Source organism: Vanessa tameamea, chromosome W (assembly GCF_037043105.1).
Source record: "Vanessa tameamea isolate UH-Manoa-2023 chromosome W, ilVanTame1 primary haplotype, whole genome shotgun sequence".
Taxonomy (NCBI): Eukaryota; Metazoa; Arthropoda; class Insecta; order Lepidoptera; family Nymphalidae; genus Vanessa; species Vanessa tameamea.
Window position 1 is genome coordinate 3,951,797 of NC_087340.1, and position 1,153,433 is coordinate 5,105,229.

General features: G+C 35.5%; 7 protein-coding genes, 6 long non-coding RNA genes and 10 pseudogenes across 14 annotated transcripts; 15 read left to right on the forward strand and 8 right to left on the reverse strand.

Annotated features, from left to right (window-relative positions):
• The first annotated feature begins 40,547 nt into the window (after positions 1 to 40,547).
• On the forward strand, positions 40,548 to 42,604 carry LOC113403103 (uncharacterized). Its single transcript, XM_026643538.2, has 2 exons — positions 40,548 to 41,949; positions 42,597 to 42,604. The coding sequence occupies exons 1-2, from the start codon at positions 40,680 to 40,682 to the stop codon at positions 42,602 to 42,604; spliced, it is 1,278 nt and encodes a 425-aa protein (XP_026499323.2). The 5' UTR covers positions 40,548 to 40,679.
• Positions 42,605 to 153,016: 110,412 nt separating this feature from the next.
• LOC135194607 (uncharacterized) lies at positions 153,017 to 594,451 on the forward strand. The gene is made up of 2 exons (XR_010309852.1): positions 153,017 to 153,166; positions 594,294 to 594,451. It is a non-coding gene; the product is annotated as an uncharacterized LOC135194607 (long non-coding RNA).
• LOC135194606 (kin of IRRE-like protein 1) lies at positions 172,463 to 184,784 on the forward strand (annotated as a pseudogene).
• Positions 304,135 to 306,293, forward strand: LOC135194617 (uncharacterized; annotated as a pseudogene).
• Positions 344,655 to 368,015, reverse strand: LOC135194576 (coatomer subunit beta'-like). Its single transcript, XM_064220192.1, has 17 exons — positions 367,929 to 368,015; positions 367,561 to 367,719; positions 366,788 to 366,980; positions 366,081 to 366,229; positions 365,793 to 365,967; positions 365,466 to 365,652; positions 364,873 to 365,006; positions 364,460 to 364,759; positions 364,143 to 364,233; positions 361,791 to 361,956; positions 359,444 to 359,613; positions 355,960 to 356,128; positions 355,290 to 355,563; positions 354,945 to 355,101; positions 354,590 to 354,719; positions 354,133 to 354,302; positions 344,655 to 345,432 (listed from the first exon to the last, which is right to left on the reverse strand). Exons 1-17 carry the CDS (start codon positions 367,929 to 367,931, stop codon positions 344,655 to 344,657), a joined length of 3,405 nt encoding a protein of 1,134 aa, XP_064076262.1. The 5' UTR covers positions 367,932 to 368,015.
• LOC135194608 (transcription initiation factor TFIID subunit 4-like) lies at positions 373,926 to 390,025 on the reverse strand. The gene is made up of 10 exons (XM_064220222.1): positions 389,180 to 390,025; positions 385,131 to 385,295; positions 383,871 to 384,041; positions 380,881 to 381,090; positions 380,561 to 380,704; positions 376,797 to 377,146; positions 376,338 to 376,533; positions 375,363 to 375,539; positions 374,886 to 375,047; positions 373,926 to 374,588 (listed from the first exon to the last, which is right to left on the reverse strand). The coding sequence occupies exons 1-10, from the start codon at positions 390,017 to 390,019 to the stop codon at positions 374,460 to 374,462; spliced, it is 2,544 nt and encodes an 847-aa protein (XP_064076292.1). The 5' UTR covers positions 390,020 to 390,025; the 3' UTR covers positions 373,926 to 374,459.
• LOC135194573 (uncharacterized) lies at positions 489,558 to 490,363 on the reverse strand. Its single transcript, XR_010309847.1, has 3 exons — positions 490,295 to 490,363; positions 489,928 to 490,053; positions 489,558 to 489,720 (listed from the first exon to the last, which is right to left on the reverse strand). It is a non-coding gene; the product is annotated as an uncharacterized LOC135194573 (long non-coding RNA).
• On the forward strand, positions 532,007 to 534,272 carry LOC113403526 (uncharacterized). The gene is made up of 2 exons (XM_026644110.2): positions 532,007 to 533,718; positions 533,755 to 534,272. The coding sequence occupies exon 1, from the start codon at positions 532,653 to 532,655 to the stop codon at positions 533,697 to 533,699; it is 1,047 nt and encodes a 348-aa protein (XP_026499895.2). The 5' UTR covers positions 532,007 to 532,652; the 3' UTR covers positions 533,700 to 533,718; positions 533,755 to 534,272.
• LOC135194577 (uncharacterized) lies at positions 552,540 to 554,464 on the forward strand (annotated as a pseudogene).
• Positions 554,511 to 557,562, reverse strand: LOC135194578 (uncharacterized; annotated as a pseudogene).
• A 3,777-nt stretch (positions 594,452 to 598,228) lies between the features above and the next one.
• On the forward strand, positions 598,229 to 721,730 carry LOC113391527 (gamma-aminobutyric acid receptor subunit beta-like). Its single transcript, XM_064220221.1, has 8 exons — positions 598,229 to 598,310; positions 671,279 to 671,346; positions 684,298 to 684,524; positions 684,660 to 684,742; positions 695,391 to 695,528; positions 695,606 to 695,890; positions 696,074 to 696,252; positions 721,566 to 721,730. Exons 1-8 carry the CDS (start codon positions 598,229 to 598,231, stop codon positions 721,728 to 721,730), a joined length of 1,227 nt encoding a protein of 408 aa, XP_064076291.1.
• Positions 721,731 to 740,165: 18,435 nt separating this feature from the next.
• On the reverse strand, positions 740,166 to 741,874 carry LOC113391525 (putative nuclease HARBI1). Its single transcript, XM_064220194.1, has 5 exons — positions 741,427 to 741,874; positions 741,241 to 741,356; positions 740,896 to 740,945; positions 740,679 to 740,820; positions 740,166 to 740,600 (listed from the first exon to the last, which is right to left on the reverse strand). The coding sequence occupies exons 1-5, from the start codon at positions 741,483 to 741,485 to the stop codon at positions 740,206 to 740,208; spliced, it is 762 nt and encodes a 253-aa protein (XP_064076264.1). The 5' UTR covers positions 741,486 to 741,874; the 3' UTR covers positions 740,166 to 740,205.
• A 4,244-nt stretch (positions 741,875 to 746,118) lies between these two features.
• Positions 746,119 to 746,908, forward strand: LOC113391530 (vesicle-associated membrane protein/synaptobrevin-binding protein-like; annotated as a pseudogene).
• A 6,965-nt stretch (positions 746,909 to 753,873) lies between these two features.
• LOC135194579 (vesicle-associated membrane protein-associated protein B-like) lies at positions 753,874 to 754,664 on the reverse strand (annotated as a pseudogene).
• Positions 754,665 to 759,706: 5,042 nt separating this feature from the next.
• Positions 759,707 to 760,492, forward strand: LOC135194624 (uncharacterized). Its single transcript, XR_010309861.1, has 3 exons — positions 759,707 to 759,762; positions 759,838 to 759,979; positions 760,058 to 760,492. It is a non-coding gene; the product is annotated as an uncharacterized LOC135194624 (long non-coding RNA).
• Positions 760,493 to 768,374: 7,882 nt separating this feature from the next.
• LOC135194580 (vesicle-associated membrane protein-associated protein A-like) lies at positions 768,375 to 769,164 on the forward strand (annotated as a pseudogene).
• A 6,965-nt stretch (positions 769,165 to 776,129) lies between these two features.
• Positions 776,130 to 776,919, reverse strand: LOC135194581 (vesicle-associated membrane protein-associated protein A-like; annotated as a pseudogene).
• Positions 776,920 to 781,990: 5,071 nt separating this feature from the next.
• LOC135194623 (uncharacterized) lies at positions 781,991 to 782,776 on the forward strand. Its single transcript, XR_010309860.1, has 3 exons — positions 781,991 to 782,046; positions 782,122 to 782,263; positions 782,342 to 782,776. It is a non-coding gene; the product is annotated as an uncharacterized LOC135194623 (long non-coding RNA).
• Positions 782,777 to 790,666: 7,890 nt separating this feature from the next.
• Positions 790,667 to 791,456, forward strand: LOC135194582 (vesicle-associated membrane protein-associated protein A-like; annotated as a pseudogene).
• A 6,965-nt stretch (positions 791,457 to 798,421) lies between these two features.
• Positions 798,422 to 799,211, reverse strand: LOC135194583 (vesicle-associated membrane protein-associated protein B-like; annotated as a pseudogene).
• Positions 799,212 to 804,241: 5,030 nt separating this feature from the next.
• LOC135194622 (uncharacterized) lies at positions 804,242 to 805,027 on the forward strand. The gene is made up of 3 exons (XR_010309859.1): positions 804,242 to 804,297; positions 804,373 to 804,514; positions 804,593 to 805,027. It is a non-coding gene; the product is annotated as an uncharacterized LOC135194622 (long non-coding RNA).
• A 60,642-nt stretch (positions 805,028 to 865,669) lies between these two features.
• Positions 865,670 to 866,493, forward strand: LOC135194616 (uncharacterized). Of its 2 annotated transcripts, XR_010309857.1 has the most exons (3): positions 865,670 to 865,937; positions 866,073 to 866,121; positions 866,275 to 866,493. It is a non-coding gene; the product is annotated as an uncharacterized LOC135194616 (long non-coding RNA). The 2 variants fall into 2 exon arrangements; XR_010309856.1 differs by lacking the exon at positions 865,670 to 865,937 and having other exon boundaries at positions 866,009 to 866,121.
• Positions 866,494 to 1,017,795: 151,302 nt separating this feature from the next.
• Positions 1,017,796 to 1,024,123, forward strand: LOC113404285 (tRNA endonuclease ANKZF1-like). The gene is given in 13 exon segments (XM_064220228.1): positions 1,017,796 to 1,018,019; positions 1,018,152 to 1,018,361; positions 1,018,960 to 1,019,120; positions 1,019,208 to 1,019,359; positions 1,019,361 to 1,019,481; positions 1,019,574 to 1,019,796; positions 1,020,184 to 1,020,313; positions 1,020,632 to 1,020,926; positions 1,020,929 to 1,020,949; positions 1,022,002 to 1,022,162; positions 1,022,716 to 1,022,857; positions 1,023,107 to 1,023,259; positions 1,023,863 to 1,024,123. Coding segments are annotated over 13 exon segments (2,037 nt in total). The 5' UTR covers positions 1,017,796 to 1,017,892; the 3' UTR covers positions 1,024,004 to 1,024,123.
• Positions 1,024,124 to 1,153,433: the final 129,310 nt, after the last annotated feature.

The following is a 1,153,433-nucleotide window of genomic DNA, read 5'->3' on the forward strand; positions in this document are numbered from 1 at the left end:
CACGTGAGTCCACACTGACATTAAAATTTTTATATATACTTATTTATATAACATATATGTATAACAGTTATTTATAAATTAATATTATATAATTATTAAATAATAAATAACCCACCACAACCATAATTAAATTAAGCTAGATTTCGATAGAATAAGCTGTAAATATGTCATCCAAAAGCGACAGCGCTCCTTTAAAATCACTTAAAGCAGCGGACTCTGCACCACAACGATCTCTCAGGACGAAAGTCCTTAAAAAGCTTGCACCCAAGTCAATAACAGTTACGCCCCAGCCTCAGAAAACAACCGCCGACCAACAGCAGATATCGTCTCAGGCGAACGTGGCAGAATTAATAGTTCGATACGACCACCCACAACAACAAACGGAGTCTCACATGACTAATTTTGACGACATGGAAACGTCGTCAGTGGGATCCGGTGCCTCTGCGTTTAATAGGAGGGTCAGCCTCCTATATACCACACTAAGCCGAGGCACGGGAGTCGAGATGGATATGGTGACGGGGGTAGCAAACGATTTCTTACAAAAGGGTAAAGAGGCCTTGGAGTCAGCAGAAATAATGAAGAGAGAAACCAAGGCCTTATGCCACGAATGCCTGCAGGGCCTATATGAGACCGTCCTATCACTCTCGGACTCAAGAAACCGACACAAGTGCAACTTGGAGAAGGAACGCTCTCGGCACGCCCAAGAACTAGTGCGGATCGAGAGAGAACATAATAAGGAGATCCAGACCATCCGGAGCTCCGTAATACAAGAGTTGCACCTGGCCCGAGCTGACATATCCGGGACCATGAAGGAGGCCCAAGCGGTCCGTAGCTGGCTCGGCTACGAGACTGCGGAACCATTCGGGATGATAAAAGAGATCCGAGAGGTGCAAATGAGGGTAGAGGGGAAGCTCAGAACAGAGGCCAACCCGATTAAAGACACAGGTGGCCAGAAATGGGAGAGGTTGGAGTCTGGAATCCTAGGGCTGCACAAAACCATCAGCAACCTGGGAAACCAGCTAGACGTGCTTAGGCAAGAGGTCGAAAAGACTAAATCCCTCGTTGCCGAGGCATCGCAGCCTCCCCAATACACACCCCCTCCACCTTTACCAAACCTGGACGAAGGCCTTAAGGAAGCGCTGGCTCGAGTCGATGAAACTCTGAGACAGCTTATAATAACACAAGCCCAGGGAACACAAAAACCAGTCCAGGACAATACTGAAAAAATACAAATGATGTCCGAAAAACTGGACATCATGTCTTCTGAAATTCGCGCGCTTAGAAACGCCAAGCCCAAAGCCGCCTTACCTGCGAGACCGTCACTGGAAACAGAATTGACGGTACAGGAGGTGAAACAGAGTCTGGCGACCATCAAACAAGGGGTGACAGAGCTGAGCAAAGGCGAAAAACCCATAAGGAGTCCTCTCACATTCGCCCAAGCCACAGCAAAACCCAAACCCACCCAAACACCAAACCACACGTTGATCATCTCCTCAAAAGACCCGAAGGAGAGTAGTGATAACGTGATCTCAAAAATACGAGCCGCCCTGGACATCAAAAAAACAGGAGCGAGGGTCGACAGAGTCCGGAAGGCTAGAGATCAGAAGGTCGTGATAAGATGTGCGTCCAAGGAAGACATGACATTAATAAAGAGTCGTGTCCAAACTGACAAACAATTAAACATCAGGGAGCCTGCAAATCAGAATCCCCTCGTTTGCGTGCGAGGCGTCCTGGCATGCTTTGCCAATTACGAAATAGAAGAACACATTAAATCGCGGAACAAACACCTTCTGCACGGCGTTGGTGAGGCAGAACTAAAAATGAAGGTCCGCTACAAAAAGCGAGCTAGGAACCCGCACGAATGCCATCCAGTCCTCGAGTTGTCACCTGAAGTGTGGAGGCGGTTAACGCAAGCTGGGAAGATTTACGTCGGTTTCAGCAGATGCTCGGTGGAGGACCAGTCTCCCCTCATCCAATGCGCCAAGTGCCTCGGTTTCGGTCATACTACGAAACAATGTAGAGCTACAAAGGATACCTGTAGCTACTGCAGCGGCGAGCATACAGGCTCCACGCTGTATAAACTGCACACGAGCAAGAAGGGATAGCTTGGAACTGGCACACACGGCTTACAGCCCTGAGTGCCAGGAAAAACAAAAGTGGGACCATATAGCGAGATCTAGGGTCCAGTACTGCTAAAGGCTCCATTGAAATTAACACACCGATCCCACCTCAAAGTCCCAATGAAACAGCGGGTAGGATTTTGTTTATACAAGCCAATCTGCAACGCTCGAAACTAGCCACAGCTGAACTAATAAAAACAGCTCAGGAAAAAGGGATTAACGTCGCACTTGTCCAAGAACCCTATGTAGGAGGGACGGGTGAGATTAAACACTACCCCGGCACGAAAATTATCCAGTGCACCCTGAACCGCCAAAAGCCCGTCAAAGCCGCTTTAATCGTTTTCGGTGACAAGCTGGAGGTCATCCATGACCCGCAGATCGTTACAGAAAATATTGCGGCAGTATTCCTGCAGGCGGGACAGCTGAAGCTAGGATAATTTCGGTCTACTTCGAGGGGGACCATGACTTGCACCCCTACTTAACCCAAATTAGGGCAGCCACTCAAAAGATCTCATCCAAAAACTTGCTAGTGGCAGGAGACGTGAATGCTTGGAGCCACTGGTGGGGCAGCAACTCCGAAAACCATCGCGGAAAGGAACTTCACGTCTTCATCACAGAAATGGACCTCCACATCCTAAACACCGGCAACGTACCGACCTTCGAAACATATCGAGGAGAAAGGTTGTACACGAGCTGCGTGGACGTGACACTGACCATCCAATCCCTGGTAGACAGAATGGAGGACTGGAGAGTGGATAGAAGTCTCATAACATCAGACCACAATGCGATTACCTTCACCCTGCGCTTAGAGAAAGCCCTAGTACCCTTGAAGCCTATCTCCACGCGCAGATATAATACCAAGAAGGCAAAATGGTCGGACTTCTCCACTTTTTTCAGAACCAAGCTTGTCGACAGTGGATTCACACTGGAACGTGTCTCGAGCCTCACAAGATCTGAGGAACTGGAGGAGATGTTAAACATCTATACATCGATTATCCACGAGTCGTGTGAAGACACGATTCCGAAACTAAAGCCGTGGAATGGCAATCCTAGACCACCATGGTGGTCAGCCATCCTGGAAGACCTAAAAAAGGATGTGCTTCGGAAAAAACGCCGAATACGTAATGCTGCACCCAGTAGGAAACAACTCACAGTCGAAGAATACGTACAGGCCAGGGAAAATTACAAGAGGAAAGCGTGCGAAGCAACTACTCAAAGCTGGAAGGAGTTTTGCTCGACCCAGGACCGAGAAAGCGTCTGGGACGGTGTCTACAGAGTAATAAGGAAGACCTCGAGAAGACGGGACGACATACTGCTGAGGAACTCAGCTGGTGAAACACTGTCGCCAGATCAGTCAGCCAAGCTTCTCGCGGAAAAGTTCTATCCAGATGACTCTGTCCATACCGAAACAGAACAGCAAAAGTCCGTGAGGAAGATCACAGAAGACAAAACTCCAGCGGAGATTAAAGACCTATCGAACGATGACCCACCTTTCACAACCGCGGAGCTAGAATTGGTTCTTTCGAGTCTCAATCCAAAGAAAGCTCCAGGTCCGGATGGGCTAACGTCCGATATCTGCACCGCAGCAATAAACTGTAACAGGGAGGTATTCTTAGCATTAGCAAACAAGTGCTTATCGCTATCGTATTTCCCCAAACAGTGGAAAGCTGCCCATGTATGCATTCTTCGCAAACCAGGAAAAGAGGATTACACCCACCCTAAGTCCTACAGACCAATCGGATTATTACCAATCCTTGGTAAGGTAGTAGAAAAACTTATGGTGGGCAGGCTTCAATGGCGCCTACTCCCCACTTTGCACCCGAGCCAGTACGGATTCATGCCCCAGCGAGGAACGGAAGACGCTCTCTACGACCTAATCGACTATATCCAGGAGGAAGTAAGATCAAAGAAATTAGTACTTCTGGTATCACTCGATATAGAAGGCGCTTTCTACAACGCATGGTGGCCAGCCCTTAAGAAACAGATGGTACGCAAACATTGCCCACGCAACTTGTATGCCTTGGTGGCATCCTATTTACAGGATCGGAGGATAAAAGTCAACTATGCCAGAGCGACCAGTGAGAAGCGAACCACGAAGGGATGTGTCCAAGGATCCATCGGCGGACCGACCTTCTGGAACCTCATCCTGGATTCGCTATTATAAAAAATGGTAACAATGGGGGTTCACTGCCAAGCCTTTGCAGACGATGTAATCCTTGTATTCTCCAATCACCATACCAGCGGGTTGCAGACTACAGTTGATTCCACCTTAGCGGCCGTACAGGAGTGGGGCGTCGAAAACAAACTGAGCTTCGCAGCGCACAAGACCAACGCGATGCTTATCACCAAGAAGCTAAAATTCGACACTCCAGTGATCCATATGTCCGGTACCCAGCTGAGTCTAGTAACCGAAATCAAGCTGCTGGGTCTCATAATAGACTCCAAACTCACCTTTAACGCACATGTGGCCGCTACCTGTAAAAAAGCGGCAGAAATTTACAAACAACTAGCACGTGCAGCAAGGGTGACATGGGGTCTCAATGGAGAAATAGTCAGAACCATCTACGTGGCGGTTATAGAGCCTATCGTCCTGTACGCGGCAAGCGTATGGTCTACCGCAGCAGAGAAATTGACGCTAAGGAATAAATTAAACTCGCTGCAAAGAGGCTTCGCCCTAAAGATTTGCAAGGCGTACAGGACAGTATCTCTCACATCGGCACTAGCCCTAGCAGGACTACTCCCCCTTGATCTCCGCGTCCGAGAGGCTGCTACCCTATTCAAGATAAAAAAAGGCTACAGCGTGGATGTCCTACCACCTGGACGTGAACTGGAGCGCAGGGTGGGTCCTCTGCAAAACCCCCACCCATCGTTACTCGAAACAACTGAGTATGTGCGCCTAGAGAGCCTGGATTCACAAACCCTTGAAGAACACCATATAGTCGGCCCCCTTATATTCACCGACGGCAGCAAGATAGAAGGGAAAGTCGGTGCTGCTCTAACATGGTGGAATCAAGGGAGAGAATCCAGATACTCCACGTTCCGTCTGGAACCGCACAACACAGTCTTCCAATCGGAAATGTATGCACTCTTCAGAGCAATCAAGTTGGTCAAGAAATCGAAGCAACGCTCTACAAACATCTTCGCTCAAGATCCTCGCTTGACCTACTAAGGTGTCCATTGGTAACTCATCCTTTGGCCCTTGAGATGAAGGAGTGCATACGAGAAATCCAAGAGGAGGGAAGAACGGTGCGGTTTTTCTGGTTACGAGCCCACGTAGGAACGCCGGGCAATGAGAGAGCGGACGAGCTAGCCAAAAAAGCAGCTCTCACAAAAAAGACGGCTCCTGACTACGATAAAGTCCCAATATCGTATGTCAGGAGGCAGATACGAGAGGAAACTGTCAAAAGGTGGCAGTTACGCTATGACTCCTCACAAACCGGGTCAGTCACTAAATTATTCTTACCAGACATAAAGAAGGCCAAAAAATTGGTAAGAACATCGGTACTAATACCAACCGACACTCAAATTCTTACCGGCCACGGGGGGTTCGCGGCGTACCTCCACCGATTTAAAATCAAAGATAGCCCTTCTTGCGTCTGCGACCCCGAATGCGAGGAAACAATCCTCCACATAATCCTAGAATGCCCAAGATTCGGCCTAGGAAGACAGGAACTGGAAAGCCAGATTCAAACCAGACTGGACCAGTCTTCTCTCCAAACCATCATGGAGAAGGAGGATGCAAGAACACCTTTCCTTGCATTCGCCAGAAAAGCCGCCCAAGTAGCTGCAAAAAGAAATAATTCGTCCGCTGCACCATCTTTAACCCTCCCACAACCACAAATTCAAAACACAATACCCTCAACAGCACAGACCACACCACAAAGCACACAACACGAAACTCAAAATACAAACCCGATGCCGATTTCCCAGCAAAGCCAAACCCGGGCCACCGATAGCACCCTTAGGCAAAAACTACAGACTCTCCCACATACTCTACGGAGATTGCTCGTAAAGAGAGACCAGCCCATCACGTCCAACCAGCCCACTCAATACACCGCGTTCACGGAGCTGTTGCAAAACGTAAGTGAACGTGGTACACCGGGCATCAAAATCAAAGGTGTGGCTCTCTTTATGAGTGGAGATACTGAGAGGGTGGGCATTGGATTCTGTTGCCCGGAGGGCTCAGATCGCTTGACTGTGTCTCCTGGAATAGCCTTACTCATTAAAGGGAGCACTTCCAAAGTTAGCATCAAGCGGACCACCATCGACGCGCTAACAACTCAAATGCCGGATGCTTTGACCTGTCGACTGATGCGACTACGAAACAAAGTGGTCGCACTCTTCGAACGGGAAGAAGAAGCCCCCTTTGCAATGGCGTGCACAATGCTCTCGAAGATGGGCGAGGAGGACCACGGAGGGAACCCAAGTACGATAAGCGTGGACGCCATGAGAGTCGGCTTTGAAACAGGTGACATTGCTGTCCGCTTTGGCTGCCTGTTAGCCTCGAAAAAACACGAGGTTATCGCATATGAGGACAGGGGGGAAGACCTAGGTTTCCTGAAACCCGAGGTCCCAACAACATTCCCCACTGCAAAGCCAGCCACCATCGAGTCCCATTTAAGCGGATCTGAGCGATTGCAGTTAAAAATAGCGGCGCAGAGAACGGCCCAGGCCCCGAAGTTGTATCGAGACAGACGGCCGAGCCCTGGACCTGCAGTGACGGCGGTGACGTGTTTAATCCGCGATCTGGTATCTCCGAAGAATAAGACGTCGCACTCACCCCAATCAGACCCCGGCCCGTCGGTTTCATCGAACCGACAGGAGCAGTCAATGAGGGAATTCCTGATGGTCAACGATCCGGGGAAGCCCAAAACAACACGCACCCATTTAACAAGGGCCGATAAGGGTCAAGTAATACCACCAAAGCTGAGACCAGCGTCAAACCCTCGAGACCATGCAGTGAATGCTTTCTTAGAGTTCCGGGCTATTGTAACGGCCACCCTTGAGGTCCACTTAGCCACCTGCAAAAAGATCATGCAGACCTACCAACGCGGTAACGAAAAGCTGCTGGAGGTGGAGCTTGAAGAAGCCGAGGCGGCCATATACAATAACGACACATCCCAAGTTATTAAAGGGAAAATGTCGGGGCGGTACATGGCTGCTTACAGCGCTGCAGAAGGATTCGTGGGCCTGGTTGAAGATGAGGGGCGAAAAGACGCATTCCCAAGGTTCCTCACACCAACAGGAGACCCAGTGGTAGTAGTGGCCAGATGCACGAGAGTAATGCTAGACGACAGGATACTCGCGATGGCAAAGTCCATCTCAGAAGGTCCGGGGGTCGACGCACCTCTCGTGGGTTGGGAACTGCCACATATATCGTGGATAATAGGGTACCAGGATGCGGAAAGACGACTCACATTGTCAGGAATTTCGATGAGGACAAAGAAGTGGTAGTCACCTCCACAATCGAAGCCGCCAAAGACCTGAAAGAACAACTTACACACCGATTTGGCGAAAAAGCTAAATATAGGGTACGAACTATGGCATCCGTGCTAGTAAACGGGTTCAACGAGACCATAAAATGTAACCGTCTTACGGTCGACGAAGCCCTCATGAACCACTTCGGAGCCATAGTAATGGCGGCACAGCTGTCCGGAGCTAGCGAGGTGGTCCTCATCGGAGATATCAACCAGTTGCCTTATATCGACAGAGAAAATCTGTTCGAAATGAGGTACTGCCGACCAAGCCTGACAACAAACATCACCCGTGAGTTATCCTGTACGCACCGAAACCCCCTGGACGTCGCATACGCCATTAGCGAGGTCTACCGTAACATCTACTCTGCAAGCCCCATCGTCCACTCCCTCAAAATGGAGAGATTCACTGACGCCAACATACCATCCGACCAAACCAAAACCCTATATCTGGCCCATACGCAGGAGGAAAAGAAACTCCTGATGGACCAGGGATACGGAAAAGGTGAAGGGTCAAGCGTCATGACCATCCATGAATCTCAGGGACAGACCTACGGCGACGTTATCATAGTCCAGTCGAAGAATGTGAGGCTCCGTATACACGAAAGTGTTCCTCACGCAGTTTTGGCAATCACTAGACACACTAACACCTGTGTCTATTACACGGACGATGGTAGCGACGCTATCGGCAGATTCATCGGCCGAGCGGCGGGTGTTTCAGAAAATACCATCCTAGAGCACAGCCTTAAAACATCTATACATAAACGCGACATCAGAGTCGCCGAGGCTGTGCTCTCTCTGATCGAGCACGGAGCAGGGCCCGCTGGATTGTAGTAATTAGGATTAAAAAAAAAAAAATATATAATAATAAAAAATAAAAAAAAATCACCATATACAGTATTATTATATATTATCATATATTATTTGTTATGGACTATTTATATATTATGTTAAATTGAAAAAAAACAAAAAAAAAAAAAAAAATGTCAGTCTGGGCCACGTCTTCCAAGAAGACGACAAGGTCGAAGTCCAGCGAAGATCTGCTGATGTTCAGTAAAAATATAAAATAACGCCACAATTTATAAAAATAAAATGTAAAAAAAGGCACGGGCAACTGTGAGCCCGTGGATGTTGTAAAGTAAATAAAAAAAAAAAAAAAATGTATTTCATTATGAACACAAATTAACCACACGAAAATCAATGGTGCTTGCAGATTCGAACTCGCAGTCTTTGGGTTAGGTAAACGTGTTTTAATCACCGACCTATTTCGGCTCATGTGCCTTTATATAATTAACTATTTCGGGTGTACGTTTGTGTTTATTACCGTAGTTATTTTAATGAATGATTTCTCATTACTTCGAATTCGGGTCGAGTGATCCTTCAATTGATGGCGGAGTTCATCCCGTTCGGCTCACGTCCGTTATCATAATTTGTTCGTTAACACATTCACATTGTAGGTACATTATATATCTTTATGATTAATGCAAATCAAATCAAATAAAACTAAAATATACTTTATTCAAGTAGGCTTTTACAAACACTTTTGAATCGTCATCTAACAAACTATTTAAAGAAAAGCTACCATCGGTTCGGAATGTAGATTCTACCGAGAAGAACCGGCAAGAAACTCAGTATTTACTCTTTTTCAACATCTAAAAATACAGTAATGTTAGTTAAATACAATTATATATGTATGTTATGTCTCCTGTCTGGATGTCAACAAGCATTAACTCCACGCTTTTTTGTCATCTATATAAACTTGTATCGAATAAAATATGCCTTCTTTACCAATGTATTTTTTACAAATGACTTGAATCTATGAAACGGCAAAGTTAAAAATGCAAAAATTTTGTTGTGAAAATCTGGTGTATTTCCTTGGTTTAACCCCCACTGTACCACCCACTCTTCATATATTCTACCACCAAGCAGCAACATTTGTATTGTGCTCAATTTTAAGAGTTAGTGAGCCAGTGTAACTACATGTACGAGGGACATATCTTAGTTTCCACGGTTGGTGCTGAATTGGAGCTATAAAGAATGATTAAAATTTCTTACGACGCCAGTGTATATTGGCAGAGGTGACCACTTACTATCGTCATAATATAATGCCACAGAGGTGGCACATTTGCCTCTCCATAAATCTACGTTACAAAATATTTAACTTTTTTTAACAGTCAAGCTAAGACATATCGTTAAAACGTATTTATTTCTTTATTCGACGTAGAGTGTATAAAGGAATGTAAATAATCTTCTGTTACCGAATACAGACAATCCGTATAACCTGAGTCTAAAATATAGCTTGTATGCACTAAAATAAAAATTATTAATCAATCAAAATATGAATACATAGTTTATTCAAGTAGGCTTTTATAATAAATATAAATATTGGACAACATCACATACATTACTCTGATCCCAATGTAAGTAGCTAAAGCACTTGTGTTATGGAAAATCAGAAGTATACGACGGTACCACATACACCCAGACCCAAGACAATATAGAAAATTAATGAACTTTTTCTACATCGACTCGGCCGGGAATCGAACCCGGGACCTCGGCGTGGCGTACCCATGAAAACCGGTGTACACCCTACTCAACTACGGAGGTCATCCAATAATATTTATAAGAACTCTTCAATCATTATTTTACAGAATTGTATTAAACGTGCACTATCACCGGGTCGAAATGTTGATGCTACCGAGATGGACCGGCAAGAAACTCAGTATTTACTCTTTTCCAACATTTGATATACAAATTTATGTCAATTAAATACAATAAAATTCATATAATATGCTTTTTTATTATCTATATAATCTTGTGTTGAATAATATATCTTATTTATTCATGTATTTTTAATAAACGATTTGAATTTATGAATCGACAAAGTTTACAATTTACATAATATAGATTGCGCGGGGATATCTATATTTAAAATTTCGTGCAGGTCTACGATAGACCCGATCGAAACCTATCCAGCATTATAGACCGTTAAAAAATATAGATTTTTAGTCGATAACATATATCATATATAAGCAAAATTCGTACAATCGAGATATTTCGATATTAAGTCCATGAAATTCAATGACATGACAGTTCAACGGGCTACCATGTTTGACGTTTACAGGTGAGTTCAAAAAGTGTGTTCCAAATACCGTGCAGGTGAACACGGTAGTTATTATATTATTGGTTTAGTTTTAGTTATTTTACCCGAGCGAAGCCGGGTTTTCATCTAGTAATAATTATAATCGCGAGTCGATTCTCTATACGAGCGGATATTATTCTACAGCGGAACAAATCCGTGGCCTGGCTGAACTAACTCCGATCATCAGGGTTAATGTTTATATGGACGTAGAATAATTAATTGTGTCAACGCAGCCAGAGAGAAAATTTCCGGTCCGAGCGCTTCCATCGCGAAACGCTGATAAAATGTATATGAAAGAACCGTTATTGTATCCGATAACAGAAATGAAGTGGAGGAAAGTTCGAGATAGTAAAAGCCATTAGTAATAAGTTAAATTAATTACATTTTATATGTACCAATAAATAAAAGATGCTAAGCATCGTTGTCGACCTCCGTGGTCGAGTAGTGTGTACGCCACTCCGAGGTCCCGGGTTGGATTACCGGCCGAGTCGATGTAGAAAAAATTCATTAGTTTTGTATGTTGTCTTTGGTCTGGGTGTTTGTGGTACCGTCGTTACTTCTGATATTCCATAACACAAGTGCTTTAGCTACTTACATTGGGATCAGAGTAATGTATGTGATGTTGTCCAATATTTATTATTTATTATTATCTGTCTATACTAATTAATCGAGACCTTTTTTTTATAATGCCTAAGTAAAAAAATCTATTTAATCGTGAGGAAACCTGCATATGTCTAATTTCAACGAAATTCTGCCACATGTATCCACCAAGCCGCATTGGAGCAGTGTGCTGGAATATGTTCCAAACCTTCTCCTTAAAGGAGACGAGGCCTTAGCCCAGCAGTGGGAAATTTACAGGCTGTTAATGTTGATGTAAAGCATGTTCAGCTAGTATTCATAGATATATAAATATATATATATGTCGGAGAACATCGTTCTTGTTGACATCGTCATCAATGGTTACGGGCTTAGTGGGCGTCATTAGGGTAAAGAACAAGCACAAAACACAACTATCACGTAATTACAGTATTTTAATTAATATAAAGTCAACAAATTAACACTTTAACGAGTAACAACACCGAGCTGCGGGTTCGGGGCACCGATCTGACCTTTTATAGGCAGTCTTCTACACTTTTCAAGATCCAACTCGATCTGTCCCTTTTTCTAATTAAACAAAATGTATCCGTCAAAACTGTCTCAATCTCTGTCAACAAGATGGCGCCTCGACCCCGCTCGAGGCAAATGCTTCGCTCTGATTGGTCGTTACAAGAAATACAATATTCATAACTTTTATAAAATTAATATGGTTTATAACTTCTTAAAACAATGTAACAAATCAAATATAATTAACTCAAGAATTTTAATTTAAACAAATAATATTGTGTGTTATACATGCAAACATCAATCAACCCGACAAATATCTTCCTCCGACATATATATACATCCCGCTTCAAATGTAACTTCCTTTTACTTCAAATCATTGTGACGTCCATCACTTCTAGTTGCTTTAAGCGAGTTGTTTCAACGAATACTGGGTGATATGCTTTTGGAAATTTAGGGGCACTACTTATTTTTTTTAAAAAATCATCTATTTTTATATACAAATATAAGTATATATATATATCACTGATATTATAAAAGAGATAAAAAATAACAGTTACTTTAAGCACTAATATATTATTTGATATCTTTTGATAAAAAAATATATTCGTTGTATAATTACGACTCGACGCGAGTCGGATCCGCAGATATTAAAAGGAGAATAAAAACACAAGAAAAATTAAATAGAGCGTGTTTTGATAGCAGTCTGGGTAATTGGGTAAGGAAGAGATCGCGCTGTTACTTAAATAAAACTTTTATAAAATATAAATAGAAAGCTGATTCGAACTCGGATGATTTCAAATAAAATAAAAATAAAGGCCAATTATTTAATAACTTTGCGTGCGAATTCGGGAGTCTATTTATCTAATGATCTATTGATCTAATGGATCTAATTATCTTATCTATACTGATATTATAAATGCGAAATTTGCTCTGTTTGTCTGTCAGATATTCCAATTTGATGATACTTGGTATGACACCAGATTGAACCCTAAGGACATAGGCTACATTTTTATATCTAACTACTGACGACCAGCCCCTAAATCGTGAGCGCAGACGGTGACACCTTGTTAATAATAATAACTTATAAAATAGGAATTTGAGTATTTACTATATTCGTCAAACGACTGTTAAGTACTTAATTGGATTGAGTTTAAGATCATGATAAAAAATGTATATATCGGCGGCAGCGATGGCTGAGCGATAGAATTGTCCTCTTCTGTGTTCGGTGGTACGGGGTCCATCACGATGAATTAAAATAACACATATAGCGACAGAAGTTTTATTACGGATTTACAACTTGGTTCTTAAATGGGTAGACCGACAGTTTCGCCTTGGAGGTGTGGGCTGATCAGTTACTCGAACGTAAGTGTCGTTATCCCTTCCGCATAATCTCCAACACGACTCTGTCCACGTGACTTTAACATTCCATGACGTCACGGCGTTTACCCACTACTATAATAATCAAATAAGCTTCTTTTAATCAAAATGATTGGCTTTCCACGACACGGCCAGCCTGACGTGTTACACGTCCTCGTGTGTATCTGTAACAAAATGTTCTATTTTGAAGCAACTTTAAAACCTCGGCCAACCTGACCGTAACGTGAAATTACATTGCTACATTCATCTATCATCTCTATTCATCAGTTAAAATTGATCACAAAAAAACTACTAATTTATCTTGTTCATTCGCAGACGAGAGGTTCCTCTAACAGTCATTAAACAAAAGTTTTATTATTACACACCTCATTAACATATTGAGATCACATACAACGCTCATGGCCCGGCTGACTCAGCAGCTAGTGACAAAAACTATTGTCACCCATATCGTCATCACCTCATGTGATACGACCAACACTTCATCTAGACTCTACGAGTCCCAGGTCAATACATGACCAACACAACAATAGTCTCCTATGAGACCCGGGTCCCCGCCACACCACTAGCTGCCCATCGCGCCCTGAACAACCCGAGTGAGTTCAAGTTACGACTACAGACTAGTGCGTGTGGTGCGACCAATAGCCATGGTATGTGCTCTATTTACTAGTGGTGCTTCCTTCATCACTATCATCCAACAAATCTAACTCAGCAGGTACATCGGTAAGAGGAATCTTTCGTAAGCGATCGTGAGCATACTTATAGGTTCTATTACCAGATAACTGTTTTAACAGATAGCGATCACCTTCAAGCAATTCTACCACTTTAAAGATTTCTCTCCTCGTTTTGAATTAAGACCAAGTCACCAATGTCAAACTTTACAATTTTAGCCTTATTTTTATTAAATCTGATTTTATCGTAAGTCGCACTCTTATCTATGTTCCTAGTCGCTTGCTCCAGATAATCGAGCCACTTGGTCTGCTATGAGAGGCAAAGGGAACCTATCTGGCACCGTGTTAGAGTTCAGTTCGCGATAGTCTACCACCATACGATCAGAACCATCACGCTTCTTCACAAGTAGTATAGGACTCGCGAACGGAGACCGACTGGGGCGAATGATGTTAGCTTCCATAAGCTCTCTAACCTTAGAACGCACTATCTGCCTTTCGTGTGGACTGAGCCTGTAAGGCTTACGATAAACAGTACGATTCGGGTCTTGTAGTCTAATTGTAAGTTCACCAGATGTTACACGTGTGCGGGGTAAACTATCAATAAAAGCGTGGGAAAATTCTTTGAGCAGGGACAACAGAGGTTCTTTATTCTGAACATCTGTATCGATATTATCAAGATTGTACATGGATTCCGGTTCGTAGATACAGGTAGCAACAGACTTCGGCTTTGAGATAATAAGAGATGACTCAGACATACTAATTGTAAACCCTTGTTTTAAAATTTCTCGACCAATCATTACGTCATATTTCAAACAATTATCGGGCAACACATGAAATAAAATCGATAAGAGGCTACCACTAATCAACACGTCGCAAAGAATTTGTTCGGTACAATCTACGTTAGCATAACCTATACCCTGTATACGAATAGTCGCGAATGTACGTTCCTCTATGAAGTTACGGCTTTCAGTTTGTTTAATGAGAGAGCATTCGGCACCAGAATCAAAATAAAAATAGTACGACTCACCGGATTGTTGTAATGTTCCACAAACGCCTGCCATCGTACAGACATCCACGCGTCGCTCCGCTACAGCGCCGCCTCCGCTGCTATGGCCTGTTCGGCCCTCCAAGGTCGAGCTGCCCGCGCCCGCGTTGCCACGATGACAGTTGGACGCTATGTGACCGCATCCTTCGGCTTGCCGTTTTTCACACCGATAAGCGTCGCGGCAAGTGTTTCCGTGGAATCGTAACGTGCGAGAAACAGGTCACGGAAGTGTTACCAAGTCATACCCGCATGGGAGATTTGTGACAGCCATGACGAGGCGGTGACCTTCAGTGCCTTACTGAGAGCTATGATAAGCGATGCACCTTCCAGAGGACGTTCATTAACGCAGATGTCAATCGTTGCACACCAAGCACGTGGATCAGCATCTGGTTGTTCTGGGTTGAACTCCGGCAGAGATATACTGGGTGTCGATACTGGTGTTCGAATATCCTCGATCAATTGCATCATATTTTTCTGTTGAATCTCGAACATCGTGCGCCAGTGGGAATCAGATCCCACTTCTGATATCGGCGGCAGCGATGGCTGAGCGATAGAATTGTCCTCTTCTGTGTTCGGTGGTACGGGGTCCATCACGATGAATTAAAATAACACATATAGCGACAGAAGTTTTATTACGGATTTACAACTTGGTTCTTAAATGGGTAGACCGACAGTTTCGCCTTGGAGGTGTGGGCTGATCAGTTACTCGAACGTAAGTGTCGTTATCCCTTCCGCATAATCTCCAACACGACTCTGTCCACGTGACTTTAACATTCCATGACGTCACGGCGTTTACCCACTACTATAATAATCAAATAAGCTTCTTTTAATCAAAATGATTGGCTTTCCACGACATATATAAAAAAATAACACATGTACCAGGTTTCACACATATAACGAAATTCAAAGATATTTTAATTCAGGATATCGAGCATCTAAGGCAAAATTAAAAACAAGATATAAATAAGTTAAGGTTTTATTTTCTAAAATAAAAATAATGTTACCATTATGCTTATGAAAGCTACCTGCTTTGTTGATCTAGTGGCTAGGTCGCAGAATCCGGGACCCTGGCTTTAAATCCAAGGTCGGGTCGATAAACGTTATTGCGTTTTTCAGTCGAAAAAAAAAAGTAGTAGGAGTCTGGAAGTGGTAGGTATGTACACTTACGTGCCTCGGTAAGAACAAAGAGTTCAGGCGCAGGACTCCGTTGGAACTATCTCGGTCCGCCTTTCCGAAAGCGTCGGATTTGCCGTGCCTTCGGATTACAAGAGTGAGGGAAGACAGAATGCACCGATGTTTGCGCACACATTGGCACGTATGTCCTGCATTGTTCGCAAGTCTCTTGAGATTGTCCACTGTGACCATAATCGTTCAAGAGGACATCATTATCTACATCATGATAGCTATAAATTACAAATTACTTTTCTATATTTTTTTTATGTAATAGTTTGGCAGACGGACAAATGGGCCATCTGGTGGTAAGGGGTCACTACCGCCCATAGACATTGACGCTGTAAGAAATAATAGCCATTCCTTACAATACACCAATGCGCCACCAACCTTGGGAGTTAAGATGTTATATCCCTTGTGCCTGTCGTTCACTCACTCACCGTTTAAACCGGAACACAACAATACTGAGTATTGCTGTTTGGTGGCAGAATATTTAATGATGATGATGTCATGTAACGTTATATCCCAGTAAACCCTACCATAGTTACAATCTCAAATAAAGAACAACATACAACTGAAAATCTACCTAACGCACTAGAAATAGTTTTATTTCAAATTTAAGTCAAAATTATTAAACGATCTTAGGTTAAGCTAACTTTGTAACTCAATCAATTTCTATCTATCATAGATATTGTTTTTACAGCGGCATGGTGAGTTATTTTAAAAAATGGCGTCAATTCCGAATTGTTGCATTTAATTAGTTTAAATTGCATTCCTTTTCATCTAAAGTGGTCTGTACGGCCAATTATTTTAAAACAACAATACTAATAATAATAGTGTTGTTTAGGGGTAGATTATGTCATGGTCATACTTTCGTACCTACTGAGATGGTCTTACACAAAGAAAGAAAACATGAATACGTCTCGGGTATATGTAAAAAAATCTAAATCAATTAAATTATATAATGCATTTACTGTTTGTAATGTTAGGGTACGCCTAATTTTATTCTTTTAATGGCCGCCTTGACAACCGAAAACATAACAACCCTTATACAACACCGTTAGTTACATCGATAAAATATATATCATTTATAATCAACTCATTCACAACAATATTATTAATGTTTTTAAATTATTCATTCAATTGCATTGGACTGTATAATATAGGTCAAGTCCATTCTGAAACTTCCTATATGAAAACGAGAAAGTTAAGTATTATTCGGAATGTAGTTTTTGACTCCAAAAAAAAAAAGAGATGTGACCCGGGCGAAACGAAGTATGATATATATTATGTTTTATATAACAGACACAATTAAAAAAAATAAGGACATTCGAGAAAAAAATAATGTCAAAAAATAAAATTGTCGTTAAAAATCTTGAGTAAATTAAACTATTAACAAAAATAAATTTAAACAATGTTATTTACAACTGACTTACTAGAAAGTGTCATAGAGAAAGATAAGGAAAGTTCACCCAGAAAGGTGCAAAAAAACTACGTTCCTAAATACTAAATCTACTCTATTATATTGGTATGTTAGATATATAGCTTACAACATTTGCACGAGTAAAACAAAATACTGGAAAGATAAAAGTCTGTTATGTTTTATTGCGCAAATATTTTATGGCAATGTTACTTCTATGTGAAATTGCTGGAATAATTCTATCTGTCGTACGACTATATATAGTTCAATATTCGGCTTGCAATGTTTAAAAAATGATATTTAATGGAACAGGAATTTTTTTTTATGTGATTATTATTATTATGGTTTAAACGCGTTGACTAATCTTATATCTAATATAGAAAATCGGACATCGGTAATAGTTTTAAAATGACCACTGTTTTGCAAAAGTAACTGAAAAGTATGATAAATTATTGTAATTATTAAAGTATTATTTACAAGTACTAGGTCATTTTACAAATTTAATTTACATGTACTAGGTTATTTGAGAAATCGTTAAATAAAATTCACTACTCATCAAACTCACTCGTCAATATGAAATAGAATGTACTGCTGAGCTAATAGATTACATCGTACATACGGAACACTGCATTGCGTTTCAAAATAAGAAAGTTGTGGCTGCAAAAAATGCCATAGCACAGTACTATTGGGTTGAGCACGTCTACGGTAAGTCTATATAACATACGGGGAAAAAGAACCACAAATAAATCACGCTTCGCTTCGGACAGGAAAATAGTTAGAAACGAACTGAAAACCTCTTTTAAAAAAAATATATCAAATTTCAATTTGCAATAGGATGAATTGATAAGTATGAGATAATTTCTTAGCCCAGTAATAATACTGTAGGCGAATAATAATAAAATAATAATTAATTTGGTAGGGCTTTGTGCTAGCCCAAGTCTGGGTAGGTACCAACCACTCATCGCATATTCTTCTACTACCTCCAAGCAGCAATACTGTTATGTGTTCCGGTTCGTAGAGTCAGTAAGCCAGGGAAACTATAGGCACAAGGGACATAACATCTCTTTCCCAAGGTCGGTGGCGCATTGATTATGTAAGAAATTGTTAAAATTTCATAAGCCTTCAATGACTACGACAACTCACCATCAGGTGACCCATTTTCCAGTCCGCTATTAGGATATGTTACAAGTGCGAGAATAATTTAATACATTTGTATTTAATACATAATTGTCATCTATTAATGTTTGCATGAAAATTAATAAAATAATACTAAGGATTGATTTAATTATGAATTAAATAATTTAAAAAGTTTCCATAATCTTATGACATGCTCAGCTCAGCCGTTTGATATTGTCTCGAACATACAAACTTCTACATTTTTGTTATATTTATTCAATCTTAGCATCCCGACAATTTCATAAATATAGGTGTCGTTCCTTCAATACATAATAATACACAAATAACTTTATCCAACATGACGTAAAAAATCTACCTAACGTCCTATGATTAATTCTAGTAAGGCCTTAACTCCTTGCGGAGAAGATTTTTTGTGAAGAGAATTCCTACTAATAAAATAAGATCTAAAACAGTGATTTTTTATATTATTTTAGCAAACGAGCACTTGAAGATTCACCTGATGGCAAGAGGTCACCTCTACCCATGGTGATAGGGGAGTTGCTGATGCGTTTTCAGCCAAGAAGGAACCTGTATATCCGATGTTTGAATACATATTATAGCGCACCGGGAAAATCACAGCGGTAGATCATTCCACAACCTATACGTGCGTGTAAATAATGTCCTTGAGGTCCGCACATTGGCGGAATTCAAAGCATCAAGCATAAGCATCGACGTGGTATGAATGAAATTCCCTCCAGAATACGTGGCGAAAATGTGATGATGGTACCAAGACAAATAATTCCGTGGAACATTCCTCACTGTACAGATGGTTGAACTCATACATAGAGTCCAACGTCTCTCCGGAGGCATGAATGGTCTTTGACAAGGCAAACTTTTTCACCGGTGGTATGGATTGCGATTTTTGTTTTTATCGACACTAAAGCCATTGTGAACCCCTAACATACACGATACGGATCTCTATGGGGTTCGTTGCCTCCACTTTAAGTAACCCTGGTATAAATTTAAGCATCAATAATGCTATGGTTTACGGGCTGACTAACGATGTAAAGAGTCGCAGGTTCAATCCTGACTCCTTAGACTATTTTCATCCCGACACCTCAAGCTTTAAGCTCAATTGGAGGGGTAAATAGAATTATTAGTAATTCCATAAAATAGGGCATTGCGACTAATCTTTTAAAAAGAACAAAAAGATTGCTGAAAACATATGAACACAAAATAGGCAAAACTTTATCCAAACATCTTAAAGAAATGTGCATACCATTTCTTTAAGATGTGTTTGTGTGTGAACAATATGAATATTATTTATAAAAAATTAAGTATATAAAAACTCAGAGCTGAACCTGGCCGGCAGGTATCGAGCCAATAATCTTTGGTAAAGATCTATGCGATCTATCCACTAGTAAGTAGACTAAAAATACTACGCAATCATGTTACTGTGCGAAGTTTGTATAATGAGCGATTATGTTATGCGATTGTTCGGAGTTTAAATAATAATATTTTATGGTTTATTTCAATAAAATTAGTTAATAACATACACAAGTATGAAAATTTAAATAAAAAAAAAAATGTTTCGGAATGTTTCAAGATTACTATTAAATTTTTCATATGTAATAATACGAACGAAATATAGTGGAAAGATGTGGTTTATTTTGATTACTATAAAATTCTTAGTGCCAGAAATATCTGTTGTAACAGGCAGTTTTTCATGAAAAAACGAATGAAACGTATAATTTGGTAAACATCGTGAAACTTTAATTACATACTGCAGTATAAAAATACTAGTTTTAATACAATTTAATATAATTATATTGATCTTTCGATTAAAATTTTTATATCACATAAAAACTGTATACCCAAAATTAAAATATTGTTGTTATTAAATAAATGTGAATAACCGTCATTAGTTCGGTATAAAATGTATAATTTGAAGATTTGTTTTGGTTTATTATTATATATCCTTGATAAGAATAGAGTTTGAGTTTTTATTATACATTTGTATTGCGATTTCGATACTGTCGGCAACTGATCTAAATTTAGAGGGATTAATCGACTAATAGCATTTTGTAGTAGTGAGGAGCCAGTCATGTCCTTCTACCACGTAAATACCTATTAAGGAATTAAAGTTTAATTTACCAAGCAGTTCTATTTTTGTTCTCTGATTCATATTATTTATTTTTCCTACAAGGTGAGTATATACCCGAAGATTACCTGTGAAACTTAATACTTAGATATAAAAGTATCATCAGACCAGTCCTCATCTATGGTAGTGAAACGTGGGCCTTGATTCATCGCCATGTCCAGTCCAAGCAAGTTGCACAAATGAAGATGCATCGGTAGATGTGCGCAATGACCAGACTTGACATAATAGGCTATTTGACTAGTTTTTAAAATCCATTTTATATTATTTAGTAGAGGTTAAGAAACCCAGTAAAGTTGTTTTTTTTAATTCTAGTACATATTTGCTGAAAAATATTAAATTAAAAATTCCATATTTAAATAGCGCGCGAAAACGTTACTTTGACAAAATGGCGCTGCAATGGGGTCGGTGACGTCACTTTCCTGTATTGTAAGCTGTGGCACATATAATCCACATACAGTAAGTAAAAGAGGTTAACCAGCAAGTGACGTCATCATAAGCCCGACCAATCAGGAGCGTTTTGTGTCACGTGACAAACGTTTTAAAAAAATGCATTTTTATTTATAGATTTTTGAATAAATTAATTATTATTTTCAACTTTCGTTAGTAAATAACCATTTTTAATCTCATAATATACTGATTACAATAATAGACACTTTATTTTTCGCATTGTCAAATAGCCTATTCGCAACGAGTACGTTCGTGGTAGTTTAGGATTAGGTAGGAAGTGTTATCGCTGACAAGCTCCAAGAAAGTGAGCTGGTTTGGGAACACCAAAAAAAGGTCTCTGGAGTATATAGGAATTATAGCGACCCATTTTAATACCATAGTCCAAACCCAGAGGCGATCTTAAAACAGATGTGGTCAGAAAATACGTCGAATAGAGCAAAGTGGACGCAAAATACCAGGAAGTCAGACTCCGCCATCAGATGGGAATGATGAAAGAACAGGTAAGAAAGAGATTGTGTGAATGTATACCCCGCAAGCAAGAAATGTAATAAAAGTATTTTTTGTATTAAAACAATGTTAGTCTTCACGTGGTAGAGCAAGGACTTTGTATTCCTTGGTTCTGGTTTGAAAGGTAATGTGAGCCAGAGTTAGTCATAGTGAACGTAACATCTTAGATCAAATGGTTTCTTTGTGGTATAAGAATTTAATTTTTTTAACCATCAGATGGTATACGTCCTTGTATGCCTACTAAAAAAAATATCATAGCAAAAGTAAAATTTATGAAGTCGATACTTTTTACTTAGACACTATAACATAACCTATTTAGATAAAAAATTAAGATAAGTGTTTTATTGTAAAAAAAACTGGCATGACTTTTTTTATTCCCGCAAATTCTGAAAAATTAACTACTAATTAGGCACTTAGTGTATGAAAGTCTGGCTTTACGTGGCTGGATTTTACTTCCATCTTGACATAAATTTCATTGCCGTGTTCATTGTTACGCCTACTTCCTTGCTAGTGCCCACTTTGAAAAAAGCAACGTTTTTAAGCGATGTAATTTACTTTATTCAAATTCAAAAAACATGGAGTCTTTTCTTGAATGAGTTATGTTACCGAATTCATAGTTTGTATGGATTAAGCGATATCTATACTGATATTATAAATGCAGAAATAATTATGTCTGTTTGTCTATCTTTTGCTCTTTCTGAGCCAAATCACTGAACCGAGTTTGATGAAATCTGGGATGAAGCAAATTTGAATTCTATGGAATGATATATATAGGCATAGAAATGCCTAATACCTGACGAAAAAACCCTTAAACGCGAGCGAAGCTGCAGACCACAGCCAGTATTTTATAATAATAACGTTATTTTACCGTAAATTATTAACCTACGTGGTATTATAGGGTAATTCGACGTAGGCCTCTGTGCAAGCTCGTCTAGGTAGGTAAAATCCACTCTACAAATTTACCAGTACCAAACAGCAATACTTTTTTTATGGCATAGGTATAGGCATAGTTTTTCTACTAAAACATAATGAGCCAAATCTTTTATAAATATTTAAAGCTAGTTCCACACATCCGCTGAATATTTGGACACATTTTTGGCGCTAGCAATAATATTACAGTTATATTAAATTTAATAATTATATGTAGTTCAGACACTTGCTTAAAAATATATATTGTATATTAATATTAAATTTAATTCTTAGAATATCCACAGATTATAAAATTCAAAGGGATTATGTAATTTAGCTCCCATTTGCTAATTATACCTCAGTTACTAATATTTTAATTTTCAAAAAACTATTTATTTCATTTTGTTTTAGAATTGTATTAGTCAGGCTTTGAAAATATATTTTAAAACTTTGATATAAAAGTCCAATACTTTATTAAAAATGTTATTAGGTTTGTGTGTGTCCAAAAATTCTCAGTATCAGCGAGAATTTCGAATTTTGCAATGTATCCAATCACGTGCTTCTGAAATCATGTAAAGTCTAACATGCGTCTGAACTTTTTCAAAATCATATAGCATGGTCGATTGGTTTTATTAACTATATGAAGACTAGCGTTACACTAGTACGCAACTTCTCACCCATTTCTTTACCCGCGTGGTAAAGAAAGGGGAGGGGGGGTATCAGGTATTAGATTCGTATATATATTAGGTATGTTCTTTTTTCTACCTCTGATACCATTTGCGCAATATTTCATGAAGATCAGTTAAGAAGTTGAAGTTGAAGTGTAACGTAAAAACCTACTTTCGCATTTATAATATTTATTAGAATTATTATTTTTCATTGCGTTTTAATTATTTGATCTTACATTTTTATAGCCAGAAGGGATTTACCGTTTTAGAAAAAACTGTTTTCTGTTGTAAAAACGTTTAAAATGAAACGACGAATGAAATATTCGTTGAAAAAAAAAACTTATAATTAGTAGGCGGACTGGCATCTTGGCCACCTGGATGATGATTAGCACCAATGCGCCACCAATCTTAAGACCTGAGAACCGTTTTGCCTATAATTACACTGGTCACACCACTACAATATTATTATTATTTTTTGAATATACGTGAATTATTTATTACCTAGCACCTAAGTATTATGTATATTTTGAGTCTTTTAAAAGTCAGAATTTAATTCGATTTTAATCATAAATAAGTTTAAATGGTCCTATTGTTTTCTAATTGTAATTCGCACAATTAAGCTGGCGAATGAATAAGGCGTGAGAGCTACATACAAAAACAAAAGTGTATTTTGCAGTTTCTTTTAATTATAATAATTTATGTTATTAAATGTCGATTCAACTGTACAAATTTCTTAAGAGTCATAGACATTAGCACAACCAGAAGTCGGAAAGTTGTTCTGAATCCTAAAGTTCGTGTATTTTGTTTATTTTTCTCGTGTAAATTAACACTTGTTTATGAAGTCATCATTCTAAGATATATCAATTTATCTATATAATAAATTGTAGTTTTATTTGGAGCATAATTTGGTTATATGGTAATTGTTCACCACTGCTCAAAGTCATTGGCGCTGTAAGCAATTTTAACCAACTCTTACATCGCCAAAGGGCCTATGCAAATGAGATGTTATGCCCTTCTGCTGGTAGTTACACTGGCTCGCTCATCCTTCTAACTGGAACACAATAATACTGCATTGCTGTTTGACCGTAGAATATATGATGAGATGGAAGATATCTTTTTTATATTTTGAGTTCTGGTGGGTAGTATCTTTGACACCCCCCCCCCCCCATATTGACCCCAATTATATGATGGTAAGTTATTTTATTTTATTTTATTTATTTAATATGGAACTCCAACACAGGTACTCGTACATATGTAATACAAAAAATACAAGTTTAGACAATAAAATATTAAATGTACCTCCAATTATAGGAGAACATAACATGCACTTATAAAGTATTGAACTCTAAAACAAAACTTAAGAAATAAAAATAAAAGAAAAAGAAAAAACTAAAACTAATAATTACAAAACAATGAAATAAAATAATTTATCGAAAACTATTTAACAAATCTAAACTAAACAAAATGTAAACTAAACAAAATGAAAATAAGTTCAGAAACAAAGTAATGATGTAGTCTAAGAATAAAAGAGTTCCAGCACTTGCCTGGAAGACCTACAACCTTGCTTACAACCTTGCTTAGGTTGTAGGTATGCTGTGAATAAAAGATGATTTTACTCTGGAAACAAAGATATCAGAAAATCATTCCACTTTTTGTCTTGTCCATATTCGTCCCTTCGACATTTGCAAACGGCAATAATGAACACATTATCAAGTTTAAATTAAATTCGATTCCGAAGCTACATTTTGTAAGTATAAAATCTATATCTATACTAATATATAAAGCGGAAGAGTTTGTTTGTTTGTTTGTTTGTTTAAACGCGCTAATCTCAGGAACTACTGGTCCGATTTGAAAAATTCTTTTTTTGTTGAATAGTTCATTTATAGAGGAAGGCTTTAGGCTATATAACATTACGCTGCGACCAATAGGAGCGCAGCGACAGTGAGAAATGTTGCAAAAACGGGGAAAAATATTCACATTTATGGACTTTCGATGCGTGCGCAGCATAAACGTTTTAAGTTACTCAAAAAATGTGTATGAAAGATATATTCCTCTTTTAATAATAAAAAAAAAGTCCGTGACACTATATGTCTCTTTGTTAAGAGTGTGCTAGCAGGCGGGGCACGGCGGCGGCTGAGGGGGAGGCGGGTCAGCCCCGCCGCCGCGCTCGCCACTCTCACCCGCGGGTGTAGTTCTGCGAAGTAGCAATGCACATAACGACTTAAAAAAATTAACATTCTTAATAGTTAAATTATTTATCAAAATTAGGTTTTGTTATCAGCTTATTTGCTCATTATTTTTTATCGTTTAAAATCGATTACATTTAAATCATAATCTGCTGTAGTTTTAACTTACGATATAAGATAAAATTTCAATGAACATTCCTTCGTACTTTGCAAGTAAACAATTCAAACGTTTCACGGTATAAATAAGGTATAAAAATTACATTACACACGTAAAAAAGTTCAAATTGGCGAGCGATACTTTCACCGATGCAGATTAATCATCACTGAGAAAATAAATTATGCAAATAAGCAAATAGGTGAATATCGTTTAAAATGACTACACAAATAAATTAGTAGTTCAATATTTCAAGTAATTTCTATTACGTTCAAGCATATTCAACACGGTTGTACTATAATCACCTTATGAAATAATAACACCAAAGGAGAAACAATCTAAACTTCTTATTGTTCGGTTTGTTTATCTTATTACGTTTAAGTTAATATTGTTTGTTTTCAACCGACTTCAAAAAGGAGGAGGTTATCAATTCGTCTGTATTTTTTTTTTATATGTCTGTTACCTCATAACTTTTCACTGGATTTTGATAATTTTTTTTTGTTTGAAAGGTAGTGCTTCCCGTGGGGCCCCATTTTAATTTTATCCTGTTACGATGATGGTATCCCTATGAAAACGATATAAGTCTTAAATGTGCATTATGTATGTGCGCGATAAATAGGTGAATAACTCAAAATTGTGCCAACCAATTTTAATGATTCTTTTTTTATTATAAAGGATATACTTCAAGGGTACTATGGTGAAAGTTTGGTAAGGTTCTGAGCATAGGATCCATGACAAAGTAACGGTACGGAAGGGAACGGAACAATTCTAAGGAGCACGTTAGCGATACTCGGCCGAATCTTTTAGAAACAAAAATTTTGACAAAAAAAAACCGACTTCAAAAGAGAAAAAAAATAATATGCTCTAAAAAGTAAAAAATAATTGCTTATTATTCTACAACTTAATAATCAAGTAACTTATTCTACTTACCAATATGTAGGTACGTTCTGTGTTTCCACGCAAGGAGATAAGTATGTACCTACCCACTTTAAATCTAACTTAACACAAACCTATGAATAACAAACAATGATCACAATATTTTTTAGATTTATACTATGTAAAATGAAATTAAAAATATTTAGACTATTTAAAAGTCAGCAAAGTTATTACGATAATATATTATAGTTAAAATTATTGTTATTTTTGGAGGCGGTGTCAGCCAAGGTAGGTTTGTAAATATATGATATACTCCAAATTTGTAAATCTGGTCTATCGATAAATACACTTCTTCTTGATGTTTTTTTAAACCCTATACGTACATAGTGGTCCTATATAATGACAGAAAATTGGAATCAAAATTGAGTGTTTAAGCAAACATGTCTACCGTCAGGTATTACAATTCATGAACTTTTCTCCTAATCCAAGACAAAGAAAAGTCATTCAGATTTACTATTACATTTCCTGTTGAACGTTTTGTTTGTTTTGGCAGAGTATGAATTTTGTTTGTGATTTATTTATTTACAATTGACTTTTTCTTTTGTCTTACATCCAGATGTCGATACACCTGCATCGAATTGTTAACAAAAAAAATATTCGCAATCGTACACTATTGTACAATATTTCTTTTATGTTTAAGAAAAGGGTTGTCATAATTGACCGTATAACAATAAGCAATAAAAACACAGATGTTGGTAATTATTAAATTTTATGGCGACCTTTAAGATTTACACTGATGACAAAGAACAATTACTTTTTATGATAGTGAATATATATTATCTATTTGTTTGGGAGGGGGGAGCTCTTAAAAGGACGTGTCGGGCACGGTGTTGTAGTGGTGGCAAAGTGAATATACCTAAAATTCCAGAACCAACGTCAGTTTTTAAAGAACTGATATCAGGCTCAAATCCATCCTCAAAGCATTTCTTAAATCACTCAAGGCAGTATAATACACTTTTTCAAATGACTTCATTTGGTGCGAAAGAAATTCGTGAGGGAAACTTTATGCCTACTTTCAAAATCCAGGGACAAGTTTATCATTTGATCGGTAATTTACTTCCAGCTGAAGGTGCACAAGCCGAATTTTTGCAAATATATTTTGTGTCTCATGCAGATCAGATATCCTTGCGCTCAAACATAAACCCAACCTTGCAAATTGATCTTATCGACGCTCTCCAAACATATCTTCACGATCATAATACGTATATTCAGAGTTTTAAATACAATCTCGAAAATAGATCAACGCATGATTTGAAACTTATTATTCATGCTGATGTGAAACCTCCTAACGAGCATCGAGGTCGGTATAATGCGCCAATAGTAGATGAAGTAGCTGTTCTTTTAATAGATGAAGATAAAGGTTCCCGAGATATTGTGTTGAATAATAGAGAAGGCCGACTTCAACGAGTTTCTGAAACTCATAGATCGTACGACCCACTTCAATATCCTTTACTGTTCCCCTTTGGAAGTGACGGATACTGTATAAATATTCCACAGCAGAATACTGCTGCTAGATCTAAAACAATATCGTGTATGCAGTTTTATGCATTTAGACTCATGGTAAGAATAAATGACTTTAACAGCTTTCATTACTTCAAAGGATTATTCAACCAATGCGTAATGAAAATCAGGATATAACATTAGCCTATACTGATAACGTATACAATGATGGACTTATCTTAATTGAAGATAAAATTCATGAAATTTCAGATAAATCATTGACTGATTTTGGGCTTCCTGCATCTAAAAGGAATAATTCACATAATAATTTAGATCCTTTAGAAGTAGCACTACGGAAGCCGTATGATGTAAATGAATTAAATCAGTATATTACTGAAAATGAACCAAAATTAGTTAATGACCAGGTGACGGCGTACAATCGTGTTATGTGCAGTATTCGTTTTAACGAAGGAAAAATATTTTTTTTGGATGCTCCAGGTGGAACTGGAAAGACTTTTATTACTAATCTCATATTAGCAAAAGTAAGGTCTCAGGGAAAAATAGCCTTGGTAGTTGCGTCGTCGGGAATTGCGGCAACTTTATTAGCAGGTGGACGCACAGCTCATTCCACTTTTAAACTGCCTCTAACTGTTTCTTTACAAAAAGATAGCGTGTGCTCTATTCGCAAAAATGGCCCTCTGGGTAAAGTTTTACAAGACGTTTCTTTAATTATCTGGGACGAATGTACCATGATCCATAGAGCTCATGTAGAGGCTCTAGATAGAACTCTCAGAGATATTAGAAGTTGTGATAAAATTATGGGTGGGATTACCGTTATGTTTTCTGGGGATTTTCGACAAACTTTACCGGTAATTTTAAGAGGAACTAGAGCAGACATTGTAAGGTCTTGCCTTAAAAGTTCACCGTTATGGAAATTTGTCCATACCTTAAAACTATCTACGAATATGAGAGCACATTTGGGGGGAGGAAGTACAAATTTTCCTTCAAAGTTACTTTTAATAGGAGATGGAAAAGTACCTCATTCTGAAAATAAAATTGAAATTGATCGCGATTTAGGAGAAAAAGTGACTAGCATAGAGGATTTAATATCAAAAGTTTACCCTAATATCGTCGAAATAGAAAATAAAGATTACCAATGGATGTGTCAAAGGGCAATATTGGCGGCGAGAAATAGTAGCGTTGACGAAATTAACGACCTAATTTTAACCAAACTTCCAGGCGATATAACTACCTACACATCTATTGATAATGTAATGGATCAAGAAGATGCTGTCCATTACCCACAAGAGTTTCTCAATTCTTTAAACCCGAGCGGCCTTCCACCACATTCCCTGAAGTTAAAAATAGGTGCTGCGATAATTTATAGGCCAACTATATGTCGCGTTGTCAAGATCGGGTTGCGGGCAAAATCAGTATGTTCTTCTACCACAAGAAAATAAAACTAAAAATATAATCTACGCTGAAGTACTGTAAAACATATTATTAAATCTTATTGACGATTATAATAACAAAAACCAACGTGAGCAATCAAACGATAATCATGATAGTGTTTCCGACAACTACGCGAACGAAGTCGCGGGCACAGCTAGTGCATAATATTCGTAGCAGACGATTATAGTCATTTAGTACGATGAACGGGATGGGCAGACCGAGCCCAGACACACTTTTCATTTGATTTGTATTCACAGGGATTACACGTAGTCGCTATTTCTGTAACATTTTGCTTCTTTAGTAATATATTAGTTCTCAGTACTTTGCATGCCTAATATAGTCTTAGTAAATCAAAAATATTTTTTTATAGCATTTTTAATTGGGTATCTACCTACCTACCCGTAATGGAGTAAGCTCCATAACTTCTCCTCAAAAGGGAGAGAAGCCCTTTTCCCGGCATTAACGGGCTGTTCCTTTAGGTAGGTAGACTGGCAAATGGGTCTCGTGAAGGTAAAGGTAGGTAGAATAAAAACATATTTTTTTTATGTTTGACCTTAAATTTTATATTCCTGGCTTAATTGAGCCAGGATGCTCGGACGTGACATAAATTCGGACAGCTTTGACAGACATTCGAATGAATGGTTTTAGAACGTATAGAGGACAAACATTCATTTTTATTTATATAGATTGCCAATAATATTAATTTATGTGACTAAAGTATAATTATCATATTACAAGTCAGCCTACCAGCAGCTTTGTGGTGTGGTGGTTTTAGCTCGGAAACACTCCGAAGATCTTAATTATAAATGAGTAGAATCAGCTATTCGCATTGTGTAAATATTAATAATACCCACTTATAGTACTAATATTAATCAAAACATAGGAGTCATAGCAATAATTTATAAGTTTAATAGACGTTAAAAGTCATAAGCAATTTTAGTTTTGTTAATTCGTCACAATGTTCCTTATCAAAACAATTAACATATTAATTTTAAACATTTTACGTAGATACATATTGCCCTTTACACTTTGCGAACCGGTTGTTTTAGAAATATTCGACACATTTAGGTATATAAACGCGTGGAAAAATACAGGAGGCGTTTTGTACGATGCATTAGCAAAGTACGGGCAAAGTGATCGGTTAGCTGTTTACATCTCATTGCTTAAAAAGTAGCATGGAATAAAATATTTATTTTAGCTCCGCGTATTTATTTTGTCCGTAGAACATATTATATACCAGTTGTCGCCCGTGGCATCAGTCACGTTTTAGGGGCTGATCTTCTGGAATTAGGCATAAAAAGTAACTTATGTTCTTCCTAGGAGTTCAAGCTTGCTTCATACAAAAAAATATCAAATTCGGTTCGATGATTTGACCGTGAAAGAGAAACAGACAGGCAGACAAAATTTTGCATTTATTATCCTGCATATTGACCTGCATATTTTATCTGGCATATGTATTGATAACTAAAATGTGTATACTAATTATCTTTTAAAGGTTTAATTTAATATTAAATCTATAGTGAGTTTACTATTATCTATTTCTATCTATTAAAATATTGTTACTCTTGATGGTAGTTCGATAAGTAATAAATAATAAATATTTAACTAATCAAATATCAGATATTAAAATCCGTATGAATCGGATGTCGAAGGGCTCAGAGAATATTAATATATTTTATGTTCGCGCGAAAATGTTACAAATTTGATGAAATGTTTGCTCAGGCAATTGTGTTCTGACAATTGTATTAATTTTATAATATGCGACATAACTATATAATATATATACACTTGTCTAAACAGCTTTTCTTCAACCGTTCACGTTAAGATTTCTTAACCGTACAATCATAACACGCCTCTGTTATTCTACCCAAATAGTTGGCTTTCCAGTAAAGATTTTTGTACACTGTTTACATATCCACTGAAAATTTCTCATCCTTCGAAAGCAAATTAAAAACGAAGCCTCGTAGAATCACTCTCGTGTCTGTCTGTCCGCGTGTCACAGTCTATTTTCCGTGAGCCTACTGGAATAAAACAGGTGAAATTTGCTATTCTATAGAGTTCAGTGACCCAATCACGGATGTATAAGTTGAATAAACGATTTCTGATTGACATTTTTGCGCACTATAGATAAATATATTAGAATAGACTAAGATAAAATAAAATAAAAATCAAACGCATCATATTATTATGGAATATTATAAAATCATTATGAGAAAAGGAGAATATAAAGGGAGCCTTACCCCAGCGTTATCTCTAAAACGGTGCCCGGACTTTTTGGAAAAAAATACTGATTATGTCAATACTCGAAGCTTAGGAGAAATCTAAATGAAATTCCCACTCAAAACGGAATCTATTAGTAAAATTGGTAGTGCGTATAAAATATAATATATAGTGACTAATATTATCAAAAAAAAACACTTAGCAGAATTATTTTCCTAGTGAGTACTGTATATGTATATATGTATATGTCAAGCAAAAATTCGACGAATATAATATTTAAATTTTTTTTTTGGCAATAAATTCTCAGTAACTGCCATACGTTATGTACCTATAGAGAAATTAAAACAAAACAAATTATTACAGTTAGTATTTGTGAAGTAAATGATATTTGAGGATTAACTTCTGGATTCACAATTTCTTTAAAGAGTAGTATAAAAATAAAGTTGAAAAGAAATGTCCAATTGCATCTTTTACGGTCGCGGTGGCCCAGCGGTTAGATACTTTGATCTTAACCGAGGTTCAAATCTAGCCACCTTAATTTCTTTTTAATTATACCGTCTGAAGAATTTTAGTACCTACATATGTAGGTAATAAATCTTCTTATTAAATGTGCATCTAGAAAAGTGTTTTACATAATAATTTCTTAAGAAATAATTTCTGAAATTGAAGGTAAATTACTCTTCCATCACTTATAAAAAGTGTGCTTTATATATTTGAGATATCGGTACTCTATATTCAGGACTTATTACGAGAAACGAAAAATTGATGACCGACTGGCAGAGTAGCCGCAACACTTGCCTGAAACGCGCTGAATGAAAAAATAAGACCAATGAAAAATAATACGAAAAGAAACAACAGATTATATTATATATACAAACTTTTATAATATTGGAACTCCTTTTTGAAAAGGGAATATATGTATAATTTCATATAATGTGATTGGTTAAAAAAAAACAGCTATTGTATACGCAGTACGTGTCGACACGTCAGTACGACATTATTATGATTTATTACACAAACATCCACATTCCTTAGTCCTGCGTAACTGTCTTTATCGGTGTCCTTTTTTACCGTTCTGTTTTTACTTTTGCCGAACAATACTAACAATGGAGCAACGTGCTTTTCTATGCGCGTACGCTCCACAAAACTACGCGTGAAGCATTAACATAACATTATTTTTTTACGAAAGTAGAGCGCATTGTAATTTAAACCTTATGCCTTTAATAATACGGTTACGTAAAGTTCGACATAACAGCAAACGATAAGTTGGTCGAAAGCGCGTTTCGGTGCGGTGCACATGGAGTCGGCAGTCGCGAAGCTATCGAGTGTGGTTCCGGTAGGGTCGATCACCGAGCGTAGTGTATGCGTACCTTTACGTCGTTATTTCGAAGTTCGTTCGTGTGTACGGCGCACGACGCGCGCAAAACTTTATTTTTTTAAACACCGGGAATATCAAAAAGGTTTCGTTCTTAAGAAAAAACTTGCCAGTGTGTGTTTAGGTTTCGGAACAGGATATATTATGTGAATTGACTCTAATTATGAAAACGAAGTTAACGTTAGACCGCCAATATTTGGCGGTAATTAAATAGACAAAAGGAGTTTTTGTTCAGTTGCAGCATACGAAATTAGTGCGAGATAATATTAAAAAAATGAAGAATAATATGTATTGTTTATGGAAGATTTTATTTCTTTTGCCCATCGTTGGTGAGTACATAAATATAATATTATTTAAAATAAACACATTCTATATTTAAGAAAAAAAATTATAGACTTCAAATAAAAAAAAGGGTTTAAATAATTACTCTACGTAATATATTTTAAATACTTAAAGTGAGTTAGAAACAATAAAATATGTTGTAAATAATTATTTCCAAGTTCATTTTTATAATAAATATAGTTATAATATTGGTATTTGACTAAATGCTTATATAAATTGTCAATATGTCACGTCAGTCAGTCGTGCGAATAGTCCTGTAACTAAGAGCACTTTATCGACGATACATTTCTGCGTAGTCAACGTATTCATGGTGTTCCAACGTAACTCAGTAATCTATTATTAGATTTGCGTTTCACTCCCATGAGTACATAACTGCATATAAGCATCGTATACAGAATCTATATTTGCAAACATTTGTTTTATAATAAACCCGTATAGTATTTTAATGAAGCCTATATGTTAGATTTAATCCAAAAATATAGCATATATTTTTTTAATTAAAATTAATAAAAATAATTCGATACTTCTATAGAATAAAAACATTTAGCTTGTATTTAACTCCATTATGGAGGTTATAGGCATTTTGGGGTTTATTGTAAACCCCAAAATGATTATCAGAAAAAAAATACCGATGAATTATATAATATATCGGGTTTATTTTCATCAATCATAGACATGCCTATAACTAAATGTTTTATATAACTAAGCTAAGTTACAAGGCTTAGTTTTTACGTAAGACAAACCAGACCGTTAATTAAAAATAGGAAAATTAAAATACATATATTAAAACTAAACGCGGATTCCGAATAAAATAAAGAAAGACTGAATCGATAAACTCGTCTTAAAAGAAAGATATTAGAATATACGTAATAAAATATTTTTTTATCGAACATTGTGTATACAGTTTTTGTGTGACTTTAGGGGCAATAAACGAGATTATACTGCGAAAGTTATTGATGGTAAGATCCGGAATTATCCTTAACAAGTTCTACGACGTTTTGTATTCAAAAGAAGTTGGGGCAGGTCGATGTAATTATAAATTTAACAAATATTTATTATTAGCATAACAGAATTCAGCAACAATTTCGTCAAAATGCTTATAATATTTAATGAAAAAAAATAATTATTGACGGCTATAAATACCATTTCTCATGACTATTTAACGAAGGCTACAATTAAAAAGTTAATTATCTATTTTTAAATTAGTCTATTAAAAAAAATGAAAGCTTATGGTAAAAAAATAACATTTATAAATAAGGCATGTTACTCAATACAAGATTATATTAAAGATAGAAAAGCGTGGACTTGGTATTTACTGATTTCTAGGCAGGATATATAAAAATTTTATTGTACTTTACTAATATGTCTTGTAATTGAATTCGTGAAAAAGAGTAGTAGTAGAATCTACTCACCGAACCAGTGGTAGCTTTAGATTTAATTCAACACTAACATACCATACTACTTGATTAAGATTTTTTTTTTTTGAGTAATGTATGGTGTAATCAAGTCTTCCTTAAAAGGGGAGTAAATTATTCATTCGCTTAAATAAATAAAAAAATAATGGTTAATTGTTAAAAAAAAAATTAATTATATCACCTTATGAAAAACCTTTGTAAACACAAATTTAAATATCGAGCAGCGTTCTATATTTTTTAATCATCCTTAGAGTAGTAACTATCTATTATGCTTGTTAAACATTTTGTCAAAGGCAAGAATATTGTATAATAAGATTAGTTTATACAATATTTTTGCCTTTGACAAAAGGTTTAAAAAGTGTCCATTAAAACTACAAAGCTAATTTAATAATTTTTATCCTGTATCGAAACCTTGAATGTTATATTTAAAGATATTTTATATATGTTGAAGATATTTTAATTTGAAATATTAATTTGCATATTTAAAAGCTAATCTAAATACAGGTATAAGAGGCCTAACATCTTAGTTCGGTGGTGGTCGGTGCGCATTGGCGATGGATGGTTAATATTTCTTACGATACCAAAGTCTATGGGCAACAGATGGTACATTTATTCGTCCGTTATGTTCTTTTAATTTAAAAAAAAATATGGCTTCGCGAACAATCTATACTTAGCTTTTTAGTTATCTATATATATATATATGTAAATAGTTATCATGAATGTATCTTAGGAGATAGACACATGTTACTGTAGACCTTTTTAAGACCAATTTTCTAGTACATTGTTTTGATGTATCTCCTAAGGCTAAGCCGGCGTGAGCCATATAAGCGTACATCAACATTTTTTTTGACAAAACGCGTTTCACAAATCCCGCTGTTCACTCATTTTATAAAAATTATATGTATATAGAAACCACCCTATAAATCGAATATCCACATACACAGTCCTCGTTTATCGCTCATTCTATTAATTAAAACCAACCAACAAAATCAATCAAAGACATTTGCCAGTATACCAAACTATTTGTATTAAAAATAAACTTAAGAACACATGTTGCTTTTTTTTGTGCTTGCAATAAATATACCATAGAGCAGTAATTATGCATATGTTTCAACCATTACCTTTGTTTGTTCATTTGAGGTGATAGAAAGGAAGTTACATGGTATTGAACTGGAAATATTAAGCAGAGGTCCGTTAAAAAAATAATGATTTTTTGTTCGTGTTCGATACGTTCGCGCATTGCTCATTCGATTCAGTTCAAACTTCGTACAGTTGCTATTGGCACTTGTGTGAATATTTCTGGCAAAGCACCATCAATGGACAATAGGTAGCACGAGTCTGTATAGGAAAATGTCTTACTAAAACTTTAAAGAAGCATTGCAACGTTTGAACTCATTATTTACGACTAGATATCCGTCCCGGCTACGCACGGTTTGAATAAGGCTCTATAACGTTCATATTGAAGAAACATACAAGGACAAATTCTCAGCCCTCCACGGGCATATATAGAATCACTCACCAAGTTTTCATCACAATAGGATTAATGTTAGGAACACGTAGAGAAATATATAATAGGAACACATTTATACATTCATTTTAAAGTCGTATAAAATATAAAAATAATTTAATTTATATTACTCGGAACTGCTCTCGAATATGAAGATGTATTAATATAACATTGGTATTTAATCAGAAATATCACGTAAAATGTTTTTTATGTACCCAATTAAGTTTTCACAAATAAAATATATGTAAAATTATTTAACAAAATATTATTATATGCAATTAATTATATGTTCATGTGATTTTGTGCTATGATTCGTCGAGTCAATCTTCTTAGACGAATTCCGACGTTTACCAGTTTGGAAAATTTTATATTTGGTATTGCAAATATTTAACAAATTGAAAATACGGGTTCCGTTCTAAGTAATGTTTTAGTCATCTATAAAATTCCTTTTTTTTTCTGTTCTTTCATCGTCGTTTACTTTAAATCAGTTTTCTAATAGAATTCTAATCAAGAATATAAGACGATTACATTTAATATAAGTGTATCTCACAGAGAATATGTGCGTATATTTTCGGAGTACATTACAATTTCTAAACAAGCCGAAATGATACAGTTGTTGGAACAAGTAATTCTTACCTTTAGATTGCGGGTTCAAACCCTAAAATCACTGAATTTTGATGATTAATTTGTATTTATAAACTTATGTCGTAAGAAAATCGACAACCGTGTCCACAAACCCAAATTTAAAACTCCAAACCTTCTCAAAAGGACAGAGGGCTTAGCCCAGTGGGAGATTTACACACACAGTTACTCGTTACAATTTCGAGAAATATGCAATCATTGCGTTTCGTGACTATGCTGGACTCGTGCATAAATTAGCTAATTGTAACGGGTTGAATTCTATCATGTACGAATGTATGAAATTAAATGATCGCCTCCAGGCTGTTTCAAATAACCAAAATGTATTTATTATTGTACACGCAAAATGGAAAAAAAAACCCCCTGAGTTTCTTTCGCCGGTTCTCAGGTCCGAGGTGTTAAATTCCGAACCGGTGGTAGATTTTTGACTATCAATAAGCAAGTGTAAACACTTCTATATTAAATAAAGATTTTTGACTTTGAATTTGACTATGTATATAGGTCTCGTCTAAATATACGATCGGTCTTTTTTCCACAGTGCAATTTCTTCGGATTTTTTCCAAATATCTTGTACGCCATGCGATTATGTCATGGCGTTCCATAAGAAATTTACGTTTGGATTGGCATCGCTTATACTTGAAACCAATGTTATGTAATATTCTGTACAATGTTGTGATGCTTCCCTGAAAATTTATGTCTTTTCTCAATGCGGCACGTAATTTACCCAATGTCGGTAACTCCTTCCTCACAATATAAAAACTGTGATTTTTTTCCCGTATGGCGCACAGATCAAACCCATCGAAGTCGAACTTTTTGGGATGCGGACGACTTTTCCCTGGTGTGACAATTTTTTTTGAAGTACTCGCTGCTGTTATACCTTCTTTTGTAATTCTGGTCACAGTTTTCTCGGACACGCCTGCAATTAAATTAAGAACAAATAAAAAATACTAAAGTTAAAAAATATATATCACTTGCAAGTTTTTTTTTAAATATATAAAAGGACAGAAGGGCTTTCACCAGAACTCATTTTATTTAGAGCGGGTAGATGGGCGTGGTAAAATAAACGATCCAGTCCAAGATGTTAATTACAATTTAATAATCACTGTAGTCACAGGAATAGTTCGAATACACAGCACTTTCATACAAAAATCAACTAAGATAGTTTGAACAAAACGGCAATATGGCGGCAATCACAGCGATTCGTCATAAGTGTGGTAAACGGGCGCCCTCTCGTTCGATCGTGTCGTTCAAAATGGCTGCTCGCCTCACCATCCACTATGACGCTTCGCTAGGTTGACAGCTTGTCAACCTGATATAGGACGGAAACGCCGTCATATATATTCATCTTAAAAACAAAAATAATAGGAATATATCAACAATACAATAAATCGGCAAAAAAATCAATGGCACGGCAACCCTAAACATACCTGTCATTGCGGCGACTCTTGCGAACATTGTTTAGTGGTATTAAAATACCTTGATTATTTTTTTCCGCATCACAGAACTCTTCATCTTCAATATAATTTCTCGAGCCGAACTTTTTACAACTTTAGGCATCACGGAAAATCCTTATTAACGCACTAATCTAATTAAAAACACAAATATATACAACAACAAACGAACTTGATAACACTGACTGACCATTGATAATTGATATCGACAAACGACAACATGGCCGATCTGTCAAATTTGAAAGTATTTTTTAGTTCCACAATCCACCGCGGGACTTCTTTCATGAAAAAAGTATATATATGTTAACATTGATATTTTTTTTTTTTACAAAATTTCACGCAAAGGTAGTCTATGTTCAGACAAATATTAATAAATTATCTCTGATTTTGCGTTACAAATCATTTTAAACTATAAAATAAATTATTTATAACATATTTTGCGTGAGTTATGGCGTTATTGATTTTTTAAATTCTCAGTTTTTTAGAAATTTCTAATTGAAAATTATTTTTTAAAAACCGGTAATAAAAGTGGTTGCACTATAATCTCACTTCACACGATATGACGTATTGTTACGGAATACCAAAATTTTCAATTCAAGGTCGTATCGAAATGAGTTCAGCGAGGTGATTCTGAAACTCATATTTCGATTCCACATGTGGAATTTTTAATGAAAACTATATTTGGTATTCAGAAACTCGAATTAATTATATACTAGCGCCACTTTATGAGATTGTAAGTAAAACGAACTAATTTTCAGTGAGAACTGTATTATTTGACATTAATTGGGATTCTCAAACTCGATTTCGAAATTAAAAAAAATTAAACTAACCTCGACTTAATTCGCCAAATTAAAAGTTGATATGAGGTCAGGGGTGGCGGAAGGCTCTAGTGACAACTGTAAATCTATGTGATCTATTCAAAACGTGTTAGAAGACCAAATAAAGCTACCTTGGCATGATAATATCACTCGGAAAAGGAGTTTTTCTAACGTAAGTATACATAAGTAAGTAAATTTTACTATTAATCATAAAGCAAATCAAATCATATTTATATTGCAGTAACGAATTAATAATAATTCATTGTCAATGAAGATCTAATGAGATATAGAATGAGATGTAGACGAACAAAAACCTTTATTAAGCTTTAAGGCCTTGATTCGAGGTTTACAATTTTACACAGATTCTTCTTTAACTTTTTTTTTATACTTGCTGATTTTTATATCAAGGGAACTCGTTCGGGGTTGGGTTTAGAATAATGCTCCACGATTTTGGGGGAACAAATTGTTAGAGGATTGGCCCCTGATTACAACAATATCACTCGCGTCCTGCGAAACTGCACCATTTTCGAGAAAATTAAGAAAAACTATCATAACCTATACACGGGGAAATATGTCAAATAGATCGTAATATCACTATAAGAGCAGGATAAGTAACTATTTTGTTTAAGTTCGACGAGGATGCTATATACATAAGGTGCTTGTCATATGTCAAAACGCTAAATGAATGTGTCAAATATCACGAATATGTTTTGACATTATTCATATTTAAATATGTCGTTCGTTGTTTCTTTTTGACTCGCGTTATTCGAATGAGTGCTCATTTTGTTTGTTGTGATTTATTTCGATGATTTTGCTAGGAAACTTAGATTTACACATTTGATTGTATAAAATTGACACAAAACCGACTCTGTTAACTCTGACTCAATATGGTCTTGTCGGACTTACCCCTAGAGTGTTTTTTAAGAAACCGAAGGCGCGAAGGGGGTGCTGCACATCCCGTAGCGCCGAAGGCCACTGAGTTTCGAAATTGTTAATATATAGCCTGATTTAAGGTTAGATTTATAAGATTAGTTTTGCCAATATCTCAGGAACGAAGCAAATTCGCATGATGGGAATGGTACCAGAGCATAGGGAGAATACTCATATCCTTTCCCACAGCCCCTCTACCCCCCTGCTCCTGCAGCAGGTTACTAAACCGCAACCCTTGAATCTTCTTTTAAAATTGAAGAAAAAAGTACTGGATTTTTGCATACTGTCATGTCTAATCTACACTGGAATATTTAATAATCACACAAAAAACTAACTATTACAAGTAGACATTCTCGGCTCGACGCTCGATCATAGTGAACGCGCGCATTGTTATAAATTTGTTTACGTACGGCTTATCGCGGTACCCGCTAGGTTTTTACCTGCGGGCGCCTTGCGCACATCTGTTGACCGTCGATTACAATAATAATGGACGAACAATATGAATACGAGAATGAATATGAAAACAAAAATATATGTCAATCTAATTTTTTGAGTGAAAATGAGATGGTAGCGGATATCATAGAAGTAGAATCAAAACTATTAGAGGTATCACATGAAGTAAGTAAAGATAACGAGGAGCAGAAAGCCAGCAAAAGGGACAGAGAAGAAGATGAAGAAGACGAATGGAAATTAGTCCAAAAAAAAAACGAAAAGAAGTATAAATCTAGAAGTGAAAAAGAATATTTTGAAATTTATATTTCATCCAGAGAAAAGTTACCAAAACAGTTCGCTTTAGCTAAAATTTTCTGTAATGAAGGAATAATAAATATCGAAAAAATTAAATATATTAATCCATTTAAGATAAGAGTCGACGTTGATAATGAAGTTATGGTACATAAGATTGAACAATGTAAAAAGTTCATAGATCTTGGATGGAGAATTCAGAGAGCCATGGAGGTTAATCTTTCCTATGGAGTCATTAAGAATGTAGATATAGAATTGTCAGAAGAAGAGATTGTAAAAAGTATTATTTGTCCAAATCCAGGAGAACTGATTTCTGTAAGCAGACTTTTACGTCGAAATCGAGAAGGGGATGATTGGAAACCTAGTGAGTCCATACGTCTATGCTTTAAAGGATCCTATCGTCCGTCGTACATATGTGTAGATGGACTACGAATCCAAGTTGAACCTTATGTTTTTCCAGTGTCACAATGTTCCCGGTGTTGGAAGCTTGGACACACATCGAAACGATGTTCCAACACAAATGTAGTATGTCCGAAATGTGGTGATAACCACCCCAATTGTGATACTACAATGTTTAAATGTAGTAATTGTGGAGGCCAACATATGTCTCTGCTACGATCTTGTCCGGCGTATCGAAAAGAGAAGAGGTTAAGGGAGTTAATGGCTGAATTTAACTGCACATATAGAAAAGCTCTGACCTTATATGTACCAACCGAGTCTCATAAACTGGAAAATTATAAATCCAATGTTAACTCAGATAATAAACAAACAAGTAATATGTTTGATATTTTACCACAAGAACCTTCCCCAATATTATTCAGAGAAGTGCCAACATATGCTGATATTGTAAAAGAAACCTCTACTACGCCTCAAAGTAAAAGACTTAAAAAAACAATGTACCATTCTTTAGGAAAACACAATCGGTTCGAAGAAGATCTTCCTGTTGAGTTCGACGATAATTTAAATAGTAACACAGATAAAAAATATGAAAAGAAAAGAGAAGTTAAATTTAGTGAGCTCTTAAGTAGATTAAAAGAGATTTTATTTTTAAAAAATGAGTCATTTCAGGAAAAAGTGCAGTGTTATTAAGTGTTGTATTGAATGGGTGATTTAAGTGATTGTCGAAAATATGTCAGATTGGTCCATGTTGAAGTCAGTCACTGAGTATTTGAAATAATAATGGCTGAAAGTTGTAAGTTAATTAAGCTCAATATTATACAATGGAATGCCCAAAATCTTCGTCCAAAGTTATTGACACTAAATCAGTTGTTAGTTCAAGAAAAGATTCACATTGCTGCACTCGGTGAAACGTGGTTAGAACCAGATAGCCATCTTAAAATAAAAGGTTTTAATATTTTCCGTAAAGATAGGGACGACTCTTATGGAGGAGTGGCAATATTGGTTCATAATTCCATTACATCAACCTTAAAGAAAAATTATAGTAGCGCGAATGCTGGAATGGAAATGATTATAGTGGAAGTTTTTAACTGCGAACATATTAAGTATATTGCATCCATTTATTGCTCCCCATCCGTACAAACAAACAAATCAGATTGGGAGTACTTATTTAACCTTTTAGACAGCAATACTCTTATTTTGGGTGATTTTAATGGGCACCATGATAATTGGTCAAACAAAACAGATTTGCGCGGTTCTCAGATTCATGATGCCCTTATAGATAGTTGCTTCGTAACTTTAAATGACATTAATAGCCCTACTCGTATTAAACTCGTAAATAATAATATACAACAGTCTTCCCCTGATTTGTCTATAGTTTCATCTGACATTGCATTGAAACTTAAATGGAGAACTACAAATGAATGCTTAGGTAGTGACCATGTTATAATTAAGATAACGACACAATGGGAAAAAGCCTTTGAGTATAATGTACCTATTCGACGTAATTATAAAAATGCTGACTGGTTATCCTACACGGAATTTTTGGATAAATTATTTCATGAATTTTCTTTTGTTACTGACGATCCCCAAAAATTATATAATAACTTTCTAAATGCCATTAATACCGCGGGTGATCGTTTTATTCCATTTATTAAGATTAACCGTAATCCGAGCAGTAATTTTACACCTAAACCATTTTGGAACATATCGTTATCGAAACTTGTAGCAGAGAGACGGCTTGCTCTTTCCTCTTTTCGGCGTAATCCAACCCCACAGAACTTCAAGATTTTACAGGAAAAAATTAGTAATACTCAAAAAATAATGCGTCAATTACAATATAAATCACGACATGATTATTATACTTCAATCGATAGTAGGGTAACTCAAAGTGAGATGTGGTATAAACTGAGTTGGTTAAAAGGGGCTAAAGGATCAAGATCTTATGTGGATAAATCAGCTGCCACTGAGCTTTTGCGTAGTTTAACTCCTGATTTTGTATCTCCAAAGGAACCTTATTTTTAAGTAATCAAAAATAATTTAGACATACGAATTACTTGACAAGAGTTAGAACATTGCTTGCTTCACAAAGATACATCCCCCGGAAGTGATAATATTTCTTATTCGATGTTGGTTCATTTACCTTACAATGGAAAATCTATTTTGCTTAAAATATTTAATTATTTTTATTCAATTAGCTTTGTCCCTTCACAGTGGCAAGATATTACCATCGTTCCGATCCCTAAACCGGGAAGAAATCCGGAGTCCTCTGGCTCTTTACGTCCCATATCCCTCATCTCATGTATATGTAAAGTATTTCATAGTATTTTAATTAAACGACTGGAGTGGTACATCGAAAGGAGTAAACTACTGTCTTCTGATACCGTTGGTTTTAGACGATGTCGTTCTACTTTAGATAACCTCAATAAGTTAGTGTCACGTATTCAGATCGGTCTGTCAAAAAATCAAACATGCATTGCTGCCTTTATTGATATAAACAATGCCTACAATAATGTCAATGTGATTAGTTTAATTCATATAATGCAACAACTTGGCATCAATTCTAAAATTTGTAAATATGTATGGAATTTTTTAAAAGAGAGACGTTTACAAATAAGAGTAGGTTCTTCTACCTATTGTAGAAATACTTGTTGCGGTTTGGCTCAGGGAGATCCCCTTTCACCCCTCCTTTTTAATATCGCTACCAATAATATTTGCAAAATTATAAATAATGTCTTTATTTCACAATATGCAGACGATTTCGTTCTATATATAATGTGTGATAACGTACACGAAGGAAGACTACAATTACAAATAGCAATTAATAGATTTACTGAATTACTCACATTCATTGGTTTAGAAATTTCCACAGAAAAAAGCAAATTATGTGTTTTTAAAAGAGGTTATCGTAGACAATCGACCTGTGTATTTATCAACGGAATTCAAATGCAAACTGTTGATCATGTTAAGTATTTAGGACTATGGCTTGATAGATCACTACGTTGGTCCAAACATATTAAAGAACTGAAAGATAACTGTTTTAGATTAATAAATTTGTTCAAAATATTAGCAGGCTCGGACTGGGGCATTCATCCTATTAATTTAAGAAAAATTTACATCGCTATGATAAGAAGCAAATTGGATTACGCTTCCTTTCTGTATGGAAACAGTTGCAAAACTCACTTAGATATACTGGATAAGATCCAAAATCAATGTATGCGTATAATCGGAGGATTTATAAAAACTACTGCTATACACATAATGGAAAATGAACTCTCACTAGAACCATTACAATTTCGTAGGCTTTATTTAGCCGGGAAGTTTTGGCTAAAAAGCAAATCATTTTGTGATAATGGAATTGTTGAAATAATAGAAAAATTAGGTACTTTTTGTCAGGATAGTAGTTATTGGAGACATAGGAATAGGCCCCTGCTTTTTTGTGCTCATAATAATTTAAGAAATCTATCCTTTTACTCCAATAAACAATTAGAAATGTATACTTTACAGACTTGGGTCAGCAATGTGGATCTTTCAAATATATTAGAACCAGAAATACAAGGAATTGAAAAGAATAAAAAGAAATATGAATTAAAGCAACTTAAGCAAATTTGTGAAAGTTTTTTAGATTTGATTTATTTTGATTTTTATAAGCTTTACACGGATGGATCTAAAACTAAAAATGTTGGTAGTGGTGTTGCGATTTATGATTCTCAGATAAATACATACATTCAGTTAAGTGTTAATGCTAATATTTCAATTATGTATACAGAATTGATTGCTATTGCGGAAGCTATTTCGTATATTAATTCATTGGAGCATGGGAAGTACGTTATTTTAACAGATTCTAAAAGTGCCATTTACCACCTGGCTCGTTGTACCTCGAATTTTCGAGGAACACCGATAGCCTACAGCATATTAGATTCTCTCTTGCAACTATATAGCAATAATAAAACTGTTAAAATACAGTGGATACCTTCTCACGTAGGCATCCCAGGAAACGAGAAAGCTGATGTTCTAGCAAAAGATGCTATTACTAATGGAGTTCCATTTTTGTGTTTACCCTTATTCACTGATCATCTACACGTTGTTCGAAATATGTGTTCACAACTTTGGAAGGAGTATTTTGACGAGAGGTCTTTGACTAAGGGTATATGGTATAGAACAATTCAACCCCACCTTACGCGAATTCCTTGGTTTTCTGATTCTACTTTATCTAGACTGAATATTGTTCTTGCTTTGAGACTTCGATCCGGACATATTCCACTAAACAAGTTTGCATTCCTTATGGCAAAAAATAACACACCTTATTGTACTGAGTGCCATAAAGTAGAAGACGCTTATCATATCATAGTGGAGTGTGTCCGGAACGAAGTTGAAAGGTCGCTTATGAAATTTGAAAAAGGAATAAATTTATATGAGGTTGGAAAATGTAACAGTATTTTGGCTGTTCCTCAATCGGAGGAGGCACAAATGTTGTATAAACTTGCTTTAGTAGCTATTAAGCGTAGATTATTATGTATGATGTGATAAGACTGTGTATGTTCCAATGAGGGTGGCGTGATCATATTTGATCAAACCCTCTATAATAAAGTAAGATTAAAAAAAAAAAAAAAAGGTTTTTTTTTTGTTTAAAGTTTTGATAATATAAATTTAAATATTAAAATACAGAGTTTGACTATACGAATACGATAATATCAAAGATTATTATTTAGACCAAATTAAATAAAACTTTTAGCATTATAATTTTAGAAATGTCATAAAAAATTACGTTTAATTTGTGCAACACAACCAATATTACAAACTGTTTCGTTGTGCAATTATAATTCGATTTTAACGCATGGGAATCCATGTAGTTGAAGCTAGTCAGTAGATAAATATTATATAAATATTGTTACGAGAGCGTAAAATGGGAAGCCGATAGTGTGGGCGGACAAAAACGCACTCAGCTATTCATAATATTAGGAGCATGCTCTGTGATGCGGTTGTAATTACGAGACATCATAAAGATTGTGCGATACTTTCTGTATTTTGCTTTAACACTAGATTAAATCGTAGATTTTCATATTTTTTATTATATTCATCGTTATTCATTTATTTATATATATATATATATATACAGTTATAATAAATCATATTTATATTTACAGTTCGTTGTGCAATTAAATTTGAGAAAAAGATTAATTACTGATTATTTCGATGGTCTTTTCATTATATTCGATATGTACCACACATACATACATTTTTATATAAAAATAATCCGGCGAAGATTCCATGTTTAAATAATAAATAACAAAGTTATCATACTAATAAAGTTACAGCCCGCGGCTTCGTTCACATGCTAGGGATAAAAAGTTGCGTATGGAGACTTCCTTAAATTTTGCTTCCTACCAAATTTAATAAAATTTGGTTCAGTGGATGTGAAAGAACAACAGACAAACAGACAGAGTTACTTTCGCATTTATAATATTAGTATAGATATATAATAAAAAAAAAATATATATATTTTTCCAATATATTAAAGCATTATCATTAAAAAGTAATTTAACAATCCGTAAATGTATGCCGCAATAACCTCATCTGCTTTTAAGGAGGCTTAGAAGTAGGAAGTCATACCACCGTTCTATACAGCGCGCAGCTTTACTGCGGTTTGGTAGGTATACGTGGCAGAGTTACATCTTACATAGGTAAGTTTCTACACGACGTATTTTTTAACGCTGAGCTCGAAATTAATTTAATAAAACACATATTGAGTGGATGAAAACTGATAGCCTTTTATATCCGCGATTTTCGGCTCAGCAGTCTGTTCCTTCGTCCATCTTGACCCGAAAAGACTTATTGATAATTAGACATGTTTTTTAAATTAAATTATTGTTATATAAAATTCATTACTTTTAATTATGTGATGTAGAACTTTTTTTGAAATGGGTCACGTGATGTTAAGTTACTTTGCCCATAGATATCAGTACTGTAAGAAATGTTAACTTGGAAAGTAAGATGTCCGAGGTGCCTGTAGTTACATTGGCTCGATTTCCCTTCAAACCGGAACACCACAATACTTAATTTTGCTGTTTGGCGGTAGAATTTCTTATGATTGGGTAGTACCTACCTACACGAAGCCCTACCACAATTAAAAATGTAATGTTAACAAGATTTATATTTAAAAACGTCTGGTAAGTGCCAGTACATACGTAAAATGTTTTATTTCATACGTCGTCGAGTCGTATCTTAACCAGTGTGAGGTTAGACTCACCAAGACATTGTGTAATGACGTAACAAGAATCATTATCTTATTTACGTTTTTGTAACGTAATTTGTGTATTTACGTCTCTTTCTTACCGCTTGAACTTTTTTTTATAAAAACAATAATCTGCGCAGGTTAAAAAAATCTGACCGGCAAACTTAGATTGCGCGTGTTGTTTGATCGATTTATATTTTAGGTATATAGAATAAAATAATTTGTACATATTATATATATGCAGTCAATACTATGTTAACAGTTAATTGTTGTTTACAAATAGGAGAGACTTTCAATTCGACTCTTAAAATATTTTTTGATTTTATATCAGTATATAGTGCCATATTTAATCCTGGACACTTGTACAGTTGTCAACATTATCTAGAGAAATATTATGAATATAATAGTCATTTCTATAAATTAACTTTGATTAAGACATTATATAAAATTTATATTGACAAATAAATATATATAATTTTAATCGAGACAATAACGTCGGGTATATAATATATAACATTAATTAATATGACTCTTTGATTATTATGCAAATTTACCTCAATAAGTCCTTGATTGATGGTGTGCGGTTGAAAGGGAGCTGATTATATTAAACAGTCTTTGATACTGAAAGAAAATATAACGAATTTACTTATTCGCTGTCCCGTCACTCCGTCAATATTACCTTAAGTAGTGTAGTAATCAGAGCGAGGGTATAGTCTAGTAATATTTTAAGACGCGACGCGATATAGATCTACAAATATCTAGAACGGGCTACGGGAACGGTAAAAACTTTTTCTTATACGAATTAATAAAAAATAATGTTTGTACGTGTCCATGCGTACCTAAGTTATATATTTATTATTTATATTGAAACTTTTGTTTGGTGGTCTGTACAAGTAAGATTGTTGCCCAAAAGAAATAAACAAAGAAAAGATCGTTGAATGTTTGTCCTTCAAAGTAAACGTTCTATGTAGACTGTTATTCTACCCGTGCGAAGCCAGGACGGGTAGTTAGTGCGTAATAAAAGTGATGCCAAAAAGTAAAAAAACGGAGCCGGCTGTTGAAATTTTATGAATTTTTAACGTTTAGGTTTGAGTGGCATACGTCATAAAGCAATTCAATATATTTTCATGGTATGTTATTTAAAAATCGACTGCACTGAAATATTTCGGAGCGTTTGGTTCGAAATAGAAATAGAAATAAAACGCGCGAGAATATTTTTTCAACATAGTCCTAAAATGTATTATTATATAATAAGACCGGGTATAGTCTCAAGTTGAAAACAATAAATACCTACAATACACACAATACAAAGTGTTATTAATGTCTAGGCCTTAATTATATGTCAATAAAAATTAAAAATAATTACTGTACAAATCATGATTGCGAGGAATGTTAGTTAGAATGTTAACTCTTTAACGTTGAATCGCAATTCCGATCCCCTTGACAAAAAATGAACCAGATCTCCTGTCACTAATATTAAAATTGGTTATTCTTTATGTCAAATTCTATAAACTTCTATAAACAGCAATTGTCATACTGGGTTAGTCTCTCTGTTCCCTTATATATGAAAGACGTTACAATCTTTTTCACCTATGACGCAAAATTTTGCCGACACGTGCAGGTTTTCTCACGACGTTTTTCCTTTACCGTCGAGCACGAGACGAATTATAAATAAATGAAATTACAATGACGTTTACCAATTTTCGAACTGTCGATCTACCATTCAAATCCATGTAGTATATCCTCTTCGCCATTGCACTCAATAGTTAAGTAATTATTGTAAACCATAGCACATTTAATGGAATATATTTTTTAATCTATTAAAAATTATCTGATCTGTCTAAGAGATAGGAATATCCTTAGTTTATTCGCTTCGATAGTTCCACCTCAGCTTTTAACTTAAAGACAAAGCTAAGGGCCAATACAAATAGAGCTAGTTACGTTCACAGGAAATATTTACTTGTGTAATAGTTGAATGGAAATAGGCGGTTTTACAGCAGACTGCTGTATTTAATCAAGCTTTGTTTGTATAAATAATCGTTCGTATATATATTACTAATAGAATCATCAACCGTTGTTATATAATTATGTGATGTTATGGTAGGAGGAAATGTTAAAAAAATAACTAATTTAAACATATATATTTGATTGTTATTATTGCACTGTGTTGAACATTTGTAGTATATGACTAATGTACTCGTGTAGAGTGCGAGAGGATCCGTCAAAAATTGGGGTTGATGTTGTGTATTTGGATGTTTTTTTTTTTTAATTTATTATTAAACTAAATAAATAACGTAAGGAACCCTACATGCGTATAAAATCTGACTCGATTGTATTTCACAAGCCACATTAAAGCAGATGTACACTTTGCCCAACAGTTGGACACTTTTTTTTTTTTTTACACTATTACATTAACAGCCTGTAAATTTCCCACTGCTGGGCTAACGCCTCCTCTCCCTTTGAGGAGGAGGTTTGGAGCATATTCCACCACGCTGCTCCAATGTGAGTTGGTGGATGTTGGACACATACAGGTCGAGAAGTAAGATTTTGTAATCTCTAATGTATTATTTACCTCGTATTACTTTTGAATAAATGTAGTTAATTTTTTTGCTTAGTAAGAAATGTACTAATATAAAGTATTATTTTACATTAAACGAGAACACAGTTTACTTTTTGAGTTAGGTCACTATATAATGGCGAGTTCGTAAGTTAAGTTTTACTATTTCTGTAAAATTTAAACGGTTAGCTGTGAAAAGTTAAACAACAGATAACTTTAATTGGTAAATAGTCTGGTATAAAGCCTTTTGCTGTTTTATATAACAGATAATTAAATTGTTATTAATCTGTTTGTGTTCGCAATACAAATTGGTATATTAACATTACATTTTTGTGCTTTGAAAAGTCGATAAAAATGAAACAAAATGGCCGTATATTTTTAAGTAACATAATTTGTTTTTACAAATCATTTTTTTCCGTGCTGTAGTGAAATTATTGCAAGGAAAGGAAGAAATACACGAATAATTGAATGTTCGATTTATTTAGCTTTGAATATTCCAACATCCGTATATTTTGTAGGGAAAATGTTTTTTTTTTTTAAATATTTTTCCGAGCAATAAAACTGAGCCTTATATTTTATAGCAAGAACATGATATTCACGCTTGTCACGTCAATAGTCTCAATTTAAAGCAGATGAAGCTGCGAGGCGCAGTTACACAAAAATATATAAAACCTTTTCCGAAGCGTATTGTGTCTTCTGGTGTCAGTTTTATGTTTATTAGTTTAAATGTTTTTTAGTTAGTTGTTAAAAGAGTCTCCTCCAGTAAGGCAAGTAGAAATATAGCTATCGCACCTTAAACCTTAGTTCTGAAGAGAGAGATCATAATTATATTTGCTAAGAGAATATATCATTGGATGGATGGTATAGATTCTTTAAGATTTATAATAGGAGGGCAAACTGTTTAATGAGCCATTTCATGATAAATAGTCCCCACCAACCATAGATATCGGCACTGGCACAAATATTAGTTACCCCTTACATCGTCAAGGCGCCACCAACCGCGTTATTTAAGACGATACGACCATTGTACCCGTAGTTACACTGGCTCACTCACCAATACTGAGTGTTATTTGGCGGTAGAATGTGACGAGTGTGTTATACCTAACCAGATGAGCCACACTCAGTAACCCAAACGTAGCGTGAAACATACCATAACGAGCATTGCCAAGGAGAGTATACGTCACAGGGGCGACATGCCTTGTAATGCCAAATTCTAATAAAACAATATCGAATTGGAGTTGGGGCTGGTTAACATTATTTTATCTATATTCTTCTTCTATCTATAGGCTTCTTCACTGTACATAGGTCCCTTGTTCGATTACCCCTAATAAAAATTCTGAACACCGAGTTCCTCTTTTTTGTCGACATTTCTGAATCAAGGGATGTATCGATACCATTGATTGCAGCGTCTTTTTACTAATATTTAAAGCTATCATGTGGTCTATGTGACGCATCTACGTATCGGGTTGCAAAGGTCGAGGACCTAGTTTCTAGTTCGCTGCTTTTCGGAGCGTAACCCACTACGGCCCTGCACTTTCTTTATTAACGAGTAATTATATTCCTTCGTTAAGATTGTAACGAATTGCATTTCGAAGAGTATTGTTTATAAAACACAGTCGCGAAGATAGCTTTGTCTTTGTGTTATGTTTCAACGTAAAAATCATTGAAACGGCTCTGAAGAAATATATTGTAGAGATAGCTTGAACCACAGATAATTTAACGCCTTAGAAGTTGAAATAAGATTATTGTATTCATATTATTTAAGATTTTTTTTCTAATTCACTTAGTTACTAACTCATGAGCACTCATATCAAATGTAATTATAAATTGTAATCACAGCACTTTTGAATCGTCATTTTATAAACGAAGAAATCTCAATCTGCTTATGGTACCATACCATACCATTCAGTTGCCGTTCTCAAGAGATCGTTCTAGTGCTGAATTGTGTACACATGTAAGATTTGAACCTAATACCTTTGAAACAAAATTCGACGGCTTTACAACCTATCAACTAAACCAATAGTGCTTATTAATGTATTACTACTTTACACGATAATAAAAGTTCTAATACGTAAACATTAAATCTAAATAACTAATAATTTTGAAATCTACGACTTGATATCAAATATATCACCGATGCGTAAACCGGTGTCGTTTCGTATAATTATAATAATGTAGTGTTATTCTCTTGTGTCTATAAACGCTTGGAATTCAAAACACATGTCCAAGCTGAGTCTAAAGTTTCAAGGCGAATTATTTAGCCATTGAAACTTTAAACTCAAACGTACATATTTACTTTCCTGAAACATTATTAAAGATTTGAATAACGAAAGTTTGTTTTAAAATATTTGAATAAATCAAATCCAGCAATTTCTATACAGTGATTCAAGATATAACTCAATAATTGCATGTATTATTTCCATATAATTAACATTTTAAAAAGCAAAGATTTTTTTTACATCATTTCAGATTACATAAAAGAGGTTTTAGTCGAAAAATATAGAGTTTGATTTAACAAAGTAATTACTCGTTCTATGTTTGAAATAGTTTGCACATAATCTCACTGTAGCTGATAAAATCTTAATTCTATACGCACGTTAGAAAGTCGAATCAAATATGTAAATTCGGAATAGGTATACCAATTTTCCGACAACAATAATCTTTATCTATTATATTTCAACACACAAACAATGTGTGTTTTGTAATGTGCTTGAAACTCTTAAATATAAATCAAATAGATGTTTTATTGAATCAGTGAAAAACAAGAGTTCGTAATTTACCGATTCTTATCCTTCACGCTTTGTGAATATTTGTAAGACTTAGCTCTTTTGAAACTAAATAAATTAACCATCACTTAAGTACTCTAGCCGCATTTAAACTTGCAAATTGTTTAATCTGTTACTTATTTTTTTTAAATCTTTCTCTTGATGGAAAACGTCGTTAGATATTATTTGACAGGTCTTTTAAAATCGATTTGGGATTCCAGTTGCCGCCCTTTTAAACCCCTTCAAGAAATGTTAAGCTTAAATATCTAGATAGATGTTCTTCGTTATCGTTAAAAGTAAAATAAATCGTTTCGCTTGAGTAAATAGTGTTATTTTTCAAATATATTTGTTGTATAGTAACATCAATCGTATTTTCATGTAAATCAAGATGTTATGGAAACTTATCTGACCGCGTTTATTGTTAAACGTGGGTCATACTTGGCAACTGAATTTTAAACCAATACCAATTAAACTGTATCGATTTTATTTTATATAGAAAGTCTACCTTTCTGAGATTAACCTGAGACACAAGCTCTATATCAAAGAGCTACTTGAAAGGAAATTTAATGTGCTATTAAGCATAAACTGAGATACAAGATTAAATCGTAGGAAACGCAGGAGGTGTGGGCTATTGCGTTCAATGTATATTCGTATCCGATACGTACTTGAGCGACTTATATTAATCAATATATCTATTTGGGTACAGCATCTGATTATTTCATAGAAAAACAAACGAGTACTGTTGTAGATTTACCTAGGTTTTATCTCAAGCCATCGCAATAGAAATGGACTGTGGTTAAGGTTTTAAAGGAATTACGAAGAAGAGGGGAGAGTAGATCTTGTTTCTGATGTCCCGGGTTGAAATCACGTACCTGGAATTTGTAAAATTAAAATAACCACTAGGAAGCAATAAGTATCTCCGAAAACGACTTGCTAGTATAAATATACTTCGAACGAAACGTAAATAAAACCCAATCAATATAAACTACATAGCATCGTAGTCGAAAAACTATTAGCGATCCATAAAGAAAGAAAATAAGTGAATGTTTAGGTGCATAAAAGAATTGTCAGAATAAAATCAGTCCGGTAACGCCAAATATTTATTTAGTTTACTTATTCAGCACAATATTATTTACAAAACTTTTTCATACTAGTTGGCGCCCGCGGCTTTCCTCCTGTTTTAGGGGTGATCGTCAAGCGTTAGGCAAAAATGAGTAGCCTATGGATATCCTTGGAGCTCAAGATTGCTTCATACTAAGTTACATCAAATTCGGTTAATTGGTTTGACCGTGAAAGTGCAATATTCGCACAGAGTTACTTACGAATATATAATATTAGTATAGATTGTATAAGTGATTATGACGTAGTTTATAGAACACGTGAAATCTAACGAGAACCACAAAGGTTTCTGTGATTGATTTGTACTAAATCATTAGGTATTCGTCAGGAGCAGGACTTCGTACACCCGTACGAGTTCATACAAGTTCCCGCCTTAAATTTGAAATTTCTAAAAATTCTTTCTCCGTCGCGAAACTTTGGTAAATTTCAATACAATCGAACATATAGTTATAAAGATCTCGTGATGATTGGGATTCCGTTTATATACATAATATTATATATATATTTCGTGCGCAGCGGTAACAAAAACATCATATGTTTGTTATATAAAGAGTAGTGTTTGCACAGACAAAATGTTTTTACCCGTAGCAGCAATATAAATTACTTTTACTTTAAATCATATAAGAACGGAGATGGCCCAGTGGTTAGAACGCGTACATCTTAACCGATGAGTACGGGTTCAAACCCAGGTAAGCACCACTGAATTTTCATGTTCTTAATTTGTGTTTATAATTCATCTCGTGCTCGACGGTGTAGGAAAAAACATCGTGAGGAAACCTGAACGTGTCTAATTTCACAAAATTCTGCCACATGTGTATCCACCAACCCGCATTGGAGTAGCGTGGTGGAATTTGCTCCAAACCTTCTCCTCAAAAGGAAAGGAGGCCTTAGCCCAGCAGTGGGAAATTTACAGGCTGTTAATGTAATGTAATGATATCAAAAAAATCGATATACATGCTCATTAAAATAATTTAAAAAACAGTATATATACACTTGTATATATAAATTACAATTAAAAATCCGGTCACGATATCACCACTTCTTTACATAGTATAAAACAAAGTCGCTTTCTCTGTCCCTATGTCCCTTTGTACGCTTAAATCTTTAAAACTACGCAATGGATTTTGATGCAGTTTTTTTTAATAGATAGAGTGATTCGAGAGGAAGGTTTTTGTATATAATACATAGACAATATAGTTAAGTAACACTGATAATTTTAAAAGTTTCTAATGTGATGTCGTAAATTTATACATTTTTTTGCGCTTACATTGGAAACGCTGGCTGAACCCTACTAGATAGATCAAAATAATGTACTACAGAATTGTACACCTCAAAAATGTCTACAAAAAAGTCCGCGATGGTATATGTCTATCTCTTAAAGATAGCCCACAATAACATTTTTTTGTCATTTATTTTTTACCACAAATATTGGCCAATTCTCGAAGCGATTTTAACCTATACAGCATTAATCCTTATCCAATTAGGTACCTTAAATAAATTGTGCACTCAATATAGATCAATATGGCCCTTTACAGCATGTAATTTAAATGAATATTTTCGAAGATATTACAGTTTTAAAACGCAGGGACATAGCGGTTTGTCTTTCCTAATGAGTGAAAACTGTGTGCGTTGTACCTATTTGTTATCACTATATAGTATAAAACAAAATTGTTGCCGCTGACTGTCTTTTTCTGTCTATGCTTAAATCTTTAAAACTATGCAACGGATTTTGATGCGGTTTTTTTTAATAGATAGAGTGATACGAGAGGAAGGTTTTTGTATATAATACATAGACAATATAGTTAAGTAACACTGATAATTTTAAAAGTTTCTAATGTGATGTCGTAAATTTCTACATTTTTTTGCGCTTACATTGGAAACGCTGGCTGAACCCTACTAGATAGATCAAAATAATGTACTACAGAATTGTACACCTCAAAAATATCTACAAAAAAGTCCGCGATGGTATATGTCTATCTCTTAAAGATAGCCCACAATAACATTTTTTTGTCATTTATTTTTTACCACAAATATTGGCCAATTTTCGAAGCGATTTTAACCTATACAGCATGAATCCTTATCCAATTAGGTACCTTAAATAAATTGTGCATTAAATATAGATCAATATGGGCCTTTACAGCATGTAATTTAAATGAATATTTTCGAAGATATTACAGTTTTAAAAATTGCGGAACGTAGCGTTTGCGGTGGTACCGGCCGGCCGGTGCGGCGGGAGCGTGCTATAGGCGCGTCGGATGCCGCGGTTCTCCCTGTAGCACTTTGAATTTAGCAGCGATCGGACGCGGTTATTATCGGAGCTCTCTAGCGATTGAAATAACAATCCATACTTCCATACTAATATTCTAAATGCGAAGGTAACTTTGTCTGTCTGACTGTCTGTCTCGCTTTCACGCCAAAACTACTGGACCGATTTAAATGAAATTTGGTACACAAATAGTCTAGAGCCTGAGAAAGGACATAGGCTTTTTATTTGGAAAAAGTGCTGTGAAGGGTTGAAAAGGGGGATGAAAGGTTGTAAGTTGTTGAAAGTATTGTCATGTTTAGAATTTTTAGAACTAGAAGCATAAAACTTATATTTTAGGCTGTACACTTATAAAATAACATAATATCATGACACCCACTCGGGAGCGAATTTTGGATATTCTACCCCTAAATGGGTGAAATAGGGGTTGAACGTTCGTATGGATTTCTTTAAGTTAGAAACATTATTTTATTTTTGGGATACTGATTAAAAAGGAGTAGATACTTATTTAAGTGTTTCTGCATATTCTACCCCTACGGGGGTGATATAAGGGTTGAAAGTTTGTATAGAAGTCCGTCATTTTTAAGATAGAAACATGAAACTTTATTTTTGGGATACTGAATAAAAATGAGTAGATACGTATTTAAGTGTTTCTAGATAATCTAACATTAAGGGGGTAAAATAAGGGTTGTAAGTTTTTATGGAAGTCGTCATTTTTTAAGCTAAACATATGAAACTTTATTTTTGGGATACTGATTAAAAATGATTATATACGTATTTAAGTGTTTCTAGATATTCTACCTCTAAGGGGTTTAATAGGGGTAGGACATTTTTTATATAGGTTAGTCTGGAAATCCGTAATTTTTTAAGTTAGAAGCATGAAACTTTATTTTTGGGATACCGATTAAAAATGAGTAGATACATATTTAAGCGTTTCTTAATATTTTACGCCTAAAGGGAAAAAGTAGGGGTTGACATTTCGTATACAGGATAGTCTGGAAGACCGTCATTTTTGAAGTTAGAAGCATGAAACTTTATTTTTGAGCTACTGACTAACAATGAACAGATACGTATTTAAGCGTTTCTTGATATTTTAGACCTAAAGGGCAAAATAATTGTTAACATTTCGTATTCAGGTTAGTCTGGAAGTCTATCATTTTGAAGTTAGAAGGTCGAAATTTTATTTTTGGGCTACCGATTAAATATGAGTTGATTCGCATTCTAAGGGTTGAAATTCATACCAATGTGGTATTCAAAGAGGTATTACATTAACGTAACATTTTAAATTAATTTGTAAATATATTCATATTCTACGCGGGCAAAGCCGCGGGTAAAAGCTAGTAAGTTATAAATTAACTTTGATTACAAAGTTATTGCATAGTGAATGGTATTTAAAATCAATTATAGGATGTTGAAACCGAATAAACTTATTAAAAGTTCACGATCGTGAGAAACGAAGACTCGCTCGTATCAAACATTTTTCGGGTCACTAGGGATCGTCTGTTGCGTTTCGCCATCGTATATATGGGCGCTCGGCCGTGCTGCCATCTGGTTTCAATGTATGTAACAAAACAAAACTATATCCATGAGCGTTCGCCGTGCTGCCATCTGTTGTCAATATATGTAACAAATCGAATAAAACTTATAATCTGTAAAGAGACATCTATCAGCTAATTTGGGACTTAATAATACAGGAAATATTATTATCTACTCTTAGCAATAAAGTAAGCAAAATTTAGAATAATGAATTGAAATTCATATTTTAGAATCAATCTTAGATAATACTAAGTTATATTTCTTATTTTGGAATGTAGAATGTATCAAGCAAGTAATTAACATTTGTTTTGTACCTATGGCGTTAAACCTATGATTTCCGGTCAGATTTATTATAATAAATAAGGAATTAAATAAATTAAGATTTAATAGAAGTTTTGGTTATGGCAATTATTAACTAATACTGTTTAAATAATTTAGAAATATAAATATGATCTATTTTTGTCATGAAATTTGTTTTAATAATTTTGAAATATAAATATGATTTGTTTTTGTCAAGAAAGGCGTAAATTTGATTTGTCCGGTATATTTTTAATATAGATAGTGATAAATAATTAAGCTAATTACAATATATTTGGATTTTTAATTAAGATCAAAAATAATTTTATATTATTTTTTTATTATTATAAGCCATTAATAGTTATTATGTTTGTAACAAAATAAATATGGTCTTGTTGTTGATATAAAAAAGGATGTCGTAGTTTTAGTTAGTAGAAAAGGAAGTAAGTGCAGGCGGGCATTCTTCGGACTATTGTAGAACGAATCACTACACCATTGTTACTATCAATATAAAATTTATTAATGCAAAAAGAGTTTTTCTGGACTTCTATATGGATCCCGGGGAGAATTCTGGCGAATCGCCGACATATATATTATTAGTAGCCAATAAATGTCCTACGTTGGGCAAACGTCTCGTATCTTCTTAAGGAGGTTTGAAGCTTATTGTAGCAATCTTCATGATTACTTGTTTAATAGAATATAATATGGAATTACGTGGATAATTATATTAATTTTAATTAAAAATATATCTGTTCCGTCAACGTATTCGAGTTTAACATAAAAAAAAAACACAAACTTAATGTTTTAACAAGATCCTTACGTAAAAAATCGAATGGTGATACTTGCCAATAAAAATAATACAAATTGTTATCTTTCAATAATAAATAATTTTCAATGACGTACAGTACGTCATCTTAAATATCATAAAGGTTATTGAAGTTATTTTGAAGTTGTTCTTGATTTGACGAGTAATGAAAAAAATATGAGAAATATGAGTGTGAATTTTTATGATGGGACGAGGTGACATAAAAACTGCATGCTGAAGTTTCTCGCTAAGCCGCCAATTAAATATCAAGTCGCTCGCGACAACTTCACACCATTTAATTTTAGAATGTATATTTTACTACAAATTTAAATTGTAAGTCTCTATATTTGTGAAAAAAGAAAAAAAAAAAATTATCATAATATCAATAAATACTCTACTATTAATAATTAATATACAGGGTTATTGGTAATTCTATGTATTCCCGTTAGGAGGTGATTGGGGTGACTATTTGTATAATATCTTAATTGTGACTTGGCTACTGAACTGTTTATGAATCTAAATTGAATTTTAAATTTGTATTAAGTACGTAAGTTAAATAAATAAGTAAGTTTTTTTACATTGGTTATTATTTTAAATCAATTTTGTGGGAATTTTAAAGAGCGACCTTAGTACGAATTCGGTCATGTTCGAATACGAATTTCCACCAGCGTCCTTTCTGATTATTTTATTTCGGTTGCTTTGAAATAAATTCCTAGTTTTTATACATTTTCGGAAAGCTAAGTCAACGATTATGTTTTTAAAATAATCTGCAGAACAAGTTTCATAAAGATTTTTTTTGTTTTTCAGGCATATTTGAAGGAAAAAAATAAAAAATATATTGAAATAATATCGTTTTCTGTCTCTCATTTTTAAATTTGGACCGATAATTATTGTTTAAATATTGAAAAATATCCAGTGTTTAATCGTTTTTATAAATCAGAAGAAAAAAGTAGATTTTAATCGAAATTTTATTTTCAATAAAGTTTTGTAGTTGCAATTTTGACTTATTTTGAAAAAATCTAAAAAACGTGATAACTCAAAAATAGTTCACTTTTGGATCATGCATATGGGGGTTAAAATTATCGCAAATATTCACCCCTATCACCTACTAACGGGCATACGTCGAATTACCAATAACCCTATATATATAATCTTTTATAAATAATTGTGTATAATTAAAAACTATTTTTAATTACGCCGTAGAAGAAGTAGAACTTATCATTCGCGTACATAAGTACACGCATAGTATTTTTAAAGATTGTTAAACTAAGCAATGCAATTCAATTCCATAAAAATATACCCAAAAATGTTTCTTTTTTTAAATTGCTGCAGTATCCACTTAAATAAACTTATAGCAAATATGTAATGTTTGATTATTAATATATGGAGTCGAGCATAAACACACAAAGGAAACTTTAACTTATCTAATATACCATATCAAGAAATACAGTTCAAACACGTAAGTGGCGATAAATTAAAGGAAATAAATATTTATATTGAACTGAGCAAACGTCAGTTTGTCTTTGATATCCTTCTTTGGGAAAAAGGTGAATTGTAGTTATCTATTATTGGTTGTGATAGATCGATCAGCAAATAAAATTAAAACACAAAACGGCCTTATTTCAGATGAGAAAGAGATCTGTGATTATTTCAACAAGTTTTTCTCAGAGATTGGTTAGAATTTAGCAAATCTAATACCCAGCAAATATCACCACAGCTTAACAATAAATAAGGTAACCCTTGCAACTGGAAGTCCTAAACATACACTTTCTGAAATTACCCCAACGACTACAAATGAAATAGGCAAAATTATTGATAAATTAAATACAAACACTAGTTCTGGTTTGGATGGTGTAAGCCCTAAATCTCTCAAATGTATAAAAAATATAATTTTAGATGAACTTACTGTCAGTATAAACAAATGTTTAAAACAGGGAGTGTTTCCTAATAGTCTGAAAATAGCCAAAGTAACTCCTATCTATAAATCAGGATGTAAATTGGACGTAGGTAATTACCGTCCAATTTCTGTTCTTCCGGTTGTATCAAAAGTTTTCGAAAGAATTCTCTGTACTCGTTTAGAAAAATATTTAGATTTGCAAAATTTCATATATGAAAAACAATATGGGTTTCGGTCTAAATGTAATACACTTTCAGCTACTATAGATCTGGTTACAAAACTAAAATTAAGTATTGACAATAAGCAATATTGTTTAGGTATATTTATTGATTTAAAAAAGGCGTTTGACACTGTCTCCCATGATTTGTTACTGAATAAACTCACTGACATAGGAGTTACCGGAACAGCTTATGATATTTTTAAGTCTTACTTGTCAAATCGATATCAGATTGTTAAAATAGGGCAAACACAAAGCCAACCGCGTGCAGTGTCCTTTGGTATTCCCCAAGGGTCCATTCTTGGACCTTTGTTTTTCATAATTTACATAAATAGTATTAATAAAATTGGATTAAAAGGGGATATTACTTTGTACGCTAATGATACGAGCCTTTTCTACTATGGAAAATCAATTGAAATTGATTGAATTGAAAGTGTTTTACATGATGCACAAAATGACTTAAATCTTTTGAATCAGTGGTTCCAGAGTAATTTTTTGACAATTAACATAGCAAAAACTAATTACATTATTTTTGCCGCTAAAAATAAAAAAGTACCTCAATCACTATCATTAGTGATAAATAATCAACAAATTAATAGAGTATATGAAGAAAAATATTTGGGATTAATTTTGGATACCGGGATGACATGGAAACCCCACATAAATAAAATAAAAGGTAAACTTATTTCTCTGATGGGTTTTTTGCGAGGCATTGTGCGTTGCTTACCACGACAAGTGCGTTATATTATTTACAATTCTCTTATCAAACCTCACATAGACTATCTAATACAAATATGGGGAACAGCTGCCAAAACTAATTTAGAAAGTCTACAAATAACTCAGAATAAATTAATAAAACTATTATTTAACTATTTAACACCTACGCAAACAATCTATAAGGAAACCCAAATCATGAGCATCCACCAATCATATATATATTTTAATTGCGTACTAATACGAAAAATATTAAATAACGAAATACACACTCAAATAAAATTTACTAAAAAACACGAAGATCAAAAAATGACATTACGATCAGCAAATGACATTAGCTTATTTAAGCCGCGTACTAAATACGGTAAAAAGTGCATTATGTATGAAGGTGCTAAATTGTATAACTCTTTACCCAAAAATATAAAAGACGCAAAAACGATGGCTAATTTCAAAAAAATACTTAAATCCTACATTACTAGTAATCATAACATACTAAGTTAAATTATTTAATAAATAAAAATATATGTCCAAAATTATATTTAGGAACCTTAAACTAATATAGATATTTACAGAGCCTATGTTAATAAATTACTGTACAATACATTACATATCAAATATTTTTTAACATTATATCAAACTTCTAAATTTCGGTATGTTAACACTTCCAGTTGCAACAGTTCTCTGTTTCTATGCATCGAGTGTACCGTACGAATTGTCGAACTACCCAACATAATTTTTATAATTGTATTATTGTTTTTTTAAGTGAATGTAAATTCTTTAAATAAAGTTCTTAAACCCGAATATGTTAGTACTAATGGATATTGTACAAATACGGCGTGATAGGAAAACACGGGACATTATCTTTTGTATAAAATATTCATTAACTGTTTTTTTTTATAGATATTTTTTATTTGATATAGGTAGACTGGAAATATAGTCATTTGATGTGATTTGGTTGACAAGTGACATCGGTACTATAAGAAATATTAATCACCGTTTCGTCGTCGTTAATTTGCAACAAACTTTAGAACTAAGATGTTATGTCCCTTGTGCCTGTAATTACCCTAGTTCAATCATATTGAAACCGGAACACAATACTAAATATCGCTGTTGACCGATTAGAAAATGTGATAACTACAAAACTCTACCAACAAGTTGTAAAGTCGAAGTTGAATCGGTCGAACCAGTCGGAATTGATCACAATCCATTATCAACTAAAAAAGAACTGATGATCTTAAAACCTTAAACATTTAACATTTTTTTAAATCATAGTCACCATTAAAATAAAAACGAACTAAAACAAAATCTGTGCATTTGTTTCGGAGTTACGATGTCACAGAAAACACAAAGATGAACACGTTAAAACGTATAAGACCGCTATTTTTACATCGGAGCTTAAAAAGACATTAGTTGTTGTAAATGACAAAACGAACAGCTCGTAGATGCTCCACTACTGATGTAAGTCTTTCTTTTGCTGTTTGGGAGTATTCAAAAGTTGTCGGTGGACATGTAGTAATTTAATTTCATGTATGGAACGATGTTTTCCTGTGTCACCGAACTCAAGATGACTTCAAAACATAAGTTAAGCTTGGTGTATTCCGGGTTCGAACCGGGTTCAGTTAAGATTCACGTTACGTCCACTCCAGTACAACCACCGAGGCTCGTGAACTACCCATATTATAGACAGCATATCGCAATATTAATTTCTACGTTTCGTATTAAAAAGTCTTTGTGTTAAATTAAAAAGTTGATGCAAAATTATCCCGATGATAGTAATTATAAGCAACAAAGAAGTCAAAGCTTTTAAATATATCTAGAAATACGAAAATGTTCCACAAAAGTCGCGTTGCTTTTATCATTGTAAGGAAACAGAAACGAAGACGCGAAGAAGAATATAAGAAACTCATTAAAATGTTCACTTATTCAGTTGATTTTGTACGCATTTAAAAATGGCAAATGTAGGCAAGAGGCTTGAGCCTGAGTGGCAAAAAGTCATCGCGGAGTAAAATAGAATTCGTACTCATTCGTAAAATCGTAAATACGAAACATAACCAATAATCCGAAAAAGGCTCTCGGCTTCAACTTTTCCACGAAAAAAACGACGTAAAAAGTTACCTGATAATCACTTTTAACACTTTTTTTTGAATGACTGGTAGTTTTCTTGCTGCTTAAACAAATATTTGTTCTACCAACGAGGTGGTGAGTGTGGTAAGGACGTGCGCCGGTTTCGCATCGCTGATTGCGGGATTATGCAGGAAACCAGACTGTATACAATTTCTAATCTATTTTTTCTTTTTTGCCTCCTGTTTTGTTCGCAATTGTGTAAAGGGAAGAAAAGGGAAAAAAGTCTATAGTGTTACCCAATTTCCGTGATACAATTTAAATAGTTTTATAGAACATAAAAATAATAATAAACGTAATCAAATTAGCGGTGGGTCATTTCCAAGATGTTATTTTACTTTTATTGCGGTATGAACTTATATGCCGTCACAAATAAAGAATTTATAAAAAACGTCTAGCCATAGTTCGTTGAATTCATAAAAAATTCCACCCCGCTTCGATCCAAGTATAGAAAAATAAATTCAAATCTCGTGATTCACGAGCGCCGTAAACCTATCATTTGATCGTTCACTCCTCGTACTTTCTTTCGCCCTGTAATTACTTATTTGCCGAAGGGTTTGTTTCGGGTTTACGCAAACTGGGCAATTATCGCTCCGTCTTCAGACCTTTCCCACGGGATGGTCAAATTGTAAACTCACATACTAACGTGTCGAACCTCGCGGCTCTTGAGCCGTTTCATTATGTTCATAGGATATTGTGTTGTCGTATTACGAAGACACGAGAACCATCATCACAAGTGCCCTTACATTTCTTTGCGCGTTATACATCGACGGCCCGTTCGATCGTTGTTTTAGTCCTTACAAACTTAGTAAAAAATGGATGTGGAACGTAAGAAAGTGGGCGTTGAATATCACGTTACGTTACGAAGTATGAGAGGTTGTTTGTTCGTCGCTCCGTGAGAACCGTCGGAACTGCATAGGCGTGACATCGACGTTTTTGTTGTTATTTTTTATCGGTAATAACTACACTCCATGATCATGACAATGCATTTGCTGTGTGAATAAATTATGCATATATTTCATATTTAAGCTCAAATGTATATTTTGTTAATGCTTATTAAATTTAATATTTGTTTGAATTAATATAAGACATTTTATTGTTTTAGAGAGAAGAAAAATATAATTGTGCTTCAGTCCATTCATAATATAAGATTCATATTATAGAAAGACAACATACTTTTGTGGAATTTGGCAGCGAGAGTCTAATTTTCAATGATGACGGTTTCTCAAGTAGATGTGATGTCTCTCCCACAAAATACGTATCACGTTCAATGCGAATTTTGTATGTTTGTATCGATGGTAATCAAAATCACCAAAAAGGGTCCTGTCCTGGGCCTGAGCAACGAATTCTAACTTTAAAGTCGTTATACCAAATATATCGAATATAATTATAATAAAGTTTGATAAAACTTTTTACAACATGTTCCTACCGACTTTGAAATTTGAAAATTAGATGTTTGACCCTTCTCTTGATGATTGGAAATTGGATTGAAAACTTAATGTTTGGAATTATCTGGAGTTTAAATCATCATTTATAGTAAGCAAGACATTAATCCTCCAGGAGGTTTTTTTTATACGTTCCACATGGACTAGAAATTTAATGCTGCAATATTTAGTGTTAATCTCAGGAACCATGATATCAATTTGAAATATAAATATATATACATATTATACAACCGCTATCCAGTAGGAGTAAAGTACTTTCAAGCATAACATAACATAAACATAATCAGCCTGTAAATTTCCCACTGCTGGGCTAAGGCCTCCTCTCCCGTTGAGGAGAAGGTATGGAGCATATTCCACCACGCTGCTCCAATGCGGGTTGGTGGAATACACATGTGGCAGATTTTCATTGAAATTAGACACATGCAGGTTTCCTCACGATGTTTTCCTTCACCGCCGAGCACGAGATGAATTATAAACACAAATTAAGCACATGAAAATTCAGTGGTGCCTGCCTGGGTTTGAACCCGAAATCATCGGTTAAGATGCAAGCGTTCTAACCACTGGGCCATCTCGGCTCTCTCTTTCAAGCAATATTCTGTTATTTCAAACCAGCTAAAGTCGTAATGACATTCGTCAACTGAGTCCGAAAAAGTCGCGTATCTTTTTAAACATAAATTAAAAAGGATATCGTCAGTTACACGTTTATACAGTTGAAATGAATATTTTTCGATTCAGACTGCAAATATGTATCGCATTTTGACCGCAATTCCAGTAAACTATGGATATTTGAACTCTCTCTCTCTCTGTGTAACGATCTCTGATGAACAATTAGGATAATTAATAGGCCAAGGAGCCGATGGCCCAGTGGTTAGATGACGTGAATGTTTTTCGATGATTCCGAATTCAATCCCGGACAATCACCACATAATTTTGTCTATACCCACATGTGCTTATTTGTGATTTATAATTCATCTAGTTTTCCTTTGTGATGAAATTTGCACGTGGATAAAAAACTGTGACGTATATCGTCCTTAGCCCACCAGGGAGTCATTTTGAGGATGTTGCTTTATTTATTTTTTAATGATACATAGTCTATCCACTTAACCGTTAATAGTTCAATAACACGTTACTGAAACAAATAAAATGTCTAATAAGAAAAACGAATACCTAGACAAAAACTCACTTTACGGTCGGTCTTAGGGTAGGACTTAATGAATGCTATTATTATGAATGCGAAGGTAACTCTGATTGTGTGTCTGTTTATAGCGCTTTCACAGCTAAACCACAAAGCTGAATTTAAGGAATGACATAGGCTACTTTTGATTAATACTAGGACCAGCCAAACGCTGATCCCGCCCCCCTCCCACCCACTCTAACACGTGGGCGAAATAGCGGGCGAAAATTATTCAACTACAAATATTTCAACTTAAGAAACAATAACGTTACAAGAAAATTGCAAAGTTATAGTTGTTGTATAAATACTCATCAACGTCAACAAACTGAACATTCAACAACAACGATAACAACAATATTATCATACATTGAGAATGACTATTTTATTTATGGCAGTTTGCAACATTTAAAATATTCATGGGAGACTAGTTTTCGCTCCCGACCTCGTCCGCATGTTTCGAATAGGGACAGCTCTAATGTCTTTTTTTGTACCTCTGACAACGTGTATGCAATTTTTTTTATGATATAGTTAGGTGAACGAGCAATGATTCACCTGAAGATGAGTCAACACCGCCCATAGACAATGGCGCTGTCAGAAATATTAACAATTCCTTGCAACTAAGAAGTTATGTTCCTTGTGCCTGCAGCTACACTGACTCACTCGCCTTTCAAACCAGAACGCAACAAAGCTTAGTACTGCTGATTAGCGATAGAATATCGGATGAGTGGGTCATCCTAATCAGACGGCCTTGCACGAAGTAAAATTCATGATGATTAATTAAATATTTATGAAGTGAATGTGCAACAAACAAACTCACTTTGCCATTTATAATATTAGTTAGGTTTTACTAAAATAGTGCAGACAAGTTTGTAACGTCGTACCTGTTTATGTTTACGACATAAGCTGTGGTTACTTTTCGTCTACGGTTAATTTTCTGCTTTTGTGACATTAAATGCGAAAGGTCATAGAACTCGGGATATTCTGTAAGAACAAAATCGAAACTCGACGTAGAACTCGATCATGAAGTGTTAAAAGTTAATATATAACATTCATCAAAATTACATACATAAGTCGATCAGCGTTGAATGTTAAATTTGATTCTCACAGAATAGTTTCGCTGAATTATAACAATAGTTCGTGGGTTCTATGATGACTGACATTCATAATACAAGCATAAATTACAGTATATATAAACATGACTTCGTTTCCAATACGTCAAAGGAATAATTATATATTAAGAGATTGTTTTTGAATATTTTTATTTTACGAGATTCTAGTCGTTGGTGCTTCAGTATCGCATAAAATTTTAACATAAACCGCAGCTATAACTTTCTGCATTAGTTAAGCAATCGTAAAATGTAAAAATATTCTGTATTAGTATCGTTAAAATTTTAAAAAAAAAATGTCTAAAATCTATGTCACTGATAAAATCTATGTGGTAAAATAATATTTTTATCAACTGAAAATTTATTAATGACAATATCCCTTTATATATGTAATAAGGACGCTTGGAAATTATTACTATTATTTCTTAATACCTTAGTTATAATAATTAAACTTTTAGTGGAAGAATAGTCTCTAGATAACCCACTGCTGGGCAAATGGTCACCTTTTGAGGTTCGGAGATTTTTCCTTCACGCCGTTCCAATACTGATGATTACCGAAATATCGATATTTAAATAGACATACACAGAATCAAACGAAGTCGTTTCCCGCCGTCTGCACGATTACACCTTGAAAACTATGCAACGGATTTTGATGCAGTTTTCATCCATAAGCAGACTGATTCAAGAGGAAGGTTTATTTTTATAATTAATGCATATTATAGTAGAGGAAAGCCAAAAAATTTAATGTTACCAGCTGAAAAAAATATTCTTTTTCTTTTTGACTTTGTTCTTAATTCTAAAAGTTTCTAAAATGCTGCTTCCCGGGATTGACCCTAAAGTTACGTTAACATCGAGTGAAGCACGAGTAAAACGTAGTATGCGACACATTCTCGGTACTGCAACATTACATGATATGATATTATTACGATGTTATCGAATAACACATTTAACTGTTATGTTTGACAATTAAATTCTAAAGATCCGAGATTGTATTATGTTTCGACGAATTCGTGCGAATTCACGACCGTTCCATTGCAATCTGATGTTTGATCATTGTTTAATATGGCTCTCAATGTTATTGTCAGGGGCTACCAATAATCTCAGCAGTCTATAGTAATTTGATTATTTTTTAAGATAATAAAATAATTGCTACACTTATTAGTAAATTTTCAATTACTATGCGAATATAATATATATATTTAAATTCCATTTATATTCATATAATTTCATATAATACTCTATCGAGTGATAAGACTTATTTGATTAATAATAATGTTAACGATAATGTAACTTAAATTTATTAATCCTATAGTAGCTTAAATTATTATTGAATCTTTATTAAAAGCGAACGCCTTAAACACCTTAAACAAGGACAAATTTATGGAGACTGAAATTTGCTGCTGTCAGTTTTTCGTAATATCATAATAAGGATTATACCGTCTTAGCTTAGACTGGCATAGCATTAGCATTGGTTTGCCGTGCTTTTATTGGTAACAGTATTATTGGCCTATAAATTCAATTAAAAATTATACGTAATTAGTCACCGATATATTTAAAACGTATGTTGCAGTAAGCTGGTGCCAACCTTATATTTCATTATATTCAAAACTTGTTTTCCGTGCCAAACCGAAAATTAAGGTTTTACCAAAGTGATTATATTAAAAAATGATTTATAAATTTAAATACAATCAGTATCGAGCGAACTCTCCGTCCAAATTATACTAAAAGCTCTTGTAGCGGTCTACGTTGTCTTTTCGTCGTGCGTTTATTTAAACATCTTTAAAACTACTGCAACTCACTAAGTTCAAGTAATGGCTAATTAATTAAAGTAACAAAATTAATTAATTTCTTAAATAAAAAACAATTGAATTTAAGTAAATAATTTATTCACATTTTTACCCACCACAGAGTATTCTATAGACACTTTAGTTATCTATCTTTTTCGTTCTTCCAGTGTCCGCTTGAAAAGCGTTCGGAGTGACCGTTTTCTATCTATATCACCGCTGAGTAATTAAGTAATTGATTGCATTGAATAATAAAAAGCCAACTGCTGGCCAAAGGATTATTTTGTTGTTGAAAGCATTAACGATTTAATTCGATTCTCTTTTTACACATAGCTCGTATCAAAATATTTTTTAATTATAATATTTAGATTTCATACTAAACTTTCTTTAAGATTAATTTTTAATTTTGAATCATTGACCTTCAGTCCCGGTGCGCGATAGAAGCACGCTAGTAAATACTAAGCTACCTCGGCAAAATGAGACAGAAAAAAACTTTAATTAAAAACCAGCGTCCACGAAAATCACCATTTAATCTTACTCGCAGAATTTAATATAAAATTCGTTATCAAAATATTAATATTTCATACATTCATAACAAAAATAAGAACAACGGTACCTAGGCGAACAATGCAGCGTGTGGGGAAGGCGTACTCGAAGGCTTTCTGAACCAAAATTGATTGCCCGCGGGGTACCATTAAAAATACATTTGGATTCCGAAACTGCGCTCTATGCAATGTTTTACGGGGTTAGTCGGTTTTCGATTATTGCTACACAAAACTAGGCCTTATGTAACTATTTCACGTCATTTAATTGGTAAATTATATTTCGAATTATTGTTCTTTAACTGACCTGTGTAGGGACACTTTCGAGTTGGGTCGTGTTTTAGTAGATTTTTTTATTAAATTTTTCATATCAGCGTTTATAGAGTGAGAGCTTCGTAATTTGTCTGAAGATTCGTAGTGAAATAAATTTGATTTAAAATACTACCGAAATGAAATAAATATTAAAGTTAGAACCACGTTTCATAGACAATATTATTAAAGGGATTATAAAAAAAAATTAGAAGCTAAGATATCTATGGGCAGAATGTAATCAAATATATTCTGACCGATAGTAGAGATTCAAATTCAAGCAAAAGCAAATTGAGGTACCGAGTTTTCATAGTAGTATCAGCGCTGAAGGAAAACATCGTAAAGAAAGCTGCCTGTATTTGAAACAGGTACATCAGTCCATCCGTTGTGAAGCAGTTTGGTCGATTTAACTTGGTATACTCCATAACGAGAATAAAAATATGTTTATCTAGGACAGAACACTTTACATACAATTTATAAATAATAAAACTAAATAATATGTAAAACATACGTAATTATTAAAAAATATCCTAAAACAGTATGCATATATCTCTACTGTGTTTTGGCACACCGGTCATTCGGTAAGTTGAGTTTGGAAACTCAAGTCTTCTCAGCTACGAGCGGATTACGGCAGGGCACGGACACGCGGATGCGTTATATCGACACGATCCCGCAGCCTCTTCGAGGCGTGCCGAGGACGGTCATTACAGTGATTTTTACCTAGCTGTAGGTGACCACTGCGTAAAATAAAATTGGGAAACTCCATACTTATTTTAAATGGTAGACTTTGTGTAATTACTAATAAATCTGTATAAAAATATGATATCATAAAATACGAGAAGATATCTGCGACCAGCAATAAATTATTAACGAAGCAATACTCACTAAGTAATAATATCATCTATTTGATTAATACAGATACTATAACAAAAGTATGAGTCGAGATAGCACAGTGGTTGGAAAATGTGAATGTTAAGCGAAGTTTACGGGTTCAAAGCCGATTGATGAGACCTCGAATAGGTGTTTAATGTAATTCTTTGAAATGAAGAAATTAAACTCTACCGTTTTAAATAATACTCATTATTGTTGTTCGGGATTAAAGGTTGAATGAGCCAGTGTAACAACAGGCACTAGGGACATAATATATAAGTTCCCATGTTTAGTGGCGTTATGTAAGAAATCATTAAAATTTCTCATCCGCCAATGTCTATGGTCAGTGGTGAGCACTTACCATCAGTAGACCTATTCATGCCGTCGCTGTAACAAATCAATCACAATACAAACTAACATACTGACTTACTACTACCGAGCCATGATTCAATGCGAGCGGTACACTTCCCACGAGTCCATTATAAAAATGTCTTGTCTCGATCATGGAATTCCATTTATGGAATAACAAAATCGTCGGCAAATTGATCTGTTTCATAATACAATGTTCTGTCTTACTTACTGAGAAAATTCGTAGATATTATTTTTAATATCAACTTGTTTATTTGAGAATTACAATTAATAAAATAGCTTCGATACTATTTAATGAGTAGAATTTTGTAATTTATAATTGACTGGATTACTCTTTCAAGGCCAAACCCCTAAACTGAATATGATGAACTCTGATATGAAGCAAACTTGAACCCCATGGAAGAACATACGTTATTTTTTAAGCCTATCTTTGATTTTTGCTCAGCTGGACATTTAAAAGTTGTTACTTTTTTACATCGTCAGTTACGATAGAGCTTAAAGAAATTTGGTAACTAGAGGTGGTTAGTATGTTTGAATAATATTATTGTTATTAAACGTCCAAGGGTTACAAGCAAACGTTTAAACTGTATGTAGAATATTTTAATTAAACCTCAACATCACAAATTTTACGCACAATTTGATTGTTTTAAACTTCAATGATTTTATTTGAAGTAAACTTGAGGGTTGCGGTGAAATATGTTATGGTAATGTGAATACGTAATTTTGGAATTTGAATATCAAATAAGTCGACCGGATTTCGAATCTGCATCTTATAAAGATGTCGGTACGTTTATATAAAAATATTTTATACGACCCTTATAATCTACTAGTTGTGCCCGAGACTTTGTGCGCGTTTGAATTTAATAAAAAAGCGTGACTTTATTATTATTTTACATATAATTCTAAAATAAAAGTAGCCTAAGTTACTCCTTATTACATCAGTTATCTGCCAGTGAAAGTCCCGTCAAAATCGGTCCAGCCGTTCCAGAGATTAGCCGGAACAAACAGACAGACAGACAGACAGACAAAAATTGTAAAAAATGTTATTTAGGTATATGTACCGTGTATACGTACATATGCATTTAGTAAAACGCGGTTATTTTAATATTACAAACAGACATTCCAATTTTATGATATGTATAGATATCTAGAAAAAAACATATTTTTTTATTCTTAGCATTATTATGTGGATAGTTATACGCCACCTGATGGCCCATAAGCATTGGCGCCGTAAGAAATTTTAACCATTTCCAGTAGGAAATGGTTATAATTTCCTATTGGAAATGGTTAAAATGGTTAAAGTTCCTATGGGTGGTTGCGCATTTATGTTCCTTGTGCTTGTACACTGGTTCACTCACTCTTCAAAATATAACAAGAATACTGAGTATTGCTCCTTGGTGGCAGAATATATGCTGAGTGGGTGGTACCCAGACGGGCATATATCAAAGCAGCGCATGTAGCAAAGTTTAATCAAAGGTTAAACGTTTTAAATTTATTTTATTTAAAGAGGCCTAAGCATGGTATTACCATCCACAAACCCGCATTGGAGCAGCGTGGTGGAATATACTCCAAACCTTCTCCTCAAAAGGAGAGGAGGCCTTAGGCCAGCAGTGGGAAATTTACAGGCTGTTAATATTGAATAAATGGTATTACCTGATAGTCACTTCTCGCAATAGATATTGGCACTGTATTATATTGACATAAAAATGTAGCTTACTTTTACCATCAATGGGAAGTCAGAATTATTTTATTCTCTATTACTTTCGTATCGCGACAGACATGTTGACCGTACCTTTGGTGTATCTTAAATTTGTATTTTTATGTTATTTTAATGTCGCTGCATATTTTTATTACCAGGCAGCATCGCAATGTATGTTTTAGAATATATATTTTTTAATCTAATAAAATCAATGTATGTTTTAGAATATAAATTTTATTTTATTTTAATATTATAAAGGCGAATGTAATTCCGTCTGTTACAACTTCACGCTCATATAGCTGAACCGATTTCGATTAAATTTGGTATGGAGATAGTTCGAGAACCGGGGAAGGACACGAGTTCTTTCTTTTAATTTACCCCGCGAAGGGTTAAAATGAGGGTTAATGAGGGTAAAGCCACAAGTTCAGCTCGTAATTAATATATTATTAACTTTATTATAATTTACGACACTTGATATTATAGTAGCCATTTAAAATACACTACATTTTCCATTCAAATCACTTCACTACAATAAAAAGAATAAATAAAAAGAAAATCATTACCTTTGTGATTCCTTGGCCTTTTGTCGGATGATTGATGATCATTTGTATTATTTGAAGCTTTTAGTTTGAATAATGGACAATGTTTGTTTCTTTGATTGCCGCCATTACGACCGCAATTCCCATGCCATTTTTAAAATAGAAATTGTTTTATATAATTGAAATGATAATTTGTTTTGTTAAATGAAATTTTAATTAATATTATAAGCTGTTTTAATTAATAACGCTTTTATATTTTGAATATGAAGTGTTAAGTATTCGTTTGCTATTTATGAATAGTATGAGGAATAATTTACTTGATGATATAATTTAACGTGTGCGTCGTCAATTTTAATGTAAAGTTTATAAAATGGAAATATAATAATTTATATTCAGTCTTAATTTGAATATGAAATAGATACTAAAATTGATAATATAAATGAGTGCATCGAAGTTAATTTTAAATACATAGTTTTGATGTTATTCTATATGAATTAGGTAAGCAACAAAAAATCCTTATGTTATCCATATGATTGAAATAAGGCTTATTATGGCATATATATGCATACTATAATTGCAAATATGTTCATATATATAAATATACATTCCATAAATTATAATATAAGTGGATAATATGGTCCAAGGGATAGGCTTTATTCTCATCAAATCTACAAACGTCCTTTTTGACCTTTAATCCAATTAGGATAAAATGAGTTTTATATCATTACAGATTATCTTTTTTTGTCGGTTAAAGAATTAGGCTCAAAACTAAACGAGACGTGTCGAATGGTGATTTGAAATTTTCTTATTATTAGAAAATCTGATGTGTTATCAAAACCATCGGATTATCGAAATAAAAATCTATCCGAAATTAAAACCGATCAAAAATTTTTTCATTATAATTTTGTTTTTAAATATGGGTTTTTGTGGCTATTTCTAATAATCTCAATTAATATCCTATAAATTGACTCAAATTGTAAAGTCATAGTTATCTTACACTAAATAATTTAATATTCCTAACTGAAACTATCCGAAGCAATCGGATAATTCGTAATTTCGAAACCAAAACCGTATTTGAAACCGGTAAAATAATATTCACATATCCGTATCCAGAATTGAAATTACATATCCATAACATCCTTGCCTGAGATAAATTCGTGTAGCAGCATCGTTGAATGGGAGTTGCGTGATGGAGATAAATACACCGCATCGCCATCATAAACAAATCTTTATATAGAAATCAGATTAATTCCGTATTTTGAAGGAGCTGATCATAAAGTAATTCATTGTTATTGTCATGTTATTCATTGACACAAAAGGACTTAAATCTTGTTTAAATAACTGTCTAACAAGTTTAATTTATTATTTTCTATAATTGTCTAGATGGCATTACTAGTCTTTCAAATCGCGCTGACTTTTTGTACAAATGATTTACATAGTAATATAAGTACATTTCAATGATAGAAGCTGTTCAAGACCATGTAAGTTTAATTAACCCAGTAATTAGTGTGACGAGTACACTAGGGCAGTGTAGACAGTAACAAAAATCTATCAATTTTGTCGTAAAAAAGGACACTATTCGAAAGAAATTAAATTTTTTTTTTAAATTATAATCGCAGTTTTTATATACATACACTTTAAATAATTATTTATATAAAAAAACGTCGTCGAACTAATGTAACAGATGGGTATATTTTTATTTTGTATTATATGTACGAGTTCGGATTAGATTAGTTTGGGAAATATTAATTAAAACGTTGCATTGGAAGAGGAACACATTTTAAAACTAAATTGCACGAAGTAAGTTTCAAGCGTTTTATTTTTATTTAAATTAAATTGTTGTACACGTGTCTTTAGTAAAACTTCGTTTTGCAATAAAAATGTTTTTCTCAAACGTTACTCTTACTTATTTTAGTGTTTACTTTAGGCCCTGGGTGACTTATTATCTTCACAAAACCTATAGTATTGATGTGTTCCGAACATATACTTAATAGTGCTGGTTTGTGAGCCTAAGTATATGTTTATCGGCTTGTGAGCCAGTGAGCCAGAGTAATTATACACAAGTGATATAACATTACATTCTATGGTTGACAGCGCATTAATGATGTAAAGAGGGATTTAATTCTTAGAGCGCCAGTGTCTAAGGGTGAAGTTACGTCTTCTTAATGGGTACCAATAAAAATCTTAAAATTCTTAAAATGACCTAAAATACAATTTAATTCGTGCTTAAAATGTTATATATCCCAACTACGTCATTTGCATTAAACTCCAAAGATTACTTAGTTTTGCCAGCAATCGAAAACTTAGTGTAATCTTCAAATTCAGACTATTGGCACTATGAAGTAAATAACTCGAATCGTCTCTTGGTGACATTGTTCTGGTCCGGAGAAGTGCTGCGATAACTACCACCGAGATTCAGTGGGGGATGCAACTTCTAATCGAAATACGGAAAACTTTGCTCTTAATTAAGTTTTTGTGCGCTTTGTGGAAATGAAATAAGAAACACAACAAAGAAAACGCGACGAAGTTCTAAAGTTATATGCAAGTAATATCACTAATTAAAGAAAATGTTTTTTTGAACGGATTGAAAAGCTTAAGTTAGTTAATTTGAATATCGATGGTTTTAGTTTCAGTTGAAATTACTGGCGAATTAGAATAATTACTCACGAAATTACATTGAGGCACTAATAATTCGTCTATATTTAAGTTATACTGGGAAGTAATTTAGATTCGGGGGATCAAATTTTTCGCTTTATAAAATCAAAATATAATTTATTCAAGTAAGCTTTTACAAGCAATTTTGAATAGTAATTTTATAGAACTTTATTAAGTAGAGCTACGTAGCAGTAAGCAGTGGCACCGGAACGGAATGTATATTAGTTAGGTACTCTTTTCCAACATTTAAAATACAAAGTTATGTTAGTTAAATACAATTATACATGTATATATTCTGTCTGAAAGACAACAAGTATTCACTCCTCATTTTTTATCATCTATCTATATAATTTTGTGTTGAATAATATGCCTTTTTTTAATAATTTTTTGTTTAAGAAATTATTTCAATTAATGAATCGGAAACGTTAAATATATCTGCGGAATGTTATTGTCTAAACGAATACCTTGCCCCTAGAGGGATTTATCGACATTGCGGAATCGGAAACTTGGCGTTATAAGCTTATGTACAATGCATATGTCATATTGCGTGGTTTTGATTTTAAGAGAGAATCTGCATTCCTTGGGCAATATGTACATCTTAAACGCTCAATCCCACCAAGACAAATATAAATAAATATTGTCATTTACAAAGCTATAGTTTTTTAGTTATAAACTATAAAGAGATTTGGTTGAAATTGGTCTAATGTCTAAAACTAAAATTTGTTTATATTATTATAATTTTTTTAAAAAGAATACTAGTAATGAACCAAAATAATTAAGGTACTAATAATATTCATATATTATCCTTTTAAACTTTTCACTTGTGTTAGGAGTGGGGACGACAATAGCCCAAGTTCAGCACGTTTAGCTCTTCAGCAGTTCGTACACGACTGTGCTGTTGACGTTTATATTCAATGTTATACTGTGCTGACTTAATGAAAAAAATATTAGGCAATCGTATGATGATGACGATCATTTACAGATTTCCACAAGTATATCTTTTTTCCTTTCAAACCTAATTTGGTAAACAAAGTGAGTTAAAAGCGGAAATTTAGTAGGTTCACAAAAGACAAAAGACCCTTGCCCCAATTCAACCCGCATCCTTTGAACAGTTTTACATATCCTAGCTAATGGGTGGAACGACTCACTGCCTACCACTGGTCGATGATAATAAACATACCCAAATATAATATGCAAGACCACACACACATGCACATTAAGATAAGTATACATTCGTATGTAACTTTCAAGCCAATTATTCTTAATACAAAATATAAATTTAGTATTTTATAGCGCTTCAGCGCTTCACAAAAAAACAACGTAAACCAGTTAAAACAACGTCAATCCGAAACAATGCCTCGATTGTTAGATCGATGTATTGTAAATCACACGGAATACATTATGAGAAGCGACAAAACTGAAATTGAGTTACCCTACAACTAAATATTCTCATTCCGTGCTGTTATTTATTCTGTTTGCAATCACCGCGAGCCGTCACACATGTGGGTCGACGACTTTACTGTTACTCCTCCCGTATATTTTGTATGCAAATTTCTAATTGTGATTTGCTCTTATTTGTGTATTTTATGCGTGAAAATTTACGTACTTATACGTTTCGAGTAGTTACGGAATAGGTGCTCCGAAACGACTCTGGTTTATTGAGAAAAGTGTAATTTAAAAGCGGGGCAATATAAGTTCGTTTGTGCTTTAGTAAAGGTACCTACCCGTTATGTTTTTACGATGACTAATTCGATTAACCAATGTGATTAAAATTGTTTATAGCGACAGCTAAATTATACGAAAGAACTCGTAAGTCGTACATCGTTGCTTTAAACAAACATACCCTAAAAGGATTAAATGGATAAATTATGAGAAATATTAGGGTTTTAAATACTTAACAAACCAAGATTATCATTGTTCGTTGTATCAAAAGTATTAACTGTTAACGTATTCGTACTATTTTTGTAAATATATATTAAACTAGCTGTTACCCGCGGCTTTGCCCGCGTAAAATATGAATATGTTTACAAATTAACTTAAAATATTACGTTAATGTAAGACCTCTATGTATACCACATTGGTGTGTATTTCAGCCCTCAGGGTAGAATATTCAGAAACGCTTAAATACGTCTTAACTCATTTTTAATCAGTATCCCAAAAATAAAGTTACATGTTTTTAACTTAAAAAATGACTGACTTCCATACATACTTTCATCCCTTATTTCACCCCCTTAGGAGTAGAATATGTAGACATGCTTAAATAGCAAGTTGCAACGTTTTTAGTGTGCTCTTGAATTTTATTTAATTAAAAATACATTATATATAATATATGCATGTCTAAATAACATTACCTACCAGCTTACAATCTCCTTTAGAATAAAACAATAAGTGAAATAACAATTAATCACTGCTAAAACCATGGAGTCAATCAAAGATTCATTGTCTGCCATGTCTGAACTATTTAATACAAAAATGAGTGAATTTCAACATGAGTTACAAAAGACATCTTCATCAGTTGCTGCACACACACCATCGCTTTCAACGGAGTTCACGCAGTTTAGAAGCTTCATTATAACTGCTCTCAACACTCTTCAGCGTCAGGTAGAATTTCTTGGTAGGGAGTTGGACTGCCAGGAAATGCAAAGTAGGCGCAAAATACTACTTCTTCATGGAGTCCCAGAAGAAAAAGCTGAGAACACCAGTGCTCGTGTGACTAGTCTCGTTGCAGACCATTTGGACTTGACAAACTTCTCAAGATCCAGCATCAAAACTTCCTATCGGCTTGGTAAGTCTACAGCCAACCGGAACAGGCCAATTGTAGTTAAGTTCTGTGATGTTAGCGTGCGGGATAAGGTGTGGTTTGCCAAATCAAAATTTAAAGGTACTGGCATAACCCAATCGGAGTTCCTCACGAAGACACGGCACGATGTGTTCCTCTCAGCACGGCAGCGTTTCGGCATTGGGAAGTGTTGGACCCGGGATGGACGGATATTCTTCGTAGCCCCAGATGGATCGCGTCACCAAGTTGAATCACATGCTGAACTCGACGCTGTATCCTCTTCACTTTTAAAATCTCCAGAAGTAAAGGGCTCAAACGTGTCGAAGAATCCAGACAGCAAAGTTACAGTTTCTCGACCGAAACGAATTATTAAAAAGTAGTGATTATAGTTCTCGGTTTTACATAATATCTGCTTACTACAACAATTGGTGTGTACTTTAATTTACCTTCCTAATTACTTACTTACTTTTATGATTCGTGTAGTTATAACTTTATAAGTGAGTGTAGTTTAAAATTTGTTATTATTTGTCAGATGTCATCACAGAAGTTGTCATCACAATCTGTATTAGAATACAGATTGTGATGACAACTTCTATTAATGACAGCTGTCACGATCTGGACTCTAGTGTTTTGTCTATTTTAATTACGTATACATGTGTTTCATTATTTTTTAATTTAATTTTTTTTTTATTGTCTTTTTTTTTTTTTTTGTAAAACTTAAATTTACTATTATCATTTTTCAGATAATGTAATTTTTGAAATAATGTCTGTTTTGATAACATTTTTTTGTTCCAGTTTTGTAACTGGAACACCATTTCCATCGTGAAATTAATTTTGTTACTTTTACTATTAGTTTGTTTTGTGACTTATTCTTTTGATCGTTTTTTTTTTTTTTTATGTTATTTTTATTATGCTATTTTTATATATATATATATTTTTTTATTTTTTTTTCTGATTACCTTAGTACTTTAATGTAAACACATGGTTTCCATTTTTTTTTTTTTTGTTTTGTCGGTAGTAAGCAGATTATGTATATAATTATTATTTAAAATTACTAGTTTTTAGTTTTATTAGTTATTAGTTTTATCAAATTCATAATCTCTCAACAGCTGGCGGGTAAGACGGAACTATTATATATTTGATATTTGTATATTTATATATTATTTTTATTAAATATATTTATATACTTATTTTATTTTAATTCACTATATTCTTATTTATTTATTATTATTTAATATATATGTATAATGATTGATAACAGCCATGTTCAAGACGACAATGATATTTATCTTTCTCTCTCTTCTGATTCAGCCAGTAGCGACGACAGCTTTCAAAGTGTTCCTTCTCTCAATGAATCCCTATTAACTCTTTTTACTGACGTAACTAAAAACTTTAACATTGTTCATATTAACGCTCAGAGTATTCCTGCTCACTATCCTGACCTTCTCACATCGTTTGATAACAAAAACCTCCATGCTATTCTTGTTTCTGAATCATGGCTTAAGCCATGTTTGTCTTCTGAGTCATATTCTTTACCGGGTTTTCATTTAATTCGAAATGACCGTGTCAATAGAACCGGTGGAGGTGTTGCCATGTATCTGCGATCTTACATTCCTTTTAAAATTATCAGCATGTCAGTACCTCAGACTGGTCCTTCCGCGGAACATCTTTTTATTGAATTAACTTTTTCCCATTGTAAACTTCTACTGTGTGTTTTTTATAATCCTTGCCTATCAATTGACTAATTTCCCTCACTAGAATACCTTCTTGAAAAATTTACTCCTCAATATAACCACACTATATTGATGGGTGACTTTAATACTTGTCTGATCAAGAATGATTATAGATCCTTGACTCAACTCCTTAATATCTGCATCTAACTTACACATTCTTCCTCTCTCTGCCACACACTTCTTTCCGAATTCCAATCCTTCACTTCTCGACTTGATTATCGTGTCTTCCACTGACCATGTTGAGAAATATGGTCAGTGCAATGCTACAGCATTATCTTATCATGATTTACTTCACCTATCCTATAAAGTTAAACCACCTAAAGCAAAGTCAAGAATCCTTCTGCTACGTAACTTTGGTGGTGTGGATATCAGTCGCCTGCATGAAGATGCATCTAAAATCGACTGGTCAGTAGTACTGGCTGCGGATACAGTTGATGAACGGGTTGCAATTTTTAATTCCTTATTGACACAATTATTTGACACTCATGCTCCCATTCGTCCTGTACGTTTAAAACATCGACCTGCTCCCTGGCTTACCGATGACATCAAAAGACTACAACATCGTAAGAACGTAGCCAAAGCAAAATATAAGTTGAACCCTACAGATCAAAATCGTGAGAAGTATAGAAACATTCGGAATCGCTGCAACATGCAATGTAGAGATCAACAACGACGCCATATCCATCGGTCTTTAACCGACAATGATCCTTTTAAAGTGTGGAAATTTCTTGAAACACTTGGAATTGGGAAAGCACGTCAAGAACTAAATTTAAATAATCTGGATGTAAATCATCTTAACAAGCATTTCTCGTCTTCGGATACCATAGATGGTACAACAAAAACAAGCACTATTAGAAATATTTCAGCGTCTTCTACTCCCAATATTCCTTCTTTCTCTTTTAGTCAGTTTACTGTATGTGATGTTAAGAAGAACATACTAGACATCAACTCTGATGCCGTGGGTTCAGATTGCATTAGCCGTAAAATGATTATTCCCATTATTGACCTTGTAGCTCCTATCATTACATCTATCTACAACTTGTCGATAGAATCCTGTACATTTCCTACGATCTGGAAAGATGCTCAAATAATCCCTGTACCTAAAAAGTCCAATCCGAATAGTTACTCCGAATTCCGTCCAATATCGATTCTTCCTTTCTTATCAAAAGTATTTGAGCGTCTTATATATCAACAAATGACTCCCTTTCTATCCAAAAATAACCTTATGAATCCTTTCCAATCCGGTTTTCGCTGTGGTCATAGTACGGCTACTGCCCTCGTTCAAATAACGGACGACATCAGACTTGGTTTGGACAACCAGCTGATTACAGTGTTAGCACTGCTGGATTTCAGTAATGCATTTAACACTGTAGATTTTGACATTTTACTAGCTATACTACGTTCTCTTAACATATCTCCTAAGGTAACTGACTGGTTTCAGTGTTACTTGCGAGGGCGTCGGCAGCGCGTATACACTAATGGTCGTAACTCAGACTGGTGTATGCTAAGCGCTGGCGTCCCGCAAGGTGGCGTGTTGTCTCCTTTATTATTTTCTATATTCATTTCCTCTATCACTAATCACATTTCTTCTCTCTACCACTTGTACGCAGATGATCTCCAAATATATTCACAGACTCAATTTAGCGGGCTCTCGGACACCATTGATTTAATAAACAAAGATTTGATGCACATAAGTCAATGGAGTAAATCTTATGGTCTGAGAGTCAATCCCACAAAAACAAAGGTGATTATCATTGGTAGCCCGAGACTTATTTCACGGATTGACTGGAAACAATTACCACCTGTCCTTTTTGATGGCGTCTGCATACCAATCTGTGAAACAGCAAAAAATCTCGGTGTTATCTTTGATAGGCACCTTTCTTGGGCACCTCAAATAAATGAGGTTAGTAAAAAAATATTCTCTTCCATTGGCTCACTGAGAAGATTGAAAAACTTTCTACCCATTCCAACTAAAGTTACGCTAGCACAATCTCTCCTTCTACCGATTCTTGACTATGCTGACACTTGTTATACTAACTTAAGTGAGGAGCAATTAAATAAACTTGAGCGATTACAAAATCTATGTATACGGTTCATATTTGGTTTACGCAAATATGATCATGTTTCCGAATTTCGCCAAAAACTCAAGTGGCTCCCCATTCGCCTTCGCAGGAATACTCACATTTTATCTCTTCTCTATTCTATTCTTTTTAATCCAGCTACACCCTTCTATCTTAAAGAGCGTTTCACTCTCCTCAGGGAGACTCATAAGCGCGCTCTTCGCTCGAATGAAAATTTAATTCTCTCCATTCCTTCCCACTCTTCTTCTTATTATTCTAAGTCCTTCACTGTTGTAGCTTCTTGACTTTGGAATTCATTACCCTTAGCTATAAGACGCGCACAGTCGTTAGCCGTTTTTAAAAGTATGGTTAAGGACTTTTACTTGTCACATTAAGCAGTCGTTGTCGTTGTTAATTTTTTGTTCTGTTATATCTCCTTTTTTTTTTTTTTTTTTAATATATATATTTTATGTATTTATTTATGTAAATATTTATTATAGTATATATTTATATTATATATATTTATTGTTATCTGTGTATTGTGTTAACATTTTTATATTATGTATGTGTTTTATTTTGACTTAAATTAGTGTACCCTTCCCATATATGTAAATACTATGATCCTCTGCCCAAAGGTTGCCTGGAAGAGATCGCTGCTGAGCGATAAGGCCGCCTGTTGCACCTCATGCAACTTTTTGTTTCAATATTGTAATTTTTAGTTTTAAGTTTGGGTGCAATAAAGTATAAATAAATAAAATAAATAAATATTTATGTACTAATTTTTAATCAGTGTTCTAAAAATAAAGAATTATGATTCCGACTTAAAAAATGACGGATTTCTATACAAACGTTCAACCCCTATTTCACCGCTTTAGGGGTAGAATTTCCAAAATTCCCTCCGTAGTGGGTGTCATGATATGTTATTTTATAAGTGTACAGCCTAAAATATAAGTTTTATGCTTCTAGTTCTAAAATAGACAATATTTTCAACAACGAACAACATTTCATCCCCCTTTTCAACCCTTTACAGCAGCTTTTTCCAATTAAAAAGTAGCCTATGTCCTTTCTCAGGCTCTAGACTATTTGTGTACCAAATTTCATTTAAATCGGTCCAGTAGTTTTGGCGTGAAAGCGAGACAGACAGACAGACAGAGTTACTTTCGCATTTATAATATTAAGTATGGATGGAAATTATACCAACACAACATATGTTAATTTATACCTCGTTCTATACACTTCCTGTGTGTAGGGTGAGTGAGCCAGTGTAATACGAGCTCAAGGGCAAAACAACTAATATCGTACGATCGACAGCCTGATGACATAACACGGTTTACGCCTTTATCAAACAATCAACCCATCGTCAATAAGCCTCGATGTAATTACAATAGTAATGTTCTCCAATTATTACGTACGATGGCTAATCTGTAAGACTACTTACACACTAAAGGTATTGTATTATAGCTTACAAGTATATGTTCAGAGAAATTAGTTACTTATAGATCGATGGGATGGCAATTCAGTAAAACTGAAGAGGGATTATTATTATTAGTTCGTTTGTCTTTATTTCTAACTTATAATATTCAAAATATTATCGTAATTGATTTACTTTTAGTAGATTCGACTATTGATGGAGTAATTTCGGCTTTCATTTTTGGGATGCTTATCTAAAAACATTCAAAAATGGTCTAATAGGAATGTTATATCAGCTATTTTTTTATATAACATATTCGAAGTATCACTGACAAGTGAATAAATATAATCTAAAGAATTGATATAAATACCTATCCCTCCAATGACCTTCCGATTGCCGCGAGTAGTTCAGATGAATTAGTTCAGCTCTTTCCTAGTATACTCGATATTTGCACCAATCATCGCATGTCTAATTTGAAATGCTGATATTGTGTGATCGTTGAAATAGTTGCAAATATGATAGAATACAATTATGTCAAAAGCATGAAAGACAAATATAGTAGACGCCGTGTATCCACGTACGTTTATATAAAACGATTAAAGGATTTTAAGTTAACTAAACTATCAGAATGTTTTTATGACAACAGACTTATATTGTTTATATATAAGTAATAACTAAAATTCACAAACAAGATCTATTCATTCACGAAGGCACGCCCCTCGACGTTAACTGAATTATTGGTTTGATAAACTTTACAAATATAATTTGGATTTTTTTGTTGACTATACATTTAGTGTCACGCACACTAACACATCTTGTAAGCGCATTACTCACACATGCTACTGCGGTAACCTAACATACATATAACGGTTGGACAAGTGTGTGCGTACAAACAGGTGACTTGTAACTCAACTCACTCTAATAGACCAATCAAAACAAAGTATTGATGTTTGACAATGTAATGGCATAAATCGTTTACCTACTCTGCGTTTGCACATACCCAACGAGTTATCAATCAGACGGCTATCGAATGTGAAAATAATTAGAATTATATACTCGCCAAACCGTGATAGAGATGAATTCGTCATAGTCGGTGAGATGTCAGCCACTGTAACGGGTATCGAATGTGGCTGTCAGTCGAACTGGTATAGCTTTAGAATACGTCTGGTCTTTTCGACATTCAATTATCCATATTAATGACATTTAGGGTCGTATTCATTTAGTACGTTTAGTGCTTTTATTTGAAAGAGATTTTCGGATAATTCTAGATTTTACTTGGTGGTAGGTACAAGCCCATCTTTGCATCAGTTATTCTACCGCCAAACAGCAATACTAAGTATTTTTGTGTGGTGTTTGAATGGTGGATGAACTAGTCTGAGTAATATTGGCTACAGGCACAAGAGACATAACATATTAGTTCCCAAGCTCGGTGGCGCATTGACGATTTAAGGAATAGTTAATATTTCTTACAGCGAATTTGTATGGGCGGTGATAACAACTTACTAAAAGGTGACCTATTTGCCGATGCCTACCGATATCATAAAAAACGTATTAAAGGAGGATCAGTTATAAATATACCTACATATAGGTAATCTAACTACTATAGACTATACATAGATAGATAGATATTTTTCTGGAGTAATCAATTAATTAAATTATATTTATCTTATTGCAAGCTAGATTGAAATGATGAATTCGAGAGATATTCGTGAAGAATAATTCAAAGGCTTGAAAAAGTTTCAATAATATATATTCTTAACTACCTTCCGCCCCGGCTCCGCACGGGTGCAATTTATTAATGAAGAAAATGATATGACATAAATATAATTTATACCCAGGAATACTCAGTGTTTTGTAAACAGTGTTTGTTTTTTAGAATTGGATCATTAGTTCTGCAGATAAACCTTAATGCAAGTAAATAAATTTTACCCCTTTGTAAAAATAATGTAAAAATAAATAAACCCATAGATTTACAAAAACGTAACGTAAAAAATTTGAAAACATGTAACTACAGATGTTTTTGGTGAAATTATAGTAGATAGCTTTTATATTTAATATAATTAAATCTCGTAAAATGTTCCAAACCTGCTCGTAAGTGCGTAGTAAATACATTTTGATTTTGGTGCTGCAGTTAAATTTAGCAATAGGCTTGTAATCTGTAGACATGTACAGAAATATATGAGCACGTGAAAGCCTCAGGAAATTTGGCTCGTAAAACTTTGCATCAGGGGAGCAATATAAGCTTTTATCAGGATATGCCTGAGTTACGACAACCGCTTACAAACCCCAAAAAATCGATCAGGTGCAAACGTAGTAATTACACGCATGTTGCTAAGTAATTAACCTACCAAGCCATTAATGTCCGCTGGGCACAGACCTCTCCTCTTGGAGAGAAGGTTCAGAGATAATTACACCGTGCTCCACTACGCATTAGTGGATATTAGTGAGTAACAGTTTATACAAATGTCATTTTTTTCACCGCTGAGCAAGGGATGTGTTTAATTATGTTTTTTTTTTGTTATCATTAGTAGTGTATGTCCAAAATAAAGACGTTTTATTATTATAAATTTAAAAAAAAATAATCACTTTGTTTATTTGCATGTGCAACACTGAAAAATAAAAAATAATTTGTTTGCTCTCTAATTATATTTATATTTTATAATTCAAGTTTAAACTAACCACTTTGTTAACTTTAATCGGTTCTATCTGTGAAAACAATTTATTTTTTGGTTTATAAACTTAAGAGTAAGCTATAACCAAAGATAAGGAAGTTAAATAATTTTGATGTTCATTTTTCCGAAGTGTACAGAAGTTTAGTGTTGCCAGGATAGTTTTGCAACTGTATCAAGTTTGAGGGAGATATTGAATTTTGGTGAAAAACAAGTATAGACGGTCTGATTTCTTAAATCATGTTAACATTAATAAAGGTCTATAGAAGTCAGTCATGCCTCGGTGACACTGCAGCAGAGAAATATAAATTAGTGTAATTTGTACGTCATTCAAATACACCAGCTAGCGTTCTGTCAGCCATTATTGTATAAATAGGCTATGCACATTAGTCGTACGAATATCATACGGTAGAACCATAAAAAATATTATTTAAGTGAAAGTAATACCTGCTAGAATGGCTAAATATATTTACATTTTATTTTTTATATATAGTGTATACCATTTTTTATATTTCAGTATAGACGGACAAGCAATTGGGCCACCTGATGATAAGTGTTCACCATCGCCCGTAGACGTTGGCGCTGAAAAAAATACTTACCATTTTTTACATAGCCAACGCACCACCAACCTTGGGAGCCAAGATTTTATGTCCCTTGTGCCAATAGTTACATTTGCTTCACCCTTGAAAAACAACAATACTAAATATTGCTGTTCGGTGGTAGAATATCCGATGAGTGGGTGATACCTAACCAGACGGGCAAGCACAAAGCCCTACGACCAAAATTTTTTTTTTTTTATTTGAAATATATTTTTTAAATAATTTTACCGACTATTGTAGTTGGTTATGCTTCAATATACAGTCAATCATATCATAAAGAATAATGTATTAAATCGATATTAGCAAAAATATCGATTATTATTCGAGATATAATAGATACTGTCTGTTCTAGATATTTCCGATGGCAACTAGTTTTCTAAATACAAATGAATATTTATACGGTTGTTGTGGCCCAGTCTCTTTAGCTCCGGGCCTGGTTGTAGAAAATATTTTCATTGTATTACAAGATACATTGTATATTATAACTTAAAGCTATTTGTCTAAACCCAATAAGTGTAAAGGAGTGGTGTTTATATTTATAATAGATCTATTTTAAATAATGTACCAAAGATGATGACCTCTTGACGCAGACACAGTGGCCATTCTCAAGGGAGGAAAGCCAATTATCCAGTACATAATATTAAAGTGTTCTTATTCCGATGGGACGGCAAATCCGACACGGCCGGAAAGAGTTCAGTTCACACAGTTCAGTTACACTGTCAATTTCCAGATAACGGACTTACTAAGCACTTCTCGAAATAAAATGTCCTGTCTCGAAATATGCAGCCTTATAAGCTGGCCACTAAACCATTGCGACCGATATGCTGATACAAAAAAGTTAAATAGATATATTTTTGCTTTTGCTCAATTTTTACACACTAGCGTAGAATCGTAGTTGTGATGGACCAGTGAAATTTCCATTGTTAAAATAATTTGATAATTGTAAGCTATCAGCGCTGACTATCTGCTCTCTTGTCATGACTTAAATATAAACTAAAATGTCACATTCGAGAGGCTTTTAGCAAATTATTGAATATAATAGAACAGAGTGGATTACATTTATATGATTGATTTGAATTGGTGTGACAAAAGAATATGTGTCAGTATGTACATGTACCATCGCTGGGTTAAGAAATCCGTTTGAGCAGAAGGTTTGGAGCATATTTTTAAAGAGCCGAGATGACCCAGTCGTTAAAGACAACATCTTAACCGATGATTGCGGCTTTAAATACAGGACTGATTTTATTGTGTCAATCTTGTACAAGGCAGTAAAGGATAACATCGTGAGGAAATCTACAATCTTGAGAACTAAGATATCCAATGAATTCACTGCATACTCAAATTTTAAACCGGAATACGACAATACTAAGTATGGCGGTAGATTACGTGATGAATGAGTGGTACCTACATATACATATAGGCACATATTTTATTAATAATAAATAAGCTACAACAATTAATAAGATATACATTATACATAATATAAATACTATACATATAATGAATTAATCCCACAATTACGATTACATAATACGCAGTTTTGTTTTTGATTTTGTTATTTATTTTAATTATTGATATTTTGGTTAATATTGGTAAAATGATTATAATTTATTTGTTGTAGATAATTTAATTATTTGTGTACAACAAGTAAATATCTTAGGCGATTATCGATATTGTACATGTACATAATTATAAATGTTGCATCAATTAAAATAATAATTGAACAATTAAATGTAACAATAATAATAATGTTGCCTTGATCGATTTCGGCCACGGGGCTAATCCCTGGGGAGACTAGGGATTAACCGCCTAACTGCCTTAACTAATGCAGGACATATTATAGTCCGCAAACACAGGTGCACTCTCTATTCCCTCACTCTCAAAATCCGATGGAACGGACATCCGGACCGGACCGTTCTGGTACAGATCTGCTTTACGTGCTTTCCGAGACACGGTACACCTTCCACTTCCAGAATCCAGGCCACTACTGATAATTGGGTGGCTCGATCTGTGGCTTGAACCCAAGACTTGGGGCTGCGGCCTTGTATCGAAGTACTGAATCAGTGAGTCAGTAAAAATGCAATATCAATCATGTAATATAATGTACTAGGATATGTATCGGTTACAACCTTCGAGAGGCATTCAAACCTAATAATTACCGTGAGCCATACGAACAAATAGACAATAGTTTGATTTACGATATAAAATGTAATATATATGTATGTCATATTATATGTTTAGTGATTTGTAATGTAATAGATGGAACGATCACCATGAAATTTAGCATAGTTATTGTGATGGGTACAAAAAAGAACATGGGATGCTTAAAATCTACCCCACCTTTGACACACGAATTGAGCACATGAACATTCAGTGGTTCTTGCCCGAGTTTAAACCCCTTATTAAACCCCTCGAAGTTCATCATTGTAACCAATGATTCACTTTAGCTACTATTTAACATAAAATAAAATTTTACAAAAGATTAATTTTAAGAGATTGTAAGTTAAACATTTAAATGGGAGCTAGTTTAAGTGAACTCGTAATTATATTAGTTAACATTTAGTTGCCAAGTTAAACTTCAACATGTAAGGATCTGATATCCAACCAATTTCAGTGGACGAGTATCACTTTTATGAATTTCAGACAGGTTTATCAGCGCACTAGTAAACTTTATTAACTGGACGCTATTCGTATAATTTAGTCGGACAGATGTGCAAGTTTGTTCCAACTTTTCGTCTGATCTTTGATTAAAAATATGCAATTTATTCAGTATACACTTGGTACAGACTAAGCGGGCTGAATTTTAATGCGAGTATTAAAATTGTTAGTTTGCGTATATCGTCTGCTTTTCAACAATTATTATAGTTAAATGTATGCGGATAAGTCTCTATTTGAATAAGTTAAGCGCTAATTTCGCTTGAATTTTATACAAAAACATTCAATTAATAATCTGTTATAAGTTTTACGTATATTGGCTTAGTACTTTTTTTCGAGTGGCAACACAAAAAAAACGACATTTCGTTTATTGGAATACATAATATACCCGTAGCAAAATTTTAAAGTGTAGAATATTAATTTATGTAACCGTGGTATTCAAATATTAACGACTAGCTGTGCCCGCGACTTCGTTCGCTTAGTTGTCGGAAACACTATCATGATTATCGTATAGACCAGATTTACAAATTTGGAGTATATCATATATTTACAAACCTACCTTGGCTGACACCGCCTCCAAAAATAACAATAATTTTAACTATAATATATTATCGTAATAACTTTGCTGACTTTTAAATAGTCTAAATATTTTTAATTTCATTTTACATAGTATAAATCTAAAAAATATTGTGATCATTGTTTGTTATTCATAGGTTTGTGTTAAGTTAGATTTAAAGTGGGTAGGTACATACTTATCTCCTTGCGTGGAAACACAGAACGTACCTACATATTGGTAAGTAGAATAAGTTACTTGATTATTAAGTTGTAGAATAATAAGCAATTATTTTTTACTTTTTAGAGCATATTATTTTTTTTCTCTTTTGAAGTCGGTTTTTTTTTGTCAAAATTTTTGTTTCTAAAAGATTCGGCCGAGTATCGCTAACGTGCTCCTTAGAATTGTTCCGTTCCCTTCCGTACCGTTACTTTGTCATGGATCCTATGCTCAGAACCTTACCAAACTTTCACCATAGTACCCTTGAAGTATATCCTTTATAATAAAAAAAGAATCATTAAAATTGGTTGGCACAATTTTGAGTTATTCACCTATTTATCGCGCACATACATAATGCACATTTAAGACTTATATCGTTTTCATAGGGATACCATCATCGTAACAGGATAAAATTAAAATGGGGCCCCACGGGAAGCACTACCTTTCAAACAAAAAAAAATTATCAAAATCCAGTGAAAAGTTATGAGGTAACAGACATATAAAAAAAAAATACAGACGAATTGATAACCTCCTCCTTTTTGAAGTCGGTTGAAAACAAACAATATTAACTTAAACGTAATAAGATAAACAAACCTTTTATCTTATATCGTAAGTTAAAACTACAGCAGATTATGATTTAAATGTAATCGATTTTAAACGATAAAAAATAATGAGCAAATAAGCTGATAACAAAACCTAATTTTGATAAATAATTTAACTATTAAGAATGTTAATTTTTTTAAGTCGTTATGTGCATTGCTACTTCGCAGAACTACACCCGCGGGTGAGAGTGGCGAGCGCGGCGGCGGGGCTGACCCGCCTCCCCCTCAGCCGCCGCCGCGCCCCGCCTGCTAGCACACTCTTAACAAATAGACATATAGTTTCACGGACTTTTTTTATTATTAAAAGAGGAATATATCTTTTATACACATTTTTTGAGTAACTTAAAACGTTTATGCTGCGCACGCATCGAAAGTCCATAAATGTGAATAATTTTCCCCGTTTTTGCAACATTTCTCACTGTCGCTGCGCTCCTATTGGTCGCAGCGTAATGTTATATAGCCTAAAGCCTTCCTCTATAAATGGACTATTCAACAAAAAAAGAATTTTTCAAATCGGACCAGTAGTTCCTGAGATTAGCGCGTTTAAACAAACAAACAAACAAACAAACTCTTCCGCTTTATATATTAGTACTAGCTGTGCCCGCGACTTCGTTCGCGTAGTTGTCGGAAACACTATCATGATTATCGTTTGATTGCTCACGTTGGTTTTTGTTATTATAATCGTCAATAAGATTTAATAATATGTTTTACAGTACTTTAGCGTAGATTATATTTTTAGTTTTATTTTCTTGTGGTAGAAGAACATACTGATTTTGCCCGCAACCCGATCTTGACAACGCGACATATAGTTGGCCGTGTGAAAAGCAGTCTTGACGTAAATCGATTCCTACGTGTTTAAATGTTTGGCCCTGTGATTTATTAATGGTTACGGCAAAAGATAACTTAATGGGAAATTGAATTCTTTTAAAATTAAAAGGTAAATCATTTGGAATCATTGCGATGCGAGGTATAAGCACTGTTTGACCAACTGCCGGACCAGTCAAAACTGTTGCAACGATCACGTTATTGCGAAGGAATTTTACTTGAAGGCGGGTCCCGTTACATAAATTTGGTGGTTTAAGGTTTCTGAGTAAAATTATCGCAGCACCTATTTTTAACTTCAGGGAATGTGGTGGAAGGCCGCTCGGGTTTAAAGAATTGAGAAACTCTTGTGAGTAATGGACAGCATCTTCTTGATCCATTACATTATCAATAGATGTGTAGGTAGTTATATCGCCTGGAAGTTTGGTTAAAATTAGGTCGTTAATTTCGTCAACGCTACTATTTCTCGCCGCCAATATTGCCCTTTGACACATCCATTGGTAATCTTTATTTTCTATTTCGACGATATTAGGGTAAACTTTTGATATTAAATCCTCTATGCTAGTCACTTTTTCTCCTAAATCGCGATCAATTTCAATTTTATTTTCAGAATGAGGTACTTTTCCATCTCCTATTAAAAGTAACTTTGAAGGAAAATTTGTACTTCCTCCCCCCAAATGTGCTCTCATATTCGTAGATAGTTTTAAGGTATGGACAAATTTCCATAACGGTGAACTTTTAAGGCAAGACCTTACAATGTCTGCTCTAGTTCCTCTTAAAATTACCAACATCTGTGTTTTTATTGCTTATTGTTATACGGTCAATTATGACAACCCTTTTCTTAAACATAAAAGAAATATTGTACAATAGTGTACGATTGCGAATATTTTTTTTGTTAACAATTCGATGCAGGTGTATCGACATCTGGATGTAAGACAAAAGAAAAAGTCAATTGTAAATAAATAAATCACAAACAAAATTCATACTCTGCCAAAACAAACAAAACATTCAACAGAATGACTTTTCTTTGTCTTGGATTAGGAGAAAAGTTCATGAATTGTAATACCTGACGGTAGACATGTTTGCTTAAACACTCAATTTTGATTCCAATTTTCTGTCATTATATAGGACCACTATGTACGTATAGGGTTTAAAAAAACATCAAGAAGAAGTGTATTTATCGATAGACCAGATTTACAAATTTGGAGTATATCATATATTTACAAACCTACCTTGGCTGACACCGCCTCCAAAAATAACAATAATTTTAACTATAATATATTATCGTAATAACTTTGCTGACTTTTAAATAGTCTAAATATTTTTAATTTCATTTTACATAGTATAAATCTAAAAATTTTGTGATCATTGTTTGTTATTCATAGGTTTGTGTTAAGTTAGATTTAAAGTAAGTAGGTACATACTTATCTCCTTGCGTGGAAACACAGAACGTACCTACATATTGGTAAGTAGAATAAGTTACTTGATTATTAAGTTGTAGAATAATAAGCAATTATTTTTTACTTTTTAGAGCATATTTTTTTTTTTCTCTTTTGAAATCGGTTTTTTTTTGTCAAAATTTTTGTTTCTAAAAGATTCGGCCGAGTATTGCTAACGTGCTCCTTAGAATTGTTCCGTTCCCTTCCGTACCGTTATTTTGTCATGGATCCTATGCTCAGAATCTTACCAAACTTTCACCATAGTACCCTTGAAGTATATCCTTTATAATAAAAAAAGAATCATTAAAATTGGTTGGCACAATTTTGAGTTATTCACCTATTTATCGCGCACATACATAATGCACATTTAAGACTTATATCGTTTTCATAAGGATACCATCATCGTAACAGGATAAAATTAAAATGGGGCCCCACGGGAAGCTCTACCTTTCAAACAAAAAAAATTTATCAAAATCCAGTGAAAAGTTATGAGGTAACAGACATATAAAAAAAAATACAGACGAATTGATAACCTCCTCCTTTTTGAAGTCGGTTGAAAACAAACAATATTAACTTAAACGTAATAAGATAAACAAACCGAACAATAAGAAGTTTAGATTGTTTCTCCTTTGGTGTTATTATTTCATAAGGTGATTATAGTACAACCGTGTTGAATATGCTTGAAAGTAATAGAAATTACTTGAAATATTGAACTACTAATTTATTTGTGTAGTCATTTTAAACGATATTCACCTATTTGCTTATTTGCATAATTTATTTTCTCAGTGATGATTAATCTGCATCGGTGAAAGTATCGCTCGCCATTTTGAACTTTTTTACGTGTGTAATGTAATTTTTATACCTTATTTATACCGTGAAACGTTTGAATTGTTTACTTGCAAAGTACGAAGGAATGTTCATTGAAATTTTATCTTATATCGTAAGTTAAAACTACAGCAGATTATGATTTAAATGTAACCGATTTTAAACGATAAAAAATAATGAGCAAATAAGCTGATAACAAAACCTAATTTTGATAAATAATTTAACTATTAAGAATGTTAATTTTTTTAAGTCGTTATGTGCATTGCTACTTCGCAGAACTACACCCGCGGGTGAGAGTGGCGAGCGCGGCGGCGGGGCTGACCCGCCTCCCCCTCATCCGCCGCCGCGCCCCGCCTGCTAGCACACTCTTAACAAATAGACATATAGCGTCACGGACTTTTTTTATTATTAAAAGAGGAATATATCTTTCATACACATTTTTTGAGTAACTTAAAACGTTTATGCTGCGCACGCATCGAAAGTCCATAAATGTGAATAATTTTCCCCGTTTTTGCAACATTTTTCACTGTCGCTGCGCTCCTATTGGTCGCAGCGTAATGTTATATAGCCTAAAGCCTTCCTCTATAATTGGACTATTCAACAAAAAAAGAATTTTTCAAATCGGACCAGTAGTTCCTGAGATTAGCGCGTTTAAACAAACAAACAAACAAACTCTTCCGCTTTATATATTAGTATAGATAGATTAGTATAGATAGATAAGTTATATTTTTTTAAACGGTTTTTAAGTTCCTTTTAAAATATTTACCGCAAGTATCGCACATGGTTCCACTTGAGGGCACTGGCTACGGTTTTTTACCTCCCTCGTGACCCTTCTACGCAATTTGTCCCATCGATACGTATAATTCCAGGAAGTCGTTAAAACATGGGGTTTAAATGATTTTTTACGGTTGAATCATTTTACCCGGGTCATTGTGTCTGCTTACGTCACAGTTTCACCCGTCGATTTAATTCCCTTGAAACAAAATAAAAGGCGTCTTGCAAAAGAACTCTAATGAAATTGAAAACGATTCAATTTTATCAATGTGCCCGTTGACTGATTTGCTTATTGTGAGTTGTGTATAATATGTTTTGCATATTACCTTTATCGTATGTATAACGTTATATAAAACTTTTAATTCTATATTTAGTGTATAATATAACGAATTATTGTATAATTTGTTCGTTAATCACGTGATACTGTACGTATTAGAATGTAATCAACGAATATGAATATGACGGAATCATCCGTAGATGTTTATACGCAATTTTTTTTTAATTCCGTCGAATCTTCCCCCCTTATTAAATAACCAAACTCACTTCTATAATTACAATATCATTCGGGATGCATAAAGATATAATATATAATATATCATACAAAGTTTTTAAATATATAACCTGATAATTGATACATATTTTCAAATGAAACAACATTCGGTTTTATTTAATAAGTGGTTCGAATTTTTTTTTCTTAAGAAAAATCCCAGTACTGAATGTTTTATATAAGTGAATATAGATACTTTTTATCAGTTAATCTTCACGGCTTGCGAATGTCTCGCGCGGCTGCTGCCATACGTCACAACTAGAAGAGGTCAACGACCTAAGCTCATTAGATACATTTTATAAATAACTAGCTGTGCCCGCGACTTCGTTCGCGTAGTTGTCGGAAACACTATCATGATTATCGTTTGATTGCTCACGTTGGTTTTTGTTATTATAATCGTCAATAAGATTTAATAATATGTTTTACAGTACTTTAGCGTAGATTATAGTTTTAGTTTTATTTTCTTGTGGTAGAAGAACATACTGATTTTGCCCGCAACCCGATCTTGACAACGCGACATATAGTTGGCCGTGTGAAAAGCAGTCTTGACGTAAATCGATTCCTACGTGTTTAAATGTTTGGCCCTGTGATTTATTAATGGTTACGGCAAAAGATAACTTAATGGGAAATTGAATTCTTTTAAAATTAAAAGGTAAATCATTTGGAATCATTGGGATGCGAGGTATAAGCACTGTTTGACCAACTGCCGGACCAGTCAAAACTGTTGCAACGATCACGTTATTGCGAAGGAATTTTACTTGAAGGCGGGTCCCGTTACATAAATTTGGTGGTTTAAGATTTCTGAGTAAAATTATCGCAGCACCTATTTTTAACTTCAGGGAATGTGGTGGAAGGCCGCTTCGGGTTTAAAGAATTGAGAAACTCTTGTGGGTAATGGACAGCATCTTCTTGATCCATTACATTATCAATAGATGTGTAGGTAGTTATATCGCCTGGAAGTTTGGTTAAAATTAGGTCGTTAATTTCGTCAACGCTACTATTTCTCGCCGCCAATATTGCCCTTTGACACATCCATTGGTAATCTTTATTTTCTATTTCGACGATATTAGGGTAAACTTTTGATATTAAATCCTCTATGCTAGTCACTTCTCCTAAATCGCGATCAATTTCAATTTTATTTTCAGAATGAGGTACTTTTCCATCTCCTATTAAAAGTAACTTTGAAGGAAAATTTGTACTTCCTCCCCCCAAATGTGCTCTCATATTCGTAGATAGTTTTAAGGTATGGACAAATTTCCATAACTGTGAACTTTTAAGGCAAGACCTTACAATGTCTGCTCTAGTTCCTCTTAAAATTACCGGTAAAGTTTGTCTAAATAAATTACCAACATCTGTGTTTTTATTGCTTATTGTTATACGGTCAATTATGACAACCCTTTTCTTAAACATAAAAGAAATATTGTACAATAGTGTACGATTGCGAATATTTTTTTTGTTAACAATTCGATGCAGGTGTATCGACATCTGGATGTAAGACAAAAGAAAAAGTCAATTGTAAATAAATAAATCACAAACAAAATTCATACTCTGCCAAAACAAACAAAACGTTCAACAGGAAATGTAATAGTAAATCTGAATGACTTTTCTTTGTCTTGGATTAGGAGAAAAGTTCATGAATTGTAATACCTGACGGTAGACATGTTTGCTTAAACACTCAATTTTGATTCCAATTTTCTGTCATTATATAGGACCACTATGTACGTATAGGGTTTAAAAAAACATCAAGAAGAAGTGTATTTATCGATAGACCAGATTTACAAATTTGGAGTATATCATATATTTACAAACCTACCTTGGCTGACACCGCCTCCAAAAATAACAATAATTTTAACTATAATATATTATCGTAATAACTTTGCTGACTTTTAAATAGTCTAAATATTTTTAATTTCATTTTACATAGTATAAATCTAAAAAATATTGTGATCATTGTTTGTTATTCATAGGTTTGTGTTAAGTTAGATTTAAAGTGGGTAGGTACATACTTATCTCCTTGCGTGGAAACACAGAACGTACCTACATATTGGTAAGTAGAATAAGTTACTTGATTATTAAGTTGTAGAATAATAAGCAATTATTTTTTACTTTTTAGAGCATATTATTTTTTTTCTCTTTTGAAGTCGGTTTTTTTTTGTCAAAATTTTTGTTTCTAAAAGATTCGGCCGAGTATCGCTAACGTGCTCCTTAGAATTGTTCCGTTCCCTTCCGTACCGTTACTTTGTCATGGATCCTATGCTCAGAACCTTACCAAACTTTCACCATAGTACCCTTGAAGTATATCCTTTATAATAAAAAAAGAATCATTAAAATTGGTTGGCACAATTTTGAGTTATTCACCTATTTATCGCGCACATACATAATGCACATTTAAGACTTATATCGTTTTCATAGGGATACCATCATCGTAACAGGATAAAATTAAAATGGGGCCCCACGGGAAGCACTACCTTTCAAACAAAAAAAAATTATCAAAATCCAGTGAAAAGTTATGAGGTAACAGACATATAAAAAAAAAATACAGACGAATTGATAACCTCCTCTTTTTTGAAGTCGGTTGAAAACAAACAATATTAACTTAAACGTAATAAGATAAACAAACCGAACAATAAGAAGTTTAGATTGTTTCTCCTTTGGTGATATTATTTCATAAGGTGATTATAGTACAACCGTGTTGAATATGCTTGAACGTAATAGAAATTACTTGAAATATTGAACTACTAATTTATTTGTGTAGTCATTTTAAACGATATTCACCTATTCGCTTATTTGCATAATTTATTTTCTCAGTGATGATTAATCTGCATTGGTGAAAGTATCGCTCGCCGTTTTGAACTTTTTTACGTGTGTAATGTAATTTTTATACCTTATTTATACCGTGAAACGTTTGAATTGTTTACTTGCAAAGTACGAAGGAATGTTCATTGAAATTTTATCTTATATCGTAAGTTAAAACTACAGCAGATTATGATTTAAATGTAACCGATTTTAAACGATAAAAAATAATGAGCAAATAAGCTGATAACAAAACCTAATTTTGATAAATAATTTAACTATTAAGAATGTTAATTTTTTTAAGTCGTTATGTGCATTGCTACTTCGCAGAACTACACCCGCGAGTGAGAGTGGCGAGCGCGGCGGCGGGGCTGACCCGCCTCCCCCTCATCCGCCGCCGCGCCCCGCCTGCTAGCACACTCTTAACAAATAGACATATAGTGTCACGGACTTCTTTTTTATTATTAAAAGAGGAATATATCTTTCATACACATTTTTTGAGTAACTTAAAACGTTTATGCTGCGCACGCATCGAAAGTCCATAAATGTGAATAATTTTCCCCGTTTTTGCAACATTTCTCACTGTCGCTGCGCTCCTATTGGTCGCAGCGTAATGTTATATAGCCTAAAGCCTTCCTCTATAAATGGACTATTCAACAAAAAAAGAATTTTTCAAATCGGACCAGTAGTTCCTGAGATTAGCGCGTTTAAACAAACAAACAAACAAACAAACTCTTCCGCTTTATATATTAGTATAGATAGAAGTATAGATAGATACGAAATTAAAAGTGCACTTGTGCCTTACGATTATAAACGATTCTGTAACCACGTCGTTTGTAAGCTTAATCGCTTACAAAACCACATCGTGTTGTCGTTTTCGGTATGTTCGTCTAAGCGCTTCATTTACTATACTTAGTGCTACTACTTCCTACATTATTCAACAAAATAACAATGTTGCTATTTTAGTATGAAGAGTAAATTCCTATGGCTTAGTATGATTATAGAAATTTCATTAAGAAATAAGTGTATAACGGGGCCATAAAAGTGTTCCACGATATGAATTATGCATAATGACAATTCAAGGCCGAAAATGCATGAAATTAAATAAATATACAAATAAGAATATAACTTTGGGCACCACTGACTCATCAGCTTTTTTACGTACGTACGTTTTAATACGTCGTTTTGCGTTTTAATAAGTCACCAAAAGTCAGTCAACAAAAAGTTTGGTTTTTATTTATAAAAACAGTAAGCCAACAGCCTTCACATATCCACCACCATCCACCGCCTGAGCATTGGCGCTGTAAAACTATTAAACATTTATAGTGCCAATGCTCCACCAACCTTGGAAAATAAGATTTTAATTATTAAGCCTGTTGTTACACTGACTCACTCATCCTTCAAACTGGAATACAAAAAAGACTAAGTATTGACGTCGCCTATTTAGACGGGTTTTGATTTGCGCAAAGAACTACAACTAAATTAAAGACTGACATTGTCCAAAGCCAGTCAAAAAAACGTCACAAAAACAGTGTAAAGCAAGCAACCATTACCAAATAAGTAATAAACGCGAAAGAAACTGTTATAAACGTATTTATGCCAGTTAGATGTTACAAAGTAAGTTTAATTTACCAAGATGTCGAATAAAGTTGTCGCTCGTGAGCCGGCTGAGATGCAAGACTTTGATGGAATAAAAAAAAAGTGATGTCTGATTTTCTTGCCATTTCTTTATAAAACTTCGCAGTTCGCAGTGTCCGCTGGAAAGGGGTTAAAAGTTTAATTGAGAGCGCTTCGAATTGAGCAACTTAATTGATTTTAGTTCTGATTTTTAACGAGATCGACGTAATAACCGCGTTGTAATTTTTAATTGTTGATTCATTTAATCGACTATTTTAGTTTCGTTAGATAACAGATTCTTAAAATTAATAAAAATATGTATATAATTATATCATCAATAATGGTGGACTTCAAGTCAATGATTTATCTCGACTTAATATCGTATCTATGAACATAATACAGTCAAATTCGACCTTAAAACTTCACTCTTATTGTGTAAAAGATTCTCTTTTAAATAAATTGAAGACGTTATAAGTGTTTTCAGTTCACATCATTACGTCGAATAAAGAAACGAGTACGTATTTTTTGTCGTAACAGCTTCCAACAAATCAAATATTTACCCAGCTTACACGGTCGACGACAAAAAATGAATTATCCCAGGCTTGAAAGCATTAAAAATTTAAACCAATCGAATTCCGGAGAATCGTATAATACACAATAATTTGCCGTTGAGTGCCGTGAAGTTCACGGTGACGATACGGACTGTGACGTAATAAGCCAGGAACGAGTTCACAGTGAGTTGACAGATACGCTATCGAGGATTTATATTTGTTTGAAACATACGAGAATATTTTCGTATTTTTTTTACCTCGATTCTCTAAGGCAGGATTTATATAGGAACTTTTGGAAGAGTGAAAAATATGACAGGTATAATTTTCTTTGTAGAACCAATACGGGTAAACGAATGGAATGGGGCTTAATATGAAAAAGGGTAGCCTTCGCCGGACGCCCGGCAAATCTGAGACATCGATATTGGAAGAATTATACATACTATTAGTATATTTACTTAGTATATTATGGCTATCGAAAAAGTACAGAATAAATTTATTAGAAGATTAACGCGCAAATTTGGGTCCAATTCTGTTAATAAACTTAATATTTTGACGCTTGAGAAACGCAGAGAATGCAAAGATCAGGTTTTTCTTTACAAAATTATAAATAACTATATCGATTCAATGTACTTAGTTAACAACATTAATATCAAATGTCCACATGCCTCTGCCCGTTCAAAACAAACCTTCTATGTGCCGATATGTAAAACTAACTATTCCAAAAATCGCTTTTTGGTAAGAGCATGTGCTAATTATAATAAATATTATAGTAATGTTGATATATTTAACGTTAATCTGTTTAAGTTCTTACGAGTCTTAAAAAACACTATTTATCATTAATATTATTTGAAGCTTATTGTTTTGTATCTTTTTTTTTTTTGTTAATCTTGGAATAATTCATGTTTGATAACCTTATTTCATATACTTTCATAATATTTTACTTTTATTACTTGTTTTAGTTCACTTCATGTTTTAATGCAACAGTGGAAACTTTTTTTGGCATATGTTAGAATTATTTTGGTATTAATTGTATGTATTATACTATGCTGTATGTTTCCCTAAAATAAATAAAATAAAAAAAAAAAAAAAAATAAAAAAATAAATATTTGAGTTTAGTTTAAACACTAAATACAAATTCGTATTATATATTTTTTTAAATATTATTTAATAAATATAACGAGGACTAGAGAGTAGAAATATACATATATATATATAAGTGAGTAGAGAGCGTCGAAGAGAGTGCAAAGCGTAATAAAAACGTGTCGTTTATCGTCACGGCATACGAGTCGACCTTACCAAAATCATCCAAATCGAAATCTCTGTGTTATTTGATCTATGATCGCTTTTATACCGTCTCTTTCAGCGTTAAAAAATTAAACATTTAAAACGGTGACATAAAATCAGGAAATATATAAGTAGATTCTCATCGTGTAATTTAAGCAATTATGCTAATCAAAAATACGATTTCCCCGAAATACCATTCACGAAGCCAAAGAGATTAGTCACCGTGAAATGTAACAAACGTTCCGACCAACATACGGACGCGGCCTGAATATTAAATGTAGATGAGGACAAACTTTAAATTGAAACTATATCATTCTGAACTTTCCACTCTATTTCAGATGCTGTGCAACGCTTTGTTGAACTGCCCACGTACACTGAGGTGAATCCCGGAGAAGATGCATTACTCAAATGCCGGATATCCGACAAGAAAGGAGTTTGTTCGTGGCAAAAATACAATAAGGTAAAAAAAAAATAATTATACTTTATACACACATTAAATATAATATTCTAAACGATCTACTTCATTTATACAAGCCCTATCAATATTATGGATGTGTAATTGATGTTGTTTGTTCGACCTTCATTATCATATCAAGCAATCAAGTAATTGTAAGTATGAGCCGAGATGGCCCAGTGGTTAGAACGCTTGCATCTTAACCGATGATTTCGGGTTCAAACCCAGGCAGGCACCACTGAATTTTCATGTGCTTAATTTGTGTTTATAATTCATCTCGTGCTCGGCGGTGAAGGAAAACATCGTGAGGAAACCTGCGTGTGTCTAATTTCAACGAAATTCTGCCACATGTGTATTCCACCAACCCGCATTGGAGCAGCGTGGTGGAATATGCTCCATACCTTCTCCTCAATGGGAGAGGAGGCCTTAGCCCAGCAGTGGGAAATTTACAGGCTGATTATGTATGTTATGTATTATGTAATCAAGTAATTTTGTATTAGAAGTAGCTTCTGAGCCAGAGAGTACAGGTCAGATTATAATAAAATGTACAGGAACAAATGACGCATTAATATTTATCATAGATAACTAACTAACTAAACTAGATATCACAATTTTGAACCTGCAAAACATCACTAAAAAAATATGGTAACAAAAATATAAGTCATAAATATTTATAATAAATATATATATCGTCTTATAAGTATTAACATAGTTTTAATAATCATCTAATCGAGAATTAAATTGTAAATAAAATATCGAACTTTTGAAAGAACAGAAGGGTAAACTCGAAAGTCACCGCAGAACACGGTTATGGAATGTCAAAGAGCGTTAAGCGACACGATAATAATTATAACATTTAAATGTATATTACATACGACAAAATAGCGTAAATCGGTTTTAAAAATTTCACGTGTGCGATAGAAGGTATTTCCAAAAGAGCACTGTTGAATTACATAATTAAGAACTTTATTAGGAAAATTTCGTTTGATCATAAGCAGTGTACATACGCCCTTATAAAACGGATAAGTGTCAACGGAAACGGGATGTATGGTCGAGGAGCGACCGTAATATTGTACTAATGACCGATGATAACCTGAGCCATATTCTTGTATGTTACTTAGGAAATATCTCCATTGAATTATATATAATCGATATAAATGTAACAAATATTTTTATATGAATATATATTTTTTGGCTGTTGGACTTTGTGTCGTTGACTGACTACGTACTTCAACAGCTATACATAAAAAAATATATAGGAAAGTTGTACCTATAATTAATTAAGAAATAACTTTATTAACCTAACCTTTGTGTCCTAAATATATAAACATAATCTTATTGTTTATAGAAAAATTCTTAATCACTGGTAGTAGTTCTAAAAAAAAAAAACGATACTATATTTCTCTGGCATTGGAATGGTATTCGAATTTCGAATTCTATTTAGAATAAAAGATTATCGATCTGCACGCAAGTCAGCATTTAAAATCAGCAAATTAATAGCCTATTATATTTTCTCCAAATTAATTATCACACACGCCAGATTTGTTAAATAAAATATGAGCTATAAATTAAGGATAACGTACGTCTTCCTCATTCACTATTTAACGCCATTACGAGAGGCTTTGGTTAACGTATTAAATATACCTGTAAGCATATGTATATAATTCGATTAAAGTAATATTTTATTTGTATAGTGCTTAATTTGTGTTTATATTTCATCTCGTACTCGGCGGTGAAGAAAAACACCTAATTTCAATTAAAACCTGCCACATGTGTATTCAACAACCACCACTACCAAAGGTGCGTTGTGGAATAAGCTCCAAACCTCCTCCACAAAGGGAAAGGAGGAGCAGCAGTAGGATAGGCATTTATGAGTAAAATCGAGGTCCGAGTGATTAAAATTCAAGTAGGCTATTACAAGCACTTTTGAATCGTTATTTTACAAGATAATACATTATTAAATGAATGCCTATCATCGATACGCATGTAGATTCTACCGAAAAGAATCGGCCGTCAGGAGGTGATACTTTTTAAATTACAAATGTATGTTTAGTTAAATAATATTGAAATACAGACTCAGCGGTATCATTATCATCCATTAGCGACCGGTTCCCCAGGGTTACAATTTATTAAAAAAAAAAAAATGTGCCCTTCGCAAAAAAATATTAAGCAGGTATATTCATTTAATAAAGTTTATTGGTTAAATTATAAACATAAGTATATCATAAATGAGGAATATAAATAATATAATAAAAGTTTTGAATCGTAATTTTACTGTAAACCAAATCAATCTTTGTCTGCGGCTTATAGATCCTTATTCGGGTAATTTTACCGACAAGGTCAAAATTTTATTTATATATTATATTAATAATTTGGAATCGATGATATCTTCTAAAATATTTACTTGAATGATATACAGTAAAAGACTATTTTTATCATTGTAAATGTTTGATGTAACTTATATAACATATATTATATATTTATTTGAATAAGGATTAATAATAACTTGTGGAAAATGGCTTCGCAAATAAGCTCTAGTGTTTTATTAATCTGTAATATATATGTATAAATAGTTATTATGATTGTATCATGCTATATTGAAAACCTATATTGTATCGACATCTCTCGTAAGCATACTAAAACAGTTTATTGGATAAAACTTAACCACACCTACTTCAGACATTATGTGCCTTTACATTTGAGAAAACCATACACAAAATCGGTTGCGTGGCTTAAAAGCAGAAAGCGAGGGTATATACAAAAGCAGAACGCGACTTTGTCTAATCTATTATAATATTATGAAAAAGTAAATCTGTCTTTCTGTACACAGAATCGAATTTGAATAAATTTGATATGAAGCAAGCTTGAACGTCACGATAAGTTATAGGATACTTTTTAATATTAACGACCAACCCCCAACACATTAGCGAAGCCGCAAGTGACAATTAGTACTAAACATACAAACCCAAGCCGGAATCATTGCCGTGGTTGCCGATCAACAACACAAACATACATAAAAAAATAACCAAACGGATGACATAATGATAGTACATTAATAATCAAAATCGTATAATATTCTCTTTATAAATACAGGGACAATTGATACGTATAATGAATTTCATCATTTTCCGCTGATAATCGAGAACGGAGGCTTAACGGGCTCTCAACCGCTCGGAGAGTATAAAATATGGGAATATTAAAACCCTATACATAGTTCTACATACATGAAGGAGTTAGCAATATATATGTTTAATATTGAATGTACGGTGTAGATATAATTTGATAGCATTATAGAGATATACAATTTTTTGTCAGATCTGAGCAGAATTTAATTATTAATTGAGTAAATTACTTTCGTTATCATCAAACGTTACATGATATTGTATGAATGATTGTAGTGTTAGTGCTTAAATTATAATTATTTCAAATTAAATGTTAATTTTTTAGCGTCATATATGAACAGGCAGATAACTTTGTCGGGAACAGATGCCTAGTATCCATAAGGCATCCATTCTATTCTGGTAAAAAGAAGCAAATTACATATAATTATTTTATTTGAAATCATTTATACCGTAGTATATTTATATAGTAGTAGATACTAGGATTATAATTTAAATAGAAAACTAAATAAACTTGTGAACTTCGCGAATAGTGTTCACAATCTCATAATATTATAACCCTTAATATTTTCAGTTTCAATAATTTATATATGATTTTATATACACTGATATCCAACATGAACCAAGAGTATATTCGCATTCCGTGAAAAACAGATTTTTAGCTCTGCCCGATTAAGGGATAACATTTTGAAATCCGTTGTATATCTTAACAGGAACTTCTCCGTTCGTCTTCGACATTATTATATTGTAACAGCTAAGTAAAAAATAATAACATACAAACACAGATAAAATCTAGAGAATTCCAAGCGTACACCACTTTTTTAATTTGTATAAATATTTAAGGACACAGATATCTTTTCAATGTAACACAGTATTGAATTCTGGATAACCTACAGAGTGTTTATTAAAAATTAAACTTTCATGAATCGTTATAATAATTTGTTGTATTTAAAAGTTAAGTATTATTATTTGCTTTCCATTGTTTATTTTAGTTCTTAAAAATATTAAAATATGTTAATTACAATATTAATTTAAAAAATAAATGCGACTAGTACTAACTATATTACAAAGGCGAAAGTTGGTATGTTTGTTACTCTTTCATGCAAAAACTACTGAATAGATTTTTATGTAACTTTACAATTATACTTTATACATCAGAATAACAGATAGGTTATAATTTATAAATATACTATGTGAATAATATCTGACAACCAAACCTTAAAGAGCAAACGAAACCGCAGGCGAAACTAGATAATTATCTATAAACTATAACATGTTTATCATTCAAATATATTAAAATAAAACCTCTTTGCACGAAACGACAAAAAAAAATACAATTAATATAACTTACATATCATACGAATGGTTGTCATACATTCCAAGTCACCTTTAGGAAAAGAATTAATAAATTTTAATAGGTGTGTAGACAAGAAAATAGAGACATAATATATAATTATTTTAAAACTCTCCACCCAATAATCATTAACTATCTTTTACAACATGTAAATGAACTCATTACTTTCGTCGACTAATTACAAAATACTCAAAACGTCTTAAAATTAACGGTTAGCGACGCTTATCGCTTTGTTTTCGATGTCTACAATGAAAAACGCTTGTCATACCAACGATGTTTCACTTAAATAACTTAAGTAAACACAATGGATATTTAGTTTCAATTCAAATGAACTGTCAACGAACAATTGTCTGCTTGTGTTTATATAACATCATTTCAAATAAGAAATAATTATTTATTAATTGTTATTATGAAATATTATAAATTATTATGAAAATACATTTTAGCGTAATTCGCAAGATTTTAGGGGTAAAAAAATCGTAATAAGGAATTATATAAAGATTTCGAACGTTCATATGAATTTTGAACGGTTTAATATACTCCTCAAATATGTTGCTTTTTTATCTTTTGACCCAATATATATATTTAAACAATGGCCGACTTTTAATCGACTACAAAGAGGAAAGGTTCTTTTGCCTCCACAATACAGAAATATGATCAAGATGTTCTCAGTAAGAACTCGAGCGATTTTTTTTTTTTTTTAATTTCTTTACTGATTAATATTAAGGAACATTATTCTTATTTAAAGCATGACATAAAAATAAATATGACCCTGTACACTTTTACAGGTGTGATTGAATGTCATTGAAGGCTTGTTTCTCAATTAATAAATTGAATGTTTTGTTAATCTTTACTGAAATATAAAAAGCTACAAAATAGTATACGTAGTGATTCAAGACCTAACTTATTCACTTGTGGTCACGTGATAAGTGTTTGTGCAAGCCGTTCTGGGCAGGTAACATCCATTCATCAGATATTCTATCGCCAAACTGTAATACTTAATACTATTAAGGTGAGTGAGCCAGATTAATTGTAGGCATAAGGAAACTTAACATCTGAATTCCAAATGTCGGTGGTGTATTGGCAATAATTATTTTTGTTTTTTTGTTTCAATGTCTCCAGGCCTATGAGCACTTACAATAAGGTGATCTATTTGCGTATATCCAAGTTTCGTATATTTATATTATAAACAGAGGTTATATTTTTAATATATTACTTAACTGTATATATAAAAAAAAAAAATAATGACAAGGTACTGATAAAACATAGAGCAGCTCGGAGTTGTAGCAAAAATGCTAGCACTATTTCCCCGTCGAATCGCAATTCCGATTCTCTGAGCGAAAAATTAAGTCTCCAGCCAACAGACGAGGCGATTTTATAAGATAGTTTTAGCCAGATTTTGATATTATTTTTTACCTTTCCATGGTACTGTAGTTCATTTCATCTGACGTATATATATCTATTCACTCACGAAGGCACGCCCCTCCATGTATTTTTTTTTATCGTCGTATGTGTGAGTGATGCTCGGCGCTTACAAGATGTCTATGTGCGTGTGATGACTAAGAGTAGAGACAACAAAAACATCCAAATGGGATAATATTTGTTAACTTTATTTTATCATAACTCCAGCAGTTTAACGTGGAGGGATGCGCCTTCGTGAATGAATAGTTGAAATTATTTTGATAGGTATAACAAGCTGTTGTAAATAAGGATACATGAAACTGTGATCAAATTAATTACATTCAATAACCTGTAAATTGGATACACATGAATTTCGTTGAAATTAGACACATGCAGGTTTCCTCACGATGTTTTCCTTCACCGCCGAGCACGAGATGAATTATAAACACAAATTAAGCACATGAAAATTCGGTAGATCTTGCCTGGGTCTGCCGCAATCATCGGTTAAGATGCAAGCGTTCTGACCACTGGACTATCTCGGCTCTCAAAAAAATGCATTAATAATAAATATATAAAAAGTAATAAATAATAATTAATGTTTCTATATTTATCTACTACACGTTCCTGTATCATTTTGATGACATTTTGGCATCTTATTCGTCGTAAGCCTGCAAAAATAACCCTACAAAAACAACTATAATCAATAATTGTAATTTGTCTCAATATAAATGTTTTCTGTAGACCGTTATTCTACTCTTGTAGAAAGTGGGGTGGAGTAGCTAGATATCGATAAAATATCGTTTTTTAATTATACAAGCACAGATTGCTTTGTAACACCTTTTTTATTTTTATCAATGCTTTACTTACAATTGATCGCCAAAATCCTTAACGCAATTGCGAATAAATTTTCAAAGTTACAATTTAAATTAACGAACGAATAAAATACATTATTTAATTTCGAGCATTATTTTTTATGGAAACAATTAATATATTAACAGTGAGCAACATATATTATTAATGTATGTTAGATAAATTAAGAATGTGTCTAATCAGGACTCAGCAGTGACAGATGAGAACAAATAGGCCGCAGAGCTGCGGTTTCTGTGGCTTGCTATGAATAGGGTTTTCAAGCGCGATCAAATAACGATGTTACATTTTGCGTAATTGGGTCTCTAGAACATTCTATTGTTACAAAAGCAATATTTCCTGATTTCTTTTATTGTGACAAAGGTCGTTAATCTTAAATTACTTTTTTTAAATAAATTGTCTTGATCTGTCTTAAAAATTATATTATACTAACGCCAATATTATAGGCTTTGGTGTGAAGTATGATTGTGCCAATTTATTATTATACTAGATGAAAACCCGGATTAGCTCGAACTAAACAAATAGGATTTATCCTTAACTTTTCATCTATTATTTATTGTTCATAAGTTTCGATCGAATATACCGTACCCCTGCACGAAATGATTACTGGGAACACACGTTTTGAACGCACCCGTAAACGTCAAACATGGCCGCCCGGTGAACTGTCATGTCATTGAATTTTATGGATTTAATATCGAAATATCTCTATTATACCGGTTTTGCGGATGTATGTTATCGACTAAAAAAATCATTATTTTTTAACGATATATAATTGTGTTAGGTTATCGGGTCTATCGTAGACCTGCACGAAATTATTAATATAGAAGATAAGTATGAAATTTAGCCACTAAGCTGTCACGGTTGCTTGCACTATTGCCATTTAATATTTACATTGCACATGTCCGGTGTGATCACTCGCCGTCAGGTGGCACGTCTGCTTGCCTTCTGTTGTCTATAAAAAGTTATTATAAATATAATACAACTATACATTTATATAAAAAAAAAAAAAATCAAGCGTGTTTTTGGTACAAATATTATTGGCGATGTAAAGATCAAACTATTTTGCATTTTTGTTTAAAGGGAACTGTTTTGGGACTAATAATATTAACCTATTTGCCGCCAAATTGATTGTCAATTTTAAAAGAGATGACTGTAATACGGGTTATAATAGATCCTGTCTTTCTTATTCTTTTGCAATTCGTATAAAGTAGAGCTATCGAAGCTATGTTTTTTAAATAGTAGGCTTTCTAATAGCTTCGAAATAAAAAAAAGAATCTAAATTATTTTTAACATCTTGTTATAACAAATATGTGTGCCCATTTTTGTCATATTTACAACTATATTTTTTTTAGTTTTCGTTTATTTGCTCTTTTTTATAGTTATTTGAGTTTTTCTGCTAACTTAAGTTCGACTAAAAGAGAATGTACCTTCTGCAATGTCTCTTAAAATAAAATTCGTTAACAAAATCCCGCCCTAGACTATAAAAAAGAGAATAGATGAATTATTTTTTTCATATTATCTGATATTCACTCACAAAGTCGTTTGCACGATATAGTTTTAGATATAATATCATTGATAATAGCTGGAGCGCTGTTTTTGTATCGTAAACTCTGTTCTCTTAGCTGTCGGAATACCACGCCTTTTGGTACTTGATTTATAATGTTTGTAGTGTTTTTCCTCATTTTCTTATGTTAGTAGATATTTTGACTGTATCGCACAACCGAGAAAGTATAAAGAATTAGTCGGAAAGAAGTTAAATATAGATAAATAAAAAAATAACATAAAGATATATATGAGCACATACGGTTAATAAAAAAAGCAATAGGGTAAACTGTACAATGATTGGCACCTTTAAGATATCTAATATTGATTTGTTATTCTACTATTGCACTAGTTGGTAGAATTTCATACTTCCTTCTACCTACCTACCATGTACCTACTTGTTTTTTGATTACATATATGTAAACTTATATATTTGTACCAGGTTTTTATTTATGTATAATGTTAGTATACAACAAAATTATACAGTTGAAATTTTAATGTCATGCCTCCCAGTTAACTTTTTCGGCTAAACAGGAAAACATTAGGTATTCGACATAATATAATGATTTATTAATTTTGCTCATGTATTATACATAGAAAACTGTTATAATAATAAATTAAATTGGCCGAGCGCACTTGTAGGCGTTCGTATGGTTGATTTTTCGGGTGTTTTAACTTTGTTCATAGTTTCAGTTTTGTTAACATTTTCCACTAATAATACTAATATAGGATATTCACATATCGAGACTGTAATATTATGCAGAATATATTATCGTGTACATAATTAAATAGTTTAATTATATTATACAGTTGGGTTTATTTGAGTAGACACGTTAATTTTATTTTTAATCAAGTAGGCATCCCTACACATAAATTAATTGAAGTGCAAAGCCTCACATTTGCTTGCATTAAAACCGCAAGTTCTGTTACATTAAAACACGACGATGATACCAATTTTGTTGTGCGTATTCTTTAAAGTAATTCGACATTAGGTACTAAACATATTGCTGTCTCTTTCTATTCATGTGTCATAAAAGAATAGCAATTATTTTATTACATTGTGTACAAGTTTAACATTATTGCAATATCCTCCTCGTTTATGAGCTAATAAGACCAAAGATCCTGATGTCCTGCGTTTAAGCTCCGAGTCAAGCTAGTAAAAAGTGATTTGACTTCTATCAAGAAATTCTCAATAGCCCGGAGTTTGAGTCCTCTGCTTGAATTCTATTTTTTCTTGTCAGAATTCCCGTCCTATCCGATTTATAAAAAAGTTTCATAAAATCTGTGCTTGCACACTTGTCACTTTATGTCTGCACAGTTAGTCATGGCGGCTGAGTTCAAAATTCATCAGGAGTTCATCATATCATTCTACGCGGTGATCATTTGTATACTAACTACGTATATTGATATTTTTAATTTTGATTGGCATTTAAATAAGGCCTTAATGTAAATAATTCTTATGCAAACAACGTTGTTATATCAAATACTAAAAATAAATACAAATAGTTTTATAAACTAGTTATGCTATGCGGTTTCACTCATGCATGTCTGTTCTATACAATTTGCCATATGGATAAGTGTTTGGTTACAAAGCGTATTAATCGTAGCGTGAACCTAAATAACCTTTATCAATAAACGGGCTATATGATACAAAAACGATTTCTCAAATCGCCCTGGCTTTTCCTTAAATTAGTACGTTCAACCTTTATACATTCTATCGAGCTATATAATATAAATATATATTTTTAGACTCCGAAAAGCAATAAGATTTGTAACTTTTACCTTAAACCTTTTATAGAAAAGATAGTCAGCCGCAACTTCGCTCGCATTTTAGGGGTGGTCGTCTGCTGTTATGCATAAATGTTATGCCTATATTCTTCCATGGAGTTCAAGCTTGCTTCGAACCACATTTCATCAAATTCGGTTTAGTGGTTTGGCCATGAAAAAGCAACAGACAGACATACAGACAGTTACTTTCGCTTTAACCTTTTTAGCTGTTATGTATTACTGTGTTAGTAGTAAAATAAATAGCCTTTAAACGTAGCCTTGATACGTGATGCCTTTGACAGATGTGACGTTTTACGTCCGACACTTGCAGGTATCCTCACGACATTTTTCTTCGACTTAATTATAAACAAAAAATAAGTATTAAATTATAGTCGCGCTTGCTTGGGCTTGATTCGTGATCAAAATACATTATATTAAAATCTTAATGTAAAATTATTTTGTATAAATCTTTTTTTTTGAATGTTAATTTTTTTGAAATTATTGTTGAATTTGACGACCTCCGTGGTCGAGTAGTGTGTACACTGGTTTTCATGGGTATACCACTCCGAGGTCCCAGGTTCGATTCCCGGTCGAGTCGATGTAGAAAGAGTTAATTAGTTTTCTATATTGTCTTGGGTATGTAGCACCGTTGTTACTTCTGTTCCATAACACAAGTGCTTTAGCTACTTACATTCGGTTCAGAGTAATGTATGTGATGTTGTCCAATATTGATTTATTTATTTATTATTTAATTAGAATGTAGTCCATTATGATATACTTTTTGTCGAACGAAATTATTTATTAAAATAAAGAAAAATACGCAATACAATTTGAAGCTGCATTCGATCAAGTATAGCAACCAAGCTGCTCTGCCAACTATGCGTCCAAGAATTTCAAAATTCTACTTAGATATGCCTTAAATATGATTGCTTCATATCGTATAAATGAATCATATCTACGATATTGATGCTGTTTTAAAATTGATCGCGACAGCCGGCAAATCAGCTTTGCATTTTTTTTTTTATATATTATTTATTTAGAACAATATTCTCTATCTTGTACGTATTACGACATAATCAATTCACAGCTAAAAATACTTAAACCAGTGAAGAAATAGGTATACCGAACATAATAAACATTATATTTACTTCGTGGTAGAGCTTTGTACACGCTCGTCTGGGTAGTTGCCACGTCCTCATCACATATTCTACCGCCAAACAGCAGTACTCAGTATTGTTGTGTTCCGTTTTGAAGGGTGATTGGGTCAGTGTAACTACAGGCACAAGGGACGTTACATTAGTGGAGTATTGGCGATTTAAGGCACTGTTAATATTTCTTACAGCGCCATTGTCTATGGGCGATGGTGACCATTTACCATCAGGTGGCCCATTTTATTTAAGAAATTATGCCACTAATAATATAATTTCAATATAAAGTAAATCTCGCTCGCGTTTTAAATAAAAGTTTTCAATTTTAATGAACAAGTACACTTTTTATAAGCACTTTTAAAGCGCGCTCTTATTTTGTTGTAAATATGACTGCGGTTCGTAACTGCAAAGGTGGCTTACATGAAAATAATTATGCCACGCTATCTTTAATTTAAGATATATTTTTTCTATTTTCATGTATTGTTTATATTTTAACAATACTACAATTTATGCTACTCGTATCATTGTTAATTATCATCAAAACAATTAGAAAATTCACGCACGTAAGCACTGCTAGACTGGTTTATTTTAGTAATTTTCATAGTCTTATATCATATGGAATGTTGTTATGGGGTAATGCAACATATATTGAAATAGTATTTATTCTGCACAAAAGAGCTATCCGAACTATTTACAATATTAGCCCTATGACATAATTACGCGAAAAATTTAAAGAAATAGGTGTATTAACGGCTGCTTCGCAATATATTTATGATAATATAATGTTTATACGGAAGAATATACACAAATCTTTCATAAAAGCTGAACTTCTAATTGAAACTATCCAAAACAATCGGATAATCCGAAATAATTTCATATGTCCGTATACATAGATCCGAATTTTCGTAACATAGACGTCTTACAAAAACTTTTTACGAAATGCCCTAAAATTATAGTTCTATGAATATCGATACCAGGTAAGGGATATCTATTACTGCGCCTACACCATCTGCCTGTGTGTCTATCATATTTATCATATCCATTATAGCTGGTCAAAATGATTTTGGTTGAAATTTTCACAGATTACGTAAAACTAAAGCCGCTATCGTGACATATTATAATAACAATAAAATGAGCACCCTGGGGACGTCGGACATTGTTGAAGTACGGAATTATACGCGTGCGTGTCCGACTCGCACTTAACTAGTTTTATCAGCTGTGACTTTGAATTTCACTGAATCTCGCACGCTTACATCTTTTAAACTACGCAGCGAATTTTAACGTGGTTTTCATCAACAAATAGAGTTTTTCAAGGAGGAAAAGAGAATAGATTTATCAAAAAAATAATGTTTGTTCTTGAATCTAAAAGTTGTATAAAGATTAACAATAATAATTTGTAATATGTTTTTTTATAGACCCATTTTTTACACGTGCGAAGCCGGAGAAGGTTTTTAGTAAGTATAGAATTAAATAAATTCGATGTATCTGTAGTCTGTATATATAATTATGAAACATACAAATTGCGTACGAAATAGTTTCAATAATATAATGAGGCTTATTGATATCATACTTAAGTAAACTCATTTTTATGTAGCTAACAATTTAATTTGAATGAAAAATAAATATTGTCTCTGTTTCTGTTGAATTATTTTATTCTTTTAGGGCTGTGATACATTTATTGGCTTTTTGCGTTTAAAACCACAAAATTAAATATAAATATGAAAAATAAAAAAAATATATATCATTTTGGACACGATATTAATTCCACGCTTTAATTCATTAGAAATCCCACTACCGTCCTATTGATTGAGAGTTTTAACGGTACATATAAAATTCGATTCCAGGATTTTTTCACGTGAAATTTTAAAACACAAAAATAATTTTGTTGACCAGGATTATTATTTTTCGAACGAAATAAATGGAAATATTGAAAAGTCCATATTCCAAAGTATATACATGAATAATAATTAAATGAAGTATTTTTGTTATATAAGTGTCTTAATGTGAAAGTTGACAGTTGTCATTGAAAAGATATATAAATACATATTTAGGAGTCGAGATGATCCAGTGGTAAGAATCTTAGCTGAAAACTGCGGGTCAAACCCGAGTGAGCACTACTAAAATTCCAAAGGCATAATTTGTATTTATAGATCAGGTGGTCGTTAAGGTAAATGTCGTCAGGAAACCTGCCCTTACCGGATGAAATTCAGTATCCTCCAATCGAAATTAAAGTAGTAGTTTGAAATAAGTTCCGAACTATCGTCGAGATTAGAGGAAGCTTTAGTCCAACTTTAAGACATTTCTGGCTGTTTCTCTACAAAATTGTATAGACACACGTTTTGAGGTTCTTAGTAAAGTAATGTAATGATGGTACAATTGTTTAATTTACGTAAGCAAGTCGGCATCTTTGAAACTTGTTTGTACAACTGATGCATCCGCTGAATAACGTCTAATTGGGTAGAAAGGTCGAATGTATAATACTGTATGTAAGTATTCATCTCGTACCTTATGAGATACATCTTCTTGTATTAACAGTATGTTGCATATAATTACAAGAAATATTAACTTATCGTTAAAACTTGAAATTGAGATACCTTTTCCCTGAAGTTACACAGATAACTCACCCTTGAAACTAGAACATAATAATACCTATTAAGTATTGCTGTTTGGCGGTAGAAAACGTAACGAATAATTATATCATATATAATGAGCTGAAATAAAGTAGGTTTAGAATATATTGGACGTGGCAGGCAGCCGAGGTACCTCAGTAGGGAAAACATTTCTTAACGAGAGAACACGTGTTCACGCGCACAACCATGATTTTCTTGCGCCTCATTAATCTGTGCTCGATTATATTTGAAAATATCACAAAAATTGGCTCGTTACGGTTGTACTTCCACATGGTGGCATTTGTTCAAAATGTTATCCTTAACAGGAGATTCCTTTGCCCATTATGAATTGAAACTCCATAGAAAATAGTCGTTTACAAATGAATTTCATACAAAAGTACCTGGCAGTTCGCTGTCGGACGATCATCGAGTTCAAATAAAAAATAGCTTAAAAATATTTTGTATACAAATTGTATAATAATTACTCGGAAAAGCACATTCTAAATATGAAATATTAATTTTAAAAGACTGGCTACGTTTACACGCGTCAGAATATAAATTGTTTTTACAAGATGAAAAGTATTTAATTATATATTCGGATAACGCTCTGGATCATTCCGAATGTTATCTGCATTTAGTGAACGGAATATTTTCTGCATTTTAATAATTTCGATATGAATCAATGAATGTGATCCAGATTTTGAAGTAAAAATTGGAGCAAAGCTAGATAACGTCGAAGTATGCGAGATCGGAAAAGTTTGCTCGTATTTGCTTAAAAGTAGACGATATTTAGATCAGTGACCAGTCTTGTATAATATACCTATATGATCGGTAAATCTAAATGATACGATCATCTTTTAAAATTTGATTTTTATATTACATATAACCTTGTTTTGAATTTTTTATTCAAAAATTTTACAAAAATTGCCATATGTAATCAACTTGCATCAGCAGGTGCATTAACTTCAAAACCTAGAAGAGATGAAGGATTCGCTCAGAAAAATAATTACTTTTTATCATTTAAATAACTTTGTATTACCGATGTTAGCATGGTATTAAAGAGCGGTTTTTCTCAACATATAAATCAATAATTCTATTATTATTCTCATTGCTATAAGTATTAATAAAAATATTTATTTAAACATTCGAAAAATATTTTTTCTTGATGTGGTCATTTGCTAGGTCTTTGTATAGAGTCATACTGTGGATTTTATTCATACGTTATTCTACTAAACAGTTTGTAGTGGTGTGTTTTCAAGAATTAGTGAGTCAGTAACAACATATTGGCACCCACTTCTGTATGGTTTATGTGTAAGGAATAGTTAATATTACTTAAAGAGTCAATGTTATATGGTAACCACTTATAATAAGGTAGACTAGGAACACTAGGTACGCAAGGTGTACGCAAATGTTTTGAAAAAGCGGAAAATAACCCTGATTTGCGGTGTGTCGCGGTAGTGTGGATACATAGGTAATCTTTGAATAGTATATAATGTCATATCATTAGCGATATATATATATATAGCAATTAAATTAGGCAAGTGTGCATTGTCCTCGTAGACACTATACCCATAACTAAAATAAAAATAGAAATTAATTAATAAGCATTTATTGTCAATATAATATATCAGTGTATATAACGCTTATATATAGTTTATATTTGTATAAAATAGTTAAGAAATATTACATATATATACGTCCTATTATAGAAGGACGAAGTCTACAACGCTTGTTTAAAACCTAAACAATTGTTGTTGTCTCTGCTTTTGCTAGTAAAACATAATATTATTAAAAAATAAAAAAAATATGCAAAAACGTTATAATTTAAATTTTATTTCATAAACCACAGATTAACACATTCTCTTGACTCGAATGGAATGGAATAATTTGTTGTTTGAACCTCAAGCAGTTATTCATACGAGATAAGCGATATCGTGTATGGAAGTTAATTTTCTCAACAAAGGTCTTCCGTGATGTGCAACGAACTCATTTAGCATACAGATAAAACTAAACGCTTAGCCGACGGTTATCTGACGGTTAAATTTAACCAGGCTCTATTTAGTATGAACAATCGTAGCCGTCAGGACGAGATTTGAATTTTAAGTAACTTTAGTCACGTTCTTTTAACTGTGGTTTACCTTTTCTAGTATTGAATCATAATGGTTTCGTTTTTTTTTTATATGTAGAAAGTATTGTGTTACTTCTTTTTAATATTTAAATTTCGAAGTTCTTGTTATCGAAGTTTTTTTTTTAATACTTTATGTTTAAAAATTACCAAAATTGAATTCCATAGAGTTCGATGTTGTATTCTTTACTAAAAAAATACATGTATGTTTGTTTGCCTTACCTTCAGAATGCATTTATTAAATCGAGTTCAGTTTTCATTGAATATAATCCGACAAACTAAAGAATACTTAGAACAATCCGTTAGCCGCCACAGCTAGTATCGGAATACTTGGCGTCGATGTTTCGAGCCTCGTTCAGTTCCGCGGTCAATTGGAAGGCAAAGCCAAATTGGCATCAAAAAAGCTCGGTGTGCTCAGCAAGGCAAGACAGTATTTCACGTCGGCTCATCGTCTAAGACTATACAAGGCGCAAATTCGGCCTCACATGGAATACTGCTCTCACCTCTGGGCGGGTGCTCCCCAGTACCAGCTCCTTCCATTTGACCATATCCAACGTAGAGCGGCTCGAATTATCGACGATCAAGCCCTCTCCGATCTGCTTGATCCTTTGGCTTTGCGTAGAGATGTTGGATCGCTCTGCATCTTCTACAGAATTTATCACGGGGAATGTTCCGAGGAATTGTTCGGATTAATCCCGGCTGCTGAATTTCACCTTCGGACATCTCGTCAAAATTCCAAATATCACCCGCACCACCTAGATGTCCGAAAATCCAGAACAGCGCGATTTTTAAGACACTTTCTGCCTCGCACAACCACTCTCTGCTCAGCTCTCAGCTTTCGCCGGCGGTTTTTCCGAACCGATACGACTTAGGAACCTTCAAGAAAAGAGCGTACTCTTTCCTGAAAGGCCGGCAACGCACCTGCAAGCCCCCCGGTGTTGCAGATGTCCATGGGCGGTGGTAGTCACTTTCCATCAGGTGAGCCTCCTGCTCGTTTGCCACCTCTAAAATAAAAAATAAAAAAAAAAACTTAAGCTATTGTTGTTTAAAAACTTGCAAGAACTAACTTAATGTCTCACTTGTGAAATTTTTAAAACGGATTTACGGTGATACGTTATTTTGTAGCATTTATTCTTTAAGCATTACAATTAGTATAGTCAATATTGCATATCACCGTCTGAGAATTACGATCATATTGTACTGTAAGTTTAAACTTTGTTCTTAGATATTATATATATCAAAAATAACAGCGCAACTAATAACAAAATCTTTCAAGTAATAGTAAATATATATGTCTTTGAGCAAGCCCGTCTGGGTAGGTACACACTCATCAGATATTATACGGTATAATAACAGACATCAGTACTATACAATAGTATTGTATTATATAAGTATTGTTTCGGTTCGAAGGATGAGTGAGCCAGTGTAACTACAGACACAAGAGACTCAGTTCCGAAGGTTGATGGCGCATTGGCAATTTTAGGAATGTATAAAACCTAAAAACTCATGGTGCCAATATCTGTTCGCAGTGGTGACCACTTACCATCAGGTGGTCCATTCGGTCTTCTACTTCTGGAATACTATAAAAAAAGTAAAATACGTAATTGAAATAGAAATTGCATTCCCCTCTTGGTTCCAACGTTTTAATTGAATTCATAATCAATGTAAAACTTAATTATTTTTCTGTCTTTAAATTCGTTCAAGCCCGTCTAGACCGGGGACGATTTATTATTTATATAACGAAATGTTTATTGGGGAAATTATTCTATACGATATGAAATACAGGAGTGGTATATCTCCGCATCTGGAGGGGAAAGATTGGATTTATTACCCGTATTCCGCGTAACCGGAATTCAATGGCCATAAAGATGAAAAATTTGCTTTTTATAAATTGAATTTATTTAAGATAATAAGAAATTTTATCGAGGCTAATCCTCTTTATTTAGTATGTAACACATTATATTTAGTAAGATACTATACATTAAACGTTTTTACACGAATGCATCATCACGCTATAGGTAATTCATACCAAAAAGGCTTCGTACGTCCTATTCGGACTTTTGCTTATGCACGAGTAAGCTTTATCCGTGAATCTCCGCTGATGGTCGCGGGTACAAATCCGTGTAAGTAACTCTAGCTCGCATGGCATTAAATTGTTTTAATCGTCTCTCCATGGTGAAAGTTAACACTACGAGGTAACCTTCATGTGTTGTAAGAAATTCTGCCTGATGTATTTTAAAGAAACGACTCTAGATTATATGCGTGATAGAATAAGTTCCAAAGCTTCTCGTCAAGAGATAAAACTTTTGCACAGCTTGGGATTAACGAACCACTACTCTCGCCAAAGCTCTCAGTTCTTGGTGTAAATATCCAATCAGGTCATCGGTCCACCTAACTGGTTGGCTTGATGACTACTGAGCATTTCCTCCAACGCCCAATACAGAAATACCATAAATATGACCAGCCCAGTACCAACTTCTTCTAATTTTATAATCTAACATTAGTAGTTTCAAGTATGGACAAGTATCGCAGTTTAATTGGCGCTACATTATTTCTCTAATACCTTAATTATAAATAAATTAAATTATTTTGTATTAAAAATGGCAAATTATTTTGATATATAGGATACAATTAATAAATTATTACCTTTAGTTGGAAATAGTCAAGGCAAGGTGTGTCGCGTTATATTATTAAAGATCTTAATGTTTTTATATATGTAACCTTATTAGTGTATACTGAGATCTTTTATAAGATTATAACTGCGTTTTAGTCGTAGTGTACTTGAATTATGATTATTCCTTTGTTAAAGTTTGTGAGTTTAATAATAGGTTAAGTTAAAACGAAATTGTTCCGTTAAATCCTTTGAATAAACAATCAGAAACTTCAATATTAGTTAACTTGTATGTAGGTAAGTTACCTTAATAATAATATCGAATTATTGAATAAGTTATTAATATCATTACTTATTTTTTATATATTATATTATTAACAAGACATTTCTTTTTTAAATAACATAGGTTATATATATTTTACTTTTTCTATTTTTATATAGAACAAGTAAAATGAAGAAAACGTTACGCTTATAAATAATTTTCGATAAACTTATGGTCAAGTTATAAACAAGAATTACTAGAAACGGAACCGTGAAAAGTTTTTAACTAGAAAAAAATATGGATAGACTAAGAAAACCTTCTAAAAATAAAATATCGAATTGTATCTCAGTTTATTCCGCTTTACATAAACTTGAAAACTATTTAAAAGTTTATACATTGGGTATAAAGAGATTTCGGCGAGCGTGGAGCGCTCTTTAGAAGATATTCTGAACTTATGTGAAGACTAAAACTATGCATTGTAAGAGAGCTAAAAGTCTTACGATATATCAAAATTTATCTCATATTTAATTAAAGAATAAATATATGTACTGTTTGAGTGTGTGAATGAAATGTTTATATTTAAATAACAAAAATAAATACATATGTATAATAAATATTTTAAGTGATTTATTTCTTTACAGACTAGCGTTCGTGTCGTCTAGTTTCGTTTTTGTATTACATATATATATATTTTATGTTTAATATAATTGCACGGCCGCAATTCTCTTGACTGATTGTCTAACGTGTTCGCGTTTTATAATACAGTCGTTAATTCCGACGAAACGACGTTTCTACGGAGCGATATAAAACGTAAAAACAGGCATTACAGAACTTGCATCTCGCACGGTCGGGAAATCAAAATATGCTTTATTCAAGTCGAGTCTTAAATGCATTTTTGAAACGTCATTTAGAAGTTGTATTAGCAAAGCTTCCACTACACCGGATCAGAATGTCCATACAGAGAACAGCTGTCAAGAAACTGTGAAGCACCCTTAGGTAGTATTAAAATATCAAATCTAATTGTATTTATGTACTTGCTTGTTACTTGTAATTCAGATTTTTTTTATAAGACCTTATTTATTTGCTAAATACCTTTTTTTTCTTTAGCATGTTACAAAAAATCTGTTCCAGGAATAAGCATGGTTTTTATACTGAACTCTCTTTTGTATTTTATTTATTTCTTGTACGGTTTAATTTAAAAAAGTTATTATACTAGTAAGTATGCTTTTCTAATGGTGAATGTTTAATTTGAAATTTATTAATCACCTTATATAATACAACTAGCTGTGCCCGCGACTTCGTTCGCGTAGTTGTCGGAAACACTATCATGATTATCGTTTGATTGCTCACGTTGGTTTTTGTTATTATAATCGTCAATAAGATTTAATAATATGTTTTACAGTACTTCAGCGTAGATTATATTTTTAGTTTTATTTTCTTGTGGTAGAAGAACATACTGATTTTGCCCGCAACCCGATCTTGACAACGCGACATATAGTTGGCCGTGTGAAAAGCAGTCTTGACGTAAATCGATTCCTACGTGTTTAAATGTTTGGCCCTGTGATTTATTAATGGTTACGGCAAAAGATAACTTAATGGGAAATTGAATTCTTTTAAAATTAAAAGGTAAATCATTTGGAATCATTGGGATGCGAGGTATAAGCACTGTTTGACCAACTGCCGGACCATTCAAAACTGTTGCAACGATCACGTTATTGCGAAGGAATTTTACTTGAAGGCGGGTCCCGTTACATAAATTTGGTGGTTTAAGATTTCTGAGGAAAATTATCGCAGCACCTATTTTTAACTTCAGGGAATGTGGTGGAAGGCCGCTCGGGTTTAAAGAATTGAGAAACTCTTGTGGGTAATGGACAGCATCTTCTTGATCCATTACATTATCAATAGATGTGTAGGTAGTTATATCGCCTGGAAGTTTGGTTAAAATTAGGTCGTTAATTTCGTCAACGCTACTATTTCTCGCCGCCAATATTGCCCTTTGACACATCCATTGGTAATCTTTATTTTCTATTTCGACGATATTAGGGTAAACTTTTGATATTAAATCCTCTATGCTAGTCACTTTTTCTCCTAAATCGCGATCAATTTCAATTTTATTTTCAGAATGAGGTACTTTTCCATCTCCTATTAAAAGTAACTTTGAAGGAAAATTTGTACTTCCTCCCCCCAAATGTGCTCTCATATTCGTAGATAGTTTTAAGGTATGGACAAATTTCCATAACGGTGAACTTTTAAGGCAAGACCTTACAATGTCTGCTCTAGTTCCTCTTAAAATTACCGGTAAAGTTTGTCGAAAATCCCCAGAAAACATAACGGTAATCCCACCCATAATTTTATCACAACTTCTAATATCTCTGAGAGTTCTATCTAGAGCCTCTACATGAGCTCTATGGATCATGGTACATTCGTCCCAGATAATTAAAGAAACGTCTTGTAAAACTTTACCCAGAGGGCCATTTTTGCGAATAGAGCACACGCTATCTTTTTGTAAAGAAACAGTTAGAGGCAGTTTAAAAGTGGAATGAGCTGTGCGTCCACCTGCTAATAAAGTTGCCGCAATTCCTGACGACGCAACTGCCAAGGCTATTTTTCCCTGAGACCTTACTTTTGCTAATATGAAATTAGTAATAAAAGTCTTTCCAGTTCCACCTGGAGCATCCAAAGAAAATAATTTTCCTTCGTTAAAACGAATACTGCACATAACACGATTGTACGCCGTCACCTGGTCATTAACTAATTTTGGTTCATTTTCAGTAATATACTCATTTAATTCATTTACATCATACGGCTTCCGTAGTGCTACTTCTAAAGGATCTAAATTATTATGTGAATTATTCCTTTTTGATGCAGGAAGCCCAAAATCAGTCAATGATTTATCTGAAATTTCATGAATTTTATCTTCAATTAAGATAAGTCTATCATTGTATACGTTATCAGTATAGGCTAATGTTATATCCTGATTTTCATTACGCATTCTGTTTAGTATATCTTCACATAAATCATTGCGAAATTTATTCCATAACTATAAGGGGTAAGATGGCTGGCAAAATATAAGGATGATTTGATTCCCGTTGTCGATTCACCGAAGTTCGGAAATTTTGTAAGGCTAACCTCTGTGAAGGTTCAACGCTCGATTCCCTAGCACGATGTTGTTCACTGACCGTTCTTTGATTAGCTAACCTCTGCGTATTGTCTTCAGCTGTTTCATTGCTACGCAAAAGCCGCAGACGCTTTGCATTAGCAGTCTGCCGAGAAAGGTTAGTTCTTTTTCTAGGCATTATAGTGACGAAAAAGATAAAAAAAATGTAGGTATTAAATTTAAACCAAAACGTATCTTGTAATCAATAAAAACAAACATATGGTAAATAATTAAGTACCCGATAATATAATGAAATGTGTATTGAAAAAAAAAAGTATTATAAAGGTTATTTAATTATTTCGATATTTTATCGTAATAAAAAAACCATATATGTTTTAATAAACAAAAACCTAACCAAATCAGAATAATTATGCAGATGACACCCACTTCTAATAAACAAAAATTTTGACAAAAAAAAACCGACTTCAAAAGAGAAAAAAAATAATATGCTCTAAAAAGTAAAAAATAATTGCTTATTATTCTACAACTTAATAATCAAGTAACTTATTCTACTTACCAATATGTAGGTACGTTCTGTGTTTCCACGCAGGGAGATAAGTATGTACCTACCCACCTATGAATAACAAACAATGATCACAATATTTTTTAGATTTAAACTATGTAAAATGAAATTAAAAATATTTAGACTATTTAAAAGTCAGCAAAGTTATTACGATAATATATTATAGTTAAAATTATTGTCCTTTATAATAAAAAAAGAATCATTAAAATTGGTTGGCACAATTTTGAGTTATTCACCTATTTATCGCGCACATACATAATGCACATTTAAGACTTATATCGTTTTCATAGGGATACCATCATCGTAACAGGATAAAATTAAAATGGGACCCCACGGGAAGCACTACCTTTCAAACAAAAAAAAAATTATCAAAATCCAGTGAAAAGTTATGAGGTAACAAACATATAAAAAACAAAAAAATACAGACGAATTGATAACCTCCTCCTTTTTGAAGTCGATTGAAAACAAACAATATTAACTTAAACGTAATAAGATAAACAAACCGAACTATAAGAAGTTTAGATTGTTTCTCCTTTGGTGTTATTATTTCATAAGGTGATTATAGTACAACCGTGTTGAATATGCTTGAACGTAATAGAAATTACTTGAAATATTGAACTACTAATTTATTTGTGTAGTCATTTTAAACGATATTCACCTATTTGCTTATTTGCATAATTTATTTTCTCAGTGATGATTAATCTGCATCGGTGAAAGTATCGCTCGCCATTTTGAACTTTTTTACGTGTGTAATTTAATTTTTATACCTTATTTATACCGTGAAACGTTTGAATTGTTTACTTGCAAAGTACGAAGGACTGTTCATTGAAATTTTATCTTATATCGTAAGTTAAAACTACAGCCGATTATGATTTAAATGTAATCGATTTTAAACGATAAAAAATAATGAGCAAATAAGCTGATAACAAAACCTAATTTTGATAAATAATTTAACTATTAAGAATGTTAATTTTTTTAAGTCGTTATGTGCATTGCTACTTCGCAGAACTACACCCGCGGGTGAGAGTGGCGAGCGCGGCGGCGGGGCTGACCCGCCTCCCCCTCATCCGCCGCCGCGCCCCGCCTGCTAGCACACTCTTAACAAATAGACATATAGTGTCACGGACTTTTTTTTTATTATTAAAAGAGGAATATATCTTTCATACACATTTTTTGAGTAACTTAAAACGTTTATGCTGCGCACGCATCGAAAGTCCATAAATGTGAATAATTTTCCCCGTTTTTGCAACATTTCTCACTGTCGCTGCGCTCCTATTGGTCGCAGCGTAATGTTATATAGCCTAAAGCCTTCCTCTATAATTGGACTATTCAACAAAAAAAGAATTTTTCAAATCGGACCAGTAGTTCCTGAGATTAGCGCGTTTAAACAAACAAACAAACAAACAAACAAACAAACAAACAAACTCTTCCGCTTTATATATTAGTATAGATATTGAAAAATGTTGTGAAGAGTATTTCGGAAACACACAAAAACCAAAATGTGAGGTTTCTATTTGCTAAAACCCTCCTCGGTGGCTAACCTCAGCGCATGCTGTAAGACTCCGGAATCCTTGATGCCAAGGAATACGCGATGCCTTTTACACCATTGCCAAATACATACACATCACACACACATCAGCCCGCATTCGTCCACTGCTGGACATAGGCCTCTCCAAATGCACGCCACTGTGGTCTTTCTTCGGCAACTCGCATCCAGCTCCTGCCAGCCGTCTTGCGCAAATGGTCCCTCCACCGTGCCTGAGGACGTCCTACACTACGTTTGCCGAGACGCGGTCTCCACTCTAGAATACGTTTTCCCCAACGGTTATCGGTTCTACGACAAATATGGCCAGCCCACTGCCACTTCAGCTTACTAATCCGGTGGGCTATGTCGATGACCTTGGTTCTCTGACGGATCACCTCATTTCTGATGCGATCCCTCAGAGATACTCCGAGCATAGCCCTTTCCATAGCACGCTGAGCGACTTTAACCCGGTGGACCAGCTTTGTCGTGAGTGTCCACGTTTCGGCTCCGTATGTCATGACGGGTAGGACGCACTGGTTGAAGACTTTCGTCTTAAGGCACTGTGGGACGATGTGAAGATTCGTCGTAGCTTCCCAAATGCTGCACAACCTAGCTGAATTCTTCTATTCAACTCATCCTCAAAGTTGTTTCTACCTAATCGCAATGTCTGCCCGAGGTAGACATATTTTTGAACAACTTCGAGGACGGTACCGTGTATCGCAATCGGTTCCGGTAGAACATGTTCATTGAACATGACCTTGGTTTTATCCAAGTTCATCCGTAGGCCGATGCGCATAGAAGAATCAGCCAGCTCATTCAGCATCTGTTGCAGGTCCTGCAGCGTTTCTGCCATGATGACGATGTCGTCTGCGAATCTCAAGTGAGAGATGTACTCGCCATTGATGTTGATGCCACGCCCTTTCCAGTTCAGCGTCTTGAACATGTCCTCCATTGCATTAGTGAACAATTTGGGGGAAATAACGTCCCCTTGTCTCACTCCTCGATGCAATGGTATGGGATTCGTTTGCCGACTCTGTACTTGGACGGACATGGTGGCGGCCTTGTAGAGACATCTCATCACTTGGATCAGCCAATCAACTTGGCAACGCTGCAGGGACTCCAGAACAGCCCAGATTTCAACCGAATCAAACGCCTTCTCATAGTCCACGAATGCAAGACACAGGGGCCGATTATACTCATGGGACTTCTGTATAATCTGCCGCACTGTGTGGATGTGGTCTATGGTGCCGTATCCGCTCCGAAATCCGGCCTGTTCCGGGGGTTGGAATTCGTCGAATCTTCGCGCAAGACGGTTCGTGATCACTCTTGAAAACAGCTTATAGATGTGGCTCATTAGGGATATGGGTCGATAGTTCTTCAGCAGGGTCTTGTCTCCCTTTTTGAAGAACAGGACGACCACACTCCTACTCCACGCCTCCGGAGTTCTCCCTTCGAAGAGGACAGAGTTATAAAGCTTCTGGAGCTCCCTCAGTACGGGTTTACCTCCTGCTTTCAATAGCTCTGTTGTAACGCCGTCCTCTCCAGGGGCTTTTCCATTTTTAAGCTGTTTAAGAGCAATCTCAATTTCGCCAATACTGACTTCTGGCAGGTCTTCGGTGAAATGGCGTGTTAATGTAGCTCTAGGATCCTCATTTTCGGGATCAGGTCGAGATGCATGCGATGCGTATAACCGGCCGTAGAAGTCCTATACTTCCGAAAGAACTGCCGGCTTGGAAGAAACGACTTCTCCACTTGCTGTGGTCAACTTCGTCAGGTGGCTTCTTCCAAGAGATTGTACGAACACCTTAGACCCCCGATTCTGCTCGATGGCTCTTTCAATCGTAAGAGTATTGGAGCACCGGAGGTCGTGTCGTACGCGCTTGCTGATCTCTTGGTTTAGTTGCCGTTTCTCGGACGAAGTGACAGGTGGGTTTTCACGTCGTTTCTTCATTAGCCCTAAAGTCTCTTCCGAAAGTTTGGACTTTCTGCCCTTACGCTGCATGCTACAAAATCTCGTGCCTTCTTCCCTGAGAATTCTCACTACATTTTTGAGGTTCTGGTTTACGTCTGTTGTGGTTTTCATGGCAGCAAATCGGTTCTCCAGGTTTGACTGGAACGTTTCAGATCCCGCAGTGGTTTGGAGCAGGGATGGTCGGAGTGTAGACTTCATCAGACGGACGCGCTCGGCCTTAAAATTGATATTCAGAGAGCCTCGGACAAGTCGGTGATCACTACCGGTATTGAACCTGTTGATCACTGAGACGTCTCTGAATATGTGCCTTTTGTCCGTCATGACGAAATCGATCTCATTTTTGGTCATAGTGTCGGGGCTTTGCCACGTCCACTTCCTTTGGGGCTGCTTCTTGAAGAAGGAGTTCATCAAAAAGAGCCCCTCCCGTTCGAGGAAGTTGACAAGCATTTGCCCCCTATGATTTCTGCTTCCAAATCCATGGGGTCCTACTACCGATTCGCTACAATTCTGTACTCCCACTTTAGCGTTGAAGTCCCCCATGACAACGTTGTAGTGGGTTTTCGTGGTGGAGTGGAGGGCCCTCGATATATTATCGAACATTTCCTCCACTTCATCGTCCGAGTGTGTCGAGGTCGGTGCGTACGCTTGCACCACCTTGAGGCTGTAGCTCTCGGTGAGCTTTACAATGAGGTACGCTACCCTGTTCGACACACTGGAGATTTCCGCAACGTTGTCAGCTAGGGACTTATTAACCAGAAACCCAACGCCTCCTTGGGATTGTTGGTCTCCCTCTCGGAAGTACATTAGGTGGCCCGATTCGAGGGTTACGGTGTCCTCTCCCTCTCTACGGACTTCACATAACCCTAATATGTGCCACCTAATTTTCCCAAGTTCCACCTCGAGTTACGCTAGATGTGTGTCAAGCCGTAGCGTGCGTCCGTTGTACGTCGCCAGGGTCAGTCGGTTGTGGTGGCCTCCCGTAGCCCGGTGATTCTTAGCACCCCCCGTCCCGCCGTTACCACCGTCGCCACCATGACGAGGAATAGCGGGACCGCCGGGAACTGGGGGCCGTGGCTTACCTGTTTTCATCATTCGGAGGTATTGCCCATAATCGCCACGCTGGGCAGGCGGGTTGGCGATCGCAGGACGCAACTTCTCGCACCGGTGACGCTGCTGCCCGTTACCGGCCTGTGGTATTTAGTTACGCCTAATTTTGATGGTTATACCGCCATCAGTCGGTCGCCAGAGCCTCGTTTGCTGATCGGCAGGATGCACCACGGGCAGGTGAGGTTGGCTTGGAGCGCCAAGGTGTGGTTTGCGCCCCCTTACATCCCAAATACATGCCAAATAAGGGGTTTTCCAATAGGGACGCTTGAACTTTGACAGCTGATTGCGGCCATGTTGTTTGAGTGACAGCTGTCAAATGCAGTGTGTTATATTCATTCCGTCCTCCCAAACCACCATGGCAGGTTACAGTGTCGAGCAGCACGTGCAAATCATAAAATTGTTTTATGAAAATGGGTCTTCAGTTCGAGCAACGTTCCGCGCACTTCGCCCGTTTTACGGTCGCGATGATCGTCCTGCCGAGTCGACTATCCGTCGATTGGTGGACAAATTCGAGTCAACCGGGTCAGTTAACAATCAGCCGGTTCCCGTGCGTCAACGTAACGCGAGATCTGCCGAGAATATCGCCGCTGTGCGCGACAGTGTCCTCGAAAACCCGCGGCAGTCAATTCCGCGTCGCGCACAGGAACTCGGCCTTTCGCAGACGACAACTTGGCGAATTTTGCGTTGTGACTTGAGCCTGCATCCGTACAAGATCCAGCTGACCCAAGAGCTCAAGGTTAATGACCATAGACAGCGCCGTGTGTTCGCTGACTGGGCATTAGAGCAGTTGGAAGTTGACGCCGATTTTGGCAAAAAAATCATCTTCAGCGACGAGGCGCATTTTTGGATGAATGGCTATGTCAACAAGCAAAATTACCGTATTTGGGACGAGACCAATCTACACGAGGTTCACCAAGTGGCAATGCACCCGCAGAAAGTGACTGTTTGGTGCGGATTTTGGGCCGGAGGCGTGATTGGTCCGTATTTTTTATTTTTTTTTGGGCGGTTGGTGCATAATTAAGTATACGTGTTTTCTTTTGCTCTCTGCAAATATTTAATAAATAAATAATTAACACCTGGTAAAATGTGCTAAGCATTCATCATACCTGTCAGCTGTGACTCCTTTATCTAAATCAAGTATAAAACACATATTAAACAACAACAACTAAAGTTCAATTAACTCCCGCAATCACTTTTGTCTTTACCGAAGATCAGATTAATAATGGACTCTATTAAACACTCGATTGCACAACTAACAGAACATTTCAACTTTAAAATGGCTGAATTCCAACAAAATTTGAATTCTAATATGCCAGCGGCCAGTCCGACTTCTAACATAATCTCCCAGTTTAATGCTTTCCGGAGTTTTGTCTTAATTGCTCTGGAAGGACTTCAGCTGCAAGTCGAGCTCCTTTCCAAAAAGTGTGACCAAATTGAAATGAGAAGTAGACGGAAAATGCTCCTGGTGTACGGGGTACCGGAAGCCAACAAAGAAAATTTATCGGCTACTGTCAGTCAGCTGCTGTCTAAACATCTCAAGTTGCCAGAGTTATCAGTGGATTCTATCAGTCGCTGTCATCGTTTGGGTTCTTTGGTTACTGAGAAACCAAGGGTCATCATTATTAAGTTCCAAGATCCAATCATGCGTAACAAAGTGTGGTATGCGAAAACCAATCTGAAGAACACTGGGGTTACACTGTCTGAGTTCCTAACAAAGGAACGTCATGACGTCTTCGTGGCTGCCAGACAGCGTCTTGGTATCAATAAATGTTGGACTAGAGATGGCAACATAGTTATTATTGGTCCAGATGGTAAGCGTCACCAAATTACGTCTATGGCGGAGCTGAATACGTATTCCACTGCTACGGTGCCTCAACAAGTTTCAGCTAGGACTGCAACCTCATCCAACATCAATACCCAAGAGAACAAGAATTCGCAGGGAGTCCGACAGAAAAGGAACTTAAAGAAGTAACTATTTCTTATATTTTTCTATTTATTACAACTGGTGTTTCATTATAAACTGTGTCTTGTTTGTTGTCTCTTATACGGGTCCTTCAGGTAATCAATGTTTTTCAGTACATTAATAACTGTTTGTGTTTTGTTTTCTTTTTTTTTTTTTTTGTTGTTCTTCTCTTTGTAGGTAGCTATTTATAACTCTTTATTTAGGTACACTGTTATTCACTTGTAATATTATAGTTTACCTACTATTTGCTAATATTATTTAAATAATATGTAAACGTCAAATGTGTGTACAAGACAATGTCAATGTGAGTGATAGCTGTCAATTAAATTGATGTTACATTCCGCTGCTGACGATTCGTTTCACGTGTTTTTTGTTTTCCTAACTTCATGTTGTGTTTTTAAAAAATAGTATTCTGGATACTGTTTATATCTAAGCGATAACTTACAGCAGTAACAGCTGATAGATTGATTGAATGCTATAAATTTAATAATTATTTTATTGTTACTAGATACTATTAGATATTATTTATATTATTATTATTATCATTCATATATATATTTTATATATTTATTTGTATATTTTGTATTTATTAGCTATTATTTTTATTTTATTATTATTGATATTTATTATTTACTTACAATATGAGTGACTCTGATGATTATATTTGTTCTGACGATGACTTTATATCTGCCTCATCAAGCGATAGCTTTCATAGTATACTTTTGTCATTACATACTCATTTGGATTCTACTTTTCATACGGTTCCTAAAAATTTTAACGTTGTCCATCTCAACGCACAAAGCATTCCTGCGCATTATACGGATTTGTTAACATCACTTGATCTTAAAAATTTGCATGCTATCTTGATATCTGAAACATTCCTTAAGCCTTGCCTTCCTTCTACCTCTTTCTCCTTGCCAGGATTTCATCTAATACGAAATGACAGGACGGGAAAAGGTGGTGGCGGTGTGGCAATTTACCTACGTAGTCATATTCCTTTTTCCATTTTAGATAAATCCCCATCGCAATATTCCGAATCTTCCGAGCACATTATTCTTGAACTCTTATTTGGTCCTTTAAAAGTCCTCTTAGGGGTATTTTATAGCCCTTCTCTTCATATTAATTATTTTCAATGTTTTGAGCACCTACTTGAGAAATATGTTTCTGCTGTTGATCACACCATTATTATGGGTGATTTTAACACGTGTTTAAATAAAAATGACTCACGTGCTCAACGCCTTCGAAATATTGTGAATAGCTCTAATTTAAATATACTTCCTTCTAATTCTACTCACTTTTTCCCAAACTGCTCTCCTTCTTTATTAGATTTAATAATTGTTTCCTCATCTGATCATGCTATGCTGTATGGCCAATACCCCGCTGAAGCGTTTTCATACCATGACCTTTTGTATCTGTCATATAAAGTCCGTCCGCCTAAATCAAAACCTACCATTGTCATGAGACGAAGCTTCAAGAACTTTGACAATAATAATTTTTTGCGTGACCTTGATCGGATTGATTGGGATGCTGTATTTAATACTCCATCTATGGATGATAAACTTGAATTATTTAACTCTCTCCTCTCAGATCTTTTTGATATTCATGCTCCATTAAGACCGATTAGGTTAAAGCACCTTCCAGCACCATGGTTAACACCAGATATCAAAGTTATCATGGCAAGACGTAATGCTGCTAAGTCGAGATATAAACGGAGACCGACAGACAACAATCTCCTGAAATATAAACGGCTGCGTAATCATTGCAGCAAAGTCTGTAGGGACGCTCAACGAAACTATATACACAATTCTGTTAGCATTAAGAACACCGGCAAGGTGTGGCGTTTTTTGTTTGCGATGGGTATTGGCCGTCAGTCACTAGATGTAAGAAATGTTGACGCTGAAGCGCTGAATAAGCACTTCACGGCGGCTACCATGGACAATGCGAATAAATGTCACACCTTGAATTCCATAACCACACGTCCTAAGCCTAATTTTTCTCCTTTCTCTTTTACTCTAGTGGCTTCTGAGGATATCAGGAAGAGTATTCTTGGTATTCAATCAGACGCCGCTGGATGTGACGGTATCAGTCGCAAAATGATACTCCTGTCTTTAGATACCATTCTTCCTGTTCTATGCCACCTATATAATTTCTCTTTAAATTCAGGTATTTTTCCCCATAGTTGGCAAATAGCTCATATCCTACCCATTCCCAAAATCTCTAATCCTACTTTGTTAGCTCACTACCGTCCTATATCTATCCTTCCTTTCCTTTCTAAGGTTCTCGAGCGCATTGTCCATGGACAGCTTTCCAGCTTTCTCTCACTAAACAATATTTTAAGCCCATTTCAATCGGGATTTCGCCCGGGGCATAGCACCACAACAGCTTTGATCAAAGTCTGTGATGACATTCGCTTTGGGATTGATAAGAAAGAAATTACTATTATAGCTCTTCTTGATTTTTCCAATGCCTTCAATACTGTTGACCATGACATTCTCTTAGCTATTCTTGATTCTTCAAATTTCTCTTCCAGTGCTGTTGCTTGGTTTCAGTCTTATCTTTCAAATCGTCAACAGCGTGTTATTGTTGACGGTAAGTTTTCCTCCTGTTGCTATCTCAAAGCGGGTGTCCCACGAGGTGGTGTTCTGTCCCCTCTCCTTTTCTCAATCTTTATAAATTCTGTCACTAAACATCTTTCTGTTTCTTTTCACCTCTATGCTGATGATTTGCAGGTTTATTTAACGACTCCTGTCGAGAACATCGCTAATGCTATCGATCTTATGAATAATAACCTTAAATCGATTAGTGAGTGGAGCAAGTCATATGGATTATTGTTAAATGCCAGTAAATCACAGTTAGCTATAGTTGGCAATCCAAAACAGCTTGCGAAACTTAATCAAGTTAATGTTCCTCCCGTAGTGTTTGACGGTACAACTTTGATCAACAATAACATTGTTACTAACTTGGGTCTTATAATAGATGATAAATTTTCTTGGGCAGCACAAGTTTCAAATCTAAGTCGGAAAATGTTTGCAGTTTTCGGCTCGTTAAGAAGGTGGAAGAAGTTGTTGCCAATCAAAACTAAAATTTCTCTTTCGAATGCACTTCTTCTTCCCATCCTAGACTACGCAGATGTATGCTACTTAGGTCTATCTGAGGAGCTACTTGACAAGCTTGAAAGGTTGCAAAACATGTGCATACGGTTCATTTTTGGATTGAAAAAGTTCGACCACATCTCCGAATATCGTACCCGACTTGGATGGCTTACAGTCAGACAAAGACGTAATTTGCACGCCCTTTCTCTCCTTTACACTATTCTTTTCTTTCCCCAAACTCCAACTTACCTCAAAGAGCGCTTTTCCTTTCTTGGCTCTAATTCTTCTCTTCATCTCAATCTTCGTTCTCTATCGGACAACAAACTACAGCTGCCTCTTAGCCACTCACACTGTTATAATGATTCCTTTACTGTCAAATCGATTAAATTATGGAATGCGCTCCCACATGACATTAGGATGTCACAGTCCTTAAATATATTTAAAAGTCGAGTCAAACATCATTATATGTCTTCGTAACTACTCCTTTTTATATGTATGTATGTAGGTAGGTATGTATGTATATATGTATTTATGTAGATATATATGTATGTGTGTATATATGTATATATATATGTATGTATGTACAGGTATTTGCATGTATGTTTATTTTATGTTTTCTCTATATGTAATTTTATTAGATTATTAAATCAAGTATCAATTGTATATGTATGCATCATAATATAATATGCACTACCCTCTTTACAGAATATGTTGTCCTCATCTGTTGGGTTGCCTGTAAGAGATCGCTTTTAGTGATAAGGCCGCCCTTGCCTTCAACTCTCTGTAATTAACCATTTTATGTACTGTTATTTTATATGATATTGAGTGCAATAAAGTTTTTTATTATTATTATTATTATTATTTTTCGAAAACGATACTGGTGTGGCCGTCACCGTCAATGGTGAGCGATACCGGTCGATGATAAACAACTTCTTTTGGCCTGAAATCGAGAATATGGATCTGGACAACATGTGGTTTCAACAGGACGGCGCTACGTGCCACACAGCACACGCTACGATGGAAGTTCTGCACGAGCAATTTCTGGACATGGTCATCTCGCGCGGAGGCGACGTGAACTGGCCACCGAGATCGTGCGATTTGACCCCGCTGGACTTTTTCTTGTGGGGTTTTCTTAAGTCGCAGGTCTATGCCAACAAGCCGCAAACCACCGATGCCCTCAAAGTCAACATACGCCACGCCATCGATCAAATAAAGCCCGATTTGTGCGCCAGAGTCATCGAAAATTGGACCTTTCGTGTGCGCGCCACCAACCGAAGCCGTGGCGGTCATTTGAATGATGTCATATTCCATACATAATGGGGTCGATAGACCTTCCAAATAAAAAAAAAAATTCGCAAATATCTCTCCTACATGTATTTTTTTTTGCATTTCAAAGATCAAGCGCCCTTAATGGAAAACCCTTTACATGCCAGCTTTGAACTTCACTACTGCTCGTTTTATACGACATTTAAAGATCATTTTGCTTCGTTTTATCTGGTATCGTTGTATAGGACGCTCGAAGTCTTTCCGAACAATACAGTTTGACCGTCAAGGCTGTTAAGTTATGGTAATAAAGCCAGATCGCTTATCACTTTCGTTTGAAGACATATGTAATAATGAAGTGGTGCCAATAATTATTGTTTCACTGCCAGCCGTCCTCACCTCTAGAGGTTGATGTTGTTCAGACCAATTTCGGTCACGGAGACCGGCTACAAAAGCGGGACATATTTTGGGCCTTTGCGTCTGCAAACACAGGTGTACTTTCTATTTCGTCACTGCAATGGGACACGACCGGAAAAAGTTTAGGTGCAGGACCAACGACTTTCGAGGCACGGAAGTGTCGACTTCCAGAAACCGAGCTGTTATTGAGAATTTTCGAAAGAAAAACCCAATAACTTTATACCAGCTTGACCAGATTTTTTAACCTAGAACGTCGAGATCATCTACGAGGCAATCAAGATCTTTAAAAAGTTCAAATAGCCATGATAGATTTTCATATTTTTATATTCATTACATACAATTTGGTTAGCTTTAGTTATGATTTCAGCTGAAACTGTAATGGCGTTCAAAGCCAGAGACGTCACTGTCTTTGCTTACTTAACCAACTTAATTGTCTAACAAGCTTACTCGTTTCTTTAGTTCTATAGTACTTAATTCTATAACTTGGCGAATGACCGATAGTTATTATTAATATTAAGCTTATCATTTTGTATAATAACTTAATGAATTTACATATATTCAAATTAAAAAAGAAAATGAACGACTCAATTAAAATTCTATTAACGTAAAACTAATGATAGCTCATGAAATAGCTCTCTACAAACTATTCCAGCTATTATTGAAACGGTAATAACACATTGATTACAACTCTCTGTTTGTAGTTCAAACGCTTCTAATATATTTATGGGGTAAACCGGAACGTATTACAATCATAAAGTGGATCAACAAATGATTGTGGATGTGTGATTTATTAATTAATGTTGTCAGAAATAAACAATTTATATCGAACTTATTGATACCGTTACTTGTTGCTACGACTTTGTGCAAGACCATCTGAATGATCTATACTCTATTCCAACCGTAAGAGGAGTAAAGCCAAATAAACAACAGTTGACAGCAAATTGACGCGATATCATTGGTCAAGAGCTTGTTTAATCTGTGATATTCACTATGGATTTGTGTAAAAATGACGTTTTGAACGTCGACGAGACTGTTATCAGAATTTTGGAAGTAATTAAAGTGGATATAAATAGTTAAGTGTAATAGTGTTGTATTATAAATAAATATATATTAATCATAAAATCTTAGTAGTGCATAATATAGCTTAGTTATTAGCAAATCGCTTGTAATACGTAAATCTAAAGTTTGTTTATCGTTTTTCCTACTTCGATTGAATAAGGCTATAGCGCCGAATTGTAATACTTGGTATTTTTGTATAAATAAGTACATCACATTTACACTACATTAAAATTGATAAATATATAAAATATTATTGCCTATATATGTATGCGTAATACTCTTAATGAAATTCATTAGAATTATAAAATTCGAGTAATTTTTGTTTTAATTTTTATCACCGGAAATTGAATCCTTTGTGGATGCTTAATGATAAATTGAATTTTTGATCGCAGTAAAGTTTTTAATTAAGTTCTATGTATTCGAAATTTAAAAAATATTCTCGGAAAAGATAACGATAGAAATTTCTTAGAAATAGTAAGTAATAATGACGACATTTTTTAAGTTTGGATCGTTTGTTTGGTTGTAGGAGCTAATTTCCGAAGCAATACTTCCGATTTTAAATTTTTTTACCAACATTTGGAATGAACTTCAGAAGGGGTATTTTCATATAACTTAATACAAGGTTATATTGTTAATAAAAAACATTTAGTATTTGTTGAAGTCTAGACATATATACATTTGCATCGGATATATACATTTTTTGTAGTACTTTATTGAAATATTACTGTGTAATTAAAATAATGGAAAAGACTAACTACTGAGTTAGTTGCCGTAATATATCGAATCAAAAGTGCTTTTATAGGCTTAGGCTAGTATATAATATTATTATAAGATTTTATTATAAGAAAACTGTAACTAATCTGAAGAATTGATTCAGATTAACGTTAATTATTATAGATATATTTATATAGATATATATATATATTTAGATATATTTAGATATATTAGATTATATATAGATGGTAAGTACCATCAGGCGGTCCTACCTACTTATATTTAAAAAAATAAAAAGTGTGTATTTATTAAGTTACGAGTAAAAGGTTGTACTATGTTATTTAAAGGTGTTAATTAGAAACTTGCAATTTCTTTGTGTACGAGCACATAGCCAGCATAGATTTCGTTATTCTTTAAGTTAAGTTTAAGGTAATAAGTAACTGTGTGTTTTGTTTTTTATTTGCAAACGCGAAAGTTGAAATTGTATGAATTTTACTTTTTATGTTTCGTTAGTGAACTTAACCATAAAATTACTTGATAATTTATGTTTATTTATTTTTATATAATATGTACCTACTAGTTGTTAGCCCACTAAGTATATGAAAAAACGAGAAAAAATAAACGGAAAAAAAAATAGTCTATAACTATCTACGGACGATTTCGCGCTGATTAGCCATAATTTCGTACTATCGTTATACGTTCATACATACGACAGGTGACAGACGCACAAATAAAAAAAAACATTAAATATTTATTTGATTTAATGATAATTTTATTTAGTTCTATTCTACAAATAAAAAAACCCAGACATACCAGGCTAAGTCAGGTTAGGTTACCTTTATAAACGGTGAAACCGATAAGCCGTGACTGTATCGTTACGAATAGTGTTATGATTTGTAATCACATCAAATATTTGTTATGAGTTCAATTAATTAAATGACAGAACGATCACGCTAGTGTTACCGTTAACACCCTAAGGGGCGTTAAGGAAACACGCTACAAACACACGAAGCTATAAACATTTTGCTTAAAATCTATTTATTTATTTATATTTTATTGCATTCCAATTAACAAAATATTTCCATAGTAAACTATTGAATGTTGTGTAAGATACAAAAAGGGGCCTTATCGCTTAAACAGCGATCTTATCCAGGCAGCCTTCGGGTAGAGAACCAATTGTAATATAAGTATGTAAATATATGTGGGGAACAAGGGTACGATAATAAAAAAATATAAATGAAATGACATCTAAACACTGAAACTAAAAAAAAACATTATTATTAATGTGAAAATGAGTTTGTTTTCTTGTTTATTACGCTTTCATATCTAAACTACTCAACTGTAACTGCCTACCCCCTATCCCCGCTCCCGACACACACATTCGCGCGATGTTGCCAGCATAAATTAGTGTATCATAATTTAAAAATCGAATAATATTTTCATATGATCAACTGCTTAACAGTTTCTTAAAGGCAAATGCTGCAAATACTTTTCTTACACTGGCATTGCTTCAGAAATATATAAATAGGTTGCTATTTGTATGAAGAATTTTAATAAATGATACGCCGTATAACCAAGAAGTCTTCACAAAATTAGCATACCTAACAAAAAAATGCAAGACCTTTCACAGTTAAAACAAGTTCTTTGAATTCTTTATTGACATTTATCTTTTGCAAAACAAAATTTTATTTACGTAGGAATTTGATTAAACAATTTATTTCAAACACCGTTTATTAAAAACATATTAATAAATATATTATAATATTTATTTATAATATTTTCATTGGCAAAAGGTAATCAAAATGAAAAAGCGATTTTACGATCATATTTTTTTATAATGGCAACTTTCTTATATATAATTTAATTTCAACATTTATTTGTCATTTGTAGCTTACCCTTAATATTTAAATGAAACTGGGAATATTACATTTCACATATTACGAATTCGCTTTGTTGTATGGACTCGATTGTGACGTATGTAATCAATGATTACAAGAACGTTATGCTATTGAAACTATTTAATCTAAAAATAACGCTTAAGAGCACTTGAACAAGATCATAATATAACTGCCAGCCTGATTTGATTCATATTCGATTTTTTAAGCTGCTCTGTCTTTTTCTGTCATTAATAATTTAACATTCGATAGGAGAACACAAAGCATTGATTAACCATTACGTAACATTAAAAAAGAAAGTCAAAGAATATGCAGTTTTTAAAATTGCTTTAGATATTATTTATTTATTCTCATTTTAAGAGCTGATATTATTTATGTCAAGATATAAATATGTTTATAAACCAATTTCAATGGTTCTTTTTATTTTGGGTTCATATAGGTGGCACAAATAAAACAAAACTGTCAAAAGGTTTTTAATCATAGATAACTAGAGGGGGAAATTCGCCATTTGATTGTAAGTGATCATCTTTGCCCATAGACATTGGCGCCATAAAAACTTTTAAACATTCTTAACAACGTCAGTTCACTATCAATGGAAACTAAGATGTTTTATCCCTAACATCAACAACAACAAAAATACTAAGTATTGTTGTTTGACGCAATTATATATGATGAGTGTGTTTTACCATCGTGACGAACATGCAAGTAAAAGGTTTGATTAGTTAACATAAAGACATTCCATTGAAATGGTCGACTAGCTTTTTAAATACAAAGTGGGTTTACGCAATTGTTTGGACTACGGAAATTATATTTAACCATTTACAACCATGTAATTTAGCTCAAATAACGTAAGTTTATCATGAATATATTAACGTGAGCTATTATTGCCTATCTAATTTATTTAAATTGTTATGTTAATTGTTTATTTAAAAAAAAAATGCGAGGTTATGAAATGAGTAGAAAAAATGATTTAAACAAAAAGTTATAATTTTATTTGCTCATGAATTTTTTTTTTCTGTAATTATAAATCAAATCTTGCAATAATAATAATTAGGATAGAACTCCGACCGCTGACCGATCACTAGTAAATGGAAATAGCCATTACGTTGTTTTGAAAGGGGTACAGTGGTACTTATTAATCCAACATCTGGTACATGCAACATCTGTTAATAAAAATGAATGCTCTTTTACAATACATTATTCTGAGAAGGATGGTTGGAAAAACAGACATTGTGTACGCCATCAGGAAATTAAGGAGACAAGTAACATGCTAAATAACAGAAATGTAACAAAAGTTTTTAGCATTTAAAATGATGCGGCGTTCAATTTTATGTGTGTCGATGCACAAAAGTATCACACGATAAATTTTGTTAATATACATCATATGAGAAGCGTAAACGCAGAGTATATTTACTTAACGTATACTCTAGTAACTTAATCCAAGGCAATGAAAACACCGAGTTAACCGACAATGTTGCGGAGCAATCTTGTCTAGTATCATGGGTGATTAAATACGTACCAACATAAAATATTAACGTATCTATTACTTATTTCTATTAAGTGAGATGAGTTATCGAATTACGTTTTTAGAATCAATATTTAATTTTTATCGTTAACGCTTCGTAGGAAAATATTCCGGATTCCCTATAAGACATTGTTTAGCCTTCTGTTTATACCTCAGAGGTAAATAAATGGTATATTCATGTGTAACATCTTTCGTCTTACTTTCCCGCAATCCGTAGGAGTAATTTCGTAAAAAGGACCGGAAGTATGTAACAGGAAGCAGAGGAAGCGCGCGATTTTTGATTTGACAATTGTACGCGCGCGGTACTAGAGTCGGCCTTCAAATGGTACCATCATCATACCAGTCATTTGCTATGAGCCCATAATGTTAATGTTGCTTATTACGAAGGTGAGAGGTCAGGTGTTACACATAATATGAGATTGCCGCAATAAGCCTCGTTTTTTGTGATATCGCAACACACACGTTAAAATTTATGACGACCCTATATAAATCGCAAAGTTTTCTTGTTACGGTCTTGTTGTTCGAAAAGTAACTTTTTGCATTGACATTTTTAGATAAATCAGAGCACATGTAAACATTAAAATATACACTCGTGACCTACTTGCGTTTTAGTTTTTATTTTTCTTTCTATATCTTCCGTTCAATCACGTGATGTTTTGAGTTTATTAAAAAATAGTTGTCGCCCGCGGTTTCGGTTGATTCAAGTTTTGGTAGTCAGGTGTTAGGCATGAAAAAAGTCTATGTTTTTCCATGGAGGTCAAGCTATACCAAATTTCATCGAATTCGGTTGAGGTTTGGCATCCAAAAAGAGCAACAAACAGACAGATCAAACATTTACAATATTAATATAGATTATTTTCAAATCTATTGAATCATGAAAAAAATTTAAAGAAATTAAACATTTAAAAAAAATATATAATTAAAATACTTAACTCATTGTTCAGTCTTGCAAATACAGCTTAAAAAATAATCTTATCGATAACACAATGTATTTTAATCAGAAGTCATTAAGATATTTATCATACTATTTAAATAAATAGTGTATGACTAGGTTTATCTATGTTTTTTACCATCTGGGTATATCCGGAATGTTACTCGGAGATCAGTTGATATATAGTTTATTGACAATCACCAAGAAAAATACTTAGGAACAGTTCTTTTCTTCAAATAACACTCAAAGTACCAACATTATGCTTATTTTTTCAATTTATTCTATCACCGAAATGGCTTTCCAGTTGATTCAATCTTGTCAATATGTCAACATTTGTTACTATATAGAACGTATTTATTTGAATGGTATATAATTTGCTAGGATAAAGTTATGTCATCAATTTTATATTATAAATACGCCTTTTGAGGAAAACAAAGCTAGGAATCGGAATTCGTTGATCCGTTTTGAGGAAAAGAGTAACTACTGAATCTTATCGGTTCTTCGGAATAATCTTTGTATTTAAAGAGTTATCACAAAAACTTATTCGAGTACAGATTTATTTATTAAATTTTTTAATTCAAAGATTTGTTATATGTTTATAGATATAAAGGAAATTACGGTGACTAATCCCCTTTGTAAATTAATCATTTTTAATCACACGTTAAAAAGTATTTAATTAATATGGCGTATTACTCGATAATGGCTTATGAAGATGATAAAAAATTTGGAGTTAGTAGTCGTTGATTTTCATGAGGGTTAATTAATAATTCAATTATTGTATTTAATAATCTATATACATAAAAGCGAAATACCACTCTGATTGATCATGAAATCTCAACTACAAATTTGAGATTTGGAAGTTAAGTTCCTTATAGGGTTTAGATATACGCTGGGAACGTTTTTACGTAACTCCATCCCAAAGAGAAAAACTGTCGAAAAATAGTATATACTGAGTTTCTTGTCGGTATCGGTAGAATCTACATTCCATAACGGTAGTAGCATTATATTTATTTTATCATGTAAAATGACGATTCAAAAGTGCTCGCAGGATTAAAAAAGAAAGTATATTTAATTGGATAGATTGGATCACGGTAACCACATTTATGTCGATAAACAACATATACAATGTAAATATAATTGAAATATATATAAAGTAAAACAGTGGCGTAAGCTGGATTTATTTGTAACACACTATTAATCCCTTTCAACATAAATGAGATGATAAATTTAACACTTTCCGTATCACGGGCGAAAGGTTCGCTCGATCATATTAATCGATTGGTACGACACTGAACGTTATACATAATATGTTATATGTTTTGTATGTCACTGAATTAATATGAAACATTTTATTGGTTTATTTTGAAAGTGAATGTTCCAGTATAATAGACAAGGGGAGTATCTTAGTATCGTGGGCGGCGTTTTGAAGTTAGAAAGAATTACAAATAGTGAACACGCGAACATGACATGATCACTTATCACGTCAATAGTAAAAAAAGCTGGTGGAACTACGAAGCGCAGCTACTTTGAAACACTCTTCATTTTCTGGTATAAGTGTTATTTACTACCACACCCACCTGGTAAAAAGGGTGGTACCACTTTTCATCAGGTCAATTTACTCAAGTAAAGAGAAAGAAATAGAAAATCGATAGTTTACAGTAATCGGTTATACGTATATTGTATGTGTATAATCGATTATTAAAAATTACCGGTATATTATAAATTAGTTGTCCGTCGCGAATTCATATAGGTAAAATTCACATCCCTAATTGAAGGTGAAATCCTTTCTTAGTGATCGTCTACGTCGCGAAAAAAGTAATCCTAAATTTCAAGGACACATCGTTTTGGAGATCTCGTGGTGAGTCAGTCGGTATTATTTCGCTTGTAGATATAAATATAAATACAAGTACATCAATCGTACGGTGTTGCAATGGATCGTTTGTGTTACAAACGCATCGTGGTCACGATTGACCAATCATGACACACGATCACTACGTCTAGTCATTATACACGCGAATTATCGGTGTTTTACTGTTTATCCGCGCGTTCTAATGATAAATAGCATTTTGCAAGATATAATAGCCTAGTGATTTAAGCGCTGAGAATCTTCTTTGGGAAATAAATAATTGCAGGGATACTTAAAATGAACAATGTAATTATAATTGTAACTGTTCAACCTTCAAACATTCAATTGTCTTTTACGTTTTTATTTTTAAATCCCGTAAGTATGCAAATAATAGTATCTAATGAAAAAGAACAGAAGACGAGGAACAACTAATCCAAAGATTACATCTTTGGTTAAGTTCTAAATAAATCTAAAAAGCTTGGATTTACTAAGTAATCGTTGACCTCCAGGTAACTGTAATTAAAAACGTAGGAAACAGTAACTATTGATTATCTTGACGGTTCTTCTCGGTATAATCTAATTTACGAACATTTAATTCAATATGTAACTAAAAATATTTTGATAATGATTCTATCAATTCAATTCCGAGCAAGGACCACTGAGTGTTTAGATCATTTGGTGGTTCATAATTAATCATGAGTCTAGTGAAAGTATTTATTTTTAAATACTTTCACCACGTTTACACCCACTCAGGTAAAGTTCCGTAGTATGGTGAAATAAACTGTAAATCTATTTAATAGAATAGAGTACTTTAGCCAGTCCTTAATTCGTACTATTTCGACAATATTTGAATAGTACCCAAAGACTGAACTTCAATTTAAGCTCGAATGAATGATACAATTCACCTGACGACCTCCGTGGTCGAGATTAGTTAGTTTTTTTTTTACACCGGTTTTCATGGGTACGCCACTCCGAGGTCCCGGGTTCGATTCCCGGCCGAATCGATCTAGAAAAAGTTCATTAGTTTTCTATGTTGTCTTGGGTCTGGGTGTTTGTGGTACCGTCGTTACTTCTGATTTTCCATAACACAAGTGATTTAGCTACTTACATTGGGATCAGAGTAATGTATGTGATGTTGTCCAATATTTATTTATTTATTTACAATTGATTCAATACAGCTTTGTATAAAACATTTTGTCGTAATACACATGTGTTATCAGCTCTCCTCTGTAATGGCATGAGCTATTCATATTTAAATATAATATAATCACGCTTAAAGGACCTCCCATCGGGTTACACTAACTGTTTCGTACGCGTTGCTATAATTTCTAATTCGGCATTCGTGACTATACGTTTTAATATTCAAAACTCGTCGCGTTGCTATGACTTGATACATCAATATTGAATAGTATCTGCTTCCTTTTGGGATAATTATAATCTACTTTAAGGAGGATTATCGAGTATAATGTTCATCTTTACATTTTAAAACGTATTTACTTTTAAATCTTAATGATTTGAAAGTATTTGAAGACACAAAATTAATTTATTTTCATGAGTTCCACTATAATGATCTGTAGGTAATTCGAAAATACACATAGTTTAAACACAGCCGCACTTTGATTTGGAATTGTTAGAATACCAACTACCTGATATACATATTATATAGTAGGCTATGTATTTACATTAGTGATGATCGGATTTAAACCGCGATTAGTTCCGCAATATCAATTACTTGGATACATCACTAATCATTCGGTTATTGTATTTATTTCTGGTGTATAAGTAAATTTAATTTACGTTTAATTAATATAAGAAGTACGACTGAATATAATATCCATTACAAGAGATATGAAAGGAAATCAATATCATAATCGCCTTACGTATGAATGCATAAAAATATGAATCGTCCCCTAACAAAAGCTCTGCTGCGCCCTTCTATCATAGTAGAGTATACTTTCATCGACAACCGAATAAAAGATCTTTTTACTTAAGCATTAGTGTTGTAATATTAAGAGCGTATCACACGGTTACACGGTTACGCTATGAACCACCGATTCATACATCAATCGTCGTTTAATACTAGATGTGGTATCGTGTAACGCCGTCGATCTTTTGAAATGAGTTAACTGCGGCGATGCGTTATTTCGTCTGGTAGTTGCTTTAGCGGTGTTAATATTCAACTTGATCATCGACTCAAAGCCTCTTTGTAAAGTATGAATGGGTAGCTCTTTATGCGCTCGAGACGTTTACGATGAGAATCATTTGAATGGATTGCGTTTCATCGATTATATATACTTGTAAGGAATTGAATGTCTGTTGTGATAAAACACGCGATTGAACAAGGTGCTCAGAGTTTATAATGAGTCGCACCCTCGTTGAACGGATTATAGGGGTACATTCATATAAGCAATTAAAGCTTGGAATAAAACGCTGTAGAATCCTAGTGTGGTACTTTCGTTATTACCATATACACTCATATGAGTATAATATACATACTTGTTGCCGACGGCGGCTTTGCCCGTATGTGTTAAGGAGTTGGAGGTGTTAGTGACAAAAAAAAATTGACCAATCTATGACCTTCCCTGGAGTTAAAGCTTGCTTCATAACAAATTTCATCAAATTCGATTCAGTGTTTTGGCAGTAAACGCGTAACAGACAGACCGAGTTTCTTAATATTAATATAGATCTTGTTTAAAATATTTCTAAAATTTCAAACCAAAGAATGGTATTTGCCGTTTTTTTTAATAGTTATTCAGCATTGAAAATTGGGCCACAGAAATACTAAGTATTTCTGTTAGATGGTAGACTTTATGACGAGTGGATGGTACCTACCAAGACGGGCTTAAACAAACCTCTACCACCCAGTAAATCGCGTTTTACCGCTTCTGAGTCTCTATTTTCTAACACACTGCATGCCCATATATTTACGTGTCTTACTTTCAACAATTTCTTTTTATTTAAAAAATAAAATAATCCCGAACAAAGAAACCCATGTCATATTATTCCTTATAATAAACCTCATACGTCGCTTTGTGTTATTGTTGACTTGAGCAATAATATTACGAGATTGCATCTGAATAAAAGATAGAAAGCAAACATAGATATATTTAGACGTTGCTCATAAAAGAATATAACTTTTCAACGTAATTTTCACGTGATTTGCTTTACATCTAGTTATATCAATTTGTTTACGAATAAAAAATATGCAGTCGCTGAATCGATTCATATTTTTTACTAGCGAGCCCCGGCTTCGCACGGGAAAATTATTAGTAAAAAAAATATATGATATTAATAGAATTTATACCCTATAGCACTTATATAGGAATATATATGTAAGCTATATACAATATATAGGAATAATTAAGCTAATATACTAGTACAAAAATAATGATTTGATCATAAGTTCCCGAGATTACTCCCTGCATATAACAAACAAATTTACCCGGATATAATATTGGAATAGATGTGGAGATAAGATACTTTTTTATAAAGAAGGAAAGATACTTTTTATTGTTACAGAAGTTATTAAAAATTTCTTTTGCAAATATTGACTCTCTGTTTTTCTCTTTAATAATATAAAATTTAAATATAAAATTTTATTATATATGTATTTTATATGTATGTAGTTGTATGTATGTATATTATATATATGTATTAATTTATGTATTATTTGTATTTAGTATATAATATAATTAATTATAGTTAAAAGTCTATGTATTTCTTATAAAATGATACTTGATATTGTACCTACACTATAATTATAATTTACAAATAATCTCCAACAGAATCAGGGTTTCTGGAAGAGATCTCTTGTTAGAGATAAGTTATCCTTTGTACACGTCTTTTGTCTATGTAATTGTCTATATATTTGTTGGTACATAAATAAAATAAATAAATAAAATTCGTAAACCAATAATCGCAATAGAAAATAAATTAGCAATAAAAATAAGGAAACATATCCAACATCGCCGCGAACAACATAACATTCATTTTCATTCAAACTTTCATTCCTATTATATAATATGCGCATAGGTTTACAATTAATACATTCAAGACATCCTTGTTGTTTCCTAAGGCATAGCAATGCAGCACCCCACCCCCAATAATCGCGAATTACCCATTACCCATAAGCTACGTGAACCAAATACCTATCGTGAAATACCAAACAATTCTAAACTGGCTTTAATATGCAGTGGTATATTCGAACACTTGGGAGTTCACAAACTCAGGCCCACGTCCTTGTATTGCATCGTAAAGCATTCAATGGGTATTGTGAATTCACGAGGAATTGGCGTATGGCCTATCCCACTATTGTACTCCACGTGTAGGGACACCATAACGTTGCTCGTGTAGGGGATAACTAACGATCCTATAATTTGTTATTTATTGATCTAGATACATTGAACACGAATGAATTTTAAACGTAGAAAATGTTAAATGATTTAATTGTCAATTTTTATGATTTTTTTAATCAAGTATTATACACAATAATTACATTACTGTTAATAAAAAATATTTTGTGTGGAAAATTACGTTTGGTCCTCTTGTATCTTCATAAATAAATATGTTTATTTAGATTTGAATACAAAATGGTACCTCATTAAAAAAACATACCCCAATTAATGTGTTTGAAAAGAAATGTATTCAGCCCAATTTCAATCATAAGGATTAGGACCTCCTCGTTTTAAATTAGGGATTAAAACCTGTCAATAGGTTTTATCAAGTAATCCACAGAATAAACTTAATATGGGTCGTATTAACATAACTTAAGCCGATATTTATTACACTTTCTAATTTTAATGAACGTTTAATCCGTAATAATACGACGCTGTTATGTTAACTTGACAACACTTATCATTTCCTTAAGCTTCGACTTAGAATCGATTTTGGTAAGCTGTAAACTTAGTTTAATCTTGAAAAATTACAAATCAAAGATGTTTTACGAATGGATTTAAATAATATATTTCGATTTTTGATTACACTACTACAGGCACAAGGGACATAACATCTTAGATCCCAAGGTTGGTGGCGCATTGGAGAAGAAAGGGATGGTTAATATTTCTAACAGCGCCAATGTGTATGGGCGGTGGTGAGCACTTAACCATGGCCCATTTGCCGGTCCACATACATAAAAAAAAACATTAAAAAGGGTATAAATTTGAGACAGATCTTATAAAAATGTGTTTGAAGTTTTTCATATAATAACACAATTATTCAACAGTAACATCCCTGTAAATGTCTCGCTGGGCAAAGGCGACCACACTACTCCAATACGGTTTGGTGGTTATACATTTCAATAAAAATTGACTCATGTATCTGAGATAAAAGAAGAAATATAAGACAATATGGACAGACTAATCAGTTAGAGCCTACAATTTTATTCTATGTTACCAATTTGTTTCTCTGTTCCAAATTAAAAAAAAAAAGTAAATATAAAAAACAGCGAAATGATTGAAAAAAATCAAAATCCAAATATATGTACCAAGAAGAATCGGCAATAAACTCAGTGGTTACAAAGTTATGTTATTTAAATACAATTATATATGTATACAATATATCCTGCCTAGAAGTCAATAAGTATTAGCTGAAAGCTTTTTTATCATCTAGGTATATTATTAAAAATAAATTAACAAACAATAATCGAAAAAGAATGCTTAAACAATTAAAAATAAAAGATCTTATATTGACCAGTTAATAAACTTGACACATAGCAAATATGAAACAATATTTATCCGCCATTATGCATAATAATAGTGACTCTAATGAGTACGTTTTAATCAATTATTATTATACACCACACGATTTAAATATTCCCATTGTATTTCGAAAAGCAATTAATATCGTAAAGGGGACGATTTTCGTTTCCATTCGCATACAATCTCAGTGACGAACATGTCAACACCGCCTTTATTTATTGTAATACAAAATTTGCCACGACTATCGAATTATTTTTTTTGAACTATTTTCTGTCCGTGGTTTAGCTTACGTGTGGCATGCGGTGTTAGGTCGCCTTTTACAAGTATGTATCCCTGTTAATGTGTATGTTAAATTTCATAATGATCGGTTAACCAGTTATGACATGAAACCATAACGAACAAACTTACTTTCGATTCATTATATTATTAGTTAGGATTGCATATTTCATGTTCACGACTTCACGGCGTGATTCAAAGAACATATAATTATGTATCATTATTTAAGGCGTTATAAGATGAGCTCGTTTAAGAATTCAATATTTCTTCTCACACGACTTAATAAGCATTATTTTTTTTTTATTAAAACAATAAACAATTTCTTTTTTTTTTAGTATATTTTATACATTACTAGAGCGCGGCTTCGCTCGTGTTTTTTGAGTTGATCACCAGGTGTTAGAACGTTGGAGTTCAAGCTTGCTTTAGACGGATAGACATAGTTACTTTCGCATTCATATTAGTTTAGAAGTACAGATATACAAATAAGTAAAATTTAACTGTCTACCAGATAAAAAAAAACTTTTAAAAATATGCCTTTTTAATAAAATGCAATCAATCTTCAAAACAGATATAAAAATATATTATTCTTTATATAAATATAATAACGAAAAATTATTATCAGAGTTTTCCGACATACCAAAATATAATCAAAAGCGTTATGTTGCTTCAATAAATGTTATAAGGTTTATGATTTTGAAGTTATTTCACATTATATAACAAATTAAACGCGGGTAAAATCATCATATAAATATAACACTATATATATATAATGAACATGTATGTATGTAATCTTTTATAAGGAATCATGTTTCATTCTATGCTCTTTCGTAAAGCATTTGATTGTGCTTAAAACAACCATTCACTCATCTCAATACGTTTCTGTATAACTTATGATAAATAAAATTAGACTGTATCAAATATCGATATTCAATGGCTCATAAAGCACATCCAGGCCTCGCCCAGGATGTTGGGTCGCCATTGTTCATTCCAGTTAATCAACTGTCTGTTTTATCCAAAATAAACATTGATGTGCAATACATATTGGGTGATATGTCAAATAAAAAAATGTGTTCCGGATAGCTCGTAACGCCAGTATAGAGTATAAAGTATTGGCTAGCGCGCAGCTTTTTAAAGTTAGCGCCGAAATAGGTCATAGCGTTAGTGTCTAAAAGTTTTATCAACTTATAACCCGACTTTGAATAAAAATGCTGAAAAGAAAATATAGTTTGCGGTAGCCATTGTTCTTTAAGTTATACCTACATATTGTAGACTATAAATTAAAGGTATTATATACAAACGAAAACATTGTGATATTGCGAAACATAAATGCTATTTTTTTTTTCTTTTATAGTCAATGCTACCTGTATTGTAAGAGTAGATAAGCAATAAATACGTTTTATTATTCGTAAAACAAAACGTGATAATTCGTTATCAACAGTCATAGAAAATGCGTTCTTTAAAAGATAAATAGTCCAGTCATTATATAAAAATTTCTAAATGCTTGGTGAAGGATGATTTTTTGGATAATAGTGTAGAATAGCTTAACGTTCTTATTGTCGACCAAGATTTCCTATGAGCTTTCTCCGCCATCTTTTTTTTTTTTTTTTGTTTATACTAACTACTCTCCGGTGTAATTGCGACGAAGTGCTTTTTAGTCTTTTTTTATATTCTCTAATTCATTTATCTATTAAAATTGTTATATCTTATCTTTAATTGTTTTATTTTAGTGCGCTTCTGTGTTTTTGTTGTTACAATTGAAGTTAACGGATGTATTTTTTTAATTTCTAAATGTGTATTCATTTGCAACATAAATATGAGTCTGCGTTAGAAGTCATAGATTCCAGGCGACCTTTTGATTAACTCAGAATGTATCCTTGGATAGATATTTGTCTTCGTGGGATCCTAAAATATAGATCATATACATTTTTAACCTAACCTAACGTAAGTTGATTGTTGTCCAGATATCAAAAGAGAACGTTAAAAAATTAAACTGATACCAAAATAAAAAAATTATTGATCGAAAAAGTATCGATCAATAATTGCTTGAGCTTAGTTAAAATGTATTAAGATTTAAATTTAAATGAAATTTAATATACTTAACACTTCTTATAGAATGCCTTACTATATCTTGTGTTAAGAAGAATTGTAAAATATTATATCCATTGTATCTGTAATTACACTGACTCACTCACCCTTCAAACTGGAACACAACAACTTTAAGATTGCTGTTTGACGTTAGTATATCTGATGATTGCTTGATAGAGCTTGCACAAAGCACTGCCACCAAGTAAAAGGTCCTAGATTTGGCAATTCAAGTAAATCTTAAGTATTACTTTTATATATATATCTGTGTAAAACCGCAGTCGAAATAAAAGTCAGCTATTATAAATATCAGATTCAGTCGTGTCCTGGACTGTCCGCGCTGATTTCATTTCAACACGTTAATCAACTGGTTATTGTCTAAATAAGTTCTGTCATCTGTCAAATGAACTTGTTGCAGTAAAATGCAATGAGTTTTTTTTTTTTTCGCTTGCGTTAGCGTTGGTTAACACACGTGTTAAGAGATTTTGAGTGTTTTCTTTTAGTTTTGTAGTATATTTTATTGTTAATAGTGCTTTAGTTGGTAGTTGGGTTAAGTGGTGTTAGTAATATTTGTAAATCTTGTGAGTATTTAACGTGTTTTAATATTTTTTAGCTTTTAAGTTTTATAATGGAGGTTGATCCTCCTCCTGATCCCCCTGATCCAGGTGGCTCAATAGAGCCTGTTCCCGATACTCTATCTCCTCCCTCTGTACCTGTCTCCCGAAAACGCCTCGGTAATGATTCAATTAATTCCGATTCCAATATTAAAAAAACAATAATTAATCCTAGTTCAGCAAATCCCTCAATCCAAACGATTTACACTCATCCATCCTTCTCTGAAGGCCCTAAAACGTATTCCGACGATGACAAGGGTCCTTTCATCGTTCATGTGTCCCGGGAAGTATCTGACCCAGCTTCAGGAACTACTATACGGGCAATTAAATTCGGACAATTCCTGCACACTCATAAAATTAAGAGCATTATTAACGATGGTGTTAAGAACATAGGCCGTAACAAAATCTCAGTTGAATTTTCAACAGCTCAAGCAGCAAACACCTTTCTAGTGAATCCTATTGTTGAAATGTGCAAGTATAAAGCTACTGTACCGACTTTTAATGTAACTAGAATGGGATTGATTAAGGGTATTCCCGTGGACTGGACGATGGAAGAACTGGCAATGTCACTTGAGCTTCCCACTGGATGTGGTGAAGTAATGAAAATAAGACGCCTAAACAGAAAAATAATTGCTGACAGTGTAGCTACATGGGTTCCTACCCAATCTGTTGTAATTACATTTAGAGGTCAAATGCTTCCTTCAAAAGTGTATTCCTACCATACGTCCCTTCCAGTAGAAACTTATAAACTTCCCACTATCCAATGCCTTAATTGCTGCCGTTATGGTCATATTAAAACTCAGTGTCGATCTCAACCTAGGTGTTTTAAGTGCTCCAAATCCCACACAGGTGAGTCTTGTAGTGTAAGTAAGGATAACGCCACTTGCTTACATTGCTCTGGTAACCATTTCACAACAGACAAGGATTGTCCAGAGTTTTCTCGCCAACAATCGATCAAAATTGTTATGTCTCAAGACAACATTTCATACATTGAAGCATCCTCTCGGTTTCCTCCTGTACGTAGATCCTATGCAGAGATTACAAAGGAGATGTTTACCCCTCCCACATATTCTCCAATCCTCCCTAATCAACCTATCCCTTCAACTACCAGGTCCTATCGGAAGACTGTTATCAGTACTCCTCGCCCAAGATCACCTCTTGGGAAAGGGTATGATAAACAGGCCCATCAATCGATCGTTAGTAATTGTCCCTCTACTGCTCCTAATGGTTGTGCTCTCAACCAAAACACTCCTAACCCTCTTAATAACAATCCCAACTTCTTAGAAATGCTAACTAAGATACTTCTTAGTATTATCTCAACATGTAACGATATCCCCTTACCGTCCAACGTTGCTCAAGACTTATGTCAGTTATTCTCCATCCTTCACAATGGCCCCAATCAGCTTCCTTCAATGGAACTGCAAGAGCGTCCGGCCTAAAAAACATGAACTCCTCTCTCTAATAAACCTCCATAAACCTGTCATTATTGCCATCTCTGAAACATGGTTGATCCCTGGATCCCGATTCCGGGTCCCAGGCTTCTCCTGTTTGAGGGATGACAGAAGTGATGGTTATGCTGGGAGTGCCATTTTCGTTCGGCACTCCCTTCCCTTCTCCCAAATTCCTTTATCCCTTCCCAGCCAGCATATTAATGCTGTTGCTGTTAGAGCCCTTAACATCTCTTTTCTTTCCCTGTATATTCCTCATCCTAATCCAGCTTTAATTCCTGATATATCTGCCATCATTTCCTCTCTCCCTAGTCCTATCCTAGTCATGGGCGATTTTAACGCCCATCACACCGCCTGGGGTTCACATTTCTGTGACCCATTTGCTCTCTTGTTGATGGACATATTTGATGATGCAAACCTCTGTATCCTCAATAATGGCTCACCAACACGTAGAGTATATCCTAACCAAAACCCAAAATCCGCTGTAGACTTATCCTTAACTTCTCCAGTCCTTGCTTCTCAAATATCCTGGAATGTCCTCTCATCCTCTTTTGGCAGTGACCACTTTCCTATCCTCCTTTCTTTAAATCACCGATCCATTGCCCATATCAATCCAAATCCCTTATTAAAATTTAAATTAAAAAATGCTAACTGGTCTGCATATGCTGAGTCTGTTGATTCCATGATCGACACCCTCTTTGTTTCACAAGACTATGGAAATGTAATCCTTTGCTATGATCTTTTCCTTAATGGTATTTTAACTGCAGCCAATCTCCACTTCCCTAAAAAACACACCTCAAAAAATCATTTGCTTTCCACCCCCTGGTGGGATGAGGAATGCAAACGATTATCTGAACAGAGACTAGAGGCTGAAGCATCATACTCATTGTGTATGTCTTTGGATAACTTTTGTAAGTATCAGAAAATCGACGCCAAATTTAAACAATTAATTTCTAAAAAGAAAAAAGTTAGTTGGATTCATTTCTGTGAATCCCTGAGTCCTCGTTCCTCTTCCTCTGTAGTCTGGTCCCAACTTAAAAAAATCCGCCGATGCCTTAATTCTGTTGACCCTTCCTCAAATACTCCTTCTGAGTGGCTTAACAATTTCGCTGATAAGCTTGCCCCCCCATTTGTCCCTTATGAGGACAGTTTTCTAAATTCTACGCCAGCATCCACATCCACTTTGGATGAAATGGATGCCCCCTTTTCTTTTTCCGAACTTCAATGTGCGTTAAATGGTTTATCTGATTCTACTCCTGGGGAAGACGGCGTTCCTTACTCTTTTATTTGTAAATTAAATGATAAAGCGAAAAAATGTTTTTTAAACATAATTAACTCGGTTTTTATCAAAGGAATTGTCCCGCAATCTTGGAAGACACAAATTGTTATCCCGATCCTTAAACCGGGTAAGAACCCTTCGGATTGCAACTCATACAGACCGATAGCTTTATCATCAACTTTGGCAAAGATCACTGAACATCTGTTGAAGAACCGCCTGGAATGGCTAATGGAAAGCAGAAATGTACTTGCTCCCTCCCAATTTGGCTTTCGGAAGGGGTTGAGCACCATTGATAATCTAAGCATACTCACAACAGACATTCGAATTGCCTTTGCTAAAGGAGAGTACCTTGTGGGCATCTTTCTAGATATATCTTCTGCATATGATAATGTACTTCTTCCGTTGCTCAGGCAGAAAATGCAACAGCTGAGTATTCCACCGAGGATAGTTCATCTCATATGTAATCTGTTAACTTGCAGATCAATAACGGTTAGACACCAACATCTCTCACTTCCCCCCAGACTTGTCTGGAAAGGTCTTCCTCAAGGCTCAGTACTCAGTCCTCTGCTTTACAGCATATACACCCATGATCTCGATTTGTCTGTTAACAATTTTTGTAACATACTCCAGTATGCTGATGACACTGTTTTGTATTATAGATCTAGCTCCATTGAAAATTTAACATTTCGATTAAACTCTGCTTTGCATTACCTATCCCAATGGCTCTCTGACCATGGCTTATCGCTATCGATAGCCAAAAGTCAAGCAGTGATATTTACTAAAAAAAGACGTATACCTACCTTTAATTTGTTTTATGAGGGTCAACGCATTAACTTTGTAGACAAAACAAAATTTCTTGGTATTATTCTCGATCACCGACTGAACGGAATTTCACACTCTGACTATTTAGCCAAGAAATGTGAAAAATCAATTAATGCCCTTAGAGCTGTATCTGGAGTTTGGTGGGGAGCTCACCCTTATACATTGAAGCTGATCTATAACGCAATAGTTCGTAGTCATTTGGACTATGGACTGTTTGTTCTAGATCCATTCAATAAATCAGCTTCAGAAAAATTAAATAAAATTCAATTTAAATGTTTGCGCATAATCTTGGGTGCGATGAAATCCACTCCTACTAATGCTCTGCAGGTTGAGTGTGTTGACCCTCCTCTACATATAAGGAGGCAATACTTATGTGACCGCTTTATCATCAAATTGTTACAGCTATCTTCCCATCCTTTATTGGCCCGATTAAACAAATTATCCCACCTTTGCAACCCAGACAGTCCGAAATCCTCATTCCTATTAAACAGTTTCCTCAAGTATACCAACCTCCCTCATCCCCTTACCACTTTTCCTTCTAATCCTCTTTTTTCCACCTCCTTTAAAGCCCTTATTTATAATACCCCCGTTATAACAAACCTTGGTCTTATAAAAGGTTCCCCTGATACTAGTGTCCAATTTCAAAAAATGTTTCATCAAAATTGGCCAAATCACCTCCCTATATATACTGATGCCTCTAAACTCTCACCGACCGGCTGCGTTGGCGCAGCTTGTTGGATACCGAAATATAAAATAGCCCTTTTATTTAAATGCCCCCCTGAAACCTCTATATTTTCCGGTGAGGCCATTGCTTTACTGGAAGCTATTATGTATGCCCAGTCACACAACATACAACAATCAGTTATTTTATGTGACTCATTAAGCTGTCTGTTGGCCATTAAAGAAAATCCTTTTCGTAGCAAATTAAGACTTTCTATCGTTTTTAAGATCAGAGAGGCTCTGTTGTCCTGTCACCAACAAGGCCTTCAGGTTTTGCTGGTCTGGATTCCAAGTCATTCCGGTATTAGTGGAAATGAGATGGCTGACTCATATGCTAAGATTGCTATCCAATCTGGTTCATCTGAGCATTTTGTCAATTCCTCTCGAGACCTGCTCACTCTCGCGAAAGCTCAAATGGTTAAATCCTGGAATGCTTTTTGGATTTCATCAAAATCGGTTAAAGGTAAGTATTATTCGGCGTTACAACCTGAAATTCCGAGGCGACCTTGGTTTTCATTTCACAGGCACGCTGACCGTTGGGTCACATCCACTATCTGTCGGTTACGCCTCGGCCATTCTTGCACACCTACCCACCTAGCAAAGATAAGAGTTCGAGATCACTCGCTGTGTGAATGTGGCCTAGACGAAGGTTCCGCTACCCACATTCTGTTCCTTTGTCCTAAACTTCTTCATCCCATTTACGACGTTCTCCCTCCTAAAGTTCCTCGTCCTATAAATGTTGAATGTTTATTGACGTTTGTGTTTAGTCCATTTTGTTCTTTTTTGTGTAAATATATTAAATGTAATAAAATTAAGTTGTGAATAGTCCAATTGAGTGATATATCTTATTATATATAGTTTAGAGTACTAACAATTATTTGTAATTTATCCTATTATTAACCCTTAATGTTTGTGTTGTTCTAGGTTACGGATTAACAAGGAAATTACTACTACTATACTTGGCTTTAAAATTTAATTGAGTTTGTTATCTCAACCATACCGATCAATCTCATTCGTGTCTTCTCCATCCTACGTGACATTGGCGAAATAATCTGTGCCCTGTGGCACAACTAAAAGCCATTAAACTAAGAATTGAATTGAAAAATGCAATGAAAAAGTTCCCAGTGACAGTTCGTAGATTTCGATTATGAAAAAAATAAATGTAGATAAATCGTTGTACATTAATTTTATTTATTTTTTATAGCAGTTCAGTGGTTTGGCAAATGCACCATCATGATACGTGATCACCACCCATAGACATTAGCACAGTAAGACTTATTAGATTTATGATATTACCCATTTACCAAGAATCCATTACCAATTTAAGGAATTATTGAAGTAAATAATGTAGTAGCATCCTGTATTCGTCCTTCTGCTGGGCTATTTTCCTGTTAAGGAGCCTATTTCACCAGCCTGCTCTAATACCTGTTGATAGACACGTGTCCATGTCAATTTCATTGAAATTCGACACAAGTAGGTTTCCTAATAATGTTCCCTTGCAAGCATAAACATGAGATGAATTATAAACACATAAATTTAGCACACGATAATTTAGTAACACATGTCTGGGTGTCAAACCGCAATCATCAGTTAAGATGCCCGAGTTCTGACTACTGGGCCATCTCAGGATTGATGACGACTACAAATTTATTTTTTTAACATTCGTTGTCTTCCAGTTAACGAAATTCTATTCTATTTTCTTATTTATTTCAGTTCATTCGTTAAGTTTTATTTTACTTATGTAATATTAAGAGGTGTTTTTAATGTATCAAAGTTATATGTTTTAATATACGAGTATAAATGACTTGTCTGCATCATGTCGACCTAATTTTGACTCCAACTTGCTTAACAAACAATATCGACCCTTTTTTCTGACATTATTCAGCAAAAATAAGAATGGCGGAGGCTAATTAAGAAACAACGGGAAGGTTCGGTAAACAGCCGCTGTTTCAAAATAATAACAGTACGCTATTTCGCTGTTTTACACTTCGCTATAGAGAAATAATTTTTTAATTAATCACCCGTTTATATACAATATTATCGAAATAAAGAACCAAATTACACAGGTTTCATAATTAATTTATAATTTAACCGTCACTTTAAAAATCTCGAATGTTCGATGAAATTACGCAACCACTATTGGAGTTGTTGAAAATAAAATCTGATTTCTGAAAGATTTTTTTAAGGATTCGTTTTCAATTAAATTGATTTCATTTTTAGGAATAATTGATATATTTGTTGACGTAATTATAAATCGTAAGTGAAATACGCAGTACAATGGAAATATATTTTTCGTATTTTTTGTTATTTCGTTAATAACAAAAAATACGAACGTCGTCGTCCAATATCGCTACAGCGATCATTTACGATGACTAGACAAGTTCGCAGGGGATATTATAGAATACAGGTGCACTTTCATAATCCGATGAAACGGCAATAGGACACGGCCGAGGAGAAATAAGGAGCAGGGTCAACGATAATATGTGTCTTTCAAGACATTGCAATGCTTACGTTATCAACTGTCATCTTCCGAAATCCGAATCTGGTACAAGACATTTGGTGGATAGAAAAACCCACTGACTATTATTGGACCAACTTGGATTGGAATGTCATTTTGACTTAAAAATGGAATCCGAATAAGTACATTTATGTAAAAACGAATATGTCTAACATTGACCAATAAATGTTCCGAAAACATAAGTTTTATATAATTTATTGTACGTGCAAAATAAAATTACGATTATCAGCTAAAGGTCAGTCAAAACAAATATATTATTAAAGTAAAAATAAATCTCGCGTGATTTAATGTAATCAGTCTCTCGCAGTCAGTATAAATATAGGGGTGACACAACCCTTTAAAGAGCTGAAGTAATTTCGGTTATATTACGTGATTAAATTGTTAAGATTTCGAGATAAAACCTTGGACCATCCCATTCGGTAATTAATTAAAACATGACACAAGCAGTTAGCAACTTACTACGTGTGTTTCGGAATCGAATTTTGAATCTCGTTGGGGATATTTATTCAAATTAATATTCATTACAGAAGAATTATTTATCCCTTTATAGATAAAGCACAAACTATCTGAAAAGAACCGGGAAAAGAAAGGTTTGTTTTGTTCCAATTTGCTAATTGGTTATAACCTATGATATTTATAAAATTTAAGTGTCTGTTTGCTATGGCAAAATAATAGTTTTTACGTACTATAAAAGTTTATATTTAACATCTTTAAAAAAAAAAATTGTCTTTCTGTTTCTTTCGTACTGGACTTTGACAGGATTTTAACAGGCAGATAGCTGATGTTGTGAAAATTAAATTAGTCTACTCTTATTCTAGAAAAATAATTAGGGTTTCGTGCTACAAAATTAAACCCATGAAATTTTTAACAATGTTCGCTTTGACGTCTGCGCTGTTGTCAGTAACAGCTTATTTTCAATATACCTAATAAACAAATAAACAGGAGCCGTTCGTTTCATTTCCAAGGTCATCATTTATTATTTAGGACACATCAACATTCGGTTTGAATGTAGTCTCTATAGGGCTCTTTATACGTCATGGCTATCATTACTTCTGCCTATATATAAAACATAATACCTTTCCTGATTGAAACTGGAACTAGCCTTGTCATATTTGACAATCTTTTGTAAATAAGAAAACAATTCTCACCGTACTCTCTTAAATTTTATTATCTTTTTTATTGCTTTGTGTAACGTCTGGGAAGGTGCCATCACTTCTCTGTTCTATTTTGAAGGGTGAGCCAATATTATGCCAATTACAGGCATTAATAGGCATATATAGTATGCCAACATAATACATTCTTCATGGCATATGATGATGGCAGTAAAATTACTATCAAAGTGATTCAATGGATATCTGGTTTTCTCATAATATGTGGCTATTATCGGTACACGTTACCATACCTGACTTCGTACGAGTTACGAGATATTCATATAAACTTATCCCTCCCATTTTCCACCATTTTTGCTTTTATAAAATAAACTATTCTCCGAAATTCGGGACTCACTAGATTTGGCTGGTTTTGATCAGGATAAACGATTTTATAAGAATAGATTCGGTATAAAATGTGAACTGTCAGATTTATTTTAAGGTAACAATTTAGGCGTACGTATAGAACATGGTTGCCAAAAAATCTATACATACAAAGTTTTTGATAACTTTGGAATTGGTGATAAAAGTATTTTCCAGTCGTATGTGAAAAAAAGTATTTTTAGTATACAATATTGAGGTTGTATTGGAATCCAGAGTAGTTTCCACAAGATGCGTCTATTAACAGACGGTACGATAAATTTCAAAAAATATCTTCAATAAATATTTCATACACAGACACGACGGTTTCATATTAATTATGTATTTATAGAGTTTTATTTGTATCTGAGATAATAAAGTGAAGAGAACGCTGATAATACAAAGCTACTAAAAGATTTAAATCCTGACAAGAACTGACTGACTGCTGATTTTTTAATGTGCGGAAATTGTGTTTACAATTCATTTCATGCACGACGGTTAAGGAAATTCGCAAAGAAACAGCTTAGGAAATTAATTAATAACACCTTGAACTTAATATGAGCCTCAGTTTACCCGCTTTCTGATGTTTTTCTGACCGATTGCTGTCACAGTGATCATTGTCTGGATGACTACCCAACTGCGCAGGACATAAATTTTAGTGCAGAAATGTAATCTCTATTCCTGGAATAAGATTGAAATCTTATAATAACCTAGTAAGGAGACGAGATCTTTGCCCATCAATTATTACAATCTGTTTTCATTTGACATTAATGTATTTAATAGATCAGAATATGATCAACTTTAAGAGCCGAGATGGCCCAGTGGTTAGAACGCGTGCATCTTAACCGATGATTGCGGGATCAAACCCAGGCAAGCACCACTGAATTTTCATGTGCTTATTTATGTATTTATAATTCATCTCGCGCTCGGCGGTGAAGGAAAACATCGTGAGGAAACCTGCTTGTGTCTTATTTCAACGAAATTTTGCCACATGTATATCCAACCCGCATTGGAGCAGCATGGTGGAATATGCTCCGAAACCTTTTCCTCAAAGGGAGAGGAGGCCTTAGCCCAGCAGTGGGAAACCGGCTGTTAATGTGTGTGTATGATTAACTTTATAGGAATATACTAATTACAAAACTCTTTATACCATGCTTTAAGATTCGCATAATATCATCCGAAAGCCGAACATTAATTGAAAAGCTAATTCGGTGCTGACTTTGAGGTTCGTTAAACCCCTGCTATGTTTGGTAAATCAACAGTTTGCTTATACTGCTCGTGTACTATGTCTGAATACTGAGAAACGCGAATAGCACTCGACTTATAACCATTTTCAGTAGCAGTTTTGCTTTAAATTCAAATATTCATTCCTTTCAAAACATTTTTTCCAGTTAAATATTACTTGCCTACTAATTAATTCGTAATAATTACTACGCCAAGACGGGTCAGTGGTTGGAACACTTGCTATACATCATTGAACGTGAAATTTAAGTTTTAATTATATGTATATTTACTTTTATAATCTGTGGCAATAAAAAGGTTATTTTTTTTCTTTCTTTAATTCTTATTCTCTGTTTTGTTTACGGTGTCTTTTGTGCCAAATGTAGTACATTAAATATAGTCAGTAAAGACATTGACTCCATACTAATTTCGTCTGATGTAATTGCTCAAGAAACATGATTTAATTTATAATTTTATTATTTAATCGCTTTATCATATTCGGGACTTCAAATTAGAAGTCGATAGTGTGGGTAGATTTAATCAAAACGAGACAAATAACATATAATTATCTGTGGTCTTGATATAAAATTACGTTCACAATTGGATTTTACATCGACAACATCTCGTGAACCGAAAGATTCGATAGAGATATTGGGTAGCGTGGCGTTCCCATATTCTCTTTGTAATCTCTTTTTTACCGAGAAATATACATCGAGTAAGCAAGCAAGGACAAACTTAAATACTTTATTTAAACCTCCTTGCCATTTTAATTTCGAAATTCCTATTATATATCACATAAGTTCTATTAGGAACTTTTATATCAAGTTATCCTGTTAGATATACTAAAACCATCTATGGTTAGGTACCTTTTTTTTATCTCGCTGGTAAATCTCGTTACGCGTTTCCCCCGCGTGAAAGTGGCCTTATGCCCCATATGTGGGACTCGCCGGTGCCCGGGACGCCTAGTGTGCCCTGATTCACCGAAATACCTACTAAAAAAAGCAGCAGTACCCACTCCGCCACGTGATTGCTTTCGCATGCTACCGTGACGAAACATGGTTAAGTACCTAGGTTAAGACCGTGTCACACTGTCGGACTCTGCCAGTGTTAGAGCTTTATGAATAAGATCATATAAGCAATGTGGAGTTTATAAATTACCTTGCCTTTGATGTTAGCCAGCAAAGAAAAAAGTCCAGTACTTTGTACTTAACGACATGTTTTAAATAGGATATCCTCCTCGGTAGGGATACGCTCGTAAAACTTATCATGATAAATATTTATTACTTTAACCAAATTATATTACGAATAAAATATATACATGTAAACACTGGTTGTGTTAGCAAAAGTAATGTAACTTCTGCGAGTTGAATACTCTTATATACGAGTATAATAATTTTATGGAACACATATTATATATAATAATAAAAGAATATATAACATGAATAAAACGCCCAAACCTTTGCCTATTACTCGTAACACGTAACCATAAAGTTTCACTCTAATAATACAAAAATAAAAAAGCATCTGTCATAATTGGACGTACAGTTTTGTCTTTTGAGTTTCGTCTGCTAAATAAGTATGAATTAACTCGAAATATATTTATATTCATTCGGGATTGCGTATTGTAGTGAATATTTTATCAAACAATGAGAACTTAAACGTATCATCAAATCAAATAATTCTTTATACAAGTAGGCTCGTAAAAGCACTCTTAAATCGTCATGTTACAGTGTTGAATTTAATGTTTACAATAATCATATTAAAACATTGTAATAGTCAAGAATGTCTTAGTATAAAATATTACTATATTCTAAACACGTTGAATACACGGGTTCGCTATAACTGTTGTTTAGTTTTATAATTTGGTAAAAATTAAGGAACCAAAAATTAAACGAAGCAGGGCCGCGCGCGTGTGCGTGACGAAATTATTACTAATATTATAAAACGAGAGTGAGATTGTTCGTTTGTTTGTTACGTTTATGTGTCGTAACTACTCAATCGATCGTCATGAAATTTTGCTTACAACTTATAAGGTGTACAGAGATGATCATATAATAATACGATATAACAACCTGCAAACTTAGCTAAGCGCACACCGAAACCAACCACCCCCCTCCCCTCAACGGGCGTAAACGTTATTATGTTTGATTTAGAAAATAATATACACCAAAAATATATGTTGCTAACGTATGTATGTGCGTTATTAAATTTTTTATAGCTATAGTTAGTATTGTCTTTATAATAATACAAGCGACCTGCCCCGGCCTCGCACGGGTGCAATTTATACAGTACGGGTGTATTTAGAATTGTTGGTATTAGTTACGCCGATTATCCCCACATAGAAATAACCAAATCGCGCCTCTGTATAATATTAATATCAAGTAGTATTATTATAACGGGGACGCGGTAAATCCCATTCCTGGTGTACTTTTCAAAACATTGTTTACCATTTTATAAATGAACCTCAAACTAAACCTCATTATACAAACGTATAATTAAACCAAGTATTCTTAGCACTCTTTTCAAAGATCTACTAAACAAACCCATGACCTCTTGCTATGGCTTCCTGTTCTTTACAATACTTCTCTATTCACAGAAATCCTTTATGAATGTATTTATTGTTATGTAGTACCATTCTCGTTTTTATGTCGTACATAATTTGGCTGTAACACTCGTTTCTAAGTCGAATATACGTGTCAACTAGGCCGTTCTATATTTGGTATAATAGATCGAAATGGTATATTTTTTATTGATTTTATATGAATAGAAATACACAACAATGGCTAAAGGAATTTGAATATATTTAATTCAAATGAGCTGGGCCAGATTCCATTGAATAGAACACGTGGAGTTTAAACTAAGATCACGGGTTTATATTCGCGTAACTGCTGTTTCGCCGTGCTTAATTTAGGTTTATGATTTTTATATTGTATAAAATTAGGAGGGCTGGCAAATGAGTCATCTGCTGGCAAGTGGTCACCACTACCCATAGACGTTGGTAGAAATATTTATCATTCCTCATGCATGCCAATGCACCACCAACCTAAGAGACTAAGATAATATGTTCCTTATGCATTCAGTTAAATTGGTTCACTTACCCTTGACTTACACAACAATTCTAAGCATTGTTACTTGGCTTTAGAATATATGATACGTCAATGGTACCTACCCAGAAGGGGCCTATTACAAAGTACTCTGTTAACTGTTAACGCAGTAAAGCAAATATATACATATATTTAGATGCTCACAAAGCATGAATCGAAAACAAATTTGTATTACTATTTATAAATATAAATACTAACCACACAAAACTTTAACATAAGTACATAATTGTTTACGAAAAAAGAATCATAATAATTCCAAAATGAAAATTAATTTTACATAAAATAAAACTTAATATTTTTTTACTTTTTTTGTTTCAAATGTTGTAAAAGAGTAACTACTGAATTTATTGCCTGTTCTTCTCTGTAGAATCTACATTCCGAACCGGTAGTTGATTTACGTTTAACATAGTTCTCTAAAATCACGATTCATTTTTAATTTTAAATACTAAGTGTTAATACCAATCATAGATTACTTAACTATTTGGATTTTGAGTATAAATCACGATTTTAATAAGAACCTTACGGGTCTAATTTTATTTTTAAAGTCTATTTTACAATTTGGTTATCACTATTCCCCTATGATGCCAGGACGAGTAAAATATATTATTAGCTTACTTTCATATATCACATTGTGTAATATGTATCTTTACATAGTATAAAACAAAGTCGCTTTCTCTGTCCCTATGTCCCTTTGTACGCTTAAATCTTTAAAACTACGCAATGGATTTTGATGCGGTTTTTTTTAATAGATAGAGTGATTCGAGAGGAAGGTTTTTGTATATAATACATAGACAATATAGTTAAGTAACACTGATAATTTTAAAAGTTTCTAATGTGATGTCGTAAATTTATACATTTTTTTGCGCTTACATTGGAAACGCTGGCTGAACCCTACTAGATAGATCAAAATAATGTACTACAGAATTGTACACCTCAAAAATGTCTACAAAAAAGTCCGCGATGGTATATGTCTATCTCTTAAAGATAGCCCACAATAACATTTTTTTGTCATTTATTTTTTACCACAAATATTGGCCAATTTTCGAAGTGATTTTAACCTATACAGCATTAATCCTTATCCAATTAGGTACCTTAAATAAATTGTGCATTCAATATAGATCAATATGGCCCTTTACAGCATGTAATTTAAATGAATATTTTCGAAGATATTACAGTTTTAAAACGCAGGGACATAGCGGTTTGTATTTCCTAATGAGTGAAAACTGTGTGCGTTGTACCTATTTGTTATCACTATATAGTATAAAACAAAATTGCTCCCTCTGACTGTCTTTTCCTGTCTATGCTTAAATCTTTAAAACTATGCAACGGATTTTGATGCGGTTTTTTTTAATAGATAGAGTGATACGAGAGGAAGGTTTTTGTATATAATACATAGACAATATAGTTAAGTAACACTGATAATTTTAAAAGTTTCTAATGTGATGTCGTAAATTTATACATTTTTTTGCGCTTACATTGTAAACGCTGGTTGAACCCTACTAGATAGATCAAAATAATGTACTACAGAATTGTACACCTCAAAAATGTCTACAAAAAAGTCCGCGATGGTATATGTCTATCTCTTAAAGATAGCCCACAATAACATTTTTTTGTCATTTATTTTTTACCACAAATATTGGCCAATTTTCGAAGCGATTTTAACCTATACAGCATCAATCCTTATCCAATTAGGTACCTTAAATAAATTGTGCATTCAATATAGATCAATATGGCCCTTTACAGCATGTAATTTAAATGAATATTTTCGAAGATATTACAGTTTTAAAAATTGCGGAACGTAGCGTTTGCGGTGGTACCGGCCGGCCGGGGCGGCGGGAGCGTGCTATAGGCGCGTCGGATGCCGCGGTTCTCCCTGTAGCACTTTGAATTTAGCAGCGATCGGACGCGGTTATTATCGGAGCTCTCTAGCGATTGAAATAACAATCCATACTTCCATACTAATATTATAAATGCGAAAGTAACTCTGTCTGTCTGACTGTCTGTCTCGCTTTCACGCCAAAACTACTGGACCGATTTAAATGAAATTTGGTACACAAATAGTCTAGAGCCTGAGAAAGGACATAGGCTTTTTATTTGGAAAAAGTGCTGTAAAGGTTGAAAGGGGGGATGAAAGGTTGTAAGTTGTTGAAAGTATTGTCATGTTTAGAATTTTTAGAACTAGAAGCATAAAACTTATATTTTAGGCTGTACACTTATAAAATAACATAATATCATGACACCCACTCGGGAGGGAATTTTGGATATTCTACCCCTAAATGGGTGAAATAGGGGTTGAACGTTCGTATGGATTTCGTTAAGTTAGAAACATGAAACTTTATTTTTGGGATACTGATTAAAAAGGAGTAGATACTTATTTAAGTGTTTCTGCATATTCTACCCCTACGGGGGTGATATAAGGGTTGAAAGTTTGTATAGAAGTCCATCATTTTTAAGATAGAAACATGAAACTTTATTTTTGGGATACTGAATAAAAATGAGTAGATACGTATTTAAATGTTTCTAGATAATCAACATTAAGGGGGTAAAATAAGGGTTGAAAGTTTTTATGGAAGTCGTCATTTTTTAAGCTAAACATATGAAACTTTATTTTTGGGATACTGATTAAAAATGATTATATACGTATTTAAGTGTTTCTAGATATTCTACCTCTAAGGGGTTTAATAGGGGTAGGACATTTTTTATATAGGTTAGTCTGGAAATCCGTCATTTTTTAAGTTAGAAGCACGAAACTTTATTTATGGGTTACTGGTTAAAAATGAGTAGATACGTATTTAAGCGTTTCTGGATATTTTACGCTAAAGTGGAGAAATAGAGTTTGACATTTCGTATATAGGATAGTTTGGAAGACCGTCATTTTTGAAGTTAGAAGCATGAATCTTTATTTTTGAGCTACTGATTAAAAATGAACAGATACGTGTTTAAGCGTTTCTTGATATTTTAGACCTAAAGGGCAAAATAGTTGTTTACATTTCGTATTCAGGTTAGTCTGGAAGTCTATCATTTTGAAGTTAGAAGGTCGAAATTTTATTTTTGGGCTACCGATTAAATATGAGTTGATTCGCATTTAAGCGTTTCTGGATATTCTACCCTAAGGGTTGAAATTCACACCAATGTGGTATTCAAAGAGGTATTACATTAACGTAACATTTTAAGTTAATTTGTAAACATATTCATATTCTACGCGGGCAAAGCCGCGGGTAAAAGCTAGTAATGTATATCTAGAAACCCGCATCATGGAAGTAGTTCCAAGCTGCCTCGTTAACACGAGTGGACTCTTCCCAGCTCCGTGGCTCATTTACGTACACTTACTAGGTTATTTTTTGGTTATTTATTATAAATATTTTAGAATATTTACAAAATATATTTTATATAATTCTGCATATAAGTTACAATAAATTAAATGCGACATAGTTTTAAAATTATATTGATTAGCAATTTATAAAGATTGAATTATATATATACGTAATTTAAACTTTATGTCGGGCGTATAAAGTTTATACGGATCGTTTATGTAATTGTTTTGAAGTCCGGAGGTTCATGCACGATAATGCGTAGTAATTGACTATAATGAAATTAAAATTTATAATATATGACACTAGCTGTCCAAAATATAATACGTATAATAATACAGGCGTTCACAATCCAGCTCATAATGTATGAAACTTAAAAACTGAAGTACAACAGTTAAAGTTTGCTAGATATAATATTCTAGACATTCATATTAAAAAACATATTTATTAATTTCTTGGGATTTTCGAACAGCCTGTATAAATACGTCACACCAATATCTAATTTGCGATACTTTTTTTTATAATAAAGGAACATGCAAAAGTTTTATATCAAACGAGCATCAACTCAAACGAATTCATCCCTACAAAGAACACGCTTCCTTTGCTAACTCGCTTTTTCAATTCAGAAGTCTGACACAATCGACTTGCAAAGTCGACACAGAAATGCGCTTTGAACATTCCATGAAATTGCGGTCTATTTGACTTTGACAACAAGCGTTTAAATATAACATGTAATATACCTAATCGCTTGCTGGAAAGCGGTGCACTCAACATGATTGTAGTGATATCGGCTAAATCTGATGCTTCAATTACGAGCTTTATTTGCTATTTGCTTTTAATAACTTAATATTAAAACAGGAGGGAACTGACATGGCCCTGTGGTTAGAAAAAGTGATTGGAAATATGTTAACAATGTTAGAAAAAATCTGCGTGTCCAGCAAGACTCGCAGACTTTTTTTTTAAATAATATCGTCAGCGGATACAAAGACGTATTCAACTTTTGGAGAGTGACCTTTATTAACTTAAAATTAAACTTCATTTCTCAAAAGTTATAATTTTGGCGCTTTAGCTTTTATTCCTTTCTACTGATACTATTGTGTATTATCGTTTTATCGTTTCTTGTAATTTTATTAACAACATTTGCAACATTTACGAAGGCAACACCTTGATAAGTCCGAAATGTTATTTGAGTAGAGGAGTTCTTTGAGCTGGCTTACCTTTGTTTCAATAATGTTATTATATTTCATGATTTTCATTTTTATACATAATAGTTGTCGCCTACGGCTTTGCTCGTATTTTAGGAGTTGGTCGTCAGTTAGGCTACGTCCTTCCTTGGAGTGTAAATCCTTTCCACCAAATTTCATCGTATAGTGGTTGGTTCAGACAAGATTACCTTTGCGTTTTTAATATTAGTATAGATTATCTTTACCCAATAAAATTACAAATATGCCGATAATGTTAAAACTAACGATAACAATAAAATTAATAGAATTCTAAAAATGAGATAATTATAAATTAAGTGTTTAATTTGTATTAAATTAAGTTTAAAATATATATATATTTTATATTAAACAATTTTAGGTTCATTAGTTTAATGTTTCAAAAGATTGTTCCAATATGTAATATAAATAAACTTGAAACTAACAATAAACTTCTCGTTTAATCGCATTTGCGATTATCTGGGTGAAAAATAAAACATATATTAAGATATATTCTTGAAACGATAGCTCGTTTAAAATTGACTTTGCGCCATCCAGAAATGAGTTTGAAAAATAAACAGCCAACTGACACTTTATTATACTTCAATAAAAGAAATTCAAAATAATTTTAAAAATAGAACTCAATTTATTCAAAGCATATCCTCAAAAGGTAGTTCTTTTTTTTTTAAATAATTGCGACATAAATAAAATATTGTGCAAAATCTGTACAGCTAGTATTTATTTTATAAATATTTATAATTCTAGAGAAAGAACGATTGACAGCATGGAGTCAAACCAACTCATCAGAAGTGGAACGTCCCCGTGGGTGGGCGGCACGGTCGGTGCTCGAGCTGGGAGCGACGAGATCTGCACACGGCAGGCAACTGTCTTGTAGAGCTCATCATCCATCCTACCCATCGCCTTATTATAGAGATTCATACACAATGTTAGACGTGACATGTAAGTGTTTCAATAATTGCGTAAATTAAAATTAAAATGTTGAAAATTTATATTTGCAGTTGTAAATTTCTCTATCAACAATTCAGTTTTTGGTGACGCCAGCAAATCGCTTACTTTATGACGTTTGATTATTCCAGTAAATAATAAAGAAATAATACATTACGAGACCTTGAAAATAAAAATATAGCAAAATAATAAAAATGGTTTTTGACAACAATGATCATAAATAAGAGAGATTAACCAACCAATGAAATCAATGCAAAAGTGAGTGCGTCACAAGTCATGCACTCTGTATTATCTCACTCACATAATCCGATGAAATGGCAATTCTGACACGTTAGGAAAAATCAGGCTTCTTCCCAAGATCGGTGACACATTGGCGATGTAAGGAATGGTTAATATTTCTTACAGTGCCATTGTATATGGGCAATTGTAACCACTTACCATCAGTGTGTGGCAAATATGCTCGTCCGCCAACCTACGCCATAAAAAAACAGGGGCAGACACAACAAAGGCGCTTTGCATAAATTCCCAGAGCATCTTCCAAACTCTTGATTTTTCTCAAATTTCATAAAAGAATACCCATTTTTATGGCGATTTGCACCCCACAGTCTCATAAGTCATCTAATCGACCAACGAGGCAGATAATATGATATTGTCAACTCAAAACACCAGATATTATTTTGTAAAGAAACTAAGTGAAAAGAGAAGTTTTAACAAAACTTAGTGATCGTCTGTTGCAGAAAACAAAGTTAATGTTATATAAAACTAGTTATTCCGAGTGTTAAATTATAAGTTATCTATAGCCAACTATGTATAGTCTGTGGTTATGGTAAATTTCGCGCCTTTTCTTCTTAGCAACTCTCTGCTCTGTGTGACACAATAAAGACTGTTATAAGTACTTTAACACCGAGGCTTCAATTTACATAACTTGCTGTCAAATAACATTAGACGACTGTGCGATGTTTTAAATGAGACGACGCTATATAAATTTAAAAGTAAACTAATTCTTTGCGACTTTACTTGGCTTCTTCCAAAGTTGCCTTTTGTTCGATTATTATCGAAGTTTAAACTTAACTGAATAATAGGATTAAAATATTTAAATAATATTATTTTCTGGTGCAAAGTTATAGTATATCGAAATTATTAACAATATTTTCAATGTAGTTGTTCCAGAAGTATCCATTGTTGGAGCAGATGCAAATTCTCTTGCGAGTCTGGAAGAAGGTTCCAGTGCATTGACCCTTGAATGCAGAGCTGATGGGAATCATAGTCCTTACGTATGGTGGACTAGAGATGGACAAGTTATCGCCACTAATGGGGCCAAGCTTATAAGAGCTCCAATAACTAGGAATGATTCAGGTACATACTTTTTGATTTTTTATTTCTTTTAAGGAAGCGAAAGACCAACTGGTGTTAAGTGTTGCCTATATGCCCTGGCACTTTCATAAAAACGACCACATACTAGTACAAGCCAATTGACAATAATAAACTCATTGAATCATTCACGCTCTAAACCAAAACACAGCAATACAAATTATTGATTTTTGACAACAACATAACTGATGAGAAAGTTGAACCTATCGGGACTATCTACAAAACTCTATACCATATAGAAGATTGGAAAATAATGTTGTTATTTCAAGTTCTCTCAACCGTGAAGTCTAAGTTATATATCGTGACAATAGTTGTACTATTTTACTTAATCATGAAACCAGAAAATGATCTTGTTATACATCGCAAATATAATTGCTTTAACAAGTTAATAATAACGATATTTTTTTCAGGTATATATGGATGTCGAGCAAGAAATTCACTGGGAACATCGGATTCTGTTAAAATAGAAGTTGACGTTAAATGTAAGTAACAGAATATGTAATTAAAACAATAAAATAACGATCTTGATGCTCATCTTAATGGAATCTTTATTTTGATTTTTTTGAAGCCTCACGTTCTCTTTAATTTTGTAAAATGCGTATTCTATGTGTAAGAGTTTTCTTTGGTGTTTTATAATTTTGTTTATTCATTGTCACATTCATGAAAATTCCAAATGTTTTTCCAATAATTTTACGGCGTACTTCAAAAACAAACCTGAACAGTCTGAAAAATTAACTTTCGATATTGTTATCGATAAGCAAATTACTATTGCCTCAACTATCTTTATAACATATTTAGATAATAGTTAGACTTTATATTTCTATATATATCTGGGATTCTCGAAAAAGTTCCCATAATCATTTTTACAAAGTATTATGATGTGTTAAATAATTATAATAAAAATTTCGTAGTTCCTCCAAGGGTGACGTGGGTTGGACCAGACACAGTCGTGGAAGCAAATCTATTTTCGGAAGTTACATTGGAGTGTAAAGCGGAAGGAAACCCGTCACCATCTTACCAATGGTACCATAAGTAAGTATATAATTACATTCTATTAACAAATTCCTCAAAATTGATTCTTGATGAAGTTCCAAAATTCTAGTCGTTTCGTATCATAATGTCAAATTACTTCTGCTTAACTTTTTAGCAAGATGTCTTCGAAAGTTTTCGTAATATTATTTTTAAATTAAATATAAGTAAATAACGATATATAACTAATCACTGCATGATGTCAAAAATATTATAACGACTAGCACACAATGTAAAGTAGTGGTTATGTATCAAGAAGTGACTATATTACGGTTCGCTTAGTTCGTTTACATTAAAAGGTATGAATTAAAAGAATTGTAAATTTTACAGTCCTAACTTATCATCAATGAGCGGCCATCTCGATGATGGGTACCCAATATCGTCGACCCCCCAACTATTGCTTCACAACGTGTCGTACACTCAGCATGGTCGTTACACGTGTATCGCTACCAACCACATCGGACTTGAAGAAAGGTTTGTACGATATTTCCAATAGCACTTATTATGGAGTTGTTTCGGACACTGAATATACACTTGAAAAACTGCAAACAAGACATTTTTTTATTGATTTACCTACTTATTCGCCAAAATTAATTTTTACTTGTTGTCAGGAGCCACCAGTCGGAAGCCGTCACCCTCAACGTGTTGGGCCCACCTGTGGGTGCAGACACTAGTGCGGCGCACGCTTGGAGCGGTGCTGAGGGTCGTGTACAAGCGTCCGTCTGTGCTGACCCGCCTCCTCGCCGCGCTGCATGGCTCTGGGGCAGCTTGAGGCTCGATGTTCCCTCACATATTGGTTAATAAGATTATTATTATTTGTTATATCTCCAGACATACCATTCGGCAAATTATCATAGATACCGATGATATTAATATGTCCTAATCTGATTTTATTATACCTATCTATCCAGGTCGTTACAAAACTCTGGAGCCTACGAACATCAATGGCTGCTATCGCTACACGCTGCTGATCACGTACGAGTACGAGTATGTCGGACGCACGTGTTTATGTGCTACACGTTGAAAATGAACGTGGATTCTCCTCTCATTCGGTTGCTCTTACCGTGCATGGTGAGTAGCGGTGATAATGATGGTGGTGGTTGTGGTGGTGGTGCTGCAAAACATTATTATGGAAAATATGTGATGCATTTTATTTTGTATTTTTTATGTTACCTCCTAATAATTATGTTATCAGCAATAAAGTTAGGGTTTTTTTTTTTATTTATTTATGTTTTTTTTTCAATGTGTGACAGCATTTGGAATATAAGGAAATATCATGACCATGTATAATTTCTTCACGCAGAGAATTTTTCGCTAACAGAGACAGCACACGTGGCGCCGTTAATCGCTGCTGCGCTGCTCGTAGCCGCGCTGCTCGTTCTCATACTGTGTCTCGTCGTGCGCTGCAGGAGAAGGAGAGGTGAGAACACAATTAGACATTATACAGACATCGAGGTGGATGGGAAATACACCAATTGTTTGATTGTTAATTCATTTGTGACGTGATGTTTGATGATCATAACAGTTTCTTTTATTCATTTATAGATACATATTATTCTTTATTTCCTTACAGAAAGCGTCGAATACAAGACTGATGATTTAGATAGGTGAGTTCTTCTTTTATATATAGTTATTTTAACTCTGCCAAAACTTTTCCCGAATTCGTAAGGTGTAAGAAGGCTGGCAGATTTACAATAAGTGGCTACCACGGTCCATAAAAATGACTGCGCCAGAAGGGAAACTCAAATTTTATTGTTGCCTTGGAAAGCACGTGAAGCTGCTGGCTCTGCGCCTGATTTATTTCTGTTCGAGGCTTGACTGCCGTCCCATCGGATTATGTTATTGTAAGAATAAAGCAATAGTGTTTGCGCACAAAATTGTGTACAATAATATGTGCTAATAGCTAGTTTTCCTTAGAAAATCTACCACGACTGGACTCGGTCTAGTATGAGGTCATCAATCTTTCGTAATGGAGGATCCATAACAAAAGTTTTTTTTTTTCAAAAACAGTGAAAAGACAGTGCTCCCCGCTGACGCAGTATACTCGCCGCGTGACCAGCCAAGGACCGCTGCAGTTTCGCGGGTAGGAGCTGGGGGTCCGGAGCGAGGCGTCGGGGGAATGGGGGGAACGGGGGCGCGGTACTCCCCTGGCGCGCTACAAGTGCGTCGTGCAGCCGTCGTGCTGCAACCCCCCACCACCGTGTGAGCTGCACAGGTGTGATGCACTTCACTATTAACTGATTTTGACTGTTTGTGTGATATAATACAGCACCACTAAATACCACAGTCGCAATAAATTTAATGCAATCAAACAGTACTTAGTCGTAGCGTAGGAAATACATGACATATTTAAACGAACGTTGCTGCGTTGAAAATACCTCAAATCTTTCCTGGGAGATCAAAAGATGCTTCACGGGAGTTCAGCCTTATGGTAGATTTTAATACGTTTTTTTCCTATTGTTTTCACACAAGTTTTCGTGGTACCATCGCTCAAATATTAATCATGTTGTCTAACCTCTTATACCTACTATATTATACCTCCGTGGTCGAGCAGTGTGTACACCGGTTTTCATGGGTACGGCGCTCCAAGGTCCCGGGTTCGATTCCCGGTCGAGTCGATGTAGAAAAAGTTCATTACTTTTCTATATTGGCTTGGGTCTGGGTGTTTGTGGTACCGTCGTTACTTCTGATTTTCCATAACACAAGTGCTTTAGCTACTTACATTGGGATCACAGTAATGTATGTGATGTTGTCCAATATTTATTTATTATTATTATTATTATTTAAATTCTTGTAATCCCACTTTGACTCTGAACTTGGTTTTGCAGAAACATATCATAAATTTAAATGAGTATTGGGATTAATGCATTAGCATTTTCATTGGCAAAATGGTCGACAGATAACAAATAAAGTAAAACATGACAAATTAATAACTAAACTTCTGATAAATAAACTCATACGATACACACACATGGGCTTTGAAAGTATTTATAAAATAACTAGCTGAACCTGCGGCTTTATCCCCGCGAAATTAATAAAACACAAACTTCCAACCCCGTTTTACCCCCTTAGGGGTGGAGTTTCGTAAAATCCGAATTTTTACACATACAAATATGTTAGGGCTGTTACCCGGTAGTATTGGTACTGTGAGACTTCAAAATAAAACCACCGAGTATGTACTGCTGGTCAGATAGTGTAATTGTTCTCACTTTATGAAATTACAAAAATTGTATTGTACTTTAGAAAAAACATTTCTATAGCGCGATGTAAAATACATCTAACGCCATCTATTGACGAAATAATAAACTGAATGATTATTTGGCATAATGTTATTCGATCTTGAATATACCGCCCACCAAGGACGTTACTGAAGGAACGTCCTTCCGAGTTTACTTAAAAGTTGTACACATATAATAAGAAACCAGATAAAATATTTTGTTGAATACAATAATACACTGGTTTGAACTAAACTTAAAACTGAACAATAATAACTTAAAAATACTAAGTACCTTAAATTAAATAACAATAAAACATAAAATAAAACTATACTTAAGCTAGGTACATTTAAAGTAATAACATTTAGCAATAGTAAATATTATTTGGTCTTCCTATCTAATACAATTACATTTGTCCTAAGAATAATGAAAAACAACAATAATAATACAAAAGTTGAACTAAAACACATGAATATAATATGATCTAATCACACAAACAAAAAATTAAACATTCTTTTGTTAGGTAATTGGTAAAATGCAAATTTTAGACGTTGGTCTTTTAATTGTATTGGACTTAGTGCGTACTGTGACTACACGGGTAATATTATCACTACCAGGATGTTTATGTAATATACGACCTAACATCCAACGGCTTGGAGGTAAATTATCTTCCTTTATCAGAACTATGTCACCAACTGATGGTTCAGGAACTTGACAAGACCATTTATACCGGTTCATTAAATTAGACAGGTATTCGTTTGACCAACGTTTCCAAAACGATTGAACCATTCTCTGAACAAATTGCCAACGCGATAAGTGGTTCAACCCTGAACTTTCAAATTGATTATCAGGTATATTCAGTAACGGTTCGCCAATTAGGAAATGTCCAGGTGTTAAAGGTAATGCTTCACCAGGACCAGCGACATGAATAACACTCATGGGTCGCGAATTCAAACAAGCTTCCACTTGGGTCAGAAGCGTGGTCATTTCCTCGAATGTAAGGGTCGAGTCACCTATGACTCTTTTTAAGTGAAATTTTGTTGATTTCACCCCTGCTTCCCACAGTCCGCCGAAATTGGGACTGTGCGGAGGAATGAAGTGCCACTCCGTACCATTCGATTCTAAATGCTCTGCTATAGATGGTTGAATTGATACTAATTCCTGTAACTCTCTTGCGGCACCGACAAAAGTGGTACCGTTATCGCTCCACAACTTAGCACAGTGACGTCGTCTAGACACGAAACGTCTGAAAGCTGCCAAAAATGCCTGCGTGTTCATGTCACTGACTACTTCTAAATGTAAAGCACGAGTAACCATGCATATAAAAAGACATATATAGCCTTTGTACGAACGGTGCCCACGACCCTTCGTTGTTCTAAGATTTATGGGTCCCGCGTAATCTACACCACTATGTAAAAATGGACGAGCTGGAGTACATCTAACGGACGGTAATGAACCCATAAATTGATTATTTATATTTGCTCTTTGCTTAGCACACTTAACACACTTGTATATGTGGTGTTTGGCTAAGTTTCTAATTCCTATTATCCAGTAGGCTGTCCTCAAAAAAATTATCATCAACTGAAGACCTCCGTGCAGCGTTTTGACATGAGCATCTACTATTATAAGTCGAGTCACTGGACTACAGCGTGGTAGTACAATCGGATGTTTGGTCTGTTCACTCAACTGAGCTTTCTCCAATCTGCCTCTAACTCTTATTATTCCTTTATTATCAAGGTAAGGACAAAGTGACTTCAATACACTTGATTTTATTTGTAAATAGCCTTTATCCTGTAATTGTGTATATTCCTTTGTAAATATTTCCTTTTGTGTTTGTCTTATACAACATTCCAGCGCAGCATCTAATTCTACCTTTTGTAAATACATTCCACGATATATTTTGTTATTTTTCAGGAATCTTCGACAATATGCAACAACTTTCATTAACTTTTTTAATGTAGAATACCTTTCGAAAATTGAATTATTTGGAACAACCGTTACATAAGATTTAACGCACTCTTCTAAATCCAAGTTTAATTTGTCTAAATTATTTGGTCTGTTATAGGATATATTGTCCTTTTTCAGGAATGATGGTCCTGAAAACCATAAATCACAGGTGAGAAGTGATTTCGGCGGTATTCCCCTAGATGCACAGTCTGCGGGGTTGTCCTTTGTCGAAACATGAAACCATTGAGATGCTTTCATGTTCGTTAGTATTTCCGATGTTCGATTAGCTACAAACGTTTTCCATCTACTTGGGTGGTCGTTTATCCAGGCTAGTACAACTGTGGAATCGGTCCATGCTTTAATTTGATCTTTGGGAATACTCAAGATATTAGCTGTTTCGATCAAAAGTTGTGACAGAAGAACTGCTCCACACAACTCTAGCCGTGGAATACTAATTTGTTTTACAGGAGCTACTCTGGTTTTTGCAACAATAAGTGTCACGTGTATTTTACCTTCAAGGTCAATGGTCCTCAAATAAATCACGGCTGAGTAAGCTGTCTTCGAAGCATCACTAAATCCATGCAGTTCCAGCTTCTGATTCAATGTAGTGCCTATCCAACGAGGTATGCGTACGTCGGTAAGTAGTGACAGTTGCTCTCGATAGTCAATCCACTCCTTCACTAACTCCACGTTTAGTTCTTCATCCCAACTAACGCCGGTAAGCCATAACTTTTGTATGAATACCTTTGCTAGTACTATACTTGGGGCTATCCAACCCAAAGGATCAAATAGCCGTGCTATATTTGAAATGATTGATCTTTTAGTTGCAGGTGCAGTCGTCAGCGGCGGGAGATTAACTAAGTACTGGAAGGTGTCTTGGCTGCGGTTCCAGGTAAGTCCTAATATTTTTATTGTACTATCTATCTTGATTTCTACTTCTTTTACTTCTTCGTGTGATATTTCTTTAACCTTGTCTATGTTGTCCATATAAATTATGTCCTTGTTTGTTCTATTTATATATAATTGTCCTTGATCTTTCTCATTCTCCATTTCCTTAATTTCTTTTATTAATTCCTGATTATTAGAATTCCATTTTTGCAATTTAAATCCACCTTTACCTAATAATTCTGTTATTTGTGTATATATTTCTAATCCTTGATCCACTTCGTAACACCCTGTCATAAGATCATCCATATAGAAACAATCGAGTACTTTATCTTTTGCAAGTGGATAGTTGTCTCCTTCATCAAAAGTAACTTGGTGTAACGTCCGAACGGCTTGATAAGGTGCAGAAGCTGTACCAAAGGTGACTGTCGTTAGTTCATAGTCAACAATTTCTTTTTCCGGACAATCACGCCAAAGTATGCGTTGAAACATTGCATCTCCTTCAGCAATTCGGACTTGACGATACATTTTAATTATATCTGCTACCAGTGCTATGGGATACAATCGCCATCTTAATATGGTGTGCCTTAAGTCAGCTTGCAATTTCGGCCCTACCATAAGATTATCATTTAAAGAAACTCCGTTACTGTTCTTCTGAGATGCATTAAAAACTACTCGAACTTTTGTAGTAGTTTTATCGTCGCGTACAACCGCCTGATGAGGTAAGTAAAAAGCTTTATCTTTCTTCATATCATCTTTTGCTATTGGTCTCATGTGTCCTAATGATAAATATTCTTGTATAACCTCTACGTACTTTTCTTTTAGTTCTTTATTATTTCCTAAACTTTTTTCTAATGACTTAAATCTTTTTTGAGCTATAACTCGTGAATTTCCAGACATGCATAGTGTATTCTCTTCACGAAAAGGTAACCTAACAATATATCTCCCACTTTCATCTCTTCTAGTAGTTAGACTATAGAACTCTTCACATGCTTTCTCTTCCGGTGTAAGTATTTGCTTTGTACTAGTTTGTTCTTCTAATTCCCAAAATCTTTTTAAAATATCATCTTCTTTATCTACCTGAGCATGTAATACATTGATAATCTTTGACCTCTCTTTATCTTCGTTATCCACAACACCCGAGATGACCCATCCTAAGGTAGTATTTTGGGCGATTAAATTGCAGGCAGGATTTTTTATTATTCCCTCAGTAATGATGTGGCTGTAAACGTCAGCACCTAATAAAATATCAATTTTATTGGAGGTGTGGAATCCTGGATCTGCAAGACACAGGTTTGTGACACTTAGCCAATTTAAGTTAGTGTTGACGCTACGTTCAGGTAAGTAGGATGTTATTTTGTTTAACACGTATGCCTTCACCGTAAACACGAAGTCGAAATTCACTCTTGATCTTATATTTAAATGTACCATAGACCTAGCAATGGTTGAACTATTTTCACCAAGTCCTGATATAACTCCTTGTATAGGTGTCTTTTTTAGACTAAGAAATTGAACTGCTGCTTCGGTTATAAAACAAGCTTGGGAGCCCTGATCAAGTAAGGCACGGATGGGATGATATTCGCCATTCTTCGACTCGACTTTGATTAGCGTTGTGGCTAATAAAACCTGTCTTGGCTTTGACACCCTTCCTGTCGACAAGCACGAAACTATCGGAGGAGAACTAGTTGAGGAATTAACATTTTCTATCGTAGGCTTCACTGATGTGGTTTGCTCTGATTGAGGATTAAAATGAAGAAGCGAGTGATGGCGCTTCCGACAAACTCTACAAGTGGTAACCTTTTTGCAATCATATACGGTGTGATTACTACCTAAACAGTTAAAGCAGATTCGGTTCTTCATCACAAACTCTCGTCTACCTTCAACAGGCTGTTTAGTAAACTTCTTGCAAAAACAAAGTTTGTGCGGTTCTGAGCAGTATTCACAGCGCATACTTGATGAGTTAGTGGCTAACATTACCTTTGCACCATGAGAATTGTTATAGTTATAATTTTTATTTACCTGCTGAGCCATCGATACCTTTGGTTCTAAAAATTCTAAAGCACGGAAACGATTTTCAATAAACAGTTTGAATTGTTCAAAGGTTGGCAAATCGTTATTGGAATCGCTGGCGCAAACATTTAATTCCCATTGTTTACGAGTTTCACTATCTAGTTTTAGAGTAACAATGTGTATGATAATAATATCCCATGTATTTACGTTAATATTTAAGTTTCTAAGTGCATGTAAACAATCACATGTGGTATCTAACAATTCTTTCAACGATGAAGCTGACTCGACATTTATTCGTTTTTGACCAAACAATCTTTTTAAAATACAATTAGTCAGATATTTCTTGTTATTATATCGTTTTTCTAATTGAGCCCAGCACTCACTATAGTTAGCGGAAGTTATTGGAGTATGGCGAATGAGCTGTTCAGCTTCACCAGAAAGGTGACTTTTCAAATAATGCATTTTTTGTACATTATCTAATGAATCATTTTTGTGCACTAAAGATGTAAAAAGATCGTGAAATGTTGTCCATTCCCCGTATTGACCAGAAAATATAGGGATGGCGATCTTTGGTAGTTTAACAAAAGGAGTAACTGGCTTCGACATACCTGAAGTGTTTTCATTTTGTACTGATCCCTTTGTTGAACAGATTTTGTTAAGCGTTGTTTTCATAAGACTTTTATAAACTATATAAGTATTCTCAACATCATCATATATATCACCTACCATTTGTTCTATGTCCTCCAATTTAAATCTTTCATATAATTTAGTATTATTCTCTTTAAATATAGACCAATCCGTTTCTAACAATTCTTGCTTGGTTTCAATATATTCTACTGTTAGTCTATCTTTACTACATTTTTTAAAGTTAATTAGACCTTTCTTCATTACATTTTGCGAATCTTTTAAAACATTTATTAAACCTTCCATTTTTAAAATATTCAAATTATGAATTAAGATAATTTAAAAGTATGAATTTTTTTTTTTTTTTCAAATCAAATCTCTAAAATTTTACAAGTGTTTTGAATTTTTTTTCGAAATCGGGCATAGGTTCCCCGTTCCTTCGTTTTTTTATAAATTATTCTAAGTCCTTAACTAACATGCTTAAAATTATAAAGTAAATCTAAATTAATCAATAAATTTTCTAAGTTTAAAATTCTTCGTAAATTTTCAAAGTTCAAAATTTCTTCAAATTGAAATATTATTAGAAATTCAAATTTCAAAAGAAAGCTAACTTTTTCACTTTTGATTATTCACCAATAAATATTCAAAATAATGTACTCACAGGATTGCACTTCACACAAACACAATTTGATGACCTGGTGTAAGTGGCGCCCTCTGTAGGTGGCGACACTTTGAACTAATCCGCTGCAGTTGCTCCGTCCGCCCACCAATGCACGGCTGGGGTCCCGCTGCTGCGGCCTCTGATGCGTGTTTCCTTACTGCAGCAATCCACTGCGGAGACACGGGAGAAGCGGCTTCACCGCTCACAAAAAACACAATCCGGCTCGATGGACCAATGTTAGGGCTGTTACCCGGTAGTATTGGTACTGTGAGACTTCAAAATAAAACCACCGAGTATGTACTGCTGGTCAGATAGTGTAATTGTTCTCACTTTATGAAATTACAAAAATTGTATTGTACTTTAGAAAAAACATTTCTATAGCGCGATGTAAAATACATCTAACGCCATCTATTGACGAAATAATAAACTGAATGATTATTTGGCATAATGTTATTCGATCTTGAACAAAATACAAACAACACATACAAATTTCAAGTTTGTAAGTGTTATATTTTCTGAGATTTCGTGATTAATCAGTGAGTGGTATTTCGCTTTTTATAAATAGATAAATTTGTGATGCGATTCAAATATGAATCTTTATCCTTAAAATATCATTTAACGTTTTATTATTTTATCTTATTTATTTTACGTCAATAGACACAGAGAGTGAGTAAAAACAAATTCACGAATTAAGTGTAATTTCGTCAAATAATATTCGCAATTATTGGTATTTGTCGTTTCCTTTACGTATTCCATTATCGTCTCTTTTATTAAACAAGCTTTCGTTTATTCACCTGTCACCATGATTCACATCCAAACGACGTTTAATTACTGTGAGTGCAGACATGTAAATCAACTTGGCATTTTAAGGTATTAACATAACAATGAGCAATATGAGCACCGTCACGCTTATGTATTTAGATCACTATAACTAAGTACATTTTGCAATAACATATTTTCCCCATAAGGATATTTTCAACCAATTATACTTTCATTACGTAAAATATAACTTCTACGAAATCGACAGGCTTACGTGTAATTTTTTTGTTATTCAAATGTTACTTAAATATTCTTTCGTCGTATATATAAAATTAAATGTAGTTTTTTTTTTTTTTTTTAATTAATAGGCAGCAATTTCGTCGTTGGAAAAAGAAGCCAAAGAAAACGTTTATGCGGTACACGATCCGCATATTCAGTACGAGTTAACTATAAATAATCACGGGGAACCGCCTAAATACTTATCGCTGTCTAAGCCTCTAACACACCAAAGGACGCACGCTTTTGATCCGCAACATTTTAAATTTAATGAAATTAATAACAATTACTATAACGATAATAATTTTTCTACATTTAAATCTGACCCAAGACATAGAAAGTCTAATAGAAGTAATCGACGAAATAATAAAAATGAACAAAGTTACTCATGTCAGAGCAACCAAGATGTTAAGTATTCCATTAACCCACAATTCGGAGTGGTTAGAGCTTCTGAGAATATTCACACGACTGATGCACAAAATAAAAACAACCCTCGTAATAGTTTTTATAATAAGGGTCGAATATACGAACGAAATAATTCGGGAAGAAAGAATAATGTTGTCAGGAAAACCCAAGATAAAGATAATGATTTTAAAAGGATTGACCCTAAAAGAGCTTCAAATGGAAGTAAAAAAGTTAAAAATTTCGAAGTCCACAATGAACCAGTGCAAGAGAATGAAAAAGAACGTTCTTTTGAGGAACTTAAAGCGGAGCAAAAAGTACAAGATACAAAAAACAAACTCGATGCCTCGACCTGGAAAGGTTAAAGAGATTGCATCAAGATTTAATAGGAACAGTAGTGAAAATTTGAGACAATCGGTGAAAGAAAAAGTTGAGAGACCAAAGCCTATACAGAGCTACGATCAAGCTTATTTGGATCATGTGTTCCCAGACGCTGTAGAAATTTAGAATTATTGTGTAATGTACGAGGAACAATAAATAGATCTCTTAGTGTTATGTGCTGTTCTGAGTGATGAATCTTTAAGTGTAAATTTAAAAACATTTTAGTACTTCTAATCTATAGGATATTTATTGACGAAACTGCCTCTTTATCACCTTATACATAATTGCAGTCTTGCTAATATTATTATATGATATAAATCATGGCCATATTGTTTTTATGATACAGTAGATTTTAGAATAAGAACATTTCATGACGTTTACTAAACTCAGCACAAAGACGCTTTTATTATTATATTTATGATATATTGTCTATTTTAATAACTTCACGTTATTATTTTTATATTTAACATCTCGTGTACTTAAATATAATTGATTTTTATTTATTTGTGATCAAATATCTTGCTTTTCAATAGTTTTATGGTTCGTTACTGTTCTATCTATAACATGTAGTTTCTTTTTGTAATGTTTTGTATTGTTGAATTTTAACTGTATTAAATTTATAATTTAAAAAGTCAGTGTAGTTTTATCTATTCCCATATGAATGCACATTTTAATTCCTTAGCAATTAATATTCTATTTCATTACTTAAATTACTTGAAAGCAATGAAATTGTAAATGTTCGTTTAATTTATCCGCACCGCTTCAAAAGACAAACGTGTGTTTAAAGGGAAACATGTTAAAAATTAAAAATATTTTAAAATATTGTTTTATTATATTTTATTTTAAAACTACAGTTGCGTTGAATAATCAAATGACAGAGGAAATTAGAGTCACGAAAATATCAATGATTCAAAATTATACTTGTGCAATTAACAATGTGTGTATTATCATTCGTTGTCAAGCAGTCGAATGCTTTGAACGTACGTCATAAGTGAGAATTACCCTCAATATGAGTAAATGTGATAAATGTAACAAAACGATAACCAAAAATAAGCCTGGTTTAGAATGCAACCGATGTGAAAAGATAGTGCATTTAAATACAATATGCTCAGAACTAACAAATAAACAACTATCAGCTATTCGCGCCGCAGAAAATTTAGAATGGACATGCCGAGAATGCCGTGAAATCTCACCTAAACGTCACTCAATCGTTGTTCCCGCTGAAGACGAGGAAGACGAACAGCTTGGTGAGATTCCTGGATTGAAAATCGATATCAAAAAAATACTGGCAGACATCACAAGGGAAATGGAGAAAACTATAAATCGTGAGATGAGAGAATTGAGTCAATCGATACAATTCAATAGTGAAAAAATGGATGAACTTATTTTAAGCTTAGAGGCTTGCCAAAGTACCATAAATGATTTAAAGAAAAAGAATACTGAACTTAGTAACAAGAATAGAAACCTGGAAACGAGAGTAAGTGCACTGGAACAATGCATAGAGGAAAAGGAGCAGCGTGAATTAACTAACTATTTAGAAATATGTAATGTACCATATAAAGATAACGAAAACACCGTGTTGATTGCTCAGCAAATAGCATCAAAGTTAAATCAAAAAGAGGGCAGCGTGAAGCAAGCAATTCGTTTACCTGGAAGAAAAGAAAGTCCGGGTCCTATACGGGTGCAACTGGAAACGGAAGGACACCAATCTACATGGCTCACAGCCGCAAAGAAAAGTGTTTGCAAAATAAAAGCAATGGATATTGACCCCGGCACCCAGATTAATAAAACGGTATATCTCAGAGAAGCCTTAACGCCGTACAAAAAGTACTTGCTATGGTTTGCCAAGACAGAACTAAGCAGTATATACAGATATATTTGGATCAAAAGAGGAATTATACGTGCACGAAAAGAAGGTGAACAAAAAAGAGCGGTAATCATTCGGACAAAGCTAGACGTTAACAATCTTAAATAATTATAAATACAACAAATAGTGATATATAACACAGGTAAATATTAATATGAGTCATTTAAATCTTAATATCTTTAAAGACGACATCGTAGAAATTTCTGGCTGTATAAATCTACAAAATTTCATTAATCGTATACCTTCTAATACAAATCTCGTGTGTATTCATATAAATATTAGATCCATAATTAAAAACTTCTCATCGCTTGAGCAATGCATTAATTATTGCACAAAAAGTCCGGACGTTATTGTGGTTACAGAAGCTAATATATCTGATTCTTTGAGCTGTCTATATAACCTAAAAGGATATGAAATGCATACAGAGTTGCGGACTGGACGGAAAGGAGGCGGAATCATTATATCTATTAAGAAAAAACACAAATTTATCACTAAATCTTACAAAGCAAAACACTTCGAAATTATTTCCGGGCAAATTACTACCCCAATAGGCTACTCCGCGACTCTGTGTGCAATATATAGACCGCCTAGTAATAGTAAGCACCTATTTATTAGTGAACTTGATACATTTCTTAAAACAATCGAGTCAAATCAGGATTTATTTGTGTTGGGAGATATGAATTTAGATTTAAAATCCAATAGCCCTGTAAAACATAAATATAACACTGTTATGTATAAGCATGGTCTAATGTGTGGAATCTTGGAGTATACTTGGATTGAACTATATAATAACTGTTCGATCAATTTTTAAGTTAATTATCAAGAAGCTTAATATACATATGTATACCTATATACGTTCATGTCACCGGCCCGCTATAGTGTTTGTAACATTAGTAGCAAGAATAAACGCAGTTAGAACACACGTCTCTCGCTCATTTAATAAAACCCAACAACAGTGACAAAGTGAATTCAACCTTATTACAACCATCATATGGTCGCAATCGACCCGGACGAGAATCGACAGACAGGCGCTCAAGCGGAACGAAACAATCGCATTTCTTTATAGATAAGGACGGTTCGCCTATGCAACAAAGTTGTAAACAAGTTTTTATACAATAGTACGAACTCATTTGTGACATTGGTTTTTATTTAGTGTTTATTGGACGTTAAAATAAAGTTTTGGAACATTATCAGTGTAAAATGACTACCCAAGAACAAAATCAACTTCTCTCCGTATTAGAAGACACCGCCAGTTTATTGCAAAAAACACAAATCAACTTAAAAAAATGCCCGAAGGCAAGATTAACTATTGGTTATATTGAAGCACGGATAAAAATAATTAACGATTATTGGAACACATTTAAGAACGCTCATCGGGATTTAGTGAAAATTACACCAAAGGAACTCGAGGGAAATTTACCATATTTTTTAAACGAAGAATTTTTTATTTATGAAGATTTATATAATATTATTCACGGAGATTTGAAGGATATGCTCATTAAATTGTCAACAAATTCATCAAACGAAACATCTATGAATACAAGTATTTCAAACTCATGTCCACAAAATTGTCTTTTACAACTGCCAAAAATACAATTACCAACATTCAGCGGTAACTACGTATCATGGCCTACCTACAGTGATCTTTTTATTTCGTTAGTGCACAACAATACTAACTTAAGCGACGTACAAAAATTACACTATTTGAAGACAAGTGTTACCGCCGAAGCTGAATCATTATTGAAGCATATTCAAGTAACGTCCGATAATTATACACATGCTTGGGAAATTTTAAAGGAAAGATATGGAAACAAACGCTTAAATTTAAACTGCACAATGAAAAGATTATTTAATCAAAAAAAAATTGTGACACAATCAGCTGCGCTTTTAAAAGGATTGTTGGATACTACAATGGAATGTTTGAACAACCTTAACAATATGAACATCTCAACGGACTCTTGGGATCCTATAATAATATATCTTCTGGTTCAGAAGTTGGACCCAGATACGCACAGAAGCTGGCAGGAATATGCAGACAAGGATGAATCAGAAGCTTTACCCACGTGGAGTGAATTTAAAAAATTCTTAGAGTCAAAGTTTCGTACTTTGGAATTGATGACAGCAAATACTACACAGCATTCCACTCACCAAAGTAAACCAGCAGTGAGCCAACGTTCTTTCCATATTGCAAAGTCAATCAAAACAAAAAATTGTATCATGTGTAATGATAACCATACACTTTGTCACTGCAAACAATTTATGAAGATGGAACCTACTGAGAGAAACAATTACGCAATAGCCAAACGGTTATGTTTCAACTGCCTGGTACCAGGACATTCAGCATTTAGTTGTAAGTTACCTATGTCCTGTAGAATATGTCAAAGACGTCATCATTCTCTCCTACATGTAACCAAGAACCAGGAATCTGCGGCATCAACGAGCAATTCACAACCACATCCGCAAATTTCACAACATGTAGAAGAAAAGCAAGAAGATGTACAAGCACACACAATTATTGCGTCACACTTTACAACCAGACAGGGAGTAGCACTATTAGCGACCGCAGTCGTAGAAGCAGTAAGTGAACAAGGATACAACATTCCACTACGAGCGTTAATAGACCAAGGTTCACAAGCAACATTTATTAGCGAGAAGGCGACGCAACTACTTAAGTTAGAACGTAAACCAATGAAAGGCAATGTCGTTGGGGTGGGATCAGTAAAAACAGAAATCAATCATGTGGTTCAGCTACAATTAAAATCGCGATGGGATCCAAATTTCAACTTACCTATTCAAGCTTATGTCATGTCAAAACAGTTGACCATAAAGTTGCCCGCCAGAACAATTGCGACACACCCATGGCCACACCTCAAGGGCCTCGAGCTGGCTGATCCAAACTATTTTCAGCCTCTTAGGAGTCAAGGAATATTCTGAAATATTGCAACAAAACTATATCAAAGGTCCTCCAGGCACACCGTGTGCACAGAAGACCAGCCTGGGATGGATACTTTTTGGAGAAATTCATTCACCTCAACACGAGTCTTACGTAGTAATGCATCATCAAATCGACGTTGATGACCTGTTAAAATCTTTTTGGGAAATAGAAGTAGATACTGAAAGATGCTTAACACAAGAAGAAAAGCTATGTGAACAAATATATGAAAACACAACGACCAGAAATCAAGAAGGAAGATATATTGTTAAATTACCGTTCAATACAAGTAACCCACTATCACCTGAAGGAAAGACTAAGGATATCGCCATACAAAGATTTCTACAGCTAGAAAGGAAAATTTAAAAAATCACCAGACCTAAAAATGGAATATACAACAGTTATAAATGATTACATACAGCAAGGTCACATGGAAAGAGTTCCTGAAAAGGAAAAAGAAACAAAGTCAGTGTACTTACCACATCACGCCGTAGTACGTGACAAGGAGACCACTCGTACACGCATTGTATTTGATGCATCCTGCAAAGGGATTAATAATATATCTCTTAACGATGAGTTACTAGTCGGCCCACAGCTACAAGAGGATTTAAGAAACCTGATTATGAAATGGCGAATGAAGCTTGTTTGTTTTGTAGCCGACGTTCAACAAATGTATCGGCAGATACTAGTGACGAAAGAAGATGCAGATTATCAGCGGATCATTTGGCGTCAGAATGAATCCGATAACATTGAAGATTATCGCCTTCTGCGAGTCACCTTTGGTACTGCCCCTGCTCCATATTTGGCGGTCAAAACATTGAAAAGAATAGCCGACGATGAAGGCGGTTCCTATTCACAAGCTAAGCAAATCATTAAGGAAGATTTCTACATTGATGATCTTCTATCAGGCGCTGACTCTGTGGATGAAGCTATCATCATTGCGCAACAAATAACAGATATTTTGCAAAAAGGAGGGTTTCAACTTAAGAAATGGTCATCCAACAACATGCATTTTATACAGTCCATTGAAGAAAACAAAAGATCTACAAATATCAAATTAGACTTAAATCTTGACGGAACAATTAAAGCATTAGGTATTACATGGAACTTAAAACAAGACAATTTTCGATACAATTTAAACTTACCACCGATGGGAAAAACTATTACTAAACGAGGAATCTTAGCTGACGTACAAAAGTTATTTGATCCACTAGGATGGCTGGCTCCTAGTACAGTTATGGCTAAAATATTAATTCAAAAATTATGGCTCGAAAAAGTTGAATGGGATGAAAACATCAGTGACGTTTTAGAAGAATAATGGAAACAGTTACGATTAGATTTTGAAAATGTTAATAACATACAAATTGAAAGTTGGCTAGGAACAACTAACGATAATATAGAGAATATACAAATACACGGATTCTGCGATGCGTCAATGCGTGCATATGCAGCTGCTGTTTACATTCGAACTATAACAACAGAAGGAAATATTATGACAAATCTCATCGCTGCAAGAACAAGGGTAGCACCACTAAAGACAATATCCTTACCACGTTTAGAACTTTGCGGTGCTTTACTTCTCAGCAAACTTATGAAACAAATTGGACAAGCTATGAAAATATCAACATCCAAAATGTACGCATGGACAGACTCGTCAATTGTTATCTCGTGGCTTTGTGGAGAACCCAATCGATGGAAGCCATTTGTGGCCAATCGAGTGGTACAAATCATAGAAAATATTAACAACAAACATTGGTACCATGTACAGTCGAGTGACAATCCAGCAGACTTAGCCTCTCGTGGAATGTTTCTCTCGGCGCTGATGGAAAATGATCTCTGGTGGAGAGGTCCTAGCTGGTTGGCTGAAAAGGAAATAAAGATTAGTAAACAAGAAGTTATAATGACAGACATGGAAATGAAAGTAGAAAAGATTAATACGTACCTGAACACAGTAGAACCTGAAAAACAAGGAAAATTATTAGTATCACAATTTGAAAATTTTGATAATTTAACAGAATTAATAAAAACATTAACTTACTGTAAAATATTTCTAAACTATAAAAAACGAGAAGAAGTTACAACTAAAAATCTAGAAGACATATTACACATTTGCATTAAAAAGGTACAAGAAGTAGAATTCAAAGATGAAATAGAAAGTCTGAAAAGGAATAAACAAGTTACAAATAAAAGTCCACTGAAGTCACTCACCCCATTCTTAGATAGTGAAAATATCCTCAGGGTGGGCGGTCGTCTCAGGCATACAAACTTACCTTATTCTAGAAAACATCCAATCATCATAGGAAGCAAAAATTCACTTATACCATTGATTATCGCTGATGCACACATTAAAACTCTTCATGGTGGAAGACAACTGATGTTAACGTATCTACGTTCTAAATACTGGATAATAAAAGCAAAATCATTAGTGAAAAGTTATATACACAAATGTCTCATATATTCTAGAATAAAGGCTACTGCTAAATCTCAAATCATGGGAGATTTGCCAAAACAAAGGGTTACTCCTTCCAGACCATTTTTACACAGCGGAGTAGATTTTTGTGGCCCTTTTCAAACATTAATGACAAAGGGTCTAGGAAATAAAACAATAAAAACATACATAGCAATTTTTATTTGTATGTCCACAAAAGCAATTCATATTGAATTAGTAGGAGATCTTACCTCGCAAGCTTTCATAGGAGCTTTCAGACGTTTTGTTGCTCGAAGAGGCAGATGCAGTCACTTATGGAGTGACCAGGGCAAAAACTTTGTAGGTGCTAACAAACAACTTGTAGAAGCCTGGAACGAAGCAAAATTAGACTACAAAGAAGAGATAGCACAAACACTAACAACAGATGGCACACAAATGCATTTCATACCAGCGTATAGCCCGAACTTTGGTGGATTGTGGGAAGCAGGCGTTAAATCCATTAAACACCATCTACAAAGAATTGTTACAACTCACCTTACATATGAACATATGAAGAGATGACCACGGTGTTATGCCAGGTAGAAGCTTGTCTGAATTCACGCCCCTTGTGTCCACTAGATGACACTGATTCTGACAACTTAGATGTACTCACGCCAGGACATTTTCTAATTGGAGAAGCACCCATCATCGTTCCCTCACCAGATATGAGTAACTTCAAAATGTCTGCCTTATCACGCTGGCAACACACTCAAAAACTTGTTAATGATTTTTGGCACAGATGGCAAGATGAGTACCTGTCAAGACTTCAACAGCGACCTAAGTGGCTAAAAACACAGAAGGAACTAAACATAGGAGATATAGTATTAATTAAAACAGATAATCTACCACCTGGAAAATGGTCGCTGGGAAGAATTGTTGATAAGCATCCAGGTGCAGATGGTTTTACAAGAGTGTACAGTGTGAAGAGTAACAGTACTATAACAAAACGATCCGTAACAAAACTTTGTGCTTTACCTATAGATTCAATGTAACAATAATGTAGCTGATTTACTTGCAATCATTATTTTACAATATATAACTAGAATTTTATTCATTCATAGGCATTTTGTTGATCTAAAAAGGACCAAATGTCCTTTTGGTGGGCGGTATGTTCGATCAATTTTTAAGTTAATTATCAAGAAGCTTAATGTACATATGTATACCTATATACGTTCATGTCACCGGCCCGCTATAGTGTTTGTAACATTAGTAGCAAGAATAAACGCAGTTAGAACACACGTCTCTCGCTCATTTAATAAAACCCAACAACAGTGACAAAGTGAATTCAACCTTATTACAACCATCAATAACAAATTAAGTAAAACTTGTATTGATCACATATACGCTAGGTCACGCACACAGGATATGTACACGACTGCGCTCGGAACAACACTGGCAGACCATCGCGCAGTAGCACTCGCATGCATCGGCTCGCAGCGTATACAGACTGTCTCAAAATTTAAAACTATATTAGATAATAAAAACCTTAATAAATATCTAAAAGAAATTGATTGGCATCCAATAAAAAATATAATATGTCCTAATAAAATATATTATATTATAATAAGTAATATAAAAACCTGTTATAAAAAATCAGAAATTGAAATTAAGCTACCCAATAATTATACTCGTTCCAATATAACATTCAATCAAAGAATTAAAAAAGCGTGTGCATATAGAGATAATTTAAAATCAAATCAAAAATCTTTATTCAATATAGAAGTGTTTACACTTGCTTATTGATTGTCAAAAATCTACCACCGGTTCGGAATTTAGCACCTCGGACCTGAGAAGAACCGGCGAAAGAAACTCAGCGGGATATTTTGTTTTTTTTCCATTTTGCATGTACAATAATAATTATATTTTAGTTATTTGAAACAGCCTGGAGGCGATCATTTCATTCCCAAGGTGTGCAGTCAACTAAAAAGTCATTAGTGTTGTAATATCCTTTAGCACACAAACGCTCTTTAACGATTCTTTTGAATTTTATAATTGAATAATTTTGAACGTTTTCTGGGATCCTGTTGTAAAAACGTATACATTGCCCCAAAAAAGAGTTACTAACCCTGTGTAATCGGGTACTTGGAGTAACAAGTTTATTCTTGTTCCTAGTGTTAATAGAATGTACGTCACAATTTCTGGGAAAATCGTTTATGTTTTTGCGTACATACATAACATTATCAAAAACAAATTGAGAAGCGACAGTCATTATTATTATTTATGAAGTGGTTAAAAGATCCTGGAAATAAAATTTTAAAACTTAAATATAATAAATCAAGAAATCATGCTAATAATATAATTCAAAAATAAACAAATAAGAGAAAAAATCATCAAAAACAATAAAGACCCAAAAATGTTATGGAATATTCTTAACGAAATTACTGGTAGGATCAAAAATTCTTTGGATAATATTATAATCAATGCACTTGATAATCCAATTACTACTGTTAAAGATATAGCTTAATAGGTTTGCATGTATATTTTGTGAGAAGGTCAAAAATATCATATCAAATTGTAAAACTCCTTTACTAGATAAATCTACATATGTCTTGCCTGCAAATGTATCAATACGATTTAAAAAAGCAACACCTGATTCAATTTTTAATATAATAAACAATATAAGATGCGATAAGGCACCCGGTATAGATAGTATAAGAGCATCGGATTTAAAAGCCATCGGAAACAAGATTTCACCAGTCATAGCAAAACTCATAAACACTACTGTAAAAACAGGAAAATACCCAGTGGAACTGAAAACAGGTATAGTTAGACCTATACATAAAAAAGGAAGCCGAAAAGAATATGAAAATTACCGACCCATAACTATTCTGCCAACTGTAAATAAAATCGTCGAAAAATATATAGGTAACCAAATTTCCAAGTTCTACACAGATAATAATATAATAAACAATACACAATATGGATTTCAGTCTCAAAAAAGTACATCACAACTCTTGTCTAAATTCACCAATAGTATCAATAAATATTTAAATGACAAAAAACATGTGCTAATTGTCTTTATCGATTTTAGTAGGGCGTTCGATACATTACGATATGATAAACTTATAGAGAAATTAGATAACTGTGGGATAAGAGGACCCATGAAAAAATGGTGCGAAAATTACCTAAAAAGTAGATCGTATCAAGTTAAAATTGGTAACGAATACAGTGACAAAATTCAAGTTTCAGAAGGCACGGCGCAAGGCTCAGTACTGGGACCGCTACACTACATTTCATATGTTAATGACGTAAACAACTTGGTTAAAAACTGTGATATTTACCAGTATGCTGATGACACATGTCTTATAGCAGCGGACACTGACGTAAATCACAAAGTTACAAACAGATTTTACTTTACTAACAAAATGGTCTCATGACGCAGGCCTTGTATTAAACGTTAGTAAAACTAAACTTATGTATATCAGCTCCAGCCAAAACAGAAGCACTGTATCTCCAAAACTAATTGCTCATAGCCATACATGTTTGCATCTAAACAAACTAAAGACATGTAGATGTAATTCAGTCGAATTAGTTAATAAATATAAATATCTTGGACTTATAATTGATGATCGCTTTAAGTGGACAGAACACATAAACAACGTATGTGATAAACTACGTACAATGTTGGCAAAATTTTCTATTATAAAAAATAATATCCCAATAAAAATAAGATTATTATTATATAAGTCACTTGCGGAGTCGATTATAGCATATGGTCTCAGTAGCTACGGAAGAACGTGTAAATCACACTTAGACGCAATTTACCACCTTCAAGTGCGACTATTAAAAACCCTTGTACCGTACAAAATTAAAAGTAAGTGCAAAAGTAATTATCATCAACTATTCTCTTATTGTGGAATCATGCCAATACATGATAAACTTAAACATACATTGCTGATACAAAACTACTTTAAACAAGACTTACAAACATTGATCGATATACCAATAAGAACACGAAATGTAACAAACTCGAAACTTATTGTCCCCCGGTGTAATAATACCTACGGTAGGCAGACCTTAGAATACCTTATACCAACATTATTGAACAGTCTGCCATATAATTTAAAACTGGAAATAAATGTAAAAAACATTAAGAAAAAACTCGATGTATATTTTGCAAATATAAAATAATTAATACAATACATGGAACACCTGTATACGCTATACTAAACGATGTTGTTCTGAGCAGGTTAATGAATAGTCACAGCGTCAATTCGCTTATCGCTGTTTTATGAAAAAAATAAACAACTAATTGTAACATTATTTATTTGCTATGTACCTGCTTTTTGTTTCTTTTATATTTTATTTTGTAATTATTGTATAGTTTTAAGTCTATAAATGTTGACAACGAATAACGATGTACGGATAAATCCAATAGGGTTTTTGTTACATCGTTTTTAATACAGTACAATATAAATAAAATGTATATTCAATTAAAATAAATAAAAATAAAAAATAAATAAAATGTTGTCCAATAGGATTTGCTTATTTTCGTAAAGCAAAATATTCTGGTTGTATATCTATTGGTCAATCAGATACTGATTTATTTCTTCAATCTAAACATTCGATAAATATTCGTAATTCTGTGTTGTACTATACGAACTTAACGGATGCATTCGAAGTTATGAACGGCGTGCCTTGCAGAAGGAAATATAAGGAGAATTGAGCGTTTTTCATACAAAAGGTAAGAATTTTGTTTTTTTCATTAACTTCCACATGTCATTAGATGTTAACAACCTTGAATTTTTTTTTAATTTGTATTTTATTCGCAATTAGAGGGATTGTTTTTTTTTTTTTAATTTATTTGTTCAATGTCCGAAAATGCCCGAAGATCCCACCCTTAATTAAGTGTCGTGTTTATTAAATTTTCCCAAAGGAAATTTGTTTAAATTACCCGACCCGAGTTTTCCCGACTGATTAGAGACCCGAATTTATTTGGCCGTTAATTGATGGATACTTCCAATGAAATAAAACCATGTGTGTTTTTACATTAATGTATTACAATCAACGCGAATAATATTAACAAAATATAATATTAGTTAAACAAAAAAATAATAATTGAATTAAATTGTTTCGCTTGAGTCAAAATGGTCAGAATTCAAAATTAATATTGTGACTTTTTTAGTCCCGATTTTTTTTATTGTTAAACACAAAGAGTGTTTCATATAAACATATTTTAATAAAAAGTACTACAGGTTTATAGTTCATGCGCTATAAAAGCGATTTCCACCGTTAAACGAGAAAGAATGTAATGAATAGTTTTGCCCAATACGCCATTTACCAGCTTTATTTAATGTCAGATAGTGAGTTATAATATTAATAGTAATGATTAAGGAAACCTATTAGGAAAATGTTTAAGAGATTTAATTAATTAAGTCTTGCTAGAACAAAAACTTAATGAAAAATATATGGAATATCCTTATAAAGATTGTTTGGGCGTGGTACATTCTTACACACATACATAAAATAATACTAAAATACCCGATTTATTTTAGATTTTTGTTTATTTTAAATATATATATAATTTTTATGATATAGTTTGGCGGACGAGCATATGGGCCACCTGATGGTAAGTGGTCACCACCGCCCATAGACAAAGGCACTGTATGAAATATTAACCATTCCTTACATTCCTTCAAACCGGATAACAACAATACCAAGTTTATTTTAAAATAAAATAACTTATAACAGAATTATTCATTCGAATGTCCTCATGCTATTTTTTCGTGTTTTTTATCATATTATATGTGCTGTTTTTATTTGTTGAAATAATAAGAGTTGAGCGATTCGCATTTTGCATTTTATAAATGTTTCGTGTTCGAGGTGTGCAATAGTGTCTTTAAAAAATGGACGTGTACATTAATTTTTATTTTTAAGTTATTTCAAATGGGTAGATGGACTGGCAACTGGGCTATCTGAATAAATTTACACTACTTCTCATAAACATAGGCGTTCTAAAAAAGATTTATCATTCCTTACATCGCCAATGTGTGACCTTGGGAGCTAAACTATGACCCCTGTGTCTGTAGTTACACTGGCTCACTACACTCTTGTGGTACCTCTCCAGACGGGCTCGCACAAAGCCTTTCCTACCATGTAAGTTGATTGTTTGATTTATCATAATTTAAAGTAAATCATACATTTATGTTCATGTAAGATTTTAAAGCGAATTTCTTGTAAAAAAAATCTTAAGTCCGAAAATAAAATAAAGCTCTCATAACAAGAATATCGCTAAATTGAAAAGGCTTATTATTTACTTGTATGAATTCCTAGAAACATACACTCCCATATTTCAGTGAAACAATCATATTTTATAAAGAAATTAATAATGGCGATAACGCTAGCGCGCATAAATTTAACGTAATTAGGCTAATTAAAAATTTGAATTCATTAAATTGAAAATGCTACGACACTTGGCGAAGTCTTTGTGATTTTAACCGACCTGAAATTATGGTTTTTAATTTGGCTGATATTTTTGAAGCAATGTTGGAATAGAGAACGCTTCCGTAGATACTTACTTAGATTAAATTATTTATATACAGGATATTTAGATAGATGGTCGCATTACAAAAGAATGAAAAGCAACGAGCTAACTTTATTATTTTGGTGTGCATGACAACAACCCTTGTAACTTGCCGAACGTCATACTTCTTTTGTTCGGCCACTATTTTTTTTCAACGCGTTCTCAGCTTCGATCGCCTTCGATACTAAAAATAGATAACTGATTTGATTTTACAAGGGCTTTTTTTTGGTATTGTTTCATCATTATCATCATCACTTGGTGGTAAGGCTTTGTGCAAGCCCGTCTGGGTAGGTATCACCACTCACCAATCAGTTATTCTACCGCCAACAGAAATGCTCAATATTTTTGTATTCAGGTTTAAAGGATTACTGAACCAGTTTAACTACATGATATAATATCTTAGTTCCCAAGGTTGGCGTATTGGCAGTGTAAGGATAGTTAGTATTTCTTATAACGCCAATGTCTATGGGTGTTGGTGACCACTTCCCATCACAATTACCCGTCCGCCTATCTGTATCATTAAAAAAATCATCCAAACTCTTTCCTATCCTATTGTTGGTTATAAGCCAAGCAAATTGGAACTGTTTAGATGCTAAAAATGCAAAAAAAATTAATAGGAAAATGTTACATTGAAATACATAAATATTAATCGGATTGGAATGTTAATTGTTCTAAAAATTCAGTCAAACGTTCAATAGGACATTTGCCAATTTTTAACTAATAATTATTGTTGAGATTATTTCAGTCTTATTACAAATAATTCCTAGTATTTTAATCAAAAAGTCGTGCGTAACGTGGACTGCGTTTGTCGGGCTCGTGATAACTCATTTGAGCGAAACGCCTAATTAGACAAATACAATTTTAATGAGTTGACTAATTGTTATCTTAAAGTTGTTTCACGTACGTTGTTAATATATACGTGAGAAGTGCAACGGCTCACCGGAAAATATACTTATGATCAATATAATATGAGTAATGTTATAAAATTAATATATTTTAAGGATGATTTATCTAAAACAATATTTATTTGCGCTGTTTAAACTTCAGGCCTTTAAGTATCCACTTCATATATATTCACTCATTAAAGCACGTCAAAATATTTATTTTTTTATAAAATTAAATTAACAAATTTAATCTAATTTGTATTTTTTTGCTGTCCATACTCTTACTTGTCTCACGCACACTAAGACTTGTAAACACGAGCGAGTTACTTGTACTAATACGCTGCATGACGACAATAATTTAACATGGAGGGGCGCGCCTTCGTGAGTAAATTGATCTATAATATTGTTTTTGTTTAAGGTACTATTATTTATATTTTTCTGACGTTTCAATAAAATTGCACCGGTTGTGGTCGCGACCTAACTGTCAACAAACGTCGCCTAAAATAAAAAAGTATGAACTCATCCAAAAATCGAATATAATTTATTATTAATGTGACTGAATTTATGAAACAAAATTCATAATTCGAATTCATAACATCAACCAAGACAGACTTTGTTTGTCTGACATACATTCGAAATCCTCATTAACTATTTCATTACTTTAAATAATTTGAGGTACAATACTGCTCACCGTGGGTTAAACATTGTCCCATTATTACTCAGAATATATCCACATTCAATTGATTTACGAGTGTTTCGTCAAGTGATCTCAGCTCTATTTTAAAATTTATTATATTATTGCAAATTCTCAGAATTCAGAAGACCGAAAGACCCAAAGGTCGTGTCTTTGCATTTTCAATAGGTAATGCGGTATTAATTAACATATACGTGATCGAGTCAACGTACCTATGATTATTATTAATAAATAATTACTTTATAACTCATATAAAATAATAACGGTGGATATTATTTTCAACTGAACATTCGCAAGAGTTTTTAACTAAGTGTGCTTACTTGCCAACCCGACTTCGCATAGCCTAAATTATTTTTTTAATAAATACCTGGTATGAACAAAATTTATTAAATTACTAAAATTAACGCTCCTTCTCGCATGTCCCGTATAAAAGCATATAACCTACTTAATATTCCTACATTTCAATCAAACTTAGTACATAACGCTGCTGTTCCAAGGCTTTGTAGATAATATAGCACACTATCTAGGAATAATGATGACCTCTATATTCATCGTCACACCTGGATAAAATTCAGAGTGTCTCTCACTAAACTTTTAAACTAACACAAAAAAAGTTTAATCAATACGCTTATTCTTAAATTTAAGTTTCTAATTTATATTTGATTTTTACTGCTTTGTATTATTTTTTTCACTTTTTATCTTAATTGTAATATTTTTTTCTCAATGGTGCATGCTGTGGTCACCTATAATTGAAGGTGACACAATTAGTGGTCCTTATATTGTTTAATTTTAAGAATATGTGTTAAGTGTTTATCTTTTGTTGGAGACTCATAAATTAAATAAATAAAAAAAGACAAAGAAAATTTACAATAAAGTACTAAGTATGAAACTTTAAATCCTATTATATTTGGATTTTAGAGGTGAATATGGGGTTTTTTCTTGTTGATGACGATTCGACAAAGACCACACTGTCACCACAGTAGTCACTGACTGTAGTGAATAATTACAATGACTAATCCACAAAAGGCATATAATGTCACAGATCTTTCTGTATAGCCTAGGGTAAAAATAAATACACAACATTGACCTTGAATTGACATGACGTCATTGTTTAATCTAAAATGATTTGTGATATTTTTTTATGGATTCGTGACAAAATTTAGTTTTGATTGTGAGCGAAGTCGTTAAATGTGGTGTCATTCATCAAATGAATTGTTAGATATGCGTGCCACCCAAAGTGTAAATCTAGGAATAATTTACTCCTGCAATTGGAATATAGTATTAGACGTTTTGGATTTTTTACCATATCTGTAATAATTGTTTTGCTCGAGAGGTACACGTAGCGAAGATTTTAATGTATTACCTATAAAAATTTAAACTACAATCTACTTTATTGTAACCGTTTCAAACCAATCTTGGTTCGTCAAAAAATAATCTCTAATTAAAATTTGTGCAAACACTGTACACTTCATTGTAGACAAGACATAAAAATACTAAAATACTGTTGTTTTAGTTACCCTTTATAATTTAGATATGTAGCTTGAGACACACAAAGTTATAAAGAAGGCAAGACTTGATACTCATTTTCATTTATTTATTTATTGAAACAGTTACACCAACAACTTATCTCTAAACACTTAAAATTAACAACTGATACAGGTAACATTCAAAGTTATACATACATACATATGTCTTTAAAGATGTAAACAACATTGACCTTCAAAAATGTAAACCAAACTAACCTATATAAAATCAAATTTTAATAACTAAATTGTAATATAGTTTGTTTATTTACAAAATATCTAACGTAATACCTATATTACTCAAAATCAAAATATACTTTATTCAAGTAGGCTTTTACAAGCACTTTTGAATCGTCATTTAACAAATTATATGAGTATAAGTGAAGCTACCACCGGTTCGGAATGCAGATTCTACCGAGAAGAACCGGCAAGAAATTCAGTAGTTACTCTTTTTCAACATTTAAAAATACAAAGTCATAATAATAATAATAATAATAAAAACTTTATTGCACTCAATATCATATAAAATAACAGTACATAAAATGGTTAATTACAGAGAGTTGAAGGCAAGGGCGGCCTTATCACTAAAAGCGATCTCTTACAGGCAACCCAACAGATGAGGACAACATATTCTGTAAAGAGGGTAGTGCATATTATATTATGATGCATACATATACAATTGATACTTGATTTAATAATCTAATAAAATTACATATAGAGAAAACATAAAATAAACATACATGCAAATACCTGTACATACATACATATATATATACATATATACACACATACATATATATCTACATAAATACATATATACATACATACCTACCTACATACATACATATAAAAAGGAGTAGTTACGAAGACATATAATGATGTTTGACTCGACTTTTAAATATATTTAAGGACTGTGACATCCTAATGTCATGTGGGAGCGCATTCCATAATTTAATCGATTTGACAGTAAAGGAATCATTATAATTAATATAATATATATAATAAATATAATAATATAAGTCATGTTAGTTAAATACAATTATACTTATATGTATGTAATACATCCTGCCTGGAAATCAACAAGTGTTAGCTCCACGCTTTATCATCTATACAATCTTGTTTAGAATAATATGCCTTCTTTACAATGTATTTTATTACAAATGATTTTAATTTATGAATCGGCAAAGTTAAAATTATCTAGCTGGCCATCATAGTGTATATTTATTTATTTAAGTTCGCTAGTAGTTATTACATTATTATACAAACAAATACAAATGTATTATACATTTCATGTTAATGTTAGATCAAAATTAAATGTTTAATTTACAACCATATTAGAGCAAATACGACATGCGTAATTATTGTTAAATGTTGTTGAAATTAATTACATTTAAATATAAATTAAAAATATGATCAAATAGATATGATTACTTATAATACTTACAGATCACTCTAAGACATTCATAAAAATCGAAGCCACGAGCAAATACCGTACATGAAATTTAATCTATTTTTTATTTCAAAGTGAAGTGCACATTTTTATGTGGTGAGGCATTTATAATCTCCTATCCGTCATCCGCCCACTTCATGGATGAAAATGTAATGTTTTAGAGGTATATTTATTTGCTTTTATACACCGAACCATCATTATATTTTATCACTCGCACGTAACAAAAACCTGTTATAGGTTTAGTATGAAGAAGTTAATATTACCGGAAGTGTTTGGTGTATGAACCAGCTACAGGTCGCGGCTTGGCACCGGTAGGAAAAGGATTAACATGTAACGTTGACATTGTAATACTTTTTTACACATATTTTTTTCCGCCATCTTCAACAAGCATCTTCATATTTCAGCAAATTTACACAAATAATATTTTTTATGCACCTAAATCTCCCTAAGGATATATTCCGTCTTGATGAATACTGGTTGAAAATCAATTCACTAGTTTTTAAAATTTATCACGTTCAGAAAAACATGAGGTGGTGGATTTTATTTTATAATCATATATGAATGTAGTAATGTTGAAGGCTATAAGAAAAGAAAACAAACAAGGTCGATGAACTGAGTAAGTAAGGTATAAATAAAAGAAAAATGGCCCAGTGGTTAGAACGCGTGCATCTTAACCGATGATTTCGGGTTCAAACCGACGCAGGCACCACTGAATTTTCATGTGCTTAATTTGTGTTTATAATTCATCTCGCGCTCGGCGGTGAAGGAAAACATCGTGAGGAAACCTGCTTCTGTCTAATTTCAACGAAATTGTGCCACATGTGTATTCCATCAACCCGCATTGGAGCAGCGTGATGTAATGTGCTCCAAACCTTCTCCTCAAAAGGAAGAGGAGGCCTTAGCCCAGCAATGGGAAATTTACAGGCTGCTAATGTAATACAGGGTTATTGGTAATTCGACGTATTCCCGTTAGAAGGTGACTGTTTGCGCAGTTTTCATAAAACAAATTTTCATAAATCGCAGTTTTTATAAATCAAAAGAAAAAAATAGATTTTAATTGATTTTTTTTTTTTAAATAAATTTTTGAAGTTGATATTTTGACTTCTTTTGAAAAAATCTAAAAAACGTGATAACTCATAAATAATTAACTTTTGTTGTTAAAATTATCGCAAATAGTCACCCCTATCACCTCCTAACGGGAATACGTTGAATTAACAATAACTCTGTACAAAAATGATGTATATTTAAGTTTCTGACGTTTTCAAATAATAATAATGTAGGCAATAAGATTATTGCTTATTGTAGACCTACAATACTGCTAAAACAAGATCGTGAAATTTCAAATCAAAATGTATATTCAATTCAAATGTTTATATTCAAGTAGGCTCTTGGTATCACTTTAGGATCGTCATTTTACAAGATTAAATTAAATTTTGAGTTAGCAGTGATATTCTAACGAAAAGAACCGGCAAGAAACTCAGTAGTTACTTAGTTTCAGATAATCCATTACATAGATTAATACAATAATTGAAATATTACTTATCCACTTCTTTAACTATACTAATATTCGAAAGTAACTCTGTCTGTCTGTTGATCTTTCAGGGCAAAACTACTGACGCATATTGATACGCAAATGAAATTTGAACCAACCCCTAAGTCACGAGCGAAGCCACGGACGGGAACTAGTCGTCTATATAATCCTTTATAGAGTAATAGTTATTAATCAAAGTTTTCTTAACATGTGATTTAATATTAATTGGCTAAGCTAAATGGAAGGAAACTTAAATATTTAATTTAGTTTAAGGATTTTATTATATAAGCGAACATCTTGCCAAAATAATTGGATTGAATTTGCGGAGACAGAAATCTGTTGTTACAAGTTTTTGTTACGTGCATTGAGTATAATTGCTATAATATTTTACAAGATACACGCATCACAAAAGCGTATTGCGATTCGGTTTTTAACATTTAGTGCGCAAGGAGTTTTATTTCTTAGTCGTTCACAGCAAATATCAAAGTAAGTAACGAATTTCACAATAATATATAAAGAGATACTCCTTATCTGCGTCAGCTGGCAAGGTAAGGTCCTAAAAGGTTTTTTTTTTTTTTATTTACTTTACAACATCCACGGGCTCACAGTTGCCCGTGCCTTTTTTTACATTTTATTTTTATAAATTGTGGCGTTATTTTATATTTTTACTGAACATCAGCAGATCTTCGCTGGACTTGGACCTTGTCGTCTTCTTGGAAGACGTGGCCCACACTGACATTTTTTTTTTTTTTTCAATTTAAAATAATATATAAGTAGTCCATAATAAATAATATATGATAATATATAATACATAAAAATACTGTATATGGTGATTTTTTTTTTTTTTTTCCTAAATGGTTTAAAATATTAGGCCTTCAAACTTAAGTTAGAAATAGTAGTTGCGAGAAACTCATGTACTTACATTAACTACCCGTCACAGCCTCATTTGAGTCTATATACAACTTTTAGTTCCAGATCAAACATAAAAAAAAACTTGTTCTCGTTCGGATATGGAGGTTAAAATTATTGGCTGTTTCGTACTACAATAAGCATGTATATTGGACACGAATACTCTTGATTAGTCTGTTTATTGATGAAAATGTAACTGTACAGACAGCGGTAAGCGACTTTGTTTTGTAGTATGTATTTCCAGCCTTATATACAAAATTGACAAGTTACAATTTTGTTAATCTTTTTATATAAGTGTTTTTTTTTTCTAAATTGGAAGCCTACAATTTTAGTTAAACCCACTCTGTTTAGAGTTAAGCTACTGTTTCGTATATTGTTGTTTCGTCAAATATTATTAATATATAACAACATAGGTATATTATAGGTATTTTTTTATAATATAAGGTGGATGGGAAAATGAGCCACCTGATGGTAAGTGATAACCACTATAAACATTGGCGATGAAATAAATATGAACTATTCCTTACATCGCCATTGATGACGTTATGTCCCTTGTGTCTGTAGTTACACCTGCTCACTCACCCTTAAAGTCGGAACAATACTAGTATATGAGTGGGTGGTTTAGCCAGGCTTGCACAAAGCCCACCACCAAATACAGTAATTACATCCTAATATGCCATTTCCGTATGCCAATTAAATCATATTGTTCGATGTTAATGCTAAAAAATTATTTATTACATATTGTTTTGAAGATTATTTATCACGAATGACAAACGAACTCGTTTATTTTCCTAAATGCATTTGCAAAAGGTCATCAACCTCGTGGTCGGTTAAATCTTAATTTAAATTCCTACAAATAATAGTTAATGTCTAACTTTTACGTTGTTGTTGTACGTGGCGTTAAAGTTACATATAATTATATATTAACATTACACTTTAAAGCGCTTTTATCATGATGTATATACAAATGTATTTAGTAACAGTCAATTTAATGTTAACAACATACTAACCAATACTTAAAATGCTTAGAAACAAATTAATTTATTCACGAAAGAAGCTTTGAACAATTAAGCCTCGAGCTCTATACGTGAGCTCACATGTTAGGAGGTTAGTTAGGTATAAATAGAGCAAAAAGCCGGTTCTGAGCGCAGTCTCACTTCTCATTCGACACGAAAACGTGTACGCCACGCGAATATAAAAATCGTCGTCGGTATTTTATAACAGAAACTCGTTCTATTTTCAAAATACAAACATGCGTGTTATTATATTTATGGAACTGTTTTATTTTTTATTCGTTAGTGGACAGCCGTGCAGCGATGAAAATAGTCTCGATCTGACAAACGCTGAACATTACGATAGTAACTTAATAAAAGACGGCGTTCGTTTCCCTCCAAATTATGTTTATACGAAGAACGTTAGTGGCGAAATAAAAACATTCGGATGTGTGTGTGAGTTTAAAAAGTGCTTTAGGAAGTGTTGTCCTTTGGGACAAGTTTTTCTTAAAAGTCCTTCAGGTAAAAAGTGCGTTGATGAATATGATATTATTCAAACGAACGGCTTGAATGTATCATATATAAATCAATTCAAAGGTACTGTTAATATCAATGAAACCGATAAATATATGCTGTTCCATGGATTACCCTGTGGAGGAATTGTGTACATTGAGGACAGAGATAAATAGTTTATTCAAGAGGTACCTATTTTTGTTAATATATACGTATCTTTATCTTCATCTAAGATAGACCTACCCGTCTCTTTTAAATGGGTACAGTACGCGCATGGGTAGAATAAGGAGTTTTTTCTTGAGTTATTTTTTAATGATCAGCTATCGAACTTAAATTGATCTACACGAGAAAACAGTGAGTCAATTCTTCTAACTTATAACGGTAATGATACGTCCCTGAGTTTATCCGATCCAACTTTGACCATACCGGAACTGAATCGTTGCGTTTGTAGAATATGTTTCGATTCGATTGCTATAGACTGACAATTTGTTATTACAATTTAAGTATCATTTCACCTTAAAACTTCGTGTATTGTAATTAAAAAATATCATTATATTTCTAAAACTAATAGATCGAACAACAAAATTGCAATATTTATTTAAATACGCTATTGTATTGAAATAAAGTTGTATCATAAAATATCGATGTTATATTGTTTATAGTATACAATGAAGTTATGCAACTGACACAAACTGCAATCAATGAAATGTATTCTATTGAAGCAAAATTTACAATCAAGCATTTTTGAATCGTTAATTTTACAAGTCTATCGCCATTTCGGAAAGCAGCCTCTAGCGAGAAGAAAGAAACTCGTATAGTTTATCTTTTAAATAACAAAGTTTACAATGGTGTTAGTATTTAACCCGCATTGGAGCAGCGTGGTGGAATATGCTCCATACCTTCTCCTCAACGGGAGAGGAGGCCTTAGCCCAGCAGTGGGAAATTTACAGACTGATTATTATGATTATGTAGTATTCAAAATTGTTCCTTAATAGTCTTTTATCCCAAAAAAATTTAATGAATAATAGGATTTATCTATTAATTTTGTCGTATTCATATTTTTAAATTTCTTGAATGGTACATTGATTATATTTTCCAGTACCTTATTATATATGATAAACTTATTATATATTGTATACCCTAGCCCAAAAACAATGACAGATTGCATCTAGATTGCTCTATTAAAAGTGAATCAAGGTAGGATCCGAAACATACTCTTTGAAGGTAACTGTTATATAGACGAATTAAAAATTATAGTATGGAGACTTCTATCGCAACGTATTTATAAAATGAAAATTTAGGCAAAACTTAATAAAATGCTATATTATAATTTTTTAACACAAAAACTACTAAACTGATTGATATTCAACTTTCAAGTTATGTATTAAGTTTATAGATTTTCTGGACAGACATCAGCTATATAATTGTATGTTAATATGTTGCATATATTTTTCTTCAGCTTTAAATGCCAACGTAGTTGTAGACAAATTGCCAGACCAGGCGCTTTTGAAGTTAACGCTGCCAAAACCATTACAGATACACAAAAAAATGTACAAGAGATTCATAAATCTCCAAAGTGTCAAGACACAATTTGAAGAAGAATCCTTATCAAAATGAACACCATTTTATAAGGATTCTACACGTGCACTTTTTTTTACATATTGCAAAACGAATTGATTGTTTTAAAAAATAGAACGATATATTTAAATATATTGAGTTGTACGATGCAGAAGCACAAATATGTACATGTACCCTATGTACATAGTTATATATTTTAATGTCATATGTATGTTCGTTTTATTGCGTGGAGAATACAAATAATAGTAATTAAAGTCATGCTAAGTGGGATAGATCATGTCATGTATAATTATAGCTGTCATTGTTGATTGATTTCAATATTTATAGGCTGTGACAATCTTTGCTAATATTTAATATAAATATTTAAACATAAAATAACAATATAATAAATATTTTATAATATAATAAAACATTAAATAATTATAAAATAATAATGATAAAATTTAAAACTAAGCTTATCAAACATAATAACTAAAGACAATATTTTCGACAGACATAATCTTCTAAACTCTTAAGAGTCAACAAGGTTATGGATTATTTATATAAAAATGTCTTAATGTGTAAACTACCCAATAATATATCCATTTAAACTTACTACACTTGGACATAACGTCTCAGTCTGGGAAATGAATAACAAGCGCCCAATATTTGTTGGAACGATTAGGGAAAATCCAGAAAAATCTAATCAGATTAATGTATTTTGAAAATTTAATGACACATCATTAAATGTATGTAAACCTAAACTAGACGAACCAATATAACACGGGGCCATTGCATTCCAAAACATTGAATAATTCTATAAACTAATAAAATGCACTCTGACATATTACCAAATTCGAACATAAATATCTAAATCAATTTATTAAATTGAAAAAAAAATTACAATAAAACTAAAATTATTAATAATAAATTAATTTAATATAAAATAAAAGTTTTGAAGTACAATATAGGATATATTGAAAACATTACAATTATATCGTAAATTAATTACCGTATTTATATCAAATCATGCAAAACAGGACGAGATAAAAATTACGTGGGAGTGATCAATGTGAGTCAATGACAAAACGATTTTTAAATATTTGCTGTGGTGGGATTATGTACGAGTACGGATTACAAGGCGAAATAATTTGTCCTCTCTTGGCACGGATTGGACCCATTAAAATATAAATGCAATTGAATTAAGATCTATAAATAGCTTAGATGTGGCAATTATAAAAATATATACAATTTAATGTTTTACTATTCGTTCATAGATCTATTCATTGACGACGGTGCTTCCCTACACGTTAAATTATTTTGGTTAGGGTATTCTGTAACAAGAAACTCGAAACTCACCGCGGAACACGTGCTCAAAATGTCAGTATGTGATATGACATGACTATAAAAATAAAATGTACAGGGCACAAGTATCAAAATGGCGTATCACTGTAAGTCAGTTGTCAAAATTCACGAGTTAGATACGAATTGATTTCTTACAGAATCGCACTGCTGGATCGCAGGTTGGTGTTTTTTTAACTTTATAACAACACATAAATCTATTTTTATAAGGCACAAAATATATACGGTAAAATATGCTATTTGTAAAATATTAGGTAAATATATACAAAATACACATATATTACTTGGTGGTAGGGCTTTGTGCCAGCCCGTCTGGGTAGGTACCACCCACTCATCAGATATTCTACCGCCAAATAACAGTACAATACATAGTGTGTTCCAGTTAGAAGGGTGAGTGAGCCAATGTAATCACTGGCACAAGGGACATAACATCTTAGTTCCCAAGGTTGGTGGGGCATAGGTGATGTAAGGAATGGTTAATACTTCTTACAGCGCCTTTGTCTATGGGCGGTGGTGACCACTTACCACCAGGTGGCCCATATGCTCGTCCGCCAACCAATGCCATAAAAAAAATACAATCAATGTGTAGTATGAAACGGGATTATTTAAAACAAATATATAATATCGATGGAAAGTTTGTTTGTTATCAATCGTTTGGATGTTATATTTCAAAAAGTTAAGAAAAGAGGTCAAATATCCAAGGTTTTAATGCGGACAATATTAGATATAATATGCAATGTAAAAAATAATAGCTCACCATAGACCTTCACATTTTATGGTTTTCGTAAATAAAAAATTTTAAATATATGATGATCGAATACGTCCCTTAACTGTGAACCAGAAATATAATTAATTAACATATTATATTAACTTACTATTAGAAATTTATAATTTTATAGTCTTTATCAATACTTATTTTGGCAACTTAGATATATAACTTCCAGTTCTAATATTTTTTACGCCAAAGAATTATTATAATATTGAAAGTTACATATTGAAATCAATCAACAAAAGGTAATTTGCAAGGCATTCGGTATATTAAGCTTCATTAATATATTTTTAATTAAAATCATGACAACTATAATATATAAATATAATATATAATATATAATTATACATGACATGATCTATCCCACTTAGCATGACTTTATTTGTATTCTCCACGCAATAAAACGAACAAACATATGACATTAAAATATCTTAAATATGCGCGGCAAAAACACTTGCACGTTTTATTGTCTAAAAATGGCGTCGTCGTCGTTTTAGTATTCTTAATGTAAAGCTCCATATATGTCATACATTAGCAGCCTGTAAATTCCCCATTGTTGGGCCAAGGCCTCTTCTCCCTTTGAAAAGAAGGTTTGGAGCATATTCCACCACGCTGCTCCAATGTGGGTTGGTGGAAATAATGATATACGTCATGTAAAACTATAATTACATGAGGCCAAAATTCTAAACTGTGTGATTACCCTATAGTATAAATAAATATCTTAACTAGTTTTGAGACCAAGTATTAAAAATATCTTTGCCGTCCTCTAAGTTAATCAATGATACTATTTATTTTTAAAGGGTTCTTTCTCTTGTAAAAGAGAAGTTTGGCCGCTTTATTCGACAAAGAAGTTTTTCTCAAGATATTTTCATTTACCATCAAGTATCCTCCACAGACATTCTTGTATCCAAATGTTTTTGCAAATTATAACCAATTACAAAACACAACACAGCCTGTGACTGTAAGGTTGGGCTAAGGCCTTCATTTTTGAGAAGGCTTGGAGTTTATTCCAACAGGCTGTTCCAACGCAGGCAGTTGAACAAATTTAATCTAACTCGTACAAGTTTCTTCACGACAAATACAATTTAATTGAACACATGATCTGAACCAGGGTTTGAACTCTTAATCTGAGTTTTAGACGAGACATGAGAATTATTTTTAAAAAGAAAGCATCGGTCTAATTATACGTAAATCATAAGAATCAACTCAATCAAATTCTAAAATGTCTTATGGAATAACCTTTTGGCACTTTTATCCTACATTCAACTCTAAGGACACATACCTTTGCTAGGTAAGTGGTATATTTATTATTCGAACGAAATAGACTTAATTAAGATCACGGTCGCAACCACCAATGAAGTAAATCTGAATAATCAACATAATTCTAGAGCTATTCGGCAAAGTGGTCTAAGATTAGAAATGTGCACATTGTATTCGATTGATGACCGTTTTAATGTCTGACAGAAAACAGTACAACCACGATTAGACGTATTTTGTAACAAGTTATTGATCAAATTTTTTCGCTATTATTATCCTGATTAATTTTAAAGAGTTATTACGCATTTGCAAAGTGTTAATACATGTTTGTCTAATTAATAATAATTAGGAAAACTGTATGAAAACTAAATTAAAACTCGAGTCGAGTATGAATAAATATAAAATTAGCAAGTTTGCATAATAAAAATAACTGTCAAATTACTTAATAATAAATAATCTGTGAATGAGATATAATATTTTATACATAGAGAAGGTTTTATAATTGTTAAGCCTTGCTTGATTTAAAATCTTATTACAGACGTCCACTAAATGATGAAATGAATTTTAACTTCGCACTTCATATGATTTGACGTTTTTCCGATGCATTGACGATCGCTGCAAGGGTACGACGCCAAGATTATTATAATTATATTATAAGACTCATTCGAAACTACTTTGAGGATTTAGTCGTAATCTTTTTTGAGATAAATTGAGAGAGTAAGGCCAGTTAAATTAAATTTACTTCGCCCCGAAGGTAATTGAAATGTTGTACGATGATTCGTTACATTCAAACTAGCGTTGCCAGAAGTCCCGCTTCTGGAAACATCTGTGATATTTCATTTTTGAAACCTTAAAACAATGTCGTCACAGTCAAGTATGATATTTTAAGGGAAAATTTTAAGGTCTCGTGCCTTATTTTATTAAGCATACAAATTTAATTATCAGTAAAGGTACATAATCTTCTCGTCTCCTCATTGTTAGACTTCCTACTTCCCACGGTTAATATTCGAAAATAAAATGTCCTCCGACAGATCTAAGGATTATCAACTGAGACACATTTAATGTTATTTGTGTGTAGAATAGACAGAAAATATTTGGCACATATCGTCAGCTGGTTTCAAGACTCGCTCGACGTTGATTATTCGATGCGAAAAAATAGTAAATGATTACGAAAACGACTTGAAAATATGCTAAAATTATCAATCTATAAAATGTTTTTGTACACTCATTTAGTAACATATTTACTCGTACTTTATCATTCTATGGAATAGTAATCCAACACGATTTATGACCAGACGCTACCATTTTTTTTTTTAGCATTAGCAGCCTATAAATTTCCCACTTCTGGGCTAAAGGCCTCCTCTCCCTTTGAGGAGGTTTGGAGCATATTCCACCACGCTGCTCCAATGCCGGTTGGCGGAATACACATGTGGCAGAATTTCGTTGAAATTAGACACATGCAGGTTTCCTCACGATGTTTTCCTTCACCGCCGAGCACGAGATAAATTATAAATACAAATTAAGCACATGAAAATTCAGTGGTGTCTGCCTGGGTTTGAACCCGAAATCATCGGTTAAGATGCACGCGTTCTAACCACTGGGCCATCTCGGTCAGACGCTACCGCTAGGTCATAAATACTAAATAATATGCAATAATAAAATCTGTCTTGCATTGAGTTTATTTTCTGAAGCATACCTAATCGACTGTTCATAAATCAATCAAAATGTTGAAACAAATTGTGAAAAAGCTATATCAATACATTTTCCAATATTTTATGGTGGTAATAATCGACATGTCCCTTATATCCAGCATTTTATTGACACATTAATCTTTGTTCAGCGTCTCCGTGGCGCCTGACACTTAAATCACCGAGGGTTAATTTCCTCATTTTATTTATAACAGTGGAACAGGATATTCTGCGTACCAACATTTTATCTGCCTAATAGGATACTTTCAGTAGTGATAAATAAATTATGAAATTTGATGAGAATTAAAATATCTGTAGAAATATACTTAAATGTTTTGATTTTGAATCATAGAAGCGCATTATTATTTTATTATATTAAAAATGAAAGTCGTAATTTATAGTCTGTATATCACGTGACCTAAAACAAGCCGCCGTGAGGTTACGTCAGTTAGGCAAAAACTGACATTTCAATATCATCTGGGACATTGATAAAATAAAATTCTGCCGTCTCATTACAAAAAACTAAATAAACCTTGGTTTAAACCTGGACTATCTAGTCCAGGTTTATCTGAAAAACCATGGTCTAAATTCATTCGTATTACAAAACTTAGTAAAACCATAGATTTCTTAGTACTGCCATTTGAACCATTCTTTAAATATCCACCACAGATTAATTCATATATCGTTCGTTCATTTTGATATCATTCTATAATAACGTTCCGTATGCTTAGAAAATAAAACGATTCAATGTTTTGCTAATGATTAAATTACGTTTACAAGTGATGAAAGTAATTGAAACTGTTATTTTGTATTGTTACTGTTATTCTCAACGAAAGGATTTCGTCGCAGACGATTTCTGTTATTTACGCGTGGTGTTTGTAACAACTCGATGACTTCCATGTCCTCGATATCCACTAAATCAACCATGTCCATGTCCATTTTTTTTACGTTAAAACAGTACAACACAACAAAAAAGAAAATAAAATTATCAACTGATTGTAACTTTTAAACTTATAACAGAAACTTTGACAGATACACTTTAAACCATCGTAAAACTAGACTCGCAGAGGTTTAAAGTTAGTCCACAGTATAATCTATGGTTTATCGCTAAACCCGTTTTTATAATAACGTTTTTGCTTAGACCCTAGTTTAAACCATGGTTTTTAGTTAAACCGCTTTTTGTAATGAGACTGATGGAGTTTTAATGCTAGTATTTTTACATTACACACCAACAATAGCGATTGTAATTCATCATTTTCCCAAAAAACACCAAATGTTTATAGCTATTAACGTCGAATGAGTGCCAGTTCGCAGTGTTTTAGCAAACAGATATTTATTGTTACTGTTAAACGCAACTAATTTCTAAATGTTATTTGACTACTTTCTAAATGATTAATTTCCTGTTCGGGACCAGAAGTTTTTGTAATGCGATCGATTTTTCAAGTAAAATCCATGTGTATCCCACTACTACAATTTAATCATAGCTTCCATATCGTAGATCTTGAGAATATTTTTGTCATACTCATATCGTAGGTTATTTCATTACATTACATACATAAGCAGCCTGTTAATTTCCCACTGCTGGGCTAAGGCCTCCTTTCCCTTTGAGGAGAAAGTTTGAAGCATATTCCACCACGCTGCTCAAATGCGGGTTGGGGGAATACACGTGCAGAATTTCGTTGAAATTAGACACATGCAGGTTTCCTCACGAAGTTTTCCATCACCGTCGAGCACGATATGAATTATAAACACAAATTAAGCACATGAAATTCAGTGGTGCTTGCCTGGGTTTGAACCCGAAATCATCGGTTAAGATGCACGCGTTCTAACCACTGGGCCATCTCGGCTCAGGTTACTTCATTAACTAGTTAAATATTTATTCTAACAACTGCAAATAGGATAATGTTACTTTTTTATTATTATCTAGTATATTATTGTACTGTTTTCAGTTGAAACAATCTATAAAAAAATGTTTTTACGAAAACTATTTGATGTTTAACCTAGGTCTAGTAAATTGTAAGCAAAACTAGTTCTAATGACATTCAGAATTTAAGCACAATTCGTAAATTTTATTGTCTTTTTGTTAGTAGTCATGTAAATTTCTGTATCGTTGTGATATTAATTCACATTCGTTATAAAAAATAATAATTAAACGTAAAAGGAGAATATAGTCAAGCTCATATTATATTTATTGATTAATAAACTTTACTTGGTGGTAGGGCTTTGTGCAAGCCCGTCTGCATAGGTACCACCCACTTATCAGATATTCTACCGCCAAACAGCAGTACTCAGTATGTTGTGTTCCGGTTTGAAGGGTGAGTGAGCCAGTCTAACTACAGGCACAAGGGACGTAATATCTTAGTTCCCAAGGTTGGTGGCGCATTGGTGATGTAAGGAATGGTTAATATTTCTTACAACGCCATTGTCTATGGGCGGTGGTGACCACTTACCATCAGGTGGCCCATTTGCTAATCCGCTTACCGATATCATTAAAAAAGAAAATTAGTTTAGCTTTATTATTTATAAAAGGTCCGAATAAAAAATTAAAAAATAACATGTGTTAACGGACAAGGAAATGTGTGACCTGATCGTAAGTGGTCACGACTGCCCATAGATTTGTATAGACGATTCATCTCGAACGTGTGGAAGCATAGCAACGATCTATTACCACAATAGAAAAAAAATTACGACTCACCTGGCTTTGATTATTTCTAACAACTTTGAACAGCATGCTTATGACAAATATACACAAATGACATGAGGATATTCCAATGAATAATTCTGTTATATTTTTCATTCATAATTTTTTTTAGCTATTTATTTAAAATTCAACAAAAGTTTATTTAAAGAAAACCCTGATTTTACGACATAACTATGTAAGTTATCCCTCTAGAAAACTAGAACAAACTTTTTTTTTACATAGTTCGTTAGTTTGTCTCTCAATCTAAACAATATTACACAAAAATATGTTTAATTTACAAATACAGTTAAAACCTTTTATGGCGACATCGTTTAGAACAACATATCGGTTATATTGACCAAAATCAAAGGTCCCGGCTGGATGCTATATAACTGTCTTATCAAAAATATTGCTTTGTACGACATTGCTAACTACGAAATACCGCATTAAACGACCACATTTGGCTAATGTTTTTGGAGAATTATATCTGTAGAACAACCAGCTGAGTCGTCTTGTAAACAATTACTACTGAAGCAGACGAGTGCATTGATGTAGATAGGTCTATTGCGATTTGTGCACCGGCTACGGAAGATGATATTGTACTAGGAGTTCAAGAAGAAAAAGACGAACTGATGAACAATTTACAGTGGCAACTTTGAATGATGGTCTCAATGCTGTTAGTGTATTACGCAAGATTGTTCTTTTTAATGAACAGTTCCACATGCATTATAACGATACGCTGATTAAACTCCAAAGTGAATTACAAAATGTGTATTTGTATACAGTTTGTTTGGAACACTTCTGTCTTGTGACAGAAGTGTTCCAAACAAACTAAAATTACAGATTTTATACATACAGGAAAATGACATTGTTCTTTCTTAATACGTATACGTTTTGATTGAAATAAACGAAATATAATTTAATTTAATACATTAATATACATATTTTGCCTATTAATACCTGTGACCTACACATTCAATAATACCACTTCATAAAAAAAATAAGCACCACCGGTTGTTACGACTATCGGATTTTACGACTAAATATTAGTAGTCCCTTCAATGTCGTTATAACAGATTTTGACTGTATATCAATTAATGGTGATATTGTGTAACTACTGATTTTCTTGTTCTATAATCTCTTTATTATTATATTTATATTCGGATAGATGAACAAAGTATATAGTAATTACATTATTAGGTGTATATTTTAGTTTAGGTTGGTTTAATCTCCGGAACTTATGATCCAATTCTAAAAATGATTTACTGCTACAATTTAATTACGTACTCGTATAATTAAACGAGTTTTTTTAAAGGATTAAAATGGGATTTGTATAATGGGTTTATATTAGACTTTCGCAAAAAAGGTATACATTTTTGTTATGTGAAGTTGTACTCTATATTTACACTCAAGGTATAAAATAGCTTAACGTTATGACCTAAAGAGGGATTACCTTTAAATTTCAACCAATACGTTAATCTATATTGTTAATAAGTTAAAAAGATGAACTCGGTTATATGGATGCATTATGACAAATGGTATAAATATAATGTCCGGTCGCGTTGAGAATACGTAAGACAGGCACGTGATCAGAACGAACGATGTAACGATAAAAATAAGCAAGAATATTAGTATATTTTCAATTTCTTTCTACTTTAAATCATACCCTGTCAAAGCTGTTGAGCTGTGGATCTCGCCTCCTCTTTATCTAAGATTTTCTAAGTCCCACACATTATTCAAACGGCATTTAAAAATACCTTTTGTCGCTGTGAATATGCCATAAGTAAATACCTTAAAACTTTTCGTATGTAGTATGATTATTAATGTATATATTATATACATAACAAAGATAGTATATATTTGAGTACCGATATATTTTTATGGGGATCTACATATTTAAATGCATTATATAAATGTACACTTTTGACGACCTCCGTGGTTGAGTAGTGTGTACACCGTTTTTCATGTGTACGCCACCCCGAGGTCCCGGGTTCGATTCCCGGCCGAGTCGATATAGAACAAGTTCATTAGTTTTCTGTGTTGTCTTGGGTCTGGGTGTTTGCGGTAACGTCGTTACTTCTGATTTTCCATAACACAAGTGCTTTAGCTACTTACACTGGGATCAGAGTAATGTATGTGATGATGTCCAATATTTATTTATTTATAAAAAAACCACTTCCGTAGAGTCCAATAAAAAAGGTTGCCTTTAAGAGAGCTATTTTACTGATAAAACCGCGGGTTCTTTATCACTTGCTTTATTTGTAACTGTTTTTTTTATAAAGTGGCGTTCGATAAAGAGTATTTGTATTCGTATCTTTCACTTGCCCTGATAATTAATATAATTAAAAATATTATTATGTAAGCTTATGTCCACTGTTTATTTTTGTAATGTATCGCTAGTAACGAGCAACTGATAAACGTCAGGGACGTATTCTCGTCCGGTTTATTTGTTAGTGTGTTTTGGTAAAACCTTGCACGCTGAATTGGAATTACTCTCATTAAACGGCGGTGAAATTTTACATATCGTTTCAATTCGAATAACAATGCATTTTTTTAATACCTACATGACCCGATTACAACCAGGATTGGCTGCAGACGAACTCCCCCAGCACAGATATCACATATATTTATATAAAAACTTGTAATTTGCCAGGTTCCTTATAGGGTATAGACATCCGCTAAGAAAGGATTTTACGAAACTCCACCGTTAAGGGCGTAAAACGGGGGTTGAAAGTTTATGTTTTAAATCAGCGCGGATAAAGCCGCAGGTTCAGCTAGTTGTATATAAAAGCTTATTTTTTCTGTAAAATTTATTTGATGTAACGTCCATAAAATGGCAAAACTCAGCTAGTATTATAAACGTAAATGAAAAATAGTCTTTAAATATAATACATAGGATGTTTATAATTGTGTCTAGCCTTCACCTACTTACCCAATTACTAAGAATACGGTTTTCCTGAATGTATAAACGACTGATATGTGAATGTTTAGGTATTGCTATTTTTGTCTTTAGTAGACTTCACATTTACTTAAAATAAAATATAATTCATATGTTTTCTTTTTATTATTGAATAATAAAATATATGTAAAATAGGAACAATCAATAACAATATTGATGATGTATTGCTCTGGAATCTCGTTTTGGAAAAGTGCTTGCAACTTACTCCAATACTCAGCTCTAATCAGATTTGATGGATTATTGTGACACAATTTTTTCCGGCGCATACAGGTTACCTTCATAAATAAATGTCTATCATCACTACTGGTCGCGAAATTAATTACAAACAAAACAAAAAAGACTTGAGTTCGCATCTTTGGTTAAGATTTACGTGACCAATGAACTATCACTAACAAAATACGCTGCTTCATTGATTTATGTGGCTACAAGAGCCGAGGGCCTAGTTTTAATACATTTCAATGAACACTAAAAGCATTTACTGAAGTTTTTATTTAAAATAATATAACAGGACAATAATAAAATTTTATAAAAGAAGATACACTAAACAAATTCCCCCACTTCTTCTAATGGCTCTACGTGCTTGCCGTGACTTGGGAGTGTAAAACGGCCAACTCTTTAATCCTTTACTGAGAATTTATTACCAGGAAAACCAGAATTTTTTCTTGCTGACCCGGGATTTCAATTGGTTTCGTGGAAACAAATATCTCTATCTATATCTATAATACGCCTGACTGATTCATCACGATATATTCGAAACTATAGGTCCGATTGACTTGAAATAGGCTACTTCTTACGCGACGTTAGATGCCTATTAAGATTTTTTGAAAGTAGGATTACTAGGAAGTCGGGCAGACAACTATTTAACGTAATAAATGTATACATATATATGAAATATACTTAACATGTATATGAAGTAACAGCCTGTAAAAGTTTCATTGCTGGGCTTGTTTCCATTAAGAGGAGATTTGAGACACTATGAGGCAGATTTACATGTAGTTTTTTACATACAATTAAAAAATTATCTTTTATAAAGTAATTTTATTGTTGATTCTTAAAATATGTCCTTATCTTTGTGACATTTCATACAATAAAATTTATATATATTCAATAGCATCGAAAATCTATACGAATATTATAAATGTGAAAGTGACTCTGGTTGTCTGTCCGTCTGTCGCTTTTTTCACTGCCACACCAAACCGAATTTAACGAAATTCAGTATGAAGCAAACTTGAACTCCGAGGAAGGACATAGGCTATATTTTTTGCGTAACACATGACAACCGACCACTAAAACGCGAGCGAAGCTGCGGGCGACAACTAGTATCTAATACATTATTCAAAAATTACAAATTCCTTATAGATGTTATTAAAATACTTATTAAAACATATTACAAATTACCTCACAAATCATAATATCAAACCGGATTCGAATATTAAGTTATGGTAATGCATTGATTGAGAAAACTAGAATTACAAATTAATTGAAATATATAGAAATACATAAAATAATGTTTGTCTAAGAAGAAAAGTAACAGCCTGTACATATCCCACTGCTGGACTAAGTTGTCCTCTCTCTTTGAGGAGAAGGTTTAGAGCTAACCACCACGCTCCAAAGCGAGTAGGTAGATAGAAGTAATTATCTGTGAATTTAAAAAATCTCCCTATTTTTAAGTAAATTTTTAAGTTGGTCATTGCGGGTAGGTGTAAAATAAGTGAACTCATGTTTGTTAATGCTCTCGTTTTATTTAATTAAATTAATGAGAAATATGCTGTGAAAGTCTTGTCACTTACCAGTATTACATTCCTTTAATGACAACAATTATAGTCTACACTAAACACCTATCGCATTGACAATAAAAATTTTCATAAAATTCTTCCAATTGTTCAAACAATACAACAGCAGCAGAACAATGGAGTCCTTGAAACACACAATATTTGAACTCAGAGATCATTTTGATAATAAAATAGCCGAGTTTCAAAAAAAACTTCAAAGTGCTTCCATCCCGGCCACAAGTCCTACTTTCAATATTGCGGCTCAATTCAGTGTCTTCAGAAGTTTTGTTATGGGTGCTCTAGAGGGGCTTCAGTTACAACTTGGGCTTTTGGTTGGCAAGTATGATGAGTTAGAAATGAAATCCCGTAGAAAAATTCTTCTTGTCCACGGCATTCAGGAAAGCAAATCAGAAAAATTGGTGTCAGGTACCGTTAAGATTCTTTCTGAACATCTAAAAATCCCCGAATTGAAAGTGGAAGATATAAGCCGTTGTCACCGTCTCGGCCGCTCCAGCTCTGACAAGCCACGTGCCGTTCTTATCAAATTCCGAGATATTGACCTTAGAAATAAGGTCTGGTTCAGTAAAACCAATTTGAGGAATACTGGTATTACTATATCTGAATTCCTCACTAAAGAACGTCATGAGGTTTTTGTTGCGGCTCGTCAGCGATTCGGGATCACAAAGTGCTGGACTAGGAACAGCACTGTGGTAGTTTTAGAGTCACATGGCACTAAGAAGAGGATTTCTACGATGGCTGAATTAAAGTCCTTAACTTCATCCACCGACATCACAGAGGTAAACACTACTCCTACTGCTTCTACTAGCTGCGGCACCCTGGCATCAAAAGACTTGAAAATCTCCAACATCAGGCCAAAAAGAACCGTCAAAAAGTAATACTTTCTTTTCTTTTGTTTTATGTTATTAATTATCCCTTATCTTTGTGTCATAGTTTTATATTAATTTTGCTTCTGCGGTGTTTGTTTATCTGTTTCATTACGGTTGCAATAATTCTATCCGCTTATCTCTTTATTTATTTATCTTAGTTACTTGTCACAATCACATCGTTCGGTGTGTGCATGTTGTGAGATCTCATTCGAATTATAGAGTAATAATAATTAAATCTCAGTACTTCGACTCGCGATATAATTTACCGAACACAATTCTTTTATTTATTTACCGATACCGACATTCATTATAATGATTGTCAAACTCAAAGGTCAAACTGACAAATGAGATTACAGAGTAAACAAATATTGAGCCATAAACAAAAGCGTTCCGTTTTAAGCAGAAATATGGATACCATATATCTACTGTTATTTCTTGATAAAACATAGATATATATTTTGTAAATTAATGTAACTTAATTTATTTGTTTTTTATCAATACCTATTTGTTTTCATTTTAAATGTCATATTGTTTAAATATTCGCTGAATATACCTAACTACTAAGCGAGGAGATTTAATTATTATCTATCCATTGATTGATTTTTGTGCCTAAATGTTTTTTTTTTTTTGATGTTTTTGCTATGCTTTGGTGTTGCTGTTTGCACTGTTTTTGTTCTATTTCATGCATTTAACTATGACCAACTTGTGTTAGTGCTGGTAAGTGTAAGTTTTTGTCTGATAAAATTAGCTTTTACGGGTTATATACATTTGTTTAAATATACATATATATTATTTTTAAATATATTTATTATATATATATATATTTATATTTATTTAGTATGAGTATTAATAATATTGATCTGAATATTGACTCAGACGATGATAACACTTTTGTATCACTTTCCTCTTCGGCTGACAGTTTTCATAGTACTTACATCCCGCTTTCCTCTTCTCTTGATTCAACCTTCTCTCTTTTCCCAAAAAATTTTAATGTTGTTCATTTGAATGCGCAGAGTATTCCAGCTCACTATCCTGATCTCTTATCTTCCTTTGGCAACTCTAATATTCACGCTATCCTTATCTCCGAAACATTCCTCAAGCCATCTCTTCCTTCTTCCTCCTTCTCATTACCTAACTTTCATCTTATCCGCAATGATCGAACTGGAAAAGGAGGCGGAGGAGTTGCTATTTATTTACGTAACCACATTCCTTTCACTATCCTGAATAAATCCGATTCCCAATACTCTGAATCCGCCGAGCACATACTCATTGAGGTTATATTTGGACACATTAAGGTACTACTCGGTGTTTTTTACAGTCCTTCGCTCCACATAGACTACTTCGACACGTTCGAAAGTCTATTGGAAAATTCCTTGCCTAATGTTAACCATGCTATTATTATGGGCGACTTCAATACCTGCCTTATCAAAAATGACGCTCGTGCCAAGCGCTTATTGAACATAATTAATAGCTCCAATCTAAATTTTCTCCCATCCAATGCCACTCATTACTTTCCCAACTGCATCCCAAGCCAACTTGACCTATCCTTTGTTTCATCCTTGGAGCATGTTGAAATTCACGGACAACTACCTGCTGAAGCCTTTTCGTACCATGACCTAATATATCTGTCGTACAAAGTACGTCCGCCGAAAGTTAAACCCACTGTGGTCATGCGTCGAAGCTTCAAACATTTTGACAACGAAAAATTTATGCAGGATCTTAGTACTATCAATTGGGACTCAATTTTAAACGCTTCTACTATCGATGAGAAACTTGAACTTTTTAACTCCTCTCTAAATGATCTCTTCGATAAACATGCTCCTTTCCGTCCCATCAAGCTCAAACACCTACCTGCACCTTGGTTATCTCAGGACATTCGGAAGTTAATGAAGAAGCGTGACAGAGCTAAATCAAAATTTAAATTAAACCCAACTATTGACAACCTCGTGAAATATAAGAGTTTACGTAATCGGTGCCGTAAAGTATGTAGAGATGCTCAACGTAAATATATACAAGATAAGATTGAGAACAGCAATTCTTCTCAGACATGGAAATTCCTACAATCTCTAGGTATTGGACGATAAGCATCCAGGATCCCTCATACTGTTGATCTCAATGCTCTGAACGGATTTTTTGCTAGTACTGTCCTAATGAACAACAGTGATATAATTAGTACTTTAAATCATTTTAGATCCTTGCCTATTCCTAACAGACCCTCTTTTCACTTTTCCCCAATTACTGCTAGTGACGTTAAGGCCAACATCCTTGCAATAAGATCCGATGCCACGGGATGTGATGGAATCAACCGTAGAATGATACTTGCTGTGTTAGATTATGTTCTCCCTATATTATTTCACATTTTCAATTTCTCCCTTGACCATAATGAATTCCCTTCCACTTGGCGTTTAGCTTATATCCTTCCTATTCCCAAAAACAAAAATCCCATATCTTTCTTTCACTTTCGTCCAATATCTATCCTTCCATTTCTGTCTAAAGTGTTAGAACGTATTGTCCATCTTCAATTAACAAAGTATCTAGCAGAGTACAATGTACTCTCTGATTTCCAATCAGGATTTCGGAGAGGTCATAGTACTACTACTGCCCTACTTAAAGTATGCGACGATATACGTTTTAACATGGACAACAGACATGTTAGTATCCTGGCATTATTGGACTTCAGTAATGCGTTCAATACGGTTGATTTAGATCTCCTGCTGGCAGTGCTTCGGTCGATTAATATCTCTTCCGATGCATGTGAGTGGTTTCGTAGCTACCTGTTTGGTCGTCAGCAATGTGTACGGATTAATAATAAATTATCCAGCCTCCAATCTCTCTCATCTGGTGTTCCTCAAGGCAGTGTCCTCTCTCCACTTTTATTTTCCATTTTTATTAATACTGTATCCCATCTCCTCTCGTCTTCCTTTCATCTTTATGCTGACGACTTGCAGGTCTACGTTTCTGCTCCCTTGACAGGTATCGGAGGGGCTATTGAGAGGCTGAACCAGGAATTGCATAAAATTTGTACTTGGAGCAAGACGTGCGGGCTTCTTGTAAATCCAGATAAATCGCAGGTCATTATTATTGGCAGCTCCAAACTACTTACTAAAGTTGATTACGCCAACCTACCTGCGATCATCTTTAACAATACGCCTTTGTCACTTAGCAGTTCCGTTAAAAACTTTGGTCTTCTTATCGATAATACATTATCCTGGACTGTGCAAGTTGCTGAAGTCAGTAGAAAAGTTTTCGCCACATTTCATTTGTTAAAACGTTGGAAACACTTTCTGCCCATTAAGACTAAAATCACGTTATGTCAAACTCTTCTACTTCCTATTTTGGACTACGCAGATTGTTGTTACACAAACATTACTGAGGACCAACTCAATAAGCTAGAAAGGTTACAGAACGTTTGCATCAAATTCATCTTTGGTCTACGGAAATTTGATCACGTCTCCGAATATCGGGCGCAACTTAAGCGGCTTACTATTCGACATCGTCGCAACTTGCACATGTTATCTCTTCTTTACTCTATCCTCTATAATCCTCTTCTTCCCGCGTATTTGAAGGAATGGTTCTGTTTTGTGGGTACTGACGTCAGCTATCCACATGAACTGCGGTCACGCTCTGACAACAAACTGTCACTGCCGGTCGCTCATACCCACTTCTATAGCGAATCCTTTACGATGACAGCTGCAAAGCTATGGAATACGCTCCCTACCGATATTCGTCAATCTGAGTCAATTTATATATTTAAAAATAGGTTACATAAGTATTATTTATCTATTCAATCTGCGTAAATACTATTTCCTATATTATCATACTATTAGTATTTATTTATTAAGTATTATATTTTATGTACGTAAGTTTTATTTTTATTCTATATGTTTAGTATAACTTTCTGCTATATATATAATTTTATTTATATAATTATTTGGTATATATAATACATATGTATTTATTAAACTTATATATATGTATTTTGTTATATATTATTTGTATTATTTAAAGATTAATTTTTAGTTGTTTAAGAATAAAACATGCTTGTTTGCACCATCCCGTTTCCCACAGACAAATTCTTACTCTAAAGGGTTGTCTGTAAGAGATTGCTTTAAGCAATAAGACCGCCTTTGCACGCTTCTCTTTTTTGTTATATGTTCTTGTAATGTTATGTACACTGTATCTTTTGTCTTTTGTGTGCAATAAAGTGTTTATAAATAAAATAAATAAATAAATAATTATAGTTGTTTTTACCAAAACCAAAATCATTTTTATATTTTTGTCTTTATTTTTGGCTGTCTGTTTGGCGGGGGTTACATATACGAGTTGATCGTACAGTTTTGGTGTATTTAAAATTAAGACAAAATTACCCGTATTTTATGTTTAACTTTAACTAGCGGTTTCAGCCGAGTGTAGGTCTGTCGGTGTAAAAAGAAGACTATGTTCTTCTTTAAGGTTCAAACTTTCTTCGTACCAAATTTCATCTAATTCTGTTTAGTGACTTAGCCTTAAGAGTGTAACAGACATATAGTTACTTTGGCACTTACAATATTACTAGTGGGTCTCCCGCGAAACTTCGCGTTTATCAAAAGATTTTTTTAGGAATTCCGTACCTTTTTTCCTCTCTCTAAAATTAATTATTTGTTAAATTGTAACAATTTAGTAAACTGCAATCAAGAAACCTTTTTAATTTTCTGCACAGATACGGCTGGAGCTCTTCAAAATGAGACCATAACCGATTTTTGATGAACAGATATAGTCTCATAATCACTGGGGAAAAAATCGGTTTACGGTATTAATATATAAATTAAATCTGTAAAAATATATTAAATAAATAATAGTTGTTAACAAACTCTAGCGACAGGGGTGAACATTAATACACGTTGGCACAGTTTAAACGTTCGAACCCAAACTTAACTAGCTAGTTTCAACTAGAAACGTTAGATGTCGCTTTGTATACAAATTATCTGAAAACATTTTATTGCAGATATTTACAATAGCCTGCAGATAACGTGAATGCTAAAAATCCAGTTAAAGAAAATCTAGTTAAATTTTTGTAGACACATCTATAGGCATATTTTTTTAATATATTTAGATAATAGGTAATTATGATTATTTTTATCTAACACTGGCTAGTAAAAAGGCTTTATTCCATATTTAAATTAACGTCATGTAAACTTAATGACATTAAAAACATATTTCCTTTTTTTTTCGACTGTTTCAGCCGAAGGCTATTCGTATTTATAATCGAATCCTGCACGGCACCAATGGTGTAATTACAGTAGGCTTTCATAGGTTTAATTAATTTAATTTACTTTTTTTTAAATTGTCATAGGTTTTATTGTAAATAATATTTCGGACGAAGAAAATTGATCGCGAAATACATTATGACCAATTTATTGACCAATTAAAAAAAAAAATAATTTTATCGCAACGGAGAGAATAAAAAAAATGTTTTAATTTAATAAATATGAATAAAAATATGTCTTTAAATGCCGCTTGGAATTGGAAACTTGAACTTTTGCTATTCTAATCCGCCGCCTTAAGCTTTACCTAAAATTTACACATAATATAATTTGCGTTTCAATGTAATTTATATTTCCTTATAAAATATTTGATGTCATGGAATATTCAAACTAGAATATTCTACTAATATATACTAGAATAAATAACACCATTATTATGCGGTCAAAATGATAATTATATCAGTTTGAAATGTTTTTTATCAATTTTGCACTATCAACGCATAGATACACGACAACCGGACGTTGACATTGATTTCTTTTAATTATTATTAGTATAGACTATTAGAGTAACAGAATGAATAAACAATCTTAGATATACACATATGCGATTTACTAATAGCTCTGATATATTAAACACTGCAAACATATGAAGCCAAAGTCAAAGTTAAAGTCAAAAATCTTTATTCAATATAGAAGTGTTTACACTTATTGATTGTCAAAAATCTACCACCGGTTCGGAATTTAGCACTTCGGACCTGAGAAGAACCGGCGAAAGAAACTCAGCGGGATATTTTGTTTTTTTTCCATTTTGCATGTACAATAATAATTATATTTTAGTTATTTGAAACAGCCTGGAGGCGATCATTTCATTCCCAAGGTGTGCAGTCAACTAAAAAGTCATTAGTGTTGTAATATCCTTTAGCACACAAACGCTCTTTAACGATTCTTTTGAATTTTATAATTGAATAATTTTGAACGTTTTCTGGGATCCTGTTGTAAAAATGTATACATTGCCCCAAATCAAATCAAATCAAATCAAATCAAAAATCTTTATTCAATATAGAAGTGTTTACACTTGCTTATTGATTGTCAAAAATCTACCACCGGTTCGGAATTTAGCACCTCGGACCTGAGAAGAACCGGCGAAAGAAACTCAGCGGGATATTTTTTTTTTTTTTCCATTTTGCATGTACAATAATAATTATATTTTAATTATTTGAAACAGCCTGGAGGCGATCATTTCATTCCCAAGGTGTGCAGTCAACTAAAAAGTCATTAGTGTTGTAATATCCTTTAGCACACAAACGCTCTTTAACGATTCTTTTGAATTTTATAATTGAATAATTTTGAACGTTTTCTGGGATCCTGTTGTAAAAACGTATACATTGCCCCAAAAAAGAGTTACTAACCCTGTGTAATCGGGTACTTGGAGTAACAAGTTTATTCTTGTTCCTAGTGTTAATAGAATGTACGTCACAATTTCTGGGAAAATCGTTTATGTTTTTGCGTACATACATAACATTATCAAAAACAAATTGAGAAGCGACAGTCATTATTTTAATTTCTTTAAATTTATCTCTTAACGAATCTTTTGGGCCCAGGTTATAAATTGCACGAATAGCCCTCTTCTGCAGTACAAAAATAGTATTAATGTCAGCTGCATTACCCCAGAGTAGGATGCCATACGACATTATACTGTGGAAATAACTGAAGTACACAAGGCGAGCCGTATCCACATCAGTCAAAAGTCTAATTTTTTTTACCGCATAGGCTGCAGAGCTGAGTCCATTCGCCAACTTATTTATATGGGGGCCCCATTGGAGCTTAGAGTCTATTGTCATACCAAGGAACTCTGTTGATTCTAAAACATCTAATCCTTCCCCGTTTAAGCGTACACTCGTTTTGACACATCTTACATTGGGAGTAGTGAATTTAATACATTTAGTCTTTTTACTATTTAACATTAAATTATTAACACTAAACCAATTTACTATTTCAGAGAGAGTATTGTTCACATCGTCATATATTGAAAGACGTCTTTTTATTTTAAAAATTAAAGAAGTATCATCAGCAAACAATACTATCTCGAGTTTATCACCTAGGAGAAGAGTTACTAACCGTTTGTAGTGTTTAATATGGCGTTAATTTAAAATATATTTATTTATAACACTTACCTACTTTAATTTTACTTCCAAAGTCCCGATAGTGACGTCACTGATATTAAAAAAGCCATTTCTTCAGAAACCCATTATTAATTACATATTCCTTGGGATTTTCTAATAGCTCTGCTATAGGTACTAAGTACTACAAATATTTCATCGTTAATTTAAGATATATAATATACTTATTTATAACACTAATCTACCTTACTAATTATATCTAATTTAACTTTACTTCCAAAGTCATGTAACTGACATTAAAAACGCCATTTATTCAGAAACCCGTAATGAATACTTATTACAGTTTTCTGAATTTATTAAGTTAAATTTGTTTATTTCTCTTTGTTCCTGCTGTCATCTATGTGTATAAAAACGAAATCTCAGAGACTTTAACACCTGCAAACTTTAAAATTGGCAGGTAGGTTTCTTTTACGGTGTAGACTGCTTAGAATGAATATTACGAAACTCCACCCAAAAGGGGTAGAACTTGGTTGGAAGTTTGTTTTTTATAAATTTCGCGCGGGTAAAGCCGCAGATTCAGCTAGTTGGAATATAATATTGGAATAGGCTGTAGATTAGGACTCCAATTTTACTAATAAATCGACAGTATCGCTATCGGAACGAAAAGTTTGGATGCCTTTTTTTATGGTATCGGTAGGCGGACGAGCAAATGGACCACCTAATGGTAAGTGGTCACCACCGCCTATAGTCAATGGCGCTGTAAGAAATATTAACCATTCCATACATCACCAATGCGCCACCAACCTGGGGAACTAAGATGTTATATCCCTTGTGCCTGTAGTTACACTGGCTCACTCACCCTTCAAACCGGAACACAACAATACTGAGTACTGCTGCTTGGCGGTAGAATATCTGATGAGTGGGTGGTACCTACCCAGACGGGCTTGAAATAGGCCGTTCAGTCGTTTTCAAATTTTACTAACACGACGATACTGCGGTTGGGTCAAAGTTGGATCGAAATATAATAATGATCGTATCGGAGCCCTCAGTTAATTAACTTAATAGTCAAAATGTATCATAACAGTTATATGTTAATAGAATTAGCGCCCAGTATTTGTACTGAGGGATCAACCAAAAGCAGCCTAAAGCTCATTCTGGCTATACCCTAAATAAATTAAGGTAGCCTTTTATTGAATCGACTTCTTTTGCTAGTTTATTTTTTTCTATAATTACCTAAAAACTTAGGAAATATAATAACCTTGTGTTTATTCACGTTTATGTTTTCCCCTGACTTCCGTAAAAACACTACAAATTGTGTTATTAAATAAGGAATAGTACTACTAATATTAAATAAAGAAATCACCTTCGGGATTAATTAAAACCCATCATAGACCGCAAAAGCTATTATATTATTAAAAAAATACAATTATATACCTTTTACCGAAATTAACCATAATACGGCGTTAGATAAACATATATAAAAAAAAAACTTTGTTACTGAAATTATTAAATAGACAGCCGAGATGGCCTAGTGGTAAGTATACGTGAATCACAATCGAAGTATACAGGTCCAAATCCGAACGGTACAATGGATTTTCATGTGCTTGATTTGTTTTTATTGTTCATCCCGTGCTCGACGATAAGGAAGACATCGCGAGGAATGCATATGTTGTATAAAAGTCTGCAACAGTAGCCCTGTTTAAATAGAAAAGCTACATTTAAATTTTGATCAAATCCCCAAACTTAACTTGGACGATGATGATGATTATGATGATGGTGATGGTGATGATGTATAAATTATGGTTATAATGAGGATAAGAAGATACAGGCATGAAAGACATTATGATGGTGATGACGAAGAAAGTATTAATGATAATATAAAAAAATCTATATGTTTATGATATTACAAAACAGTTTACTTCAGGTATAGGTATTTAATTTCTGCGTAATGCTTATAATTATATAGTTGATTCATATCTAGCACGTACCTATATTTTACGGTATTTAATTCAATGGAAAATATTATGTGGCTATATTTTTACCATCATAATTTGTTACACAGTTGTTGACAGGACGTCGACGATTACGACGTACTATAAAAATAACATATTTTGATTCACACGGAATAAATGTGAGAAACGAAAAACACACACGCGGCCTCTTCTAAACACACACATGCATAAACACACGCACATGCATAAACACACGCACATGCATAAACACACGCACGCACGCACGCACGCAAGCATTTTGTTAACATGTAGACGTAATTTCACAATAACTACGTCATACGGAAGTGTAAACGTAAAGTTGTGCCTTTAAATGTCTCGCAGTTTGGCTTTGGCCTTGCTTTCCCCTTTGGGAGAATGTTTTTGGAACTTATTTCACCACGCTGCAACGCTGCTCCAATGCGCGTTGACTCCTGTACTATATTTTCTGACACCGTCGATCATGACATGTACAATTGAAAAATTCAGACGTGATTGACTGGAAAGGAACGAATTTTGGTAACTGTATTCATATTTTTGGGTAATTCAGCGTAATTACAGGGGATCACAATGGATATAACCACTAAACTGAAATCTTAGATACCATTGCTGGAAACACGTTGATACGAAGGAGTATTTAATCATCTTACGTAATTAGCGTATGTCAATACGTCAGGCTTAGCACAGACGACAATAAACATCGTTATATTCTTGTAAACGTATAATTATTATGCATGAACTAATAAATTATATTGTTTACCTTTAATGTTTATAAGTAATACTCCTTATATACTTCGCAAGTTATCATTATGATCGAGTAAACAACTCGGTGTAATTATGCAGATTCGTATGTGTCTGTGGTCGGAAAAACCTATAACAACGCTAACTACCATTTTTTTCTATTGACTAACGAGCTAAATTCAACTAAATTTATAATTTTATTGTTTATACGCATATGTGTACATGGCTTACTGGATGAAAAATGATCTATCAAATCTATACTAATATTATATATGAGAAAGTAACTCTGTCTGTCTGTTTGTTACTCTATAACGGTCAAACCACTGAACAAATTTGATGAAATTTGTTATGAAGCGATCTTGAACTGTAAGACAGGATATAGGATTTTTTATGCTTAAATCTTAACCGCCAACCCCTACAACGCGAGCGCAGCTGCGGGCGACAACTAGTCCACCGGCATAGTCAAAGCAAACACTAGTTACAACCACAGTATGTAAGGTCCGATAGATACCTCAAGTCTGATCAAGCGTGCCCGAAATTTGTGCTATTCATAAACTTGATGCGCTACTAGTTTAGTTTGTGTTTGTGCAATTGTGGCGTTATAAACTGTAAAAATAAGGGTAATGTATCGAATCAATGAATATAGTTATAAAAATATTAGTTACCATCGGTAAGTTATTTTGTTGCTCAAACAGCTGTAATTAATTCTAAAAACATTTCTGCCACGCCTGATGGCATACCTGAGAACACCAGCGAAAGAAACTTCGCGATTTTTTTAGATCTAATCTTAGATTTTTTAAATTTGGAATTGTTTTCAATATAAAAAATAAATAGCCAGCAGTATGATTCTGTAAGAATGTACTTCGTATCTCACAAGTGAAATATTGACAATCGATTTGCGCTGATACGCCATTTTGATACGTGTACCTTATGTATTTTATAATTATTTTAGTCAATGTCGTATATCACATTTTGATATTGCAAGCTCGTGTTGTGCTGTAAGTTTCGAGTTTCTTCATCCAGAATACCACTACTGGAGGCGATCCTCCCATTCCTAATGTGTGCGTGCATCATCCATAAATTTACTAATTGTTTTTATGTTACTACACATAAATATTTATTTATTTTGTGAAACATAATGTTATGTCAAAATAAGCTAATTAATAATACATTATGGCTTTACATCGTATAAAACTACTACGTGAGTAACGTACAAAAATACGCATATCATATAAAAAGAGTTTTTGTCGGTTTTTCCTAGAACTAACCTTATTGTTTGAATAAAAATATTGAACCATTGAAAAGTACGTGTAAAAGTAAATTTGATTAAAAAAACAAACGATTTAATTTGATGCCTGGCCCCCGTTACAATACGCACATTCGTCCTTCAATCGTTCCGTCAAAAATACTACCTACTCTTAAAGAAATATAACAAATACCTATTCTTTGTATTTTGTAGTTGAATTACCCCAAATTTTAAAAATAGTATAATAATAAAAATATCATAGGTAAAATTTCGAAAGGCATGAGGAAAATCATATCATAAAGTAACTGCGAAGGGACTACGCTCCCTGTTAAGTCGTAGTCGAAATTTAAGGGAATCTGTATTAGTGGGACTTTGTCCAAGCCCATCTGGGTAGGATCATTAATCTCACTCATGTTTCTTGTACCTGTAGTTACGCTGACTTAGTCATCCTTTAAACCGGAATACAAAAAAGTATTAATGCTAGTCTGTAGAATATGTGATGAGTGTGTGCTACCTACCCAGACGAGTATTTATTCCAAACAATAGTTTTAGTTTTTATTGCTTTAATTTTATTTTAATGTTCACCTGTTTCATATAATCCGAGGACAAAAACGATCTAGAATATGTATGTAAAAGGAAATTATATCAGCGGCTTCGCTTTTATCCCAAATATTATTTTTAAATATTTTATATCTGGCAATCGAAATCAGAACATATTAGAGTTTTATTTTCAATTTGAATGAAACCAAAAAGAATTAAATCATATCGGTACTTAAAATCATTTGGAGATATAAAACTATTAATATAAGGATAGAAAAAGGACAAACAAAAGTAAATCTTATCGTATCGTACATTTAAAGACTATAGTATTTAAAACGTGCAACTACTTGAAGTTAATTAAATATTATTTTTATCAAATGAAATAACACAAAACTAGTATATTGATCACTTTTTAAACGTCTTCTCTTCTACTGTACTTTTTATCAACCACTAACTCACCAAAAACGTTGATCAACTTTTAACTTACTTCAATAAAGGAAGATTCTCTAAGCACCCAGAATATTACGTTTTACGTTACGTCCAATTCAAAATCAGAATCAAAATGTTTTTGATTCAAGTAGGGTCATAAAAACGCATTTGAATCGTCATGTTACAGTATTGAATTAAACCTAAAGCTATCACAGGTTTGAAAAGTAGATACTACTGAGAACAACGTCTTTGCGTGTTTCCCCAGCCCGGCCAACTTACAGGCTCCAGGCTCCGGGTTGCTAATTTGAAATATTTTTTAGAAAACCCTAACAATTCTTCAATGGCCACTAACGACCGGTGATTCGAAGTCAGGAGCTTGCAATCTCCAGCCTTGTAATGTTAGCCTGAACCTACAAGGAAGTCAGTCTTTCTCTCCAGGGAAATACATATACGAGTACAATGACTTTTAACCTGAACTACCTCCTTTGTAAGATAATAACAGATGATTGATAATATTAATATATACGGTGGCATATAAAGCAAAGATTGTTCATTTTTTGTAATTACACAGTAATAATTTACGATAAGAGCAAAAACACCGCTTCAAATAGCGGTTGCGTCAATTTAAGGCACACAAAAACTGGTAGCTTGACTGAAGAAATTCTTAGTTTTTTTTTGTTATTTAGCAGTATTCTATTAAATACTATGGCAACCAATCTAAATTTTATATTATAAATGATATAATTAATTTCTGAATAAAAGACAATCCGTTGATCGAACTGTTTTATTCAATCGTTTTTTTTTTTTTAAATAGTTGACAATTTTAATTAAGATTCCGTTACAAGGTCGAACACCGAGCGTAATTGAGTAAACCGGTTTGCGCATACACAAAAGCTTGGCTTTTGAAATTACATCGCCATTTGCGCAGCACGCGTTGCGCAGTCAACTAGAACTGAAACGTCAAATGTAAGCATATTATCCATTGTGGATAACTATTAGTTTAAGATTGCAATCTAAGCAACACCTAATTGGGATTTTATCATATATACTCGTAACTGCGCAAACGATTTGCAGAAATCTTTATAGGAGTGATGTGGTGTGGACATAAGTTCTGGACAACGTTTTTCAAACGGTGACATTTATTACAATAAACAAAACTATACTCGCTATCAATATTTCACTAACAAGGAATGAACTTGCGTCTGCAAAGAGAACACTTGTTTATTGGAGTGGGTACGGTTACGATTTTAAGAGAAAGATGTGCTTAGAAGTTACAGCTCCATTCATCCCTAAAGTTGTAGACGAATACTTACTAGTCCATAGCCGCAATGCTACAGAATATTTTAATTTTAATTTAACATACATAATAATAAACATAATCAGCCTGTAAATTTCCCACTGCTGGGCTAAGGCCTCCTCTCCCGTTGAGGAGAAGGTATGGAGCATATTCCACCACGCTGCTCCAATGCGGGTTGGTGGAATACACATGTGGCAGAATTTCGTTGAAATTAGACACATGCAGGTTTCCTCACGATGTTTTCCTTCACCGCCGAGCACGAGATGAATTATAAACACAAATTAAGCACATGAAAACTCAGTGGTGCCTGCCTGGGTTTGAACCCGAAATCATCGGTTAAGATGCACGCGTTCTAACCACTGGGCCATCTCGGCTCAATTTTAATTTTGGGAAACCAAATTGCACGATACCTCAGTTTCGCTTTCGGTTGAAGGATATTTTCAACGGCAGAATTAAAATAAGAACTGTAAGTTTATGTTATCAATTTTTTTGTTATATATATGAATAATGTCATAAAATATGCAATGCTTTCCCTCCGGACCCCCTAGGTAGACGTGTGTGAATTTCTTATAGTTAAGAATCCTAAGCATAATTAGGAATTACAGTGTAATTGAAAATACAGAAATAATAATTATATCTCGTAAAAGTTGGCCGCTGAAACCTTGGATTACTTCTGGAATCATAAAATGTTTGCTTACTAAAAATTGCCAATTATTATTAAAATTTGGAATAACAAAGAAATTGAAAATTACTTATTACAAGAACAAACCGGATAAGCTTGACCGTCTGTTAAATAACTCTTTGCACTTCATATTCTGTCTTCCTAAGTTCGACCATTTCTCTCAGTACTGCGATAAATTAAAATGGTTTACAATTCGACAGCGTGAAGACTTCCGATTTCTCTCATCTCTTTTCTCTATTCTCTTTGATCCTCTCGCTTCTGATTATTTGAAAGGGAAATTCAAATTTCTGTGTGATAATCACAAGCGTCAACTACGTTCTAAGGATTCTTACCTTCTTTCTGTTCCTACTCATACTTCCGGTTTCGCCTCTAATTCCTACTCCGTTCAAGCTGTCCGATTATGGAACAAAGTACCCGAACATATTAGAAAACCTACCTCTAAATTTACTTTTGAGGCTCGTCTACGGGAGTACATATTTATTTATTTATTTAATATTTGGGAAACAAACAGATATAAAATATAATCTGATTACATAATACAATTTAAATATCACATTATCCAGCGAAGTTTCCACCGATTGATAAAACATAAAATGCACTCAAATATTTTAACACAATAAGATAAAAAATATTGGACAATATTAAAAGTATATAATTAAGTTAATTTAAGATTGTTACAAATATTATCTTTAAATTTAATCAAAGACAAATGAAATATATCAATGTTCCCAAAATGCTTATTATATTCGCGACAAGCTCTGATTAGAAACAGTTAGCATTATGTGATGAATGACAAGTGGGTGTATAAAAACATAACGGTTGACGAGCGTTGGATCGTGGGCAGTTCAGAGACAACTTGCTAAGTAGAAAAGGGGAGTCAACAATATTATTTATAATTTTATATAAGAAAACTTGGTCTCTCATAGATCGGCGTTTTGAAAGAGCTAATAAATGTTCATGGGTAGAATCGCTAGATTTAAAAGACAAATATTTTAAAAATTTGTTTTGGATCTTCTCAATTTCATTAATATGAATATTGTACTGAGGATTCCATACCGTAGATGCATACTCGAGTATAGAACGGACGTACGCGTTATAAAGCAGGTTAATAGTAGAAGTATTTTTAAATTCAGATCCTGTTCTCATGATGAAACCTAGCAAGCGATAGGCTTTTGTTGAAATACTTCTAATATGAGAACCAAAAGAGAGCTTGCTATCCAGTGTCACGCCTAAGTCTCTCACCTCGTTCTTCCTTGATATGTCGTTATTATTGACAGTATATTTATAAAGCAAAGTTTTACGCTTACGAGAAAAAGAAATTATAGCACATTTGTTTATGTTAAGATGAAGAGAATTTAATTTGCAGTATGTCTCTAACCTGTTTAAGTCAGATTGTAGAGCATGACAATCATCTAAAGATTTAATAGATTTGAAAATTTTTGTGTCATCAGCATATAAAAGAAAATCTGAAGACACAAAAACATTATTTATGTCATTTATAAATATATTGAAAAGTAAAGGACCGAGGTGAGAGCCCTGAGGAACACCTGAACTTATCGGTATAAAAGATGACAAATAGCCTTTAATAGAGACAGCCTGAGTACGGTTGCGAAGATATGAATCCAACCATCTGAGCAGTTCGCCGTGTATACCGAAACTTTCAAGTTTGTAAATAAGTATATCAAGTTTGTAAATAAGTATATTATGAGACACTTTATCAAAGGCTTTACAGTAATCGGTATACACGACATCCACCTGATGTCCTTGATCCATGGAATTAGAAACCTGATGCAAAAATTCACATAAGTTTGTTTCAGTCGACCTTTTATTGATGAAACCATGTTGCTCATTTATTAAGTGAGGACGTATAATAGGGAATATTGTGTCGTAAATTATTTTTTCAAACAACTTCGCGATGCAGCAAAGTTTGGATATGGGCCTATAATTTTTTATATCATGTTTGCTACCGGATTTTAAAATAGGTACAATGTAAGATTTTTTCCATAAAGTTGGTAAACATCCGGTGTGGAGAGACATGTTAAATAATAAAAATATTGGTAACGCTAATGCATTGCGAAATTGTTTAAGAAAACAGGGAGGTAAAGCATCGGGGCCGGTACCTTTGCATGTATCGAGGTTTCTAAGATAATTCTTGACAATTGGAATTGAGAGTTCAATAGAGTGTAGATCCACGAAAAATCGACTCTTCGGTGGCAATGAACTGAACCTCCTTCCGGTTCAAACACAGATTGAAAATAACTATTAAACATGTTGCTAATCTCCTCGCCATCAGATGACGCTGTGTCCCCAAGAGCCATAATGTTTGGTAAATCGTTAGGACCTTCCTTTTTTGATTTTAAGAAAGACCAGAAATATTTGCTGTTACGCTTAATTTCGCATTCTGCGCGATCAATGTAAGCATTATAACAGTCGATTTCAACTATTCTCTGTCTATCCCTCAGAAGCAAAAATGTGTCGTAATCCTGAAGTCTAGAGTAAGTTTTCCATTTTCTATGATATTTTAATTTTTCATTAATTACTTTTATTAAAGGCTTAGTGTACCAGACAGGATATTTATGTGAGACATTGACTATTCTGGATGGTATATGTTGATCGATAATACTATAAACGATATTATAAAAAGTAGTCGTAGCACATTCAATATCAAGATTTGAAAAACGAAATTCCCAATCAATTTCATTAAGAGACTTGTTAATTGCCTCATCATTGGCTTTATGAAAAAGACGGATTGAATGGGGAGAGTGACGCATTAATTCGGCATGTACTTGCAATGAAGATATTTCTAGAGCCGGGTGGTATTTGTCTTCATCGAGTAGGGGAAACGGACATTTAGAGACATTACAGGTTCGATTACAAAAAACTAAGTCTAATAAACGATCAGTACAGTTCCAAATAACATTATACTGCTTTAGATTGGAAAAAGACAGAAAATTGTGTAATATAGTTACTAATGAGTCTCCAAGAGAGTCGGACAACTCCATATAATCTTCGACCTGTATCCATTGCCCATTGCTTACATTAAAATCACCCAGGATTAAATAAATATCGTTAGGTTTATCAAAAAGTAATTTAGAGATTAAATCAAAAAAGTAATTTTCGGACTCTACTTGCTGCGGGCAGTGAGGAAAGTAACAACAGTAAATGTTTAGCAAGCGTGATTGTTTAAGACGAATAGTAACAACTATGGCTTCAGCTGCAAATTGATCAAAAATTACCCTTTCAAAACTGTGTACTTCAAACTCACGACGTAATGCAACTAGCACTCCGCCGCCCATTTTATCACCACGACCCTCATAGTTGCGGTCGCATCGATATACAATATAACGATAGTCAAAAAGATTTTAAATTAACATGGTTATTTTTATTACTAACAGTATCTAAAACGGGATATTTAACATGTTAACATGGTAAATATCACTAACAGTATCTAAAACGGGATATTTAACATGTTAACATGGTAAATATCCCGTTTTAGATACTGTTAGTGATAGTCAAAAAGTTCAGAACTAAGCACCGAATCCAATAGCCAGGTTTCACTTAAACAGATAATGTCAAAATCGTTAAGAAGCAAACTTTTATAGAATAAGTTAGTTTTGGTGCGCAACCCACGAACATTTTGATAATAAATTTTTAAATTATTATGATCCAACACGGTGACCGAGGATTATAAGCATAATTAATATTCACAAATTAAAAATAATAAAAATGTTTATACACTTGTCAAGCAAATAAAGTTTGGTAATCATTAGTTTGTTATAAAGTCGCAGTAATAAAGCATTTAAGGAAATTGTATTTAAATAAAATAAATTAATTAAGATTGAACATAGAAAAAAGAAACAGCTATTTATGTATGCAATAAGTAAAACAAAAAATGTCAATTGAAACATAATAACGCCTATTTGTTTTTTTTTAAATCATTGACATTCGCAATATGAATAGCAGGGCTGGTGTCACCTTTTCTAACCATAATTGAGCAATTTTTGACCCAAACATATTTATATTTTTGCTCTTTAGATAAAGTTTTAGCACGCTGTAAGAGCATTTTATTAAATTTAGTTAAATGGTCATTAAAATAAATACGAGAGTCATTTTTTGCAAAGCCCAGATCACTACACATTAACTTCAACTTTTCAGGCAAGCCAAAAAATCGTCTTTTCTATAGCGCGCTTGCAAACGGATAACAATGGGTTTGGGTTTATTGACTTGACTATTAGATGCGACACGTGTAACAAAATCAATATCCGAGGGCTTCAAGTCGAAACCAGCCTTAACAGCAATTTCCTCTGTGAGGCGAAGAAGGTTCTCGCCCTTCTTTTCTGGAATACCACAGATTTCGATGTTAGAGCGTCTCGCCCACTGATCCTTTGTATTTATATCCATTTCTATTTTTTCGGATACAGACTTTAAGTGTTCAACGCTGGTAACTAAAGCATCAAAAGCCTTAAACTTTGTCTCCATTTGAAATATTTTATCATTAATTTTATTGTGTTCGTCGTTGATAAAACCCATAGCTATTTTGATAGCCTGTATTTCTTGTCTCAGTGAGGTAATTTCATTAGAGATGCTGCTCAAATCCAGTTTCATTGCACTAAATTCTGATTTAATAATATTCTGTATATCCCGAGATAATGACTGCCCGATCTGGTCTTGTTTCGGCCGAACACGCAGGGTTATATTGTCGTCGGCCGAATCCTCTTTACTATCGCTGACGTCAAGAGCATTGCCACGAACAGGTGTATTATCTTTATTACGATGGTTCGGAACGCGGCATTTTTGTGAGCAATCGGGGCAAATCCACGATGATTTAAGATCGGATGATAATTTTTTGTTCTCTTTTTGAGGAAAAATACAGCGATAGTGAAAATAAATCTGACAGAGCTTACAGTTCAGTATGCTGGCTTGATCTGCTTTAGTAGATGTACAACACCCAAATTTATTCATAGTTAATGCTTTCTTTATTAGGCGAAAGATAAAAGTAATATGAAATAATATTTTCTTTATAATATAAAAAAAAAAAAAAAAAGGAAAAATAATCCTTTTTTTTCGGGAAGCGATCTCGTGCCCGCCTCGTCTCAACTGTTCAAAGCACCAATGTGTAATGAAGAGCCAAGCGTGTATGTATCACATATGGTAAAAATATCCCTCAGTAGAGTATGGAGTGTTTTAGAATATTGCAAAGCAGGTAAAGTGAATACAGTAATATTACAAGCACCGACAACTTGGGATTATATTATTAAATGTTCACCAGAGATACTATGATTCACTTTTTACACTTTAAAAACGTTCAAACTCCTCATTGTAATAAGTACTAATTTAAGATGATACACGCACAGACACTTAAGTATTTAATTGAAGATTACTGTCATTAACACATTTTTTCTTTGAGTGCACAAAGTTTTCAATTTTCCTCGAAAAAAGAGATCCACTTAAAGAGAGGACGAGATAACGTTTCTTGATAAACTTTGAACTATCACGAATTGAATTAGGATAAACAATTATAGCAAACAAACGAAAAATTAAATATAAACAAATTAAATTGACGGACTTGATGATTACGAGTGCAGTAGCGACCTCTGTTCTTTTATATTGTCAAAAAGCTCCTAGTTCCCTGATGACTTCTATTATGAACTATTAGTATTTATATGTTTTTACTATAGGTAATATAGATCTATATTTATTTGGTAGATACGATGTGTGTATGTATGTATTTTTTTACAGTCTTATATATAAGTACATACATATAAGTCTTATATATAAGTACATACATATACAGTCTTATATATAAGTTATATATAAGTACTATTATGTTTTGTCAATTATTAATTACCGGTTACCGGCACCTTCATGGTTTTCTGTTTGACCTTAAGGTTGACTGGCAGAGAATGCCTTCAGGCATTAAGTCCGCCTTTTGTACCATTTACTTTGAGGTGGTCAATAAAGTATTTAAATAAATAAATAAACTGATCTGTCAAAGGGACAACAAAAAAGCGATATGGGATGTCATTAAGGAAGGAAAGAAGGTAATTTGTCAAATCAAAAATCACCTGTTAACGAGTTACTAAATTTAATACTGACACCAATAGTTTCCTTAAATAATGTTTATAATTTTTTCACTAACATAGGACCCACGTTAGCCAGAGGTATCTTAAACAGAATAGATAAGACTGAATTCCAATTAATTCATTCGATAACCAAAGCTCAAAATAATAAAACAATGGTTTTATATCCTAAAAATTACGTTGAAATTAAAAATATAATAAATAGTCTAAAAACCAATTGTGCCCCTGGAGAGGACAACATTTCTACAAGACTATTAAGCCCGAGAGCCGAGATGGCCCAGTGGTTAGAACGCGTGCATCTTAACCGATGATTTCGGGTTCAAACCCAGGCAGGCACCACTGAATTTTCATGTGCTTAATTTGTGTTTATAATTCATCTCGTGCTCGGCGGTGAAGGAAAACATCGTGAGGAAACCTGCATGTGTCTAATTTCAACGAAATTCTGCCACATGTGTATTCCACCAACCCGCATTGGAGCAGCGTGGTGGAATATGCTCCATACCTTCTCCTCAACGGGAGAGGAGGCCTTAGCCCAGCAGTGGGAAATTTACAGGCTGATTATGTTATGTTTATTATGTATTAAAAATGTGTCAGGATGTATTATGCTATCCTATAGAAATGTTGTACCTTATTTTATCGAGCGCCATTTTTCCTACATGTTTTAAGAAAGTGGTTGTTATTCCAATGTATAAAAATGGGAATAAAAGAACTATCACGAACTACAGACTGGTGTCACTAATATCAACAGTAAGTAAGATTATTGAAAAACTCTTTAATTCTAGGCTAATCAAATTTTTCGAGGAACATTAAATGTTAGCTTATAATCATTTTGGATTCCGAAGCTCCTAAGTCTACAGATGAATGACGCAATACATTCATTAGTTAATTTAAAAAACAATAATTATCGGTCCAAATTTAAAAATGCAAGACGGAAAAAGATATTATTTCAATTTTTTTGTTAATTTTTTTCCACAAAAATGCCTTAAAAACAAAAAAGTATCGTTATGAAACTTGTCCTGCACATTATTTTAAAAACATATCCGTTTTATCAGCTCTCCAAAAATATATAACAACTAGGAACTAATTTCAAAACAAAAAAAGCCTTGAAATGTCTCGCAGTTTGGCTATGGGTTTCCCCTTTGGGAGAAAGTTTTTGGAACTTATTTCACCACGCTGCAACGCTGCTCTAATGCGCGTTGACTCCTGTACTATATTTTCTGTCACCGTCGAGCATGACATGAAGAATTTATAAATTCAGACGTGATTGACCGGAAACTGACGATTTTTGGTATTGCCTTGTAAAAGTATATTTGATTTAAAAAAAAAAGATTTAATTCGATATCTAGCGCCCGTTACAATATTTCACATTCGTCCTTCAATCGTTCCGTCAGAAATATTACCTTCTCTTAAAGAAATATAACTCGGCAAATACCTTTTCTTTGTATTTTGTAGTTGATTTACCTCAAGTTTTAAAAATAGCATAATACCAAAAAGAAATTATTATTTAAATTTCGAATGGCATGAGGAAAATCATATCGTAAAGTTCCTTCGCGAATTACGCTCCCTGTTGAGTAGTAGTTACTTACATTGCAAGCATATAAGCATATAAGCACCAATTTGCTCTTTCATGCAAACTTCGGGCAAAGGACTGATCGTAAAATATATGCGATATAATAATTTTAAATTGAATATGTTATATATATTATTATATACATAATACGTAAGTAACTATGTGTATATGTAAATGTATAATTTAATATGCGATTCGATTCACATAAATAAATAAATATTGGAAAACATCACATACATTACTCTGATCCCAATGTAAGTAGCTAAAGCACTTGTGTTATGGAAAATCAGAAGTAACGACGGTACCACAAAACACCCAGACCCAAGACAACATAGAAAACTAATGAACTTTTTCTAAATTGACTCGGCCGGGAATCGAACTCGGGACCTCGGAGTGGCGTATCCATGAAAACCGGTGTACACACTACTCGACCACGGAGGTCGTTACTATAATATATGCATATACCCAAAATATACATATTATTATAGATCTGCAAGGAATGAAACATTTTTTTATATATATGTTGCCGGAAATGTATGAAATCTAGGAATTGTATACAAATCCTAGGAAATTTATACAATTCTGAAGCTATTTAGGAAATGTATAAAATATTGTTTCAAAAACTATTTGATACATAAATGTCCTAGAATATGTGTACAATACCTAGAAATTATACATAAATCCAATATCGTAATAGGAAATAAATAAAAATAATGCTTTCTGTAATAAAACACTTTGTTAAAATGAGAATAATATTTTTTATTAAAGCACTCGTTGAGACAACAACGTTCAAGTAACAATCATATCGTATAATATAATAATATTCATATTATTCTACTAATAAAAGCTTCGAAAATCAACTATCTAGTAACTTTTAAAATGTATTTATCACAAAATCGACTTATATTATTCTTATAAAGTCAAACTTTCGTTAACAATTCCCTCCCCTCGCTCCGCTATCCCCGCGTACCCATTGATATCTCAAATGTTTTACATTTCCGATTGCTATTTAGGAAACGTATAGATTTCCTAGGAAATGTGTCGAATATAATTTATTTTACACATTTCCGTGCGATGTTAGGAAGTACATACAATTCCTAGATTTCATACATTTCCGGTAACATATATAAAACTAGCTGTTACCCGCGGCTTTGCCAGCGTAGAATATGAATATATTTACAAATTAATTTAAAATATTACGTTAATGTAATACCTCTCTGTATACCACATTGGTGTGTATTTCAGCCCTTAGGGTACAATAACCAGACACGCTTAAATGCAAATCAACTCATTTTTAATCGGTAAAAAATAAAATTTCGAGTTTCTAACTTCAAAATGACAGACTTCCAGACTAAACTGAATACGAAATGTTAACACCTATTTTTCCCTTTAGGCCTAAAATATCAAGAAACGCTGAAATACGTAAACACTAATTTTTAATCAGTAGCCAATAAAATATCATGCTTCTAACTTTAAAAATGACGGTCTTCCAAACTATCCTATATACGAAATGTCAAACTCTATTTCTCCCCTTAGGCGTAAAATATCAAGAAACGCTTAAATACGTATCAACTCATTTTTAATCGGCAGCCCAAAAAAAAAAATTCATGCTTCTAACTTCAAAATGCCGGACTTCCAGACTAACCTGTATACGAAATGTCAAACTCTATTTCTCCCATTAAGCGTAAAATATCCAGAAACGCTTAAATACGTATCTACTCATTTTTAATCAGTATCCCAAAAACAGTTTTTTGTTTTTAATTTTAAAAATGACGGACTTCCATAAAAACTTGCATCCCTTATTTCACCCCTCAGAGGTAGAATATCCAGAATATCAAGAAATACTTAAATACGTATTTAATAATTTTTAATCAATATCCTAAAAATAAAATTTCAAAATTTTTGGCTTAAAAAATTACGACTTCCATAATAACTTTCAACCCTTATTTCACCCCCTTAGTGGTAGAATATCAAAAAACACTTAAATACGTATTTACTAATTTTAATCAGTATCACAAAAATAAAGTTTCATGTTTTTAACTTAAAAAATGACTGACTCCCATAAAAACTTTCTACCCTTATTTTACCCCCGTAGGGGTAGAGTATGCAGAAAGACTTAAATAAGTACTCCTTTTTAATAAGTATCCCAATAATAAAGTTTCATGCTTCTAACTTATAAAATTACGGACTTCGATACAAACGTTCAACCCCTATTTCACCCCAATAGAATTACCTCCTTAGTGGATGTCATGATATGTTTATAAGTGTACAGCCTAAAATATAAGTTTTTTTTTTATTTTTTTTATTATTTTTTTTTTTTTATATTAGATGTGGCAAACGAGCAGGAGGCTCACCTGATGGAAAGTGACTACCACCGCTCATGGACATCTGCAACACCGGGGGGCTTGCAGGTGCGTTGCCGGCCTTTCAGGAAAGAGTACGCTCTTTTCTTGAAGGTTTCTAAGTCGTATCGGTTCGGAAAAACCGCCGGCGAAAGCTGGTTCCACAGAGTGGTTGTGCGAGGCAGAAAGTGTCTTAAAAATCGCGCTGTTGTGGATTTTCGGACATCTAGGTGGTGCGGGTGATATTTGGAATTTTGACGAGATGTCCGAAGGTGAAATTCAGCAGCCGGGATTAATCCGAACAATTCCTCAGAACATTCCCCTTGATAAATTCTGTAGAAGATGCAGAGCGATTCAACATCTCTTCGCAAAGCCAAAGGATCAAGCAGATCGGAGAGGGCTTGATCGTCGATAATTCGAGCCGCTCTACGTTGGATATGGTCAAATAGAAGGAGCTGGTACTGGGGAAAACTATGCTTCTAGTTCTAAAAATGACAATACTTTCAACAACTTACAACCTTTCATCCCCCTTTTCAACCCTTTACAGCACTTTTAGCCTATGTCCTTTCTCTGGCTCTAGATTACTTGTGTACCAAATTTCATTTAAATCGGTTCAGTAGTTTTGGCGTGAAAGCGAGACAGACAGACAGAGTTACTTTCGCATTAATAATATTAGTATTAGTATGGATAGTATGGATTAATTAGAATTTAAAATATAAATTTAATTTAGAAATAGGACTATAAGAAGTAATGGTGGAATATATATAATATAATTTATTAATAGGTTAAAGTATGATCAATATAATTTTTTTTTAAGTAAAATTTAAAGTAAATAAGTAAGTTTTTTTACATTGGTTATTATTTTAAATCAATTTTGTGGGAATTTTAAAGAGCGACCTTTAGTACGAATTCGTATGTTCGAATACGAATTTTCACCAGCGTCCTTTCTGATCATTTTATTTCGGTTGCTTTGAAATAAATTCCTAGTTTTTATACATTTTCGGAAAGCTAAGTAAACGATTACGTTTTTAAAATAATCTGCAGAACAAGTTTCATAATGTCTTTTTTTGTTTTTCAGGCATATTTGAGGGAAAAAAATAAAAAAAATATTGAAATAATATCGTTTTCCGTCTCGCATTTTTAAATTTGGACCGATAATTGTTTAAATATTGAAATTTATCCAGTGTTTAATCGTTTTTATAAATCAGAAGAAAAAAATAGATTTTAATCGATACTTTTTTTAAATAAATTTTTGAAGTTGCATTTTTGACTTATTATGAAATAATCTAAAAAACGCGATAACTCAAAGATGGTTCGCTTTTGTATCATGCATATGGGAGTTATAATTATCGCAAATAGTCACCCCTATTACCCCCTAACGGGAATACGTCGAATTACCAATAACCCTGTATAATAATAATAATAAAAACTAAAGTATTTAAATGGTGAATCCCCTCACCAACAAATATAAAAATACATAAAATATAGAATCGCAACGTGGCGCTGTATTATAACTGTTCACTAATGAGGGTGTTGTAATAAGTCTTGCTTAACAATTGATACTATATACTAATTATTATGACAGAGTTCTCCGGCAAAAGCATCCGGCACCCTACTCATACATAATCAAAGATAATGATTTAGGCATACACAACTTTAAAATTATTTGATATATTCCTAACAGGTGCACATAGAACTTTACATTTACAAACATACATTAGCAGCCTGTAAATTTCCCACTGCTGGGGTCAGGCCTCCTCTCCCTTTGAGGAGAAGGTTTGGAGCATATTATAACCAACCCGCTTTGGAGCAGCGTGGTGGAATACACATGTGGCAGAATTTCGTTGAAATTAGACACATGCAGGTTTCCTCACGATGTTTTCCTTTACCGCCGAGCACGAGATGAATTATAAACACAAATTAAGCACATGAAATTCAGTGGTGTTTGCCTGGGCTTGAACCCCAAATCATCGGTTAAGATGCACGCGTATATAGAACTTTGTGATATGAAAATTAATTATTATATATTAAGACAGTATACAATTACATGTTTATTTGCTCATCTCACTTATGAGTCGTTATGGCTCAGTGGTTTCAAGACGTGACCGACGATTGCGAGTGTAGAGTGCATTGTTGGGGGAAACACCACTGAAACAAGGTGCTTAAGTTGTCATCTCGCGTCGAAAGTAAACACCATGAGGAAACTTGTACTTGGTGGATGAGAATCTGTCACGAATACATATAAACCTGTATTGGAGCAGCGTGGTGGGGTAAGCTGCAATTCTTCTCAAAAGGAATTAACAGACTCTTATTTACTGGCTTACTAGTTTTACTAAAAAAATACATTTTAATCTCATCTATTCCATTTCATGCCCTGTTTAGCATTGTCTTGGGTTATGGATGCAGCTTAATATAATTATCGACTGAGTAATTGTCTTATATAAATTATAGCAGTATGTTCAGATGACTAATTAAACGTGTAATGCACTTGCTATCACATTCGTAATTCATTGTAATTGGAATGCTTTACGCTCACATCGGGTGGCATTTTGCTTTCAAAAAGTAAGTACTATATATATTGAATAACAAGCGTTTATTTGGTTTATATGCATATTGCAAATGAATTATAGTTTTAAAATTTAATTTTACTGTCATGAACAATAGAAGTATGTACAAAATTTTACCCACACGTACTCATTTGTAAAGTATACAAGAATAAAAACTCATAACATCCTACTCAAATAAAGAATTTTTTGATTAAATTTTTGAATATATTTAGCATTTCAAGGAATATTCCGATCTTCTATAACTTTTATTCACATAGAATTATAAACATTCAAAATATATAACTTATACCGAGAGCTGAGATGGCCCAGTGGCTAGAAAGCGTTCATCTTAACCGACGATTCCGGGTTCAAACCGAGGCAAGTATAACCTAATTTTCATAAGCTTAATTTTGTGTTTGCAATTCATTTCTAGCTCGGCGGAGTTTATTTCCATACAATTCTGCTACTCTTGTATCCACCAAGCCGCATTGGAGCTGCATGGTAGAATAAGTTCTAAAACTTATTGTCAAAAGGGGAGGAGGCCTCAGTCTAGTAGTGGGACATTTATAGGCTATTATTTTAATTTACTATAACGATAACGACCTCTTCGTTTCGTTATAATCGTTAATATCGTTAAAATAAATGAACAAATAAAGGCATATAAATTTCATTGTTTCGTTATAACGTAACGTTTTATAACTTCAACGTTATTACTAAATGTATTAACTTTTTAATAATACTAATTGAAAGACCTAAGAAGACAATAACAAAGAGGTCTTTAAAATAATAGCATTTGGTGTTATTGTATCAAAATAATATATACGAGACAAGCAATTTTTGTTAATTATTATAAAACCCGTGGACGGCTAAAATAGCGCATCTTCAGTGAAATACAAAGGATTAATAACGGAGTTATTTTTATAAGGACACTATTAAAATTATTGATAAAGTATAAATTTTAACATAAATCTTATTTCATAAAAAAAAATTGACGCGGCTTACACTAGTTTGAACTGGCATTAATCGTCATGTGAGGAAAAAGCGTTATGCCGTCTACAGGGGACCTCTCTTTCTCTTTCTCTCTGTCTCTTTCTAGGTTTTATATTTTTTAATCCGCGTCGGATTATAATAACAATTCTATTTCTTGACGTGTAATTATTCTCAAAATTTGTTAATTTATTAGTTAATATATAACTAAAGACACTTCGTTCTAATCGGGTGTCCCATGACACTATTTTTTTTTATTTATAAAGAGACGGTGGACTAGTAAAAAAGCCAACCGTGAGTGATCATCACCGCGCAATTAAATCGGCACTGAAATTTGAAATTTTAACCATTCCTTACATTACGAATACGCCACCTGTCTTGGGAGCTAAGATGTTAATAATAATAATAATAATATATGTTTATTTCAAGAAATTAGATCCCATAGTTTTGTTAGTAGAATGTAACTTATATTTAAATGTTAGTAAATTTATAAACTATTACAATTACAAAAATATCAATTACAATTACAAAAGTTAAGAATCAATACGATAGCTGGGAGCATGCAGTCCACAGCAATACAACATATAGCGACAGTCTAGTCTTCCTGCTATCATTTTCAGGATGTTGTTTGGGCTGTCACGCACTCGCTGTACAAGAGATGCCGCTCTCCTCCTCATTATAGTCCAAAAGCAGTGTACGCGAGCCTCTGCAAACATAGTGGAGGCACTGCAAGAACGAGACAGCCCCATCAGCACCCTAAAAGCGTCATTGTATTGAACACGAAGGGCTCCATATGCTCGTTTCGTATAATTCCTCCACAAAGAACAGGTGTAGAAAGTATTACAAAAAGCTCTAAACAATGTAATTTTCACTTCTTTTGCACACTTACCAAACCTGCGGAATATCATGTTAGCTCTGGCCGACAGAGCCCTTCGTTCTCGTTCAATATCCATATTGTCCTTGAGATCTGGGGTGAGTATATGGCCGAGATACTTAAATGTATGAACTCTTTCTAAGGGAACCGAATTAAGCTGTAAGATAGGCACTTCAATATGTCTCCCCCCAGATTTGCTCTCAAAGACCATGTACTGACTTTTCTTCGCATTATACATCAGTCCGTGTTGAGTTGCATATTCCTCACATTTTTTTAAAAGTGACCTTATACCACAGACCGAAGCACTCAGCAGCACCATGTCGTCAGCGTAGCTCAAATTATTTAAGCACACTCCATCTATGTGACAACCAACACGCATACTACTGAGTGACTCGATCAGCTGGTTGATATATAAATTAAAGAGACTAGGAGAGCTTAATCCCCCTTGTCTCACTCCACACTCCAATATATAAGGTTCCGAAAAAGTACTAGCCCATTTCACACTGTTGATCTGATTTCCATACCAGTATTTATAAATGTTTACAAGTTCGTAAGGCAAATTGATAGATTCTAACTTTTTCCATAAGATGTCATAGGAAACCAGATCAAAAGCCTTTGACATGTCGAGAAAACAAGCGTAAACCGGTGTTTTGCGTTTCAAATAGTACTCAACAGCATGCTTAAGAGACAATATAGCAGTATCAGTTGACAGCCCTGGCTTAAAACCAAACTGGTTATCGTGTAATTTTAAATACTTATTTAATTGTATATTAAGCATGCAATCCAGCACTTTTGACAATATTGTCGCAAGGGAGATAGGTCTGTAGTTATGTCTATCTGATAAATCACCGGTCTTGCTTTTTACAACAGGCACAACAACAGTCTTCATCAGCTCTGATGGGAGATATGAATGACTGATACATAATGCGTAGAACATTGCCAGTACTCTAGATATATGACGACCAGCATATCTCAGGTGCTCAACACTGGGGCCATCATGGTCAGGCGATTTGCCACCCGAAATAGATTTAATAGCATTTTTAACATCTCTCTCAGATAAATTAAACGAGAGAGGCTCTTTTCTTGGCAAGCCATTAGTTGTGAGCTCGGACTTAGACTGCCCCAATGGAGATCTTACAATAAAATGTTCTCTAAAAATATTTGCAATGAGGTTTGGATCACTTTCTCCATCGATACTCACTGGGGGGCCAGGCCGAGCGCTCATTCTACTTGTGGTTTTCCAAAATGTTTTAAAGTCTTTATCAGAGTGTTGAGAAGCTAAAATGTCCATTTTGATTTGGTTTTGATGATTTTGACACCATTTCAATTTGGACTTGAACACTCTACGACTCTCACGCATTTCATTAAATTCGACACCAGATGTTGGTTTCCCGTACCACAACCAGGTATGAAATTTCAGCCTCGCCTGATCATGAGCCTCTTTAACATATTTATTCCAGCCAATAATTTGCTTACGTTTATTACATTTCACTTGTGTATTACTTAAGAATGCCGATTCACAAAGTATATTTATAATGTCACTATACATATTTTCTATAATTAATTTATGACTCGACTCATTACAATATTGATTAGCGCAATGTATTAATTCAACTGGGTATTGAATATTTTGAAATCTACTATCGCAATTATTTGTATATAATTCAATTTGATAATCAGTTCTGTCTCCCCATACGATATAGCTAAAAACAGATGACTTTGATTCTACTCTCGGATTTAAAACGTTTAGATTGCATTCTATAATGAGCGGAAAGTGATCTGACCACAAAACATCATACATAATATAAACGTTAAGTACAGTATGTGCCGCTGACTGTGTAACAACACAGTGATCTAGCCAGCGCCTACAAGTGCACGGGGCACTTCACTGATAAACGTGTACGTATCCGATGAGATACCTAGTTTGTTTACATCTATACATAACCACTGTTGTTACCTGTTGTTGTTGTATAACAGTACAATAATTTGAGAGTTCATTATAAAATAATTCGTTGGGATGGGAATTAAAATCGCCTAATATATAGACTGATTCTATGCCATATTCATCTATTATAGCACTTACTGCACCGAGGTAATCCGTAAATTCTGTTAAGTTATTTACACAGTCCACGGGCATATAGACACTCATCACAATAACAGGCCGATCACTACATACGATTTTAATAGCACATATACGATTATTATTGCACTGTAACACAGAAACGTTTTGAAATACAGCACTTCTCCAGAGAAGAGCCACCCCACCATAGGGCCGCCCACGCAGCATTCCCGTTGTTGTGTCCACAGCAGATACGCCGGTAGCACTAAAATCTTTATCTATTATACTTAGTTCTTGTAGTTCGCATGGTAATAGCCAAGTCTCTTGAAGTGCTATTATATCCGACGATTTACATAAGTCTCGCACACTGTCTATAGAACGTTTTACATTTTTACAATTATAACTCGCAAATTTATACGTGCATATGCTCATGAGTTAGGTAAGTGCCCGTCACTGAATTTAACTCCATTCGTTTGTTTATATTTATAATGTACAAATCGCCTGAATATAATTCCTTTCGGCCACATGTTTATATCCAAAAATAGAGATAGTTTACTTTCAGACACGAAAAATTTGTATGCCTTATGATTTCTTTCTTTTTTCATCTGAATTTTTTCTAAAGTAACACATTCTTGTGTCCGCGAGGTAATGTAGTCGGTAATATCTTTTTCACATGTCTCTTTATGAATGTTTGTGATAAACAAAGGGGTTTTTCTGTCTGCCGCCTTAAACTTATTGCCACCTTCACAATCAGCAATACCTCTCTGGCCCTGATATCGATAAGGCATTTTTCTTTTCCTCTGCTTCACAGTTTGCCATTCATTATTCGTTTTGTTTACATTAGTTGTGTCACCCGCCGGTTGAGTGCGCACAACGTCGGCACAGCTAATCCTATGCGATCTTGTCATCGGTATTTCTGTCTCTCTCTCGCATTCATTCGTTACCGTTATTTCTTTTGTAGCTAATCTGTCAATGCTAGTGTTATGTGTCTGCGTCATATGTGCTTTATTGGCGGTATTTAAAGAACAATTTTTGTCAGTCAGACTTTCTATGCTACTAAGTAGAAAACCGTTATTGTTCTCTTTCGTATTCAAAAAATCATTTTGTTCGTTTTTGTTTTGATGACTTTCCTTATCGTTATATTGCAATAAACCAATAGGCCCACTATCCGCACACCATGCTCCCCTTTTAACATTTATATTACACAACGACGAAGAAATATGTTTCGATGATTGTAACTCTTGCTTTAAATCTTCTAATTGCTTCGTTGTAACGTAATTCTCTTTGATGTTATTGATTTCATCTTGAAGTCGAACGAGATCTTTTAGTAATTTAGTACAGTCCAGGTGATCAAATGTCACCGGCGGTAATTTTTCTAGCTGGCGGGCTACAAAAATCGGAATTAAATCGGGGTCAGTTGTTTTTAGTAGGCTTACAATATCACCTAAATCTCTCTGACCTTTGTCTTCCTTTTTACGTTGAATTTTTCGTTTTTCCGTTGGAACAGATTGAAACAGATTGAAACAATAACGACTTCGATTGACTGATTTCGTCACTTGTAAATGATGTTAAACATATCCGGGTTAATGTTTCCTCATCAATCACCGAGATCTTATTTTGAATATATGATAACATTTCATTAATAACATAAACAAATAAACACAGGAAGCGCGCGTGTGCGTTAAGGTGCGTGTCTTTAGTTTTATGACGCTGGTTTTCTCATCATTCAAATCTGAGTACCCTTAGTTTTACGGTACTTAGTAGTGCTATTAAGCGGTCGAATATGTGTTAAGTACTTATCCGTACGTGCCCCCATACTTTGCAGGTATCCATGGTCGACGTTGACCACTTAATATCAGGCAGATCATCTGTGCTCGTTTGCCACTTATGGCTTTCATAATAATTATTTTTTCAAAGACAATTTTTTCTTCGTATTCCCAACGCATGTAATCTTCTAAAACGTCATTAGTTCATAACAACTATTATAGCACATACCGTCTTTTGTTTTTCAATATGAAGACGAACATTTCTTATCTTGATTTAATTATCAGTAATATGAAAATCGTGTCCATCAATCGATTCCTGAAGCATAAATAGCGATTTATAAACTTCGATTCCGTAGTTTCTCCCCTTCGTATTGGAAGAAAATTCTCAATCATTATCTATCTTCAAAGGAAAACAATCAATTCGATTGTCCTAATAGAACGACCGTCGAGACTTGAATTTTAATCTTCTTTCAACTTAAATGAAGTCTGTATATTTATAATTGATATTATAGTTCTTAAGAATCCAACAAGAAGTGTTATATGAATATGGCTCCTGACCGATTTTGGTCACGGCGACCAATCTTAACGGAGCCTTTGCAGGTGCAGGTACACAGGTACATATTCATTCATTCTAATTTAATCTGTCCATATCCCCCACAATTCTATGGCCATTTCATGGTACGGCATTTTAATACGAGTGGAGGTAATTTAAGCGCAGGCAATGAATTACCTATATGCAATTACCGAGTTAAGGAGTTAAATGCTCACTTCCAAACTCCGTTTTTTGGCCCGACCCAGATTTGATCGAAGATCTCTCTATTTACAGCCTTATAGATGACCATTATATCAACCACGCAGTTTTAAATCTGTAATATCTTCGAAAATATTTATTTAAATTACATGCTGTAAAGGGTCATATTTATTTATTTATTTATTTATACTTTATTGCACCCAAACTTAAAACTAAAAATTACAATATTGAAACAAAAAGTTGCATGAGGTGCAACAGGCGGCCTTATCGCTCAGCAGCGATCTCTTCCAGGCAACCTTTGGGCAGAGGATCATAGTATTTACATATATGGGAAGGGTACACTAATTTAAGTCAAAATAAAATACATACATAATATAAAAATGTTAACACAATACACAGATAACAATAAATATATATAATATAAATATATACTATAATAAATATTTACATAAATAAATACATAAAATATATATATGAAAAAAAAAAAAATAAATAAATAAATAAATAAATAAATAAAAAGGAGATATAACAGAACAAAAAATTAACAACGACAACGACTGCTTAATGCGACAAGTAAAAGTCCTTAACCATACTTTTAAAAACGGCTAACGACTGTGCGCGTCTTATAGCTAAGGGTAATGAATTCCAAATTCAAGAAGCTACAACAGTGAAGGACTTAGAATAATAAGAAGAAGAGTGGGAAGGAATGGAGAGAATTAAATTTTCATTCGAGCGAAGAGCGCGCTTATGAGTCTCCCTGAGGAGAGTGAAACGCTCTTTAAGATAGAAGGGTGTCGCTGGATTAAAAAGAATAGAATAGAGAAGAGATAAAATGTGAGTATTCCTGCGAAGGCGAATGGGGAGCCACTTGAGTTTTTGGCGAAATTCGGAAACATGATCATATTTGCGTAAACCAAATATGAACCGTATACATAGATTTTGTAATCGCTCAAGTTTATTTAATTGCTCCTCACTTAAGTTAGTATAACAAGTTTATCTATATTAAATGCACAATGTATTTATTTAAGGTACTTTATTAAATAACGATTAATGATGCTTATTGCTTAAAATCGATTCGAATATAAGCCATTATTTCTCGTAAAAAGTAAAGGATAAAAAATGGTTATTGTGGTTTATCCCTAAGAGATAGACATATACCATTAGGGACTTTATTGAAGACCTCTTTAAGGTGTATAATACTGTAGCCATTATTTTGATCTATCTCGTAGGGTCCAGTTTGCAATATAAGCACAAACAATGTGTTTATATGTGACATCATTTCAGAAACCTCTAAAATGATCAGTGTTTCTCTAATATATTGTGCATGTATTATACATATAAACCTTCCCCTTGACTCAATCTATCTATTAAAAAAACCGCATCAAAATCCGTTGTGTATTTTTTTAAATCGATGCATACAGAGGGACAGACGGCGGTAAGCGATTTTGTTTTATACAATGTAATGATAATGCATATATGTTTCTGAAATATTCGTTATATTCACACAGAGAAATTAATTTTTCAACGTTAATAAGAATATTTCTACTTTATTCATGTTTTTTTAGATATTAATTTCGACGAATTTTTGAATAGTTCAACATTTCTCTTATAGGATATGTTACTGTAAATTTGATAAGGGTTTCACGAGCTCTTTGCTTTACTTGCGTCCAAAATTTTACAAAACTCTATGTTGAATTTTGGACACAAGTATGATTTTCAGTTTCCAGTAAATAGTATAAGATAATAAGATGGGGTCATTGTTGATTTCAATTCGCTTGGACGCTTCAGACCCACTCGGTCATGCAGGTGTTCGATCCCTAATAGGTTTCAACCGTTATAATCGTTGAAAGGCACTTAGCCTTTATCTATCTGTATACCCATATTATCTATATATCTAATATGTATAGGTATGCATATTAGATATAGGGACGCGTCTAACAATAGATATTATATGTATTGTGTTTGTTAAGCGTCGAAACGGAATATTATACTGAATATTATTGATAGAAAATACGATAAACGGAGTGGTGATATATATGAGTTAACTTAACTTGATTGTTTAATGGATAGATTAGGCCACAGATTCCAAGGTTCCGAGTACAATCCCCAGACCTAAAGGCTTACTAGATTTTTCTTCTTTTTCCATACTTCTCAGTCAGACGTCAACTCACAATTAACATTCTTTCCAACCATATCGTCTTGCACACCATCCATCCATCGTTTCTTTGGTTGTCCTCTTTCTCTATATCAATCCACGTCCATGCTCAAGACTTTACTCACAACATGGTCCTCATTTCTCCGCATAACATGCCCATACTATTACAGCCGGCTTCCACATAACTCACCTCACTCAGTTATCGGTGCCACTATCAAACTTCCAACTACTAGGTTACTAGGTTTTTCTGACAAATAATTCTCAGTAACTCAGTAGTTCGGTGTCTGGAAGTTGAAAGTGTGTACATTCTCGTGCCTCGAAAGCACGTAAAGCCATTGGTGCTGCACCTGCACTCTTTATGGATTAGTCGGATTTCCTGTACTATCGGATTACGAGAGTGTACCTCTGTTTGCGCACACCTTTATGCACTATAATACGTCCGGCGTAGTTGGCTGGTATCGACGACTCGAGGACGACAATATCATCGTCATCATTATATGTATACGCACAATCGAGCGGAATGGTATTATCGGTATTAGTTGGCATGTACAGCCGCACCGGCATGTTATGATAATAGCTCAAGGACCAGGATCAAATCTCTGCTATTTTCAAATAGCTAGGCGGCCGGTATATCGTAACCAATTATAGCCAATGCTAGGCTTTACGTTGGCAGAGAATTGTTGGTCATTGGTCATTACGCTAATAAGAAATCTTTATTTAGCAGCGTGTTTAAAATAAAAATGATGTAATGTCGTAAATTTGCTTTTCGGCTTAGACTAAAATAATTGAGCATAAAGACATCTCTAAACCACTCTTTGCATAATAATACAAGAAGTCGCAAATAAATTAATCACGTATCAACAATACCGAGGCGTTTTAATGAGATCTCATAATTTGATTGTCGTTGATGGTGACTGAATAATATGAAATTTCCGGACATTCCTTAATTTTTAATTGACTTCAGTTCGGCTTGTAAAAGTATATGTGGAGGACGATATTATTGAATTCACAATTATTTATCGTTTAAAAAAAGGAATATTCTTATCATATGTTTGATTTATAATAAAATTAATTGCACCATTTTTCTGTTGCTAGACTTATATTAAGTAACAGTAGGAAAAGTTGCTACGTGAGTGTAGCTAATCGTAGTTGCGTAGGCTCAGTGTAGTAGATTTAGAGGAAAGAGTTTTTAACAGTACTTCGCGCAAAAAAACAAAAATATTGTAATTTTGCATTAGTCAACTTTAAATATAGAGACATTATAAGCACAATGAACATAAATTATTAGATCCAAAGTAGGTATATATTGTAAAAATAGTCAAAGCTCCGTAAGTTGTTATGTGTCGGGTACGCCTCTGACTGTCTTGAAGAGGTGTCCCCTGAAGAGATGGGGTACTCACTAACGTAACAAAACGCGTATTTGGAAAGGTCATTACGTGTTAACGTAATGTAATGTAATTGTATGACTTTATAGTATTTTTATATTTTACTTAAGGCCCTAAACTGGTGATCCGTCACATGCACATAAATAAAAATATTCGATTGTATTTCATAGTTTATATTTTTATAGACGAGGATGAAATGCGATACAGTTGATAACGAAGTCATTTTCAAAAAGCTCTCAGTCATTAAAAGTTGCTATTGGATAAAACAAAAAAACAAAGTTATTACATTGGTAAAGCATGCCAATTTTATTGCAAAAAAATATGCATAAAATAAATAAACGGGATTTAGGTTTCGGGACAAAACGGTCGTTAAAAATTCAAATATTGTACATCCTATCTATACTCAATTGCAAATGGGTTTACGGAAAATATAGAAGGACTTTGATTTTAAGTCTATACTATGAAAGTGACCATTGTACCACCTAGACCTGTATGTATAGTCTGTTTTAATCTTCAGACGTTGGATATCAAATTCAGTATAGTTTAGTATATAACCCTAGGTTTGTCAAGGTAGATTTTAGTTAGTCTCGTAAGGTAATCCATAACACAGGCCTACAACGATTTTGGTGCCGGGGATTTTAGACCTGATTTTAAGTATGTCCGTGGTGTTATCAAAAATGTTTTTTTCTATCAGCTTTAGTTTCTGAGAAAAAAAAATACAGTTTTCAAAAATATATATATTTTATCGGTTTAATACATCAAGAAATTGTCTTTTAATCTCTCGTGATTCCCCAGCAATAGTCGGCCATCATATGAGTATTCCTTGGTATTGATTCTCCATCGTTTTTATGTCTTGGTGGAAACGTTCTACTTGTTCTTCGCTTAAATCTCTTAAATTGACTATTGAGATAGTGTAATTTTATACTCATATTACAGCCTAAATATTTGAAACAAACCAGCACTTCTTCAACCACTTCTAAATAGTTGTCAGCTTTATGATTTCCAAGGAAATTTTGTGCAACTATTACAAAAGATTTCGACGCAAACCTTTCCAGATCATACATAGAAGTCTCAAAATTAATGGTGTCTTTGATAAATCGAATACCATGCTTTGTCAAGAGATATGTCTATGTCGAAATATACAACTGTGATTTCTGTACGTGTTCTTTAGTTAGTTCAACAGTATCGTGAGTGCATCTTCGGATCAATAGATCAAATTCTAAAGATCCTGCTCATAATATTTTATTTATAACTAACACGATACGACGATAAGGTTTGCTTTGAAATAAATGATAGTGAGGGAGTAATTCTAAGTATCTTTAAGATCTCGGGGTTCCGATATAAGACCATTGTTACCTGGCACTTTCGACGCACTCATGATTTTAAATACATTTATTACTTACTAGCTGTGCCCGCGACTTCGTTCGCGTAGTTGTCGGAAACACTATCATGATTATCGTTTGATTGCTCACGTTGGTTTTTGTTATTATAATCGTCAATAAGATTTAATAATATGTTTTACAGTACTTTAGCGTAGATTATATTTTTAGTTTTATTTTCTTGTGGTAGAAGAACATACTGATTTTGCCCGCAACCCGATCTTGACAACGCGACATATAGTTGGCCGTGTGAAAAGCAGTCTTGACGTAAATCGATTCCTACGTGTTTAAATGTTTGGCCCTGTGATTTTTTAATGGTTACGGTAAAAGATAACTTAATGGGAAATTGAATTCTCTTAAAATTAAAAGGTAAATCATTTGGAATCATTGGGATGCGAGGTATAAGCACTGTTTGACCAACTGCCGGACCAGTCAAAACTGTTGCAACGATCACGTTATTGCGAAGGAATTTTACTTGAAGGCGAGTCCCGTTACATAAATTTGGTGGTTTAAGATTTCTGAGTAAAATTATCGCAGCACCTATTTTTAACTTCAGGGAATGTGGTGGAAGCCCCTCGGGTTTAAAGAATTGAGAAACTCTTGTGGGTGGGTGGAATGGACAGCATCTTCTTGATCCATTACATTATCAATAGATGTGTAGGTAGTTATATCGCCTGGAAGTTTGGTTAAAATTAGGTCGTTAATTTCGTCAACGCTCCTATTTCTCGCCGCCAATATTGCCCTTTGACACATCCATTGGTAATCTATATTTTCTATTTCGACGATATTAGGGTAAACTTTTGATATTAAATCCTCTATGCTAGTCACTTTTTCTCCTAAATCGCGATCAATTTCAATTTTATTTTCAGAATGAGGTACTTTTCCATCTCCTATTAAAAGTAACTTTGAAGGAAAATTTGTACTTCCTCCCCCCAAATGTGCTCTCATATTCGTAGATAGTTTTAAGGTATGGACAAATTTCCATAATGGTGAACTTTTAAGGCAAGACCTTACAATGTCTGCTCTAGTTCCTCTTAAAATTACCGGTAAAGTTTGTCTAAATAAATTACCAACATCTGTGTTTTTATTGCTTATTGTTATACGGTCAAATATGACAACCCTTTTCTTAAACATAAAAGAAATATTGTACAATAGTGTACGATTGCGAATATTTTTTTTGTTAACAATTCGATGCAGGTGTATCGACATCTGGATGTAAGACAAAAGAAAAAGTCAATTGTAAATAAATAAATCACAAACAAAATTCATACTCTGCCAAAACAAACAAAACGTTCAACAGGAAATGTAATAGTAAATCTGAATGACTATTCTTTGTCTTGGATTAGGAGAAAAGTTCATGAATTGTAATACCTGACGGTAGACATGTTTGCTTAAACACTCAATTTTGATTCCAATTTTCTGTCATTATATAGGACCACTATGTACGTATAGGGTTTAAAAAAACATCAAGAAGAAGTGTATTTATCGATAGACCAGATTTACAAATTTGGAGTATATCATATATTTACAAACCTACCTTGGCTGACACCGCCTCCAAAAATAACAATAATTTTAACTATAATATATTATCGTAATAACTTTGCTGACTTTTAAATAGTCTAAATATATTTAATTTCATTTTACATAGTATAAATCTAAAAAATATTGTGATCATTGTTTGTTATTCATAGGTTTGTGTTAAGTTAGATTTAAAGTGGGTAGATACATACTTATCTCCTTGCGTGGAAACACAGAACGTACCTACATATTGGTAAGTAGAATAAGTTACTTGATTATTAAGTTGTAGAATAATAAGCAATTATTTTTTACTTTTTAGAGCATATTATTTTTTTTCTCTTTTGAAGTCGGTTTTTTTTTGTCAAAATTTTTGTTTCTAAAAGATTCGGCCGAGTATCGCTAACGTGCTCCTTAGAATTGTTCCGTTCCCTTCCGTACCGTTACTTTGTCATGGATCCTATGCTCAGAACCTTACCAAACTTTCACCATAGTACCCTTGAAGTATATCCTTTATAATAAAAAAAGAATCATTAAAATTGGTTGGCACAATTTTGAGTTATTCACCTATTTATCGCGCACATACATAATGCACATTTAAGACTTATATCGTTTTCATAAGGATACCATCATCGTAACAGGATAAAATTAAAATGGGGCCCCACGGGAAGCACTACCTTTCAAACAAAAAAAAATTATCAAAATCCAGTGAAAAGTTATGAGGTAACAGACATATATAAAAAAAAAATACAGACGAATTGATAACCTCCTCCTTTTTGAAGTCGGTTGAAAACAAACAATATTAACTTAAACGTAATAAGATAAACAAACCGAACAATAAGAAGTTTAGATTGTTTCTCCTTTGGTGTTATTATTTCATAAGGTGATTATAGTACAACCGTGTTGAATATGCTTGAACGTAATAGAAATTACTTGAAATATTGAACTACTAATTTATTTGTGTAGTCATTTTAAACAATATTCACCTATTTGCTTATTTGCATAAATTATTTTCTCAGTGATGATTAATCTGCATCGGTGAAAGTATCGCTCGCCATTTTGAACTTTTTTACGTGCGTAATGTAATTTTTATACCTTATTTATACCGTGAAACGTTTGAATTGTTTACTTGCAAAGTACGAAGGAATGTTCATTGAAATTTTATCTTATATCGTAAGTTAAAACTACAGCAGATTATGATTTAAATGTAACCGATTTTAAACGATAAAAAATAATGAGCAAATAAGCTGATAACAAAACCTAATTTTGATAAATAATTTAACTATTAAGAATGTTAATTTTTTTAAGTCGTTATGTGCATTGCTACTTCGCAGAACTACACCCGCGGGTGAGAGTGGCGAGCGCGGCGGCGGGGCTGACCCGCCTCCCCCTCATCCGCCGCCGCGCCCCGCCTGCTAGCACACTCTTAACAAATAGACATATAGTGTCACGGACTTTTTTTTATTATTAAAAGAGGAATATATCTTTCATACACATTTTTTGAGTAACTTAAAACGTTTATGCTGCGCACGCATCGAAAGTCCATAAATGTGAATAATTTTCCCCGTTTTTGCAACATTTCTCACTGTCGCTGCGCTCCTATTGGTCGCAGCGTAATGTTATATAGCCTAAAGCCTTCCTCTATAATTGGACTATTCAACAAAAAAATAATTTTTCAAATCGGACCAGTAGTTCATGAGATTAGCGCGTTTAAACAAACAAACAAACAAACTCTTCCGCTTTATATATTAGTATAGATATAAATGCTACATATGTAACTTGGTTACGCTTTTTAATTTAAGTATGAAGCAACCCCATAGTATATAGGCTCCTTTTTATACCTAACTTCAGATGACTACTAAAACACAAGCGAAGCCGCGATCGACAACTATATTAACATATAATAAGACTAGCTGTGCCCGCGACTTCGTTCGCGTAGTTGTCGGAAACACTATCATGATTATCGTTTGATTGCTCACGTTGGTTTTTGTTATTATAATCGTCAATAAGATTTAATAATATGTTTTACAGTACTTTAGCGTAGATTATATTTTTAGTTTTATTTTCTTGTGGTAGAAGAACATACTGATTTTGCCCGCAACCCGATCTTGACAACGCGACATATAGTTGGCCGTGTGAAAAGCAGTCTTGACGTAAATCGATTCCTACGTGTTTAAATGTTTGGCCCTGTGATTTATTAATGGTTACGGCAAAAGATAACTTAATGGGAAATTGAATTCTTTTAAAATTAAAAGGTAAATCATTTGGAATCATTGCGATGCGAGGTATAAGCACTGTTTGACCAACTGCCGGACCAGTCAAAACTGTTGCAACGATCACGTTATTGCGAAGGAATTTTACTTGAAGGCGGGTCCCGTTACATAAATTTGGTGGTTTAAGGTTTCTGAGTAAAATTATCGCAGCACCTATTTTTAACTTCAGGGAATGTGGTGGAAGGCCGCTCGGGTTTAAAGAATTGAGAAACTCTTGTGAGTAATGGACAGCATCTTCTTGATCCATTACATTATCAATAGATGTGTAGGTAGTTATATCGCCTGGAAGTTTGGTTAAAATTAGGTCGTTAATTTCGTCAACGCTACTATTTCTCGCCGCCAATATTGCCCTTTGACACATCCATTGGTAATCTTTATTTTCTATTTCGACGATATTAGGGTAAACTTTTGATATTAAATCCTCTATGCTAGTCACTTTTTCTCCTAAATCGCGATCAATTTCAATTTTATTTTCAGAATGAGGTACTTTTCCATCTCCTATTAAAAGTAACTTTGAAGGAAAATTTGTACTTCCTCCCCCCAAATGTGCTCTCATATTCGTAGATAGTTTTAAGGTATGGACAAATTTCCATAACGGTGAACTTTTAAGGCAAGACCTTACAATGTCTGCTCTAGTTCCTCTTAAAATTACCAACATCTGTGTTTTTATTGCTTATTGTTATACGGTCAATTATGACAACCCTTTTCTTAAACATAAAAGAAATATTGTACAATAGTGTACGATTGCGAATATTTTTTTTGTTAACAATTCGATGCAGGTGTATCGACATCTGGATGTAAGACAAAAGAAAAAGTCAATTGTAAATAAATAAATCACAAACAAAATTCATACTCTGCCAAAACAAACAAAACATTCAACAGAATGACTTTTCTTTGTCTTGGATTAGGAGAAAAGTTCATGAATTGTAATACCTGACGGTAGACATGTTTGCTTAAACACTCAATTTTGATTCCAATTTTCTGTCATTATATAGGACCACTATGTACGTATAGGGTTTAAAAAAACATCAAGAAGAAGTGTATTTATCGATAGACCAGATTTACAAATTTGGAGTATATCATATATTTACAAACCTACCTTGGCTGACACCGCCTCCAAAAATAACAATAATTTTAACTATAATATATTATCGTAATAACTTTGCTGACTTTTAAATAGTCTAAATATTTTTAATTTCATTTTACATAGTATAAATCTAAAAATTTTGTGATCATTGTTTGTTATTCATAGGTTTGTGTTAAGTTAGATTTAAAGTAAGTAGGTACATACTTATCTCCTTGCGTGGAAACACAGAACGTACCTACATATTGGTAAGTAGAATAAGTTACTTGATTATTAAGTTGTAGAATAATAAGCAATTATTTTTTACTTTTTAGAGCATATTTTTTTTTTTCTCTTTTGAAATCGGTTTTTTTTTGTCAAAATTTTTGTTTCTAAAAGATTCGGCCGAGTATTGCTAACGTGCTCCTTAGAATTGTTCCGTTCCCTTCCGTACCGTTATTTTGTCATGGATCCTATGCTCAGAATCTTACCAAACTTTCACCATAGTACCCTTGAAGTATATCCTTTATAATAAAAAAAGAATCATTAAAATTGGTTGGCACAATTTTGAGTTATTCACCTATTTATCGCGCACATACATAATGCACATTTAAGACTTATATCGTTTTCATAAGGATACCATCATCGTAACAGGATAAAATTAAAATGGGGCCCCACGGGAAGCTCTACCTTTCAAACAAAAAAAATTTATCAAAATCCAGTGAAAAGTTATGAGGTAACAGACATATAAAAAAAAATACAGACGAATTGATAACCTCCTCCTTTTTGAAGTCGGTTGAAAACAAACAATATTAACTTAAACGTAATAAGATAAACAAACCGAACAATAAGAAGTTTAGATTGTTTCTCCTTTGGTGTTATTATTTCATAAGGTGATTATAGTACAACCGTGTTGAATATGCTTGAAAGTAATAGAAATTACTTGAAATATTGAACTACTAATTTATTTGTGTAGTCATTTTAAACGATATTCACCTATTTGCTTATTTGCATAATTTATTTTCTCAGTGATGATTAATCTGCATCGGTGAAAGTATCGCTCGCCATTTTGAACTTTTTTACGTGTGTAATGTAATTTTTATACCTTATTTATACCGTGAAACGTTTGAATTGTTTACTTGCAAAGTACGAAGGAATGTTCATTGAAATTTTATCTTATATCGTAAGTTAAAACTACAGCAGATTATGATTTAAATGTAACCGATTTTAAACGATAAAAAATAATGAGCAAATAAGCTGATAACAAAACCTAATTTTGATAAATAATTTAACTATTAAGAATGTTAATTTTTTTAAGTCGTTATGTGCATTGCTACTTCGCAGAACTACACCCGCGGGTGAGAGTGGCGAGCGCGGCGGCGGGGCTGACCCGCCTCCCCCTCATCCGCCGCCGCGCCCCGCCTGCTAGCACACTCTTAACAAATAGACATATAGCGTCACGGACTTTTTTTATTATTAAAAGAGGAATATATCTTTCATACACATTTTTTGAGTAACTTAAAACGTTTATGCTGCGCACGCATCGAAAGTCCATAAATGTGAATAATTTTCCCCGTTTTTGCAACATTTTTCACTGTCGCTGCGCTCCTATTGGTCGCAGCGTAATGTTATATAGCCTAAAGCCTTCCTCTATAATTGGACTATTCAACAAAAAAAGAATTTTTCAAATCGGACCAGTAGTTCATGAGATTAGCGCGTTTAAACAAACAAACAAACAAACTCTTCCGCTTTATATATTAGTATAGATTTATTGCTATTGGTATGAATTCGTAATTGGCCAGTTTTATTTCTTAATTTAATCTATTGTCTGTAGGAATCCTACAAAATCCTACCAAGTCTATCCCATATTTGGTTAAAGAAATAATGGTCACCGTTTCTGCGAGTTCAAGATAGCTTCGTTATTAATTCACCTAAATTACGGAAAGAAATAGTTAAATGAAATTAGACAAAAGGGGCACTTTTCGCATATTAAACAACGCTTATTGAAAGGCCTGTCCGAAAGGTCTGTGTCACATTCGAATTAATTACCTTTGTTCAAGCATAGGCTTATTGATTGAAAAGTTGCTACCGTTTCCGTGTAGAAAACTTGAGTGATAATAAAGTCAATGGGGTGATATTATTTTTTTAACAATTTTGGTTCAGAATAACACTAAATATACCATATGTTTTTATTAGAAACGGCGTTAACGCTATTGTATCATGCCAAACAGTTATATAAAAAGTTGACGGTTTTATAATATATTTAATATGTTACTCACGTGTTTTTTTGGAAATAAACATCATTGAATCTTCGAGATTTTTATATTATACGCCCTACAATAGGAAAAAAGATATGACTATAATTGTGTTTTACTATAGTGTACCTCAGAGGTACTAGAGCCTTATAATGGTAACGTAAACATTTTGTTTGGCGTTTAACTATCACTCAGCCAAATTGTATATATATATATGTCGGAGTCAGGCGTCACATCAACGTAATGATAAAAGTACCCACCTTCATTGATTTGTTGTTTACTCGATGATAATTACAATTAGCTAGATTTTTAATGCAAATCTTATACGACAATTCCTAATTATATCTGGTATGATTTACTAGCTATCTGCGATTGACTTATGACGACTAGTTCCGATTTCGGTAATTGTTAATAGCGTCATGAAACATTATAAACGATTGTTTAATTCGTGTCACCTAGAAATAACTTCAAATTGTCTGTTCTTGATTAACGATAATTCATATTGGAATATTTTGTGACTTTTGCCTTGCTAGCAGATTTAATTGCTTTGTATTTACATTTTGGTAAACACGTGGCTGACGTTTCGCGCCACGGACAGAGTTGTTGGGAGTAGGGGCTAGGGTATAAATACCGTGTTCACTGGCTAGTCTTCGGTCGATTCCGAGGATCGACTCAAGCAGGGGCTCTAGCTTCCGACAAAACTGTCGGTTTACCCCTCAGGCTTGACCGCCTTTGCTACGCTATTTAGTTAGCTGTACTTGCCCGCTTGTACGCGGTTACGCTGCCTTTCGGCATATTGATTTGGCTGTATATCACTGGCTTGTCTGTTTGCTTAGATTGTGTGTAAATTATTTTAAGACTATTATTATTGTAAATAAAAATCTATTGTTATTTAAAACCTTAATTGTTGTTTCTTAAAATGGGAACCCGACCTCCTGACGATCCGTCTAAATTACGCCCTACTATCCTACATCAGAAGTGGGATCTGCAATTCACAAAAGTACCTACTAATTTTTATTTTTTTTTGAGTTTCAGAATGTCTCCTATAATTTTGTAAGGTCTTCTGCTCAACGCGATTCGGGATGCTGTATCTGGCCGTCACCGTAATGATGACGACGCAGCACTCCGTCTAAGATCGAGCAACACCGCCGGGAGCCAGGCGTCGAGCGCCCATACGTCCAGCCCTCATCCAGCTGCTGTCAGGCGTGTTGATGCCTGTGAAGTACGACCTGTCATGGGTGTACTAACGCAATCCGGTGAGAAAGTTTCATTCTATCTTGACTCCTAGATGTCTATTTTGACTCCTGGATGTCTATTAGAATCTTACGCGGGATATCTATCTTGATTCCAATGCGAGATGTCTATCTAGACTCCTAGATGTCTATTTTGACTCCTGGATGTCTATTAGAATCTTACGCGGGATATCTATCTTGATTCCAATGCGAGATGTCTATCTTGACTCCTAGATGTCTATTTTGACTCCTGGATGTCTATTAGAATCTTACGCGGGATATCTATCTTGATTCCAATGCGAGAAGTCTATCTTGACTCCTAGATGTCTATTTTGACTCCTGGATGTCTATTAGAATCTTATGCGGGATATCTATCTTGATTCCAATGCGAGATGTCTATCTTGACTCCTAGATGTCTATTTTGACTCCTGGATGTCTATTAGAATGTTACGCGGGATATCTATCTTGATTCCAATGCGAGATGTCTATCTTGACTCCTAGATGTCTATTTTGACTCCTGGATGTCTATTAGAATCTTATGCGGGATATCTATCTTGATTCCAATGCGAGATGTCTATCTTGACTCTTGGATGTCTATTTTGACTCCTAGATGTCTATTTGACTTTTTGTAATATATTGAGTGCCTGTGGCCAGCTGTACTACACTGTCTACTGTGTTGTTTTTGGGCAGGAGTATTTTTCAGTCATGTTGTCATCTGTTAGTTATTTATTGGTCAGGAAGGCCGAACAATGTTTTACTTGGTTATATTTTGTTACAGAACTACACGAGGACGTGTGAATCGTCAGTTCTGGCCGTGTCGGAGTCAGTCGTCACATCAACGTAATGATAAAAGTACCCACCTTGATTGATTTGTTGTTTACTCGATGATAATTACAATTAGCTAGATTTTTAATGCAAATCTTATACGACAATTCCTAATTATATCTGGTATGATTTACTAGCTATCTGCGATTGACTTATGACGACTAGTTCCGATTTCGGTAATTGTTAATAGCGTCATGAAACATTATAAACGATTGTTTAATTCGTGTCACCTAGAAATAACTTCAAATTGTCTGTTCTTGATTAACGATAATTCATATTGGAATATTTTGTGACTTTTGCCTTGCTAGCAGATTTAATTGCTTTGTATTTACATTTTGGTAAACACGTGGCTGACGTTTCGCGCCACGGACAGAGTTGTTGGGAGTAGGGGCTAGGGTATAAATACCGTGTTCACTGGCTAGTCTTCGGTCGATTCCGAGGATCGACTCAAGCAGGGGCTCTAGCTTCCGACAAAACTGTCGGTTTACCCCTCAGGCTTGACCGCCTTTGCTACGCTATTTAGTTAGCTGTACTTGCCCGCTTGTACGCGGTTACGCTGCCTTTCGGCATATTGATTTGGCTGTATATCACTGGCTTGTCTGTTTGCTTAGATTGTGTGTAAATTATTTTAAGACTATTATTATTGTAAATAAAAATCTATTGTTATTTAAAACCTTAATTGTTGTTTCTTAAAATGGGAACCCGACCTCCTGACGATCCGTCTAAATTACGCCCTACTATCCTACATATATATTAATTTAGTTTCTGTCCTAATATAAAGTTTTTAATTTGAATGAATAATTCATTAAAATTAAAAACTTTATATTTGAAATAAAATGAAAAAGCTCTTTATTCCGTAAGTAATTATATAACATAATAAGGGTTCAATCACAATGAATACTAGGTTAACTAGTTTTAGTTACTTTAAAATAACTCTAGATAATCACAGTGTACTCAGAGCCTTACGCCTCCACGTCTACAATGGTGATACACGAATCAATCCTTATTTACTAAAGAGCCACCGAAAAAGCCTATCATTATTAAAATAAACATACTATTTATTTTGTATATTATTTATTTTTTATTAATGAATTGTGTACATAATACATAAATATTTATTTATATTCTAATTACATTAGCTGTTTTTAGTATTTTTTTCATGAAAACCTCCCCAGGGGAGTCTCGACCGGATTGAAGGGAGGGCAACCGGGGCAACTGCCCAACTGGGCCTCCACATAAGAGGGGCCCCATAAACAGAGATTCCGATGAGTTAACAAATATCTAGATATGAATACAGTCAAATTATAATTAATTATATAATTATTAGGGTCTCCGCGCCTCTGTTGCTTTAGGGACTCCACTCCTTTGTGGCCCCAGGGCCTCTAGAGAGTTTGGGAAGCAGAAAGTAAAGTATCAGCTTCTAAATATCCCACTGCTAGTAACCCTCCTCTACTTTGAAGAGAATGTTTGGAGCTGATTCCACCAAGCTGCTGCAATGCTGCTTGGTGGATACACTGGGTGGCAGAATTTAATAGAAATTATGTATATGCAGGTTTTTTATCTTATCCTTCACTACCGAACTTCAGATGAATTATAAACACAAATTGAGCACACGGAAATTCAGTAGTGCTAGTCTGGGTTTGATTCTGCAATCATCGACGTCGGTTAAGATATATATGTATATGTACATATATATATTTATATATATTAGAAGTCTCATTTATCTTTTCAATTTTCATAAATAACATTATTAAATGAATATGATTAGAACTATCACTTGTAAGTAGTCAAAAGAGGTTGGTTTTTAAAGGAGGTCTTTATAATGTCCCTTTTACCTATAATAACATAACCTTTCTCTCGCCTTTCATATAGGATTACAGTTATAGAAGAATTGCCTTTTTATGAGTGGGAGTCGTCCAAACGATCTTACGATTTTTCATAAACACATTACAAATACTGGAAATAATACTCTTTTAACGAATACAAATCATATACATATGTGTACTGCTATTGTTGTAAATAAAATTATTTAAGCATTTTGTTGTTTTTATTTAATGTCAACTATTTAATGACCCTGGTTTTACACCTATAGAATAAAGGTCTACATAAGGGTTATAAACATTTATATAGTAACATAACACCCAATCGGTTTGTTTTTTTTCCATCAGTTTTAAAAATCACAGTAATGTTTTAACAATTTATACAAAAATTTAAAGAGCTATACCCCTAAACCTTCCCCATGAATCTGTCCGTCCATTGGTGAAAATCGGCTGAAAAATCGTTGGGTAGTTTTTGAGCTAAAAGTCGAAAGACAGACGCTGGGGAAGTTTAATTTGATTATATAGTATGTGATATACCTTTGGAGTTTATCGATTTTTTTACATTGGAATGTTATGATATTGATAAGTCGCTTGATAAATTGCTTTTGGAATACGAGACATGACGACACGCGAAATATGAATATAAATATTATTTACATACGCTTATATATAAAGCCGGTTATAGGGTATCGTGAGAACAGATTGGTTCTGTACGAAATCGAGAGGCTTTTTCACTAAGCGCGTCGGTTCTATAAAACTCGAAAATGTAACTTAGTATCTATAACAAAAAAAAAAGAAGTTATAAAAGTATACGGTTGAAGATCATGGAAAAGATTTTCGCAATGGTGGCACTTTTGAACGGAGATAAGCCAACTGCGCAGGAAATATTACATAAGTGCGGCTACAAGTGCATTTTCCATACATGCAATCTTAAGATTCGATAGGCGGCAATTTGATACGTACGAGGAGAAATCAAACGTAGAATTTAGGATGCTTCTCGAGACATAGTAGTGCGACATCAGGCAGTTCGACACCGGCAGACATCGATGCTGCATTACGCGATTCGTATAAAAATAGAAACTACTCATCGCCGTTAGGTAGGGTCGACAGAACAAATAATTTTGACAAAATTATTGATTTACTAAGTAGCTATGAATTTAAAGCGTTGAACTTTTAATTTAGCTCATTTCGAAATCACCCTCAGAGACGTCAACGACGTCATCAGTATCATAATAATACTCATATAGACTTTACCATATTAACATACATAATGTATATATTATAGATATTGAATATATAAGTGCTAAAATAAATTAAATATAAAAAACTATAGCATATATTAAATTAATATAAGAAATTAAAAATAAATTAAATATAATTAAGTATAATAAAATAAAATTAATTCGTCTTAACGCGAGAAACCAATATTTATTTTTTGTACCCCTTTGTAAGTGTGACTTTTCAAAGAATATGTTCTTGTTACGTACATGTAAAAATAAATGTTTAAGTTTATTAACATAAGAATTAATAACATTAACTGCTTAAATATATAAAAATATGAATTAAAAATAGTTACTGTATTAATCTTGATCGAGTGGAATGGTGGCAAGAATGCTAGCAACATTTCATTTGTAAAAATGATAACATACATTGTAAAGAATTAGATATATTTAACTCAAAAATTAATTAATTTAAATTTAGTTTACGTCATGTTATTAAACTTTAACTGTTTTACTTGCTTTTCTGTTTTTAATTTTATTTTTAATGTATGTTGTCATTTGTATTCATTTTAAGTGGAAACTTGATTAATATATAACCTAAGAAAAAAAGAATCATTAAAATTGGTTGGCACAATTTTGAGTTATTCACCTATTTATCGCGCACATACATAATGCACATTTAAGACTCATATCGTTTTCATAAGGATACCATCATCGTAACAGGATAAAATTAAAATGGGGCCCCACGGGAAGCACTACCTTTCAAACAAAAAAAAAATATCAAAATCCAGTGAAAAGTTATGAGGTAACAGACATATAAAAAAAAAATACAGACGAATTGATAACCTCCTCCTTTTTGAAGTCGGTTGAAAACAAACAATATTAACTTAAACGTAATAAGATAAACAAACCGAACAATAAGAAGTTTAGATTGTTTCTCCTTTGGTGTTATTATTTCATAAGGTGATTATAGTACAACCGTGTTGAATATGCTTGAACGTAATAGAAATTACTTGAAATATTGAACTACTAATTTATTTGTGTAGTCATTTTAAACGATATTCACCTATTTGCTTATTTGCATAATTTATTTTCTCAGTGATGATTAATCTGCATCGGTGAAAGTATCGCTCGCCATTTTGAACTTTTTTACGTGTGTAATGTAATTTTTATACCATATTTATACCGTGAAACGTTTGAATTGTTTACTTGCAAAGTACGAAGGAATGTTCATTGAAATTTTATCTTATATCGTAAGTTAAAACTACAGCAGATTATGATTTAAATGTAATCGATTTTAAACGATAAAAAATAATGAGCAAATAAGCTGATAACAAAACCTAATTTTGATAAATAATTTAACTATTAAGAATGTTAATTTTTTTAAGTCGTTATGTGCATTGCTACTTCGCAGAACTACACCCGCGGGTGAGAGTGGCGAGCGCGGCGGCGGGGCTGACCCGCCTCCCCCTCAGCCGCCGCCGCGCCCCGCCTGCTAGCACACTCTTAACAAATAGACATATAGTGTCACGGACTTTTTTTTTATTATTAAAAGAGGAATATATCTTTCATACACATTTTTTGAGTAACTTAAAACGTTTATGCTGCGCACGCATCGAAAGTCCATAAATGTGAATAATTTTCCCCGTTTTTGCAACATTTCTCACTGTCGCTGCGCTCCTATTGGTCGCAGCGTAATGTTATATAGCCTAAAGCCTTCCTCTATAAATGGACTATTCAACAAAAAAAGAATTTTTCAAATCGGACCAGTAGTTCCTGAGATTAGCGCGTTTAAACAAACAAACAAACTCTTCCGCTTTATATATTAGTACTAGCTGTGCCCGCGACTTCGTTCGCGTAGTTGTCGGAAACACTATCATGATTATCGTTTGATTGCTCACGTTGGTTTTTGTTATTATAATCGTCAATAAGATTTAATAATATGTTTTACAGTACTTCAGCGTAGATTATATTTTTAGTTTTATTTTCTTGTGGTAGAAGAACATACTGATTTTGCCCGCAACCCGATCTTGACAACGCGACATATAGTTGGCCTATAAATTATCGCAGCACCTATTTTTAACTTCAGGGAATGTGGTGGAAGGCCGCTCGGGTTTAAAGAATTGAGAAACTCTTGTGGGTAATGGACAGCATCTTCTTGATCCATTACATTATCAATAGATGTGTAGGTAGTTATATCGCCTGGAAGTTTGGTTAAAATTAGGTCGTTAATTTCGTCAACGCTACTATTTCTCGCCGCCAATATTGCCCTTTGACACATCCATTGGTAATCTTTATTTTCTATTTCGACGATATTAGGGTAAACTTTTGATATTAAATCCTCTATGCTAGTCACTTTTTCTCCTAAATCGCGATCAATTTCAATTTTATTTTCAGAATGAGGTACTTTTCCATCTCCTATTAAAAGTAACTTTGAAGGAAAATTTGTACTTCCTCCCCCCAAATGTGCTCTCATATTCGTAGATAGTTGTAAGGTATGGACAAATTTCCATAACGGTGAACTTTTAAGGCAAGACCTTACAATGTCTGCTCTAGTTCCTCTTAAAATTACCGGTAAAGTTTGTCGAAAATCCCCAGAAAACATAACGGTAATCCCACCCATAATTTTATCACAACTTCTAATATCTCTGAGAGTTCTATCTAGAGCCTCTACATGAGCTCTATGGATCATGGTACATTCGTCCCAGATAATTAAAGAAACGTCTTGTAAAACTTTACCCAGAGGGCCATTTTTGCGAATAGAGCACACGCTATCTTTTTGTAAAGAAACAGTTAGAGGCAGTTTAAAAGTGGAATGAGCTGTGCGTCCACCTGCTAATAAAGTTGCCGCAATTCCCGACGACGCAACTACCAAGGCTATTTTTCCCTGAGACCTTACTTTTGCTAATATGAGATTAGTAATAAAAGTCTTTCCAGTTCCACCTGGAGCATCCAAAAAAAATATTTTTCCTTCGTTAAAACGAATACTGCACATAACACGATTGTACGCCGTCACCTGGTCATTAACTAATTTTGGTTCATTTTCAGTAATATACTGATTTAATTCATTTACATCATACGGCTTCCGTAGTGCTACTTCTAAAGGATCTAAATTATTATGTGAATTATTCCTTTTAGATGCAGGAAGCCCAAAATCAGTCAATGATTTATCTGAAATTTCATGAATTTTATCTTCAATTAAGATAAGTCCATTATTGTATACGTTATCAGTATAGGCTAATGTTATATCCTGATTTTCATTACGCATTGGTTGAATAATCCTTTGAAGTAATGAAAGCTGTTAAAGTCATTTATTCTTACCATGAGTCTAAATGCATAAAACTGCATACACGATATTGTTTTAGATCTAGCAGCAGTATTCTGCTGTGGAATATTTATACAGTATCCGTCACTTCCAAAGGGGAACAGTAAAGGATATTGAAGTGGGTCGTACGATCTATGAGTTTCAGAAACTCGTTGAAGTCGGCCTTCTCTATTATTCAACACAATATCTCGGGAACCTTTATCTTCATCTATTAAAAGAACAGCTACTTCATCTACTATTGGCGCATTATACCGACCTCGATGCTCGTTAGGAGGTTTCACATCAGCATGAATAATAAGTTTCAAATCATGCGTTGATCTATTTTCGAGATTGTATTTAAAACTCTGAATATACGTATTATGATCGTGAAGATATGTTTGGAGAGCGTCGATAAGATCAATTTGCAAGGTTGGGTTTATGTTTGAGCGCAAGGATATCTGATCTGCATGAGACACAAAATATATTTGCAAAAATTCGGCTTGTGCACCTTCAGCTGGAAGTAAATTACCGATCAAATGATAAACTTGTCCCTGGATTTTGAAAGTAGGCATAAAGTTTCCCTCACGAATTTCTTTCGCACCAAATGAAGTCATTTGAAAAAGTGTATTATACTGCCTTGAGTGATTTAAGAAATGCTTTGAGGATGGATTTGAGCCTGATATCAGTTCTTTAAAAACTGACGTTGGTTCTGGAGTTTTAGGTATATTCACTTTGCCACCACTACAACACCGTGCCCGACACGTCCTTTTAAGAGCTCCCCCCTCCCAAACAAATAGATAATATATATTCACTATCATAAAAAGTAATTGTTCTTTGTCATCAGTGTAAATCTTAAAGGTCGCCATAAAATTTAATAATTACCAACATCTGTGTTTTTATTGCTTATTGTTATACGGTCAATTATGACAACCCTTTTCTTAAACATAAAAGAAATATTGTACAATAGTGTACGATTGCGAATATTTTTTTTGTTAACAATTCGATGCAGGTGTATCGACATCTGGATGTAAGACAAAAGAAAAAGTCAATTGTAAATAAATAAATCACAAACAAAATTCATACTCTGCCAAAACAAACAAAACGTTCAACAGGAAATGTAATAGTAAATCTGAATGACTTTTCTTTGTCTTGGATTAGGAGAAAAGTTCATGAATTGTAATACCTGACGGTAGACATGTTTGCTTAAACACTCAATTTTGATTCCAATTTTCTGTCATTATATAGCACCACTATGTACGTATAGGGTTTAAAAAAACATCAAGAAGAAGTGTATTTATCGATAGACCAGATTTACAAATTTGGAGTATATCATATATTTACAAACCTACCTTGGCTGACACCGCCTCCAAAAATAACAATAATTTTAACTATAATATATTATCGTAATAACTTTGCTGACTTTTAAATAGTCTAAATATTTTTAATTTCATTTTACATAGTATAAATCTAAAAAATATTGTGATCATTGTTTGTTATTCATAGGTTTGTGTTAAGTTAGATTTAAAGTGGGTAGGTACATACTTATCTCCTTGCGTGGAAACACAGAACGTACCTACATATTGGTAAGTAGAATAAGTTACTTGATTATTAAGTTGTAGAATAATAAGCAATTATTTTTTACTTTTTAGAGCATATTATTTTTTTTCTCTTTTGAAGTCGGTTTTTTTTTGTCAAAATTTTTGTTTCTAAAAGATTCGGCCGAGTATCGCTAACGTGCTCCTTAGAATTGTTCCGTTCCCTTCCGTACCGTTACTTTGTCATGGATCCTATGCTCAGAACCTTACCAAACTTTCACCATAGTACCCTTGAAGTATATCCTTTATAATAAAAAAAGAATCATTAAAATTGGTTGGCACAATTTTGAGTTATTCACCTATTTATCGCGCACATACATAATGCACATTTAAGACTTATATCGTTTTCATAGGGATACCATCATCGTAACAGGATAAAATTAAAATGGGGCCCCACGGGAAGCACTACCTTTCAAACAAAAAAAAATTATCAAAATCCAGTGAAAAGTTATGAGGTAACAGACATATAAAAAAAAAATACAGACGAATTGATAACCTCCTCCTTTTTGAAGTCGGTTGAAAACAAACAATATTAACTTAAACGTAATAAGATAAACAAACCGAACAATAAGAAGTTTAGATTGTTTCTCCTTTGGTGTTATTATTTCATAAGGTGATTATAGTACAACCGTGTTGAATATGCTTGAACGTAATAGAAATTACTTGAAATATTGAACTACTAATTTATTTGTGTAGTCATTTTAAACGATATTCACCTATTTGCTTATTTGCATAATTTATTTTCTCAGTGATGATTAATCTGCATCGGTGAAAGTATCGCTCGCCAATTTGAACTTTTTTACGTGTGTAATGTAATTTTTATACCTTATTTATACCGTGAAACGTTTGAATTGTTTACTTGCAAAGTACGAAGGAATGTTCATTGAAATTTTATCTTATATCGTAAGTTAAAACTACAGCAGATTATGATTTAAATGTAATCGATTTTAAACGATAAAAAATAATGAGCAAATAAGCTGATAACAAAACCTAATTTTGATAAATAATTTAACTATTAAGAATGTTAATTTTTTTAAGTCGTTATGTGAGAGTGAGAGTGGCGAGCGCGGCGGCGGGGCTGACCCGCCTCCCCCTCAGCCGCCGCCGTGCCCCGCCTGCTAGCACACTCTTAACAAAGAGACATATAGTGTCACGGACTTTTTTTTTATTATTAAAAGAGGAATATATCTGTCATACACATTTTTTGAGTAACTTAAAACGTTTATGCTGCGCACGCATCGAAAGTCCATAAATGTGAATATTTTTCCCCGTTTTTGCAACATTTCTCACTGTCGCTGCGCTCCTATTGGTCGCAGCGTAATGTTATATAGCCTAAAGCCTTCCTCTATAAATGAACTATTCAACAAAAAAAGAATTTTTCAAATCGGACCAGTAGTTCCTGAGATTAGCGCGTTTAAACAAACAAACAAACAAACAAACTCTTCCGCTTTATATATTAGTATAGATAGATAGATAGATAATAGATAATAAATAATTGGAGTGTCTGTTTGTAATATTAAAATAACCGCTTTTCACTAAAAGCATATATATGTATATACGGTACGTATACCAAATTACCATTTTTTTCAATTTTTTGTCTGTCTGTTTGTTCCGGCTAATCTCTGGAACGGCTGGACCAATTTTGATGGGTCTTTCACTGGCAGATAGCTAATGTAATGAAGAATAACTCAGGCTACAACAACAACTGTTTTGTTAAATTTAAACGCACCCGAAGTCGCGGGCATAGCTAGTATATAATATAATAAATACTAACAACAGCTTTCCTACTTATATTATCTACTAGCTACCAGACTGGGTACGACCCGGTCACACGGAAAGAAGAAAGGTCTACACCATATACATAATATAGGTACATCTCTATTGTGATGTCGGAAACATATATCTCAATAGAGATGTATCTATGTATGAGATCGACATATGTTTTTCCGACAACTTCAATATTAATCTTTCAATCAAATAAAATTGTATTCATATACATAAAGATATTAGATAAATTATTTTCTTGGTGGTTAGAGGCTTTGTGCAAGACCATCTAGGTGGGTTACTACTAATATTCTACTACCCACGAAGCCTACCTAACGGACATCTTTGATCCCAAGGCTGGTGGCGCATTGACGATTGTGATTGTTCAATATTTCTTACTACATATGTCTATGGGCGATGGTGACCACTAAATAAAGACAATATAAGGAAATATTGTTTACTATCCCACATATAATATATATAAATGAAATTATAAATTATATAAAAAATATAAGTGTTGATTTTATATTTACTTTTATTCACTTCAATAATTAATAAATGTATAGAAATATATTAAATTCTTTAGTGAGAACCCTAATTGTGTTATGTTTCACTTTATACTGATTTCTATTATTTTTTAATTCTATTTTTACTTCTTTTTTTTTTAAAAAAAATCTTTATGCTTTGAATCAAAACATAAAAATAAATAAAATATTCTTTATTTCGTAGGATTAACAGTCAAGTTAGATTGTATATAGAATAAATGAATAGAAAATATGCAATCATTCAATTTTAATTAACGTAGATATTTACTATAATTTTATTGTACGCAATTTATAACTTCAAATATACACGTTCCCATTAGTGGATGTAATTTGTGTGCGTCTCTTATAATACGTAATTAATATAAACAATATATTTATTTTATATAGGTAAATGAAAATCATATTAATTTAAAAAAATAATGTTATACAGGCTGTTCCTAATTTTGCATAAATTTTATCAAAGTACAATTCATACATCGGGTTCGAAATCGGTGAATAAATTTTATTATTAGTTATTTCACTGAAACTGCATGTAAGGCAAAAAGCAAAAATGAAAACTGAACAACATAAAATTTAATTTTATCCATAAAACTGCACAGCGAAGAGCGGAGTATGTGAATGCATAAATAGCATTCATTATGTGTTGTTTTTAAATGTAAATAAAATGCTATTTATTAGATAACAGGATCGCGGATTTTAGCAGAGCCGAATAGAGTCATCCATCACGACCCGTAAACGTTAACAGCCAATTAGCTGTTTTCTTCATTGTATATCCATCAATCAACTATGTGTAATAATCCAAATAATTTCCATGAAATATATTAGAAAACGGGAGAACTTGCTACGCGAATATATCACTAATGGCCGTATATAATTAGGTGGATTTTTTCACGAGGCACGTTTCGGGTAGATTTTTGTGCATGGTTTATACTTACTATTTAAATATTTTAACGTTACATATAAGCTGAGATAGCTTTAGTCAACACTTGAATCTTCACCAAAGTGAATTTTCAATTGAAATTTCATGAAAATGCGTAGGTAGTCGTAAAAAAACGCTCTATTTGTATCAATAATAATAAAAATCTCATTGTTCCCTCGGAAGTCTTACATCGTAATGTAATTCCGCCATGTGTGTGAACTCAAATCACAAGTCGCATTGAAGGATTTTACGTGCTGGTAGTGTAGTAATTGGTTTTCCCACGGGCAAGACCGTCTGGATTGATACGATACACTGACCACATATTCTATCGCGAAACAGCATAACTTAGTATTGTTGTGTTCCAGTTTTAAGGGTTAGTAAGCTAGTGGAACTACAGTCACAAGGGGCCTATCATCTTAATTCCCTCATTGGGTATGTAAGGAATGTTCATTGTTCATGTTTATTTCTTACAGCGCTTGGTATGGTAACCACTTACCAGAAAGTGGCTCTTTTGCTTGATTATTTTTTAAATAAAAGCAAGCCTTTTCCTATTTTGTTACTTTTTTCTTTAACTAGGCATACTTTTAATTAAGTGAAAGAAATAATTATTGATTTCCTTGACATTTCTATTCACTTCGTCGACGTCGACGTCGATAGCTTTAAAAGTGTTTGAAAGATCTTATTGCAAAAAGTTTAATTAATAAATTTCGAAAAATATATTTTTTTTACAATAAACGTAAAAAGAAAAGACGGTATACTGAGTTAAGGAAAATAAACGTAAGAAATACAAACTAATTATTTTTTTAAATTGTTTTAATAGGGACTCGTTTAATATATATAAATTGTATAATTGAATAACAACGACAACTTCCGGATGACCGATTACCGTTTGGGCCCAATTGATTTCATACAATTTTGTAGGAATTTTTAAAAGTGTTTATAAGATCCTATTGCAAAAGAGAAAGTACGTTTGGATCCTTAAAGTTCACGTATTCTATCCATCATTACTAAACTATCTTGGCTTTAATAACTAATAATGTTGCCAAATAAATCAAGTGTAAAAGACAGATACAAGGAAAGTTTCTTATTAAATCTGTACAGTCGTTACAGTGTAGGGTTGAATTATAATGGTTTCTACAACAGCGAGTAATCAATCATAGCGTGAGTTTCGTAGTTAAATCTACGCTTGCTATTCCGTTTGAATCCTTAACTTGTTTTCGACTTTGTAATATTATGTAACGATTGTATCCAGTTTCGAGAGATCTTAAAATATTAATGAAGTATTGTTGTAGCTAACTTACTAACTCGCAGATGATAAGGACCTGGGTTTAACGACCACGTTGAAATTATAATATCTTAATGGGTATTTATGTGAAAAAATTTTTAGTTGCAGCTCGGAGTTTGGCACTTGGGATTACATTCCCGTGTCTCGTTGAAGTTACGTTATAAAAGTAAGATTATAAAGTGTAGCTGTGTTTGTGCACACACTTGTGTTTTGTAACAATATTTATTGTCATTATACAGACGAAAATACAAAGCACAAGGGTTCGTTTCTGTTGAGAACGGGCGCTGTGGTCGAATTCAGTTAGAAGGTTAATGATTTGTTTTAAAGTTTTATCATCTTTTTTTATCTAGTTAATTTTAATTTCTGGCTCTGTCTCTAACTGTCCATTCGGGACTTCACTAGCCGACACGTAATATCCTATCTTGATTTTATTAATTCGACCTGTTTGAACGTATGAATGTAAAGCTAACGAAATCTTGCTACTCTTCGGATATAAGAATTGGTGAAAAAAATATTTACTTGGTGGTAGGGCTTTGGGCAAGCCCGCCTGGGTAGGTACCACTCACTCATCAGATATTCTACCGCCAAATAACAGTACTCTGTATTGTTGTGTTCCGGTTAGAAGGGTGAGTGAGCCAGTGTAATCACAGGCACAAGGGACATAACATCTTAGTTCCCAAGGTTGGTAGCGCATAGGTGATGTAAGGAATGGTTAATATTTCTTACAGCGCCTTTGTCTATGGGCGGTGGTGACCACTTACCATCAGGTGGCACATATACTCGTCCGCCAACCACTGCCATAAAAAAAAAATAGAATTACCCAATTATTTTTTTTGATTGTTAACAATTAGTTTTAAATAACATGATTTCGAAAAACTTATTTTTTTTTTAAATGAAATATCGTATCATAAAAAACGTATTTTTTAAGTTTCCCTATGAATTCTTCAAATATAATTTTAACAAATAAAAAAATGTATGAATTGCGAAATATTTATGTTAGATCACCAAATAACCCAAGATTATTTTTGTTTCATTAAAGCGTTATATGTAATTTATAGCGACTTCATATAACGTGATATAGTATTTAGTTTGAACCTTTATTTAGCTGTTTAGCACATAACACAAGCGTGTAAATTTTTAATGTCATGTTTGAAAACTATTTGAAAAATATCGAAAACAATTTACTTTTGCTAGAACTACGAGTAAGTATTATCTTAAAGTGAATGTAAACAGTGCAAGGATTACATCTTGTTTTATTGCTTCGCAAGGCTTTTGGTTTTGCTGTTGGCGCTCTAAAGGGGACGCATTATAAGATAGTGTTAATACCGCCAGTGAACTATGATAATGTTATCTCTAAACACTAGTGTTGTCTAAAGTCTAAACAGTAGTGTTGTGCTGGATATTGCTGAAATTTGAAGAACATCTATATTTATAAAAATGAATCCCAATTTGATTGGTTACGCCATAACATGAGAACGATTTTATCAGTTGCATTTATATTTTTTAAAGTTTTCTTATACTTTTTAGAAAGAACAGAAAGAAAAATGTAAAGAAAGTTTTCAGAAAACTTATTAGCAGTTATAACGGGTTTTCTTTTGTTATTATTTAGTCTAGTTCGAATTGAATATTCATAGATAAGACAGGACGTCTGTCAGTTTAGCTAGTAAGTTTAAAATAACTTGATCAATACGTGATTTAGAATAAGCGCAATAAAGCGCTGTTAGCTTATTTATATAGACTATTCGTCTGTGTTTAAACAATAAAAGAAGCAGCTTTATTTTTGTCGTAAACTTTAATTAATGCTATAATTAATGTCTTCTAATAGCATTTCTAATTTGCTTTTGACTGATACGTTTACGTGTATTTTTGACGGAGTTACGTTTTGGTATGGCTGAAGTTTAAAATTTCGTCGTATAATACTAAAACAACTGCCTGCTGATGTCTCGCTGCTAGGCTAAGCCCACCTTTTCTATGAAATTTATTCTATCACGCTGATCCAATTCTGATTGGTGAATACACGGGAGATTTTCATTAGTCAAATGTAGCTTTTTTTTTCACGATGTTCCTTTAACGCATAGCATGTGATTAATTATAAATTCAAATGAAGCATATGATTATTTAGTAGTACTTTCCCGGATTGGAACTCGCAATTTTCGGTTAAGATTGACGTGTAACCAGTATATCATGCTCGGCCATGTTAAGTGCATCACACTTAGGATGATGCAAATCAGTTGAATAACTTATAAATCTAAGAATCTCATATGTGCATTCTTCTTGTTATATGCTAAATAGAAATAATAGGAGTAGTCTCACAATGTATTTATACAAATATTGTTCACAAAATATATGAATAATATGAAATACTGACGGTTATATCTTAAATACAAGAATAAGTATCAAATTCTTTTACAACGTTTACGACTCAGCTCCTTCAATACATCTTCTCTGGAGCGAGCTATTTGATTTTATATTAAATACCCGCTGACTTTTATCATTTTTCACATATTGAACTTAAGGTTTATATTAAAACTCTTTATACATAAAACTCATACAGATACCTTCATTCAGGATGAATAATATGACACTAAAAGATTTGTACATGTTTCATTTTAAACAATAATACGTACGGATATCTTGTGTAGAACAGAGTTTTTTATCATTAGAACTTATTGGAAAAAACCTATTTTCGCTAAATAGTTACCACATTTGAAATAATTTTACTGTGATACTGGTGAGAGTTTATTTGAATAGAATATGTATTGATCGCTTAAAAAGTAAACTAATAATGCATTTATCAATACAAGATATAATGTTCTATCTGATCGAAATTTGGCCAAAGTAGCCTATTTTAAGGCTAGTCAAGTAGAGGAGATATAATGATATAATAACTTAGCTTCAGTGAACTCTATTTCCACACTTCCATAGTTCAATAAGAGTATACTGTGATACGACTGCAGAAAGGCAGGTGCAACGTCTTAACGAATTTGCGAAACGCGGGAGCATAACACCGCCTATCTGCAACTCGTATTGTGTTATAAGAAACTCGAAACTCACCGCAATACACGAGCGTGAAATGATATAAGATATTCACTATTATAATAGATAATACTGCTAGCAGCATGTCCATTCTGTAAGAAATTCTGGGCAGAAAAAAACTAATAACTCATTGAGATGACCTGACATTCGAATCTAGGACCGAAATCGGCTTCATAAGTCAGCCACAACACCAAGAAAGCAGTTACCATAAATAAAAACGTAAAATATCTACAAAATTAATGATAATTTCGAATTTACATACTTTAACCAAAACATAAAGCTCTGCTTGAGACTACGCTGAAATCTAGGTCCAAATGAACATTCTCTGAATGTGGGGCAGACACCACAAGACGCTGTCTAATTTTATGGCGCTTATAAAGAGACGCGTTAATTAAGCTGGGGACAGGTTTACCTACGTCCAAGACAAATAAGTGCTGTGTTAGTCGTACGGAGAATACGGGTGCGAGTATACTATTACTAATACCACTAAAACTATTCAAAAGTTATGTAAAATTCTTAAATTCTTGTGTTGTTATAGTATGAGTTTACGTAATGTTTTATTTACTGTTGGTATATACAGTTATGTGTATATAAATAGAACTCCAATTTTCAACGAACCTACAGCAAGTGTCATGTGGAAGAATCGCTGTTGAGCAATAAGCCTTTGGTACTGATCTTATATTTATTTAAACTTATGTAATACATTGATGAGAATAAATTAAAAAAACGAAATAAAACAAACTTGCCTATACGTCACCATTATTAACCGATACGTGGTTTTACAGACCTTTGTTACCTTTTTAATAATTATAAATTAAATTAAATTCTAATTCAAGCACTAATACGTATAAGGCAAACTAAAAAAAGAACATCAATTTAGTTTTTGTTTACGTTCAGAATGCTACTGAAAGTATTTGTACGAATGAACGTGCTGCTTCCTCGTCTAATGGATCACGTTCTGCTGATAGACAAACTGTGGGATATTGGAAGCTATCTCTTCTCTATTTACAAAGCAGCAATAAGTTTGGTATCTTAAAACGCTGACGTTGTTATTCAGAGTCTTCGCCTATGTACGGTTCATTTTGTTTACAATTGTCGACATGATAAAAAAATAGAAAGAAATACTCGTTTGAATGGACAATATTATTTGAAACATTCTATTCATAGAGACCTTTTAGTTTGTGGTAGGATTTCAATTATATGGGTACGACCCACTCGTCAGATATTCTACCGCCAAGCAGCAATACTTTGCATTGTTGTGTTCCAGTTTGAAGAGTGGAAGAGAGAGTCATTGCAACTACAGCAACACTATGGACATAATTGCTTAGTTCCCAATGTTGGTGGCGCATTGGAGATGTATGGAATGATTAAAATTTCCTAGGGCGCCAATGTCTATGGGTGGTGGTGACCACTTACCATCAGGTGAATGACATTTGTTCGTTTGACTTTATATTTCATAAAAATAAATGTAGTTAATGGGTAAATCTATTCAATTAATAGAAATAAGATATACATCGTTTTTTTAAGACATATATACCAATTGTTGAAATAACACGTGTCCTTTATGTGTGTGCGTACGGTAAACATAAACATAAACATAATCAGCCTGTAAATTTCCCACTGCTGGGCTAAGGCCTCCTCTCCCGTTGAGGAGAAGGTATGGAGCATATTCCACCACGCTGCTCCAATGCGGGTTGGTGGAATACACATGTGGCAGAATTTCGTTGAAATTAGACACATGCAGGTTTCCTCACGATGTTTTCCTTCACCGCCGAGCACGAGATGAATTATAAACAAATTAAGCACATGTAAATTCAGTGATGCCTGCCTGGGTTTGAACCCGAAATCATCGGTTAAGATGCACGCGTTCTAACCACTGGGCCATCTCGGCTCTTACGGTAAGCCTGTGTATCAATAAAAAATATATTTGTACGATGTCGTATTTATTACACAGGTTTATGCACCTTTCAAGTTACTGATATTTGGCTGCAGAATGACTCATGAGTCGGTGGTACCCACGAAATAAGTGTACGTACCACCTGTAAATATATGTTTAATTTGTATTACTGAGTTGCGCTTTCGCTTAGTTAAAGACAGTTTCCTTAATCATTAATTTGATATTCGAACACTCCACTTATTATTAAATAAGTGAGGATTTTTAAACAACATCTCAATTTTTAAAATATATTCAGCGGTTAATCATGAGTGATTTTATTTAAATAAAGAACATACTGTTTTAACGATATAGAGTACTTTATGCATAAATACTTAGCTGTTTATAGAATACAACGTACAAGTCATGTACATTAAATATTCTTAAAGAGCGCACATGCTTTTGTTGTGTGTAATATAAGGAAATTTTCGTGCTTGTATTTATCTGATTACCGCAGCGCTACACTGAGCCTTGTCCTGCTAATTGTTCTACAAGGAATAAATAAATTAATCAATGTGCTTGAAATAGAGTAACTTGTTGGTAATTTTAGAAACTGTAATTATATTAGATAAAAATATATAAAACTAAGTAAATGTAAGAAAATATTGTACTCTAAAATTTTATGTGAGGATATTCAATATCTGTTCGTATTTTATAACTGTTCGATGCTTTTTTTTAAATAGCTCTACTAATAGAAAAAAATATAAAAACAAACAAATACAAAATAATAAATTTATTTAATTATTTCAATATACATATTAAGAAATAATATTTAAATATACGATAGAATTTATTAAATTTTACTAGACAGAAATTTTAATAAATACTGGGCGTTATTTATCACGGTAAATTACGGCGTTTTGGAATTGGGGTAAAGTAAAATTTATACATCTTTAAAGCCGATATGTCTCAGGTGACCTTAACCGAAGATGATTTTTCTCTAATTCATTTTAAAGAAAGAAAAATTTGTTTAAAGTTCACTACATACTAGGCGGTGAGGAAAAAATTTGGATGTGACTTGCATGCGTCGAAAGAAAACCATTGCCACGTATGTTGGCATCACATTGGAGTTTGTAAGAGCTGAGGAATAAGTGTTGGAATAAGATCTACGTATTAAAGAAGAGGACATTTGTTCTTGTTACTTTACTTTTAATATTCTCATTCGTAAGGGCCTATATATACGCCCTAACTTAAATTTTGGTACCACATGCACAAAGGACATTCATATCGGCTCCACCAATCTTGACGATATAAGGAATGGTTACTATTTCTTAAAGTGGCAGTGGTGGTCACTTACTCCCAGGTGGCCCATTTGCCACTCCAACAGCAAATCGGAGATTATTTGAGAACAAGATCATGATTGTGGCTCATTCTTTGAACATTTTAATGTCTGAAATAGTCGTCAGATTATAAACTTGGACACGTAACTAAGCGCTAATGCTATTTTCGTTTGAAAATTTCAGTGCTACGGTGCATATCGTTTTGAACACATTAAATAAATTGTACGCATAAATGTTTAATAGGCTTTAGGGCAATAATTATGGAGATGACTTGATCAAAGTTATAGCATACGTGAACTTAATAGATAAAGTTGAATATGTAGACTTAATATCTAAGCTTAGTAATTGCTGCATCTCTATCTAAAGGTTGGAATATGCTCCATACCTTCTCCTCAACGGGAGAGGAGGCCTTAGCCCAGGAGTGGGAAATTTACAGGCTGATTATGTTATGTTATGTTTATCTAAAGGTGAATTTAAGAATATCTGAAATTTACTGAAGTAATCTAATAAATGTTTTTGTTCACGTTCTATACAAGAAAAATGACAATGATATACCAATATGCCTATTCAAATAAGAGAAAAATTTGTTTTCTACAATTTCATTAACATGTTTTTTTTTAACTTATTTCCGAATTTTTGGTCTTTAGCCCCTAGGCAGATCAACAATTGCAATATAAGCCCCAAGCCGATTTGGGGCCCCTATGGAGTTGACACTGCCTACTGGATAATCGAGACGGCCCTGACCTACCGATAAAAATCTCTGATAAAACATCGGAGGCATTTTTATATCCGCCAACCGAGACTTAATTAGAATAATGAATTTACGTTACGTATTATTTTTCTGCATAGGAAGAGAGCACTTCGACTAGCCGCGAGACTAATAAGCCTATTAAGTTAGATATTAAAGCTTTTTATAAAATATATATGTTTCTTTGTCACACCGACTTGGAGTGAAAGAGACCAAAGAATCGTTTACGGAGTTATAGCATTTATCGTTTTTGTAAAAGTAATTACTATATATATATATGTATTCCAACCAACATTTGCCACTAAATACACGCACACCAGTAAAATAATATGACGTTCAGCGAGTGTCAAGCGTAGATGTCACGCACACCAAGACAATAAAAGTAGCTTCTTTGTTAAGTCATTTTGTAGCGAGATACTGTATCTTGATATATAATTAATATAAGCTAATATTATAACTATAAGCAACAACTTTTGTTTTATGATCTTTAGCGTTTCAGCACCATTCATTCGTTTGCGTTGAATTTTTGTTGAATTTTTTAAATAATAATAAAATCATTTATTTGCATGATGTGTTGGTTTTTGTTGGTATTTATGTGAATGCTTATCATTAAGAAACATAAGAAATCATTATATCATATAATAACGAAAGTATCATTTATAACCAGTGTAGGCTGACACGTTCAAATATAACGTCGACTGCCATTACAATTTTTGGTCGTTGAATTTAATATCACGATGTCACCGACATATTAACCCATTCGCTCACACACGCGATTTTAAGGTATCATAATAATAGCGAATTTCATTTCTGTGATATAATGTAGTCGCATAACTGCGGTGACTCGTTTCGCAAGTGGAATTATAATATTTCAATGTTGTTACGCCGTATATTTTGTTTGGAACGGTACTTCGTTCGTTCTAAGAGTTGTTATATTATATATTATGTAGATAGTAAATTTAATAAGATAAGTTTACTTTTGTTATTTGTATATATTATTTTAACGAGGAATATCATCAGTAATTAAAAGTAATAAAAAAAGAGAAAAAATACCCGTTGATTTTCTTTCGCCGGTTCTTCTCGGATATCTTTTGTAAACCGGTTGTAGTGTTTGGTTTGACAATCAAAAAGTAAGTGTTCTATATTGAATAAAATAATTTGATTTGATTTCGATTTGATTTAATTAGTTATTTTCGATGACTATTTTTATTTCATTCGTTAGAATGTACTTTCTGAACTGGTGGTAGCTTTAAATGTATTTTCTCCTTGATTCAGAAGTGCATGTAAGCAAGGCCGTTTTGGTCTATTCTAGAACCCTAGGGCAAACAAAATATGGGGTTCTGGTGGGTTTATTTTTAATTTGACATCTTTGTGTGCTGCCCTTTGGTAGCCACTCCCTTTACCTCATAAGGCCATAGCCATACCAGCAGTATAATTACCAAAAAAAATTCAGTATAAGCCTATCCTATATTGTAAGCCACGTGAAAGTGGGGTAAAGCAAATTATTGATCAATAATTAATTAGAGTAAATTAAACGTAAAACTGTAAATATATTGTAATGTAAATTAGACCGAGAAAATCAAGTAAATAAGTTAGTTACTTATATATAAACATATAGTATTTTGCATGAAAATCAGCAACGACGAACGACCTCCATGCTGTTTTAAAGTATAAAAATATAATTCTCAGGAATTATGTATTTGCAGAGTCAAAAACTTGGTGTTATATGATTATTTGTTCCTCTCATAATAATTATACATAGATTCTCAATGTTTTTATCATAATAATCAATACTATAGTAAAAAATATATGTTTGTTAATATGTAATTTTAAACGCAACTGTAAGTTTATTTTACTTTTGTAAAAACATCTCAAAGTCTTTCAGTTTGTAACTCGAAGATTGATTTTGTTAAAGAATTAAAAAAAAAGGAAAACTAGCCCAATAATCTTTAGTATATTTCTCATCTGAGTTCTGTATTATTCTCTGAAAATGTTCAAAATAAACTCTTAGATATAAAAATAAGTAAAAAGTAACAGTGTGACTTCGTTGCCAAGCACTGACACATACACGGCCTGTTACTTTACTAAAACAGAAAGACTTGTATTAAATGTTGCTACCCAAAACGAACATTTTGTTGTCAAAACGCGTTGTTAATAAAAAAATATTGTTGGACTAAATGTTGTGAAATCGTTGGCGAGTTACATACGAGCAATTGGCAACTATTTTAGTAGAAACGCAACATAATATATACACGAATACAAATTTCAATTTCATTGAGAATCAGATGCGGCCCAGTTTCCTCTTTACAAATTCATTGCGCATAATGAACACAAACATTCAACGAGCGCGCTAAACGTTACGCTAACGATGTGGACAGACGAAGTCGAGGGCGCTGACAAGTGACCCCGTGTACATGTATACTCTCATTACCGTGAAACAAAAAGCTGCTTGTTAGTACGAATAAAAACTTGGTAATTATATGAAGCACCCCTTAGGTTCCATGATGGCGTCTAAGTAATCCTATTTTTAGGGTTCCGTGTTTAAATGCATGTGTGTCATTTTTAAAATAATCATGTTTGATGAGTTCGATTTTATCATGGTTTGGGCTTAGAAGAGCAGAATAATGAAAAATCTAGTTTTGTGATAATAATATTTGTATGATAGAATTTCTATTTACTTTACGCATGTGGATAGATTTCTCATCAACTATCAACGGTTTGTGCGGAGCGAGTGAACTGACAGAAATCGTCACGATAGGAATAACCGTTACGGCCCCTCCATGCGACCTTTCCTCTTCTTTCTCTCTCTCTCTTAAAAGCAGTTTTATTGAAATATTTAAGCTTAATCTACTGTCTAATAAATTATCATTTAATTATTGTCAAGTGTGTGTTTACATTATGTTACCTTATTGGTAAGCGTGAAATAACTAGACGCAGCAGGAATCAAGTCTATTTAATTGAGTATCTATTACAACACTGAATAATAAAATTATGTGACATAGTATTTATAGTAGGCACAAGCGTTTTAAATTTATTTAATTGCATATATACAAAAATCAAATCAAAATATTCTTTATTGTACACCAATAAACACATAATTTAGTCACGTTTAAGAAAGATGCACAAGAGGCGGCCTTATTGCTAAAACAGCGATTTCTTAAAGGCAACCTTAAGGAGGAAAGAATCAGATATGGATATATTGCATATTTAATACATAATAAATTGCGAAAGCAACCCCACCCAGTTGCGTTCTGTGCGAGACCCAGGGCCACCCCGCGAATTACCGCGGATGTCCCAGGGCCCCGCTAAAACGCGACCCAAAGGGTAGGCGCGCCTCAAAACCGGCGCGAGCCCCTCAGGCACCGACGCGTGCCCCTCAGGCACCGACGCGAGCCCCTCAGGCACCGACGCGAGCCCCTCAAGCACCGACGACAGCCCCTCAGGCCACCAACAAAGGCGCCTGGGAAAAACCGCTGCCTATGGTCCGAAAGACCGCAGCAGCACCACCACCGCACTCAGCGCCGCGCACCACATCAGTAAACGTCAACGCCAATAGACAGCCAACAAGGCCACGTACTATGGTGGCCAAAGACGCGGAAAACATCCGCGATTTCTTCGCACTATGCGATCAGTTAGACCTGGACGGCATCCAATGCTTCTTGGACGAATACGCAGCCGATCCAAGGGACATCGCGGCCCTTTTCGTGAGGTACTCACACCTGTTCTCACAGGTAAACGCTCTACGTTACCCTAATGGCCGCCGTTAGCAGAGTAAAACCACGCTCGTTAGTGCTAGTCACGTTTAACGCAAACGGGCTTATCCAACAGATCGATCTAGTTCGAGAATTCCTACGGAACCACCCTGTCGACGTCATGCTAGTGCAGGAGACGTTCCTGAAAACAAATTCGCGCAGCCCAAACGTGGCCAACTACCGCACAATCAGAAACGATCGTACCTCCGCCAAAGGCGGAGGCACGATGTCAAATAAGCATGACAGGCCATCAGCCCGTCATAGTAGCATCAGTTTACCTAAGTCCAACTAAAGACCTATTAGAAAGTGACATTAGGTCACTTCTTGCAACAGGTAGCGCGGTCATTCTGGCCGGCGACCTAAACTAGCTAGGATCAAGGCCATCATACAGGCCAAACAAATAACAATAAACGAGCAATTCGGCTTTAGGGCCGGACACTCGTGTGTCAATCAGGTCCACCGCTTAACGGAAGATATACTAAAAGGTTTCGCCTTCAGCAAAGCCACCTCCACAGGAGCTCTATTCTTCGACGTAGCGAAAGCATTCGACAAAGTCTGGCATAACGGTTTATTATATAAACTACAATTACTAGGGTTGCCAGACAGACTCGTGCTCATCATACGAGACTACTTGTCGAATCGCACCTTCCGTTACCGAGTCGAAGGTACCCTGTCCACATCTCGCCCCATCAGGGCTGGAGTCCCTCAGGGCTCCGCACTATCCCCGATTCTGTACTGCCTTTTCACCAACGACATACCGAACGTCACTAAAAAGGTTAACCTAACTCTCTTCGCGGACGATACCGCACTATACACCACCTCGGCCTCGACCAAAGTCATCACCACACGACTCCAATCCGCAGCTAACGCACTAGGCGACTGGTTTAGGAAATGGAGAATCGAGGTAAATTCCGACAAAAGCGCAGCAGTACACTTCACTAGAAACCCCGTCTACATCAAGTGGAATCATGGCAAACCGGGAGACATTAAATTATTTAACCAACCGATACCGTGGAAATCGGAAGCAAAATACCTTGGACTCACCCTAGATAGAAAGTTAAACTTCCACTCTCATATAACCAGAGTCCGAAACAAAGCAGCGTTCGTACTAGGAAGACTGTATATGATACTATGCGGGCGGAGTAAAATGTCTCTTAGAAATAAGACGACACTATACAAAGCCTGCATTCGTCCTATCATGACCTATGCGAGCCCTGTCTTTGCCCACATCAAAGCGTCACAACTAAATAAACTACAGACCATACAAAACCGATTTCTTCGTATCGCCACGGACTCGCCGTGGTACATACGTAACGTACTACATAAAGACTTCGACATCGATTCGATCGCGAAACACCTGAAAATACTCTCCACGGCGTATTTTGAGAGAGCCAAACGACACAGCAATCCGCTGATAGCACAAGCATGTCAGTACACCTCCCTAAGAGGTAATCTACCCAACAGACTCAGGCGACCTATGCACGTCCTGAACGACAACGACGATAGCTTCACTATCGCAAACGCACCACTAGTAGTAGGGAAAACCACCACACTACACAACTCACACTCACAGCGTTTCCGCCGGCGGAAACGAGGACCCAGATTAGCGACGTCACGGAGGCGGCCGTGACGTCAGTAAATTCTTTCAGTGCTTAAATTCACACCCCACCGACTACGTTCTGAGCCGAGGTGCGATCTCATAGGAGACACCCTCAGGACGAACGTCACTTTCGAGCCCAAAAGGGTTTACCTTAAGGCAGAGTCTTAGCACTCGCCCCAACGTTCGGTGACGCTGTAAAGGCCAGTAGGGCCAACAGCAATACTCAACCACAGATTAAAAAAAAAAAAAAAGCGAAAGAAACTTCGTCTCAACCGGCTGTTCTACGCCACCCCTCGTATATTATAAGTATATTGTAATTTCAGTAGTTCGGGATGGCAATAAAATTATGTTTTTTACAATGATGCTCCAATCTCTCTATATATCTTTTACAATCCCTCACAATCCTCCAATTGTTTTCCTTATGACAGCTCAATCATTTTTTAAAATAAGAAATAGTGTTACATGCCAGTATTCAATGTTATCCCATAAAATAATATTAACTAAAGGTGTACAAATTATTGATCAATTAATTACAATAATAATTGTATATATTTATAATATATGATATTATTAATGATATAATTAATTATAATATCCTATGACGTAGCACCGTGTGGAGGCTAGGGCTAGTCTCGTAACAATATATTATGCATAGTTCGTATAATGAAGTCTTAGTTTTGTTACATTTCAGAGTTACAAAGTGAATAACACCATACTGTCAGTAGTATTGGAATTAAATAATGTACGGAACTAAAACAATCAAACCGGATCATGTTTCATTACATGTAATGTCACGTGAACACGTTCCAAATATTTTTTCAGCAACAAGTCTGAATGGGAAATGTTTTGGGAAGGGGATATAAGATGAAACAAGTTTTCGTTTTAACCTACTTCGTAGTATTAGTTACTTGTTTGCTAAAACTGTGGATATAACAAAACATATATTTTCTTTGGTTACTTTACCTCAACTTCAAGCGGCCAAGTTAATCTGTGTCTAGCTTATATCGAGATCTTGAGATATCGGGATCAAATCTAAAATAAATGGAACTGAGATTTTATCAAAAACTGCAATACATATATTACGACCTGGTGCCTATGGTGTTGTGACATCGTGCTTCGGAAAGCGCGTAAGGTTAAGGTCCTGCGAGTAGCGTTTCTGCGGCTGTGGTGGATTGTCCCATCGGAATAAATATGAAAAGAAATGGAACGAGCGCAGACATTTATGCGCTTTTTTTTTATTTAACAATAATTCCTAAAACTTTATATGTTATGTTTGTTCATTTTTCAGACACTTAAAGAATATTCTTCGACATGGCAATGTCGACAAATGTTAGGAAGAATTGCTAATTCTTGAAGTCGATTTAATTAAAAGTAAGATATTTTCAAAATAGAAAAAATAAATAAATAGATATTTTCTTGTGAGATGACGTCCGACAGAGAAGTATGGAAGAAGAAGACATGCTGCGCCGACCCCAAGTAAAATTGGGATGAGAGCAGGAGGATGATGTATTTTCAAAATCTTTATTCTTAGCCTAGATTTAGAACTATTAGTATAAGTATCTAGTATGCAGACCGAATTCACAAATATAACAGTAAAAAGTAAATAATACATACAAGTTAAATAATAAACAGTTTGTTAACTCATGTTATTTATTTACCACAGTCATGATACAAATTAATTAACAGCAACCATTTTCAATACCACTATAAACATTAAAAACTGAATTTAATCCAAACGCAACATCCATACGAAGTTGATTGATGGATTGTTACGTCAAATAAACCGATACGATTGTAGGGGGGCCACACATTAGTTATTATTAATTGGAGACATTTTGGCGATCAAATAAGTTTCAAATTGTTTTAGCAATAAGTTCCTTTAAAGTGTATCCTCTTTGGTAATGGACAGAGCAGTTTTGCCGTAAGATATCAAGATCAGATTTAATATGTAATATTATGTTTTTGATGCAAAGCTGTTAACGCTTACTGAGTTTATCATGGTTTAAAGAGGTGTTATTTGTATCTGATTCTTGAGTTACAGCCCGACAAACATTCGTATTATGCTAGTTTTTAGTTTCGATATTAGTACATTATGTACCTGTTTTTTTAACTTGTCTTTCATATTTTATAAGATTATACTAATTATGTATGTCAATAGAGTCTAGGTAGAAAGATACATTCTTTCCAGCCATATCATCTTTCACACAATCCATCCATCTTTTCATTGGTCGTCCCCTTCCTCTATATCCATCCACGTTCATGCTCAAGACCTTCCTCACAATATGTTCCTCATTTCTCCGCATAACATGCCCATACCATGATAGCCGCCTTCCAATAACTTCTCGGCTATCCGTGCCATTTTGAAACTTCCTCTTATATACTCTTTCTTTACTCTATCCATTCGCGTAACACCACACATTCCTCTCAACATTCTCATCTCCGCTACATGCAGTTGTCTTTCGTTAATCCTTTTTGTAGCCCAACACTCTGATCCATATGGGACAGCAGGTCTGACCATAGTCTTATAAATTTTCCCCTTAAGTTTAAGGGGAAAATTTGTCTGCTACATATATTGGATGAACTTCTGCTACACCGCAGTGTAGTGGAATTAGATCTTATGTATAATTAAAAAAAAAAACAAAAATAGGTCTTAGTCTTATAAGTAAATCAACAAACATGGATAGAATAACTATAGGTAATAACTTAGTAATAATTTGTGGTTAACAGACCTGTTACATTTTACCTTTTACAGAATTTTAGTTATAAAGTATCTCAAGTTGTTCATTTTTTCTTTTATAATATAGGTAGGTGGATGAGAAAATGGACCATTTGATGGTAGTTGGGCACCATCGCCCATAGCCATTGACACTGTAAGAACTAATAACCATTCCTTAAATCACGAACGTGATTTTTTTTCTTTAAACAATAACACACCAATACGAAGATTTTGCTGCTTGACACTTCAATGTGTGATCTGATTGTAGGTACCATGCGTAGGTACCCAGACGGGCATGCACAATACCATCAAGTCTCTATTAGAGCTGCATTACATCAATCAATAGCATCTAGTTTAAAATATAAATACCAATGAAGCAGGGATAATTAAACAAAATTTTAATTTATAAATAAATTCGAAATTTTTGTTACCCTACCCGTCGGTGAATTTAAAATGGGTTTACAGAAAGTAGTTCAAGAACAATCTATCACGGGTACTTTATGCAATTGGAGCGAACTGTTATACCCCTACTTAGTAAATGGTAACGCTGAGCCACTGGGCTGTAACAGCAATGTCAGCAGTATAGGCAGGAGAGACAGTAGTAGGGCTCAGCATCAGTTTAGTCCTCTTCCAACTTACATCCGCGACGGCTGCCTAAAGATCATTCTATTTCTTACTTTAATTCTACATCTTATTTTAATTCTATATCTAATAAATATTAAATAAATGTTTAATTCTATTTCAATTCTTTTTTTAAAAACTGATTGAAGAGGGACGATATAACATTTGGTGGCAGCGGTGGGATCTTTGAAATTAGTGGATCCCCGGTACGTCCTCAATTGTGTAAAAGTGTGTGAAAGTGAGTTAATAAAATCAAAAAATCTCTGTTTCTGAAAAAAAAAAAACTGTTCCGTATACAATACTACAAAAATAAACCCACAAAGTGAAAAAACTCAAGTGATTACCAAATTTATAAACGCATTTTTTCAAAATAACATCAAGTTATACATGTGCAAAACATTCAGTGATAAAGTTAGAAACAAAATATATGTTATTCTTGTTAGCAAGAAACATAATCGCATCGTTGAAGCAGGAATTCATTTCTACACCTGATATGTTTTCTATCAAGACCACCGTGATGTATATTCTGTGAGTCTGGCTTATCAAATTACTATAATAATTACTGAGTAATCTTATTGAATATAAATCTATATTGAATTATAAAATTGTAATTAGTTTAAACGTTCATAAAATAAGTGTTTCTGTTTACCATTTTAATTTAGTAATTTGTCTTGATTGGTATCAATTATTAAATAATGGAATCTAAAGTGCCAAAAATCAATAGAGGTGAGGCTCTTCAGGTTCCGAGCCAGCTTGAATTACCCTCAGAGTCTGAAGATGATAGACCACTGCACTCCGTAAGCAATGACAATAAAAAACAGAAAGGCAAAAAAACACTCACAACGCCTGAACTAGATTTAAATATTTTACTTAAATTCATCAAGCCCTATGACGGATCTAGGGAAACCCTAAACTCTTTCATAATTAACTGTAATAATGCATACGATCTCGCGACTGACGTACAGAAGCCTATAGTTTTCAAGTATATTTTATGCCAACTCAGCGGGAAAGCTGAGTTTGCTTGTTCGATAAAGGAGTTCATATCATGGGATCAATTAAAAGATTTTCTAAAAAACCAGTTCAGCGAGAGGAAACATTCCTCTCACTTATTAATGGAGCTTCAAGATTGCAAACAAGGCATAAACGAAACAGTATCTCAATTTTCCCTTAGGATAGAAACATGTCTTTCGCAACTTTTAACCGAAATTTCCCTTACTACCTCCAAGGCCAAGGAATTAGCAGGCCGAACTGCGGCCATGGAAGAATTGGCCCTTCATCATTTCTTAATGGGCCTCCATCCTAAAATTTCTAATATAACCAGATGTAGGGTACCTAGAACATTAAACGAGGCAACGAATATCGCTATATCAGAGGAGCGAATTCAACAAACCTTATATAAATCAGCTCTACGACCAATAAATAGACCGATTCGTAATAGCTTTGGCCCCAGACAAACCTTCCAAAGTCCCCAATATAACAGGCAGTATACCCAGAATCCACCGAATTTCATGAAACGGGATTTGCCTATTCCTATTAAAAACCAACTGATTTGCAGATACTGCAAAAATATCGGACATTCTATTGACAACTGTAAAAAACGAGAATATAATAATAGATTATATAATCAAGCGTCAATGTCTAAGCCACAACATCGAGTCAACTTCACCCATGAGGTCTCAGACGAAAGCCACGATGAAATTGACAATATAAATAACTATTCAAAAAACTATTAAATGTCTCGCGTCGGTGTCGTGTGAGACGCCATATAGAGCAAACCGACACCAATAATTTAACAAATCATACCAAACCCTCTGTATCCACTGTATTTTCTAAACCCGCTGAATCTAGTAAATCCGCTGAATCTAATAAAACCGCTGAATCTATTAAAACCTCTGAATCTCTTAAACCCGCTGAATCTATTAAAACCGCTGAATCTATTAAAACCTCTGAATCTCTTAAACTCGCTGAATCAAGTAAAACCGCTGAATCTCGTAAAACGTTTAAATCTATTAAACCCGCTGAATCTATTAAACCCGCTGAATCTATTAAATCCGCTGAATCTAATAAAACCGCTGAATCTATTAAAACCTCTGAATCTCTTAAACCCGCTGAATCTACTAAAACCGCTGAATCTCGTATATCCTCTGCATCTCGTAAATCCTCTGAATTTCGTGAATCCTCTGAATCTATCAAACCTAGCGAACTTAATCAACCCGATATTCCCACGGAACGTAAGCGATCAAATTTCGAGGTTTATGAAATTACCTCCGATCCAACAAAAATTTTACTACCACATATCCAAATCCTTACCTCCATATCTAAAATTCCTTTATCTTTGTTAATAGACTCTGGATCGTCGATAAGCTTAGTTAAAGATAGTAGCATTCAAAACCATCCAAAACTGACTTGCGACGTTATAAATCTAAAAGGAATAGACCCCGCAGAAGAGTGTACCCAAACCATAGGATACTTTAATCTCAAATTACATATTTCAAAATCACCAAATAAACACATAACACATAAGTTTCACGTAATCAAGGAAATTAATTTACCTTACGATGGAATAATTGGTTCCGACATGTTAAACAGCTTCGGTTGCATAATAGACTATAACAAAGATATACTAAAAATTAATAATATAGATATTAAACTTCTGTTTCGCGAACCAACTTATATTATTCCTCCTAGAACGGAGATGGTAATTGAATGTTCCGTAAAGAATCCTGCAATTGGAGAAGGTTTTATTTTAGATCAGAAAGTGTCTGACACTTTATTAGTAGCGAACTGCATTGCTAGAGTAAAATATAATAAAAGAGTAAATGTATCAATTATCAATATCTCTGATTCATCAGTTACGCTTAATTCTAACCTTGATCTTTTAATCACTGCTAAACCTAAATCACTTCCTCAATTCCCTTCTTACCATGTTACTTCTACTAGTTCTGCTAAAGTCACTAATGCATATACACGAACTCAATCGGTTTTAGATCAGCTTAGGGTATCTCACCTCAACGACGAAGAAATTAACGCACTCTATGACCTATGCTCAGAATATTCCGATATATTTTATCTATCTGGTGAAATATTAACTTGTACCACCGCAATAGAACATGAAATAAAAACGAATTCTGATATTCCAATACACGTCAAATCGTATCGATTTCCAGAGATACATAAAGAAGAAGTAAGAAAGCAAACCGAATTAATGTTAGAGCAAGGTATAATAGAACCCTCAACTTCCACTTGGTCTTCACCCATTTGGATAGTTCCAAAAAAAATGGACGCGTCTGGCCAGCAAAAATGGCGCGTAGTCGTAGATTACAGGAAATTAAACGATATAACAATTGGAGACACATATCCTATTCCTCAAATAAACGAAATCCTAGATCAACTTGGGCATAGTAAATATTTTTCAACTTTAGATCTTGCATCCGGTTTTCACCAAATTCCATTGAATCCAGATGACGCAGCTAAAACAGCTTTTAACATTCCCCAAGGACACTACCAATTTACCCGTATGCCATTTGGACTAAAAAACGCACCAGCCACATTTCAGCGTCTAATGAATACCGCTCTCTCTGGACTTCAAGGGATAAGATGCTTTGTATATTTAGATGACATAGTTATTTATTCCTACGATTTAAAATCTCAAATAGAAAACCTTAGATTAGTGTTTCAAAAATTACGCCATTTTAACCTTAAACTCCAACCGGATAAATGTGAGTTTCTAAGAAGGGAAGTAGGATATCTAGGTCATGTGATAACTGAAGATGGAGTGAAACCTAACCCGGAAAAAATTAAGGCTGTCATGCATTTCCCAACACCAAAGTCTCCTAAAGATATTAAATCCTTTTTAGGTCTCGTCTCATACTATCGCCGATTCATTCCTGATTTTTCCAAAATAGCTAAACCATTAACTTCTTTACTTCGAAAAAATACTAGCTTTGAATGGGAAAATCCACAAAAACTTGCATTCGATTCACTAAAACATAAATTAACCACTGCTCCTATACTCTGTTATCCAGACTTCACAAAATCATTTGTTTTAACATGTGATGCATCCAACTATTCAATTGGAGCAGTTCTATCTCAGGGCCCGATCGGTAAAGATAAACCTATTGCATTTGCTTCACGAACCTTGAATAAAAGTGAGTGTAATTATAGTACAACAGAGAAAGAGTTATTATCTATACTCTTTGGCTGTAAAACCTTTCGCCCATATTTGTACGGAAGAAAATTTCAAATAATAACTGATCACCGACCCTTAAAGTGGCTATTTAATCACAAAGATCCAAGTAGTAAGCTCCAAAGATGGAGACTTAAGTTAGAAGAATTTGAATATGATATAGTTTACCGCAAGGGAAAACTGAATTCTGTCGCTGATGCACTATCTCGCTATCCTGTAAACCCAATATACCCTGAAAACCTTCCATCTTCAATTCCTCGTGAGAATCCCTGTAAACGATTTTTAGTCAATCCAATACGTCCTGATAATGCAGCAAACCTTAATACTAACGAATATTCAAACTCCAGTGATTCTATAACAGATTTTGGGCCTATAAACTTAAGCCCACAAACTGAAGATCTGAATTTTGATTTTTGCGACTTAGATATTCCATCTCCTGAATTAACTTCTCAATCAGATCCCTTATTCATTCCTTGTTCCGAAAAAAACCCTTCGATGCTAAATAACGACATTAACACACAATCCACTTCTTTCACTCCGAATCCCAATTCGAATAATATTGAAACAAAGGACTTTAGACAAGAAAACATCACTGATTCTAACACAGCCCCTGAATCGCCGTTTCAAATTCCAATTTCTGAAAACCTCAATCAACCTATCTCAACAAAGGAAAATATATCGAATCTTGCTTCTACATCTGACAATTCAAAGAATATTATAATTCACAATAACGATTATACAAAGTTCATCAAAGAATTTACTAATAAGACGAATCAATACGATACAAAAATAATAGAACATAATCAATCCTTACTGAATACACATTGTAACATCATTATTGTACCGACGTCAATAGACTTAGATGAGTCTAATATTTATGTGCAAGATATTGTAGGTAATCTTGAAGATCCTAAAGAAATCATGTATAGTGAAAAACAGTTGCACTTATTCGAAGAAATCAAATATAACGGAAAAGACGTTTACTTTATTTATACGAAGGTCCATCATTTTGACGATTGCACTTATCCAGAGATCTTTAAAACAATGAAAATAATAAAAGAACATTTATCACAAAGGTATTCGAATGGTAATGAGATAGCGATTACAGATTTTAAAAATCCGTTTGAAAATAAGTCGTTTATTAAAATATATAACATTCTTACCTATATTTTCCATGAAAGTAATATAATAATCAACATATATCATAACAATATACTATACCCAACTCCTAGTGAAATAAAAAGAATATTATATGAAAATCACGACTTACCTATCGCCGGTCATTTAGGTTCTGTTAGAATGCTGAAAAGAATTCAAGAGAGATATTATTGGAAAGGTATGCGACAAGATGTAGAAAATTATGTAAAAAAATGTTTACTGTGTCAAGAAAATAAAGCTCTCAGGAAAACAAATAGAGCACCAATGCAGATTACTACTACATCCAACAGTCCATTTCAGCGTGTAGCATTAGACATTGTTGGTCCCCTACCTGAATCGGGAACTGCAAAACTCAAATATATTATGACACTCCAAGATGACCTTACTAAATTCTCCGCAGCTTACCCTTTGCGTAGCGTTTCTGCTGAAGAGACATCTGATTGTCTTCTTCATTTTATAGCAATGTTTGGTATACCAAAAATGATCTTGACTGATCAAGGTACAAATTTTACCGCTGAACTCTTTCAGAAGACTTGCACATTCTTAAAAATTAAACAATTATGGTCAACTCCTTACCATCCTTAAACACAAGGAGCTTTGGAAAGAAGTCATTCTACTCTTAAAGAGTACTTAAAGTCGTATGTTAACGAAAATCAAGATAACTGGCCTCGTTATGTCTTTACAGCCATGTTAGCTTACAATACTGCTGTACACTGTACAACACACTATACACCCTATGAACTTTTATTCGGTCATAAGGCATATATCCCTGATTCTATTTATAATGAAGACCTTTACGTTACTTATCCTGATTATGTGAAAATGCTTCAACATCGGCTTAAATTTTCCCGAGATAAAGCCCTTGAATACATTAATAAATCGAAAGAAGCTTCTAAAACTCATTACGATCATAAATCTGCAAGGAAACATTACAAAGTTGGTGATTTAGTTTACTTAAAAAACCATCTTCGTCTTCGTAAAGCCCTCTCACCTTTATGGAAAGGCCCATATAAAGTGATAAAGGTCCACGGCAACAACACTCTTTCCCTATTAATAAATCGACGCCATGTAAAGCACCATTTCGATGAAGTCAAATTAGCAGAAACATCTAGTAGTTATTCGAACTCATAACATCATATTACTTCTATAAAATAAAGAACGCCAATTTTGATCATAGAAGAAAGCTTATCATTATTTGAGTTTTACTGGTAAGGTTTATTATTATTACTTAATTCTATTATCTATGCTTTATTCTATTACAGTTACATCATTTCAAACTGTTTCGAGATCTCCGCAACTCAAAATCCTAGCCTAGTTCAATCAATCTCATCAAGCTCCGGTATCTATTTTGATTACATGGGCAAATTAAAAATTATTAACGGCCATTTTAACGTTCTAATGCCAATAAGTATCTCACATATGAAATCCCATATCGAAAATATTAATTCAGCTTTAGGTACCGTCAGATATCTTTGTAAGCAAATAGATGCAATAGATAATTGAGAATGTCACAATATGCTTGAACCTCTGACAGCACGATATCAAGATCTTGATAAACAATATTCATCCATTTCTCATTTACTTGATAATCGAAATAGGCGAGGTGCATGGATTGGCGGTGTTGGCACGGTTTTCAAACAAATTTTTGGTACTTTAGATGAGGATGATGCAATTAAATATGATAATGCTATTAATACTGTACAAAATAATTATAAACAACTAGCTTCATTAATTAAAGAAAATATATTGGTTACAACATCGACCATTTCTTCTTATAATAACTCCCTTCATAAATTAAAATTTAATGAAGATAGTTTAACTGAAGCTATTGAAAAGTTATCTATTCAAATAAAAAATGTCTCTGTTACATCCAATAAATTAATAATGATTTCTCAAATAAACTCCATCTTAAATAATTTGGAAACTTCACTGCTTAATTTATCTTTTCAGATAGAAGACATTACTAATTCTATTCTCTTTTGCAATACAAATATACTTCATCCTTCTATAATAACACCTAAACAATTGTATCAAGAACTTATCGATAGCTACAGACACTTGCCGAATGGGCATGAATTAGCAGTAAATTTAGACATAAGTTCGATTTACACTATTTTAAGTATATCTAAGTTAGTTTGTTATTATCTAAATCCTAAAATAATTTTTGTTCTACAAATACCACTTGTTACTTCCCAAGAATTTTATTTGTATCATAATATTCCTTTACCGATACCTCATAATTTAAAAAAGCCAGACTCATTCAGCATGACCATACCGGATTACAAGTACACCGCTGTTACTAAGGACAAACTATATTACAGCAGTTTCCAGTCTCTGGAAATCTGTAAAACAGTCAGTGTTCAGAACTATATATGCAGTATAATGAATGTTTTCTCGACAAGTGCTAATCCATCCTGTGAAAGTGAACTATTATCCAAAGTTTTGACGCAACTTCCAAAAGAGTGTAAAACGGAATTTCTATACGGTAATCTTGATATTTGGAAGACTCTTAATAACAATCGATGGATTTTTGTACAATCTATACCAACTAAATTATCAATAGACTGCGCTAAATCTGAATTAGTAGAATAAAATAGTTGGTACTGGAATAGTAAATCTTCCTAATCATTGTAAAGCCTATTGTAAGAATACTAAACTTTATACCAATAACAATGTATTTAATATAAGTTCACCTTTATCTAGTTTCACTAATTTTAATCTTATTGATGATTTATGTTGTAATTTAAATAAACTTAAAGAAACTGTTAGTAATGCGCCCACTATTAAGTTACAAAGCCTTGATCAAGAAAATATGAATTTTAATTACAAAGATATTATTAAATCGCATATAAACAATCTTAACAATGTTATAAACCAACCGCATATAATAAAATACGGGGCACATTATTCTATTCTTGTTGTTTTCGTAATCTTAATTATGATTAGTTTTATTATGTTTAAGTTTTATACCAAAATTTATAAATCTGGCGGCAGTCCAATTCGCTGTAATACTACTTCTATAGAAATTCAATGTTCCGAGGAAAACCAACAGACATACACAGCAATTGAAGAAATTCCTCCTGCTAAATTACGACGTAAAGTCTAAGATCTGTCACTAATTTGGAAATTAAATCTTTATATCTATTCTATTCTTCTACATCTTAGTTTCCCTTAAACTTCTATAGAAAACCTAGAAGTTTAATCTCTAAGGGGGGAGGTGTTATACCCCTACTTAGTAAATGGTAACGCTGAGCCACTGGGCTGTAACAGCAATGTCAGCAGTATAGGCAGGAGAGACAGTAGTAGGGCTCAGCATCAGTTTAGTCCTCTTCCAACTTACATCCGCGACGGCTGCCTAAAGATCATTCTATTTCTTACTTTAATTCTACATCTTATTTTAATTCTATATCTAATAAATATTAAATAAATGTTTAATTCTATTTCAATTCTTTTTTTAAAAACTGATTGAAGAGGGACGATATAACAGAACGTAGTATGCTGTATTTCCCTTGCTTATAAATGAATTTGCCGTGTACTCAAATTTTACTTCATTATATAAACGAATTTGTACTTACGATTTGATTCGCGTAGACCTTTGATAATTGTATTATTGCTACTTAAAAACTCAATTTTTTAATAAGCTTTAAATTTTAATAAGCCTCTTGTTATAAATTTAGTGGTAAATAACAAAAACAGATACCCACTGCTTTATATATTGAGATTTGAGATCTAGCATTATCTGATAAAAACGTTAGCGAGATGTTAAACTGCGTAATCTGCATTAGGAAGTAAATAACACACGAAGACATAGAGATTTTTATATGTGGTATATAGATTCATTAGTAATTCTAGTACCAGCTATAGAGAGTCAACTAAATGTAACAACTTAGCGCACGTCTAAGATAGCGACTTATTACAACCAGTTCGTATATTTTTAAGTTAGGTGCTTGCTTAGGTTTATCTTCTTATTTTGGGATGAAGTTCGAGGGTCTTATAACACTATAAGATAAATACATTTGGTAGAGGGAATAGATCTTTAATTCGGTATTTTAAATGATCACTATACCGACCAAAATTATAATGATGACAAGAACATTTTTCTTCATTACCTTTCTTAATAAAAAACAAATATATTTTTTCATGATTTTATTAAGACCGCCATACTGGAAAGAAAATATTAAACGTCAGCGATTTTAATGTATCACTGAGTAAGAAAAATCCCTCTGTCATTAAAATTCTGCCCGTGTGGCAGCGGTGTTAATTTAATATCCAGTTCGAACCGTTTCTACCGGCGCGCGGCGGTAATAACCGGTATCAAGCGGATTAACAGTTCGCAATATCTGCTTTATTACTTGTTAACACTTAGCAAACTTTAGTCGATCGTATATCATATTTAGACTTGCGGGAATTAGGGACGTGTTGTGTTAAGATCAATATTATATTTTACGATATTTCTTATCGTTTTCCAGTATTTAATATCAATAATCAAATATTTTATGGCGACTGAAATAATACGTCTTTCAATTGAATTCTTTAATATTTTTACATTTTTATGTTCTAAACAATTTGTTACTTTAAAACCTCTCGCCATTTCTTGTTGGTTATTGAAAACGTAGTCACAGTTACTTTATTTGACTTTTTAATTTCGAATACTTTAAATAAACACGTTAGGATATCTCTTTTTACTTCGTTCGTTTCTTTTGTTCATTTAAATTTTTCATGATTTCTTTTTCTGCGAGTTTGTTTTCTTGACATTTAGCTTGAGGCCGGTCGCTCCCGGCTATATGACTTTATAATGATTAATGAACATTGTTGACAATTTTATGCGTACGTCATAATTTTATTTACATCTGTCAAGTTAATAATCACTATCGATAATGATCACCTGAAATTATTAATAAATAAATATTGGACAACATCACATACATTACTCTGAACCCAATGTAAGTAGCAACACCCAGACCCAGGACAACATAGACTAATGAACTAATGAACTTTTTCTACATAATTAGTCGTCATTAAGAAACATAAAAACGTTTAAAAATATAAGGAACTTTGTAATATAAATTAGGAATAACACTGGATTCAAAACCGAATTTTGTGGGATGCATATTCATAGCTTATAGATTTAAATAGCTCTTACGGTATACAACAACATCAACATTAACAGCTTGAAAACTTGTCATTGCTGGACGAAGGCCTCTTCTCCCTTTGAGGATAAGGTAGTAAGGCTGGTTGGTGGGTACATATGTGGCAGAATTTCGTTAAAATTAGACACATGCAGGTTTCCTCACAATGTTTTCCTTCCCTGCTGAGCACGAGATGAATTATAAACACAAATTAAGCACATAAAAATTCAGTGGTGCTTGCCTGCAGTTAGTCTTTCAGCGCCGTAAGTCGTTGACGTGCATTCTGTGGCTCTCAATTAATAATACGTTTAATATTGAATAGGTCACCGGAATTTAGATAATTAGTACATTGTGTTGTGGTTCCTGCGAAGGACAATTGAATAATGTGAAAAAAGTGCATATGTGACACTCGTTTTGTTATAATCAGTGATACATTTTGTTGAATACGTTTAACGTGTACAGTTTACTGATTCAATTTACATGGTCATGCACCGCGGTCATTAACCTCTGCACTCAAGAGTAGCTGACGAAGAGCGCGAGTATCGGGTGTTCGCCTTTTTCACCTTTACAAGTAACAATCGATTGGCCTTGCGGTTGCTGGTGTAGACTTACGCGCCGGTGGTCCTAGGTTCAATCCTCGAAGAGGCCATTACTTTTTCTTTATTATTCTTGATTTTAACATTATTAAATGCCGAAGTTAAATTGGAATTGTTGCGAAGACCATAAAGACGGTGAATCGTATTTGTGTTGTGTGCGCTGTAAGAAAGCCTATCACACAAATTGCTTGCAAGCTACTGGTTATTCACAGATATCAGACAAGGCTATCTCTGAATGGAATTGCCCAACATGTACGCCTAAGCGATCAAAAGGCAATAACGAGAATACACCAGTTCACACGAAAACGATCAATATACGATAATAGGAGTACACGATAATGCCAACATCACTAAAAGATCTACAAAGAGAATGGCTCTCTCCTCTCCACCTGCATCGGAACTTAACAGTGTCTTATCCCAAGGCGAATACCGCGATATGCTTAAAGAAATTGTCAAAGACGAAATGAATGTTATGCTTACTCAGTTGAAATTATCTCTGAAGTCTATTTTGAATGACGAGCTCAAGCTAATCAAAGACGAACTCGGTGAAATGAAAACGTCAATAAACTTTATAAATAGCCAATACGATGATTTTATTAAAGAACATAAATCGAATATAAATTTAATTAAAGAATTGAAGGACGAGAATTTAAAAGCACAAACCAATTTAAATAGTTTAAACACCCGTATTAACGATCTCGAACAGCGGGCCAGGGAAAGAAACTTGGAGATTCAATGTGTTCCAGAAATCAGAAACGAAAATTTAAATACAGTTATTAAACAATTGGGCAATATTATTGGATCAGAAATCCCCGAAGACAAAATATTAAGTTGTTCTAGAGTAGCTAAAGCTAATCGCCAAAGTCCGCGGCCACGACCTATTGTGGTTCAGTTTAGCTCAATGAATGTTCGAGACAGCTTCAAACAAAGCTCTACATGCGGCCACAAGAATCAAAGCAAAGGAAAAGGGCTATAGATACGTATGGATAAGGAACGGGCGTATCTTTGTTCGGAAAAATGACAGTTCAGATTTCAAAATAGTTAGGGACATGGAGTTTTTGGATACGTTAAAGTAATGTCGGTAATTTTCTGTAAGTGTTGTCAAGATTTTTGGTATTTTTATTATTAAAATTCTCAGCTTTGAATATATTTTACCAGAATGTTCGTGGCTTAAAAACTAAGACCCATGAAGTATACCGTAATATTTCTATTAATAAGTACGACATAATTGTGTTGACTGAAACGTGGTTAAACTGCTCAATATTAAATAGTGAGTTGTTTGATAACAGATATAATGTTTACAGAAGAGACAGAAGCTCTTGCAAACTCAGCAATAAAACGGATGGTGGAGGAGTTCTTATAGGTATTAATAAAAATCTAATATCCTGTAGAAAATATGAATGGGAAAGCGATATTGAGGATATTTGGATCACTTTAAATATTCCAAACTTCAAAGGCGTCAAATCATTAGTCTTATGCGCTGTATACCTTCCACCACCCGTTAAAAAACCGATTCTGGAACACTTTTTTAATAATTGTAATCGCGTAGCCGAGCAACATGACATGTACACTTGTATTGTGGGTGACTTTAATTTGAGTTGTATTGACTGGAATATGTTTCAAAATTCATTATTTAAGCCCAATCCTCCTGCTGCGCAGTTATTATTAGATTTTGTATCTGAATATGGTTTACAGCAATTTAATACCATCAATAATAATAAAAATAAAATCTTAGACCTTGTACTCTCTAACTTTCCTAAATGCTACGTGGAACTGTCTAATAATTTTGTTTGCAATATTGATTCGCTGCATCCTCCCTTAGAAATTCGCATCCCTAGTATTGAATATGATACACTAAAAAGTAACACGACTAAAAAATATTGCTTCTTTAAAGCTGATTTTGATTCTATCATTAAATCATTAGATGAATTAGATTGGTATAAGGTACTGGAGGCCTGTTCTGACGTCAATGAAATGGTATGCCTTCTATACGTTACTTTACAAAACATAATTTCTAAATTTGTCCCACTAAAAAATGTTAAAAAAGATAGTTATCCCAACTGGATTAGTCAAAGTTTAAAAAAGAGACTTAAAGAAAAATACAAATTATTAGAACGCGTAAAAAAATATAAGAACCCAATGGATGATTTATCACTCAAGTTAATCAGTAAACGCTGTAGAAAATTATCTCAAGACGCATACAATAACCATAATAATAACATTGAGATTCAGATCCACAAAAACCCTAAAATGTTTTGGTCCTTCCTTAAAAGTATGAGAAACAATAGAAGTTCTTACCCTTCATCAATGAGTGACGGCACGATCACAACCAGTGTTGGAGAAGAAATCTGTAACTTATTTTGTAGTTATTTTAGCACACTTTACAAGCCGACGAATAATGTCACACGTCTAACCCAAGAATTTATCTCAAAACATCTTCTTCCAATGACAGGTATCAGCGACAACTTCATATTTCCAGAAATCACTCTTGAAACTATTTTTAATAAACTAGCTAGCTTAGACATCTCAAAAGGCTCTGGCCCTGACAACATACCGCCTATCCTGATTAGGAATTGTGCTTCCAGCTTGGCCCTTCCGCTGTACATAATTGTTAACACTTCTTTGCGAACTGGAATATTTCCTATTGCATGGAAACAAGCTAGGATTGTACCTATTCATAAAGATGGCAAAGATTCCTTAGTGCAAAATTATAGACCAATATCTATGTTATCCACGTTCGCCAAGATTTTTGAATCCTTAGTATGTCCTTATATAAAAGTGTATATGAAACGTTTCATATCAGAGTATCAGCATGGATTTGTTACGGGCAGGTCTTGTAGTACGAATTTAGTGAACTTCACTGAATATCTAAGTGAAGCTATTGATTCTCAAAAACAGGTCGATGCTATTTACACAGATTTCCAGAAGGCATTTCACAAAGTACCTCACTGTATTCTACTACAGAAACTAGAGCTTTATGGTTTTTCTGGAATATCGCTGCAATGGTTTTCTTCATACCTAAGTGACCGAAGTTTTTACGTTGCAGTTAATGGTTACACATCAAACAAACACATGATAGCAACAGGCGTACCCCAAGGCTCCCATTTAGGGCCAATACTATTTAATATCTTTATTAATGACATCGTAACGTGTTTTAAATACTCCATACCGTCCCTATATGCTGATGACCTGAAGTTCTCAAAAATTATTCATTCGCTTGAGGACTCAGTCCTCTTACAAATGGACTTTAATCGAATAGTCGAATGGGTTAAGACTAATGGCATGTCACTTAATATAAAAAAATGTTCGCACATAAAATTTACACGCAAACACAACATTTTCCCGACACAATATTACCTTCAATACGAAAGATTAACGGAAGTAACCCATATAAAGGATCTTGGCATTTTTTTGGATCAGAAATTAACATATATCCTGCACATTGATCATGTCGTTAATAAAAGTACAAAAATGCTTGGCTTTGTTTTAAGGAATGGTAGAATTTTCAAACACGTAAAGACCAAAATTCTCTTGTATAACAGCCTTGTACGTAGCAATTTGGAATACTGCAGTATGGTCTGGCGACCACATTATACTACCCATCAGTTGAGGCTAGAACGTATACAGAGGCGTTTCCTATGGCATTTGGCATACACAGAGGGTATTGCTAAACAAATTTCGTCTTACGCAAAGAGAATTAAATATTTTAACATGATGACCTTAGAAAACAGAAGAACTTTATTTGACCTAATATTCCTATATAAAATCTTTAGAAACAAACTTGACTGTCCCCATTTACTATCCAAATTTAACTTTAGAGTACCATCCAGATACCCTCGTAACCCAGTAAAACCTCTCTCCGCACCACGGCGGAAAACAGTTTTTGGTAATCACTCAGCAGTTGCTCGAATGTCCAAATTGCTCAATGAATTCAGCGATTCAATAGATTTAAACATCGTAAGCCTCCCAAAGTTCCGATATCTAGTTATAGACAGAATTAAAAACGTCTAATTCTTTATTGATGTCCAAATTACAAATTTTTAATTTATACAAAATTTTACGTTATAATAATCTAAACTTTTTATTCGATTTATGGAACAATATTATTTTAATTCTATAACTTATTATAAATGATGAATTGTATAATTATAATTGAATGATAAATTATTTTAATTGTTTTCGTTATCAATGCATGCCATAATATAATTTAATTTTAAGATATAATTACATGTCGTGTTTGCTTTAATATAGTTGTACATTTAGAAAGTAATTAGTATGTAAATTAATAAATTGTATCATCAAAATGTAACAACTGCTAGCAAACCTAATTAAATAAATAAATAAAACCGAATTTGTGGGATGCATATTCATAGCTTATAGATTTAAATAGCTCTTACGGTATACAACAACATCAACATTAACAGCTTGAAAACTTGTCATTGCTGGACGAAGGCCTCTTCTCCCTTTGAGGATAAGGTAGTAAGGCTGGTTGGTGGGTACATATGTGGCAGAATTTCGTTAAAATTAGACACATGCAGGTTTCCTCACAATGTTTTCCTTCCCTGCTGAGCACGAGATGAATTATAAACACAAATTAAGCACATAAAAATTCAGTGGTGCTTGCCTGGGTTTGAACCCGCAATCATCGGTTAAGATGCACGCGTTCTAACCACTGGGACATCTTGGCTGTGTATACATTTAACAATTACTCACTTCTTCAGTCTTTGGTTGGTATTGGGGTATTTTTTTTTATCTACTATATACTGAATAGGTCATCTAATGATAAGAGGCGAATATATATTATAGACATTTCATTTGCGCCGTATGGAATTTTAATAATTACTTACATAACCAACGCACCATAAACCTTGGGAACTGAGATGTTATATCCCTTGTGCCTATATATATATATTACACTGGCTCACTCATTCTTCAAACCAAAGCACACCAATACTAAGAATTGCTGTTTGGCAGTAGAACATATTATGATGAGTGGGTGGTACTAATCTTACTAGACGGGCTTGCATAAAGCCCTACCCCAAATACATACTAATATTTTTAAATTATATAAACTAAATCGTTTACTTGGAAAGATAAATTACAAACGTGGCTAGCTTATCACTAGCTATACAAAACGGTGCTGCAATTTATAAAAGTAATCTAAAGTCACATTAACAAGACAACATTTTATTCTGTAAGATAATAATTTGAACTGATGTCGTTAAGCTTTAGCTCTACAGCGCTCTATTGTCGCTAATGGCGCATTTTGAGGTGTCATAGTAAATATGTTTAAAGTTAGTAGCACTTATTTTTTTATTTTTTTTATTGGTTCATAAAACTGGTTACAATCCTTAAAATGTTAAACTTAATATAAACATGGACTTAATATAAACATGAACATAGATTGAAACTTTCTTGATATGAACACAGCATGCGTATATATATAAGTATCATGTGGTGTACAATCAAAATTTTAAATAACTAAAGCTAAACTAGGCATTTATATAAAAATATATAACTAAAAATAATAATACAACTGCAATAATAAAATAAGAGAGAGAAAACTACTTAGCTAAATATTTACAATGTAAGAATTTGTTTTTTAAAAGAGGCTAAAGAACCACAGAATATATCACACTCATTTAAGTGGGCATTTATTGTTGAACAAATGCGATACAAGGGCGCGTGTTGGAATATATTCGTTCGACATGTGGGTAAACTAAAGGTTGTTCTGTTATGTAGCCTACTATTGGGACGGTGTACACTAAATTTAAGGCGCTCAAGCAGATCTGGTGACTCAATATAATTATGAATAATTTTATATAAAAATAATATGTCAATAAATTTTCAACGGTCACTCAAAGACTTCATGTGATAAAATTGTAATCTAGACTCATATGAATCCAAAGTCTGACACCTATGACCCGTATATGCTAGATGATACAAAAAACGTTTTTGCACAGATTCTAATTTCATTGAATGAATATTATAGCTAGGATTCCAAACAGTGCTGCAATATTCTATGATGCTTCGAACCAAAGAGTTATATACCGTAATAATTAGATGAGGATCATTAAAAAGTTTCATTTGGCGATTTATGAAACCTGATAGTTTAGAAGCTCTTTTGATTATGCTGTCAATATGATCACGAAAAGATAGGGTATGATCAAATAATACACCTAAATCTTTGATAACATATACTTGTTTAAGTGGAAATTTATTGATGTAATAAGTTTTATCAATTACATTTTTTTTCCTTGAAAATCTGATAAATACACATTTATCAGTATTTAACGCCATTAAATTGTTTTTACACCATAGTTCAATATTTTCGAGATCTTTTTGTAATATCAACGGATCTTTGTCATCATTAATTACATGATACACTTTTAGGTCATCAGCGTAAAATTTGAATTTAGAATTAATAACATAACTGAGATCGTTTATAAATATTAAGAAAAATATAGGCCCCAAGTGGGAACCTTGGGGAACCCCACATGGGACGTGAAGAATATCGGACTTAACTCCAAATAGCGACACTAACTGCGATCGATTTTTTAAGTACGACTCACACCATCTTAATAAAGAGCCGTGAATTCCCATGTTGTTGAGTTTGGAAATAAGTAAATCATGGTTAACTAAGTCAAACGCTTTTTTAAAATCGGTGTAAATAGCGTGTATCTCTTTATTATTATCAAGGGCTTCTGCTATATCTATAGTGTAAGAAATTAAATTGGTCGTAGTCGATTTTTTTGGTAGAAATCCATGTTGGTTATGATGAATATGTTTTTTTAGGAGAAATAATAATTGATTGTACATAAGTGATTCAAAAACTTTAGCAGACGTTGATAAAATTGAAATAGGCCTATAATTGCTAACATTGTTTACCACACCTTTTTTATGTATAGGAGTAAGATGAACTAACTTCCATTTGTCCGGAAAAACGCCAGTGTTTAAAGATAAATTAAAAATGAATGCTAGTGGAAGAGATAAATTTGTGGCACAGTTTTTAAGAAAGAGAGGAGGTATCATATCCGGGCCACAACTTTTAGCCACATCAAGTGAGAGTAAGACTTTTTGCACCTCTTCTTTGGTGATTTTAACGTATGATGCAGATATAGTATCGTTGAGGCAATTAGTATTGATTGATATTTGAAAGATTTGTAGCCGGAGATGTTGTATATTTACTCGTATAAACAGATTGAAAGAATTTCAAGAATAAGTTACATATCTCTTGTTTGCCATTAGCAACTTCGTCATCTAAATACATTTGATTAGGTATTTGGGTAGAATTTTGTCTTTTAGTATTACAGTAACGCCAAAAATAATAAGGATTCCTTCGAATATTATCGCCGGCTGTTTTTTTAAAATTGTTGTAACAATCCGTAATTAAAGTACTACATCGTAGTCTTAACAGATCAAACGTTAATTGGCCATTCCATTTTAATATTTTTTATATTTCATATGATATTTAGCCTTTTCTTTTAAGGCTTTTATTAAACTACTATTAAACCAGATAGGGTAATGTTTTGAATAAGTTTTTGATAAAGGAGTATGAGAATATATAATTGGAAGCATCTTGTTATAAAAAATATCTACAACTTGATCAATTGAGGCAATATTACTGAATTCCTTTTCCCAGTCAATTTTTATTAGTTCACTATTAACTGATTCATAGTCACATCGTTTAAAATTAAGGGTAGGGATTCGTTTTCTTGGTTGAGGCCTACCACTTATATAGTTAAGATGTAAAATTAAACATGGATGATATTGATCTATTGGAACCAGACTAAAATCAGATTCTTTAACTGTAAGTGACTGGATATTCGATAGTACTAAGTCTAGAATACGACCGTTACAATTTAAAACCGAATTATATTGCGACAAATCACAGTAAGTCAAAGTATCTACGAAATCACTCTCAATAAGATTAAAAGATGACTTTGGAGCTAATGTACACGTATCACTATCCAATTCCCATCCAATATTCGGCAAATTAAAATCGCCTAATACTATTAGAGGCGACTCTTCTTTAATATAACTTTGTCTGACATGAGTCAAATTTGTTAAAAGCGCTTTCATGTATGTTGAGTCCGTTGGAGGTGGAATATATACAGCACAAATATAAATAAAGTTATTATCATGAGTACGAATTGTTAACCATATATCTTCACAAGTTGATTCCCATTCTGATTTTCTAGTAACTTGAAATTTGTTTTTAACTGCAATGAGTACTCCACCTCCATCTTTTTTTGTACTATTCGATGAGGTAGAACAGCGATCGCGACGGTAAACATGATTTCTTTTATCGATAAATTCATAATTAAACACAGTATCATTAAGCCAGGTTTCGATAATAACTAATATGTCATAGTTTGAGCGCAAAATTGCTTGATACATTTCATCTGTTTTTGTTCTTATGCCTCTTACCTTTTTATATAACACATTTAACTCGAAAACAAAACATTAAAAATTGTTATGCATGCACTAATAACAAACACAGAAAACAATAAATAGAACATAAAATCAAAAACTTGGAAAAAAAATAAAAAAAAAAAACAGAAAAGAGATACTACAACTGCTTTAAACTATCAAAATTCTTTATCAACACAGCTTATTAAGCGTTATAAAAAAATAATTTCATCACGTTTAATTAGACTTGGTATTTTCAGCGTTTTTTGCTTTTTTGTATAAATTTATTTTCCCTTAATGAATAACGCAAGAATTTCTATACAGTGAGTTTATTTCGTAACTTTAAATACTGCAGCGATTTCGAATTTTAACTGCATATTAATTTAATTTAGACGCCTTTCAGCTACATTTCCCTTTTAGCTGGTTAGCCCACTAAATAACTTGCCTCCGAGGTACGTGTTATGATATACAGTTTCATATTAAAACCGGCGCTCGACCGCGATGTTTCATGAATATGCTCGCACTTGCTTCGACGAGTGGTTTTACTTACCACAATAGATTTCGCATATACGACAATGTTTGTGAAAAAAATGGCCTCACAGATTTTTAATGTACGTTTGTTTTTGAATGATTTCTTGAAAAGATACAGAGAAATATTATTTATGAGATTACACCTTGAAATACGGAAATCACTAAGTACATATGTTGTAATTAAATTTATATTGTAAAGGAAAGTAATTATCATTGTTATCCCAAACTATTTAATTGAATTTGTTGAAACTTTGTGATATTGTTTACAATTGTTTGGAGATTTCTGGCGTAATATCATCAAAGTTAAATAGATGTCGTGGAAGAAGCATCAGATACGCTTGTAATAAATATATAGATGAGTAGTTTATCAATTTGTTCAAGGTGATAGCAAAAATTAAGTCTTTGAATGAATTGAAATCTGAAACTATTTTTATAACTACCAATGTGTAATATACATATATATATATATGGTTTTATGTGGTTTACTTAAGTATGTATTTTTATTTAAAGCAGAATTACTTTGTAAACATGATCTGAATAAAAAAACAATGTACGGAATTGCAAATATAAAAAAAAAATACTTCGCTTTTATAATGTTTATGGACGAAATCTATAATATAATTATCTGAAATAAAATTTTCACTAAGAGCGCGTTTTTGCATCAATGACAGGATAATGATATCATCAAGCTAAATATCACTTTATCGAGGATCCAAGCCAGTCCAAGTTAATAAATCTTTCAATCGAATTAATTTTCACAATTATCTTTTCTGAATGTATAATATATTTTTAATATAGAATATTTATTTTATTTTTGTAAATAAATTAAGTAATAATGGTAAATCACTTATATTTACAAATGTAGTAAAGAAAATAAAATATGAACCGTAAATAAGCTTAAAGCCGATGGCGTAAATCACGCCTGGGACTTCCCAACATGAGGACGTATCATTTTACACGCACGCGAAACTTCGACGTAAATATTTCCCGAAATGTCGTGCGACTATCACCTTATTATTTTCCTGACACAATTGAGACTACAAATTTAATTTTCGAATCGCTAATGAGATATCTCAAAAACTGATAGTTGTAGATTTCCCTTTGATAGATGTAATTTTTAATTTTGTAAATAATTTTCAAGGCTCAAAGTTGTTTAGTCGATCATTATGCTCGACCTGGGGTGTTAGGGTCAGCTAGGTATGGCAAGCTTGCGTAGGTAGGTTAGGTTAGACTCGTATTAATCTACTACCCAAACAGAAAAAAAACAGTATTGGTGTGTTCCAGTTTCAAAATGGTGTGAGCCAGTTTAACTACACGCAGAAATGACCTAATTATTAGATCTCACGGTGCATTAGCGATGGAAGGAATGGTTAATATTTCTTACATCGCCAATGTCTACAAGCGATGGAGACCACTTACTACAATTACTACCCGTTTACGTACATATTCTATGAAATTCCAAATTCTGGCTTTTTCGATGTATAATTTAGACTCTGTTAATTTAAATATCGATTGTTGTTGTTGTTCTGAAACTTAAAAATTAAATATTCTTAAATAGCAAAAACGTATTTATACGTCATTTTAATATTAATAATGTGAACCCAGACTTAAGTGATCTATTATATTTGAATATGCCTCTTAATTAACTCGCCTTTCTCACTTACGAGAAGTGAGAAAGGCGAGTGTAGCAAATATTAAACACTTTTGACGCACCCTTTATTATACATTGTAACCGAAATTACTTATACGTTTCGGTCGCGTTTTCGCTTCCTTGAATTTAATAAGTAACAGTTGATACTGAAATTATATTACTCTCATTTCTGCGTTTTCCGCGGTTCGCTTATTAAACGCAAACGTCAGGCGTTGCAAATTTGATTTCCGCTTGAGATGAATTTGCTGTGTTCTAATAAACATGATACAGCGTCAAGTATGTTACGCATGGCTTTGAATGCGTGTGACTTATGAAATACTATATAACATTTTTTAAATGAATGTAAGTCCTTCTGATACAAAAAGATATTCGAAAAAAAATAATATTAAACGATACAACGTCTACACAATGTTTATTTGTGAAGAGGAAAGTGTACAAGAATAGATATTTTTAATTATCCTATGTTTATTTCAAGAGCATCTTAATAATGAAATATTAAATGTTGTATTATTGTTTATAGTATTTAATATAGTGAGGTCAAAGGTGGATTCTTAGATATAAGAAACTGGTTCAGCAGAACACATTAAATGAATAAAATAATATGATAATAGAAAATAAAGTATCTACTTACTATTAATTATAATTTAAGATATTATTTACAATGTTACAGATATAGATTGTGTGTGCTTGTTGTGTGTTTATTTGTGTGTGCAATAAAAGATCGATTTATTAAAAAACAGTATCAATCTAGACACTATATAGAGTAATAATTATACGTGTGTGAAGATTTTTTTTTCTCATCTAAGATGAGAATTTCTCATTTACCGAGTGAATTGCCGGCATAATTAAAAACTGATCGTTAAGCCGGGGTAATGGTACTGCATTTCTGCACTATTTATTTTGCGATAATAGCGATAAATTATGATGCACTATTTAGAGCGAATATTAGAATGTTTATTAAAAAAATGTTGCAAGCTCATTGAATGCTATTCTTTTTTAACGTCAGATATAAAGTTTTTTTAACAATATACTTATATACTTATCAGGATTATCATTATTATTTAAGGATAAAATACATTACTAATATTTAAAATCCAGAGGTTTTTGTAGCTTGCATTAATATCGTTACGCAACAATATATATATATATATAGACATTTAAATCGAAGTACTTGAAGGAAATTGATCGACTTCTGAGCTATAACTTTAGCTTTCAGGGCTGATAACAGATAGACTATTAACTTGTAACTAGGCGTCTGACAATTTAAACATAAAATTATTATTATCGAGAGCTGAACAAAACATACATCTTTATTTACGCGGCTTTGCTTGTGGGGCTTAGCTTTATACGATTCGTTATTTAAAAAAGTATTGGGAAAAAATAATTGTATATCGTAAACAAAATTAAGTTGTCCGTAACTATATAAAATTTTGTTATAATATAAAATGTACGGAGCATCAAAATGTTTATATAAATAATAAAATATTAATTTATTCGTCCATAATTTTATAGAATAATTCAAGTAAGTTTATTAAGGTATATAATTTAAATTAAAGATTTACAGTAAAAAAATATTTTTTAAAAGGTTTTAATGAAAAATATTTATAGAATGTTGCTAGTGTGGAGCGCGCCTATCCGTTGGTAAATGAGAAACGAAGTACCTTCAGCCTCACAGACCACGAGGCTTAACTTGTCTTAGATCCTAATTATACTTTATCGTTTCGGGCCAAGACCAGTGGTTATATATTTTTACTCGATTACGTAAGAGCTAAGGAGAATAATGCATTGCCCGTTTATTATGTATGTATGTTTGAGTATGTTAATATTTAGGTCCGAAATATTTCAATTGTTTTTTGATAAATGAAGTGTTATACTAGTATATTGTTTTTATTTAATAATACAGGTAAGTGGACCGGCAAATGGGTCGTTGATCTTAAGTAACCACCTCTGACTATATAAGTATATATGTATATATGTAGGTGCTGTTGGAAGTATTAATCATGCTTTACATGACCAATGCACCACCAACCTTGGGAAAGAAGATCTTACTCATAATGTCCTCAGGTATAAAAGTTTACTCAACTTCAAACTAGAATATAAAAATACGAGGTTTTTATGTTCGGCGATCGAATATATGACGTCCAACTCAGTTGTACCTACCCAGCGGGCTTGCATAACGCCCTTACTCCGACTGTTTATATAAATAATAAAATATTTGTGTCTTACAGTCGGAATTGAATTATTTAGTATTTAGTAATGCAAGATATATTTGTAAATTAATTTCGCGTATATTATTTAAAAACTTTACGACCGTTTAATAAATTTTATGGGTTTTTAATATTGATCGTGGAACCCTAGTAATAAGTATCTGAATTTATATTATTTCGTCAAAAATATATTATTAAATTCCATCTTCCCTCTTAATATTGTAAGGTGAAAGCCTATAAAATTATCGGCTTTGTCTGGAAGCTTTTAGAGAAAAAATATTTTTAAATTGTGCGAAAAAAATGAATCAGTTTTTACAAAAGGAGAACTCTGACCTCGTTTATATACATACACATTTTATAGCTCTAGATAAAAAAAAATCTATCCTATTTCGTAGAATAAAATTACATTATATGCTTGATACTGGGCATATCTCGCAGCTGTGCCGGGTTTCTGTTCCATTAGGTTATGAGAATTGAGAGTGACACAAACTTGAGCACTACTCATATAACATCTTCTAAGAAGTTAGCTAGTTCTTGCTAGTTTTCCCTTGGCCAAAATTCGATTAGGAATACTTCAGTGAGCATCGAATTATTAACCGTGGGTCTTGTATTCGTGTGTATATTTCTTTGTACGGCTACGAGTTCGAAAATATAGGATACTATTTGTCGCCACTGATTTCGCTCTCGTTTTAAGGGTTGGCATAAAAAAGTACTACCTATACGAAACAAGCTTGAACCCCAAGGACATATACTATGGATCCAAATTTGTTTTATAACAAATTTCATCAAATTCATTCATTCATTCATTCATTCATTCATGGTAATGCCTTGGAAGCTTAACAGACAGACAAAGTTACTTTCGCATTTATATTATAAGTATACATACATATGTATGTAGAAATATTAAAATAATAAGTTTTATTTTTATTTACAAATTGGCAAAAGAAGTCGTGTGATTAATGTTGTATAGCTATGTTCAAATTTCAATTGCGTTTCTTACCATGAAGCTGAGTCAATGCTTTAATTATAAGCAAAATTTAAGGCTTCATTGTCAAAAGAGATTCTATGTCATCTTTCATCAAATTGTTAAACCAGTTTAATCAAAAATGTATAATATTTTTAGTAGTCGATTTTGAATATATGTATAAATTATACCGAATTTTCTTAAGTAATAGAGTTTTTTCGTAAACCACGTTTTCTATTCGCCCAATTATCATATTAGGATTTTAATAAATAACAAAGTTTAACAACTGTTTATAATGTAAGTCTAAATAACGGTTTCCATGTTTCTAACACCAGTCATGTCAAAAATCCTTTCTTAATACTCATTTACGTTCCATAACGAATTTATGTGCAAAATTTTATCCCGCTAGACTCACCGGCTTAGGTTGTGCGTTGTATGTTCGTCACTCATTTTTCATTTAAATTCAATGAATTTTAAGACTTTTTTTGTACGTAGTGTTAGTGGTAGGTGGACGGGAAAGTAGTCACTACTGCCCATCGATATTAGACATAAGAGATATTAACCATTCATCATACAAATGCACCACCAACCTTGGGAGCTGGGATGTTATATCCCGTGTACCTGCAGCATCGTATCTCAGTTACACTGGCTCACACACCCTTCAAACCGGAACACAACAATACTAAATATTGTTCTTTGGCGGTAATGAGCAGGTAGCACCTAGCACCTACGATACTATATTTTATATTATTTATATTTTAAATACCAAAATAAATATCAAAAATACCAGAAATAATATTATACACATACTATAATGTCAAAATGAAACAAAGTATAAAAGGTATGCTTATCTTTTGAAGATAATTCTTATAATTCCTCTCGCATTACTCGCAATTCAATTATAGGTAATAATTATAGGTCACGGGGAGTATACATTGATCCAGTATTTTGATCCAACTCAGCATGACAGTGACACTGGATCAATATTGATATTGACCGATGTAAGCACTTTTCAATCTGGCCCATTCAGTCATGGCCCAGTCCATTATCCAGCGCTAGATTTGGATATAAAAGCCACTATTTTTTGCTGGTCTGGATCAAATTACTGGATTAACGTATACCGAACACAATTCTTATTCAACAGTGCAGTTGCAGTGTTGCATATATCAGCAGATTAAAGAATGCCTAATAAGAATCCTGTGAAATAGTCTTAAATATACATGAATATTATGGTACACGTTTATTTTTCTAAATGTAATGAGCCGATGTCTTCTTAACGTATACGTCACTCGAATATACTTCAACGTCATTTGGAAGGCCAGATTATCCTCGGATTATCCAAGTTTTTTTTACGAGTTATCCTCTAATTGGATTGGATCTAAGAATTATTTTAATTACTGTTTGTATAACAAGCAAAGAGTAAGCAATAACTCCGTAAGAAATCCCAATTAAGACTTCGAATATTAAAATAATTATACAGATTAATATTTTCAAGGCGAATATTTTTTTAATAATCTGATTTCTGCGCTCGTTAGGACTTTTTGTTATAATACTGGATAATTTGGCTTTACTTCCAAGATGTGTTCTGCATCCAATGACTGCAACATACTTCTAAAAAATTGCTCTATCTTGGCGGATATGCGCGATCAATCATGACTGTCTAGCAAATGGATGTTTGATTGTGGTAGTTGCATAGAATATCAAATTGTAAATTTCGAATTTGCTTAATGGCTTACCTCTTGTGTGCATTTCAAGTGTTGTTATTAAAGAGCTGGTGTTTTACTGTACGAGCAAGCAAACTCGTCTGTGCAAAAACCACATTTATTATTGCTTATCGGTTATTCTACAGTTTTATTCATCGTGCCGCGTTGGTTTAGTGGTTAGTTTACGAAGCTGTAGATTCATATCCTGTTTTCAACAAAACCTCGGATCTTAAACCAAGTTGGTGGTCCTGCATTTGAACTATTTTCAGACGTGTTGTCGTCATGTGAATTATTATTAAAAACATATAGAACTCTGTTTGCGCAAACATTATGCGTAGTTAACGGAGAATTAGTAATAGTGAGCGTGACCGAAATTAATAATAATTGGCACTTATTTTATAGCTACTTTACTCCTTATACATTTAATCTTATTGTATTTATTAGAATTAAGCTAAGCAGTTATTTATATATAAATTAATTAAAAAAAAAAGAACGACAATATTTGAGGGATACCCGGTTGGAACGAAGTTGCTTTTGCTGTATATTATGTAATAAATAACAGACAGAATGTGATAAACTAACAACGATTAATAATTAAATGCCAGTAACAAAATTGTAAGTGTAAATTATAACAATAAAAAAAAAACTAATTTATATAAAAATAGTTTTAATATTTAACAATATTTCGATTTATAATCCAAATTCGACCGATAACAAATAACCGTTAATATTCAAAATGACAAACACATAAATAAAACGAAAAAACATTATAATAAAGGACCGAACTTACAGTTAAGTAGTGTAGGTACCGACAGTCTTACCGACCGAAAACTGACGACAAAATGACTTGCAGTCTAATGAGCGGTCGTTTTTATATGAATCGGAGGGTACACCCACTACCAACAATAAGTTCGGCTTATCCATATTATCCATATTAATATTATAAATGCGAAAGTAACTCTATCTGTCTGTCTGTCTCGCTTTCACGCCAAAACTACTGCACCGATTTAAATGAAAATTTGGTACACAAATAGTCTAAAGCCTGAGAAAGGACATAGGCTACTTTTTATTTGAAAAAAGCGCTGTAAAGGTTTGAAAAGGGGGATGAAAGGTTGCAAGTTGTTGAAAGTATTGTCATTTTTAGAACTAGAAGCATAAAACTTATATTTTAGTCTGTAAACTAATACTTTAAAATATCATAATGATTTATACACAACAATGCAATTAATAAAATTTCTTGTTAATCAAAGTTTGATATCTAATACATGTCAAAGTCAAATTCAAAGTCAAAAATCATTATTCAATATGGAAATGACACTTGCTTATTGATAGTCAAAAATCTACCACCGGTTCGGAAATTAACACCTCGGACCTGAGAAGAACCGGCGAAAAAAACTCAGCGGGATATATTTTTTTTTCATTTCATTTTCACAAGTATAGACTACATTTTTTTAAGTACAATAATAATAAACATATTTTCGTTATTTGAAAAGGCGATCATCTCATTCCCAAAGAGTGCGATCAACTAAAAAGTCATTAGTGTTGTAATTTCCTTTAGCACACAAACGCTCTTTAACGATTCTTTTAAATTATACAATTGAATATTTTTGAAAGTTTTCTGGGATCCTGTTGTAAAAACGTACACATTGCCCCAAAAAAGAGTTACCAACGCTGTGTAAACGGGTACTTGGCGTTACAAGTTTATTCTTATTCCTAGTATTAATAGAATATATGTCACAGTTTATGGAAAAATCATTTATGTTTTTGCGTACATACATAAAATTATCAAAAACAATTTGAGAAGCGACAGTCATTATTTTAATTTCATTAAATTTACACCTTAACGAATCTTTTGGGCCAAGGTTATAGATTGCACGAATAGCAGCAATACAAAAATGGTACTAATATCAGCTGCATTACCCCAGAGTAGGATGCCATAAGACATTGTGCTGTGGAAATAACTAAAATACACTAGGCGAGCCGTATCTACATCAGTCAAAGTCTAATTATTTTTACCGCATAGGCTGCAGAGCTAAGTCTATTGCCAATCTATTTATATGGGGGCTCCATTGTATGTTACAGTCTATTGTAATACCAAAGAACTTCCCCAATTAGAAGTACATTCGTTTTGACACATCTTACATGTAAATTTCATACATTTAGCCTTTTTACTATTTTACAGTAAATTATTAACACTAAACAAATGTACTATTTCTGAGAGAGCATTGTTCACATCGTCATATATCAAAAGACGTCTTTTTATTTTAAAAATTAAAGACGTATCATCAGCAAACAATACTATCTCATGTTTATTACCTAAAAGATGTGGCAGGTCATTTATATAAACGAGGAAGAGAAATGGACCAAGAATTGATCCTTCAGGGACCCCTACAATAACTGGAGCTCCAGGAGATCTATTTCTTTTGACATAAACCCTCTGAATGATGTGTTTACATTTAAAAATAAATACAATTATCATCGTGTTAGTATTATATATCTTTGTTATTGTGCTATTGTAATTTCTGTTCGTGATCCTAACAATGAAAAAATAATAAATAAGACTAAACTATGTAATCAAAATTATCAATCTCAATCAAATTTAAATAACAAAAGTTATAAGAAAGGAAACGTTAATCAAAAGCAATTGGATTCGTTAAACATAGTTACCTATTCTATTGAAATGTGCCGCAAGGAATTCGGATAGATCTGTCTCCAAGTGACTAGCTTTGCAGCAATTATAGTCACACTAAGTAACGGGCGTTCCCTACGGCGTCCCTTGGACGAGTCGGACGCATTCGCTGAATTCGATATGTCAACGGATTATGTCTGTCAGTGCTAAATTATATTTCGGGAGTGCTCTCGTTAAGTGCTTTTGTAGGCAACAATCCACAGAGCCTGTGAATCTCGGAATAATTTCCAATACTAGAATTAGATTTAGAAATTGTTCAACATATCAATATTAAGTACATTCAGTTGACTTACTAAACTGTGTCATTTTTTTATTGTGAAACGTGTATTGTTACGCATTGGAAGTAAGACCGACTATTGTGCCGTGGCATCAAACAGGATGAATTTCTTATGACGTCATATTCTAAATCTGCTGCCGCCATCTAATCTTTTGTGTGTGTGTGTTTTTTATGTAATAGGTAGGCACACGGGTAAATGCTCCACCTGATTGTAATTGGTCAACACCGCTCATAAACATTGGCGCTGTAAAAAATAATAAAAACTCCTTACATCATACCAATGCACGCCCAACCTTGGGAACTAAGATGCTATATCCCTTGTGTATGTAGTTACACTGGCCTTTCAAACTGGAAGACAATAATACTAAGTATTGCTGTTTGTTGGGAGAATATCTGATGTGGATGGTATCTACCTAGACGGGCTTGTGCAAAGCCCTACCAGCGAGGAAAGTCCGTGTGTGTCCGTGGCAATTATATAATTATATATATTTAATAGACCTCATATTATCTATTATTATAATAAAACAAAAAAAAACTATTTATTACATAAGCTAAAATCTATGGTATTATTATATTATACGTATTTATTTATTTTATTTATAATTCCGTGATGGCCCAGAGGTTCCTTGGAACACGTCTTGGCGTGAATTCCATAACAATGTGCTTAATTTTTATTTTTGTAAATTTTTACATCTTCCTCGGCAGTGAAAGAACCCAACCAACCAAACTGCACTGGAACACTGTAGTAGAGTAAGTATCAAATCCTCTCTTCAAAATGAAGAGATTCTTTGTCCACCAGTGGGACAATAACAGTCTGTTACTACTACCAAATAAATTATTTCAATTACCATCAATTTCCGACGATCCTGCGGGGCTTCCCGTAATGACCACATTTGTTATCTATCAAGCGATAACGTTGTATATGGATTCTTATGATTCGCTTTTAAACGAATAGAGTATTCTTCAAAGTTTCCATTTTTGATGAAAAACGTCATCCCTAAGGCGAACACGATGTAAAACTAGGGGATTCGGTACTTATTTCCTCAAAGCGGCGCTTTTCGACGGCGGCGTTTCATTTGAGCAGCTCACTTAGGCTTATCCATATTTAATATACAAATTTTAAGACTTATTCATCGCTAAAAATTGAAGAAAAAGATATTTTTTATAACACAATTTAAATTGTCTTCCTTTGACAGATACCGTCCTCAATAATAGTAGATTAGGTGTTTTAAATATTTAAATAAAATTAAATCAATACTAATATTATAAATGTGCAAATAATTCAACGTTTTAACTGAGACCAAAGGCTTAGTCATGATGAGCTGTGCTGATTGAAGTAATTTTTTTTATTGAGGAAGCCTATTTTACAGAGAACGAAATATGAGCCATCGATATCTCGAGGAACAGTTTCTATCACTACCCAATAACTGATACTATTATATATATCTTGTATGTTTTATTTAAATATATATTACCACAATTTTTTTTAGAATACTATCAATGCCCCAAATTAATTAAGGAATTACTAATATTCCTATTTTCTTCTCCTTTTAATCTTATCACTTGAATTAGGAGTGGGGACGAGAATAGCCTAAGGGGTCAGAATCGATTCTGCGACTTTTTACATACAGGCGGCCCTAGGCCCTATGGCCCACAAATTATTGCGCTATTGACGCTTGACATTTAAAACATGCAATGGTTTTTCCTATTTTTTTTTTATATTTAATAAAATGTTTTAATAAAAACAGTTGTACGGGTTGTCCGTACGTATGTGTAGAAATAAAATTATTATATAAAACTGTAAGATATATATTTATAAAAGAACTTAGTCTGTAATGAATGGCGGAATGCGAATGGTGAGTTACGCACAGTACTCTTGATGACCGATAGCGAACTGATTTATAAAATATAAGCGTAAATTATAAAAGTGAAGTAATTAGGTCACAACGAAAATGCAACCAAAGTACTTAGTTGTACGCGCTTGCTCGTACAACACTAAAGCGTAATAAAGAGTTTACCGCGAAAAAAATTAATGAAAAAATCATACGACAGTTTGCTCCTTTAATAACTTTAATCTCACCTGAAAGTTCATTGACCGGTGCAATTAATACAAGGTTTGCGAAAAACTGTCGTGCCGTTAATTCCAACGTAATGCCGTGAAATGAAATGCATCAAAGAAGCCCGACACGGGCTGGCTTAACTTCTTATTGGCTCAACTCTTTAATTATATTCTATCGATGATGTTTTTATGAAAATATTCTGTTCCATTATCTGCAAGTCATAACTATTAATCAGGTAAGGAAACTAAATACTTTTCTTGCAAAATTTACGTGTTAGCATGATTTTTCCAGATTGTGACAAATTATTTTGCATAAATGAAATTCTTATAAATTTCACTGAACATCAATGTTCAATGAAAATCAACGTTTGTTTGTTATAAAAATAATGTAATGCAGTTGAAATAAGTTTATTTGAAAGAGGCCGAAATATCTATGTGCGATTATTACAATACCCATGGTGATATTTATGTGTTTCTATATCATAAATAACATACATGTTAAATGTACATGATAGTCTAATATAAGCATGGAAATATACTTATCCTTAAAGTCGGATAGAGGTTTCGAATCATAAATATCGATTTACAATAGACAAAGTGATAGCATAATACACGACAAATGTGCCCATTACGGGAAGTCCCAATGACGTGAAACGTCGAAATTGATGGTTATTGAAATAATTTATTTCGTAGCAGTAACAATTTGATAATGTCCCACAGCTGGGCAAAGACTGCGTCTTCCTTTTGGAGAATTTAGTAATCCTTATGCTCCTACCGGCAGGAGAATCCACTGGAAGCCCGAGGAAACGTTCGCCACGATATATTCAACCCCTTCGAAGCAATATACTTGAAAAAGTAAATGATCGTGCTTCAGACCCAAATGTATAAAAAAACTATGTCCAATCATTATTTAGAGACAAGTCGTTAATATATGTTCACATAAGACTTGCTTGGTGTTATCGAAATTTACCATTAATTATACTTTAATGATATGTTCGTTGTACAATCTATTTAATCTAGGCAGATTAATTAGTAAATAGCTTATTCATTAAAATATTCATAGAAATGTTGTGAACATAAAGATACATCATAAATCCGTATTTTTCGTAATAAAAACTTTCTTAAATTGCAAAAATAAATTAGAAAGTAAGCGTACAATTACTGTAATTACGTCATTACTGTATTTTTAAAATTAAGAAATTGTTTATACGATCAGCTTCATAACTTTTAATAATATATAGTAACCATGGACTATTATAATGCCATTAATCTCAAATTACGCGACTAAATCCGATACGAAAAGTCAATCAACGTATCAATCCACTCAGGTGTCAAACGTCTATCAACTTATTGCCAAGTGGATTTCTATCATTTACACGGTGACAGCCGTTGTAGGCAACGCAACGATAATTGCAGTCAATCTCGTTAAATGGGTGCGCTATTTCTATTTATCTACTATGTGAACATCTACGTATGCAAAAGTGAAGGTTTATACAGGTGGCATTTGCATTGACCTGACAAACCGGTTTCCGTTTAGTGTGTGTTTTCGGTCGGCGTTTCGAATAATTAGACGCTTTGGTTATTTCAGTTAAGAATATTGTTTTTTTTAATTTTGGTTTAATAGAATTGAATATTTTCGATTATTTTTATGAAAAATTAGGTATATAGTAACAAAACATAATTTTGAGCATTCAATGTATTGGACTTTTGTCTAGAAAATGTATTATTACTATATTAATGTTGAAATTGTGGTTTTTTTTTTCTGTAAGAATAGATTATTTTGTCAGAATTATCATAGAGATGTTGACAAACATTAAAATATATTATTGTTAGCCCATAGGTATTTTTTTAAATATTATTTGATAGGCAAATGTATAACTTTCTCTAGCTATTTATTATTCACTAGGTTAGAACTGGTCTAGTAACTTATATATTCATAGACGTTACGTTAGTCTAGTGACTACATGTACATATATGTTTATTTATAGATCTATCCACACACGGAGACGCGCCCCTCTACGTTAAATTATCAGCGTGCATTAGTATCGAGTGACGCTCGTGCTAAAGGATGTCTTAGTGTGCGTAAGACAATTAAATTATGAGTACAGACAGCAGACAAATATACAAATTAGACGATATGATTACCTTTATTTGTAAGTTTTACGTGGAGTTCGTGGAGCCTTCACGCATGAATAAATATATAAGTCACTAAGTAATGTGAACTTAGACTTTTAATAAAATGTTTGTTTTTATTTATTTTTTTCAATTTATTTTCTTAAGTGAGGATTTGCATAAAATAGCGTCCTATGAGGTTTCGGCCAAAATGTGAAATATTGGAATTGATTGCTGAAATGGATTGAAAGAAATTCAAATTAAAAAGAAAAATAATAAAATCAGTAAATGAACATGCAATATAATAAATAGATACTTCAAGCTTCTAAAGATAAGTTAGTTTAATTAGTTTTATAAAAATATTAAGTAATTAATTAGAGAACCTTGTACCGTTTGGACAGATCAATGTTCCACCACTATGTTAAACCATTTCTAAATTAAATGAAATAAAATTTCATAGACTCGTAGTCCTAGTTAATATTCTTTGTAAATATGGAATGTATAGTTTCTTATACTGAATTGCAGTAAAACTTTTTAATCGCCAACAACACTTGATGGCTTATTCTTGTGTGAATTATAAATCTCGTAGCGTCGTAGTACATATCACGTAGCCTCGTAGCACTTGTAGCTCGTAACACCACTCCGTTCACCTGCAATTTTAATGCTACTATCAAACTTAAGAATAATATATCGCGTTATTTCTTGTAAGTTTTACAAATAATAAAAAATAAATTTATCTTTGGGTTTGTTTAAATAACAGTATTGTAGTTGAGTTCAGTAAAATATAAGTCACAAAGCTATAATTAAGGAAACTCAACGACATTCCATCGAAGAGAAGCCAATATTTATCGTTACTAAATACTCTTTTTCTTTCGTTTTTTTGTCAAACGTCATTCAGGTCCATTCAACGTGAACACTTCAAAACGTTTGACTCCTTTGATAAAGACAAATAGAATACTCCGAATATTCGTTTAAAATCGATTCCGGAATGTTCTAGTTTGTTCTGGTCTAGTTTTTCTAATTCAACGTCAAACGAAAAATGTACAGTTAGTTTTGAAGTGTAAAATTTATAAGATCGTTAAAAATTTAACAAATAACTAAGAAAGACATGCATTTTGTTTATTTCATATCATATCATATTTTAATCAAAAAGATTGCGGGTTCAATTCCGGGATAGCGTCACTGAAATTTTATAATTATAATTTAATATGTTTCGAATTATAATAATGAACTCGTGCTCGGTGGTAAAAAAACATCGCAACGAAGCATGCATGTGTTATATTTACAGAGTGTTTTTGAATTTTCATAGCAGAGTTGTTAGCAAACGAATTATCACCGTCATCAAAATCAGTCCAATGCAATGTTCGGACGAGGCTTGCCTGCAAAATTCCCTATTTTGTATGCGTGTATTTTTAGTTTTAAAATAAATGATTATTACTTTGACCCATGTCATAGCGAACCCATTAACAATTCTCAATCGAGAAAGAATGATATCTTTAATAAAGGTCAATATTGGATACTTGATTGTTGATTCGCTGTAGTTCTATAAAATAGGGCAAACTAATCTACTACAGCTGCTATATTTTACAACGTGAAATTTAATGAAACTTTCGGTATTAAATAACATCCAATTTGCATTTTTTATAGAAAATAGCAGATTTTGTTAAAATATTGTAATATTAGGTAGACAGATCGGATTAATTTAATCACTATAATATACAAAATACAACAATATATTTTTGGTTTTTATTTTATAGTTTCATTTAATTAATTTAATTTTATAAAATAATTAATATTATATTTTATGAAAAAGATATTCTTTACACAACATATATGTTATAGCAGACACTTTAATTATATACACATACAGGATCCCTTGATAGAAAGTGATACCACAAATATGTGATGAGTGCCTTGTCTGGGTAAATAAATAGCTAAAATAGTATGTACATATTATAAAGCATCATCATCATCATTATCATTGGTGACACTGGCTGACTCACTTTTCAAATCAGAACTAAGTATTGCTATAGTAACCCACCAATACGTTCTATCACCAAGTAACGGTTTTCCCAAAGTTTTAGGTACCAAGTAAATCCTTAAACTATACGAATATAAAATTGTAAAATTTTTAATAAATTTATTCAGTTACTATAATGTTGTCTATACCGGAAAATGAAATAGAAATTATAAATCATTTTCTAAAACAGTAATTTTCAAAACAGCTCTTTCTGAAACCCACCCGTCTACCTAAATATATTTCTATTCTGTCAAATTGATACAAAGCTTCTCTTAAAATCTGCCTCACAAAAGGCTATAATTTATACGATTCTCACGTTTGAGTTATTAAAATGGTTATCTAAGAATTTGTTAAGCATTTATTTATCGAGCTAACAAATTTATATAAAAGGTTACGAACTGAATTTATTTAAGTAGACGGAATTTCATTAAATATGTCTTTTTTGTCCGTAGGTAAATTGTTTTGATAAATTAATTTCATTATAATAAATTAATGCAATATAATTGTTATATATTTTATTTCTCTTATTCTATATTAATATATTTTATTTAAATATTTATCAATTTGATTATGATTATAATATCACTGGCGATAGGAGTACTGGTTAATTTTTTGCCCAATGGATCGGAAGAGCGATTTAACGGGGAAATGCTGCTAGCATTTTTGCCATCATTCCATGCGGTCAAGATTTATACAGTAACTATTTTTAATTCATATTTGTACATATTTAAGGACTTAATGTTAATAATTGATATGTAAATAAAATATATTTTACTACATGGGACATCCATGTAACTAATTCGAATATTATTCGAAAAATTTTAGTACCAAATGTATTTCTGATTAGCCTAAAATTGGAAAGGTATTGTGTACTAGAGAGTATTTATTATACTACATTATTTTGGTCACTAAAGATTTATAAATGAATAAAAAATATAAATAATAATTTCCGCTTTTTTTTATATCAGCAACGGCTAACGGAGTCTAATCCTAAAGACGAAGGAACTAAAACAGTTTGTTTTTAAATATTTTAGGGCAAAATTCTGTTCACAAATACCACCGACCCTTATTCTCATAATCCGATGGGACGGTAATCGGTAATCAACACGATCGGAGAAAGTTCACGCTCAATGCGGTTTTATGTGATTTCTAAAGCACAGGGGTGTTAATCTAACCAAACTCTAAGTTGTGGTAATATTGGTGAAATCCCACAATAACTCGTATTGGTCTGATCTTGGATTCCAATATGGCACCTCAAGATATAGGCTAGGTTAAATATTAATAAGGCAGTTAATCTTAATTATCTTAATAACAACTTAAGTATTCCAAAGTTATATCAAATATTAATTAATTATAATTTAGTTTGAGACAATATTAAGCAAACTTTGCTAAATTGGAAATTCCAATATCATTCAAATTGAAATCAATATAATTTATTTATGTACATAAGATTTATTTACAATAAGGTTGAAGTATATTATTATATAAAAATAGTCGCTCAACAAATTATGACCGCGTGGAGTGGAAGGAAGAATGTTTGCAGCATTTCCGGTATTCTGGGCGAAAAAGGACCAGCACTTCTGTCAGCAGTAGAGGCAATAAGGCGAAGTATTATACGTTTAATAAAGGTTTTTGCAATATTACTCCAAGGTCCAAGTGCTCAAAATGTGAATGGAACTAAGAAATGATTATTAATTTCGTTTTTAAGATCGTTGTACAATATTCTATTGTTTTTCAATAGTGTATGTTTTTTTTAGAAAAATGTATTACATTTATTTTGGTTTGTAGACTTTTTTATGGTATAGGTAGGCGGAATAGCAAATGGGTCACCTGATGATAAGTGGTCACCACCGCCAATAGACAATGGTGCTATAAGAAACATTAATCATTTACATCACCAATGCGCCACCAACATTGGGAACTAAGATATTATGTCCCTTGTTCCTGTTGTTAAACTGGCTCACTTACCCTTCAAGCCGGAACATAACTATACAGGGTACTGTAATTTGGTGGCAGAATTTCTGATGAGTGGGTGGTACCAACCCAGACGGGCTAGCACGGAGCCCTACCACGAAGTAAAGTAAACGTAAGTATTTAGTGGATCTGAGATTACTTGTTTTACCTTGAGCGTTTAAATTATAATGAATACCTCATGATGCGCTTCATTCTATAGTAAACAATAAACGCAACACAAATTGTAGGCATTGCGCGGTACAATATCAGGTTTGACGAATTGGCAAACGAAGTAGATAGACTATAGGGTCTGTTACTATTACAAATGCTAAAATAAAGTTCAGTTCCATCCTTCATACCTATATTATCTTAATTTGTATCTACACCAAAATACCTTTGAGGTGCCTAAATTGCTGGGTAGGTTATATTTCGAAGCAAATAGACCACAAGAATGTTCGCCTCTAGTTAGCGAAGTGGAGATATAACGAGCCAATCGTAAGCTCACCGCAGTGGAAAATAAATAACTGTTTGTTAAAGCCATTCCTTCACCAGTAGACAGAGCTATATAGCAATATTAAAGCTAGCTTACCACATTGGTTCAGTGGTTAGCTAATAGCAATAATTCCCGAGGGACTTTAAGAAAGCTGTTGAAGTTTTATCCAGATTTTTTTTGAATCAGCTCAAAGGCTGTAAATTGGCATTATATAGTTTTTTTTATCTCAGTGATCATGTTAAGCAATTTTATCTTACATTTGAACTAATTCTAGTAGTGACGTATTTTCCGCCTTATCGGATTATGAAATGAGAAATAGGCCACCTGATAGATAGGTGGTCATCACTACCCATAGATGTTGGCTCTATAAGAAACATTAACTTTTCATCCCTCATCCTTCAAACCACGACACAATAGTATTGCTGTTTAGCAGTGGAATAACTGATGAGTTGCTGGTATCAACCCAGGCAGGCTTGCACAAAGTCCTACCACTGAGTCAGTAGTAATTTTCGTCTTTGTTTGTCTTTCTTTATAGTTGTGGCTGAAATAGAGGTTAATATATTTTTTAAGTATTTTATAATACAAAATCTGTATGTACGTGGATTGCGCTTGTCAGATTAAGTATGAAATAAATAAATAATTAGACAATTACAAAAAGGCTTACACATATATTGTATGTTTTAATCAATTCTGTAATAATAATAATAATTTAATCTTAGTTATTTTTGAATTGTGTTGATAACATTGATATTAAATAAGAGGGTATTTTGACTTTTCTGTTCAATATTGTGAGTCACGTGATTTGTAGTGAGGCTTATATAAGTGATGGAAGCTCGGTACAGAACACTTTACGTTTACTTTTCACTTTGATCCTGGACCAGCAAGCTGCTGCTAACATTTAAGGTACGATATAATTTTGTGATATAATATAATTGTTATTGCTTGTTAAATTATTGATGAATATATGAATTGTGTTTTTGGAATTACCAATATACAAAGTTAGTATAATTGTATTTAACTAAAATGATTGTATTTTTGGATATTTAAAAAGAATAACTACTGAGCTTCTTGCCGGTTCTTCTCGGTAGAATCTACATTCCGAACCGGTGGTAGCTTTACTTTAAATCGTTGGTTAAATGACGATTCAAAAGTGCTTGTAAAAGCCTACTTGAATAAAGTATGTTATGATTAAGGTAATTGGTTTTAATTGTAATTATTAATTGATACAATATTACGATTACTACAGCTATTATAATGGCTAAATAAATATTTGTGTTTCATATATAATCTTTTATTGTCCTACAACCTTAAAATATAATAAAGTAATAAAGAAATAGAAATTATCTTAAAATATCCTGACATAATGTATTAACACTCTATAAAAAAATCTAACACGCTCGATAGGTAATTAAAATTTATAATAATTTTAACGTAAGTATAGACTTCGTATTGGTCTAGTATAACTGTAACTCATAAAAGTAAAAGTTGTCTGTCAACGTTCTCGCAAGTTTTCTATTGGAGGAAAATTACGAAAAAAATGTCCTGCCTGTCTTTAGAAATGTCGAAGTCATATCTTTGAGAAACAGACTATAAAAACAACATCATATAAACAAAGCGCCTTACATTTATTTGTAAAATATGATCGTAACTATGCGGATTAATAATGAGGTTCTATTTTTTGCACATATTTTTTTTTTGTTTTCTGCTATAGCCTTCGTATAAAATAACTGCACACATACTAAAGCCTTGTCAGTAAATGAAATTACTATTTATATTAAGCTTCGTATTATTTTACTACTAATATTTTAATTAGTATAAGTGGGTAACATTACCATTGTTTTTATTGTAACTTTATTTTTATTTTTAGAGGTTTATAATTGTTACGTTTTTATTAAGCCTTAAGCCGTATCTTTTGCCTAAGTTTGTGCTTGTTTAAGTTTCTATTATTATTTTTATTAATTTACGAGTGTATTACTTTTTATTGTAATTCAATAGTGCTGTAATTACCTGTAGTGGTGCATCATCCTGCATTGGTCCGTGTACTTTTGATTGAATTGGTTTTTGTGAATATGCCGATGGTATTTCGAATAAATAAATAAATTGCTTTAATTCCATTGTACTTTAAGGTTATTTAGCTTAAATTAGGCAAGGAGGATTAGAATTCTTTTGTTTCAGTATTTGAACATAATAATAAGAAGTAAGAAAATACTATTACTCCATCACAAATATTACGTAATAAAATTTTAAAGTACGAGTAATATTAATTATGTACTATCAACCCGTTTCGGTGTCACACGGACATAATAATGGCAATATACAACTTTAAGATTGAATCAACAAAAAAATAAAAAGTCAAGTCAAAGTCAAAGTCAAAAATCTTTATTCAATATAGAAGTGTTTACACTTGCTTATTGATTGTCAAAAATCTACCACCGGTTCGGAATTTAGCACCTCGGACCTGAGAAGAACCGGCGAAAGAAACTCGGCGGGATATATTTTTTTTTTTTTATCATTTTCCATGTACAATGATAACTATATTTTAGTTATTTGAAGTCCTGATTTTTTTGCGACCAGGAAAGTTTAAGTTCTCGGCTTTTCTCGTCTACAATATAAATATGTTATACAAATAAACCTTTTCCTTAAATCACTTAGTTTATTGATGGAAACCGCATTAAAACCCGTTGCATAGTTTAAAAGAACTAAGCGTACAGACGGCGGGAAGCGTCTTTGTTTTTACTATGTAGATATTGGAACCCAAGTTCATATCGCTTTTAGCATTAACTGTAAATTCCAATATTTCTCTTCAATATGTTACAGAGGCTGTGTCTAGTATTGACATTTACAAAGTTTTACTTTACATTTAGTAAAGATATAGTTTGGGATATCGGTGGACGATAAGCTTAACATTTTCGATAGTTTAATTGGTCATTAATCAGTATGTGAATGCAATCTGCTTGTTATTAATGGTGTCGAGGTCTCCAAGCGTTTAATATACTAGACGTATTGTTATAACGTTATTTTGTAACGAGTTAAACTGAACATACGTTAATAACAGCATTCAAAACGGGATATTTACCATGTTTTTTATTTTTATTTGGTGGTGTCCATATCGGACTACCTCCTTCACTTCTAATGCCGTCAACATATACTCTCAAACGTCAGTCTCGTGAACAAGACATTCGTAGATAATGTCGAAATATCGAGCTCCACCTAATAAAAATAAAAAACATGGTAAATATCCCGTTTTAAATGCTGTTAGTAATAAAAATAACCATGTTAATTTAAAATCTTATATGAACATACTTTACTTCTTAGTAATATTGTAAATAGGAAAATCTTGTGTGCTTGGATTTTTGTTACTTTATAATTCCATAAACACTAAAAATTTTGGTTTTAAATATTTCTACCTGTTCCGTATAGTAAAGAAAGATGATGATGTCCAGGCGACGGTCATTTTCACGAGAGTAGCAAACTACGTAGGACATATAATAGTGCACAAGTGTATGCACCAACTCACACACTCTTTTTTTTATATCGGTAGACGGACGAGCAAATAGGCCATCTGATAGTAAGTGATCATCACAATACCGCCCATAGACAATGGCGCTCTAACACTCATTAACCATTCCTATTATCGTCAATGTGCCACCAACCTTGGGAACCAAGATGTTAAGTCCCTTGTGCATGTAGTTACACTGGCTCACTCACTCAAACCGGGACACAACAACACTAGGTACTACTGTTTGGCGGTAGAATATCTGATGAGTGGGTGGTACCTACCCAGACGAACTAACACAAAGCTTTACCAGCGAGTAAACTCTATTCCCTAATGCAAATTGAAAGGCAAATCTGACACGACAGGAAAGAGTTAATATGCAGGACTAATTATATTAAGTGTATATACTTCCAACTTCTAGACTCCAGGCCGCTACTGAGAAGTTTTCGACGAAAAATCCAATAACTTTTTATTGGCCCGACCTGGGGCCGAGACTCAGGACATCGGGATGAGCGGTCTGATATCGTATAGCCACTAGACCAACGAGAAAAAAAGTAAAGAAAGATCAAGTTGATAACTACAAACACTAATAAAGTTAAAGTGCGGTTTTTTTCAGCATTATTAAAATAAAAAAGTGCTAATTTTAGTAACTATTTTACACGAAACTTCCATTTCACTTTCAAATATTCTACAATCGATCTTACTTGCAAACTTAAATAGAGCGATAACTTTAACATAAGACACAGACAAGAAAAAAAAAATGCAAATGGGAAAACAATTTAAATGGTACAATTTATTCTTCTTAAACTAAATTAAATACCTACAAATATTATAATTGTATAATTTTCGAATGAAAAAACTATCAGTCAATATTAAATTATATAATTATTAACACCTGCGTCAATATAACGTGTTCACAAATAACACAACACTGTGATCACGCAGTGGACACGGTGATAAATCTTTTACGGGGATTAATTCCGACAGTACAATCAATTTACATGGATTATGAATCAGAGTTGTATATTGTACGCTATGCGATAGCGAGATCGAAGCTATGAAAACTGGTTTAACGTAATTGTTGAAACATACAATAAAAATAAGAAGCGATGCTTCGTTCTCGGTTGGAACGAAGTTGCTTTCGCTGTATCTTATGTATTATATAACAGAGACAATTGCATAAATAAATAATAAATAAATATTGTACAACATCACATACATTACTCTGATCCCAATGTAAGTAGCTAAAGCACTTGTGTCATGGAAAATCAGAAGTAACACAAATACCCAGACCCAAGACAATATAGAAGACTAATGAACTTTTTCTATATCGACTCGGCTGGGAATCGAACCCGGGACCTCGGAGTGGCGTACTCATGAAAACCGGTGTACACACTACTCGACCACGGAGGTCGTCAAATCAAGTAACGTTTGAGAATAATTATGTAATTGACAAATAAAAATTTTATCAAAAATCCCGTGTGAATTATATAATAACAAGAACAATTTTCAGTAATGTTACTTTAAACCGTATATAATAGAAAGAGATAGAGAGATGTTTCCTTACGTGACTTCCGTTCTAGTGTAACTATACGCGGCTTATTTCCATAAACCTCGTTTCAAAAATTATTTAGAAATGCAACTATAGTTACCAAAGTGGATAGGTGGGATGTTTTTTAATCAATGTATTATTATTTAAGTGTTAGCGCATTATACAGCGTTGACTCGTAGGTTGGATACATCTGTCACAGTCAAAATATAAATTATAAACATAAAAAATGCGAAATGCTTTCCTGAATTTGAACCCGTAATGTTCGGTTAAGATTCTAGTGTTCTAACCACTGGGCCATTTCGGTGCTTCATTCGTGTATTGTTAATTATTTTGACATATTGATTATGAAAAATATCACAACAAGTGCAGTTGTGATTTGTATGTGTGTTGTGCTGTGGTGTTTACAAAAATGTAAAGTAATTTTGTAATTTATATTTTTTTTTCTCGAATGTTCATCGGTTTTGGTAGGACGAAAAATTGTTAAAGATATTTGTATGATGAGATATAGTTGAAAATATTTTCGAGGCATTAGTTGGACCAATAATCTGGATAGAAAAATTGTATAATTATTACGTCTGAGAAATTAGATTTCTTCAGTAGAAATAAAAACGTTCGCTATAGTTGCATGGATAAGTCGAACTATAGTTTTATGCAGAGATTCGCTTTGTGCTGTGAATTAAAGTCTTTATCGATACATTGATATATTGGATGTTCCGCTTTTGAACACGCAATGAAGCGATTCCGTCCAATATTTGTTTCAAAATATTACAAATACTTAATTTTATACGTGCCTTTCAACGATCGTTTATACTTTTGTTATTCGTGCAAGAGCCGATAGGGCCCAGTGCATAGAGCACGCGATCTTAACAGAAGATTGCTAGTTTAAATTCCGCAAAAGAGTTCAGTTTCCATAAACTTCTCTTGTACTTAATTCATTTTGTATTCGGTGATGGAAAACATGTCACAACTTGTATCTATCGGATGAATTTCAGTCACGTGTGTAGTAATAATCAAAGAACAATTAAGTTTTTTTTTAATAGTTTGGGCTTGAAGATGTAAAGCACGACTTATACAATTCTCGGGAATGCTTATTATTTCTCAAGATACAAAGTAATCGTTCATCGAGGAATATGTATATGAATATGTAAAAGATACGTCTCCATGTTACGCAGTCTGTTATTGATCGTATATATTAAAAGAACCTAAAATAAATAAAAATCGAAAAATCGTAGAGAATAGAAAAAAAAAACACGACCGAAGGTGTTGGGTTTCTCTATTGAGTTTTCGTGTTCTAAATTCAAAAGTTCATCAAGCTGGATGAAAAATATTCTATATCACGAAAAATATATATTTAATCATATCGAATTATGACCAAAGCACACAATCGCAATTGACAGGAGAGAAGTTCTCGACTCGATCGTAAGGTATAAGACAATACCAATAACATAACACGTTTTACTAAATGTCATTCTTATCTTTAAAAGATTACATTACGAGGATTAATTACATTAATTTGGCCCTAGCTAATTAACCTAGGTTCACAATGCACGACTGATATTAAGCTAGCGATACAATGTATAGGCTTGACGGATTGTTTCATTTATCAACCTCTAAGAACTGAGTAATTAAACTTGCTACTTTGTCTTCGATGTTTAAACGAATTGGCGCTTAAGATGTTACTGACAACAAACTATTCATTTTTATTTGAAGGCAAGCTGCTGTTTTCAGGCATCTGTGCTGTGTTTGATAAAGTTGTGTGATATGGAACCTCTTTTATTTTATTGGATAGAGATGATCCATGGTACAAGCTATTTAATATGGCTGTATTGCGCGGTATAGCGTATGAGATATGTACCGACTAATAAATACCAATGGAGAGATCGCTGAGTAAATATTCATGTGGGCGTGTTTGTTAAACGTATAACATACATCTCGTATTAACCGAATCTTAAAAAATTTTGCTTTTTTTAAATTAAACAATAAAACAATTTAAAAATATCAATAATCTATATAAAATAAGCAAAAAAATAAATAATTAGTTTGAAATATTTTTCTATTTCAAATTTCCATTTACAACAGGAACCTTATTAAAAATCGATCAAGTATATCAAACTTAAATCTTTTCAGACAGATGGACGATATCTATTTAATAAATAATAGTACTTGGTGGTCATCTTACACATTTCGTGTTCCTTATTGATGAATAAGTTGTAAAAAATAAAAAAATATATAAGAATGAAAATATTTTATAATATAATATTATATAATATATAAAATATAATCAATAGACAACAGCACCGTATCTTTAATAAATACAGAGCGTAAGCCGGGGGAAACCAAACATGTGGAAATTTTACGGATTCGAGAACGGAGTAGTGCAGACATTAGATAGATTAAAATATATACACAAATATTTAATTTTTAAAAAATATTTAAAATTACCTTCAAGGCTTTGGCCTTGGTGAAAACAATTAAAGTTTGTTTGATATTCTTCTTAAACTTTTACCACATGAAATTGTATACGCTTAGTTTTTTATACTGGTTTAATTCTGCCGAGTGAGACAGAGAGAGTAGAAGCACACTGAGAGAGAGAGGGAATGAAAATAAATAATCCAGTCTACTAAAGTCGTAAGCATGTTTTAAAGGTGGAGGTGATTTTAAACACAAATAACGATTGGATTGAAATATGCAGTTTTATATGTAATTGGACGTTTCTCGAAGAATATCTCAAAACGAAGTTGTGCGCGCTTTTTCTGTATCATGTCTTGTCTCGTGTTTGCGTTCTCATTCGAAATATGTTAGTATTTCGTTCAGGACTGTCAGATATTAGCGCACGTACTGAATTCATGACTTGCGGTTTTATTCCCGACTTTGTCCAAGAATTTAAAATAATTATAATATTCGTTGAACGCGATATGTGAGACGTGCTTAACAACATAGCTTTATTACGTGTTTGTTTTTAACTTTCACGAATTTATACATTTTACGAAATATGCGAGTGAATTCGTGTATAAAGAATGTTAATTAATAGTAATTAAGTCTGTCTGTCTCACACAAAGGGATCAATTCTATTCCACCACGCTATTCCAGGATATGATAATTTAATTCGATACTGACCACTAGGTTAATTATAAACACAAATTAAGCACATGTAACACAATGATGATTTGTCTCGTGGATTTTAATCTGTAATATTTGGCTAAGATTACCGTGTTTAAGCCTTTGTACCGTTTTTCAATAGTGTATAATGTAATCTTAAGGTTGCCATTTTTAAAATGGAAGGATATTATAATCATATTGGATAGCGTACGAATCCAATGTGGTAAATGAAAATAAAATAAAGTTAATACGTATTTATTTACCTAAAACGAAAAGGTTAACGTCTGCTTCTGTTTGTTTTACTGATAATATATGGAGTCTTCATAGGTTTTTGTGCCTGTTACATACGTCATTTCTAAGTACGGCGTAAGCGCCTCACCAAGGGCAAGTGTAGCGCAACAGAGCGCGTTCGCGAAGTTTCAAGAAGAGTCGATGCAGCATAACGTGACTCGCTGGACACTTATCGCGTTACCGTGTGATTCCGTCACTTTTGGTTCTCACATCGACCAATTGACATTGATCTTTATTAATTAAATCCCCCGGCCGTAGCTTTTGCATTTTGCCTTTTAAATGTTTTAATTGTTTACATATGATACATATATACGAGTATATACTTCCTATATAATAAACAAAAATAATAATAAATATTTCGTTGTATTCGATGTTTAACAAATATTAATAAATGTAAAAAACTGCCCAGTGTGAGTTCGACTCGCACACGAAGGGTTCCGTACCATTGACTAAGCAAATAACATTTATTGATATCGAGCAAAAATGGCCAAAAAATCGCGTTTGTTGTATGGGAGGGGCACCCATTATTTATTATCAACGCTTTCTCGGTCCTGGGTCGAGCAAAACTCCTTCCAGCTTTGAGTAGTTGCTTCGCACGCTTTCCTCTTGTAATTTTCCCTGGCCTGTACGTATTCTTCGACTGTGAGTTGTTTCCTACTGGGTGCAGCATTACGTATTCGGCGTTTTTTCCGAAGCACATCCTTTTTTAGGTCTTCCAGGATGGCTGACCACCATGGTGGTCTAGGATTGCCATTCCACGGCTTTAATTTCGGAATCGTGTCTTCACACGACTCGTGGATAATCGACGTATAGATGTTTAACATCTCCTCCAGTTCCTCAGATCTTGTGAGGTTCGAGACACGTTCCAGTGTGAATCCACTGTCGACAAGCTTAGTTCTGAAAAAAGTGGAGAAGTCCGACCATTTTGCCTTCTTGGTATTATATCTGCGCGTGGAGATAGGCTTCAAGGGTATTAGGGCTTTCTCTAAGCGCAGGGTGAAGGTAATCGCATTGTGGTCTGATGTTATGAGACTTCTATCCACTCTCCAGTCCTCCATTCTGTCTACCAGGGATTGGCTGGTCAGTGTCACGTCCACGCAGCTCGTGTACAACCTTTCTCCTCGATATGTTTCGAAGGTCGGTACGTTGCCGGTGTTTAGGATGTGGAGGTCCATTTCTGTGATGAAGGCGTGAAGTTCCTCTCCGCGATGGTTTTCGGAGTTGCTGCCCCACCAGTGGCTCCAAGCATTCACGTCTCCTGCCACTAGCAAGTTTTTGGATGAGATCTTTTGAGTGGCTGCCCTAATTTGGGTAGTATTTTTATTGTTTTTGAAAATACTTATTTAAACAATATACATATCACAATTACATCTTTTGTTTTAATATTTTGTTCTCTACTTTAAGCAATTTAATGACATTTGATAGTTAAATTAAATTATTTTACACAATTATCATTTATTTCAATGTAATTAAATAACGTGTTAGGATGCCATTTAAAAATAAATTTTAAGTTTAACCTTGCGTTTGTATCTTATTTGTAAATATATTTAAAATAAATTAATATTTATTATTCATTTTTTCTTCACATGTTAACACAAATACTTATTAACTTTTTTCTCAAGAAAATAGGTTAGTTTAAAATACGTACGGCTAATTAAAGATAAATTTCACCGCAGAATTCAATTTCGTTAATTTTTATTGTTATAAAAGGTTACCATAACGGTTGTAGCTAGTCTTCAAGCATAATTTTTTTTTTTTTATATAGTATAGGTGGCAAACTAGCAGGAGGCTCACCTGATGGAAAGTGACTACCACCGCCCATGGACATCTGCAACACCAGGGGGCTTGCAGGTGCGTTGCCGGATAATATTGCCTCACACGCTTAATAGTTAATTTTCAAAATGAAGTTTCACTTGCTCTCACCAAAATAAATCAAGTGAGTTCAAACTCGATAAAAAATTAACGAAAACGTCAATTTACATGCGTAAATCTGTCAAAAGTGTAACTCGTACTACCAAAATGTCGAAAACCGCGCATTATTTCGACGTCAAAGTCGATAAAGTTAGTTATAAAACTCGTACTACCGATTTTAGTTCCTCTCCGTTTTCGCTTGGGGCGCTGATAGGATTTGTATGGAAGTAAACCGAAAGTAAAATACTTTATAGTTAACTGTCAAACTCGTACTAAGGGTAACTTCAAAATACAATCATAATGAAAAATACGTACCTACACCAGTGTCACGGTTATCATTAATCAGTTTTAAAAAGTTCTTATCTATACTAATAGTATAAAGAGAAAAACTTTGTTTGTTTGGTTGTAATGAATAGGCTCAGACACTACTGGACCGATTTAAAAAAATCTTTCAGCATTCGAAAGCTACATTATCCACGAGTAAAATAGGCTAAATTTTATTTTGAAAAAAATAGGGTTCCGTAAGATATTTGGGTTTTTCAGATTCAAAGTGTAAAAAATCAACCAAAAAAGTTACTTATTTTGCGTACGCTGCCTTAACTATAAAAGATAGAGCCATAAAATATTCAAATTAATTGTAGATCTTATAAATATCTACAAAAAAAATCCGCGACACATTATATCTATCTATGTCGATTGAGGCACAACAACCATTTTTTTATTTAAAAATCTTGAATATATTTGGACTACATTTAAATGCATTTATTTTACTAATGCTATTAATCCTTATCAAAATAATTTCTCCCAGGAATGAAACAGTGAACGAAATAAACAATTTAATTATGCAGAAAGTACCGGGTGATGTTAAGTGCTATAATTCTCTTAACCCCGCTGGGCTACCACCTCATGAACTGTCGTTAAAAGTTGGCACGCCGATAATGATTCTCAGAAATTTAAGCCCCCCCCCCCAACATGTGTAATTGCACGAGACTTCTTATAAAGGAGCTAAAAGATAATTTAATAGTAGCGAAGATTATTATCACCGGCCCTGCAGCTGGTGAATTAGCTCATATACCAAGAATACCCATGATTCCTACTGATTTGCCTATACCCTTCAAAAGGCTCCAATTTCCAGTAAAAAAATCTTTCGCACTAACGATAAAAATATCCTAGGGCCAAACATTCAAATTAGTAGGAATTGATTTACGAAAAGAATGTTTTACGCACGGGCAACTTTACGTTGCCCTATCACGGGCCGGGGTTCCCGACAATCAGTATATTTTGTTACCTGAAAATAATTTAACATCAAATCGCACACTTACCGCCGCCAGTACGGTTTCCGTCGGGGTCGCTCAGCCGGTGATTTTCTAGTTTACCTTACTCATAGGTGGGCGGAAGCAGTTGAGAGCAAGGGGAGGCATTAGCAGCCAGTCTGGACATAGCCAAGGCCTTCGATCGCGTGTGGCACAAAGCTCTTCTTTCGAAGCTTCCTTCCTATGGGCTTCCCGGGAAGTTACTCAATTGGATTACCAGTTAGAAAAACATTAACTCAGCCTGATCTCTAAAAATTGCTAACTTCTCATCGATTGTGCTATTTTTTACAGTTATTATTTCACTAAAAAAAAATATCTAAGAAACTAGAAACCAAAATGAATTCGAACTTTGTACAGATGGTTGCTAGTTCTCATTTGAAAACATTAACTGAGCCAGATCTCTAAAAATTGCTAACTTCTCATCGATTGTGCTATTTTTTACAGTTATTATTTCATTTAAAAAAAATATCTAAGAAACTAGAAACCAAAACGAATTCGAACTTTGTACAGATGGTTGCTAGTTCTCATTTGAAAACATTAACTGAGCCAGATCTCTAAAAATTGCTAACTTCTCATCGATTGTGCTATTTTTTACAGTTATTATTTCATTTAAAAAAAAATATCTAAGAAACTAGAAACCAAAACGAATTCGAACTTTGTACAGATGTTTGCTAGTTATCATTTGAAAACATTAACTGAGCCAGGACTCTCAAAATATGAGAACTTCTCATCTATTTTGCTATTTTTACAGTTATTATTTAATTTAAAAAAATATCTAAGAAACTAGAAACCAAACTGAATTCGAACTTTGTACAGATGGGTGCTAGTTCTCATTTGAAAACATTAACTGAGCCAGATCTCTAAAAATTGCTAACTTCTCATCGATTTTGCTATTTTTACAGTTATTTTTTCATTTAAAAAAAATATCTAAGAAACTAGAAACCAAAACGAATTCGAACTTTGTCAGATGTTTGCTAGTTATCATTTGAAAACATTAACTGAGCCAGGACTCTCAAAATATGAGAACTTCTCATCTATTTTGCTATTTTTACAGTTATTATTTAATTTAAAAAAATATCTAAGAAACTAGAAACCAAACTGAATTCGAACTTTGTACAGATGGGTGCTAGTTCTCATTTGAAAACATTAACTGAGCCAGATCTCTAAAAATTGCTAACTTCTCATCGATTATGCTATTTTTACAGTTATTTTTTCATTTAAAAAAAATATCTAAGAAACTAGAAACCAAAACGAATTCGAACTTTGTACAGATGTTTGCTAGTTATCATTTGAAAACATTACCTGAGCCAGGACTCTCAAAATATGAGAACTTCTCATCTATTTTGCTATTTTTACAGTTATTATTTAATTTAAAAAAATATCTAAGAAACTAGAAACCAAAATGAATTCGAACTTTGTACAGATGGTTGCTAGTTCTCATTTGAAAACATTAACTGAGCCAGATCTCTAAAAATTGCTAACTTCTCATCGATTGTGCTATTTGTTACAGTTATTATTTCACTATAAAAATATATCTAAGAAACTAGACACCAAACTGAATTCGAACTTCGTACAGATGGTTGCTAGTTCTCATTTGAAAACATTAACTGAGCCAGATCTCTAAAAATTGCTAACTTCTCATCGATTGTGCTATTTGTTACAGTTATTATTTCACTATAAAAATATATCTAAGAAACTAGACACCAAACTGAATTCGAACTTCGTACAGATGGTTGCTCGTTATCATTTGAAAACATTAACTCAGCCAGATCTCTAAAAATTGCTAACTTCTCATCGATTGTGCTATTTTTTACAGTTATTATTTCATTAAAAAAATATATCTAAGAAACTAGAAAGCAAAATGAATTCGAACTTTGTACAGATGGTTGCTAGTTCTCATTTGAAAACATTAACTGAGCCAGATCTCTCAAAATATGATAACTTCTCATCGATTATGCTATTTTTTACAGTTATTATTTCATTTAAAAAAAATATCTAAGAAACTAGGTTATCTCCCTGCGTGGAAACACAGAACGTACCTACATATTGGTAAGTAGAATAAGTTACTTGATTATTAAGTTGTAGAATAATAAGCAATTATTTTTTACTTTTTAGAGCATATTATTTTTTTTTCTCTTTTGAAGTCGGTTTTTTTTTTTGTCAAAATTTTTGTTTATTAGAAGTGGTTGTCATCTGCATAATTATTCTGATTTGGTTAGGTTTTTGTTTATTAAAACATATATGGTTTTTTTATTACGATAAAATATCGAATTAATTAAATAACCTTTATAATACTTTTTTTTTTCAATACAGATTTCATTATATTATCGGGTACTTAATTATTTACCATATGTTTGTTTTTATTGATTACAAGATACGTTTTGGTTTAAATTTAATACCTACATTTTTTTTATCTTTTTCGTCACTATAATGCCTAGAAAAAGAACTAACCTTTCTCGGCAGACTGCTAATGCAAAGCGTCTGCGGCTTTTGCGTAGCAATGAAACAGCTGAAGACAATACGCAGAGGTTAGCTAATCAAAGAACGGTCAGTGAACAACATCGTGCTAGGGAATCGAGCGTTGAACCTTCACAGAGGTTAGCCTTACAAAATTTCTGAACTTCGGTGAATCGACAACGGGAATCAAATCATCCTTATATTTTGCCAGCCATCTTACCCCTTATAGTTATGGAATAAATTTCGCAATGATTTATGTGAAGATATATTAAACAGAATGCGTAATGAAAATCAGGATATAACATTAGTCTATACTGATAACGTATACAATGATAGACTTATCTTAATTGAAGATAAAATTCATGAAATTTCAGATAAATCATTGACTGATTTTGGGCTTCCTGCATCAAAAAGGAATAATTCACATAATAATTTAGATCCTTTAGAAGTAGCACTACGGAAGCCGTATGATATAAATGAATTAAATGAGTATATTACTGAAAATGAACCAAAATTAGTTAATGACCAGGTGACGGCGTACAATCGTGTTATGTGCAGTATTCGTTTTAACGAAGGAAAAATATTTTTTTTGGATGCTCCAGGTGGAACTGGAAAGACTTTTATTACTAATTTCATATTAGCAAAAGTAAGGTCTCAGGGAAAAATAGCCTTGGCAGTTGCGTCGTCAGGAATTGCGGCAACTTTATTAGCAGGTGGACGCACAGCTCATTCCACTTTTAAACTGCCTCTAACTGTTTCTTTACAAAAAGATAGCGTCTGCTCTATTCGCAAAAATGGCCCTCTGGGTAAAGTTTTACAAGATGTTTCTTTAATTATCTGGGACGAATGTACCATGATCCATAGAGCTCATGTAGAGGCTCTAGATATAACTCTCAGAGATATTAGAAGTTGTGATAAAATTATGGGTGGGATTACCGTTATGTTTTCTGGGGATTTTCGACAAACTTTACCGGTAATTTTAAGAGGAACTAGAGCAGAAATTGTAAGGTCTTGCCTTAAAAGTTCACCGTTATGGAAATTTATCCATACCTTAAAACTATCTACGAATATGAGAGCACATTTGGGGGGAGGAAGTACAAATTTTCCTTCAAAGTTACTTTTAATAGGAGATGGAAAAGTACCTCATTCTGAAAATAAAATTGAAATTGATCGCGATTTAGGAGAAAAAGTGACTAGCATAGAGGATTTAATATCAAAAGTTTACCCTAATATCGTCGAAATAGAAAATAAAGATTACCAATGGATGTGTCAAAGGGCAATATTGGCGGCGAGAAATAGTAGCGTTGACGAAATTAACGACCTAATTTTAACCAAACTTCCAGGCGATATAACTACCTACACATCTATTGATAATGTAATGGATCAAGAAGATGCTGTCCATTACCCACAAGAGTTTCTCAATTCTTTAAACCCGAGCGGCCTTCCACCACATTCCCTGAAGTTAAAAATAGGTGCTGCGATAATTTATAGGCCAACTATATGTCGCGTTGTCAAGATCGGGTTGCGGGCAAAATCAGTATGTTCTTCTACCACAAGAAAATAAAACTAAAAATATAATCTACGCTGAAGTACTGTAAAACATATTATTAAATCTTATTGACGATTATAATAACAAAAACCAACGTGAGCAATCAAACGATAATCATGATAGTGTTTCCGACAACTACGCGAACGAAGTCGCGGGCACAGCTAGTATGTATATAAATATATATAAAGCACTTTGTTAGGTTAAGTGTTCACTATGACTTCAGTTTAATATCTTAATCTTCTATACATATAATAAAATAAGTGCCTGTTTCTAATATTAAAATAGCCGCTTTGTACTAAATGCATATGTATGTATACACGGTACATATTATCAAAATAACATCTTTTACAATTTTTGTCCGTTTGTTCCGGCTAATCTCTGGAACGGCTGGGCTGATTTTGACGGGAGTTTCACTTACAGATACACTATAATAAGGAGTGACTTAGGCTACTTTAACTTTAGAATTATATATAATATAAAAATAAAGTCATGCTGCCCAAATAACTTAATATATAATAATTTTCAATTCTATATATGTTTCGTTTTAAACAAGCGCACAAGGAAAACCCGTTCTACAAAACATTCAAGGAATTCCCACCATACCAATACATACATGATTCAGAGTCGATTACCGGAACGTATCAAAAATGCAAACACTGCCAAGCTCCGGTAAAAACACGGGCCACTATCACGGCCGAAGACTTAAATATACATCCGTTAGATTTCTATATTATCCGTTTCAGTAAGCAAAACTTTATTAACATATGAAAATGATATAAAATTATTTTGACCTCGAACTATTTTAATAAACATGATTTTTTAACGTTCCCAGATAATTAATATTAATTAAGAAAACGGCTTTACAGTTATATTATTTAAGTTGATTTAAAAACAAAGCAAAAAATACGCTTTATTTACGTACAACTATAATTGGTTCGTCTGGTAGTAAGTGCAGATGAGGGATACTTCGTCACACGAGTCAACGATTAGACTGAACAGAGTACAAGAAGTTTCTCAGTTGTGGTTATAGATCTATTCACTTACTATGACACGCCCCTCCACGATAAATTAAACCCTCAGCGTGCAACAAGATGTCTTAGTGTGGATGAGACGATTTTGTAAGAATAAAGATATTAAAAGGATTATAAATTATATATAATTATATAATATCATATATTATTGTTAATGCACGCTGGAAATCATTGTACGTGATTCGCGCATTCATGAGTGAACCGATATATACTGATAGATGACTATCTATCTGAGATATGTCCACGGAATGCCCAGAATATCAAATGAACACCAATATAAGGCGGAATTTAGACTTTAATCCGCGTTATGCGTCCGAGCGTAAGAAACCTTTGATGTGTTAAAAACTAAGTGACAAAGTTATTCTTTGATTAATAGATCAAATCCATTTTATCTTTGGAATCGTATTTTCTTTTTCGTATGCTTCAAGTACATTGCAGCGTAACGTAATCTCAGAATGTTCGCTTCTAAAGCGTACGTTTCACTAAGCTACGAACAAATAATCTTACACTCGAGTCACAGTCTGTAGCAAATGCTAGCAAACATTTTTTCCACGCTTCGAGGATTTTTGTCCTCCACGGATAATAGTTCGTTGTCTATATTGTGCCTTAAAATGAAACACGAGATTTTCTGTAGCATCATTCGTATGTTTTCCTTGAATATTCTATTTGAGCTCTGCCGTAGACTACAATAATTGACCGATCAAAGATTATGTGATTGATTATTACTATTATTGAATACCGAACTAATGTAATAAAATCCTGGTATCTTGTACTGTTGAAGTCATGTTGGGTTTTTTCTGTCATGTAGCCCTTACAGTATCACCGTTTGTTATAAACCTGTATAACTTTAAGATAAGATTGACTTCGATAAGAAATAATACATGTTATTTACATCGACATTGTAACCAATAGTGGTTTCAAGTGTATCTGTGATCACAGTTGGTCGATACTATCGGTATCAGCTAAGAGCGTGTTATCTTTTAAATTCCAACATGAATTACCTAACGGTTAATAACAATCAAATAAAATTATAATTTATTAATATATGCAATTTTTATTAGCACCATAATTACAAACTGATGTTAAATCAGTTTGGAATGGAAAACACAACTGAGGGGAACAGACTGGGCACTCTATTCCTTGTGTACATATTATGCGGCCTTTGTATCTTCCCTGGCTTTAGTTCTGTTTATTCATAACGTCGTGTATCACAAGGATAGCTTTACGTATAATTCAACGCTGTAACATGACGATTCAAAAGCTTTTATGAGCCTACTTGAATGAAGAATATATATATAGTATAGAGATGGCCCAGTGGTTAGAACACGTACATCATATCCGATAATTGCGGGTTCAAACCCAGGCAAGAACCGCTGAATTTTTATATGTTTAATTTATGTTTATAATTCATCTCGTGCTCGGCGGTGAAGGAAAACATCGTGAGGAAACCTGCATGTGTCTAATTTCAACGAAATTGTGCGACATGTGAATCCACCAACCAGCATTGGAGCAGCGTGATGGAATAAGCTCCTAACCTTCTTCTCAAATAGAGGCCTTAGCCCAGCAGTGGGAAATTTACAACTTGTACATGTTGTATATATAGTATACCACATTTACTGAAAATCGAATGAAATGCTTTTAATAATTAGATTATTATATTTTTTGGCAATTTTTTTAAAACATCAGTAAGTTCTACGGGACCTTGTAAATAAAATTATACACCAATTTATCAAAAATTCACCTTTCATCAGACGGGCCTGGTTTCCAGAGCCCTCGGCTCTCCATTTCCGCCTTCTCCTGCACCAGGTCTCTTTCTATGTTGCATATCTTGGAGTTGGCGGGCAGGTTCGACATCTGCGTGTGATAATCGAAGGCGAACTCACGCTGGAATTTTTCTAACACTAATGTTTCCTGTCGAACAAATTCATTTTATTATACATTACATACATATCTATAAATTAACATACTATGGAACTTAATTTGTTATTTTTTCTTTTTTATTAATTTATTGTATTTTTACATGAGTATTGTTACATGCACATTACGATACCTAGTAAGCACGCATGTCACCCTCAATACACACCTCATACGCACACTACAAGACGATGCTACGTCTCACAGGGGCGAAGCAGTTACTTTGAGGTAAACACGGAGCAGCTTGTTATAAACCAAATGATTATGATTTTAATAAATCTTACTTCAAGCTCTGGGAATAGGTTGTCATATTGCTCGGGGTCGGCGAGGGACTGACCAGACTTCTTATTAGTAGCGCCCACAGCCTCCCGCCACATCTTCACCACCTCGCTCATCTTCGATGGAATGTATGATCTGGCGGACGATATGTGATAAAAGTGGATTGTTTTTGATTACATATATATTTCTAATACAATATTAATTATGGATTTCTAATAAAACATGAGATAAGGAATATAAAATTATAAAACAATATAAAAACAACTTTATTAGCTTTACAAGTATATAGATCTTAAACTTAACCGTATACAGGCGAGTAGCCCCAGAGTGGGACTTTACGGGCCGTTAATTATTATATACCTGGCAAAGAATGCGGCTTCTGGCAACTTGTTCCTCTTGATGAGCAGCTGCAGGCAGGAATCCAGGTCGTTCAGCGTGAAGTACGACGCGAAGGCGATGTTGTCGTCTCCTTCCGCCGCGGACATTCGCGCTACGTCTTCCAACAACGCTTTGTCGCCTACATAATAATAAAATTAAATATATCTCTAATCTCACTTTATGTTACAGATTAACTTCATAAGTCGCACTGTTCTCAATATCAGAACTACGTGGATACCGTGTTATTGCAATTGCCTTTTATTTTGTCCGTACACTGTATTGTACACGAATTGATTAATTTATTTGTAATGATTTGCGAAGGCTCACCGGTGCTGACCGCGAATAACAACAGAGCACTGTAATCGTGTGCGTTCTGATAGCATATCTTCGTGAGATCCGTGTCCGCCGCAGAGGCCGCTGCTGCTCCGAGTCTCGACCATCTCGCCGCTGAGGACCGAGACGGGCCGTCTCCTTCCCCTCCCTCTATGCGTGCTGCCTCCTCAGCCAACTGCTTGCACTGCTTCAACTCTCCAAGAGCCAAGGCTAGTTCGAACTGGTGTTCCGGTTCTGTAGATACTGCAAGAGCTTGTTGCTTGAAACCCTGATGAATTATATCATATTTAATACTTTAAATAGTTTTATATTCATACTGATATTATAAATGCGAAAGTAGCTCTGTCTGTCCGTCTGTCTGCCTGTCTGTTGATCTTTAACGGCTCCTCAATCCACTACTTCTTTGTGCCCAACATCTAACAACCAACCAGCCGCTGGCGACTACTAGTATATATGTTATAAAAAACACAGCTGTATTTATAACTTGGATAATTAATCGCCACAACCACAATACACGAATGACGGCGTATCAACCCACCAGTATAAAAATCCCCAAGAGGGTTGGCGAGAGACAGGTAGCCAGAGGTGAGTGTTTTCACGAAGCTGACACAATGTTCCCAAATAAAAAGATTAATCGTAATACGATAAATGATGAAGGTCTAACTTGTTTTTCAAGGAAATGCGCGACCCTTGTGCGATGCTCGTGCGGCACAGTGGGCAGCACTCGGTCCGCCGTCTCGAAGTCACCTCGCATCACCGCCGTCTGGTACTCCAGCACGGGAAGCAGCAGCGAGTACGAAACTATGTTCAACTCTTTATCGTTCAGGTATAATCTGAAAAAATATTATTCATTTAGAGTTACCGAAATGACAAAAAGTGATAATTTGCACAATAGGTGTAAGGGTAACAGCTGACTTACTTGTAAGTAGAATAAACATCTTAAATAATAATGACAAAACAATACAAATAATATATACAAGAAAGTATTAACATGAACAAATGGTATAACTACTATAAAACTACTAACATCTCTACGAATAAAGTCCTAGTGGTAGTGCCACACTGCATACCTTTGGGTTGCAGCCGAATGGGCCGGCACGCCCGGGGAAGTACCACTACTCTCACTCAAAATCGGCGTAAAGTGGTAGCTATGCTACCGTGTTTCGTCCGGTATGTGAGAGTCCCGGAGGCCCGATCCCCCTCCCCCCCAAAACATAATGGTTGTGTAGAATTTGGTTTCATTAACCCAGGAGGGTACCATCAGCGACTGCGGTGGAGAATCCCTCTCTGGGCATCCATGCTCAGGACGTACACCACCTGAGCAGGGATACCCAGGCTGCCCTCCGAATTCTGGGGGGGGGCAATTTTGCGCTCGCCACTGTTCGGGGCAAGCGGAGCAGGCATCATAAGGCAACCCCTACCACCCACACTGTGGACTTCTGCAACATAAGGGGGCTCAACTCCAACTTGAACGCCGTTCACTTTCACCTTGAGACGGCGAAGCCGGCCTTGCTCTTTCTTATCGAGACCCAGATATCCTCTCCTGCCGATACGACATTTCTTTATTACCCCGGGTACAAATTGAAACATTCCTTTGTACCACGAGCTGGGGTGTGCGTTTACGTCAGAGATGATATCTGCTCTCGACGCCTCGGCAGCCTTGAAGGGCAGGACCTATCGATTATCTGGCTCCGTGTAGACTGCGACGACCATCCGCGAATCTCCTTCAGGAACACGTGCGTTCTGGTCTCTCGCTAAGGCTGTCTTAGGGAATTTCTGTCAGCCCTCTTTTCCATCTTTGCACAGAGACGGTGAGTCATTGGCCCATACCGCGAAGGAGAAAGCTGATCTTTTAGGCTCTCTCTTCGCGGCGAACTCGACTCTAGATGACCGAGTAAAGTCACCACCAACAATCCCGCGGTGTGATACCACGATGCCGGAGGTTACATTCCGGCAAAGTGCAGTTCGTACAGCACTTCTTTCCTTGGATATTCATAAGTCGAGTGGACCCGATGGCTATCCCTCCAATCGTGCTACGGACTTGTGCTCCCGAGTTGGCGCCGGTTTTAACGCGTCTTTTCCGGCAATCCTACGCATTAGGCGTCGTCCCGAACTCCTGGAAGAGTGCTTTGGTGCATCCGATCCCTAAAAAGGGCAATCGCTCAGACCCGTCCAATTATAGGCCTATAGCCATCACCTCCTTGTTCTCCAAGGTAATGGAGTCCATTATAAACTGCCAGCTCCTGCGGTACCTAGAGGAGTACCAACTTATTAGCGACCGCCAGTACGGTTTCCGTCGGGGTCGCTCAGCCGGTGATCTTCTAGTTTTCCTTACTCATAGGTGGGCGGAAGCAGTTGAGAGCAAGGGGGACGCATTAGCAGCCAGTCTGGACATAGCCAAGGCCTTCGATCGCGTGTGGCACAAAGCGCTTCTTTCGAAGCTTCCTTCCTATGGGCTTCCCGGGAAATTACTCAATTGGTTTACCAGTTTTTTGGCAGATCGGAGCATCAAGGTCGTTGTCGACGGTGCATGCTCCGACTTAAAATTCGTCAATGCTGGTGTTCCACAAGGCTGCGTTCTATCACCCACTCTGTTTTTCTGCATATCAATGACTTGTTGCAAATCCATAACATTCACTGCTATGCAGACGACAGCACCGTAGACACCTCATACACCGGCCGTGTTAATATTTCTCGGGAAAACTCGAAGAAAACCGGAACAAACTTGTGTCTGAAATCGAGTCTTCGTTAAACAAAGTCTCGAACTGGGGTCGGCTAAACTTAGTCCATTTCAACCCCAAAAAGACGCAAGTTTGCGCGTTAACTGCTAAAAAAACACCATTTGTCGTATCTCCACGATTCGAGAACATTCCGTTAGCCGCCACAGCTAGTATCGGAATACTTGGCGTCGATGTTTCGAGCCTCGTTCAGTTCCGCGGTCAATTGGAAGGCAAAGCCAAATTGGCATCAAAGAAGCTCGGTGTGCTCAGCAAGGCAAGACAGTATTTCACGTCGGCCCATCGCCTAAGACTATACAAAGCGCAAATTCGGCCTCACATGGAATACTGCTCTCACCTCTGGGCGGGTGCTCCCCAGTACCAGCTCCTTCCATTTGACCATATCCAACGTAGAGCGGCTCGAATTATCGACGATCAAGCCCTCTCCGATCTGCTTGATCCTTTGGCTTTGCGTGGAGATGTTGGATCGCTCTCCATCTTCTACAGAATTAATCACGGGGAATGTTCCGAGGAATTGTTCGGATTAATCCCGGCTGCTGAATTTCACCTTCGGACATCTCGTCAAAATTCCAAATATCACCCGCACCACCTAGATGTCCGAAAATCCACAATAGCGCGATTTTTAAGACGCTTTCTGCCTCGCACAACCACTCTGTGAAACCAGCTTTCGCCGGCGGTTTTTCCGAACCGATACGACTTAGAAACCTTCAAGAAAAGAGCGTACTCTTTCCTGAAAGGCCGGCAACGCACCTGCAAGCCCCCTGGTGTTGCAGATGTCCATGGGCGGTGGTAGTCACTTTCCATCAGGTGAGCCTCCTGCTCGTTTGCCACCTCTAACATAAAAAATAAAAAAAAAAAAATTAAAAAAAATAAAGGAAAATTAAACTTATAAACAGACTTCAAAATCTGAGGAATATTATACTTCCTTAAGGAAAACGCAACAATAATTATTATAAAAAAAATAATTAATCCTCGCTATCTACCGAGCGATCTCAACTCGACGAGACGATCGAGTCACGTGATTAGCGTTTTAAACGTACATACATATAAAATATTTACCCGTTCAGAGACCCACCAAGGAGAATACGGAACAATTTTGGCAATTCAATTGACAAAAACAACAATTTTTGATCGTCTAAGCGAACATACATTCTTAAATACAATGCTTTTGACTTTGGTTTTGGTTGCCTTTGGCTATTTAATAGCACAAAACAGCTTCCATTGTTAACAATTAGCGTAGCTTTACGTTGAATGTAATTATCGGCATTTTGAAAAATAAACTTGGAAAATATCATCAATCTTAGACGTCCCACGCGCACTTTTAAACACGAGCGTCACTCAACTTCTCGAGAGACAATATCTATAATAAGGCGTTCCGATAAACGCCTACTCAATAAAAGATTATTTTACCTGTTTTCTTTAGGAACATAGCCCAGGATGTACATGGTGCGGTCGAGATGGGACACGGTCACGATTTCTCCTCCGACGTAGTAATTTATCCTGTTCAACGAATTCGTGTAGATGAAGCAGTCGCCGACCCAGAGACCCGTCTTCACGGTCTCGTTGACCTCCCCAACAACCTATATGCAGAAAACGAGGGTTATATTTATTTTGAGAACAGATAAGAAATGCTGGTGATTTTGCCACCGGATTTTTATTTTATTTATTTATTTATGCTTTATTGCACCAAAACTTAACACAACATTATACCTAAATTAATATTTAAAAGTTGCATGAATGTAACAAGCGGCCTTACGCTAAAACATCGATCTCTTCCAGGCAACCTTTGGGCAGAGGACTGGTTGTAAAACAAATTTGGGAAGGGGTACAATAATTTTGATAAATTATATACCTACTGTATATAAAATATAATAATACACATATAACTACAAATATAAATAAATACGTATTAAAAATATATATATATATATTTAAATAATTTCACATCACATCGTCAATGCGTAATTTAATATTTGGAATGAGACGATCGTTTAATTTCTATGCAATCTATACGAATATTACAAATGTGAAACACAGCCAGTTACGTTTTCTCGGCTGAACTACTTAATCGATTTAAATAAAATTTGGTACGAAGTAAAATATAACTCCAAAGACGGACTTGGGTTACCTTCACCCTTTGTTTGAGACAAAGCGAGTAAGCGAGTTCTTAAAGCATTTTCGTCATAAACTGAATTCCAAACAGGCAAAGCCGCGAGTGCAGCTCATATAATGTATATTCTTATGATCTATGATATATGATCATTTTTATACAATGAAGAGTTTCACTAAAACTAACTAACTACTTAACTATATAAACAAATACTATACATATATAAATAAATACATACTATAAATAATTGTAAAATCATGTCTTCCTTATCTCTTATCAGGCATCACTTTGAAGTGACCGCTTCCAATTACTTCAAACTATTTTACAACCGTTTCGTTACAACCTCAACCATATTATCTCGTATGGTGATTAATTACATTTAAAATGACATAAAAAAATATAAATTAATAATTAAAGTTGCATAATTATTATTCATAACTCATGGAAGTTTCTTTAAGCTATTTAAATATACATATGGATTGATTGGTTGACTTTGTTTAACGGAGAAATGGTCGCTGACGTCAACGGTCGTCTTGGCATATTAATTTCTTTTTAACATTCAATGTTTGTACAAGCGAAACGATCGTCGCAACAACTGTGCTAACGACTAAAAAACGCGCGTCTAGCTTGTTCCCTTTTAAATTTAGTAACGTTTGTTGTTGTTTAATTGCAGACAAAAAAAATGCATTTGATACAAACATTGCAATTTGTTTTTAACGTTTTTTTTATTTATATTAGAAATATGATCGATGGTCACTTGATGGCCAATAGTCGCTCGCCATGAAATATGTTACGTCCCTTTCACTTGATAACGCTGTCTCACCCTTCGTTCATTCCTAAACAGAAAATACGAAGATTTCCATATTGGCTTTTATTTGTACGTGAAAAATCCTTCTTTTTAGATGCAGGATTTAACACACTCTTATATACAATAACTAATATAGTTCAATATAGGCTTCAGCTTCGATAAAAGTATATTTATCTAACGTCTTATATAAACATTCACTGAGATACCTTCCATCGTAACATTCGACATATGAACTTTGCAATAAAGCCAAGTCTATCATTCGAATCTTAAATTTAAATACCTAATTCGTATCCTCGTTTCGGTATTTCAATGCGGAGCTCATTGCAAAGCGATTGCAATCACAACCGATTACATCTCAAATGTACACTTATATAACTTCGTCCCCGACCTCTCATATCAATACTCAATTCAAAAGCATTTTCAAGTTAAATTTAACGTTTTGAATGTTACATGACAATATACACAATAAACGATTCGTTTTGCTTATGAATCGGTTTAATTGTGCGAGGAGATATACAAAGTTACTAAAAAACCTTTACGTAAGATTCAAAGCCGCGTGTATGTGACGCATAGAACGATGTTCTAGATAAGGACAAGAGAATTCGCCAACTGCTAATAACAATCCATGTCATAGGCGTGCCTGTATACACAGAGAAATGGAGTTGCGGAGAGATCAGATGCTTAACTTACGCACCGAGCCACGGGAGAACAGCCTAGTTCCTGGAACTTCTAACATCAAATAACTCGTGAATTAAACTTGGTTCAACAACTACATGAGCCACCGTGACCGGGACCACAGAGGTGAGCTCATCTTTGAGAGAGCTCGCTTCTATGCTCACCTCGAAAGCGTTCTCGATACCGTCCTCGGTGATGTTTGTGTTCGTCTCTCTCGCTCTGGTAACCACAGTAGGGTTGTACTTGAGCACGAAGTACGATTCGTCACTCGCAAGACAGACCAGGTTTCCACTCTCCGACCAGAACACATGGCGTGGTTGGATCTCGATCCTGAAATAACGAATCATCTTGTACACACGGAAATATTTTCAATTTCATAGTTTGTATTTATGCAATCGCTTAGAAAATATGACGTAATAAGTTATTATAAAATAAAAATGTAAGCTCATTTTCAGTATCATAAAGTCTTAATAAACGTAGGCATGTTTATAAGCTTTCGCCAGCAGAAATATTAAAATCGTTTAAGTTTTTGAATATCAAAAAAATAATATAATATATTTGTATCCGCAACGAGAAAATATTTTTTGCACAGCATCGGAATATTAAAGCCTACTTTGTAAATGTTTTAACTAAGCCTTATAAATATTTAAATCATTCGCCAGAACGACATGCAGAGTATTAAATATTTCAAAAAATTCAACTGGGCACACATGACAAAAAAATATTTTGCAATACAATAAAAAATACACGTGAAATACAAAGCAAAAATTAAAATTATGCATTAATGTCTCAGTAAATGGAATATGTGAATCTTAACAGACAGTAGCGCGTTCAAATCTGGCCAAGCGCCGCGATTTCATGTGGTTAATTGATTTATATAAATTATGTTATGTATGAATTAGACACGCAATGATACCAGCACGTACCGGGTGAAAAGAGGTGGTAGGGGTTTATGCGATTCTCGAGACACATCACATATTCTAGCGCCAAGGGTGAGTGAGCCAGTGTAATCACAGGTACAAGAGACATAACATCTTAGTTCCCAAGGTTGGTGGCGCATAGGTGATGTAAGGAATGGTTAATATTTATTACAGCACCTTTGTCTACGGGCGGTGGTGACCACTTACCATCAGGTGGCTCATATGCTCGTCCGCCAAATGAAATGTCATAAAAAAAAATTGAATATAAAATACATTTATGAATATAAACCATATTCTTTTTACGTTTATATTTAGCCTTGACAATATTTTTATAAGACAACAATTTTTTTTTATATGTTAATTTAATAAGTGCAACACTAGTTATAACTAAATTCATTCGCAAATTGTTAACGCTTGGCTTATACTTGAAACAAGATCATGTTAAGCTTTAATTCTGAGTTTCGCCGGTTCTGAGTTGTTTCTTACCGAGCCGGTGGTAACATTTTGACTAACAATAAAAAAGAGTAATACTTCTATGTTGAATGAAGCTCTTTACCTTTTGTTGTTATTAATTGTTGATCATAATACATGACATGAACGGGACTTATACGAAACACTTTACGAAAAATATACGCAATAATATTTTTATATAATAATTAATTGTATATTGACATTAATTCCATCAGTTGCATAAACTAGATCGCATTATTTAACATTTCGCAATGCACATTCATAAACAATAAGTGCTAATAAGATTAAAAACATTTTTCACCAGCATTATTAAAAAAAAAAAAAACAATTTATTTATATCATAACAGGTTATTCGAATAGCACAGGAAATATGTAAAATAAAAACAACATACTCATTATGGGCTAAATGAAGCAAATGGCGGCTTTGCTTTACGTCTTTTAAAAATAAATGCTAAAATGAGAAAATCATTAAAGTCATCAAAATATTTGTATAGGGATATTATTAATCGATTTATCTTTTTAAACAATACACGAAAACCATAAGACGTCGTTTATACTCAAGGGGCGGTCTCATTAAAACAGCATGCACATCCAAACCAGGCATTCTCCATTCGCATTCGTTTTATTCATTAAAAAAAAGTCATATACTAAAAACAAATTTACAAAACCCATCGAAATCATAAATATGTATATAAAAACGAGCACAGTCAAGCACAGCCGCACATGATAAAAGATTATTTGTAAACTTTGTATATAAATGATTATAATCACATCGGAAGGAAATCACAGTTGCGTTATTACGATATATTTTTTTAATTAACATAATTTCGACTAGGTAGTAGTAGTTTATTGTACTGTGTCAAGATAAGTGTTATGATTGACTTTGTGTTTTGTATTAACAGAACATTTAATATACTGCAAAGCACATCTCAGGCATTAGGGACCAGCACCGATCGAAAACAAATAAAGACTTCCCTATAGCCGGACACGTTTTATAAATACATTATAAACGCATACATAATATACTCTTCTTCATAGAAGCTTGCAATAGAACCAAACATGGGGTATAATTACATAATATTAGGAGTTAGTATGGGCATCAATACGGATTAGAGTATAGCTCACCTTCTGATAAGTTCCAATTGTTCCCAGTCATAGAACGAGAACGCCATGCCACTTATTGACTTCACACCCAACATGAACCCACCGAAGATACCTTTGGAATATAAATATTATAATAGATCGCAACTTCGCTTTATTAAATATAACACAAATAATGACTTATACAACATGGAATTATTATCAGATTTTTATTTTATTACTTTGTGTATTTCTTTAAAACACTTCTCCTTATTCATTTAACAGGTCATAATTTTTCCATTAACTTATAAAGAAAACAAAAGCCCTAATTCATGGTAAAAATTCAAAAGCAAAATTCTTACCCTCGGCACCATATTCGGGCTTAAAACTCTTCCTCTCCTTGAAGTTCTTAAATACTTTCACAGTACTTGAATTCTCAAGTGTAGCATATTCAGAGCTATCCAAAGCCCATACAAATTCCTGGGCAGTTCCAAATGCCTTATTTCTAAGTGCCATGGCGGTGTATATGATGTACTCCCCGTCACCACATACAACAACAAAGCGGCCATTGGGGTTGTGTGCAATGGTCTGAGGGTATATCTCACAGGATCCCATGTCCTTTGCAACCACTGGTACACGCTCACCATCCTTGATCTCTGTGCCTATAAGTGTAATATAGTCTCATCATATTTCATAGTAAAATAAAACAGAGCATTTAATTATAAGTTTACAAAGGACCAATCTAAACGTTTTATATTAGGATTTGATCACACACCTTCGGGTAATGCCTTTAAGTTAACCTGCTGCATTTCAGAGTGCTTAGCCCATATGATTTTGCCTCCGTTCACATCCATAGAAATAGCTGGTTCTTCTCTGCCTACCTTTATCATAATAGTGCCTTCATCATACCTGGTGGAAGAAGATAATATAAAGATTTTATTCACATTGGATTATCCTTTGTTTTATACATATATTCTTTATTTTATGGTATTTTATAAATTATCTTTAACTTACAAACAGACGGTATTGAAATTAAAATATACATACATTTTTTATTTATTGTGTGAAACTGAAATACATTTACATATATAATAATATAAGATTCAATACCATAATTCATGTTAGTATTATTATACATAATAATAAAAAATATATTGATATAGAACTTGTAGTATAATAATCAATAATCATTTAAAAAAACTGTACTAGTCTAATTGGTCACTTATTTTGATTAAATAGTATCATTTATTTAAAAAAAAAAATATATTGATATATTTTTGAAGTAACATTCAAAAATTGTCTTTAAGTAAAAATGAAAATATTTTAATTGAGACTCAATTTATGTTATATTTTCTTTAATTCACTTACCCAATAGCAACATTGTTTGAACCATGCAATGCTGATATAGTCCATACACGTTCAAAGCCATAGTTAAGAGATGACTCCAGCCTGTAAGTACCCGCATGCCAAAGCCTGACTGTCCCATCTTCGGAACCTGTTAGAAGTATTGGTAGCTCGGGATGGAATGAAACGGCTGAGACATTCTGTACGTGGCCTGTTAAGGAGAACAAACACATAGACAATTTAATATTTTAGAGAAAAATATTGAACAACACAGTATTATATATGCATATAGTTCTTAGGAAATCTTAATGAACAATTAATCTTTACTTTTAAATTAACAAATGTAATTACTTTCAAGTGTCTGTACACAGGTCTTGTTCTGATAGTCCCAGATTTTAACGAGCCGGTCATCAGCACCACTAATGAGGTAAGGTTTGTCACCACCATGGTAATAATCAACACAGTTCACTCCTTTGTCATGTCCTTCTAATGTGAAATTTGAGATAGAGGAACCAAGCTGCCACACCTTAAAAATAATATGGAGGTTAACATCCCTCATTATAATAGATGAAAAACATTTTGAATTTCATATGTTAATTATGACAAGACAAAATTAGTTTTAATCCAGTCTAATCATACCTTAACAGTTGTGTCAAGACTAGCACTAGCAAATGTGTTGTTGTCCTTGGGGTTGATAGCGATTTGCATTACATAATGGGTGTGTCCTTCAAACACTTGCTGACAAGCCCAGTTGCGATCCCAATTCCAAAGCTTAATAAGGAGATCATCTAAAATTAATCATTTATTTAATTTAATTTAATTTACATAAAAAAATATCATCAATTTAATAATCTTTATGTGTATGAAAAAGACAGTAAATTAAGAATATTTTAAATGACAATATAATAAATATGAAGTCAAGTGATTTTTCACCTTTTTATTGTATTGAAAAGTAGGTTAATACCTTATAGGTACTTTAAAATTAATGTGATTATATATAATCACAAATGTGTATAGAATGTATTTTTGCATCTCTACATGAGATATAATCTTCACTTATGTATTACAATTTATAAATTAGAAATATGACAAATAGCATTCATATTTTACTATCAAAGCTTGTGTAAGGTCCATTTTTCTGTCTTGCATTTTCAAAACCTCAAGTTGCAAATATATGTGTTAATATGGCCCATGAGCATAGTATTATGTTAATAATACTTTTAACTTAACAAATTAGTAATCTACAGCAATTTGTTTATAAGATTAACTTTATTTATTTATTTTTATTGTTTCATTGAAGTCACATATTATTGATTGAGATTGAAATTGGATGAAACATAACTTACCACTACTGGTCAATATATAAGGTTGTGTGGGATGTATGACAATACACCTGACATAGTCTGAGTGGGCCTCGAAATTGTGAATTCTTTCTAATGTGTTGTAGTTAAATATTCTTATTTGCATATCATCTGAACCAGTGACCACCCAATTCTTCCTCGGCACAAATTTTGCTGCACGCACAGGCAGGTCACATACCTATATTAATCATTACATATTATTTTTTCTGAATAAGCTTTTAGAGAATATTTCTTAAAATTTGCAAAACATAGTCACAAGCTTTAAATTATGATATAACAATGTCAATAAAATTTATTATAAACCCAAAGGATGAACCAGTAGTGTAAATGAATGAATTGTTCTTTCATAAGACAGATTTAGGAAAGTTCATGGAGAAACAAAACTACTGTTTCATCTTTGTGCTAAACTGTGCCAATTCTCATACCTTGATTTCTTTACAAGTTTCTTTCGTCAATAATAAGACTACTAATAACAGCTGCATATTATTTTATAAACACTACAATTAATTATTATCACTAAACATGTAATGTTATATATATAGTAAAGATAGATAGTTTTTTATCATTGTGAAATTACAAATTAAAAATTTAAAAAAGGTTGAATATGTACACAATTGTGAAAATTGTTTATAATACTTCTACACTATTAAAACAGCTGGCTGGAATAATTGTGATGCTCTAGAATAAACCATCTTAATTCACAAATTATAAGCATAGCAAATCAAACGAAAGCTATAATGGTAAAAAATATTGATTACCTCAAATTTTTTAATCTGTGTATGAGTTTCATAATTCCATATATTGACGTCGCCGTTGTATAGTGAGCAAAGCACCCAGGGTTCTGTAGGATGCTGATCCACGCATTTGACGCGATCCGACCTGGCCGTCAACTTCCTCTTGATATCCAATCGCAACGGCTTCGGGAACATTACAAAACCGTGTTAGAAGTACGATAAAGCACACAATATATACTCAAATATTATAATACATTCACGGGAAGCCGACATGCGAATGATGACATACTCCCAACAAATCACTTCCTACGTGGCCGAAACTTTCATCTACACAAATATACAGTATTTTACACTTCCTTACACCTTCTACATAGAAAACAGGCGATTCTTACCATTTTTAATAGTTAAAACATGAAAATTTGTCATGCAGAATTCGGGAAACCGTGGAACATTGACAGGGTGGGTGGTAGTGCTGGGAGTTTTTTTCAGAAACGGTTTTAAGAACTAGTTCTTTTATAAAGAACGAACGAACTGTTTCTTGATCGTAGAACATATAGCTTTAAAACGAACGAGACGACACTCGGCACCGGCCGTCGTTTTGGTACTGCTTCGCAAAACGTTTTCGATCACGTGAAACTAACTAAACACTCTATTTTAATGGCCGTAAGGACTATTATTGTATGAATATTAAACCAGTTCTAAAGAACTACTTTGGATTTGAAGTAACGAATATGCTATAATGAATCTTATTCCTAAAGAAATACAATACAAATTTGGCTGTAGAAGAACGAACTAAATCGAAAAACCATTTTGTTGGTACTGCTGCGCGAACCGGTTCCTATCACGTGTAACTGACTAAACACTTTATTTTGATGGCCGTAAGGACTATTATTGTATGAATATTAAACCAGTTATAAGGAACTGCTTTGGATTTGAAGTAACGTATATGCTACAATGAATCTTATTTCTAAAGAAATACAATACAAATTTGGCTGTAGAAGAACGAACTAAATCGAAAAACCATTTTGTTGGTACTGCTGCGCGAACCGGTTCTTATCACGTGTAACTGACTAAACACTTTATTTTGATGACTCTAAGGACTATTATTGTATGAATATTAAACCAGTTATAAGGAACTACTTTGGATTTGAAGTATCGAATATGCTACAATGAATCTTATTTCTAAAGAAATACAAGAATCAATAAAAATTACGAAACAAAAAAAAAGTTTTCGTGGGCTCCTTATACGCTTATTTTTTTTTTATTACAGATTTAGTATTAACTGTTTAATAATATTATTAATCGGGTAATCCTCAGCCGTAATAGTTGAAATTACAAATAATTTAAAAATATTTCTTAACTTTTTTTTTTACATGCAATTAAGCACGGAGCGTGACGGAGAATTAGTCCAAATAAATTATAGGGTCGACTATTTTCAAAATTATATAATATGACTCCAGTGTTGAACATACATTATTTCAGTAATGTATCGTAAATATAGTAAGTTCTCGAACCTAAGAAAACAAATCGGTTTTTTTTATAACCGTTTCAAAGAACTGTTTTGAAAATGTAAAAAACCGGTTCGTTTCGTTTTACGTAAAATCAGGAATGACCCAGCACTAGTGGGTGGACGTGTCACTTTAATTTTTTTCTAATGCCAAACAAATCGGATACACGTACAACTTATATCAAACATATGACTATTTGTGTTGTTTTAATTATAATTAATACAGATTAAAAATTACTTCCACGTATAAAATATAGTTGGTTTTAAATATAATTACAAATATATTTTTTATAATTATCTGTAATAATAATGAAGCCCTCCAATTCAATTGCATGGCTGATGGCACAGTATTTTGTCGATTGTATTGTAAAGGATACATCGTAAAAAAATATTTTTATAAAACTAATCAGTAAACATTATGTAGGTTAGACGATATAATCGATCTTGTTGGAATTAAGATATAAAAACGAAAATAATTTCTAAATTAAAAAAAAAATAGACCGATGAATTAACTAAAAAAAAAAAGTTTGTTATATCTTTATTACAGCCAATAAAGATATAACAAACTTTTTTTTTAGTTAATTCATCGGTCTATTTTTTTTGCGTAATAGAAACTCTTTTATAACAGACAAAAAATATATAAATTTTATATTTAACCTAAATTCAAAAGTCAGAGGTTATCATCATATTAAGGATTGATTTAGAGACATGTTTACTATAAAATTACAAAAATAAAGAAGAAAGAACATAAATATTAATAAGATAAATGTAAATAAAATAATGACTTGTTTTGTACAAGTACTATTTAGGACGTGACCGTCGATTAGCGTCATTTTTCAACTTAGTGACAATAAACACGATATTACCATTACCATACCATACCATTTGAAAAAACATCAATTCCAGTTATTTTAACAAGAATTATACTGCCTCTATAATCTATAAAAAGCTATAGCCTAAATTGTTTTTTGAGGCACTTGGTAAAAAGGATCATTCTTCGATACTCAAGGTAATTTTGACGGAATTAATTTTCCGTAAAAGGGTTAATCGAGTTTTCCGTTAACTAACAAATAACTCAACCTATATCATTTTATCGACTAGAGGTTAATTATTTACCTTAGGGACCTGCTCAAGGTGAAAAGGATTTAATAGAACGTTATAACAAACCGGCGCGATATTACGAATTACTTAAATCCCTCACCTTAATTTTTAGGACGGAATTACAACAGGTTTTCTGAAAACTGGAGGAGCTCCAGCACTGTTACAGCTGAAAAAGCTTTTTAATTCCGTTCTCTTTGATGGGAGAACTCTGAAGGCATGGAACAGGAGTGTGGTCGTCTTGTTCTTCAAAAAGGGCGATAAAACCCTACTGAACAACTATCGACCCTTCTCACTTCTGAGCCATGTCTATAAACTGTTTTCAAATCATTACAAATCGCGCGCGAAGACTCAACGAATTTCAGCCAGTGGAGCAGGCCGGGCTTCGAGGAGGATTTAGCACCATAGATCACATCTAAAAATTGAGGAAGATTAACAGAGTACGTATACCTCGGGCAAACTATGTAGTTAGGTAAAAACAACTTCGAGAAGGAAGCCAATAGAAGGATTGTGGATGAGAAGAGCCGAAGATCGGGCTCATTGGCGCGCCTTGGGAGAGGCCTATGTCCATCAGTGGACTAATAGGTATAGGCTGATTATGAGTTTTATTCAGCTTGTCATTTACTTCTAATATAGGTAAATGGTAATCGTGAATATCACCTAACTGCTCAATTTTTTTTAACCACACCTGTACTGTATAATCTTCACCCACGGGATCAAATTCCCGTATCGCCCTATAAGTTCATTTTCCAGTAAACATTTCAGTAGTTTTCTAGAGGGTGGTGTCAGAGATTCATCATCTTCGCTGAAATCCCGTCGTTCTTGCCCACGCCTCCCAGGCCAGCGGACTTTATCGCCAAACTCGTTAGGACAATTCTGCTTTGTTATTTTTTTTTTTTACTATTATACTTTTATATTTTTTTCTATTTGTTGCTATCGCGACATCCCTCGTTTCTTTTTAGTTACCACGGTTGCCGTCGGCAACAGTCTCTCTTGCATAAACTAGCGAATGACGTTCCGAAAAGAATGGTTCGGGTATTCAATTCCTCTCACTGTATAATCGGATTTGACGTCACTAATAGTTACAGGTGGGCTTGGCGGGCAGTTCCAGCACTAACTGTCGTGAAATAGCTTTGGCTTTGGTTTGGCTTGGCATGGTTGGGCTCGGTTCGACTAACGTGGCGTTTCAATATTTAATTTTAAATGTCAATCAATAGAATACGCGGAATATGAACGAAGACTGCGTATCCAAATCCTCTGACTTTTCAAAACAAGAGGATCGATAAAATCGATGAAAGTTGATGTGCACATCCATGGAATAAAATAAATGATAGTTACATATTTATTTAAAGTTTTATTAATGAGAAGACATATTAACCTTATCATAAAATTATAATCAACTATTCGTTTTATTTATATTAAAATGATTTTGTTTAAATATTTTTTCAATAATTTCCTGGGGACATTATTACATCAATAGTATCAAAATCATATGGATTTATTATTTATTCTTCCTAAGTCGCTTGAATTCCACTACGACCATACATTCCATTGAACTAAAATAACATATAATGTACAATGAGAATACAAGATTTACATATAATATTATATGATAGAGGCAGAGACGAGCCTTGGTGTGATAGAATCCAGGTTAAGTCTTATTTAGCATTTTCTTGTTTATATAGGTTGAAATGTGGCGAACCTGGACTAACAGGTGACGACATAAAGGCTGGCATATTGAATAAAATAATAATTTATCTAAATTTAATAAAACATAATGTAACTTGCCAAACATCAGTCACATTTAATTAGGTAAACAACACATACCAAACATATTAACATGAATTGAATGATAACGAGGATGCTAGAATAAAGGAAGTATTGTATCTCAGCTTGTCTTAGCTTCTAATCTAATATCTAAATGACAAATAACTATGTTATTATTTAAGAAAATGATTTTAATATATTACCTTAGCCTAAATCCACAAATGCATGGAAAGAAGAGATAATTTTACCATCAACATTAAGACTATTTTACAGCTTCTAGAGCAATCAAAGTTACACTATTACGATGAAGTTAGTCTATAATAATATTTTTTTAGAGATACTCCAGAGATCGACAATACTACTAATAAATAACTAAAGGACTAAATAACAATTTTTAGTGCGTGTCTTATGTTTATACGACCACTAAAATTTTTGGGTGCAGGTTACTATAATGTTCCTGTTACTATTTCGCTTGTATAAATTTTTTTTCTTGCAAATTCGACTCCTTCAAATTGCTCACACATTTGAAAGGTATTTAACAACATGTGATTTTGTTATAATATCGTGGTTGAGTACAATAACGCCTTTAAAATGTATTTACACTTTAATTTACATAAGAATAATTATGTTAATGGTTTTTTGATTTATACATATAAACAAAAGAGTTTTAAATTATTTGCTACAACACAACTATACATTTATTTCAAGTGTAGATACTTGCAAGAACCACTGACATGAACAGTCTGATTTGGGCAATTATCATACCCAAAACAATAAATGAAATAGCAAAGCCACACTTGGCTGCATAGAGCAAGTAACAGTCAAAAACAAAAAATTTGCTCATAAAAATGAATACTAAAGAGATGAATCGTTTTACTGTACCATATTTTTACAATTTATTAAAATCACCTAGAATGCATTCAAATACCTAATTAAAAGAAATCTGATAATATATTTTACTGGCTTTTATTCAATTAGTCCTTCACTCTCTTTAATCCTTCAAAAACAAACATTTCATATGACTTATATATTAATGAATGGGTCACGACCTACGCTATAATATGTATAGATAGACTTGTGTGTGCTTGACTAAGGTGGAGTTACTGCACATCACACTCTATTCTCAACACTAATTCTAGGATGTTGTTAATAGAAACCTACATACATATATTATGTTAAAAATCAAAGTATAAGCTTTCTTACAACACTACTATTTAGAACAATAGATTTGATAATCTTTATTAGATTACAAATACACAAAAGCATTAATTTATTACTTAAATCAAACATCGAATGAATTATTTGCTTAATAAGAAGTTTGATCAAGTCAAACACATCAATATTTTTTAACTGGAATGTATTTTCTATTCAAAAAGCTTTGGTTATTGTAAGGACATATTTATTTATATATAAATAATTATATTCATAAATAGTGTTAAAAGTTTGAGCAATTGAATAAGAACTATTATGACTTGTTTATTCCTTAGAAAGAACTAATTTACTAGAATTTCCTGAACATTTGACAAATATTTTTTATACAATTTAGAATAATATGTAAAAATAATTTAATTTGTAAATTAATATTGTATAAAAATAATGACGTTAAGATGGTACATCTCATTTAAAAGTCAGAAATGTCAGTCGCAGTTACTGGATACAGGCAGTCCTCGTACTTACGGCATGTTAGGTTCTCGAAATACGCGACGTAAATCAAAACGACGTAAGTCGAGACATAATAGATTGCCTCGTTTATATCTGCTTGCTATGACATTGACCTCGCGACAAGTGAATTCTCCTGAGCCGGAAATCGAAACAATTGACGTATGCTTGAGGAATAGCGTTAAAAGATTGTTCGACGTAAGTCGAGAACTGCCTGTATTTTCTTTTATATATTGTTTTAAGTTAGAAAACACTTTGGATTAAGCTGTTACAAATGTGTCCTGACTACTAAAAATTGTAATGTATAACAATTCTTCTCATTGAATGAATTATTACCAAGAATTTGAATTTGAAATGATTAGCATGATGTATATTTTTAATAAAATTAAGAATTTTCAAATTTAATCTACCATGCTAGATGTGTTAATATAAATCAAGAGTTATTTAATCTTTATGGATTAACTAGGGATAAACCTGTTGCAATAACAGGGTGTAACAACCACCTATAACTTACTAATTTCGTCTTGTAATTCTGACAAACAGATATTTTATCCAGTTTCAGAAGTAACCGTCATGTCTTGGTATATAAAAAAAAATATATTTTCACCATATAATCGGTGTCGCCTTCTAGTGTGATTTATGGTCTACAAATATGTAGTTAGCTATATGTACTTACTTCTTTATTTCTTAAGATAGTTTAGTTTCGAACATATTACATACTCTAAATCTTTCACTAGACAATGAAGAGGATAGATTATTTTTTTTTAATTTACAGAAAAGTGGCGTTATTTTTTATTTTAACTCAGTCCAACATAATGCACAGTAATCATAGTCATTTTAACAGTTTAAGGTAAAATCAATAATGCTAATAATTTTCACGTCGTGACCGAAACTATTTTAAATAGCTACGATACAGCATTTGTGAGCGGGACGTTTCATTCTGTTGCTCGAGGAGGAAGATCATATCCCTAAGATTAATACGCTTGAGACGTGTTCTCAGGGCCAGCTGACTCCGTCCAGACTGTTGAAAATAATTATTTACAATTTTTAAGTTATTAAATGTTTGAAGGATGAATTTTAGTAACATAAAAATTATATTCAATGTTAAATAATTGATGATAAAGTATTTATTCTCTTGTTAAAGTTTAGAGATTGTTTTTGTTATTGGTATTACACACAAATAACACTCGACTATTACTGTAATTATTTTGAATACATCATTCTTTAACAACTATGAAAATATTTGTATGACATAAACTTTGTCTACTTCATAATAATTATAAAAAGACTGGAAATTATATAATTATTTTATACTTACAATTCCACCAGATCCATGGCTAGAAGCACCAAGAGCGCTATCTCCGGAACCACCAGGTCCATCGAGACGTGGCTTCTTGCGAGGCCCGATTGCTTGTAAGGCCGTCAAGTTTGCCTCACGCTGTCGTAACTCTTCTAGCTCGGCTCGCTGCATCTCTTTAGCCTATAAAACAATTATAGAATGTTTATGGTTTCTATCATGATAAATTAATAATGCCTATGGTTTTTGCCTTCTCTTAAAAAAAGTTTTAAACGTGTAACTTATCATACATAATGAGTACAAGATAAATGTCCAAAACAGCCTAATTTAAAGTTGAATTTTATAAAATATTTAGGAGTTGTAATAAGTAGTGCAATTCCGACCAGGCCGTCGTTTGGATTGCATAGCACGATGAGTGCGACTTTTGGTATGTTTTAAGGTAACGACTTTGGTGCGTTTAAGGTATGTTTTAAAATCAAGCTACCACGGAAATGTTACCTTAGCTTTCAATTTTGCCTGTTCAGGGTCCTCATTCTTAGAGCGAGACTTTGCAGCCCTGAGTAGCATCTCCCTTTCAGAGTCTTCTCTGCGCTTCTTGTCCACTCTATCCAACTCTTCAAGGAACTTGAGCTGTCCCTTAACGTCTTGAGTTGTTTCATACCTCAAATCCGACTGCTATAAGGAAATAAAGGAAGGTTAGTATACAATATATTATTGAAAATATAAAATTTTAAACCTATATAATAAATTGCATTTAATCTGCTACACATTGTCATTTCGCCAACAAGCTACACATATATTTATTTAAATACTTCGCAAATAATGTTAATTAATTCTATTAAACAAACAAATTTTGTAGATTTCATTCATTTATGGAAAAGAAGTCAAGAAACATATTTAGATATTTGAATAAAAGCAAAAATACATGTTCTTTGAACACATTATAAATAAATTCACATAACTTTAGTGTTTATTCTTTTAAGAGGCTGTGTCCCCATAAGTTATGTAATTGTTGGTATATTGAATTGCAAACAGAAATTGTCATAAAATTTCATGAATACGCATCTTAATAATGCCTTGGTGTTATTTTATTTTTGCTATTTAAGAACTAATAGCAATAAAAGTCACCCTGAGACACCTCCTCCATGGTCGCAAAACTTGCAAGCATTTTATTAGATATTAGGAAACACATTATATTGAACAGTTTATTGGCTAAGCATTTTAGACACATTATCTCCATAGAAGCAGATCAACAGTTGCTCGTCCTTTGATGTATTATAAAATATATTGCGTATTTCAATTAAAGAATATGTCTTATTCATATCCACAGTTGAACGAAAAAATATTCTAGTTAATATTTAGCAAACAAAAAAACAACAAATTTTATTACAAAAAAATCACTATGTATATAAATCATACACCTGTGATTATGAATTTTGATTTATTTTCTGTCTATGATATACAACTTCTAACCTTGGTTATCGTGTCGATCCTATGCTGAGCGATCACAGCCAACTTCTCTATGAGGTTCTTTAGTCGTTCGTGAACTGCGTGGCAACAGATTCCTGCCACTTCTGGTGAGGGCTCCTCGAGTCCGTGCTTGGCTGCGACCGCCTTTAATCGAGACTGCATCAGAGACAGCGGGACCAGGTACTCGTCCTTACATGATCTGAATAAAAGACATTTAAATATTATAATGTTAATTAAATTATTAAAAAAATATATTATAACATTACATTATAATTAGTTAGCCTTTTCGACTTAGAATGCGGTCAAGTCTTTTCTGAATTTCTAGTTTTATTTTTTGAATTTAAACCAAATTCAAATTTACCTGATATTTAGTTCATTTAGGTATATATGGTGTTTAAATAAAAGGTTGTTTTTCAAATTATTTCTTTAACTACATATTTATGTTATATTATATAAGCTTACCTGATTTGTGTACCAATCATATCGGTAGATCCCAGGATCCGTTGCGTTTCCTCAGCCAAATTAACGCCACCCATAGCGGCGACATCGTTGATATCGTCATCACCTGCCATCTTATCGTCAACGAATGGTTGAGTGAATTGCATCGTCGCTTTCTTCTCCTTGTCTTTGAGGAGGGACTTTCCGGCCGTCAATACCGCCGACAGGGCCGATGAAGTTGACGTCGATCTTGTGAAGCCAGACTTGCTGTTCACCGGCATAGTCTTACCGACCTTGGTTACATTCAGCTTGGTATGAACGGGAATGTTCTGCAGAACTGCTATCGTGCTGCCCGCTTTTGGTGGCGGCTTTTGCTGGAATATTCGTAAATATTCTGATTATATAGCACAGTATATTATGAACTCGCAAAAGTTATGTTTATTTATTTATTTATATTATTTATTTATACTTTATTGCACCCAAACTTAAAACTAAAAATTACAATATTGAAACAAAGAGTTGCATGAGGTGCAACAGGCGGCCTTATCGCTCAGCAGCGATCTCTTCCAGGCAACCTTTGGGCAGAGGATCATAGTATTTACATATATGGGAAGGGTACACTAATTTAAGTCAAAATAAAATACATACATAATATAAAAATGTTAACACAATACACAGATAACAATAAATATATATAATATAAATATATACTATAATAAATATTTACATAAATAAATACATAAAATATATATATGAAAAAAAAAAAAAAAATAAATAAATAAATAAATAAAAAGGAGATATAACAGAACAAAAAATTAACAACGACAACGACTGCTTAATGCGACAAGTAAAAGTCCTTAACCATACTTTTAAAAACGGCTAACGACTGTGCGCGTCTTATAGCTAAGGGTAATGAATTCCAAATTCGAGAAGCTACAACAGTGATGTTTCAATTGTTAAATTAATTCTGACACTAATTATTTAATTATATGTAATAATATACATGCAGCTTACTAACAGAGTTAAAATGTACTTATGGAGAGAGTACATCTGCAAAAAAATTGTTATAAAAAAAAGTAACAAGCTACGACGACATTAATGATAACAATTACCGATTCCATATTGAAAATTTCTACACATTTTGCGTATAAATTATAGTTTGTTTTTAAAAACTTTTGACATATCTACTACAGCACGCAGAAGCTTATATTTAGTGATTTTATGAATATGTATAAACAAAATTTACAGATTGATATTTCTTCTTGCTGTGAAATGACATTAGACAAAGATATACACATATTTTTTTAATTAGTACAAATATCTGTAATTTTCATCCATATATACATAATTAAACAAAATCTCTTAAAATTATAAACAAATATAAAAAAAAATAAAGAAATGTCCAATGAGAACCTAGAATATTTAAAAAATAAATGGTGCAAAATTCCGTTGCATTTAAAAGTATATTATCATAAATAATATAGACAAGCGCTGGTAAAAAAAAAAAAAAACTAAATGATTAGCGATATTTAAAGTAACATTCTTAATGCTACATGACATACAACTAAATATAGACATCCAAATAACACCGAGTGCAGTATCTACTGCAACGGTGTAGAGCCATAAACTAGGAAATAATGAGCATACATTTTTATATATTTTATGCGATACTTAATACAATAATATGTAATATGGTTATGATTTACTATTCAATATAATTTTATATCAAGATTTTAATCTTTGTTTGTGATTACAATTTGTATTATTGATTTGATAATACTTGATAAGTGATGTTAGGGACCGCTCAGAACAATTCCTAACTCTCATCTTCATCGTTTAATTAAATTCTTGTAAACGGATTGATCTTATCACCACTATTATACAGTTCATATTCATCTTATAAGCACTACAATTATCATCATAATTCTTGCCTTGTCCCTTTTACTTGGGTAAGCGATATGAGCTCCACAGCAATTAAGAGACAAACTCTCCTATTTACTGGACTAAATATTCATCAGACTTGTATAATGTAAATATTTCATGTTTCCTGGTCGCTAAAAGGAATGTATAAAATCCATAGTTTTGCTCATTATAAACTAGAAAGCCACTTTAACAATAAAAAACGACACATCTACAAAAAATATAAATTTGTAGAGCTGTCCGGAATCATTCGTGAGCTGTAACGTAACAAACTTCCTATTTATAAAAACGTGTATAAAATGACCACACTTGACAATTCGATTCAAAAACAAAAAGTCTTAATGTACTCATTGTTCTGTCAACTGTACAATTTGATGTCATATATAATATGTACATGATAAACATGATAAATATGAACGGTAAATCCTCTAGTTACAAACTTGTGACGCTGAACAACCTGCTGCAAGGACAACTTAAAAGGAGCGTCGTTTGAAGGTTCGATTGACTGTTTCGCTTACAATTTGCACAAATTCTGTCGCTTTTTTTTTCGTATTTCATATATTTTATAAAAAATATTAACAATATTAATATTTATTCGATGTCGTTTTATAATTAATATTGACAATTATTTAAAAATCAGGCTACGACAGATTGATTTTTCTGAATGATTCCGAAAATCAATTAACCCTCGTATTCAAAGATAATTGGCGTTTATGTGTTAGAATAGGGCTGCCGTCCCCTAAATCGAGACATTTCGGTATAAAGAACATCGACCATACCCTCAACATGATTGACTATATATTATACTGAACAAATATATCGAAATTAATACTGAAAATAATTACTTTTCAATATAGTCCAGACTTCAATTAAAACTGTTATGTCTTTCCACCGTTTTGGTATTAATTAAAGGTTTCGACAGCAACCCTATAGTACACATGACAATGCCAGTGACGTATTTTCCTAAGGTTGGAGGGGACGTTCGTCCGAAGGGGTTATATCGTAGAGTATTATTTATCTCATAGCATTTTATTTGTTTTTTACTATCGAGTAGGATCGGCCGATAATTTTTGCTTGAAGCAAAAAAACATCAAAAATACGTCCCTGGCCAATGCATACGAGGGCACAGACAAACCTGCGCGACACTCTGCACGGTTATGTTAACCGGTATCGGTGAAGGCGGTTGGGGCGGGATCATTGGCATCACGGAGGGCAGGAGGGGCGTGAGAGTGGAGCTCGAACTCCCCTCGTCATCTAGCTGCCACAACCACGACTTATAACTATGTCACGTTCCACCAGTTAATTAAATATCTTTCTATACAACCTCTTCGACATGTGTCAGTAAAATGCACCGTGTGTTAAGTCGTACTGATATTTCAGCTCGTAAAAGATAATCGACATTTTAATATTGTTATTTTAGTCATGAACACTAACAACCTTTAATTTTTTAATAATTGATTATTTATTTCACAAACTAATCTGATATTATTATTATAAGACTATATATATCGTGCCCAGTATACTTGTGTCGAGGTCGTGCTAACAGTTAGCATTATGTAATTAGCGTAGCATTAATAGTTTTATGTGACCTGATTGTAATAATGCTATTAAAGCAATGCAAGCGTTTCACTACGCTGCCTACCGGTTTTACATGTTGTGTGATATTTGATTACGTTTTGAAAAGAATTGGAAAGCAAGTTTATTAGTTTGACAAAACTGTTGGTTAGTACTAAATATTATCGACATATTCTGTTGTTGGTTTCATTCGCATTGCCTTTATAATTATTGTTAGATATATAAAAAAAAAGTTTTTAGTAATATTTTGTTAAGGTGAAAATAATAATTGTTCAATGTGCTAAGAGTCTTACCATTGGAATGTTAGAGGAAGCGAGAACCGGCTGCGGCGCGGGCCCGGAAAGAGTTGAGAAAGCGACATGGGGTGAAGGGGGGTTTATTCCTTCGATCACCAGTTCTTTTATAACCAAGGATTGCCTTAGTAGCGGTAAGCTTTTCTGTGAAAAAAAATGAATATCTAACATGAAACATACATATTTAAATCAAAACACATGGACCCGACGTTGAATATTTACTTTTCAATATCCTTGTTTAAAGAACGCCTTTCTGATCCTGACTACGTAAGTAACAATACATTTATTTATGAAAACAGTAAACTACTAATGCGACTTACCTTAAGGAATCCTATTAAACAGGGTTGTGGGCTCGCATTGAGCAAACGTTCGAGCCTATCACAAAACTCTTCAGGCTCCACCTGGGCGTCTATCAGTTCTTGGATTAGGTTCCTCACATTCCGCTCGACAGACTTTGGCTCTTTGCTGGACAGATCTAGCAGATTGGCAAGAAAATTCCTGCATTTCTCCTTCGTGTTGTCTAGAGGTTTCTGAGAAGACATATTGATGGATGACGATATTTTTAGATTTCATACAAAAAAAGTCAAGAGTAACTCCGAAATGTAAATGCCATTTTTCAAAGTTGAAAACATTTTCTTGTATACATGTGTCACTTGTGCACGTAACACATGCTAAGTAATTACACTGTTTTCGTGTAATTGGTAAAGTACAAACCGCTATACTACGAGATACGATCTCGGTCGCATGCCGGCGTCAACTTCTGGAGTGCAAAAGGCGATAGTTACTCAGTTGCAAAACTTTGACAAAGATTATGTCACTTTACGGTAACACAAAAAGAAAATCTAGACCAAATTAGACATTTCTGCGTAGACAGACAGAAAAACAGCGAAATTCCGATTATTGAAATTGCACTAGACCTTGTTAACAAAGTACTTGTAGTAGAAGTTCTGAAATAATTTATAGTAAACCAAGTTTTATTCAAATATTAAAAGTTAAATACTAATTCTAATAAAATAAGTCTTAGCGTATACATTTAAATGTCGCCGATCTCATTATAGACACGTTCTGAGCAAATATAGATTTATCAGTACGTTTCTGCATTACAATTTTTTTTTTTTTTGAGTTGCTTAACTATAAACTTGGTGGGATATTATTTACTAATACTGATATATGTTACCGTTTTGACATTGTTGATATACATTGCTAAAATCGACGCGGTTACGCCAGAGTCGTCAAGCTATCTTATATAATTATTTTATTGGTTTTTTAAAAAGCATAGTTGTGCGTCCTCAAAGTATAACATTCTTATAAAAAATATGCAATCGCTCCTTTTCCAAACAAAACAAATCGCATCGATATCAGACTCCTCGCTTTGCATTCACGATAGTCACCACTGAGGAAATCGCTTAAAAGTCATGCAATACTCCTGATTTTGCACCTGGAATTAGATTTATGTCGAAAAAATAATCATTGCAACATCGTGTACTCTTATCAAAAAACCTTACAATTTTACTAAGGTCCAATTAATTGACATTTCATTGAATAGTAAATATTTCACTCTCGTTTTATACTTTGAAGTGAGATTTATTTCAAACGGTCAATGTACTTAACGTATACGATGTCACCTCTTTCACCTGTACAGTGAGACTGGCTCACACACTGGTCGCATCTGAACGCAATTTAAACTAATTTATGACACTTAATGATAGTGAAGGGTCAACGCGGTGGCTCGTGAGCAATAAAACTGGCTTTACCATCGTTAATAATAAATAGTAAATTATATGTTCAGAATCATTATATCCGTTCATATACCTCAATTTGTACTAACGATGTGGATATACTTTGTTATTTGATAAAATTATAAACTATTAAATTAAAAAATCAGAAATCATATATAATATACTGTGTTTTGTTGAAACCAATGTACATATATTGAACACAATTAAGTTTGTATTATTTGTATTACCGCGAATGTTTTGTCTTATTTTTCTTCAATGTTTTCCCAATAGTGCTACGTGCTTAGTTTTCAACTATTAAGCTGTTTTTTTTTTTTTAAGGCCAATATTAACATTATTTTCTTACTCAGTCAGAGCAATCTGAGCTATTACCGAAATATATTGAGTCCAGAATTTTATAGTAAAAAGGCTATAACAAATAAGATTTAATGGCAGCTTTTTGTAACGTAAGGAGGAATTAATGTTTTCTTAAGGGCAAATTAATAACAATCAGTATTTTTTTTTTTAATTATCTTTAAACAAGTGAGCGATCGAGTTTAGTTAACACGTTAACACGTTCAGAGACATGAGGTCTATTTTTAGAAAATTGTTATTGAATGTGTCCTTTTCTATACATCGAAAATACCATATATTTTAGAACAAATTCAGTTACGATTGGGTCCATGACGAAACCGATATATAAGTAAGAAATTGTAATACAGTCGTATAATATAACATATAACTTTTTAGGGCGCACTTTTATTAGATTTATTATACTACTAGAAGTAGGAAGGTAATCGACTGAATGGACCACCTGATAGGCATTATGATTATCAGTCTCTGCATCGATTCTCTGCATTCTGAAAATCCCATCTTACGTCGCTAATGCTTCTCCATTCACTAACTGAGTTCCGTAAAACAAGAACACAACAAAACCTGGTTCTGATAAATGTTGATATTGTGTACTTGTTTTTAATATTCATAGTCAAAAAAATATAAATGCTGTTGAAATACTAGCAATAAGTTGCGATTTTTTTTTTATTAATTTGCTCAAAATCTATTTTTAATTAAAAGGGAATATTCCAAAAGAGATCGTATTTTTATTAAAATAAAGGATAACATTTTTTTAATAAATATAAATTTATAAGAGTCCTAGGCATTTGAATATTCCGAAAATATTGTTTTTTTTTTCCGAACCATACATTATCCTACTTAGGTTGCAAGTCTATTGAAAAGATAAAGATAAACAAATATAACGGAGTCAGTAACTCCTGTAGGGTAAAATTTAAATATACTCTACTTATGAGAAACTCTTGAGAAAATATCAAGGTCGTTGGCGCAGTCCTTTGATCTGCGAGCTGCGAGCTGAGAGACGAGGAATCTACCAGTATGGTTACTTTATATGGAGGTAAATGTATAAATGTATAAATATAAGGAAGCGAAACTCGGCAATTGTTACGAAAAAACAAATTATATGACAATTTCTATTCCTAATAAGCAATTATTTTGAACTACATAATAATGACCAATATCAGCATATCAGCTTCTACTGTAAGCGATGGTTTCATTATCAAACATGATCGTGTACCAGTTACCTGCGTCGTCACAGTGGGTTGTTGGGGCTGGGGTGAGGGAGTCGGGATGGTCGTCACCGTGGGGAGCTGTACCGGCGTGGCGACCGGCCCGCCCGGCATCTGACCTGGCATCTGGTTTGCCATCTGACTGGGTGAAGCGACACTGGTCGACAGCGTCGCTACGCCTGGATGCTAGACAGAAGAGACGAGAATATTTAAAACCTCTCATCCTCACATTGTTTTATAACTAATCAAAATATCCGTGCATTAAAACCTATTAAGCCATAAACAACTTTATTTATTTACAAAAAAAAAAAAAAAAACAAACTTATGTTTCTGTCGATGCGAACGCTTAATGTCGAGATAAACAAGATATTAAATATAATCACATATCAGAGTATATACATTAAGATAATTACCTCTAATTGTATTTTGATCAAACAGTTAACAAAGGTATCATTTATTATATGAATACAATAAAATTATTCGGTATTAACACGAACGGACACAAGCACATCGTATAAAAGCAGTACATAATTAAGCTTCGTTATAATTTTATCTCAATATGGTCACTGCGTGCAGAAGAGTGGGTGTCTTTCGCATGACCACGAGCGCTTAGTGAGTGTTTCGGTCGTATTACGTCCTCTTGTTTCACGCTATTTTGTTTTTACAATTATTTATATAATACATATATTAGGTAAAGAAATATAATCCGTTATTCGTCTTAATTTAATATTTAGTTCTTTAATTTCTAGTTAAATTTTTGCTTATTGTGCTTTCTTGCATGCGTGTAAGTCACTTCCCTCTCACCTTATTAAATGCCAAGCGTTCTATGCGAAGCCGTGATTTCGGGATGATATTCTGTACTGGTTTAATTTAAAACGTCGTCCAAGATGGTTGTTAATTCTATGATTATTGCGTAAAACGGGATACACGAATATCGGGATCATTTGACGAGTAAATAACGAACGAAGAAAATGTAGAAGACATATCTCTGTAATGATTCGACAACGACATCGCTCATGAAACTTCGCCTGATATTCGTGCAATTATTAAAAAACTATTAGTTAATTATAATTAGTATTTTTAATATTACCAATGACTGGAACGAGTTCCGGTTGCGTCTTACCTTGTTAATTACCTTACAACATGCACCGCCACCGTATTTGTACATGCACGATTTGTTTGAAATTGGACAAATAAACATAACGACAAAGGGTATCGCGTTGTCCAATCCCATAGGCCGGTGAGTGGGGTGGCGAAGTTTCGTTGCCTACTTACTGCCGGCACAGTCGACAGCCGGAGCGTCTGCGGCTGAGGCGCCGTGAGAGTGCTGGCCGCGGGCGCGGGGCCGACCCTCAACAGCTGGTATTGACCATTCTCAGTCTTTAACAACAAATGACCCTGTTGCCCCTGTTGTAGACTTTGAAGTGTTTGCAGCGTTATCTAAAAATGAACGCGTCGTTTCAATTTTCACTATATGTTATGAACGAATCTCGTCACCGTTGCTGGTCTCAACGTCCGATTATGAATCTAAGCAAAGTATTGATAATAGAACACAATTAACATAAAGAAAGTGCGGGCGATGATAGTGAATGGGTTACCTGTAGTGTGGGTTTGTTAGATGTGTTGAAGCATGTTGAATACATTACAATTAGTTGGTTTATCTTATAACAAAAAGCACCAATAGAACACCTACTGTATTATACAAAATCATATAAATTTCATATGATTACATTTCGCATCATAACGAATACGTTACGTTTTAGGCTTTAATAATAAAATTAAATACTTATCTTAAATAAAATTACAACATGTTCAACACCAATAAGTCTGATCACATCGAACACATATATTGTATATTTGTCAAAAACAAATGATGAGAAATACAATAATAATGAAATTTATGTTAGTTGCTTAATTGTTACACTCAATTTATAGTAATTAATTAATGTATTCTTTACATCACTACAATCATTGTATGTCCAATACTATATGATTATAATAAGCGTCACTCTGAATTGAAGGAATAGAATAATTTCGTTTTTATTCAAACTAAGATTTACTAATGAATTAGTATCATTATTTAATTTATACTAAAACGTCATATTCGTTGAGTCCACAACATTTATTCCATTCCTTACATATCAAACTATTTCATAACGATCTGCACAAAAGGTAAACAAAATGAACGAACAGTTTATATTTTCACAACTGAGAGGTCCTTCACCACTATTCGGATAACAAAACACAATAACTCTTTACCACGTTAACAAACTTAATATACCATTTTCAGTTAAGAATATCAAGTAATTCCAATATTTACATTTTGTACAAATTCTAATAAAAAACGAACCACGCGTATAAAGTGTCTTAATAATACGAAGTACTATTTAAGATTTCCATTAATAACGGCTACTCGAATTATGATTCACTATTCAAAACGATATAATCTTATCTTCACATTGAAATATAAAAACTATATTAAATACACTTTATAGCATCAAAACACTTTGAATTCATTTTTCTTTCTCAACAGTTTATACAAATTGTATTTAAATGAACGTCATCAATCTGTTTTCAGACAGAAGACGCTACCGTTTGTGATATCATTGTCCGAACTGCGTAACAGAAATCGATATTTTAATACGAAAATAGACTATATCAATCAAAAGCATATTGTGGTGCAACGATACGATTATTTCGATGCGATATCGAAATTTGAAAGGTATCATCTAATTCGAATATACAAAAACGAAACTAATAAATTGTATAGATTGCAGAGATGAATCAACAGGCTATCGGACAATAAGCAATGCTTAAAAATCAAAACAGTAAAATATCGATAATAATTTTAAATACAATGTTTTTATTTAATTAAATTATTAAGTATTCCTTTCAATATTAATTCGAAAGTCAATTACGTTTTCTTACAAAAATCAAAAATATCGTATTGTCATTCGAACGCCTACAACCAAAAGTTATGACACCATTTTAATAGTTCGATGCACTAAAAATTTCTTCCGATACATTAATAGCGGGCGAGCAATATGTAAAATTAACATAAAACTTGTTTAAAAATTCGCTTTTCACACATGAAGTCGCAAAGTTCGAAACAAATACTATAAACATAAACAAATAGTATGCTGTTAGCTTCGATATAAATCGTAAGTGCTAAATTTCCGCCATTCGCAGCCGTATCGATTGCATCCTTATCACTTTGTCAGAATTGCATTTTCAGTCTATGGGTCAGTTTTTTCCTTGTCTATACACGTTACTACGACGTATTTTTATTATTTGTTAGTAGCATAAAAAAACGTGCAGTTACTTATTAAAATTTTCAATTATTTGGAAACGTAATATTTTCGTTCGTGGAAGTTTCGTCGATAAAAAATGTGGTTTGGGTACACACAGCTTTCATTTAAATGATACTTTGACTATAACAGTAAAAAAAGTTATTTCTATACAGATATAATACACAGGAAGGATGCAAGCAAGTAATCAAGGCAATTCGTTTATGTTCATCTGCACATTAAGGACAATTTGTATAACACTCAAATGATGCGAATATGCAAAGGATCCCGTCAATGGGGTGTTGCCATTTTAGAAGGAGAGAATTTGATGTAAACATACATTTTTAACAAAAAAAATGAGGCATATGTATCACAAGAATCTTTTCATAGTCCTATTGAAAATTAATCCTATTATTAGTACAAATATAAGTGAATATGTACATATTCAGTTGTAATTCTCTATAAGGTTGTTCCGAGACCTATAATGAAATATTAGTGTGTAATCCATATTATTTCTAGCGTTCCAGATGAATGACATGTTATTTTGACATATGAAATATTTACATGAAAACAAATGAACCACACATGCATAATTATTAAATTTTATATGATACAAATGAGATCTTAACACATCTGCTTGTGTTTGTTTGGAATGTAACAATTAAGTCTAACACTGCAGTAGAAAGCATGGGTCACATGAAGAAGGCAGTATACAAAAGCAATACAATTGTAGTAATTGCACAATATATGAATAATGTAAATTGTATATGTAACAAAACTTAAAATAAATGCTGTGGAATTGATTTTTAGGTTTATGCTCCGCAATCAAGCAAACATGTTTTGTGCAACAAACTCTGTGAGACCCATAGTTAAATTTCTTGCAATGAAGAGAAAATGTGGTAACCATGTATTTATTAATATGTTTCATTTTTAGTATTCATAATAAATCAGGGGAAATGAAACTCATTTCCTTCAAAAGATACTGATTACATCAAAGAGTACAAAAGTGTGGATTGAAATTCAAAGTCATGAACATAATTAATACTCAACATATTATTTACTTTAAGTTTACAATATTTACATAGAAATTGACCTAATGTTTATAATAAATACTCTACAGATTGGATATCATTTTTAATTAGGAAACATTGTATAGGCAAACAATGCTATAGGCAGACACAAATAAGTTTTTTGTTGTGTTCAATTTAAATTAATGCTGTTTATGAAATAAAATTAAAAAAATAATCTCTAATTATTTTTAACTTATTTAGTTTCTTTTATACCTAGTTATCCTACGAGTTTTCAAGACAGTAGAAAAAATTGTATATTACACATTTTGCAAAGGCGAAGCTCTTTGACATTGTCAAAATACTTAGTCAAAGTTGCAGTTTATTTTTATTTACAATAAATTTGAATATGTTGTTATAATCAATATTTTGTTATGTTAACCTTTTGTAAAATAATTTTACAAAATGGAATATACAAAATTTGTTGTGATGTAATTATTTACGTTATCATAAATATATTGTTGTGAGCTGAGCATTTGAGCAAACAGAAAGTAAACCAACATTAAAAATGAAAATTTGATTCGATCTAATGAGAAATATCATATTATTAATGTTGCATGCAAGTATTCAATGCAATTGCAAATGCAATTTGTTTATAATTCATCTCGTGCTCGGCGGTGAAGGAAAACATTGTGAGGGGAAACCTGCATGTGTCTAATTTCAACGAAATTCTGCCACATGTGTATTCCACCAACCCGCATTGGAGCAGCGTGGTGGAATATGCTCCATACCTTCTCCTCAACGGGAGAGGAGGCCTTAGCCCAGCAGTGGGAAATTTACAGGCTGATTATGTTATGTTTATGCAAGTATTCAAATATTTATAAACTTATGTTTGTATGCCCTATTTCATATTTTTATTTATATATTTTGCACAGTTAAAACACAAATACCACACAATGGAGTTTTAATTCAATGTAAAACCAAGGCATGGAGTGCTCTTCGTACAACATCAAAATGAATGGGCACTTACTCCAGGAGCAGCTGCTCTAGTTCCCACCACCTGTGGAGTCCCAATAACAACTCGCGGAGATACTGTAGCTACAGACTTCTGTGACGCAACAGCTGGAGCGCCCGGTCGCATATTCAATATCTGCACATTGGGCAATATAGCAGGTTGTGCTGTACCCAAATTCTGTGTTGTTACTACTACGTTTTGCCCTCCTGGCTTATTAATAGTCATAACATTTGGTATAGAACCAGGCATGCTAGAATTCACTGTCATAGGCACTGTGACCATATTAGGTTGCATGCCAACTTGACCAGAAGTTGTACCCTGTTTTAAAACCAAAGGAGGTTGCATACTAATCGTTTTGTTCCCAGATTGAGATACTACACTACTTCCCTGTATTAAATGTGATATCTGTGCCTGAGACGAAGATAAATTAACGCAATTGTTCGAAAGAGACCGAATTGAATACGGTGTATTACTATCTGACACAGCCAAACCTTGTACTTGCGTACTAATAACTTTTAGAGGTTCACCATTATTTGAAACACTTTGTGATACGTTTGATTGTGATACAAATGAAGTTGGAACACTAAATGATGCACAAGAAACGAGGGATGGTTGAAAATTTACACAACCTATATCACCATCACTTTGGTCCTGGTTATATTTTTGTCCATTAATGGTATTTGCACTTGAAGTAATATTAAGATGATTAGGAATAACATTTACTAAATTGTTCTGTGATGATATTGACGAAACGGACGTCACTAAATGATTTTCAAGCGAACCCACGATCGCGTTTACTGCATTCTCATCAACGTCTATAGACAAAGCTTGCTCTAAAAACTCGGCTGACGCCATTTTATATTAATCGGCGGATGTAGCTAGCGATGCCCTTGTCTTAGGCAAACCGGTAAAATTTAAAGCGGTTTTCATTTCTTTCAAAATAAAAACAATAGGCTTATATAAAAGTTAACTGAATATTTTAAAGTGTGTTAACGTTTTACTATTATTTTTATATATAAAATAAAACAGAACACGTATCATACAGTACTTTTATTTTTACAAATCACATTTAAACATTAATACATTTTAACTTAATAATACAACATTATAATCAGTACAATAATCTTACCTTAAATTACTTTCGCCATTAAAGCCCCAAACGAACTGAGAGCTAATCTATTCACACAGTGCTTTTAAAAGCCGTAACCCTTCTTACATTTACAATTTATTTGTCTACCCGCCTTGCTGATTTTCTCACATTTTAATAAATATGGTCAAATCATGACCATATTTATGTACAACATATATTACTTATTTTTAAATAGCTTACAATCATAACGATATGCGACGAGAAAGATAAGTTTGTGAGTAAGAAGAACTATCTTTCTGTCTCACTCGCTCCCGGAATCATAAGTAAGAAACCCAATAAGAAAACATGCATGTGATTTGTTTTTTAGTGAGGCATAAGCGCCATTGTTAGTGCTGGGTCATTCCTGATTTTACGTAAAACGAAACGAACCGGTTTTTTACATTTTCAAAACAGTTCTTTGAAACGGTTATAAAAAAAACCGATTTGTTTTCTTAGGTTCGAGAACTTACTATATTTACGATACATTACTGAAATAATGTATGTTCAACACTGGAGTCATATTATATAATTTTGAAAATAGTCGACCCTATAATTTATTTGGACTAATTCTCCGTCACGCTCCGTGCTTAATTGCATGTAAAAAAAAAAGTTAAGAAATATTTTTAAATTATTTGTAATTTCAACTATTACGGCTGAGGATTACCCGATTAATAATATTATTAAACAGTTAATACTAAATCTGTAATAAAAAAAAAATAAGCGTATAAGGAGCCCACGAAAACTTTTTTTTTGTTTCGTAATTTTTATTGATTCTTGTATTTCTTTAGAAATAAGATTCATTGTAGCATATTCGATACTTCAAATCCAAAGTAGTTCCTTATAACTGGTTTAATATTCATACAATAATAGTCCTTAGAGTCATCAAAATAAAGTGTTTAGTCAGTTACACGTGATAAGAACCGGTTCGCGCAGCAGTACCAACAAAATGGTTTTTCGATTTAGTTCGTTCTTCTACAGCCAAATTTGTATTGTATTTCTTTAGAAATAAGATTCATTGTAGCATATACGTTACTTCAAATCCAAAGCAGTTCCTTATAACTGGTTTAATATTCATACAATAATAGTCCTTACGGCCATCAAAATAAAGTGTTTAGTCAGTTACACGTGATAGGAACCGGTTCGCGCAGCAGTACCAACAAAATGGTTTTTCGATTTAGTTCGTTCTTCTACAGCCAAATTTGTATTGTATTTCTTTAGGAATAAGATTCATTATAGCATATTCGTTACTTCAAATCCAAAGTAGTTCTTTAGAACTGGTTTAATATTCATACAATAATAGTCCTTACGGCCATTAAAATAGAGTGTTTAGTTAGTTTCACGTGATCGAAAACGTTTTGCGAAGCAGTACCAAAACGACGGCCGGTGCCGAGTGTCGTCTCGTTCGTTTTAAAGCTATATGTTCTACGATCAAGAAACAGTTCGTTCGTTCTTTATAAAAGAACTAGTTCTTAAAACCGTTTCTGAAAAAAACTCCCAGCACTAGCCATTGTAGATCTGTTCTGTTACGAAGGCGCAGTAAACACAGCCTCACCGATCTTTCCAGTTAGTATAAGGTAAAGCAAAGTATTGATATTTGGCTGGAGAATAATTGATAAGTGGTTAGTTTCCATCCAAACGGGTTTGCACAAAGCCCTAATATCGGTTAAGTGTTTTCCTTCAGTTGAATAGAATAGTAGAATACGGCCTAAATTCTCTAAAAGAGCTCAGTCCTTAGGATAGAACATTTTCAGACTTACTGGTTGACATAGAATAAAAATAACAGTTTAACAAAATGTTTAAACGAAGTTTAATGCTACAAATACTAACTAATTTTTAATAGAATAAAAACGAATAAATTACCATTTTATTAAACCACGTTTAACTAATAATTCAATATCGTTCCATAAATCTATTTACCATAATAAAATATCGAATACGTATTTTCATTTCGCAGACAGACGCTTAAGGTCGAGTGAGAATTAATATTGTATTCGTTGAGCGCGCCGGCGATGTTTCACAGATGTTTACGACCTTATCGCGATATTCGATAACATTCGAACGCTATACAAACAACACTTTATTTGATTTTGAAAAAGTGAAATTGAATTGTGGCCTTCCTTTCAAACTACTTCAAAAAAGGTGGAGGTTTTATATTGATTTGTAAGTCGTTTTTTGTGTGATCACTGATTATTAGAAACGGCTAGACTGATTTGATTTGAATCAGTCTAGTCTAGCTGTAATATTTTATTTGACTTACAAAAAATCTAGTTAACCTTTATTTATAAGGCTTAGATAAGTGTGTTTTAATGGATTTTGTTTATTTTACTTTTCGAAATCTTTTAAATGTGTTTATTCTTAACTAGCTGCCCGCGGCTTTGATCGCGTGGAAATTGGTTATAAATAATTAAAACTAATTTAAAGTGTTACGTTAATTTAAAACCGCTTTGTAGATCACATTTGTGGTTTAACTTTCGTGGGCTAGATCCACCAGACTGTTTGTAAAACTCATTCTCGAACAGACTATTTAGAAGTATCCTTGCTTTAATAATTGTCACGAAGCAGACGCGAACTGTATTCTTTTGAATTTAAAAAGGTTTCTCATCCATCCATCATCTACGGATAACTAGTCTTTACGATGGAGTGCCGTTCCTATTAGTCTGGCGCCGTTGCATAATTTTGGAGGTCTTAATTCCTTAATAAAAGTATTGATACGCCAATCTTCTAACTTAAAAAATGACGGACTACATTACTAACCTATATACGAAATTTCAACCTCTATTTCAACCCTTAGGGGTCGAATATCCAGAAACGCTTAAATACGTATCTACTTACTTTTAATCAGTATCTCAAAAATAAAGATTCATATTTCTAACTTAAAAAATTACGGACTTCCATACAAACGTACAACCTCTATTTCACCCTCTTAGGGGTTGAATTTCCAAAATGTCTTTCTTAGAACTTACCAAATTTCAAGGCCCTAACTTTAATAGTTTACGCTTGGCGATGATGAATCAGTCAGTCAGGACTTGTTATTTTATATACTATATAGATAATATGTTGTATAATATTCAACATCGCACATAATTTTCGGGTTTTTCACCATCATTTTCTGCGATGAGTTTTGAGTTTGTTCTCACAGAATACCTCTACAGTTTCATAGTTATATAGTAATGCACCTTACATTAACTCACTAAGTTATTAACATTCGCCCACGCCCCGAAAGTACTAGAAACTATTATTTGACACGGCGTATAAACTCTTATTAAATTAAATAACTCATTGATTTTGTACAAATAACAATTAATATTTACATTTTGCCATTAAGACTACTAGTTTCAGATGTTTAAATGCTTAAAAAAGGTCTCGACTGACACTGATTGCTTTAAAAATATTTTTAGCCTATTATTTGATGATATTCTAATAAACACGTGAAATAAAAAGGAGGAGGATGTATTTCGCAGGTGGCAGAAAAATAATTACAATTGTTCTATAGTAATTTACTTACCACCAGAAGACGCTTCCGCCTACCTATTTTAAGTAAAATAGAAAAAAAATGTATTTGTTTTTATAAGTGCATACACGACATTATTATAATCGGAAATGTTAACTTTTTATTGTTAATGAAGTATTTACGTGAATTTTAATTGTCTTGTTTAAAGTATTTTGCACCAGTCAAATTAACTTAAAGAAAAATTAAAGTGCGCTTAGCGTGTTTTGATACACGTAAAGTAATAAAGTAATGTCAGAGAGTGAAACTTTTTTGTACCTAATTAAGTAATTTTCATAAATTAAAAGTTATTGTTTACATTTTCGATTTTATCACAACAGTATAAGAATTTTACAACATTTCAGAGTATTATTTAATTTCAATTTATATATTCCAAAGGAATCATGAATAGGGTGACTGGTGTGGTTAATTTCTGTCTTACGTGCAAGAATTGTTTTTTTTTTTAAATGAAAAAAACAAAAGTGCCTTCTAATTTGTAAAGAGGTGTTTTTGATGTGCTCGCTCGCTTTTCTGCAATCTGTGGGTGTGATTTCGTGAAAAAGGACGGAAGTGTACACAGGAAGCCGAATAAGCTCCCGCTATTTGGTTTGACCAATTGGCATGTGTGGTGTTGAGTTGACCGTCAAATGATACCAACCCATTTTTCGAGTGCATATAGAGTTAATATTGCATAGTAGCATTATATTCAATAACTCTAAGGCTATCTTATTTTTAGTTTTTTTTTTTGTTACAATGTTTTTGTTTAAAAATGTTGTTTTTCTTTAAAAATCGGTAACAGCAATCTGACATTGTCGTATCAATTTCAAACTATAGTGGTTTTTAGAATATTTGTATGTGTATTAATAACTCGCCATTTTGTTAAATTTCATAAAAAGAACTTTCATGATGCTCAAACACCATCGTATTAATTAAAAAGCGCCACACCTATGTCGTTAAATTCTCATTAAGAATACACCCTTTTATAATTTTTACGCCCGCCCACCACGTAATTTTATCTTGATATAGAATCAAGCTAATAAGAACTATTCAGCTATGTCATTAAATACAAATGAAATCTGATAGTATTATTTCGAATATTTCATAACAACGTAAGGTTTATTTCATTCTATTCTCGAACCTATCAATATGTATGACAAAACTGACAACAACTTGAAACGGGATACGTCAGTTGTACGGTTCGTTTTGTATTTGCTGCAGTCAAATCTCTAAATCCATCAAACCTACTTTTTAATCAGCCTAATTCGTGTTTATATAAGGTGAAGGAAAACATTGTGAGGAGCTGCGCGTTCCAGATCTTTCAAATCTGCATTAATGCAGCGTGATAGACAAGAGTCCAAAACTAATCTAAAGGCTCAGCAGTGGGTCATTTTTAGGCAATGTAAGATTGATGGTAACAATTTACTATCTTTGCACTTCACTAATTTTACAGAATCTTTACATTTCATCTACTGTAATGTCATCCTTCTTAGCGGACCACGAGATGGATTGAAAACAAATGGACACTGGCCTTGTACGAGATTTGAATTATCAACTTTCGGTACAGATTGATGTGTACCTAAATTAATTATTGTTACCCTACAATTTTATTACCTACAATTACTTAATTAAACCTGTGAATCTTTGAAATGGCTGTTTGTAGGTTATGTCATTGATCTAGATCTGACCTAGAAAGAGACTTGAATATGTTTCAAGATGTCACGGTGTAAATTTCCACTACAAGTGGTCACTTCAAAGACTTTCATTTTAACTTTTTCATCTTTTTAAAGCTACTTTTTCATGCAACACTTTATCCAGTGTTTTTATATGATATTTATTAGGAATTTTTCTTGGGCTAATTATTAATGTTATTGATTTTGGATATGTTTGTACTTTTTAAATTACTTAAAGGTTAGTGGGAATATTCTCTAAGAACTTTTTTTTTTTCATGGTATCGGTAGGTGGACGAGCAAATGGGCCACCTGATGGTAAGTGGTCACCACCACCTATAGACAATGGCGCTGTAAGAAATATTTACCATTCCTTACATCACCAATGCGCCACCAACCTTGGGAACTAAGATTTTATGTCCCTTGTGCCTGTAGTTACACTGGTTCACTCACCCTTTAAACCGGAACACAACAATACTAAGTATTGCTGTTTGGCGGTAGAATATCTGACGAGTGAGTGGTACCTACCCAGACGGGCTTGCAAAAAGCCCTACCACCAAGTAAAACTTTGAACTTACTTGAAACTTAACGCAGAAACAGAACATGGTCGTGAAATCACAGAAAGTCGTATACGACATAATAACGATGATATTACAGGATACAGAATAGCGTCTTCGTTATTTAACATTTCACGAGATATAAAGTTAGTTCTTACAGAACATTTAGACGTTAAGCGTGTTACATAAACTCCACCATATTATACAATTTCTCTCGAATATGACTTAGTTATTAAATAACATTCCTAAGATTTTATACAATTATAATGAATCATTAAACTTTGCAAATCACTTCTGTATTTTTGTAAAAAACTAAAAAAAAACAAACTAGGATTGGTATTTAAAAATATTCCTACTAAATTTATAGCAACCTTCTAAAACACTCCATTACACCCTTTGAAATATCAATGGTACAAACCTTTACAATAAACACGAGATAACGTTTGAAAAGTCATTCGATAGCCAAGTAACCGTGGAAGTTAAACAGAGTTGGGTATGATTTACTGACGCAACTTCTGTTAAGTTCATTGTATGTAGCTAATTCTGTATACATGTTAATAGCACGTAGAATATTTTGTACGAAATCTAAAATACCTTTATAGGAAAATATGGAGATGTTGTCTTTTGTAACGTCTAACTGAAATAATTATTAACACAATACACATAAAACTTATATCAGAAGGTGTAGCGCGTTTTGGGGAAGGTTTAGTTATTGTTATATAAGAAGCCGTGCTGCGCAGTTATACTCGCATTAAAATAAGACTATCATTGGAAAAGCGTGAATTTCATATTATTTTATCAAAATAATAGTAAGTACATAATTTAATAATAAGGAATACAATTACAAACCCAATGATATAAGTTTGTTTGATTTGTTCATTTCAGTATAATTTAAACAATTAGTATTTATTAACCTGCAAGTTAGGAGTATTTTCGAGACTTCATTACAGAAACGAATATCTGGTCCAAGGAAGTATGTATTGATTTCGCGGAGATGAAAATTGTAACTTACGGATACGTTTGATTAAGGTTACAAATATTAAGCTACAGAAGGGAAGAGATTAAATATAAGGTTCTGTGTCTGCAGCGTTACTCTAAATTAGTTTAAAATATTGGAGTGTGAAATACTTTAAAACCAAAAAATTAAGTTACAGATTCTAGATTTAATAATCACTGTTATCGAGCAAATTGAACTTCGATCTTTCAATAATTTTGTGGGATGAGATACTATTTGGCTTGCTAGTTTTTTTTTTAATAATATTAGAATGATATCGAGGTAACGATCATGTGATAAATTACAAATGGCCGCCCTTATCTTACTTTATGAAAATGTAGTCCAGAGACTTACCGCATATGAATTATAGCCTTAGATAGTTCAGTCCCTCGTGACCTTGAAATGGAAAATATTTACATTTGTACGTAAACTTATTTTTATTTTATTTTTTTTATTTTATTTATTTTAGGGAAACATACAGCATAGTATAATACATACAATGAATATCAAAATAATTCTAACATATGCCAAAAAAAGTTTCCACTGTTGCATTAAAACATGAAGTGAACTAAAAGACAAGTAATAAAAGTAAATTATTATGAAAGTATATGAAATAAGGTTATCAAACATGAATTATTCCAAGATTAACAAAAAAAAAAAAGATACAAAACAATAAGCTTCAAATAATATTAATGATAAATAGTGTTTTTTAAGACTCGTAAGAACTTAAACAGATTAACGTTAAATATATCAACATTACTATAATATTTATTATAATTAGCACATGCTCTTACCAAAAAGCGATTTTTGGAATAGTTAGTTTTACATATCGGCACATAGAAGGTTTGTTTTGAACGGGCAGAGGCATGTGGACATTTGATATTAATGTTGTTAACTAAGTACATTGAATCGATATAGTTATTTATAATTTTATAAAGAAAAACCTGATCTTTGCATTCTCTGCGTTTCTCAAGCGTCAAAATATTAAGTTTATTAACAGAATTGGACCCAAATTTGCGCGTTAATCTTCTAATAAATTTATTCTGTACTTTTTCGATAGCCATAATATACTTCGAATATTGTGGATTCCAAACAATTGAAGCAAATTCCAAACTGGACCTTACATACGCGTTATACAAAAGGTTATATGTATTTATATTTCTAAAATCACTTCCTTGGCGAAATATGAAACCCAACATGCTGAAAGCTTTTGCAATAATTTTATTCACATGCCTGTCAAACAGTAAAGTTGAATCCAGAAGCACTCCCAGGTCCCTAATCTCGGTCACCCTCCTAATTGAATGATTGGAAATTGTGTAATCAAACAAAATCGGATTTTTTTTTCTAGAAAATGTTATTATACAGCATTTATCAAAGTTAAGATGTAGACCGTTAGACAAACAATATTGCTCTAAAATGTCTAAGTCATTTTGTAAATTAGAGCAGTCATCACAGTTTTTTATGATTTTAAATAATTTTGTATCATCTGCATATAAAAGTATATTAGGATTTTGAAATGTTTCATTATGTCATTAATAAAAATGTTAAATAAAAGGGGACCGAGGTGAGAGCCCTGGGGTACACTAGATGTTATGGGGACGAAACTAGAGATGTGTCCTTTGACAGCAACTGCTTGAGTTCTGTCACGGAGATATGATGTTAACCATCTAAGCAAATCGCCGTGTATACCGATATATTCAAGTTTTTTAATTAGTAACGAATGTGGAATTTTATCAAATGCTTTTGAATAGTCAGTATATACAGCGTCAACTTGATGTCCTCTCTCCATTGCTAAAAGAACAATATCAAGAAACTCGACAAGATTGGACTCGACTGATCTTTTAGTTACGAATCCATGTTGTTGGGTAATAAGCAGAGGTTTTATTAAAGGAAACAAAACATCGTAAATAATCTTCTCAAATAATTTTGGTATGATTGACAACTTTGATATTCCACGATAATTTTTAACATTATGCTTATCACCATTTTTATAAATAGGAACAATAAGGGATCTTTTCCAAACAGGTGGTAATATGCCTGATTGAATGGATTTGTTAAAAAGTAAATATAAAGGAACTGATAAAGACTTACTGCATTGTTTTAAAAATGTAGGATGTAAGCCATCTGGGCCACTGCCCTTAGATGAATCAAGTTTTGAGAGATATCTTTCAACTGTACGGCGTGATATGTTAAAAGTACCAATTAGGGGCTGACTATCGTACTTGTTTAAAGTATCGTCCTCGGCTATTTTCCCATCATCTTCTTCGAAAACAGATTGAAAGAAGTGACTAAATAGATTTGAGATAGACGAGCCATCGGAACCAATAGTATTACCAAGGAACATGGTGTCTGGTATGTTGTTGCTACCTCTCTTTGATTTTACAAATGACCAAAAATTCCGGGAACTATGATGAATATTATCTTCCGCCCTAGCAATAAATACATTATAACACTCTATTTCCATCCATTTAGTTCTGTGTCGAAGGTCAGAAAATTTGTTATAATCGCTACTACGACCATAAATTTTCCATCGTTTATGTACTAATAATTTCTTTTTGATCAATTTAATCAAACTCTTATTAAACCATACAGGATATTTTTTGGTATCGTATACTGTTTTAGCTGGTACAAAGCGATCCACTACACTATTAACTATTGAATAAAACTTATCTACTGCGTTAATTATGTCACATGTTTCAAATTGTTTCAACCAATCAATGTTATTCAATTCATTGTTAAGTGCATTATAGTCAGCAACCTGAAATCGACGAACAATACGGGGCGCGTAACACAAATTGGACTCGATCGACATAATATCCGTCAACACAGAAAAAGATGGATGATGAGCGTCTTCAGGCAAAGATAAGGGTGTAGTTCTTTCGACCGAACAACTAAAATTAGACAGAACGAGATCCAACAGTCTATTGTTGCTATTAAAAATTCCATTATGCTGACCCCAGCCAGAGAAGCAAATAAAAGCAAATAGTTGCACAATTAAATTATTTTCGGACGGGTTTTGGATAGCGAATGTATTATCAGACTTATGAGACCATACAATATCTCCAATGTTGAAATCTCCTACAACAATATATTTATCAAAAGGGTTATTTAAAGTTAAATCTGATAAGAATTCAAAAAACGTAGCCTCAGACTCACACTGTTGTTGATTTTGAGGGAATTAACAACAGAAAATCCATAATTTATGCTTTCTTGAACCCTGTCCGATTGCTATACTAATAAATGTTACATCAGCACCTGGAAGAGACAAAGGCATCCTCGAGTATAGCATGTCAACACAGAGGCTACGACGTACCGCAATAAGTGTACCACCTCCTTTACTAACCCCTAGAAGTGCATAGTCACGATCATTTCGGTACACGTTATAGCTTGAATCGAAGAGTTCTTCATCAAATATATTAGGAAGTAACCAGGTCTCGCTTAAACAAATTACATTATAATATAATTATAATGTATATTTATTATTCGAAGTTATTTTTCATTAGTAAATTTCATTTTCATGATCATTGTTTGTGAGATATAGTTTCTGGACGATCCCATGAGAACTATTTTTGTTATGCAGGTAAAATTTGCTAAAATGAAATCTATTATTATATTGATATTTGTAATAACTTATTCAGTCGTGTGTCTAATCTATACTTAATATATAAAGCGGAAGAGTTTGTTTGTTTGTTTGTTTGTTTAAACGCGCTAATCTCAGGAACTACTGGTCCGATTTGAAAAATTCTTTTTTTGTTGAATAGTCCAATTATAGAGGAAGGCTTTAGGCTATATAACATTACGCTGCGACCAATAGGAGCGCAGCGACAGTGAGAAATGTTGCAAAAACGGGGAAAATTATTCACATTTATGGACTTTCGATGCGTGCGCAGCATAAACGTTTTAAGTTACTCAAAAAATGTGTATGACAGATATATTCCTCTTTTAATAATAAAAAAAAAGTCCGTGACACTATATGTCTATTTGTTAAGAGTGTGCTAGCAGGCGGGGCGCGGCGGCGGCTGAGGGGGAGGCGGGTCAGCCCCGCCGCCGCGCTCGCCACTCTCACCCGCGGGTGTAGTTCTGCGAAGTAGCAATGCACATAACGACTTAAAAAAATTAACATTCTTAATAGTTAAATTATTTATCAAAATTAGGTTTTGTTATCAGCTTATTTGCTCATTATTTTTTATCGTTTAAAATCGATTACATTTAAATCATAATCTGCTGTAGTTTTAACTTACGATATAAGATAAAATTTCAATGAACATTCCTTCGTACTTTGCAAGTAAACAATTCAAACGTTTCACGGTATAAATAAGGTATAAAAATTACATTACACACGTAAAAAAGTTCAAAATGGCGAGCGATACTTTCACCGATGCAGATTAATCATCACTGAGAAAATAAATTATGCAAATAAGCAAATAGGTGAATATCGTTTAAAATGACTACACAAATAAATTAGTAGTTCAATATTTCAAGTAATTTCTATTACGTTCAAGCATATTCAACACGGTTGTACTATAATCACCTTATGAAATAATAACACCAAAGGAGAAACAATCTAGTTATGTTAGCTCAAAGCATGAAGACAATAGAAGTAAATGCTTAATCAGCAGAATGTAAGTCATTGTGTCATTCTATGCTTTGGGATCATATGTCTTGGGAAATGATTTTGTAAAAAGGAAACAACATTCGACTAGAGCATAAACCTCTGTTCGGTCGTGTCAATTTTAATTATAATTAAATATTTTAAAACTCAAATATTATATTTTTTTTTAAAAAAGTCTGTCTTGCTCTCGTAAACTTGTCTGGCGCAGCCGGTAGGATTGTTTCATATAAATTACAGCCTTCATCTTAATTAATTTTCGTCAAAATCCGTGAATAGTTAGGATTTTGAAGGTCTGTAAGAAACAATCCAGAACCAAAGAAATAAGACAGTGAGTGAGGAGTCCAGGCGAAGACGATGCTGGCGACCGGTTGGTGAGTAAAACTTTTCACCTTCCTTTGCCTTTTGTTATTTTGGGATAAGCCTTCTCCTAATATAACGTTTTCTGGTTTTCTTATATAATTTTATTTAAGGATTTGAATTTGTATTGTGAGTGAATTTGTCTTAACGAAAGTTTAATGAAATATATATAATAAGTAAAAAAATCATTTAGTTATATTGTTTAAAAAATAAATATATATATTGCTAGTTTAAGTTAGTGTGTAATAATTTTAATTAAATTTTTTTTTATAAAATCGAAATGGATCATATAACTCTGATCCCTAACGAAATTTTAAAATTAATTCCACTTTTTGGTGGCGATAAACGCCAATTAAACTTATTCATAAGAAAATGCGAATATGTAATAAGTAAGTTTCAAGGCAGTGATGCACAAAATATATACATTATGCATAGCATCACTATTCGCTTAGTAGATAAGGCCGCGTCGCTTATTAGCGAGCGCGAGGATATTATATCATGGGATGAATTTAAAGATTTGTTAATTCAACACTTTGGAGACCCGCGAAGTGAAGAGTGTATTGCCATAGAATTAGAAAATTTAAAAATAAATTCGGGAGAAAGTTACCTCGATTTTTGCAATAGAATTCAGTCGGTACGTTCAATTCTTTTATCAAAAGTCAATCAAATATTAAACGAAGATATTAAGCAGAGTAAAATAATTATTTATAATAATACTTCACTAAATGTATTTTTATACAATTTACCAGAGAATATTGTCAGAATAGTTAGATTAAAATCGCCGACAACATTAGAGAGTGCGTTAAGTATTGTGTTGGAGGAGGTGAACTTTCGCGAACAATACAATCAACGAAGTAAAGTGTCAAATTCAAAGGTCAATAACTCTTTTAATCAACCAACATATTTTAAGCCTAATAATAATTTTAATTTTTCTAATAAACCGAATTTATCTATGCCGAATTACCCTTTTAACCAACAACACCAATTTAAATTCGGAATACCGCACGTAAACCAAAGACAGCATATGCATATGCCTACAGGTTTTAGACAAAATTTATCTCCATATAGATTCGGAATTGCTAAAGGACCACAAATACCACCACCAAGAATTAATCCTCAATATGGACACCGACCTATGCAACAGTTAGGTTACCGTCCACCTTTTAATAGTAATAATTATAGACCTCAAACACAGTTTGGTTATAGGCCTAACTTACATCAAGACGGAACAGGACAAAATGACGTATCTATGAGAACCGTAGTGCAAAATAAACCGACTTTCCCTATTAATGAGACTTATGCATATGACTACAATTACTATGACAATGAAAATTATTACGACCCTGACCTCTACATTTCAGAAAATGAGTCCTATGAAAATAACTATAATGACATAACATATTACAATGAAGAAACAGACGAAAACACTACCAAACAAAGTTCTAGTGACCTTGATAATGAAAATAAGGTAGAAATTTTTCAATAGTAGCCTCAAATCTACAGAATCGATAGAGTTAAATTGCGAAAAACACCTAAAACTACCATATATATATATCCCAGAAATAGATGCGAAATTTATGATAGATACTGGAAGTACGCGTTCTTTCATTAGCCCTGAAAAGGCATATTACTATTTCAACAATTTTATTTCATATGAACCATTTGAAGTTATAAGTACGCATGCTACCAGCACTCATAATGAAACTATTAACATTCCTTTAATGCCAACGTTCAATAGTAATCATTTTCAAAAAATGTATGTGTATGATGTAGATGTAAAATATGATGGATTGATTGGTAACGACCTCTTAAAACAGTTAGGAGCAGTTATCGACTTAAAAAATAAAATATTGAAAACAAATTCATCAAGGATTCCTATAATATATAATGACGAAGAATATATTCTTGAACTTCCACCGCGTTCTGAATTAAGAGTATCCTTACCAACAAATCAGCATTCCGGTGATGCAATAATTAATTTTACTGAATTTTGTAAGGGCGTGAGAATGCCAGGTGCGATAGTAAAATGTGTGAATGGTTATGCAAAAACAGTTATTCAAAATACCTTAAACGAATCTTTGACATTGACTATTAAATCCCCATTCGAGGTATCAAAGTATGAAAATATCGAGTGCAAGGTCAATTGTATGAAAAATGAAAGAGAATTCGGAGAAAATCAATTACTATTAAAAAATCTAAATAAGTTAGGTTAGATCACATAAACGAAGAAGAGAAAAATAAAATATTTTCCCTTTGTAAAGAATATAAAGATATTTTCTATTGCGACCAATTACCTTTGACATTTACGAATGACGTTAAACATTTTATAAGAACGCGCAATGAGGATCCTATATATATTAAGCCCTATAGACAAACCCCGTACTTCAATTAACCCAAACACAAGATGCCCCGTTTCAGGAAATATTTATAGATTTATTTAACATTGAAGGAAAGTATTATTTAACATTAGTAGACGCTTTTAGTAAACTTGGTCAAGCAATAGAAGTCAGTAGCAGATCCACCCCAGAAGTAGTTCGCGCGTTAATTAAATACTTTTCTTATTACGGTGTACCTAAAAAGATAACTTCTGATCCAGGTACAGAGTTTAATAATGAGTTAATGAGAGAATTAGCTGAAATGTACAAGATTGAACTACATATCACTACTCCTAATAACCCAAATTCTACAGGTATTGTAGAAAGGTTTCACTCTACGTTAATAGAGATATATAGATTAGCCAAATACGAACATAAGTTCACGGACGCTGCTTCCGTCATGACTTACTCTATCATGGCATACAACCACACTATTCATAGTGCCACTGGTTTAACGCCTTTCGAAGTAATATTTGGTCATACCGATTCTAGTAATGTATTTGATGTCGATTTCCAAAAATTTTATATACAACAATTACTTAAAGATCATATAAAACGCACAAAATACCTATATCAATATATTTCCAATAAGATATACGAAAATAAAGATAAAGAAAGAAAAAGGAGAGGTGGTGAACAAGAAATAGATTTAAGCGTTGATAAAACTATATTTGCGAAAGTAGTTAACACGAGAAAAAGTAAGGATAAGCCTCCTTATCAAAAGGCAATTGTTAGAGGAGAAACTTCCCGTAATGTAGTACCCGTAACTATTAGAGAGCGACAAACTAAAGTCCCGCTTAAAAATATAAAACGACCTCCACAGGTGGTGCGTAATCGCCCTGGCGATGATGAAGAACACCCAATCCCTTCGACTTCAAAAGATTGAAGGTAATCCGGGCCTATTACCCGTCAAACAGGGCCAGGCTTATAAACAGGAAAATAAATGGGTTATTATTAAAATAATAGATTTAAGTTCCATATTTGCCGATTTAGAGTTTAATATAAATAGATATAGTGATTTTAATAAGTTAATTAATACAGACACGCCGTATATGCACGAATTTAGTAACACGAAAATACAAGTAGAATACTTAAAAGATATAACTATAGAAAAGGTAAAACAAATTATACCAACTAAAAGATTTCGTAGAGGTTTGCTTAACCCATTGGGTTCTGTTATAAAATCAATAACTGGTAACTTAGATCACGAAGACGCGCTTCGCTATGATCATTTTATTAATAAATTTAATGGCAAACAAAATTTACTTGATAACAAAATTACACTGGTTTCCAAAATGTTGGAGTATTCTATTAATAGTACAGAAATTTTATATAACAATTCTTTAATCATTAACGAACGTTTAAAACGCGTAGAACTAATGTTGAAGGACATAGCAACCAAAGAAGAAAATGCAGTATATTCCACTTATATTTTGAGTATGTATAGCATGTTCATTAATAACTTCCGTTCAATATATATAACGCTCGAGGAGATGGAAACAGCCTTAGCTTTTAGTAAAGTTTCTGTGCTACATCAATCTATAATTAATACAACAGAAATGTTTTACATATTAACTTCCATAGAAAAATATCATAGTTTAATGTATCCTGTAACTGAAAGTAATATGATTAAGATAGAACGAACATTGTGTGTTAAAGCGTATGTAAAAGGAAACCAGATTACATTTATTATGGAAGTCCCTCTCACAGATAGTAGTATATTTCATTATTATAAAATGTATTCATTACCTATTTTGGATCAAGTTAAAAACGAAACTTTTATTATTATTCCCGAATATCCCTTCCTTATGGTGAAAGGTTCAAAATACTTGCCGGTCGCGTCTCCGTGTCAAGAAATTCTCAGCGATAACCAGTACATATGCACTGAACATAATATCGTACCCTACTCAGCGATAACGTGTATGGAACAGTTGATGCAGTTTCACAGTAATCTAACACAATGTCATCAACGCGTTGTTCTTATAGAAAAAATTAAAACACAACGTCTTTCTGCTGCTCGTTGGATAATATATTCAAGAGATAAAGAAGTAATGTCCTATAAGTGTGGAAACGATGTAACAAAAACATCTATGATTGGAACTTATCTCGTACAAATCGATCCTGGCTGTGAGGTCATCCTCGGCGATCTCCGGTTATTTTATTTTCAACATATATTGGAAAAATTTGAATACAAGATGACACCCATTATTAATTTACCTGAGATAAAGAATAAAAATATATCTATTTCTGCCGAGCCGATCGATATCTATACTAATATATAAAGCGGAAGAGTTTGTTTGTTTGTTTGTTTGTTTGTTTAAACGCGCTAATCTCAGGAACTACTGGTCCGATTTGAGAAATTCTTTTTTTGGTGAATAGTCCATTTATAGAGGAAGGCTTTAGGCTATATAACATTACGCTGCGACCAATAAGAGCGCAGCGACAGTGAGAAATGTTGCAAAAACGGGGAAAATTATTCACATTTATGGACTTTCGATGCGTGCGCAGCATAAACGTTTTAAGTTACTCAAAAAATGTGTATAAAAGATATATTCCTCTTTTAATAATAAAAAAAAAGTCCGTGACACTATATGTCTATTTGTTAAGAGTGTGCTAGCAGGCGGGGCGCGGCGGCGGATGAGGGGGAGGCGGGTCAGCCCCGCCGCCGCGCTCGCCACTCTCACCCGCGGTGTAGTTCTGCGAAGTAGCAATGCACATAACGACTTAAAAAAATTAGCATTCTTAATAGTTAAATTATTTATCAAAATTAGGTTTTGTTATCAGCTTATTTGCTCATTATTTTTTATCGTTTAAAATCGATTACATTTAAATCATAATCTGCTGTAGTTTTAACTTACGGTATAAGATAAAATTTCTATGAACATTCCTTCGTACTTTGCAAGTAAACAATTCAAACGTTTCACAGTATAAATAAGGTATAAAAATTACATTACACACGTAAAAAATTTCAAAATGGCGAGCGATACTTTCACCGATGCAGATTAATCATCACTGAGAAAATAAATTATATAATAAACAAATAAGCAAATAGGTGAATATCGTTTAAAATGACTACACAAATAAATTAGTGGTTCAATATTTCAAGTAATTTCTATTACGTTCAAGCATATTCAACACGGTTGTACTATAATCACCTTATGAAATAATAACACCAAAGGAGAAACAATCTAAATTTCTTATTGTTCGGTTTGTTTATCTTATTACGTTTAAGTTAATATTATTTGTTTTCAACCGTCTTCAAAAAGGAGGAGGCTATCAATTCGTCTGTATTTTTTTTTTTTTATATGTTTGTTACCTAACATAACTTTTCACTGGATTTTGATAATTTTTTTTTGTTTGAAAGGTAGTGCTTCCCGTGGGGCCCCATTTTAATTTTATCCTGTTACGATGATGGTATCCCTATGAAAACGATATAAGTCTTAAATGTACATTATGTATGTGCGCGATAAATAGGTGAATAACTCAAAATTGTGCCAACCAATTTTAATGATTCTTTTTTTATTATAAAGGATATACTTCAAGGGTACTATGGTGAAAGTTTGGTAAGGTTCTGAGCATAGGATCCTTGACAAAGTAACGGTACGGAAGGGAACGGAACAATTCTAAGGAGCACGTTAGCGATACTCGGCCGAATCTTTTAGAAACAAAAATTTTGACAAAAAAAAAACCGACTTCAAAAGAGAAAAAAAGTAATATGCTCTAAAAAGTAAAAAATAATTGCTTATTATTCTACAACTTAATAATCAAGTAACTTATTCTACTTACCAATATGTAGGTACATTCTGTGTTTCCACGCAAGGAGATAAGTATGTACCTACCCACTTTAAATCTAACTTAACACAAACCTATGAATAACAAACAATGATCACAATATTTTTTAGATTTATACTATGTAAAATGAAATTAAAAATATTTAGACTATTTAAAAGTCAGCAAAGTTATTACGATAATATATTATAGTTAAAATTATTGTTATTTTTGGAGGCGGTGTCAGCCAAGGTAGGTTTGTAAATATATGATATACTCCAAATTTGTAAATCTGGTCTATCGATAAATACACTTCTTCTTGATGTTTTTTTAAACCCTATACGTACATAGTGGTCCTATATAATGACAGAAAATTGGAATCAAAATTGAGTGTTTAAGCAAACATGTCTACCGTCAGGTATTACAATTCATGAACTTTTCTCCTAATCCAAGACAAATAAAAGTCATTCAGATTTACTATTACATTTCCTGTTGAACGTTTTGTTTGTTTTGGCAGAGTATGAATTTTGTTTGTGATTTATTTATTTACAATTGACTTTTTCTTTTGTCTTACATCCAGATGCCGATACACCTGCATCGAATTGTTAACAAAAAAAATATTCGCAATCGTACACTATTGTACAATATTTCTTTTATGTTTAAGAAAAGGGTTGTCATAATTGACCGTATAACAATAAGCAATAAAAACACAGATGTTGGTAATTTATTTAGACAAACTTTACCGGTAATTTTAAGAGGAACTAGAGCAGACATTGTAAGGTCTTGCCTTAAAAGTTCACCGTTATGGAAATTTGTCCATACCTTAAAACTATCTACGAATATGAGAGCACATTTGGGGGGAGGAAGTACAAATTTTCCTTCAAAGTTACTTTTAATAGGAGATGGAAAAGTACCTCATTCTGAAAATAAAATTGAAATTGATCGCGATTTAGGAGAAAAAGTGACTAGCATAGAGGATTTAATATCAAAAGTTTACCCTAATATCGTCGAAATAGAAAATAAAGATTACCAATGGATGTGTCAAAGGGCAATATTGGCGGCGAGAAATAGTAGCGTTGACGAAATTAACGACCTAATTTTAACCAAACTTCCAGGCGATATAACTACCTACACATCTATTGATAATGTAATGGATCAAGAAGATGCTGTCCATTACCCACAAGAGTTTCTCAATTCTTTAAACCCGAGCGGCCTTCCACCACATTCCCTGAAGTTAAAAATAGGTGCTGCGATAATTTCACTCAGAAATCTTAAACCACCAAATTTATGTAACGGGACCCGCATTCAAGTAAAATTCCTTCGCAATAACGTGATCGTTGCAACAGTTTTGACTGATCCGGCAGTTGGTCAAACAGTGCTTATACCTCGCATCCCAATGATTCCAAATGATTTACCTTTTAATTTTAAAAGAATTCAATTTCCCATTAAGTTATCTTTTGCCGTAACCATTAATAAATCACAGGGCCAAACATTTAAACACGTAGGAATCGATTTACGTCAAGACTGCTTTTCACACGGCCAACTATATGTCGCGTTGTCAAGATCGGGTTGCGGGCAAAATCAGTATGTTCTTCTACCACAAGAAAATAAAACTAAAAATATAATCTACGCTGAAGTACTGTAAAACATATTATTAAATCTTATTGTCGATTATAATAACAAAAACCAACGTGAGCAATCAAACGATAATCATGATAGTGTTTCCGACAACTACGCGAACGAAGTCGCGGGCACAGCTAGTTAAAGGAATAAATTTGGATGATATAAAATATCTTTCTGCGGTTTTCAAGATAAATAGTTTAAGTGAAAGTGAAAGTGAAATAGAATCTGTAATAAAAGTGAATAGTGTCAGTTTAGGGACCCTAATTATATACTTAATATTACTTGTTTTGTGCTTAATTTTAATTTCAAAAAAGTTAAAAGATAAATTCTTAAGTAAGGGTCGAAACCTTCAGAATCCAGATGCCTCTGACGGTTTCGAACTTAAGGGGGGAGGAGTTATGTTAGCTCAAAGCATGAAGACAATAGAAGTAAATGCTTAATCAGCAGAATGTAAGTCATTGTGTCATTCTATGCTTTGGGATCATATGTCTTGGGAAATGATTTTGTAAAAAGGAAACAACATTCGACTAGAGCATAAACCTCTGTTCGGTCGTGTCAATTTTAATTATAATTAAATATTTTAAAACTCAAATATTATATTTTTTTTTAAAAAAGTCTGTCTTGCTCTCGTAAACTTGTCTATCTAAAAAATATTGTGATCATTGTTTGTTATTCATAGGTTTGTGTTAAGTTAGATTTAAAGTGGGTAGGTACATACTTATCTCCTTGCGTGGAAACACAGAACGTACCTACATATTGGTAAGTAGAATAAGTTACTTGATTATTAAGTTGTAGAATAATAAGCAATTATTTTTTACTTTTTAGAGCATATTATTTTTTTTCTCTTTTGAAGTCGGTTTTTTTTGTCAATATTTTTTTTTTAAAAGATTCGACCGAGTATCGCTAACGTGCTCCTTAGAATTGTTCCGTTCCCTTCCGTACCGTTACTTTGTAATGGATCCTATGCTCAGAACCTTACCAAACTTTCACCATAGTACCCTTGAAGTATATCCTTTATAATAAAAAAAGAATCATTAAAACTGGTTGGCACAATTTTGAGTTATTCACCTATTTATCGCGCACATACATAATGCACATTTAAGACTTATATCGTTTTCATAGGGATACCATCATCGTAACAGGATAAAATTAAAATGGGGCCCCACGGGAAGCACTACCTTTCAAACAAAAAAAAAATTATCAAAATCCAGTGAAAAGTTATGAGGTAACAGACATATAAAAAAAAAATACAGACGAATTGATAACCTCCTCCTTTTTGAAGTCGGTTGAAAACAAACAATATTAACTTAAACGTAATAAGATAAACAAACCGAACAATAAGAAGTTTAGATTGTTTCTCCTTTGGTGTTATTATTTCATAAGGTGATTATAGTACAACCGTGTTGAATATGCTTGAACGTAACAGAAATTACTTGAAATATTGAACTACTAATTTATTTGTGTAGTCATTTTAAACGATATTCACCTATTTGCTTATTTGCATAATTTATTTTCTCAGTGATGATTAATCAGCATCGGTGAAAGTATCGCTCGCCATTTTGAACTTTTTTACGTGTGTAATGTAATTTTTATACCTTATTTATACCGTGAAACGTTTGAATTGTTTACTTGCAAAGTACGAAGGAATGTTCATTGAAATTTTATCTTATATCGTAAGTTAAAACTACAGCAGATTATGATTTAAATGTAATCGATTTTAAACGATAAAAAATAATGAGCAAATAAGCTGATAACAAAACCTAATTTTGATAAATAATTTAACTATTAAGAATGTTAATTTTTTTAAGTCGTTATGTGCATTGCTACTTCGCAGAACTACACCCGCGGGTGAGAGTGGCGAGCGCGGCGGCGGGGCTGACCCGCCTCCCCCTCAGCCGCCGCCGCGCCCCGCCTGCTAGCACACTCTTAACAAATAGACATATAGTGTCACGGACTTTTTTTTTATTATTAAAAGAGGAATATATCTTTCATACACATTTTTTGAGTAACTTAAAACGTTTATGCTGCGCACGCATCGAAAGTCCATAAATGTGAATAATTTTCCCCGTTTTTGCAACATTTCTCACTGTCGCTGCGCTCCTATTGGTCGCAGCGTAATGTTATATAGCCTAAAGCCTTCCTCTATAAATGGACTATTCAACAAAAAAAGAATTTTTCAAATCGGACCAGTAGTTCCTGAGATTAGCGCGTTTAAACAAACAAACAAACAAACTCTTCCGCTTTATATATTAGTATATAGATTATATAGCCTAAAGCCTTCCTCTATAAATGGACTATTCAACAAAAAAAGAATTTTTCAAATCGGACCAGTAGTTCCTGAGATTAGCGCGTTTAAACAAACAAACAAACAAACTCTTCCGCTTTATATATTAGTATATAGATATATAGATATAGATGGAAAAGTACCTCATTCTGAAAATAAAATTGAAATTGATCGCGATTTAGGAGAAAAAGTGACTAGCATAGAGGATTTAATATCAAAAGTTTACCCTAATATCGTCGAAATAGAAAATAAAGATTACCAATGGATGTGTCAAAGGGCAATATTGGCGGCGAGAAATAGTAGCGTTGACGAAATTAACGACCTAATTTTAACCAAACTTCCAGGCGATATAACTACCTACACATCTATTGATAATGTAATGGATCAAGAAGATGCTGTCCATTACCCACAAGAGTTTCTCAATTCTTTAAACCCGAGCGGCCTTCCACCACATTCCCTGAAGTTAAAAATAGGTGGTGCGATAATTTTCCTCAGAAATCTTAAATCACCAAATTTATGTAACGGGACCCGCCTTCAAGTAAAATTCCTTCGCAATAACGTGATCGTTGCAACAGTTTTGAATGGTCCGGCAGTTGGTCAAACAGTGCTTATACCTCGCATCCCAATGATTCCAAATGATTTACCTTTTAATTTTAAAAGAATTCAATTTCCCATTAAGTTATCTTTTGCCGTAACCATTAATAAATCACAGGGCCAAACATTTAAACACGTAGGAATCGATTTACGTCAAGACTGCTTTTCACACGGCCAACTATATGTCGCGTTGTTAAGATCGGGTTGCGGGCAAAATCAGTATGTTCTTCTACCACAAGAAAATAAAACTAAAAATATAATCTACGCTGAAGTACTGTAAAACATATTATTAAATCTTATTGACGATTATAATAACAAAAACCAACGTGAGCAATCAATCGATAATCATGATAGTGTTTCCGACAACTACGCGAACGAAGTCGCGGGCACAGCTAGTAATAAATAAAAATTAATTAATTTTAAAACGAATCAAAAATATATTTTTGACAAGTACGTATAGAAATAATTTCATTTAAGACAAATAATTTAAAATAGGAATGAATTTAGTAATGAAGATTATGTGGGGAAAAAGAGTAAACTGTGAGCAAAAAATTTCCTACCATTTAAATAGCATATTATTATAATTATGTTAATAAAATACAATTCTATGAATACAAACTATCCTGCTTGAAAATCAATTTATCCAATTAATCAACCAAACAGCTTTTAATAAATTAAACGTTTTTTTTTAATTAATGTTTTTGAAACATGAGATGCAAAATTAATTGGAAAAGCTAAAATTAGAAACGAACATCAATTACCTAACTATAATTTTAAAAAGATCAATGAAACAGTGATTATTATAGATACAGAGAAGTTCCCGCATTGGTCTAGTACCGAGGCCGAGGATCCTAGATTTAAACCCCAGGTTGGGCCGATAATTAATCTTTCCAGTCGTGTCGGATTCGTCGTCTCATCGGATTGTAAGACTGTGGAAAAAAAGAGTGCACCTGTATTTGCACGCACACTTGTGTAATATAATATTTTCTGCGTAGTTAGCTAGTCTTCTTTGAGATTGATGACCTCCGTGGTCGAGTTGTGTGTTCACCGGTTTACATGGGTACGCCGCTCCGAGGTCCCGGTTCGATTCGGGGCCGAGTCGATATAGAAAAAGTTTATTAGTTTTCTATGTTGTCTTGGGTCTGGGTGTATGTGGTACCGTCGTTACTTCTGATTTTCCATAACACAAGTGCTGTAGCTACTTACATTGGGATCAGAGTAATGTATGTGATGTTGTCCAACATCTATTTATTTATTTATTATTTATTGATTGCCGTGGGCAAAATTGGTTAAGATAACATCATCATACATACAGTATAATATACTTTTTCTATTATTGTACTCAGTAAAGGAAAAATAATTCCGTGGACCAAATGGCGGTACAAACATCTCTTCAAAATAATAATGCCCTTTTAACCTCAGTGACACGGCGAAAGCAATTTATACGCAATCTGCCACCAAGTAAATTTGAATTTGAACAAATTTTCAGCATTTCAATCTCTCGATTGATTTGACAAAAATACTTCGTTTCAGAGAACCCTTATGCATAACGAATAGTTCAGATATTTGCCTTAACAAAGACTTATTCCACGATCCGAATAAATTCAGGTCATAAAACTAGCGGATTTGTTCACAAAGGAGATAAATTCTATTTTTCCCACCAAAGATATCGGCCATCTTTTTCAAATTCACGACTCACATTCATATTAACGCTATCATATTGATATATAGTATTTTGGTAACTGAGAATTTTAAAATCGTTCTTTCACCGTTGTACAAATACTGATAAAAATAATCATTGTTTTAACTATATTATATTTATAGATTTGTGTCTAACCTCAAACTCAACAGATTCCGAAATTCATTCTCGAACTGTTTTGTAGCGGTTTTATTCATACGTATTTCGTTATATTTTGTAATGATATACACGATCCGTAGAACGACGGGTAATTATAGCTTTAAATTAGTCTACAAAATTCTCTTTTTTTTGTTATACTATTAAATGTTTTGATAGAAACCCAATTGTGATATTTTTTACTTTTTAGTTTTAATTTCTGTTAATTTTGATATCGGTTATTTTTTAAATATTTTGATTTAATTGCATCAGTGGTCATAAAAGCCAAAATATTATCGGTATTTTGTCTTTGATGCCCAATGATAAGACGGCAAATCCGACCCCATATGCCATCTCATCGGATTATAAGAGTGCACTTGTGCACGTCCTGCCTTAGTTGCCTTTAGTTGCCTATTCCTTATACCTTTGATGTTGGCTGCCATATCTGAAATCGGTCAAGACGTCATCATCAACATATATATTAGAAAGTTAGTAGGACCAATAACATTTCTTGTTTTTTTTGGAGAGTATTTAAATGTAAAATGAATGGAAATTTTTAAGCCGACTTACTACGAGATTTTCATTTAAAATGAAATTCTGTTATGCCTTTCGACAGCATTTGTTGTGATGGGAAACCAAAGTACTAGCGAAACCATTTCCAATTAGAAGTGGCTTTTTGAAGAACCGCAAAAAATGCGTTCTTGCAGTGTTATACAATACTGGGGCAACGTAACCAAATAAACAGCAAAATCCAATACGAATGAACTAAAGAATAACTAACATTATTTTTTTTGTTGTTGTTAACTACTTTTTTTTGTTTGCAGTGAAGTGCAAAAATCGTCAGACGTTTTGGTTCATTTTGCATCTTAATTTTGTTTTTTTACTAAAACTGACAAGTCTAAGCAAAAAAAAAAAAATTATATGTGTCATTATAAGACCGATCTAACAATGTTTGATAATGTCAGTCAACATAAAAATGAAAATTAACTCGAGTGAGCGTGTCTGTAAAGTCAAAGTGAATGTATCTCATATCACCTTAAGGATTGTCTATTACAATACTCAAAGTAATCAGAAACGTATCTGCGAAATCCACATGGTTGTTCGTATACTGTTGAGCTATTGAAGTTTTTTCTTAAATTTGATGTAAATTGCATGCAACAACCCAACACAAGGCTAACTTTTCAATGACGACGAATTATTTCGTCTAGTTTCTTATACATGTGTTCGTAACAAGGACTTAAGGGCTATTTTCAAGGCTGTTGTTATCTGGCCGAAACACTCTACATGCAAATGAGAGGAGCATTCACATCGTACGAATCCCACGTTACGTATGTGTATTACAATAGAATATGTTCCGTGGCTAATTGGATGCTAGAAAGTTTATTTTCGGCTGAATTTTTAAATACGTGAATCGTTTTGAATGTATAATAAGAAATTTATGAGTTGCCAATATTTAATCAAGGCTCAGAGGGAGTTATAACATAATTATTTATACAAACTTCAATTTTGAGGCTTTTGTTTGTTACTGCGTCAGTTACATAAAATTAGATATTCGTGCGAGCTAAACAATATGACTGTTCTACAAAACTTATATAAATTTATAATCTTGATAACACATTAGTGTTTTGTTTTGCTTGACTTAAGCAAAATACAAAAATGTTTTATAAAACAAATGTTTACAAAAATTCAACCGTAAACAAAAATAAACCCTATCTTAGGGTTCAAAGATGCAATAGTCGACTGCATCTACTGCACTATTCGTCGTGAATAGAACCGTGACGCAAGAAAGTAAATTTTAATCTAATTATAATTTTATTACCTTAGCTTGATTATAGCTACGTTTACTTGATTACATTTGCAACTGAGCTATGAGCTACTCCGAAATCTCATTACTTAGTAGTAACTATGCAACACTAAGTAACTAACCATTGTATGACCTGGTTACATTGTTGGACGATTAATTTGACGGATTACTTTGACTATAGTAATTTGAGCAAACAATATATTTAACCGGAATATCTTTTTCTACAATAGAGAGCTTTGCGTGCTTACACTGGTAATATCATGATGACTACATATCCGATCTGAAGCAACTACACAGTAGTCCACATAATCTAACGCCATCAGCGTTACTTGGTATTGTTGTGTTTCGGTTTGAGTGACCCAGTGAAACTTCAGGTTCAAGGGAGATAAAATTTTACTTCCAAAGGTTAGTGGAGAAGTGGCTATGTAAGCAATGGTTAATATTTATTACACTGTCTATGGGCTGTAGGTGACCTTTTGTCAGTTTACCTACCTATGATAAATAAAAAGAATTCTCTCGCTTTATCGTGGTAACTAGCACTTTATTGCGTATCGGTTTTATTAAAACTATCGTATGCTAGATAAAACGCGTCATAAATGTGAAGCAAAAAAAAAAAATTATAAGTTAGACCAAAAGATAGTACATATTATTTGGTCAAACTTGTAATTTTAGTACGGTAGGTAGCTTCGCATAGTCAATGGAGACGGTATGTAATATGCTACGTAGGGCATAAATAACAGAAGATATCATCTCCTAGTCAGACACACCTGTATCATACTAATCTGAGGATTTAGTATTGACGAGCTATATTTGCGATTTGGTTTAATGATCATTTATATTAAAAAAAAAAGTATTTTGAACGTATGTAATATAGTTTTTGATTAAATATACAATTCTTGGTGTATTTTATTGTCAAGTATGGATATTGATAAAAAATGTAACTATTTATGTTTTAATCAAAGACTTTCATAGATAATAATGTGTATAACTCATTTTTGTTATCAATATGAAGATAAAATTATTTAAATTTGATTATTAAATATACAAAATACACTTTTTTTATTAAACTCTGTGTAATATGTATTCTGAACTTGAGGTGTTTAGGTTATTTTAAGCGATATAGTCGTTAAACATTATATTAAAGTTAGTTTTTATTAAAATTTAATATATTTTTTTGAAAGAGTATTCTTTTTATTAAAGCGTTGTTGATTTATAAGATACTTAACTTTTCTCTTATAGTTAATTTTTTTAAGATTATTCATCCATTTATAGACTAGTTGCCGTCTGAAGATTCTCTCGTCTTTTAGGGGATTGGTGGTCAGGTATTTTATTATTATTATTAGGCATAAAAAATAGTCAATGTCATTCCTTGAAGTTCAAGCTTGCCTCAGTAGATTGCCCATGAAAGAGATACAGACGGATACAAAATTTAACATTTGTATTATTAGTATAGACTAGTTATTAGTTTTATAATAGTATTAATATTATATGTATAGTCTTAATAAAATAAAGAATAAGAAATTTATACAATATATAGTATTAAACCGAGACGATTGCAATTGTCACAGTCAGAAGGCATATTATTCGATACAAGATTATATAGATGATAAAAAAGCGTGGAGTTAATACTTGTTAACTTCCAGGCTTATATTACAAACATATGTAATTGTATTTAACTAACATAAGTGTATTTTTAAATGTTGAAAAAGAGTAACTACTGACTTTCTTGCCGGTTCTTCTCCGTAGAATCTACATTCCGAGCCGGTGGTAGCTTGAAATATAGTTTGTTAAATGACGATTCAAAAGTGTTTGTAAAAGCCTACTTATACAAAGTTTTTTTTTTAAAGTAGTATTTTAGTCTGTTTTTGTGTATTGGTATTGTCAAAGATTGCCGTCGGTGCGTCGGACTCTTGAAAGCCACACACAACATGCATTTGAAATAACAAAACAAATATAATTAATTGTACACTTAAAGTAATGAATAAGAAAAATATTTTTATGTCAAAAAATCAATGCAAATAACGGAAATCTAAGAAAAGTTTTATTACCTATTTAAACGCTAAAATCAAAGTCACAGCATTTACCCGATAAAACATTTAAAATTGTAGTAATTTCTCTAAATCAGATTCATTCATAAGAAAGGGAAGCTGTAATAAATTAGTCGAATATTGCAACGAACTGACACTGAAATAGGCTTTTTTAAACATCTAAAGAAGAGGTCGTTTTCTAGCAGTAGTTTTTTACTTCTCCTTTTGACCACAAACAAAAGAAAGAGACAGCAAACCGTTAAGTCAGGGTAGCGCAACTGTCAGCGCCGATATTTATATATATTTCAGTTAAAGTATGGTAATAATAAAGTGAAACATTATACTCTCATGTTAATGTTTCTTTTATAATTGACTAGCTGTGCCCGCGACTTCCTTCGCGTAGTTGTCGGAAACACTATCATGATTATCGTTTGATTACTCACGTTGGTTTTTGTTATTATAATCGTCAATAAGATTTAATAATATGTTTTACAGTACTTCAGCGTAGATTATATTTTTAGTTTTATTTTCTTGTGGTAGAAGAACATACTGATTTTGCCCGCAACCCGATCTTAACAACGCGACATATAGTTGGCCGTGTGAAAAGCAGTCTTGACGTAAATCGATTCCTACGTGTTTAAATGTTTGGCCCTGTGATTTATTAATGGTTACGGCAAAAGATAACTTAATGGGAAATTGAATTCTTTTAAAATTAAAAGGTAAATCATTTGGAATCATTGGGATGCGAGGTATAAGCACTGTTTGACCAACTGCCGGACCATTCAAAACTGTTGCAACGATCACGTTATTGCGAAGGAATTTTACTTGAAGGCGGGTCCCGTTACATAAATTTGGTGATTTAAGATTTCTGAGGAAAATTATCGCACCACCTATTTTTAACTTCAGGGAATGTGGTGGAAGGCCGCTCGGGTTTAAAGAATTGAGAAACTCTTGTGGGTAATGGACAGCATCTTCTTGATCCATTACATTATCAATAGATGTGTAGGTAGTTATATCGCCTGGAAGTTTGGTTAAAATTAGGTCGTTAATTTCGTCAACGCTACTATTTCTCGCCGCCAATATTGCCCTTTGACACATCCATTGGTAATCTTTATTTTCTATTTCGACGATATTAGGGTAAACTTTTGATATTAAATCCTCTATGCTAGTCACTTTTTCTCCTAAATCGCGATCAATTTCAATTTTATTTTCAGAATGAGGTACTTTTCCATCTCCTATTAAAAGTAACTTTGAAGGAAAATTTGTACTTCCTCCCCCCAAATGTGCTCTCATATTCGTAGATAGTTTTAAGGTATGGATAAATTTCCATAACGGTGAACTTTTAAGGCAAGACCTTACAATTTCTGCTCTAGTTCCTCTTAAAATTACCGGTAAAGTTTGTCGAAAATCCCCAGAAAACATAACGGTAATCCCACCCATAATTTTATCACAACTTCTAATATCTCTGAGAGTTATATCTAGAGCCTCTACATGAGCTCTATGGATCATGGTACATTCGTCCCAGATAATTAAAGAAACATCTTGTAAAACTTTACCCAGAGGGCCATTTTTGCGAATAGAGCAGACGCTATCTTTTTGTAAAGAAACAGTTAGAGGCAGTTTAAAAGTGGAATGAGCTGTGCGTCCACCTGCTAATAAAGTTGCCGCAATTCCTGACGACGCAACTGCCAAGGCTATTTTTCCCTGAGACCTTACTTTTGCTAATATGAAATTAGTAATAAAAGTCTTTCCAGTTCCACCTGGAGCATCCAAAAAAAATATTTTTCCTTCGTTAAAACGAATACTGCACATAACACGATTGTACGCCGTCACCTGGTCATTAACTAATTTTGGTTCATTTTCAGTAATATACTCATTTAATTCATTTATATCATACGGCTTCCGTAGTGCTACTTCTAAAGGATCTAAATTATTATGTGAATTATTCCTTTTTGATGCAGGAAGCCCAAAATCAGTCAATGATTTATCTGAAATTTCATGAATTTTATCTTCAATTAAGATAAGTCTATCATTGTATACGTTATCAGTATAGACTAATGTTATATCCTGATTTTCATTACGCATTCTGTTTAATATATCTTCACATAAATCATTGCGAAATTTATTCCATAACTATAAGGGGTAAGATGGCTGGCAAAATATAAGGATGATTTGATTCCCGTTGTCGATTCACCGAAGTTCAGAAATTTTGTAAGGCTAACCTCTGTGAAGGTTCAACGCTCGATTCCCTAGCACGATGTTGTTCACTGACCGTTCTTTGATTAGCTAACCTCTGCGTATTGTCTTCAGCTGTTTCATTGCTACGCAAAAGCCGCAGACGCTTTGCATTAGCAGTCTGCCGAGAAAGGTTAGTTCTTTTTCTAGGCATTATAGTGACGAAAAAGATAAAAAAAATGTAGGTATTAAATTTAAACCAAAACGTATCTTGTAATCAATAAAAACAAACATATGGTAAATAATTAAGTACCCGATAATATAATGAAATCTGTATTGAAAAAAAAAAGTATTATAAAGGTTATTTAATTAATTCGATATTTTATCGTAATAAAAAAACCATATATGTTTTAATAAACAAAAACCTAACCAAATCAGAATAATTATGCAGATGACAACCACTTCTAATAAACAAAAATTTTGACAAAAAAAAAAACCGACTTCAAAAGAGAAAAAAAAATAATATGCTCTAAAAAGTAAAAAATAATTGCTTATTATTCTACAACTTAATAATCAAGTAACTTATTCTACTTACCAATATGTAGGTACGTTCTGTGTTTCCACGCAGGGAGATAACCTAGTTTCTTAGATATTTTTTTTAAATGAAATAATAACTGTAAAAAATAGCATAATCGATGAGAAGTTATCATATTTTGAGAGATCTGGCTCAGTTAATGTTTTCAAATGAGAACTAGCAACCATCTGTACAAAGTTCGAATTCATTTTGCTTTCTAGTTTCTTAGATATATTTTTTTAATGAAATAATAACTGTAAAAAATAGCACAATCGATGAGAAGTTAGCAATTTTTAGAGATCTGGCTGAGTTAATGTTTTCAAATGATAACGAGCAACCATCTGTACGAAGTTCGAATTCAGTTTGGTGTCTAGTTTCTTAGATATATTTTTATAGTGAAATAATAACTGTAACAAATAGCACAATCGATGAGAAGTTAGCAATTTTTAGAGATCTGGCTCAGTTAATGTTTTCAAATGAGAACTAGCAACCATCTGTACGAAGTTCGAATTCAGTTTGGTGTCTAGTTTCTTAGATATATTTTTATAGTGAAATAATAACTGTAACAAATAGCACAATCGATGAGAAGTTAGCAATTTTTAGAGATCTGGCTCAGTTAATGTTTTCAAATGAGAACTAGCAACCATCTGTACAAAGTTCGAATTCATTTTGGTTTCTAGTTTCTTAGATAATTTTTTAAATTAAATAATAACTGTAAAAATAGCAAAATAGATGAGAAGTTCTCATATTTTGAGAGTCCTGGCTCAGGTAATGTTTTCAAATGATAACTAGCAAACATCTGTACAAAGTTCGAATTCGTTTTGGTTTCTAGTTTCTTAGATATTTTTTTTAAATGAAAAAATAACTGTAAAAATAGCATAATCGATGAGAAGTTAGCAATTTTTAGAGATCTGGCTCAGTTAATGTTTTCAAATGAGAACTAGCACCCATCTGTACAAAGTTCGAATTCAGTTTGGTTTCTAGTTTCTTAGATATTTTTTTAAATTAAATAATAACTGTAAAAATAGCAAAATAGATGAGAAGTTCTCATATTTTGAGAGTCCTGGCTCAGTTAATGTTTTCAAATGATAACTAGCAAACATCTGACAAAGTTCGAATTCGTTTTGGTTTCTAGTTTCTTAGATATTTTTTTTAAATGAAAAAATAACTGTAAAAATAGCAAAATCGATGAGAAGTTAGCAATTTTTAGAGATCTGGCTCAGTTAATGTTTTCAAATGAGAACTAGCACCCATCTGTACAAAGTTCGAATTCAGTTTGGTTTCTAGTTTCTTAGATATTTTTTTAAATTAAATAATAACTGTAAAAATAGCAAAATAGATGAGAAGTTCTCATATTTTGAGAGTCCTGGCTCAGTTAATGTTTTCAAATGATAACTAGCAAACATCTGTACAAAGTTCGAATTCGTTTTGGTTTCTAGTTTCTTAGATATTTTTTTTTAAATGAAATAATAACTGTAAAAAATAGCACAATCGATGAGAAGTTAGCAATTTTTAGAGATCTGGCTCAGTTAATGTTTTCAAATGAGAACTAGCAACCATCTGTACAAAGTTCGAATTCGTTTTGGTTTCTAGTTTCTTAGATATTTTTTTTAAATGAAATAATAACTGTAAAAAATAGCACAATCGATGAGAAGTTAGCAATTTTTAGAGATCTGGCTCAGTTAATGTTTTCAAATGAGAACTAGCAACCATCTGTACAAAGTTCGAATTCATTTTGGTTTCTAGTTTCTTAGATATTTTTTTTTAGTGAAATAATAACTGTAAAAAATAGCACAATCGATGAGAAGTTAGCAATTTTTAGAGATCAGGCTGAGTTAATGTTTTTCTAACTGGTAATCCAATTGAGTAACTTCCCGGGAAGCCCATAGGAAGGAAGCTTCGAAAGAAGAGCTTTGTGCCACACGCGATCGAAGGCCTTGGCTATGTCCAGACTGGCTGCTAATGCCTCCCCTTGCTCTCAACTGCTTCCGCCCACCTATGAGTAAGGTAAACTAGAAAATCACCGGCTGAGCGACCCCGACGGAAACCGTACTGGCGGCGGTAAGTGTGCGATTTGATGTTAAATTATTTTCAGGTAACAAAATATACTGATTGTCGGGAACCCCGGCCCGTGATAGGGCAACGTAAAGTTGCCCGTGCGTAAAACATTCTTTTCGTAAATCAATTCCTACTAATTTGAATGTTTGGCCCTAGGATATTTTTATCGTTAGTGCGAAAGATTTTTTTACTGGAAATTGGAGCCTTTTGAAGGGTATAGGCAAATCAGTAGGAATCATGGGTATTCTTGGTATATGAGCTAATTCACCAGCTGCAGGGCCGGTGATAATAATCTTCGCTACTATTAAATTATCTTTTAGCTCCTTTATAAGAAGTCTCGTGCAATTACACATATTGGGGGGGGGGGCTTAAATTTCTGAGAATCATTATCGGCGTGCCAACTTTTAACGACAGTTCATGAGGTGGTAGCCCAGCGGGGTTAAGAGAATTATAGCACTTAACATCACCCGGTACTTTCTGCATAATTAAATTGTTTATTTCGTTCACTGTTTCATTCCTGGGAGAAATTATTTTGATAAGGATTAATAGCATTAGTAAAATAAATGCATTTAAATGTAGTCCAAATATATTCAAGATTTTTAAATAAAAAAATGGTTGTTGTGCCTCAATCGACATAGATAGATATAATGTGTCGCGGATTTTTTTTGTAGATATTTATAAGATCTACAATTAATTTGAATATTTTATGGCTCTATCTTTTATAGTTAAGGCAGCGTACGCAAAATAAGTAACTTTTTTGGTTGATTTTTTACACTTTGAATCTGAAAAACCCAAATATCTTACGGAACCCTATTTTTTTCAAAATAAAATTTAGCCTATTTTACTCGTGGATAATGTAGCTTTCGAATGCTGAAAGATTTTTTTAAATCGGTCCAGTAGTGTCTGAGCCTATTCATTACAACCAAACAAACAAAGTTTTTCTCTTTATACTATTAGTATAGATAAGAACTTTTTAAAACTGATTAATGATAACCGTGACACTGGTGTAGGTACGTATTTTTCATTATGATTGTATTTTGAAGTTACCCTTAGTACGAGTTTGACAGTTAACTATAAAGTATTTTACTTTCGGTTTACTTCCATACAAATCCTATCAGCGCCCCAAGCGAAAACGGAGAGGAACTAAAATCGGTAGTACGAGTTTTATAACTAACTTTATCGACTTTGACGTCGAAATAATGCGCGGTTTTCGACATTTTGGTAGTACGAGTTACACTTTTGACAGATTTACGCATGTAAATTGACGTTTTCGTTAATTTTTTATCGAGTTTGAACTCACTTGATTTATTTTGGTGAGAGCAAGTGAAACTTCATTTTGAAAATTAACTATTAAGCGTGTGAGGCAATATTATCCGGCAACGCACCTGCAAGCCCCCTGGTGTTGCAGATGTCCATGGGCGGTGGTAGTCACTTTCCATCAGGTGAGCCTCCTGCTAGTTTGCCACCTATACTATATAAAAAAAAAAAAATTATGCTTGAAGACTAGCTACAACCGTTATGGTAACCTTTTATAACAATAAAAATTAACGAAATTGAATTCTGCGGTGAAATTTATCTTTAATTAGCCGTACGTATTTTAAACTAACCTATTTTCTTGAGAAAAAAGTTAATAAGTATTTGTGTTAACATGTGAAGAAAAAATGAATAATAAATATTAATTTATTTTAAATATATTTACAAATAAGATATAAACGCAAGGTTAAACTTAAAATTTATTTTTAAATGGCATCCTAACACGTTATTTAATTACATTGAAATAAATGATAATTGTGTAAAATAATTTAATTTAACTATCAAATGTCATTAAATTGCTTAAAGTAGAGAACAAAATATTAAAACAAAAGATGTAATTGTGATATGTATATTGTTTAAATAAGTATTTTCAAAAACAATAAAAATACTACCCAAATTAGGGCAGCCACTCAAAAGATCTCATCCAAAAACTTGCTAGTGGCAGGAGACGTGAATGCTTGGAGCCACTGGTGGGGCAGCAACTCCGAAAACCATCGCGGAGAGGAACTTCACGCCTTCATCACAGAAATGGACCTCCACATCCTAAACACCGGCAACGTACCGACCTTCGAAACATATCGAGGAGAAAGGTTGTACACGAGCTGCGTGGACGTGACACTGACCAGCCAATCCCTGGTAGACAGAATGGAGGACTGGAGAGTGGATAGAAGTCTCATAACATCAGACCACAATGCGATTACCTTCACCCTGCGCTTAGAGAAAGCCCTAATACCCTTGAAGCCTCCACGCGCAGATATAATACCAAGAAGGCAAAATGGTCGGACTTCTCCACTTTTTTCAGAACTAAGCTTGTCGACAGTGGATTCACACTGGAACGTGTCTCGAACCTCACAAGATCTGAGGAACTGGAGGAGATGTTAAACATCTATACGTCGATTATCCACGAGTCGTGTGAAGACACGATTCCGAAATTAAAGCCGTGGAATGGCAATCCTAGACCACCATGGTGGTCAGCCATCCTGGAAGACCTAAAAAAGGATGTGCTTCGGAAAAAACGCCGAATACGTAATGCTGCACCCAGTAGGAAACAACTCACAGTCGAAGAATACGTACAGGCCAGGGAAAATTACAAGAGGAAAGCGTGCGAAGCAACTACTCAAAGCTGGAAGGAGTTTTGCTCGACCCAGGACCGAGAAAGCGTCTGGGACGGTGTCTACAGAGTAATAAGGAAGACCTCGAGAAGACGGGACGATATACTGCTGAGGAACTCAGCTGGTGAAACACTGTCACCAGATCAGTCAGCAAAGCTTCTCACAGAAAAGTTCTATCCAGATGACTCTGTCCATACCGAAACAGAACAGCAAAAGTCCGTGAGGAAGATCACAGAAGACATAACTCCAGCGGAGATTAAAGACCTATCGAACGATGACCCACCTTTCACAACCGCGGAGCTAGAATTGGTTCTTTCGAGTCTCAATCCAAAGAAAGCTCCAGGTCCGGATGGGCTAACGTCCGATATCTGCACCGCAGCAATAGACTGTAACAGGGAAGTATTCCTAGCATTAGCAAACAAGTGCTTTTCGCTATCGTACTTCCCCAAACAGTGGAAAGCTGCCCATGTATGCATTCTTCGCAAACCAGGAAAAGAGGATTACACCCACCCTAAGTCCTACAGACCAATCGGATTATTACCAATCCTTGGTAAGGTAGTAGAAAAACTTATGGTGGGCAGGCTTCAATGGCGCCTGCTCCCCACTTTGCACCCGAGTCAATATGGATTCATGCCCCAGCGAGGAACGGAAGACGCTCTCTACGACCTAATCGGCTATATACAGGAAGAAGTAAGATCAAAGAAATTAATACTTCTGGTATCACTCGATATAGAAGGCGCTTTCGACAATGCATGGTGGCCAGCCCTTAAGAAACAGATGGTACGCAAACATTGCCCACGCAACTTGTATTCCTTGGTGGCATCCTATTTACAGGATCGGAGGATAAAAGTCAACTATGCCAGAGCGACCTGTGAGAAGGGAACCATGATGGGATGTGTCCAACGATCCATCGGCGGACCGACCTTCTGGGACCTCATCCTGGAATCGCTATTACAAAAAATGGCAACAATGGGGGTTCACTGCCAAGCCTTCGCAGACGATGTAGTCCTTGTATTCTCCAATCACCATACCAGCAGGTTGCAGACTACAGTTAATTCCACCTTAGCGGCCGTACAAGAGTGGGGCGTCGAAAACAAACTGAATTTCGCAGCGCACAAGACCAACGCGATGCTTATCACCAAAAAGCTAAAATTCGACGCTCCAGTGATCCATATGTCCGGTACCCAGCTGAGTCTAGTAACCGAGATCAAGTTGCTGGGTCTCATAATAGACTCCAAACTCACTTTTAACGCACATGTGGCCGCTACCTGTAAAAAAGCGGCAGAAATTTACAAACAACTAGCACGTGCGGCAAGGGTGACATGGGGTCTCAATGGAGAAATAGTCAGAACCATCTACGTGGCGGTTATAGAGCCTATCGTCCTGTACGCGGCAAGCGTATGGTCTACCGCAGCAGAGAAGTTGACGCTAAGGAATAAATTAAACTCGCTGCAAAGAGGTTTCGCCCTAAAGATTTGCAAGGCGTATAGGACAGTATCTCTCACATCGGCACTAGCCCTAGCAGGACTACTCCCCCTTGATCTCCGCGTCCGAGAGGCTGCCACCCTATTCAAGATAAAAAAAGGCTACAGCGTGGATGTCCTACCACGTGGACGTGAACTGGAGCGCAGGGTGGGTCCTCTGCAAAACCCCCACCCATCGTTACTCGAAACAACTGAGTATGTGCGCCTTGAGAGCCTGGATTCACAAACCCTTGAAGAACACCATATAGTCGGCCCTCTTATATTCACCGACGACAGCAAGATAGAAGGGAAAGTCGGTGCGGCTCTAACATGGTGGGATCAAGGGAGAGAATCCAGATACTCCAAGTTCCGTCTGGAACCGCACAACACAGTCTTCCAATCGGAAATGTATGCACTCTTCAGAGCAATCAAATTGGTCAAGAAATCGAAGCAACGCTCTACAAACATCTTGAGCGACTCAAGATCCTCGCTTGACCTACTAAGGTGTCCATTGGTAACTCATCCTTTGGCCCGTGAGGATGAAGGAGTGCATACGAGAAATCCAAGAGGAGGGAAAAACTGTGCGGTTTTTCTGGTTACGAGCCCACGTAGGAACGCCGGGCAATGAGAGAGCGGACGAGCTAGCCAAAAAAGCAGCTCTCACAAAAAAGACGGCTCCTGACTACGATAAAGTCCCAATATCGTATGTCAGGAGGCAGATACGAGAGGAAACTGTCAAAAGGTGGCAGTTACGCTATGACTCCTCACAAACCGGGTCAGTCACTAAATTATTCTTACCAGACATAAAGAAGGCCAAAAAATTAGTAAGAACATCGGTACTAACACCAACCGTCCGTCAAGTCCGACACTCAAATTCTGACCGGCCACGGGGGGTTCGCGGCGTACCTCCACCGATTTAAAATCAAAGATAGCCCTTCTTGCGTCTGCGACCCCGAATGCGAGGAAACAATCCTCCACATAATCCTAGAATGCCCAAGATTCGGCCTAGGAAGACAGGAACTGGAAAGCCAGATTCAAACCAGACTGGACCAGTCTTCTCTCCAAACCATCATGGAGAAGGAGGATACAAGAACACCTTTCCTTGGATTCGCCAGAAAAGCCGCCCAAGTAGCTGCAAAAAGAAAATAATTCGTCCGCTGCACCATCTTTAACCCTCCCACAACCACAAATTCAAAACACAATACCCTCAACAGCACAGACCACACCACAAAGCACACAACACAAAACTCAAAATGCAAACCCGATGCCGATTTCCCAGCAAAGCCAAACCCGGGCCACCGATAGCACCCTTAGGCAAAAACTACAGGCTCTCCCACATACTCTACGGAGATTGCTCGTAAAGAGAGACCAGCCCATCACGTCCAACCAGCCCACTCAATACACCGCGTTCCCGGAGCCGTTGCAAAACGTGGGTGAACGTGGTACACCGGGCATCAAAATCAAAGGTGTGGCTCTCTTTATGAGTGGAGATACTGAGAGGGTGGGCATTGGATTCTGTTGCCCGGAGGGCTCAGATCGCTTGACTGTGTCTCCTGGAATAGCCTTACTCATTAAAGGGAGCACTTCCAAAGTTAGCATCAAGCGGACCACCATCGACGCGCTAACAACGCAAATGCCGGATGCTTTGACCTGTCGACTGATGCGAGTACGAAACAAAGTAGTCGCACTCTTCGAACGGGAAGAAGAAGCCCCCTTTGCAATGGCGTGCACAATGCTCTCGAAGATGGGCGAGGAGAACCACGGAGGGCACCCAAGTACGATAAGCGTGGACGCCATGAGAGTCGGCTTTGAAACAGGTGACATTGCTGTCCGCTTTGGCTGCCTGTTAGCCTCGAAAAAACATGAGGTTATCGCATATGAGGACAGGGGGGAAGACCTAGGTTTCCTGAAACCCGAGGTCCCAACAACATTCCCCACTGTAAAGCCAGCCACCATCGAGTCCCAATTAAGCGGATCTGAGCGATTGCAGTTAAAAATAGCGGCGCAGAGAGCGGCCCAGGCCCCGAAGTGGCGTCGAGACAGACGGCCGAGCCCTGGACCTACAGTGACTGCGGTGACGTGCTTAATCCGCGATCTGGTATCTCCAAAAAATAAGACGTCGCACTCACCCCAATCAGACCCCGGCCCGTCGGTTTCATCGAACCGACAGGCGCAGTCAATGAGGGAATTCCTGATGGTCAACGATCCGGGAAAGCCCAAAACAACACGCACCCATTTAACAAGGGCCGATAAGGGTCAAGTAATACCACCAAAGCTGAGACCAGCGTCAAACCCTCGAGACCATGCAGTGAATGCTTTCTTAGAGTTCCGGGCTATTGTAACGGCCACCCGTAAGGTCCACTTAGCCACCTGTAAAAAGATCGTGCAGACCTACCGACGCGGTAACTAAAAGCTGCTGGAGGTAGAGCTTGAAGAAATCGAGGCGGCCATATACAATAACGACACATCCCAAGTTATTAAAGGGAAAATGTCGGGGCGGTACATGGCTGCTTACAGCGCTGCAGAAGGATTCGTGGGCCTGGTTGAAGATGAGGGGCGAAAAGACGCATTCCCAAGGTTCCTCACACCAACAGGAGACCCAGTGGTAGTAGTGGCCAGATGCACGAGAGTAATGCTAGACGACAGGATACTCGCGATGGCAAAGTCCATCTCAGAAGGTCCGGGGGTCGACGCACCTCTCGTGGGTTGGGAACTGCCACATATATCGTGGATAAACGGGGTACCAGGATGCGAAAAGACGACTCACATTGTCAGCAATTTCGATGAGGACAAAGAAGTGGTAGTCACCTCCACAATCGAAGCCGCCAAAGACCTGAAAGAACAACTTACACACCGATTTGGCGAAAAAGCTAAATCAAGGGTACGAACTATGGCATCAGTGCTAGTAAACGGGTTCAACGAGACCATAAAATATAACCGTCTTACGGTCGACGAAGCCCTCATGAACCACTTCGGAGCCATAGTAATGGCGGCACAGCTGTCCGGAGCTAGCGAGGTGGTCCTCATCGGAGATATCAACCAGTTGCCTTATATCGACAGAGAAAATCTGTTCGAAATGAGGTACTGCCGACCAAGCCTGACAACAAACATCACCCGTGAGTTATCCTGTACGCACCGAAACCCCCTGGACGTCGCATACGCCATTAGCGAGGTATACCGTAACATCTACTCTGCAAGCCCCATCGTCCACTCCCTCAAAATGGAGAGATTCACTGACGCCAACATACCATCCGACCAAACCAAAACCCTATATCTGGCCCATACGCAGGAGGAAAAGAAACTCCTGATGGACCAGGGATACGGAAAAGGTGAAGGGTCAAGCGTCATGACCATCCATGAATCTCAGGGACAGACCTACGGCGACGTTATCATAGTCCAGTCGAAGAATGTGAGGCTCCGTATACATGAAAGTGTTCCTCACGCAGTTGTGGCAATCACTAGACACACTAACACCTGTGTCTATTACACGGACGATGGTAGCGACGCTATCGGCAGATTCATCGGTCGAGCGGCGGGTGTTTCAGAAAAGACGATCCTAGAGCACAGCCTTAAAACATCTATACATAAACGCGACATCAGAGTCGCCGAGGCTGTGCTCTCTCTGATCGAGCACGGAGCAGGGCCCGCTGGATTGTAGTAATTAGGATTAAAAAAAAAAAAAAATAAATAAAAAAAAAATCACCATATACAGTATTTTTATATATTATCATATATTATTTAGTATGGACTATTTATATATCATTTTAAATTGAAAAAATATATATATATATATGTCAGTGTGGGCCACGTCTTCCAAGAAGACGACAAGGTCGAAGTCCAGTGAAGATCTGCTGATGTTCAGTAAAAATATAAAATAACGCCACAATTTATAAAAATAAAATGTAAAAAAAGGCACGGGCAACTGTGAGCCCGTGGATGTTGTAAAGTAAATAAAAAAATAAATAAATAAAAATACTTTACTTTTTTTGTTATATTCATTGGTTTATGGCAGTTGAGAATGCTTTGAAGATATGATGGGGATCATGCATAGTATTATTAATTAACTATTCTACTTAACTTCTTCAGTTAGGAGCAGATACGCTATTAATCCTTAACTTCGCAGATTTTTTTTTTAATATTAAAATAATATTCATACCACTTGACTTTTAAGGCCCAAGGATGTCTAGAAAAATAACAAAAAAAATCTAATGAGGATAGTTTAAAAAAAATCACATGTATCTTGTGGGATACAATGCCAAGAGCATTAATAATAATACTACGCTAACAATGTATCTCAGATCACTACAGATACATTGCCATATTAACGATGACTTGATTATAAATTTCATCATTCTCCTGCCCTTATCCCAACTCTACTTGGGGTCGGCGCAGCATGTCTTCTTCTTCCATACTTCTCTGTCGGACGTCATCTCACTAGTAACATTCTTTCTAACCATATCGTCTTTCACACAATCCATCCATCGTTTCTTGGGTCTTCCCCTACCTCTATATCCATCCACATCCATTTTCCAAACCTTTTTCACAACATGGTCCTCTTTCCTCCGCATAACATGCCCATACCAAGACAGCCGGTTTCCGGATAGCTTCTCGGTTACCGGTGCCACTTTCAAACTTCCTCTTATGTACTCATTCCTTACTCTATCCATTCGCGTAACACCACACATTCCTCTCAGCATTCTCATCTCCGCCACATGCAATTGTCTTTCAGTCATCCCTTTTATAGCCCAACACTCTGATCCATTTGATCTGATCCACTTGATTATAAATTTATTTATACGAAAATCATTATAATTAAATAGCGTTTATTATCAGTAGTTTTTTATTTTATTTATTTTTATTATCAGTAGTCTGTACTATTTGGATTGAACCTTCTATTGCAAAAAAATAAAACAAAATCATATTAATTTTGGAAATTTATATTATGGAAATTAAAAAAACTGTTTCGATCAGGTAATAGACAAAGCCTCATACCACATTTAATGCACATAACAGTCGTTTGGCCTTTGATGCAAAGCTTGCAACGTCCTTTGGGCCCAAAAGAAGGTAAATTAAGAAAGAAGGTAAATAAAGTCCAAAAGAAGGTAGATTGTATCCATCATATTTTACGTTAGGAGTTGGCCTTAGGCTACTGGGTGTTTTTTTTTGGTGCTGGTGGTAGAGAATCACAATTTTCAAATGGTTTCTGGCGCCCAGAATGTTAAAGCTCGTGTATAATATGATGCCAGAACTTCTTTAAACTCACATGTTTTACGTTATTTATGACAGTATGCCTGCGATATAAAATCCAGCTATTGTTCACGCACATGTCTAAAATTTGGGAAAATATGGGTAAGTACCATCGGTGGTTTTTCATCTCCGTTCTGTACAAAGGTCGACACCACCCATATGGGCTCTGTAGTGCTTTATTATATTGGGACAGGAGATAGTAGCTCTCTGTTTTAAATCCTTATTGTACCGCTGTAAACAAGTGTTTCCGAAACTACTTGCAACAGTGACCACTTTGTTGTCATGCCATTTTACAACACACACTTTGTCTATGTTGCAAACCACTCGTGAATAAGATCCTTGACCTTTCTTCTTGAGGACTTTATCAGATAACAGTTTCTGTTCTGCACCACGTACTCGATTCGATCTGATTGTTTCTAAATTTTTCAATGAGGGGCCTAACTTTAAAATATCGGTCACCGTCATCAAGTAAGATATCGTTAAAGTGAATGTGTACCGTCGTGTCTGTTGAAGTTTTTTGAGTGGCATTACATCAGCTATTTGTGAAAATCTAAATTCTTGGGACCAATAGTCAGTATAGGCCATATTTACGATTCCCATGATCAAATTAATTGCGATAAAATCTTTGATAGATTGTTTGGAAAAATTTAGAGAGCAACCAATTGTTTGAGTTGAATATAAATTACTTTGCTGTGTAATCATATCAATGATGTCATCATCAAAAAAATAACAAAAATATTCTAGACATATTGATCGTGTATTCTTTATATTCGATGGTGATGGTGAGGCTGCTACTATTGCTGGGGATGACTCAGGTGTTTCAGGTACTATTCGGTTCAATTTTGGACTTTTATTTATAACAAATCTTACCGTGGTGACTGGTGAAGGAGGTATAATCGAGTGAAGAGAATCTTGAGAGAATAAAAGTTTTGGTTTCATTGATATCGGAGGGCAGTTAGCAGTAATTTGGGGCATACTGAGATTGTAATCATCGCCAGAAAGAATGTGAACATTTTCAAAAGAGAAAGGACGACGGAGCAGGTGACGATTCAGTGCTGTCACGTTTTTGAAAGTTAAAATTCTCGACCTCATTACTAGAATCTGAACTTTCTTCATCATTTGATGATTGATGGTGTTTTGGTACCATCGCAAGTATTTTGCTAGCTCTTGAAACTCTTGAAAACATAATTGTACTTATAACCAATAGAAAATAAGTTAAACATGCATAAGCATATGAACAGTTAATCAGCTTGGCAGTGTTGTGCACATACATATACAACAATATTCTGTATAAGTTGTTAGTGAAGCGGGCAGTGTGCACCAGGAGATATATGTCAAATAAACACAAAATTGCTACGCACTGGGCAGTGTGCACGATAAGATTCATCCATTTAAAACGTCAGTAAATATATCGAATCAGGGCTGCAGCCCAAAAGTGGTCCAAAATTTTTTTTTATGTTTTTTATCATTAACGGATGATGTCCCATGTAAATTTATGGCAGGGGACGCCATGGAACCCCATAATAAAATAAAAAACTCACCATAACGAATAATGCAGATATGAAAGGCCAGGCGATGAGTGAGGGACATGGCACTTCAGACGTGCATACACACACACACACACACACACACACACACACCGGCACGCTGGCACGGCCGCACGCCCGCACGCACACACGTCATTCATAATCGGAGTTGATGTCATCAAAGAAATTTCTGCGGAACATGGCGGAACAATAATTCCGCGATGTACCCGTCCATAAAATATGTACGACGACCGTACTTGGGGATCGCCGCACGAGCATCATGCCATGTACGCTCAATGTTTTGGGTGAATGCACCGGAATCGGGATCAACAAAGTTGATGCTGTGATTCACTGTTAAATGTTTATATCCTTCTGTTTCAAGACAATTGTATGACTTCCAACAGTCAGACATAATCGTGGTCCCCGGCCGATTTTTTTTCACTGCTAATAGTGTTTCCGCACTCCGATGTGGAACGAGCTCCATAAAAATGTCTTTGGACCCACGCTCGATTCCACCGAACATCCACTCTCCATCGATAATGTGACCCCGGTTATATTTTCTTTTGCCAAATTTGGCTTCGTCGATTTTGACCATTGTGTCTTTATCGCCGATCTAAGGTACCGAGCTATTCATCACCCAATGTTCCAATACTTCCTTTTGGTATTCCTAGTGGTAGTGCCACACTGCATACCTTTGGGTTGCAGCCGAATGGGCCGGCACGCCCGGGGAAGTACCACTCTCTCGCTCAAAACGGCGTAAAGTGGTAGCTATGCTACCGCGTTTCGTCCGGTATGTGAGAGTCCCGGAGGCCTGATCCCCCTCCCCCCCAAAACATAATGGTTGTGCAGAATTTGTTTTCATTACCCCAGGAGGGTACCATCAGCGACTGCGGTGGAGAATCCCTCTCTGGGCATCCATACTCAGGACGTACACCACCTGAGCAGGGATGCCCAGGCTGCCCTCCGAATTCTGGGGGGGGGGCAATTTTGCGCTCGCCACTGTTCGGAGCAAGCGGAGCAGGCATCATAAGGCAACCCCTACCACCCACACTGTGAACTTCTGCAACATAAGGGGACTCAACTCCAACTTGAACGCCGTTCACTTTCACCTTGAGACGGCGAAGCCGGCCTTGCTCTTTCTTACCGAGACCCAGATATCCTCTCCTGCCGATACGACATTTCTTTCTTACCCCGGGTACAAATTGGAACATTCCTTAGTACCACGAGCTGGGGTGTGCGCTTACGACAGAGATGATATCTGCTCTCGACGCCTCGGCAGCCTTGAAGAGCAGGACCTATCGAATATCTGGCTCCGTGTAGACTGCGACGACCATCCGCGAATCTACGCGTGCCTTTATAGGTCCCATAGCGGTAATGCCGAAACCGACCGACTGGTTGAGCACGTCCAAGGGGCTACAGATTCCGTGCTGCAGCAGATCCCATCCGCAGAGATCGTAATTCTTGGCGATTTTAATGCCCACCATGCCGAATGGCTTGGATCACGCACTACCGATCATGCGGGTAGATCTGTTCTCGACTTCGCTTTAGCATACAATTTGACACAACTGGTCACTAAGGTTAAGGCTAAAGGTCGCTAAGGCTGTCTTAGGGAATTTCTGTCAGCCCTCTTTTCCATCTTTGCACAGGGACGGTGAGTACCTTAATAAATCCCTTAGTAAATCCTTCAAGCCGTACCAATGTTTTATGTATTTAAAATAGGGATATTAAATATTAAAACACTTTTGGTAACGCGGTTTGTGTTTGACTGATGTATTGACGTGAAAACTGATGCATTTTAAAGTAGAACAAAAGAAATAATATCGCGAAGCCGACCAAATTGAACTATTCAATTTGGTCGGTGATATCACTTATGTTGAGTTTCGGAATGCGACATTAAATCCTCCAACGATGTATTCTGTGCTTCAACGCACACACGCACACTGTTTTGATAGATATGATTGAATTTGAACTTTGTATGGCGGTAATAAAGTGCAAATTGATGCTTTGACGTTAGGAACATACCTACATCACTTAAACATCAGTGAGTGCTTGTAATTTAATACAATACAATAGCAATAAAGCTCAAATTGACTCTACGTTTTAATTAGAAAATGTTTGTATGAGAAAAAGAAAAGGGCTGTTTTTAGGGTTTTTCCGGCAATTATTCGAATTTTTCTCGCCGTAAAAACCATGCTTGAACCTCAACGAACATTTTAAAAAAAATAATTGGCCAAATTGGTCCAGGCGTTGTTGAGCTATGCGCTTAGCAACACATTTTGCGATTCATTTTTATATTATAGATACATTATTTGTATCTTTACCTTTATTAGAAGGTAATTTTTTTTCTTTTTTTTTTAAATAAACACTATAATAACATATTTCTTAAAGTTTTATGATTTTAATTTAATATTATTATATTTTAGAATAGTAATAGCTTTTTTAGATAAAATACCTATATATTTTACTCATTTATGATTACCTAAGGCTCATGTGGAAGCTCCTATTTCGGGTTCTATGATTTTAGCTGCTATTATGTTCAAGTTAGGGGGTTGTTGGATTTAGAAAAGTATATTAGTTAAATGTATTATGTTGCATGTTTACTCCGTAATAAATATTTATCGAAGGCACACGTGTTTTCATTGACGAGAAATCAACCTAGCAAATTAAACCCTATTATTTTGAACATATGGTAGAATATCGAGCCGGATTGCAACAATCAAGATAAGAATCACTGTCTCGTCGGAACCCTTTGTCTTAGCGATTCCTTAGAAAAAAGGTGCGTTTTAACTAGTAAACAACTTTATTAAGAAAAAATACATGAATTGCGATTTTAAACTTTATTAGTGGGAGTCGCAGCTGAACCTCTGCGCGAGGTAGTTGTGTGCACTTAATTATTTACAATTACTGTCATCGGGCCTATTGTTTACATCGTATTAACAACCGAACCTAAACGCCGAACCGGTTTTGCGATAAGCGAAGTCCGTTCAACAATAATGCGACTTGTTTACGTTGACGATGGATGATACTAATGAAGTATTAAATAATAATGATGACTGTGACAAATTAAGTTTATCAGATCGAAGCATGAATGAAGAGGATATGGATAATACAAACATCGCGGATCAAGTACTGATTTTAAAGAGACGGGAAGAAGGTGAACCATTAAGAGCGAGTAAGCGCGACAGAGAAGAGAATAAGGACATTGAAGAGGAAGATTGTGAATGTGAAGAGGAGTGGATAACAGTTAGTAAAAGTAAAGAAAAAAAAATGAAGGCTGAGAAGATGGAAATATATATCTCATGTAACGATAAATTGCCTAAGCAATTTGAATTAGCACGTACACTCAAAATTCTTAAAATATTAAAAATTAATAAAATAAAATACTTATCTCCCTATAAGATTAAAGTAGAATGTGAAAGTGAGCATTGTATGTTAAAGTTAATATATTGTCAGGAACTAATTGAAAAGGGATGGAAATTCCAGAAAGCATTTGAAGTAAACTTCTCTTATGGTGTTATTAAAAATGTAGACGGTGACTTATCGGAGGAGGAGATTTTAAGCAACATTGTTTGCACCGACCCGGCAATTTTGACATCTGTACGTCGACTTTCATGTCTTAACGAAGATGGAAAATGGGTTCCGAGTGAAACAGTACGTTTGTGCTTTAAAAACTCTTATTTACCTCCCTTTGTGTCAGTATATGGTTTAAGAATTAAAGTAGAACCATTTGTGTTCCCGGTTTCACAATGTTCTAAGTGTTGGAAATTCGGGCACACATCAAAAAGATGTCCTACTGATAAAGTAATATGCCCTAAATGTGGTGAGGAACACGAAAATTGCACTACAGTGGACTATAAATGTGTGAACTGTGGAGGTCTACACATGGCGTTAAACAAAACTTGCCCTATTTTCATAAAAGAAAAAAAAATCCGCCAAATTATGTCTGATTTTAACGTTACTTATAGAAAAGCTCGTACTATGTATGTTTCAGACCCACCGCCTCAAGTAAAGAAAAAAGATAATCTTGACACTATTAATAATATTTTTAATGACGATGATAAATTTCTTAAAAGAGATATTGCTGTAGTTGAACAGTCTATGAAGTCGAATTCTTCTTGTGAAGAATCTTTGGATGTGCCGTCTTATTCGAGCGTGTTAAAAAACAAGAAAGTATTAAATTCAGCGAATAAATCAGCTTCACTTAAAACCCGTAAGGGTAAAATGGCAGTCAGAGAAGATGTGGAAGACTATTTATCGGATCTAAATATTGATACTAAGTCTGAGGGTGAAAAAGAGAAGAAATCTCAAAAGGCATCTAGAGATGTCACTTTTTGGGAGCTCTTAATGAGATTAAAAGAAATTATATTTTTGAAACAAGGGTCTTTAAAATCTAAAGTTCAGAATGTCATTAAATGCTGTATTGAATGGGTGATGTTGATCGTCGTAGAAAATATTGCGGAATGGCCAGTTTTAGCGAAGATTTTAGAATTCCTAAATTCAAATATATATAATGATTAAAAATTCAAAAATTAATTTAAATATTATTCAGTGGAATGCGCAAGTCTTAGACCAAAATTGTTAACATTCAATAATTTATTAATACAAGAGAAAGTCCATATTGCTTCTATTAGTGAAACTTGGTTAGAACCTGATAGTTATTTAAAGGTTAAAGATTATACAAAATCCCTTTGTGACCGTGACGACTCTTTTGGGGGAGTCGCAGTTCTACTTCATAAATCGGTAAAAGGTAAGAAGATAAGGGTTGAAATTAACAATACAAATATACAAATTGTATGTATGGAACTTTACAATTGCGGAATAATAAAAAACCTAATATCTGTGTATTGCCCTCCATCCATCACAACACGAACTCAAGATTGGGAACAATTTTTTTCTATATCGTTTAAAAATACAATTATTGTTGGTGATTTTAACGCGCACCATACGAATTGGTCTCGGAAAACTGATACTAGGGGATCTCAAATTGTTGATGCATTAACTAATACGCAATTTGTTTCATTAAACGATTGTACTCCGACACGTATTAAGTTGGTTCAGGGCGTGGTTTATCAATATTCTCCTGACATTGTATTTGCATCTACCGATATTGCGCTTACACTTAAATATAAAGTCTTAAAAGAGACTTTAGGAAGCGATCACTATTTCATTAAAATTTCTACGCGTATCGAAGCCATTCTAAAGCCCATAATAAAACGAAATTACAAGAAAGCGGATTGGGATTCATATACAGAACTGTTGAACAAAATATTCTATAATTTCTCTGTACCCGACGATCTGCAAAGGGCGTACGACACATTCACTGACTATATGAATATCTCAGCAGATTTATACATTCCTAATTTTAATATAAATCAGAATCCTTCCACAAATTTCGTTCCTAGGCCCTTTTGGGACACCAAGTTATCTCAAGTTGTTGCTGAACGCCGTTTGGCCCTCTCAATTTTTAGACGAAATTCCACACCTGTAAACTTAAATAGATTAAAAGAAAGAATTCGTCTTGCACAAGCCCAGTTTCGAATTTCTAAGGATTTAAGTTGGCATGATTTTTGTTCGTCACTATCATACTCCACATCCATAAATGAATGAATTTTATCGTTTATTTCATATTTTTTCACATTTTTTCACACTTTAATTTTTCTATAATAATTTCGCTAAGTCCAATCCGTTACGTAGTATTAGATTTTTTCATATAAAATTTTTGTTCGATTTTGCCCGTAATTTTTCGTGAATCCTACTCGGATCCACCCCCAGATCATCGCCCCGCACTCGCTTTCTCGATTTCCACTCGGGAAATCGAAAAAAAAAAGCAGAAGCAGTCCAAAAACAATAGGGCAACTCCGGCTGCAACGGTCCCACCGGCAGCTAGGACGCCTGTCCCTTCAGCTCAGGCTGGTGCGGGGCAGGAGGAAAGTTGGGCCACTGTTGTCCGGAAAGGGAAAAAGGATAAGAAACCTTCCCCACCAGTGGCAAGCAAGCTCACAGCCACCCCGGCGGTAGCATCAAAAAAGGGCAAAATATCCATGCCCCGAACCGCTGCCGTCATCATCTCTCTGCAGCCTGAGGCAGAAGAGAAGGGAGTGACGTACGCCCAGGTGCTAGAGAAGGCCGAGCAGAGCGTCGACCTGGCGCAGCTGGGCATAGGGGAGGGCATCAAGATCCGCCGCGCTGCCACCGGTGCTAGAGTCCTAGAGTTGCCCAAGTCGCAGAGTCAAGAGCAGGCTGGGCGACTGGCGGATAAGCTCCGCGTCGCGCTGGATGGAGTGGCCAACGTCGTTCTACCCGTGAGGATGACCGAATTGAGGATCACGGGGCTGGACGACTCCGTCACAAAGACCAAGTTGGCCGCAGCAATAGCCAGAGTTGGCAATTGCCCCGTTGACTCTGTCCGGGTCGGGGCTCTCGGCACAGGTCCTGCGGGAGTGGGCATGGCTACAGTGAGGTGCCCAACGGCAGCGGCTAAGACCCTGGCCAACAGCGGCAGGTTTCTAGTGGGATGGAGCTCTGCTAGGGTCAGGGTACTGGAGCAGCAACCTCTTCGCTGTTTCCGGTGCTTTGGCCTCGGGCACACGAGAGCCCTCTGCCTGTCAAAAGTTGACAGGAGCTCGCTGTGCTACAGCTGCGGAGGTGCGGGACACCTGGCACCGTCGTGCTCTGCAACAGCCCACTGCGCAGTCTGTGCAGAGGCTGGGAGGCCCTCAGGGCACTCGATGGGAGGAAGGGACTGCAACCCTCCCCACACGAAAGGCAAGGCGGTCCAAGGAACCAGGACCGCCCCAAGCGAATGTAGCCGTCAGGCCTTGGAGGAAGCTCAACGAACCAAAAAATGCACGGACAACTGAGCTTCCTCCAAACGAATGTAAATCACTGCGCCGGAGCGCAGGACCTGCTGCTGCAGTCCATGGCGGAGTGGCAGTTAGACCTGGCGGTGGCCTGCGAGCCCTACTACGTCCCTCCCCTACCTCACTGGCTGGGGGACTCGGACGGCACCGTGGCGGTCCTCACGAGGAGCGGAACGGGGCCCCCCCTCTCACTCATCGAGAGGGGCTCGGGCTACGTAGTGGTGGGGTGGGGGGAGTACGTCGTCGTCGATACGTACTTCTCCCCTAACCGCAGCCTGGCTGAGTTCGAGACCTATCTCGGCTTAGTCAGAGCTGCGGTGGCCAGGCAGTCGCCGAAACCGATACTGGTTCTCGGCGACTTAAACGCGAAGTCGCGTGCCTGGGGCAACCCCGCCACGAATCCGCGAGGGAGGGCCGTCCAGGTGTGGGCCCTGCTCTCCGACCTGTCCCTTCTCAACAGGGGGCAGGTTCACACCTGCGTGCGACATCAGGGGGGTTCCGTGGTGGACGTTTCGTTCGCCACCCCTGTCGTAGCACGCAGAGTGGTCGACTGGAGAGTGGAGGAGGAGGTGGAGACTCTATCGGATCACCGGTACATCCGATTCGAGATCTCCACCTCTCGCAGGCCGGCGGAACCCCAGAGGGTGCCGACTACGCTGCCGAGGTGGTCTCTCGGTCAGGTCGATCGAGAGCTAGTCAAGGAGGCCGCCATCGTGCAGCGGTGGGGTTCCGCGGGGAGGACGGAGGGCGCCAGCGCAGAGGAGCTGGCGGGCCGCATGCGCAGTTCACTCAAGGAGGTCTGCGATGCGGCCATGCCTCGGACCCGGCGCAGGGTTCCGCGCCGGCACGTCTATTGGTGGTCGCCCGAAATCGCCGACCTTCGGGCGACATGCTGCCGTGCGCGGAGGGCCTACGTCCGCTGTCGAAGGCGCAACGGCCTCGACACGGACCTGGAGGGACAGATGCTGGACGCTTATCGCCAGTTGAAAAAAGTTCTGCAGCTGGCGATAAGCAAGGCCAAGGAGAAGGCCAGGGAGGAGCTTCTGGCGGGTCTCAATCGAGACCCGTGGGGGCGCCCGTACCGCGGCGTACGCGGGAAGTTCCGCACTCAAGGCGCCCCCGTCACTGAGACGCTGCCGCCGGAACTCCTACTGCGCCTGGTCAGGGAACTCTTTCCCCATCCAGGCGAGCATGTCCCTCCGCAGATGGCCCCCCGCTCCGTGATCGAAGACGCAGTGGCTCCACCACTGATCACGGAGCGGGAGATGGAGATGGCCCTCGGCCGCTTGAGGGCCAAGAACACGGCGTCCGGACGGGGTTCCAGGGCGTGTTCTGTGCGACGCCCTGGAATTCCTGGGTGCAAGGCTTCGGGAGCTGTTCGACGAGTGTCTGTGCAGCGGGCAGTTTCCGAAGCCTTGGAAAGAGGGTAAATTGGTCCTGTTGCCGAAGGAAGGTCGGCCGATGGATTCCCCTTCGGCATACAGGCCAATAGTGCTGCTGAACGAGACGGGCAAACTCTTCGAGAAGGTCCTCGCAGCCCGTCTCGTTCAGCACCTCGAGGAGGTCGGTCCGTGTCACTCAGAGGCTCAGTACGGGTTCAGGGCGGGCAGGTCGATGGTCGACGCCCTGGACGCCCTGAAGACTCGGACGACGGAAGCGGTGGCCCGAGGGCAAGTCGTCCTGGCGGTGTCGCTCGACGTGGCGAACGCCTTCAACAGTCTCCCTTTCGAGACGATACGGGAGGCACTCCGATACCATGGGGTGCCGACCTATCTCAGGAGGCTGCTGGAGGCGTACCTCCAGCACAGGGAGGTCCTCTGGGCGGGGGTCGATGGGAGGCTGGTCCGGCGTCGGGTAGGCTGCGGCGTTCCACAGAGGTCGGTTCTCGGCCCAATTCTGTGGAACGTCGGTTTCGACTGGCTCCTGCGAGCTCCCGTCCTTCCCGGGATGGGGGTGTTGTGCTACGCTGACGACACCCTCGTCACGGTGACTGGGCGGGACTTTCGGGAGGCGGCTCGCCTCGCCGAGGTCGGAACGGCTCTCACCGTGGACCGTATGGGAATGCTGGGCTTGAGGGTCTCCATATCCAAAACGGAGGCCCTCCTCTTCCACGGTCCATGGAAAGGACCCCCACGAGGGGCGAGTATCACCGTCCAGGGGACGGTGATCAAGGTGCAGGCCCAGATGAAGTATCTGGGCCTCATCCTGGACGGTCGATGGAGCTTCGGGCAGCATTTTGTCCATCTCGGCCCGAGGCTCATCAACGCCGCCGCCGCTCTCGGCCGCCTCCTTCCGAATGTGGGGGGGCCGGGATCGCTATGCCGGCGTCTCTACTCCGGCGTAGTGAGGTTGATGGCGCTGTACGGTGCCCTGATCTGGGTCGACGCCCTCACCGCTGACAACCGGGCCCTGCTGCGAAAGCCGCAGAGGGTCATAGCGGTGAGAGGCGTCAGAGAGTACCGTAAGGTGTCGTGGGCTGCGGCGACACTTCTCGCGGGCGATCCGCCCTGGGAGCTCCAGGCGGAGGTGCTCGCGGAAGTGTACCGGTTCCGGGTCGAGGCGAGGAACCGCGGCGACCGTCCAGGGTCGGCGGAGGTCGGGCGGATCAGGGCTCTAGCCCAGCGAGCCCTGATCGCTCGATGGCAGGAGGACCTGGGGTCACCCACGGCGGGCCTGGCGACAGTGGAGGCGATCCGCCCCCACTTGAGTCGCTGGATCGAGAGGAAGAAGGGCACACTCACCTTCAGGATGACGCAGGTACTTACCGGGCACGGATGCTTCGGTAAATACCTGCACGGGATAGCGCGGCGGGAGGTGTCACCCTCCTGCCACGAGTGTGGTGCGCCAGTCGACACGGCGCTCCACACCCTGAGTGAGTGTGCTGCGTGGGGGCCCCAGAGGCACACCCTTGCGGCGACTATGGGCGGAGACCTCTCGCTGCCGAGCATCGTCAACGAAATGCTCGGTAGCGAGACGTGCTGGTCGGAGATGCGCTCCTTCTGCGAAAACGTGATGTCGCAGAAGGAAGCCGCGGAGCGGGAGCGGGAAGAGGATGCCGCTGCAGACCCGCTCCGCCGAAGACGACCGGGGAGGAGGAAAAAGCGCTACGCGCACCTTCTCCCCCCGCCTCAATAGGCATCGCAGGGACTAGGGGGGGTCTCAGTACCCCGAGAACCCCCTCTAGGTGTTGGAGGCCCGCATAGGCGGGCCGACCGTCAGGGCGTCACGGTAGCATGCGCAAACGATCCCGTGGCGCCCACCGAAAGACGGAGAGGATACCGCTGGTTTTTTAGTGGGTAAACCCGGCGTACCTGGGCGCACTCGGCGTCCAGGGCTCCGGGGAGTCCCACACACCCCCCCACCTTCCATCACGTGGGGGAAGCGCGTAACGCGTTTTTCCAGCGAGAAAAAAAAAAAAAAAAAGTCTTGTGTCTGTAAAATTTTTCACATCATTTTATGCAATAGATTAGAATGGTTTTGTGAGAAAAATCGCTTATTTTCAAATAATACTACCGGTTTTAGAAAAGCACATTCAACTTATAACAATTTGGGAAATTTAGTAAACAACATTTTAATTGGATTTTCTAAAAAGCAGTGTACTCTTGCGTGTTATGTTGACATTGATAATGCCTACAACAATTTAGATATCACATCGTTGCTTTGCATAATGGACCGAATTGGAGTGGGCTTAAATTTATGCTCGTACTTGTGGAATGTCTTAAATGATAGAAAAATAATTATGCAGTTGGGTGATATATATATTTCTAGACATACGAGTTGTGGCATAGCTCAAGGAGATCCACTGTCACCTCTTTTATTTAATATAGCAACAGCCGATATTTGTAAAACTATAGTAGAAGTTGATATTAGTCAGTATGCCGATGACTTTGTCCTGTATACTACTAATGACGACGTATCTATTGCTAACCTTAAATTACAAAATTCTATAAACAAATTTAATGATATGGTTGCTCTATTGGGACTCCAGATTTCTACGGCTAAATCTAAAATTTGTATATTCAAAAGATATCATAAGAACGAATTGATTCAAATAAAAATAAACAGTCAAGTATTGCAAGTGGTTACCAATATACAATATCTTGGAGTATGGTTAGACAAGACTCTCAAATGGAGTAGACACATCAAAGAAATTAATGAAAAAATTATGAAATATATTAACATATTTAAAATCTTAGTTGGACCAGGTTGGGGAATTCATCCATCTCTATTGAGACGTTTATATATTTCACTCATACGAAGTCGATTGCATTATGCATGTTTTTTGTATGATAATTGCAGTAACACCCAACTAAAAAAATTAGATAAATCACAAAATTTATTTATGCGTGTCATTGGTGGTTTCATAAAGTCCACCCCTATCCACGTTATGCAAAGCGAACTTAATTTACCACCATTATATGTTCGAAGACGTTTTTTAGCTGAAAAGTTTTGGTTAAAATGTAAATCGGTTACAAACAATAAAACTATGAATATTTTAATTGAATTATTTGCATTATGTCAGAATAATTATTATTGGCAAAATAAAAAACTGCCCCTTCTTGTTTATGTTCACGGTCACTTCGAGGATATTTCAATTTATACAAGTAAAGAACTAGAAATTTTTGCCTTAGAAACTTGGGTAAGCAATATAGATTTATCTCAGCACGTTAAAATTGATATAGAAGGTATAGATGAACCTAAGCATAACTATCATCAGTCGGTAATACTTGAAAAATGTGAAAGATTTTTGTGTAGAAATTATTCGAAATTTTATAAAATTTATACAGATGGATCTAAGGATGCTCTGGGCGAAGGTGCGGCGTTTTTTGATTATCAGACTAAAAAGAGCATTCGATTAAAAATTAACTATAAAATTATGTCTGTCATGTACTTAGAGCTGATAGCTATTTTGGAATCACTATCTTATATTAATTCTATTGGTTTAAATAATTTTGTAATATTGTCTGATTCGAAAAGTGCATTACAACATTTGGCTCGATGCACCTCGACTTATCGAGGTACACCGATAGCCTTTGCGGTAATTAACTCTATTCTTAAATTAAAAAGTAATAGTAAGAACATAGTCCTGCAGTGGATACCTGCTCATATTGGCCTACCTGGAAATGAGATTGTTGACGCATTAGCCAAACAAGCATCCACCGAAGGAATTTTAGTTGAATATAAGCCTTATTTTACAGACATTCTACACGATACTAAAGTTCGATGCAAGCATCTATGGAAAGAGTTTTTTGACGAGCGTTCTCTAACAAAAGGCATCTGGTATAAAACAATCCAACCAGAACCTTCAGGATATACTTGGATTGATGGAGCTAATATGAGCAGGTGTGATATTGTAACAGCCCTTCGACTTCGGTCCGGACACATCCCGTTAAATAAGTTTGCGTATATGATGGGTAAGACAACATCACCAAATTGTGACGAATGTGGAATAGTGGAAGATGTTGTACATGTAATCAGTGAGTGTGTTCGGATTGAGGCGGAAAGATTAGAATTTTTGCATAAGAATAATTTTGCATATGAAGTAGGTTATTACAATAGTGTCCTCGCAGCTCTATCTTCGGGCGCAGCTAAAGCAATGATCAAATTAATATCTAAATGTATTAAACGTAGATAGTTAAACAATCTGTTAATGTATACAATTTAGTATTTAATTTTGTTATTTCTTTTAGCTTTTATAAATTGGTTTAACAATTGTGAAACTGTAGAACTATGAGGGTGACATTTTCTAGTTAGAAAAAACCCTCCTTAAAAATAAAGAAATAAAAAAAAAAAAAAACTTTATTAGTGAAGTATTAAAAAAGAAGTTTATTGAAGATAAGTGTTACAACTCAACAATTACTTTATATTTTAGAAGAAAATGCTTGTTCATTACAGAAGACACAGAATAATCTCAAGAAATGTCCGAAACAATGCTTAACTAAGGGTTATACTGGAGGAAGAATAAAGTGTAGCGAGGAATATTGGAAGTTATTTAAAGAAACACACCAGGAATTGATTAAATGCACTCCTAAGGATAAACGAATGGAGATTTCATATTTTGTGAACTAAGATTTTTATATAATTGTAGATTTATATGTTTGTATGCAATGTGATCTACGGGACATGTTAAACTCAAAACAGCAAGTTGGTTATTCGAGTGAAATTAATGAATCATTACTCCTCACTACCTCAAGTAAAATTACCTACTATTCAGTTACCTACGTTTACGGGTGCGTATGAAAATTGGCCCACTTTCCACGATTTGTTTTCTTCTTCACAATTGTTAACTTTGAAACGAATGCCTATTAAAGGAACGATTACCGGGGTTGGGTCAACGAATACATCAGTTAATTACAAAGTTAGTTTAGCGATCCTTTCAAGTTATGATAGGAATTATAAGCTTGTAATTGACGCGTACATCATCAACACAAGACTGACTACTCAACTAACCATCTTGGACGATTAATTCCTTACGTAACTGGCCATATTTAAGGGGACTTGAACTCGCTGATCCAAACTTCGATCAATCAAGTCGAGTCGACATGTCGAAGAGTACGCCAACATTCTGAAAAATGATATAATTAGAGGGCCTGCAGGTTCGCCCTGCGCCCAAAACACAAGTTTAGGATGGATTCTCTTTGGAACTATGGAGAATGAGAAGGAATCTTTAGATAATGTAATTGTAATGCACCATAGTATTAATATCGATGACATGCTGCAAACTTTGTGGGAATTAGAGCCAGATGTTTAGAAGAAACTAACTAGTGATGAAGAAAAATGCGAGAAACTACCATTCAAGACAGAGAACCCTAAATCATTGAAGGGAAATATAAGAGACATCGCAGCAAGGAGGCTAAAACAGTTAGAAAAACGATTCAAAACAGATATTGAATTAAAACAAGAATTCATTCAAAGGTTATTGAAGAATATTTAAAACTTAATCATATGGAAGAAATGCCGGAAACTGAAATATACAAACCCTCAGTTAATTTACCGCGTCATGCCGTTATAAAAGAGACAAGTGAAACAACAATAGTTAGAGTAGTTTTCGATGCTTCTTCAGCTGGAAATAATAATATATCTTTAAATAATGAATTATTAGTTGGACCACAGCTTCAGGATGATATGAGATCGCTGGTATTGAGGTGGAGACTAAATAAAATTGCATTTGTGGCTGACATAAAAATGTATCGCCAAATATTGGTCAGTAAGGAAGATTTAGATTATTAGGTACATAGCTACTATGATGGACAGAAATACTGGCTGGCCAGAAGTATACCCTGTCAAGAACATTACCGCCGAAACTATTGCAGATGTAATTTACACCGGTTGGATAGCCCGATTTGGTTGCCCTTTAAGATTAACCACGGACCAAGGTCGTCAATTCGAGTCTACTATATTTAGGTGCTTAACAAAGAAAATGGGCATATCAAGAATTAGAACCACTGCCTACCACCCTCAATCAAACGGGATGATAGAACGGTGGCATCGTACTCTTAAAACAGCGCTTATGTGTAGAGGAAATACGACTCATTGGGTTTCAGAATTGCCATCAGTTTTACTAGGGCTAAGAACATGCTTACGCGATGACACGCAAATAAGCGCGGCAGAGTTAGTCTATGGAGAAGCGATCAGATTACCCGGAGATTTCTTTCAACCACAAAGGCAAGACATTTCCGATGACGATATTTTTGTTAAAAAAATACGCGAGAGAATTGCGAATTTATCCTCTGTTCCTAGGAGAAACGCGAGGCAAGGGAAAATTTTTGTTCACGCTAATTTGAAAGACTGTACTCATGTGTTTGTACGTGAAGATAAGGTCACAAAACCCTTATCTCCACCATACTCCGGTCCTTACAAAGTGATCGAACGGACAGACAAATATTTTAAAATAGATAAAGCAGACACGGAGAAATGTATTAGTATTGACCGATTAAAGCCCGCATTTACAATTGACACCGAAGAATGCAAGAGCGCACCATATAAGGACACGGCTAATGTAAACACAGGAACAATTGACCCGAAGATTACAAGATCTGGTCGAATTAGCAAACCAGTAGTTCGCTTCAATCTATAAGCACTACATCTTCTTGCCAAAAATATACAAAGAAACATAAAATATAAAATAGAAATATAGAGAATTAGAGGGTTACACGTCGGTAGCATACCGCAGGGGCGAACTGGGCCCAGACGGCCCGACCACCCGACGAATCATTGTGTGAGGATAAAGTGAAATAGTGGATAATATAGGATAATAAAGTGTTATTTTTCGTGATAAATCTTCAATTTATATGTGTAATAGTAAGGCTCATAGTTTATGTTTTAAAATTTGTAGAGTTGTTAAATTTACATATACATATATAGTTCTCATATTACTTATTTGTTAACATACCTATATTCTTGTTTATTTTGTTTTAAATATTGTCTATATAATCTGTCTTTTTACATTTTTGTTTATATGCGTATATTTTGTAATGTGCAATTGTATTCGATAAGCATAATTTATCATGAAATTCCTACAATATTTTAACTGTTACTTAAGGGGGGAGTAATGTGCCGTATATGCACATAGGTATTAAAGTAAACAATTGATAAAGCTTACATGTTCTATGACTAAAATGTTTCACATCTGTGTATCTCTTACTCTTTGATATCATGTATAAAAGTCGAAACATTGCATATGTAAAACAGTGCGTCACAGTCCGTATAATTGTACCGTCTCGTTAATAAATCGTGAACCAGTTAGTGACTTTCATTATCCTCAACATCAGCCCAGCAATACACTAATACAAACAAACATTCTACCACACACACATACATACAGCTCAATTTTTGGACACTCAAAATTCATAAAAATCTGGAGCTTAGTTTTTCAATTAAGGACTCGCTTTATCTTAATAATATCATTTATATTTGTACATCTAGCTAAAATCTGTAAATTATGTATTTATTTGGATCCCATGGTTTGTGAAACAGGTTATATTTGGTCAGTACATTCCCTAATTTAGCTTTAGAAAATATATCTAAGCATATTGATAATATAACGGTAACTGAAGCTTATTTCTGTGATACTGAGTCATGTAGCCATTTTGTTAAGTCATCAGGTAAAAGTTCTTTAAACATTATCACTCAGAATATTCGTAGTATTTATAAAAACATTGACAATTTTATTGTTCATTTGAAAAGACTAGGTGCAGAGGTTGACGTTATTATTTTGACAGAATGTTGGCTTTCTGAACATAAACCGCCACCTGCCATGGATAACTATATCTGTGTCGGTGAGAATAAAAGCTAAGCGAAATATGTCTAAGTCACCAAATATTTTTTATATTTTAGGCATGTTGAATACGCATATCTGCCACTGGGAAATATTAATGTCAGGTACTTTAAAAAAATATATTAATAAAATATTTACTGAAATATCATTACCATCAGTGGTCAGAAATCAATTTTCGATTGTTTTAAGTAAATAACTCGAAAATTTGCTGTATTACTGTATATTATTTATTTTGTATCTATAACATAATTATTAAACAATAAAAAAATAAGAACAAAAAGTCGTTCATGTTTGTAATTTACATGTTCTGTGATAAAATAATTTTATCCAAAAAAAATACTCATTACCATCAACTAAACTTGAAGTAAAAAAATCATTCTGTATGGACGCGCTAGCTATGCTCCCTGCCCACTTTTCCCTTCGCGTGATTCTCGCTCAGTCGACCAGTGAACAGAGATCAGGGTGGATGTTTGCGGTTTGTTGACAAAACAGCAACAAACACAATATTTTTAGACGTGGTAAGTTTTTTTTTCATTACCATTAATAGTATTTTGACATAAACAGTAATTATTTTATTTGTGCTGTGGAGGTTGATATGACAATGTTTGCGAATATGTAGGTTTTTAAGCTTCACGCTTAATATTTTACAGTTATTTAAAGAGCAATTCTAAAAAATGTGCTAGAATGTCATTACCATTCCATTCATTACCATAACTTACCATCAGTTATTTGGAAAATGGTAATGATCACAAAATAATGGTAATGAAGATTAACATTGTATAAGTTTTTTTTTTTATATAGCCCTTATGGATAATTCGTTTAAAATATTATAATATGTCCGTGTATAATGCTTTATCAATAATAATTATTATTTATAGATACGAATATGGCTAGAACAAATTCGAAAAAAACTCCTGAAGAAAAATTAGTTGAAGCAAAATTACGTAGGAGAAAGAAGTATGAAGAAATTAAAATGGATCCTGAGAAATATGCCGTTCAGAAAGAGAAAGACAGACTAAGATACTTGAAGCGTAAGGAACAAAAACAAATTAAAAGTGTGGCTGATATGACGCCGAGAGAAAAAAGGCTTCAAAGAAAGAAATGGAAGGAGAATAGCAAACGATACACAGAAAAAAAGAAAGCAAATAGAAGAATACAGCAATTTTTAATAGATGGTTCCCCCGCCTCAAATGACCGCGAAGAAAACGTAAATATTGTTCTTCCACAAGATCCATTAGAAGGAACATCTCGCGAAATTAAAAGTGATTGATAAAAACTGCAAACTTTGCCAAAAAAAGAATTATATGATTAGGAAGCTACGCTATGAGCACAAAAAACAAATAGGTAAATTAAAACAAGCAAAAGAAAAGATTGAAAGGGAGAGAGATGTTGTTAAAAAGATATTGGCTAAAATGATAAAGAAGAAACAAATACGACAAGCCCAGTCTAGACAAGTTACTACTGAAGAGAAAGTAGATAGTCTAGTTGAAACTGTAGATAGTAAAAAACGTGAAGAAGTGAAAAGAAAGATATTATTTGGTGACTTATTAATTAAAAATGTATCCGAAGGGTTTAGTGACCTTAAAAAGAAAGAGAAACGTGTATTCAGCGACATTGTAATAAAGAACAGGGACAATTTCAAAAAACATAAAATATTGGGAAAGGTTAGCAGCTTCACAGTACGAGCCAAGTCTCAAACTCAACATTCAAAAGATGTTAAGTTGGATATTGAACAGCAAATTGAGAACTTTTTTGAAGACGATAGCAACACAAAGTTATCTCCCCAGAAAAATGAATTTATTACCCGACATGGAATTAGAAAGCATAAAAGATATTTAAATGATACCTTAACTAATCTCTTTAAGAAGTTTTTAAGTACTCATAATAGTAATATAGGATATTCCACGTTTTGCAAGTATCGCCCATTTTGGATACTGCATCCAAAAGAGTCCCATCGAAACACCTGTGCCTGTAAAGTACATGTGAATTTTGATTTATTAGTAAAGAGTCTAAATAAAAATAAAATAATCAAAGAGGCAAATGGAACTGCTTTGCTGCAAAGTTTATGCTGTGATGTCTACAGTGAAACATGTTTGAGTCGAACTTGTAAAGATTGCGAAAGAAGATTTATAAACTTTGAAGAGTTTAACAATGAAGAAAAAATAAACTATTACCAGTGGTGCAGAAAGAAAGAAAATTATGTCATAAAAGAAGAGGAAAAAGTTAAGATTGTAAACTCAAAGAGAAAAGTAACAGATAATCCTAAAAATATTATAGATAAGCTGCAAAAGTCACGTCACGTCATCGCGCTCTTGCGGCATAAACAGTGTTTCATTCAGCTCCGCACATAAATCAAAATTAAAATTGTTCATAGTTGTTTTTAGTGATGAAAAACTATAGTTTTTAAATTATTAGGACATACGTGACTAGTGTTAGTGTGAATCTATAAGATAACATTATAAAATTTGCAAAATCTGTGAAAAAATTGAACTTCTTGTTATATGGAAACGTATTCTAAAATTATTATCAGACTTTTCTTATTAAATCAACAATAAACATACAAGTGTTACAAGACGTTTCTATATGTGTAGATTCAATAAACTACTTTACAAGTGCAAATTGAACTGTTAAAATAAAACAAAACAAATGTGTACATATGTGTTATGATACGACTATTTTATAAAAGAAATACCTCTTTATTATATGTAATATTCAAGACGTTGACAAACTATAATATCGGGATTCATAATTTCGCGTAACCATAGTATCAGCTTCTAGCGCAGTGGTGACTAGTGTGAATTAGACTCTGTAGCGCTCGAAGGCCGCAAGATCAAATCCCAGAACCTCCGTTAATTTTTATTTCTTTAAAAATTATTTAACTTTCTTAGACCTGAAGAGATGGCGACAGACGGTATTGAGCGATGTTCTGGTTGCAAGAATAAACTACGCAATATGGAATTTCTTACTTGCTTAACATGCGAGTCTAAATACGAAATTGAATGCGTAAATATTAGTTTAAAACAGTTAAATGAAATGGTCGATAAGTATAACTGGAAATGTCCAGAATGTTATAGTAAGCAACCGAAAGTAGGAAACATAAATACACCCGTTCGACAAACGTTTACTGGCGCTAGTGGCACTAAATTGGTTGAAGGATTATCAGAATCTTCAAACGTTACTACACGTAAGAAATTAAGCAAATCTCAAGGTGTTTCGACGAGCAGCGATAACTATGGCTCTGTAACCGAGAGTACACTTCTTGATATTATTAAACAGGAACTCTCAAATACAATAAAGTCATTAGTTACATCACAATTAAACGCAATAAACGAACAAATGGCAAGTTTCTGTGAATCTCTCTCATTCATTAATATCCAGTATGAAGAAATGAAAACAAAATTGGAAGAAAAAACTGCCGTAATTGATAAGTTAAAAACTGATAATGAATACCTTAAATCTTCAGTAAGAGAGCTTAGTAATAAACTAAATACCGTAGAATTACATATGAGGGAATGTAATGTTGAAATAAATGGTATTCCTGAGCACAAATCGGAAAACTTAGTAAACACTGTAATTCAGTTGGGGCAAGTCGTAAGCCATCCTCTCTCTATTGATGATGTCCAGAGCGTTACTCGAGTTTCTAAGCTAAATAGAAGTAGCGATAAACCACGCTCAATTGTTGTTAAATTGCGTAGACAACGTGATGCGCTTTTGGCAGCTGTCGTGATTTTTAATAAAACTAATACTCAAGACAAACTAAGCACCCATCATCTAGGTATTGGTGGCACACGGAAACCCGTTTACATATCCGAACATCTAACTCCTACAAATAAAGCTCTGCACGCAGCTGCTCGCTTAAAAGCTAAACAAATGGGCTATCGTTTCACTTGGGTGCGCAATGGAAGAATTTATGTGCGAAAGGATGAATTCAGTCAAGCAAAATTAATAAAAAATGAAGATTCTCTAAAGCTAATAAATTGAAGGAAATAAAAAAAAAAAAAAAAAACGGAAATGTTATAGTGCTCAGTTATATCCCAATGCTCGAAATCTACTATCAAAACGTTAGAGGTTTAAGATCCAAAACAAACGATGTGTTCAAAAATATATTAATTTCGGATTATAAAGTAATTGCTTTCACTGAAACTTGGCTAAATTCTAGTATCTCTAGTAACGAATTGTTTGATGCCCGCTATGTCGTATATAGAAGAGATCGATTGTGTTGTCAAAACACCAAAAAAGATGGAGGAGGTGTATTGATTGCAATCTCACGCGAAATATCTTCGTCTCGAATGTTAAATTGGGAAATTGATAATGAAGCTTTATGGGTTGTACTATAAATAAATGTAGATAATACTGTAAAAAAAAAATAGCAATTTGTGTAGTGTATCTAACCCCCCTGGTAAAATTAGAGACTTTAAATAAATTTCTAGAGAGTGTTGATAATGTTATTAGCCAGGTGGAAGATATAATTATCTTGGGAGACTTTAACATGAGCTTCATAAACTGGAAAACAAATTGTAACAGTCAATATGCCACTCCTTCAAATTATACTTCTCCATTGGGTTATGTATTAGTTGATTTTGTCTATTAACAATTTCTCTCAATTCAATACTGTTAAAAATTGTGACAATAAACTTCTAGACTTGGTTATAAGTAATTTATCAAATTTATCAGTTAGTAAACCTCCAGATCTGCTAAGCAAACTTGATTCATACCATCCTCAGTTATTAATAAAAATTTTATATACACATGTTCCTTGTCTTAGACCTAAACGATGTCCTGAATATAACTATTATAAAGCTGATTACACTTCAATTGTTAACGAATTAAAACACATAGATTGGTTTAAAGAATTTTCTACTTGTAACGATGTTAATGCCATGGTCAAGATTTTCTATTCTTCTCTGTTCAACATAATTACAAAATTTGTACCTATGCGTAAACTACGCGATGCTAGATTTCCCATATGGTTTAAACAAAATTTAATTATATTAATTGCTGAAAAGGAGAGAATTCGTGAACGATTTAATAAATACGGAAATCCAAGAGACAATTTAGAATTTAAGATACTTCGCAGACGTTGTCATAAACTTTTAAACAGATGCTACGTTAAATATAAAAACCAAACTCAAGCCAATATCTCAAAGAATCCTAAAGCGTTTTGGAATTTCTTTAAAAACAAAAGAAGCGATGAATCTTCTTTACCTGCGTCAATGGCTTTAGACAACATTACGGCTAATTCAGGTGTTGAAATTGCTAATTTATTTGCTAACCACTTTTCCTCAGTTTTTACAAACAATAGCCATAATACAATTAGAAATTTTAATCTAAACATCCCACACATTGGTAAAGTAAGGTTTCATGAAAATGCGGTTTTGAAGCAATTAAAATCTTTAGATATACAGAAAAGTTCCGGCCCAGATAACATTCCTCCTATTTTCATTAAGCGATGTGCTTCGGCAATCGTTTTTCCATTAACGTTAATTTTTAATCAGTCTATAAATGAGGGTATTTTTCCTGATGAATGGAAAAAAGCACGAATTGTTCCCGTTTACAAAAAAGGCGATCGAATGGATATAAAAAACTATCGACCCATATCAATTCTTTCTTGTTTTTCGAAGTTATTTGAGAAATTAGTATATCCCATAATATCTAACCATGTTGGCCGTTTTCTTACAAGTGCCCAGCACGGTTTCAGGAAAGGTCTCTCTGTCGAAACCAATTTATCAGTATTTATTTCAGACCTGTCACGTGCTATTGATATGGGACAAGAAATCGATGCAATTTATACTGATTTTAGCAGTGCATTTGATAAAGTCGACCATGTCTTATTGCTAAACAAACAAAGCACTGTGGAATAGAGGGATCTTTATTAAAATGGTTTAAATCTTATCTAGACATGCGATCCCAATGTGTTGCTGTCAATGGTTTTGAATCAAATACGTACTATGCAAAATCTGGGGTACCACAAGGATCACACCTCGGGCCACTATTGTTTCTTGTGTTCATAAATGACATCACTAATGAAATATTGCATTGTAAAAGCTCATTATTTGCTGACGATTTAAAAATTTATAGAGCTATTAATGACAACAGAGATGCCCTACTGGTTCAAGAAGATCTAAACAGGATATCTACCTGGTGTAATGAAAATAATATGACTCTTAATGTTAACAAATGCTTTTTCATAAAATATACTAGAAAGAAAAAACCACTTGTTTCTAGTTACTCTATTTGTAACAAAATATTGCAAGAGGTTACTGAAATAAGGGATTTAGGAGTCATTATTGATAAAAAGTTAACTTTCACATCTCATATCACCAAAATAGTTACGAAAGCAGCTCGTACTCTCGGGTTCATTAGGCGCAATACTAAAGGTTTCTCTCAAGGTACAAAAATTATATTATATAATGCATTAGTACGCAGCCATCTGGAATTTGCTTGTGTTATTTGGAATCCCACTTTCAATGTCCACGCTCAACGAGTTGAAAGTATACAGCGTGCTTTCACGAGAAGTCTCGCTTTTTCAGCCAGTGGCATCTCCCATAGGCAGCCATATAATCAGCGATTAACATGGTGTAAGATGATATCTCTGAGGACAAACGAACAGTCCTCGAATTGTGTTTCTTATATAAAATTCTACATAACAGTGTTAAATGTACTAACTTAGTTGAGCGTATATCTTTTTTGGTTCCTAGTAAATATCCAAGAAACAAAATTCGTAATATATTTCATATTCCGAAAACAAGAACACAAATGGGAAAACAAGCACCTATCGCAAGGTTATGCATAAGTTACAACACCATTAAAAAAAATATACCTGGCATTGACATATTTAGTGATTCCTTGAATGCTTTTAAAAGAAAACTTTTCAATCATTTTATCTAAATAGTTTTAGCTTGTTAAACTCCTATTTAGGTATTTTCTATTAGGTTTTAATTTTTCTAATTTTATATTCAATAAATTTAATATATATGTATAATTGTTCCGTGTCGAGTTGTTTGTGAAAGTCATGTACGCTAGTTATTGATGTATATATTAAGAACATGATTGTCTACTTCTGAAATTATGTAAGTGTGTTAAATATATATATATATATTGTTAGCGTGCTTAAATAAATAAATAAAAACAAAAATAAATAAAAAAGTCATTGAATCCATATTTCAAACATTGTGCTAACATTGTTGTACAGTATAAACACGTAAAATCTTTAAAGGCGACATTAACTACCATGGAGGCTGTAGTACACATAGATTTCTCTGAAAATTATTCACTTCAATTTAACGAAGAAATTCAAAGTTTTCATTTCGGTGGAAGCCGCAAACAGATAACGTTACATACTGCTGTGGTGTATGTGATTGATCAAGAAACCGGTATTTTGAAACCACTTAGTGTATGTAGTATCAGCACATTGACGTGCTAAACACGATGCAAGAGCGATATGGGCTCATCTGATACCACTGCTTGGCTATATTCAAGAAATAACGCCGATTATTGATACGATACATTTTATATCGGATAGTCCATCAAGCCAATATAGGAATCGGTATATGTTTTATGTTATTAGTCAACTACACCAAGATTTTCCAGAAATCAAATCTATTACATGGAATTATTTAGAAGCGGGGCACGGTAAGGGAGCTCCGGATGGAGTTGGGGCAGTTTTGAAGAGGACTGCAGATCAAATTGTGCGGTTAGGTAAAGATATTGGCAGCCTTGAAGAATTTTGGACATATGTTGGAAGCAAAATCAAAAACATCAAGTTCCTTTCTGTCTCAGAAGATGATGTTTTAGAAAAAGTAATTCCATCCGAGGTAAGACCATTTCACGGAACGATGTCAGTACATCAAGTTCTCTGGTCAATTAACAGTCCCATGACTTTTAGAAAGCTTAACCCAATGACTTAATCCCATGACTTTTAGCGAAATAACTAATAAAACTAAAAACTAGTAACTTTAAATAATAATTATATACATAATCTGCTTACTACCGACAAAACAAAAAAAAAAAAATGGAAACCATGTGTTTACATTAAAGTACTAAGGTAATCACAAAAATATATATATATAATAATAGCATAATAAAAATAACATAAAAAAACGATCAAAAGAATAAGTCACAAAACAAACTAATAGTGAAAAGTAACAAAATTAATTTCACGATGGAAATGGTGTTCCAGTTACAAAACTAGAACACAAAAATATTATCAAAACAGACATTATTTCAAAAATTACATTATCTGAAAAATGATAATAGTAAATTTATGTTTTACAAAAAAAAAAAAGACAAATAATAAAAAAAATAAATTAAAAATAATGAAACACATGTATACGTAATTAAAATAGGCAAAACACTAGAGTCCAGATCGTGGCAGCTGTCATTAATAGAAGTTGTCATCACAATCTGTATTAGACATCTCACAAATAACAAATTTTAAACTACACTCACTTATAAAGTTATAACTACACGAATCATAAAAGTGATTAGGAAGGTAAATTAAAGTAAACACCAATTGTTGTAGTAAGCAGATATTATGTAAAACCGAGAATCACTACTTTCGACTACTTTTACTAATAATTCGTTTCGGTCGAGAAACTATAACTTTGCTGTCTGGATTCTTCGACACGTTTGAGCCCTTTACTTCTGGAGATTTTAAAAGTGAAGAGGATACAGCGTCGAGTTCAGCGTGTGATTCAACTTGGTGACGCGATCCATCTGGGGCTACGAAGAATATCCGTCCATCCCGGGTCCAACACTTCCCAATGCCGAAACGCTGCCGTGCTGAGAGGAACACATCGTGCCGTGTCTTCGTGAGGAACTCCGATTGGGTTATGCCAGTGCCTTTAAATTTTGACTTGGCAAACCACACCTTATCCCGCACGCTAACATCACAGAACTTAACAACAATTGGCCTGTTCCGGTTAGCTGTAGACTTACCAAGCCGATAGAAAGTTTTGATGCTGGAGCTTGAGAAGTTTGTCAAGTCCAAATCTCTGTCTGCAACGAGACTAGTCACACGAGCACTGGTGTTCTCAGCTTTTTCTTCTGGGACTCCATGAAGAAGTAGTATTTTGCGCCTACTTTGCATTTCCTGGTGGTCCAACTCCCTACCAAGAAATTGTACCTGACGCTGAAGAGTGCTGAGAGCAGTTATAATGAAGCTTCTAAACTGCGTGAACTCCGTTGAAAGTGATGGTGTGTGTGTGTGTGTGTGTGTGTGTGTAGCAACTGATGAAGATGTCTTTTGTAACTCATGTTGAAATTCACTCATTTTTGTATTAAATAGTTCAGACATGGCAGACAATAAATCTTTAATTGACTCCATGGTTGTAGCAGTGATTAATTGTTATTTCACTTTTTATTTTATTGTTTTATTCTAAAGGAGATTGTAAGCTGGTAGGTAATGTTATTTAGACATGCATATATTATATATAATGTATTTTTAATTAAATAAAATTCAAGAGCACACTAAAAACGTTGCAACTTGTTTGAATCTTACCTGCAAAAAAATGTTTTTGATTTATATTAACGATTTGTGTCAGACAACCTTAACAGCTGGTAAAATTTTACTTATGCTGATAACACAGCTGTTGTATTTTATGGAGCAACCTGGGATGATGTACGGGATAGGGCTCAGGAAGGGTTATGTCAAATAAAAAATAAATAAAATAAAAATAAATTTATTGACACGAAAAGTTTACATAGTCACAAAACATCCAGTGGTCCCGCACTAGGCAAGCCTGTCTTGCGGGTACCAATTACCGGTTACAATTTCGTATGTTTAAAAAAGAGCTCGGACGATATACGATCCCATAAAGAATTACATAATAATATTTCGTTATATAAAATACAGCAATATATATGAAAAATAGAATAGTGTGTAATACCTAAAAAACAAAAACAATAAGTAAAATAAATATAAATAAACAATAATCAGTATAATTGATAAGAGAGTTTATATAGAATAGTAATATGTAAGTGCCAATTTATTGAGAATGGAGCTTGAATGTACTACTAGTTTAAAGGTGCCAAAAAAAGTTCAACCTCGTCGTATGTCATGGAATTTAACCAGTCAAATAGTTTTTGTTTTGCTTCGCGAATATTTAATTTTTTGATATTGCATACACTGGTTACTTTATTGTATATGGAGTACTCTTTAAATGTACCGAAGCTGTTTGAAGCTTTTGGGTTGGATATCTAAAAGGCTTCTTAAGCATCGTTTTGATCACTGATCTCTGGGCTCTTTCCAATTGAAGTAAAGATGTCTTAGGTGCACTTCCCCAGCTCGTAATACAGTAGGTGAGTAATGACTGAGTTAAAGCAAAGTAAACAGACTTTAATATATCTCTCGTTGCTGAGACGCGAAGAAGGCGCATTATATTTGCTGTTTTACGTATACGAGATGAAAGGGATTTTATCTGTGTTTTAAAGCTTAAGTTGGTGTCAATAATTACGCCGAGGTACCTGACAGTATCAGTGGGTTTTATAGATTCACAGCTGCAGGTATCCACAGAATTGCACTGGTGTAATTTTATAAAGGGCCTGAAACGCGGTGACGAAGCCGATGTTTTATAAAAACATAGAAAATTTGTTTTTTATAATTTAATGTCAGGAGATTTGACTGAAGCCAACACAATATCTGCTTCATTCCTTCACTGTGGGAAAGTATTCACAACATAAATTAAGAGAGTCATGAGGACTTTGGGTACCGCTAAGTGATAGTAATTTTTTTGGCTCTTTTCTCTTGGAGTTTAGATGACATATTGATTTTATAGTCTTCCATAGTTTCTTAAAATCTTTGGGGTTATTGGACAGTTCGTTTTTTTCGTACTCAGACTTTAGTTTACGCAGTAAATTGTTGCAGAGGTTTCTATAACGGGTATATGTAATGTGCAACTGTTGGTCATTTCGTGACTTCCGTGTTTTCATGTGTAGTCGATCTCTGCGTTTCATGTTTCAACGCAGTAGCCCAGGAGTAATCCATGGCTTGATATTAAATTTTGAACGACTAACCATAACTTTTCGCGTGTGTTTATTAATTATTTCGTCAAGGCGGCTGTTGAAATCTTTCACTACTTGGTTTATATCATTATTTTCAAGGAGTGTTGTCCAGTTCACTTGCGATATTTCATTTTTAATAGCTTCTAAATTTCTTTTGATAGTTTGTTTGTTTGCGTTTAGGATAAGACCAAGCAGTATCATGTCGTCATCGGTTATATCTGTGTTACAGATTACACCTACTGCATTTGGAACTGAATTTACAAAAATATGGTCAAGGCATGCTTGTCCTCTTGTAGGTTTCGAAATTGCGGGGAAAAGACCATGTTCTACTAATAGGAAAAAATTATGTTGTATAAATGTATGTATGATAACTGGTTGGCTACAGACAAATCGTTTAACTTTAAATATTAAAAAGACAACATTTTTACAATTCACCACTGCTAAAACGATTATCCTTAACGACGAAATTAGGGTTCATACATACCATCCATCGATGACCGATTCTTGTGCGTGCTTGTCTATCTTTAGATCCTCTACGGTCACTTAATCATCTAATACAACACCCAGGTAGGGTGTTGTATTAGACACACACACACACACACGCACGCACGCACGCACGCACGCACGCACGCACATACATTCGTTCTCCTTATCCTTCAATTCTCATTAGAATTCATGTATAATTTGCTTAAGTTCTCATCTCAGTCGCATTTCACCTGGCTTAGTGTATACACGTCTCTTTGTTGAAGCAACCACAGATCCTCAAACTTAAATTACTTTAAATAATTATAAAATAAATCTTAAACACAAAATGCGGCGTTGTGCTAGTTGTGGAATTCAGCATACAGAAGGACCTGTATGCAGCATCTGCAAACAGTACTTCGATTTTTCGTGTGCTGGAATAACGGAGGGAGGATATAGAAAACTGGGTGACAGAAAAAAATCTTGGAGATGTCCGAGATGTAAATCCACCTTATCCCCTGTCTCAACTATGAAGTGATCTTCCCAAAGCCAACTCGAAAAAATACAGGAACAGTTGAATGGTCTGGTCCTGCAGCTGGCGCATCTGGCTGCACTTGTAGAAGATGTCAAGATAATAAAAAGTGATCTCAAGAGCCTTACTGAAGCACAAGAATCTACTCGCGTGGCCTTTAATAACTTTGCAAGCACACTGCAAGAACTGGACGCTCGGGTTAATAACATCGAGTTGGCTTCAAAAGATATTTCCACACTAAAAGCGCAAGTTACAAATATTCAGCGTGATCTGGACGTGAAGGAACAATCGGCACGTGCAAATAATGTGGAAATACGAGGAATCCCCCAGAAGAAAAACGAAAATCTGTATGAAATAGCTCAGAAAATCGGTCAAATAAGTGATTTTCCCATAAATAAACAAGATATCAACTATATCGCTCGAATCCCCACACGAGTTCCCAATGCCGAAAAACCAATTATAATTGCGTTCAACAATAGATACACAAAGGAGGAGCTGCTCGTGTCATCTCGACGAAGTAAACGACTGAAGTTGATAAACCTAGGTTTCAATGTGGAAGGTAACTTCCATGTTAATGATCATCTGACGCAGAAAAATAAGATTTTACTGAATAGAGCAAGAGACCTTGCACGTGAGAAGAATTACAAATACATATGGGTTAAACATTGCAAAATCATGGTCAGAAAGTCGGATACCACACCAGTGTTTTTTATCAGGGACGGGAACGATCTCGCAAAAAATATATAGAAATCATTAAACGAAAACAATTTGTAGCAATATTTTATAAATCATTATTTAAAACTTTGAGAATCACATGCACGATCGTTTTATATTGTCTATCTCAACGGTCATTGGACGAAACTTTTGTTACTGTCGGGGCTGTCATTCAATTAAGGAACGTAAGTCAAATTAGTTATATTCTATTATCGACCAAATGTACATATGTATGGGGTATAATAAGGTCTATATTTGTCTGCATGATTGAGCGTCTGAATTCAGATTTGCAAACATTTATTCTTGATTTTATGTTTCTGAATACCTACATTTTTAAGAATATTATCTTATATTATTAAAACGTTGTTTATTCGAAATGCACAAATACTTAAGATTTTCATATTTAAAACTTTATCACTTCATCATTATTCGGGTTCGTATTAGTTGTGTACTTTTTTATATTTATTATGGCGTACCATAATTTTAATATATACTACCAAAATACTAGAGGACTGCGCACTAAAACACATCTTTTTAAAATAAACTTATTATTAAATTCTTATGATATCATCTCTTTAACGGAGACATGGATGATCGATGGTATGCATGATGCGGAGCTTTTCGATAGCCGTTATGTGGTGTGGCGAAGGGATAGGAATTATGAGGCTACGCGGGAAAGATATGGAGGTGGTGTGCTGTTGGCTTTGCGCCGTGAGCTTAGTGCGGTGTCTCATCCAGATTGGTGTTCATCCGCTGAGGATATATGGGTCTCAGTAACTTTTAGAGACAGACTTAATATCGTCTCAACCTTGCACATTTGTACTGTATATCTCAATTTTTCGCCTATCTTCAAACGTGGAAATAAAAACGATATTAGAAACTACAGACCCATATCGAAACTATGCATCTTTGCAAAGATTCTGGAAAAAAAATGTTTATACTCAAGTCTATAGTCGTATTTCACCCGCATTTATTCAAGAACAGCATGGATTCCTCAAAAAGCGTTCACTACATCCAAATTATTAACTTTCGTTGATTTCACTACAAAAAGCATGGACATACCTCATTAATATTTTGAATATGAGATGCGATATATGATATATCATATGGGGTGACAACGTCTAAGTGACCAACATTCACTTTGAGTTCGCCAATCGGGTCAAAGTATATTTCAGGACTCGAGATGAGAGGTTGTAGATATCTTTGCTGTGACTGACCTTGGGACGAGGCCCTGTAAATGACAAATAAGCCAGATGATGCCTTAGGAAGAGATATAAAGAAGGTAAGTATTCTAAAATTAAATTACTTACATAGACTTTGGATTTTATTAACTAATAGTATAATGCTAATGATTTTTCTTTTTCAGAAGCCGAAGTCTACCCTCAGGTAAGTATTCATTTTATATTTATAGTTAGCTATGTCTAATATTTATATATATTCACAGATTACGGTCTACGTCGGCTGCTGGCTCGACCTGGTCAAAATGGTGAGTAACGTGACGTCTGTTTATTAATAAGGTAAGCGTATTATTACCATTTATTTTTACTACCTTGTAAGGACCTTTCCAGAGAGGCGAAAGAGCTTTCCGCATTCTTAAGTGATTTTTTAAATAAACGTAGTCTCCAACCTTATATTTGGCGGGACGAGTGCGGGTATCGTAATATGATTTTGACGATTCCTTGTACCTTCTTATAAATTCCAAAGCTTTTTCTCTTGAATGTTTTAATCGATTTTGTAACAAACGAACATATTCAGGGTACGTAGTTCCAGGAGGTTCGTCGTAAATAGAATTCGGAATAAATGGTTTATTACCAAACATTAGTTCGTGAGGCGTAAAGTGAGTTGTTGTATGAACTGATGTATTATAAGCTAGCATTGCAGTATAGACATAGCGAGGCCAATTTGTCTGTTCTTCATTGATATAGGATTTGAGATATTCCTTAAGCGTGGAATGGCTCCTCTCCAGAGCGCCTTGAGTTTGTGGATGGTATGGAGAGGACCAGAGATTTTTGATTTTTAGGAACTTGCAGGTCTTTCTAAATAGATCAGATGTAAAATTTGTCCCCTGGTCGGTAAGTATCATTTTGGGTATGCCAAAAATAGATATGTAATGTAAAAGACACTCACTGGTTTCCTCAGCTGTTGTGCTTCGGATAGGATATGCAGTAGAGAATTTAGTGAGGTCGTCTTGGATAGTGAGAATGAATCTTAATTTTGCGGTACCTGCTTCTGGTAAAGGACCGACAATATCCAGGGATATTCGCTGGTTCGGTTCAGTGGAAGTGCTAGTAATTTGCATGGGAGCACGGTTTACTTTACGCAGTGCTTTGTTTTGTTGACATGCTTTACACTGTTTTACATAGGATTCAATGTCGCTTCGCATGCCATTCCAGTAGTACATCTCCTTAACTCTATTATACATACGAGACGAACCTAAATGACCAGCTGTTGGGATATTGTGATTTTCGTATAAAATTTTCTTTATTTCAGTAGGAACAGGGTAAATGATTTTATTATGATAGATATCAATTTTAGTTCGGGTGTCGTGAAACAAGTAGCAAATAATATTGTAAATTTTAACAAATGAATGTTTGTCGAATGGGTTCCTCATATCAGAAATTCCAATATTATTTATATTCCCTGTGGAAATTAGATCATTCCTGACGGTTTTTAAAGTTTGAAAAATCTCTGGATAAGATGACTCATCGAAATGATGGACCTTTGTGAACATAAGGTAGAGAGCTATATTATCTTTAATGATTCTTTGAAATGAGTAAAGTTGTCTTTCAGTATTGAGCATTAAGTTGCTCAACTCCGGAATATCTAAGACTTCCTGAATATAAGGATTAGATTCATCTAGGTCTATTGACGTAGGAACAAGTATAACTTTAGCAGGGCATTTCATGAGACTCTCATTATGTTCAACGATTTTTGTACTAAAATTTTTATTCTTATCAGAAATAGCTTTAAGGAAGCTCTGATAAGTGTCAGAAGCGGTGGTAGGATCTGTGGTTGTAGACGGTTTTGGAGAGTCATCGTAGGGGTCGCTAGGTAAAGGTAAGTTTGTAGGTTCTAAAGGAAGGGTTCCTAATTCTGCTTCAGGATGTAGTGCGGATGGTACAGCGAGAAGATATTCGAGTATAGGAGGAGCTTGAATAATTGTAGGATCTACGCAGGTAGGAATAGGCGTATCGATTCCAGGTTCTAGGAGTTCTATAGGAGTAGGAGGATTCAGTGGTACGAAGTCTAATTCTAGTTCTTCCACAGGAGAAAAATCTGTTCCCAGTATTTCGTCTAGATTTTCTTGGGGGATGTTAGGAAGCTGTTGCTCTAATGGGGCTTGGTCATTGGCTCTTTGATTAATATCGACAGAGGGGTTCGGCTGTAAATCGTTTTTATTTTCGGGAAGAATCGGATTTACGGGATATCGAGAGAGAGCGTCGGCGTTGGCATTTATTTTGCCTTTTTTATACTTGATATCATAATTAAATTCTTCCAACTTTAGACGCCATCTTATGAGTCGTGAACCAGGGTCTTTGCAACTAAATAACCATTGAAGTGGTTTATGATCAGTGACTATCGTAAAATTATTTCCGTCCCAACATTTTCGTCCCAAAGATGATTGCCAAGCACTCCTTTTCTGTTGTGCTATAATTTGTTTCTGCTTTGTTCAATGTTCTAGACGCATAAGCTATAGGGCGATTTTTTCCGATTTCGCCCTGAGATAATATCGCGGAAATTGCGAAACCAGAGGCGTCACAAGTTGGTACAAATGGTTTTGAGAAATCTGGGTATAAAAGAATAGGCGCTGTGGTCAGTTTGGTTTTTAATTGTTCATCCACAAATGAATAGACGTGTTTAACTTATTTGTCGCAAAATAATTTAAAATTAAATAAAATAACAGTTTCAGTGATAATTAAAACTAAAACTTCATAGCAAAGACACACGGTTCATTATCATAATCTGTTCAACATGACTTACTGCATTATAAAAGTGACCCGTGCGCTCGAGTCGCTATTGTTCAACGTTAACTTAGATCTAAGGATGAGTGTTCAACGATCAACGAAGAGCGGAAATAATTCGATTGCCAAATTACGTTCATCGGAAGAAAGAGATAACATAACTATAAGAAAAAGAAAAGAAGATGATTTTTTTAAAGAAGAATTTACAAAGGTGCGAGAAGAAATAAAAATATTATTTGAAGAATTTAGCAGAGTAAAGCAGCACTTCCTTTCTACTTAAGTTAATTTTATTATATATGTATTTTATATGTATGTAGTTGTATGTATGTATATTATAAATATGTATTAATTTATGTATTATTTGTATTTAGTATATAATATAATTAATTATAGTTAAAAGTCTATGTATTTCTTATAAAATGATACTTGATATTGTACCTACACCATAATTATAATTTACAAATAATCTCCAACAGAATCAGGGTTTCTGGAAGAGATCTCTTGTTAGAGATAAGTTATCCTTTGTACACGTCTTTTGTCTATGTAATTGTCTATATATTTGTTGGTACATAAATAAATAAATAAATAAATAAATAAAAATAACAACAAAATCTTTGAAGATATACTAGAAATAAAGAAAGAAATTCGAGAGATAAAATATTCATCTGAAAAATTGATATTAGACCATCAAACTTTAAGAAGGGACTTAGAGGCAATGAAAGAACAAAATACAACACTTCAAAATAGAATAAATAATTTAGAAAAAAATATCCATTCACCCATAGTCAATCGAACATCATCCTCTAATCCGCTACCGCTTATGTATGAAAGCGTTGCCTTAGAAATCCAAGACCGATGCGACCGCCAGAAAAATATAATTGTTGCGGGTATTATTGAAATAAATGATAAAAATGCGGATTCAAGGCGTAACTATGATACACAAGAAGTTATGAAAGTTATAAAAGATATTTATCCTGAATGTCCGATGCCTATAAAGTTAATAAGATTGGGTAAATATCTTCCTAATGTAAAAGCAAGTTATTTGTTAATTAAATGCTGCTAGTTCTTTGTACGGTGTATTTATATAAGTTGTATGTATCACTCTCGAAATTAATTAATAAGGTATTTCTTTATTGGTTAAGTTAATAATTAAAGTAAAACAATACAGTAATGTAAGATAATGTTATAACAATGTTCCCGGTTCTAGCGTATCCAGAAGAGAGCTTAAATTTCCCGCCAATGTTTTCTTTTTTTTTAATGTTGCCCGCTTCAAAAATCGTAGCGACAACATCCGGCCCTCCTGCAGACGCATTCGCCCTCGAATGACGTTTTAGTCTGGTGTATACAGCTGTAAACGAAAGTTAAATAATATTTAAAATTAAAATTATATATATATATAAAAATATAGTATTCATATAAGGATGTACACGTGATATCCCATAATGAATACTACTCAGTCAAGCTTCAACCAGATATCTCATCACGGTAATTGTGATATTAACGTAGGTATTATTCAAGTTATCCCATCAGCGGCTAACTTATTCAAACCTCATGGCTTAACCAGCAGCACCTTAGGTCACTGAGGTTGCATATCACCATGTTATCTTTCGCAAGAGACAGCGTTCACATAGATGCCTGTCACATGCTTTTAACGATCACCATGATTCAATACTCTGTTGACAGCTTTGTACACCAGACATTAGACAATTGCTATATTTTTAAACATTGATATTCGTCGAAGGCATTAAATTTAAGTAACTTAGTCTTTTTTTTTTTTTTTATATATATATGTATTTTGACAACATCCTCATTTACTCATCATTGGATATGTTTATCCACGCCTTCATGTTCTCGACACAAGCGACGCCGTTGTATCGCTTCGAAGACCTCTCAGCTCCTCTCATATCTTCCACGCGATATCTATCCTTTCCTAGGCATTGCTTTATTTGAAAAGGCCCTTTGAACTGAGGCAGTAACTTTTTACTCTGGCCCTCATTGTCATAACTAGGAATCTTGATTACCACCAAATCGCCTACGTTATAAATAGGGGCTTCTTTCCTCTTTGCGTCAAAAGCTTGTTTTTGTTTACAAGCACTTTCTTTAATTTTAGCATCGACCTTTGCTCTTAATTTAGTCACGTCCACAATAGGTACTTCTTCGTCCATCATGTTTTCATGGCTCATCTTTAAGCGATAGCCAAAGAATACTTCACTGGGAACCGCCGATGTGGTTTTGTTAATAGTGCTATTAATGCCTTGTTGAATTGTAGGAATATGTTGGTCCCACTTATTGTTTTCGCTATTGGCCCCCATTGTGCGTAACGACTCTAATATAGTTTGGTTGTATCGTTCAACTTGCCCGTTGGAACGAGGAACGGCCGTGGCTATAATGTGATGTCGTATCCCTCTATCTTTACAGAATGAACTAAATAAATTAGACGTGAACGCAGTACCTGCATCACATATGAGTCTTTTTGGATTTCCAAATACTTTAAATATCTTGTTAAGCTCATTGATGACACCTTTACTTTTTGTACTCTTTACACGTGAAATAAAAACAAATATAGTAAAAGAGTCTACTATTACCAATAAGTAAGTATTTAGTTGAGTGGTTTTTACGAATGGGCCTATGTGATCTAAGTGAAGTGTATGAAACGGTCTCGCATATTTAGGAATGGGAAATAGCTTGCCAGGTTTTTTTCCGTGCAAGTTTTTAAAATAAATACATTGAAGACAATTTTTGATGTATTTAGTAACAGTTTTCTTTAAGCGAGGGAACCAATACATTGAACTAATTCTTTCTACAGTTTTATCAACCGCGAAATGACCAACTTCATCATGGTTTGCTCTGATTACCTGCCAGATACATTGTTTTGGAACTAGCCAGCGTCTACCGAATTCCGTGCGCCTATACACTTTATTGCCCAGTAATTTGTAATTATTAAATATTTGTATATTAGACTCGGCCTGTCCTGATTGTAAAATATCTCTAATGCTGCAAATTTTTGGATTTTGTAGCTGTACCGACAGCAACCAATCGCCTTCTGAAATGAACAAAACACTACTCTCTGCACAAGTATTGTGGTTAGCAATGACGACAGGATTCCTGCTTAAGGCATCCACGTGCTGCATTTGAATTCCTGGTCGGTGGATAGTCTCAAACGTAAATTCTTGGGTTTGCAATACCCACCTGCTAATACGTGGAACAATATCCTGTTTATTTAAAGCATGACGAACCGTGTTACAGTCTGTTATGATTTTGAAGTTTGATCCTAATAAATAGTGTCTAAATTTATTTAATCCTACCACTATCGCTAACAACTCGAGTTCAAACGAGTGGTATTTTTTTTCTTCACTACTTGTTTGTCGACTATAAAAGTAAACTGGCCTCTCCTCTGATTCGGTCATTTGCATAAGAATACACCCTAAGCCCTCACGACTGGCATCGGTATAAAGAAAAATTGGTAACTTAGGATCAAATATTAACAGTATAGTATCACTTGTTAAAATGGATTTTAATTTATCAAAGGCAATTTCTTGTTCTTTTTCCCATTTCCATGTTATGTCTTTCTTTAAAAGGTTACTAAGTGGACGGCATGCCAAAGCACAATCTTTAATGAACTTTCTAAAATAATTTATTAATCCAAGGAATTGCCTTACTTCATGAACTGTTGTCGGTTTAGGGTAGTTATTAATAACTTTAATTTTTTTTTGACACGGACTTACTCCATTTTTTGAAATATCGTAACCTAAAAATTTTATAACATCCTTAAAAAAAAACATTTATCATAATTAACGGTTAAACCGTTAGCAAGTAAGAGTTCTAAGATACTTCTTAAGCAGGTGACATTTTCCTCTAATGTCTCTGTTGCTATTAAGATATCGTCCATATAATTTATGACCCTATTAAATCTTAAATTACCTAATACAGAATTCATCAATCTTTGAAAAACGGCAGGAGCATTGCACAGGCCAAACGGCATTCTTAAAAATTCATAATGGCCGTCCAGAGTGATAAATGCTGTCTTATACACGTCACTTTCTTTAACCATAACATGATGGTAGCCGCACTTTAAATCAAGTACCGTAAAATACTCGCATCCGCGTAACCTATCAATTAAATCTTCAATAAGTGGCATAGGGTACTTGTCTTTTATTGTGATTTTATTTAATTTTCGGTAATCTATACAAAGTCTTTTTTCTCCGGAAGCTTTATCAACCAATAATGCGGGACTAGCATATGGCGAGTTACTGCAACGTATGATGCGGTTTTTTAGCAAATCTTCGATAATATCTCGCGTAATTATATGCTCGCGATCTGACATACGATAAGGGCGCTGTACAACCGCTTTATTGGTCGCTAGTTCAATTTCGAGTTCGATACCAGGTACTTTGCCCAAGGTACTCAAATCATTCGTATAACATTTAGGATAGTCTGACAAAATATTTTTAATAAGGCATTCTTTAGATGTTTTGTTATCTATGGTATATATTTTTAATTCGCTTTCATTACTAAATTCATTAATGGTTCTAAATTTCAACGAATTACCGATACGGCTATACATTATGCTTTTATTTTCAGTAAAATTTCTACCTATGAGTACCCCGCAACCAGATAACTTTTTAACAATATACATTTTAACGGGAAGTTCTACATCGTCCATTCGTACTGTACAAGATACCCCATAATCTACAATCATCTTATGATCATTTGTAAACCCGAATAAAGAAACTGGGGTTTGCAATTTATACGGTTGTAATGAATATTCTACAGCAAAGTCAGAAACAATTAAGGAACAATCGCTACCCATATCAATAAATGCACGACATTCAAAAGTACTATTAATTAAAATGTTTTTAAAAAAATTTTGTTTCGATTCGGACTCGCTAATAAATTTAACTTCGGCATCTTTTTCCGGTTTCATTTTTAACCTACTCATGCAAGCCAATTCTAAATGGCCTGTTTTTTTACAAAACGCACAATTTATATTACCCTTTACATCACAATCACTTCTTTTATGTCCGGATTCTCCACAACGAAAGCAACGGATATTGCTACTTTTAGTTCCTGAATCGGCATAATTCATACTCAAACTATTACTTGTATTATTATTTATAGGTACATTTCGAGATTGAAAAACTTGTTTTGATATATAATTGTTTTTTAATTGGTTACTTTTATTTTCTTTTTCGCATTCATACACTTTGGCATGTAAGAAGGACGCTAATTCGTCACAATATCTAAAACTACCTGATTCCGATGCAATCGATATACTTTTATCACCTATTGTTCCTACAATAATCGAAATGATGTCTTGTTCCGAAAAAGATAGTGATAACTTATCGATTCGACATTTTTGTTGAAAAAAAAATTCATATAGTGATTGCCCTTCGAAAGGCCTCGTGTCAATTAATTCTTTTAACAAAATGTAGGTATTTCTTTTTACCTGAAAAGTATCGGATAACCTATCACGCCACTGCCGCCATTTCGACGTAGTCCAACGTGTTTCAGTCTTTTGTAACGAATCGTACCAAACTTGGGCAGTTTTTCTTAATTTTTGTAATGCTTGAAATTTAGTCATGGCATCTGACCAACCGAACGCACGGACATTAGCTTCTACCACATTAATCCACATATCGATATTATCACTCAAAGGATCAAATTCTGGTATCACAGTCGACAAGATGGTATTTTGACTCACGGTTGATGACTTCTTTACATGGCGGCGACGCCGGCAGCGATCCCTCTCACTAGACGATGATGATGAACTTGATGAGGTGGAACTCGACGATGATGGATTCCTCCTTACTTTGCTACGTGTTCGCTTTCGGTTTCGCGGCATCCTGTCGGTCGTATTATTCGTTATCCCACTTCTGATGTAAAAGCAAGTTATTTGTTAATTAAATGCTGCTAGTTCTTTGTACGGTGTATTTATATAAGTTGTATGTATCACTCTCGAAATTAATTAATAAGGTATTTCTTTATTGGTTAAGTTAATAATTAAAGTAAAACAATACAGTAATGTAAGATAATGTTATAACAATGTTCCCGGTTCTAGCGTATCCAGAAGAGAGCTTAAATTTCCCGCCAATGTTTTCTTTTTTTTTAATGTTGCCCGCTTCAAAAATCGTAGCGACAACACTAATAAAAATAGAAATATTAAAGTGTGCTTTAAAGAACCTTGTACTGCTCAATACATATTGCGTAATAGAAAAATAATAAATAATAATGTTCGTATCTATTGGGACCAAACTTCTGCGCAACTTAAGTATTTTAAAAATTTGAAGGACGAACTGCGTCAAAGGCAAAATAATGGAGAAAATCTTACTATAAAGTACTACAATGGAGTTCCTAAAATCGTTAATATAACATCAAAAAACGACAAAAGTATAAAGACACCCTAGACGAGAATATAACTTACCAAATAGCACACGATTATAAAAATATTAATACAACTTCTACTTCATTAAAAATTTTTTACGCCAATGTAAGGAGCTTATTAAAACCATGCACATTAGACGAAATAAAATGCATTTTAAAATCTTTTAAGTACACTTAGTGTTATTAACAGAAACATGGATAAAATCCGATCAAGATGCTGATGCAATACAACTACCGAATTATACTCATATCTTTAACTACAGAAGGGGTGGAATTGGTGGAGGTGTATCCATTTTTATACATAAGGATTTGTGTCATCATGTTACCGAAGAAAAATATTTAGACGGAAATAACTTTTTATGGATTTACGTAGAGAGATACTCTATTAATATTGGATTAATTTACAAACCACCAAGTACGAATACAACGAGATTTTTAGAACAATATTCTTCACAATTAGAAACAAGAAAAAGATGTATATTTTTTGGTGATTTAAATATAAATTTATTAAAAAGTGATTTTATTACTAAGAAATATATTAGCATTATTAAAGAGGCTGGCTATGATATATTAAATAAAATAGTCAACACTTACTGCACCAGAGAAACAGAGACATCCATATCTATTATAGATCATGTTTGTACAAATATAACTCAAAAATTTAATTTTACTATTATCGATTCACCACTGTCGGATCACAAACAAATATATTGTGAGCTAAAAAAGGTTAAACATGAATCTAAAAGGAAACTTAAATATGAAGTCATAAATTATGATACCCTTTATAAGACCATTGAGGAGTCTAATTTTACAAACCCTGATTGTGATTTTAAATTATTGGAAAACTTTTTTATTAAGTAACCCAAATACAGCAAAATAAACTAACTAAATATAAGATACAAAACTTACCTAGAAGTGATTGGATCAACAAAAATATAATTCAAGATATAAGTCAGCGAAATTTGTTATGGAATAAACTTAAACAAGATAAAAATAATAAGGAATTAAAATTAAAATTTAACAACGAAAGAAATAAAGTTGGTGAAAATATACGAAATACTAAAGACAATTACTATTACCAAGCTTTCATTTCAGGTGTTTTAATGATTCAAAACGTATGTGGGACTTTATAAATTCCATAGCAGTAAATAAAATCAAAAATAAAAGCTGTGCTCCTCCAAAATTTATTATAAATAATGAGACTATTACTGAAGGAACTAACATATGTGAGTGTTTCAATCATTACTTTTTTTCTATAGGCAAGGTGTTAATGAAACAAATCCCGGCTAAATATCATAATTACAACACTTATAGCGAAACTTTATCTCTACATAAATACACACAAAAACTTGAGCTACTCAAACCTTGTACGGAACAAGAGGTAATAAATATAATTAATAGTTTAGATTCTAACACAAGTACAGGTATTGATGGGGTTACAGTAAAATCAATAAAATGTATAAAAAACCTAATAAGTAAAAATTTAAGTCACTGTATAAATAAATCCATAAGTAAAGGAATTTTTCCAGATAATCTTAAAATTGCACGGGTAACTCCAATATATAAATCGGGAACACAATAAGACCCTGGTAACTATCGACCTATTGCTGTGTTACCCGTTTTGTCAAAAATATTTGAAAAAATCATTCATAATCGCTTAAGTCAATATTTAAATGATATAAACTTTTTCTATCACAAGCAATACGGTTTTCGTCCGAAAGCAGGAACGCTTTCTGCTACAATTGATCTCATCATTAAAATGAAAAATAACATTGATAGCAAAAATATTGTAGTAGGAGTATTCATTGATTTAAAAAAAGCGTTTGACACGGTTTCACATTCTATATTATTACAAAAAATTAGAAGAGTTGGAATAGCTGGGACCGCGTACGAAACTATTTCATCTTATCTTAGCAATCGTCAGCAAATTGTAAAAATAGACAATTTCAAAAGTAATCCAGCACCAATCACATGTGGAATACCACAAGGTTCCATACTCGGGCCCTTACTCTTTTTGATATTTATTAATTATATGGATCTATTGCCACTGCGTGGAGAAATATCATTGTACGCGGACGATACTTGTTTATTTTATTTTAGAAAATCCATTCACAGTATTATTGAAACAGCTCAAAACGATTTAAATATCCTAAACGAATGGTTACAGTACAATTTACTTACATTAAACGTCTCAAAAACCTCATATATGATTTTTTCGGTCAAAAATAAATCTATTCCTTCCCATAATGAATTGATACTTAACAATCAAACTATCAAACAGTCAAATAATGAAAAATACTTGGGATTAATTTTAGATAAAAATTTAACTTGGAAACCTCATATAGATTCTATACATTCCAAAATAACTTCGCTTACTGGAGCTTTACGTAAATCTGCACGTTGTATTCCTCCAAGAGTACGAAACATTATTTACAATACTTTAGTAAAACCAGTATTAGAATACCTTATAGAAATATGGGGCAACGCGGCAAAAACACATATAAAAAATTTGCAGATCTCTCAAAATAAACTTATCAAGGTCTTATTTCATATGGATTATTATACACCTAATAAAGATTTATATAAAACAATTAAAATTTTATCTATTAAACAAATGTATAAATATAAATTATGTATACTTATTCGAAAAATATTAACAAAACTTACTCATTCTCGAATTACCTTTAAAACCAAAACCCATTCTTACCACACAAGGAACAGATATAAACTAGATACACCTAAAACTCGAACCAAGTACGGCATTAAAACTATTTCATTTGAAGGAGCACAGCTGTATAACTCTTTGCCTCTAAGTGTTGTAAATTCAAAATCTCTAAATATATTTAAAAAACGATTAAGAACCCATATATTAGAGGATTTCACTGATCTTGTTTGATATCACTACTGTTTATTATTTGTAATATCTTAATTGTAGTTATAATTTTAAAATTTCCTTTGTAAGCGAACTTTGTTCTTTTTGGAAATAAACTTCTTTAAACCATAAATGCCAACTGTTGTTCATTATCCCAATTCAATTTAGTGTCTTTTCTTAAAAGAGTCGTAAGGGGTTTAGCAAGTTTTGAAAACTGTGGAATGAATCGGCGGTAATAAGATATTTCTTATTATCGTATTTATATTTCTTAAGGCCTACAAAGGATTTGATGTCTTTTTGAGTATTTGGTGTAGGAAAGTCCTCTACAGCTTTGACCTTTTCTGGATTTGGTTTAACACCTTCACTCGTTATGATGTGACCCAGATAAGTCACTTCTGTCCGGAGAAATTCGCATTTGTCCGGTTGCAGTTTAAGGTTGAATTGACGTAACCTTTGAAATACTTTTTCAAGTTTTTCTATATGAGTTTTAAGATCGTATGAATAAATGACTATATCATCTAGGTACACGTAGCAGTGTATTCCTTGAAGGCCTGACAATACATTATTCATTAATCGTTGAAAAGTGGCGGGGGCATTCTTCAATCCGAATGGCATTCTTTTAAACTGATAATGTCCCTCCGGGATACTAAATGCTGTTTTTTCAGCATCCTTCGAATCTACTGGAATTTGGTGAAAACCTGAAGCTAAATCTAATGTGCTGAAATATTTGCAATGGCCTAGTTGATCTAAGATTTCATTGATTTGAGGTATTGGATAAGATTCGCCGATAGTAATATCATTGAGTTTGCGGTAATCTATTACTACACGCCACTTCCTTTCCCCTGAAGCATCCAGCTTCTTAGGGACAACCCAAATCGAAGAAGACCAAGGGGATAAGGATGGTTCAATTATGTCCTGGGCTAGCATTTTCTGAATTTGATTTTGTACTTCCATTTTGTGACATTGCGGAAACCTACATGATTTTGTATTAATTGGAGTATCAGAATTTGTTTTAATCTGATGATTAATGGCAGAAGTGAAAGTAAGCTTATCTTGAGGCAAATGAAAGATGTCTGAGAAGTTATGACAAAGGTTTAAAAGCGCGTCTGATTCTTCTTGATTCAAGTGAGAAGTTCTAAGAGATTTTAAAACTTCTTGGCTTCTATTTAGTGCATTATTGCAATTTGTAATGGGATTATAATCGTATTTATTAATAGATTCAATCTTCAAACATAAATTAGATTTAATTTCGACTGGTCCTTCTGATGTATTTAAGATAGAAATATTAACTCTGTTATTGGGCTTCACTTTCACTAGACAATTAGATATACGAATGTTATCTGATATATGTTGATCTAATATAACACCTTCCTCCATTTCTGGATTTTTAACGGAACATTCTATGACGGTTTCTGTTCTTGCAGGTATCAAATAAATAGGATCATTGAAGTAAAGTTTTAGAGACGATTTACCGATATGCAACAAATCATTATTGTAATCGATGTTGCAGCTATGCGCATTAAGCATATCTGAGCCTATTATTCCATCGTAAGGTAGGTGTATTTTATCTATAACATGAAATTGATGAGTTAAGCTGGATTTAGATAATCGCAATTTTAATTGTAAGTGACCTCGAGTTTCGATGAGATCCTCTGAGGAATCAATGCCTTTTAATTGAATTTTTTCTTGTATCAATTGAGTTCTTGCATCTCAATGCAAGAATTTTTCAGTAAACTAACAGAAGATCCTGAATCTACGAGTAGTGTTAATGGAAGTTCTGATACAGGAGATTTGACGAGTACATGAGGTAAAAACATAAGTGAAGGATTAGTAGTAGTAGTATAAGGATTTTGAATATATTCGGTTTCACTTTTTCAGTAAACTTTGTAGATACAGCGGCCTTAACAGATTCGATGGATTCAGTGGATTTAATAGATTCAGTGGATTCAGTGAACTTAGTAGATTCGCTAAGTTTTGGTATAGTAGATTTAGTAAAATTGACACAGTGGATTTAGTAACATTTGGCATAATAGATTTAGTAAGATTTGGTACAATAGATTTAGTAATAGTTGGCAAAGATTGGTCTCCATTTAAAGGAGGCAGTCTTGATTTAGAAGAGACGCTTGGGGTGTCGATTTTAAAAACTTAAGGTCCCGTACGACACCGGGACGAGACTCTTACTCGTTTTTTGTTTCGGCATCGACAGTATCATAACCCTCGTCTGATTCGGTTGGATACTGCTGTTCAGGGACATTAGAGATGAAATTGACGCGTTGTGGTGTCCCTAATGAATTTTGATTTAAAGTCTAAGTCTGTTGTTATTAAATTGTCGTTTGCGACATTGTTCTATTGTGTGCCCAGGATATTTGCAGTATCTACAAATGGGGGTACCGGAGTTTTGGAAAGCATTATTGGAATTAGTAGGCCTACTCTGGAAAGGTGTCCTAGGTTGGCTCGGACCTGCTTGAGGTTGTTCGCGTCTCACATTTTGGAAGTTGGGCTTTTGTGTATTTGTTGGTTTTGAAATAGACGAACTCTGTTTATAGAGATATTGTTGTATTTTTTCCTCCGAGATCGCTATGTTTATCGCTTCGTTGAGCGATTTAGGTGATTTACATCTAACAATATTGGATAATCAAGTTAATAGGCCCATTTGGAAGTGATGGAGTGCTAATTCCTCCATAGCAGCCGTTCGACCTGGTATCCCCTTGCCTTATGGCTGTGAGATATAGAGATTTCTGTAAGTAGTTGAGAAAGACATCTCTCGATTATAAAGGCATATGCGCTGACTATTTCGTTATTTAGCTGACGGCACTCTTGGAGGTCAGTGAGCAAATGAGCATAATGCTTTCTTTCACTGAATTGAGTTTTAAGAAACTCCCTGAGTTAAGTCCAATTGGAAAACTCTTTAATGGAACAAGCAGTTTGAGCTTTTCCTTATAACTGGCATAGAATATATTTAAATAGTATGTCTTTCTGTGCATCTGACGCTAAATCATACGCGTTGTTACAATTGACGAGAAACGAGTTAAGTGTCTCCATAGTCACATCGTGTCCTACTAATATTATAAACGTGAAAGTTTGTATGTGTGGATGGATGTTTGTTACTCTTTCACGCAAAAACTACTGAATGGATTTCAATTAAACTTTCCAATAATATAGCTTATACATCAGAATAACACATAGGCTACAATTTATAAAGATATTGTGTAAGCTGTCCAAAATATGACATTAAGTGTCAAGTAACTAGGAAAAAACCTACCTTTCTGCGAGCTATTCTGGCGTGCGCTGCCATAAACGTTAGTTACACATAACTATGTAATGTATGATAGACATCATTTAGTTTAAATGCGCGATACTACGGGTGCGGTGTAGCGAGCGGTACGGCGCGGTTCGCCTCCGGCGGCGGTGGCGGGCGGTGCGACGCACTTGGGTGGGGGAAGAAGGCGCTCATGGCTGAGTGCGCGACCCGAACGCGGGCAGACGCGTGAGGGTAGACATCGTTGACTGTTGTCTCCGTTTTGCGAATTTTCATGGTTATAGCGATTTTTTATAAACGGATTTTACTTCAAATAATATAGGCCCAAGATTAGGTATTGGCAGTTTTTTTTTTAGTTAGGAGTTACACTTAAATAAGATACTTCATTTTTACTTCATTAATAGATATAGGTTACTTATAATAATAATAATATAATAAGCTTTATTCATTCCATACACTTCTACATTATAAAATAATAATAATAAATATAAAGAGCATTTAACAAATACATAATTAGTGGTAAAATTAAGTTTAAATACATTATAACAATAGTTGTGTGCATAATAATTATATATTTGATTATCATAATTTCTCATTCAATTGGTTAGTATCTATCCTCTATTAAAAAAAAAAATTTAAACATTAAAATTAATTAATAAACATTAAATAAGCATAATCAAATATGAAAATGATTTAACAGACATTTAATTTAAGTATTAAATACTAATATCAATTATTTAATAATAAAATTATTTATCAATCATCTCAATCAAGTTATGAACACCAAAATCAATCCATTATTACATTTAACGAGTCGCTCACCTTCACAAATAAGAGAACTATTTGCAATATTGATATGCACTTGCGGTTTATCCAATCCTCTTCAACTATGGGATAAGTATAAAGCTGCATTATCGGAAGATATCTTGCATAGATATGAAAGGATAGATCAAGTCAACAATGATCTATGTTTTAATGAAGCACTAAGTCATATAGAGGACAAAATAATAATGATTTCTGGTAAGAAATTGTCCGACTTCGGTATGCCTACATCGCAGCGTCGAGGAGAGTTGTCGACCGATTTGATCAGAGAGCTAAGCTACGATACCGCCTTATTAGACGCTCAAGTCAGCAAAACTGAACCACGCCTGCTACCCAAGCAAAATGACATATATAACAAAATATTACAACGTGTTGAGCTTGGCGAAGGCGGTCTTTTTTTTCTTGACGCCCCGGGCGGTACAGGTAAAACATTTTTACTTTATTTGATTCTTGCAAAAATTCGTAAGGACCGTAATGTTGCGTTAGCGGTGGCTTCCTCTGGGATCGCTGCAACATTGCTGAGCGGTGGACGGACAGCACATTCGGTTTTTAAATTACCTCTAAATCTGGCAAGCGAAGAAACCCCAACGTGCAACATTAGTAAGAGCAGTGCCCGCGGCGCCCTGTTGCAACAATGTAAGCTGATCGTGTGGGACGATTGCACTATGTCACACAAGCGCGCAATTGAGGCGCTTGTGTGATCGCTGTCTACAAGACATTCAAAGCAATCGAAAGTTGATGGGTGGTGTGGTAGTGTTACTGGCAGGGGATTTTAGACAGACTTTACCGGTTATCGAGAGAGGTACTGCAGCAGATGAAATTAACGCATGTCTTAAAGCCTCATATCTTTGGTCTAAAGTTGAAAAGCTTTATCTTACCGCTAACATGCGAGTCCAGTTATTCAGCGATATCGAATCAGGAGCATATGCTCAGAAACTGCTAGAAATTGGTGAAGGCCTCCTAGACACCGACCAAGATGGTATGATTCCTTTTACACAGCAATTTTGTCATGCTGTGGAGTCAGAAGACGAACTTATTGAACAAGTTTTTCCGAATATGCAACAAAACATTGTTGACGAAAATTGGTTGTGTGAAAGAACCATACTAGCACCGAAAAATGAGACTGTTACGAAAATAAATAAAAAAATCTTGGCCGAAATAAACACCGAAACTTCAGTGTACAATTCTATTGATACAGTTATGTCATCTGATGACACAACAAGTTATCCCGTAGAGTTCCTTAATTCTTTAGAGTTGTCCGGAGTACCATCACACAAATTGGAATTAAAGGTAGGTGTACCTGTTTTGTTGATGCGTAACCTGGACGCGCCAAGATTATGCAACGGTACTCGGTTGCGAGTTACTGAACTAGGAAGGCACATTGTGAAGGCCACAATTTTAACCGGAGAAGCCAAGGGAGACAATGTTCTTATACCGCGCATCCCAATCATACCCAATAACTTGCCATTCAATTTTAAACGCCTGCAGTTCCCGTTAAAAGTCGCATTTTCAATGACGATCAACAAATCGCAGGGTCAAACCTTAAAGGTAGCAGGCATACATTTAGGCACGCCATGTTTTTCTCACGGTCAGCTCTATGTGGCTTGCTCACGTGTTTCCAAAGCAAAAAATCTGCATGTTTATGTTGAAGGAAAAAAATCGTTAAATATAGTTTATAAGAGCATACTGCAGTAGCTAGATAACTATAGGCCTATGATCAGGGTTCTGCAGTGCCTAATTACCGTATATTTATTATATTGCCAATTTTCTTATGTTAAAATATTGTCAAGCAGTTATATTTTTCAAATGCGAATTAAAAAAATATTTATGTCATAATGTTAGTTCTTTTCTACGCCACGCTAATATAAGCTACTCCAAATACTAATCCTGCATAGACGAAGTCGCGGGCACCAGCTAGTGGCTTAATAAATTTGAGTAGTGTAGTTAGATCTAATTCGACTTTGATGCTAGGCGTAATTTTTTTTTCGCCTGTGACCTAGTGGTTGGACCAGGAGGGCAGAAAATATCTTCCTCTGTATCCGTTACAATCGTTTCGGCCTTTTCAGGTTTTGGGCTCACAGCTCTACTTTTAGACATTTTGACTAAGATTATAAGACACACAGTAAATAACAAACGAAAACAAAATAAGAAAAGCACGAAAGTTTGAGAACCGCTATTGACCAAAGATTCACTCACATGCACACGGAGAGCGCGATTATGACCGTTATCATTTCGCAGAATTTTCGCCGTAAACCGGTGAGAGTCGCGTCGAGTAGATGATGCTCGTCGTAGCCAGGAACAATAGTTTTTATAGCTCGATCTGAATTATGGCCAGTAGTAGCTGATGTTTGGCCTGATGTTTGTTGGGCCTTTAGCAGGACAGCAGCCCCGGAGAATAGTAGGTTTTACAAATTTTCACGCACTTTCACGCACTTTTGTGTGGGTGTGGACAGACGTTGCACTTTAGCACTTTTCAGTTTAACTTTTTAGTCACGACGGAGTCCGTACCGATTTTCACTGTAAATAGGAATCCGGATCGAGTTGGCATAACTGAGTAGGGCACTGGAATTTCCGGATCCCACCGCTGCCACCAAAAATGTTATAAGGTACGGACTTGGAGCCTTTTTAAAAAAGAATGTTCACAAAACTAAACTAAGAAATAGTAGGGGTTGAGGGTTGAGTCCTCGAAATAGAAAAACAACAATATTCATTATTGAACGCGACCGTCGGAATCGGAGGTTGGAGTAGGACTGACTCTGAGGAGCGGGCTACTGTCGGTTCTGGAGGAAAGGTGATGAATTGGAAGCTTTGGTCAGCAAAAGGGGTAACAATGTAGGGTTATAACAGTACGCAACGCCGCGCGCGGCGAGCTCGGTGTGCGGGCCCCCGACGCGATGATGACGCTTGGAAAATAAAATTATTTGAACTTACATAATACATGTGACAATAATAATTATTATAGGTTTAAAATATTATTTGTTAATTTTTAAAGTTCAATTTTGTGTGGGGGTTTCTAAAAATTGTAATTTTATTTTTATTTTGTCATTTTTAAAGTAGGTGTAAATATTAGGAAGGTATTTATAGTCATTAGTTAGTTGATTTAGTAACTTAGTTAAGTACTAGGTATCAAAGGTATAAATATAGTGGTAATTGAGCCTAATTGATGAGCTTTTTAAAGAGTTCCAGTGGTGTTACATCATTCACTGACGATTAAATGATTATATTTATAATAATTGAGTACACCGTTCGCCAGGCCAGTGTAAACTAAGTTTGTATATAAAAAAGTAAAGAGGGTACATCACCAAATATCCAGTTACACGTGGATAATGCTAATTCTTAAGGGAACAGGCATGCTATCCTTGGAGTAGAACCAGCAGGTATCTGGACACACTCAACCAAGAAACTGCAGCCGTCCACACTTAACATTTTTACTCCATGAGGCATTCCGCTTAAGTTTTCTACTCCATGTGGTGGGTAAAAACAAAAGAAACTCCTGTGATACGAAATATACAGGTTAAACGATTAAGTAAATAACCAAAGATAAATAACTTGAACAAGGGATGTAAGCAATACTTTACCTTTTGGAGGTTCAAAGTCCTGCTTTTTTATGTTATAGGTGGCAAACGAGCAGGAGGCTCACCTGATGGAAAGTGACTACCACCGCCCAAGGACATCTGCAACACCCGGGGGCTTGCAGGTGCGTTGCCGGCCTTTCAGGAAAGAGTACGCTCTTTTCTTGAAGGTTCCCAAGTCGTATCGGTTCGGAAAAACCGCCGGCGAAAGCTGGTTCCACAGAGTGGTTGTGCGAGGCAGAAAATGTCTTAAAAATCGCGCTGTTGTGGATTTTCGGACATCTAGGTGATGCGGGTAATATTTGGAATTTTGACGAGATGTCCGAAGGTGAAATTCAGCTTCTGGGATTAATCCGAACAATTCCTCGGAACATTCCCCGTGATAAATTCTGTAGAAGATGCAGAGCGATCCAACATCTCTACGCAAAGCCGATCGGAAAGGGCTTGATCGTCGATAATTCGAGCCGGTCTACGTTGGATATGGTCAAATGGAAGGAGCTGGTACTGGGGAGCACCCGCCCAGAGGTGAGAGCAGTATTCCATGTGAGGCCGAATTTGCGCTTTGTATAGTCTTAGGCGATGGGCCGACGTGAAATACTGTCTTGCCTTGCTGAGCACACCGAGCTTTTTTGATGCCAATTTGGCTTTGCCTTCCAATTGACCGCGGAACTGAACGAAGCTGGAAATATCGACGCCAAGTATTCCGATACTAGCTGTGGCGGCTAACGAAATATTCTCGAACCGTGGAGATAAGACAAATGGTGTTTTTTTAGCAGTTAACGCGCAAACTTGCGTCTTTTTGGGGTTGAAATGGACTAGGTTTAGCCGACCCAGTTCGAGACTTTGTTTAACGAAGACTCGATTTCAGACACAAGTTTGTTCCGGTTTTCTTCGACGTTTTCCCGAGAAATATTAACACGGCCGGTGTATGAGGTGTCTACGGTGCTGTCGTCTGCATAGCAGTGAATGTTACTGATTTGCAACAAGTCATTGATATGCAGAAGAAACAGAGTGGGTGATAGAACGCAGCCTTGTGGAACACCAGCATTGACGAATTTTAAGTCGGAGCATGCACCGTCGACAACGACCTTGATGCTCCGATCTGCCAAAAAACTGGTAATCCAATTGAAATGCTTCGAAAGAAGCGCTTTGTGCCGCTATGTCCAGACTGGCTGCTAATGCCTCCCCCTTGCTCTCAACTGCTTCCGCCCATTTATGAGTTAGGTAAACTAGAAGATCACCGGCTGAGCAACCCCGACGGAAACCGTACTGGCGGTCGCTAATCAGTTGGTACTCCTCTAGGTACCGCAGGAGCTGGCAGTTTATAATGGACTCCATTACCTTGGAGAACAAGGAGGTGATAGCTATAGGCCTCTGAGCGGTTGCCCTTTTTAGGGATCGGATGCACCAAAGCAGTCTTCCAGGAGTTCGGGACGACGCCGAATGCGTAAGATTGCCGGAAAAGACGCGTTAAGACCTGCACCAACTCGGGAGCACAAATCCGTAGCACGACTGGAGGGATGCCATCGGGCCCACTCGACTTATGAATATCCAAGGAAAGAAGTGCTTTACGAACTGCACTTTGCCGAAATTTTACCTCCGGCATCGTGGTATCACACCGCGGGATTGTTGGTGGTCACTTTCCTCGGTCATTCAGAGTCGAGTTCACCGCGAAGAAAGAGCCTAAAAGATCAGCTTTTTCCTTCGCGGTATGGGCCAATGACTCACCGTCCCTGTGCAAAGATGGAAAAGAAGGCTGACAGAAATTCCCTAAGACAGCCTAAGCGAGAGACCAGAACGCATGTGTTCCTGAAGGGAGGCGCACCAGTCTCTCGCCAATTCTGCCAATGTACTCCGTCTTCGCCTTAGCAATCACGTTTTTGAAGGATCTAGAGGCAGAGTTATATTCCTTTCTGAATGCGTTGGTATTTGCATCACGAGACGCCGATGCGTTAGCCCAGTCTTGGTAGCGTTCCTATTTTCGGCGTGAAGCCGTTATGCAGAAACGACCAAACCAGGGCTGGGACATGCCACCGATGGGGATCGCAGAATACGGAATGAACAGTTCCATGCCCTGAAGTACCACATCGGCGACAGAGTCAGCAACAACGCTCGGATCATCCGGCGAGAAACAAACCTGCCCCCATGGGTAGGATGCAAAGAAGGACCGCATTCCATCCCAATCTGCTGACTTGTAGTGCCCCACTCGGCGGCAGCCCACGAAATGAGGTTGTGAGTACCGCGCAATCGGCACTGTACTCCGGACGAGACAGTGGTCCGACGGGCCCAGAAGGGGATCGACGATAACCTGGTAGCCATCCGGATGGGAAGTCAGCAGAAGGTCCAACAGGGAAGGTGTATGATCCTCCACGTCTGGTATGCGCGTTGGCGAGGTAACCAATTGTGTCAAATCGTATGCTAAAGCGAAGTCGAGAACAGATCTACCCGCATGATCGGTAGTGCGTTATCCAAGCCATTCGGCATGGTGGGCATTAAAATCGCCAAGAATTACAATCTCTGCGGATGGGATCTGCTGCAGCAAGGAATCTGTAGCCATTTGGACGTGCTCAACCAGTCGGTCGGTTTCGGTTTTACCGTTATGGGACCTATAAAGGCACGCGTAGATTCGCGGATGGTTGTCGCAGTCTACACGCAACCAGATAATCGATAGGTCCTGCCCTTCAAGGCTGCCGAGGCATCGAGAGCAGATATCATCTCTGGCGTAAACGCACACCCCAGCTCGTAGTACAAAGGAATGTTCCAATTTGTACCCGGGGTAAGAGAGAAAAGTCGTATCGGCAGGACAGGATATCTAGGTCTCGGTAAGAAAGAGCAAGTCCGGCTTCGCCGTCTCAAGGTGAAGGTGAACGGCGTTCAAGTTGGAGTTGAGTCCCCTTATGTTGCAGAAGTCCAGAGTGGGGGTGGTAGGGGTTGCCTTATGATGCCTGCTCCGCTTGCCCTGAACAGTGGCGAACGCAAAATTGACCCCCCCCCCCCCAAAATTCAGAGGGCAGCCTGGGCATCCCTGCTCAGGTGGTGTACGTCGTAAGCATGGATGCCCAGAGAGGGATTCTCCACCACAGTCGCTGATGGTACACTCCTGGGGTAATAAAACCAAATTCTGCACAACCATTATGTTTTGTGGGGGAGGGGGGACGGGCCTCCGGGACTATCACATACCGGACGAAACGCGGTAGCATAGCTACCACTTCACGCCGATTTTAAGTGAGAGAATGGTACTTCCCCGGGCGTGCCGGCCCATTTGGCTGCAACCCGAAGGTATACAGTGTGGCACTACCACTATAAACTGCTTACTTTAAATGACGATTTCAACTCCGGAGAAACATTCCAACGGGTCAAAAATCACTGTAAATCAATGAAATACTAATCAATCACAAATTAAGAAACTCAACTATTAGCAAAAGTCACCGATATATTCAGTATATCGAATTTGAAGTTTGAATTCGGTGTTAAACCGTTGATATATAAATTCAAAAAGGAGTAAGCACGAAATCGAAAGTTCTTGAAACTTTGAAAGATTCCTAGAGTGTGGCCAGGTATCACTACCAAAATTAAACAGGAATTATATCCACATTTAAATCAAAGAAATAATTATGGAATAATTATTTTATTTAATAAAAGCCTATTAATTATTTTTAAAAAAATTATAAGGCAAAATAAATCTGTCATAATAAATTTCCGACATTTTCAAACAAATACTAACCTTTATATTGGATGACAGCTAATAAATTTGAAACGATGCGAAATTACTTCCAAACAAATAACGAATTAGATAATACAATCCAATTGTAATAATTATTTCACTAAACCGCTAAAATAAATGTAATTTATTTTATTATTTAAATTATAAGAACACCGATATATGGGAAGTAGTAAATGGGCTAACGGCACGAATTTTAGCGAATTGACATTTTTATGATGTTTTAGATAATTTAAAAAAAAAGTTGAAATTATAAAAATAATTTTTACTGTAACAAAATACTTATTGGGAACTACAATGCCACACCAGACTCAAAGATACAGAAGAGGCTTAAAATCATGCGAACGTAATCGCGGGCACCAGCTAGTTTAAACTAAAATTAAAAGTACTACTAAATTATTTGAAATCATTCCCTGGGGCATAATTCTTATATAAATGCTAACTTTTCATCAATTTTGATATTTCTTACAAGAAATTGGTCGTACGATTTATATTATAAGAACATACGGTTATCGGCGTCCAGAGATGCGCCCCGAGCATAGATAATATACTTATACTAGCTATAGATAAGCAACTCAAGATTTAATAGAAAAGTTTACGGGCCTCGGCCACTAGATGGCGGTTGTTAGTTTCTCATTGGCCCCATAGATGGCATTAACCTAAACTTATTATATATGTATATAATTTTTTATTTAGTTTATAGATTATTTTTTATTTAAGGATTTTGTGAAAATTGAAAAACCACAAATTCATCATATTTAGTAAATTTGTCGTTTAACAATTATTTGACATATTTTTACAATAAAAGACTAGCATGATTGACCTTTAAATTTTTATTTCAAAATCAAAAATCAAAATATACTTTATTCAAGTAGTCTTTAACAAGCACTTTTGAATCGTCATTCAACAACTTTTTTTATATTAAGTGAAGCTACCACCGGTTCGATAAGTGGATTCTACCGACAAGAACCGGCAAGAAACTCGGTAGTTACTCTTTTTCAACATTTAAAAAACAGTCATGTTAGTTAATTACAAATATATATGCATGTAATATATCCTGCCTGGAAGTCAACAAGTATTAATTCCACTTTTTTTTATTGTCTGTATAATCTTGTATTGAATAATATGCCTTCTTTATCAATGTATTTTTTACAAATTATTTGAATTTATCAAACGGCAAAGTTAAAAATGTCTGTGGAATTTTATTATAGAATACCTTGCCCCAAGAAGGATTTATTGACTTGATTATAAATAGACCGGACTGCTCTCTTTTGTAAAATAAAAACAGATTCAATATCTGCATTGTTACCTCAATGTATTATGCCATATGACATAACACTGTGAAAATAACCAAAATATACTGAACGAGCGGTGTCAATATCAGTTAAGTTTTCTAACTTTTCTGACCACATATGCTGCGGAGCTGAGTCTTCCTATCAGGGACGATAAATGAGGACTCCACTGAAGTCCGGAATCCAATTCTATTCCCAAAAACACCGTAGTATCGGCTACATCACGGCCACTGTTTAAAGATATATTATAATTTTGCCTTCTAACATTGGGTAGGGTTAAAAGCTACACATTTTGATTTTTGAGCATTCAAAACTAACTTATTTATTATTATGTTTTTTTGTATTTGTGAGTTTTAAAATAATCAAATGCTTGAACTTTAATTAGATCAGTCTGGTCAAAGGTCATTATTTTTCCATCTATAATTCTATTTACATTTTTACACCAACTGTGAATTATTATATTTATTGCTAGATTACTAATATAATCAATTAATGAGCCTTTATGCTTTTTACAAGATATTACATTAAAGTTGCGATTACAATCTATAAAAAATCTCATTTTCTCTATTGGACAATATGATTCAGGAGCCTCACGCAAACAAGCCACAATCATATAATACATTTCGTCTAATAACTTTACAATTTTTTCACAAACATCAGTTCTATACAATGCAGCCTAAAAGAAGAACCTAAAAATATACATAATTCTAATTATGAGTAAGAACTATTCTTCATTATAACTTCTTACTCATAATTCTATCTATAAGTATGTAAGTCATTAACTATAATATTAGTAAAAATGCCTAATTGTGAGGCTCATTTAAGGATCAGGTTGTAATTTGGTTCAGAGATGTACTTAATGTTGGAATATTAAATAAAAATCTAAGAATAATTCTGAAAAACCAATTTGCTGTTGTTTGCAAGTACCTTCACCCTGATCATCCTTTGTTGTTGGGGCAGTTGATGGCTGCATTACATTAAGCATATGTTCAATAGCATCAGTTTCCATGGGTTGCAGCTGAGATGAACCTGAAAGTATAAATAGTGGAATGTAAAATTAGCCTGCAAGACTAATCAAGTGAGACGCCATCATGGTATACTGTATTAGTAATACTAAATTGGTTAATACTTTTATAATACTAAAGGTAAACTTAATAATACTTTAGTCCAAGTATATTAATAAGTAGGCCAAATAATAATATTATCTTATACAAAAAATACAACATAAAAACTTACCAATATTTAGCATTGGAACTGCATTAGCTGTGAGTCTGTGGCTTTGTGAACAGTAACATTCTTCAAAGTGGCGATAGCATATTCGAATTTGGTTATAAATGTAAATGTCTCCTTTGTTTTGAATATCTTCAGCGAGGACAGATTTCCATACATTAAATTTTTCTAGATATGGGTATTGTGGTTTAGGAAATCGATGCAATGGACCTGCGATAGATATATATATATATATATATATAGATAAAAGGTATTTGATTTTGCTCGAAGGTTTACATATCCTCAAATGTACTATGAAGTTCATCAAATGAAACCAGTGGTAGGAACTGGACCAGTATTGTACCCAAACATAATTGTATTTTAAATTACTCACCATCGTTTTTACAACCAAAATGACACTTGAATCGGGAGTTTGATGACATTTTTACAAATCAAATAAAAGTTAGCGCGATGCAAAACGAACTACATAGCTAATATAGGCCCCGTGCGTATCGCGATCCGCCTACTGTTGCGCCATCTCGCGGAACAGTGGTGACTGGTGACAATACGTAGATGCCCAGCTGACTGGCGCTTCCCAAGTAGTATATATGGACGCTCGGCCGTGCTGCCATCTAGTTTCAATGTATGTAACAAATCAAAACTATATCCATGGGCGTTCGCCGTGCTGCCATCTGTTGTCAATATATGTAACAAATCGAATAAAACTTATAATCTGTAAAGCGACCTCTATCAGCTAATTTGGGACTTAATAATACAGGAAATATTATTATCTACTCTTAGCAATAAAGTAAGTAAAATGTAGAATAATAAATTGTAATTCATATTTTAGAATCAATCTTAGATAATAATAATGCCGGCCATACACACTACGGTGTGCCGGAAAGGTCCACCTGAGCAAGTATGCCTGCGCAGGTCAACCGCACATTAGTAGCATGTATGGGGACTCTGGTGTACCGGAGCGGAGCGGTCTTCAGTTCTTTTTGCGATGGCATCGAATGAGGACGATGACGCGCTGGCATTGCTAGGCCTTGCTTTAATTTTGAAGATAAAAGATACAAAAACAGTGAAAAGGAAGCGAAAAAAGTGGTGTAAGCATTGGTTATTGAAAAGGAAAACATATAGTCATGTTAATTTATTGAATGAATTAAAATTTGAACCAGAAGGTTTTAAAAATTATCTCCGAATGGACGAGAAAACATACCTTAAATTACTTGAAATTGTTACTCCTATGATAAAAAAAGAAGACACAGTTATGAGAAATAGTATTTCTGCGCACGAGAGATTATCAGTTATATTGAGATTTCTCGCAAGTGGCAGAAGTTATGAGGACCTAAAATTTTCTGCAATTATTTCGCCTCAGGCGCTTGGAAAAAATATTCCTGAAACATGTGAGGCCTTGTATAAAGTTCTTAGAAGAGATTATTTGAAGGTAAGTAATTGAAACACTGTTATATTACAGATAATATTTATTGAAGAAATACGAATTATTCATTATCAGCATTGAAATAATTAACGAATGTCGCTGCCGAATCTGGAATTGATAAAACTACCTCTGTTTCACTGGGCTGATTTCTCGGAATCGTATGTGTTCCCATTTGTGTAGAGTAGGGATTGCCTTGGGAACTGTTCAGTAGATGACTATTTTGAAATGATTGAGAAAGATACTCTGAATTTTGACTGGTGGGAAATGAAAGGCAGGGTGGGCTAGGACTAGGAGAAGAAACAAAACTTACAGGGGTATATGCCCTATTGGAAGTAGGAGAGGATTGATATACATGTTGTCGATATTGCTGAGCAGGAACATAGTTTCGTTGATTTTGTTTCAAAATATCTCTCATGTTAATATAGGCGTGCTCGGGAGTGAGGTGTCCTATTTCTGCTTCAAAAAGTAAATCCTCGGTCCTTTACTTTTCAATATATTTATAAATTACATAAATAATGTTTTTGTGTCTTCAGATTTTCTTTTATATGCTGATGACACAAAAAATTTCAAATGTATTAAATCTTTAGATGATTGTCATGCTCTACAATCTGACTTAAACAGGTTAGAGACATACTGCAAATTAAATTCTCTTCATCTTAACATAAACAAATGTGCTATAATTTCTTTTTCTCGTAAGCGTAAAACTTTGCTTTATAAATATACTGTCAATAATAACGACATACCAAGGAAGAACGAGGTGAGAGACTTAGGCGTGACACTGGATAGCAAGCTCTCTTTTGGTTCTCATATTAGAAGTATTTCAACAAAAGCCTATCGCTTGCTAGGTTTCATCATGAGAACAGGATCTGAATTTAAAAATACTTCTACTATTAACCTGCTTTATAACGCGTACGTCCGTTCTATACTCGAGTATGCATCTACGGTATGGAATCCTCAGTACAATATTCATATTAATGAAATTGAGAAGATCCAAAACAATTTTTTAAAATATTTGTCTTTTAAATCTAGCGATTCTACCCATGAACATTTATTAGCTCTTCCAAAACGCCGATCTATGAGAGACCAAGTTTTCTTATATAAAATTATTAATAATATTGTTGACTCCCCTTTTCTACTTAGCAAGTTGTCTCTGAACTGCCCACGATCCAACGCTCGTCAACCGTTATGTTTTTATACTCCCACTTGTCATTCATCACATAATGCTAACTGTTTTCTAATCAGAGCTTGTCGCGAATATAATAAGCATTTTGGGAACATTGATATATTTCATTTATCTTTGATTAAATTTAAAGATAATATTTGTAACAATCTTAAATTAACTTAATTATATACTTTTAATATTGTCCAATAATTTTTCTCTTATTGTGTTAAAATATTTGAGTGCATTTTATGTTTTATCAATCGGTGGAAACTTCGCTGGATAATGTGATATTTAAATTGTATTATGTAATTAGATTATATTTTATATCTGTTTGTTTCCCAAATATTAAATAAATAAATAAATAAATCATTAATTAGTTTTTCTGCGACTAATATTTGTTTCGCATCTAAAGCCCTCAATTTCATCGCCACATTTTTGCCAATAACATCGCACCTATCTTCTGTTACAATTGGGCGAGGGCGCTTAAAGTGATCTCGTACCGATTCCAATACTTCATTTGCTATGCTTTCATCTTTTCTTTTTGTTTTACACGGTTTTGGTGGGCGAGTTGAATTATTATTCGATGATCTCGATGGGGCCTCGTTGTTGTCGGTAGATACGCTGTTGGATGAATATTCTTCATCGGCATTTGAAGAATCTTCAGTATTGTCTCTCTGAAAACAAATAATTTTGATACATGTTTGTGTCCCGCTGCTATAGATATTTCACATCAAAAATAGCTACTTATTGTATAAATGATAAATCTGTTATTTTTATTTTACAGTTTCCAACATCTGAAGAAGAGTGGAAAGAAATAGCAAAGATGTATGAAGAATGATGGAACTTTCCTCATTTTCTTGGTGCAATAGATAGAAAGCACATAGCGATTGTTCCACCAGCTAATAGTGGATCATATTTTTATAATTATAAAGGGCAACATAGTGTGGTTCTTATGGCAATTGTTAATGCAAAATACCAATTTGTATACATAGATATTGGCATGAATTGTAGAATATCCGATGGAGGGGTTCTACAAAACACAATTTTTTATAAAAAATTAGAAAATAGTGATTTACATATTCCAAGCAGTGAATTGTTAACAGGAAGTTGTTAAAATAAATTGTATCTTTTATAACAAAATATCATACTACTAACGCCATCTATTGGGATAATATAGTAAACCTGTGTACCTATTGTAAAATAGTATCTGAATAAAATATTTTTAGTCTGTTGCAAGCCTCCGTACGAGTTTTATTTTATAGGTTATGGGCCCAGACAAGGTAATTAGTGGCTAATAGACTTTCGGTATTTAGAATAGTTTTATAGACTATCAGTGCAAAAATGTCGGGTAATTATTCAGTGAACGTCCTTAAACTAAAAGGACGCGAAAATTACGACGACTGGGCGTTTGCCGCCGAAAACTTCATGATCCTGGAAGGCGTAGATGTAACCAGCACCGCGACACTTACAGATGCTGATAATAAAAAGGCGAGAGCAAAGTTAATTATGACTATTGATCCGTCGTTGTTTGTCCATATAAAAACCGAAACCACGGTACAAGCTTTGTGGGCCAAACTGAAATCATTGTTCGACGATTCCGGTTTTACACGCAAGATTACTCTCCTGAGAACGCTGATATCAATACGCTTAGAGAGTTGTGATAGTATGTTAATCAAATGGTGGAAACGGCTCAACGTTTGAAGGGCACCGGATTTGAAATAAATGACGAATGGATCGGCTCTCTATTGCTCGCAGGATTGCCAGAAAGATTTAGCCCAATGATTATGGCAATCGAGCATGCAGGATTGAAGACAAGTGCTGATGCTATAAAAACGAAATTATTAGACATGAGTTCGGAATTCGCGGTTAAGTCAGAAGGCGCGCTAATTGCACATGTCCAGAAACGCCACCTACAGGCGCAAAGTGGCAGTAGCAAAAATGAAATGTCACCTGTCAGTGGAAACGTCAGCACACACAAAAAACAAATTCATTGCTATCATTGCAAAAGGAGTGGACATTTCAAGAGCCAGTGCCGCCTATTAAATAAAGATAAACAGAAACAAACCTCGAACGTGTTGAGTGCAGTTTTTCTTACGCGAGAGTTCAAGCAAGACGACTGGTACGTCGACTCTGGCGCAAGTGCTCACATGGTGTCGAACAAGAATATATTGACAAATATATCTTACGAACCGAAAGTCAAAGAAATAGTTGTCGCTGATCGCACAAAAGTATCGGTGTTGTGCTCTGGAGATCTTCGGCTTACCACGCGAGTGAAAACAATCACACATGAAGTAGTTTTGAAAAATGTTTTGTGCATACCAACACTAACCACGAATTTGCTTTCAGTCAGTAGAATGATCGCAAATGGTAACAGAGTATCCTTCAATAAAGATGGATGTTACATTTACAATACACAGAATGTTTGTACTGGTGAAGCAAGTTTGGAAAATGATGTGTACAGATTAAACATTATAAAGTCGAAGCAGGTATTAGCCGCAGTTGCACAGATCTCATGTAACACTTGGCACAGACGATTGGGTCATATTAATATGAATGACCTGGAGAAAATGAAAAAGGGAACAGTTAAAGGTGTTACTTACGAAGAAAAACAGACTATAAACAAAACAAGTTGTGTAGTACGCTGCGAAAGCAAGCAAAATAGGCTGCCTTTCTCTGCTAGTACCAGCACGAGCAGCAGGGTCCTAGAAGTGGTTCACACAGATCTGTGTGGTCCCATGGAGAAAAAATCACTTGGTTTGGCTAGATATTATCTGTTATTCGTTGACGATTTCAGCCGCATGTGTTTTGTTTACTTTTTAAAGGAAAAGAATGAGACTTTTAAATATTTTCGTGAATTCAAAGAGCAAGTTGAGAATCAGCAGTCTCAGAAGATTAAGATATTGCGGTCTGATAATGGAGGAGAATTTTGCTCAATGGAGATGGAAACCTACTTAAAGCGACAAGGGATAATTCATCAAAAAACAGTTGCCTACACACCTGAACAGAATGGTGTATGTGAAAGGTACAATAGGTCAATTGTAGAAAAGGCTCGCTGTTTTCTATATGATGCTTCATTTGACAAACACCTATGGGCAGATGCTGTGAACACCGCAGTGTATTTGAAAAACAGATCACCAGCTGCAGCTTTGCATAATGATATTACCCCATATGAAGTATGGACTGGCAAAAAACCTGATCTACAACATATTAGAGTGTTTGGAAGTCCAGTTATGGTCCACATTCCAAAAGTGAGACCCAACAAATGGGAAAAAAGTCACAAATGTTATATTTGGTTGGATATTTAGAACAAACCAAGGGTTAGAGATTATAGGACCCAAAAGCAAATAAAATAACTGTGGCCCAGGATGTTGTGGTCATGGAGAATAATATGAACAACACAGCAGAAGTTGTAGATCAAGAGAGGGAGCCAGACAAAGAAATAGAAAAGAACACAAGTATAGAAGAGAAAAGTTCAATAAGCACTGAAGGCAATGAGAGGACAGACAGAGAAGATCCTACATATATTGCTAGTGATTCATCAAGTGATCAGGATGATGAATATAATGAGTGCTTAATGCCAGATGATGTTTTGGTCACTACTCAGAGTGACTCTGTCACTCAGCAAGGGAAGCGTGTTCGTCGTGCACCAGAGAGGTACGGAATTTCCAATATGTGTGTTGAGGGCTTTACTAGTGAACAAATATCTGTACAAGATACTCTCGGGACCCAATAGGGAGCATTGGTGTAGTGCTATTCAAGATGTGCTAAAATCCTTTGAGGACAATGACACGTGGGTTCTAGTGGATAGGCCAAGTGCGGGAACAGTGGTGAAAAACAAGTGGGTGTTCAAAGAAAAGTGTGACAGTGATGGTAATGTGCGCTATAGAGCCTGACTTGTGGCCAAGGGCTTCACACAAATCAAAGGTATGGACTATAACGAAACATTTTCCCCTGTTGTGCGTTATTCTACCTTGAGACTTCTTTTTGCCTTAAGTGTTCAACTAGATTTAAAAATTAACCATTTAGATGTACCAACAGCTTTCTTAAATGGAAACCTAGATGAATGTGTATATACGGAAATACCAAAAAATTCTAATTTTAATAATTGTAAAAATAAAGTTTTAAAGTTAAAAAAGGCCATATATGGTCTGAAGCAGTCGGCTAGGGCCTGGTACATAAAAGTAGAATCTACTTTGTTGAAGTTAGGTTTCAAGAAGTCTGAATATGAACCCTGTCTATTCATGAAATACCATAGTAATGTAAAAATGTATATAGCTTTATTTGTAGACAATTTTTTTCTTTTCTACAACTGTGATAATACTTATAAAGGGTTGAAAAGTGTATTAGTCAGATCATAAAATTAATGATTTGGGTCAAATAAAAAATTGCCTTGGCATGAATGTTAATGTTCAAAAGAATTGTATAACTTTAGACCAAGAGAAGTATATAGATAGTATTTTAAAAAGATTCAATATGATTGATTGCAAGACCTCTGATACTCCAATGGAAGTAAATTTAAAATTAGAAAAGGGCGTAATGACCATTGTAGTAAGACTTATCCTTATCAACAATTAGTTGGATCACTGATGTATCTGTCAGTTCTAACTAGGCCAGATATTTCGTATAGTGTAAGCTTTCTGAGCCAATTTAACACATGTTATAATGAAACACATTGGAAGCATTTAAAAATATTGTTAAGATTTGCAAAAAACTAAGCATTTTGGTTTAATCTTCAAGAAAAATAATAGTGATTTACATCGTTATGTTGATGCTGACTGGGCATCTTGTAACATTGACAGAAGGTCTTACACAGGATATTGTTTTGTATTGTCAGGGTGTGTGATAAGTTATGAGTCTCGTAAGCAACAAACAGTTGCCCTATCTAGTACTGAGGCCGAGTATATGGCACTTGCAGAAGCTTGTAAAGAAGCAATCTATTTGAAAAGTTTAATGTCTGAACTTAGTATGTATAACAAAAATAAACCTTTAAGCTTATATAGTGACAGTCAAAGTTCTTTGAAATTGGCTTCTAATCCTCTGTTCCATAAACGTACTAAGCATATTGAATGTACGCCATCATTTTGCTAGAGAGTGTGTTGTGAATAATAAAATAAAAATTAGTTACGTTCCAACCTCTTCTATGCCCGCTGATATATTTACAAAAGCACTATGTGCAAATAAACATTACAAATTAATTGATATGATTGGCATAGGGGAAGTAAAATAAAATAAGTATACAGTTTGGAGAATTGTTTTTAGTGTTAAAATACTTGTAACATTAGTGATAAACTGAAACATTAGTGTCTTACTAATAGAGATATTTTGTTAAGAGAGGGTGTTAAAAAAATTGTATCTTTTATAACAAAATATCATACTACTAACGCCATCTATTGGGGTAATATAGTAAACCTGTGTAACTATTGTAAAATAGTATCTGAATAAAATATTTTTAGTCTGTTGCAAACCTCCGTACGAGTTTTATTTTATATAACTATACCCGAAATTTACCATATGTATTTATGGCAGATGACGCGTTCCCATTACGCCCCGATATGTTAAAACCGTTTCGACAGGCAGATTTAACATCGCGAGAAAGAAAAATCCTGAATTACAGATTATCTCGCGCGAGGCGCACTGTTGAAAACGCTTTCGGGATAATGGCATCACGATTTCAGATATTTTATACTCATATAAATTTAGAACCCGAAAATATCGATAAAGTAGTGAAAGCATCTTGTGCATTACATAACTTTTTAATTGAACACTCAAAAAAGTCTTATGCACCTCAAAAATGTTTTTATCGAGAAAACTCTGAAAACGGGACTATAATTTCTGAAGGAATACACAAAATAGTATCATGGAAAATTTGGAAAGAAGAAACCCAGGAAATACTTTGAACAACGCGAAGATACTCCGAAACAAATTTATAAATTATTTCAATCAGGAGGGAAGGGTACCATGGCAAAATGATCATGTAAATTAGAAAAACTGTTTTGGAAAAAATATAACCGACTCCAAAATATATATAATATATGCAAAAAAGTTTTTATTTTAACATTTTTAATTGTAACTAGATATTCATAGCATCATATATCGTCATTGGAAAACGCTCTTTCAAACATAACAATAAACATACACAAAACAATGTTAACTAAGTTAATAAAAATAATTAAATATGTTCTACGAGTATGTACTTAATAAAAAATTAACTACGAAGTATGAAATATTTTACTTACCTCACAACTATTTTCGTCATCATTATTTAAGTTGGATGAAGATTCCCTTGGAGTGTATTGATCATGAACGAAATTGAACAAATCGTAGTACCACAGTTTAATCCGGTATACATCATCAGCTGATGCCCCGGACTTTAAAGATTGGTCATATTTCTTCTTTTCCTTTCTAACATTGCTTCTTAAATAATTGATCTTTTTCACAACTGTTTCTTTGTTCGCATCTGGCTCAATTTCTCTCAATTTTTCTATGAGTAATTTATAAGCAGCTTCTTTTTTGTCTCGATTATGGTAATCTTTGTTCTTAATTTGTCAAAGAGATGGATGACTTTTATAAATTTCGATAAAATCTTCAAGGACGTTTTTAGTTGAATTTGGTGGTGCCAATTTGAATTGCTGTATCACGTGGAAATACGATGCGAGCGACGAGACAACCGTCCGAAAGAAACACTAGAAAACAACTGACGCGACCTGCGCAGGCGACCGGAGTGCACGCAAACACGCAAAGGTACACCGTACGGCGTCACTCGAAAGAATCGATTTTCGATCTTGCGGCTTGCGCCGGTCGCCTGCGCAGGCTCAAAAAACTGCACAGGTCTATTCCCACACACATTCCGGTCTACCTGCGCAGGCATACTTGCTCAGGTGGACCTTTCCGGCAGACCGTAGCGTGTATGGCCGGCATAAGTTATATTTCTTATTTTGGAATGTAGAATGTATCAAGCAAGTCATTAACATTTATTTGTACCTATGGCGTTAATGTTAATGGCCTATGATTTCCGGCCAGATTTATTATAATAAGTAAGGAATTAAATAAATAAAGATTTAATAGAAATTTTGGTTATGGCAATTATTAACTAATGCTGTTTCAGAGCCGAGATGGCCCAGTGGTTAGAACGCGTGCATCTTAACCGATGATTTCGGGTTCAAACCCAGGCAGGCACCACTGAATTTACATGTGCTTAATTTGTTTATAATTCATCTCGTGCTCGGCGGTGAAGGAAAACATCGTGAGGAAACCTGCATGTGTCTAATTTCAACGAAATTCTGCCACATGTGTATTCCACCAACCCGCATTGGAGCAGCGTGGTGGAATATGCTTCATACCTTCTCCTCAACGGGAGAGGAGGCCTTAGCCCAGCAGTGGGAAATTTACAGGCTGATTATGTTATGTTATGTATGTATTATGCTGTTTCATTAATTTAGAAATATAAATATGATCTATTTTTGTCATAAAATTTGTTTTAATAATTTTCAAATATAATTTTTTTTTTTATAGTAGAGGTGGCAAACGAGCAGGAGGCTCACCTGATGGAAAGTGACTACCACCGCCCATGGACATCTGCAACACCGGGGGGCTTGCAGGTGCGTTGCCGGCCTTTCAGGAAAGAGTACGCTCTTTTCTTGAAGGTTTCTAAGTCGTATCGGTTCGGAAAAACCGCCGGCGAAAGCTGGTTTCACAGAGTGGTTGTGCGAGGCAGAAAGCGTCTTAAAAATCGCGCTATTGTGGATTTTCGGACATCTAGGTGGTGCGGGTGATATTTGGAATTTTGACGAGATGTCCGAAGGTGAAATTCAGCAGCCGGGATTAATCCGAACAATTCCTCGGAACATTCCCCGTGATTAATTCTGTAGAAGATGGAGAGCGATCCAACATCTCTACGCAAAGCCAAAGGATCAAGCAGATCGGAGAGGGCTTGATCGTCGATAATTCGAGCCGCTCTACGTTGGATATGGTCAAATGGAAGGAGCTGGTACTGGGGAGCACCCGCCCAGAGGTGAGAGCAGTATTCCATGTGAGGCCGAATTTGCGCTTTGTATAGTCTTAGGCGATGGGCCGACGTGAAATACTGTCTTGCCTTGCTGAGCACACCGAGCTTCTTTGATGCCAATTTGGCTTTGCCTTCCAATTGACCGCGGAACTGAACGAGGCTCGAAACATCGACGCCAAGTATTCCGATACTAGCTGTGGCGGCTAACGGAATGTTCTCGAATCGTGGAGATACGACAAATGGTGTTTTTTTAGCAGTTAACGCGCAAACTTGCGTCTTTTTGGGGTTGAAATGGACTAAGTTTAGCCGACCCCAGTTCGAGACTTTGTTTAACGAAGACTCGATTTCAGACACAAGTTTGTTCCGGTTTTCTTCGAGTTTTCCCGAGAAATATTAACACGGCCGGTGTATGAGGTGTCTACGGTGCTGTCGTCTGCATAGCAGTGAATGTTATGGATTTGCAACAAGTCATTGATATGCAGAAAAACAGAGTGGGTGATAGAACGCAGCCTTGTGGAACACCAGCATTGACGAATTTTAAGTCGGAGCATGCACCGTCGACAACGACCTTGATGCTCCGATCTGCCAAAAAACTGGTAAACCAATTGAGTAATTTCCCGGGAAGCCCATAGGAAGGAAGCTTCGAAAGAAGCGCTTTGTGCCACACGCGATCGAAGGCCTTGGCTATGTCCAGACTGGCTGCTAATGCGTCCCCCTTGCTCTCAACTGCTTCCGCCCACCTATGAGTAAGGAAAACTAGAAGATCACCGGCTGAGCGACCCCGACGGAAACCGTACTGGCGGTCGCTAATAAGTTGGTACTCCTCTAGGTACCGCAGGAGCTGGCAGTTTATAATGGACTCCATTACCTTGGAGAACAAGGAGGTGATGGCTATAGGCCTATAATTGGACGGGTCTGAGCGATTGCCCTTTTTAGGGATCGGATGCACCAAAGCACTCTTCCAGGAGTTCGGGACGACGCCTAATGCGTAGGATTGCCGGAAAAGACGCGTTAAAACCGGCGCCAACTCGGGAGCACAAGTCCGTAGCACGATTGGAGGGATGGCCATCGGGTCCACTCGACTTATGAATATCCAAGGAAAGAAGTGCTGTACGAACTGCACTTTGCCGGAATGTAACCTCCGGCATCGTGGTATCACACCGCGGGATTGTTGGTGGTGACTTTACTCGGTCATCTAGAGTCGAGTTCGCCGCGAAGAGAGAGCCTAAAAGATCAGCTTTCTCCTTCGCGGTATGGGCCAATGACTCACCGTCTCTGTGCAAAGATGGAAAAGAGGGCTGACAGAAATTCCCTAAGACAGCCTTAGCGAGAGACCAGAACGCACGTGTTCCTGAAGGAGATTCGCGGATGGTCGTCGTAGTCTACACGGAGCCAGATAATCGATAGGTCCTGCCCTTCAAGGCTGCCGAGGCGTCGAGAGCAGATATCATCTCTGACGTAAACGCACACCCCAGCTCGTGGTACAAAGGAATGTTTCAATTTGTACCCGGGGTAATAAAGAAATGTCGTATCGGCAGGAGAGGATATCTGGGTCTCGATAAGAAAGAGCAAGGCCGGCTTCGCCGTCTCAAGGTGAAAGTGAACGGCGTTCAAGTTGGAGTTGAGCCCCCTTATGTTGCAGAAGTCCACAGTGTGGGTGGTAGGGGTTGCCTTATGATGCCTGCTCCGCTTGCCCCGAACAGTGGCGAGCGCAAAATTGCCCCCCCCCAGAATTCGGAGGGCAGCCTGGGTATCCCTGCTCAGGTGGTGTACGTCCTGAGCATGGATGCCCAGAGAGGGATTCTCCACCGCAGTCGCTGATGGTACCCTCCTGGGTTAATGAAACCAAATTCTACACAACCATTATGTTTTGGGGGGGAGGGGGATCGGGCCTCCGGGACTCTCACATACCGGACGAAACACGGTAGCATAGCTACCACTTTACGCCGATTTTGAGTGAGAGTAGTGGTACTTCCCCGGGCGTGCCGGCCCATTCGGCTGCAACCCAAAGGTATGTAGTGTGGCACTACCACTAGTGTATGATTTCTTTTTGTCAAGAAATGTGTAAATTTGATTTGTCCGGTATATTTTTAATATAGATAGTGATAAATAATTAAGCTAATTACAATATATTTTGATTTTAATTAAGACCAAAAATATTATATATTATTTTTTTATTATTATAAGCCATTAATAGTTATTATGTTTGTAACAAAATAAATATGGTCTTGTTGTTGATATAAAAAAAGGATGTCGTAGTTTAGTTAGTAGAAAAGTAAGTTCAGGTGGGCATTCCTCGGACAATTGTAGAACTATTCACTATTAAGACCATTAAATTTATTAATGCAAAAAGTGTTTTTCTGCATTTCTACATGAATCCTGGGGAGAATTCTGGCGAATCGCTGACATATATGATTCATACGCACTTCGAGGTGATTATTAATCTAAAATAATTAACGTTATGACCTCGAGGTCATATCTATCGTCGACGATAATCCAATGTGGTTTTCAATTAATCTATTTACATTTTTTTCGTGCAAAATCGATATCAAAAGTTAAGTAATGTACCAAAAAAAATTAGAAATCCAACCATTCCGAGTGAATGTGTTACCGCTTATTATTGAATTGAAGTTTAGATAAAAAACTATTCGAAAGCAGGCATGTCTCCAATGTGAGAGAAATTATCGATGTAGATGGTAAACGTATCATCGAGGGAAAAGTTTTACCACAATCTAGGGTAACAAACCCTCCGTACGATGTTACGTTGAAGGTATATGAAAAAAAATTTTTTTATTGTAAATTGTATTATTAAGATCTAAGAAAGATGCCTGATATCATTTGAAAAAATTTACCGCAGATCTCTAGAGAAACTTCTAACGTCTTGTCAATTTTGATATTTATACAGTAAATCGTTAAATTAAGTAAAAAATCAAAGTATTACAAACCAGAACTCTTTGGAATTGTATAGGGATTGATGATTGTTATTATTTGAAAACATTTACTTGGGTAGAACGCTTATAATTATTCTTACTTCTTAACGTCTTCGTTAAATATTTTATTAACTCTTGAATTCAATTAAAAAACTAAATGTACCGACTGGATTCTATTACAAAAATCAAGGTAACTTTCTCCTGATTTTTTCTTTAATTTTCTAATTCACGGTTTTCCAAAGTGTTGAATTAACAAATCTTTAAATTCATTCTATGATTTTATATTCTCGCTCTCGCTAATAACCGAAGCGGCCTTATTTACTAAGCTACTAGTGATGCTATGCATAAAATAGACATTTTGTGCATCACTGCCTTGTAATTTATGTATAACATATTCACATTTTCTTATAAATAAGTTTAATTGGCGTTTATCGCCACAAAAAAGAGGAATTCATTTTAAAATTTCGTTAGGAACCAGAGTTATATGTTCCATTACGATTTTATATATAAAAAATAAAAAAAATACTTCAATTTAAACTAATAATATTTTATTTCAAAAATGTAATTACACGATTTTTCAAATGTTATATTCATCGTTTATATTAATTACCGATCATGCGGGTAGATCTGTTCTCGACTTCGCTTTAGCATACGATTTGACACAACTGGTCACCTCGCTAACGCGAATACCGGACGTGGAGGATCATATACCTTCCCTGTTGGATCTTCTGCCGACTTCCCATCCAGATGGCTACCAGGTTATCGTCGATCCCCCTCTGGGCTCGTCGGACCACTGTCTCGTCCGGAGTACAGTGCCGGTGGCGCGGTACTCACGACCTCGTTTCGTGGGCTGCCGCCGAGTGTGGCACTACAAGTCAGCAGATTGGGATGGAATGCGGTCCTTCTTTGCATCCTACCCATGGGGGCAGGTTTGTTCTTCGCCGGATGATCCGAGCGTTGTTGCTGACTCTGTCGCCGATGTGGTACTTCAGGGTATGGAACTGTTCATTCCGTATTCTGCGGTCCCCATCGGTGGCAAGTCCCAGCCCTGGTTTGGTCGTTTCTGCAAAACGGCTTCACGCCGAAAATGGGAACGCTACCAAGACTGGGCTAACGCATCTGCGTGTCGTGATGTAAACACCAGCGCATTCAGAAAGGAATATAACTCTGCCTCTAGGTCCTTCAAAAACGTGATTGCTAGGGCGAAGACGGAGTACATTGGCAGAATTGGCGAGAGACTGGTTCGCCTCCCTTCAGGAACACGTGCGTTCTGGTCTCTTGCTAAGGCTGTCTTAGGGGATTTCTGTCAGCCCTCTTTTCCATCTTTGCACAGAGACGGTGAGTCATTGGCCCATACCGCGAAGGAGAAAGCTGATCTTTTAGGCTCTCTCTTCGCGGCGAACTCGACTCTAGATGACCGAGGAAAGTCACCACCAACAATCCCGCGGTGTGATACCACGATGCCGGAGGTTACATTCCGGCAAAGTGCAGTTCGTAAAGCACTTCTTTCCTTGGATATTCATAAGTCGAGTGGGCCCGATGGCATCCCTCCAGTCGTGCTACGGATTTGTGCTCCCGAGTTGGTGCAGGTCTTAACGCGTCTTTTCCGGCAATCTTACGCATTCGGCGTCGTCCCGAACTCCTGGAAGACTGCTTTGGTGCATCCGATCCCTAAAAAGGGCAACCGCTCAGAGGCCTATAGCTATCACCTCCTTGTTCTCCAAGGTAATGGAGTCCATTATAAACTGCCAGCTCCTGCGGTACCTAGAGGAGTACCAGCTGATTAGCGACCGCCAGTACGGTTTCCGTCGGGGTCGCTCAGCCGGTGATCTTCTAGTCTACCTGACTCAGAAATGGGCGGAAGCAGTTGAGAGCAAGGGGGAGGCATTAGCAACCAGTCTGGACATAGCGAAGGCCTTCGATCGCGTGTGGCACAAAGCGCTTCTTTCGAAGCTTCCTTCCTATGGGCTTCCCGGGAAATTATGCAATTGGATTACCAGTTTTTTGGCAGATCGGAGCAGGGTAGTAGTCAGGTAGGGTAGGAGTCAGGGTAGTACCTTGGGTCCTATGCAATTTTTGATAATGATAAATGATTTACCAAGTGTTATCTCTAATGCCAAATGCCTTATGTTTGCTGATGATTTGAAACTGTACCTATCTGTAACTGAGACTAAAGACTGTGTAGCGTTACAACGTGATATCGATGCTGTAGTTGACTGGACTATAAGAAACAAATTATCATTTAATAATTCAAAATGTAAAACTATCACTTTTTCTCGATCTCGTAAGCTTATTAAAAATGTATATAATCTGTCTGACACACCAATGGAACGTGTAATCAAAATCAAGGATTTAGGAGTTATAATGGATAGTAAATTAAATTTTCATGACCATATAGTTAAAACTTGCAACGATGCTAATAAATGCCTTGGTTTAATTATTAGAATATCATCACAATTTAAGAATACCCAAGTAATAGAACAATTATATAATGCATATGTCCGTAGTAAATTAGAATATAATTAAATAGTTTGGAGTCCGCGCGAGGCAATGTACACTATAATGCTAGAAAAAATTCAACGTAAATTCTGTAGATACTTATTTAAACGTAAATATGGATACTACCCTTTTCTCTATCCTTCTATGTTTGTGTCAGGTATGGTTGGTTTAGATACACTTCAGCTTAGGCGGGAATCCGCACATATAAAATTTTACTACTTAATTCTAATGAATAGAGTGGATAGCATTGCTGTACGTGAATCCATATCTTTGTATGTTCCCGACCAATATATGCGTGGTGTTGGAAGACGGCAACATAGATTATTTTGTTACCCACCTATGTGGCATTCTCCCCACGCTAGCAACAGCCCCACTGCTAGGGCTGTTAAACTTTTAAATAACTTCCTACTTTGTTGTCGAGATGTAGACATATTTTGTGATCCCTTTTATACTATATTCAAACAATTCTATATATTCCAGAATTTTTAAGATGTTTTGTAGTTCCTAAATAGATTTAAGCTTATTTTTGTTTACTTTTTTTTTATAAATTTTATTTTTACTAAATTTTATCTCTTTTGTTAAGTAATTAGTGTAGATAAAAGCGACTTGGTGTAATTACTGTAATGCTTTTATTTTTTAAATAAAGATTTATTATTATTATTATTATTATTATTATTATTATTTTCGGAAATTTTGTTTTTCTCAGCCTTTAAGCTGGTGTAAACTACATTCACGGATATAAATCAAGTGAATGCAGTATGTGGTGTGTGTTATTTATGTATGTAATATTTATGTGTAGTAATTATGTTGTGTCAGTCTCTTCTAATTGCATGAACTTTCTTACTATTCTACATGTGTTCAAGATAGCAGCCTTCTGTATTGGGATATAAAGGGACTCATTTAGATCTAATAATTTTAGACTGTGGAGGAGATGGTTTGGGACGACACCTGTTGTGGAGATAACTATAGGGATGATGTACACTTTTTCTTGTTTCCAGATTCTTGTAACTTCTTCCTTGAGCTCATTATATTTATTTATTTTTTCAGCGATAGTTTTCTGTAGATTGTGCGTATTGGGTACTGCTATGTCTATAAGGTAAGTGACTTTATTTATTTTGTCCTGTAGAGTTATATCTGGTCTGTTATGGTGAATGGTCTTATCGGTAAGAATGCCTCGATCGTAATACATTTTGTGTGTGGCATTTTCTAAGATTGTTTGTGGTGTGTATTTGTAATATGGCGTTTTTGTGTTTTGTATAAGTTTGTGTTTGAGTGCTAGTTTTTGATGAACGATATTGCTTACTTGGTTATGTCTATGAGTGTAGTCTGTCTGTGTAAGGGTTATGCATGCTCCTGTTATGTGTTGTATGGTCTCTGGTTGGGTATGACATTTACGGCATTTATCATTTGTGATAGTGGGATCTTTGATAATATATTTTTTGTAGTTTTTCGTGTTAATGATTTGGTCTTGGGTTGCTATAATGAAACCTTCGGTTTCTGGGAAAAGGTTTCCTACTTTGAGCCATTTGTTTGATGCTATTGTATTAATGTGGGGCTGTTCTAAGTCATGTGGGTGGCGTCCGTGTAGTACCTTCTTTTTCCAGTTTTCTAGTTTTTGCTTTTGAGGATCATCAATACAGTCATTCATATGATATCCTTGCTCACTTAAATTTAATGGGGTGTAGTTAATGTCATTTACAACTATTGCTTTATGTATATCACTAGTGCGAGATTTTAAATGAAAGAATGTTTTTAGTGTATTGATTTGTTTTTGCCAGAGATTATAAATATCTATCAATCCCCTTCCTCCATTTTGTCTTTTGAGTGTTAGGCGCTCTATTGCAGATTTAGGGTGGAGATTATTGTGTTTTGTTAGAATTGTGCGTGTATTTCGTTCTATTTGTTCTATGTCAGTTTTAGTCCATTTTATAATTCCAAATGAGTATGTCAGTATAGGTATAGCATATGTATTAATGGCTTTTATAAGATTTTGCCCAGAGAGTTGAGTTTTACATATAACGTTTATTCGTCTTTTATATTCTATTGTAAGTGTATGTTTGATTGATGTGTGATCGAGTCCTTTAAGTTGATTATAGCCTAAGTATTTATATAAATCTGTTGGTTCCATAGCTGTTATTGTATCAGAAGAAGTTATTGCGTAGTTACCCGGTTTTATTTTTCCTTTTATTATATGTATTGTTTTGCACTTATCTAATCCAAATTGCATGTTGATATCCGTGCTAAACTCTTTTGTTACTTCTATTCGTTTTTTCATGTCTTTATCGCTCTTTGCATATAATTTTATGTCGTCCATATAAATCAGATGTGATATAATGGTTTCCTCTATACTTTTAAGAGGATATCCTACTCGGCAACGGTGTAATAGGTGCGATAAGGGGTTAAGGGCGAGGCAGAACCATAGGGGACTCAAGGAATCACCTTGATAGATCCCTTTCTTAATCTGTACCTGTCGTGTAACGATAGTATTTTGGCCATATTTAAGGTGTAGTGTTGTTTTCCAGTATGACATTATTTTACGCAAGAAGTCTATTATTTTTGGGTTTATCTTATATATTTCTAATATTTGAATTAACCAAGAATGTGGAATACTATCAAAAGCTTTCTGATAATCTATATAAGTGCAATGGAGATTTCTATTTTTTGTGGCAGCATGTTTGTGAATTGTGGAATCAATAACTAATTGTTCCTTGCATCCCATATGGGCCCGCCTGCACCCCTTTTGTTCTTCTGCTATTATATTGTGTTGTTCTATGTGTGTGTTAATTTTGTTTGTAATGGCTGATGTTAAGATTTTGTATATTGTAGGTAGGCATGTGATTGGTCTGTATTGGGAAGGTTGTGGTGAGTGTTTGGTTTTTGGTAGCATGTAAGTTATTCCTATTGTCATGAATTCGGGTATTTTTTGTTGTCCTAATACGACATGTGTTAGATTTTTCGCTATGCATTTATGTAATGATGTTAATTTTTTATACCAGAAGTTGTGTATCTTGTCAATGCCTGGTGATTTCCAGTTGTGTAATTTTGCTGTTATGTTTGTTATATCTGTTTCGGTTATCTCTACAAATTCCATCTCTTCTATTATACTAAATTCTATTTTTTCGTCATTTATCCATAATGCTTTTGAATTATGGCTTACCTGTTCTTCCCATATACCAGACCAAAATACTTCTAGATCTTGTTTAGTAGGTACGTCTGTGTTCCTGTCAGTTACTGTGTTAGTGGGAGTATGTGGTTTTTGTAAATTTCTATAGAAGAGCTTTTCATTCGTTGTAAAGATGGCGTTATCATTTCTTCGCTGTTGTGCTTTTTTGTATCTTCGGAGTCTATTAACTTTAAGAGCGAGTTTTTGTTTTAATGTGTCCAAATATTCTTCTGGCTTTCTATTATTTCTGTCATGTTTAGTGTGTGTAATACAATTTTGGAATATTTCTTCTACTCTGTTTACTACTTTATTTGATCTATTATTATTGTAAATATACTGAGTTAGTCTACCGCAGTCCGCTCTGAGTTTTTCGATATCTTTTTCGAGTCTTTGTTGCCACGGTGGTTTATTAGTTTGCTTAGTTTTTGTGCGTTGCATATTTTCTATTTGTTTAGGATTTACTTCTTCTGTTATTACTAATGCTGTACAGTATATGAGAGTATGTATGTCTATTAGCTGTGTATCTTCTGAAATAAATCTATTTAATATGTTTTGGTTAAATATTTGAATTAAATTGTAGAGTTGTGGGCTATATTTTATTTTAGGAAGTCGAGGACGTATTAGTGGATCCGTTCCTGAGTATTGCAATAAAGTTGTATTAAATTTATCATGTATTTCTTGTATGTACGTTTCAGTAATCGGATTTTGTGCGTTTAAAGTATTAACTTCGTTTTCTAATAGTATCGTTACAGATTCAGTTTGTGTTGACATATCTGATGTGTGTGTGTTTTGTGTGTTTGGTAGTGTAAAAGATTCTGTTCGAGAGTGAAATTCTGAATGAGACGGATTTCGGGGTAATGGTGTTGTAACGTCGTGTTGTTGTAGCTGTATACGTGCTTCTTCTTTTAATCGGTTCAATTCGTCTTCGGTTAGTAGTTTGTTTTTTACTATAGTTCTTCTCTGATCGGAAATTCGCTGTTCTGTGACCGTAATCCCTGGGTATTTTTGTGTAAAAAGTTCATGCATCTTCTGTCTATATGTGGTCATGTCAGTCTCTAAATTGGTAATATAGTAATATGTTCGCATGATAAATGAGTTTACATCTTTGCTCAACCTCATGCGAACTCTCGGTTTTCCAGCCTTGGTGGACGCGGGCAAAAAGGCATTCGACTCCCGCGCAACATTCAAAGCTGGTAACTGTGGTTCTGTATTTAAGCTAATAGTGGAAGGTGATGACTGGACGGAGGGTGTGTATGATGAAGTGCTAGGACTATTATAAGGCTCTATTGGGCTACTTGTTCTGTCTGTCAGTCTGTTAATTTCATCATCGGTAGCGGCTGTAGCATTAACGCCGTGAGCCCGCCTGTTCAACTCACGACGACCGGCTGTAGTGTGGAATTTATCGGGAGAAGCCCGCCTGCTCAACTCCTCACCGCTGACGGTTCGCATGCTGTCACACCCAGCGCCAGCTCCAGGTGTGCCCCGGCGATCGCCCCCGGGTAGCGGTCCTATACGTTTCTTCTTACTACGCGTCTCCATTCTAAATGGGTTACCATTGCCACGTTTGCCACGCCAGTAATTTAATTATCGTGTGTCCGCCCCCCACGTGATTAGATGGTCAATCAGGACGTGTGGTTGGGTTTCGGGGGGCTTATTATTATTATTATTATTATTATTATTTTCGGAAATTTTGTTTTTCTCAGCCTTTAAGCTGGTGTAAACTACATTCACGGATATAAATCAAGTGAATGCAGTATGTGGTGTGTGTTATTTATGTATGTAATATTTATGTGTAGTAATTATGTTATGTCAGTCTCTTCTAATTGCATGAACTTTCTTACTATTCTACATGTGTTCAAGATAGCAGCCTTCTGTATTGGGATATAAAGGGACTCATTTAGATCTAATAATTTGAGACTGTGGAGGAGATGGTTTGGGACGACACCTGTTGTGGAGATAACTATAGGGATGATGTACACTTTTTCTTGTTTCCAGATTCTTGTAACTTCTTCCTTGAGCTCATTATATTTATTTATTTTTTCAGCGATAGTTTTCTGTAGATTGTGCGTATTGGGTACTGCTATGTCTATAAGGTAAGTGACTTTATTTATTTTGTCCTGTAGAGTTATATCTGGTCTGTTATAGTGAATGGTCTTATCGGTAAGAATGCCTCGGTCGTAATACATTTTGTGTGTGGCATTTTCTAAGATTATTTGTGGTGTGTATTTGTAATATGGCGTTTTTGTGTTTTGTATAAGTTTGTGTTTGAGTGCTAGTTTTTGATGAACGATATTGCTTACTTGGTTATGTCTATGAGTGTAGTCTGTCTGTGTAAGGGTTATGCATGCCCCTGTTATGTGTTGTATGGTCTCTGGTTGGGTATGACATTTACGGCATTTATCATTTGTGATAGTGGGATCTTTGATAATATATTTTTTGTAGTTTTTCGTGTTAATGATTTGGTCATGGATTGCTATAATGAAACCTTCGGTTTCTGGGAAAAGGTTTCCTACTTTGAGCCATTTGTTTGATGCTATTGTATTAATGTGGGGCTGTTCTAAGTCATGTGGGTGGCGTCCGTGTAGTACCTTCTTTTTCCAGTTTTCTAGTTTTTGCTTTTGAGGATCATCAATACAGTCATTCATATAATATCCTTGCTCACTTAAATTTAATGGGGTGTAGTTAATGTCATTTACAACTATTGCTTTATGTATATCACTAGTGCGAGATTTTAAATGAAAGAATGTTTTTAGAGTATTGATTTGTTTTTGCCAGAGATTATAAATATCTATCAATCCCCTTCCTCCATTTTGTCTTTTGAGTGTTAGGCGCTCTATTGCAGATTTAGGGTGTAGATTATTGTGTTTTGTTAGAATTGTGCGTGTATTTCGTTCTATTTGTTCTATGTCAGTTTTAGTCCATTTTATAATTCCAAATGAGTATGTCAGTATAGGTATAGCATATGTATTAATGGCTTTTATAAGATTTTGCCCAGAGAGTTGAGTTTTACATATAACGTTTATTCGTCTTTTATATTCTATTGTAAGTGTATGTTTGATTGATGTGTGATCGAGTCCTTTAAGTTGATTATAGCCTAAGTATTTATATAAATCTGTTGGTTCCATAGTTGTTATTGTATCAGAAGAAGTTATTGCGTAGTTACCCGGTTTTATTTTTCCTTTTATTATATGTATTGTTTTGCACTTATCTAATCCAAATTGCATGTTGATATCCGTGCTAAACTCTTTTGTTACTTCTATTAGATTTTTCATGTCTTTATCGCTCTTTGCATATAATTTTATGTCGTCCATATAAATCAGATGTGATATAATGGTTTCCCTATACTTTTAAGAGGATATCCTACTCGGCAACGGTGTAATAGGTGCGATAAGGGGTTAAGGGCGAGGCAGAACCATAGGGGACTCAAGGAATCACCTTGATAGATCCCTTTCTTAATCTGTATCTGTCGTGTAACGATAGTATTTTGGCCATATTTAAGGTGTAGTGTTGTTTTCCAGTATGACATTATTTTACGCAAGAAGTCTATTATTTTTGGGTTTATCTTATATATTTCTAATATTTGAATTAACCAAGAATGTGGAATACTATCAAAAGCTTTCTGATAATCTATATAAGTGCAATGGAGATTTCTATTTTTTATGGCAGCATGTTTGTGAATTGTGGAATCAATAACTAATTGTTCCTTGCATCCCATATGGGCCCGCCTGCACCCCTTTTGTTCTTCTGCTATTATATTGTGTTGTTCTATGTGTGTGTTAATTTTGTTTGTAATGGCTGATGTTAAGATTTTGTATATTGTAGGTAGGCATGTGATTGGTCTGTATTGGGAAGGTTGTGGTGAGTGTTTGGTTTTTGGTAGCATGTAAGTTATTCCTATTGTCATGAATTCGGGTATTTTCTGTTGTCCTAATACGACATGTGTTAGATTTTTCGCTATGCATTTATGTAATGATGTTAATTTTTTATACCAGAAGTTGTGTATCTTGTCAATGCCTGGTGATTTCCAGTTGTGTAATTTTGCTGTTATGTTTGTTATATCTGTTTCGGTTATCTCTACAAATTCCATCTCTTCTATTATACTAAATTCTATTTTTTCGTCATTTATCCATAATGCTTTTGAATTATGGCTTACCTGTTCTTCCCATATACCAGACCAAAATACTTCTAGATCTTGTTTAGTAGGTACGTCTGTGTTCCTGTCAGTTACTGTGTTAGTGGGAGTATGTGGTTTTTGTAAATTTCTATAGAAGAGCTTTTCATTCGTTGTAAAGATGGCGTTATCATTTCTTCGCTGTTGTGCTTTTTTGTATCTTCGGAGTCTATTAACTTTAAGAGCGAGTTTTTGTTTTAACGTGTCCAAATATTCTTCTGGCTTTCTATTATTTCTGTCATGTTTAGTGTGTATAATACAATTTTGGAATATTTCTTCTACTCTTTTTACTACTTTATTTGATCTATTATTATTGTAAATGTACTGAGTTAGTCTACCGCAGTCCGCTCTGAGTTTTTCGATATCATTTTCGAGTCTTTGTTGCCACGGTGGTTTATTAGTTTGCTTAGTTTTTGTGCGTTGCATATTTTCTATTTATTTAGGATTTACTTCTTCTGTTATTACTAATGCTGTACAGTATATGAGGGTATGTATGTCTATTAGCTGTGTATCTTCTGAAATAAATCTATTTAATATGTTTTGGTTAAATATTTGAATTAACTTGTAGAGTTGTGGGCTATATTTTATTTTAGGAAGTCGAGGACGTATTAGTGGATCCGTTCCTGAGTATTGCAATAAAGTTGTACTAAATTTATCATGTATTTCTTGTATGTACGTTTCAGTAATCTGATTTTGTGCGTTTAAAGTATTAACTTCGTTTTCTAATAGTATCGTTACAGATTCAGTTTGTGTTGACATATCTGATGTGTGTGTGTTTTCTGTGTTTGGTAGTGTAAAAGATTCTGTTTGAGAGTGAAATTCTGAATGAGACGGATTTCGGGGTAATGGTGTTGTAACGTCGTGTTGTTGTAGCTGTATACGTGCTTCTTCTTTTAATCGGTTCAATTCGTCTTCGGTTAGTAGTTTGTTTTTTACTATAGTTCTTCTCTGATCGGAAATTCGCTGTTCTGTGACCGTAATCCCTGGGTATTTTTGTGTAAAAAGTTCATGCATCTTCTGTCTATATGTGGTCATGTCAGTCTCTAAATTGGTAATATAGTAATATGTTCGCATGATAAATGAGTTTACCTCTTTGCTCCATCTCATGCGAACTCTCGGTTTTCCAGCCTTGGTGGACGCGGGCAAAAAGGCATTCGACTCCCGCGCAGCATTCAAAGCTGGTAAGTGTGGTTCTGTATTTAAGCTAATAGTGGAAGGTGATGACTGGACGGAGGGTGTGTATGATGAAGTGCTAGGACTATTATAAGGCTCTATTGGGCTACTTGTTCTGTCTGTCAGTCTGTTAATTTCATCATCGGTAGCGGCTGTAGCATTAACGCCGTGAGCCCGCCTGTTCAACTCACGACGACCGGCTGTAGTGTGGAATTTATCGGGAGAAGCCCGCCTGCTCAACTCCTCACCGCTGACGGTTCGCATGCTGTCACACCCAGCGCCAGCTCCAGGTGTGCCCCGGCGATCGCCCCCGGGTAGCGGTCCTATACGTTTCTTCTTACTACGCGTCTCCATTCTAAATGGGTTACCATTGCCACGTTTGCCACGCCAGTAATTTAATTATCGTGTGTCCGCCCCCCACGTGATTAGATGGTCAATCAGGACGTGTGGTTGGGTTTCGGGGGGCTTATTATTATTATTATTATTATTATTATTATTATTATTATTATTATTATTATTATTATTATTATTATTATTATTATTATTATTATTATTATTATTATTATTATTATTATTATTATTATTATTATTATTATTATTATTATTATTATTATTATTATTATTATTATTATTATTATTATTATTATTATTATTATTATTATTATTATTATTATTATTATTATTATTATTATTATTATTATTATTATTATTATTATTATTATTATTATTATTATTATTATTATTATTATTATTATTATTATTATTATTATTATTATTATTATTATTATTATTATTATTATTATTATTATTATTATTATTATTATTATTATTATTATTATTATTATTATTATTATTATTATTATCAAGGTCGTTGTCGACGGTGCATGCTCCGACTTAAAATTCGTCAATGCTGGTGTTCCACAAGGCTGCGTTCTTTCACCCACTCTGTTTCTTCTGCATATCAATGACATGTTGCAAATCAGTAACATTCACTGCTATGCAGACGACAGCACCGTAGACACCTCATACACCGGCCGTGTTAATATTTCTCGGGAAAACGTCGAAGAAACTTGTGTCTGAAATCGAGTCTCCGTTAAACAAAGTCTCGAACTGGGGTCGGCTAAACCTAGTCCATTTCAACCCCAAAAAGACGCAAGTTTGCGCGTTAACTGCTAAAAAACACCATTTGTCGTATCTCCACGATTCGAGAACATTCCGTTAGCCGCCACAGCTAGTATCGGAATACTTGGCGTCGATGTTTCGAGCCTCGTTTAGTTCCGCGGTCAATTGGAAGGCAAAGCCAAATCGGCATCAAAAAAGCTCGGTGTGCTCAGCAAGGCAAGACAGTATTTCACGTCGGCCCATCGTCTAAGACTATACAAGGCGCAAATTCGGCCTCACATGGAATACTGCTCTCACCTCTGGGCGGGTGCTCCCCAGTACCAGCTCCTTCCATTTGACCATATCCAACGTAGAGCGGCTCGAATTATCGACGATCAAGCCCTCTCCGATCTGCTTGATCCTTTGGCTTTGCGTGGAGATGTTGGATCGCTCTGCATCTTCTACAGAATTTATCACGGGGAATGTTCCGAGGAATTGTTCGGATTAATCCCGGCTGCTGAATTTCACCTTCGGACATCTCGTCAAAATTCCAAATATCACCCGCACCACCTAGATGTCCGAAAATCCACAACAGCGCGATTTTTAAGACGCTTTCTGCCTCGCACAACCACTCTGTGGAACCAGCTTTCGCCGGCGGTTTTACCGAACCGATACGACTTAGGAACCTTCAAGAAAAGAGCGTACTCTTTCCTGAAAGGCCGGCAACGCACCTGCAAGCCCCCCGGTGTTGCAGATGTCCATGGGTGGTGGTAGTCACTTTCCATCAGGTGAGCCTCCTGCTCGTTTGCCACCTCTACCATAAAAAAAATTTATATATATTAGGAGAATTCTTATCCTAAAAATTGCGAAAGAAGTTGAAAAGCTACTCACTAACTGGTCAATAGCGTTCAACGATGCGTCTTATTATTATTTGGTTCTGGATTGTTTATTACAGACCTTTGAAATCCTAACTATTCACGGATTTTGATGCTAAATTATTAAGAAAGAAGGCTGTTATTAATTTGAAACAATTCAACCGGTAGCGCCAGACAAGTTTATTGGAGCAAGACTGACTTTAAAAAAAAAATTAATTTAAGTTTCAACTTTAAAATATTTAATCATAATAAAAATGGACACGAACGAACGTCAAATCGCTTCCCAAGACATATTTTTTATTTCTTTTCTTTTACATTATTTGTTACATTACAGCATAACTCTTGCAATAAGTCGCGTCGAAACAATAGCGGTTGTAGATCCCGATATAGGTCTCGCTCTAATATTGAAGTTATTCGACGTATTAATTGCCGAGACCACGTAAAAATCAAGCCTTAGTAAGTCTTATTAAGCCTTTGCCAAGACCTCATAATTTCACACAGCTATGGAGGCTCCAATTCATCATTAATCTTACCCAAGCCTTAGTACATTACACATTGCTATATCTCGTACGTAATATAATTTATATACAGAACGTTTGCATCAAATTCATCTTTGGTCTACGGAAATTTGATCACGTCTCCGAATATCGGGCGCAACTTAAGTGGCTTACTATTCGACATCGTCGCAACTTGCACATGTTATCTCTTCTTTACTCTATCCTCTATAATCCTCTTCTTCCCGCGTATTTGAAGGAACGGTTCTGTTTTGTGGGTACTGACGTCAGCTATCCACATGAACTGCGGTCACGCTCTGACAACAAACTGTCACTGCCGGTCGCTCATACCCACTTCTATAGCGAATCCTTTACGATGACAGCTGCAAAGCTATGGAATACGCTCCCTACCGATATTCGTCAATCTGAGTCAATTTATATATTTAAAAATAGGTTACATAAGTATTATTTATCTATTCAATCTGCGTAAATACTATTTCCTATATTATCATACTATTAGTATTTATTTATTAAGTATTATATTTTATGTACGTAAGTTTTATTTTTATTCTATATGTTTAGTATAACTTTCTGCTATATATATAATTTTATTTATATAATTATTTGGTATATATAATACATATGTATTTATTAAACTTATATATATGTATTTTGTTATATATTATTTGTATTATTTAAAGATTAATTTTTAGTTGTTTAAGAATAAAACATGCTTGTTTGCACCATCCCGTTTCCCACAGACAAATTCTTACTCTAAAGGGCTGTCTGTAAGAGATTGCTTTAAGCAATAAGACCGCCTTTGCACGCTTCTCTTTTTTGTTATATGTTCTTGTAATGTTATGTACACTGTATCTTTTGTCTTTTGTGTGCAATAAAGTGTTTATAAATAAAAATAAATAAATAAATAAATTCATGTTAAAAACTCTCCATTATATTGTATGTTCAGACATGCGCCGCCACTACGATCGATAGAGAGTCGAACGTTATCTGGGTCATAGAAATCAATACAAAAGTAATGCGCACTTCGAGTGACACTGTTGCCAGATTCCGCACATTTCCCGAAAGTAAGGGTTTTTCATCTCCACGAGGAACATTTCATCATATATCAGTCATATATATGTTTTAATACAAAAAATAATGTATTTGAGATTTATTATTACATAATTAAACTTTTTTTTTTAAATAAATAAATCAATAAATAAAGTGATTTCTTTATCCCCCAGGAATCGTAACGTCCTTACCTTTTTTAAATAAAAGTATAATCATTTATTTGGAGTAATTAATTAATAAAGGGATTTCATATCGTCTGACATCGGCGACGTCTGGCAATACAATCGAGCCAGCCTAAGCAGACGGCAGTCTGTCCCGCGACTGTGACGAAGGTATCGCGCGTTCTGCCTTCTAGTTCCTTGCGATCGATACTCAGGACATGAGTGGCTATTTCCACAGCGTACCACTGCAACTCTTAGGACTCGTAGCTGCTTTCCTCCTACTAGCAGACCATGACGCGTAAGTAATTAAATTATTTATTAAAACGATTGGAACGAACAAACGTATTTTTAAATATCCAAGTAATCCACCTGATGGTAAGTGGTCACTACGGCCATATAGACAAGGGCGTTGTAAGAAATATTCCATTCCATTCCATAACCATTCCATACATCCCCAATGCGCCACCTAACATGGGAACTAAGATATTATGCCCCTTGTGCCTGTAGTTACACTGGCTCACTTACTCTTCAAACCGGAGCACAACAGTACGTTACGTTACGTGTAGTCTTAATTCTTAGTAAATTGCTGTACTGTTCGATGAGCGTTTAGGAACCGTACAAATATAACTACTGAATAAACGCAATTACTAAAATTCGATCGGTGGTCGGTGTTTTATTTGAGAGTTTGATCGAAAGGAAATATAATCACGTTTTATTAGACAGCACTTAGAATTTTATACCCAAAAACAATAAGAAAACCCAAGCTCAGGCACACATAGCTAATAATCAATGGAACTACATAACAACGTCTAGAAATCATAATCTTTGATTAAATACACAAGCATTAAACACCAAAGAAATAGGAGGAGGACACCAGGAGCGTTTGGATCGTTTCATTCCCACATCCAAGAAACCACCACACACTCCTCTAATTTTTTTCAAATTTAGCAGTATAAGCATTTTGATCGCTTCTTATGGGATCCTGATGTATGTTTATACAATTTGACCCGACATTGTAGCAATGATTTTATGTTATTTGACATTAATAAATTCATATATAGATTTAAGTTGACAGGAGGTACTACGTACCTACCAATAAAATCCAGAAGACAAATTGGTAACCTAATTGCTTACAATATTAATAATTATTTTATGCCTAATGTTACCAAGGATCATATGCATATTAAAAATAACAATTTAATTTACATAAATTTTTATTTTTATTTTATTTTTTATTTTATTTTATTTGGATAACCAACAAAAGAAAACATTGTTACATTCATTTCATTATAAAACTATTAACAATAACTTAAATGTCCTTTTAATTATAGGCTATCACATCATGCAAAATATAATAATTGTAGTGTATCAATATTTAAATTAAAAAACAATAATAATAAATTCAATAAAAATTACAAAATAATCAATAATATTGACATAACTAATAACATTATAACAGAAAATACAATTAAACATTTCAATATAACACAAAGTTTTAAAATATCACAAAATTAAATTAAAAAATATATATATATTTTATTATAGTTATTTAAAAAAAAATGCATTATGTGTAATACTAAAATCAATCAAGAAGAAAATATATATTATATGTACATATATGAATATTCATAAATGTCTATAAAAAATATCATTAATTAATTACATAACATAATAACATAATCAGCCTGTAAATTTCCCACTGCTGGGCTAAGGCCTCCTCTCCCGTTGAGGAGAAGGTATGGAGCATATTCCACCACGCTGCTCCAATGCGGGTTGGTGGAATACACATGTGGCAGAATTTCGTTGAAATTAGACACATGCAGGTTTCCTCACGATGTTTTCCTTCACCGCCGAGCACGAGATGAGTTATAAACAAATTAAGCACATGTAAATTCAGTGGTGCCTGCCTGGGTTTGAACCCGAAATCATCGGTTAAGATGCACGCGTTCTAACCACTGGGCCATCTCGGCTCATTAATTAATTAATTCATGACAAACAGATCCAAGTTTAATTTAAATAATAATTTTAATAGTGCATGCATTATTAATGTATTATTTTATTTTAAAAAGGCCAAAATTTTTTGCCTAAATTGTACCAACTTGTCGTGGCATATGTCTAAATCATTTATTTCTTTAGAAGTGTTATTATATAACGTCGCCATTCTGGGTATTGGTGAGTTTTTACCTAAATGAGTCCTATACGTTGCAACTTGAAATAGATTAGAAGGATAACGAGGAACTCTTGATGGGATTCGAAATAAAAATCTATTCAAGAGATCTGGACATTCAATTTTGTTGTTTAAAAGTTTGTAAAGAAACATTAATGATAAGATTTTTCAAGACTGCAAACGCTAAAGTAGTTTAACCTCTCATTATAATCTTTAAGGTTTAGTTTAAATCTAAATGATATTTGCCGCAAGAAACGCTTTTGAATATTTTCAATCCTTGTGATATGAATTTTTTTATAAGGTGACCAGATGTTATTACAGTATTCTAGTTTACTGCGCACAAGACTGTTAAAGACCAAAAAAACGGTTTCAGTTTTCTTGAAGTCTTTAGTGCAGCGCAAAACAAAACCAAGAGATCTGTTTGCTAATTCTAAAATTCGATCGATGTGGGGGATAAAACTAAGACGACTATCCATGATGACACCGAGATCTCTAATACTATTAGTCTCGAACAATTCACTTCCATCTATATAATATTTGGATGGAAAAATATTATTTTTACGCGTAAATTTTATATGGACACATTTCTCAATGTTAAGATACATTTTGTTCCTACTACACCATTCAGTCAATCTGTCAAGGTCCTCCTGCAGAAGATTCTGATCCCTCACGTCTTTAATAACACGCATTAACAGGGTAACATTGCTCTGGGTGACATGTCAAATTTGAATTTATTTTAAATATTTTAAATTATCTAGTTTTAAGTGTTTTAATAATAATTAGTGTAGTAATTCTGGATTACAATTCTTAATAAAAGTGACAATAGTGTTTGTGACGCAGATACGCCACTATATCAAAACAAAAGAAGAATCGAGTCGACTGTCATAGTCTAACGGCCGCTTGACTTGAAATCTTCAACGTAAACCCGGGGAGTATTTTGTTTTAAAGTTTTATATAGTCATTTTTATACGTTATAAACCTGATTCGAACAAGGCTTACATGTTGTGGACAGCATCTGTCTTCTCCTTTGGCGTGATTACTGTCTCACTTTGCTTGACAATTAGCTGGAAGCAAAGTTGAAGATTTTAACATAGTCCTCAGATAGTTCTTCACAATATCTGTGCTGTGCATAGGACTCAGCTTATTTTGTAAGCTGTAATCCTTGTGTTCAGTATACACTAAGCTTATAATATTGTTTGAATCAGTTCACAAGCAAATAAGCAAATAATTTAACACATACATATTTATTAAAAGAAAATAAGAAATAATCAAAAACATATGTGTCTCACATTGTATACATTTAGTAACTGATATAACATAATATAAAAGATCACATAAAATTCCCTAACTTTGTCCAAATTAATTGCTATTACCTTAACTGATAATATATAATTAATCACATTTTATTATATCACATAATTTTAAAGTAATCATATATTAAAATAATAATATTATATTATCTTTTTAATTATTTAAATACATATTTGAATAAATTTTACAGTTAAACATAATGGAGTATACTATTATGACCCGGAAAACATCAATAAAAGATATGGAAGCCAAATTCCAACTGACCCTTAAGGAATTACAATCCTCCAAAGAGTTAAACAGACAACTTCTTCAAGAGCGTGAGGACAGTGAAGAAGAGATTAAAAAAATTGTGAAAAAAAACACTGAACTCAAAAGTGAGCTAGCTAAGTTGAATGAACATTGTTTAGATGGTGTTAGCCAGCGGGACAATCTTCTTGAGATTGTGAACTCATTTAAAGAGTGTAGCAATGAACATGAAAGAGCTTTGAGTCGCATTTCAGAACTGGAAGAAAGTCTAATTAATGCCCGAAAATTAGAAATAGAACTAGAACAAATTAAAACAATCCAGAAATGTGATGCGACTGAAAGGTTGTATCATGAGTTAGTTACACATGCCTCTGACTCCAATACCACCTTGCAGGAGTCTGAAGCTAATCATACCTATATGAATTCACATAACAAGATAAAAAAATACATAAAATTAAATAAATTCATTAATAAAACAAAAAAAATAATTAGTAATACTTATAAATATCAATATGTATACAAAATGAGAAAAGAACGGTCACATTTGATTAATAAAGTAAAATCATGTAATAATAAGTTGCAAAATAATAAATTGATATATGACAATAACATTGAACATCTGCAACTAGAAATTTCTAGCCTCCAGAGATCATTAGAATTTGTGAATAAAAAATATGACTTGGCTCAAAAACAGAGAGAGGAACATATACATGCAGCCAACAATCTTCTTGAGCTATGCACCTCGAACTTGGAAAAATTTGAGTCCTTATCAAAGGAATCCATGTGTAACTGTTTGCATACTCAAGAAAATGAGTTGGCCTCTGCTAATACTAATATTAACACAGTGTCCCAACCTCTCAAGTTGAGTCAATGTTCACCAGGGTTCCACAACCACAATAAACTGGGGTTAGAAATAAATATAAATAAAAATGTTAAAAATGTTATAGTAGTATCTGACAAGTTAGGTCAGGGCTTTGGCTCAATACTAAAAAGTGAGATAAAAAATGTAGTCAATACATGCTCACCCGGGGCAACCTATCAGTACCAAATAAATAAGATAAGTTCTATGCATCTGGATTCCAATAATATAGTTGTATTAATGCATGGAGACAGCTTGTCTCTGAACAAAAATAATCTCATTAAGAATATAAAATTATTATGTGAAATTCAAAATCAAAAGAAATGCAAATTTATAATTAGTACATTTCCATATTCACATACCTTGACAGATGCACAGAATTTACATATTTATGACTTAAATGTATGTTTATACAATTTGACCCGACATTGTAGCAATGATTTTATGTTATTTGACATTAATAAATTCATATATAGATTTAAGTTGACAGGAGGTACTACGTACCTACCAATAAAATCCAGAAGACAAATTGGTAACCTAATTGCTTACAATATTAATAATTATTTTATGCCTAATGTTACCAAGGATCATATGCATAATAAAAATAACAATTTAATTTATATTAACACTGACAAAAGTAATTTAAATTGAATTTTAGGACAAAAGAGGTAGTCTCTGGCTCAAGTATTATTAATACTAATATTAATTTACCTAATAGTAATTTAACTTTGGATAAATTCCTAAATTTTAAAATTAGAAATAATCAAAACAATAATAATGGTAAACTTGTAAACCTGGTGCACCAAAACATTCAAGGAATGGCTGGAAAAGATTTAGAAATTGAGTTATTCATAAACAGTAATGCCATTGATATTTTATGTATAACAGAACATTGGCTTGTAAATTATCAGTTTATGTTTAATTTCAGTGGTCACCAGATGGCTAGTATGTTCAGTAGAAAAAAAGCTATACGTGGTGGCTCATTAATACTTATTAACAAAAATCTAAAATTTAAAGAACGTAAGGATGTTGTGAGCCTTTCTATTGAGCAGACTATTGAAATAGCCTGTGCAGAGCTTGAGCATGTCATTGTTGTATGCGTTATACAGACCTCCTAGCGGGTTATATGAAGCATTTGAGAAAATATTGGAAAGTGCATTATTGAAATTATCTGGATCAAGTAAATATATTTTTATTTGTGGTGACTTTAACATAAACTTATTAGAAAACTATAGCACAAGTATTAGATTCAGATCATTATTATATTCATATAACCTCATTAACTTATTCTTAGAGCCAACTAGAATCACTGAATCCACTGCAACATGTATTGACAACATATTTACCAACTGTGTACCTAATCATAAATGTATTATAAATATGTTAAGTTCTGATCATTGTGGACAGTTGGCTTCATTTAATTCGCAAATAAAAAATAATGCTAAGGATTTAAAACAGACATTTGTTCCAATCAATTTGTATCGAATTGAGAAGTTCAGAAGTAATATCATGGCAAAGCTCTCATATTTACAATTAAATGATAATTCTAATGAGCTTTATAACAATTTTTTTAAATTAATTAAAACAGAATTTAATGCCACATTTACTTCCAAGACAGTCTATTCTAGGAATTTTCTTAAATTTAATGATTGGGCGACTGTCGGAATTCACAAGAGTAGGCAGAGGTTGTATGATCTTTATAGTGAAAGATCATACAACCGGTCTTTTTCATTTATCAGTTATGTTAGTGCCTACTCTAAACTATTCAAACGTGTATGTCATACAGCTAAATCATTGCATATAAAAAAAAAAATTATTGACGCACCTGATAAAATTAAAATGACATGGAAAATTATTAATTGTGAAACTGGAAGAGTCAAAAATAACATCTCCGACTTTAGCTTATCTATTGACAACAATTTATTTTCCTCAGATCGGGATGTTGCAACTGTTTTTGAAAAATTTTTTGCTGACATTCCATTTTCGACTACTAACTCATTAAATTCCTCTCCTACCGTTGCTGAATCATTATTAAAAAACCACGTGGAAAAATGTAATATTAGCTTTAAATTTAATACAGTAAGTGTAAGTGATGTAATAAGTTCCTTCAGATCACTAGATAATAAGAAAACGGCCGATCTGTGGGGGATCTCTGTCAAGGTAGTCAATTCAATAATTGATGTAATCGCACCCTACCTTGTCACTATATTTAATAAATGTGTGCTTAGTGGCGTGTTTCCTGACCTCATGAAACATAGTAGAGTATTACCAATATTTAAGTCAGGTAGTACATCAGACCCCAACAACTATAGGCCCATCTCTGTACTACCAACTCTTAGCAAGATCTTTGAAAAGTTATTACTAAATCAAATGCTAGTACATTTTAACAATAACAAGTTGCTACACAAGAAACAATTTGGATTTACAAGGGGTCGCTCGACAACTGAAGCTGGTGTTGAGCTCGTTAAAAATATTTACAGGGCCTGGGAGGAGTCACGGGATGCCTTAGGGATATTTTGTGATTTATCTAAGGCCTTTGATTGTGTGCAACACGAAACTTTGGTCAGGAAGCTACGTCATTATGGAATTGGGACACTTCACTCAGTCTTCTGATTTCGTATCTGAGCAATCGGATTCAGAGGACCTCTGAGATTCAGGATACCATTTATAGTGGTAGTGCAACACTGCATACCTTTGGTTTGCAGCCGAATGGGCCGGCACGCCCGGGTAAGTACCACTCTCTCACTCAAAATCGGCGTAAAGTGGTAGCTATGCTACCGCGTTTCGTCCGGTATGTGAGAGTCCCGGAGGCCCGATCCCCTTCCCCCCCAAAACATAATGGTTGTGCAGAATTTGGTTTTATTACCCCAGGAGGGTACCATCAGCGACTGCGGTGGAGAATCCCTCTCTGGGCATCCATGCTCAGGACGTACACCACCTGAGCAGGGATGCCCAGGCTGCCCTCCGAATTCTGGGGGGGGGGGCAATTTTGCGCTCGCCACTGTTCGGGACAAGCGGAGCAGGCATCATAAGGCAACCCCTACCACCCACACTGTGGATTTCTGCAACATAAGGGGACTCAACTCCAACTTGAACGCCGTTCACTTTCACCTTGAGACGGCGAAGCCGGCCTTGCTCTTTCTTACCGAGACCCAGATATTCTCTCCTGCCGATACGACATTTCTTTCTTAACCCCGGGTACAAATTGGAACATTCCTTTGTACCACGAGCTGAGGTGTGCGTTTACGTCAGAGATGATATCTGCTCTCGACGCCTCGGCAGCCTTGAAGGGCAGGACCTATCGATTATCTGGCTCCGTGTAGACTGCGACGACCATCCGCGAATCTACGCGTGCCTTTATAGGTCCCATAGCGGTAATGCCGAAACCGACCGACTGGTTGAGCACGTCCAAGTGGCTACAGATTCCGTGCTGCAGCAGATCCCATCCGCAGAGATCGTAATTCTTGGCGATTTTAATGCCCACCATGCCGAATGGCTTGCATCACGCACTACTGATCATGCGGGTAGATCTGTTCTCGACTTCGCTTTAGCATACGATTTGACACAACTGGTCACCTCGCCAACGCGAATACCGGACGTGGAGGATCATATACCTTCCCTGTTGGATCTTCTGCTGACTTCCCATCCGGATGGCTAACGGGTTATCGTCGATCCCCCTCTGGGCTCGTCGGACCACTGTCTCGTCCGGAGTACAGTGCCGGTGGCGCGATACTCACGACCTCGTTTCGTGGGCTGCCGCCGAGTGTTGCACTACAAGTCAGCAGATTGGGATGGAATGCGGTCCTTCTTTGCATCCTATCCATGGGGGCAGGTTTGTTTCTCGCCGGATGATCCGAGCGTTGTTGCTGACTCTGTTCTTCTGGAACTGTTCATTCCGTATTCTGCGGTCCCCATCGGTGGCAAGTCCCAGCCCTGGTTTGGTCGTTTCTGCAAAACGGCTTCACGCCGAAAATGGGAACGCTATCAAGACTGGGCTGGCGCATCGGTGTCTCGTGATGTAAATACCAGCGCATTCAGAAAGGAATATAACTCTGCCTCTAGGTCCTTCAAAAACGTGATTGCTAAGGCGAAGACGGAGTACATTGGCAGAATTGGCGAGAGACTGGTGCGCCTCCCTTCAGGAACACGTGCGTTCTGGTCTCTCGCCAAGGCTGTCTTAGGGAATTTCTGTCAGCCTTCCTTACCATCCCTGCACAAGAACGGTGAGTCATTGGCCCATACAGCGAAGGAGAAAGCTGATCTTTTAGGCTCTCTCTTCGCGGCGAACTCGACTCTGGATGACCGAGGAAAGTCACCACCAACAATCCGCGGTGTGATACCACGATGCCGGAGGTTAAATTCCGGCAAAGTGCAGTTCGTAAAGCACTTCTTTCCTTGGATATTCATAAGTCGAGTGGACCCGATGGCATCCCTCCAATCGTGCTACGGACTTGTGCTCCTGAGTTGGCGCCGGTTTTAACGCGTCTTTTCCGGCAATCCTACGCATTAGGCGTCGTCCCGAACTCCTGGAAGACTGCTTTGGTGCATCCGATCCCTAAAAAGGGCAACCGCTCAGACCCGTACAATTATAGGCCTATAGCCATCACTTCCTTGTTCTCCAAGGTAATGGAGTCCATTATAAACTGCCAGCTCCTGTGGTACCTAGAGGAGTACCAGCTGATTAGCGACCGCCAGTACGGTTTCCTTCGGGGTCGCTCAGCCGGTGATCTTCTAGTTTACCTTACTCATAGGTGGACGGAAGCAGTTGAGAGCAAGGGGGAGGCATTAGCAGCCAGTCTGGACATAGCCAAGGCCTTCGATCGCGTGTGGCACAAAGCGCTTCTTTCGAAGCTTCCTTCCTATGGGCTTCCCGGGAAATTACTCAATTGGATTACCAGTTTTTTGGCAGATCGGAGCATCAAGGTCGTTGTCGACGGTGCATGCTCCGACTTAAAATTCGTCAATGCTGGTGTTCCACAAGGCTGCGTTCTATCACCCACTCTGTTTCTTTTGCATATCAATGACTTGTTGCAAATCAGTAACATTCACTGCTATGCAGACGACAGCACCGTAGACACCTCATACACCGGCCGTGTTAATATTTCTCGGGAAAACGTCGAAGAAAACCGGAACAAACTTGTGTCTGAAATCGAGTCTTCGTTAAACAAAGTCTCGAACTGGAGTCGGCTAAACTTAGTCCATTTCAACCCCAAAAAGACGCAAGTTTGCGCGTTAACTGCTAAAAAAACACCATTTGTCGTATCTCCAGGATTCGAGAACATTCCGTTAGCCGCCACAGCTAGTATCGGAATACTTGGCGTCGATGTTTCGAGCCTCGTTCAGTTCCGCTGAATCGCTTCCGAGTATATAAGGTCTAAGAAAAATAACTTGATAGCGCGATTTAACTGGCATACAGCGCCATCTATTGTTGACTTAAGGAACTAAAATAAAATTAATATATTAAATGAACAAACATTCCGCCCACCAAGGACTTGTCCTTCAAGTTACAATACACATACAATAAACAAATAACATACTCGGAAGGTGTAATAAGTAGCAAACTTAACTAAAATCTAACACAATCAACCAAACAGCTAGTACATAGAAGATATGACTCAAAAAATTAAGACATTCATGTAACTCATTTTAATTACAGTATGGCTTTACACACACAACAAAAAGTAAAGTTAAGAAAAAAAATACAACTCGAAAAAAAATACAAATCAAAAAAAAATCTATTGAAAACAAAACGCAAAGAAAATAAACCTATAGTAACATAAACAAACATTGAATACATTGAAAATTATAACCGCCCACCGTGACAATATCATATTTATTTTGTTAAAACACAAACTTTATGAAGTGGACGTTTAACATATCCATTTTTACATTTTACGGGAACGACTCTTGTGATATCATCACGGCCAGGATGTTTTTTAACAATTTTTCCTTAGAGCCATTTAGAGGGTGGCAAAAAATCGTCTCTCAACACTACTACATCATTGATGTCAGACTCCGGGTTTTTCTTATTCCACTTATATCTATTAGCTAAAGTTAACAAATATTCTTTCGACCACCTTTTCCAAAAATCGTTAACCATTTTTTGAGTTAAATGCCATCTTTCCAGACCAGTACATTTTTTATCAGAATAATCAACATCAGTTACATTAAGAAATGACCTGGTGTCAGTGGGAGTGGGTCATTAATGTCGTCGCAAAGTACGGATAAAGGACGCGAGTTTAGACAAGCCTCCACCTGTGTCAGTACTGTAGATAATTCTTCGTAAGTCAGCGTGCTATCACCAATAATTTTAAGTAAATGCGTTTTGACAGACCTTACACCTGCCTCCCAGAGGCCTCCGAAATTTGGAGCATGAGGTGGAATAAAGTGCCACCTTGTATTCTCGAAGGTCAGCAAACGTGATATCTCACTCGGTAACTCAGAACGTGCGTTGTGGAACATTTCATTTAGTTGTTTCTCGGCTCCAACAAAATTTGTACCGTTGTCACTGTAAAGATCTTGACAGTGACCACGTCTCGAGACAAAGCGTCGAAAAGCAGCAATAAATGCCTTTGCATTCATATCCGTAACCACTTCTAAATGAATGGTCCGAGTAACCATGCAAATAAATAAACATATGTATGCTTTATATGACTTAGCACCTCGTCCAGGAGAAAATCTTATATTTATGGGACCAGCATAATCAACTCCAGCGGATTTGAATGGTTTACTAGGCTTTAGCCTCACTCCTGGAAGTTGACCCATGAGCTGATTAGATGCCTTTGAGTACCTAAAACATATAACACATTTCCTGAAATGTTTTTTTACCAACTCTTTTGCTCTTACTATCCAATACCGTGTCCTTAAGAAATTTAACATAAGCTGTGGTCCGCCATGCATGGTTTTCTCATGTGCATCAGAGATTAATAACCTACTAAGGTGACTCTTAGCAGGAATAATCACTGGATGTTTCATGTCATAGCCTATATCAGCCTGTTCTAAACGTCCTCCAACCCTCATAATCCCATTTTTATCTAAAAATGGGTATAAGTTGGAAAGACCACTCTTCTTAGATGTTTCTCCCTGTAATTGTATCTGCTGTATTTCTTGTTGATATTCAAAACTTTGAGCTTGTTTAATGCATATCTGTAAAGTCTGACTTATTTCATCAATAGTAACGTGTCCTGGTAATTTTCTCCGTTCATTTTTTGGCAATAGCAAGTTAAGAAATCTTCGACAAATTGATATTACTCTCAACATTTTATCTAAATTAGAAAATTTAACCCAAATAAAGTCTTCCTCACTCTGTGTATTATACGCTGTCAAACTTCTTACTTTTTCTTCTTCTTGTGTGTCAATATCTATTAATTTTTCAATATCAATTATAGGTTTTGATAACCAGCTTGGACCGGACCACCAAAGCGGATGATCACGTAGATCCCTACATCTCAGCCCCCTCGATGCGCAATCGGCTGGGTTCATATTCGATTTTACGTACCCCCATTGAGTGTACTCAAGCATTGTCAATATTTCCGATACCCTATTACTTACAAAAGTCGCCCAACGACATGCAGGACCTTTTAGCCACGCTAAAACAACAGTTGAATCCGTCCAGGCAAATAAATTATCTTTGGGTATGTTCATTACGATGGACACTTCATACAATAATTTTGTTGCAAGAAGTGCACCGCATAACTCTAATCTGGGGATTGATGACTCTTTGTCTATGGGTGCGACCTTTGTTTTAGCTGAAATCAATTTTACGTAGACATTTCCCTCACTCATAATTCGAATGTAAACCGCCGCGGAATAAGCTGCCTGTGACGCATCAGAAAAAACGTGTAGCTCTGTTTTACAGCCGTTAGAGTAATTTAGCCATCTTGGAATTATGATATTTTTAACGTCAATTAAATCTTTTCGAAACTGTAACCACTCTGTTGTTAAATCTGTTGTTAATTCTTCATCCCACCCTAATTGAGATTTCCATAATTTTTGAATAAAAATTTTGGCTGTTATAACTATTGGTGCAATCCATCCTATTGGGTCATATAATCTCGCTATATCTGATAGAACTTGACGTTTTGTCACAGGCACCTTAGGCTTGGGTAAATTTATAGTATATTCGAAATTGTCAGTGTTCCGATTCCAACAGATACCTAATACTTTTACCATGTTGTCTGCTTTAATGGGTACGTACTGATTAGATCGATGTTTATCCTTATCAATATATTTTAGTAAAATGTCCAAATTACTGCTCCATTTTTGAAGCTGAAATCCTCCTGAATTCATTAAACTATTCATCTCATTGTAAATTTGTATGGCTTCTTCTAAATTATCACATCCGGTCATTAGGTCATCAATATAATAATCTCTTTTTGTGATAATGGATGTAACTGGATATTTAAGTGATTCTAATTCTGCGATTATACAAAAAAAGACATTTTTGATATTTAATAGGTGCATGAAATTATATAATTTAATTTAATATAAATTTAATTTTTAAATCAAGAAAACATAATTTAATAATAAATAATCAAATTATAATTAATTAATTAAAAATGCATGAGTAAATTAAGGCTCTTCAGAGTATAATATTTCTTTTACTTGTAGTTTGAATTTTTTAAGGGAGAGATGAAATATATCACTTTCAATAAATGTTTTATTGTACTGTTTAGATGATCTATTAATAAATGCATTTGCTGCATATTTAGTCTTTGTCAATGGAAAATCAAAAATAGATTTGTTGCGACTACCAGGGCGAGGACACTTGATATTTATTTTAGAAAGGAGATAAGGGGAATCAAATATGTTGTGGATCAATTTATATAGAAACACCATATCACGTTCAAGTCGTCTCTGTTCAGTTGTCGGTATCTTTTCTATTTGATTCAAATTATTTATAGACGAAAATTTTAAATATTTTAAAAAAAATTCCTGAATATTCGATGAATTCTATATATTTACTATACTGTGGATTCCAGACAGTGCAAGCGTATTCTAGAATAGGTCTCACAAATGATTTATATAAAAGAGCAAAAGTTGAAACACGCTTAAACTCTCTGGAAATCCTCAGCACAAATCCTAGCATACGAAACGCTTTAGAAGTTATGGAATTTATGTGTTCATCGAAAAGAAGTTTAGAATCGAGTGTTATTCCAAGATCTTTGACCACTGATACACGTTTTATATCATCTTCTTTAAATCGGTAGTTGTAAATGATCACTTTTCTTTTTCTGGTATATGTTATACAATTACATTTTTTTATTTACAGATATTATTATATACAGAGGTCGCTACTGCACTCGTAATCATCAACTCCGTCAATTTAATTTGTTTATATTTAATTTTTCGTTTGTTTGCTATAATTGTTTATCCTAATTCAATTCGTGATAGTTCAAAGTTTATCAAGAAACGTTATCTCGTCCTCTCTTTAAGTGAATCTCTTTTTTCGAGGAAAATTGAAAACTTTGTGCACTCAAAGAAAAAGTGTTAATGACAGTAATCTTCAATTAAATACTTAAGTGTCTGTGCGTGTATCATCTTAAATTAGTACTTATTACAGTGAGGAGTTTGAACGTTTTTAAAGTGTAAAAAGTGAATCATAGTATTTCTGGTGAACATTTAATAATATAATCCCAAGTTGTCGGTGCTTGTAATATTACTGTATTCACTTTACCTGCTTTGCAATATTCTAAAACACTCCATACTCTACTGAGGGATATTTTTACCATATGTGATACATACACGCTTGGCTCTTCATTACACATGGGTGCTTTGAACAGTTGAGACGAGGCGGGCACGAGATCGCTTCCCGAAAAAAAAGGATTATTTTTCCTTTTTTTTTTTTTTTTTTTTATATTATAAAGAAAATATTATTTCATATTACTTTTATCTTTCGCCTAATAAAGAAAGCATTAACTATGAATAAATTTGGGTGTTGTACATCTACTAAAGCAGATCAAGCCAGCATACTGAACTGTAAGCTCTGTCAGATTTATTTTCACTATCGCTGTATTTTTCCTCAAAAAGAGAACAAAAAATTATCATCCGATCTTAAATCATCGTGGATTTGCCCCGATTGCTCACAAAAATGCCGCGTTCCGAACCATCGTAATAAAGATAATACACCTGTTCGTGGCAATGCTCTTGACGTCAGCGATAGTAAAGAGGATTCGGCCGACGACAATATAACCCTGCGTGTTCGGCCGAATCAAGACCAGATCGGGCAGTCCCTATCTCGGGATATACAGAATATTATTAAATCAGAATTTAGTGCAATGAAACTGGATTTGAGCAGCATCTCTAATGAAATTACCTCACTGAGACAAGAAATACAGGATATCAAAATAGCTATGGGTTTTATCAACGACGAACACAATAAAATTAATGATAAAATATTTCAAATGGAGACAAAGTTCAAGGCTTTTGATGCTTTAGTTGCCAGCGTTGAACACTTAAAGTCTGTATCCGAAAAAATAGAAATGGATATAAATACAAAGGATCAGTGGGCGAGACGCTCTAACATCGAAATCTGTGGTATTCCAGAAAAGAAGGGCGAGAACCTTCTTCGCCTCACAGAGGAAATTGCTGTTAAGGCTGGTTTCGACTTGAAGCCCTCGGATATTGATTTTGTTACACGTGTCGCATCTAATAGTCAAGTCAATAAACCCAAACCCATTGTTATCCGTTTGCAAGCGCGCTATAGAAAAGACGATTTTTTGGCTTGCCTGAAAAAGTTGAAGTTAATGTGTAGTGATCTGGGCTTTGCAAAAAATGACTCTCGTATTTATTTTAATGACCATTTAACTAAATTTAATAAAATGCTCTTACAGCGGGCTAAAACTTTATCTAAAGAGCAAAAATATAAATATGTTTGGGTCAAAAATTGCTCAATTATGGTTAGAAAAGGTGACACCAGCCCTGTTATTCATATTGCGAATGTCAATGATTTAAAAAAAATCAAATAGGCGTTATTATGTTTCAATTGTCATTTTTTGTTTTATTTATTGCATACATAAATAGCTGTTTCTTTTTTCTATGTTCAATCTTAATTAATATATTTTATTTAAATACAATTTCCTTAAATGCTTTATTACTGCGACTTTATAACAAACTAATGATTACCAAACTTTATTTGCTTGACAAGTGTATGAACATTTTTATTATTTTTAATTTGTGTTTATTAATTATGCTTATAATCCTCGGTCACCGTGTTGGATCATAATAATTTAAAAATTTATTATCAAAATGTTCGTGGGTTGCGCACCAAAACTAACTTATTCTATAAAAGCTTGCTTCTTAACGATTTTGACATTATCTGTTTAAGTGAAACCTGGCTATTGGATTCGGTGCTTAGTTCTGAACTTTTTGACTATCGTTATATTGTATATCGATGCGACCGCAACTATGAGGGTCGTGGTGATAAAATGGGCGGCGGAGTGCTAGTTGCATTACGTCGTGAGTTTGAAGTACACAGTTTTGAAAGGGTAATTTTTGATCAATTTGCAGCTGAAGCCATAGTTGTTACTATTCGTCTTAAACAATCACGTATCAAGTAGAGTCCGAAAATTACTTTTTTGATTTAATCTCTAAATTACTTTTTGATAAACCTAACGATATTTATTTAATCCTGGGCGATTTTAATGTAAGCAATGGGCAATGGATACAGGTCGAAGATTATATGGAGTTGTCCGACTCTCTTGGAGACAGACTCATTAGTAACTATATTACACAATTTTCTGTCTTTTTCCAATCTAAAGCAGTATAATGTTATTTGGAACTGTAATGATCGTTTATTAGACTTAGTTTTTTGTAATCGAACCTGTAATGTCTCTAAATGTCCGTTTCCCCTACTCGATGAAGACAAATACCACCCGGCTCTAGAAATATCTTCATTGCAAGTACATGCCGAATTAATGCGTCACTCTCCCCATTCAATCCGTCTTTTTCATAAAGCCAATGATGAGGCAATTAACAAGTCTCTTAATGAAATTGATTGGGAATTTCGTTTTTCAAATCTTGATATTGAATCTGCTACGGCCACTTTTTATAATATCGTTTATAGTATTATCGATCAACATATACCATCCAGAATAGTCAATGTCTCACATAAAAGTAATTAATGAAAAATTAAAATATCATAGAAAATGGAAAACTTACTCTAGGCTTCAGGATTACGACACATTTTTGCTTCTGAGGGATAGACAGAGAATAGTTGAAATCGACTGTTATAATGCTTACATTGATCGCGCAGAATGCGAAATTAAGCGTAACAGCAAATATTTCTGGTCTTTCTTAAAATCAAAAAAGGAAGGTCCTAACGATTTACCAAACATTATGGCTCTTGGGGACACAGCGTCATCTGATGGCGAGGAGATTAGCAACATGTTTAATAGTTATTTTCAATCTGTGTTTGAACCGGAAGGAGGTTCATTTTCATTGCCACCGAAGAGTCGATTTTTCGTGGATCTACACTCTATTGAACTCTCAATTCCAATTGTCAAGAATTATCTTAGAAACCTCGATACATGCAAAGGTACCGGCCCCGATGCTTTACCTCCCTGTTTTCTTAAACAATTTCGCAATGCACTAGCGTTACCAATATTTTTATTATTTAACGTGTCTCTCCACACCGGATGTTTACCAACTTTATGGAAAAAATCTTACATTGTACCTATTTTAAAATCCGGTAGCAAACATGATATAAAAAATTATAGGCCCATATCCAAACTTTGCTGCATCGCGAAGTTGTTTGAAAAAATAATTTACGACACAATATTCCCCATTATACGTCCTCACTTAATAAATGAGCAACATGGTTTCATCAATAAAAGGTCGACTGAAACAAACTTATGCGAATTTTTGCATCAGGTTTCTAATTCCATGGATCAAGGACATCAGGTGGATGTCGTGTATACCGATTACTGTAAAGCCTTTGATAAAGTGTCTCATAATATACTTATTTACAAACTTGAAAGTTTCGGTATACACGGCGACCTGCTCAGATGGTTGGATTCATATCTTCGCAACCGTACTCAGGCTGTCTCTATTAAAGGCTATTTGTCATCTTTTATACCGATAAGTTCAGGTGTTCCTCAGGGCTCTCACCTCGGTCCTTTACTTTTCAATATATTTATAAATGACATAAATAATGTTTTTGTGTCTTCAGATTTTCTTTTATATGCTGATGACACAAAAATTTTCAAATCTATTAAATCTTTAGATGATTGTCATGCTCCACAATTTGACTTAAACAGGTTAGAGACATACTGCAAATTAAATTCTCTTCATCTTAACATAAAAAAATGTGCTATAATTTCTTTTTCTCGTAAGCGTAAAACTTTGCTTTATAAATATACTGTCAATAATAACGACATATCAAGGAAGAACGAGGTGAGAGACTTAGGCGTGACACTGGATAGCAAGCTCTCTTTTGGTTCTCATATTAGAAGTATTTCAACAAAAGCCTATCGCTTGCTAGGTTTCATCATGAGAACAGGAACTGAATTTAAAAATACTTCTACTATTAACCTGCTTTATAACGCGTACGTCCGTTCTATACTCGAGTATGCATCTACGGTATGGAATCCTCAGTACAATATTCATATTAATGAAATTGAGAAGATCCAAAACAATTTTTTAAAATATTTGTCTTTTAAATCTAGCGATTCTACCCATGAACATTTATTAGCTCTCTCAAAACGCCGATCTATGAGAGACCAAGTTTTCTTATATAAAATTATTAATAATATTGTTGACTCCCCTTTTCTACTTAGTAAGTTGTCTCTGAACTGCCCACGATCCAACGCTCGTCAACCGTTATGTTTTTATACTCCCACTTGTCATTCATCACATAATGCTAACTGTTTTCTAATCAGAGCTTGTCGCGAATATAATAAGCATTTTGGGAACATTGATATATTTCATTTGTCTTTGATTAAATTTAAAGATAATATTTGTAACAATCTTAAATTAACTTAATTATATACTTTTAATATTGTCCAATATTTTTTATCTTATTGTGTTAAAATATTTGAGTGCATTTTATGTTTTATCAATCGGTGGAAACTTCGCTGGATAATGTGATATTTAAATTGTATTATGTAATCAGATTATATTTTATATCTGTTTGTTTCCCAAATATTAAATAAATAAATAAATAAATATTCAAAAACAGCGAATTGGTAGTACAATAATTGCTAAGTAAGTTCAAATCTTTTTGCAGACTAATACAATCATCAACAATCTTAATAATTTTATAAATTTTTGTATCATCAGCATATAATAGAAATTTAGATGATGCAAATACCGAAACAACATAATTTATATATATATTAAAAAACAGTGGTCCAAGATGTGAGCCTTGAGGGACTCCAGATGGAACGGGTAGAAAAGATGAGCGATATCCTTTCACAGTCACAGCTTGACTTCTATTCAATAAATATGACTTGATCCATCTAAGGAGGTCACCATGTACACCGATGAACTCCATTTTTGCTATTAAGATAGAATGAGAGATTTTGTCAAACGCTTTGGAGTAATCGGTGTACACAACGTCCACCTGATATCCTTTGTCCATTGCAGTCAAAACATAGTCAGTGAATTCACACAAATTAGTTTCAGTTGATTTCTTGTTAATAAATCCATGCTGATGGTCAATAATTATGGGGCGTATGCTTGGAAAGATTTTGTCATAAATTATACGTTCAAAAAGTTTTGGAATTGAATTTAATTTCGAAATAGGACGATAATTTTTGATATCATGTCTATCTCCATTTTTAAAAATAGGCACAACATAAGACTGTTTCCAAATTGAAGGCATAGTACATGTTTGAAGAGAAATACAAAACAATAAATGTAAAGGAATAGATATAGTCGTATAGCATTTACTTAGAAAAAGAGGTGGTATACCGTCGGGTCCGCTACCTTTTTTTAATATCTAAGGTTTTCAAATACTTACGAACATCAGCAAGTGAAATATCAACAGATGACAAATTAATTGTATTAGCATATCCACTATTATTTTGACTGTTACAGGAAAAATTGTTAAGATGTGTACTATGTTCAAAGGATGTATAGAAATATTCATTAAATAGATTGCTTATTTGCTGACCGTCACTTGTTGAGATATCGTTATAATATAGCCGCTCAGGTATGTCATTTGTATTCTGTTTGGTCTTGACAAATGTCCAAAAACACTTTAGAGTTTCTCAAAATATTATTTTCCGCAAAATCAAGATAGTTATCGTAGCATGTCTTTTCAACCCTTTTTTGTCTATCACGAAGTAATTTAAAAGTACTGTAATCACTGTAATTATCATACATTTTCCATTTTTTGTGATATTTTGGTTTTTCTTTAATGATTTTAATAAGTACAGGAGAATACCACGCTGGATACTTACTAAGATCAACAACCACTTTAGAAGGAATATTCTTTGTAATTATATCATTGATTATGTAATAGAATTTCTCAACGGATGTGTCAATATCATAGTAATCAGAAATAACCGACCAATCAATGTTAGCCAATAATTCATTAATTATTTTATAGTCAGCTTTATGAAAAAGTTTAACAATACGAGGAGGGCTAAGAAAGCTACTAATTTTAATATCTATTAACATAATATCCAACGTGGGATGGTGTAAATCTTCCTTTACTAAAGGTGTTTCACAGCGCATAACCCTACAATTTGAGTTACTGAAGACAAGGTCTAATTGGCGATTATTGATGTTTGAGACTAAGTTATATTGGGAAAAGTTATTTAAGGACATGAAGGAAGACATTGCATTGACCATTGAGTTTCCAATATTCTCACAGAGCTCAGCGGATGTGGACGAAGGAGACCAAATAGCACTGGGAACATTAAAATCACCAACTATTAAAAATATATCTTTCGGATTCAATATCACTAATTCAGAGATACGTTCATAAAAGTTCAACTGATCTTGAAATTGTGAACCCGACTGAGGAAAATAACAACAAAAAAATCTACAATTAACGGGCTTACCTTTTGTCCTTAAAGCTACGCATAATGAAAAAACGTCACAGGAAACAATATCGTTTGACGGCAAAAAGACAGGGTCTTTAACAACGAGTCCGTTCCGCACCGCAATCAGGACACCGCCTCCCATTTTATCGTTACGTTCATTGTAGTTACGATCACATCTATAGACAGAGTAGCGACTATCAAAAATTTCTGAATCAAAAATTCCAGGTAATAACCACGTTTCAGTTAGACAAATTATGTCATGTTCACAATTTAATATATTCGAAAAAAACTCAGAGGTTTTTGTTCTAAGACCTCGCACGTTTTGGTACAAAATCGCTATTTTGGATACCATTGCGAAATAAGTAATTTATAAATCATATAAGACTTAAGAATTATACTAAATACATTTAAACTGACCATTTCATCTAAATTAATTATAATAATTCTCCTTTCAAAAATTATACAAATAGAATAAACCTTAAACAGATTTAGCAGTTTCATCTCTCTCTCAAAGCCTAATAAAATTACAATTAAATAGAAAAGCCAACATAATTTTAGTAAATTTATAAAGAAGCCACCAAACGTACTTATATATAATATGTTGGATAAATTAATTGCGCGTATTACAATTCTTTTAAATCACATTCGTTAAGTATATGAATAACAGGGCTAGTGTCAGTTTTTCTAGCCATAATAGAATAGTTTTTTACCCAGATATACGTATATTTTTTATCGCGAGCTATTTCTTTTGTTTTACGAAGAAGCGCCTTATTAGCACTTGTTAGATGATCGTTAAAGTAAACACGATTAGTATTTCCCACGTAGCCAAGGTCGCAAGCCCTGATATTCTTCTTTGCTCGTAATCTAGCAAGGAAATCATCCTTCTTCCATCTAGACAAAAATTGAATAATTACGGGTCTTGGTTTTTTGGAATCATTGCTTTTAGGGGCCACGCGGGTTATAAAATCGATGTCCGAATGACTGTAAGCTGAGTGATCCACCAGTTCCGGTAACTTATTCATTGTTGTCATTAAATTTTCGTTTTTGGATTCGGGAAGGCCAATAATCTCAACATTAGAACGCCTGGACCATTGTTCCTTATTATTAATTTCATTTTGGAGGTTTATCATAGATAATTGGCAGTTTTTCACATCGGAATATAATGCATCACACTTTTTTATCCCATTCTCGGCTGTTTCTAGTCTCTTAAGAATCGCATCATGAGTATCACTTAAAAATTTCACAGATTTTTGGAGTGACAAAATTTCCTTTTTAACATCCTCAAGGACATTTTGAAATCCAGAAAAAGCCTCTTTAAACTCAGATTTAATAATATTTCGAATTTCATCTCTTGATATTTGTATTGCAGTGAGATTTACCTTATGTGTATTTTTTTCAGAAGACGTACTCTTATCAGTTTTTTGCTTGGACCGCTTTGTGACATTGCAAATTAGGGTATCAGATTTGTTGTCCCGACAATTATTTGAGGTACACGATGAACACCGCCAGGAGAGTCTAAGATCATCGTCCGGTTTTAGTTCTTGATCTTTTAGCTGTAGCATACAAGCTACATGGAATTCCCTATCGCAAGATGTACATACAATAGGATCCTCACCATCTTTTATTGATTTGCTACAGCAGGCGAACTCCATATTATTACTTTGTTACCAAAAAAAACAAAAGTAACGATGCGCACAAGTGAGATTTGAACCTGTGTCGACTGCGTACGCGGTGCGTTCGAAACCTCTGTTCCAACAACTGTTTAAGTTGACCGGGCAAAAATAGTTATTAGTTTTGTACGTTGTTTATGTGTGGTCAATGACCTATCGGTTGCGGTATGTTTTTTGAATATGAAGCTCATTAACGTCTTGACGCACGAAATAGATCACGATGCACTTGTCCAACGTTAAACATATGTAAATGACTTTTATATTTGCAAAGTTATTGTTGAAAACTATTATATTTTGGCACTGAAATTGTTATAAGTTAACTTATTCTTTTAAACGAAGATATGCTACGTATTTAGATGTTCATTTTCGAGAGAACTGTTAGCAAAATCACCGATTTTTACAATAATATTAAAGCACCAATAGTTAATACGTCTTGTCGCTATGCGCATTAGTTCCAGACTATATATATATATATTGTGATATACATATATAAGAAACGTAAATAAACATTTTAACATAATTTTTTAGATATTTTTACTAGGTATTTCTAAACAGGTCCTGTATTGCATACGAAGTAATACATATTAATGTAAATCTATAGTAATGCTCTTTTAAAATACATATAAGGCACGTTTTTACTAGTGGTAGTGCCACACTGCATACTTTCGGGTTGCAGCCGAATGGGCCGGCACGCCCGGGGAAGTACCACTCTCTCACTTAAAATCGGCGTAAAGTGGTAGCTACGCTACTGCGTTTCGTCCGGTATGTGAGAGTCCCGGAGGCCCGATCCCCCTCCCCCCCAAAACATAATGGTTGTGCAGAATTTGGTTTCATTACCCCAGGAGGTTACCATCAGCGACTGCGGTGGTGAATCCCTCTCTGGGCATCCATGCTCAGGACGTACACCACCTGAGCAGGGATGCCCAGGCTGCCCTCCGAATTCTGGGGGGGGGCAATTTTGCGCTCGCCACTGTTCGGGGCAAGCGGAGCAGGCATCATAAGGCAACCCCTACCACCCTCACCGTGGACTTCTGCAACATAAGGGGACTCAACTCCAACTTGAACGCCGTTCACTTTCACCTTGAGACGGCGAAGCCAGCCTTGCTCTTTCTTACCGAGACCCAGATATCCTCTCCTGCCGAAACGACTTTTCTCTCTTACCCCGGGTACAAATTGGAACATTCCTTTGTACCACGAGCTGGGGTGTGCGTTTACATCAGAGATGATATCTGCTCTCGACGCCTCGGCAGCCTTGAAGGGCAGGACCTATCAATTATCTGGCTGCGTGTAGACTGCGACGACCATCCGCGAATCTACGCGTGCCTTTATAGGTCCCATAGCGGTAATACCGAAACCGACCGACTGGTTGAGCACGTCCAAATGGCTACAGATTCCATGCTGCAGCAGATCCCATCCGCAGAGATCGTAATTCTTGGCGATTTTAATGCCCACCATGCCGAATGGCTTGGATCGCGCACTACCGATCATGCGGGTAGATCTGTTCTCGACTTCGCTTTAGCATATGATTTGACACAACTAGTCCCCTCGCCAACGCGAATACCAGACGTGGAGGATCATACACCTTCCCTGTTGGACCTTCTGCTGACTTCCCATCCGGATGGCTACCAGGTTATCGTCGATCCCCCTCTGGGCTCGTCGGACCACTGTCTCGTCCGGAATACAGTGCCGGTGGCGCGGTACTCACGACCTCGTTTCCTGGGCTGCCGCCGAGTGTGGCACTACAAGTCAGCAGATTGGGATGGAATGCGGTCCTTCTTTGCATCCTACCCATGGGGGCAGGTTTGTTTCTCGCCGGATGATCCGAGCGTTGTTGCTGACTCTGTCGCCGATGTGGTACTTCAGGGTATGGAACTGTTCATTCCGTATTCTGCGGTCCCCATCGGTGGCAAGTTCCAGCCCTGGTTTGGTCGTTTCTGCAAAACGGCTTCACGCCGAAAATGGGAACGCTATCAAGACTGGGCTGGCGCATCGGTGTCTCGTGATGTAAATACCAGCGCATTCAGAAAGGAATATAACTCTGCCTCTAGGTCCTTCAAAAACGTGATTGCTAAGGCGAAGACGGAGTACATTGGCAGAATTGGCGAGAGACTGGTGCGCCTCCCTTCAGGAACACTGCTCTGCTCAGGAGCACAAGTCCGTAGCACGATTGGAGGGATGCCATCGGGTCCACTCGACTTATGAATATCCAAGGAAAGAAGTGCTTTACGAACTGCACTTTGCCGGAATTTAACCTCCGGCATCGTGGTATCACACCGCGGATTGTTGGTGGTGACTTTCCTCGGTCATCCAGAGTCGAGTTCGCCGCGAAGAGAGAGCCTAAAAGTTCAGCTTTCTCCTTCGCTGTATGGGCCAATGACTCACCGTTCTTGTGCAGGGATGGTAAGGAAGGCTGACAGAAATTCCCTAAGACAGCCTTGGCGAGAGACCAGAACGCACGTGTTCCTGAAGGGAGGCGCACCAGTCTCTCGCCAATTCTGCCAATGTACTCCGTCTTCGCCTTAGCAATCACGTTTTTGAAGGACCTAGAGGCAGAGTTATATTCCTTTCTGAATGTGCTGGTATTTACATCACGAGACACCGATGCGCCAGCCCAGTCTTGATAGCGTTCCCATTTTCGGCGTGAAGCCGTTTTGCAGAAACGACCAAACCAGGGCTGGAACTTGCCACCGATGGGGACCGCAGAATACGGAATGAACAGTTCCATACCCTGAAGTACCACATCGGCGACAGAGTCAGCAACAACGCTCGAATCATCCGGCGAGAAACAAACCTGCCCCCATGGGTAGGATGCAAAGAAGGACCGCATTCCATCCCAATCTGCTGACTTGTAGTGCCACACTCGGCGGCAGCCCACGAAACGAGGTCGTGAGTACCGCGCCACCGGCACTGTACTCCGGACGAGACAGTGGTCCGACGAGCCCAGAGGGGGATCGACGATAACCTGGTAGCCATCCGGATGGGAAGTCAGCAGAATATCCAACAGGGAAGGTATATGATCCTCCACGTCCGGTATTCGCGTTGGCGAGGTGACCAGTTGTGTCAAATCGTATGCTAAAGCGAAGCCGAGAACAGATCTACCCGCATGATCGGTAGTGCGTGATCCAAGCCATTCGGCATGGTGGGCATTAAAATCGCCAAGAATTACGATCTCTGCGGATGGGATCTGCTGCAGCACGGAATCTGTAGCCACTTGGACGTGCTCAACCAGTCGGTCGGTTTCGGCATTACCGCTATGGGACCTATAAAGGCACGCGTAGATTCGCGGATGGTCGTCGCAGTCTACACGGAGCCAGATAATCGATAGGTCCTGTCCTTCAAGGCTGCCGAGGCGTCGAGAGCAGATATCATCTCTGACGTAAAACGCACACCCCAGCTCGTGGTACTAAGGAATGTTCCAATTTGTACCCGGGGTAAGAAAGAAATGTCGTATCGGCAGGAGAGGATATCTGGGTCTCGGTAAGAAAGAGCAAGGCCGGCTTCGCCGTCTCAAGGTGAAAGTGAACGGCGTTCAAGTTGGAGTTGAGTCCCCTTATGTTGCAGAAGTCCAGTGTGGGTGGTAGGGGTTGCCTTATGATGCCTGCTCCGCTTGCCCCGAACAGTGGCGAGCGCAAAATTGCCCCCCCCAGAATTCGGAGGGCAGCCTGGGCATCCCTGCTCAGGTGGTGTACGTCCTGAGCATGGATGCCCAGAGAGGGATTCTCCACCGCAGTCGCTGATGGTACCCTCCTGGGGTAATGAAACCAAATTCTGCACAACCATTATGTTTTGGGGGGGAGGGGGATCGGGCCTCCGGGACTCTCACATACCGGACGAAACGCGGTAGCATAGCTACCACTTTACGCCGATTTTGAGTGAGAGAGTGGTACTTCCCCGGGCGTGCCGGCCCATTCGGCTGCAACCCAAAGGTATGCAGTGTGGCACTACCACTAGTTTAATATTATGTGTTATAATTTTACTATATAATATGATATGGTTCACAAAAAGGGCTATTGCTATATATTGGATGGAGCTATATGCCAATGCAATAAAGAAGATATACTTCTTTGTTGTATTTGGCTTGCACAATAAATAGAAAAATATCATATCATATTATATATATCATCAGCCCACATTCGTCCCTGCTGGACATAGGCCTCTCCAAATGCACGCCACTGTGGTCTTTCTTCGGCAACTCGCATCCAGCTCCTGCCAGCCGTCTTGCGCAAATCGTCACTCCACCGTGCCTGAAGACGTCTTACACTACGTTTGCCGAGACGCGGTCTCCACTCTAGAACACATTTTCCCCAACGGTTATCGGTTCTACGGCAAATATGGCCGGCCCACTGCCACTTCAGCTTACTAATCCGGTGGGCTATGTCGATGACTTTGGTTCTCTGACGGATCACCTCATTTCTGATGCGATCCCTCAGAGAGACTCCGAGCATAGCCCTTTCCATAGCACGCTGAGCAACTTTAACCTGGTGGACCAGCTTTGTTGTGAGTGTCCACGTTTCGGCTCCGTATGTCATGACGGGTAGGACGCACTGGTTGAAGACTTTCGTCTTAAGGCACTGTGGGATCGACGATATGAAGATTCGTCGAAACTTCCCAAATGCTGCCTAACCTAGCTGAATTCTTCTATTCAACTCGTCCTCAAAGTTGTTTCTACCTAATCACAATCTCTGCCCGAGGTAGACATATTTTTGAACAACTTCGAGGACGGTACCGTGTATCGCAATCGGTTCCGGTGGAACATGTTCATTGAACATGACCTTGGTTTTATCCAAGTTCATCCGTAGGCCGATGCGCATAGAAGAATCAGCCAGCACATTCAACATTTGTTGTAGGTCCTGCAGCGTTTCTGCCATGATAACGGTGTCGTCTGCGAATCTCAAGTGAGAGATGTATTCACCATTGATGTTGATGCCACGTCCTTTCCAGTTCCGCGTCTTGAACATGTCCACCGGTTCGGAATGTAGATTCTACCGAGAAAAACCGGCAAGAAACTCAGTAGTTACTCTTTTTCAATATCCAAAAATACAGTTATGTTAGTTAAATACAATTATACTAACTTTGTATATATAATACTAACTTTGTATATTGGTAATTGCAAAAACACAATTGATATATTCATCAATATTTTAACAAGCAATAATAATTATACTATATCACAAAATTATATCGTACCTTAAATTTTAGCAGCAACTTGCTGGTCCAGGATCAAAGTGAAAAGTACAAGTCGAAGTAAAAGTAAAAAGTGTTCTGTACCGAGCTTCCATCACTTATATAAGCCTTACTACAAATCACGTGACTCACAATAATGAACAGAAAAGTCAAAGTACCCTCTTATTTAATATCAATGTTATCAACATAATTCAAAAATAACTTAAATTAAATTATTATTATTACAGAATTAATTAAAACATACAATACATAGTGTAAGCCTTGTTTGTAATTGTCTAATTATTTATTTATTTCTTACTTAATCTGACACATGCCATGCGTATAACCGGCCGTAGAAGTCCTCTACTTCCGAAAGAACTGCCGGCTTGGAAGAAACGACCAAGAGATTGTACGAACACCTTAGACCCCCGATTCTGCTCGATTGCTCTTTCAATCGTAAGTGTATTGGAGCACCGGAGGTCGTGTCGTACGCGCCTGCTGATCTCTTGGTTTAGTTGCCGTTTCTCTGACGAAGTGGCAGGTGGGTTTTCACGTCGTTTCTTCATTAGCCCTAAAGTCTCTTCCGAAAGTTCGGACTTTTTGCCCTTACGCTGCATGCTACAAAATCTCGTGCCTTCTTCCCTGAGAATTCGAACTTCATTTTCGAGGTTCTGGTTTACGTCTGTTGTGGTTTTCACGGCAGCGAATCGGTTCTCCAAGTTTGACTGGAACGTTTCAGATCCCGTAATAGTCGGGTCTGTAATTAGTATTGTAGTAGTCTTCAGGTTCATTGTAGTAATTATATTCCTGTTCATAATAGTAATCCGGGTAATTGTAATATATATTATCATACGGCAAACATTCGTTCGTATTCATTTCGCGAGATTTTAGATAATTTGTAGGTGGTGGGTTACCCGATTTACGCCAGTCATGTCCAGTCATTAGGGTATGAGGTAAAGGTCTGGGATTAAAACTTTGGATTCCACTCATAGGCTTTGGCATTGAATTTTGAGGGGAATTATTCCTAGGTGACAAACGAAAAACGTTACTGTGTGGATTATATTTAGGCGGTGGTGCACTAAACATCTGTTGCGTTTTTGTATGTATATTATACGGAGGTTGATTTCGATTAAAATTAAATTTAAAAGGCTGTGGTTGTTGTATAGGACGTTGTCCTACAGGGACTGGCCAATTAAATATCGGTGGTTGAAAGTTTTGAGGACGAGATTGTGGGAATGGAATGGGTTGCATTCTAGGGGTCGACTGCTGTTTTAGTCCGTCTGTACGTTGTTGTAAATATGTAACATTTAATTCCTCCTGAACATATTCAAGAGCTTTTTCTATGGTTTCGGGTCGCATACACCGAATTCGTGAACCCAAAGGTTCTTTTAAGCCGCGAACAAATGCCTGCATAGTAACTTTTCTGTAAAGATCGCGTTTGGCGTCGATCGTAGTCGGTAAAGTCTCGTGAAGTGTAACGTAAGTCATTATCGTACTGAATAGCGTTTGGCAATGGCTATAAAATTCCTGAGGAGTCTTATTTCCTTGTACGGCTAACGAGAGGTCGTTGTATAAAGCTGTTTCGTCCCGTTGGTCAGAAAAAATATTAATTAGTGAAGTTCTGATACCAAGCCAACTATCTGGTATGCCATTAGAATTAATAGTAGCGGCGGCAGTACCCGTAATTTTATTTAGTATCCCGTTTCATAGACACAAGTTAGATAATTCGCTACCAGGCGCGGTGTTTAAATATTGCGTTACAATTTGGTCGCAAATATTAATAAATCTCGTAAGTACATTAGGGTTTCCGTCAAAGTCGGGCACAATCCTAAGGATTTTATAAATGGTGTCCGGATCTTGAGACATATTAGGATTTGTATTATCTAAACCTATTAACTTCTAAAATTAAATTTCTGTTACAATCTAAACTACGACGTCGGGCCTGCTGCGATGCAGATTCCCGATATCTATGAACTCTAGGGTGATAAAATAAATTTTGGATTGGAAATACAACTAGGATAAGAGCAACACGAGAAAAGTTCAAATGTACTCACATATACTTCATTTCTGGTTTCTCTTCGTGAATCGAAGTCTGGATTCGCCTTCCGGTTCTGCAGCTGGTCCGTAGATTCTGGATACTAGTGATGACCAAACTGTCCCTATCTAGTATCCTAGCGACTGCGCCAGTTACGTTAGCTACAGTCGAAAGGTCGAAAAAAAACCAAAAACTAATTTAAACTTATTTAATTAAAAAGAAATTACAATAAAACTTATTTCCTAATTAGCATGTCTAACCTACTCGATGTAAGTAATTAGAATGAATATGAAATAATAATTAAATTATAAAATCACATTTGCAATGTTACACTTAGTTTGGTTCTCACGATGAAGGAATCGCTGCATCATCGGTCCTCTTGATGTGTGTGTACGTAACTAGAGTATACATATAGTAGGCAAACGAGGTTAACAACCAAGTGACGTTATCATAAACCCGACCAATCAGGAGCAATTTGTGTCACGTGACAAACGTTTAAAAAAATGCATTTTAATTAATGGTTTTTTGAATAAATTAATTATTATTTTCAACTTTCGTTAGTAAATAACCATTTTTAAACTCATAATATATACTGATTACAATAATTGACACTTTATTTTTCGCATTGTCAAATAACCTATTTGTATATCGTTCGAACTTACCTTGTGTTTACTCGTTTCGATATTAACGTCACCGTTTATATGATACTAGCTGTGCCCGCGACTTCGTTCGCGTAGTTGTCGGAAACACTATCATGATTATCGTTTGATTGCTCACGTTGGTTTTTGTTATTATAATCGTCAATAAGATTTAATAATATGTTTTACAGTACTTTAGCGTAGATTATATTTTTAGTTTTATTTTCTTGTGGTAGAAGAACATACTGATTTTGCCCGCAACCCGATCTTGACAACGCGACATATAGTTGGCCGTGTGAAAAGCAGTCTTGACGTAAATCGATTCCTACGTGCTTAAATGTTTGGCCCTGTGATTTATTAATGGTTACGGCAAAAGATAACTTAATGGGAAATTGAATTCTTTTAAAATTAAAAGGTAAATCATTTGGAATCATTGGGATGCGAGGTATAAGCACTGTTTGACCAACTGCCGGACCATTCAAAACTGTTGCAACGATCACGTTATTGCGAAGGAATTTTACTTGAAGGCGGGTCCCGTTACATAAATTTGGTGGTTTAAGATTTCTGAGTAAAATTATCGCAGCACCTATTTTTAACTTCAGGGAATGTGGTGGAAGGCCGCTCGGGTTTAAAGAATTGAGAAACTCTTGTGGGCAATGGACAGCATCTTCTTGATCCATTACATTATCAATAGATGTGTAGGTAGTTATATCGCCTGGAAGTTTGGTTAAAATTAGGTCGTTAATTTCGTCAACGCTACTATTTCTCGCCGCCAATATTGCCCTTTGACACATCCATTGGTAATCTTTATTTTCTATTTCGACGATATTAGGGTAAACTTTTGATATTAAATCCTCTATGCTAGTCACTTTTTCTCCTAAATCGCGATCAATTTCAATTTTATTTTCAGAATGAGGTACTTTTCCATCTCCTATTAAAAGTAACTTTGAAGGAAAATTTGTACTTCCTCCCCCCAAATGTGCTCTCATATTCGTAGATAGTTTTAAGGTATGGACAAATTTCCATAACGGTGAACTTTTAAGGCAAGACCTTACAATGTCTGCTCTAGTTCCTCTTAAAATTACCGGTAAAGTTTGTCTAAATAAATTACCAACATCTGTGTTTTTATTGCTTATTGTTATACGGTCAATTATGACAACCCTTTTCTTAAACATAAAAGAAATATTGTACAATAGTGTACGATTGCGAATATTTTTTTTGTTAACAATTCGATGCAGGTGTATCGACATCTGGATGTAAGACAAAAGAAAAAGTCAATTGTAAATAAATAAATCACAAACAAAATTCATACTCTGCCAAAACAAACAAAACGTTCAACAGGAAATGTAATAGTAAATCTGAATGACTTTTCTTTGTCTTGGATTAGGAGAAAAGTTCATGAATTGTAATACCTGACGGTAGACATGTTTGCTTAAACACTCAATTTTGATTCCAATTTTCTGTCATTATATAGGACCACTATGTACGTATAGGGTTTAAAAAAACATCAAGAAGAAGTGTATTTATCGATAGACCAGATTTACAAATTTGGAGTATATCATATATTTACAAACCTACCTTGGCTGACACCGCCTCCAAAAATAACATTAATTTTAACTATAATATATTATCGTAATAACTTTGCTGACTTTTAAATAGTCTAAATATTTTTAATTTCATTTTACATAGTATAAATCTAAAAAATATTGTGATCATTGTTTGTTATTCATAGGTTTGTGTTAAGTTAGATTTAAAGTGGGTAGGTACATACTTATCTCCTTGCGTGGAAACACAGAACGTACCTACATATTGGTAAGTAGAATAAGTTACTTGATTATTAAGTTGTAGAATAATAAGCAATTATTTTTTACTTTTTAGAGCATATTATTTTTTTTCTCTTTTGAAGTCGGTTTTTTTTTGTCAAAATTTTTGTTTCTAAAAGATTCGGCCGAGTATCGCTAACGTGCTCCTTAGAATTGTTCCGTTCCCTTCCGTACCGTTACTTTGTCATGGATCCTATGCTCAGAACCTTACCAAACTTTCACCATAGTACCCTTGAAGTATATCCTTTATAATAAAAAAAGAATCATTAAGGGCGCATTTTCATTGGTCGATAAGTCGGTAGTTAGCCCGATTGCGGGGAGTACCCGCATGCGAGCTAACAACCAATGAAATCCACTGGTCGATAACTCGGTCGATTAAACGTGTGCGGGTGATATCCGCATTCGGGATAACGACCAATGAAACTAGTCAGTCGATAACTCGGTCGATACAAAGCATGCGGTGACTCGCCTCCGTTCAGTCATTCATTAGACGTCATCAATACTACGCGCATTATTTATATTATTAACGCTGTTTATTTACGCATCCAAAATCTCTTTTTCTTTTTCTTCAAAGAAGTTATTAATTTCTTTTTTAATACACGGCAAACAGTCAAAATTGCTCCACAAAGCAATAATTGTTGATCCATGGCGAGTACGTCTGCTTATCTCAAAACCCACTGCCAAACTGTAGGTACCTAATTCTCTCGCACTTCAAGTGCGGGCTCTAACGACCAGTGAAAATGGCTCCCCGCATGCGGGCCTTATCGCATGCGTTATAGAAATCACCCGCACCCCGTATGCGGGCTCTGACGACCAGTGAAAACGATAAACTCTTTGCGGGCCCTATGGCATGCGTTACAGAAATCTCCCGCACCCCGAATGCGAGCCTTATCGACCAATGAAAATGCGCCCTAAAATTGGTTGGCACAATTTTGAGTTATTCACCTATTTATCGCGCACATACATAATGCACATTTAAGACTTATATCGTTTTCATAAGGATACCATCATCGTAACAGGATAAAATTAAAATGGGGCCCCACGGGAAGCACTACCTTTCAAACAAAAAAAAATTATCAAAATCCAGTGAAAAGTTATGAGGTAACAGACATATAAAAAAAAATACAGACGAATTGATAACCTCCTCCTTTTTGAAGTCGGTTGAAAACAAACAATATTAACTTAAACGTAATAAGATAAACAAACCGAACAATAAGAAGTTTAGATTGTTTCTCCTTTGGTGTTATTATTTCATAAGGTGATTATAGTACAACCGTGTTGAATATGCTTGAACGTAATAGAAATTACTTGAAATATTGAACTACTAATTTATTTGTGTAGTCATTTTAAACGATATTCACCTATTTGCTTATTTGCATAATTTATTTTCTCAGTGATGATTAATCTGCATCGGTGAAAGTATCGCTCGCCATTTTGAACTTTTTTACGTGTGTAATGTAATTTTTATACCTTATTTATACCGTGAAACGTTTGAATTGTTTACTTGCAAAGTACGAAGGAATGTTCATTGGAATTTTATCTTATATCGTAAGTTAAAACTACAGCAGATTATGATTTAAATGTAACCGATTTTAAACGATAAAAAATAATGAGCAAATAAGCTGATAACAAAACCTAATTTTGATAAATAATTTAACTATTAAGAATGTTAATTTTTTTAAGTCGTTATTTGCATTGCTACTTCGCAGAACTACACCGCGGGTGAGAGTGGCGAGCGCGGCGGCGGGGCTGACCCGCCTCCCCCTCATCCGCCGCCGCGCCCCGCCTGCTAGCACACTCTTAACAAATAGACATATAGTGTCACAGACTTTTTTTTTATTATTAAAAGAGGAATATATCTTTCATACACATTTTTTGAGTAACTTAAAACGTTTATGCTGCGCACGCATCGAAAGTCCATAAATGTGAATAATTTTCCCCGTTTTTGCAACATTTCTCACTGTCGCTGCGCTCCTATTGGTCGCAGCGTAATGTTATATAGCCTAAAGCCTTCCTCTATAATTGGACTATTCAACAAAAAAAGAATTTTTCAAATCGGACCAGTAGTTCCTGAGATTAGCGCGTTTAAACAAACAAACAAACAAACAAACAAACTCTTCCGCTTTATATATTAGTATAGATTGCGTTGTTAAATGCTATTATCTCAGTTTAAAAAAAAGTAAAGCAAAGAAACTTAGCAATGGAACAAGAATTCATTAAGGAAAATAGCTCTAATTTGCCGAGAATTGACATTGCAATGACGAGACAGAGACCATGTAAGTATTATGTGTAATAATAGTTATTAAAACACAGTGTAGTACTCAAACTTCCATAAAATACATACTTATATTATTTCTATTATAAGGGTTCATGTTTAAGGTTATGTTATGAAAATATCACTTAAATATATTTTTATTTATTTTAGATCCTCTCGACCATCGTACGGTGATGACGCTGTCAGCTATGTACATCTTAAACGTAGTGGGAAAATGTGCACAGTGAAGGGCAAAATTTGTCCAGAACATATGGTACATACAAGGTTGTATGCTGTCGCAGTAGTAGTAGATGAAGAAGAGGAAGCTGCTATTTCCGTACTCGACCTGACATAAACCCCAACTGATTTTGGGTAATTTCACTCTCTTCTCGCAATCTTCTCTCTATTACCTTCTCCCATACTTTCATAGTATGTGACATGAGCTTTATCCCTCTATAGTTGTTGCAATCCTGTACATCCCCTTTATTTTTGAAGATGGGCACTAGCGAACTATTGCACCATTCTTGAGGGATGGTTTCTTCATGCAACAACTTATTGAAGAATAAAGTCAACCACATACATCCGTCAGTCTTTAACACCTTCCATACTTCAACTGGTATGTCATCTGGACCCAAAGCCTTCCCATTTTTCATGCTTTTGACTGCTGTAATTATCTCTTCCATGCTTATTTCTCTTACTAATCCCTTATTTACTTGTGCCTCTTGGAGAATACCATTCCAGTCATTCTCTTTATTCATAAGCCTTTCAAAATAAATCTTCCATCGCTCTTTTATTTCCTCATCTCTACATAACACCTTACCCGCCTCATCTTTCATGCATTTGATATGTGTTATATCTCTCGATCGTCTTTCTCTCTCTTTCGTAATTCGGTAGAGTTCCTTCTGTCAGTGTTAATATAAATTAAATTGTTATTTTTATTATGCATATGATCCTTGGTAACATTAGGCATAAAATAATTATTAATATTGTAAGCAATTAGGTTACCAATTTGTCTTCTGGATTTTATTGGTAGGTACGTAGTACCTCCTGTCAACTTAAATCTATATATGAATTTATTAATGTCAAAAACATAAAATCATTGCTACAATGTCGGGTCAAATTGTATAAACATACATTTAAGTCATAAATATGTAAATTCTGTGCATCTGTCAAGGTATGTGAATATGGAAATGTACTAATTATAAATTTGCATTTCTTTTGATTTTGAATTTCACATAATAATTTTATATTCTTAATTAGATTATTTTTGTTTAGAGACAAGCTGTCTCCATGCATTAATACAACTATATTATTGGAATCCAGATGCATAGAACTTATCTTATTTATTTGGTGCACCTAGCTTACTATCAAATACTAAAGATGTTGATAAGTTTTTGGTCATTGGCAGAAGAAAAAAATAAAAAATAACTGCAAGTTATTAAAATATCAACCTAGCTATATTTGTAATAATACTCAAAGTTTATCCATGCACCAGCTTGTGCTGAAATATAATCCTGCCAAACATTTTTAGAAAAGATTGTGCTGTCTAATAAAACTGTTGCTCAAATAGAGAAAGAAACCAGAGAACAGCACCAAAAGAGCCTTTGGTTTGAATTGCGATATGGTCAAATCACAGCATCAAATGCATTTCAATTCAGTCAGTGTAAAGAGAATGATACAAGTCTTATAGCATTAATAATGGGAGGGAGTATACTAGACACACCAGCCATGAAATGTGGTAGACTACTAGAGAGTAAAGTGCGAAAAACTTTCAGCATTAAACTTGGCAAAAAAATTAAGAAGTGTGGACTCATGTTGTCTAAAGAGTACCCAATGATAGCAGGATCTCCGGATGGGATCTGTGAGGATGCTGTCATTGAGATCAAGTGACCTAACCTAACAAGTGTGAAGAGATATAAAAATTATGTCAACAGTGGCAAACCAACCGAAAAATTTAATGCACAGATACAAATGCAAATGTATTTGGCAGGGCTAAAAAAGAGTTACTTTTGTGTAACTGATAGTAACTTCAGCATAAATAAAAATGTTGAAATTATAAGTGTGATGTTTGATGACAGATATATGTCTGATTTCCTTAAACTTTTAGTGTATCTGTGGAAAGAAAAAGTATATCCAGTATTGTACCAAAGTACATTGTGATTTTTATTGAAAATTAAAAGCACAAATGATAATTTTGTTGTTTTATTTAATTAGAGTCTTGCAAATTTATGAAAGCACATGCAATTACAATAATATCATCAAGTACTTTTACAAAATTTGTGTTTAGACATGCATGGGGCTTTAACATATTAAATTCTCTTAAATGTCTAATTAACCTCTCAACATGAATCCTTTGTTTCCTTTACTTCACTTTTAAATAACTTTGCTCCAGTGACAACACTTGGGGGCCGTACAAGTTGTACTCCCTTCTTACGTAAGTAATGTTCTATATGCTTGAACACTCTGTCTGCCATTACACACATACCAGGTTCTAAACAGTTGATAAAATCACAAGTTTGACCGAATATATGTCTGTGACTATTCCTCCGTAGCTTGGTGAAACAGTTTACTAAACCATTTGGTGTACAAGACACTAGATATTTAATGGTATTGGAACGCTACCAAAACTGGGCTAACGCATCGGCGTCTCGTGATGTAAATACCAGCGCATTCAGAAAGGAATATAACTCTGCCTCTAGGTCCTTCAAAAACGTGGTTTCTAGGGCGAAGACGGAGTACATTGGCAGAATTGGCGAGAGACTGGTGCGCCTCCCTTCAGGAACACGTGCGTTCTGGTCTCTCGCCAAGGCTGTCTTAGGGAATTTCTGTCAGCCTTCCTTACCATCTCTGCACAAGGACGGTGAGTCATTGGCCCATACAGCGAAGGAGAAAGCTGATCTTTTAGGCTCTCTCTTCGCGGCGAACTCGACTCTGGATGACCGAGGAAAGTCACCACCAACAATCCCGCGGTGTGATACCACGATGCCGGAGGTTAAATTCCGGCAAAGTGCAGTTCGTAAAGCACTTCTTTCCTTGGATATTCATAAGTCGAGTGGACCCGATGGCATCCCTCCAATCGTGCTACGGACTTGTGCTCCCGAGTTGGCGCCGGTTTTAACGCGTCTTTTCCGGCAATCTTACGCATTAGGCGTCGTCCCGAACTCCTGGAAGACTGCTTTGGTGCATTCGATCCCTAAAAAGGGCAACCAATTATAGGCCTATAGCCATCACCTCCTTGTTCTCCAAGGTAATGGAGTCCATTATAAACTGCCAGCTCCTGCGGTACCTAGAGGAGTACCAGCTGATTAGCGACCGCCAGTACGGTTTCCGTCGGGGTCGCTCAGCCGGTGATCTTCTAGTTTACCTTACTCATAGGTGGGCGGAAGCAGTTGAGAGCAAGGGGGAGGCATTAGCAGCCAGTCTGGACATAACCAAGGCCTTCGATCGCGTGTGGCACAAAGCGCTTCTTTCGAAGCTTCCTTCCTATGGGCTTCCCAGGAAATTACTCAATTGGATTACCAGTTTTTTGGCAGATCGAAGCATCAAGGTCGTTGTCGACGGTGCATGCTCCGACTTAAAATTCGTCAATGCTGGTGTTCCACAAGGCTGCGTTCTATCACCCACTCTGTTTCTTCTGCATATCAATGACTTGTTGCAAATCAGTAACATTCACTGCTATGCAGACGACAGCACCGTAGACACCTCATACACCGGCCGTGTTAATATTTCTCGGGAAAACGTCGAAGAAAACCGGAACAAACTTGTGTCTGAAATCGAGTCTTCGTTAAACAAAGTCTCGAACTGGGGTCGGCTAAACTTAGTCCATTTCAACCCCAAAAAGACGCAAGTTTGCGCGTTAACTGCTAAAAAAACACCATTTGTCGTATCTCCACGATTCGAGAATATTCCGTTAGCCGCCACAGCTAGTATCGGAATACTTGGCCGATGTTTCGAGCCTCGTTCAGTTCCGCGGTCAATTGGAATACTGCTCTCACCTCTGGGCGGGTGCTCCCCAGTACCAGCTCCTTCCATTTGACCGTATCCAACGTAGAGCGGCTCGAATTATCGACGATCAAGCCCTTTCCGATCTGCTTGATCCTTTGTCTTTGCGTAGAGATGTTGGATCGCTCTGCATCTTCTACAGAATTTATCACGTGGAATGTTCCGAGGAATTGTTCGGTTAATCCCGGCTGCTGAATTTCACCTTCGGACATCTCGTCAAAATTCCAAATATCACCCGCACCACCTAGATGTCCGAAAATCCACAACAGCGAGATTTTTAAGACATTTTCTGCCTCGCACAACCACTCTGTGGAACCAGCTTTCGAAGACGGTTTTTCCGAACCGATACGACTTGGGAACCTTCAAGAAAAGAGCGTACTCTTTCCTGAAAGGCCGGCAACGCACCTGCAAGCCCCCCGGTGTTGCAGATGTCCATGGGCGGTGGTAGTCACTTTCCATCAGATGAGCCTCCTGCTCGTTTGCCACCTATGACATAAAAAAATATATATATATTTAATGGTATTAGCCTTTTTGTATTCTGACCATGATAGAGCTTGATTGACACTTTTTGAAGGCTTTGCACTTCAATTTCAAAACAGTCTATTATGCAACTTGTGTGTTGAAATTTGTCTAAAAGCCATGGGCAAAGTACATTTTATCAAATCTTTATTTAATGTGACAATAAAGGGCTGCATTACACTGGCTATTACCAGTATACTTTTAAAAAATATTTTGCTTGCATATGTAGTGGTCATGGCAAAATCTTATTTTTTTTCAAACAAAGCAGTATATGGTTAGTAGGGATTCTTGTTTGTTCTCCAATTAAATCTAATAAATAACAACAACAAAGACCTAAGTAAGACCTTGGAATTTTCATTATCTTAAGTAATGTATATTTGAGAATGTTTAATCCTTCTTTTTTTGTCTCAGTTAATTCACTACAGTCTGACGTTGATTTAATTATAAGAGATTGTATTGATGGTGATGTTTCTCGCTGACTCACAGATGGTGCATATGAAATATCACTGTCAGATTGATCTTCTATACACATTTTTTTCTTGATAACATGCTTGACACCACTGCTTGATAATACTGGTTTAGTAGTAACACAACTTTCAATTTTAAATGGAGATGTAGCGATTGAGCAGGTATCAGGTTTCAAAGGTGATGTTAACTGGCTTACTCGCTTAGTTTTGGGTCTGGACAGCTTTGCTTCTAAATTTGTGTGTTATATGTACTTGTACAGATTTATCAAATTATTGTGGATAGTGGTAGGCCCTTCTTGATTTTTTTCAATTGTGTACAAAACTAAAATATAAAAATAATTACTTAAAAACAATATATAAACCACTGCCTTATGTATGTATAATTGTATAAAATTTTGTAACAAACTTTATTATAATAGGTACCACACAGATTGTTTTCAATCATAGCTAAGCCAACAATTGTATCATGTTGTATCAGACAAATTCAATCAATATACACTTTAACCCAATAAAACAGAACCTTATTCGCTGACAATATAGTGTTGGTGAGTACCTGATCTTTCTGATGAAATGCTTGCAGGTTCTAAATGTTTTGTAGGTGTACTTTTCTCTCCAAAATCTTTTTCACTCTCTTCGATTAGTATCCTTCTTTATTTTTTAAGAACACAGGGCCGTTCGGTAGTATTAGAAGTTTGTTTTCTTTTGTCCGATTGACATTCAAATCTTGTACTGAACTGCAAAACTGAACCCATCTTAAGATACTGTATATAATTTTCCAATATTATTTGGTAACTGAAACAAGAATAAAGGTTTTAGGTGAGTACTAATATAAATAGAGTATTATAGTAGTAATAAAGGAATGGAGCATAACCTGAAACGTTAATATTATTGCCAATATTATTGACAATTTTATTTAATGATCTCTTGTTTACTTACTTATTATATAGTAAATAAAGGAAATACTTACGTCGAAATGGTCTTCGCAGAAATAAAGTACAGAACTTGAAGAAATAGCTGTTGAGTCTCGTCGTGCAAGATTTAGCCACATATTTCGAACTTTTTTCTTCAAAGGAACATTCATAAATAACTTGTTCGGAATTTTTATAGACGTATTACTACATTGAGAAACCGCACACCATCGATACACATTAGAATTAATGACTTTCGTATAAAATAAATAAAATTACGGATCTAAATAAATTAATAAACATTTTACATGCGAGCTGTCAAATGCTTACAAAAGCGTGACGTCATAGACAGACGCCATTACTATTCTAGCGATTTTGGGCAAAATTTAAAATTTATTTTTAAAAGATAATTTTTTCCTTATAAACTTTAATTTTTTGCAGAAATAAGACTTATTTTGGATAAAGTAGATACGTAATAACATTGTGGTGTTTTTCAAAATCTGTCATCGTGCCTATTATAGTTATGTATGAATTAATTTTACATAATCAGTCTGTAAATTTCCCACTGCTGGGCTAAGGCCTCCTCTCCCGTTGAGGAGAAGGTATGGAGCATATTCCACCACGCTGCTCCAATGCGGGTTGGTGTTAATTTATTTTAATAATAAAAAAAAAAAGTTAAGCCTAGTAAAAATATGTAATTATTGTGAACCAAAGAACTAGAATATTTAAAAGTGTCATTTTACGTAATTCAAAATTGTTTAATTTTTTATAGATTATAATGAATCCAATAAGTGTTATGAATACAAGGTAGGAGAAATGAACTATATTTTTATGACGTCTCTATAGATCTCATTCTGCCCATTTTTTTCGAAGCATCAATGTTGTATGGCCTTTTTCCACTTAATTTTGAATTATGTAACTCCTCTATCTGTACCCCTACGAGTTTCAATACGACTTATATTAATTAATGACGTATCGCTTACTCGAAAACGTTTATGAAGTATTTGCATTCGGTAGTATGAGTTTGACATTACACGTTCGCGTTAAAACCATGATAATCGTTGAGCTACTCAAAATAGACTACACCATAGATAATACACTTACACTAGCTATAGATAAGCAACTCAAGATTTAATAGAAAAGTTTACGGGCCTCGGCCACTAGATGGCGGTTGTTAGTTTCTCATTGGCCCCATAGTGATGGCATTAACCTAAATTTTTTATATGTACATGTATACTATTTGTTATTTAATTTATATATTATTTTTTATTTAAGGATTTTGTGAAAATTGAAAAACTACAAATTCATCATATTTCGTAAATTTGTCGTTTAACAATTATTTGACATATTTTTACAATAAAAGACTTCCATGATTAACCTTTAAATTTTTATTTCCAAGTCAAAAATCAAAATATACTTTATTCAAGTAGTCTTTTACAAGCACTTTTGAATCGTCATTCAACAACTTTTTTTATATTAGGTGAAGCTACCACCGGTTCGGAAAGTGGATTCTACCGAGAAGAAGTAAGAACCGGCAAGAAACTCAGTAGTTATTCTTTTTCAACATTTACAATTATATATGCATGTAATATATCCTACCTGGAAGTCAACAAGTATTAATTCCACTTTTTTTTATCGTCTGTATAATCTTGTATTTAATAATATGCCTTCTTTACCAATGTATTTTATACAAATTATTTTAATTTATCAAACGGCAACGTTAAAAATATCTGTAGAATTTTATTATAGAATACCTTGCCCCAAGAAGGATTTATTGACTTAGCGAAGTGGCCTTGCCGTTATAAGTTTATCCTTACTTCTTGTGCACATAGAATGATTATCACAGATTTTATCAGTGATCAATGTTACTATGAATATACATAATGTTGTTGTAAATATATTGTGACGCAATGCTTTGTTAAAAACATCCCGAAGAGAGTCTCTAGCTCCAAGATTATAAATAGACCGGACTGCTCTCTTTTGTAAAATAAAATTCAATATCTGCATTGTTACCTCAAAGTATTATGATATATGACATAACACTGTGAAAATAACCAAAATATACTAAACGAGCGGTGTCAATATCAGTTAAGTTTTCTAACTTTTCTGACCACATATGCTGCGGAGCTGAGTCTTCCTATCAGGGACGATAAATGAGGACTCCACTGAAGTTCGGAATCCAATTCTATTCCCAAAAACACCGTAGTATCGGCTACATCAAGACGGCCACCGTTTAAAGATATATTATAATTTTGCCTTCTAACATTGGGTAGGGTAAAAGCTACACATTTTGTTTTTTGACAATTCAAAACGAAATTATTTATTATTATGTTTTCTTGTGTTTGTGAGTTTTAAAATAATGAAATGCTTGAACTTTAATTGGATCAGTCTGGTCAAAGGTCGTTATTTTTCCATCTATAATTCTATTTACATTTTTACACCAACTGTGAATTATTATATTTATTGCTAGATTACTAATATAATCAATTAATGAGCCTTTATGCTTTTCACAAGATATTACATTAAAGTTGCAATTACAATCTATAAAAAATCTCATTTTCTCTATTGGACAATATGATTCAGGAGCCTCACGCAAACAAGCCACAATCATGTAATACATTTCGTCTATTAGACGAAATGTATTACATTACAATTTTTTTACTAGGGTGAAATAAAGACTTTTTCGTATAATCAATTTCGTGGATAAAATAATTAACGTCTACTTCATTATTTATAAAAATCATTTTTGCATTTTTTACATTTTTTAATAACATATCCAGCTACATATTTTTTTTGATTCTTCATGTATCTTTGAGTAGGTTTTTTTTATTTCGTCCATTAATATTAATAATTGATCAATGTCATAAGATTGTAAAATCATGGGAGTCTCCTGTTTTCTTAATAATCTTTGTTTTAATTTAGCCACCTCCTTATGTATTTGAATCTTATTAATATTGAAACGACAAACAACGATGATGAATAACGAAATAATATATTATAATAGTTTGGTATGAATTAACACAAAAATAAATGATTGGAAAGGATAGGAGGCCTTTGTCAAAGGGCACACGAACTAGCAAATATAAACATAGATACTTTCATATTATATACTATATCAAAGGAATATCAGGTACATATTATATGTAATGTAACGTAATTTTGGCGCACGTTACATGTTTACATTCTTTTAAAGTAAATTCAACAAAATTATTGAATTTCTAACATAAAATATTGGATGTCATCTGTCAATTAACTTTGACAACTATTTCTAAGGTTATGTTTACGCATAATTTAAAATTACCGCTAATTTTGACATTTGAAATAAAAATGCACTTTTTATGCATTATGCATTTCCGAACTAATTAAAATTTATTATCTTTATATTATCTTTGAGATGATCTTTGAAATTTGTCTAAAGATTCACTTTCTTTCCGCTTTTTGAGTCGAAATGTGACGCTTTTTTCTGTTCTTTTCGATTATTTAATTTTCGAAAATATCGAAGTTTTTATAACTTTTAATATGTTTTAAACTTTGAATATTGTTAAAAATAGTTGTTTAAATGAACAGTGAGTGCTATTTTGAAGAATTGGAAGTAAATCCATGGATTATCAAAATTAATTCCGATATTTGTCGCCTCGTGATAAGGTTTGAATCTTTCTTCGAAATTTGAATTTATTAGAATCGTACTGTGTCGTAACAACGATTGTTGTTCTTTACAGGGAATTTTTAGAATATTTCCCACTATGCATTTTGTTATTTGTGAAAAATAACCGGGATTGCCATCGTCAGTCGTTAGGAATATTAAAGTTAAAGGTATAGGATTTTCAAATTTGTAATAGATCAGCATTGTTTCTCCTTTTACAATTATTTTTCAATATTATTTTTCTACAGTTATTTTTTAAAGTTATTTTTCAACGATATTTTTCAAAGTTATTTTTGTACGATATTTTTCGTCGCTTATTTTCTTCAATTATTTCATGGATTAATCTCTTCAGTTATTTACTGGGATGATATTCTTGAATAATTTTCGGGAATTATTTTCTTTGGCATTATTTTCGATTGGATAATTTCAACATTACATTTTTAAAAAAATCGGCATTCAAACTTTATTCAAACCTTATCGAAACATTGTTGAAACTTTATTCAAACATAATTTTTCACTATTTAAATTTACTGTTTAAATTAATTTATAATTATTTAGAGTTTTGGTTTAATTAAGTTGATAAACTTGACTTGTTTGTAACCTTACATTATGCAACTTAATTGTCAATTTTGACATGTATTCAAATATTTTTGATGAACTTTAATTTTTTTTTACATTTAGTAAATATTTGTTAAAGCTTAATTTAAAGGGATGTAAACCTCCTGGCGCCCGATTGTGTTAGATTTAAATTTAGAATATTATAAGAAAATTACTTTTTCATTTTTTTTTAATAAAATATTTTTGAACATAGATTTGCTGTTTTTGTAAATCTATTTGTAATGTTAAAATAATTTCCAACTCCAAAAACTTTTCCAACTCTACCGATTTTGTTAATTTTTTTTGCCTCAAAGAAATTTTTTTTTTTTTTATTGACACTACTCGTCAATATAAACCAACCACACCCAATTTTAACATTACAGTAAATTACCTTGTTTGGCTAGATTTTTATCTTTTGTACTTAGAGCAAAAGTTGAAGGCTGGATTACAGTAAGCACATGTTCAACATCAGTTTCCATACAATGCAGCCTAAATGAAGAACCTAAAAATATACATAAATCTAATAGGCTATTTGACAATGCGAAAAAAAAAGTCTCAATTATTGTAATCAGTATATATTATGAGTTTAAAAATTGTTATTTATCAACGAAAGTTGAAAATAATAATTAATTTATTCAAAAATCCATAAATAAAAATGCATTTTTTTAAACGTTTGTCACGTGTCACAAAACGCTCCCGATTGGTCGGGCTTATGATGACGTCACTTGCTTATTAACCTCGTTTGCCCACTATATGTACCACAGATTACAATACAGGCAAGTGACGTCACCGACCCCATTGCAGCGCCATATTGTCAAGGTAGCGTTTTTGCGGGCTATTTAAATATGGAATTTTTATTTTGATATTTTTCAGCAAATATGTACTAGAATTAAAAAAGACAACTTTTACTGTGTTCCTTAACCTCTACTAAATAATATAAAATGCATTTTAAAAACCAGTCAAATAGCCTATTATGAGTAAGAACTATTCTTCATTACAACTTCTTACTCATAATTCTATTTATAAGTATGTAAATCATTAACTATAATAATATTAATAAAAATGCCTAATTGTGAGGATCATTTAAGGATCAGGTTGTAATTTGGTTCAGAGATGTACTTAATCCATTGACTGCCGAAATTTTTATTGTCACAAAGTTGGTGGCCATCATACATTCATCACTTTACGTATACAGGTGTCCCGGAATGCGACGCCAAGCCGGTACCGGGTGATAGGCCAGGTCATAATAGTTATCAGAAAAATCTAAAAAAAAACTCATGTATTTTAAAAATGATGACCATTTAAAAAAAACGAAAAATTAACACCTGTGATGCATTTTCACTTCCCGTTTTTTTTAATGGTCATAATTTTTAAAATACATGACAGATTTTTTTTGAATTTTTCTGATAACTGTTACGACCTGGCCTATCACCCGGTACCGGCTTGACGTCGCATTCCGGGACATTCTGTATATTCGTACATGGCACCTGCGAATACTATTAAATACCAGGATGCCAGCCACGGTTAAATACATATACGTATAACTACGTACACACGGCAGCACAGATATAATAAACCACCTCCGGTGCCAACTACGTATAAATATGTATCATTCGTCACATCTCACTCAAGCGTACTTGCGCCCCCCGCAACCCTGTGACCTCGCTAATTTGTCGAACGACTCGCACCCGCCGAGTAGCAGTAATGCGCAAGCGATTGATGGTGCACGTCGCGTCATTTCCGCATTTCCGTCGATGAAGATGTCTCGTAATTTCCAACGGCAGCGTCGTCAACTTCTTAGTGACGAAGAGATTATTTATGCAATAGAATCGGATTGGGAGGACGACGCTGATTTTTCTTTGGTTCCGGCGAAGAATATCGACCCGAAAATGAGACTGAAAGCACTTCGTCTCCTTCAATCTCCAACGGTGAAAATGAACATGTGGCTGAAGGACTGTCATGTGATCAAAACCCAGTATATCAATGGATGCACGGGTTTTCAAGACCACGTCAGTTTTCATTTGTAGGTGAATCAGGGATAAAAAATAATGTTAACTTTACGCCTGCATCATTAGCAGATTTATTTTTCTCGGAAGAGTTCATCAAAATTTTAGTTGATGCTACAAATGAGTATGCTAACCGCACTACCGGGCCATTACAAAAACATGCGCGATTCCGATATTGGAAAGATACCAATCCTCACGAAATGAGGAGGTTTATTGGGATGTTACTTTATATGGGTATTCTTCAGTTACCTGTTATTTCTTACTACTGGCGCATGGATAAATTATACAACTTGCCATTATTTCGATCCCTTATGAGTAGAAAATTCAGTGGTGCCTGCCTGGGTTTGAACCCGAAATCATCGGTTAAGATGCACGCGTTCTAACCACTGGGCCATCTCGGCTCATTTCATGTGCTTAATTTGTGTTTATAATTCATCTCGTGCTCGGCGGTGAAGGAAAACATCGTGAGGAAACCTGCATGTGTCTAATTTCAACGAAATTCTGCCACTTGTGTACACCAACCCGCATTGGAGCAGCGTGGTGGAATATGCTCCATACCTTCTCCTCAACGGGAGAGGAGGCCTTAGCCCACCAGTGGGAAATTTACAGGCTGATTATGTATGTTATTATTATGAGTAGAAATAGATTTCAGTTATTGCTACGATATGTCCACTTTTCGAAAGGTGACGATAAAAACAATAAAAATCGCCTACATAAAATAATTATCCTGAGAGAGATCTTAGCATAGACGAATCCATGATATTATGGAGAGGGCGGTTGATCTTCAGGCAGTATATAAAAAACAAAAAATAAATATGGAATCAAACTTTACGAATTGTGCGAGTCTTCTGTACCCCTAGTACGAGTTTCAATACTTCATGCGTTAATAACATATCGACTTCTCGAAAACGTTTACGAAGTATTTGTATTCGGTAGTATGAGTTTGACATTACTCGTTTGCGTTAAAACCATGATAACCGTCGAGCTACTCGACATAGACTACACCACAATTTATATTTCCATCTCACTTACACGCGCTAAAAAAGGTGAGAAAAAAATATTCGCCCATTTTTATTATATTTGACATCTGACGCAAAGTATTGTCATTTGTCTCTAAAATTTTGAAGGTTATTTTACAATGTTTATTTTATTAAAAGAAATAAAAACTGTGAATGTATTAATGTGTAAGTGTTTTAATAGTGGTGAAAAAAGAAGAAATTACATTGAAACATGATTGGCTTAACTATTAATTTATCGGAGTTTGAAATTATTATAAAATTCATCAAGAGGTACGTAAACATCAATTTATTATTACGCTTAATATACAATACGATCGGTAATAATTGTAAGGACCGTAAATTTAGTTTAGAAACGTTTTAAAAACTTATAAACAGTGTTCCTATATTGTTTTTATATAGAGGAATTTGAGTTAAACTATAACTAACCTAACCTACAAGTATTGTAAATTTAATTTCTTTACAATTTTACGTTGATATACTTATACATATTTAAATTGTTGTTCTAATTTGTTTATAAAGTTTAATTTGAAACTAAGTGGCTTACTTCGCGTTTAATTGCGATGTGTCTTGTGTGTTAATTTAAACAAACATACATAGATAAATTTTATAGATAATATCCTCTTTTTTTGTGTGAAAAATTCCATAATACATCAAACTTAACCAATTCAAACTTAAGTTTAAATGATTATGTTATATTGATAATACCCAAATTATGTTTGCGTTTCAGTATATTATAATAATAAATATATCTAATTATCATTAAATATATAGACCTAATATTTCTATTATTAGATTATAATTATTCTATGATCATGATTATTTTATGTTTGTGAATGTTTTCATAAAAAAATATTGTTTGTGATTACAGTTCCAAAGAAGAAATACAAACCTAGACACTACTACAAAAATATCCATGCTGCATTTTCCAGTGTGACACTACATCTATAACTTCAAGAACCTTTGTAAAAATATAGTTTAATATATTTAAAACAAATAATAATTATTTCACAACTTGTGTTTTATTTTTCCTAAAATATATTTATATGTACTACATATGTACATAAAATTTTTATTTCAATTAAACAATAAAGAGTTAATAGTTTTAATTATCTGTTTTAATATACCCAATTATTGAAAAGGTATAAATAACAACAACATAGTATTTTACTAAGCAATAAGAGTGTTTTTGAAGTTGATTATTTATTAGAGTATTCATAACAAATCACAATAGTGAAGAGTATTTATATATATGTATAGATGTTTCTTATATAATGATGCAATAATTTTAAATCATTCTAAATTCAATTACATTTTATAAAATCGTAGGAACCATATATTCAATAGAGACAAATTCATTTTTTAGTATATTTATTGTTTGAATTAAATGAATAGGAAATTATGTAGAAATGTAGATTGCAGTTCAATGCATGGTCACTTGTTTTTTGGATGTTGTCTGCACCAAATCATCATTACTAGCGTATCTGCTCCAAATAAAGGATAGATATACTGATAGCCTGAAAGATATATTTATTTTATTTTAAAATGATTACATTAAAGAATAATAGTTAATTAATAATACTATGCATGATCCCCATCATATCTTCAAAGCATTCTCAACTGCCATAAACCAATGAATATAAAAAAAGTATTTTTATTGTCTTTGAAAATACTCATTTAAACAATATACATATCACAATTTTATCTTTTATTTTAATATTTTGTTCTCTACTTTAATGGCATTATGATAGTTAAATTAAATTATTTTATACAATTATCATTTATTTTCAATCTAATTAAATATCGTGTTAGGATGCCATTTGTAAATATATTTAAAATAAATTAATATTTATTATTCATTTCTTCTTCACATGTTAACACAAATACTTATTAACTTTTTTCTAAGGCAATTCTCAAGAAAATATGTTAGTTTAAAATACGGCTAATTGAAGATAAATTTCACCGCAGAATTCAATTTCGTTGCTTTTTATTGTTATAAAAGGCTACCATAACGGTTGTTGCTAGTCTTCAAGTATAATATTGCCTCACACGCTTAATAGTTAATTTTTAAAATGTAGTTTCACTTGCTCTCACCTAAATAAATCAAGTGAGTTCAAACTCGATAAGAAATTAACGAAAACGTCAATTTACATGCGTAAATCTGTCAAAAGTGTTACTCGTACTACCAAAATGTCGAAAACGGCCGGTTATTTCGACTTCAAACTCGATAACGTTAATTATAAAAACTCTTACTACCGATTTTAGTTCCTCTGCGTTTACGCTTGGGGCGCTGATAGGATTTGTATGAAAAGAAAACCGAAAGTAAATTACTTGAAGTTAACTGTCAAACTCGTACTTAGGGTACTGGTCTAGTAATGAAAATACGTGTCTATAGGGGCAAGAGTAAAAACCACAACCTGGAACATTGCACAGTACAGAGGTTGTACTTGATCTTTTCGATGGGTATGTAGGCAAAGGTCATGTTGTTTACGCAGACAATTATTACAACTCTGTAGATTTGACACGGAATCTTGTTCAAAAAAAGACGTATGTTTGTGGTATATTACGAAGTAACCGTAAAGGAAATCCGTCGGAAGTGACTTCAGAAAAACTGAAAAAAGATGAGCTGGCCTTTCAATCGTATGACGACATAACTATATGTAGGGAAAGGGGGGCATGATGGGGTATCTAAGGAAAATACCAAAAATACAGTATAATCATTGCGTTTATTATGCTTATTTATTTATTATGGCACAATGCCTTATTAATATAACTACAATTTGGCATAGTCTTTGGGAGATGAACTTATAGCATTTTTTTAAAATAAATAGTTTAATAGGAACTTTCGAAAACCCATCTTGCCCCTTACCATGGGGTAAGATGGGGTAATGAAAATGGGTCAAGATGGGGTAAGCTAATTATTATCACAATAAATACAAATATGTATTTCTTCGGTGTTTTCATCATCCACACCGGCACAACCATTGTGATTCCAACGTCCACAAAGCTGGCAGCCTACCCAACCTTCGGATGATTTCAGAAAACTATGATTTTCATCATTACAATAGAGACAAATTGTATCTTCATCATCGTCATTTTTTCGTCTTGGCTGCAACTGTAGTCTTGTTTCTTCTTAGCATTTTTTTTGAGCCGAGGATCATTAGGATTGGATACTTTCCTCAGTTTTTTCAAATTCTCCAGCTCATCTTTATAAGGAGTTGAAGTAATGACGGCTGTTTTTCCTCTCCGGTATTGCTTCCTCTTTTCAGTTTGTTGGACCAAAGGGATTGGCAAAATATCACCAGGGGATGCATTTTCAAAGCTAGATGTAAGATCGCGGCACACCGCACGGATGAGAGATTTCGAAGCAAAAGAACATCCAGGTTCAGGTTCGGGACTACTGTGGTTGAAGACACAGATGGAACTACCTCATATTGAGGCCCTTCGGTTTCTGTAACTCTCTGTTGCTCTACACTCGATGAGTTTTCAATATTTTGTATATCAGTAGTTGCAGCAGATATGAAATCAGTATCCGTAAAATTATTTTCATTAAACGGCCATATGCCACACTTTTTGAATGCGTTGATTGCTGTCGACATTGTAGGTGCCTGAATATATGCATTTCCAAATATATCACTTATCTGAAATACAGTTACCACACGCCCTGGGTATGATCTCAACCAGGCCGAAACAGCATGGTCATACTATGTACTGAGTGGCCTCATAAATGCAACATCTGCTGGCTGCATTTTATGTGTGCAGTGAGGTGGAAAGCAAAGTATAATAACTCCATTTTTTACGTGCCAGGTCAATTACTCCCAAATTTTAAGTGTGACTTACATGCCCATCTAGAAGCAGCAACACATGATTAGTAGGAGTAGCTCCGGAGAATCTGATGAACTTTTTGAACCAAGTCAGAAATATTTCATTAGTTATCCAGCCTCGAGCATTGCAAACACCTTCAGTACCTGGTGGGGCGTGATCTAACAATTCTGGTTTCATTTGTTGTTTCGGAAAAATCAACAGTAGATGCATGTAGGTTCTAGCAGCGTTAAAACATATTTCTACTGTAATAGTCTGGGCGTGTTCTGCAGATGATAACGAGCCTACTTGTTTTCGTCATTTCATGGCCAATATTTTGTTCTTGGTTTTAGATACAACGGAGATACCAGTTTCGTCACAATTACATATTTTGTCAGGAGTTAATTTATGCTTGTCATAAATCTCTCCAAGCAACTGGTAGAATTTACTAAGGGCCACTTTATTAAAGCCCATTGCTCTAGCTGCTGAAGTAGCTTCGGGCTTACGAATGGATAAATCTGGATGACGCCTTAGGAAACCTTTGAGCCAATCAACCCCTGCCATCTGCTTATCAGTATTAAAATTGTGCGCCTTACCATTTCTCACAGCCAGTTGATATGCTAGACGTCTCAGATCGAGAGTTGTCAGCCCAAAAAGACGTTCTTCCATATGTTTTAGATATGCCACAATCTCGTGTTCTTCTTTTGTTCTTCTTCTTCTTTCATTTTCTTAACATATCGCAGTAGTCTGAGGCACTCCGTTTTTAGAAGCGGCTTTTTTGTAGCCCATTTCTTTACTTAATACTTTATCCATAGCTGTTTTCATAGAAATTGTTGACACTCTTTTCTTTTAGTTTTTTTCTTGTATGAACGTACCATTGTTTTACCTGAAAAGTAAAATCGTATTAAGCACGTACCTATTTATAAACATAGATACCTAAACGAAGACCCACTACCCCATGTTGCTCCTATACCCCATCTTACCCCATACCCAATAGCCCGTCTTACCCCAAAGGCCGATTTAGAAAAAAATTATTTCTCAAAAAAAAAAAAATTAACCGAACTTTTGTCTAACTATACCATAACAAAGTAAACAACACTAATAACCATATACGAGAAAAGACATAAATTGGGTAGTAGTTGTATACCTTAAAGTAAAGACTTTTTTAACTGCGTAAAATTAGATCGACGAGACACTCAACGTGATTTTCGTTTGTAAACAAAAAACGCGCGCACTCCCACTCACTGTTTCTGTCGCACTGACGGTTGATCGAGTATGGCTTCCTATTAGCTTATTGCTTTCTGTTCGCAAGAGTCTAGGTTCTTGTATGTGTGCGTGACCCCGTCTTACCTCACATCCCCGTCATGCCCCCCCTTCCCTTAAGTGGAAGGATAAACGAGACGTTTTGATTATTACAAACAAACATAAACTAGAAATTGTAAACGTAAGATACCAGAATGGAAAAATTTCACGTAAGTATAGTCGTTGATTATAATTTAGGCATGTCTGGAATTGACCGAGGTGACCAAATGGTCTCTTATTATTCCTGTCTAAGAAAGACATTGCGTTTGCACAAAAAGTTGGCTTTGCAAGTATTTGATGTTTTCGTGCAAAACGCGCCCCGACTATTGCGTAAGCAAGATCACACTTCTAAGATGAGATTACTAAAATTTCGCGAGGATTTCATTACACACTTACTTGGAATGTCGGACTCCGATAAACAGGTTTCAACTTCACGAGCATCCACGTCATTTCAATCAAACCAAACCAGCAAATCAACTGTCTCGAGTTTCTCCAGATAACTTCCATTACTTAGAAAAAATACCTCCCACCGAAAAAAAGAAGATCCCAGGAAAACCTTGTAGAGTTTGTACAAAAGAAAAAAAACGCAACGAAACCTCTTATTTTTGTCCTGTGTGCCCATAAAAACCTGCTTTGTGTGTTCTCAATTGCTTCAAAATATATCACACTGATCCCAGATTTGTTTCATAATCTGATTTTATATATATGTAGGATAGTGGGCGGAATTAGACGGATCGTCAGGAGGTCGGGTTCCCATTTTAAGAAACAACAATTAGGTTTTAAATAACAATAGATTTTTATTTACAATAATTACAATAATAATAGTCTTAAAATAATTTACACACAATCTAAACAATCTAAAACATCTAAAACAACAAGCAAACAGACAAGCCAGTGATATACAGCCAAATCAATATGCTGAAAGGCAGCGTAACCGCGTACAAGCGGGCAAGTACAGCTAAATAAATAGCGTAGCAAAGGCAGTCAAGCCTGAGGGGTAAACCGACAGTTTTGTCGGAAGCTAGAGCCCTTGCTTGAGTCGATCCTCGGAATCGACTGAAGACTGGCCAGTGAACACGGTATTTATACCCTAGCCCCTACTCCCAACAACTCTGTCCGTGGCGCGAAACGCCAGCCACGTGTTTACCAAAATGTAAATACAAAGCAATTAAATCTGCTAGCAAGGTAAAAGTCACAAAATATTCCAATATGAATTATCGTTAATCAAGAACAGACAATTTGAAGTTATTTCTAGGTGACACGAATTAAACAATCGTTTATAATGTTTCATAACGCTATTAACAATTACCGAAATCGGAACTAGTCGTCATAAGTCAATCGCAGATAGCTAGTAAATCATACCAGATATAATTAGGAATTGTCGTAAAAGATTTGCATTAAAAATCTAGCTAATTGTAATTATCATCGAGTAAACAACAAATCAATCAAGTTGGGTACTTTTATCATTACGTTGATGTGACGACTGACTCCGACATATATTTTTTAGTTTTATGAATGCCAAACATTGCTAGAGACTGATAAAAATGATTACTTTGAGTTACTAATATATAAGACTGATTTCATTTAGTTTTGGTAGAATTAATGTAAATTTTTGTTTCTTAGTTACTTTTTATTTAAAATAGCAGTTTCAATTATTTTTACAATAAAAAATAAGTTTTTATGTAAAACATTGTGATTTATAAAACGTCCAAAAATTGTTAAAGACTAATTACTAATTAATTAAACTAATTATTAAACTAATTGTTTGATACTTATGTTTTTTTTAGTTTAGAGTCAATAAAGTTACTTTTTTCTTAATGCTTATTTTATTTAAGATGCCAAACTATAAAAAAAATGTTCACTTAAGGAGGCCAGCTGACATACATTTCATATAACCTGTCGTCCAAGTCCTATGGCCATATCCGGCCTGCTGCGAAGCAAATATATACATATCGGCACTCAATGGGTTAATGTTGGAATATTAAATCAAATTTAAGAATAATTCTGAAAAACCAATTTGCTCTTGTTTGCAAGTACCTTCACCCTGATCATCCTTTTTAGGGTTTTTAGGGCAGTTGATGGTTGCATTACATTAAGCACATGTTCAATAGCATCAGTTTCCATGGGTTGCAGCTGAGATGAACCTGAAAGTATAAATAGTGGAATGTAAAATTAGCTTGCAAGACTAATCAAGTGAGACACCATCATGGTATACTGTATTAGTAATACTAAATTGGTTAATACTTTTATAATACTAAAGGTAAACTTAATAATACTTTAGTCCAAGTATATTAATAAGTAGGCCAAATAATAATATTATCTTATACAAAAAATACAACATAAAAACTTACCAATATTTAGCGTTGGAACTGCATTAGCTGTGAGTCTGTGGCTTTGTGAACAATAACATTCTTCAAAGTGGCGATAGCATATTCGAATTTGGTTATAAATGTAAATGTCTCCTTTGCTTTGAATATCTTCAGCGAGGACAGATTTCCATACATTAAATTTTTCTAGATATGGGTATTGTGGTTTAGGAAATCGATGCAATGGACCTGCGATATATATATAGATAAAAGATATTTGATTTTGCCCGAAGGTTTACATATCCTCAAATGTACTATGAAGTTCATCAAATGAAACCAATAGTGGAGGAACTGGGCCAGTATTGTACTTAAACATAAACCAATGTAGTTTTCAATTCTTAGTTTAATGGCTTTTAGTTGTGCCACAGGGCACAGATTATTTCGCCAATGTCACGTAGGATGGAGAAGACACGAATGAGATTGATCGGTATGGTTGAGATAACAAACTCAATTAAATTTTAAAGCCAAGTATAGTAGTAGTAATTTCCTTGTTAATCCGTAACCTAGAACAACACAAACATTAAGGGTTAATAATAGGATAAATTACAAATAATTGTTAGTACTCTAAACTATATATAATAAGATATATCACTCAATTGGACTATTCACAACTTAATTTTATTACATTTAATATATTTACACAAAAAAGAACAAAATGGACTAAATACAAACGTCAACAAACATTCAACATTTATAGGACGAGGAACTTTAGGAGAGAGAATGTCGTAAATGGGATGAAGAAGTTTAGGACAAAGGAACAGGATGTGGGTAGTGGAACCTTCGTCTAGGCCACATTCACACAGCGAGTGATCTCGAACTCTTATCTTTGCTAGGTGGGTAGGTGTGCATGAATGGCCGAGGCGTAACCGACAGATAGTGGATGTGACCCAACGGTCAGCGTGCCTGTGAAATGAAAACCAAGGTCGCCTCGGAATTTCAGGTTGTAACGCCGAATAATACTTACCTTTAACCGATTTTGATGAAATCCAAAAAGCATTCCAGGATTTAACCATTTGAGCTTTCGCAAGAGTGAGCAAGTCTCGAGAGGAATTGACAAAATGGTCAGATGAACCAGATTGGATAGCAATCTTAGCAAATGAGTCAGCCATCTCATTTCCAATAATACCGGAATGACTTGGAATCCAGACCAGCAAAACCTGAAGGCCTTGTTGGTGACAGGACAACAGAGCCTCTCTGATCTTAAAAACGATAGAAAGTCTTAATTTGCTACGAAAAGGATTTTCTTTAATGGCCAACAGACAGCTTAATGAGTCACATAAAATAAGTGATTGTTGTATGTTGTGTGACTGGGCATACATAATAGCTTTCAGTAAAGCAATGGCCTCACCGGAAAATATAGAGGTTTCAGGGGGGCATTTAAATAAAAGGGCTATTTCATATTTAGGTATCCAACAAGCTGCGCCAACGCAGCCGGTCGGTGAGAGTTTAGAGGCATCAGTATATATAGGGAGGTGATTTGGCCAATTTTGATGAAACATTTTTTGAAATTGGACACTAGTATCAGGGGAACCTTTTATAAGACCAAGGTTTGTTATAAAGGGGGTATTATAAATAATAGCTTTAAAGGAGGTGGAAAAAAGATGATTAGAAGGAAAAGTGGTAAGGGGATGAGGGAGGTTAGTATACTTGAGGAAACTGTTTAATAGGAATGAGGATTTCGGACTGTCTGGGTTGTAACCATTGTGGGTTGTTGTGTAATATGGGTGTACGTAACGTAATACTCAAACCAGGAAAAAGCCCTTTGGACCCAATTCTTATAGACCCATTGCTTTATCATCTACATTAGTGAAAGTTACTGAACATTTCCAAAAAAACCGTTTGGAATGGATAATGGAAAGCAGGAATATTCTCTCGCCCTCTCAATTCGGCTTTCGAAAGGGTTTGAGCACTCTTGATAGTCTCAGCATTCTCACGACAGACATTCGAATAGCCTTCTCTAACGGAGAGTACCTTGTGGGTGTTTTTCTAGATATTTCTTCGGCATATGATAATGTTCTTCTTCCGGTACTCAGGCAGAAACTGCAACAGCTGAGTATCCTCCGAGGATTACTCATTTCATATGTAATCTGCTGTTTTGCAAATCAATTACCGTTAAACATCAAAATTGTATTCTCCCACCCAGATTTGTTTGGAAAGGTCTCCCGCAAGGTTCAGTCCTCAGCCCTCTGCTTTACAGCATTTATACCCATGATCTCGAATTGTCTGTTAATAACTTTTGTAACATTCTTCAATATGCCGATGACATTGTTTTATATCTTAAATCTTCTTCTATTCAAAATTTAACTTTGCGATTAAACTCTGCTTTGCATTATCTTGACCTATGGCTCTCTGACCATGGCTTATCTTTATCAATAGACCCAGGCAGTTGTTTTTACTCGAAAAAGACTAATTCCTGTCTTCGACTTGTTTTGTGGGGATCAACGAATCAACTTTGTCAACAAGACGAAATTTCTAGGCATAATACTCGACAACAAACTGAACGGAATTTGTCACTCTGAGCATATTATTAAAAAATGTGAAAAGGGCATTAACGTCCTTAGAGCAGTCTCAGGAGTCTGGTGGGGAGCTCACCCCTATTCTTCTAAACTACTGTACAATGCAATAGTTCGTAGTCATTTAGACTAGGGACTGTTTGTCTTAGAACCTCTAAATAAGGCCGTTTCTGATAATAATAAAATTCAATACAAATGCCTTAGAATAATTATAGAAGCTATGAAAACTTCTCCCACTAACGCTTTGCAAGTTGAATGTGTTGATCCTCCACGCCAACTGAGAAAACAATTTTTATGGGACCGTTTTGTGGTAAAATCATTACAGTTATCTTCTCATCCTCTCTGGTCCCGTTTAAGCGAATTGTCTCAACTCGGCGTTCGCCCCAAAAGTCCATCCTTATTTTTTTTGTTTTTGTTACAGTTTTTTTAACAATTCAATTACCAGACCGTCAAACAAATATATCAATAGATCGATTAAAACCTACATACATTTTACCAGATATCGAAACCAAAATGAACCCTCAACCGCACCTGATCACACCAAAGAAAACCGTTTCGTTAGAAACAACGACAGCTGATTCATCGAACAACATGACTACACAGGCGAGTCGCATTCATAAAGAAATACGCTCAGGCCGCTTTGTCAAGTTGCCGGTACGTTTCACTTGAAGGGGACTCCGTAGCAGCACATCTGTTTGTCGTTACGACGCTAGCCACTAGAATAGCCTCTCCAAGCGTATACAACATCTGCACGCCATCATTACATCGTAAATAACTCCACAGGTTACTCCAAGCGCATACCACATTTATGCACAAAAAACTGCGTATTTGAAACGGATTAGAGACTCTGGAAGGGGTCGTTTTTGCTACCGAAACTTTTATATATATAACCGAAACATTTATCTAAATAAACACTTTTTTTCATTCATTCATCCATTGCATTCCACAATACTGCTCTCTACAAATCAGTCGTTTTATTGTACTGCCACGTACCTCCTAAGTTGCCCACAGAACCTTTAAACATACGTATATAATTAATTGTATTTAACTAACATGACTGTATTTTTAGATGTTGAAAAAGAGTAACTACTGAGTTTCTTGCCGGTTCTTCTCGGTAGAATCTACATTTCGAACCGGTGGTAGCTTTACTTTAAATAGTTCGTTAAATGACGATTTAAAAAAGCCTACTTGAATAAAGTATATTTTGATTTGATTTATGCTAGACCGGATCGAATCCCTTTAGCTAACTTATCATTTCTCTTTTTTTACCCCTTTTTATCTTTTTTTTTTTTACTTTTTTTTCGGTACAACGGGATGGCTGCAGTAAATCATGGGTAATCCCACTTCTGGTATAGGCTAAGGATATATATAACAGGTACACCGGCCGAGCGCTGACAAGAGAGCGTCCCTAGTTGGCCTGTGCCTTCTTTTATATTGTCTGTGAATAAACTGTCGGCCGTTGCACGTGTTGTTTACAATTGCTTAATGAGGGTAGGCGCCGTCATATATTTTTTTCATCTGTTCTTTATGTGTGTACGTATTGCTGTAACATTTTTTGTGTGAGTTCAAGACAGTCTCTTGGGTCAATCTCTCGCTCTATCTCGTGAAACTATGTATAGAACTATTTATAGAATTGTAGGCGGGGCCGGACCGTAAGTTTATGGGGCCCTGGGCTTATACTACTTAGGGGCCCACCTGATTACTCAAAGTATAGAAAAAAATGAGACAATAAAATTATTTGATTTATATTATAATATATTATTCCTTAGTGTTATACAACCGTAAAGAAATTGATAAATTATAAAGCAACCTTTCTACACTTTCCGTTGGAGAATTCTTTAATTTCCTCCTCACATTCTAGGTTCTTAGTTAAATCTATATTTATGGACAAAACGGATAAATGGTTAAGTCGTGAATTTGTCATCATCGTTCTGTATTTATTCTCTACTAGCTGTGCCCGCGACTTCGTGCGCGTTTGAATTTAAGTTATTTGGACATTGCAGCGTGACTTTATTATTATTTTACATATAATTCTAAAATAAAAGTAGCCCAAAAAGTTACTCCTTATTACATCAGCTATCTGACAATGAAAGTCCCGTTAAAATTGGTCCAGCCATTCCAGAGATTAGCCGGAACAAACAGACAGACAGAGACAGACAAAAATTATATAACATACATAACATACATAAACAGCCTGTAAATTTCCCACTGCTGGGCTAAGGCCTCCTCTCCCGTTGAGGAGAAGGTATGGAGCATATTCCACCACGCTGCTCCAATGCGGGTTGGTGGAATACACATGTGGCAGAATTTCGTTGAAATTAGACACATGCAGGTTTCCTCACGATGTTTTCCTTCACCGCCGAGCACGAGATGAATTATAAACAAATTAAGCACATGTAAATTCAGTGGTGCCTGCCTGGGTTTGAACCCGAAATCATCGGTTAAGATGCACACGTTCTAACCACTGGGCCATCTCGACTCATCAAAACAAACAAAAATTATAAAAATGTTATTTTGGTATATGTATGCATTTAGTAAAAAGCTTTATTATATATAATATGTAGATATATGCGATCCTGGAAAATAAACGCTCGGCTACACAGCTTGTGATTGCTAAGGTTAAATATATTTTTAAGATTATACAGCACGACTGTTTGAATACTATCGATATTTAAGGACATGATATTTGACGATCATATATGACAAAAAAATACATACATGTAACATAAATGTTAATAAACGTTTAAGTAAAGTTAACCAAAAGGTATGTAATTAATTACGCGTCGTGTGGACACTCTATTTGCGATGTCGACACACAAAACAGGTATGTAGGTAGGTACATTTAGTTATCCTTACCTTAGCTCAACTTACATTACCTTTGATAAACAAGCATGATCCAATTCCCCTTCATACTTTAACCTCCCTTAAGACTGGCAAAAATACCAAGATATTTCACTCGTTTAAGCAACAAATTTGTTGACTAGGTAAATGATGTGCACTTGGGACAAAAAATGATATGAACCATTTACCTATTGTGATATTTCCGGCGTATTTAAAAATGGAATCATACTTATTTACAATGATTGACAATCTTTAAACTACTATAGAAGGTGGGTTACCAGGGTAGCGGCGAAAATGACGATACGTTATATAAGAAAACACTTGTAATGCTCGTTACAACGGTTACAATACCAATGCCCGATATATTTAAACTGGCGGTATTTATACAAAAACATCTTGACCTAATTTAATACTAAATTCGTAACTTAAAAGATAATATTAAACATTGTTTATCTTAATTATTCTAATGATTATTTACGGACAAATATTATTTAATAATACAGGATTATGTAACATTAAATATTAAAGATTAATATATTACACCGGAAGTTGATAAGCAGCAGATAACCTAGCCAGATCAGTAAAATAAGATTCTAGTAGCTTAATCCTTACATTATACATAATAAAACAAAATTATTATAGCATTGATTAATCGACATAATTTGAGAAAATATAAATAACAATAAGCACTATGTATTAATTGCGCCGGAAGCTGACAAGCAGAAGGCGCCATTAATAAATAGAATAATATATAATAAAATGTTCCAAGTATAAACAAATATGAATCAACTATTTATTTGATTATGAAATTACTAATTAAATTGTCGAACAAAAGTTTTAATCTATACTTATAAATAATCATCAAGATGTACCCGAACTAGCCATATATGTAGGACCGGAAGTATTAATTGATAACACTACCTATTTGCCTACATAACTACACTATAACAAATGTTCAAAGTGAGCTCCTTCTCGTGTGATACACAGTTCGGCATGTTTACGCATATTATCTTTCACACGATTTAACACGAATTGGTCACTTATAACAGTTTCAAAAGTACTGGTTATTTTTAATTTCAAGTCTTCTCTGTTTGCATACTCTGTAACATACACGAGATGTTTACTTGGGCATATATTCGAATATGGAACTGTCCGAAGTCTCGTAGTCTTTGATTAGCGTTTAAGATTAGGCTAGCAGTAGTACCTACTGCTCAGTGATTTGGGAACATCTCCCGGTGCAAATTGGTAGCACTTTGCCTTTGTGTCTTGTGGATGATGTAATGAAAGGCAATTGAGTATAGATATATGTATTGTAATATAATTTACAATATTTAATTGTTACCACGATATAACAGTGCTAAGTTAGAATGGCGACTGGCGACAGAACATATAATAATGTATTAATTGACAATGTAGCATATCGAATATCGACTTGTTTCTAGGTGCCATTATGGACAGTGATTTTTGCTTACATTAATAAAAGATAATACGTAGGCACAACACTTCCCTTCCTTTAAAAAAAATAAAATAATAATAATAACATATTATGACATATTATTATAAAAGTAAACAAATTAACAAAATATAATGCAAAATTTAATTACCTACTACACTTATATAAAACAAAAATTTTTTTCAATCGTCAAAAATAAAATTTGTAAATTTTAATGTATATCGTGTAAACAAGAAATATAATGTCCTATAATTTAAATATAATAAACCCTTAAAAATATTAAAAAAAAAAAATATTAAAAAAAAAAAAATATTAAAAATACAATGTAAATCATGAGTTTATGTTTATATATGAATAAAAAAAAAATTATATATATAAATGGGTATATTCTTAAATTTAAAGATACAATACACGACACAATATACCTACGATTACAACAGTTATATTGTAACTTCACTATTTTTAGCACATTTATTTATTCATATTTATTAATTGCACAACACGAGTTCACTTTTTACGCCACGGAGTATGTTGGCACTGAGTGAGGTGGATGAGGTGGATCGCGATCTCTACGGCTAGCGCGCAACCCCTGGATTTCTCTTCTCAGGTACTTAGTGTACTTTTGTTTGCAGTATCTCCAACATATTAAACAGGTGACAGTGATGACAGCCGTGATGATTAGCATGACTATAAGGTTTAATTTATCATGCGTAATCTCATGCAGTAGGCTTGTGTTCGCCTGATTTGCCTGCCCGTTTTGGGCAATAATAATTTCTTCTTTGCTTTGTGGTTTTCCCATCTTGATGTTACACGAAATCGTAGCGAATTAGTTGTCGTCGGATGAAAGTATGAATAATTATAAGAAGTTTTTTTACGCAGACATAAATCGCACTGTAGGTTTGATGAGTCGCCCGTATCGGGTTCGCATCTGGTTGTTATTGTTATCGTGGCCCTCTCTGCTGCCGCTATGCACTTTGGAATTTGTTATGAATTCTTCGGCCTTATTTGATGGAGCGTATTGTATTTCTGAGTTATTGTGCATTAGAAATGCAGGTTTTAATCGATCGATTTAAATTGTTTTTATATTATCGGAGATCATAATTTTAAAATATTTATCTCCTTTCTCAATGACTTTATGAGGCCCAAAATATGGGGTTGTTAGGGGTTTCGTGACATGGTCGCAGCGTACAAATACATGCGTACATGATGATAAGGCTGGGAGTAGAAATATATTTCTTTGTCTGTGCGGTCGCTTCGGTACGGCGGCGAGGTTACGAATATGCATACGCAGATCTTGCAATAATGTTTCGTCATTCGGAGATGCTTGCTTTGACAGCTCAAAAAAATCTCCTGGTAATTTTAGAGTAGTGCCGTAAACCATTTCCGCGGCAGAAATGCCTGTACCGTCTCGTAAGCTTGCTCTGAGGCCTAATAAAACGGTTGGTAGCTCCTTTACCCAATTTTCGGTATTTCCACGTGACATCAGTGCTGTCTTTAGCGTTCTATGCCACCTTTCTATCATACCGTTGGCTTGTGGATGGTAAGCTGTAGTGCGAATTTATGATATACCCATATATTTTGCCAATTTACAGAAAAGATTTGATTCAAATTGGCGGCTTTGGTCTGTGGTAATTTTGGAGGGACAACCGAATCTCGTAATCCATTGAGTATATAATGCGCGTGCGACGCTTTCTGCGGTGATGTCCTTTAAACATTTTACCTCAGGCCACCCAGTCGCTCTGTCTATCATAGTCAGTATGTATCTATATCCTTGACAATACGTTAATGGACCGATAATGTCCATGTGTAGATGTTCAAAACGGCTACAAGATGGAAAAGAGCTGAGTGGAGATATTGTATGGCGTTGAATTTTCGATTTTTGGCAATTAACGCAGGCTCTTGTCCACTCGTTAATGTCCGAATTCATAGATTTCCAAAAATATCTATTTGTTATCATTTTTCTAGTGGCGCGCGTGCCACTGTGACTAATTCCGTGAATCGCTTTAAAGGCTGTAATACTATAGTCATGCGGTAGGTAAGGGCGCGCGCACTCTTTTGATATTTCGCAATATATCGGGTCATTGCAATTTGGATATACGATGGCTTTAAAATTTAAATTTTTTGATTTCAGCAAGTATTTTAATTCTTCGTCGTTTTGTTGAGCCTTGGATATTTCTGTATAGTCGATTGGCGAAGGCATGTCTATCTGTTCGATTCTTGATAAGGTATCCGCCACGATATTTTGCGAGCCTTGAATGTACTCTATTGATTTACAAAACTGACTTATGAAATCCAGGTGTCGTAGGCGTCTAGGTGTATCGGTGCCACTCGTAGCTTTTTTGTGTAAGGCGTACACGAGCGGCTTATGATCCGTAAATACGGTCACTTGTTGACCTTCAATCATGTACTTAAAATGTTTTACAGCCATGTATATAGATAGTAGCTCCCGGTCGTAAGCACTATAACGTTGCTGAGCTTCGCTAAATTTGCAGGAAAAGAAGGATAGCGGTTTCCATTTTTGGCCAATTTTTTGTTGAAGAACAGCGCCTGCGCACGTGTTGGATGCGTCAGTCATAATAGCTAAAGGTGCTCCGGAAATAGGGTGCGACAGCAAAACGGCCTCTTTTAAATTATTTTTACACAATTCAAATGCCTCTTCAGCGTCTTTGCTCCATGTGATTGGGGTTCTATCGTTACGTTTTGTATTATGTAAATATGCATTCAAAATTGCATGGTATTTAGCGGCTTTAGGTAAATGACTTCTGTAAAAGTTAATCATTCCCATAAAGCGGCGCAATTGTGATACTGTTTTTGGCTTGGGATAGTCTGTAATGACCTTCTCTATTACTCAAAGGTCGTATGCCTTCTTCAGATACGTGGTATCCCAAAAAGTCTACTTTCGCTTTTCCAAAATCGCACTTAGCTAAGTTGATTGTAACGCCGTATTGATTAAGACGTTTGAAAACGGTCTCTAAGTGCATTCGATGTTCCGATTCCGAGTTTGAAAAAATAATGCTATCATCAATGTAATTAAATACAAAATCCAGACCTTCAAAAACAACATGGTTCATAAAGCGCTGAAAAGTTTGGGCTGCGTTCCTTAAGCCAAAAGTCATTCGTGGAAATTCGAACAGGCCAAATGGAGTTATTATTGCTGTTTTTTCAATGTCGTCCGGCGCCATCGGAATAAAGTGGTATGCACGATGTAAATCAATTCGGGAAAATATCTTCTTTCCAGCCAGTGGGTATGTAAAGTCATGAATACGCGGAATCGGGTACCTATCTGGCTTGGTGATGGCATTAAGACTGCGATAATCGCCGCAGGGTCGTATTTCACCGTTCTTTTTAGCAACAACGTGAAGTGGACTCGCCCAACAACTCTTCGAAGGTCGATATGCCTATTTCTTGCATGAATTCAAACTCTTTCTTAACTCTCATATATTTGTCGGCGGAAAGAGGTCGAGCGCGGGCGAAGACAGGGGGTCCAGTAGTCTCGATGTGGTGCATAACGTTATGTTTTGGCACATTTTTGTAACACATAGGTTTTGTTATATCGGGATAAGCCGACAATAAATCGTAGTACGGGTTGGTGACCTGTATTGTTTTGATAGTGTCTTGTTTGCAATTTACCATAGACCCAATAACGTTTAGACTCGTAACAGAATCGATAAGTTTTCGACCATTTACATCCACTAAGAGTTTGTGGTGATTTAAAAAATCGGCACCAAGGATGGGCTGTTTTACGTCGGCGAGTATAAAATTCCAAGCATGAGGTCTTCTTAATTTTAAATTTAACTCTAAGCGCTTAGTTCCATATGTTCGTATTTCACTCCCATTCGCGGCATAAAGTCTATAACTGTCACTATCACTGTGTCTGTAGGGTTTTTTAACGGTTGGCAAAACAGAAACGTTGGCTCCCGTGTCCACCAAAAAACGTAGACCACTGTTTAAGTCGGTCACGCAAAGGCGGTGGCATGGTAAAAGGGTGCAGACATCCGCGACTGACTGCACCTTATTTAGTTTTCCTTGTTCTGGGTATTTTGTTTATTCCATGCGCACGGCTCTGTCCATTTGTTAGCTCTATGGCGAAATCGCGCATGATAGTAGCAAAGATCATTGGCGCTCCGTGACTTACGTCGTATCATATTACGGCCACGGGATTTTGATCGGTAGCGATTATGAATATTATAATTTCGTTTTTTGTGTTGAAATCTTTGAATGTTCTGCAATTCCATCACTTGTAAAGATAATTGAGCCACTTGTGCTTGCAACACGGAAAGGTTATCAGCTGACGTCGACGGTTTACTACTGACCTCCGCTATTTGAATAGGCCTTGTATTTTCCATAATTTTGTCTGCAATAGTAGCCAAATTTTTCAAATCTTTTACATCAGTGACGGCAAGGACGGAGCGTACTGCGGCTGGCAAATGACCTTGCCACATGATACTCAGCGTTTCGTCGGGAATTTTCCCCCTGGCTAAATCTCGCATGCGTCTCAAAAGTTGAGATGGTTTCTCATCGCCAAGGTCGATTTCACTCAAAAGTTTTTGGAGTTGACGATTTTCTGATTCTTCGTACACTGCTAATAATCTCGATTTTAGGGTGTCATATTTCTTCGTTTGGGGTTGCTGAAGTAGAATGTCGCTGACTTGTTGTATTACGTCTTTTCCCAGCTTCGTGACGACTAAGTTGAACTTCGCTTCGTCGCTTAGTTTTTGAGGTGTTAATATGGCTTCACATTGCACAAACCATAAGCGAGCTTGATCGCACCAAAACTGAGGGATTCTTGATGATACTTTGACTGTTGCTAACACGGATGCTGTGCTGGCTGATGGTGTTCTATTTTCACTGGTCATTTTATAATCACTTATAATCTCGTATAAACTGACTGAATCACGTCGGGGTCACCAATTTGCCTTTGGTGTCTTGTGGATGATGTAATGAAAGGCAATTGAGTATAGATATATGTATTGTAATATAATTTACAACATTTAATTGTTACGACGGTATTACAGTGCGAAGTTAGAATGGCGACTGGCGACAGAACATATAATAATGTATTAATTGACAATGTAGCATATCGAATATCGACTTGTTTCTAGGTGCCATTATGGACAGTGATTTTTGCTTACATTAATAAAAGATAATACGTAGGCACAGCACCATTGGTAGTGGTAGATAAGCCATACCTAATTACTAATAACGGGTCACACTCACACACGGCAGATTAGGTATACACGTAAGATCGATCGTTTTTTACATAATTCTAATGAGAATCATGTACCGAGTATTCTCCTTAAATAATGATAGTAATTCACGAGTCATCCTGTATAGCAGTTCGGGAATACGTCAACAAGCTTCTTTTCATAAATAAACCTTTCACGTCAAGACAAAAATAGAGACCATCTTGCTTACTGAAGAAACAAGAAAATTGTTCATGAACTTTTCTTTGATAGGATATTAGAACATCAGATTTAATTAAATTCCTTTGTTTTAATTGCGATGTGTTCAACTGAGGCTTAAACAAAAAAATAGAACCTTACGACTTTTTATTTAACTTCCCTAATTACATTTAATTAAATCACAGCTTTAATCGATTGAGATCTTATGATTACTTATGTAATTCTTAAGTCACTTTAGTCATTTGAATCAGTCTTAGTCAACATTTTTTATATCTCACTTGTTCTGTAATTTTTGTTAATACTTGCTTTCTGGTTGTCTTTGTTAGTATTTTCAAGTACAGTATCCAATTTGCCATTGTCCAGATAGAAATCTTCCGAAAATAAAATTTTGGAGATATTGTCTTTAGCTTTAATTTTTTTGTTTTTCTTTACCACTTTTTACTCTTTTTCCAATTTCTTTTGTTTTCTTTCTTCTTTTCTCTTCTAACGCGTTCTACTTTATCTTCTTTAATTTTATTTTTTTCATTTACCTGAGCTTTTTATTCAGCTGATGTTAGTACAAGGGCGACTTCTTGGTATTTTTTATCCCTTTTTTTGTGGCGATTTAGGTAGCACAAAAATATCTTGTTGTTTAATTAAAGTATTGTCTTCCTTAGCAAATAATTGTTTTTTTTTTTTAATGTTTAATGTTATAGGGGGCAAACGAGCAGGAGGCTCATCTGATGGAAAGTGATTACCACCGCCCATGGACATCTGCTACACCAAGGGGGTTGCAGATGGACAGGTTTCATCACGATGTTTTCCTTCACCGCCGAGCACGAGATGAATTACAAACACAAATTAAGTACATGAAAATTCAGTGGTACCTGCCTGGGCTTGAACCCGAAATCATCGGTTAAGATGCACGTGTTAGATTTTTTATCAAAATCAAAATATACTTTATTCAAGTAGGCTTTTACAAGATCTTTTGAATCGGCATTTAACAAACTATTTAAAGTAAGCTACCACCGGTTCGGAATGTATCTTCTACCGAGAAGAACCGGCAAAACTCAATAGTTACTCTTTTTCAATATCCAAAAATACAGTTATGTTAGTTAAATACAATTATACTAACTTTGCATATATAATACTAACTTTGTATATTGATAATTGCAAAAACACAATTCATATATTCATCAATAATTTAACAAGCAATAACAATTATAATATATCACAAAATTATATCGTACCTTAAATATTAGCAGCAACTTGCTGGTCCAGGATCAAAGTGCAAAGTAAACGTCAAAAAGTAAAGTGTTCTGTACCGACCTTCCATCACTTATATAAGCCTCACTACAAATCACGTGACTCACAATATTGAACGGAAAAGTCAAAGTACCCTCTTATTTAATATCAATGTTATTAACACAATTCAAAAATAACTTAAATTATTGTTATTACAGAATTGATTAAAACATACAATACATTCAGTCAGTCTTTCTACAGGCAGTCCTATACACATTGTGTAAGCGGTTTTTTTAGTTTTGCAAAGTCTGGAATAAATTTCGATAATATCCAACTAAGCCTAGAAATTGTTTTATTTCTTTCGGTTGTTTTTGGTATGAGGTATTTTTCTATTGCAGCTACTTTGTAGGGGTTTGGTTTTACTCCGTCCGCGCTTATAATATGTCCTAGAAAAGCTATTTCATGTTTTAAAAGTTCTGACTTATCCATTTTTTTTGTGTGTGTGTGTGTGTGTGTGAGTGTGAGTGTGTGTGAGTGTGAGTGTGTGTGAGTGTGAGTGTGTGTGTGTCTCTGTGTGTATCATTGATGTATGTATTAGTGTATGTGTTTTTATACATAAATAATATATTTGTAAGATAGTGGGCGGAATTAGACGGATCGTCAGGAGGTCGGGTTCCCATTTTAAGAAACAACAATTAAGGTTTTAAATAACAATAGATTTTTATTTACAATAATTACAATAATAGTGGTCTTAAAATAATTTACACACAATCTAAACAATCTAAAACAACAAGCAAACAGACAAGCCAGTGATATACAGCCAAATCAATATGCCGAAAGACAGCGTAACCGCGTACAAGCGGGCAAGTACAGCTAACTAAATAGCGTAGCAAAGGCAGTCAAGCCTGAGGGGTAAACCGACAGTTTTGTCGGGAGCTAGAGCTCTTGCTTGAGTCGATCCTCGGAATCGACTGAAGACTAGCCAGTGAACACGGTATTTATACCCTAGCCCCTACTCCCAACAACTCTGTCCGTGGCGCGAAACGCCAGCCACGTGTTTACCAAAATGTAAATACAAAGCAATTAAATCTGCTAGCAAGGTAAAAGTCACAAAATATTCCAATATGAATTATCGTTAATCAAGAACAGACAATTTGAAGTTATTTCTAGGTGACACGAATTAAACAATCGTTTATAATGTTTCATAACGCTATTAACAATTACCGAAATCGGAACTAGTCGTCATAAGTCAATCGCAGATAGCTAGTAAATCATACCAGATATAATTAGGAATTGTCGTAAAAGATTTGCATTAAAAATCTAGCTAATTGTAATTATCATCGAGTAAACAACAAATCAATAAGTTGGGTACTTTTATCATTACGTTGATGTGACGACTGACTCCGACATGTTGTTTACTTCCTACGAACGAGTAGTTCGATCTCGTCGTAGCTTTTTGTTATTAACCATTCAAACCTTATCATATTGTACGGGATAAATGTTAAGTATTTTATTCATGTTATTGTAGAGATAAGCACATTGTGTTAGATATTGATGACTAGCAAAAGATGTTTTGGCAGCATACACGTCAGTAACTTTGTAGCTTAGTCTTTTATTTAAAACTTCTGCATTGAATTTCAACGATTTGTGTCCTCTAAGAATAATCCGTTGAACATACAATTGTCTTACAGTTAATACCTTACTTGTTGCATACAACATACGCGTAGGGAATTGATAGGGCAAGAAGTGGATGACTTTTAACAATAATCTTTGGGCTCTTTCAACTTCAATGAATTTTGTTTTAACAGCACCTCCCCACACAGGAATACAGTACCCCAATACAGACTGCGCCAGTGCAATATATATTTTAATCATGAGGACCTTAGAGGCAACGTGTCTTAACATTTTAAAAATCCAAATCAACTTACGTAACCTGCATCCTACTGCTTCTATTTGTGCATTCCAAGACAATCTCTGGTCTAGTAAGACACCGAGGTATTTGATTGAGGTTACTCTATTAACAATGGAACAGGTATCGCAACTTTTACAAGTAATTTCGTTACATTGATGTATTTTTATGCTAAAGCTATTATCTGGCTGAGTCCGATTATAAATAGAAAAAGGTATATATTTAGTTTTAGCTGGATTTAATGAAAGCAGGTTCGTTCTTAGCCATTGCGCAATTGTAACAAGACCATTTTCAGTTACATTTTTAACTTTTTCCCAATTTCTTTCTGTGAATACAATTGATTTATTTATTTATTTATTTATACTTTATTGCACCCAAACTTAAAACTAAAAACTACAATATTGAAACAAAAAGTTGCATGAGGTGCAACAGATGTGTCTGCCTAAGAAAAAACTTTAGCATTATTAATAGATAAGTTACAGAGGTCATTGGTGTAGATAAGAAACAATGTAGGCCCTAAGACACTACCTTGTGGGACGCCGTAGGTGATTTTTGAGTCATGACTACATAGATTTCCAATTTTCACTCTTTAGGTTCTCTCGCCAAGATAATCCTTAAAGAGAGCCAAAGAGGTATCTCTAACTCCAAGGTTTTCTAATTTTTTGACAAGAATGGGGACAGATATTGTATCGAAAGCTTTTTTCAGATCAAGGAACACAGCCAGAGACTCCATACCATTATCCAAATTTTTTACAATATATGAGGTCAGAGCTTCTACAGCATCTTCCGTAGATTTTCCATGTCTGAAGCCGAATTGAGACTGACAGTAATTGATATTTATTGAGATAGTTTAATAGTCTACTGTTTAAAATCTTTTCTATTAGCTTTGAAATTGAAGGTAAAACAGAAATTGGTCTATAATTATTGAGATTGTCTTTGTCACCGGTCTTATAAACAGGAGTTATAATAGACTTTTTAAGTAATGATGGGAAGACTCCGTTCCTAAAGCAAAGATTAGTTAAATGACAGATAATCTGAATAATCTCAGTTTTGGCAAGTTTCAAGAAACTAGTTGGAATGTGATCCCATCCAGGGGCACTGTCTGTTTTATGACTTATAAGAGCCTCTTTCACTTCTTTTGTATCTGTTTCTAATAAAACTAGTGAATTTAATTGGGTCTTACTATTAGAACATACAGTCGGATTTATTTTAGTGCCAGTCGAAAGAATGTTGTTAGCTAGGTTTGTGCCTAGGTTAACAAAATATTCATTAATATAGATAATTGATTCAGAAGGAGAGGATCTTATATTCAATAGTTGGGTATTGTCTGGTTTTGTGTGTTTTAAATTAGTAATTGTTTTTATATTAAGCCAGAATTTTTTAGTATTTCTTGAAGTTTTTTCCAATTGCTCTCGATCATATTTGCGTTTTAATTTCTTAATTAATGATTGCAGAAATTACGATATCTCTTGTACGTAATTTTTAGTATTTCATTTGTAGGATCTAGTCTCAATCTTTTTTGCATTCTATTTCTATTTCTAATACATCTTAAGATACCAGTCGTTATCCACGGTTTGATACACCTTTTACTTTTAGGTATCATTATTATTTTAAAATTAAAAGGCTATACGTGAATATAAGATCGAGGAAGCAGTTCGGAGGTTTTCGTATTTTAATGAATATTATTTTACTTGTACAATATGTTTCTCGGAATAATATATAATTCATTTGCCGTTTGTTATTTAGATTCACATATATATATGTAAGATCGTGGGCGGAATTAGACGGATCGTCAGGAGGTCGGGTTCCCATTTTAAGAAACAACAATTAAGGTTTTAAATAACAATAGATTTTTAATTACAATAATAATAGTCTTAAAATAATTTACACACAATCTAAGCAAACAGACAAGCCAGTTATATACAGCCAAACCAATATGCCGAAAGGCAGCGTAACCGCGTACAAGCGGTCAAGTACAGCTAACTAAATAGCGTAGCAAAGGCAGTCAAGCCTGAGGGGTAAACCGACAGTTTTGTCGGGAGCTAGAGCTCTTGCTTGAGTCGATCCTCGGAATCGACTGAAGACTAGCCAGTGAACACGGTATTTATACCCTAGCCCCTACTCCCAACAACTCTGTCCGTGGCGCGAAACGCCAGCCACGTGTTTACCAAAATGTAAATACAAAGCAATTAAATCTGCTAGCAAGGTAAAAGTCACAAAATATTCCAATATGAATTATCGTTAATCAAGAACAGACAATTTGAAGTTATTTCTAGGTGACACGAATTAAACAATCGTTTATAATGTTTCATAACGCTATTAACAATTACCGAAATCGGAACTAGTCGTCATAAGTCAATCGCAGATAGCTAGTAAATCATACCAGATATAATTAGGAATTGTCGTAAAAGATTTGCATTAAAAATCTAGCTAATTGTAATTATCATCGAGTAAACAACAAATCAATCAAGTTGGGTACTTTTATCATTACGTTGATGTGACGACTGACTCCGACATATAAGATATGATGATGTAATAGTGTGTAAGTTTATATGTGTAAAGGTTAAGTGTGAGAATTATGTTTATGTGTGTCTTTGTTAATACAAGAATGCTAATGGAAATATATGAGTTTTTCTTATTTTGTTTGATATACATACACTTAAATGCTAAAAACATAGTTACCAGTAACAAAACAATAAATAAAGTTTTTAGAAAAATATTTCTGCGATAGTTAGCGTTGGAACATTTTAAGTAGGTATAAAAGATCACCAATAGTCATTTATGAAATAGTTGTTGCACTTGAGCTTCACTATGTATGTTGATGATAGGAGAGATTTCATTTTTTCGCAAATAAACTTTACCGTAAGCAGTCCAACAGAAACGATCATTTTCCGATTTAGCAATATCCCTTGCCAAAAAGAACAGTCGAGCGCCTTTCGCTGTCAGTTGGTCTGATACGTAAATAGGTGTGTCTTCAGCTGTACGGAATCCTAAGTGTTTTGCGCACAATTTGGATTTGTGTTTTATATTGTAGGCTTTATACATTTTCAGTATATCTGTCTTTAGTGTTGTGGAAGAAGTCTCGACAATTATGGTGCTATTCTTCGTTTTTTCTCTTTTTCCTTGTACTCTATAAATGTCCTTTATGTCAGTCTTCTCAATATTACAGCCTATGCCTTTAGCCAAACACACAACCCTATCAACGAGGTCTTCTTTTGTTTCACTTGACTGTATAGGAACATTCTTTATTTCTAAGTTGCTTTTTCGCATGTCTCTTTGTAAATATTCAATTCTATCTTCTAATGTAACTATATATTCTCGATCTTCCTTTCTTTTTCCCTCCAACATTTCAATTTTCTTTTTTAATTCATCATTTTGGGCACTTAAGAATGCAATTGAGTTCTCGATGTTAAGATTAGTTTGTCGTATTTCTTTTTGTGAGACAATTATCTTTTGAAATTCTTTGGTTTGTTCAGAAAATAAAGACGATATCATAGATTTAATCTCAGCTTTAAAGTTGTCTAGTTCTACATTTATGTCTGTTTCTCTTGCCCTTTTATTGCGATAAGCTACATAGTTCGGAGGGGTTTTATTTTCTCTGCAAAGTACGTCGATTTCTGAATACGAAGCTGACTTATTCAACGATGCATCCATGATACTAGGGCCGTATAATATTAGCAGTATAAGTATTCTTTGTCTTTAAAAAGAACAAAAGGATACAATAAAAACAAAAAGCCGTTATCAATTCAGTTGGATGCAATTTCCAATCAACGCAAGCACGTCAGGCGCATACGTTCGTCATTAGCCGCTTCGATAGAAGCACCAGCAGTTGGGCGGAGTTTCGAAGCCAATGTTAAAAAAACGTTGGTTCGGAGTTCACTTAGCTAGGTGTATGTATTCACTAATAGCTGGGAGGAGCTACTTGACCAATCATTTGGATTTTAAAGTTGCACTTTCGGAGTTTCTGAAAAACTTTTTGTTAATTTACTATGTGCTCTTGTAGGGATGTATATAGACAATACTATTATCCAGATAGACTAGAGTTAGAAATAGAGTTTTGTATGCACTTAAGCACATCATCCATTACTCGCTGCAAGGCCACCGGAGATTTTTTTAACCCCATGGGCATACGAAGAAATTCATAATGTCCATGTTCTACGTTAAATGTTGTTTTATGTATATCCTGAGGATCTGTCTGATAAAATCCGCTAGCTAAATCTAAAGTAGTAAAATACTGGCATTTTCCAAATTTATCTAATACATCATTGATGTTTGGGATTGAATATTTGGCATCTATTGCTTTTTCGTTTAATTTGCGAAAATCAACAACTATTCGCTATTTCTTTTACTATGCGTCGACTTTTTTTGCACACCCCAAATAGGTGAGCTCCAAGCCGAATTAGAGGGCCTTATTATTTTCTGATCGAGCATTTTACTTATTTGTTCCTGTACTTCCTGTCTATGAACATATGGGTATCTATAGCTTTTCGTGTGACCGGGGACTTCATCGGTGGTTTTAATTGAGTGCTTTATTTTATTTATAAACGTAAGTGGCTCACCTTCTAAATAAAATACGACAGCATACAGGCTACACAATAGTTCTAAGTTTTTACGTTTCTCAACGTTAAGATGTTCTGTACGAACTGTCGCATCGGAACTTATTTTACACGTTTTGATTATGCAAATGAAATTGATATTGTTAATTTCAGCAGAAATGCCTTGGTCCATCGAAAATATTACCGCACCGCTCCCCGCGCCCCGTCTTATGAGACGCTATTCGAAGGCCCAACTCACAGACCTTACCAACGGAGCCGGCCAAACGTATGGCACAAAGCACATCTTTCGAAGCTTCCTTCCTATGGACTTCCCGGGAAATTATGCAACTGGATCACCAACTTTTTGATAAATCGGAGCATCGAGGTTGTTGTCGACGATGTATACTCTGACTTAAAGCTCAATTTTGGTGTTTTACAAGGCTGCATACTTGTTGCAAATCAAATATTAGATTTGCAACAAGTATGCAGCCTTGTAGAACCTCGATGCTCCGATTTATCAAAAAGTTGGTGATCCAGTTGCATAATTTCCCGGGAAGTCCATAGGAAGGAAGCTTCGAAAGACGTGCTTTGTGCCATACGCGATAGAAGGCTTTCGCTATGTCCTAACTGGCTGTGAATAATAAACAAGAAGGTCACCGGCTGAGCGACCCCGAAGGAAACCGTACTGACAATCGCTAATGAAGTAGCTTAGAAGTAGGTAGTGACTATCTTATCCCCTTCTACTCTGTAGATGTACTTTGTGAGAAATATTAATCTCATTTATAGAGAAAAAAAAACTCAGTCGCCAAGAGAAATACAACGATCGTTGCAAAATAAATGATAAGTATTAAGTGCTGGTCTTTGATCTACAAGCTGTATTACAATCACTAAGAGGAAATACTTCAGCTTTTTATTATAAGTCCAAATTAAATTGTTTTAATTTTACCGTCACGCTTTTAAGTAAGAAAGTTGACGGAGAAATCAAAGATGCCTATAATGATGTACATTCTTATTTCTGGATTGAAACGGATGGTAAACGCGGTGCTAATGAAATAGGCTCCTGCTTAATGGATTGTTTTGAAAGGATCTGCAGTGAATCGAGGCATAGCGATGGCGAAGGCTTAAATTTGACTCTTTATTCTGAAAATTGCGCCGGTCAAAATAAAAATAAATATATAGTAGCCCTTTATCTATATGTAACCAAACTTAACATAGACTATGCCGTCGATATCTTAAAGTTGCTTTTCAGTATAAACATAAAATTATTATAACTATAGCAGAGCCGATGACCAGAATAAGGTCAGCGGTTCTGCGTATTTTTTTTAAATAACTGTCTATCATAAATTCGATACATATATTAAATGTAATAAAATTAAGTTGTGAATAGTCCAATTGAGTGTTATATTTTAGTATATATAGTTTAGAGTACTAACAATTATTTTTAATTTACCTTATTATTAACCCTTAATGTTTCTGTTGTTCTAGGTTAAGGATTAACGAGGAAATTGCTACAACTATGCTAATCTTCAAAATTTAATTGAGTTTCTTTCCTCAACCGTACCAATCAATCTCTTTCGTGTCTTCTCCATGCTACGTGACATTGGCGAAATAATCTGTGCCCTGTCGGCACAACTAAAAGCCATTAAACTAAGAATTGAATTGAATTCAATAGTTTTGTCGAATTTATTTTAAAAGAATGTAAACATGTAACGTGCGCCAAAATTACGTTACAATATTTACTTACTAGTAATATAACTTCCGTCGTAGTCGCTCGACGCTGGACGCGATCACCAGGGTAAGGAAGCTGGCAGAGGAGGAGGTGACTCGGGGTGGGGTTTTGTTGGCTGTCTCGTTGGACATATCCAACGCCTTCAACTCCCTGTCCTGGGAAGTCATCAGAGAAGCGCTGAGGTACCATAACGTGCCGTGGTACCTGCAGCGACTGATCGGTGACTACTTTGCGGGCAGAGCAGTCACCTACCCGACGAGCGACGGTTGGAAGAGGAGACTGATGGCGTGCGGTGTTCCACAGGGCTCCGTATTGGGGCCGCTGCTGTGGAACATCGGGTACGATTGGGTTCTGCGCGGGGCCACTCTGCGGAGGGTTAGCGTCGCATGCTACGCTGACGACACCCTCGTGTCGGCCCGCGGCAGCTCCCATCGCGGCATATCGAGCTACAGCCGGAGTCGCACACGCGGTTCAACGAATCCGTGCACTGGGCCTTGAGGTGGCCTTGCACAAGTCTGAGGCCCTTGTTTTTCATGGACCTCGGAACGCGCCACCTCAGGGCATGACCATCACAGTCGGCGGAACTTCCATCACCATCGGGTCGACGATGAAGTACCTGGGACTCGTCCTCGATGGCAGGTGGAAGTTCGAGGAGCACTTCCGGCGCTTAGACCGCCTGCAGGCGCCTATAAATCGGCGTGGTGCGTTCGATGGCACTCTACGGGGCGCCGATATGGGCGGACGCTCTGAGTGCACGCAACGTCGTCTCGCTGCGACGTCCGCAGCGGGTGATGGCGCTCAGGGCGGCTCGACATACCGTAGGGTGTCGTACACAGCAGCCTGCCTGTTGTCCGGAAGCCCGCCATGGGACCTAGAGGCCGAGATCGACTCGAGTGTCACATGCGTGCGACAACAGGGTGGCTCAATTGTGGATGTTATATTCGCAAATGTCACTTTAGAGCGCCGCATTCACGATTGGAAGGTCATGACTGATACCGAGACCTTATCGGACCACAGATATATTCAATTCACCATTGCGGTTTCGGAGGCCGTAGGAAGAAGTCCACCTTCCAGGAAGAATGGTCCACGTTGGTCCCGTAAGCGTCTTAATAAAGAAACGTTGACTGAAGCAGCCCTCGTACAAGTTTGGGTGTCATTGCCAGAGGAGCCCATGGATATAGATGAAGAGGTGCAATGGTTTGCCAGAGCCTTGACCAACGTATGCGATACAGCTATGCCTCGTACAAAATCTAACTTGTCGAAACGAGCCGTATACTGGTGGTCCACTGAGCTAGCTCAGCAGCGTGAGACGTGTGTCGCAATGAGGCGTCAATATACAAGATGCCGACGGCGACGTAGGTGAGACGAAGCAGAGGAAGCCGCTCTTTATTCGTCGTATAGGCAGGCCGTTACGAACTTACAGATTGCCATAGTCAGCGCCAAGGAATTCGCAGAAGCAGAATCCGTGCAAGCGCTTAACAATGACCCGTTTGGAAGACCGTACCGTATGGTACCGCGCAAGCTTCGTGTCCGGACGCCTTATGTTCTTAACGCGTAATTAATAAACAATACAACACTATTTTAGAGCTGTACTAAATATTAGGAAACACATTGTCGATAATACATTTACGCGCATTAGAATGTTAGTAATTTACAAAAAAATATTTTATATCATATATTTGCTTGAGGAGAGCGTAAACTTCGAATAATTCATTAAAACAAACAATGAATAACACAATGGCTGATTTTGCCGGACAGCATGTTGTTATAGCATTATAACATATTTTACAATGAGTTTACATATTACAATTTGTGAATGTTGTGTACAATACATTGATTATTATGTCTTTCTAATTTGGAACTAATTGCAACACTTAATGTGACGTATTATAACTGTTCCGGATATTCATAATATCAATATTACTATTATTTTTTTATATCAAATACAAAATCCGGCGAAACACAAACTATCCGATAGCCAGACGCGTTGCACAATTAATAAAATAACTATGGTATTATTTTTATTTACAAGCGCGAGAAAAACCAATACCAAGAATGGACATTCTCCTTTTAATTCTACCAAGACGCAAGCCATTCGTCGACTCCGACTTTCCGAAATGTATCTGCACCCATCATTGACAGTATTGAGCTTTTAGGAGTTACTTTAACATCCAAACTCAACTTTACACAATGCATTGAATCCAAAGCTAAAACTGCTGAAAAAAAAACTTGGCATCCTCAATAAGGTCAAACCGTACTTCATACCGGAACAGCTTCTGGCCTTATATCCAACCCAAGTTAGATCGTGCATGGAGTACTATAGCCATATATAAGACGGTTGTGCTAAGTATCAGCTTGATGCTTTGGATTTTGTGGATCGTCGTGCTAGAAGATTCATTGGCAACCAGACAGTGGTCAATGCAAAACTCCAGAGCTTAAAACACCATCGTAAGGTTGCCTATCTGTCGGTATTCTACGGAATATATTTCGGAAAGTTTGCTCAGGAACTATTTAATTTGGTTCCAACCGAACCGATGGAACTGCAGGGCATCGAAAAGATCTACACCCTTACGTAGTTGACGTACTTATAACACGTAAGAAACGAGATTCTCATATCTAATACGCACCGCTAAGGTGTGGAATACCCTCCCGACCTCCGTATAATATGGGCCATACCTTCTAATCTTGAATGAATAGGCATCTTCTAGGGAAGTGCGCTTCACCTTAGGCTGTATCATCACTTTCTATCAGGTGTGATAACAGTCAAGCGCTAGTTAATATATTTAAAAAATATAAAAAATTAAGTTTGCAACAACAGGGGGCTTGTAGGTATGCAGATATGCAATAGCATAGCCATTATAACTAAAAAAAATCAAACGTCGATAATAATAGATCTTGGATAAGAAACAAGAAATCATGTTGTTTCAACAATATTTTGACTAGTACATCATAATTACTAAGTTTTGAATTGAGTTTAGTTTTTTTATAAGGTTTTAATGTTTCTGTTTCATAACGTCGAAACTTAATAGTACTTTTTCCTGCTGTTTCCTTATCGATGCCTTCCTTTGATTCCGATAACATCGCGCATTGATATGTACGCAACCAGTTCAAAACTCTAAATGAACTCGCTCTCTGTGGCAAATGACTGTTTATTTTCCATTCCTCATGTTCCGTTCTGCTCGCTCCGTTTATTCCTCGTTCTCATTTTACTTTTGCAGTAGAAATTATTAGACAAAACTCTTTGTTGGTGGAAATGTAAAACTATTTCATATCGGGAGTCCGTCCCGTCTAACCATTTCCCACTGATTATCCTTTCGCAGTGGAAATCCGACTTGATTTTCATACGGTGCTCAAATTCGGAATCAGCGCACCGTAATCATTCGGCAACACTAACTTTCGGTTTTGCTTTATAAAAATCGTCGGCCTATTTTATTTACTTTATAAAATAATTCTACCTGCGACTTTGAACCCACTCATTTTCTGGGATTAATAGTGACTTATGTATTTATTAGGCCTATAACCTATTAAAATGAAAAAAAAAGTCTTTTTGAAGTAGTAATAAACATACTTTTGCTTTTCTAGCACTAATGGGTTTCCATTTAGTTATTCCATTTTTAACTTTTATATAAATAAATATATTATTTATTTATATATTTATTATATTTTTCACAGGGCGGCTGGTGGAGGCGAAATGTTTGGTGACATCAATATTTCCGCCATTTTGGATTCTTTAAGTATCCATTACGACAAAAGAGTAAGACCAAACTATGGAGGTTAGTAACAAATATAAGCTTAATAACTAAAACGATTATTAGAGTATCTAGCTTTGAGAACCTACACTTTTGAAAAATAATACCTATATACTTATTATTATATTATAATATATGTATGTACTATATTTATATACTATATTTTGTGATTATATAACTAATATATTTTCCTTTTAGCCTTTTTTACGACGTACATGTAGGCATTTTTTAAAGTCTGCTTTCAATTTTTTTTTTAAATTAAGTGTTAAATAAGATTAATTGTGTGTTACACTCGTAATAGTGTAACACACAATGAATCTAGTGATAATATTAAACTAATGGCACACAACCAGCAATGCTCACATAAAAACCTGGGATCTATAATTGTTATTTGGTAGATGTAGTCAAAAAGCAATATTCGGGTTTGATAATTGACTGTCGCCTTAAGTGGAAGTAGCCCCATAATATTATATTAAAACTATTTCACACTACAAAAGTTGAACTATCAATGGCCAAGATTGAAAGAATTGAAAACAACCATTACTTATTAGCAATATGTTATTTAAACACAATGAAATACTATTCAAAACTAAACTACATATAAATAAACTATTTTTACAAAACTGCCGAATTAATGTAAAAGCTATTCCAGAGAACAATAAAGTTTTCTGAGAGCATATTTTTCCTCAAGTGAGTTTGTTTGATTTTAATTTTCTTCTAGGTTTTTACCCAAGTCTTTAATATTTTTTGTGTTTTAATAATGATTGTCTAATCTTCTCAATACCATTACAAGTATGACCATTAACGAATCAAATAATTTCACTATAATACTCTCAGAGACAAACAGAAAAAGATAAAAACTATTGTGAAACATCTGCGCGATTGTCTCGCCTTAATCACTCAAACTAACTTTCCCTCTCGCTTTCTTTCCCTTTGCCGTCACTGTGACACAATTTTAATTTTGAACAGTGTATCTGGTAGTATGCATTATAAGTCAATGATTACATACATTAAATAAGTAGTTTATTTAACATACGATTCTCTTAGCTACTTCACTGGCAGAAGATCACATCAAAAGCAGCCTTATTACACCCAGAATTTATACGGCCATGTAAAAAAAAACCCGAAATTCTTACAACAACTTAATTGTTTAATGAAATTACATGAAATTTATTTAGATTTAAGTCTAATTATAAAATATGACCATCCTATTCGATGTGACAATGGAAAGTGAAGAGAAGGAGTTCCTAATTCGATGCCGGCGTTTGTCGCAACCGCGGGTCACATTGAGCCGATTCCCACAGTTGAATTAGATGCTTTTATTTGTTTACCAGGCCAAGTTTAGCAATTCAGCTTTTCCATGCCTGTCGCCAGGCTGATGGAATTGTTATGAATAGTTTGGTAATTTCCATTATCTTGCGTATTCTATGTAGTTTTAATACTTAACATCTCCCCCTTCTAAGATCAGCGCCTATTCACAGATTGATTCGAGATTAGCGCTCATAATCCAGTTAGGGTCGCGTTGGTGCTTGTAACCATCTTTGCATAAGCGTTGCCTTGTTCCATCTCGCCATCTGCACGTTCAACTGTAGTTTCCGATAAGCGCCATCTCACGTACTTTCGTAATGCGAGGGCGATACCCAATGCACTTGCACCTAATAGTACTAAGTATAGTGGCGTTTCCATAGATATTTTTTTAGCAGCAGCCTGTAGGCTGTGAAGATCTGCGGAGCTGAGCATCAGTCTTCTTATTTTTGGGGTTTTCGTTAGCTCCGTTTGCAAAAGGGATATTCATTATTTTCATAGCCTGACCTCTCAAACGATCGTCCTTGTTCGCTTGTATTAGGTCTGACGACTGCACGACACTTCCTTTAGGCATTATAAAAAAATTACAAAACTTTAAACTAAATAAAATGACAAAATCTATGCCCTCTTACTTAAATACTATACATCAATATATACAGGGCATAGGTGGCAAAGATCATAAAATAGAATTATTTTCGGAGTGTTATAATATAATAAAACTCATGTATTTTGTGTCACAGAGCATTGCATTAAAAGTTTTGACATATTTAATATCCCAAACTTTAAATTATCAAGTACATTCGTAAAAAGAATGCTATTCGTGGTGGCTCATTAATATTAGTACGGAATGATATCGTTTGTAAATCTCGAAAAGATACCTTGCGTGGAATTTCCGCAGTACACTATGGCCCTCATCAGGAGACAGGAGACTTATTTGAGAGCACTATGGAGGATACTCTTAAAAAGATATGTAAAAGTAATAAATATGTAATTGTATGTGGCGACTTTAACGTCGACTTTTCTTTTCATCTCTTTTTCTTTGTTCGGTTGGTCACCTTGTTTAAGTCATTTAATTTAACGCACAGAGTTAATGAACCGACAGGAATAACCAACGATACTTCTACGTCTTTGACAATGTGTTTCGTGACTGTGAAATATATGACTTAATTATCAATTATAAATAATTTGACTTCTGACCACTGTCGTCAGAAGTTTTCTTTGGAACACAAAGAAATTATTCATTCAAAAAATATATATAGAGGCCAATAACGGCTAATAAATTTAATTCTTTTAAAGATATTGTGGCATGTAAATTATCTAAGTTTAGTGACTGGGCTACTATTGGTATATATTAAAGTAGAAATAAATTATACGACCTATATGGTATGAAGCAGTGGAATCGAAACGTAGCCTTTCTAGAATAGGTCAATAAATATTCCAAAAATTTTAAAACAGTAGTATGAGTAAAAGATTAAAGATAACATTGATTGTATTTAAATAATAATGTATGTTGTGCGTTCGAGTCAACCAATGTAGTTATTCTATCTACCAATAGATGGCGTTGTGCCTTCAGTTAAATCGCGCTGTCAAGATAATCACGGATGTGCTTAAGAGATTTCTTAGTGTATTATTATTTTAAGTTTAAATATACGAGTTAAGTAAACGTGTGAGTTATTCATTTTGAACATGGTGCCGAAACCCGGGAAATAAAGTCAAATAAGTGAATAGTAGTGACTAGTGAGAACTGAGGATACGTGGGAAAATGAACTGTAAGGTACAAACAAGTAAGCGTGTAAAAGACTTAGTAAAAATTAAATTAGTATAGTTAGACTTGTAAAAATTTCGTGCTCTCATTCAGTGGACTCGTGAACAAGACATTCGTAGATAATGTCGAAATATCGAGCTCCACCAAATAAAAATAAAAAGCATGGTAAATATCCCGTTTTAGATACTGTTAGTAATAAAAATAACCATGTTAATTTAAAATCTTATTTACATACCTGTTCCATTACAGTAGATACAAACTCTGTCCCACGATCTGTAGCTATGGTTTTTGGTATCCCGAACCTTAATATAAAATTATTAACTAATGCTTTTGCTATACTTACCGTGTCCTTTTTTTTAGAGGATAGGCCTCTACGAACTTAGACAATTCACATTGAAGTGTTAAAATGTAGCAATTGTCTTCAATGTCCTTTTGCAAAGGTCCTACGACGTCAAGAAAGATCTTTTCAAAAGCATGTGAAGCCGTTGTAGTTATGTCCATGGGCGCCTTGACATACCTATAATGTTTCATTTTTTGACACTGAACGCACTTGCTAACAAATGTTTTAACATCTTTATCCAAGCCTGGCCAGTAAAATTTTCTTTTAATATTATTTGCATACCTGCATGACCTGCGGTGGGTAGTAAATGAAAGTCATGTAATATGTATTTTCTTTCTTCCCCATCATATATTCTTTTAACTCCTCTTAGAACATGATACGTGGACCACTTCAGTCCTTACGTTCTTTTATTTCTTTTAACAATTATTTTATGAAATTTTCAATTTCATTATTCTTTACTATGCATAGTTCATTTATTTTTCTAGTTTTACAAAATTCTCCTAACTTAGTCACAAATTCGGCTCGCGTAAATTGTGCCCTAAAGTTAAGATTAATATATAATATTTTTCTACGTAAACTATAAATAAAACATTCTTTATTTATAGTTTACGTAGTTAAATTATCATTATTTTTCAATTTATTTAACTCCTCATTATTTATAAAAGTCATTTCCACTGAATCATTTGGTATCTTTAGTACCTCAACTACTCGTGGTTGATCAGGCCACGATTCGTTAGGTTTACTAATTTTAATTGTATTATCCTGCTCTACTTTATTTTCTAAACGCCTCTTTTGGCCTCTAGTCATAACTAACAATATTTCTTCGTTCATTTGTTTTAAAGTGTCCGATGTTATGCTAATTCTAGACAAAGCGTCCGCTACGCTATTATCCTTACCTTTTACAAATATAATTTTAAAGTCGTATTCTTCTAGTGCTAACCTAAACTTAAGAAGTCTACTTGAGGGGTCTTTCATTGAGAATAGATATAATAAAGGTCTATGGTCTGTCATAATCGTAAAAGATCTACCGTATACAGAGGGTATACAGGTATACAGGTCTAAAGTATTTTACTGCCCACACTATAGCAAGTAACTCTTTTTGAATAGTGGGGTAGTTTGTTTCGGCTTTATTAAGAGGTCTGCTTGTAAAAGCTACCGGTTTCATATTTTGATTACACAAAACAGCGCCAATTGCTGTACCTGAAGCGTCAGTTTGAATGACGAATTCATTATTTTCTGAAAAATCGAGAAATTCTAATACTGGGGGACTTGTCAAAGCCTGTTTTAATGTTTCGAAACTTTTTTGACACTCTTCAGTCCAAACAAATCGTTCATATTTTCTCGTTAATTTATTTAAGGGATATGTTATTTCGTCAAAATTTTTGATAAATTTTCGATAATAATTACAAAACGCTACAAACCTTTTAACTTCGTCAGTATTAGTAGGTATGAGATATTTTTGTAGGATTTCGATTTTTGCAGGGTCAGGTAAAACTCCATCTTTTGAAACTAAATGTCCTAAATAAAGAATTTCTTTCTTCAAAAAATTACATTTCTTGGGATTTAATTTTAAATTAACTTTTCTTAGCCTTTCCATAACGTCAATCAAATTTTTATTATGTACGCTCAAATTTCTTCCAAATACAACTAAATCATCTAAATAAACAAAACACTTATCAAATGTTAACCCTGACATTGCAACTGACATGGCTCTGCTAAAAGCGCTAGGACTAGTCTTAAGACCCATTGGTAATCTTTTCATTTGGTATTGACCAGTGTTTGTCGTAAAAGCCGTGTATTCCCTACTTCGTTTGTCAAACTCTACCTGATAGTAACTTTGATTAAGATCTAAGTGTGAGAAATAGATAGAACCACAGAGAGAGTCTAAAATTTCATTTATATTTGGCAAAGGGAACTTATCATCCACAATGCAGTCATTAAGTTTCCGATAGTCGATAACAAGTCTCCACTTTTTATCACTATCACTTTTTTTCGGTACTAACAAAATTGGACTTGACCACTCGCTCTTAGCTTCTTCTATAATGTCATTCTTAAGCATTTCTGTAATTTGATTATTAACTTCATTTTTTAAAGAATGGGGTAATCTATACTGCTTAACGTATACCGAACTCGTATTTGGTTTCAAAGTTATTGATTGTTGATAAATATTGGTAGTATTTAATTTATCGCCTGGCAAAAAGAAAACATCTGAATACTTTGCACATATATCCTGAATGGATTTGCGCTCCTCTGTATTGAGGTGATTTAAATTTAAAATGTTTAATAAAGCTTTAGCTCTATTTAAGTCATTAGCAATTGATCTAAAGTCGCATAACTCATAATCTTGAATCGAATATATTTCCGGTTGAAGCATTGGCAAAGTAACATCATGTTCGTTGGTATTTAAAATTTTAACAAGTAATCTGTTATTTCGTATCCTACTGATACAACCTGCAAGGAAAACGTTATCAGCTAATTGCTGACTGTGGATAACACAGTCATTTTCCGAATCATTATCCAAAAGTAAGTAATGAAATGATTCACAACGCGCAGGTATAAGTAAACTTTCATTAGAATAATTCAACGAATCATAAAGTGATAAGGAACATTCCATTCCATATTTGTTTAAGGTAATGGAATTGTTTTCAAAGTTGATACTTGATACGTAGCGACACAGAAAATCTAAACCTAAAATACCGTCAGCCTTTAAAGGTAAGTTATTGAAAACATGTACCCTTATATTAAAGTCAACATGAAACTGTTGATCACTATGAAATAAGAGGACATCAGTGTAACCTATGGACTGAATTTTACCTCCAATACCATTTATGATAGTTTCGTCTCTAATTACTTTACTGTTACTGGGTAATGCCTGTTTCTTTATTACAGATAATGATGCTCCTGTATCTACTAACCAAAAATATTTCCTATTGTTAATAAAAAATGATAAATATTTGGCTTTGCCATTTAATGCCAAAATGTTATGTTTCAACACGAAAAAACTGCATTTCACTATTATTATCTGCGTTTACGGATTGTTTTTGTTCAAGTTTTTCTGAATAAAATACTCTGTTTCTATTGCCACTACCACGAGATATCGAACTCGATGGATTCTCGTTCGAATCTCGTCCGCGATTCAATTTATGAAATTTAGGTCTACCATGATAATATGTTTGGCCGCGTGGATAATTATTAAACTGTTCTATAGTGCGATATCCTTGAGATACAGTTTGTAGCCGTGATTGTATTGCGGTAGGACTTTTCTTTACCAATAATTTGTTTTTTAAATCCTTAATTAAGTCTTTTGTAGAACTGTATTCGGGTAACATTCGTAATTTAGCATTCTGTGAAAGCCTACTTTTTAAAACAAATGTAATTAGTAATTTTTGATCTGATGATGACAACATATCCGAATACATTTCTATAGAGTCAATGATACCTTTAATGCTGTTTTCGTTATTATTCATAACAGGAATTAAACTACATGCTGTTTTCAAATCGAACTCCATTTTTAGTTCAGGATTCGAACACGTTTCGTTAGAATCACTGTCACTACTACTCATATGACATGCAGGCTTAGAACATAAATTGATAATTTGTGAGTAGTATGACTTTATTTCATCGCTTACTGAAGCAATGAATGTAAGAGACTTAGGCTTTATTTCTTTAGAAGTAATACATTGGATTATATTCGAACTTTTCTCAAATATTTTCTCAGTTTCCGCTAACTTATTTTTTATAACATTACCTTGATATCTTAACTTTCCCTTCTTAATTAAATATTTTCTTATCAATTTAAGTTCATCTAAACATTTAACTAAATCATCTTCGATTCCCTTATAACAACATATTAATAAAAGAAATACATACCAAGTATATTAACTCACTTACGAGTAGTTACCATGGTAGGGGCTACGACCTGATACATTGCAATATAAAACTCTTTGTTTACATTATACATACTTAATCGATTAAATAATATTAATAGGATACATTTATTTTACTAGATTCTACACTAATTCGTTAAAAAAAAACACCTTAAAGTTTATAAATAGTCATTTTAACAGTTCAAAGTTTATTTCTGAAATTTTATTGGATCACTTTACAAAACACTCACGCACTCTTTATTAATATTAAATATAAACACCTGGTTTTCACGCACTTTCTTCGTAATTCTAATGCTGTCACTTCTCTACTGGTTGGGTATGTCTCTTGCGCGGGTGAATGACCGTCTTAAGTTGTTTTGCGTGATCTCATCCGATATCCAATTTTTATGGCATTTTTTGTATTTTTTATAAATAAAGTACAGTGCTGCAATGTCCAGTAGCACACAAATAACCAATAAAACTATGCTGATTGTAGACAGATGCATTCGTATTTCTTCAACTTGTGCCTGGTTCGAGCCTGCGGCGTTTTGATTTACAAATACTATTTCTTTCTCGACATTGGATCGGCACATAGTTAGATTTTTTTTTTTTAGTAAAACAGTAACGAAGAATAAACTTAAATTTCTACATATTGCTTTAATTTGAACTTATATCCAATTCTTCAACTCATCGTCCGATTTTGGAGCTGCAACACTATACTGCGATCAAATTCGCGTCGCGCGCCCCAAATATGGCAAGGGTCGCCATGAGGGGACTTATGTTATTGGAACGAGTGTATTTGGTAGAAGATGATTTATTAATGAATAATTAGTGCAACGATCTTAATATTTATACGCCATCTGACTTACATACTACTTATTACACTACATTATAGACTTAGAATAATTTGTTATATTAAGGACTTGTAAAATTTTTGCGACCTTATTCATTGGAGTTAGACTTATTTGCAGCATTGTGGACTTAAAATAATTTAAATATAATTTTAACATTTTATAGTGAATTAAAACTTAATAATTGTAAGCTATTGCATTGAAAATAAACATGGAGAAGCTAATAAGAGGGCAACAAGAGTTATTTGATTAATTGATTAAATTCGAACGTAATGTTAAGAAAGCTAATCTGCTTTTAGTTAAGAAGCTTTTAGCCAAAATCATCTTGAATTTTTTTTTTTTTTTATGTTAGAGATGGCAAACGAGCAGGAGTCTCACCTGATGGAAAGTGACTACCACCGCCCATGGACATCTGCAACACCGGGGGGCTTGCAGGTGCGTTGCCGGCTTTTCAGGAAAGAGTACGCTCTTTTTTGAAGGTTCCCAAGTCGTATCGGTTCGGAAAAACCGCCGGCGAAAGCTGGTTTCACAGAGTGGTTACTGATTTGCAACAAGTCATTGATATGCAGAAGAAACAGAGTGGGTGATAGAACGCAGCCTTGTGGAACACCAGCATTGACGAATTTTAAGTCGGAGCATGCACCGTCGACAACGACTTTGATGCTCCGATCTGCCAAAAAACTGGTAATCCAATTGCATAATTTCCCGGGAAGCCCATAGGAAGGAAGCTTCGAAAGAAGTGCTTTGTGCAACACGCGATCGAAGGCCTTCGCTATGTCCAGACTGGCTACTAATGCCTCCCCCTTGCTCTCAACTGCTTCCGCCCATTTATGAGTCAGGTAAACTAGAAAATCACCGGCTGAGCGACCCCGACGGAAACCGTACTGGCGGTCGCTAATCAGCTGGTACTCCTCTAGGTACCGCAGGAGCTGGCAGTTAATAATGGACTCCATTACCTTGGAGAACAAGGAGGTGATGGCTATAGGCCTATAATTGGACGGGTCTGAGCGGTTGCCCTTTTTAGGGATCGGATGCACCAAAGCAGTCTTCCAGGAGTTCGGGACGACGCCGAATGCATAGGATTGCCGGAAAAGACACGTTAAGACCGGTGCCAACTCGGGTCCATAGCGGGATTGTTGGTGGTGACTTTCCTCGGTCATCTAGAGTCGAGTTCGCCGCGAAGAGAGAGCTTAAAAGATCAGCTTTCTCCTTCGCGGTATGGGCCAATGACTCACCGTCTCTGTGCAAAGATGGAAAAGAGGGCTGACAGAAATTCCCTAAGACAGCCTTAGCGAGAGACCAGAACGCACGTGTTCCTGAAGGGAGGCGCACCAGTCTCTCGCCAATTCTGCCGATGTACTCCGTCTTCGCCTTAGCAATCACGTTTTTGAAGGACCTAGAGGCAGAGTTATATTCCTTTCTGAATGCGCTGGTATTTAAATCACGAGACGCCGATGCGTTAGCCCAGTCTTGGTAGCGTTCCCATTTTCGGCGTGAAGCCGTTTTGCAGAAACGACCAAACCAGGGCTGGGACTTGCCACCGATGGGGACCGCAGAATACGGAATGAACAGTTCCATACCCTGAAGTACCACATCGGCAACAGAGTCTGCAACAACGCTCGGATCATCCGGCGAGAAACAAACCTGCCCCCATGGGTAGGATGCAAAGAAGGACCGCACCCCATCCCAATCTGCTGACTTGTAGTGCAACACTCGGCGGCAGCCCACGAAACGAGGTCGTGAGTACCGCGCCACCGGCACTGTACTCCGGACGAGACAGTGGTCCGACGAGCCCAGAGGGGGATCGACGATAACCTGGTAGCCATCCGGATGGAAAGTCAGCAGAAGATCCAACAGGGAAGGTATATGATCCTCCACGTCCGGTATTCGCGTTGGCGAGGTGACCAGTTGTGTCAAATCGTATGCTAAAGCGAAGTCGAACAGATCTACCCGCATGATCGGTAGTGCGTGATCCAAGCCATTCGGCATGGTGGGCATTAAAATCGCCAAGAATTACGATCTCTGCGGATGGGATCTGCTGCAGCACGGAATCTGTAGCCACTTGGACGTGCTCAGCCAGTGGGTCGGTTTCAGCATTACCGCTAAGGGACCTATAAAGGTACGCGTAGATTCGCGGATGGTCGTCGCAGTCTACACGCAGCCAGATAATCGATAGGTCCTGCCCTTCAAGGCTGTCGAGGCGTCGAGAGCATATATCATCTCTGACGTAAACGCACACCCCAGCTCGAGGTACAAAGGACGGTGGTAAGAAAGGTGGTACAAATAATTACGAAAGCAACAGAGGAACAGTTAAAGGAGTTAAAATATGTCAGAGGTGATATGTAAGATAAATTTCAAGAATTATTCATACAATACAAAGCTACTTTAAAAGAATACATTATTTTGGCAACACCACATACTGCAACATCTTCAATGAACTCAAGAGAAATTTCTATGGCTACTTCAAAACGAAATAATTCCGAGGTGCAGTTACCAAGAATACATCTTCCACACTTTTCTGGAAAATATACCGAGTGGCAATCTTTTTATGATATGTTCTCATCATTGATACATGAGAATAATACACTGTCTCCGGTTCAGTAGCTGCATTATTTAAAATCCAGTTTGTCAGGAGAGCCTGAAATGCTACTGAGAAACTTTCCTACTAAATCAGCTAATTATCAGGAAGCATGGGAACAATTATCTAAACGTTACAACAATAAGAAATATAATTGCAACGCAATTATGAAGACACTATTTGGACAAAAATTAATACTACATGAATCAACAAATTCACTAAAACATTTGTTAGATACAACAACATCTTGTCTGAAAGCTCTTAATAATCTGAACATTAGCACAGATCAATGGGATCCGGTTATAATACATTTGGTGGTGTCTAAATTGGACCACGAGTCACTAAGACAGTGGGAGACTTATGTAAGTTCATCCGCAGATGATTTACCTAAATGGTCTCAGTTGCAACAATTTATCGAAACACGGTTCAGAACTTTAGAATTGCTCGAAACTGGTAAGCAAATAAATAAAAACATGATTCAATCAAGACCATCTCATCAACCGGTAAAGACTAAGTCATTTCATTCAGAACTTGAAGTAAAAAATACTTCACCAGAGCCGACATGTGCAATGTCTAATGGCCCACATTTTGTGTATTACTCTGTTCAGTTCAAAAAACAACCAATTTTAAAGAGGCAGCAGATAGCACAGGCAAAGAGACTTTGCTTCAATTGTCTGGCGCCAACACATTCTGTATATAAATGTCATCAAAACACATGGCATGGCATGACGCCACAAGTGTGGCAAAAAGCAACATACTTTGCTTCACTTTGAGAAGGAAGACAAAGAGGCCTATTACACTCTGAGACAAAATGAACAAAACAAGGGAGAATCTGAACAACGTGACCGAGAAACGACTTCAGAGACAAACGTAGCAGCAAATTTTTCAAGAGGAAATATAAAAACATATAACGTGTTACTAGCAACAGCAGTTGTAAAGTCTAAATCTAAAGGCGGTTGTTTTGTCATCAGAGCATTACTTGATTAAGGCTCACAAGCTTTAGCCAAGTTAGCGAACATATTGTCCAATTGTTAGGTCTTAAACGTACAAATGTAAATGGTAAGATGTCTTGTTTGGGAGATGGTCATCTTAATATTAAACACGCAGTAAATATAGAAATTGAATCGCGTTACGAACCTGTTGGAAAGGTTTGTGTAAATGCTTATGTATTAAAGTCACTAACATCATTGTTACCGAGTCGTGAAGTTCGTATACCTGACTGGCTTGAGCTAAAAACGCTACCACTTGCAGATCCAGAATTTTCATCACCGGGTAAGACATATTACTTGGTGCGGATATGTATGGAGAAATTTTGCAGAATGGAATAAAGAAGAGTCCGCATGGGAATTTATTAGCACAAAATATTTTATTTGAATGGATTTTGTCGGGAAAAATAGAGCAAGAGTCTGTAAAAGAGAATGTTTTGAACTTACATGTACAAAGTCAAAGTCAAAGTCAAAGTCAAAAATCTTTATTCAATATAGAAGTGTTTACACTTGCTTATTGATTGTCAAAAATCTACCACCGGTTCGGAATTTAGCACCTCCGACCTGAGAAGAACCGGCGAAAGAAACTCAGCGGGATATATATATATATATATTTTTTTTTAACCATTATTATGTACAATGATAATTATATTTTAGTAATTTGAAGCAGCCTGGAGGTACAAATAAGGGAAGACGAATTATTGAAAAAAATTTGGGAGATAGAAAATGAGCCGAACAGTATCGAGAAAAGATTAACAGAAGAAGAAAAACTATGTGAGAAATTGTACGAAGAAACTACTTCAAGACGAGAAGATGGCAAATTTGTTGTCAGATTACCATTTAAAACACTTGATCCACAATGTCAGTATGGTCAGTCATATGATAAAGCAATCAACAAGTTACTTTCGTTGGAGAAACGATTAAGTAAGAATCCTACGCTTTCAAACGAGTACAAACAAGTTCTAGAAGAATATGCTACACTAAACCACATGAAACAAGTGAGTAGTGATAATATTAAAAATCCTAAGTGTGTCTACCTTCCTCATCATGCTGTAGTGTGAGAGAAGACAAACAAACGACAAAAGTCAGAGTGGTCTTTCACGCATCTAATAAAGGCGTAAACAATGTGTCTTTAAATGATGACCTTATGATAGGTCCTAAACTCCAACAGGATTTGCGACATTTGTTACTAGGGTGGCGCAAACATCCAATAGCTATAATTGCAGATATTGTAACAATGTATCAGCAGGTATATGTCCACGAAGACGACACTGATTTCCAAAGAATATTGTGGAGACCTAATTCTGAGGTACCAGTACAACACTTCAAATTGTTAACATTAACATTTCATATCTAGCAATTAAGACCTTACAAAAATTAGCAGTTCTGGAAAAGGATAAGTTCCCAGTAGCTGCGCATATTACTAAAAATGATTATTATGTTGATGATTTGATGACAGGGTGTGAAACAGAGACAGAAGCTTTACAAATGTACGAAGAGATGAATGAGCTTATGAATGCTGGTGGGTTTGAACTTCAAAAATGCAGTAGCAGCAATCAACGATTTGTAAATTATATCGAGCAAAATAAGGTGAGCACTGTGAAGTCTCTGACAATAGAAAGTGATGGTATGATGAAGGTTTTAGGAATTAAATGGAACAGGTTAACAGATAATTTTGAGTATTTAGTAAATTTGATTGATACCAAAGAGCCTATTACAAAACGAACGGTTTTATCAGATATAGCTAGACTTTATGACCCTATTGGTTGGATTTCTCCAGTAGTAATTACAGCGAAAATTTTCATTCAAAAATTGTGGAAAGAGCACCTTGAGTGGGACGATAAATTACCCAAAAAACTATTATTACAGTGGCTACACTACAAGGATGAGTTGCGTAATATTAAGAATATTTTGATCCCACGGTGGCTTTGTTGTACTAAAAAATGTAAATTGGAACTTCATGCGTTTTCTGATGCATCACATATGGCATATGCAGCTGTAGTTTATTTGAGAGTTATAGATGAACACAACGAAGTATACGTAAACCTTGTCACTGCCAAAACTAAAGTTGCGCCAATCGAGAAAGAGGTATCTATACCCAGATTAGAACTTTGTGGAGCAACTTTAGCTGCAAAACTATTACACGAAGTTTCTCAAGTGATGGAAATAACCAAAAGTGACATGTTCGCTTGGACGAATTCAACCGTTGTATTAGCATGGCTACGAGGACCTGTGAATCGATGGGTGACGTATGTGAGTAACCGAGTGTCAGATATACTTACAATCATGAATTTTGAGCAGTGGGGACACGTGCCAACTAATGTCAATCCTGCTGATTGCGCATCACGAGGATTGAAGCCAATGGCATTGAACAACTACGATCTGTGGTGGCACGGCCCTGATTTTTTATCTGAATTTAACATTAAAGTTAAAAAGCCCGATGTAATTGACACTAACGAAGAAGAACGAGTTAAGTCATTTATGGTAATTGAAAAGCAGTTAAATTTTGGAATGGATGAAGTTTTCTGAATTAAATAAATTATTAAGGGTGATTTCATTATGTCGAGGGTTTTTTAAAGTACGGCTGCCATTTGAGAAAAGAAAAGATTTTTCTAAATTTGTAACACCTGATGAAATTGAACAATCTTTAAAATTGTGTATTAAACAAGCTCAAGAGTATGAGTTTGAGGAAGAAATACAGAGTTTAAAAACAAAAGGTTGTGTAGCTAAACGAAGCATGCTGTACACTCTCTACCCGTTTTTACATAAAAATGGGATCGTACGAGTGGGTGGACGTTTGAGTCAATCTGAGGTGAGCTACGACCAGAAGCATCCCATTATTTTGCCGACTAAGAATCATCTTAGTCAGCTAATAGTGGCAAATGCTCATTTGAAGACTCTCCATGGCGGGTTACCTAATGATGAGTTACTTGAGGAGTAAAGTCTGGATATTGAGAGCACGTGAAATGGTAAAAAGGTACTATCGAAGCTGCGTCATTTGTTTAAGATATTCTAAAGCGGCGGCAACACAGTTGATGGGACAGTTACCAGAAGCCAGATTAAAACCTAGTCGCCCGTTTAAGACCTCTGGAGTGGACTATGCAGGTCCTATTAACATACGGTTTTCGCCCGGACGAGGAACTAAATCCTACAAAGGATATATTTGTTTGTTGGTCTGTATGGTGACTCGCGCAATCCACCTCGAAGCTGTTTCCGATTTAACAGCTAAAGGTTTCATGGCAGCATTAAGGAGGTTAATTTCTCGACGAGGTCATTGCAGCGATCTTTACAGCGACAACGTAACTAATTTTATTGGAGCAGACGCCATGTTGCGTAATATGGTTAAAGGAGCTAAGTCCGAATTATCGAATGAAATAGCAAATTTGTTGACTCTAGAGTCGACAAATTGGCATTTTATTCCCCCGAGTGCACCTAATTTTGGAGGATTATGGGAGGCGGGTGTACGATGTGCTAAAGCTCATTTAAAGCGAGTCGTGGGGGATACAACTTTGACGTTTGAAGAATTTTCTACTTTGTTAGCTCAAATTGAGGCTTGCTTAAACTCACGTCCCTTAAGTGTTCTCAGTGATAACCCCAACGACCCTCTCCCATTGACACCTGGTCATTTCTTAATTGGTGAATCCTTATTAAATATTAATGATGCTGATTATTCTGATCAAAATGTAACAGGTTTAGATAGATGGAAAATGATTCAAAAAATGGTACATTTATTTTGGAAAATTGAAAAGGAATTTTTATGTAATGTAATCAAAGAAATAAATGGTGTAGTAAAAAACCTGAACCAGACGTAGGAGATGTAGTTATTGTTAAAGATGATAATATACCACCCGCAAAATGGCTTTTAGGCAAAGTAATCGAAAACCATGCCGGGCCTGATAATGTAACTCGAGTAGTAACCTTAAAATGTAAAAGAGGATTGCTTAAGCGCCCGATTAAGCTGTGTCTCTTAACAAAACCTACATGATTTAAACCACATTGTCACGGTGGGCGGAAGTTTTTATAAAATTGTAATACTCCATTTATATTGTGATTTATGTTCTTTTTTTTTCGTGTCTAAGCTTACTTTATTGCAATTTGTAATTAATGTATCAGATTATTTTCCTTATTATGCTTTAAAGGACCAAGTCCTTGGTGGGCGGAATGAGTAAAAGATTAAAGATAACATTGATTGTATTTAAATAATAATGTATGTTGTGCGTTCGAGTCAACCAATGTAGTTATTCTAACTACCAATAGATGGCGTTGTGCCTTCAGTTAAATCGCGCTGTCAAGATAATCACGGATGTTCTTAAGAGATTTCTTAGTGTATTATTATTTTAAGTTTAAATATACGAGTTAAGTAAACGTGTGAGTTATTCATTTTTAACAATGTATTTATGCTAAGTTTTAATACATAAAGAACAAAATCTTGAATTCCGATGATAGAATAAAGGCCACATGGGATGTTATTGGAAGTGTTTGTGGAAAACCTAAAAAGGAAATGATACCAATCAAATTGAACACTATATACAAATAGATATACAAATTCTAAATTTTTTTTTTTTTATGTCGTATCGGTTCGGAAAAACCGTCGGCGAAAGCTGGTTCCACAGAGTGGTTGTGCGAGGCAGAAAAAGTCTTAAAAATCGCGCTGTTGTGGATTTTCGGACATCTAGGTGGTGCGGGTGATATTTGGAATTTTGACGAGATGTCCGAAGGTGAAATTCAGCAGCCGGGATTAATCCAAACAATTCCTCGGAACATTCCCCGTGATAAATTCTGTAGAAGATGCAGAGCGATCCAACATCTCTACGCAAAGCCAAAGGATCAAGCAAATCGGTGAGGGCTTGATCGTCGATAATTCGAGCCGCTCTACGCTGGATCACGGTCAAACTCTACGGTCAAATGGAAGGAGCTGGTACTGGGGAGCACCCGCCCAGAGGTGAGAGCAGTATTCCATGTGAGGCCGAATTTGCGCCTTGTATAGTCTTAGGCGATGGGCCGGCGTGAAATACTGTCTTGCCTTGCTGAGCACACCGAGCTTTTTTGATGCCAATTTGGCTTTGCCTTCCAATTGACCGCGGAACTGAACGAGGCTCGAAACATCGACGTCAAGTATTCCGATACTAGCTGTGGCGGCTAACGGAATGTTCTCGAATCGTGGAGATACGACAAATGGTGTTTTTTTAGCAGTTAACGCGCAAACTTGCGTCTTTTTGGGGTAGAAATGGACTAGGTTTAGCCGACCCCAGTTCGAGACTTTGTTTAACGAAGACTCGATTTCAGACACAAGTTTGTTCCGGTTTTCTTCGACGTTTTCCCGAGAAATATTAACACGGCCGGTGTATGAGGTGTCTACGGTGCTGTCGTCTGCATAGCAGTGAATGTTACTGATTTGCAATAAGTCATTGATATGCAGAAGAAACAGAGTGGGTGATAGAACGCAGCCTTGTGGAACACCAGCATTGACGAATTTTAAGTCGGAGCATGTACCGTCGACAACGACCTTGATGCCCCGATCTGCGAAAAAACTGGTAATCCAATTGAGTAATTTCCCGGGAAGCCCATAGGAAGGAAGCTTCGAAAGAAGCGCTTTGTGCCACACGCGATCGAAGGCCTTGGCTATGTCCAGACTGGCTGCTAATGCCTCCCCCTTGCTCTCAACTGCTTCCGCCCACCTATGAGTAAGGTAAACTAGAAGATCACCGGCTGAGCGACCCCGATGGAAACCGTACTGGCGGTCGCTAATCAGCTGGTACTCCTCTAGGTACCGCAGGAGCTGGCAGTTTATAATGGACTCCATTACCTTGGAGAACAAGGAGGTGATGGCTATAGGCTATATAATTGGACGGGTCTGAGCGATTGCCCTTTTTAGGGATCGGATGCACCAAAACAGTCTTCCAGGAGTTTGGGACGACGCCTAATGCGTAGGATTGCCGGTAAAGACGCGTTAAAACCGGCGCCAACTCGGGAGCACAAGTCCGTAGCACGATTGGAGGGATGCCATCGGGTCCACTCGACTTATGAATATCCAAGGAAAGAAGTGCTTTACGAACTGCACTTTGCCGGAATTTAACCTCCGGCATCGTGGTATCACACCGCGGGATTGTTGGTGGTGACTTTCCTCGGTCATCCAGAGTCGAGTTCGCCGCGAAGAGAGAGCCTAAAAGATCAGCTTTCTCCTTCGCTGTATAGGCCAATGACTCACCGTCCTTGTGCAGAGATGGTAAGGAAGGCTGACAGAAATTCCATAAGACAGCCTTGGCGGAGACCAGAACGCACGTGTTCCTGAAGGGAGGCGCACCAGTCTCTCGCCAATTCTGCCAATGTACTCCGTCTTCGCCTTAGCAATCACGTTTTTGAAGGACCTAGAGGCAAAGTTATATTCCTTTCTGAATGCGCTGGTATTTACATCACGAGACGCCGATTCGCCAGCCCAGTCTTGATAGCGTTCCCATTTTCGGCGTGAAGCCGTTTTGCAGAAACGACCAAACCAGGGCTGGGACTTGCCACCGACTGGGACCGCAGAATTAGAAGTTGCAAATTTATTTGACATATTTTTTTATAATATACCCACTAAAATAACATTTCATTTAAATTCATCTACATTAGATGCAGCTAAATTATTAAATAATAATGTTTCTAAATACGTTATTGATTTTTCATTTGAAGCAGTTTCTGCAATAGATATCATAAAACTATTTAAAATCCTCAATACTAAAAAAACTAACGACCTATGGGGCATTTCGGTAAAATTTATTAATAACATCGTACACGATATTGCTCCGTATATAGCAGTAATTTTTAACAAGAGTTTGGACACGAGTTTATTTCCTAACTTGTTAAAATGTAGTAAAGTTTTACCACTTTTTAAGACTGCAAACAGAAGCGATCCCATTAATAACAGGCATATTTCAATACTCCCACCTTTAAGTAAAATATTCGAAAAGATTATTTTAAATCAACTTCTCGTCCATTTCGTTACAAATACTATTTTTCAGAGTGAGCAATTCGGTTTTACAAGAGCTCGCTCGACAACTGATGCGGGAATAGCACTTCTCAAAAATATTTACGATCCTTGGGAAAAATTACAGAATACTAATGGAAGTATTCTGTGGTTTATCTAAAGCATTTGATTGTGTGGAACACGAGACGCTTTTTTATAAGCTCAAATACTATTGTGTTAAAGCTGATCTCCTCTCTTCATACTTAGTACAGCAAGTTTTCATTAATGGAAAAGTTAAAAATGGGGGTTCCACAAGGTTCAATTTTGGGGTCAATTTCTATTTCTAGTATATATAAATGATCTTCCTTCCTTTTCTATGTTAAAGGTATTTGTGATATAGTGTTGTGAACGGTGCATTATCAAAGATACACGATTAGTTTACAGTAAATAATTTAGTTTTGAATGCTCAAAAAACAAAATGTGTAGTTTTTACCCTATCCATTGTCAAGCAAAATTATAATATATCTTTAAACGGTAACCGTCTTGATCTAGCCGATACTTCGTTAGGGTAGACCGAGGCGAATCGGATCACTTTTTCTTTGAGGTTGAGCAAATTATACTAAAGTGTTATATAATGTTATTTTTATTGATAAAAACGTAAGAAGTAACAATCAGCTATGGAATAAACATTTGAAAACTTAAATCATACATATATTCTCTTAATTAGCTATTAAAAACAAAATAAAACAAAAATATCCGAATCGCCCCGATTTTCGGGGTGAATCAGATCGTACACAACATTAAAAATAAAATTTAAATTTTTTAACACTATAGGTTTGGAATGAGTAAAAAATTAATAATGAGATCAATTTTAAGTATCGGCACATAATTCACATATATGTGGTCCATTTCCCCGCGTGGTGTGAGACGCGTGTCCATCCAAAATTAGAATTACTTTTCCTGGGGTCCGGTAGCGATTGAAATGTTGCAGCCACAACTTAAAAGCTTCTTCGGTAACCCAGCCCTTTTCTGTCATGGCCACTTCAGTACCAGGTAGCATACCTAGGAGTAAATCGTAACGTTTACGTACACCTTTGAATATAACATATGGAGGTATGTACTGTCCTGTTGCATTTATACAGGCTAGGACGTTTACATTTTCACCTCGTTCAACACTGGTCATGCTGACAACATCTTTAGCACCTTTTTGGGCTATAATGTTGGGTGGGCGATTACTAAGTGGCATCCCCGTTTCGTTCATCGTTGTATATACATTCAGGTCTTCCTCTTAAATTGTTGTTATCTACTACTGTTTCCAAAGTATTAAAGAAGTATGTCACTTTCTCCTTCATACCATCAATCCTTGCTTTTGTGAGACCCTCCGGCTTCCGAATAGTTAATTTTTTGTTCCTTTGCATGAAGCGATGAAACCAGTCCTGGCCAGCCATTCTGGCACTTCTGTCAAATTTGTGTTTTATGTTTTGACTTTCAGCAAATTCAAACGCGTACTTACGTACTGCTTTGGGTGTAATTCCGAAGCCACGACTTGCCAAGTGCAATAGCCGGTCAGCTAACTTCTTTTCTGCGTTCTCATCTAAAGCTGGCTATCCACCTCGACGCTTAATAATACCCCTGGATAAAGCAGCTCTTCTCTGTAAGCTCGTTAACGGTACTGCAAAAATCTCAGCAGCCTTACGTAAATTTCTTTATTCTGGACTTTACTTACTGCCTCTTTCATTTTTTCTTGTGACCATTCTCCGGTATTAGTCTTTCTTTTGTACGTGCGAACCATCTACATACAATTAGATAAATATGAATCAATAACCTTAAACATTTCATAAGTCAGTTTAAAAGTGTGATCCAATTCGCCCCTGACGATATGATCCGATTAGCCCCATAATCAAGACTTTTGAAATAAATATTTTAGACGTTAACATCTAAGATCATACTTAAAAGCGAATTGATTCTCTAATATAGACACCTTGCTTAACAAGATAAACCTTAAGTAGTTGAGTTTTAACACAAATACGTAATATGACACAAATAAATTGTAAGTACATACCTTAGATTAGCGCCAAAATTGCGACATACACAAACGACGTCGCTGACGAGCGCCGTCGACAATGATTCACAAGCGCAATCGAAATACTGATTATGTTGGGAGGTGCGGGGTGAGAGGAGAGACGAAAAACGACGGTTGAATGCGTTCTATGTGAATGCGATATTTGAATTATCAATAAATTTCTTATTTAGATCCGATTCGCCCTGTGATCCGATTCGCCTCGGTCTACCCTATTTTTAAGAATAGCATTGGATTCCAGACTTCAGTGGAGTCCTCATTTATCGTCCCTGACAGGAAGACTCAGCTCTGTAGCATACACGGATAGAAAAGTTAGACAACTAACTGATATTGATACCGCTCGTCTAGTATATTTTGGTTATTTTCAGAGTATTATGTAATATGGCATATTACTTTGGGAGTAACGCTGTAGCTATTGAATCTGTTTTTATTTTACAAAAGAGAGCAATCCGGTCTATTTATAATTTTGGAGCTAGAGTATTTTCACTTTGATAAAATCAGTGATAATGATCGTATGTGCACAAGAAGTAAGGATAAAAAAGCGTGATAAAAAAGCGTGGAGTTAATACTTGTTGACTTCCATGCAGAATATATGACATACATATGTATATAATTGTATTTAACTAACATGACTGTATTTTTAAATGTTGAAAAAGAGTAACTACTGACTTTCTTGCCGGTTCTTCTTGGTAGAATCTACATTCCGAACCGGTGGTAGCTTCAATTAATATAGTTTGTTAAATGATGACAATAGAGCTTGTGAAAGCCTTAACTGCCTTTAATGGTGTTATATTGCATTTTAGTGCAGAACATGCGAATCCTCGTGGTTGTAGGGAAGCTTGCTACGTAGCGGCGATCGTCGAGTACTTCAGCTGCAGTTTTCAGTTCGGTAGTAGCGTACTGATAAGATTTGTCGTTTGTTGCGTAGTTATTAAGCGATATATACAATCGCCTTGACTCTTGTAGTGTTGATTGATGTTATCCTCACAGAGATAATACTGACTGGACTTCGGGCATTCTGTCTCTATGTACATCAAATCTGTATCGTGAATTGCTAGGAAGGGATAGGATGGGAATTTTATTCTGTTATGCTTATTAAGAACTATAGATGGTCTGTAAAGATTATAAGTGGTAGGAAAAACGACCGGGAGCTTAAATACTAACACTAAATTTTTACTGTTATCCTAACTTAACGATATCGAAATATTCCCTAAAACGTATATCCAGTATTTGCTTTCGGCCATAGAGAGTGTTTAACTCTTCTATCATCTTATTAAATGTTTCTAACTTATACATAGAAACGCACGTATAAATGCAAATAAATTCTCCAACCCAATAGTTCATCGGATAAGGTTCAAATTCAACGTTATCTGATGAAGAACGTTATAAGATATTGAGATAAATGGGCATATTTAATTGAATTTTCCTCACTTCTTAATTCATTTACCACTTACCACTTCTTTAATTTAATTTTGATTTTGAGCCATTTCATTTAAGATTTCTGAGCTTTGTGATATCCAGTGTTTGTTTTTTTTTTTTTTTTAATTTTAAGGACCACTAGTAGCTACTACATGTTTTAATGACAAATGTAACACAATTAAATGAAAATAGTTAACATGTGAAGCTTTTTAAAGTAGCCACAACAATTACAATATTTGTTTTAAAAATACATTAACACATAAGCAACATGAGTAGAAAGATTTAAAAAAAAAAAGTTAAAATTGATAAAAATTAAACATGCACTTAATAAAATTAAAATTAAAAACACAAATAATTTGATTTGATATATGTACAAATTAAAATTAAATAATTCATTAAATTCATGCAAAGTTTACATTACAAAAAATCACTAAAAATATACAAATTAATATAAAATAAAATTAAGAGAGCACAACAAAAAATAGCTATTAAACATTATTTATTATTCCTTTATTATTTATTTGCATCTCTCAACAATTCTAGCGCACGTTTACGATAAATCATGGCAGAGTCATTAAAAATATCTAGATCTTGACTAAAACCATTGTACAACCGAGTTGATCTAGGTATTGGTGCATTACCTCCTAATTTCGTTTTTGATATTCTGACATCAAAAGTACCCAGAAAACTACGAGCATTACGCCTTGGAATACGATAGTATATCTTTTCAAGTAAGTGAGTACAGTCAATCTCGTTACGAATTATCTTAAATAGGAAAGAAAGATCTAATAATTGTCTGCGTATAGAGAGACTATCCATATTAAAATCTTTCAAGAGATTGCTGTAATTTTTATTACATTTATTGTATGAGAATTTTTTGTTCCTGGATAGATGATATACAAATCGCTTCTGTATTCTCTCTATACGCAGACGATGTACACTGTAACAAGGATTCCACACTACACTACCGTACTCCAGAACGCTACGCACGTAAGCGTTATAGATTAATTTTTTCGTGTTATTCGTGAAGTGTTTACCGTTTCTCATTAAAAATCCTAACGTTTTGGGACTTTTCGCAATTATTTTATCGAAGTGCGGGACAAAAGTAAGCTTGTCATCAAAAATGACACCTAAATCACTCATTTCAAAAACTTCCTCCAACTTGATGTTATCAATGCTATATATTGTCTCGATTTTATATGCTTGCATTTACTTACGTTTAATTCCATTTTATTATTTTTACACCAATTATATACAGCACTGATATCCACCTGTAAGAGCTCTGAGTCAGCTAAGTTATTAATTACTTTTGTTAATTTTAAATCGTCCGCAAATAAAAATACTCTACTATAATGTACCGTATCGCAAATGTCATTAATGAAGATATTAAAGAGCCAAGGTCCTAAGTGTGACCCTTGAGGAACCCCGGAGCAGGCTTTATATAGACTCGAGCTAAAACCTTTTAGGACAACAAATTGTTGTCTATTGTATAAATATGATTTGAACCACTCAAGCATTTTACCATTACGTCCGTACTTACTTAGTTTTAAGAGTAAAACATCGTGCGAAACTTTGTCGAAAGCCTTGGTTAAATCGGTATAAATTGCGTCGACTTTCTTGTGGTTATCAATAGCTGGCACAATGAATTCACTGTACGAAACAAGATTTGATGTTGTAGATCGACCCTTTATAAAGCCGTGCTGGTTATTATTAATCATTTGCTTAACATGACATTCTAGATATGGGTAAACTATTGCTTCAAATACTTTGGCAAAAGTGGAAAGTATGGAAATCGGTCTATAATTCTCAATGCACTCACTACCCTTGGACTTATAAACTGGTACGATCCTAGCTATTTTCCACTTATTAGGAAAAACACCCGAGCGAAGTGATTCGTTGTATAATAAATATAATGGGAAACTTAATACCCATGCACATTTAGAAATAAATATAGGAGGCATATTATCATAACCTGTCCCTTTAGTTGTATCAAGTCTTTTTAAGTATTGATAAATCTGCCTTCGCGATATTACAAAATTAGTGAACTCTCCAAAGTCATGTTTATCTTGATTATTATAAGATGGTAATGTATATGAACTTTGAGATTGTGTGTATACAGAAGCGAAATACAAGGCAAATTCGTTACAAATTTCCGATCCAGATTTCATTACTTTTTGTTTGTAAGTCATTATGCCTGGGAGTGATGTACTATTATCTTGTTTGCCCTTAAGGTATGACGAAAAATATTTAGGATTTTTACTAATATTTTCTTCAACAATTTTAATGTAATTATTGTAGCAAATTTTCGATAAATCTGCACAACGTTTGCTTAGAAGACGTAATGAAATTTCATCAAGTGGGTTTTTATATATTTTGTATTTCTTTAAATAAACTTGTTTTTCTTTATATAAATTTATCATTTCCTTAGTGAACCATGGAGGATATTGTTTACCTTTTAGTTTCTTTTTTGGTACATATTTTTCAATCAATTTGTTCAAAATTTTATAAAATTTATCGATCATTAAGTTTATTGACTTTCAATTACAAAATTCGCTTAACCAATTGATATTATCTAATTCTGAAATTATACTTACGTCGTCAGCTTTTAAAATAGTTCTTCTTTTCACCAATAATGTTGCTTTTTAAAGAAGTTCTTGATGAATAAGAGACTAATATATCTAAGGGAGGATGGTGGTGATCTGGAGGCACTATTGGCTAAATAGACTTACTAATTTTTATGTTACTATAATTACTGAATATTAAGTCTAATATTTTATTACTAGCTGTGCCCGCGACTTCGTTCGCGTAGTTGTCGGAAACACTATCATGATTATCGTTTGATTGCTCACGTTGGTTTTTGTTATTATAATCGTCAATAAGATTTAATAATATGTTTTACAGTACTTCAGCGTAGATTATATTTTTAGTTTTTTTTTCTTGTGGTAGAAGAACATACTGATTTTGCCCGCAACCCGATCTTGACAACGCGACATATAGTTGGCCGTGTGAAAAGCAGTCTTGACGTAAATAGATTCCTACGTGTTTAAATGTTTGGCCCTGTGATTTATTAATGGTTACGGCAAAAGATAACTTAATGGGAAATTGAATTCTTTTAAAATTAAAAGGTAAATCATTCGGAATCATTGGGATGCGAGGTATAAGCACTGTTTGACCAACTGCCGGACCATTCAAAACTGTTGCAACGATCACGTTATTGCGAAGGAATTTTACTTGAAGGCGGGAAAATTATCGCAGCACCTATTTTTAACTTCAGGGAATGTGGTGGAAGGCCGCTCGGGTTTAAAGAATTGAGAAACTCTTGTGGGTAATGGCTGCATCTTCTTGATCCATTACATTATCAATAGATGTGTAGGTAGTTATATCGCCTGGAAGTTTGGTTAAAATTAGGTCGTTAATTTCGTCAACGCTACTATTTCTCGCCGCCAATATTGCCCTTTGACACATCCATTGGTAATCTTTATTTTCTATTTCGACGATATTAGGGTAAACTTTTGATATTAAATCCTCTATGCTAGTCACTTTTTCTCCTAAATCGCGATCAATTTCAATTTTATTTTCAGAATGAGGTACTTTTCCATCTCCTATTAAAAGTAACTTTGAAGGAAAATTTGTACTTCCTCCCCCCAAATGTGCTCTCATATTCGTAGATAGTTTTAAGGTATGGACAAATTTCCATAACGGTGAACTTTTAAGGCAAGACCTTACAATGTCTGCTCTAGTTCCTCTTAAAATTACCGGTAAAGTTTGTCGAAAATCCCCAGAAAACATAATGGTAATCCCACCCATAATTTTATCACAACTTCTAATATCTCTGAGAGTTCTATCTAGAGCCTCTACATGAGCTCTATGGATCATGGTACATTCGTCCCAGATAATTAAAGAAACGTCTTGTAAAACTTTACCCAGAGGGCCATTTTTGCGAATAGAGCACACGCTATCTTTTTGTAAAGAAACAGTTAGAGGCAGTTTAAAAGTGGAATGAGCTGTGCGTCCACCTGCTAATAAAGTTGCCGCAATTCCTGACGACGCAACTGCCAAGGCTATTTTTCCCTGAGACCTTACTTTTGCTAATATGAAATTAGTAATAAAAGGCTTTCCAGTTCCACCTGGAGCATCCAAAAAAAATATTTTTCCTTCGTTAAAACGAATACTGCACATAACACGATTGTACGCCGTCACCTGGTCATTAACTAATTTTGGTTCATTTTCAGTAATATACTCATTTAATTCATTTACATCATACGGCTTCCGTAGTGCTACTTCTAAAGGATCTAAATTATTATGTGAATTATTCCTTTTTGATGCAGGAAGCCCAAAATCAGTCAATGATTTATCTGAAATTTCATGAATTTTATCTTCAATTAAGATAAGTCTATCATTGTATACGTTATCAGTATAGGTTAATGTTATATCCTGATTTTCATTACGCATTCTGTTTAATATATCTTCACATAAATCATTGCGAAATTTATTCCATAACTATAAGGGGTAAGATGGCTGGCAAAATATAAGGATGATTTGATTCCCGTTGTCGATTCACCGAAGTTCGGAAATTTTGTAAGGCTAACCTCTGTGAACGTTCAACGCTCGATTCCCTAGCACGATGTTGTTCACTGACCGTTCTTTGATTAGCTAACCTCTGCGTATTGTCTTCAGTTGTTTCATTGCTACGCAAAAGCCGCAGACGCTTTGCATTAGCAGTCTGCCGAGAAAGGTTAGTTCTTTTTCTAGGCATTATAGTGACGAAAAAGATAAAAAAAATGTAGGTATTAAATTTAAACCAAAACGTATCTTGTAATCAATAAAAACAAACATATGGTAAATAATTAAGTACCCGATAATATAATGAAATCTGTATTGAAAAAAAAAAGTATTATAAAGGTTATTTAATTTTTTTTTTTATTTCGATATTTTATCGTAATAAAAAAACCATATATGTTTTAATAAACAAAAACCTAACCAAATCAGAATAATTATGCAGATGACAACCACTTCTAATAAACAAAAATTTTGACAAAAAAAAAAACCGACTTCAAAAGAGAAAAAAAATAATATGCTCTAAAAAGTAAAAAATAATTGCTTATTATTCTACAACTTAATAATCAAGTAACTTATTCTACTTACCAATATGTAGGTACGTTCTGTGTTTCCACGCAGGGAGATAAGTATGTACCTACCCACTTTAAATCTAACTTAACACAAACCTATGAATAACAAACAATGATTACAATATTTTTTAGATTTAAACTATGTAAAATGAAATTAAAAATATTTAGACTATTTAAAAGTCAGCAAAGTTATTACGATAATATATTATAGATAAAATTATTGTCCTTTATAATAAAAAAAGGATCATTAAAATTGGTTGGCACAATTTTGATTTATTCACCTATTTATCGCGCACATACATAATGCACATTTAAGACTTATATCGTTTTCATAGGGATACCATCATCGTAACAGGATAAAATTAAAATGGGACCCCACGGGAAGCACTACCTTTCAAACAAAAAAAAATTATCAAAATCCAGTGAAAAGTTATGAGGTAACAAACATATAAAAAACAAAAAAATACAGACGAATTGATAACCTCCTCCTTTTTGAAGTCGGTTGAAAACAAACAATATTAACTTAAACGTAATAAGATAAACAAACCGAACAATAAGAAGTTTAGATTGTTTCTCCTTTGGTGTTATTATTCCATAAGGTGATTATAGTACAACCGTGTTGAATATGCTTGAACGTAATAGAATTTACTTGAAATATTGAACTACTAATTTATTTGTGTAGTCATTTTAATCGATATTCACCTATTTGCTTATTTGCATAATTTATTTTCTCAGTGATGATTAATCTGCATCGGTGAAAGTATCGCTCGCCATTTTGAACTTTTTTACGTGTGTAATGTAATTTTTATACCTTATTTATACCGTGAAACGTTTGAATTGTTTACTTGCAAAGTACGAAGGAATGTTCATTGAAATTTTATCTTATATCGTAAGTTAAAACTACAGCAGATTATGATTTAAATGTAATCGATTTTAAACGATAAAAAATAATGAGCAAATAAGCTGATAACAAAACCTAATTTTGATAAATAATTTAACTATTAAGAATGTTAATTTTTTTAAGTCGTTATGTGCATTGCTACTTCGCAGAACTACACCCGCGGGTGAGAGTGGCGAGCGCGGCGGCGGGGCTGACCCGCCTCCCCCTCAGCCGCCGCCGCGCCCCGCCTGCTAGCACACTCTTAACAAATAGACATATAGTGTCACGGACTTTTTTTTTATTATTAAAAGAGGAATATATCTTTCATACACATTTTTTGAGTAACTTAAAACGTTTATGTTGCGCACGCATCGAAAGTCCATAAATGTGAATAATTTTCCCCGTTTTTGCAACATTTCTCACTGTCGCTGCGCTCCTATTGGTCGCAGCGTAATGTTATATAGCCTAAAGCCTTCCTCTATAAATGGACTATTCAACAAAAAAAGAATTTTTCAAATCGGACCAGTAGTTCCTGAGATTAGCGCGTTTAAACAAACAAACAAACAAACTCTTCCGCTTTATATATTAGTATAGATATAAGATTGTTATTACAAATATTGTTATGTTGAACTAAATTATTGAGAGATGCAAAATCAACTAGCAAATTTCCTAAGGAACTATTAGAAACAACATTATCACCATTAGCGAACCAATCGATATTACTTAAATTAAAATCTCCCACGAGCATAACATGTCTATTCTCTGCAATTCTACTATTAAAATTATTGATAAAATTAGATAGCATATTACGGCAAACGGGCGGAGGCAAATAAACTGCACATAATGTAATTGATTTATACTCATCGTGACAATTTTCTCGTTCAACATTTATCCAAAGATCTTCACACTGACTTTCACAAAAACTGAGTCGCATTAATTTCAGTTTATTGGAGACTGCCACCAAAACTCCACCACCATCTTTTTTACAATGTAAACGTGAACTATCACGATCTCTTCTGTATACTGTATAACGGCTGTCGAATAATTCATGGTTCTCTATTCTATTATTAAGCCACGTTTCTGTTAATATAATAACATCATAATTTATACAAGATAAATTGCAGATGAAGTCATGTGTTTTAGTACGGAGACCTTGGACATTCTGGTAGTATATATTAAGACCGTTGAATATTATAACATGAAACACTAAAATGATCTATCAGTTTAGAGTGCAATGTAATTTACTGGATATTATCCAATACAGTATGATTTTTTACATAAATACATTCTGAATGTTCTGTCTTTCTCATAAATACCTTGCCTTGTCTTACCCACACAAATCTGTATTTTTTTTTCTTTAGATTTTATTCTAGCTGCTGCATGTAAAGACTTAATAGCTGGTGACAAGTGTTCCATAACATATATTGGCTGCTTATCTGCTGCAATACCTATGTGACTTGTGTTCAGTTTATCGTCAGGATGCGATTTATTGTAATTGATGACACATGCTAGCATCATGTCTCTCATTCGTGGTGTGGATAGCTTTACAATCACAGATCTGGGTCTTTTGTCGCTGTTATTCAATTTTGCAACTCTAGTACAGTGATGTATATCAGACTCCTTTAGATCACATGATATTGTTTTACTCAGTTGCATTACTGTACTATTTAAATTTTCATTTTTATGCCCAGGAATCATTTGTATTTCAATGTTATTTGATCGATTATGCTGCTCCATAGTTTGTATTCTTTGTTGCAAATCAGATGTTACATTTTTTAGTGCCTTTTTCTCTCTTTCCATTTCCGCAATTTTATCGTCGTAACTTGCAATTATTTTTTTAGTAGATTTGTATTCTTCGCTCAAAAAAGTCATCGAGTTTTCAATAGTACATATTTGCTCTTTTATTGGTTTAAGATTTTCTTGAATCATTTTGTTTAACATGTTAGTGATATCTTCTAATAGTAATTTTTTAAAGGCCTGAAACTCATTACGAATGATTTGTTCAACGTCTTGTTTAGTAAGTTGTTCTGATGCAGGCGACCACTTTTCAGACTGATTGCTTGTTTGTCACATTGTAAGATTCTGGAGAAGTATTTTTTCTTGTTGTTATTATTTTTTTCTGTGGAATCATTCTTACTTAATTACGACTATGTCAGCAGCTTCCTTACAGAAAAATAAATAAATTAAATTTAAGTAGGTCGCCAACAACTTGGTTTTGAACCCGTATAGCTCGCGCGTGGAAGTATAGTTCACACCACTGGGCCAACGATATAGTTAACAGTTCAAGTAAAAATTGCGAACTGTATGTACAACATTATAATATGCACCTGGAGTTTTTATTAAACACCCGCTACAGAAAAAGTTATTCTCTTTGTTTCTACTCACTTCACTGTATATTTTTCTAAATATTTCTTTGTTTTATTTTAAATTTATAGAACTTTAGGTCTTTCTTAAAATCGTTTTATAAAGCATTTATTTCTAACTTTTATCAAGACACTACTATCGTAACTTTTGTAGCTAGTTAAATAAGTCACTGTCCTCAATAAAAGTACCTATATTATATAATTATCTTGTCACACTTTTCGTATTAAACTTATTCAAAACAATAATGTTTTTATATAGTTCACACACTGTCTTTGTTATTTACAGATATCTACGTTTTATGATTGCAAAACACAGTTTTTATATTTTTAAAACAATTTTTTTTACGGAGCTATATTTTACTTTCGCCATTAAAACCCCAAACGAAAGTTTGTTTAAGCTAATATGATAATTTAATTCTGTAACAATTTTATTCTCATTTTTTTGTAAGGATTTAATAGCATTATCTTAGCATGTGCATATAGCAATGGCATCAGTATAAACTAAATTTCCAGATATGCTTTTTATTACTGAACCTAGTCCATCGATAAGGTGCTCGTTTAATGCGATGAGAATAATAATAATAATAATAATAATGTTTATTTCATCAATAACCAACAGAGTATAATAACATCACAAAAGGTTGACTTCTTCTTTTGAGTGCCATGAGCTCCCGTGCCAGAAGAAGTCGCTCTTCCTTAACACACACATACTTTAATTCAAAGTTATAAGATGAAACAATTTTAGAATTACAAAAATACTAATGAAAAAAGATAACGGTAGTAATGCGCGCGCGCGTGTGTGTGTAAGCGTGCGTGCGTGTGTGTGTGTGTGCGTGTGTGTGTGTGTGCGTGTGTGTGTGTGTGCGTGTGTGTGTGTGTGCGTGTGTGTGTGTGTGTGTGTGTGTGTGTGTGTGTGTGTGTGTGTGTGTGTGTGTGTGTGTGTGTGTGTGTGTGTGTGTGTGTGTGCGTGTGTGTGTGCGTGTGTGAGTATGTATTTAAATTTCGCGTTAAATATTCCTGTGTAAATGGCTAACTGTATAGATATCCAATTCAATCTACAAAAGGTGATAAAGTAATAATTCAGTATCTTCATAATTCAAACTTTTAAGCCAAGCAATTATTTTCGCTTTACATTCATGCAGAGTTAAAGGGTATATTTGTAGGATGTCATTGCATTTATTATATAAGTGCGATGCAAGATATTGTAGCTGTGATTGAGCAAATTTTGTATGTGTCTGTATTTTCTTAGCAACACTAGTGTTTCTTCGCTTATTCATATTTTTTGGGTTGTAATCTAATTTTGTGTGTTTTTTTAATATTACATGTAATACGAAAAGCTTTCTAATGGAGAGTAAATCAGTTTCGGTGTAAAGGTTCTGAGTTGAAAACCTACGCGTTTTGAAATAAGCTACCTTAAGTAGTGCCCTCTGTGCTCTTTCTATCTGAATTAATTTGCTTTTGGCTGCCCCACCCCATACTGTGATGCAATAGATGGAGACAGATTGGGCCAAAGCAGTATAAATTTGGTTAATTAATGATTTTGTTGCAACATGTCGAAGGATTTTAAATATCCAGATTAATTTACGTAATCTAGTAGCCATCAGTTCAATATGAGCATGCCATGAGAGCCTGTAGTCCATCATAAGAGAATGAAATAGCTCTACTTGATCAGATAGCAGCAGCTGAATTTTATTATAAAGGTAATCAATATGAGGCTGATATAAGGAAAGCGTTTTATTATGAAACTAAGGCGAAATATCATCTAACTGTTTCCTTACTAAATTAATATTACTGCATATAATATCTACGTGGACGGGTTGTATAAACGAATGATAGTGGGAAATAACTTTTGTTTTCCCTAAAAAGAAAGGAAAGATGCCAGATCCATCATATAAGTTATGCAGCGTTATGTCTTCCGCTCGTACTTGGCTCAGGATTAGAAAAACGATCCTGTAACAATCGACTGCTATTAGGGACCCGTTCAATCGAGACTTAGCGACTGGCTCCCATAGATGTGGATTTGAAGGTCAGCTAATACTATGTCACGTGTATATCGGGGCTAATTTTTTTAACGGATTTCGTATAAATATACGTTTATCTGGTGAATACTCCTCTTCAGGATCCCTATTTTTATTAATATTTTCCGTCATACGAATACGATCATGAAGGGAGGATTCATTGATAATTTCATAGACTTTTTGCATTTTGTTACGGTGTTCCTGAGTATACAACTGTAATATATTTTCTGATAAATTGATATCTAAAAGATTACGAAGATCTAGATGACCGGTAATTATATCTAAGGGCCTCGTTATTTTGGGTCAAATCGCATTCAGACCTTTAAGTGAGTTATTAAATTTATGATTATTATTATTTAAAAAAAGGGGTCCTCCTTGATGCGTTATTCTTGTAAAAAAATTGCAGTATTGCAAAACAAACAGATATGTACCGTTTTTCTTGAAAAAAATTAAATGAAAATCTAAACCTTTCCAAGTTATGTCGTATTGTTACGTTTTTATTAATAATCTGTAATCTAACTGTATGGAACATTTTAATTTAGACACGTTACTGTCGTAGAAATCTTTTTATTTTTGTATTTGGTTTTACAAAATGAAATATATTATGGCGACTTTCGCTGAAATACAAGTAACAATCACATTTAAAAAAAATATTATTATTATAAACAGACACTAATATCTGTAGTTTTAATTTTACTTACAACCGTTAGTAATTATAACGTTATTAAATATTTAGGAATGCCATATTAGCATAAACATCACAAGCCTCTGCTTATCTCAGTAATATTAGGAAACTAATCTTAATTAAGTCTTACATAAATCAAATAAACATCCTAGCAAAACAAACCACAGATAGGTAATCATTCAGTACAAAGATTTTCCTCTAATCTTAAAATATTAGGAACATAACATTGTTATTATTGCTTTTTAATGGCACAAAATTTCAGGGCATTTTTGAATTCACAGTTCACCTAATAATAATAAAATCTGAGTAAATGAAATAAAAAACTTAACACTTAAATCTACAAAGATTCGTAAAAAGGTCTATAGTAACTTGGAATGTGGTTTTTGTTGATCAGTTCATTCGGATAAGCTTATTTTCAGCTCATCTGGGTTTAGTTGTGTAGGCTTTTTTAACCTCAATATCAATGTCTTTTTCTTTTCCATGACTATAGCTTGTTTAAACTCCTCTTCTGCGTATGAGTTTTTCTAATAACTTGCCCGAGCATCATCTTTTATGGATTTTATCATCTTGACTTCACTGATTTTGACTGGAACGTTTTCGGCATCTTTTTGTATTGCAAAAGACATTTGGCTGCATACATTCTTCCAATCATAAAAATCTTCAAAGCACATTTCGTTCACTCGGAATGGCTCAATCTTTTTACGAGCAGATTTGATAGCACTGATGAATGCATCGGGCGTGCACATAGGTCCTCTTCGCAATTCTCGTCGCACTTGTCTTTCTTTTTGTGAGTGTGCCGAATCCCCTTCATTTTGGGTATGTCCTCTAATTAAATATTTGTGTGTTATTGGCTTTATATTTGGAAATTTCTAAACCGCGAAAAGGAATATGGCCACCATGTTTTTTTGTTGGCTAGCACAGTCACGGTACCGTTTGATATTTGCTCGAGATACTTAAATACATACCTATTTCGTTCACACCTCTGCTTGCATTTGCTTCATCCCATATATAAAATTCTACAGTATTCTTCTGGACGCATACTGTCAGTTGTTCGATTTTCTTGTCTTTTTCTAATCGTGATAGCCTCTTCTCTTCTTAAATTTTTCATAAGCGTCCTTTTTAGCTTCTTTTTCTTCAGGTGATGAATTTTTAAACGCTTCGCATACGTTACACATATCTTTCTTTTCCTTACAGATTTCGACGTAATCGTGGTGCAGATAAGCAATGGTTTTGCTTCCATCAATGAAGGTTCTTCTTGAATGGGCTCGTGTATAGTGCGATTCAATTTTGGGTATTGAATCTATGAACTGCTTGGCTCCTTCTTTAATATTATCGTCAATTTTTGGTTGCTTTCGATGTCGTCCACGGTTATCTGTCATCAATGAAATATTTGTTTTCTTATTTTTCTTGCTTAATGCAGTTGTTATTGGGCCATTATTGATACAAAGCGTATTTTTGAAAAATACCTTGCACACTCGATAGTTTTTCCTCTTCAAAATCAAATAAAAAGCATTATTAGTTCGCTTAGGTTCAATAACCTGTGCTCTATCCGGAAAAGTTTTTTTGACACTCGAAAATGAGAAATTCCTTACAGGATTCTCTTAGTTGACGGGGCAGAACATTTTTTTGTGATGCTTTTGATTCGTAGGACTGTCTTGCATTTCTTAACTGTTTAGTTATTTATTTTTTTCCATTTTTCTTTTTTAAGTAGTCTTTTTTTCTTTTTTGTAGGTGTAGGGTCTTCATTTATGTTAATCTGTACGTCTGCAGGCGATGGTTGTTTTTCAGGTGCAATTGCTTCATCAAATGGTCTTTTTTGCTTGTTTTGCAGATTTAGGTTCAATTTATTCACTCAACGGTTTTTCTTTTTCTTTTTTAGCAGGGTTTGTTTCTACAATAAATTATGGTGAAGAAGTACTGCTGCTCAAAGAACTAGTCGAGTCGCAACGAGGCCGGTTAGATGGCAGTTGTTGTTTTTCCGGTGCTGATTCACATGCTAAAAAATAAATTGATTGTTTAATTCATTTGTATTTCGAGAATCGGTATTATGTTTTTATTTTTCTAACTTACGTGAATGTTCATTGATTCCTCGGACAAGATTTACAATCTTCCTAGAGCGTGATTCCATCTGAAAAATAAATTGTAATTAGACAATGTTTTTATCATTTATAATGCAACATTGTAAGCTATTCGTTGTAAAAAAATATATATTTTTTACCAAGAATGTGTTAACTTGAGATAACTAACAATAAGACCAAATATTTTGTACTTTTATTATCAACTATAACGGAACATGTTAAATTAACCAACAAAAAACATTGTTTATTTCAGCAACAACGGTACAATCCTATGTAAACCATAGCATGCGATTACTAATTTTACTACAATAATGATTCACATACAAATGTCCCGTTGTAGCTGCAAAAATAAATCACAAAAAAAAACAAAAAGCTATATTTACCTTTTCATCAAAACCGTGACACCATGAACTGTTACGTTTTTGCAGCAATCAGGCAGCATTTTCTTCCTCAAGCGAGCGGCGCCAACTGACGTGAACCGATCTTGCATTAAATTTAGGGGCGGAAAGAGATGGCGTTAAACCGATAGTCGCCGACCTATTCCCTCTTTACCCGATCATTTTCGGCGTTAGAAATATCGCGTTTTAGCAGCAAGTAGAGCGCGATGCGCCGGATTCTACTGTATCATTATTCCATAACGATACATATAATTTTTATTTTTATTTAATTTAACAATATCCACGGGCTCACAGTTGCCCGTGCCTTTTTTTAACATTGAATTTTTATAAATTTTGGCGTTATTTTATATTTTTACTGAACATCATCAGATCTTCGCTGGCTTTTTTTTTTCATTTTAAAATAATATATAAATAATCCATAATAAATAATATATGATAATATATTCTTATAAAGATAAGATCAAATTAAGTTTTTAAAAAGAGACACAATAACAATCCCAACCTCTATTTATTCAAATAATCTTAAAATGAGCAAATCACAAAATAAACTAAATAGGAACTAAAAGTAACAAAATTAGTACAAATAAATGAAATCACAATTAACGATCACCAATATTACGAATAGCACTTGAGAGCACAAACACACAACCGTCTCGCCCCAGCGCCGATGCCAAAGTGAAGTGCCGCCCGGTACTGCTCCGTTCTCGTGTTGCTATCTCTTCCACCTGACGTCATCGCGCCGATGTACTAGGTTGGGAGGGATTTTTCTATAAGACGGCCGTTCCTGACAGCTGAACGGCCTCGTCAGCTTGGATTTCTGCAGCAGGGTCTCTTTGTAGTCCATCCTCACTTGATGGTTCCTCATCAACATCATTCTCTTCTGAAATGTTAAAACAACATTGTAGAGATATATTATTTTGGCTTTGGATACTCAATGCAAACGGACCGCAAGCGTGCACTCAAGCAATCCCCTTACAAAGGGTAACCAAAGCAAGAAGGCATAAAGCAAGAAGGAGTCGTCAATGAGGAGCTCTACTCATGAACGATGTCGGCAAACATAGTATGAGCAACAGTAAAATAAGAAGCTCTCGAAAGTGGCCCTCTGGCTTCCGCCAGGACAACACATAAGTAACAATAAATCAAGAAGCCACTTCCGAGGCCCTCTGATAAACCTCCGCATTGAGGAGTATCAGGACAACACACACAAGGTCACCTCCGTGACGTTCTGGCTGCCCCGCAAGGGTACCAGGTAAACACACACATGGTCACCTAGGTGACGTTCTGACTACCCCTCAAGGGTATCAGGTAAACAACACAAAAGTCACCTGCGTGACACTCTGGCTGCCACTCACGGACACCAGGACAATACAGCTCACTCACCAGTCCCGAAGAATGCCTCGCATGTATCCGGGGTCCACTCACCCCGCCACTGAACCATATGTTCTGCGGCGCTCTGAGTCTTCTTTCCATATGAGCCTGCCAATAACTCAAGCTCGTAACGGTGGTGAGGCAATGCCCGGACAACTTTGTACGGACCTCGCATCCCGGAATCTAGTTTGCCGGTACTTTGTGAACCTTTGCTGACGAACACGAAACTGCCAACAGAAAAAGCACGGGGCTGTCGACGACCTTCATTAACGTAGGCGTCCTGGCGTTGCTGGTTGGCAGCGAGCAGTTCAGAGACCCTCTGTCTTCTCAGAGTCTGCAGGGCTTCTCGGTTCGGATGAGAGTCGCTCAGCGCAATGTCTCGGACCAGCGATCGTAGAACCGGAGTGGTTCCTTCAACACCGGTCAGCAGCTGCAGGGCAGAAGTGCGAGTTGTTGCCTGCTTCGTGATGTTAAGGGTTAGCTGCACTTTCCATAAGACGTTGGACCAAGAAGCACCCTTGTTGTTAACCTCTATGCGCAGCATGTTGAGGACTGTGCGGCAGTACCGTTCGACTTGGCCGTTCTCGCGATGCATCCCAGGTGTGATAAGGTGCATAGAGGACCCAAGCTCAGTTACCCACTCTTGAAACGCAGCACTTTCGAACATCCTAGCTCTGTCACAGACTATAGTTGACGGAGTGCCAAACAGTGAGACGGCATTGGAAAACACCCTTTTCAATTCATCCGCTTCTTGTCGGTATAACGCGTATAATAAGCAAAATTTTGAAAATGAGTCTACAACTATGAGGATGTATTTATAACCGTTGGACTCTGTTAACGGCCCAAGAACATCGGCATGTAACACGGAAAAGGGAATGTCCGGTTTTGTCCAAGACTCGATTGGTTGGTGAGGTGCTCGGGGCACTTTCTTGTGTGCTAAGCAAACGATACAATGGCCAACATACTTCTTAACAAAATGTCTCAGGCCAGGAAACCAAAAGTGTCGCAGTATCAAGTCGACAGTCTTATCGACGCCTATGTGATCGTGATCATCATGAAAGACTCTTAAAAGACTAAGCCTATTTCCCTTCGGTATGAAACACAGAAGGCGCGAGTCTTCACCAGTAGGCGTGTACTTATAGTACAGCAAGTCATTTTTAATAAAAAATCGACTGGTATCTAACTGGCCCTCTCGAACCTTCTGCATTAGATCCTGTGTCTCCAAGTCGGCAGTTTGAGCAATTTTCGCCCAGTTTCGTGGATTTTGGATTTGGAACACGTGAGCAGGCTGTCTGCTGAGAAAGTCAGCATGCTGCATGTTGCAACCCTTTCGGTACTCTAAAGAAAACTGAAAATCTTGCATGTAAACCCACCAGCGAGCTACACACACGAGGTAGTCCTTTTTGCGTTCAGTTAATTTTAAAGAATTGCAATCAGTGACAATTTTGAATTTTATACCGATCAAATAATGCCGAAAGTATTGCAAAGCACGTACCACAGCTAAGGTCTCCAGTTCGTAACTGTGATATTTTGATTCCGCTCCCTGGGTGGACTTACTGTAATACCCTACAACTCGCTTACGTCTTCCTTCGTGTTCCTGAAGCAAAATAGCCCCGAATCCTATCGAACTAGCGTCGGTATGTAGTTCTGTGGGCAGACTGGGATTGAAAATTGCTAAAACTGGCTCCTCAGTTAAGCACTTAATGATATAATCGCGAGCAACATCTTGCTCCGGTCCCCAAACAAAAGGCACACCTTTTCTCAGTAGCTTGGCAATACAAGCAGTCTTTGAGGCGTATTTAGCAATGTACCTGCGGAAATAACCTGCAAGCCCCAAGAACTGACGCACCTCTCTTACATTTGTGGGTTTCGGGGACTTAACTAGAGCATCAGTTTTACTCGGACTCGGCCGTACCTGACCATGTCCAATCAGCCGTCCTAAGTATTCAACCTCAGTACCTAAAAACGTACATTTCTTCAGATTGACCGAGAAACCTGCCGCTGACAGGGTTTTTAAAACCTCTCGCAATACCTTTAGGCCTTCCTCGATCGAATTGGACATGATCAGTACGTCGTCAATATAGGTCAATACGTGGCCAGTGTCTATAAGATGTTTGAGCGTCTTTGTGATAATGCGTTGATATACGACAGGGGCGTTAGCCAGCCCGTAGGGCATTTTCAAATATTCATAATGCCCTTCAGGCGTCACAAAGGCAGTTTTACTAATAGAGGCATCGTCTTTCATTGGTACTTGATGAAAGCCAGTAGCCATATCAAGACTGGTAAAATACTTGAAGTTGCCTAATTTATCAATGTGGTCATCGATTAGTGGCAATGGAAATCTCTCTTTAACAGTGACAGCGTTTAAGGCCCTATAGTCTACGCACATCCTATCTTCCCCGCTCTTTTTCTTTACGAGGATGATAGGACTCGCATAGTCTGATTGGGATTCTCGTATGATGTCCTTACTCAAAAGCTCACTAATTATACCGCGAACGCGTAACTTCTCGTCTGCCGAAAGCTTGTACGGTCGATAACTTATTGGACTGTCACTGTTAAGCTTAATCTCCATGCTCCCAGTGTTTACTGTGGAGGTCGCTGTGCCAGTGGTGAACGTTTCAGAAAACTCGTCAATAAAGATAATAAACGTTTCTTGTCATCACCAACTAAGGGTGTCCTCACTTGGTCGGCCACCTCCACAGACGACACATTGTACGCTTGATCAACCCTCATCAATCGTTGAGAGTCACTTGTCCTAATGTAGGTGACACCATCGCGATTTAATATGTCAGTCCCTACCAAGACAGGTGCCTGAATGCAATCTGGTGGTACTACATAAAGATCCGCCTCTAATGATAATTCAGGGAACTCAATTATTGTCTTAACAAAAGAAGTAGACTCGATGTCTTGACTACCGATACCTCGCAATCTACGATAGGTTGGCAACTGATTAAAGCTAAAATGCTTTAAAACCGATCTAGAAATAAGTGAAATATCAGACCCAGAATCAATTAAAACATCTACGGGTAGTTTTTGAATAATCGTCGTCATCACGTTCTTTCGTCCGGAATCGACGCGGAGCAAAAATTTACGTCGCTACCACTTTTATCATTAGACTTAGAATCCATACGTTGCTTTAAATAGCACGAATCAACGAGATGACCGGTTCTCTTACAATAGGTGCAAATCACTTTGACTGGTTTTGAATTAGACTTTGTGTCTTTTACATTCAAAGTCTCAGAGGAGGTAGATTTAGAATTAGAAGTGGATGAATCAACTTTTAATTTTTTTGAACAATCAGCTTGTTTGTGACCGTGTTTGCCACACGAGAAACACGTCACCTGTCCCCTCCTAAACGCTTCGCGTTTACGAGGATTGGACGTTTCAGCAGCTGACGAGCGTATGGGATTACCGGTAGCACTTTGCGTGTTCTTAGGTTTCACATACGCAGACAAAAATTCGACCAAATCTTTCGGCTGCAGTTTGGCGTTGGTAGCCGCGGCTTTCACCTGAGGATCGGAGATGCCACGAACTACTATAGCGGTTTTGAGCTCATCCGAAAGCCCTCGTACGATATTTAACCGCAGTAGGGACATTCGAGCGTACTCTGCATACGTGGTGAACTTGTTAGACGTTGTACTCATAACGTCATACAGCACAGTCGCTATATCGATTTCACGTGGACACAACGATCGAAACTCGGCTTTAAAATTCGACCACGAGCGATCGCCTGTCACCCAATGGTTCAACCACGTTTTGGCGTCGCCGCGTAGGCAGCCACCAATACGCCCAAGACACTCATGGTCATCCCAACCGTTCAGATTTCGGTCACGGTCTACCTCCGCACACCACACATCAAAATCATGCACACTTGGGTCAAAATTTGAAATGTAGTAATGCTTAGATCTTACTTGTAACAACGAAGAGAGTGCACCGACAATCCCATCCGCCGTGCTGCTGGTATCACGCGGCGTTTCTGCAGGCCGGCTCGTAAAGGGCGTTGCCACGCCAACCTCAGCAGCAGTCTCGGTAACGTCCAAGACCACAGATGGGGGGCTGTCTCTAACGCAAGGACGAGACGGAGCGGTCAAATTAGTTGCCGTTACCGGCAGGCGCTCCTCAAGTGCATTCAGTCTTTGCAAAATCTGATCTAACGGATCGCGTCGTTTTGAACGACGGTCGCGACGTTTATGTGAACCATGCCTACGTTTTCGATTATCACGACTCCTACTTCGACGCGTAGGTGGCGTTTCACCACCAGAATAATCACTACTCGACATAATTATTACCCGCATCTATTTAAAAAAAAAAAAAAAATACTAAGCTACCAGAAAAAGATTAATCGACCACGAGGTTTTAAAATAAGAGGATGGAGAATGATCAAAGTCGCGTGAACTATCCCACTTCTGATCTTATAAAGATAAGATCAAATTAAGTTTTTAAAAAGAGACACAATAACAATCCCAACCTCTATTTATTCAAATAATCTTAAAATGAGCAAATCACAAAATAAACTAAATAGGAACTAAAAGTAACAAAATTAGTACAAATAAATGAAATCACAATTAACGATCACCAATATTACGAATAGCACTTGAGAGCACAAACACACAACCGTCTCATCCCGGCGCCGATGCCAAAGTGAAGTGCCGCCCGGTACTGCTCCGTTCTCGTGTTGCTATCTCTTCCACCTGACGTCATCGCGCCGATGTACTAGGTTGGGAGGGATTTTTCTATAAGAATATAATATATAAAAATACTGTATATAGTAGTTTTTTTTTTATCCTAATTACTGCAATCCAGCGGGCCCTGCTCCGTGCTTGATCAGAGAGAGCACAGCCTCGGCGACTCTGATGTCGCCGTTTATGTATAGATGTCTTGAGGCTGTGCTCTAGGATGGTCTTTTCTGAAACACCCGCCGCTCGGCCGATGAATCTGCCGATACCGTTGCTACCATCGTCCGTGTAATAGAGACTGGTGTTAGTGTGTCTAGTGATTGCCACAACTGCGTGAGCAACGCTTTCGTGTATACGGAGCCTCACATTCTTCGACTGGACTATGATAACGTCGCCGTAGGTCATGTCGTGGATGGTCATGACGCTTGACCCTTCACCTTTTCCGTATCCCTGGTCCATAAGGAGTTTCTTTTCCTCCTGCGTATGGGCCAGATATAGGGTTTTGGTTTGGTCGGATGGTATGTTGGCGTCAGTGAATCTCTCCATTTTGAGGGAGTGGACGATGGGGCTTGCAGAGTAGATGTTACGGTAGACCTCGCTTATGGCGTATGCGACGTCCAGGGGGTTTCGGTGCGTACAGGATAACTCACGGGTGATGTTTGTTGTCGGGCTTGGTTGGCAGTACCTCATTTCGAACAGATTTTCTCTGTCGATATAAGGCAACTGGTTGATATCTCCGATGAGGACCACCTCGCTAGCTCCGGACAGCTGTGCCGCCATTACTTTGGCTCCGAAGTGGTTCATGAGGGCTTCGTCGACCGTAAGACGGTTACATTTTATGCTCTCGTTGAACCCGTTCACTAGCACGGATGCCATAGTTCGTACCCTTGATTTAGCTTTTTCGCCAAATCGGTGTGTAAGTTGTTCTTTCAGGTCTTTGGCGGCTTCGATTGTGGAGGTGACTACCACTTCTTTGTCCTCACCGAAATTCCTGACATTGTGAGTCGTCTTTCCGCATCCTGGTACCCCGTTTATACACGATATCTGTGGCAGTTCCCAACCCAAGAGAGGTGCGTCGACCCCTGGACCTTCTGAGATGGACTTTGCCATCGCGAGTATTCTCTCCTCTAGCATTACTCTCGTGCATCTGGCCACAACTACCACTGGGTCTCCTGTTGGTGTGAAGAACCTAGGGAATGCGTCTTTTCGCCCCTCATCTTCAACCAGGCCCACGAATCCTTCTGCAGCGCTGTCAGGAGGTACTACGTACCTACCAATAAAATCCAGAAGACAAATTGGTAACCTAATTGCTTACAATATTAATAATTATTTTATGCCTAATGTTACCAAGGATCATATGCATAATAAAAATAACAATTTAATTTATATTAACACTGATAAAAGTAATTTAAATTGAATTTTAGGACAAAAGAGGTAGTCTCTGGCTCAAGTATTATTAATACTAATATTAATTTACCTAATAGTAATTTAACTTTGGATAAATTCCTAAATTTTAAAATTAGAAATAATCAAAACAATAATAATAGTAAACTTGTAAACCTGGTGCACCAAAACATTCAAGGAATGGCTGGAAAAGATTTAGAAATTGAGTTATTCATAAACAGTAATGCCATTGATATTTTATGTATAACAGAACATTGGCTTGTAAATTATCAGTTTATGTTTAATTTCAGTGGTCACCAGATGGCTAGTATGTTCAGTAGAAAAAAAGCTATACGTGGTGGCTCATTAATACTTATTAACAAAAATCTAAAATTTAAAGAACGTAAGGATGTTGTGAGCCTTTCTATTGAGCAGACTATTGAAATAGCCTGTGCAGAGCTTGAGCATGTCATTGTTGTATGCGTATACAGACCTCCTAGCGGGTTATATGAAGCATTTGAGAAAATATTGGAAAGTGCATTATTGAAATTATCTGGATCAAGTAAATATATTTTTATTTGTGGTGACTTTAACATAAACTTATTAGAAAACTATAGCACAAGTATTAGATTCAGATCATTATTATATTCATATAACCTCATTAACTTATTCTTAGAGCCAACTAGAATCACTGAATCCACTGCAACATGTATTGACAACATATTTACCAACTGTGTACCTAATCATAAATGTATTATAAATATGTTAAGTTCTGATCATTGTGGACAGTTGGCTTAATTTAATTCGCAAATAAAAAATAATGCTAAGGATTTAAAACAGACATTTGTTCCAATCAATTTGTATCGAATTGAGAAGTTCAGAAGTAATATCATGGCAAAGCTCTCATATTTACAATTAAATGATAATTCTAATGAGCTTTATAACATTTTTTTTAAATTAATTAAAACAGAATTTAATGCCACATTTACTTCCAAGACAGTCTATTCTAGGAATTTTCTTAAATTTAATGATTGGGCGACTGTCGGAATTCACAAGAGTAGGCAGAGGTTGTATGATCTTTATAGTGAAAGATCATACAACCGGTCTTTTTCATTTATCAGTTATGTTAGTGCCTACTCTAAACTATTCAAACGTGTATGTCATACAGCTAAATCATTGCATATAAAAAAAAAATTATTGACGCACCTGATAAAATTAAAATGACATGAAAAATTATTAATTGTGAAACTGGAAGAGTCAAAAATAACATCTCCGACTTTAGCTTATCTATTGACAACAATTTATTTTCCTCAGATCGGGATGTTGCAACTGTTTTTGAAAATTTTTTTGCTGACATTCCATTTTCGACTACTAACTCATTAAATTCCTCTCCTGCCGTTGCTGAATCATTATTAAAAAACCACGTGGAAAAATGTAATATTAGCTTTAAATTTAATACAGTAAGTGATGTAATAAGTTCCTTCAGATCACTAGATAATAAGAAAACGGCCGATCTGTGGGGGATCTCTGTCAAGGTAGTCAATTCAATAATTGATGTAATCGCACCCTACCTTGTCACTATATTTAATAAATGTGTCCTTAGTGGCGTGTTTCCTGACCTCATGAAACATAGTAGAGTATTACCAATATTTAAGTCAGGTAGTACATCAGACCCCAACAACTATAGGCCCATCTCTGTTCTACCAACTCTTAGCAAGATCTTTGAAAAGTTATTACTAAATCAAATGCTAGTACATTTTAACAATAACAAGTTGCTACACAAGAAACAATTTGGATTTACAAGGGGTCGCTCGACAACTGAAGCTGGTGTTGAGCTCGTTAAAAATATTTACAGGGCCTGGGAGGAGTCACAGGATGCCTTAGGGATATTTTGTGATTTATCTAAGGCCTTTGATTGCGTGCAACACGAAACTTTGGTCAGGAAGCTACGTCATTATGGAATTAGGGACACTGCACTCAGTCTTCTGATTTCGTATCTGAGCAATCGGATTCAGAGGGTTGATGTAAATGGAAAGAGATCTCCCGGGTCTCCAGTTACTGCGGGGGTCCCTCAAGGATCAATTCTTGGAACATTCCTTTTCCTTGTTTATATAAATGACCTGCCACATCTCCTAGGTGATAAACTCGAGATAGTATTGTTTGCTGATGATACTTCTTTAATTTTTAAAATCAAAAGACGTCTTTCAATATATGACGATGTGAACAATACTCTCTCTGAAATAGTAAATTGGTTTAGTGTTAATAATTTAATGTTAAATAGTAAAAAGACTAAATGTATTAAATTCACTACTCCCAATGTAAGATGTGTCAAAACGAGTGTACGCTTAAACGGGGAAGCATTAGATGTTTTAGAATCAACAGAGTTCCTTGGTATGACAATAGACTCTAAGCTCCAATGGGGCCCCCATATAAATAAGTTGGCGAATAGACTCAGCTCTGCAGCCTATGCGGTAAAAAAAATTAGACTTTTGACTGATGTGGATACGGCTCGCCTTGTGTACTTCAGTTATTTCCACAGTATAATGTCGTATGGCATCCTACTCTGGGGTAATGCAGCTGACATTAATACTATTTTTGTACTGCAGAAGAGGGCTATTCGTGCAATTTATAACCTGGGCCCAAAAGATTCGTTAAGAGATAAATTTAAAGAAATTAAAATAATGACTGTCGCTTCTCAATTTGTTTTTGATAATGTTATGTATGTACGCAAAAACATAAACGATTTTCCCAGAAATTGTGACGTACATTCTATTAACACTAGGAACAAGAATAAACTTGTTACTCCAAGTACCCGATTACACAGGGTTAGTAACTCTTTTTTGGGGCAATGTATACGTTTTTACAACAGGATCCCAGAAAACGTTCTAAATTATTCAATTATAAAATTCAAAAGAATCGTTAAAGAGCGTTTGTGTGCTAAAGGATATTACAACACTAATGACTTTTTAGTTGACTGCACACCTTGGGAATGAAATGATCGCCTCCAGGCTGTTTCAAATAACTAAAATATAATTATTATTGTACATGCAAAATGGAAAAAAAAAAAAATATCCCGCTGAGTTTCTTTCGCCGGTTCTTCTCAGGTCCGAGGTGCTAAATTCCGAACCGGTGGTAGATTTTTGACAATCAATAAGCAAGTGTAAACACTTCTATATTGAATAAAGATTTTTGATTTGATTTGATTTGATTTAAGCAGCCATGTACCGCCCCGACATTTTCCTTTGATAACTTGGGATGTGTCGTTGTTGTATATGACCGCCTCGGCTTCTTCAAGCTCCACCTCCAGCAGCTTTCGTTACCGCGTTGGTAGGTCTGCATGATCTTTTTGCAGGTGGCTAAGTGGATCTTACGCGTGGCCGTCACAATAGCTCGGAACTCTAGGAAAGCATTCACTGCATGGTCTCGAGGGTTTGACGCTGGTCTCAGCTTTGGTGGTATTACTTGACTCTTATCGGCTCTTGTTAGATGGGCGCGTGTTATTTTGGACTTTCCCGGGTCGGTGACCATCAGGAATTCCCTCATTGACTGCGCCTGTCGGTTCGATGAAACCGACAGGCCGGGGTCTGATTGGGGTGAGTGCGACGTCTTGTTCTTCGGAGATACCAGATCGCGGATTAAACACGTCACCGCCGTCACTGCAGGTCCAGGGCTCGGCCGTCTCTCTCGACGGCACTTCGGGGCCTGGGCCGTTCTCTGTGCCGCTATTTTTTCCAAATTTTTTTTTTGCGAAAAGCTTTTCGGAGTCATTTTAACAGAAATGCTCGAAAAACGAATAAGGATAAGAGATAGTTTAGATGATTATTTCTATGAGAAAAATAATTTATTAAATGCGTGTGATATTTTTGCAAAAAAGGCAGTTGCATTATACACGGTATAGATGATCGTACAATACGTGCTGGAGCGTTATCCGCTCGTTTTACAGAACCTGAAGATCTCTTGAAATTTCTTAAAGACGTTTATAAAGAACACAATGATATTTATCGTAATTCTAATCTAAATAGAAATAAACCAAATAATCATTTATTCTGTAATAAATGTAATGAACCTAGGCATCGTATAGTACGATGTGTCAAAAATTCGAAGTTACATTTTGAACATGATAGTTTTTCACCATTATGCTTTAACTGTAACGAAAAAGGGTGTAGAGTCTACGAGTACTCTAATCGAATTATAAAATGTGATAGATGTAATAAATTCGGTCATACTATTGCAAATTGTCCACAAAAAACTAACATGTGTAGGGGTACTGGTTCCTAGCTTACTTCTTGTTACTACTACTTGTAGATATTTGTTGCAGTATATTTACAGAAACTGAAAATAACATCAGCCAATAAAATAATTGTAGTGCATAGGTATTTACAATTTCTTTGTCCAAAGAAAACAATTCTACTAATAAAAAGCAATAAAATTTAAAAGTGATAAAAATTATGATTCATTCAATAAAAAGTTATACATTACAATTGAAAATATTTTAGAAATTAAACTACAAATGACATGTTTTCGCACTTCGTCTTCGTTCCATTAAACTGTTCTTTTTATTTTCTATTCAATAACATAAGTTGTTAGCTATTATATCTATTTATGTTTAGTTGCTATAATTATATTCCAGTATAAATTTGTAAACATGACGTTTTATATTGTAGGTATAATGTCAACAATCTGACGTTTGATTTGTGTTTAGTAATTGGATTGATAAAACTACTTACTATTTTGTTGAGTTAACGGCCTTGGACTCTTGTAGTTTGACTAATTGCTTTGAGTGCAAAAGTCTGTAGTTATTATTTTTATTTTATCAAGTTTTGTTTTTTTTTTATTTTTTTTTCTCTTACTTAATTTGTGTTTTTGATATTTACTAATATTAGAATTTAAATCGTGCTTTAATTTTGTTTATTGGTTACTTAATGTGTTGCCTTTATATAGCACTGATTTTTAATCTAACATATTTTGTTGTTTTTTTTTTTTTTTAAATATTGTATCCGGTTCCTATGTTTATAATGTATATATATTTTTTAATTTTTGTAATTGCTTACTCACACATTGCTGGCGGGATAGAGAAGTAGCTTGTTTAGAACGCAGTATTAGTATTTTGGTATTTTTAGTATTATTATATTATTTAATTATTTTTATTATTTTTAATTTAGATATACAATATATATTAACTATTTATTTACATTAATAGTATGATTTCAAACTTTCACAGCGTAAGCGACTCGAATGATAATAGTATCTACTTTAGTGACTCAGAGTTACCTGGTGATAATAGTTTTCATAGTGCTTCTCTTCCTCTAAACTTCCTTTTAGACACAACTTTCTCCGGTTTTTCTAAAAACTTTAACGTGGTGCATATAAATGCGCAGAGTATTCCTTCTCATTATTCTGATTTCCTGTCTTCCTTCGATAGTAAAAATATTCATGCCATTCTTGTATCCGAATCTTTTTTGAAACCTAACTTACCCTCTATTTCTTACTGTTTGCCTGGCTACCATCTGATCCGGAATGATCGCACAGGTAAAGGCGGCGGTGGTGTAGCAATATACCTTCGTAGTCACATCCCCTTTACAATTTTAAGTAAATCTCCTTCAGAATATTCAGAGTCATCGGAACACATATTTATTGAGGTCTTATTCGGTCATCTCAAACTACTACTGGGCGTATTTTATAGTCCGTCAGTCAATATTGATTATTTTAATAATTCTGAATTTTTATTAGAACAATTTAGTACCTCTGTTGATCACACGATAATTATGGGTGATTTTAACACCTGCTTAATTAAAGATGACCAACGTGCCAGATTTAAAAATATAGTTGATAGCTGTAATCTTAATGTAACTCAATTAATGCAACTCATTTCTTTCCAAATTGTTCTCCCTCGCTGTTGGACCTAATGGTCGTGTCCTCTCTTAGCCATGTCGATGTCCATGGTCAGTTTCCCGCTGAAGCCTTTTTTTACCATAATTTAGTTTATCCTATAAGATTCGGCCTCCGCGGGCGAAGCCAACTATAGTGATGCGGCGTAGTTTTCAAAAGCTTAATAACACCAATTTCATGAGTGACTTGATTAAAACCACTGGACTGCGATTTATAATGCCAGTTCAATCGATGAAAAAATGAGCATTTTTAATTATTTTTTAACCGATTTCTCACCGACACCGACAGACATCACCGACAGCTCCTTGGTTTACTCAGGATATTAGAGCACTCATGGCTAAACGTAATGCTGCGAAGGCTAAATATAAATGAAATGTGACTATAGATAACCTAAAAAAGTATAAAAAGCTGCGAAATCGTTGCAATAAACTCTGTCATGATGCTCAGCGTATGTTTATAAAAAATCTATTCATAGTAGCGGTGCATCCAAGGTTTGGCAGTTTTTAAAATCGTTGGGAATTGGGCGTCAGCGGCAATTGAATTTTGTAATATTTATCGTAATGTTTTAAAACTTTATACGGGCCATCGTACGGCGGCGTAAGCGGAGCTCGAATCATATCATTGCGTACAAACACATGCGTACACGTTGTTAGGTCTTGGTACACGAATGGTTTATGTTTGTGTTTGCGTGGCGCTGGTTGTAGCGTTGCCATGATTTCCATTGGGCGGCGTACGTACTCTGTGTCATTTATTTTTGACTGTGTAGGCACAAAGAAATCGGCAGGTATTCGTAATGTTCTTCTATATGTCATTAATGCAGGACTGAAATTATCTTTTTGTAACGCCGTGCGTAAGCTCAATAGCACGGTGGGTAACTTGTCCGTCCATTGTATTATAGCTTCTCGTGCTATCAGTGCCGCTTTTAGTGTTCGATGCCACCTTTCGACTTGGCCATTAGACTGTGGATGATATGCAGTGGTTCGAATTCTTGTTATCCCGAATTTTTTCATTAACGATTTAAATAGCTCGGATTCGAGCTGGCGGCCTTGGTCCGTACATATGCGTAGCGGGCAACCGAATCATGCGATCCAGTTTTCATAAAAAACTTTGGCTACATTCTCGGCGGTAATTTCTTGCACCGGCACTGCTTCGGGCCACTTTGTACAGCGATCTATCATAGTGACGCAGTATCGATAGTCGTTTGATGGTGGTAGCGGTCCAATTATATCGATGTGTACATGTTCGAAGCGCTGTGACAGTGGAAATTGGCCTAAATTGGCCTAGGCGTCACGACGTGTCGATGTATTTTTGTTCGTTGACAATTAATGCATGCTTTACTCCATATACCGACGTCTTTACTCATATTGGGCCAGAAGTACTTAGTAGTTATTTGCTTTCTTGTAGTCCGTACGCTCGGGTGATATAATTCGTGTTGCGCTTTGAATGCAGCATAGCGATATGTGTTCAGTAGGTACGGCCGCGGTGTATCGGTAGATAGCTCGCACTTGATTGGTTGGCTTATTCCGGGCATCGCGATGGTTGTAAACCGTAAGTTCAGCTGTTTTCGAATTGACTTTAATTCTTCGTCATTACTCTGGTCGATTGCTAATCGTGTAAAATCAATTATGGTTGGACACTGGATGTCTTCTATGCGAGAAAGAGCGTCGGCGACTTTGTTTTGTTCGCCTTGTATGTAGTTAATACTTGAACAAAATTGACTTATAAAATGTAGTCGTCGTTCTCTACGTGGTTTACTTTTAGCTTGGCAATGTAATGCGTAGGCGAGCGGCTTGTGATCTGTGTACACGCTTACTTCGCATCCGTCGATGAGTCGTCGGAAGTGTTTTACAGCTATATTGCTAATAATTCGCGTTCATATACACCGTTGTGTAGCGCTCATTGCTTTTGAAAAGTAGGCGAGTGGCTTCCATTTATTATTAATTTTTTGTTGTATTACGACGCCGAGACTATGATCAGAAGCGTCCGTCATGGTACTGAGAACACTACCGGGGACTGGATGAGTCAGGGTTGTAGCTTCTAAAATGCTTTGGCGCCAATTTTCGAATGCTGCATCGGTATAATCTACATTCCGATCCGGTGGTAACTTTATTTTCACGACGATTCAAAAGTGCTTGTAGAAGCCTACTCGAATAAAGTATATTTTGATTTTGATTGCTTCCGGTGTCAAGTCCAGTCGATCGGTGTTTTATCGTTCTTTTTGCGGTTATGTAAGTACTTATTGAGGTGGTGTTGAAGTTCAGCTTGATGTGGTAGACAGTCGCGGTAGAAATTAAGCATGCCGAGGAATCGGCGTAATTCAACTATAGTTTTAGGTTTCGGATATTTTGAAATAGCTTCAATGCGATCTTAAGTATGTTTTATTCCTTCTGCCGAGACTTCATAACCGAGAAAATTAATTTTATTTTTTCCAAATTCATATTTTTCGATTTTCAATATAAGTCCGTCTAAATACTTCATATACTTAGTAATTTAATGTGTTTTTCTTCGTTTTCTGAATACAGTAAAATGTCATCATCGAAACAAGCAATTTTCGACGCCTCTGAGAACTTCGTGCATGAATCGTTGAAATGTTTGACTCGCGCTGCGAAGTTCGAAAGTCATGCAGTTGAATTCGAAGAGGCCGAATGGGGTTATTATTGCGGTTTTCTGTGCATTTTCTTAAGCGAATGGTATCCAGTAGTACGCTATTTTTAAACAAGCTTTGAAAATACTTACAGCTGCAAAGCTACGGAATACGCTCCCTACCGATATTCGTCAATCTGAGTCAATTTATATATTTAAAAATAGGTTACATAAGTATTATTTATCTATTCAATCTGCGTAAATATTATTTCCTATATTATCATACTATTAGTATTTATTTATTAAGTATTATATTTTATGTACGTAAGTTTTATTTTTATTCTATATGTTTAGTATAACTTTCTGCTATATATATAATTTTATTTATATAATTATTTGGTATATATAATACATATGTATTTATTAAACTTATATATATGTATTTTGTTATATATTATTTGTATTATTTAAAGATTAATTTTTAGTTGTTTAAGAATGCTTGTTTGCACCATCCCGTTTCCCACAGACAAATTCTTACTCTAAAGGGTTGTCTGTAAGAGATTGCTTTAAGCAATAAGACCGCCTTTGCACGCTTCTCTTTTTTGTTATATGTTCTTGTAATGTTATGTACACTGTATCTTTTGTCTTTTGTGTGCAATAAAGTGTTTATAAATAAAATAAAAAATACTTTTTTATTATATAGTTGATAGGTAAAATCTTGTATGCGCGGTATTGGATAGCGGTCGGGTTGAGTGACCGCGTTTAATCGCCTATAGTCACCGCAGACTCTTAAACTGTCGTCCTTTTTCATTACAACATGTAACGGGCTAGCCCACGGACTATTAGATGGTTTACAAATGCCCATTTCCAACATATTCTCGAATTCAGCCTTCGCAGCTTTGTATTTGTCCGGCGGAAGCGGACGTGGACGGTGTGTTTTGAAGGTTGATTGAGAGACATTAGTCGAATTACGTTTGGGTATTGCTTCAATATATGATAATAGGCTTGGTTGGTCCCGATAACGTGTAATGTTTCTGTTTCAATTTCAGCGCCTGTTGATATTTCAATAGTGACTTTATCTATGACTTGTAACTTGAAATTACATATACTTGAAATTAAAATACAGGCAAGTGACGTCACCGATTCCATTGTAGCGCCATTTTGTCAAAGTAGCGTTTTCGCGCGTTATTTAAATATGGAATTATTAATTTGATATTTTTCAGCAAATTTGTACTTGACTTAAAAAAAAACAACTTTTACTGGGTTCCTTAACCTCTACTAAATAATATAAAATGGATTTTAAAAACTAGTCAAATTAATAGCCTATTGTTATGAGCATGCCGTGTACTCATGCTTAGGAATGCAATCTATCTCAAAATTGTGTGTGTACTGTGAAATGGTCACTTCCAAACGTCGATGGGAGGATGTTCCAACATATTTACGAGGATAGGGAGGGAGATACTAGGGATAAATCAACAGCAGAATTAGGATTCTGATTAGGATAAACTCTACGAGTAGGCGAACCATCATTGAGAATGCAAAAATTTACATCATCAGCGATGTCCACCAACAAGGGAGCAAATCCATCACAGAAATAGGAACCCCATAATGTATGGTGGGCATTAAAATCCCCCATAACAAGAACAGGGCTTGGGAGAGAAGATAAAATGGAGTGTAACTCAGGCGCAAGTGAAGGACCTACTCCTTCACGGGGAATGTAAATAGAGAAAAAGGAAATGTTGAAGGCTTTGATAGCTACAGCATTGATGTGCTGGCTAAAAGGAGGTAAGGGGATTTAGGAGAAGGAAATGGAGTGCCTGATCAAGATGGCACTACCTGCATACCCATCACTTCTGTCATCCCTCAAACAGGTGACACCAGCAATTCGAAATCGAGAACTGGGAATCAACCATGTCTCAGAGATGGCAACAATGACAGGTTTATACAAATTAATAAGTGAGAGGAGTTCAGGTTTCTTAGGACGGACGCTTTTGCAATTCCATTGAAGGAATCTGATTGGGGCCATTGTGGAAGATATTAAATAATTGATTTAAGTCATTGACAACGTTGGACCGTAAAGGGATTTCATTGCTTGTACTTAGGATATTTAGGAGGATTTTTGTGAGTAGTTCCAATAAGTTAGGATTATTATTAGGAGGGGACGGGTTAGCAACGTTTAAGGCACAACCATTAGGAGAGGAGGAGGGGCAATTGCCAACTATGGCTTGATGGGCATGTTTATCATACCCCTTCCCTTGAGGAAGTCTAGGGAGAGCGGACAATGGTTTGTCTGTATGATTTACTAGGACAGGGGGTGGATTTAGAAGGACCAGGGTTAGATGGGATGTATGTTGGAACGGAGAACAACTCTTTTGCTACCTCTGCATAGGATCTACGGACACTAGGAAAGCGAGAGGCAGCTTCCATGTAAGAAACATCCGGAGACATTAAAATTTTTATAGAGTGCTGTCGCGAATACTCAGGGCAATCCTCATCTGTGGCAAAGTGTTTGCCAGAGCAGTGTAGGCATGTAGCATTGTCTTTAACAACCTCACACAACTCACCTGTATGAGATTGGGAACATTTAAAACACCTGTGAGTGGACCTACACTGAGTCTTAATGTGGCCATAACGACAACAGTTCAAGCATATTATAGTGGGGAGATTATAGGTTTTGACAGGGATGTATGTATGGTAGGAAAAGATGTTACCAGGAAGGGTTTGACCTTTAAAAGTTATAACAACCGATTGAGTTGGAATCCAGGACACAACTCCTTCGTTAAAAGTCTTGCGGTTCAGTCGTCTCAATTTGATTATTTCCCCACATCCATGAGGGAGCTCAATTGACTCCAAAAGATCCTCCATAGACCAGTCCACGGGGATGCCTTTTATTAGACCCATTCTGGTAATGTTATATGTGGGTAAACTAGCCTTATTCTTGCAAAGATCTAATATTGGGTTTTTAAGAAAATTATTTGCCACTTGTGCTGATGAAAATTGTATTTCTATTTTATTGCGACCAACATTTTTAACGCCATCATTAACAATTGAGCCAATCTTGTGATTGTGTAAAAAGTGTCCGAATTTAATGGATCGAATCGAAATACCAGCAGCTGGATCAGCAACTTCCCGAGAGACGTGGACTATGAAAGGGCCTTTATCGTCATCTGTATAACTTTTAGGACCATCGATGAAGGAAGGATTTACATACACTGTTTGAATAGAAGGACTTGCGGTAGTAGGGTGGACTACTGTTTTCTTAGAGGAGGAAACAAGAGAACATGAAGAATTATCCCCGGAACGTTTGCGAGAGGAGGATGATGAAAGGTAAATTTGTAATTCTGAACCCCCGGGATCGGGAGGTTCAGGAGGAGGATCGACATCCATTATAAACTAACTAATGTAACTAAACTAATATACTTTATCTATAATAAAAAAATATGTTAGTAAAACCCAAAAACAATAAAAACGAACTATTTGCACTGAAAATTAATGAAAGAATTACATGTTATTGTAAAAACACAGATATCTCACTAACACGTGTGTCAACCAAAGCTAACGCAAGCGAAAACTCAATTTAAAATATTAAAAAAAATATATATATGTGTTTGTTGACGTTTGTGTTTAGTCCATTTTGTTCTTTTTTGTGTAAATATATTAAATGTAATAAAATTAAGTTGTGAATAGTCCAATTGAGTGATATATCTTATTATATATAGTTATATATAGTTAGAGTACTAACAATTATTTGTAATTTATCCTATTATTAACCCTTAATGTTTGTGTTGTTCTAGGTTACGGATTAACAAGGAAATTACTACTACTATACTTGGCTTTAAAATTTAATTGAGTTTGTTATCTCAGCCATACCGATCAATCTCATTCGTGTCTTCTCCATCCTACGTGACATTGGCGAAATAATCTGTGCCCTGTGGCACAACTAAAAGCCATTAAACTAAGAATTGAATTGAATTAAAAAAAATTCAAATTTGACATGTCACCCAGAGCAGTGTTACCAGTATCAGGTACTGTAATAGATATGCTATTTGTGCTACAAAATAAAAATTAAATTTACTTGTTTTTACTTATTAAAGTAACAATATTATTATTTTTCAAAAACACATTTTTGTTCATAATACCCCCAGGGGCAGTTTTGAAATACCATGATAACAAGAAAACAATGTAACTTAGAATATAATCAACATTTTATTTAAGACATACAGATCTTATAATTGTGTATTGCCCCTAACTTCGTACACTCACTATTGCTTAAATAAACTTTATAAAAATATTAACAGCCTGGGGCAGTCTTGAACAAGTGTAAGTAACTTATTATTTTAAGATATGAGATCTAGTTACATATTGCAATTAAAATCTTTGTCTTTATAATCTTAACACTATCTTAAAAACATACCATTTAAAATGGTCTCAGGAAGGCATTTCAAGAAGAATCGAGTAGTTAAACTATGTAAGTTTGGAATATCAAACACAAAATAAATAATCCAAATCGCCTTATTGGCCAACATAAAAGTAAATATTCAAAAAAAAAAACGAACAACTTCAAAACTTTGGTAATAGTACCTAACTGAGTTTAAATTTACTAAAATCAAATTTGAAAGTTAATAGAGCAGCTGTACGAGAAGTTCCTGGACCAGAGCATGGCTTTGGAAGTTTCCTTACAGTATCAGTGATAGGTATGCAGGATTGGTCTTCTTTGTCAGGGAACAAAAATTTAAAACCTAATTTATTTTTTAAAAAAGAAACTAGAAACATATTTTGATCTTTATTTTTAATTAAAGCTACGAAATACATTTATGATTCTTTTTTGGCAGAGTGACACTTTACCAATATATAGTCATTTTCATTTAAATTCTAATTTGTCAAGGATTGAATTGATTCCCTTTCATCAACTAGATTATCAGACTCAGAATTATTTTGACCATCTGTTAAATCCATATCAGAATCATCATGAAAAGATATATTTCCGTCAGATTCTGAGTTTGACTGATATTTTGGCAACGGTTTCTTCTTTTTATACGTATTGGTCTTAGGCATACATCATCCTCGTTTTGATAAAGGCAGAATTGAAGGCTTGTGTTTCATCCGATCTAAATAAGCAGCTTCTACTGCGCATTTTTCGGGAGTATCAGTTAAGATTCGTGACGAACCTTTTTTTCTGCCTTTTCTTCCGGTACGAGGAGTTGCTTTAGGAAACGGTCTTATTGCTTCAGGAGTAATTGTTACTTTTCCCCTTATATTTTCAGTGTTCCTGTTTATTTTCGCCAAATTATCAATATTGGCGGCACTTTCGATTACAGTTGGTGAACGTAAAGGAGTTTGCACGTGAGCTTTATTAGTATTCTTAGTGGGTGTTTTTACACATTTATCGGTTTTATGATTAAGTTCAGGGGGAAGTTGAGATGTACTGTTTGTGGTCGGTTTATTACTTTTGTCAATAGCTTTAATTGATGCTATTACAGGTTGATCTGCTTCTATATCTTCAGCGTCAGTAGCGTAACTGTCGATTGCAGAAGGTGCTGGAGCAACAATTTCAGCATTAGTTAGTAGCGTCGTAAGCAACTGCTATTGTGGGTTCATTTAATTCCAGATCTTCAGCTTCAGTGACATTATCGTTGATATTATGTGGTATAGAGGCACCAAACTGTAATAACACCTGTTGAGGTTGATCAGTCTCCACATCTTCAGCTATTACACCACCAGGAACTAAATTCTCAGATGCAACTATCAAGGGAACTTGCGAAGGATCAGTCCGATTAGTCACTTCCGAACATTCAAAGTCATTGTCCGTGAATTTGTTTCTAGAAAACGGATATATTCCTGGCGCAGAAAATCCCGATGTGATGTTATTGATAGTATGTGAAGCATTATATGCACGGGTGACAATACTTGCAAGATCGTGAATAGATATTGTTTTGCCCGGATGATTAAGCAACCAATAATTTTGCGCGACTGCGAGCTTCGCCTTAAAAGGACTGTTTACTGCAACGTCGAGTGGTTGAAGTTTATGCGTACAATGAGGGGGAAATGTCAACAGTGTTATGCCGTTTTCTCTTGCAAAATTAATAGCATCGATGGTGCAATGACTCTCATGATTGTCAAGGAGTATAAGAATTTTATTTTCTTTGGTGCATCTATGGTGGTGGTTTTTTCATTGTGTTGTAGAACTTTCAGATACAAAGGTCCAGTCATCCAACCGCTAGTAGGACTATTGGCAAACCCGCCACTTCCAACTGGAGCTCCAATAAGCATTGTTTCGTGAAACCTAGCTCTTGGAAAAATAAAAACCGGAGGAATGGTATTTCCAAGAGCATTTACAATACCACAAATAGTGATCAATTGACCTCTTTCCGCCGAAACACTTTGTCCAACTTGCTTTTGACCTGTTCTAGCAATAACATTGGGTGCTTGAACAACGGTCATAATACTTTTTCGTCTAAATTATAGATGCAGTCTGGAGTATAATTTCCACGTTGTAACACTCTTTCATAATTATCAAAAAACATCCTGACATTGTGCTTATTAAAGCTGGTTGATCTGGAAAGACTGGTGTTTTCAAGTTTTCGCAAAGATAATACTGGGTGCCTTTTCATAAAGTTTTTCATCCATTCAATGCCCGCACTCTTGTTATCTAACCATTTTTCAGGACACTTATCTAACGCTGCTGCATATTGATATGCCAATTTTCGACCTTGTAAGTAGATAAGACCATAATTCATTTTGGACATTTTTAAAAAGTACCTTTCCAGCATAAGTTCCTTATCATTCATGAAAACTTGATGCACAGTGTATTTGCTGCTATAGTTTATATTTTTTGTCATTACATTCTCTTTATATTTCTATACTCTATAGTACAAAGAGGTTGGTTTTATATTATATATAGCAGCAGCGGTCCTCAGTTTCATGCTATCATTGACAACAAACAATACAGCCTTCTCGGCGTCTTCTTCGTTAACATCATTTTCTTTTTTCTTTTTGTAATTTCTTACCATTGTGATTCACAACTGTAAAATAATATAAAATGAACTTATTTAATTATATTTATCAATTATTTAAAATGATAAATAAACATCATTTGTTTAAATAGCGGGGGGCACTTTTGAACATTTTATTCATAACTGCCCCACAGATTTTTTCAATCTGCCCCAATACGGATGGTATTCAGAAACAAAATTATGTAGACGACCAAGAAACTTGTATTTATTTAACTTATATTGGTAATACATACTATAATATACACAACACTATGAAATAGTCAAAACTCGAAAATAATACTTACGTTTTCAGAAATCCGTTTACAATAAAAAATAAAAATGTTTGGTTTCGTTTCCGTAAAGTAATTCAATTCAATTCTTACGTAAATGGGATGAAGAAGTTTAGGACAAGGGAACAGGATGTGGGTAGTGGAACCTTCGTCTAGGCCACATTCACACAGCGAGTGATCTCGAACTCTTATCTTTGCTAGGTGGGTAGGTGTGCATGAATGGCCGAGGCGTAACCGACAGATAGTGGATGTGACCCAACGGTCAGCGTGCCTGTGAAATGAAAACCAAGGTCGCCTCGGAATTTCAGGTTGTAACGCCGAATAATACTTACCTTAAACCGATTTTGATGAAATCCAAAAAGCATTCCAGGATTTAACCATTTGAGCTTTCGCAAGAGTGAGCAAGTCTCGAGAGGAATTGACAAAATGGTCAGATGAACCAGATTGGATAGCAATCTTAGCATATGAGTCAGCCATCTCATTTCCAATAATACCGGAATGACTTGGAATCCAGACCAGCAAAACCTGAAGGCCTTGTTGATGACAGGACAACAGAGCCTCTCTGATCTTAAAAACGATAGAAAGTCTTAATTTGCTACGAAAAGGATTTTCTTTAATGGCCAACAGACAGCTTAATGAGTCACATAAAATAAGTGATTGTTGTATGTTGTGTGACTGGGCATACATAATAGCTTCCAGTAAAGCAATGGCCTCACCGGAAAATATAGAGGTTTCAGGGGGGCATTTAAATAAAAGGGCTTTTTTATATTTAGGTATCCAACAAGCTGCGCCAACGCAGCCGGTCGGTGAGAGTTTAGAGGCATCAATATATATAGGGAGGTGATTTGGCCAATTTTGATGAAACATTTTTTGAAATTAGACACTAGTATCAGGGGAACCTTTTATAAGACCAAGGTTTGTTATAACAGGGGTATTATAAATAAGAGCTTTAAAGGAGGTGGAAAAAAGAGGATTAGAAGGAAAAGTGGTAAGGGGATGAGGGAGGTTGGTATACTTGAGGAAACTGTTTAATAGGAATGAGGATTTCGGACTGTCTGGGTTGTAAATGTGGGATAATTTGTTTAATCGGGCCAATAGAGGATGGGAAGATAGCTGTAACAATTTGATGATAAAGCGGTCACATAAGTATTGCCTCCTTATATGTAGAGGAGGGTCAACACACTCAACCTGCAGAGCATTAGTAGGAGTGGATTTCACAAAGAAACACTTGTTTAGAGCAGACCATTGTTTCCGTTTGCTCCGTAGAAAAAAATCCAAATTATTGTTAATTAACAAATCTATGGGCTAGTGTTGATGTGTATCAAACCTAGTGTAAAGTTTGTCACATTTCTGACTAAATAAACAAGTTTAACTCGGTGAATTTGGTTGGATTTAATCAAATTTAAAGTGAGTGACATTGAAGTGCCCTTGTGTGTGCTACGGTTAAACAAAAGAACTTATTTAAATTATTACCACTAGTCGCTTATGACTACAAGCGTCAGCTACAATCTGTTTATTATTTTTGATACATGCTTATATATACGTTTGGCCTAGTGGTAGTTGTGCTAACTTTATGCCACTTATCATTTAACGTATTCGGCACGAGTTCGATCCCCAGTGCAGTCGGTCTAATTTTTAATTTATAAATTCGTTTTCTGATATTTAAAATGGATAATGAAAACGTTACGTTGCGCAGGGGTGGTTTGTCTTCGGGAGTGGGCTCACGAACCAACTTGCAGGAATCCTCTCTTTTGGAGATGGTTAGGTCTGTTATATCTACTGAAGTTTCTAGTCTAAAGGCAGAATTTAGAACATCAATTGTGCCTCTACAAAACGAATTAAAATCTTTGAGAGAAGATTTTTCTGGGCTTAAGGAATATATAGAGTTTACTAATGTTAAATTTGATGATCTTAACAACAGAATTGACAAATGTGAGACAGACTAAAAACGACTCTCTAACCATACCTCAGAGATTGGAAATTTTAAGATTGCTTTGGATTCTATCATCACGGAAAATAACACCCGTGAACAATGGGCCCGCAGATCTAATATTGAGATCTATGGTGTTCCAGAAAAAAAAATGAAAATCTTTTTTCAATTTTGAATTTTGGAGCAATTATCTAATAAAGCCGAGATTAAACTAGACATTAACAACGACATAGACTTCATAACCAGGGTGGCATCAAAGGATAAAGAAAATAAAAAGACTAAGCCTATTATTGTTAGATTCTTATGCCGCTGGAAAAAAGATGATTTTCTTACTCGAGCTAAAAAGCTTAAGCTTAAATGTCATGATATCGGATTTAATTCTAACAATAATCATATATATTTGAATGATCACCTAACAAGCGCCAATAAAGAATTGTTAAGGATTGTCAAAAAAACTGCCAAAGAAAAAAGCTATTAATATGTTTGGGTGAAAAATTGCTGCATAATGGTTCGACGCAATGACACGAGTCCAGTCATACACATAATTAGGCCTGGTGATTTAAAAAAAAAAATATAGGAACTATTCAATTTTTTGCTTATCTTTTTGTTCAAACTCTATATACTTCTGGACTAAATATTTGTATAATCTTGAATTTATTGTATGGAAGGTTTTTGGTTTTATACGGTACATCATTTTATTATTTAAACACTTTATATTATAATTTGCTATTGGTTATCTTTATTATTTTATTATTTGGGCACCTGAATACAGTATTTAGCATTTATTTTATTTCGTTATATTTTTACGTGTTCGACGATTATTATTATATTATACTTTATATAGGGTTATAAATTTTATGCGTAATACTTTATACTTACTGCATTTATGACTAAAAGTCTCTCTATTTTTTATCAAAATGTGCGTGGATTGCGAACAAAAACAAATACATTTTTCGGAAGTTTAATTCAGACTAATCACTCTTACGACATTATTTGCCTCAGTGAAACTTGGTTGCATGAAGGTATTTTTAACGCGGAATTGTTTGATCTGAGTTATAACGTGTACAGAACAGATCGAGACTATAACTCGCGTGGAGATAGAATGGGAGGTGGCGTCTTAGTTGCATTGAAATCTAATGTGTCGGTCAAATACCACTCCACCATTCTCTCAGTGAATATGGCTGCAGATATAGTTTAAGTCTCCATTGTCCTTTCGCCTTCCCCTTTATCTAAATTGTTGCATGTTTATTATTGTTATTTTCCCCACGGCAAGTATCAATTCGAAGCGCTCGCTGAATTCTTTGAATTGATCGCCAATGAGGTAATGACCACGTTTTGATTACGGGTGACTTTAATATTTCCTCAGCCTTGTGGGAACATTCAGGTAACGCTATGATTATTAGCAACTTTTTCGAAGATAATGATTTGAATGTACTTAACATTGTATAATTTTTTGAATTTTACTAATCTTAGGCAATTTAACTCTATCCCCAATTTGAATAATATATATCTCGACTTAATAATTAGCAGCGGCAACTGCTCTGTATGTGGTGGTTCCCCTTTAGTTCACGAAGATCCTCATCACCCAGCCTTGTTTATATCACTTAACGTACTTACAAAGGTTTCTTTAATTAATGCTCCCCGTACAGTTCGCTTATTTCACCTAGCAGATTATAATGCTATTAATAATGCTTTGGCTGACGTTGACTGGATAGGTTTACTAAATGACTGCGATATCACTAAGGCCGTTGATGTTTTTTACGAAACCATTAATTCTGTTATTGCTGATTTGGTTCCTGTTAAAACAGTCAAATATGAGAACCAATATCCCTTTTGGTACTCTAAAGCCTTAATTAAAATTGTTGCTGTAAAACTTAAATATCATAAAAGATGGAAGACTTACAAACGATTCTCATATTACGAAACTTTCAATATGTTAAGGGAGCGTCAAAAACAGGCACAAGTTGAATGTTATGATAAATATATTTGTGACTCTGAATTGAAAATCAGACGTAACAGTAGACATTTCTGGTCTTTTGTTAAATCAAAAAAACAATATACCCAATACTATGTACTTCAAAAATCAAACCGCGTGTGATGGCAAAGAGATTTGTAACCTTTTTAATGATTATTTTAAATCTGTTTTTGAACCAGTAAATTCATCTAGTGTTTCTACTGATAGAATTTCTCATAAATATATTAGCATAGGGTCTGTCGATATCACACATAAAACAGTTATTGAATATTTAAAAAAGCTTGATGTTAATAAAGGCTATGGACCTGATGGTTTACCTCCTATATTTTTACATTCGTGTCGTCAATTTCTTTCTTATCCAATATTTTTATTGTTTCAGAAGTCTTTGAAAACAGGTGATATGCCTTATTTATGGAAACGTTCTTATGTAGTTCCCATTTTTAAATCTGGAGACAAGCATAATATTCAGAATTATAGACCCATTTCCAAATTGTGTGCAGTAGCAAAATTATTCGAAAAAAATATTTATGATAAAATTTTCCCTCTACTGAGAACTATCCTAATCGAACAGCAGCATGGCTTTGTAAATAAAAAATCGACAGAAACTAATCTCTGCGAATTCGTTCATCGATTGATTACATCCATGAATAGAGGGCACCAGGTAGATGTCGTGTATACTGATTACTCCAAAGCCTTTGACAAGATTTCACATACGCTATTAATAAAAAAAATTGAAGGGGTCGGTATACACGGCGATCTTCTTCGTTGGCTGTCTTCTTATCTCCGCAACCGTAGCCAGGCTGTGACGATTAGGGGTTTTTGTTCGTCGTTTGTACCTGTAACTTCTGGTGTTCCCCAAGGTTCTCACCTCGGACCACTGCTGTTTAATGTGTTTATCAATGATATCGACGATATTATAAAACATTCTTCTTTTTTGTTATATGCAGACGATATGAAAATTTTTAGATCGGTCACGTCTTCACTTGACTGCTTATTGTTACAGGAAGATCTTGATCGGCTCTGTATATATTGCAAGGACAACTTTCTTAGTGTAAATGTGGCTAAATGTAGCATTACCACTTTTTCACGAAAATTAAATCCAATCACCTACAATTATTACTTTGATTGTAATTCTTTGAATAGAGTGACTGAGTTGAGGGATCTGGGAATTTATTTAGACAATAGGCTTACTTATAGGTTACATTTAACCCAAATAACAGCTAAAGCCTATCGTATGCTAGGTTTTGTTCTGAGAGTCAGCAAAGATTTTAAATGCAACTCAACGTTTGTTCTTTTATATAATACGTTGGTTCGATCTGTTTTGGAATATGGATCTATTATTTGGAATCCACACTACAATTTATATATTGAGATGTTAGAAAATATTCAAAGAAAATTTATAAAATACCTTAATGTTAAATGTCGTACAACAAATGAAACTTTTACAATTACTCCACTTGCTGATCGTCGAACACTTAGAGATCAATTATTTTTGTTTAAATTAATAAGGAATTACATAGATTCACCCTACCTTCTAAATTGCTTAAGATTCAGGTGTCCTAATATACGAACACGAAATAAGGCTTTGTTTAGTTTGCCCTTATTAAAGTCAAATTATGCACGAAATTCTTTTATATATAGAGTCTGTAATGAATATAACACTAAATTTTCCAGTATTGATATATTTACAGAATCAGTTGCTAACTTCAGGAAATTTATGCTAGAACCGTAAAGCCTAGATCTTTTATTTGTTTTTTTTCAAATTTGCCCTTTTTTCATAGGTTTGTTTTTTCTTATTATTATTATATTAGATATTATAATTAATTTTGTTCTGCTCTTATTATGTTTTTAGTTATAAGTGGAAACTTTACTGGTATATGTGCTAATTTTTATGCTTTAGCTTTAAGAATGACTTGTACTGTTTGTTTCCCTAATAAAGTAAAAATAAAATAAAATCGCACCCAAGATTTAAACATTTAAACTGAATTTTGTTTAATTTTTCTGAAGCTGATTTATTGAAGGGATCTAGAACAAACTGTCCATAGTCCAAATGACTACGAACTAGTGCGTTATAGATCAGCATCAATGTATAAGGGTGAGCTCCCCACCAAACTCCAGATACTGCTTTAAGGGCATTATTTGATTTTTCACATTTCTTGGCTAAATGGTCAGAGTGTGAAATTCCGTTCAGTCGGTGATCGAGAATAATACCAAGAAATTTTGTTTTGTCTACAAAGTTAATGTGTTGACCCTCATAAAACAAATTAAAGGTAGGTATACGTCTTTTTTTAGTAAATACCACTGCTTGACTTTTAGCTATCGACAGCGATAAGCCATGGTCAGAGAGCCATTGGGATAGGTAATGCAAAGCAGAGTTTAATCAAAATGTTAAATTTTCAATGGAGCTAGATCTATAATACAAAACAGTGTCATCAGCATACTGGAGTATGTTACAAAAATTGTTAACAGACAAATCGAGATCATGGGTGTATATGCTGTAAAGCAGAGGAGTGAGTACTGAGCCTTGAGGAAGAACTTTCCAGACAAGTCTGGGGGAAGTGAGAGATGTTGGTGTCTAACCGTTATTGATCTGCAAGTTAACAGATTACATAATCAGCCTGTAAATTTCCCACTGCTGGGCTAAGGCCTCCTCTCCCGTTGAGAAGGTATGGAGCATATTCCACCACGCTGCTCCAATGCGGGTTGGTGGAATACACATGTGGCAGAATTTCGTTGAAATTAGACACATGTAGGTTTCCTCACGATGTTTTCCTTCACCGCCGAGCACGAGATGAATTATAAACACAAATTAAGCACATGAAAACTCAGTGGTGCCTGCCTGGGTTTGAACCCGAAATCATCGGTTAAGATGCACGCGTTCTAACCACTGGGCCATCTCGGCTCTTAACTGATTACATATGAGATGAACTATCCTCGGTGGAATACTCAGCTGTTGCATTTTCTGCCTGAGCATCGGAAGAAGTACATTATTATATGCAGAAGATATATCTAGACAGATTCCCACAAGGTATTCTCCTTTAGCAAAGGCAATTCGAATGTCTGTTGTGAGTATGCTTAGATTATCAATGGTGCTCAACCCCTTCCGAAAGCCAAATTGAGAGCAAGTATATATCTGCTTTCCATTAACCATTCCAGGCGGTTTTTCAACAGATGTTCAGTGATCTTTGCCAAAGTTGATGATAAAGCTATCGGTCTATATGAGTTGCAATCCGAAGGGTTCTTACCCGGTTTAAGGATCGGAATAACAATTTGTGTCTTCCAAGATTGCGAGACAATTCCTTTGATAAAAACCGAGTTAATTATGTTTAAAAAACATTTTTTCGCTTTATCATTTAATTTACAAATAAAAGAGTAAGGAAAGCCGTCTTCTCCAGGAGTAGAATCAGATAAACCATTTAACGCACATTGAAGTTCGGAAAAAGAAAAGGAGGCATCCATTTCATCCAAAGTGGATGTGGATGCTGGCGTAGAAATCGGCGGAATTTTTTAAGTTGGGACCAGACTACAGAGGAAGAGGAACGAGGACTCAGGGATTCACAGAAATGAATCCAACTAACTTTTTTCTTTTTAGAAATTAATTGTTTAAATTTGGCGTCGATTTTCTGATACTTACAAAAGTTATCCAAAGACATACACAATGAGTATGATGCTACAGCCTCTAGTCTCTGTTCAGATAATCATTTGCATTCCTCATCCCACCAGGGGGTGGAAAGCAAATGATTTTTTGATGTGTGTTTTTTAGGGAAGTGGAGATTAGCTGCAGTTAAAATACCATTAAGGAAAAGATCATAGGAAAGAATTACATTTCCATAGTCTTGTGAAACAAAGAGGGTGCTGATCATGGAATCAACAGACTCAGCATATGCAGACCAGTTAGCATTTTTTAATTTAAATTTTAATAAGGGATTTGGATTGATATGGGCAATGGATCGGTGATTTAAAGAAAGGAGGATAGGAAAGTGGTCACTGCCAAAAGAGGATGAGAGGACATTCCAGGATATTTGAGAAGCAAGGACTGGAGAAGTTAAGGATAAGTCTACAGCGGATTTTGGGTTTTGGTTAGGATATACTCTACGTGTTGGTGAGCCATTATTGAGGATGCAGAGGTTTGCATCATCAAATATGTCCATCAACAAGAGAGCAAATGGGTCACAGAAATGTGAACCCCAGGCGGTGTGATGGGCGTTAAAATCCTCCATGACTAGGATAGGACTAGGGAGAGAGGAAATGATGGCAGATATATTTGGAATTAAAGCTGGATTAGGATGAGGAATATACAGGGAAAGAAAAGAGATGTTAAGGGCTCTAACAGCAACAGTATTAATATATGCTGGCTGGGAAGGGATAAAGGAATTTGGGAGAAGGGAAGGGAGTGCCGAACGAAAATGGCACTCCCAGCATAACCATCACTTCTGTCATCCCTCAAACAGGAGAAGCCTGGGACCCGGAATCGGGATCCAGGGATCAACCATGTTTCAGAGATGGCAATAATGACAGGTTTATGGAGGTTTATTAGAGAGAGGAGATCATGTTTTTTAGGCCGGACGCTCTTGCAGTTCCATTGAAGGAAGCTGATTGGGGCCATTGTGAAGGATGGAGAATAACTGACATAAGTCTTGAGCAACGTTGGACGGTAAGGGGATATCGTTACATGTTGAGATAATACTAAGAAGTATCTTAGTTAGCATTTCTAAGAAGTTGGGATTGTTATTAAGAGGGTTAGGAGTGTTTTGGTTGAGAGCACAACCATTAGGAGCAGTAGAGGGACAATTACTAACGATCGATTGATGGGCCTGTTTATCATCCCCTTTCCCAAGAGGTGATCTTGGGCGAGGAGTACTGATAACAGTCTTCCGATAGGACCTGGTAGTTGAAGGGATAGGTTGACTAGGGAGAATTGGAGAATATGTGGGAAGGGTAAACATCTCCTTTGCAATCTCTGCATAGGATCTACGTACAGAAGGAAACCGAGAGGATGCTTCAATGTATGATATGTTGTCCTGAGACATAACAATTTTGATCGATTGTTGGCGAGAAAACTCTGGACAGTCCTTGTCTGTTGTGTAATGGTTACCAGAGCAATGTAAGCAAGTGGCGTTATCCTTACTTACACTACAAGACTCACCTGTGTGGGATTTGGAGCACTTAAAACACCTAGGTTGAAATCGACACTGAGTTTTAATATGACCATAACGGCAGCAATTAAGGCATTGGATAGTGGGAAGTTTATAAGTTTCTACTGGAAGGGACGTATGGTAGGAATACACTTTTGAAGGAAGTATTTGACCTCTAAATGTAATTACAACAGATTGGGTAGGAACCCATGTAGTTACACTGTCAGCAATTGTTTTTCTGTTCAGGCGTCTTAATTTCATAACTTCACCACATCCAGTAGGAAGCTCAAGTGACATTGCCAGTTCTTCCATCGTCCAGTCCACGGGAATACCCTTAATCAATCCCATTCTAGTTACATTAAAAGTCGGTACAGTAGCTTTATACTTGCACATTTCAACAATAGGATTCACTAGAAAGGAGTTTGCTGCTTGGGCTGTTGAAAATTCAACTGAAATTTTGTTACGGCCTATGTTCTTAACACCATCGTTAATAATACTCTTAATTTTATGAGTGTGCAGGAATTGTCCGAATTTAATTGCCCGTATAGTAGTTCCTGAAGCTGGGTCAGATACTTCCCGGAACACATGAACGATGAAAGGAGCCTTGTCATCGTCGGAATACATTATAGGGCCTTCAGAGAAGGATGGATGAGTGTAAATCGTTTGTTTGAGGGATTTGCTGCATTAGAATTAATTATGGTTTTTTTAACATTGGAGTCGGAATTAATGGAATCATTACCGAGACGTTTTCGGGAAACAGGTACAGAGGGAGGAGAAGGAGTATCAGGAACAGGCTCTATTGAGCCACCTGGATCAGGGGGTTCAGGAGGAAGATCAACCTCCATTATAAAACTTAGAAGCTAAAGAATATTAAAACACGTTAAATACTCACACGATTTACAAATATTACTAACACCACTTAACCCAACTACCAACTAAAGCACTATTAACAATAAAATATACTACAAAACTAAACGAAAACACTCAAAATCTCTTAACACGTGTGTTAACCAACGCTAACGCAAGCGAAAACCTTCCGTAAAGTAACCGACAAATTTTATTCTGTTTGACACTGACATTAACGTAAATTGGCAATTGACAGACGTGTAGTTCGATGTTACCAGTATTAAAAAGGTATTGGAGGTTAGGAAAGACAAATGATGCGTTCGTAAGTTCAATAATTCAAAACTGCCTTTGTTCTAAACTGCCCCCCTCTCCCCTAAATGTCTTTTTTATCTTGAATATCTTTAGCGAGGACAGATTTCCATACATTAAATTTTTCTAGATATGGGCTGGGTTGGTTTTCTATATTGTGGTTTAGGAAATCGATGCAATGGACCTACGATAGATATATATAAAAGATATTTGATTTTGTCCGAAGATTTACGTATCCTCGAATGTACTATGAAATTCAGCGAATGAAACCAGTGGTAGGAACTGGGCCAGTATTTTACCCAAACATAAACCAATGTAGTTTTAAATTACTCACCATCGTTTTTACAACCTAAATGACACTTGAATCGGGAGTTTGATGACATCTTCACAAGCCAAATAAAATTTAACGCGATGCACAGCGAACGATTCAAACAATTTTAAATTTGTATGCAACTTTTATGTACTGTATTATACTAAAATTATCTTTAAGAGTTAAAATTTGTCTCATACTATTAAAAATATTTTATTTTCTATGACAAAACATTACTTTCATATTCTAATATTTGGACTGGCTAGGTATTTTGTAACATATTGGCAAAATTTAATGTGGCCATTTTTCTTACACCATGGAATTATTAGATTTTTTATATGGCAACAAACAGAAGTATTTTCGAAATAAAATAATTTCGCCATCTAAAACATCCCTAAATAAATTAATAAACCCTATTAAAAAATAATTAAAATATTTTTAGATCTTAATGTTTATTACTATGCTAATGTCATCTAGCGAGCGCATGAACAACAACAGTTTTAAAGTTTAAGTAAGTTTAAGGGCATTGACCAAAAGACGGCGCTATTTTTTATACATATAGTATAAGTGGAAACTTTACTGGTATATGTGCTAATTTTTATGCTTTAGCTTTAAGAATGACTTGTACTGTTTGTTTCCCTAATAAAGTAAAAATAAAATAAAAAAACATTTCTTTTTTTTTCTAATTAATGTACTAGAGTTGCATGCTCCTGTGTCGAGCCGTCGAAGCAATCGGACCTCCTCCGCTTGGAATAAATCAAAGAAGAATATTTCCTGCGTTTAATTTCATACCTTCGATGATCGATAGAAATCCAAAACCTGACATTCGTGACGTCAGCAATGACGTCATGTTTTCTAAAAACAAGCTGGGACAAGCTTCGACATGTATTATTATATTAAGTTTTTTTTGATAGTAAATGAATAATTCCTTTTTACATTTTAATTTGACTTTCTTTAAAATGTACAACATGCAAAAAAGTTAAGATGTGTAAAAATATATCTACACAAATGAACATATTTTAGATTTTGTGTTTTTAAGATTTACCGTAAACAAGTACTCATTTTAATCATATATAATGAATAATAGGAACCATTCTTTGTTTAATCCACAATTTTTAGAAAATTTAGTTTATAATTAACAAAATAGGTAAATATTTTTTCTTATTATGCGCTCTCCTGAAAAGCAATGTATTTTTTAGATAACATTTTTTTACTTTGCACCCGTCGAATTATAAAATAGTTTTCGGTCAACAATACAACAACGCCTTACGAACAAAAATAAAACTCAAATAGTCATATTTGAGTTTTATTTTACCGATTACCGACTGACTATACCATAAAATAGAGAAAAACGTTGTAAAGGTTTTATAGTTTCAACCTAAACTATGCCTTCTTGTCAACAAAGCGTAACTCAGATTGTAATAACTTTTTCTGAGACCTTGCACTATGAAATCAGAAAAAAAAGTATAATAACTTTTGTTCCAAATTCAAATTTATTTCGTTAGTAATAAAGCAGAGAATAACAGACACAGCAGTTTACTTACGCCACTTTACATTTACGATATTAACACTACGAATCCGAACAGAGTATTCCGAAGTTGGTTATTTTTTGTTGTAATTATTAACAAATCTATCTTCTATCTTCTTCTATTATATTTATATATATATATATATATAAAATAACAAGTCCTGACTGACTGATTCATCATCGCCGAGCGTAAACTATTGAAGATAGGGACTTAAAATTTGGTGCGTAGGATCGTTTTATTGTGAGATAAAATAAAACAACTTGCTTGCAACGGATTTGTCAACGACTGAATTTTTTATTAAAACAAAAGAACGAACGAACATTACTTAGTTCACATAGCTGCCAAAAGATGGCGTTCGTGTGCCTATCTATATTTTGTTATTTACAACATTTATTTATCTACTCAATAAGGAAGGAATTTTGGAAATTCAACCCTTAAGGGGATGAAATAATGGTTAAAAGTTAGTATAGAAGTCCGTAATTTTTTAAGATAGAAACATGAAACTTTGTTTTTAGGATAATGGTTGAAAATGTGTAGATACGTATTTAAGCGTTTCTGCATATTCTACCCCTAAGAGGGTGAAATAAGAGTTGAAAATTTGTATGGAAGTCCGTCATTTTTAAATTAGAAGCATGAATCTTTATTTTTAGGCTACTAATTAGAAATGAGTAGATATGTATTTGAGCGTTTCAGGATATTCCACCCCTAAGGGTTGAAATAGGGCTTGAAATTTATTATATAGGTTAGTCTTGAAGCCCGTCATTTTTTATGTTAGGAGATTGTCGCGCCAATAATATTGCTGAGGAATTTAAGATCTCAAAAATTATGCAACGGCACCAGACTAATATTAAGGGTTCTCTATCGTAATGTCATAGGTTACAGTTATCACTGTACTAAAGGAGAAATAGTGTATATTCCACAAAAATCTTTGATACCATTAGAATACCCCTTTAATTTCAAGAGAGTTAAGTAAGTTCGCGCTTAAAGTATGCTACTACCATGACAATTAATAAAGCACAAGGTCAAATTTCTAAAATGGCCGGAGTAGATATAAGAGAAGACTGTTTTTCGCATAGACAGTTCTAAATAGCATGTTCGAGAGTGAGCTCTGTAAGCACTAGTAAGCACAGGTATATCTAGTCTACGAAAATCGAACCACAAATGAGGTCTTAAATTAACGTAATATTTTAAATTATTCTGTAATAATCAATTTCCACGCGAGCAAAGCCGCGGGCAACAGCTAGTATTGTATAAATATACAACATATAATACCTGACTTACCTATATTGTACCTTGTGCATTGTTGGGGAAAATGTGTAAGAGCATACATACATTTACATTTACAGAGGTTTTCATAGGAGGGACAAAGCACCAATGTAACATTTTTAATAAAAAGGAAGTTATCATTTCGATATGTATCTTTGTCATTTAATTGTAATTTCGCATATTCTATATCTATGAACGCAGAATGAAAAAGAAAGAATCTATAACGGCGAAGGAAAACATGGTGAGGAAACCTGCATGTGTCTAATTTCAACGAAATTCTGCCACATGTGTATTCCACCAACACGCATTGGAGCAGCGTGGTGGAATATGCTCCAAACCATTTCCTCAAAGGGACAGGAGGCCTTAGCCCAGCAGTGGGAAATTTACAGGCAGCTTATGTACATATATTGATTACATATAAAGCACCCGCACTGAATAAAAATGTTCATTACACATATATACGCCTACCACGAGAATCGAACCCACCACACATGGTGACGCATTCAGTTACATTAATCACTAGACCAACAGCGCAGTCATAAAAAAAATCATATATAAAAATCAAAGTATAAGTAAATACTAGTCTAAAGATTCACTGTTCTAAAACAACCATTTGTTGGCCAAAAATTGGCTTATATTGGCGCGTGGGTTGGTTAAAACCTAAAAAATCGTTGTTTCATAAATTTAGTTGAGTATTTTATTATTTAAATAAAAAATAAATAAAACATTTGCTTACCGAAATTATGATATTCAGTCCGATACATTTACTTTTCTATAGTTTTGAAGGCGTAATTCCCATGCATGACTATTTGTATTGATTACAGGTCCGCCAGTGGAAGTGGGCGTCACAATGCACGTGCTCTCTATCAGCTCCGTCTCCGAAGTGCTCATGGTACTTGCCACTGTCAACTTATGCTTGTTTCATCGATTGTTCGGTCGCAGTAAGTTCGACCAAACAGCCCCAGATACAAGGCTGTGAGCATGTCCACGCTTCATGGATCAAAAATCTTTAGTCAGCCAACCTGTCCTTTTTATGTGTACTTAGATCTTTAAACCTGTATAAAATCATATACTACTTATAACATTGAGCTAGATTTCAAAATTTAGATACGATATATTAACTCTTTGTCATTTTATTACAAGTTATAAAACTCGTTACAAAATGACAATGAACATACGTATTAATTTTAGAATTACATCATATGTGATTGCTTATTAAATTAGTACAATCGTGTATGGAGAGGAGCTAAGGGGTTAGGCTTTTTTTTATTTAATTAATACATATTTATATATATTAAATATATATGTATACTGGGATATATATATATATATATATATATATATATATATATATATATATATATATATAAACACTTTATATATTTATTTATTTACGCATAAAGGTTTACAACACAAAATATTTATAGCTAGCATTCGAAAACCATCAAGATTTATAATTAATGCTAACAAAGAGTTAGGTCTAGGTACGTTATCTACAAAACATTAACACCAGTTGAATTACTAGCGGAGCATCTAATTCTTCGACTGGACAATGATAATGTTACCGTAGATCTGTCCATGAGATTCGTGGATGGTCATGATGCCTGACCCTTCACCTTTTCCGTATCGTTTTGGTTTGGACGGATGGTATGTTGGCGATGGTAAATCTCTCCATTTTGAGGGAGTGGCCGATGTGACTAGCAGAGTAGATGCTACGGTAGACCTCGCTAATGGCGTATGCGACGTCCAGGGGGTTTCGATGCGTACATGATAACTCACGGGTGATGTTTGTTGTCAGGCTTGGCCGGCAGAACCTCATTCCACAGAGATTTTTTCTGCCGATATAAGGCAGCTGGTTGATAGCTCCGATAAGAGCCATCTGGCTAGCTCCGGACAGCTGTACCGCCATTAATATGGCTCCGAAGTGGTTCATGCGGGCTTCGTTGACCGTCAGTCGGTTACACTTTATGCTCTCGTTAAACCTGCCCGCTCAAATCCGCTTAATTGGGACTCAGTGTTAGTCGGGTCTGCAGTGCGGAAAGTTATTGGGATCTCTGGTTTCAGGAAACTTAGGTCTTCCCCCCTGTCCTCATATGCGATAAACTCTTGTTTTTTCGAGGCTAACGGGCTACCATAGTGGACTGCGATGTCACCTATTTCAAAGCCGACTCTCATGGCGTCCACGCTTATCGTGCTTGGGTTCCCTCCATGGTCCTCTTCGCCCATCTTCGAGATTATCGTGCACGCCATTGCAGAGGGCGCTTCGTCTTCCCATTCGAAGAGTGCGACCACTTTGTTTCGTAGTCGCATCAGTCGACAGGTCAAGGCACCCGGCATTTGCATTGTTAGCGCGTCGATGGTGGTGTGTTTCGTAGTTCCCTTCTCCCTGATCTCTCTGGCATAGTTGACTAATATCCTCCGATCCTGTAGGTGGGATGCCACCAAGGCTTTCAAGTTGCGTGGGCAAATTTGGCGCACCATATGTTACTTAAGGACTGGCCACCATGCATTATTGAAAGCGCCCTCTATATCGAGTGATATCAGAAGTACTAATTTCTTTGATCTTACTTTCTCCTGGATATAGTCGATTAGGTCGTAGAGAGCGTCTTCCGTTCCTCACTGTGGCATGAATCCGTATTGGATAGACAGATATTTAACATCTCCTCCAGTTCCTCAGGTGAGGCCTGATACACGTTCCAGTGTGATTCCACTGTCGGTGAGCTTAGTTCTAAAAATAGTAGAGAAATCCGACCAATTTACCTTCTTGGTGTTATATATGCGCGTGGAGATAGGCCTCAAGGGTTTTAGGGCTTTCTCTAGACGCAGGGTGAAGGTAATCGCATTGTGGTCTGATGTTATGAGATTTCTATCCACTCTTTAGTCCTCCATTCTGCCTCTAGGCTGGTCAGCGTCATGTCCACGCAGCTCGTGTACAACCTTTTTCCTCGATATATTTCGTAGATCGGTACGTTGCCGGTGTTTTGGATGTGGAAGTCCATTTCAGTGCTAAAGGCGTGGAATTCCTCTCTGCGATGGTTTTGGTACCCCACCAATGGCTCCAAACATTTACGTCTCCTGTCATCAGCAAGTTTTTGGTTGAGATTTTTTGAGTGGCTGTCCTAATTTGGGTGAGGTAGGTAGAAATGGTCCCCCCCGAAGTAGACTAAACCTAGTCTCAGCTGTCCCGCCTGCAGGAGTACTGCCGCAACATTCTGTGACGATTTGTGGGTCATGGATGACCTCCAACTTGTCACCGAAAACGATTAATACGGCTTTGACGGGCTTTTGGCGGTTCAGGGTGCACTGGATGATTTTCGTACCGGTGTAGTGTTTCATTTCACCTGTCCGTCCTACACAGGGTTCTTGGACAAGTGCGACGATAATATCTTTTTCCTGAGCCGTTTTTAGTAGTTCGGCTATGGCTAGTTGCGAGCGTTGCAGGTTGGCTTGTATAAACAAGATCCTGCTTTCGAGATGGGACAGGTGTGTTAATTTCAATGGAACCTTTAACAGTACTGCACCCTGGATCTCGCTATATTTTCCCACTTTTGTTTTTTCTGGCACTCAGAGCTGTAAGCCGTGTGCGCCAGTTCCGAGGTGTCCCTTTTTGCTCGTGTGAAGTTTATGCAGCGTGTAGCTTCTGCCTTTGTCCTGGCAGGGCAGTCCTTGCCTGCATGCTCGCCGCTGCAGTTGCTACAGGTCTCCTTTGTTTGGGATTAGGGGGCCATTCTAGTAGCTCAGAATGCACAGAATTTACATATTTATGACTTAAATGTATGTTTATACAATTTGACTCCACATTGTTGCAATGATTTAATGTTATTTGACATATATAAATTCATATATAGATTTAAGTTGACAGAGGGTACTATGTACCTACCAATAAAATCCAGAAGACAAATTGGTAACCTAATTGCTTACAATATTAATAATTATTTTATGTGTAATGTTACCAAGGATTATATGTATAATAAAAATAATGATCTAATTTATACTAACACTGATAAAAGTAAAGATATTAAAATTCATAGTTTAACATAATAAAATGACAAAATCTATGCCCTCTTACTTAAATACATCAAAATATACAGGGCATAGGTGGCAAAGATCATGAAATAGAATTATTTTCGGAATGTTATAAAACTCATGTATTTTATTTCACAGAGCATTGGATTAAAAGTTTTGACATATTTAATATCCCAAACTGTAAATTTTCAAGCATGTTCGTAAGAGGGAATGCTATTCATGGTGGCTCATTAATATTAGTACGGAATTATATCGATTGTAAATCTCGAGAAGATAATGTGGCTCTCTCTATCGAACATACAATCGAACTATCCTGCGCGGAATTTCTGCAGTACACTATAGTCTGCGTGTACCGGCCCCCTATCGGGAGATTTTTACTTATATGAGCCCACTATGGAGGATACTCTTAAAAAGATATGTAATAGTAATAAATATATAATTGTACGACTGTGAAATATATGAAGTATCAATTATAAATAATTTAACATCTGACCACTGTAGTCAAGTTTTTTTTGGAACACAAAAAAAATATTTCAAAAAAAAAATGCAGGTTAATAACGGCTATTAACATATATTGTTTTTAAGATATTGTGGCGTGTAAATTATCTAATTTAGATCTAACGACACAACATCCAAATGAACAATGAATGAATGAATGAATGAAATGAAATAATACAAAATTAAAGTTTAGTGACTGGGCCACTATTGGTATATATAAAAGTAGAAATAAATTATACGACCTATATGGTATGGTATATGAAGCAGTGGAATCGAAACGTAGCCTTTCTAGAATACGTCAATAAATATTCCAAAATTTTAAAACAGTATGCATTTATGCTAAGTCTTTATACATAAAGAACAAATTCTTAAATTCCGATGATAGAATAAAGACCACATGGGCTGTTATTGGAAGTGTTTTTGGAAAGCCTAAACAGGAAATGATACCAATCAAATTGAACACAGGTAGTAGATATACAAATTCTGAATTAGAAGTTGCAAATTTATTTGAAATATTTGTTGATAACAGAATTACTAAAATAACATTTCATTTAAAGTCATCTACATAGATTGCAGCTAGATTATTAAATAATAATGTTTCTAAATGCGTTAATGATTTTTCATTTGAAACAGTTTCTGCAACAGACATCATAAAAGTATTTAAAACCCTCAATATTAAAAAAAAACTAACGACATTTCGGTAAAATTTATTAATAACATCATATACGATATTGCTCCTTTTATAGCAGTACTTAGCAGCATAGCAGTACTTTTTAACGAGAGTTTGGTCACAGGTGAATTTCCCAACTTGTTAAAATGTAGTAAAGTTTTACCACTTTTTAAGACTGGAAACAGAAGCGATCCCAGTAATTACAGGCCTATTTCAATACTCCCATCTCTAAGTAAAATATTCGAAAAAAATATTTTAAATCAACTTCTCGTCCATTTCGGTACAAATACTATTATTCATAGTAAGCAATTCGGTTGTACAAGAGGAAACATATTTACGATGCTTGGGAAAAATCACAGAATGCTATTGGAGTATTCTGTGATTTGTCTAAAGCATTTGATTGTGTAGAACACGAGACGCTTCTGTATAAGCTCAAATACTATGGTATTAAAGGTAAAGCTCTTAATCTCATTGCTTCATATTTAAGTCAAAGAGTCCAGCAAGTTTTCATTAATGGCATAAAGTCTTCTGGATCTACGTTAAAAATGGATCAATTTTGGGTCCCTTTCTATTTCTAGTATATATAAATGATCTTCCTTTTTATGTTAAAGGTATTTGTGACATAGTGTTGTTTGCTGACGATACTTCACTGATTTTTAAGGTAGACAGGAAAAAAACTGACTCTGACGATGTGAACGGTGCATTATCACAGATACATGATTGGTTTACAGTAAATAATTTGGTTTTGAATACTCAAAAACCAAAATGTGTAGTTTTTACCCTACCCAATGTTAGAAAGCAAAATTATAATATATCTTTAAATGGTGGCCGTCTTGATGTACTATGGTAGACGATACTACGGTTTTTTTGGGAATAGCATTGGATTCCAAGCTTGAGTGGAATTTATCGTCCTTTATCGTCATTTATCGTCCCTGATAGGAAGACTCAGCTCCGCAGCATACGCGGTTAGAAAAGTTAGACAACTAACTGATATTGATACCGCTCGTCTAGTATATTTTGATTATTTTTAACATTATTATGTCATATGGCATATTACTTGGGGTAACGCTGCAGATATTGAATCTGTTTTTATTTAACAAAATAAAGCAATCCTGTCTATTTATAATCTTGGAGCTAGAGACTCTCTTCGGGATGTTCTTAACAAAATAGAAATTTACAATGTTGCGTCACAGCATATTTACAACAATATTATGTATATTCACTATAACATTGAATCAGTGATAATGTTATCATTGTATGTGCACATGAAGTAAGGATAAGATCACCGTCCCCTGGCGATATACGCCTCTTGTGGGGTCCTCTTTGTGGACCATGGAAAAAGAGGGCTTTCGTTTTGATTATGGAGACCCTCAAGCCCAGCATTCCCATCCGGTCCACGCTGAGAGCCGTTTCGACCTCGGCCAGGCGAGTCGCCTCTCGAAAGCCTTTAAAACTCGATCAAATCAAATAAATTTTATTCAAGTAAACTTCAAAATGAAGCGTTTTTTTTTTAGTTTATTCATTTAGTCTTAATAAACTTTTTAAATTTTGTAAATGGTAAATTGATTACATTTCCCGGTATCTTATTATATATGCATGTACCATTGCCCAAAAAACGTTCTCTGTACCGTATGTAAATGGAAAGTAGGGGTTACAAGTTTATTCTTATTTCTATTATTAATAGTATGTATATCAGCTTTTATGGAATACTTTTGTATATTATATTATCATAAATATATTGTGAAGCAGCCGTTAATACACCTATTTCTTTAAAATTTTCGCGTAATGATGTCCTAGAGCTAATATTGTAAATAGTTCGGATAGCTCTTTTCTGCAGAATAAATACTATTTCAATATCTGCTGCATTACCCCATAACAACATTCCATATGACATAAGACTGTGAAAATTACTAAAATATACTAGTCTAGCAGTACTTATGTAAATGAGTTTTCTAACTGTTTTATTGCATAAATGGCACTACTTAGTTTCACTGCTAGGGCATACAAATGGGTGCCCCACTGAAGTTTGGAGTTAAGGGTTATCTCTAGAAAGACCGTCGACTCGACAAACTCAAGCCTTTCATTCTTCAAAATGACGGCAGAAGAATTTGACTTGATATTTGGCAGAGAAAACAAAATACATTTAGTTTTTTTTGCATTTACTACCAAATTATTTATGTCAAACCAACCAAGAACCCGCGACAGAGCACTGCTTACAACGTCATAGTTGTTTATTTTTCTGTCGAGTTTAAAAACTGGGAATGTATCATCTGCAAACAGTATAATGTCGCAAGTCTTATTTACAAAATAAGGTAAATCATTTATATCTCTCCAGTTACTGTGGGGGTCCCTCAAGGATCAATTCTTGGACCATTCCTCTTCCTTGTTTATATAAATGACCTGCCACATCTCCTAGGTGATAAACTCGAGATAGTATTGTTTGCTGATGATACTTCTTTAATTTTTAAAATAAAAAGACGTCTTTCAATATATGACGATGTGAACAATACTCTCTCTGAAATAGTAAATTGGTTTAGTGTTAATAATTTAATGTTAAATAGTAAAAAGACTAAATGTATTAAATTCACTACTCCCAATGTAAGATGTGTCAAAACGAGTGTACGCTTAAACGGGGAAGCATTAGATGTTTTAGAATCAACAGAGTTCCTTGGTATGACAATAGACTCTAAGCTCCAATGGGGCCCCCATATAAATAAGTTGGCGAATAGACTCAGCTCTGCAGCCTATGCGGTAAAAAAAATTAGACTTTTGACTGATGTGGATACGGCTCGCCTTGTGTACTTCAGTTATTTCCACAGTATAATGTCGTATGGCATCCTACTCTGGGGTAATGCAGCTGACATTAATACTATTTTTGTACTGCAGAAGAGGGCTATTCGTGCAATTTATAACCTGGGCCCAAAAGATTCGTTAAGAGATAAATTCAAAGATATTAAAATAATGACTGTCGCTTCTCAATTTGTTTTTGATAATGTTATGTATGTACGCAAAAACATAAACGATTTTCCCAGAAATTGTGACGTACATTCTATTAACACTAGGAACAAGAATAAACTTGTTACTCCAAGTACCCGATTACACAGGGTTAGTAACTCTTTTTTGGGGCAATGTATACGTTTTTACAACAGGATCCCAGAAAACGTTCAAAATTATTCAATTATAAAATTCAAAAGAATCGTTAAAGAGCGTTTGTGTGCTAAAGGATATTACAACACTAATGACTTTTTAGTTGACTGCACACCTTGGGAATGAAATGATCGCCTCCAGGCTGTTTCAAATAACTAAAATATATTTATTATTGTACATGCAAAATGGAAAAAAAAAAAAATATCCCGCTGAGTTTCTTTCGCCGGTTCTTCTCAGGTCCGAGGTGCTAAATTCCGAACCGGTGGTAGATTTTTGACAATCAATAAGCAAGTGTAAACACTTCTATATTGAATAAAGATTTTTGATTTGATTTGATTTGATATGTATTAAGAACAGGAGAGGTCCTAAAATTGAACCTTGAGGTACCCCCATTTGCGCCAGAGCGCCATTTGATTTCGCACCGTTAATAACAACCTTCAAAACTCCTTCATTAAGGTAGGAGGAAATAAATTTCAATGCAGGGCCCTTGATTCCATAATATTTAAGTTTTTCTAGAAGTATATCATGCCTAACGAAATCTTTTGATAAGTCACAAAAAACACTAATAGCATTTTGTGACTTCTCCCACGCATCATAAATGTGCTCAACAACAAATGCTATACCCGCATCAGTAGTCGAGCGACCTTTAGTAAAACCGAACTGTTGAGAATGCAATAGCTTATTCGAGTTAAAGTATAACAATAATTGATTAAGCATGATTTTTCAAAAATTAAGGCAAAATAGAGATCGGTCTATAATTGTTTGGGTTATTTTTATCACCGGACTTAAATAATGGGATTACTTTACTTAATTTTAATAGATCTGGAAAAATACCAGATTGTATACATTTATTAAAGATGATAGCTAAATTGTAACTGATAGATCCCATAGATCACTGTTTTTTTTAAGATTTAATGTTTTAAATTTTTTTAATACATCGTACGGAGTTATACTATATATATATAACGTCGAAGAAAACCGGAACAAACTTGTGTCTGAAATCGAGTCTTCGTTAAACAAAGTCTCGAACTGGGGTCGGCTAAACCTAGTCCATTTCAACCCCAAAAAGACGCAAGTTTGCGCGGTAACTGCTAAAAAAACACCATTTGTCGTATCTCCCCGATTCGAGAACATTCCGTTAGCCGCCACAGCTAGTATCGGAATACTTGGCGTCGATGTTTCGAGCCTCGTTCAGTTCCGCGGTCAATTGGAAGGCAAAGCCAAATTGGCATCAAAAAAGCTCGGTGTGCTCAGCAAGGCAAGACAGTATTTCACGTCGGCCCATCGTCTAAGACTATACAAGGCGCAAATTCGGCCTCACATGGAATACTGCTCTCACCTCTGGGCGGGTGCTCCCCAGTACCAGCTCCTTCCATTTGACCATATCCAACGTAGAGCGGCTCGAATTATCGACGATCAAGCCCTCTCCGATCTGCTTGATCCTTTGGCTTTGCGTAGAGATGTTGGATCGTTCTGCATCTTCTACAGAATTTATCACGGGGAATGTTCCGAGGAATTGTTCGGATTAATCCCGGCTGCTGAATTTCACCTTCGGACATCTCGTCAAAATTCCAAATATCACCCGCACCACCTAGATGTCCGAAAATCCACAACAGCGCGATTTTTAAGACACTTTCTGCCTCGCACAACCACTCTGTGGAACCAGCTTTCGCCGGCGGTTTTTCCGAACCGATACGACTTGGGAACCTTCAAGAAAAGAGCGTACTCTTTCCTGAAAGGCCGGCAACGCACCTGCAAGCCCCCCGGTGTTGCAGATGTCCATGGGCGGTGGTAGTCACTTTCCATCAGGTGAGCCTCCTGCTCGTTTGCCACCTCTACCATAAAAAAAAAAATACTCTCAAAAGAAAATTATTTCTTGGGAACGTAACACTTAGTAATTATAAGGCGTCATTAGGTGACGCATTAAGTCCTTTAGTAGTATTCAAAGGAATATTAGAGAAATATTCTACGGATTGGTTGACCACATCTAAATCTTCACTTACAATATTCCCTTTTTATATTAAGGGTTAATTGCCCTGCGTCAAACGTCATTCTGCCTGTCTCCGAACTTGTAATATCCCAAGTAGTTTTCATTTTATTTTTAGATTTTAAGATTCTATTTTTAACATGCAACGAACGAGTTGTTTGAAAAACTTGTTTAAATAACTTGGAATATTTTTTAACAAAATTGAGAAATTTACAATTACATTTCTTAAGTTCATATAGCTTATATAATTTATTTAGAATTATATAGATACCGGTAGTGGCCCAGCCTGAGAACTGTATTCGTTTCGTTAGATAAAAATCGTTTAGATAAAAAAAAATTAATTGAAATATTTTATCGAATTCGTTTTCAATTAATTTTATAAGTGAATTATATAAAAAGTTGGGATCATTTAAGCTAAAATCTAAATTTCGAAGGTTACATTGTATAAAGTGAAATATCGATATCGAAAATAACGTATATCGTAATATAAATGACGTCACAATTTGCATCATTTGGTTCGCTCATAACAAATAATGAAACACATATTTAAACAAAAATCTGTATTTCAAATAATAACCAGCAAATTAAAATAAAAGCAATTTTTTTAACAAATAACAAATTCTCAACTCACCAGATATAATTGAACACAACACTGACACCTCTTGTTTGCACGGAAGCTCAAACAAAAATCCATTCCGCCATCTTTATCGGCGCCTTTTAAAAACTAGCTTTGTGCGGCGGAAACACTTTTACATTTGAAAATTCACATTAAAAATCACCAATTCCTATTTGTAAATTCATAATAATTTAATTTATTTGCTACAAAACATTTTAGTTGTTATGCGACTGCTATGCCAACGTTAAATTTTAAATTAATTGGCCAAAAATTATGTTTACGCAAGTAATATTCGTAATAAATTGCAATATGAATTTACAGCAACATAAAACGGGTTAAAAGATCCGATTAACTATACACGACAAATTAATCAATAATTATTTCCTACAACGTGATTTACGTAAACAAAGTAATCGTTAAAAGACTAACTTAAAATAATTAGCTAAGACTAAAAATGCTTTTGCGTCGACGTATATTATGAATTAACTTTAGTATTCATTCAAATATTCATTTTTTTCCAGCGAAAACTTTGACCACATTCGGTCGGAAGTTTGGTTATTTATAATCGATACTCTATATTTTTTTATAATTACAAAACATACTGTCAATAAACGTAGAAGTGCTTTGGTTGGTCGAATCGTTTCACTTAATCTGTGGGTTAAATGAAATTACTTGAACAAGATGACCAACTGAACACTGAAGGTCGTTTCTTAACTTAATAAATAAGTTTACATTAATGTCGCCACATAGAATTAAAGATTTATTACTAATTTATATCATTTTAAGAATATCCTCCATAGTTGTCTCAAAGAAGTGAATATTATTTCTATAATTATTTCTTGGTTGAAGGGCTTTGTGCAGTCCATCTGGGTAGGTACTACCCACTCATCAGATAATCTACCGCAGTACTCAGTATTATTGTGTTCCGGTTTGTAGGGTGAGTGAGCCAGTGGAACTACAGGCACAAGGGACATAACATCTTAGTTCCCAAGGTTGGTGGCGCATTGGTGATGTAAGGAATGGCTAAAATTTCTTACAGCGCCATTGTCTATGGGCGGTGGTGCCCACTTACCATCAGGTGGCCCATTGCTCGTCCACCTACTAATACCATAAAAAAATAAATTTAGCTTAAACTAGGATTTCTTATATGTTTACTTTTAGAAGTGATAGTATATAAATTTTAATATATATTATATATTTTTATTACAAATATTATCCTTGGTACATGAAATAATTATTTTTATAATAAGCGATAAGTTTGCCACTTAGTTTATTTATTATTGCCAGAATTAGCTTTGCTTGTGCTGTGCTTGAGTGAGCCAGTGTAATCACAGGCACATATGCTCGTCCGCCAATCAATGCCATAAAAAAAAAAAAAATGTTGGTGTGTTTGCCGCTTGGTAATTTCAACTTTTCTTCTATCACTTTGGCTTAATTTAATATAGCTCTTCCTTGATATGTATTACAAATAAAATCAGACGTTGACGGTACTTACCTTTAACTGAAGGGGGTAATATGGGTTTTTTATAAGTTTTCTAAATAATTACCCTCTTTAGTTAAAGGTAAGAATAGTCCATCAACCTCTCCTTTTTGCTGGTGGGCTTTTTTATTGCAATTATGGTGGTCTAATATCAATCCGCTTAACGTTGATATTGCATTATATGAATTATTTGAATCGGATTGGTGAGAATGTTTAAGGGCTAAATATATATAACATCCATACTATATACTATATATTTAATATTATAAATGCGAAAGTAACTTTGTCTGTCTGTCTCGCTTTCACGCCAAAACTACAGGACCGATTTAAATGAAATTTGGTACACAAATAGTCTAGAGCCTGAGAAAGGACATAGGCTACTTTTTATTTGGAAAAAAGTGGTGTAAAGGGTTGAAAAGGGGGATGAAAGGTTGTAAGTTGTTGAAAGTATTATCATGTTTAGAATATTTAGAACCTAGAAGCATAAAACTTATATTTTAGGCTGTACACTTATAAACTAACATATCATGACACCCACTAGGAGTACATTAAACTTTATTTTTGGGATACTGATCAAAAATTAGTATATACGTATTTAAGAGTTTCTAGATAATCTACCATTAAGGGAATGAAATAAGGGTTGAAAGCTTTTATGCGAGTCAGTCATTTTTTAAGTTACAAACATGAAATTTTTTTTTAAATGTTTTTTGATATTCTACCACTAAGGAGGTGAAATAAGGGTTGAAAGTTTTTATGGAAGTCCGTCATTTTTTAAATTAAAAACAAAAAACTGTTTTTGGGCTACCGATTAAAAATGAGTTGATACGTATTTAAGCGTTTCTGGATATTCTACCCTTAGGGCTGAAATACACACCAATGTGGTATTACATTAACGTAATATTTTAAGTTAATTTGTAATTATATTCATATTCTACGCGGGCAAAGCCGCGGGTAACAGCTAGTAGGCTCTTGTTCATGAGGACATCCGTTACAGTATTTTGAGAAGTCATCACCTAAGAGGATGAAACCTACGATAGAAGGTTGTTATTCCTTACGTTAGAAATTGGTATTAAGCTTCTATAACGATTAAAAGACAGCTAAAACAGAATCACCCAAGAGGAATTGGGAATAAAAGTTTATATTAAAGTTCACAATTTTTTTTAAGTTAGAAACATAGAAATAATTGTTTTGACTTCAGTTTATAAGTAAAACACTAACGTTCCGATGCGATATCCCATCTGGTACACGGCAATAATAGACACAGTAATAGTTAACATTCAATACCATTTAAGTAGATCGTCTTTTTAGCTTTCACATTTTTATTAAATTTATCTGTGAAATCTCTGTCTGTAATCGCTACATATCAATGTAACACATTTTTTTATCACGAATATTTTTCACCTTTTTTTATTTCTTCAGGATTTTACATTGGACTTTTACTTCAGACAGTTTTGGACTGATCCTAGATTGGCATACAAAAAGATACCTGGTGTCGAAACTTTATCGGTCGGCTCTGAATTTATAAAGGACATATGGGTACCAGATACGTTTTTCGTGAACGAAAAGCAATCATATTTCCACACTGCGACGACAAGCAACGAATTCATCCGTATCCATTATTCGGGCTCCATTACTAGAAGTATCAGGTAAAGCATAACCTTCGTATTTAATAATATGAAATGTTAATAACCTATAATGAGATATTATGTTAATTAATATATTAAAATAACATATAAAGATGGAATAAACAATCAACAATAAATATTCTTTGTCGTTTTCAGATTGACAATTACCGCATCGTGTCCTATGGATCTGCAATATTTTCCAATGGACCATCAACTGTGCCACATAGAAATAGAGAGTTGTAAATATCTAGAATAGTTTGAATAAGTTTAAAATTGCTTATATCATATCCGCTGGAAATGTCCTACGGAATATTGAGGCGTAAGAACATATAATATATACCATTGAACAGAGACTTTTCCGCTCTATCAGTCTGTTTATTCGATTTTAACTTTTTTAAGTCACTAACTACGTTGCCTGTCCCCACCTCTTGTGAGTAGGGATTTTTCCATACGACTATCTCACCTAATTGTATAAAAATCTTACGAAAATAATAATATAAACGAAAAAATCTAAAATTTTCGCGGAAAAACCGGAAACGTGGACGTGTAAACACAAGTAATGATATATATAATTCATAGTAATGATTGATATAATTCAGATAAAGAAACCACTAATAATTTTGAAACAATCGATGATCTTTATTCAAAAAGAACATAGGAAAAATTTGAAAAAAACCGTCTAATTTGCCTGGATTAACCGCAAGGAATCTTCGAGTTGAGGGAGCAAGATACATGCTAGGAAACGCCCTACCCACTAGTCACGATTAACGAATATTTATTTGTAAATGAATAGGATTAAATGAGTATTGGACGAAGACCACCACTGAAACCTAAGACGATTACAAAGAACAATTAAGTCAAAAAGAAGATTGATATATCAACTACTTATTCAGCAGCTAAAAAAGCACTTTCAGAAAATCTATATTGATAAAGAAAAAAAAAATGCTTCTTAATTATCAATTTCAATGAAAAATTATCATGTTATTTAAAATGAAATACGAAGAAATGCAACCCATACAGTAATTTGGCGTAAAAAGGTGAAGCTTCTGAAATTGTTGCCGCAAAACATATCCAAAGTGAACGATTGCAAAATGTATAAAAGTATTATATCTAGTATACTAGATGCACTATGCATTGAATAAAGTTTTCTTCGATTACAAATTTTTCATTTTCCCCTCTTACTAGATTTATAAAAACTTCTATAATGTTTGCTTTTTTATTTTTTAAATAGTAACATAAAATTGCGGTTTTTTTTATCATATTTGTATGCACGCGTCCCTGCCGAATGATTTTATATATCCCTTACGACCACTAACTACTTATCAAGTGTCCCATGAGGTTGGAGTTGGAGTTCTTTTAAAGTAACTGACTGGGTTTTGGATTTGACATAGTGTGAATTTTTAGTCGTTGGACAGGGAACGTGTTATGTGACAAATGTATATGTTGTTACGCCTTCGAAAATTGAAATGATGATTTTATGAGTTTGTGGGTACTAAAAATGCTTTCGGTGTATATAAAAAGTGATATGATAAGATTTTCCTTGTATTTTGCTTTCCAGAGATATATTTACTACTAGCTATGCCCGCCACTTCGTGCGCGTTTGATTTAACAAAAACGTTATTGTTCAGTTCCCAGATTTTACTATAACTTATTAATTCTGTATTAGGCAGCTTTTGTGATATTAAGTCGTTGGTGGGAGGCACCCGACGTGACGGCAGTGATGGCATGCGCGAGGTCTGCGCGCGGTACTGGACAGTATTTGGATATTGCAGCGTGACTTTTTATTATTTTATATATAATTCTTAAATAAAAATAGCCTCATTTACTCCTTATTAAATCAGCTATCTGCCAGTGAAAGTTCCGTCAAAATCGGTCCAGCTGTTCCACAGATTAGCCGGAAAAACAGACAGACAGACAGACAAAAATTTTAAAAATGTTATTTTGGTATATGTACCGTACATATGCATTTAGTAGAAAATGTTTTTTTTAATATTACAAGATATTACAGACACTCCAATTTTATAATATGTACATATGTATAGATAGATAAAAGATAAGGCAACCAATCCACGAACCAGCCTAAGAGCGTTTTTACTATCAGATCCACCACCATCAGAAAATCATCAGAAACCCACCATGATGTTTTCATATATTTCCGACAAAATCGTTCCGATTCGGTCATTATAGCAGATTACATAATAGAAAACTTTATTTATTGTATCTATTAGTAAATTTCTCAATTTTGTTGAAAATATAATAATATAATAAAAAATAAATAATAATTGTTTAAAATATTCCAAGTTATTTAAACAAGTTTGTCAAACAGCTCGTTCGGTGCATATTAAAAATAGAATATTAAAATAAAATGAAAACTATTTCGGATATTATAAATTCGGAGACAGGCAGAATGATGATGATGAATGAATGATGCAGAGCAATTTTCCCTTAATATAAAAGGGCATATTGTAAGTGTATACAATCTGGTATTTTTCCAGATCTATTAAAATTAAGTAAAGTAATCCCATTATTTAAGGCCGGTGATAAAAATGACTCAAACAATTATAGACCAATCTCAATTTTGCCAGTATTAAGTTTTTTTTTTTTAAAAATCATGCTTAATCAATTTTTATTATGCTTTAACTCGAATAATCTATTGCATTCTCGACAGTTCGGTTTCAATCTCGATTACTGATGCGGGTATAGCATTTATTGAGCACATTTATGATGCGTGGGAGAAGTCACAAAATGTTATTGGAGTTTTTTATGCCTTATCTAAAGCTTTCGATTGCGTAAGTAATGAAAAAGTTGTTGTTAACGGTGCAAAATCAAATGGCGCTCTTGCGCAAATGAGTGTACCACAGGGTTCAATTTTACGACCTCTCCTGTTCTTAATATATATAAATGGTTTACCTTATTTTGTAAATAAGACTTGCGACATTGTACTGTTTGCAGATGATACATCCCTAATTTTTAAACTCGACAGAAAAATAAACAACTATGACGTTGTAAGCAGTGCTCTGTCGCGGGTTCTTAGTTGGTTTAACATGAATAATTTGGTACTAAATGAAAAAAAGACTAAATGTTTTTTGTTTTCCCTGCCAAAGTCAAGTCAAATTCTTCTGCGGTCAATTTGAATAATGAAAGACTTGAGTTTGTTCAGTGGACGGTCTTTTTAGGGATAATCCTTGACTGGAGTCAAGGGTTATCCCTAAAAACTTCAGTGGGGCACCCGTTTGTATGTAGCAGGGAAAATAAGTAGTGCCATTTATGCAATAAAACAATTAGAAAACTCATGAACATAAGTACTGCTAGACTAGTTTATTTTAGTAATTTTCACAGTCTTATGTAACATGGAATGTTGTTTGGGGTAATGCAGCAGATATTAAAATAGTATTTATTCTCCAGAAAAGAGCTATCCGAACTATTTCTATTTTCAATATTAGCCCTAGGACATCGTTACGCGAAAAAAAAAAAATTTTAACATGAATGGGTCACTTAACAGCTTCGAAAGTACTGGTGATTTTTAATTTAAACTCCTCTCTGTTTGCATATTCTGTAAAATATACGAGGCGTTTCCTTGGGCATGTGTTGGAATACGAAACTGTCCGAAGTTTCGTAGTCTTTGATTAGCGTTTAAGATTACGCTAGCAGTAGGTACTCAGCGATTTGGGAACATCACCCGGTACAAATTGGTAGCACCCGGCAAGCTATCATTCGCACGCGCATAAGCACGTACTATGTTCAAGTGCTCTGCATTTATGTACTGATAAACCATACTTAATTACTAATGACGGGTCACACTCAATACGGCAGATTAGGTTATACTTAAGATCGATCTCTAGGCGCGCGCGCGGGTAGACGGACATAAGAACCTTACGGTGGTACTCGCCCTACTGACCCTGACCTAATTAGTCACGGTCCGCGGGGTTTGCGGGTGGCAAGTGGCATAGTATAACACCACGCCGCACGCGCCGCCACACTTCATTTATTTAAATTGATTAATTTGGAAATTTGGTCGAAAATTAAGTATAATAGATACTTTTACATAATTAGGTTATTTTACATAATTCGAATGAGAATCATGTACCGAGTATTCTCCTTAAATATTGATAGTAATTCACCAGTCACCCTGTATGTATAGATAAGAAGATTGCTTCCGAAAGTAAACTATATATATATATACAACCTTCAGTAAGTTTGAAATATAGAAGGCATTTTAAATTTACATATTTGTCAATATATTTCACAAAATATTTGGGTTTATGTAACCCAAATATTTTGTTTTCTTGATGGATCGAAAATATACGTAAAACTGGTTTTGTGTTTTTACCACATTGTTGATCGTCGTTCGTTACATTTGTAAGATATTGCGATCGTAAGTTTACAAAAATAATATGTAGTAAATACTATACGATGCATACATTTCGATTGCAAAAAAGTATCTTACACCCTAAGCCTAATCGAAATAATTTGAAACTACGTGAATAATCTTATTGACAGTGAGATTCATTGTGACGTTTTTCATATATAATAAGCTGGTAATGAATGAAGGTTACACTAAATACATTTTTTTTTATGCTGCTTTTACATAAACAATACAGATACCGTTATATTACATAAGACACAATATAGGTGCAGTTTTAGATTACAGGCCAAGTAACTCGTAAACCAAACGATAATTAAAAGATATATACATATATATTTAGTGGGGGACCTCTATATCGTATCATAAAATATTTAATATTTTTCAACCGTTTTATTTTTTCTTTTATATATATTTAGGAATTTGGTTCAAAATTTATAAAAAAAAAACAATATGATAATTAATAATGTAACAATCAGTTTTTTATTTAGAATAAATTCCATACGTCCATACTAATATTATAAATGCGAAAGTAATTCTGTCTGTCTGTCTCGCTTTCATGCCAAAACTACTGGACCGATTTAAATGAAATTTGGTACACAAATAGTCTAGAGCCTGAATAAGGATATAGGCTACTTTTTATTTGGAAAAAAGTGGTGTAAAGGGTTGAAAAGGGTGTTTGAAAGGTTGTAAGTTGTTGAAAGTATTGTCATGTTTAGAATATTTAGAACCTAGAAGCATAAAACTTATATTATATATATAATTTTGTATATTCTACCCCTAAACGGGTGAAATAGTCGTTGATCTTTCGTATGGAAGTCCGTAATTTTTTAAGTTAGAAACATGAAACTTTATTTTTGGGATACTGATCAAAAATTTGTATATACGTATTTAAGAGTTTCTAGATAATCTACCATTAAGGGGATGTAATAAGGGTTGAAAGGTTTTATGGTAGTCAAGTCATTTTTTAAGTTACAAACATGAAACTTAATTTTTAAGTGTTTTTTGATATTCTACCACTAAGAGGGTGAAATAAGGGATGAAAGTTGTTATGGAAGTCCGTAATTTTTTAGATTAAAAACAAAAAACTGTTTTTGGAATACTGATTAAAATGAGTAGATTCGCATTTAAGCGTTTTTGAATATTTTACGCTTGAGGGGAGAAATTGGGTTGACATTTCGTATATAGGATAGCCTGGAAGTCCGTCATTTTGAAGTTAATAGCATGAAATTTTATTTTTGGGCTACCGATTAAAAATGAGTGGATACGTATTTAAGCGTTTCTTGATATTTTACACCTAAGGGGAGAAATAGAGTTTGACATTTCGTATATAGGATAGTTTGGAAGTCTGTTATTTTGAAGTTAGAAGCTCGAAATTTTATTTTTGGGCTACCGATTAAAAATGAGTAGATTCGTATTTAAGCGTTTCTGAATATTTTACGCCTAAAGAGAGAAATAGAGTTTGACATTTCCTATACAGGTTAGTCTGGAAGTCCGTCATTTTTGAAGATAAGAAGCATGAAATTTTATTTTTGGGCTACCGATTAAAAATAGTTGATACGTATTTAAGCGTTTTTGGATATTTTACGCCTAAGGGGTGAAATAGAGTTTGACATTTCATATACAGGTTAGTCTGGAAGTCTGTTATTTTGAAATTAGAAGCTCGAAATTTTATTTTTGGGCTACCGATTAAAAATGAGTTGATACGCATTTAAGCGTTTCTGGATATTCTACCCTAAGGGCTGAAATACACACCAATGTGGTATTACATTAACGTAATATTTTAATTTAATTTGTAAATATATTCACATTCTACGCGGGCAAAGCCGCGGGTAACAGCTAGTAAAAAATATATAAGTTAACATATGGAACAAAATAATCACCAGTAAACATTAAATAACAAAAATTCACTTACAGAATATTCGACTACCCACTTAAACACTGACATTTTAAAGTACTTGAGCGATGTTTCCTCGTCGACCGACAACCGACCAATGAGCGTGTGACAGGGCTGCGCGCCAGTTTTATACTTTTCATTTTGGGTGTTCTTTACTATATATATTATTTATATGTATTTATTTTTATAGCAGATTTTGTTTATATTCATGGGAATTGCCAACAAAGATCACGCTATCGCGATCCATTAAGTCATGAGAAAAAAAAACTATTACCATATCCAGTCCTCCAAAAAAAGCTTCATTAATTGACAAAAAATGTGTAATGTGAATTTTCTATTTTCTGGGTTACTACTGATAATTTTTCGTTAAAAAACTCAATAAAAAAAGTATTACCTGGAGTTAAAACTGGGTTAAGTTTTTTTTTGTCCTAAATTATTTGGGGTAGTAAAAATCGTATATTGTAACGTTAAAATTGGGTGTGGGTCATTGACGAGTAATGTGTCAATAAAAAAAAATATTTAAATATCTTTGAGACAAAAAAAAATAAAAAAATATCGGTACAGTTGGAAAAGTTTTTAAACTAAACAAATCCTCAAAAGAAAGTACCCCGGAAGTCAGATAAATTATTTTAACATTACAAATAGATTTACAAAAACAGCAAATCTATGTTCAAAAATATTTTATTAAAAAAAAAGAAAATGTAATTTTCTTATAATATTCTAAATTTAATTGTTAACATAATCGGGCGCCAGGATGTTTACATCCGTTTAAATTAAGCTTAAACAAATATTTACTAAATGAAAAAAAAAATGTTTTTCTCAAAGTTTAACAAAAATATTTAAATACATGTCAAATTTCGACTTTAGGTAAAATTATTCAAAATTGACAACTAACTTAGTTGTTACTTAGTTGTACTTAAAGTTACAAACAAGTCAAGTTTATTAACTTGATTAAACCAAATGTCTAAATAATAATAAATTAATTTAAACAGTAAATTCAAATAGTGAAAAATTATGTTTGAATAAAGTTTCAATAACGTTTTAAATGTAAATAAATTTCTAATTAAATCTCGCGCGGTTAAGTTTTGGCGAAAATAAATATGTAAAAATTACATACCAAGATCCAGTAATACAAATTAGTGTGATAAGGTTTTACTTCTTTAAAGTTTCCAAAAATCCATCTTCTCCAAGTAAACTTCAAATTATAAGTTTCCCAGAAGTAAACTTCTATTTAAATCTTCAAAATATCCAACGAAATAAAGTTGAAATATTCCTCGAAAAGCGTTGAAAATATCCAATCAAAGAAAATAATTCCCTAAAATTATTCAAGAATATCATCCCAGTAAATAGATGAAGAGATTAATCCATGAAATAATTGAAGAAAATAAATGACGAAACATACCGTAGAAAAATAGCTTTGAAAAATATTGTCGAAAAATAACTTTGAAACATAATGTTGAAAATTAACTTTGACAAATAATGTTGAAAAATAACTGTAAAAGGTGAAATAATTCTGATTAGAATCTATTACAAATTTCGAAATCCTATACTTTTAACTTTAATATTCCAAACAACTTACCCGGTCAATCCCGGTTATTTTTCACAAATAACAAAATGCATCGTGGGAAATATTCTAAAAAATCCCTGTAAAGAACCACATTCGTTGTTACGACACAGTACCATTCGAATAAATTCAAATTTCGAAGAAAGCTTCAAAACTTACCACGAGGCGACAAATATCGGAATTAATTTCGATAATCCGACATGGATTTATTTCCAATTCTTCAAAATAGAACTCACTGTCCATTTAAACAACTATTTTCAACAATATTCAAGTTTAAAACAAAATAAAAGTTATAAAAACTTCGAAAATAAATTAGCGTCACATTTCAACTCAAAAAGCGGAAGGAAAGTGAAGCTTTAGACAAATGTCAAAGATCATCTCAAAGATAATATAAAGATAATAAATCACAATTAGTTCGGAAATGGATAATGCATAAAAAGTGCATTTTTATTTCAAATGTCAGAATTAGCGGTAATTTTAAATTATGCGTAAACATAACCTTAGAAATAGTTTTCAAAGTCAATTGACAGATGACATCCAATATTTTATGTTAGAAATTGAATAATTTTGTTGAATTTATCTTAAAAGAATGTAAAAATGTAACGTGCGCCAAAATTACGTTACAATATTACTATTAATTTAATATTATAATCGTTATATTGAATTTAAATCTAAACCGTGTGTATTTGATAATTTTCATGACGCGTCGTGTACAGCTGATTTGCGACAAGTCGCAATCGTCTCGTGGTCACGTCGAAACAAGTTTCATTTAGTTCGCAATATTTCTTGATTTTTGCTTTTGTACTAGTCAGAGTGGTGTTTAGTGTAAACAAATCGCAATATTATAATATAATATATGAAGATAATTATTATCTTCATAGTAAAGTGAAAAAGCTCAATTTAAATTTAATCATGTCTCGTATATGGTTTTTATGTCTAATTGACAATGATTCCGGAAGTCAAGTGTAACCAGTGTTAAATTATAATTTGTTGTGGTGGACAGGGGAAAACGACAAATATTAAGAGTATGAAATTATATCAAATGTCGACATCCAACCCCGATACCTCAGTTAGATTCTGTGATCAAATGTTCGACCACAAAAAAAGAACTACTTACAACAGTGTCCACTCCGTCAACTTTAGTGTCTTCAGAAGTTTGTTTATGTTAGAAAACTTAGCAAAATATTGAAGATAGTTTTGCTGTACAATGGTTATGAGAAGACTCTAGATAAAGAGACATATATATTGCGATTGGTGAGAAGATTTAACAACCAGCCGGTGTCAATTGTTGAAAATACTGGCTTTAGAAACATGATGAGAAAAATAAAACCAAAATATAACATACCGGGCAAACGACATTTTACAGAAAACATAATTCCTCAGCTTTACGAATGGATTAACCTAGAATACAAAGAAGAGTGCTGAGTTTTACAACTCCACTAGCTTGACGATAATTTCAAATATCAGTATTGCAAATAAAACACATACTGCCTAATACTGTAAGGAAATACGATGTTCCCACATTTTTATAATTAAAATAAATAGTCTAAAAAGGGCCTCAAAGATAGTTTGAACTTGAAGTTAGTTCGTCGTTATGCTGCTCGAAGCAAACGTTAGTTTTGACGCAATTGTCACGTGCTAAATCGCGATATTATCTAACTATATAATTAATGTGAAGTGATTTTTGTTGTGTTATAATGGAGAATAAACTATTTTATAGTAAATATAATATTTTTAATTACAATCGCTACCTTCGGAAGAATTTAAAAACTGTTTATAATATAAATGAAATATAGACTGTTTATAATATAAATAAATATAATAGATACGAAAAAAGTTCACGTTCAAGAAAGATTGATGAAAACAGTAGAAATATGACGAAAGTGATTCAGGTTTTAACGAAGTTCCTTGTTTCATATATATTCTAAAACTGGCAATAAATACTGCTTTGAAATATGGTACTATGGCACATATAAATCTTAAATCGAGACGCATTGTCATAATCATTTCGTGATTTGCAACGACAACTGAATTTATCAGAACACAGACTTGTCTAATACGTACATATGTGCCAGGCGAAATTCCACGTACTATATGATATCTCGTCTTTTAGAACAAAAACGGGCTGTTTCTTTAAACATCAGTAAATATTGAAGAGTGCCGAATAGGATAGAAGATTTAGTCATTTTATTAAAAAATATAAGTAAAAACGATATTAATGGAGACAACATTTTTGTTTGTCACAAATTTGATATAACCGACGGAACTGTTATAAATCATATAAATATGTTACAGTTTTTTTTTGTTTTTATAAGGAAGTTAATGCTTAATTTTTTTTAAATGTACTGTTTCATATTGTACATGTAATCTTGGTTCAATATTACGAAGTATGATAATAAAAACAAAATAGTTCTGCTCCTTTGTTTAAATAAGAAGAATTATTTAATAGATATTTATTGAAGATATGAAGATATTTTACTGTTTTGTTTTAGATTTTTTTTTTTACAAATATCATAGACATTTTTTTACGATAAATTAATTTTAAAGATATGTAAGACAGATTCTAAAATAAAAGTATTAATTTACAATCAAGGTTTCTATCTAATGAAATTACTCCTATATACATACATTTTATTGAGAAATACTTACAATAGTAAGAAGCCAAGGATAGTCGCGAGGTCGCTGCTCTTTGCCGAATAATCAGACTAGTCGGAACATTTTTAATAATTGTATAAATATTTATGATCCAGTATTCTATATTAATTAATTAATTACATATATTTAATCTAGTTAATATTATTTGTTGGACAGCAGTCAGTGAATAGATCACTGACTGTTGTCTAACAAGATGTCCTAAAAGGGAGGTACCGAAAACAAAGTAGGAAAGTAAACTTTACTAATCTATAAAAATTGTATATCACTTTAAATTAAATCGATTACTATTGTGTTAATCGAAATATACAAGATTTTTTTTTGTTGAATTCGCAAGTTCTTTTTTTTATCTTAACTCAATAACGATTGGTTTGGATCTGGGGTTTTGATTTATGTATCCGCTGCGCACAGTCGGCTACACCATGCGGGACATCCGATACAAATGGAACGAGGGACCCAATTCTGTCAGTGTATCGACAGATTTATCGCTACCACAATTCAAAGTACTTGGCCATCGTCAGCGAACCATGGAGATATCACTCACAACAGGTAAAAATACGATGAACTAGGAACTGAAAAACTAAATTAAATTTGAATTAAACTAATATGTTTTTTCTTTTTTACAGGAAATTACTCTAGACTGGCATGTGAAATACAATTTGTTCGTTCTATGGGATATTATTTGATTCAAATATATATACCATCTGGTTTGATTGTCATTATATCCTGGGTGTCTTTCTGGTTGAACCGCAATGCCACACCAGCTCGGGTTGCTTTGGGTGTAACAACTGTCTTGACAATGACTACTCTTATGTCATCAACAAACGCTGCATTACCTAAAATATCTTACGTGAAATCGATTGATGTTTATCTTGGCGCTTGTTTTGTGATGGTTTTCGCCAGTTTCCTAGGTAATTATTTGCTTAATTAGTATTACTAAATAATAACTTTTATACACACTTCCATTTTTTTATATCATAGATAATATGTAAGTATAAAAGTTTATAAAAAGGGCCCCCCTTATGTAGGGTAGTGTCCCCCATAAGGGGGATACTAATTTTACAAGCTTTTTACTGAGCTCTCAATATTTTCAGAATATGCAACAGTTGGATATATGGCAAAACGGATTCAGATGAGGAAACAAAGATTTGTAACTATTCAAAAAATAGCTTCAGAGAACAAAAAGATGTCTGTTAACAATCCTTCGCTTAAAGATACTCATACCCTGTCTAAAATGGGAACTTCAGGAAGATTTACGACACCGAGATCATCGGTAAGTCTAAATCTAAAAATCTATAAATTAATTTATTGGTAAATCGATAAGTCATCTCAAACATTAAAGTAATATGTTGATTAATTTAAGTTTAATTAAAATAAACATATTTTTTAAACCAAATATTTTTTACACATTAAATTTAAAAAATATCTGTTTAATTAAAATAAAATATGCCAGATATGATATGTAGTGAAGTAAACATTCACTTGTTTCCTCCGCTGTGGTACTACGGATCGGATATGCAGAAGTGAATTTCGTAAGGTCGTCCTGTATTGTTAGAATGTATTTTAATTTGGCTGCTCCTGCTTCAGGCAGTGGTCCAACGATATCAAGAGATATTCGTTGACAAGGTTCTGTTGACGTGCTAGTGATTTGCATCGGGGCACGATTTATTTGCCTGCGAGCCTTATTAGTCTGGCATTGCGGACACTTTTTAACGAAAGTTTCAATATCGCTACGCATGTTTTTCCAATAGAAGGTTTCCCGTATTCGGTTGTACATGCGACTGCTACCAAGATGTCTAGTGATAGGGATATCGTGGTTTTCCCTAAGAATTTTCGGAACTTCAGAGAGTGACGGGTATATTATTTTATTTTTATATATATGGATATTGATGTTCGTATTATCGAATAAATACAGAAACATGTTATAAATTTTAATAAATTGATGAACATCAAATGGGTTTTTAGATTCAGTTATTGCAATATCTGAAGCAACATATTTATTGAGATTCTTAACCAATTCGTTTCTGAGTGACTTAAGACTTTCATAAATGTCTTCGTAAGTGGATTTGTCAAAATGATGGACTTTGAAGAAGAGGAAATAATACGTTTTGTCTTCGTGTGTGAAAGACAAGAATGAGTTAAGAGTTCTTTCTTTACTTAGAACATCGGAGCTATCGGGTATGATGTCAAGAATATTTTGTACAAAGGGATTCGATTCGTCGAGGTCAAAAGAAGTAAGTATATTAACGAGTTTTTGTTTTGACTTTGTTATGTCTTCGTTATGTTCTTGAATGTTTGTGGTGAAGGTTTTATCTTTATTATTCATTACTCTTAGGAAGGTAGAATAATTATCATCAGGTAAGTCTAGAGGGGCATTTGCAGGTGACGTTGGAATAATGATTTGAGCATCAGTAGTTGGCGATTGTTCGGGAGCGCGTTCAGGTAGATTCGTCATTTCATTTTCAATTTCCTTCCTAAGGATATCAGGAATATTAGGAGGTAAGTTTATTTCAGGAGGTGGTAAGATGTCCGCACTGGGATCAAGAAGATTTGGAAAAGGTGAGTTTATAGGTACTTCAGGTAACGGCAAGGTATTTCTACCAAGGTCAATAGGGTCAGATAAAGGTTAGTTTAATTCATCTGGATTAAATGATGGTGGTGATATTAATAGGTCCATTAGATCTTTGTCTAATTCATGAGAGGGTTCTTCCTCTATATTGAGATTAGTTTTAGGGACATTTTGAGGTTGGACTGGATTGACAGGGAATCGAGATAAAGCGTCAGCATTGGTATTAATTTTCCCTTTCTTGTATTGAATTTTATATTCGAACTCCTCTAATTTCAAACGCCAACGGATTAGCCGTGATCCCGGATCTTTACAATAAAATAACCATTCTAGTGGTTTGTGGTCCGTCAGGACTGTGAAATTATGACCATATAGGTATGGTCGGAATACTTTCGTTCCAAAAATGTCGGCTAGACATTCCTTTTCAGTGACACTATAGTTGCACTCAGCTTTATTTAGGGTCCGTGACGCGTATGCATCGGGCGATCTTTTCCAATTGGTCCTTGTCACAATATTGCAGATATTGTGAAGTTGGAAGCGTCACATGTCAAAAAAAAGGATTGTGTGAAATCTGGGTATGCCAGAATTGGGGCAGAGACGAGTTTATTTTTCAGGGTATCGAAAGAAAGTTGTTGTTCATTTTGCCATTTAAATGGGATATCTTTCTTTAGAAGAGACGTTAGAGGTTTAGCCAGCTTGGCGAAATCTGGTATGAACCTTCTGTAATACGATGTCAAACCCAAAAAGATTTGATGTCTTGGAGATTGGGGAACAGGAAATTCGGATACGGCTTTGGTTTTATCTGGATTTGGTTGGACACCATCTTCACTGATAATATGCAATAGATAGGCAACTTCCTTCCTTAGGAACCCACATTTTTCCGGTTGAAGTTTTAGATTAAAATCACGGATTCTATCGTAGACAGCTCTTAGATTTTCGATGTGGGAACTCAGGTCATGAGAATAGATGACGATGTCGTCTAAATAGACGAAACATCGTGAACCTTGAAGGCCAGAAAGACAGTTGTTCTTAAGTTTTTGAAATGTGGATGGGGCGTTTTTAAGCCCAAAAGGCATTCTATTGAATTGGAAATGGCCTTGGGGTACGGAGAAAGCTGTTTTAGGAGCATCCTCGGGAGCAATGAGAATTTGATGGTAAGTTTCTGCAATAGTTATGTAGTTTAATTTTCTATAATCAATTACGATTCGCCATTTACGTTGGCCCTGAGGGTTTAACTTTTTGGGCACTGTCCAAATTGGCGAACTCCATGATGATGATGAAGGCTCTATGATGTCTTGTTCAAGCATCTTATTATTTTGAGTTTCAACCTCTTTCTTGTGGCATTCTCGAAACCTATACGATTTGGTGTGGACAGGGATATCACTACGCGTCTTAATTTGATGCTTAAGGGCTGAAGTATAGGTTAGCTGATCGTTGGGCAAATAGAAAATATCGGAATATTGGGAACAGAGTTCTATAAGGGCATCCTTCTCTTCCTGATTTAGGTGATCCTTTCTGAGTGAATTAATTACCTCGTCAGTTCGGTTGACCACTTCTTGGGTGTTCGTATTGATTGGATACGCAGTAGAATGCAGAGGTTCTCGATATTGAGATTTAAATTTGTTTGACATTTACAAAGGTTTCTGATATATTGGCGACAGTTAAATTAACGCGGTTATTTTCTTTTATTTTTACGATGCAATTAGATATGAGTAAATTATCAGAAGTATGTTGATCCATAATGATACCTTCTTTAAGATCAGTTTTTTGAATCGAGCATTCGATAACAGCTTCTGTACGAGGTGGAATGACGAAGAAAATTCAGAAAAATGTAGTTTAAGGTCTAACTTTCCTATTCTTAAGATATCATGGGTATAATCTATTTTGCATCCAAAGGCGGTTAGGAAGTCGGTGCCTATGATGCCATCATAAGACAGATTGATGTTTTGGACTACATGGAATTTGAATGGTATGGATTTATTATCTTTCAATTTTAGTTTGAGTTGGAAATGACCTTCAGTCTGGGTCGATTCATCATTGGGGTCTACCTGTGGACCTTTAAGTTTAATCGATTCTTTGACTAACTTCTGGGTTTTTTGGATACTGGATTTCTTTAATAAGCATATAGCAGAACCAACAATGATAGGGGTATGTCTGATGCTTATGTATGATATTGTGTATGCTATGTGTATGTATTGTGTGTATCTTGTGTATCAAGTAACACGTGAGGTAGTAATCTTTTGGTAGTATCTATGTTCACTTCATAGATTTCTTTATGGATATTATCATTAGACGAGGGAGGAATACTTGGATTATTAACATCGTTTAGGGTTGATTTGATTTTTTCCTGACCGTCGGTTTGGGGCTGGTTACCCTGTTGATTGGCCTTATTTGGTTTCTGAATTAGGACTCTTGTTTGGGGCTGATTACCCGAGTGGTCCTTAGGATTAGAGAACTGGACGCTTGTTTGGGGCTGGATACCCGAGTGGTCCTTAGGCTTTGAAGATAGAGCGCTTATTCGGGGCTGGTTACCCATGTGGTCCCTGGAATCTGAGGATAGGGCGCTTATTCGGGGCTGGTTACCCACGTGGTCCCTGGAATTTGAGGATAGGGCGCTTATTCGGGGCTGGTTACCCAAGTGGTCCCTGGAGTTTGAAGATTTTATTGGTGTGTCGACTTTTGAACTTTGTCTCGGGCGACACCGTGACGAGACTTCTATTCGTTTAAATTATCGGGCGAGTCTACTTCGTCATAGCCGATATTTTCCTCAGATTGTTCGAAGAAGTTTACACGAGGGGACGGCCTGAAAGGGTTTGGATTAATCACTTGGTTTTGTTGGACCCTGAAACGATTGTTATTATATTCGCGTTTCTTACACCCAGAGATATGGTGTCCAGCGGTTTTGCAGTAACGGCAAAATACATTGCTAGGACCTTGTGGCGAAGGGTTTGGTCTCTGAGGAGAAGGATACGTATTTTGTTTAGAAGGACCGGCTTTGAATTTGTTGTTATTATTATTTTGTCTTTGGTCCTTCTGTGGGCGTCTGTACAGCGTCTGCTGTATGCGTTCTTCGGAAATAGCGAAATTGATCGCCTCATTTAGCGATTTAGGAGATTTACATCTTACAATGTTCGAGATTCGGGGATGAAGTCCCATGACAAAGTGATGGAGAGCGAGGTCTTCCATGGCTGCAGTGCGACCGGCCAGTTTCTTGCATTTAGTGTTGAATAAAGATATTTCCGTCAATAATTGAGAGAGACATGTCTCTGTGCGTGACGCGTATTGGCTCACACTATCTTGCGGGTTTTGTTTATTTTCTTGGAGATCGGTAAGAAGATGCGAATAGTGTTTACGCTCACTAAATTGCATTTTTAGGAACTCTTTTAGCTGATCCCAGGATGCAAATTCTTTTATAGAGCAGGCTACTTCTGCTTTACCATTTAACTGGCTGAGGATAAATTTAAACAAAATAGGCTTTTGAGTGTCGGATGCAAGAGCGAAAGCATTATCGCAGCTTACAAGAAATGAGTTAATAGTTTCCCTACTACCATCGTATGGTTTAATGAATTTGAACAAAATATTTAAGATAATTTAAGAGCCGAGATGGCCCAGTGGTTAGAACGCGTGCATCTTAAACGATGATTTCGGGTTCAAACCCAGGCAGGCACCACTGAATTTTCATGTGCTTAATTTGTGTTTATAATTATATAATTCATCTCGTGCTCGGCGGTGAAGGAAAACATCGGGAGGAAACCTGCATGTGTCTAATTTCAACGAAATTCTGCCACATGTGTATTCCACCAACCCGCATTGGAGCAGCGTGGTGGAATATGCTCCATACCTTCTCCTCAACGGGAGAGGAGGCCTTAGCCCAGCAGTGGGAAATTTACAGGCTGATTATGTTTATGTTTTTATTTAATTCGAGCTCTGCCATTGCGTGAGCGGCTGCAGTTTTCCTGGTAACTCGAGGATAAAGAGCAGGTGACTTCACTTCAGTATAACCTTCACCCTGATGTGATTCAGGAATTTCAACAGTTAATTTACTTTCCTCAACTTTGGGAACTTTTGGCATAATTAGATTTACGAAACGAAATTAAAAGTTCCAGGTATAAATAACAAACATCAAATTGTTTTAGCGATAAATAAAAATAGCTTAAGTTTAGTCTACACAATGACCAAAGACTCACAGTACGAGTAGCGCGTAGGCGACCGATAAGAACGCGCCGGCGACCGGGAGCATTCCGCTGAGATAAGGCACGTTGTGACTTGCTCCAGACGCCTTTCTTCAGTTACCGATTCTCGGATAATTTCGAGTGACGAATATGGTTCTCGGTTGTATTATAGATGCAGGATATATGTACGCCGAATTTTCCTTTCAGGTTTGGAGTTTAGAACACCTTTCACGTTGCCGAAGATTAGAAATTGTGGTTCACCCCACAATAGTTTTCTTTACAGGATATAGTAGTGTAGGGGTTACATTGCATATAAGTTAAGTGCAGTAACGCGATCGGAGTCAGTCGCGCAAGGTAATTAATTGTGAATAAACGTATATCAAGCAACGTCGCAGTTTCACTATATTCCTGACACGGTACCTAAAGTGGTGACGCCGACGTGGTTTTTCGTGAACTTTTCGAACAATTTTTTAAATTTAAATTCAGTGCATCGGAAGATGGCGCATCCATCCACAGCTTCTATAGCAAAAACACAACCGGAAATTGTAGAATTAGCTACGGTGACGGTATCGTCAAGGATACCTGAATTTTGGAGCGACCAACCGCGCCTATGGTTTGTACAGTGCGAGGCAGTTTTGAGTCCACAAAAACTTAGCGACGAAGCAAAATTTTATATGATCGTCACAAAACTCGGCAAGGACGCAATACAACAAATCAGTGACATCCTTTTAAAGCCTCCTGATGCGAAGAAATATGAAGCATTGAAAGCGCGTTTGCTGACCGTCTACGAAGAGTCTGAAATACGGCAGTTTCAAAAACTTCTAAGTGAGATGGAGCTGGGAGAACAGAAGCCGTCTTCTGCTTCTATCCAGCTTCTACGGCGCATGAAAGATGTGGCCAGAGACAAAATCCCGGACGACACCCTGCATATCCTGTGGCAGAGACACCTATCTTCTGCAGTACGAGCTGTACTCACCGTGACAGACATCACCGACCTTTCAAGGTTCAAAGATTTTCAAATCTTTCTGTAGTAGCTGACAAGATCACGGAAAACTCAAGGCTAGTCCAGGTATCAGAGATTTCACAGCCGCAACCCCACTCTACTTTGGACATGAAGCGAGTTATGGCGGAAATGTCAAAACTTACTTGCGAAGTAGCCGAACTGAAGAGATCAAGACCACAATTTCAAAGACATTGGAACAAAGGTCAACGGTCACGATCAACATCTCGTAATCGCAGTCGACACCCGTCATCGCATCGTCAGAGTCGAAACCAGGATAAACCAGAATGGTTATGTTTTTACCATCATCGTTTTCGTGCGAAGGCGATAAAATGTGTGCAACCTTGTGCATGGAAAACAACAACGGAAAACTAGCAGAGGCGCAGACAGAGGCGGACATCTGTGCCATTTCACCCGGTCGCCGCCTACGCATCAAGGACATTAACTCAGGTTTATATTTTTTAGTAGACACAGGTGCTAACGTTTCAGTTTTACCAGTCATGTCTGTGTGTAAAAATCGTGAGTGTAGTGACAACACATTATTTGCTGCAAACGGGACACAAATTAAAACTTTCGGAGTTAAATCATTAGTTTTAAATTTTAAATTGCGTAGACCCTTTCGTTGGGATTTCATTATCGCAGACGTTAAACAACCGATTTTGGGAGCTGACTTTTTGTGCCATCACAAATTACTGGTTGACGTCAACGCGAGAAAACTCATCAATCAGGTGACAGATTTAAATGTAATAACTTCTTTTGTAAACAGTTTTGAACCTTCTGTACTCTCGGTTAACTTAGACCATCCTTACCATCAACTTTTATCGCAATTCCCTAATTTAACGAAACCTACTAATTTCATGGACACCTTACCACTTACTGTACAGCACTGTATAGAGACTACGGGTCCGCCAGTTTTTGCTAGAGCTAGACCGCTTCCGCCGGCTAGATACAAACGAGTTAAAGACGAGTTTAAAAAATGTTAAAACTAGGTATCTGCCGCCCCTCCAAAAGCGCTTGGGCGAGCTTACTACATGTAGTAGATAAGAAGAATGGTGACATTAGGCCGTGTGGCGATTATCGTCGTCTTAACGCTATAACTAAGCCGGATAGATATCCCATACCACGCTCACAGGATTTTACATATCTTTTGGCTAATAAAACAATATTTTCCGAAATTGACATAAACAGAGCGTACCATTTTATTGAAGTTTCTCCCAACGACGTAGAAAAAACTGCTATAATAACGCCTTTTGGGTTATTTGAAATTCCTAGAATGACTTTTGGTTTACGTAATGCCGCTCAGTCTTTTCAACGTTTCATGGATACCGTTTTTCATGGTTTAGATTTTGTATTTAATTTTGTAGACGATTATTTAATTTCAAGCTCAAGTAAAGAAGAGCACAGTAAACACCTTAGCATAGTTTTTGAACGTTTGAATAAGCACGGATTAACAATAAATTTATCTAAATGTGTTTTCGGGCAAAGTTCTTTGGAATATTTAGGCTACCGTGTGTCACAAAAAGGAATATGTCCGACTGACGACAAGGTCAAAGCAATTATCGACTATCCGCAGCCTCAAACAGTTGAGGACTTACGCAGATTCATAGGTATGTTGAATTTTTATCGTTCGCATTTACCCAACGAGCGTCTTATCAGTCCATGTTCAATAAATATCTCGGCAGTTCAAAAAAGAAAGACAAAACTAAAATTCAATGGTCTGAAGAAGCCGCTAAAGCCTTTCAACAATGTAAGTTAAGTCTCAAACAGGCCGCTACGTTGGCTCACCCAAGAACTGATACGACTTTAGCGTTGATGACGGATGCTTCGGATTTTTGTGTTGGTGCCGTATTACAGCAGCAAGTTAATAAAGTTTGGGAACCGCTAGGTTACTTTTCTAAAAAGCTAACTACAGCGCAACAAAAATATTCCGCTTACGATCGTGAATTGCTGGCTATATACATGGCGATACAGCACTTTCGAAAACTTTTTGAAGGCCGTCAGATCACCGTGTACACTAATCATAAGCCATTGACATACGCATTCTCCAAATTAGGTAAAAATTCGAACGAAACACCTCGTCGAATTAGACATCTAATGTATGTTAGTGAATTTACAACCGACATAAAACATATTAGTGGGAATAACAATGTAGTAGCTGATTCTTTGTCACGTGTTGACACAATTAATTGTCCCTCGATTCTCGACTATAATAAAATCTCTGAGTCGCAAGAAACCGATACCTACGTTAATCAAACACTATTAAGTAACGATAATACAACTTTAAATAAATTTTACATACCTAACTGTGATAAACCTATATATTGCGATATATCTACTAACAGCGCAAGGCCTTATATACCGCCAGAGTTTAGACGCAATGCTTTCGAAAGTATCCATAATATCAGTCATCCCGGTATACGTACCACACGGAAGTTAATTTCAGACAGATTCTTTTGGCCAAATATGAACACAAATATAAATGAATGGTCTAAAACTTGCGTTAATTGTCAAAAATCAAAAATAAATCGACATATAAAGTCAAATATTGGTAGTTTTCCCAGGTCAGACCGTTTCTGTCACATTCATATACTACTGCTAGCCATATACGAGGAATCTGAGCTAAGGCAATTTCATAAACTCATAAACGAAATGGAATTGGGTGACCAAAAGCCTTCACAGCTTTTGCGTCGTATGAAAGAGTTGGCTCGAGACAAAATGCCTGACGCCACACTACGGATTATGTGGCAGGGACACCTCCCATCATCAGTTCGTGCTGTGCTCGCTGTTACCGAGGTTAAGGATTTAGGTAACCTTGCGGCAATTGCAGACAGGGTCATGGAGACTTCGGAACCCTTACAAGTAGCCGGAGTGCACGCCTCATCGAGTAATAACAATAACAACGATCAATCGTTAATTATGGCTGAAATAGCTAAATTAAGTATGAAGTTACGAAACATGGATAGGGACCGAAATTACGTGAGAAACTTTAATAGAAAATATAATCCTAGACGATCCATTTCAAGGGGACGGAGTACAATTCAACGGTCGCCGGACACTCCAGACCGACTTTGTTATTATCATTATAAATTTCGCAATAGAGCGAGGAAATGTGTCGAGCCGTGTGCGTGGAAAAAGGATGAAAAACGTTCGGGAAACTATATCAGGCGCATTCGCAGGCGGAGACATGCGCCATCATTCCAGTTAACCGCCTATGTGTTAGAGATAATAATAGTGGACTTAGTTTTTTAATAGATACGGGAGCAAATATATCAGTGCTACCCATAACAAAAAAAAAAAATTCTAATGTTGAGTGTAGTGATTATAAACTGTACGCGGCCAACGGTAGTGAAATAAGGACATATGGCACAAAAACTTTAACCTTAGACTTAAAACTACGACGGCCTTATCGATGGTATTTCGTTCTCGCTGAAGTTAAACAATCGATCCTGGGTGCAGACTTCCTGAATCACCATAAACTTTTGGTCGACGTACACCGAAAAAACTTATAAACTCAGTGACAAATTTACATTCGATAGCTCAAGTGACGTATAGTAGACAGTGTTCAATTAGGACAATAGACAGTTCTAGTGAATACAGTTATTTACTCGCAGAATTTCCGGACATCACAAAACCTATGAGTTTTAAAGATACGCCACGGCACTGTGTAGTCCATCACATTGAAGTAACTAACACATGAAAGTCACTAACTGGTTCATGATTTATTAACGAGACGGTACAATTATACGGACTGTGACGCACTGTTTTACATATGCAATGTTTCGACTTTTATACATGATATCAAAGAGTAAGAGATACACAGATGTGAAACATTTTAGTCATAGAACATGTGAGCTTTATCAATTGTTTACTTTAATACCTATGTGCATATACGGCACAATTTTATATCATTTTACAATATTTTACACATAGTGCTTATTATATTAAATATATTATAATAATTATATAATGAGTATATCCTACAGTAAAGAAGAGGAAATAGTAATTGCTCAAAATGGTGCTAATAGTGCTAGCACCAGTACATTAGAACAGAAAATTGAAAATTATTCATTTTATTTTGGTGTTGTAATTTTAATATTATTGCTCATCGGATTTATTATATTATTTGGACACTGCAAACAAGGAGTTAAGAAATGGGCACGGAAACAAGTACTTATTGCCAATCCCTCGATTAAAATCGACAAGCACATTCAGCAACCTACAGCAGAGCAATATGCTTAATTGTAGCATATTTACCGCATGTAAAAACGCAGACACAGAAGTTGATAACTATGCAGTTACGCGATGGTATTATGTTTCATCAATTGTTATTGTGTATTATTATTAGTAATTGTTTTTGTATAAATTAAAGCTAAGTACCTAATGTAAGACATTATTTTGTATTATTTTATATTATAAATTGTATTTTTATCTTCTAAAAAGGGGGGAATATTGTAGGGGTTACATTGCATATAAGTTAAGTGCAATAATGCGATCGGAGTCAGTCGCGCAACGTAATTAATTGTGAATAAATGTATGTCAAGCAACGTCGCAATTTCACTATATTTCTGACACGATACCTAAAGTAGATTGATGCCGGCAATAACAGCTCAGTTATTGCAATGGTTTATTTCTCACTGGATAAGCACACCTCTTACAGGATCTAGCAGGATTTCGTAACGAAACGTTAAGGATAACACCGTAAGTATTATTTATTACACTTATGTTTATGCACTAACACAGGATATGGTTTAGAACACTTTGTCTTTGTTTTATTTTAATTTCGAGATACGGAACGAGTTCCCGGAGCGGTGCCAGGCAACTGGGAATTTCCGTATCCCACCGCTGCCACCAAAATTGTTATGCGATATTTGAGAAATAGGTTTTTAAAAAAAAGAAATTATTTTCACTCACGAACTTTTATTGAATAACGGATATGGAAGGATAATTATAAGTACGCGAGGAAATAAATCTTTAGGCAACCGCTCGAGTCAGAGGATGAAGACGAACTGAGGCTGGACTACAATTCAAAGCTAGACTTATTGACAAACCGCTGTACAAGCTAGAGAGTAAGTGACCTGTCAGCAATAAGCCTAGCAGAGCCAGGGTATAACAGTACGGTTGGCGGGAATGAATGACAATTTACATATCAGCTTGCGAGTTGTTCGTGTACCGGGACGACTTATGTTGTGTATACCATTGTATACTTCTCTTTCGGTACTCTGAAGGTATATATGGACGAATATAAGATGTTGAAGTTTCACGGTAGAGTTCGATGTCGGTGTTCGGTATATTATTTTTTTTGAATGATAAACTGTTTTGTTGAAGCCATTGTTGTATATCGCTATTTCTTTCTTACGCGTTTGCTATTTCCTTCTAGTTAATGGTAGTTGGGCAGTTTATCGTTTCTATGCGGCTTAATGCGTCGGCGAATATATTTTCGTATGTTGGTTGTAAATTCACCGGTGAATAATAATTGCCGCGTGCGTCGCGGTATTTCGTTTGTAGATTGCAAATTGTTCATAGCGAATGTAAGTGGCTTGTGGTCAGTAAATATTATTATTTGGCATCCTTCGAATATTTTACGGAAATGTTTTACTGCCATAAAGATGGCTAGTAATTCGCAGTCGTATCTTGAATATTTCTTTTGTGCATCTGAGAATTTATTTGAGAAGTAGTCGAGTGGTTGCCATTTTTCATTGATGTATTGTTGTAATACAACTACAGCTGAGTTGTCGTAGCTGAATATTGCAAATGTAGCTTCATGATATGGGTGAGCGAGTAAAGTATCGTTAGAGATGCTAACTTTACAAGCTTCGAATGATTCGTTGTTTTTTTTAATTATTATTATTTATAGAGCTTAGTCACCATTTGTGACTATGTCGCTCTGTTAGTTAAACAATAAACTTTTTACATTTTTATTTTCTTAAATGTAAACATTTGTTAGTTAATTTGTACAATAATTTCGCTTCATTACTGTAAGGAAATGCCAGAAAACTTATACATTGCACAATAGTTAAGGTAGTTTTAATATGCTGATAAATATCTTGTCTAAGTGGTGTGATTGAAGATATTTATCATATTTTACTGGAATATGTTCGCGGCATTCTAGTAAAATATGATAAATATCTTCAATTACACCACATTCGGTGCAATTGGCGGTTATTACTTTTTTCATTAGGTAAATACGCAAATGAGTTTAATGGAAGGTGTCCGGAGCGAAATCTTAAAGCCGTTATAAGGTCTTGACGACTAAGGTCAAATTTCTATCCAGGGTTTATTCCAAGGTTGCGGCTGCATTGTTTTATACCATATGTCCTTTTCTCTTGAACGTTCATCAAAATATTGTCTCCACAAGAACATACATTTTTCTTTATATATCCAAATCAAATCAGAGAAAAATTGGTCCACAGATATTGATATACCATCGACACTGGCCTGTTTTGCAAGGTGGTCTACTATCTCGTTGCCAGTTATTCCAATATGTGATTCCACTGAAGAGAAAAAGATTTTATAGTTTTACTTAATTTATGAATTTGATCTAGGATATCTGCAATACTCAAAAAATAAAATGTGTAGTTTTTACCCTACCCAATGTTAGAAAGCAAAATTATAATATATCTTTAAATGGTGGCCGTCTTGATGTAACCGATACTATGGTTTTTTTGGGAATAGCATTGGATTCCAAACTTGAGTGGAGTCCTCATTTATCGTCCCCGACAGGAAGACTCAGCTCTGTAGCATACACGGTTAGAAAAGTTAGACAACTAACTGATATTGATACCGCTCGTCTAGTATATTTTGGTTATTTTCAGAGTATTATGTAATATGGCATATTACTTTGGGAGTAATGCTGCAGATATTGAATCTGTTTTTATTTTACAAAAGAGAGCAATCCGGTCTATTTATAATCTTGGAGCTAGAGACTCTCTTTGGGATGTTTTTAACAAAGTAGGAATACTCACTGTTGCGTCACAGTATATTTACAACAATATTATGTATGTTTACAGTAGCATTGATCACTTTGATAAAATCAGTGATAATCATTGTATGTGCACAAAAAGTAAGGATAAGCTTAGAACGCCAAGTTTCCGACTCCGCAAAGTCAATAAATCATTCTTGGGGCAAGGTATCCGCTTCTATAATAAAATTCCGCAGACTTTGCCGTTTCATAGATTCAAGTCAACTGTAAAAAATACATTAGTAAAGAAGGCATATTATTCGATACAAGATTATATTGATGATAAAAAAACGTGGAGTTAATGCTTGTTGACTTCCAGGCAGGAGACATGACATACATATATGATTGTATTTAACTAAAATGACTATATAAAAATATTATATATTGAAAAAGAGTAACTACTGAGTTTATTATCATTCAGTCTTTTAGTAATATTCTTAACTTTATTTTTGTCATATTTCTGCTTTTGATCTTCCTTGATCGGGGTACTGGTTAATATTTCCGATTTTTGTAATTTCCGTTTACGCGTGGTCATTGGTTTGGCAGGATTTGGAATAGGTCTTAACATCAAGGGACTGCAGTGGAAGGCTGAGCATCCCGGTTTCGGATCAAGTGAGTTATCACAGCTAGTATTCAGTCGAATATTTACTTCAGTTTCCGGCAGCACTGCGTCACCTTTCTGAGTAGCTATATCTGGCCCAAAAGCGGAGACAATTCGAGAACATTCAGGTTCTGGTTCAGGTGTACACCCGTCGCTATGAATCTTTTCAGGCGTGTTAACAATGGGCGCAACAAAGTCTTGAAACTCACAAGAGGGAGTTCTGTTTCGAGATGGAAATATTTCTGATAAAGGATCTACTGAATTTGATGGAATCAGTTCTTGAAGAAGTGAAGGCGATGGAGTTGAAGTGTCTGCAAAAGGTCTGGGAATATCGATCGTTTCTCAATAGAAAGTACAAACTCAATAGTTTGTACTTTCTGTGCCAATATTCATATTAGACGTGCCTGCAATCACAGCGGCTGGTTCGTAATCTTCGTAACCAAAAGCATATTTATTCACTGGCCAAATACCAGCTCTTTCAAATCCATGAACTGCATTTTGAGGTACTGTACTTTTCAAAAAAGCTGGTGATAACAGTCTGGCTACATCGTATTGATTTATAATGCGTCCTGGGTGCGATTTTTGGAAGAAATTTACCTCCCTTTCAAAGTAAGTTTTCAGTGGGCCGTAGACCGCTACATCCATGGGCTGCATTTTATGAGTTGTGTGTGGGGCCAAGAATAAAATTACGACATTTTTCTTGCTGGCGTAATCTAAAGCTGGGTAATACTTGTGGCTTTCGTGGTTATCCAATAATAGAAGTGTTTTTTTCTCAGTGGTAGGTCGAACATGTTCCACAAAAAAATGCATCCAATCAAAAAACACCTCATCTGAAGTCCAGCCATTTGGAGTACAGGTTCCTTGAGTGCCGGGAGGCGCACCATCAAGTAGTCTGGGTTGCATCTTTTTTCTGGCTAAAATTAAGAATGGTGAGAGAAATGAACCAGCGGCATTACAACAACCTATGACTGACGTTAGTTGACCACGTTCTGCACTGGCGATTATGCCCACTTGTTTTTTTCCTTTCGTTGATAGCACTTTAGACGGCTTATTTGTGGTTGTAGATATACCACTTTCATCCATGTTATATAATCTGGATGCATCAATATCATGTTTTACTGTTAAAGCTTCAAGGTTTTCATAAAAACGTCCAACTTCACGTCTGTCAAATCCTTTTGCCCTTGCAACCGATGTTGCCTCTGGAGTCCTGAGGGATATTTGATCGTGACGAGACAAAAATTACGATAACCAATCATCTCCAGCTTTTTCGTACTTGTCCCAGTTTTTCGGTTAGTTCAAATTATTTTTCTTGGCGTAGATGAACGCTAAATGTTTAAATTCATCTCGAGTCAAGCCAAAAAATACAGAATCCATATCTTTGAGATATGTCACCAACTCTATTTCCTGATCTTCAGTAAAAACAGGACGGAATCTACCAAGTTTTGAAGCAGCGATGCCGGTTTTTACATGTCTATACAGGGTTGCATAAGCCAAACCATACTTTTTAGCTGTGCTTTTTATTGATTCTCCAGCTTTGCACAAACTAATAGCCGTTTGCATAGCATTTTCCTCCCACGTCCCTTACTTAGTTTTTTTTTATATTTATTTACCATCTGAAACAAATAAAAGACATTTTTAGATAATAAGTCAGCAATGAGAAATAGCGGGCAAAGAGGATACCATAGGGCCTTTCCCTAGTGCATTTAGTTAAATGTTGAAGAGCACTTTTGGAGTCTGTTAAAATTACGAAGTTCTGAAATTCAATAGAATCAATAGGTATATGACAACGCCTCCGAAATTGCTTGTAATTCTATGAACATTAGACAATGGTATTTACTGAGTTGAAATTTCACATAGTTTTTAGTTTGTGTACCATACAACGCCCCACCTGAAGCATTTATCTCTTTTGATCCGTCTGTAAATATTTGATAATGATTTTTTGTATGTATTGTTAATAAATTGGTTACCTACTCATCTAATTTCTATTAAACTATATTTATTTTTTGGCTTTTTTAATGGCAAAAGGTTACATTTAACAACATTATTTACCTCAATATTGCTAAGTTTTTAAAGAGAACATGTCTAGCTGCTTGCTACGTTGAATAGGGATCGATTGTAATTCAGCATGGATTGTCATCAGTAAGGGTTTTCGTTTTTTTGAAATTATAATAGAAAAATTAAAATGTAAAAAATATGAAATAAACGATGAAATTAATTAAAATAAACAAAAGTAAAGCGAAAATGTGCAGTGAGAAAATGCGATATCTCTAATATTTTAGAAGATAGCAAGCCTGTAAGGAGACCGTGTTACGATCGCTTAGGTAACCTTGGTTTTGAGAGTGAGTGACTTTTCAAACGAGTGGGGGGCGATGATCTGGGGGTGGATCCGAGTAGGATTCACGAAAAATTGCGGTCAAAATCGAACAAAAATTTTATATGAATAAATTTAATACTACGTAACGGATAGGACTTAGCGAAATTATAATAGAAAAATTAAAATGTGAAAAAATATGAAATTAATTAAAATATACAAAAGTAAAGCGAAAATGTGCAGTGAGAAAATGCGATATCTCTAATATTTTAGAAAATAGCAAGCCTGTCTTATTCAATATACCTTCACTGACCACTGTTAACCCTAGAAAGATAATCATATTATGATCTACATTAAAGGAGACGCATATATTATAAATTGAAACTTGTCTACAGAGTTTCCAGGATCTACACATTTAACTACTCGGATATACAATAATTGATGATTATTGATGAATTATATATTACTAACCTTTTCTACTGAAATAGCTATTAGGAAAATCATTACTGCACTATTATATTTAACCCGTTATCCCAGTCGTCATCATCCAGTCGCCATCGTCAGTGCTTACAATATTGAATTGAATCCTGTTTCTTCTACCTGTTACAATGTAGCCCACTCCCTCTTGATACACAATTACAAAACCAGCATACATACGTCTGGCAAATTGAACAGACACCTCATCTTCGTGTATTTCTGATGCTAATTCTAGACAAATGTACTTTTCTAAGTGAGACAGTAGAAGAGAATACCCGCGCCATAAGCAATAATAGTCCAGTTTAAACATGTTCATTTTAATGAATATGCTACCCAGATTACCAAATTCTTCATTTTCATTGAATTTTATATGAAGATAGCTATGGTCACCAGCTAGTGTTGCTATTAATAATATAATCTTCCAACATAGAAGTAACTCATTGCTAATACTAATGGCAGTAATTAAATATTTAACAGACTTTTGTGCTACATTTCTAGCAATATGATATTGATTTTTATCAGTGTACATTTTTACTAGTTTCATATAACTGCCGGACATTTGGGTTTCAATTCTATCATCTTTTGATACGTTTGATCTTTTAATAAGTGCGTCGTGATAACGTTTTGCTGAAATCTGCATAAGAACAATCCCAGAAAGGCAGTATGACTCTCTAGTATTATTGAAATCTATGATTTTATTGTAACATTCTATTGACAAATTTATAAGTTCATCTAACTAGTATGATTCAGCTTCAAATAATCAATCAATTCAAGAGATTTTATGTCACTGTTATCATATTTAACGACATATTCAAAATGTATAATAGAAGACTTTAATTCATCTCTTTCTTTAAAATAATCTGATAAACGGTAATGCAGCCATGGAAGAATTATGACAAGGTGGTTAACATTCCTTAATAAAAAAAAGTTATCTTCCTTTAGATTCAAGTTCAAATAAATATCACTCAAACATTTCAGAATTTTGGGGTTTGTGTAGTCCAGCTTGTGAGCTTTTTCATAATATATTTTAGCCATTGCTAATTGTAACTTCAATTTTTCATAGTACTTTCCCATATAGTAGTACGCATCAGCATAGTTTTGATCTAGCACCACTGCTTCCATGAAGTGTGAATATGCAACTTCATACTGCTTTAACAGGCAGTATGACTTACCAATGTAAAATAAATTAACAGGGTTCACGGCATCTTTCTGTAACATGTCAATCGAATCCACATATTTTCCATCTATCATTAGAGCCAGAGCTTTAAGTTGTACAAAGTAACCCGTTGGTTGTAGAATATTCATTAAATGTTCATTGTTTTCTTTGTTTTCTATATAACAGGTGGCAAGCATTGCTTGTTCATGTACAAGTAGTGCATCTCTAGTTGCAGTTATTGCTTGAGGCCATTTTTTTTTGTTGTGCTAAAGCCAGAAATTTTTAGCAAGTACTTTAGAAATAGCCCAATTCCTTATCTTGAATGTACATTTTATAATGAAAATTGATTCAGTTACTCCAGCTTCTTCATACTCTACAAGTTGATTACAAACTAGATATGCATCAACATATTTTTTGTTATTGTATAAGATCATACTATTTAATAGTTGGGGGTACTCGGAGTTTGCATTCCCTTGTATTATACCATCATAGAATTTCTCTATATCAATTCCCCAGAAAGACTCATATTGTGCATAGTCTGTGCACATATATCGGCAAAGCCATATACGAAATAAAACATTAGATGCAAAGAAGGGTAGCTTTGTCAATTGTTCGAATGCTTCAACAAAATTCCGATTCAGTAGCATAACTTTTCCCAATAAAATACAAATTGAATTATTTGTAATCCTACATTTTCACTTTAATAAAATTTTCTGAGATCTTGTTTGTTATTACTGATAATTGCTCTTCGTCATGTGCTACATTATTATTCAAAAGCTCTAATAACTGAAATTCAGTGAAGTTATAAAGGTACTGTCCAGGTTTTGTAGAAAGGTAATTTATAAGGATACAAAGCGACATGGAATCCTTGAGGGCAAATCCTATCTCTGCAACTTTAGATATAACTTCCTCAGCTATTTCCTTATCTATTTCCAATTTTAATATCTCCTCATATATGTGTAAGAGTGTAAATTTAGATTGTAAACCTTGTTTTCTTTCATAATAATTAGCCAAATTTTGCCAAGCCAATGGCTTTTTTGGTTTATAAGATATTGCTTTCTGCAAATCTCTAGAATGAGAATGAAGCTCTAGAATGAGCTTCATTCGAATTACCTCGAATATTACCAAGGTAAACTAAGGGTATGTAATTTTGTTGGTTAATTTCAAAAAAAATTTTACAACATATATCGGCTTGGATGTAATTTTTAGCATCCATGAATTTCTTTGCGCGCTTTAAAAGTGGTTTTATATCTGTCATCTGAAAAAAAAATAAAAAACACCCAAGTTACATTACATTGTTTTATTACGATATTTATTGCCGAATTAAAATATGAAAAAGATAATTTAATTCAATTTACAGAAACTAAAAACCTTAAAACGATTTCAGATTACTAAATTAATTTATAAAAATTATAATAATTCTTACTTTGCTAGTACTAGGAGATATCTAGATATCTGCGTCATCATTCAGCTAAAACTTTAACGGTGAACTAACACCCAGCACGGGAGTAGATGGCTGAGTTGTCGGAGGCGTCGCTGAATATAGCGAGTGTAGCTTGATGAGATGGGTGAACGAGTAAAGTAGCGTTAGAGATTCTAATTTTACACGCTTCGAATGCTTGCAATGATTCGTTGAAAAATTGTAATCCGGGACACATGCGTGGGAATTCGAATAAACCCATCAGAGTTATTATTGCGGTTTTTTCAATATCTTCATCAACGCTTAATTGTTGATATGCGCGGTTTAAATCGATTGTAGAAAAAAATGTTTTGCCAGACAGTTGATGTGTAAAATCCTTGGTACTGTATAGCGATCGGGTTTGGTAATGGCGTTAAGTCGTTGATAGTCGCCACAAACTCGACTTCTTCTTAGGTACTATGTGTGATGTGTGGTGATGACCATGAGATTTTACTTAGTCTGCAGAGTCCTCGTTGCATTGTTTTCGAATTATTTTTAACCTTTTCATATCGATGTGGTGGTATAGGACGAGTACGGCAGTCTATCGGTTGCCCTTGAGTTTCGATGTAATGTTCGACGTTGATTTTATGTTGCAGTTGCATCGCAGTGAGTCTTGTTATACCGGGAAATTCCGCTAATATTGCATGTTATGAGTTGTGTATGTCCATACTGCGAACGACCGGTATGTTTGTAGACTTGACTGAAGCGTTGATTTTTAAGCTTATTACGGCGTCAATTAACCTTCGATTTTTCATGTCTACGAAAAGTTGGTCCTGATTTAAAAAATCTGCGTCCAGTATCGGTTTTGATACGTCGGCAACGATGAAATTCCATTTGTAAGGACGTCGTAGGTTCAGGTCGAGTTCGAGTGTTCTCTCGCCGTATATCGTATATAGATATCAGGGATGTTGCGAATATTTGCATCCGCAAACTTCCGCAAACATCAATTTAGACATCCGAAACCACTTACGCATCCGCAATAATTGATGTTGCATGCGGATGCGGATGGCGTACAAGTTGCTACAAGGAAGAAATTGCGTGAGGCCGGTGGCGATCGGCGCGTGCTCATTGACCAATAGGAGCGTCATTTGTTTACCGTAAATTAAACATTACATATCGCGCTCCGCTTATCGTAAACAGCTAGCATTGTGTGGAAATTTCTAATTTATTTGCAACAAGTGAATTACAATGTCACCACCGACACAAAGTGATATCTTACCGCAGTAAAAAAGGGTCAATGTTTATGAAAATCCTCTAAAATGGTGGAGCGTCTTCCCAGAAGAATTAAACCTTTGACGGTTATAACGACCGAGATAAGGTACATTGAATCTGATTTCAACTTAGGGTTATTTTTAATGCAAAAAATATATAATTAAAAAAAATATATGAATATATGTTTTCTTTAATCGGTGGTAAACAGTCTTTTAGGACGTTTATACCCATTTTTAGTAAAACTGCAACAAAACGGTTAGAGGGAATATTCTTCCCACCAAGAAAAAACACCGACAAAAAGAAATAGTGCAAGAAAAACCAAAAATATGTATGATTTATAAGATATTAGATATAAGTCCACAAAAACTAGAAGAACTTACCGTATTTAACTAGGTGAGTTTGAAGATTTATACCGACTTCATTCGCAGTTCAAAAATCTCCTGTTTTCGAATTTCACTGAGCCGTTTCAATAAAAAAACGTAGCTTATCTGTTAATTTAAAAAAATAATCTTTATTTATTTTTAAATAGTGTTGACTAATAGAAAAAAAATCAACAATTGACTGACTTGCTGTAACTTAAAAAAAAAAGTTGAAAGTAAAATTCCCTTTAACCGTAAAAGGGTTAAAACCGTTATCACAAATAGCTCGCAAATTTTGGAACCACCAGACAGTGTTCCAAGTGAACAATTGTTGAGTAGTGCGGGTTTGATTTACGAACCTCTGCGTAACAAACTTGACCCCGAGAAAGCGGCAATATTGCTTTTTATTGAATATAATACTCCAATTTTTAACTTCTGCTACTAATTAATAAAAATATGAAAAACCATCGTATTCCTGTTAGTTTAATTCTGCACCTTTATATTTTGTTCTAAAAAAAATCTAAATTCGCATTTGCATCCGCGGATGTGAATTAATTTGCATCCGCAACATCCCTAGTAGTTCGGGGTCACCAGTTTAGAGGAGTGTGGCCGTATAATAAAACTCCGCTTTGTAGTGAGTAGGATTGTGGAATGTTTATTAGAAAAATGTTTCGAGTATATATATAAACTGTTTCGACAAAAAAATAACTTCTTTCAGAGCCTATCATCTGTTTTCAGAGCCTATCATTGTAATTAACCCAACTGGATATCAAAATTGTGCAGCAATAATTTTTAGATTAGGTAATAATAGTAGTAACTTATTATTCCACATTTTTATACGTGATCAACAGTATTAATACATATCCAATACAGTTTTTAAGTAAAAGAAATATCATAGCATTGACATGCAACATATACGAACAAAAATTACAAGAAACCACTTCGAAATAAAGAATAAATCTTTCCGTGAAAGGTGCGCGCGTCCTGCCGTGTTGACATCAATCCGGGCACTAAAGATGGCGGACTCGACACCGCTATGAATTTAACGTGGGGCGGGGTTGGATAGAGTAACCAATACAGTGGTGTCCGCATTTACCCGCTGTCCGAAATTACCCCACTCTGTAGGGGACTACAGATGTGGTATGCGCTTGGAGTGGCTAATAAGTGGCTAGCGACGCGACGTAACGACGTACAGATGTGCTGCTACAACAGTATCTATACATATTTAAATTGTTGTTTTAATTTCCTGTTTATAAAGTTTAATTTGAAACTAAGTGTGATATGTCTTGTGTGTTAATGTTAAACAAACATACATAGATTCATTTTATAGATAATATCCTGTTTTTTTTTGGGTGGAGAATTCCATAATAAATCAAACTTAAGGGGACTACATGAGCTAAATGCAAGTTTTATAATGCAAAAAAGTATATGATCCAATGCAGTAAACCAAATGAAAAAAATATATGATAATCTTCAGGATACATGCTAGTTATTTGTTATTTTGAAAACATGATGTAATTAATTTGGTACGATAGAAAAAAATCACAAAGTTACCTCTAAAAAAATCTTTTAATAAATAATAACTATACTTATATACATTCAATAATTCTGGTTTTTTGTCAGATTATTCTACAAGCAATATATTACTTAACCTCTGCGTCACTTTTGTAATAAAATCAATAGATGTTTTTTAAATCAGATATTCTTATTTTCGAACAAAATTCGTACGCATGTGTGCGTAAACGCCGTGTACAGACATTGCCGGCCGAGGCCTGATGCTATACAGACGTGTTGATCTTTTCGTTACGAGCATCATTACGTTACGAGATATTTTTTTGTAATTTTAATTGTAAATTCATGTTTTCTTATAATAAATATTATTCTTTCTTGTAGATAAATATATTAAGTTAAAATAATGTAGTAGTAATTAGGCATTTGTTTTTTATTATTGTAAATATGGGAAATGAAGTGAAACGCGTGAGGAAAACTAAAAAACGTTTATATAAATTAAGCGCCGAACATACATATGAACGATATTAAAAGGTAAGAGTTTTTTTTAGTAAACAATTTTTTTTTTTTTATAAATTATGAATATTGAATACATCTATTAGAAAAAATGTGCAATCAGTTCGCATAGAATCAGATTTTTCGAGCTGTTCTTCAAATATTATGATAGAGTATTTGGTGAAAGTAAGGAAAAAATCAATTGAGAGTGACTACGTTCGATCCCCATGAACTCGAAGCAATTTGATATTTTTCATTAAAAGTACTATGGGGCATATTTAGATACATATTTTTTAAATACATACGTTTATAATAAATAAAAATATAATTACTAACATATATTTATTTTTTACAGAATAAAGAAAGTCGAAAACAATAACACGGAAGCTATTTATATTGCGTAAGAGTTTAATTTTATCGATTTTGTTTATAATAGGAAATAAAGTTATGTATAAACTAATTTTAATAATAAAAAAAAAGTAAAGTCGTAAAAAAAATAATGTAATTGTTGTGAACCAGAGAACTAGAATATTTAGAAGTGTCATTTGTACGTAATTCAAAAATTGTAATTTTTAGTAACGTCTGCCATATTGGATTGAAAATGGAAGCAATTCATGAATCGTGGATTGTCATCGAGACTAAATATGTGTGCCAACTTTCAGCTCCATAGCTTCAATGGAAGTAGGTGTAATATTGATTGCAAGATTTCAGGACATACGTACATACATTCATACATACAAGTGAAATTAAGTAAAATATTTTACTTAATTTGTAATGTAGTACCAAATCCAAATATTTTAAGTTTAATTAAATCAGTTTTATTTTTTAATCATTTTCGAATAACAGTCCAAAGCAATACAAATAATTCTAATATTCTATCTATTTTTATGAGATTTATAATTAAACCTAGTATGATTAACGTAGTTAACCAATGATTCAACCAAATCGACTTGACGACATTTTTTTCTTGTAAATATTTAGATTTTTTTTTTTAATTGAATATTTTTTTTTTCTTTGTGAACCGATATTAATAAAACGAACAAACACTACGCTATATGTTACCCCACGGTTACTACACTACAGGTTTCGAACACTTACGATTTTATTATATAAATAGATTATCAAACTTTTATAAAATATTAAAAATTGGTATGTTTTAATATTTAGTATAAGAACTAATTGTGGTAGGTATAATAATATAAATAAAAGAAAAAAAAGGTTAAAACTAACTGTCTTTTATATTGTGTACAAAATATAAATAAAAATATTGTAAGTTTAATTGAATCAGTTTTTTTTATAATCATTTGTTAACTAACATCGAAAGAAATAAAAACAATTCTGTTGTCCTATCTGTTTTTTATGAGATTTATGATTGATCTTACTTCGCTCGGTTTGGTGCCATATATTAGAATATTTGGGCGTAACCTCGTTACCTCGCTTAATCCTTAGTTCACGGGCTTGCCGTTTTTGTCGATTTTGTAAGTGTGTGCGTGCGATTCTCAAGGGCACTTAGCTCTTGTAGTCCTCTTAACCATTTCAAGCTTATGTTTAAATTATTATGTTATATTGATAATAAAATAATCATATCTTATTATCATTAAATATATACTTAGACCTAATATTTCTATTATTAGATTATAATAATTCCATGATCATGATTATTTTATGTTTGTAAATGTTTTAATAAAAAATATTGTTTGTGATTACAGTTCCAAAGAAGAAATACAAACCTAGATACTACTACAAATACATCCATGCTGCATTTTCCAGTGTGACGCTACATATAAAACTCTAACTTCAAGAACCTTTGTAAAAATATAGTTTAATATATTTAAAACAAATAATAATTACTTGTGTTTTATTTTTCCTAAAATATAATTATATTATGTATTACACTAGGTGTATTACACTACATTAAGTTTTTTATTTACATTAAATAATAAAGAGTTAATAGTTTTAATTGTCTGTTAATATACCCACTAATTGAAAAAGTATAAATAACAAGAACATAGTATTTTATTTTAATAATTATTATAGTGTTTTTGAAGTTGATTATTTATTAGTAGAATCTACTTACCGAAGAGGTGGCATTTTTACACTTAATTCAATACATGACGATTGGAAAGTGCTTTTATAAGACTACTTGAATACAGAATATTTGTTTTTGACTTGAATTTGTTACTGTTGCACTGAGTTTTCATATTTCAAATAGCTGATTTTATCAAATGATTTATGAAAGAAACTCGACTCATTGGTAGCAACTACTAATTTTTTATTAATTTATAGTTATTTGACTAATTTTCAATTTCAGGACATAAGTAAGCTGTTGGGAATGACGCCATCGGATATCGACAAATACTCGCGCGTAGTGTTTCCCGTTTGTTTCATCTGCTTTAATCTCATGTACTGGATCATATATCTACACGTATCCGACGTCGTAGCCGACGACTTGGTTTTCCTGGAAGACAATAAATAGAGGACATTTGTTAAAATTATCACAATATTTCACCCAAAAAAAAAACGAAGAGATACTGTATACACCCGGAGTACCAAACTAAAAAAAATCAATAAAATTAATATTCATATTTATTAATATAATACACACACGCAACGTATTTGTTCAAGTGTAACACTTTATTACTGTACAAATACTTCACGGTTTGATTGCGAAAAAAGGGTTTAAATTTATACACGTTTATATTATATTATGTAATCATAATTTGTATATTTTAGTTTTTAAACAGTCTTTCAAACGACGCTTATGATTCACAATTTCTGATCGTTTATTAGCTGACATCATTCGTTTATTTATAGGCTTTTATTATAATAATGTCAATTGCTATATTTTAAGAGTATCGAGTATGTTTAACTTGCATTGTTTACTTTGTCAGTATACTCGCGCACTTGACATTTATTTTACGTATGAAGTATATTTAAATTATGCATTCGTACGTTTTATGATTTTTGAATTCTTATCACTCGATGGTGAGGCTTTATGCAAGTCCGTCTGTGTAGGTACCAACCAGTCATTACATATTCTACCGCCAAACAACAATACTTAGTACTGTTGTGTTTCGATTTGAAGGTTGAACGAGCCAGTGTTATTACAGGCACAAAGAACATAACATCTTCCCAATTCCCAAAGTTGGCGGCGCCTTAGCGATGTAAAGAATGATTAATATATTATCATAAAAGAATCCAACGCAGACTTGGATTTCTGGAAAAATAATTTATTTGTACTTGCAATTTATATATATAAAAATCCTTTATTTCTACAATCAAATCATGAAACTTCATAAGTTAAATAAATTAAATGTTGACTGTTGACCATAATTGTTGACCATTGACTGAATTATATATTCGAATATATTAATTTTAGTTAGTATTCAAAATGTGGTGATATTTTTTTGTTTTTATTTAAAAAAAAATATTACGCAACTTAAAATTTAGTGTCCTTCGAGTAGATTTTTTTATTAGCATTAAGATAATACTTACATATGTATGTATATCAAATTATCTTTTATGTATAAGTATCTGTGGAAACTTTAGTCACTTACGTACAATGTGACTAAGTTTTACACTTATATATTGTATTGTATGATGCTGAATGATGAATAATACTCATATTAAAATACTTACAACACTATATACAAGATACAATACATCCTTGTATTTATATTGAGAAACCCGATGAAAACATATAGATATAGATTGTATAGCACAAAAAATCTAAACCCGATTGGGTTTAAATCATGCAAACTTACTCATCTCGATCACATATTAGTAACTCACACATACCAATCACTGATATACCTATTCATATATCCATCTATTCATGTATAACGTTAACCGATTTATTTCCAAATATGTTTAATAAACTATTATTTTGAATTGAAAAGTTATTAGATATTTCTATGTTTAATGTCATGATCAATGTTTTCAAACAATTTTATATGTTTGTAATAAGTTTAGATCTTGATTTGTACTTCTAAATGTTTTTTTTTTAATAATATTTATTTAATTACGCTTATTTTAAGTAAATTTGTCACAATTACTTTAAAGAACTACAATAATCACATCTAGATGTATATGTGTATGTATATTTCCCTGACTTTTAGAAACTAAAAAAGGAACCAATATTCTTAGCCTATTTGACCCAATGACTTTTTTAAAATTTTTACTTATTATGTAATGTGATTAAAACATTGTAATTGATATGTCATCCCATTTTAAACAACATCTTATATTGATGGACAATAGCTGTTCATCTTGTTAAGTTTACAATCACATTAACATGCATGTTTAACGAATATGTTTGCTGCTTACAGAATCAGAATCATATAGCTTTATAGCTAAACAAGACTGTTGGCCAAAAGTTTAAGTTCCTCTAATAATATTTTGCCATGTTTTATAATAAATATATTAACCGTCAATTTTTTAAAATATATATTTCTATTTGGAGTCGTTTTATCTCTTTGTAAATTTTATTATATTGTAATTTAATGTCAATTGTCTGTAATGTAATTTTACATGATTTATTGTAAATATAACCCGTTTTGTGTCATGTAATTAAATAATCTTATAAAAAAAGTGTCTTATAAAATAAAGAGAATGTCATTTTCCTCAATAAACAAAAATGTTTCATAATTAAACATAAGATAGAATAACGACAGTTTATAAGTATTTATACCATAAAATATTAATCTGGTAATTCTGTGGAATAGAATATTATGGACTCTATGCCAATGAATCCGGTATGTAGTAGGACTTGAACTTAATATCTCACATACATCCTACGATATCTAACAAAACGTCAATAACGTAATAGTTTAAGAGGACTACAGGAGCTAAACCTAACCCGTAGACACCACACTTCCTTTGAGGTCACACACTCACCACACTGGTGCAAATGTATTTCTTCGATGAATGCATGAAATTAATCTTGGAACCATACATTATAGGGGTAACATATCCTGAGTAATCGATTGCAATAATTTTGAAAATTTAATTTTATTGTCGAAAAATGGCCAAATTGCGAAAAGGAAAAAATTGATTTTTATTTGTTTAAATGCCGTTTGAACGTTAATTAAAATATCGGCATGGTTCTTGCGCGAAATGACAGATAATAAGTCATATTTTAAGAAAAAAAATAATCCATAATTTGAATTTGAAATTGTTGTAAGAAATTAAAGATTTTTTCAGCGTGCCTGAAAATTAAGTAATTTTTAGGGGGAAAATTTAAAAGGTATTTTCGAACACATTTTTGAAATGTTATTGAACGTAATGTTATTTAATTACATTTTAAGCCGGAATATTTTGGTAGTACAAAAGTAAAAAGTAAAAAAGTATTAAAAAAAACTTTAGCTCGTGTTCGCAGCGCACTCAAAGCACGCACCAGCGAGGTGATTCTGAAACTCATATTTCTAATCCTCATGTGAAATTTTTAATGAAAACTATATTTGGTATTCAGAAACTCGAATTAAAGCTACACTAGCGCCACTTTGTGAGATTGCAAGTAATAAGAACTAATTTTCAGTGAGAACTGTATTATTTGACATTAATTGGCATTCTGTTTCTTAAAAATAAAATTTGAAATGAAATGAATGAAATGAAATGAAATATACTTTATTGTACACCGCAAACAAAACGAAACACACAGAAATAAAAGTAAAACAAAATTAGTAAAATAAAAATAAAAATTTAAAAAAAAAAAACGTAAAAACTAAAAAGTGTTGTACAATGGGCGGACTTATGGCTAATTAGCCATCTCTTCCAGACAACCCAATCTGAGAGAGAATTTTTAAAACCAACGTCGTAGGCAGGTGCAGTCATAAACTTACATACAAATATTTACACACTAATACTTATACATACTACATATATACATATATATAATATATATCTCTATTATACACTAATACATATTTAAGATACTAAAAATGTTATATAAAGGAAATTAATTAAAGTCGTCTAAATTATTATTTAGGTAATAGTTTTTTACGGCTTTTTTAAAAGCTGAAATTGATGGAGCTTTTTTTACATCTATCGGTAGGGCATTCCATAACTTTATGGCCTGTACAGTAAACGAATTGTTTAGGAATTTTGTTTTGTGAACAGGCTTTTTGAGTGTTAGGTACCGCTTAGATCTTAATAAAGAAGGATCCCCAAGAAAATCAAATTTTTCGCTTAAATACTTAGGAAAACTATAGTTAAATAGGGCACAGTACAGAAGGGAAAGAATATGCAGGTTCCGGCGAAGACGTATAGGAAGCCACTTGAGTCTTGAACGATATTCGGAGACATGGTCATATTTTCGTAAGCAAAATATGAATCGAATAGCAACATTTTGAAGTCGGTCAAGTTTGTTCAGTTGGTCCTCGGTCAGATGCTATAGCTTGCATCTGCGTAATCTAGAATTGATAAAAGGAGAGAGTTTGCTAGCATAATTTTGGTAGGAATTGGAAGTACAGATTGGAGTCGCCGTAATGAGCTCAACGCAGCGAATATTTTCCTACTGACTTCTTTTATTTGTACTGACCATGATAATGTCTGGTCTAAATACACACCAAGATCTTTAACGTTGGAGTAGTAGGGTATTGTAGTGCCTCTATATTCAACGGCTGGTAAATTAAATAAATCTACCTTCGAGATCATGCCTGGACTCCCAATTATGATTGCCTGCGATTTACTTGGATTGATGTTAAGTCCGTATCGCTTACTCCACTCAGAGATTGAAACAAGATCGTCATTAATAGCATCAATCGCTGCAGAAAAATCTTTAAGTCTGGATATCGTCTGCATACATATGGTAGAGAGAAGAAATGCATAAAGTGATAGAATTAATGAAAATTGAAAAGAGTAAGGGGGATAAGACGCCACCTTGAGGAACCCCAGCCTGGACATCACACCATGAGGAGAAAGTCTCATTATGGCGAATCCGATGTCGTCGGTCCTTGAGGTAACTTTGAAACCAATCTACCACTGATGGAGATATGTTAATAGAACCCAACAAACTCAAAAGGATTTCATGATCAACACAGTTAAATGCGTTGCTAAAATCCAAAAGAATCAAAATTGTGAGTTGTTTATTATCCATGGCTGCACGAATGTCATCCGTAACCTTAACCAGAGCAGAGACCGTACTATGACCTGCGCGGAAGCCGGATTGGAGAGGGTTGAGGATGGAGTGATTGTTGAGGAAAGTGTTTAACTGTTGGAAAACTATTTTTTCTAAAATTTTGGAAAGAAACGGAAGAATGGAAATCGGTCGGAAATCGGAGTTGTTGATAGGATTAGGTTTTTTGGGAAGTGGTATGATATGAGCATCTTTCCAAGCATCAGGGAATGTGTTTGAAGTGTCGCCGTTTTCGACGGATTTGTGAATGTGGCGTCGTTGAGCGTCTCTACATGCTGTATTGCATCGATTCCGAGCTTTTCTATATTTATCGCGGTTGATGTCATTGTTATGCATCTTAAATTTGTTCTTAGCAAGGTTTTTTTTTTTCAATTAGCTTTTTTAATTCCTCCGACAACCACGGTGCTGGAAGGTGTTTCATCTTTACCGGTTTCAAAGGGGCATGGGTATCGTATAACTGAGTAAGCAGCGTATTAAACATTTTAATTTTGTCATTAATTGACTCAGCAGCGAATACCGACGACCAATCCAGCCGGCGAGCTTCATCACAGAGAGCAATCTGATCCATTCCCGCAAAATTACGATACAGAGGAGTTCTAGATTTAGCTTTAGGAGGACGAATTTTGTACGAAAGAAAGATCAGGTCATGATAGGAAAATGCATCAGCAGGGCATTGGCCGTGTTTAGAAATAAAATCAGGAGATGAAACCATTATAAGATCCAGAAGAGATGGGATACAACCAGGAGAATGGTGTGTAGATTTAAGAGGTAAAACATATAAATTGTAGGAATCAGTTATTTCTAATAGTTTCTTACACCGCGAGTCATTTTTGAGTAAACAAGTGTTAAAATCACCCATTATAATGGAGTGACTGTAGGTAGGGATAAAATTATGTAATACGTTTTCAAAAGTGGTAAAATAATTAGACAGAGAAGAAGGATTGTAAAATACTCCTAGGAGAAGCTTAGAGCAGGACAGACTTACTTCGATAAGCAAATGTTCGACCGCATCGGGCGGAGGTAGTTGAGCAGACGAACTGAGAACTGTGAAAGGGATATAGGAGCGTAAGTAGATCGCGACGCCACCACCCCTCCTCCCGCTACGATCATTGCGAATCAGTTGAAAGCCGGGCAACGAGTAAGGTGTCGATGATAAGCAGGGCTTTAACCATGATTCGGAGATGAGGATGGCATGAATATTGCGGGAGTCAAATGATGCAAGCATATCAGGGTAATGAGCCGGAACACTTTGGGCATTGATGTGAATGATATTAAAATTTTTCACACAGTCGGAAAAATATGATTCGAGAGTGACATTTAGTGAAGGAATAGATGTACTGTGGAAGCTATCAACACTAGAGGATCCATCAGACGATAGGGATAGGTAAACATCACTATGTATACTACCATGAGGCGACATACGACATACAAAAAAAAAAAATATATATATATATATAAATAAAAATAATCATAATAAAAAAGAAAAATAAATAAATAAATAAAAAGTATATTAATAATAAATAAATAAAATAAGATTAATAAATAATAAGTAAATAAAAACAATATATAACTTATAATATTCAAATGATATGACCTATTATACTAAGTAACCAAAAAGCTAATAAAATAGCTGCCAGCCACAATAGTTGTTACACTTAAAACATAATTATAAATAGAACAATTTCAAAAATAAGAAAGTAAACAATTGTAAAAGACGTAAAATAAAAGATCTGTAACAAGTTATTACACATTCAAGAGTAGTATCAACATAAATGGCAAAAAAAAATAAATAATAATTATAAAAAAAAAAAAGATCATATAACTTAAAATAAGTTAAGATAATAATATTTTAGGACTTAATATTACTGTGAGTACTCACTCCTTATTATTTAAAAAGGCAATGTATACGAACTTAAAAATTAAAATTTACATATGTCAACACTGGTCAGTCAGCCAGCCGTCAGCTGTCAGATGTCAGTGAAACATATTACTGTATTATTTATTAAACTTCTAACATTAAAACAATAAAAAAGAAAAATGTGGGTAAAACGAAGTTGTATATAAAAAGAATATAAAATATCTAATGTAAAGAGGAATTCTACAGATATCGAAAAACTATTGAGTAATACATTGTTATTACTTATAATATGACATTACAAAATAAACATAATATGGATGAATTAAAAAAAAATATATATATATTATGTAGAAAAATTGCGAATACGACTATTTCTTCACAGTCCTCTTGAGCCTCGAGATTGCTGTTTTGTTAGGTTTAACAGCTTCAGCATCAGCATATACAACTTGTGCCTCAGAGACTCCCGGAATCGTGTTTTAAACTGCATCCAACTCCAGCATAGTTGTTACGCGGTGTCTTGATCCTTCCCCATCTATGACCATGATAGTACCATCTCTGGTCCAACTTTTCGTAACGCCAAAGCGTTGACGTGCTGTTAAGAAGACCTTGTGGCGCGTTTTTGTAAGGAACTCGGATACAGTAACACCGGAGCCCTTAAAACTGGTCTTGATGACCAAACCTGGTTTCTCAGAGTGACATCCTTAAATCTAACTAATATCACTCGGGGCTTATCCTTATTAAGTCGACCTAATCTATGGCATACACTGAAAGAGCTGGGGATGATTTGTGGCAGTTTAAGACGCTCATTCATTAATTTGGACACACAAGCAGCCGTATCTTCTTTATTTGTCTCAGAAACACCATGCAAGAGAAGAACCTTCCTACGAGAGTGCATCTCCAAGTTATCTTGCTGTTTAGACAGAAATTCAACTTGTAGTTGTAGATTTTGAAGTGCAGTTAAGACAAAGGAACGAAACATATTGAATTGTGAGTTGATGTTCGACATGGGACTGGTGGCAGGAGTAGTACCTTTCAATTCCTTTTGAAAGTCATTCATTCTTGCATTGAAGACTAGTGTCAGCTCATCTATTGTGTGCTTAATTGACTCCATAATGTGGTGTTAATAATTATGTGTTGTATTTTACTCACAGGAAAGTTGCAATGTTCTATAAGGATATCAGTATAATAGCTGGCAGATAAGAATATGTAAATTTTATTAAATATTAAAAGCAGAGTAAAAATTAACGACTTTTACTGTATGACTACCCGCACAATTATGAAAGAATAAAAAATTTACCTCGATTACATACGTCAGATACAAAGTTGTTCCTGTGTGTCGGAAGAATCGTGTGAAAACTGTTAATAATTTGTATCTTCTTTTAAAATTGTTTAATAGCACCAAATAAGATTTAAAAGTAAGTACTATTTATTTACGTAGAAAGCATATTATGAATTCTAAGTATTTTTGCTATTTATTAACAAATAAATCATCCTCCTTGGTTGAATAGCGTGTACGCCGGTTTTCATAGGTACGCCACTCCGAGGTCCCGGGTTCGATTCCCGGCCGAGTCGATGTAGAAAAAGTTCATTAGTTTTCTATGTTGTCTTGGGTCTGGTTGTTTGTGGTGCCGTCGTTACTTCTGATTTCCATAACACAAGTGCTTTAGTTACTTACATTGGGATCAGAGTAATGTATGTGATGTTGTCCAAAATTTATTTATTTATTTAAATCATATTTTCATTCTAGATGGCAAGGCCCTGGATTATGTTGAATCTTTTAAAGGAAGCCCATGAGCTGGAGGTGAATACCAGTAGAAAGCAAGCCCGAGCAATTAGGTATTTGTCAATAAGGTCTCGCAAATATGAATATATTCGTATTTATCGTCTCAGTGAAGACCGCCTTCAGACCTTATTTACCACCTTCAGAAAGAGCTTCTCCCGTTGATATTCAAGCGTCGACTTCCGATAAGGTCTAAGGTATGCATACTAACGTTACTTATTATATTTATATCATTATAAAATTATTTACGTATATAAATATTATTAATAAAAATAATTTCTTATTTTGCTTGATTAAGCGTTTGTTAATTTGTTCGTCTTGTCACTCTAATTCCCTTTGATTCGCGTTCAAAAACCGCTTTTACGACCGGTCTTTTAGTGGGAAGGCGATTAACAACGCACCGTTTGTCGAGGCAATTTATATTAATTTCATTTCAGATCCTTTGCACACTCTCGTTTCTGGCAAGCGGCAGCTATCAAAGAATATTGGGCACCAATATCAATAATTATTTATCTCAAGCATCTGTCTCGCGATGCATCAATGAAATAGTCGAAGCATTAAACCATCCATCGATTATAAAAAAATACATAAGATTCCCTGAGAATGTTACAGAGAGACAGATGTTAAAAGAACGGTGAGTAGTTTTCTAAGATTTTTATTTTTTATTCTTGTAAGTAACAAGACGTTCATAAAAGATAAAACCCAACCAAGTACCTAATTAGACCTAGATTATAAGTTCAAAAATCTTTTAATTACAGTTTTTATGAAAAAAAATCGTATTTCGGGTGTTATTGGGTGCATCGACGGGACATTCATTGCGATAATTAGACCAAAAGCAAATGAGAAGAGATTTTATTGCCGGAAAGGATTCCATGCGAGAAATGTTATGTTAGTAAGTTGAAATTCTAACAATTATGTGTTAAATATAACTCTTAACAATGTTGGCCCTATGTATCTATTTTAATTTAATTTTACAGATCGTGGATGCAGACCTAAATATTCTGCATGTGGATGCATCATACGGAGGGAGTAGCCACGATAGTTTTGTTTTTAAAAATTGTACAATTAAAAACCATCTATCGAATTTAATAAGTTCCGGTGAAGTTGCCTATTTATTGGGTAATAATTGTTTCTTATAATAATATTTGTGATTACTATTAATGTGTAAAACCTAAATAGTGTAAAAACCTAAATAAACACATGGTTTAAATATTAAATCTTTATATTTTCAGGGGACTCAGGCTATCCAAAACGGCCATATCTAATGACTCCAGTGAGTAATAGTGTCGATGGCACTCCAGAAGCGTATTATAACCAGTTGCACGCTACAGCTCGTAATACGGTAGAAAGGGCTATTGGCGTATTTAAGGCACGATTTCGCTGTCTTTTGGGTCACCGAGTACTTCACTATAACCCTGAAAAATCAACGAAAATTATAATCGCATGCTGTGTTCTCCACAATTTGTGCAATCGCGCAGGTTTATCTGCTCCAGTATTGAGCGAAGATGACCTGCAGATGGAGAACACGCAGCAAGAGTTACGTTTTCTAGACTCCGCTCAATCGGATTCAGAAATTGCATTGGGGCTCAATTTTAGAGGACAACTGATATGTAACTTGTGGCGTAGCAGAAATGACCACTTGGCATAAGAGACATAATATCATAGTAACCACAGGTTAGTTAGTTAGTTATAAGCATGAGAGACATAACATCTTAGTTCTTATCACCATGGACGGAGTTAGGTTGGTTAATATTTCTTATAGTTAGTTAAATGTTTTAACATTCAAATCAATCACCCATGAGATCGCACACTTTGGGAATGAAACGATCGCCTCCTGGCTATCTCTTTGTTGTATTGAATAATTATTAGTTTTTAATTTGACAGTCAAAAAGTAAGTGTAATGCCTGTGTATTGAATAAAGTTTTTAAAAATATTGATTTGATTACATTAATGTAATGCATGCTTAATCATCGTTATAAATTTGTTATATAGAGGACCCTCGAGAGTTTTATATTGTAAATAAAAATATGCTACACGTTATATAATATTTTTATTAATTTTTAATCCGGAAACTTAGATTATGATGCTGTCTGATTGTAAAATCATGCAGGCATATTAAAATAACATTAATAAAAAATATAAATAAGATACACTAGTTCAGACATGCTGTGGAGATACAAATATAACAAACAAAAAGCTTTTATTTAACAATAAATATTATATGATCTGAATCATTAGTCAGTCTTCTCACTTTGATCTTAGTACCCCTAATCTGTAGATATACATATATGTATATAATTATATATATATATATATATATATGTATATCTACAGATCGCCTCTTGTTTTGTCATTTTCGTTTGTTTTTTAAACAAAAATTTGATTAATGTTTTTTTAGTTACTAACTCTTATTAATGAACCTTAATTACTGAGCTTAATTACCAATATTCACATTCGAAGTCTGTAACGTTTTATTTTAATATTTATATTTTTTTAAATAAAAACAATCAATCAACATGTCTACTTACATTTATTTTACCTTTATTTAAATTCGATAAGAGTATCGGTATCGGTATTGTATAGGAAAAAGGCGGATCGATGCATCCCTGCTATTTATGTAGTTTATTTTTAAAAAGAAATAAAAAATTATTTATTGATTCGGCTAGCGACTTTAAACCCTCCCCCAGGGACTTAAGCCGCTCTCCAAGAGCTTTGACTCCCTCTGCTAGCACATTGTGAGTTTGGGCCATCTCTTCCTTTACTTTGACGACTCTCCCTTCATGTGAAAGCTGCTGGTCCTCCAACTTCAAAAATTTATCAGCCATGCTGTTGAATTGAGAGCGTCGTTGTGATGGTGGTGATCGTCTCATAGCTCGAAATGTGCGGCGCCTAGGAGCTGAAAAATTAATAAAACAAATTATTGTATTTAAAAAAAAAAATTATAAAGTATTATGTTGTCAGTGCTTATTCTGTGGTGCTGTTTTATTACTGTTTTTTATTATAAAAAAGCCAAAATCCTGTATCCAAACCCATTTGTTTAATATGATATAATAACCCGTTGTACATAAGTCAACCAAAATAAAATAAGGTAATTACTCAAAGTTGCACTGGGATTGTCACGATACCTCGTTGTTGTTGGTTCTCTTATTTGTTCTGGAGTACTTATGTATACTTACGTTAGAAAAAACTCTCTTTCCGAGTGATAATATCATGCCACGGTAGCTTTATTCGATCCTCTAACACGTTTTGTATAGATCACATAGATAGAGTCAAATAGAGTTTTTTTTTTTTTTTATTGCGGGTAGGTGTAAAATAAGTTAACTCATGTTTTTTAATGCTCTCGTTTTATTTAATTAAATTAATGAGAAATATGCTGTGAAAGTCTTGTCACTTACCAGTATTACATTCCTTTAATGACAACAATTATAGTCTACACTAAACACCTATCGCATTCACAATAAAAATTTTCATAAAATTCTTCCAATTGTTCAAACAATACAACAGCAGCAGAACAATGGAGTCCTTGAAACACACAATATTTGAACTCAGAGATCATTTTGATAATAAAATGGCCGAGTTTCAAAAAAATCTTCAAAGTGCTTCCATCCCGGCCACAAGTCCTACTTCCAATATTGCGGCTCAATTCAGTGTCTTCAGAAGTTTTGTTATGGGTGCTCTAGAGGGGCTTCAGTTACAACTTGGGCTTTTGGCTGGCAAGTATGATGAGTTAGAAATGAAATCCCGTAGAAAAATTCTTCTTGTCCACGGCATTCAGGAAAGCAAATCAGAAAAATTGGTGTCAGGTACCGTTAAGATTCTTTCTAAACATCTAAAAATCCCCGAATTGAAAGTGGAAGATATAAGCCGTTGTCACCGTCTCGGCCGCTCCAGCTCTGACAAGCCACGTGCCGTTCTTATCAAATTCCGAGATATTGACCTTAGAAATAAGGTCTGGTTCAGTAAAACCAATTTGAGGAATACTGGTATTACTTTATCTGAATTCCTCACTAAAGAACGTCATGAGGTTTTTGTTGCGGCTCGTCAGCGATTCGGGATCACAAAGTGCTGGACTAGGAACGGCACTGTGTAAGTTTTAGAGTCACATGGCACTAAGAAGAGGATTTCTACGATGGCTGAATTAAAGTCCTTAACTTCATCCACCGACATCACAGAGGTAAACACTACTCCTACTGCTTCTACTAGCTGCGGCACCCTGGCATCAAAAGACTTGAAAATCTCCAACATCAGGCCAAAAAGAACCGTCAAAAAGTAATACTTTCTTTTCTTTTGTTTTATGTTATTAATTATCCCTTATCTTTGTGTCATAGTTTTATATTAATTTTGCTTCTGCGGTGTTTGTTTATCTGTTTCATTACGGTTGCAATAATTCTATCCGCTTATCTCTTTATTTATTTATCTTAGTTACTTGTCACAATCACATCGTTCGGTGTGTGCATGTTGTGAGATCTCATTCGAATTATAGAGTAATAATAATAAAATCTCAGTACTTCGACTCGCGATATAATTTACCGAACACAATTCTTTTATTTATTTACCGATACCGACATTCATTATAATGATTGTCAAACTCAAAGGTCAAACTGACAAATGAGATTACAGAGTAAACAAATATTGAGCCATAAACAAAAGCGTTCCGTTTTAAGCAGAAATATGGATACCATATATCTACTGTTATTTCTTGATAAAACATAGATATATATTTTGTAAATTAATGTAACTTAATTTATTTGTTTTTTATCAATACTTATTTGTTTTCATTTTAAATGTCATATTGTTTAAATATTCGCTGAATATACCTAACTACTAAGCGAGGAGATTTAATTATTATCTATCCATTGATTGATTTTTGTGCCTAAATGTTTTTTTTTTTTTGATGTTTTTGCTATGCTTTGGTGTTGCTGTTTGCACTGTTTTTGTTCTATTTGATGCATTTAACTATGACCAACTTGTGTTAGTGCTGGTAAGTGTAAGTTTTTGTCTGATAAAATTAGCTTTTACGGGTTATATACATTTGTTTAAATATACATATATATTATTTCTAAATATATTTATTATATATATATTTATATTTATTTAGTATGAGTATTAATAATATTGATCTGAATATTGACTCAGACGATGATAACACTTTTGTATCACTTTCCTCTTCGGCTGACAGTTTTCATAGTACTTACATCCCGCTTTCCTCTTCTCTTGATTCAACCTTCTCTCTTTTCCCAAAAAATTTTAATGTTGTTCATTTGAATGCGCAGAGTATTCCAGCTCACTATCCTGATCTCTTATCTTCCTTTGGCAACTCTAATATTCACGCTATCCTTATCTCCGAAACATTCCTCAAGCCATCTCTTCCTTCTTCCTCCTTCTCATTACCTAACTTTCATCTTATCCGCAATGATCGAACTGGAAAAGGAGGCGGAGGAGTTGCTATTTATTTACGTAACCACATTCCTTTCACTATCCTGAATAAATCCGATTCCCAATACTCTGAATCCGCCGAGCACATACTCATTGAGGTTATATTTGGACACATTAAGGTACTACTCGGTGTTTTTTACAGTCCTTCGCTCCACATAGACTACTTCGACACGTTCGAAAGTCTATTGGAAAATTCCTTGCCTAATGTTAACCATGCTATTATTATGGGCGACTTCAATACCTGCCTTATCAAAAATGACGCTCGTGCCAAGCGCTTATTGAACATAATTAATAGCTCCAATCTAAATTTTCTCCCATCCAATGCCACTCATTACTTTCCCAACTGCATCCCAAGCCAACTTGACCTATCCTTTGTTTCATCCTTGGAGCATGTTGAAATTCACGGACAACTACCTGCTGAAGCCTTTTCGTACCATGACCTAATATATCTGTCGTACAAAGTACGTCCGCCGAAAGTTAAACCCACTGTGGTCATGCGTCGAAGCTTCAAACATTTTGACGACGAAAAATTTATGCAGGATCTTAGTGCTATCAATTGGGACTCAATTTTAAACGCTTCTACTATCGATGAGAAACTTGAACTTTTTAACTCCTCTCTAAATGATCTCTTCGATAAACATGCTCCTTTCCGTCCCATCAAGCTCAAACACCTACCTGCACCTTGGTTATCTCAGGACATTCGGAAGTTAATGAAGAAGCGTGACAGAGCTAAATCAAAATTTAAATTAAACCCAACTATTGACAACCTCGTGAAATATAAGAGTTTACGTAATCGGTGCCGTAAAGTATGTAGAGATGCTCAACGTAAATATATACAAGATAAGATTGAGAACAGCAATTCTTCTCAGACATGGAAATTCCTACAATCTCTAGGTATTGGACGACAAGCATCCAGGATCCCTCATACTGTTGATCTCAATGCTCTGAACGGATTTTTTGCTAGTACTGTCCTAATGAACAACAGTGATATAATTAGTACTTTAAATCATTTTAGATCCTTGCCTATTCCTAACAGACCCTCTTTTCACTTTTCCCCAATTACTGCTAGTGACGTTAAGGCCAACATCCTTGCAATAAGATCCGATGCCACGGGATGTGATGGAATCAACCGTAGAATGATACTTGCTGTGTTAGATTATGTTCTCCCTATATTATTTCACATTTTCAATTTCTCCCTTGACCATAATGAATTCCCTTCCACTTGGCGTTTAGCTTATATCCTTCCTATTCCCAAAAACAAAAATCCCATATCTTTCTTTCACTTTCGTCCAATATCTATCCTTCCATTTCTGTCTAAAGTGTTAGAACGTATTGTCCATCTTCAATTAACAAAGTATCTAGCAGAGTACAATGTACTCTCTGATTTCCAATCAGGATTTCGGAGAGGTCATAGTACTACTACTGCCCTACTTAAAGTATGCGACGATATACGTTTTAACATGGACAACAGACATGTTAGTATCCTGGCATTATTGGACTTCAGTAATGCGTTCAATACGGTTGATTTAGATCTCCTGCTGGCAGTGCTTCGGTCGATTAATATCTCTTCCGATGCATGTGAGTGGTTTCGTAGCTACCTGTTTGGTCGTCAGCAATGTGTACGGATTAATAATAAATTATCCAGCCTCCAATCTCTCTCATCTGGTGTTCCTCAAGGCAGTGTCCTCTCTCCACTTTTATTTTCCATTTTTATTAATACTGTATCCCATCTCCTCTCGTCTTCCTTTCATCTTTATGCTGACGACTTGCAGGTCTACGTTTCTGCTCCCTTAACAGGTATCGGAGGGGCTATTGAGAGGCTGAACCAGGAATTGCATAAAATTTGTACTTGGAGCAAGACGTGCGGGCTTCTTGTAAATCCAGATAAATCGCAGGTCATTATTATTGGTAGCTCCAAACTACTTACTAAAGTTGATTACGCCAACCTACCTGCGATCATCTTTAACAATACGCCTTTGTCACTTAGCAGTTCCGTTAAAAACCTTGGTCTTCTTATCGATAATACATTATCCTGGACTGTGCAAGTTGCTGAAGTCAGTAGAAAAGTTTTCGCCACATTTCATTTGTTAAAACGTTGGAAACACTTTCTGCCCATTAAGACTAAAATCACGTTATGTCAAACTCTTCTACTTCCTATTTTGGACTACGCAGATTGTTGTTACACAAACATTACTGAGGACCAACTCAATAAGCTAGAAAGGTTACAGAACGTTTGCATCAAATTCATCTTTGGTCTACGGAAATTTGATCACGTCTCCGAATATCGGGCGCAACTTAAGTGGCTTACTATTCGACATCGTCGCAACTTGCACATGTTATCTCTTCTTTACTCTATCCTCTATAATCCTCTTCTTCCCGCGTATTTGAAGGAACGGTTCTGTTTTGTGGGTACTGACGTCAGCTATCCACATGAACTGCGGTCACGCTCTGACAACAAACTGTCACTGCCGGTCGCTCATACCCACTTCTATAGCGAATCCTTTACGATGACAGCTGCAAAGCTATGGAATACGCTCCCTACCGATATTCGTCAATCTGAGTCAATTTATATATTTAAAAATAGGTTACATAAGTATTATTTATCTATTCAATCTGCGTAAATACTATTTCCTATATTATCATACTATTAGTATTTATTTATTAAGTATTATATTTTATGTACGTAAGTTTTATTTTTATTCTATATGTTTAGTATAACTTTCTGCTATATATATAATTTTATTTATATAATTATTTGGTATATATAATACATATGTATTTATTAAACATATATATATGTATTTTGTTATATATTATTTGTATTATTTAAAGATTAATTTTTAGTTGTTTAAGAATAAAACATGCTTGTTTGCACCATCCCGTTTCCCACAGACAAATTCTTACTCTAAAGGGTTGTCTGTAAGAGATTGCTTTAAGCAATAAGACCGCCTTTGCACGCTTCTCTTTTTTGTTATATGTTCTTGTAATGTTATGTACACTGTATCTTTTGTCTTTTGTGTGCAATAAAGTGTTTATAAATAAAAAAAAAAAAAATAGATTTACAGTTTTCACTAGAGCCTTCCGCCACATTATATCAACTTTTAATTTGACGTATTAAGTCGAAGTTAGTTTCATTTTTTAATTTCGAAATCGAGTCTGAGAATGCCAATTAATGTCAAATAATACAGTTCTCACTGAAAATTAGTTCGTATTACTTACAATCTCACAAAGTGGCGCTAGTATATATTTAATTTGAGTTTCTGAATCACCTAGCGATCGTCTAGACCATGAGGATTATCATTATCGTCAGTCAGTTATAAATTAAATCAATAATTTTTTACGATCGTGAAGACATCCTAAAAAAAATATTTTAAGTCAACAACAAAGAAACGAGTGATTTCTGTCATCTTTTTAGTTTTAATAAGACTCATTCCTAAACATAATCACATGACCAATGATATTCTAATAAATAGATATGTTATACACTTACTAAACAACATAAAAAAGTGTTCAGCGCCGGGGCCGTTTATTTTACATTTCGCTACAAGTAAAAAGGAAAGCTTGATAAAAACAATAAGAATAAAAGAGACAACAAGATGTTTTAATTGCGTGTAAACAAATATTATTGGGGCCACCAATCACCGCACGTTGCCATCATAGACTAACAAATTAATTAGGCAGAAGGTACAAACCACGTGTACAGAATTTGTAGCCGGGATTTATACCTATATAACAAATAAATATTATAAAAGGTAGGTGAAAAATTTAAGACGTTTTAAATAGAAAGAAATACACATATTATAAAACAATCATACTCCTTCGAAAAGATTCAATTTATTTCTTTTCTGTCTTTAAATTTAGTTAAGTAGGCTGTTCTTTCGATTTTTTTCTTTAAATCTTTCAATATCACGCAATGGCAATACGTTTCTTCAGTTTTTTATTTTGTTGAACTAGTACTTTGTTTTTTTTCTGCAACAGTTTTTTCTTGCATGTTAATTCACGTACGCGTTTTTTAAGTGCTGCTTTTCTGGGTGTTTCAAAAATATCTACCATATACAGTATGCTGACATTGTCGAGACTTGTCGGGGAGGTTACAATATTTATATTGATGTGTTCCTGGGAAATAAAACATAACATAATCATAATCAGCCTGTAAATTTCCCACTGCTGGGCTAAGGCCTCCTCTCCCGTTGAGGAGAAGGTATGGAGCATATTCCACCACGCTGCTCCAATGCGGGTTGGTGGAATACACATGTGGCAGAATTTCGTTGAAATTAGACACATGCAGGTTTCCTCACGATGTTTTCCTTCACCGCCGAGCACGAGATGAATTATAAACACAAATTAAGCACATGAAAACTCAGTGGTGCCTGCCTGGGTTTGAACCCGAAATCATCGGTTAAGATGCACGCGTTCTAACCACTGGGCCATCTCGGCTCATAAAACAATATAAGTAAAATATATCTCGTCACTATTGAGGTAGGCTAGAAATATAAATATATATATATATATATTTATATTTCTATATATATATATATATATATATATATATTTATATATATATATATAAATACTTCATTTAGTTTTTTACTCTTTTTATTACCTCTATAACGGGAACAGCGTTCTTTTTGAGAAGTGTACGACCTTTGTTTGAAGAATATTTATCGGTAGCTTTGAAATGATTGCTACAAATTCTTTAAGAAATGTAAAATAGATTCATATTAAAGCTTAAAATAATCTTACTATATCCTATTCAATAAACAACTCAGCATGGCTCTGCCTTGGATTACTTCACTCTGGCTACCTACAAACGCAGTGGATGTGGGATCTTGCATCATTGTATCATCCCCATTGTCATGTGCAGCAGGAAGTGGTTGTGGTGGTGGCAGCCCAGATTGCAAAGCTATATTGTGTAATACACAACATGCCATTGTAATTTTGCTAGCTACACGAGGATGATAGTGAAGAACCCTGTCTCTAAGCAAACATCTCCACATTGCTTTGAGTAATCCAAAACATCGCTCAATGCAGTTACGGGCTTGCACATGCAATCGAGTGTATTGGTCTTCCCTAGAACCTTCAACTGCATTGAGGATAGGTGTCATAAGCCAAGGGCGTTGTGGATATCCAGAGTCACCTGAAAATTATTTTAAAATTTGGTTAGTCACAATTAAACTCCTTTAGATTAGATCTTTTTATTATTATAAATACCTACCTAAGAGCCATACTTTCTCATTATTTTGATGAAGTTCACGCATATATAATTCAACTCTACTAGAAGACCATATATGTGAATCATGTGTAGCTCCACCAAACTTTGCATTTACATTTAAAATTAAAAGATTACTATCACAAACCTGAAAATAAAACCTCTATTAAGACTGATATCTCACTCTAACATGCCGTACAATATAAATAATTATTATATCTACCATTTGAACATTTAAGGAATGATATCCTTTTCTATTATAAAAAAGATGCTCTTCATAACATAAACATAATCAGCCTGTAAATTTCCCACTGCTGTGCTAAGGCCTCCTCTCCCGTTTGAGGAGAAGGTATGGAGCATATTCTACCACGCTGCTCCAATGCGGGTTGGTGGAATACACATGTGGCAGAATTTCGTTGAAATTAGACACATGTAGGTTTCCTCACGATGTTTTCCTTCACCGCCGAGCACGAGATGAATTATAAACACAAATTAAGCACATGAAAACTCAGTGGTGCCTGCCTGGGTTTGAACCCGAAATCATCGGTTAAGATGCACGCGTTCTAACCACTGGGCCATCTCGGCTCTATATATAGATGCTCTTCATGGTTGGGCTTTACCAAAGCTATATGGGTGCAATCTATGCACCCAATTACACCAGGCAGGCCAAATCTTCTTTGGAACCTCGTAAATTAAAATGTTATGTTTATTAAATTTATTTCATAAATTAAATATTGTTACTTTAAATGCTCACTCTTGTTTTATAAATGCTCTGTCTTGTCGTGTTTTCGGAAACTTGATCCATTTTTCCATGATAGCAGAGTGGTTCAAAGCATCAATGACTTGTCTTATGCACCGACTAGCTGTCCGTTGGGCAAGATGCTGAGAAACCCCAACAATTCGCTGATAGGATCCTGTTGCTAGGAAACTAAGAGTGCAAAATAATTACAAACACACAACAATTAAGGAAATGAAATTTATCATAGTTACGTTAAAAAATAAATATCAAATACAATATTCTATTGTGAGTAATTTTTATTATTGTAAAAATATTGTTTATGTTATTATTATATAACTGTAACGAAAATAACTGTTGTGGCTGTCTTGAAGAGTCACACACTTTATGTTAATTCTGAATATGTTTTTATTATGACATGTGGTGTGTCCTTAATAAATAAATAAATTATCAATAAGATTATTAAGCACTTACCTTAACATTGAGGGGAATCTCTTTGGTTCCTTTTAACGAAGTCTTGTGTCGGAGTTCATGACAAAGAGCTTCAAAGGTTGTTTTGTCTAACCGTAATTGCTGCACAAATAATTTTGCCGGCATTTCGCGTATGTTTTCCACCATGCACTGACGATTTTTGTCTCTTTTTTGCCGCCTAAGCCACACTTCTTCATTATGAGCACACCACAACATATTTAAAGTATGCATTTTAAAAGGTAATAATAGAAAAAATAAGTTTAACAAATAAAACACTTGTCGATCACCATGTAAGACGCCATTTTTTTAGCGTTAACTATTGAGTCTCTAAGATCGCTTAGTTATCGATCAAAAACTTCGACATCGTTTCGTCAGCGCTTGTCAAAACTATCTCAACTTGGCTAAGCCCTCAGGTTACGTAAGTTGATTTGGATTTTTAAAATGTTAAGACACGTTGCCTCTAAGGTCCTAATGATTAAAATATACATTGCACTGGCGCAGTCTGTATTGGGGTACTGTATTCCTGTGTGGGGAGGTGCTGTTAAAACAAAATTCATTGAAGTTGGAAGAGCCCAAAGATTGTTGTTAAAAGTCATCCACTTCTTGCCCTATCAATTCCCTACGCGTATGTTGTATGCAGCAAGTAAGGTATTAACTGTAAGACAATTGTATGTTCAACGGATTATTCTTAGAGGACACAAATCGTTGAAATTCAATGCAGAAGTTTTAAATAGAAGACTAAGCTACAAAGTTACTGACGTGTATGCTCCCAAAACTTCTTTTGCTAGTCATCAATATCTAACACAATGTGCTTATCTCTACAATAACATGAATAAAATATTTAAAATTTATCCCGTACAATATGATAAGGTTAAAAAATTAACGTTAATAACAAAAAGCTACGACGAGATCGAACTACTCGTTCGTAGGAAGTAAAAAATAATTTTTTTACGTATAAAAACACATACACTAATTCTACAGCAATGATTTATACACTCACTTATACACACCCACCCACACACAAACACACACACACACACACACACACACACACACACACACACACATACACACACACACACACACACACACACACACACACACACACACACACACACACACACACACACACACACACACACACACACACACACACACACACACCCACACACACCCACACTTGCCTCACAAAAAACACTTGCACTTTGTAATAAATATTAGTTCAGTTATCTTTTTTTTTTTTGATTTTACTTTATTTTCTTTGTTTTTTTTTATATTAATTAAAAGTTTGTTTATTCTTTGGTTGCTTATATAACACAACATGTTATGGAAGAGTATGACCCTCTGATACGAGTATGAATCATGCTCACTAGAGAGACCCAACCTTAAATATGCTATGTAAACTGTGGTAACGAATAAATAAAAAATAAAAAAAAGAGCTTATCTAGCAAAGATAATGAAATAGAAAATTATTTTTAAAGTACTTTATTATTGATATATTTTATGTAACAGAACATTGGATCTTGTTACATCAACTACCACCTAGTATTAACAATTATAAATTGTCAAGTGCGTTCTTTAGAAAATCAGCTACACATGGAGGATCATTGATAGACACAAAGCAGACGATAAACTGTAAAGACGGAACAGACACTGTAGATCTTTCCATAGAGCGCCCTATTGAATTGTCATGTGTGGAACTCGATTGTACTATAGCAATGTGCGTGTACCGACCTCCACAATCACATTTTAACCTGTTTGAATGTGTGCTGGAGGATGCCCGAAGCGTTAAGCGAGTTTGTATTGGGCGAAAGAATGTTATTTGTGGAGATTTTAACATTTATATTTTAGTGCAATCTTCCATAAGTACAAAGTTCATAAATTTATTTCAGTCCTTTAATCTAAATAAAATGTTTTCTGAACCTACAAGAATATCAGCAACTTCCGCAACCTGTATAGACAACGTGTTTTGTAATTGTTAGGCCGTTAATAAGTAAATCTTGTCAAACCTAACATCGGATCACTGTGGCCAAATGATGTCAATAGGTATAAAAGAAAAACAAAAGAAACGGAAAATCACTTGTAGGCCAATTACTTTAAAAGGCTTAATTACCTTCAATAACGCTATACCCACTAAAAAACCAGCGGTACCCACTCGTTCTTTACAGGGGGGCATCACGGGATCGCTTGCGCATGCTACCGTAACGCTCCGACGGTTGGCCCACCATGGGCCTCTAAGCTAGAGGAGTTCTCGGGGTACAGAGAACCCCCCTACTCCCGGCGACGCTTACAGCGGGGGGAGAAGGTGCGCATAGCGCTTATGCCTTCTCCCCGGTCTTCTTCGTCGGAGCGAATCCGCAGAGGCCCTCTCCTCACGCGCCCGCTCCGCAGCCTCTTTCTGCGACATTACACTTTCACAGAAAGAGACCATCTCGTTCCAGCACCTCTCGCTGCCTAGCATGGCGGTTATCACGTTCGGCAACGAGAGATCTCCACCGACTATCGCCACCAGGGAATGACTCTGAGGCCTCCAGGCGGCACACTCCATCAGGGTGTGACGCGTTGTGTCCAATGGCGCACCGCATGCGTGGCGAGCGGGCGTCATTTCCCGCCTCACTATCTGGTGCAGGTACTTACCGAAACAACCATGCCCGGTAAGCAGCTGAGTTAGCCTGAATGTGAGTGTGCCGTGACTCCGTTTCAACCATCGACTCAAGTGGGGACGGATCGCCTCCACTGCCGCCAGGCCTGCTGTTGGGGACCCCAGGTCCTCCTCCCATCTGTGAATAAGAGCTCGTTGGGCAAGAGCCCTTACTCGCTCCACCTCCGCGGACCCTGGACGGTCGCCACTCGCTCTGGTTTCCACCCGGAAACAGTAAACTTCCGCGAGCACCTCCGCCTGGAATTCCCAAGGCGGATCGCTCGCAAGAAGCGTCGCCGCCGTCCACGAAACCTTACGGTATCCACGTATCGCTCTCACCGCTACGATCCTCTGCGGTCTCCGCAGATGCGCCTTGTTCCGAGCAGTGAGAGGCATATAGGCGCCGACATGGCGAGTCTGGTCCTCCCACGTTGGGTAGGATGCGACCTAAGGCGGCAGCGGCATTGATGAGCTTCGGGCCCAGTTGGACAAAGTGCTGCCCGAAACTCCATCTTCCATCCAGGATCAGACCTAGATACCTTACTTGGGCCTGCACCTTAATCAACGTCCCGCGGACGGTGATAGATGCCCCTCTGGGGGGTCCCTGGCGTGGACCGTGAAATAAAAGGGCCTCCGTTTTAGAGATGGAGACCCTCAAGTCCAACATTCCAATACGGTCCACCGTGAGCGAAGTTCCGACTTCAGCCAAGCGGGACGCTTCCTGAAAATTCCGCCCTCTCGCCGTGATGAGAGTGCCGTCTGCGTAGCAAAACACCCCCATTCCGGGAAGGACGTGTGCTCGCAGGAGCCAATCGAAGCCAACATTCCACAGTATTGGGTCGAGAACCGACCCCTGTGGAACGCCGCAACCTACCTGAAACCGGACAATTCGCCCAACACCTTCCTCCCAGAGGACCACACGGTCCCGGAGGTATGCCCCCAAAAGTCTCCTGAGATGAGAAGGCACCCTGTGGTATCTGAGTGCCTCCCTAATAGTCTCGAAAGGAAGACTGTTGAAGGCGTTCGCCACGTCCAGCGATACCGCCAAGACCACGTCCCCTCGGGCCACCGCCTCTGTGGTTCGGATCTTCAGGGCGTTCAGGGCGTCCACCGTTGAACGACCAGCCCTGAACACGTACTGTGTCTCTGAAAGACTCGGCTCCACCTCTTCGAGATGCTGAACAAGACGAGTAGCGAGAATCTTCTCGAAGAGTTTGCCCGTCTCGTTCAGCAGCACAATTGGTCTGTATGCCGAAGAAGAGTCTAGGGGAAGCCTCCCCTTTGGCAACAGGACCAATTTGCCCTCCTTCCACGACTTCGGGAACTGCCCGCTAGACAGACACTCGTCAAACAGTTCCCGAAGCCTCCCACCTAGGTGCACCAAGGTGTCACGCAGGACCCGTCCTGGGACCCCGTCTGGACGCACGCCCTGCTCGGCGCGCTCCAAGATCTGGGCATACGTGACACCCTTCTGTTACGCTTCCGGCTGCAGCGTTACCACCACTGCAGCTGTACGTGGGGCAACCAGCTTGGGCTTGGCCACTTGAGGGGTCTTAGATGTTGCGATTGTTTCAGCAGGGGGAGAAGCCTTGGGCGCATTTCGAATTCGTCATTCATCTTTACTGTGGCCGACATCTCGATTATAAAGATAATCTTGATCCGTTAATTTTGCTTACGAAATACAATAATTAACACAAAATGCCGAACCAAGTGTTAACTATAGAGCCGCAAAATGAACTGAAGTTCAAAGTTGATTTTTCAGGATTGTTTGAACTGGGCTACGCAACGTACATGAGGTTGACAAACCCATCAGAGCATACCGTCTTGTTCAAAATCAAGACCACTGCCCCAAAGAAGCGTATTGCGTTCGTCCCAACTCTGGGGTGCTCGAACCCAATTCCAAACTCGATATAGCAATTACTCCTCAGCCTGTCCATGTGGACCCCAATGAAAAACATAAACATAAGTTTATGGTGCAAAGTGTTATTGCTCCCGAGGGAAAAAACTAACATAGATCAAGTGTGGAAGGAAATAAGTCCTGATCAGCTTATGGACTACAAGTTGAAATGTGTGTTTGAGACACCTCGAGGTACTAATCTTAATGATGCTGGTGATACCGCGGCCCAGAACGAAGTCAATAAGAAGAGAGTCGCAGTGTCCGCAGCTGATGATGTAAAATCACTAACAAAGGATGCTGTAGAAGGTCTTATCCAGAATGAAGCAAAGAGGAAGGATGATGACCTCACGTCGGGATCGTTAAGCGCGAAAACGACTAATTTCCCAAAATTTGAAAACCTCGAAAGCGATTTGCAAAAGGCGACGAATGAAGTGATTCATTTGAGGGAGGAAGAAAGCATATTACGAATTCGTCACAAGTTTTCGTACTGAGTGGACGTGCTGTGCGTCATTTAAAAATACTGTACATTGGAAGTTTTGTCAAATTAACACCTATTATCAAAACATTAGGAAGTGAAGTTGATTACACTAATTGTGCGAATTTAAAGCTTTCTACTTCTAAAACTAAAGCAGCGACGAGGTAACCGCTCCTCCTCACCTCGGGGAAAGAAGACGGCCTCTTATTTTTTTGCCTTCTCTAAAAGCAGTGCTAATCCGATAAGGTAGACAAAACACGGATCAACTATGAACAAACTGCGCTCACCGACTGGAAGTGGCCCAAGTGTATGTCGCTCTGACTCTCAACCAAATCTGGTAATTAATAAACAATCTTTTGAGTTTTCTGACATTTCTAAGGTTACTCATCGTAATAAACGTAAATTAACTGATGATAGTTGTGGTGACCACTATCGACGGGCTGCGAGCGATGCAAACTGGCCGTCTCGATCCCACTATTATATCCAGTTTGTGACGCGCGAAAGTGGGCGGAGCCAACGGACCGCTGAGCACCAGTCGACCCACGGCTGCCACAGTAGACCGCTATTGCTTCCCCGCGTCGAACCTGTGTCCGTTTTTATCGTGCCCGCTTAATACCCTTTTATTTCGCCTTCTAGTATTTCTTTAAACTTTCTTACACTTTCAATATCTTCTCTTCCATTTTTCTCGTGTACCAGCTTACTGTTCTTATTCGCGACTTTCTTTCTCTGTTCTTATTGTTAAACTTGAAGAATATATAATAATTATATAGTTTGTTGAGAGTTTTATTCCGACCTACGATTAGCAAGCTATATATTGGTGACCCCGACGTGATCGCGTTCGCTACGTACGTTAACCGCTAAGATGGCTACTGATGAAAAATTTGAAGAGTGCTCAGCAACGGTCGATCGTGTATCCGTGCGTTTACCTCTCTTTTGGCCGGAAGACCCAGATATTTGGTTTGCTCAGATAGAAGCGCAATTTGAGACCTCGGGTACTAAAGCCGATTCAACAAAATTTTATACCGTTGTGCAGCAGCTAGATCAAAGAATTGCGCGTGAGGTTAGGGACGTGATTACTAGTCCGCCCAGCGTTGGTAAGTACGATAAATTAAAAAACGAACTTATTAAACGACGATACTACGTCGCGCGACCACCGGATGCGGCAATTGTTGACCCATGAAGAGTTAGGAGACCGGAAGCCTTCACAATTTCTCCGCCTTTTGCGTTCATTAGCAGGTGACCAGGTGAATGGTGATTTCTTAAGAATCCTGTGGGCTAGCCGTTTGCCCTCGCATATTCAAGCGATAATAGCTTCTCAGACAAGCTTAAGATTAGACGACGTGGCAGAGTTGGCCGATAAAATTAGCGAGGTAACACCTTTTTCTAATCAGGTTGCTAGTACTTCTGCTTCAGGTTTTGATATTTTCATCAAGAGGATGGATGAATTAATTTCTACCCGCTTTCGTACGGAGATCAGCCAGCAAATCGCACAACTAGACCTTGGGCGTGGCCGTACTAACTACCCACACAAAGGAACCCGGAGGCAATATAATATTTCGAGGCACCGTCAACGGTCTGCAAGCAGGAACAAGGAACCAGGTATATGTTGGTATCATAATAGATTTGGGGATAAGGCAACTAAATGTACAATCCCGTGCAATTTCAAATCGAAAAACTTACTCAACAGTCAATAGCGGCGGCTACTGACTGTTTACCTTCATCTCGCCGCCTTTTTGTTACCGATAAGTCTACAAAGACACAATTTTTAATTGACACGGGATCTGATTTATGTGTTTTGCCTCGCAGATTTTTAAAGGAGCGTAGAGAGCCGACTGATTATTCCCTTATTGCTGCTAACGGATCAATCATACGAACATATGGTTTACAAAAGTTGCATTTGAACTTTGGACTGAGGCGAGATTTCACTTGGAATTTTGTAGTAGCAGAAGTCGACAAACCTATAATAGGCGTTGATTTTATATCTTATTTCAATCTATTAGTTGATTGCAGAAACAAAAGTTTGTTGGATGGCGTGACTTCTCTGACGTGCCCCGCAACGCTTAAAGTTTGTCAACACTACAGTGTCAAGGCGATATCAGGTAATAGTGAATACCATAGTCTTTTATCGAAGTTCCCATCTTTAACGAGACCATGTGGCATAGACCGAAGGATAAAACATTCTACTGTTCATTTTATCCGCACAACTCCTGGACCACCTGTCTATTGCAAACCGCGACGATTGGCACCAGCTCGCTTAAAAGTGGCTAAAGAGCAGTTTGATGAAATGTTGCAGGATGGCACTGCTCGACGCTCCGACTCACCGTGGGCATCTGCTTTGCACTTAGCACCAAAGAATGATGGTTGGAGACCCTGTGGGGATTACCGCGCACTGAATAGTCGTACTATACCAGATAGGTACCCGATTCGCCATATTGAAGATTACTCGCTTAGGCTCGCGGGCTGCACAGTTTTTCTAAGTTAGATCTGGTTAAAGCTTTTAACCAGATACCCGTGTTTGAGGAAGACATAAAGAAAACAGCCATAACGACACCTTTTGGACTATTCGAGTTTCCCTTTATGTCGTTTGGTCTAAGGAACGCGGCCCAAAAATTCCAGCGTTTTCTAGATGAGGTACTTCGCGGTTTAGATTTTTGCTACTCCTATATTGATGACATACTAGTTTACTCTCGCTCTCATGCAGAACATCAGGAGCATCTGGATCAACTTTTTAAGCGTCTCAGTGAATATGGTCTTTTAATTAATGAACAGAAATGTTCGTTCGGGAAAGAAGAAGTTGTTTTCTTGGGGTACACTATTTCTGCAAATGGTACCCGCCCACCGGACACGCCGCCCACTGGAGGACAAGATTGCTGCTATCAAGCAATACCCTCCACCGAAAACGGCAAAGGGTTTAAGACGATTTCTCGGCATGGTTAATTACTACCGTCGATTTTTACGCAGCGCTGCCGAGGATCAGGCTCCACTACATGCTATGTTGGCCGGTCCAAAAGTTAAGGGTGCAACGATCCTGTCCTGGACTCCAGAACTGTTACAGATTTTTGAAAAATGTAAGTCGAATCTTTCTAATACTAGCCTTTTAACACACCCAGTTATAGATGCACCGCTTGCCCTAGTCACAGATGCGTCAAATACAGCCATGGGTGCGGTTCTGCAGCAATTGGTTGACAATCATTGGCAGCCATTAGCCTTCTTTTCCTGGAAAATGAATAAAACCCAATCATTGTACAGTGCGTGTACTAATTCCGTACGAAAATATCTCGAACTCAGTATAACTTAGGATATTTAAACACCGTACTTCAAAACAAGACAAATTTTATTAAAACTAAATTAACTATCTACTTTTCCGTGAACAAAACATCATCGCGATTTAACTCGATCCCAACGCCATCTAGTGAAGCCAATGTGCAACATGTTAAATATTTTGTGAAGGCATTGGAATCGAACAAATCCTGAACATTCCGCCCACCAAAAGGAACATTTTTCTTTTCGTACCGCCCACCATAAGCAAACTTAGCAAACGTAAACATGAAATAAAAATGATTAATGGACTGTAACATCACACAATATTTAATACGTTTGCTAAGTTAAATCGCGATGATGTTTTGTTCACGGAAAAGTAGATAGTTAATTTAGTTTTAATAAAATTTGTCTTGTTTTGAAGTACGGTGTTTAAATATCCTAAGTTATACTGAGTTCGAGATATTTTCGTACGGAATTAGTACACGCACTGTACAATGATTGGGTTTTATTCATTTTCCGGGAAAAGAAGGCTAATGGCTGCCAATGATTGTCAACCAATTGCTGCAGAACCGCACCCATGGCTGTATTTGACGCATCTGTGACTAGGGCAAGCGGTGCATCTATAACTGGGTGTGTTAAAAGGCTAGTATTAGAAAGATTCGACTTACATTTTTCAAAAATCTGTAACAGTTCTGGAGTCCAGGACAGGATCGTTGCACCCTTAACTTTTGGACAGGCCAACATAGCATGTAGTGGAGCCTGATCCTCGGCAGCGCTGCGTAAAAATCGACGGTAGTAATTAACCATGCCGAGAAATCGTCTTAAACCCTTTGCCGTTTTCGGTGGAGGGTATTGCTTGATAGCAGCAATCTTGTCCTCCAGTGGGCGGCGTGTCCGGTGGGCGGGTACCATTTGCAGAAATAGTGTACCCCAAGAAAACAACTTCTTCTTTCCCGAACGAACATTTCTGTTCATTAATTAAAAGACCATATTCACTGAGACGCTTAAAAAGTTGATCCAGATGCTCCTGATGTTCTGCATGAGAGCGAGAGTAAACTAGTATGTCATCAATATAGGAGTAGCAAAAATCTAAACCGCGAAGTACCTCATCTAGAAAACGCTGGAATTTTTGGGCCGCGTTCCTTAGACCAAACGACATAAAGGGAAACTCGAATAGTCCAAAAGGTGTCGTTATGGCTGTTTTCTTTATGTCTTCCTCAAACACGGGTATCTGGTTAAAAGCTTTAACCAGATCTAACTTAGAAAAACTGTGCAGCCCGCGAGCCTAAGCGAGTAATCTTCAATATGGCGAATCGGGTACCTATCTGGTATAGTACGACTATTCAGTGCGCGGTAATCCCCACAGGGTCTCCAACCATCATTCTTTGGTGCTAAGTGCAAAGCAGATGCCCACGGTGAGTCGGAGCGTCGAGCAGTGCCATCCTGCAACATTTCATCAAACTGCTCTTTAGCCACTTTTAAGCGAGCTGGTGCCAATCGTCGCGGTTTGCAATAGACAGGTGGTCCAGGAGTTGTGCGGATAAAATGAACAGTAGAATGTTTTATCCTTCGGTCTATGCCACATGGTCTCGTTAAAGATGGGAACTTCGATAAAAGACTATGGTATTCACTATTACCTGATATCGCCTTGACACTGTAGTGTTGACAAACTTTAAGCGTTGCGGGGCACGTCAGAGAAGTCACGCCATCCAACAAACTTTTGTTTCTGCAATCAACTAATAGATTGAAATAAGATATAAAATCAACGCCTATTATAGGTTTGTCGACTTCTGCTACTACAAAATTCCAAGTGAAATCTCGCCTCAGTCCAAAGTTCAAATGCAACTTTTGTAAACCATATGTTCGTATGATTGATCCGTTAGCAGCAATAAGGGAATAATCAGTCGGCTCTCTACGCTCCTTTAAAAATCTGCGAGGCAAAACACATAAATCAGATCCCGTGTCAATTAAAAATTGTGTCTTTGTAGACTTATCGGTAACAAAAAGGCGGCGAGATGAAGGTAAACAGTCAGTAGCCGCCGCTATTGACTGTTGAGTAAGTTTTTCGATTTGAAATTGCACGGGATTGTACATTTAGTTGCCTTATCCCCAAATCTATTATGATACCAACATATACCTGGTTCCTTGTTCCTGCTTGCAGACCGTTGACGGTGCCTCGAAATATTATATTGCCTCCGGGTTCCTTTGTGTGGGTAGTTAGTACGGCCACGCCCAAGGTCTAGTTGTGCGATTTGCTGGCTGATCTCCGTACGAAAGCGGGTAGAAATTAATTCATCCATCCTCTTGATGAAAATATCAAAACCTGAAGCAGAAGTACTAGCAACCTGATTAGAAAAAGGTGTTACCTCGCTAATTTTATCGGCCAACTCTGCCACGTCGTCTAATCTTAAGCTTGTCTGAGAAGCTATTATCGCTTGAATATGCGAGGGCAAACGGCTAGCCCACAGGATTCTTAAGAAATCACCATTCACCTGGTCACCTGCTAATGAACGCAAAAGGCGGAGAAATTGTGAAGGCTTCCGGTCTCCTAACTCTTCATGGGTCAACAATTGCCGCATCCGGTGGTCGCGCGACGTAGTATCGTCGTTTAATAAGTTCGTTTTTTAATTTATCGTACTTACCAACGCTGGGCGGACTAGTAATCACGTCCCTAACCTCACGCGCAATTCTTTGATCTAGCTGCTGCACAACGGTATAAAATTTTGTTGAATCGGCTTTAGTACCCGAGGTCTCAAATTGCGCTTCTATCTGAGCAAACCAAATATCTGGGTCTTCCGGCCAAAAGAGAGGTAAACGCACGGATACACGATCGACCGTTGCTGAGCACTCTTCAAATTTTTCATCAGTAGCCATCTTAGCGGTTAACGTACGTAGCGAACGCGATCACGTCGGGGTCACCAATATATAGCTTGCTAATCGTAGGTCGGAATAAAACTCTCAACAAACTATATAATTATTATATATTCTTCAAGTTTAACAATAAGAACAGAGAAAGAAAGTCGCGAATAAGAACAGTAAGCTGGTACACGAGAAAAATGGAAGAGAAGATATTGAAAGTGTAAGAAAGTTTAAAGAAATACTAGAAGGCGAAATAAAAGGGTATTAAGCGGGCACGATAAAAACGGACACAGGTTCGACGCGGGGAAGCAATAGCGGTCTACTGTGGCAGCCGTGGGTCGACTGGTGCTCAGCGGTCCGTTGGCTCCGCCCACTTTCGCGCGTCACAAACTGGATATAATAGTGGGATCGAGACGGCCAGTTTGCATCGCTCGCAGCCCGTCGATAGTGGTCACCACAACTATCATCAGTTAATTTACGTTTATTACGATGAGTAACCTTAGAAATGTCAGAAAACTCAAAAGATTGTTTATTAATTACCAGATTTGGTTGAGAGTCAGAGCGACATACACTTGGGCCACTTCCAGTCGGTGAGCGCAGTTTGTTCATAGTTGATCCGTGTTTTGTCTACCTTATCGGATTAGCACTGCTTTTAGAGAAGGCAAAAAAATAAGAGGCCGTCTTCTTTCCCCGAGGTGAGGAGGAGCGGTTACCTCGTCGCTGCTTTAGTTTTAGAAGTAGAAAGCTTTAAATTCGCACAATTAGTGTAATCAACTTCACTTCCTAATGTTTTGATAATAGGTGTTAATTTGACAAAACTTCCAATGTACAGTATTTTTAAATGACGCACAGCACGTCCACTCAGTACGAAAACTTGTGACGAATTCGTAATATGCTTTCTTCCTCCCTCAAATGAATCACTTCATTCGTCGCCTTTTGCAAATCGCTTTCGAGGTTTTCAAATTTTGGGAAATTAGTCGTTTTCGCGCTTAACGATCCCGACGTGAGGTCATCATCCTTCCTCTTTGCTTCATTCTGGATAAGACCTTCTACAGCATCCTTTGTTAGTGATTTTACATCATCAGCTGCGGACACTGCGACTCTCTTCTTATTGACTTCGTTCTGGGCCGCGGTATCACCAGCATCATTAAGATTAGTACCTCGAGGTGTCTCAAACACACATTTCAACTTGTAGTCCATAAGCTGATCAGGACTTATTTCCTTCCACACTTGATCTATGTTAGTTTTTTCCCTCGGGAGCAATAACACTTTGCACCATAAACTTATGTTTATGTTTTTCATTGGGGTCCACATGGACAGGCTGAGGAGTAATTGCTATATCGAGTTTGGAATTGGGTTCGAGCACCCCAGAGTTGGGACGAACGCAATACGCTTCTTTGGGGCAGTGGTCTTGATTTTGAACAAGACGGTATGCTCTGATGGGTTTGTCAACCTCATGTACGTTGCGTAGCCCAGTTCAAACAATCCTGAAAAATCAACTTTGAACTTCAGTTCATTTTGCGGCTCTATAGTTAACACTTGGTTCGGCATTTTGTGTTAATTATTGTATTTCGTAAGCAAAATTAACGGATCAAGATTATCTTTATAATCGAGATGTCGGCCACAGTAAAGATGAATGACGAATTCGAAATGCGCCCAAGGCTTCTCCCCCTGCTGAAACAATCGCAACATCTAAGACCCCTCAAGTGGCCAAGCCCAAGCTGGTTGCCCCACGTACAGCTGCAGTGGTGGTAACGCTGCAGCCGGAAGCGTAACAGAAGGGTGTCACGTATGCCCAGATCTTGGAGCGCGCCGAGCAGGGCGTGCGTCCAGACGGGGTCCCAGGACGGGTCCTGCGTGACACCTTGGTGCACCTAGGTGGGAGGCTTCGGGAACTGTTTGACGAGTGTCTGTCTAGCGGGCAGTTCCCGAAGTCGTGGAAGGAGGGCAAATTGGTCCTGTTGCCAAAGGGGAGGCTTCCCCTAGACTCTTCTTCGGCATACAGACCAATTGTGCTGCTGAACGAGACGGGCAAACTCTTCGAGAAGATTCTCGCTACTCGTCTTGTTCAGCATCTCGAAGAGGTGGAGCCGAGTCTTTCAGAGACACAGTACGTGTTCAGGGCTGGTCGTTCAACGGTGGACGCCCTGAACGCCCTGAAGATCCGAACCACAGAGGCGGTGGCCCGAGGGGACGTGGTCTTGGCGGTATCGCTGGACGTGGCGAACGCCTTCAACAGTCTTCCTTTCGAGACTATTAGGGAGGCACTCAGATACCACAGGGTGCCTTCTCATCTCAGGAGACTTTTGGGGGCATACCTCCGGGACCGTGTGGTCCTCTGGGAGGAAGGTGTTGGGCGAATTGTCCGGTTTCAGGTAGGTTGCGGCGTTCCACAGGGGTCGGTTCTCGACCCAATACTGTGGAATGTTGGCTTCGATTGGCTCCTGCGAGCACACGTCCTTCCCGGAATGGGGGTGTTTTGCTACGCAGACGGCACTCTCATCACGGCGAGAGGGCGGAATTTTCAGGAAGCGTCCCGCTTGGCTGAAGTCGGAACTTCGCTCACGGTGGACCGTATTGGAATGTTGGACTTGAGGGTCTCCATCTCTAAAACGGAGGCCCTTTTATTTCACGGTCCACGCCAGGGACCCCCCAGAGGGGCATCTATCACCGTCCGCGGGACGTTGATTAAGGTGCAGGTCCAAGTAAGGTATCTAGGTCTGATCCTGGATGGAAGATGGAGTTTCGGGCAGCACTTTGTCCAACTGGGCCCGAAGCTCATCAATGCCGCTGCCGCCTTAGGTCGCATCCTACCCAACGTGGGAGGACCAGACTCGCCATGTCGGCGCCTATATGCCTCTCACTGCTCGGAACAAGGCGCATCTGCGGAGACCGCAGAGGATCGTAGCGGTGAGAGCGATACGTGGATACCGTAAGGTTTCGTGGACGGCGGCGACGCTTCTTGCGAGCGATCCGCCTTGGGAATTCCAGGCGGAGGTGCTCGCGGAAGTTTACTGTTTCCGGGTGGAAACCAGAGCGAGTGGCGACCGTCCAGGGTCCGCGGAGGTGGAGCGAGTAAGGGCTCTTGCCCAACGAGCTCTTATTCACAGATGGGAGGAGGACCTGGGGTCCCCAACAGCAGGCCTGGCGGCAGTGGAGGCGATCCGTCCCCACTTGAGTCGATGGTTGAAACGGAGTCACGGCACACTCACATTCAGGCTAACTCAGCTGCTTACCGGGCATGGTTGTTTCGGTAAGTACCTGCACCAGATAGTGAGGCGGGAAATGACGCCCGCTCGCCACGCATGCGGTGCGCCATTGGACACAACGCGTCACACCCTGATGGAGTGTGCCGCCTGGAGGCCTCAGAGTCATTCCCTGGTGGCGATAGTCGGTGGAGATCTCTCGTTGCCGAACGTGATAACCGCCATGCTAGGCAGCGAGAGGTGCTGGAACGAGATGGTCTCTTTCTGTGAAAGTGTAATGTCGCAGAAAGAGGCTGCGGAGCGGGCGCGTGAGGAGAGGGCCTCTGCGGATTCGCTCCGACGAAGAAGACCGGGGAGAAGGCATCAGCGCTATGCGCACCTTCTCCCCCCGCTGTAAGCGTCGCCGGGAGTAGGGGGGTTCTCTGTACCCCGAGAACTCCTCTAGCTTAGAGGCCCATGGTGGGCCAACCGTCGGAGCGTTACGGTAGCATGCGCAAGCGATCCCGTGATGCCCCCCTGTAAAGAACGAGTGGGTACCGCTGGTTTTTTAGTGGGTATAGCGTTATTGAAGGTAATTAAGCCTTTTAAAGTAATTGGCCTACAAGTGATTTTCCGTTTCTTTTGTTTTTCTTTTATACCTATTGACATCATTTGGCCACAGTGATCCGATGTTAGGTTTGACAAGATTTACTTATTAACGGCCTAACAATTACAAAACACGTTGTCTATACAGGTTGCGGAAGTTGCTGATATTCTTGTAGGTTCAGAAAACATTTTATTTAGATTAAAGGACTGAAATAAATTTATGAACTTTGTACTTATGGAAGATTGCACTAAAATATAAATGTTAAAATCTCCACAAATAACATTCTTTCGCCCAATACAAACTCGCTTAACGCTTCGGGCATCCTCCAGCACACATTCAAACAGGTTAAAATGTGATTGTGGAGGTCGGTACACGCACATTGCTATAGTACAATCGAGTTCCACACATGACAATTCAATAGGGCGCTCTATGGAAAGATCTACAGTGTCTTTTCCGTCTTTACAGTTTATCGTCTGCTTTGTGTCTATCAATGATCCTCCATGTGTAGCTGATTTTCTAAAGAACGCACTTGACAATTTATAATTGTTAATACTAGGTGGTAGTTGATGTAACAAGATCCAATGTTCTGTTACATAAAATATATCAATAATAAAGTACTTTAAAAATAATTTTCTATTTCATTATCTTTGCTAGATAAGCTCTTTTTTTTATTTTTTATTTATTCGTTACCACAGTTTACATAGCATATTTAAGGTTGGGTCTCTCTAGTGAGCATGATTCATACTCGTATCAGAGGGTCATACTCTTCCATAACATGTTGTGTTATATAAGCAACCAAAGAATAAACAAACTTTTAATTAATATAAAAAAAAACAAAGAAAATAAAGTAAAATCAAAAAAAAAAAAGATAACTGAACTAATATTTATTACAAAGTGCAAGTGTTTTTTGTGAGGCAAGTGTGGGTGTGTGTGGGTGTGTGTGTGTGTGTGTGTGTGTGTGTGTGTGTGTGTGTGTGTGTGTGTGTGTGTGTGTGTGTGTGTGTGTGTGTGTGTGTGTGTGTGTGTGTGTGTGTGTGTGTGTGTGTGTGTGTGTGTGTGTGTGTGTGTGTGTGTGGGTGGGTGTGTATAAGTGAGTGTATAAATCATTGCTGTAGAATTAGTGTATGTGTTTTTATACGTAAAAAAATTATTTTTTACTTCCTACGAACGAGTAGTTCGATCTCGTCGTAGCTTTTTGTTATTAACGTTAATTTTTTAACCTTATCATATTGTACGGGATAAATTTTAAATATTTTATTCATGTTATTGTAGAGATAAGCACATTGTGTTAGATATTGATGACTAGCAAAAGAAGTTTTGGGAGCATACACGTCAGTAACTTTGTAGCTTAGTCTTCTATTTAAAACTTCTGCATTGAATTTCAACGATTTGTGTCCTCTAAGAATAATCCGTTGAACATACAATTGTCTTACAGTTAATACCTTACTTGCTGCATACAACATACGCGTAGGGAATTGATAGGGCAAGAAGTGGATGACTTTTAACAACAATCTTTGGGCTCTTCCAACTTCAATGAATTTTGTTTTAACAGCACCTCCCCACACAGGAATACAGTACCCCAATACAGACTGCGCCAGTGCAATGTATATTTTAATCATTAGGACCTTAGAGGCAACGTGTCTTAACATTTTAAAAATCCAAATCAACTTACGTAACCTGAGGGCTTAGCCAAGTTGAGATAGTTTTGACAAGCGCTGACGAAACGATGTCGAAGTTTTTGATCGATAACTAAGCGATCTTAGAGACTCAATAGTTAACGCTAAAAAAATGGCGTCTTACATGGTGATCGACAAGTGTTTTATTTGTTAAACTTATTTTTTCTATTATTACCTTTTAAAATTATTTGTGCAGCAATTACGGTTAGACAAAACAACCTTTGAAGCTCTTTGTCATGAACTCCGACACAAGACTTCGTTAAAAGGAACCAAAGAGATTCCCCTCAATGTTAAGGTAAGTGCTTAATAATCTTATTGATAATTTATTTATTTATTAAGGACACACCACATGTCATAATAAAAACATATTCAGAATTAACATAAAGTGTGTGACTCTTCAAGACAGCCACAACAGTTATTTTCGTTACAGTTATATAATAATAACATAAACAATATTTTTACAATAATAAAAATTACTCACAATAGAATATTGTATTTGATATTTATTTTTTAACGTAACTATGATAAATTTCATTTCCTTAATTGTTGTGTGTTTGTAATTATTTTGCACTCTTAGTTTCCTAGCAACAGGATCCTATCAGCGAATTGTTGGGGTTTCTCAGCATCTTGCCCAACGGACAGCTAGTCGGTGCATAAGACAAGTCATTGATGCTTTGAACCACTCTGCTATCATGGAAAAATGGATCAAGTTTCCGAAAACACGACAAGACAGAGCATTTATAAAACAAGAGTGAGCATTTAAAGTAACAATATTTAATTTATGAAATAAATTTAATAAACATAACATTTTAATTTACGAGGTTCCAAAGAAGATTTGGCCTGCCTGGTGTAATTGGGTGCATAGATTGCACCCATATAGCTTTGGTAAAGCCCAACCATGAAGAGCATCTATATATAGAGCCGAGATGGCCCAGTGGTTAGAACGCGTGCATCTTAACCGATGATTTCGGGTTCAAACCCAGGCAGGCACCACTGAGTTTTCATGTGCTTAATTTGTGTTTATAATTCATCTCGTGCTCGGCGGTGAAGGAAAACATCGTGAGGAAACCTACATGTGTCTAATTTCAACGAAATTCTGCCACATGTGTATTCCACCAACCCGCATTGGAGCAGCGTGGTAGAATATGCTCCATACCTTCTCCTCAAACGGGAGAGGAGGCCTTAGCACAGCAGTGGGAAATTTACAGGCTGATTATGTTTATGTTATGAAGAGCATCTTTTTTATAATAGAAAAGGATATCATTCCTTAAATGTTCAAATGGTAGATATAATAATTATTTATATTGTACGGCATGTTAGAGTGAGATATCAGTCTTAATAGAGGTTTTATTTTCAGGTTTGTGATAGTAATCTTTTAATTTTAAATGTAAATGCAAAGTTTGGTGGAGCTACACATGATTCACATATATGGTCTTCTAGTAGAGTTGAATTATATATGCGTGAACTTCATCAAAATAATGAGAAAGTATGGCTCTTAGGTAGGTATTTATAATAATAAAAAGATCTAATCTAAAGGAGTTTAATTGTGACTAACCAAATTTTAAAATAATTTTCAGGTGACTCTGGATATCCACAACGCCCTTGGCTTATGACACCTATCCTCAATGCAGTTGAAGGTTCTAGGGAAGACCAATACACTCGATTGCATGTGCAAGCCCGTAACTGCATTGAGCGATGTTTTGGATTACTCAAAGCAATGTGGAGATGTTTGCTTAGAGACAGGGTTCTTCACTATCATCCTCGTGTAGCTAGCAAAATTACAATGGCATGTTGTGTATTACACAATATAGCTTTGCAATCTGGGCTGCCACCACCACAACCACTTCCTGCTGCACATGACAATGGGGATGATACAATGATGCAAGATCCCACATCCACTGCGTTTGTAGGTAGCCAGAGTGAAGTAATCCAAGGCAGAGCCATGCTGAGTTGTTTATTGAATAGGATATAGTAAGATTATTTTAAGCTTTAATATGAATCTATTTTACATTTCTTAAAGAATTTGTAGCAATCATTTCAAAGCTACCGATAAATATTCTTCAAACAAAGGTCGTACACTTCTCAAAAAGAACGCTGTTCCCGTTATAGAGGTAATAAAAAGAGTAAAAAACTAAATGAAGTATATATATATATATATATATATATATATATATATATATATATATATATATAGAAATATAAATATATATATATATATATTTATATTTCTAGCCTACCTCAATAGTGACGAGATATATTTTACTTATATTGTTTTATGAGCCGAGATGGCCCAGTGGTTAGAACGCGTGCATCTTAACCGATGATTTCGGGTTCAAACCCAGGCAGGCACCACTGAGTTTTCATGTGCTTAATTTGTGTTTATAATTCATCTCGTGCTCGGCGGTGAAGGAAAACATCGTGAGGAAACCTGCATGTGTCTAATTTCAACGAAATTCTGCCACATGTGTATTCCACCAACCCGCATTGGAGCAGCGTGGTGGAATATGCTCCATACCTTCTCCTCAACGGGAGAGGAGGCCTTAGCCCAGCAGTGGGAAATTTACAGGCTGATTATGATTATGTTATGTTTTATTTCCCAGGAACACATCAATATAAATATTGTAACCTCCCCGACAAGTCTCGACAATGTCAGCATACTGTATATGGTAGATATTTTTGAAACACCCAGAAAAGCAGCACTTAAAAAACGCGTACGTGAATTAACATGCAAGAAAAAACTGTTGCAGAAAAAAAACAAAGTACTAGTTCAACAAAATAAAAAACTGAAGAAACGTATTGCCATTGCGTGATATTGAAAGATTTAAAGAAAAAAATCGAAAGAACAGCCTACTTAACTAAATTTAAAGACAGAAAAGAAATAAATTGAATCTTTTCGAAGGAGTATGATTGTTTTATAATATGTGTATTTCTTTCTATTTAAAACGTCTTAAATTTTTCACCTACCTTTTATAATATTTATTTGTTATATAGGTATAAATCCCGGCTACAAATTCTGTACACGTGGTTTGTACCTTCTGCCTAATTAATTTGTTAGTCTATGATGGCAACGTGCGGTGATTGGTGGCCCCAATAATATTTGTTTACACGCAATTAAAACATCTTGTTGTCTCTTTTATTCTTATTGTTTTTATCAAGCTTTCCTTTTTACTTGTAGCGAAATGTAAAATAAACGGCCCCGGCGCTGAACACTTTTTTATGTTGTTTAGTAAGTGTATAACATATCTATTTATTAGAATATCATTGGTCATGTGATTATGTTTAGGAATGAGTCTTATTAAAACTAAAAAGATGACAGAAATCACTCGTTTCTTTGTTGTTGACTTAAAATATTTTTTTTAGGATGTCTTCACGATCGTAAAAAATTATTGATTTAATTTATAACTGACTGACGATAATGATAATCCTCATGGTCTAGACGATCGCTAGGTGATTCAGAAACTCAAATTAAATATATACTAGCGCCACTTTGTGAGATTGTAAGTAATACGAACTAATTTTCAGTGAGAACTGTATTATTTGACATTAATTGGCATTCTCAGACTCGATTTCGAAATTAAAAAATGAAACTAACTTCGACTTAATACGTCAAATTAAAAGTTGATATAATGTGGCGGAAGGCTCTAGTGAAAACTGTAAATCTATTTTTTTTTTTTTTATTTATAAACACTTTATTGCACACAAAAGACAAAAGATACAGTGTACATAACATTACAAGAACATATAACAAAAAAGAGAAGCGTGCAAAGGCGGTCTTATTGCTTAAAGCAATCTCTTACAGACAACCCTTTAGAGTAAGAATTTGTCTGTGGGAAACGGGATGGTGCAAACAAGCATGTTTTATTCTTAAACAACTAAAAATTAATCTTTAAATAATACAAATAATATATAACAAAATACATATATATATGTTTAATAAATACATATGTATTATATATACCAAATAATTATATAAATAAAATTATATATATAGCAGAAAGTTATACTAAACATATAGAATAAAAATAAAACTTACGTACATAAAATATAATACTTAATAAATAAATACTAATAGTATGATAATATAGGAAATAGTATTTACGCAGATTGAATAGATAAATAATACTTATGTAACCTATTTTTAAATATATAAATTGACTCAGATTGACGAATATCGGTAGGGAGCGTATTCCATAGCTTTGCAGCTGTCATCGTAAAGGATTCGCTATAGAAGTGGGTATGAGCGACCGGCAGTGACAGTTTGTTGTCAGAGCGTGACCGCAGTTCATGTGGATAGCTGACGTCAGTACCCACAAAACAGAACCGTTCCTTCAAATACGCGGGAAGAAGAGGATTATAGAGGATAGAGTAAAGAAGAGATAACATGTGCAAGTTGCGACGATGTCGAATAGTAAGCCACTTAAGTTGCGCCCGATATTCGGAGACGTGATCAAATTTCCGTAGACCAAAGATGAATTTGATGCAAACGTTCTGTAACCTTTCTAGCTTATTGAGTTGGTCCTCAGTAATGTTTGTGTAACAACAATCTGCGTAGTCCAAAATAGGAAGTAGAAGAGTTTGACATAACGTGATTTTAGTCTTAATGGGCAGAAAGTGTTTCCAACGTTTTAACAAATGAAATGTGGCGAAAACTTTTCTACTGACTTCAGCAACTTGCACAGTCCAGGATAATGTATTATCGATAAGAAGACCAAGGTTTTTAACGGAACTGCTAAGTGACAAAGGCGTATTGTTAAAGATGATCGCAGGTAGGTTGGCGTAATCAACTTTAGTAAGTAGTTTGGAGCTACCAATAATAATGACCTGCGATTTATCTGGATTTACAAGAAGCCCGCACGTCTTGCTCCAAGTACAAATTTTATGCAATTCCTGGTTCAGCCTCTCAATAGCCCCTCCGATACCTGTTAAGGGAGCAGAAACGTAGACCTGCAAGTCGTCAGCATAAAGATGAAAGGAAGACGAGAGGAGATGGGATACAGTATTAATAAAAATGGAAAATAAAAGTGGAGAGAGGACACTGCCTTGAGGAACACCAGATGAGAGAGATTGGAGGCTGGATAATTTATTATTAATCCGTACACATTGCTGACGACCAAACAGGTAGCTACGAAACCACTCACATGCATCGGAAGAGATATTAATCGACCGAAGCACTGCCAGCAGGAGATCTAAATCAACCGTATTGAACGCATTACTGAAGTCCAATAATGCCAGGATACTAACATGTCTGTTGTCCATGTTAAAACGTATATCGTCGCATACTTTAAGTAGGGCAGTAGTAGTACTATGACCTCTCCGAAATCCTGATTGGAAATCAGAGAGTACATTGTACTCTGCTAGATACTTTGTTAATTGAAGATGGACAATACGTTCTAACACTTTAGACAGAAATGGAAGGATAGATATTGGACGAAAGTGAAAGAAAGATATGGGATTTTTGTTTTTGGGAATAGGAAGGATATAAGCTAAACGCCAAGTGGAAGGGAATTCATTATGGTCAAGGGAGAAATTGAAAATGTGAAATAATATAGGGAGAACATAATCTAACACAGCAAGTATCATTCTACGGTTGATTCCATCACATCCCGTGGCATCGGATCTTATTGCAAGGATGTTGGCCTTAACGTCACTAGCAGTAATTGGGGAAAAGTGAAAAGAGGGTCTGTTAGGAATAGGCAAGGATCTAAAATGATTTAAAGTACTAATTATATCACTGTTGTTCATTAGGACAGTACTAGCAAAAAATCCGTTCAGAGCATTGAGATCAACAGTATGAGGGATCCTGGATGCTTGTCGTCCAATACCTAGAGATTGTAGGAATTTCCATGTCTGAGAAGAATTGCTGTTCTCAATCTTATCTTGTATATATTTACGTTGAGCATCTCTACATACTTTACGGCACCGATTACGTAAACTCTTATATTTCACGAGGTTGTCAATAGTTGGGTTTAATTTAAATTTTGATTTAGCTCTGTCACGCTTCTTCATTAACTTCCGAATGTCCTGAGATAACCAAGGTGCAGGTAGGTGTTTGAGCTTGATGGGACGGAAAGGAGCATGTTTATCGAAGAGATCATTTAGAGAGGAGTTAAAAAGTTCAAGTTTCTCATCGATAGTAGAAGCGTTTAAAATTGAGTCCCAATTGATAGCACTAAGATCCTGCATAAATTTTTCGTCGTCAAAATGTTTGAAGCTTCGACGCATGACCACAGTGGGTTTAACTTTCGGCGGACGTACTTTGTACGACAGATATATTAGGTCATGGTACGAAAAGGCTTCAGCAGGTAGTTGTCCGTGAATTTCAACATGCTCCAAGGATGAAACAAAGGATAGGTCAAGTTGGCTTGGGATGCAGTTGGGAAAGTAATGAGTGGCATTGGATGGGAGAAAATTTAGATTGGAGCTATTAATTATGTTCAATAAGCGCTTGGCACGAGCGTCATTTTTGATAAGGCAGGTATTGAAGTCGCCCATAATAATAGCATGGTTAACATTAGGCAAGGAATTTTCCAATAGACTTTCGAACGTGTCGAAGTAGTCTATGTGGAGCGAAGGACTGTAAAAAACACCGAGTAGTACCTTAATGTGTCCAAATATAACCTCAATGAGTATGTGCTCGGCGGATTCAGAGTATTGGGAATCGGATTTATTCAGGATAGTGAAAGGAATGTGGTTACGTAAATAAATAGCAACTCCTCCGCCTCCTTTTCCAGTTCGATCATTGCGGATAAGATGAAAGTTAGGTAATGAGAAGGAGGAAGAAGGAAGAGATGGCTTGAGGAATGTTTCGGAGATAAGGATAGCGTGAATATTAGAGTTGCCAAAGGAAGATAAGAGATCAGGATAGTGAGCTGGAATACTCTGCGCATTCAAATGAACAACATTAAAATTTTTTGGGAAAAGAGAGAAGGTTGAATCAAGAGAAGAGGAAAGCGGGATGTAAGTACTATGAAAACTGTCAGCCGAAGAGGAAAGTGATACAAAAGTGTTATCATCGTCTGAGTCAATATTCAGATCAATATTATTAATACTCATACTAAATAAATATAAATATATATATAATAAATATATTTAGAAATAATATATATGTATATTTAAACAAATGTATATAACCCGTAAAAGCTAATTTTATCAGACAAAAACTTACACTTACCAGCACTAACACAAGTTGGTCATAGTTAAATGCATCAAATAGAACAAAAACAGTGCAAACAGCAACACCAAAGCATAGCAAAAACATCAAAAAAAAAAAAACATTTAGGCACAAAAATCAATCAATGGATAGATAATAATTAAATCTCCTCGCTTAGTAGTTAGGTATATTCAGCGAATATTTAAACAATATGACATTTAAAATGAAAACAAATAGGTATTGATAAAAAACAAATAAATTAAGTTACATTAATCGAGTATATACAAGAAGCGTTAAGCGAGTTTGTATTGGGCGAAAGAATGTTATTTGTGGAGATTTTAACATTTATATTTTAGTGCAATCTTCCATAAGTACAAAGTTCATAAATTTATTTCAGTCCTTTAATCTAAATAAAATGTTTTCTGAACCTACAAGAATATCAGCAACTTCCGCAACCTGTATAGACAACGTGTTTTGTAATTGTTAGGCCGTTAATAAGTAAATCTTGTCAAACCTAACATCGGATCACTGTGGCCAAATGATGTCAATAGGTATAAAAGAAAAACAAAAGAAACGGAAAATCACTTGTAGGCCAATTACTTTAAAAGGCTTAATTACCTTCAATAACGCTATACCCACTAAAAAACCAGCGGTACCCACTCGTTCTTTACAGGGGGGCATCACGGGATCGCTTGCGCATGCTACCGTAACGCTCCGACGGTTGGCCCACCATGGGCCTCTAAGCTAGAGGAGTTCTCGGGGTACAGAGAACCCCCCTACTCCCGGCGACGCTTACAGCGGGGGGAGAAGGTGCGCATAGCGCTGATGCCTTCTCCCCGGTCTTCTTCGTCGGAGCGAATCCGCAGAGGCCCTCTCCTCACGCGCCCGCTCCGCAGCCTCTTTCTGCGACATTACACTTTCACAGAAAGAGACCATCTCGTTCCAGCACCTCTCGCTGCCTAGCATGGCGGTTATCACGTTCGGCAACGAGAGATCTCCACCGACTATCGCCACCAGGGAATGACTCTGAGGCCTCCAGGCGGCACACTCCATCAGGGTGTGACGCGTTGTGTCCAATGGCGCACCGCATGCGTGGCGAGCGGGCGTCATTTCCCGCCTCACTATCTGGTGCAGGTACTTACCGAAACAACCATGCCCGGTAAGCAGCTGAGTTAGCCTGAATGTGAGTGTGCCGTGACTCCGTTTCAACCATCGACTCAAGTGGGGACGGATCGCCTCCACTGCCGCCAGGCCTGCTGTTGGGGACCCCAGGTCCTCCTCCCATCTGTGAATAAGAGCTCGTTGGGCAAGAGCCCTTACTCGCTCCACCTCCGCGGACCCTGGACGGTCGCCACTCGCTCTGGTTTCCACCCGGAAACAGTAAACTTCCGCGAGCACCTCCGCCTGGAATTCCCAAGGCGGATCGCTCGCAAGAAGCGTCGCCGCCGTCCACGAAACCTTACGGTATCCACGTATCGCTCTCACCGCTACGATCCTCTGCGGTCTCCGCAGATGCGCCTTGTTCCGAGCAGTGAGAGGCATATAGGCGCCGACATGGCGAGTCTGGTCCTCCCACGTTGGGTAGGATGCGACCTAAGGCGGCAGCGGCATTGATGAGCTTCGGGCCCAGTTGGACAAAGTGCTGCCCGAAACTCCATCTTCCATCCAGGATCAGACCTAGATACCTTACTTGGACCTGCACCTTAATCAACGTCCCGCGGACGGTGATAGATGCCCCTCTGGGGGGTCCCTGGCGTGGACCGTGAAATAAAAGGGCCTCCGTTTTAGAGATGGAGACCCTCAAGTCCAACATTCCAATACGGTCCACCGTGAGCGAAGTTCCGACTTCAGCCAAGCGGGACGCTTCCTGAAAATTCCGCCCTCTCGCCGTGATGAGAGTGCCGTCTGCGTAGCAAAACACCCCCATTCCGGGAAGGACGTGTGCTCGCAGGAGCCAATCGAAGCCAACATTCCACAGTATTGGGTCGAGAACCGACCCCTGTGGAACGCCGCAACCTACCTGAAACCGGACAATTCGCCCAACACCTTCCTCCCAGAGGACCACACGGTCCCGGAGGTATGCCCCCAAAAGTCTCCTGAGATGAGAAGGCACCCTGTGGTATCTGAGTGCCTCCCTAATAGTCTCGAAAGGAAGACTGTTGAAGGCGTTCGCCACGTCCAGCGATACCGCCAAGACCACGTCCCCTCGGGCCACCGCCTCTGTGGTTCGGATCTTCAGGGCGTTCAGGGCGTCCACCGTTGAACGACCAGCCCTGAACACGTACTGTGTCTCTGAAAGACTCGGCTCCACCTCTTCGAGATGCTGAACAAGACGAGTAGCGAGAATCTTCTCGAAGAGTTTGCCCGTCTCGTTCAGCAGCACAATTGGTCTGTATGCCGAAGAAGAGTCTAGGGGAAGCCTCCCCTTTGGCAACAGGACCAATTTGCCCTCCTTCCACGACTTCGGGAACTGCCCGCTAGACAGACACTCGTCAAACAGTTCCCGAAGCCTCCCACCTAGGTGCACCAAGGTGTCACGCAGGACCCGTCCTGGGACCCCGTCTGGACGCACGCCCTGCTCGGCGCGCTCCAAGATCTGGGCATACGTGACACCCTTCTGTTACGCTTCCGGCTGCAGCGTTACCACCACTGCAGCTGTACGTGGGGCAACCAGCTTGGGCTTGGCCACTTGAGGGGTCTTAGATGTTGCGATTGTTTCAGCAGGGGGAGAAGCCTTGGGCGCATTTCGAATTCGTCATTCATCTTTACTGTGGCCGACATCTCGATTATAAAGATAATCTTGATCCGTTAATTTTGCTTACGAAATACAATAATTAACACAAAATGCCGAACCAAGTGTTAACTATAGAGCCGCAAAATGAACTGAAGTTCAAAGTTGATTTTTCAGGATTGTTTGAACTGGGCTACGCAACGTACATGAGGTTGACAAACCCATCAGAGCATACCGTCTTGTTCAAAATCAAGACCACTGCCCCAAAGAAGCGTATTGCGTTCGTCCCAACTCTGGGGTGCTCGAACCCAATTCCAAACTCGATATAGCAATTACTCCTCAGCCTGTCCATGTGGACCCCAATGAAAAACATAAACATAAGTTTATGGTGCAAAGTGTTATTGCTCCCGAGGGAAAAAACTAACATAGATCAAGTGTGGAAGGAAATAAGTCCTGATCAGCTTATGGACTACAAGTTGAAATGTGTGTTTGAGACACCTCGAGGTACTAATCTTAATGATGCTGGTGATACCGCGGCCCAGAACGAAGTCAATAAGAAGAGAGTCGCAGTGTCCGCAGCTGATGATGTAAAATCACTAACAAAGGATGCTGTAGAAGGTCTTATCCAGAATGAAGCAAAGAGGAAGGATGATGACCTCACGTCGGGATCGTTAAGCGCGAAAACGACTAATTTCCCAAAATTTGAAAACCTCGAAAGCGATTTGCAAAAGGCGACGAATGAAGTGATTCATTTGAGGGAGGAAGAAAGCAAATTACGAATTCGTCACAAGTTTTCGTACTGAGTGGACGTGCTGTGCGTCATTTAAAAATACTGTACATTGGAAGTTTTGTCAAATTAACACCTATTATCAAAACATTAGGAAGTGAAGTTGATTACACTAATTGTGCGAATTTAAAGCTTTCTACTTCTAAAACTAAAGCAGCGACGAGGTAACCGCTCCTCCTCACCTCGGGGAAAGAAGACGGCCTCTTATTTTTTTGCCTTCTCTAAAAGCAGTGCTAATCCGATAAGGTAGACAAAACACGGATCAACTATGAACAAACTGCGCTCACCGACTGGAAGTGGCCCAAGTGTATGTCGCTCTGACTCTCAACCAAATCTGGTAATTAATAAACAATCTTTTGAGTTTTCTGACATTTCTAAGGTTACTCATCGTAATAAACGTAAATTAACTGATGATAGTTGTGGTGACCACTATCGACGGGCTGCGAGCGATGCAAACTGGCCGTCTCGATCCCACTATTATATCCAGTTTGTGACGCGCGAAAGTGGGCGGAGCCAACGGACCGCTGAGCACCAGTCGACCCACGGCTGCCACAGTAGACCGCTATTGCTTCCCCGCGTCGAACCTGTGTCCGTTTTTATCGTGCCCGCTTAATACCCTTTTATTTCGCCTTCTAGTATTTCTTTAAACTTTCTTACACTTTCAATATCTTCTCTTCCATTTTTCTCGTGTACCAGCTTACTGTTCTTATTCGCGACTTTCTTTCTCTGTTCTTATTGTTAAACTTGAAGAATATATAATAATTATATAGTTTGTTGAGAGTTTTATTCCGACCTACGATTAGCAAGCTATATATTGGTGACCCCGACGTGATCGCGTTCGCTACGTACGTTAACCGCTAAGATGGCTACTGATGAAAAATTTGAAGAGTGCTCAGCAACGGTCGATCGTGTATCCGTGCGTTTACCTCTCTTTTGGCCGGAAGACCCAGATATTTGGTTTGCTCAGATAGAAGCGCAATTTGAGACCTCGGGTACTAAAGCCGATTCAACAAAATTTTATACCGTTGTGCAGCAGCTAGATCAAAGAATTGCGCGTGAGGTTAGGGACGTGATTACTAGTCCGCCCAGCGTTGGTAAGTACGATAAATTAAAAAACGAACTTATTAAACGACGATACTACGTCGCGCGACCACCGGATGCGGCAATTGTTGACCCATGAAGAGTTAGGAGACCGGAAGCCTTCACAATTTCTCCGCCTTTTGCGTTCATTAGCAGGTGACCAGGTGAATGGTGATTTCTTAAGAATCCTGTGGGCTAGCCGTTTGCCCTCGCATATTCAAGCGATAATAGCTTCTCAGACAAGCTTAAGATTAGACGACGTGGCAGAGTTGGCCGATAAAATTAGCGAGGTAACACCTTTTTCTAATCAGGTTGCTAGTACTTCTGCTTCAGGTTTTGATATTTTCATCAAGAGGATGGATGAATTAATTTCTACCCGCTTTCGTACGGAGATCAGCCAGCAAATCGCACAACTAGACCTTGGGCGTGGCCGTACTAACTACCCACACAAAGGAACCCGGAGGCAATATAATATTTCGAGGCACCGTCAACGGTCTGCAAGCAGGAACAAGGAACCAGGTATATGTTGGTATCATAATAGATTTGGGGATAAGGCAACTAAATGTACAATCCCGTGCAATTTCAAATCGAAAAACTTACTCAACAGTCAATAGCGGCGGCTACTGACTGTTTACCTTCATCTCGCCGCCTTTTTGTTACCGATAAGTCTACAAAGACACAATTTTTAATTGACACGGGATCTGATTTATGTGTTTTGCCTCGCAGATTTTTAAAGGAGCGTAGAGAGCCGACTGATTATTCCCTTATTGCTGCTAACGGATCAATCATACGAACATATGGTTTACAAAAGTTGCATTTGAACTTTGGACTGAGGCGAGATTTCACTTGGAATTTTGTAGTAGCAGAAGTCGACAAACCTATAATAGGCGTTGATTTTATATCTTATTTCAATCTATTAGTTGATTGCAGAAACAAAAGTTTGTTGGATGGCGTGACTTCTCTGACGTGCCCCGCAACGCTTAAAGTTTGTCAACACTACAGTGTCAAGGCGATATCAGGTAATAGTGAATACCATAGTCTTTTATCGAAGTTCCCATCTTTAACGAGACCATGTGGCATAGACCGAAGGATAAAACATTCTACTGTTCATTTTATCCGCACAACTCCTGGACCACCTGTCTATTGCAAACCGCGACGATTGGCACCAGCTCGCTTAAAAGTGGCTAAAGAGCAGTTTGATGAAATGTTGCAGGATGGCACTGCTCGACGCTCCGACTCACCGTGGGCATCTGCTTTGCACTTAGCACCAAAGAATGATGGTTGGAGACCCTGTGGGGATTACCGCGCACTGAATAGTCGTACTATACCAGATAGGTACCCGATTCGCCATATTGAAGATTACTCGCTTAGGCTCGCGGGCTGCACAGTTTTTCTAAGTTAGATCTGGTTAAAGCTTTTAACCAGATACCCGTGTTTGAGGAAGACATAAAGAAAACAGCCATAACGACACCTTTTGGACTATTCGAGTTTCCCTTTATGTCGTTTGGTCTAAGGAACGCGGCCCAAAAATTCCAGCGTTTTCTAGATGAGGTACTTCGCGGTTTAGATTTTTGCTACTCCTATATTGATGACATACTAGTTTACTCTCGCTCTCATGCAGAACATCAGGAGCATCTGGATCAACTTTTTAAGCGTCTCAGTGAATATGGTCTTTTAATTAATGAACAGAAATGTTCGTTCGGGAAAGAAGAAGTTGTTTTCTTGGGGTACACTATTTCTGCAAATGGTACCCGCCCACCGGACACGCCGCCCACTGGAGGACAAGATTGCTGCTATCAAGCAATACCCTCCACCGAAAACGGCAAAGGGTTTAAGACGATTTCTCGGCATGGTTAATTACTACCGTCGATTTTTACGCAGCGCTGCCGAGGATCAGGCTCCACTACATGCTATGTTGGCCTGTCCAAAAGTTAAGGGTGCAACGATCCTGTCCTGGACTCCAGAACTGTTACAGATTTTTGAAAAATGTAAGTCGAATCTTTCTAATACTAGCCTTTTAACACACCCAGTTATAGATGCACCGCTTGCCCTAGTCACAGATGCGTCAAATACAGCCATGGGTGCGGTTCTGCAGCAATTGGTTGACAATCATTGGCAGCCATTAGCCTTCTTTTCCCGGAAAATGAATAAAACCCAATCATTGTACAGTGCGTGTACTAATTCCGTACGAAAATATCTCGAACTCAGTATAACTTAGGATATTTAAACACCGTACTTCAAAACAAGACAAATTTTATTAAAACTAAATTAACTATCTACTTTTCCGTGAACAAAACATCATCGCGATTTAACTTAGCAAACGTATTAAATATTGTGTGATGTTACAGTCCATTAATCATTTTTATTTCATGTTTACGTTTGCTAAGTTTGCTTATGGTGGGCGGTACGAAAAGAAAAATGTTCCTTTTGGTGGGCGGAATGTTCAGGATTTGTTCGATTCCAATGCCTTCACAAAATATTTAACATGTTGCACATTGGCTTCACTAGATGGCGTTGGGATCGAGTTAAATCGCGATGATGTTTTGTTCACGGAAAAGTAGATAGTTAATTTAGTTTTAATAAAATTTGTCTTGTTTTGAAGTACGGTGTTTAAATATCCTAAGTTATACTGAGTTCGAGATATTTTCGTACGGAATTAGTACACGCACTGTACAATGATTGGGTTTTATTCATTTTCCGGGAAAAGAAGGCTAATGGCTGCCAATGATTGTCAACCAATTGCTGCAGAACCGCACCCATGGCTGTATTTGACGCATCTGTGACTAGGGCAAGCGGTGCATCTATAACTGGGTGTGTTAAAAGGCTAGTATTAGAAAGATTCGACTTACATTTTTCAAAAATCTGTAACAGTTCTGGAGTCCAGGACAGGATCGTTGCACCCTTAACTTTTGGACCGGCCAACATAGCATGTAGTGGAGCCTGATCCTCGGCAGCGCTGCGTAAAAATCGACGGTAGTAATTAACCATGCCGAGAAATCGTCTTAAACCCTTTGCCGTTTTCGGTGGAGGGTATTGCTTGATAGCAGCAATCTTGTCCTCCAGTGGGCGGCGTGTCCGGTGGGCGGGTACCATTTGCAGAAATAGTGTACCCCAAGAAAACAACTTCTTCTTTCCCGAACGAACATTTCTGTTCATTAATTAAAAGACCATATTCACTGAGACGCTTAAAAAGTTGATCCAGATGCTCCTGATGTTCTGCATGAGAGCGAGAGTAAACTAGTATGTCATCAATATAGGAGTAGCAAAAATCTAAACCGCGAAGTACCTCATCTAGAAAACGCTGGAATTTTTGGGCCGCGTTCCTTAGACCAAACGACATAAAGGGAAACTCGAATAGTCCAAAAGGTGTCGTTATGGCTGTTTTCTTTATGTCTTCCTCAAACACGGGTATCTGGTTAAAAGCTTTAACCAGATCTAACTTAGAAAAACTGTGCAGCCCGCGAGCCTAAGCGAGTAATCTTCAATATGGCGAATCGGGTACCTATCTGGTATAGTACGACTATTCAGTGCGCGGTAATCCCCACAGGGTCTCCAACCATCATTCTTTGGTGCTAAGTGCAAAGCAGATGCCCACGGTGAGTCGGAGCGTCGAGCAGTGCCATCCTGCAACATTTCATCAAACTGCTCTTTAGCCACTTTTAAGCGAGCTGGTGCCAATCGTCGCGGTTTGCAATAGACAGGTGGTCCAGGAGTTGTGCGGATAAAATGAACAGTAGAATGTTTTATCCTTCGGTCTATGCCACATGGTCTCGTTAAAGATGGGAACTTCGATAAAAGACTATGGTATTCACTATTACCTGATATCGCCTTGACACTGTAGTGTTGACAAACTTTAAGCGTTGCGGGGCACGTCAGAGAAGTCACGCCATCCAACAAACTTTTGTTTCTGCAATCAACTAATAGATTGAAATAAGATATAAAATCAACGCCTATTATAGGTTTGTCGACTTCTGCTACTACAAAATTCCAAGTGAAATCTCGCCTCAGTCCAAAGTTCAAATGCAACTTTTGTAAACCATATGTTCGTATGATTGATCCGTTAGCAGCAATAAGGGAATAATCAGTCGGCTCTCTACGCTCCTTTAAAAATCTGCGAGGCAAAACACATAAATCAGATCCCGTGTCAATTAAAAATTGTGTCTTTGTAGACTTATCGGTAACAAAAAGGCGGCGAGATGAAGGTAAACAGTCAGTAGCCGCCGCTATTGACTGTTGAGTAAGTTTTTCGATTTGAAATTGCACGGGATTGTACATTTAGTTGCCTTATCCCCAAATCTATTATGATACCAACATATACCTGGTTCCTTGTTCCTGCTTGCAGACCGTTGACGGTGCCTCGAAATATTATATTGCCTCCGGGTTCCTTTGTGTGGGTAGTTAGTACGGCCACGCCCAAGGTCTAGTTGTGCGATTTGCTGGCTGATCTCCGTACGAAAGCGGGTAGAAATTAATTCATCCATCCTCTTGATGAAAATATCAAAACCTGAAGCAGAAGTACTAGCAACCTGATTAGAAAAAGGTGTTACCTCGCTAATTTTATCGGCCAACTCTGCCACGTCGTCTAATCTTAAGCTTGTCTGAGAAGCTATTATCGCTTGAATATGCGAGGGCAAACGGCTAGCCCACAGGATTCTTAAGAAATCACCATTCACCTGGTCACCTGCTAATGAACGCAAAAGGCGGAGAAATTGTGAAGGCTTCCGGTCTCCTAACTCTTCATGGGTCAACAATTGCCGCATCCGGTGGTCGCGCGACGTAGTATCGTCGTTTAATAAGTTCGTTTTTTAATTTATCGTACTTACCAACGCTGGGCGGACTAGTAATCACGTCCCTAACCTCACGCGCAATTCTTTGATCTAGCTGCTGCACAACGGTATAAAATTTTGTTGAATCGGCTTTAGTACCCGAGGTCTCAAATTGCGCTTCTATCTGAGCAAACCAAATATCTGGGTCTTCCGGCCAAAAGAGAGGTAAACGCACGGATACACGATCGACCGTTGCTGAGCACTCTTCAAATTTTTCATCAGTAGCCATCTTAGCGGTTAACGTACGTAGCGAACGCGATCACGTCGGGGTCACCAATATATAGCTTGCTAATCGTAGGTCGGAATAAAACTCTCAACAAACTATATAATTATTATATATTCTTCAAGTTTAACAATAAGAACAGAGAAAGAAAGTCGCGAATAAGAACAGTAAGCTGGTACACGAGAAAAATGGAAGAGAAGATATTGAAAGCGTAAGAAAGTTTAAAGAAATACTAGAAGGCGAAATAAAAGGGTATTAAGCGGGCACGATAAAAACGGACACAGGTTCGACGCGGGGAAGCAATAGCGGTCTACTGTGGCAGCCGTGGGTCGACTGGTGCTCAGCGGTCCGTTGGCTCCGCCCACTTTCGCGCGTCACAAACTGGATATAATAGTGGGATCGAGACGGCCAGTTTGCATCGCTCGCAGCCCGTCGATAGTGGTCACCACAACTATCATCAGTTAATTTACGTTTATTACGATGAGTAACCTTAGAAATGTCAGAAAACTCAAAAGATTGTTTATTAATTACCAGATTTGGTTGAGAGTCAGAGCGACATACACTTGGGCCACTTCCAGTCGGTGAGCGCAGTTTGTACATAGTTGATCCGTGTTTTGTCTACCTTATCGGATTAGCACTGCTTTTAGAGAAGGCAAAAAAATAAGAGGCCGTCTTCTTTCCCCGAGGTGAGGAGGAGCGGTTACCTCGTCGCTGCTTTAGTTTTAGAAGTAGAAAGCTTTAAATTCGCACAATTAGTGTAATCAACTTCACTTCCTAATGTTTTGATAATAGGTGTTAATTTGACAAAACTTCCAATGTACAGTATTTTTAAATGACGCACAGCACGTCCACTCAGTACGAAAACTTGTGACGAATTCGTAATTTGCTTTCTTCCTCCCTCAAATGAATCACTTCATTCGTCGCCTTTTGCAAATCGCTTTCGAGGTTTTCAAATTTTGGGAAATTAGTCGTTTTCGCGCTTAACGATCCCGACGTGAGGTCATCATCCTTCCTCTTTGCTTCATTCTGGATAAGACCTTCTACAGCATCCTTTGTTAGTGATTTTACATCATCAGCTGCGGACACTGCGACTCTCTTCTTATTGACTTCGTTCTGGGCCGCGGTATCACCAGCATCATTAAGATTAGTACCTCGAGGTGTCTCAAACACACATTTCAACTTGTAGTCCATAAGCTGATCAGGACTTATTTCCTTCCACACTTGATCTATGTTAGTTTTTTCCCTCGGGAGCAATAACACTTTGCACCATAAACTTATGTTTATGTTTTTCATTGGGGTCCACATGGACAGGCTGAGGAGTAATTGCTATATCGAGTTTGGAATTGGGTTCGAGCACCCCAGAGTTGGGACGAACGCAATACGCTTCTTTGGGGCAGTGGTCTTGATTTTGAACAAGACGGTATGCTCTGATGGGTTTGTCAACCTCATGTACGTTGCGTAGCCCAGTTCAAACAATCCTGAAAAATCAACTTTGAACTTCAGTTCATTTTGCGGCTCTATAGTTAACACTTGGTTCGGCATTTTGTGTTAATTATTGTATTTCGTAAGCAAAATTAACGGATCAAGATTATCTTTATAATCGAGATGTCGGCCACAGTAAAGATGAATGACGAATTCGAAATGCGCCCAAGGCTTCTCCCCCTGCTGAAACAATCGCAACATCTAAGACCCCTCAAGTGGCCAAGCCCAAGCTGGTTGCCCCACGTACAGCTGCAGTGGTGGTAACGCTGCAGCCGGAAGCGTAACAGAAGGGTGTCACGTATGCCCAGATCTTGGAGCGCGCCGAGCAGGGCGTGCGTCCAGACGGGGTCCCAGGACGGGTCCTGCGTGACACCTTGGTGCACCTAGGTGGGAGGCTTCGGGAACTGTTTGACGAGTGTCTGTCTAGCGGGCAGTTCCCGAAGTCGTGGAAGGAGGGCAAATTGGTCCTGTTGCCAAAGGGGAGGCTTCCCCTAGACTCTTCTTCGGCATACAGACCAATTGTGCTGCTGAACGAGACGGGCAAACTCTTCGAGAAGATTCTCGCTACTCGTCTTGTTCAGCATCTCGAAGAGGTGGAGCCGAGTCTTTCAGAGACACAGTACGTGTTCAGGGCTGGTCGTTCAACGGTGGACGCCCTGAACGCCCTGAAGATCCGAACCACAGAGGCGGTGGCCCGAGGGGACGTGGTCTTGGCGGTATCGCTGGACGTGGCGAACGCCTTCAACAGTCTTCCTTTCGAGACTATTAGGGAGGCACTCAGATACCACAGGGTGCCTTCTCATCTCAGGAGACTTTTGGGGGCATACCTCCGGGACCGTGTGGTCCTCTGGGAGGAAGGTGTTGGGCGAATTGTCCGGTTTCAGGTAGGTTGCGGCGTTCCACAGGGGTCGGTTCTCGACCCAATACTGTGGAATGTTGGCTTCGATTGGCTCCTGCGAGCACACGTCCTTCCCGGAATGGGGGTGTTTTGCTACGCAGACGGCACTCTCATCACGGCGAGAGGGCGGAATTTTCAGGAAGCGTCCCGCTTGGCTGAAGTCGGAACTTCGCTCACGGTGGACCGTATTGGAATGTTGGACTTGAGGGTCTCCATCTCTAAAACGGAGGCCCTTTTATTTCACGGTCCACGCCAGGGACCCCCCAGAGGGGCATCTATCACCGTCCGCGGGACGTTGATTAAGGTGCAGGCCCAAGTAAGGTATCTAGGTCTGATCCTGGATGGAAGATGGAGTTTCGGGCAGCACTTTGTCCAACTGGGCCCGAAGCTCATCAATGCCGCTGCCGCCTTAGGTCGCATCCTACCCAACGTGGGAGGACCAGACTCGCCATGTCGGCGCCTATATGCCTCTCACTGCTCGGAACAAGGCGCATCTGCGGAGACCGCAGAGGATCGTAGCGGTGAGAGCGATACGTGGATACCGTAAGGTTTCGTGGACGGCGGCGACGCTTCTTGCGAGCGATCCGCCTTGGGAATTCCAGGCGGAGGTGCTCGCGGAAGTTTACTGTTTCCGGGTGGAAACCAGAGCGAGTGGCGACCGTCCAGGGTCCGCGGAGGTGGAGCGAGTAAGGGCTCTTGCCCAACGAGCTCTTATTCACAGATGGGAGGAGGACCTGGGGTCCCCAACAGCAGGCCTGGCGGCAGTGGAGGCGATCCGTCCCCACTTGAGTCGATGGTTGAAACGGAGTCACGGCACACTCACATTCAGGCTAACTCAGCTGCTTACCGGGCATGGTTGTTTCGGTAAGTACCTGCACCAGATAGTGAGGCGGGAAATGACGCCCGCTCGCCACGCATGCGGTGCGCCATTGGACACAACGCGTCACACCCTGATGGAGTGTGCCGCCTGGAGGCCTCAGAGTCATTCCCTGGTGGCGATAGTCGGTGGAGATCTCTCGTTGCCGAACGTGATAACCGCCATGCTAGGCAGCGAGAGGTGCTGGAACGAGATGGTCTCTTTCTGTGAAAGTGTAATGTCGCAGAAAGAGGCTGCGGAGCGGGCGCGTGAGGAGAGGGCCTCTGCGGATTCGCTCCGACGAAGAAGACCGGGGAGAAGGCATAAGCGCTATGCGCACCTTCTCCCCCCGCTGTAAGCGTCGCCGGGAGTAGGGGGGTTCTCTGTACCCCGAGAACTCCTCTAGCTTAGAGGCCCATGGTGGGCCAACCGTCGGAGCGTTACGGTAGCATGCGCAAGCGATCCCGTGATGCCCCCCTGTAAAGAACGAGTGGGTACCGCTGGTTTTTTAGTGGGTATAGCGTTATTGAAGGTAATTAAGCCTTTTAAAGTAATTGGCCTACAAGTGATTTTCCGTTTCTTTTGTTTTTCTTTTATACCTATTGACATCATTTGGCCACAGTGATCCGATGTTAGGTTTGACAAGATTTACTTATTAACGGCCTAACAATTACAAAACACGTTGTCTATACAGGTTGCGGAAGTTGCTGATATTCTTGTAGGTTCAGAAAACATTTTATTTAGATTAAAGGACTGAAATAAATTTATGAACTTTGTACTTATGGAAGATTGCACTAAAATATAAATGTTAAAATCTCCACAAATAACATTCTTTCGCCCAATACAAACTCGCTTAACGCTTCGGGCATCCTCCAGCACACATTCAAACAGGTTAAAATGTGATTGTGGAGGTCGGTACACGCACATTGCTATAGTACAATCGAGTTCCACACATGACAATTCAATAGGGCGCTCTATGGAAAGATCTACAGTGTCTTTTCCGTCTTTACAGTTTATCGTCTGCTTTGTGTCTATCAATGATCCTCCATGTGTAGCTGATTTTCTAAAGAACGCACTTGACAATTTATAATTGTTAATACTAGGTGGTAGTTGATGTAACAAGATCCAATGTTCTGTTACATAAAATATATCAATAATAAAGTACTTTAAAAATAATTTTCTATTTCATTATCTTTGCTAGATAAGCTCTTTTTTTATTTTTTATTTATTCGTTACCACAGTTTACATAGCATATTTAAGGTTGGGTCTCTCTAGTGAGCATGATTCATACTCGTATCAGAGGGTCATACTCTTCCATAACATGTTATGTTATATAAGCAACCAAAGAATAAACAAACTTTTAATTAATATAAAAAAAAACAAAGAAAATAAAGTAAAATCAAAAAAAAAAAAGATAACTGAACTAATATTTATTACAAAGTGCAAGTGTTTTTTGTGAGGCAAGGTGTGTGTGTGTGTGTGTGTGTGTGTGTGTGTGTGTGTGTGTGTGTGTGTGTGTGTGTGTGTGTGTGTGTGTGTGTGTGTGTGTGTGTGTGTGTGTGTGTGTGTGTGTGTGTGTGTGTGTGTGTGTGTGTGTGTGTGTGTGTGTGTGTGTGTGTGTGTGTGTGTGTGTGTGTGTGTTTGTGTGTGGGTGGGTGTGTATAAGTGAGTGTATAAATCATTGCTGTAGAATTAGTGTATGTGTTTTTATACGTAAAAAAATTATTTTTTACTTCCTACGAACGAGTAGTTCGATCTCGTCGTAGCTTTTTGTTATTAACGTTAATTTTTTAACCTTATCATATTGTACGGGATAAATTTTAAATATTTTATTCATGTTATTGTAGAGATAAGCACATTGTGTTAGATATTGATGACTAGCAAAAGAAGTTTTGGGAGCATACACGTCAGTAACTTTGTAGCTTAGTCTTCTATTTAAAACTTCTGCATTGAATTTCAACGATTTGTGTCCTCTAAGAATAATCCGTTGAACATACAATTGTCTTACAGTTAATACCTTACTTGCTGCATACAACATACGCGTAGGGAATTGATAGGGCAAGAAGTGGATGACTTTTAACAACAATCTTTGGGCTCTTCCAACTTCAATGAATTTTGTTTTAACAGCACCTCCCCACACAGGAATACAGTACCCCAATACAGACTGCGCCAGTGCAATGTATATTTTAATCATTAGGACCTTAGAGGCAACGTGTCTTAACATTTTAAAAATCCAAATCAACTTACGTAACCTGAGGGCTTAGCCAAGTTGAGATAGTTTTGACAAGCGCTGACGAAACGATGTCGAAGTTTTTGATCGATAACTAAGCGATCTTAGAGACTCAATAGTTAACGCTAAAAAAATGGCGTCTTACATGGTGATCGACAAGTGTTTTATTTGTTAAACTTATTTTTTCTATTATTACCTTTTAAAATTATTTGTGCAGCAATTACGGTTAGACAAAACAACCTTTGAAGCTCTTTGTCATGAACTCCGACACAAGACTTCGTTAAAAGGAACCAAAGAGATTCCCCTCAATGTTAAGGTAAGTGCTTAATAATCTTATTGATAATTTATTTATTTATTAAGGACACACCACATGTCATAATAAAAACATATTCAGAATTAACATAAAGTGTGTGACTCTTCAAGACAGCCACAACAGTTATTTTCGTTACAGTTATATAATAATAACATAAACAATATTTTTACAATAATAAAAATTACTCACAATAGAATATTGTATTTGATATTTATTTTTTAACGTAACTATGATAAATTTCATTTCCTTAATTGTTGTGTGTTTGTAATTATTTTGCACTCTTAGTTTCCTAGCAACAGGATCCTATCAGCGAATTGTTGGGGTTTCTCAGCATCTTGCCCAACGGACAGCTAGTCGGTGCATAAGACAAGTCATTGATGCTTTGAACCACTCTGCTATCATGGAAAAATGGATCAAGTTTCCGAAAACACGACAAGACAGAGCATTTATAAAACAAGAGTGAGCATTTAAAGTAACAATATTTAATTTATGAAATAAATTTAATAAACATAACATTTTAATTTACGAGGTTCCAAAGAAGATTTGGCCTGCCTGGTGTAATTGGGTGCATAGATTGCACCCATATAGCTTTGGTAAAGCCCAACCATGAAGAGCATCTATATATAGAGCCGAGATGGCCCAGTGGTTAGAACGCGTGCATCTTAACCGATGATTTCGGGTTCAAACCCAGGCAGGCACCACTGAGTTTTCATGTGCTTAATTTGTGTTTATAATTCATCTCGTGCTCGGCGGTGAAGGAAAACATCGTGAGGAAACCTACATGTGTCTAATTTCAACGAAATTCTGCCACATGTGTATTCCACCAACCCGCATTGGAGCAGCGTGGTAGAATATGCTCCATACCTTCTCCTCAAACGGGAGAGGAGGCCTTAGCACAGCAGTGGGAAATTTACAGGCTGATTATGTTTATGTTATGAAGAGCATCTTTTTTATAATAGAAAAGGATATCATTCCTTAAATGTTCAAATGGTAGATATAATAATTATTTATATTGTACGGCATGTTAGAGTGAGATATCAGTCTTAATAGAGGTTTTATTTTCAGGTTTGTGATAGTAATCTTTTAATTTTAAATGTAAATGCAAAGTTTGGTGGAGCTACACATGATTCACATATATGGTCTTCTAGTAGAGTTGAATTATATATGCGTGAACTTCATCAAAATAATGAGAAAGTATGGCTCTTAGGTAGGTATTTATAATAATAAAAAGATCTAATCTAAAGGAGTTTAATTGTGACTAACCAAATTTTAAAATAATTTTCAGGTGACTCTGGATATCCACAACGCCCTTGGCTTATGACACCTATCCTCAATGCAGTTGAAGGTTCTAGGGAAGACCAATACACTCGATTGCATGTGCAAGCCCGTAACTGCATTGAGCGATGTTTTGGATTACTCAAAGCAATGTGGAGATGTTTGCTTAGAGACAGGGTTCTTCACTATCATCCTCGTGTAGCTAGCAAAATTACAATGGCATGTTGTGTATTACACAATATAGCTTTGCAATCTGGGCTGCCACCACCACAACCACTTCCTGCTGCACATGACAATGGGGATGATACAATGATGCAAGATCCCACATCCACTGCGTTTGTAGGTAGCCAGAGTGAAGTAATCCAAGGCAGAGCCATGCTGAGTTGTTTATTGAATAGGATATAGTAAGATTATTTTAAGCTTTAATATGAATCTATTTTACATTTCTTAAAGAATTTGTAGCAATCATTTCAAAGCTACCGATAAATATTCTTCAAACAAAGGTCGTACACTTCTCAAAAAGAACGCTGTTCCCGTTATAGAGGTAATAAAAAGAGTAAAAAACTAAATGAAGTATTTATATATATATATATAAATATATATATATATATATATATATATATAAATATATATAGAAATATAAATATATATATATATATATTTATATTTCTAGCCTACCTCAATAGTGACGAGATATATTTTACTTATATTGTTTTATGAGCCGAGATGGCCCAGTGGTTAGAACGCGTGCATCTTAACCGATGATTTCGGGTTCAAACCCAGGCAGGCACCACTGAGTTTTCATGTGCTTAATTTGTGTTTATAATTCATCTCGTGCTCGGCGGTGAAGGAAAACATCGTGAGGAAACCTGCATGTGTCTAATTTCAACGAAATTCTGCCACATGTGTATTCCACCAACCCGCATTGGAGCAGCGTGGTGGAATATGCTCCATACCTTCTCCTCAACGGGAGAGGAGGCCTTAGCCCAGCAGTGGGAAATTTACAGGCTGATTATGATTATGTTATGTTTTATTTCCCAGGAACACATCAATATAAATATTGTAACCTCCCCGACAAGTCTCGACAATGTCAGCATACTGTATATGGTAGATATTTTTGAAACACCCAGAAAAGCAGCACTTAAAAAACGCGTACGTGAATTAACATGCAAGAAAAAACTGTTGCAGAAAAAAAACAAAGTACTAGTTCAACAAAATAAAAAACTGAAGAAACGTATTGCCATTGCGTGATATTGAAAGATTTAAAGAAAAAAATCGAAAGAACAGCCTACTTAACTAAATTTAAAGACAGAAAAGAAATAAATTGAATCTTTTCGAAGGAGTATGATTGTTTTATAATATGTGTATTTCTTTCTATTTAAAACGTCTTAAATTTTTCACCTACCTTTTATAATATTTATTTGTTATATAGGTATAAATCCCGGCTACAAATTCTGTACACGTGGTTTGTACCTTCTGCCTAATTAATTTGTTAGTCTATGATGGCAACGTGCGGTGATTGGTGGCCCCAATAATATTTGTTTACACGCAATTAAAACATCTTGTTGTCTCTTTTATTCTTATTGTTTTTATCAAGCTTTCCTTTTTACTTGTAGCGAAATGTAAAATAAACGGCCCCGGCGCTGAACACTTTTTTATGTTGTTTAGTAAGTGTATAACATATCTATTTATTAGAATATCATTGGTCATGTGATTATGTTTAGGAATGAGTCTTATTAAAACTAAAAAGATGACAGAAATCACTCGTTTCTTTGTTGTTGACTTAAAATATTTTTTTTAGGATGTCTTCACGATCGTAAAAAATTATTGATTTAATTTATAACTGACTGACGATAATGATAATCCTCATGGTCTAGACGATCGCTAGGTGATTCAGAAACTCAAATTAAATATATACTAGCGCCACTTTGTGAGATTGTAAGTAATACGAACTAATTTTCAGTGAGAACTGTATTATTTGACATTAATTGGCATTCTCAGACTCGATTTCGAAATTAAAAAATGAAACTAACTTCGACTTAATACGTCAAATTAAAAGTTGATATAATGTGGCGGAAGGCTCTAGTGAAAACTGTAAATCTATTTTTTTTTTTTTTATTTATAAACACTTTATTGCACACAAAAGACAAAAGATACAGTGTACATAACATTACAAGAACATATAACAAAAAAGAGAAGCGTGCAAAGGCGGTCTTATTGCTTAAAGCAATCTCTTACAGACAACCCTTTAGAGTAAGAATTTGTCTGTGGGAAACGGGATGGTGCAAACAAGCATGTTTTATTCTTAAACAACTAAAAATTAATCTTTAAATAATACAAATAATATATAACAAAATACATATATATATGTTTAATAAATACATATGTATTATATATACCAAATAATTATATAAATAAAATTATATATATAGCAGAAAGTTATACTAAACATATAGAATAAAAATAAAACTTACGTACATAAAATATAATACTTAATAAATAAATACTAATAGTATGATAATATAGGAAATAGTATTTACGCAGATTGAATAGATAAATAATACTTATGTAACCTATTTTTAAATATATAAATTGACTCAGATTGACGAATATCGGTAGGGAGCGTATTCCATAGCTTTGCAGCTGTCATCGTAAAGGATTCGCTATAGAAGTGGGTATGAGCGACCGGCAGTGACAGTTTGTTGTCAGAGCGTGACCGCAGTTCATGTGGATAGCTGACGTCAGTACCCACAAAACAGAACCGTTCCTTCAAATACGCGGGAAGAAGAGGATTATAGAGGATAGAGTAAAGAAGAGATAACATGTGCAAGTTGCGACGATGTCGAATAGTAAGCCACTTAAGTTGCGCCCGATATTCGGAGACGTGATCAAATTTCCGTAGACCAAAGATGAATTTGATGCAAACGTTCTGTAACCTTTCTAGCTTATTGAGTTGGTCCTCAGTAATGTTTGTGTAACAACAATCTGCGTAGTCCAAAATAGGAAGTAGAAGAGTTTGACATAACGTGATTTTAGTCTTAATGGGCAGAAAGTGTTTCCAACGTTTTAACAAATGAAATGTGGCGAAAACTTTTCTACTGACTTCAGCAACTTGCACAGTCCAGGATAATGTATTATCGATAAGAAGACCAAGGTTTTTAACGGAACTGCTAAGTGACAAAGGCGTATTGTTAAAGATGATCGCAGGTAGGTTGGCGTAATCAACTTTAGTAAGTAGTTTGGAGCTACCAATAATAATGACCTGCGATTTATCTGGATTTACAAGAAGCCCGCACGTCTTGCTCCAAGTACAAATTTTATGCAATTCCTGGTTCAGCCTCTCAATAGCCCCTCCGATACCTGTTAAGGGAGCAGAAACGTAGACCTGCAAGTCGTCAGCATAAAGATGAAAGGAAGACGAGAGGAGATGGGATACAGTATTAATAAAAATGGAAAATAAAAGTGGAGAGAGGACACTGCCTTGAGGAACACCAGATGAGAGAGATTGGAGGCTGGATAATTTATTATTAATCCGTACACATTGCTGACGACCAAACAGGTAGCTACGAAACCACTCACATGCATCGGAAGAGATATTAATCGACCGAAGCACTGCCAGCAGGAGATCTAAATCAACCGTATTGAACGCATTACTGAAGTCCAATAATGCCAGGATACTAACATGTCTGTTGTCCATGTTAAAACGTATATCGTCGCATACTTTAAGTAGGGCAGTAGTAGTACTATGACCTCTCCGAAATCCTGATTGGAAATCAGAGAGTACATTGTACTCTGCTAGATACTTTGTTAATTGAAGATGGACAATACGTTCTAACACTTTAGACAGAAATGGAAGGATAGATATTGGACGAAAGTGAAAGAAAGATATGGGATTTTTGTTTTTGGGAATAGGAAGGATATAAGCTAAACGCCAAGTGGAAGGGAATTCATTATGGTCAAGGGAGAAATTGAAAATGTGAAATAATATAGGGAGAACATAATCTAACACAGCAAGTATCATTCTACGGTTGATTCCATCACATCCCGTGGCATCGGATCTTATTGCAAGGATGTTGGCCTTAACGTCACTAGCAGTAATTGGGGAAAAGTGAAAAGAGGGTCTGTTAGGAATAGGCAAGGATCTAAAATGATTTAAAGTACTAATTATATCACTGTTGTTCATTAGGACAGTACTAGCAAAAAATCCGTTCAGAGCATTGAGATCAACAGTATGAGGGATCCTGGATGCTTGTCGTCCAATACCTAGAGATTGTAGGAATTTCCATGTCTGAGAAGAATTGCTGTTCTCAATCTTATCTTGTATATATTTACGTTGAGCATCTCTACATACTTTACGGCACCGATTACGTAAACTCTTATATTTCACGAGGTTGTCAATAGTTGGGTTTAATTTAAATTTTGATTTAGCTCTGTCACGCTTCTTCATTAACTTCCGAATGTCCTGAGATAACCAAGGTGCAGGTAGGTGTTTGAGCTTGATGGGACGGAAAGGAGCATGTTTATCGAAGAGATCATTTAGAGAGGAGTTAAAAAGTTCAAGTTTCTCATCGATAGTAGAAGCGTTTAAAATTGAGTCCCAATTGATAGCACTAAGATCCTGCATAAATTTTTCGTCGTCAAAATGTTTGAAGCTTCGACGCATGACCACAGTGGGTTTAACTTTCGGCGGACGTACTTTGTACGACAGATATATTAGGTCATGGTACGAAAAGGCTTCAGCAGGTAGTTGTCCGTGAATTTCAACATGCTCCAAGGATGAAACAAAGGATAGGTCAAGTTGGCTTGGGATGCAGTTGGGAAAGTAATGAGTGGCATTGGATGGGAGAAAATTTAGATTGGAGCTATTAATTATGTTCAATAAGCGCTTGGCACGAGCGTCATTTTTGATAAGGCAGGTATTGAAGTCGCCCATAATAATAGCATGGTTAACATTAGGCAAGGAATTTTCCAATAGACTTTCGAACGTGTCGAAGTAGTCTATGTGGAGCGAAGGACTGTAAAAAACACCGAGTAGTACCTTAATGTGTCCAAATATAACCTCAATGAGTATGTGCTCGGCGGATTCAGAGTATTGGGAATCGGATTTATTCAGGATAGTGAAAGGAATGTGGTTACGTAAATAAATAGCAACTCCTCCGCCTCCTTTTCCAGTTCGATCATTGCGGATAAGATGAAAGTTAGGTAATGAGAAGGAGGAAGAAGGAAGAGATGGCTTGAGGAATGTTTCGGAGATAAGGATAGCGTGAATATTAGAGTTGCCAAAGGAAGATAAGAGATCAGGATAGTGAGCTGGAATACTCTGCGCATTCAAATGAACAACATTAAAATTTTTTGGGAAAAGAGAGAAGGTTGAATCAAGAGAAGAGGAAAGCGGGATGTAAGTACTATGAAAACTGTCAGCCGAAGAGGAAAGTGATACAAAAGTGTTATCATCGTCTGAGTCAATATTCAGATCAATATTATTAATACTCATACTAAATAAATATAAATATATATATAATAAATATATTTAGAAATAATATATATGTATATTTAAACAAATGTATATAACCCGTAAAAGCTAATTTTATCAGACAAAAACTTACACTTACCAGCACTAACACAAGTTGGTCATAGTTAAATGCATCAAATAGAACAAAAACAGTGCAAACAGCAACACCAAAGCATAGCAAAAACATCAAAAAAAAAAAAACATTTAGGCACAAAAATCAATCAATGGATAGATAATAATTAAATCTCCTCGCTTAGTAGTTAGGTATATTCAGCGAATATTTAAACAATATGACATTTAAAATGAAAACAAATAGGTATTGATAAAAAACAAATAAATTAAGTTACATTAATCGAGTATATACAAGAAGCGTTAAGCGAGTTTGTATTGGGCGAAAGAATGTTATTTGTGGAGATTTTAACATTTATATTTTAGTGCAATCTTCCATAAGTACAAAGTTCATAAATTTATTTCAGTCCTTTAATCTAAATAAAATGTTTTCTGAACCTACAAGAATATCAGCAACTTCCGCAACCTGTATAGACAACGTGTTTTGTAATTGTTAGGCCGTTAATAAGTAAATCTTGTCAAACCTAACATCGGATCACTGTGGCCAAATGATGTCAATAGGTATAAAAGAAAAACAAAAGAAACGGAAAATCACTTGTAGGCCAATTACTTTAAAAGGCTTAATTACCTTCAATAACGCTATACCCACTAAAAAACCAGCGGTACCCACTCGTTCTTTACAGGGGGGCATCACGGGATCGCTTGCGCATGCTACCGTAACGCTCCGACGGTTGGCCCACCATGGGCCTCTAAGCTAGAGGAGTTCTCGGGGTACAGAGAACCCCCCTACTCCCGGCGACGCTTACAGCGGGGGGAGAAGGTGCGCATAGCGCTGATGCCTTCTCCCCGGTCTTCTTCGTCGGAGCGAATCCGCAGAGGCCCTCTCCTCACGCGCCCGCTCCGCAGCCTCTTTCTGCGACATTACACTTTCACAGAAAGAGACCATCTCGTTCCAGCACCTCTCGCTGCCTAGCATGGCGGTTATCACGTTCGGCAACGAGAGATCTCCACCGACTATCGCCACCAGGGAATGACTCTGAGGCCTCCAGGCGGCACACTCCATCAGGGTGTGACGCGTTGTGTCCAATGGCGCACCGCATGCGTGGCGAGCGGGCGTCATTTCCCGCCTCACTATCTGGTGCAGGTACTTACCGAAACAACCATGCCCGGTAAGCAGCTGAGTTAGCCTGAATGTGAGTGTGCCGTGACTCCGTTTCAACCATCGACTCAAGTGGGGACGGATCGCCTCCACTGCCGCCAGGCCTGCTGTTGGGGACCCCAGGTCCTCCTCCCATCTGTGAATAAGAGCTCGTTGGGCAAGAGCCCTTACTCGCTCCACCTCCGCGGACCCTGGACGGTCGCCACTCGCTCTGGTTTCCACCCGGAAACAGTAAACTTCCGCGAGCACCTCCGCCTGGAATTCCCAAGGCGGATCGCTCGCAAGAAGCGTCGCCGCCGTCCACGAAACCTTACGGTATCCACGTATCGCTCTCACCGCTACGATCCTCTGCGGTCTCCGCAGATGCGCCTTGTTCCGAGCAGTGAGAGGCATATAGGCGCCGACATGGCGAGTCTGGTCCTCCCACGTTGGGTAGGATGCGACCTAAGGCGGCAGCGGCATTGATGAGCTTCGGGCCCAGTTGGACAAAGTGCTGCCCGAAACTCCATCTTCCATCCAGGATCAGACCTAGATACCTTACTTGGGCCTGCACCTTAATCAACGTCCCGCGGACGGTGATAGATGCCCCTCTGGGGGGTCCCTGGCGTGGACCGTGAAATAAAAGGGCCTCCGTTTTAGAGATGGAGACCCTCAAGTCCAACATTCCAATACGGTCCACCGTGAGCGAAGTTCCGACTTCAGCCAAGCGGGACGCTTCCTGAAAATTCCGCCCTCTCGCCGTGATGAGAGTGCCGTCTGCGTAGCAAAACACCCCCATTCCGGGAAGGACGTGTGCTCGCAGGAGCCAATCGAAGCCAACATTCCACAGTATTGGGTCGAGAACCGACCCCTGTGGAACGCCGCAACCTACCTGAAACCGGACAATTCGCCCAACACCTTCCTCCCAGAGGACCACACGGTCCCGGAGGTATGCCCCCAAAAGTCTCCTGAGATGAGAAGGCACCCTGTGGTATCTGAGTGCCTCCCTAATAGTCTCGAAAGGAAGACTGTTGAAGGCGTTCGCCACGTCCAGCGATACCGCCAAGACCACGTCCCCTCGGGCCACCGCCTCTGTGGTTCGGATCTTCAGGGCGTTCAGGGCGTCCACCGTTGAACGACCAGCCCTGAACACGTACTGTGTCTCTGAAAGACTCGGCTCCACCTCTTCGAGATGCTGAACAAGACGAGTAGCGAGAATCTTCTCGAAGAGTTTGCCCGTCTCGTTCAGCAGCACAATTGGTCTGTATGCCGAAGAAGAGTCTAGGGGAAGCCTCCCCTTTGGCAACAGGACCAATTTGCCCTCCTTCCACGACTTCGGGAACTGCCCGCTAGACAGACACTCGTCAAACAGTTCCCGAAGCCTCCCACCTAGGTGCACCAAGGTGTCACGCAGGACCCGTCCTGGGACCCCGTCTGGACGCACGCCCTGCTCGGCGCGCTCCAAGATCTGGGCATACGTGACACCCTTCTGTTACGCTTCCGGCTGCAGCGTTACCACCACTGCAGCTGTACGTGGGGCAACCAGCTTGGGCTTGGCCACTTGAGGGGTCTTAGATGTTGCGATTGTTTCAGCAGGGGGAGAAGCCTTGGGCGCATTTCGAATTCGTCATTCATCTTTACTGTGGCCGACATCTCGATTATAAAGATAATCTTGATCCGTTAATTTTGCTTACGAAATACAATAATTAACACAAAATGCCGAACCAAGTGTTAACTATAGAGCCGCAAAATGAACTGAAGTTCAAAGTTGATTTTTCAGGATTGTTTGAACTGGGCTACGCAACGTACATGAGGTTGACAAACCCATCAGAGCATACCGTCTTGTTCAAAATCAAGACCACTGCCCCAAAGAAGCGTATTGCGTTCGTCCCAACTCTGGGGTGCTCGAACCCAATTCCAAACTCGATATAGCAATTACTCCTCAGCCTGTCCATGTGGACCCCAATGAAAAACATAAACATAAGTTTATGGTGCAAAGTGTTATTGCTCCCGAGGGAAAAAACTAACATAGATCAAGTGTGGAAGGAAATAAGTCCTGATCAGCTTATGGACTACAAGTTGAAATGTGTGTTTGAGACACCTCGAGGTACTAATCTTAATGATGCTGGTGATACCGCGGCCCAGAACGAAGTCAATAAGAAGAGAGTCGCAGTGTCCGCAGCTGATGATGTAAAATCACTAACAAAGGATGCTGTAGAAGGTCTTATCCAGAATGAAGCAAAGAGGAAGGATGATGACCTCACGTCGGGATCGTTAAGCGCGAAAACGACTAATTTCCCAAAATTTGAAAACCTCGAAAGCGATTTGCAAAAGGCGACGAATGAAGTGATTCATTTGAGGGAGGAAGAAAGCAAATTACGAATTCGTCACAAGTTTTCGTACTGAGTGGACGTGCTGTGCGTCATTTAAAAATACTGTACATTGGAAGTTTTGTCAAATTAACACCTATTATCAAAACATTAGGAAGTGAAGTTGATTACACTAATTGTGCGAATTTAAAGCTTTCTACTTCTAAAACTAAAGCAGCGACGAGGTAACCGCTCCTCCTCACCTCGGGGAAAGAAGACGGCCTCTTATTTTTTTGCCTTCTCTAAAAGCAGTGCTAATCCGATAAGGTAGACAAAACACGGATCAACTATGAACAAACTGCGCTCACCGACTGGAAGTGGCCCAAGTGTATGTCGCTCTGACTCTCAACCAAATCTGGTAATTAATAAACAATCTTTTGAGTTTTCTGACATTTCTAAGGTTACTCATCGTAATAAACGTAAATTAACTGATGATAGTTGTGGTGACCACTATCGACGGGCTGCGAGCGATGCAAACTGGCCGTCTCGATCCCACTATTATATCCAGTTTGTGACGCGCGAAAGTGGGCGGAGCCAACGGACCGCTGAGCACCAGTCGACCCACGGCTGCCACAGTAGACCGCTATTGCTTCCCCGCGTCGAACCTGTGTCCGTTTTTATCGTGCCCGCTTAATACCCTTTTATTTCGCCTTCTAGTATTTCTTTAAACTTTCTTACACTTTCAATATCTTCTCTTCCATTTTTCTCGTGTACCAGCTTACTGTTCTTATTCGCGACTTTCTTTCTCTGTTCTTATTGTTAAACTTGAAGAATATATAATAATTATATAGTTTGTTGAGAGTTTTATTCCGACCTACGATTAGCAAGCTATATATTGGTGACCCCGACGTGATCGCGTTCGCTACGTACGTTAACCGCTAAGATGGCTACTGATGAAAAATTTGAAGAGTGCTCAGCAACGGTCGATCGTGTATCCGTGCGTTTACCTCTCTTTTGGCCGGAAGACCCAGATATTTGGTTTGCTCAGATAGAAGCGCAATTTGAGACCTCGGGTACTAAAGCCGATTCAACAAAATTTTATACCGTTGTGCAGCAGCTAGATCAAAGAATTGCGCGTGAGGTTAGGGACGTGATTACTAGTCCGCCCAGCGTTGGTAAGTACGATAAATTAAAAAACGAACTTATTAAACGACGATACTACGTCGCGCGACCACCGGATGCGGCAATTGTTGACCCATGAAGAGTTAGGAGACCGGAAGCCTTCACAATTTCTCCGCCTTTTGCGTTCATTAGCAGGTGACCAGGTGAATGGTGATTTCTTAAGAATCCTGTGGGCTAGCCGTTTGCCCTCGCATATTCAAGCGATAATAGCTTCTCAGACAAGCTTAAGATTAGACGACGTGGCAGAGTTGGCCGATAAAATTAGCGAGGTAACACCTTTTTCTAATCAGGTTGCTAGTACTTCTGCTTCAGGTTTTGATATTTTCATCAAGAGGATGGATGAATTAATTTCTACCCGCTTTCGTACGGAGATCAGCCAGCAAATCGCACAACTAGACCTTGGGCGTGGCCGTACTAACTACCCACACAAAGGAACCCGGAGGCAATATAATATTTCGAGGCACCGTCAACGGTCTGCAAGCAGGAACAAGGAACCAGGTATATGTTGGTATCATAATAGATTTGGGGATAAGGCAACTAAATGTACAATCCCGTGCAATTTCAAATCGAAAAACTTACTCAACAGTCAATAGCGGCGGCTACTGACTGTTTACCTTCATCTCGCCGCCTTTTTGTTACCGATAAGTCTACAAAGACACAATTTTTAATTGACACGGGATCTGATTTATGTGTTTTGCCTCGCAGATTTTTAAAGGAGCGTAGAGAGCCGACTGATTATTCCCTTATTGCTGCTAACGGATCAATCATACGAACATATGGTTTACAAAAGTTGCATTTGAACTTTGGACTGAGGCGAGATTTCACTTGGAATTTTGTAGTAGCAGAAGTCGACAAACCTATAATAGGCGTTGATTTTATATCTTATTTCAATCTATTAGTTGATTGCAGAAACAAAAGTTTGTTGGATGGCGTGACTTCTCTGACGTGCCCCGCAACGCTTAAAGTTTGTCAACACTACAGTGTCAAGGCGATATCAGGTAATAGTGAATACCATAGTCTTTTATCGAAGTTCCCATCTTTAACGAGACCATGTGGCATAGACCGAAGGATAAAACATTCTACTGTTCATTTTATCCGCACAACTCCTGGACCACCTGTCTATTGCAAACCGCGACGATTGGCACCAGCTCGCTTAAAAGTGGCTAAAGAGCAGTTTGATGAAATGTTGCAGGATGGCACTGCTCGACGCTCCGACTCACCGTGGGCATCTGCTTTGCACTTAGCACCAAAGAATGATGGTTGGAGACCCTGTGGGGATTACCGCGCACTGAATAGTCGTACTATACCAGATAGGTACCCGATTCGCCATATTGAAGATTACTCGCTTAGGCTCGCGGGCTGCACAGTTTTTCTAAGTTAGATCTGGTTAAAGCTTTTAACCAGATACCCGTGTTTGAGGAAGACATAAAGAAAACAGCCATAACGACACCTTTTGGACTATTCGAGTTTCCCTTTATGTCGTTTGGTCTAAGGAACGCGGCCCAAAAATTCCAGCGTTTTCTAGATGAGGTACTTCGCGGTTTAGATTTTTGCTACTCCTATATTGATGACATACTAGTTTACTCTCGCTCTCATGCAGAACATCAGGAGCATCTGGATCAACTTTTTAAGCGTCTCAGTGAATATGGTCTTTTAATTAATGAACAGAAATGTTCGTTCGGGAAAGAAGAAGTTGTTTTCTTGGGGTACACTATTTCTGCAAATGGTACCCGCCCACCGGACACGCCGCCCACTGGAGGACAAGATTGCTGCTATCAAGCAATACCCTCCACCGAAAACGGCAAAGGGTTTAAGACGATTTCTCGGCATGGTTAATTACTACCGTCGATTTTTACGCAGCGCTGCCGAGGATCAGGCTCCACTACATGCTATGTTGGCCTGTCCAAAAGTTAAGGGTGCAACGATCCTGTCCTGGACTCCAGAACTGTTACAGATTTTTGAAAAATGTAAGTCGAATCTTTCTAATACTAGCCTTTTAACACACCCAGTTATAGATGCACCGCTTGCCCTAGTCACAGATGCGTCAAATACAGCCATGGGTGCGGTTCTGCAGCAATTGGTTGACAATCATTGGCAGCCATTAGCCTTCTTTTCCCGGAAAATGAATAAAACCCAATCATTGTACAGTGCGTGTACTAATTCCGTACGAAAATATCTCGAACTCAGTATAACTTAGGATATTTAAACACCGTACTTCAAAACAAGACAAATTTTATTAAAACTAAATTAACTATCTACTTTTCCGTGAACAAAACATCATCGCGATTTAACTTAGCAAACGTATTAAATATTGTGTGATGTTACAGTCCATTAATCATTTTTATTTCATGTTTACGTTTGCTAAGTTTGCTTATGGTGGGCGGTACGAAAAGAAAAATGTTCCTTTTGGTGGGCGGAATGTTCAGGATTTGTTCGATTCCAATGCCTTCACAAAATATTTAACATGTTGCACATTGGCTTCACTAGATGGCGTTGGGATCGAGTTAAATCGCGATGATGTTTTGTTCACGGAAAAGTAGATAGTTAATTTAGTTTTAATAAAATTTGTCTTGTTTTGAAGTACGGTGTTTAAATATCCTAAGTTATACTGAGTTCGAGATATTTTCGTACGGAATTAGTACACGCACTGTACAATGATTGGGTTTTATTCATTTTCCGGGAAAAGAAGGCTAATGGCTGCCAATGATTGTCAACCAATTGCTGCAGAACCGCACCCATGGCTGTATTTGACGCATCTGTGACTAGGGCAAGCGGTGCATCTATAACTGGGTGTGTTAAAAGGCTAGTATTAGAAAGATTCGACTTACATTTTTCAAAAATCTGTAACAGTTCTGGAGTCCAGGACAGGATCGTTGCACCCTTAACTTTTGGACCGGCCAACATAGCATGTAGTGGAGCCTGATCCTCGGCAGCGCTGCGTAAAAATCGACGGTAGTAATTAACCATGCCGAGAAATCGTCTTAAACCCTTTGCCGTTTTCGGTGGAGGGTATTGCTTGATAGCAGCAATCTTGTCCTCCAGTGGGCGGCGTGTCCGGTGGGCGGGTACCATTTGCAGAAATAGTGTACCCCAAGAAAACAACTTCTTCTTTCCCGAACGAACATTTCTGTTCATTAATTAAAAGACCATATTCACTGAGACGCTTAAAAAGTTGATCCAGATGCTCCTGATGTTCTGCATGAGAGCGAGAGTAAACTAGTATGTCATCAATATAGGAGTAGCAAAAATCTAAACCGCGAAGTACCTCATCTAGAAAACGCTGGAATTTTTGGGCCGCGTTCCTTAGACCAAACGACATAAAGGGAAACTCGAATAGTCCAAAAGGTGTCGTTATGGCTGTTTTCTTTATGTCTTCCTCAAACACGGGTATCTGGTTAAAAGCTTTAACCAGATCTAACTTAGAAAAACTGTGCAGCCCGCGAGCCTAAGCGAGTAATCTTCAATATGGCGAATCGGGTACCTATCTGGTATAGTACGACTATTCAGTGCGCGGTAATCCCCACAGGGTCTCCAACCATCATTCTTTGGTGCTAAGTGCAAAGCAGATGCCCACGGTGAGTCGGAGCGTCGAGCAGTGCCATCCTGCAACATTTCATCAAACTGCTCTTTAGCCACTTTTAAGCGAGCTGGTGCCAATCGTCGCGGTTTGCAATAGACAGGTGGTCCAGGAGTTGTGCGGATAAAATGAACAGTAGAATGTTTTATCCTTCGGTCTATGCCACATGGTCTCGTTAAAGATGGGAACTTCGATAAAAGACTATGGTATTCACTATTACCTGATATCGCCTTGACACTGTAGTGTTGACAAACTTTAAGCGTTGCGGGGCACGTCAGAGAAGTCACGCCATCCAACAAACTTTTGTTTCTGCAATCAACTAATAGATTGAAATAAGATATAAAATCAACGCCTATTATAGGTTTGTCGACTTCTGCTACTACAAAATTCCAAGTGAAATCTCGCCTCAGTCCAAAGTTCAAATGCAACTTTTGTAAACCATATGTTCGTATGATTGATCCGTTAGCAGCAATAAGGGAATAATCAGTCGGCTCTCTACGCTCCTTTAAAAATCTGCGAGGCAAAACACATAAATCAGATCCCGTGTCAATTAAAAATTGTGTCTTTGTAGACTTATCGGTAACAAAAAGGCGGCGAGATGAAGGTAAACAGTCAGTAGCCGCCGCTATTGACTGTTGAGTAAGTTTTTCGATTTGAAATTGCACGGGATTGTACATTTAGTTGCCTTATCCCCAAATCTATTATGATACCAACATATACCTGGTTCCTTGTTCCTGCTTGCAGACCGTTGACGGTGCCTCGAAATATTATATTGCCTCCGGGTTCCTTTGTGTGGGTAGTTAGTACGGCCACGCCCAAGGTCTAGTTGTGCGATTTGCTGGCTGATCTCCGTACGAAAGCGGGTAGAAATTAATTCATCCATCCTCTTGATGAAAATATCAAAACCTGAAGCAGAAGTACTAGCAACCTGATTAGAAAAAGGTGTTACCTCGCTAATTTTATCGGCCAACTCTGCCACGTCGTCTAATCTTAAGCTTGTCTGAGAAGCTATTATCGCTTGAATATGCGAGGGCAAACGGCTAGCCCACAGGATTCTTAAGAAATCACCATTCACCTGGTCACCTGCTAATGAACGCAAAAGGCGGAGAAATTGTGAAGGCTTCCGGTCTCCTAACTCTTCATGGGTCAACAATTGCCGCATCCGGTGGTCGCGCGACGTAGTATCGTCGTTTAATAAGTTCGTTTTTTAATTTATCGTACTTACCAACGCTGGGCGGACTAGTAATCACGTCCCTAACCTCACGCGCAATTCTTTGATCTAGCTGCTGCACAACGGTATAAAATTTTGTTGAATCGGCTTTAGTACCCGAGGTCTCAAATTGCGCTTCTATCTGAGCAAACCAAATATCTGGGTCTTCCGGCCAAAAGAGAGGTAAACGCACGGATACACGATCGACCGTTGCTGAGCACTCTTCAAATTTTTCATCAGTAGCCATCTTAGCGGTTAACGTACGTAGCGAACGCGATCACGTCGGGGTCACCAATATATAGCTTGCTAATCGTAGGTCGGAATAAAACTCTCAACAAACTATATAATTATTATATATTCTTCAAGTTTAACAATAAGAACAGAGAAAGAAAGTCGCGAATAAGAACAGTAAGCTGGTACACGAGAAAAATGGAAGAGAAGATATTGAAAGTGTAAGAAAGTTTAAAGAAATACTAGAAGGCGAAATAAAAGGGTATTAAGCGGGCACGATAAAAACGGACACAGGTTCGACGCGGGGAAGCAATAGCGGTCTACTGTGGCAGCCGTGGGTCGACTGGTGCTCAGCGGTCCGTTGGCTCCGCCCACTTTCGCGCGTCACAAACTGGATATAATAGTGGGATCGAGACGGCCAGTTTGCATCGCTCGCAGCCCGTCGATAGTGGTCACCACAACTATCATCAGTTAATTTACGTTTATTACGATGAGTAACCTTAGAAATGTCAGAAAACTCAAAAGATTGTTTATTAATTACCAGATTTGGTTGAGAGTCAGAGCGACATACACTTGGGCCACTTCCAGTCGGTGAGCGCAGTTTGTTCATAGTTGATCCGTGTTTTGTCTACCTTATCGGATTAGCACTGCTTTTAGAGAAGGCAAAAAAATAAGAGGCCGTCTTCTTTCCCCGAGGTGAGGAGGAGCGGTTACCTCGTCGCTGCTTTAGTTTTAGAAGTAGAAAGCTTTAAATTCGCACAATTAGTGTAATCAACTTCACTTCCTAATGTTTTGATAATAGGTGTTAATTTGACAAAACTTCCAATGTACAGTATTTTTAAATGACGCACAGCACGTCCACTCAGTACGAAAACTTGTGACGAATTCGTAATATGCTTTCTTCCTCCCTCAAATGAATCACTTCATTCGTCGCCTTTTGCAAATCGCTTTCGAGGTTTTCAAATTTTGGGAAATTAGTCGTTTTCGCGCTTAACGATCCCGACGTGAGGTCATCATCCTTCCTCTTTGCTTCATTCTGGATAAGACCTTCTACAGCATCCTTTGTTAGTGATTTTACATCATCAGCTGCGGACACTGCGACTCTCTTCTTATTGACTTCGTTCTGGGCCGCGGTATCACCAGCATCATTAAGATTAGTACCTCGAGGTGTCTCAAACACACATTTCAACTTGTAGTCCATAAGCTGATCAGGACTTATTTCCTTCCACACTTGATCTATGTTAGTTTTTTCCCTCGGGAGCAATAACACTTTGCACCATAAACTTATGTTTATGTTTTTCATTGGGGTCCACATGGACAGGCTGAGGAGTAATTGCTATATCGAGTTTGGAATTGGGTTCGAGCACCCCAGAGTTGGGACGAACGCAATACGCTTCTTTGGGGCAGTGGTCTTGATTTTGAACAAGACGGTATGCTCTGATGGGTTTGTCAACCTCATGTACGTTGCGTAGCCCAGTTCAAACAATCCTGAAAAATCAACTTTGAACTTCAGTTCATTTTGCGGCTCTATAGTTAACACTTGGTTCGGCATTTTGTGTTAATTATTGTATTTCGTAAGCAAAATTAACGGATCAAGATTATCTTTATAATCGAGATGTCGGCCACAGTAAAGATGAATGACGAATTCGAAATGCGCCCAAGGCTTCTCCCCCTGCTGAAACAATCGCAACATCTAAGACCCCTCAAGTGGCCAAGCCCAAGCTGGTTGCCCCACGTACAGCTGCAGTGGTGGTAACGCTGCAGCCGGAAGCGTAACAGAAGGGTGTCACGTATGCCCAGATCTTGGAGCGCGCCGAGCAGGGCGTGCGTCCAGACGGGGTCCCAGGACGGGTCCTGCGTGACACCTTGGTGCACCTAGGTGGGAGGCTTCGGGAACTGTTTGACGAGTGTCTGTCTAGCGGGCAGTTCCCGAAGTCGTGGAAGGAGGGCAAATTGGTCCTGTTGCCAAAGGGGAGGCTTCCCCTAGACTCTTCTTCGGCATACAGACCAATTGTGCTGCTGAACGAGACGGGCAAACTCTTCGAGAAGATTCTCGCTACTCGTCTTGTTCAGCATCTCGAAGAGGTGGAGCCGAGTCTTTCAGAGACACAGTACGTGTTCAGGGCTGGTCGTTCAACGGTGGACGCCCTGAACGCCCTGAAGATCCGAACCACAGAGGCGGTGGCCCGAGGGGACGTGGTCTTGGCGGTATCGCTGGACGTGGCGAACGCCTTCAACAGTCTTCCTTTCGAGACTATTAGGGAGGCACTCAGATACCACAGGGTGCCTTCTCATCTCAGGAGACTTTTGGGGGCATACCTCCGGGACCGTGTGGTCCTCTGGGAGGAAGGTGTTGGGCGAATTGTCCGGTTTCAGGTAGGTTGCGGCGTTCCACAGGGGTCGGTTCTCGACCCAATACTGTGGAATGTTGGCTTCGATTGGCTCCTGCGAGCACACGTCCTTCCCGGAATGGGGGTGTTTTGCTACGCAGACGGCACTCTCATCACGGCGAGAGGGCGGAATTTTCAGGAAGCGTCCCGCTTGGCTGAAGTCGGAACTTCGCTCACGGTGGACCGTATTGGAATGTTGGACTTGAGGGTCTCCATCTCTAAAACGGAGGCCCTTTTATTTCACGGTCCACGCCAGGGACCCCCCAGAGGGGCATCTATCACCGTCCGCGGGACGTTGATTAAGGTGCAGGCCCAAGTAAGGTATCTAGGTCTGATCCTGGATGGAAGATGGAGTTTCGGGCAGCACTTTGTCCAACTGGGCCCGAAGCTCATCAATGCCGCTGCCGCCTTAGGTCGCATCCTACCCAACGTGGGAGGACCAGACTCGCCATGTCGGCGCCTATATGCCTCTCACTGCTCGGAACAAGGCGCATCTGCGGAGACCGCAGAGGATCGTAGCGGTGAGAGCGATACGTGGATACCGTAAGGTTTCGTGGACGGCGGCGACGCTTCTTGCGAGCGATCCGCCTTGGGAATTCCAGGCGGAGGTGCTCGCGGAAGTTTACTGTTTCCGGGTGGAAACCAGAGCGAGTGGCGACCGTCCAGGGTCCGCGGAGGTGGAGCGAGTAAGGGCTCTTGCCCAACGAGCTCTTATTCACAGATGGGAGGAGGACCTGGGGTCCCCAACAGCAGGCCTGGCGGCAGTGGAGGCGATCCGTCCCCACTTGAGTCGATGGTTGAAACGGAGTCACGGCACACTCACATTCAGGCTAACTCAGCTGCTTACCGGGCATGGTTGTTTCGGTAAGTACCTGCACCAGATAGTGAGGCGGGAAATGACGCCCGCTCGCCACGCATGCGGTGCGCCATTGGACACAACGCGTCACACCCTGATGGAGTGTGCCGCCTGGAGGCCTCAGAGTCATTCCCTGGTGGCGATAGTCGGTGGAGATCTCTCGTTGCCGAACGTGATAACCGCCATGCTAGGCAGCGAGAGGTGCTGGAACGAGATGGTCTCTTTCTGTGAAAGTGTAATGTCGCAGAAAGAGGCTGCGGAGCGGGCGCGTGAGGAGAGGGCCTCTGCGGATTCGCTCCGACGAAGAAGACCGGGGAGAAGGCATAAGCGCTATGCGCACCTTCTCCCCCCGCTGTAAGCGTCGCCGGGAGTAGGGGGGTTCTCTGTACCCCGAGAACTCCTCTAGCTTAGAGGCCCATGGTGGGCCAACCGTCGGAGCGTTACGGTAGCATGCGCAAGCGATCCCGTGATGCCCCCCTGTAAAGAACGAGTGGGTACCGCTGGTTTTTTAGTGGGTATAGCGTTATTGAAGGTAATTAAGCCTTTTAAAGTAATTGGCCTACAAGTGATTTTCCGTTTCTTTTGTTTTTCTTTTATACCTATTGACATCATTTGGCCACAGTGATCCGATGTTAGGTTTGACAAGATTTACTTATTAACGGCCTAACAATTACAAAACACGTTGTCTATACAGGTTGCGGAAGTTGCTGATATTCTTGTAGGTTCAGAAAACATTTTATTTAGATTAAAGGACTGAAATAAATTTATGAACTTTGTACTTATGGAAGATTGCACTAAAATATAAATGTTAAAATCTCCACAAATAACATTCTTTCGCCCAATACAAACTCGCTTAACGCTTCGGGCATCCTCCAGCACACATTCAAACAGGTTAAAATGTGATTGTGGAGGTCGGTACACGCACATTGCTATAGTACAATCGAGTTCCACACATGACAATTCAATAGGGCGCTCTATGGAAAGATCTACAGTGTCTTTTCCGTCTTTACAGTTTATCGTCTGCTTTGTGTCTATCAATGATCCTCCATGTGTAGCTGATTTTCTAAAGAACGCACTTGACAATTTATAATTGTTAATACTAGGTGGTAGTTGATGTAACAAGATCCAATGTTCTGTTACATAAAATATATCAATAATAAAGTACTTTAAAAATAATTTTCTATTTCATTATCTTTGCTAGATAAGCTCTTTTTTTATTTTTTATTTATTCGTTACCACAGTTTACATAGCATATTTAAGGTTGGGTCTCTCTAGTGAGCATGATTCATACTCGTATCAGAGGGTCATACTCTTCCATAACATGTTATGTTATATAAGCAACCAAAGAATAAACAAACTTTTAATTAATATAAAAAAAAACAAAGAAAATAAAGTAAAATCAAAAAAAAAAAAGATAACTGAACTAATATTTATTACAAAGTGCAAGTGTTTTTTGTGAGGCAAGTGTGGGTGTGTGTGGTGTGTGTGTGTGTGTGTGTGTGTGTGTGTGTGTGTGTGTGTGTGTGTGTGTGTGTGTGTGTGTGTGTGTGTGTGTGTGTGTGTGTGTGTGTGTGTGTGTGTGTGTGTGTGTGTGTGTGTGTTGTGTGTGGGTGGGTGTGTATAAGTGAGTGTATAAATCATTGCTGTAGAATTAGTGTATGTGTTTTTATACGTAAAAAAATTATTTTTTACTTCCTACGAACGAGTAGTTCGATCTCGTCGTAGCTTTTTGTTATTAACGTTAATTTTTTAACCTTATCATATTGTACGGGATAAATTTTAAATATTTTATTCATGTTATTGTAGAGATAAGCACATTGTGTTAGATATTGATGACTAGCAAAAGAAGTTTTGGGAGCATACACGTCAGTAACTTTGTAGCTTAGTCTTCTATTTAAAACTTCTGCATTGAATTTCAACGATTTGTGTCCTCTAAGAATAATCCGTTGAACATACAATTGTCTTACAGTTAATACCTTACTTGCTGCATACAACATACGCGTAGGGAATTGATAGGGCAAGAAGTGGATGACTTTTAACAACAATCTTTGGGCTCTTCCAACTTCAATGAATTTTGTTTTAACAGCACCTCCCCACACAGGAATACAGTACCCCAATACAGACTGCGCCAGTGCAATGTATATTTTAATCATTAGGACCTTAGAGGCAACGTGTCTTAACATTTTAAAAATCCAAATCAACTTACGTAACCTGAGGGCTTAGCCAAGTTGAGATAGTTTTGACAAGCGCTGACGAAACGATGTCGAAGTTTTTGATCGATAACTAAGCGATCTTAGAGACTCAATAGTTAACGCTAAAAAAATGGCGTCTTACATGGTGATCGACAAGTGTTTTATTTGTTAAACTTATTTTTTCTATTATTACCTTTTAAAATTATTTGTGCAGCAATTACGGTTAGACAAAACAACCTTTGAAGCTCTTTGTCATGAACTCCGACACAAGACTTCGTTAAAAGGAACCAAAGAGATTCCCCTCAATGTTAAGGTAAGTGCTTAATAATCTTATTGATAATTTATTTATTTATTAAGGACACACCACATGTCATAATAAAAACATATTCAGAATTAACATAAAGTGTGTGACTCTTCAAGACAGCCACAACAGTTATTTTCGTTACAGTTATATAATAATAACATAAACAATATTTTTACAATAATAAAAATTACTCACAATAGAATATTGTATTTGATATTTATTTTTTAACGTAACTATGATAAATTTCATTTCCTTAATTGTTGTGTGTTTGTAATTATTTTGCACTCTTAGTTTCCTAGCAACAGGATCCTATCAGCGAATTGTTGGGGTTTCTCAGCATCTTGCCCAACGGACAGCTAGTCGGTGCATAAGACAAGTCATTGATGCTTTGAACCACTCTGCTATCATGGAAAAATGGATCAAGTTTCCGAAAACACGACAAGACAGAGCATTTATAAAACAAGAGTGAGCATTTAAAGTAACAATATTTAATTTATGAAATAAATTTAATAAACATAACATTTTAATTTACGAGGTTCCAAAGAAGATTTGGCCTGCCTGGTGTAATTGGGTGCATAGATTGCACCCATATAGCTTTGGTAAAGCCCAACCATGAAGAGCATCTATATATAGAGCCGAGATGGCCCAGTGGTTAGAACGCGTGCATCTTAACCGATGATTTCGGGTTCAAACCCAGGCAGGCACCACTGAGTTTTCATGTGCTTAATTTGTGTTTATAATTCATCTCGTGCTCGGCGGTGAAGGAAAACATCGTGAGGAAACCTACATGTGTCTAATTTCAACGAAATTCTGCCACATGTGTATTCCACCAACCCGCATTGGAGCAGCGTGGTAGAATATGCTCCATACCTTCTCCTCAAACGGGAGAGGAGGCCTTAGCACAGCAGTGGGAAATTTACAGGCTGATTATGTTTATGTTATGAAGAGCATCTTTTTTATAATAGAAAAGGATATCATTCCTTAAATGTTCAAATGGTAGATATAATAATTATTTATATTGTACGGCATGTTAGAGTGAGATATCAGTCTTAATAGAGGTTTTATTTTCAGGTTTGTGATAGTAATCTTTTAATTTTAAATGTAAATGCAAAGTTTGGTGGAGCTACACATGATTCACATATATGGTCTTCTAGTAGAGTTGAATTATATATGCGTGAACTTCATCAAAATAATGAGAAAGTATGGCTCTTAGGTAGGTATTTATAATAATAAAAAGATCTAATCTAAAGGAGTTTAATTGTGACTAACCAAATTTTAAAATAATTTTCAGGTGACTCTGGATATCCACAACGCCCTTGGCTTATGACACCTATCCTCAATGCAGTTGAAGGTTCTAGGGAAGACCAATACACTCGATTGCATGTGCAAGCCCGTAACTGCATTGAGCGATGTTTTGGATTACTCAAAGCAATGTGGAGATGTTTGCTTAGAGACAGGGTTCTTCACTATCATCCTCGTGTAGCTAGCAAAATTACAATGGCATGTTGTGTATTACACAATATAGCTTTGCAATCTGGGCTGCCACCACCACAACCACTTCCTGCTGCACATGACAATGGGGATGATACAATGATGCAAGATCCCACATCCACTGCGTTTGTAGGTAGCCAGAGTGAAGTAATCCAAGGCAGAGCCATGCTGAGTTGTTTATTGAATAGGATATAGTAAGATTATTTTAAGCTTTAATATGAATCTATTTTACATTTCTTAAAGAATTTGTAGCAATCATTTCAAAGCTACCGATAAATATTCTTCAAACAAAGGTCGTACACTTCTCAAAAAGAACGCTGTTCCCGTTATAGAGGTAATAAAAAGAGTAAAAAACTAAATGAAGTATTTATATATATATATATAATATATATATATATATATATATATATATAAATATATATAGAAATATAAATATATATATATATATATTTATATTTCTAGCCTACCTCAATAGTGACGAGATATATTTTACTTATATTGTTTTATGAGCCGAGATGGCCCAGTGGTTAGAACGCGTGCATCTTAACCGATGATTTCGGGTTCAAACCCAGGCAGGCACCACTGAGTTTTCATGTGCTTAATTTGTGTTTATAATTCATCTCGTGCTCGGCGGTGAAGGAAAACATCGTGAGGAAACCTGCATGTGTCTAATTTCAACGAAATTCTGCCACATGTGTATTCCACCAACCCGCATTGGAGCAGCGTGGTGGAATATGCTCCATACCTTCTCCTCAACGGGAGAGGAGGCCTTAGCCCAGCAGTGGGAAATTTACAGGCTGATTATGATTATGTTATGTTTTATTTCCCAGGAACACATCAATATAAATATTGTAACCTCCCCGACAAGTCTCGACAATGTCAGCATACTGTATATGGTAGATATTTTTGAAACACCCAGAAAAGCAGCACTTAAAAAACGCGTACGTGAATTAACATGCAAGAAAAAACTGTTGCAGAAAAAAAACAAAGTACTAGTTCAACAAAATAAAAAACTGAAGAAACGTATTGCCATTGCGTGATATTGAAAGATTTAAAGAAAAAAATCGAAAGAACAGCCTACTTAACTAAATTTAAAGACAGAAAAGAAATAAATTGAATCTTTTCGAAGGAGTATGATTGTTTTATAATATGTGTATTTCTTTCTATTTAAAACGTCTTAAATTTTTCACCTACCTTTTATAATATTTATTTGTTATATAGGTATAAATCCCGGCTACAAATTCTGTACACGTGGTTTGTACCTTCTGCCTAATTAATTTGTTAGTCTATGATGGCAACGTGCGGTGATTGGTGGCCCCAATAATATTTGTTTACACGCAATTAAAACATCTTGTTGTCTCTTTTATTCTTATTGTTTTTATCAAGCTTTCCTTTTTACTTGTAGCGAAATGTAAAATAAACGGCCCCGGCGCTGAACACTTTTTTATGTTGTTTAGTAAGTGTATAACATATCTATTTATTAGAATATCATTGGTCATGTGATTATGTTTAGGAATGAGTCTTATTAAAACTAAAAAGATGACAGAAATCACTCGTTTCTTTGTTGTTGACTTAAAATATTTTTTTTAGGATGTCTTCACGATCGTAAAAAATTATTGATTTAATTTATAACTGACTGACGATAATGATAATCCTCATGGTCTAGACGATCGCTAGGTGATTCAGAAACTCAAATTAAATATATACTAGCGCCACTTTGTGAGATTGTAAGTAATACGAACTAATTTTCAGTGAGAACTGTATTATTTGACATTAATTGGCATTCTCAGACTCGATTTCGAAATTAAAAAATGAAACTAACTTCGACTTAATACGTCAAATTAAAAGTTGATATAATGTGGCGGAAGGCTCTAGTGAAAACTGTAAATCTATTTTTTTTTTTTTTATTTATAAACACTTTATTGCACACAAAAGACAAAAGATACAGTGTACATAACATTACAAGAACATATAACAAAAAAGAGAAGCGTGCAAAGGCGGTCTTATTGCTTAAAGCAATCTCTTACAGACAACCCTTTAGAGTAAGAATTTGTCTGTGGGAAACGGGATGGTGCAAACAAGCATGTTTTATTCTTAAACAACTAAAAATTAATCTTTAAATAATACAAATAATATATAACAAAATACATATATATATGTTTAATAAATACATATGTATTATATATACCAAATAATTATATAAATAAAATTATATATATAGCAGAAAGTTATACTAAACATATAGAATAAAAATAAAACTTACGTACATAAAATATAATACTTAATAAATAAATACTAATAGTATGATAATATAGGAAATAGTATTTACGCAGATTGAATAGATAAATAATACTTATGTAACCTATTTTTAAATATATAAATTGACTCAGATTGACGAATATCGGTAGGGAGCGTATTCCATAGCTTTGCAGCTGTCATCGTAAAGGATTCGCTATAGAAGTGGGTATGAGCGACCGGCAGTGACAGTTTGTTGTCAGAGCGTGACCGCAGTTCATGTGGATAGCTGACGTCAGTACCCACAAAACAGAACCGTTCCTTCAAATACGCGGGAAGAAGAGGATTATAGAGGATAGAGTAAAGAAGAGATAACATGTGCAAGTTGCGACGATGTCGAATAGTAAGCCACTTAAGTTGCGCCCGATATTCGGAGACGTGATCAAATTTCCGTAGACCAAAGATGAATTTGATGCAAACGTTCTGTAACCTTTCTAGCTTATTGAGTTGGTCCTCAGTAATGTTTGTGTAACAACAATCTGCGTAGTCCAAAATAGGAAGTAGAAGAGTTTGACATAACGTGATTTTAGTCTTAATGGGCAGAAAGTGTTTCCAACGTTTTAACAAATGAAATGTGGCGAAAACTTTTCTACTGACTTCAGCAACTTGCACAGTCCAGGATAATGTATTATCGATAAGAAGACCAAGGTTTTTAACGAAACTGCTAAGTGACAAAGGCGTATTGTTAAAGATGATCGCAGGTAGGTTGGCGTAATCAACTTTAGTAAGTAGTTTGGAGCTACCAATAATAATGACCTGCGATTTATCTGGATTTACAAGAAGCCCGCACGTCTTGCTCCAAGTACAAATTTTATGCAATTCCTGGTTCAGCCTCTCAATAGCCCCTCCGATACCTGTTAAGGGAGCAGAAACGTAGACCTGCAAGTCGTCAGCATAAAGATGAAAGGAAGACGAGAGGAGATGGGATACAGTATTAATAAAAATGGAAAATAAAAGTGGAGAGAGGACACTGCCTTGAGGAACACCAGATGAGAGAGATTGGAGGCTGGATAATTTATTATTAATCCGTACACATTGCTGACGACCAAACAGGTAGCTACGAAACCACTCACATGCATCGGAAGAGATATTAATCGACCGAAGCACTGCCAGCAGGAGATCTAAATCAACCGTATTGAACGCATTACTGAAGTCCAATAATGCCAGGATACTAACATGTCTGTTGTCCATGTTAAAACGTATATCGTCGCATACTTTAAGTAGGGCAGTAGTAGTACTATGACCTCTCCGAAATCCTGATTGGAAATCAGAGAGTACATTGTACTCTGCTAGATACTTTGTTAATTGAAGATGGACAATACGTTCTAACACTTTAGACAGAAATGGAAGGATAGATATTGGACGAAAGTGAAAGAAAGATATGGGATTTTTGTTTTTGGGAATAGGAAGGATATAAGCTAAACGCCAAGTGGAAGGGAATTCATTATGGTCAAGGGAGAAATTGAAAATGTGAAATAATATAGGGAGAACATAATCTAACACAGCAAGTATCATTCTACGGTTGATTCCATCACATCCCGTGGCATCGGATCTTATTGCAAGGATGTTGGCCTTAACGTCACTAGCAGTAATTGGGGAAAAGTGAAAAGAGGGTCTGTTAGGAATAGGCAAGGATCTAAAATGATTTAAAGTACTAATTATATCACTGTTGTTCATTAGGACAGTACTAGCAAAAAATCCGTTCAGAGCATTGAGATCAACAGTATGAGGGATCCTGGATGCTTGTCGTCCAATACCTAGAGATTGTAGGAATTTCCATGTCTGAGAAGAATTGCTGTTCTCAATCTTATCTTGTATATATTTACGTTGAGCATCTCTACATACTTTACGGCACCGATTACGTAAACTCTTATATTTCACGAGGTTGTCAATAGTTGGGTTTAATTTAAATTTTGATTTAGCTCTGTCACGCTTCTTCATTAACTTCCGAATGTCCTGAGATAACCAAGGTGCAGGTAGGTGTTTGAGCTTGATGGGACGGAAAGGAGCATGTTTATCGAAGAGATCATTTAGAGAGGAGTTAAAAAGTTCAAGTTTCTCATCGATAGTAGAAGCGTTTAAAATTGAGTCCCAATTGATAGCACTAAGATCCTGCATAAATTTTTCGTCGTCAAAATGTTTGAAGCTTCGACGCATGACCACAGTGGGTTTAACTTTCGGCGGACGTACTTTGTACGACAGATATATTAGGTCATGGTACGAAAAGGCTTCAGCAGGTAGTTGTCCGTGAATTTCAACATGCTCCAAGGATGAAACAAAGGATAGGTCAAGTTGGCTTGGGATGCAGTTGGGAAAGTAATGAGTGGCATTGGATGGGAGAAAATTTAGATTGGAGCTATTAATTATGTTCAATAAGCGCTTGGCACGAGCGTCATTTTTGATAAGGCAGGTATTGAAGTCGCCCATAATAATAGCATGGTTAACATTAGGCAAGGAATTTTCCAATAGACTTTCGAACGTGTCGAAGTAGTCTATGTGGAGCGAAGGACTGTAAAAAACACCGAGTAGTACCTTAATGTGTCCAAATATAACCTCAATGAGTATGTGCTCGGCGGATTCAGAGTATTGGGAATCGGATTTATTCAGGATAGTGAAAGGAATGTGGTTACGTAAATAAATAGCAACTCCTCCGCCTCCTTTTCCAGTTCGATCATTGCGGATAAGATGAAAGTTAGGTAATGAGAAGGAGGAAGAAGGAAGAGATGGCTTGAGGAATGTTTCGGAGATAAGGATAGCGTGAATATTAGAGTTGCCAAAGGAAGATAAGAGATCAGGATAGTGAGCTGGAATACTCTGCGCATTCAAATGAACAACATTAAAACTTTTTGGGAAAAGAGAGAAGGTTGAATCAAGAGAAGAGGAAAGCGGGATGTAAGTACTATGAAAACTGTCAGCCGAAGAGGAAAGTGATACAAAAGTGTTATCATCGTCTGAGTCAATATTCAGATCAATATTATTAATACTCATACTAAATAAATATAAATATATATATAATAAATATATTTAGAAATAATATATATGTATATTATACATATATATACCTTTGATACAGCACACATGATTATAGCACAATAGAACATGTAAGCTTTATCAATTGTTTACTTTAATACCTATGTGCATATACGGCACAAGTGCAGTTAAAGTAAAACAAATTTTGCGCAAAACTATCATAAAAATAAATAATATAAATGTACCTAAATATAAGTGCATAAATAAAAAACAATTACTAATCGTTATGTACAAAAGTGTTGAGTCAAATGATCCACACACAAGATAATACTAGTCACTTTTCTTGCCGCAATTTTGACAGTACTTCATCAGAATCAACGAGAATGTACCGTTCGTTTGTTTCTCTGCGGAGGTATACTTTTCCAAAAGAAGTCCAACAATATTTGTATCCATTATCACTCGCAAAGTTGCGAGCGAGACGATACAGATGATACCCTCGTGGCGTTAAACACTCGGATAGATAAATTGGTTTCTCAGGACCTTCTATTGAAAGGTGTTTTGTATTTATTTTATTTGAGCTATTGTTTCGGTTGTACTCGCGGGTTTTTCTAATTATTTTGTCCTTCGTAATAGCGCTCACAAGATCAACAACGACTGTACCCGGTTTGTCCGACTTACTCCTCGTTCGAAAAATATCTTTTATATCTTGTTGCTGAACGGGAACGCCAACAACATTGCAAGTTTTTACAACGATATTGCAGGGATCGTCTTTGCCTTCTTTTTCTTTTTTCGGGATATTTTTAAGCTCCAGTCTTGTTGAGTACATCGAACGCTCCAAAGTTTCAATCTTTGACTCCAGTTGTTGGATATATTGTCGATCAGCCTTTCGTTCGTTCGATGCCTCGTCCAGTTTTATTTTCAGCTCGTCGTATTTTTTTGACACAAACTCAATCGTAGACATAATGTTGTTTTGATTAATCAATTCCTCCAGCTTTGACTAGAGTGTCGAAAACTTACTACTATTTTCCCGATTTGATTCGGCAAGCAGACCACGAATTTCCTCCATAAATACACTCACACTCGAAACGTCATCTCTCTTACGCTTTCTTATATTTATGTTGCCCTGATCTATAATACTTAAGTTCGGCGCGAGTGCAAGTCCTGGAGTCGAATCCAAACTCTGACTCAAGCTGGTTACGTTTAGGCCTGTAGGGGTTGCAGGCGGTGTGCGTTTGAGTGGCATGTTGGAGAATAAATAGCAGTGAAGTAATTCTACTTTTTTGTCTCGTTAAAAATAACAGGCGTTGTGAATTTTTTTTTTTTTTTTTATGTTAGAGGTGGCAAACGAGCAGGAGGCTCACCTGATGGAAAGTGACTACCACCGCCCATGGACATCTGCAACACCGGGGGGCTTGCAGGTGCGTTGCCGGCCTTTCAGGAAAGAGTACGCTCTTTTCTTGAAGGTTCCTAAGTCGTATCGGTTCGGAAAAACCGCCGGCGAAAGCTGGTTCAACAGAGTGGTTGTGCGAGGCAGAAAGTGTCTTAAAAATCGCGCTGTTGTGGATTTTCGGACATCTAGGTGGTGCGGGTGATATTTGGAATTTTGACAAGATGTCCGAAGGTGAAATTCAGCAGCCGGGATTAATCCGAACAATTCCTCGGAACATTTCCCGTGATAAATTCTGTAGAAGATGCAGAGCGATCCAACATCTCTACGCAAAGCCAAAGGATCAAGCAGATCGGAGAGGGCTTGATCGTCGATAATTCGAGCCGCTCTACGTTGGATATGGTCAAATGGAAGGAGCTGGGGAGCACCCGCCCAGAGGTGAGAGCAGTATTCCATGTGAGGCCGAATTTGCGCCTTGTATAGTCTTAGACGATGAGCCGACATGAAATACTGTCTTGCCTTGCTGAGCACACCGAGCTTTTTTGATGCCAATTTGGCTTTGCCTTCCAATTGACCGCGGAACTGAACGAGGCTCGAAACATCGACGCCAAGTATTCCGATACTAGCTGTGGCGGCTAACGGAATGTTCTCGAATCGTGGAGATACGACAAATGGTGTTTTTTTAGCAGTTAACGCGCAAACTTGCGTCTTTTTAGGGTTGAAATGGACTAGGTTTAGCCGACCCCAGTTCGAGACTTTGTTTAACGAAGACTCGATTTCAGACACAAGTTTGTTCCGGTTTTCTTCGACGTTTTCCCGAGAAATATTAACACGGCCGGTGTATGTGGTGTCTACGGTGCTGTCGTCTGCATAGCAGTGAATGTTACTGATTTGCAACATGTCATTGATATGCAGAAGAAATAGAGTGGGTGAAAGAACGCAGTCTTGTGGAACACCAGCATTGACGAATTTTAAGTCGGAGCATGCACCGTCGACAACGACCTTGATGCTCCGATCTGCCAAAAAACTGGTAATCCAGTTGCATAATTTCCCGGGAAGCCCATAGGAAGGAAGCTTCGAAAGAAGCGCTTTGTGCCACACGCGATCGAAGGCCTTCGCTATGTCCAGACTGGCTGCTAATGCCTCCCCCTTGCTCTCAACTGCTTCCGCCCATTTATGAGTCAGGTAAACTAGAAGATCACCGGCTGAGCGACCCCGACGGAAACCGTACTGGCGGTCGCTAATCAGCTGGTACTCCTCTAGGTACCACAGGAGCTGGCAGTTAATAATGGACTCCATTACCTTGGAGAACAAGGAGGTGATGGCTATAGGCCTATAATTGGACGGGTCTGAGAGGTTGCCCTTTTTAGGGATCGGATGCACCAAAGCAGTCTTCCAGGAGTTCGGGACGACACCGAATGCATAGGATTGCTGGAAAAGACGCGTTAAGACCGGTGCCAACTCGGGAGCACAAGTCCGTAGCACGATTGGAGGGATGCCATCGGGTCCACTCGACTTATGAATATCCAAGGAAAGAAGTGCTTTACGAACTGCACTTTGCCGGAATGTAACCTCCGGCATCGTGGTATCACACCGCGGGATTGTTGGTGGTGACTTTCCTCGGTCATCTAGAGTCGAGTTCGCCGCGAAGAGAGAGCCTAAAAGATCAGCTTTCTCCTTCGCGGTATGGGCCAATGACTCACCGTCTCTGTGCAAAGATGGAAAAGAGGGCTGACAAAAATTCCCTAAGACAGCCTTAGCAAGAGACCAAAACGCACGTGTTCCTGAAGGGAGGCGCACCAGTCTCTCGCCAATTCTGCCAATGTACTCCGTCTTCGCCTTAGCAATCACGTTTTTGAAGGACCTAGAGGCAGAGTTATATTCCTTTCTGAATGCGCTGGTGTTTACATCACGAGACGCAGATGCGTTAGCCCAGTCTTGGTAGCGTTCCCATTTTCGGCGTGAAGCCGTTTTGCAGAAACGACCAAACCAGGGCTGGGACTTGCCACCGATGGGGACCGCAGAATACGGAATGAACAGTTCCATACCCTGAAGTACCACATCGGCGACAGAGTCAGCAACAACGCTCGGATCATCCGGCGAGAAACAAACCTGCCCCCATGGGTAGGATGCAAAGAAGGACCGCATTCCATCCCAATCTGCTGACTTGTAGTGCCACACTCGGCGGCAGCCCACGAAACGAGGTCGTGAGTACCGCGCCACCGGCACTGTACTCCGGACGAGACAGTGGTCCGACGAGCCCAGAGGGGGATCGACGATAACCTGGTAGCCATTCGGATGGGAAGTCAGCAGAAGTTCCAACAGGGAAGGTATATGATCCTCCACGTCTGGTATTCGCGTTGGCGAGGTGACCAGTTGTGTCAAATCGTATGCTAAAGCGAAGTCGAGAACAGATCTACCCGCATGATCGGTAGTGCGTGATCCAAGCCATTCGGCATGGTGGGCATTAAAATCGCCAAGAATTACGATCTCTGTGGATGGGATCTGCTGCAGCACGGAATCTGTATCCACTTGGACGTGCTCAACCAGTCGTTCGGTTTCGGCATTACCGCTATGGGACCTATAAAGGCACGCGTAGATTCGCGGGTGGTCGTCGCAGTCTACACGGAGCCAGATAATCGATAGGTCTTGCCCTTCAAGGCTGCCGAGGCGTCGAGAGCAGATATCATCTCTGACGTAAACGCACACCCCAGCTCGTGGTACAAAGGAATGTTCCAATTTGTACCCGGGGTAAGAAAGAAATGTCGTATCGACAGGAGAGGATATCTGGGTCTCGGTAAGAAAGAGCAAGGCCGGCTTCGCCGTCTCAAGGTGAAAGTGAACGGCGTTCAAGTTGGAGTTGAGTCCCCTTATGTTGCAGAAGTCCACAGTGTGGGTGGTAGGGGTTGTCTTATGATGCCTGCTCCGCTTGCCCCGAATAGTGGCGAGCGCAAAATTGCCCCCCCCAGAATTCGGAGGGCAGCCTGGCTCAGGTGGTGTACGTCCTGAGCATGGATGCCCAGAGAGGGATTCTCCACCGCAGTCGCTGATGGTACCCTCCTGGGGTAATGAAACCAAATTCTGCACAACCATTATGTTTTGGGGGGGAGGGGGATCGGGCCTCCGGGACTCTCACACACCGGACGAAACGCGGTAGCATAGCTACCACTTTACGCCGATTTTGAGTGAGAGAGTGGTACTTCCCCGGGCGTGCCGGCCCATTCGGCTGCAACCCAAAGGTATGCAGTGTGGCACTACCACTAGGAGCAGTATAGTTCAGGAGGAATAAGTATAGTTCAGTAAAGATCGTAGATAGTCTTAGAAAAATTCATTCGTTCATTTCTAATATATGTTTTTTTACTTCTAGGTTTGTTAAGGTGCCACAGGGTTTTTTGAAATTAATTTCCTTTTCTTGTAGCCACGTCGGACCGTTCCACCACAGTTTATGCTTTTTTAATTCAGGTAAAGTTATTCCCCTTGAGGCAACATCAGCAGGATTTTCATCAGAATTCACGTGAAACCATTTGTTTCCAATATTATCCAGTATAGTAGTAATCACTCGGTTTCGTGCGAAAGTTTGCCATCTAGCAGGATCACCTTGTAGCCACGACAAAACTATGGTTGAATCGGCCCAGGAAAATATTTGACTGACAGGTATACGTGTTGCGATACTTATTTGTTTCAGTATTTTTGAAAGTAGGACAGCGCCACAAAGTTCCAGTCGTGGTAGTGAGTTTTGTTTGACTGGTGCAACACGAGTTTTCGCTGCAAATAGTGTAACTTTATATTGTCCATATTCAGAGGGGACTCTCAGGTAGACAACTGTCGCATATGCATTTATAGATGAATCACAGTAACTATGTATAGATACATCACTTATATTAACCTTAGTAGTACTTAAGCATCTTTTTATCTTTATATCTTTTAAATGTTTAAAACTTTCTCTTAAATCTAACCATTCTTTTCTTATTTCAGGACCAACATCGTCATCCCATTTCACAAGTGTGAGCCACAATTTTTGGATACTTATTTTTGCAGATATCATCAAAGGGGTTAACCATCGTAACGGATCAAACTGCTTTTGTATTTCAGATAATATTGTTCTTTTAGATATGACTTTAGGTACAGTAGGTAGATTTAGTTTATATTGAAATGTATCTTTACTTGTATCCCAATACAAACCTATTGTTCTTATTGTTTTATTATCTATATCTATTTTTATTAATGTATTTTTATCTTCATTAGAGATTTTTTTCATAAAATCTTTATTATTTGATGACCATTTCTTTAGTTTGAATCCTCCCTTCTCCAAAATATCACAAATACTCTCAGCCACTCGTATTGCTTCTTCAACATTATCTTGACCTGACATTAAATCATCCATGAAAAAATCTTGCTTAATTGTTTCAGCTGCAATTGGGTGGTTTGAACCTTCGTCTTCTGCTAATTGTTGTAGTGTTTTTACTGCTAAGTACGGAGCAGATGCTGTACCGAACGTAACTCTTAATAAACGACAATCCTTGATTTTGTCGGTATAATTTTTTCGCCAAAGAAGTCTTTAATAATCTAAATCTTCCTTACTGACCAATATTTGGCGATACATTTTTATGTCAGCCACAAATGCAATTTTATTTAGTCTCCACCTCAATACCAGCGATCTCATATCATCCTGAAGCTGTAGTCCAACTAATAATTCATTATTTAAAGATATATCGCACATCACAAATAAAAGGGTATTATGTCTAAAAACGCGTTTTTTTTTTATTTGCGTTTCGAAAACTACATTTTTTTCTTTATAAATTGGTAAGACAATGATATTTCTAGGTCAAATAGTTTCTGAGATATGACAACACATTTCTTTATTGACTGCTCACTGCCGCCATACCCGAAACAATCAAAACGGTCGCATCTTACTTGAATCAGTTGCCGCTCAGCGTTCGTACGCCTCAAACGTATTTAGTTTAAGTTACTACCTGATCGTTGTGAATTACGGAGCAAAAACTTGAAATGTGATTATTTTATACAGTATTATATTGACTTAACACCCTATTGGTTTATTTATTTATTTATTTATTTATTTAATATTTGGGAAACAAACAGATATAAAATATAATCTGATTACATAATACAATTTAAATATCACATTATCCAGCGAAGTTTCCACCGATTGAGTTGTTGTTAAATATAATATGAATTTGCAATATCATTTTAAAATAATACCCTATTGCCTGTTAAATATTAATTTTTTTGTTATTGTTTACGAAGTTAATTCAAATTGATACTTTATAGCTCCCAATTTGTATAAGATAATACTTTATTACTTGAGATTGACGCTCAGTGACGGAGTTACAAATGAAATGTTACCATTTAGTTTGATGTTTATTTATACTTTTCTTTTAAATTTTAGCATTACTTACAAACTATGAAACGAAGTAAGATGGCTGAAATGATAATGAGGGCAATCTACGATCGCCAAAGAACACCCGAATCGAATTCGAGATGATCGATCGATCGAGATCGAGGTGACGATTTACGCGACCCAACTTTATCCCCGAAAATAATACGCAGCACCGTCCTCAATCGTGTGCATCAGAGTCATCGGGTAGCCAACAAACATGCGAGTATGGCTCTTGTTCGTCGGACGTTTTTTAAACTGTTTGCGTTGCGGACGTTGCGTAAACTGTGAAAATGAAAAACCGTCGCGTTCTTTCAATAACGCTTTTTATTTTAATATTGAAGACCGAAAAATTCGTGTTTGCAAACTGTTTTTCAAGTCTACTTTAGACATAAATGATAAAACAATATTAACAGTTCGACAAAAAACGAATGAGGGTCGATTTGTTACTGAGGATTTAAGAGGCAAACATTCCAAACATGTAAAATTGACGCTAGAAACCGACGAAGTTCGTAGATTTATTCAGTCAATACTACGTATAGAGAGCCACTACATCAGGGTCAATATTTAGAGGGAAGCAAGAGCTTAACGCAAATCTACAAAAATTAAGACATACTCAAATGGAAGGTGACGCTTTTCACTCTACCACAGAAAAATGTATCAATAGATCACTGAAGTCTGGTCCTATTTATAGCCCTCAAGAATATGTAAGTATAATAAAAACTGCAAAGAAAAATCCACCTTACTTTGCAGTTCAAGAGCTAGCTTTTAACGACTTCTACGATATTAAAACAATGTGCGATAAAATTGAAAATAACTATTCTAAATCAACTGACAACTGTCAAGTAAAATTAACAGATATAAAAATAATACAAGTTAGAAAAGATGATCCTCTGGCTTTTCATGTAAAAACATCCTATGCCGATGAAGATTTTAAGCGAATAGAAATAAGAAAATGTAATACAAGACAGCAGAAAACTGTATTCGCTATTCCAGAAAGTCTGGAAAAAGCTTATTCTGCAAAAATGCCAGTCAGTGAGAAAAAAAAGCAGGATATTTTAAAGCTAATTGAAAAACGGCACATTCCGCAAATCTACTATGATTTCTACAAATCCTTGTAATACATAATGTAGATTATTTTGTATTTGTATGATAACTTTTAGCTGATTTTGAGACTTGAAATGCCATTGATAACGATATTAGTATGAGAAGAGCTTATGGTAATTTTATATAATATTAAAACCTATAATAATAACTTATAAGTCTGATAGCTTGAAAAAAATATGATTAATACATATTTTATTTAAATGCTCCTATTTGTTTTTAATATAATTACGTCTAATAATTGGGAAATTGAATCATGCCAAAATAGCCATTTAAATATGTATCTTAAGCCTGTTGTTGTACCATGATGGTAGGAAAATGTATTACTATCTTTATAATATTTTTTGTGCAGATTATATTTCAGTGTGATTATAATTAATATTTTAATATTAAATTCCACAATTTTTTTAAAGTTTGAATAGCAATTATGTCTAATGTTTAAGAAACAAATTCAATTTTTACGTAGATTTTGATTGTTACAAAAATTTAGATTTTATTGTTGTGTTATTTTTTTGTTTAATTGTTAATTATAGTTTTTTTTAATTCTTACCTGATGTTACTTTATTTTTAATAAACCTTTTTCGGTTTGAATCAGTAATTTCATTATATTAATTTCTCACTTATAGTATTAAAATTAAACATTTTCTACTCTTTAATAAGGTATCATTATTAATTACTACTTGACAATTATCAAACTATTGTTAATTTTGGCTAAGCAAGACAGTCGTAAGAGAAACATCTGAGCCAAGTGAACTGTTTATAAAGTATCATCTTCCCCCAGTGCTATACCAGTGCCAATAAAAGTAAAATTACTAATGTTACACTCACTAAACTTATTCAATATAAAGTAGAAGAATGTAACTTTAAAACAAGGTATAAATTAGGATATTGGAACTCTTGGATCCGCAGCTATGATTTTTTGAACTTTTAAACGCGATTATCTCGGAACACTGTTTATGAAGATAATATCCTATTGTTTGTGACGTGCGATATTATTATTTCCAGCTGAAGAAGCATCGAAAACTACTCTAACTATTGTTGTTTCACTTGTCTCTTTTATAACGGCATGACGCGGTAAATTAACTGAGGGTTTGTATATTTCAGTTTCCGGCATTTCTTCCATATGATTAAGTTTTAAATATTCTTCAATAACCTTTGAATGAATTCTTGTTTTAATTCAATATCTGTTTTGAATCGTTTTTCTAACTGTTTTAGCCTCCTTGCTGCGATGTCTCTTATATTTCCCTTCAATGATTTAGGGTTCTCTGTCTTGAATGGTAGTTTCTCGCATTTTTCTTCATCACTAGTTAGTTTCTTCTGAACATCTGGCTCTAATTCCCACAAAGTTTGCAGCATGTCATCGATATTAATACTATGGTGCATTACAATTACATTATCTAAAGATTCCTTCTCATTCTCCATAGTTCCAAAGAGAATCCATCCTAAACTTGTGTTTTGGGCGCAGGGCGAACCTGCAGGCCCTCTAATTATATCATTTTTCAGAATGTTGGCGTACTCTTCGACATGTCGACTCGACTTGATTGATCGAAGTTTGGATCAGCGAGTTCAAGTCCCCTTAAATACGGCCAGTTACGTAAGGAATTAATCGTCCAAGATGGTTAGTTGAGTAGTCAGTCTTGTGTTGATGATGTACGCGTCAATTACAAGCTTATAATTCCTATCATAACTTGAAAGGATCGCTAAACTAACTTTGTAATTAACTGATGTATTCGTTGACCCAACCCCGGTAATCGTTCCTTTAATAGGCATTCGTTTCAAAGTTAACAATTGTGAAGCGCATTCACTAATAAAATTAGCTTGAGAACCCTGATCAATTAAAGCACGCAATATTGTCGTATGTCCATATTCATCTCTTACAGATACCAGTGCGGTCGCAAGCAATGCTGTGGATCTCCTTGTCAGTAAATGCGAGGATATTGTAATATCTGCATAAGGATTTCATTCGTGTTCTTCGCGTTCATTTTCATCCTGATTGTGATGTGTTTATACTACGTCTGCCTGTTTTACATTTTTTTGTTCATGTAGTAAAGTGTGATGACGACGATTACATAATCTACAAGTTGTACGAAGGCGACACTTGAAGATGGTATGCCCAGGATTTAAGTAATTATAACATAATTTTTTGTTTCTTGCCAAGTCATTTCTGGCTTCTGTTTACCTATTCCTGAACTCCTCACAATTGTACAATGCGTGTTCTTGTATACACAAAATACAACATTTAAATGATAATGGCAATACGGACATAACATGATAATTTTTCTCTCGAACAATTTTAACCTCTCTTGCGGAAGATGTCGCAGGCATGATCAACTCCAACGTCCGGAATTTTGATTCTAGAAATCTTTTTAAATCGTTCCAGGTAGGTAAAATATTTGAATCTTGATTATACGTATATTTCTCCCAGGTTCTATGTGTTTCAGGGTCTAACCGTTGCACAACTAAATAAATTGTCATCGGATCCCACGTATCAATTGATATATGTAGATTTTGAAGACTATTCAAACAGTCAGTCGTAACATCTAATAAACTCTTAATCTGGTTCGCTGTTTGGACATTACATTTTCGTTGATTAAACATTTTTTTTTTAAAAGGAGTTAATTATAATTTTCTTATTTCCATAACGATTTTTTTAGTATATTCCAAGCTTGATCATTATTATTTTCCGTTATATTTATATATTTTAACAAGCCTTCTGCTTCACCGGATAGACTAGCTTTCAAATAATGTAACTTCTGAACCTTGCTTAATGTTAAATTATTCTCCATCAAAGAAGAAAACAAATCGTGGAAAGTGGGCCTATTTTCATACGCACCCGTAAACGTAGGTAACTGAATAGTAGGTAATTTTACTTGAGGTAGTGAGGAGTAATGATTCATTAATTTCACTCGAATAACCAACTTGCTGTTTTGAGTTTAACATGTCCCGTAGATCACATTGCATACAAACATATAAATCTACAATTATATAAAAATCTTAGTTCACAAAATATGAAATCTCCATTCGTTTATCCTTAGGAGTGCATTTAATCAATTCCTGGTGTGTTTCTTTAAATGACTTCCAATATTCCTCGCTACACTTTATTCTTCCTCCAGTATAACCCTTAGTTAAGCATTGTTTCGGACATTTCTTGAGATTATTCTGTGTCTTCTGTAATGAACAAGCATTTTCTTCTAAAATATAAAGTAATTGTTGAGTTGTAACACTCATCTTCAATAAACTTCTTTTTTAATACTTCACTAATAAAGTTTTTTTTTTTTTTTTATTTCTTTATTTTTAAGGAGGGTTTTTTCTAACTAGAAAATGTCACCCTCATAGTTCTACAGTTTCACAATTGTTAAACCAATTTATAAAAGCTAAAAGAAATAACAAAATTAAATACTAAATTGTATACATTAACAGATTGTTTAACTATCTACGTTTAATACATTTAGATATTAATTTGATCATTGCTTTAGCCGCGCCCGAAGATAGAGCTGCGAGGACACTATTGTAATAACCTACTTCATATGCAAAATTATTCTTATGCAAAAATTCTAATCTTTCCGCCTCAATCCGAACACACTCACTGATTACATGTACAACATCTTCCACTATTCCACATTCGTCACAATTTGGTGATGTTGTCTTACCCATCATATACGCAAACTTATTTAACGGGATGTGTCCGGACCGAAGTCGAAGGGCTGTTACAATATCACACCTGCTCATATTAGCTCCATCAATCCAAGTATATCCTGAAGGTTCTGGTTGGATTGTTTTATACCAGATGCCTTTTGTTAGAGAACGCTCGTCAAAAAACTCTTTCCATAGATGCTTGCATCGAACTTTAGTATCGTGTAGAATGTCTGTAAAATAAGGCTTATATTCAACTAAAATTCCTTCGGTGGATGCTTGTTTGGCTAATGCGTCAACAATCTCATTTCCAGGTAGGCCAATATGAGCAGGTATCCACTGCAGGACTATGTTCTTACTATTACTTTTTAATTTAAGAATAGAGTTAATTACCGCAAAGGCTATCGGTGTACCTCGATAAGTCGAGGTGCATCGAGCCAAATGTTGTAATGCACTTTTCGAATCAGACAATATTACAAAATTATTTAAACCAATAGAATTAATATAAGATAGTGATTCCAAAATAGCTATCAGCTCTAAGTACATGATAGACATAATTTTATAGTTAATTTTTAATCGAATGCTCTTTTTAGTCTGATAATCAAAAAACGCCGCACCTTCGCCCAGAGCATCCTTAGATCCATCTGTATAAATTTTATAAAATTTCGAATAATTTCTACACAAAAATCTTTCACATTTTTCAAGTATTACCGACTGATGATAGTTATGCTTAGGTTCATCTATACCTTCTATATCAATTTTAACGTGCTGAGATAAATCTATATTGCTTACCCAAGTTTCTAAGGCAAAAATTTCTAGTTCTTTACTTGTATAAATTGAAATATCCTCGAAGTGACCGTGAACATAAACAAGAAGGGGCAGTTTTTTATTTTGCCAATAATAATTATTCTGACATAATGCAAATAATTCAATTAAAATATTCATAGTTTTATTGTTTGTAACCGATTTACATTTTAACCAAAACTTTTCAGCTAAAAAACGTCTTCGAACATATAATGGTGGTAAATTAAGTTCGCTTTGCATAACGTGGATAGGGGTGGACTTTATGAAACCACCAATGACACGCATAAATAAATTTTGTGATTTATCTAATTTTTTTAGTTGGGTGTTACTGCAATTATCATACAAAAAACATGCATAATCCAATCGACTTCGTATGAGTGAAATATATAAACGTCTCAATAGAGATGGATGAATTCCCCAACCTGGTCCAACTAAGATTTTAAATATGTTAATATATTTCATAATTTTTTCATTAATTTCTTTGATGTGTCTACTCCATTTGAGAGTCTTGTCTAACCATACTCCAAGATATTGTATATTGGTAACCACTTGCAATACTTGACTGTTTATTTTTATTTGAATCAATTCGTTCCTATGATATCTTTTGAATATACAAATTTTAGATTTAGCCGTAGAAATCTGAAGTCCCAATAGAGCAACCATATCATTAAATTTGTTTATAGAATTTTGTAATTTAAGGTTAGCAATAGATACGTCGTCATTAGTAGTATACAGGACAAAGTCATCGGCATACTGACTAATATCAACTTCTACTATAGTTTTACAAATATCGGCTGTTGCTATCTATCTATACTAATATATAAAGCGGAAGAGTTTGTTTGTTTGTTTGTTTGTTTAAACGCGCTAATTTCAGGAACTACTGGTCCGATTTGAAAAATTCTTTTTTTGTTGAATAGTCCAATTATAGAGGAAGGCTTTAGGCTATATAACATTACGCTGCGACCAATAGGAGCGCAGCGACAGTGAGAAATGTTGCAAAAACGGGGAAAATTATTCACATTTATGGACTTTCGATGCGTGCGTAAATTTTTTTTGTTTGAAAGGTAGTGCTCCCCGTGGGGCCCCATTTTAATTTTATCCTGTTACGATGATGGTATCCTTATGAAAACGATATAAGTCTTAAATGTGCATTATGTATGTGCGTGATAAATAGGTGAATAACTCAAAATTGTGCCAACCAATTTTAATGATTCTTTTTATAAAGGATATACTTCAAGGGTACTATGGTGAAAGTTTGGTAAGGTTCTGAGCATGACAAAGTAACGGTACGGAAGGGAACGGAACAATTCTAAGGAGCACGTTAGCGATACTCGGCCGAATCTTTTAGAAACAAAAATTTTGACAAAAAAAAACCGACTTCAAAAGAGAAATAAAATAATATGCTCTAAAAAGTAAAAAATAATTGCTTATTATTCTACAACTTAATAATCAAGTAACTTATTCTACTTACCAATATGTAGGTACGTTCTGTGTTTCCACGCAGGGAGATAAGTATGTACCTACCCACTTTAAATCTAACTTAACACAAACCTATGAATAACAAACAATGATCACAATATTTTTTAGATTTAAACTATGTAAAATGAAATTAAAAATATTTAGACTATTTAAAAGTCAGCAAAGTTATTACGATAATATATTATAGTTAAAATTATTGTTATTTTTGGAGGCGGTGTCAGCCAAGGTAGGTTTGTAAATATATGATATACTCCAAATTTGTAAATCTGGTCTATCGATAAATACACTTCTTCTTGATGTTTTTTTAAACCCTATACGTACATAGTGGTCCTATATAATGACAGAAAATTGGAATCAAAATTGAGTGTTTAAGCAAACATGTCTACCGTCAGGTATTACAATTCATGAACTTTTCTCCTAATCCAAGACAAAGAAAAGTCATTCAGATTTACTATTACATTTCCTGTTGAACGTTTTGTTTGTTTTGGCAGAGTATGAATTTTGTTTGTGATTTATTTATTTACAATTGACTTTTTCTTTTGTCTTACATCCAGATGTCGATACACCTGCATCGAATTGTTAACAAAAAAAATATTCGCAATCGTACACTATTGTACAATATTTCTTTTATGTTTAAGAAAAGGGTTGTCATAATTGACCGTATAACAATAAGCAATAAAAACACAGATGTTGGTAATTTATTTAGACAAACTTTACCGGTAATTTTAAGAGGAACTAGAGCAGACATTGTAAGGTCTTGCCTTAAAAGTTCACCGTTATGGAAATTTGTCCATACCTTAAAACTATCTACGAATATGAGAGCACATTTGGGGGGAGGAAGTACAAATTTTCCTTCAAAGTTACTTTTAATAGGAGATGGAAAAGTACCTCATTCTGAAAATAAAATTGAAATTGATCGCGATTTAGGAGAAAAAGTGACTAGCATAGAGGATTTAATATCAAAAGTGGTAAACTTTTGATATTAAATCCTCTAATCTATCTAAATCATCTAATCCTAATATCGTCGAAATAGAAAATAAAGATTACCAATGGATGTGTCAAAGGGCAATATTGGCGGCGAGAAATAGTAGCGTTGACGAAATTAACGACCTAATTTTAACCAAACTTCCAGGCGATATAACTACCTACACATCTATTGATAATGTAATGGATCAAGAAGATGCTGTCCATTACCCACAAGAGTTTCTCAATTCTTTAAACCCGAGCGGCCTTCCACCACATTCCCTGAAGTTAAAAATAGGTGCTGCGATAATTTTACTCAGAAATCTTAAACCACCAAATTTATGTAACGGGACCCGCCTTCAAGTAAAATTCCTTCGCAATAACGTGATCGTTGCAACAGTTTTGACTGGTCCGGCAGTTGGTCAAACAGTGCTTATACCTCGCATCCCAATGATTCCAAATGATTTACCTTTTAATTTTAAAAGAATTCAATTTCCCATTAAGTTATCTTTTGCCGTAACCATTAATAAATCACAGGGCCAAACATTTAAACACGTAGGAATCGATTTACGTCAAGACTGCTTTTCACACGGCCAACTATATGTCGCGTTGTCAAGATCGGGTTGCGGGCAAAATCAGTATGTTCTTCTACCACAAGAAAATAAAACTAAAAATATAATCTACGCTAAAGTACTGTAAAACATATTATTAAATCTTATTGACGATTATAATAACAAAAACCAACGTGAGCAATCAAACGATAATCATGATAGTGTTTCCGACAACTACGCGAACGAAGTCGCGGGCACAGCTAGTACTAATATATAAAGCGGAAGAGTTTGTTTGTTTGTTTGTTTAAACGCGCTAATCTCAGGAACTACTGGTCCGATTTGAAAAATTCTTTTTTTGTTGAATAGTCCAATTATAGAGGAAGGCTTTAGGCTATATAACATTACGCTGCGACCAATAGGAGCGCAGCGACAGTGAGAAATGTTGCAAAAACGGGGAAAATTATTCACATTTATGGACTTTCGATGCGTGCGCAGCATAAACGTTTTAAGTTACTCAAAAAATGTGTATGAAAGATATATTCCTCTTTTAATAATAAAAAAAAAGTCCGTGACACTATATGTCTATTTGTTAAGAGTGTGCTAGCAGGCGGGGCGCGGCGGCGGCTGAGGGGGAGGCGGGTCAGCCCCGCCGCCGCGCTCGCCACTCTCACCCGCGGGTGTAGTTCTGCGAAGTAGCAATGCACATAACGACTTAAAAAAATTAACATTCTTAATAGTTAAATTATTTATCAAAATTAGGTTTTGTTATCAGCTTATTTGCTCATTATTTTTTATCGTTTAAAATCGGTTACATTTAAATCATAATCTGCTGTAGTTTTAACTTACGATATAAGATAAAATTTCAATGAACATTCCTTCGTACTTTGCAAGTAAACAATTCAAACGTTTCACGGTATAAATAAGGTATAAAAATTACATTACACACGTAAAAAAGTTCAAAATGGCGAGCGATACTTTCACCGATGCAGATTAATCATCACTGAGAAAATAAATTATGCAAATAAGCAAATAGGTGAATATCGTTAAAATGACTACACAAATAAATTAGTAGTTCAATATTTCAAGTAATTTCTATTACGTTCAAGCATATTCAACACGGTTGTACTATAATCACCTTATGAAATAATAACACCAAAGGAGAAACAATCTAAACTTCTTACTGTTCGGTTTGTTTATCTTATTACGTTTAAGTTAATATTGTTTGTTTTCAACCGACTTCAAAAAGGAGGAGGTTATCAATTCGTCTGTATTTTTTTTTTATATGTCTGTTACCTCATAACTTTTCACTGGATTTTGATAATTTTTTTTTGTTTGAAAGGTAGTGCTTCCCGTGGGGCCCCATTTTAATTTTATCTTGTTACGATGATGGTATCCTTATGAAAACGATATAAGTCTTAAATGTGCATTATGTATGTGCGCGATAAATAGGTGAATAACTCAAAATTGTGCCAACCAATTTTAATGATTCTTTTTATATTATAAAGGATATACTTCAAGGGTACTATGGTGAAAGTTTGGTAAGGTTCTGAGCATAGGATCCATGACAAAGTAACGGTACGGAAGGGAACGGAACAATTCTAAGGAGCACGTTAGCGATACTCGGCCGAATCTTTTAGAAACAAAAATTTTGACAAAAAAAAACCGACTTCAAAAGAGAAAAAAAATCATATGCTCTAAAAAGTAAAAAATAATTGCTTATTATTCTACAACTTAATAATCAAGTAACTTATTCTACTTACCAATATGTAGATACGTTCTGTGTTTCCACGCAAGGAGATAAGTATGTACCTACCCACTTTAAATCTAACTTAACACAAACCTATGAATAACAAACAATGATCACAATATTTTTTAGATTTATACTATGTAAAATGAAATTAAAAATATTTAGACTATTTAAAAGTCAGCAAAGTTATTACGATAATATATTATACTTAAAATTATTGTTATTTTTGGAGGCGGTGTCAGCCAAGGTAGGTTTGTAAATATATGATATACTCCAAATTTGTAAATCTGGTCTTTCGATAAATACACTTCTTCTTGATGTTTTTTTAAACCCTATACGTACATAGTGGTCCTATATAATGACAGAAAATTGGAATCAAAATTGAGTGTTTAAGCAAACATGTCTACCGTCAGGTATTACAATTCATGAACTTTTCTCCTAATCCAAGACAAAGAAAAGTCATTCAGATTTACTATTACATTTCCTGTTGAACGTTTTGTTTGTTTTGGCAGAGTATGAATTTTGTTTGTGATTTATTTATTTACAATTGACTTTTTCTTTTGTCTTACATCCAGATGTCGATACACCTGCATCGAATTGTTAACAAAAAAAATATTCGCAATCGTACACTATTGTACAATATTTCTTTTATGTTTAAGAAAAGGGTTGTCATAATTGACCGTATAACAATAAGCAATAAAAACACAGATGTTGGTAATTTATTTAGACAAACTTTACCGGTAATTTTAAGAGGAACTAGAGCAGACATTGTAAGGTCTTGCCTTAAAAGTTCACCGTTATGGAAATTTGTCCATACCTTAAAACTATCTACGAATATGAGAGCACATTTGGGGGGAGGAAGTACAAATTTTCCTTCAAAGTTACTTTTAATAGGAGATGGAAAAGTACCTCATTCTGAAAATAAAATTGAAATTGATCGCGATTTAGGAGAAAAAGTGACTAGCATAGAGGATTTAATATCAAAAGTTTACCCTAATATCGTCGAAATAGAAAATAAAGATTACCAATGGATGTGTCAAAGGGCAATATTGGCGGCGAGAAATAGTAGCGTTGACGAAATTAACGACCTAATTTTAACCAAACTTCCAGGCGATATAACTACCTACACATCTATTGATAATGTAATGGATCAAGAAGATGCTGTCCATTACCCGCAAGAGTTTCTCAATTCTTTAAACCCGAGCGGCCTTCCACCACATTCCCTGAAGTTAAAAATAGGTGCTGCGATAATTTTACTCAGAAATCTTAAACCACCAAATTTATGTAACGGGACCCGCCTTCAAGTAAAATTCCTTCGCAATAACGTGATCGTTGCAACAGTTTTGACTGGTCCGGCAGTTGGTCAAACAGTGCTTATACCTCGCATCCCAATGATTCCAAATGATTTACCTTTTAATTTTAAAAGAATTCAATTTCCCATTAAGTTATCTTTTGCCGTAACCATTAATAAATCACAGGGCCAAACATTTAAACACGTAGGAATCGATTTACGTCAAGACTGCTTTTCACACGGCCAACTATATGTCGCGTTGTCAAGATCGGGTTGCGGGCAAAATCAGTATGTTCTTCTACCACAAGAAAATAAAACTAAAAATATAATCTACGCTAAAGCACTGTAAAACATATTATTAAATCTTATTGACGATTATAATAACAAAAACCAACGTGAGCAATCAAACGATAATCATGATAGTGTTTCCGACAACTACGCGAACGAAGTCGCGGGCACAGCTAGTATTAAATAAAAGAGGTGACAGTGGATCTCCTTGAGCTATGCCACAACTCGTATGTCTAGAAATATATATATCACCCGACTGCATAATTATTTTTCTATCATTTATGACATTCCACAAGTACGAGCATAAATTTAAGCCCACTCCAATTCGGTCCATTATGCAAAGCAACGATGTGATATCTAAATTGTTGTAGGCATTATCAATGTTAACATAACACGCAAGAGTACACTGCTTTTTAGAAAATCCAATTAAAATGTTGTTTACAAAATTTCCCAAATTGTTATAAGTTGAATGTGCTTTTCTAAAACCGGTAGTATTATTTGAAAATAAGCGATTTTTCTCACAAAACCATTCTAATCTATTGCATAAAATGATGTGAAAAATTTTACAGACACAAGACTTTTTTTTTTTTTTTTTCTCGCTGGAAAAACGCGTTACGCGCTTCCCCCACGTGATGGAAGGGGGGGGGGGGGGTGGGACTCCCCGGAGCCCTGGACGCCGAGTGCGCCCAGGTGCGCCGGGTTTACCCACTAAAAAACCAGCGGTACCCTCTCCGTCTTTCGGCGGGCGCCACGGGATCGCTTGCGCATGCTACCGTGACGCCCTGACGGTCGGCCCGCCTATGCGGGCCTCCAACACCTAGAGGGGGTTCTCGGGGTACTGAGACCCCCCCTAGTCCCTGCGACGCCTATTGAGGCGGGGGGAGAAGATGCGCGTAGCGCTTCTTCCTCCTCCCCGGTCGTCTTCGGCGGAGCGGGTCTGCAGCGGCATCCTCTTCCCGCTCCCGCTCCGCGGCTTCCTTCTGCGACATCACGTTTTCGCAGAAGGAGCGCATCTCCGACCAACACGACTCGCTACCGAGCATTTCGTTGACGATGCTCGGCAGCGAGAGGTCTCCGCCCATAGTCGCCGCAAGGGTGTGCCTCTGGGGCCCCCACGCAGCACACTCACTCAGGGTGTGGAGCGCCGTGTCGACTGGCGCACCACACTCGTGGCAGGAGGGTGACACCTCCCGCCGCGCTATCCCGTGCAGGTACTTACCGAAGCATCCGTGCCCGGTAAGTACCTGCGTCATCCTGAAGGTGAGTGTGCCCTTCTTCCTCTCGACCCAGCGACTCAAGTGGGGGCGGATCGCCTCCACTGTCGCCAGGCCCGCCGTGGGTGACCCCAGGTCCTCCTGCCATCGAGCGATCAGGGCTCGCTGGGCTAGAGCCCTGATCCGCCCGACCTCCGCCGACCCTGGACGGTCGCCGCTGTTCCTCGCCTCGACCCGGAACCGGTACACTTCCGCGAGCACCTCCGCCTGGAGCTCCCAGGGCGGATCGCCCGCGAGAAGTGTCGCCGCAGCCTACGACACCTTACGGTACCCTCTGACGCCTCTCACCGCTATGTCCCTCTGCGGCTTTCGCAGCAGGGCCCGGTTGTCAGCGGTGAGGGCGTCGACCCAGATCGGGGCACCGTACAGCGCCATCGACCTCACTACGCCGGAGTAGAGACGCCGGCATAGCGATCCCGGCCCCCCCACATTCGGAAGGAGGCGGCCGAGAGCGGCGGCGGCGTTGATGAGCCTCGGGCCGAGATGGACAAAATGCTGCCCGAAGCTCCATCGACCGTCCAGGATACTTCATCTGGGCCTGCACCTTGATCACCGTCCCCTGGACGGTGATACTCGCCCCTCGTGGGGGTCCTTTCCGTGGACCGTGGAAGAGGAGGGCCTCCGTTTTGGATATGGAGACCCTCAAGCCCAGCATTCCCATACGGTCCACGGTGAGAGCCGTTCCGACCTCGGCGAGGCGAGCCGCCTCCCGAAAATCCCGCCCAGTCACCGTGACGAGGGTGTCGTCAGCGTAGCACAACACCCCCATCCCGGGAAGGACGGGAGCTCGCAGGAGCCAGTCGAAACCGACGTTCCACAGAATTGGGCTGCCGGAAACTGCCGGAAACTGCCCGCTGCACAGACACTCGTCGAACAGCTCCCGAAGCCTTGCACCCAGGAATTCCAGGGCGTCGCACAGAACACGCCCTGGAACCCCGTCCGGACGCCGTGTTCTTGGCCCTCAAGCGGCCGAGGGCCATCTCCATCTCCCGCTCCGTGATCAGTGGTGGAGCCACTGCGTCTTCGATCACGGAGCGGGGCGCCATCTGCGGAGGGACATGCTCGCCTGGATGGGGAAAGAGTTCCCCGACCAGGCGCAGTAGGAGTTCCGGCGGCAGCGTCTCAGTGACGGGGGCGCCTTGAGTGCGGAACTTCCCGCGTACGCCGCGGTACGGGCGCCCCCACGGGTCTCGATTGAGACCCGCCAGAAGCTCCTCCCTGGCCTTCTCCTTGGCCTTGCTTATCGCCAGCTGCAGAACTTTTTTCAACTGTAAATAGGCGTCAATAAGCGTCCAGCATCTGTCCCTCCAGGTCCGTGTCGAGGCCGTTGCGTCTTCGACAGCGGACGTAGGCCCTCCGCGCACGGCAGCACGTCGCTCGAAGGTCGGCGATTTCGGGCGACCACCAATAGACGTGCCGGCGCGGAACCCTGCGCCGGGTCCGAGGCATGGCCGCATCGCAGACCTCCTTGAGTGAACTGCGCATGCGGCCCGCCAGCTCCTCTGCGCTGGCGCCCTCCGTCCTCCCCGCGGAACCCCACCGCTGCACGATGTCGGCCTCCTTGACTAGCTCTCGATCGACCTGACCGAGAGACCACCTCGGCAGCGTAGTCGGCACCCTCTGGGGTTCCGCCGGCCTGCGAGAGGTGGAGATCTCGAATCGGATGTACCGGTGATCCGATAGAGTCTCCACCTCCTCCTCCACTCTCCAGTCGACCACTCTGCGTGCTACGACAGGGGTGGCGAACGAAACGTCCACCACGGAACCCCCCTGATGTCGCACGCAGGTGTGAACCTGCCCCCTGTTGAGAAGGGACAGGTCGGAGAGCAGGGCCCACACCTGGACGGCCCTCCCTCGTGGATTCGTGGCGGGGTTGCCCCAGGCACGCGACTTCGCGTTTAAGTCGCCGAGAACCAGTATCGGTTTCGGCGACTGCCTGGCCACCGCAGCTCTGACTAAGCCGAGATAGGTCTCGAACTCAGCCAGGCTGCGGTTAGGGGAGAAGTACGTACCGACGACGACGTACTCCCCCCACCCCACCACTACGTAGCCCGAGCCCCTCTCAATGAGTGAGAGGGAGGGCCCCGTTCCGCTCCTCGTGAGGACCGCCACGGTGCCGTCCGAGTCCCCCAGCCAGTGAGGTAGGGGAGGGACGTAGTAGGGCTCGCAGGCCACCGCCAGGTCTATCTGCCACTCCGCCATGGACTGCAGCAGCAGGTCCTGCGCTCCGGCGCAGTGGTTTACATTCGTTTGGAGGAAGCTCAGTTGTCCGTGCATCTTTTGGTTCGTTGAGCTTCCTCCAAGGCCTGACGGCTACATTCGCTTGGGGCGGTCCTGGTTCCTTGGACCGCCTTGCCTTTCGTGTGGGGAGGGTTGCAGTCCCTTCCTCCCATCGAGTGCCCTGAGGGCCTCCCAGCCTCTGCACAGACTGCGCAGTGGGCTGTTGCAGAGCACGACGGTGCCAGGTGTCCCGCACCTCCGCAGCTGTAGCACAGCGAGCTCCTATCAACTTTTGACGGGCAGAGGGCTCTCGTGTGCCCGAGGCCAAAGCACCGGAAACAGCGAAGAGGTTGCTGCTCCAGTACCCTGACCCTAGCAGAGCTCCATCCCACTAGAAACCTGCCGCTGTTGGCTAGGGTCTTAGCCGCCGCCGTTGGGCACCTCACTTTAGCCATGCCCACTCCCGCAGGACCTGTGCCGACAGCCCCGACCCGGACAGAGTCAACGGGGCAATTGCCAACTCTGGCTTTTGCTGCGGCCAACTTGGTCTTTGTGACGGAGTCGTCCAGCCCCGTGATCCTCAATTCGGTCATCCTCACGGGTAGAACGACGTTGGCCACTCCATCCAGCGCGACGCGGAGCTTATCCGCCAGTCGCCCAGCCTGCTCTTGACTCTGCGACTTGGCACCCTAGCACCGGTGGCAGCGCGGCGGATCTTGATGCCCTCCCCTATGCCCAGCTGCGCCAGGTCGACGCTCTGCTCGGCCTTCTCTAGCACCTGGGCGTACGTCACTCCCTTCTCTTCTGCCTCAGGCTGCAGAGAGATGATGACGGCAGCGGTGCGGGGCATGGATATTTTGCCCTTTTTTGATGTTACCGCCGGGGTGGCTGTGAGCTTGCTTGCCACTGGTGGGGAAGGTTTCTTATCCTTTTTCCCTTTCCGGACAACAGTGGCCCAACTTTCCTCCTGCCCCGCACCAGCCTGAGCTGAAGGGACAGGCGTCCTAGCTGCCGGTGGGACCGTTGCAGCCGGAGTTGCCCTATTGTTTTTGGACTGCTTCTGCTTTTTTTTTTCGATTTCCCGAGTGGAAATCGAGAAAGCGAGTGCGGGGCGATGATCTGGGGGTGGATCCGAGTAGGATTCACGAAAAATTATGGGCAAAATCGAACAAAAATTTTATATGAAAAAATCTAATACTACGTAACGGATTGGACTTAGCGAAATTATTATAGAAAAATTAAAGTGTGAAAAAATGTGAAAAAATATGAAATAAACGATAAAATTAGTAAGAATAAACAATAATAAAACGAAAATGTGCAGTGGGAAAATGCGATATCTCTAAGATTTTAGAAGATAGCAAGCCTGTAAGGAGACCGTGTTACGATCGCTTAGGTAACCTCGGTTTTGAGGGTGGGTGTCTTTTTCGATTTCCCGAGTGGAAATCGAGAAAGCGAGTGCGGGGCGATGATCTGGGGGTGGATCCGAGTAGGATTCACGAAAAATTACGGGCAAAATCGAACAAAAATTTTATATGAAAAAATCTAATACTACGTAACGGATTGGACTTAGCGAAATTATTATAGAAAAATTAAAGTGTGAAAAAATGTGAAAAAATATGAAATAAACGATAAAATTCATTCATTTATGGATGTGGAGTATGATAGTGACGAACAAAAATCATGCCAACTTAAATCCTTAGAAATTCGAAACTGGGCTTGTGCAAGACGAATTCTTTCTTTTAATCTATTTAAGTTTACAGGTGTGGAATTTCGTCTAAAAATTGAGAGGGCCAAACGGCGTTCAGCAACAACTTGAGATAACTTGGTGTCCCCAAAGGGCCTAGGAACGAAATTTGTGGAAGGATTCTGATTTATATTAAAATTAGGAATGTATAAATCTGCTGAGATATTCATATAGTCAGTGAATGTGTCGTACGCCCTTTGCAGATCGTCGGGTACAGAGAAATTATAGAATATTTTGTTCAACAGTTCTGTATATGAATCCCAATCCGCTTTCTTGTAATTTCGTTTTATTATGGGCTTTAGAATGGCTTCGATACGCTTAGAAATTTTAATGAAACAGTGATCGCTTCCTAAAGTCTCTTTTAAGACTTTATATTTAAGTGTAAGCGCAATATCGGTAGATGCAAATACAATGTCAGGAGAATATTGATAAACCACGCCCTGAACCAACTTAATACGTGTCGGAGTACAATCGTTTAATGAAACAAATTGCGTATTAGTTAATGCATCAACAATTTGAGATCCCCTAGTATCAGTTTTCCGAGACCAATTCGTATGGTGCGCGTTAAAATCACCAACAATAATTGTATTTTTACACGACATAGAAAAAAATTGTTCCCAATCTTGAGTTCGTGTTGTGATGGATGGAGGGCAATACACAGATATTAGATTTTTTATTATTCCGCAATTGTAAAGTTCGCTACATACAATTTGTATATTTGTATTGTTAATTTCAACCCTTATCTTCTTACCTTTTACCGATTTATGAAGTAGAACTGCGACTCCCCCAAAAGAGTCGTCACGGTCACAAAGGGATTTTGTATAATCTTTAACCTTTAAATAACTATCAGGTTCTAACCAAGTTTCACTAATAGAAGCAATATGGACTTTCTCTTGTATTAATAAATTATTGAATGTTAACAATTTTGGTCTAAGACTTTGCGCATTCCACTGAATAATATTTAAATTAATTTTTGAATTTTTAATCATTATATATATTTGAATTTAGGAATTCTAAAATCTTCGCTAAAACTGGCCATCCCGCAATATTTTCTACGACGATCAACATCACCCAATCAATACAGCATTTAATGACATTCTGAACTTTAGATTTTAAAGACCCTTGTTTCAAAAATATAATTTCTTTTAATCTCATTAAGAGCTCCCAAAAAGTGACATCTCTAGATGCCTTTTGAGATTTCTTCTCTTTTTCACCCTCAGACTTAGTATCAATATTTAGATCCGATAAATAGTCTTCCACATCTTCTCTGACTGCCATTTTACCCTTACGGGTTTTAAGTGAAGCTGATTTATTCGCTGAATTTAATACTTTCTTGTTTTTTAACACGCTCGAATAAGAAGGCACATCCAAAGATTCTTCACAAGAAGAATTCGACTTCATAGACTGTTCAACTACAGCAATATCTCTTTTAAGAAATTTATCATCGTCATTAAAAATATTATTAATAGTGTCAAGATTATCTTTTTTCTTTACTTGAGGCGGTGGGTCCGAAACATACATAGTACGAGCTTTTCTATAAGTAACGTTAAAATCAGACATAATTTGGCGGATTTTTTTTTCTTTTATGAAAATAGGGCAAGTTTTGTTTAACGCCATGTGTAGACCTCCACAGTTCACACATTTATAGTCCACTGTAGTGCAATTTTCGTGTTCCTCACCACATTTAGGGCATATTACTTTATCAGTAGGACATCTTTTTGATGTGTGCCCGAATTTCCAACACTTAGAACATTGTGAAACCGGGAACACAAATGGTTCTACTTTAATTCTTAAACCATATACTGACACAAAGGGAGGTAAATAAGAGTTTTTAAAGCACAAACGTACTGTTTCACTCGGAACCCATTTTCCATCTTCGTTAAGACATGAAAGTCGACGTACAGATGTCAAAATTGCCGGGTCGGTGCATACAATGTTGCTTAAAATCTCCTCCTCCGATAAGTCACCGTCTACATTTTTAATAACACCATAAGAGAAGTTTACTTCAAATGCTTTCTGGAATTTCCATCCCTTTTCAATTAGTTCCTGACAATATATTAACTTTAACATACAATGCTCACTTTCACATTCTACTTTAATCTTATAGGGAGATAAGTATTTTATTTTATTAATTTCTAATATTTTAAGAATTTTGAGTGTACGTGCTAATTCAAATTGCTTAGGCAATTTATCGTTACATGAGATATATATTTCCATCTTCTCAGCCTTCATTTTTTTTTCTTTACTTTTACTAACTGTTATCCACTCCTCTTCACATTCACAACCTTCCTCTTCAATGTCCTTATTCTCTTCTCTGTCGCGCTTACTCGCTCTTAATGGTTCACCTTCTTCCCGTCTCTTTAAAATCAGTACTTGATCCGCGATGTTTGTATTATCCATATCCTCTTCATTCATACTTCGATCTGATAAACTTAATTTGTCACAGTCATCATTATTATTTAATACTTCATTAGTATCATCCATCGTCAACGTAAACAAGTCGCATTATTGTTGAACGGACTTCGCTTATCGCAAAACCGGTTCGGCGTTTAGGTTCGGTTGTTAATACGATGTAAACAATAGGCCCGATGACAGTAATTGTAAATAATTAAGTGCACACAACTACCTCGCGCAGAGGTTCAGCTGCGACTCCCACTAATAAAGTTTAAAATCGCAATTAATGTATTTTTTCTTAATAAAGTTGTTTACTTGTTAAAACGCACCTTTTTTCTAAGGAATCGCTAAGACAAAGGGTTCCGACGAGACAGTGATTCTTATCTTGATTGTTGCAAACCGGCTCGATAATCTACCATATGTTCAAAATAATAGGGTTTAATTTGCTAGGTTGATTTCTCGTCAATGAAAACACGTGTGCCTTCGATAAATGTTTATTACGGAGTAAACATGCAACATAATACATTTAACTAATATACTTTTCTAAATCCAACAACCCCCTAACTTGAACATAATAGCAGCTAAAATCATAGAACCCGAAATAGGAGCTTCCACATGAGCTTTAGGTAATCATAAATGAGTAAAATATATAGGTATTTTATCTAAAAAAGCTATTACTATTCTAAAATATAATAATATTAAATTAAAATCATAAAACTTTAAGAAATATGTTATTATAGTGTTTATTTAAAAAAAAAAGAAAAAAAATTACCTTCTAATAAAGGTAAAGATACAAATAATGTATCTATAATATAAAAATGAATCGCAAAATGTGTTGCTAAGCGCATAGCTCAACAACGCCTGGACCAATTTGGCCAATTATTTTTTTAAAATGTTCGTTGAGGTTCAAGCATGGTTTTTACGGCGAGAAAAATTCGAATAATTGCCGGAAAAACCCTAAAAACAGCCCTTTTCTTTTTCTTATACAAACATTTTCTAATTAAAACGTAGAGTCAATTTGAGCTTTATTGCTATTGTATTGTATTAAATTACAAGCACTCACTGATGTTTAAGTGATGTAGGTATGTTCCTAACGTCAAAGAATCAATTTGCACTTTATTACCGCCATACAAAGTTCAAATTCAATCATATCTATCAAAACAGTGTGCGTGTGTGCGTTGAAGCACAGAATACATCGTTGGAGGATTTAATGTCGCATTCCGAAACTCAACATAAGTGATATCACCGACCAAATTGAATAGTTCAATTTGGTCGGCTTCGCGATATTATTTCTTTTATTCTACTTTAAAATGCATCAGTTTTCACGTCAATACATCAGTCAAACACAAACCGCGTTACCAAAAGTGTTTTAATATTTAATATCCCTATTTTAAATACATAAAACATTGGTACGGCTTGAAGGATTTACTAAGGGATTTATTAAGGTACTCACCGTCCCTGTGCAAAGATGGAAAAGAGGGCTGACAGAAATTCCCTAAGACAGCCTTAGCGAGAGACCAGAACGCACGTGTTCCTGAAGGGAGGCGCACCAGTCTCTCGCCAATTCTGCCAATGTACTCCGTCTTCGCCCTAGCAATTACGTTTTTGAAGGACCTAGAGGCTGAGTTACATTCCTTTCTGAATGCGCTGGTATTTACATCACGAGACGCCGATGCGTTAGCCCAGTCTTGGTAGCGTTCCCATTTTCGGCGTGAAGCTGTTTTGCAGAAACGACCAAACCAGGGCTGGGACTTGCCACCAATGGGGACAGCAGAATACGGAATGAACAGTTCCATACCCTGAAGTACCACATCGGCGACAGAGTCAGCAACAACGCTCGGATCATCCGGCGAGAAACAAACCTGCCCTCATGGGTAGGATGCAAAGAAGGACCGCATCCCATCCCAATCTGCTGACTTGTAGTGCCACACTCGGCGGCAGCCCACGAAACGAGGTCGTGAGTACCGCGCCACCGGCACTGTACTCCGGACGAGACAGTGGTCCGACGAGCCCAGAGGGGGATCGACGATAACCTGGTAGCCATCCGGATGGGAAGTCAGCAGAAGATCCAACAGGGAAGGTATATGATCCTCCACGTCTGGTATTCGCGTTGGCGAGGTGACCAGTTGTGTCAAATCGTATGCTAAAGCGAAGTCGAGAACAGATCTACCCGCATGATCGGTAGTGCGTGATCCAAGCCATTCGGCATGGTGGGCATTAAAATCGCCAAGAATTACGATCTCTGCGGATGGGATCTGCTGCAGCACGGAATCTGTAGCCCCTTGGACGTGCTCAACCAGTCGGTCGGTTTCGGCATTACCGCTATGGGACCTATAAAGGCACGCGTAGATTCGCGGATGGTCGTCGCAGTCTACACGGAGCCAGATATTCGATAGGTCCTGCTCTTCAAGGCTGCCGAGGCGTCGAGAGCAGATATCATCTCTGACGTAAACGCACACCCCAGCTCGTGGTACAAAGGAATGTTCCAATTTGTACCCGGGGTAAGAAAGAAATGTCGTATCGGCAGGAGAGGATATCTGGGTCTCGGTAAGAAAGAGCAAGGCCGGCTTCGCCGTCTCAAGGTGAAAGTGAACGGCGTTCAAGTTGGAGTTGAGTCCCCTTATGTTGCAGAAGTTCACAGTGTGGGTGGTAGGGGTTGCCTTATGATGCCTGCTCCGCTTGCTCCGAACAGTGGCGAGCGCAAAATTGCCCCCCCCAGAATTCGGAGGGCAGCCTGGGCATCCCTGCTCAGGTGGTGTACGTCCTGAGTATGGATGCCCAGAGAGGGATTCTCCACCGCAGTCGCTGATGGTACCCTCCTGGGGTAATGAAAACAAATTCTGCACAACCATTATGTTTTGGGGGGGAGGGGGATCAGGCCTCCGGGACTCTCACATACCGGACGAAACGCGGTAGCATAGCTACCACTTTACGCCGATTTTGAGCGAGAGAGTGGTACTTCCCCGGGCGTGCCGGCCCATTCGGCTGCAACCCAAAGGTATGCAGTGTGGCACTACCACTAGGAATACCAAAAGGAAGTATTGGAACATTGGGTGATGAATAGCTCGGCACCTTTGATCGGCGATAAAGACACAATGGTCAAAATCGACGAAGCCAAATTTGGCAAAAGAAAATATAACCGGGGTCACATTATCGATGGAGAGTGGATGTTCGGTGGAATCGAGCGTGGGTCCAAAGACATTTTTATGGAGCTCGTTCCACATCGGAGTGCGGAAACACTATTAGCAGTGAAAAAAAATCGGCCGGGGACCACGATTATGTCCGACTGTTGGAAGGCATACAATTGTCTTGAAACAGAAGGATATAAACATTTAACAGTGAATCACAGCATCAACTTTGTTGATCCCGATTCCGGTGCATTCACCCAAAACATTGAGCGTACATGGCATGATGCTCGTGCGGCGATCTCCAAGTACGGTCGTCGTATATATTTTATGGACGGGTACATCGCGGAATTATTGTTCCGCCATGTTCCGCAGAAATTTCTTTGATGACATCAACTCCGATTATGAATGACGTGTGTGCGTGCGGGCGTGCGGGCGTGCCAGCGTGCCGGTGTGTTTGTGTGTGTGTGTGTGTATGCACGTCTGAAGTGCCATGTCCCTCACTCATCGCCTGGCCTTTCATATCTGCATTATTCGTTATGGTGAGTTTTTTATTTTATTATGGGGTTCCATGGCGTCCCCTGCCATAAATTTACATGGGACATCATCCGTTAATGATAAAAAACATAAAAAAAAATTTTGGACCACTTTTGGGCTGCAGCCCTGATTCGATATATTTACTGACGTTTTAAATGGATTAATCTTATCGTGCACACTGCCCAGTGCGTAGCAATTTTGTGTTTATTTGACATATATCTCCTGGTGCACACTGCCCGCTTCACTAACAACTTATACAGAATATTGTTGTATATGTATGTGCACAACACTGCCAAGCTGATTAACTGTTCATATGCTTATGCATGTTTAACTTATTTTCTATTGGTTATAAGTACAATTATGTTTTCAAGAGTTTCAAGAGCTAGCAAAATACTTGCGATGGTACCAAAACACCATCAATCATCAAATGATGAAGAAAGTTCAGATTCTAGTAATGAGGTCGAGAATTTTAACTTTCAAAAACGTGACAGCACTGAATCGTCACCTGCTCCGTCGTCCTTTCTCTTTTGAAAATGTTCACATTCTTTCTGGCGATGATTACAATCTCAGTATGCCCCAAATTACTGCTAACTGCCCTCCGATATCAATGAAACCAAAACTTTTATTCTCTCAAGATTCTCTTCACTCGATTATACCTCCTTCACCAGTCACCACGGTAAGATTTGTTATAAATAAAAGTCCAAAATTGAACCGAATAGTACCTGAAACACCTGAGTCATCCCCAGCAATAGTAGCAGCCTCACCATCACCATCGAATATAAAGAATACACGATCAATATGTCTAGAATATTTTTGTTATTTTTTTGATGATGACATCATTGATATGATTACACAGCAAAGTAATTTATATTCAACTCAAACAATTGGTCGCTCTCTAAATCTATCAGAGATTTTATCGCAATTAATTTGATCATGGGAATCGTAAATATGGCCTATATTGACTATTGGTCCCAAGAATTTAGATTTTCACAAATAGCTGATGTAATGCCACTCAAAAAACTTCAACAGACACGACGGTACACATTCACTTTAACGATATCTTACTTGATGACGGTGACCGATATTTTAAAGTTAGGCCCCTCATTGAAAAAGTTCGTACCAATTTTTGAAAGTACCTCATGAAACAAGGTTTAGTATTAATGAAATGATGGCGCCATATAAAGGCAAAAAAGCCGGTAATCGAAAACAGTATATAAAAAGCAAGCTTCGCAAATGGGGGTACAAAGTATTTGTTAGAGCGGGAGTTTCGGGCTTTATTTACGATTTTCTGGTTTATGGCGGCGAAGACACTAATATATCATGAATTTTCTCCAGAAAAGTTAAGTTTGGGCTTTGGGGCAAAAGTCGTCCTATTACTGTGTAGAACTATTCCTGATCCAGCATGTTCAGTTATTTATTTTGATAACTTTTTCACCAGCTTAGAGTTTATTCACGTACTGCGATATGATATAGGAATATTTTCTTTAGAAACAATCAGATCGAATCGACTACGTGGTGCAGAACAGAAACTGTTATCTGATAAAGCCCTCAAGAAGAAAGGTCAAGGATCTTATTCACGAGTGGTTTGCAACATAGACAAAGTGTGTGTTGTAAAATGGCATGACAACAAAGTGGTCACTGTTGCAAGTAGTTTCGGAAACACTTGTTTACAGCGGTACAATAAGGATTTAAAACAGAGAGCGGCTATCTCCTGTCCCAATATAATAAAGCACTACAGAGCCCATATGGGTGGTGTCGACCTTTGTACAGAACGGAGATGAAAAACCACCGATGGTTCTTACCCATATTTTCCCAAATTTTAGACATGTGCGTGAACAATAGCTGGATTTTATATCGCAGGCATACTGTCATAAATAACGTAAAACATGTGAGTTTAAAGAAGTTCTGGCATCATATTATACAAGAGCTTTAACATTCTGGGCGCCAGAAACCATTTGAAAATTGTGATTCTCTACCACCAGCACCAAAAAAAAAACACCCAGTAGCCTAAGGCCAACTCCTAACGTAAAATATGATGGATACAATCTACCTTCTTTTGGACTTTATTTACCTTCTTTCTTAATTTACCTTCTTTTGGGCCCAAAGGACGTTGCAAGCTTTGCATCAAAGGCCAAACGACTGTTATGTGCATTAAATGTGGTATGAGGCTTTGTCTATTACCTGATCGAAACAGTTTTTTTAATTTCCATAATATAAATTTCCAAAATTAATGTGATTTTGTTTTATTTTTTTGCAATAGAAGGTTCAATCCAAATAGTAGACTACTGATAATAAAAATAAATAAAATAAAAAACTACTGATAATAAACGCTATTTAATTATAATGATTTTCGTATAAATAAATTTATAATCAAGTGGATCAGATCAAATGGATCAGAGTGTTGGGCTATAAAAGGGATGACTGAAAGACAATTGCATGTGGCGGAGATGAGAATGCTGAGAGGAATGTGTGGTGTTACGCGAATGGATAGAGTAAGGAATGAGTACATAAGAGGAAGTTTGAAAGTGGCACCGGTAACCGAGAAGCTATCCGGAAACCGGCTGTCTTGGTATGGGCATGTTATGCGGAGGAAAGAGGACCATGTTGTGAAAAAGGTTTGGAAAATGGATGTGGATGGATATAGAGGTAGGGGAAGACCCAAGAAACGATGGATGGATTGTGTGAAAGACGATATGGTTAGAAAGAATGTTACTAGTGAGATGACGTCCGACAGAGAAGTATGGAAGAAGAAGACATGCTGCGCCGACCCCAAGTAGAGTTGGGATAAGGGCAGGAGAATGATGAAATTTATAATCAAGTCATCGTTAATATGGCAATGTATCTGTAGTGATCTGAGATACATTGTTAGCGTAGTATTATTATTAATGCTCTTGGCAATGTATCCCACAAGATACATGTGATTTTTTTTAAACTATCCTCATTAGATTTTTTTTTTATTTTTCTAGACATCCTTGGGCCTTAAAAGTCAAGTGGTATGAATATTATTTTAATATTAAAAAAAAAATCTGCGAAGTTAAGGATTAATAGCGTATCTGCTCCTAACTGAAGAAGTTAAGTAGAATAGTTAATTAATAATACTATGCATGATCCCCATCATATCTTCAAAGCATTCTCAACTGCCATAAACCAATGAATATAACAAAAAAAGTAAAGTATTTTTATTTTTTTATTTACTTTACAACATCCACGGGCTCACAGTTGCCCGTGCCTTTTTTTACATTTTATTTTTAAAAATTGTGGCGTTATTTTATATTTTTACAGAACATCAGCAGATCTTCACTGGACTTCGACCTTGTCGTCTTCTTGGAAGACGTGGCCCACACTGACATATATATATATATATATATATTTTTTTCAATTTAAAATTATATATAAATAGTCCATACTAAATAATATATGATAATATATAATATATAAAAATACTGTATATGGTGATTTTTTTTTTTATTTATTTATTTTTTTTTTTTAATCCTAATTACTACAATCCAGCGGGCCCTGCTCCGTGCTCGATCAGAGAGAGCACAGCCTCGGCGACTCTGATGTCGCGTTTATGTATAGATGTTTTAAGGCTGTGCTCTAGGATGGTCTTTTCTGAAACACCCGCCGCTCGACCGATGAATCTGCCGATAGCGTCGCTACCATCGTCCGTGTAATAGACACAGGTGTTAGTGTGTCTAGTGATTGCCACAACTGCGTGAGGAACACTTGCATGTATACGGAGCCTCACATTCTTCGACTGGACTATGATAACGTCGCCGTAGGTCTGTCCCTGAGATTCATGGATGGTCATGACGTTTGACCCTTCACCTTTTCCGTATCCCTGGTCCATCAGGAGTTTCTTTTCCTCCTGCGTATGGGCCAGATATAGGGTTTTGGTTTGGTCAGATGGTATGTTGGCGTCAGTGAATCTCTCCATTTTGAGGGAGTGGACGATGGGGCTTGCAGAGTAGATGTTACGGTAGACCTCGCTAATGGCGTATGCGACGTCCAGGGGGTTTCGGTGCGTACAGGATAACTCACGGGTGATATTTGTTGTCAGGCTTGGTCGGCAGTACCTCATTTCGAACAGATTTTCTCTGTCGATATAAGGCAACTGGTTGATATCTCCGATGAGGACCACCTCGCTAGCTCCGGACAGCTGTGCCGCCATTACTATGGCTCCGAAGTGGTTCATGAGGGCTTCGTCGACCGTAAGACGATTACATTTTATGGTCTCGTTGAACCCGTTTACTAGCACTGATGCCATAGTTCGTACCCTTGATTTAGCTTTTTCGCCAAATCGGTGTGTAAGTTGTTCTTTCAGGTCTTTGGCGGCTTCGATTGTGGAGGTGACTACCACTTCTTTGTCCTCATCGAAATTGCTGACAATGTAAGTCGTCTTTCCACATCCTGGTACCCCGTTTATCCACGATATATGTGGCAGTTCCCAACCCACGAGAGGTGCGTCGACCCCCGGACCTTCTGAGATGGACTTTGCCATCGCGAGTATCCTGTCGTCTAGCATTACTCTCGTGCATCTGACCACTACTACCACTGGGTCTCCTGTTGGTGTGAGGAACCTTGGGAATGCGTCTTTTCGCCCCTCATCTTCAACCAGGCCCACGAATCCTTCTGCAGCGCTGTAAGCAGCCATGTACCGCCCCGACATTTTCCATTTAATAACTTGGGATGTGTCGTTATTGTATATGGCCGCCTCGATTTCTTCAAGCTCTACCTCCAGCAGCTTTTAGTTACCGCCTCGGTAGGTCTGCATGATCTTTTTACAGGTGGCTAAGTGGACCTTACGGGTGGCCGTTACAATAGCCCGGAACTCTAAGAAAGCATTCACTGCATGGTCTCGAGGGTTTGACGCTGGTCTCAGCTTTGGTGGTATTACTTGACCCTTATCGGCCCTTGTTAAATGGGTGCGTGTTGTTTTGGGCTTTCCCGGATCGTTGACCATCAGGAATTCCCTCATTGACTGCGCCTGTCGGTTCGATGAAACCGACGGGCCGGGGTCTGATTGGGGTGAGTGCGACGTCTTATTTTTTGGAGATACCAGATCGCGGATTAAGCACGTCACCGCAGTCACTGTAGGTCCAGGGCTCGGCCGTCTGTCTCGACGCCACTTCGGGGCCTGGGCTGCTCTCTGCGCCGCTATTTTTAACTGCAAGCGCTCAGATCCGCTTAATTGGGACTCGATGGTGGCTGGCTTTACAGTGGGGAATGTTGTTGGGACCTCGGGTTTCAGGAAACCTAGGTCTTCCCCCCTGTCCTCATATGCGATAACCTCATGTTTTTTCGAGGCTAACAGGCAGCCAAAGCGGACAGCAATGTCACCTGTTTAAAAGCCGACTCTCATGGCGTCCACGCTTATCGTACTTGGGTGCCCTCCGTGGTCCTCCTCGCCCATCTTCGAGAGCATTGTGCACGCCATTGCAAAGGGGGCTTCTTCTTCCCGTTCGAAGAGTGCGACTACTTTGTTTCGTACTCGCATCAGTCGACAGGTCAAAGCATCCGGCATTTGCGTTGTTAGCGCGTCGATGGTGGTCCGCTTGATGCTAACTTTGGAAGTGCTCCCTTTAATGAGTAAGGCTATTCCAGGAGACACAGTCAAGCGATCTGAGCCCTCCGGGCAACAGAATCCAATGCCCACCCTCTCAGTATCTCCACTCATAAAGAAAGCCACACCTTTGATTTTGATGCCCGGTGTACCACGTTCACCCACGTTTTGCAACAGCTCCGGGAACGCGGTGTATTGAGTGGGCTGGTTGGACGTGATGGGCTGGTCTCTCTTTACGAGCAATCTCCGTAGAGTATGTGGGAGAGCCTGTAGTTTTTGCCTAAGGGTGCTATCGGTGGCCCGGGTTTGGCTTTGCTGGGAAATCGGCATCGGGTTTGCATTTTGAGTTTTGTGTTGTGTGCTTTGTGGTGTGGTCTGTGCTGTTGAGGGTATTGTGTTTTGAATTTGTGGTTGTGGGAGGGTTAAAGATGGTGCAGCGGACGAATTATTTTCTTTTTGCAGCTACTTGGGCGGCTTTTCTGGCGAATCCAAGGAAAGGTGTTCTTGTATCCTCCTTCTCCATGATGCTTTGGAGAGAAGACTGGTCCAGTCTGGTTTGAATCTGGCTTTCCAGTTCCTGTCTTCCTAGGCCGAATCTTGGGCATTCTAGGATTATGTGGAGGATTGTTTCCTCGCATTTGGGGTCGCAGACGCAAGAAGGGCTATCTTTGATTTTAAATCGGTGGAGGTACGCCGCGAACCCTCCGTGGCCGGTCAGAATTTGAGTGTCGGACTTGACGGACGGTTAGTGTTAGTACCGATGTTCTTACCAATTTTTTGGCCTTCTTTATGTCTGGTAAGAATAATTTAGTGACTGACCCGGTTTGTGAGGAGTCATAGCGTAACTGCCACCTTTTGACAGTTTCCTCTCGTATCTGCCTCCTGACATACGATATTGGGACTTTATCGTAGTCAGGAGCCGTCTTTTTTGTGAGAGCTGCTTTTTTGGCTAGCTCGTCCGCTCTCTCATTGCCCGGCGTTCCTACGTGGGCTCGTAACCAGAAAAACCACACAGTTTTTCCCTCCTCTTGGATTTCTCGTATGCACTCCTTCATCCTCAAGGGCCAAAGGATGAGTTACCAATGGACATCTTAGTAGGTCAAGCGAGGATCTCGAGTCGCTCAAGATGTTTGTAGAGCGTTGCTTCGATTTCTTGACCAATTTGATTGCTCTGAAGAGTGCATACATTTCCGATTGGAAGACCGTGTTGTGCGGTTCCAGACGGAACTTGGAGTATCTGGATTCTCTCCCTTGATCCCACCATGTTAGAGCCGCACCGACTTTCCCTTCTATCTTGCTGTCGTCGGTGAATATAAGAGGGCCGACTATATGGTGTTCTTCAAGGGTTTGTGAATCCAGGCTCTCAAGGCGCACATACTCAGTTGTTTCGAGTAACGATGGGTGGGGGTTTTGCAGAGGACCCACCCTGCGCTCCAGTTCACGTCCAGGTGGTAGGACATCCACGCTGTAGCCTTTTTTTATCTTGAATAGGGTGGCAGCCTCTCGGACGCGGAGATCAAGGGGGAGTAGTCCTGCTAGGGCTAGTGCCGATGTGAGAGATACTGTCCTATACGCCTTGCAAATCTTTAGGGCGAAACCTCTTTGCAGCGAGTTTAATTTATTCCTTAGCGTCAACTTCTCTGCTGCGGTAGACCATACGCTTGCCGCGTACAGGACGATAGGCTCTATAACCGCCACGTAGATGGTTCTATTTCTCCATTGAGACCCCATGTCACCCTTGCCGCACATGCTAGTTGTTTGTAAATTTCTGCCGCTTTTTTACAGGTAGCGGCCACATGTGCGTTAAAAGTGAGTTTGGAGTCTATTATGAGACCCAGCAACTTGATCTCGGTTACTAGACTCAGCTGGGTACCGGACATATGGATCACTGGAGCGTCGAATTTTTGGTGATAAGCATCGCGTTGGTCTTGTGGGCTGCGAAATTCAGTTTGTTTTCGACGCCCCACTCTTGTACGGCCGCTAAGGTGGAATTAACTGTAGTCTGCAACCTGCTGGTATCGTGATTGGAGAATACAAGGACTACATCGTCTGCGAAGGCTTGGCAGTGAACCCCCATTGTTGCCATTTTTTGTAATAGCGAATCCAGGATGAGGTTCCAGAAGGTCGGTCCGCCGATGGATCCTTGGACACATCCCATCATGGTTCCCTTCTCACAGGTCGCTCTGGCATAGTTGACTTTTATCCTCCGATCCTGTAAATAGGATGCCACCAAGGAATACAAGTTGCGTGGGCAATGTTTACGTACCATCTGTTTCTTAAGGGCTGGCCACCATGCATTGTCGAAAGCGCCTTCTATATCGAGTGATACCAGAAGTATTAATTTCTTTGATCTTACTTCCTCCTGTATATAGCCGATTAGGTCGTAGAGAGCGTCTTCCGTTCCTCGCTGGGGCATGAATCCATATTGGCTCGGGTGCAAAGTGGGGAGCAGGCGCCATTGAAGCCTGCCCACCATAAGTTTTTCTACTACCTTACCAAGGATTGGTAATAATCCGATTGGTCTGTAGGACTTAGGGTGGGTGTAATCCTCTTTTCCTGGTTTGCGAAGAATGCATACATGGGCAGCTTTCCACTGTTTGGGGAAGTACGATAGCGAAAAGCACTTGTTTGCTAATGCTAGGAATACTTCCCTGTTACAGTCTATTGCTGCGGTGCAGATATCGGACGTTAGCCCATCCGGACCTGGAGCTTTCTTTGGATTGAGACTCGAAAGAACCAATTCTAGCTCTGCGGTTATGAAAGGTGGGTCATCGTTCGATAGGTCTTTAATCTCCGCTGGAGTTATGTCTTCTGTGATCTTCCTCACGGACTTTTGCTGTTCTGTTTCGGTATGGACAGAGTCATCTGGATAGAACTTTTCTGCGAGAAGCTTTGCTGACTGATCTGGTGACAGTGTTTCACCAGCTGAGTTCCTCAGCAGTATATCGTCCCGTCTTCTCGAGGTCTTCCTTATTACTCTGTAGACACCGTCCCAGACGCTTTCTCGGTCCTGGGTCGAGCAAAACTCCTTCCAGCTTTGAGTAGTTGCTTCGCACGCTTTCCTTTTGTAATTTTCCCGGGCCTGTACGTATTCTTCGACTGTGAGTTGTTTCCTACTGGGTGCAGCATTACGTATTCGGCGTTTTTTCCGAAGCACATCCTTTTTTAGGTCTTCCAGGATGGCTGACCACCATGGTGGTCTAGGATTGCCATTCCACGGCTTTAATTTCGGAATCGTGTCTTCACACGACTCGTGGATAATCGACGTATAGATGTTTAACATCTCCTCCAGTTCCTCAGATCTTGTGAGGTTCGAGACACGTTCCAGTGTGAATCCACTGTCGACAAGCTTAGTTCTGAAAAAAGTGGAGAAGTCCGACCATTTTGCCTTCTTGGTATTATATCTGCGCGTGGAGATAGGCTTCAAGGGTATTAGGGCTTTCTCTAAGCGCAGGGTGAAGGTAATCGCATTGTGGTCTGATGTTATGAGACTTCTATCCACTCTCCAGTCCTCCATTCTGTCTACCAGGGATTGGCTGGTCAGTATCACGTCCACACAGCTCGTGTAAAACCTTTCTCCTCGATATGTTTCGAAGGTCGGTACGTTGCCGGTGTTTAGGATGTGGAGGTCCATTTCTGTGATGAAGGCGTGAAGTTCCTCTCCGCGATGGTTTTCGGAGTTGCTGCCCCACCAGTGGCTCCAAGCATTCACGTCTCCTGCCACTAGCAAGTTTTTGGATGAGATCTTTTGAGTGGCTGCCCTAATTTGGGTAGTATTTTTATTGTTTTTGAAAATACTTATTTAAACAATATACATATCACAATTACATCTTTTGTTTTAATATTTTGTTCTCTACTTTAAGCAATTTAATGACATTTGATAGTTAAATTAAATTATTTTACACAATTATCATTTATTTCAATGAAATTAAATAACGTGTTAGGATGCCATTTAAAAATAAATTTTAAGTTTAACCTTGCGTTTATATCTTATTTGTAAATATATTTAAAATAAATTGATATTTATTATTCATTTTTTCTTCACATGTTAACACAAATACTTATTAACTTTTTTCTCAAGAAAATAGGTTAGTTTAAAATACGTACGGCTAATTAAAGATAAATTTCACCGCAGAATTCAATTTCGTTAATTTTTATTGTTATAAAAGGTTACCATAACGGTTGTAGCTAGTCTTCAAGCATAATTTTTTTTTTTTTATATAGTATAGGTGGCAAACTAGCAGGAGGCTCACCTGATGGAAAGTGACTACCACCGCCCATGGACATCTGCAACACCAGGGGGCTTGCAGGTGCGTTGCCGGATAATATTGCCTCACACGCTTAATAGTTAATTTTCAAAATGAAGTTTCACTTGCTCTCACCAAAATAAATCAAGTGAGTTCAAACTCGATAAGAAATTGACGAAAACGTCAATTTACATGCGTAAATCTGTGAAAAAAGTGTAACTCGTACTACCAAAATGTCGAAAACCGCGCATTATTTCGACGTCAAAGTCGATAAAGTTAGTTATAAAACTCGTACTACCGATTTTAGTTCCTCTCCGTTTTCGCTTGGGGCGCTGATAGGATTTGTATGGAAGTAAACCGAAAGTAAAATACTTTATAGTTAACTGTCAAACTCGTACTAGGGGTACTGTCAAACTCGTACTAAGGGTACACCTACACAATATAAGAATAACTAAAAAAAACTTAACTTCAAAATAAAATCATAATGAAAAATACGTACCTACACCAGTGTCACGGTTATCATTAATCAGTTTTAAAAAGTTCTTATCTATACTAATAGTATAAAGAGAAAAACTTTGTTTGTTTGGTTGTAATGAATAGGCTCAGACACTACTGGACCGATTTAAAAAAATCTTTCAGCATTCGAAAGCTACATTATCCACGAGTAACATAGGCTAAATTTTATTTTGAAAAAAATAGGGTTCCGTAAGATATTTGGGTTTTTCAGAATCAAGGTGTAAAAAATCAACCAAAAAAGTTACTTATTTTGCATACGCTGCCTTAACTATAAAAGATAGAACCATAAAATATTCAAATTAATTGTAGATCTTATAAATATCTACAAAAAAAAATCCGCGACACATTATATCTATCTATGTCGAGTGAGGCACAACAACCATTTTTTTATTTAAAAATCTTGAATATATTTGGACTACATTTAAATGCATTTATTTTACTAATGCTATTAATCCTTATCAAAATAATTTCTCCCAGGAATGAAAAAGTCAACGAAATAAACAATTTAATTATGCAGAAAGTACCGGGTGAAGTTAAGTGCTATAATTCTCTTAACCCCGCTGGGCTACCACCTCATGAACTGTCGTTAAAAGTTGGCACGCCGATAATGCTTCTCAGAAATTTAAGCCCCCCCCCAACATGTGTAATTGCACGAGACTTCTTATAAAGGAGCTAAAAGATAATTTAATAGTAGCGAAGATTATTATCACCGGCCCTGCAGCTGGTGAATTAGCTCATATACCAAGAATACCCATGATTCCTACTGATTTGCCTATACCCTTCAAAAGGCTCCAATTTCCAGTAAAAAAATCTTTCGCACTAACGATAAAAATATCCTAGGGCCAAACATTCAAATTAGTAGGAATAGATTTACGAAAAGAATGTTTTACGCATGGGCAACTTTACGTTGCCCTATCACGGGCCGGGGCTCCCGACAATCAGTATATTTTGTTACCTGAAAATAATTTAACATCAAATCGCACACTTACCGCCGCCAGTACGGTTTCCGTCGGGGTCGCTCAGCCGGTGATTTTCTAGTTTACCTTACTCATAGGTGGGCGGAAGCAGTTGAGAGCAAGGGGAGGCATTAGCAGCCAGTCTGGACATAGCCAAGGCCTTCGATCGCGTGTGGCACAAAGCGCTTCTTTCGAAGCTTCCTTCCTATGGGCTTCCCGGGAAGTTACTCAATTGGATTACCAGTTTTTTGGCGGATCGGAGCATCAAGGTCGTTGTCGACGGTGCATGCTCCGACTTAAAATTCGTCAATGCTGGTGTTCCACAGGGCTGCGTTCTATCACCCGCTCTGTTTCTTCTGCATATCAATGACTTGTTGCAAATCAGTAACATTCACTGCTATGCAGACGACAGCACCGTAGACACCTCATACACCGGCCGTGTTAATATTTCTCGTGAAAACGTCGAAGAAAACCGGAACAAACTTGTGTCTGAAATCGAGTCTTCGTTAAACAAAGTCTCGAACTGGGGTCGGCTAAACTTAGTCCATTTCAACCCCAAAAAGACGCAAGTTTGCGCGTTAACTGCTAAAAAAACACCATTTGTCGTATCTCCACAATTCGAGAACATTCCGTTAGCCGCCACAGCTAGTATCGGAATACTTGGCGTCGATGTTACGAGCCTCATTCAGTTCCGCGGTCAATTGGAAGGCAAAGCCAAATTGGCCTTAAAAAAGCTCGGTGTGCTCAGCAAGGCAAGACAGTATTTCACGTCGGCCCATCGTCTAAGACAATACAAGGCGCAAATTCGGCCTCACATGGAATACTGCTCTCACCTCTGGGCGGGTGCTCCCCAGTACCAGCTCCTTCCATTTGACCGTATCCAACGTAGAGCGGCTCGAATTATCGACGATCAAGCCCTTTCCGATCTGCTTGATCCTTTGGCTTTGCGTAGAGATGTTGGATCGCTCTGCATCTTCTACAGAATTTATCACGAGGAATGTTCCGAGGAATTGTTCGGATTAATCCCGGCTGCTGAATTTCACCTTCGGACATCTCGTCAAAATTCCAAATATCACCCGCACCATCTAGATGTCCGAAAATCCACAACAGCGCGATTTTTAAGACACTTTCTGCCTCGCACAACCACTCTGTGGAACCAGCTTTCGCCGGCGGTTTTTCCGAACCGATACGACTTAGAAACCTTCAAGAAAAGAGCGTACTCTTTCCTGAAAGGCCGGCAACGCACCTGCAAGCCCCCCGGTGTTGCAGATGTCCATGGGCGGTGGAAATCACTTTCCATCAGGTGAGCCTCCTGCTCGTTTGCCACCTATGACATAAAAAAAAAAAAAAATATTCCAATACCGTCACTAAACGAAATTTAAGAAAATTTATATTTTAACACCTTCTAGTTGCTGAGCGCGGAATTTACATTTTGCTTCGATTCTTGTGTCTTAATTTGCAGCCGTTGATCAAGAAAGCAGTAGTTGCGGATTGTCACTAAACGAACTCCTCTCTTCCGTCTATTCCTACAACGACAGTAAACGGATAAGTACATGTCGTTGTTTATAAAATACAATTATTTTGAGTGTTAAACCGTCATTTTAAGTTTACTGTCAGCTTTCGACTCTCATGCTTCGGGAATCTTAGGATTCACATAAGTAATAAAACGTAATTTTTTGTTTAAGGCCAGTTTTCTGGTACCATTAATTAAATATTGTTTGTATACTGCGATCCCAAAAGTGTCACTGTTTGTTTTGTGACGCTTTTCAAATTATTAAAAACATTTTGTGTTATAAAATTATCTGCAATGTAACGTCGATATTTAATGACGTTATGACTTTTCCCAAATTATGAATTATTTAATTAACTTTGATTTCTTTAACTTTGGTTTTGCCTCTTCTTATGTGCAAAACTGATTATATTCTGTTACAAGTCCAAGTTGAATGGGTACTACTTCACAGCTTGTGATCGCGCAAGAGATAATTGTTAACTTTTCGTTTGGAGTGAAAATGACGGGCTTCGAGGAGCGAATGATATAGACTCATATATTAAATTGTATTTGGAAAATAAATCGGAATCTATACATGATATACAAAACCTAGAAATAGTATATAGAGAAGCTCTACAATAATCGCTTTAGTTATTTATCCTAAAACAACAGGTTGCATTCCGGGACTGCCGGCAGAAGTGAAAACTTAGTATTAATTACATTTAAATATTTTCATTATTAACAACTTTAACATCCACATAAAGACAATCTATGCACATTACATTACATTAACAGCCTGTAAATTTCCCACTGCTGGCCGAAGGGCCTCCTCTCCCTTCGAGGCGAAGATATGGAGCATATTCCACATTTTTTTTTACATTACATTACATTAGCAGCCTGCAAATTTCCCACTGCTGGGCTAAGGCCTCCTTTCCCTTTGAGGAGAAGGTTTGTAGCATATTCCACCACGCTGCTCCAATGCGGGTTGGTGGAATACACATGTGGCAGAATTTCGTTGAAATTAGCCACGTGCAGGTTTCCTCACGATGTTTTCCTTCACCGCCGAGCATGAAATGAATTATAAACACAAATTAAGCACATGAAAATTCAGTGGTGCCTGCCTGGGTTTGAACCCGAAATCATCGGTTAAGATGCACGCGTTCTAACCGCTGGGCCATCTCGGCTCATGTTCCACCACGCTGCGCCAATGCCGGTTGGTGGAATACACATGTGACAGAATTTCGTTGAAATTCGACACATGCAGGTTTCCTCACGATGGTTTCCTTTACCGCCGAGTACGAGATAAATTGTAACCACAAATTAAGCACATGAATGTTCAGTGGTGCTTGCCTGGGTTTGAACCCGAAATCATCGGTTAAGATGCACGTGTTCTAACCACTGGGCCATCTCGGCTCACCTATGCAGCCTGCGGATAATGACTGCGTCGTCGATGTTAGTGTCGGTGTCTGTGAATTGACCTGGGAATCATTTTGCTAACTGTGTCTTTCCTGGGTAGGCTTTTTGCAGCGGTAACCGATATCCACGCAGGCGGAGCCGCTGGCGACCGCTATTAAACATATTAAATATAGCTTTGAATTTTCAAAAAATATTCAATGTACACCTACAGAATCGGTCGATATACTCCTTAATTATAAGTATAGAAAAAAATTGTCGGTAAATAAGTTTACAAAATCAAAAATCAAGTCATAATATAACTATTTACATCACATCCATGATCTGTATAGTGTTATAAAGTTTTCATAATTATCGCAAAGTTTAAAAAATTCATCTTCTTACTTCCATTTATTTAAAAAATATATATTTTGTATCTTTATGGGTTATTTTGATTTCCGCTTGAGATACGCAATCCTATCACAAATCCGAAATCTGCGCGGACGAATTCGGGCCAGAAGCTAGTCTGTTTATAATAGCGGTAGTACCACACTGCATACGTTTGGGTTGCAGCCGAATGGGCCGGCACGCCCGGGGAAGTACCACTCTCTCGCTCAAAATCGGCGTAAAGTGGTAGCTATACTACCGCGTTTCGTCCGGTATGTGAGAGTCCCGGAGGCCTGATCCCCCTCCCCCCCAAAACATAATGGTTGTGCAGAATTTGGTTTCATTACCCCAGGAGGGTACCATCAGCGACTGCGGTGGAGAATCCCTCTCTGGGCATCCATGCTCAGGACGTACACCACCTGAGCAGGGATGCCCAGGCTGCCCTCCGAATCCTGGGGGGGGGCAATTTTGCGCTCGCCACTGTTCGGAGCAAGCGGAGCAGGCATCATAAGGCAACCCCTACCACCCACACTGTGGACTTCTGCAACATAAGGGGACTCAACTCCAACTTGAACGCTGTTCACTGTCACCTTGAGACGGCGAAGCCGGCCTTGCTCTTTCTTACCGAGACCCAGATATCCTCTCCTGCCGATACGACATTTCTTTCTTACCCCGGGTACAAATTGGAACATTCCTTTGTACCACGAGCTGGGGTGTGCGTTTACGTCAGAGATGATATCTGCTCTCGACGCCTCGGCAGCCTTGAAGAGCAGGACCTATCGATTATCTGGCTCCGTGTAGACTGCGACGACCATCCGCGAATCTACGCGTGCCTTTATAGGTCCCATAGCGGTAATGCCGAAACCGACCGACTGGTTGAGCACGTCCAAGTGGCTACAGATTCCGTGCTGCAGCAGATCCCATCCGCAGAGATCGTAATTCTTGGCGATTTTAATGCCCACCATGCCGAATGGCTTGGATCACGCACTACCGATCATGCGGGTAGATCTGTTCTCGACTTCGCTTTAGCATACGATTTGACACAACTGGTCACCTCGCCAACGCGAATAGCGGACGTGGAGGATCATATACCTTCCCTGTTGGATCTTCTGCTGACTTCCCATCCGGATGGCTACCAGGTTATCGTCGATCCCTCTCTGGGCTCGTCGGACCACTGTGTCGTCCGGAGTACAGTGCCGGTGGCGCGGTACTCACGACCTCGTTTTGTGGGCTGCCGCCGAGTGTGGCACTACAAGTCAGCAGATTGGGATGGGATGCGGTCCTTCTTTGCATCCTACCCATGGGGGCAGGTTTGTTTCTCGCCGGATGATCCGAGCGTTGTTGCTAACTCTGTCGCCGATGTGGTACTTCAGGGTATAGAACTGTTCATTCCGTATTCTGCTGTCCCCATTGGTGGCAAGTCCCATCCCTGGTTTGGTCGTTTCTGCAAAACGGCTTCACGCCGAAAATGGGAATGCTACCAAGACTGGGCTAACGCATCGGCGTCTCGTGATGTAAATACCAGCGCATTCAGAAAGGAATATAACTCTGCCTCTAGGTCCTTCAAAAACGTAATTGCTAGGGCGAAGACGGAGTACATTGGCAGAATTGGCGAGAGACTGGTGCGCCTCCCTTCAGGAACACGTGCGTTCTGGTCTCTCGCTAAGGCTGTCTTAGGGAATTTCTGTCAGCCCTCTTTTCCATCTTTGCACAGAGACGGTGAGTCATTGGCCCATACCGCAAAGGAGAAAGCTGATCTTTTAGGCTCTCTCTTCACGGCGAACTCGACTCTAGATGACCGAGGAAAGTCACCACCGACAATCCCGCGGTGTGATACCACGATGCCGGAGGTTACATTTCGGCTAAGTGCAGTTCGTAAAGCACTTCTTTCCTTGGATATTCATAAGTCGAGTGGACCCGATGGCATCCCTCCAATCGTGCTACGGACTTGTGCTCCCGAGTTGGCACCGGTCTTAACGCGTCTTTTCCGGCAATCCTATGCATTCGGCGTCGTCCCGAACTCCCGGAAGACTGCTTTGGTGCATCCGATCCCTAAAAAGGGCAACCGCTCAGACCCGTCCAATTATAGGCCAATAGCCATCCCCTCCTTGTTCTCCAAGGTAATGGAGTCCATTATTAACTGCCAGCTCCTGCGGTACCTAGAGGAGTACCAGCTGATTAGCGACCGCCAGTACGGTTTCCGTCGGGGTCGCTCAGCCGGTGATCTTCTAGTTTACCTGACTCATAAATGGGCGGAAGCAGTTGAGAGTAAGGGGGAGGTATTAGCAGCCAGTCTGGACATAGCGAAGGCCTCCGATCGCGTGTGGCACAAAGCGCTTCTTTCGAAGCTTCCTTCATATGGGCTTCCCGGGAAATTACTCAATTGAATTACCAGTTTTTTGGCAGATCGGAGCATCAAGGTCGTTGTCGACGGTGCATGCTCCGACTTAAAATTCGTCAATGCTGGTGTTCCACAAGGCTGCGTTCTTTCACCCACTCTGTTTCTTCTGCATATCAATGACATGTTGCAAATCAGTAACATTCACTGCTATGCAGACGACAGCACCGTAGACACCTCATACACCGGTCGTGTTAATATTTCTCGGGAAAACGTCGAAGAAAACCGGAACAAACTTGTGTCTGAAATCGAGTCTTCGTTAAACAAAGTCTCGAACTGGGGTCAGCTAAACCTAGTCCATTTCAACCCCAAAAAGACGCAAGTTTGCGCGTTAACTGCTAAAAAAACACCATTTGTCGTATCTCCACGATTCGAGAACATTCCGTTAGCCGCCACAGCTAGTATCGGAATACTTGGCGTCGATGTTTCGAGCCTCGTTCAGTTCCGCGGTCAATTGGAAGGCAAAGCCAAATTGGCATCAAAAAAGCTCGGTGTGCTCAGCAAGGCAAGACAGTATTTCACGTCGGCCCATCGTCTAAGACTATACAAGGCGCAAATTCGGCCTCACATGGAATACTGCTCTCACCTCAGGGCGGGTGCTCCCCAGTACCAGCTCCTTCCATTTGACCATATCCAACGTAGAGCGGCTCGAATTATCGACGATCAAGCCCTCTCCGATCTGCTTGATCCTTTGGCTTTGCGTAGAGATGTTGGATCGCTCTGCATCTTCTACAGAATTTATCACGGGGAATGTTCCGAGGAATTGTTCGGATTAATCCCGGCTGCTGAATTTCACCTTCGGACATCTCGTCAAAATTCCAAATATCACCCGCACCACCTAGATGTCCGAAATCCACAACAGCGCGATTTTTAAGACACTTTCTGCCTCGCACAACCACTCTGTGTAACCAGCTTTCGCCGGCGGTTTTTCCGAACCGATACGACTTAGGAACCTTCAAGAAAAGAGCGTACTCTTTCCTGAAAGGCCGGCAACGCACCTGCAAGCCCCCCGGTGTTGCAGATGTCCGTGGGCGGTGGTAGTCACTTTCCATCAGGTGAGCCTCCTGCTCGTTTGCCACCTCTAATATAAAAAAAAAAAAAATTCACATACAAATGATTAGTTTGCGTTCAAAATGGATGCCACTATTTTTTTTAAATTCTGATGTATCTCCACAGATACATTATCAACAAAAGGGTTAATAATGATTCGGTTCAGACAACATCCAAAAACCAAAAAAAGTGACCATGCATTGAACTGCAATCTACATCTCTACATAATTTCCTATTTATTTAATTCAAACAATAAATATACTAAAAAGTGGATTTGTCTCTTTATTGAATATATATTATTTCCTATGATTTTATAAAATGAAATTGAATTAAGAATGATTTAAAAAATTTGCATCATTATATAAGAAACATCTATACATATATATAAATACTCTTCACTATTGTGATTTGTTATGAATACTGTTAACACTTGTGGGTTTTCTAGGTTTTATGAAAATAAAACACAGTACAATAATTGGTACATTTTAATTATTAATATTCGGACAGCGTAACGTTGTCGCCGGAATTATTAAAACAACCGAATGTGCTCCTTTGGCGCGTACTACCTTCGTTATACAAAAATAATCGGAAGTCAATTTACAAACTAGTAAGGTTAAATTATTGTTCACAGCGTAATTTATTACTATGATGATTAACGAAATTATTAATATTAATGAATTATAGAAATAACGTATTGGCAAATAAATCTCTAAGATAAATAAAATTGAGAATAGTTATTATATGCCACAATAGCTGAGCGCCTATGTGCTACTTGTTAACAATACTCTAATAAATAATCAACTTCAAAAACACACTTATTGCTTAGTAAAATACTTGTTGTTATTTATACTTTTTTAATAATTGGGTATATTAAAACAGATAATTAAAACTATTAACCCTTTATTGTTTAATTGAAATAAAAAGTTTATGTATGTAGTACATATAATTATATTTTAGGAAAAATAAAACACAAGTTATGAAAGTAATTATTATTTGTTTTAAACTATATTTTTACAAAGGTTCTTGAAGTTACAGATTGTAACGGACTATACTATACTATTTACATATATAGGTGAGAATGAATTAATGTTATTTTAAAACATTTTTTTTTTTATTAAACATATCATCGGTCGCAGCGCCACCTACTGGATTCAATATAAGCCGCCGTAGACCCAGTTAAGCACATATTAAAATTTAATCAAAATTGGTCGAGTCGTTTTAGAGAGTTTACATACATACATATATAGAATCATAAAAACATGGATACATATATATATATAGGAACATAAAAACATACATACATATATAGAATCATAAAAACATGGATACATATATATATAGGAACATAAAAACATACATACAAATAAATTCATGAGATTGCATATCTAAAGATATGTTCATGTATTCAAGGGATCGTTCGTGTATTCAAGGAGTTGATAGTATATCTGAAGATATGTTCGCGTATTCAAGGGATCGTTCGTGTATTCAAAGAATTGATAGTATATCTAAAGATATGTTCGCGTATTCAAGGGATCGTTCGTGTATTCAACGAATTGATAGTATATCTGAAGATATGTTCGCGTATTCAAGGGATCGTTCGTGTATTCAAAGAATTGCTAGTATATCTGAAGATATGTTCGCGTATTCAAGGGATCGTTCGTGTATTCAAAGAATTGATAGTATATCTGAAGATATGTTCGCGTATTCAAGGGATCGTTCGTGTATTCAAAGAATTGATAGTATATCTGAAGATATGTTCGCGTATTCAAGGGATCGTTCGTGTATTCAAAGAATTGATAGTATATCTAAAGATATGTTCGCGTATTCAAGGGATCGTTCGTGTATTCAAGGAGTTGATAGTATATCTAAAGATTGTTCGTGTATTCAAGGGATCGTTCGTGTATTCAGAGATTTTAAACTGACCCGCGCCGAATGTCATACTCGCTGCAATGCATATATAGGGTATGATGCTTGTCAGCTCGGTTCAAATTAGACGCGTGGAGTGATGCGCTCGCCGCATCGGCCGCGTGCAATAATGCATATCAAATGGTATAATAAGAAATGATACTGGGCGGTGCAGCTGCGCGGGTTATACTGCGAGGCTGCTAGCTATGGTTGATTATTCTGAAATATGGGAGTGGCGCAGATCCGTGTGTCGGGTGTAGTGCCTACTCATATATCAATGGTGGATGCATGGCAAAATATAATTATAATGAGAATGTGCTTCGTGCACTTTACCTATAAGTAATACAAATGATTATTACGAATGACGGTATGGCAGGCCGTCATATGAATGAGTGTTCTCGATGAGACATAATATTTATTTTATAAAAGCGATATAAAGAAGGACGGGGTTTACCTCGTATAAAGTATAATAATGAAATTAATATGATATAGAAACGGTTTGATGGTAGCCGACTTACGAGAATATCTAATTAAAAATACGTATGTACTGGGCGATACATACTGATAGTAGAGGGTAACCTCGATGACTATTAATTATGAAATGTAAATCAAGTATATTAACAAATAGCAATAAGGCTATAAATAATTCTTGAACTTCTTTCAATAATAATTAATTTGTTTAAAATAACTAAACATATTGCTTGTCAACTTTGTCTTCCATGTTGCAGATTCTTGTGAACCGTAAGCGAAGCAAGTTGTAGCGATATTATAATGTAAAACTGTGACGATCGACGGATGCAAGTCCGTATAGCGGTCGAAATCAATACTCTTCATGTAAAACTGTGTCGATCGACGGACGTAAGTTCGTAAAGCGGTCGTTATAAAACTCTTTAAATATTATCAGTAAACAGATCCAAGTTTGGTATAGCTGTCTGGTACGATCACGACGACAACGATCTAATGATGTTGATGTTTTAAGATTTTTATTGTTGAATAACAAAGCCTTGATATTATATTGGTACTATGCACATGCAAAATGATCGCGCACGAGTACTGTACTGAATTTACTCTGGTGGATTCTTGATGATTCGACGCGTGGTCCGAGGCTGTGTGGCTCGACCGAGAGTCGCTGCATTAGTGTCCCTCGTGGCGATGTCGTCTTGAATTTGCTGAGGTGATGCAGTTGCGGGGTTTGAGGTTACTGTATAACGTCTTTGGCGATACGGTAGTGTCCTTCCTTCTATTACCAATGAGGCTGCCTTCGTGAGATAGTTTCGGGGTTAGAGGTTACTGTATAACGATATGGTAATGTCCCTCACTCTGTCTTACCGGGTTACTAGAGTAGTGTATGTACTATGTGGTACTGAGCTATGGCTGGTTGACGTTACGATGTCGTTATCGATGTCTCTCATCAATCGGTAGTACCAGAATCACGACCGAATGTTGCAGGGCGTTGCGGAGGCTGAAATAATGCTGAAGTGATACGTTCATGCAGTGAAGGACCCAAATAATGGATTTCATCCAGGCTGGCAACTATACATATATGGCGCACTAATCTCTTTATGTGAGAGGTGTCGTTTGTAGCAAAATGTTCGTCCTTTTAGGGACGCCTCCTTAGCTCAATGTTAAGGATATTATAAGAGACATTGTAGTAGGGCACCTAGTTTAGTAATAAGGCTGCGTATATCTCTTTAAAGTTGGTTATCACGTGCAAATAATGATCTGAGTTCTAAGCTGGTTTAGGTAATCGACTATCGGGTGTGTGCCTGTTGTATGCTAGAGTTAAGCATATCCACTGTATAGTTATAGATTTAAGTAAAACGTAATACGCGAGCCATAATAAGTAATAATTAAAGAGCCGAGATGGCCCAGTGGTTAGAACGCGTGCATCTTAACCGATGATTTCGGGTTCAAACCCAGGCAGGCACCACTGAATTTACATGTGCTTAATTTGTTTATAATTCATCTCGTGCTCGGCGGTGAAGGAAAACATCGTGAGGAAACCTGCATGTGTCTAATTTCAACGAAATTCTGTCACATGTGTATTCCACCAACCCGCATTGGAGCAGCGTGGTGGAATATGCTCCATACCTTCTCCTCAACGGGAGAGGAGGCCTTAGCCCAGCAGTGGGAAATTTACAGGCTGATTATGTATATGTTATGTAATACGCGAAGCGTATATAAGGTTTATATATTAAGCTAGTTAAGAAAACGTTTGATTTAGTTATAAGTCTTAGATATAAGTCACAAGTTATAAGAGGAATACGATTATACGTTTATGATATATGATATATATATTCATACTTTATAACCTACTACGGTAGAAAATATAACAAATTATGTTAAATCCACTTAAATGATTCCTACGCGGTAATCTATGAGTTTCATTGAATATTATTCCACTATGGTTGGAATTAATACTTAGTCTTACGATAAAACGACACTCTGCGACAGTGGATATAGCAACGAATAACGTTTTGCTTGCATTAGGCCGCCTGATGGTCTTGCACTTGAACTGGTATGAGAAACAGTGATTTAATGCAATGATAATCCAGGGTTTAAACTATTTACTACAGATTTCCTCAGCTATGACTGATTGACTATTTATGGGACATTGATCCCTATTTTTACTATTATTTTGTAACATTGGCTACTTTATAAACACCGCAGTTATTACTGTGAAAACCACCGGACCACGGTCTAGTTTGTTGATTTATTTATAAATCTAATCGTCGATTTGAATAACGCAGTTATTACTGTGCTATCCGTTGGACTACGGTCTAGTTTACTTATAAGACTATTAGTCTATATTTGTATATTATCTTATACACCTCAGCTACGATTGTGATACCTGCTGGACTTTAGTTCTAGTTCATATATTATTTAACAAAGTGTTGGCACACTATAAAATTGCACTTCCTATGCTCGAGGAAGGTTCGCCGATCTATGGTTGGAATCTACAGTTGATGGCGGGCGCGGGGCCATTTCAACCTCCTCCCCCTTTTATATTTTTCAAAACAGTTAAATATATAAAGATGGGAAGGAGCGACATCCTTCAGCTACTCGTAAGAGGTGTTAAAGGAAATGGGACCGGTATCTCATATATTCGATTATTTTTATTCAAATTAATTAAACAAAATATTTATATTGAAAACGCATTTAAAATATAAACCTGGTTTTATTTGACTCCTCTATAGTCGATTGAACTTGTAATCTCTGACGCTCTAAAAGAACACGGGTATTACACAAAATCAACGTTATATGGATCCTAACTAACTAGACGAGATCACGAGCCAAACCGATATTTAAATATAAGAAATTTAAACGTAAAATTATATTTTAACTAAAATAGGCAGGGAATAGTCACAAGATGTAGCATCACACTGGAAAATGCAGCATGGATGTATTTGTAGTAGTATCTAGATTTGTATTTCTTCTTTGGAACTGTAATCACAAACAATATTTTTGTATTTAAACATTCACAAACATATAAAATAATCACGATCATAGAATAATTATAATCTAATAATAGAAATATTGGTCTATATATTTAATGATAATTAGATATGGTTATTATTATAATATACTGAAACGCAAACATCATTTGGGTATTCTCAATATAACATAATCATTTAAACATAAGTTTGAATTGGTTAAGTTTGATTTATTATGGAATTTTTCACACAAAAAAGAGGATATTATCTATAAAATGAATCTATGTTTGTTTGTTTAAATTAACACACAAGACACATCGCAATTAAACACGATGTAAGCCTAAGATGAGTTTCAAATTAAAGTTTATAAACAAATTAGAACAACAATTTAAATATGTATAAGTATATCAACGTAAAATTGTAAGGAAATTAAATTTACAATACTTGTAGGTTAGGTTAGTTACAGTTTAACTCAAATTCCTCTATATTAAAAACAATATACACTGTTATAAGTTTTTAAAACGCGTCTAATCTCTATTATAAATTTACGGTCCTTACAATTATTACGTATTGTATATTAAGCGTAATAATAAATTTATGTTTACATACCTCTTGATGAATTTTATAATAATTTCGAACTCCGATAAATTAATCTTTAAGCCAATCATGTTTCAATGTAATTTCTTCTTTTTTCACCACTACTAAAACACTTACAAATTAATACATTCACAATTTTTATTTCTTTTAATAAAATAAACATTGTAAAATCTATATACTAATATATAAAGCGGAAGAGTTTGTTTGTTTGTTTGTTTGTTTAAACGCGCTAATCTCAGGAACTACTGGTCCGATTTGAAAAATTCTTTTTTTGTTGAATAGTCCAATTATAGAGGAAGGCTTTAGGCTATATAACATTACGCTGCGACCAATAGGAGCGCAGCGACAGTGAGAAATGTTGCAAAAACGGGGAAAATTATTCACATTTATGGACTTTCGATGCGTGCGCAGCATAAACGTTTTAAGTTACTCAAAAAATGTGTATGAAAGATATGTTCCTCTTTTAATAATAAAAAAAAAGTCCGTGACACTATATGTCTATTTGTTAAGAGTGTGCTAGCAGGCGGGGCGCGGCGGCGGATGAGGGGGAGGCGGGTCAGCCCCGCCGCCGCGCTCGCCACTCTCACCCGCAGGTGTAGTTCTGCGAAGTAGCAATGCACATAACGACTTAAAAAAATTAACATTCTTAATAGTTAAATTATTTATCAAAATTAGGTTTTGTTATCAGCTTATTTGCTCATTATTTTTTATCGTTTAAAATCGGTTACATTTAAATCATAATCTGCTGTAGTTTTAACTTACGATATAAGATAAAATTTCAATGAACATTCCTTCGTACTTTGCAAGTAAACATTTCAAACGTTTCACGGTATAAATAAGGTATAAAAATTACATTACACACGTAAAAAAGTTCAAAATGGCGAGCGATACTTTCACCAATGCAGATTAATCATCACTGAGAAAATAAATTATGCAAATAAGCAAATAGGTGAATATCGTTTAAAATGACTACACAAATAAATTAGTAGTTCAATATTTCAAGTAATTTCTATTACGTTCAAGCATATTCAACACGGTTGTACTATAATCACCTTATGAAATAATAATACCAAAGGAGAAACAATCTAAACTTCTTATTGTTCGGTTTGTTTATCTTATTACGTTTAAATTAATATTGTTTGTTTTCAACCGACTTCAAAAAGGAGGAGGTTATCAATTCGTCTGTATTTTTTTTTTTATATGTCTGTTACCTCATAACTTTTCACTGGATTTTGATAATTTTTTTTTGTTTGAAAGGTAGTGCTTCCCGTGGGGCCCCATTTTAATTTTATCCTGTTACGATGATGGTATCCTTATGAAAAGAAAGAAAGAAAGAAAAGAAAGAAAAAACATTTATTGACATACACACATATAAAGAAAAAAAATATATATATACAAAAATGGATATAAAAACAATATAATAATAAAGAAAAAATAATTAAATATAATTAATATGACACTTGTGTGCAGTCAAAAGGAGACAGCTCAGGCTATGAGAGATTTTTATCCCTCTGCTGATTTTCAGCTGTCTCCCTTGTAGCCACGCAATGACAGTATCAACTTGAAAAAAAAAAAAAGAAAAACATTTGAGGGGCACGGGACGCAAGGCGCAGGTTGCGGCCGATCACACCACCGCTAGTCTCGGGAGTGTTTATGAAAAAAAAACAGGTTTCGCGCGGGGCGGGGTGTGCGCGGCCGCAACGTGGATGTGGACATAACGGAACACCGTCGACGACCGACGTCAGTGTAATCGTCACCGCACGCCCATGTGGATTGCGTCACGTTGCGTCATTACAAACCTAATATGTTACTTATTCTGTGACGTGTTGTTACTACCTTAAAGTGATTTTATTTGCTTACATGAATTGTAAAAACAATACAAAGTGAACAACAAACATAGTAAAAGCAACACAAAAGAACTACCATAGGTTTAATTGAGATCATTTTTCATTTTTATGCACTAAACGATATTCAGCTACACATAATGCAAATGTCCTGTGCTACTGTAAGGTATGTTTACCTTACAAGGTATTATTTTATTTAGTATATCTGTTAATTATATATAAAATTTAATCTGTGTTATACATTATTTACTTTGAAATATGCATATTATTAATGTAATCGTATTTTTGTATGTATTTTCAGGGAGTGAAATATCATAGGCGAGTCGAGGCAATCCGGCATCCGTGTTCAAGTACCTAAGGAGCAACTTCCGTAATGCAAGATGGCCATAACCGATAGGCAAGTAGTTTATCAAATTATATTGTATAGACAAGATCTATGTCTGCTTTTGTAAATTTAGCAGATGGGTCTTGAATTTTATTTTAAAATTATTAATGTTTTGCAGGCTACGGATAGGCGGTGGCAAGTTGTTCCAGATTTTGCTCGCGGAGTACCGGAAACTGCCTCGAAAACTAGCGGAGCTGTGCTTATGCTGTTTGAGCATGTATGTGGTCGCCCTGGTACCATACGAGGTATTTTCGTCTCTCGCCCATCGCAGTTTTTTGTAAAGGTACAAGGGTTCCTTATTTTTTATAATGCCAAATAAAAGTGTTGCTAAATGTAATTTTCTACGGCTTTCCATCTTTAAACAACCAGAATTATTCAAAAATGACGTGACGTGAGTGCGTGGGGGTATGTGAAAACAATATCGAGCGCAAGCATTTTGAACACGTTGTGTTACGTTTTTAGTTCTTGCAAGTAGTCTTGGTCCAGTAAGTGCATCAGCGTAATTCAACTTAGACAAAACCAAACTCTCACACAATGTAATACGCAAATCAGTACTCAGTGAGTCACGGATACGATACAGAATCTTTAAACGGTAATAGCAATTGCGGACAATTTCAGAATAGTAGTTTTCAAAGCGTAGATTCTCGTCCATTAAGACACCCAAATTTTTTGCTTCAGAAACTCTCTGAATATTTTCACCCTTCATTTGTATGTTGAGGGTTTTAACAGATATTTTTTTAATTTGATTAGGGGTACCCAGTAACATATATTTAGTTTTACTTGGATTCAGCACTAATGTATTGGACTCAGACCAGTTTGAGATATTACTAAGATCTTCATTAAGCTTTTCTAGCGCGTTATCTGTCTCTGAAGGTTTAAAGGAAATATACAGCTGAACATCATCGGCATATATGTGATAATTGCAATGTTTAATACACTTCGTAATGTCCGAGCTGTATAATATAAAAAGCAGTGGGCCTAGAATTGAGCCTTGTGGCACTCCTCTTTTAACTGAGGAGCAGCCTGAGATTAAAGGCCTCCCATCTTCACACTTCAATTCAACTCTCTGTTTTCTATCAATAAGGTAACTGGAAAACCAATTTAGAGATGTATGATCAAAACCATAATATTTTAACTTGGACAATAGCAGAGGAATATTACTACAGTCAAATGCGCGGGAGTAATCTAGCATAACGAGAATAGTGCCTTTTCCTTCGTCTTGAGCTGTAAGTATGTCGTCAGCAACACAGGCCAGAGCGGTAGTTGTGCTGCGACCTTTTCTAAACCCAGATTGCTCTTCAGGTAGTATTCGATTTAATTCTAGATATTCTGTTAATTGACGACATACTACTTTTTCGAGAACCTTAGAGAGACATGGTAGAATGCTTATAGGTCGAAGATCTTTTAAGCTAACAGGGTTATTATTTTTGGGGATAGGTCGAATTACTGACTCTTTCCACATGTCAGGAAATATATGAGTCATTATGGATTTATTTATTATGCACGTTATAATTCTGAGTGTATAGGGAAGAGACAATAATATCATATCCAGAGATATGCCGTCCCTCCCTATAGCATTTGACTTTAAACTATGCAGCTCCTTCAAGACCATTTCTTCGCTTACTAGCTTTAATTTAAAATTCAAGTCATCATTAAATGAATGTAAATCAAAATATGAAATGGCAGATAATGGTGCATTTTGTGACCCGGGAATATTCAGAAAGAACGAATTAATTGACTCCGGATCATTAAATTTTTCTGGCAATTGCAAAGTTTTTTTACTTTTAATTCTAACATGTTTTTTCAAATTTTTCCACATGATGGGGGAATTTTTCGCGTAATTGTTAATAAATATTTTTATGTAAACTTTCTTTTCATTTTGTATCGTTTCCTCGACTAATTTTTTTAACATTTTATAATATTCCCTATGAACCTCATTATTCGAGAGCTTAGCCTGTGTATGAGCTTCGTTACGTAAATTCATCATTAATTTTATATTATCTGTAATCCAAGGATAATGTTGCTCATTTACGTTCTTCATCTTTATGGGAGCTATTAGATCAAAGACTTCAATAATAACACCTGTAAACTCAGTAACTAAGTCATTGACGTTTTCTAGCCCAGCTAGAAAATCCCAATCTATATTTTCTAGGTACGCACTAAGTAATTCTCTATTGATGTTTTTTAAGCTCCTAGTAGTTATTTTAAGTGGTCGAGATTTTTCTACTTTAATGTTAAGCATACCGGTTATGAATGCATGGTGACTAAGGTCGGATATGTGGTCTACATTAGTCTGAATGTTAAGTGAGTCGGTACAAAATAAGTCGAGCAAGGTATTTGCGCCCGCCGTAGAATGAGTAGGTTCGGTTATATGTTGAGTTAGACCAGTAAACGAAAGAAAATTAACCAACGCTGTAAACCCTATTGAATTTTTGTTGAGATAATCTATATTAAAATCACCAATCAATATAATACTATCATAATATTTAAGTGAGCCAAACGTTTCGGTTAAGGCGTCAATAAAAGTTTGCGGGCTTAGCCACTGGGGTCTATACGCTGTGCCTATTATGATGACCTTACTGTTAATTTTTACACTAAGCCACATTTGCTCCACATTTATAGTAGCCGGGTGATTGAGAAAGTGTGCTGAGATACCACGCTTAATGTAAAACCCGACTCCTCCTCCACGTTCGCGCTTAGTGGATGCAGGTCGTGGTATGTGATGCAAGCTATAGCCAGGCACAACCGGGGCGCAGCCCTCTTCGTCTGGTCTCAACCAAGTCTCATTAACTGCCATTATGTCAACTTCATGTTTTTGTACAGCTACGATAAACTCCTCATGCCTAGTTCTTAATGAACCCTTATTTAGGAAGCCAATTTTTAGTTTCTTATTATTCAACATTGCAACATTTAGGATATTTTTTAAATATTTCAATATACAACCAATTATACTTTTTAGTTTTTATATATATTGTAAAGATATGGTAGATGTCATATAATTTGCATGTTCTAAAATAAAAGTATACTATACTTATAAACATTAGTAAAATTGTAAGTTTTAATAGAATAGTAATATTTTTTATATAATAAGTATTTATGTATATATGTATATTTATAAATTGTAGTTGTATAAGTTATTAAAAATATATGAGTTAAAAACAAATATATAGCAACAAAACAATACCCTATCATTATACCACAGTTGCACACTCCTATTCGACACAGTATTGTGATATAAAAATAACAAAAGAATATAATATAATTTTCTAAAATAATAACAAATATTATTATAACTTTTCTACAGATTTTTGCAAGATGTTGACTAAGTTGTACATACTTGCTAAGAAAGACAAAATATGAAATATAACATTTAGCTAATGTAAAAATTAAAATTAAGAATACATTATGAGTGCCAGTATACATGAGTTTCCAATTTAATCGACTCCAAAAAATTTCGTAATATCATTTTCAGAACGTATACGATGAGCCATGGAGTTGGCATCTTTTCGAACAAAGATACGACCTGCGTTTGTCCAGATGAACTTCCACGCCTTGCGTCGACCTTCTTCGCGAGCCTTAAAGAATAGCTTGGCGTTCGTTCTTGTCAGACGTTCATTAATATAAAAACGTCGCGGCTGTCCTTCAATAATGCCCGTCGAGTCCACAGTACGACGTACTCGTGTCGCCCGTAGTAGCTGATCGCGCACCGCACGTCTAGTGAGGCGCACAATGAGCGGCCGGGGGTGCGGTCGCTCCTCGCCTTCATTGAGACCGCGGCGGGGCCCCGCTCGCTCAGCTGAGACTATATCCTTGTCATCCAGCGTAATACCGATTTTGGACGCCACCAAGCTGACAATCTGAACTGTATTTTCCGCTGGCTTTTCTGCTAGGCCCTGTATAACAACGTCATTTAAAAGATTTTCTTGCTCTTTTTCGTTTAGTTCTTGTCGTAGTTGCGTTATTATATCTTGGTCCGCGGAAACCACAGAGGCATTCGGACAATCGGCAATACGTAATTCTAACGTTGAAAGTCTCTCCTCTATCTTATCAACCCGTGTGTTGAAGTCATTTATTACAGTATTGATGTGCGTAAGCTCTTGCCTAAATTGCGCCATCTCTCGCCCAAACGTTGAAAGTTCAGTTCGCAGCAATCTAATTTCCTTGACGAGAGTCTGTGAGCCGTCCGTCGTCATGCTAGCGTCAACAAAAGTATCCTCACTCATTTCTGGCACGGGGGGGTCTGGGGAGTTATTAAGAGGTTTAGTCTTCCCCTTGCAGTCACGACATTGCCATTTTGTCGGCGCCAAACCTTTCGGGCTTATGTTAACGCAGGCTCGATGGTACGTGCTTGTACAACGAGAACATTTAGCACTATCTACCGTTGCTACGAATTTACCACACAGATTGCATTTATTTGTCATTGTAAAAAAAAAAAAAAATATTCAATTACAACTACTTTTTAAATGAAAACACTCAGATTGTTTACTAAATTGCACTTAACACTAACTATTGAAATTGTATTTTAAATGTTTTATGTACTAATCCAAAGTTCATATAGTAATAATTATATTTTTATGTAGCACTATTCACTTGTGTTTTTAATAAATGTTTTTCTTTATATAAAAAGTTTTTTATTTATAGTCATAAAGTTTTATATTAACATGTATTGGTGGGTATGTTAAGAAAACAGCTGATCGTCCGTACACTGCATGAATTTTTTTCTGTTTTTAATTAATAGGTATAAATCTTTGCACAATAACACTTCCACGAATAATAGTTGTTATTATAAGTACTATAATACACTTATTGTCACGTAAAACTATGTATTAATAGTTATTAACTATAATAAACTTAGAGAGATAATCAGCTGACACTGTCACTCGTGACAGTCTTAAATGTGCATTATGTATGTGCGCGATAAATAGGTGAATAACTCAAAATTGTGCCAACCAATTTTAATGATTCTTTTTTTATTATAAAGGATATACTTCAAGGGTACTATGGTGAAAGTTTGGTAAGGTTCTGAGCATAGGATCCATGACAAAGTAACGGTACGGAAGGGAACGGAACAATTCTAAGGAGCACGTTAGCGATACTCGGCCGAATCTTTTAGAAACAAAAATTTTGACAAAAAAAAACCGACTTCAAAAGAGAAAAAAAATAATATGCTCTAAAAAGTAAAAAATAATTGCTTATTATTCTACAACTTAATAATCAAGTAACTTATTCTACTTACCAATATGTAGGTACGTTCTGTGTTTCCACGCAAGGAGATAAGTATGTACCTACCCACTTTAAATCTAACTTAACACAAACCTATGAATAACAAACAATGATCACAATATTTTTTAGATTTATACTATGTAAAATGAAATTAAAAATATTTAGACTATTTAAAAGTCAGCAAAGTTATTACGATAATATATTATAGTTAAAATTATTGTTATTTTTGGAGGCGGTGTCAGCCAAGGTAGGTTTGTAAATATATGATATACTCCAAATTTGTAAATCTGGTCTATCGATAAATACACTTCTTCTTGATGTTTTTTTAAACCCTATACGTACATAGTGGTCCTATATAATGACAGAAAATTGGAATCAAAATTGAGTGTTTAAGCAAACATGTCTACCGTCAGGTATTACAATTCATGAACTTTTCTCCTAATCCAAGACAAAGAAAAGTCATTCAGATTTACTATTACATTTCCTGTTGAACGTTTTGTTTGTTTTGGCAGAGTATGAATTTTGTTTGTGATTTATTTATTTACAATTGACTTTTTCTTTTGTCTTACATCCAGATGTCGATACACCTGCATCGAATTGTTAACAAAAAAAATATTCGCAATCGTACACTATTGTACAATATTTCTTTTATGTTTAAGAAAAGGGTTGTCATAATTGACCGTATAACAATAAGCAATAAAAACACAGATGTTGGTAATTTATTTAGACATACTTTACCGGTAATTTTAAGAGGAACTAGAGCAGACATTGTAAGGTCTTGCCTTAAAAGTTCACCGTTATGGAAATTTGTCCATACCTTAAAACTATCTACGAATATGAGAGCACATTTGGGGGGAGGAAGTACAAATTTTCCTTCAAAGTTACTTCTAATAGGAGATGGAAAAGTACCTCATTCTGAAAATAAAATTGAAATTGATCGCGATTTAGGAGAAAAAGTGACTAGCATAGAGGATTTAATATCAAAAGTTTACCCTAATATCGTCGAAATAGAAAATAAAGATTACCAATGGATGTGTCAAAGGGCAATATTGGCGGCGAGAAATAGTAGCGTTGACGAAATTAACGACCTAATTTTAACCAAACTTCCAGGCGATATAACTACCTACACATCTATTGATAATGTAATGGATCAAGAAGATGCTGTCCATTACCCGCAAGAGTTTCTCAATTCTTTAAACCCGAGCGGCCTTCCACCACATTCCCTGAAGTTAAAAATAGGTGCTGCGATAATTTTACTCAGAAATCTTAAACCACCAAATTTATGTAACGGGACCCGCCTTCAAGTAAAATTCCTTCGCAATAACGTGATCGTTGCAACAGTTTTGACTGGTCCGGCAGTTGGTCAAACAGTGCTTATACCTCGCATCCCAATGATTCCAAATGATTTACCTTTTAATTTTAAAATAATTCAATTTCCCATTAAGTTATCTTTTGCCGTAACCATTAATAAATCACAGGGCCAAACATTTAAACACGTAGGAATCGATTTACGTCAAGACTGCTTTTCACACGCCCAACTATATGTCGCGTTGTCAAGATCGGGTTGCGGGCAAAATCAGTATGTTCTTCTACCCCAAGAAAATAAAACTAAAAATATAATCTACGCTAAAGTACTGTAAAACATATTATTAAATCTTATTGACGATTATAATAACAAAAACCAACGTGAGCAATCAAACGATAATCATGATAGTGTTTCAGACAACTACGCGAACGAAGTCGCGGGCACAGCTAGTAAGATAATAAAACCTTCAAAATTTTAGAGACAATACTTTGCGAAAAATGTCAAATACAATAAAAATGGCCGAATATATTTTTCTCACCTTTTTTGCGCGTGTAAGTGAGATGGAAATATACTCGTAAATTGTGGTGTAGTCTATTTCGAGTGGCTTAACGATTATCATGGTTTTAACGCGAGCGTGTAATGTCAAACTCATACTGCCGAATGCAAATACTTCATAAACGTTTTCGAGTAAGCGATACGTCATTAACATAAGACACATTTATATTGTTTATTTATTTTAAGTGAATATACATTTTATTTATATTGTACTGTATTAAAAACGATGTAACAAAAACCCTATTGGATTTATCCGCACATCGGTATTCGTTGTCAACACTTATAGACTTAAAACTATACAATAATAACAAAATAAAATATAAAAGAAACAAAAAGCAGGTACATAGCAAATAAATAATGTTACAATTAGTTGTTTATTTTTTTCATAAAACAGCGATAAGTGAATTGACGCTGTGACTATTTTTTAACCAATCTCAGAGCTTTGTTCCAGTCTCCAGAAAAACACAATTTTGTACTTCAAGATTTATTTAGAATCACAATTCACTTGTTACACTTGCCGATGTTCCGAACGGACTGACTGCACATTTTATAATTTCAACTGACAACAACAATTCGTTATAGTGGAGTAATCACGTGTTTATAATCAATTGACAGTCTCTTAAAATTACAACAAAACTAAGTGCATAAAACATAATAATTTATAATAAATGCTAATATAATAATTGGTAATAAATGCTAACAGCTCGGCCTTTCCTGATAAATTTCACGTCCCGTGAAAAGAAAAATAATAATAAAATAACAATTCATAACAACTACTGCTAAAATATCGCAATAACTCATTTTGTTGTGACCCCTTCATGTTCACAACAAATGACAAATATGCTATTACGGTTGCCCCTTCATGTCAACATAAATAGTCATACTTAGTTATGTGAGCTCAAAGCATGAAGACAATAGAAGTAAATGCTTAATCAGCAGAATGTAAGTCATTGTGTCATTCTATACTTTGGGATCATATGTCTTGGGAAATGATTTTGTAAAAAGGAAACAACATTCGACTAGAGCATAAACCTCTGTTCGGTCGTGTCAATTTTAATTATAATTAAATATTTTAAAACTCAAATATTATATATTTTTTAAAAAAGTCTGTCTTGCTCCCGTAAACTTGTCTGGCGCAGCCGGTAGGATTGTTTCATATAAATTACAGCCTTCATCTTAATTAATTTTCGTCAAAATCCGTGAATAGTTAGGATTTTGAAGGTCTGTAAGAAACAATCCAGAACCAAAGAAATAAGACAGTGAGTGAGGAGTCCAGGCGAAGACGATGCTGGCGACCGGTTGGTGAGTAAAACTTTTCACCTTCCTTTGCCTTTTGTTATTTTGGGATAAGACTTCTCCTAATATAACGTTTTCTGGTTTTCTTATATAATTTTATTTAAGGATTTGAATTTGTATTGTGAGTGAATTTGTCTTAACGAAAGTTTAATGAAATATATATAATAAGTAAAAAAATCATTTAGTTATATTGTTTAAAAAATAAATATATATATTGCTAGTTTAAGTTAGTGTGTAATAATTTTAATTAAATTTTTTTTTATAAAATCGAAATGGATCATATAACTCTGATCCCTAACGAAATTTTAAAATTAATTCCACTTTTTGGTGGCGATAAACGCCAATTAAACTTATTCATAAGAAAATGCGAATATGTAATAAGTAAGTTTCAAGGCAGTGATGCACAAAATATATACATTATGCATAGCATCACTAGTCGCTTAGTAGATAAGGCCGCGTCGCTTATTAGCGAGCGCGAGGATATTATATCATGGGATGAATTTAAAGATTTGTTAATTCAACACTTTGGAGACCCGCGAAGTGAAGAGTGTATTGCCATAGAATTAGAAAATTTAAAAATAAATTCGGGAGAAAGTTACCTCGATTTTTGCAATAGAATTCAGTCGGTACGTTCAATTCTTTTATCAAAAGTCAATCAAATATTAAACGAAGATATTAAGCAGAGTAAAATAATTATTTATAATAATACTTCACTAAATGTATTTTTATACAATTTACCAGAGAATATTGTCAGAATAGTTAGATTAAAATCGCCGACAACATTAGAGAGTGCGTTAAGTATTGTGTTGGAGGAGGTGAACTTTCGCGAACAATACAATCAACGAAGTAAAGTGTCAAATTCAAAGGTCAATAACTCTTTTAATCAACCAACATATTTTAAGCCTAATAATAATTTTAATTTTTCTAATAAACCGAATTTATCTATGCCGAATTACCCTTTTAACCAACAACACCAATTTAAATTCGGAATACCGCACGTAAACCAAAGACAGCATATGCATATGCCTACAGGTTTTAGACAAAATTTATCTCCATATAGATTCGGAATTGCTAAAGGACCACAAATACCACCACCAAGAATTAATCCTCAATATGGACACCGACCTATGCAACAGTTAGGTTACCGTCCACCTTTTAATAGTAATAATTATAGACCTCAAACACAGTTTGGTTATAGGCCTAACTTACATCAAGACGGAACAGGACAAAATGACGTATCTATGAGAACCGTAGTGCAAAATAAACCGACTTTCCCTATTAATGAGACTTATGCATATGACTACAATTACTATGACAATGAAAATTATTACGACCCTGACCTCTACATTTCAGAAAATGAGTCCTATGAAAATAACTATAATGACATAACATATTACAATGAAGAAACAGACGAAAACACTACCAAACAAAGTTCTAGTGACCTTGATAATGAAAATAAGGTAGAAAATTTTTCAATAGTAGCCTCAAATCTACAGAATCGATAGAGTTAAATTGCGAAAAACACCTAAAACTACCATATATATATATCCCAGAAATAGATGCGAAATTTATGATAGATACTGGAAGTACGCGTTCTTTCATTAGCCCTGAAAAGGCATATTACTATTTCAACAATTTTATTTCATATGAACCATTTGAAGTTATAAGTACGCATGCTACCAGCACTCATAATGAAACTATTAACATTCCTTTAATGCCAACGTTCAATAGTAATCATTTTCAAAAATTTTATGTGTATGATGTAGATGTAAAATATGATGGATTGATTGGTAACGACCTCTTAAAACAGTTAGGAGCAGTTATCGACTTAAAAAATAAAATATTGAAAACAAATTCATCAAGGATTCCTATAATATATAATGACGAAGAATATATTCTTGAACTTCCACCGCGTTCTGAATTAAGAGTATCCTTACCAACAAATCAGCATTCCGGTGATGCAATAATTAATTTTACTGAATTTTGTAAGGGCGTGAGAATGCCAGGTGCGATAGTAAAATGTGTGAATGGTTATGCAAAAACAGTTATTCAAAATACCTTAAACGAATCTTTGACATTGACTATTAAATCCCCATTCGAGGTATCAAAGTATGAAAATATCGAGTGCAAGGTCAATTGTATGAAAAATGAAAGAGAATTCGGAGAAAATCAATTACTATTAAAAAATCTAAATAAGTTAAGGTTAGATCACATGAACGAAGAAGAGAAAAATAAAATATTTTCCCTTTGTAAAGAATATAAAGATATTTTCTATTGCGACCAATTACCTTTGACATTTACGAATGACGTTAAACATTTTATAAGAACGCGCAATGAGGATCCTATATATATTAAGCCCTATAGACAAGCCCCTATACAAACGGAAGAGATCAAAAGACAGGTAGAGACTCTTTTAGATAATAACGTAATTCAGGAATCTTACTCGCCATGGAGTGCACCCGTTCATCTTGTTCCCAAGAAAATGGATGCCTCTGGGGAAGTAAAATATAGAATGGTTGTAGATTACCGACGACTGAATGAAATAACTATTGACGACAAATACCCTCTTCCGAATATTACAGACTTATTTGATAAGTTAGGTAAAAGCGTGTATTTTTCTACGTTAGACTTAGCTAGTGGATATCACCAAATAGAGATTAACGAATCTGACAGACAAAAAACCGCTTTTAGTACTCAATCAGGACATTTTGAGTTCTTAAGAATGCCATTTGGTTTAAAAACCGCCCCAGCGACGTTTCAAAGGGCGATGGATAACGTTCTCAAAGGTTTACAGGGTATACATTGCATGGTATACCTTGACGATATAATTATATTTTCAGCTAGCTTAGAAGAACATATTAAAAGCCTTAGAATAGTTTTTGACAGATTACGTACTACAAATTTAAAGGTACAACTTGATAAATCAGAATTCCTACGAAAAGAAGACCTTTACTTAGGACATACAATTACCAAGGACGGGCTAAAACCTAACAATGATAAGATAAAAGCAGTATTAGATTTCCCAGTACCGAAAACTACGACAGAAATTAAAAGTTTTCTTGGATTAATAGGATATTACAGACGCTTTATAAAAGACTTTGCTAGAGTTACACAGCCTCTGACGTCATGTTTAAAAAAACGTAATAAAATAATAATAGATGACAAGTATTTGGAAGCATTCCAAAAATGTAAGGAATTATTGACAAATGCACCCCTTTTGCAATATCCTGATTTTGAAAAACCCTTTGTACTTACTACAGATGCATCCGCCATAGCTTTAGGCGCAGTACTATCTCAAGGCCCTATAGGTAGTGACCATCCTATTGCTTATGCCAGTAGAACACTTAGTGACTCTGAGTCACGTTATAGTACAATTGAGCGTGAGCTATTAGCAATAGTTTGGGCGATAAAACATTTCCGACCATACTTATATGGCCGAAAGTTTACAATTTACACTGATCACCGTCCATTAGCTTGGTTATATTCTCTTAAGGAGCCAAATAGTAAGTTAACCCGTTGGCGGTTACGTTTACAAGAGAACGGTTACGTTTGAAGTAATTTATAAGAAAGGTAAACAAAATACAAATGCAGATGCTCTTTCCCGTATAAAATTAAATGCAATATAATCAGACGACAATACTTCTATAGCAGTAAATGTCGATGAAAAGGAAACTCTTCTTCAAGACCACTTACAAGACGTAACTAATCAAATTCTAGAATTAACCGGGAGACGTAATACAGATGACTCTAGAACTGTTACTGTAACTGACTCTGAGGCGACCATATCAGTTTGTTCTGAAGATTTAACTGAAATCGAACCTCAAAACCAAAACACTTCCAATTCTAGCTCTACGGAGACTGTCCATTCGAATGTAGAATGTGATACTTCTGGTATTCCAATTTTACATGAAGCTATCGATACTAAACCCAATCAAATATTAGTTTTTTCATGGCTTAAAAACGAACTTCGAGTTAAAGACTTATCAAGACCAAAACAGAAAATAATTGAGGTTTTCTTACCATTAAATAACTTTGAATTAATAAAACAATTTCTTAAAGAATATATCCGCCCCAAAATTAAATACTTTATATATTTCAATCATTCAGAACATAGGAGAGATTTTGCTAAAACAATAATTTCCTTATTTAAAAAAGATACTGTAGACATTAAAGAATGTACCGAACGCATAATTTTTGTTAAAGACGAGGCTGAACAAAAAGCAATAGTAATAAAATACCATCAGGGAAAAACTTGTCACCGCGGTATAAAAGAAACAATGACTAGGATTAAACGAAATTATTTTTGGCATAATATGCAGGAAACCATTACGGCATTAATAAACGCATGTGAACTCTGTCGTAAAATGAAATATGATAGGAGACCTATTAACCCCGTACTTCAATTAACCCAAACACAAGATGCCCCGTTTCAGGAAATATTTATAGATTTATTTAACATTGAAGGAAAGTATTATTTAACATTAGTAGACGCTTTTAGTAAACTTGGTCAAGCAATAGAAGTCAGTAGCAGATCCACCCCAGAAGTAGTTCGCGCGTTAATTAAATACTTTTCTTATTACGGTGTACCTAAAAAGATAACTTCTGATCCAGGTACAGAGTTTAATAATGAGTTAATGAGAGAATTAGCTGAAATGTACAAGATTGAACTACATATCACTACTCCTAATAACCCAAATTCTACAGGTATTGTAGAAAGGTTTCACTCTACGTTAATAGAGATATATAGATTAGCCAAATACGAACATAAGTTCACGGACGCTGCTTCCGTCATGACTTACTCTATCATGGCATACAACCACACTATTCATAGTGCCACTGGTTTAACGCCTTTCGAAGTAGTATTTGGTCATACCGATTCTAGTAATGTATTTGATGTCGATTTCCAAAAATTTTATATACAACAATTACTTAAAGATCATATAAAACGCACAAAATACCTATATCAATATATTTCCAATAAGATATACGAAAATAAAGATAAAGAAAGAAAAAGGAGAGGTGGTGAACAAGAAATAGATTTAAGCGTTGATAAAACTATATTTGCGAAAGTAGTTAACACGAGAAAAAGTAAGGATAAGCCTCCTTATCAAAAGGCAATTGTTAGAGGAGAAACTTCCCGTAATGTAGTACCCGTAACTATTAGAGAGCGACAAACTAAAGTCCCGCTTAAAAATATAAAACGACCTCCACAGGTGGTGCGTAATCGCCCTGGCGATGATGAAGAACACCCAATCCCTTCGACTTCAAAAGATTGAAGGTAATCCGGGCCTATTACCCGTCAAACAGGGCCAGGCTTATAAACAGGAAAATAAATGGGTTATTATTAAAATAATAGATTTAAGTTCCATATTTGCCGATTTAGAGTTTAATATAAATAGATATAGTGATTTTAATAAGTTAATTAATACAGACACGCCGTATATGCACGAATTTAGTAACACGAAAATACAAGTAGAATACTTAAAAGATATAACTATAGAAAAGGTAAAACAAATTATACCAACTAAAAGATTTCGTAGAGGTTTGCTTAACCCATTGGGTTCTGTTATAAAATCAATAACTGGTAACTTAGATCACGAAGACGCGCTTCGCTATGATCATTTTATTAATAAATTTAATGGCAAACAAAATTTACTTGATAACAAAATTACACTGGTTTCCAAAATGTTGGAGTATTCTATTAATAGTACAGAAATTTTATATAACAATTCTTTAATCATTAACGAACGTTTAAAACGAGTAGAACTAATGTTGAAGGACATAGCAACCAAAGAAGAAAATGCAGTATATTCCACTTATATTTTGAGTATGTATAGCATGTTCATTAATAACTTCCGTTCAATATATATAACGCTCGAGGAGATGGAAACAGCCTTAGCTTTTAGTAAAGTTTCTGTGCTACATCAATCTATAATTAATACAACAGAATTGTTTTACATATTAACTTCCATAGAAAAATATCATAGTTTAATGTATCCTGTAACTGAAAGTAATATGATTAAGATAGAACGAACATTGTGTGTTAAAGCGTATGTAAAAGGAAACCAGATTACATTTATTATGGAAGTCCCTCTCACAGATAGTAGTATATTTCATTATTATAAAATGTATTCATTACCTATTTTGGATCAAGTTAAAAACGAAACTTTTATTATTATTCCCGAATATCCCTTCCTTATGGTGAAAGGTTCAAAATACTTGCCGGTCGCGTCTCCGTGTCAAGAAATTCTCAGCGATAACCAGTACATATGCACTGAACATAATATCGTACCCTACTCAGCGATAACGTGTATGGAACAGTTGATGCAGTTTCACAGTAATCTAACACAATGTCATCAACGCGTTGTTCTTATAGAAAAAATTAAAACACAACGTCTTTCTGCTGCTCGTTGGATAATATATTCAAGAGATAAAGAAGTAATTTCCTATAAGTGTGGAAACGATGTAACAAAAACATCTATGATTGGAACTTATCTCGTACAAATCGATCCTGGCTGTGAGGTCATCCTCGGCGATCTCCGGTTATTTTATTTTCAACATATATTGGAAAAATTTGTATACAAGATGACACCCATTATTAATTTACCTGAGATAAAGAATAAAAATATATCTATTTCTGCCGAGCCGATCGATATTAAAGGAATAAATTTGGATGATATAAAATATCTTTCTGCGGTTTTCAAGATAAATAGTTTAAGTGAAAGTGAAAGTGAAATAGAATCTGTAATAAAAGTGAATAGTGTCAGTTTAGGGACCCTAATTATATACTTAATATTACTTGTTTTGTGCTTAATTTTAATTTCAAAAAAGTTAAAAGATAAATTCTTAAGTAAGGGTCGAAACCTTCAGAATCCAGATGCCTCTGACGGTTTCGAACTTAAGGGGGGAGGAGTTATGTTAGCTCAAAGCATGAAGACAATAGAAGTAAATGCTTAATCAGCAGAATGTAAGTCATTGTGTCATTCTATGCTTTGGGATCATATGTCTTGGGAAATGATTTTGTAAAAAGGAAACAACATTCGACTAGAGCATAAACCTCTGTTCGGTCGTGTCAATTTTAATTATAATTAAATATTTTAAAACTCAAATATTATATTTTTTTTAAAAAAGTCTGTCTTGCTCCCGTAAACTTGTCTACTTTGTCAATAATTGTTATTGTGACATCCTCATATACAAATAACCCTTAAATCTAATCAACTAATTTTACAACAAAAAAAAAAAAAAACATTAAATATTTCGAGATAATTATTATTAAAATACAATATAGCTAAATCTTAACTTAATTTATTTTGTTGTGACCCCTTCATGTTCACAACAAACGACAAATATGCTATTACGGTTGCCCCTTCATGTCAACATAAATAGTCATATTTGTCAGTAATTGTTATTGTGACCTCTTCATATTCACAAATAACTCTTAAATTTACTCATCTAATTAATATGACTCATTTCATAACTTTAAGTAAAACATTCATTTGATCTTAATAATAATTAAATAATTTTGTTGTGACCCCTTCATGTTCACAACAAATAATAAATATGCTATTGTGGTTGCCCCTTCATGTCAACATCAATAGTCATATCCATCACTAATAATATTGTTATTGTAACCTCTTCATATTCACAAATAACTCTTATTTTAATCATCTAATTAATAAACATTAAGGTGTTGTGACCTCTTCATATTCACAACAACTCTTAACATTTTTATTTTCGCAACTAATTTGTAATAAGTAATAACAATAATCACTTACAATAATATTATACATTAATTCTGTACATTTTAAACATTTTATATAACTAATAACAGAGATTAATTTAATTTAACAATAACTTTATAACATTTTTTTTTAATATACATAGACACAATATGTTTACACAATAAATACATATTTAGAGATGGTAATTATTTTGAAGTGCATTTCAATACTAATCACTATCATTACTAGTATCAGTATTAGAATCTTCTCTACCTCGATTAAAAACTAGCCAGGGATGGATATTATCAACCGAATACGTTCCTTTAAAATTTCTTTTGCCTTTACGTGATAATGGCGTATCCTCGACAATATATCTGTCATTAGGCAGTACATCTGTAATTCTGTATGGTCCTCGAATTTTCGAAATTAATTTTCTGCTATTGCCCGTTGAAGGGACATCTCTTTTGATCCTAACCAAATCACCTACTTTGTAACTTACTTTCTTCCTACTTTTATCAAAGCGCAACTTTTGTTTATACTGATTTTCTTTAATATGTTTATTTACTTCACTTCTTACTTTCTCTAAACTGTCATTACTATTACTTAGGCCTGCTTCATCATTTACATTTAAATTTATAAAGGAATCAGACGTACCTATTAAATCTGTTCCAAAAAGAACTTGAGCGGGGGTTTTCCCAATTCCCTTATTAATAGTATTATTTAGACCCCATTGAATTTCTGATATACATTCATCCCACAAATTTTCAGATTTCCCATGGTTAGAAGCACTAAGCGCTGCTAAAACAGTTCTATTATAGCGCTCCACTTGGCCGTTGGCGCGAGGTGTAGCCACCGCATTCAATATGTGCTTTACGCCAAGTGAATTAATAAAATTCTTAAAATTTTTGGAGGTAAATGAAGTAGCTCGGTCAGAAATTGATCGTTTTGGTACACCAAATGTATGAAAATAATTTTTAATTACCTTAATGGAATGAATTGATTTAGTGCTTCTAATTGGGGCTAATATAATAAATTTTGTATAAGCGTCAATTATTAGAAGTAGATATGAATTTTTATTTTTGCTGCGTACAAATGGTCCTAAATGGTCGATGTGCACTGTATGGAAGGGACAATCTACCTTTTCAATAGGATGTAATTGACCTGACTTTTTACCAGCTGGAATTTTCGTATGAGCACATTCTAAACATGATTCTACGTACTTTTTTATAAATTTTCTCATTTTAGCAAACCAATATTGACTACGAATTTTATCATATGTTTTATCAAAACTAAAGTGTCCTATGTTATCATGATTAGCTTTTAATATTTGCCATCTAACTCCCTTCGGTACTACCCAACGATTTCCTTCATCAGTTTTTCTATATAATAATCCGCGTTTGACCAAAAAATTATTTCTTATCTCTAAAATATTCTCAGTTTCTTTATCATTTAAAATATCAATTATACGCTGTATTTCTGGGTCACTCTGTTGAGCAGTAACTATCCAATTCATATCAATATTTCTAACTTCCATAGTTTGAGTGTCAGAAACAGGGTTGCGACTTAGAGCGTCTACATGAGACATGTTAATGCCTGGTTTATATATAATATTAAAATTATATTCTTGCATGATACTCCACCAACGCGCTACTCTTGGCAACATATCTTTTTTTTCGAGTGTTGCCCGTAACGAATTACAATCAGTGACTATTGTGAAAGAAATTCCTAATAAATAAACTCTGAATCTTTGTAGGGAGGCTACAACAGCTAAGGTCTCTAAGTCATATGAACTAAAATGAGCTTCTTCGGGAGAGGTCTGTCTACTGTAGTAAGCTACGGCTGTAAAAGCAGATTCCTTGTTCGGTCTTTGCAACAAAATACCCGCTACACCAATTTTAGAAGCATCGGTATGTAATTGTGTTTCAAAATTTTGATTATAAAAAGAGAGAACTGGACGTTGGACTAATTCTTTTTTTAAGGTTAAGAATGCATCTTCCTCGGCTTTACCCCATTGCCATTTACTGACCCTTTTTAAGAGCAGTGTCAAAGGTTTTGCTGTTATGGAAAAACCTCGTATAAATCTTCGAAAAAAACTAGCAAGGCCAATAAATTGTCGCACTTTATGCTGATCTGTAGGTACGGGAAATTTATCTACTGCATCTATTTTCGTTGTACCGGGTCTTATACCATTTTCACTAATTTCAAAACCTAAATAATCAATAGATTCTTTGAAAAAGTTGCACTTTGATAATTTTAACGTTAAACCAGCCTTACTAAATAAATCTAACGTATCACGAAGCCTATTAAAACCTTCTTCTATTGACTTTGACGGAATAATAACATCGTTCATATAAGCGAATGCTTGTTTAAATCTTGCGTTGCCTAAAATATTATTTATTACTCTTTGGAAGTTTGACGGCGCGTTTGCTAAACCGAAGGGCATTCGATTAAATTCAAAATGCCCGTCGGGTGTTACAAAAGCAGTCAAATGTTTTGATGCTTCTGCCATAGGTAATTGATAATATCCGGACGCGAGATCAAGGGTGGTATAATATTTGTATCCCGATAAATTATCTAGCTGATCGTCTATCCTTGGTAAAGGATAGTGTTCCTTTATCGTTTTCCTATTTAACGATCTAAAATCTACACATAATCGATAATCTCCCGTTTTCTTCTTAACTAACAAAATTGGTGACGCATAATTAGAAGTAGAGTCTCTAACTATTCCCGTTTCTTTTAACTCATCAATTATGTCGCGTACTATTTGACGTTCTGAATAGGATAAGCGATACGGTCGATAAACTACAGATTCGGTATCACTGAGTTTGATGTTCATTTGGGACCCGACTATACAACCCAATTCATTGATAGTAAACGCAAAACAACCTCTATATTCATTTAATAGGTTTACCAATTCGTCTATTTGTGAAAATTCTTCATTAACTTTTATCATTGATTTATCAATAACAGAATGAGGTTTCGATAGTTCTGTTTTCTCAATTTTATTAATAAATTTAGTCTGAATTTCGTTAGTAGGTACAGCTCGGACAAGTAAAGTGTTTTCAATTAAACTAAATCCAGAGTCTGTAAGTCCCTTAATTATGATTTTACCCCTCCCTTTAATTAAATCTGTAATACATTGTAAAATCTCATACGACTTGTCTTTTAACCCACATATACTGGTCTCTATAAATATGTTACCATCATAAACGGGAATTGAATGAACATCAACCTCAGTAACGCCTTTAACAACAACTGAATTTGAATTATAAATAGTAATCTTCTCTGGTTGAGAATCATTTTTATGCGTCATTTTTAAACTATCCTTTGATTTGTATACTTCTACGTGATCTTGTTCTGTAAATGTTTGTCCTAATAATAAAGAAATTTGAAGATAATTATCAGGTACTACTAGTATTTCTACATTAGCTTTGACAGAATCTACTTCAACACAAGCAATAAATTTTCCGAGAAAATTCACTAACGCATTACCAAATCCGCGTAATACTGGCAAGTCCTTTGTTGACCATGATTCTATAATACGTTTAGCAACTGACGCCTTAATCATAGTACATTGGCTACCGAAATCGACAAAACAATTTAGTGAGTTTCCATTTACTAATATTATCTTGAACTTGGGATATACATAAAACGGTTTTATTGTTTACGGAATCCTTTTGAAATGTACATTCTGCCGATAAGTGACCTACCCTACGACAACTATCACATCGTTTAATCGGTTGTTTACATCGAAAGTATGGATGTCCTTCATCCCCACAATTATAACATTTAGTAAATTTATTATCATAATTATTTTGAGGCAATTTTCTTATTCGCTTATTATCGGAAATGTTTGCTTGCGTTGCTGGTATTAGTTTTTCACATCGTTTATTACTTTTTACGTTTCTTAAATAAACTAATAACTTATCAGGTTCTGTAAACTGTGCGGCTTCAGCACTAGTTCTTACGGACCTATCTTCGATTCCAAATAATATACAATCGATTGCATTTTTCCCACTAATGTTACATCTGTGTAATAATACCATCTTATCATAGTAATATTCTTCTAAAGAATCATTAAAACGAGCTTTACAAGCAAGCATTTCCGTTAATAACTGGGCATAATTTTCGTCACTTGGGAACGCTAACCGTAATTTGTCTTGCCACTCTGTCCATGAATACATTAAACTAGGTAGTCCTTGATACCACCTCTGAGCTAACCCAACTAATTTAGGCAAAGCATAATATACTATTTGTTTTTCAGACCAATTATATATAGATGCACATTCATTTACTTTCAAAATCCACGTGTCTACAGTTTGATTTCTTTTGGACGGGTCGAACTCTGGTATAACATTCATCACTGGGTATCGTTCGCTATTACCGTCATTTTTCATTGATTGTAACATTTCAAGAAATGTAGTTATTAAGGTATTAGAGTTGGAAATACCTGGAGAGTTTTCGCGACGTCTTGACGTTGACGGCGGTACCTCTTCGACATTGTCCCCTGCGGGTCGATTCACATTCACATCGAAATCCTGTCGATGCTCCGGACTACGTGTGTCCCGGCGACTGCTTTGTCGCGACCTTCTACTTCTTCGAGTACGCTTTCGCTTCCTAGAATCGCGACTACGGCGTCGTGATCGCCTTGTACATAATGAAGATTCCGAATCACTTTCAGACTCAACATTATTTACGCGTTTACTTGCTCTTTTCTCTTTTTCCATGGTTATACTGAAACAAATTTCCAGAAAAGTATTTGTTTCCCTTTTGTTTTGTATGATATTATACACATGAAATCAATAATTAATAAATAACTAAATGAAAAGTCAAAGAACAAAATTAAATCAGTAAAGAAAGAGAGAAAGAGAAAGAAATATATATATATATATATATATATATTAAAGAGAAAAAAAAAGACCTTATCAATTATTTCATATAATTGCTAGTTTCAAATTCAGTATTTGTATTTGTACTATTAAGTAAGTTCATCTTCCTTAAAAGTAATTACTTAAATCTAAATTAAAACATCACTTAGTAAAATAGAATAAGTTTCTACTCACTTTTATGGGCGTTTAGTCTTAAACCAAGATAACGTAGCAATTTTGCCACAATTTTTGGTCCAATCCCACTTCTGAGCTTTTAACCAATCTCAGAGCTTTGTTCCAGTCTCCAGAAAAACACAATTTTGTACTTCAAGATTTATTTAGAATCACAATTCACTTGTTACACTTGCCGATGTTCCGAACGGACTGACTGCACATTTTATAATTTCAACTGACAACAACAATTCGTTATAGTGGAGTAATCACGTGTTTATAATCAATTGACAGTCTCTTAAAATTACAACAAAACTAAGTGCATAAAACATAATAATTTATAATAAATGCTAATATAATAATTGGTAATAAATGCTAACACTATTCATTAACCTGCTCAGAACAACATCGTTTAGTATAGCGTATACAGGTGTTCCATGTTTTGTATTAATTATTTTATATTTGCAAAATATACATCGAGTTTTTTCTTAATGTTTTTTACATTTATTTCCAGTTTTAAATTATATGGCAGACTGTTCAATAATGTTGGTATAAGGTATTCTAAAGTCTGCCTACCGTAGGTATTATTACACCGGGGGACAATAAGTTTCGAGTTTGTTACATTTCGTGTTCTTATTGGGATATCAGTCAATGTTTGTAAGTCTTGTTTAAAGTAGTTTTGTATCAGCAATGTATGTTTAAGTTTATCATGTATTGGCATGATTCCACAATAAGAGAATAGTTGATGATAATTACTTTTGCACTTACTTTTAATTTTGTACGGTACAAGGGTTTTTAATAGTCGCACTTGAAGGTGGTAAATTGCGTCTAAATGTGATTTACACGTTCTTCCGTAGCTACTGAGACCCAACATTGTACGTAGTTTATCACATACGTTGTTTATGTGTTCTGTCCACTTAAAGCGATCATCAATTATAAGTCCAAGATATTTATATTTATTAACTAATTCGACTGAGTTACATCTACATGTCTTTAGTTTGTTTAGATGCAAACATGTATGGCTATGAGCAATTAGTTTTGGAGATACAGTGCTTCTGTTTTGGCTGGAGCTGATATACATAAGTTTCGTTTTACTAACGTTTAATACAAGGCCTGCGTCATGAGACCATTTTGTTAGTAAAGTAAAATCTGTTAATGAACATGAAACGCATATACGCAGGCAGGAGCTGTTTTAAAACAATTCGCAGACGAAAAATGGCAACCACTAAGTTTTTTCTCATGCAAGTTTGGTGAATGTCGACAACGTTACAGCGCATTTGACAGATAGCTGCTAGTCATTTACATGACCGTCAAACACTTTCGGAACATGATCGAAGGACAAAACGTTACTGTATTTACAGAAGACAAGCCACTCGTGCACGCCTTACACAAGAAAGCTGCGAGTAGTAGTGATACGCCAAGACGACTTCGACAGCTGGACTTCATAAGCCAATTTTGCACCTCAATTCAACACATCAAGGGTTAGAAAATATAGTTGCAGGTGCACTGTCCCGCATTGATCAAATTGAGATGCCATCGCCCCTCGATTACAACCAATTGTCTGCGGCTCAAACAGATGACCTGGAACTATCATCACTATTACTCATCATAATCATCGCCCAAACTGGAGTGGGCAACCAAGCCTCCTCAAGTATGCTGCACGACATAACGCACAGCAAGCTAGACATGCTTTTGTTCACCATCGGAGGAACAATAATCATCATATTTTGATATCTTCTGGCAAAGCGCTGTAAAACAAGTTACATCGAGTTTTTCAGACGAGAGCTTCGCGGAGGCCGTGCCAGCCACAGAGCGGGCCACCCCTCCAGCTACACCAGTTTACTCCGTGGCCTAACAACAGCGATTGTGTAGTGAAAGTGGTAGTAAATAAATAGGCATAGTGAAAGTTTTTTTTGTTAAAAAATATGTGTACTACTTAGATATAATTTAAAAAGGACTAACTTAATTTGTAATATCATTTTTCTTTAGAGGCATTCAAATAATCATTTTATTTTTAATTTACATGTTTATTTTTGATTTTTCTTTGAAACTATTATTGTATAACTATTATTTTATTTTATTTTTTTAAAAAGGAGGGGAAGTGATGTGCCTACATGTAATGATTCACATAATTGCATCATACGTTTGCACACGGCACCACTCCCAAAAGTAGGTGATAAGCAATGCATCATACTTTTCTTTATAGTTGTGATAGATAAGTTTAGGCAGTCGCGACACAGTCTCCGTATCAGTGAAACGCAAAATATACAACCCTCACGTTAATGTTCGTTTCATTTACAACCTGAAGAACATGCCTAACGAGAGACAAAAGTACAATGGCTCTGGTGGTGGTTCCAATGGTATCAATTTCACTTTACCATTTGCGCAACACAATCCATTAGCTTCGTTTTTATATTTCAATGCCTTACAATGTGAGCAAACCGAGTTCATAGAACCAATAACAACACATTGGTAGTTACTGTAGTCAATTGACACATCGTAACTGAAAGCAGCTCGATTCAAACTTGCGCGATTATTAGGTGAATGTCGCGCTCGCACTTCACGCGTTTGTGATATCCGATTATATTATATTCTTTCACGTTCATTTCGGTCGTCACGTTCTTGTGCAGCATGATTAGATCGGTAATTAGCTTGATTTGTAGCATTTCTGGTTCTTCGACCTAAATTGCTACGTCTTATAGGAGGCATATCTATATTATAGATTACTAGCTGTTACCCGCGGCGTTGCACGCGTAAAATATGAATATATTTAGAAATTATCTTTAAATATTATCTTAATGTAAGACTTCTTTGTATACCAAATTGGTGTATTGTGTTCAGCCCTTAGGGTAGAATATTCAGAAATGCTTAAATACATATCTACTCATTTTTAATCAGTAGCTCAAAAATAAAGTTACCTGCTTCTAACTTCAAAAATGACGGACTTCCATACTAACCTGTATACGGAATGTCAACACCTATTCCTTCCTTAGGCGTAAAATATCCAAAAACACACACCCATAAAAACTTTCAACCCTTATTTAACCCCCTTAGTGGTAGATTATCTAGAAACGCTTAAATACGTATCTACCTATTTTTGACCAGTATCCCAAAACTAAAGTTTCATGTTTCTATCTTAAATAATGACGGACTTCTATACAAACTTTCAACCCTTATTTCACCCCCGTAGGGGTAGAATTTCTAGAATTCGCTCCTTAGTGGGTGTCATGATAGGTTAGTTTATAAGTGTACAGCCTAAAGTATAAGTTTTATGCTTCTAGTTCTAAAAATGATTCTTTCAAAAACTTACAACCTTTCATCCCCCTTTTCAACCCTTTACAGCACTTTTTCCAAATAAAAAGTAGCCTATCTCCTTTCTCAGACTCTAGACTATCTGTGTACTAAATTTCATTGACATCGGTCCAGTAGTTTGGCGTGAAAGCGAGACAGACAGACAAAATGCTTTCTTTAGACGAGTTAATTTCGCATTTATAATATTATATAATTATAATATATAATATTAAATAAGTATGGAAGTATGGATTGTGTCACATGCAATAATTAGTAGATCATAGGTAACTAAACACTCTGTACAGAACACGATACACGAATTTGTTTCGTGTATCAGTTGACAAAAGCAAACTCAGTAGAGTAGGTAACCGAAAATCCAAGAAAAACAACACTTGTACACCGGCAAATCGACATTGATAGTTTGTTGTTGTTTCAACTTTTTTTAAATTTGTAATGACTTGGAGTCACATATGCAAAGATTACTATACAATCTGATTCATCCGAGCATTTTGTCAATTCCGCTAGAGACTTGCTCACTCTTGCGAAAGCTCGAATGGATAAATCCTGGAACTCTTTTTGGATTTCATCAAAATCGGTTAAGGGTAAGTATTATTCGGCGTTACAACCTGAAATTCCGAGGCGACCTTGGTTTTCATTTCACAGGCACGCTGACCGTTGGGTCACTTCCACTATTTGTCGGTTACGCCTCGGCCATTCATGCACACCTACCCACCTAGCAAAGATAAGAGTTCGAGATCACTCGCCTTGTGAATGTGGCCTAGACGAAGATTCTGCAACCCGTATCCTGTTCCTTTGCCCTAAACTTCTTCATCCCATTTACGACATTCTCCCTCCTAAAGTCCCTCGCCCTATAAATGTTGAATGTTTGTTGACGTTTGTGTTTAGTCCATTTTGCTCTTTTTTATATAAATATATTAAATGTAATAAAATTAAGTTGTGAATAGTCCAATTTAGTGTTAGATTTTAGTATAATATATAGTTTAGAGTACTAACAATTATTTTTAATTTACCTTATTATTAACCCTTAATGTCTGTGTTGTTCTAGGTTAAGGATTAACAAGGAAATTGCTACTACTATGCTAGTCTTTAAAATTTAATTGAGTTTGTTTCCTCAACCGTACCAATCAATATCTTTCGTGTCTTCTCCATGCTACGTGACATTGGCAAAATAATCTGTGCCCTGTCGGCAAAACTAAGAATTGAATTGAATTGACTTGGAGTTAAATCCTTCAAGCCGTACCAATGTTTTATGTATTTAAAATATTAAAACACTTTTGGTACACGGTTTGTGTTTGACTGATGTATTGACGTGAAAACTGATGCATTTTAAAGTAAAACAAAAGAAATAATATCGCGAAACCGACCAAATTGAACTATTCAATTTGGTCGGTGATATCACTTATGTTGAGTTTCGGAATGCGACATTAAATCCTCCAACGATGTATTCTGTGCTTCAACGCACACACGCACACTGTTTTGATAGATATGATTGAATTTGAACTTTGTATGGCGGTAATAAAGTGCAAATTGATTCTTTGACGTTAGGAACATACCTACATCACTTAAACATCAGTGAGTGCTTGTAATTTAATACAATACAATAGCAATAAAGCTCAAATTGACTCTACGTTTTAATTGGAAAACGTTTGTATGAGAAAAAGAAAAGGGCTATTTTTAGGGTTTTTCCGGCAATTATTCGAATTTTTCTCGCCGTAAAAACCATGCTTGAACCTCAATGAACATTTTAAAAAAATAATTGGCCAAATTGGTCCAGGCGTTGTTGAGCTATGCGCTTAGCAACACATTTTGCGATTCATTTTTATATTATAGATACATTATTTGTATCTTTACCTTTATTAGAAGGTAATTTTTTTTTTTTTTTTTTAAATAAACACTATAATTATATATTTCTTAAAGTTTTATGATTTTAATTTAAACTATCTATCTATACTAATATATAAAGCGGAAGAGTTTGTTTGTTTGTTTGTTTGTTTGTTTGTTTGTTTAAACGCGCTAATCTCAGGAACTACTGGTCCGATTTGAAAAATTATTTTTTTGTTGAATAGTCCATTTATAGAGGAAGGCTTTAGGCTATATAACATTACGCTGCGACCAATAGGAGCGCAGCGACAGTGAGAAATGTTGCAAAAACGGGGAAAATTATTCACATTTATGGACTTTCGATGCGTGCGCAGCATAAACGTTTAAAGTTACTCAAAAAATGTGTATGAAAGATATATTCCTCTTTTAATAATAAAAAAAAAGTCCGTGACACTATATGTCTATTTGTTAAGAGTGTGCTAGCAGGCGGGGCGCGGCGGCGGATGAGGGGGAGGCGGGTCAGCTCCGCCGCCGCGCTCGCCACTCTCACCCGCGGGTGTAGTTCTGCGAAGTAGCAATGCACATAACGACTTAAAAAAATTAACATTCTTAATAGTTAAATTATTTATCAAAATTAGGTTTTGTTATCAGCTTGTTTGCTCATTATTTTTTATCGTTTAAAATCGGTTACATTTAAATCATAATCTGCTGTAGTTTTAACTTACGATATAAGATAAAATTTCAATGAACATTCCTTCGTACTTTGCAAGTAAACAATTCAAACGTTTCACGGTATAAATAAGGTATAAAAATTACATTACACACGTAAAAAAGTTCAAAATGGCGAGCGATACTTTCACCGATGCAGATTAATCATCACAGAGAAAATAAATTATGCAAATAAGCAAATAGGTGAATATCGTTTAAAATGACTACACAAATAAATTAGTAGTTCAATATTTCAAGTAATTTCTATTACGTTCAAGCATATTCAACACGGTTGTACTATAATCACCTTATGAAATAATAACACCAAAGGAGAAACAAATCTAAACTTCTTATTGTTCGGTTTGTTTATCTTATTACGTTTAAGTTAATATTATTTGTTTTCAACCGACTTCAAAAAGGAGGAGGTTATCAATTCGTCTGTATTTTTTTTTTATATGTTTGTTACCTCATAACTTTTCACTGGATTTTGATATTTTTTTTTTGTTTGAAAGGTAGTGCTTCCCGTGGGGCCCCATTTTAATTTTATCCTGTTACGATGATGGTATCCCTATGAAAACGATATAAGTCTTAAATGTGCATTATGTATGTGCGCGATAAATAGGTGAATAACTCAAAATTGTGCCAACCAATTTTAATGATTCTTTTTTTATTATAAAGGATATACTTCAAGGGTACTATGGTGAAAGTTTGGTAAGGTTCTGAGCATAGGATCCTTGACAAAGTAACGGTACGGAAGGGAACGGAACAATTCTAAGGAGCACGTTAGCGATACTCGGCCGAATCTTTTAGAAACAAAAATTTTGACAAAAAAAAAACCGACTTCAAAAGAGAAAAAAAGTAATATGCTCTAAAAAGTAAAAAATAATTGCTTATTATTCTACAACTTAATAATCAAGTAACTTATTCTATTTACCAATATGTAGGTACGTTCTGTGTTTCCACGCAAGGAGATAAGTATGTACCTACCCACTTTAAATCTAACTTAACACAAACCTATGAATAACAAACAATGATCACAATATTTTTTAGATTTATACTATGTAAAATGAAATTAAAAATATTTAGCCTATTTAAAAGTCAGCAAAGTTATTACGATAATATATTATAGTTAAAATTATTGTTATTTTTGGAGGCGGTGTCAGCCAAGGTAGGTTTGTAAATATATGATATACTCCAAATTTGTAAATCTGGTCTATCGATAAATACACTTCTTCTTGATGTTTTTTTAAACCCTATACGTACATAGTGGTCCTATATAATGACAGAAAATTGGAATCAAAATTGAGTGTTTAAGCAAACATGTCTACCGTCAGGTATTACAATTCATGAACTTTTCTCCTAATCCAAGACAAAAAAAAGTCATTCAGTCTTACTATTACATTTCCAGTTGAACGTTTTGTTTGTTTTGGCAGAGTATGAATTTTGTTTGTGATTTATTTATTTACAATTGACTTTTTCTTTTGTCTTACATCCAGATGTCGATACACCTGCATCGAATTGTTAACAAAAAAATATTCGCAATCGTACACTATTGTACAATATTTCTTTTATGTTTAAGAAAAGGGTTGTCATAATTGACCGTATAACAATAAGCAATAAAAACACAGATGTTGGTAATTTATTTAGACAAACTTTACCGGTAATTTTAAGAGGAACTAGAGCAGACATTGTAAGGTCTTGCCTTAAAAGTTCATCGTTATGGAAATTTGTCCATACCTTAAAACTATCTACGAATATGAGAGCACATTTGGGGGGAGGAAGTACAAATTTTCCTTCAAAGTTACTTTTAATAGGAGATGGAAAAGTACCTCATTCTGAAAATAAAATTGAAATTGATCGCGATTTAGGAGAAAAGTGACTAGCATAGAGGATTTAATATGAAAAGTTTACCCTAATATCGTCGAAATAGAAAATAAAGATTACCAATGGATGTGTCAAAGGGCAATATTGGCGGCGAGAAATAGTAGCGTTGACGAAATTAAGGACCTAATTTTAACCAAACTTCCAGGCGATATAACTACCTACACATCTATTGATAATGTAATGGATCAAGAAGATGCTGTCCATTACCCACAAGAGTTTCTCAATTCTTTAAACCCGAGCGGCCTTCCACCACATTCCCTGAAGTTAAAAATAGGTGCTGCGATAATTTTACTCAGAAATCTTAAACCACCAAATTTATGTAACGGGACCCGCCTTCAAGTAAAATTCCTTCGCAATAACGTGATCGTTGCAACAGTTTTGACTGGTCCGGCAATTAGTCAAACAGTGCTTATACCTCGCATCCCAATGATTCCAAATGATTTACCTTTTAATTTTAAAATAATTCAATTTCCCATTAAGTTATCTTTTGCCGTAACCATTAATAAATCACAGGGCCAAACATTTAAACACGTATGAATCGATTTACGTCAAGACTGCTTTTCACACGGCCAACTATATGTCGCGTTGTCAAGATCGGGTTGCGGGCAAAATCAGTATGTTCTTCTACCACAAGAAAATAAAACTAAAAATATAATCTACGCTGAAGTACTGTAAAACATATTATTAAATCTTATTGACGATTATAATAACAAAAACCAACGTGAGCAATCAAACGATAATCATAATAGTGTTTCCGAAAACTACGCGAACGAAGTCGCGGGCACAGCTAGTACTAATATATAAAGCGGAAGAGTTTGTTTGTTTGTTTGTTTGTTTGTTTGTTTAAACGCGCTAATCTCAGGAACTACTGGTCCGATTTGAAAAATTATTTTTTTGTTGAATAGTCCATTTATAGAGGAAGGCTTTAGGCTATATAACATTACGCTGCGACCAATAAGAAGTGTTGCAGCGACAGTAAGAAATGTTGCAAAAACGGGGAAAATTATTCACATTTATGGACTTTCGATGCGTGCGCAGCATAAACGTTTTAAGTTACTCAAAAAATGTGTATGAAAGATATATTCCTCTTTTAATAATAAAAAAAAAGTCCGTGACACTATATATCTATTTGTTAAGAGTGTGCTAGCAGGCGGGGCGCGGCGGCGGATGAGGGGGAGGCGGGTCAGCCCCGCCGCCGCGCTCGCCACTCTCACCCGCGGTGTAGTTCTGCGAAGTAGCAATGCACATAACGACTTAAAAAAATTAACATTCTTAATAGTTAAATTATTTATCAAAATTAGGTTTTGTTATCAGCTTATTTGCTCATTATTTTTTATCGTTTAAAATCGATTACATTTAAATCATAATCTGCTGTAGTTTTAACTTACGATATAAGATAAAATTTCAATGAACATTCCTTCGTACTTTGCAAGTAAACAATTCAAACGTTTCACGGTATAAATAAGGTATAAAAATTACATTACACACGTAAAAAAGTTCAAAATGGCGAGCGATACTTTCACCGATGCAGATTAATCATCACTGAGAAAATAAATTATGCAAATAAGCAAATAGGTGAATATCGTTTAAAATGACTACACAAATAAATTAGTAAGTAGTTCAATATTTCAAGTAATTTCTATTACGTTCAAGCATATTCAACACGGTTGTACTATAATCACCTTATGAAATAATAACACCAAAGGAGAAACAATCTAAACTTCTTATTGTTCGGTTTGTTTATCTTATTACGTTTAAGTTAATATTGTTTGTTTTCAACCGACTTCAAAAAGGAGGAGGTTATCAATTCGTCTGTATTTTTTTGTTTTTTATATGTCTGTTACCTCATAACTTTTCACTGGATTTTGATATTTTTTTTTTGTTTGAAAGGTAGTGCTTCCCGTGGGGTCCCATTTTAATTTTGTCCTGTTACGATGATGGTATCCCTATGAAAACGATATAAGTCTTAAATGTGCATTATGTATGTGCGCGATAAATAGGTGAATAACTCAAAATTGTGCCAACCAATTTTAATGATTCTTTTTTTATTATAAAGGACAATAATTTTAACTATAATATATTATCGTAATAACTTTGCTGACTTTTAAATAGTCTAAATATTTTAAATTTCATTTTACATAGTTTAAATCTAAAAAATATTGTGATCATTGTTTGTTATTCATAGGTTGTGTTAAGTTAGTTTTAAAGTGGGTAGGTACATACTTATCTCCCTGCGTGGAAACACAGAACGTACCTACATATTGGTAAGTAGAATAAGTTACTTGATTATTAAGTTGTAGAATAATAAGCAATTATTTTTTACTTTTTAGAGCATATTATTTTTTTTCTCTTTTGAAGTCGGTTTTTTTTTGTCAAAATTTTTGTTTATTAGAAGTGGTTGTCATCTGCATAATTATTCTGATTTGGTTAGGTTTTTGTTTATTAAAACATATATGGTTTTTTTATTACGATAAAATATCGAAATAATTAAATAACCTTTATAATACTTTTTTTTTTCAATACAGATTTCATTATATTATCGGGTACTTAATTATTTACCATATGTTTGTTTTTATTGATTACAAGATACGTTTTGGTTTAAATTTAATACCTACATTTTTTTTATCTTTTTCGTCACTATAATGCCTAGAAAAAGAACTAACCTTTCTCGGCAGACTGCTAATGCAAAGCGTCTGCGGCTTTTGCGTAGCAATGAAACAGCTGAAGACAATACGCAGAGGTTAGCTAATCAAAGAACGGTCAGTGAACAACATCGTGCTAGGGAATCGAGCGTTGAACGTTCACAGAGGTTAGCCTTACAAAATTTCCGAACTTCGGTGAATCGACAACGGGAATCAAATCATCCTTATATTTTGCCAGCCATCTTACCCCTTATAGTTATGGAATAAATTTCGCAATGATTTATGTGAAGATATATTAAACAGAATGTGTAATGAAAATCAGGATATAACATTAGCCTATACTGATAACGTATACAATAATAGACTTATCTTAATTGAAGATAAAATTCATGAAATTTCAGATAAATCATTGACTGATTTTGGGCTTCCTGCATCAAAAAGGAATAATTCACATAATAATTTAGATCCTTTAGAAGTAGCACTACGGAAGCCGTATGATGTAAATGAATTAAATGAGTATATTACTGAAAATGAACCAAAATTAGTTAATGACCAGGTGACGGCGTACAATCGTGTTATGTGCAGTATTCGTTTTAACGAAGGAAAAATATTTTTTTTGGATGGTCCAGGTGGAACTGGAAAGACTTTTATTACTAATTTCATATTAGCAAAAGTAAGGTCTCAGGGAAAAATAGCCTTGGCAGTTGCGTCGTCAGGAATTGCGGCAACTTTATTAGCAGGTGGACGCACAGCTCATTCCACTTTTAAACTGCCTCTAACTGTTTCTTTACAAAAAGATAGCGTGTGCTCTATTCGCAAAAATGGCCCTCTGGGTAAAGTTTTACAAGACGTTTCTTTAATTATCTGGGACGAATGTACCATGATCCATAGAGCTCATGTAGAGGCTCTAGATAGAACTCTCAGAGATATTAGAAGTTGTGATAAAATTATGGGTGGGATTACCGTTATGTTTTCTGGGGATTTTCGACAAACTTTACCGGTAATTTTAAGAGGAACTAGAGCAGACATTGTAAGGTCTTGCCTTAAAAGTTCACCGTTATGGAAATTTGTCCATACCTTAAAACTATCTACGAATATGAGAGCACATTTGGGGGGAGGAAGTACAAATTTTCCTTCAAAGTTATTTTTAATAGGAGATGGAAAAGTACCTCATTCTGAAAATAAAATTGAAATTGATCGCGATTTAGGAGAAAAAGTGACTAGCATAGAGGATTGAATATCAAAAGTTTACCCTAATATCGTCGAAATAGAAAATAAAGATTACCAATGGATGTGTCAAAGGGCAATATTGGCGGCGAGAAATAGTAGCGTTGACGAAATTAACGACCTAATTTTAACCAAACTTCCAGGCGATATAACTACCTACACATCTATTGATAATGTAATGGATCAAGAAGATGCTGTCCATTACCCACAAGAGTTTCTCAATTCTTTAAACCCGAGCGGCCTTCCACCACATTCCTTGAAGTTAAAAATAGGTGCTGCGATAATTTTACTCAGAAATCTTAAACCACCAAATTTATGTAACGGGACCCGCCTTCAAGTAAAATTCCTTCGCAATAACGTGATCGTTGCAACAGTTTTGAATAGTCCGGCAGTTGGTCAAACAGTGCTTATACCTCGCATCCCAATGATTCCAAATGATTTACCTTTTAATTTTAAAAGAATTCAATTTCCCATTAAGTTATCTTTTGCCGTAACCATTAATAAATCACAGGGCCAAACATTTAAACACGTAGGAATCGATTTACGTCAAGACTGCTTTTCACACGGCCAACTATATGTCGCGTTGTCAAGATCGGGTTGCGGGCAAAATCAGTATGTTCTTCTACCACAAGAAAATAAAACTAAAAATATAATCTACGCTGAAGTACTGTAAAACATATTATTAAATCTTATTGTCGATTATAATAACAAAAACCAACGTGAGCAATCAAACGATAATCATGATAGTGTTTCCGACAACTACGCGAACGAAGTCGCGGGCACAGCTAGTTCATAATATACGTCGACGCAAAAGCATTTTTAGTCTTAGCTAATTATTTTAAGTTAGTCTTTTAACGATTACTTTGTTTACGTAAATCACGTTGTAGGAAATAATTATTGATTAATTTGTCGTGTATAGTTAATCGGATCTTTTAACCCGTTTTATGTTGCTGTAAATTCATATTGCAATTTATTACGAATATTACTTGCGTAAACATAATTTTTGGCCAATTAATTTAAAATTTAACGTTGGCATAGCAGTCGCATAACAACTAAAATGTTTTGTAGCAAATAAATTAAATTATTATGAATTTACAAATAGGAATTGATGATTTTTAATGTGAATTTTCAAATGTAAAAGTGTTTCCGCCGCACAAAGCTAGTTTTTAAAAGGCGCCGATAAAGATGGCGGAATGGATTTTTGTTTGAGCTTCCGTGCAAACAAGAGGTGTCAGTGTTGTGTTCAATTATATCTGGTGAGTTGAGAATTTGTTATTTGTTAAAAAAATTGCTTTTATTTTAATTTGCTGGTTATTATTTGAAATACAGATTTTTGTTTAAATATGTGTTTCATTATTTGTTATGAGCGAACCAAATGATTCAAATTGTGACGTCATTTATATTACGATATACGTTATTTTCGATATCGATATTTCACTTTATACAATGTAACCTTCGAAATTTAGATTTTAGCTTAAATGATCCCAACTTTTTATATAATTCACTTATAAAATTAATTGAAAACGAATTCGATAAAATATTTCAATTAATTTTTTTTTATCTAAACGATTTTTATCTAACGAAACGAATACAGTTCTCAGGCTTGGCCACTACCGGTATCTATATAATTCTAAATAAATTATATAAGCTATATGAACTTAAGAAATGTAATTGTAAATTTCTCAATTTTGTTAAAAAATATTCCAAGTTATTTAAACAAGTTTTTCAAACAACTCGTTCGTTGCATATTAAAAATAGAATCTTAAAATCTAAAAATAAAATGAAAACTACTTGGGATATTACAAGTTCGGAGACAGGCAGAATGACGTTTGACGCAGGGCAATTAACCCTTAATATAAAAAGGGAATATTGTAAGTGAAGATTTAGATGTGGTCAACCAATTCGTAGAATATTTCTCTAATATTCCTTTGAATACTACTAAAGGACTTAATGCGTCACCTAATGACGCCTTATAATTACTAAGTGTTACGTTCCCAAGAAATAATTTTCTTTTGAGAGTATTTTTTTTTTTATGGTAGAGGTGGCAAACGAGCAGGAGGCTCACCTGATGGAAAGTGACTACCACCGCCCATGGACATCTGCAACACCGGGGGGCTTGCAGGTGCGTTGCCGGCCTTTCAGGAAAGAGTACGCTCTTTTCTTGAAGGTTCCCAAGTCGTATCGGTTCGGAAAAACCGTCTTCGAAAGCTGGTTCCACAGAGTGGTTGTGCGAGGCAGAAAGTGTCTTAAAAATCGCGCTGTTGTGGATTTTCGGACATCTAGGTGGTGCGGGTGATATTTGGAATTTTGACGAGATGTCCGAAGGTGAAATTCAGCAGCCGGGATTAATCCGAACAATTCCTCGGAACATTCCCCGTGATAAATTCTGTAGAAGATGCAGAACGATCCAACATCTCTACGCAAAGCCAAAGGATCAAGCAGATCGGAGAGGGCTTGATCGTCGATAATTCGAGCCGCTCTACGTTGGATATGGTCAAATGGAAGGAGCTGGTACTGGGGAGCACCCGCCCAGAGGTGAGAGCAGTATTCCATGTGAGGCCGAATTTGCGCCTTGTATAGTCTTAGACGATGGGCCGACGTGAAATACTGTCTTGCCTTGCTGAGCACACCGAGCTTTTTTGATGCCAATTTGGCTTTGCCTTCCAATTGACCGCGGAACTGAACGAGGCTCGAAACATCGACGCCAAGTATTCCGATACTAGCTGTGGCGGCTAACGGAATCTTCTCGAATCGTGGAGATACGACAAATGGTGTTTTTTTAGCAGTTAACGCGCAAACTTGCGTCTTTTTGGGGTTGAAATGGACTAGGTTTAGCCGACCCCAGTTCGAGACTTTGTTTAACGAAGACTCGATTTCAGACACAAGTTTGTTCCGATTTTCTTCGACGTTATATATATAGTATAACTCCGTACGATGTATTAAAAAAATTTAAAACATTAAATCTTAAAAAAAACAGTGATCTATGGGATCTATCAGTTACAATTTAGCTATCATCTTTAATAAATGTATACAATCTGGTATTTTTCCAGATCTATTAAAATTAAGTAAAGTAATCCCATTATTTAAGTCCGGTGATAAAAATAACCCAAACAATTATAGACCGATCTCTATTTTGCCTTAATTTTTGAAAAATCATGCTTAATCAATTATTGTTATACTTTAACTCGAATAAGCTATTGCATTCTCAACAGTTTGGTTTTACTAAAGGTCGCTCGACTACTGATGCGGGTATAGCATTTGTTGAGCACATTTATGATGCGTGGGAGAAGTCACAAAATGCTATTAGTGTTTTTTGTGACTTATCAAAAGATTTCGTTAGGCATGATATTCTTCTAGAAAAACTTAAATATTATGGAATCAAGGGCCCTGCATTGAAATTTATTTCCTCCTACCTTAATGAAGGAGTTTTGAAGGTTGTTGTTAACGGTGCGAAATCAAATGGCGCTCTGGCGCAAATGGGGGTACCTCAAGGTTCAATTTTAGGACCTCTCCTGTTCTTAATACATATAAATGATTTACCTTATTTTGTAAATAAGACTTGCGACATTATACTGTTTGCAGATGATACATTCCCAGTTTTTAAACTCGACAGAAAAATAAACAACTATGACGTTGTAAGCAGTGCTCTGTCGCGGGTTCTTGGTTGGTTTGACATAAATAATTTGGTAGTAAATGCAAAAAAAACTAAATGTATTTTGTTTTCTCTGCCAAATATCAAGTCAAATTCTTCTGCCGTCATTTTGAAGAATGAAAGGCTTGAGTTTGTCGAGTCGACGGTCTTTCTAGAGATAACCCTTAACTCCAAACTTCTGTGGGGCACCCATTTGTATGCCCTAGCAGTGAAACTAAGTAGTGCCATTTATGCAATAAAACAGTTAGAAAACTCATTTACATAAGTACTAGACTGCTAGACTAGTATATTTTAGTAATTTTCACAGTCTTATGTCATATGGAATGTTGTTATGGGGTAATGCAGCAGATATTGAAATAGTATTTATTCTGCAGAAAAGAGCTATCCGAACTATTTACAATATTAGCTCTAGGACATCATTACGCGAAAATTTTAAAGAAATAGGTGTATTAACGGCTGCTTCACAATATATTTATGATAATATAATATACAAAAGTATTCCATAAAAGCTGATATACATACTATTAATAATAGAAATAAGAATAAACTTGTAACCCCTACTTTCCATTTACATACGGTACAGAGAACGTTTTTTGGGCAATGGTACATGCATATATAATAAGATACCGGGAAATGTAATCAATTTACCATTTACAAAATTTAAAAAGTTTATTAAGACTAAATGAATAAACTAAAAAAAAAACGCTTCATTTTGAAGTTTACTTGAATAAAATTTATTTGATTTGATCGAGTTTTAAAGGCTTTCGAGAGGCGACTCGCCTGGCCGAGGTCGAAACGGCTCTCAGAGTGGACCGGATGGGAATGCTGGGCTTGAGGGTCTCCATAATCAAAACGAAAGCCCTCTTTTTCCATGGTCCACAAAGAGGACCCCACGAGAGGCGTATATCGCCAGGGGACGGTGATCTTATCCTTACTTCATGTGCACATACAATGATAACATTATCACTGATTCAATGTTATAGTGAATATACATAATATTGTTGTAAATATGCTGTGACGCAACATTGTAAATTTCTATTTTGTTAAGAACATCCCGAAGAGAGTCTCTAGCTCCAAGATTATAAATAGACAGGATTGCTTTATTTTGTTAAATAAAAACAGATTCAATATCTGCAGCGTTACCCCAAGTAATATGCCATATGACATAATAATGTTAAAAATAATCAAAATATACTAGACGAGCGGTATCAATATCAGTTAGTTGTCTAACTTTTCTAACCGCGTATGCTGCGGAGCTGAGTCTTCCTATCAGGGACGATAAATGACGATAAAGGACGATAAATTCCACTCAAGCTTGGAATCCAATGCTATTCCCAAAAAAACCGTAGTATCGTCTACCATAGTACATCAAGACGGCCACCATTTAAAGATATATTATAATTTTGCTTTCTAACATTGGGTAGGGTAAAAACTACACATTTTGGTTTTTGAGTATTCAAAACCAAATTATTTACTGTAAACCAATCATGTATCTGTGATAATGCACCGTTCACATCGTCTGAGTCAGTTTTTTTCCTGTCTACCTTAAAAATCAGTGAAGTATCGTCAGCAAACAACACTATGTCACAAATACCTTTAACATAAAAAGGAAGATCATTTATATATACTAGAAATAGAAAGGGACCCAAAATTGATCCATTTTTAACGTAGATCCAGAAGACTTTATGCCATTAATGAAAACTTGCTGGACTCTTTGACTTAAATATGAAGCAATGAGATTAAGAGCTTTACCTTTAATACCATAGTATTTGAGCTTATACAGAAGCGTCTCGTGTTCTACACAATCAAATGCTTTAGACAAATCACAGAATACTCCAATAGCATTCTGTGATTTTTCCCAAGCATCGTAAATATGTTTCCTCTTGTAAAACCGAATTGCTCACTATGAATAATAGTATTTGTACCGAAATGGACGAGAAGTTGATTTAAAATATTTTTTTTCGAATATTTTACTTAAAGATGGGAGTATTGAAATAGGCCTGTAATTACTGGGATCGCTTCTGTTTCCAGTCTTAAAAAGTGGTAAAACTTTACTACATTTTAACAAGTTGGGAAATTCACCTGTGACCAAACTCTCGTTAAAAAGTACTGCTATATACGGAGCAATATCGTATATGATGTTATTAATAAATTTTACCGAAATGTCGTTAGTTTTTTTTTTAATATTGAGGGTTTTAAATACTTTTATGATGTCTGTTGCAGAAACTGTTTCAAATGAAAAATCATTAACGCATTTAGAAACATTATTATTTAATAATCTAGCTGCAACCTATGTAGATGACTTTAAATGAAATGTTATTTTAGTAATTCTGTTATCAACAAATATTTCAAATAAATTTGCAACTTCTAATTCAGAATTTGTATATCTACTACCTGTGTTCAATTTGATTGGTATCATTTCCTTTTTAGGCTTTCCAAAAACACTTCCAATAACAGCCCATGTGGTCTTTATTCTATCATCGGAATTTAAGAATTTGTTCTTTATGTATAAAGACTTACCATAAATGCATACTGTTTTAAAATTTTGGAATATTTATTGACGTATTCTAGAAAGGCTACGTTTCGATTCCACTGCTTCATATACCATACCATATAGGTCGTATAATTTATTTCTACTTTTATATATACCAATAGTGGCCCAGTCACTAAACTTTAATTTTGTATTATTTCATTTCATTCATTCATTCATTCATTGTTCATTTGGATGTTGTGTCGTTAGATCTAAATTAGATAATTTACACGCCACAATATCTTAAAAACAATATATGTTAATAGCCGTTATTAACCTGCATTTTTTTTTTGAAATATTTTTTTTGTGTTCCAAAAAAAACTTGACTACAGTGGTCAGATGTTAAATTATTTATAATTGATACTTCATATATTTCACAGTCGTACAATTATATATTTATTACTATTAGAAAGAAAGAAAAAACATTTATTGACATACACACATATAAAGAAAAAAAATATATACAAAAATGGATATAAAAAAAACATAATAATAAAGAAAAAATAATTAAATATAATGAATATGACACTTGTGTGCAGTCAAAAGGAGATAGCTCAGGCTATGAGCGATTTTTATCCCTCTGCTGATTTTCAGCTGTCTCCCTTGTAGCCACGCAATGACAGCATCAACTAAAAAATAAACATTTGAGGGGCACGGGACGCAAGGCGCCGGTTGCGACCGATCACACCACCGCTAGTCTCGGGAGTGTTTATGAAAAAAAAAAAAAAGAAAAAAAAAAACAGGTTTCGCGCGGGGCGGAGGGTGCGCGGCCGCAACGTGGATGTGGACATAACGGAACACCGTCGACGACCGACGTCAGTGTAATCGTCACCGCACGCCCATGTGGATTGCGTCACGTTGCGTCATTACAAACCTAATATGTTACTTATTCTGTGACGTATTGTTACTACCTTAAGTGATTTTATTTGCTTACATGAATTGTAAAAACAATACAAAGTGAACAACAAACATAGTAAAAGCAACACAAAAGAACTACCATAGATTAATTGAGATCATTTTTCATTTTTATGCACTAAACGATATTCAGCAACACATAATGCAAATGTCCTGTGCTACTGTAAGGTATGTAAGGTATTATTTTATTTAGTACTAGCTGTGCCCGCGACTTCGTTCGCGTAGTTGTCGGAAACACTATCATGATTATCGTTTGATTGCTCACGTTGGTTTTTGTTATTATAATCGACAATAAGATTTAATAATATGTTTTACAGTACTTCAGCGTAGATTATATTTTTAGTTTTATTTTCTTGTGGTAGAAGAACATACTGATTTTGCCCGCAACCCGATCTTGACAACGCGACATATAGTTGGCCGTGTGAAAAGCAGTCTTGACGTAAATCGATTCCTACGTGTTTAAATGTTTGGCCTTGTGATTTATTAATGGTTACGGCAAAAGATAACTTAATGGGAAATTGAATTCTTTTAAAATTAAAAGGTAAATCATTTGGAATCATTGGGATGCGAGGTATAAGCACTGTTTGACCAACTGCCGGATCAGTCAAAACTGTTGCAACGATCACGTTATTGCGAAGGAATTTTACTTGAAGGCGGGTCCCGTTACATAAATTTGGTGGTTTAAGATTTCTGAGTAAAATTATCGCAGCACCTATTTTTTAACTTCAGGGAATGTGGTGGAAGGCCGCTCGGGTTTAAAGAATTGAGAAACTCTTGTGGGTAATGGACAGCATCTTCTTGATCCATTACATTATCAATAGATGTGTAGGTAGTTATATCGCCTGGAAGTTTGGTTAAAATTAGGTCGTTAATTTCGTCAACGCTACTATTTCTCGCCGCCAATATTGCCCTTTGACACATCCATTGGTAATCTTTATTTTCTATTTCGACGATATTAGGGTAAACTTTTGATATTCAATCCTCTATGCTAGTCACTTTTTCTCCTAAATCGCGATCAATTTCAATTTTATTTTCAGAATGAGGTACTTTTCCATCTCCTATTAAAAATAACTTTGAAGGAAAATTTGTACTTCCTCCCCCCAAATGTGCTCTCATATTCGTAGATAGTTTTAAGGTATGGACAAATTTCCATAACGGTGAACTTTTAAGGCAAGACCTTACAATGTCTGCTCTAGTTCCTCTTAAAATTACCGGTAAAGTTTGTCTAAATAAATTACCAACATCTGTGTTTTTATTGCTTATTGTTATACGCTCAATTATGACAACCCTTTTCTTAAACATAAAAGAAATATTGTACAATAGTGTACGATTGCGAATATTTTTTTTGTTAACAATTCGATGCAGGTGTATCGGCATCTGGATGTAAGACAAAAGAAAAAGTCAATTGTAAATAAATAAATCACAAACAAAATTCATACTCTGCCAAAACAAACAAAACGTTCAACAGGAAATGTAATAGTAAATCTGAATGACTTTTATTTGTCTTGGATTAGGAGAAAAGTTCATGAATTGTAATACCTGACGGTAGACATGTTTGCTTAAACACTCAATTTTGATTCCAATTTTCTGTCATTATATAGGACCACTATGTACGTATAGGGTTTAAAAAAACATCAAGAAGAAGTGTATTTATCGATAGACCAGATTTACAAATTTGGAGTATATCATATATTTACAAACCTACCTTGGCTGACACCGCCTCCAAAAATAACAATAATTTTAACTATAATATATTATCGTAATAACTTTGCTGACTTTTAAATAGTCTAAATATTTTTAATTTCATTTTACATAGTATAAATCTAAAAAATATTGTGATCATTGTTTGTTATTCATAGGTTTGTGTTAAGTTAGATTTAAAGTGGGTAGGTACATACTTATCTCCTTGCGTGGAAACACAGAATGTACCTACATATTGGTAAGTAGAATAAGTTACTTGATTATTAAGTTGTAGAATAATAAGCAATTATTTTTTACTTTTTAGAGCATATTACTTTTTTTCTCTTTTGAAGTCGGTTTTTTTTTTGTCAAAATTTTTGTTTCTAAAAGATTCGGCCGAGTATCGCTAACGTGCTCCTTAGAATTGTTCCGTTCCCTTCCGTACCGTTACTTTGTCAAGGATCCTATGCTCAGAACCTTACCAAACTTTCACCATAGTACCCTTGAAGTATATCCTTTATAATAAAAAAAGAATCATTAAAATTGGTTGGCACAATTTTGAGTTATTCACCTATTTATCGCGCACATACATAATGCACATTTAAGACTTATATCGTTTTCATAGGGATACCATCATCGTAACAGGATAAAATTAAAATGGGGCCCCACGGGAAGCACTACCTTTCAAACAAAAAAAATTTATCAAAATCCAGTGAAAAGTTATGAGGTAACAAACATATAAAAAAAAAAAAATACAGACGAATTGATAACCTCCTCCTTTTTGAAGACGGTTGAAAACAAATAATATTAACTTAAACGTAATAAGATAAACAAACCGAACAATAAGAAATTTAGATTGTTTCTCCTTTGGTGTTATTATTTCATAAGGTGATTATAGTACAACCGTGTTGAATATGCTTGAACGTAATAGAAATTACTTGAAATATTGAACCACTAATTTATTTGTGTAGTCATTTTAAACGATATTCACCTATTTGCTTATTTGTTTATTATATAATTTATTTTCTCAGTGATGATTAATCTGCATCGGTGAAAGTATCGCTCGCCATTTTGAAATTTTTTACGTGTGTAATGTAATTTTTATACCTTATTTATACTGTGAAACGTTTGAATTGTTTACTTGCAAAGTACGAAGGAATGTTCATAGAAATTTTATCTTATATCGTAAGTTAAAACTACAGCAGATTATGATTTAAATGTAATCGATTTTAAACGATAAAAAATAATGAGCAAATAAGCTGATAACAAAACCTAATTTTGATAAATAATTTAACTATTAAGAATGTTAATTTTTTTAAGTCGTTATGTGCATTGCTACTTCGCAGAACTACACCGCGGGTGAGAGTGGCGAGCGCGGCGGCGGGGCTGACCCGCCTCCCCCTCATCCGCCGCCGCGCCCCGCCTGCTAGCACACTCTTAACAAATAGACATATAGTGTCACGGACTTTTTTTTTATTATTAAAAGAGGAATATATCTTTTATACACATTTTTTGAGTAACTTAAAACGTTTATGCTGCGCACGCATCGAAAGTCCATAAATGTGAATAATTTTCCCCGTTTTTGCAACATTTCTCACTGTCGCTGCGCTCTTATTGGTCGCAGCGTAATGTTATATAGCCTTCCTCTATAAATGGACTATTCAACAAAAAAAGAATTTTTCAAATCGGACCAGTAGTTCCTGAGATTAGCGCGTTTAAACAAACAAACAAACAAACTCTTCCGCTTTATATATTAGTATAGATATCTGTTAATTATATGTAGGATAGTGGTCGGAATTGGACGGATCGTCAGGAGGTCGGGTTCCCATTTTAAGAAACAACAATTAAGGTTTAAAATAACAATAGATTTTTATTTACAATAATAATAGTCTTAAAATAATTTACACACAATCTAAGCAAACAGACAAGCCAGTGATATACAGCCAAATCAATATGCCGAAAGGCAGCGTAACCGCGTACAAGCGGGCAAGTACAGCTAACTAAATAGCGTAGCAAAGGCAGTCAAGCCTGAGGGGTAAACCGACAGTTTTGTCGGAAGCTAGAGCCCCTGCTTGAGTCGATCCTCGGAATCGACTCAAGACTAGCTTTTTTTTTATCTGTGGTTGTGTATTGCTGTTGGCCCTACTGGCCTTTACAGCGTCACCGAACGTTGGGGCGAGTGCTAAGACTCTGCCTTAAGGTGAACCCTCTTGGGCTCGAAAGTGACGTTCGTCCTGAGGGTGTCTCCTATGAGATCGCACCTCGGCTCAGAACGTAGTCGGTGGGGTGTGAATTTAAGCACTGAAAGAATTTACTGGCGTCACGGCCGCCTCCGTGACGTCGCTAATCTGGGTCCTCGTTTCCGCCGGCGGAAACGCTGTGAGTGTGAGTTGTGTAGTGTGGTGGTTTTCCCTACTAGTGGTGCGTTTGCGATAGTGAAGCTATCGTCGTTGTCGTTCAGGACGTGCATAGGTCGCCTGAGTCTGTTGGGTAGATTACCTCTTAGGGAGGTGTACTGACATGCTTGTGCTATCAGCGGATTGCTGTGTCGTTTGGCTCTCTCAAAATACGCCGTGGAGAGTATTTTCAGGTGTTTCGCGATCGAATCGATGTCGAAGTCTTTATGTAGGTCGACGTTACGTATGTACCACGGCGAGTCTGTGGCGATACGAAGAAAACGGTTTTGTATGGTCTGTAGTTTATTTAGTTGTGACGCTTTGATGTGGGCAAAGACAGGGCTCGCATAGGTCATGATAGGACGAATGCAGGCTTTGTATAGTGTCGTCTTATTTCTAAGAGACATTTTACTCCGCCCGCATAGTATCATATACAGTCTTCCTAGTACGAACGCTGCTTTGTTTCGGACTCTGGTTATATGAGCGTGGAAGTTTAACTTTCTATCTAGTGTGACTCCAAGGTATTTTGCTTCCGATTTCCACGGTATCGGTTGGTTAAATAATTTAATGTCTCCCGGTTTGCCCTGATTCCACTTGATGTAGACGGGGTTTCTAGTGAAGTGTACTGCTGCGCTTTTGTCGGGATTTACCTCGATCCTCCATTTCCTAAACCAGTCGCCTAGTGCGTTAGCTGCGGATTGGAGTCGTGTGGTGATGACTTTGGTCGAGGCCGAGGTGGTGTATAGTGCGGTATCGTCCGCGAAGAGAGCTAGGTTGACCTTTTTAGTGACGTTCGGTATGTCGTTGGTGAAAAGGCAGTACAGAATCGGGGATAGCGCGGAGCCCTGAGGGACTCCAGCCCTGATGGGGCGAGATGTGGACAGGGTACCTTCGACTCGGTAGCGGAAGGTGCGATTCGACAAGTAGTCTCGTATGATGAGCACGAGTCTGTCTGGCAACCCTAGTAATTGCAGTTTATATAATAAACCGTTGTGCTAGACTTTGTCGAATGCTTTCGCTACGTCGAAGAATAGAGCTCCTGTGGAGGTGGCTTTGCTGAAGGCGAAACCTTTTAGTATGTCTTCCGTTAAGCGGTGGACCTGATTGACACACGAGTGTCCGGCTCTAAAGCCGAATTGCTCGTTTATTGTTATTTGTTTGGCCTGTATGATGGCCTTGATCCTAGCTAGTATGATTCTCTCGTATATTTTGCCGAGAGTGCTCAGTAAGCTGATGGGACGATAGCTCGTTGGCTGATTCCTAGGTTTCCCTGGTTTTGGGATTCCTATCACTATGGCTTCTTTCCATTGGTCGGGAAAGGAGCAACCTGCCAGAAGGGCATTGTATATTAGCACTAGTAGTGCGATGAATTGTTGCGGGAAACGCTTGACCGCTTTGTTTGTTATCCGGTCCGCACCGGGAGATTTTTTAACCTGTAAAGCTTTGACGATCGATTCGATTTCATCGGCTGACGTCGGCGTCAGTGGTTCGTCCGTTGGTGGCATAGAGCTGATACGATTTACTGCCCCGTCCACCTTTAGGAGGTGGTCCGGGTGTACCGGGTAGTTGCTCGGGGAGCATTGTGTTTCTAGTGCGTCGGCTAAGCACTCGGCCTTATCCAAGTCGTCTATTGCGGGTGGAAGATTTGGTCGTAACAGTGGAGGCATGGTCGTGGGCGATGAGCCTTTGAGAGATCTCGGCATCGACCAAAACGCAGTGTGTGATGGCGTGATTTCCCCAAGGTAATCGCCGTCCCTATAGTTACGGAATTCCTCGAAACGGGTTTTGACGTCCCTCTGAAGGGCTCGGAGTTTCCTCCGGTTTTCTTTTGAAGGAAAAGCGTCGTGCGCTCGTGTGACTGCATTTTTCCGCGTGATAAGGTCTTTGAGGTCTTCAGGGAGTTCATAACGCTCGTTAGGGCGCATTTGAATATCCCTGGAGCACTCATCTATCGTGTCGCGTACGTGAGTCGTGAGGTTAATCGCGGCCGCTTTCGCAACATCGACGGAGTCAATACTGTCTGGGATGTTTTTTAAAAATGTCGAGTCTAAGGACTGGATCTGCTGTTGGAATTTCTTCCAGTCAACAATCGTTTTGGTTGGGCGGTGAAGTGGCTCGTCAGGCCCTAGTTCTATGACGACTGGACGGTGATCGGAGTCTAACTCTGGTAGTGCCTCGATTGAACGCAACTGTAAGGTCACGCCTTTCAAGATCACCACGTCGAGGACGTCTGGCCTATCTTTGTGATTTTCTGAATGTGGGAATCTAGTGGGTGTCGTTGGTGCAATGACTGTGAAGTTACACGATATGGGGTGGGCTAGTTGTTCTAGTTTCCTGCCCCTTGTATTGGCACGTCTTGAGTGCCATTCGGGATTTTTACTGTTTAGGTCGCCGGCCAGAATGACCGCGCTACCTGTTGCAAGAAGTGACCTAATGTCACTTTCTAATAGGTCTTTAGTTGGACTTAGGTAAACTGATGCTACTATGACGGGCTGATGGCCTGTCATGCTTATTTGACATATTGACGCTTCGATGTTGGTAAGCGGCGGGCTGTCGAGCGGCACGCAGTGCAGTGACTTTTTGTAATATATGATCGTGCCTCCGCCTTTGGCGGAGGTACGATCGTTTCTGATTGTGCGGTAGTTGGCCACGTTTGGGCTGCGCGAATTTGTTTTCAGGAACGTCTCCTGCACTAGCATGACGTCGACAGGGTGGTTCCGTAGGAATTCTCGAACTAGATCGATCTGTTGGATAAGCACGTTTGCGTTAAACGTGACTAGCACTAACGAGCGTGGTTTTACTCTACTAACGGCGGCCATTGGGGTAACGTAGAGCGTCTACCTGTGAGAACAGGTGTGAGTACCTCACGAAAAGGGCCGCGATATTCCTTGGATCGGCTGCGTATTCGTCCAAGAAGCATTGGATGCCGTCCAGGTCTAACTGATCGCATAGTGCGAAGAAATCGCGGATGTTTTCCGCGTCTTTGGCCACCATAGTGGCCTTGTTGGCTGTCTATTGGCGTTGGCGTTTACTGATGTGGTGCGCGGCGCTGAGTGCGGTGGTGGTGCTGCTGCGGTCTTTCGGACCATAGGCAGCGGTTTTTCCCAGGCGCCTCTGTTGGTGGCCTGAGGGGCTCGCGTCGGTGCCTGAGGGGCTGTCGTCGGTGCCTGAGGGGCTCGCGTCGGTGCCTGAGAGGCTCGCGTCGGTGCCTGCGGGGCTCGTGTCGGTGCCTGAGGGGCTCGCGCCGGTTTTGAGGCGCGCCTACCCTTTGGGTCGCGTTTTAGCGGGGCCCTGGGACATCCGCGGTAATTCGCGGGGTGGCCCTGGGTCTCGCACAGAACGCAACTGGGTGGGTTTTCCGGATCGGGCTGCTTCCGCTCGCAGTCCTCCGTAAGGTGCTCGCCTAGGCATTTGACGCACCTAGGGTTGCCATAGCAATGGCGGGCTGAATGTCCGTAGGACTGGCATCGGTGGCACTGGCCGGGTGTGCCTCGGCTGCGGGGAGCTTCCAACTTGAAGTCGGAGAGGTCGCAGATGGTGTCGACCGAGAATATCTTCTTTCCCTCGGGGGAAAGGGGCAGTACGACCAGAACGAGATCGAATCGCTCTTTCGTACGCTGGTTGTACATTCGGTGTACGTTAATTACCGGGAGATTTGCTTTCTCCAGGCTGGCCTTAATCAAAGCCTCAGGTATTTCCTTCGGCAGGCCCCTAATGACTACGCGCAAGTGACGTTCGTCTTCTAGCGCGTATGTGAAAAATGGAGTTTTTTCACTCCGTAATAGCTTGGTTAATGCCCGGTGGGTCGCAGAGTCCTGCACCTGGACTCTGATCCCTTGTAGGACATTCTTGGCCTTCGTGTAGTGGATCCGGCGTTCCACTAGGATATCTGAGATCCTAGGCCATTGTGCTTTGTCCTGAATGACAAGCGGCGGTGGTGTTTTTTGCGATCTTTCGGCCTCGCTGGCCTTCGGGGTCACTGAAGGCGACTTCGGTGTCGCGGGGCGTGCGGATGGTGCCATGGGCGTCGCGGGGCGCGAGGACGGTGAAGCCGGCGGCGGCGGGCGCTTCGAGCGCGGGCTCGTCTTTCCGGGCCGTTTTTTGGGGGGAGGCGGGGCTTGAGGAGCTTTCGCCTTCCTTTTGGCGGATTTGGAGAGTACGGGCTCGAACCCGTCGCTCTCCGCGTCCGAGAATCCTACATCGGAGCCGACGGACTCCGAGTCTCGCGACCTCCCGCCATCGCTGTCTGATTCGACTTCCATTGTCGAACCGACAGGTGACGTTAGGTAGGGCGACCGAGTTCCGTCGATTCCGACGGAGGGCCCTGCGGTGTCCTCGATGTTGAGGGCGAAGCTATTCAACGCGTCGACCGCGTCCGGTAGGTGCTGGTAGAGCAGCTTTAGGAGCTGCTCTTTGCTTAGCATGCTCACTGGGTCCATGGTGGTCCCTGGGTGCCTGATGGCCCGTAAATGACGAAACGTTTGCCTCCCTGCCGTGAGGCAGGGAGGTGAGTGCCTACGGTGTGATCCCTATATGGAATCTGCCCGTCGGTGGCAGAAATGTGTGCCTAGTCCTATGGTGTGTACCTATTACGAGTGTACTTACTGACGGTCGGTGGCGGCTTGCTACACTAACACGGAACTCGCGTTTTCGCGCACAACACTTATTCCGGTCTTGCACAACACTGATCACTTAGTTATTGTTTTGTCACTGGCAGGGTGACCCTTAACAACCCAAGGGTCGGTCGGTCGGAGGCTCAGGTAAGCGAGCAGGTAGGTCGGCAGGTAGTCGTACCCGACTACAGCTTCGGCGGTTGGTGATAGGATAGTATCGGTAGATCTTGATAGCGACATCCGCACGGGACGAATGTCAGAACAAGAGTGTCAAGACTAGCCAGTGAACACGGTATTTATACCCTAGCCCCTACTCCCAACAACTCTGTCCGTGGCGCGAAACGTCAGCCACGTGTTTACCAAAATGTAAATACAAAGCAATTAAATCTGCTAGCAAGGTAAAAGGCACAAAATATTCCAATATGAATTATCGTTAATCAAGAACAGACAATTTGAAGTTATTTCTAGGTGACACGAATTAAACAATCGTTTATAATGTTTCATAACGCTATTAACAATTACCGAAATCGGAATTAGTCGTCATAAGTTAATCGCAGATAGCTAGTAAATGATACCAGATATAATTAGGAATTGTCGTATAAGATTTGCATTAAAAATCTAGCTAATTGTAATTATCATCGAGTAAACAACAAATCAATCAAGGTGGGTACTTTTATCATTACGTTGATGTGACGACTGACTCCGACATATATATAAAATTTAATCTGTTTGTGTTATATATTATTTACTTTGAAATATGCATATTATTAATGTAATCGTATTTTTGTATGTATTTTCAGGGAGTGAAATATCATAGGCGAGTCGAGGCAATCCGGCATCCGTGTTCAAGTACCTAAGGAGCAACTTCCGTAATGCAAGATGGCCATAACCGATAGGCAAGTAGTTTATCAAATTATATTGTATAGACAAGATCTATGTCTGCTTTTGTAAATTTAGCAGATGGGTCTTGAATTTTATTTTAAAATTATTAATGTTTTGCAGGCTACGGATAGGCGGTGGCAAGTTGTTCCAGATTTTGCTCGCGGAGTACCGGAAACTGCCTCGAAAACTAGCGGAGCTGTGCTTATGCTGTTTGAGCATGTATGTGGTCGCCCTGGTACCATACGAGGTGTTTTCGTCTCTCGCCCATCGCAGTTTTTTGTAAAGGTACAAGGGTTCCTTATTTTTTATAATGCCAAATAAAAGTGTTGCTAAATGTAATTTTCTACGGCTTTCCATCTTTAAACAACCATAATTATTCAAAAATGACGTGACGTGAGTGCGTGGGGGTATGTGAAAACAATATCGAGCGCAAGCATTTTGAACACGTTGTGTTACGTTTTTAGTTCTTGCAAGTAGTCTTGGTCCAGTAAGTGCATCAGCGTAATTCAGCTTAGACAAAACCAAACTCTCACACAATGTAATACGCAAATCAGTACTCAGTGAGTCACGGATACGATACAGAATCTTTAAACGGTAATAGCAATTGCGGACAATTTCAGAATAGTAGTTTTCAAAGCGTAGATTCTCGTCCATTAAGACACCCAAATTTTTTGCTTCAGAAACTCTCTGAATATTTTCACCCTTCATTTGTATGTTGAGGGTTTTAACATATATTTTTTTAATTTGATTAGGGGTACCCAGTAACATATATTTAGTTTTACTTGGATTCAGCACTAATGTATTGGACTCAGACCAGTTTGAGATATTACTAAGATCTTCATTAAGCTTTTCTAGCGCGTTATCTGTCTCTGAAGGTTTAAAGGAAATATACAGCTGAACATCATCGGCATATATGTGATAATTGCAATGTTTAATACACTTCGTAATGTCCGAGCTGTATAATATAAAAAGCAGTGGGCCTAGAATTGAGCCTTGTGGCACTCCTCTTTTAACTGAAGAACAGCCTGAGATTAAAGGCCTCCCATCTTCACACTTCAATTCAACTCTCTGTTTTCTATCATTAAGGTAACTGGAAAACCAATTTAGAGATGTATGATCAAAACCATAATATTTTAACTTGGACAATAGCAGAGGAATATTAATACAGTCAAATGCGCGGGAGTAATCTAGCATAACGAGAATAGTGCCTTTTCCTTCGTCTTGAGCTGTAAGTATGTCGTCAACAACACAGGCCAGAGCGGTAGTTGTGCTGCGACCTTTTCTAAACCCAGATTGCTCTACAGGTAGTATTCGATTTAATTCTAGATATTCTGTTAATTGACGACATACTACTTTTTCGAGAACCTTAGAGAGACATGGTAGAATGCTTATAGGTCGAAGATCTTTTAAGCTAACAGGGTTATTATTTTTGGGGATAGGTCGAATTACTGACTCTTTCCACATGTCAGGAAATATATGAGTCATTATGGATTTATTTATTATGCACGTTATAATTCTGAGTGTATAGGGAAGAGACAATAATATCATATCCAGAGATATGCCGTCCCTCCCTATAGCATTTGACTTTAAACTATGCAGCTCCTTCAAGACCATTTCTTCGCTTACTAGCTTTAATTTAAAATTCAAGTCATCATTAAATGAATGTAAATCAAAATATGAAATGGCAGATAATGGTGCATTTTGTGACCCGGGAATATTCAGAAAGAACGAGTTAATTGACTCCGGATCATTAAATTTTTCCGGCAATTGCAAAGTTTTTTTACTTTTAATTCTAACATGTTTTTTCAAATTTTTCCACATGATGGGGGAATTTTTCGCGTAATTTTTAATAAATATTTTTATGTAAACTTTCTTTTCATTTTGTATCGTTTCCTCGACTAATTTTTTTAACATTTTATAATATTCCCTATGAACCTTATTATTCGAGAGCTTAGCCTGTGTATGAGCTTCGTTACGTAAATTCATCATTAATTTTATATTATCTGTAATCCAAGGATAATGTTGCTCATTTACGTTCTTCATCTTTATGGGAGCTATTAGATCAAAGACTTCAATAATAACACCTGTAAACTCAGTAACTAAGTCATTCAATACTTAAAAGTGAGATAAAAAATGTAGTCAATACATGCTCACCCGGGGCAACCTTTTTTTTTTTTTTTTTTTTTTTTTTTTATGTTAGAGGTGGCAAACGAGCAGGAGGCTCACCTGATGGAAAGTGACTACCACCGTCCATGGACATCTGCAACACCGGGGGGCTTGCAGGTGCGTTGCCGGCCTTTCAGGAAAGAGTACGCTCTTTTCTTGAAGGTTCCTAAGTCGTATCGGTTCGGAAAAACCGCCGGCGAAAGCTGGTTCCACAGATTGGTTGTGCGAGGCAGAAAGTGTCTTAAAAATCGCGCTGTTGTGGATTTTCGGACATCTAGGTGGTGCGGGTGATATTTGGAATTTTGACGAGATGTCCGAAGGTGAAATTCAGCAGCCGGGATTAATCCGAACAATTCCTCGGAACATTCCCCGTGATAAATTCTGTAGAAGATGCAGAGCGATCCAACATCTCTACGCAAAGCCAAAGGATCAAGCAGATCGGAGAGGGCTTGATCGTCGATAATTCGAGCCGCTCTACGTTGGATATGGTCAAATGGAAGGAGCTGGTACTGGGGAGCACCCGCCCAGAGGTGAGAGCAGTATTCCATGTGAGGCCGAATTTGCGCCTTGTAAAGTCTTAGACGATGAGCCGACGTGAAATACTGTCTTGCCTTGCTGAGCACACCGAGCTTTTTTGATGCCAATTTGGCTTTGCCTTCCAATTGACCGCGGAACTGAACGAGGCTCGAAACATCGACGCCAAGTATTCCGATACTAGCTGTGGCGGCTAACGGAATGTTCTCGAATCGTGGAGATACGACAAATGGTGTTTTTTTAGCAGTTAACGCGCAAACTTGCGTCTTTTTGGGGTTGAAATGGACTAGGTTTAGCTGACCCCAGTTCGAGACTTTGTTTAACGAAGACTCGATTTCAGACACAAGTTTGTTCCGGTTTTCTTCGACGTTTTCCCGAGAAATATTAACACGGCCGGTGTATGAGGTGTCTACGGTGCTGTCGTCTGCATAGCAGTGAATGTTACTGATTTGCAACATGTCATTGATATGCAGAAGAAACAGAGTGGGTGAAAGAACGCAGCCTTGTGGAACACCAGCATTGACGAATTTTAAGTCGGAGCATGCACCGTCAACAACGACCTTGATGCTCCGATCTGCCAAAAAACTGGTAATCCAGTTGCATAATTTCCCGGGAAGCCCATAGGAAGGAAGCTTCGAAAGAAGCGCTTTGTGCCACACGCGATCGAAGGCCTTCGCTATGTCCAGACTGGCTGCTAATGCCTCCCCCTTGCTCTCAACTGCTTCCGCCCATTTATGAGTCAGGTAAACTAGAAGATCACCGGCTGAGCGACCCCGACGGAAACCGTACTGGCGGTCGCTAATCAGCTGGTACTCCTCTAGGTACCGCAGGAGCTGGCGGTTAATAATGGACTCCATTACCTTGGAGAACAAGGAGGTGATGGCTATAGGCCTATAATTGGACGGGTCTGAGCGGTTGCCCTTTTTAGGGATCGGATGCACCAAAGCAGTCTTCCAGGAGTTCGGGACGACACCGAATGCATAGGATTGCCGGAAAAGACGCGTTAAAACCGGTGCCAACTCGGGAGCACAAGTCCGTAGCACGATTGGAGGGATGCCATCGGGTCCACTTGACTTATGAATATCCAAGGAAAGAAGTGCTTTACGAACTGCACTTTGCCGGAATGTAACCTCCGGCATCGTGGTATCACACCGCGGGATTGTTGGTGGTGACTTTCCTCGGTCATCTAGAGTCGAGTTCGCCGCGAAGAGAGAGCCTAAAAGATCAGCTTTCTCCTTCGGGGTATGGGCCAATGACTCACCGTCTCTGTGCAAAGATGGAAAAGAGGGCTGACAAAAATTCCCTAAGACAGCCTTAGCAAGAGACCAGAACGCACGTGTTCCTGAAGGGAGGCGCACCAGTCTCTCGCCAATTCTGCCAATGTACTCCGTCTTTGCCTTAGCAATCACGTTTTTGAAGGACCTAGAGGCAGAGTTATATTCCTTTCTGAATGCGCTGGTGTTTACATCACGAGACGCAGATGCGTTAGCCCAGTCTTGGTAGCGTTCCCATTTTCGGCGTGAAGCCGTTTTGCAGAAACGACCAAACCAGGGCTGGGACTTGCCACCGATGGGGACCGCAGAATACGGAATGAACAGTTCCATACCCTGAAGTACCACATCGGCGACAGAGTCAGCAACAACGCTCGGATCATCCGGCGAGAAACAAAACTGCCCCCATGGGTAGGATGCAAAGAAGGACCGCATTCCATCCCAATCTGCTGACTTGTAGTGCCACACTCGGCGGCAGCCCACGAAACGAGGTCGTGAGTACCGCGCCACCGGCACTGTACTCCGGACGAGACAGTGGTCCGACGAGCCCAGAGGGGGATCGACGATAACCTGGTAGCCATCCGGATGGGAAGTCAGCAGAAGATCCAACAGGGAAGGTATATGATCCTCCACGTCCGGTATTCGCGTTGGCGAGGTAACCAGTTGTGTCAAATCGTATGCTAAAGCGAAGTCGAGAACAGATCTACCCGCATGATCGGTAGTGCGTGATCCAAGCCATTCGGCATGGTGGGCATTAAAATCGCCAAGAATTATGATCTCTGCGGATGGGATCTGCTGCAGCACGGAATCTGTAGCCACTTGGACGTGCTCAACCAGTCGGTCGGTTTCGGCATTACCGCTATGGGACCTATAAAGGCACGCGTAGATTCGCGGATGGTCGTCGCAGTCTACACGGAGCCAGATAATCGATAGGTCCTGCCCTTCAAGGCTGCCGAGGCGTCGAGAGCAGATATCATCTCTGACGTAAACGCACACCCCAGCTCGTGGTACAAAGGAATGTTCCAATTTGTACCCGGGGTAAGAAAGAAATGTCGTATCGGCAGGAGAGGATATCTGGGTCTCGGTAAGAAAGAGCAAGGCCGGCTTCGCCGTCTCAAGGTGAAAGTGAACGGCGTTCAAGTTGGAGTTGAGTCCCCTTATGTTGCAGAAGTCCACAGTGTGGGTGGTAGGGGTTGCCTTATGATGCCTGCTCCGCTTGCCCCGAACAGTGGCGAGCGCAAAATTGCCCCCCCCAGAATTCGGAGGGCAGCCTGGGCATCCCTGCTCAGGTGGTGTACGTCCTGGGCATGGATGCCCAGAGTATCAGTACCAAATAAATAAGATAAGTTCTATGCATCTGGATTCCAATAATATAGTTGTATTAATGCATGGAGACAGCTTGTCTCTGAACAAAAATAATCTAATTAAGAATATAAAATTATTATGTGAAATTCAAAATCAAAAGAAATGCAAATTTATAATTAGTACATTTCCATATTCACATACCTTGACAGATGCACAGAATTTACATATTTATGACTTAAATGTATGTTTATACAATTTGACCCGACATTGTAGCAATGATTTTATGTTATTTGACATTAATAAATTCATATATAGATTTAAGTTGACAGGAGGTACTACGTACCTACCAATAAAATCCAGAAGACAATTGGTAACCTAATTGCTTACAATATTAATAATTATTTTATGCCTAATGTTACCAAGGATCATATGCATAATAAAAATAACAATTTAATTTATATTAACACTGATAAAAGTAATTTAAATTGAATTTTAGGACAAAAGAGGTAGTCTCTGGCTCAAGTATTATTAATACTAATATTAATTTACCTAATAGTAATTTAACTTTGGATAAATTCCTAAATTTTAAAATTAGAAATAATCAAAACAATAATAATAGTAAACTTGTAAACCTGGTGCACCAAAACATTCAAGGAATGGCTGGAAAAGATTTAGAAATTGAGTTATTCATAAACAGTAATGCCATTGATATTTTATGTATAACAGAACATTGGCTTGTAAATTATCAGTTTATGTTTAATTTCAGTGGTCACCAGATGGCTAGTATGTTCAGTAGAAAAAAAGCTATACGTGGTGGCTCATTAATACTTATTAACAAAAATCTAAAATTTAAAGAACGTAAGGATGTTGTGAGCCTTTCTATTGAGCAGACTATTGAAATAGCCTGTGCAGAGCTTGAGCATGTCATTGTTGTATGCGTATACAGACCTCCTAGCGGGTTATATGAAGCATTTGAGAAAATATTGGAAAGTGCATTATTGAAATTATCTGGATCAAGTAAATATATTTTTATTTGTGGTGACTTTAACATAAACTTATTAGAAAACTATAGCACAAGTATTAGATTCAGATCATTATTATATTCATATAACCTCATTAACTTATTCTTAGAGCCAACTAGAATCACTGAATCCACTGCAACATGTATTGACAACATATTTACCAACTGTGTACCTAATCATAAATGTATTATAAATATGTTAAGTTCTGATCATTGTGGACAGTTGGCTTCATTTAATTCGCAAATAAAAAATAATGCTAAGGATTTAAAACAGACATTTGTTCCAATCAATTTGTATCGAATTGAGAAGTTCAGAAGTAATATCATGGCAAAGCTCTCATATTTACAATTAAATGATAATTCTAATGAGCTTTATAACAATTTTTTTAAATTAATTAAAACAGAATTTAATGCCACATTTACTTCCAAGACAGTCTATTCTAGGAATTTTCTTAAATTTAATGATTGGGCGACTGTCGGAATTCACAAGAGTAGGCAGAGGTTGTATGAACTTTATAGTGAAAGATCATACAACCGGTCTTTTTCATTTATCAGTTATGTTAGTGCCTACTCTAAACTGTTCAAACGTGTATGTCATACAGCTAAATCATTGCATATAAAAAAAAAATTATTGACGCACCTGATAAAATTAAAATGACATGGAAAATTATTAATTGTGAAACTGGAAGAGTCAAAAATAACATCTCCGACTTTAGCTTATCTATTGACAACAATTTATTTTCCTCAGATCGGGATGTTGCAACTGTTTTTGAAAAATTTTTTGCTGACATTCCATTTTCGACTACTAACTCATTAAATTCCTCTCCTACCGTTGCTGAATCATTATTAAAAAACCACGTGGAAAAATGTAATATTAGCTTTAAATTTAATACAGTAAGTGTAAGTGATGTAATAAGTTCCTTCAGATCACTAGATATTAAGAAAACGGCCGATCTGTGGGGGATCTCTGTCAAGGTAGTCAATTCAATAATTGATGTAATCGCACCCTACCTTGTCACTATATTTAATAAATGTGTCCTTAGTGGCGTGTTTCCTGACCTCATGAAACATAGTAGAGTATTACCAATATTTAAGTCAGGTAGTACATCAGACCCCAACAACTATAGGCCCATCTCTGTACTACCAACTCTTAGCAAGATCTTTGAAAAGTTATTACTAAATCAAATGCTAGTACATTTTAACAATAACAAGTTGCTACACAAGAAACAATTTGGATTTACAAGGGGTCGCTCGACAACTGACGCTGGTGTTGAGCTCGTTAAAAATATTTACAGGGCCTGGGAGGAGTCACAGGATGCCTTAGGGATATTTTGTGATTTATCTAAGGCCTTTGATTGCGTGCAACACGAAACTTTGGTCAGGAAGCTACGTCATTATGGAATTAGGGACACTGCACTCAGTCTTCTGATTTCGTATCTGAGCAATCGGATTCAGAGGGTTGATGTAAATGGAAAGAGATCTCCCGGGTCTCCAGTTACTGTGGGGGTCCCTCAAGGATCAATTCTTGGACCATTCCTCTTCCTTGTTTATATAAATGACCTGCCACATCTCCTAGGTGATAAACTCGAGATAGTATTGTTTGCTGATGATACTTCTTTAATTTTTAAAATAAAAAGACGTCTTTCAATATATGACGATGTGAACAATACTCTCTCTGAAATAGTAAATTGGTTTAGTGTTAATAATTTAATGTTAAATAGTAAAAAGACTAAATGTATTAAATTCACTACTCCCAATGTAAGATGTGTCAAAACGAGTGTACGCTTAAACGGGGAAGCATTAGATGTTTTAGAATCAACAGAGTTCCTTGGTATGACAATAGACTCTAAGCTCCAATGGGGCCCCCATATAAATAAGTTGGCGAATAGACTCAGCTCTGCAGCCTATGCGGTAAAAAAAATTAGACTTTTGACTGATGTGGATACGGCTCGCCTTGTGTACTTCAGTTATTTCCACAGTATAATGTCGTATGGCATCCTACTCTGGGGTAATGCAGCTGACATTAATACTATTTTTGTACTGCAGAAGAGGGCTATTCGTGCAATTTATAACCTGGGCCCAAAAGATTCGTTAAGAGATAAATTTAAAGAAATTAAAATAATGACTGTCGCTTCTCAATTTGTTTTTGATAATGTTATGTATGTACGCAAAAACATAAACGATTTTCCCAGAAATTGTGACGTACATTCTATTAACACTAGGAACAAGAATAAACTTGTTACTCCAAGTACCCGATTACACAGGGTTAGTAACTCTTTTTTGGGGCAATGTATACGTTTTTACAACAGGATCCCAGAAAACGTTCAAAATTATTCAATTATAAAATTCAAAAGAATCGTTAAAGAGCGTTTGTGTGCTAAAGGATATTACAACACTAATGACTTTTTAGTTGACTGCACACCTTGGGAATGAAATGATCGCCTCCAGGCTGTTTCAAATAACTAAAATATAATTATTATTGTACATGCAAAATGGAAAAAAAAAAAAATATCCCGCTGAGTTTCTTTCGCCGGTTCTTCTCAGGTCCGAGGTGCTAAATTCCGAACCGGTGGTAGATTTTTGACAATCAATAAGCAAGTGTAAACACTTCTATATTGAATAAAGATTTTTGATTTGATTTGATTTGATTTGATTGACGTTTTCTAGCCCAGCTAGAAAATCCCAATCTATATTTTCTAGGTATGCACTAAGTAATTCTCTATTGATGTTTTTTAAGCTCCTAGTAGTTATTTTAAGTGGTCGAGATTTTTCTACTTTAATGTTAAGCATACCGGTTATGAATGCATGGTGACTAAGGTCGGATATGTGGTCTACATTAGTCTGAATGTTAAGTGAGTCGGTACAAAATAAGTCGAGCAAGGTATTTGCGCCCGCCGTAGAATGAGTAGGTTCGGTTATATGTTGAGTTAGACCAGTAAACGAAAGAAAATTAACCAACGCTGTAAACCCTATTGAATTTTTGTTGAGATAATCTATATTAAAATCACAAATCAATATAAGACTATCATAATATTTAAGTGAGCCAAACGTTTCGGTTAAGGCGTCAATAAAAGTTTGCGGGTTTAGCCACTGGGGTCTATACGCTGTGCCTATTATGATGACCTTACTGTTAATTTTTACACTAAGCCACATTTGCTCCACATTTATAGTAGCCGGGTGATTGAGAAAGTGTGCTGAGATACCACGCTTAATGTAAAACCCGACTCCTCCTCCACGTTCGCGCTTAGTGGATGCAGGTCGTGGTATATGATGCAAGCTATAGCCAGGCACAACCGGGGCGCAGCCCTCTTCGTCTGGTCTCAACCAAGTCTCATTAACTGCCATTATGTCAACTTCATGTTTTTGTACAGCTACGATAAACTCCTCATGCCTAGTTTTTAATGAACCCTTATTTAAGAAGCCAATTTTTAGTTTCTTATTATTAAACATTGCAACATTTAAGAGATTTTTTAAATATTTTAATATACAACCAATTATACTTTTTAGTTTTTATATATATTGTAAAGATAGGGTAGATGTCATATAATTTGCATGTTCTAAAATAAAAGTATACTATACTTATAAACATTAGTAAAATTGTAAGTTTTAATAGAATAGTAATATTTTTTATATAATAAGTATTTATGTATATATGTATATTTATAAATTGTAGTTGTATAAGTTATTAAAAATATATGAGTTAAAAACAAATATATAGCAACAAAACAATACCCTATCATTATACCACAGTTGCACACTCCTATTCGACACAGTATTGAGATATAAAAATAACAAAAGAATATAATATAATTTTCTAAAATAATAACAAATATTATTATAACGTTTCTACAGATTTTTGCTAGATGTTGACTAAGTTGTACATACTTGCTAAGAAAGACAAAATATGAAGTATAACATTTAGCTAATGTAAAAATTAAAATTAAGAATACATTATGAGTGCCAGTATACATGAGTTTCCAATTTAATCGACTCCAAAAAATTTCATAATATCATTTTCAGAACGCATACGATGAGCCATGGAGTTGGCATCTTTTCGAACAAAGATACGACCTGCGTTTGTCCAGATGAACTTCCACGCCTTGCGTCGACCTTCTTCGCGAGCCTTAAAGAATAGCTTGGCGTTCGTTCTTGTCAGACGTTCATTAATATAAAAACGTCGCGGCTGTCCTTCAATAATGCCCGTCGAGTCCACAGTACGACGTACTCGTGTCGCCCGTAGTAGCTGATCGCGCACCGCACGTCTAGTGAGGCGCACAATGAGCGGCCGGGGGTGCTGTCGCTCCTCGCCTTCATTGAGACCGCGGCGGGGCCCCGCTCGCTCAGCTGAGACTATATCCCTGTCATCCAGCGTAATACCGATTTTGGACGCCACCAAGCTGACAATCTGAACTGTATTTTCCGCTGACTTTTCTGCTGGGCCCTGTATAACAACGTCATTTAAAAGATTTTCTTGCTCTTTTTCGTTTAGTTCTTGTCGTAGTTGCGTTATTATATCTTGGTCCGCGGAAACCACAGAGGCATTCGGACAATCGGCAATACGTAATTCTAACGTTGAAAGTCTCTCCTCTATCTTATCAACCCGTGTGTTGAAATCATTTATTACGGTATTGATGTGCGTAAGCTCTTGCCTAAATTGCGCCATCTCTCGCCCAAACGTTGAAAGTTCAGTTCGCAGCAATCTAATTTCCTTGACGAGAGTCCGTGAGCCGTCCGTCGTCATGCTAGCGTCAACAAAAGTATCCTCACTCATTTCTGGCACGGGGGGGTCTGGGGAGTTATTAAGAGGTTTAGTCTTCCCCTTGCAGTCACGACATTGCCATTTTGTCAGCGCCAAACCTTTCGGGCTTATGTTAACGCAGGCTCGATGGTACGTGCTTGTACAACGAGAACATTTAGCACTATCTACCGTTGCTACGAATTTACCACACAGATTGCATTTATTTGTCATTGTAAAAAAAAAAATATTCAATTACAACTACTTTTTAAATGAAAACACTCAGATTGTTTACTAAATTGCACTTAACACTAACTATTGAAATTGTATTTTAAATGTTTTATGTACTATTCCAAAGTTCATATAGTAATAATTATATTTTTATGTAGCACTGTTCACTTGTGTTTTTAATAAATGTTTTTCTTTATATAAAAAGTTTTTTATTTATAGTCATAAAGTTTTATATTAACATGTATTGGTGGGTATGTTAAGAAAACAGCTGATCGTCCGTACACTGTATGATTTTTTTCTGTTTTTAATTAATAAGTATAAATCTTTGCACAATAACACTTCCACGAATAATAGTTGTTATTATAAGTACTATAATACACTTATTGTCACGTAAAACTATGTATTAATAATTATTTACTATAATAAACTTAGAGAGATAATCAGCTGACACTGTCACTCGTGACGTCCTCCTATTATTCGTATATTACATATCTTTTTAAGAGTATCCTTCATAGTGGGCTCATATAAGTAAAAAACTCCCGATAGGGGGCCGGTACACGCAGACTATAGTGTACTGCAGAAATTCCGCGCAGGATAGTTCGATTGTATGTTCGATAGAGAGAGCCACATTATCTTTTCGAGATTTACAATCGATATAATTCCGTACTAATATTAATGAGCCACCATAAATAGCATTCCCTCTTACGAACATGCTTGAAAATTTACAGTTTGGGATATTAAATATGTCAAAACTTTTAATCCAATGCTCTGTGAAATAAAATACATGAGTTTTATAACATTCCGAAAATAATTCTATTTCATGATCTTTGCCACCTATGCCCTGTATATTTTGATGTATTTAAGTAAGAGGGCATAGATTTTGTCATTTTATTATGTTAAACTATGAATTTTAATATCTTTACTTTTATCAGTGTTAGTATAAATTAGATCATTATTTTTATTATACATATAATCCTTGGTAACATTACACATAAAATAATTATTAATATTGTAAGCAATTAGGTTACCAATTTGTCTTCTGGATTTTATTGGTAGGTACATAGTACCCTCTGTCAACTTAAATCTATATATGAATTTATATATGTCAAATAACAATTAATCATTGCAACAATGTGGAGTCAAATTGTATAAACATTCATTTAAGTCATAAATATGTAAATTCTGTGCATTCTGAGCTACTAGAATGGCCCCCTAATCCCAAACAAAGGAGACCTGTAGCAACTGTAGCGGCGAGCATGCAGGCAAGGACTGCCCTGCCAGGCAGAAGCTACACGCTGCATAAACTTCACACGAGCAAAAAGGGACACCTCGGAACTGGCGCACACGGCTTACAGCCCTGAGTGCCAGAAAAAACAAAAGTGGGAAAATATAGCGAGATCCAGGGTGCAGTACTGTTAAAGGTTCCATTGAAATTAACACACCTGTCCCATCTCGAAAGCAGGATCTTGTTTATACAAGCCAACCTGCAACGCTCGCAACTAGCCATAGCCGAACTACTAAAAACGGCTCAGGAAAAAGATATTATCGTCGCACTTGTCCAAGAACCCTGTGTAGGACGGACAGGTGAAATGAAACACTACCCCGGTACGAAAATCATCCAGTGCACCCTGAACCGCCAAAAGCCCGTCAAAGCCGTATTAGTCGTTTTCGGTGACAAGTTGGAGGTCATCCATGACCCACAAATCGTCACAGAATGTTGCGGCAGTACTCCTGCAGGCGGGACAGCTGAGACTAGGTTTAGTCTACTTCGGGGGGGACCATTTCTACCTACCTCACCCAAATTAGGACAGCCACTCAAAAAATCTCAACCAAAAACTTGCTGATGACAGGAGACGTAAATGTTTGGAGCCATTGGTGGGGTACCAAAACCATCGCAGAGAGGAATTCCACGCCTTCAGCACTGAAATGGACTTCCACATCCAAAACACCGGCAACGTACCGATCTTCGAAATATATCGAGGAAAAAGGTTGTACACGAGCTGCGTGGACATGACGCTGACCAGCCTAGAGGCAGAATGGAGGACTAAAGAGTGGATAGAAATCTCATAACATCAGACCACAATGCGATTACCTTCACCCTGCGTCTAGAGAAAGCCCTAAAACCCTTGAGGCCTATCTCCACGCGCATATATACCACCAAGAAGGTAAATTGGTCGGACTTCTCTACTATTTTTAGAACTAAGCTCGCCGACAGTGGAATCACACTGGAACGTGTATCGGGCCTCACCTGAGGAACTGGAGGAGATGTTAAATATCTGTCTATCCAATACGGATTCATGCCACAGTGAGGAACGGAAGACGCTCTCTACGACCTAATCGACTATATCCAGGAGAAAGTAAGATCAAAGAAATTAGTACTTCTGATATCACTCGATATAGAGGGCGCTTTCAATAATGCATGGTGACCAGTCCTTAAGTAACATATGGTGCGCCAAATTTGCCCACGCAACTTGAAAGCCTTGGTGGCATCCCACCTACAGGATCGGAGGATATTAGTCAACTATGCCAGAGAGACCAGGGAGAAGGGAACTACGAAACACACCACCATCGACGCGCTAACAATGCAAATGCCGGGTGCCTTGACCTGTCGACTGATGCGACTACGAAACAAAGTGGTCGCACTCTTCGAATGGGAAGACGAAGCGCCCTCTGCAATGGCGTGCACGATAATCTCGAAGATGGGCGAAGAGGACCATGGAGGGAACCCAAGCACGATAAGCGTGGACGCCATGAGAGTCGGCTTTGAAATAGGTGACATCGCAGTCCACTATGGTAGCCCGTTAGCCTCGAAAAAACATGAGTTTATCGCATATGAGGACAGGGGGGAAGACCTAAGTTTCCTAAAACCAGAGATCCCAATAACTTTCCGCACTGCAGACCCGACTAACACTGAGTCCCAATTAAGCGGATTTGAGCGGTGCAGGTTTAACGAGAGCATAAAGTGTAACCGACTGACGGTCAACGAAGCCCGCATGAACCACTTCGGAGCCATATTAATGGCGGTACAGCTGTCCGGAGCTAGCCAGATGGCTCTTATCGGAGCTATCAACCAGCTGCCTTATATCGGCAGAAAAAATCTCTGTGGAATGAGGTTCTGCCGGCCAAGCCTCACAACAAACATCACCCGTGAGTTATCATGTACGCATCGAAACCCCCTGGACGTCGCATACGCCATTAGCGAGGTCTACCGTAGCATCTACTCTGCTAGTCACATCGGCCACTCCCTCAAAATGGAGAGATTTACCATCGCCAACATACCATCCGTCCAAACCAAAACGATACGGAAAAGGTGAAGGGTCAGGCATCATGACCATCCACGAATCTCATGGACAGATCTACGGTAACGTTATCATTGTCCAGTCGAAGAATTTGAGGCTCCGCTAGTAATTCAACTGGTGTTAATGTTTTGTAGATAACGTACCTAGACCTAACTCTTTGTTAGCATTAATTATAAATCTTGATGGTTTTCGAATGCTAGCTATAAATATTTTGTGTTGTAAACCTTTATGCGTAAATAAATAAATATATAAAGTGTTTATATATCCCAGTATACATATATATTTAATATATATAAATATGTATTAATTAAATAAAAAAAAGCCTAACCCCTTAGCTCCTCTCCATACACGATTGTACTAATTTAATAAGCAATCACATATGATGTAATTCTAAAATTAATACGTATGTTCATTGTCATTTTGTAACGAGTTTTATAACTTGTAATAAAATGACAAAGAGTTAATATATCGTATCTAAATTTTGAAATCTAGCTCAATGTTATAAGTAGTATATGATTTTATACAGGTTTAAAGATCTAAGTACACATAAAAAGGACAGGTTGGCTGACTAAAGATTTTTGATCCATGAAGCGTGGACATGCTCACAGCCTTGTATCTGGGGCTGTTTGGTCGAACTTACTGCGACCGAACAATCGATGAAACAAGCATAAGTTGACAGTGGCAAGTACCATGAGCACTTCGGAGACGGAGCTGATAGAGAGCACGTGCATTGTGACGCCCACTTCCACTGGCGGACCTGTAATCAATACAAATAGTCATGCATGGGAATTACGCCTTCAAAACTATAGAAAAGTAAATGTATCGGACTAAATATCATAATTTCGGTAAGCAAATGTTTTATTTATTTTTTATTTAAATAATAAAATACTCAACTAAATTTATGAAACAACGATTTTTTAGGTTTTAACCAACCCACGCGCCAATATAAGCCAATTTTTGGCCAACAAATGGTTGCTTTAGAACAGTGAATCTTTAGAGTAGTATTTACTTATACATTGATTTTTATATATGATTTTTTTTATGACTGCGCCGTTGGTCTAGTGATTAATGTAACTGAATGCGTCACCATGTGTGGTGGGTTCGATTCTCGTGGTAGGCGTATATATGTGTAATGAACATTTTTATTCAGTGCGGGTGCTTTATATGTAATCAATATATGTACATAAGCAGCCTGTAAATTTCCCACTGCTGGGCTAAGGCCTCCTCTCCCTTTGAGGAAATGGTTTGGAGCATATTCCACCACGCTGCTCCAATGCGTGTTGGTGGAATACACATGTGGCAGAATTTCGTTGAAATTAGACACATGCAGGTTTCCTCACCATGTTTTCCTTCGCCGTTATAGATTCTTTCTTTTTCATTCTGCGTTCATAGATATAGAATATGCGAAATTACAATTAAATGACAAAGATACATATCGAAATGATAACTTCCTTTTTATTAAAAATGTTACATTGGTGCTTTGTCCCTCCTATGAAAACCTCTGTAAATGTAAATGTATGTATGCTCTTACACATTTTCCCCAACAATGCACAAGGTACAATATAGGTAAGTCAGGTATTATATGTTGTATATTTATACAATACTAGCTGTTGCCCGCGGCTTTGCTCGCGTGGAAATTGATTATATTACAGAATAATTTAAAATATTACGTTAATTTAAGACCTCATTTGTGGTTCGATTTTCGTAGACTAGATATACCTGTGCTTACTAGTGCTTACAGAGCTTACTCTCGAACAGGCTATTTAGAACTGTCTATGCGAAAAACAGTCTTCTCTTATATCTACTCCGGCCATTTTAGAAATTTGACCTTGTGCTTTATTAATTGTCATGGTAGTAGCATACTTTAAGCGCGAACTTACTAACTCTCTTGAAATTAAAGGGGTATTCTAATGGTATCAAAGATTTTTGTGGAATATACACTATTTCTCCTTTAGTACAGTGATAACTGTAACCTATGACATTACGATAGAGAACCCTTAATATTAGTCTGGTGCCGTTGCATAATTTTTGAGATCTTAAATTCCTCAGCAATATTATTGGCGCGACAATCTCCTAACATAAAAAATGACGGGCTTCAAGACTAACCTATATAAGAAATTTCAAGCCCTATTTCAACCCTTAGGGGTGGAATATCCTGAAACGCTCAAATACATATCTACTCATTTCTAATTAGTAGCCTAAAAATAAAGATTCATGCTTCTAATTTAAAAATGACGGACTTCCATACAAATTTTCAACTCTTATTTCACCCTCTTAGGGGTAGAATATGCAGCAACGCTTAAATACGTATCTACACATTTTCAACCATTATCCTAAAAACAAAGTTTCATGTTTCTACCTTAAAAAATTACGGACTTCTATACTAACTTTTAACCATTATTTCATCCCCTTAAGGGTTGAATTTCCAAAATTCCTTCCTTATTGAGTAGATAAATAAATGTTGTAAATAACAAAATATAGATAGGCACACGAACGCCATCTTTTGGCAGCTATGTGAACTAAGTAATGTTCGTTCGTTCTTTTGTTTTAATAAAAAATTCAGTCGTTGACAAATCCGTTGCAAGCAAGTTGTTTTATTTTATCTCACAGGTTATGGGCCCAGATCCATAAGTATTAGTGAGTGTGTTTATTGTTAGACTAATCGGTGAAGTACGATTAACAATAGACTAATTGTTTTTATAACAAACTTGTGTATAAACAGTGAAAATCAGTGTCGGACAGTAACACGGTGCGTGGCGTGCGTGCGTTGTTAATTGTTATCAAGTATCATGGCGTCCAGTACAAACTATCTCGTAAGCGTGCCTAAGTTGAAAGGGCGTGAGAATTATAGTGAATGGTGTTTCGCTGTGGAGAATTTTCTTTGTTGTTAGAGGGAATGCTTAGGTATATAAAACCTGAACCAGATCAACCGCCAGTGGCTACAGATGATGCGAAAACCAAGGCCAAGCTGATTTTAACGATTGATCCGGCTCTTTATGTTCACATCAGAAGCGTCAGAACATCGAAAGAATTGTGGTATAAATTGAAGATGTTGTTCGATGACTCGGGATTTACTAGAAAGATAAATCTTCTGAGAAATCTAATATCTATTCGATTAGAAAATTGCACTTCGATGACGTCGTATGTTACACAAATTGTTGAAACTGGTCAAAAATTGCAAGGAACGGGATTTGGGATAACCGACGAGTGGATTGGATCTATCATGTTGGCTGGTCTAACTGAAAAATATATGCCCATGATAATGGCCATAGAAAATTCCGGCGTAGTAATGACAACCGACGCCATTAAAGGGAAGTTGATGGACATGGATCCGGAAATGAGTGATGTTAATAATGCATTTATATGTTTCCGTAAGAATCAACATTCAAATTCGAATCATGGAACGAATGGGAAGAGAACACAGTCTATGGACAAAAAAGATGGCGGGATGACACAAACGTCATCTGACAAAGGAAAACCAAATGTCAAATGCTACAATTGTAAACAACAGGGGCACTATAAAAATCAATGCAATCATAAAAAGGATAAATCACCTAACAATTCTGAAAGTAAATCATCAAAAACAAGTAATGCGTTCAGTGCCGTGTTTTTTAATAGAATATTTGACAAAAGTGACTGGTACGTCGACTCTGGCGCTAGTTCACATTTAACTAGCAATAGAGATTGGATGATCGACGTGAATTATTCTGGATTCGCGAAAGAGATTATGGTTGCAGACCAGAATAAGATCCCAGTGATATGTTGCGGTAACATAAATATAACAACAACTACAGAAGATAGTGAATATGACATAACTGTCGAAAATGTGTTATGCGTTCCTAAGTTATCTACTAACCTATTGTCAGTAAGCCAGCTGATAAGGCAGGCCAACAAGGTAAATTTCACAAGCAAAGGATGCGAGATACTCAATAAGCAAGACATTCAAGTAGCTGCTGCTTCACTTATAAATGGAGTTTACAAACTGAACACCTCATCATGCATGGTAGCAGCAGTAGCAGAGTCTGCGGAAATTTGGCATCGGAGATTGGGACATGCTAACACCTTAAACATGAATAAAATGCAGGATGCAGTAGAAGGAATCATACTTACGGAAAAGGCCAACATCGACAAGTCAAACTGTGTAGTGTGCTGTGAAGGTAAGCAAAGTAGATTACCTTTTGCATATGAAGGGAACAGAAGTACTAAACTACTAGAGGTGGTACACAGTGACATATGTGGCCCGATGGAGAACATATCACTAGGTGGCTCTAGATATTTTCTTATTTTTGTGGATGACTACAGCTGCATGACATTTGTTTATTTTCTGAAAAATAAAACTGAGACTTTAAAGTATTTTCAAGAATATAAAGCTAGAGTTGAAAATTCAACATCAAATAGGATAAAAATTCTGAGAAGTGATAATGGCAGTGAATTCTGTAATAGAGATTTTGATAATTATTTAAAGAGAATGGGTATAATTCATCAAAAAACGAACCCATACACCCCTGAACAAAACGGGCTTTGTGAGCGCATGACTAGAACACTAATTGAGAAAGCCAGGTGTCTTTTGTTTGATGCGGGACTTGATAAGGAGTTCTGGGCAGAAGCCATTAACACAGCTGTTTATTTACAGAATCGAATTGTGAAGAGTGGATTGAATTACCGTACACCATTTGAATTATGGACAGGAAGCAAGCCAAACCTAAGCCATATAAGAATTTTTGGCAGTACTGTTATGAAACACATACCGAAGGAGAAAAGACATAAATGGGACAAGAAATCTGAACAATGCATACTGGTCGGCTACCCACAGGATGTCAAAGGATATAGGTTATATAACCCTTCAACCCGAGCTATTGTAACAAGTCGAGATTTCATCATTATAAATGAAAAGTTACCTCATCACGAAAGTATGATTGAAGCACAAGAGACGGATGACAAACCAGCAGAGAATAAGCCATATCCATCTTCAGTGGGAGAGCTGTCAGATCAGAGTAAGGAAGATTCATTCATTTCTATTGATAGTACAAATGACATAGATGAAACCTATGTTACGGACGAGGTATTTGAAGAAGAGTTGGAATCTGATACCATGAAAAAGATACTACCGCAACGGAAGAGGCAAATACCAGATAGGTATGGATTTATGTGCACAGAAGAATGTAATACATATCTCAGCGATGAACTGACATATGAAGGAGCACTGCGAGGACCAGAAAAGGAGCAATGGGAGCTGGCAGTTCAAGAAGAGCTGAATAGCTTTAGAGATAATAATGCTTGGGATGTTGTTGATATACCTCCAAGTGGCAACATTGTCAAATGCAAATGGGTTCTCAAGAAGAAGTGTGATGGTGAAAATAATGTCCGTTATCGAGCCAGGCTTGTGGCTAAAGGTTGTTCTCAGAAGTATGGTATAGACTACAGTGATTTTTTTTCTCCGGTAGTGCGATATACAACATTAAGGTTATTGTTTGCTTTATCAGTGCAGTTGAATCTTAATGTGACACATTTTAATGTGAAAACAGCCTTCCTCAATGGTGATCTGTCTGAGACTATATATATGCAAAAGCCTTTAGGTTATGTATGTCCAAATAATAAAGTTTTAAAGTTAAATAAGGCTATATATGGTCTGAAACAGGCATCACGAGCATGGCATAAGAAAGTAGATGGTTGTATGTTAACTAATGGTTCTATTAAGTCTAAAATAGAACCATGTTTATATATAAAATGTGTTGGTAGTAGTATAACTGTTGTGATATTATGTCTAAGTTTTCTAAGTGTTTTGTATTAAAAGACTTAGGAATAGTAAAGGAATGTCTTGGCATGTCAGTTGTGTTTGATAAACAAAATTGTACTGTTACTTTGAGTCAAGAGAAATATATTGATAAATTATTGTCCAAGTTTAACATGGCTGATTGTAAAACTGCAAATACTCCAATGGAGGCAAATTTGAAATGTAAGAAAGAGAATAATTGTAACAATGATAATCCCTATCAACAGCTTATTGGCAGTTTAATGTATTTAGTTGTGCTTACATGGCCTTATGCAGTGTTATTTTTAAGTCAATTCAATAATTGTAATACTGAACAGCAATGGGTTTATGCTAAAAGAGTATTAAGATATTTAAAAAGCACTAAAAAGTTAGGTTTGAAATATTGTAAAAATAAAACCATTAATATTGAAGGTTATGTTGATGCAGACTGGTGTAATGATGTTAATGATAGGAAATCTTATTCGGGATATTGTTATACTTTGTCAGGATCAGTTATTTCTTGGAGTTGTTCTAAACAGAAGTGTATTACGCTTTCTAGTACAGAGGCTGAATATGTGGCAATATCTGAAGCCTGCAAAGAGGCAGTATATTTGAGAAACGTATAATGATAGTATGAGTGCGCAGAAACTATTATTGAACCCTGTATTTCATAATAAAACAAAACATTGTTAGTATCAAATACTTATGTACATCAGATATGCCTGCAGATTTGCTTACTAAAAGCTTAAGTGCTGTAAAACATCATAAACATTTGAATTCTTTAGGAATTATTGAAGTTTAATTTTTATTAGACTTTGTTTTACTTATGTAATTTGTTTTAAATGTACCTATAATTATTTTGAGTGGGAGTGTTGTAAATAACAAAATATAGATAGGCACACGAACGCCATCTTTTGGCAGCTATGTGAACTAAGTAATGTTCGTTCGTTCTTTTGTTTTAATAAAAAATTCAGTCGTTGACAAATCCATTGCAAGCAAGTTGTTTTATTTTATCTCACAATAAAACGATCCTACGCACCAAATTTTAAGTCCCTATCTTCAATAGTTTACGCTCGGCGATGATGAATCAGTCAGTCAGGACTTGTTATTTTATATATATACTAGCTGTGCCCGCGACTTCGTTCGCGTAGTTGTCGGAAACACTATCATGATTATCGTTTGATTGCTCACGTTGGTTTTTGTTATTATAATCGTCAATAAGATTTAATAATATGTTTTACAGTGCTTTAGCGTAGATTATATTTTTAGTTTTATTTTCTTGTGGTAGAAGAACATACTGATTTTGCCCGCAACCCGATCTTGACAACGCGACATATAGTTGGCCGTGTGAAAAGCAGTCTTGACGTAAATCGATTCCTACGTGTTTAAATGTTTGGCCCTGTGATTTATTAATGGTTACGGCAAAAGATAACTTAATGGGAAATTGAATTCTTTTAAAATTAAAAGGTAAATCATTTGGAATCATTGGGATGCGAGGTATAAGCACTGTTTGACCAACTGCCGGACCAGTCAAAACTGTTGCAACGATCACGTTATTGCGAAGGAATTTTACTTGAAGGCGGGTCCCGTTACATAAATTTGGTGGTTTAAGATTTCTGAGTAAAATTATCGCAGCACCTATTTTTAACTTCAGGGAATGTGGTGGAAGGCCGCTCGGGTTTAAAGAATTGAGAAACTCTTGCGGGTAATGGACAGCATCTTCTTGATCCATTACATTATCAATAGATGTGTAGGTAGTTATATCGCCTGGAAGTTTGGTTAAAATTAGGTCGTTAATTTCGTCAACGCTACTATTTCTCGCCGCCAATATTGCCCTTTGACACATCCATTGGTAATCTTTATTTTCTATTTCGACGATATTAGGGTAAACTTTTGATATTAAATCCTCTATGCTAGTCACTTTTTCTCCTAAATCGCGATCAATTTCAATTTTATTTTCAGAATGAGGTACTTTTCCATCTCCTATTAAAAGTAACTTTGAAGGAAAATTTGTACTTCCTCCCCCCAAATGTGCTCTCATATTCGTAGATAGTTTTAAGGTATGGACAAATTTCCATAACGGTGAACTTTTAAGGCAAGACCTTACAATGTCTGCTCTAGTTCCTCTTAAAATTACCGATAAAGTTTGTCTAAATAAATTACCAACATCTGTGTTTTTATTGCTTATTGTTATACGGTAAATTATGACAACCCTTTTCTTAAACATAAAAGAAATATTGTACAATAGTGTACGATTGCGAATATTTTTTTTGTTAACAATTCGATGCAGGTGTATCGACATCTGGATGTAAGACAAAAGAAAAAGTCAATTGTAAATAAATAAATCACAAACAAAATTCATACTCTGCCAAAACAAACAAAACGTTCAACAGGAAATGTAATAGTAAATCTGAATGACTTTTCTTTGTCTTGGATTAGGAGAAAAGTTCATGAATTGTAATACCTGACGGTAGACATGTTTGCTTAAACACTCAATTTTGATTCCAATTTTCTGTCATTATATAGGACCACTATGTACGTATAGGGTTTAAAAAAACATCAAGAAGAAGTGTATTTATCGAAAGACCAGATTTACAAATTTGGAGTATATCATATATTTACAAACCTACCTTGGCTGACACCGCCTCCAAAAATAACAATAATTTTAAGTATAATATATTATCGTAATAACTTTGCTGACTTTTAAATAGTCTAAATATTTTTAATTTCATTTTACATAGTATAAATCTAAAAAATATTGTGATCATTGTTTGTTATTCATAGGTTTGTGTTAAGTTAGATTTAAAGTGGGTAGGTACATACTTATCTCCTTGCGTGGAAACACAGAACGTATCTACATATTGGTAAGTAGAATAAGTTACTTGATTATTAAGTTGTAGAATAATAAGCAATTATTTTTTACTTTTTAGAGCATATGATTTTTTTTCTCTTTTGAAGTCGGTTTTTTTTTGTCAAAATTTTTGTTTCTAAAAGATTCGGCCGAGTATCGCTAACGTGCTCCTTAGAATTGTTCCGTTCCCTTCCGTACCGTTACTTTGTCATGGATCCTATGCTCAGAACCTTACCAAACTTTCACCATAGTACCCTTGAAGTATATCCTTTATAATATAAAAAGAATCATTAAAATTGGTTGGCACAATTTTGAGTTATTCACCTATTTATCGCGCACATACATAATGCACATTTAAGACTTATATCGTTTTCATAAGGATACCATCATCGTAACAAGATAAAATTAAAATGGGGCCCCACGGGAAGCACTACCTTTCAAACAAAAAAAAATTATCAAAATCCAGTGAAAAGTTATGAGGTAACAGACATATAAAAAAAAAATACAAACGAAATAACCTCCTCCTTTTTGAAGTCGGTTGAAAACAAACAATATTAACTTAAACGTAATAAGATAAACAAACCGAACAATAAGAAGTTTAGATTGTTTCTCCTTTGGTGTTATTATTTCATAAGGTGATTATAGTACAACCGTGTTGAATATGCTTGAACGTAATAGAAATTACTTGAAATATTGAACTACTAATTTATTTGTGTAGTCATTTTAACGATATTCACCTATTTGCTTATTTGCATAATTTATTTTCTCAGTGATGATTAATCTGCATCGGTGAAAGTATCGCTCGCCATTTTGAACTTTTTTACGTGTGTAATGTAATTTTTATACCTTATTTATACCGTGAAACGTTTGAATTGTTTACTTGCAAAGTACGAAGGAATGTTCATTGAAATTTTATCTTATATCGTAAGTTAAAACTACAGCAGATTATGATTTAAATGTAACCGATTTTAAACGATAAAAAATAATGAGCAAATAAGCTGATAACAAAACCTAATTTTGATAAATAATTTAACTATTAAGAATGTTAATTTTTTTAAGTCGTTATGTGCATTGCTACTTCGCAGAACTACACCCGCGGGTGAGTGGCGAGCGCGGCGGCGGGGCTGACCCGCCTCCCCCTCAGCCGCCGCCGCGCCCCGCCTGCTAGCACACTCTTAACAAATAGACATATAGTGTCACGGACTTTTTTTTTATTATTAAAAGAGGAATATATCTTTCATACACATTTTTTGAGTAACTTAAAACGTTTATGCTGCGCACGCATCGAAAGTCCATAAATGTGAATAATTTTCCCCGTTTTTGCAACATTTCTCACTGTCGCTGCGCTCCTATTGGTCGCAGCGTAATGTTATATAGCCTAAAGCCTTCCTCTATAATTGGACTATTCAACAAAAAAAGAATTTTTCAAATCGGACCAGTAGTTCCTGAGATTAACGCGTTTAAACAAACAAACAAACTCTTCCGCTTTATATATTAGTATAGATATATATATATAAATATAATAGAAGAAGATAGAAGATAGATTTGTTAATAATTACAACAAAAAATAACCAACTTCGGAATACTCTGTTCGGATTCGTAGTGTTAATATCGTAAATGTAAAGTGGCGTAAGTAAACTGCTGTGTCTGTTATTCTTTGCTTTATTACTAACGAAATAAATTTGAATTTGGAACAAAATTTATTATACTTTTTTTTCTGATTTCATAGTGCAAGGTCTCAGAAAAAGTTATTACAATCTGAGTTACGCTTTATTACTTGACAAGAAGGCATAGTTTAGGTTGAAATTATAAAACCTTTACAACGTTTTTCTCTATTTTATGGTATAGTCAGTCGGCAATCGGTAAAATAAAACTCAAATATGACTATTTGAGTTTTATTTTTGTTCGTAAGGCGTTGTTGTATTGTTGACCGAAAACTATTTTATAATTCGACGGGTGCAAAGTAAAAAATGTTATCTAAAAAATACATTGCTTTTCAGGAGAGCGCATAATAAGAAAAAATATTTACCTATTTTGTTAATTATAAACTAAATTTTCTAAAAATTGTGGATTAAACAAAGAATGGTTCCTATTATTCATTATATATGATTAAAATGAGTACTTGATTACGGTAAATCTTAAAAACACAAAATCTAAAATATGTTCATTTGTGTAGATATATTTTTACACATCTTAACTTTTTTGCATGTTGTACATTTTAAAGAAAGTCAAATTAAAATGTAAAAAGGAATTATTCATTTACTATCAAAAAAAACTTAATATAATAATACATGTCGAAGCTTGTCCCAGCTTGTTTTTAGAAAACATGACGTCATTGCTGACGTCACGAATGTCAGGTTTTGGATTTCTATCGATCATCGAAGGTATGAAATTAAACGCAGGAAATATTCTTCTTTGATTTATTCCAAGCGGAGGAGGTCCGATTGCTTCGACGGCTCGACACAGGAGCATGCAACTCTAGTACATTAATTAGAAAAAAAAAGAAATATTTTTTTATTTTATTTTTACTTTATTAGGGAAACAAACACTACAAGTCATTCTTAAAGCTAAAGCATAAAAATTAGCACATATACCAGTAAAGTTTCCACTTATACTATATGTATAAAAAATAGCGCCGTCTTTTGGTCAATGCCTGAACAAAGTTTTGTACTTAGGAGTTCTTAAGGGGTCTTATTAAAACACTGTCCTTAAGGTTCACAATCAATTTATTTATTAAAAGTTAAATTATTACTTATACGTTCGATGCGGAATGTTGCTTGCGCGATCTAATATACAAGTGACGCCATCTGTTGACGACTAGCGTCAGGTTTACATTGGACAATGCCCTTAAACTTACTTAAACTTTAAAACTGTTGTTGTTCATGCGCTCGCTAGATGACATTAGCATAGTAATAAACATTAAGATCTAAAAATATTTTAATTATTTTTTAATAGGGTTTATTAATTTATTTAGGGATGTTTTAGATGGCGAAATTATTTTATTTCGAAAATACTTCTGTTTGTTGCCATATAAAAAATCTAATAATTCCATGGTGTAAGAAAAATGGCCACATTAAATTTTGCCAATATGTTACAAAATACCTAGCCAATCCAAATATTAGAATATGAAAGTAATGTTTTGTCATAGAAAATAAAATATTTTTAATAGTATGAGACAAATTTTAACTCTTAAAGATAATTTTAGTATAATACAGTACATAAAAGTTGCATACAAATTTAAAATTGTTTGAATCGTTCGCTGTGCATCGCGTTAACTTTTATTTGGCTTGTGAAGATGTCATCAAACTCCCGATTCAAGTGTCATTTAGGTTGTAAAAACGATGGTGAGTAATTTAAAACTACATTGGTTTATGTTTGGGTAAAATACTGGCCCAGTTCCTACCACTGGTTTCATTCGCTGAATTTCATAGTACATTCGAGGATACGTAAATCTTCGGACAAAATCAAATATCTTTTATATATATCTATCGTAGGTCCATTGCATCGATTTCCTAAACCACAATATAGAAAACCAACCCAGCCCATATCTAGAAAAATTTAATATATGGAAATCTGTCCTCGCTAAAGATATTCAAGATAAAAAAGACATTTAGGGGAGAGGGGGGCAGTTTAGAACAAAGGCAGTTTTGAATTATTGAACTTACGAACTGTTATATCGTCCCTCTTCAATCAGTTTTTAAAAAAAGAAATGAAATAGAATTAAACATTTATTTAATATTTATTAGATTTAGAATTAAAATAAGATTTAGAATTAAAGTAAGAAATAGAATGATCTTTATGCAGCCGTCGCGGATGTAAGTTGGAAGAGAACTAAACTGATGCTGAGCCCTACTAATGTCTCTCCTGCCTATACTGCTGACATTGCTGTTACAGCCCAGTGGCTCAGCGTTACCATTTACTAAGTAGGGGTATAACACCTCCCCCCTTAGAGATTAAACTTCTAGGTTTTCTATAGAAGTTTAAGGGAAACTAAGATGTAGAAGAATAGAATAGATATAAAGATTTAATTTCCAAATTAGTGACAGATCTTAGACTTTACGTCGTAATTTAGCAGGAGGAATTTCTTCAATTGCTGTGTATGTCTGTTGGTTTTCCTCGGAACATTGAATTTCTATAGAAGTAGTATTACAGCGAATTGGACTGCCGCCAGATTTATAAATTTTGGTATAAAACTTAAACATAATAAAACTAATCATAATTAAGATTACGAAAACAACAAGAATAGAATAATGTGCCCCGTATTTTATTATATGCGGTTGGTTTATAATATTGTTAAGATTGTTTATATGCGATTTAATAATATCTTTGTAATTAAAATTCATATTTTCTTGATCAAGGCTTTGTAACTTAATAGTGGGCGCATTACTAACAGTTTCTTTAAGTTTATTTAAATTACAACATAAATCATCAATAAGATTAAAATTAGTGAAACTAGATAAAGGTGAACTTATATTAAATACATTGTTATTGGTATAAAGTTTAGTATTCTTACAATAGGCTTTACAATGATTAGGAAGATTTACTATTCCAGTACCAACTATTTTTATTTCTACTAATTCAGATTTAGCGCAGTCTATTGATAATTTAGTTGGTATAGATTGTACAAAAATCCATCGATTGTTATTAAGAGTCTTCCAAATATCAAGATTACCGTATAGAAATTCCGTTTTACACTCTTTTGGAAGTTGCGTCAAAACTTTGGATAATAGTTCACTTTCACAGGATGGATTAGCACTTGTCGAGAAAACATTCATTATACTGCATATATAGTTCTGAACACTGACTGTTTTACAGATTTCCAGAGACTGGAAACTGCTGTAATATAGTTTGTCCTTAGTAACAGCGGTGTACTTGTAATCCGGTATGGTCATGCTGAATGAGTCTGGCTTTTTTAAATTATGAGGTATCGGTAAAGGAATATTATGATACAAATAAAATTCTTGGGAAGTAACAAGTGGTATTTGTAGAACAAAAATTATTTTAGGATTTAGATAATAACAAACTAACTTAGATATACTTAAAATAGTGTAAATCGAACTTATGTCTAAACTTACTGCTAATTCGTGCCCATTCGGCAAGTGTCTGTAGCTATCGATAAGTTCTTGATACAATTGTTTAGGTGTTATTATAGAAGGATGAAGTATATTTGTATTGCAAAAGAGAATAGAATTAGTAATGTCTTCTATCTGAAAAGATAAATTAAGCAGTGAAGTTTCCAAATTATTTAAGATGGAGTTTATTTGAGAAATCATTATTAATTTATTGGATGTAACAGAGACATTTTTTATTTGAATAGATAACTTTTCAATAGCTTCAGTTAAACTATCTTCATTAAATTTTAATTTATGAAGGGAGTTATTATAAGAAGAAATGGTCGATGTTGTAACCAATATATTTTCTTTAATTAATGAAGCTAGTTGTTTATAATTATTTTGTACAGTATTAATAGCATTATCATATTTAATTGCATCATCTTCATCTAAAGTACCAAAAATTTGTTTGAAAACCGTGCCAACACCACCAATCCATGCACCTCGCCTATTTCGATTATCAAGTAAATGAGAAATGGATGAATATTGTTTATCAAGATCTTGATATCGTGCTGTCAGAGGTTCAAGCATATTGTGACATTCTGAATTATCTATTGCATCTATTTGCTTACAAAGATATCTGACGGTACCTAAAGCTGAATTAATATTTTCGATATGGGATTTCATATGCGAGATACTTATTGGCATTAGAACGTTAAAATGACCGTTAATAATTTTTAATTTGCCCATGTAATCAAAATGGATACCGGAACTTGATGAGATTGATTGAACTAGGCTAGAATTTTGAGTTGCGGAGATCTCGAAACAGTTTGAAATGATGTAACTGTAATAGAATAAAGCATAGATAATAGAATTAAGTAATAATAATAAACCTTACCAGTAGAACTCAAATAATGATAAGCTTTCTTCTATGATCAATATTGGCGTTCTTTATTTTATAGAAGTAATATGATGTTATGAGTTCGAATAACTACTAGATGTTTCTGCTAATTTGACTTCATCGAAATGGTGCTTTACATGGCGTCGATTTATTAATAGGGAAAGAGTGTTGTTGCCGTGGACCTTTATCACTTTATATGGGCCTTTCCATAAAGGTGAGAGGGCTTTACGAAGACGAAGATGGTTTTTTAAGTAAACTAAATCACCAACTTTGTAATGTTTCCTTGCAGATTTATGATCGTAGTGAGTTTTAGAAGCTTCTTTCGATTTATTAATGTATTCAAGGGCTTTATCTCGGGAAAATTTAAGCCGATGTTGAAGCATTTTCACATAATCAGGATAAGTAACGTAAAGGTCTTCATTATAAATAGAATCAGGGATATATGCCTTATGACCGAATAAAAGTTCATAGGGTGTATAGTGTGTTGTACAGTGTACAGCAGTATTGTAAGCTAACATGGCTGTAAAGACATAACGAGGCCAGTTATCTTGATTTTCGTTAACATAAGACTTTAAGTATTCTTTAAGAGTAGAATGACTTCTTTCCAAAGCTCCTTGTGTTTGAGGATGGTAAGGAGTTGACCATAATTGTTTAATTTTTAAGAATGTGCAAGTCTTCTGAAAGAGTTCAGCGGTAAAATTTGTACCTTGATCAGTCAAGATCATTTTTGGTATACCAAACATTGCTATAAAATGAAGAAGACAATCAGATGTCTCTTCAGCAGAAACGCTACGCAAAGGGTAAGCTGCGGAGAATTTAGTAAGGTCATCTTGGAGTGTCATAATATATTTGAGTTTTGCAGTTCCCGATTCAGGTAGGGGACCAACAATGTCTAATGCTACACGCTGAAATGGACTGTTGGATGTAGTAGTAATCTGCATTGGTGCTCTATTTGTTTTCCTGAGAGCTTTATTTTCTTGACATAGTAAACATTTTTTTTACATAATTTTCTACATCTTGTCGCATACCTTTCCAATAATATCTCTCTTGAATTCTTTTCAGCATTCTAACAGAACCTAAATGACCGGCGATAGGTAAGTCGTGATTTTCATATAATATTCTTTTTATTTCACTAGGAGTTGGGTATAGTATATTGTTATGATATATGTTGATTATTATATTACTTTCATGGAAAATATAGGTAAGAATGTTATATATTTTAATAAACGACTTATTTTCAAACGGATTTTTAAAATCTGTAATCGCTATCTCATTACCATTCGAATACCTTTGTGATAAATGTTCTTTTATTATTTTCATTGTTTTAAAGATCTCTGTATAAGTGCAATCGTCAAAATGATGGACCTTCGTATAAATAAAGTAAACGTCTTTTCCGTTATATTTGATTTCTTCGAATAAGTGCAACTGTTTTTCACTATACATGATTTCTTTAGGATCTTCAAGATTACCTACAATATCTTGCACATAAATATTAGACTCATCTAAGTCTATTGACGTCGGTACAATAATGATGTTACAGTGTGTATTCAGTAAGGATTGATTATGTTCTATTATTTTTGTATCGTATTGATTCGTCTTATTAGTAAATTCTTTGATGAACTTTGTATAATCGTTATTGTGAATTATAATATTCTTTGAATTGTCAGATGTAGAAGCAAGATTCGATATATTTTCCTTTGTTGAGATAGGTTGATTGAGGTTTTCAGAAATTGGAATTTGAAACGGCGATTCAGGGGCTGTGTTAGAATCAGTGATGTTTTCTTGTCTAAGGTCCTTTGTTTCAATATTATTCGAATTGGGATTCGGAGTGAAAGAAGTGGCTTGTGTGTTAATGTCGTTATTTAGCATCGAAGGGTTTTTTTCGGAACAAGGAATGAATAAGGGATCTGATTGAGAAGTTAATTCAGGAGATGGAATATCTAAGTCGCAAAAATCAAAATTCAGATCTTCAGTTTGTGGGCTTAAGTTTATAGGCCCAAAATCTGTTATAGAATCACTGGAGTTTGAATATTCGTTAGTATTAAGGTTTGCTGCATTATCAGGACGTATTGGATTGACTAAAAATCGTTCACAGGGATTCTCACGAGGAATTGAAGATGGAAGGTTTTCAGGGTATATTGGGTTTACAGGATAGCGAGATAGTGCATCAGCGACAGAATTCAGTTTTCCCTTGCGGTAAACTATATCATATTCAAATTCTTCTAACTTAAGTCTCCATCTTTGGAGTTTACTACTTGGATCTTTGTGATTAAATAGCCACTTTAAGGGTCGGTGATCAGTTATTATTTGAAATTTTCTCCCGTACAAATATGGGCGAAAGGTTTTACAGCCAAAGAGTATAGATAATAACTCTTTTTCCGTTGTACTATAATTACACTCACTTTTATTCAAGGTTCGTGAAGCAAATGCAATAGGTTTATCTTTACCGATCGGGCCCTGAGATAGAACTGCTCCAATTGAATAGTTGGATGCATCACATGTTAAAACAAATGATTTTGTGAAGTCTGGATAACAGAGTATAGGAGCAGTGGTTAATTTATGTTTTAGTGAATCGAATGCAAGTTTTTGTGGATTTTCCCATTCAAAGCTAGTATTTTTTCGAAGTAAAGAAGTTAATGGTTTAGCTATTTTGGAAAAATCAGGAATGAATCGGCGATAGTATGAGACGAGACCTAAAAAGGATTTAATATCTTTAGGAGACTTTGGTGTTGGGAAATGCATGACAGCCTTAATTTTTTCCGGGTTAGGTTTCACTCCATCTTCAGTTATCACATGACCTAGATATCCTACTTCCCTTCTTAGAAACTCACATTTATCCGGTTGGAGTTTGAGGTTAAATTTACGTAATTTTTGAAACACTAATCTAAGGTTTTCTATTTGAGATTTTAAATCGTAGGAATAAATAACTATGTCATCTAAATATACAAAGCATCTTATCCCTTGAAGTCCAGAGAGAGCGGTATTCATTAGACGCTGAAATGTAGCTGGTGCGTTTTTTAGTCCAAATGGCATACGGGTAAATTGGTAGTGTCCTTGGGGAATGTTGAAAGCTGTTTTAGCTGCGTCCGCTGGATTCAATGGAATTTGGTGAAAACCGGATGCAAGATCTAAAGTTGAAAAATATTTACTATGCCCAAGTTGATCTAAGATTTCGTTTATTTGAGGAATAGGATATGTGTCTCCAATTGTTATATCGTTTAATTTCCTGTAATCTACGACTACGCGCCATTTTTGCTGGCCAGACGCGTCCATTTTTTTTGGAACTACCCAAATGGGTGAAGACCAAGGGGAAGTTGAGGGTTCTATTATACCTTGCTCTAACATTAATTCGGTTTGCTTCCTTACTTCTTCTTTATGTATCTCTGGAAATCGATACGATTTGACGTGTATTGGAATATCAGAATTCGTTTTTATTTCATGTTCTATTGCGGTAGTACAAGTTAATATTTCACCAGATAGATAAAATATATCGGAATATTCTGAGCATAGGTCATAGAGTGCGTTAATTTCTTCGTCGTTGAGATGAGATACCCTAAGCTGATCTAAAACCGATTGAGTTCGTGTATATGCATTAGTGACTTTAGCAGAACTAGTAGAAGTAACATGGTAAGAAGGGAATTGAGGAAGTGATTTAGGTTTAGTAGTGATTAAAAGATCAAGGTTAGAATTAAGCGTAACTGATGAATCAGAGATATTGATAATTGATACATTTACTCTTTTATTATATTTTACTCTAGCAATGCAGTTCGCTACTAATAAAGTGTCAGACACTTTCTGATCTAAAATAAAACCTTCTCCAATTGCAGGATTCTTTACGGAACATTCAATTACCATCTCCGTTCTAGGAGGAATAATATAAGTTGGTTCGCGAAACAGAAGTTTAATATCTATATTATTAATTTTTAGTATATCTTTGTTATAGTCTATTATGCAACCGAAGTTGTTTAACATGTCGGAACCAATTATTCCATCGTAAGGTAAATTAATTTCCTTGATTACGTGAAACTTATGTGTTATGTGTTTATTTGGTGATTTTGAAATATGTAATTTGAGATTAAAATATCCTATGGTTTGGGTACACTCTTCTGCGGGGTCTATTCCTTTTAGATTTATAACATCGCAAGTCAGTTTTGGATGGTTTTGAATGCTACTATCTTTAACTAAGCTTATCGACGATCCAGAGTCTATTAACAAAGATAAAGGAATTTTAGATATGGAGGTAAGGATTTGGATATGTGGTAGTAAAATTTTTGTTGGATCGGAGGTAATTTCATAAACCTCGAAATTTGATCGCTTACGTTCCGTGGGAATATCGGGTTGATTAAGTTCGCTAGGTTTGATAAATTCAGAGGATTCACGAAATTCAGAGGATTTACGAGATGCAGAGGATATACGAGATTCAGCGGATTTAATAGATTCATCGGTTTTACTTGATTCAGAGGATTCACGAAATTCAGAGGATTTACGAGATGCAGGGGATATACGAGATTCAGCGGTTTTAGTAGATTCAGCGGGTTTAAGAGATTCAGAGGTTTTAATAGATTCAGCGGTTTTATTAGATTCAGCGGATTTAATAGATTCAGCGGGTTTAATAGATTTAGACGTTTTACGAGATTCAGCGGTTTTACTTGATTCAGCGGGTTCAATAGATTCAGATGTTTTACGAGATTCAGCGGTTTTACTAGATTCAGCGGGTTTAAGAGATTCAGAGGTTTTAATAGATTCAGCGGTTTTATTAGATTCAGCGGATTTTATAGATTCAGCGGGTTTAAGAGATTCAGAGGTTTTAATAGATTCAGCGGTTTTAGAAAATACAGTGGATACAGAGGGTTTGGTATGATTTGTTAAATTATTGGTGTCGGTTTGCTCTATATGGCGTCTCACACGACACCGACGCGAGACATTTAATAGTTTTTTGAATAGTTATTTATATTGTCAATTTCATCGTGGCTTTCGTCTGAGACCTCATGGGTGAAGTTGACTCGATGTTGTGGCTTAGACATTGACGCTTGATTATATAATCTATTATTATATTCTCGTTTTTTACAGTTGTCAATAGAATGTCCGATATTTTTGCAGTATCTGCAAATCAGTTGGTTTTTAATAGGAATAGGCAAATCCCGTTTCATGAAATTCGGTGGATTCTGGGTATACTGCCTGTTATATTGGGGACTTTGGAAGGTTTGTCTGGGGCCAAAGCTATTACGAATCGGTCTGTTTATTGGTCGTGGAGCTGATTTATATAAGGTTTGTTGAATTCTCTCCTCTGATATAGCGATATTCGTTGCCTCGTTTAATGTTCTAGGTACCCTACATCTGGTTATATTAGAAATTTTAGGATGGAGGCCCATTAAGAAATGATGAAGGGCCAATTCTTCCATGGCCGCAGTTCGGCCTGCTAATTCCTTGGCCTTGGAGGTAGTAAGGGAAATTTCGGTTAAAAGTTGCGAAAGACATGTTTCTATCCTAAGGGAAAATTGAGATACTGTTTCGTTTATGCCTTGTTTGCAATCTTGAAGCTCCATTAATAAGTGAGAGGAATGTTTCCTCTCGCTGAACTGGTTTTTTAGAAAATCTTTTAATTGATCCCATGATATGAACTCCTTTATCGAACAAGCAAGCTCAGCTTTCCCGCTGAGTTGGCATAAAATATACTTGAAAACTATAGGCTTCTGTACGTCAGTCGCGAGATCGTATGCGTTATTACAGTTAATTATGAAAGAGTTTAGGGTTTCCCTAGATCCGTCATAGGGCTTGATGAATTTAAGTAAAATATTTAAATCTAGTTCAGGCGTTGTGAGTGTTTTTTTGCCTTTCTGTTTTTTATTGTCATTGCTTACGGAGTGCAGTGGTCTATCTTCTTCAGACTCTGAGGGTAATTCAAGCTGGCTCGGAACCTGAAGAGCCTCACCTCTATTGATTTTTGGCACTTTAGATTCCATTATTTAATAATTGATACCAATCAAGACAAATTACTAAATTAAAATGGTAAACAGAAAAACTTATTTTATGAACGTTTAAACTAATTACAATTTTATAATTCAATATAGATTTATATTCAATAAGATTACTCAGTAATTATTATAGTAATTTGATAAGCCAGACTCACAGAATATACATCACGGTGGTCTTGATAGAAAACATATCAGGTGTAGAAATGAATTCCTGCTTCAACGATGCGATTATGTTTCTTGCTAACAAGAATAACATATATTTTGTTTCTAACTTTATCACTGAATGTTTTGCACATGTATAACTTGATGTTATTTTGAAAAAGTGCGTTTATAAATTTGGTAATCACTTGAGTTTTTTCACTTTGTGGGTTTATCTTTGTAGTATTGTATACGGAACAGTTTTTTCAGAAACAGAGATTTTTCTTTTTGATTTTATTAACTCACTTTCACACACTTTTACACAATTGAGGACGTACCGGGGATCCACTAATTTTAAAGATCCCTTTACGCTGCCACCAAATGTTATATCGTCCCTCTTCAATCAGTTTTTAAAAAAAGAAATGAAATAGAATTAAACATTTATTTAATATTTATTAGATTTAGAATTAAAATAAGATTTAGAATTAAAGTAAGAAATAGAATGATCTTTATGCAGCCGTCGCGGATGTAAGTTGGAAGAGAACTAAACTGATGCTGAGCCCTACTACTGTCTCTCCTGCCTATACTGCTGACATTGCTGTTACAGCCCAGTGGCTCAGCGTTACCATTTACTAAGTAGGGGTATAACAGAACGCATCATTTGTCTTTCCTAACCTCCAATACCTTTTTAATACTGGTAACATCGAACTACACGTCTGTCAATTGCCAATTTACGTTAATGTCAGTGTCAAACAGAATAAAATTTGTCGGTTACTTTACGGAAGGTTTTCGCTTGCGTTAGCGTTGGTTAACACACGTGTTAAGAGATTTTGAGTGTTTTCGTTTAGTTTTGTAGTATATTTTATTGTTAATAGTGCTTTAGTTGGTAGTTGGGTTAAGTGGTGTTAGTAATATTTGTAAATCGTGTGAGTATTTAACGTGTTTTAATATTCTTTAGCTTCTAAGTTTTATAATGGAGGTTGATCTTCCTCCTGAACCCCCTGATCCAGGTGGCTCAATAGAGCCTGTTCCTGATACTCCTTCTCCTCCCTCTGTACCTGTTTCCCGAAAACGTCTCGGTAATGATTCCATTAATTCCGACTCCAATGTTAATAAAACCATAATTAATTCTAATTCAGCAAATCCCTCAAACAAACGATTTACACTCATCCATCCTTCTCTGAAGGCCCTATAATGTATTCCGACGATGACAAGGCTCCTTTCATCGTTCATGTGTCCCGGGAAGTATCTGACCCAGCTTCAGGAACTACTATACGGGCAATTAAATTCGGACAATTCCTGCACACTCATAAAATTAAGAGTATTATTAACGATGGTGTTAAGAACATAGGCCGTAACAAAATTTCAGTTGAATTTTCAACAGCCCAAGCAGCAAACTCCTTTCTAGTGAATCCTATTGTTGAAATGTGCAAGTATAAAGCTACTGTACCGACTTTTAATGTAACTAGAATGGGATTGATTAAGGGTATTCCCGTGGACTGGACGATGGAAGAACTGGCAATGTCACTTGAGCTTCCTACTGGATGTGGTGAAGTTATGAAATTAAGACGCCTGAACAGAAAAACAATTGCTGACAGTGTAACTACATGGGTTCCTACCCAATCTGTTGTAATTACATTTAGAGGTCAAATACTTCCTTCAAAAGTGTATTCCTACCATACGTCCCTTCCAGTAGAAACTTATAAACTTCCCACTATCCAATGCCTTAATTGCTGCCGTTATGGTCATATTAAAACTCAGTGTCGATTTCAACCTAGGTGTTTTAAGTGCTCCAAATCCCACACAGGTGAGTCTTGTAGTGTAAGTAAGGATAACGCCACTTGCTTACATTGCTCTGGTAACCATTACACAACAGACAAGGACTGTCCAGAGTTTTCTCGCCAACAATCGATTAAAATTGTTATGTCTCAGGACAACATATCATACATTGAAGCATCCTCTCGGTTTCCTTCTGTACGTAGATCCTATGCAGAGATTGCAAAGGAGATGTTTACCCTTCCCACATATTCTCCAATTCTCCCTAGTCAACCTATCCCTTCAACTACCAGGTCCTATCGGAAGACTGTTATCAGTACTCCTCGCCCAAGATCACCTCTTGGGAAAGGGGATGATAAACAGGCCCATCAATCGATCGTTAGTAATTGTCCCTCTACTGCTCCTAATGGTTGTGCTCTCAACCAAAACACTCCTAACCCTCTTAATAACAATCCCAACTTCTTAGAAATGCTAACTAAGATACTTCTTAGTATTATCTCAACATGTAACGATATCCCCTTACCGTCCAACGTTGCTCAAGACTTATGTCAGTTATTCTCCATCCTTCACAATGGCCCCAATCAGCTTCCTTCAATGGAACTGCAAGAGCGTCCGGCCTAAAAAACATGATCTCCTCTCTCTAATAAACCTCCTTAAACCTGTCATTATTGCCATCTCTGAAACATGGTTGATCCCTGGATCCCGATTCCGGGTCCCAGGCTTCTCCTGTTTGAGGGATGACAGAAGTGATGGTTATGCTGGGAGTGCCATTTTCGTTCGGCACTCCCTTCCCTTCTCACAAATTCCTTTATCCCTTCCCAGCCAGCATATATTAATTCTGTTGCTGTTAGAGCCCTTAACATCACTTTTCTTTCCCTGTATATTCCTCATCCTAATCCAGTTTTAATTCCAAATATATCTGCCATCATTTCCTCTCTCCCTAGTCCTATCCTAGTCATGGAGGATTTTAACGCCCATCACACCGCCTGGGGTTCACATTTCTGTGACCCATTTGCTCTCTTGTTGATGGACATATTTGATGATGCAAACCTCTGCATCCTCAATAATGGCTCACCAACACGTAGAGTATATCCTAACCAAAACCCAAAATCCGCTGTAGACTTATCCTTAACTTCTCCAGTCCTTGCTTCTCAAATATCCTGGAATGTCCTCTCATCCTCTTTTGGCAGTGACCACTTTCCTATCCTCCTTTCTTTAAATCACCGATCCATTGCCCATATCAATCCAAATCCCTTATTAAAATTTAAATTAAAAAATGCTAACTGGTCTGCATATGCTGAGTCTGTTGATTCCATGATCGGCACCCTCTTTGTTTCACAAGACTATGGAAATGTAATTCTTTCCTATGACCTTTTCCTTAATGGTATTTTAACTGCAGCTAATCTCCACTTCCCTAAAAAACACACCTCAAAAAATCATTTGCTTTCCACCCCCTGGTGGGATGAGGAATGCAAATGATTATCTGAACAGAGACTAGAGGCTGTAGCATCATACTCATTGTGTCTTTGGATAACTTTTGTAAGTATCAGAAAATCGACGCCAAATTTAAACAATTAATTTCTAAAAAGAAAAAAGTTAGTTGGGTTCATTTCTGTGAATCCCTGAGTCCTCGTTCCTCTTCCTCTGTAGTCTGGTCCCAACTTAAAAAATTCCGCCGATTTCTACGCCAGCATCCACATCCACTTTGGATGAAATGGATGCCCCCTTTTCTTTTTCCGAACTTCAATGTGCGTTAAATGGTTTATCTGATTCTACTCCTGGAGAAGACGGCTTTCCTTACTCTTTTATTTGTAAATTAAATGATAAAGCGAAAAAATGTTTTTTAAACATAATTAACTCGGTTTTTATCAAAGGAATTGTCTCGCAATCTTGGAAGACACAAATTGTTATATCGATCCTTAAACCGGGTAAGAACCCTTCGGATTGCAACTCATATAGACCGATAGCTTTATCATCAACTTTGGCAAAGATCACTGAACATCTGTTGAAGAACCGCCTGGAATGGTTAATGGAAAGCAGATATATACTTGCTCCCTCTCAATTTGGCTTTCGGAAGGGGTTGAGCACCATTGATAATCTAAGCATACTCACAACAGACATTCGAATTGCCTTTGCTAAAGGAGAATACTTTGTGGGAATCTTTCTAGATATATCTTCTGCATATAATAATGTACTTCTTCCGAAGCTCAGGCAGAAAATGCAACAGCTGAGTATTCCACCGAGGATAGTTCATCTCATATGTAATCAGTTAAGAGCCGAGATGGCCCAGTGGTTAGAACGCGTGCATCTTAACCGATGATTTCGGGTTCAAACTCAGGCAGGCACTACTGAGTTTTCATGTGCTTAATTTGTGTTTATAATTCATCTCGTGCTCGGCGGTGAAGGAAAACATCGTGAGGAAACCTACATGTGTCTAATTTCAACGAAATTCTGCCACATGTGTATTCCACCAACCCGCATTGGAGCAGCGTGGTGGAATATGCTCCATACCTTCTCCTCAACGGGAGAGGAGGCCTTAGCCCAGCAGTGGGAAATTTACAGGCTGATTATGTAATCTGTTAACTTGCAGATCAATAACGGTTAGACACCAACATCTCTCACTTCCCCCCAGACTTGTCTGGAAAGTTCTTCCTCAAGGCTCAGTACTCACTCCTCTGCTTTACAGCATATACACCCATGATCTCGATTTGTCTGTTAACAATTTTTGTAACATACTCCAGTATGCTGATGACACTGTTTTGTATTATAGATCTAGCTCCATTGAAAATTTAACATTTTGATTAAACTCTGCTTTGCATTACCTATCCCAATGGCTCTCTGACCATGGCTTATCGCTGTCGATAGCTAAAAGTCAAGCAGTGGTATTTACTAAAAAAAGACGTATACCTACCTTTAATTTGTTTTATGAGGGTCAACACATTAACTTTGTAGACAAAACAAAATTTCTTGGAATTATTCTCGATCACCGACTGAACGGAATTTCACACTCTGACCATTTAGCCAAGAAATGTGAAAAATCAAATAATGCCCTTAGAGCAGTATCTGGAGTTTGGTGGGGAGCTCACCCTTATACATTGATGCTGATCTATAACGCACTAGTTCGTAGTCATTTGGACTATGGACAGTTTGTTCTAGATCCCTTCAATAAATCAGCTTCAGAAAAATTAAACAAAATTCAGTTTAAATGTTTGCGCATAATCTTGGGTGCGATTTTATTTTATTTTTACTTTATTAGGGAAACAAACAGTACAAGTCATTCTTAAAGCTAAAGCATAAAAATTAGCACATATACCAGTAAAGTTTCCACTTATAACTAAAAACATAATAAGAGCAGAACAAAATTAATTATAATATCTAATATAATAATAATAAGAAAAAACAAACCTATGAAAAAAGGGCAAATTTGAAAAAAAACAAATAAAAGATCTAGGCTTTACGGTTCTAGCATAAATTTCCTGAAGTTAGCAACTGATTCTGTAAATATATCAATACTGGAAAATTTAGTGTTATATTCATTACAGACTCTATCTATAAAAGAATTTCGTGCATAATTTGACTTTAATAAGGGCAAACTAAACAAAGTCTTATTTCGTGTTCGTATATTAGGACACCTGAATCTTAAGCAATTTAGAAGGTAGGGTGAATCTATGTAATTCCTTATTAATTTAAACAAAAATAATTGATCTCTAAGTGTTCGACGATCAGCAAGTGGAGTAATTGTAAAAGTTTCATTTGTTGTACGACATTTAACATTAAGGTATTTTATAAATTTTCTTTGAATATTTTCTAACATCTCAATATATAAATTGTAGTGTGGATTCCAAATAATAGATCCATATTCCAAAACAGATCGAACCAACGTATTATATAAAAGAACAAACGTTGAGTTGCATTTAAAATCTTTGCTGACTCTCAGAACAAAACCTAGCATACGATAGGCTTTAGCTGTTATTTGGGTTAAATGTAACCTATAAGTAAGCCTATTGTCTAAATAAAAATACCCAGATCCCTCAACTCAGTCACTCTATTCAAAGAATTACAATCAAAGTAATAATTGTAGGTGATTGGATTTAATTTTCGTGAAAAAGTGATAATGCTACATTTAGACACATTTACACTAAGAAAGTTGTCCTTGCAATATATACAGAGCCGATCAAGATCTTCCTGTAACAATAAGCAGTCAAGTGAAGACGTGACCGATCTAAAAATTTTCATATCGTCTGCATATAACAAAAAAGAAGAATGTTTTATAATATCGTCGATATCATTGATAAACACATTAAACAGCAGTGGTCCGAGGTGAGAACCTTGGGGAACACCAGAAGTTACAGGTACAAACGACGAACAAAAACCCCTAATCGTCACAGCCTGGCTACGGTTGCGGAGATAAGAAGACAGCCAACGAAAAAGATCGCCGTGTATACCGACCCCTTCAATTTTTTTTATTAATAGCGTATGTGAAATCTTGTCAAAGGCTTTGGAGTAATCAGTATACACGACATCTACCTGGTGCCCTCTATTCATGGATGTAATCAATCGATGAACGAATTCGCAGAGATTAGTTTCTGTCGATTTTTTATTTATAAAGCCATGCTGCTGTTCGATTAGGATAGTTCTCAGTAGAGGGAAAATTTTATCATAAATAATTTTTTCGAATAATTTTGCTACTGCACACAATTTGGAAATGGGTCTGTAATTCTGAATATTATGCTTGTCTCCAGATTTAAAAATGGGAACTACATAAGAACGTTTCCATAAATAAGGCATATCACCCGTTTTCAAAGACTTCTGAAACAATAAAAATATTGGATAAGAAAGAAATTGACGACACGAATGTAAAAATATAGGAGGTAAACCATCAGGTCCATAGCCTTTATTAACATCAAGCTTTTTTAAATATTCAATAACTGTTTTATGTGTGATATCGACAGACCCTATGCTAATATATTTATGAGAAATTCTATCAGTAGAAACACTAGATGAATTTACTGGTTCAAAAACAGATTTAAAATAATCATTAAAAAGGTTACAAATCTTTGCCATCACACGCGGTTTGATTTTTGAAGTACATAGTATTGGGTATATTGTTGGTAGTTTTTTTTGATTTAACAAAAGACCAGAAATGCCTACTGTTACGTCTGATTTTCAATTCAGAGTCACAAATATATTTATCATAACATTCAACTTGTGCCTGTTTTTGACGCTCCCTTAACATATTGAAAGTTTCGTAATATGAGAATCGTTTGTAAGTCTTCCATCTTTTATGATATTTAAGTTTTTCAGCAACAATTTTAATTAAGGCTTTAGAGTACCAAAAGGGATATTGGTTCTCATATTTGACTGTTTTAACAGGAACCAAATCAGCAATAACAGAATTAATGGTTTCGTAAAAAACATCAACGGCCTTAGTGATATCGCAGTCATTTAGTAAACCTATCCAGTCAACGTCAGCCAAAGCATTATTAATAGCATTATAATCTGCTAGGTGAAATAAGCGAACTGTACGGGGAGCATTAATTAAAGAAACCTTTGTAAGTACGTTAAGTGATATAAACAAGGCTGGGTGATGAGGATCTTCGTGAACTAAAGGGGAACCACCACATACAGAGCAGTTGCCGCTGCTAATTATTAAGTCGAGATATATATTATTCAATTTGGGGATAGAGTTAAATTGCCTAAGATTAGTAAAATTCAAAAAATTATACAATGTACTTATCAAATCATTATCTTCGTAATAGTTGCTAATAATCATAGCGTTACCTGAATGTTCCCACAAGGCTGAGGAAATATTAAAGTCACCCGTAATCAAAACGTGGTCATTAGGTTGGCTAAGTACCTCATTGGCGATCAATTCAAAGAATTCAGCGAGCGCTTCGAATTGATACTTGCCGTGGGGAAAATAACAACAATAAACGTGCAACAATTTAGATAAAGGGGAAGGCGAAAGGACAATGGAGACTTAAACTATATCTGCAGCCATATTCACTGAGAGAATGGTGGAATGGTATTTGACCGACAAATTAGATTTCAATGCAACTAAGACGCCACCTCCCATTCTATCTCCACGCGAGTTATATTCTCGATCTGTTCTGTACACGTTATAACTCAGATCAAACAATTCCGCGTTAAAAATACCTTCATGCAACCAAGTTTCACTGAGGCAAATAATGTCGTAAGAGTGATTAGTCTGAATTAAACTTCCGAAAAATGTATTTGTTTTTGTTCGCAATTCCACGCACATTTTGATAAAAAATAGAGAGACTTTTAGTCATAAATGCAGTAAGTATAAAGTATTACGCATAAAATTTATAACCCTATATAAAGTATAATATAATAATAATCGTCGAACACGTAAAAATATAACGAAATCAAATAAATGCTAAATACTGTATTCAGGTGCCCAAATAATAAAATAATAAAGATAACCAATAGCAAATTATAATATAAAGTGTTTAAATAATAAAATGATGTACCGTATAAAACCAAAAACCTTCCATACAATAAATTCAAGATTATACAAATATTTAGTCCAGAAGTATATAGAGTTTGAACAAAAAGATAAGCAAAAAATTGAATAGTTCCTATATAATTTTTTTAAATCACCAGGCCTAATTATGTGTATGACTGGACTCGTGTCATTGCGTCGAACCATTATGCAGCAATTTTTCACCCAAACATATTAATAGCTTTTTTCTTTGGCAGTTTTTTTGACAATCCTTAACAATTCTTTATTGGCGCTTGTTAGGTGATCATTCAAATATATATGATTATTGTTAGAATTAAATCCGATATCATGACATTTAAGCTTAAGCTTTTTAGCTCGAGTAAGAAAATCATCTTTTTTCCAGCGGCATAAGAATCTAACAATAATAGGCTTAGTCTTTTTATTTTCTTTATCCTTTGATGCCACCCTGGTTATGAAGTCTATGTCGTTGTTAATGTCTAGTTTAATCTCGGCTTTATTAGATAATTGCTCCAAAATTCAAAATTGAAAAAAGATTTTCATTTTGTTTTCTGGAACACCATAGATCTCAATATTAGATCTGCGGGCCCATTGTGTTCACGGGTGTTATTTTCCGTGATGATAGAATCCAAAGCAATCTTAAAATTTCCAATCTCTGAGGTATGGTTAGAGAGTCGTTTTTAGTCTGTCTCACATTTGTCAATTCTGTTGTTAAGATCATCAAATTTAACATTAGTAAACTCTATATATTCCTTAAGCCCAGAAAAATCTTCTCTCAAAGATTTTAATTCGTCTTGTAGAGGCACAATTGATGTTCTAAATTCTGCCTTTAGACTAGAAACTTCAGTAGATATAACAGACCTAACCATCTCCAAAAGAGAGGATTCCTGCAAGTTGGTTCGTGAGCCCACTCCCGAAGACAAACCACCCCTGCGCAACGTAACGTTTTCATTATCCATTTTAAATATCAGAAAACGAATTTATAAATTAAAAATTAGACCGACTGCACTGGGGATCGAACTCGTGCCGAATACGTTAAATGATAAGTGGCATAAAGTTAGCACAACTACCACTAGGCCAAACGTATATATAAGCATGTATCAAAAATAATAAACAGATTGTAGCTGACGCTTGTAGTCATAAGCGACTAGTGGTAATAATTTAAATAAGTTCTTTTGTTTAACCGTAGCACACACAAGGGCACTTCAATGTCACTTACTTTAAATTTGATTAAATCCAACCAAATTCACCGAGTTAAACTTGTTTATTTAGTCAGAAATGTGACAAACTTTACACTAGGTTTGATACACATCAACACTAGCCCATAGATTTGTTAATTAACAATAATTTGGATTTTTTTCTACGGAGCAAACGGAAACAATGGTCTGCTCTAAACAAGTGTTTCTTTGTGAAATCCACTCCTACTAATGCTCTGCAGGTTGAGTGTGTTGACCCTCCTCTACATATAAGGAGGCAATACTTATGTGACCGCTTTATCATCAAATTGTTACAGCTATCTTCCCATCCTCTATTGGCCCGATTAAACAAATTATCCCACATTTACAACCCAGACAGTCCGAAATCCTCATTCCTATTAAACAGTTTCCTCAAGTATACCAACCTCCCTCATCCCCTTACCACTTTTCCTTCTAATCCTCTTTTTTCCACCTCCTTTAAAGCTCTTATTTATAATACCCCTGTTATAACAAACCTTGGTCTTATAAAAGGTTCCCCTGATACTAGTGTCTAATTTCAAAAAATGTTTCATCAAAATTGGCCAAATCACCTCCCTATATATATTGATGCCTCTAAACTCTCACCGACCGGCTGCGTTGGCGCAGCTTGTTGGATACCTAAATATAAAAAAGCCCTTTTATTTAAATGCCCCCCTGAAACCTCTATATTTTCCGGTGAGGCCATTGCTTTACTGGAAGCTATTATGTATGCCCAGTCACACAACATACAACAATCACTTATTTTATGTGACTCATTAAGCTGTCTGTTGGCCATTAAAGAAAATCCTTTTCGTAGCAAATTAAGACTTTCTATCGTTTTTAAGATCAGAGAGGCTCTGTTGTCCTGTCATCAACAAGGCCTTCAGGTTTTGCTGGTCTGGATTCCAAGTCATTCCGGTATTATTGGAAATGAGATGGCTGACTCATATGCTAAGATTGCTATCCAATCTGGTTCATCTGACCATTTTGTCAATTCCTCTCGAGACTTGCTCACTCTTGCGAAAGCTCAAATGGTTAAATCCTGGAATGCTTTTTGGATTTCATCAAAATCGGTTAAAGGTAAGTATTATTCGGCGTTACAACCTGAAATTCCGAGGCGACCTTGGTTTTCATTTCACAGGCACGCTGACCGTTGGGTCACATCCACTATCTGTCGGTTACGCCTCGGCCATTCATGCACACCTACCCACCTAGCAAAGATAAGAGTTCGAGATCACTCGCTGTGTGAATGTGGCCTAGACGAAGGTTCCACTACCCACATCCTGTTCCCTTGTCCTAAACTTCTTCATCCCATTTACGTAAGAATTGAATTGAATTACTTTACGGAAACGAAACCAAACATTTTTATTTTTTATTGTAAACGGATTTCTGAAAACGTAAGTATTATTTTCGAGTTTTGACTATTTCATAGTGTTGTGTATATTATAGTATGTATTACCAATATAAGTTAAATAAATACAAGTTTCTTGGTCGTCTACATAATTTTGTTTCTGAATACCATCCGTATTGGGGCAGATTGAAAAAATCTGTGGGGCAGTTATGAATAAAATGTTCAAAAGTGCCCCCCGCTATTTAAACAAATGATGTTTATTTATCATTTTAAATAATTGATAAATATAATTAAATAAGTTCATTTTATATTATTTTACAGTTGTGAATCACAATGGTAAGAAATTACAAAAAGAAAAAAGAAAATGATGTTAACGAAGAAGACGCCGAGAAGGCTGTATTGTTTGTTGTCAATGATAGCATGAAACTGAGGACCGCTGCTGCTATATATAATATAAAACCAACCTCTTTGTACTATAGAGTATAGAAATATAAAGAGAATGTAATGACAAAAAATATAAACTATAGCAGCAAATACACTGTGCATCAAGTTTTCATGAATGATAAGGAACTTATGCTGGAAAGGTACTTTTTAAAAATGTCCAAAATGAATTATGGTCTTACCTACTTACAAGGTCGAAAATTGGCATATCAATATGCAGCAGCGTTAGATAAGTGTCCTGAAAAATGGTTAGATAACAAGAGTGCGGGCATTGAATGGATGAAAAACTTTATGAAAAGGCACCCAGTATTATCTTTGCGAAAACTTGAAAACACCAGTCTTTCCAGATCAACCAGCTTTAATAAGCACAATGTCAGGATGTTTTTTGATAATTATGAAAGAGTGTTACAACGTGGAAATTATACTCCAGACTGCATCTATAATTTAGACGAAAAAGTATTATGACCGTTGTTCAAGCACCCAATGTTATTGCTAGAACAGGTCAAAAGCAAGTTGGACAAAGTGTTTCGGCGGAAAGAGGTCAATTGATCACTATTTGTGGTATTGTAAATGCTCTTGGAAATACCATTCCTCCGGTTTTTATTTTTCCAAGAGCTAGGTTTCACGAAACAATGCTTATTGGAGCTCCAGTTGGAAGTGGCGGGTTTGCCAATAGTCCTACTAGCGGTTGGATGACTGGACCTTTGTATCTGAAAGTTCTACAACACAATGAAAAAACCACCACCATAGATGCACCAAAGAAAATAAAATTCTTATACTCCTTGACAATCATGAGAGTCATTGCACCATCGATGCTATTAATTTTGCAAGAGAAAACGGCATAACACTGTTGACATTTCCCCCTCATTGTACGCATAAACTTCAACCACTCGACGTTGCAGTAAACAGTCCTTTTAAGGCGAAGCTCGCAGTCGCGCAAAATTATTGGTTGCTTAATCATCCGGGCAAAACAATATCTATTCACGATCTTGCAAGTATTGTCACCCGTGCATATAATGCTTCACATACTATCAATAACATCACATCGGGATTTTCTGCGCCAGGAATATATCCGTTTTCTAGAAACAAATTCACGGACAATGACTTTGAATGTTCGGAAGTGACTAATCGGACTGATCCTTCGCAAGTTCCCTTGATAGTTGCATCTGAGAATTTAGTTCCTGGTGGTGTAATAGCTGAAGATGTGGAGACTGATCAACCTCAACAGGTGTTATTACAGTTTGGTGCCTCTATACCACATAATATCAACGATAATGTCACTGAAGCTGAAGATCTGGAATTAAATGAACCCACAATAGCAGTTGCTTACGACGCTACTAACTAATGCTGAAATTGTTGCTCCAGCACCTTCTGCAATCGACAGTTACGCTACTGACGCTGAAGATATAGAAGCAGATCAACCTGTAATAGCATCAATTAAAGCTATTGACAAAAGTAATAAACCGACCACAAACAGTACATCTCAACTTCCCCCTGAACTTAATCATAAAACCGATAAATGTGTAAAAACACCCACTAAGAATACTAATAAAGCTCACGTGCAAACTCCTTTACGTTCACCAACTGTAATCGAAAGTGCCGCCAATATTGATAATTTGGCGAAAATAAACAGGAACACTGAAAATATAAGGGGAAAAGTAACAATTACTCCTGAAGCAATAAGACCGTTTCCTAAAGCAACTCCTCGTACCGGAAGAAAAGGCAGAAAAAAAGGTTCGTCACGAATCTTAACTGATACTCCCGAAAAATGCGCAGTAGAAGCTGCTTATTTAGATCGGATGAAACACAAGCCTTCAATTCTGCCTTTATCAAAACGAGGATGATGTATGCCTAAGACCAATACGTATAAAAAGAAGAAACCGTTGCCAAAATATCAGTCAAACTCAGAATCTGACGGAAATATATCTTTTCATGATGATTCTGATATGGATTTAACAGATGGTCAAAATAATTCTGAGTCTGATAATCTAGTTGATGAAAGGGAATCAATTCAATCCTTGACAAATTAGAATTTAAATGAAAATGACTATATATTGGTAAAGTGTCACTCTGCCAAAAAAGAATCATAAATGTATTTCGTAGCTTTAATTAAAAATAAAGATCAAAATATGTTTCTAGTTTCTTTTTTAAAAAATAAATTAGGTTTTAAATTTTTGTTCCCTGACAAAGAAGACCAATCCTGCATACCTATCACTGATACTGTAAGGAAACTTCCAAAGCCATGCTCTGGTCCAGGAACTTCTCGTACAGCTGCTCTATTAACTTTCAAATTTGATTTTAGTAAATTTAAACTCAGTTAGGTACTATTACCAAAGTTTTGAAGTTGTTCGTTTTTTTTTTGAATATTTACTTTTATGTTGGCCAATAAGGCGATTTGGATTATTTATTTTGTGTTTGATATTCCAAACTTACATAGTTTAACTACTCGATTCTTCTTGAAATGCCTTCCTGAGACCATTTTAAATGGTATGTTTTTAAGATAGTGTTAAGATTATAAAGACAAAGATTTTAATTGCAATATGTAACTAGATCTCATATCTTAAAATAATAAGTTACTTACACTTGTTCAAGACTGCCCCAGGCTGTTAATATTTTTATAAAGTTTATTTAAGCAATAGTGAGTGTACGAAGTTAGTGGCAATACACAATTATAAGATCTGTATGTCTTAAATAAAATGTTGATTATATTCTAAGTTACATTGTTTTCTTGTTATCATGGTATTTCAAAACTGCCCCTGGGGGTATTATGAACAAAAATGTGTTTTTGAAAAATAATAATATTGTTACTTTAATAAGTAAAAACAAGTAAATTTAATTTTTATTTTGTAGCACAAATAGCATAACTATTACAGTACCTGATACTGGTAACACTGCTCTGGGTGACATGTCAAATTTGATTTTTTTTTTAATTCAATTCAATTCTTTTTTAAATCAATTCAAAACTCACAACTCAACGCGAACACGATAACACCTTAGTACGTAGCTCCGTATTAATTAAATAGTAAAGTCAGTGTTAAAGTTAATTTACTTGAAAGAAAAGTGTATAAATTTAATGTAATGATATTATTATATAAATATTTGTAAAAAAAATCGCGCAAATCAAGTGATAACAAGTGGATTTTTTGGTTTCATTGTGCTTGTTAACTGCGTAAGTTTTTAAGATATACCTTGCGAAAAACGCAAACGATCGCTTCGCTCGTTGAACGGTTGCGATAAGCATCTACCTTACAACTTATTACTGTATTGCGCCTGATATTTTTTTGAACGCAATTACACTAATATACGTTTTATACTCATTATTTACAAAATGACTCCAACGCTGGCAAAATGCAATTCTTGTCAGAAACCAATACAAGCCAGAGAGTTTATGTCATGTATGAAATGCAATCTTCGATACGATTTGGTTTGTGCTAGCATTCCTTTCAAAAAGTTTACGACCATGACGAGTGAAAACAAACAAAATTGGCGCTGCTCAGTTTGTCGTGGGAAGGAGCAAAAGGCTCAGGAACATATATTGAGTACACCTAAAATTGCACCTTCAAAATTAAACGAGCATTCCCAGGATGTTGAGGGTAATGTGACTTATCGAAGCAAGTCAAAAATGGGAGATAATTTGATCTGTGATCCAAATGAAGGAATCACGATTGAAAAGGAAATAATCTCAAATAATGTCATAATTAATATAGCCGATATTATTAAAAAAGAGGTAACAGCAGCCATGAAGTCTTCAATAACGGAATTAGTATCCCAACAACTAGTCGACATTAAAGAATATGTGTCGGGCTTTCAGGATTCACTTTCATTTTTTAATGCTAAATACGAAGAAATGAAGAAAGAACTAGAAGATAAGTCAAATAAGATTCGTAAGCTACAAGATGACAATGAAAAACTTACTGGTGCTGTTACTGATTTATCCAATAGATTGAATACAGCTGAACAATATCTACGAGAGTGTAATATCGAAATCAACAATATTCCGGAACACAAGTCTGAGATACTGAGTACAACGTTATTGCAATTGGCTAAAACAGTTGAGTGCACGCTCCATGACGACGACATAATGAACATAACGAGAGTCGCTAAGCTCGACAAAGAGAATAAAAAACCAAGGACTGTTATAGCCAAATTACGTTCACCTCGTCTCCGTGACAGTTTACTAGCTGCAGTAACAAAATTTAACAGAGGGCATCCCAATGATAAACTCTCATCGAAGCATTTGGGATACGCTGCACCTCACGGACCTATATTTGTTTCGGAACATCTTACGCCGTCTACTAAATCTTTACATGCCGCGGCACGTATAAAAGCTAAGGAGCAGTCGTACACATTCACATGGGTGCGTAATGGCCGAATTTTTGTCAGAAAGAACGAGCACTCACAGAAGATACACATTCGCAATACCAAATGTCTGGATTTAATAAGTTAATAAGTGTTGTTTTCCTTGTTGTCAATTTTGCTATATTCTTTTTCTGTTATCAATGGCTTTAGACTTAGATATATACTACCAAAATATCCGAGGTATACGTACAAAGACTAATGATGTTTACAATAAAATATTGATTAGTAGATATAAAATCATTGTTTTTACCGAAACATGGTTGAACGAAAATATTATTGACAGTGAAACTTTTAGCAATAATTATATTATATATCGTAAAGATCGTAAATGTAGCGTCAACTCTAAGCGTGATGGCGGAGGAGTACTAATAGCCATATCTAAAGAAATATCATCATCGCGAGTTAACAATTATGAGACTGATCTTGAAGATATTTGGGTATGTATCAATGTTAAGATTAATAAAGTGATAAAAAGGATTCATATATGTGCGGTGTACTTACCTCCTCCAGCTAACTTCGAGTCCACTAATAAATTCCTTGTTAATGTCAATAAGATGGCTGATATGATTGAAAATGTAATTATAATTGGTGACTTTAATCTTGGTTTTATCCAGTGGAATAAAGACGATAGTAATAACGATTTAGAGCCCCATAATGTTAGCAATAATCAGTTAGGTCATTTGTTAATAGATTTCATGGCAATGAATAACATTCGCCAATACAATAATATTGTTAATATTGATTGTAAAATGCTGGATATTGTATTGAGTAATATTCTTGATATACAAGTAACTGACCCCTTAAATGTTTTGAGTAAGGTCGATCACAAACATCCTCCACTTTTGATAAGCTTAACGATTTTCAATAACATTAATAACAACAATTGCTGTCGTTCAGTGGGTCGAGTTGACTTTAATTTTTTTAAGGCAAATTACACAGATATAGTAAGTGAACTGAAATCTTATAACTGGCACAACGAATATGAAAATATTACAAACATGGATGATATGTTAACAATTTTTTACAAAATATTAAATAATGTTATTGTGAAACATGTACCAAAAAGAAAATACAAAAAATCATTATTCCCGTCTTGGTCTAGTGTAACACTTATTAAATTGCTTCATGAAAAGGATAAATTAAGAATCAATTACCGTAAATATAGAAATCCGCGAGACTTAATAGAATACCAACTACTAAGAGAACGATGTGATGACTTACTTAACATAAATTATTGTAATTACTGTTCTAACGTTGAGTCAAACATTAGAAAAAATTCAAAACACTTCTGGCGGTTTATGAAGGATAAAAGAAAGGGACAATCCGTTATTCCTGACACAATATACCTTAATGGAAATAGTGCCCATACTGGCATAGAGATAGTCAATACATTCGCTCAACATTTTTCTTCAGTTTTTTGTCGTAATTCAATTCCCTCTGGCAGGCCTCTGCAATTGGCTGGTGGAAAAAATATGTCAAAACTAAGCTTCTCTGAAAATGAAATTTTGAAGAAAATGAAATCTATAAATATTTACAAAGGACCCGGACCAGACGGCTTGCCTCCACTTTTCATAAGGCGTTGTGCATCTGTGTTGGCTCTTCCTTTTATGATAATTGTCAATCAATCCTTAAAAAGCGGTTGTTTCCCAACGGAATGGAAAAGAGCGAGAATTATACCTATTTACAAAAAAGGTGATAAAAGTAACGTAAAGAACTATCGCCCAATATCTATATTATCCTCTTTTTCAAAATTATTCGAATCTCTTATAAGCCCTTTAATATCATCATTTGCTGGATCTGATATTTCTATTCATCAGCATGGATTTAAGCGCGGTCGCTCTACGGAAACAAACCTCTTGTCTTTTATATCAGACATTATCTACGACGTTGACAAAGGTAAGCAAGTGGATGCCGTTTACACTGACTTTAGTTCCGCATTTGATAAAGTCAATCATCTGCTTCTCATTAGAAAGCTTCAGGCAATAGGTATAAATGGTTCATTGCTGCGGTGGTTTGCCTCTTATCTGGATAGAAGATCTCAAGTAGTTGCAGTAGATGGATACGAATCTCAAGCGTATTATGCGGAATCCGGCGTTCCCCAGGGCTCACACCTGGGTCCCATTTTATTTTCAATATTCGTTAACGATATAACTCTGGTAATTAAGCACTGTAAGTTCTCTCTTTTTGCAGACGATTTAAAAATTTATAAATTAATTGATTCTCAACTTGACGTAGCCTATATGCAGAATGATATAAACAATATAAACGCCTGGTGTAAAGACAACCTGATGGATTTAAATGTTGGTAAATGCTCTTATATAACATTCACTAGAAAGAGGAAGCCAATTGTAACATCTTATAACATTAATGGAATTTCTCTTATAAAAGTCAACGAAATTCGCGATTTAGGTGTTACAATTGATAAAAAACTGACATTTGTGTCCCATGTAGACCATATAACTAAAAAATCTTTTCAAATGCTAGGGTTTTTAAGACGCAATACAAAGATGTTTAAAAATCCCCACACCAAAATTACATTGTTTAACGCATTAGTACGCAGTCAGTTAGAATATGCTTCATCGATATGGAATCCAACTTATAGTATACACAGTCAGCGCATCGAACGAGTCCAGCGAGCGTTTACTCGTTACTTAGCTTTTCATTCTCATAAAATATCATTCAGATGCCCGTACGAACAACGTTTAATTCATTTTGGCATGAAGAACCTGCATGCTCGACGTTCAATTCATGATTTAATCATTATGTTCAATATCATAAATGGCAACATTGATAGCAGCCATCTACTAGCTCAGCTTTCTATTTCAGTACCTAATAAAATTCCTCGTCAACGCATTACTAAAATTTTTTACCATCCAAGAGTTCGTACAAATCTAGGTGCGCATTCTCCACTTGTTAGAATGTACAACTTATACAACTTCTTAAATAAAGAGATAACAGATTTGGACATGTTTCATGATTCATTTTCAAAATTCAAACATACTCTGCATAAATATTACTCTCTAAAATTGTAACTGTTTCACTTTTAATTTTATGTGTACTTGTTTACATAACTTTATATATATACAATGTTGTTTTTTTTTTTTTTAGTAGTAATTTAATTTAGTTAGATTAAGGTGTTATTGTTGTTATAAAACTTCTCAGACAATGTTGTGAATACCTGTAATTGGTGTACATATGAAAACCTGATACTTTTGACTGTATATTTAATATAAATGTTGCATATGTGTACTGTTGGTGTTCCTAAATAAAATAAAAAAAAAAAAAAAAAAAAATTCTTAGTTTAATGGCTTTTAGTTGTGCCACAGGGCACAGATTATTTCGCCAATATCACGTAGGATGGAGAAGACACGAATGAGATTGATCGGTATGGCTGAGATAACAAACTCAATTAAATTTTAAAGCCAAGTATAGTAGTAGTAATTTCCTTGTTAATCCGTAACCTAGAACAACACAAACATTAAGGGTTAATAATAGGATAAATTACAAATAATTGTACTCTAAACTATATATAATAAGATATATCACTCAATTCGACTATTCACAACTTAATTCTATTACATTTATTTATTTATTTATTTATTTATTTAACTCTTTATTGCACACCAAATATACATAAAGATACAAAATATATTTTCTTTAAAAGAAAATTGGCCAAGCAAAAGGCGGTCTTATGGCTTATAAGCCATTTCTTCCAGACAACCTTTGGGTTAGAAGGATAATGTGTATGGAAGACGGCAATATGGTGGTGCAGTAAAAACTTACATTATGAAATAATAACGAATACAACTCAATAAATATAGCAAATACATAAATACAAAAAATACTAATAAATAGAATATAAAGCAGATTATAGATATTTATAAATAAATCATATATACATACATATATCTATATAGTATATGTAATAAAAAAAAAAAAAAAAATATAATATTATTAATAAATATAATAGAAAGTATAATAGGATATTAAATAACTGTATCTCAAATGTCATCATTATTAGTGTCCAAATAGAATTTCTTCAGAGAATTTTTAAATATTTGTAACGATTTAGATTGTCTTATGCTTAGCGGTAAGTTGTTCCAAAGTGTTATTGCCTGCACAGTGAAGGACTGCTTATAATATTTACTGCTATAGGTAGGCAGTTTTAGGATGAGGCTTCGTGATGATCTTATACTTGACTGATCTCCAAGAAATTCGAATTTCTCCTTCAAATAACAAGGAGTGGTCGGATTAAACAACACACAGTACAGAAGAGAGAGAGTATGCAAGTTTCGGCGATGGCGTATAGGGTGCCACTTGAGCTTTGAACGAAACTCTGAAACATGGTCATACTTTCGGAGACCGAAAATAAACCGAATAGCTAGATTTAGTAATCGCTCAAGTTTATTAAGCTGGTCCTCGGTTAGATTAAGATAGCTTGCGTCCGCGTAATCGAGAATAGATAGTAGAAGAGAGTTTGCTAACATAGTTTTGGTAGGAATTGGTAATACTTTTTGTAGACGTCGCAAGGAGTTCAATTTTTTTTTTTTTTTTCAGCGGTAGGTGTCAAATAAACAAGTCGAAATTCTTTGTGCTCCTCATATTTTAATTTGTTAAAAATACAAAATCAAGTTTATAATTATATTAAATATGTACATGTGACCCCTTACCGCCTGCCAGCTACTTTACTATAATACAATAACTGTGCTTACGCTTAATACAAAACTGTGAATTACCAAGTGATAAACTACAACAACACATTCACATTATGGAGTCTATTAAACTCACTATTGAAGAACTCACTACACTTTTTAACACCAAAATGACAGAGTTCCAAAGAGAGCTGAAGACTTCTATACCCGCGACGAGCCCAACATCCAACATCAACTCGCAGTTCAATGCTTTTCGATCTTTTGTCCTGATTGCCCTAGAAAATTTGCAATTGCAAGTTGAATTTCTATCAAGGCAATATGATCAGCTTGAAATGCACTCGAGGAAGAAAGTTGTTCTACTGGACGGAGTCGATGAAGTGAGTAAAGAGAATGTTGGCGACAATGCATTGAAAATTATTACTGAGCATCTTAAACTGCCACACATTACTCCCGACTCCTTTAAGTATTGTCACCGGCTGGGTCACACGGTCACTCAGAAGCCCCGTCCAATATTAATTAGATTTAAGGATGGCAGCGTGAAGGACAAAGTCTGGTCGGCTAAGACGAATCTCAAAGGCACTGGGATAACGATGTCAGAGTTCCTTACGAAGAGTCGGCACAAAACATTCTTGGCTGCAAGGAAACGTTTTGGGGTAACAAAGTGCTGGACTCGGGACGGTATCATCATAGTTCTGTCTCCTGATGGCACGCGGCATCATATCTCCACCATGGCTGAACTTCAGGCGATTCCAAGCTCTGTGACTGATGCATCAATCCCGCAAGTGTCGCCACTTTCAGAGGAAGCCTCCAAAACCACTAAAGGCATTAATTCTAGGAGTATAAGGGCAGTCAGGACTGTTAAAAAGTAGTTAGTATACTTGTTATTATTCACGAACGCTGTTTTATTATGTGGGTGTTTCTGTTTTGTTTATTCCACTTTGTACATGAATTAGATTTAGTTCTACCCACTTATTGAAAACTTTTAATGTAATAACTTTGATGTATTGAATTTACGCATTTAATTGTTATTAATATCAAAATTCAATTGTCAAACGTCAAATTGTAAAGAATGGCAAGTGACAGATAGAAAAGATAAAAACATTCGTACGGAAACATGTTAGCAGTTATAATTATGTAAACATAATTTAACTTTTAGTGTTGTTTTTAATTTAATTATATAGATTTCTTATTTAGCTACTACTTTTAATAATCTTAACGATAGATATATATTTGGATTCGTTTAGTTTAATATTTACTATTGTTTACGCGTAGTCTGGTTATTGTTAAATATTTGTTTATAATTTTTTTTGGTATTTTCATATAGCTGGTGGGTTAGAAAGGTTAAGGTAGTTGCTGTTTACATTTATTTATTATATCATAGCAGTTTAGTGTAGGTTTATTTTAGTTCATCTTATTGATATTTATTTATAGTCTATTATATATATTTATTGTATTTATTTACAATTATTTTATTATTATAAGTATGTCATCAAATATTAGTTTAGATAGTGACTATTTTCTGTCCTTGTCTTCTGATGATTCATCCAGTGATGATAGTTACCACAGTACATTACCTCTTCCGCTTAATGTCGCCATTGATTCTTACTTCTCAGACTGTCTGAAAAATTTTAATGTCATTCACATTAATGCACAAAGTATACCGGCCCATTATCCTGATTTGCTTGCGTCTTTTGACTCCCGTAACATTCACGCCATACTTGTATCGGAGTCATGGCTTAAGCCATGTCTACCTTTTACATCGTACTCATTACCTGGTTTCAGACTTATCCGTAACGACCGCATTAGCAAGAGAGGAGGCGGAGTGGCGATCTATTTGCGGTCCCACATGCCTTTTGCTTTACTTAGTTCATCACCCCCGTCTTCCTCGGCTGATGCGGCCGAACACTTATTTATTGAAGTTTCCTTATCTAATTGCACTAAAATCCTTTTTGGTGTCTACTATAACCCTTCTTCACTAATCAATTACTATCCTTCTTTTGAAAACCTTTTAGGAAATCTTATCCCAGGTTACAGCCACGCTATCATTATGGGAGATTTTAACACCTGCTTGCTTAAAGGCGACACTAAGAGCAGGCAACTAATAGACATAACGGAATCTACTTCTAAACAAGCTACTTCTCTATCCCGCCAGCAATGTGTGAGTAAGCAATTACAAAAATTAAAAAAAATATATACATTATAAACATAGGAACCGGATACAATATTTAAAAAAAAAAAAAAACAACAAAATATGTTAGATTAAAAATCAGTGCTATATAAAGGCAACACATTAAGTAACCAATAAACAAAATTAAAGCACGATTTAAATTCTAATAATAGTAAATATCAAAAACACAAATTAAGTAAGAGAAAAAAAAATAAAAAAAAAACAAAACTTGATAAAATAAAAATAATAACTACAGACTTTTGCACTCAAAGCAATTAGTCAAACTACAAGAGTCCAAGGCCGTTAACTCAACAAAATAGTAAGTAGTTTTATCAATCCAATTACTAAACACAAATCAAACGTCAGATTGTTGACATTATACCTACAATATAAAACGTCATGTTTACAAATTTATACTGGAATATAATTATAGCAACTAAACATAAATAGATATAATAGCTAACAACTTATGTTATTGAATAGAAAATAAAAAGAACAGTTTAATGGAACGAAGACGAAGTGCGAAAACATGTCGTTTGTAGTTTAATTTCTAAAATATTTTCAATTGTAATGTATAACTTTTTATTGGATGAATCATAATTTTTATCACTTTTAAATTTTATTGCTTTTTATTAGTAGAATTGTTTTCTTTGGACAAAGAAATTGTAAATACCTATGCACTACAATTATTTTATTGGCTGATGTTATTTTCAGTTTTTGTAAATATACTGCAACAAATATCTACAAGTAGTAGTAACAAGAAGTAAGCTAGGAACCAGTACCCCTACACATGTTAGTTTTTTGTGGACAATTTGCAATAGTATGACCGAATTTATTACATCTATCACATTTTATAATTCGATTAGAGTACTCGTAGACTCTACACCCTTTTTCGTTACAGTTAAAGCATAATGGTGAAAAACTATCATGTTCAAAATGTAACTTCGAATTTTTGACACATCGTACTGTACGATGCCTAGGTTCATTACATTTATTACAGAATAAATGATTATTTAGTTTATTTCTATTTAGATTAGAATTACGATAAATATCATTGTGTTCTTTATAAACGTCTTTAAGAACAAAAAAACTTTTCCGGGTAGAGCACAGGTTATTGAACCTAAGCGAACTAATAATGCTTTTTATTTGATTTTGAAGAGGAAAAACTATCGAGTGTGCAAGGTATTTTTCAAAAATACGCTTTGTATCAATAATGGCCCAATAACAACTGCATTAAGCAAGAAAAATAAGAAAACAAATATTTCATTGATGACAGATAACCGTGGACGACATCGAAAGCAACCAAAAATTGACGATAATATTAAAGAAGGAGCCAAGCAGTTCATAGATTCAATACCCAAAATTGAATCGCACTATACACGAGCCAATTCAAGAAGAACCTTCATTGATGGAAGCAAAACCATTGCTTATCTGCACCACGATTACGTCGAAATCTGTAAGGAAAAGAAAGATATGTGTAACGTATGCGAAGCGTTTAAAAAATCATCACCTGAAGAAAAAGAAGCTAAAAAGGACGCTTATGAAAAATTTAAGAAGAGAAGAGGCTATCACGATTAGAAAAAGACAAGAAAATCGAACAACTGACAGTATGCGTCCAGAAGAATACTGTAGAATTTTATATATGGGATGAAGCAAATGCAAGCAGAGGTGTGAACGAAATAGGTATGTATTTAAGTATCTCGAGCAAATATCAAACGGTACCGAAGATATGAATGTAGTATTTTATTCTGATAACTGTGCTAGCCAACAAAAAAACATGGTGGCCATATTCCTTTTCGCGGTTTAGAAATTTCCAAATATAAAGCCAATAACACACAAATATTTAATTAGAGGACATACCCAAAATGAAGGGGATTCGGCACACTCACAAAAAGAAAGACAAGTGCGACGAGAATTGCGAAGAGGACCTATGTGCACGCCCGATGCATTCATCAGTGCTATCAAATCTGCTCGTAAAAAGATTGAGCCATTCCGAGTGAACGAAATGTGCTTTGAAGATTTTTATGATTGGAAGAATGTATGCAGCCAAATGTCTTTTGCAATACAAAAAGATGCCGAAAACGTTCCAGTCAAAATCAGTGAAGTCAAGATGATAAAATCCATAAAAGATGCTCGGGCAAGTTATTAGAATAACTCATACGCAGAAGAGGAGTTTAAACAAGCTATAGTCATGGAAAAGAAAAAGACATTGATATTGAGGTTAAAAAAGCCTACACAACTAAACCCAGATGAGCTGAAAATAAGCTTATCCGAATGAACTGATCAACAAAAACCACATTCCAAGTTACTATAGACCTTTTTACGAATCTTTGTAGATTTAAGTGTTAAGTTTTTTATTTCATTTACTCAGATTTTATTATTATTAGGTGAACTGTGAATTCAAAAATGCCCTGAAATTTTGTGCCATTAAAAAGCAATAATAACAATGTTATGTTCCTAATATTTTAAGATTAGAGGAAAATCTTTGTACTGAATGATTACCTATCTGTGGTTTGTTTTGCTAGGATGTTTATTTGATTTATGTAAGACTTAATTAAGATTAGTTTCCTAATATTACTGAGATAAGCAGAGGCTTGTGATGTTTATGCTAATATGGCATTCCTAAATATTTAATAACGTTATAATTACTAACGGTTGTAAGTAAAATTAAAACTACAGATATTAGTGTCTGTTTATAATAATAATATTTTATTTAAATGTGATTGTTACTTGTATTTCAGCGAAAGTCGCCATAATATATTTCATTTTGTAAAACCAAATACAAAAATAAAAAGATTTCTACGACAGTAACGTGTCTTAATTAAAATGTTCCATACAGTTACATTACAGATTATTAATAAAAACGTAACAATACGACATAACTTGGAAAGGTTTAGATTTTCATTTAATTTTTTTCAAGAAAAACGGTACATATCTGTTAGTTTTGCAATACTGCAATTTTTTTACAAGAATAACGCATCAAGGAGGACCCCTTTTTTTAAATAATAATAATCATAAATTTAATAACTCACTTAAAGGTCTGAATGCGATTTGACCCAAAATAACGAGGCCCTTAGATATAATTACCGGTCATCTAGATCTTCGTAATCTTTTAGATATCAATTTATCAGAAAATATATTACAGTTGTATACTCAGGAACACCGTAACAAAATGCAAAAAGTCTATGAAATTATCAATGAATCCTCCCTTCATGATCGTATTCGTATGACGGAAAATATTAATAAAAATAGGGAACCTGAAGAGGAGTATTCACCAGATAAACGTATATTTATACGAAATCCGTTAAAAAAATTAGCCCCGAGATATACACGTGACATAGTATCAGCTGACCTTCAAATCCACATCTATGGGAGCCAGTCGCTAAGTCTCGATTGAACGGGTCCCTAATAGCAGTCGATTGTTACAGGATCGTTCTTCTAATCCTGAGCCAAGTACGAGCGGAAGACTTAACGCTGCATAACTTATATGATGGATCTGGCATCTTTCCTTTCTTTTTAGGGAAAACAAAAGTTATTTCCCACTATCATTCGTTTATACAACCCGTTCACGTAGATATTATATGCAGTAATATTAATTTAGTAAGGAAACAGTTAGATGATATTTCGCCTTAGTTTCATAATAAAACGCTTTCTTATATCAGCCTCATATTGATTACCTTTATAATAAAATTCAGCTGCTGCTATCTGACCAAGTAGAGCTATTTCATTCTCATCGCATTAAACGAGCACCTTATCGATGGACTAGGTTCAGTAATAAAAAGCATATCTGGAAATTTAGTTTATACTGATGCCATTGCTATATGCACATGCTAAGATAATTATCTATTAAATCCTTACAAAAAAATGAGAATAAAATTGTTACAGAATTAAATTATCATATTAGCTTAAACAAACTTTCGTTTGGGGTTTTAATGGCGAAAGTAAAATATAGCTCCGTAAAAAAAATTGTTTTAAAAATATAAAGACTGTGTTTTGCAATCATAAAACGTAGATATGTGTAAATAACAAAGACAGTGTGTGAACTATATAAAAACATTATTGTTTTGAATAAGTTTAATACGAAAAGTGTGACAAGATAATTATATAATATAGGTACTTTTATTGAGGACAGTGACTTATTTAACTAGCTACAAAAGTTACGATAGTAGTGTCTTGATAAAAATTAGAAATAAATGCTTTATAAAACGATTTTAAGAAAGACCTAAAGTTCTATAAATTTAAAATAAAACAAAGAAATATTTAGAAAAATATACAGTGAAGTGAGTAGAAACAAAGAGAATAACTTTTTCTGTAGCGGGTGTTTAATAAAAATTCCAGGTGCATATTATAATGTTGTACATACAGTTCGCAATTTTTACTTGAACTGTTAACTATATCGTTGGCCCAATGTTGTGAACTATACTTCCACGCGCGAGCTATACGGGTTCAAAACCAAGTTGTTGGCGACCTACTTAAATATTATTTATTTATTTTTCTGTAAGGAAGCTGCTGACATAGTCGTAATTAAGTAAGAATGATTCCACAGAAAAAAATAATAACAACAAGAAAAAATACTTCTCCAGAATCTTACAATGTGACAAACCGGCCAAAAAGCAATCAGTCTGAAAAGTGGTCGCCTGCATCAGAACGACTTACTAAACAAGACGTTGAACAAATCATTCGTAATGAGTTTCAGGCCTTTAAAAATTTACTACTAGAAGATATCACTAACATGTTAAACAAAATGATTCAAGAAAATCTTAAACCTATAAAAGAGCAAATATGTACTATTGAAAACTCGATGACTTTTTTGAGCGAAGAATACGAATCTACTAAAAAAATAATTGCAAGTTACGACGATAAAATTACGGAAATGGAAAGAGAGAAAAAGGCACTAAAAAATGTAACATCTGATTTGCAACAAAGAATACAAACTATGGAGCAGCATAATCGATCAAATAACATTGAAATACAAATGATTCCTGAGCATAAAAATGAAAATTTAAATAGTACAGTAATGCAACTGAGTAAAACAATATCATGTGATCTAAAGGAGTCTGATATACATCACTGTACTAAAGTTGCAAAATTGAATAACAGCGACAAAAGACCCAGATCTGTATTTGTAAAGCTATCCACACCACGAATGAGAGACATGATGCTAGCATGTGTCATCAATTACAATAAATCGCATCCTGACGATAAACTGAACACAAGTCACATAGGTATTGCAGCAGATAAGCAGCCAATATATGTTATGGAACACTTGTCACCAGCTATTAAGTCTTTACATGCAGCAGCTAGAATAAAATCTAAAGAAAAAAAATACAGATTTGTGTGGGTAAGACAAGGCAAGGTATTTATGAGAAAGACAGAACATTCAGAATGTATTTATGTAAAAAATCATACTGTATTGGATAATATCCAGTAAATTACATTGCACTCTAAACTGATAGATCATTTTAGTGTTTCATGTTATAATATTCAACGGTCTTAATATATACTACCAGAATGTCCGAGGTCTCCGTACTAAAACACATGACTTCATCTGCAATTTATCTTGTATAAATTATGATGTTATTATATTAACAGAAACGTGGCTTAATAATAGAATAGAGAACCATGAATTATTCGACAGCCGTTATACAGTATACAGAAGAGATCGTGATAGTTCACGTTTACATTGTAAAAAAGATGGTGGTGGAGTTTTGGTGGCAGTCTCCAATAAACTGAAATTAATGATTGACGATTTAAAGATTTACCGCTCTATAACATCCATGAATGATTGCAAATTGCTCCAAGACGATCTAAACTCTATACAAAAATGGTGTGATTTGAATGGAATGGAACTAAATGTCGATAAGTGCCAGTTTATTAAGTTTACGCGAAACAAAAACATAATAAGACATCAGTATAGCTTACAGGGCAAACCGCTCGGAGAAGTTTCGGTTGTTCGTGATTTAGGTGTTATGATCGACGCCAAACTTAAATTTAACACTCACATAAATCATATTGCCACGAAGGCCTGGAAAAACTTCGGTTTTGTCAGACGTAACTGCAATGATTTTAAGAGACCGGCAACTATCATAACTTTGTACAATTCGTTTATACGTAGCGCTTTAGAATATGCGGTTGTAGTATGGAATCCGCATTATAAGATTTACATTGAAAGGTTGGAACGCATACAACACAAATTTACAAAATTACTAGCTAGTAGAAGTAACAGTTGTCCTTATAAGGCCGACTATGAATCACGTTTAAAGTATTTTGGACTGTGCACTCTAGAAAAACGCCGCGAAATTGCTTCTCTAATTACTCTCTATAAATTATTGAATAACCACTTGGATGCAACAGATCTACTACAAGATATTAACATAGCAGTGCCACGTACTGCACCTTTTTTTTTTTTTTTTTTTTTTCTCGCTGGAAAAACGCGTTACGCGCTTCCCCCACGTGATGGAAGGGGGGGGGGGTGTGTGGGACTCCCCGGAGCCCTGGACGCCGAGTGCGCCCAGGTGCGCCGGGTTTACCCACTAAAAAACCAGCGGTACCCTCTCCGTCTTTCGGCGGGCGCCACGGGATCGCTTGCGCATGCTACCGTGACGCCCTGACGGTCGGCCCGCCTATGCGGGCCTCCAACACCTAGAGGGGGTTCTCGGGGTACTGTGACCCCCCCTAGTCCCTGCGTCGCCTATTGAGGCGGGGGGAGAAGGTGCGCGTAGCGCTTCTTCCTCCTCCCCGGTCGTCTTCGGCGGAGCGGGTCTGCAGCGGCATCCTCTTCCCGCTCCCGCTCCGCGGCTTCCTTCTGCGACATCACGTTTTCGCAGAAGGAGCGCATCTCCGACCAACACGACTCGCTACCGAGCATTTCGTTGACGATGCTCGGCAGCGAGAGGTCTCCGCCCATAGTCGCCGCAAGGGTGTGCCTCTGGGGCCCCCACGCAGCACACTCCCTCAGGGTGTGGAGCGCCGTGTCGACTGGCGCACCACACTCGTGGCAGGAGGGTGACACCTCCCGCCGCGCTATCCCGTGCAGGTACTTACCGAAGCATCCGTGCCCGGTAAGTACCTGCGTCATCCTGAAGGTGAGTGTGCCCTTCTTCCTCTCGACCCAGCGACTCAAGTGGGGGCGGATCGCCTCCACTGTCGCCAGGCCCGCCGTGGGTGACCCCAGGTCCTCCTGCCATCGGGCGATCAGGGCTCGCTGGGCTAGAGCCCTGATCCGCCCGACCTCCGCCGACCCTGGACGGTCGCCGCGGTTCCTCGCCTCGACCCGGAACCGGTACACTTCCGCGAGCACCTCCGCCTGGAGCTCCCAGGGCGGATCGCCCGCGAGAAGTGTCGCCGCAGCCCACGACACCGTACGGTACCCTCTGACGCCTCTCACCGCTATGACCCTCTGCGGCTTTCGCAGCAGGGCCCGGTTGTCAGCGGTGAGGGCGTCGACCTAGATCGGGGCACCGTACAGCGCCATCGACCTCACTACGCCGGAGTAGAGACGCCGGCATAGCGATCCCGGCCCCCCCACATTCGGAAGAAGGCGGCCGAGAGCGGCGGCGGCGTTGATGAGCCTCGGGCCTAGATGGACAAAATGCTGCCCGAAGCTCCATCGACCGTCCAGGATGAGGCCCAGATACTTCACCTGGGCCTGCACATTGATCACCGTCCCCTGGACGGTGATACTCGCCCCTCGTGGGGGTCCTTTCCGTGGACCGTGGAAGAGGAGGGCCTCCGTTTTGGATATGGAGACCCTCAAGCCCAGCATTCCCATACGGTCCACGGTGAGAGCCGTTCCGACCTCGGTGAGGCGAGCCGCCTCCCGAAAGTCCCGCCCAGTCGCCGTGACGAGGGTGTCGTCAGCGTAGCACAACACCCCCATCCCGGGAAGGACGGGAGCTCGCAGGAGCCAGTCGAAACCGACGTTCCACAGAATTGGGCCGAGAACCGACCCCTGTGGAACGCCGCAGCCTACCCGACGCCGGACCAGCCTCCCATCGACCCCCGCCCAGAGGATCTCCCTGTCCTGGAGGTACGCCTCCAGCAGCCTCCTGAGATAGGTCGGCACCCCATGGTATCGGAGTGCCTCCCGTATCGTCTCGAAAGGGAGACTGTTGAAGGCGTTCGCAACGTCGAGCGACACCGCCAGGACGACTTTCCCCCGGGCCACCGCTTCCGTCGTCCGAGTCTTCAGGGCGTCCAGGGCGTCGACCGTCGACCGGCCCGCCCTGAACCCGTACTGAGCCTCCGAGAGACCCGGACCGACCTCCTCGAGGTGCTGAACGAGACGGGCTGCGAGGACCTTCTCGAAGAGTTTGCCCGTCTCGTTCAGCAGCACTATTGGCCTGTATGCCGAAGGGGAATCCATCGGCCGACCTTCAGACAACCTCTAAAAAAAATTTTCTCCTCTCGAACTTCCAAAACAAATATAGGTAAATACTCTCCACTCAACCACCTCATAAACTTGTATAATAAAGTCAACAGTGAAGGCATTGACATTTTTCACGACTCACTACCTCTTTTTCGCAAAAAATTAACGCTGGGAGCTTTATTGTTTTGATATCTTTACTGTTGTATTTAGTTTGTTATATTCTACTTAATATTAGAACATTGTAAACTATGGATTTATCTCTAAAAATCTTAATTTGTCATTGTTGTAATTATTGTTAGTTATTTTTTTTTTAATTCATTTAATTTTTCTGCTAATTGTTTAAATGTTAAATAATTAATAAGCGTCTATATTGCAGTCTGTAGTATTATAGTTATTGGAGGCTAACGTAACTATTAAAGCTGTATATACCTATTAAGTGTTTGAAATTGTATCTGTCATTTTATTGTATTCTTGTTTTAAGTGCTATATTTCAAATACTGTGGTGTATCGATTAAATAAATAAATAAAAAAAAAATGCGACTCAGTTTTTGTGAAAGGCAGTGTGAAGATCTTTGGATAAATGTTGAACGAGAAAATTGTCACGATGAGTATAAATCAATTACATTATGTGCAGTTTATTTGCCTCCGCCCGTTTGCCGTAATATGCTATCTAATTTTATCAATAATTTTAATAGTAGAATTGCAGAGAATAGACATGTTATGCTCGTGGGAGATTTTAATTTAAGTAATATCGATTGGTTCGCTAATGGTGATAATGTTGTTTCTAATAGTTCCTTAGGAAATTTGCTAGTTGATTTTGCATCTCTCAATAATTTAGTTCAACATAACAATATTTGTAATAACAATAATAAAATATTAGACTTAATATTCAGTAATTATAGTAACATAAAAATTAGTAAGTCTATTTTGCCAATAGTGCCTCCAGATCACCACCATCCTCCCTTAGATATATTAGTCTCTTATTCATCAAGAACTTTTTTAAAAAGCAACATTATTGGTGAAAAGAAGAACTATTTTAAAGGCTGACTACGTAAGTAAAATTTCAGAATTAGATAATATCAATTGGTTAAGCGAATTTTGTAATTATAAGTCAATAAACTTAATGATCGATAAATTTTATAAAATTTTGAACAAATTGATTGAAAAATATGTACCAAAAAAGAAACTAAAAGGTAAACAATATCCTCCATAGTTCACTAAGGAAATGATAAATTTATATAAAGAAAAACAAGTTTATTTAAAGAAATACAAAATATATAAAAACCCACTTGATGAAATTTCATTACGTCTTCTAAGCAAACGTTGTGCAGATTTATCGAAAATTTGCTACAATAATTACATTAAAATTGTTGAAGAAAATATTAGTAAAAATCCTAAATATTTTTGGTCATACCTTAAGGGCAAACAAGATAATAGTACATCACTCCCAGGCATAATGACTTACAAACAAAAAGTAATGAAATCTGGATCGGAAATTTGTAACGAATTTGCCTTGTATTTCGCTTCTGTATACACACAATCTCAAAGTTCATATACATTACCATCTTATAATAATCAAGATAAACATGACTTTGGAGAGTTCACTAATTTTGTAATATCGCGAAGGCAGATTTATCAATACTTAAAAAGACTTGATACAACTAAAGGGACAGGTTATGATAATATGCCTCCTATATTTATTTCTAAATGTGCATGGGTATTAAGTTTCCCATTATATTTATTATACAACGAATCACTTCCCTCGGGTGTTTTTCCTAATAAGTGGAAAATAGCTAGGATCGTACCAGTTTATAAGTCCAAGGGTAGTGAGTGCATTGAGAATTATAGACCGATTTCCATACTTTCCACTTTTGCCAAAGTATTTGAAGCAATAGTTTACCCATATCTAGAATATCATGTTAAGCAAATGATTAATAATAACCAGCACGGCTTTATAAAGGGTCGATCTACAACATCAAATCTTGTTTCGTACAGTGAATTCATTGTGCCAGCTATTGATAACCACAAGCAAGTTGACGCAATTTATACCGATTTAACCAAGGCTTTCGACAAAGTTTCGCACGATGTTTTACTCTTAAAACTAAGTAAGTACGGACTTAATGGTAAAATGCTTGAGTGGTTCAAATCATATTCATATTTATACAATAGACAACAATTTGTTGTCCTAAAAGGTTTTAGCTCGAGTCTATATAAAGCCTGCTCCGGGGTTCCTCAAGGGTCACACTTAGGACCTTGACTCTTTAATATCTTCATTAATGACATTTGCGATACGGTACATTATAGTAGAGTATTTTTATTTGCGGACGATTTAAAATTAACAAAAGTAATTAATAACTTAGCTGACTCAGAGCTCTTACAGGTGGATATCAATGCTGTATATAATTGGTGTAAAAATAATAAAATGGAATTAAACGTAAGTAAATGCAAGCATATAAAATTTACACGCAAGCTCAATAAAATCGAAACAATATATAGCATTGATAACATCAAGTTGGAGGAAGTTTTTGAAATGAGTGATTTAGGTGTCATTTTTGATGACAAGCTTACTTTTGTCCCGCACTTCAATAAAATAATTGCGAAAAGTCCCAAAACGTTAGGATTTTTAATGAGAAACGGTAAACACTTCACGAATAACACGAAAAAATTAATCTATAACGCTTACGTGCGTAGCGTTCTAGAGTACGGTAGTGTAGTGTGGAATCCTTGTTACAGTGTACATCGTCTGCGTATAGAGAGAATACAGAAGCGATTTGTATATCATCTATCCAGGAACAAAAAATTCTCATACAATAAATGTAATAAAAATTACAGCAATCTCTTGAAAGATTTTAATATGGATAGTCTCTCTATACGCAGACAATTATTAGATCTTTCTTTCCTATCTTTACATAGTATAAAACAAAGTCGCTTTCTCTGTCCCTATGTCCCTTTGTACTCTTAAATGTTTAAAACTACGCAACGGATTTTGATGCGGTTTTTTTTAATAGATAGAGTGATTCGAGAGGAAGGTTTTTGTATATAATACATAGCAATATAGTTAAGTAACACTGATAATTTTAAAAGTTTCTAATGTGATGTCGTAAATTTATAATTTTTTTGCGTTTACATTGTAAACGCTGGCTGAACCCTACTAGATAGATCAAAATAATATACTACAGAATTATACACCTCAAAAATGTCTACAAAAAAGTCCGCGATGGTATGTGTCTATCTGTAAGTGATAACCCACAATAAATTTTTTTTGTTATTTATTTTTTACCACAAATATTGGCTAATTTTCGAAGCGATTTTAATCTATACAGCATTAATCCTTATCCAATGAAAGGCCTTAAATACATTGTTGATTTAATATTGATCTATATGGCCCTTTACAGCATATGATTTAAATGAATATTTTCGAAGATATTACAGATTTAAAAATTGCAGAACGTAGCGTTTGCGGTGGTACCGAGCGGCCGGGGCGGCTGGAGCGTGCTATAGGCGCGTCGGAGGCCGCGGTTCTCCCTGTAGCACTTTGAATTTAGCGGCGATCGCGCGATCGGACCCGGTTATTATCGGAGTTCTCTAGCGATTGAAATAACAATCCAAACTTCCATACTAATATTATAAATGCGAAAGTAACTCTGTCTGTCTGTCTGTCTCGCTTTCACGCCAAAACCATTGGACCGATTTAAATGAAATTTGGTACACAAATAGTCTAGAGCCTGAGAAAGGACATAGGCAATTTTATTTGGAAAAAAGTGCTGTAAAGGGTTGAAAAGGGGGATGAAAGGTTGTAAGTTGTTGAAAGTATTGTCATGTTTAGAATTTTTAGAACTAGAAGCATAAAACTTATATTTTAGTCTGTACACTTATAAAATAACATATCATGACTCACATGACACTGATTAAAAAGGAGTAGATACTTATTTAAGTGTTTCTGCATATTCTACCCCTATGGGGGTGATATAAGGGTTGACAGTTTGTATAGAAGTCCGTCATTTTTAAGATAGAAACCTGAAACTTTATCTTTGGGCTACTGATCAAAAATGAGTAGATACGTATTTAAGCGTTTCTAGATATTCTACCATTAAGAGGGTGAAATAAGGGTTGTAAGTTTTCATGGAAGTCGACATTTTTTAAGCTAAAAATATGAAACTTTATTTTTTGGATACTGATTAAAAATTATTTGATACGTATTTAAACGTTTTTGGATATTTTACGCCTAAGGGGAGAAATAGAATTTGACATTTCGTATACAGGTTAGTCTAGAATTCCGTCATTTTGAAGTTAGAAGCATGAAATTTTATTTTTGGGCTACCGATTAAATGAGTTGATTCGCATTTAAGCGTTTCTGGATATTCTATCCTAAGGGGTGAAATACACACCAATGTGGTATACAAAGAGGTATTACATTAACGTAACATTTTAAATTAATTTGTAAATATATTCATATTCTACGCGGGCAAAGCCGCGGGTAACAGCTAGTTTAAGATAATTCGTAACGAGATTGACTGTACTCACTTACTTGAAAAGATATACTATCGTATTCCAAGGCGTAATGCTCGTAGTTTTCTGGGTACTTTTGATGTCAGAATATCAAAAACGAAATTAGGAGGTAATGCACCAATACCTAGATCAACTTGGTTGTACAATGGTTTTAGTCAAGATCTAGATATTTTTAATGACTCTGCCATGATTTATCGTAAACGTGCGCTAGAATTGTTGAGAGATGCAAATAAATAATAAAGGAATAATAAACAATGTTTAATAGCTATTTTTTGTTATGCTCTCTTAATTTTATTTTATATTAATTTGTATATTTTTAGTGATTTTTTGTAATGTAAACTTTGCATACACACACACATCAGCCCGCATTCGTCCACTGCTGGACATAGGCCTCTCCAAATGCACGCCACTGTGGTCTTTCTTCGGCAACTCGCATCCAGCTCCTGCCAGCCGTCTTGCGCAAATCATCACTCCACCGTGCCTGAGGACGTCCTACACTACGTTTGCCAAGACGCGGTCTCCACTCTAGAACACGTTTTCCCCAACGGTTATCGGTTCTACGACAAATATGGCCAGCCCACTGCCACTTCAGCTTACTAATCCGGTGGGCTATGTCGATGACCTTGGTTCTCTGACGGATCACCTCATTTCTGATGCGATCCCTCAGAGATACTCCGAGCATAGCCCTTTCCATAGCACGCTGAGCGACTTTAACCCGGTGGACCAGCTTTGTCGTGAGTGTCCACGTTTCGGCTCCGTATGTCATGACGGGTAGGACACACTGGTTGAAGACTTTCGTCTTAAGGCACTGTGGGATCGACGATGTGAAGATTCGTCGTAACTTCCCAAATGCTACCCAACCTAGCTGAATTCTTCTATTCAACTCATCCTCAAAGTTGTTTCTACCTAATCGCAATGTCTGCCCGAGGTAGACATATTTTTGAACAACTTCGAGGACGGTACCGTGTATCGCAATCGGTTCCGGTAGAACATGTTCATTGAACATGACCTTGGTTTTATCCAAGTTCATCCGTAGGCCGATGCGCATAGAAGAATCAGCCAGCTCATTCAGCATCTGTTGTAGGTCCTGCAGCGTTTCTGCCATGATGACGATGTCGTCTGCGAATCTCAAGTGAGAGATGTACTCGCCATTGATGTTGATGCCACGCCCTTTCCAGTTCAGTGTCTTGAACATGTCCTCCATTGCATTAGTGAACAATTTGGGGGAAATAACGTCCCCTTGTCTCACTCCTCGATGCAATGGTATGGGATTCATTTGCCGACTCTGTACTTGGACGGACATGGTGGCGGCCTTGTAGAGACATCTCATCACTTGGATGTATCGCCAATCAACTTGGCAACGCTGCAGGGACTCCAGAACAGCCCAGATTTCAACCGAGTCAAAGGCCTTCTCATAGTCCACGAATGCAAGACACAGGGGCCGATTATACTCATGGGACTTCTGTATAATCTGCCGCACTGTGTGGATGTGGTCTATGGTGCCGTATCCGCTCCGAAATCCGGCCTGTTCCGGGGGTTGGAATTCGTCGAATCTTCGCGCAAGACGGTTCGTGATCACTCTTGAAAACAGCTTATAGATGTGGCTCATTAGGGATATGGGTCGATAGTTCTTCAGCAGGGTCTTGTCTCCCTTTTTGAAGAACAGGACGACCACACTCCTACTCCACGCCTCCGGAGTTCTCCCTTCGAAGAGGACAGAGTTATAAAGCTTCTGGAGCTCCCTCAGTACGGGTTTACCTCCTGCTTTCAATAGCTCTGTTGTAACGCCGTCCTCTCCAGGGGCTTTTCCATTTTTAAGCTGTTTAAGAGCAATCTCGAATTCGCCAATACTGACTTCTGGCAGGTCTTCGGTGAAATGGCGTGTTAATGTAGCTCTAGGATCCTCATTTTTGGGATCAGGTCGAGATGCATGCGATGCGTATAACCGGCCGTAGAAGTCCTCTACTTCCGAAAGAACAGCCGGCTTGGAAGAAACGACTTCTCCACTTGCTGTGGTCAACTTCGTCAGGTGGCTTCTTCCAAGAGATTGTACGAACACCTTAGACCCCCGATTCTGCTCGATGGCTCTTTCAATCGTAAGAGTATTGGAGCACCGGAGGTCGTGTCGTACGCGCTTGCTGATTTCTTGGTTTAGTTGCCGTTTCTCGGACGAAGTGACAGGTGGGTTTTCACGTCGTTTCTTCATTAGCCCTAAAGTCTCTTCCGAAAGTTTGGACTTTCTGCCCTTACGCTGCATGCTACAAAATCTCGTGCCTTCTTCCCTGAGAATTCTCACTACATTTTTGAGGTTCTGGTTTACGTCTGTTGTGGTTTTCATGGCAGCGAATCGGTTCTCCAGGTTTGACTGGAACGTTTCAGATCCCGCAGTGGTTTGGAGCAGGGATGGTCGGAGTGTAGACTTCATCAGACGAACGCGCTCGGCCTTAAAATTGATATTCAGAGAGCCTCGGACAAGTCGGTGATCACTACCGGTATTGAACCTGTTGATCACTGAGACGTCTCTGAATATGTGCCTCTTGTCCGTCATGACGAAATCGATCTCATTTTTGGTCATAGTGTCGGGGCTTTGCCACGTCCACTTCCTTTGGGGCTGCTTCTTGAAGAAGGAGTTCATCAAGAAGAGCCCCTCCCGTTCGAGGAAGTTGACAAGCATTTGCCCCCTATGATTTCTGCTTCCAAATCCATGGGGTCCTACTACCGATTCGCTACAATTCTGTACTCCCACTTTAGCGTTGAAGTCCCCCATGACAACGTTGTAGTGGGTTTTCGTGGTGGAGTGGAGGGCCCTCGATATATCATCGAACATTTCCTCCACTTCATCGTCCGAGTGTGTCGAGGTCGGTGCGTACGCTTGCACCACCTTGAGGCTGTACCTCTCGGTGAGCTTTATAATGAGGTACGCTACCCTGTTCGACACACTGGAGATTTCCGTAACGTTGTCAGCTAGGGACTTATTAACCAGAAACCCAACGCCTCCTTGGGATTGTTGGTCTCCCTCTCGGAAGTACATTAGGTGGCCCGATTCGAGGGTTACGGTGTCCTCTCCCTCTCTACGGACTTCACATAACCCTAATATGTGCCACCTAATTTTCCCAAGTTTCACCTCGAGTTGCGTTAGATGCGAGTCAAGCCGTAGCGTGCGTCCGTTGTACGTCGCCAGGGTCAGTCGGTTGTGGTGGCCTCCCGTAGCCCGGTGATTCTTAGCACCCCCCGTCCCGCCGTTACCACCGTCGCCACCATCATCCTCCTGCCCTTATCCCAACTCTACTTGGGGTCGGCGCAGCATGTCTTCTTCTTCCATACTTCTCTGTCGGACGTCATCTCACTAGTAACATTCTTTCTAACCATATCGTCTTTCACACAATCCATCCATCGTTTCTTGGGTCTTCCCCTACCTCTATATCCATCCACATCCATTTTCAAAACCTTTCTCACAACATGGTCCTCATTCCTCCGCATAACATGCCCATACCAAGACAGCCGGTTTCCGGATAGCTTCTCGGTTACCGGTGCCACTTTCAAACTTCCTCTTATGTACTCATTCCTTACTCTATCCATTCGCATAACACCACACATTCCTCTCAGCATTCTCATCTCCGCCACATGCAATTGTCTTTCAGTCATCCCTTTTATAGCCCAACACTCTGATCCATATAGAACAGCAGGTCTGACCATGGTCTTATAGATCTTCCCCTTAAGTTTAAGGGAAATATGGGGGTCACAAATTGTTCCCGTAACCTGCCGCCATTTCATCCATCCTGTGTTAATCCTATGCTTCACCGTTCGATCTATTTCGCCATCGCCTTGAATGAGTGAACCGAGATACCGGAAGTCGGAGCAGACTGGAAGGACCACGCCATCAAGCGCTATGGCTTCAGGACCGGAGAGACCGCCGAAATCACAGAACATGTATTCAGTCTTCGTTCTACTGATTTTCAAGCCAACATTCTCCAGTTTCTGTTGCCAATCCTCCAATCTGCTCTGGATCTCAGGTCCATCTTCACTAACCAGTACAATGTCGTCGGCAAAAAGCATGCACCAGGGTGCCTCCTCCTGTATGTCCGCCGTTAGGGCGTCCATAATTAACAGGAAGAGGTAAGGACTTAGAGCCGACCCTTGGTGCAACCCTACAGCCACACTGAACTGGTCGGTGTTGCCGGCAGACGATCGGACGTAGGTACAGGATCCCCTGTACATAGCACGGACTAACTCCACATATTTCCCAGGCAAACCTTTCTCTTTCAATGCCCACCATAACACTTCACGAGGCACCCTATCATAGGCTTTCTCAAGATCAATGAACACCATGTGCAGGTTCTTGTGAGCACGTCTGTACTTCTCGCACAATTGGCGGAGTGCAAAAATAGCGTCCATTGTCCCTCGACCTGACATAAACCCCAACTGATTTTGGGTAATTTCACTCTCTTCTCGCAATCTTCTCTCTATTACCTTCTCCCATACTTTCATAGTATGTGACATGAGCTTTATCCCTCTATAGTTGTTGCAATCCTGTACATCCCCTTTATTTTTGAAGATGGGCACTAGCGAACTATTGCACCATTCTTGAGGGATGGTTTCTTCATGCAACAACTTATTGAAGAATAAAGTCAACCACATACATCCGTCAGTCTTTAACACCTTCCATACTTCAACTGGTATGTCATCTGGACCCAAAGCCTTCCCATTTTTCATGCTTTTAACTGCTGTAATTATCTCTTCCATGCTTATTTCTCTTACTAATCCCTTATTTACTTGTGCCTCTTGGAGAATACCATTCCAGTCATTCTCTTTATTCATAAGCCTTTCAAAATAAATCTTCCATCGCTCTTTTATTTCCTCATCTCTACATAACACCTTACCAGCCTCATCTTTCATGCATTTGATATGTGTTATATCTCTCGATCGTCTTTCTCTCTCTTTCGTAATTCGGTAGAGTTCCTTCTGGCCTCTAGGGCTGTTCAGTGAGTTGTACAACTTCTCTTGTGCCTTGGCTCTGGCCACTGCTACCGCCTTCTTTGCTCTTCTCTTAAATTCCTTGTAAACTTCCTTTTTTTCATCTTTTAAACTTGTATTCACATTTTTTACAACCTGCCATTCTTTAAATGCCACTTTCTTCTCTCTCAGTACATTTTGCACTTCTTCATTCCACCACCATGTATGCCTATCTATCAGACCTTTTCCTTTCGACTCTCCAAACACGTCTTTTGCGACCTTCCTTATGTGCCTGGCCATCTCATTCCAACATTCATCTACTGATTTCTCTTCCATATCATTCATTTCTATCATTTTCTCCACTATATGGTTCCTAAATCTACTAGCACATTCATCATTCTCTAACATACGCCATCTTGTCTTTGGAGGGGGCCGTGTTTGGCTGTTTCTGGGGGAGACACTTAATTTAACCTCCATTACCACAAGCCTATGTTGGGCGACTAATGCTTCGCCTGGCAGCACTTTACAGTTTTTGACACAGCATAGACTCCTCCGCCTCACTAGGAAGTAGTCTATCTGTGTCGCGTGGTGGCCACTCTTGTAGGTTATTAGGTGTTCCTCTTTTTTCTTAAACCACGTGTTTGTTATAGCCAGGTCGAAGGCACAGGCAGCTTGTAAAAGTGCCTCGCCATCAGCGTTCCGATTTCCTAATCCCCACCCACCATGCACTCTCTCATATCCATCACTCTCTCTTCCTACATGGCCATTAAAATCACCACCCACGTAGACTTCCTCGCTATCCTGTAAATTCATCAACAGGCAATCAAAGTCTTCCCAAAACTTTTCTTTCACGCTCTCCTCACAGCCTGACTGTGGCGCATACACACTTACTAAATTCAGTGTCATGCCGTCCACAATCAGTTTAATCGCTATCAGTCTATCATTCACTCTTTTTACATCCACCACGCATTCTTTCAACCTACTATCTAAAACTATACCCACGCCATTTCTCTTGCCATCACTTCCACAATAGAATAATTTATATCCTTCTCCTATTTCCCTAGCCCTTGCACCCTTCCACTTTGTCTCTTGCAGGCACGCTGCATTTATCCGTCGCCTTTTTAAAACATCTGCTAGCTCTCTTCCTCTTCCAGACATCGTTCCTACATTCCAACTTGCACACCTCAATCTTAACTCTCTCACACTTCGAGCTCGCTTCTTACGTCGCACCCGCCCGTTCCGGTGCGACAACCCTTGTCCATTTCCCACAGGAGCCGGGTGCTGCCCCTGCGCGTCGCCTGTGGGGTACGCCCTAGCCCTATCACTCGTATGGTTTTTACTGTCCATGCTGCTAAGAGTTTTGGCTTAAATATTACGGTCGGCCGCCTGCCTGACACCAACCCTCCTTGGGAATGCTGTCGTGGTGGTTTACCCGCCACCGTGCGGGTAGCCCAAAGTGCAGGTGATATGCAATGGGCCTTAAATACCCTTAGTCGCCTCTTACGACACCCACGGGTAGAGTTGGGGAGGTCCTATTCTAATCCGGGACCATCACGGATTACCACCGATACCACCGTCGCCACCATGACGAGGAATAGCGGGACCGCCGGGAACTGGGGGCCGTGGCTTACCTGTTTTTCCCATTTGGAGGTATTGCCCATAATCGCCACGCTGGGCAGGCGGGTTGGCGATCGCAGGACGCAACTTCTCGCACCGGTGACGCTGCTGCCCGTTACCGGCCTGTGGTATTTAGTTACGCCTATTTTTGATGGTTATACCGCCATCAGTCGGTCGCCAGAGCCTCGTTTGCTGATCGGCAGGATGCACCACGGGCAGGTGAGGTTGGCTTGGAGCGCCAAGGTGTAGTTTGCGCCCCCTTACATCCCAAACTTTGCATGAATTTAATGAATTATTTAATTTTAATTTGTACATATATCAAATCAAATTATTTGTGTTTTTAATTTTAATTTTATTAAGTGCATGTTTAATTTTTATTATGTCTTTAATTTTTATCAATTTTAACTTTTTTTTTTTTAAATCTTTCTACTCATGTTGCTTATGTGTTAATGTATTTTTAAAACAAATATTGTAATTGTTGTGGCTACTTTAAAAAGCTTCACATGTTAACTATTTTCATTTAATTGTGTTACATTTGTCATTAAAACATGTAGTAGCTACTAGTGGTCCTTAAAATTAAAAAAAAAAAAAAAACAAACACTGGATATCACAAAGCTCAGAAATCTTAAATGAAATGGCTCAAAATCAAAATAAAATTAAAGAAGTGGTAAGTGGTAAATGAATTAAGAAGTGAGGAAAATTCAATTAAATATGCCCACTTATCTCAATATCTTATAACGTTCTTCATCAGATAACGTTGAATTTGAACCTTATCCGATGAACTATTGGGTTGGAGAATTTATTTGCATTTATACGTGCGTTTCTATGTATAAGTTAGAAACATTTAATAAGATGATAGAAGAGTTAAACACTCTCTATGGCCGAAAGCAAATACTGGATATACGTTTTAGGGAATATTTCGATATCGTTAAGTTAGGATAACAGTAAAAATTTAGTGTTAGTATTTAAGCTCCCGGTCGTTTTTCCTACCACTTATAATCTTTACAGACCATCTATAGTTCTTAATAAGCATAACAGAATAAAATTCCCATCCTATCCCTTCTTAGCAATTTACGATACAGATTTGATGTACATAGAGACAGAATGCCCGAAGTCCAGTCAGTATTATCTCTGTGAGGATAACATCAATCAACACTACAAGAGTCAAGGCGATTGTATATATCGCTTAATAACTACGCAACAAATCGACAAATCTTATCAGTACGCTACTACCGAACTGAAAACTGCAGCTGAAGTACTCGACGATCGCCGCTACGTAGCAAGCTTCCCTACAACCACGAGGATTCGCATGTTCTGCACTAAAATGCAATATAACACCATTAAAGGCAGTTAAGGCTTTTACAAGCTCTATTGTCATCATTTAACAAACTATATTAATTGAAGCTACCACCGGTTCGGAATGTAGATTCTACCAAGAAGAACCGGCAAGAAAGTCAGTAGTTACTCTTTTTCAACATTTAAAAATACAGTCATGTTAGTTAAATACAATTATATACATATGTATGTCATATATTCTGCATGGAAGTCAACAAGTATTAACTCCACGCTTTTTTATCACGCTTTTTTATCCTTACTTCTTGTGCACATACGATCATTATCACTGATTTTATCAAAGTGAAAATACTCTAGCTCCAAGATTATAAATAGACCGGATTGCTCTCTTTTGTAAAATAAAAACAGATTCAATATCTACAGCGTTACTCCCAAAGTAATATGCCATATTACATAATACTCTGAAAATAACCAAAATATACTAGACGAGCGGTATCAATATCAGTTAGTTGTCTAACTTTTCTAACCGTGTATGCTACAGAGCTGAGTCTTCCTGTCAGGGACGATAAATGAGGACTCCACTGAAGTCTGGAATCCAATGCTATTCTTAAAAATAGGGTAGACCGAGGCGAATCGGATCACAGGGCGAATCGGATCTAAATAAGAAATTTGTTGATAATTCAAATATCGCATTCACATAGAACGCATTCAACCGTCGTTTTTCGTCTCTCCTCTCACCCCGCACCTCCCAACATAATCAGTATTTCGATTGCGCTTGTGAATCATTGTCGACGGCGCTCGTCAGCGACTCGGTCGTTTGTGTATGTCGCAATTTTGGCGCTAATCTAAGGTATGTACTTACAATTTATTTGTGTCATATTACGTATTTGTGTTAAAACTCAACTACTTAAGGTTTATCTTGTTAAGCAAGGTGTCTATATAAGAGAATCAATTCGCTTTTAAGTATGATCTTAGAAGAAGGATCTTAGAAGGCAAGACAGTATTTCACGCCGGCCCATCGCCTAAGACTATACAAGGCGCAAATTCGGCCTCACATGGAATACTGCTCTCACCTCTGGGCGGGTGCTCCCCAGTACCAGCTCCTTCCATTTGACCGTATCCAGCGTAGAGCGGCTCGAATTATCGACGATCAAGCCCTCTCCGATTTGCTTGATCCTTTGGCTTTGCGTAGAGATGTTGGATCGCTCTGCATCTTACAGACTATACACTTACAGAATATACTAGACGAGCGGTATCAATATCAGTTAGTTGTCTAACTTTTCTAACCGCGTATGCTGCGGAGCTGAGTCTTCCTATCAGGGACGATAAATGACGATAAAGGACGATAAATTCCACTCAAGTTTGGAATCCAATGCTATTCCCAAAAAAACCGTAGTATCGTCTACCATAGTACATCAAGACGGCCACCATTTAAAGATATATTATAATTTTGCTTTCTAACATTGGGTAGGGTAAAAACTACACATTTTGGTTTTTGAGTATTCAAAACCAAATTATTTACTGTAAACCAATCATGTATCTGTGATAATGCACCGTTCACATCGTCAGAGTCAGTTTTTTTCCTGTCTACCTTAAAAATCAGTGAAGTATCGTCAGCAAACAACACTATGTCACAAATACCTTTAACATAAAAAGGAAGATCATTTATATATACTAGAAATAGAAAGGGACCCAAAATTGATCCATTTTTAACGTAGATCCAGAAGACTTTATGCCATTAATGAAAACTTGCTGGACTCTTTGACTTAAATATGAAGCAATGAGATTAAGAGCTTTACCTTTAATACCATAGTATTTGAGCTTATACAGAAGCGTCTCGTGTTCTACACAATCAAATGCTTTAGGCAAATCACAGAATACTCCAATAGCATTCTGTGATTTTTCCCAAGCATCGTAAATATGTTTCCTCTTGTAAAACCGAATTGCTCACTATGAATAATAGTATTTGTACCGAAATGGACGAGAAGTTGATTTAAAATATTTTTTTCGAATATTTTACTTAAAGATGGGAGTATTGAAATAGGCCTGTAATTACTGGGATCGCTTCTGTTTCCAGTCTTAAAAAGTGGTAAAACTTTACTACATTTTAACAAGTTGGGAAATTCACCTGTGACCAAACTCTCGTTAAAAAGTACTGCTATATACGGAGCAATATCGTATATCGGGTTTAAGAACTTTATTTAAATAATTTGCATTCTCTTAAATAACAATAATACAATTATAAAAATTATGTTGGGTAGTTCGACAATTCGTACGGTACACTCGATGCATAGAAACAAAGAACTGTTGCAACTGGAAGTGTTAACATACCGAAATTTAGAAGTTTGATATAATGTTAAAAAATATTTGATATGTAATGTATTGTACAGTAATTTATTTACATAGGTTCTGTAAATATCTATATTAGTTTAAGGTTCCTAAATATAATTTTGGACATATATTTTTATTTATTAAATAATTTAACTTAGAATGTTATGATTACTAGTAATGTAGGATTTAAGTATTTTTTTGAAATTAGCCATCGTTTTTGCGTCTTTTATATTTTTGGGTAAAGAGTTATACAATTTAGCACCTTCATACATAATGCACTTTTTACCGTATTTAGTACGCGGCTTAAATAAGCTAATGTCATTTGCTGATCGTAATGTCATTTTTTAATCGATGAGAAGTTAGCAATTTTTAGAGATCTGGCTCAGTTAATGTTTTCAAATGAGAACTAGCAACCATCTCTACAAAGTTCGAATTCATTTTGGTTTCTAGTTTCTTAGATATATTTTTTTAGTGAAATAATAACTGTAAAAAATAGCATAATCGATGAGAAGTTATCATATTTTGAGAGTCCTGGCTCAGTTAATGTTTTCAAATGAGAACTAGCAACCATCTGTACAAAGTTCGAATTCATTTTGGTTTCTAGTTTCTTAGATATATTTTTTTAGTGAAATAATAACTGTAAAAAATAGCAAAATCGATGAGAAGTTAGCAATTTTTAGAGATCTGGCTGAGTTAATGTTTTCAAATGATAACGAGCAACCATCTGTACAAAGTTCGAATTCATTTTGGTTTCTAGTTTCTTAGATATATTTTTTTAATGAAATAATAACTGTAAAAAATAGCACAATCGATGAGAAGTTAGCAATTTTTAGAGATCTGGCTCAGTTAATGTTTTCAAATGAGAACTAGCAACCATCTGTACAAAGTTCGAATTCATTTTGGTTTCTAGTTTCTTAGATATATTTTTTTAGTGAAATAATAACTGTAAAAAATAGCAAAATCGATGAGAAGTTAGCAATTTTTAGAGATCTGGCTGAGTTAATGTTTTCAAATGATAACGAGCAACCATCTGTACAAAGTTCGAATTCATTTTGGTTTCTAGTTTCTTAGATATATTTTTTTAATGAAATAATAACTGTAAAAAATAGCACAATCGATGAGAAGTTAGCAATTTTTAGAGATCTGGCTCAGTTAATGTTTTCAAATGAGAACTAGCAACCATCTGTACAAAGTTCGAATTCATTTTGGTTTCTAGTTTCTTAGATATATTTTTTTAATGAAATAATAACTGTAAAAAATAGCACAATCGATGAGAAGTTAGCAATTTTTAGAGATCTGGCTCAGTTAATGTTTTCAAATGAGAACTAGCAACCATCTGTACAAAGTTCGAATTCATTTTGGTTTCTAGTTTCTTAGATATATTTTTTTAATGAAATAATAACTGTAAAAAATAGCACAATCGATGAGAAGTTAGCAATTTTTAGAGATCTGGCTCAGTTAATGTTTTCAAATGATAACGAGCAACCATCTGTACAAAGTTCGAATTCATTTTGGTTTCTAGTTTCTTAGATATATTTTTTTAGTGAAATAATAACTGTAAAAAATAGCACAATCGATGAGAAGTTAGCAATTTTTAGAGATCTGGCTGAGTTAATGTTTTCAAATGATAACGAGCAACCACCTGTACAAAGTTCGAATTCATTTTGGTTTCTAGTTTCTTAGATATTTTTTTTAAATGAAATAATAACTGTAAAAAATAGCATAATCGATGAGAAGTTATCATATTTTGAGAGATCTGGCTCAGTTAATGTTTTCAAATGATAACGAGCAACCATCTGTACAAAGTTCGAATTCATTTTGGTTTCTAGTTTCTTAGATATATTTTTTTAGTGAAATAATAACTGTAAAAAATAGCAAAATCGATGAGAAGTTAGCAATTTTTAGAGATCTGGCTGAGTTAATGTTTTCAAATGATAACGAGCAACCATCTGTACAAAGTTCGAATTCATTTTGGTTTCTAGTTTCTTAGATATATTTTTTTAATGAAATAATAACTGTAAAAAATAGCACAATCGATGAGAAGTTAGCAATTTTTAGAGATCTGGCTGAGTTAATGTTTTCAAATGATAACGAGCAACCATCTGTACAAAGTTCGAATTCATTTTGGTTTCTAGTTTCTTAGATATATTTTTTTAGTGAAATAATAACTGTAAAAAATAGCAAAATCGATGAGAAGTTAGCAATTTTTAGAGATCTGGCTGAGTTAATGTTTTCAAATGATAACGAGCAACCATCTGTACAAAGTTCGAATTCATTTTGGTTTCTAGTTTCTTAGATATATTTTTTTAATGAAATAATAACTGTAAAAAATAGCACAATCGATGAGAAGTTAGCAATTTTTAGAGATCTGGCTGAGTTAATGTTTTCAAATGATAACGAGCAACCACCTGTACAAAGTTCGAATTCATTTTGGTTTCTAGTTTCTTAGATATTTTTTTTAAATGAAATAATAACTGTAAAAAATAGCATAATCGATGAGAAGTTATCATATTTTGAGAGATCTGGCTCAGTTAATGTTTTCAAATGATAACGAGCAACCATCTGTACAAAGTTCGAATTCATTTTGGTTTCTAGTTTCTTAGATATATTTTTTTAGTGAAATAATAACTGTAAAAAATAGCAAAATCGATGAGAAGTTAGCAATTTTTAGAGATCTGGCTGAGTTAATGTTTTCAAATGATAACGAGCAACCATCTGTACAAAGTTCGAATTCATTTTGGTTTCTAGTTTCTTAGATATATTTTTTTAATGAAATAATAACTGTAAAAAATAGCACAATCGATGAGAAGTTAGCAATTTTTAGAGATCTGGCTGAGTTAATGTTTTCAAATGATAACGAGCAACCATCTGTACAAAGTTCGAATTCATTTTGGTTTCTAGTTTCTTAGATATATTTTTTTAATGAAATAATAACTGTAAAAAATAGCACAATCGATGAGAAGTTAGCAATTTTTAGAGATCTGGCTCAGTTAATGTTTTCAAATGATAACGAGCAACCATCTGTACAAAGTTCGAATTCATTTTGGTTTCTAGTTTCTTAGATATATTTTTTTAGTGAAATAATAACTGTAAAAAATAGCACAATCGATGAGAAGTTAGCAATTTTTAGAGATCTGGCTGAGTTAATGTTTTCAAATGATAACGAGCAACCACCTGTACAAAGTTCGAATTCATTTTGGTTTCTAGTTTCTTAGATATTTTTTTTAAATGAAATAATAACTGTAAAAAATAGCATAATCGATGAGAAGTTATCATATTTTGAGAGATCTGGCTCAGTTAATGTTTTCAAATGATAACGAGCAACCATCTGTACAAAGTTCGAATTCATTTTGGTTTCTAGTTTCTTAGATATATTTTTTTAGTGAAATAATAACTGTAAAAAATAGCAAAATCGATGAGAAGTTAGCAATTTTTAGAGATCTGGCTGAGTTAATGTTTTCAAATGATAACGAGCAACCATCTGTACAAAGTTCGAATTCATTTTGGTTTCTAGTTTCTTAGATATATTTTTTTAATGAAATAATAACTGTAAAAAATAGCACAATCGATGAGAAGTTAGCAATTTTTAGAGATCTGGCTCAGTTAATGTTTTCAAATGATAACGAGCAACCATCTGTACAAAGTTCGAATTCATTTTGGTTTATAGTTTCTTAGATATTTATTTATTTTATTTATTTATAAACACTTTATTGCACACAAAAGACAAAAGATACAGTGTACATAACATTACAAGAACATATAACAAAAAAGAGAAGCGTGCAAAGGCGGTCTTATTGCTTAAAGCAATCTCTTACAGACAACCCTTTAGAGTAAGAATTTGTTTGTGGGAAACGGGATGGTGCAAACAAGCATGTTTTATTCTTAAACAACTAAAAACTAATCTTTAAATAATACAAATAATATATAACAAAATACATATATATAAGTTTAATAAATACATATGTATTATATATACCAAATAATTATATAAATAAAATTATATATATAGCAGAAAGTTATACTAAACATATAGAATAAAAATAAAACTTACGTACATAAAATATAATACTTAATAAATAAATACTAATAGTATGATAATATAGGAAATAGTATTTACGCAGATTGAATAGATAAATAATACTTATGTAACCTATTTTTAAATATATAAATTGACTCAGATTAACGAATATCGGTAGGGAGCGTATTCCATAGCTTTGCAGCTGTCATCGTAAAGGATTCGCTATAGAAGTGGGTATGAGCGACCGGCAGTGACAGTTTGTTGTCAGAGCGTGACCGCAGTTCATGTGGATAGCTGACGTCAGTACCCACAAAACAGAACCGTTCCTTCAAATACGCGGGAAGAAGAGGATTATAGAGGATAGAGTAAAGAAGAGATAACATGTGCAAGTTGCGACGATGTCGAATAGTAAGCCACTTAAGTTGCGCCCGATATTCGGAGACGTGATCAAATTTCCGTAGACCAAAGATGAATTTGATGCAAACGTTCTGTAACCTTTCTAGCTTATTGAGTTGGTCCTCAGTAATGTTTGTGTAACAACAATCTGCGTAGTCCAAAATAGGAAGTAGAAGAGTTTGACATAACGTGATTTTAGTCTTAATGGGCAGAAAGTGTTTCCAACGTTTTAACAAATGAAATGTGGCGAAAACTTTTCTACTGACTTCAGCAACTTGCACAGTCCAGGATAATGTATTATCGATAAGAAGACCAAGGTTTTTAACGGAACTGCTAAGTGACAAAGGCGTATTGTTAATGATGATCGCAGGTAGGTTGGCGTAATCAACTTTAGTAAGTAGTTTGGAGCTGCCAATAATAATGACCTGCGATTTATCTGGATTTACAAGAAGCCCGCACGTCTTGCTCCAAGTACAAATTTTATGTAATTCCTGGTTCAGCCTCTCAATAGCCCCTCCGATACCTGTTAAGGGAGCAGAAACGTAGACCTGCAAGTCGTCAGCATAAAGATGAAAGGAAGACGAGAGGAGATGGGATACAGTATTAATAAAAATGGAAAATAAAAGTGGAGAGAGGACACTGCCTTGAGGAACACCAGATGAGAGAGATTGGAGGCTGGATAATTTATTATTAATCCGTACACATTGCTGACGACCAAACAGGTAGCTACGAAACCACTCACATGCATCGGAAGAGATATTAATCGACCGAAGCACTGCCAGCAGGAGATCTAAATCAACCGTATTGAACGCATTACTGAAGTCCAATAATGCCAGGATACTAACATGTCTGTTGTCCATGTTAAAACGTATATCGTCGCATACTTTAAGTAGGGCAGTAGTAGTACTATGACCTCTCCGAAATCCTGATTGGAAATCAGAGAGTACATTGTACTCTGCTAGATACTTTGTTAATTGAAGATAGACAATACGTTCTAACACTTTAGACAGAAATGGAAGGATAGATATTGGACGAAAGTGAAAGAAAGATATGGGATTTTTGTTTTTGGGAATAGGAAGGATATAAGCTAAACGCCAAGTGGAAGGGAATTCATTATGGTCAAGGGAGAAATTGAAAATGTGAAATAATATAGGGAGAACATAATCTAACACAGCAAGTATCATTCTACGGTTGATTCCATCACATCCCGTGGCATCGGATCTTATTGTAAGGATGTTGGCCTTAACGTCACTAGCAGTAATTGGGGAAAAGTGAAAAGAGGGTCTGTTAGGAATAGGCAAGGATCTAAAATGATTTAAAGTACTAATTATATCACTGTTGTTCATTAGGACAGTACTAGCAAAAAATCCGTTCAGAGCATTGAGATCAACAGTATGAGGGATCCTGGATGCTTGTCGTCCAATACCTAGAGATTGTAGGAATTTCCATGTCTGAGAAGAATTGCTGTTCTCAATCTTATCTTGTATATATTTACGTTGAGCATCTCTACATACTTTACGGCACCGATTACGTAAACTCTTATATTTCACGAGGTTGTCAATAGTTGGGTTTAATTTAAATTTTGATTTAGCTCTGTCACGCTTCTTCATTAACTTCCGAATGTCCTGAGATAACCAAGGTGCAGGTAGGTGTTTGAGCTTGATGGGACGGAAAGGAGCATGTTTATCGAAGAGATCATTTAGAGAGGAGTTAAAAAGTTCAAGTTTCTCATCGATAGTAGAAGCGTTTAAAATTGAGTCCCAATTGATAGCACTAAGATCCTGCATAAATTTTTCGTTGTCAAAATGTTTGAAGCTTCGACGCATGACCACAGTGGGTTTAACTTTCGGCGGACGTACTTTGTACGACAGATATATTAGGTCATGGTACGAAAAGGCTTCAGCAGGTAGTTGTCCGTGAATTTCAACATGCTCCAAGGATGAAACAAAGGATAGGTCAAGTTGGCTTGGGATGCAGTTGGGAAAGTAATGAGTGGCATTGGATGGGAGAAAATTTAGATTGGAGCTATTAATTATGTTCAATAAGCGCTTGGCACGAGCGTCATTTTTGATAAGGCAGGTATTGAAGTCGCCCATAATAATAGCATGGTTAACATTAGGCAAGGAATTTTCCAATAGACTTTCGAACGTGTCGAAGTAGTCTATGTGGAGCGAAGGACTGTAAAAAACACCGAGTAGTACCTTAATGTGTCCAAATATAACCTCAATGAGTATGTGCTCGGCGGATTCAGAGTATTGGGAATCGGATTTATTCAGGATAGTGAAAGGAATGTGGTTACGTAAATAAATAGCAACTCCTCCGCCTCCTTTTCCAGTTCGATCATTGCGGATAAGATGAAAGTTAGGTAATGAGAAGGAGGATGAAGGAAGAGATGGCTTGAGGAATGTTTCGGAGATAAGGATAGCGTGAATATTAGAGTTGCCAAAGGAAGATAAGAGATCAGGATAGTGAGCTGGAATACTCTGCGCATTCAAATGAACAACATTAAAATTTTTTGGGAAAAGAGAGAAGGTTGAATCAAGAGAAGAGGAAAGCGGGATGTAAGTACTATGAAAACTGTCAGCCGAAGAGGAAAGTGATACAAAAGTGTTATCATCGTCTGAGTCAATATTCAGATCAATATTATTAATACTCATACTAAATAAATATAAATATATATATAATAAATATATTTAGAAATAATATATATGTATATTTAAACAAATGTATATAACCCGTAAAAGCTAATTTTATCAGACAAAAACTTACACTTACCAGCACTAACACAAGTTGGTCATAGTTAAATGCATCAAATAGAACAAAAACAGTGCAAACAGCAACACCAAAGCATAGCAAAAACATCAAAAAAAAAAAAACATTTAGGCACAAAAATCAATCAATGGATAGATAATAATTAAATCTCCTCGCTTAGTAGTTAGGTATATTCAGCGAATATTTAAACAATATGACATTTAAAATGAAAACAAATAAGTATTGATAAAAAACAAATAAATTAAGTTACATTAATTTACAAAATATATATCTATGTTTTATCAAGAAATAACAGTAGATATATGGTATCCATATTTCTGCTTAAAACGGAACGCTTTTGTTTATGGCTCAATATTTGTTTACTCTGTAATCTCATTTGTCAGTTTGACCTTTGAGTTTGACAATCATTATAATGAATGTCGGTATCGGTAAATAAATAAAAGAATTGTGTTCGGTAAATTATATCGTGAGTCGAAGTACTGAGATTTAATTATTATTACTCTATAATTCGAATGAGATCTCACAACATGCACACACCGAACGATGTGATTGTGACAAGTAACTAAGATAAATAAATAAAGAGATAAGCGGATAGAATTATTGCAACCGTAATGAAACAGATAAACAAACACCGCAGAAGCAAAATTAATATAAAACTATGACACAAAGATAAGGGATAATTAATAACATAAAACAAAAGAAAAGAAAGTATTACTTTTTGACGGTTCTTTTTGGCCTGATGTTGGAGATTTTCAAGTCTTTTGATGCCAGGGTGCCGCAGCTAGTAGAAGCAGTAGGAGTAGTGTTTACCTCTGTGATGTCGGTGGATGAAGTTAAGGACTTTAATTCAGCCATCGTAGAAATCCTCTTCTTAGTGCCATGTGACTCTAAAACTACCACAGTACCGTTCCTAGTCCAGCACTTTGTGATCCCGAATCGCTGACGAGCCGCAACAAAAACCTCATGACGTTCTTTAGTGAGGAATTCAGATATAGTAATACCAGTATTCCTCAAATTGGTTTTACTGAACCAGACCTTATTTCTAAGGTCAATATCTCGGAATTTGAAAAGAACGGCACGTGGCTTTTCAGAGCTGGAGCGGCCGAGACGGTGACAACGGCTTATATCTTCCACTTTCAATTCGGGGATTTTTAGATGTTCAGAAAGAATCTTAACGGTACCTGACACCAATTTTTCTGATTTGCTTTCCTGAATGCCGTGGACAAGAAGAATTTTTCTACGGGATTTCATTTCTAACTCATCATACTTGCCAGCCAAAAGCCCAAGTTTTAACTGAAGCCCCTCTAGAGCACCCATAACAAAACTTCTGAAGACACTGAATTGAGCCGCAATATTGGAAGTAGGACTTGTGGCCGGGATGGAAGCACTTTGAAGATTTTTTTGAAACTCGGCCATTTTATTATCAAAATGATCTCTGAGTTCAAATATTGTGTGTTTCAAGGACTCCATTGTTCTGCTGCTGTTGTATTGTTTGAACAATTGGAAGAATTTTATGAAAATTTTTATTGTGAATGCGATAGGTGTTTAGTGTAGACTATAATTGTTGTCATTAAAGGAATGTAATACTGGTAAGTGACAAGACTTTCACAGCATATTTCTCATTAATTTAATTAAATAAAACGAGAGCATTAAAAAACATGAGTTCACTTATTTTACACCTACCCGCAAAAAAGATATATTTTTTCAATGAAATAATAACTGTAAAAAATAGCACAATCGATGAGAAGTTATCATATTTTGAGAGATCTGGCTCATTAAATAATACATTTCAGAAAGTCATATGACAATACTTCCTTGACTTAATCAAACGTCACAATAAATATCATAGTTATAGTTTTAAATTACTCACTTATCGTCATTGGGTAAGCAAACACCAGACTGTCCCCGTACGATAGTTTGGAAAAGCCTTTGTTTCTGTATAGCACTTTCCATGTAAGACATTTTGCATGATTTTTATATAAATTATATTTATAAGGAACTTATTTTTGATTAACACAACTATTCTAGTTATGTAATTCTGTGCCCTGCTTCATAGAGATTTTCGTATTTTTTGACAAGACGCCGACATAACCTAAATGGTTTTCGACGACCGACTATTAGCCAACCTCAACTATGATTTATACCGTCGACATACTAACAATAATATTGTGACTACTTCGTTGGTTTCACGAAATAAAGGTGCAACAAAATGTCACCCGCAATTGTTGTTCAATAAAATTTTCATTTACAATAGAAAATTAATATACAGTCTATTTATAAAGTGTTTTCGAAAAAACGGTGTTTGATTTCATCGTATCGATCAAGCGCAGACGTTGCCTAATTATTATTATTATTATTATTTATTAAGCTTATGGCTTCTGTCAATAGGTTGACAATTCTGCCAGTGTCAGGGTTGAAAAATACACGTGGTTGCTTAAAACAGCACTTTTTCGTTCTGCCAAATGACCAGTATCACGATCTAAAACAAATAGGACATCACAGTATATCAACACAAACACCAACTAAGATATAAAATAATAAAACTACGTACATAAATATACTTATATAAATAATATGTACTTAAACTTATTTAAAGTTTAATGTTATGTCTTTCAATATACTTAAATAAAATAGTTATAATAGAGATTTCTGAAGAAGACAAAATACAGGACATGTTGAAAGGGCGAGGGAAAGTGGGAGGAAGAACATCATACAGTGAAACAGGGAATCTGGTGCAATCAAAGAAAATATGTTCAACGGTACCCTCATCAAGGCCACATTCACACAAAAAGTGGTCCCGAACCCTGATTTTTGATAGAAAATGAGGGCTGCAGTTATGGCCAAGACGCAATCGAATTATTGTCGAAGTAGAAAATTTAGAGTAGTTACGAAACTCAAAAAACCAGGGTTTTAATGGAATATCAGGTTGTAAACTGCCATAAAATTTACCTTTTACATGACGGGTAAAGTTCCATACATCATTCCAGCGCTTATTCAGATCAATTTTAGCGAGAGAACGTAAATCTTGGGCAAAACAGTTAGCATAAGTCTCCGTACCATTGCGAATAGACCACTTAGCACATATATCAGCCTGTTCATTGCCGGAAATCCCGGAGTGGCCAGGAATCCATGCAAGGGCTACTTCAATTCCAGCACAGTGACACTTATAAAGAACTTCCCGAGTTTTGAGGTTAATTGGGTGAACATCTCTAGAACGTAAGGGAAATTTTAAAATATCCTCTAAACAACTGCGACTATCAGTGAAAATTATGGTTTTATTAAGGTTGTGGGATTCTACCAGGGATACAGCTTCATAAATAGCTATTGTTTCTCCAGAAAAAATAGATATCCTGGGAGAGCATTTAAAACTTAGGGTCAGCTTCATGACAGGAACCCACACCGCTGAACCCACAGGGTCGTCTGCAGATAGTTTAGAGGCGTCTGTAAACATAGTTCGCCATCCGGGAAACTGCTCATTTAAGAGGTTTTTAAATCGAACGTTGGCTCCAGGATCTTCTTTATTAATACCAAAATATGTAATTACATTGGGCCTAAAAACAAGTGCATCAAAAGGAACAGCAAACAAAGGATTACCAGGAAATTGAAAAAGAGGAGATGCTGCAATTAATTTTTCATAACTTTTGAAAAGACAAGGAGCTTCTTTATGAGTCCAATAAGTTGAAGATGGAATAAAATTTGAAAGTTGACAAAGAGAAGTAAGTAATGGGTGGCAAGAATTTTGAACAGCTTTGTAGAGGAATCTATCACAAAGATATTGTCTACGAAGAAATAAGGGAGGGTCGAGACATTCTACTTGGAGAGCTTTTATGGGAGAGGACTTCATGGCACCACAAATGATGCGGAGACACTTAGCTTGAATTTTGTCCCATTCGGCTAAAGCAGATTTATTACATGGTTCAAGCAAGAATGACCCGTAATCAAAATGACTCCGAACAATGGCGTTATAAAGGAGTTTCTGAGTGTAGGGATGAGCACCCCACCACACACCCGAAAGAGACCTCAAAACATTTACACCAAGCTCACATTTTTCCTTAATGTAGTTAAGATGTACCGTGCCAGTCATTCGAGAGTCAAAGTATACCCCCAAAAATTTTACGTTATTTTTTACTTGGATGGTCTCATTTTCCAGAATAATATTAACATCCGGTATCAATCTTTTTCTGGAAAACACCACTGCAGAACTTTTGAGACCAGACAGAGATAAGCCATGATCATCTAGCCAGATATAAAGATTTTGTATAGCAGAATTAAGGCGAACAGAGCAATCGTCGATAGATTCTGAGGCATAATATAGAGCTATATCATCTGCGTATTGTAATATGTTACAATCGGATGAACAAGAAGAGTCAAGTTCAGAAGTATATAAATTATAGAGAATGGGACTTAAAACTGAGCCCTGAGGTAACCCCTTCCATACTATTCTTGGGGGATGCATAGTACCTTGGACTCGAACAGAAATATAACGTTGCATGAAAAGGTTACATATAATATTAATCATCCTCGCGGGAAGACTCAGCTGGAGCATTTTCTGCCTGAGTAGCGGGAGGAGAACATTATCATAGGCTGAAGTGACGTCAAGAAAGACACCAACAAGATGGTGACCCCTTGAGAGGGCCAGGCGAATTTCCGAAGAGAACACGCTCAGGCTATCCATCGTGCCCATACCTTTTCTAAACCCAAACTGCGATTTTGGCAAGATATTCCTGTTTTCAAGAATCCATTCTAATCTATTTTTTATTAAGTGTTCCATAATTTTAGCCAGAACTGACGATAAGGCAATAGGACGATAGGAGGAGGGGTCTTTAGGATCTTTATGGGGTTTAAGGATAGGAATGATGATTTGATGTTTCCATGACTCAGGAACAAACCCAGTTTCATAAATTTTGTTAAGAATAGAGAGTAAAATTAATTTTGAACAGTCAGAACATTTCTTTAAAAAGGAATAAGGAATACCATCAATACCAGGGGAGGAGTCGTGGAGATTGTCTAAAACAGAGCAAAGCTCATCACATGTAAAAGGATCATCCATTCGATCATAGGAAGGAGGAGAAGGGGAAGATGAAGGAAAACAATTTTCAGGAGGAACAAAAGGTGGAGCCAGCCTATCCAAAAAATCATAGAGCCAGACAGAAGGGTCGTTAGAAACAGGATTACTATCACTGAAAGAACCTCGGAAGTTTTTAATTTTTTTCCAAACAAGTGAAAAAGGGGTTCGGGGAGAAAGACTCTCACAGAAACGAAACCAGCCGTTACGTTTCTTCAAGGATAATTCCCTTTTTGATTTGGCATTTGTACTTTGAAAATTTAAGTAGTTTTCTAAAGACGGAAACTCCATAAAGACCTCTTCCATCTCATCCCGTTTGCGGATGATTTCCGTGCATTCATAATCCCACCAAGGGGGCGAAGGTATGAAATCTTTAGGAGACTTTTTAATTGGGATGAATTGATTGGCCGAAGTTAATAAAGCAGAAATAAAATCATTATAAGTTTGTAAAAAGTTTTCAACAGTTGTTACAGGAAATTGGTCTGTCTGGCTTGTAACGCATTGCTGAAATTCTGCCCACTTAGCCTTCGAGATACGAAACTTTAAGAGAGGAGGAAATGGCATAGGCGAGACAGGAACAGTATGGGATAAGGAGATAAGAATGGGGAGATGATCACTACCATATGAGCAGGATAATACCTTCCAGTTACACTGAGAGGCCAGATTGGGAGACGTTAAGGACAAGTCAACACAACTGGGATTCTGAGATGGAGGAGTTCTTCTAGTAGGCGAGCCATCATTTAATAAGCAAAGGTTATTATTATCAAAGAAATCAATGAGGTGAGCAGAAGGGTACTCACACTGAAGGGAACCCCACATAGTATGATGGCAGTTGAAGTCACCTACAACAACTAAAGGGATAGGAAGAGTTAAGAGGATAGAGCTTAATTCAGAGATAATGGAAGAATTAGGAGAAGGAATATAAATTGACACGAAGGTTGTATTTATAGCCCTGACGGCTACAATATTAAAAGAGGGAGAGTGGTGAGGGAGAGGAATCAATGAATGGATAAGGGATTGTTTAAGAAGAAGGGCACTTCCATCCCATCCACTAACATGATCATCGCGGAGACATGAATATCCAGGAATCCGAAAACGAGAACCCGGCTTTAACCATGTCTCCGAGATGGCCAAAATATGAGGATGGTAGGAGGTAATTAGAGAGATTATTTCATGTTTTTTATGTCTAATGCTCTTGCAATTCCATTGGAGAATTGTCGCCATTTTTATTAAGAGAATTAGGAATGAACTGATTAAGTTTTTCAGTGACAATGTACGGTAAACTGATATTATGTTTGGTAATAATATCGATTAAAGAAAGCAAAAGTTGGATAATATTGGATAAATCAAGATTTTGTTTAGAATTATTATCTGAAGTTATAAGAGCACAACCATTAGGTTGGGAAGATTTTGGAGAACTAATTAGGGCAGAGTGAGCTTCTTTATCGAATCCCTTACTAAGGGGAGGGCGAGGTCGTTGGTTGAGAAGAACAGTTTTCCGTTGGGATGAAACAGGAGGGATTAAAGGGCTGGAGATTTCATATATTGGAGTGAGAGGGCTCATCGTAGGGCGAGTGGGAGTGGACATAGAGTTCGGAGAAGAGCGTGCGGAGTCAGCAAAAGAGCGACGGGTAGGGCGAAAACGGAGAGAGGCTTCATTGTATGGGATATTTTCCTCTGACATCACAATTTTTATCTGTTTCTGTCTCATATGTTCTGGGCAATTGAGGTCAGTAGCCAGATGTGGACCTGAGCAAGACAGACATGTAGCCTCACAACGGGGTACTTTACAGGAACGTCCATGATGAGGTTGAGCACACACAAAGCACCTTGGTTTGGACCTGCATTTATCTTGAGTGTGCCCAAAGCGGCAGCAATTGTTGCATTGGATAGTGGGAAGGGAGTAAAGGATTACTGGAAGAGAAGTGTAACAACAAAAGATTCTCTCAGGCAAGGTTTGACCTAAAAAAGTCACAACAACTGTTTGAGTAGGTAACCATTCAGTTTTATCGTCAGTAACAGATTTTCGGTTCAACCTTCTTGCTTTTATAGCCCGGCAACCTGGGGTGGAGCATTCTATACTACTCAGAAACTCCTCCATAGACCAGTCGATGGGAATTTGCTTCACAATACCCATTCGGGTAATGTGAAAAGCTGGGATAATTATTTTATAATTATGCTCCTGGAACAATGGACTGTCAATGAATTTATTGGCAGAAGAAGCATTCTCAAATTCAACAACAACACGGTTACGTCCTGCTGATTTAATTCCTCCCTTGATAACACCAGAGACCCTATTTCTGTAAATGATTTGAGCAAATTTAAGTAAATTAATTGTATAACCAGCTGATGGGTCGGGTTCCACTCGTGAGGCGTGGACAATAAAAGGGCCTTGATCGGAGTCGTTATACTTCAATTTAGTACCGCTAAATTCGGGGAGTGTGAATGTATGTTGAATCGAAGCGCTAGGGGGAGAGGAAGCATCCCGTTTGTTTAGAATACTCTCTGTAGCGGTTTGAGAGCGTTTGGCAGCCTTCAGAACTTTTTTGGAGTCTTCTCTGATTATAGATTCACTAGACATCACAAAATCATGACTTATGGAGTCACCTCCGCCCCCATCCGGGGGCTCCTCAGATTCCATCACCAACTACTAAATTATTAAAAAAAACACTTACCTCACAACAAGTAATAACGCAGGACAACACAAATATTAGTGAAACTAAGCAATATTAGTACAAAAAACCTAATTTAGAAATCGCGCACGTGTAGTAAACAATACCACTGACAATCCCTCTTTTCAACATCTAAGTATCTCTTTCAACGTTGCCAAGTTAATGTCCTTAAAAATATAACTTTGAGAACAACCTAACATCTATCATTTAAAACGTCTTGTTCAAGATCGAATAACATTATGCCAAATAATCATTCAGTTTATTATTTCGTCAATAGATGGCGTTAGATGTATTTTACATCGCGCTATAGAAATGTTTTTTCTAAAGTACAATACAATTTTTGTAATTTCATAAAGTGAGAACAATTACACTATCTGATCAGCAGTACATACTCGGTGGTTTTATTTTGAAGTCTCACAGTACCAATACTACCGTGTAACAGCCCTAACATTGGTCCTTCGAGGCCTAGTGCTGGGTCATTCCTGATTTTACGTAAAACGAAACGAACCGGTTTTTTACATTTTCAAAACAGTTCTTTGAAACGGTTATAAAAAAAACCGATTTGTTTTCTTAGGTTCGAGAACTTACTATATTTACGATAAATTACTGAAATAATGTATATTCAACACTGGAGTCATATTATATAATTTTGAAAATAGTCGACCCTATAATTTAATTGGATTAATTCTCCGTCACGCTCCGTGCTTATTTGCATGTAAAAAAAAAGTTAAGAAATATTTTTAAATTATTTGTAATTTCAACTATTACGGCTGAGGATTACCCGATTAATAATATTATTAAGCAGTTAATACTAAATCTGTAATAAAAAAAAAATAAGCGTATAAGGAGCCCACGAAAACTTTTTTTTTTTGTTTCCTAATTTTTATTGATTCTTCTACAACCAAATTTGTATTGTATTTCTTTAGAAATAAGATTCATTATAGCACATTCGATACTTCAAATCCAAAGTAGTTCCTTATAACTGGTTTAATATTCATACAATAATAGTCCTTACGGCCATCAAAATAAAGTGTTTAGTCAGTTACACATGATAGGAACCGGTTCGCGCAGCAGTACCAACAAAATGGTTTTTCGATTTAGTTCATTCTTCTACAGCCAAATTTGTATTGTATTTCTTTAGGAATAAGATTCATTGTAGCATATTGACTATTGAAATAGCCTGTGCAGAGCTTGAGCATGTCATTGTTGTATGCGTATACAGACCTCCTAGCGGGTTATATGAAGCATTTGAGAAAATATTGGAAAGTGCATTATTGAAATTATCTGGATCAAGTAAATATATTTTTATTTGTGGTGACTTTAACATAAACTTATTAGAAAACTATAGCACAAGTATTAGATTCAGATCATTATTATATTCATATAACCTCATTAACTTATTCTTAGAGCCAACTAGAATCACTGAATCCACTGCAACATGTATTGACAACATATTTACCAACTGTGTACCTAATCATAAATGTATTATAAATATGTTAAGTTCTGATCATTGTGGACAGTTGGCTTCATTTAATTCGCAAATAAAAAATAATGCTAAGGATTTAAAACAGACATTTGTTCCAATCAATTTGTATCGAATTGAGAAGTTCAGAAGTAATATCATGGCAAAGCTCTCATATTTACAATTAAATGATAATTCTAATGAGCTTTATAACAATTTTTTTAAATTAATTAAAACAGAATTTAATGCCACATTTACTTCCAAGACAGTCTATTCTAGGAATTTTCTTAAATTTAATGATTGGGCGACTGTCGGAATTCACAAGAGTAGGCAGAGGTTGTATGAACTTTATAGTGAAAGATCATACAACCGGTCTTTTTCATTTATCAGTTATGTTAGTGCCTACTCTAAACTGTTCAAACGTGTATGTCATACAGCTAAATCATTGCATATAAAAAAAAAATTATTGACGCACCTGATAAAATTAAAATGACATGGAAAATTATTAATTGTGAAACTGGAAGAGTCAAAAATAACATCTCCGACTTTAGCTTATCTATTGACAACAATTTATTTTCCTCAGATCGGGATGTTGCAACTGTTTTTGAAAAATTTTTTGCTGACATTCCATTTTCGACTACTAACTCATTAAATTCCTCTCCTACCGTTGCTGAATCATTATTAAAAAACCACGTGGAAAAATGTAATATTAGCTTTAAATTTAATACAGTAAGTGTAAGTGATGTAATAAGTTCCTTCAGATCACTAGATATTAAGAAAACGGCCGATCTGTGGGGGATCTCTGTCAAGGTAGTCAATTCAATAATTGATGTAATCGCACCCTACCTTGTCACTATATTTAATAAATGTGTCCTTAGTGGCGTGTTTCCTGACCTCATGAAACATAGTAGAGTATTACCAATATTTAAGTCAGGTCACACATCAGACCCCAACAACTATAGGCCCATCTCTGTACTACCAACTCTTAGCAAGATCTTTGAAAAGTTATTACTAAATCAAATGCTAGTACATTTTAACAATAACAAGTTGCTACACAAGAAACAATTTGGATTTACAAGGGGTCGCTCGACAACTGACGCTGGTGTTGAGCTCGTTAAAAATATTTACAGGGCCTGGGAGGAGTCACAGGATGCCTTAGGGATATTTTGTGATTTATCTAAGGCCTTTGATTGCGTGCAACACGAAACTTTGGTCAGGAAGCTACGTTATTATGGAATTAGGGACACTGCACTCAGTCTTCTGATTTCGTATCTGAGCAATCGGATTCAGAGGGTTGATGTAAATGGAAAGAGATCTCCCGGGTCTCCAGTTACTGTGGGGGTCCCTCAAGGATCAATTCTTGGACCATTCCTCTTCCTTGTTTATATAAATGACCTGCCACATCTCCTAGGTGATAAACTCGAGATAGTATTGTTTGCTGATGATACTTCTTTAATTTTTAAAATAAAAAGAAGAAATTTGTTTTTGATAATGTTATGTGTGTACGCAAAAACATAAACGATTTTCCCAAAAATTGTGACGTACATTCTATTAACACTAGGAACAAGAATAAACTTGTTACTCCAAGTACCCGATTATACAGGGTTAGTAACTCTTTTTTGGGGCAATGTATACGTTTTTACAACAGGATCCCAGAAAACGTTCAAAATTATTCAATTATAAAATTCAAAAGAATCGTTAAAGAGCGTTTGTGTGCTAAAGGATATTACAGCACTAATGACTTTTTAGTTGACTGCACACCTTGGGAATAAAATGATCGCCTCCAGGCTGTTTCAAATAACTAAAATATAATTATTATTGTACATGCAAAATGGAAAAAAAAAAAAAAGTTTCTTTCGCCGGTTCTTCTCAGGTCCGAGGTGCTAAATTCCGAACCGGTGGTAGATTTTTGACAATCAATAAGCAAGTGTAAACACTTCTATATTGAATAAAGATTTTTGATTTGATTTGATTTGATTTGATATTCGTTACTTCAAATCCAAAGTAGTTCCTTAGAACTGGTTTAATATTCATACAATAATAGTCCTTACGGCGATTAAAATAGAGTGTTTAGTTAGTTTCACGTGATCGAAAACGTTTTGCGAAGCAGTACCAAAACGACGGCCGGTGCCGAGTGTCGTCTCGTTCGTTTTAAAGCTATATGTTCTACGATCAAGAAACAGTTCGTTCGTTCTTTATAAAAAGAACTAGTTCTTAAAACCGTTTCTGAAAAAAACTCCCAGCACTACCGCTCGGAAGCAACCAATCACGTCGTGTTTGCTTTAGTGCCTTGACCTGCTTATTGGCTCTATTTTATTATATACTAGGATCTAGGAGTTCACCATGTCCATAGTCCATAACTCCATACCAATCCGCTAACAGTGTTAGGAATACATAAATGCAATTTTTGGTAAGAAAATCCCTTTACAAATAAAATCTTTCAATACCTTGATAATAAACCTTATCAACCTTAGAAACTAAGATTTAATGGCCTTGTGCCTATAGTTACATTGGCTCACTAACCCTTTAAATACAATATGGAATACAGCAATACTAAAAACCAGCGGTACGTTACGATATCGCTAGCGAATTTTACCGTGTCATCCTTACTTACCTACCCCTGCCCTATTATACCTCTTGTTCCTTGGTTGGTGCCTTTTATACTATAAAACAGTGTCTATGGATGACAATAACCACTTCATGTCAAAGAGTCTTATTTGATCATTTGCTTTCTGAAATATGTGATTGGCAACTAAGTGATTGCCGATTTCAAATAAGAAGGAAAATCCAACTCGAGCTTCTTGACATAACCAAGCATTTTTAATTTTTTTTCGATGCATGTATGAGATACATTGAGCTTCTCTGCAATATCACGTGTTGTACTATGACGGTCTGAATGAATAATGGCCTTGATATTTGGGTTGCATTGAGCTTTTTTCCATGAAAAATCACCAGAACGAAATCTGGCAAACCAATTTCGATACTGCCTTTCTTTCAAGGCTTCATTTCCATATATGGTACATAACTTATTTTGTGCTTGCGATGCGTTCTTGCCTTTTCGGAAGTAATACAATAAAATATGTCTGAAGTGCACGTCCTATTTTTCAATTTTTTATACTACTTTTAAATGGGATAAAAACAAAACTAAAGCACTAATCGATATATTTTTTTACTAAATTAAAGGTAGAGTCCAAACAATACGAAAAAAAAGGTTGTAAGTTAGATGTTTTGACCACGTTAAGAAAACAAAAGAAAGTGTAAAGTCTACCTACCCACAAATCGGCAATCACTTAGTTGCCAACCCAATATATAAATAAGCAAGTGTAAACGCTTCTATATTGAATAAAGATTTTTGACTTTGACTTTGAGTATCGATAGCTCCCCGTAAGCAGTACTACTGATAATATCGATAGTATTGCAAAACCATTAGGCTTAACCAAACTTATCGATATTATCTATAGTTTGATTATTAGATTGATATTTTTTATACTATCGATAGCCAGTAATTTTTGTTAGTATTGATTTTTTAATATAAGTAATGTAGTTGTGTTTTAGTAGTGGTACAGTGGTCATGTTGTGCTTGTTTTATTTGTTTTATGTGGTTACCTTCCCGGCCAGTAGCTACAGTTGTATATAAGAGTTCTTATTTTGAAACCATAGTTCACTCAAAATGTATGTGGGTCGCTCACGGAGAGCTATCAATACTATCGATAGTATTGATCAAGACGATACTATCGATAGTTCAATCGATATCCTGAATAGTTTTCTAGGTCAACTATTGATAGTCAAACTATCGATGGTTCTGAAAGACTGATTCATTATGGATTTCCGAAAAAAATGAGTTTTGAATGTCATTTGAATAAGATTCGCATCGAGCGCAGTGAAATAGCTTTGTATAGAATCTAAAGAAATATTATTTAAGAACTTTCTGTATATAAATACTTATTGTATAAAAGGTATTAACAGCTAAACCGAAAAACATAAAATGTAATATTCGTTTATCATTACTTCTCCTTCTATGAAACGTGTTATGGGATTGGATCGAATAGTTATACCGATTCAAGTCGATTGTTATGAAAATCGATTTATTTACCGAACATAACATTACGTTCATCACTCATTTGACTCCAAACTTCAAAGTTGACATTTGATTTGACACTGCATAACTACACTTCACAGTTCACACCAGCGTTGCGAACTATCGATAGTTTGACTATCGATAGTTGACCTCGAAAACTATTCAGGATATCGATAGTACTATCGATAGTATCGTATTGATCAATACTATCGATACTATCGATAGTATCGATAGTATCGATAGCTGTCCGTGAACAATATTATCGATAGTGGCAATACTATCGATAGTATCGCTAGCTCTCTGTAAGCAATACTATTGGTAGTAGCGATACTATTGCTACTATCGATAGTATCGATAGTTTTAGACTATCGATAGCCAGCGATTTTTTTATAGTATTAGTTTTTTAATGTAAGTAATGTATTCGTAATGTATTCTAATCGCTACACTCAAGATTACTACAAAAAAGTTTCATTGTAATGCCACCGTCCTCCTAAAAGTTATTTTAATGTTAGGAGTATTTATAATGTTTATTCATAAATCAAACACAAAAAATATAGACAACATTTTTCACATTTAAATTTTTCATTATTCCTTATTCCGCACAAAATTTCTTAATTCTAAAAACAAATATTGTGGTAAATTTAATTTCATTTATTTAAATAAACACTAACTTGGCCTACTAAATTACTTATCTTGAAAAAGTAATACTATCGGAAATTACTGGCTATCGATAACACAAAACTATCGATAGTTTAGGTTAAAAGTAATGGTTTTTGCAAAACTATCGATAGTATCAATAGTATTGCTCATGGGAAGCTATCGATAGTATCGATACTATCGACAGTATTGACACGTGACAATACTATCGATAGACTATCGATAGTATCGCTACACCTTAACTATCGATAGTCTATTGATAGTGGACTATCGATATGCAACACTAGTTCATACTTCACATTGTCAAAAGTCAAAACAGATTTTGTCCGTGAGTGTTAGGGTTATATTTTGTAAAAAATTATTCAATAATTATCTACATTGCACAACATTTTTAAATTCAGTAATTACGTGACGTAACGCGGACCGTAATAAATTTTATATAAACGTATAGTTGAATAAGTATGTAATAATGACTACAAAAACTGATAATTTAGTAAAACCTAAAACTGTTCGAATTTTTGAATCGGATAATTTTGAGAAATTGCTCAATGGATTGCAAGTTGCGGCATGCATGCTGACTGAATCACATCAAGTTGGTAAGTCTGCCATAAAATATATCAAATAGGTAAAAATTATTACGTACATTATCCTCTTGTACTTAATATTTTGAATTATTCATCAACCCCAATATGAAATAACTTATTAATTTATCATTAAACCTTTAACAGTGGATGAGGCGAGTGTGCTCAAGCGTCTCAGAGCCTTAACCATCAATGGACCATCCGATGGTAACAGCTGTTCCTGCTGTGGAGTTGGTCCTTTTGAAACTCGCATACAGCAGACTGCGCATTATAAGCAACATTGGCATACACATAACTTAAAGAGAAAATTGTTTGGAAAAGCACCATTGAGCTTAGGACAATTTAATTCAAAACAAGGTAATAATAAAAATTATATAGGTAACCTTTTTACACTATACTCGGTATTTTGTATCAAAATTCTTCTATTCATCTTTAATTATTTATATATTAAAAATGATTGAGTAAAGTAAATATTACAATTGGACTCTAAATTAGTTATAAAATTGATCTTTATGAAATACCTCTTTATTTTAGCAGGGTACATTATAGTCTAAGGCTATGTCTATGCTGAAATTACAATTATATATTTTGAGATTATCTCCTGCGTCCTATATAGACATTCCGCTATATGTAATTTTACTATTAAAATTAATTTAATATAATAATAATAATAATTTACTCATGCAAGAATCAAATGTTACAAAAATTACTATAATTAAAATTTGTTACAAATGAAGTATGACATTAATTAGATATTATTATTATCTTAGTACTCTATTTACATGTAGTTTGGCACTTACAAAGGGTGAAACCTATTATCCTTTATTGGTTATTTATATAAATGGTGTTAATGATCAATAATTGTATCCAATATGTTTTAATAAGTATTGTATAATATTCACAAGATCGGTTTCATCTTGAGTGCTTTAATTTTTGCTTCTGATATTAATTTAAGATGACTCAAGTGTATCTGGCAGTGATTCCGAAACTGAGTGGAGTGGGTCCAATCCTGCAAGTGATCTCTTTGCAGCGGCTACAAGACACTGCAAAGCTTTCTTTACCAATCAAAAGAAACAAGTTTTTTGTATATACAGATGCATACTGCATCATAAGAAGGTAAAATTTGTTAATTATATTAGTATAGTTATTATTTATATTTTGAGATAAAAAAAACCATAACATGCTCATGTTTTCTTGTACGAGGAGCTTTCAACTGATGGTGAAGGAGTTGCTTGGGTAGAACGATGTCAACGATTTACTATACCTGGTTACAAACGATGGGCTATTCTAATGGTATCCGGTGGACATTTTGCGGGTGCAATATTTTCCGGTGGTATCGCTGTTCTCCACAAAACTGCATTCTTACGTGACTCGTAGAGGCCAGGGTCAGGCACAGATATCAAGGGACCAGCATAGCAATGCACCTCGGTCTGCTGGTGCTAGTCTGAGGCGATACAACCAAGCACAATTTTTAGAGGTATGTTAATCGATTCGATTGGGTTTTGGGAGATATATAATTTAAATTTTGGAGGTTGATTTCTAATCTTTTAGTTTATTTAAATTTCTTAGCATGTTCAAGAAATTATATCTGGATGGACAGAAGATTTGAAAGGGTGTTCTCTTATTCTATACCGAGCTGTTGGACCTACAAATCAAGCTGCTCTCTTTGGGAAGAATTCTCCTTTGAATAGAGATGATTTCAGAGTAAGGGTCCTGCCATTCCCTACACGGAAACCCACTTATAAGGAAGTGAAGAGGGTACACGAAACAGTTGCGAGTATTGAGGTTTATGGTAAGAATTAAACATATTCAATGTATTAATAGAACATTTTAATTATACCAAATAAAATTTAAGACAGTTAGCTATAAAAAAATGTATTTTAAAGAAAATACATACTTAGACTGTATTATAAACTTGTAATTTTCATAAACAATTTATTCTAGATAGTAATATGAAAAAATCTAATGTCTTAGCATTCATTTTGACTTTTATGAGAAAAAACATCAAACAAAGCTAATTTTACTTAGCATTGCATAGCGTCATGTTATATTGATATTCATTAAATATGAATAATATATTCTGTAGACATAAAAAGGCATAGAAAATATCTTAAAGTATATTAATTTTATAGTGTTTTTCACTATAAAATTAATTAATTGCTATCGATTATATTTTTAGATACAATGGAGTTATTCCAAAAAGCACTAATTGCGTCTACAAGTAAGACAACCACAAAATCCAGCGCGGACACAACTGTTGACCGCAGTAAGAAGACTCCAAGCAAACCAATTGACAGAGCTAAGTCTAGGTACAATGTTTATTTTAAATTCTATCTGTCTGCTATCTCCTCTTTTTGTCTACGCTAAGATATTAAAAATACATAATTAATATATCTTAGACATTTAAACACTGATAAGTGATATTGGTATAGTAAAACTGCCAAAATGTTTGACTGCCTCGTTGGTCTAGTTACTAGATATAAGGCCACAGATTTGGAGGTTTTGTGTTCAAAATCCAGATTGGGCCGATAGTCATGTCACCGGGTGTAATCAACATGGTTGCACCCAATAAGGATGTAATATTTATTATATTTCATTGAAATTTTAAATAATATATTTTGTCCCAGAGAACGCACGCCACGCGAGCTGCCAACACAATTACTATCGAGCGAAGATGAAGGTCCATGTTTCATAGATCAAGAAACTCCTGTAGACTGGATAAAAACTCTTTCAGAGCAATGTACCAATGGCGTCATTAGCAATTCGAGAAAAGATCTTCTACACAATTCGGGACAAAGTAATTCGTCTGATAGCGAAGAGGAGAATGTAGGTGGAGCAGCAAAGATGAAAGATCTCGTAAGGAAGAAGAAGAAAAAGAAACCGGATGATAGCAAGCCACTTAAAAACGTCTCGTCCAAAGTATCTGTAAAGCGAATGTTAGAAAGGTAGAATACAATTAGATAACATTAAAAATAATTATTTATTTAAATAACACTATTATTAGCACTTGTTAGTTTTTCCATAGAAATTTTATTTGTCACAATAGTAATAATTTATTTTTTGCTATTTTTGAACGAATTTTTTCAAGCTTCTTTAGGCCACAGAGGAGTATACTGACAGAAATCGTCACTGACGGAAAATGCGTTATGTCTCTATCTCTTATTTAATTCATTATGTGCAGCGAAAGCAACTCCGTTCAAAGCGGGTGTCCCACGACTTCTCATTTTATATCATTCTTACATTAGTCATTTCACACACACTAAGGCGTCTTGTAAGCACAAGCGTTACCCACACTGATGCACGCCGTTAATTACGCGAGGAGTGCGCTCTTTCGTGAGTGAAAAGATCTATTTATACTCTATTGTAACCATAACAGGAAAAAAGCTAAATAAACAACATTTGACATATGATATTCACTATGGATTTGCAAAAAAATTAAAGTGGAAATAAGAAGTTAAGTGTAATATTTTTGTATTATAAATAAATCATAAACTCTTTATAGTGCACAATATAGGTGATTTGCAAATTGCATTAAAAACGTAAATGTAAAGTTTGTTTATATTTTTTTCTTCTTCCATTGGAATAGGCTATAATTTGAAGTGGCGAAAACTTACGATGACAATAATACTATAGTTTAATTGACCTATTAAAATAATATAAATGATAGGATTATCTTTTAGTTAAAAAGTTGTAAGTATCTATGGGATAATCTTAATCTCTTTGATTAATAATAATTTTGCGCTATATTTAAGCTTAAACAAATAAGAAACTGGTAAATCAGGCTCGGCCATAGATACTTTTTTATATTCGAATTTTAGTAGCGATCAATGTTATTATTTAATTATGTTAGTTTTTAGATCCATGCGTACTAATAAAAGACAATAAGAACAATCTAGACAGACAATTTTACAACTTTTTAATAATATAAGATATTCCTAAGTTTGTGTTATGTATCTTCTTGAGTTCTCGTCTAAAAATGTTTTTCTTTACGTCGCAGATGTGGCAAATGATATCAGATAAAGAACTCAACTCATTAGAGACTATCCTAGAATGTTTCGAAGAGAATGAATTGGAAGCCGCTTGTAACATACAAGATCCTGCGGACGGAAACACCGCGCTGCATAAGGCCGCCATTGCTGCTAAGCCGGATATGGTTACGTGAGTGTTGCAATTATTAAGAATCTATTTAACATATTTTTAATCTCTGCTTGTGTAATATTATTATGTTCAACAATAAGCATTAAGAAATGTTTGTTATGTTAATTAATATCTGACCTTACATTATACTGGTTTAACCTTTTTTTATATATATTTTTGTTAGCTAGCAACTTTTTATATTAATTATAAATATTGTTATTATCTGTATCTATTACAGATATGTTTATATCTGTAATAGATATTAAGATATATATTGTTATTTATCTTAATATTCTGTGTAACTAATAATAAATGTTTAATGATTAGTAAACGGCTTATCTTGATAGATAAATATATTTTGATCTGATCGAAATAAATAATTAAAACGATCAATGTTATATATGATACAACGATTAAAATAAAGTCTGTTGTTAAAATTTACTTCCAAAAGCAATTTGTTAATAGTAATGCTTAATATTCGAGAAAACAGGATGGGTTGTTTCGAACTCCTGGTGATACTATAAAATGTATACTAGTGATTGTGAATGAAATAGTATTTTGTACTTATGTCTAGTAAGTTACTGGAAGCGGGCAGCGACCCGTGCGTGCGCAACGCGCAGCTGCAGACGCCGTACGCCGCCACCACGCACGCACACACGCGCGTCGCCTTCCGGCTGTTCCAGGCCACCTTCCCGGACAAGTACAACTATAACAAGGTACACTACGCATGTTCAAAATCAAGCATTTTTGTTATATAAAAGATAAGGTAAAAAAAGAAATACATTCATAAAACAATGCTTTAATAAAATGTCGTTAAAATGGGATTGAAATATTTTCGGTGGAAAATCAAATTTAGTGGCAGCAACACTTACAGAACAGTGTTACCAGTACGAAATATTATTAAATAATTCAACATACATTTAATATTATCCGGGATTTAATGTGTTTATATATTTTTTTTTCAGTCACAAATACCAGGTCCCGTGACACCCGAACAGTTGGAGCAAGAAAGAGAGAAGAAAGCTCAACAGAAGAGAGCGAAACGTCAGCGAGAGAAGGAGAAGCAGGCCGAGAAAAGCAAGATGAATAAATTTTTGCAGATGAATGACTCTGAAAAGGTAATGCTGTGTTAAAGAAATGCAAAATTAAAAGAACGGGGAATTGAAATAAAATAAATAAATAAATAATGTATGTAATGTGAGTTGTAGAGTAAACGCTGCTAAACTATGATAGTTCTACAATAAATACAGTAAAACAAATGATGTTACAATTACATATAGTTTTTTCAAGAGTGAACTTATTTTTTTATCTATAGTAGGTAGACCACGCACTACAGTTCCATAGAACTCAGTAATGTTAGAAGTGTAATCTATTCCTTAGAATCACGATGATTTGTTAATAAATAAATATATTATGTAAACAATGGTTTATTCAGATATTTTACATTGTACGCAAATTTATTTTAAATATCTATCTATATAAATAAGTATTCGGCAGATCGGAAAGGATTAGTTATGACATTTACTGTGAACAACTGAATCAGCATAATCGTGTCTAAATTGAAAGTAGTAAAGAATTTGTTTATTTAAACGTGACACGCCGCCGCCACTCTTCTCTTTCGTATTTGAGTAGCAAGTATACTAAATAATTCCTCATTATATATATTTCTAATATATTGATGTATTAAATACGAATATTCATAATATTTATTTAATTTCCAGATGAAAGCCGAAGTCATGAAATGTTTCCTGTGCGCCGCGAATTTACCAAAGGCTCCATTTGAATACAATAATTATAAATTTTGTTCGATAAAATGTCTACAAAATCATCGAAATCTCCGGCCATTACATAAGAGTGCGTGAAATACTAAATCAAGTCTTTGTTCGTCGGATCATCAGAGCTCGGTTGCATTAAATTCAGGGATAGATTAAAACTTGAAACAGTTGTATGACTCATTGTTAAGCAAAAAATAGTTAAAATAATTCCATTTTTAAATTTAAGTCTGTGAACCCTTTTCTAGCAGCCTGAAAATTTCCCACTGCTGGGCTAAGGCCTCCTCTCCCTTTGAGGAGAAGGTTTGAAGCATATTCCACCACGCTGCTCCAATGCGGGTCGGTGGAATACACATGTGGCAGAATTTTGTTGAAATTAGACACATGCAGGTTTCCTCACGATGTTTTCCTTCACCGCCGAGCACGAAATGAATTATAAACACAAATTAAGCACATGTCAATTCAGTGGTGCCTGCCTGGATTTGAACCCGAAATCATTGGTTAAGATGCTCGCGCTCTAACCACTGGGCTATCTCGGCTCTCCAGTATATATGACTTCTTAATATATTTCAGTTACCTTGTATCTATGTTATGCAGATCCCAAGGTTCTGGGTGTAAACCAAGTCGGGCAAATGAAAGATGTAATTTTCTGGCCAGAGATTTTCTTAGTACTATGTTGGTGTTTGAAAGTTGCCAGTGTGTACTTTCCTGTGCCTTAATGTTAGATTTACTCTGTCAAAACCATAGTACTTTGGTAGAGCAAAAAAAAAAAATAAACAAACAAAATGAGAGCTTAAATAAATTCTCTTTGATTTATAAAGCTTTATTGGATGTGTTGGCCCTAAGAAGTCCAAAACATCCAATTGTCATAATAAAAATAATAGCAGTTTTACATTTTACATCATTTACATCTACATTTTTATGACTAGAATACTTATTTTAATATTTTTAAATTTAAGAAAACTATTGAAGGGACAATTATTTTTATAGTTAAATAATTTATGTGGTTGTTATTGACATTAATGGAAATGTGTCTCGTCGACAAAATGAGAATAAATATTTGTTTTTTGTTAATGTATTGTGGTTAAATAATTTAACATCCGAACAATTTTTAACATCTTATTTATTCGAAATAAGGAATATTTCAGGAGTCTCGTATCGGTACTCGTGCGAGGTGGACGTCTATTGTATTGAATGCATTCTTTCTTGTTTACAACTCATTAGTTAATTACTGTGAAACCGGTTTGGCGTGCGGGCCGACCGGTGCCGCTTATCTATCGAACAATTTACTATTGAATGATTGTAGCTGTATTAATTCTACGTATTTTTTCATTTATTATACATGGATGAAAATGATGCTCCGATTGATGAGAACAGTGTGAATAATGAGTTGAGGACACCAAGCCCGACTATCTACTTAAGTGAGATGTTACGGAAAGAAAAAAAAGAGCATTGTGAGAAAGAGACAGAATATATACCCATGGAAGATGATGTAGAACAGTGGTCAGCACGAGTTAATAAAAGAGAAAGAGATGATAAAGACGAAGACGAAGGTTGGCAGACAGTTAAGAAAGAAAAAAAAATTAAAACTCAAGACACAGAGATGGAAATGTACATTTCATGTAAAGAAAAGTTTCCCAAACAATTTGCCCTTGCAAAATTATTAAAAGAGTTGAAAATTACTTATATAAATAAAATGAAATACTTGAGCCCCTACAAAATTAGGGTTGAATTTGATAATGTCAACTGTATGAATAGAATGATGACTTGTGAAGATTTGTTAAATAAGGGGTGGAAATTTCAAAAAGCATTTCAAGTCAATTTTACATATGGTACGATCAAGGACGTGAACCTCGATTTAACGGAAGGAGAAATTAAAATGCGCATTAAATGTGATAGTCACGCGGAATTAAGTTCAGTATGTAGATTGAAACGACGCGATGCGGATGGTAACTGGATTGACTGCGAGAGAGTCCGTCTCTGTTTTAAAGGTTCGTATTTGCCTACACATGTCTTCGTGGACAGTCTCCGCATTAAAGTTGACTCTTACACATTCCCAGTGTCTCAGTGCTCCAGGTGCTTGAAATTAGGACATACACTATCTAGATGCCCATCAGATAAGATTATTTGCCCTAAATGTGGTGGCAATCATGCAAATTGCGAGACAAAGACGTTTGTTTGTGTTAACTGTCAAGGTCCACATATGGCACTCAATAAAGGATGTCCTGTTTTCTTGAATGAAAAAAAGATCCGCGAGATCATGTCTCAATTTAATTGTACATACAGGAAAGCTCGTACAATGTTACTAGAGTCTCCGAACCATAAATACAAAATCCAAACGGTGAATACTACCGTTGATCAAACATACATTCATCCAAATCGCACGTACGCAAATATTGTATCACACGTGTTTCCTCCTACTCAAGTGGATTCAGAAGAGTAACAAAACGTAAAACACATCTCTTCGGCACAAGTTTCAAGTGAACAGACTAAAATTCCAAGAATAAATCGTAAATCCGAAAATGTACTTAAAAAACATAAAGCGACTAGAACCGAAACTACAAACCTATCTATAAACTATAACCTGCCTGATTCTAAAATCGTATCTGAAGAATTACATCATGCAAACCTCAAAAAACCATTAGATAGAGACATCAATTTCTCAGAACTATTAAATAGATTGAAAGAAATTTTGTTTCTCAAAGGCGGATCTTTTCAACAGAAATTAAAGAATTAAATTAAGTGTTGTGTTGAGTGGTTGATTTTAATTGTTGTTGAAAATATTTCTGATTGGCCTATCTTAAAGTTAATTTTAGACTATTTAAGCACATAAATTCACAAAGCTAAACATAATTCAGTGGAGCGCACAAAGCCTTAGACCTAAATTGACTAGTTTTGAAAATTTATTGTGGCAGGAGAAGACCCATATTGCTGCCGTATGTGAGACTTGGTTAGAGCCAAATAGTTACTTAAATATTAAAAATTACAATATACACCGATGTGATCGTGTTGACTCGTATGGAGGGATAGCCTTAATTGTACATAAATCCATCAAATCTCAGATATGTAAAGTGCGCCAAACCAATTCATTAATCCAGATCATCCACGTTAAGCTTTTGAATTGCGGAGACTTTGATAATGTAATTTCTGTTTATTGCCCATCTTCAGCCCGAACCAGCACTCATGATTGGGACGCCATTTTCTCGATAGCTAATTCTAAAACAATTATAATTGGAGACTTTAATGGGCATCACACTAACTGGTCACAAAAAATTGACCAAAGAGGCCTTTAAATATTCGATGCGCTTTCTGATAATCAGCTTGTGACCTTAAATGACCGCACACCCACTAGAGTAAAATTAGTTAACGGTGCTCTTCAAGAGTACTCTCCTGATATTTCTTTAGTAACCTCTGATATTGCGCTAAAATTCACTTATTCAGTTCTTAATGAAACTTTGGGCAGTGACCACAGGGTTATTAAAATGTCAACCAATTTCGGCCATTCATATCCATCGACATATAAAAGAAATTTTAAATTGAGGTTTGAGGTTTGAGATGATTTATTTCCCATTAAGAACAGAGTTCACTTACATAGGAAACTTAAACTAGTAACAACATAATAATAAACATATATATAGTTAATGGTGACCTTATTTATACAAACATTCAAATATAATTATAAAGTTTGACAGTATGTTTTTAATTTAGCCTTAAATTTCGAAAAAGATTTTTCGTTAAATATTTCTTTCGGTAGATTATTGTACATTAGCGCTCCCTCAAATTGTATAGTTTTGTTACCATAATGTTTAGTTCTAGACTTAGGTATTTGTAATTTATGTATATTTCGTGTATGGTATTTATGTGATTTAGTCTTAAAAGTAGTTTGTGTGTGTATAGATCCTGAGAGAATTTTTCTTATAAGTATGCATGTTTTGTATTTGTATAATTGTGCTATAGATAGTGTATCAGTTTTCTTGTAAAGTTCATTGGTTGGAAAGCGGTAGTCCATTTGGTGTAGTGTTTTTAATAGTTTGTTTTGTGATATTTGTAAATCTTTTAAATTAGTTTTGTGTGCAGATCCCCATACTTCTATTAAATATTCAAATGAGGATTTAGCTAATGAGTTATAAATAATAGTTCGAACTTTATATGGAATACATCGGACACACCTGCGTAAAGCTCCAGTCAGTGATGTTATTTTAGTTTGCAAATAATCTAAATGAGGTTGCCATGATAGTTTGGAATCTAAGAGTAAACCAAGATACTTTTCTGTTTCTGATTTTTTAAGTTTAATATTATTTATGGTTAGGAATTCGTAGTTAGGGATTTTTTTATTTTTAGCAGTAAAAAGCATATAGGAGGTTTTCGTAACATTTATACTCAGCAAATTGTATTGGAACCATTCATTTAGTATATTTAAATCTGTTTGTGCGTTCGATATTATCTCATGTATTGAGTCTCCAAAAAAGAACAGACATGTGTCATCTGCGTATAATGACACTTCTCCGTGTAATCCTAAATTACCAATATCGTTAATGTAGATTAAGAATAATAGAGGGCCTAGGATTGACCCCTGAGGTATACCGCAATTGATATTACATGAACTGCTTTTGAAATTTTCGATTTTTACTATTTGTTGTCTGTTCGTTAAGTATGACTTAAGGACGCTAAAAGCTGATCCAGATACACCTATTTTTTGCAATTTATGAAGCAAGATATTATGTGAGACGGTATCAAACGCCTTTTTCAAGTCAATAAATATACCTAAAGCTATCCTTTTCTGATCTATATTAAATTTTATTTTAGAAATTAGATCAATTGTAGCTGCAAGAGTATTTGATTTAGCACGAAACCCATACTGACCTTTATAAAGAAAATTTATTCCAGTGAGATAATTATATATACGCGTGTACAAAACCTGCTCAAATACTTTCGATAGAACGGGCAAAACCGATATAGGACGATAGTTCCCAGGGTCAGTCGTCGAGCCAGCTTTATAAATAGGGATAACTTTAGCCACTTTTAAGCTATCTGGGAATACACCGTCTCTGAAACATTTATTAATGCAAAGCGTTAAGTTTTCACTTATTACATCATTAACACATTTAATTGTTTTAGGGGTAATACCATCGACACCTGTGCTTGCATTAGCATTTAGGTTTTTAATGATTGTTTTTATTTCATCTTTTGTACATATTGTAAATTTTGTGAGTGTTTTCGTGTTTCTGTATGAGGATGACATGTATGAAGTACTTGTTTTATGGTATTTGGATGGTATAGAGTTAGCTAAAATGGAGCCTATTGACGAAAAGTAAGAATTAAAAGTTTCACATATTTCCGTACCATCACTAATAATTTTATCGTTTACTATAAGCTTAGGGAGAATATTATCATTTACGGTTTTATAATTGGCAAAAGTATAGATAAGGTCCCACATTCTTTTAGGCTTGTTGTAACATTTAATAAATGAGTTAAAATAAAATTTATCCTTAATGTCTCTAATAGCACTTCCAACTTTGTTTCGTAAATTATTAAATTCCTTTCTTAGTTCCATATTATTTGTATCTTGTTTAACATTTTTCCACGCGATATTACGGTTTTTAATTTCATCCAGTATATGTTTGTTTATCCAGTCGTCTTTTGGTAGATTTTGTATTTTGTATTTAATTACTTTATTATTCTCTATAACCCTTTTTATGTACTCGTTCAGTTCCTCATAGTCGTCTATAATCTGAAGATTTATTTCTGCCATATCCTTGTATAAATTGTCATAATTTATTGCTTCATACTTTATTTTCTTTTTGGCTTCTTTTTTATAATTTTTAAATTCACAATAAATTTGTTTATGGTCTGATAGCGGTGAATCTATCAGAGCAATATGAAAATCATTATTAGTATTTGTACAAACGTGGTCAAGGATCGATTTAGATGTTTCTGTTTCCCTTGTACAAAATTGACTGTTGATTTTATTGAGTATTATATAACCGGACTCTTGTAGTATATATTTATATTTCTTACTGCATCGATCTTTATTTAAAATATTTATATTAAAGTCTCCAAATACTATTGATCTTTTCCTCTTTTCCAACTGAGTTGAATATATTTCAAAAAAGTTTTCAATATTAGTTGTCGGGGGTCTATAAACAAGTCCATAGCAAGTCCAAAACAAATCCATAGGAAGTTATTACCATCAGTATACTTTTCTTCTGTAAGCGTGTAGGATAAATCATTGTGGACATACATGGAAACTCCTCCGCCAAGAGAGTCAGTTCTATAATTGTAAATATGCGAATAGTTTGGAATTTTTAAGATATTTGCTTCAGAATCCGATTTTATCCAGGTCTCCGTTAGTAATATTAAATGTATAGTATAATTAAAAGATTTAATGATGCATTGTAATTCGTCAATTTTGCCCAGTTTGACTAAACTTCTAACATTCGCATAAAATAATTTTAAAGAAGAGGAGGTCATTGTAACCGAGCCATAATCATGAGTAATCTGGTAAGTGAGTGGTTCATTTTTTGGTGGTGTTAAAGGCACTATTTGGCGTTTTTTGGAATTAATTTTGTAATTTTTGGTATTCCGTTAAAATATTTTATACTTAAGTCGGACTCACCATTTTGTTTACGTTGCTCAAGCTCATTCTTTAAATTTTGTAAATATTTAAATTGAGTCGGAGTTTGATCCCAAAAAATACGAATACTTTTGTTTTTCGTTAATGTACGGTTTCTTAATATACAATTCGCAGTGTCCTGACTATCAAAACATACCTTTATGTTGCGGTTTTTACCCGGGGTGTATTTACCTAGTCGAAAAATTTTATTTGGTTTTAGGCAGTTTTCATAAACGCTTGTAATAATTTTAACTACTTCCTCCATATCATATTTGTTTCTGTTTTGAGAATTTTTATCGTTTAATTCAGGTATACCCGCAAGTACGATATTTTTCTGCCGATTGCAACGATCTTGTATTTCTAGCATAAGGTCTTCGTAGCCAAGCGGTAGCGGATTAGCGGACGATGAAATGGCGGAATTATTTGTATATGAAGTTAAATCACTCTCAAGTTTGTTCATTTTTTCCTGAATAGTTAAATTTAGTCGTCTCATATTCTCTAATTCATTTTTTATAGTATGGTGTTCAGTAATTAAACTTTCTGTTGCATTTTTAATGTCTTGAATTTCTTGTTTTATTTCAGTCATTTGTTGACATATTTTGTTATTGGTTTGATTGTGTGTTGCACTAAAATTTTGGAAAAAACACTGTATTTCACTGCGAAGTTTATTTATTTCTTCTATAAAAAATGTAGTAGAATTGTTTTCTCGTTCCTTCTTTCTTCTCTGTGTTACATTTACGGAATACACATGTGGCAGAATTTCGTTGAATCTCGGTTCACAGCCGAGATGGCCCAGTGGTTAGAACGCGTGCATCTTAACCGATGATTTCGGGTTCAAACCCAGGCAGGCACCACTGAATTTTCATGTGCTTAATTTGTGTTTATAATTCATCTCGTGCTCGGCGGTGAAGGAAAACATCGTGAGGAAACCTGCATGTGTCTAATTTCAACGAAATTCTGCCACATGTGTATTCCACCAACCCGCATTGGAGCAGCGTGGTGGAATATGCTCCATACCTTCTCCTCAAAACGGGAGAGGAGGCCTTAGCCCAGCAGTGGGAAATTTACAGGCTGATTATGTATGTATGTTTTATGATTAAATTTTAAATTGGCTGATTGGAATTTATACACGCAAATACTTGAAGACTTGTTCAATAATTTTTCGTGGCTTAATGACCCCCAAAAAGACTATAACTCTTTCGTAGATTATATAAATATAGCTGCAGAAATATCTATCCCTCTAATAAAATTTAATGAAAGCCCCACTTCGAACTTCTCCCCCAAGCCGTACTGGAATCAGCATTTATCTAAAGCAGTGTCTGAGAGACGTTTGGCTTTATCACAACTCCGTCGTTATCCAATCCCACGTAATTTAGATATATTGAAAGATAAAATTAACTCTGCACAAAACCTTATGCGTAACTCTCAAAGCGAATGTTTTCAAAATTTTTGCTCGTCTGTAAATCAAAAAACTACATCAACAGAATTATGGCTTAAAATGAAGTGGATTAAGGGCTATAAAACTCCTAAACAACAAATAAATGGAAATCTAGTAAACAAACTTTTGCGTAACTTAACTCCCGATTATGTTTCTCCTATGTGCCCTGTGTTACGTTCTCATAATAATAAAATAGGTTCCATAATTTGTATGACTGAGCTAGAAAGCTGTATTCCATCTAAAAACACAGCACCTGGTGATGATGGAATTACATACTTAATGATAAAACACCTTCCAAAAAATAGTAAACATGTATTAACAATCCTTTACAATTTATTTTATGAGAAAGGCTTTCTTCCTAGCCAGTGGAAAAATATCATCGTCGTCCCAATTTCGAAAGCAGGAAGAGATTCAGAATCTACTTCGTCACTACGCCCAATTGCTTTAATGTCTTGCTTATCTAAAATTTTCCATAGTATTCTTAATAAGCGATTGGAATGGTTCTGCGAAAAGAATAACATTTTTTCGATAAATACTACAGGATTTAGAAAATCATATCAGTGTGCGGACAATCTTTCTTACTTTATAACTAAAGCTTCAGTTGGATTTTCGGAAAATAAACCAACTATCGCGTGCTTTATTGACATCCATAACGCATACAACAATGTCAATATAGCTTCACTCATTTCAATTCTGGATAGTTTGGGGGTAGGGTCAAAATTTTGCCGTTATCTGTGGAATTTTTTAAACAATTCTTAAAATTCTTATTAACGGAAACACAATAGCAAGAAGTACCAGCCTAGGATTGGCTCAAGGAGATCCATTAGCGCCTTTGTTGTTTAATATCGCGACCCATAAAATCTGCAAAAGTACCAGCCCTGTTTCTATATTGCAATATGCGGACGATTTTCTTTTATTTACTTCATGTAATAATTTGACAGAAAGCTCTGAGAAACTACAATCGTCATTGATGGCTGTCCACTTATTAGATATAGGGTTAGAGATTTCGACTACTAAAACTAAAGTTTGCATATTTAAAAGGGGGCGTAAAAAATATGCAGTAAAGATAGTATTGAATGACAAAACAATAGAAGAGGTTAACGCTTTTAAGTATTTAGGAGTTTGGCTTGACAATTCATTGAGATGGTCAAAACACATTAATTACTTAAGAGGCAAAATTTTGAATTTATTAAATATTATTAAAATTCTAAGAGGACCGGGCTGGGGCGTACATCCAATTCATTTAAGGCGGCTGTATTTTGGTTTGATTCGTAGCAGAATAGATTATGCCAGCTTCTTATATGATAATAGTTGTAACACAAATTTGAAAAAAGTAGACGTATTACAGAATCAATGTCTCAGATTTATTGGTGGCTTTGTTAAAACTACACCGATCCATATAATGGAAAATGAGCTTTGCGTACCGCCATTGTCGATCAGAAGGTATTATTTGGGAGTTAAATTTTGGCTAAAATGTAAATCTATGGCTAACAATGAAATTATCAAGTTGTTAAATATATTCCAAAATATGTGTACCAACTCTTACTGGCGAAATAAAAAACTACCATTGCTTATTATGATTCACAATGATTACAATGCTCTCAAAATCCACCAAAGTAATAAACTAGAAATGTTTAGTCTAGACACGTGGGTTAGCAGTGTGGATTTATCCTCTCTCATTAAATGTTCTTTAGCCTCAATTGACAAAAGTAAAAGTAAATATAGTAATGCAGCTTTAAAATTATTATCGGAACGGGAAATTTCAGAAATATATTCATCATTTTATAAAGTGTTTACAGATGGCTCAAAAGATAGCTCTGATATTGGTGTTGCTTTTTATGACCCTCAAACTAATACTAGTTGTCAACTTAGAGTAGATTCTAAGATATCTGTGATGCGTGCAGAGTTATTAGGCATTTTGGAGGCTTTATCATATATCAGTACAATAGATTGTGATAGATTTGTAATTTTTTCGGATTCCAAAAGTGCTCTCCAACATGTGGCTCGGTCTACCTCGACCTTTCGAGGAGCTCCGATAGCCTATACTATCTTTAAATCTATTCTAAGTTTCTCTCGTCAAAATAAAAAAGTAGATGTATTGGCAAAAAATGCAGCACGAAATGGTATTTACTACCATTGCTTACCATATCATACGGAATTATTATATCTAGCTAAACAAAAATATTACAAATTTTGGAGAGAGTATTTTGATGAGCGATCGCTGACTAAGGGGATCTGGTACAGAACTATGCAGCCCGGACTACGGAAAAGTCTTTGGTTTGATGGAGCCAATATGAGCAGGTCTTCAATTGTCACAGCTTTTCGGCTTCGTTCCGGCCACATTCCATTAAATAACTTTGGCTTTCTTATGGGTAAAACACCTTCACCTAACTGTAGCGTATGTAACATCATAGAAGACACGTACCATGTAATAATGGAGTGTGCTCGGAATGAGGCTGATAGAATTTCTTTTTTACGCTTAATCAATTATTGCGGGGAGGTGGGGGCATGTAATAGTGTCCTCGCTGACCCTACATCAGAACCAGCGCATGTTTTGTACAAATTAGTGGATGGTGTTTTTAAGAATCGATGTAATTAATCAATTTGTTAAATTTAATGTTTTGTAAGCACTATGAGGGTGGCATTTTCTTACAGAAAAAACCCTCTTTAAAATAAATGATAAAAAAAAAAAAAAGGAATATTTCATTCAATGCAATATTAGATATTTTTATTATTATACTATACTAGCTGTGCCCGCGACTTCGTTCGCGTAGTTGTCGGAAACACTATCATGATTATCGTTTGATTGCTCACGTTGGTTTTTGTTATTATAATCGTCAATAAGATTTAATAATATGTTTTACAGTGCTTTAGCGTAGATTATATTTTTAGTTTTATTTTCTTGTGGTAGAAGAACATACTGATTTTGCCCGCAACCCGATCTTGACAACGCGACATATAGTTGGCCGTGTGAAAAGCAGTCTTGACGTAAATCGATTCCTACGTGTTTAAATGTTTGGCCCTGTGATTTATTAATGGTTACGGCAAAAGATAACTTAATGGGAAATTGAATTCTTTTAAAATTAAAAGGTAAATCATTTGGAATCATTGGGATGCGAGGTATAAGCACTGTTTGACCAACTGCCGGACCAGTCAAAACTGTTGCAACGATCACGTTATTGCGAAGGAATTTTACTTGAAGGCGGGTCCCGTTACATAAATTTGGTGGTTTAAGATTTCTGAGTAAAATTATCGCAGCACCTATTTTTAACTTCAGGGAATGTGGTGGAAGGCCGCTCGGGTTTAAAGAATTGAGAAACTCTTGCGGGTAATGGACAGCATCTTCTTGATCCATTACATTATCAATAGATGTGTAGGTAGTTATATCGCCTGGAAGTTTGGTTAAAATTAGGTCGTTAATTTCGTCAACGCTACTATTTCTCGCCGCCAATATTGCCCTTTGACACATCCATTGGTAATCTTTATTTTCTATTTCGACGATATTAGGGTAAACTTTTGATATTAAATCCTCTATGCTAGTCACTTTTTCTCCTAAATCGCGATCAATTTCAATTTTATTTTCAGAATGAGGTACTTTTCCATCTCCTATTAAAAGTAACTTTGAAGGAAAATTTGTACTTCCTCCCCCCAAATGTGCTCTCATATTCGTAGATAGTTTTAAGGTATGGACAAATTTCCATAACGGTGAACTTTTAAGGCAAGACCTTACAATGTCTGCTCTAGTTCCTCTTAAAATTACCGGTAAAGTTTGTCTAAATAAATTACCAACATCTGTGTTTTTATTGCTTATTGTTATACGGTCAATTATGACAACCCTTTTCTTAAACATAAAAGAAATATTGTACAATAGTGTACGATTGCGAATATTTTTTTTGTTAACAATTCGATGCAGGTGTATCGACATCTGGATGTAAGACAAAAGAAAAAGTCAATTGTAAATAAATAAATCACAAACAAAATTCATACTCTGCCAAAACAAACAAAACGTTCAACAGGAAATGTAATAGTAAATCTGAATGACTTTTCTTTGTCTTGGATTAGGAGAAAAGTTCATGAATTGTAATACCTGACGGTAGACATGTTTGCTTAAACACTCAATTTTGATTCCAATTTTCTGTCATTATATAGGACCACTATGTACGTATAGGGTTTAAAAAAACATCAAGAAGAAGTGTATTTATCGAAAGACCAGATTTACAAATTTGGAGTATATCATATATTTACAAACCTACCTTGGCTGACACCGCCTCCAAAAATAACAATAATTTTAAGTATAATATATTATCGTAATAACTTTGCTGACTTTTAAATAGTCTAAATATTTTTAATTTCATTTTACATAGTATAAATCTAAAAAATATTGTGATCATTGTTTGTTATTCATAGGTTTGTGTTAAGTTAGATTTAAAGTGGGTAGGTACATACTTATCTCCTTGCGTGGAAACACAGAACGTATCTACATATTGGTAAGTAGAATAAGTTACTTGATTATTAAGTTGTAGAATAATAAGCAATTATTTTTTACTTTTTAGAGCATATGATTTTTTTTCTCTTTTGAAGTCGGTTTTTTTTTGTCAAAATTTTTGTTTCTAAAAGATTCGGCCGAGTATCGCTAACGTGCTCCTTAGAATTGTTCCGTTCCCTTCCGTACCGTTACTTTGTCATGGATCCTATGCTCAGAACCTTACCAAACTTTCACCATAGTACCCTTGAAGTATATCCTTTATAATATAAAAAGAATCATTAAAATTGGTTGGCACAATTTTGAGTTATTCACCTATTTATCGCGCACATACATAATGCACATTTAAGACTTATATCGTTTTCATAAGGATACCATCATCGTAACAAGATAAAATTAAAATGGGGCCCCACGGGAAGCACTACCTTTCAAACAAAAAAAAATTATCAAAATCCAGTGAAAAGTTATGAGGTAACAGACATATAAAAAAAAAATACAGACGAATTGATAACCTCCTCCTTTTTGAAGTCGGTTGAAAACAAACAATATTAACTTAAACGTAATAAGATAAACAAACCGAACAGTAAGAAGTTTAGATTGTTTCTCCTTTGGTGTTATTATTTCATAAGGTGATTATAGTACAACCGTGTTGAATATGCTTGAATGTAATAGAAATTACTTGAAATATTGAACTACTAATTTATTTGTGTAGTCATTTTAACGATATTCACCTATTTGCTTATTTGCATAATTTATTTTCTCAGTGATGATTAATCTGCATCGGTGAAAGTATCGCTCGCCATTTTGAACTTTTTTACGTGTGTAATGTAATTTTTATACCTTATTTATACCGTGAAACGTTTGAATTGTTTACTTGCAAAGTACGAAGGAATGTTCATTGAAATTTTATCTTATATCGTAAGTTAAAACTACAGCAGATTATGATTTAAATGTAACCGATTTTAAACGATAAAAAATAATGAGCAAATAAGCTGATAACAAAACCTAATTTTGATAAATAATTTAACTATTAAGAATGTTAATTTTTTTAAGTCGTTATGTGCATTGCTACTTCGCAGAACTACACCCGCGGGTGAGAGTGGCGAGCGCGGCGGCGGGGCTGACCCGCCTCCCCCTCAGCCGCCGCCGCGCCCCGCCTGCTAGCACACTCTTAACAAATAGACATATAGTGTCACGGACTTTTTTTTTATTATTAAAAGAGGAATATATCTTTCATACACATTTTTTGAGTAACTTAAAACGTTTATGCTGCGCACGCATCGAAAGTCCATAAATGTGAATAATTTTCCCCGTTTTTGCAACATTTCTCACTGTCGCTGCGCTCCTATTGGTCGCAGCGTAATGTTATATAGCCTAAAGCCTTCCTCTATAATTGGACTATTCAACAAAAAAAGAATTTTTCAAATCGGACCAGTAGTTCCTGAGATTAGCGCGTTTAAACAAACAAACAAACAAACAAACTCTTCCGCTTTATATATTAGTATAGATTTATTCTACTGCCAGACCCCAATTCTTTGTATTAGTGTGTTTCTGGAATGTGAGTGAACCAGTATAATTTTATATATATTATTCAACTAAGCTCTTACAAGCACTTCTAATTCGTAATTTTACAAGATTAATTTAAATTTATAGTTACCACCGGTTTGGAATGTAGTTGCTACTGAGACCGGCAAGAAACTTAATTGATACACTTTAACAGTTAGATTATATAGGTAAGATCGTTGAAAGCAACTATTGAAAGGGTTTACGTATAAGTTATGAATGTTCGTATACAATACCATACCTGTTTTATTATTGTACTTAATGTAATAAATAAGATGATTAAATACAAATGCACACTCCCCTGAAGCTGAAATAAATATTATGTGTCTTGAAACTGTATTTTATTTTCAAACAATTTATGCTTCAAAAACAAATTCTTATCATGACTAAATCAACCAAAAAATATATAGTTCGCGCCACAAATTCTTTTCTGACGTGTATATCCACGTTGGTTGAGAGAAATATATTTTGCCAATGTCACGACTCACGTGCAAAAGGGATGATACTTATTATGAAGTTAAATTCATAAATTGATTACAATTTTGAAGTAGATATTGTCTATTAAAATGACAGGAGTAGTAACGATGAATAAACAACTTTGACCTTGAATCGATTTGAAATAAATAATAGGTTGAGTTGTTAATAATCTGTGGTAGAGTGATGATTGCTCCTACTATTACGAGATATTATTCTGATATTAATTAAGTACCAGAAGGCAAGAAAAATCAAATATATTATAAATGTTATATACTTTTTACCATTGTCATCTTGAAAATTAAAAAAAAATCCGCAATAAAAAAGTAGACCATTAATTAAGTACTAAGTAAAACCTGGTAACCCTTATTTAAAATATAATTCGTTTAACTATGTTTTATAAATAATTATGGTTTACCACGCTTGAGCGAAATAACATATAAATATATAACGGCGAGCCGGCAGTGTTGTTTGGTTCGGGGTCACCATCTTCGTCATACATATTGACAAATAATACAACAAATCGATAGCTGGATTATCGTATATTGATTTTTACAATATTTCATTGGCCGCGACCACATCTGACTTATCCTTCTTGACAACTGACATTTTATGTTTTTCTAACGTTACAAAGAGTTATTGACTTCACTGGCCATCCAGAATCAAATCTCAAAACTTAGAGATTACAATCAAAGTATTTAATTATCTGACGCTGCGACATATATATGTATTTCTCACTCATCTATTTCAATTTATATTTAATCGCGATTAATCACGATTGGATATAAATTTATTTCCTAAGTATAAATGTTAAAGATATATTTATGAAAAACATATCATATGTATTTTTAATAAATCTTTAATGAGGAATAAAATCAGAGGTAATCAAAGTATTCCCATTTTTCATGCTTCTGACAGCTGTCATTACCTCGTCCATGCTTATTTCTCTTACTAATGCCTTATTTACTTTAAGCATACCATTCCAGTCATTCTCTTCATTCATAAGCTTTTCAAAATAAACTTTCCATCGCTCTTTTATTTCCTCGTCTTTACATAAAACCTTACCAGCCTCATTTCTCTCTCTTTAGTAAGGGCTGTCCAGTGAGTTGTGCAACTTCTCCTAAGGTAAGTTTTCTATAAATAATCCGCCACAGTCGAAGAGAGTGTTCTCACTGAGACATCTTGTCATTTTCATCTGAACATTAAACACCTATCATAGTAAGTAATCAAATTTTAAGTATTATTTGTAAGATTTGATAAATATTTTGGAAATATCAAATAATCGAAAGAGCGGAACAAAATAATATAACAAATATTTCGATCGTATAGAGACCGTATACTTTTCAAGTGCTAAATTTGTGTTTACTATGCAGCTTATGGTTGGGTCGTATCGATAGGAAATCTGTATGTATTCTAAGAAATTCAAAACCATGTATATCCGCATCCGGTAACCCCAATGGAGTAGCGCGGTGAATTGAACTGCATAACCTTCTTTTACTCGACAGAAGACATCTATATTTTCGATGTTATCGGACTCCTCGCATTTTGTATGTTTAAATAAGTTTTTATTTTTTATTTTATGATTCATTGCTTGAAATAGATAGTTTTTTATTAATGGAGGTATTTTAATTTGTACTTATACGCCTTTTATCTCCTACCTATCAACTACATGCTATCAAAACACGTCATCATGTTCCTGCAGCAATTTCCAAAAAAAAAATCGTACATTCTTTTCTTCAAAATATGATTCGTATATACTTAACAGTACATATCATCGTATTTACTATTATATATACTTTTAAGTGGATAGCTATTTTCATTATAATAATATTGCCCATAAACATTGTTACTGTTAAAAATATTCTTTATATAGCCGATGGCCACCGATTTTAATAAATAAGATGTCCCTTGTGACTGTATTGTACACTGGTTCACTTACCCTTCAAACCCAAATATAACATTACGAAGTATTGTTGTTTGGCGTTTGAATATGTGATGAGTTGGTATTACCTACTGAGATTAGCTTGCACAAAGCCTTACCACCAAGTCAAGGTACCGTTATTGAAAGCTGTTAATAATTTTACGTAAAGGTACAGATTTTATTTAATCCAAATCACAAAATTCGTTTTAATGTTGAGTGGGGTCTAAAAGTCGTACTACTTGATTGAAAATAAGTCGCTAGAAAATTTATAAAAATAAGGAATAGAATAAGAAGCTGACAGACATAAAAACTAATAATAGTCAATAGCGCAATAGCTTATGGGCTGCCTAAGGGTGTAAAAAGTCGCTGGTTCGATCCTGACCTCTTTGCCTATTGTCGTCCCAACTCCTAGCACAAACTTTCAACTTAATTGGAAGGGTAAAGAGGAATTTTATTAATATCTTAAAATGTGGCATTACTACTTTTCTTTAAAAAAAAGACCTTTAAACATTGCTTATAAAATAATTTGTTATTTTTCACTATCTCTAAGCGACGAGCGCAGTCGCGTTACAAATATTCCCAAATAACATAAAGGATTGAAATCCGAATGTTTATATTAAAATTATATGCAAATATACTTATCATACGGAACGTTGAACTCCGTCGCGCCGACGGAATCCCGGATATAACAAAATATGAATTCCCACAACGCCGGCGTAGCAAAGGTGGTCCTGATTTGCGGCCAAAGCGTGTATCGAGAACGTATTTCACGGTTACCCGAGTTTACCTTTGAATCGACATGTTCTTTCAGAATGAGTAGACATATGTACCTACCTACACTGTAGTAAAACCGAATTGAGGCTACATGTGTACCTACCTACCTACCTGCCTGCCTGCCTGCCTGCCTGCCTGCCTGCCTGCCTGCCTGCCTGCCTGCCTGCCTGCCTGCCTGCCTGCCTGCCTGCCTGCCTGCCTGCCTGCCTGCCTGCCTGCCTGCCTGCCTGCCTGCCTGCCTGCCTGCCTGCCTGCCTGCCTGCCTGCCTGCCTGCCTGCCTGCCTGCCTGCCTGCCTGCCTGCCTGCCTGCCTGCCTGCCTGCCTGCCTGCCTGCCTGCCTGCCTGCCTGCCTGCCTGCCTGCCTGCCTGCCTGCCTGCCTGCCTGCCTGCCTGCCTGCCTGCCTGCCTGCCTGCCTGCCTGCCTGCCTGCCTGCCTGCCTGCCTGCCTGCCTGCCTGCCTGCCTGCCTGCCTGCCTGCCTGCCTGCCTGCCTGCCTGCCTGCCTGCCTGCCTGCCTGCCTGCCTGCCTGCCTGCCTGCCTGCCTGCCTGCCTGCCTGCCTGCCTGCCTGCCTGCCTGCCTGCCTGCCTGCCTGCCTGCCTGCCTGCCTGCCTGCCTGCCTGCCTGCCTGCCTGCCTGCCTGCCTGCCTGCCTGCCTGCCTGCCTGCCTGCCTGCCTGCCTGCCTGCCTGCCTGCCTGCCTGCCTGCCTGCCTGCCTGCCTGCCTGCCTGCCTGCCTGCCTGCCTGCCTGCCTGCCTGCCTGCCTGCCTGCCTGCCTGCCTGCCTGCCTGCCTGCCTGCCTGCCTGCCTGCCTGCCTGCCTGCCTGCCTGCCTGCCTGCCTGCCTGCCTGCCTGCCTGCCTGCCTGCCTGCCTGCCTGCCTGCCTGCCTGCCTGCCTGCCTGCCTGCCTGCCTGCCTGCCTGCCTGCCTGCCTGCCTGCCTGCCTGCCTGCCTGCCTGCCTGCCTGCCTGCCTGCCTGCCTGCCTGCCTGCCTGCCTGCCTATCTATCTATCTATCTATCTATTAGATCACCAACAAAATACACACTAAAAACAATCCAGATACAGGAATAAAAAGTAAGACTAGTGGTATCTTACTTATAGGTGATAACAGCATGCACAAAATAAAAGTTAAGCGACAACAAAAGGAAGGTAAAAAATGCTAATTAAACACTATTACAAAACAACAATAAATTAAAATAAAGATAAGAACACAATTAAACTATCTAAACTAACAATTTTGAGCAATTATAGTTAATATTTTATAGTTAATATTTTACTTTTAATTTTTTTCATATTATCGAAAATATCTAAATCTTTGTTTCCGCTTATTGAATTATAGGCTCTCATAATTCTATTGAGAGGGGAGTAATGACCCAAATTAGATTTAGACATATGCTCTGAAAAAATCGTGCGTTTGCTAGTGCGTAATGACTTGGAAGGCGCGGAAATATGTATCCGCGATAATAAGTCTGGACAATCCAAAGTGCCGTTAATCAGTTTATAGATGAACATGTTGTCCAGTAAGCGTCTTCGATCGGCAAGGGTGTTAATTTTGAAAAAGGCTATTCGATCTTTGTAATTAGGGAGTTTTTTGCTAAGCCGAATTTAAAGCAGAGATGCCATAAGAAACGTTTTTGAATGCTTTCCAACCTTTTGGCGTAAACATCGTAGTGCGGGTTCCAGACTACACTGCCATACTCAAGTCCACTACGGACAAAAGCGTTGTACAATGTGATCAAAGTCGAAGGATTTTTTAGATCACTACAATTGCGTAAAATGAAACCAAGACTTTTAAATCCCTTTGAACAAATGGAATCAATATGAGTGTGAAAACGTAATTTTTTGTCAATAATGATGCCTAGATCACGAATCCATATTTCCATATTCACATACCTTGACAGATGCACAGAATTTACATATTTATGACTTAAATGTATGTTTATACAATTTGACCCGACATTGTAGCAATGATTTTATGTTATTTGACATTAATAAATTCATATATAGATTTAAGTTGACAGGAGGTACTACGTACCTACCAATAAAATCCAGAAGACAATTGGTAACCTAATTGCTTACAATATTAATAATTATTTTATGCCTAATGTTACCAAGGATCATATGCATAATAAAAATAACAATTTAATTTATATTAACACTGATAAAAGTAATTTAAATTGAATTTTAGGACAAAAGAGGTAGTCTCTGGCTCAAGTATTATTAATACTAATATTAATTTACCTAATAGTAATTTAACTTTGGATAAATTCCTAAATTTTAAAATTAGAAATAATCAAAACAATAATAATAGTAAACTTGTAAACCTGGTGCACCAAAACATTCAAGGAATGGCTGGAAAAGATTTAGAAATTGAGTTATTCATAAACAGTAATGCCATTGATATTTTATGTATAACAGAACATTGGCTTGTAAATTATCAGTTTATGTTTAATTTCAGTGGTCACCAGATGGCTAGTATGTTCAGTAGAAAAAAAGCTATACGTGGTGGCTCATTAATACTTATTAACAAAAATCTAAAATTTAAAGAACGTAAGGATGTTGTGAGCCTTTCTATTGAGCAGACTATTGAAATAGCCTGTGCAGAGCTTGAGCATGTCATTGTTGTATGCGTATACAGACCTCCTAGCGGGTTATATGAAGCATTTGAGAAAATATTGGAAAGTGCATTATTGAAATTATCTGGATCAAGTAAATATATTTTTATTTGTGGTGACTTTAACATAAACTTATTAGAAAACTATAGCACAAGTATTAGATTCAGATCATTATTATATTCATATAACCTCATTAACTTATTCTTAGAGCCAACTAGAATCACTGAATCCACTGCAACATGTATTGACAACATATTTACCAACTGTGTACCTAATCATAAATGTATTATAAATATGTTAAGTTCTGATCATTGTGGACAGTTGGCTTCATTTAATTCGCAAATAAAAAATAATGCTAAGGATTTAAAACAGACATTTGTTCCAATCAATTTGTATCGAATTGAGAAGTTCAGAAGTAATATCATGGCAAAGCTCTCATATTTACAATTAAATGATAATTCTAATGAGCTTTATAACAATTTTTTTAAATTAATTAAAACAGAATTTAATGCCACATTTACTTCCAAGACAGTCTATTCTAGGAATTTTCTTAAATTTAATGATTGGGCGACTGTCGGAATTCACAAGAGTAGGCAGAGGTTGTATGAACTTTATAGTGAAAGATCATACAACCGGTCTTTTTCATTTATCAGTTATGTTAGTGCCTACTCTAAACTGTTCAAACGTGTATGTCATACAGCTAAATCATTGCATATAAAAAAAAAATTATTGACGCACCTGATAAAATTAAAATGACATGGAAAATTATTAATTGTGAAACTGGAAGAGTCAAAAATAACATCTCCGACTTTAGCTTATCTATTGACAACAATTTATTTTCCTCAGATCGGGATGTTGCAACTGTTTTTGAAAAAATTTTTGCTGACATTCCATTTTCGACTACTAACTCATTAAATTCCTCTCCTACCGTTGCTGAATCATTATTAAAAAACCACGTGGAAAAATGTAATATTAGCTTTAAATTTAATACAGTAAGTGTAAGTGATGTAATAAGTTCCTTCAGATCACTAGATATTAAGAAAACGGCCGATCTGTGGGGGATCTCTGTCAAGGTAGTCAATTCAATAATTGATGTAATCGCACCCTACCTTGTCACTATATTTAATAAATGTGTCCTTAGTGGCGTGTTTCCTGACCTCATGAAACATAGTAGAGTATTACCAATATTTAAGTCAGGTCACACATCAGACCCCAACAACTATAGGCCCATCTCTGTACTACCAACTCTTAGCAAGATCTTTGAAAAGTTATTACTAAATCAAATGCTAGTACATTTTAACAATAACAAGTTGCTACACAAGAAACAATTTGGATTTACAAGGGGTCGCTCGACAACTGACGCTGGTGTTGAGCTCGTTAAAAATATTTACAGGGCCTGGGAGGAGTCACAGGATGCCTTAGGGATATTTTGTGATTTATCTAAGGCCTTTGATTGCGTGCAACACGAAACTTTGGTCAGGAAGCTACGTCATTATGGAATTAGGGACACTGCACTCAGTCTTCTGATTTCGTATCTGAGCAATCGGATTCAGAGGGTTGATGTAAATGGAAAGAGATCTCCCGGGTCTCCAGTTACTGTGGGGGTCCCTCAAGGATCAATTCTTGGACCATTCCTCTTCCTTGTTTATATAAATGACCTGCCACATCTCCTAGGTGATAAACTCGAGATAGTATTGTTTGCTGATGATACTTCTTTAATTTTTAAAATAAAAAGACGTCTTTCAATATATGACGATGTGAACAATACTCTCTCTGAAATAGTAAATTGGTTTAGTGTTAATAATTTAATGTTAAATAGTAAAAAGACTAAATGTATTAAATTCACTACTCCCAATGTAAGATGTGTCAAAACGAGTGTACGCTTAAACGGGGAAGCATTAGATGTTTTAGAATCAACAGAGTTCCTTGGTATGACAATAGACTCTAAGCTCCAATGGGGCCCCCATATAAATAAGTTGGCGAATAGACTCAGCTCTGCAGCCTATGCGGTAAAAAAAATTAGACTTTTGACTGATGTGGATACGGCTCGCCTTGTGTACTTCAGTTATTTCCACAGTATAATGTCGTATGGCATCCTACTCTGGGGTAATGCAGCTGACATTAATACTATTTTTGTACTGCAGAAGAGGGCTATTCGTGCAATTTATAACCTGGGCCCAAAAGATTCGTTAAGGGATAAATTTAAAGAAATTAAAATAATGACTGTCGCTTCTCAATTTGTTTTTGATAATGTTATGTATGTACGCAAAAACATAAACGATTTTCCCAGAAATTGTGACGTACATTCTATTAACAGTAGGAACAAGAATAAACTTGTTACTCCAAGTACCCGATTACACAGGGTTAGTAACTCTTTTTTGGGGCAATGTATACGTTTTTACAACAGGATCCCAGAAAACGTTCAAAATTATTCAATTATAAAATTCAAAAGAATCGTTAAAGAGCGTTTGTGTGCTAAAGGATATTACAACACTAATGACTTTTTAGTTGACTGCACACCTTGGGAATGAAATGATCGCCTCCAGGCTGTTTCAAATAACTAAAATATAATTATTATTGTACATGCAAAATGGAAAAAAAAAAAAAATATCCCGCTGAGTTTCTTTCGCCGGTTCTTCTCAGGTCCGAGGTGCTAAATTCCGAACCGGTGGTAGATTTTTGACCATCAATAAGCAAGTGTAAACACTTCTATATTGAATAAAGATTTTTGATTTGATTTGATTTGAATCTCAGTCAATTCTCGTAAACAGACATTTTTAAGTCTGTATGTTCTTTGTGGAATGGATTTCAATCTGCTGAAACTGACCAGATGACATTTGTTAACATTGAGACTCATTCCATTCCCGTCACACCAGTCGCTTAATCGATTCAAATCGCATTGGAGAAATTCAACATCGTTAGGGGAGGAGATGATACGAAGAAATTTAAGATCGTCAGCAAATAAGAAATAATTAGCATTACAGAAACAGTCGCATATGTCGTTAATGAATATATTAAATAATATTGGACCTAAATGAGACCCTTGCGGTACTCCAGAAAGTGTTTTAAATGGTTTAGATTCATAGCCATTGACTACTATTACAGATTCCCTATTGTCAAGATAGGATTTGAACCAGTCGAGCAAACGACCGAGGATACCATATTCGGATAACTTATTGAGTAATATAGTATGGGGGACCTTGTCGAATGCTTTACTAAAATCAGTGTAGATGACATCAACAAGCTGGCGTGAATCGACTGCAGTGGTAACAATGTCGGTAAAAGATACTAAATTTGTCGACGTCGATCTACGACTAAAAAAACCGTGCTGAAATGGAGTAATTACCTGTTTGAAATGCCATTCTAACACAGGATATACCATTTTCTCAAAAATTTTTGCAAATGTAACGAGAATAGAAATGGGTCTATAATTGCAGATTAATTCACCATTTCCATTTTTTAATAGTGGAACAATTAAAGATTTCTTCCAGGCTGACGGAAAAGTTCCTGTAGATAAAGATTTGTTAAAAATGATGGAAAGAGGATATGCTAATGCAAATGCGCTTTTTTTGACAAATATTGCAGGTATACCATCTGCTCCTGCTCCTTTATGGGGATCCATTCGTTTTATAACATTGAGTACCATAATTGGAGTGACATAAATGTTACAGACGTTATTAACCGTTTTGTCTCCTATCAAATTAGGCGAGTTGTGTGAGTTGGCATCTTCCTCGCAGAAAACCGATTTGAAATGTCTCACAAATAAGTTGCAAATATCAGGGCCATTGGAAGCAGTATCATCATTTAAAGTCATTTGAGCCGGATACATACTATTATTTGTTTTTTTCTTTTTATAAAAAGACCAGAAAAAATTTGGATTAGATCGTAAAAGAGACTCCAGGCGTGTTCTATATTCTCTATAACTAGACGACATCAAAACTGCACATCTCTTTTTTAATAGCGTAAAAGTTAATTGATCTAAAGGATTATTGTTATAAGCGCGCAGTTTCATCCTAAATTTATATTTCTCTTTCAATGAGTTTTTTAGAGCGTAAGAGTACCAAATTGGATATTTATTGGTTTTATTTTTATATCTAGGTACGTATTTAGAAATAATACCATGCAAGATATTATAAAAAGCAGAAATCATGTCGTCGACTGAATTGTAGCCACACAAAGTATCATCCCAGCAAATGTTGTTGAGTTCATTAATTATACTATCAAAGTCTGCTTTAAAGAAACAGAACCGTGCCTCAGTATTGTAGGACAGGTTTTTAGATGTTCTAAATGGCAACAACATTTGTAAAGGAGGATGATGCGAATCTGTTATCGAAAGTGGTGAGGCGCTAGCTATTAATTCAGTAACTTGGGTATTGCAAAGAATTAAATCCAAACATTTGTTATAATTGTTAACTACATCATTATATTGACAAAGTGAATTTAGCGAAATAAACTCAATCAATTTATTGTTCATTATACTAGTGTTATTATAAGAAATGGAGTTGAGAGACCAAGTAATATTCCCCAGATTAAAATCGCCGGCAATTAAGATGTTATTGGAATTATAAATATCAAACACACGATTCGAGCTGTCAATGAATTCGTCAAGAACATGCTTTTGAAGCGGAGGAGGAAGATATACAGCACAAATAAGCAGAGCCACGTTTGTACCATTCTTATTCGTCACGGCAAGCGATACCCATAAGTCCTCACATTTTGACTCGCATGTTTGAAGACGTTTAGAATCAATATTTGTGGATATTGCAATAAGAACGCCTCCGCCATTCTTTTTAGGATGAACACCAGAAGTTTCTCGGTCCCTTCTGTACACCACGTAGCGATGGTCAAAAAGTTCCGAATCGAAGATGCTATTGTTCAACCATGTTTCAGTCAGAATTATAATATCGAAGTCATTACACACTACATTACAAAAAAAATCATTAGTTTTAGTCCTTAGGCCCCTAACATTTTGATAATATATTTTTAGATTATCGAATAAAAATGTTTTTAGGCCAAAATATTGTCTTATATATCTATATTTAAATTAAGTTAGTTTTTTTAAGGTTAAGGTGTCTTGTATTAAGATAAATTTGGCACCCTCAGATTTACGCATAAATATTCTACCGTTTCGCACCCATACATATCTATAAGAGAGTTCCTTGGCTTTAAGTCTTGCAGCGGCATGAAGAGCCCTGTTTTCCGGAGTCAGATTTTCTACAACGTAAATTGAAGATTTTTTCTCGTCGGCTATACCTAAATGGCTCGTGTTCAATTTTTCCTTCGGATTTTTCTTATTAAAAGTCAGTGATGCAGCCATGAAGTTGTCACGCAGGCGGGGGCTACTAAAGCGGACAAGAATAGAACGAGGGCGAGGAGAATTGCTATTCATTTTGGCGATACGTGAGCCGTAATAAACATCCTCATCTTTAATTGGGCAATTGATCGTTTTACCCAGTTGTTGAACCAGCTTAAGAATATTTTCGCTGCGATGCTCGGGAACACAGTGGATTTCGATGTTACAGGCACGGGACTGCTGGTCTATTTGTCTGAGACGTAGTGACATATCGCGAGTAGATGTGCGAAATATTTCATTTTCTTTTTGTAGATCCGCTAAGTATTTTTTCTGTGCATCAATGTCCTTTTTTATTGTGACATATTCATTACTTAGAAAACTTAATGATTGATCAAAAACAGAAATTTGGTTTTTAATTTCCAACAATTGACTATTGAGAGCAGAGCGTAATTCATCCCGTATAATTTCACGAATACTGTGCCTACGAATACGCCTTTTCAATTTATTTATACTTATTTACGATATTGTTTTTAATGGGTAATCTAAAATTTATTTCTGTTCTCGCTGGGAAACGCGTATACCCTTCCCTCCAAGTACGCGTTACCCTCAGGTGAACCAGATATGGTACTCATTGGCACCGATTATATACGCATTGAAACCAGCGGTACCCGCGTCTCTTGGGGAGTGTCACAGGATTATCTTCGTCTCTTGGGGGATCGTTACGGAATCGCTGTCACCTACTACCGCAGATCACCAGGAACTTAACAGACCGTATGATTGGCTGAATAAAGGCAGTATTAGGAATTAACTACATTTATCTATAAATATTTTGGATAAAGCACAATCAAGTGAAATCCACTACAACGCTATTATTTTATCATCATTTACGTGGTATGTGGTAAAAAATAATTGTTTAGATATTTTGTTATTATGGTATTGTTTTGTTAATGAAGTAAGGCGATTTAAATAGCTTCTGAACCGACGATTAAAATAAGTGGTTCTCAAAAAAATTTATAATAAACATTTATATTTTTTTCTTGATATTAAAGATAAGATATTTAAGTGCAAGTTTAATATCGATCTATTATAATATCTGTATTGGGCGTGAATGCGGAAGAATAAAAAGAAGATGCTTCCTTCAAATAGTATAATAAGTAAATATTAATAAATAAAAGAAAATTTATCTTCAATTTGACTTACTACTTACCTAAACAGCTTTGTTAATTAAATATTAAACTAACTTATAACAAGTGTTATATATTAAACCTTTACTGTAACTAAATATTGTGAAAATTCAACTCTACTATGATGTTTCGTATTATTCTATTAAACACCTATATTATTTTTCCTCAAAATAAAGCAATCACAGAATAGATAAAAACGGTTTATAGATGCTTAAATTGATAGCGAATGAAGTTGTTTTAACATAAATTTAAATAAAACTCGCATACGAATAATTTGATATGAATTCAGTTTTTGAAAAAAAGACTCAAGTAACGTTGGGCACAAACAATCGACGTATTATCCTTTATTTTTTAACTTTTTAAATATAATACATTCAAACTTTTGTTTGCAACAAAACCTGACTTTAATCTGTAGTTTTGTGTTTTGTTGCCAGATTTTCGCTGTCAAGCGTGACTTGCGTAAAAAGTGTTGTATGAATTTAGATACCCAGACCTTTCATTTCTATAATAAATTACTGACTTTACGGTAACTAAACTTTTTATATGATCATGATTTCATGCTGTAATTACAAACATCGAAAAAGTGTGATGGAAGTGATAAGTTCTTTTTTATTTAGTTTTAATTTGACTAAAAACAATGACACCATACTATACAGGCTCGTCTACAATCATATGTCATAATTACCTATAAAATTTCCTAGTTTCTTACAACATTTTCATGCCAAAAAATTCTATTCTAGTAGATACTTACAGCAGATTTATGTTATCCAAACAAATAGTATTACCGAAATACATAGAATTTTATATAATAATAATATATAAATCGAAAACTCACAGACATAAGTTCTGCTTAGCTAATTAATTTTAGCAATTTCCATAGTTTTATGTCATATGAAATGTTGTCATGGGGTCGCAGATATTGAAACATTTCTTACTCTGCAGAAAATAACTCTTCGAATTATTTATAATATTAGTTCCAGGAAGGAACTAATATTATAAATAATTATATTATTATATTATTTTTTTACGGAAGGATATACAAAAATATTTTAAAAAAGATATGATAAAAAAAAAAAAAACATACAAACAAACTGCTTTTCGCTTACATACGGTACAGAGAACATAATCCAATTATATACAGCTGTATATCCGTAAATCCGTAAAAGATACCGGAAAATATAATTAATAAATCATATTATTCATCAAAATAATAGTTTTTGGATAATGACGCCTGGATTAAGACTCGGGTAGAAAGGACTAATTAAACAATAATTGTGAATCATCATCATTGTAAACCTGGCTGTTTAAAAGAGTAACTAGGCGAGTTTCGTTTTATTTCTTCTCGCTGGAGGCTGCTTACCGAAACGGTAATAGACTTGAAATATTGACGATTCAAAAATACCTTATTGTAAAGTTTACTTGATTAAAATACATTTGTATGGAATAAAGATGTATATTCACCAAGTATGAAGACAGTTAAAAGAAAACTAAAAAATCATCTTAAGTATTTTTTTTTATGGCATTGGTTGGCTGCGAGCATATAGGCCACCTGATGGTAAGTGGTCACCACCGCCCATAGACAAAGGTGCTGTAAGAAATATTAACCATTCCTTACATCACCTATGCACCATCAACCTTGGGAACTAAGATGTTATGTCCCTTGTTATAAAATAAGTATATTTAATAAGTAGATTTTATAGTCTTTAAAAATATCACAAAATAATTCAAAGAGAAAACCATAATATTGTTTCAAACTGTCTCCTTGCGGTTTCGGTTCCACATGGAAAAAACGAGACTGTGCTTCCAGTTTAATACGCTACAAAGTTAAAACTTTACAAAAGATCAAACAAAATAATTAAAGTTATTCAGTTAATTTTCAATATATTTTTATCTGTTGAATTAACATGAACATTGATCTGGTCGTTACTAGAAATTGTGTGAATACCAGTTTATTATTACTATAGTGATAATCATTACCGTTTTAACATGGGGCACGTGCGCAGGGCCCCCATCCTGAGAGGGCTCCGAAGAACCAACTATTTCCTTCACACGTTGCTATGTATATTTTCGAAAGTGATATATTTGTAAGAAATAACTAATATATTTACCAAAAAAGGCTATAAAATTGTACAACCAATCAGATTCCTACGAATATACGAAAATTACCGCATCGTTTATTTGAAACTATACTTAAGATTAAGACCCAAATTCATGGGTGCCCAAGGGCCCCAGCATAGCTTGAGACGGCTTTAGTAATAATAAACATATCTTCTCTCAAGGTAGAAGTCTTTACCAAACAAGGGGGTTTTACTAGCTATTATAATACTAATCATTCGGTATCAACCATGTATATATTTTCTTATATACTTAATATGAGTACATAATTCTCATTTAGAAGACTTATCAGTTCTGACGAGATTCGGACGTTAATTTATATAATGTTGAGTAACCCGCAGCAGAAGATTGTACTTGACATCATAATCAAATGTTAATTGCTGTTGAACATGGCTCTGAATAAATTTGTTTGCATTACTAACATACAATGTCTTGTAAATGGTTTATAGTTTGATATACGATTTATTAATTACAGTAATTTACTCATACTGAAATTTAAAGATAAAGTTTTACGTTCCAGCAATTGAATCATTCCGAGTCACTGATTATGAAGCTCATTTAGATATTATTGCATATAAATAGAATTGCTTGTATTTGCCACTAGTGCTGCTGAGATACACAACCTTAATGATATAGGTAGGTGGACGAGTAAATAGGCCACTTGAAGGTAAATCACCATGACCTATAGATAATGTCGCTGTAAGAAATATTAACCATTCCTCATATCGCCGATGCGCTTAACTTGGGAACTAAGTTATTTAGTATTATGTTATGTCTCTTGTGCCTATAGTACTGCCTCAAACACTGAAATACAACGATACTGTGTACTGCTGTTTGGTGGTAGATAATCTGATAACTGGGTGGTACTTATCCAGACGGGCTTGCAGAAAGTCCTACCACACACGTCGTCGCTCTCTCTGAAAGTGTTAAAAAGTGATGTAATTTCCAACGCTTTTGTGCAGACATTTTCACTAGTTGGATCACCGTGCGTATATATTATGTGCATATTCTATTTTCAAATATAACGTCGTCAGCCTTAACGGAGTTTATTTAGGTTTATTCGAAACATAAAATTCTAGAAAGAAAAATACGGACGAATGAAGTTCGGATATATATTTAAACATTTTAACTATATTCAAAAATGTCTAAACATTTTTGAATAATAGTTATTTACATCACGGATTTAAATACAAATCAAAATTAAAACTAGGTGCTGTATAAACTACGAAAGCGAGGAATTGTGGTAAAAAATGCTAGCAGCAATTCCCTCCGGGCGAAATATGAATTACTCTTGTCACTTTTTATTATTTTCAACTAGCTAGTCAACTTCTCAGGGATAGAATAAACGTCTACATATAACATTTATATCGAAATAACTTTTCGTTTACGTGTCATATTTAGATCGTCATATTTTAATCAATTTACAAAAAAAAGCAAAATGATATATTATAATAACCTATACCCTAGCCTCATTAAGCACTCTGACTGCCGACTGGTGGTAGATTTCATAGTATGTACTGTAATGATGTATTTCGAAGTTGTAATCAGTTTAACACTGAATAACTAGCTCACTCGATCCTAAGGATGCTGCACGAAACTAATGTATACGAATAAAACATAGGTGTCACTTACAACCATGTTTATTTGGTTTTTTTTCTGTGTCTGTATGTAGTCGTGCTGTTGGCACAGTGTCACCGGGCGTTGGGGCGAGTACTAGGATCAGGCTTGAAGTTTGACCCTTTTTCGCCTCAAGAGTGACGTTCGTCCCGAGGATGTCTCCTATGCGATCGCATCTCGGCTCAGAACGTAGTCGGTGGGGTGTGTTTATTTGAATCTTTCCATAGGGCTATATAAAACAATTAGCGAATTTTGCCATCGCGGTTAGAAATGTCTACGATTTGACATAACGCCATCTAGTATTCATAAGTTAAAATAAAATTACAGTTATTTAGCGAATGTTCAGATTCGGATACCTCGTCGCGCTACTCCCATGCGAATTGGAACCTGGGGGATGCATCCTATCCTGCATGAGCAGGTTTTTCTATGTTCACCTACACCGCCGAGCACGAAATGTATTTCATTATGTAGACTCACTCAGTAGAAGCGAACGAAACAACATCGGCTCCGTACAAAAAAAATTCATAAAAATTCGAATTTCGAGCCGTTAGTTTCCAAATAAGGCTTAAGCAATTCGCAATAGTGTGTTGCATTAGCACAAGTGGAGGTAGCTCTCCAGGACCAAGACGATCCCGATCAGGACGACCAGAAACTTCACCTCGGATTATCTCCAAGGAGAAGCGGAGGACCAGTGCGCGAAAAACATCAAAATAATACCCGGGAAAAAACCTACCCGACGACACCCTCTTTGAAGAGATTGGATATCACCCGGCGAAAAATAAAATAAAAAACAAGGCAGTAAAGGGGCCAAGTATTTAACACCACGAGGAAGGAACGTGACAGACGCACGCGCAAGTCTCCGGAAGGCTGTAAAACCCCGTTTAGTCACGCGCGACGTTTCGGCACGTGTGGCCTCGTTACCTTTTTATATACACGCGCAAGATCGGCACGTACGGTCTCGTTCGACGACTCTACCCCATCGGATCAGTGGTGAAGACTACACACAAACATCATCAAAGATACCCCGAGTTTAGTATCAAACAAACCGGGACGAGGAGACGAAGACACTAGAACACAACACCAGAAGCGCAACTACACAATTGCATAAGCCATAACACCAAAAGTTGGCGTACTCAACATCGGCAGGGCTCTACTAAGGAAATCGCACACCAACAGCGACACGTGAGTCCACACTGACATTAAAATTTTTATATTTACTTATTTATATAAAATATATGTATAATAGTTATTTATAAATTAATATTATATAATTATTAAATAATAAATAACCCACCACAACCATAATTAAATTAAGCTAGATTTCGATAGAATAAGCTGTAAATATGTCATCCAAAAGCGACAGCGCTCCTTTAAAATCACTTAAAGCAGCGGACTCTGCACCACAACGATCTCTCAGGACGAAAGTCCTTAAAAAGCTTGCACCCAAGTCAATAACAGTTATGCCCCAGCCTCAGAAAACAACCGCCGACCAACAGCAGATATCGTCTCAGGCGTACGTGGCAGAATTAATAGTTCGATACGACCATCCACAATAACAAACGGAGTCTCACATGACTAATTTTGACGACATGGAAACGTCGTCAGTGGGATCCGGTGCCTCTGCGTTTAATAGGAGGGTCAGCCTCCTATATACCACACTAAGCCGAGGCACGGGAGTCGAGATGGATATGGTGACGGGGGTAGCAAACGATTTGTTACAAAAGGGTAAAGAGACCTTGGAGTCAGCAGAAAAAATGAAGAGAGAAACCAAGGCCTTATGCCACGAATGCCTGCAGGGCCTATATGAGACCGTCCTATCACTCTCGGACTCAAGAAACCGACACAAGTGCAACTTGGAGAAGGAACGCTCTCGGCACGCCCAAGAACTAGTGCGGATCGAGAGAGAACATAATAAGGAGATCCAGACCATCCGGAGCTCCGTAATACAAGAGTTGCACCTGGCCCGAGCTGACATATCCGGGACCATGAAGGAGGCCCAAGCGGTCCGTAGCTGGCTCGGCTACGAGACTGCGGAACCATTCGGGATGATAAAAGAGATCCGAGAGGTGCAAATGAGGGTAGAGGGGAAGCTCAGAACAGAGGCCAACCCGATTAAAGACACAGGTGGCCAGAAATGGGAGAGGTTGGAGTCTGGAATCCTAGGGCTGCACAAAACCATCAGCAACCTGGGAAACCAGCTAGACGTGCTTAGGCAAGAGGTCGAAAAGACTAAATCCGTCGTTGCCGAGGCATCGCAGCCTCCCCAATACACACCCCCTCCACCTTTACCAAACCTGGACGAAGGCCTTAAGGAAGCGCTGGCTCGAGTCGATGAAACTCTGAGACAGCTTATAATAACACAAGCCCAGGGAACACAAAAACCAGCCCAGGACAATACTGAAAAAATACAAATGATGTCCGAAAAACTGGACATCATGTCTTCTGAAATTCGCGCGCTTAGAGACGCCAAGCCCAAAGCCGCCTTACCTGCGAGACCGTCACTGGAAACAGAATTGACGGTACAGGAGGTGAAACAGACTCTGGCGACCATCAAACAAGGGGTGACAGAGCTGAGCAAAGGCGAAAAACCCATAAGGAGTCCTCTCACATTCGCCCAAGCCACAGCAAAACCCAAACCCACCCAAACACCAAACCACACGTTGATCATCTCTTCAAAAGACCCGAAGGAGAGTAGTGATAACGTGATCTCAAAAATACGAGCCGCCCTGGACATCAAAAAAACAGGAGCGAGGGTCGACAGAGTCCGGAAGGCTAGAGATCAGAAGGTCGTGATAAGATGTGCGTCCAAGGAAGACATGACATTAATAAAGAGTCGTGTCCAAACTGACAAACAATTAAACATCAGGGAGCCTGCAAATCAGAATCCCCTCGTTTGCGTGCGAGGCGTCCTGGCATGCTTTGCCAATTACGAAATAGAAGAACACATTAAATCGCAGAACAAACACCTTCTGCACGGCGTTGGCGAGGCAGAACTAAAAATGAAGGTCCGCTACAAAAAGCGAGCTAGGAACCCGCACGAATGCCATCCAGTCCTCGAGTTGTCACCTGAAGTGTGGAGGCGGTTAACGCAAGCTGGGAAGATTTACGTCGGTTTCAGCAGATGCTCGGTGGAGGACCAGTCTCCCCTCATCCAATGCGCCAAGTGCCTCGGTTTCGGTCATACTACGAAACAATGTAGAGCTACAAAGGATACCTGTAGCTACTGCAGCGGCGAGCATACAGGCAAGGACTGCCCTGCTAGGACAAAGGCAGAAGCTCCACGCTGTATAAACTGCACACGAGCAAGAAGGGATAGCTTGGAACTGGCACACACGGCTTACAGCCCTGAGTGCCAGGAAAAACAAAAGTGGGACCATATAGCGAGATCTAGGGTCCAGTACTGCTAAAGGCTCCATTGAAATTAACACACCGATCCCACCTCAAAGTCCCAATGAAACAGCGGGTAGGATTTTGTTTATACAAGCCAATCTGCAACGCTCGAAACTAGCCACAGCTGAACTAATAAAAACAGCTCAGGAAAAAGGGATTAACGTCGCACTTGTCCAAGAACCCTATGTAGGAGGGACGGGTGAGATTAAACACTACCCCGGCACGAAAATTATCCAGTGCACCCTGAACCGCCAAAAGCCCGTCAAAGCCGCTTTAATCGTTTTCGGTGACAAGCTGGAGGTTATCCATGACCCGCAGATCGTTACAGAAAATATTGCGGCAGTATTCCTGCAGGCGGGACAGCTGAGGCTAGGATTAATTTCGGTCTACTTCGAGGGGGACCATGACTTGCACCCCTACTTAACCCAAATTAGGGCAGCCACTCAAAAGATCTCATCCAAAAACTTGCTAGTGGCAGGAGACGTGAATGCTTGGAGCCACTGGTGGGGCAGCAACTCCGAAAACCATCGCGGAGAGGACCTTCACGCCTTCATCACAGAAATGGACCTCCACATCCTAAACACCGGCAACGTACCAACCTTCGAAACATATCGAGGAGAAAGGTTGTACACGAGCTGCGTGGACGTGACACTGACCAGCCAATCCCTGATAGACAGAATGGAGGACTGGAGAGTGGATAGAAGTCTTATAACATCAGACCACAATGCGATTACCTTCACCCTGCGCTTAGAGAAAGCCCTAGTACCCTTGAAGCCTATCTCCACGCGCAGATATAATACCAAGAAGGCAAAATGGTCGGACTTCTCCACTTTTTTCAGAACCAAGCTTGTCGACAGTGGATTCACACTGGAACGTGTCTCGAGCCTCACAAGATCTGAGGAACTGGAGGAGATGTTAAACATCTATACATCGATTATCCACGAGTCGTGTGAAGACACGATTCCGAAACTAAAGCCGTGGAATGGCAATCCTAGACCACCATGGTGGTCAGCCACCCTGGAAGACCTAAAAAAGGATGTGCTTCGGAAAAAACGCCGAATACGTAATGCTGCACCCAGTAGGAAACAACTCACAGTCGAAGAATACGTACAGACCAGGGAAAATTACAAGAGGAAAGCGTGCGAAGCAACTACTCAAAGCTGGAAGGAGTTTTGCTCGACCCAGGACCGAGAAAGCGTCTGGGACGGTGTCTACAGAGTAATAAGGAAGACCTCGAGAAGACGGGACGACATACTGCTGAGGAACTCAGCTGGTGAAACACTGTCGCCAGATCAGTCAGCCAAGCTTCTCGCGGAAAAGTTCTATCCAGATGACTCTGTCCATACCGAAACAGAACAGCAAAAGTCCGTGAGGAAGATCACAGAAGACAAAACTCCAGCGGAGATTAAAGACCTATCGAACGATGACCCACCTTTCACAACCGCGGAGCTAGAATTGGTTCTTTCGAGTCTCAATCCAAAGAAAGCTCCAGGTCCGGATGGGCTAACGTCCGATATCTGCACCGCAGCAATAAACTGTAACAGGGAGGTATTCTTAGCATTAGCAAACAAGTGCTTATCGCTATCGTATTTCCCCAAACAGTGGAAAGCTGCCCATGTATGAATTTTTCGCAAACCAGGAAAAGAGGATTACACCCACCCTAAGTCCTACAGACCAATCGGATTATTACCAATCCTTGGTAAGGTAGTAGAAAAACTTATGGTGGGCAGGCTTCAATGGCGCCTACTCCCCACTTTGCACCCGAGCCAGTACGGATTCATGCCCCAGCGAGGAACGGAAGACGCTCTCTACGACCTAATCGACTATATCCAGGAGGAAGTAAGATCAAAGAAATTAGTACTTCTGGTATCACTCGATATAGAAGGCGCTTTCGACAACGCATGGTGGCCAGCCCTTAAGAAACAGATGGTACGCAAACATTGCCCACGCAACTTGTATGCCTTGGTGGCATCCTATTTACAGGATCGGAGGATAAAAGTCAACTATGCCAGAGCGACCAGTGAGAAGCGAACCACGAAGGGATGTGTCCAAGGATCCATCGGCGGACCGACCTTCTGGAACCTCATCCTGGATTCGCTATTACAAAAAATGGCAACAATGGGGGTTCACTGCCAAGCCTTCGCAGACGATGTAGTCCTTGTATTCTCCAATCACCATACCAGCGGGTTGCAGACTGCAGTTGATTTCACCTTAGCGGCCGTACAGAAGTGGGGCGTCGAAAACAAACTGAGCTTCGCAGCGCACAAGACCAACGCGATGCTTATCACCAAGAAGCTAAAATTCGACGCTCCAGTGATTCATATGTCCGGTACCCAGCTGAGTCTAGTAACCGAAATCAAGCTGCTGGGTCTCATAATAGACTCCAAACTCACCTTTAACGCACATGTGGCCGCTACCTGTAAAAAAGCGGCAGAAATTTACAAACAACTAGCACGTGCAGCAAGGGTGACATGGGGTCTCAATGGAGAAATAGTCAGAACCATCTACGTGGCGGTTATAGAGCCTATCGCCCTGTACGCGGCAAGCGTATGGTCTACCGCAGCAGAGAAATTGACGCTAAGGAATAAATTAAACTCGCTGCAAAGAGGCTTCGCCCTAAAGATTTGCAAGGCGTACAGGACAGTATCTCTCACATCGGCACTAGCCCTAGCAGGACTACTCCCCCTTGATCTCCGCGTCCGAGAGGCTGCCACCCTATTCAAGATAAAAAAAGGCTACAGCGTGGATGTCCTACCACCTGGACGTGAACTGGAGCGCAGGGTGGGTCCTCTGCAAAACCCCCACCCATCGTTACTCGAAACAACTGAGTATGTGCGCCTAGAGAGCCTGGATTCACAAACCCTTGAAGAACACCATATAGTCGGCCCCCTTATATTCACCGACGGCAGCAAGATAGAAGGGAAAGTCGGTGCTGCTCTAACATGGTGGAATCAAGGGAGAGAATCCAGATACTCCACGTTCCGTCTGGAACCGCACAACACAGTCTTCCAATCGGAAATGTATGCACTCTTCAGAGCAATCAAGTTGGTCAAGAAATCGAAGCAACGCTCTACAAACATCTTGAGCGACTCAAGATCCTCGCTTGACCTACTAAGGTGTCCATTGGTAACTCATCCTTTGGCCCTTGAGATGAAGGAGTGCATACGAGAAATCCAAGAGGAGGGAAGAACGGTGCGGTTTTTCTGGTTACGAGCCCACGTAGGAACGCCGGGCAATGAGAGAGCGGACGAGCTAGCCAAAAAAGCAGCTCTCACAAAAAAGACGGCTCCTGACTACGATAAAGTCCCAATATCGTATGTCAGGAGGCAGATACGAGAGGATACTGTCAAAAGGTGGCAGTTACGCTATGACTCCTCACAAACCGGGTCAGTCACTAAATTATTCTTACCAGACATAAAGAAGACCAAAAAATTGGTAAGAACATCGGTACTAACACCAACCGACACTCAAATTCTGACCGGCCACGGGGGGTTCGCGGCGTACCTCCACCGATTTTAAAGTCAAAGATAGCCCTTCTTGCGTCTGCGACCCCGAATGCGAGGAAACAATCCTCCACATAATCCTAGAATGCCCAAGATTCGGCCTAGGAAGACAGGAACTGGAAAGCCAGATTCAAACCACCAACTGGACCAGTCTTCTCTCCAAACCATCATGGAGAAGGAGGATACAAGAACACCTTTCCTTGCATTCGCCAGAAAAGCCGCCCAAGTAGCTGCAAAAAGAAATAATTCGTCCGCTGCACCATCTTTAACCCTCCCACAACCACAAATTCAAAACACAATACCCTCAACAGCACAGACCACACCACAAAGCACACAACACGAAACTCAAAATACAAACCCGATGCCGATTTCCCAGCAAAGCCAAACCCGGGCCATCGATAGCACCCTGGCACGGAGGGAACCCAAGTACGATAAGCGTGGACGCCATGAGAGTCGGCTTTGAAACAGGTGACATTGCTGTCTGCTTTGGCTGCCTGTTAGCCTCGAAAAAACACGAGGTTATCGCATATGAGGACAGGGGAGAAGACCTAGGTTTCCTGAAACCCGAGGTCCCAACAACATTCCCCACTGCAAAGCCAGCCACCATCGAGTCCCATTTAAGCGGATCTGAGCGATTGCAGTTAAAAATAGCGGCGCAGAGAACGGCCCAGGCCCCGAAGTGGTATCGAGACAGACGGCCGAGCCCTGGACCTGCAGTGACGGCGATGACGTGTTTAATCCGCGATCTGGTATCTCCGAAGAATAAGACGTCGCACTCACCCCAATCAGACCCCGGCCCGTCGGTTTCATCGAACCGACAGGAGCAGTCAATGAGGGAATTTCTGATGGTCAACGATCCGGGGAAGCCCAAAACAACACGCACCCATTTAACAAGGGCCGATAAGGGTCAAGTAATACCACCAAAGCTGAGACCAGCGTCAAACCCTCGAGACCATGCAGTGAATGCTTTCTTAGAGTTCCGGGCTATTGTAACGGCCACCCGTGAGGTCCACTTAGCCACCTGCAAAAAGATCATGCAGACCTACCAACGCGGTAATGAAAAGCTGCTGGAGGTGGAGCTTGAAGAAGCCGAGGCGGCCATATACAATAACGACACATCCCAAGTTATTAAAGGGAAAATGTCGGGGCGGTACATGGCTGCTTACAGCGCTGCAGAAGGATTCGTGGGCCTGGTTGAAGATGAGGGGCGAAAAGACGCATTCCCAAGGTTCCTCACACCAACAGGAGACCCAGTGGTAGTAGTGGCCAGATGCACGAGAGTAATGCTAGACGACAGGATACTCGCGATGGCAAAGTCCATCTCAGAAGGTCCGGGGGTCGACGCACCTCTCGTGGGTCGGGAACTGCCACATATATCGTGGATAAACGGGGTACCAGGATGCGGAATGACGACTCACATTGTCAGGAATTTCGATGAGGACAAAGAAGTGGTAGTCACCTCCACAATCGAAGCCGCCAAAGACCTGAAAGAACAACTTACACACCGATTTGGCGAAAAAGCTAAATATAGGGTACGAACTATGGCATCCGTGCTAGTAAACGGGTTCAACGAGACCATAAAATGTAACCGTCTTACGGTCGACGAAGCCCTCATGAACCACTTCGGAGCCATAGTAATGGCGGCACAGCTGTCCGGAGCTAGCGAGGTGGTCCTCATCGGAGATATCAACCAGTTGCCTTATATCGACAGAGAAAATCTGTTCGAAATGAGGTACTGCCGACCAAGCCTGACAACAAACATCACCCGTGAGTTATCCTGTACGCACCGAAACCCCCTGGACGTCGCATACGCCATTAGCGAGGTCTACCGTAACATCTACTCTGCACGCCCCATCGTCCACTCCCTCAAAATGGAGAGATTCACTGATGCCAACATACCATCCGACCAAACGAAAACCCTATATCTGGCCCATACGCAGGAGAAAAAGAAACTCCTGATGGACCAGGGATACGGAAAAGGTGAAGGGTCAAGCGTCATGACCATCCATGAATCTCAGGGACAGACCTACGGCGACGTTATCATAGTCCAGTCGAAGAATGTGAGGCTCCGTATACACGAAAGTGTTCCTCACGCAGTTGTGGCAATCACTAGACACACTAACACCTGTGTCTATTACACGGACGATGGTAGCGACGCTATCGGCAGATTCATCGGCCGAGCGGCGGGTGTTTCAGAAAAGACCATCCTAGAGCACAGCCTTAAAACATCTATACATAAACGCGACATCAGAGTCGCCGAGGCTGTGCTCTCTCTGATCGAGCACGGAGCAGGGCCCGCTGGATTGTAGTAATTAGGATTTAAAAAAAAAAAAAAAAACACCATATACAGTATTATTATATATTATATATTATCATATATTATTTGTTATGGACTATTTATATATTATGTTAAATTGAAAAAAAACAAAAAAAAAAAAAATGTCAGTCTGGGCCACGTCTTCCAAGAAGACGACAAGGTCGAAGTCCAGCGAAGATCTGCTGATGTTCAGTAAAAATATAAAATAACGCCACAATTTATAAAAATAAAATGTAAAAAAAGGCACGGGCAACTGTGAGCCCGTGGATGTTGTAAAGTAAATAAAAAAAAAAAATGTATTTCATTATGAACACAAATTAACCACACGAAAATCAATGGTGCTTGCAGATTCGAACTCGCAGTCTTTGGGTTAGGTAAACGTGTTTTAATCACCGACCTATTTCGGCTCATGTGCCTTTATATAATTAACTATTTCGGGTGTACGTTTGTGTTTATTACCGTAGTTATTTTAATGAATGATTTCTCATTACTTCGAATTCGGGTCGAGTGATCCTTCAATTGATGGCGGAGTTCATCCCGTTCGGCTCACGTCCGTTATCATAATTTGTTCGTTAACACATTCACTTTGTAGGTACATTATACATCTTTATGATTAATGCAAATCAAATCAAATAAAACTAAAATATACTTTATTCAAGTAGGCTTTTACAAACACTTTTGAATCGTCATCTAACAAACTATTTAAAGAAAAGCTACCATCGGTTCGGAATGTAGATTCTACCGAGAAGAACCGGCAAGAAACTCAGTATTTACTCTTTTTCAACATCTAAAAATACAGTAATGTTAGTTAAATACAATTATATATGTATGTTATGTCTCCTGTCTGGATGTCAACAAGCATTAACTCCACGCTTTTTTGTCATCTATATAAACTTGTATCGAATAAAATATGCCTTCTTTACCAATGTATTTTTTACAAATGACTTGAATCTATGAAACGGCAAAGTTAAAAATGCAAAAATTTTGTTGTGAAAATCTGGTGTATTTCCTTGGTTTAACCCCCACTGTACCACCCACTCTTCATATATTCTACCACCAAGCAGCAACATTTGTATTGTGCTCAATTTTAAGAGTTAGTGAGCCAGTGTAACTACATGTACGAGGGACATATCTTAATTTCCACGGTTGGTGCTGAATTGGAGCTATAAAGAATGATTAAAATTTCTTACGACGCCAGTGTATATTGGCAGAGGTGACCACTTACTATCGTCATAATATAATGCCACAGAGGTGGCACATTTGCCCCTCCATAAATCTACGTTACAAAATATTTAACTTTTTTTAACAGTCAAGCTAAGACATATCGTTAAAACGTATTTATTTCTTTATTCGACGTAGAGTGTATAAAGGAATGTAAATAATCTTCTGTTACCGAATACAGACAATCCGTATAACCTGAGTCTAAAATATAGCTTGTATGCACTAAAATAAAAATTATTAATCAATCAAAATATGAATACATAGTTTATTCAAGTAGGCTTTTATAAGAACTCTTCAATCATTATTTTACAGAATTGTATTAATCGTGCACTATCACCGGGTCGAAATGTTGATGCTACCGAGATGGACCGGCAAGAAACTCAGTATTTACTCTTTTCCAACATTTGATATACAAATTTATGTCAATTAAATACAATAAAATTCATATAATATGCTTTTTTATTATCTATATAATCTTGTGTTAAATAATATATCTTATTTATTCATGTATTTTTAATAAACGATTTGAATTTATGAATCGACAAAGTTTACAATTTACATAATATAGATTGCGCGGGGATATCTATATTTAAAATTTCGTGCAGGTCTACGATAGACCCGATCGAAACCTATCCAGCATTATAGACCGTTAAAAAATATTGATTTTTAGTCGATAACATATATCATATATAAGCAAAATTTGTACAATCGAGATATTTCGATATTAAGTCCATGAAATTCAATGACATGACAGTTCAACGGGCTACCATGTTTGACGTTTACAGGTGAGTTCAGAAAGTGTGTTCCAAATACCGTGCAGGTGAACACGGTAGTTATTATATTATTGGTTTAGTTTTAGTTATTTTACCCGAGCGAAGCCGGGTTTTCATCTAGTAATAATTATAATCGCGAGTCGATTCTCTATACGAGCGGATATTATTCTACAGCGGAACAAATCCGTGGCCTGGCTGAACTAACTCCGATCATCAGGGTTAGTGTTTATATGGACGTAGAATAATTAATTGTGTCAACGCAGCCAGAGAGAAAATTTCCGGTCCGAGCGCTTCCATCGCGAAACGCTGATAAAATGTATATGAAAGAACCGTTATTGTATCCGATAACAGAAATGAAGTGGAGGAAAGTTCGAGATAGTAAAAGCCATTAGTAATAAGTTAAATTAATTACATTTTATATGTACCAATAAATAAAAGATGCTAAGCATCGTTGTCGACCTCCGTGGTCGAGTAGTGTGTACGCCACTCCGAGGTCCCGGGTTGGATTACCGGCCGAGTCGATGTAGAAAAAATTCATTAGTTTTCTATGTTGTCTTTGGTCTGGGTGTTTGTGGTACCGTCGTTACTTCTGATATTCCATAACACAAGTGCTTTAGCTACTTACATTGGGATCAGAGTAATGTATGTGATGTTGTCCAATATTTATTATTTATTATTATCTGTCTATACTAATTAATCGAGACCTTTTTTTTATAATGCCTAAGTAAAAAAATCTATTTAATCGTGAGGAAACCTGCATATGTCTAATTTCAACGAAATACTGCCACATGTATCCACCAAGCCGCATTGGAGCAGTGTGCTGGAATATGTTCCAAACCTTCTCCTTAAAGGAGACGAGGCCTTAGCCCAGCAGTGGGAAATTTACAGGCTGTTAATGTTGATGTAAAGCATGTTCAGCTAGTATTCATAGATATATAAATATATATATATGTCGGAGAACATCGTTCTTGTTGACATCGTCGTCAATGGTTACGGGCTTAGTGGGCGTCATTAGGGTAAAGAACAAGTACAAAACACAACTATCACGTAATTACAGTATTTTAATTAATATAAAGTCAACAAATTAACACTTCAACGAGTAACAACACCGAGCTGCGGGTTCGGGGCACCGATCTGACCTTTTATAGGCAGTCTTCTACACTTTTCAAGATCCAACTCGATCTGTCCCTTTTTCTAATTAAACAAAATGTATCCGTCAAAACTGTCTCAATCTCTGTCAACAAGATGGCGCCTCGACCCCGCTCAAGGCAAATGCTTCGCTCTGATTGGTCGTTACAAGAAATACAATATTCATAACTTTTATAAAATTAATATGGTTTATAACTTCTTAAAACAATGTAACAAATCAAATATAATTAACTCAAGAATTTTAATTTAAACAAATAATATTGTGTGTTATACATGCAAACATAAATCAACCCGACAAATATCTTCCTCCGACATATATATACATCCCGCTTCAAATGTAACTTCCTTTTACTTCAAATCATTGTGACGTCCATCACTTCTAGTTGCTTTAAGCGAGTTGTTTCAACGAATACTGGGTGATATGCTTTTGGAAATTTAGGGGCACTACTTATTTTTTTAAAAAATCATCTATTTTTATATACAAATATAAGTATATATATATATCACTGATATTATAAAAGAGATAAAAAATAACAATTACTTTAAGCACTAATATATTATTTGATCTTTTGATAAAAAAATATATTCGTTGTATAATTACGACGCGACGCGAGTCGGATTCGCAGATATTAAAAGGAGAATAAAAACACAAGAAAAATTTAATAGAGCGTGTTTTGATAGCAGTCTGGGTAATTGGGTAAGGAAGAGATCGCGCTGTTACTTAAATAAAACTTTTATAAAATATAAATAGAAAGCTGATTCGAACTCGGATGATTTCAAATAAAATAAAAATAAAGGCCAATTATTTAATAACTTTGCGTGCGAATTCGGGAGTCTATTTATCTAATGATCTATTGATCTAATGGATCTAATTATCTTATCTACACTGATATTATAAATGCGAAATTTGCTCTGTTTGTCTATCAGACATTCCAATTTGATCATACTTGGTATGACACCAGATTGAACCCTAAGGACATAGGCTACATTTTTATATCTAACTACTGACGACCAGCCCCTAAATCGTGAGCGCAGACGGTGACACCTTGTTAATAATAATCTATACTAATATATAAAGCGGAAGAGTTTGTTTGTTTGTTTGTTTGTTTGTTTAAACGCGCTAATCTCAGGAACTACTGGTCCGATTTGAAAAATTCTTTTTTTGTTGAATAGTCCATTTATAGAGGAAGGCTTTAGGCTATATAACATTACGCTGCGACCAATAAGAAGTGTTGCAGCGACAGTAAGAAATGTTGCAAAAACAGGGAAAATTATTCACATTTATGGACTTTCGATGCGTGCGCAGCATAAACGTTTTAAGTTACTCAAAAAATGTGTATGAAAGATATATTCCTCTTTTAATAATAAAAAAAAGTTTCGGGTAATAATAAAAAGGAGTTTCGGGTAGGTCGAAATATCAACAACTAAAAATTTTGCTCTTAAGTTTTTATTTCATTAAAATTACATTCTTCTTTAAATAATAATTTATGAAGTGAAAAAGTTAACATAAGTTCCCACATTACCTGGTCCACAAACAATTCTCAACATTACTACAAGAACAATGGATTTACATAGCCAACTCAGCAAGAATATGGATGACATTGTTAAAATGTTTGAATCCCGTATGGATCAATTCGACAAAATGCTCTCACTGACAACACAAGCACAAGGAAGCACTAAATCACCGTCCACAACCATTGGAGATATTGGTTCTCTTGCCTCCGACTATGCTGTTTTTAAAGAGGTGATTTGGAAGACACTCGGTATGCTTCGTCAGCAACTGCAGCTGCTTTCAGTGGGTTTTGATGTGCAGGAAGCTCGATCTCGTAACAGAGTACTGCTATTTCATGGTCTGCCGGAGAGTACTGATGAGCAAGTGGAGAGCAGGATTCAATCCGTGCTGCACAATCAATTAAAGCTGACCAGTATCGATTCTTCACACCTGGATATCTGTCATCGTCTTGGCTCAAAGAAAGAAAAACCAAGACCTATACTGGTTCGTTTTATCGCTACAAAGAATAGAAATCTTGTTTGGACTTCTAAAACATCTTTAAAAGGTTCTGGAGTTACTATATCGGAATTTTTGACCAAGCCCCGGCAGGAACTATTTATTGCAGCTCGAAAACACTTCGGTTTGAAAAATTGCTGGACATCTGACGGGGTAATTATTGTCGCGCTTCCAGATAAAAGCCGCAAAAAGATCATCACGTCTGCCGAATTACAGGATCTTTGCGAAAAGTTTCCTCAAGTTTCCAGTGCATCGGACCAGAAAACGAGATCTCGGCGGGTTAAAATTACTACAAAGTAAAGGTTTCTCATATATGTCCATAATTCCTGTCTGCTATCCATTACGTCACTCGTCTTTATATATATGTGTCCATATAGTTGGCGTTTCGCTGCCATTTAATAATAAGTTATTTTTATTTTTTCTTATCTGTACGTCGGTAGTTTAAAATCTCTTCAAATTCTTTAAATTGTTGTTAAAGTTATATTTACAGCACAAATTAACCTCAAAGATACGAATGACAGTTTGACAACTGACATTGACGCGCCGGACAGCAGATTAGCGTTCGGATATTCCGTTCAGTAATGTTTATATTTTTAAGTTGATTGGTTTTTTTTTTTAGATATCTATAATTTCTCTCGTTGTTATTCGAATATTTTAAAATTATTATATGTACTTATTACCAAGAATTTCATAAAATTTGTGCTGTCTGAGTTTGTTTTTCTTTTATTATTGTTAGATATAATTCTTAGATATTGTTGATGGTTATTGTATGTGACAAACACTGTTATGGTATATTTTCGATGTTTTTAATAAGTCTTGGCCAGATAATGTGGGAGATTAGTTGTATGTCTTAATAGTTTTTTTTTTTTTCTTCGTTTGTTATTTTTGTTATTTTCTTGTATTTAGGTTAAGGTATATATATACTTATACATATATATTATATTTATTGTATATCTATATGTCTGACTTAAGTGATGCTTGTATTAGTGACGATTTCTTTTCATGCTCCTCTGATGATTTTCATAGTGTTTCCAGCCTTAATCAATCTTTTGAGAGTGAAGTTCCCACCCTCGATTCACAATTAAATTCAATTTTTACCCCCAATTCTAACTGTCTCAATTTTGTACATATAAATGCGCAAAGCATTCCGGCACATTACTCTGATCTTCTCGCATCATTTAGCAACGTGCAGGTCGATGGTATCCTAGTTTCCGAATCATGGTTAAAACCTTCTCTTCCTTCGACTCTTTACTCTTTACCTGATTTCACTCTAATACGTAATGACAGAGTTTCTTATAGAGGGGGAGGTGTATGTATTTTCCTACGAAATAATATACCCTTTCAGATAATAGAACAATCTTCAAACCTTACTCCTAACACCCTTGAATACCTCTTCCTAGAAATTTCTTCCCATCACTCTAAACTCCTCTTAGGGGTCATCTATTGTCCCTCCTTACATATTAATTACTTTAACATTTTTGAAGAACTCCTTGAGAAACTATCTCCTTCATACGAACATTTGATCATAATGGGTGACCTTAACACGTGTCTTGTGAAAAATGACCACAGAGCGACAAAACTTAAATCTATTGTATCTTCTTTTAATTTCACTATTCTTCCTCTCTCGGAAACCCATTTCTCACCTAACTACACTCCGTCTCTCCTTGATGTTATTATTGTTTCCAACTCTCACAATGTGTCAGCTCATGGGCAGCTGACAGCTCCTTTCTCCTTCCACGATTTACTCTTCGTTAGCTATAAGCTCTCCTTCTCAAAACGCAAGATTAAAACAATTTCAAGACGCAATGTGAAAAATATTAATATGACAAATTTATGTAACGACGCTCTTGGTATTGACTGGTCTGATCTTTATACGCTTACGAATGTTGATGATAAGGTGGCCTTTTTCAACGAAACAGTAACAAAATTGTATGACAAACACGCTCCGATAAGGTCAATTAGGGTAAAACACCTACCTGCACCTTGGCTAACTCAAACTATTAAAAATGCTATGGTAAAACGTGACAAAGCCAAGAGAGTCTGTAAAAGGAATCCTACTGACCTCAACATCGCGACGTACAAAAAATTACGAAATCTCTGCAATAGGATGTGTAGAGATGCAAAACGCCGTTTCATCCACTCCTCCGTAGATAAACTGAGTACTTCAGAGATGTGGAGATTTTTTAAATCTTTGGGCGTGGGTAATCACTCAAAATCTTCTCAATATACATTTGATCTTAACTCTCTGAATAAACATTTTTCTACTCCCCCTTTAACAATTTCAGACTCAACAAAGGCTGAAACATTGTTAAAGATGGCGAATGCCATCACGCCTGATTGTATCCCTTTTAATTTTCATACAATCACAGAGAGCGAAGTCAAGAGAAGCATCCTATCTATCACTTCCAAAGCTGTTGGTAATGACAACATTAGTCGGGATATGTTAATACCTATCCTCGATTATTTAAACCCTGCTATTACCCACATTTTAAACTTTTCCTTAGAATCCAAGACCTTTCCAACAGTTTGGAAGTTAGCACATGTGATTCCTTTACCTAAAATATCAAATCCCACTTCTCTTTCACAATTTCGTCCCATCTCTATTTTGCCTATCCTGTCAAAGATCCTTGAAGACGTTGTACACAAGCAACTGTCCGCATACCTAACACATAATCATCTCCTTAGTCCTTTCCAATCCGGTTTCCGTTCCGGTCACAGTACTTCCACCGCTCTGCTCAAAGTCACTGAAGACATTCGCTATGCAATGGATAAAAGAGAATTTACCATCCTTATTTTGCTTGACTTTAGCAATGCTTTTAACTCAGTTGACTTTGATGTATTGCTTGGTATCCTTCGCTCACTTAACATTGCTCTGCCTGTGATTGATTGGTTCCAATCTTACCTTCGTGGTCGTCGGCAGATGGTAAAGTCTGATGAGGCTTCCTCGGACTGGGCTGATCTATCTGCTGGTGTTCCGCAAGGCGGCGTACTTTCTCCTCTTCTGTTTTCAATTTTCATTAACGAAATTTCCAAAGTTATTTCTTCTCATTACCATCTCTATGCAGACGATTTACAACTTTACAAGCACACCACCTTGTCAAATCTATATTCGGCCATACTTGACGTTAATTATGATCTCGACAGAATTAAGAACTGGGCGGAATCTTTTGGGCTTATTGTTAATCCCTTGAAGTCAAAGGTTATGATAATAGGTAGCACACAATTACGTAACAAAATTAACTGGGACATTGTACCATCAATTGTTTATGATGGAATTCAAATTGATTATAGTGAGCAAGTAACTAGTTTAGGGTTAATCATAGACTGTAATTTATCGTGGAGAGCTCAGGTTAACGAAGTCAGTAAACGTATCCACTACTCTCTGCATTCTTTAAAACGCTTGCAGAATTTTCTTCCTTTCCAAACTAAAATTTTACTTGCACAATCCCTCCTTCTTCCTATCCTAGACTATGCTGATGTTTGCTATCTTGATGCGAATGAAGAGCTACTTGACAAACTAGATAGACTTCAAAATTTGTGCATTCGTTTCATTTACGGTCTGCGCAAATTTGATCATATTTCTCAATTTCGACGTCAGTTAAAGTGGCTCCCTATCCGTCTTCGCCGGAACTTGCACATATTAACGCTTCTTTTTAATATATTAAACCATGATAGCCCTGATTACCTACATGAGCGTTTTCTGTTTTGTCCTCCTCGTGAAAGACCAGTACGCGCATGTGTGGCATCGAAAACACTAGAGGTACCTTTTTTTAATACCACGTTCTACGGTAACTCCTTTACTGTTGTTGCCGCTCGTCTCTGGAACTCTCTTCCGGATGATATTTTCCACAATAACGTTACCATAAGATCTTTTAAAAACAGAGTAAAGCAGCACTTCCTTTCTACTTAAGTTAATTTTATTATATATGTATTTTATATGTATGTAGTTGTATGTATGTATATTATAAATATGTATTAATTTATGTATTATTTGTATTTAGTATATAATATAATTAATTATAGTCAAAAGTCTATGTATATCCTATAAAATGATACTTGATATTGTACCTACACCATAATTATAATTTACAAATAATCTCCAACAGAATCAGGGTTTCTGGAAGAGATCTCTTGTTAGAGATAAGTTATCCTTTGTACACGTCTTTTGTCTATGTAATTGTCTATATATTTGTTGGTACATAAATAAATAAATAAATAAATAAAAAAAAGTCCGTGACACTATATATCTATTTGTTAAGAGTGTGCTAGCAGGCGGGGCGCGGCGGCGGATGAGGGGGAGGCGGGTCAGCCCCGCCGCCGCGCTCGCCACTCTCACCCGCGGTGTAGTTCTGCGAAGTAGCAATGCACATAACGACTTAAAAAAATTAACATTCTTAATAGTTAAATTATTTATCAAAATTAGGTTTTGTTATCAGCTTATTTGCTCATTATTTTTTATCGTTTAAAATCGATTACATTTAAATCATAATCTGCTGTAGTTTTAACTTACGATATAAGATAAAATTTCAATGAACATACCTTCGTACTTTGCAAGTAAACAATTCAAACGTTTCACGGTATAAATAAGGTATAAAAATTACATTACACACGTAAAAAAGTTCAAAATGGCGAGCGATACTTTCACCGATGCAGATTAATCATCACAGAGAAAAAAAATTATGCAAATAAGCAAATAGGTGAATATCGTTTAAAATGACTACACAAATAAATTAGTAAGTAGTTCAATATTTCAAGTAATTTCTATTACGTTCAAGCATATTCAACACGGTTGTACTATAATCACCTTATGAAATAATAACACCAAAGGAGAAACAATCTAAACTTCTTATTGTTCGGTTTGTTTATCTTATTACGTTTAAGTTAATATTGTTTGTTTTCAACCGACTTCAAAAAGGATGAGGTTATCAATTCGTCTGTATTTTTTTTTATATGTTTGTTACCTCATAACTTTTCACTGGATTTTGATTTTTTTTTTTTGTTTGAAAGATAGTGCTTCCCGTGGGGCCCCATTTTAATTTTATCCTGTTACGATGATGGTATCCCTATGAAAACGATATAAGTCTTAAATGTGCATTATGTATGTGCGCGATAAATAGGTGAATAACTCAAAATTGTCCCAACCAGTTTTAATGATTCTTTTTTTATTATAAAGGATATACTTCAAGGGTACTATGGTGAAAGTTTGGTAAGGTTCTGAGCATAGGATCCATGACAAAGTAACGGTACGGAAGGGAACCGAACAATTCTAAGGAACACGTTAGCGATACTCGGCCGAATCTTTTAGAAACAAAAATTTTGACAAAAAAAAACCGACTTCAAAAGAGAAAAAAAGTAATATGCTCTAAAAAGTAAAAAATAATTGCTTATTACAACTTAATAATCAAGTAACTTATTCTACTTACCAATATGTAGGTACGTTCTGTGTTTCCACGCAAGGAGATAAGTATGTACCTACCCACTTTAAATCTAACTTAACACAAACCTATGAATAACAAACAATGATCACAATATTTTTTAGATTTATACTATGTAAAATGAAATTAAAAATATTTAGACTATTTAAAAGTCAGCAAAGTTATTACGATAATATATTATAGTTAAAATTATTGTTATTTTTGGAGGCGGTGTCAGCCAAGGTAGGTTTATAAATATATGATATACTCCAAATTTGTAAATCTGGTCTATACGATAATCATGATAGTGTTTCCGACAACTACGCGAACGAAGTCGCGGGCACAGCTAGTAACTTATAAAATAGGAATTTGAGTATTTACTATATTCGTCAAACGACTGCTAAGTACTTAATTGGATTGAGTTTAAGATCATGATAAAAAATGTATATAAAAAAATAACACATGTACCAGGTTTCACACATATAACGAAATTCAAAGATATTTTAATTCAGGATATAGAGCATCTAAGGCAAAATTAAAAACAAGATATAAATAAGTTAAGGTTTTATTTTCTAAAATAAAAATAATGTTACCATTATGCTTATGAAAGCTACCTGCTTTGTTGATCTAGTGGCTAGGTCGCAGAATCCGGGACCCTGGCTTTAAATCCAAGGTCGGGTCGATAAAAGTTATTGCGTTTTTCAGTCGAAAAAAAAAAGTAGTAGGAGTCTGGAAGTGGTAGGTATGTACACTTACGTGCCTCGGTAAGAACAAAGAGTTTAGGCGCAGGACTCCGTTGGAACTATCTCGGTCTGCCTTTCCGAAAGCGTCGGATTTGCCGTGCCTTCGGATTACAAGAGTGAGGGAAGACAGAATGCACCGATGTTTGCGCACACATTGGCACGTATGTCCTGCATTGTTCGCAAGTCTCTTGAGATTGTCCACTGTGACCATAATCGTTCAGGAGGACATCATTATCTACATCATGATAGCTATAAATTACAAATTATTTTCTATATTTTTTTTATGTAATAGTTTGGCAGACGGACAAATGGGCCATCTGGTGGTAAGGGGTCACTACCGCCCATAGACATTGACGCTGTAAGAAATAATAGCCATTCCTTACAATACACCAATGCGCCGCCAACCTTGGGAGTTAAGATGTTATATCCCTTGTGCCTGTCGTTCACTCACTCACCGTTTAAACCGGAACACAACAATACTGAGTATTGCTGTTTGGTGGTAGAATATTTAATGATGATGATGTCATGTAACGTTATATCCCAGTAAACCCTACTGTAATGACTCGGGGGCCAATAAAACACACTTTTGATATTTGCTAAGGATATAAAGTATGACGTGCGCACTCGGCTACGGCAGGTGTTAGACTGACATAACAAAGCGCTTGCGCATACACTACATCCCTTCCTTATTTTTAATGATTCGAAATATTTCCAAAATTACAAAATAATTATTATTTAAATAGTACCTAATAATCTAAACTAAACAGTGTTACAATTAAACATGTATATCATTAAAGTGTATAACAATATAATAATATATTAATCAACAAACAATTTACGAAAGTTCATCTTTATCTAATAAATCATTGTTACTATTACTTTGATTAACTACAGTCCATGAATCATTCACTTTCTTTAAATGTACTACGTTTCTTCGATATTCTTTCCCAGTTTCATCATTTCGAACGCTTACATCACCACCATTCACGTCTGTTACTGTGTGAGGAGTGGGACTGAAATTAGAGCTCAACTTATTTTCTTTAGTTACATTTTTAACCAATACTTTTTCTCCTATTTCCAAATTGCTATCTGTTGCTTTTCTTTTGAGATCCCCATACTCTTTACCCTTTTCTTTCATTTTTAGATCTCTGTCCCTCACTTCTTCATCTATTGTTTTATATTCTATGTCTGGTGCTGCCGGGATTTTATCTCTAAACTGTCTTTTATAAAATAATTCCGAAGGTGATTTTCCTGTAACAGAGTGAGGGGTACTGTTATACATCATTAAATAACTGAAAATGTCTTCCTTCCAATCTCTGTTTTCAGCTTGGCAAATTTTCAGACGTTTTAAAACGTCTCGATTTTGCCTCTCAACTTCACCATTCATCTGAGGCCAATACGGGACTGTATTATAAAGCGTAATTCCACATTCCTTACAATAGTTCTGAAAAAGTTCACTAGTAAATTGGTTACCATTATCACATGTTAAAGTTGCTGGGTAACCTAATCTGGAAAATATCTCTTTTAAGGTCTTTATCGTATCGAGTGAAGTGATACTACGCATTATTTTAATTTCTTTGTAGCGACTATAGTAATCAACGAGAATCATCAGGTAGTCACGACTTGGCAAAGGCCCTAAGAAATCTAAAGCTACATCAACCCATGGCTCGACTGGAAGAGTTCGTCTTTTCATCGGATGTGGTGGAGTAGGATTAGAAACGAGCGTACAACCGCGACAAGCTTTTACTAGACGCTCAGCATCTTTATCAATTCTAGGCCACCATACTTTTGTTCTAAGACGAGCCTTCATCGCTACTATGCCTGGATGGCCTTCGTGAGCCGCCTCCAGTACCCGTTCACGCAGATTATTTGGTATAACTATCCTAGTACCCCGAAGGAGTATATCTCCATTGAAACAAAGCTCACTTTGTATGATTTTGAAATTATTTACACAGTCATGCCAGTCATTATTAAATAATCCAGCCTTAACTTTCAAAATTTCCTCGTCCCCAGCAGAACATTCTTTAATTTCATTCAAGGGAACCGCGATTGGTCTACTGTAACTTACAATTTGGTTAATATAATTTTCTGAATCAAATGGTTGTGACGAGGAAATCCTGCCAAGTCTGGAAACTGTATCAGCTATATTAGATTTACCTGGACGGTAGATGACTTTATACCTGTAAGCTTGTAATCTAAGCACCCACCGTTCTATCCTAGCGCATGGTTTAGATGTTCGTCCAAAGATGGTTTCCAATGGTTTGTGGTCGCTTATTAGGTCAAATTCTTTGCCAAACAGGTATATTTTAAAGTGCTCTACGGCCCAAACAAGCGCTAAAGCTTCTTTTTCTGTTTGGCAATACCTCTTTTCGCAATCAGTAAGAGCCTTATGACCAAAAGCGATCACCCGTGGACCATCTCCATTAATCTGAACTAATACCGCGCCTAAGCCCACAGGAGATGCGTCAGCTATGACCTGTGTTTTATCAAAAGGATTATAATAACCTAAAGATTTAATATTAGATAAACTTTTCTTTAAGACATCAAATGCTTCATCCTGCTTTGATGTCCAGAATTTCTGAATATTTGCTGACTTTCCAAGGCCTAAACGTAAAAGTTCTCGTAAAGGTTCAGTAAGTGTAGCTACATTGGGAATCCATTTACTTACAAAATTAACTAAGCCCAGAAAACTTTGAATTTCTTCAGTAGTATTTGGTATTCTAAAAGTTTTAATAGCTGTTAAATATTTATCTAGTGGCCTAATTCCACTAACCGAAAGTTCATGACCGAGAAATTCAATCTTTTGTGTTTTATAAATGCATTTGTTTTCATTTAATAGAACGTTATTTTCCTTCAAAACTCTTAATACCTTACTCAATCTTTCGTCGTGTTCTTTTTCTGTAGTACCGTGAATAATTATATCGTCAATAAAGTTAAATGTGCCTTCGCAACCTAACAATATTTTTTCTAAAATTTTTTGAAATATCTCTGGCGCACAAGAAATACCAAACATCAATCTTTTATACCTATATAGCCCCTTACTGGTACTGAATGTAGTTATATACCTACAATCCTCATGAATTTCGATTTGATGAAAGGCATTTTTTATATCAAGTTTAGAAAAATATCTAGCTTGTCGAAAATTTGGTAACAATTCACTCATTGTTGGAAGAGGATGGTTTTCTCTTATTATTGCTTCATTAGTTCTTCTCATATCTAAGCATATACGTACCTCCTCTTGCCCTTCCTTAAGAACAGGAACCATTGGTGACACCCAGGGTGATGGTTCATTTACTTCTTCAATTATATCTGCATCCTTTAGTTCTTTTAATTTTTTGACTACCTTCTCTTCCAAAGGAATCGGAACTCTTCTGTATGGTTGGACGATTGGTTTAACTGTTAGATCTATTGGAATCTGAACCGTCACTCCTTTAAACTTCGGAAACGCTTTTTCTAATGGTGTTTCATTGCTTACTGCATTGATTTGAAGTCCAATTTGAAGAACGCCTAATTGAATTGCCGTCTCCTTGCCTAATAAATCACGCGTACCATTTCTAACAACATAAACAGTACATTTTATACTATTATTATCGTCAATGACTGATATATTTGCGTCAAAAGAGCCCATAATATCTAAAGGTTTATTACTACCATAGGATATAAGTGTCTTATTAGGTTTGCGTGTCTGATTAAAAATTTTCACCCTTTTGTCTTTTAGAAATTGCCATGTTCTATCAGTGATAACATTGCATTTACTTCCAGAATCAATCAACATCTCAACAGTAACTCCCCCTATATTGCATTGTATCGTTTCGTCTTCATCTAGGTGGAATATGTACTCTACTAATGGATCATCTTTCTTTTCTTTTTCTAATTTATCGGTCTTGTCTTTTGTGTTTTCGTTTCCATCAATGTTGAAAATATAGTCAATTTCAGATTTATCAGCATCTTTTTTTCCATCTAATCTAGATTTCTTGTTTATCGGTTCTCTCTTATTGTTTGTAAATAGTCTTTTTTGTCGAGTCCTACAATGTTCACGGAAATGACCGATGAAACCACACTTCAGGCATCGTTTGTCTCTCGCTGGACATTTTATGTCTTCAGGTAAATGTGAAAAGCTCCCACATCTACTGCATTTTGTGTTTGATGATTGTTGTCGAAACTGTTTGTAATGTTTTTTCTTATAATCAATTTTGTTTATATCTGCTCGATTAGAATTATTAGAATTTACAGTTTTAAACTGCTCTAATTGCCTGGCTACGATTTCTAATGCATTTGCTTTGGCGATTATTTCTTCTAAAGTTATTGTGTCCCCGAACTCTAAAATTTTCTTTCTTAATTCGACTAGTCGACATTTTTCTGTAATTTGGTCTATGATATTTTCTTCTTTGTTACTAAATTGACATTTTCCAGCTTGATTTCTTAATCTTAGTAAAAATCGTTCAAATTGTTCTCCTTCTTCTTGTTTCATGAGTCGGAAAAGATATCTCTCATAAATGCGACTTTGCTTCGGAGCAAAGTAGCTGTCTAATTTCTTTAAGGCTATTACATAGACATCAATACCTTCTCCTTCTTCAGCATGAGCTCCAGGTAAATTATAATAAACTTCTTGAAGTACTAGTCCCCCAACATGGAGAAGAGTAGCTCGCTTCTTTACAGGAGTGTCAATGTTGGCAGCCAACAAATAAATTTCAAGTGCCCTTTTCCATTTCTCCCAGCGGGTTCCGACTGATGTCGGGTCGCCTTCACAATCAAAATGGTCTAAGTTTGGAAGTGTGGATGATGCATGAGTCATTTTGGGGCGACCTGTAATTAAATATTGACTCTTTTTTTTTTTTTTTTTTATATTTTTGCGTGGCTTTTTACCGATAATAATCAGTAACAGTATATTAACTGCGTAGCCCTATTACTATAATAAGTACTCATTAAGAGGTACCATTTTTTTTTTTTTTTTTTTTTCAAATAATTGTGTAATAAATTCTTAATGAATCGGCGTGGCCCTTTATTATTTACTACTTGCATGGCCCTTAATTATATTTTAATATAAATTTTAAGTATGGTTCTTTTAATATAAATTGTACCTACATGCACACAAACAGATGAAAACTTGATTAAAATACCGTTATTTATTTATTGTTTTTAAATAATGTAAAAAATTGTAAACGTAATTATAAGCGTAATTAGATTCTATTTGACTTTATTATTATTTAGTCAAATTATAATCCAAAATTTAAACTAACATTGAATCACTTTAAGAAATCAATAGTAATTATAACATATAAATAAACAACATTGAAAATATAAAAATTGATTCTAGTTAAGGTTTATACCTTGTATTTAATATTTAATCATTAAAATTATATCGTTTTAAAATATCGTATGAACAGTATATTTAATTAGTTTTCATTTCGAACAAAATCTTCAACAATAAACTATTTGTATTATAAATATTTGTTGTATAAATAATGTTGATTTCACTTTTAACATGTTGCGGGTAGTTTTAAACCACGTACTTTTAGTCTGTGTATTTGCATATTACTCGTTTATTGGTATAAATATAATAATAATCATAGTTTTCAGTTGCGTGGCCTTATTTTATTTCATCTAATTGGATGCATGGCCCTTAATAGTGACGAATAGTGATGTGCATTTGTTTACTACAATTAATATTGTCTGCTTATCGACAGTAATTTCGGTTAAATGTAACGTTTCAGTGTATAAACACTGGCGATTCACTTGTATGCAATAAACAACTCATTTTAATATTTACTTGTCGTTCCTTATTTATTTATTTATTTATTTTTTTTTCTTTTTTTTTTTTTTTTTTAAATTAAATTGTACTCACTTTTATCCTCGTCGCCACTTGTAATGACTCGGGGGCCAATAAAACACACTTTTGATATTTGCTAAGGATATAAAGTATGACGTGCGCACTCGGCTACGGCAGGTGTTAGACTGACATAACAAAGCGCTTGCGCATACACTACACCTACCATAGTTACAATCTCAAATAAAGCACAACATACAACTGAAAATCTACCTAACGCACTAGAAATAGTTTTATTTCAAATTTAAGTCAAAATTAGTAATAAGTAGTCGACCCGAACAGACGTGTATAAAGTTTATTTAATAAAAATAAAATATTAAAACAACAGAAAATCAAACTTAAGTGTATATAATTAAAGATCAATTCAAAGTGACATTTGAAACTATTTCTCAACTAAAGAAGTGTCCGGTCGCAACCTAAACAAAAGGTACGTTATACTTATTTATTAAGGATGAGTGTACAGCGATCTCCGATACGCGATAGCGGTAGCGGTTCGGAGCCGGACTTATCAACTATGTCCCGGTATGATGCGTTTGTCGGCCAAAGGAAACGAAAATTGCCCGGTATGGAAGTTGATGTAGATGGTGAACTCCAAAAGTACCGCCAGGAAATGATATCTCTGTTTCAAAAATCTATCGACAACCAAAATACACAAATTGCACAACTGATACGGGAAGAGCTAGCGGATATCAAAAAAGAAATTAAATGTATTAAAAACATGAACGAAAACTTGATTCAGGAAAATTTAAAATTACGTAATGAGATATCAGAGATAAAAAACTCCCATAAAACTATGCAAGAACAAATAAATTTATTAGAGACTAACTTACAAAATTTAAAAACAAGTAAAATCAATCAATCGACTGAAAAATCGCTACTCTCATGCAATGAAGACACTATCTTAGAATTGCAACAACGAATCGAGCGGCAAAAAAAATATTCTGATTGCGGGTATACATGAATTAGAAAATAAGAACATAGAATAAATGAAAAATCACGACCGCATTGAAGTTATAAAATGTATTAAATCAATTTTTAACGAATGTGCCGATCCGATTAAAATATTTAGATTAGGCAAACATAAGCCCGGTAAGCACCGTCTACTAAAAGTATGCTTCAACACTGCGGATACTGCTAAATATATACTGCAAAATAAACCAAAAAACTCCCAAAATATACGTCTATATTCTGATCAGACAATTGCACAAAGAAACTATATGAACCAACTTAAAGAGGAACTAGATCGCCGTGAAAAAAACGGAGAAACTGATTTAACAATAAAATATATAAAAAATATCCCTAAAATTGTAAAAAAACTGCAAAAAAACTGAGCAACAAAAAAGTTGATATTGAGACGAAGTTTCAAGAAAATACTTATTTTCTATGCAATAATTATAAAGACCTACCCACACACAAGTTAAGTTTAACTTTTTATTACACAAATATACGTAGTTTATGCAAATCTGGAAAGTTTGAGGAATTGAAATGTGTCTTGAGTGACATACAGAATACTGTTCATTTAGTAATACTAACAGAAACATGGATAAGGAACGAATCAGACGCCAAATCTTTTAGCTTACTTAATTATAAACATATTTATAATTACCGTTCAGATAAGAGAGGTGGGGGTGTTTCTATTTTTATTCACAATAGCCTTCAATATGATATCCTGGAGAGCATATGCGATAGTGACGTTCATTATCTATGGATTTACCTTAAAAAATATTCTATCAATGTTGGTGCTATTTATAACCCAAGTAGAAAACATTTGTTTACCTTTCTAGATAAATATACGATGCAATTGGAAAACAAAAAACGTAGTATCGTCTTTGGCGATTTTAACATTGACTTGTTAAGCAAAACTAGAGAAACTTCATACTACAGGGAAATATTACAAACAACTGGCTATGACATTCTGAATAAAATAGACATAAAATATTGTACTCGAGAGACAGAAACAACTAAAACTATATTAGATCATATCTGTTCAAATATGCATAATGACAAATTTTATATTTCAATAATTGATTCGCCGTTATCTGATCACAAACAAATATACATGGAAATGCTTAAGTATAAACATAATCCCCTGCAACAGACGTCATATGAGGCAATAAATTACTTAGCATTACACGAAAGTGTAAAAAAAGATATGCTAATTAACGAAGAACAAAATTACACTACTTTAGAATCTTACATACTGGAAAAAATAAAAACAAATAAAATAAGAAAAATCAAAATATTAAACCTACCCCAGAAGGACTGGATTAACAGAAATATTACAAATGGAATATATAAAAGAAATCTTCTATGGAAGAAACATAAGAACGATCCCACAAATGTAGCATTAAAACATCAATTTTTAACCGCAAGAAATAACTTATACAAATTAATTAGAAACACGAAACAAGCATTCTACTTTAGTTCCTTTAAAAATTGTAATAATGACTCAAAAAAGCTTTGGGATTTAATTAATAAGTTAGCTAACAATAGAATTAAAAGCGACTCATACCCTCCAACATTAATTGTATCGGGCAAAACAATTCACAACGGCAATGATATATGCGAGGAATTTAATATGTTTTTTTCATCGATTGGCTCCAAACTGGCTCAAAAAATACCAAAAAATAATCCAGAAGAATACGTTAACACTATGACTTACATAAATGAAAATCCTAAACATATAACAACACATTTTGAACCTTGCACTGTCAAAGAAGTTAAAAATATCATAAACTGTTTAGACAAATCATGTAGTACAGGTATCGACGGCATTAACACAAAATCACTTATCAGCATATGCGATCTTATAGTCAAAAATTTAACAGATTGTATAAATCAATGTTTGGCTATAGGGACCTTTCCTAATAGTTTAAAAATAGCAAAAATAACTCCAATATACAAATCTGGACCAAAAACTGATCCGAGTAATTATCGTCCAATCTCAGTATTGCCTGTGATTTCAAAAATTTTTGAAAGGGTCATCTATAGGCGCCTTATGACACACCTTGAGTGTTTAAACTTCCTTTCTGCACAGCAATACGGTTTCCGTCAAAAATCCGGAACAGTATCAGCAGTCATTGATTTAGTGACTAAAATCAGCACAAAAATTGATAAAAAATACTTTTGTCTTGGAGTCTTCATTGACCTTCAGAAAGCTTTCGATACCGTTAGTCATTCCTTATTGCTAGCCAAGCTAAAAAATATAGGCTTGTCTGGACCTGCTTACGACATATTTCAATCATACTTAGAAACTCGAACACAAGTTGTAAAAATAGGTACACCGGGTTACACAAGCAATCTCCAATACATAACCTGCGGTATTCCCCAGGGATCCGTAATAGGGCCATTATTGTTTCTAATTTACGTCAACAATGTAACAAATATTAACCTAACTGGACATATAACACTTTATGCTGACGATACGTGTCTTTTTTACTTTGGAAAGGACCTAACAGAATTGGTTGATCAGGCACAGAAAGATCTACAGCAATATACTACTTGGTGTCAATGTAATCTACTAACAGTTAACGCGAAAAAAAGTTCTTACATGATTTTTAGTGCGAAAAATAAAAAAATACCGGAAGGCATAACACTACATATTAATAACGAAGTACTTCGTAGATCACACCAGGAGAAGTATCTTGGCCTAATTTTGGATGATAAATTAACATGGCGACCCCACATAGCTCACGTGAAAAATAAACTTACACAATTCATTGGAGCACTAAGAAGAATGTCTTCTTGTGTCCCACCTAAGATACGACCGATGCTGTATAATTCGCTTATAAAATCTAAACTAACGTATTTAATAGAAGTCTGGGGCTGTGCCGCAAAAACTAATATCATGCCACTGCAGCGTGCACAAAATAAAGCTATCAAAGTTTTGTTCAAATATCCCATATTAACATCTACTTCTGTAGTATATAAAACCACCAAGATACTTAACCTTGAGCAAATGTACACCGTAAACATATGTATATTAATTAAAAAAATGTTATCTGAAAACATTCATATGCAGACTTCTCTTACCAAACGGGAATATACACACAACCTAAGAAATACTCACAAACTAGCACTGACTACAGCGAGAACAGGTTACGGTAAAAGAAACATTTTACATGACGGTGTCATGAGATACAATAAACTACCAAATGAAATAAAAATGTGCGAAAGCATTTCTATATTCAAAAGTAAATTGAAACAATACATACTTCAAATGTAATGCGTAAAATCTAAAATAAATCACATCGTTAGTTATATATTTAAAAATTATAAAGTCATTCGTAATTTGTTTTTTTTTTTTCTCTATCAAACTACCCACAATAAATCAAAAATATAAACTACACGAAAGCTAAAATGAATAATACATATTAAACAAATAAATACTTTTATAGTTTAAAATAAATGCGAAGCCAAAAAAAAAAAACAAAAAAAACAAAAAAAAAAAAAAAAATTAAATAACTTCCTTGTTGCTATCCAACCCTTTTTTGAGTCATTACCAATTGATATTCTTACGGTCGAACTATTTGTTACATGTTTAACTGCATTATGTGTAAAATTCTGTACTCATAAGTGGACTGTAATGTTCTTGAGAAAATAAAGTTCTTTAAACCTAACCTAATTATTAAACGATCTTAGGTTAAGCTAACTTTGTAACTCAATCAATTTCTATCTATCATAGATATTGTTTTTACAGCGGCATGGTGAGTTATTTTAAAAAATGGCGCAACTAATCTTCTAAAATGGTATAAAAACACGGTTCGCTTAAAATATATCTGGTTTGTATTTTTCTACACAAGAGTCAATTCCGAATTGTTGCATTTAATTAGTTTAAATTGCATTCCTTTTCATCTAAAGTGGTCTGTACGGCCAATTATTTTAAAACAACAATACTAATAATAATAGTGTTGTTTAGGGGTAGATTATGTCATGGTCATACTTTCGTACTTACTGAGATGGTCTTATACAAAGAAAGAAAACATGAATACGTCTCGGGTATATGTAAAAAAATCTAAATCAATTAAATTATATAATGCATTTACTGTTTGTAATGTTAGGGTACACCTAATTTTATTCTTTTAATGGCCGCCTTGACAACCGAAAACATAACAACCCTTATACAACACCGTTAGTTACATCGATAAAATATATATCATTTATAATCAACTCATTCACAACAATATTATTAAAGTTTTTAAATTATTCATTCAATTGCATTGGACTGTATAATATAGGTCAAGTCCATTCTGAAACTTCCTATATGAAAACGAGAAAGTTAAGTATTATTCGGAATGTAGTTTTTGACTCCAAAAAAAAAAGAGATGTGACCCGGGCGAAACGAAGTATGATATATATTATGTTTTATATAACAGACACAATTAAAAAAAATAAGGACATTCGAGAAAAAAATAATGTCAAAAAATAAAATTGTCGTTAAAAATCTTGAGTAAATTAAACTATTAACAAAAATAAATTTAAACAATGTTATTTACAAATGACTTACTAGAAAGTGTCATAGAGAAAGATAAGGAAAGTTCACCCAGAAAGGTGCAAAAAAACTACGTTCCTAAATACTAAATCTACTCTATTATATTGGTATGTTAGATATATAGCTTACAACATTTGCACGAGTAAAACAAAATACTGGAAAGATAAAAGTCTGTTATGTTTTATTGCGCAAATATTTTATGGCAATGTTACTTCTATGTGAAATTGCTGGAATAATTCTATCTGTCGTACGACTATATATAGTTCAATATTCGGCTTGCAATGTTTAAAAAATGATATTTAATGTAACAGAATTTTTTTTTTATATGATTATTATTATTATGGTTTAAACGCGTAGACTAATCTTATATCTAATATAGAAAATCGGACATCGGTAATAGTTTTAAAATGACCACTGTTTTGCAAAAGTAACTGAAAAGTATGATAAATTATTGTAATTATTAAAGTATTATTTACAAGTACTAGGTCATTTTACAAATTTAATTTACATGTACTAGGTTATTTGAGAAATCGTTAAATAAAATTCACTACTCATCAAACTCACTCGTCAATATGAAATAGAATGTACTGCTGAGCTAATAGATTACATCGTACATACGGAACACTGCATTGCGTTTCAAAATAAGAAAGTTGTGGCTGCAAAAATTGCCATAGCACAGTACTATTGGGTTGAGCACGTCTACGGTAAGTCTATAACATACGGGGAAAAAGGACCACAAATAAATCACGCTTCGCTTCGGACAGGAAAATAGTTAGAAACGAACTGAAAACCTCTTTTAAAAAAAAAATATCAAATTTCAATTTGCAATAGGATGAATTGATAAGTATGAGATAATTTCTTAGCCCAGTAATAATACTGTAGGCGAATAATAATAAAATAATAATTAATTTGGTAGGGCTTTGTGCTAGCCCAAGTCTGGGTAGGTACCAACCACTCATCGCATATTCTTCTACTACCTCCAAGCAGCAATACTGTTATGTGTTCCGGTTCGTAGAGTCAGTAAGCCAGGGAAACTATAGGCACAAGGGACATAACATCTCTTTCCCAAGGTCGGTGGCGCATTGATTATGTAAGAAATTGTTAAAATTTCATAAGCCTTCAATGACTACGACAACTCACCATCAGGTGACCCATTTTCCAGTCCGCTATTAGGATATGTTACAAGTGCGAGAATAATTTAATACATTTGTATTTAATACATAATTGTCATCTATTAATGTTTGCATGAAAATTAATAAAATAATACTAAGGATTGATTTAATTATGAATTAAATAATTTAAAAAGTTTCCATAATCTTATGACATGACAAATATTTGATGTCAAGATTTGTTTTGAATTCGCTCAGCCGTTTGATATTGTCTCGAAAATACAAACTTCTACATTTTTGTTATATTTATTCAATTCTTAGCATCCCGACAATTTCATAAATATAGGTGTCGTTCCTTCAATACATAATAATACACAAATAACTTTATCCAACATGACGTAAAAAATCTACCTAACGTCCTATGATTAATTCTAGTAAGGCCTTAACTCCTTGCGGAGAAGATTTTTTGTGAAGAGAATTCCTACTAATGAAATAAGCTCTAAAACAGTGATTTTTTATATTATTTTAGCAAACGAGCACTTGAAGATTCACCTGATGGCAAGAGGTCACCTCTACCCATGGTGATAGGGGAGTTGCTGATGCGTTTTCAGCCAAGAAGGAACCTGTATATCCGATGTTTGAATACATATTATAGCGCACCGGGAAAATCACAGCGGTAGATCATTCCACAACCTATACGTGCGTGTAAATAATGTCCTTGAGGTCCGCACATTGGCGGAATTCAAAGCATCAAGCATAAGCATCGACGTGGTATGAATGAAATTCGCTCCAGAATACGTGGCGAAAATGTGATGATGATACCAAGACAAATAATTCCGTGGAACATTCCTCACTGTACAGATGGTTGAACTCATACATAGAGTCCAACGTCTCTCCGGAGGCATGAATGGTCTTTGACAAGGCAAACTTTTTCACCGGTGGTATGGATTGCGATTTTTGTTTTTATCGACACTAAAGCCATTGTGAACCCCTAACATACACGATACGGATCTCTATGGGGTTCGTTGCCTCCACTTTAAGTAACCCTGGTATAAATTTAAGCATCAATAATGCTATGGTTTACGGGCTGTCTAACGATGTAAAGAGTCGCAGGTTCAATCCTGACTCCTTAGACTATTTTCATCCCGACGCCTCAAGCTTTAAGCTCAGTTGGAGGGGTAAATAGAATTATTAGTAATTCCATAAAATAGGGTATTGCGACTAATCTTTTAAAAAGAACAAAAAGATTGCTGAAAACATATGAACACAAAATAGGCAAAACTTTATCCAAACATCTTAAAGAAATGTGCATACCATTTCTTTAAGATGTGTTTGTGTGTGAACAATATGATGATTATTTCTAAAAAATTAAGTATATAAAAACTCAGAGCTGAACCTGGCCGGCAGGTATCGAGCCAATAATCTTTGGTAAAGATCTATGCGATCTATCCACTAGTGAGTAGACTAAAAATACTACGCAATCATGTTACTGTGCGAAGTTTGTATAATGAGCGATTATGTTATGTGATTGTTCGGAGTTTAAATAATAATATTTTATGGTTTATTTCAATAAAATTAGTTAATAACATACACAAGTATGAAAATTTAAATAAAAAAAAAATGTTTCGGAATGTTTCAAGATTACTATTAAATTTTTCATATGTAATAATACGAACGAAATATAGTGGAAAGATGTGGTTTATTTTGATTACTATAAAATTCTTAGTGCCAGAAATATCTATTGTAACAGGCAGTTTTTCATGAAAAAACGAATGAAACGTATAATTTGGTAAACATCGTGAAACTTTAATTACATACTGCAGTATAAAAATACTAGTTTTAATACAATTTAATATAATTATATTGATCTTTCGATTAAAATATTTATATCACATAAAAACTGTATACTCAAAATTAAAATATTGTTGTTATTAAATAAATGTGAATAACCGTCATTAGTTCGGTATAAAATGTATAATTTGAAGATTTGTTTTGGTTTATTATTATATATCCTTTATAAGAATAGAGTTTGAATTTTTATTATACATTTGTATTGCGATTTCGATACTGTCGGCAACTGATCTAAATTTAGAGGGATTAATCGACTAATAGCATTTTGTAGTAGTGAGGAGCCAGTCATGTCCTTCTACCACGTAAATACCTATTAAGGAATTAAAGTTTAATTTACCAAGCAGTTCTATTTTTGTTCTCTGATTCATATTATTTATTTTTCCTACAAGGTGAGTATATACCCGAAGATTACCTGTGAAACTTAATACTTAGATATAAAAGTATCATCAGACCAGTCCTCATCTATGGTAGTGAAACGTGGGCCTTGATTCATCGCCATGTCCAGTCCAAGCAAGTTGCACAAATGAAGATGCATCGGTAGATGTGCGCAATGACCAGACTTGACATAATAGGCTATTTGACTAGTTTTTAAAATCCATTTTATATTATTTAGTAGAGGTTAAGAAACCCAGTAAAGTTGTTTTTTTTAATTCTAGTACATATTTGCTGAAAAATATTAAATTAAAAATTCCATATTTAAATAGCGCGCGAAAACGTTACTTTGACAAAATGGCGCTGCAATGGGGTCGGTGACGTCACTTTCCTGTATTGTAATCTGTGGCACATATAATCCACATACAGTAAGTAAAAGAAGTTAACCAGCAAGTGACGTCATCATAAGCCCGACCAATCAGGAGCGTTTTGTGTCACGTGACGAACGTTTAAAAAAATGCGTTTTTATTTATAGATTTTTGAATAAATTAATTATTATTTTCAACTTTCGTTAGTAAATAACCATTTTTAATCTCATAATATACTGATTACAATAATTGACACTTTATTTTTCGCATTGTCAAATAGCCTATTCGCAACGAGTACGTTCGTGGTAGTTTAGGATTAGGTAGGAAGTGTTATCGCTGACAAGCTCCAAGAAAGTGAGCTGGTTTGGGAACACCAAAAAAAGGTCTCTGGAGTATATAGAAATTATAGCGACCCATTTTAATACCATAGTCCAAACCCAGAGGCGATCTTAAAACAGATGTGGTCAGAAAATACGTCGAATAGAGCAAAGTGGACACAAAATACCAGGAAGTCAGACTCCGCCATCAGATGGGAATGATGAAAGAACAGGTAAGAAAGAGATTGTGTGAATGTATACCCCGCAAGCAAGAAATGTAATAAAAGTATTTTTTGTATTAAAACAATGTTAGTCTTCACGTGGTAGAGCAAGGACTTTGTATTCCTTGGTTCTGGTTTGAAAGGTAATGTGAGCCAGAGTTAGTCATAGTGAACGTAACATCTTAGATCAAATGGTTTCTTTATGGTATAAGAATTTAATTTTTTTAACCATCAGATGGTATACGTCCTTGTATACCTACTAAAAAAAATATCATAGCAAAAGTAAAATTTATGAAGTCGATACTTTTTACTTAGACACTATAACATAACCTATTTAGATAAAAAATTAAGATAAGTGTTTTATTGTAAAAAAAACTGGCATGACTTTTTTTATTCCCGCAAATTCTGAAAAATTAACTACTAATTAGGCACTTAGTGTATGAAAGTCTGGCTTTACGTGGCTGGATTTTACTTCCATCTTGACATAAATTTCATTGCCGTGTTCATTGTTACGCCTACTTCCTTGCTAGTGCCCACTTTGAAAAAAGCAACGTTTTTAAGCGATGTAATTTACTTTATTCAAATTCAAAAAACATGGAGTCTTTTCTTGAATGAGCTATGTTACCGAATTCATAGTTTGTATGGATTAAGCGATATCTATACTGATATTATAAATGCAGAAATAATTATGTCTGTTTGTCTATCTTTTGCTCTTTCTGAGCCAAATCACTAAACCGAGTTTGATGAAATCTGGGATGAAGCAAATTTGAATTCTATGGAATGATATATATAGGCATAGAAATGCCTAATACCTGACGAAAAAACCCTTAAACGCGAGCGAAGCTGCAGACCACAGCCAGTATTTTATAATAATAACGTTATTTTACCGTAAATTATTAACCTACGTGGTATTATAGGGTAATTCGACGTAGGCCTCTGTGCAAGCTCGTCTAGGTAGGTAAAATCCACTCTACAAATTTACCAGTACCAAACAGCAATACTTTTTTTTATGGCATAGGTATAGGCATAGTTTTTCTACTAAAACATAATGAGCCAAATCTTTTATAAATATTTAAAGCTAGTTCCACACATCCGCTGAATATTTGGACACATTTTTGGCGCTAGCAATAATATTACAGTTATATTAAATTTAATAATTATATGTAGTTCAGACACTTGCTTAAAAATATATATTGTATATTAATATTAAATTTAATTCTTAGAATATCCACAGATTATAAAATTCAAAGGGATTATGTAATTTAGCTCCCATTTGCTAATTATACCTTAGTTACTAATATTTTAATTTTCAAAAAACTATTTATTTCATTTTGTTTTAGAATTGTATTAGTCAGGCTTTGAAAATATATTTTAAAACTTTGATATAAAAGTCCAATACTTTATTAAAAATGTTATTAGGTTTGTGTGTGTCCAAAAATTCTCAGTATCAGCGAGAATTTCGAATTTTGCAATGTATCCAATCACGTGCTTCTGAAATCATGTAAAGTCTAACATGCGTCTGAACTTTTTCAAAATCATATAGCATGGTCGATTGGTTTTATTAACTATATGAAGACTAGCGTTACACTAGTACGCAACTTCTCACCCATTTCTTTACCCGCGTGGTAAAGAAAGGGGAGGGGGGGTATCAGGTATTAGATTCGTATATATATTAGGTATGTTCTTTTTTCTACCTCTGATACCATTTGCGCAATATTTCATGAAGATCAGTTGAGAAGTTGAAGTTGAAGTATAACGTAAAAACCTACTTTCGCATTTATAATATTTGTTAGAATTATTATTTTTCATTGCGTTTTAATTATTTGATCTTCCATTTTTATAGTCAGAAGGGATTTACCGTTTTAGAAAAAACTGTTTTCTGTTGTAAAAACGTTTAAAATGAAACGACGAATGAAATATTCGTTGAAAAAAAAAACTTATAATTAGTAGGCGGACTGGCATCTTGGCCACCTGGATGATGATTAGCACCAATGCGCCACCAATCTTAAGACCTGAGAACCGTTTTGCCTATAATTACACTGGTCACACCACTACAATATTATAATTTTTTTTTGAATATACATGAATTATTTATTACCTAGCACCTAAGTATTATGTATATTTTGAGTCTTTTAAAAGTCAGAATTTAATTCGATTTTAATCATAAATAAGTTTAAATGGTCCTATTGTTTTCTAATTATAATTGGCACGATTAAGCTGGCGAATGAATAAGGCGTGAGAGCTACATACAAAAACAAAAGTGTATTTTGCAGTTTCTTTTAATTATAATAATTTATGTTATTAAATGTCGATTCAACTGTACAAATTTCTTAAGAGTCATAGACATTAGCACAACCAGAAGTCGGAAAGTTGTTCTGAATCCTAAAGTTCGTGTATTTTGTTTATTTTTCTCCTGTAAATTAGTAGCTTGTTTATGAAGTCATCATTCTAAGATATATCAATTTATCTATATAATAAATTGTAGTTTTATTTGGAGCATAATTTGGTTATATGGTAATTGTTCACCACTGCTCAAAGTCATTGGCGCTGTAAGCAATTTTAACCAACTCTTACATCGCCAAAGGGCCTATGCAAATGAGATGTTATGCCCTTCTGCTGGTAGTTACACTGGCTCGCTCATCCTTCTAACTGGAACACAATAATACTGCATTGCTGTTTGACGGTAGAATATATGATGAGATGGAAGATATCTTTTTTATATTTTGAGTTCTGGTGGGTAGTATCTTTGACACCCCCCCCATATTGACCCCAATTATATGATGGTAAGTAATGATGTAGTCTAAGAATAAAAGAGTTCCAGCACTTGCCTGGAAGACCTACAACCTTGCTTACAACCTTGCTTAGGTTGTAGGTATGCTGTGAATAAAAGATGATTTTACTCTGGAAACAATTTTCAAAATTCATTCCACTTTTTGTCTTGTCCATATTCGTCCCTTCGACATTTGCAAACGGCAATAATGAACACATTATCAAGTTTAAATTAAATTCGATTCCGAAGCTACATTTTGTAAGTAAAAAATGCATAATATTCGTAGCAGACGATTATAGTCATTTAGTACGATGAACGGGATGGGCAGACCGAGCCCAGGCACACTTTTCATTTGATTTGTATTCACAGGGATTACACGTAGTCGCTATTTCTGTAACATTTTGCTTCTTTAGTAATATATTAGTTCTCAGTACTTTGCATGCCTAATATAGTCTTAGTGAATCAAAAATATTTTTTTATAGCATTTTTAATTGGGTATCTACCTACCTACCCGTAATGGAGTAAGCTCCATAACTTCTCCTCAAAAGGGAGAGAAGCCCTTTTCCCGGCATTAACGGGCTGTTCCTTTAGGTAGGTAGACTGGCAAATGGGTCTCGTGAAGGTAAAGGTAGGTAGAACATAAAAACATTTTTTTTTTATGTTTGACCTTAAATTTTATATTCCTGGCTTAATTGAGCCAGGATGCTCGGACGTGACATAAATTCGGACAGCTTTGACAGACATTCGAATGAATGGTTTTAGAACGTATAGAGGACAAACATTCATTTTTATTTATATAGATTGCCAATAATATTAATTTATGTGACTAAAGTATAATTATCATATTACAAGTCAGCCTACCAGCAGCTTTGTGGTGTGGTGGTTTTAGCTCGGAAACACTCCGAAGATCTTAATTATAAATGAGTAGAATCAGCTATTCGCATTGTGTAAATATTAATAATACCCACTTATAGTACTAATATTAATCAAAACATAGGAGTCATAGCAATAATTTATAAGTTTAATAGACGTTAAAAGTCATAAGCAATTTTAGTTTTGTTAATTCGTCACAATGTTCCTTATCAAAACAATTAACATATTAATTTTAAACATTTTACGTAGATAAATATTGCCCTTTACACTTTGCGAACCGGTTGTTTTAGAAATATTCGACACATTTAGGTATATAAACGCGTGGAAAAATACACGAGGCGTTTTGTACGATGCATTAGCAAAGTACGGGCAAAGTGATCGGTTAGCTGTTTACATCTCATTGCTTAAAAAGTAGCATGGAATAAAATCTTTATTTTAGCTCCGCGTATTTATTTTGTCCGTAGAACATATTATATACCAGTTGTCGCCCGTGGCATCAGTCACGTTTTAGGGGCTGATCTTCTGGAATTAGGCATAAAAAGTAACTTATGTTCTTCCTAGGAGTTCAAGCTTGCTTCATACAAAAAAATATCAAATTCGGTTCGATGATTTGACCGTGAAAGAGAAACAGACAGGCAGACAAAATTTTGCATTTATTATCCTGCATATTGACCTGCATATTAACCTGCATATTTTATCTGACATATGTATTGATAACTAAAATGTGTATACTAATTATCTTTTAAAGGTTTAATTTAATATTAAATCTATAGTGAGTTTACTATTATCTATTTCTATCTATTAAAATATTGTTACTCTTGATGGTAGTTCGATAAGTAATAAATAATAAATATTTAACTAATCAAATATCAGATATTAAAATCCGTATGAATCGGATGTCGAAGGGCTCAGAGAATATTAATATATTTTATGTTCGCGCGAAAATGTTACAAATTTGATGAAATGTTTGCTCAGGCAATTGTGTTCTGACAATTGTATAAATTTTATAATATGCGAACGTTGAACGCGCGAAAATTCGGTTTACGCGCTTTTTGACATAACTATATAATATATATACACTTGTCTAAACAGCTTTTCTTCAACCGTTCACGTTAAGATTTCTTAACCGTACAATCATAACACGCCTCTGTTATTCTACCCAAATAGTTGGCTTTCCAGTAAAGATTTTTGTACACTGTTTACATATCCGCTGAAAATTTCTCATCCTTCGAAAGCAAATTAAAAACGAAGCCTCGTAGAATCACTCTCGTGTCTGTCTGTCCGCGTGTCACAGTCTATTTTCCGTGAGCCTACTGGAATAAAACAGGTGAAATTTGCTATTCTATAGAGTTCAGTGACCCAATCACGGATGTATAAGTTGAATAAACGATTTCTGATTGACATTTTTGCGCACTATAGATAAATATATTAGAATAGACTAAGATAAAATAAAATAAAAATCAAACGCATCATATTATTATGGAATATTATAAAATCATTATGGGAAAAGGAGAATATAAAGGGAGCCTTACCCCAGCGTTATCTCTGAAACGGTGCCCGGACTTTTTGGAAAAAAATACTGATTATGTCAATACTCGAAGCTTAGGAGAAATCTAAATGAAATTCCCACTCAAAACGGAATCTATTAGTAAAATTGGTAGTGCGTATAAAATATAATATATAGTGACTAATATTATCAAAAAAAAACACTTAGCAGAATTATTTTCCTAGTGAGTACTGTATATGTATATATGTATATGTCAAGCAAAAATTCGACGAATATAATATTTAAAATTTTTTTTTGTTATGTATACGTTATGTACCTATAGAGAAATTAAAACAAAACAAATTATTACAGTTAGTATTTGTGAAGTAAGTGATATTTGAGGATTAACTTCTGGATTCACAATTTCTTTAAAGAGTAGTATAAAAATAAAGTTGAAAAGAAATGTCCAATTGCATCTTTTACGGTCGCGGTGGCCCAGCGGTTAGATACTTTGATCTTAACCGAGGTTCAAATCTAGCCACCTTAATTTATTTTTAATTATACCGTCTGAAGAATTTTAGTACCTACATATGTAGGTAATAAATCTTCTTATTAAATGTGCATCTAGAAAAGTGTTTTACATAATAATTTCTTAAGAAATAATTTCTGAAATTGAAGGTAAATTACTCTTCCATCACTTATAAAAAGTGTGCTTTATATATTTGAGATATCGGTACTCTATATTCAAGACTTCTTACGAGAAACGAAAAATTGATGACCGACTGGCAGAGTAGCCGCAACACTTGCCTGAAACGCGCTGAATGAAAAAATAAGACCAATGAAAAATAATACGAAAAGAAACAACAGATTATATTATATATACAAACTTTTCTAATATTGGAACTCCTTTTTGAAAAGGGAATATATGTATAATTTCATATAATGTGATTGGTTAAAAAAAACAGCTATTGTATACGCAGTACGTGTCGACACATCAGTACGACATTATTATGATTTATTACACAAACATCCACATTCCTTAGTCCTGCGTAACTGTCTTTATCGGTGTCCTTTTTTACCGTTCTGTTTTTACTTTTGCCGAACAATACTAACAATGGAGCAACGTGCTTTTCTATGCGCGTACGCTCCACAAAACTACGCGTGAAGCATTAACATAACATTATTTTTTTACGAAAGTAGAGCGCATTGTAATTTAAACCTTATGCCTTTAATAATACGGTTACGTAAAGTTCGACATAACAGCAAACGATAAGTTGGTCGAAAGCGCGTTTCGGTGCGGTGCACATGGAGTCGGCAGTCGCGAAGCTATCGAGTGTGGTTCCGGTAGGGTCGATCACCGAGCGTAGTGTATGCGTACCTTTACGTCGTTATTTCGAAGTTCGTTCGTGTGTACGGCGCACGACGCGCGCGAAACTTTATTTTTTTAAACACCGGGAATATCAAAAAGGTTTCGTTCTTAAGAAAAAACTTGCCAGTGTGTGTTTAGGTTTCGGAACAGGATATATTATGTGAATTGACTCTAATTATGAAAACGAAGTTAACGTTAGACCGCCAATATTTGGCGGTAATTAAATAGACAAAAGGAGTTTTTGTTCAGTTGCAGCATACGAAATTAGTGCGAGATAATATTAAAAAAATTAAGAATAATATGTATTGTTTATGGAAGATTTTATTTCTTTTGCCCATCGTTGGTGAGTACATAAATATAATATTATTTAAAATAAACACATTCTATATTTAAGAAAAAAAATTATAGACTTCAAATAAAAAAAGGGTTTAAATAATTACTCTACGTAATATATTTTAAATACTTAAAGTGAGTTAGAAACAATAAAATATGTTGTAAATAATTATTTCCAAGTTCATTTTTATAATAAATATAGTTATAATATTGGTATTTGACTAAATGCTTATATAAATTGTCAATATGTCACGTCAGTCAGTCGTGCGAATAGTCCTGTAACTAAGAGCACTTTATCGACGATACATTTCTGCGTAGTCAACGTATTCATGGTGTTCCAACGTAACTCAGTAATCTATTATTAGATTTGCGTTTCACTCCCATGAGTATATAACTGCATATAAGCATCGTATACAGAATCTATATTTGCAAACATTTGTTTTATAATAAACCCGTATAGTATTTTAATGAAGCCTATATGTTAGATTTAATCCAAAAATATAATATAATATATAGCATATATTTTTTTAATTAAAATTAATAAAAATAATTCGATACTTCTATAGAATAAAAACATTTAGCTTGTATTTAACTCCATTATGAAGGTTATAGGCATTTTGGGGTTTATTGTAAACACCAAAATGATTATCAGAAAAAAATACCGATGAATTATATAATATATCGGGTTTATTTTCATCAATCATAGACATGCCTATAACTAAATGTTTTATATAACTAAGCTAAGTTACAAGGCTTAGTTTTTACGTAAGACAAACCAGACCGTTAATTAAAAATAGGAAAATTAAAATACATATATTAAAACTAAACGCGGATTCCGAATAAAATAAAGAAAGACTGAATCGATAAACTCGTCTTAAAAGAAAGATACTAGAATATACGTAATAAAATATTTTTTTATCGAACATTGTGTATACAGTTTTTGTGTGACTTTAGGGGCAATAAACGAGATTATACTGCGAAAGTTATCCTTAACAAGTTCTACAACGTTTTGTATTCAAAAGAAGTTGGGGCAGGTCGATGTAATTATAAATTTAACAAATATTTATTATTAGCATAACAGAATTCAGCAACAATTTCGTCAAAATGCTTATAATATTTAATGAAAAAAAATAATTATTGACGGCTATAAATACCATTTCTCATGACTATTTAACGAAGGCTACAATTAAAAAGTTAATTATCTATTTTTAAATTAGTCTATTAAAAAAAATTAAAGCTTATGGTAAAAAAATAACATTTATAAATAAGGCATGTTACTCAATACAAGATTATATTAAAGATAAAAAAGCGTGGACTTGGTATTTACTGATTTCTAGGCAGGATATATAAAAATTTTATTGTACTTTACTAATATGTCTTGTAATTGAATTCGTATAAAAGAGTAGTAGTAGAATCTACTCACCGAACCGGTGGTAGCTTTAGATTTAATTCAACACTAACATACCATACTACTTGATTAAGATTAAGATTTTTTTTTTTTTGAGTAATGTATGGTGTAATCAAGTCTTCCTTAAAAGGGGAGTAAATTATTCATTCGCTTAAATAAATAAAAAAATAATTGTTAATTGTTAAAAAAAAAATTAATTATATCACCTTATGAAAAACCTTTGTAAACACAAATTTAAATATCGAGCAGCGTTCTATATTTTTTAATCATCCTTAGAGTAGTAACTATCTATTATGCTTGTTAAACATTTTGTCAAAGGCAAGAATATTGTATAATAAGATTAGTTTATACAATATTTTTGCCTTTGACAAAAGGTTTAAAAAGTGTCCATTAAAACTACAAAGCTAATTTAATAATTTTTATCCTGTATCGAAACCTTGAATGTTATATTTAAAGATATTTTATATATGTTGAAGATATTTTAATTTGAAATATTAATTTGCATATTTAAAAGCTAATCTAAATACAGGTATAAGAGGCCTAACATCTTAGTTCGGTGGTGGTCGGTGCGCATTGGCGATGGATGGTTAATATTTCTTACGATACCAAAGTCTATGGGCAACAGATGGTACATTTATTCGTCCGTTATGTTCTTTTAATTTAAAAAAAAATATGGCTTCGCGAACAATCTATATTTAGCTTTTTAGTTATCTATATATATATATATATATATATATATATATATATATATATATATGTAAATATTTATCATGAATGTATCTTAGGAGATAGACACATGTTACTGTAGACCTTTTTAAGACCAATTTTCTAGTACATTGTTTTGATGTATCTCCTAAGGCTAAGCCGGCGTGAGCCATATAAGCGTACATCAACATTTTTTTTGACAAAACGCGTTTCACAAATCCCGCTGTTCACTCATTTTATAAAAATTATATGTATATAGAAACCACCCTATAAATCGAATATCCACATACACAGTCCTCGTCTATCGCTCATTCTATTAATTAAAACCAACCAACAAAATCAATCAAAGACCATTTGCCAGTATACCAAACTATTTGTATTAAAAATAAACTTAAGAACACATGTTGCTTTTTTTTGTGCTTGCAATAAATATACCATAGAGCAGTAATTATGCATATGTTTCAATCATTACCTTTGTTTGTTCATTTGAGGTGATAGAAAGGAGGTTACATGGTATTGAACTGGAAATATTAAGCAGAGGTCCGTTAAAAAAATAATGATTTTTTGTTCGTGTTCGATACGTTCGCGCATTGCTCATTCGATTCAGTTCAAACTTCGTACAGTTGCTATTGGCACTTGTGTGAATATTTCTGGCAAAGCACCATCAATGGACAATAGGTAGCACGAGTCTGTATAGGAAAATGTCTTACTAAAACTTTAAAGAAGCATTGCAACGTTTGAACTCATTATTTACGACTAGATATCCGTCCCGGCTACGCACGGTTTGAATAAGGCTCTATAACGTTCATATTGAAGAAACATACAAGGACAAATTCTCAGCCCTCCACGGGCATATATAGAATCACTCACCAAGTTTTCATCACAATAGGATTAATGTTAGGAACACGTAGAGAAATATATAATAGGAACACATTTATACATTCATTTTAAAGTATAAAATATAAAAATAATCTAATTTATATTACTCGGAAATGCTCTCGAATATGAAGATGTATTAATATAACATTGGTATTTAATCAGAAATATCACGTAAAATGTTTTTTATGTACCCAATAAAGTTTTCACAAACAAAATATACGTAAAATTATTTAACAAAATATTATTATATGCAATTAATTATATGTTCATGTGATTTTGTGCTATGATTCGTCGAGTCAATCTTCTTAGGCAAATTCCGACGTTTACCAGTTTGGAAAATTTTATATTTGGTATTGCAAATATTTAACAAATTGAAAATACGGGTTCCGTTCTAAGTAATGTTTTAGTCATCTATAAAATTCCTTTTTTTTTTTCTGTTCTTTCATCGTCGTTTACTTTAAATCAGTTTTCTAATAGAATTCTAATCAAGAATATAAGACGATTACATTTAATATAAGTGTATCTCACACAGAATATGTGCGTATATTTTCGGAGTACATTACAATTTCTAAACAAGCCGAAATGATACAGTTGTTGGAACAAGTAAATCTTACCTTTAGATTGCGGGTTCAAACCCTAAAATCACTGAATTTTGATGATTAATTTGTATTTATAAACTTATGTCGTAAGAAAATCGACAACCGTGTCCACAAACCCAAATTTAAAACTCCAAACCTTCTCAAAAGGACAGAGGGCTTAGCCCAGTGGGAGATTTACACACACAGTTACTCGTTACAATTTCGAGAAATATGCAATCATTGCGTTTCGTGACTATGCTGGACTCGTGCATAAATTAGCTAATTGTAACGGGTTGAATTCTATCATGTACATGTATTATGTATTGAAATATGTACAGTATAATATAATTTTAATTTCCTATTTTCAATAAAAGTATTACATATTAAACAAATTGTTCGTGTTCGCCATTTTGATATTGCAATTAAATCCGTATGTTATATAATATCTTGGTTTTAGTGAATATCAGATTATTATATTCTGTGAGTTTAAAAGGATATCTCTGTGTTTGAATATGACATATTATACAGATGTTCGTTCGTACAAGTTTGTACCTAAAGCATGGATGACTCTTAACTAAATTTATTCGACGCTAACTTTCCATAACCTTACAACGGCCCGATGATTACAAACGTAATTCTTAACCGAATAATATATTGCGAGTTTAAACCCGTTCAAGCACTATCGATTTTCATGTGCCTAATTTGTGTTTTTAATTAATTTCATGTTCGGCAGTGATAAAATCATTGTGTGGAAATTTAAATGTGTCTTGCATGTATAAGTTTGCTGTATGTATATCGACCAACTACGTATGTTCCATAATCCTCTTCTCATACGGAGCGAACCTTTTAATCCAATTGTGTTGTATTGTAGTTAAAATTATTTAGGCTGATTAGGTTTTTTTTTTTGTTTAAAGTTTTGATAATATAAATTTAAATATTAAAATACAGAGTTTGACTATACGAATACGATAATATCAAAGATTATTATTTAGACCAAATTAAATAAAACTTTTAGCATTATAATTTTAGAAATGTCATAAAAAATTACGTTTAATTTGTGCAACACAACCAATATTACAAACTGTTTCGTTGTGCAATTATAATTCGATTTTAACGCATGGGAATCCATGTAGTTGAAGCTAGTCAGTAGATAAATATTATATAAATATGAGCGTAAAATGGGAAGCCGATAGTGTGGGCGGACAAAAACGCACTCAGCTATTCATAATATTAGGAGCATGCTCTGTGATGCGGTTGTAATTACGAGACATCATAAAGATTGTGCGATACTTTCTGTATTTTGCTTTAACACTAGATTAAATCGTAGATTTTCATATTTTTTATTATATTCATCGTTATTCATTTATTTAGCAATCTATTTATATATATATACTAGCTGTGCCCGCGACTTCTTTCGCGTAGTTGTCGGAAACACTATCATGATTCAAACGATTTTGATTGCTCACGTTGGTTTTTGTTATTATAATCGTCAATAAGATTTAATAATATGTTTTACAGTACTTCAGCGTAGATTATATTTTTAGTTTTATTTTCTTGTGGTAGAAGAACATACTGATTTTGCCCGCAACCCGATCTTGACAACGCGACATATAGTTGGCCGTGTGAAAAGCAGTCTTGACGTAAATCGATTCCTACGTGTTTAAATGTTTGGCCCTATGATTTATTAATGGTTACGGCAAAAGATAACTTAATGGGAAATTGAATTCTTTTAAAATTAAAAGGTAAATCATTTGGAATCATTGGGATGCGAGGTATAAGCACTGTTTGACTAACTGCCGGACCAGTCAAAACTGTTGCAACGATCACGTTATTGCGAAGGAATTTTACTTGAAGGCGGGTCCCGTTACATAAATTTGGTGGTTTAAGATTTCTGAGTAAAATGATTGCAGCACCTATTTTTAACTTCAGGGAATGTAGTGGAAGGCCGCTCGGGTTTAAAGAATTGAGAAACTCCTTTTCTTAAACATAAAAGAAATATTGTACAATAGTGTACAATTGCGAATATTTTTTTTGTTAACAATTCGATGCAGGTGTATCGACATCTGGATGTAAGACAAAAGAAAAAGTCAATTGTAAATAAATAAATCACAAACAAAATTCATACTCTGCCAAAACAAACAAAACGTTCAACAGGAAATGTAATAGTAAATCTGAATGACTTTTCTTTGTCTTGGATTAGGAGAAAAGTTCATGAATTGTAATACCTGACGGTAGACACGTTTGCTTAAACACTCAATTTTGATTCTAATTTTCTGTCATTATATAGGACCACTATGTACGTATAGGGTTTAAAAAAACATCAAGAAGAAGTGTATTTATCGATAGACCAGATTGACAAATTTGGAGTATATCATATATTTACAAACCTACCTTGGCTGACACCGCCTCCAAAAATAACAATAATTTTAACTATAATATATTATCGTAATAACTTTGCTGACTTTTAAATAGTCTAAATATTTTTAATTTCATTTTAGATAGTATAAATCTAAAAAATATTGTGATCATTGTTTGTTATTCATAGGTTTGTGTTAAGTTAGATTTAAAGTGGGTAGGTACATACTTATCTCCTTGCGTGGAAACACAGAACGTACCTACATATTGGTAAGTAGAATAAGTTACTTGATTATTAAGTTGTAGAATAATAAGCAATTATTTTTTACTTTTTAGAGCATATTTTTTTTTTTCTCTTTTGAAGTCGGTTTTTTTTTGTCAAAATTTTTGTTTCTAAAAGATTCGGCCGAGTATCGCTGACGTGCTCTTTAGAATTGTTCCGTTCCCTTCCGTACCGTTACTTTGTCATGGATCCTATGCTCAGAACCTTACCAAACTTTCACCATAGTACCCTTGAAGTATATCCTTTATAATAAAAAAAGAATCATTAAAACTGGTTGGGACAATTTTGAGTTATTCACCTATTTATCGCGCACATACATAATGCACATTTAAGACTTATATCGTTTTCATAGGGATACCATCATCGTAACAGGATAAAATTAAAATGGGGCCCCACGGGAAGCACTACCTTTCAAACAAAAAAAAAATTATCAAAATCCAGTGAAAAGTTATGAGGTAACAAATATATAAAAAAAAAAATACAGACGAATTGATAACCTCCTCCTTTTTGAAGTCGGTTGAAAACAAACAATATTAACTTAAACGTAATAAGATAAACAAACCGAACAATAAGAAGTTTAGATTGTTTCTCCTTTGGTGTTATTATTTCATAAGGTGATTATAGTACAACCGTGTTGAATATGCTTGAACGTAATAGAAATTACTTGAAATATTGAACTACTTACTAATTTATTTGTGTAGTCATTTTAAACGATATTCACCTATTTGCTTATTTGCATAATTTATTTTCTCAGTGATCATTAATCTGCATCGGTGAAAGTATCGCTCGCCATTTTGAACTTTTTTACGTGTGTAATGTAATTTTTATACCTTATTTATACCGTGAAACGTTTGAATTGTTTACTTGCAAAGTACGAAGGAATGTTCATTGAAATTTTATCTTATATCGTAAGTTAAAACTACAGCAGATTATGATTTAAATGTAATCGATTTTAAACGATAAAAAATAATGAGCAAATAAGCTGATAACAAAACCTAATTTTGATAAATAATTTAACTATTAAGAATGTTAATTTTTTTAAGTCGTTATGTGCAATGCTACTTCGCAGAACTACACCCGCGGGTGAGAGTGGCGAGCGCGGCGGCGGGGCTGACCCGCCTCCCCCTCATCCGCCGCCGCGCCCCGCCTGCTAGCACACTCTTAACAAATAGACATATAGTGTCACGGACTTTTTTTTTATTATTAAAAGAGGAATATATCTTTCATACACATCTTTTGAGTATCTTAAAACGTTTATGCTGCGCACGCATCGAAAGTCCATAAATGTGAATAATTTTCCCCGTTTTTGCAACATTTCTCACTGTCGCTGCGCTCCTATTGGTCGCAGCGTAATGTTATATAGCCTAAAGCCTTCCTCTATAAATGGACTATTCAACAAAAAAAGAATTTTTCAAATCGGACCAGTAGTTCCTGAGATTAGCGCGTTTAAACAAACAAACAAACAAACTCTTCCGCTTTATATATTAGTATAGATATTAGTATAGATTCGATTCGATTCGATTCGATTCGATTCGATTCGATTCGATTCGATTCGATTCGATTCGATTCGATATGTACCACACATACATACATTTTTATATAAAAATAATCCGGCGAAGATTCCATGTTTAAATAATAAATAACAAAGTTATCATACTAATAAAGTTACAGCCCGCGGCTTCGTTCACATGCTAGGGATAAAAAGTTGCGTATGGAGACTTCCTTAAATTTTGCTTCCTACCAAATTTAATAAAATTTGGTTCAGTGGATGTGAAAGAACAACAGACAAACAGACAGAGTTACTTTCGCATTTATAATATTAGTATAGATATATAATAAAAATATATATATATATTTTTCCAATATATTAAAGCATTATCATTAAAAAGTAATTTAACAATCCGTAAATGTATGCCGCAATAACCTCATTTGCTGTTAAGGAGGCTTAGAAGTAGGAAGTCATACCACCGTTCTATACAGCGCGCAGCTTTACTGCGGTTTGGTAGGTATACGTGGCAGAGTTACATCTTACATAGGTAAGTTTCTACACGACGTATTTTTTAACGCTGAGCTCGAAATTAATTTAATAAAACACATATTGAGTGGATGAAAACTGATAGCCTTTTATATCCGCGATTTTCGGCTCAGCAGTCTGTTCCTTCGTCCATCTTGACCCGAAAAGACTTATTGATAATTAGACATGTTTTTTAAATTAAATTATTGTTATATAAAATTCATTACTTTTAATTATGTGATGTAGAACTTTTTTTGAAATGGGTCACGTGATGTTAAGTTACTTTGCCCATAGATATCAGTACTGTAAGAAATGTTAACTTGGAAAGTAAGATGTCCAAGGTGCCTGTAGTTACATTGGCTCGATTTCCCTTCAAACCGGAACACCACAATACTTAATTTTGCTGTTTGGCGGTAGAATTTCTTATGATTGGGTAGTACCTACCTTTTTTTTTTTTTTGTTTAACGAGGAGGAAATGCATTTACGCATGCCGCCCGGTCGGGGGACCGGGACGGGTATGTGGGACTCAACCGGGGCCTAATGCCCCGTGCCAGGGCACGCTGATGCTAATGCCCTGTCCTACCCACTAAAACCATCCTCGGGTTTCCACCATGCCGCCGAGTGGTGAGGCCACGGGATCGCCAAGGGCATGCAACCGCGACCCCACCAGCGGCAGCCGCCGTGAGGCGGCTGAATGTTCATGGAAAGCGCGCCTAGTGCGCGCCTTCCCCCTCATCCTCCACGTGGTAATGTGGCGAACTCCCCCGAGTCCGCCACTGGAGGCTGGGCGTCAACGAAGCTGACGCCCTGCGGCGGATAAGATGGTAGGCTCCGCCGCTGACCGCCGGTGTAAAACACCTGGGAGGCTCGAGTAGCGAGCCCTCCCACTCCCTCCTAGCCAACGAGGCCACTCACGTGGTCCGCCCTGACGCCGATCAGGGACGTACCAGGAGCGGCCCCGCGGCATCCCTCCCGCCAGTCTTAGCCGTGGCCGACGAGCAAGCTCAAGCCGGCCCCGTTGCCCAGGGTACACCACGAGGAGGTGACTGACATGTACCCCGGGTAGTACCTACCTACACGAAGCCCTACCACAATTAAAAATGTAATGTTAACAAGATTTATATTTAAAAACGTCTGGTAAGTGCCAGTACATACGTAAAATGTTTTATTTCATACGTCGTCGAGTCGTATCTTAACCAGTGTGAGGTTAGACTCACCAAGACATTGTGTAATGACGTAACAAGAATCATTATCTTATTTACGTTTTTGTAACGTAATTTGTGTATTTACGTCTCTTTCTTACCGCTTGAACTTTTTTTTATAAAAACAATAATCTGCGCAGTTTAAAAAAATCTGACCGGCAAACTTAGATTGCGCGTGTTGTTTGATCGATTTATATTTTAGGTATATAGAATAAAATAATTTGTACATATTATATATATGCAGTCAATACTATGTTAACAGTTAATTATTGTTTACAAATAGGAGAGACTTTCAATTCGACTCTTAAAATATTTTTTGATTTTATATCAGTATATAGTGCCATATTTAATCCTGGACACTTTTACAGTTGTCAACATTATCTAGAGAAATATTATGAATATAATAGTCATTTCTATAAATTAACTTTGATTAAGACATTATATAAAATTTATATTGACAAATAAATATATATAATTTTAATCGAGACAATAACGTCGGGTATATAATATATAACATTAATTAATACGACTCTTTGATTATTATGCAAATTTACCTCAATAAGTCCTTGATTGATGGTGTGCGGTTGAAAGGGAGCTGATTATATTAAATAGTCTTTGATACTGAAAGAAAATATAACGAATTTACTTATTCGCCGTCCCGTCACTCCGTCAATATTACCCTAAGTAGTGTAGTAATCAGAGCGAGGGTATAGTCTAGTAATATTTTAAGACGCGACGCGATATAGATCTACAAATATCTAGAACGGGCTACGGGAACGGTAAAAACTTTTTCTTATACGAATTAATAAAAAATAATGTTTGTACGTGTCCATGCGTACCTAAGTTATATATTTATTATTTATATTGAAACTTTTGTTTGGTGGTCTGTACAAGTAAGATTGTTGCCCAAAAGAAATAAACAAAGAAAAGATCGTTGAATGTTTGTCCTTCAAAGTAAACGTTCTATGTAGACTGTTATTCTACCCGTGCGAAGCCAGGACGGGTAGTTAGTGCGTAATAAAAGTGATGCCAAAAAGTAAAAAAACGGAGCCGGCTGTTGAAATTTTATGAATTTCTAACGTTTAGATTTGAGTGGCATACGTCATAAAGTAATTCAATATATTTTCATGGTATGTTATTTAAAAATCGACTGAACTGAAATATTTCGGAGCGTTTGGTTCGAAATAGAAATAGAAATAAAACGCGCGAGAATATTTTTTCAACATAGTCCTAAAATGTATTATTATATAATAAGACCGGGTATAGTCTCAAGTTGAAAACAATAAATACCTACAATACACACAATACAAAGTGTTATTAATGTCTAGGCCTTAATTATATGTCAATAAAAATTAAAAATAATTACTGTACAAATCATTTTTTTTTTTTTTATCTTTATTTATTATAGAGGGTTTTTTCACTAAGTGAATATGTCACCCTCGTCATTATATACAGTTAAATACATTTCTCACATCACATATTAGTACAATACAGTCATAGATAAGGCTTTCTAATTTCTATTTTTGAGAGCTAAATTTATTATTTATTTAACTCTTTATTGCACACCAAATATACAAAAAGATACAAAATATATTTTGTTTAAAAGAAAATTGGCCAAGCAAAAGGCGGTCTTATGGCTTATAAGCCATTTCTTCCAGACAACCTTTGGGTTAGAAGGATAATGTGTATGGAAGACGGCAATATGGTGGTGCAGTAAAAACTTACATTATGAAATAATAACGAATACAATTCAATAAATATAGCAAATACATAAATACAAAAAAATACTAATAAATAGAATATAAAGCAGATTATAGATATTTATAAATAAATCATATATACATACATATATCTATATAGTATATGTAATAAAAAAAAAATATATATATAATATTATTAATAAATATAATAGAAAGTATAATAGGATATTAAATAACTGTATCTCAAATGTCATCATTATTAGTGTCCAAATAGAATTTCTTCAGAGATTTTTTAAATATTTGTAACGATTTAGATTGTCTTATGCTTAGCGGTAAGTTGTTCCAAAGTGTTATTGCCTGCACAGTGAAGGACTGCTTATAATATTTACTGCTATAGGTAGGCAGTTTTAGGATGAGGCTTCGTGATGATCTTATACTTGACTGATCTCCAAGAAATTCGAATTTCTCCTTCAAATAACAAGGAGCGGTCGGATTAAACAACACACAGTACAGAAGAGAGAGAGTATGCAAGTTTCGGCGACGGCGTATAGGGAGCCACTTGAGCTTTGAACGAAACTCTGAAACATGGTCATACTTTCGGAGACCGAAAATAAACCGAATAGCTAGATTTAGTAATCGCTCAAGTTTATTAAGCTGGTCCTCGGTTAGATTAAGATAGCTTGCGTCCGCGTAATCGAGAATAGATAGTAGAAGGGAGTTTGCTAACATAGTTTTGGTAGGAATTGGTAATACTTTTTGTAAACGTCGCAAGGAGTTCAATGACGCGTATGTTTTCTTACTAATTTCAGTTAAATGTTCTGACCAGGAAAGTGTTCGGTCAAGATGTATGCCAAGGTCTTTAACTGTTGAGCAGTAAGGTAAATTAGTGCCGTTGTATACAACTTGGGGAATGTTCGCCCAATCAATTCTTGCAGTCATAGCTGGGCTGCCAATAACAATGACTTGTGACTTGGTAGCGTTTATTTTAAGACCATACTGATTGCTCCATTTAGAAATTGCCACTAGATCTCTGTTAATTGCAGCAATTGCGTTAGGCAGGTTCTCAAGGGTTGAGTGTTGATAAATTTGAATATCGTCTGCATACATGTGATAGAGAGAAGAAATAACATGAGTAATCGAGTTAATGAAGATAGAGAAAAGTAAGGGAGACAACACGCCACCTTGAGGTACCCCAGCACGGACTTCACACCATGACGAGAAAGTCTCGTCGATACGAATTCGTTGTCTTCTGCCTCTGAGGTAACTCTGAAACCAATCTTTCACTGATGGAGATATGTTTAAAGAACATAACAGACTCAACAAGATATCGTGATCGACGCAATTGAATGCGTTACTGAAATCTAGGAGCACTAAAATTGTGAGCAGTTTATTGTCCATAGCCCATCGAATGTCGTCTGTGACTTTAACTAAGGCTGTGGACGTACTATGACCTGTACGGAAACCGGATTGGTAAGGATCAAGAAGAGAGTGTTCGTTGAGGAAAGTGTTGAATTGTTGGAAAATTAGTTTTTCAAGTACTTTGGAAAGGAAAGGGAGAATAGAGATAGGACGAAAGTCGGAAGTTGATTGGGGATTACCTTTTTTGGGGATTGGAATGATTTGTGCATCTTTCCATGCGTCAGGAAACTTTTGACAGGTAAGGGAGAAATTGAGTATATGAGTTAACACAGGAGTAACAATGTCAAGGATTGGGATGATCATATTACGACTGATACAGTCTGTGCCAACAGCATTCGAGGTCATCGACATTATGTTCTTTTTAACATCACAGTCAGAGAAAGACGCGAAGCTAAACGGAGGAAAGTTAGGAGTTGGATGAGAAGAGATAATATTAATTGTGTTACTTTTTTCGTCGCTATTAAGTGCGGTTGAAGAAGCAAAGTGTTGATTAAGGTGTTCAATGTCAATATTTATAGAAATATTATGAGAGGATTTACCAACTCCAAGAGATTCGAGAAATTTCCAAGTTTTTGCTGTGTCACCGTTTTCGACAGATTGGAAAATGTGGCGTCGTTGAGCATCTCTACACGATGTATTGCAGCGATTTCGCGCTTTATTGTACTTTTCTCTGTTAGAGTCAGTGTTATTTAATTTAAATTTGAACTTAGCTTTATTTTTTTTATCAATTAGATCCTTTATATTATCACTCAACCAAGGCGCTGGGAGGTGTTTTCTTTTGATTGGTTTAATGGGCGCGTGTTTATCATAAAGCTGCGTAATTAATAAATTGAAAACTTCAAGTTTTTGGTCTTTTTTTTTGGCAGCTATAACCGCAGTCCAATCTAGTTTAGAAGCATCGTCACAAAGCCGGTTCAGGTCCATTCCTCCAAAACTATGCTGCAGAAGTATTCTCGATTTCGCTTTAGGAGGACGGATTTTATATGAGAGATAGATCATGTCATGATACGAGAAGGCGTCAGCAGAACATTGGCCGAATTTAGTAACAGAGTCCGGAGAAGAGACCATAATAAGATCCAGGAGTGAAGGTGAAGAGCCAGGAAAATAATGTGTTGCCATTAGAGGTAAGATTTTCATGTTATGGGATTCCGTTATGTCTATTAGTTGCCTGCTCTTAGTGTCGCCTTTAAGCAAGCAGGTGTTAAAATCTCCCATAATGATAGCGTGGCTGTAACCTGGGATAAGATTTCCTAATAGGTTTTCAAAAGAAGGATAGTAATTGATTAGTGAAGAAGGGTTATAGTAGACACCAAGAAGGATTTTAGTGCAATTAGATAAGGAAACTTCAATAAATAAGTGTTCGGCCGCATCAGCCGAGGAAGACGGGGGTGATGAACTAAGTAAAGCAAAAGGGATGTGGGACCGCAAATAGATCGCCACTCCGCCTCCTCTCTTGCTAATGCGGTCGTTACGGATAAGTCTGAAACCAGGTAATGAGTACGATGTAGAAGGTAGACATGGCTTAAGCCATGACTCCGATACAAGTATGGCGTGAATGTTACGGGAGTCAAAAGACGCAAGCAAATCAGGGTAATGGGCCGGTATACTTTGTGCATTAATGTGAATGACATTAAAATTTTTCAGACAGTCTGAGAAGTAAGAATCAATGGCGACATTAAGCGGAAGAGGTAATGTACTGTGGTAACTATCATCACTGGATGGATCATCAGAAGACAAGGACAGAAAATAGTCACTATCTAAACTAATATTTGATGACATACTAATAATAATTAAATAATTGTAAATAAATACAATAAATATATATAATAGACTATAAATAAATATCAATAAGATGAACTAAAATAAACCTATACTAAACTGCTATGATATAATAAATAAATGTAAACAGCAACTACCTTCTAACCCACCAGCTATATGAAAATACCAAAAAAAAATTACAAACAAATATTTAACAATAACCAGACTACGCGTAAACAATAGTAAAAATTAAACTAAACGAATCCAAATATATATCTATCGTTAAGATTATTAAAAGTAGTAGCTAAATAAGAAATCTATATAAATAAATTAAAAACAACACTAAAAGTTAAATTATGTTTACATCATTATAACTGCTAACATGTTTCCGTACGAATGTTTTTATCTTTTCTATCTGTCACTTGCCATTCTTTACAATTTGACGTTTGACAATTGAACTTTGATATTAATAACAGTTAAATGTGTAAATTCAATACATCAAAGTTATTACATTAAAAGTTTCCAATAAGTGGGTAGAACTAAATCTAATTCATGTACAAAGTGGAATAAACAAAACAGAAACACCCACATAATAAAACATAGCGTTCGTGAATAATAACAAGTATACTAACTACTTTTTAACAGTCCTGACTGCTCTTACACTCCTAGAATTAATGCCTTTAGTGGTTTTGGAGGCTTCCTCTGAAAGTGGCGACACTTGCGGGATTGATGCATCAGTCACAGAGCTTGGAATCGCCTGAAGTTCAGCCATGGTGGAGATATGATGCCGCGTGCCATCAGGAGACAGAACTATGATGATACCGTCCCGAGTCCAGCACTTTGTTACCCCAAAACGTTTCCTTGCAGCCAAGAATGTTTTGTGCCGACTCTTCGTAAGGAACTCTGACATCGTTATCCCAGTGCCTTTGAGATTCGTCTTAGCCGACCAGACTTTGTCCTTCACGCTGCCATCCTTAAATCTAATTAATATTGGACGGGGCTTCTGAGTGACCGTGTGACCCAGCCGATGACAATACTTAAAGGAGTCGGGAGTAATGTGTGGCAGTTTAAGATGTTCAGTAATAATTTTCAACGCATTGTCGCCAACATTCTCTTTACTCACTTCATCGACTCCGTGCAGTAGAACAACTTTCTTCCTCGAGTGCATTTCAAGCTGATCATATTGCCTTGATAGAAATTCAACTTGCAATTGCAAATTTTCTAAGGCAATCAGGACAAAAGATCGAAAAGCATTGAACTGCGAGTTGATGTTGGATGTTGGGCTCGTCGCAGGTATAGAAGTCTTCAGCTCTCTTTGGAACTCTGTCATTTTGGTGTTAAAAAGTGTAGTGAGTTCTTCAATAGTGACTTTAATAGACTCCATAATGTCAATGTGTTGTTATAGTTTATCACTTGGTAATTCACAGTTTTGTATTAAGCGTAAGCACAGTTATTGTATTATAGTAAAGTAGCTGGCAGGCGGTAAGGGGTCACATGTACATATTTATTATAATTATAAACTTGATTTTGTATTTTTAACAAATTAAAATATGAGGAGCACAAAGAATTTCGACTTGTTTATTTGACACCTACCGCCGAAAAAAAAAAACAAAAAAAAAAAAAAAGAAAAAAAAAAGATAAATTTACAAATTTATATACAGATTTAGCTTCGTTAGACAATGGAGAAGCTAAAATGCTATTATAAACACCAATATTATAACCACGACTAGCGATAACAGCTCCCTTTAGCGCCCTAACACGAACACATTCTTCTAAAATGTGATAGACATCCTCTACCACACCGCACACAGTACAATTAGGAGAATTCACTTTTCTCATCATATATCCGAAACTATTCAGTGGAATGTGACCAGAGCGCAGTCTTAAGGCAGTTGTAATATCTTTGCGCTTTAATTTGGAATTTAGGAACCAGAGAGATCCAAAAAGTCTAGGTTGTATAGTTTTATACCAGATTCCTTTGGTAAGCGATCTCTAATTAAAATATTCAGACCACATCTCACGACATATTCGTTTAATATCCCCTAAAAGATCGGTGGGACTAGGTAAACACTTAAATTCAATACCATCGGATATAGCTTCTTTAGCTAGTCAGTCAACTTCCTCATTTCCCACTAACCCGACATGAGATGGTATCCATTGCAAGATTATTGTTTTATTATTAGATTTAAATTTTAATAAACATTTTAAAATAGTGAAAGCAATAAGAAGACCTCTGTGGGGTGCTGTACATTTTAAGATATGTAAAAGAGCACTTTTCGAGTCGGTAAATATAACAAATTTATGAAAATCAAACGATTCAATGTAGGACAAGGCTTCAGCGTTTGCCACAAGCTCAACAAACATAATCGAGACTCTTGCTTTAATTTGAAATTTTGAATAGATTCCCGTATTATAATCTAAAAAAGCAGCGCCACTGCAGCTAATGTCTTTGGAACCATCTGTGTAAATTTTATAAAATCCAGAATACTCTTGACTCAGTTTCTGATAACAAAGAGCTTTTAAATAATCGGAATCAAAACAATGTTTCAGTTTGCTAATACCTTCAATAACAGGCTTTACGATATTAGATAAATTAAAGTTGTTTAACCACATATCCAAAGAAAACATTTCGTTTGAATCACTACTAGACATTTCTTTTACTTTCAAATTATTATGTAAAATATATAACAATGGTTTCTTTTTACGTCGCCAATAAAAAATATTTATGAAGTTAGAAAGGGTCTCTAATAGATATATAATATCATTATTTTTAAATGACTTACACTTTAACCAGAACTTACCGGCCAGAAAATGTCTTCGGAAAAGTAAAGGACACAAACATAACTCGGATTCCATTACGTGTATAGGCGTGCTTTTTATAAAGCCCCCTATTAAACGCAAACAAATATTTTGAATTCGATCTAATTTCTTTAAATTACTCGCGCAACTATTATCATATAAAAAACTCCCATAGTCAATTCGACTACGAATAAGCGCTAAGTATAAATGTCTTAAATGTGTTGGATGTACACCCCAATCTGTACCAACTAATACTTTAAAAATTTTGATGTAATTAAGCACTTTTTCACGGACTTCATTAATATGTTTACCCCACCTTAGATTTCGATCTAACCAAAGACCCAAATATTTCACGCTATTGACTAATTCTATTTGGTGTCCCTTAACTCTAACGTCAATAGATTCTGTATGATAACCTCTTTTAAAAACACATATTTTGCTCTTCATATATGAAATATCTAAGCCAATTCTTGATAACATGCTGTGAATAGAGTCTAGAGCAGTTTGAATTTTAATTTGACCCTCATAACTCGATTGACAATGAGTATAAATAACAAAATCATCAGCATATTGAGATATAAATAGGATTTTTTCAATATTACTACATATATCTATTGTTGCTACGTTAAATAACAAAGGGGATAAAGGATCTCCCTGAGCGAGTCCGCGAGCCGTAGATCTACTTATTGATTTATTATCAACTTCAATATGTAAAATTCTTTCTTGTAAAAAACTGAACAAATATCTACAAATTTTTGAACCCACATTTAATCTATCTAAAATATTAATTAATGAAACATTGTCAACGTTATTATATGCATCCTCAATATCTATGAAACATCCTATTGTAGAATAACCTTTTGAAAAACCTATTTGAATTCTAGTTGTAAGGCTACTTAAACTATCTAAACATGATTTACCTTTTCTAAATCCCACAGTATTAACAGAGAAGACATTTTTTCTTTCTAGGTACCATTCAAGTCTTCTGTATAAAATATAGTGAAAAATTTTACACAAACATGACAATAAAGAAATAGGACGGAACGACTTGTTATTGTCATGATCTCGACCGGGTTTGGGAATAGGTACAACCTTAATTTCTCTCCATTGTTTTGGAACATAATTGTTAGCTAAAAAGCTATTATATAATGTCAAAAGGGCCAATTTTCCTGACTTATGTAAATTTTTAACCATAGAATAAGTTATACCGTCTAATCCAGGAGAGGTATCCTTTGATTTAATACACTATTCTAGCTCCTGCAGCGAGATAGAACATTCTATTTTAGGGTTGAAACTCAAAAAATCAGGACATGGCGGGGTCACAAAGTCAGGGGTTAACGAACGAAGGAGTAATTTAGCACATGTAGGATCAACATTACGTTTTATAGTCCTATATCCTTTTAACCAAGCCATTTTACGCCACATTTCATTACTACTTACATTTTCATCCACTGAAGTCCAAGTATTCTGGAAGTTATTGTCTTTAGCACGTCGAATGGCTCTTTGAGCTAAACCAATATAATCTTTTAATTTATTAAAATTTTGTGGGATCGGATTTCGTCTAAACTCTGCCAGTGCCAATCTACGTTGAGCAACTGAAAGAGATAAATTTGGAGACCAAAAAGAACGTGGAGCAAAATTCGATTCTGGATTCTGGCTATACTTTATTATCGGTATAGATTTATCAGCAGCGTCATTAATAATTGAAACAAATTCATCATATCCCTTCTGCAGATCTGAAGTTAACGAATAGTTAGCAAACTTTTCACCCGAAACCATTTTATACATGTCCCAATTGGATTTTCGAAAATTTCTACGTAATAAAGGAGGATAGGATTGAGTGTTATGAGTGGATAATTTAATTATTAAATGGTCACTACCTAAAGATTCATTTAAAACTTTCCAATCAAACTTTAGAGAAACATCTAAAGACCCTAATGTAACATCTGGGGCTGACTGCTGAAGTATACCCTCAACTAGCCTCATTCTGGTCGCCTGTCCATCATTAAGAACTACATATTGACTATCTATTAATGAATCAAATATTAGAGATCCTCTTGTATCTGTTTTCGAAGACCAAGTGGAGTGATGAGCATTAAGATCACCTAAAATCAATGTTTTTGACATAAACAACGAAAAGATTCTATCCCAGTCAAATGAGGAAATAGTAATACGTGGAGGACAATAAATTGATATAATATTTTCTACTGGTGAAAAGTTAGTCAACTTGACACATACAACTTCAATATTAGTATTTTCTATGTGTATACGTTGAACAAAGGATTTAACAGTTTTGTGAACCAATACTGCTACTCCCCCATAAGAGTCATGTCTGTCCTGTCTATAAATATTATAATTGTTAATTTTTAAATAACTACCAGGTTCAAGCCAAGTCTCGCTGATAGCGGCAACGTGAATTTTTTCTTGGTTTAAAAGTTCTGTAAATGATAATAATTTCGGTCTAATGCTCTGGGCATTCCACTGAATAATGTTTAATTTATTAATTACTTTAGAATTCATTTTGTATGAAAAACTAGTAAGTCTACAATATTTTTTAGGTAAGGCCAATCAGATATATACTCTACAACGAACAAAATCATCCATTCAACACACAACTTAATAGCACGATGCACCTTATCTCCAAAAGTTATTCCTTTTAAAATTATGACTTCCCTTAATCGCACAAGCAATTCATGAAAAGATGACCTATTTTTCTCTTCCAACACCTCTTGAATATTATCTTCTTTACTTTCTTGTTCTTGTTCTATATTATTTTCAAAGTCATTGTTAGTACCATATGTTCTTCTTTTCTTTACGCGCTGAGCACCTTTATTATTACTTGTATTCTTATTATTTAAGCTTTTAACAGGGGTTTGATTTTCGCATGACGCTGTAACTACCTCTGCAAATGTAAGATTTTTACTTCCCCTTGTATTTTCAATATTTTCGGAATGTACCACTGGGGTTGTTTCAATAATTTGTTCGTTAGCATGACAAGGCGAAGTCGGCGGGACATAAAGAGTTAGTGCCTTCCTATACGTACATCCAAACTCCGCCATGAGTTCTCTGATTCTTCTTTCTTTCAAAAAAACAGGACATAGACGGGAAAGAGCCATGTGGTTTCCACTACAATTTACACATTTAAATACTTGAGTCTCGCAGTTTTCATGATTATTGCCGCACTTAGGGCAAACAGTTTTCTTAAATGAACACATTTTACGAGTGTGACCAAACCTCCAACATTGAGAACATTGTGAAACTTGATAAATAAAAGGCTCCACTCTTATCTTAAGACCATAAATGTATACAAATGATGGAACCGAAGCACCTTTGAAACATAGGCGAATCGATTCACTAGGACACCATCCTCCTTTATCCCTATCCCGGCGGTTTAGACGTTTTAGTGACAACAATTCCACGGAAGAAGAGCAAGAAATATTTTTTAAGATATCCTCATCAGATAAATCGAGATCAACATCTTTGATAACTCCATAACAATATGATACTTCCATAGCCTTGAATATTCTCCATCCTTTATCCAATAAAGCTTCACAATTAAAAAGAGTATTCATGGTAGACTCATTTTCAAATTGTAACCTTATTTTGTACGGGGATAAGTATTTTACTTGAATAATATTTTTAATATTATTTTCAATAAATGTTCGTGCTAACGCAAAATGTTTAGGAAGTTTATCTTTACAGGAAATATATACTTCAAAATTATTTGTTTTATTTTCATCTATCGTAATATCATTATTGCGGATGCAAGACTTTTTTTTTCCTTTGCCACGTATTTTTGTCCATCCTTCCTCCATCTCCCCTATCTCACTTGATTCACTGCTATTATGTTGTCTTTTCGACTCTCTTATTATGTTATTACTCTCTTCAACTACCATAACTTGATCCATTTCAACATTCAAAGCCTCATTATAATCATTTATTATGTTGCTGTTTCTATTATTACACAATATAGGCGATAAATCGCCCATCGCGGTGTTGTTATTACTCATATGAATAGATTACAACCGACCGCATTGATAACGCACACCGGCGTGTGAGCATAGCCGGTACCGATGCACCGAACAACGCGCGAATCCTAGCCGTATTATCGCAGTTGCTAAGTAAACACGCAGTTAATTAAGACGACCGACTCGCACGCGTGCCGATACGAGTATGTACAAATCATGATTGCGAGGAATGTTAGTTAGAATGTTAACCCTTTAACGTTGAATCGCAATTCCGATCCCCTTGACAAAAAATGAACCAGACCTCCTGTCACTAATATTAAAATTGGTTATTCTTTATGTCAAATTCTATAAACTTCTATAAACAGCAATTGTCATACTGGGTTAGTCTCTCTGTTCCCTTATATATGAAAGACGTTACAATCTTTTTCACCTATGACGCAAAATTTTGCCGACACGTGCAGGTTTTCTCACGACGTTTTTCCTTTACCGTCGAGCACGAGACGAATTATAAATAAATGAAATTACAATGACGTTTACCAATTTTCGAACTGTCGATCTACCATTCAAATCCATGTAGTATATCCTCTTCGCCATTGCACTCAATAGTTAAGTAATTATTGTAAACCATAGCACATTTAATGGAATATATTTTTTAATCTATTAAAAATTATCTGATCTGTCTAAGAGATAGGAATATCCTTCGTTTATTCGCTTCGATAGTTCGACCTCAGCTTTTAACTTAAAGACAAAGCTAAGGGCCAATACAAATAGAGCTAGTTACGTTCACAGGGAATATTTACTTGTGTAATAGTTGAATGGAAATAGGCGGTTTTACAGCAGACTGCTGTATTTAATCAAGCTTTGTTTGTATAAATAATCGTTCGTATATTTATTACTAATAGAATCATCAACCGTTGTTATATAATTATGTAATGTTATGGTAGGAGGAAATGTTAAAAAAATAACTAATTTAAACATATATATTTGATTGTTATTATTGCACTGTGTTGAACATTTGTAGTATATGACTAATGTACTCGTGTAGAGTGCGAGAGGATCCGTCAAAAATTGGGGTTGATGTTGTGTATTTGGATGTTTTTTTTTTTTAATTTATTATTAAACTAAATAAATAACGTAAGGAACCCTACATGCGTATAAAATCTGACTCGATTGTATTTCACAAGCCACATTAAAGCAGATGTACACTTTGCCCAACAGTTGAACACTTTTTTTTTTTTTTTACACTATTACATTAACAGCCTGTAAATTTCCCACTGCTGGGCTAACGCCTCCTCTCCCTTTGAGGAGGAGGTTTGGAGCATATTCCACCACGCTGCTCCAATGTGAGTTGGTGGATGTTGGACACATACAGGTCGAGAAGTAAGATTTTGTAATCTCTAATGTATTATTTACCTCGTATTACTTTTGAATAAATGTAGTTAATTTTTTTGCTTAGTAAGAAATGTACTAATATAAAGTATTATTTTACATTAAACGAGAACACAGTTTACTTTTTGAGTTAGGTCACTATATAATGGCGAGTTCGTAAGTTAAGTTTTACTATTTCTGTAAAATTTAAACGGTTAGCTGTGAAAAGTTAAACAACAGATAACTTTAATTGGTAAATAGTCTGGTATAAAGCCTTTTGCTGTTTTATATAACAGATAATTAAATTGTTATTAATCTGTTTGTGTTCGCAATACAAATTGGTATATTAACATTACATTTTTGTGCTTTGAAAAGTCGATAAAAATGAAACAAAATGGCCGTATATTTTTAAGTAACATAATTTGTTTTTACAAATCATTTTTTTCCATGCTGTAGTGAAATTATTGCAAGGAAAGGAAGAAATACACGAATAATTGAATGTTCGATTTATTTAGCTTTGAATATTCCAACATCCGTATATTTTGTAGGGAAAATGTTTTTTTTTTTTAAATATTTTTCCGAGCAATAAAACTGAGCCTTATATTTTATAGCAAGAACATGATATTCACGCTTGTCACGTCAATAGTCTAAATTTAAAGCAGATGAAGCTGCGAGGCGCAGTTACACAAAAATATATAAAACCTTTTCCGAAGCGTATTGTGTCTTCTGGTGTCAGTTTTATGTTTATTAGTTTAAATTTTTTTTTAATTAGTTGTTAAAAGAGTCTCCTCCAGTAAGGCAAGTAAAAATATAGCTATCGCACCTTAAACCTTAGTTCTGAAGAGAGAGATCATAATTATATTTGCTAAGAGAATATATCATTGGATGGATGGTATAGATTCTTTAAGATTTATAATAGGAGGGCAAACTGTTTAATGAGCCATTTCATGATAAATGGTCCCCACCAACCATAGATATCGGCACTGGCACAAATATTAGTTACCCCTTACATCGTCAAGGCGCCACCAACCGCGTTATTTAAGACGATACGACCATTGTACCCGTAGTTACACTGGCTCACTCACCAATACTGAGTGTTATTTGGCGGTAGAATGTGACGAGTGTGTTATACCTAACCAGATGAGCCACACTCAGTAACCCAAACGTAGCGTGAAACATACCATAACGAGCATTGCCAAGGAGAGTATACGTCACAGGGGCGACATGCCTTGTAATGCCAAATTCTAATAAAACAATATCGAATTGGAGTTGGGGCTGGTTAATATTATTTTATCTATATTCTTCTTCTATCTATAGGCTTCTTCACTGTACATAGGTCCCTTGTTCGATTACCCCTAATAAAAATTCTGAACACCGAGTTCCTCTTTTTTGTCGACATTTCTGAATCAAGGGATGTATCGATACCATTGATTGCAGCGTCTTTTTACTAATATTTAAAGCTATCATGTGGTCTATGTGACGTATCTACGTATCGGGTTGCAAAGGTCGAGGACCTAGTTTCTAGTTCGCTGCTTTTCGGAGCGTAACCCACTACGGCCCTGCACTTTCTTTATTAACGTGTAATTATATTCCTTCGTTAAGATTGTAACGAATTGCATTTCGAAGAGTATTGTTTATAAAACACAGTCGCGAAGATAGCTTTGTCTTTGTGTTATGTTTCAACGTAAAAATCATTGAAACGGCTCTGAAGAAATATATTGTAGAGATAGCTTGAACCACAGATAATTTAACGCCTTAGAAGTTGAAATAAGATTATTGTATTCATATTATTTAAGATTTTTTTTTTCTAATTCACTTAGTTACTAACTCATGAGCACTCATATTAAATGTAATTATAAATTGTAATCACAGCACTTTTGAATCGTCATTTTATAAACGAAGAAATCTCAATCTGCTTATGGTACCATACCATACCATTCAGTTGCCGTTCTCAAAAGATCGTTCTAGTGCTGAATTGTGTACACATGTAAGATTTGAACCTAATACCTTTGAAACAAAATTCGACGGCTTCACAACCTATCAACTAAACCAATAGTGCTTATTAATGTATTACTACTTTACACAATAATAAAAGTTCTAATACGTAAACATTAAATCTAAATAACTAATAATTTTGAAGTCTACGACTTGATATCAAATATATCACCGATGCGTAAACCGGTGTCGTTTCGTATAATTATAATAATGTAGTGTTATTCTTTTGTGTCTATAAACGCTTGGAATTCAAAACACATGTCCAAGCTGAGTCTAAAGTTTCAAGGCGAATTATTTAGCCATTGAAACTTTAAACTCAAACGTACATATTTACTTTCCCGAAACATTATTAAAGATTTGAATAACGAAAGTTTGTTTTAAAATATTTGAATAAATCAAATCCAGCAATTTCTATACAGTGATTCAAGATATAACTCAATAATTGCATGTATTATTTCCATATAATTAACATTTTAAAAAGCAAAGATTTTTTTTACATCATTTCAGATTACATAAAAGAGGTTTTAGTCGAAAAATATAGAGTTTGATTTAACAAAGTAATTACTCGTTCTATGTTTGAAATAGTTTGCACATGATCTCACTGTAGCTGATAAAATCTTAATTCTAAACGCACGTTAGAAAGTCGAATCAAAAATGTAAATTCGGAATAGGTATACCAATTTTCCGACAACAATAATCTTTATCTATTATATTTCAACACACAAACAATGTGTGTTTTGTAATGTGCTTGAAACTCGTAAATATAAATCAAATAGATGTTTTATTGAATCAGTGAAAAACAAGAGTTCGTAATTTACCGATTCTTATCCTTCACGCTTTGTGAATATTTGTAAGACTTAGCTCTTTTGAAACTAAATAAATTAACCATCACTTAAGTACTCTAGCCGCATTTAAACTTGCAAATTGTTTAATCTGTTACTTATTTTTTTTAAATCTTTCTCTTGATGGAAAACGTCGTTAGATATTATTTGACAGGTCTTTTAAAATCGATTTGGGATTCCAGTTGCCGCCCTTTTAAGTCCCTTCAAGAAATGTTAAGCTTAAATATCTAGATAGATGTTCTTCGTTATCGTTAAAAGTAAAATAAATCGTTTCGCTTAAGTAAATAGTGTTATTTTTCAAATATATTTGTTGTATAGTAACATCAATCGTATTTTCATGTAAATCAAGATGTTATGGAAACTTATCTGACCGCGTTTATTGTTAAACGTGGGTCATACCTGGCAACTGAATTTTAAACCAATACCAATTAAACTGTATCGATATTATTTTATATAGAAAGTCTACCTTTCTGAGATTAACCTGAGACACAAGCTCTATATCAAAGAGCTACTTGAAAGGAAATTTAATGTGCTATTAAGCATAAACTGAGATACAAGATTAAATCATAGGAAACGCAGGAGGTGTGGGCTATTGCGTTCAATGTATATTCGTATCCGATACGTACTTGAGCGACTTATATTAATCAATATATCTATTTGGGTACAGCATCTGATTATTTCATAGAAAAACAAACGAGTACTGTTGTAGATTTACCTAGGTTTTATCTCAAGCCATCGCAATAGAAACGGACTGTGGTTAAGGTTTTAAAGGAATTACGAAGAAGAGGGGAGAGTAGATCTTGTTTCTGATGTCCCGGGTTGAAATCACGTATCTGGAATTTGTAAAATTAAAATAACCACTAGGTAGCAATACATATGAGTATCTCCGAAAACGACTTGCTAGTATAAATATACTTCGAACGAAACGTAAATAAAACCCAATCAATATAAACTACATAGCATCGTAGTCGAAAAACTATTAGCGATCCATAAAGAAAGAAAATAAGTGAATGTTTAGGTGCATAAAAGAATTGTCAGAATAAAATCAGTCCGGTAACGCCAAATATTTATTTAGTTTACTTATTCAGCACAATATTATTTACAAAACTTTTTCATACTAGTTGGCGCCCGCGGCTTTCCTCCTGTTTTAGGGGTGATCGTCAAGCGTTAGGCAAAAATGAGTAGCCTATGGATATCCTTGGAGCTCAAGATTGCTTCATACTAAGTTACATCAAATTCGGTTAAGTGGTTTGACCGTGAAAGTGCAATATTCGCACAGAGTTACTTACGAATATATAATATTAGTATAGATTGTACAAGTGATTATGACGTAGTTTATAGAACACGTGAAATCTAACGAGAACCATAAAGGTTTCTGTGATTGATTTGTACTAAATCATTAGCTATTCGTCAGGAGCAGGACTTCGTACACCCGTACGAGTTCATACAAGTTCCCGCCTTAAATTTGAAATTTCTAAAAATTCTTTCTCCGTCGCGAAACTTTGGTAAATTTCAATACAATCGAACATATAGTTATAAAGATCTCGTGATGATTGGGATTCCGTTTATATACATAATATTATGTATATATTTCGTGCGCAGCGGTAACAAAAACATCATATGTTTGTTATATAAAGAGTAGTGTTTGCACAGACAAAATGTTTTTACCCGTAGCAGCAATATAAATTACTTTTACTTTAAATCATATAAGAACGGAGATGGCCCAGTGGTTAGAACGCGTACATCTTAACCGATGAGTACGGGTTCAAACCCAGGTAAGCACCACTGAATTTTCATGTTCTTAATTTGTGTTTATAATTCATCTCGTGCTCGACGGTGTAGGAAAAAACATCGTGAGGAAACCTGAACGTGTCTAATTTCACAAAATTCTGCCACATGTGTATCCACCAACCCGCATTGGAGTAGCGTGGTGGAATTTGCTCCAAACCTTCTCCTCAAAAGGAAAGGAGGCCTTAGCCCAGCAGTGGGAAATTTACAGGCTGTTAATGTAATGTAATGATATCAAAAAAATCGATATACATGCTCATTAAAATAATTTAAAAAACAGTATATATACACTTGTATATATAAATTACAATTAAAAATCCGGTCACGATATCACCTCTTAAGTTATAAATTAACTTTGATTACAAAGTTATTGCATAGTGAATGGTATTTAAAATCAATTATAGGATGTTGAAACCGAATAAACTTATTAAAAGTTCACGATCGTGAGAAACGAAGACTCGCTCGTATCAAACATTTTTCGGGTCACTAGGGATCGTCTGTTGCGTTTCGCCATCGTATATATTATTAGTAGCCAATAAATGTCCTACGTTGGGCAAACGTCTCGTATCTTCTTAAGGAGGTTTGAAGCTTATTGTAGCAATCTTCATGATTACTTGTTTAATAGAATATAATATGGAATTACGTGGATAATTATATTAATTTTAATTAAAAATATATCTGTTCCGTCAACGTATTCGAGTTTAACATAAAAAAAAAAACACAAACTTAATGTTTTAACAAGATCCTTACGTAAAAAATCGAATGGTGATACTTGCCAATAAAAATAATACAAATTGTTATCTTTCAATAATAAATAATTTTCAATGACGTACAGTACGTCATCTTAAATATCATAAAGGTTATTGAAGTTATTTTGAAGTTGTTCTTGATTTGACGAGTAATGAAAAAAATATGAGAAATATGAGTGTGAATTTTTATGATGGGACGAGGTGACATAAAAACTGCATGTTGAAGTTTCTCGCTAAGCCGCCAATTAAATATCAAGTCGCTCGCGACAACTTCACACCATTTAATTTTAGAATGTATATTTTACTACAAATTTAAATTGTAAGTCTCTATATTTGTGAAAAAAGAAAAAAAAAAAAAATTATCATAATATCAATAAATACTCTACTATTAATAATTAATATACAGGGTTATTGGTAATTCGACGTATTCCCGTTAGGAGGTGATTGGGGTGACTATTTGTATAATATCTTAATTGTGACTTAGCTACTGAACTGTTTATGAATCTAAATTGAATTTTAAATTTGTATTAAGTACGTAAGTTAAATAAATAAGTAAGTTTTTTTACATTGGTTATTATTTTAAATCAATTTTGTGGGAATTTTAAAGAGCGACCTTAGTACGAATTCGGTCATGTTCGAATACGAATTTCCACCAGCGTCCTTTCTGATTATTTTATTTCGGTTGCTTTGAAATAAATTCCTAGTTTTTATACATTTTCGGAAAGCTAAGTCAACGATTATGTTTTTAAAATAATCTGCAGAACAAGTTTCATAAAGATTTTTTTTTGTTTTTCAGGCATATTTGAAGGAAAAAAATAAAAAATATATTGAAATAATATCGTTTTCTGTCTCTCATTTTTAAATTTGGACCGATAATTATTGTTTAAATATTGAAAAATATCCAGTGTTTAATCGTTTTTATAAATCAGAAGAAAGAAGTAGATTTTAATCGAAATTTTATTTTCAATAAAGTTTTGTAGTTGCAATTTTGACTTATTTTGAAAAAATCTAAAAAACGTGATAACTCCAAAATAGTTCACTTTTGGATTATGCATATGGGGGTTAAAATTATCGCAAATATTCACCCCTATCACCTACTAACGGGAATACGTCGAATTACCAATAACCCTATATATATAATCTTTTATAAATAATTGTGTATAATTAAAAACTATTTTTAATTACGCCGTAGAAGAAGTAGAACTTATCATTCGCGTACATAAGTACACGCATAGTATTTTTAAAGATTGTTAAACTGAGCAATGCAATTCAATTCCATAAAAATATACCCAAAAATTTTTTAAATTGCTGCAGTATCCACTTAAATAAACTTATAGCAAATATGTAATGTTTGATTATTAATATATGGAGTCGAGCATAAACACACAAAGGAAACTTTAACTTATCTAATATACCATATCAAGAAATACAGTTCAAACACGTAAGTGGCGATAAATTAAAGGAAATAAATATTTATATTGAACTGAGCAAACGTCAGTTTGTCTTTGATATCCTTCTTTGGGAAAAAGGTGAATTGTAGTTATCTATTATTGGTTGTGATAGATCGATCAGCAAATATGTTAGTACTAATGGATATTGTACAAATACGGCGTGATAGGAAAACACGGGACATTATCTTTTGTATAAAATATTCATTAACTGTTTTTTTTTATAGATATTTTTTATTTGATATAGGTAGACTGGAAATATAGTCATTTGATGTGATTTGGTTGACAAGTGACATCGGTACTATAAGAAATATTAATCACCGTTTCGTCGTCGTTAATTTGCAACAAACTTTAGAACTAAGATGTTATGTCCCTTGTGCCTGTAATTACCCTAGTTCAATCATATTGAAACCGGAACACAATACTAAATATCGCTGTTGACCGATTAGAAAATGTGATAACTACAAAACTCTACCAACAAGTTGTAAAGTCGAAGTTGAATCGGTCGAACCAGTCAGAATTGATCACAATCCATTATCAACTAAAAAAGAACTGATGATCTTAAAACCTTAAACATTTAACATTTTTTTAAATCATAGTCACCATTAAAATAAAAACGAACTAAAACAAAATCTGTGCATTTGTTTCGGAGCTACGATGTCACAGAAAACACAAAGATGAACACGTTAAAACGTATAAGACCGCTATTTTTACATCGGAGCTTAAAAAGACATTAGTTGTTGTAAATGACAAAACGAACAGCTCGTAGATGCTCCACTACTGATGTAAGTCTTTCTTTTGCTGTTTGGGAGTATTCAAAAGTTGTCGGTGGACATGTAGTAATTTAATTTTATGTTTGGAACGATGTTTTCCTGTGTCACCGAACTCAAGATTACTTCAAAACATAAGTTAAGCTTGGTGTATTCCGGGTTCGAACCGGGTTCAGTTAAGATTCACGTTACGTCCACTCCAGTACAACCACAGAGGCTCGTGAACTACCCATATTATAGATAGCATATCGCAATATTAATTTCTACGTTTCGTATTAAAAAGTCTTTGTGTTAAATTAAAAAGTTGATGCAAAATTATCCCGATGATAGTAATTATAAGCAACAAAGAAGTCAAAGCTTTTAAATATATCTAGAAATACGAAAATGTTCCACAAAAGTCGCGTTGCTTTTATCATTGTAAGGAAACAGAAACGAAGACGCGAAGAAGAATATAAGAAACTCATTAAAATGTTCACTTATTCAGTTGATTTTGTACGCATTTAAAAATGGCAAATGTAGGCAAGAGGCTTGAGCCTGAGTGGCAAAAAGTCATCGCGGAGTAAAATAGAATTCGTACTCATTCGTAAAATCGTTAATACGAAACATAACCAATAATCCGAAAAAGGCTCTCGGCTTCAACTTTTCCACGAAAAAAACGACGTAAAAAGTTACCTGATAATCACTTTTAACACTTTTTTTTGAATGACTGGTAGTTTTCTTGCTGCTTAAACAAATATTTGTTCTACCAACGAGGTGGTGAGTGTGGTAAGGACGTGCGCCGGTTTCGCATCGCTGATTGCGGGATTATGCAGGAAACCAGACTGTTTATACAATTTCTAATCTATTTTTTCTTTTTTGCCTCCTGTTTTGTTCGCAATTGTGTAAAGGGAAGAAAAGGGAAAAAAGTCTATAGTGTTACCCAATTTCCGTGATACAATTTAAATAGTTTTATAGAACATAAAAATAATAATAAACGTAATCAAATTAGCGGTGGGTCATTTCCAAGATGTTATTTTACTTTTATTGCGGTATGAACTTATACGCCGTCACAAATAAAGAATTTATAAAAAACGTCTAGCCATAGTTCGTTGAATTCATAAAAAATTCCACCCCGCTTCGATCCAAGTATAGAAAAATAAATTCAAATCTCGTGATTCACGAGCGCCGTAAACCTATCATTTGATCGTTCACTCCTCGTACTTTCTTTCGCCCTGTAATTACTTATTTGCCGAAGGGTTTGTTTCGGGTTTACGCAAACTGGGCAATTATCGCTCCGCCTTCAGACCTTTCCCACGGGATGGTCAAATTGTAAACTCACATACTAACGTGTCGAACCTCGCGGCTCTTGAGCCGTTTCATTATGTTCATAGGATATTGTGTTGTCGTATTACGATGACACGAGAACCATCATCACAAGTGCCCTTACATTTCTTTGCGCGTTATACATCGACGGCCCCGTTCGATCGTTGTTTTAGTCCTTACAAACTTAGTAAAGAATGGATGTGGAACGTAAGAAAGTGGGCGTTGAATATCACGTTACGTTACGAAGTATGAGAGGTTGTTTGTTCGTCGCTCCGTGAGAACCGTCGGAACTGCATAGGCGTGACATCGACGTTTTTGTTGTTATTTTTTATCGGTAATAACTACACTCCATGATCATGACAATGCATTTGCTGTGTGAATAAATTATGCATATATTTCATATTTAAGCTCAAATGTATATTTTGTTAATGCTTATTAAATTTAATATTTGTTTGAATTAATATAAGACATTTTATTGTTTTAGAGAGAAGAAAAATATAATTGTGCTTCAGTCCATTCATAATATAAGATTCATATTATAGAAAGACAACATACTTTTGTGGAATTTGGCAGCGAGAGTCTAATTTTCAATGATGACGGTTTCTCAAGTAGATGTGATGTCTTTCCCACAAAATACGTATCACGTTCAATGCGAATTTTGTATGTTTGTATCGATGGTATTCAAAATCACCAAAAAGGGTCCTGTCCTGGGCCTGAGCAACGAATTCTAACTTTAAAGTCGATATACCAAATATATCGAATATAATTATAATGAAGTTTGATAAAACTTTTTACAACATGTTCCTACCGACTTTGAAATTTGAAAATTTGATGTTTGACCCTTCTCTTGATGATTGGAAATTGGATTGAAAACTTAATGTTTGGAATTCTCTGGAGTTTAAATCATCATTTATAGTAAGCAAGACATTAATCCTCCAGGAGGTTTTTTTTATACGTTCTACATGGACTAGAAATTTAATGCTGCAATATTTAGTGTTAATCTCAGGAACCATGATATCAATTTGAAATATAAATATATATACATATTATACAACCTCTATCCAGTAGGAGTAAAGTACTTTCAAGCAATATTCTGTTATTTCAAACAAGCTAAAGTCGTAATGATATTCGTCAACTGAGTCCGAAAAAGTCGCGTATCTTTTTAAATATAAATTAAAAAGGATATCGTCAGTTACACGTTTATACAGTTGAAATGAATATTTTTCGTTTCAGACTGCAAATATGTATCGCATTTTGACCGCAATTCCAGTAAACTATGGATATTTGAACTCTCTCTCTCTGTGTAACGATCTCTGATGAACAATTAGGATAATTAATAGGCCAAGGAGCCGATGGCCCAGTGGTTAGATGACGTGAATGTTTTTCGATGATTCCGAATTCAATCCCGGACAATCACCACATAATTTTGTCTATACCCACATGTGCTTATTTGTGATTTATAATTCATCTAGTTTTCCTTTGTGATGAAATTTGCACGTGGATAAAAAACTGTGACGTATATTGTCCTTAGCCCAGCAGGGAGTCATTTTGAGGATGTTGCTTTATTTATTTTTTAATGATACATAGTCTATCCACTTAACCGTTAATAGTTCAATAACACGTTACTGAAACAAATAAAATGTCTAATAAGAAAAACGAATACCTAGACAAAAACTCACTTTACGGTCGGTCTTAGGGTAGGATTTAATGAATGCTATTATTATGAATGCGAAGGTAACTATGATTGTGTGTCTGTTTATAGCGCTTTCACAGCTAAACCACAAAGCTGAATTTAAGGAATGACATAGGCTACTTTTGATTAATACTAGGACCAGCCAAACGCTGACCCCGCCCCCCTCCCACCCACTCTAACACGTGGGCGAAATAGCGGGCGAAAATTATTCAACTACAAATATTTCAACTTAAGAAACAATAACGTTACAAGAAAATTGCAAAGTTATAGTTGTTGTATAAATACTCATCAACGTCAACAAACTGAACATTCAACAACAACGATAACAACAATATTATCATACATTGAGAATGACTATTTTATTTATGGCAGTTTGCAACATTTAAAATATTCATGGGAGACTAGTTTTCGCTCCCGACCTCGTCCGCATGTTTCGAATAGGAACAGCTCTAATGTCTTTTTTTGTACCTCTGACAACGTGTATGCAATTTTTTTTTATGATATAGTTAGGTGAACGAGCAATGATTCACCTGAAGATGAGTCAACACCGCCCATAGACAATGGCGCTGTCAGAAATATTAACAATTCCTTGCAACTAAGAAGTTATGTTCCTTGTGCCTGCAGCTACACTGACTCACTCGCCTTTCAAACCAGAACGCAACAAAATTTAGTACTGCTGATTAGCGATAGAATATCGGATGAGTGGGTCATCCTAATCAGACGGCCTTGCACGAAGTAAAATTCATGATGATTAATTAAATATTTATGAAGTGAAAGTGCAACAAACAAACTCACTTTGCCATTTATAATATTAGTTAGGTTTTACTAAAATAGTGCAGACAAGTTTGTAACGTCGTACCTGTTTATGTTTACGACATAAGCTGTGGTTACTTTTCGTCTACGGTTAATTTTCTGCTTTTGTGACATTAAATGCGAAAGGTCATAGAACTCGGGATATTCTGTAAGAACAAAATCGAAACTCGACGTAGAACTCGATCATGAAGTGTTAAAAGCTAATATATAACATTCATCAAAATTACATACATAAGTCGATCAGCGTTGAATGTTAAATTTGATTCTCACAGAATAGTTTCGCTGAATTATAACAATAGTTCGTGGGTTCTATGATGACTGACATTCATAATACAAGCATAAATTACAGTATATATAAACATGACTTCGTTTCCAATACGTCAAAGGAATAATTATATATTAAGAGATTGTTTTTGAATATTTTTATTTTACGAGATTCTAGTCGTTGGTGCTTCAGTATCGCATAAAATTTTAACATAAACCGCAGCTATAACTTTCTGCATTAGTTAAGCAATCGTAAAATGTAAAAATATTCTGTATTAGTATCGTTAAAATTTAAAAAAAAAATGTCTAAAATCTATGTCACTGATAAAATCTATGTGGTAAAATAATATTTTTATCAACTGAAAATTTATTAATGACAATATCCCTTTATATATGTAATAAGGACGCTTGGAAATTATTACTATTATTTCTTAATACCTTAGTTATAATAATTAAACTTTTAGTGGAAGAATAGTCTCTAGATAACCCACTGCTGGGCAAATGGTCACCTTTTGAGGTTCGGAGATTTTTCCTTCACGCCGTTCCAATACTGATGATTACCGAAATATCGATATTTAAATAGACATACACAGAATCAAACGAAGTCGCTTCCCGCCGTCTGCACGATTACATCTTGAAAACTATGCAACGGATTTTAATGCAGTTTTCATCCATAAGCAGAGTGATTCAAGAGGAAGGTTTATTTTTATAATTAATGCATATTATAGTAGAGGAAAGCCAAAAAATTTAATGTTACCAGCTGAAAAAATTATTCTTTTTCTTTTTGACTTTGTTCTTAATTCTAAAAGTTTCTAAAATGATGCTTCCCGGGATTGACCCTAAAGTTACGTTAACATCGAGTGAAGCACGAGTAAAACGTAGTATGCGACACATTCTCGGTACTGCAACATTACATGATACGATATTATTACGATGTTATCGAATAACACATTTAACTGTTATGTTTGACAATTAAATTCTAAAGATCCGAGATTGTATTATGTTTCGACGAATTCGTGCGAATTCACGACCGTTCCATTGCAATCTGATGTTTGATCATTGTTTAATATGGCTCTCAATGTTATTGTCAGGGGCTACCAATAATCTCAGCAGTCTATAGTAATTTGATTATTTTTTAAGATAATAAAATAATTGCTACACTTATTAGTAAATTTTCAATTACTATGCGAATATAATATATATATATATACATATTTAAATTCCATTTATATTCATATAATTTCATATAATACTTTATCGAGTGATAAGACTTATTTGATTAATAATAATGTTAACGATAATGTAACTTAAATTTATTAATCCTATAGTAGCTTAAAATATTATTGAATCTTTATTAAAAGCGAACGCCTTAAACACCTTAAACAAGGACAAATTTATGGAGACTGAAATTTGCTGCTGTCAGTTTTTCGTAATATCATAATAAGGATTATACCGTCTTAGCTCAGACTGGCATAGCATTAGCATTGGTTTGCCGTGCTTTTATTGGTAACAGTATTATTGGCCTATAAATTCAATTAAAAATTATACGTAATTAGTCACCGATATATTTAAAACGTATGTTGCAGTAAGCTGGTGCCAACCTTATATTTCATTATATTCAAAACTTGTTTTCCGTGCCAAACCGAAAATTAAGGTTTTACCAAAGTGATTATATTAAAAAATGATTTATAAATTTAAATACAATCAGTATCGAGCGAACTCTCCGTCCAAATTATACTAAAAGTTCTTGTAGCGGTCTACGTTGTCTTTTCGTCGTGCGTTTATTTAAACATCTTTAAAACTACTGCAACTCACTAAGTTCAAGTAATGGCTAATTAATTAAAGTAACAAAATTAATTAATTTCTTAAATAAAAAACAATTGAATTTAAGTAAATAATTTATTCACATTTTTACCCACCACAGAGTATTCTATAGACACTTTAGTTATCTATCTTTTTCGTTCTTCCAGTGTCCGCTTGAAAAGCGTTCGGAGTGGCCGTTTTCTATCTATATCACCGCTGAGTAATTAAGTAATTGATTGCATTGAATAATAAAAAGCCAACTGCTGGCCAAAGGATTATTTTGTTGTTGAAAGCATTAACGATTTAATTCGATTCTCTTTTTACACATAGCTCGTATCAAAATATTTTTTAATTATAATATTTAGATTTCATACTAAACTTTCTTTAAGATTAATTTTTAATTTTGAATCATTGACCTTCAGTCCCGGTGCGCGATAGAAGCACGCTAGTAAATACTGAGGATTTTAAGTTAACTAAACTATCAGAATGTTTTTATGACAACAGACTTATATTGTTTATATATAAGTAATAACTAAAATTCACAAACAAGATCTATTCATTCACGAAGGCACGCCCCTCGACGTTAACTGAATTATTGGTTTGATAAACTTTACAAATATAATTTGGATTTTTTTATTGACTATACATTTAGTGTCACACACACTAACACATCTTGTAAGTGCATTACTCACACATGCTACTGCGGGAACCTAACATACATATAACGGTTGGACAAGTGTGTGCGTACAAACAGGTGACTTGTAACTCAACTCATTCTAATAGACCAATCAAAACAAAGTATTGATGTTTGACAATGTAATGGCATAAATCGTTTACCTACTCTGCGTTTGCACATACCCAACGAGTTATCAATCAGACGGCTATCGAATGTGAAAATAATTAGAATTATATACTCGCCAAACCGTGATAGAGATGAATTCGTCATAGTCGGTGAGATGTCAGCCACTGTAACGGGTATCGAATGTGGCTGTCAGTCGAACTGGTATAGCTTTAGAATACGTCTGGCCTTTTCGACATTCAATTATCCATATTAATGACATTTAGGGTCGTATTCATTTAGTACGTTTAGTGCTTTTATTTGAAAGAGATTTTCGGATAATTCTAGATTTTACTTGGTGGTAGGTACAAGCCCATCTTTGCATCAGTTATTCTACCGCCAAACAGCAATACTAAGTATTTTTGTGTGGTGTTTGAATGGTGGATGAACTAGTCTGAGTAATATTGGCTACAGGCACAAGAGACATAACATATTAGTTCCCAAGCTCGGTGGCGCATTGACGATTTAAGGAATGGTTAATATTTCTTACAGCGAATTTGTATGGGCGGTGATAACAACTTACTAAAAGGTGACCTATTTGCCGATGCCTACCGATATCATAAAAAACGTATTAAAGGAGGATCAGTTATAAATATACCTACATATAGGTAATCTAACTACTATAGACTATACATAGATAGATAGATATTTTTCTGGAGTAATCAATTAATTAAATTATATTTATCTTATTGCAAGCTAGATTGAAATGATGAATTCGAGAGATATTCGTGAAGAATAATTCAAAGGCTTGAAAAAGTTTCAATAATATATATTCTTAACTACCTTCCGCCCCGGCTCCGCACGGGTGCAATTTATTAATGAAGAAAATGATATGACATAAATATAATTTATACCCAGGAATACTCAGTGTTTTGTAAACAGTGTTTGTTTTTTAGAATTGGATCATTAGTTCTGCAGATAAGCCTTAATACAAGTAAATAAATTTTACCCCTTTGTAAAAATAATGTAAAAATAAATAAACCCATAGATTTACAAAAACGTAACGTAAAAAATTTGAAAACATGTAACTACAGATGTTTTTGGTGAAATTATAGTAGATAGCTTTTATATTTAATATAATTAAATCTCGTAAAATGTTCCAAACCTGCTCGTAAGTGCGTAGTAAATACATTTTGATTTTGGTGCTGCAGTTAAATTTAGCAATAGGCTTGTAATCTGTAGACATGTACAGAAATATATGAGCACGTGAAAGCCTCAGGAAATTTGGCTCGTAAAACTTTGCATCAGGGGAGCAATATAAGCTTTTATCAGGATATGCCTGAGTTACGACAACCGCTTACAAACCCCAAAAAATCGATCAGGTGAAAACGTAGTAATTACACGCATGTTGCTAAGTAATTAACCTACCAAGCCATTAATGTCCGCTGGGCACAGACCTCTCCTCTTGGAGAGAAGGTTCAGAGATAATTACACCGTGCTCCACTACGCATTAGTGGATATTAGTGAGTAACAGTTTATACAAATGTCATTTTTTTCACCGCTGAGCAAGGGATGTGTTTAATTATGTTTTTTTTTGTTATCATTAGTAGTGTATGTCCAAAATAAAGACGTTTTATTATTATAAATTAAAAAAAAAATAATCACTTTGTTTATTTGCATGTGCAACACTGAAAAATAAAAAATAATTTGTTTGCTCTCTAATTATATTTATATTTTATAATTCAAGTTTAAACTAACCACTTTGTTAACTTTAATCGGTTCTATCTGTGAAAACAATTTATTTTTTGGTTTATAAACTTAAGAGTAAGCTATAACCAAAGATAAGGAAGTTAAATAATTTTGATGTTCATTTTTCCGAAGTGTACAGAAGTTTAGTGTTGCCAGGATAGTTTTGCAACTGTATCAAGTTTGAGGGAGATATTGAATTTTGGTGAAAAACAAGTATAGACGGTCTGATTTCTTAAATCATGTTAACATTAATAAAGGTCTATAGAAGTCAGTCATGCCTCGGTGACACTGCAACAGAGAAATATAAATTAGTGTAATTTGTACGTCATTCAAATACACCAGCTAGCGTTCTGTCAGCCATTATTGTATAAATAGGCTATGCACATTAGTCGTACGAATATCATACGGTAGAACCATAAAAAATATTATTTAAGTGAAAGTAATACCTGCTAGAATGGCTAAATATATTTACATTTTATTTTTTATATATAGTGTATGCCATTTTTTATATTTCAGTATAGACGGACAAGCAATTGGGCCACCTGATGATAAGTGTTCACCATCGCCCGTAGACGTTGGCGCTGAAAAAAATACTTACATTTTTTACATAGCCAACGCACCACCAACCTTGGGAGCCAAGATTTTATGTCCCTTGTGCCAATAGTTACATTTGCTTCACCCTTGAAAAACAACAATACTAAATATTGCTGTTCGGTGGTAGAATATCCGATGAGTGGGTGATACCTAACCAGACGGGCAAGCACAAAGCCCTACGACCAAAATTTTTTTTTTTTTTATTTGAAATATATTTTTTAAATAATTTTACCGACTATTGTAGTTGGTTATGCTTCAATATACAGTCAATCATATCATAATGAATAATGTATTAAATCGATATTAGCAAAAATATCGATTATTATTCGAGATATAATAGATACTGTCTATTCTAGATATTTCCGATGGCAACTAGTTTTCTAAATACAAATGAATATTTATACGGTTGTTGTGGCCCAGTCTCTTTAGCTCCGGGCCTGGTTGTAGAAAATATTTTCATTGTATTACAAGATACATTGTATATTATAACTTAAAGCTATTTGTCTAAACCCAATAATTGTAAAGGAGTGGTGTTTATATTTATAATAGATATATTTTAAATAATGTACCAAAGATGATGACCTCTTGACGCAGACACAGTGGCCATTCTCAAAGGAGGAAAGCCAATTATCCAGTACATAATATTAAAGTGTTCTTATTCCGATGGGACGGCAAATCCGACACGGCCGGAAAGAGTTCAGTTCACACAGTTCAGTTACACTGTCAATTTCCAGATAACGGACTTACTAAGCACTTCTCGAAATAAAATGTCCTGTCTCGAAATATGCAGCCTTATAAGCTGGCCACTAAACCATTGCGACCGATATGCTGATACAAAAAAGTTAAATAGATATATTTTTGCTTTTGCTCAATTTTTACACACTAGCGTAGAATCGTAGTTGTGATGGACCAGTGAAATTTCCATTGTTAAAATAATTTGATAATTGTAAGCTATCAGCGCTGACTATCTGCTCTCTTGTCATGACTTAAATATAAACTAAAATGTCACATTCGAGAGGCTTTTAGCAAATTATTGAATATAATAGAACAGAGTGGATTACATTTATATGATTGATTTGAATTGGTGTGACAAAAGAATATGTGTCAGTATGTACATGTACCATCGCTGGGTTGAGAAATCCGTTTGAGCAGAAGGTTTGGAGCATATTTTTAAAGAGCCGAGATGACCCAGTCGTTAAAGACAACATCTTAACCGATGATTGCAGCTTTAAATACAGGACTGATTTTATTGTGTCAATCTTGTACAAGGCAGTAAAGGATAACATCGTGAGGAAATCTACAATCTTGAGAACTAAGATATCCAATGAATTCACTGCATACTCAAATTTTAAACCGGAATACGACAATACTAAGTATGGGGGTAGATTACGTGATGAATGAGTGGTACCTACATATACATATAGGCACATATTTTATTAATAATAAATAAGCTACAACAATTAATAAGATATACATTATACATAATATAAATACTATACATATAATGAATTAATCCCATAATTACGATTACATAATATGCAGTTTTGTTTTTGATTTTGTTATTTTTTTTAATTATTGATATTTTGGTTAATATTGGTAAAATGATTATAATTTATTTGTTGTAGATAATTTAATTATTTGTGTACAACAAGTAAATATCTTAGGCGATTATCGATATTGTACACATGTTAATGTTGATTATAAATGTTGCATCAATTAAAATAATAATTGAACAATTAAATGTAACAATAATAATAATGTTGCCTTGATCGATTTCGGCCACGGGGCTAATCCCTGGGGAGACTAGGGATTAACCGCCTAACTGCCTTAACTAATGCAGGACATATTATAGTCCGCAAACACAGGTGCACTCTCTATTCCCTCACTCTCATAATCCGATGGAACGGACATCCGGACCGGACCGTTCTGGTACAGATCTGCTTTACGTGCTTTCCGAGACACGGTACACCTTCCACTTCCAAAATCCAGGCCACTACTGATAATTGGATGGCTCGATCTGTGGCTTGAACCCAAGACTTGGGGCTGCGGCCTTGTATCGAAGTACTGAATCAGTGAGTCAGTAAAAATGCAATATCAATCATGTAATATAATGTACTAGGATATGAATCGGTTACAACCTTCGAGAGGCATTCAAACCTAATAATTACCGTGAGCCATACGAACAAATGGACAACAGTTTGATTTGCGATATAAAATGTAATATATATGTATATTATATTATATGTTTAGTGATTTGTAATGTAATAGATGGAACGATCACCATGAAATTTAGCATAGTTATTGTGATGGGTACAAAAAAGAACATGGGATGCTTAAAATCTACCCCACCTTTGACACACGAATTGAGCACATGAACATTCAGTGGTTCTTGCCCGAGTTTAAACCCCTTATTAAACCCCTCGAAGTTCATCATTGTAACCAATGATTCACTTTAGCTACTATTTTACATAAAATAAAATTTGACAAAAGATTAATTTTAAGAGATTGTAAGTTAAACATTTAAATGGGAGCTAGTTTAAGTGAACTCGTAATTATATTAGTTAACATTTAGTTGCCAAGTTAAACTTCAACATGTAAGGATCTGATATCCAACCAATTTCAGTGGACGAGTATCACTTTTATGAATTTCAAACAGGTTTATCAGCGCACTAGTAAACTTTATTAACTGGACGCTATTCGTATAATTTAGTCGGACAGATGTGCAAGTTTGTTCCAACTTTTTGTCTGATCTTTGATTAAAAATATGCAATTTATTCAGTATACACTTGGTACAGACTAAGCGGGCTGAATTTTAATGCGAGTATTAAAATTGTTAGTTTGCGTATATCGTCTGCTTTTCAACAATTATTATAGTTAAATGTATGCGGATAAGTCTCTATTTGAATAAGTTAAGCGCTAATTTCGCTTGAATTTTATACAAAAACATTCAATTAATAATCTGTTATAAGTTTTACGTATATTGGCTTAGTACTTTTTTTCGAGTGGCAACACAAAAAAAACGACATTTCGTTTATTGGAATACATAATATACCCGTAGCAAAATTTTAAAGTGTAGAATATTAATTTATGTAACCGTGGTATTCAAATATTAACGATAAGTTATATTTTTTTAAACGGTTTTTAAGTTCCTTTTAAAATATTTACCGCAAGTATCGCACATGGTTCCACTTGAGGGCACTGGCTACGGTTTTTTACCTCCCTCGTGACCCTTCTACGCAATTTGTCCCATCGATACGTATAATTCCAGGAAGTCGTTAAAAAATGGGGTTTAAATGATTTTTTACGGTTGAATCATTTTACCCGGGTCATTGTGTCTGCTTACGTCACAGTTTCACCCGTCGATTTAATTCCCTTGAAACAAAATAAAAGGCGTCTTGCAAAAGAACTCTTTAATGAAATTGAAAACGATTCAATTTTATCAATGTGCCCGTTGACTGATTTGCTTATTGTGAGTTGTGTATAATATGTTTTGCATATTACCTTTATCATATGTATAACGTTATATAAAACTTTTAATTCTATATTTAGTGTATAATATAACGAATTATTGTATAATTTGTTCGTTAATCACGTGATACTGTACGTATTAGAATGTAATCAACGAATATGAATATGACGGAATCATCCGTAGATGTTTATACGCAATTTTTTTTTAATTCCGTCGAATCTTCCCCCCTTATTAAATAACCAAACTCACTTCTATAATTACAATATCATTCGGGATGCATAAAGATATAATATATAATATATCATACAAAGTTTTTAAATATATAACCTGATAATTGATACATATTTTCAAATGAAACAACATTCGGTTTCATTTAATAAGTGGTTCGAATTTTTTTTTCTTAAGAAAAATCCCAGTACTGAATGTTTTATATAAGTGTATATAGATACTTTTTATCAGTTAATCTTCACGGCTTGCGAATGTCTCGCGCGGCTGGCAACGTATGGCAACGTCACAACTAGAAGAGGTCAACGACCTAAGCTCATTAGATACATTTTATAAATAATACGAAATTAAAAGTGCACTTGTGCCTTACGATTATAAACGATTCTGTAACCACGTCGTTTGTAAGCTTAATCGCTTACAAAACCACATCGTGTTGTCGTTTTCGGTATGTTCGTCTAAGCGCTTCATTTACTATACTTAGTGCTACTACTTCCTACATTATTCAACAAAATAACAATGTTGCTATTTTAGTATGAAGAGTAAATTCCTATGGCTTAGTATGATTATAGAAATTTCATTAAGAAATAAGTGTATAATAGGGCCATAAAAGTGTTCCACGATATGAATTATGCATAACTAGCTTTTACCCGCGGCTTTGCCCGCGTAGAATATGAATATATTTACAAATTAACTTAAAATGTTACGTTAATGTAATACCTCTTTGAATACCACATTGGTGTGAATTTCAACGCTTAGGGTAGAATATCCAGAAACGCTTAAATGCGAATCAACTCATATTTAATCGGTATCCCAAAAATAAAATTTCTAGCTTCTAACTTCAAAAATCACACACTTCTAGACTAACCTGTTTACGGAATGTTAACCCTATTTCTCCCCTTAGGCGTAAAATATCCAGAAACGCTTAAATACGTATCTACTCATTTTTCATCAGTATCCTAAAAACAGTTTTTATGTTTTTAATTTAAAAAATGACGGACTTCCATAAAAACTTTCATCCCTTATTTCACCCCTCAGAGGTAGAATATCAATAAACGCTTAAATACGTATTTACACATTCTTAATAAGTAACACAAAAATAAAGTTTCATGCTACTAACTTAAAAAATCACGGATTTCCAGACTAACCTATATAAAAAATGTCCTACCCCTATTAAACCCCTTAGAGGTAGAATATCTAGAAACACTTAAATACGTATATAATCATTTTTAATCAGTATCCCAAAAATAAAGTTTCATATGTTTAGCTTAAAAAATGACGACTTTCATAAAAACTTACAACCCTTATTTCATCCCCTTAGTGGTAGAATATCAAACAACACTTAAATACGTATTTACTCATTTTTAATCAGTATCCCAAAAATAAAGTTTCTTGTTTGTTACTTAAAAAATGGCTGACTCCTATAAAAACTTTCAACCCTTATTTAACCCCCTTAATGTTAGATTATCTAGAAACACTTAAATACGTATCTACTCATTTTTATTCAGTATCCCAAAAATAAAGTTTCATGTGTCTATCTTAAAAATGACGGACTTCTATACAAACTTTCAACCCTTATATCACCCTCGTAGGGGTAGAATATGCAGAAACACTTAAATAAGTATCTACTTCTTTTTAATCAGTATCCCAAAAATAAAGTTTCATGTTTCTAACTTAAAGAAATCCATACGAACGTTCAACCCCTATTTCACCCATTTAGGGGTAGAATATCCAAAATTCCCTCCCGAGTGGGTGTCATGATATTATGTTATTTTATAAGTGTACAGCCTAAAATATAAGTTTTATGCTTCTAGTTCTAAAAATTCTAAACATGACAATACTTTCAACAACTTACAACCTTTCATCCCCCTTTTCAACCCTTCACAGCACTTTTTCCAAATAAAAAGCCTATGACCTTTCTCAGGCTCTAGACTATTTGTGTACCAAATTTCATTTAAATCGGTCCAGTAGTTTTGGCGTGAAAGCGAGACAGACAGTCGGACAGACAAAGTTACTTTCGCATTTATAATATTAGTATGGAAGTATGGATTGTTATTTCAATCGCTAGAGAGCTCCGATAATAACCGCGTCCGATCGCTGCTAAATTCAAAGTGCTACAGGGAGAACCGCGGCATCCGACGCGCCTATAGCACGCTCCCGCCGCCCCGGCCGGCCGGTACCACCGCAAACGCTACGTTCCGCAATTTTTAAAACTGTAATATCTTCGAAAATATTCATTTAAATCATATGCTGTAAAGGGCCATATAGATCAATATTAAATCAACAATGTGTTTAAGGTATTTCATTGGATAAGGATTGATGCTGTATAGATTAAAATCGCTTCGAAAATTAGCCAATATTTGTGGTAAAAAATAAATAACAAAAATTTTTTATTGTGGGTTATCACTTACAGATAGACACATACCATCGCGGACTTTTTTGTAGACATTTTTGAGGTGTACAATTCTGTAGTACATTATTTTGATCTATCTAGTAGGGTTCAGCCAGCGTTTACAATGTAAGCGCAAAAAAATGTATAAATTTACGACATCACATTAGAAACTTTTAAAATTATCAGTGTTACTTAACTATATTGTCTATATATTATATACAAAAACCTTCCTCTCGTATCACTCTATCTATTAAAAAAACCGCATCAAAATCCGTTGCATAGTTTTAAAGATTTAAGCGTACAAAGGGACATAGGGACAGAGAAAGCGACTTTGTTTTATACTATGTAAAGATGACAATTCAAGGCCGAAAATGCATGAAATTAAATAAATATACAAATAAGAATATAACTTTGGGCACCACTGACTCATCAGCTTTTTTACGTACGTACGTTTTAATACGTCGTTTTGCGTTTTAATAAGTCACCAAAAGTCAGTCAACAAAAAGTTTGGTTTTTATTTATAAAAACAGTAAGCCTTCACATATCCACCACCATCCGTCGCCTGAGCATTGGCGCTGTAAAACTATTAAACATTTCTTATAGTGCCAATGCTCCACCTACCTTGGAAAATAAGATTTTAATTATTAAGCCTGTTGTTACACTGACTCACTCATCCTTCAAACTGGAATACAAAAAAGACTAAGTATTGACGTCGCCTATTTAGACGGGTTTTGATTTGCGCAAAGAACTACAACTAAATTAAAGACTGACATTGTCCAAAGCTAGTCAAAAAAATGTCACAAAAACAGTGTAAAGCAAGCAACCATTACCAAATAAGTAATAAACGCGAAAGAAACTGTTATAAACGTATTTATGCCAGTTAGATGTTACAAAGTAAGTTTAATTTACCAAGATGGCGAATAAAGTTATCGCTCGTGAGCCGGCTGAGATGCAAGACTTTGATGGAATAAAAAAAAAGTTATGTCTGATTTTCTTGCCATTTCTTTATAAAACTTCGCAGTTCGTAGTGTCCGCTGGAAAGGGGTTAAAAGTTTAATTGAGAGCGCTTTGAATTGAGCAACTTAATTGATTTTAGTTCTGATTTTTAACGAGATCGACGTAATAACCGCGTTGTAATTTTTAATTGTTGATTCATTTAATCGACTATTTTAGTTTCGTTAGATAACAGATTCTTAAAATTAATAAAAATATGTATATAATTATATCATCAATAATGGTGGACTTCAAGTCAATGATTTATCTCGACTTAATGTCGTATCTATGAACATAATACAGTCAAATTCGACCTTAAAACTTCACTCTTATTGTGTAAAAGATTCTCTTTTAAATAAATTGAAGACGTTATAAGTGTTTTCAGTTCACATCATTACGTCGAATAAAGAAACGAGTACGTATTTTTTGTCGTAACAGCTTCCAACAAATCAAATATTTACCCAGCTTACACGGTCGACGACAAAAAATGAATTATCCCAGGCTTGAAAGCATTAAAAATTTAAACCAATCGAATTCCGGAGAATCGTATAATACACAATAATTTGCCGTTGAGTGCCGTGAAGTTTACGGTGACGATACGGACTGTGACGTAATAAGCCAGGAACGAGTTCACAGTGAGTTGACAGATACGCTATCGAGGATTTATATTTGTTTGAAACATACGAGAATATTTTCGTATTTTTTTTACCTCGATTCTCTAAGGCAGGATTTATATAGGAACTTTTGGAAGAGTGAAAAATATGACAGGTATAATTTTCTTTGTCGAACCAATACGGGTAAACGAATGGAATGGGGCTTAATATGAAAAAGGGTAGCCTTCGCCGGACGCCCGGCAAATCTGAAACATCGATATTGGAAGAATTATACATACTATTAGTATATTTGAGTTTAGTTTAAACACTAAATACAAATTCGTATTATATATTTTTTTAAATATTATTTAATAAATATAACAAGGACTAGAGAGTAGAAATATACATATATATATATATAAGCGAGTAGAGAGCGTCGGAGAGAGTGCAAAGCGTAATAAAAACGTGTCGTTTATCGTCACGGCATACGAGTCGACCTTACCAAAATCATCCAAATCGAAATCTCTGTGTTATTTGATCTATGATCGCTTTTATACCGTCTCTTTCAGCGTTAAAAAATTAAACATTTAAAACGGTGACATAAAATCAGGAAATATATAAGTAGATTCTCATCGTGTAATTTAAGCAATTATGCTAATCAAAAATACGATTTCCCCGAAATACCATTCACGAAGCCAAAGAGATTAGTCACCGTGAAATGTAACAAACGTTCCGACCAACATACGGACGCGGCCTGAATATTAAATGTAGATGAGGACAAACTTTAAATTGAAACTATATCATTCTGAACTTTCCACTCTATTTCAGATGCTGTGCAACGCTTTGTTGAACTGCCCACGTACACTGAGGTGAATCCCGGAGAAGATGCATTACTCAAATGCCGGATATCCAACAAGAAAGGAGTTTGTTCGTGGCAAAAAGACAATAAGGTAAAAAAAAAATTATTATACTTTATACACACATTAAATATTATATTCTAAACGATCTACTTCATTTATACAAGCCCTATCAATATTATGGATGTGTAATTGATGTTGTTTGTTCGACCTTCATTATCATATCAAGCAATCAAGTAATTTTGTATTAGAAGTAGCTTCTGAGCCAGAGAGTACAGGTCAGATTATAATAAAATGTACAGGAACAAATGACGCATTAATATTTATCATAGATAACTAACTAACTAAACTCGATATCACAATTTTGAACCTGCAAAACATCACTAAAAAAATATGGTAACAAAAATATAAGTCATAAATATTTATAATAAATATATATATCGTCTTATAAGTATTAACATAGTTTTAATAATCATCTAATCGAGAATTAAATTGTAAATAAAATATCGAACTTTTGAAAGAACAGAAGGGTAAACTCGAAAGTCCCGCAGAACACGGTTATGGAATGTCAAAGAGCGTTAAGCGACACGATAATAATTATAACATTTAAATGTATATTACATACGACAAAATAGCGTAAATCGGTTTTAAAAATTTCACGTGTGCGATAGAAGGTCTTCCAAAAGAGCACTGTTGAATTACATAATTAAGAACTTTATTAGGAAAATTTTGTTTGATCATAAGCAGTGTACATACGCCCTTATAAAACGGATAAGTGTCAACGGAAACGGGATGTATGGTCGAGGAGCGACCGTAATATTGTACTAATGACCGATGATAACCTGAGCCATATTCTTGTATGTTACTTAGGAAATATCTATATATATAATCTTTATATATATTGAATTATATATAATCGATATAAATGTAACAAATATTTTTATATGAATATATATTTTTTGGCTGTTGGACTTTGTGTCGTTGACTGACTACGTACTTCAACAGCTATACATAAAAAAATATATAGGAAAGTTGTACCTATAATTAATTAAGAAATAACTTTATTAACCTAACCTTTGTGTCCTAAATATATAAACATAATCTTATTGTTTATAGAAAAATTCTTAATCACTGGTAGTAGTTCTAAAAAAAAAAAACGATACTATATTTCTCTGGCATTGGAATGGTATTCGAATTTCGAATTCTATTTAGAATAAAAGATTATCGATCTGCACGCAAGTCAGCGTTTAAAATCAGCAAATTAATATTATACACGCCAGATTTGTTAAATAAAATATGAGCTATAAATTAAGGATTACGTACGTCTTCCTCATTGACTATTTAACGCCATTACGAGAGGCTTTGGTTAACGTATTAAATATACCTGTAAGCATATGTATATAATTCGATTAAAGTAATATTTTATTTGTATAGTGCTTAATTTGTGTTTATATTTCATCTCGTACTCGGCGGTGAAGAAAAACACCTAATTTCAATTAAAATCTGCCACATGTGTATTCAACAACCACCACTACCAAAGGTGCGTTGTGGAATAAGCTCCAAACCTCCTCCACAAAGGGAAAGGAGGAGCAGCAGTAGGATAGGCATTTATGAGTAAAATCGAGGTCCGAGTGATTAAAATTCAAGTAGGCTATTACAAGCACTTTTGAATCGTTATTTTACAAGATAATACATTATTAAATGAATGCCTATCATCGATACGCATGTAGATTCTACCGAAAAGAATCGGCCGTCAGGAGGTGATACTTTTTAAATTACAAATGTATGTTTAGTTAAATAATATTGAAATACAGACTCAGCGGTATCATTATCATCCATTAGCGACCGGTTCCCCAGGGTTACAATTTATTAAAAAAAAAAAAAAAGTGCCCTTCGCAAAAAAATATTAAGCAGGTATATTCATTTAATAAAGTTTATTGGTTAAATTATAAACATAAGTATATCATAAATGAGGAATATAAATAATATAATAAAAGTTTTGAATCGTAATTTTACTGTAAACCAAATCAATCTTTGTCTGCGGCTTATAGATCCTTATTCGGGTAATTTTACCGTCAAGGTCAAAATTTTATTTATATATTATATTAATAATTTGGAATCGATGATATCTTCTAAAATATTTACTTGAATGATATACAGTAAAAGACTATTTTTATCATTGTAAATGTTTGATGTAACTTATATAACATATATTATATATTTATTTGAATAAGGATTAATAATAACTTGTGGAAAATGGCTTCGCAAATAAGCTCTAGTGTTTTATTAATCTGTAATATATATGTATAAATAGTTATTATGATTGTAACATGCTATATTGAAAACCTATATTGTATCGACATCTCTCGTAAGCATACTAAAACAGTTTATTGGATAAAACTTAACCACACCTACTTCAGACATTATGTGCCTTTACATTTGAGAAAACCATACACAAAATCGGTTGCGTGGCTTAAAAGCAGAAAGCGAGGGTATATACAAAAGCAGAACGCGACTTTGTCTAATCTATTATAATATTATGAAAAAGTAAATCTGTCTTTCTGTACACAGAATCGAATTTGAATAAATTTGATATGAAGCAAGCTTGAACGTCACGATAAGTTATAGGATACTTTTTAATATTAACGACCAACCCCCAACACATTAGCGAAGCCGCAAGTGACAATTAGTACTAAACATGTACATAAAATATCCGATAGAAATATCTGTTTTAAACGGAAACCGAAGCCGGAATCATTGCCGTGGTTGCCGATCAACAACACAAACATACATAAAAAAATAACCAAACGGATGACATAATGATAGTACATTAATAATCAAAATCGTATAATATTCTCTTTATAAATACAGGGACAATTGATACGTATAATGAATTTCATCATTTTCCGCTGATAATCGAGAACGGAGGCTTAACGGGCTCTCAACCGCTCGGAGAGTATAAAATATGGGAATATTAAAACCCTATACATAGTTCTACATACATGAAGGAGTTAGCAATATATATGTTTAATATTGAATGTACGGTGTAGATATAATTTGATAGCATTATAGAGATATACAATTTTTTGTCAGATCTGAGCAGAATTTAATTATTAATTGAGTAAATTACTTTCGTTATCATCAAACGTTACATGATATTGTATGAATGATTGTAGTGTTAGTGCTTAAATTATAATTATTTCAAATTAAATGTTAATTTTTTAGCGTCATATATGAACAGGCAGATAACTTTGTCGGGAACAGATGCCTAGTATCCATAAGGCATCCATTCTATTCTGGTAAAAAGAAGCAAATTACATATAATTATTTTATTTGAAATCATTTATACCGTAGTATATTTATATAGTAGTAGATACTAGGATTATAATTTAAATAGAAAACTAAATAAACTTGTGAACTTCGCGAATAGTGTTCACAATCTCATAATATTATAACCCTTAATATTTTCAGTTTCAATAATTTATATATGATTTTATATACACTGATATCCAACATGAACCAAGAGTATATTCGCATTCCGTGAAAAACAGATTTTTAGCTCTGCCCGATTAAGGGATAACATTTTGAAATCCGTTGTATATCTTAACAGGAACTTCTCCGTTCGTCTTCGACATTATTATATTGTAACAGCTAAGTAAAAAATAATAACATACAAACACAGATAAAATCTAGAGAATTCCAAGCGTACACCACTTTTTTAATTTGTATAAATATTTAAGGACACAGATATCTTTTCAATGTAACACAGTATTGAATTCTGGATAACCTACAGAGTGTTTATTAAAAATTAAACTTTCATGAATCGTTATAATAATTTGTTGTATTTAAAAGTTAAGTATTATTATTTGCTTTCCATTGTTTATTTTAGTTCTTAAAAATATTAAAATATGTTAATTACAATATTAATTTAAAAAATAAATGCGACTAGTACTAACTATATTACAAAGGCGAAAGTTGGTATGTTTGTTACTCTTTCATGCAAAAACTACTGAATAGATTTTTATGTAACTTTACAATTATACTTTATACATCAGAATAACAGATAGGTTATAATTTATAAATATACTATGTGAATAATATCTGACAACCAAACCTTAAAGAGCAAACGAAACCGCAGGCGAAACTAGATAATTATCTATAAACTATAACATGTTTATCATTAAAATATATTAAAATAAAACCTCTTTGCACGAAACAACAAAAAAAAAATACAATTAATATAACTTACATATCATACGAATGGTTGTCATACATACCAATTCACCTTTAGGAAAAGAATTAATAAATTTTAATAGGTGTGTAGACAAGAAAATAGAGACATAATATATAATTATTTTAAAACTCTCCACCCAATAATCATTAACTATCTTTTACAAGATGTAAATGAACTCATTACTTTCGTCGACTAATTACAAAATACTCAAAACGTCTTAAAATTAACGGTTAGCGACGCTTATCGCTTTGTTTTCGATGTCTACAATGAAAAACGCTCGTCATACCAACGATGTTTCACTTAAATAACTTAAGTAAACATGGATATTTAGTTTCAATTCAAATGAACTGTCAACGAACAATTGTCTGCTTGTGTTTATATAACATCATTTCAAATAAGAAATAATTATTTATTAATTGTTGTTATGAAATATTATAAATTATTATGAAAATACATTTTAGCGTAATTCGCAAGATTTTAGGGGTAAAAAAATCGTAATAAGGAATTGAATAAAGATTTCGAACGTTCATATGAATTTTGAACGGTTTAATATACTCCTCAAATATGTTGCTTTTTTATCTTTTGACCCAATATATATATTTAAACAATGGCCGACTTTTAATCGACTACAAAGAGGAAAGGTTCTTTTGCCTCCACAATACAGAAATATGATCAAGATGTTCTCAGTAAGAACTCGAGCGATTTTTTTTTTTTTTCAATTTCTTTACTGATTAATATTAAGGAACATTATTCTTATTTAAAGCATGACATAAAAATAAATATGACCCTGTACACTTTTACAGGTGTGATTGAATGTCATTGAAGGCTTGTTTCTCAATTAATAAATTGAATGTTTTGTTAATCTTTACTGAAATATAAAAAGCTACAAAATAGTATACGTAGTGATTCAAGACCTAACTTATTCACTTGTGGTCACGTGATAAGTGTTTGTGCAAGCCGTTCTGGGCAGGTAACATCCATTCATCAGATATTCTATCGCCAAACTGTAATACTTAATACTGTTAAGGTGAGTGAGCCAGATTAATTGTAGGCATAAGGAAACTTAACATCTGAATTCCAAATGTCGGTGGTGTATTGGCAATAATTATTTTTGTTTTTTTGTTTCAATGTCTCCAGGCCTATGAGCACTTACAATAAGGTGATCTATTTGCGTATATCCAAGTTTCGTATATTTATATTATAAACAGAGGTTATATTTTTAATATATTACTTAACTGTATATATAAAAAAAAAAAATAATGATAAGGTACTGATAAAACATAGAGCAACTCGGAGTTGTAGCAAAAATGCTAGCACTATTTCCCCGTCGAATCGCAATTCCGATTCTCTGAGCGAAAAATGAAGTCTCCAGCCAAGACGAGGCGATTTTATAAGATAGTTTTAGCCAGATTTTGATATTATTTTTTACCTTTCCATGGTACTGTAGTTCATTTCATCTGACGTATATATATCTATTCACTTACGAAGGCACGCCCCTCCATGTATTTTTTTTTATCGTCGTATGTGTGAGTGATGCTCGGCGCTTACAAGATGTCTATGTGCGTGTGATGACTAAGAGTAGAGACAACAAAAACATCCAAATGGGATAATATTTGTTAACTTTATTTTATCATAACTCCAGCAGTTTAACGTGGAGGGATGCGCCTTCGTGAATGAATAGTTGAAATTATTTTGATAGGTATAACAAGCTGTTGTAAATAAGGATACATGAAACTGTGATCAAATTAATTACATTCAATAACCTGTAAATTGGATACACATGAATTTCGTTGAAATTAGACACATGCAGGTTTCCTCACGATGTTTTCCTTCACCGCCGAGCACGAGATGAATTATAAACACAAATTAAGCACATGAAAATTCGGTAGATCTTGCCTGGGTCTGCCGCAATCATCGGTTAAGATGCAAGCGTTCTGACCACTGGACTATCTCGGCTCTCAAAAAAATGCATTAATAATAAATATATAAAAAGTAATAAATAATAATTAATGTTTCTATATTTATCTACTACACGTTCCTGTATCATTTTGATGACATTTTGGCATCTTATTCGGCGTAAGCCTGCAAAAATAACCCTACAAAAACAACTATAATCAATAATTGTAATTTGTCTCAATATAAATGTTTTCTGTAGACCATTATTCTACTCTTGTAGAAAGTGGGGTGGAGTAGCTAGATATCGATAAAATATCGTTTTTTAATTATACAAACACAGATTGCTTTGTAACACCTTTTTTATTTTTAACAATGCTTTACTTACAATTGATCGCCAAAATCCTTAACGCAATTGCGAATAAATTTTCAAAGTTACAATTTAAATTAACGAACGAATAAAATACATTATTTAATTTCGAGCATTATTTTTTATGGAAACAATTAATATATTAATAGTGAGTAACATATATTATTAATGTATGTTAGATAAATTAAGAATGTGTCTAATCAAAGGAGGTAATCAGGACTCAGCAGTGACAGATGAGAACAAATAGGCCGCAGAGCTGCGGTTTCTGTGGCTTGCTATGAATAGGGTTTTCAAGCGCGATCAAATAACGATGTTACATTTTGCGTAATTGGGTCTCTAGAACATTCTATTGTTACAAAAGCAATATTTCGTGATTTATTTTATTGTGACAAAGGTCGTTAATCTTAAATTACTTTTTTTAAATAAATTGTCTTGATCTGTCTTAAAAATTATATTATACTAACGCCAATATTATAGGCTTTGGTGTGAAGTATGATTGTGCCAATTTATTATTATACTAGATGAAAACCCGGATTAGCTCGAACTAAACAAATAGGATTTATCCTTAACTTTTCATCTATTATTTATTGTTCATAAGTTTCGATCGAATATACCGTACCCCTGCACGAAATGATTACTGGGAACACACGTTTTGAACGCACCCGTAAACGTCAAACATGGCCGCCCGGTGAACTGTCATGTCATTGAATTTTATGGATTTAATATCGAAATATCTCTATTATACCGGTTTTGCGGATGTATGTTATCGACTAAAAAAATCATTATTTTTTAACGATTAGGTTAGGTTATCGGGTCTATCGTAGACCTGCACGATGATATCGTAGACCTGATGTGTTAGGTTATCGGGTCTATCGTAGACCTGCACGAAATTATTAATATCTATATCTATACTAATATATAAAGCGGAAGAGTTTGTTTGTTTGTTTGTTTGTTTAAACGCGCTAATCTCAGGAACTACTGGTCCGATTTGAAAAATTCTTTTTTTGTTGAATAGTCCAATTATAGAGGAAGGCTTTAGGCTATATAACATTACGCTGCGACCAATAGGAGCGCAGCGACAGTGAGAAATGTTGCAAAAACGGGGAAAATTATTCACATTTATGGACTTTCGATGCGTGCGCAGCATAAACGTTTTAAGTTACTCAAAAAATGTGTATGACAGATATATTCCTCTTTTAATAATAAAAAAAAAGTCCGTGACACTATATGTCTCTTTGTTAAGAGTGTGCTAGCAGGCGGGGCGCGGCGGCGGATGAGGGGGAGGCGGGTCAGCCCCGCCGCCGCGCTCGCCACTCTCACCCGCGGTGTAGTTCTGCGAAGTAGCAATGCACATAACGACTTAAAAAAATTAACATTCTTAATAGTTAAATTATTTATCAAAATTAGGTTTTGTTATCAGCTTATTTGCTCATTATTTTTTATCGTTTAAAATCGGTTACATTTAAATCATAATCTGCTGTAGTTTTAACTTACGATATAAGATAAAATTTCAATGAACATTCCTTCGTACTTTGCAAGTAAACAATTCAAACGTTTCACGGTATAAATAAGGTATAAAAATTACATTACACACGTAAAAAAGTTCAAAATGGCGAGCGATACTTTCACCGATGCAGATTAATCATCACTGAGAAAATAAATTATGCAAATAAGCAAATAGGTGAATATCGATTAAAATGACTACACAAATAAATTAGTAGTTCAATATTTCAAGTAATTTCTATTACGTTCAAGCATATTCAACACGGTTGTACTATAATCACCTTATGAAATAATAACACCAAAGGAGAAACAATCTAAACTTCTTATTGTTCGGTTTGTTTATCTTATTACGTTTAAGTTAATATTGTTTGTTTTCAACCGACTTCAAAAAGGAGGAGGTTATCAATTCGTCTGTATTTTTTTGTTTTTTATATGTCTGTTACCTCATAACTTTTCACTGGATTTTGATAATTTTTTTTTGTTTGAAAGGTAGTGCTTCCCGTGGGGCCCCATTTTAATTTTATCCTGTTACGATGATGGTATCCTTATGAAAACGATATAAGTCTTAAATGTGCATTATGTATGTGCGCGATAAATAGGTGAATAACTCAGAATTGTGCCAACCAATTTTAATGATTCTTTTTTTATTATAAAGGATATACTTCAAGGGTACTATGGTGAAAGTTTGGTAAGGTTCTGAGCATAGGATCCATGACAAAGTAACGGTACGGAAGGGAACGGAACAATTCTAAGGAGCACGTTAGCGATACTCGGCCAAATCTTTTAGAAACAAAAATTTTGACAAAAAAAACAGACTTCAAAAGAGAAAAAAAAATAATATGCTCTAAAAAGTAAAAAATAATTGCTTATTATTCTACAACTTAATAATCAAGTAACTTATTCTACTTACCAATATGTAGGTACGTTCTGTGTTTCCACGCAAGGAGATAAGTATGTACCTACCCACTTTAAAT

What these genes read in the sequence shown, in the direction of transcription:
- LOC113403526 (XM_026644110.2), top strand. Translation starts at nt 532,653, where the DNA reads ATGAATAAATTTGGGTGTTGTACATCTACTAAAGCAGATCAAGCCAGC.
- LOC135194576 (XM_064220192.1), bottom strand. An exon ending in CTTAAAGGCATTACCCGAAG is followed by an intron (nt 364,760 to 364,872) that starts GTGTGTGATCAA and finishes TTACACTTATAG; the next exon opens with GCACAGAGATCAAGGATGGT. An exon ending in GCCCGAATATGGTGCCGAGG is followed by an intron (nt 364,234 to 364,459) that starts GTAAGAATTTTG and finishes TATATTCCAAAG; the next exon opens with GTATCTTCGGTGGGTTCATG.
- LOC113391525 (XM_064220194.1), bottom strand. Translation starts at nt 741,485, where the DNA reads ATGGAAAAATGGATCAAGTTTCCGAAAACACGACAAGACAGAGCATTT. An exon ending in AGAGCCGAGATGGCCCAGTG is followed by an intron (nt 740,946 to 741,240) that starts GTTAGAACGCGT and finishes TATGTTATGAAG; the next exon opens with AGCATCTTTTTTATAATAGA. An exon ending in TGAGAAAGTATGGCTCTTAG is followed by an intron (nt 740,601 to 740,678) that starts GTAGGTATTTAT and finishes AATAATTTTCAG; the next exon opens with GTGACTCTGGATATCCACAA.
- LOC113391527 (XM_064220221.1), top strand. Translation starts at nt 598,229, where the DNA reads ATGTTTGGTGACATCAATATTTCCGCCATTTTGGATTCTTTAAGTATC. An exon ending in TCCATTACTAGAAGTATCAG is followed by an intron (nt 684,525 to 684,659) that starts GTAAAGCATAAC and finishes TGTCGTTTTCAG; the next exon opens with ATTGACAATTACCGCATCGT. An exon ending in CCACATAGAAATAGAGAGTT is followed by an intron (nt 684,743 to 695,390) that starts GTAAATATCTAG and finishes CGCTGCGCACAG; the next exon opens with TCGGCTACACCATGCGGGAC.
- LOC113403103 (XM_026643538.2), top strand. Translation starts at nt 40,680, where the DNA reads ATGGACGAACAATATGAATACGAGAATGAATATGAAAACAAAAATATA.
- LOC135194608 (XM_064220222.1), bottom strand. Translation starts at nt 390,019, where the DNA reads ATGGCGTCAGCCGAGTTTTTAGAGCAAGCTTTGTCTATAGACGTTGAT. An exon ending in GTTTAATAGGATTCCTTAAG is followed by an intron (nt 380,705 to 380,880) that starts GTAAGTCGCATT and finishes TTTTTTTCACAG; the next exon opens with AAAAGCTTACCGCTACTAAG. An exon ending in CTTCCTCTAACATTCCAATG is followed by an intron (nt 377,147 to 380,560) that starts GTAAGACTCTTA and finishes CGAATATTCCAG; the next exon opens with CAAAAGCCGCCACCAAAAGC.